We start from the raw sequence: 1,153,433 nt of genomic DNA, 5'->3' as shown, positions 1-1,153,433 counted from the left end.
TTTATACAATGGTGTAAATCATTATGTGAAGTCTTTACTCTGTAATAACTATCATAAAAATTTTTTATTTCTTTTGATCTTTTTATTTGTCAAATTAATAGGCCATGGATTATTTATCCTCAACTGATAGCAAAACAAAAAGGTGCAATTTACCACTGTTTATTTAAAAAGTGTAGATATATCAATCATATACTATATTCTGTTAAATGTTTTCTTCTAATTCTATAATTCATTTTATTTTCACTTAAATTTAAATTGATAAAAAACAATTGTTAAATAATATACAATTAGATAACAAAAATATTTATTAGAAGGTTCTCAAAATATTTCAGATAAAAACCTTACACCAGAATTCATAGCATTTGAATACCCAAGCACAAACACTTTATAAGTATCTTGGTTTAAAAGGTATTTGTGTGTGTGTGTGTGTGTGTGTGTGTGTGTGTGTGTGTAAATGCTGACAGGGAAAAAACCCCAGTAAACTGAACTTTTCCTTGAATGCTATTTAGTTAAATTGAGTACATACATTATTATAAACTAATATTTATTATTCGCTTTCCAAAAGAGATTTTCTTTTTACCAAAAAAGGCTTTTCAAAATTTTGACTTTATTAAATATATACCAAGTATTAAGTGAAAATCATGCATCTAACTTGAAATGATGTACCTAGAACACTAGTTAACTTTCTCTCGCTACAAAAGTATACATTTGGTAGACATCTTTTCAAGTATTTTGTTATTCTTACAATAGTATTTTTATATTATTTAAATTTGATATAATTACATGTTACATTTCATTAGGTCAAAGTAATTTACATGGCTATTGTGAGTCAAACAGTGTCCATAAGTAAAATGGCAGAGACTGAGAAGGCCCATAACAAATCATTTGAGATAAGAATAGTTTCTTGAATGGACAAATTATTAGAAGGTATAACCTTCCAAGACTGAACCAGGAAGAAATAGAAAATATGAACAAACTAATCACAAGTAATGAAATTGAAACAGTGATTAAAAATCTTCCAACAAACAAAAGTCCAGGACCAGAGGGCTTCACAGGTGAATTCTATGAAACATTTAGAGAAGAGCTAACACCCATCCTTCTCAAACTCTTCCAAAAAATTGCAGAGGAAGGAACACTCCCAAACTCATTCTATGAGGCCACCATCACCCTGATACCAAAACCAGGAAAAGATACTACAAAAAAAGAAAATTAGAGACCAATATCACTGATGAATATAGATGCAAAAATCCTCAACAAAATACCAGCAAACAGAATCCAACAACACATTAAAAGCATCATACACCATGATCAAGTGGGATTTATCCCAGATGCAAGAATGCTTTAATACATGCAAATCAATCAGTGTGAAACACCATATTAACAAATTGAAGAATAAAAACCTTATGATCATCTCAATAGATGCAGAAAAAGCTTTTGACAAAATTCAACACACATTTATGATAAAAACTCTCCAGAAAGTGGGCATAGAGGGAACGTACCTCAACATAATAAAGACCATACATGACAAACCCACAGCAAACATCATTCTCAATGGTGAAAAACTGAAACCATTTCCTCTAAGATCAGGAACAAGACAAGGATGTCCACTCTCACCACTATTATTCAACATAGTTTTGGAAGTCCTAGCCACGGCAATCAGAGAAGAAAAAGAAATAAAAGGAATACAAATTGGGAAAGAAGAAGTAAAACTGTCACTGTTTGCAGATGACATGATACTATACGTAGAGAATCCTAAAGATGCTACCAGAAAACTACTAGAGCTAATCAGTGAATTTGGTAAAGTTGCAGGATACAAAATTAATGCACAGAAATCTCTTGCATTCCTATACACTAATGATGAAATATCTGAAAGAGAAATTAAGGAAACACTCCCATTTACCATTGAAACAAAAAGAATAAAATACCTAGGAATAAACCTACCTAGGGAGAGAAAAGACCTATATGCAGAAGACTATAAGACACTGAAGAAAGAAATTAAAGATGATATAGACAGATGGAGAGATATACCGTGTTCTTGGATTGGAAGAATCAATATTGTGAAAATGACTATACTACCCAAAGCAATCTACAGATTCAATGCAATCCCTATCAAATTACCAGTGACATTTTTTACAGAACTAGAACAAAAAATCTTAAAATTTGTATGGAGACACAAAAGACCCCGAATAGCCAAAGCAGTCTTGAGAAAGAAAAACAGAGCTGGAGGAATCATACTCCCTGACTTCAGACTCTACTACAAATCTGCCACTTGATTACTACAGTAATCAAGACAATATTGTACTGGCACAAAAACAGAAATATAGATCAATGGAACAGGATAGAAAGCCCAGAGATAAACCCACGCACCTATGGTCAACTAATCTATGACAAAGGAGGCAAAGATATACAATGGAGAAAAGACAGTCTCTTCAATAAGTGGTGCCAGGAAAACTGGACAGCTACATGTAAAAGAATGAAATTAGAACACTCCCTAACACCATACACAAAAATAAACTCAAAATGGATTAGAGACCTAAATATAAGACTGAACACTATAAAATTCCTAGAGGAAAACATAGGAAGAACACTCTGACATAAATCACAGCAAGATCTTTTTTGATCCACCTCATAGAGTAATGGAAATAAAAACAAAAATAAACAAATGGGACCTAATGAAAGTTAAAAGCTTTTGCACAGCAAAGGAAACTACAAATAAGATGAAAAGACAACCCTCAGAATGGGAGAAAATATCTGCAAATGAATCAACGGACAAAGGATTAATCTCCAAAATATATAAACAGCTTATGCAGCTCAATATTAAGAAAACAAACAACTGAATCCAAAAATGGGCATAAGACCTAAATAGACATTTCTCCAAAGAAGACATACAGATGGCCAAGAAGCACAGGAAAAGATGCTCAACATCACTAATTATTAGAGAAATGCAAATCAAAACTACAATGAGTTATCACCTCACACCAGTTAGAATGGGCATCATCAGAAAATCTACAAACAACAAATGCTGGAGAGGGTGTGGAGAAAAGGGAAACCTCTTGCACTGTTGGTAGGAATGTAAGTTGATACAGCCACTATGGAGAACAGTATGGAGGTTCCTTAAAAAACTAAAAATAGAATTACCATATGACCCAGCAATCCCACTACTGGGCGTATACCCAAAGAAAACCATAACTCAAAAAGACATATGCACCCCAATGTTCATTGCAGCACTATTTACAATACCCAGGTCATGGAAGCAACCTAAATGACCAGCGACAGACGAATGGATAAAGAAGTGGTGGTACATATATACAATGGAATATTACTCAGCCATAAAAAGGAACGAAATTGGGTCATTTGTAGAGACGTGGATGGATCTAGAGACTGTCATACAGAGTGAAGTAAGTCAGAAAGAGAAAAACAAATATTGTATATTAACGCATTTATGTGGAACCTAGAAACATGGTACAGATGAACTGGTTTGCAGGGCAGAAATAGAGACACAGATGTAGAGAACCAATTCATGGACACAAAAGGGGTAAGTGGCGGGGGTGGTGGTGGTGGTGTGATGAATTGGGAGATTGGGATTGACATATATACACTAATATCTATAAAATGGATAACTAATAAGAACCTGCTGTATAAAAAAATAAATAAAATTCAAGAAAAAAGTTTCTTGGAGAGGAGGAGAAAATATCAAAAAAGAATAAATTGATTGAATTAAATAATATATTTCTAACTGGAAATGTTGGTAGACAAAGTTGACCACATTAATTAAAATGTCACATTCTTCTTACATGTGGAATTTAAATATATTGTAATAAGAAATATACTTGCTTAAAGGTACTAACTTCTAGTTATAAAATGAATAAGTCATGGGTATGTAATGTACAGCATGGTGACTATAGTTAATACTGTATTGCATATTTGAATGTTGCTAAGAGAGTAGATTGTAAAAGTTCTCATTACGTACACACACAATATTTGTAACTATGTATGGTGGCAAATGTTAACTAGACTTATTGTGGTGATCATTTCACAGTATACATAAATATTGAATCATTGTGTTGTACACCTGAAACTAATGTTATATATCAATTACATCTCAATAAAAATGTGTATATTTGCTTCTATGTGAAATTAAAAATATTCACAAATATTTTAAAAGTATAATTTTTATTACAAAATGTACTGTGATAAATATTCATTTATAAAGAGATAAATCCACTATAAATGTCCTTCCAACATAACAGATTGACTTCTATACGTTTCTCTTTGATTTTAATGTTTTTCCATTCTGATACTGTTATTCAGATATGACAACATAGGTAGGTCATAATTTTGAAAATGGAATGTAATTCTAGACTTCTTTTTTTAACTTGTGTGTAATTTCAGAGTTTACTTGTTTCTGCTGTTTTTATTTTCCATATCTTGCAACTGAATCCAGAGCAAGTGTGCCTGACAGAGTCAACAGTCAGGTAGTTGTAGAATTAGGACTAGAATTCAAAACTACTGATTTCCAACTAATTAACTCCCAGTGATCTAATTGATATCCTCATTGAGATGTATAATTGACTGTTATCACCAATTTTGGGACTTTATATTATTGTTTAATTAGACTTTTCACTTTCTCAAACAAATGTTGGAGATAATAGTATAAATCCTTTGAAATACCGGGCAATATCATTTAAATCTTTTGTCTCTTGATACTGAATGGCATACATTTTAATACATATTTAAAGAAAATAATCTTTAGTGTAATTTAGTTTCTTATAATAGTTAAATTTGCATACCCAGATATATGTGGTTAAATGTTTGCATTTAGGTAGATGATAGATAGGCAGAGATATGCAGTAGTCTCTCCTTATGTGTGGTTTCACTTTCCATGGTTTTGGTTACAGTCAACCACAGTTTAAAAATATTAAACAGAAAGTTGCATAAGTAACCAATGCATAAGTTTTAACTCGAGCAGTGTGCTGGGTAGCACAATGAAATCTCCTGCTGTCCAGGGATATGAATCATCCCTTTGTCCATCCTATTCAGGCTGTATAGGCTACCAACCTGTTAGTCATTTAGTAGCCATCTTGGTTATTAGATCAACTGTCATGGTATTGCAGTGCTCCTGTTCAAATAACCCTTATTTTACTTAATAATGGCCCCAAAGCACAAGAGTAGTGTTGCTGGCAATTCAGATATGCCAAAGAGCAGCTATTAAGTGCTTTCTTTAAGTGAAGAGGTGAAAGTTCTCCTCTTAATAAGGAAAGAAAAAAATTAAATGCCGAGGTTGCTAAGATTAACAATAAGAACGAATCTTCTATCTGTGAAATTGTGAAGAAGGAAAAAGAAATCTGTCCTAGTTTTGCTGTCACATCTCCAACTACAAAAGTTAGAGCCACAGTGCATGATAAGTGCTTAGTTAAGATGGAAAAGACATTAAATTTGTGGGTGGAAGTCATGAACAGAAAATATACTCCGACCTATAAGAAAGTGTTGTGCCAGAAAGAATGGAGCCTTTAGAAGGTTCAGCAAGACATCCCCTGAAGCAGGTGGCACCAAGCCATTTACTGCAAACCATAACATAGGTATGTATGTATAGGAAAAAACATAGCATGTATAAGACTTGGTACTATCCTTGGTTTCAAGTCATCTACTGGGGGTCTTGGAACGTAAACCCTGTGGATAAGAGGAGGCTACTGTGTGTGTGTGTTTGTGTGTGTGTGTGTGTGTGTGTGTGTATGTCTATGTATCTTCTGTGAAAGATCCACCGATATAAGAAAAAAAAATGGTACAGTAACATTTTGAAATCTCCTAACAATCTATAATGCGTAACATGGGGTAGTTTTCTATCTGTCAATGAAGTGCATTGGTAGAAATAATAGTGCCACACTGTACCAGTTGGTCAGGGTTTCTTAAACTTGACAGTGTTTACATTTTGAGCCAGATAATCTTTGTTGTGGGAAGATGTCTTGCATATTATAGGATGATTAGCAGTATCCCTGGTCTGTGGTCATTAGTTGCCTGTAGCACAATACCCTTTCCCTAAGTGAGACAAACAAAATATCGCCAGATATTGCAAGATGTCTTCTGGGGAACACAATCATCTCCAGTTGACAGTGACAACAACAGGTGGAAGGAGGTAATCTATCTTCCAAGGTACATTTGTATTACATTAAGACAACAGAGATCCAAATTGCTTTTAAAATGAAAAACTGACTGCTTAGTTTTAATAAGGGCCCTGGAGTATGAAATACAAATTTTGTTAGAAATAAGCAAAAGTGTATATTTAATATGAATCTTGTAATAACAGTGGCCTTTGCTTTTTATGAACAAATATTATTAGGTAATAAAGTATATTATTTAAAAAATATTTTTCCTAATATAGTTGTTTTTCATTTTAGCTATTGACTCATTTGTGTTTAGCGTACATATGTTTGTTTATTTATTTATTTTTTGTGGTGAAGGAGGGTGCGGGGTTTATTGCAGGGCATCAAGCAAGGAGTCCAGGCAGTTAGTTCTTAAAAGACCTGAACTCCTGGGTGGCATTCAGAGAAAGGTTTTCAAAGACAGGGTGAGGGAGAGGGGGGTTGTAGGGTATGTGATCAGCTCGTGGACATTCTTCTGATTGGTTGGTGGTGAGGTAGTCAACATCATCACCTTCTGTTTCCAGCTGGTCTGGGGTAGCATACAGTTAACTTCTTCCACTGGTGGGGTTTCACTCTCTGAAAAACAGCTCAAAGGATATGGCTCAGAGTATTGTCTATAGCCCTTGAGGAGGAACTGAAAATAAGCCATATATTGTTTTCTCACCTGGGGAAATGGTCAAGGTAAAAATTGAAACAAAAGTTTGAATAGATCTAAAAGATAACCATTAACAGCATTCTGTAGTTTCTGTCACTGTACTTTTCTTTTTTAACATTTAATGTGTATTTTCTATACAGTGAAATACTCAGGCTCTAAGTAGACAGTTTGTACAGTTTTGATAATTGCATCACCCCTAAAACTCATGCCACTACCAAGATATAGAACATCACCATGTCAATACTCTCCTCTTGCCAGGTAGCACCTGTTGCAATTTCTTCATATTGTATAAGTTTTACCTGTATTAGAATGATATATAAGTACAAACATTTAGTATATACTAATTTTGGTCTGAATTATCTCAGCATGTTTTTTGAGATTCATTCATCTTGCTGCATGTTAACAGTCATCCCTTCCTTTTTTATGGCTGTATATTATTTCCGTTGTATCAACATACCACAGTTTGTTTATACATTCTCAGGTTGATGGACATTATGGTTTTTCCAGTTTGAGACTATTACAAATATTGGTGTAGAACAGTCACGAATAAGTCTTTAGATGGTCAATTTTTTCCAATTTCTCTTGAATTGTTGTGTCATAAGGTATGTTTAAATTTATGAAAATGGTTAAGTTTCCAAAGTGGTTGTACCATTTTATATTCCCATCAGGAGTGTATGAGAGTTCAGGTTGCTACATATCTCTGCCAGAAAATTAATTTGGTCAGTCTTTTTAATTGTAGCCGTTCTAATGACTGTGTAGTGTAATCACATTATATTTTTAATTTGCATTTCCCCAGTGACTAAAAATGTTGACCACTGTTTCATGTTTATTAATCATTAACATATATTCTTTGTGAAGTGCCTGTTAATGCCAAGCCCATTTCTAACTGTTTCTTTTTTCTTTTTTATTATTGATTTGAATGGGTTGTGTACATAACCTAGATATAAATCTTTTGCCAGGTATATGTGCTAAGAAAATTTTCTCCTAGTTTGTGTCTTACTTTTGCACATTTTCAAACTTTCTCCTCATGCAACTTCCTTCTCTCTTGTACCTGCAAATTTCAGCCTTCTTCCCCTGGAAACCTAATTCCTACCTCATCAAATTACCCAGCCCCTCCCCACTGTGCTTTCTTTGAGCACCCTCTCCCTATATCCCAGTCTGGAACGAATGTACCTCCAGGCAGAAAGTTAGTGTATTGTGTGGTTCATCTCATTTGTTTTTCTTTTCTTAATGTTCACAATGTGCGCTGCAGCTGCCTTGCCTTTTGGTGAGAAGTAGTCATTTGACATTTTTTTCTTATTTTATAATTGTCCAGGGCAGACAGGCTATCTGGTATGAGGTTCTCCTTAATAACTAAAAGCAGAAATTCCCTTTTATTTTTATCCTGGTATTTTTGAATAGATTAATTTCAAAAGTGATTGCATGAAGGAATGAATTAAGTCAGTATTTTTAAAGAATTGTATTTACTTTAAAATACGCATGTTGTTCAAGTGCAGATTTAATTAGATAGTGATGATTCAGAATGTTCTCATGTATTAATACTTGGGAATTCATTAGAATTACCATGAAAATTATTTTAGGCATCAACAAATCACAGGAAAAAGATTAACTTTCTATAGACTCTAGAGACCTATACTGTGAATAAAAATAGAAAAATTAAACTCATCTTTTATCTTGTTCAATTTTTATGACAGAAATATACCAATAATTCCATAAGAGAAATTCAGTCTATTTGTGGATTCTCTGGTAGAATGATTTCCAAATTTGGAAATCATTCTACCAGAATGAGAAAAATTTCAGAATTTTAAACCATTCCATAGTTTACTGGAATGAATTGATATAACTGGAATGCTTGATATTTAAAGTGTATGAAGGCTTACTTGATTCAGGTTTGTCATAGAATAGAGCTTGAATTCTAAGTATTGTATAATTAGAGCTGCTATTTGAATTCTCTGTACAGAAAAATAAATTTTATTTCAAAATAAAAATTATTAAAAATATGATTTTTTCATAGGTAGGTTAATACAGGAGTCGATTATAAGTACATGATTCTTATATTATTATTTTATGGGCATACTTTTATTTAAACCATTGAACATAAAGAATTTTTAAGATGACAAAATTGATGCTTTTTAAAAGAGATTGTTTCTTTTGTTTTCCGGACTTTTTTTTTTCTCCAAGTAGCTTGGAAGAATGACTTTAAATTTCTATTTAAAATACTGTTCATATCATCTTCTAATTATAATGAATACATATGTACACTTGCTCCTTTGGGATAATTGCTTATTTGTAGGTTTTCTTTAGCCACTGAAAATTGCTTAGACTATTTATACATCTTATGTTATAAACACAGTATAAAATTTAGTAAAAATATGGCTTTATTTTAATAACAGTTGTTTATGATCCTTTCATTTAATTAAAAATATACAGAAATTAAAGTGCACTTTTGACCAGTATGCCATATTATTGGGGTACCTTTTTGTGGTTTTAATTTACATTTCTTTAAACTTCCATTGTGTTTATTAGCAGTCATGTATCTTTTCTGATGACATGCCTACTCAAATATTTTGATAGTTGATAAACTCAAGATGCTTAATGTACAACTTAATACAAGTATTGTTCTGTTAAAAGTCTTATTACAAATTACCACTGTGTTACAGATCACTGAGTTCAGGGACTAAACTGAGTATAAATTAAAAAGAGTTCGTGCTCTTTTTTTTTTCCCTCAAGTAGCAAGACACCTAAATGTAGACTGCCACTGAGAACCCATACTCCTTCTCCCTTTTGGCTCTCCCACCGTTAGTGTGTACCTTTTTTCTCAGATTCACAAGATACCTTCTGCACTATGAAGTGTTACTTGTGAATTCTAGATATAAAGAAAAGCAAAAGTAGAAAGGCAAAATCTTCCTGCCGGCTGAGCCCATCTCTTTTATTGAAAAACAGCAGTATTCAAAAGGACTTCTGCTTAGAACTCATTGACCGGGTGAGTCTTTTGGCTAAACTAGTTGCAAGTAGTCTAGTTTGTTAGTGCTGTTAACCAGGTGGGCGCCACGTATAAAAGCAAGGTTACATTAATAAGTACAAGTTGTGTAATGGATAATGGTTAGAAAAGAGTATGTCTGCCACAGAGAGCCAAAAAAAGTGAACTTTGCTGTGAATCCTTGCTGTGTCAAGTGGTTACACAGAGAAAGATGAGTTAGATATTTTATTTAGTTTGCTAAGGGAAATAAAAAAGATATTCCTGTCTATGGTTTTATGATGCGTAGCTACTCTATATTTCTCTTTCTTCTTTGGTCAGTATGTTTTGTTTAGTCTATGTCTTTCCATTTTGCTCTGTGATGATAGGGTGACTTACAGTCTTAAGGTTTTGCAAGACTGCCTACTTAACCAGGTTATTATTATTTTTAAAATTTCTTAAAATATCAGTGGTTAATGTTATAAAGAAAGTAGAAAAACTGTATATTCTGTCCCCATTTAGAAAATTGTCGCTATCTTGACTAAGATATTTAATCATTTACTGGAATTATATATGTATTAGCAATTTTATTTAAGGAGATTACTAATATAATTGTCTACCAATACTCCAGGAGACAAAGGATGTCATTTGTTTCCAAAACACAAAACAGTTTGGTTCCCCTTCAGCAGAGATACATTTTTCTCTATATTTATAAATTTGAGAGGGTTTATAACCCCAAGATTATTACTCTACATACAGTTCTATCAAAATTAAAGAACATACTATAATAACTAATATGCAATTTCATAATGATCATGTTCCCTTAAATACCATGAAAGGGATACACAATCACCTGAAATACTTTTTTTTAGATCCCATTTTTTTCTCCTATCCATCATATAAACTCCAACCATTTTATTCAAAATCCCTAAATAAAGTTCTTTGTGAGCCCTAGCCTGCTTGCTTCAGGGATACCCTCTCCCTTTCCTCCTGAGTCTGCATCTGCTTATCTGAATATTCAGTGAGATACCTGGTATTCCTCTGAGCAGTTGATGGCAGATGGTGTTTTCAGGTTGGGGATTAGAGAAGGGACTGAATCTAAATATGCTTTACATGTCCAGAAGAGGAAATAAGCCAGGAATGGTCATATGTTAAAATGTCTTAGTATATTATAATTTGTCCAAGGTCAGTTGTTTTGCAGCTCTCCACAAAGAGATGCCAACTATTTATATGTGCCATTTCAAAATAGGGTTCTTCTGCTTATTATCGAAATACATTTTTTTCTTCATTTACTAAGAACGGGTCTAATTTTTCTCACATGCCTCTACATATACTTTTGGGGAAAGAAATGTTGAGTCTATTATGTGCTCTTCTTGTCAAACTTGGAGTACTGTAATGAATGCCCGAATTAGAAATCACTTAAGCAGCATAGTTAATATGAATTGTGGCAAATAAAAATGTTTGAGACAAGTAACTATTTATATATCCTTCTTTGTCAAAATTAAAGCATGTAAGAATGTCGACAACCTCCCAAAGATTTGGATTTTGTTACATTTATAGTAGGATCCGCAAAAAGACAATGACTGAGTAATCATTGACTATAGCAATTGGTCTTAGGATCTATATTACACAATATTAACCCCAAAACCTATTCTGGTTCTGGCGCTCTTCTCCAAGTAGACTGATTCCAGGAGAGGAGCCATATCTGCAATCATCCTGTTTTTATTTGCTTTTTTTTTTCAAGTTGTTTTCCTCTAGAAAGGTAAGAATCTGATTAGGTCCTCCTGTGGATAAATAGATTCATCTTCACCTTAAATTTAGTCCCAATAAGACTTCCCAATAGTGAGATTGCAGAGTAGCAAAAATTTTACTAGCATTTGCCAATTCTAGATTTTATATCACTCCCATTCAGACAAGGTTTGAATGCTTTTGAGCCTTAAGGACTTGTTATATGATTTCTCTTCACAGAACGTCTATTGTAATAGATTTTTTTTCCCAGTCATAATAGAAAAAGCAGAATTTTCCATATTGGATGTTAATCATTTCCCAAGTTTGCATATATCCATTCTTAGGTTGTGAGTCAGTCCAACACACACAAAAAAATCAGATACCTTGTCTTCGACTACCTACAGTTGGAGACTTGAAAATTGTCTTATGTGTAACGATATTTCTTGGCCTGTGCATGTGCCCATACATCTATCATCCCCATGGAATGCTCTATCTGCAACACAGAGTTTTTTGTTTGTTTGTTTCCCCTACCTCCAAGACAGAGCTCTGGGCAATTTCTCTAGCTCCTAGTGAAAATTTGTGTCACTAGTTCAAATATTGATATTTGTTTTACTTTAAGTCATCAATGAGGCCCAAGTTCGCAGAAACACTGGTTTAAATTTGTGGAATATGAAAAAATTTTGAATTAATTACAACATATCTAAACTAGTATCTCCTCACCTACCCATCAGATAGGACTTTAAATTCTTAACAAATTGGGTTTGATTCAGGATTAAAAAGAAATATCCAGCTGAAAAATTTAGTGTTCTGCTTAGTAGGCTACAGTTAGTGAACTCCAAAATGCCATGTAATTATTGTTCTCTATCTGAAAAATACAGCTGTCACATCTGTAGTCTCAAAAACAAAATTCCAATATCAATGTGATTTCCATATTTTCTCTTTGCCAATGCATTTTTATTTTAAAACATCATGATAAATTACCAATCATGGTGAGAATGAATTACCAATACAAAAGTAAATGTTAATAGAAAATATTGATAGATGGATGAGTTATGGTACTATTTGAGTGTGTCAAGAAAAAAAATCAGTAAGCAGAAACTAACTCATGTTATTCAGTAACCCAAAATAATTCAGGTTTCTCAAAAATATTCATGAAAGTAGAACTTCATCTCTAATGTGTCTTTAAATCATTCTTTTGCTCTTCTATCAAGCATGCATGCATGTATCCTGCACTTTCACTCTCATTTTGCCTTTTTTCCTTCTCAATTACACTTTCTTCACTCCCACTCTCACACCTCTTTTCCTTCTCCCATACACACAAAAGATTTGGCATACCAACAAACTAAAAGAAAGCAAGATGCTTCTCAGACGGTTGATAGATTAAGAGACTTGAGTATGCCAAGCCTAAGTCCTTTTCATTGGGCAAGTTGAGAAAAATCTCTAGAAACATTCACATGTTAATAATATAAAATTATCTTTGTCTATTTACTGATATATTTATGTGTTAGCACTTACATAATTATGAAACTGAGTATAAATCTACAGATACATAAGTATTACTATATACACACAATGTAATCATCTACAAAATTATAAATCTTTACAATTACATTATCAGCATTTTAAATAACTGTTAAGAATTTGTGCACATATATCTAACTTACATGTGCATGCATCCTCATCTATATTGCTATTCATGTATCTACCTATTTATTTAATTTATTATTTATTAATAATTACGATGGGAGAAGATATACTCTGTATTTGATAGTCTAAAATAAGAATATATTTTTATTTATTTGGAAGCCTATCTAAAATGTGAATGTTATCCATTGCTAGCAATGACTCTGGGTCTAGTAGATTCAGTAGTATCTGTTCCCCTCATCTCTATGATAAGATAGAGCGACAGTTAGAAGGATGGGAAGTAGGTGAGATGGGGAACGAATCAGTCAGTAAGGTCTAAGATAAAAATAATGAGACAAAGACAATAATTGCTTTGCTAATGGTTTCTTTTTGCATTCATTGCTCTTGACATAGTTACAGTGAGCGTTTCCAAACAGTGATCTTATCCTCATAACTCTAACAAAAACAATATGCCATTTCTCATGTTTATCATGAAGTTTTAGGTTTATGTGCATAGAGTAAACCCTCTGAATAAAATAAAAGGTCAGAGTGTGGCCTTCTTGAGTAATTGCTTCCCTGTGTGATGCTATTAAAACTGGATTTGTTGTTCACAAAAATGCATGTCCTGAAAAAATACTAGGGAATATAACGAAACCATAGATCTTTTGCTGTGAAGAGCAGGTTTCTCCTCTAAGTTGAATACTGTTTTTTTTTAATGAGTTTAGCTTTGCTCAAAGGCATTTCCTTTTTGCAATTTACATAACCACTTATTTCTTCCTTTTAATGTTGAGTGACTTACAAAAAAATAATCCAGTGTATTAACAGTTAAGGTGCATTTATTTTATTAGTTATTTTATTTTTAGAATCTGTATTAAAATACAGAAGTCATTTCACTGTCTCATACTGGAAGAACTTTTTAAACTTTCCAGGTAAATGACAATGATATCCAGCATTGTAATTTGAAATTATTTTGATGAATATTATAAAACAGTAACAATAAAAAACATTTTTCTGCTTATGCCAAAGCTGGGTTCAGCAAAAGTCACTGTGGAAGAGTGAAATCTTCTAAGTCACTTCTTAGGATTCTTAAAAAAAAAACAAAAATAGGTCACCTCTTAAGGGAGAAAATGTCTACAATACCTGCTTTCTATAACAATTTGACCCTAACTTGTTTCTTTTTGTTTATCTGTTTGATTTCTGGTTTTCTGGGTTTTGTTTTCATTTGACATTGTTCTGCAGGGAGTTCTAATGTCATTCAGCTGTTCATAAAGGTCATATTTTAGCATTAGAAAAATAGTTATAAACATGAGAACACTAAATAAAGCCTCAGCAGTTTAGCCCCTATGTTTTGGCAGTATTTTTTACTTAGTATAAAACCTAGCATTTGACTGGTTTATCAGAATAGGAAATATTAAGAGTACCTTTGTATATTTATTTTAATAAATATTCCAATTAGAGTACATTATAAAGAAATTCAGAATCCAGAATATGAAGCAAAAATATTTATTAAGTAGTACCATGAGGTTGTCTTTCATCCTATAAAGACTTCAACCATAAAAAAGAAGGAAATTGTGCCATTTGCGTCGACGTGGATGGATCTTGAGGGCATTATGCTTAGTGAAATAAGTCAAACAGAGAAAGACAAATACTGTATGATCTCACTTATATGTGGGACTAAAAAAATCAAACTCATAGAAACAGATCAAATTTGTAGTTATCAGAGGTGGAGGGTGGACAAAATGGGTGAAGGTGGTCAAAAGGTGCAAACTTCAATTATAAATGAGTTCTGGGGATGTATGTATGATATGATGACTATTGTTTATTGTATATTTGAAAGCTGCTAAGAGTTGATTTTGTAAGATCCCATAATGAGGAAAAAACTTGTTACTAGGTGAGGTGATGGATGTTAACTAATATTGTGGTAATCATTTTGCAACATATTCATATATCCAATCATTATGTAAGACATCTTAACTCTATACGATGTACTATGTCAATTGTATCTCAGTAAAACTAGAGAAAGACTTCTCAGAAAGATACGCAAAATGCCCATGGCCATCCTTCATAGACTATATCTTCCATCTTCTTCCCTCCATGATCTAATACTTCTATTTCCCTCTATGGTTGTGGCCTTTGAACTTACTCACCCTTTTATTCTGAGACTTCCATGATCCTATTTCTATCAGGCTGGCACAATCCTCCATCAGTGGGTCCTTGAATTATTGAGAATGGAGGAAATAAATCTGTCTAGTTAATATTGACTATTAATGAGTTAATTTGAGTTAACAATTGCTAACTCAAAATGCAGCATGGACTGATAGACAACTTCATATCCAACACAAGATTAATACCTAGAATATGTTAAAACATCTCAAAACTCAAGTTAAGAAATAAATACTCTAATTAAAAAATGAGGAAAATACATGAAGAGGCATTTCATTGAAAAAGATATATAGATGGCAAATAAGAACACGAGAAGATGTTCAACAGCATGAGCCCGTAGGAAAATGCAAACTAAAATTACAATCAAATATCACTACATACCTGTCAGAGTAGTTAAAATTAAAAAAATATATATATATCAAATGCTCTGAGGATACAGAGAAATTGGAAAACTCATTTATTACTGATGAGAATGTTAAATGGCACAGCCACTCTGGGTAATAGTTTGACAGTTTAAAAACAAAAACAAAAACAACTAAACCTATAATGATGCTATGATCCAGAAATTACACTGTTGGATATTTATCCCAGATAAATGAAAACCTACGTTCACATAAAAACCTGAACATGAATGTTTATAGAAGCTCTGTTCATAAAAACAACCAAGATCTCTTTCAACAAGTGACTGGTTACACAAAGTGTGGTATATCCATACTAAGGAATACTACTCTGAGATGAAAAGGAATGAACTATTGATACGCACAATGACCTGGATGAATCTCCAGATTCACTGAGTGAAAAAAAGCCAATATCAAAAATTACACTGTAGAATTCCATTTAAACATTCTTGAAATAATAAAATTAGAGCAATTGAGGAGAGAATAGTATTTGCCAGGAAGGGGTGGGGACAAGGTCAAAGTGGATATGTCTATAAAAGAGCAAGTTGAGGGATCTTTGTAGGGATGGAAATAGCTCCTCATCACTTAGAATAAAATCCAGACTTCTCACGAGGCCTGGAAACTGATGTTATATGCCCTAGATTCCCTCAGTCACCTCATTTATCACAACACCCACCTTCTCCTCTCTTCTTTTAGCCGGTGTTCTTGCTTCTTTCTTTGAACATATAAAGCCTGTTCCTACCTCAAGGTGTACTCACTTGCCATGCTTTCAGTGAATTACATATTCACTGAATTAAATATTTACATATTTTCTTATCTTCAGCACACAAAACCATACTAGACTTGTATAAGCTAATTAGTACACGCTTGTTGATTGAATGTATCCATTTTTCCATTTATATTCCTTAGGATAAGCCATTAATGAGAACTTCCAAGTCCTTGAATCCATTAATTATAAAATTAATTTTAAAAATGTCTTTGGACTTTGAGAGTATTTTTTAATAAGAAGCAAAGTTTTGTTTGTTAGTTTTCACATTTTCTAAAAGACTTTGGAGGACTAAATGCAACAATTATTAAGATTTCAGCCAAAGTTGTGTATTAATTCTTACAAATGCAGTCAAGGCTTCAAGATGGCTCACTTTATTTTTTAAACTATGCTGACTTTTTTCTGAAGATCTGAGGGGTTTTGCAGAACTTCATGAAGGAAAGTGAGTCTCTGACCATCTTCTCCAGTGTTCTTATTAAATGTTTACTTGTTTAATTTAGCTTGTATAAAAACTTTCTGTAAAGAAAGGAGATGTGACTTGTTGAATTGATTACAATTTTGCTTGAATCATTATATTTTTCTTCCAGTGTTTTGCCTTTAGATTAAAATATTTCTTAGTTTCTTTCAAGTGCTGGAGTTTTTCTTGATATTGGGCTTATAGGATTAGCTGAAGCACTTAGTTATAAGTTAAATTCCTTTTAAAATTGTAAGTCTGAATGCCAACTAGGAACTTACTTATCTCACTTATTTCCTCTAGTCCTTTTTGATTTGTTGTATATCCAACTCAATTTAGTTCAGTAACATATTAAACTATCTATTTTGTAAACTAGATAGAACATCTTCTATAATATTCTTTCTCCTTTGGAAAGGAAATACCACCCTCGTTCTTTTTTTTTTTTTTTAATTTTATTGTATTATAGTTGATTTACAATGTTGTGTTAGTTTCAGGTGTACAGCAAAGTGAATTAGTTATACATATATATACATCCACTCTTTTTTTAGATTCTTTTCCCATATAGGCCATTACAGAGTATTGAATAGAGTTCCCTGTGTTATACAGTAGGTCCTTATTAGTTATCTATTTTATATATAGTAGTGTGTATATGTTAATCCCAATCTCCCAATTTATCCCTCTCCCCCCTTATCCCCTGGTAACCGTAAGTTTGTTTTCTACATCTGTGACTCTACGTCCCTTTTGTAAATAAGTTCATTTGTACCCTTTTTTTAGTTTCCACATGTAAGCAATGTCATATGATATTTGTCTTTCTCTGTCTGATTTACTTCACTCAGTATGACAATCTAGGTCCATCCATGTTGCTGCAAATGACATTATTTCATTCTTTTATATGACTGAGTAACATTCCATTGTACATATGTATCTTTATCTTCTTTATCCATTCCTCTGTTGATGGACATTTTGGTTGCTTCCATATCTTGGCTATGGTAAATAGTGCTGCAATGAACATTGGGGTAAATGTGTCTTTTTGAATTGTGGTTTTCTCCGGGTATATACCTAGGAGTGGGATTGCTTGGTCATATGGTAGTTCTATTTTTAGTTTTTCAAGGAATCTCCATATTGTTCTCCATAGTGGCTGTACCAGTTTACATTCCTACCGACAGCATAAGAAGGTTCCCTTTTCTCCACACCCTCTCCAGCCTTTATTGTTTATAGATTTTTTGATGATGGCCATTTTGACCACTGTGAGGTGATACTTCATTGTAGTTTTGATTTGAATTTCTCTAATAATTAGGGATGTTGAGCATCTTTTCATGTGCTTTTTGGCCATCTGTATGTCTTCTTTGTAGAATTGGCTATTTAGATCTCCTACCCATTTTCTGATTGGGTTGTCTGTTTTTTTGATATTGAGCTGCATGAGCTGTTTGTATATTTTGGAGATTAATCCCTTGTCAGTTGCTTCATTTGCACCACCCTCATTCTTTAGAAATTTGCTTTTTCTCAATGTCCATGGCCAAGAGTATTTTCATTGTCAGTACTGCAGGAGGTTTTTGGTTTTTTTTTTTTAAAGTGTTCTCCTTGAAAATAAAAAGCACATCTTCAAATTGTAAGATTGAAAAGAAACTCGGTATTAGTTCGGTCCCTTGTTTAACAGAAAACAAAACATTTGCTAGCATACGTAGTACCTTGCCCAAATCACATAGCTATTTAGTGACAGACAGGTTTTTTGACTTACAGCCTGCTGATCCTTCTACTATAACAGAATGCTGCTAATTTATTATATTTACATAAATACATTTATGTGTTATGTTAGAATTATTATTTTCATATCACTCATTCACTTTGGGTTTGCTTTGTGGTCGTTACTAACTTAAAAGCTCAGATATGAAATTCACTAAGAGCATTTTCTTGTACTTCACTATTGTTCATTTGCCTCCTGTTGTGGTCATGCTGTGAAGAAGGGATAGACTTGGACACCCCTACCCCAATTTTGTTCAGATTTTGCGATGCTATGCATTTACTAAAAAAAAAAGTATGAAGAAGGCTTATTAATAGCACAAAAATAGGTTTTTGGGGAGAACAGGACAGCTTCCCAAGCAGGCAGGTCTGAAAAATGGCTTGAGAGAACAGGGAAAGAAGACTAACTTCGTTTTTACTGTGTTTAGGGAAGGGGCTGGGGTGAGGATTCCTACCTGCATGTGGGCCAGGGCTTTCATAGTTTGAAATTAATACCAGATATAGTAAGGCTTGCCCAGATATAAGGCAGAAAGAAAAGGTAGAGTGGAGGGTCAGTGAAACATCAAACCTGGAGTCACATCCTTTATTAAACCTCTGATTATATTCTTTATAATCATTAATATTACAGTACTAGTTGTTCAGTCCTTAAGATAATATAACCATATTTAAATAATGGATATTTTAGTAATGTATTGAAAAGTAAATTAGTAGGCTACAAAGGATGAAACTCAGTGGTTGTTCCATATGTTAGGTGTCTATTCAAAATAACAATGTCTTTTTTTCCATGTGACACAGGTTATTATATACACTGTATATTTAAGCATAGTTTAATGTACATTTTTAAACCTTTGAACATCTCCATTATAGACTTTAGCTAATACTGTTTTTTTCTTGATTTCTAAATACTTTATTGTCAAACAGTATAATGATGACATTAAATAATATTGAAAAGAAAACACAATACCCATATTAAAATGACCTTTTTCAATTTTGTTCATTTCCTTATTCCCCCACAGATAAGGAACTTTATTACTGACAGCAGAACAAGCAGCAAAAACTTCACGTTCTTGCCAATTCTCCTTGCCCCCCAAGACAACGAATTGTTATTGTTAATGTGTTAAATCTAAAAGAACAAAGAGAAAAATTTCCTGATGGCACTTATTTAGGAGCGACCACATAAATAACTACTGTGTAAAGCTAAGATCTTGTCCCTTAATTAACAACATGTAGAAACTCATACTCCTTATTAAGCTTTCTAAAGAGGCTGGTAAACATGCTAAATCTACCTTACTTAAGATTCTGCAGTTGTATTATAAGTGTCATACCTGAGAGCTTTAGAAATCCTACCTGTGGTCTTGTCAGCACAAGTTACATTCTAAGGGTGATTGTTCTAAAATTAAAAATGAGCACAGACAGAAACAGTCTCTCAATCACTAGGCTGATCATGGAAAGCTCTTTTGAACTAAGGTTAAGTCTAGCTAACAGGTTTTTTTTTAATCAATTTATTTATTTACTTATTTATTTTTGGCTGTATTGGGTCTTTGTTGCTGTGTGTGGGCTTTCTCTAGTTGCGGTGAGTGAGGGCTACTCTTTGTTGCAGTGTGCGGGCTTCTCATTGCAGTGGCTTCTCTTGTTGCGGAGCATGGGCTCTGGGCACGCAGGCTTCAGTAGTTGCAGCACGTGGGCTCAGTAGTTGTGGCTCGCAGGCCCTAGTGCGCTGGCTCAGTAACTGTGGCACAAGGGCTTAGTTGCTCCACAACATGTGGGATCTTCCCGGACCAGGGCTCAACCCGTGTCCCCTGCATTGGCAGGCAGACTCTTTACCACTGCACCACCAGGGAAGTCTTAGCTAACAGTTTTTAAATTCTCACAAAACATAAATATCAAATGATAACCTACCTAATGCTACCTGTAAATTAAATAAAATACCAAATCAGAGAACAACAGATGACCAAGAACCAGAGGATCAAACTATATTTAGAAAAATGACATTAATCTTAGTTAGAGAGGACATGCCAAGATCCCAGGTGCATAATGATTAAAAAATAAGTAGACACAATGTACTGAGTCTGAGACAACAGATATTTCCTTTCTACAACCGTGATAAGTATCGCTAATAATTTTTCCTTTGAAAGCATGACTTGGCAACTCATAATAATAAGTAAATGATCTGCTATGAGGTAAATGCTATGAAAAGAGAAAGAGTAAAGCAGGATATATGAGATCAGGCATGGGTAGAATGTGGGGGTGGAGGTGATTTATTTGTGTCATTAAGAAATTAACATTTAGGCCAAGACTTGAAGGAATGGAGGGAATTAACTGTACAGGTATCTGGAGAAAGAGCTTTCAGGAAGAGTGAACAACCAGTTCAACATCTTTGAGGTTGGAATGTGAACTGGTGTTTTAGAGGACTATTAGAAGGCCTTGCAGCTGGAGTATTGTTAAGTGTCTGGGATAGTAGTAGAGGAAAGACAGAAAGGAATGTGAGAAAGTATCATGTAGGAATTTATAGGCCATTAATGGGATTTATCTTTATTCTTACAGAAATGGGGATGTATTGCAGGATATACAGTAGAGGAGTGACATGATCTTATGTTGATTTTTAAAGCATTATTTTAATTGCTGTGTGGATAATATACTATAAGGAAACAAGGGCAGAAGCAGGGAAACCTGATGAGAGGTTAATGCTTAAATCCATAGGAACCATGATGCTGGTTGGATAGGAGGTCAGTACTGCAGGGGCTAAGAAGTGATAAGATTCCAGATAACTTTGAAGATAGAGCCAATGGGCTCTATCAGGATTTCTTGATGAATTAGATGTGGTATGTAAAAAACAAAACACAAAACAGAGAATGACCAAGCTCTAAGGTTTTGCACTGAGCAACTAAGGGATTAAAGTTGCCAAAAACTAAGATGGTTAAGGCAGTAGGTGGAGCATGTTTGAGGGAAGAATGTCCATAATTCAGTTTTTGATAATGTTAAGTTTTAGCCACCTACTGGATATCTATCTATTAGACATTAAAGTGGACATGACTAAAAGTTAGTGGTATATTTTGATCTAGAGTTTGGGGAAGAGGTCAGGGCTGGAAATTTAGGGTAATTTTAGGGTGAATTTAGGGTTCATCAGTATAGAGCTGTGAATGCAGATAGAGAATAGCAGAGAAACTCTTTGTCAGGGAGATAAAACACCAGAAAAGAAGTCTTGGAAGGAGTGGTCAGTTAAGTAGGGGAACATAAAGAGGGTATGGTATCTTGAAATCCTAATAAAGAAGAGGTTTCACAGAGGCGGGAGTGATCAACTGTATCAAAAGTCACTGATACTTCAAATACGATGAAGACTGAGTATTTACCCTTCCATTTGGCAACATGAAAGTAATTGATAACCTTGACAAGAACAGTGACCTTGACCAGAGCTGCTTTTCTGTACATTACCTCATTTGATCTTTCCAACAACTGTTACTGTTAATTCAACTTAAACTCCAGTGGCTTAAGGGTCTTTTTCAAGGCTACAGAGTGATTACATGATTAAGCATCAATTTAATCCAGATCTGTGTGTTCCCAAAGCCCATGCTTTTCTCATATGCCAAATTCTCTCCTAAGAGTAGCAGAGTATTTTACATCTTATTTTTCCCAAGTATGTTTTTATAATATATTATGTTACTTGTCAACATTTGGCTTAAAGAAAAACAACAATGAAACAATAAAATCAGCCTAAGACATTTAAAAGTATCTTGTAGTCTCCCTCCAGATGGCATTAACTCTCCTGGCCTTACTCTGGAAAGTAAATGCTTACAGTCTTAACCTAATTACATGTGAAATGAAGATGAATAGAATATGTCAGAGCATTATTTATCAGTAGAATTTAGTACATCTATCTATTGATACTTCAGTATAACTAGGAAATAATTTGTATGGATATATTGTCATATACACTGGGGTACTATCAATCTTTATATGAAATACTATAATGGTCCAAATTTCCATTTTCCTTCTGTTTATTTTTATAATATCTATTTTAAGAAAAACTTTTAAAATATGGACCTCATTTTTCAAACTGGCATAGAAATTTATAAGTATGAAATTGTGGATGCTAATGCTGTAGATTTCCAAGCTGTGTAAGAGGGTGGTTTTGCAGGAAACTCCCTGAGTGCTCTGTTACAGTAATCAGTAGGCATTATGTGTGTGTGTGTGTTTTTTTTTTCTTTTAAAATTTAAAATGCTACTGCTCTCTTGCATTAGGCAATGGTGGAAATTACTTTTCTACAGAAAGCAGAACGACATTTCTTCTGGTGGCACTTCACCTCCTCACTTATAGTCACCAAGGGATATAGTGTTCTTTTCTGCCAGTGTTTCCAAACATGTAATGCAAAAGATCAGTTTTATGAGTATGCAGTATAATAGAGCCCCTTTGGTTGTTCTGGAAACAAGTAAGGGTAAAAATTTAGTCAGATATATGATCAAGCAATTGTGTTTCTTGGAATTTACCCTATGAGCTGAAAATATATTTCTACACAAAAACCTGCATGTGAATGTTTATAGCAGCTTTATTCATAATTGCCCAAGCTTGGAAGCAACCAAGCTGTCCTTTGCTGGGTGAATGGACAAATAAACCATGGTACATCCTTAAAGTGGAATATCATTCAGTGCTAAAAACAAATGAGTTATCAAGTCATGAAAAACATGGAGAAACCCTAAATTCATATTACTAAGTGAAAAGCCAAACTGGAAAGGCTACATACTGTATGACTGCAACTATGTAATGTTCTAGAAAAGGCAAAAATATGGTGACAGTAAAAAAGTTCAGTTGTTGATGGGGATTAGGGGGGAGGGAGGGATGAAAAGGCAGAACACTGAGGATTTTTAGGGCAGTGAAACTATTCTGTATGATATACTGTAATAGTGGATATGTTTCCTTTTACATTTGTTCAAACCATAGAATATACAACATCAACAATGAACTCTAATGCAAACTAGGGATTTTGGGTAATTTTAAATAAATTTAGTTAAGAAATAAGGCTGTTGTTGTAAATTAACTTTCTCATAACTGTCTTTGAAAGAGTAAGTATGAGTTTTCTTTGCAGAGTTGAATTCACTTAGGCTGGTCCAATGTAAAATCTATATTTAGAAATCAGTTAAGGTTTCTTTATAATCATTCCTTCTCCTCTCCCATAAAGAATAAATCTATTTTTAAACTTATTTTTGACTAGTGTGAACTATACAAAAGAGCCTGTCAATGACTACAATTATATCTATAAAAAACTTATGTATATTTATATAAGGGCTAATATCTATATATTTATTGAAGTATAGTTGATTTATAATATTGTGTTAGTTTCAGGTGTACAACAAAGTGATTCAGTTATATATTTTTTTTCAGATTATTTTCCATTATAAGTTATTACCAGATATTGCATGTAGTTCCCTGTGCTATACAGTAAATACTTGTTGCTTATCAATTTTATGTAAAGTAGTTTGTATCTGTTAATCCCATACACCTAATTTATCCCTTCCCTTCCTCTCTTTTCCCTTTGGTAACCATAAGTTTGTTTTCTATGCCTGTGAGTCTGTTTCTGTTTTTGTATACAGATACATTTGCTATTTTTTAGATTCCACATACAGGTGATATCATATAGTATTTGTCTGATTTACTTCACTTAGTATGATATTCTCTGGGTCTGTATATGTTCTTCAAATGGCAATATTTCATTCTTTTTATGGCTGAATAATATTCTATTGTATATATAGACCACATCTTTTTACCAGTCGTCTGTTGATGGACACTTGGGTTGTTTCCATGTCTTGGCTCTTGCAAATAGTGCAGCTATGAATATTGGGTGCATGCATCTTTTAGAATTAGAGTTTTCATTTTTTCCAGATATATGCCCAGGAGTGGAATTGCTGGGTCATATGGTAGCTCTATTTTTAGTTTTTTAAGAAACGTCCATACTGTTTTCCATAGTGGCTGCACCAATTTATTCCCACCAAGTGCAGGAGGGTTCCCTTTTCTCCACACCCTCTCCAGCATTTATTATTTGTAGACTTTTTGATGATAGTCACTCTGCCTAGTATGAAGTGATACCTCACTGTGGTTAGTTTTGATTTGCATTTCTCTAATGAGCAATGTTGAGCATCTTTTCATGTGCCTGTTGGCTATCAGTATGTCTTCTTTGAAGAGATGTTTGTTTAGGTCTTCTACTCATTTTTTGATTGGTTTTTTTTTTTTTGATATTGAGTTATATACACTGTGTATTTTGGATATTAACCCCTTGTCGGTCGCATCATTTGCAAATATTTTCTCCCATTCTGTAGGTTGTCTTTTTATTTTGTTGATGGTTTCCTTTGCTGTGTAAAAGCTTATAAGTTTGATTAGGTCCCATTTGTATATTTTTGCTCTTATTTATTTTGCCTTGGGAGACTGATTCTAAGAAAACATTGTTATGATTTATGTCTGTGAGTGTTTTGCCCATGTTCTCTTTTATGAGTTTTATGGTGTCATGTCTTAAATTTAGGCCTTTCAACCATTTGGAGCTTATTTTTATATATGGTGTGAGAGAGTGTTCTAATTTCATTGATTTACATGTAGCTGTCCAACTTTCCCATCACCACTTGCTGAAGAGACTGTCTTTTCTCCATTGTATAGTCTTGCCTCCTTTGTCATAGATTAATTTGACTTTAGGTGTGTGGGTTTATTTCTGGAATTTCTATTCTGTTCCATTGATCTACATAAGACTAATATATTTTTTAAATGTTTTTTCATCCCCCACCTTTAGCAGTGCTTAGGTATGGCTCCTCATGTGTGTATATATGTGTATATGTGATTTTACACATATGTGTAGTTTCAAATACACATATGCAATATTATGCATAATATATATTAAATTATACATTATTTTTTTTAACTTTTATTGATGTTGGCTATCTGGTCAATGACCCATTTGATGATTTTAACTTCTAAAATATCTGTACCCACCTACTAATTATAGAATTAACCAATTAAATGAAATCCATTTGACAATTTTTTTTCAAAATTATTTTTTTACCTTCTTTTAAACACACTACTACTGTTGTCCTAACTTTAAGGTTTTTAAAGCTTGATAGTATAAACACACCAAATATAGGGGAATCTTTATATTATCATATTTCCATTTGACCTGTAAAGGTGCTGATGTGAAATGTTGTCTTTCCCAAGTTCTGGAAGGTCCTTCAGGATCTGGCTCTTGGATATTAATTATCATAACTTTCACTGAGGACATATATACCGCAACCTTGTTTAAAGGGCAAGACATGAATGAATTAATTTAATCCTCTCAATAGCCCAAAGATTTAGGTACCTTTTTTATGTCCACCTTGCATATGAGGATATTACATCACAAAGAGGTTATTTTCCCAACATTATGCTCTATAAACTGACAAAGCTGGGCTTTCACTTCAGGCAGTCTATCTCCAAAAGCCGTGACTACTAGTCAATACTGTTTCAGGTGACTTACGCTTTTATCTTCTTACCTCTGTCATAACTAGCCACAATGGCCTCTTTCCTCTTTCTCATATATTTCTAGCAACCTTTGTGTTGAAGGCTTTGCTTTCACTGTTTGCCTTAGGCCTTGACTGCTCCTTTTCTGATATGAGCACGACTGGCACATTTATATCCTTTCAGAATTCTTGTATTTCATGTTTCCCTTGACCACCTACCTAAAATAACATACACCCCCATCCACAAACATGCCAGCCACTCCTTACCTCCCCCATAGTGCTTGGTTTTTCTTCATAATACTTACTGCAATGGTTCTCAACCCTCACCTACAGCTTGATAAAATGGCAAAATTATGCACAGTCAAACCCAGAGATGCCAAATTATTTAATTTAGGATGGTATCTGAACAGATGGAATTTTTTTGAGTCATATGTAATTCCAATTTTCAGCTAGGAATGCCCCTCACCTTTTTTGTATATCATATAACATTATACACGTATTTGTATATTGTCTGTCTCCCCAGTGGGTATATGAACTCTAGGTATAGAAGATATTGTTTTACGCACTTTTATGTTACCAGTTCCTGGATCCAAGTTGGACACATAAATATCTGTTAAACGAATGAATACATATTTATTATATAAATAAACAAACAGTGTGCAAGAAAATCAACTACAGCACCATTAGCATAAGTCTTCTTTAAAAATGTCAGATGTGACAATACTTCAAAGAAACACCCTAACTTGCAGAAGGAGGTGAAATATTTTACAGGACTTTAGCAGGAGGGGTACCATCAAAATAAGCTCAGTTTGGAAAAAAAATTAGGTAAGGACTATTATCAGAAGAGGGAAGAATTGACTGTGCAGATTTGCCGCCTTTGATTGGTCAATTTGAATTTTATCAGGAGAGATGAGAGGATGTGTTAGAAGGTAAAGTCATGTGCAGGAGGGGTTAGGGGAAGAGTCGAAATGCTAAGGATATGTGGAGATCACCATGGAAAATTCTCAGTCCTTCATTGTCTCTCACAGTCCTTTTCTCGGTCATCAGGGAAAGTGAGTCTCATTATGTGACCTCCATCTCAATTTGTTCAGTTCTCTAGATCTACACCTCTCATGTCTGTGAAGAGACAATTCTTCATCAGTTTCTCCTGCTTCTGTACATCTTACAAGTCAAGTGTTGAATGCATTTGTTCTGGACAATCTTTTAAAGAATGTTTGTACAGAAAATAGCACTGGAAGAGAGGGATAGTGTTTCCTTTTGGAGCAAAGAGCAAGCATGCTTACCATCCATTTATAAAAGATGAGGACTCCCTAATCTGAGGTTTCTTCTCTTGTAATGGAATTATTAATCGTGCAAATTTCCATGTGAGCCCATCTGCCTTGATCCCATGGGACCTGGGGCAAGAGGAACTGACTTGAATATCCTGATATGCAGACTACTGCTATTGATTTAAGTAATAAACTGTCCTTTCTTCCTGACCCAGGAGTTTTGTGTTTTCTGTCATCATTCTTGACACTGACAGGCTAACTTGTAAGCTTGTAAGTAGGGTAGAGTCTCAAACCCTTCAAAATTCTTGAAAGTGTTGGTTGCAGTCTTAGACTCTTTAGTGATGACTTCCACCACAGCATCCCATGAATTTTGCCTTTATAACTGAATGTAAATGATTTGTCAAGTGAGTGGCTGCACCCACGCATTTACAATTCTATAGACAACAGAGTTTAAAGGAGATCAGAGTGAGACAAGGAAAATTCTGAATAAGTGTATGGCAGTCATTGAGGTTTCCGTCTTTTGGGACATGGAAGAAAAATAGCAGTTTAAGATATTGCAATGATAGATATAAATATACATGAGTGAAAAAAAGAAGTATTTCACAGGCCATTTTAGAAGCATACAAATGGTAGATGTTTCTAGTCAAAAGTAAGGTCTAACCCACATGAGGGACGTGGAGGTTAAGCAGGAATTAAGTACACAGAGGCTTCAGTTAACTCTGCTGTTGCTACGGCTGCTGCCCCTGATAGCAAACAAATAACGTAGTCTTTTATTGCAGGATCAAGTGAGAGACTGGGACCCATAAGCATTGGGTCTGTGATGTCCACTGTGCTGTTGAATTAGAATCCCCAAAGCTTGTCCCGATCTTAAATATCTTTTGATATTTTTGAAAAACTTGGGAGATAGGTACACGCACCTCCCACACAGTGGAAAACTCATTACTCTCAGTGAATAACTTTTGACTCACCCAGAACTTAACTGCTAGCAGCCTACTGTTGACCAGAAGCCTTATCAATAACATGAACAATCGATTAATACATATTTTGTATGCTATGTGTATTACATACTGTATTCCTACAATAAAGTAAGCTACAGAAAAAAGATGTTATTACGAAAATTATAAGGAAGCGAACATACATTTACAGTACTGTACTGTATTTATTGATACCCTAAGTTTGTGTTGTCTGTTTACAAGATGAATTGTCTGTCAGTACCTATATCATTATTATCATATATGATACAAAACACTGTGGTTGTTACATGTGTTACTAACACTAGACATCAAAAATGAAAAGATAATGTGAAAAAGAAATTATTATTTATTTACAGATATGATTCATGCATTGATAATAAAGAAGCAGCGTTATGATTGTTTTATGGCAGCCTACCCTATACAGGAATCATTATAAAAATTTTATGGCATGCAGTATTGTAGTTATATTCATAATACAGTATTGGAAACATTGTTGCATTTTTAAAAAAGCACTTACCTGTGATGACAGGCTGATATGCAGTTGCTCCAATTATAAGAGAGAGACATACTTTATGGTAATGTAATTCTTTGACAGCAAAGTTGTAAAACAGTAAGAAAACTAACACATTATTAATTTTAGATTTAATATCAATCACCTTATACCTATGTAAGGATAGACTTTTATCTATATATATTTTATGCATATGACATATCTAACATTTTCTTAATTTTTAAAATATTTTTAGGCTACACAGTTCATCTCCCAGTTTTTTCAGATTGTCACAAATATCCAAAAAAAAATTTCCAATGTATTTATTTAAAAAAAAAAATCTGTGTATAAGTGAACCTGCACAGTTCAAACCCTTGTTGTTCAAGGGTCAAAAGTGTAAATAGAAAGAAAGGTGGATGGTAATTAGAGCATCTAAGTATATGGTGTGGGGTGAGGGTTGAGGGGGGGCAGCTTTAAGTTCAGAAGACAGTGTTAGTGCATCTGTCAAGGGCAAGGTATAAGTAAGAATGTATGTAATTCTGTATGTTAATTTTGTCAGCAAATAGCGGGAATCAAGTCTGCAAGATTTTCAGACTGGAGAATATAATGGAAGATCATTGTAAGCCCTGACAATTGGCTTTTCTTTTCCTAATACAAGTACCTGATTTAAACTTTGATTTCCCAGGCATCCACTTCAAAGGTGGTTATCTCTGATAACCACACTGCCAGCCACAGACTCAATAAAGAGCCAGGCTTCAACCTCCCTCCCCACCAGTCTCCTTTGTTTCTTAGAGATCTTGGTTAATTTCACTAACTGACAATTTGAGCTGCTTGTATTTTTTCTCTTTCCACACTTCAAATTTCCCTGCTTATATTTGAAATTCACCAATCAAGAGTGAGCCCCTGAAACCTTAGGCCCCCACTCTGGACCTCAATAAAAGCAGAACTCCTGGCCTGCGTTTCCCCACTCCCCACCCCCCAAACCCAGGATGCCATGTAATTTCCAAGACCTGTAGTTAATAAACATTTTGTTTTTTTCAGTTTCCTGATGGTTATTGCTGAGGGTGTGTTGCAACCATAATAAGAATCACAAGGGCCAATCCAGCCACAATATTGGTTATCGATAGACTGAGACTGGCACAAAACAATCGTCCACATATCGTATGAGATTGGCGTCGTAAACAACAAATTTAATGTTTCTAAGGCCATGGTTAAATAATTGCAAGAAGTAAGAGGGCATTTTTGTAAAACTTTAAGAGCATAAATATCCAATTGATTTTCTCAACTGAAGATAAATATATATATTACAGTCTGTATGCAAGAGAATATATACCATGTCGATCTGCCACTATTTCTGAGGATGAAGATAGGAAGCTATTAGGGAGACTACACAGAAATGAGGAAGAGTGATCTTTTCAATGGGCCTTAAATTTTGTACAAAGCAGTAGCAGTGACTATCTTTTTGATGGGTAAAAGGGCTGTTCCAGTCAGTCAATAGAGGATAATGAATGCGTTTGAAAATATGTAAGCAGGTGGCAACAGTTTTTTAAGAAACTCATTTTTCTTGGGTTTGGGGATAGTTGTAGTAAGAGCATATCCAGTCACCTGGTTCAGCCTCCACCATGTGTCCCATATCTGCAATATATTCGGCCCAGAGTAAATAAGGAGCCACTTAGAGGTATAAAATGTTGATAAGGGAAGCACCAGGTAGTGGTTAATTAATCTGTGTCATCATCAAATTATTATTTTTTCTAGAAGTGCCAGAAACAGGATGTTCTGACTATATCTAATGCTAGCATCCCATCTACAAGGTATATCTTGCTTCAATTGATTCCCTGGAATGGCATAACCAAGCAGGAAAGCATGTGAATAATGAGAGTGTTGAGTAGTGATAAAGAAGCTAAGACAAAGGCATAGTCAGAGTGGCATTTTAAATGCCCACCACTTAATTTTTTTGATACCTGAAAGGAGGAAGGAATGGTGGAAAGGTGACTGTTGGAAGTGTAGCCCTGGTATCAACTAGATACTAGTTGATCTACTACAATGTATACTAGAAATTATACATCTCTTTGCAGTTGCATGAAAATTTCTCCCTTTTGTGTTAAGGGAAATTGCAGGAAAACCACAGTGGATAGATTTACTCAGAGGGATGCCATGTCATGTAAAGTTTGTCTTTTGTGTTTTAGATGACATATTTTCTAACTGAAGCAGGATAATTATTCTTCTGATTTTCCTTTTTTTCCAATATCAACAGGTATCTTTGTCTAGACATATTGTTCTTCTTTATCTTGAACTTATCTATTTGTCTAATCCAAGGAGGTATTATTTTGGTCTACAATTTTTCTTATTTTTGAGTCAAAGTATCTTCCATTTTCTCAGCAAGTTCTTTGAATTTAGAGATTCCTCAGTCTGCCATTCTATTTTCTGTTTTCTAAATAAATGTGTTATTTCACATTTAAGACTATCGATAAAGGAGGAAGATAAGACTGTGGTAGCTTCACCTATATGGAGACCTGAGTATTTTTGGAAGGTTCTTGTTAAGCAATTTCTGCAATCAGTGATGGAGTCATTTTTTCCAGTTTGCAGGATTGGATTCCTCACCAATCAGTCTTGAAGGAAAGTCTTCAGGAATAGCTGCTAAGAAATTTTGTCCTACCTTTATACTCTTTTGTTATGCAAATGTGATCTTGACCAAGGTTTGTAGGCAATAAGACGATTAGGTTGTTCATCATCACTACCTACTTTACAAAACTTTAGGAGGGAATTTTGTCCAGTGAGAAGGATGTGTTTAGGAGGGGGTGGAGGGAAGAAAGGGAAGAGGGTCCTGTGAAGCTGTAAGAGGAGAAGGAGTGAGTAGGAAAAGAGAGGAAATCAAGGTACAAGGGACCAGAATGGAAGTTGACAGGGAAAGGGAAAGAGAGAGATTAGATTTTTTTCATATCGAGGCAAAGATGACCATGTTTAGAATACAGGGTCTTCATTAGGATACCTTTTCCCTTGCTCAGAAGTCTTGGTCAATGAAAAAGAACACTTCAACCCAATAAAGAGAGAACCTCTAAGCATATTGTGTGAATTGAGATTTGGGTCATGATACTAGGTAAAGAACACCTTCTAGCCAAGGCACTGGTCTAGAGGAACAGGAGATGTGTGGTAGAATATGGAAACTATGCCTACCAACCTAAACCTTGTAACAAGCTGTGGAAGCAGAGATTGTAGCAGTTATGCTTCATTAATTACGGTGACTTCTAATCTTCCATTTCCTCCCTGCTATTCTTAAAGCCAAACAAACAATAACATGACGTTTTAGTTTTCAGGGGTGAGGATGAGATATAACCAAATTAACACCACGATGACATGGTAGCTGTTGGATTTTGTTTGTCTTCTTTGTTGGAGGACACAAACTTTTCATCCGAAAGAAAAGAGCACTGGTCAATACTGGACAGCATCTGTGACTCCTCCAGATACGTTCTACAAGCCTTTTCCATTCTTCTCAGGAAGCTAATCTGTTTGGGTTACACCATCAGGTTCCCTTGCCTTCTGACTGCCACTTGTGTTGGAAAATGGGAAGACTTTGCAGGTGATTAGAGGAATTTCTGAGAAATTCAGAAATTCAGGAATTTCTGAGAAATACTGAGAAATTTTGAATTGAATACTTTCCTGAGGAAGGGGTGTCATCATGGTCTGATATGTGTCCCTCTAGCTAATATCCTAACTCTTCACACATTCTGTCTGCTTTGGGATTTCACTAACTATTACCTTTAATAACTTCTGGTGTAGTAATGGTGCTTGGGGTACTTTATTATTTCTTGTGGATAACTATACTTTGCCTAACACATATTTTTAAATCATCCCATTAAAAAAAATTTTTTTTCAAAGTATACTAATTTGATTTTGCCATCTGTTTCCTGCTGAGAAATTGGCTGATATTGTGATAGCCATAGCTATGTCTAAAGTTAGTTCCCTTAGTCTCTCTTCTAGAATCTGTCGGTTATTTGAGCCAATAATTCCCTTTCTTATGTAAAGGGTTTTAAATAGGCTTTTGTGTCACATGCAACCCTGGAGTCCTAATTCAAATACCTTTTAATGAAGAAATATGAATTATTTTGGAGATCAGTCTCTATTGTGCTAATTACTTCTGACCTGTCACTCAACCTCTGTAAACCTCAATTTCTTCATCTGCAAATTGCCGCAACTAAAATATATCCTGTCCAAAGATAAAGAGAGTTTTAACAATGATTTACCATGTTAGGCATTTTGGAGCAGATAAAATAAACTGAAAATTTCTCTTAATTCTTTAGACTATTATCTCTAATAGTATTTGAGGTCTAGCAACTTAGTTATTATTTCTTACACATTTTTGCCCTAAATATTAGGGAAGCTGCTGACAGAAAAGAAGGTGATGCTCTGATGAAAAGAACCTATGTCTTTTGAAATTTTAGACAAAATAAGGAAAGGATCAGAGTTGAAAGAGAAAATGATCAGTGTCAAAAGTCCTTATTACAGGTCACAATGTTATTTTAAGCGGTATGAGTTTAGCTCTGTTTTATTAAATAAAAACAATTTTAATACATAAAATATGTGCATTTTAACACAATTCAAAATAATAAACTATTTTACTTTGTAGATCTTTACATTGTAGATCATTAAGACTCTATCTTCATATAACCTGTGAATGGTTATCATATCCATCCTAATTTAGTAGGATCCAGAACATCAAGTAATCTGTGACCAGGAGAGACACTGTAATCCTTGTAATCCTGTGCCTTTATTAAAACTGCTCCTGTGAGAAAAGGGCCGAATATAAAGTAGCCATTTCAAATAGAACACATTTTATTAAAATGTCTATTTTAATATTTGTGTGTCATTTGCATATTTGGATTCATCTTTGGAAATGGTGGCTAATAATAGTCCCCAGTTATGATTTGTATCAGTATCATCAGGGATAAATAAAAAGCCAACCATGACCAATTTATGTAAGAGGAATAAAGATCATCTGTTATCCTAGACACTGCTATGGTTATATGTTCTGCAGTCTCCAGTCGGCTCCAGGCTCTATGCCTTTCTTCCTGTCCAGGGCTTCTCTGTTGATGCCAAAAGGAAACTCACTTTTGGGATGCCAAGTCCATACCTAGAGGTCAGAAGTGTTAATAATCTGTTGAATGAAGTTTTGACCAATGAAGATCAGGAGTTGATAACTGTTCCTCCCTTAATTTCCCTGGAAAGAAGATTCTGAAACATATTTCATCTGTCTCTGTGTGTGTTCTAAGGGGTTGATCTAGCAGGCATTCCTATTGATGTCCCACTCAGTAATGCACCTTTGATTGGCTCCCCTCCTTCTCTGCTTAGCTCTCCACCCTACACTCCATCTCTCAGAATCCTATTCCCCAAAATAAAACATTAGCCGTTCAGCATTTACCTCAGGTTCTAGGGCAGGGTGCTCTAAAGTTATCCATGAACAGAGTCTTTTCTTTTCATTATAACGATATAAAATGCAGTCAAATATATATACTTACAATACTCTGTTCAGTTGATGGGGAAACATTTTTTTTATAAGGACAGTTTTGAGCCTTAGTTAAAACTACTTTTTCTCACTGTGTAGTATTTTCTGTACTAAAGTTACCAGATTCTAAAATTCATATTCAGGAGAGAGGAAGGTCCCTAAAAAAAAAAAAAAAAAAGAAACGTTGAGAAAAAGGAATATATATTAATTCCTATTATTATAAATAAAATGCATGCTTATAATTTGAATAATATGAACTATAAGGCAGGAAAAATTTTCTATTTTAACCAAAGATAAAGTATATTTAATTTTATATTTTACTTTAAATATATTTAAAAAAAATGAAACTTATTGTTTGTGCCCATAGATACCCTGCCTTTTCCCACATTTCATGCCATGAGCATTTTCTCCTTTTGTAGAAGAGTATAGAAAAATGTGATTTTTAAAAAAATGGTAAAAAATCATATGATTATATGATTTTATCAAAGTTTATTTCATTAGTTCATTTTTGATGAATATTTAACTTTATGTGCTTTTCTAGATATTTTCTTATAATTTTCTGGAAGTTGAGGTACTCTACCAAGGTCTAAGCATCTTTTATTTTGTATGCATGTGTATTTCTCACCTAATCTTTTTCAAAAATTATAGTTTCTCTTTGCATGCATTTAAGAATTGTTCAGCTACCAACAAGTACCCTGTTGTCATCCACCTAACTTTTGTGATTCTACTTGTTCATGGATAATTTTAACACATGACACTCTCCCTTTATTTTCACCATTTTTTCCTATCATTGACTTTATTGATTTCAATGTTCCTGAAGATCATACATTCATTAAACTGATCTTATCAATTCAAACAGTATTTCTTTTCATTCTCTCCAATACTCAGTCCTACATAATGACCTTCAACTCTCAATCGTATGTTTATTTTAATACTGAAATCCAGCCCAGTCAATTTACCCAATTATACTTTTACACTCAGTAATCCTCATCATGCCTGTACTTCTGTCCTTACTCAGCTTTACGTATTAACTATCTCCTTTTGGGAAAAGCCACTTGAACATCAGAATTTCTTATACAAACTTCTCGCAGGAAACTGGATTTCACAAGGCCTATATTTGCATAACTAAAGGATACTACTCAAGGCACTTTTTTTTTCAGCATTAAGAAACACTGGGGAAATCTGCTGCAAAGTGATTTTTCTGTTCCTTCTTAGACATAGATCCAGCTGAACACTTATCCTACCAGATGAGACAAAAAATCAAAGTTGACCCTGTAGAGCAACCCATTTATGGCACCCTATTGTGGTATTTTAATGCTTCTTCAGCTTTTGATGCCCTATTCGTTTAGTTTTTCCGTGTTTGTTAGGTTCTACTGCCTAACAGCCTTTACAATTTAGCTCCTTTACCTCCTTAGAAGCTCTTTCTGGTGTCAGGTACTGATGTTTGTGCCAGCCTGATTCTTGAGTCTGAATGGTGTGAAAAACATTTTGTTTCCCTCAGGACATTGAGCTTCAAATGAGGACACTGCCAGAATGAAACTGGACAAGCTATTCACACCTCCTAGGAAATGAGAGGACTTTGCTTTTTTGGAGCCCAGAAAATAGTACCTCTATGCCACAGTAATTGGTCTATAACTTCAAGGACCCTTGTTTTCTTTTGTCCTTTAGAGCAAAACATTGGGTATTTTGGTTGACAAATTGAGGCTAATAGCTTTTGCCTGTTTAAAAAAAATACTACAGATACTGTTAAAGATTTGTAGGACTTAGCTGCTTTTTCTATTGACTACCGTAGAAGGCTAGATTCTCTGCTGATTCACCACAATAACAATGATGATTTTTTATTAAATAAAGGAAAACCTGCATTTTCCTTTTCCATAATTCTATTTTGACAGCTAGTCAGAATACCTACAGCAGAAGTACTACAATATGTATTTGGTCTGTACCATGCCTCTTTGTCAACAACCAATTCTTTTTCATTATCACCTTGATAAGGTAAAAACCTTCTGTTTATGCATTCATTTCCACTTTTCCCCTGAACTTTGGTACTGAATCTTTGCAGTGTACCAATAGATTATTAGACACATTAGAATAAATTTAGGGATTAGAAGAGAAAGATTTTGCTTGCATATTAGATTGACCCATGCGAAACTCCTAGTATTTGAATATTTTGGCATTCAAAAATGACATTTAAGTATTGATCAAATAAGCAAACAAAGAAATAAATAACATATTCTATTGTAAAGAATCTTACTAGATTTTAGCTACTGAATTGAGGATAGATAAAGGGTTATTTTTCGTTAACTAAAATAATAATAATATGTAAGGCATTATTTATTTATCCACGTATCTTAGTCACTTGGTTATATTTTGGCTCACAATCCTATAGCTACTTCATTTGTCCATCATATCTTTTTTGATTATCTTTTCATTAAGTCACTGGCCCTGACCAATAGAATCCTTTAGATTGCAACTTCTGCTAATTATATTTAAATAAGGCAGAGGTTAGGGTACTGTATCTGGCTCTGGATACTTTCTACGTTGAATGGATACTGTTACCTGTAAGAATCTTTTCTGAGAATCTGAGTGCATTTGGGAATATGAATTGGATATGGGATCTAGTAAAATTAGGCTACTCTGCATATACTTGAGCTTAAAGGGAGAATGGAGTTGCTGGATTTAGGCCATTTAGTCTATTACATGATCACTTTTTTAATTCCCACAACTCTTTAAGAATGTGATAAAACTCAAAAAATATAATTGGATTGCTTTTGAAAACTAGAAAAAGGGCTGATATTCCTCGTATGGTGACATGGCAGATGGAAGATTAAGTCGTAGAAGCAGAGTAGGCTCAGTATTATATGTCCCTGGAAACAAGTAGATCATGGGGCTTTGCACAGCCAATAGAATTGGGTTTTCCAGCTCTCCAGGGAGTACGAACCCCCTAACTGATACCTGAGTTACACAACCCATTAAGTAGCCTCAGGGATGATGCCAATATCAGACTAACAAAGAATTTTTCGGTGATCCAGCTGCAATACACAGTCAAAATACACAGTCTATCAAATAGTTATGCACAAAAATACCCTCCATTTTTATGCTCATTGTTCCAAGGCTGAATGCTTTCAACGATTGCTGTATATGTGAAAAGTAAATATTTAATGAAGTAACAGGAGATTTTTTATTCCAGACTGCATAGATTCTTTCAGTTTTGAAGGTCTTTTCTTCTAAGAGTATCTCTTGTCTTAAGATCTTTTTTTCTAAGAGTATCTTTTACTTTAAGTAAAATAATGGCTTAGAGGAAGGTACTTTCAAGTTAATTCCAAAAATCAAGGCATTTTTGGAATCCATTTCAAAATAAATCTGTATTTTATACATTTATAGTTAACAATAAGAGAAAAATAACAAATAATTCAAGTATAAACTTCCTCACTTGTAAGAATAGATGTATGAAGTTCTACATAAAATCAGTTTTTCAAAGCTTTTCAATTGAGCACTCCAAAATAAGTGATATTGATACAACTTAACATTAACTATTCCATCTTTGGCAATATTCTAGTACTTTCAAATTTAATCTTTTTTATTAGTGCATTTAAAATTTGAATTTCTAACCATTTAGTTTTGTACTGTATCAGTTATGGTACATGATAAATTATTATTATAACAGAGACTCAAGATTATAAGGGTGTTAATAATATCAAAGTTAACTTCTTTCATTTATTTATTTATTTATTTAATTTATTTAGGCTGCACCACGTGGCACGTGGAATCTTAGTTCCCTGACCAGGGATCAAACCCATGCCCATGCATTGAAATCACATTCTTAACCACTGGGCAACCAGGGAAGTCCCTACTTCTTTCCTTTACAATGGCCCAGCGGTCAGTAGTATAGGGCAGATGGGACAAGCTCTGCTCCATGAGGTTATTGAGAGATCCAGATCACTTGCATCCTGTTACTCTTCCATCTCCTAGATTTGTGGCATTCATACTGAGTGCAGTGAGTCAGCTCATAAGCCCATGGAAAGGAGAAGGAATACACCTAAGCATGAATTTGAAGGAGGTGACCTAGAAGTTACTTCAACATTACTTCCTTTCACATCACATTGGCCTGACTTAGTCGGCTTCGTAGTACTCTGATGCTTGTAATAGACATTGCTTTACCTAGTTTCAAGGGGGCTGGAACATACAGACCCTAGCTGGGTAGCTGTGTGTTCTGCTGAAATTCGCGATGTTTTCTTACTATATGGAGGGAGAGAATGTAAATGAGGGACAGCTAGTGGTCTTTGCCACCCTAATCATTCTTTCTTACTTGTTGGAAGTATTAGTATATTAGCTTGGGGATTTGGGTACAACCTTCTTCCATGTCTTTCAGTTATTTTGCATAAGAAAGGAGAATATAAGCCTTCATTTTTTTTAGCATAGAACTCACATGTAAAATGTGGGGCCTTAAAACTAAACGTGCGGGCTTCCCTGGTGGCGCAGTGGTTGAGAATCTGCCTGCCAATGCAGGGGACACGGGTTCGAGCCCTGGTCTGGGAAGATCCTACATGCTGCGGAGCGGCTGGGCCCGTGAGCCACAATTACTGAGCCTGCGCGTCTGGAGCCTGTGCTCCGCAACAAGAGAGGTCGCGATAGTGAGAGGCCCGCGCACCGCGATGAAGAGTGGCCCCCACTTGCTACAACTAGAGAAAGCCCTCGCACAGAAACGAAGCCCCAACACAGCCATAAATAAATAAATAAATAAAAATTAAAAAAAAAAAAAAAAAACGTGCATCACAAGCAAGAGGAGCCTAAGGAGACGTGATGACTAAATGTAATAAAGTGTCCTGAATATAATCCAGGAAGAGAAGAGTGACAATAAGAAGAATAGGAAAGAATAGGGGAAGAATAGAAAATACAAATAATGTATGGACTAATAATAGTGTACAATATTGGTTCATTAATTGTGACAATGTGCAATACTAAATGACTAAGATGTCAATAATAGGTAAACAGAGTATGTGGTAACACAGTAAATCTCTGTACTATCTTTGCATTATTCTATAAATCTAAAAAAGTTCTAAAGTAAAAAGTTTATTAATAAAAAATAAATGTGTATTATTGTATACTAAATGACTATTTACATACTTTATCAAATGCAGGACATAAGCACAGGTAACAGTGAAACAGCAATTTGAGAAAGAACTAGTTTTAGATAATATTCCTGGACTCCAAATTGAGTTAAGTATAAAATAGCAAAGGATAAAATGAAGTGAAGATTTCATACAATGATGAAGTACCAATTGATTGTTAGCCTGAGTTTCCCCTTCAAATCAGTTTGCTTTATTCACCTGTGCTATATTGAGGACAGGAGTTTATTTTGCTCATTTGTGTTAATAAGAAAGCCTCTCTTTATTTAAAAGTTGTGTGCTTAAAATATACTTCCTCCATTAAACTAGATGTAAATTATCTAATTTGTTATAAGAAGACTTGCAGTTTGCTTTAATAGCTATTAATTCTTCTGTACCACCTTCCTAAGATGACTATAGAGTCACATATATATGAAGAAAAAAATTGCCAAAGTGTTCAATTACTTTCTTATTCTAGTGGATCAAGTGAACTTTCAAATGTCGCATATTAGGAGCAAGAGATTTTTATTTCATGAAATCATTTTAGAAATGAAGAGACTATGTTTTACATTAATTTTATTACCCCATTTAAGATAAAAAATTTGAATCCATTTAAATTTAAATTCGATTTAGATTTAAATCTAATCACCATAAGAAAAGCAAACTAAATTTTGTTAGATCAAAATGATATGGAGTGGGTTACCTTAAATAAATAAGGAAAGAATCCAGGACCTGCAACAGCACTCTCATAATTAGAGAAGGGAATTTCTGACAGTAACTTATATATTCTCTACATGCCGTTCATTTTCTTTTCCAAGTTATTTTCTCATTTCTTGGAGCAGTAATGGCATGTGTTTTCTTCAAATGAATGACATCAAATCCTTACTGAACTCTTTTTAGGTAAGGATTACATTTTGTTTAAGCTGTTTTTGGTTTTAAGAAACAGAAGCTCTTTGAAGTTATCTTATTTAATTGAGGGTATATTGATAGATATAAATATATTCTAGACCTCACACAAGAGCAATTAAATTGACCATTCAAAGTTTAGAACCATAGATAAATCTAATCGTCATGGAATTAGAACTGTTTGCAAGCAAGCCTTGAAGACCTTAGAATCAAGTTATGTGGGACTTGGTTCTAGCAAACATGCAATAAGGCAACTAGCTGTTTATACTAGCTCACTCTCACTAATGGCACTCAGCTATCATTTATTAAATGTTCACAATGTGCCAGATTCTGTTCTAATATACACTAAGTATCTAATTAAAACTTCACAAACCCCTATAATTTAAGTCCCCATATTATTATTGTGATTTCTGTGCCACTGTAAATTGTATTAACTTGCCCGAGGCAACTGAGTATGGAAGAAAGTAGAGTCAGGACAGGAAACCATAAAGTCCTTATTCTCTACACTCTGCTGGTCCCTTAAGGAATTAAGAAATTTTGTCAAATATCTTGTAATGTTATGCAGGCACTGGAAATGTTATTTAAAATATTTAATGATAGAAAATGTATGCTATAATGTTAATGAAGAAGTACAGTTAATATATTGAATAAACTATGTACATCTGTATGCATAGATTAAATGTGTGAAAGAACTGCATTAAATGTTTACAGTACCTATGTCTTGATAATTGACGTGAAAGTGCTTATTTTTTTCCTGATTATCTGATTTTGGTGGAATTTTCCTTCTTTATATTAAGTATGTAATTTTGTAAAATTGGGAAAAATATAATAATTATAAAACACACAATGCTTTTTTATTTAAAAAATTTTATTGAAATATAGTCAGTGTGCAATATTATATAAGTTACAGGTGTATAATACAGTGATTCAAAATTTAAGATTATACTCCATTTATAGTTATTATAAAATATTGGCTATATTCCCTGTGTTGTACAATATTTCCTTGTAGCTTATTTTATACATAATAGTTTGTACCTACTAATCCCCTCCCACTATATTGTGCTTTCCCCCTTCCCTCTCCTCTTGGTAACCACTAGTTTGTTCTCTACTTCTGTGAATCTGTTTCTTTTTTGTTATATTACAAAAAATATAGTTTGTTGTATTTTTTAGATTCCATATATAAGTGATATCATACGGTATTCATCTTTCTCCATCTGACTTATTTCACTTAGCATAATATCCTTCAGGTCCATCCCTGTGTTTTTTATTTTTATGGATATATATTTAGAATATTTTATGGATACACACATACACACACACACACACACACACACACATACGTACGTACGTACGTATAGGCAAATAATTATTTCTCCTGAATGTCTATACTACTGAATGAATTAGAGATGGAAAGAACTTCAAGAATTCTCTACTTTAAAGCAATAGCATTAACCTGGAAAGCTGAAGGAAAAGGAAGACACGTATTTATTAGATAGTGGAAAATGGTTTAGGATTTTCACTAACCTCATGACCTTTCACTGTTTGAGGTAGAGTCAGATTATTTTTGTAGTAGAATTGAGGGGAAATGAGCAACCTTCTATCCATTCCAGTGAGATATTTTTGTTGTTAATATTGATTTTCTTTTTTTTTTTAAAGTTAGCTGATATGTCTGAAAATGTATCTCTAGATTTGTAAGCAATGGAGTTGAAAAAATAATGTGGAATGTTTCCAGTCATAATCACTTATCATGCTTCAATCATGTTTATTTTAGAATTAAATAGGAGTCAGTTCAAAGTAACAAGATATGTTTTATTGTGTGAAATTGGACCCTGTGAAGAAGTTATAAATGCAAGCTATTAATAAGCAAATGTCTAAATATGTAAGAAATTTGCAAAGCAAATTTTCCGGAGATAAAAGTACTTCTGCAAACTACAGATTCTCTGATAAACTCTATGAAGTAGCATGAATCTTAGTCCATAAGCACCAGTATTCAATGCATAACACATTCATTTTTTAAAACAAATTATTTAAATCTGAGTGAAGCTAACTATCATTCTTGGCTCATGGAAAATTCAGTCTTACTCACTCCACACAATTTTGAATGAGGGCTCTGGAGTATTAAGTATGCAACAAAACATCAGATGTCACTGGTCTTTGTTTATTGATTAGCACACCAAAAATCATAGTCTGTTCATGTCAAAGATTCTGCTGCTTCTGTGAGGCACTTGAATATGGAAATCATCATCATAATAGGGACCTCTGTCTGTCTCCTAAAATTCATTCTTTCCTCTTTTCTAATAATGTAATTATAGCTGGGGACATTGCAACATTTCCAGGCATTCTTTGAATAGATGTATGACTATATGACTAAGCTCCCTTCAATGGAATGCGAAAGGAAGTAATATTTTAGTTCTGTACTTATGGATTGATGATGATTTCTCATTACCAACATTTAACTGGTATTTCAGTAGGAATGTCCTTCTAGCCCATGTCCCTATTGAACAAATTGAATAGGAAAAGTGTAATCAGAAAGCAAATTTCTTTTTTCACATCACTGTGAAACATGAAACATTAACTTTTCTCTATACCTCTGGATATTTGTGGTAAAAATCCATAGTTTATCTGGCCTTACACAAATATTGTAAAAATTTCTCATGTATGATCTAATAAAGTATCCTGATAAGCCTATTACCAATGTTTCAGTCTCTTTTCCAACCATGCCTCTCTCTGTCATCTAATCAACCATCAGCAGACTGAAGTTTGGCACTCACACTCTTAGAGACCCAACATTGATAATTAGGCCTGTATTTAATCAACAATCAAGGTAATCTCCAGGCTTTCAAATTCAAACAAGCAGCAAGTATTTTAATGCTAATGGGCTGCAGCCTATAAAAGAGAATCCTTTCTGATGCACCACTGAGGGGTGGCCATGGAATATATCTGATAAGAGATACCTTTCTAGGAAGCAAACCTGAGCAGTGAAATTGACTCAAAATCCATTGCAGAAGGCAGAGGGTAGGTGCTTTCTATGTTTAAAAGCAATCAGTCTGTTTTATGGACTAGAGATTACTCTATGTGCTTTTAACTTCTGTTCTTTACTACATGTATGTACTAACATTTTCCATTTCCCCCTACCATCTCTTATTGACTTTGTTCGGGTAAATTAAATTTATCAGTTAACCACAATGAGCTAAATCCATACTTGACCAAAAGGAATTCACAAAGAAATCCTAGTCTTGCAGTTAGATTTAATAATAGGATAAGACTCTGGAATGTTCTCTTTTTGTGGAGGGAATTAGTATTTTTTTTTGTACTTTGGACAATTGCATTATAGTTGAGAAGGCTTTTAAAAAAATTTGTACGTGGAATATATGTTCATGTTTGTCTCACTTCTCTTTATCATATAGTTTAATTATGTCTGTAGTTTCCCTGTAGTTTAATTTTTTGTCTAACAACAAAAACCTTTACTCTGTTTTTTGTGTGGACATACTAATCAGGGCTGATTTGTGGCATTTACTGATACACAGGTGGTGAAATTGTCCCACCATGGCTGATTCCAAGTTAGTAAGGTTTTAATAACACGTGTGCAAAATTCCTGAAAACTTACCAATCAGCTCTTAAAAATCAGCACTCACCCAGGGTTCCTAGGATTTCTTCTTTTCATATCCTTCAGAGAATGTCTATTCAACAAAAATCATTCTTTCATGGGTTGATTGTATTTCAGTGAAAAAATGACAAACTGCTTCACATTATCCAATATTAAATTTCCTCTTATGTATGCAGATAAGCATACAACAAAAGGAGATCCCTATTCTATTTAGTAGATCCATAATAGATAAAATATTACTAGGCCTTCTGCCCATTTTTGGACTGGGTTGTCTGTTTTTCTGATATTGAGCTGCATGAGCTGCTTGTAAATTTTGGAGATTAATCCTTTGTCAGTTGCTTCATTTGCAAATATTTCCTCCCATTTTGAGGGTTGTCTTTTCGTCTTGTTTATGTTTCCTTTGCTTGCAAAAGCTTTTAAGTTTCATTAGGTGTCATTTGTTTATTTTTGTTTTAATTTCCATTTTTCTAGGAGGGGGGTCAAAAAGGATCTTGCTGTGATTTATGTCATAGAGTGTTCTGCCTATGTTTTCCTCTAAGAGTTTTATAGTGTCTGGCCTTACATTTAGGTTTTTAATCCATTTTGAGTTTATTTTTGTGTATGGTGTTAGGGAGTGTTCTAATTTCATTGTTTTACATGTAGCTGTCCGGTTTTCCCAGCACCGCTTATTGAAGAAGCTGTCTTTTCTCCAATGTATGGTCCTGCTTCCTATATCAAAGATAAGGTGACCATATGTGCATGGGTTTATCTCTGGGCTTTCTATCCTGTTCCATTGATCTATATTTCTGTTTTGTGCCAGTACCATACTGTCTTGATTACTGTAGCTTTCTAGTATAGGCTGAAGTCCGGGAGCCTGATTGCTCCAGCTCCTTTTTTCTTTCTCAAGATTGCTTTGGCTATTTGGGGTCTTTTGTGTTTCCATACAAATTGTGAAATTTTTTGTTCTAGTTCTGTGAAAAATGCCAGTGGTAGTTTGATAGGGATTGCATTGAATCTGTAGATTGCTTTGGGTAGTATAGTCATTTTCACAATGTTGATTCTTCCAATCCAAGAACATGGTATATCTCTCCATCTGTTTGTATCATGTTTAGTTTCATTCATCAGTGTTTTATAGTTTTCTGAGTACAAGTCTTTTGCCTCCTCAGGTAGGTTTATTCCTAGGTATTTTATTCTTTTTGTTGCAGTGGTAAAGGGGAGTGTTTCCTTAATTTCTCTTTCAGATTTTTCGTCATTAGTGTATAGGGATGCAAGAGATTTCTGTGCATTAATTTTGTATCCTGCTACTCTACCAAATTCATTGATTAGCTCTAGTAGTTTTCTGGTAGCATCTTTAGGATTCTTTATGTATCGTATCATGTCATCTGCAAACAGTGACAGCTTTACTTCTTCTTTTCCAATTTGTATTCCTTTTATTTCTTTTTCTTTTCTGATTGCTGTAGCTAAAACTTCCAAAACTATGTTGAATAACAGTGGTGAGCGTGGGCAACCTTGTCTTGTTCCTAATCTTAGTGGAAATGGTTTCAGTTTCTCACCATTGAGAATGATGTTGGATGTGGGTTTGTCATATATGGCCTTTATCATATTGAGGTAGATTCCCTCTATGCCTACTTACTGGAGAGTTTTTATCATAAATGGGTGTTGAATTTTGTCAAAAGCTTTTTCTGCATCTATTGAGATGATCATATGGTTTTTCTCCTTCAATTTGTTAATATGGTGTATCACATTGATTGACTTGCAAATATTGAAGAATCCTTGCATTCCTGGGATATACCCCACTTGATCATGGTGTATGATCCTTTTAATGTGCTGTTGGATTCTGTTTGCTAGTATTTTGTTGAGGATTTTTGCATCTATGTTCATCAGTGACATTGGCCTGTAGTTTTCTTTCTTTGTGATCTCTTTGTCTGGTTTTGGTATCATGGTAATGGTGGCCTCATAGAATGAGTATGGGAGTGTTCCTCCCTCTGCTATGTTTTGGAAGAGTTTGAGAAGGATAGGTGTTAGCCCTTCTCTAAATGTTTGATAGAATTCGCCTGTGAAGCCATCTGGTCCTAGGCTTTTGTTTGTTGGAAGATTTTTAATCACAGTCTCAATTTCAATGCTTGTGGTTAGTCTGTTTATATTTTCTATTTCTTCCTGGTTCAGTCTCGGAACGTTGTGCTTTTCTAAGAATTTGTCCATTTCTTCCAGGTTGTCCATTTTATTGGCATAGAGTTGCTTGTAGTAATGTCTCATGATCCTTCGTATTTCTGCAGTGTCAGTTGTTACTTCTCCTTTTTCATTTCTAATTCTATTGATTTGAGTCTCCTCCCTTTTTTTCTTGATGAGTCTAGCTTGGTTTATCAATTTTGTTTATCTTCTTAAAGAACCAGCTTTTAGTTTTATTGATCTTTGCTATTGTTTCCTTCATTTCTTTTTCATTTATTTCTGCTCTGATCTTTCCATTTCTCTCCTTCTGTTAACTTTGGGGTTTTTTTGTTCTTCTTTCTCTAATTGCTTTAAGAGTAAGGTTAGGTGGTTTATTTGAGATGTTTCTTGTTTCTTAAGGTAGGATTGTATTGCTATAAACTTCCTTCTTAGAACTGCTTTTGCTTCATCCCATAGGTTTTGGGTCATTGTGTTTTCATTGTCATTTGTTTCTAGGTATTTTTTGATTTCCTCTTTGATTTCTTCATTGATCTCTTGGTTATTTAGTAGTGTATTGTTTAGCCTCCATGTGTTTGTATTTCTTACAGGTTTATTCCTTAATTGATATCTAGTCTCATAACATTGTGGTCAGAAAATATACTTTATATGATTTCAATTTTCTTAAATTTGCCAACAAACACATGCAAGGATGCTCAACATCACTAATCATTAGAGAAATGCACATCAAAACTACAATGAGGTATATCACCTCACACCAATCAGAATGGCCATCATCAAAATATCTACAAACAATAAATGCTGGAGAGGGTATGGAAAAGGGAACCCTCTTGCACTGTTGGTGAGAATGTAAATTGATACAGCCACTATGGAGAACAGTATGGAGGTTCCTTAAAAAACTAAAAATAGAACTACCATATGACCCAGCAATCCCACTACTGGGCATATACCCTGAGAAAACTATAATTCAAAAAGAGTCATGTACCATAATGTTCATTGCAGCTCTATTTACAGTAACCAGGACATGGAAGCAACCTAAGTGTCCATCGACAGATGAATGGGTAAAGAGGATTGTAGCTTATATATTCAATGGAATATTACTCAGCCATAAAAGGAAATAAAATTGAGTTATTTATAGTGAGGTGGATGGACCTACAGACTGTCATACAGAGTGGAGTAAGTCAGAAAGAGAAAAACAAATACCATATGTTAACACATATATATGGAATCTAAAAAAATAAAAATAAAAAAATAATGATTCTGAAGAACGTAGGGGCAGGCCAGGAATAAAGATGTAGACACAGAGAATGGACTTGCGGACACAGGGAGGGGGAAGGGTAAGCTGGGATGAAGTGAGAGAGTGGCATGGACATATACACACTACCAAATGTAAAATAGATAGCTAGTGGGAAGCAGCCGCATAGCACAGGGAGATTAGCTTGGTGCTTTGTGACCACCTAGAGGGGTGGGTTAGGGAGGGTGGGAGGGAGACGCAAGAGGGAAGAGATATGGGGGTATATGTATATGTATAGCTGATTCACTTTGTTATAAAGCAGAAACTAACGCACCATTGTAAAGCAAAGCAATTATACCCCAATAAAGATGTTAAAAAAAAAAAATTAGTAAGCAATGGGCATTTTGTTGTGAGCTTCGCAAATTAAAAATGCCTCCTGCCTAAAACTTGAATTAAGTTTTCCCAAACAGCCAGATGGCCTGAAGAGAATCCGTTTTCCTTGTTAATGGAAATTAGCAGATTAATACTGATACTACGTACTAAATACTCATAAGGCATTTAAAAATATTCTGCAACAAAAGCAAATGTGGACTTTATACTCATGATGCAAAACATCTTAATTTTTTGGTCAGGTAGCATTTATTTTTTTAATTTTGTGTTATTTTTATACAATTTTAAAGGTTATTTTCCATTTATAGTTATTACAAAATATTGGCTATATTCTCTGTGTTGTACAATATATCCTTGAGCCTATCTACACCCAGTAGATTGTACCTCCTACTCCTTCACCCCTATTCTGCCCCCTCCCTCCTCCCCACTGGTAACCACTAGTTTGTTCTCTATATCTGTGAGTCTACTTCTTTTATCTTATATTCACTAGTTTGCTGTATTTTTTAGATTCCACATATCAGTGGTATCTTACTGTATTTTTCTTTGTCTGGCTTATTGCACTTAGCATAATGCCCTCCAAGTCCATCCATGTTGCTGCAAATGGCAAAATTTTCATTCATTTTTATGGCTGAGTAGTATTCCATTGTATTTATATACCATATCTTCTTTATCCATTCATCTGTTGATGGACCCTTAGGTTATTTCCATGTCTTGGCAATTGTAAATAATGCTGTTATGAACACTAGGGTGCAGGTATTGATATCTTTTCGAATTAGTGTTTTTGTTTTTTTCCCATGTATACATGGGAGAGGAATTGCTGGGTCATACAATAGTTATATTTTTAGTTTATTGAGAAACCGCCATGCTATTTTCCACAGTGGTTGCATCGGTTTACATTCCCATCAACAGAAGTGTTCCCTTTTTTCCACATCCTTGCCAGTATTTGTTATCTGTGTTCTTTTTGATAATATCCATTCTGATAGGTGAGAGGTGATATCTCATTGTGATTTTGATTTGCATTTCCCTGAAATTAGCGATGGTGAGCATCTTTTCATGTGCCTGTTGGCCATCTGCATTTTCTCTTTAGAAAATGTCTATTCAGTTCTTCTGCCCATCTTTAATTGGGTTGTTTGTTTTGCAAAATTCTTATTTTTATTAGTATTTACTATAGTAGAAAATAAATGCTTGGCTTGTATAAAAAGTCTGGAAATAACTAAAATAAGTGAACAAAACTGAAATGCAAAGTCAACGGCTGAGATATTTATGGTCGAGACAGATAATTTTAAGTGAATATCCAAGGAAGTGTTTTTTTAATTAAAAAATTAAAAATTAAAAACCCTGAATTTCAACATGAAGAAAAAAATATATTGAAAACAACAATTGTTGAATTGATAATGCAAACTATTAAGAAAAATTAGAAAACTATATATGTTTAATTATGCTTTTAAAATGATTTATAAACATGACATCATAAAATGCCATGCTCTACAAAATTATGTTAAAGTATAACATAGAGAAGATAAAACTAACATTATAAGAATGTAAAAGCAATTGAGTAAGAAACTTCATATTCGTAAATTGAATATATAAAAATAAATAGATGTATACCATTTTATGGTACATTTCATACTAAAAATGTAAATATTATTTAATATTAATAAATCTAACTATATAAATAACTACATAAATTGCTCTAAGAAAAAGGTAGATCTACTCCAAAGATGGTGAAAATATGTTTAGTAAGGTAAAATAGTTCTGTATGTCCTAGTAAGTGGAATAAAGTGTGAAAAGTAATAGAAAAACTATAAAAATATATATATACACTTCACTGTTACAGTATATTGTGTTGTTTTAACAAAAGAAACTCTGGGAATCAAGTTTATCTTTTTAAACAAGAGCTAAAGTTTAATATCCAGAATTTTAAAAAAATTTAAGGAAGTGCTAAATATACCAATTCACAATCCCTTTATTTTATATCAATTTTGATGGCAAAGACTGAGAATTTGCTGTAGCCTGTTGGCCTTTTTTGTGTGGCCGTGGAGGAGGTATATTCATTAAATATCACTCATGTGTTTTAGTGGATGAAAGGAGTGACATGTAAGCATGATTTTAATCCCAATATTTGCGTCATAAATTAAAAACTTAAGAAAACAAATTGAACAGAGGTGATGATTAGCAAAACTTTCAAAACTCTCAGACTGAAGAGACTTTCAATTCCTAGGAAAAAGATACATAATACACCAAGGGAAAGGAGGTAGTTTCTTTTTTATGAGTTGCCATGAATTATGCTTTTTTGTCCCACCTCCCTTATCCCAGATCATGATTTGCTTCTGCTTTTACAGAAGGGAAGATCCTTTAAAATTGTAGTTCCAAGAGTATGGTAATAATTGAATAAAAAACACCAAGTAGGAGTCATGTCTTTGAATAAACACTTATCACTCAATGTTTAAACATTCTTAAAATATGTATTTAACATCTAAAGAAGCTTCCATTTAATTATATTAACTTTTTTGAAAAATATAGAAACGTTGTTCAGGGTCTCTAAAACCCATGACTAAGAAGGGACCTAAGTCATTTTGCATGCAACTTTCTCATTTGAAAATATATGTTGAATAAGAGTGTAAAGTAGATCATATTTAGATAATAGCTCTTTATGAAGCAGTGTCTATTTATCATTGTATTTTCTATCTAAATGCTCTTAAATATTCATTAGGCATATAGTAAATTAATTTAGGGGAAATTGTGTTGAATCTGTGTTCTTTGCCTATCATTAAGGACAGCACACTTTGCTCAAGGGGTTGTAAATTGAGGAATGTGAATTTTACCTGGCAAGTCATTTCAGAATATTTGAGGAAAATGATAAATTGTCTTTGCTATTTGGTTTACATTTCACTTAGGATTTGCTTCTAAGGGGTTTGTGTATATCTACTGTTATGAGTAACTGAAGAAAGTTGATAATGAGAAAGATAATAATAATCATCCGTTTCTTTTAGCACTTAAAGCTTATTTGCCTTGTTCTTCTCTTGCTTCCCACTTTATCAGCTGGAAAAGCAACTTTTCTCATGAACACATTTTTCACAGTAAGCAAACAAATATTATGGATATTGCAGACATAGTCTGTTAAGCTGCATGCATGTTACCAGGGGATATAAGTAGGAAGTATTCTAATTTTTATATGTTGTAATGAAGATATATCATTCAAAAGTTGATGCCTGCTGTGATTGAAATATATTGTAATCACATGATGATACAGTAATAATTCACCAAGTGATGAGGCATATTGTACAATTAAAATTCTTCATTGTTTTCCTATGACACTACCTGTTCAGTTCAGAATTTTTTGTAATTGTATGTTAGTAGCAGCTGCTTATGATAGACAAGTCCAATTTCTTTAATCTACACTCTTTCCCCAAATGCCTACAGATATCCATAACAAACATTTTCCACTTGTGTGTGTTTTAGACAATCATGAATTTGGAATATGAGGAATGAGGAATACGTACATAGACTTACTTAACAATTAATGAATGGCCATTTATGGCAGGTTTTCTGCATAGAAGAAGGCAGCATAAAGTAGCTGTTAAGAATTCTTGAAGTTGAATCTTGGTTCTGCCACTTAACGGCATATGGCATTCAACAAATTACATAAACTCTATGTATCTCGATTTCCTTATCTGGAAATGAGGATTATAATATCTTCCTCAGATTTTTGTGAGGATTAAATTAGTTACATAAGCCATTCTTAGTACACAATGAATCTTATATATGTGTTTGTTAAGTAATATATAGATGTGGTATCAGTGTAACCCATAAAAATCATGTAATGATTTTTTCCTTCCAGTTCTTCCTCTCTGTAAAATCCTTTGTCATGAATGACCAGGCAGTGCCTCTATTCTTTTCTTGGCACTTCCTTTTCTGCTTTCATCATCTTGTTCTGCTTTTGAGAGTGATGTCGAATACTCAGGTCGTATCTAGGGTGTTTCAAATACACATATTACCAAGAACTCCATTCCTCTGTAAATAATGGAGGTCAGTTTTTAAAGTACAGAGTGCCTCTCTCCCAACTACAAGTTCAATAACCACTATTTTCTATTCAAGATAATGTCTAGCAGAAAAATTTTGGATGTGACTCTTCCACATCCTGCTATACTTCATTTCTTTTTTTTGAGACTACTCATCTCTTCTGCAAAGTGGAATCTTAAATGTGCTCTGGATTTTGTATTATAGAAAGGAAACCTTCTGGCAGAGTCCTGTAAGAGATGTCTTTTGTTAGTTATCCTGTAATTTATAGAATATTATCTTTTCTCAGTACAAAATCCCTGCTGCAGGGGACTAACAACTCAAAGGCTGTGCCATGGCTTGATCTCAGCATGGGCTTGTATTTACAGTTTAATGGTTCAGTGTTGTGCACTGTGTCTGGAGTCTAAGGATTCACTTTCACTTCCCAGCTCCGCTGCATCCCAGTTGTATAACTTTGGGCAGGTTACTTACTTCTTAATCTCTAGTTTCTCATCAAGCATAGTGATTTTAAAAATATCTGCCTCATAGTGTTATTATTTGAATTACGTTGCATGTAAAACGTAGCATATTGATAGTATATAGCAAAAACAAAATAATTTATACTATTAATTTAGAATTAAATCATATGGTTTACACTTCTTTAGTATATGCACATCTTATTTCTAGACTATGCATGTGGATTACTTTAATGGTTCATTTTATTTAGCACAGTATTGGGCACATAATAAAACTTTACACAACACTAGTTGACTTATTTTTTCTAGAGATATAATGAAAGTGCATAGTTTACTCATCCCTTACAGTAGAACACCTAATGGCTTAGTTTTTAGTGAAATAGTAATGAGATGTGTATTATCTTCTGAGAGAATACTTAGAATATCACCTTTCAACATTGACTTGAGATATATGAGCTGTATGATTGAAATATTCATTGTATTTACATGTATAAATTAAACAGATATTGAAAGTTTGCTAATATTCTACAATGTATATGTTTTTAAAGTACTAGACAGAAAAAGGCAAGAGATTTAAAAGAAATAAGTTTTAAAACTGTATTTGTTGAGTATAACTAGTATATAGCCAAAGAGCTAAACTGAAACAAAAGAGTGGAATTCACAAAGATTGATTTTAATTAAGAAAATACATATGAATTATAAGAGTTGTTGGAAAACAACTGCTTTTCTCCATGGGATGGAGGTTTCCTGTCACTTGAAGTGTTCGGTCAGGATGGAAATTTCTATCAAGTTATCCTAGTTTGATATGAGTCGAACCTAGTTGATGTCTAAAATCAGATCCAAGATTTAACACAAAAATAAAAACAAAGAGTCACATGACATTAGCACTGGCTAAAAGAGTTTCATAGATACCAGAAACATTGAAATGTATTACAGCTTGCCAATATATGTAAGCCATCATTTAAAAATTTTGTTAACTGTAATATAAAACATACTTATTTCCCTCTTTCCAACATTACCTAATTTTATTTTTTAGTGTTTTCTAGCATCCTGACTAAAACTTTTCATTTGACTTTTAGGCGAAGTGTAAACCAAAAGAAAACTATTCATGATTATAATTTGCCATACTTTGTACTGTAGTAGGGTCACCAGATAAAATACAGGATGTCCAGTTGAATTTAAATTTCAGATAAACAACAAATATTTTTAGTATACATATATCTATAGTATTGTTTGAGGTCTTTATTTGTTAAATCTGGCAGTCCTAACTATAGTGTATATCATATATATCCTTTGTATTTGAAGATGGCTGAATATCTCACATTTTTACATTTGTGTAGTATATAAAAAATTTTTTTAGCAAGATTTTCTTTAGTACCACAGTTTATCCTCCTTGGGTTGTCTAACTGTAAGATTATGTTTGCTAATAGCATGTGATATCCAAAGAATGCTTTGTTATTATTTTTAAATTTTTAATTCTCTATATTAAGGCATGCATCAATATATTAGCAGTGAACACATCTGCATGGAGAAGAGAATACTTTTCCGAGTACCTAGCTTATGTATGTGTACCTGTGTGTGTGTGTGTGTGTTGTTGTTGTTGTTTTAATATATGACTTGACTTTATTTATTTTTATTACATGAACATGTTTTCTAAACTTAAGAGTATTGATATGTGTAAATACACAGCCCAATAAGCATGTTTCCTAAAACAAATCTTTGCTTTAGATTTTTTATTGGTGCATTCTAATGTGTATTTTATCATTGATTTCTTTTGTTTTCTTGTCAGTTAATCTCCTGTTGAACCATTTTCTTCTAAGATAAAACAGACAGTTAATTCAAAATGCTTATATAACTTTCTGAACATTTCTATTCTTACTATTACTACACTACTAGTATGACTGTCTAAATATGTCAGTCATATTTTATGCACTATTGATTTAGAATTCAGATTTGCTTTTTAAGATATACCTGATATTAATATATAATTCCTTAAAGGATAGCATGTTTTCTTCCAGTTTTTGTGAAAGTTAAGTGAATTCTCACAACTACTTCTTAAAAAAGTTAGTATATAGGGTTTCTACAGAATCCTGAGAAGACACAGGTTTACCATCCCTGGTTATGAAGCTGTGCTGTTTTTGATTGTTAAAGGCAATGGTGTTACGTGTGAGGGGTGTGTTTATATGGAGGGAAGGGTATTTTTATTTTTTGTCGGCATAATCTCTTTTGGATTTAATATTAATGCAAGGAAAATTAAGATAAAATTAGGCTATACTGGTGATATACATTCCAATTTTAGTAACTGTGCTTTTCCAAAGATTACATGCAGTGGAAAATTTTATTTATCTGTACTCTGATAAGCCATATTAAAACATAATGCTCTAAAATATGGGGGAAAGTATAATGACAAAATTATTTTCATATTTGAGTATCAAATTACAACGTAGTAAAACTAAACTCTTTGTTCTGGCTTGCTGTCTCTCATGCGCTGACAACGACCCCTAGTGGTAAGATATAGACTGTCCATTAGGCATTCATTTCTCTTGCTTCTCAGCTATTTTTTAAAAAATAAGGATTTGAATCATAATTAGAGGAGTAATAAGCAAATTAGGTTATTAAATGAGAAAGCGAAACAAGAATTTTAAGAATTAAATTTTGTTTACGTTGCTTAGTATCCCTAAAGAAATATGTAGTAAAAGTAACTGACAAAATTGCTGAGTGAGCAAATTAGTCTGTACAGCCAGTACAAAAAATAGCATAAATACTTCTATTTTCCTACTTTCATATAAGTAGGCAAATTTTAAAAGACTTAACACTTGAAGCTGTCATTTGAAATGAAGTTGTATTTGTTTTAGTGATTGTACCCTTTGCAGCTTATTTTAACTCTCAAAAGATAGGCACCTTTGAGTGCTTAATCTACTTAAGTCATTACCCATAAGTATTAATTCACTTCATTTATTTATTCACTTTTTCATCCCACCACCCCTCCTCACCTCACCCCTGCTTTGCCCCCTTGGTGTCCATACGTTTGTTCTCTACATCTGTGTCTCTATTTCTACCTTGCAAACCGGTTCATCTGTACCATTTTTCTAGATTCCACATATATGCATTAATATACGATATTTGTTTTTCTCTTTCTGACATACTTCACTCTGTATGACACTCTCTAGGTCCATCCACGTCTCAGCAAATGACCCAATTTCATTCCTCTTTATGGCTGAGTTATATTCCATTGTATATATGTACCACCACTTCTTTATCCATTCATCTGTTGAATGGGCATTTAGGTTGCTTCCATGACCTGGCTATTGTAAATAGTGCCGCAATGAACATTGGGGTGCAAGTGTCTTTTTGAATTATGGTTTTCTCTGGGTATATGCACAGTAGTGGGATTGCTGGGTCGTATGGTAATTCTATTTTTAGTTTTTTAAGGAACCTCCCTACTGTTCTCCATAGTGGCTGTATCAATTTACATTCCCACCAACAGTGTAAGAGGGTTCCCTTTTCTCCACACCCTCTCCAGCATTTGTTGTTTGTAGATTTTCTGATGATGCCCATTCAAACTGGTGTGAGGTGATACCTCATTGTAGTTTTGATTTGCATTTCTCTAATAATTAGTGATGTGAGAAGCTTTTCATGTGCCTCTTGGCCATCTGTATATCTTATTTGAAGAAATGTCTATTTAGGTCTTCTGCTTATTTATCTATTGGGTTGTTTGTTTTTTCAATATTGAGCTGTTTATATATTTCGGACATTAATCCTTTGTCCGTTGATTTGTTTGCAAATATTTTCTCCCATTCTGAGGATTGTCTTTTCGTCTTGTTTATAGTTTCCTTTGCTATGCAAAAGCTTTTAAGTTTCATTAGGTCCCATTTGTTTATTTTTGTTTTTATTTCCATTTCTCTAGGAAGTGGGTCAAAAAGGATCTTGCTGTGATTTATGTCATAGAGTGTTCTGCCTATGTTTTCCTCTAGGAGTTTTATAGTGTCTAGCCTTATATTTAGGTCTTTAGTCCATTTTGAGTTTATTATTGTCTGTGGTGTCAGGGAGTGTTCTAATTTCATTCTTTTACATGTTGCTGTCCAGTTTTTCCAGCACCACTTATTGAAGAGACTGTCTTTTTTTCATTGCATATTCTTGCCTCCTTTGTCATAGATTAGTTGATCATAGGTGCATGGGTTTACCTCTGGGCTTTCTATCCTGTTCCATTGATTTATGTTTCTGTTTTTTTGCCAGTACCATATTGTCTTGATTACTGTAGCTTTGTAGTATAGTCTGAGGTTAGGGAGCCTGATTCCTCCAGCTCCATTTTTTTTTCCATCAAGACTGCTTTGGCTATTTGGGGTCTTTTGTGTCTCCATACAAATTTTAACTAGTTTGTACTAGTTCTGTAAAAAATGCCATTGGTAATTTGATAGGGATTGCATTGAATCTGAAGATTGCTTTGGGTAGTATAGTCATTTTCACAATATTGATTCTTCCAATCCAAGAACATGGTATATCTCTCCATCTGTTTGTATTGTATTTAATTTGTTTCATCAGTGTCTTATAGTTTTCTGCACACAGGTCTTTTGTCTCCTTACGTAGGTTTATTCCTAGGTATTTTATTCTTTTTGTTGCAGTGGTAAATGGGAGTGTTTCCTTAATTTCTCGTTCAGATTTTTTCATCATTAGTGTGTAGGAATGCGAGAGATTTCTGTACATTAATTTTGTATCCTGCAACTTTACCAAATTTATTGATTAGCTCTAGTAGTTTTCTGATAGCATCTTTAGGATTCTCTATATATAATATCATGTCATCTGCAAAGTGGCAGTTTTACTTCTTCTTTTCCAATTTGGATTATTTTATTTCTTTTTATTCTCTGATTGCCGTGGCTAGGACTTCCAAAACTATGTGGAATAATAGTGGTGAGAGTGGACATCCTTGTCTTCTTCCTCATCTTAGAAGAAGTGGTTTCAGTTTTTCACCATTGAGAATGATGTTTGCTGTGGGTTTGTCGTATATGGCCTTTATTATATTGAGGTAGATTCCCTCTGTGCCTACTTTCTGGAGAGTTTTTATCATAAATGGGTGTTGAATTTTGTCAAAAGCTTTTTCTACATCTATTGAGTTGATCATATGCTTTTTATCTTCAATTTGTTAATATGGTGTATCACATTGATTGATTTGCATATATTGTAGAATCCTTGCATCCTTGGGAAAAATCTGACTTGATCACGGTGTATGATGCTTTTAATGTGTTGTTGGATTCTGTTTGCTAGTATTTTGTTGAGGATTTTTGCATCTATATTCATCAGTGATATTGGTCTGTAATTTCTTTTTTTGTAGTATCTTTGTCTGGTTTTTGTATCAGGGTGATGGTGGCCTCATAGAATGAGTTTGGGAGTGTTCCTTCCTCTGCAATTTTTTGGAAGAGTTTGAGAAGGATGGGTGTTAGCTCTTCTCTAAATGTTTGATAGAATTCACCTGTGAAGCCATCTGGTCCTGGACTTTTGTGTGTTGGAAGATTTTTAATCAGTTTCAATTTCATTACTTGTGATTGGTCTGTTCATATTTTCTATTTCTTCCTGGTTCAGTCTTGGAAGGTTATACCTTTCTAAGAATTTGTCCATTTCTTCCAGGTTGTCCATTTTATTGGTATAGAGTTGCTTGTAGTATTCTCTTATGATGTTTTGTATTTCTGTGGTGTCCATTGTAACTTCTCCTTTTACATTTATGATTTTATTGATTTGAGTCCTCTCCCTCTTTTTCTTGATGAGTCTGGCCAAAGGTTTATCAGTTTTGTTTATCTTCTCCAAGAACCAGCTTTTAGTTTTATTGCTCTTTGCTACTGTCTTCTTTGTTTCTATTTCATTTATTTCACCTCTGATCTTTATGATTTCTTTCCTTCTACTAACTTTGGGTTTTGTTTGTTCTCCTTTCTCTAATTCCTTTAGGTGTAAGGTTAGATTGTTTATTTGAGATTTTTCTTGTTTCTTGAAGTAGGCTTGTATTGCTATAAACTTCCCTCTTAGAACTGCTTTTGCTGCATCCCATAGGTTTTGGATCGTCATGTTTTCATTGTCCTTTGTCTCCAGGTATTTTTTGATTTCCTGTTTGATTTCTTCAGTGATCTCTTGGTTATTTAGTAACGTATTGTTTAGCCTCCATCTGTTTTTGCTTTTTACGTTTTTTCCCCTGTAATTGATTTGTAATCTCATAGCATTGTGGTTAGAAAAGATGCTTGATATGATTTCAGTTTTCTTAAATTTACAAAGCCTTGATTTGTGATCAGGATGTGATCTATCCTGGAGAATGTTCCATGTGCACTTGAGAAGAAAGTATAATCTGCTGTTTTTGGATGGAATGTCCTATAAATATCAATTAAATCTATCTGGTCTATTGTGTCATTTAAAGCTTGCATTTCCTTATTAATTTTCTGTCTGGATGATCTGTCCATTGGTGTAAGTGAGGTGTTAAAGTACCCACTATTATTGTGTTACTCTTAATTTCCTCTTTCATAGTTGTTAGCATTTGCCTTATGTATTGAGGTGCTCCAATGTTGGGTGCATACATATTTATAAATGTTATATCTTCTTCTTGGATTGATCGTTTGATCATTAGGTAGTGTCCTTCCTCATCTCTTGTAACATTCTTTATTTTGAAGTTCATTTTATCTGATATAAGTATTGGTACTCTAGTTTTCTTTTGATTTCCATTGGCATGGAATATCTTTTTCTGTCCCCTCACTTTCAGTCTGTATGTGTCCCTAGGTCTGAAGTGGGTCTCTTACAGACAGCATATATATGCGTCTTGTTTTTATATTCATTCAGCAAGCCTGTGTCTTTTGGTTGGAGCATTTAATCCATTCACTTTTAAGGTAATTATCAATATGTATGTTCCTGTTACCATTTTCTTAATTGCTTTTGTAGGTCGTTTTCTTCTCTTGTGTTTCCCACTTAGAGAAGTTCCTTTAGGTTCTGAATTCTCTTAGCTTTTGCTTGTCTGTAAAGCTTTTGATTTCTCCATCAAATCTGAATGAGATCATTGCTGGGTAGAGTAATCTTGGTTGTAGGTTCTTCCCTTTCATCACTTTAAATATATTTTGCCATTCCTTTCTGACTTGTAGAGTTTCTGCTGAGAAATCAGCTGTTAACCTTATGGGAGTCCCTTTGTATGTTATTTGTCATTTTTCCCCTGTTGCTTTTAATAATTTTTCTTTGTCTTTAATTTTTGCCAATTTGATTACTATGTATCTTGATGTGTTTCTCTTGGGTTTATCATGCCTGGGACTCTCTGTGCTTCCTGGACTTGGATGGCTATTTCCTTTCCCATGTTAGGGAAGTTTTTGACTATAATCTCTTCAAATATTTTCTCGGGTCCTTTCTCTCTCTCTTCTCCTTCTGGGACCCTATAATGTGAATGCTGGTGCATTTAATGTTGTCCCAGAGGTCTCTTAGGCTGTCTTCATTTCTTTTCATTCTTTTTTCTTTATTCTGTTCCACGGCAGTGAATTCCACCATTCTGTCTTCCAAGTCACTTATAGTGTATTTTTCATTTCAGTTATCATATTGTTCATCTCTGTTTGTTCTTTAATTCTTCTAGGTCTTTGTTAGACATTTCTTGCATCTTCTCAATCTTCGCCTCCATTTTTTTTTTTTCTGAGGTCCTGGATCATCTTCACTATCATTATTCTGAATTCTTGTCCTGGAAGTTTGCCTATATCCACTTCATTTAGTTGTTTTTCTGGGGTTTTGTCTTGTTCCTTCATCTGGTACATAGTCCTTTGCTGTTTCCTTTTGTCTGTCTTTCTGTGAATATGGTTTTTGTTCCACAGGCTGCAAGATTGTAGTTCTTCTTGCTTCTGCTCTCTGCCCTCTGTGGATGAGCCTATCTAAGAGGCTTGTACAAGCTTCCTGATCAGACGGACTGGTTGTGGGTATAGCTGGATGTTGCTCTGGTGGGCAGATCTCAGTCAAAATTTAATCCACCTGTCTGCTGATGATGGGGCTGAGTTCCCTCCCTGTTGGTTGTTTGGCCCGAGGTGGCCCAGTACTGGAGCCTAGAAGCTCTTGGGTAGGGCTAATGGTGGACTCCGGGAGGACTCATTCTAAGGAGTACTTCCCAGAACTTCCACTGCCAGTGTCCTTGTCCCTGCGGTGAGCCACAGCCACCCCCCTGCCTCTGCAGGAGACCCTCCAGCACTAGCAGGTAGTTTGGTGCAGTCTCCTATGGGGTCATTGCTGCTCCCCCTGGGTCCTGATGCACACACTACTTTGTGTGTGCCCTCCAAGAGTAGAGTCTCTATTTCCCGCAGTCCTGTTGATGTCCTGCCATCAAATCCCACTAGCCTTCAAAGTCTGATTCTCTGGGAATTCCTCCTCCCATTGCTGGACCCCCAGGTTGGGAAGCCTGACGTGGGCCTTAGAACCTTCACTCCAGTGGGTGGGCTTCTGTGGTATAATTTTTCTCCAGTTTGTGAGTCACCCACCCAATGGTTATGGGATTTGATTTTATTGTGATTGCACCCCTCCTACAGTCTTATTGAGACTTTTCCTTTGTCTTTGCAAGTGGGGTTTCTTTTTTGGTGAGTTCCAGTGTCATCTTGTCGATAATTGTTCAGCAGTTAGTTGTGACTCCAGTGCTCTTGCAAGAGGGAGTGAGTGCACATCCTTCTACTCTGCCACCTCTGAACCAATCCAGGATTAATTCACTTTAGACCTCTGTAGCATTAGCATTTTTTAAAAGTGCATTGTAAGACTTTCTGTATGGGAGCACTATAGGAAATTGTAACCAATGTTATCAGCAAACTATATAGAATACAAAACTAAGCTTATTTTTTCCCTTCCTGCTTTCACTTTAGAAACCCTAGATTGAAATCCTAGATTGTCTCTTTCGAATTATACATAACATGAGATTTGTCAATATTCAGTGCAATAAACAACAGTCATGTAAATAAAACATAAGATCATTAGCTTTTTTATCCACTTAAAGTATAATTGAGGGTCATTATGTTTTATTACAATATCCTGGCCTGCTATGACTCTTTCTGAAAGAATATTGTAATACTATTTCATTGTTTAAAAATATCCCCTGCACTTAAGTTATGAGACCATAGTAGAAAGAATTAATACCATACATTGTAAAGAAAATATTATCTATGATGATCTCAGAGATTGTTCCATGGAGAGCAGCTCTGTGGGATGCTATTAGGTGTTCCCACTATGAAGGAGTGTATTAGTAAAAAAAAAAAAAAAAAAAAAAAAAAAAAGAGAGAGAGAAATATTAGATTTAAAATGGTTGAAAAGGATTCTTTATTATAGATGCCTTAATGTCTGACTCTCAGAAAGGGTTATAGAGTACAGTGTTTTCCAAATTAATCTAATGCAGACTTTTTGCATGCAGTGTATAGTTGAAATAATGTGGAAAGTGCTGACCTCTGTGTTTCTTCAGATTCTTCAAATGTTTTATTCTCTGCATTGGTTTTTTGTTGATATATATGTACAGAAGTGTGTAAGGTCAAAGAGCTGGATGTGGGAATGGAATAAGGCAGTTTTTTTTTCCCCCCAAGTACATAAAATGGGAGGATCTCTCCTTGAAGGTGGATAGTTCTCATCTCCTACAGTTTATGGAAGACATTTATATCACTTTAATGTGCCCCTTTAAGCTGCTACCTACAGTCAGAAAAATTTTACCTGGTGTTAAATACAGATATAGCTCCAGGGCAGCATCTGAGGGAGAGTGTGATCCTAGCCCTCTAGGGCATAAGATGTCATTCTTTTTTGTTAAGTGGTAACCAAAATATATGACTTTATTATTACAGAACTTCTCCCTAAACCTCTACTCTCTTCTGAAATGAATGTTGCACTTCTTTTTATATATTTTTTAGTTGGATATCCCAGACTCCAGTAACTGATAAAAAAAATTTAAAAGCTGATGCTTTTCTATGGCAACTAATGAAAGTTTCATCATTCCTATACCATTTATTTTTTATATTGGAAATATTTTTCAAATGAATTAAGCCAAAATTATTATTCAGAATATCAGAGCTCAGCATTACTTACATAATCTGCTTGCAGAAATTATTAGTTATTTTTCTAAAAAAAAATTAATGATTTTTTTCATGCCTTTAACAGCAATATACCCTTACAGTTTTACCCTCTAATAAGATAATGACCTACATTATTAAATATGGGATTTACTTTCCATCTTCCACTGATAGGAGTTTATTAAACGTTTGAATAGTTACTTCCAGAGTTGTGCTGTGAAAAAAGAAATGTTTATTATTTTTAAATAATCAGTAATAACATTAACTTTCTGAATAAATATACTTTCAGGGAAGTGATCCCTTGGAAATGCATGGGCCATTCTTCTTTGGTGAGCTAAAGACTTTGCCATTAAGGCAGGGGTCCCCAACCATTGGACCACGGACCAGTATCAGTCCATGGCCTGCTAGGAACCGAGGTGCACAACAGGAGGTGAGCGGCAGGCGAGCGAGTGAAGCTTCATCTGTATTTACAGCTGCTCCCCATCACTCACATTACCACCTGAGCTCTGCCTCCTGTCAGATCAGTGATGGCATTGGATTCTCATAGGAGAACCCTACTGTGAACTGCACATGTGAGGGATCTAGGTTGTGTGCTCCTTATGAGAATCTAACACCTGATGATCTGCAGTGGAGCTGAGGTGGTGATGCTAGTGCTGGGGAGCGGCTGCAAATACAGATTATCATTAGCAGAGAGGTTTGACTGTGCAGAGACCATAATAAATCAGTTGCTTGCAAACTCATATCAAAACCCTATCAGTGAGTGGCAAGTGACAATTAAGCTGCATCTTACAGAGTAGATTGAACATAAGCAACACACTTTGGGGGTCACTGTCTGTCATCTCCCCCAGATGGGACCATCTAGGTGCAGGAAAACAAGCTCAGGGCTCTGACTGATTCTACATTATGGTGACTTGAATAATTATTATATATAACAATGTAATAATAATAGAAAAAAAGTGCACAATAAATGCAATGTACTTGAATCATCCTGAAACCATCCCCGCCTCTGGTCCATGGAAAAATTGTCTTCCACAAAACCAGTCCCTGGTGCCAAAAAGGTTGGGGACTGCTGCATTAAGGTATAGACTAGAGCTCAGTTTATAGTTCTGTTCTTCAGACTCTGCACTAAAATTATTGTGTTTTCCAAAGGTTTTGTTTAAATATTCTCTTATTTTATTTTCACAGAAACCCAGTGAGGAAAGTAAACTCCCAGTTGCTTTTGATTTGGAATAGTATAAATTCTTCCAATTATATTTAAGGGGTAGGATTTGTTTATTTTATTCAAAATCCTCAATCCTGGGGAAATACAAAAAAAAAAAAAAGAGAGATTCTAGAGCCATAGGGTTATTTTCAGACTTCAGATTGTAGCTGTGTGTTTTTGCTTTTGTTTTTAATTGGAACTTCTGCTAGACACTTGGAAAAAAATCAGTGTGGTAACATTACTTCAGGGGAATATTAAGAAGAAAAAGTATAATTTTCTTCCTGTTTTGTTTTATTTTATTAGTGTAATTAATGTCATTTAACTTACTGTTAATATTTAAAAGTGACAGAAGAGTTGACTTTACGTCTCATAGGACTGTATGTTTCTCTCTCATAAATTATTTTTTAATTAGGTTCATGTTTTGTTTAATTGATTCTAGTTGCAAAATAATGTACTTTAACACTTAGACATTCAAATCTTATGAAATGAAGAGAGTCTTTGCCTTTGTGAAGGACTAAACTAGTGGGCAACATAAAAAGACTAGAAGAGAATTGACAATTTAGTCATATAATCTTATTCAAGGTCCTTAACCTCTTTACTCTTCTTTCCCCAGGGTAAATACTTAATTAGAGTAAAATAATCTTTTTTTTTAACTGAAGAGTTATCAATTTCCCTAAATATATATTTTTCAAAAATACAAACTTAATAAACGATTTAAGGTTTGCATACAAATTCAAAAATATTTGTTTTAGGGTTCTAAATATTTAAAACTCAAACTGATATGAATATTAATAAGCTGACTTCTAAGTGGAAAGTGATCCCCTTTGAGAAATTGGACATACAAACCATTAGAGTTCTTTTGGACAATATATTATACATCTATGCATGTATTCTTTAAGTTGTGTGTTTATATATTAAACACTAAATAGACTCATATAAGTTAAACGTATAATATAATGGATATATAAACATACACACATATGTGTGTATATATATATATATGTTATATATATGTATAAATTACAGTTTTACATTGCTCTTGTTTTGTGGCAGTCTTCTTCTTCAGTATCTCACCATCTATACAAAATCATTTTAAAATGTATGCTTCTGCAGCAGTTTTATCAATTTACACCACATCATTTATTTGTGTAATGATAATGAAATGTGTCATTACAGTGAGCTGAAATGGCTCAGATACATTTGTATATGTAGGTACATGTGCACATAACTCATGTACTTTATTAGATTTTTTAAAAATATATTTTTAAAATTTATTTATTTATGTTTGTCTGCGTTGGGTCTTCGTTGCTGAGCCCAGGCTTTTTCTAGTTGTGGCGAGCAGGGGCTACTGTTTGTTGCAGTGCGTGGGCTTCTCATTGCAGTGGCTTCTCTTGTTGTGGAGCACAGGCTCTAGGCGGGCGGGCTTCTGTAGTTGCAGCACGTGGGCTCAGTAATTGTGGCTCGTGGGCTCTAGAGCGCAGGCTCAGTATTTGTGGTGCACGGGCTTAGTTGTTCCGTGGCATGTGGGATCTTCCTGGACCAGCGATCGAACCCATGTCCCCTGCATTGGCAGGAGGATTCTTAACCACTGTGCCACCAGGGAAGTCCCTAGATTTTTTAAATTAGACATGACAAGTGGAATTACTCCTTGAATTTGTTCATTTTTCCTACAACTGTAAAGTATTTCTGGAGTGATAGACTATGTTCTGATTTCCAGGGTTCAGATATCCTGTTGTGATCTACTTACACTTCAGCTCAGTCATCAATATCTTCTAGTTCTGCCATTGAAGGATTGAAAATTTACTCTTTCTTTTCCCTTTGAGAGCCATTACCACCTGCTTTCATCTCCCCGTTATCTGTTTACCATAACTGACTCTAACTGTTCTCCTCATTAGTCATGTTAACAATAATTAAACAAGCCTACATGCAGCAGAATAAATATGTCATTCCCTTACTAAAACACTTTCCTATTAGTGGTCTCCAAACTCTGCATAAACAATGCCTCTCATCTCTCTCTTCCATTGCATCTCACTAAAAACAGCCCCTGACAAGTTGGTATGGACTCCTTTCATCAGTGTGGCCATGTTGCCCCCAGCCACACCTTTCAGAACTCCCCATACATAACTCTTAAAAGGCTTTTAACTTCGGGGAAATCCAGTGTTGACTTTATTCCTGTATTCCCGTGACCCTTTGGCAGCAGTAGCCACAGAAAGTAGTAACTTTCTCCAGCTCAGGCGCATGATTTCAAAGGGCAAGATTTAACTACCTTCTGGAAACTCCGCTACTCTGTGGATTTATGCAATTCAAGTACCAGATTCAGTATGTGATTTATATTCCCCAGGTCAAATGTTCTCATAGGCAGGCTGTTCTAGGAGACAAACATCTATCACAAAATTAATCTTGTGTACAACTAGAGGAAGAAGCCTGAAATTGTGTAACACTGAGGATTTTGTGAGGTTAAATCCATCCAATATGAGGCTTAAAGAGTGTTCATGTCATGCTTCCCGAAATGAATACTGGTTCCCGTGGGTGACCTTTCTAGAACATACTTATGAAAACAGTACAACATAGGAGATACACTCTTCATTTTAAGGCCTGCCCAATATGATAAGATCATGTGATAAAATTAGTAACCATGTGATAAAATGAGTACGAATTTGTTTGAAATGTATATAACTACACAACAAGAAGATATACAAATATACACCATGTGTGCATATGTACTCTTTGAGTTGCATTTGTGGGTGTGTGTAAGTTGCAATATATTATATAGGATACATTGGAATAAAGAAATAGTGATAAGTGGATGATCAAAGTTTAAAATAGACTAAATAGAATACAATAGGATAAAAGAAAGTTGTTAAAAAACAAAATTACACCCACAGGCATTTGAATAGATATAAGGCTATTCATACAGATATAGATACAGATATCTGTATCTGTATATATAGATATACAGTTATCTGGCATCATTCTGAATGCTTTCTATAAATATTAATATGTTTGAATGATTAAAATATTAAAATGTATAGAACACCAAAGATAAAAAATACATATAATTAAGATAGAGGACATATAAGATCCAAGTTAATAAAACATTTAAAACTCAATAATTAAAATATAAAGTTTAAGGATCTGTAGGTAATGAGATACAAAAATGTATAAATGTTAAAGAATGAAAGATCATTTAAAAATGGAAAAAAAATAAGAATAAAGTAGGATTAAAATAAGATGAGGGAAGATAAATATAACCAGTGAATACAATTTTAGTTCTTTTGGCTTGAGTCTCTACAGTAGGAGCATTGGAAAAGAAAAGGATAATAAATGTAAGTTAGCTTGCAGAGATAGGACAAGGCTTTAACTTCATGACTGGAGGCAAAGGGGGTGGAGAATAAAGGGAATCTAGAGCTTGGGAAGGTCGAAATGGTTAGGAAGAGAAAGAGCTGGCCTTCAGGCCTGAGAACATGTCTACCATCCTCTCCGTATTCTAGCCTTCGTTTTCTCACAGCTGCTTTTAAAGTCAGCCGTCAGGAGCTGTGGAAGAAAATCAGGGCTCATCTTGTCGCTTGGGTAAATCAAATTCCTAACAAACATAAGAAAAACTGCTCAGCCTCATTAATAACTTGAAAAATGGGAATAAAAATAATGACAAAATTCAGATTTAACCCCAACTAGTAGTATTGTAAGTACAAAAATACCTGTTTGATGGTTGTTTTGGGGGGTATTGTTTGTTTATTTTGTTTTTGATTTGGACTTAACAATTTCATGGCATACCAGAATACAGAAATAATGGAAAGGGAGCTGCAATTACTAAAGAAAAGAAACAGTTCAAAGGTTAGAGACTAAATGGTAAATTAGAACAGGAATGATCTGGGACCTTGTTTGGAACCAGAACTTTCCACAATGCAGGACTTTATCTAATGATAACCCAGGGTAGAGAACAATATAAAATCTATTTATCTTTTACTCATTTCTGTCAGACCCATCTGTTTATTTCATTCATTTGACAATATATTAATTGAGCCTTACTGAGCAACTGTGATCAAGTACAGGGAGATAGTGTGGTGAACACAAGGAATCAGATGATAAACAGTTTCTTGTATAGATATGATCATTTCACATAGTGATAAAAAAACAATGTAGGAGATAAAGCAGAATCTTGTTGGGATGGACAGAGAAGGGAAAATTATATGGTGAAGTCAGGAAAAGTTTTATGAGGATCACTTACTTAAACTGCTAAGTGATGATTAAGAGTCAATCATGGGAATTTGGGGGGGGGGATTTTTATAGCATAGAAAAAGTGTACAGGCTTAGAAGCTGGTGTGAGGAATGGAAAGGTCTGTTTGGCTGGATTATAATGATTATAATGGAATATAACAAACTAGGAGGAGAGCAGTATGAGATGAGATCAACCAAATAGAAAGGGATTGATACCAATAGGGTTTTGAAAACCTATGACTTAGAAATGGTTTCATCTACAGTGGCATTATTAAAACAAAAATATATTTACTAGTCTATATTTTATTTCTGAGCCAACCTCCTTTCATGCAAGAATAAGACTATACAGTGTATTCTACCAAAATGTGTACTGACGCTAAGCAGGTAACTGTATAAAAGGTTTCATATAATTCTCTTTCCAAACAGCAGGGGTCGCTCTTGTGTAAGTCCTCTCTACGGTCCAGTAAATAATGTTATCCAGTGACCTGTCCTTCTCCAAGTATACATTAGTCTGGCAACTGACTTCCTCCTGCTGCATACATCTTCATGAACTGAGCGAGTGATCATAAACCACTAGAAGCTTTATTTTTTTCCCTCACTGCTTGTCGTGTTTAATTTTGTCTCCTTTTCTGCAAAGATTAGAAAAACGAACAAACAAAAAATCCAGGTAAATCGAGAAACAAAGAACTTCTGAACAGAACCAATGATTCTTCCTTTTACTTGAAATTGTTAAACATCTTTATCATAATAGTTAATCTGTGCTGAGCACCAACTCTGCTTGCAGAGCCCTTTGCATGTGATTTCTTATTTAGCCCTCATCAACTTGTGATTACCTGTACTGTGAACATAAAGAAACTGAGGCCAAGAGTGATTAAAAACCTGTCAATTGATCAAACACCTAATAAAAAAGCCAAAATTCAAATGCAAGTGAACTGTAATACAAAGCCAGGGGGCTAGAGTCCATGGCATCATCATGCGAGAACTCAGTACTTTAAGTATTTATAATGTAGTTTCTGTTAATACACATGCATATGATTGCAACATTTCTCTTTCTTAACAAAGACATTTCTGTCCTTCACCTCATGTTAATGTTGAAGTCAAATACCTTCCACACATACTTTGAATCTGTCTCCTGTCAGAGGGTTTATTTGAATCCTACTCATGTACTGTCTTGATGTAGCTCTACTTCTGTCAGTGCTGGGTTAGCACGCTTTTATACAAGAGGAATTGAAAATGAAATGCTATGAAATTGATACGTGCACACCTTCTAGACCTTCAGAGCACTGCTTTGTACTAAGATATCTATCAGATGAACTTCTATGGTAGTATCCATTTAGGCTGGCAGTCAAGTGTGAGCTCTTGAATAAAAAATCATGTTGAAAAGATTTTTTTATCATGTTAGGTTATATAGCTCAGAAAGGTTTGGAATTTGTTAGCCATTTATAATAGGATTATAATGCCCTTTGGTGAGTGTTGTTTGAAAGCTAGGTTATCATCGTGTACCATTAGAGATGAGGGTCCTTGTACCTCTGACCAACTTGATAGTTTACATTTAAACAATGTCAAAATTTATAAATAGCCCCCTCCCTAAAATATTCAACTTAAATCTTTGCTGCCTTATGTAAATTTCATCCTTTGTCAGTTGAGACTAGCCTGAGAACACAATGCTCTTTCTATTCAGGCAAATGCTCCCATAGTTACTCATAGCTTTGTCAACATTAAAAGAATTGTGCTCTTTTCTGAGGTTGAAATCACTACAGTTAAACAGGCTAAATGTTATTTGGGATGAACCACTACAGACTTTATCTTGGAAACTGTTTTTTCAATATGTTTTGTAAACCCAACTTATTTTGATAAAGTCACTATTCATTTCTCCAGTGACTTTTTTTTCTTTTTTAACGTGATTTTTTTCTCTTACACTATAGAGTATCCTCACATTTACCTTTCCATTTGATCCTCTCTATCACTGTAAATCTCTGAAGCAAACTGACTGAAGCAATAGGCTATTTCCTTAAGGCTAAAAAGATAATAAGAAACCAGATGAGTACTAGAACCCAGGTATGCTGAGTTCATATGCTTAAATCCTTCTTATTGTTAATGAAATGATCACACCCAAGCATAAAAAATAACTGAATATGTCTACAGGAAAAGCTTGGAGCTTTGTTGGCAGTTGACTTCAGGCACTCCATAGCTGGAACTCAGGGATAGGAGAGATTAATTTTGAATTTAATACTCCGTATCATTCTGTACCTTGTACAGATGGGTGAAATTATTTAAGTTATAATGATTTAAAAACAAAGAGACTGGTAGAAAGAAAGAATGGTATTACTACTTTTTTCCATATTAAAAAATATCATTTCAGTCACGAGAGTTTTCATGAAATTGATTCTCTGATTTGACTAAATACTTCTACATTGAAGATAGCTATTTCATTGCTCTCATGCTTTTATGCAATGAAATAGGTATCCTCTTTAATGTGTGAGTGTTTAAACAATTGAGCTTTAAAGAAGATAATTATTTCTTAAATTATTTTGTTTGTATTATTAAGTATGGCATTATTTAATATGTATAAGTAAGGTTACCATCAATTTATTGTTCAACTCACAATATTATTGGTAGGTAATTAGATTGTATCGGTGATACACATATGATTTCAAGCAGACTAGGATGTATGATCATTATAAATTTATTGAGTATTATATTCAATTAATGATAAAGAGTTACTTGGTGTAAAGTTCTAGTATTGTGCCTTTTCTTGGAGTGAGGATTACTGAACAAAATTACTGAATAAAACACTTCTTAATATCACTGGAAACATTGCTTATGATTAAAGCATTACATGTGGGCAATAATACAAATATTAATGGCTAACAGAGTAAATAGACTAATCCCTCCCCCATCGTGAATTTACAATTTGAAAAGTTCTTGAAAACTTGGATTTATTTGAATCCTTTAAGATTTTCAGATTGCCTATTTAAGGTCTGCTAGTCATTCCTTCTGGCAATATTTAGAAGAAATAATAAGGGATTTGAAAGAAAAATAAGTAAAGCAAAAAGCAGACTAAATGTAGAGGATTTGACAATGCAGCTTTGGGAGAAAAATGGGGAAATAAAACTCCAGTACAGTGTGTTTTGCTTTGTTATGATATACTTTTACATAAATTTATCATAACTAATATTAATAAAAATTACTAACATGCATCAGAAACTTAATGTGCAAGGTACTTTGCTATGCACTTTACCTGGGTTATCATATTAGAACATCTAATTAGATACATTTATAATTCTTATTTTATAGTTAAGGTAACTAAAACACAGAACAATTACGAAAGTCGGCCAAAGTCTCACAGCTTGTAAGTGGCTAAGCTGAGAATCAAACCTAGGACATCTAACCCTGACTTCTTACTAATTACTTTGATGTCATATTGTCCATATATATGTTAACTGTATATCCCCATGCATTGGAGAATGGTTTGTTAAATATTCTTTATTGCTGTAAAGTGTTCTCCTTCAATTATGCCAAACTGAATAGACTAAATAAAGTTTACACAAACATTTTGTTTCCCAAATATTGGGTAAATAGCCGTATCTGAATCATTGTTGGGAAGTAGGTCAACAATTGTAAGGCATATATTCAAAAGTCATTAAAAGTTCCAACTAAAAATCAAAGGGAGAGATAAAGAGTTTTTATCATAAGTGGTTCAAAGCAAAATAATCCTAACTGCGCTGTGTAAAACTGACAGGGATGTGGGCATGTCAACAGATTTTCTGGTTGATGGAAAACAGTTTTACAATTAATATTGTTAATTATTCAAGATACTCAAATGTTATTAACATTCTCTTTATTAAATATTCTTTTAAGTATCTTTTTTTATTTTATTGTAAGGTAAATTTTAAGTTATGACAACACTTTTTCATAGGTTGACTAAACTGTAAGTTTTAGGAGTACAGACATCATGTCTGCTTTGCTCAAGTTGTTATCTCATTACCTAGTATAGTACCTGCCAAATAGCTGGCAATCAATAGTTGTGGTTCAATGAATGGATAAATGAGTGAATGAGAGAATTGTCTATTCATGTCCTTTCTCAACCCTTTATTTTCCTCCATGAGATTTTAAATTATATGAGGAATAGTTATAATCTTAAAATTAATTTTGTCCTGAAAACAACTTATATAATCATGAAATAATTATGCTATTGCTTTTTATTTCCTGAAAAAGAAATACAGCTCAGCAGTGGTTTTTCTCCTCTATCTCTGAGAAGGAAATGCCTAAGCTTTCATATTTTCTAAAGATACAGTCTCAATAAACGAAGTATACTTTTTACACTGTGTTCACGAAAGTGAAATACACAAAGAAACCAGTACCTCAATGCCCCTGTTACATAGGAAAACCAGGATTCTTAGTGCTCTGTTAGAATTTACTTTGCAACTCACAGACAGAACAACAGCTTGGGTTCTTTGAAGATATAAACAGCATCAAAAATGTAAGACTTTGTGACCACAGGACTAAGAGTTTCATTTGAAAATTCATTCTGATCATTTGAAAAGTAACTCTCAAAAGAATGAGGGAGTGATTGGGTGAGTGAAGGGAAGGTTTCCATCTTATGCTGTTTTTCAGCACTAAGGGCAGCATGGCAGCATGTAGCAGGTGTTCAAAGTTATTTGTTAAACTGTTGAAAGAGAAAACAGAATCACAATGTATGCAGATAATGTAGAATGGAAATTTCTATTTATAGCCTCCAAGATCTGGTTATTTGCCTTATGTATTAAAGGAATCTTTCTCTGCTGAGCTGAATAAACACTAAGCTGTACCAAAAATGAATTAATGAAAGTGTTGGAAGGTAAAATAAATACCAGCTCTAAGTTTAAAGACATTTCTATGAAAATAAGTCAGTACAATGATAAAAATTATACTAATGAATAGAGACATGTTATAGCATGAAAAGGGTGATTTCTAGAGTGGGCTTGTTGTGCATACCTTATGGAGTTGACTGTTTTGAGACCCATATGCTTTAGATCAGTGTTTCTCGAACGTTAGCTTGCATAAGAATTACATGCATACTTACTGAAACACAGATTCATATTTCTACCTCCAGAGATTCCAATTCAGTACTTTTGAGGCAGGGGTGAGATGTTGCATTTCTCAGAAGCTCTCAGTTGCTGTTGATCATGCCAGTTTGAAGACAAGACTGTGATTAATGCTACTTTAGATAATTTTAGACTCTTCAAATGTCTACTTTATTGCACATTCACATGTTATAGATGTGGGGGGTGTGTGTATAATTTTTTCCTATAAAACAAATTTTCTTTTTTCTCTTACAGTTTTCTCTGTGAAGAGGGTAGCTTTGTTCCTCTTAGAACTAGGTAATAATAGGCATTTTAAAGTAAACACAATAGAATGATTCCTTCTTAAAATGGAAGCAAAATATTTTTTTTGTTTTTTTCAGAAGGTCTTTTCTCACATCCAGTAGATATCTTAAACTGCCAACTTAGGCAATGTTATGAAGTAGAAAATAGTCACAAAGTGGCAATATGGTATGTTTGTGTATATATAAACAGTTTATTCAGAAGTGACACATTTTATTGGCCAAAGCAAGTCTTATGGCCACTTCTGACATAACTGGTAGAAACATATCACTCGCCCATAGAGAGAGGCATCACAAGCCACTAGCCAAGCCAGAGGTCAACTGAACAAGGATGTAAAATTCTCCCATGGGGAGGGACAGTTGATATTTCTAATGCTTCTCTTATTGGAACAAATACTGAACAATTGGTTACTTATCACCTCTGTTTTTTAACCTCTCAATACAGAATTTGAATCATATATAAATATTTACCAAAGAGGAGTCATATTAAGTATGACTGACATCTTTGCAAATAATCTTTCCCAAAGATCAGATATTTATATTTTAAAAGATATATTACGTTTGCTTGAAAACCATGCTCTTTATTTTCCTAGATTTATTGGGAAGAAGAGAATGCTAGGCTTGGAGTCAAAGACCTGGATTTGATTTTGATTCTAATACTTAGTGTCTCTGTGACTGTTAGGGAGCTAATTAACTCAGTTTCTGCTTTTGTTTAATATGATAACTAATAACTTCCTCAGTGTGGGGCAGCTAACCCAGAAATAAAGGAGATGATATAAATCACATCACAAACATTAATGACAATATAAATTCTGGGTCTGATTAAGATTGTTGCTTTGTAACATCTGATGATTTTCAAAAATCACTAGTTACTGAAACTTCAATTTAGATTTCTTAGGAGTTTTAATGAATCTTGAACACTATGGAAAGTAAAGTATAAAAACACTGATTTAAATTAAAAACACTTAAGGTTTAGTTCATTAAAATGTCTGGGAATACGATTTTTAAATATAATTAATTTGGAAAAGGACAGGTTTGACTTAAAAATGGCCATATCACACTATTTGACAGTTCATAATATGAAATTATGATACTTTACATTCTGGGTTACAATGTTGTGTAACTAGTCTTTATAAAATCAGTGTTATGAGAGGCATGAATTTTGCTATAAAGTGTTTGCTCCATTGAACATTTTATTTTATCATATCATATCTATCTATCTCTATCTGTATTTTTTTGTTTTCTTAGAGTTCTTTCTTCAAGTATTTGTTTGCCCTGGATATTTATTTCTACTGAACAGAACTCAAGTTGAATATTTAGTGCTTTGGACTACGTGTTTACTTATTTATCTTTAAACTGTTACCATTTTCAAAGCTCTCTTGTGGAAGAGTGATTTCTGCTTTTCATAATTCTCACCTTTCTTAAATATGCAAAAAGTATCAGGGCATTCAGAAGGCTAGTGAAAATGACCACCTGTTGTTTAGTGTACTTTTCTTCAATTAATGTGTGAAATATTCTTATTTATCCAATAACCCTGTATAATACTGATAAATCTGTACTTTTAAGATGAAGATTTATCCATTACTTACCACTTTTCAACTTGGTAACACAATAAATATACTGTTTACTAATTAAAATCTTGCCCAAATTCATGTTTCTAATATGGGAGAAAATAAGTTTCCTACTAAATTTCTCTGATAACTGAAATTATGATGAACCTTCAATGTAAAACTGTAAACCTGAAAAGTGAGGTAAAATACAGGTTTAGAATAGATTCCATTAAAAAATGAGAAGGAAAATGTTTCTTTTTTGAAGGATAGGGGTATTATATGCAAACAATTGTGACCTATGATTCATTTTTCCTCAGTCTAATTCTCCATGAATATTTTCTTAACCATATACCTCCCTGGATCTCTCAAAACCTTGTGGAAGTCACTTTTTTCCCCTTGATTCCCAAAGGACATTATATATGCAACTAATATTACATTTTCTAGCTACATTTTAATTAGTTGTTTATTTGTCCTTCTTCCCACTTTACTGTGAGTTCTCCAAAAGTAGGAATGACTCTCATTCATATAAGAAAATATCTGAAATACAATAAATAATATGTAAATTCAAGGTATAATCTGGTGTAGTTAAGATATAATCTGATGAGGTTAATTCAGACTGATCATAGTATTTATATTTAAGCAATAGTTCTGAAACATTCACAAATTTTCATTATTAAGAAACAGTGTAACGGACATTTTTCGCTATACTTGTGATACTTCAACTCATAGATAATTTTAATAGTTCTGAGTAATCAAATTTATTTGTATTTAATGTCTCTTTCCTTTTACTGTATACGAATGAATCTGTGATATGTATTTGTAAGATAACAGCATTTTTCAAGTATTTCAACTAATAAAGCTCTAGCTTCTCAAAGTTTAAAGACAATGGAGCGTCACACTTTTGATGAATATTTATCATATAATATTTTGTTCCTTCATGTAATTTACTAAACCATTTCTAATCAATCTTAAATATTCAACTGAAGCAGGAGACTGTCTAGAAGGTAAAGGAGGGAGAAAACAATGCTGCAAGCTGTCATGGTTTTACTAACAAGAACAACACGGAATATGGATGACATTGTAATTTTAAAAGAGCCATTTTTCTTTGCTTTCAACCTTATTACTTAAATTAATAGCGTTTGGGGATGTAATTTATATTACCCTAGTCATTTAAGACATGAGGAAATCACAGTGATGTGGTGCTTTAGGAAGGTGATGAGGCCATGTGATAAAACTGTAAAAAAGCTGACTTTATGCACTGCTTCTTCACATTATCTTCACTTCTGTAACTTTTAAAATTAAATTTCAACAAAAATGTCAAATCCAAAGTGGTTTCCAATTCCTCATCTGCCTTTTGTAAAATGATTCAGTTTGTGTGCTTTGGGAACTACTTATTACAATATGCTGCTGAGTCTGCAACTCCAATGCAGTCAACAGTCTGGAAATTTTCTCAGATCTAGACCATTTAATGTAATGTTTTTTGCCTTTTCATAGCCCTATTTTTTATTAAGTGATTGCTAAACTTAGGGTTGACTCCCTTCTTTATATTAGACCTAATATGAGTTCTTACAAAATACAAAGTGAATGTCTATTACCCAGAGTTTTAGAAGCCAGTTAAAAGGGGTTTCTATTATAATTTGTTCTCTATTTAAAACAGTAGTACACACCACTTAGATATTGCCCAATGGGGTTTGTGAAATTTCCGAGAAATGTTTTTATTTTTCATATATCTGAGCAGCTTTGAAGCTCCTGTTTTTGGCCTGATAAACACAGCATTTTCCTCACAAACAGGTTTCTCCTCTTAAGGAGGGTAGCCTGCTTATTCTAAACTCTCTTAAGGCAAAAATGAAAATGATTATCTATATGAGCATAATAAAAACTCTGTTACTTCAGAGATGGTTCAAGATGGCAATGTGCCTAAGGAGGCACTCCCAGGGAAAGGAAGCAGGGAGACACCATGCTTGAGCACCCCGTTGGCCTTGCTACAGTTCAACAAGACTCCTCAGAAAGGGGAGCCCACATTTGTGCAACTATCACCCAGGGGACACATCCAGATCTGGTCTGGAGGCCAGTGGGAATTATGACTGTGGCCCCACAGGATGGTATATATCTGCAAACTTTTAAAGCTGCTGCCTGAGGATCTGGCATTCAATCAGCCTAAAACTAGGTGTTAAATGAGATTCCTCCCTTTGGACCACTGACAGGTCTTGGCACACCCTCAACAATAAGGTCATACCAAGAATAAATCATGTAGTATAGACAACCAAAAAGATTCAGGAGGTAACCAAGAGCTAGGGCAGGGTTGATCAAGAAGGATCATCACCTACACAAGGCCACTCCTGAAGACTGAGAAAGATAGCAGTTTTGCCTAATATATAGAAACAAACACAGAGAGCCAAGCAAAATGAGGAAAAAGAGAAATAGTTTCCAAACAAAAGAATAAGACTAAACCTCAGAAAAAGACCTTTTTTTAAAAATTAATTAATTTTTTTATTGGAGTATAGTTGATTTACAATGTTGTGTTAGTTTCTGCTGTATAGCAAAGTGAGTCAGTTATACATACACATATATCCACTCTTTTTTAGATTCTATTCCCACATAGGTCATTACAGAGAATTGAATAGAGTTCCCTGTGCTATTCAGTAGGTTCTTATTAGTTATGTATTCTATATATAGTAGTGTGTATGTGTCAATCCCAATCTCCCAATTTATCCCTCCCCTCTTTTCCCCCTGGTAACCACAAGTTGGTTTCCTACATCTGCGACTCAACTTCTGTTATGTAAATAGGTTCATTTGTACCATTTCTTTAGATTCCACGTATAAGGGATATCATACGATATTTCTCTTCCTCTGACTTACTTCACTCAGTATGACAGTCTCTAGGTCCACCCATGTCACTGCAAATGGCATTTTTTCGTTCTTTTTTATGGCTGAGTAGTATTCCATTGTATATATGTACCGCATCTTCTTTATCCATTCTTCTGTTGATGAACATTTAGGTTGCTTCCATGTCCTGGCTCTTGTAAATAGTGCTGCAATGAACATTGAGGTGCATGTATCTTTTTGAATTATGGTTTTCTTCAGACATATGCCCAGGAGTGGGATTGCTGGATCATATGTTAGCTCTATTTTTAATTTTTTAAGGAATCTACATATTGTTCTCCATAGTGGCTGTACCAGTTTACATTCCCACCAATAGGGTAGGAGGGTTCCCTTTTCTCCACACCCTCTCCAGCATTTATTGTTTGTAGATTTTTTGATGATAGCCACTCTAACTGGTGTGAGTTGATACCTCATTGTAGTTTTGATAGAAAAAGATCTTAATGGTATCGAAATAAATTACCTACCTGGTAAAGAATTCAAAGTAATGGTCAAATCTCCTTACCAAACTTGGGAGTAGAATGGATGAACATGGTGGGAACTTCAACAGAGAGTTAGAAAATATAAGAAAGAACCAATGAAAGCTGAAGAATACAATAACTGAAATGAGAAATACACTAGAGGGAATCAACAGCAGATTAGATGATAGAGGAGATTAGATCAGTGATCTGAAAAAGAGGATAGCAGAAATCACCCAATTAGAGTACAAAAAGAAAACCAATTTAAATGAGGATAGCATAAGGGACCTTGGAGACAGCACTAAGCATACTAGCATTTGCATTATAGGGGTCCCAGAAGGAGAGGAAAGAAAGAAAGGAGTAGAAAACTTACTTGGAAAAATAATGGTTGAAAACTTCCTAAACCAAGGAAGGAAACAAGCATCCAGGTCCAGGAGGCACAGAGAGTCCCAAACATGATGAACCCAAAAAGAACCACATCAAGACACATTATAATTGAAGTGTCAGAACTTGAAGAGAGAATTTTAAAAGCAGCATGAGAAAAACTAGTTACATATAAGGGAACCACCATAAGATTATCAGAGGATTGTTTTTCACACCTTATTGGAGTATAATTGCTTTACAATGTTGTGTTAGTTTCTGCTGTACAACAAAATGAATCAGCTATATGTATACGTATATCCCCATATCCCCTCCCTCTTGAGCCTCCCTCCCACCCTCCCTATCCCACCCCTCTAGATTGTCACAAAGCATCGAGGTGATCGCCCTGTCCTATGCAGCAGCTTACCACTGTATGACAGACTCTAGGTCCATCCACTTCACTACAAAGAGCTCAATTTTGTTCCTTTTTATGGCTGAGTAATATTACATTGTATATATGTGCCACATCTTCTTTATCCATTCATCTGTTGATAGACACTTAGGTTGCTTCCATGTCTTGGCTGTTGTAAATAGTGCTGCAGTGAACATTGTGGTACATGTCTTTTTTTGAATTATGGTTTTCTCAGGGTATACGCCCTGAGAAATCCCAGTAGTGGGATTGCTGGGTCATATGGTAGTTCTATTTTCAGTTTTTTAAGGAACCTCCATACTGTTCTCCATAGTGACTGTATCAATTTACATTCCCACCAACAGTGCAAGAGGGTTCCCTTTTCTCCACACCCTCTCCAGCATTTATTGTTTCTAGATTTTTTGATGATGGCCATTCTGACCAGTGTGAGGTGATATCTCATTGTAGTTTTGATTTGTATTTCTCTAGTAATTAGTGATGTTGAGCATCTTTTCATGTGTTATTGGCCGTCTGTATGTCTTCTTTGGAGAAATGTCTACTTAGGTCTTCCACCCATTTTTGGATTGGATTGTTTGCTTTTTTGATATTGAGCTGCATGAGCTGCTTGTATATTTTGGAGATTAATCCTCTGTCCGTTGCTTTTTTTGCAAATTTTTTCTCCCATTCAGAGGGTTGTCTTTTCATCTTGCTTATGGTTTCCTTTGCTGTGCAAAAGCTTCTAAGTTTCATTAGGTCCCATTTGTTTAGTTTTATTTCCATTACTCTAGGAGGTAGGTCAAAAAGGATCTTGCTGTGATTTATGTCATAGAGTGTTCTTCCTATGATTTCCTCTAAGAGTTTCATAGTATCTGGCCTGATATTTAGGTCTTTAATCCATTTTAAGTTTATTTTTGTGTATGGTTAGGAAGTGGTCTAATTTCACTCTTTACATATAGCTGTCCAGTTTTCCCAGCACCACTTATTGAAGAGGCTGTCTTTTCTCCATCGTATATTCTTGCCTCCTTTGTCAAAGATAAGGTGACCATATGTGCGTGGGTTTATCTTTGGACTTTCTATCCTGTTCCATTGATCTATATTTCTGTTTTTGTGCCAGTACCATACTGTCTTGATTACTATAGCTTCGTAGTATAGTCTGAAGTCCGGGAGCATGATTCCCCCAGCTCCGTTTTTCTTTCTCAAGATTGCTTTGGTTATTCCGGATCTTTTGTGTTCCCATACAAATTGTAAAATTTCTTGTTCTTGTTCTGTGAGAAATACTATTGGTAGTTTGATAGGGATTGCATTGAATCTGTAGATTGCTTTGGGTAGTATAGTCATTTTCACAATGTTGATTCTTGCAATCCAAGAACATGGTATATCTCTCCATCTGTTTGTATCATCTTCGATTTCTTTTTTAAGTGTCTTATAGTTTTCTGCATACAGGTCTTTTTCCTCCTTAGGTTGGATTATTCCTAGGTATTTTATTCTTTTTGTTGCAATGGTAAATGAGACTGTTTCCTTAATTTCTCTTTCTGATATTTGTTGTTATTGTATAGGAATGCAAGAGATTTCTGTGCATTAATTTGTATCTTGCTACTTTACCAAATTCATTGATTAGCTCTATCTAATAGTTTTTGGTGGCATCTTTAGGATTTTCTATGTATAGTATCATGTCATCTGCAAACAGTGACAGTTTTACTTCTTCTTTTCCAAATTTTATTCCTTTTATTTCTTTTTCTTCTCTGATTGCCATGACTAAAACTTCCAAAATTATATTGAAAAATAGTGGTGAGAGTGGGCACCCTTGTCTTGTTCCTGATCTTAGAGGAAATGGTTTCAGTTTTTCACCATTGAGAATTATGTTGGCTGTGGGTTTGTCACATATGGCTTTTATTATGTTGAGGTAGGTTCCCTCTATGCCCACTTTCTGGACAGTTTTTATGATAAATGGGTGTTGAATTTTGTCAGAAGCTTTTTCCTGCCTCTATTGAGATGATCATATGGTTTTTCTCCTTCAATTTGTTAATATGGTGTATCACATTGATTGATTTGCATATATCAAAGAATCCTTGCATTCCTGGGATAAATCCCAGTTGATCATGGTGCATGATCCTTTTAATGTGCTATTGGATTCTGTTTGCTAGTATTTTGTGGAGGATTTTTGCATCTATGATCATCACTGATATTGGCCTGTAGTTTTCTTTTTTTGTCACAACTTTGTCTGGTTTTGGTATCAGGGTGATGGTGGTCTCAAAGAATGAGTTTGGGAGTGTTCCTCCCTCTGCTGTGTTTTAGAAGAGTTTGAGAAGGATAGGTGTTAGCTCTTCTTAGATGTTTGATAGAATTCACCTGTGAAGCCATCAGGCCCTGGGCTTTTGTTTGTTGGAAGATTTTTAATCACAGTCTCACTTTCAGTTCTTATGATTAGTCTGTTCATATTTTCTATTTCTTCCTGTTTCAGTCTTCGAAGGTTGATCTTTTCTAAGAATTTGTCCATTTCTTCCAGGTTGTCCTTTTTATTGGCATATAGTTGCCTCTCATGATCCTTTGTATTTCTGTGGTGTCATTTGTTTCTTCTCCTTTTTCATTTCTAATTCTGTTGATTTGAGTCTTCTCCCTTTTTTCCTTATGTGTCTGGCTAATGGATTATCAATTTTGTTATCTTCACAAAGAACCAGCTTTTAGTTTTATTGATCTTTGCTATTGTTTCCTTTATTTCTTTTTCATTTATTTCTGATCTGATCTTTATGATTCCTTTCCTTCTAACTTTGGGGTTTTTTTGTTCTTCTTTCTCTAATTGCTTTAGGTGTAAGGTTAGGTTGTTTATTTGAGAATTTTCTTGTTTCTTGAGATAGGATTGTATTGCTATAAACTTCCTACTTAGAGCTGATTTTGCTGCATCCCATACGTTTTGGGTCTTCGTGTTTTCATTGTCATTTGTTTCTAGGTATTTTCTGATTTCCTCTTTGATTTCTTCAGTGATCTGTTGGTTGTTTAGTAGCGTATTGTTTAGCCTCCATGTGTTGTATTTTTTGTATTTTTTACAGTTTTTTCCTGTAATTGATATCTAGTCTCATAGCATTGTGGCTGGAAAAGAGGCTTGATACACTTCATTTTTCTTAAATTTACCAAAGCTTGATTTGTGACCCAAGATGTGATCTATCCTGGAGAATGTTCTGTGTGAACTTGAGAATGTGTAATCAGTTGTTTTTGGATGGAATGTCCTGTAAATATTGATTAAGTCCATCTGGCCTAATGTGTCACTTAAAGCTTGTGTTTCCTTATTGATTTGTTGTCTGGATTATCTGTCCATTTGTGTAAGTGGGGTGTTAAAGTTCCCCACTATGGTTGTGTTACTGTCGATTTCCCCTTTTATGGCTGTTAGCATTTGCATTATATATTGAGGTGCTCCTATGTTTGGTGCATAGATATTTACAATTGTTATATCTTCTTCTTGGATTGATCCCTTGATCATTATGTAATGTTCTTCCTTGTCTCTTGTAACATTCTTTATTTTAAAGTCTTTTTTATCTGATATGAGTATTACTACTCCAGCTTTCTTTTGATTTCCATTTGCATGGAGTATCTTTTTCTATCCCCTCACTTTCAGTCTGTATGTGTCCCTAGGTCTGAAGTGGGTCTCTTGTAGACAGCATATAGATGGGTTCTGTTTTTCTATGCATTCAGCCAGTCTGTGTCTTTGGTTTGGAGCATTTAATCCATTTACATTTAAGGCAATTATCAATATGTATGTTCCTATTACCATTTTCTTAATTGTTTTGAGTTTGTTTTTGTAGGTCTTTTCCTTCTCTTTTGTTTCCTGTCTAGAGAAATTCCTTTAGCATTTGTTATAAAGCTGGTTTGGTGGTGCTGAATTCTCTTAACTTTCGCTTGTCTGTACAGCTTTTGATTTCTCCATTGAATATGAGTGAGATCCTGCTGGGTAGAGTAATATTGTTTGTAGGTTTTTCCCTTTCATCACTTTAAATATATCCTGTCACTCCCTTCTCACCTGCAGAGTTTCTGTTGAATGTTCAGCTGATAACCTTTTGGGGATTCTGTTGTATGTTATTTGTTGCTTTTCTCTTGCTGCTTTTAGTATGTTTTCTTTGTGCTTAATTTTTGTTAGTTTGATTAATATGTGTCTCAGCATGTTTCTCCTTGGGTTTATCCTATGTGGGACTTTCTGCGCTTCCTGGACTTGATTGACTATTTCCTTTCCCATGTTGGGGAAGTTTTCAACTATAATCTCTTCAAATATTTTCTCAGACCCTTTCTTCTTTTTTTCTTCTTCTGAGATGCCTATAATTCGAATGTTGGTACATTTAATGTTGTCCCAGAGGTCTCTGAGACTGTCCTTCATTCTTTTCATTCTTTATTCTTCTTTGAGGCAGTTATTCCCACAATTCTGTCTTCCAGCTCACTTATTGTTCTTCTCCCTGTTATTCTGCTGCTGATTCCTTCTAGAGTATTTTTAATTTCAGTTATTGTGTTGTTCATTACTGTTTGTTTGCTCTTTAGTTCTTCTAGGTCCTTGTTAAATGTTTCTTGTATTTATTCTATTTCCAAGAGTTTGGATCATCTTTACTATCATTACTCTGAATTCTTTTTCAGGTAGTTTGCCTATTTCCTCTTCATTTATTTGGTCATGTGGGTTTTTATTTTTCTCCTTTGCCTGCAAGGTATTTCTCTGTCTTCTACTTTTATCTAATTTACAGTATTTGTGATCCCTTTTCCCTAGGCTGCAGGGTCGTAGTTCCTCTTGCTTCTGTTCTCTGCCGCCAGTGGTGGGGTTGATCCAGTGTCTGTGTAGGCTTCCTGATGGGAGGGACTGGTGCCTGCATTCTGGTGGATGGAGCTGAGCCTTTTCCCTCTGATGAGCAGGGCCATGTCAGGTAGTATGTTTTGGGGCGTCTGTGAGCTTAATATGACTTTAGGTAGTCTGTGTGCTGATGTGTGGGTTTGTGTTCCTGTCTTGTTTTTTGTTTGGTGTGAGGCGTCCAGCACCAGGAGCTGCAGGCAGTTGGGTGGAGCCGGGTCTTGGATTCAGGTAGAGGCCTCTGTGAGAGCTCTTGGCAATTTATATTCCGTGGGGGGCAGGAATTCTCTAGTGGTCTAGCATCCTGGATTCGGTGCTCCCACCCCAGAGCCTCAGGCCTGACTTCTGATCAAGGAACCAAGACCCTGCTAGTTGCTCATCCTGGCAATAAAGAGGATTTAAAAAAAAAAAAAAAAGACTAGCAAAACCCCTGAAAATGATAAAAAGTAAAATCAAACAAAAAAGGAAACAAGGAAACACACACACACACACACACACACACACAAGAAATCAACAAAATGATTAAAAGCAAAAAAAGAAAAAGAGAAAGGGGAAAGAAGACAGAACAACAGAAAAGTAACATAAAAATAGAAATATAAAAAAGTAAAATAAAAAATATATTAAAGCAAAAGAAAAAAAGAAGACAAACAAAACTCCAGAGAAATGGTAAAAACAAAATCAAACAAACAAAAACAGAAACAAGGAAACACACACACACACAAAAGAAATAAAAACAGAACAAAATAAAACAAAAAGCAAGAGAATAACCAGACAAACAGAAGAACCCAAAAACAAAATCAAACAATTAGAATCTGAATGAAGAAAAACAGAAAACCTAAATACAAAACCAAAGCAGTGTGCCAAATGAAAAATTGAAGCAAGGAAGCAGTACAAACTGATAAAAAAATATTTTAAAATAAAAGAAAAGAAAAAGAAAAAAACCAGAGAACAGAAAAACAAGGTAGAAATGGAAATATAAAAAAAAATTTTTAAGATAAAGAAGAAGAAAAAAATAAGGGAAAAGAACACAGAACAACAGAAAAGAAAAGTAAAAATAGAAATATATAAAAAAATAAAAAATAAAAAAGTTATAAAACAGGAAGATCACAATAGACTAAAAAAAATTACTAAAACAAGAACAACAACAAACAAACAAAAAGCTAGAACCAACAACAGAATGAATCAAACATAATAAAATTAATAATCATAACTATGCTTTCCTGGGGTCTCAGCTTTAAGTGTGCTTGCACACCCATGAGCCACAACCCACCTCTACCTCCCCAAGAGGCCCTCCTCTGCCTCTGGGCTGGTCTCTGGACCTGCTGAGGGCCCTGTGGGGATCACTCAGACCCTGATCTGGCCCAATTCCTGCGTGTGTTTACCCGCAAAGTCCACAGCTGCCAGAGCTAGACCGTTTTCATTTGTGGAAACACTCATTGTCTACTCAGACACTCCATAGATGCAGGGTCTACCTAGCTGATCATGGGGATTTAATCTGCAGCTTGTACACCTGATGGAAAGATTTGCAGTCCTCTTCCTTAGTCACCCCCTTCCTGAGGTTCAGCTTTGGTTTTATCCCCACCTCTTCATGTGTTCCACCCAGAGGAGTCTGATCCTGAGGTTGTGTTGGAGCTCTTAGATGTGCCCCAGTGAGGACCGGACGCAGAGGTGGTATGACTGCTCGGCTCGCAGGAAAACCCCAGCAGTGCCAAATGTGCAGGGAAGCCAGTGGCCATAGGCACAAGAGATATGGCCCTAGTGAGGGTCTTTTCTGGCACCTGGCATAAGGTGCATGAGGGCCAGCACTGGCCAGGCTTTTTCTGGCACCCGGCAGCCAGCGTGTGGGGACCAGTCCTGAGAGGCCTTTTTTTTTTATTGCCCTGCAGCTGGCAGGTGAGGGCCAGCCCTGAGGGGGCTTTTTTTTATTGTTTGTTGACCAGCGTGTGAGAGCCAGCCCTGAGAGGGTTTCTTTTATTGTTCTTTGGCAGGCACCAGTGTGTGGGGAGAGAGAGGCTACAATAGTGGCCTCTCCCCCAACGTGTGACTCTGCAGTAGTGCTCTGCTTCCATGGCAGTCCAGTCTTCTTCTGTAGGCATTCCCTGCTGTGAAATTCCTCTCTCCCATCCCCTCAGTGTGTCTCCCACAGCCAACAGCAGTTCTCACTCTGGGCTTGTTCTGCAATCCCCACACTCCAGCTCCCATGCCCCTTGCAACTTGTGAACACACGTCCCAGTGCAGGACACGTAGGGCCAAGGTATGGATCATCTGTGTATTTCTTACTCTGTCCTGTCTGCCACAGATTGGCCACTTTGCCCTCTTCCAACAGCCTCAAATGTTTCTCTTCTGTCCCAATCGATTTCCCCATCAGAGAGGGGGTTTCCCAAAATTCCAGAATCTCTCCTCTGCTTCAGCTCTCTGCCCCCCCCCCAAGGGTTTGGGTTCTGTTCTGCTTCCTCTCCTCCACCTTCTCCCTTTTTTTTGTCCTACCCAGTTATGCAGGGATCTTTATAGTCCTTTCTGGTGTCCAAGGTCTTCTGCTAGTGTTCAGCTGGTGTTCTGTGAGGATTGTTGCACCTATAGATGTATTCCTAATGCAACCGTGGAGAGAGATGCACTCCACATCCTCCTGCTCCTCCACCATCTTAACTCTATTCAAGGATTTTTCAGCAGAAACTTTGCAGGATAGAAGGGAGTGGCATGATATATTGAAAGTGCTGAAAGGAAATAAAAACCTACAACTTAGGATACTCTATATGGTAAGGTTATCATTCAGAATTGAAGGAGAGGTAGTTTCCAAGATAAGCAATTCACTACTAAACGAGCTTTACAAAAAATGTTAAAGGGACTTCTTTAAGTAGAAAAGAAAAGTCCATTACTAGAAATAAGACAATATATGAAAGAAAAAGTCTCACTAGTAAAGACAAATATATAATAAAGGTAGTGGATCAACCCCTTATAAAGCTTGTATGAAGGTTAAAAGACAAAAATAGTAAAAATCAACTATAACTACAATAAAGTAAGATGTACATAAAATAAAAAGATGTAAAATATATCAAAAACATAAAATAGGGAGGCTGAATAAATACAATGCTTTTAGAATCAGTATGAATTTAAGTGACTTACCTATTAACTCAAAATAGACTGTTCTATATATAAATTGTTATATATAAACCTCATGGTAACCATAAACCAAAACCTATAATAGATACATAAAAAATAAAAAGAAAGGATTCCAAACATGACACTAAATAAAATCATTAAACCATAAGTGAAGAGAAAAAGAGAAGAAAGGAATAGACAAAAACTGCAGAAACAACCAGAAAACAATTACAGTATGGCAATAAGTATATAACTATCAATAATAACTTTAAATACAAATGGATTCAATTCTCCAATCAAAAGACATAGGAGTGGCTGAGTAGATAAAATGCCAAGATTCATCTAAATGCTGCTTATAGGAGACTCACTTCAGATCTAAAGACACACACTGAAGGTGAGGGAATGGAAAAAGATATTTTATGCAAACAGAAATGAAAAGAAAGCTGTGGTACCAATACTTACATCAGACAAAATAGACTTTAAAACAAAAACAACAAAAGACAAATAAAGACATTACATAATGATAAAGGGATCACTCCAACAAGAGGATGTAACACTTGAAATATTTATGCACCCAACATAGGATCATCTAAATATATAAATCAAATATTAACAGGCCTAAAGGGAGAAGTTGACAGAAATACAATAACAGTAGGCAAACCTAATATTCCAATTACATAAATGGATAAATCACCCAGAAATAAAATCAATGAAGAAACTTTGCCCTTAAATGACATATTTGAGCAGATTAATTTAATAGATATATACAGAACATTCCTAAAACAGCAGAATACAAATTATTTTCAAGTGCACGTGGAACATTCTCCAAGATAGATCACATACTAGGCCACAAAAATATTTCAGTAAATTTAAAAATACTGAAATCATATCAAGTATCTTTTCTGACCACAAAAGTATAAAACTAGAAATAAATTTTAGGAAGTAAACTGGAAAAAAATCACAAACATGTGGATACTAAATAACATGCTCCTAAATCCATCAATGGGTCCATGAAGAAATCAAAGAGGAAATCAAAAAAGTACCTTAAAACAAATGAAAATGGAAACACAACTTTCCAAAATCAATGGGACATAGCAAACAGAGTTCTAAGAGGGAAGTTTATAGTGACATCTCTGAAGAGAATGAAAACACTAACTCAAAAAGATATATGCACCCTATGTTCATTGCAGCATTACTTACAGTAGCCAAGATATGGAGGCAACCTAAGTGTCCATCAACAGATGAATGGATAAAGAAAATATGTTGTGTGAAATATTTCACACAATGAAATATTAGCCATAAAATGATGAAATCTTGCCATTTGCAAAACTAAGGATGGACCTAGATTGCATTATGCTAAGTGAAATAAGTCATAGAAATAAATATACCATATGGTTTCACTTATCTGTGGAATCTAAAAAAGAAAGCAAATGAACAAACTAAACAAAACAAAAACAGGCTCGTAAATACTGAAAGCAAACTGGTGGTTGCCAGAGGGAAGGGGGGTTGGGGAGTTGGGCAAAATAGGTGAAGGTGATTAAGAGGTATAAACTTCCAGTTATAAAATAAATAGGTCATGGGGATGTAATGCACAGCATAGGAATATAGTCAATAATACTATAATAATTTTGTATGGTGTAATAACTTTGTATGGTAATAAGTTTGATAGTAACTTTTCATGGTGACCATTTCAAAATGTATATAAATATCAAATCACTATAATGTATACATGAAACTGATATTGTGTGTCAATTATACTTCAATAACAAGACAAAATGAAAACCATAAAACTCTATTGCTTAATTTCAGGCAGCTATAATGAGAAAATCCCTGTGCTTAGAAATATTAAACAGAAGCTAGTAGAATTTGTGGATAAAGGTTACACACAAGTACTTCACAAATATTAAATATACTGTTTGATGCAGCAATATAAAAGTTACCTGTCTGGGAAAGTTGCATGCATATTTTGACATATCTTATTGGAATGCAGTATTTTACAATAATCTTGTGTATTTTATCTTTTTCTAAGAGAAAGGAAGAAAAAACACATTACTATTAAGGTAACAGGGTACTTCAGGCTTATAGAGAGAAATTATATCCAGTGTTCCCCTGAATAGTTCTCCACTTTCAACTGAAGTTAATGGAGGTTACTTTTTCTGCAGAGTGCTCTAACATCAGCTGTTCTGCATATTAACATGCATTAATTTTGTCATTCATTCATTCACTCATTTGTATATGCCATGTTGGCACAGTTTTGTTCTCCCAAGGAGTTTATTTGAATAAAATAAAAAGGTATATCATAATTGCCTACTCACAAGGAGCTGGTGACTCTGATCGACTTCTGAAAGAATTAAAAGCTTCTCCTCTTCCTTATATTTCTATGGCCTTATTATGGTACCTAGGACATGAAGTTATTTGATTTATTATTATAGATGATAAGAACATAGCAAGGAAGCATAGTTTTTCAACAACACCTGGCACTTATATCTAAGAAAATATTTGTTGAATGGAATGAATAAATGTAGAACAAAATCAGTGGTGCAATATATATTGAGTTACCTAAGTTCTATATGATGTGAGGCTAGGTGCAAAGGAAATGTAAAGATTAATCGAGCATCAACTATGCCTTTGAAATACAGTCAAAATTGGGAAGGGACTAAACTAAATATACAAATAGCCATTTTATCAGAAAATTAAAGACAAAATATTATATGGTTTTACATTTGAGTGGCATTGTATCTAGTAGAGAGAGTACCCAACAGATTTTGTTAAAAATGTGTCACTTGAGATGTGTTTAAAGAATGAATATTATTTGTAAGTCAATACAGGGCAGGTGGGCCTGCTAAGAGAAAAATGTATTGTCTTCCTAGTAAAGTTCTGCTGCCTGACACTGATAAGGGTGGAGCTGCAATAGCTCCCCAGTGTTACTATTGGAGGATGACTCCAATGAGGGCCAGCACTGTGACTGTCTTGCTCCCTATATTTCTAGACCACTGAATAATACTTGGCATGTGCCAGGCCCTCAGGGAATATTTGTTTAATGATGAAATGGATAAAATGTTGGGAAATTTATAACAGCAATTCAAAAAGTGTAGCTAGGAGGATCCAAATATAGAATCATATATGTGAAAAATAGTGAGCAATAGACATAACATAATTATGTTCTCAAGTATATAATGCGATTATATAGAAGGAGATCTTTCAGTGTAGATCTCCTGGGAATTGAGCCTTTTCAAGTGGCTCAGAGTATAGAGAAAGGGGAGGTAGGCATTCCTATGAATTGATATAAAATGGAAAATATAATTATTTAGTAGGTTTTTGGTGTGAATTGCTAGACTGAAATAAATCAGTTCATTTTTGAAATACTGGAATGCAATTGGAGTCACAATTTGGAAGACTTTGAATGTCAATATATAGGTAAGGTTTTCTATCTAATAATAGGAGTGTAGTGTAAATTGTTCAAAGGAGAATAACACATTGAAATATGCATATATTTCAGATTAGAAAAGTTTAAGACAAGTTAGGTAAAAATTAAGGACACCAGAAAGTAAGAATACAGTGTTTTTGGTAGCTATGCAGCCGTGGTGGATCCCCACAGCTGCTCTGGGGAGATTGTCAAATACTTCTGGACATTGCCACCTTGTTTAGGGGACAAGATTTCCTTTCATGTCTCCATCCCTATGTAAGGTACTGAAGTCCGACACTGATCAGGGGTACTTTTAAGTATCATAGCTGATGGATCATAGGTTGTCCACATGGATTACTTACTGGAACATCTATATTCTGAGTCTCTTTCATTCTTATCTCTGGTCTTCAAATCAGTCATTCTTACCCTTCGTTGTTTGATATACCTTATCTCTTTATGCTTTTCTAACTCATTCAATATCATCTTTTACCACCTCTTTTTCTGCCCACCCCACTCCCATGCTATTATTCTTCGGTAGCAGAGCAACTGGCTACATATGCAACCATCCAAATATTCTTTGACCTGAAGGCAAGAGGTTTCTTTGAGGTTTATTTATTTATTTTTCTCCTTTTCATGTAACCAGAAGAAGATACCCTTAAGGGATTGGTGAGAGAGCAGAGAAGTGAAATAGTCAGAAAACAGATTAATGCTTCCAGATATAATCCTACAAGTCATCTATGAAAAAGCATAGGTGACTTCAAGATATAAACCCTGTAGATATATTAAGATAAGATTTTAATGAAGAAAGAGAAGGAATTTGGGTGGAAATTTGGGAGGAAAATATATTGGCTTACATGTGAAATTCTATTCCCCTTTCCCCCCAGAAAAAGAGAAGAGAAAAAAAACTCTTCTTCCCCCAGAAATGTTCTGAAAACTCTGCCAGAGCAACACATAGGATATTTCAGATCACCAGCAAAGAGGTTAGGGAATGAGAATGCAATACAAAACAAACAGAAACATAAAACAACTTACTTTTAGCTTATGCATATAGACCAACCACAAATTTAACTTTCATACAAATTAAATATGGCTTCTAGTAGTCTTCAGGAATCAAACTGCAATTAGTAAATTCATACTGAAACACTAGGAGGTAGGCTGCACCTTGATTTGTACAATTATATCAAACCATAGTTGGCTTCTACTCTGGCACTATCTTGACCTAGAGCTTCATTTTCTCATCTGGCTACTGTTTATGCATGAATTCCCTGAGAGACATGGCTTTGAATGACTTAATTTAATAAAATTAAGTCTTTGACCTTTTTTGGTCAAAACAACTACCATTAGCACTAATGCATTTTGAATTACTATGTGGGAGTGTGCCCTAGTGTTACATGACTAAAAAGCATGCCTCAGTACCTAAATAAATAAATAATCTTGCTTTTACTCTGTGTATACAAAATAAATCTGTTGAAATAAAATGTGTATCACTAACTCTTCCTCTCTGTTATGTAATTTCTCAGTATTGATGGCAGTGGTCTCACTGTGGCCTATATGATAGTCCGTTCTCCAACAACCACTTTATTATTAATTTTTCTTAAGCACCATTTTCAGTTGCCATTCCTACCAAGACTTTTCATTCACTAGCTTCTATTTCGTACTTCCCTAATTTTTCAAGACCCTCCCCAAGCAGCCCACTCTCTATGTTTACAGTATAATTTTCTCCTTCTTTGTGGAGCCAATGTTGTCACCATCTCAGAAACTCAGTATGCTCATTTCTGCCTGGAGAGATTTATAAGCTTATTTTCCTTTGCTCTGAATTCCCAAGAGCCTTACCTTCATGTTTATGAATCTTACCACTTTTTAATACCTAGCTCAATTCTTATCTCAAATACTCAAAGGGAGCTTTGGCTTACCACACTGGCTATAGTAACTTTCTCTTCTGTCTCCAAATAAGCAAACTGTAGAGGAAGGGCCAAATTTAATAATGACTGGTCATACAGTGTGTACTGTTATTTTGGGTGTATTAGTTTAGCTTGTTCATTGGATGTGACAGTCTTGGGTAAGGACCAATATTTATATATTTTGCTTTCTATTTAGGGCCTGGGGAATGAGTGCTCACTATCTGCTCAGTTCCTGTCTGGAACATGCTTATAATTTAAAAGGGAAGAAGGGTAGAATATGGTTTCCTGTAAGAGTTCTCTTCTTCTGAATTCCAACAGAAGCAAAATTATTTTGGAACAACACAAAATTAATCCAATTTGTTTATATTCTCAGACAAGATGACAGATCTTTAGACAAAGAGTTTTGTTTAACCAAAGCACCAGGCTCAAATGAACAATAACAAAATCCATGTTGCTAGTCTGTTTAGAATAGATTTGCGTGCTGTCATTCCCAAACATCCGTGATTAGGAACACTGAAAGAAAAATAAAATGCGGGACGTTTCACAAGATTGTAATGCGGTTAATATCAGAAAGCATCAGAATTCTATTTCTCCTGTTGCTTTTGGAAGTAGGGTGTTGAACACAGCCAAAGCAATTTTAGTTGCATTTAGAGTCAGAACCATTTAGATTACTCTTATATTTTGCTAAATGTTAGCTCTAGTCACAAAACTACATGGAAACTTCCTTGAAAGAAAGAAGTGGATGTATTTTTTATTTTTTTTACTAAAACTTTTGGCACTGTTCCTGATAAGTATTACGATTTTCAGTATAGATTGATGGTGACTGCTTGCTTCACTATCTTTCTGTTCAGTTCAAAACAGTGAGAACACATAAAGTTTTACTTAAGATATTAACAAGTTAAATAGAAATACCTTTAATCATATTGGTTTCTATAGGATGGTAGACTTAGTGTTAGGGTTAAATATTAGTAGAACAAAACATTTAAAAATATATTATATGTTTTTTAACATCCAGCACAAATATTTAAAACTAGGTTTAACACTGTGAAGATAATGTTTATGTAGTAATCATTAGATTGCTAATTAATATGATGAGGTAATCTACTGGCATTTGTTCTCTATGTGTTATTTTGAACTTCTTATTTCAAATTCATAATGTAAAGAACATGGTCATTGTTTCACAACATTGATCCAGTCATTTCTCTATGAAGATACAAATAGAGTAGAAGTAGAATGGGGAGAAGAATTCATATAAATAAGATGATACAGAGAATTATGTTTAATTTTCCTTTACACAACATGAAATTAAAATGAAACTATGTGTTGAGCTTTTGAAATATTTTTCCTTAAGATATTATTGTCTAAAGGAGTTTTTCTTTAGTCTTTAAGAGTAGCATTGTTCTTAAAGATTATGTGTATGTAAGTGCACATATAAATGTTTAAACCGTAATTTTCAAGGGTATATAATATGACTTGACTCTTTCTTTATGGAAAACAAAATAAGAAGAATGGTGTGCTAATTCCTCCTATTCTTTCTTTCCTCCTAAACTTTTTTTTGCATTTATATTATTCAGCTGCTTCTCAAATCTCTGCACTGGAAGGTTTCACTCTTTCTTAGACATTTAAAAATAAAAGAAGGAAGAAAAGTTGGTACTGCATTTCCAATTCAACCTCATTAGAACCACCAAGAGAGTGTACTCACCACTTTCATCCTTGTGGATGCCCTTCTGTTTCCTTTATACATGGACACAGCTTGGATGTGTATAATATTCTTCAGTTATGTATTAGACTTATATTGCTGCCATAACAAATTACAGCCAATATAGTGGCTTTATAGAGTAATATTTATTATGTTACAGTTCTGTAAGTCAAATACTTAGTGTTGGTCTCCCGGGGCTAAAAATCAAGATGTTGACAGGAAAGTTTGTATTTTTCATTTCCTTGTTCTTTCTGGTGTTGGCAGAATTTAGTTCTCTAAGACTAAAGGACTAAGGTTTCTGGTTTCCTTGATGGCTCTCAGCTTGGGGTCCACTTACCTCCTAGAGGCCTGTCTCTACTTTTTGTACATTTCCCCCAACATCTCAGAATTGGCAGTGAGGCATTAAATCCTTCTCCTGCTGGCATCTCTCTGACTCATTCTTCTTGCCTTCTTTCATTTTTAAGGGCTCATGATTAGATCTTGCTCACACGGATAATCCAAAATAATCTCCCCATGTCATAATCCTTAATTTAATCCTGTCTACAAAGTCCTTTTTGCCATGTAAGGTAGCATATTCATGGTTTCTGGGGATTAGGGCATGGACATCATTGAGGGGCCATTATTTTCATTCCCAAAGGTTATATTTTGAATTCTGCAAAACTTGGGGACATTGTTCCAATGTTTCATATTATTGAATATTGCTGTGGCGATCTTGAGAACAGCTTGATTTTCTTACTCTTGAAAGATTTGTTTTTTCAATCAGGATTCTCATAGAATTATTTCTTCATATTTTAGTTTTCCTAAATTTGAAATTATCATATTTTAGCTATTTTCCATAAAATTCTGTCTATTGACCCATCTATTATCTAAGTTTTGGACATTGTATGAAATTTTCCAACATTTCAGGAAAATTTTTTATTATATATTTGGATATCTTTTGTATTTCACTTGTTGAATTTTCTAACTTCAGATCACCATTATTTTTATTTTGTATTATTATTGTCCTCAGATCTTACCTTCTAACTCATCTCTGCATATTACTTTTGTATTTAATATGATTATGAAAATCCTTTGTTTAGTTGAATAATTTGTATTTCTATCCTGACCATTCTATTTGTAATTTATTTATTATTTATTTTATGGTGCTGTTTTGATCAATTTGTACCCTTTCTCTGTAATCATAATTTATACTCACTTCTGTTGCTCTATCTTTTCTTCTTTAAGCTTTAATTTAGTGAATTCATTGTTTTGTTAAGTTTTATAGTACAAAGTAGTGGAAGGAATTTTTCTTTTAATTTTTCATTATGTCCTCAAGTTTTAAATGGATCTATCTATTTTAATATATTTTCATGGTGTTATTTGTTTACATATTTAATATATTTGCATGATGCCATTTATTTATTTTTTCTTGCTATGTTACATTTGGGTAATTCTGTCTACAACTGTTTCTCCTAAAATAGTGTGAGTGAATTCTCCATTACTCCTTTCTTATCATTACATACTTAAAATCTGAAAGTTGGATTTTTTGTGCTGTGCACTTTTATGTAAATTTGACATTTCCTGGTATGAGTATGACCAATACACCAAGCCCTCTGCTTTTTTTTTTCTTTTTCAGTAATTCAGTTAGAAGTCACTTCACTCTAATTAAAGATTTAGTTTAGTTTGCTCAATCATTTAAAAGTGCTGTAACATATCCCTCATTGAACTTGTTCTGGGTGGGTTGTGCAGTTTCTCTTTGTTTTTTCACTAGTCTCTCTGCAGTTGCCACTGTTACTTTCTCCTCCATCTCCCTCAGACCCTCCCAATCAGAGAGGAAAAGGCCATGGTATTCCATTACTACCACGTCTCTTCAAATTTTATCCTATTTTATCCTATTACAGACTGAAAATTTTTGGAAAAGACTTAAAAATCTATTCAACAGTTATTTTTTAAAGCTTCTTCTATGGGTCAGATGCATTTCTACAAGAGGATCAAGACTGCAAGGTCTCTGGTATCAATATACATGCTAATGGAGGAGACTAGTCAATAACCAGATAGTGCTAAGTGCTATCATATGTGAAGTAAAATAGAGTGGTGGATAGGAAGTCACTGTTAGAGTACACAGTACTGTGCATATGATCAAAGGTCTCTGTAAGAAAATTATATTTGAGTCGATACCTTAATTATAAGGGGGGGAGGGGTGAAGACAGACAGCCATGCAAAAGGCTGGTGTGGATGGGTTGTGGATGTAGGGATATAGCATAATTCTGAATTAGAGGAATTAGAGGAAGATAATACATGTACTATTCAAATTTAGCACTGAGCCTTTAAGAAAAGAAAAAAAGAATGTAAAAATAAGAATAATAAAAAGCCTTATAGTGGTTAAGGTAGAAAAAGAGGAAGCTGGCATCAACTGCTCTTTCTTCTCCTTTCTTCTCATTCTTGATTTAAGATCAGAGGATTTTCATGTCTGTGGAATTCCCTTCTTGAGGTAGCTATGGTTTCCTACAGATAAGAGTTCAGTAATCCCCACTCCCAGCCTTGAAATATAATGATAGTGTTGACTCCCTTCCAAATCTCCTACCTTGAAAAACTGCAGATTTCATCACACACAGTGGATGAATGTGCCACTGAGCTGTGGGGTCCTCTTCCCACAGCTGTCCCTCAGAATAGGAATTCCTTGGTAACCCATCCGCTATCAGCTTCTTATATCAGAAGGAGACAATTCTGGCTTCTTGTTTTTCATCCAAGTCTCAGTTAGTGAGACTCACCCACAGCCAGTTGGTTAACATAAACAAGCTAGTCATTCTTGACCCTCCTTGACCAGCACAAAGTATTTTCTGATCCATGTGTATTCAAATCATTACATTCTAAATCAAAACGATAACTATGAGCTTACTTCTCTTATGATGATTATGTACTTCAAATGAATCTGCTGTGAATCATTTACAGAATATCTACAGAAAAAATCAGCTTTGGAAAAACTGGCGACTTTTTATTATGTAATGATTGATCAAACGTAAAACAATACTACATATACACAGAAGCATATGGGTATACATTCATAGTTATTTTTTGCTATTTTAAAAAAAGTAAATATATATATGATATGTATATGTGTATGGGTGTGTAAATAACTAGCTAAGGGGCCATAGATAATCAGATAGTAAGTTCGGAATAAATATTGGGTTATTTGACATCTAGTCTAATGTTCAGAATATTTTATCTGGATTATTTTTGTGTTGTTGTGTAGTCACATTATAATTAATTTAATATCTATTTATGAGTTTTAATTTTTAAAATTTCAGGCAGGCTAAATAATAGGGAAACAAACTTCTGAAATTCACATTTATTAACTGTCTCAGAAAATCAATATGATTTTATAAGATAATCATGATAAGAACAAGGGTCTTAAGTTTAAGATAACAGATAATTAGCTTAATGCTAAATAGCTATCAGATATTGAACTAAAACAGTGAAATCGCAAAACAAATGGTTAGGACAAACACTTATAATTCATGAGAGTCAGGAATAAAGATGAAACCACCACAAGTCCTCCAGACATTTTCCATGAGTGAAAACTTTAGCTTATAGTCTTTAATTTCAGATTCATGGTCTCAAATACCCTTTTGTAAAGGCATTTTTCTATGGTTTTCAAAGACATTTATGATTAATTTTTAAAATTAAGAGATTAGCAATTGACCTGCTTACATAAAAGTGAAGAGATAGGATCTCATTTTCTTCTTTCTAGTTTTTGTCTTTCTACGTGGAAGGGACAATTCTTATCAGCCAGTTTGAATTTCACCTTCCAATTCTATGGGGAATAACATTATCTCCTCTGATTCTATGAAGGTGAGAAAAGTCTAACCAATTATTTCTCTCCAGTGGTGAAAGGTGAATTTTCATTTCCCTATATGTTTCGGTAAATCAGATATCCGATCCATGAGATCAGATTTCTGTTGGGTGCATATTCAATTAAAAAAAAAGAAAGAAAGAAAAACTACTTGCTCTAACTTTAGTTCCTGTGTAGACTAATACAGATAATTAAGCAGCCTTTAATTCTTCAAATGCAAAGTGAATTTTACACAATCCACTTAAAGTAATAGACAATAATATTTCATTAAACTCATTAACAATGCTTTTGCTGTTTGAGTTTATTGTTTGTAGTTTATAGCTACAAAATATAATTTGAAAAGCACATGGGAAGATAGAATTAAACATTGGCTCATAGATTTTCTGAGAACAGAGTCTTTTATGGTTGGGTGTAGAGCAGGTCATGGGAGTTTGTATTCTTTTCAGTCAGGGCTTGAGGAGAGACTGAGGAGATAGAGACTGCCACACATCTTGCATAGGCTGGTCAGGAGTGAGATGAGGACTGGACCACAGGCTCAGAGTTCACATACTCTAGCACCTGAAAGTGGGTTAAGTTTCTGTATCACAGAGTGAGAGACCATACCCTGTCCAAGACAACACTCTTGGCATCCCTGGAGGAAATTCTACATTCTAAATGATCCACTATACCTTTCAGGCATTTTTTTTCATAGTAAGTATAATGATGTAGAAACAAGAAATAATTATTAAGAGGATGAATATGACCATTATATTCATTTCTTACCTTCATTAATACGTCTATTATGTCATGTACTGTGACCAAATAATTATAAAAATACATTGGATATAAAAACACTAGCTACCACCTTTGTCCATTAGTTTCCTCTTCTGTTTTGTTTTTATTGCCATACATGTGCATACAATATAATAAAAACTTTCTCTGTGATGTCCCTGCTCAACCAAAGTTTATGTAATGCCTTTGACTGTTTGCATAATTATTCATGCCTTATTAATTGAATATGCATTTATTGAGCATCTACTCTTTTCCAAGTAGTCTGTGAGATAAAAAGGATGCAAAAGCAAATGCAATCTTGCTCCTGGATTTTGTCTCAAGGAGCTCAGAAAGTAGAAGAGAAAATGGACCATTAACAGCTAACTCTGTCATAAAATGATGCATGGTATAGTAGCATTAATGAACATGTTGGAGGGAGCAGTGATTTTTATTTGGGTTACAAGAGAAGTCTTTACAGACTGCATAATATGAACTGGGCCTTTAATCAATAGGAATTCAAAAGATAGAAAAGAGCCAGAAGGACATTCCAGAAAAATGGATCACTAAGGAAAGACAGGACAGTGTATATCCAGCAAGTTTTTATTGGATGGTGGCGTGTTGGTTGGGGGAATAGCGTGAAGTATAGTCTAATTTTAAAATGGAATGCTAATGGTGTGCAGGAATAATGCTATGAGCACTTAATTCAATTATTTTTCTTCCGTATCAACTAGGCATGCCCATGTTTACCATGCATTTTGAAATTAGGTTTCAATCAAGACCTTCTGACTTAAAGCAGAAATTCTTCTGGATAGTATATCTTGATCATTATATTAAGATTTCCTTTGTTGCAATTAATTTATAATTTCTAATAGATGGTATCTATATTCTGTGTAAAGATATGTAAAGACATTTCTTTTTTCAAGAAACTGGACATTAAGGCTTTGTGACTAAAGGAAAGAAAATGTATCCTCCTAGTTCTTGTCTCCAATGCAACTATTATTTTCAATCAGCCTCTTTGTTCATACTCCTCTCTCCAATAACCTTTTCATTATTGTGGGTTTAATTTAGACTCTAAAAGTTAGATCATTATATATAGTACTAAATTTAATTCACACGTATATACATTAGTAAATATGAACATTTCTTTGAAAAGTATGTTTATCAAAGTGACATAGTACAGGTTTCATAAAATATAATTTTGAGTTTTCTGTAGTCTTCTGTAAAAAACTTTCTTTGGAAACTGTGTTTCATTCTAGAAATAAAATGTAAATGTGCCTTTTTATTTATTCTAGTTATTTTACATTCTTGTCAACTTCTAAACATTGCAGACAGGAATTGACCTACTCAGTCCTTATCTTCAATGCCCACTTGAGTTTACACCTAAATATAAATGTCTTCATAATGGTTGGTGTATAATGGGTAGTCAATGAATATTTGCTTGGTAAATAATAGATTATGACAGAAAGAAAAAATATCCCAAAGTAATCTAAGAAGATTGCTATACATTTCTCAAGTTCTTAAATCAAGTTCTTAAATCTGCTACAGTATCTGCAATTGGTAACTTTAACAGTGTCAATGGCAAGGGATGTACTACCTCTCTACTTCATGAAACAGCATTTCAACTGTTAGGAAAGCTGTAGAAATGCTTTTTCATTCAGCGAAAATAAATCTCTCTCTGTCTCTCTCTCTCTCTCTCTCTGTCTCTCTCTGTCTCTCTCTGTCTCTCTTTCTCTCTCTCTCACACACACACACACACACACACACGCAAAACAAAACAAAAACCCCAGATCATTTTTATACACTACAATCCTTCATTGTTGATCCCTGGGTAAGTCCCTTGCTTCCCCAAAAAGTAGTTTAAGAAAAAGTCTAATTCTTTCTGTGGACACATATTTCCTGAATTTGACACCAAGTCCTAAAGTAGCCCTTTTAATGCCCGTCTGACTCATACCTACAAATCTGAAAGACTGACTTTTGATGAGATCTTTGAAACAACCAATTTTTATACCAACCATTCCTGAAGGCTACCCTGTTTCCAGTTTTATGAGATAATGACTTCTTTATATTTTGCACTAATTTTGTCAATTGATTCTCTTACTTTTCACCTGGATTATTCTAGCTAATATAACATTTATCAAATCCAATTTATTTAGATCTTGAGTTTATACACAGAGTTATAAAATGTATACCAGTGTATTTCTGGACAAATCTTTAAACATTTTTTTCCTGATGTGGAAGATTATGATAAATGTACCCATTCAGAATCCAGTGTCCATATGAAATACTAGCCTAAAAAATAGACAGAGATAGACTTCAAACCCAAGTCTCTCTGCCTTTAACCTCTGTAGATGGCAAGTATAAACAATTCTTATCACTTCATCAGTTTGTTTAAAATGCAGGACCTCCACTAGACAAGGCCTTAATGTGTCTACTTTGAGTCATTTTATGTGGCTGAAAAAAAATCTGCATTTCTTTTAAAGGTATGGTATATGTTAGAGTTTCCTCTAATTTTCACTGGCCTTATCCTAAATTATATTCATTCAGTGTATTTTTGCATTATCTTGGAAGTTTAAATTTATAATTTACCTTTTGTTCTAATGGTCATTTTCTATACACATGTATATAGTGCTGTCTTCTTCAACTTCTGCAAACACTACAATTCTAATCCACCCATTTGATTTGTTTCCATTACTTCTAATGGAGTTATTCTATCCCTGTGAAAAAAAAGAGCAGGACATTTTTTTTTATGCTGCCTATGGCAATTAGTGATTTATTTCAAACACTGTTTATAAAAAAAAGGAAAAACAGAACTCTCTAAGTTTCTAATATGATGGTTTATTTTAAAATATAAAATTGAGAACTATAGTGTTTCTACGTTAGTTGATTGATCTTTTTCCCTTAAAGATTTTCTTCAAATGACTTTTTAATGTCTTTTCTGATTTTTTTCTGAGCTCAAAGTTCAACTTGTTTCTCTTAAGTCATTACTTGATTTGCTAAGCCCTATATTACTCAGATGTCCTTTTTGCCTCATTTTAATCTTTGGAATGTTTTGAATTCTGGAGTTATTCCTGAAGATACCCCTCAACACAGTGGTGAAACTAGAAATCTCTAAGAGAAAGTGAAACAGAAGGGTGATTTGAGGAACCCAAAGTCCTGCTGTCTTTATCAGTCCTGAACCCTCTTGCACCATTTGCAAACCTGCACATGGTGAGAATGACTGCTCTGTGGTTCTCCTTTGCAATAAGTACAGCATTGCAATGTAAAACGAGGCACATGTTGACACCCACCTGCCGGTTTGTACCAGCTGCCTACGTATTCACTTTATATTCTTGGAAGGAAGCTTAATTCCTCTGTGACGAAAACACTGCAAAATCGTAACCAGCTTATCAGCCTAATTTCTGTAAGACAACGTATTTGCAACTCACAGTCCCTCAGTATTTCTAGTAGAATAGTTGAACAAAAAAATAAAATTATACTTGGATGCAGACTTTTATTCACTTGTTTGGAATCTTATGTGTAACTCAGTTACCATCCTCCTGTTCTAGGATTAAAAAAATTCACTTTTGTTTAAGGTGTTAATCATTACCGGCAGTCTTTTCTTACCAGGAGCCAAGTTCTTTTAGACCTTGGGGCAATAGCTGCTTCAGCTGTTGTTGTTCTTTAGCTAGTCTCTCATCTTTCCTCAGCCACATTCCCTTAACCCCCATTGTCAAAGAGGTGGCAAGAATAAAGAGAGGGGAAAGCTTGTGCAGCACTTATCTGAATTACAAGTACACAAAAACAACGGGCAACAAGAATACAAGAAAGACAATTACCATTTATGATTGAATGATGCCCTATGAGAGTGCTTTCTAGTAATTAGCGTTTTTTCCTTAATATTCTTTAACAAAGTTTTCTCCATCTCTCCAGTATTTCCTCTGTTGTTTTTATCTCTGTCTACTCCACTTCATCCCAGCACATAAGTATTGTTTTTGAGTCTAGCATGCATACAGATAACTTATTCAAGTATGCTTGCCTTCAGACCACTGTGCACCATTTATTAAAACCTGATTCCTAGCACCACTCTAGATTTGCTGAAACAAAATTACCAGTGGATAGGACAATTCAACACACACACACACACACACACACAATTTAACATGCCAGACACTATTGTAGTATTTGAAATACATAAAGGAACAGTCCAACATCCTTATCCAGTGGATCTTTGTTCTGGGGACAGGGACAGGAAACTGGTTGGAAATTCTATTTGGAGAACACTACTGGAAGTAAGACTGCTGGCCCAAAACAATTTATGATTAATTGCAGCTCTCAATTTTCAAAACTTGGATGGCTTAGAGGAAGTTACTCATACACTCAAAGTCTCAGTTCCTTATCAATACAATGCAACTTTAATTATACCATCCTAATTGCTTTACAAGTACTTGTGAAGATTAAGAAAAAAAAAAAACTTGAATAGAACTTTAAAACTGTTAAGTACTATACTTTACCATGACCACATGAAAAATAACAAGTTTGTCAAAAGAGAATTTGGATTTATGTTTCATAGTGTAAACAAATATGTTAGATGAAAGTTGTGGTAATGGAGGCAGATATAGCTAGAAGCAGATTAATATGTGGGTTCTTGTTTTGAAGTTTCATGGAGCTCAGGATACCAGACAAAAAGAAGGTAAAGGCAATTTTTCAGAGGATCTTAAACATGGCTATGGTTACATTTGCATGCATTGTCAATCCCTTTTATGTTCAGATGAACAACACTAGAAGATGAACAGCAGGGAGTGAGTGATCTTCAATGATTACAATTTCAAGAAAAGAAATGGGAGTCATGATCTTGGTTAGCCTATATGTTTAATACTTTTTGCTTTCATATCTAAAATTAAATGTAGCACTTTTTATAAAGTCATGATAAGTTGTTGAACTTCCAGATGCTCAACTTTGTCTTTCATATACATATAAATGCTTTGTTTTTCAGGCAGTGTGAGTTTGTGTATCTGAGGGCATTTTGTTTGTTCACTTGCTTTTAGTTTTAGATATGTGGTTGAGCTCAGATATTATCTTTCTTCTGAGGCATTATTCTTTTTCTCTCCTTAGCTTTCTTTACCTTTTATTTTCTTAAGTATTAAATACTGCTTTTGGACTTACAAAGACCTTGGTTCAAGCTGGTTCTACCATTTTTAGCCTTGAGCAATTAACATCTTTATGTTGGTTTCCTCATCTATAAATTGGGTGAAATAATAATACTACCTACTAAGTTTAGCCTGAGAATTAAATGAGGGAATGGATGGGAAAAACTAGCTGAAAATATGTCAAGTAAGTGATCCATAAATGAGTTCAATTCCCTTTGTAAATATTGGTCTTTGCTTGGAGTTTTTAAGTAAAATCTGGCACAGATTGAGTTTTTTGAGGTTGAGTATAAAACTGATATTTATAATCATTGTGAGATGTCAGACATCCTGCTTTTTCATTCCCAATACTTAATAAAGTATTGGATGCAAAGAAATGCATTCAATAATTATTTGCTGAAAGATCAGTAAGTTGAAAATATATATGAAAATATTGACAAAATATTATCCTACGTCAACTTCTTGGATGATAAAGATATTATGGTAAATGGAAAATTAAATCTATTTGAGCAAGAATTATTAATACAACAAGTATACACCCTAGTGTTAGTTAAAAAGTACTTTCCTCAAATAGAGTCCTATCACTATTATAACCATGATCCATACGTGTTGAATACCTAAAATGACTTGGGAGAGAAATTATGAGACTCTACTATATCATATTGCTGAGCTCATCTCTGAAGACTCCTTTCTACATTTCTTATAATGCACTGTCAAATCAGTCTTAAAATATCACTGGCCCCCAACTTCAGTGACTTAATGGATCAAAGAAAACCCCTATTTTTTCATTCTTCTGTGAAGTGAGGCTATGTCATCAACTTCCCTTTGCCTCAGTCTTTCCTGGGGTGCATTGGAACCTGATCACTTAAAATTTTATCCCTTACTATTCAAATGAATTTCTATTCACCTCAGGTTTACTTCAGTATAAGTTGCCAGTTTTCCAGGTTCTCCTCTGTACTGTTCATTTGGAGTACAAACATAAGTGCTACATTGATGTTTCCTTCAACGTTTGTCTTTTGTATACATTATTTTGGCAATTAAAAGTTACATTAGAAGTGCTAATAGATATCAGCTAACTCAATGTTAAGAGTGTCAGCTAAGTACTGAAGTATAATTAAAATTTGATAATTGCTATGACATTTTCTTCCTCCTCTATCAAATCACTGAACTATCAGCCTAAAGACCACTCAGTGCTTATTCACTTCAAATTGGCCTTTGGGGTACACTATTCTGCTATAATTTTCCTCTTAAAATTTTTATAATGTTACACTTTTTTGATTCTCCCCCAATACTGAGCTACATGTTATAATTACTGAATAATTATTTGTTGATTATTTAATGTTCCAGAAACACCTTATTAGCTAATTTCTCTTGGTCATAATAGAGAATGGTCTGTTGTTGAACATGCTTATTCAGTAATACTTATGATTTTCATATATGTATTTAAACACCCAGATATCATGCTGTCAGGCAACAAAATGTGTTTTTTATATCAGAAAAGTTTCCAGTTATCATGATAGTTAGCACTATTTTGTTCTGCAGTCTCTAGAGAATATCAAATTTTAGTCTATTGAAAAAACATTGGAAAAAGATGTTCGATATATATAGATGAGAGGATCTATGTGCCAGTTTTCCAAACTGCATTTTAGACAGATACTACATTCTTCTTAGGGTCATTACCTAAGTTAAACCAATTTGGAGAATTAGAGGGAAAATGGAGCAATGGGAGAGATTAGAATGAGACATAATGGATTTTGGTATGGAATATAGGTTCTCCTTTGTGCTGAAGGTGTTTTATTTGCACCTTTGCTCTGTGGCTAACTGCACAAATGGGTCCTCTTGCCTTTTGGAATTCAGTTTTCTGAGACAGAAGAGAGTGAAGTTGAGGTGTCTATTTCCCTTTTCCTCTTGGAGGCAGACTCAGGCTCATGCCTCCTTTGATTAAATATTAGGGTTTCTATCTAACAGTTTTGGGCACCCAGTTCTCTCTCTCTGTGAGTTCTTGTAGCTGTTCTCTTTTCTTATATTTTAGAGCCCCTGAGTGTATCTTAATTTTGTTTCTCCCACAAAGACCTGAGTTAAGGGCTTGGGTATAGGTAATTTAATCAGGAGTTATCCTCAAATCATCAAGGCAAGACAGGAGGAAAATTCCAAAAGTATATTATTGAGTTTGTTAAAACTTTGAGCAACTGAGTGGGGCTCAAGCCTGGTGGAGACCAACTAAGGAACTACGTAGAATGTTCCTCAGGATTTTCTCTCTGAAGATCGGAGAGCTTGGATACTTATCCATAAATTCCCACTCCAACTTCATTGCTCCTAGAATGTGAACTCCCCTGCACTTCTATGCAGTTTCTACCCACACAGGCCACCTGTGACTTTAGAAGAAAAAATCATGAAGTACCAAAGAAGAATGGCTGGCAGTGTGCACAAAACTGTCCACCATACCTGGGTTGAAATCAAAGGTAGGCTAAGGAGATGTAAAACAAGGAACCAAGCACATATGCTGCAGGATGATGAGAACTGGGCCACTGTTACCAGCTTTGGGGCATAGCACCTACCCCTGTGGTTTCCTTACTCTTTTCCCATATCTTTTAAATAGTATCCTTATTACACTTTTCTCAAATTGCCCAATTTGAGTGTACTCTTTGTTTCCTGCCAGGACCCTGCCAGATACTCCCTTTGTCAGTAGTGGTTGCCATAGAACATAGTGTTGCCAAATAACCAGCAGTCAGTCTGTTTTTCCTCACTTTTGACCAGACTTCCCATGTTGTATCAAACAACATTCAGTACTCAAATCCACCTCCTAAACCCACTACTGAAAAAAGTGGGTTGATTATATTTCATTAAAGTATGTCTGTATTTGCCAGGTTTTATGTCTCTATAAGGGATAAATAATGTAGTTGTGTTTAGTGGAGCACTAAGATAGAGTAAGCCCCTCTAGGAGGAGAAAGACAAAAATAAATATTCTCTACAGAGTGCTCTGGCCAAGAAGAAACGGATAGACAATTTATCTCTGACACTGTACAACTGAGGAAATGAAACAATAATTTTAAGTATTTCTTGTAATAGCAAAATTTTATACAGTATGGTTTTTGGCGGTCTAATTTCAATTATAAAAGCATTTCTAAAGTTGTGTAGTTATTAAGCATAGCAAAGTACTATACATCTCTGTCAAGTTATCTGATCAAAGTGTCTTGAAGAAAGATCTTTTAAATAAAATCAACATGAGGATTCCTTTGTTATTGAATGAATTACAAAGGACAGGACTACAAATTGTGTACGGTAGTTTGTGGCAAAGAAAATATAACATTAAATTGAAAATAAATTCATTCTGTCACTGATATTTTTTATTTTTGTCACTGTAGAAAAATGCTATTCACTAAAAGAGTAATTTATTAGAGAGTAGATACTTGGTTTGGTTTTATAAGCATAATTTCTTTATATATTGTATAAATAAAAGCAGAACATATTTGCAGTATGATTTTTTTCTCATAGAGATGGAGTGAGAGACCCATAGATCATAATGGTAAATATTGTAAGGGTGGGGACACAATTACCAAAGCTGAGGAAATAAGTTACGTTGCACCATACTTTTTTTTCCTGTATTATAAACAAGTATTTATTTTTCTTTTAAACAAGTTCTAGCACAAGTTATTGGTATTAAAAATTTTCTTCATAATAGAATAAAATCTTATCTCAAGTTGTTTTTCCCCTTTTGGGAGGGCTAGTAGTATCCAATCAACTTTTAACATACTGAATTACTCTCTCATTTATGCAAAAATGGAAATGTATTTTAATGGGTTATATCCAATTTTTTATTGAATTACAGTTGATTTACAATATTGTGTTAGTTTCAGATGTACAGCAAATTGACTCAGTTATACACATATATGTGTTTCTTCAAATTTTTTTCCATTGTAAGTTATTACAGCATATTGACTATAGTTCCCTGTGCTATACAGTAAATCCTTGTTGTTTATCTATTTTATGTATAATGGTGTGTATCTGTTAATCCTATTTATCCCTTTCACCCTGCTTTCTCCTTTGGAAACCGTAAGTTTGTTTTTTTATGTCTGTGAGTCTGTTTCTGTTTTTTAAATAAGTTCATTTGCATCATTTTTTTAGATTTCACATATGTGATATCATATGATATTTGTCTTTTTCTGTCTGACTTACTGCACTCAGTATGATAATCTCTACGTCCATCCATCCAATTCTTTTTTACTTTTGTATTTTGCTTTAAGTGATTTTACATTATAAGCTCTTAGGTTTATTTCCATATCATAATATCTAAATGAGTACTAAAATCTGAAAGAAAATTAAGTGGTGAGACTAAATTCATAGAGGATAGAAGATTCAGTGAGATTTAAGTAGCCAAAATTTTAGAAATATAATGAATAGGTTTACATTGTTCTGAGGTTGAAATCTGATGTTCTTTCATCCAATGTCTCATTCCTTCACATACTCATTGATTCAAAAATATTTGAGCACTTATTTTGAGCCAAGCACTCTACTAGTTGCTAAGGATGCAAAAATTGATCAGACCTTGTGAATCTGACCTCACGGACCTTGCAATTTAGTAAGGAAGACTGATTTTAATCAAATAATCATCTAACTATTTAATTACACATTAATAATTTCTTTATAATAGTATAAGAAAACATGCTACAAGGAGGATTGAAATTCTCTATGGGATCAATGAGCTGAGATCAGGTGGGCTAGTACTGTAGTTAACTAAGCAAAGGGAGTGGGAACAAAGTTGCTGAAATATTCTAATTTAAGGAAAAGATTTATGAAAATATTCTGATGTGCGAAGAATCATCATCACAATGTTGGGAGTGTAGAGATTGACAAGAAAAGGTTCAAAGTACCTGGAGAAGTAACCAGGTGCTGATTCTTATAGAAACTTTAGATTCTGATAAGAATTATATTCTTTATCTTAAGAAAAATTAGACATATCCAAATTTGCATTTTCAAAGATTTATTTTAGGCACTATGTGCCAACCCATTTAGAGGGGCCAATAGAGGATGAATATTTGTCCATTATGGTGCAGTTTCTGGACCATGTGGAAGGCCACATCCAGATGGAAAATCAAGACAGAGGCTACAAGGATGGATTTGTGAGATACAGTTAGAAAGTAAAATCAAAGGGACCTAGTGATTAATTATATAAAGAAGAAATCAAATGTGATTCCTGTGTTTTCATTTTGGGGAAAATAAACCCATCCTGCCTCTATATATTAAGTTAAAGAACACTTGGAGATGATTCAGTTCTTGGAAGGGGATAAATTATATGTTTAATTTAGGACACACTGAGTTTGAAGACATTTTAACAAGTGCAAAGAGATGTTTAATAGCAGTTGGTTATATTGGTCCTTAGTTTAAAAGTCTGGGCTAAGTCCATATACTGAAAAGATATCCATGGAAATATTACCATTGTGGATAATTTTTTCTATGGAGAGAGTCTGGAGAGGAAGGACAAGGAGGTTTTTCACTGTTTCTTGAGCTATGTCAACATTTAACTGCTGATAGAGGTGAATGAGTCTTTAAAGAACCAGAAACTTGAGAGGAATTAAAAAAAGACATGATTTAGCAAAATCGAAGGAAAGTGTTTCAGAAAGGAGTAAGTGATTGGCTCTGACAAACATTGAATGAAGCACAAGATGACAATATTTAAAAACACCATTGAATTTAAAAACACAGAGGCCATTGATGACATTGGTAAGAAGCGTTTCCATTGGGTCTAATAGGTTACCAACTACATTGGAGCTGAAGAAATGAAATCACTAATTACCAAGAAATCTTTTAATATTTGGATCTATAGAGAAAAGATATACTTGGATGGCTAAATTATATTTGACAGATACTTGGATGACTAAATTACATTTGACAACAGTACCTTGCAAAACAACTCTTATAAAAAAGACTTCTATAATTTAAAAATTCAGTTATAGCCACATTCCCTAGTTTTGAACATTTTTGGGAAAAAAATATATTGTAATATTGTATTCCCAAAATATGTGTGACTGAGTTATTATATGACTGTATATAATTTTTGACCTCACAGCTTTTTCAACCATAAGCACAACTTATAACTATAAATAATAATGAAAGGAATAAAATAGTTAACAGATATCAAGCTTACTATTTTTTAGATAAAAGAGGAACTGATACAATACAAAGTAACTTTCATAAAAATCAAGACGTCCAAGGAAGATGGGGATTTTTCAAATCTAGTTTCAGAAATATACTTTGTGCCAAGGGAGAAATAGTTTTGAAGAGGCAATTTGTAATTGGCTTTTCCTTTTGTCAGTAATGGGCCAAAATATTTAGTGTTGTTTGGAAGTTCTAGAAGTGTCCAACATTGATTTCTCACCTTAGTTTTGAGTGCCACATCTGTTTTAGTGTGTTTTTTACACAATGGTTAAAACTCAAATCATGCCACTTCTTTGAGTTAATCTCTAATATGATTCTCCATTCCACACTAGTATCATTTTCTTGATCTCTATCATTCTTCATTTTATTTCAGATTATGTTCTTTCCTCCCTTCCCATCCTCCCTCCTTGAAGTCATGATCTGTCTTTACTAATATAGCTCTAATTCTTCCTTATTACTTTCTAAGTATTATGTTTGTTTTGTTTTAATTGAAAGAAAAGGAAGAATAATTAATTCTTAAGCTTTAAGGAGTTTTTCAGTTTTAAACCATGCATTATTTAAACTATTTAGCATTTTAAGATAAACTTGAAGTCTCTCTATATAAATCTCTATAATGATTTAGAGTACCAAAATCATTACAATTAGAAGAGATATTAGTTTTCTATATATCAAGAAAAATAATTCATAGCTCTACTTATTAACTAATCTGCAAGTTTAAGTATATTTACCTTTAGAAATTTCTTCCATATTTGAAATTCATAATTTCTCAAGCAGTTTTGTTCTAAGATTATATACTATCTCAAGTTGAGAAATAGAAGCATTGATTATCTATACAATATCTCTTCAGGTCTGAGATCTTATTTTCACATTTTCTAACAATGTCTTCTCTACTTTTCATACCCCTAATAAATTGAAAATTTTTTCATTAAGCCTGCTCCTGCATCTTTTTCTATATCCTAAATTAGTCATATGTTAGTTCCCTAAAATGTACGTGTACACATGTGTGTGTGGGAAGAAAATCTATTGAGATATTTGATTGTGTTGTCTTCTGTTGTATTCCCTCCTTCCCCTAATTTGCTCTTTCAAAAATTGTAGGTGTTTTGCATGTTGTTGATTCAAGGGAAGAATATCCTTTAGTGTTGAAGGTATTAACCTTCCATTCCTTGCTTTTGTTTCCTTTGAAGGCTGAGTATTTTGTATGGATTTTGCTCTAGAAGAGAGAACTAAGTAAGCTCTTTGAGGAACAACCTAAAAGAAAGGAAGATCCCTGAAGCCTAGAGAGGAGACGCAGGTCTGATACTTTGAGATGGATGGTGATATAAGCTTCACTCTTTTGCTGAGTTCCAAAGAGTTAAAGGCATCTAGGGCCAGTGTCATCAGGTGGCTCCAGAATATCTAGGGAGCTTATAACCTAGGCACTGGTTTTCCAGGCTTGGCAAAAATACCCATGCCTTTATATGGCAAAGAACCCAGTCACTAGATCTCAAGGGGCCGTCTGCAACTTGAACAGTGGGCAACTCAGTGGGAGCCACTGAGAACCCACCTCTAGGAACCTCACTGAATGTATTGGGCACCTCAATATTGACAGAGTGAATTTTTCCTCAGCCAAGTGCAATGGAGGACAGGGAGTCACATTTAATTACAATTAATTTTTGAAAAGTTAAATGTTAGCTACTACACTTATAATATTTTAAAGAAAGTAATAGATGGATTGACAACATAATATTGATCAGATAATTATGAGTCCTCTTCCTCTCAATTGCCATGCATCGGCAAGATTACCCTCCTTCTGTTTTGATTTTCACTAAGATTGTTTCTGCATTAAGCCTGTGTACTTCCTGTCCCCTCAACCTGAATGGCATAGCAGACTCCTTGCTATTCAAGTCTGACTCAGTTAACATACCACCTCCTCAGTGAGACTGTCACTGAAAGTGAAATTTATATTATGCCTCCTATGAAGAGTCACTTTTTGTTAGCTTTGTAGCACTTACCCAAAATGAAATTATCTTGTTAATTTATTGATGTGCTTCTATATTGTTTAAATTGCCCACTAGAAGGTAATTCTCATGAGCACAGGGGCTTTGGCTGTCTTTCCTACTTATCTAAGCCAATCACATAGTTAGGGCTCTGTGAATAATTCTTAAATGAATGAATACTAGCCTCTACTCTATTTGCATCCTGGAAGACTTCATGAGTGTATTCCTTTATTATTTCATTTTTTATGATTTTTAACTTCTGATTACACACTTTTTTAGATTCCATAGTGTATCATGCACTTCCATAATCTCTGAATGGTCTATTCCTAAACTTATCACCATTATAAAGTTTTAAACAGGCAGAAAGTCTTCTCAATTTTTTTTCTCATATTGTATAAAATATATCAGGATACTTACCACCCTATATTTTTATTGTTGTTTATGCAGACTTAGTGAAGGACTGAGTAAGACACACAAGAACAAAAGATTTATTAAGACTTTAAAAGAAACATCAAGTTTCCAAGGCAGGCTGTTATTTAAAAGAGTTAATGAGCTAGAGGTATGTAATTCTGAGAAACAGATACAATTAAGCAAAGTATTGATTTACCCATTAGAAGACAACTAATCATTTTTGCTATAAACAAAATGGGAACTTTTGTTGTTAATGAAGAATCTCGTTTCTCGCTACAATTTTAGATTGCAAGGCTAAACTAGATTTTTGCATGTTTCATAATACTGTAGATATTTCTCCTAGTCTTGGAACAAGTGATAAATAGATAGCAAGGATCTCTGTAAATAACACAAAGAATAGTGCAACCTAAAATAACTATTAATACAAAAATAGAAATTGTACATCACAAGGAATCAACTTTGAAAATAATTATTATTAATTTTGCTTATGGTCCCAGTAAGTGAAAGAGAACATGGCTTCTGTGTATTTTCCTTAACTTCACAACTGTTGAGAGTAAAAGAGGATCTCATAGCCTCAAATTTTATTGGTAGATAGGTTTTAATAAAATCCCCACCCCTTCTTCTTAGGGTAGAAAAGGCAGAAAAAGGGTCTAGTCCTGTTAATTCTCTGCTATCCCTTCAAGTTTTAGAACCTTCAAACTTTTTTGACTGTACCTTGATGTAATCATGAATTTTCCATTGCCATCCAGCACACACACAGGCATGTGTGCAATTAAATCAAAATTTTAAGAAAACAATATTTTCCTTTACAACATCAGGCATTTAAAAAAATTTTTCATTGGAGTTGATAGTTGATATAGTTGATATATAGTTGATAGTTGATATATAATGTTGTGTTAATTTCAGGTGTACAGCAAAGTGAATCAGTTATACATATACATATATCCACTCTTTTTTAGATTATTTTCCCATATAGGCCATTACAAGGTACTGAGTAGAGTTCCCTCTGCTATACATGAGGTGTGTTTTGTTAAATTCTATTCCATATGAGAAAGTGCTAGGTGAATGACTTGAAGTTTGAAAACTGTTGTCTTAGATTGAAGGAGGGCTTTGTTGTTTGCATGGCCCTACGTGGATTTACATAGCACTGGTTTGTGTAGAGTTCTCTTGGCATTGGGAGGCCTTTGTTATTTTTCTTTCAGAGGGAGAGACTTGTGTGGAGGAGCCAAGGTTGGCATTCTTCGCAGATACCCTTTCTGCTATTAGTATGAATCATGAGAGGATTTTAACCAAAAATCAAGAACAAGGCATGAGTAAGCATTGTAACTGGTGATATTTAGTAATTTCAGTGTTTATTAATTCCAAATAACCTTGTACACTTTTTCAGAAATTACTTGACTGATTACAAGCACAATGGCAAGATGATTGGTGGTTCCTTAGTTTCAGTCACTGGGGAGGGTTAATTGGGGGCCTAAATGCCTGTCTCCACTGGCTTACTAGTTATTAGGGATATTATGCTATAAGTCAGATATCAGATGGCATTTTACAGTGACAGGTTTGGGATAGTTACTCTGTCATACTGCATTACTGCAGCTAGCAGGACTGACTCAATAATTAAATCATGTCATCTCACAAAGATCAAGATAGATCTTCCTTGAGGCTATAGTGAGAGAACAGAGAAATACAGAGGATTGCACAAACATCCAGATGACCTATAACTGTATCAGGTCATTAACATACAGTCAAAGGGAAGAGAGAACCCGTATATTCTTGTGACTCTCCACAGGAAACTATCCAGTTGATCTGAAGGTCCTGCCCACAAATTGTACCTCATGGTAGTTCTAATACTAAGCCTATTACTGACTTGTGCCCATAGAGTTAAATATCAAAAGACTGTGAACATTGTTTCTAAGAGATTTATCTATAGCACAATTCAGAATGTATCAGCAGAATATCCATGGTTAAATTATCTGATTCCTCAAGTAGAATATTGACCTAAGTATTCCAGATTTACAAACTTAGTCTTTAAGAAATTTACAGTTATTTAAAATCAGCAGACTTTTAGACTTTCAAATCTATGGCAAATATTCCTTCAGGTAATACAGTGTTTTGCTAATATGAAGAAATTTTGAAAAGTAGTTATAACTTTAAATATCACCATTTTTGAAAATGGGGAATGCTTACTTTAGAATCAGTAAAAGTATTCTAAAATGTCTTTTAAAGTTGTTTTTTTTTTTTTAAATAATGAAGCACAGTCTAATCTCATGTATACAATCCGGGTTCATGTATGACATATAGTTTTATCCCTTTAGTCCCATGCCATTTACTTTTTGAAGAAAGAAGCCCAGTTGTCTTTTAGAACATCCCATATTTTAAATTTGTGTAATTGCTTTCTTGTAGGATTTTTCAACTTGTTCCTTCAGAACAAGGGCCAGTAAACTATGACCTGTGTGTCAAATCCATCCTGTGACTCACTTTTATATGGCATTCTAGCTAAGAATGGGCTTTAATAAAGGTTACTGTTAAAACTGAATGAAGAAACAAACAAATAAGAAAAAGAATATGCAGTAGAGGTAATATGTGGCCCAAAAGCCTAGAATAGTTACTATGTACCCTTTAGGCAAGAATGTTGCTGACCAATCCCTGCTTATATAATTATGTAAAACATTATGACAAGATTAGTTTATTAGTTAGATGGGCACTGCACATTATATTGCCTCAGAAACCAAAGTTGTCCCACTATGAAATATGCTATTTCTGAGAATTTGGTTAATTTATCTTCTTTGAATTAAGAAGACTTTTTTTTTTTTAATGTTTTGTTTGTTTGTTTTCAATTTATTTATTTATTTATTTATTTATTTATTTATTTATTTTTGGCTGTGTTGGGTCTTCGTTTCTGTGCGAGGGCTTTCTCTAGTTGCGGCAAGCGGGGGCCACTCTTCATCGCGGTGCGCGGGCCTCTCACTATTGCGGCCTCTCTTTGCGGAGCACAGGCTCCAGACGCGCAGGCTCAGTAGTTGTGGCTCACGGGCCTCGTTGCTCCGCGGCATGTGGGATCCTCCCAGACCAGGGCTTGAACCCGTGTCCCCTGCATTGGCAGGCAGACTCTCAACCACTGCGCCACCAGGGAAGCCCAAGAAGCCTTTTGATGGTTGATTTGGATGGCTTAAAATAATATGTAGGGAAATTTAAGTTAACTATATTTTCCCCAATAAATTCCCTATGGTAAAAATAGTTTCTTAATCTTTCTCTGCTTTTTCTTTTCAAAAATCCTTTGCAGAATCTTTTACTGGAAAGTGTTAGAATTTGATTTCATTGAGGTGTATGAACAGTTTTAAGACATTAGACATGTCACTTAAAGTCTATAAATTCAGTAGGTAAAGCTGAGTTAAAATAGGTGTTGCTAAATAAGCAATTCTGGATGAGGAGAATTACAAAATACAAAAAGAGCAAAGAAGTTCCACTGTAGTTTCCATTTTTTTCTTTTTTTTTTTTTTTCCTCCTTGATTAGTCAAGCTAGATTTTAAAGTTGTGGTAAAAATCTTACTCTTTGTTTCTGATTGAATTGGAATCTGTTTCCTTGTTGAGTTATCACATATGATACAGCTTTAGAAATGATGTTATGATATTTAGTAGGAAAGATGATTAAATCAGCATTAATGACACAGGGTATTTAATAAGGAATGAAATAAGTAAAGAATTGAAGATGAGGAAAAAAAGAAAGAAAAAAATTTGGGAGTCAGAGTAGAGAATTTAAATGCAGTTGGAGGAGCTGGGCAACTGGGAAAGAATAAATCCATGAACTAATTAGAGATAAGGCCCTCCGGGAATGGTTTGACTCTAGGAATCAATCAATAAGAGATGTATATCCAAGTATATACTAAATGAATCTCAGAATGAATTCCTTAATAAACACAAATTTGACGATCCCAAAGTTACTAGAAGTTTTATCTTCTGCTGAAATAATTCAAATTTATCTTACTCTGAATTAAAATAATTGACTGATTTTGAAAATGTGATAATCTACTATGGGAGAGAATTTCTCTAAAAACTTGATTCCCTTGAATCAGAGAGTGGTAATCATATAGTAATGGACAATTTGGGATAGTGTGGGATAGAAATACAGTTCTAACAAGAAGCTCCACTCATTATTACTGATGAACCTGAAAAGTGGCTTCCACACTATCTTCTTCATTGACCTGTTATCAGTTCTGAAAATTCCAGTATTTCTATGATTCAAAGGTTATATAATGTGGAAATACCAATATGTTCATTGTGAGGGTCAACAAATTTAAACTTCACCACCCATCCTGACATAAAAATACTGCCTCATTTTGCTATAAAAGCCTGGATGATGCTTATACTCTAACTTCAAAATTGATGTCCCTAGTATAGAGGGATAATGAAAATTAAGACTGGTATCATTTAGCTAGCAGAATATTAGAAGGTTATCATGGGCCCCATGGCGCTTCCTAAACTGTGAGATTTGTGCGATATACCAGGTCAAAAATCTCTAAAATCTTCACAAAGATTTTATCCTTTACAAAATTAAGATAATTACTAAACCTCTTTCCCACGGTATTCGATAACAGTAGAGCCTACAGAACTCTAACCATCTACACCGTTATATCTTCAGATGTGGGTCATTGAAAGCCTACCCAACCTTAATTTTTGCTTAGTTCATAGAAAAAATATAGGCGCTTAGGGCTTCCCTGGTGGCGCAGTGGTTGAGAGTCCGCCTGCCAATGCAGGGGACACGGGTTCGAGCCCTGGTCTGGGAGGATCCCGCATGCCGCGGAGCGGCTGGGCCCGTGAGCCACAGTTGCTGAGCCTGCGCGTCTGGAGCCTGTGCTCCGCAACGGGAGAGGCCGCGATGGTGAGAGGCCCGCGCACCGCGATGAAGAGTGGCCCCCGCTTGCCACAACTGGAGAAAGCCCTCGCACAGAAACGAAGACCCAACACAGCCATAAATAAATAAATAAATATTAAAAAAAAAAAAAAAATATAGGCGCTTGAATATAATTTATATTTACTCTTTTATTTCTAAATGATTAATTTATATTGCAACACATTGAAATACCAGTCATCACATATAATCTATAGAAATTAAATCCAAGAAATGAAATGAGAAAGACAGTATAAGAGGGTCAAACACCAAAGCTTATATAATGGTTATAGCTTACATTTTTTTCCTTCTTAAAAAATATGTACCAAATAAATGATTATTATAAATGTGCTTAGAGTGATAATGGCTATCCCCCGAAAGAAAATTTTATGTATGCTTATAGGTTGCTGCAAAATACCAGTTGTAATAATAATTGGGCTCATGTAAATCCTATTTTTCACAATCTTAAAATAAGGAAATGAATAAATTTGTAAGAACTCATAGAGATCTTCACTAATTTTAAAGTATTCATAAACTATGAAGAATATTTATACTTTATATTTTCTATATAATTTTTCTAATGTTTTTATTTTATAGAAAAAAGCCAGTCTTTTTTTTAAGGGTTCTTTGTGTCTACTGCTTTGTAGATGCCAGAATGCTATTTTTGACATCTGAAGTTAAGGCCCCAAATTCACAGTTTAAAGACATGTACTTGCTTTTATAGGTTTGCCTTTGAAAAAATGAAATTCGTTGTGCATATTTCCACGTAATTAAAAATAACAAAAGGTCAGGTGAAGCCACATCAGATAATAAAATATTCTTATGAATAAAGAGAAAACAGTTTTTTTTAAAGCTACATATTTTTATATTTTGAAAAAACCCAACATCAGAGGATTCTTTTTTTTTTAAAAAACATCTTTATTGGAGTATGATTGCTTTACAATGGTGTGTTAGTTTCTGCTTTATAACAAAGTGAATCAGCTATATGTATACATATATCCCCATATCTCCTCCCTCTTGTGTCTCTCTCCCACCCTCCCTATCCCACCCCTCTAGGTGGTCACAAAGTACCGAATTCAAATTTCTTTGAAATTTGGTATATTTTTGACATTTATGTTTATAACTTTGCTCCTTTCAAGTGAATGTGAATTTAATAACAGCAAAACTATATAGAAGAGGCCAGTTAGATTTCAGATGGAAGTGTTTGAAAAAATGTTATTTTCAGAATACCTATAAGTAAAAAACATTTTTCAGTTATTGCTATAAGTTCTGATTAATTTTGTTGAATGAGGGATGGTTGATATTTTCATGACATTAAAGTAAAATTTATCTTATTCATTTACAAAATTCAATATATTTTTTATGTAGATTCTCTCATTTTTGTGTTACTGATCTCTCTCTACTTGACCATTCCCAGCTGCTTTCAAGCATGTTCTTATACCTCACATTTTAAAGGCTCCAGCCTCTCTTCTCTTTTTACCTTCATGGCACAACTCTTCAAATGTGTTTTGTGTATTGCCTATCACCACTTTCTTACCTCTGGTTCATTCTTCAGCAACTCAAATCTGGTGTCAGTGCCATTTTCCCAGTTATGTCTATATTGTCAAATACATGAGACACTCCTCTTACGCCTTACTGGAACTCTCAACAGAGTTTGACAGAATTGGTCACACTTTACTTCTTTAAACACTGTCTTATAGTGGTTTCCATAACACCAGGTATTCCTGGTTTTCTTTCTCTGTTGCTGATAAAAATTAGTCTTCTACACTACCTTAATTATCACAATTCATCAAGGTTTTTTCCTAGACTCTCTTATCTGTTCCTTTGAATTCTTATTATTCTAGTGTTCTTTTGTTCCCTTTGAGACATAGACATTCATACAAACATATCTAGCTATGTCTTTATCAATTGATTGATCAACTATTTAATTTCCAGTTCTCAAACGTAAATTCCTCCCCATTGTTAAACTTACTCTTTTATGTGGTTACCATATCTTCTGTATGTTCAGTGGAGACCATTTTCCATGATAGTCTTCTGGTTCTTAGACTGTGGACAGATGACCTTTGAAAGTAATTTTGATTTGCCTTAGAAAGTCACAGCAGGAATTCATTGATCCAGGACAAGTTTTTATATGGAGCTTGTATTCCCTAGATTTATACTTTATTTCCAGGAGTGAAAGAGGCATGGAATTCCTCTGAAGAGAGGAATCACTCTATTTTTACATGATTCCTTCATACTTTCCTATGCTAGTAGGCAGAATGTATCAAGACTCTACTTCACAGGAGACAAAGACAAGCAGCCATTCATGACATCTGCCTTATTATAGATCATTCAGTTCCAACTCTCATGTAAGGTTGTTAAAAGATAACAGTTTTCTTTTCAGCTCTACTGCTAAACAAGTCATGTAATTTTAGGCAAGCCTCCTCAACTATCTGATCTAACACCTGTTGTTTGTCCCTAATAGATATATTGGGAAGGTCAACATACATATTACAGCTACTTTTTTTTAAATGAAATAATGCCTGAGACATGTAAAACATTAGTATCATTGTGATGAAAAAGCACAGGACAGGAAACCGAAAACCCATCTTCTGATCAATCATCTTTTAATTAGGTCTGTGACCCTGTGTATACGAAATTAGTAATTGTTTGCAAGGCCAAGATAATCTTCAATTTCAATTTTTAAGTCAGTTTACTTTCTATTGACCCATTAAACTAAAAATATTTGCTTATATATAGTAGTCAGTATGCCTGCCTTTTTTCTTTTTGCAATGACTTTCGATTCTAAGACTGTGAAAAGAACTTTCCCTGGTATAATTATATCTATCTACTCAATGAGTGGAATAATGTATTATATGAATCCAGTTATCATTGTTACATTAAGTTAATGCTCTTGAAGACAAATTACACCCATTTGTTGATAATAATTTTTTGTGTGCAATGAATTAGCACTTTTAGAAAGAGAATGGACGATATTACTGATTAAACAACATATTCACAAATAATCATCCATGTTGAGCATGCATTCAGTACAGTGTCTTTCCAAATCATGTTCAGTAGCATTTAAAATGCAAAATAAATGAAAATAAATTGGGACTTCAAAGCAAGAAATAGAAACTTACAAAGAGTATTGTGAAGCTTTCTTATTTCACAAATGATTATTGCTAGGAATTAGAGTTTGTTTTTCTTTTAAAATTTTATTCAGGGAGCTTTGAATTGCCATAATAGTTTAGAGCAGGCAACTGGAACCACCTAATGTTCTTTCTTAAATTACCACACACACACACACAAAAATTAAACAATACTGCTATCCCTAGGGGATTTTTTTCCCTTTCTATTTCATATTCAGATCTAAACATTTGTCATTCACTTGACTGGAGACCAATCCAGTGTAACACTAAAAGGATGAAGAGAGTTTTAAATATTTCCAAGAACCTTGAACAACTTGACTAAAATGGTAACAGATTGGAACATAAACATCATGTTTATCGTCTCAAAATTTCTAATTAGTAATGATGGTTTATGTAAATATGTACTATGTGTTACCTAATTTTTAAGATATCTTTTCACAAACAATACTGATTTTAAAAAATTCAAAAGAAGGAAGAAAGAAAGAAGCTTATAAAACAGACTAAATGGAAAAGTCATAAAAGGAACTAATGAACTAAATTCATGAGTTTATGACTAATTACAATAAATGCTACCTTTATGATGTTTTAAAAAGACTTTCATAAACCTGAGGGCACAAATTGTAAACAATAGAATAGGCAATGATATTTTATGCAAATACTAAAAGCAATCTGCTTTAGCCATGTAATATCAGAAAATATATATTTAAAACAAATATATGTACACATATTGCCTTCTTTAAACATTGTACATAGGTCCTTGCTCTCATAACATGAAAATAAACAAATGAGAGGGGAAAAAAGGCTTGATAAGCTATATATCAATAGTATAATGGTTAAGAGCATGGGAATTTGAGTAAGAAAATTTAATACTTGCCTTTGTCATTCATTAGTTGTATGACATTATGCAAATCACTTAATCTCCCTGTATCACCTCAATCCAATTATTAAATAAGATCCATAATAGTAAGTACTTGATAAGGTGACCAAGTGTTCCATTATGTCCCACTTAGAAGTTTCCTGGAATGCAGGGTGTTCAGGGCTAACACCAGGACAGTCTGGGGAAAAGTGAGAAATTTAGTCACCGTAACTGAGGAATAAATAATTCAAAGCACCTTAAAGTCTTCACATATTTTTTGGCAGAATGAGTAGTTCTTATTACTACAAACAACGATGTAAACATTTGAGTTCTTATATTGTCATTCATTCATCCATCATCTAGTCATTGATCATTTATTAAAAATATATCATATCCTATATCCAAATGTAACAAATTTTAGATTGTCAAACTTGGATTTCTATTCAATTCTGTTTTCTTATTATCTCCTGTCAAAATCTCTTTGAGATCTTCTACTTGTTTTTCTGGTTCACTATAATGTATCTAGGTGGGGAAGTATTTATATTTATTTTGTCAAAAAGATGAATAATGGAGGATTCTTAGTTGAAGAAAACAGATATATTAACAAGTACATACAGTAAATTGTTTATGCTGTTATGCATATTGCAGAGGAGTAAGCTACATGGAAAAAGGGAATTGCCAAGTATGTCTGTGTATATTGTCATGAGGGTAAGGAAGTGTTCAGGGAGAAAACAAAAATCTTCATAAGTAAATTAAAACTTGAAACACTTGAATGATGTGTAGCCTTTAGCCAGTTGAATTGGATGGAGAAGTCCTTAGGAAGAGAAAGCATCTTGAACAAGCCGTGATCTTCCACAAGATTCCAGCTTCTTAGTTATCTCCATTCCAAATCTCTTGAACAGAGAAACAAACAAATGCTATTTTAGAAGCTTAGCTTCCATTACACTTTTATTGCATAGACCTGACCTGAGTATGTGTTTGCAGGGAGGGTTTTGATGTCCAGATGTTTAAATTGAGTTTTCTAGTTACCCAGAATTCATAAGATCAAAGAAGAGGATTTGGTTCCTATTCTCCAAAACCAGCTTTTGTCATCCAAGAGGTGAAAGCAAAGAAGAATGCAGTAGATTCAAGCACAGAATTGACAAAGGGATACAAAATGTAATTAATTTCACTAAAGCTTATGGGCCAGTTCCCATATGGGCCAAGATTGTTGAGTGATTGAATATTAATTATTTGATATTTTTGGTTACCTGAAAACAGTAATAAAAAACCAAAGAGTATTGAGTCTATGCCAAAATACATTTCAAAACACATTTAAATGATATGAGGTTAGAAGTAAGAACATACTACTTTCTCCATGTTCTTTTCACAACTGTGCAAGTAGCTAGCTCCATGTTTAACTTGTTGCTTGCAGGTTCAAGTAACGTAACCTCTCATAGTCTTAATTTCTGATCTAAATTGGGAATACCAAAGATGTTTCATGTTATTGTGAGGCTCAGAATAATAACATATGTGAAGTCATTTTCTTGGACTAGATCAATAGTTTTCCATTGAAAACTTTTAAGATTTGCTAGAAGTACCTAAAAGGAATGGAAGGGATAGAATTCAGATTTCTTCCACTCCCTATTATTTTCCACCAGGACAGTTGATTCTTACTTTATTTTTTAAAGAGTTTTTGGAAAGTATTTTAAAAAAGAAAATTTCAGAATCTATGGTCCATATCTCTGTATTAAATACTAATTAATTAATTAATTGTTGAATTAGCATGGCTATAACTTCTCTTCTCCAAAGAAACATAATAAATCTAAAATGATGCAAATGACTGTTAGACAAATTTACTAAGAAGCACCATATGCTCTGAAAAATATATCCAGTATGCCCTGCTGGAAATCAGTTAGAATTGGATTTCAGGAGAGTTGTACCATATTGTATGGAACCTTTTTCCCAATTCAGAAAATAATATAAACAACTCTGAACTTCACTATGGGTTTTTTTCCTTAAACACACACACACACTCTCTTTAAAGAAATATAGCTGTAAAACAAAATGTCTCAACATTCCTTCTGGCCAATTTTTATAAACATTAAATCTACTGTTCTGTAAACAGTAGATTTACGTTATCAATTATTGAGTAGCTCATTATTGAATTGAAAACATGTTTTTCACAATATCTATTTAGTTCTTAGACTTCTTACAAAAACATTGCAAATGCTTATCCAACCTTTGCTAAGCTCCCTTGCTTGGTCCACCCTAAGTCCAATGGGTCAAAGTGCTGCTTCTGGTTAAATCTGCCTTGCTGTCTTGTAGGCTGTTTCATGTCAGTAGTTAGGTTGCTTGATGTTCACTATCTAACAAGAATAGACATATGTCCTAGTGTATTTGAGTTTTTAAAAATTGTTTCCCCATGAAAATCTAATTTTGAATGAATTATCTCTTCATTGTGGTAGAGGAGAAGTTAAAATGTGAATGGAAGTTTTGTTTTCAGAAGAAGATAGATTACCCCATTTTTAAAAAATTATGTAAATTTGAAACCTCAGGCCCATATCATTCAAATTAAATTTTATAACTGAACTGTATTGAAATGCATTTTTCTTTAATCTGTGTTTTCCAACTGCAATACATTGTAGTTTACTTATGTATTTTTAGATAGTCTACCTTTTAGATATTTTGGGTGTTTTGTTTAATCTTTTCCTTCAACTGCATTAATAGCTTCCTCTCTGCAACATTTTATTAATGAATGCAAAATAAAATCTCATAACAATAAAATTGATATGTATTATATAATCTCAATGATTTGAAAGTTGTCTGTTTTCCATAAATTATGGTAATTTAAATGCTGGTTAGGTCAGCATTAATTTAAAAAGGGAAATTTTATTTACATAAGGGGAAACTATATTTTAATTTCTCATAATCAAAAGGAAAACAAAATAAACCTTTACTCATATAATCTCTTTCTGTATTTACTTGGCTAATTCTTGATTGTTGTCTTTCTTTCCTACCAATCAGTGAATTCCTTCATTACAGCTTTCTCAGCAAATAGTACATTATTTTACAAATAGTAACTACTCAGTGAATATTTTTGAATATTGGGAAGAAGGAGTAAAGGAAGATGGGAAGGTTGGAAGGCCAGTCTTGAAATTTTATAGGTCTATGAAACATGCCAGTGAAGGATCAAAATACTTTTTTTGTAACTACACAGATGATGTAATTAACTGAATTAGAGGCTTTGTGTTTTATTTATCTTCAGTTCCAATTTAGCATTCTAGTACAGAATAGCATTCTAGTACTACATTAGTTTATTTTTTTAATTGACTAATGTTTGATCCAATTTAGACAGTATTTCAAGGCTGAGATTCTTGTATATAAAGAACATTAAATTGGCCCTTTAAAATGCATTGTTAATAACCTTGTTGTGGCAATCATTTTGCATTAAATATGCATACCAAATCATCTTCTTGTACACATTAAGCTTATATAATGTTATATGTTAGCTATACATCGATAAAGTTGAAAAAAATTTAAATGCATTAGTAAAGTTTTTTTTTGCATTGAACATATATAATGAAATTGCTTGATATTAAGAAGAGGCCAGCTCCATTTCTCAATTTTTTAAAAATATTAAGCCTTCAGTACCCTTAGTGTTTCTTTTCACACTTATGGTTGCAAATAGTGTAAGACCCAACAAACAGGTTTAAAAAAAAAAATTACATTGATTCAGACAATTGTAAAGGTCCAGAATTTGGGTAGATTTCAGAGACCGCTCGATTAAGGATCTGACTCAAAATCTCTGAGTTTTTCTTGGTTATACCTTTTCTGGGATCTCACTTTGACTTCAGGCTGCCTTCCTTCATGTAGAAAAATGGCAGTGTTAGTTTCAGAGTCATATCTGTCCACCAAATGTTCAACTGGAGAATCAAGGAAGACTATATATGTTCCTGACTTTTCAGCAAAAGTCCAAAATACACTCTAAGTAGACTGAGATCATGTGACCATTGTGACAGGAGAACAGCATGTACTGATTAGCTGAGCATCATTTATTCATTTATCTAGAACTGGATGTGGTACATACCTCTCCCAATACTCATGATACCAAAGAGAAATCAGGGTCCTGGGGAAAAGTCAAATTGGAATTGATACTGAGGACACAGAAAATGTGGACAACATGCTCATAACTTGTTTCCTCTCATGTTTTGAATATTTCCATATGGTAAATCCTTCCATATTTTCAGTGCTTCCATACATTGAATCTTTTTATAATCTTAAAAGCTTCAAAGCCACACATAAATGTGTGATTAGTACAATGGTGAAAATAATGTTTCAAAAATAATGAAAAATATGAATTATTATATAGGCAAAAGGAAGATAGCTGTGTAAACAAACCCAGGTCATTCATATGTAGATTCAGAAAACTGAGAAGTGATAAGATCTCTTTGCAGAAAACAAAACAAAAATACTATCATGACTAATTTTCAAACAGTTTCTACATTTCTGGGATGGGGTGGTAAAATTTTTGAGAATTTTCAATTCGTTGCTTACCCCTTTTACATGCATACATATGTGTATATTGAATGAACCATACATATGTATATTATATAACATATATACCTAATATATATGTATGTAAACCCACACACATACATATGTGTCTCCTTTGAGATATAAATACTTCTAGGGAAATTACAGCTTGTTGCTTTCTAGCTCTAGGGATGGCAAGTCTTACTACTTGAATTTGACATCTGTATGAGAAAAATACGGTCTATTCTTCAGGCACTTCAATAAGATGTTATGAAGCAGTAGTTATAAGCAAAACTCTGGATTTCAACTGCTCAGGATAAAAACCCAGCTTCATCGCTTCTTATCCATGTTACTTTGCCTAGGTTTTTTGAGCTTCAGTCTCCTTACCCATGAAATTAACATAATCATGATACCTTTCTCACGTGATTTTTGTCTTCACAACAATTAAGACAAGTTATCAGTTAAGATAACTCATGTGCACCTAAACTTTATCTACTGTATATAATTGCTCAACATATCTAGCCCATTCTATATTTATTAATATGATTATGAATTTATCACCCCAACAGTGATATTGAAACAGACTCTCACTCCTAAATTCGGATGTATTTTGAATTTTCAGAGTTTTGTCTAGTAAGAAAATTCAATGGAGAAAGAGAAGTACAAAATCAGGTATAAATAATATACTAACTTTCATGTTTTCCCTCTGGAATTCTACTTTTAAAAACATATTTAATGTTTATTTTCTCAATAACGGATGCCTGATGAATTTGTGGCTGTATTTTGCTCTTGTGCAGTATTATCTATCTCAGGTTTTGCCAGTTTACTTATCTGGCTTGGCAGAAAGCAACACTGTAACCCCTGAGAGTCCCTGAGAGCAAAGGCTCTCCTCCTCACACTTTCCCTTGATGCCTTTCTTCAGCTAGGGCTAGAGGAACGCGTGGTCCAAGGTTGCACTCTTTTAAAAAGAACATACAGAGCATTGCCTGTGAGCATAAGACAAAAAGATGTTCTTCCAAATCTCTTCTTCCCACCTGTCAAACCGCTGAGGAAAAGAAATTCCACAGAGGATTTTAAAAATAGGTAGCCGCAAACCACAGATTGAATTTTGCCTTATGTTATTTTAAATCAGTTGCTCCTAAGACCTAACATCATCTAGAGTCAAACTTTAATGAATATTCAAATAAGGCATTTCCTGTCTTTTAAGCTGTGAGATGGTGAATGAGTACCCACTCTATTATTTGTAAAATGTAAATATACTATTTATATGTGTGTGAAATCCACTACACATTAAATATGTATATGTATACACACACATATATATGTATATGTATGTATCAAGCTTCTATCCCCATTTATCGGAGGCCCTTACTTCCTTTCAATTCCTTAAAAGGTCATTGAGCTTCACAAATTCTATATAGATGCCATAATTTACTAAAGGCATGGGAGTAATGACAACAATCTAATATTAAACATCAATTTATTAGGTTAAGTCATTTAAAATTGCTAGTTTTGGAAGTCAAAATATAGTTGAATATCTGCTATTTTATGTAGTTCAATCTAATGTTTAGGTACTGTGTTGTTGGTAAAAGCCTCTTTATAGCAACTGATTCTAGGCACGTTCCAAAGTCTCCACTTTTAATCTCCTCTCTTATTTCTCTTTTTTTCCCCACTTTCTAGGCACCTTCTTCCCACTTGCTCAGTCCTTGGGCTTCCAGGAACCCATGAGCAAATGGCATTTCTGCTACTTTCTTACGTGGAATACTTTGGAGTACTTTTTATGAATTTTCTTCTCTCCCTTTATACAGGGCATGGGGAGAGGGTAGGGAGTTGTAGAGATGTTTAGGGGGAGATGCACCTTTTCATAATTTATAGCCAAACTCGCTTCCCAGAGGGATTTGATCTAACCAAAATATCATCTTCCTACCTGAAATCAGTCCAGATGATCAACACCAGCAGACATTAGTAGCATTTTTCCCAAATTACATTATAACTAAGAATTACATTAACATGAACTGCAGATGTTATAATTTAGTGAAATTAACAATAAATTCAGAATTTTTTATTGAGATGAATTCAGGGATAGAAACTAAATTTATTGAGTGACCCCATGTTACTGTATTTATTCACACCTGGTTATTCCAAGAACACTGAATTAGTTTTCAGGACAAATGCTTTGCTAAGTTTAATTCCCTCCTGCCTCATTTATTATAAAATCACAAGACAGTCACCATGCACAGTGTTTATTCTTTAATAAGTATTTATTATAAGGATCTTCTCAAAATTTCTTCTTTGTGAAAAGTTTTTCACATCATTACTGTCTTCAAATTATTTCAACCTTGACATAGAACTGAACCATCATATTGTTCAGAAATAACAAGCTCAATCTACGAACTGCCTGATTGTATTTTTATTCTTGTCTAATTATTCTAAGGTGAGAACTACCTAACAACCGTTGCAATAATAGTAGCCCTAAATTTTAACAAGATTTGATATGTAAATCAAGTGTTAATATTTATAATACTTAAATTAGTTTTAGCATATATTTAAATAGGTCTTCTATTGGTTGCATTTTTTTTTTTTTTTTTGATGGACACCTAGTCAGGAGAGCTTAATTCATAGCTTGGTTGTTCAAAATATGATTTGTTAAATCAGACTGACTATTGTAATTTGACTTGACAACATAGAAGTCTTGTGATCTGGGGCCAAATTACAGCTTGGGCTGCTGGAATCTTTGTTTCTCTATCTGTAAAATGGGGATAATAAAATCTAGCTCTAGGGATTTGGAGAAGATTGAGTTAGATAATGTGTTGATATTCAGCACATATTTATTGGTACATATTAGATATTATCATTGGTATGCTTAAATTTTGTGGGGAAAAATAAGCTGGTTGACCAAAGATACAAATTATTCCTCAATTAAATAATTGCCGTAAGCAAAATTCATGCAGACAACCATAGATTATTACTGAATAATTTTAAGAAAATAGATTTTTTCCTGAATTTTGTTAAAGCCCCAATTCTTCTTCCTTCTCACCTCTGTATTTTTAGAAACTTCTCCCCACATTTTTATTATTGTCTTTTTAGGATCTCACCAAAGCACTAGGAATTTTCTCATATATTTTCAAGTGATACCCTGATTTCCAATCATTATCAGAATGTAATTAATACATTGCATTTCTCTCTTCTGAAGCACATTTCCTTTGATTCCCATCTGTTTAAATAATATTCCTTCTTTAAGGTTTATCTCAAATGAAATATGTTTCAATGATGTGCTTAATTTACAAATGATATAGGGTTTGTCTCTTTTTGAAGTTGTATTGCTTTGGAATTATGCTATTTATAAGCTTTAGTTAATTATAATTTTCTATGTATTGTTCCGTCTACCCACCCTGCTTTTTAAGTGCCCTAACACTAGGACTATGTCTACAGTGCCTTTAATGTTTGAACAATTATCTTGTACATATGAGGAGTACAATAATGTTCAAGGTTATCATGATTTTACGGCTTTTTATTGAAACATATCTTCTGCATACCTATGCCATGAGTTTATTTATTTATTTTTTTGAAACAGCACTGAAGTAAGGAGAAGTCCATTTGTGGCAAAAAGGCTGGGCAAATTGAATAAATGTATAAGCAAACAATTACAAACAAACTCCAAAACTTTTCACCAATTGCAGTATTATACCTCATGATTCTGTGGGAAGAATGGAGAATTTATTGACACAAGAAATATTGCTTACAGTTAGAGCAGGTTTCCAAAAATGAGCCTTTTGTTTTATATCTCTTAGTTATCAATTCTTTTGGTATTCTGGCTTGTTCTAGAATAAACCCTATCACTTAGAAACTTTAGCGTGTATTGCTTTGGCAGGTACTGACTTGTGTGTCTCTCTCTAACTAGTAAGAATATTATAGCTATTTTCAGGGCATAAAAATACCTGAATTTCTCGTGGTAACTTGCAAGTACCTCTTATAGAGATTTATAAGATAAAGGATGTTATCCATCCGAATTTGCCAGGCAGTGGGGTAGTGGCAAGGTGAGTGAGAGTAGAGGCATATATACATCATAATTTAGGTGAAATATTGTGGCAAAGAACAAAGGAATTTAACTCGTGAACGACACATCCAGAAAGGGACTCATTGATGACAGTAGGGGAGGAATTTGAGATTTCCCCACCTGCTATGAGTAGGAAAGTTTGGAAAGAGGACATATATGTAAAGAACTTTTGTCTGAAGTTTTTATTTGATACATTGTATAATTTCCTTTCTGTTCCCCACTGAGGACACCTATAATGTAGATACATTTTTTTTCTTCAAGGTATTAAATATATTTTATTTATTTATGTTTTGAAAACCTAGATGGACAGAAACATGTTTTAAGAAGGCCCAACTGGATTTGGGTTATAATTAGAGATACATGTTTCATTTCGTATTTGAAGAGAGTTTACTTTGTTTCTATGAGTCCAGTAGATTTTCACTTATTGGAATATATTATTTCCTTACTCTGAAAAAGCAAACTCAAGGCCCTTATGGTATGTCATAGTAGAATTTTAATATGCATAAATTATATAAATTATATAAATTACCTGTTAAATAGGCAGCTTAAATGTGTTGCAAAACACAAAAGACTGAAAGAGAGAGGAAAATACAGAGAATAAATAAGAATTTTCTTTCTTTAGGGCTAACTCATATTTCACGATGAGATGTGGAATAGAATATGGAATGTTCTGCTTGGTAATTTTTTTTAAACAAAAAAAGAGCATGGATTCTTTATCTTCATTAGCGGAATTGAAAGTACATCAAGTAAAATTAGATGTAGATATATGCAAATATTACACTTAGAGCATGCTAATTGGCTTTTGAGCACATAAATATCCCTTTTGAAATGGATTGCCAGTTGGTATTAATGTTTCAGATCCATAATGGATGACCACATTATCACCCATTTAGAGGCTAAGGAGAGCAATTATGGATGTTCACAAACATTAAATATACTACAAAAATATTGTCACTATTATTGAAGATGTATTTATCTACACTTCATCCCCTGAACTCTGTAATTCTGTAATTTTATGTATCATTAACCAAAACCCATCTTAGGTAGCTATTACATTATAAAGTCTTTGTTTTCATTTGTGTTAAAAATATACCTCTTTCTGTGTCCTAGTATTCCCTTGGTGCCCTAGAAACAAGTCCAGCCTCTTTCCCAAGAGACCTATTCAGAGTTTGAAGTCAGTTATGTACTTCAGTAATTTCTTCTATAAGGTTTTATCTCAATTTCAAGTACCAATCCCTCATTTAACATTGTTATCACCATAGCCTATCACTCCTGAATTCTCCTTTTACCTTTTAAAAATGTAGTGTCCTGCTTAAGAGTAGTAATTTTGGAGTCAAATTGTTCTGTCAGTTATTAGCATGTGATTTTGGGCTGTTATTTAATCTCTTTGTGCCTGTTTCCTCCACTGTAAAATGGGAATAATAATAATAATTACATCATAAAGTTGTGAAGATTAAATAGGTTAATTTTACTATGGTACTTAGGTAAGTGTCAGGCATTATTGTTATTATTATAAAAAGTATTATTATACTAAAATTATCTTCACCTTCATTCTAAATACTCATTTAGCATGCAAGATTTTCATCCATTATAATACATAGTTAACTCGTTGACTATTACTGAAATGCCAACTTGAATTTACATTCTTACTTTACAGGCACAATTGCTAATCCAGGATTCCCTTATGCACTTGTTTTATTGAGCTGAGTGTGGAAATTTACATTGGTCTATATTTTATTTTATTAGTTTCAGCCTATTGTTACCTTAGCAAATTTGGTTGGATCCTGACTTCATCATTTAATGTGTTTAGGTTTTTAAAAAATATTTTATCAAAATACATTCACATATATGATTAATATGCTTTCTAAATTTTAATTCAGGTCATAGGTAACAAAAGTTGAGAAGAACTAAGCTAAGGAGATAAATTTAGTAAATGCCATGAGAGGCTTCTCTACAGATTGAAGTACATTTTTTAGATACTTTTAGATATTGTCCTCCTGAAAATTATTGATCTAAATGTCCTTGCACTAGCCAACATGTACCTATACAGTTATCATGTTTCTGTAAGAATTTTTCAAATACCTTTATGATAAATACACCATTATGAATATCATATACATAAGAACCATTGTACTCACATCATCTTCAGATCTCTTAACCCTATTTAAGGAATAAATGAGTTCATTCTGTAGTAACTTATTCTTAATGAAGCGGTGCAAGTTCTCAGTGAATATTTTTCTGGACAGTCATTTAATATCTCTTAAACAAATATTTCTAGAACCAATAGTGGGAGTGATTTTAAGACTAGCTTTTGTATATGGGTTTCTTTTTTTAAAGTCATAATATTTGCCATTTCCAGTATTCTGGCACTTTTATTCTAATTCCTCAACTATCAATATTAGTTATTTAGTAAAATTCTGACAGAGTTTTCCCATACTCTGAAAAGATAATGACTGGGTTAGCAGACTGCTCAATTCAAAGGAACTTGGTATTTTTGTACACTTCAGGAGTTCTGAGGTGCAGTTTGAGATGGAAGGAATGGGTTTGGAGATACAGAATTATCATGTACAACTGACTTCAACTTAAAGACAATGTCATTCCAGAAAACTTGGATTCTAAGCCCTGTATCTGACAACATAACCAATTTTAGTAATTTGGAGATCCCCAAGGTGCTAAATTGCAAGGTATACAAATCTCAAACTAATTCTTGATAGAGCCATATTGTTTTGTATATATTTTCCATTTATCTGCTCTGCACAGTGTTTTCCAAGCCATACTAAACTTTCAGATTAATTCTCCTACATATGTTATATACCATATTTCAAATAAGTAAGAGACTTTGCCATACTGTTTCTTGTTCCTCTTTTTAAAGGAAATTCTTCTCCCTCTTCCTCTCTTCTCCCTCTCCCTTTCCACTTACCTTACTAACTTCTAGTTATCTTTAATGTTTATCTCTTAAGTCACTTAGTTTAGGAAGCCTTCTCTTTTTTTTAAAGAAAGAAATGGAACACTTTATTTTTTTTAATTGAAGTATAGTTAATTTACACTGTTCTGTTAGTTTCAAGTGTACAGCAAAGTGTTTCAGATTCTTTTCTATTACAGGTTATTACAAGATATTAAGTATAGCTCCCTATGCTATATATCAGGTCTTTATTGTTTACCTATTTTATATAAGTATTGTGTATATGTTAATCCCAAATTCCTAATTTATCTCTCCCCCCACCCCTGCTATCCACTTTTGTAACCGTAAGTTTGCTTTCTATGTCTGTGAGTCTATTTCTATTTTGCAAATAAGTTCATCTATATCATTTTTTTAGATTCCACATATAAGTGATATCATGATATTTGTTTTTGTCTGACTTACTTCACTTAATATGATAATCTCTAGGTCTATCCATGTTGCTGCAGATGGAATTATTTCATTTTTTATAGCTGAGTAATATTCCATTGTGTAAATATACCACATTTTCTTTATCCTTTCATCTGTCAGTGGACATTTAGGTTGCTTCTATGTCTTGGTTAGGAAACCTCTTACACCACAATTTTTCATCCCTCCATCCACCTAACCTCTATTAACTGTCACTGCTATGTGCTACCATAGCCCTCTGTTTGACTTATATAAAACACTTATTACACACTATTTTAATAGCTAGTTCACACATCTGTAACTCCACTGGATCCTAACAACAGTAAGAAAAATAATAGCTATGAGTTATTAAGTGCTTATTATGTACAAATATACATATAAACATATATATAAATGTATATTTATGTATTGATATACAGATATAGATATGTATCTATTTAACATCATCTCTATGAAGGAGTTATATAAAAATAATTGAAACAGATAGTTTAAGTAACTTGTGCAAGCTCGCACTACTATCAACCCAGAATTTTCTGCTGTGGGTACCTAGTATTAATATAAATTAGTATAAATTAATATCTTTAAAAATATCAAATGAAAAGCAGTTCCCAAAAGATTAAGACATGAAATAACAATACCCCCTTTTGCAATTATTTTCTGAACAAGAAGCAAATAGACCCAATGATAATATACTGGAGACATTGCTAATTTTCACACAAAAACTCACTGTTGTATGCCCAGAGGAAAATGCCCACATGTACTGGGTGCTCAAAATATTTGTTGATGAAATTAGTCATTTTTAGGGGATATCCAAAGGAAGAATTTGCACTTGAGGGCTTGCGTGTTTTGCTTGCCTTGTGAGGTTTGAGCTGATGTCTCACTTAGCTGTTCTCTGACACTGCATACCTCTATTTTTGCTATAGTGGTAATTTTATCAAACCTTAAAACCCCTATAAAAACAAGGATTAGGATTTACCTGAAAACCAAATAAATATGCATGAAAAGATCTCTCAAATTCATATTTACTTTCCATATGCATTAAGAGTACAGCATTAACTTTAGTATTTCTAGGACAGTGGATTACATGGTAAAGGTAAAACTACATTAAAGGATATGTTTTTGGTGGCGGCTCAGAATTCTGAACTTATTCAACCTTTTACAACTCTGAAGAATTTTGATGGGAATATATATTTATATTAGTGCATTCAAAAGAATAATTTTATTAGGGATAGAAGGCCAGGGTATTTCAGTGTTACAAAAGAAATAGGGTACATGGGAATATTATTTATGCACTGTTTGAGTATAAAATATTTTCAGGTTTTATATATATTATATATACATATATACACACATATATGTATGTATATGTATATAATATATATATATATATTTCACACTAAAATATCTACAAATTTTGCATACATAAAGCATCAATATCCATGGAGTTTTCCTAGTTGAATATACTATGCTGAATTGTATAATACTTCTTTAGCTGGATTGCATTCACTGAGTTTTACCAAAGATTGCTAAATCAGCATGTGTGATTTTAATTTGAAAGATTCGTTTTAATCTCATAGGCTATGCCATTGTCCTTTTATTATGTGTGTGTGTGAGAGAGAGAGAAAGAAATTTAGGAATTTCTCTAGTATATTATCATTGGGTCTATTTGCTTTATTTTCTGGTTTAGAAGGTAAGGGCAAAAGTGGCATATTTATCTCATAACTTCATCTTTTGGGGACTGATTCTCATTTTGGATTCTTAGAGATATTAGTTTAGTCACTAGGGGTATTTAGTGTGTTTTTACCAATATATATGTGTTGTGTGTGTGTGTGTATCCCTCAAGCCAGGATAGTGTGTATGTGTGTTTACCTGTTTGAACTATTTGTTCCACTATAGAGTGTGCTTCTCTCTTCAAGATCTAGCTTGGTGATCTAAAGCTAGTCACTCCCTTAGATAACTGTCATGATGTCAGTAAAGCTTACACTTCCTTCACATGAGGCATGACACACATTTCACTTAAATTAGTCCTAATCCTGTCACTTCAGTGGTCTGTTCGTGTAAGCAGTGGTGAAGCTTGGCTAGTCACCCTTGTTTTCTACACTTACACTGAGCAGTTCTGAAACTACTGTCAGTAGACATGATTAGAGCATGCTGAAATAGGAACATCAAATAAGGATATTTCAAAGCCCTCAAGAGATAACTATACAAAATAGTAACAAATTACCAGAGTGTTGCTTATGTCACAAACATACATGCAAATTAAATCACCCTTGGGTTACAAATGTGAATAGTTTCATATAACCTAGACAAAACTTTAATATTTAATTTCATACATAAACAAAGCATTTGAGAGAGATTTTAAGGAGTGAAAACTGATTTCTTATATCTGAAAATACGACCCAATTAAACCCAGCTTTAAAATATATATTTGATGTAAAAACAGCCTTTTTTCATAGCAACTCATTATCTAAAATGTATTTGTCTGTAAAGAATTGTTCACCATCTATTCACCTTATCACAGTCTTTTTCATTTTTCTATTTGTTTCGAATTCTTATTCATGTGCAAACATATTTTAGCATAGCATCATAAATTCATTTTCATATTCTGTACATTTTTACTCAGTTTATTAATCACAACCTTTTTCCATGTGGCTGCAAAGAATTCACAATTATAATTTTAATAATGGAATACTATTCTATTATAAATTCTATCATTTTTAATTTATCATTTTTAATTCTATCATTTTTAATTTATACCAATTTTTTTTGGATCTGTCTCCTAAGGCAAAAGGAATAAAAGCAAAAATAAATAGGACCTAATTAAATTTAAAAGCTTTCACAGCAAAGGAAACTATCAACAAAATGAAAAGACACCCTATGGAATGGGAGAAAATATTTGCAAATTATATGACCAATAAGGGGTTAATATCCAACATATATAAACAGTTCATATGACTCAATACCAAAAAAACAAACAGCCCGATTAAAAAGTGGGCAGAAGAACTGAGTAGATATTTTTCCAAAGAAGACATACACATGGCCAACAGGCACATGAAGAGATGTTCAACATCACTAATTATCAAGGACATGCAAATCAAAACCATGTAAGATATTATCTCAGACCTGTCAGAATGGCTATTAATTAAAAAGTCTACAAAGAACAGTGTTGGCAAGGATGTGAAGAAAAGGGAACTCTAGTACACTGTTGGTGGGAATATAAGTTGGTGTAGCCACTGTGGAAAACAGTATGGAGGTTTCTCAAAAAAACTGAAAATAGAATTACCATATGATCCAGCAATTCCACTCCTAGGTATGTGTCCTTAAAAATGAAAACCCTAATTTGACATACACCCCTGTGTTCATAGCAGCATTATTTATAATAGCCAAAATATGGAAGCAACCCAAGTGTCCATCAACAGATGAATGGATTAAGAAGATGTGGTATATATACACAATGGAATATTATTCAGCCATAAAAAAAGAATGAAATTCTGCAATTTGCAACATTGTGGATGGACCTGAAGAGTATTATGCTTAGTGAAATAAATCAGTCAGAGAAAGACAAATACTGTATGATATCACTTATATGTGGAATCTAAAAAATAAAACTATTGAATGTATATAACAAAACAGAAATAGACTCCCAGATGCAGAAAACAAACTAGTGGATACCAGGGGGTAGAGGGAAGGAGAGTGAGGCAAAATAGAGGTATAGGGTTAAGAGATACAAATCACTCTGTATAGAATAGATAAGCAACAACGATGTATTATACAGCACAAGGAATTATAGCCATTATTATGTAATAACTTTAGATGGAGTATTATATATAATATTGAATCACTATTTTGTATACCTGAAACTAATATAATATTGTAAATCAACTATAATTCAATGAAAAAAAGATTTAAGTTGTGTGAAATCATGTTAATTAGTTTATTTTACTGTAGATTCACAGGAAAATTTGTTTTTAATTAGGACTCCCCAGTGAGGAAACTTTTTAAATTGAAATGCGATTGTGTTAGGGGGCAACATTTGTGTGGCTTTACAAAAGACACAGCAAACCAATGTACAGGTGTATATAAATGAAGCAAAATTTCACAAAACCATAGTGTGTGAGATGCATGCTGATATTTTCTATCTTAGTGTATAATATTTTGTTCAAAAATACAGTAAATTGATTCCCTGTTCACTAATGGGTCAATGAATATGCTGAGATTTATTTGTACATATTTCATATGTGTGCTAATAGCTGGTATTCTCTTGACTAGACCTCTAGCCCAACTTGACTTTATCAAATATAGCTGAGATGTTACTTCAAATATTCCTAATCTACAAATAAATAACACCTATCCTATGTGTTTGCAAAAGCTACAAAAATTATAACACATTGTCTCAGAGTTGGCTGCTCTTTCTGACTACTGGGAATAAATTATCATTCATTAGTGCCTTCCTAGTAGTCTCCGAGGCTGTTAAAACTTTTCTCACCTTGTGGTTAAAGGGAATGGGAATTAAAGGCTTTACTTCCTTTCAGAACTTGACCTCAACAGAAAAATAATGTAATTTTAAGCCCTGGAGGAAATGCTCTTACTTTCCAAATTCCCTTGTAAATCCTATCAATGATATTATTATCATGATTTTGTCTTCTACATGTTTCAAAGCATTTTATACACTTTTGTATATTTGCAGTGTGATGGATTAGAAAGGGACCAGGCCCTCTTTGTTTCTAGATCTTCATGTGGACACAGTGAGGCCACATCCTTTCTAAAATCTTTGGAATATGTAGTTTAGTAATGAGTATGTGGTGTCATGGGGACCACTGAAAAACCTGCCATATTTTTCTGGACCAACATCATTCCCATCTGCAAAAGTGTTCTCATAAAAGCAAAGTGGAAAAAAAAAAGTCACTAATACTTTCTAAGTGTTTTGGGGGCCTAAAGGTCAAAGATTCACTGACATTCTAAATTTTTTTTCCTGTTCTTCTGTGCTACTAAACATTTAGAGCTAGCATTGCTGACACTTCATCTTACACGCACATTAATGAAGGATCAGATCCAAAAAAGTGCAGTATGAAAAGATAAACTCATCTGAATAGGAGAATTAGAAGAGTATTAAATTGGAAAGGGAAAGTCTAGCAGCCCAAATAGATTGGGATTCTACAGAGAGTGGCCGGTGATGACCTTAATTGGTAGCTGAAGGATTTTTAAATACAGTGTTGCTTAATATTCACTTTTATATTGTTTCTTGTGTTGCATGGTAATCAAGTCCTTTACCTGAAAGTGTAGAGTCAAATACCTCGCATGAATTGTTTTTGGGAAAAATGATGAATATTGGTTATTTTCCACAAAGAGTTGCCACAGAATAAAAGAAAGAAAATATTGTGGGAGGTAAAATGTTAGGGAGATCTAGAAACTCAGAGCAAAAATGTCCATTTAAAGGTAATATTGGAATAATATGCAGGAATTTTAGTGAGAATATGGGATAAGGGATTCAACTCAGTCTATTTCAGTTACAGTGCTCAGGAAAACACTATTTTATATCTGGATTAGTATATATGTATTTTACTAGTGACTTACACTTCAGTCCCGTATGTGGCTTGCCAAAATAGCAAAGCCCAGATGAGAAAATGAATAGCATCGAAATCCCATAATCACTTTCTACTTCTGCCCTAGCCAGCACAAACATCTTGAGTCAATGGCATTCCTTTCTCCTTTCCTGCTCAGTGCCAGGATGATTATGCTGATATTCTAACCCTTTCTTGCCCCTGGAGCTTTCCAGTAAGATTTGCTTCTCTAACCTAAAACCATTGGAAATAGAGGTTGGAATTAGGGTGGCAGCCAAGGAAGGAAGTGATGTCAAAAATATCAAGGCTGAAAAAAATATTCTGAGAACATCCTTCAAATACTAGATTCCTCAGACATTATCTTGATTCCAAATAAGCCAGGACCTCCACTGAAAATCACTAGTTAGATTTGCTGAGTACTGGGAGCTACAATTTGCCACAAAATTCAGATAATCTATTTCATAAATTACATAGTAATCACTATAGGGTGAAAAAAAGGTGGTGTTTACAACCTCCCTTCCCTAGATTTGTGACATAAAATTAGTTGTCATCTTAGGGTAAAAATGCACATTCAGAAGTATTTGTTCTGGAATTTAATATTTCAAGTCCAGATCTCTCTCAGATGTTCAAGCATGCATTTTTCATGGACAAACATCAGTTTGATTTTTTTTTCCTGTAACTTTGATACATTATTATATTTTTTGTTATTTTTACTCTTCTTTTGTTGATTTGTTTTAAGCGCAAGTATATCATCAGAATCACGGCTGTTTTAAATTCCAGGTGACTAGCCTGAAATGTGTGTACCTTTGTTTTGTAGGATACTCTGTGGTCTGTTATTCTCAAATGCACCAGCCTGTAGATATATAGCCTCATAGATATAGCCATCTTTTCTGTACATACCCAGGAAAATTGGCTCCATATATGTTTTTAATTTTATGATAACTGAAATTACTGTAAAGGAGCAAAGGTTTTAAAAAAGCATTCAGTCTTGTATTTCTACTGCAGATACAAGGTTCAACTGTACAGTTATTTTTCTGAAGCTATTTTGCCATTGCCAATAACATCATTCTAATAGTGGGTTGCCAAAAGACATTTCGTTTTTATTATTTAATTTACTTACGGGGGGAAAAAACAGGCTGGGTGTTACTTATCTTCCTTGATTATGCACATATTTACTCAAACTGGAACCACAAATTACAGTGGAACTCAAGAAAATAGCATGGGTTGCAAGTTCAACAATATTAATTTTGTTTATTGGCCCTCTGTAGAGGTAGTTTGCTTATTGGCACCTTTGTGAAATAGTGTCTACCTCAATGAGGGAAATTTATAAATCCATATGCCTAAAGGACCACTGAGTAAATTATCTTAAGTGCTTTATTCTACAGATGTCATAACCTTTCATATATTCCCTTATTAGTTTATTAGAATAGACTTATGAGATAGATTAGTCTGGTATTTTTATTCCTACACTATAGGTAATAGGACTAACACACACACATTAAATTACTGGGCAAAGTTTGCCTTGCTAGTCACCGACAGAGATGATATTAGAATTTAATGATGTTTAGGTGGATAGTCAAATATGTAAATAAAAAATTGAGAATCACTCATATTCAAGGAATCAATTAAGTATAAGAATGGAACATTTTCCAGAGGAAGTGGAATGAAAGAAGAGCAAAGGTCATGGAAATATGCACTGTGAAATTTGGGTCAAAAGAAGTAAACAACCAATACCAAAGAAAAACAGACTACCATGGTCATCCCAGCTTTTTAGACTCATTGTCTCCAAATATCATTCATTGCTCACCTCTTGGCCTGAAATAATACATATCAGGAACAGAATCAACAAATTTGTATGATGTCTTCTCTTTAGCCTCTTGTTTTAAAGCAATATCTTCACTTAATTTTTCCATGACATTTTCACAAGACTACCAGGCAGTTTTTCCTGTAGGATACTTTTTATTTGTCTGTCATGTTTGTCTATCATGTTCCTTTATTTTCTGTGTTTTCTATTGTTGGAAGATAGGTCTACAAGCTAGATTAGACTCAGATTAAGCTTTTTTGGGAAAAGCTATTTCGTAAATCATATACACACTTCATAATTCATCTCATTAATGGGCACATAATATTACATTGTCGCACTCTTAGTGATGTTAATTTTCATTACTTGCTTAAGAAAGTATTATGAGACGTGTCCATTTTAAAGATAAGTTTTCCCATAGATATTAGCAAGTAGCCTGTGCTGTTTTATTTTGTCACCTTATAATTGTCCTACTCCAAAAGTTAATAGATGTGATATCCGTTAGTGACTCTCACTTGAATCATTTACTTGATCACTGGTTACAAAATGGTGATTTGTCTAATTCTATCATTCCTTCTAATATGTTAGTTGGCATTCTTCTGAGAAGTATTTTCTCTCATTAACTAGGGATAAAACAAAGTTCTTCCAAAAAAGACACAGTAAATGCTTAATTCTTTTCCATTAATTATCCATTCTTCTGTTAAATGGTTAGAAAAATAGTCACCTCCAGCGGTGGCAAATCTGGTTTTTGTTTTCTTCCTCTACCTACTCCTCCTCCTCTTCTTCTTCCCCCATCATGTTTTTATATTATCACTATGAACTCATGGATTTGTATTTATCCAGTGCTTTACACTCACTTACAGTTATTATTTTGTTCAAGTTTTTCCAATCTATTCTTCATTGAATAAAATGTATCCTTTAGTTAACTCCTTTAGAGGACCTCCTGTAGGTACAGTATTTTCCCATGTTACTGTTCATTTATAACTTTTTTCTATAACCAGTAGAGTTATGTCTAGGTATAAACTATTTTGGATCCATTTGACCAGGAACATAGTGCACCATTTTAATATGCCTATCCAGAACATCTTTTTTATCATGAAAATTTTCTGGAATTTAGCTTTTAAGATTTTTTTATATTGGAGTATAGTTGATTGACAATGTTGTGTTAGTTTCAGGTGTACAGCAAAGTGATTTAGTTATACATATACATACATCTAGTCTTTTTCAGATTCTTTCCCCATATAGGTTATTAAAGAATATTGAGTAGAGTTCCCTTACAGTGGATCCTTGTTGATTATCTATTTTATATATAATAGTGTGTGTATGTTAATCCCAAACTTCTAATTTATCCCTCTCCCCCACCTTTCCCCTTTGGTAACTATAAATTTGTTTTCTAAATCTGTGAGTCTGTTTCTCCTTTGTAAATAAGTTCATTTGTGTCATTTTTTAGATTGCACATATAAATAATATCATATGATATTTATCTTTCTCTGCGGAATTTAGTTTTAAGTCTGTTCCTTTTGGGGGTTGGGAAATTTTCTTCGTGCTTTTCACTGACTCCTTTTTTCACATGCTTTGTTTCATTTTCATGGTGTTGGCTCTATTCTTTTTTGTACATCCGGTTGTACTATTCTTGACAACTTTGTAGTTTCGTCATAAATTCTGACTTGATAATATCTTTTCCTTCAGTGTCCTCAACGTTTGTTTAGCTTCCGCTTCTAATCTTCCTATTGTTTGTTTGTTTCTATTTTCAATATTTAAATGTTTGGTTTATAACCACAAATGCTTTCTATAGTTACCTTAATTCATGTGGGAGAGTCCTGTGACAGTTTTCTTCTGTTTTATTATTTTGTTTTGGGGTGATTTTTGTCTGCTTGAAGTTTAATTTTTATATCCTACTTTCTTCTTAAGGTTTCTTTGTATGTATTTGTTTTACCAGGTTATGGTTACGTTTGATTTTTTTTTTTTCCTTGAATTCCAGGAGACACCCTGATACATTTATCATGTATAAATGATAAATACCTTTTATTACCTTTTTTTTACTTATGCAAGCCTAAAGTGGCTTCTGATTGTCGGATCCGTTGGAGATCTAACTCAAATACATTTCCTCATTTTGATCCTTGTGCTTTCTGGCCTTTCCCTTTTTATGGAGAGAACTCCTGTTCCACAACTTTTCTATTTGAACTTTGTGTGCCAGATGCAATATTTCTTTCCTGTTCCTGTGTTTAAATGATGTCGTCCTCAAGACTTCAATATTGTGACTGCTAATGCCACTTTCAGGGGTTTCTGCCGTTATTCCCCCTGAAATGCTACTCAGCCACTTCTTTACTGCTCTAAAGCAGCTCTGTTGAAGTGGAGGGAGAAACCTTTTATACTACTAGACACATTTCTTTGAAATACTCTCTTTCATATTGAACTCAAGGAAGAGTTCAAGCTTTGTGCTCTCCAGATCTTAAATAAATTGACTGTTTTACGAATACCACTCTTTCAATTTCTGCTTGCATTTTCCTCAGTGGGATTCTGCTAACCTCTCAATACCACCCTCTTTTCTTTAGTACTGCTTCTCCTCTTGCCAAAATCCTTCTCCTGCCTCTCAGTTCATCTACTCTGTGTACACGAGGCATGTGCTTTACTTTGAAGTTTCCTCTGCATTCTCATATATCTGTGAAGTAGTGAACATAGGGGTAATTGTCCCCACAGGATAGTTGAGGGGACTGAAAGTTACAGATGTTAAATGACTCATTAATTGAAATAATTATTAGTTTGAGCCATAAAAAATTCCTGAAATTCAACTGTTTTTACCTAACTAATGGCAAATATATGGTGCGTTCTAAATATTCAATGTGTGCTAGGTGTTATTATCAAATGATCTTAGGTCATTGCTGAATAAGAGTATGCTAATGCTAACAACTTTTAAGAAGATTTCCATCCTTAGATAAAGAAACAGGGCAAAGTGTTATAAAATAGCATTAGTTTTTATATATCATTATTAAACATACCTCATTCTTTTCATTTAAGACACTATCTTCTTTGGAAAAGTAGAATTTTCTATCTTTTACTCTTTACAATGGAATATGATCTGTGATAATATGAATATTCCTAGCGCTTTTAATATTTTAAGTGTATTTAAATGCACTTTGAGTTGTTATGAGTTTGTAAATTTGAAAGTCAGTGCTATTTCTTGGATTATTTATTAATGTAAATGAATCTCCCACTCAAGAGAGAAAAAACATTAGTTTTAAAGCACATTGCTTACCATATACTATAGCTTACCCATGATTTTTCTCTGATTTCAGCAAATTTGAAATAGGAAAGCCCTGACCAAGAAACAATTTCTGATGGGCCTTACAATTTTAAATATTATCTACATTGAATGTGGGGCATGTCTACCTCTATCAGAGGCCAGGTCAGCAAAACTTTTCTGTAGAAGAATAAATGGTAAATTGTTTTTGGGAGGGTGGGGGAATGGACTTTATCATGATATTTTTAGAGCCAAAACTGCCATTGATTATATTTAAAAGAATGGTTGTGGCTGTTTACTTACCAACGAGGCAACCAGCTAGATTTGTTACACAGGTCACGATTTGTAGACCCCTGGAGAGAGAGGAAAGGTTCCATCTCTTTGGATGAGAGCTGATAAAGATAATAACCTGTATGGACTGTGAAACTAAGGAGGGTAAAAGTATGGGAGTAGCTAGGAACTTAGTGACACTTTAGGTAGGAAAAACACTAGAGATCAAGTATATGTAAGGGGCATCCATTGTCGGTAGAAACTCTACATAATTTTGGTGATGGAACGGGGTGAAGCACATGCGTGGCATGAGGCTTTCAGAAATCAGAGTAAACTTGCCTATTTAAGGAATGTGCTTGAGTCTTCGTTTAGTTAGAGTATGTTGCTCACATAGTCAAGGTCATAAATGTGCTTCTGGAAGCATCATCTATATACAACTCTTGAAAATCCACAGGTTTAGTTTCAAGATGTAAGAATGATCTTATATTGTAACTGATGTATAAAATTATAGATAAGAAAAATCATTTTATTTCATAACTGACCTATAAAATTACATTTTACTTACAAGGTTACATGCTATATGAAAAGGAGAAAATCAAATTGATTTTATAGATATGAGCACATATTCTATAAATGGTTCAAGATTTTTTTTTCTCTTTCCCATTTAACACAGCTACATTTGGAAAGGAGCACTATGTAAGTGAATATGGGACTAACAGACCTTGTCTGTTGGCATTTTTAATCTATTTTTCTTTACTAGAACAATGTGAAAATCAGTTTAAAAGTTTTAAAATTGTATATAAACAAAGCAATCACTATTTGTAGAAATAATTACAAAAACCAAAATACTTTTTAAAAAATATCTGAGATAATAATGGTTTGAAAATATTGGTAAAATTTTGTTATAAGGGAAAAGGAAAACATAAAAGAAGAAAAAAAATCTCTTTTTTTAAGATTCTATAAATTTTGGAGCAATAGAATTCTTTGATATGTTAATTATACCTCTATGTTTCAGCATTCAAGGTTCCCAGTAATTTTTAAGTATTATTTTAATCAATTCAAACAGCTATAGTGCCAGTGTTTGATTTGGTTCCTGTTGCCAATAAGTTTCTGAAGCTAATTAATGCTGAGAATTCTTTATTAAACAATAAACAAAGGAATGAATAATATTAATAGTTTATAAAATTTAAAAATGATTCCAAACCAGAATCCACATGACTTTTCTGGAGCATCTTTCATGCATATCATTAAATTAAGTAGGTCCATGTGTTTATATATGTATAAAACATATGCAGAAAGCACATATATACTTTTAAGTGTATTATCCTCTAAATTAGTAATTAATTAGTGATTAATTAGTGATTCCTAACGGCGGCTTTAAGGATCTGTCCAATGTAATTGCCCCGTGAAGTAGTAAAATCACCTGTAAAGTGCTTAAATTTACTAAAGAAGTCATTATTTAAAGGTAGCGTATATTGAATCATTCTTCAAATTTAAGAATCACTTTTGTATTTAGGCATTTATCCTATAAACCAGCAGTTTAAATTTTGGGAGATAAGTTGATTTTCCTGATGGCTGGTCACAGCTGTGTTTCTAAAGAGACCCACTGATCACAGTTATGTAGCTATTGGTAATTTTTTGTGTCACAAATGTAAAAATGTGATTCTAGAGTGTTGTTCTTTCCCTGTGTTCTTTATCCCAAGGAGCCACATGAAGGAGTGAGGAGACTCCAACTTTGGGATCATTGTTTAACTAGGGAAAAAATGCAAATGACTAAAGCATTAATGTAAGAGCAAGAGAAGTAAAACTTGAAAGGGAATACCCAATGTCATCCAGAAAAAGAGAACTTAGACGTGGACTATGGCATTGTTCATCATATTCCACTGATATCACAGTTTTTGGAGATGAATTCATTTTTCATCATCCATGAGGTCTTTAGTCATTTAATTTATGTAATGAATTTCCCTTACTGTGATTCTAAACTCACTAAGAACATTTTCGATAATAATATTGGCTTCCTATATAATTGCTACTGAGAGAGAATTGGGTAATCAGAGGAGACTTGGGTAATGTATTTCTCAAGGTAAACTAATGAATTGGCATTTTGCTATTTATTCAGTATGTCTAATTCATGAACTGAGGAAATTGAAGCACACATTATACTTACTTGAAAGGCAGAGGTCAGGCATTAAACCAAAGAGTCACTTTGTTCTGCCATTGCTTTATAATGAGTCTTTAGGTGACAATACTTGCTGACATTCTTAGTCTCATCCATATGAACCTAATGCAGCCACTGGATGAGGTAAAGTTGAATCCTAGAAAATGGATGAATAATGGCTCTTTTGGCATCTTACAGACTCTAATGGCTCCTTGGATGGCCATTTTTAGAAAGTCTAGTGTTGAGAGTAGAAAAAATTCTTAGCAATAAAATAGCAATAAAGTTCTGTTTGATAACATAGTACTCAAATTATAACTGTTGATATTTACCAGCAAGATTATATATTTATATTTTTGTCAAATAGCAGTCAACAGAATTTCTCAGGCAGAGGGAAAACTGAAGCACAACATTAGAAAAATCTCGCAGTAAACTTCACCAGGTGTTTACAAGTGAGGAAGGCATTGCCCAGTTGTCTGACTTAGTCTAGTTCTTTTCTGGGTTTTTTTTTTTTTTTCTCCTTCTTTTCTTTTCTCTTTTCATCTTATCTTTATGTTAAATGTCTAAGAACAAAGATAAGACCACCCCTTTCATTGTTTTAACTCAATGTTTTGTTGCTTGAATAGTTGTTCAGTCTTTTCTTCCTTTTGAAATGCTTTCATTGTTATTATCACACTTCCCTGGTAATGGAGAAATATGGGAAAATATGTCTTTTCTATATACTTTTAAACAAAAATGCAGTAAAACTTCGTGCTGCAATAAAACTGAAAAGAAAGGAATCCAAGGAAGGTTCTACTGATGCACAGTATGTTAGAAGCATTGTGTCTCACGAAGCAAGGAGTCAGACTTTACAGTAATACAGACGTGAAAAAAGTAACCTTTTCTGTTTTCCATGAATGAGCTTATCTATCTCTAATGCCCCAGATCTGATAAACAGTGTAAAAGTAAAAATAAACACAAATATAATAAATAAACTTATCCATTCAAGTTATCTCAGTCTTTTCTAGTTTAACATGGTCTTTTTAAGGTAAACTCAGTTTCATTTAGATAAATGATTAGGCTTTCAAGTTTTCTCTATTCAGTCCCTTCCATCATAACCACCCCTCTCCCTACATGCACACATCCTAGTCGCACCTACACCACATCAATGATTTTTTTCCCTCACCTAATAGTGTATGGACCCAAGGGAAGCTCATATTACAACCTGAGCAGGGAAAACAGGGATTTTTGTTGACGTTTTTCTGGCTTCTGCTGACCTCTGATTGAAATATGGACTTGTGTTTAGTCAACAGCTTATCTGTGTTCATGGATTAGCTACTGAAAAGGCATAGTGAGTATCAACTGTGTAGTCTCTGCTTATACAACTCCTGGCTTTTCATCCCATAAAGCTGGACTGTTCCTCTGCCTGGCCTTCAGCTGATTCGGCTGATCCTATGCTTCTCAACCAAGTCATGCCCATTGCTTTTAACTTATACTTACTATGGTCTTACTATCAGTTTGCCTCTTAACAGGAAGTCTGGTGACAAATAATTCACAGAAACCTTTTGCATCCCACAGTGAACATAGGAGCATATGGATCTTTATCAGTGTCACACGCAGGCTACAGGGGAATAGACTTGACATTCTATCAGGCTGCTTCTCAGCCTAAACAAATAATACCACATTTATACTCTGCCACAATCACCTCATGTGGTCATAGAACATTCTAGAAGATTAGAGATTTAAATTTTTTTTGTTATTGTCAACCACCTCTTTCACTTGTGTGGCTCTCTTTAGACCTTGGCCTAGTTGGGTAGGTCATAGATTCTCTCAGAAACATAGGCAGAATTTTCACCCTGGTTTTATCCCCTCTGAATAGTTCCTTTTGACTAAACTACCGACTGTCCAGAAATGTTTTGCTTGTTGCTGTGGAATAGAAACTCCCTTTACACCATACCCTTTACCCCCTCTATGCCAGAGCTTATAGTAAAGTGCTTTACTCAGACTTCTATTCTTCCCTCTTTTCTAGGCAAGGGAAACTCTTTGGAATTTAGAGAAATTATTTTATTCTCAGAGAAGCCTGGCTCTTAAGATTGTGCTCTTGCTTAAGATTCAAAACATCTGATTTGAATCTCAACCTGAGTAATGATGCTTTTATTCTAAATTGTAGTTATTTCCATAAAATGATGACTGTCAGTGATACAAAGAATGTTGAGTCACAGAAAAACAAGATTTACAGGATAATGAAAATATATTGGCTTTATATTTCAAATGCATGATACCTACTACAATATTCTTTCACCTACTCTATAGACATATGATGACAGTTTTCCCAGTAGCATTTGATATCTAATTATCTGATTTGTCATTGGATGAAAAGCATATATTTTCAAGTTATGCCATACCACAGGCAAATCATTAAACATCTCTGAGCTACGATTTTGTTATGGATTAAATGAATATAAAGGTAGTACATACCTCCTATGATTTTTGTAAGGATTAAATGAAATAATTTATGGAAAAAAATAGCATATTTCATGCCACATATTTCTCAATTAAAAAGTTACCAGTTTTACTGGTTAGAGGTGATAATGATGATCATGGTGATTACATAAGACAAACCCTGAATCATTATGAATTATATTTGTCGAGATGGTGGCATTTAATTAAGAGACAATTTTATTTTATTTTTTTCACAAAAGTCGCATTCAACAAAGTGGTTTAATCGAATCATGGAGAAAAATCTATGAATGCACTAATTTGTGCAAGACTCTGAAAATGGCAAAATGTAGAGTCATAGCCAACTAATTCTAATTTAATGTAGGGATAGAAAAATATTTCAAATAATGATTCATCTGACAATGTTCACTAAAGCAAGCTTAAAATCCAGAAGTTAAAGTACATTAGGAACTCTAGACATTTGAAAAAATATTGACAAACTCTTGTAAAAATTTTATTTATGATATTTATAATATCTACCTGCAGAATTATTATGCTAAGAATAACTTAATTACAGTACTATCAAATCTATAGGTGAAATCTAGAATCCAGGACAAATTTCCCTCATTTTTAACATGATGGAACAACAAGTTCAACATAACACAATTTCTAGAGTATCTGAAGTAGGCAGAATAATGGCCTCCAAAAGATGTCCCATAGCCTAATCCCTGGAATCTGTGACTATGTCACCTTATAAAAGAAACAGGAATGAATCTTGGAGACAGAACTAAGGTTGCAGATCAGCTGACCCTAAAATAAGGAGATTATCCTAGATTAATTAAGTGGGCCCAAGGTAATCACAAGGGACTAAAAGTTGGAAGAGAGTAACAGAAGAAAATGTTAGAGTGATATGATATGAGAAGGATTTCACCTGATGTTGCTGATATTAAAAATGTATTCTGTCAGCCAAGGAATACAGGAAACTTGCAAAAGTGAGGAATGGCAATTAAATAGATTTTTCTCTTGAGCTTCCAGAGAAGAACACAGCCTTCCCTGATGACAACTTGAGCCCAGTAAGACCACTGTTTGACTTCTAACCAACAGAATTATAAGATAAATATGGACCATTTTAAACCACTAAATTTGTGACTTTTTTTATACAGCAGTAATAGGAAAATAACACAGTGTCTGAATCATGGAACATGGTGAGCAATATTCTCCCTCAGGAACTTTGTTTTACTCTCTTAGTGACTCAAAGAATCAATTTAACTCATTCTGACAAATAAGGCACCACATCATGCATTGTCATACAGTATCTTTGACACTCTTTAATATGCTTCACAAAGTAAAGTTTCCAGTTGGGTGTTTGCTGATGACAATAGTGACAGCAATATTTTTGCTTGACTCACATTTTACTCAGTGTTTCCCTGACATTCTATTAAACTGAATTGACAATAAATTGCAATAATGATTAGAAATTCTCTTTGAGGGCTCAGCCACTCTTTAAGAAACCAGGAAATTGTTCCTATGCTAAAATACATTTAACTTTGATCCTGTGCTACACATTAACTGATAAAACATGCATTGAGGTGTTATTGTGTACAAAGCACTATGGTAAGTCATTCCAGGTGTAAAAAATACAATTAAGGCATAGTAGCCACCCTTAAAATGCTTATAGTATCCAAAGATCTGTGTAACAACAAGGAGGTTTAAAATGTGTTATGAAAAATCTTTGAGAAATGACTTCTGGAATAGTGTTGTGAGGAGCTTGATGGACCTGGTCCCCAGCAAAACAACCCTAACTCATGAAAATTATTAAAAACAAAATCAAAATCAGTCATTTAAAGTCTCAGGAAATTTTTCAAAGGGCATTAAACACACAGAAAAATAAATTAAGAAAATCTACTAACTATTGATAAGAACAGCAAAATTCTGTGACATTTGAGCCACAATGTGCACACACCCCTGACCCCAGTGAGACAAAGTTCTGCTTTGGATGGATGCAGAACTCAGAGTTCTTGCTCTCCAGTCTAGGGTATGGTATTCCTTAAGAGAGGCACACTGTCAGCATTTCCATCCCGTTCTGCTCCATGTTGCAGAAGCTGTATTCCAGCCAAGAGTAATGAGAGGACTGGGATTTCCTTCCTTCACCAAACCTGCATTTTTGGGTGTAAGCTCTATCCTAGGTGTGACAAAATGAAGATACTGGGCTCTGACTGTCCTCACCCCTGGTGCTGGAGTGGTAGAAGTCTCATGCTGTGTTGCAGTCTGGAAAGACCAGAGGATAACACCACTACTCAGCACACCATCCATAAAGCAGAAGAGGAACAATGTCCATGTCTGTGGTTTCTGAGCAGTGACGTAGAGGCTGGTTAAAACAAAGAGCTTTGTATATCATCCCAAGGGAATTGAATTTATTTGGCACAAAATGTACGGAAGTTCAAGCCTAAGAGCACTGTCAAAACAATGGAGATTTTGGTGGTAAGCAGTTAAAAGGGGGCTAGTAGCTCCATGAGAGCAACAAGTTAAACCATAGACCAGCTAAAAGTTTATTAGAGAGATAAAGGAAAAGAAAAAGCTAAAAAAAGCCTTCCTAGTGTCAGAAACAAGCATCAGCTTGCCTTGACTGCCCAAGAGTGGCCTGAATCTAATTGGATCAAACTATGATGCAATATCAACTCTTAGAGTATTGTCCAAAAAAACAGAGTAATCAGATAAGAATTAGTTGCAAGATAACTATTGGATGTGATGCCTACAGTAGAAGACAGGTTAATGGAGAAATCAGGGAAAGAGACAATCAAAGAGAGCCTGACTAAAACATTGCAGCCCAGAGTGACTATGTGCATTCCCAGGACTGCATCATTTGAGGATCAATATCAAAGAGTATATACTATGGAGGAAATAATCTTCACTAAAGTAGTAAATCCAAATCAGTCAAGAAATAAATATGCAGACAACAAAAATAAAGCCTAGTAAGCAGCAGGGAATCAGTGTACAGGTTTGTTATAATATATTATTTAAATTCTTCAGTTTTTAACAAAAATCTTACAAGATACACAAATAAACAATACAATATGACCAAACAAAGGTTAAAAGAAAAAAACCAAGCACAGAAACTACTTTGAGAAGCCCCAGATGTTGGAGTTAGCAGATAACATCTTCAAAGTATCTGTTATAATATGTTCAAAGGACTAAAAAAACCCATATTTCACAAACTAAGTATAGTAGATTGACAATATCTCATCAAAGAGAATGCCACTAAAGAGATAAAAATTATTTTTAAAAGAACCGAACAGAAATTCTGGAATTGAAAAATAAAAAAATTGAAATGAAACATTCACTAGAAAGTCTCAACAGTAGATTTGAGCTGCTAACAGAATCAGGGAACCTGAAGATAGATTGGTAGAGATTGTGCTATGTGTGGAACAGAGAAAAAAAAAAAAAAAAGAATTAAAGAAATTAACAGAACTTCACAAAAATGGGGTTAAAGAAAACAACATAAACGTATGGAAGTGCCTATAGGAGAGGAGAGACAGAAAAAGAGCAAGGGGTGAAAAAAAAGAAATAATGACTGAAAACTAATCAGATGTAATGAAAACATTAATCTATATATCCAAAAGGCCTAAAAACTGCAAGTGAATAAACACAAAGAGATCCATACTCAGTTGCATCATAGTAAAAATGTTTGAAGTCAAAGATAGAGAAAATATTGAGAACATCAAGACAAAATGACTTGGTATATGCAAAGGAACCAGATTAAATTAATGGTTGACATCATCAAACACAGTGGAGGTCAGAAAATAATGGGATACCATATTCAAGGTGCTGTAAGAAAAGAAAAAGTCAACCAAGTAGCTTATATCCAATAAAACTACTTTCTAAAATTCAGGAAAAATAAGGATAGTTTGAGACAAACAAAAAAGTGAGATAATTCCTCACTAGCAGATCTGCCTCACAAGAAATATTAAAGGACGTTTATCAAAGGAAATTCATCAGGTTGACAGAAAAAGACCTCAGATCGTAATTCAGATACACACACACACACACACAAAATGCCAGTAATCATATAAGTAATTATAAAAGACTTTGGTTGCTTATTTCATCTTCCTTCCCTTAACTGATTTAAAAAGCAATCATATGTCAAATACGTATATAAAGGTATTTTGGGTCTATAAATTATAGAAATATAATATATTTGTAATAAGAGCACAAAGGAGGTAGGTGGAGTGGAGTAAATCTGTACCAGATGATGATTCAAATCCATAGGAATAAATAGCCAAAATGTTAAATAAGACAGTTAACAAAACATACTCTATAAATATTTTCTTGCTCTAGTTTTTTCACTCAGCTTCTTGAAAAGTAAGACACTTCTATAAAGTAATGATTATAATTAACAATTTTAACTTTAAAAATTATAATGCAATAAATATAACAATGTGTTAAAGGGTACTAACATATGTATATGTAATATATGACAATAATTGCACAAAAAAGGAGTGGAGAAAATAGGGCTATATGGAGTAATGTTGCTATATTTCACTGGAGATAAGTTAATATAAAGCTGAAGCAGTTTCTAATAAAATAAAATGTATATTATCAGTACTAGATTGATCACTAAGAAAAATTTTAAAATATAGTGTACATATCATTAAAACATTGAAATATGGTTCAACCAGTGGATCAAAAGAGAAATCAAAAGGGAAACAAAAAATCTGTTGTGACAAACAAAAATGAAAACACAACATAATAAAATTTATGTGAAGCAGCAAAAACAGTTCTAAGAGGAAAGTTTATATTTGCAAACCATTTATCTGGTGAGGGGTTAATACAACTCAATAGCAAAACAAAAACGAAAGAATGCAAAATCCAACAAACCCAAATACTCAAATTAAGAATGGGCAGAGTACCTGAAGAAACATTTTTCTTTTTTTAAACATCTTTATTGGAGTATAATTGCTTTACAATGGTGTGTTAGTTTCTGCTTTATAACAAAGTGAATCAGTTATACATATACATATGTTCCCATATCTCTTCCCTCTTGCATCTCCCTCCCTCCCACCCTCCCTATCCCACCCCTCTAGGTGGTCACAAAGCACCAAGCTGATCTCCCTGTGCTATGCGGCTGCTTCCCACTAGCTATCTATTTTACATTTGGTAGTGTATATATGTCCATGACACTCTCTCACCCTGTCACATCTCACCCCTCCCCCTCCCAATATCTTCAAGTCCATTCTCTAGTAGGTCTGTGTCTTTATTCCCATCTTGCCGCTAGGTTCTTCATGACCTTTTTTTTTTTTTTCCTTAGATTCCATATATATGTGTTAGCATACTGTATTTGTTTTTCTCTTTCTGACTTACTTCACTCTGTATGACAGACTCTAGGTCCGTCCACCTCACTACAAATAACTCAATTTCATTTCTTCTTATGGCTGAGTAATGTTCCATTGTATATATGTGCCACATCTTCTTTATCCATTCATCTGTCGAGGGACACTTAGGTTGCTTCCATGTCCTGGCTATTGTAAATAGAGCTGCAATGAACATTGTGGTACATGACTCTTTTTGAATTATGGTTTTCTCAGGGTATATGCCCAGTAGTGGGATTGCTGGGTCGTATGGTAGTTCTATTTTTAGTTTTTTAAGGAACCTCCATACTGTTCTCCATAGTGGCTGTATCAATTACATTCCCACCAACAGTGCAAGAGTGTTCCCTTTCCTCCACACCCTCTCCAGCATTTATTGTTTCTAGATTTTTTGATGATGGCCATTCTGACCAGTGTGAGATGATACCTCATTGTAGTTTTGATTTGCATTTCTCTAATGATTAATGATGTTGAGCATTCTTTCATGTGTCTGTTGGCCATCTGTATATCTTCTTTGGAGAAATGTCTATTTAGGTCTTCTGCCCATTTTTGGATTAGGTTGTTTTTTTTTTTGTTATTGAGCTGCATGAGCTGCTTGTAAATCTTGGAGATTAATCCTTTGTCAGTTGCTTCATTTGCAAATATTTTCTCCCATTCTGAGGGTTGTCTTTTGGTCTTGTTTATGGTTTCCTTTGCTGTGCAAAAGCTTTTAAGTTTCATTAGGTCCCATTTGTTTATTTGTGTTTTTATTTCCATTTCTCTAGGGGCTGGGTCAAAAAGGATCTTGCTGTGATTTATGTCATAGAGTGTTCTGCCTATGTTTTCCTCTAAGAGTTTGATAGTGTCTGGCCTTACACTTAGGTCTTTAATCCCTTTTGAGTTTATTTTTGTGTATGGTGTCAGGGAGTGTTCTAATTTCATACTTTTACATGTACCTGTCCAATTTTCCCGGCACCACTTATTGAAGAGGCTGTCTTTTCTCCACTGTATATGCTTGCCTCCTTTATCGAAGATAAGGTGACCATATGTGCGTGGGTTTATCTCTGGGCTTTCTATCCTGTTCCATTGATCTATATTTCTGTTTTTGTGCCACTACCAAACTGTCTTGATTACTGTAGCTTTGTAATATAGTCTGAAGTCAGGGAGCCTGATTCCTCCAGCTCCATTTTTCGTTCTCAAGATTGCTTTGGCTATTCGGGGTCTTTTGTGTCTCCATACAAATTATGAAATTTTTTGAAGAAACATTTTTCTAATGACAACGTACAAGTGGCCAACAGGTTGTGAAAATGTTCTCAGCATCACTAATCATCAGAAGAATGCAAATCAAAAACCATAGTGAGTTATCTCTTCACACCTGTTAGAATGACTATTATCAGAAAGATAAGAGATGTCAAGTGTTGACCAGGATGTGGAGTAAAGGAAACTCTTGTGCACTGTTGGTATGAATGTAAATTTGTACAGCCATTACAGAAAACATTATGCAGGTTCCTCAAAACTTAAAATAGTGCTACCATATGATCCAACAATCCAACAGAAAACATGAACAAAAAATAATAGATATATCATACTTCATCAAAATTAAAACTTTTGTGCTTTAAAGGACATCATCAAGAAAGTGGAAGCACAACAACAGATTGGAGAAAATATTTGCAAATCATATATATGATGAAAGATGTATACTGAGTATATAGTAAAGAACTCAGCTCAATAATACAAAGAAAATAGCTCTATTAAAAATATGCAAAGGAAAAGTAGACATTTCTCCAAAGGAAAATAAATAAAATGTTTAAGAAAAAATAAAAATGACCAAGAAACTCATAATAATATTCTCATAATTAGCCATTAGGAAAGGCAAATAAAAACCACAATAAGATACAACTTCATATACACTAGGAATGCTATAATCAAAAAGACAGATTGAAAGTAGTATTGGTGAGGATGTGAAGAAATTAGAACCCCCATACATTGCTAGTAGGAATGTAAAATGGGGCAGACATTCTAGAAAACATTTTGGCTGTTACTCAAAATTTTAAACTAAGAGTTACCATATGATTTAACAATTCCATTCAGGTACATATCCAAGAGAAAAGAAACCATATGACTATACAAAAACTTGTAAACATTATTATTATTCATAATAACCCCAAATGGAAACAAGCCAAATGTCTATCAACTAATAAATAGACAGATGTAATGTGGTATATCCACACAAGGAATATAATATAGCAATAAAATGGATGAATATACATGCTACAACATGAATACATCTTTAAAACATTATGCTAAGTGAAAAAAGCCAGTCATAAAAGACCACATATTGTATGAGTCCACTTATATGCCATGTCCTGAATAGGCAAGTCTGTAGAAGCAGAAAGTAGATTTGAGGTTGCCTGAAACTGAAGGAGGTGGGGGGGAATAAGGAATGACTGCTAATGGGTATGAAATTTCTTTTGGGAATGAAAAAAATGTTATAAAATTCATTGTGATGATGGGTGCAGACCTCATGAATATACTAAAACACATTGAATTTTTATATCTATAAATCTGTTAAAAATGCTCTGAGAACATAAAAGGAGTAGTTTTATCTTTTTGGGGGTATGGGTTTTAAGAATAATTTAATTTAACTTAATAATTTTAATTCTAGTTACATTAAATAATATGAGCCAAAATGTAGAGGTGATAATGAGCAGGAATTATGTGCTAAGTAGTGTGCAATCCTGATGAGAGAAGGTAGGAGACATGAAGGAAAATAGTGAAATACAAGTTCAAGAAGTTAATATGTGAGTAAAATTTGGATAAAGCTGCCAAGGTGAAAGAGTTAATGTTATAATGTGTGCATAATTTGGAGCAAGCAAAAGTTTCTGAGGAGAGAGAAAAAAGGTGGTAGCAGATGTGAACACTCTAGTGACTTTTAGAATCCAATTCAGTTTTAATAACGCTAATGCATTTGAAGGTTGTATTTTAAGCAACCAAACTCTTATAAAATCCATCACCCAAAGTGGTCTTAATGTCTGGAAACATAGGCAGATATAGCTAATGAATGGCTCACAATAAAAGATTCGGTTGATGTATTGTCCCTTGGCACCAACACATAGTTTAGTGTACTCGCAAAAGTTACATTGAACATAGTGCATTAATGCAGGATTTTCATCTATCTCTGTGTAAACATCTGTCATACATTACCTAAGATGATTTTTGTCTTTGATTTTTACTGAATTCACTGTATATTTAACATATCCCAGAAGGAATGAAGAGAGTTCAAAAAGTTTTTCTACATTTCTAGACTTTGCAGCCACCCGTTCGATAACATATCACTATTAATATAATCTCTTTATATATCCACACAACTATTTTATGATTCTCTCATGCCCTGTATTTTTAAATTTGAGATAAGTTTAAGTTCATATGAAGACAAAATCTGTGTCCTTAATAACAGACATACAAGGAAACCACAAAGAACAGATAATGGAACAGAAAATATCTCACAAACTTTTAAATACTATAAATATCACATTGCAAGTTTATTTACTAGTGGCAAATTGATTACCTAAAAACCACTTACCGTTCTTTGCTGTAAAATCATATTTTGATTGTCTTTGATTGTCTTTTAATTCTTTGCGTTCAGGTTACATTGGAGTAAGAATGCAAGTAAATGGACCTTATAATTTATATTCACAATGAGTAATATTAGCCTAACCTTGATACTTCCTGAACACAAGAACAAGTGCTAAAGTAATTGTCTATGAATAAGGATTTAATTTTACTTTACATAGCTTTCAGAGTTATTAACAGAGTCAATTTAAAAGTAACAGTGCTACAATATAATAATAGTTGTTCACTGATGAATCCATAATTGAAATAGCCAATTAATATTGCTCACTTACGGTACATGAGCTTAAAAGAGGCTAGCTTTGTAAAGGATTTTATCAAGATTTCCTTAGCAGGAAAAGGGTACTAATTAAGGGAAGCAAGTAGGTTTGTTAAATCTGAAGCTGGCAATTGGCTTGATGCTGATGAATTCCTATATCAGAAAATTTTTCAGGGATAGAACAGTGTGATACCTTCTTTTCTCTTTTCTTTTCATGTGTCAGGTTGTGGGAGATGAACTTGAATCTTTCTAATCTACCCCTCAAGAATAATCAAGTTTTTCTATTTCATACCTGCTGTTCTTAGCAATTGGTGGGAAACAGAAAAGGAGAGATGTCAGGACCAGAAAGCAACATAAAACATTTTATATAAACATTGCTACTATCACCAAATTCATTAAAAACTTCAATTCATAACCACTTGGAATTACTCAGCTTTTTGTGAGCTTTTTATATACAGTTAAAGTTGAGTGTGAAGGCAGAGTGATCTTTAAGGTGGTGCTGCATTTCCTGTCCCAAGACTTGGACTGCAAATCCTAATTTGCTCTTTACTGAAAGATACTGGACAATGTCTTAAGCCTCTTTGAACTAGGGAAAACAAATGAGACAAGATACATTAACTGCTTTCTGAAATTACAAAGCACAATGCAAGTTTATGTGTTACTATGATACTTGCAAAAAATGTAAATGCTGTATAATCACACAAAATGGGAATTTCCTAACAGCTGCATCTTTATTTCTCTCTCAATGTCAGTGCTTCTCAAAACCTGGGAATCGGTAACAGTGATTCTCACCCACTTAGAGATTGTGGTATACATAGAAATGATACTGTTTGTAAGGCATGTTGAAGTAAGTGAGCAAGGTTCCTTATACCCAAGTTGACTATCTGCTCTGGGAAATTGAGGGGATTAATAATTCAGCACAGCTAGAATCCATTTGTGACCCACTAGTGTGAGGCAGAAAACTCTCCCTGTGTATAAAAATATCCTGGGTATCCTAATTTTACATATTTATTGTAGGGACCAGAAACCTGAACTTCTAGTGTTACTCCATGGCGTTTGAAACAATATTTCAAGGGACATATGTGCTGACCTAATTGTTCCTACTTAATTAAAGAACAAAGAGTAGAGTTCTTTTTGGAACCGAGGTGAGAAACTAGTTCCAGACTAATCATGGTTGAGAACAGTCATTTGTCAATATCAAGTTAGAGTAGTATGCAAAAAGGAATAGCAACTTTAAGGTCAGAAGACCTGCTTTACTTCCCAGCTGCGAAAATTACTATGACCATAGGAAAATCATTTAACCTGTTTTTGCCTTAGTTTCCTTGACCATCACAATGGGGATAATTTAAATTCTTCGAAGGGTCTTGGTGAAGATCAAGAGAGAGAATATTTGTGCAAACACGTAAGCCACTCAATTCTTTACAGCTGTCAGAAGTTGTATTATTCTTATTATTATTGCATTTACTTTCTAATGTAGAGATTAATTTCTTATTTGAGTTTTGGTGATTATTTTAAAAGTAACTGCAAAGTCACACAATGATTCACTTGAAATAAATGACTTGTTTCTGCTCAACAGAATGTCTTCCGTAAAACATTTGCAAAATGGCAAGCAGAAATCTATTAGGAAGATTGAAGTCATAGGATAATATAGCTCATCACTGTAACTTTTCATAACACTTTTCAAATACTCATAAGTGTGATTTTGAAATAATTTTATGTATATAAAATAAGCATTAAATTGTGATTTGATAAAGCAGACCTGTAGTTTGAAAATAAAATACTGCAGGAAAATGGAATGCCGTTCCAAAGGAAGTTAAGTAAATATATCATCTATCCATCTTGCCAGTAGTGTTGCTAATTCATAATTCTGACAGCAACACATTACAAGTTATTCCTAAGGGGAAAAATTGCCAAAACCTTTTATTGCTCAATTAAAGACTCTATATACAATTGATTACATCTGTCTTATTAAATGTCTTTTTAGAAGATTTGTTCACTCAATCATACAACAAATATTAATTGAAACCCTACTCTTTATCAGGCGTATGGAGGATAAAGAGGAACTCAGGCTAGGACCTCAGAAAGCCTGCTGTATTGATGGAAGATTAATATAAGAATAATAATCTGTAAATATAATATAAAATATGATAATTGCAAGATAAATTTCTATGAGAATGATAAATAATGTACTAGATACAGAGTCATGAAGAGGACATTTAAACCAAGTGAGGGGGATCAGGGTAGGCTTGCCAAAGAGGTCGAACTTGTGTTGAATTCAGAACTTCCAATAAAAGGAAGACCAAGAATGGACGAATGGTGGAGCAAGCCAGAAATTGGAAAGGAATGCATGGGGCAGGCCAGATATTGGAAAGTAGAAGTGTTTGAAACTGTGGGGAACTGAAGAGTGGTTTCCTCACGCAGCTCCAGGTGATTGTTGCCATGTAAGTTTTGAAAACCAGTAACATTATATATTCTTTGTTTTTCCAGAAAAGCCAGATAGATATTCAGAGTTTTGTGTAAAATTTCCATATAAAATATGGCAACTAATCTAATTATTTTATTAATCATTTTTAAAGGGCCACACAAGACATACCTGCTGACCAAATTTGGCCCGTGGGCCACACTTTTCAATCTCCTGTAGTCATAAGTCATGATGAATCAAAGAATGTATATAATAGTTTGGGATATAAAACCAATCAGAAATTCTAAATTGATTATATAACTATTAAAAACTCATGTCTACACTAAAATCTCTCTCCAACTTCAGGAAATCAAAAGTGTATTTAAGAAGAAAAGTACATGAGGTTATATGTTTGGGGTATAAAACTAAGAAAGAAACATAAAAGTTAACTGAAAGGATAACATGAATTTGAAAACCCCAGTACTCAAAACGGCAGATAAAATTGAGAAGGGTTAGGTACAAATATTAAACTTCTCTAAGTTACGGATAGGAGTTCTTTAAAACTTAGAAATATAGAAAGGGTCATCCACTGCAACATGAATCTCACCACAAGGTTTAAATTACACATAAACATATTAAATGAGGGGCATAACAGAAAAGGAAACATCACAGATCCACTCATGAGAATAATGAGACTTCAGTGGCAGGCAGCATGCTTTTAAGGCACTTATATTGGTATTATTGATGATATGATAGTCATCATTAAATAGACTGTGAGCTACTTAATCAAAAAGTAATTTACCATTGAATTGGCAAAGTTCAGATAATGCCCCATATCTGCTTGTCAGTTTTCAACGACCTCGTGTTTGGAGGACAATTCTATATGTTCCATTCTGGTAAAACTGTGCACTTACTAATAGATACACTAGGTTTACTCTGAGACTCTTACTTATCGATCTTGTTTCCAAAGTAGAAATTCACTATTCTCAACTCACATTTGTTAGTGAAAACTTGTCTGATGGACTTTGCAGGCTGTGTACTTGGTTTCCTTGTTGAAATAAATAAAATTTCAGGGGTGTAATTCTTTGAGAAGACCAGTACTGATTCTAATTTGCATAAAGCTCTTTTTAGTAATGCCAAAGTCACACATCCTTATTTTGTTAATATGGATGCTCCCATCATCTAATACATATATACACTGAGGGAATTTTTACTTTATTTTCCATTGTCATGTTAGTCTGAAGGAATGGGTGACTTTAAAAAGTTGTGGTGGGCTTCCCTGGTGGCGCAGTGGTTGAGAATCTGCCTGCTAATGCAGGGGACACGGGTTCGAGCCCTGGTCTGGGAAGATCCCACATGCCACGGAGCACCTGGGCCCGTGAGCCACAACTACTGAGCCTGCGCGTCTGGAGCCTGTGCCCCGCAACGGGAGGGGCCGCGATAGTGAAAGGCCCGCGCACCGCGATGAAGAGCGGTCCCCGCACCGCGATGAAGAGTGGCCCCCACTTGCCGCAACTAGAGAAAGCCCTCGCACGAACCGAAGACCCAACACAGCCAAAAATAAATAAATAAATAAATAAAGTAGCTATAAAAAAAAAAAAAAAAAAGAACAACTTCAAGCTATAAAAAAAAAAAATTGTGGAGAGGGTAGAAAAGATGAGAAAATGACAAATACTTAGATTATTTAAATAAAAAAATGAGAGGAGTATCGATGTTTGCTAATTGTGGATTAGGTGGGGGAATATATACATTTACTCCTTCATATACTTCTAAAGAATTAGGGCTAGTTTTTCCCTTAAGAAAGACAAGGGTGAAAATAGTGCTGGTGATAACAAGAATCAGAATGAACTGTTAAATATTTCAGGAATTTTATTTTCTTCTTGAAGTTTGTAGAGTTTATGAGCATTCCAATCGTATCCCCAATTGTACAAAATTTGTAACCCTGCCTGTTTTTCTGGAGGAAAATATTAGTTCACATTTCACAAAAAGTAATGTTTCAACTTGAAACTATTAGGTTACATATACTTGAGGGGACTCACCAGAGAGAAATGTAAACATGTCTGCAGTCTAAAGTTATATCCAGGCTATTCAGCCAGCATGTATTGGGTGCTTTCTAAGTATCAACAGTATAGACACAGAAAGACACAGAAAACGAAATAGAGAATTGTACTGTAATGTGGTAAAAGTAAAGATGAACATACACATGAGGTACTCTATAAAACTTGGGGAGATTTTTTATTTAAGGGTTCATATTTTGTGGTTCATAGAAAGTGCTTTAAAGACAGTATGGTTTGAAGTTGTTCTTAAAGAAGAACTGAAAGTAAATCAGGCACAGAAGGTGAGTGAAATTATTCCAGGTTACCAGAATTTACTTCAAAATGGAGCAAACATTTTCCATAAAAGAATGTTCAGGGAATATGGATTTATAGAAGAGAACAAAAGGTTCACACTGAAATATATTTGAAAAGGTGACTGTTAAGGAGAAGAATTATACACATTCTATATACTCATAAAATGCAAGTATATTTATTTTGCCTTTTATACAGCGGGGAGAATATTGGAATATAAGAGAACAATGTATCTACGTATCATTAGAAGCAAAGGCTGAATATGGATCATCCCAGAGTTAGTTCAATGACCATATTAAAAACAGAGAGTAACACTCTCCACCAAAAACCCAGGATACTGAAGTTCAGATACATCACTTGTTAAATGAAAGTGTTGATCTTGACTCTAAATTATTTGATAAATTTAACATTCTATAAATCTTTTTTTTTATTGAAGTATAGTTGATTTACTCTATGATTCTTTATAGCAGTCCCCCCCACCCCAACCCCAAGCAGAATAGCTCTCCATTGTAAGATATCCTTAAAGGGAACTTGAAAAACTCTGCAATTTAGACTATGCTAATATTTTCTGTAACTTCTCCTGGCTCCTCTTACCTGACCTCCCCTGAAGGGATATGACAGATCTGATTTTCTGTTTAATTTCAGATAATGTCATTTCACTGCTTTCCACTCATAGATGGGTCAAGGTCTTGAAGACTTGAAGCAGAATCAGTAGAAATATGGTGGCACTTCCTCAACATAAAGGCCTGACAAGCTATAAAAGTTAGAAAATAAATATGAATTTTGAATAGCCATTTTTTGGATCTTATGGCCTTTAGTGTAAATAATGAACAAACCAGAATCTTAAAAATGTAGGACTTCCCTGGCAGTCCAGTGGTTAAGACTCCACTTCCAATGCAGGAGACGAGGGTTCGATCCCTGGTCAGTGAATTAAGATCCCACATGCTGTGTGGCACAGCCAAACTTTTTTTAAAAATGTCTTTAAATAAAAGTGTAGAAGAAGAGAAATTTTTTGAGTAAAACAAGGGAGAAGATCAGCATCATGGGTGAGAAAGTTTTAAGTATAAGTTTGCCCCTGCAAAAGCCATAGATATATAATAACCTCGTGGAAATGTGTACTGAGGAAGTTAGTATTGATATCAGCCTCCATACATAAGAGTGAAAATTTATCACATTATTTTAAAAACCATTTGAATATGCCTCAGCTCACCATTCTGTCAAAGAAACAAAGACTCAGTCACATTCAAAGAGAACACTCCTCATTTTCATGATATTCTATAGGAACCTTGAATTTACATCATTCAAAAATTTGGGAAACCACCTCTCATGTTTAGTTCTTCATCATATCAGGTTCTGATGTTCCTTGTTCTTTACAGGCAAGCTTGGACACACTGAGTATTCAAGTCATCAAGTACAGTATAGTTCTAGCCTTCCCGGAAGCCAGCTTACTTGAGCTACATTCTTTATTTGTACTTGACCCAATAGTGCAAAATACAGAGACAGCAATCATGGCACACTAATCAAGTGAGTTCGATTTCAGGTTATGATGTGATGAATTTGTATGTGGTTTGTTTTACTATTTATTACATTGTTGGTATGAGGAAGGAGTCCCTTAATGAAGTCATCTAGGAATGAAAGATGTCCTTGCCATTCTGTTCTTAGTAGAAATATTTGCCTATTTGTTCAGAATTCAGTTATGTTCTTTGCACAGTTAACTCTTACAGTTTCAGGAAGGTAGATTCTTCTTTGTATCTTGTCCTCATAACAAGGAAATTACTTGCTAAATCATCTAAATTGATATATTGTGTGTCTAATAAATTAAGAAAGTATTTCCTCCCATGCATATATAACTTCTTGATTATACCTTACACATCTCCCGGTCAAATGCATGTTATATACTTATTGTCAGCCAAACACATTAAACTTGTCTAGTAGAATAGGCTTTCTTTCTGATCAGTTCTGTTCACCACTGTTCCATTGGCAGCATGAATCTTCGAAATATCTTATGTCTTGATTGAAAAGAAGCCCACTCTATACTTAATCTCATTCTGCTTTTCTGGTTATCACTTCCTGTCACACACAGTCATCCTATCAAGACTCACCTATGTGATAACAAGCAGGATGCAAGCCATCTACCAGTCTTATCACTTGAGAAAAATCTCAAGAATCACTCCCTATCCAGTTTTAGCAAATAGCATAAATCAAGGGGTTCTGGCACTCTCCATTCAACTCAGATGACCAATTTTCATCTTCTTTTCACTTGGCAAAAACAAGTTTGAATCCTGTCCATGAACTTAAAACAAATTAATTACATATTCGGAGGAGAAATGGCACATATATGACTCATAATGTAATCTGAGATTTTTAAGATATATAATGATGACTTCTCCTCCTCAGAATGGAGGAAGAGAGGTAAAATGTATGACTTATTCTTCCTTTATAGATTACTGCCATGGCTTCCAAAAAATAGACTTTTTTTTTTTTAAATAAATCACCCTATGAAACTTGTTATTCATTTACGGCAAACAATAGATTTGGTAGAGATAGCTGTTTATATAGATATCAGTTGAGGAATGATATTACACTCTATCCTTATTTGAACTAGAACTCCACTTTTGCTATAGTACCTGTATACCAAAAAATGTATGAAAAAAGAGGAAGTTTATAGAGGCAAAATTGTTTAGTAATTCTGTAAGTGCACTTTTGGGGAAAGAATAAATGTTTTTAGCTAAATGCGAATGAATGAAAAATTGATAGTCTCAAGGTATTTAATGCATACAGATTCTAGCACCTTGAAAAATAATTTAGAGTGATTCAGGATGGGATAGAAATACTGATAATGCAGGTAATTTGGGTTGAAAGAAGAAAATTTCCTGCTGGGCTTTGAGGCAACTTGTCCTTGAAATATATTTCCAAAATGTATTCCAATTACACATTTTCTGTATAAAATTTTCTATCAGTGTGTACACTTTATGTAGACACTAGTCTACAATTCTGTTAGATTTTAGTAGATCACAGTTTCCTACCGGTCAGTGTTTCTCAAAATGAGACTCTCAAACCCACCTGCAACAGTACTACCTACCAACATATCAAGGAAGATGTGTTTTTACAGAGCCCACTGCTTCATACATTATGGATTCTCATTTTCTATATAACCTATGATTTAATTAATGAGTGCATGATATCCCCTTCTCTGGCAGAAGACACACTTCAAAGTTTCACATAAGATCTGTATCTGTGAAAGCCTTCTTCTGTCTCATGGACTCCTTTATTCCATTCAGTTTTAAAGGTTTTCTCTTACACATATTTACATCCTTAATATCTGAAACAGAGTCTGGATCCACAAAACTTTGTTGACAAAATAAATAGATTAAAATGAAAACATGAAATGACAGTGGAGAAATTTAATGATTAACTTTTTATAATTATGTGAGAAAAATACAGATTGGGTGACATGTTGAGTTGGATGTGTTATCAAATGAAGCATTATTAAAAGTCCAACAATCAGTTCTTCTGCAAATCTAATACATGATTTTCCAGTATCTGTTTGATTATTTCTGGTTGTACTTTACAACTTCACAAGACAGACAATTCAATGGTAGAGCATGTCTCTTAAAATTTTTCTTCCTTATAGTTAGGTTAAATTTACTGCATGATATCTAATTTTATTCTACAGAGTGACACAAAGTAACTCTTCATTCTTTTGACAATATTGCAGACATTTGGAAACACCTGTCATGAGTTTTCATGTTATTCTATCTATCTAGGCATTCCTAATGCTTTAATTATCAGTTATATTAGCAAATCAAAATGCCTAAAGACTGTCTAGTCTTAGATGTGACTAGTCTCAGAGAAGATAAACAATAATTTGCTGATATTTATATACCTAAATAGTAAGAGTTGAAATTAGAAACCAGGTTATATCCTTCAGGAATAGTTTTAACTGAAAAAAAAAATCTCTCTTATCTCTGTCTCTATGTATGTTAACTAAAGTGCCTTAAATATTCTAGAGTTAGACAGTTGCTGGCATTGGCTTGTGTCTCTAATATGAGGGCTGAAGCTTGCATGATTCTTTCGGTTTTTATTTCATGGATACAAGACGACTGTTACAGCTTCTACCGTTAAATCTACATTTCAGAGAAAGTTGTAGGAAGGACAAAGGATCTTGCCTATGAAAAGAAATAAAAGGCTCACTCAGGAATCCCGAAAAAGCCTTCCACTTACTTACCATTTTCACTGAAAATTGGAGCTGTGGAGTGAGTAGGTTATTGGTCAGTTGACCACCCTTGTATGCCACATGTATCTTCAGATCTTAGACATGAACCCTGTTTATGAAAACATTCTGTTCAATTTATTCCTTATATGTAATGCATTCCTGAGTGATAAGCATTCTGGTCATCTTTTTATGCACATAATTCTATATTAACAATAAAAATGATAACAATTGAATATGGAAAAATTGTATAATTGTTTCATATTATTTGATGATCATGCTTGTGACATCTGGCTTGTCTATATCTCTTGCTTTGGCCAGTGATATGGGGTCAAAAGTGACAAATGCTATATCCAAGAAAGCCATCATAAGGTTCCATCTTTGCTTTTCTTCCTGTGCTACAAGAATGGCATGTCCCAAATAAGAACTGCTCTGCCAGCATGATCCCTGAATGAAGACAACAGATGGAGAAAAACAGCAGTCAGTATCTGTTAACAAGTATCATGAATGACAAATCTTTGTTGTCATAAGTTCCTGAGATTTGAAGGGTTTTAGTTACCCCTCAAAATCTGGGAAAAGCTGGCTATTCTATGAATAGTTTAATAGGTACTTCATATAGTTTTTCTAACGTGATATTCAGCATAGATCTATGAAGTAAGCCTAGTTTTTGTGTGAGGCTCGGAGAGATTTAATCCATTTCCTAATAGTCCTACAGTGGATAGTTAAGTCTCCAGAATAAGACCCACTATTCCAGACGTGTTCTTACTATTAAGAAGCTCCATGGAAAATAAGCAACTTTGATCTTGATTGTATAGATGTATTATGGAAATCTCAGATTGAATCGCTACTTTTTTACCACATAATTTGCTCAGATGGAGGTAAAATAAAACTTTCTTGTCTTTTCAACATAAATATTTTCAAACTATGGCATCATAGTAAAATAATTAAAGCAATAAATATCTTTTAAATTAGATGGCATCAATTTCTTTAATTCTACCACATAGATTTTCTAAAATAGTTTATTACCAAATTTGAGTTTCTGCTCTAAAAGCTACTGTTTCTTTCAATCTATTTTATAGTCAGAAGGTATGCAGATAAAAATTTAATAGAAATTGATACACCTTTGTATCAATTCAATTAAAGGAAATTTTACACACAGTGCACTTTCTCAGAGAAATATAAATTGTCTTTGTAATTGCTCATATTTGGATTTCCCAAATGTGCCAGTGAAAGGGCCTATCACTGTGACACTAATTCATATTTTAACATGTTTTTCTGTAAATCAAATGTTATGCTCAATAGTTTGGAAGGTTTCTTAGACAAGTGGAATGCTCCAAAGTTTCTGAATGTACTCTTAACTGTGATTAGTGGAAGGAAGATGATATAAGTGCTTCAGAGAACAGACATGGATCATGTGCTGTTTAATAAGTTTTATTTTCACTGCCTAATTAAAAGCTGCTGTGAACAGCATGGGGCTCCTACCCCCTCAATTTTCTCCATTAATTTCTGGTCATTGAATATAAAACTATTACAAAAGATGGGGATACGTATCCTCTGTTTCCCATAATTTGCAGTTCTCTCACCCGGATTCTACCCCAGGGCAATGTGATTATAGAATTGTCTAATTGAGACAGTCAATTTAAGGATGATGAAATACAGAGAATAATTATAAGCAGGATTCATTAGACAAAATTAAGGCAGGGTCTACAGTAAATCTCATCCCCTACATAACATTTGACTTTTGAGACTATTTTTATGGATTTTTAACTGCCGTATATTTTCCTCCAGTGCTTTATTAGAGCATAGGACTTTCCAGTGATGGTTACAACAAAGATCATTCAAAAGTAAACTGATAAATCCTCTCTAGATTAGGAATCTTGTCAAAGATAGGAAGCTTATCAATGTTTCTACTCAGCAGGCCTGAATTCTTTATCTAGGTACACACATTCTCTCTCATTCTCTTTCTGGCTCTCTCCCTCTCCCTCTTCCTGTCTCTCTCTCTCTTTCTCTCTCTGTCTTTGTGTCTCTCTGTCTGTCTGTCTCTCTCTCTCTCTCTCACACACACACACACACATAGACATACACACACATACAGACACAAAACCAAAACGAAACTCACCACACATAGCAGTGCTCAACCTCAAATGTTGCCTAATCTCCGTTAGGAATTAAAAACTCGGTGTATTGATATTCAAATAATGGGAAGGAAATAATGTGCAGATAGGTAAGCTAAGATGCTAGATAGAATTAGATTTTTAAGTTTACATATGTAACAATTCATCTGCATTCTTCATGTATTAGAAAACCATCTAATAACTTTAATCTCCTCAAAGTGGACAAATTTTTTAATGATAACAATGGGCAGACGTTTTTCTGCATCTCTAAATTTATTGAATTGTGTTTGTTGGCTTTTGTAAGCAATAATTATCTTTTTATAAATCATGTGGTAAAGCCCCTTGTTTTACAAATAACATTTTAATGCAATATTTTAAAAATCAGTATTAATGAAGAATATCCACAATGAGCAAATTATCAAATTTTAAACAAAGGGAGGACTGTATGACTTATTTGTTCTATTATGTCAGGCACCAGTCTCAGCATGGCACTGTTTTTGTGTTTTGTTTTTGAAAACCTATTGGATTTTTTTGTGGTTGTTATCTTTTTCTGCCAGCTTTTTTGAGATACAACTGACAAATAAGGTTGTGTATGTTTAAGGCATACAATGTAACTCAACTTTTTTTTTTTCTTAATTTTATTTATTTATTTATTTTTGGCTGTGTTGGGTCTTCGTTTCTGTGCGAGGGCTTTCTCTAGTCGTGGCAAGCGGGGGCCACTCTTCATCACGGTGCGCGGGCCTCTCACTATCGCAGCCTCTCTTGTTGCGGAGCACAGGCTCCAGACGCGCAGGCTCAGCAATTGTGGCTCACGGGCCTAGTTGCTCCGCGGCATGTGGGATCCTCCCAGACCAGGGCTCGAACCCACGTCCCCTGCATTGGCAGGCAGACTCTCAACCACTGCGCCACCAGGGAAGCCCAAACTCAACTTTTTGAATCATTTTTAAATACATATTTTTAACTAATATAGCATTTCTGTTATAATGTTTAAACATATTACGATGAAAACCCTTAAAATTTTAGTGCCATGCAATGGTACTCAGTGGATCATGACAGACAAAACAGGAACTCAGAAGGGCCTGGACAAAAATAAAAAGAAATTAATGTTTTAAAAACTTAGTGTCAATACATCTTGTGCTCTCTTCACATCCTGCACTAATTTAATGAATAATAATTTTAAAAAATCATTGTTTGCTACAGGTAAAGATCTATGGATGATTAACAGAGTAAAATCTGGCAGAATTTGGCAAAAAAGTTTAAAATTTGTTTTGATTATATACTTATTTTTAAATATTATAATTAAGGTATTATAAAATTTCACTCTGTCTCCCTCTAGCTACTATGCTCTTTCTTTTATTTACTGTATTTGAATTAAACTCTTTATACTCATTGTGTATATTTATTTTTGTAGTTTATTGCCTTGCAGATATTCTTCACTCAAGATTCTGTCTCTAATCTTTTCTGAAACCTCACTTACTAAATATACTGAAGCCTTCTTTGAGCTTTGGCTTCTGAGGTATCATCTTGCTTTGTCTTATTTGTCTCTGGCTATTGTTCTTAGTTAGAGTATTTCCTTTCCTCTGACTCCAAATTTCATAATCAGTTCCCTCTAGTTCCATCCTTGATCATTTATGTTTATTTTTAGTTCCTCAAGATATTGTGGACTGGATTATTTTTGTGCTGTGACCCTCCTTTTTTTCCCATAAGAAAATATATAGAATCAAGCACAGAATAATTAGAATAATTGGGAATTACAATTGTAAGATGTAGTGAGAGGAGGAAGGGGTTAAATTTTTCTCACCAGAGGAGGTAATGACTGATGTCTGAAGGTAAATGTTCCTACGGTGGGGAATACCATGATCATTCTTGTGTTTTATTTCCTATTATCACATTTTCTCCATGTCCTCATTTCTATTACTCATTTCTCTTATTTTTGTTTCATGTCCTTCCTCTAATCCCTTAGTAAACTTAAGGTGATATAACTGAAAGAATGAGTAGGGATTTGTAGAAAGCTCTACATTTCACTTCTGGCTCATGTAGTAATTATGCAAGTCAGAGCAATGGGGTGGTTTAAAGACTGTACTCTGATTTGAATCTTGGCTCTGCCATTTTCAGGCTGAGTAATGCTGCCTAACTTAACCTATCTGTTCTTAATTTTCTTCCACCTATGAAATGGGAATGTAAATTATAATTATCTTACAGTTTTATAGAGAATATTTTAAAGTTCATGTCTGAAATCCCCAATATTTTTCTCTCTTCTGGCCCTCTTTCAACTGTTAGTATTTTCTCTAAGGGGAGTAGAGTAACCAACACCTGGTATTATCTTTTGAAACTGTATCTCTAGCTATGTCTCGACTTTTATTTATATTCACCAATCAATCTCTTAAGTTAGTATCATTTTAGGATTACTATAACTTATAACAGAAACTAGTCCTAGCTGATACTAGATCAGCTGAAGTCTAGCTTCATTAGACAGTTTTCCTCTTCCTCCCAAAGTAACCAAGGTGAGAAATGTGGTCCTTTTATAAAATCTGTGCTTATCCAGTGGAACTCTACCATAAACCTGAATGATCTGCCTCAGAATGGAGCTGCCAGAAAAAAAAAAAAAAAAAAAAAAAAAAACTGGAAAAGTAACTTGATAATTAAAGGTACTAAAGCAGATGTTTTACTTCATCCTTCCCTGATACACCCTTTTTTTCTTTTTCTTCATTTCATGTCACTTAACCAGTCCTGTCCTATTACCTGAGCATTCTTCCCATCCCTGTCAAGTCTTTGTGTTTCCTTCTCTCTGACTGGCCTGATTCACCCTGTAATAATTAGTGTTTGCTGACTGGCTCCCAATTGCCCCTGGACTATGAAGTTTGGTGAACCCTGCTCATATAACGCAACCACATTTATTACTGAGAACCGACCTCCAAGAATCCTTTCTTTGTTGTTACTATTTTATTACTTGTTTTATTACATTCGCTTATTTCTTCAATAGATAGTTAATAGTTTATTCATTTATTTATTCAGTAAAGATTTAATAAAGACCTGTTCTTTTGCATGCCCTGTGCTAGATACTGAGAACAAAATCAGCAAAAAGAATGACATGGTACCTACTATCAAGAGGGTTCTAGTAAAATGGAGGGACAGTCAACTAATGGGGATAAACGTAAGGTCCACAGGAAGCACATAGAATACCGATCTCAATCCTGAGGGTCAGGATTGGATTGTCAAAGGTGACATCTCTCTTAGTCTGATCAAAGAGTAATTTATTACTTTCAATGATGAAACTAAGAAAAATTTCATGTTTTCCTAAGCAAGCAGGCTATTTAAGCAGAGAACCTATATGTGTAAATACGAGGAAAACAAAAGGTACTTATACTGTCACCTTCTCCTGACTTTCAGAACTACAGTAGATGAAAAGTGAATCAAGGACTTTTCTCAAGAAGCTACAACTCTCCACACTTGGTGCAAGGGGGACTATATTGATGACAGAGGCAGGCATTAGGGATATCTTCGTAGCCTTTGGATCCTGGAGGAATTCTGGATCTGCCTCTTCTAGGCAGGGGGAAGAATAATTCTGTGAGAGAATCCTAGCAGTGCAACAGCAGGCTTCTCCAGAAAGAGGATTCAGGGTCCTTCACTTCTTGAGGCTAGCTCAGGGGTGTCCTGCGTTTCATTGAGAATGCCTAGTTCTCGTAGGGTGTGATATAAATATACAAATTCCTCATCGAGTCTTGAAAATTATGTCATTCTGAATTCAACAATTTTTATAATATAGAAAGCAATTGTACCTAAATCATACTATTGTGTAATCGTAAATACACACAATTGTTTGAGTTATTACAATTTGGGGAGCAAAGCGTGTAAATTTCATATTTTCTTGAGGGGCACCAATTCCACAAAAGCAAGTGTTCCCAGGGTGCCTTAACAATAATAATAACGACAACCAAAACAATGGTGAGTGTTCATGTGCACCAAAGGGCAGAGACCAGTAGACCAGATAGTGAAAACACAGGTAAAGACTTTGAATAAAGATTGAGTTTGGTATCTGAAGTCTTTATCATATGACAATGCATTGTGGAAGTAATTGACAAAAGTGAAAATGCCAAAAAGTGTTTGGAGGGGGGCATTTAGTGTGTGTGGAGGAAGGGTTGCTTCCTCATTCGTTTTCTTCTCAATATATTCCAGAGAATGAAAGTAAAAGGAGAAAGACATGAGAGTTATTCTTTCAGAAACATACTTGGAATATATGCAGAATATATTTAACATGCTATATAATAATTCTAATAAATTAGGGATTTTGTTTGGTAATTATATTCTATTTTACACAGAGAAAAATATTACTTATGTTATAATTGAGTAGCCAATGTTATACCAATGTACACTCATAGGAGAGAGTCATCTTTTCTCTTTTTTCTGTGCCTTTTGCCATGAAGTAGGAATACAGAGTGATGGTGTACCTATAAAAAGCAGAACATGAAAGGCTACATGGTCCCCTGTGGATCCATTACATTTGTGGCCTATATATTGCAATTGTACTCATATTTATTGGATACTTGCTATTTTCTAGGTGTATGACAGGTTCTGAGGAGATAAAGATTGTTAGGGCATGCCCTCTGCACCTTAAGACCTAAGAATTTTATGAGGATACAGATAATCCTATAACTTACTGCCTGCTTTACTGGAAATATAACCTAGAGTACAAGATCCTGCTTCAGAGATGGAAGGATTAATGGTGGGATTTTGAACATATCTCAGCAAAAAGAAAAGTAGGCATTTGAATTTTTCTTATGTATATACACAATATTCTGTCCTCCAAAGGAAAAATTATCTAATAACATTATTCTAAGTAAAGTTATCGATCACTACATTCTTGCTGTCTAGTATTATATGATATCAGCGTGTGCCTTTATAAATCAATGCTCTTTATATTTTGTATTTCCAAAAATGTTTCACACTCTCTCTAACTTTTCAAGTTATTTTCCAAGCAAACTGTTAAGGAGATGATGAAGTAAGATCATCTTTGAGAATTAGTTCAGCGCCTATCACTGTGCTAAATATTTTATGTACATTATCTCTCACAATTCTCACACGAATCCAGTAATCTTAATTCTGAAATCAAGCAAGGAAAAAGCCAAAATAAAATTCGGTCTTTGATCTCTGTTTTATATGTATACATATGCATTTGTACAGGCATGTGTTTATTTAACTTGATCTTGGTAAAAGTACTATGTTTTAAAATGGAAGTATATTTTAATTGTTGCAGTTGAAACTAAGGTGGAAAGGAAACTAAAATGATCTAATCAATTTCTGCCCCCTCTATACAGGGTTGTATTTAAAGAGCATGTCCAGAAGGTATAGACCCCTAAGTCCTCCACTGTTGATAATTCTTGTGCAGACTTCAGTGATGTAGCTAATAGTCTGGCACTATTTAACAACAAATTGGGCATTGGATTCTCTTTGCTAACTGTGAAATTCCTGTACTACCAGCTTTTGATTTCTCTCCCCTGTTGCTTAAGGAGTATCAGGTTTAATTCTTTGGTAGTTTAATGCTGGTAGAAGCTTAGTCTAACCTTAGCGTGAAGTAAAGTATTTTGCGTCTCATATCTTTGTCTTTATTAGAGACTTGCCTCTGTGTAAACCTCTGGATTGTACATTGTTACCACGTGAAACAGAATGGGATTAACCAAATTAGCTTAATCTGAGGTATATTTAGAAAGTAAATCTGAGTATATTTAGAAAGTAAATCTGAGCATATTTAGAAAGTAAATCTGTTTATCTCCTCCATTAAAAGTGGCTTATTATATTCAAAATGAAATGTGAAGAGGGAGCAAATTCTGTATTCATGATACACATGCAACATAGTTTTAACAGAACAGCTTTGCCTCAGCCAGAGATTGCCACCCGTTTCTTCCTATAGTGTTGAATTGAGCTTCATATTCATATAGGAAAAGGCAACCCTATCCAGCTTCTAAGGATTATAGTAATACTCTCTTTCATGACCTAGTTTCCTTGAAAAGCCTTGCCTTCTCAGATTTCCTGTAACTGTCCTAGGACCTGGCATTTATTATGTTTGCAAGTAATCTGATATTGTATGAACCATTGCAAACCTTCAGAAAAGATCCAGAAATCAACTAATTAACTTGTTGCATTAGAAATGAAGGATGATGTGGAAGAATTTATAAAAGCATGATTTTCTTTCTTTGGCAGCATGTTTGGAAACTGCATTAGCTGTGTTCATATCATAATTTCTCAGCTGAATTCATAGGCTATGCTAAGATTTTATGCATTTTTGGTGAAAGGAATACAACATTATTTGTATACATTTATAATGATAAAATAATGGCTAACAGAATTTAAGTGATTAAAGCCTGTGCCCACCTTCTGATGTTAACTGTTTGTTAAATCATTGCTTGAGGAAAAGGAAAAAGAAATACTTCTGATATTGTTCTTCTATTTTAGTGTGTCAACATCTTTATAATGTAACACTGTACAACTGAGAAAAGAACCTGGACTTCAAGGCCAAATCTGGGCTTCACCATTTATTCATTAGCTGTGAGACCTTGAACAATTTCTGTGAGATAGTTTGAAAGGGTGTTAGCAATTTCTACTTCCTAATTGTGGAGCCAAAACCAAAATAGGCACCACACTGTGCTTAATATATAATAGACGTTCAATAAGCAAAAGCTAATTTAAAATATAGATGTATTTTCCCCATATTTTATTTTAATCCTCTTTGTATTTTTTTCCTTCACACCCACCCTCTTGCCTTGTCTCCACTCTTTTACCTCTTGTGCTTCTGAGACACAATACACAAAATGGTACGTAGAAATTTATCAGAGCTAAGAAAGTGGTATGTGGCTGGAGTGGTATGATAAAATGTGAGAATTGCTAGAAAATCAGTTTTTGTTTGTTCATTTGCCTGATTGGTAGTTTACTTTCATTGTTTTTTTAATTTTTAATTCTTTAAAAATGTTAAAGCACCTAAGTGCCATGGCCTACTTTGATGAGGGAGAAGGAAAAAGAACCTATCTATGTTCTGATCCATTATGCTGTTATACAGCTATATCATTGTAAATATAGATTCATAGAAGTTATACATAATTGGAATATTTATGAACCTATTTTGCCAACCCATTATGTAGGTTTTGTTTCAACCTGTGATTTTTAAAAAATTTGCCATATTATTAAACCTAAGCCACATAAGTTTAGGAGGGGAAAATATTTAGAATAGACATAAAAATAAATTTCTGGCTACTACAATCAAAGATACAAGTAATTAGGGTACTATCTTCTTCTCTGATTATATTTCAGTGGAATATAAAATTCTGTTGGATACGTTGTCTAAAGTATAACCTTACATGAAAGGACAGAGTCGATTTTTTCAGTTTCTTTCTACCTTAAGATTTAAAATTAAAATATAATAATTCTAAGAAAATAACATTAAATATACTTCCATTGCAGATCATCTACTAATTTTACAAAACTTAAATTATAAAGAAGAAGAAAAAAAGCTCCAAAGGGCAAGAATTTCTAGTTTTGCTTTGCCTTTATCTTTAATTTCAGAGCATGAAATTATTTTGACATATATCAAATACATAAAAGTGATAAACTGAGGTCATCAATTGCTTGTTAAAAGAAATAGAATAACATCATAATTAAAACCAGACAAAACATATGTTTAAAAAAAGGCAATTATTATTTGTGCCATAATAGTACTACTATTTGATTGGCTAAAGTGTACTGAGAATAAATAACTCTCGTGTTACCAATTATACACGTTGACTTGGTGACCTATTTTATTGACATCATGGGAGGGACCAAGTTCTTCATATTGTCCTGGCAAATGAACCACATTGTTCAAATAACTGATGAAACACTGCCATAAAATGAAGAGGTACAGAATGTTGTGTTTATGCAAACATGACTTTGCACAAAATCTTTTTTGTTTTTTGTTTTTATTTTTATTTTTTAGATTTCATTTTTATTTTTGCAGTAACAGTACCATATTTAGCCTATTCAGAGAAACAGGGAGAAAACAAGCTGATCATTACATTCTTAGCTGCTTTGTTTGGAAGTCTGAATGGTCATGAATTCTATACATTTTCATTAACCAGTGAATAAAGAAGTTAGCTTCAGCTTACATACAGGTAATGAGTAATGCCCTGCAAGCACCTAGTTAAACACTTGGAAGATGATAGAATTTGACATTTTACTTTCAGAAGGGTCATATCTTCAGTTGTTTGATGGTGTAGCCATTTCTCTCTCAAGATACACTGTAGTGTTCATTTTATTGCCTTGATACTCCTTCTTTCACACCCATTCCTCTTCCTTTGTATCACCTACCAGTATCTTTGGGAAGGACAATTTTTTTTTTTTCTGCATCTGAGTAAGGGAAGGGCAATGAAAATACTTATTTAAATATTTGGCCAACAAGAGAACAAAGTATAATTTGAAAGATAAGAGATACAAGTTGTTATTGTTGAGTGAGCCAGGCTCTGTATTACATGTGTTGCAAAGATAATACCCTTAATAGAGAAAAAGGGACCTTCTACTCAACAAGGTGAAATAGTTCACCCAAGTGCACAAAGACAAGTGACTACACAAAAGTGTCCATCTGTGGTTGTCTTTAAAGCCCAAGCTCTCTTTCCCTCCCTCTCCTCCATTTATGGAAATAAATATATAGTTAATGATAAAGTACAGCTGAGCTCAGACATGCAAGAAACTTATAATGTTATATATTAAGAGGAGATTACAACAATTTTGGGTGGGGTGGGGAACTATGCTTGCCCGGGAATGGCATTTGATATTTTACTGTGGAAGTGCTGCATCTCCTGGTTTGTGGTGTCACTGTATCAGCTCCTTCAAATAAGATAAAATAGCATGCGTCCACATTTGTTTTTCTTACACTACATGATGCTGCATGAAAACAAGTTTGAAGTTTATTGATTAAGCCCAGCAACTCAATATTAAGATATAAAACATAATCTATATCTGGGATATAAATGAAAGAGGCATTTTCTGTTTGTTTGTTTCAGTTACATTAAACAGTTGTTGATGACTTTGTGACTGGGATTTTATCAGCTTTTTGGAGAATGTGCAGTATTATGCTATCAAAAAGATTTTGTCTTTATTTATTTTTTTTTTTCAAACATCTTTATTGAAGTATAATTGCCTTACAATAGTGTGTTAGCATCTGCTTTATAACAAAGTGAATCTGTTATACATATACAATATGTTCCCATTTCTCTTCCCTCTTGCATCTCCCTCCCTCCCACCCTCCCCATCCCACCCCTCTAGGTGGTCACAAAGCACCGAGCTGATCTCCCTGTGCTATGCGGCTGCTTCCCACTAGCTATCTATTTTACATTTGGTAGTGTATATATGTCCATGACACTCTCTTACCCTGTCACATCTCACCCCACCCCCTCCCCCTATCCTCAAGTCCATTCTCTAGTAGGTCTGTGTCTTTATTCCCGTCTTGCCACTAGGTTCTTCATGGCCTTTTTTTTTTTTTTCCCTTAGATTCCATATATATGTGTTAGCATACTGTATTTGTTTTTCTCTTTCTGACTTACTTCACTCTGTATGACAGACTCTAACTCCATCCACCTCATTACAAATACCTCCATTTCATTTCTTTTTATGGCTGAGTAATATTCCATTGTATATATGTGCCACATCTTCTTTATCCATTCATCTGTCGATGGACATTTAGGTTGCTTCCATGTCCTGGCTATTGTAAATAGAGCTGCAATGAACATTTTGGTACATGACTCTTTTTGACCTATGGTTTTCTCAGGGTATATGCCCAGTAGTGGGATTGCTGGGTCGTATGGTAGTTCTATTTGTAGTTTTTTAAGGAACCTCCATACTGTTCTCCATAGTGGCTGTATCAATTTACATTCCCACCAACAGTGCAAGAGTGTTCCCTTTCCTCCACACCCTCTCCAGCATTTATTGTTTCTAGATTTTTTGATGATGGCCATTCTGACCGGTGTGAGATGATATCTCATTGTAGTTTTGATTTGCATTTCTCTAATGATTAATGATGTTGAGCATTCTTTCATGTGTCTGTAGGCCATCTGTATATCTTCTTTGGAGAAATGTCTATTTAGATCTTCTGCCCATTTTTGGATTGGGTTGTTCGTTTTTTTGTTATTGAGCTGCATGAGCTGCTTGTAAATCTTGGAGATTAATCCTTTGTCAGTTGCTTCATTTGCAAATATTTTCTCCCATTCTGAGGGTTGTCTTTTGGTCTTGTTTATGGTTTCCTTTGCTGTGCAAAAGCTTTTCAGTTTCATTAGGTCCCATTTGTTTATTTGTGTTCTTATTTCCATTTCTCTGGGAGCTGGGTCAAAAAGAATCTTGCTGTGATGTATGTCATAGAGTGTTCTGCCTATGTTTTCCTCTAAGAGTTTGATAGTGTCTGCCCTTACACTTAGGTCTTTAATCCATTTTGAGTTTATTTTTGTGCATGGTGTCAGGGAGTGTTCTAATTTCATACTTTTACATGTTCCTGTCCAATTTTCCCAGCACCACTTATTGAAGAGGCTGTCTTTTCTCCACTGTATATGCTTGCCTCCTTTATCAAAGATAAGTTGACCATATGTGTGTGGGTTTATCTCTGGGCTTTCTATCCTGTTCCATTGATCTATATTTCTGTTTTTGTGCTAATACCAAACTGTCTTGATTACTGTAGCTTTGTAATATAGTCTGAAGTCAGGGAGCCTGATTCCCCCAGCTCCATTTTTCGTTCTCAAGATTGCTTTGGCTATTCGGGGTCTTTTGTGTTTCCATACAAATTGTGAAATTTTTTGTTCTAGTTCTGTGAAAAATGCCAGTGGTAGTTTGATAGGGATTGCATTGAATCTGTAGATTGCTTTGGGTAGTAGAGACATTTTCACAATGTTGATTCTTCCAATCCAGGAACATGGTATATCTCTCCATCTATTTGTATCATCTTTAATTTCTTTCATCAGTGTCTTATAATTTTCTGCATACAGGTCTTTTGTCTCCTTAGGTAGGTTTATTCCTAGATATTTTATTCTTTTTGTTGCAATGGTAAATGGGAGTGTTTTCTTAATTTCACTTTCAGATTTTTCATCATTAGTGTATAGAAATGCAAGAGATTTCTGTGCATTAATTTTGTATCCTGCTACTTTACCAAATTCATTGATTAGCTCTAGGAGTTTTCTGGTAGCATCTTTAGGATTCTCTATGTATAGTATCATGTCATCTGCAAATAGTGACAGCTTTACTTCTTCTTTTCCGATTTGGATTCCTTTTATTTCTTTGTCTTCCCTGATTGCTGTGGCTAGGACTTCCAGAACTATGTTGAATAATAGTGGTGAGAGTGGGCAACCTTGTCTTGTTCCTGATCTTAGTGGAAATGGTTTCAGTTTTTCACCATTGAGGACAATGTTGGCTGTGGGTTTGTCATATATGGCCTTTATTATGTTGAGGAAAGTTCCCTCTATGCCTACTTTCTGCAGGGCTTTTATCATAAATGGGTGTTGAATTTTGTCAAAAGCTTTCTCTGCATCTATTGAGATGATCATATGGTTTTTCTCCTTCAATTTGTTAATATGGTGTATCACATTGATTGATTTGCGTATATTGAAGAATCCTTGCATTCCTGGGATAAACCCCACTTGATCATGGTGTATGATCCTTTTAATGTGCTGTTGGATTCTGTTTGCTAGTATTTTGTTGAGGATTTTTGCATCTATGTTCATCAGTGATATTGGCCTGTAGTTTTCTTTCTTTGTGACATCTTTGTCTGGTTTTGGTATCAGGGTGATGGTGGCCTCGTAGAATGAGTTTGGGAGTGTTCCTCCCTCTGCAATATTTTGGAAGAGTTTGAGAAGGATAGGTGTTAGCTCTTCTCTAAATGTTTGATAGAATTCACCTGTGAAGCCATCTGGTCCTGGGCTTTTGTTTGTTGGAAGGTTTTTAATCACAGTTTCAATTTCAGTGCTTGTGATTGGTCTGTTCATATTTTCTATTTCTTCCTGGTTCAGTCTCGGCAGTTTGTGCATTTCTAAGAATCTGTCCATTTCTTCCAGGTTGTCCATTTTATTGGCATAGAGTTGCTTGTAGTAATCTCTCATGATCTTTTGTATTTCTGCAGTGTCAGTGGTTACTTCTCCTTTTTCATTTCTAATTCTATTGATCTGAGTCTTCTCCCTTTTTCTCTTGATGAGTCTGGCTAATGGTTTATCAATTTTGTTTATCTTCTCAAAGAACCAGCTTTTAGTTTCATTGATTTTTGCTATTGTTTCCTTCATTTCTTTTTCATTTATTTCTGACCTGATCTTTATAATTTCTTTCCTTCTGCTGGCTTTGGGGTTTTTTTGTTCTTCTTTCTCTAATTGCTTTAGGTGCAAGGTTAGGTTGTTTATTCGAGATGTTGCCTGTTTCTTGAGGTAGGCTTGTATTGCTATAAACTTCCCTCTTAGCACTGCTTTTGCTGTGTCCCATAGGATTTGGGTCGTCGTGTCTCCATTGTCATTTGTTTCTAGGTATTTTTTGATTTCCCCTTTGATTTCTTCAGTAATCACTTCGTTATTAAGTAATGTATTGTGTAGCCTCCATGTGTTTGTATTTTTTACAGATCTTTTCCTGTGATTGATATCTAGTCTCATAGCGTTGTGGTCGGAAAAGATACTTGATACGATTTCAATTTTCTTAAATTTACCAAGGCTTGATTTGTGACCCAAGATATGATCTATCCTGGAGAATGTTCCATGAGCACTTGAGAAAAATGTGTATTCTGTTGTTTTTGGGTGGAATGTCCTATAAATATCAATTAAGTCCATATTGTTTAATGTATCATTTAAAGCTTGTGTTTCCTTATTTATTTTCATTTTGGATGATCTGTCCATTGGTGAAAGTGGGGTGTTAAAGTCCCCTACTATGATTGTGTTGCTGTCAATTTCCCCTTTCATGGCTGTTAGTATTTGCCTTATATATTGAGGTGCTCCTATGTTGGGTGCATAAATATTTACAATTGTTATACCTTCCTCTTGGATCGATCCCTTGATCATTATATAGTGTCCTTCTTTGTCTCTTGTAATAGTCTTTATTTTAAAGTCTATTTTGTCTGATATGAGAATTGCTACTCCAGCTTTCTTTTGATTTCCATTTGCATGGAATATCTTTTTCCATCCCCTCACTTTCAGTCTGTATGTGTCCCTAGGTCTGAAGTGGGTCTCTTGTAGACAGCATATATATGGGTCTTGTTTTTGTATCCATTCAGCCAGCCTGTGTCTTTTGGTGGGAGCATTTAATCCATTTACATTCAAGGTAATTATCGATATGTATGTTCCTATTCCCATTTTCTTAAATGTATTGGGTTTGTTATTGTAGGTGTTTTCCTTCTCTTGTGTTTCTTGCCTAGAGAATTTCCTTTAGCATTTGTTGTAAAGCTGGTTTGGTGGTGCTGAACTCTCTCAGCTTTTGCTTGTCTGTAAAGGTTTTAATTTCTCCATCGAATCTGAATGAGATCCTTGCTGGGTAGAGTAATCTTGGTTGTAGGTTTTTCTCCTTCATGACTTTAAGTATATCCTGCCACTCCCTTCTGGCTTGCAGAGTTTCTGCTGAGAGATCAGATGTTAACCTTATGGGGATTCCCTTGTGTGTTATTTGTTTTTTTTCCCTTGCTGCCTTTAATATGTTTTCCTTATATTTAATTTTTGACAGTTTGATTAATATGTGTCTTGGCGTGTTCCTCCTTGGGTTTATCCTGTATGGGACTCTCTGTGCTTCCAGGACTTGATTAACTATTTCCTTTCCCATATTAGGGAAGTTTTCAACTATAATCTCTTCAAAAATTTTCTCAGTCCCTTTCTTTTTCTCTTCTTCTTCTGGTACCCCTATAATTCGAATGTTGGCACGTTTAATGTTGTCCCAGAGGTCCCTGAGACTGTCCTCAGTTCTTTTCATTCTTTTTTCTTTATCCTGCTCTGTAGTAGTTATTTCCACCATTTTATCTTCCAGGTCACTTATCCTTTCTTCTGCCTCAGTTATTCTACTATTGATCCCATCTAGAGTATTTTTAATTTCATTTATTGTGTTTTTCATCATTGTTTTGTTCCTCTTTAGTTCTTCTACATCCTTGTTAAATGTTTCTTGCATTTTGTCTATTCTATTTCCAAGATTTTGGATCATCCTTACTATCATTATTCTGAATTCTTTTTCAGGTAGACTACCTATTTCCTCTTCATTTGTTAAGTCCAGTGTGTTTTGAGCCTGCTCCTTCATCTGCTGTGTGTTTTTCTGTCGTCTCATTTTGCCTATCTTACTGTGTTTGGGGTCTCCTTTTCACAGGCTGCAGGTTCGTAGTTCCCGTTGTTTTTGGTATCTGTCCCCAGCGGCTAAGGTTGGTTCAGTGGGTTGTGTAGGCTTCCTGGTGGAGGGAACTAGTGCCTGAGTTCTGGTGGATGAGGCTAGATCTTGTCTTTCTGGTGGGCACGTCCACGTCTGGTGGTGTATTTTGTGGTGTCTGTGGCCTTATTATGATTTTAGGCAGCCTCTCTGCCAATGGATGGGGTTGTGTTCCTGTCTAGCTAGTTGTTTGGCATAGGATGTCCAGCACTGTAGCTTGCTGGTCGTCGAGTGAAGCTGGGTCTTGATGTTGAGATGGAGATCTCTGGGAGATTTTTGCCGTTTGGTATTACGTGGAGCTGGGAGGTCTCTTGTGGACCAGTGTTCTGAAGTTGGCTCTCCCACCTCAGAGGCACGGCCCTGATGCCTGGCTGGAGCACCAAGAGCCTTTCGTCCACACGGCTCAGAGTAAAAGGGAGAAAAAATAGAAAGAAAGAAAGAAAGAGGCTATAATATAGTGAAGTAAAATAAAGCTATTGTAAAGCAAAGCTATACAGACAAAATCTCACCCAGAAGCATATACATATACACTCACAAAAAAAAGGAAAAGGGGAAAAATTAATATCTCCTGCTCCCAAAGTCCACCTCCTGAATTTGGGCTGATTCGTTGTCTATTCAGGTATTCAGTAGATGCAGGTACATCACGTTGTTTGTGGAGTTTTAATCCGCTGCTTCTGAGGCTGCTGGGAGAGATTTCCCTTTCTCTTCCCTGTTCGCACAGCTCCTGGGGTTCAGCTTTGGATTTGGACCCGCCTCTGCGTGTAGGTCGCCTGAGGGCGTCTGTTCCCCGCCCAGACAGGACGGGGTTAAAGGAGCAGCTGCTTCGGGGGCTCTGGCTCACCCAGGCCGCGGGGAGGGAGCGGTACGGAGGAGGCGGGGCGAGCCTGCGGCGGCCGAGGCCGGCGTGACGTTGCACCAGCTCGAGGCGCGCAGTGCGTTCTCCCGGGGATGTTGTCCCCGGATCCCGGGACCCTGGCAGTGGCGGGCTGCACAGGCTCCCGGGAGGGGAGGTGTGGAGAGTGACCTGTGCTCACACACAGGCTTTTTGGAGGCGGCAGCAGCAGCCCCAGCGTCTCACGCCCGTCTCTGGGGTCCGCGCTGATCGCCGTGGCTTGCGCCCTTCCCTGGAGTTCGTTTAGGTGGCGCTCTGAATCCCCTCTCCTTGCGCGCAGCGAAACAAAGAGGCAAGAAAAAGTCTCTTGCCTCTTCGGCAGCTGCAGACCTTTTCCCGGTCTCCCTCCCGGCTAGCTGTGGTGCGCCAACCCCTTCAGGCTGTGTTCACGCCGCCAGCCCCAGTCCTCTCCCTGCGATCCGACCGTAGCCCGAGCCTCAGCTCCCAGCCCTGCCCGCCCCGGCGGGGGAGCAGACAAGCCTCTCGGGCTGGTGAGCGCTGCTCGGCGCCGAGCCTCTGTGCGGGAACCTCTCCGCTTTGCCCTCCGCACCCCTGTGGCTGCGCTCTCCTCCGAGGCTCTGAAGCTTCCCCCCTCCGCCCCCCGCAGTCTCCGCCCGCGAAGGGGCTCCTAGTGCGTGGAAACCTTTCCTCCTTCACGGCTCCCTCCCACTGGTGCAGGTGCCGTCCCTATTCTTTTGTCTCTGTTATTTCTTTTTTCTTTTGCCCTACCCAAGTACGGGGGGAGTTTCTTGCCTTTTTGGAGGTCGGACGTTTTCTGCCAGCGTTCAGTGGGTGTTCTGTAGGAGCAGTTCCACGTGTAGGAGTATTTCTACTGTATCTGTGGGAAGGAATGTGATCTCCGCGTCTTACTCTTCCGCCATCTTCTCTATCCTCTGTCTTTATTTATTAATATGGATATCTGGTAAATTTTTTTAACAAATACTTATCTTGAAGATCTTCTGACACATAATTATAAAATAACTTGTTGCTGAGAAGAAATTGTTATTCCTTCTTAAAAAAATTAAATGTTTTCTAAGTATGTTTTATATAATTTATTCCTGGAACTTTTGATTATACATATATTAGATGTAAAGAAATGACTAAAAATATCCACTCTTACTTGCTCAAACCAATTCATTAGAAAAGGTGATAAGGATCTTTATGTATATGACAAATATTATCAAATCATTTTCAGTGGGATTTTCCTGTAGAGCAAAAGTAATGATATCAGTCATATAAAACTTCATAAGAGCTTCAATGTAGGTGTCAGGTAAATTACAATGACTAGATTTTGAAAAAAAATATGACATTTAAGGAGGAAAGAATGTCTAAGATTATGTGCTCACAAAATACATAATATGTGTATGTGTATGTGTTAATTGCTGAAAAGTGAGGGAATGATACTGTAATCTACATTCTTGAATAAATCAGATTATTGGCACGAACGTTATCATTAGATGATGAAATTATCTCTCTTATAAACACCAAAATCTAGATTCAAAAGCAGAACCAGAGATATTTCATAGAGTCTTGATACTGATTGATGAGACTCTGCGATAAAATTTATACAAAATAAACAATTCAAGAAAAATTCAACTTTGATGCATTTATTTTGTTCTCTTTTAATATCTACTTGATGGTTATAATCAAAGGACCTAGAGCACAAATGATATCTTAGTGAATGCCAAAATCTAGTGCTGTGTCTTTTAATAATTAATCCCTAAAGCAAGCAGAATATTACCTGATGATGGATACCATTCTAATTCCCTCATTACAAGATAAGGGAAGTACTTTTCAAGAGCTTTGCTTGGTTTTTCTCAAAGCAAAATGTTTTCTGAATGGAACTTTTCCACACTGGGCCTGAGACATGAACTGAGGCACTTATACTTAAATTCTATTCTGTTTTTATACAGCGGTGAGCCTGATACATAGAGCAATTTGTTGTCATTTTATCCCCTTCCGTATGTGCCTTTTTTTGTTAAAGCAGATGGGGATATATCTTGGTAATGTGTCTATGTTTAAAAAAAAAAAGTGACAGCCTTGTTTTTAATGTCGAAAGCAATCCGTTGGAAGTCTGTAGAATGCAAAGTATCCAGATATTTCTAAGTGCAAAAGTAATGAAACAAACTTAATTTCTTCCTTTTGAAATACAAGCAAATTCAGTTTTTTCACTAATTTTGATATTGCCTTAACTAAAAGCTAGTAGACGTAATCATAGACTCTAGATAAATTAGACAAAGATTATTAAGACTTTGTTCAAATTTTCCTTTGGTTTACCCTATTCAATACCACAAGCTGGTACTATCCTACTCACAACCCCCTTTCCCTCCCCTGACCATTTTTCACCCTTGAAACTTACCACCTTCTAACATTATATATGATTTACTTGTTTTGTGCTTATTGTGTACTGATTATTTTCTGTGTATTGCTATATTGTAATTGCCAGAATAAAAGTTTAGTAATTTATATATTAATATGGTCCAGGTGCCTAGAAAAATGCCAATTTACAAAAGAGAAAGAGTGATCAATAAATATGTATCAAATGAAATAAAATGTTTAAACAGTGAGCAACAACACAAAAATCTTAAGAAACTGAAATTTGTCTATTTTCAATCGGATTACGTATTTGAAATATGTCATTCCTTTGACAAAAAATTATAAGACAAGTACAAATAGATAATATATTGTCTCTAACCATGAACTAAAAGTAAAACAATTCCAGTGATAGATTTATAACCTTATTAATCTATTTTCTCACTCTTAGTTGCAGCTGAAGAACAAAGATAGCACCATTGAATCACAGATAAACATTTATTTTTGTAACCTTGTGATGAATAATAAAATTGGAAAGTATTAAGCTAAAAGTTAAAGATATTAAAAGCATCTTAAGGGGGAACAATTTAAACATCAGATCTTTGCAGCATCTTAGCATATTAGGACATAGCTGAGATTCACTTCATATGCATCTGATTTCCACAAATAAATATTCTCTAAGTCCAGCAAGTGAATTATTTATAGGAACCTCATACAGTTGAATTTCTTTGCATGTAATTTTTTTTAAGTGACAGTGGTTTCTTTTATGATGGGTTCTAATGTCAGTCCTGTGCAAATGTGCTGCATGACCTTAAGTGGTACACTGTCTTACAGGACATCATTTTATACCCCCAAAATGTGGGGTTCAATATACATGACCTCCAAGTTTCCTTCTGCTTCTATGATTGTGGGCCTTTGTGTCTTCCGTTTCTGTGATAGTGTGTCTCTTCTTACTTCCCTATATGTGATTTTGTTTTTATGTTAAAACACTTATTATTTACAAATATATCTGGATCTACTTTTAATGTACCATTTTCACATTAAAAAAAAAAGTGAACATATTATACTGAAGCAATGGTTAGTTTTAGAATTAGAGTATCTTATGCTATGTATTATCTACATATTAAAGATATATTATACTATGCTATACACTAAAGATATTTTTATAAAATATATTTTATGTCTATAAATACATATTTTATATATTAAAGATAGAAAATATTTCTGTTATGTTTTCCTTGGAACTATAATTTTAAAAAGAAAGTGCTCTCGTATTTATCAGGAGTCTGCCTTTTTCTAGGTACTGAATTAGGTATTTTACTTCTACTACCTCACTTACTTAGAGAAGTTACAGTTGCTAAAAAAGAAACCTGACAAGTTTAAAGACAATATAGTGTTAACAGACAGGCAATTTATAAAATTACATCAGTATCAGAATTTATAAGGAAATATTTGATAGTTAGATTTCCCTTAATTACAAAACTGTTGCTCAGATTGAAATTTGAAAATGCATTTGACTCATCACTTCTTTTTATTTACAGGAATTTGCAATGATATTTCTGATTACCATGCACAAGACCTACAAATAAGGTGTAGGGTATTTTATTTTATATTGAACTTTACATTTCAGCCTCATGTCAATAGTAACCAAGAGTTGTGTCTCATAAAGAAAATCATAAGTAAATTCTTGATTTTGAGATCCAACTTACAACCATCATCTTATGTTGGCAATTACCTTGTGATTGTTCTTTTGTTTTGTTAAAAACCCTCTTGTATGGAGAATATGATGCTTTTTTCAAGTATTGGTTGTTTGCAACAAATGTTTGATTGACTTAGTTTCTCTGCCATCCAACAAAGATGTTTCTTTCTAAACATCATGAAGCAACTGTGACACTGCAATTGATCCACTGAAAGGACCTCATATAGAAACATTTGTCCAAATCCAACTACCACAAGGACAAAATCATGGGAAGCTTGAATTTATCAATGTCAGGGAAAACATAAAATCAAAAATCTGAGTGTGGAGAGATGTTAAGAGACTAAAACAGTCCTTTTTTAAAAAAATACGTAGCTCTTTATTCTCTTCATACAATGCTTTATCTGAGTCATTAAAAAGCAGCTAATGTTAAATTGAATTTGCATATACAGTCTGAGACTGTAAAATAATGGTAGAAATATTGTTTATTATTACTTCATATATTCTGGGGGAAAATTTTGTGATTAACAACAAAAGCATCTTGATATGCAAATCCATTTACTTGCAGCTCTTTTTCTCCCTGAAGAGACTCTTCTCAACGTATTTTTGGCTGAGTGCTCCTTAAAAGGAAGGAAGGAGGGTAGGAAGGGCAGAGATGCTAAAATATGAAAAGTAAATGCCAATCCTCAAGGCCCTGGTTTTTAGGAAAGTTGAATGACAGGAAACACATTTTTTAAAAGGTCTTAATGGAGTGACTAGGAAATAAATCAAGGAACAAGCATCACATTTCATTATTTTAGTCATGCTTGCGTTCTTAGTTTCTCACCAGAACTTTGAAAAAAGTCAACAGCTGTGTAGAAGAATTTGGAATCTTTTCAAGCTTCATATTTCTCAGCTGTTTCTCCTCTGGTTTTGGAAGAAGGCAAAACCAGATGTGAATGCGTTATGTGTATAGCTCTAAATGTGTATTTCTAATTGAATATAGTAAAATAAACTTAAAGTTAGATGACAACTGATTTACATTTATACTCCACTGTTTTGTTTCTTAAAAAAATACCCTTTGATACCCTTAGATACTTTTCAATTAATTTATCACTGATGGTAATACAAACTTTAAAATAACAGTGGATTAGCATGTGTGATTAAAAAATATCCCTGAACATATTCAGCTTGTCTTTTCTACTGAAATATACCTCAAAATAATAGTAATTTATCATTCCTTTAATCCCTGACATAACTGATTACAAAATTAGAAAAACATTTTCAATAAAACAATCCCAAATTAACCAAAATAAGGTTTTACAGAAAAAAGTCTTGTCTTCTTTAGGAATCCTATTACTTGGCATAAGACAGTGAAATTTAAAAAAAAAAGAAGTGACTACTGTGAAATACAGCAAGTAATGCAAAGTGGTAAAACCCTCTTCTCTAATATGTTATTCAGAGAACAGTAGTTATAAAAGTATAGTAGTGATAAAAAGAATTTACTCAAATACTGAACTTTTCCCTTGTCTTTGAAGTATTTGTCTGAGTACAATAAAGGCTCACCGGGACAGTCGGCTCAAGAATTGCTATGATTTCAAAAGTCTTCTGTGTGTTTGAATTAATATTCCCACTGCCTGAGTGGCAGTAAGGTATGAGTAATCTGTAGGATTATAATGACCTAGACAGTATATCTAAGATTTCTTATAGATGGGCTCTTTGTTACTGACTTTTAGGAGAAGAATGAGGAATTAAGAATATCCACAACTCAATTGATCAATTTGTACCATTTTTCTATGCTTATCAGTGTAAAAATGAAGATACTCTGTGCTTATTTTTACTGTTCATTATAAGAAGCTATCTTTGTATGTCTATTTTTATGTATGTCCCATATTTAAAAGATAAAGCAATGCACATCTTGTTTTCTTATCTGAATTTTTATTCTTGATTCTGCTGTCAGAGTGATGAATATATATAGATAGACACATAGCAAGAGAACTTCTGAAAGTGATGGAGATAAGAAAATACTGAGAACAGTATTCTCAGTAGGAGATAAATGAAAAGAAAATCTGCTGGTTACATATGGTATTCAATTCTTTTAATCAGTCCTTGTAAGGCAGGCTTACAGAGCTTTTTAAAATATTTCACATTCGCTACTTCTTACATGCAAGCCCATAAGATATTAATAAAACAGAAGATGACTGCTTTGTTTAAATTTATCTATCCCATTTTTATAATGCTTTATTATAAACAGCCTTCCTTCATCCAGGTGTCATATATTTTATTTTTTATAGACCTTGGTTTCTTGTTGGCTGTTAGGATAACTGGATTTTTAACATAGAAATAAAAATCATCATCTCATGTGAGTTACAAGTTACAGTACAATCAAATACCAGATATTGAACTCCATAATGTTTTGACTTTGCAGTTTAACTTTCAAGTTAATCTGAATTACCTCTTGATTCTGTGTCTCATTTTTCCTGTGTTTTATCCTCTACCTGTAGGTCTGGCTAGCCCACATTACCTTTGCTTTGGCTTATGTTGTTTATATTGTGACTTCTAGATTCCTCTATACCTACACTGCCCATTACTTAAGGCTTCGTTCAAGCCTGACCCCTATAAATTCTTCCCTACACATTGTAGCTTTGCTAACCCACAGTAATTTTACCCTTACCGTGTATACTCTATAAATAACCGCACATTATAAATCCCTTGTCTTCTAATAGCACTGAATAATATATTACTTTATTAATGCACAGTACTGTTCGTTGACTTCATACAGTATTAGTGTTGTTTCCCCAGCTAAATTGCAAGTTTCTGGTGGGATTGGCCATGTTTCTATGAGAAGAGAGAGATGCAATAAAAATGCTTTTGAATCCAGATAATCAAGATGACTATGTCATATGCATATGTTTTACAAAAGTAGTTGTTAAGAAATTAATTTATAATTTATGAAAAGGAGTGTCTTCTAATGAGAAGCAGAGGTTTTTATAAATGTTGCTTTTGCAGTGAATATGCAAGACTATAGTGAGAGGAGAAATGTTTGACATGCCACAACAAAATAACTTATTTATACTTTTTAAAAATTAATTAATTAATTTATTTATTTATGGCTGTGTTGGGTCTTCATTTCTGTGCGAGGGCTTTCTCTAGTTGCGGCAAGTGGGGGTCACTCTTCATCGCGGTGCGCGGGCCTCTCATTATCGCGGCCTCTCTTGTTGCGGAGCACAGGCTCCAGATGTGCAGGCTCAGTAATTGTGGCTCACTGGCCTAGTTGCTCCACGGCATGTGGGATCTTCCCAGACCAGGGCTCGAACCCGTGTCCCCTGCATTGGCAGGCAGATTCTCAACCATTGCGCCACCAGGGAAGTCCTATTTATACTTTTTAAATTGGTTCTCTTCTCCACAAAGTTACATTCTAAGCATCTGTCAAGAATAAGGTTTGGGGACTTCCCTGGTGGCTCAGTGGTTAAGAATCTGCCTGCCAAAGCAGGGGACACGGGTTTGAGCCCTAGTCTGGGAAGATCCCACATGCTGCGGGGCCACTAAGCCCATGCGTCACAACTACTGAGCACTTGTGCCGTAGCTACTGAAGCCCATGCGCTGTAGGGCTCATGTGTCGCAACTACTGAGCCCGCGTGCTGCAACTGTTGAGGCCTGTGCACCTAGAGCCTGTGCTCCACAACAAGAGAAGCCCCAGCAACGAGAAGCCTGTACACCACAACGAAGAGTAGCCCCCGCTCGCCACAACTAGAGAAAGCCTGTGCGTAGTAACAAAGACCCAATGCAGCCAAATAAATTAAAAAAAAATAAGGTTTGACTGCTTGTTTGGAACTGTATTCATATTTAGAAATTCCATAACGTTTTTATCTGTAAAAGTATGGATTATTATATTTTATATAAACAAGAAAATTTTTCACTCGTTACTTGATAAGATGAAGAATAGAGAATGTCTACTGCACTCCTTCCTAGTTTTTAGAATTTTGAGATTATAAACTTCATTTTTTTCTTCTAATATTTATAATTTTTTTCATAGAAATACACACATACATACACACACACACACTAACCAAAGAAAGTTATGGTGCTCAAGGAGACATAACATCTGTAAGTCATCAGTGAGAATATTGGGATAGAAATTGGGAGCAGAGGTATTTACCACACACAAATGATCTACAGAGGAAAAGAGCTTGACAAAATGTCTAGCACTTAGTAAATGCTTGATATAAAATATATTCAATTAATAGCAATCACAGAAATATTAATTGTTAAAATTCTCATTTTCAGTGCATTTATAATACCTATTTTCTAATTAGTTTAGAATTCGTGACTATTATTTATCTTTCTTGATCTTCATGTGGATTATTTAGAAAGGAAACCTTGTTTTTGTATTCTCTGTGTTCTTGTATATCTCGAAATGTCTTTCTCTAAGAGTATAAAAATATATTTGTTGGATTAGGATACATAAGAACATATTTGTTGGAATAAAATTTTTAAGCTGAAATGTTTTTCCCTTATGATTTCTGTAGGTGGTGGCCTAATATGTTTCAGTGTTTATTGATGTAGACAGCTTAGAGGCCGATCTAATTCTTATATCTTTGGGTGTTTTTCCCTCTCAAGCTTCTATCTTTGTCATTAACATTTGAAAATTCCAAGAGATTGTGTCTCATGTAACACTTTTTATTAAGTTTGTCTGGAATCTCTCAATTTTTAAAATGTGATCTTTAAATGAGGAAAATTTTCTTTTATAATTATTATTTTCTCCATGCTCTTTCTGTACTTTTTCCTTTGCTTTCTTTAATTCATAGATTGAAACTTTCAGATTCTTCCATCTCATGATTTTTTATTTATTGGTTCATTCTCTACCCTTTTCCATTGAATTTCTGGGAAATTTCAGTGCATTATCTTCTACTTATGTAGATGATTGTATCCCTTCTACCAACTGCTCTTCATTGCTTTTTTAATTTTTAATTTGACAATCTTGTTTTTTTTGGTCCCACTATACTTCATGAGTTTACATTATTCTTATAACTAGATCGCACAATTTTATTGACAAAATTAAACCTTGTATCTACAGAGAAAATCACATTTCTTCTCTTTAGTCTGTAACTAGTCTTACCTACATCTCAAGCCTCCATAATCTTGTTAGCTAGAGGGAAGAAATAGATAAATAAACCAGTTCAAATTGTATTAGCCTAACTATGTAGCATTCAGTCTCTCTCGGATATTAAAAAACAAAACAAAACAAAACAAAACTCAGTGTTTTGGTGACGCCAATTCCTCCTCTTACTTCACCCCAATCCTTCACTAAAGAAGTGTCTCAGTGTGCATATATGTGATGGTGTGTGGGACGACAAGTGTGGAGAATAGCGTAACTGAAAAGATCTCATGATGTTAAAAAAAACTGTGGCTTTAAGGACTCTGCTTTCTGTAGTCTTTGATATGGCATTCCTTGTGTCCCTGGGTCTTTTCATCTGAAGTCTGAATCTCTGTATGGTTTGGGGTCCTGATTAGGGCCCGTAGTGACCTCCACCTTGCTCTGTGATGAAGTCATACTCTGAGTTTCACTGGCTATGATGAATGAGACACACTCTATAGAAATAGACTCACAGATACAGAGAACAAGCTAGTGGTTGCCATGGGAGAGTGGGGGTGAGAGGATGGGTGAAATAGGTGTAAAGGATCAAAAGGGACAAACTACCAGTTATAAAATAAATGTTACAGGGATGTAATGTACAACACAGGGAATATAGTCAAGAATATTATAATAACTTTGTATGGTACGTAATCTATAAAAATATAGAATCACTGTGTTGCACACCTCAAACTAACATAATACGTCAACTATGTGTTAACTTAAAAAAATCTATCTGGGATAATTGCAGTCACCAAAGGCAACATTTCATTCAGTTTAGATGATCACTTGTGCCAGGCCAACCACTTTATATTTTGTATAATGCTGGGGGATTATGAATATTTTTGATGGATAAAGACAAATGATATCTCAAGTAGTCTGTTACCTCCAATCTATCTTATGGTCTTTTGAGGTGTTCTGTTCTTTGTCCTTCACTTCATAAGGATCTGTGATGTTCAGCTGTGTAACCTGAGAGAAATGTTCTCTCAATAAGCAGTATTGTACATAGGTCCTCAAAGCCTGCCTCTAATGCTTTCCCCATCCTCATAATAACCAGCAGAAATTCCATTCATATGTGTTAAGAGGATATTGCCATCCATAAATTAAGCTCTAATGTACAATTTTCATCTTTATTGAATTTTATATTTTATTTATATATATTTTTTGCTTTGTTTGGTTTTTTTTATTTTTATTTTTTTTTCTTTTTAAAAAAATTTATTTATTTATTTTTGGCTGTGTTGGGTCTTCGTTTCTTTTTTTTTTTTTTTTTTTATCACACACACACACTGTATTTTATTTTTACAAGAGATAAATAGACTGACACCAAGCATTGTACGTGGATGACCACAACAAAAGCAACAATGAATGCAATTACCAAACATGAAACACACTCATCCTATGTCATAATATTGACATTCAGTCCAGTAATCCTCCACTGTAACAGCTCCTTTACTTTGCAGTGAAAATTGATTTGTATATTCTTTGCCTCTGAGTCCTTGTGGGATTTTTTTTTTTTTTTTTTTTTGCTTTGTTTGTTTTGTATTACTTGCCAAACTCAGTGTTAAGCTCAGTAAGGTATCTCACAGTTCTTGAACATTTTTGGAATTCTATGACCTTCATCATACTTCTTAAACATTTATGTTTAGAAATATATCAATTTTCCTCTTTTGAGCTCTATTTATATAAAGCTGTTAAATTTTTTCCAGGCTCACTTAATAATGGGCAACATTACTTTTATTTTGAAATTCTCTACTAAGGATTCATAATCACATTTAGTGTATATCATCTAAGTTTATCAAAGTGACCTTCCCAATTCAAAGACCAGAGTCTGCCTTGAGCTGAGTTTGTGCAGTATCTGAGCATATGGCACATTTCTCTGAGTATGTGCATTGTCTCAATGTAAACAACATTGCCAAGGGCAATATTTCTAAAATGAAATGTTTCCACTTTAATAAATTGTTTAATAAATGAAGGGTTAAAAATGATGTGACCTGGGCTCAAAAGTTAATCTTTTTCTAATTTTGTTTGAAGATACTCTGGGTGTTGTGAAGTTTGGCTATGAAGTACTTTGCCTATATATATATATATATATATATATGTGTGTGTGTGTGTGTGTGTGTATATATATATATGTGTGTGTGTATATATATATACATATATATATATACGTATATATATATATATATAGTATTTCAAAACTTTAGCAATTTTCCTCTCATAATAAGTAAAAGTGATTTTTCATACCACATTCTCTTTAAAAAATTGTAGGAACTATTCATTCAATATAGTTAATATATTGAAACCTTATCTATGCTGTCTCTTATATTTGCCTCTCAGGTTTATCAGGATCATTTTCTATGACTACATTATTGCAGATAATATATCACAGAATTTTTAGAGTCCTTGACAATCTCAAGTAGTCATATTTATATGCTAGGGTGGATGGACTTATTAGGCTTTTCTCTCATATGTAGGAAGAGGGTTAGGGTGTCCCTATGCTATCCTGATTTGATATACCCAGATCATGGCTGAGCTCCACAATCAGCTATTCAAGATACTTTGACATTCACATCTGTCTGACTTGTATTTTCTTATATGAATTCTTTCTTTGTGTGTGTATGTTTGGGGCAGGGGTGAAATTTCAATATCATCATCAATATGCTATTGATAATAGTACGTATTGAATACTTACAATACATTATTCAGTTCTTCTAAGAATACATAAAGGAGGCATTATTTCTCCTTCTAGGCATGTGAAAATAGTACACAGAATTGTACATCATTAGCAGAACTGATGTTGCACAAAGGTCTGTCTCACATCAAGGACCATTTCTCCCCAATTTTACTTTGCTGGTGATTAACTGTACTAGCAGTAAAAATATGGGCATTCTTAGATTTTGAGAGTCATCAGTTTTTCAGTGAGCCAGGTCATTGATGCATATTACACATAACTTGGCTTCTCTTTTTGCTGTAGTTATATTAATATGTATGGTTTATTGGAAACATATTGTGTCAAGTGCACACGTGGAACATTTAACAAGATAGACAATACTCTAATTATATTCTCACAATACAATTAAAAGGATTCAGCTCAAGCCAGAGTCTGGAAGAAATTATTTTCACATTACACATCTGATAAAGGACATGTATTCAGAATATATAAAGAAGTATCAAAACTCAATAATAAGAAAACAACCCAATGAAATAAAAACAAAATATTTGAACAAATACTTCATCCCAGAAGATATACAGATGGTAAATAAGAACATGAAAAGATGCTCAACGTCATTAGGGAAATGCAAATTAAAACCACAATGAGGTCACACTACACACATATTAGAAAGTCTAAAATTAATAAAATGGTACAACTGTATTTGGAATCGGAGTGACAGTTTTTTAAAATCATTACATATACAACCATCATATGACCCTGTCATTTTATTCATAAATATTTACCTAAAAGAAATAAAAGCATATGTTCATGCAAAGATTTGTATGTGAATGTTCACAGCAGTTGTATCTGAAATAGCATCAAACTAAACCAGCCCAAATGTCCATCAACAGATGAACATATAAACAAATTGTGGCATATCAATGCAATGAAATATTCAACAATAAAAGAGAATGAAATATTGATATAACCAACAACATGGATACACCTCAAAATAATCAGGCAGAGCGGATGAAGCCAGACAAAAATAAAGTACATGCTCTGTGTCCCAGTGGAGCATATAATTCCAGAAATTACAAACTAATCTGTAGTGACAGAAAGGAGATCAATGTTTGGGAAGGGAGAGGGCAGAGAGGATAAGAAGGAGGGAGGGGTTACACAGAAGTATGAGGAAACTTCTAGGGATAATGGCTATGTTCATCTTCTGGGTATGATGATAATTCTGCAGTATTTACATAGTTAAACTTGTCAAATTATATACTTTACAAAAGTGAAATACGCTGTATGTCTATGTCGATTAAAACTGAACAAAGCTGTTTAAAAAGAGTTCATTGTGGACAGTGTTTAAAGAATCAGTGACAGCAACAAAATCTCTGAAATGGAATCTTGGGTTTTTTTTTTCAAAAATGGAACTTTTGAATACCAAATCTTATTAGTAGGAGAGCAGAATACGATTTCTAGTTGGTAATTTTAAAAATATATAAGATAAAGCAAAAATTATTTATCTCCCATTGTTGAATGGAAACAAGTTGCCATTTGCCTAGAATATGTAGAGTTTTATTTTCTTTCTATAGTTCACTGAAGAAAAACCTAACACTGAAACCAAAAATAAGAAACGACCAGCCCCTTTATTCTTATATATGAAATCCATCACTTTTAAATAGAATAGCATGATAAGAATTGTAAATATTCAAATGAAACTATTAATTTCTCCCAAATGAATGACTTCTTAGTTATGTTTAATATTTAGACAGAATTTTATAATTTATTTCCATTTAATTTAAAATTATATTGCATTATACTTTTGATCTATATTTTCTTTATATTCTGTTAAAATAGTGTTGGCTTGGGGATGATCAGAACTGATTGTAAATGGACTTGCATATGAATCAATTGGGGGTGAAAGAGGGATGTAGTTGGTTAGAATTTCAACTTTTAAACTTAAACCCTTTATCTCAAGTTCTTTAATGTAAAGCTATGCACAATAAGAACTGTAGATATATATATTTTAAAAAAGCTATCTCTTCACCATAAAAATGTTCACATGACTTCATTAATAATTACAAAGACCTGTTGATGTGATCTGTTCCCCAAAGAGACAGTAGAGCAGGTATAGAGCCTTCTGATTCATCAATTTTAGATGTTTTAGCACAATTGGATTCAGTCCTTAGTTCAAATGAAATGGCATCCTAATTGACTTTCTGCCTATTTCTAGTTGTCTGTTACCTCTCAGTCAGATGTGAAGATTGGCTGAGCTCTACCCCATCCTACTGCCTTCATAGGTCTTCTTGGGAATTTTGTTAGCGATTTGACGTTACAAACTAACAAGTGCAGTACAAAGTACATCTGTACTTTTTAATAGAGCAAACTTTTTAAGAAGTCTTGTTCAAGAGATTTATAAATATATATGAATATTTTATAATCTAGAATACATAAAATTATATGTTTTGGTACATACAGAATTCAGCATTTAAGATACACAATTTCCTGTGTTACTTTAGAAATATAGACAGAAATAGCAAAAACCTGTTTATTGTCCCAAAAGATCTGTCTTTCCAAAGTTAGTAGAATATAGAAGAAGGAAAACTGGCAAATATAATAGCCACATCATTCTTGAGGTAAATAGGTTACTGGAAGAAGTAACTGCAAACTATCTAATAATTCTTAGATATCTTTTCTGCTACAGAACACTAAAAAACAGAGTTTGATATTTCTCTTAAGTCAGATATTAGACAGTTAATTAGAAAAGTCAAGTGTTAATTCTATAAGCATAGAAATCAATTTATTTAGAACTGTTTTCATGGATGATGAAAAATTTAAAAAGTAAAATAAAATTAAGGAATATGCCACATTATTAACTACTAGTGAATTGTCATATTACGTAGAACTTTTAATATAATGGCATTCATGTGAGTTTCACTTAGCTTACAGTGTAATGACCTGTCTCTCTGTTTGCAATATATAAAAACAGTGACAGAGAATGTAACTCATTAAACTATTTATTCTGAAAATAACTTCTTAGTAAATTAAACACACTGATTATGAGAGCAAGAACAAGAGATTGAGGTTGATTTGGGTGTATGTATTCTTTTCTTGGGTATGTTCAGGTGAATTTAGTCAAGTCTCTCAAACACTAAACTGTCGAAAATTTATGAGTCTGACATTTCTTTTCGCTATTTATTAGGTAACTATAACTAGAAGTTCCAGCCTTACCAGCCAGGGAGAAAAATTACATTTCCTTTAACACCCAAACTATTATGTCCTTGAGATCTTATTGTTCCTTTACGTAGGAACTTAGTCTCCGCTGGGGTTCTTTCTCTGAGTTTTTCTCACAGGATCCTACTGTTAATATACAGAATGTATGGAATAGTGGGAACAAAACCCACTACAAAAAGAACTCTATCTCTGTCTTATACTTAGCAAAATACAAACACATTTAGTGTTCAGATGAGCATGCAATTATTTTAAAATTTTATTATTTATATATTATTATTTTTACTGTGTTTTTAATACCTTCATAAAGTACCTGGAACGGTCTTTTTCATGACTTCTCCCACTCCTCTCTCCTTTTTTCCCTCCCTACTGGGTTCTGTTTTCATTTTGCCTATTTTCTTGTGACCAAAGCTAGCAAAATTCCATATATTCTAAACCATCACTTTCATCCCAGTGGAACAGTTACAAAACAAATATGTCTTTTCTCTGCTAATATTGATAGCTCCTTACAGCATGATTTTGGTGTGGCAGTATTACATTGTGGTAAAATTCAAGTTTTCCAAATAGCCTTTGTTGTTCCTATCCAGATTTCAGTGATTTCAGTGCTGCATGAGAGTCAAGCACTCAAATTCAAATTAATTCTACCTCCTCTTTCTTGAAGCCCTTGCAAGTATGAAATTTCTCTCCAGCACCTAACCCAGAAATAGGACCATTACTGGACCATTATTCTGCTGTTATTCCAAGTATCAGTGGCTTTTCCTTGGTGATATCCACTCACCTATTTATTTCCAGTTAATTCATTCATTTTTTATGTCAGTTGCTGGCAGTAAGATTCTAAGTGAAACAAATAGAATCCGTGCTCTTAAGGGATTGTCATTCTCAGAGGGAAGGGAGTAAAACAATCAATCAGTTTCATAATATATATTTATATATACATATACATAAAACATTCATATATAAAAACATTCATATGTGTGTGTGTGTGTGTGTGTGTGTGTGTGTGTATATATATATATATATATACACACAAAATATATATAATTATGAGAGCTATTAGGGCAAATAAACAGAGTAGATAAAGACCAAAGGGTGCTATTTTGCATTAAATTGGAGGTGATCAATACTTCATTTTAAACCAAATTGAATCAAGACTCTTAAATATATATGTAAGAACACTGGAATGGAAAAATGGTAAAAATAACTCTATTGATATGCAAATAACATGATTTTGCTTTAGTACTTAAAGTACCAAAATTGTATTTATTTAAAATTCATATTATACTGAGAAAACTCTTACTTTCAAGACATTTCAAATAATTTGGTTAATAACTTCAGTGCATCTCTGTGTAGTCCCACAAACTCTCATTAAATCCTGTTTCTCTCTTCAAACTGTTTGAAACGTGGAATTTTTAAACCTTGGCCCAGCACTGATTTGGATCTATGGAAGTAATTTATTCTCTTGAGATTATGGTCTTCAGGGATTAAGTATGTCTAAGGACTTTCTGATAAAAGTCATAAATATTCACACACACAAATGCCCATTTTAATATTCTATCCATTATGGCTCTTTATATTTGTTTGTTTGTTTTCACTTCTACTGTTTGTATTAAGCAAAGTTATAAAAATCACTGGCACTTTATTGGTTTTGGCTTTCTTCCTCCAAACCTCATTATAAGGTAGAATATGGATTAGTGTGGTTATTTGATTTAATGTGTCTCTTTACATTTAGTGTCAAGCCTTTCTTTCTTTATTTTTTTTCAGATTGTCATTTACCCCTCACACCAGCAATGTACTTATCTGCCACCTAATTGCTTAACATTCTAACATAGGAAATTTCATAGATATAAGAATACTACTCATGAAAAAAAAGTGGTTTTTAGGACATCTTTTCCTGCTGTTTTCTTGTCATTCGTAGACTTAGGACCCCAAAGTTCAAGCTGTGATCATAGTAACAAAACTGCTTTGAGTTTCAGTTATACTTTTTGAGCGACACACGATAATAAATCACATAATGCTATCTCATATTTAATCCAAATAATGTGTAACCAGATTATCCATTTTATTTTTTCTAGTAATTAGTAATTTACTTCAAGGTAATAAATTAAGCTGAAACAAAAGAATTTTCCACCAATCAGGACCACTTCTTACACATTTTCCACTTATATAAAATCATTATGCTTAAAACAGAACCATATTGATAATTTACTTGTTTTGTGCTTACTTTTAGAATCCACAAATATGAAAAATTGGCAGTCAGTTTTATTGATTGCTGGAGAAAGTCATGGTTAGGAAAAATAATTTGAAAGTTGTATGTAACATTCTATTTTAAAAACATTTCCTTTCCAAATTGAGAATTTCTATGGTATAATGAGGTTCCTTCAATAACACATTAAAATGCTAGAATCCATGCTTTATCCATTACTCTTTCCCTTCACCTGAAGGTAATTTTCTCAAAGGCATGTATGTGGTAGGATACATAAATATGCAGGTAATGCTTTTTACATAGCCGTATTTTCTTCAGGATACCTCCTGTCATCCAAGTATAAAGTTCAGATTGAAAACATTATTCCTCTTTTTCATATTGCCTAGAGAAAACCCTCCAAATTTAACTAGATTAGATTCCAGTGTACTTACACTAAAATCTTAGAATATATACATTGAGAAAATTCATCTTATAAAAGGATTCAGTAGAAATTTATTCTAAAATTCCTTTTCTTTAGAATAGTAATAAAATGTGTATGATAGAAATTCTGAAATTGATTTTGCTTCTATTTGAAGTAATATTTTGAAATATTTATTTTATTCCAAAGCTTTTCATTAAATGAAGCTTAAGTGTTTCTGAAGGGCTGTAGTTTAGTTTTAGTATTTAAGCCAGAATAAATTCAAGAAGGTAACTGTTAGCTTCAGTCTTCCCTGATGAATATTTGATTGAAAGATAATTTTGGGTACCGATAGAAAAAACAATTTCTTTGTAGCCTTATAATTCCAACTTAGAAAGTCAAAATATATCACAGAGGGAGTTCCCCTGCCAGCGTCATTTGCAACTGGTTTTCTGTGGGTTCCCTTGCATGTCACTGAACTAGATTATACATGATATCAATTTGGCATGAACTACATTCACTCTGAGGACAGCGGTGCTCTGAAGCTCATACTCTGGTTAAACATGTAAATTGATTACCTATGGCTGTGATGACAGTACGTCCTACTAATTCACTTTCAGTTCCATCGTCCTCTTATGGCGCTAACTGCCAAGACGGCAGCAAGAGATCTTTAGGTTGCTGTATTTGTAATTAGCTAGCTGGTCATCTCACTGTCCTGAACAGGATTGTTTCTTGAGGACTTTGCTTTACATTCTGACTGTAAAGCAATACAATGGGAAACGTAGTATAGTTGCTGAATAACAGATTCTTAAACCCATTTTACATCTATTTTTAATAAAAGAAAATCTTAGAAGTATTTGAAATATAATTATAGACAATATATCACTGGAAAGAATATGATTCCTAATACTAGATTGCTTATATGAAAGTCTAATCTTTTTTTGGAATAGTGATAGGATTTTCTTTTATTCATTGCCTTCTTGAGACTTTAGGAGAAATTTGAAGTTTTGCAGTTTTTTTTTTTTAACCTCTTTATTGAAGTATAATTGCTTTACAATGGTGTGTTAGTTTCTGCTTTAAAACAAAGTGAATCAGTTATACATATACATATGTTCCCATATCTCTTCCCTCTTGCATCTCCCTCCCTCCCACCCTCCCTATCCCACCCCTCTAGGTGGTCACAAAGCACAGAGCTGATCTCCCTGTGCTATGCGGCTGCTTCCTACTAGCTATCTATTTTACATTTGGTAGTGTATATATGTAAGTAGATTTTTTGAATCCTTTTCTCGCTTTTAAAAACATCAGTTAAGAATGTTAACTGTGGGGATGTAGAGTTTATGAGACTATGGGAAAAATTCAACATTTAAAACATGGCTCCTATAATATTACTTTTAAAGGTAAAAATAAACTATAATAGGCTATATGAAGCAATGTTTAATTATATTAGTTGAAAAATATAAAAATAATTATCTAGTATATCTATTTGCAACACTTAGAAAGGTGATACTGTTGAAAGTCCATTTCTTAAATCTATTACTAATGAAGACATAAGACCCTTTCTCTCTTCTTTAATTATTTAAAAATTCATTTTAATGCTAAAATTAAACTTTGTTTTGTAGGTTTGGTATCAAAATAATGCAGATTCAGTCATTCTACAAGTGAACACTGCTAGGGGTCAGGCACTGTTCTGGACTCTGATGATATAGTCATGAACAAAACAGAAAAGAAACTTAGTCTCATGGCACTTACATTTAAGCAATACTGATATTTTCTAATTTACATTACTAATGTATTTATCTAATTAAAAACATTTAACTGGTAATATTTTCTATTACTTCAAAACACCTTTGAGAGAACTTTTACAAGTAAAATGATATATTATTTTTAAAACGTTGGCTTTAAGACAGAGAGGTAAAAAAGCACCACCAATCAGTTGACTTAGATTTTACATTATACTGATAATTCAAGTTAATCTTTAAAAATCGAGGTGAAGCCTAATCCATTTCTATTATTGGTTATTCGGCTTGTATTTACACTGGCTTTTTATGTGGAAAATATCATCTATCACTATAGGCTTTTCATGGTGTTAATTATGGTGCCTCATTTAGTGAACTAACATTGAAGTCTTTCTATCAGGAACCCAAATTTGGGAGGTAAGAGATAAGAAGAATTTATAAAAAGAGAGAAAAGGAAGGGAAAAAAAGTTATTTTGCTAAACAGTATTTGAGACCCTTTATGCTATTTCTATACCCTAATATGTGTGAAGCCCTCAAATTATTTTATTAATAAAGAAAAGAGAAGCATACCCTTTAAGATTAACTCAGTAACTCAATACGCATGCTTCATGAACACAAATTGAAAGCGAATCAAATATTGCTTCTGAAAAACTTTATAGAGACCATATTCCTATGCCTTAAGGCTTAGAGGAGGCAAAACCACCTCCTTAATTTATTCTCCCAGAGGGGATGCGACTCTATTTGTCACTTCTCTTTGATTCCTCCTGACCCTGCTGAGTAATTCCTCAAAGTGCCCCCGCTATGAAGTTTCTCAGCCCACGTGGCAACCAAACTATGTTCTCATTTTACCCTGGAGAAAAAGCAAAAGTATCAAAGACCTTTAAAATCATCACAAATCGCAGAAACCTTCCGTCTTCATTTTTCAAGTGCCCTTAAAAGTCAGAAAAGATGCTGGAAGTCAATGCTGTATTTAAATTCAACCCTGCCTATGTATCTCCATCTGAAATCTCAGTGGCACTTTTATCTCAGATATGAAATACTCTTGGTGAGAACCTAGAGGATTATTCTTTTTTCTTCAGATGTAACAACTTTAAATTACATACAGAAAAATGTAACTTTACAGCATGAACAGGAAGTCAACCAAATGTGACATATTTTTAATTATGTATTTTATCCCATTAAAGACTAAAAATTTTCATGTATGTCATTTTAACATCAATATTACTAAAGTCTAGTATGCACCTTTCCAATTCCTTATATGGAAATGTATAGTTTAACATTTTTCCTCCTGATTTAGGGCCATCATTACAAATTTTGATAATTGTACTCAATTTTAATCTGTGAGATAAGAAAAGATAAGCCAGTCTATTCAACATAGCCATGTAAATAGCAGTTTGAGGATCTTCTCACTGCACCTTCTATTTTAGCTGCTGTTGGTTGCTGGTTATGAGAGGTGCCGTATGCGAGATATTTAATATGGAATCTGGCTCTAAAAATATTGAATAAGGATTTGGTATTTATCCTAAACGTACATGGATCTACTTCATACATTAAACTTCAGGAAAGGGGTAATCACTGGAGAGATGAAGAAGTGAAACTTTAGCTGAGTCCGTAATGTTTTCTTTGCTTCTTTCTTTTGTTTTTAATGATATCTGAATTCAATTTGTAAAATGTTCACATTAAGAAATCATGGTGTTTATGATAGTAATCTGCAAACTTTTCTCAAAGAGCTATTGAAACTCTATAGCTTTAACTTTGAAATCAGTATATTCATATTCATTAATGGTTTTGTACAAGTAAATATTAGCCATGTTGGATATATATAATAAGATATAAATCTTCATTTCCTTATAAATTATATTGTATAAGTTAAAATATTAAGATAATTAATTAAATGTTTTATATTAAAAATGATACCAACATTTAGTTCAATTTTTTTCCAGCATCAACTTCTATAAATCACTCCAATAGCACTTTTCTATTATAGTTTATTTCACTATATATTGTACTACAGTTTTCTGTTTTCATATTTTATTGACTAAAACATATCTTTAAGGACCAGATGGCTGTTAGTTTGAACACAGTCTTTACCACTTTGTAAGTATGTGTCACTGAAAGAGCCAGTTAAGCTTGGTGAGCTTCAGTTCCTTCAGGTGTAAGATAGGGTGTGGTAATATCTACAGGACTTTTTGTTGAAGTGTTTTGGAGATAGTCTAAATAAAACGCCAAGAACATACATGTAATATATCTTGAAAAATGAGGAGTTACTGCTACTCTCTCTAATGAATGTTTCCATTACACCTGAATGCAACCTAACCACACACGTACATGCATATATGTATGTAGCCTGTTCTTTGCTTTGTACCCTAATATAAGTGAAGTTGTTTAAGTAAGTACATTTGAATCCAAAATTCTTAATCAGAGACTCTTTTATTGTGATTATAAAATATTAATATAATGCTATAATCTGTTTGTCCTTCCTCATCATCACCTGTCATTTTGATCTTAGGATGTAGTTTTACAATAAAAATAATATTGATTCAGAGTAAAATAATAGAAACACATTAAGCATTTAATGTGTGTGAGGCTCAGTAATTATGAATGCATAGTTTTACCTACAACTCACATCTCTATGATGTAGGCACTATTTTCATAAACATTTTAGAAAAGAGGAATCTAAGAAATAGGAAATTTGAGTAATTACCCAAAGTCAAAACTGTGGTTTTAAAGACTTGAGGGTTTCTTTAATCCCCCCAAAATGGAAGCAATGGAATGAGATCTTCTAGGATAAATAGAAATGGAGGATAGTCCTAGGCTGATCAATTCATGTAGTTTCTGACTCTCTCCCTATGGAACATTTTTGTACTTGTAAATATCCATGGGGACCAATACAAGGTACAAGTGATCAGTGTGTCTAGATGGTAAACATTTTCTTAATCATTTTGCCCCTAAAATTGCTTGATTAAAAGCTCTCTGAGGTAAAGATTCGGTATTTTATTTCATTATTTTCTCTCTCACAGAATAAATGCTGCTCACTATGTTTTGGTTCTTACACAGCACTTTAAAAGTTGTTGGTATAATTCGCAAGAAACTATTACAATGTTGCCTTTGAGGAAGGAGCTGGTGGCTGAAAGGCTGTGAATGATTTTGTCTGTTGGTCAAAATATAGATGTCTTCTCCAATACTTCTCCCCCACACCCTGTGTTTGAATTTAAAATGCACGTTTCATGTAAACTGGTTTGTACATAAGTATATGCTGCTATCTTTATCGAGTAGTAATACATTGTGTTTTTTTTTGAAATGCTGAGTGTTTAATAGTGCAGGAAATTGTGTTATTGAAAATTTCAATCATATTTTGATCTCAGGGGTATAATTCATCAGGCAGAGGTTCTTTAGCAGCAAGTAAATTGGTTAAAAGAATAGACATTTTATCCATGGGCTAATATCATAGAACTTATATTTTAATTGGTTTCATAGAAGTTTGATAATTGTAACCTTTATCTACAGGTAGATAATTTTCATTAGGTGCTAAATTTGAAAATATGTAGGCTATAAATCAGCTTTATTATCAGTTAGCTATTTGCAAATCTGACTATAATATCAAATTGAGTACCTAACCAGAAATTTTCAAGTCTGTTTCAATAAACAACGTGATTTCTCACAGCTGTGGTTTTATGAGGAGGGTAAAACATAAATCATATAAACAAATTATTTCAAACTGTAAAACGTCAATTGATAAGTGGCTAAGGCTGTGAATAAATTGTTTAAGTAAAATAATACACTGGAAATGTGGATGATCATTATTTCTATTAGATGATGATTTTATTGTCTAAGATATTTGATTTTCATTCTAAATCTTAAAATTTCCAGTAACATTTTCTTCCCGTGGTATTTTTTTTCTCTAGTCATTTTATTTAAAGATAACTGAACACAGTGAGGTTATAATTTATTTATTGGCGTAAAATTTTCAATTTTATTTATTGCCTAAAATGTGCAGATGATCACTTGGCTAATACGTCAAATGCCCACTCAGTTAACAATTGTTCTTTTACTTGTATCAGCAGAGACAGCTTATATTAGAACAAATTAAGAGGGTTTTCTTTACATTTCCATCAGAAAACTATCACCTCAAGATAATTTGCAGGGAACATATGGGAGGATTATACGTTTTGTAGAAACTACTTAACACAATTACATTTAGTCCTTGAAACAATTTACTAAACTATTTCACAAGGTAGTCTTTGTTTAGGTAGACTCCGTTGATTGGTTATCCATTAAAGTTTATAAATACTCATGACCTCCTTAGGTGATAATATAAATATACAATGATTTTAGACATTACTAAAATATTCAAAAATATTATAAAAATCTGCACATTTATATAAAATGTATACCTTAAAAAAGTGTTTAAATTCATTTCAGAGTTTGTAGAGTTTATAATCCCTAAAAGATCAAATTTACCATTTGTTCCAGACAAAGCTGCCAAGAAAATTGTTGTAAGTTATGGATTTCCTCACCTTTAGAAAATTGTTTCATTCTTTTTTTTAATGGTTAGTAGCTTTTAGAATTTGTAGAATGGTCCTGGAACATTTCCAAAGTGACAGGTTTATCCTTTGACACCTTGGTTTGGTTCCTCAATGCTATGAGCTCTGCTTGGCTAGGAATGAATTCTAAAGTGTTTCTCTCCCATAGAGTTCTTAGAGATTAGACATCAAAGATGAAATTTTATAGACTGTACTTTCTTGGGTATATCTGACCTGTTAGAGATTGATGTCTTGCTCCTGTGATTGTTTTCTCATCCCAATAGTTGCAAGACACTTTGTGACTCCAAGACTAGTCCATCAGTAACACAGTCTCATAATCTAACTATACCTACCATGATGCAAAGATATTTGTTGATGAGAGAATCATAGTTTGTACCATCTTTATCATAAGGTTAAAATGGTGAGTGTTAAAACCTCTTCAGGAAGCTCTAAGTAGTGTTCCTCAAAATATCAGATGATTAGTCAAAGTATCAATATCACTTAATCAGATGAAATGCTCTAGAACAAATGAATGGAGAGTTATATTAAAATATAAATTTTCATTATGCCAAAATACTCCATATAGAAATCTACAAATACCCCCAAATTACTTATTCACTGAATATATTTTGACAAATAGATCAAGTAGATATAGACTGGCTTAAGGTACATTGAGTAGATATAGATTATCTTTGAAAATTTTACTTGTAACCTCTGCTTTCAGGATGTTTCTATGTGGTCATCCAGGTGAAGTTTCTCTGAGATAAAGTAGGTCTTTTCCTTGTAATTAGAAGAAATTAATGAAAACATTAGACAATTGCTTTCTTACCATATATGACAAACATTTATTTCTCCCCCTTCTGCTTATTGATTAAAACTAGTAAATAAACATATATTGTTCTGGGTAAAAAGTAAAATTATGTAAGAATAACAACTTCTAAAATAGATAAAAGATTTAAAGACAGTTTATTTTAAACCTTCCTAAACTTTATTGGAACTATTAGATTGGGGCTCTAATAGTTCTTCCTGACACACAGCCATGCCCACGTCTTGCTTACTCCAGTTTGTTGGAGCAAGATCAATTCTCTTCTCATCCATCTTACCTTGAAACTGCTATACTCAGAGTAGTTTATCACTAGCTCTTTTTTCTATTCAGGTGCTCTCATGGAAAGATATGCAAGGATATATGTGTATTTGAGTTGAGGGCCCTGGGGTCATTTTTCAATCGTGATAGACTTAACAGTTTAATCTTTCTGAGGATGAAAATATGTAGTTAAAAGTAGGAACTAAAAATGATTTATAAGTCTGGGTCTCACTTATTATCACAAAGCAATATTGATTCATTTAATAAGAACGATTTATTTTAAGCCAAAATGTATCCAGTATCTAAATCTCAACATATATATGGAATATGACTTTTTTTTTTAAAGAAGTTTCCTATTTTAACTTTTTTTTTTCTGTTAGAGGAGAGGTCTCAGGCAGCCTAGAGCTCTGTTGAAGTTTCTCCTTTTCAACATCTGCTCCCATTCTTCATGGGCTGTTAAGCTATTCTATGAGGGTTATAGCATTTTCATCCTCTTAGACTTCTTCTGTAGTAGGCCACTTTTGCCCAATCCTTTGTTTCTGAAATTTGGAGTTAACACGAGCTGCTAATCTCAGTGTCTACAGTCTCATGCTTATACACCTACTCTGTGAAGACTCCTGATGTTATATAAGTTCCAGAAAACCAGATGGTTCAGAATCACAGGGACTTTCTTCTTACTGTCAGGCAGAGATATTGATCACATAGCCTCTGATAATTCTTCAGTTCAAGCAGTGGTTCTCAACCCTGGCTGCACATTAGAATGAATTTAGAACTCCCTATGCCCTGGGACTGAACCAGAAAGTCTGATTTAATTTGTTTGAGGTGTGGATATTTTAAAGCTCTACACGTAATTCTAATGTGTAGCAATGGCTAAGAGCCAACCTTAAAATGGGGCTTCAGAAGCTAGAGCAGATCCTAAGATTGCCATGTAGCTACAAGTAAAACCCTGAGCTTAGAGGTTTATCTCCAAATTATACTTTTTGCAAAGTAACCATGTGGATAACAGTTTGAGGACCTTTTGGAGGTATATCTAATTTAACTAAATGGGGGATGGGAATGTAAGAGTGGTATGTGCGATATTTTTATGTGGACTTTTGATCTAAGAACTTGAAACCAAAATGGGTGATGTTAGGTATTAATACCTTCATATATTTTTCGAAAATATCCCTAAAGCAAAACTGTTAGGTTCCAAGTAGATGACTATTTTGTACAGACCAGTCTTTCTCAAAATGTGACTCCTAGACTACCTGCAACAATATTACCTGGGGAACATGTTGAAATCTCAGATTTCTGGGTCCCAGCTCTGACTTTATGAATTGCAGACACTTGAGGCTGGGATCTGGGCTTTCCAGGTGATTACTAGATACACTTGGTTTAGGAAACGCTGATATCAATCAGCTCAAGCTCTGATGGCCACCGGAGAACTCTTCCTGCTTCTCTATCGTAACATCTCTGAGTAATGGTAGCTTATAGATCCTAATTTTGTGTAGATTTTTTTTTCCTGTTTGATAAATAATTGAGATTCAATTGTTTGCAAGGCAGTGTGCTCACTGGGCACATGCCCATATAGATCAGAAAAATAAACAAATCTTGTGAATTTAATGGTGGTGTTACTGCAAAGGGAAAAAAAGGTGAAAAAAGTTATTAACTTCCCTCCGAGCCCATTCATATATGATGTATTATGTAACTCCCCATTTTCAAGACAGAGTGTTGCTGGACAGAATTATATGCATCTGGGCAGTGCTGCAATGCTGGCTGTTGGGGCGACTTGATGTGAAGATGTGTCAGTGTACAGAGCAGCATGTTCATATCAGAGGTGCCAGCTCTTCTGTGGGAGGCAGCAAAGAAACTCATTGGTTCCCTTTTATATCTTAAGTGTTATTTCACTGTGTGTGCCTCTGACCTTTAGGGACACTCTTATGGGGTCATTATATTTGACAGGGACAGGTAATAGTTATAGAACTCCTACAGTATGCCAGACAATGTGACATGTGCTTCCTGTGCATTATCATGTTTTCATGCTATAAATGAAGATACAATTTTTATTTCATTTTTCACAGGAGGAAATTAAGATTGATGAGGATAAATAACTTGCCCAAAGCCACAGTACTTGGTGGTACAGCTGAGACATAAGCCCTTTTTGATTCAGAATGTGAACCCCTGTCATTTAGATATTCTATATACTCTTCAGTATAGAATGATTTGTGACACTTGTATTAGTTTCCTAGGGCTGCTGTAACAAACTACTGGCTTTAAGCTACAGAAATTGATTCTCATAGATCTAGAGGCTAGAAGTTTGAAATCAAGGTGTTGGCAAGATGATGTTCTCTCTGAAGCCTATAGGAGAGGATCCTTCTTTACTTCTTCCAGAGTTTGGTAATTCACCGACAATTTTTGGCATTCCTTGGTTTGTAGCTGCATAATTTCAATCTCTGCCTTCACCATCACATGGAATTTTCCATGTGTTTCTATCTGTGTCAGATTTTCCCTTTTATTATAAGAATGCTAATCATTGGATTAGGGCCCACCTTAATATAGTATGACCACATTTTAACTTGGTTACATATGCAAAGAACCTATTTCCAAATAAGGTCACATTCATAGTTTTTTACGGGGGAAAGAGGGCAGGAGGGATACTGTTCAACCCAGTAGATCATTTGTCAATGCCTTGTGGAAACACAAGCCAACTGACAACACATTTTGGAATTATCACGATGAGTGGACTTATATTTCTCCTACTCACCCTTAGCTCCAATTTCACATTTCCATTGAAATCTTGGTCTTTTTTTCATGCCATGCCTCCCATGATTTCTGTCACATTTTTAGGGGGAAAGGAGTGGGGATCACTCACTGTATATTAGAATATGTCTCAATTCTTTTATATCTTATAGATCTACCATGACAAGGAAGTTCTGTATGGCAGACTTTCACTAACAGTTCTAATTAATAGTATAGACAGTAATAACATTGATTGCACAATAGCTGTTTCCTGAATTCCTGTTTAAGTTTTTCTACTAAGCCATGCTGCCTCTGTGATGCACTGATAGTGATAAAAATATGGGGAATAATTTTGCTGAGTAAGAAAAATTTGGAGAAATTTTGGAGAAAAGGGTGGCCTGATTTACTGTATAAAGGAAGAGAAGACAGTCTGATTTACAATTTTGGGTGGAGAATTGAAAGATGGTGAGGTGAAGTGGAGAGGGAACGGAATCAAAATGGTTCAAAGTTGGTTTAGAATGTGGAATGTGATCTGATGAAGAAACTGGGGTTTTAACACCCCGAGATGGAAAGAAGGAGAAAGGCTACAGCTCATCTAGAAGCAAGGGACAGAAGGAGGGGGAGAAAATTCAAGGAAGATGGAATTAAATTATTTCTCCAAAGATGTTGCTTATCTAAGAAAAAAGTAGTCTAGGTGCTTTAGAGGAAAATGAGTCTATGCATAATCCTCAACACCTGAAGACTGCAAATGAACTGCAGTGATGCTAGGTGTTCAGGTACATTGGAAAATGTTGGAATAACGTACATTTATAAGTTGGGAATTATGAACTTTGAGGAGCGTAGATGAAGATGGCCATTTGCAGTGTACACCATACTCTTGAGCTAGAGGACAAGTGTGTTGGTCTAGCCAGTACTATAGCTATTAGTGTGCAAACTAGAGAAAAAAATAGCTTAGTTTTTTTTTTCTTTTGTACTTTGTTCCACAGTCTAGTATGTTTGGTCAGGAATGAGTAGGGAGATATAATTAATTGTAATATATAAAAAATACCTGGTATAGTATTAATAATCATTATATTTATCCCTATTAGAGTTAATGTGCTACGTAAAGTCCACATATCCTTGGGAATAAACTATTTAAAGTTAAATTCAGACTCCCCTTGCTATACTCTGTTTAGATCATTGTCAAAAATGAGTGTGTCTATTAGATAACATCATATAAGATGAGGGTGAACTACAGCACAGCAAAATGTGAGATGCCTAGAATTGGGATGCATCTATTGTAGTAATATGCACATAGTAGACCTCCAATAACTGTTTGTTGAATGGTTGAAAGCAATCTGAAGTTAAACAATCACTGACAGAACAGCAAACATGAGGGCCACTAGTGATAGTGTTTGGAGAGATGGCAGTTCAAATTCTCCAGAGGTTGAATCCCAATGCCCAGAACTCTACCAAGCAAGCCCGAAGTGCTTTGGAAAGCATGCTGTTTATTTTCATTCCCACATTGCCATCAGAATTGGGCCCCCAATATTTCCCCAGCTCAGTATTTTGCCTCCTATATTAATACCAGGGAATTAATAGTGGGTAGCTGCAGTTGTTGCTTGATGCTATATCATATTCCACAATTTATTTTTGATAGGCAGAATGCCTGAACTCTGAAGATATCACAGTTACTGAAATAAGTGTTTATTTTTGTCTTTCCACAAACAGAAAGCAAAATGACACTGTGTTTATTTCTTGTCAAACAAGAAATATTCCTAAGAGACCTTTTCCTTGTTCAGTGCAATCTCTAATAAAATTTGACAGCAAAGAATGTTTTTCTTTGGGTAAATGTTTGGCAGTAAGTAGATACCTGCTACAGATGCCAAGTTGTTAATTTCATACCACCAATCTACTGTCTTTCCATTGTTGAATTTCTTTCTCTGTTTAAAGGTTAAAGGGATGTAACATAATTTTTCTGTCTTGCAAGAAAAGAGAAAAACTCTTAATACATCTAGGGTTCTATTCAATATTTTTCCTTCTAGAATTAGTGATAAAGAGAAGGAAAGATAAATAACTTTAAATAAAAATTCTGGGTTTTGGTAAAATTGAGAATTCATGAGGTATTTTCATCTTAGACCAAAATTATTCTGAAAGTATTATAATAACATTAATAATTAGAAAAGAATTAGCCATCTTTGGTGTTGAGCACATCCTTTGGCTAATAACACAGTACTTACAGCTTTTCTAAGGCATTATATGCAAACATGGCGAAATCCAGCGGAAGAAGACACATCCTGTTTTTCCCACTGACTCTCTCTCAGAAAAGAAAAGGTCTGTTCCAGATGACTGCAGTAGACTTCCCACAAATCATTCTCCAAAAATGGATCATAACCCAGTCCTGAACTGATTGTCAACAAAGGAGTTTGGAGTTATGATAATTGGCTTAAATTAATCCACTGTAATAATGGATGTTAGGAAGTTGAACACAATGTCTTCTTTAATAACACTCCTCTGAATTAATGTTCTAATTAAATGAGGAGCCTAAAATATTCAAAACTATGCCTGGAACCTCAGGGCTCATGCGTCAGGTCTCAATGCATGACATGTAGTCTTAAAAATCTTCTTTGATTCCCAAAATTCATATCTCATTGACTGCCAACTTCTATCTTATTGACTCATATTTTGAGAGAAGTTTCTTATTTATCAGAATCTTCATTAGTATCCTGATCATATCCAGTTTGTCCTACTTTAGTTTTTTATTCACTGTCTTCCTACTTCCAGTTTCAAGCATTGTTTCATTTAACAGAAGTATTATTGTTTTACAAAAATTCTTTTCCCTTGCCTCACAAGTATGCAGTGACATTACCTTTCATTGGTTACTTCAGAATAGCTCTAAATTTTCTTCTTTCCTTATCCCATGTGTCTGACACATGGCATTATTGGACTGAATCTACTTAGCTTTCAGTTTACTTTTCTAATTTAACATTCATTATTCTCTCATGTGCTACCCACATTAATATATTTACTTCCTTCCCTATCTTTGGTTCTCCTCTTAGTTTTAGTGATTAGATTGTCTATAGTATAATTCAGAGATACTTACTAATGTCTATTATGAAAGGCAGCTCTATGATAGCTCCTTATGATCCCTGTCTCATGGTACTTACACCATGTTTAATTCCTTCCTCTTGGATGTAAGCTGGATGTATTGAATTGATTCTAATGAACAGAATACAACTGAAGTGATGGAATGTCCTTTTTGAGATTAGTTTATAAATGGACCATGGCATCCTTCTTGGGCTCACTCACTCTCTTGCTCTTTCTCAAATTGCTCACTCTGGGAGAAGTCAGCTGATATGTTGTGAAGCAGCACAGTAGAGCAGCACAGATGGTAAGAGAACAAGACCAATAATGTGAGTTTAGAAGCATCCTCTCCACCACCACCACCAATCAAGCCTTCAGATGAGACTGCAGCCATAGTCAACAGCTAGACTGCAACCTCCTGAGAAATCTTGATAACAGATTTACCCATCTAAGGATTCCTGGTCAGCAGAAACTGTGAGATAACAAAAGTTTGTCATTGTTAAAGTCACTAAGTTTTGGAGTAATTTGTTACATAGCAGTAGACGATTAGTACAACTATCCTTGCCATAGAGTTTCCATGTATTTTTTTTCTGTAGCATCTCCATATTTAAATCCATTTTTTTCATTTCTATTTATGTTAGTCTAGAGTTGAAAAGCACTTTATACTTTCCTTCAGCAATTCTATATATGACGTTTCATATGAAATCTGTCTTTCTATTAGGGAAAAAAAAATGATTTAGGCTTTATCTCTTTATTGTCCTTGGTCTACTTTCTCCTAAATGCCACTTCATACTCTGCAGTCACCTATATTTTCTCCTATTTGCAAGACCACTAATTTTGTGAGCTATTAGGTTTTCTTTCTGATATGTTTATACCTTATATGCAAAAAACTTCACATGTGTGAAAGTATCATGGGCAAGCCATTTCTTTGTATTTCTAAATAGCCTCATATATTAGTGAATGTCTGAAACTTTCCTTTGTTAGACTTTATGGAAGTTGCCAACTCCTCTAAAAAATCTTTTCTGTGGATTTGCTCTGATTTATATGGCATGATAGATTTTTAAAAAGACTTCATTAAGGAGAGTTTTAAATATGATAGCTTCTTTAACCGATTAAGTCCAATTAGGCAAGTGTTCAAACATAACTGCTACATATTTGACATCATTAAAAATTATTACATTTGAGGCACTATCACTCAAAACTTAGTTATATCCTGCATTCAGCCTCCCTAAGCAACTTCATGGCTTTCCTTCTGACTGGAGTTTTGATTGGAGGTTCCATACCAATTCTAACCCTGACTCTGACATAGCCCATCAAAAATAATGAAGCTTGACAGATACAGCTTCAAATCTCCCTCTTCTCCTCCTACAGTATTTGCAGCTCCAATGCTTCAGTCTCCTCTAGAAATAAACAGCAGCTATTCTCTACTCTGGCTCTTACTTTCTGATTAAGGAAAAGGGATCATTCACTTGTATAACTTATATAAAAACATTCAATGAAATATGATACTTTTATAAATATAAATTTAAAAAACGGGGACTCTTTATCAATGTCAGCCAGCTATTGATAATAGGAAAACAATATTATTGTAAAATTAGTGAAAGAAATATTATTATAACTTTGATCATCTATTAAAAATTAAAACAGGATGAAATTTTTCTGAAATATGTGGCTTAAGCATGTCTTCATGAACATTTATGATAAGAATATGGGAAATTAGAATTTTTAAAAAATAAGTGAAATACTTCAGATATTTCTATTATAATGTATATATAATTACTATAATCGATAGAAGCTTATTTCTGCCCTTTTCAAAAATGGCTGAATATAATTAAAATGGGCATAAAAATTACTCATACTTTCTCATCTGAAATAAAAGTTTTCTCCCCTAAATTTTCCCCTCCTTTCTATTGACAAGTAATTTGACCCTGAAATTTCTATTGTACTTTACTTGTTATTTTTAGCCTTTTACCAACATATGCTATAAACTTTCAAATTATTTTAAATCTTGCAGTTCAATCTACTCATGACAAAAAAGAAAAAAATTAATCAAATATTTTCTAGAAATAGTCATGGATGCTGATCCCAATAATTGCATTTTCACTGTATTTGTCTGTAATTATCTATACTTATTGTTTAAATTTTAATTTCTCACAAAAGCAAATGAATTATATAAAGACATATTACTGGTACAGAATTTTTTACATGTTCTATCTCTGAAGATTCCTTAAAATTTGTTACATATTTAGTTTTTGGGCAAACTGACACCCTAAGCTACTTGACACTCATATAAGTTACTGTTAATGTAGCCTATCAGGGTTATTCCTGAAGTTAACTAAAAGTGTATTTAACTAGTAGCTCCGTGTGATATCCTAGAGATCCACACTAAAATCTGATTTCCTGAGAGGAGAAACTGCAAAGAATGTTTAAATCTGCCTTTGCTTCAATTCTATACATCTGTTCCTCCAGAGTACCAGGAGTTGAAGATTATAGGGGAGGATTAGTTTCAAATACTTTAAGGAAAAATAATATTAAAATTATAGTTATTTCAGTCATTTTCTCTATATTAAGGAGAAGGAAAACATAAAATTTTCAATAAATATTATAAAATAAACAAATCAGATTGACCAAATTTGATTATAATGTTAGAATATAACACTTAAGTGACAAAAAAATCATTAGATAGAAGATTCTATATTTGTGCCTAATAAATCATTTCTTTATGGAAAAGAATAGGGAGAATTGTTTTAATAATCATTTATGTGATAAAAATACCCAGAAAATTCAGTTACTCAAAGGTTAATGTAAAGAAATAATGTTATGAGTCTGCAAATAATCACTATATTAGACAAAATATCAGTATTTTGACAAAATAAAGCACTAGATGAAATTGATAAAATCTGTTTCAAACAAGGAGCAAGGTGAGAAAAAATAATGGCAAATATATAAATAAATGTATATTGTCCAAAACTAGTGAGGAAACACATGTTATTTATGCCCTGCCCTGATCAGATCATAGAGTCATATGTATTGTCTGAGGTGTCATAGTTTATAAATCTTGCGAAGAGTATGACCAGTTTAGAAAAAATCCAGACAATCACATTAGTTGGGACTTAAAAAACTGAGACCTTTACATAAAAAAGAGAGATAAATATGAATAACGTTACAGCTTTATGTTACCGTATTCAGTATTTAGACATTTGTTGGTCAGGAAAACTTGAACAAAATACTTAACCTTTCTGAGGTTTCGAATTACTTAACCTTTCTTCATAAAATGAGTATGTCTGCCTCACAAGCACGTGAGAGACAAAACTGTAGCTCAGTAAATGTTATGTCCTCTATATTAGATTGAAATATGAAACTACCTGATTGAGAACTAGATAAGATGGAGGAGGGAGGTGAACTGCAAAGGAATACTGTGGACCTTGGCAAATTGTTTTTCAGTTACGTTCACCTACAAAATGAGATGAATTTTAACTAAAAGTGTTTTAGGGAAAAAAGACAACTCTCACAAGGGTTGAAAAGAGTTTTCAGAAAGAAAATGGAAGTCTTATAAGAAGAAATTTAAACTCTGTATCTAGGGACAAGAATGCAGAGGGAATGGAAAGGAGAAGACATAAAAAGTGTGGTTGAGAAAGACAAATATGAAAGGATTATGCTCATTGTAATGGAAATGAACTATTACTAGTTAGATGTGGGATTTATGAATATTAATGTGGAGGAAAGTAAGATATATAAACAAGAGTTACTAAGGTGTCTTTATAAACAGAAGTAGTTTCATGTTTCTTCCCTTATAAGAAAAATGAGGAGACGAGGGAGAGCCATAAAGAGAAAATGTGGTGATATGAATTCAGTTGACACATAGCTAGAAAAGGATAATAAAAAGAGGGCTTTACTCTTAGGAATAACGATATACTCCCATCCTGTGGCTGTGCTGATTTAACTACCATATTAATATCACATAATACATAAAGCTGCATGTATATATCTCTTTTAAAACTAAGGGGAAAATCCTAAAAGAGGAATTATCCCATTATGGGCTTTTCATTTTCTTTTCTTATTCAGTGTATGTGAAGTTCTCGCGTAATTATTGTTTTCAGGTAAGCTGTTCCATTCTGAAATTAAAATCCATGGAATAATGTCATGCCACTCACCACAAAAGATGTTTTTATCTACTGCAAATTATATATTTAAACAGACATTTATGTACATATACATAATTATTTTATCAAAAAGGGTTAAAGAACTAAACTAAGTATAATAAATATATATATGTGCATATATATATAGTTTGTAAAAGAATAACAATGTGAGGATTACATATACACCTGTTAGTTCCAGTATCTGTTGCCATCACAGTCCCAAGCTGATGTTCCGAGAAGGGCTTCCATTCAATCAAGGGAACTATAATCCTATAGAACATCAAAAAGTAAGCTGTAAAAATACACTGGAGCTTAGAAAAATTATTGAAATTTGCTGGGCATTCCCATTATCAGAGCCCAAACTCATATCTGAAAACTAGGGCACTAAAGAAAGGGACAGAAAGTGGATAAGTGGATTTAAAATGGTTTCATGATAGTAATATGGATAAGGAAAAGCAAGTATACTCTCAGAGTGAAAGAATTATTTGTAAAATAGAACGTGAAAAGATATTTATATCAAATAAAATAATCAACATTTTATGAGGAATCACTAGAGTTAAGATTTAGAAATTTTTAGATTATAACCCTGATTCAGCTGGGTTATTTGCAGAAGGCGCCTATCTATTAAGATGTTATAATTTTTTTATTTTCTGTGCAATTCAGGGGTTGGATTAGCTTATATCCATGATTTCATTTGGCTTTAATAGTATTATGATTCTAAAAAATGTTTTCATGACTTCTTTTTTATCTAACAAATTTCTAGTGCTTATTTGGCAGATGATAATGTAAGTGATAGCGATGCAGAGGGGAATTCATTGTCCACTAAACTCACAGTGCAGAGGCAGCGAGTGGGTGACAAGCATTGTACAGAAATTGCACACTTCACATCTGGTGATTAGACCTGCCATCCCTCCCCTGGTAAAGTCCTCCGAGGGTTCTGTCAGCATCTTTCTTCAGATTCAAGGATGAGAAGGGAACATTCAGAATTAGGAAAAAAAAAAAACTTTAAGAGAAGATGTTATTCAAACCCATTAGGATAAAGTCCATGTTCTGCCACAGCCATTCTTACCATTATTTCTTGGGATGTTGATCATTCTTATGATAGAGACACCTAGGTGTTGTAATACATCACAAAGGTCCAAAAACACCACTTTCAGACACTTGAAACTTGTGAAAGTATGCATAGGATCACCAGATGGGCATTTGATGAAGCTGCTATTAGTCCTAGAGCTAGGAATCAGAATTCTGGAATCAAAATCATATGGATTTGTTAGGGATGAAAGGGAAGAACAACCTGGGGTGGAAGGTCAAGGGTCAATGCAAAGAGATCAGTAAGGATATTGGCATAAACTGTGAGGCAAATTATGTTGTCAGGTCTCAACTGCTCATGTTATTATTATTTTTTAATGTGTTTCCAGGGAAAATAAGATGTGCTGTGAACAAAGGCTCTGGTTCCTACAGGGTTGAAGAGTAAGGAAGCTAGGAACTAAGGGCAAAATCTTCTATAATTGCCACTTATGACCATATCATTTTTAAAATATATTTTGAAGCTCTGTAAAGCCCATTTGGGTTTGAATCTTTGGGATATTTTCTATCAGTTTTACAGGGATGAAGTTTTAGTTTAGGTTTTAAGCAAATGATCTTGTGTGCTATTCTGTATAGGTGCCTGCACTGCACTGCCTCCTGAGTTAGAGTTAAGATGTTGATGTGACTTTTCACTGAAAAGTATTGATGTCAAAAGACCTCTCTGCCCCCAATCCTCATTTAACAAAGTCCCAAATCATTGCATATGAATATCAATTACTCTGTTCTGAAAAAATTCATGAAGCAGTTTATTTGCCTAGAAAGAATACCACTCTTACAGGGGAGCAATATTTTTTTTCCCAGAAAATAGTCATTACTTAATATTGACATATCTACACTCAGTATGTCCAGGGTTCATGTCTCCTTCCAAGAACCATATATTGATTCAGATATTGAGAAGTATGTATAAGAATGTACCCTATGCCAGGCTATGCAGTAAACAGAGGGAAATAGACCAAGAAGCCTTGGTTAAATTTTCATGTTAATGTTCTGGGCCTGTCTCAGTGGAATATATTTCTCAGAGTGGAAGATTTATCCTTAGAATGAAGTTTTAAATTCTTTATGTCTCTTACTGCAACAATCAAAACTCAGGGCTAATGATTTGCAATAAAAAGATCCTCAGATAGTAATATTTGTGTTATTTCATTTGAATTAGTCTCAGCATAATTTAGGAATTCTGTTGGCTGGAAACTCAGTTGAGCCCATCATGCTTCAGCACATTTGAGAAAATATTTTGGTAGAAGATAAAGATGACAAAGGGTGCTTTGAAGCAGGATGCTGTGGAGTCATACAAGTCTATAATCTCTTATCTTAAACATTTGCTGCCAAAACTCAGACTTAGACAAAAATTGTAAAGGAAACATGATGTATATCCAATAAATTATGTAACGCCCTTGGTGGGTTCTAGACAAATATTCCATCATTAAACACATTAATATTTTTCCAACAAAAATATCTATTTAGTTCAGGTTTTGCTGCCAAATGCATTGAAAACAATCTTAGTGAAAAATGAAAACTTGGTTTTTCAGAGATTTTTAGATTTCAAGAACAGAAATAAGGTATTATTGTTATAGTGGAATCATTATGATTTTTATTTATCTATATACGAAGTTTTCTAAAATTCATAAAGCTAAAAACTTATTTTGAACACATCATCACAATATTTTTTCATATTTTTTTCATAGGAAATATAATTGAAAGCTCAAGCATCATTTTCTCTAGGAAGCCTTCCCTATAACATCAGTGTATAGCCTGGGCTAATTTCACCTCCTCTGTGTTCTCATATCCTCCCTCTGAGGCACTTTTCACCTTCTGTCATAGAAGTCTCTTTATGTTTGTGTCTCTCCAGACTGTGTTCCTGAAGGGTCACAGTTTGGGGAGGGGATGAGTCATCACCATGTCAATCAGTTGATAGATGTTTCCTTGCGAACTAGCAAGGGCAGACCATTAGCAACAATTTGCTTAACACAAATGTTATGCTTTTTCATTCATAATTTGTGATCTCACTAGAAACCAGAAACAATTCAGTGATCATTTCTCTTTGTATTTATAACTGCTGGCCTCCAGTGCTTATTTTTCTACATCTGCTAATATAATAGAGCTCTGGAAAAGAGTAAAATAAATGACCACCAGATTAACAGCAATGCATGTATCCCATTTAAGCTCTTGTTATATGCTGCATTAAAAAGGGGAATTAGCTCAGTATGAGAGCAGGCCAATTCACAAAATGACCAATTTACCAATTTTCCAAAAAAAAGTGGAATATTAAAATATTCATTTTGGTTGCCACAATTTGTGTTAAATGTATATAATACTCAGAAAAATATATTGTGTTATCATTAATAAAATAAACTCAGAATATCATAAGGGAATATGTTAGTTTTCATTGATTATTGTTAAATAATCTCTAAAGACAGTTTCTATAATCCTATTTTATGCTTTTTTATACCAAGGATTCTTTTGCCAATTTCTCAAACAGCATATCAATCTTAATTTGTCTTTTATAATAACTAGTAGTCAAAATTTACTATGATATTCCTCTTGTCATTTTCTAATTTAACTTGCCTTTTTCTTGTATTTTCAGCATTTTTATCCTACTTAATTTTTGATTCTTTCATCATAAGATTATATTTATGCATGATATGTTACAGATTATAATGTAATACTTTCTAGATTTTCTCACTTCTTTTTTTCTGCTTTGATCATCTTACCTTTCATGCTAAAGCTTCTGCAGTTAGCTACCAGGGGCAATATATTCCAATTGCTCCTTGTTACAAATCAACATTTTAGCATTTCATCTGACATAGGGTTGTTTCAGCCACTTCTGCTTTTTTCAGATGTTTTTGAATATCATTTTCTTGGAATCTAAATGTAACCACTTATACTGTACTTTGCCAAATCCTCAAGTAGCGTATCTGCCTTAATTTTATACTTCTAGTGATGAGTAACCAAACATGACATTTCAATTTGATATGGTGATGATGGAGCCTTTTTGGTTTTATATTTTTACTTTCTTATATTTTCTCTCTCTTTGTTGAAATTCTCACTTTGTTCATGCATTGTTCTCCTGACCTTGGGGAACATCCTTAAGAGCATTATTTTGAACTGTTTATCAGGTAAATCACTTATCTTCATTTCATTAAGGTCTGTTTCTGGAGTCTTGTCTTGTTTTTTTGTTTGGAAAATATTCCTCTGTTTCTTCCTTTTTCTTGACACTCTTTGTTGGTTTCTGGCATTAGATAAAACAGTCTCTTCCAATCTTCACAGAGTGGTCTCATGTAGAAGATGAACCTAACCATTCAGCCAGACCCTAGCTCTTGGCTGTGTCTCAACCCTTTGGGATTGTCCAAGATGCCTTCTTTGTTCTTAGTGGCTCGCAGCAGTGGAGGGACAGAGTCCCAAAGGGGAGGTCTCAGTCGGCACCTAGTTGCAGGCTGATTGGAAGCCAGATCCTCAGGCAGCAGCTTTTAAAGTATGCACGTAGACCTCTTTCAGGGTAAGACTGGGAGCTGGGTGTTTCTGTTGCTCCTTTTATGCTGACTCCTAGGGGCATAGCTGGTTAACAACCGTTTCTTTGTTTGCTACACTCCTGTGGAACTCACGAGCTCGAGTCCCACTCGCCAAAAGAGCCAGGCAATCTTAGGGTTCATCCCCTGGTGAAAGCCTCAAAAGTCTGAATGCCAGATGCTCCTATGCAGGAGATATTACAGGGAAAATACAGAGATGGTGTCTGCTGGCTTCCAGGTCCCGAGGAGGACTGGGAGAATCACAGTTTGTCCCTAGATGCACAGTCTGCAACTTTTAAGATATACAAATAAGCCTCTGACAGGAAAAGGCTGGAAGACAGGGATCTCTGTCTGCTCCCTCCATGCTGAGCCCTGGGGTGTTAGACACAGTGAGTCCTCAGAAGCCAGCCAAGAACTTTTTCTTTCTGTAATCTTGTGGGTCTCATAAATATAAGCCCTGTTGGCTTTCAGAGGTAGGCATTTTGGTTGCAGAAGTCTTAAGTGTTGGGGTGTTAGATGTTGGGTCTAAACCCTTCTCTCCTCAGGGAGAAGCTGGCAGTTGTGAGTTTCTTTCCAATTGTATATTGCTATGCCAGGGGTGGGCTTAAGGTGAGAATGTGTCTCAGCCTTTCCTACTCATTTCATTGTGGGTATTTTCTTGTTCACTGGATGTGTAGGAGTCGCTCATGGATGCCTTTCAGAGACAATTTAACCCATGTGTAGTTGCAGATTCAGTGTGTCCATGGCGGGAGGTGAGTTCAGGGGTCTCCTATGTCACCATCTGGACCAGAACCTGTGTCTTCAGTTTTATATTTATAACAAATATATCCAATTTGGGGAAGTGCCAATCTTACACAGAAATTTTGGTTACACACATTATGAAATATACATTCTCAAATATTAAATATATTTATAAGAAAACTAAACCACCTCATGATTTTTATTGTTCCACAAATGGAATATTCATACAAATGCTGCTAAGAAGATTAAATAAAATCTTGTCAACAATAAATTGATAGATACTATTAAAAACCATTAAAACCATTTTATGCCACAGGAATTAGTTTACATTTTCAAGCACTTAAAATATAGTTTTGGAAAACTGACAAATTTTGAACATTTAAAGAGTTTACTATCTACAGATTTTTAGCTAATTGGCCTAGAATTCCTAGGAACATCTTTTATTCTCTTAGTATTTGATACCTCTCCCAATTCTACCATATATTTTAACTTAACACAGACCATGTCGTGGTAAGTCCTATAATATTGTCATAGAATCATTTAGTAATTAAGGATATCAAATGATATTAATTGAAATAAAAACATATCACTTCAACCACATTATAAATATTTGATAAATGTTAGTGATACAAAGATATGCGAATTAAGGCTCCTACTTTTGAAGAACTTATAGTCAACTTCATTTCTATCCCAACTAATATGATTTGAAAGGTGTCTGACTTTAAGTGAAAATGTATACACACATGATCTAAAGCAGTAATTAAAAAGTCATTTTTACTTTTAGTATTATATGGATGGCCAATGAATCAAAAGATACAACTGATATAGCACAGATTTTTTGGAAAATATCCAATTGGAGAAAGGGCAGAACAACCCTGCTAAGTGACGACTTAGTAGGTGCATTGGCTATTACTAATGGCCTAAATTAAAGCTTCACATTTAGTCACAGAAGGAACAGAGAGTAACAGCCAACAGACTTGGCGAGAGATTGGGGAAGATATAAAGGAAGCAGATAAGATAATTAAGCCACCATTTCTTATAGAGACTTGACTCAAACAGTTCAGATCCCAGGGCTCAAATGTAAGCAGAAGACATAGAAAGATCTGTGTGAAGATTTAAGTGCTTGCTAAAGACCAAGAATTTCCAAGGTGGAAATTAAGCAAGTGCAGTTTTTCTCATTAAAAAAAGAAGGTAAAATTTACTAAGCTTTACTATACATTTCACTGAGCATCATATTAAAAACAACAACAAAAAGGCACTCCTTAATGTACCTATTAATATGCAAAGGAAAATATGTAATTTTGCAAAATAAATTATCCGACATAATTTGAATATTTTAAAAAAATTGTAGATAACAGCAAATTAGGATATTTAGGTAGTAAAAAAAAAAGTTTATACTCTGGAGGTATCAATGTCATATGGCTCATTAAATAGCTTTTATTCTCTCACAGAAATATATTTCTCAGTTTTCTTCAGTCTTGCCTTGGCTAAATCCTAATAGTGCTTTGGAACTCAGCTTAAATCTTACCTTTTCAGCAAGATCTCCTCTAACCTCCCTGTCTAAGTTAGTCCTGATGTCTCAGTTTTACAACAGATTTCTGAAGCCTGAATGAGATAAATGTATTTGAGGTTTGTGGGATCATGCAGGCACAGAATGGGTGCTAAAAGCATTTTGTTTGCAGTAGTAGTTTTGTTATCAGGATCAGCATTGTATCATATAAAGTACATGGCTTTGGTATCAGTAGTGTATTCAAATCTTGACTGTGATGGGCTAGCAATCTGCCACTTGAGCAAGTTTCTTGAAGTTTCTGAACATTAGTGTTCGCATCTGTAAAGGAGTCAGGGAAATTATACCTAATTCTACAAGGCTTAAATTAAAGTGGAAGAAATAAATGTAGGTACTTAATAAATATTTATTCACACACACCCTTCTGCTAGCCATCTCTACCATTTGCTTAAATGGTTTCATTTGTGTAATTTGTTGCAGGAGAGTAAAAATTAATATACTTTTGGTATGCAACTTACTAAGAAGTGGAAATAAGAGTATACTTGAGCATGTTTTATGGTGTTCAATGTTTATAACACCTTGAATATTCAATTTCATTCCAGGTAAATTAACATCTGTTCCTCAGATTTCAGGTAGAGGTTATGAACTTATAAAACAGGGTAACTGAGTGTAGTTTTAACTCTTTAGAGTGAAAGTAAACTGCAAAAACAAGATTGGTCTTAATGGAAAAGAGAAGATAAAATGTTAATAAAACTGGACAGCTACATGTAAAAGAATGAAATTAGAACACTCCTTAACACCATACACAAAAATAAACTCAAAATGGATTAAAGACCTAAATGTAAGGCCAGACACTATCAAACTCTTAGAGGAAAACATAGGCAGAACACTCTATGACATAAATCACAGCAAGATCCTTTTTGACCCACCTCCTAGAGAAATGGAAATAAAAACAAAAATAAACAAATGGGAACTAATGAAACTTAAAAGCTTTTGCACAGCAAAGGAAACCATAAACAAGATGAAAAGACAACCCTCAGAATGGGAGAAAATATTTGTAAATGAAGCAACTGACAAAGGATTAATCTCCAAAATTTATGAGCAGCTCATGCAGCTCAATATCAAAGAAACAAACAACCCAATGCAAAAATGGGCAGAAGACCTAAACAGACATTTCTCCGAAGAAGATATACAGATTGCCAACAAACACATGAAAGAATGCTCAACATCACTAATCATCAGAGAAATGCAAATCAAAACTACAATGAGGTATCACCTCACACCAGTCGGAATGGCCATCATCAAACCTCTCCAAACAATAAATGCTGGGGAGGGTGTGGAGAAAAGGGAACCCTCTTGCACTGTTGGTGGGAATGTAAATGGATACAGCCACTATGGAGAACAGTATGGAGGTGCCTTAAAAAACTACAAATAGAACTACCATACGACCCAGCAATCCCACTACTGGGCATATACCCTGAGAAAACCATAATTCAAAAAGAGTCATGTACCACAGTGTTCATTGCAGCTCTATTTACAATAGCCAGGACATGGAAGCAACCTAAGTGTCCATCAACGGATGAATGGATAAAGAAGATGTGGCACATATATACAATGGAATATTACTCAGCCATAAAAAGAAATGAAATTGAGTTATTTGTAGTGAGGTGGATGGACCTAGAGTCTGTCATACAGAGTGAAGTAAGTCAGAAAGAGAAAAACAAATACCGTATGCTAACACATATATATGGAATTAAAAAAAAAAAAAAAGAATGGTCATGAAGAACCTAGGGGCAAGATGGGAATAAAGACGCAGACCTACTAGAGAATGGACTTGAGGACACGAGGAGGGGGAAGGGTAAGCTGGGACAAAGTGAGAGAGTGTCATGGACATATATACACTACCAAATGTAAAATAGATAGCTAGTGGGAAGCAGCCGCATAGCAAAGGGAGATCAGCTCAGTGCTTTGTGACCACCTAGAGGGGTGGGATAGGGAGGGTGGGAGGGAGGGAGATGCAAGAGGGAAGAGATATGGGAACATATGTATATGTATAACTGATTCACTTTGTTATAAAGCAGAAACTAACACACCATTGTAAAGCAATTATACTCCAAAAAGATGTTAAAAATAAATAAATAAATAAAAATAAAATGACTCAAAAATGTTAATAAAAGAACACCATATAATTGTAGAAAATAAATTCAAATAGAAGACATTGAAAATATGTATTAAGGCTATAATGTACATGTGAAATAATACATCAAAGTAATGCACTATTGCAACACTTTTTGTAAGACTACATTTAGAAAATGTAAAGTTTTGGTTCCAGACATTACTTAGATTAAAAGTATAACAGAAGGCAAACAAATTGATTTAGTTTTCATGATTATGAATCATGAAGGTCAGGTAAAGTCTCTGCATTTTTAACAGATTCAAAAAGAATCAGAGGTGGGGAGCAGTTAGTAAAATCCTGAAAGGGTAGATCAATGACAAAGCTATTTAGGAATATTCACTAATCTGAAGCTGAGACTGTAAATTTTAAGCAATAAACTTTACACAAATTGTCTTTCAAACAGTTAACTTTGATGTGGAGTAGGATAAATGATTAAGGTGATAAGTTAAATGAAGTATTGCGTAATATATATGTGGTATGCACCTTAAGTATTATATCAGACCTGAATGCCCTGTAGCATCCACAACTGTTCTGGTAACTTTTAACTTAATTTTATATCTTTTTTTTTTTTTTTTTTTTATCCCGGAGTGGGTAGTCAGGTTGGGCAGGGATCATTTAACAGACCTGTCACCTAAAGCAATTAGTGTATTGGCAGGGAAGGGGTTTTGTCTTAATAATCGGATACAGGTAGAAGAGAAGTAATACCAAGGTCGATTCATTACAGTGACAATATATCCTTGCACAGCTCTTCTTTCCTTGCAACCCCTATTTAAAAAGAAAAAAAAGAAAAGAGAAACCTACACTGTTAGAAACCAAATGATAAGCAAAATCATATTTTTCATATTTTGAAAAGAAAGTTGAGTTTGGAATGATGACCTGGTGTCAGATTGCTGGAGATTACTTTGTTGCTAATCTTTTCTTCCCCTCCTGTCTCAATGACCCTCCTCGTAAAAAAATATGAAAGAATTAGGTCCTAATATAAGTGAAGTGCACTGTTATCTTCAAGTTGGAACAGAAATGTTCTTTCATTCATCATTTATTCATTCATTAAAGCGTTAGCAAACCCTGAGGAATCTGCAGTTGAACAGGCCACCAACACACACGAACACACGTTTACATATTTTAAATAGTTGACCTTGCAAACTTTCTCTATTTGACTGTCATACATTTCTTTCAACATCAGAGTAATGAAAGAGAAAATGTCAATAACACTTATAGTCTGGATTTAAGTATATTGCAGCTTTATATTACAGTATGTCAGGTTGAAGTAGTGCTGGTATTATAGATGCAATTAATAACAGCATCAACAGTCAAGTTAGAGGAAGGAACATTTTCAGCTGTGACTAGATTTTCTTTGGTGTTGACACATACTATGCAGTAAAAGTAAGTTAGTATAATATATTATTCTACAATATACAGAACTGTGTAGAATGTTTCTTAGAAAATATATTATGTGCTTGATTGTTTATGTGACTGCTACACGGTCACTGGCCTCCAAATACATTTTAGGTAAGATTTCTGCAGTCTGGGAAAATTCCTGTTTCGAGTTGCTTACCTGGTACTTAGGCATTGGAAGAGGTTAAAATATAATATCGAGGAAGTTAATTGTTTCAGGTCAATTTCCAGTCATTTTGAACTTTCAAAAAGATATTGTGTTAAAGACAGTAACATATACCCTTTATTCTTAGACTCTGTGCTCTTTGTCTCATTTTTCTCATGGTTTACATTGTACCCCTTTTACTTTTTGTATTGTACTTTGCTCCATCCACCTGAATGTGAACTCCAGCAGAGTGAGAGTCTTTCTCTGCATTCAACATTTCATTCTGGGCAACCACATAGAATTCTTTTGAGACTTCATAAAGAATGCAAACACAATAAATAATAAATCCTCTCATAAGGTCCTGGCTATTCAATAACCCCTCATATGCAGAATTTTGACCACATTATTCAGTACAGCATTTAGCATCAATAGCACTTTTGGTTAAATTTCAGAAAGGCAAACCTTTGGTTAGACCAAAATCCAAAAATGCTCCATTCTCTAACTTGACTCATCCTTGATGCAGGGAGCCAGCACTGGGGAATGGACTTCCATTTAAATTTCAGTATGTGCTTGCCCTCTCAGCCAGTCCTTGTTTGGTGCACACACTGCCCTACACACACCAGAGAATCCTTGTTTTCCTCACAGGTGTTGTATGGCAATTTGGAAATAGTTACTCCATTTTGTGTCTATTATTTTCTTGCCACAAGGAGTCAAACATTATTTAAAACTATAAAATTAACAAAATACACATTCTAGGAGGTAATTAAGCACACTGGTGGAAAAAAAGATTTTTTCCCTTTTCTAAAATATTTGATTCAAAGAATCCCTTAAAAAACCCTATTCAATGTGATTTTAAATTAAGAATATAAATCTTTTCCAAATATTTTTTAATTAAAAATAATACACAGAAGCAGACAAAATAAGAGAAGAGTAGTAATTTGAACCCTACTCTTCATCCTGTTCTTTGAGGCTAAAAACTAAAAGAATCACCCTGACACATTTAAATTCAGCTCAGTTTAAAACAGTAATTATTATTTTAACACAATTTTCTGGAACACATCAAGTGCATTAAATGATAGTCATTAGGCTCATAGTGAAAAATTTTTGAAAAGTTTCCATGGAATTTATAAACTTTGTTGAGTATTTTAATAATTAACACTGATGCAATAAGATTGAAATTTATTTCTTAACTTCCTAATGTTAATAGTGTTCTCACTATTGCTGGAGGTGGGTATGTCTTTCTACAGATGTTACAAATATTCCTCAAAAAAATCATAAGGAAGCCTTTATCTAGCCTCAGATGCTTCCACTAGAGGGAGAATCAGTGAAAGCAAAGGTGGGTAGGCATTATGAAGACACATGTCTGAATTTCTGTTAAAAGAATAAGGAGAGTAATATATAAATGGAGGGCTCCAGTTCATAAGAGATGTTGTTCTTGAGTTCCATTATCTCCTCAGACTGATTTTAACATCTTGACTTCAACCAAAACAGTTTGTTTTCTCTCTCCCCTGCATTGCCTTCCCTCTCTCTCTCTCCACACACACACACGTACACACACACACACACACTTCATAAAAATTAAGATTTCTGACACACACACACACATCAAAAAAATTAAGATTTCTGACAACACTATTGTAGCTTTCTAAGTCATCTAAATTATATAACACCTCTTCTAACCTAAGTTCATTATATGTGGATGCCAGATGGAACTGACACTTTATATAGAATGCTTCATCGTGTATCAGTTCTTCTTAGTGGCAAATGGTTGAATATATAGACTTACTTTTACTTCTTTTAAATTGTGCCTTTCTTATCTCAGTAGAGTAACATTGAAATATATATGAATGGTTACCTCAGCCATACTCTGTATTATGTTATGAAACAAGCATACTAGATTCTGTACTAAAACAATGTTCTTGTTTTCATAGTCACAAGACATACTAAAATTTTTTTTTTTTTTTTTTTTTTTTTTTTTTGCTTATCCTCGCTTTAAGTGTATTTTCAAATTAGGAACTCATAACCCTGATCCTCCTGTTTTGGGTCAGTGATGCATCAGGGAATATTTCTGAAACTTCAGTTGCTTATCAGGTAATTTTACTACATTTACTAAAGCAAATTTGTTTAAGAAGCTTTGTCCTTTCAACAATCCTCACAATATTTTAATGAAATTCACTCTATGTTACAGAAATGCTAAAATATAGGGATTAAGTAAGTGTATATATACAGAAAAGCCTAGTAACTATTAGAATAGTATAAAGTTGATAAGCAAAACCTTGCATTTGACTTATATCTTTCAGAACATAAAAATAATGTTAAGCCAGTGAAAGAGTAAGTGAAGATCAAGTGTCACCCTGTCAGACACCTATAAATCACAATTAAGTTGTTTTTTAATTATAAATGCATTAATTGGCATTCAACTCCATCTCTAGCATGTCAGAAAGAAATGTTAATATTCTGACCCAGAGGTCTGGCAGTGTTAGGCTTGCCTGATTGCTAAGCTTACATATTAATGTAGGATGTACCTTTGTTTGGCTCAGATTCATCTCCCTTGAAGCACGATGCCAATTATTTTCCTTGCCATTTTTTTCAACTGGCAGGACACAACTCTACTTGTTCAGTTCTCCCTGAAGTTCGTGAAGCCAAACAATGCAAAAACAGTGAAAGGAAGGCTTTATTTAGACTACTTTTAAGGGCTTTCTGGATATTGCTTAGGAGATAGGCTCCAGTATTACATTTCAAAAGCTATTTGAAATGTATGTTAGATTTCCCTGGCTCTGTAAGGATTATAAAAATTGGTAATGAACTATCTTTCAGCTATGCTATCTGTGTTCCTCTTTCCAATTATCAATTTTCATTAAATTTACATGTCAAGTCGTGGCACTTGTTTTTTGTTTGTTTATTTTTGTTTGTTTTTTCCCCAATATTGTCTGCCTTCCTATCTCTTTAACAATATCAAACTTCATTTACTCTGGAATTACCAGATGACAACTGCTGGCTATAAAATAGTTAAAATACTCTACATCCTCTGGGCTCTTTCTGTACTATGAAAAGTAAAAGAGTTTAATTTATCCAAAAGAAGCTTTAGTCTGTTTTAAAGATATTTGTTTAGATAACATCATATAAAATAAAATTTAATTTTACTGATTATATACAGAAATAAACAAGAGACTCTTTTGATGTAGTTATAGAAATTGGGTCAGGGATTATAAACAGGCTCACAACTGCAAAGTGCATATGTATATTAAGATCAGTTTGATTTCGTATATAGTTACAGCACTTCACATTATTCCTAATCTTTGCTGACATCAAAAATCTGAAAAGAGATATCTTCGTTGAATTCCATAACATATATTTTAAAACTAGAACCTTAGATGAGTCCTTACAGGACTTAATGACTAAATTTTCTCCTAGGGTTTGAACCTTAATGCATTAGCAAAAATTCATTGCTTTAAGAAGTGCAAATAAAGGACAGGCCACAAATTACTAAGCATGAGTTACTAGAACCAGAGACAATGATGTTCAGAAAGGCACCTGAAGAAAAGATATCTTGTAGAAGGAGAGGATGCTAAGAATAGGCCTGGATGGAGAGAAACTATAAAATTAAATGATTCTCGTTTGTTCATTCTCATTCTTTCTGCCTCTCTTTGTGTCTCTCTGTTTCTGTCTGTCCTTACCTCTCTCTCTCTCTCTCTCTCTCTCTCTCTCTCTCTCTCTCCCTCACACACACACACACACACACACACACACACACACACACATAATTCTCTGTTCCCTTTTCGGCTGCCTTAGAAATTTGAAATTACCAAGAAAGTTCATGAATTTTGTAGTAACATAAAGAGATTAAGTCCAAGTTCCTTGGTATAATTAAAGCTCTTCACCTGTGACATGATTTATTCTCTTAATTCTGACCTTCTCCCTGTGGTAAAAATTATATATGCTCATTAAAATGAGGTCAAGCAATGCAGAGCTAATGTACCATCATATCAAAATAAACATGGTTTACATCAGATAATTTTCAGTCTAGATATCTCTATAGTTATATATGCAGGTAGAAAAAGAGATGGCTACAAGATTAGCTGGTTAACTAGAGTGACAAATATGTTTTTGAAAATGATTATAATATGCATTCTATAATTAAAATATTAAATTTAATTCTGTTTTTATTTAAGAAAGAAAGGAAGTTAAATGAAAATTGAAGCAATGATGAACTTGAGATAATAGTTAAGATTCATTTAATATTGATAAGAAGATTGCAAAAGTATTATTAAGTTAAAGCCACTGTGTTTTGAATTACATTTTAATATTGCATAGTATAGATTGACTCTTTGATATGAAAATTTGAGAAGGTAGTCAATTATCATTTCTCCTAATTTTGTGAAGCACATTAATTTTTAAAAGTGTTGTAACAGTTTGCAATAATTACCCTCAGTTTTTTATCATATTTCCACAGTTTTCACTCTTATTTAATTGCCTTCAATTCTCACTTCTCATTCTTTACACACGGTTCTTCCAATACTGCCTGAGTTCCTTATTTTTCTTAATTTTTAATTGATTCAGTGTTTGTGTGTGTGTGTGTATGAAAGACTCATGGTAGTTGTATTAGCTAGTTTATTTGTTTTTTTTTCCAAATCTAAGAATGTTTTCATGTTTTTGTTTTGTTTATACATAAATAGTATCTTGGCTGGGTATATTTTTAGGGCATACTTTCTTTCCTTTAGAAATTTGTAGACATTTTCTGCTAACTTCTAGTTTTGATTGTCACTTTGGAAAACTCAAAAGCTGGTTAAATTTCCTTTTTTTTAAGGAGTTTGATTTTTCAGCCTGGATAACTGAAAAACATTACCTTTTATCCTTGATGTTTAATAACTTAATGTAGACATGTTGTTGTACTGGTCATTTATATCTACTTTGTCCAGAATATGATTTGTCTTTTCAAACCTTATATTCATTCTTTTCAGAAAATTTTCCCTGAAATATTTTGACCATCTTTTTGATTTACGTTTAAGAGTTTTTAACCTATGTGATAGCAATTATTCTTATATTGGACTATCATTGTCCTATATCTATTATATTCCCTCTAATTATTTGACATTCTATTTTACATTCACTTCGATTATCTCAAACTTTTACTCTATCAGTAATTTAATTTTCAGCTTGCTGTACTGTTTATTAATTATTAGTCCTGCAATAGTATCATTTTAGCCATTTATTAGCTCTTAAATTCCCTCTTTATTGCAATCTCTTGTTATTATTTTTCAGTTGATTTATTTAATTCATGATATTACGAAGTTGGTCAGTAATGTAAAAAATACTGGTGAGATAATTTCTTTTGTCCCAAGAATAATGTTTTATTCTGTACTGGATTCCTCATATGTCTCTTGCGATACATATATCATTTTCAAGGCCTTTATTTCATTACTTATATATCACCAGTGTCTAATTGCTCTCATATAGGGTAGATTACTTTTCCTGTTCAACAAATATGAAATATGTCTTCTCTATTTTGGAGATAAAGGTCACCTGAAACTGCAGTTTGGTGTGTGTGTGTGTGTGTGACAGAGAGAGAGAGAAGGATCATGTTTCTTTTCTTTCTTTTAAGATTTTATTACATGTACTATAAAAAGTTCCTCTCAACCTTGGCATTTATTCTACCCAAGTTGGGAATACCCTCCATTTCTGATCATTCAGTCAATTGAGTTTGAAGCCATGGAATTTTTAAATTTGTCAGACTGAGTCAACCACTCAAACTGTTCTTTAATTTTCACTTTAATCATCCCTCCCCATGAACTCTAATTTCCTTCTCTCCAGATTTGAGGAGATTGGTAATGAATCTCAGAAATTATTTGAATTTACCAGAATTATTTCTGAGAAGTATGAATGGAATTCAAAGCTTCCTGTGCTCCCCAAAACATCCTTAGTTTCTTGCACCAATCGATTCCTCTGTTTCTTTGAAGAATATCACATTAGCTTATAATCTTGCCTTTGTGGGCTGTCCCTGATGGATTTTAAAGAGGTTTTGGTTTATTTAGTTCTTCTTTTTTTTTTTTCCACTCTATTTTTCTTCTCTTTTAAGTGACAGTTTATTTCACCATGTATAGGGGAAGAAGATTCTATGACCTACCTACATTCAAGCATCTTTACTCAAAATTTTCTTCCAGGTGATTTAAAAATATGCGCGTGGTTTTTATATAGAATTCTATGATAACAGTATCTTGATGAGTTTTGTATGAATGCTGAAATGTTGTGATTCCTTTATAATTCCTTCTGCTTTGTAGTGAGTGGGGGCTATGTGAGCATTGGGGTATGTGTGAGTGACAGGTGTTCATGTTGGTAAAGATGTGTGTGTTGTTGGTGTTATGTGTAACTTGGGGATATGTATGGGGGAAGTATCTATGTGTGTGGGAGGATATGTGTATTTGTATGGGAACTATGTGTGCATACACATACACAGCTATGTGTATGTGGAAGATTGTTTATGTGTCTGTATGTGACAGACCGAGAGAAATTCTGTGTGAATGGGAGCTTCTAATACAGGCAAAACCAAAGAAGATCGAGAGGCAAATTTCATGTCATAAAAGTTGGATTTATAGGTTTGGAGATAAATGTTGACGCTTTTAACAATGCTAGTATTAGCTCAAGAGGTAGTTAATTTTGACCATGAAGATATCTTTGTATCCCTTTTGCAATGTAAGTCTACTGATAGTGATCTTTGAATTTCTTATTGTCTCTGTTCAACATAATATTCTAATTCAGTAGCTGACTAAGCTATCATTCTTTTTGCCCTTTAGACTGTAGTAGCTCTGAGCATCACAAAGATAGTTATTCTCTCCTAGTTGTATCTTAGCATTCTTCAGTAAGAAGCCACTGGGCATGAACAATGCAGTTAATTGACCTTCAACTCTCACTTCATGTGCTCCATGAAATAAAGGTCCTCGGCAGATTTTTTAAAAGTTGAAAATACAACGGGTGTTCTATCAGCATGAACCTAATATGATCAGAGGTTAACATAATACATGGTAGGACAGAAAAAATCAAGCACTTGTAGAACCAACTCTGCAGTTTTTAAAAAGTTTATTTTCACAAATAAGCAGGACAAATGCTATAGTATCATATTTTCAATGTTTCAATCATTATTGATCACTAAATACTGTCTAAACAGTATATAAGCTAAGCCATTTTATACATGCATATATCCTATTGTATATAGCCTTTGTTTCAATATAACTCCTTAAAAATGCTAAATATCAATATTCTCTCTCTAAGAACATATAAGGACAGAGAATCCAGTTTAGTGTTTAGATTTTTCCTAAATTAACTTTCTCTTTCTTTCTTTCTTTCTTTCTTTCTTTCTTTCTTTTTCTTTCTCTCTCTCTCTCTCTCTCTCTCTCTCTCTCTCTCTCTCTCCCCTCTCTTTCTCTTTCTCTCTTTCATTCTTTTTCTTTCTTTTCTTTCAAGAGCTACCGTGCATATTGTAAAGAATATGAGTTTGGGGAATTATTAAGAATCTGAGTTCTTGAACTTTAGATGGACAGTAGGTACTGTGTTAAGCACTGGATATCCATTATAGTATTTAATATATGAGTGTTATTAATATCTCCATCTTATAAATAAAGAAATTAAGACTCCAAGAGGTTAAGTAACCTGACCAATAAGTGGCAATTGAAGAGTAAAAGCAGGTTTTTCTCATTCCAGAGCCAGAGATTCTAACAATTTGGTATATTGATTATTAAAAGATTTTAGTACTAATTAACAAATAGTTAATTCTTCAGTACCTCAAGAACACCCAGTCTCTGCACAATCAAACACTAAGTGGGGTAGGTCTGTTATGAAAGGAAGTCTTCAGAAGTCTCATGAACTAAGCCTGGAGTCCATTCTGATTAGTTGGTGCCCACAATACATTGATTGCTACTAATTTTCTATTACCCTGTGTAGTAGTCAGGGTTCTCTAGAGGAGAAGAGACAATAGGAGGAAGGGAGGGAGGGGGAGAGAGAGAGAGAGAGAGACTGAGATTGAGATTGACTTTAAGGGATTGACTTCTGTGATTATGGGGGCTGGAAAGTCCAAAAAATAAAGGGCAGGTCAGTAGGTTGGAAATTCAGATAAGAGTTGATGTTGCAGTCTTTAGTCTGGAAACCAAGCACAGGCCAGCAGGTTAGAAACTCAGGCAGGATTTCTTTGTTGTAGTCTTGAGGCAGAATTCCTTCTTCTTTGGGAAAGCTCAGTCTGTGTTCTTAAGGCTTTCAAGTGCTTGGATAAAGCCACTCACATTATGCAGGGTAATCTGCTTTACTCAAAGTCTGCTGATTATAGTTATTAATGGCATCTAAAAAATACCTTTGCAGCAACATCTAGAGTAACAACTGGGCAGCATAGCCCAGCCAAATTGACACATGAACAGTAATACTTTGTAATATCTGCATTTTAATAATGATACAACCTTGAGACAGTTATTTATCACTTCTGAGGCTCTGTTTCCTATCAATAATGTGGGGCTAATGACACATGTTTCATAGCATATATACTATATATACATATATATATATAGTTTCTTATTCTATTTTTCTTGCATGAATATAGAACTTCCACTCATTAGCTGAGAAATCCTAGTAATTTTCCTTTATTAATCTTCATTTTACTCAACTGTAAAATGTAGCACATTGGGGTAGAAGTTCTTGAGTTCTTTTCCAGCTGTAAAGTTTAATCAGCCTATGATGTCACCACTTCAGTGACATTTGTTTATCTCATCATTAGTAAAACTCCTAAGTGATCTCTATGTTTATCTGTAGACAGAAGGAATGCTGCCATCATATAGCACCAATGATCAAACAAAAGAAGGTCCTTATTTTTCTATTAGTGAGAATAGTTTTGAGCTGGACCATTCACATTTTCTTGTCTGTTTGCCCTGGTGACCAAAGTCATACATTTGTAGTAAATGAGGTCAGTACCCAGGGAACACACTTTTTTATTTCAGTGCAAATGTACTGGCCAGGATTGAGACTGAGTGGTATATTAGCCCTTTAGGATGGGATGTACCTGGGCATGGAAATGTATAAATAACAGGAAAATAAGTTAAATCTTTCATAACAGTATTATATTGCCAATGCAGTGGTTTACCACTTCTAGTGTTTCATTTTGCTGGTGAAAGCATATCCACACAATCTCTCCTAATTTATGTGTCTAAATAAAATTGGCATTGGAAATAAATATGTTACAAAAAATGTCAAGTGGTGCCTAATTTGCATATTCCATTGACTATTTGTGCTTAGAATTAATTCAGGTCTGACTAGTCCACTGTGACTGATTCAGATGGGCAGTAGTGGAATTTCATTGCCAAAGCTTCTCCTGGGGTTCCTCAGCCTTTTCCAAATCAGTCTCTTTATGTTCACAGCCAAAAGGGACATCAGCTGTGTGAACAGGTTCTTCGTGAGCCAGCTTTGGCATCAAGTTAGAGAATGGGAACATAAAAGAAGCTTTAGAAACATAGATACTTCAGTAGCAATAAAATCTGTAAATAAGTTCGAATTTCCTGAATTAAGAGATTTACATCCTGAGGAAAATACACCTAAATGAACATACAAATATCCACGCTTCATTTTGTGCATTAGATAACTGTTTTGGGTTTTTTTTTCCCCCCAGCCAATATAAGTTAATGTATCTGTCATAGCTTTGAAGCTCTCTAGGAAAATCCTTATACTTTGTCTTTTGTCTGTTAATGGGGTTTAGTGAAATACTACACCTGGTTGACTGCTTAATAAAATAATTGTTTTTTGATCATAGAACTCCCCAAATCTTCAAACTAAAGAACATTTAATTTCACTTTTCTTTCAAATGTAGGATGTCCCCAGAAGTGAAAACATATCCATTGACATGTGGAGTTCAAGATCATTTCCCTTTTGTGTGATTTAGCTTTTGATTATATGCTGTGTTCCCAGAATGCCAGTTTGCTTCTTAACCAGCAATTCTGTTTCTAAATCTACAGTATATGGTTCACAAAAGCATTGAAAATTTTAGTTGTGAATAGACCAGATCTTCACTCAGAACAAGTTGTAAAATTATTCTCACAAGCTAGCAGACATCATCCTGTGAAAAACTGGTAAAATGGAAAAAAAGTGGCTGTTTAAAAATCATCCAGGGGGTGGGCCTTCAAGATGGTGGAGGAGTAAGATGTGGAGATCACCTTCCTCCCCACAAATACATCAGAAATATATCTACATGTGGAACAACTCCTACAGAACACCGGCAGAAGACCTCAGACCTCCCAAAAGGCAAGAAACTCCCCACGTACCTGGGTAGGGTGGAAGAAAAAAGAAAAAACAGAGACAAAAGAATAGGGACGGGACCTGCACCTCTGGGAGGGAGCTGTGAAGGAGGAAAAGTTTCCACACATTAGGAAGTCCCTTCGCGGGCGGAGACTGCGGGTGGCGGAGGGGGGAGCTTCGGAGCTGCGGAGGTGAGCGCAGCAACAGGGGTGCGGAGGACAAAGCGGAGAGATTCCCGCACAGAAAATCGGTGCCAAGCAGCACTCACCAGCCCGAGAGGCTTGTCTGCTCACCCGCCGGGGCGGGCGGGGGCTGGGAGCTGAGGCTCGGGCTTCGGAGGTCGGATCCCAGGGAGAGGACTGGGGTTGGCTGCGTGAACACAGCCTGAAGGGGCTAGTGCATCACAGCTAGCCGGGAGGGAGTCCGGGAAAAAGTCTGGAGCTGCCGAAGAGGCAAGAGACTGTTATTTCGGAGTGCACAAGGAGAGGGGATTCAGAGCACCACCTAAACGAGCTCCAGAGACGGGCACAAGCCGTGGCTATCAGCGTGGACCCCAGAGAGGGGCATGAAATGCTAAGGCTGCTGCTGCAGCCACCAAGAAGCCTGTGTGCAAACACAGGTCACTATCCACACCTCCCCTCCCAGAAGCCTGTGCAGCCCGCCACTGCCAGGGTCCCGTGATCCAGGGACAACTACCCCGGGAGAACACACAGCGCGCCTCAGGCAGTTACAACATCACTTCAGTCTCTGCCGCCACAGGCTCGCCCTGCATTCTGTACCCCTCCCTCGCCCTGGCCTTAGTAAGCCAGAGCCCCCGAATCAGCTGGTGCTTTCACCCCATCCTGTCTGGGTGGGAACAGAAGCCTGAGGGCAACCTACATGCAGAGGCGGTGCCAAAACCAAAGCTGAACCCCAGGAGCTGTGCGAACAAAGAAAAGAAAGGGAAATTTCTCTGTGCAGCCTCAGGAGCAGCGGATTAAATCCCCACAGACAACTTGATGTACCCTGCATCTGTGGAATACCTGAATAGACAATGAATCAACCCAAAATTGAGGCAGTGGACTTTGGGAGCAACTGTAGACTTGGGGTTTGCTGTCTGTGACTGATTTGTTTCTGATTTTTATGTTCATCTTAGTATAGTTTTTAGCAATTGTTATCATTGATGGATTTGTTTATTGGTTTGGTTGCTCTCTTTTTTTATTATATTTTTATTTTTTATTTTAACATTTTTTTAAAATTTTAATTATTTTATTTTATTTATTTATTTTCTTTCTTTTTTTCTCCCTTTTCTTCTGAACCATGTGGCTGACAGGGCCATGGTGCTCTGGCCTGGTGTCAGGCCTGAGCCTCTGAGGTGGGATGGTCAAGTCTAGGACACTGGAACACCAGAGACCTCCCAGCCCCATGTAACATCAATCAGCGAGAGCTCTCCCAGAGATCTCTGTCTCGATGCTAAGACCCAGCTCCACCCAACTGCCAGCAGGCTCCAGTGCTGGGCGTCCCATGCCAAACAACTAGCAATACTGGCACACAACCCCACCCATTAGCACAGGGGCTGCCTAAAATCATACTAAGTTCACAGACACCCCAAAACATCACATCAGATGCAGCCCTGCCCAACGGAAAGACAAGATCCAGCCCCACCTACCAGAACACAGACACCAGTTCCCTCCACCAGGAAGCCTACACAACCCACTTAAACACCCGTAGCCACTGGGGGCAGACACCAAAAACAACAGGAACTATGAACCTGTAGCCTGCAAAAAGGAGATCCCAAACACAGTAAGTTAAGCAAAATGGGAAGACAGAGAAATATGCAGCAGATGAAGGAGCAAGGTAAAACCCCACCAGACCAAACAAATGAAGAGGAAATAGGCAGTCTGCCTGAAATAGAATTCAGAGTAATGATAGTAAAGATGATCCAAAATCTTGGAAATAGAATGGAGAAAATAAAAGAAACCTTTAACAAGGACCTAGAAGAACTAAAGAGCAAACAAACAATGATGAACACCACAATAAATGAAATTTAAAAATCTGTAGAAGGAATCAATAGCAGAATAACTGAGACAGAAGAACGGATAAGTGACCTGGAAGATAAAATAGTGGAAATAACTACCACAGAGCAGAATAAAGGAAAAAGAATGAAAAGAATTGAGGACAGTCTTAGAGACCTCTGAGACAACATTAAACACACCAACATTCGAATTATATGGGTCCCAGAAAAAGAAGAGAAAAAGAAAGGGTCTGAGAAAATATTTAAAGAGATTATAGTTGAAAACTTCCCTAACATGGGAAAGAGAATCGTCAATCAAGTCCAGGAAGTGCAGAGAGTCACATATAGAATAAATCCAAGGAGAAACACTCTGACACATATTAATCAAACTATCAAAAATTAAATACAAAGAAAAAATATTAAAAGCAGCAAGGGAAAAGCAACAAATAACACAAGAGAATCCCCATAAGGTTAACAGCGGATCTTTCAGCAGAAACTCTGCAAGCCAGAAGGGAGTGGCAGGACGTATTTAAAGTGATGAAAGGGAAAAACCTACAACCAAGATTACTCTACCCAACAAGGATCTCATTCAAATTCGACGGAGAATTTAAAATCTTTACAGAAAAGCAAAAGCCAAGAGAATTCAGCACCACCAAACCAGCTTTACAACAAATTCTAAAGGAATTTCTCTAGGCAGGAAACACAAGAGAAGGAAAAGACCTACAAAAACAAACCCAAAACAATTAAGAAAATGGTAATAGGAACATACATATCAATAATTACCTTAAATATAAATGGATTAAATGCTCCAACCAAAAGACATAGACTGGCTGAATGGATACAAAAACAAGACCCATATTTATGCTGTCTACAAGAGACCCACTTCAGACATAGGGACAAAAACAGACTGAAAGTGAAGGGATGGAAAAAAGATATTCCATGCAATTGGAAATCAAAAGAAAGCTGGAGTAGCAATTTTCATATCAGACAAAATAGACTTTAAAATAAAAACTATTACAAGAGACAAAGAAGAACACTACCTAATGATCAAGGAATAAATCCAAGAAGAAGATATAAAAATTGTAAATATTTATGCACTCAACATAGGAGCACCTCAATACATAAGGCAAGTACTAACAGCCATGAAAGGGGAAATAGACAGTAACACAATAATAGTAGTGGACTTTAACACACCACTTTCACCAATGAACATATCATCCAAAGTGAAAATAAATAAGGAAACACAAACTTTAAATGACACATTAAACAAGATGGACTTAATTGATATTTATAGGCCATTCCATCCAAAATCAACAGAATACACTTTCTTCTCAAGTGCTCATGGAACATTCTCCAAGATAGATCATATCTTGGGTCACAAATCAAGCCTTGGTAAATTTAAGAAAATTGAATCATATCAAGTATCTTTTCTAACCACAACACTATGAGACTAGATATCAATTACAGTAAATACTGTAAAAAATACAAACACACGGGTACTAAATAATGTGCTACTAAATAACCAAGAGATCAAATCAAAGAGGAAATCAAATCAAAGAGGAAATCAAAAACTAAATGAAAACACAATGACCCAAAACCTATGGGGTACAGCAAAAGCAGTTCTAAGAGGGAAGTTTATAGCAATACATCCTACCTCAAGAAACAAGAAAAATGTCAAATAAACAACCTAGCCTTACACCTAAAGCAATTAGAGAAAGAAGAACTAAAACCTGAAAGTTAACAGAAGGAAAGAAATCATAAAGATCAGATCAGAAATAAATGAAAAAGAAATGAAGGAAACAATAGCAAAGATCAGTAAAACTAAAAGCTGGTTCCTTGAGAAGACAAACAAAATTGATAAACTATTAGCCAGACTCATCAAGAAAAAAAAAAAGGGAGAAGACTCAAATCAACAGAACTAGAAATGAAAAAGGAGAAGTAACAACTAACACTTAAGAAATACAAAGAGGGCTTCCCTGGTGGCGCAGTGGTTGAGAGTCTGCCTGCTAATGCAGGGGACACGGGTTCGAGCCCTGGTCTGGGAGGATCCCACATGCCGCGGAGCAGCTGGGCCCGTGAGCCACAACTGCTGAGCCTGCGCGTCTGGAGCCTGCGCCCCGCAGCGGGAGGGGCCGCGATGGTGAGAGGCCCGCGCACCGCGATGAAGAGCGGTCCCCGCGCCGCGATGAAGAGTGGCCCCCACTTGCCACAGCTGGAGAGGGCCCTCGCACGAACCGAGGACCCAGCACAGCCAAAAATAAAAAAAATAAATAAATAAATAAAAATAAAAGTAGCTATAAAAAAAATTAAAAAAAAAAAAAAAAAGAAATACAAAGAATCATGAGGGATTACTACAAGCAACTATATGCCAATAAAATGGACAACCTGGAAGAAATGGACAAATTCTTAGAAAAGCACAACCTTCTGAGACTGAACCAGGAAGAAATAGAAAATATAAACAGACCAATCACAAGCACTGAAATTGAAATTGGGATTAAAAATCTTCCAACAAACAAAAGCCCAGGACCAGATGGCTTCACAGGCAAATTCTAACAAACATTTAGAGAAGAGCTAACACCTCACCTTCTCAAACTCTTCCAAAATCTAGCAGAGGGAGGAACAATTCCAAACTCACTCTATGAGGCCACCATCACCCTGATACCAAAACCAGACAAAGATGTCACAAGAAAAGAAAACTACAGACCAATATCACTGATGAACATAGGCGCAAAAATCCTCAACAAAATACTAGCAAACAGAATCCAACAGCACATTAAAAAGATCGTACACCATGATCAAGTGGCGTTCATCCCAGGAATTCAAGAATTCTTCAATATACACAAATCAATCAATGTGATAAACCATATTAACAAACTGAAAGATAAAAACCCTATGATCATCTCAATAGATGCAGAAAAAGCTTTTGACAAAATTCAACACCCATTTATGATAGAAACTCTCCAGAAAGAAGGCATAGAGGGAACTTACCTCAACGTAATAAAGGCCATAAAAGACAAACCCACAGCCAACATCATTCTCAGTGGTGAAAAACTGAAACCATTTCCTCTAAAATCAGGAACAAGACTATGCCCACTCTCACCACTATTATTCAGCATAGTTTTGGAAGTTTTAGCCACAGCAATCAGAGAAGAAAAAGAAATAAAAGGAATCCAAATCAGAAAAGAAGAAATAAATCTGTCACTGTTTGCAGATGACATGTTACTATACATAGAGAATCCTAAAGATGCTACCAGAAAACTACTAGAGCTAATCAATGAATTTGGTAAAGTAGCAGGATGCAAAATTAATGCAAGAAATCTCTTGCATTCCTATACCCAAATGCTGAAAAATCTGAAATAGAAATTAAGGAAACACTCCCATTTACCACTGCAACAAAAAGAATAAAATACCTAGGAATAAACCTACCCAAAGAGACAAAAGACCTGTAGGAATAAAACTATAAGACACTGATGAAAGAAATTAAAGATGGTACAAACAGATGAAGAGATATACCACGTTCTTGGATTGGAAGAATCAACATTGTGAAAATGACTATACTACCCAAAGCAATCTACAGATTCAATGCAATCCATATGAAACTACCAATGACATTTTTCACAGAACTAGAACGAAAAATTGCACAATTTGTATGGGAACATAAAAGACCCCAAATAGCTAAAGCAGTCTTGAGAAACATAAATGGAGCTGGAGGAATCAGGCTCCCTGACTTCAGACTATACTACAAAGCTACAGTAATCAAGATACTATGGTACTTGCACAAAAACAGAAATATAGATGAAAGGAACAGGATAGAAAGCCCAGAGATAAACCCACGCACATATGGTCACCTTATCTTTGATAAAGGAGGCAAGCATATACAGTGGAGAAAAGACAGCCTCTTCAATAAGTGGTGCTGGGAAAATTGGACAGATACATGTAAAAGTATGAAATTAGAACACTCCCTGACACCATACACAAAAATAAACTCAAAATAAACCCTAAATGTAAGGCCAGACACTATAAAACTCTTAGAGGAAAACATAGGAGGAAAACTCTTTGACATAAAGCACAGCAAGATCCTTTTTGAGCCACCTCCTAGAGAAATGGAAATAAAAACAAAAATAAACAAATGGGACCTAATGAAACTCAAAAGCTTTTGCACAGCAAAGAAAACCATAAACAAGATGAAACGACAGCCCTCAGAATGGGAGAAAATATTTGCAAACAAAGCAACTGACAAAGGATACAAGCAGCTCATGCAGCTCAATGCAGATACAAGCAGCTCATGCAGCTCAATATCAAAAAAACAAACAACCCAATCCAAAAATGGGCAGAAGATCTAAATAGATATTTCTCCAAAGAAGATATACAGATTGCCAACAAACACATGAAAGGATGCTCAACATCACTAATCATTAGAGAAATGCAAATCAAAACTACAATGAGGTATCACCTCACACCAGTCAGAATGGCCATCATTAAAAAATCTACAAACAATAAATACTGGAGAGGGTGTGGAGAAAAGGAAACCCTCTTGTACTGTTGGTGGGAATGTAAATTAACACAGCCACTATGGAGAACAGTATGGAGGTTCCTTAAAAAACTAAAAATAGAATTACCATACGACCCAGCAATCCCACTACTGGGCATATACCCTGAGAAAACCATAATTCAAAAAGAGTCATGTATCACAATGTTCATTGCAGCACTCTTTACAGTAGCCAGGAGATGGAATCAACCTAAGTGTCCACTGACAGATGAATGGATAAAGAGGATGTGGCACATATATACAATGGAATATTACTCAGCCATAAAAAAATGAAATTGAGTTATTTGTAGTGAGGTGGATGGACCTAGAGTCTGTCATACAGAGTAAAGTATGTCAGAAAGAGGAAAACAAATACCGTATGCTAACACATATACATGGAATCTAAAAAAATGGTTCAGATGAACCTAGGGGCAGGACAGGAATAAAGACACAGACATAGAGAATGGAATTGAGGACATGGGGAGCGGGAGGGGGAATGGTAAGTTGCGATGAAGTGAGAGAGTAGCATTGACATATATACACTACCAAATGTAAAATAGATAGCTAGTGGGAAGCAGCTGCATAGCACAGGGAGATCAGCTCGGTGCTTTGTGACCACCTAGAGGGGTGGGATAGGGAAGGTGGGAGGGAAGTGCAAGAGGGAGGGGATATGGGGATATATGTATATGTATAGCTGATTTACTTTGTTATACTGCAGACAGTAACACAACTTTGTAAAGCAATTATACTCCAATAAAGATGTTAAAAAAAAATCATCCAATGCTATACTTTATTGAACTTATCAAGATGTTGGTGGTTCTTTGAAATGTATTTGATATTTGAACTGCATGAATTATTTCAAGTGTTGAAAATATCTTTCGTATCATTTCATAATCTTTTGTGTTCCCAGAAATCTCACAAAAAATAAAATCTCAAGAGCATGAAAAAAGTCAACATAAATAATTTTTATTATCTCAGGAATTTAAAAAAGATACATTACAATTATCTTTTATCCCAAATCTCTATTGTCAGGAATTCAAATAAAAGTGCTTCTGTGAAGGGTTATATTTATTAGAATTTACTAAAGTAAGCACTGGGTACATATGCATAGTGATAACCTACTTCTTCCAAGAATAAATTAACTTTCCATAAGGACAGTCACCTTCTGGAAAGGTATATAGATTTTTTCATATTTGTGCATGATTATATTGATTTTGTTGGTAGCTGCTCCATTACTCAGCCCTTGCCTATTCATTTTGTGAGGTATTAGAAATTGAAGAAAAGCTGGCAGTATATTTGCTGGATTTATTCCCATTATTAGAGAATATTTTTAGGTGTGTGCTGATATGTACAGCAAAACTTGCTGTTTGCTTTGAACATTTTTTTCTGAGGTAATAAGCATTATTATAATTTAGAAGCAGAATAGATTTCAGTGTTTCAATGTTGAGATAGCAGAATTGGATGACCTGAATTAAACTGATAAAAGTATCTCCCTGAGAGCCTCTATCTATGAGGCACTACAGATGCTGGAGCAAAGTAACAAAGGAATGTCTGCAGATAAATGGAGAGATTTCTCCACTTTCAGAAGGTGCACTGATAGGTGTACTTCATCTTTTGATGGAACAATACACAACTGAAAGAAAAAAGCATCTGGCAGCTTTGGATACAGTGGCTATATAATTTAGGATTAAGTTGGATATTTTTGAGAAGAAAGGGAAGGCTTTGTTAATAATTGGGAATAAACCAGGACTGCACAACTTGTCTATATTGACTTCTTTGCTTTAGACAACTAAGAAACACATGGACATTTGGAAGCCTGGTGATGAGATGCACAGGCAGCATTTTGTATCAGAGACTAAGTGCTCAGTTCATGCCTTTTGAGTTGAGCACAGAAATTTAATTTGGGTTGACTAAATTTAATTTCTGGTTCCACCACTTATTAGATATTCAACTCTGGACAAGTTATTAATGTCTTTGTCCTTCAAACTTCTCATTGAATAATGGGGATAAGAATAGTACCCATCTCCTGGTTTCATGGGGTAGTTTCATAAGATTTAACACATAAAGCACTTAGAACAGGGCAAAGCATCAGTTATTTGAGCAACTATATTTCCTTTTACCAGAAAAAAATTTTGGTGGTGTTATTACTGTTGGTTACAGTTGTGTAATTAGAGATTTAGTCTGAGAATCTAGGTTACAAATTGACTTGACAAGTCCCTCTGATTTCACTTTTACCACTATTACTATTCCACTATTATTCACTAGGACTTTCTTTTCACTGCAAAACAGACAATAATTCTCTTAAAACCTTCCAATGCCTATCCATCATATTGAAGTAAAACCTGTATTTTTACCTACAAGGCCTGTGTACAAAAGTTATCCTTGGAAATCTAGTTTCTAATCCCTCTTTCTGTTGTTTGTCTCTGCACATAATACCTTGTCTTCTTGCTTTTTTTTTTTTTTTTTTTTTTAAAACATGCTATATTCAAAGACCTTCAGGGCTTTTGCACTTGAAGTTTTCTCAGACAGGGATTCTCTTCATCAAATCTCCAAACTGGTCAGTACATTCAGGTCTCTGCTTAAATCCCCATCTGAGAAAGAACTTCCCTGACTCCCTTCTGATCACCCTCTGTTTCTTTACCTTGCTTTATTTTTCTTTGTAGCACATGCCACTATCCAATTTTATGTCTATTTTCTGTTTCTACCATTTAGAATATAAGTTTCAATATGTCACATATGCTTTAATGTTGTATCCGAAGACACAGAACTGAGTCTGGTACATAGGCGTTACTGAAAGGAATTGTTTGTTTAATGAAGGCCTGAATGAATAATGAATTAAATACCTGAATGAATGAATGCATTCATAGAACTCATGTTTAACTTTGCTTAAACAGATGAAAAGGATAGAAAATAACATTATCACCAGCAGTTCCATTAATGACTAGATGGTTTTCAGGAGGAAATATATATTTATATTTATTTATATACATATACATGCATATTTTATGCAACATCAGTAAGAATAGTCGATGGAGTAGTTAGATTCTAACTTGAAAAGAAAATTTTTTCAACTAAAATCTATAATTATAAGTAAGTAGAAGTTAAGTATATGCTGAAAGTCAGAATGTAGGTCAAGTGCAATAAACCTATAGAACTCACAAACTGAATTATAATGGGTTTATAAGCTTGGCAGTACAGATTATCAGGATCCTAAATTCTAGTCCTAGTTCTGCCATTACTTGTTTTGAGTCCCCCTGGGACGGCTATCTCCTCTTTCTCTAGGTCTTTTCAATTGTAGAATATTATTTTTGGACTTTATGATCTGCCTCACATACTCTATGAATAGATAGAGTCCAAGCCAAGATATGTTAATGCTTCTAATATACTAAATATTTTACTGAGAACTGTATCTAAAACCTGCATCTTTCTGAAAACTAATTGATATTTAATCCAAGGCATCATTACCAAAAGTAGTTGACCACACAAGCCACAGCATTTACGAAATATCCAGAACACAATAAAGTTAGTTTAGTATTCCAGATAAGCTATTCAGTTTTACAAATACACCCCTCGCACCCACACACACATATGCATATCTATATTCTTTAAAAACGTAGCTTATTTGAGGGAAGTATAATTAATTCATATGAAAGCTTTCATCACCTGCAGCAAAGTTGTTTGAATCCACATTCCAAATCACTCATATTGAAAATCTGCATTCTTATACATTGTTGAGCATTAATGTTTAGAGAACTTGGAACATGGTAGATACAGTAAATATCTGTTGTCTTTGCCAACTAAATGAAAATTGCAATTAGATCTATAATCATTTTAAAGGTTTAAATAAGCCCAACAGGCAATTTAATAAGACGCAGTTGTTTTCTGCCAGGTCTTCTGTGCTGAAAATCAGGACTCTGATCCCAGTGGAGAGAAAAGGAGTGAAATGTAGTTGATTTAAATGTCCGTGTACTGAAAATTTCTTTTCCTCTCACTCTTGCAGACAAAATAATTAAATAATTAAAGCTAAAAAGTGCATTATTGCAGATATAGCAGAATGAAGACACTATTAAGACCACAACTCAGGAAACTAATAATGAGATTTTCAATGGGTCATCTTCTAGTCACTGGTTCAAACACTGCCCAGTTTAGGATCATTGGATGTTACCATCTGTTGTTTGTTTAACAGTTCATAAAAAAATAAGAAGTGTTCACTTTACTGTTTCTTGAGTAAACATTTGAAAACCAATATAAATATTTGTATTCTGGCTAGTGGACTCGAGAGAGACTGCAACACTTTCATACTGAGTAGCTGTTTTTTCAGAGAGTATTTGAGCTCTATCAATGGCATTGCTAGTTATAGATATCACTCTCCTACTAGAGAAGTCACTGTCATCCAGAGGTGAATTGGCTATCTGGCCATCTGCTACCATAAGACATTTTCTGGTGTCCATTCCTCACAACACATATGTATTCCCATATGTGCACTTGGAACCCAGTTCTGAGTGTGCCCAGAAGTCCAACCAGAGTCTTCTTAGTTTGTTTTCAGTAGGAAAAGCAAATAGTTTTCATCTCAAGAGACAAGTTCTAGTGATTGCTTGTGTTTGTGTAGAGTGCTGTGTCCTGTGTCCAAAATCCTGAGTCTGCATCTAAGCTCAGTAGAAAAGAATGCTAGAGTTAATTAGTCACGTCTTTTAGGGAGGGAAGAGTGTTCATCTACTTGCTCTATATCTACCTTCTCTGGTATAGGTTATTCTATCTTTTTAGGATTAGCAAATGAGGCAAATGAGGACCTTTTAATGCCTCCATTTTACTGATTAATTTTTTGATTCAGTAGTCAAAAATTTTCCTCTTTGCAGTTTTTTTTTAATTTTTATTGGAGTATAGTTGATTTACAATGTCATGTTAGTTTCAGGTGTATAGCAAAGTGAATCTGTTGTACGTATACATATACCCACTGCCTGCCATCGTGTTTTCATTGTCATTTGTCTCTAGGTATTTTTTGATTTCCTCTCTGATTTCTTCAGTGATCTCTTGGTTATTTAGTAACGTATTGTTTAGCCTCCATGTGTTTGTGTTTTTTACATTTTTTTCCCTGTAATTCATTTCTAATCTCATAGTGTTGTGGTCAGAGAAGATGCTTGATATGATTTCAATTTTCTTAAATTTACTGAGGCTTGATTTGTGACCCAAGATGTGGTCTCTCCTGGAGAATGTTCTGTGCACACTTGAGAAGAAAGTGTAATCTGCTGGTTTTGGATGGAATGTCCTATAAATATCAATTAAATCTATCTGGTCTATTGTGTCATTTAAAGCTTGTGTTTCCTTAATTTTCTGTTTGGATGATCTGTCCATTAGTGTAAGTGAGGTGTTAAGGTCCCCCACTGTTATTATGTTACTGTCGATTTCCTCTTTTATAGATGTTAGCAGTTGCCTTATGTATTGAGGGGCTCCTATGTTGGGTGCATAAATATTTACAATTGCTATATCTTCTTCTTGGATTGATCCCTTGATCATTATTTAGTGTCCTTCCTTGTCTCTTGTAACATTCTTTATTTTAAAGTCTATTTTATCTGATATGAGTATTGCTACACCAGCTCTCTTTTGATTTCCATTGGCATGGAATACTTTTTTCCATCCCCTCACTTTCAGTCTGAATGTGTCCCTAGGTCTGAAGTGGGTCTCTGGTAGACAGCATGTATATGGGTCTTGTTTTTGTGTCCATTCAGCAAGCCTGTTTCTTTTGGTTGGAGCATTTCATCCATTCATGTTTAAGGTAATTATCGATATGTATGTTCCTATGACCATTTTCTTAATTGTTTTGGGTTTGGTTTTGTAAATCCGTTTTTTCTCTTTTTTTTCCCACTTAGAGAAGTTCCTTTAGCGTTTGTTGTAGAGCTGGTTTGGTGGTGGTGAATTCTCTTAGCTTTTCCTTGTCTGTAAAGCTTTTGATTTCTCCATCCAATCTGAATGAGATCCTTGCTGAGTAATCTTGGTTGTATTTTCTTCCCTTTCATCACTTTAGGTATATCATGCCACTCCCTTCTGTCTCGTAGAGTTTCTGCTGAGAAATCAGCTGTTAACCTTCTGGGAGTTCCCTTGTATGTTATTTGTCGTTTTTCCCTTGCTGCTTTCAATAATTTTTCTTTGTCTTTAATTTTTGCCAGTTTGATTACTATGTGTCTCGGCATGTTTCTCTTTGGGTTTATCCTGTATGGGACTCTCTGCGCTTCCTGGACTTGGGTGGCTATTTCCTTTCCCATGTTAGGGAAGTTTTCGACTATAATCTCTTCAAATATTTTCTCGGGTCCTTTCTCTGTCTCTTCTCCTTCTGAGACCCCTATAATGTGAATGTTGTTGCATTTAATGTTTTCCCAGAGGTCTCTTAAGCTGTCTTCATTTCTTTTCATTTTTTTTCTTTATTCTGTTCCACAGCAGTGAATTCCACCATTCTGTCTTCCAGGTCACTTATCCATTCTTCTGCCTCAGTTATTCTGCTATTGATTCCTTCTAATGTATTTTTCATTTCAGTTATTGTAATGTTCATAACTGTTTGTTGTTTCTTTAATTCTTCTAGATCTTTGTTAAACATTTCTTGCATCTTCTCAATCTTTGCCTCCATTATTTTTCTGAGGTCCTAGATCATCTTCACTATCATTATTCTGAATTATTTTTCTGGAAGGTTGCCTAACTCCACTTCATTTAGCTGTTATTCTGGGGTTTTATCTTGTTCCTTCATCTGGTACATAGCCCTCTGCCTTTTCATCTTGTCTTTCTTTCTGCTAATATGGTTTTTGTTCCACAGGCTGCAGGCTTGTAATTCCTCTTGCTTCTGTTGTCTGTCCTCTGAAATATATACTTTTAATATGTATATGAATATAAGATGGATTATAATATTAGTAAAAGACGTAAATAAGTTTGGTAAAATGAAAACACCTTCCAGTTGTTAGTGTCATTGTGTCAGTGTTTTAACACTTGGTGACTTTAGTGTTTCATGTATGAAAATGGAATGATAAACATGTTTATAAAAATACATTGTGTAAATGGTATATATGTGCCTCATAGTAACCCCAAAGGCATAATGTATAATTCATTTTAAGATGGATTCAGTGCAAATGAATTGATTGAAATTGCCATAAGTCTCTCATGTTAGCACTATTTCACTCCTAATTTTACTGATAGAATTATCTTGGTAAAGATCCAAGACAGCAATGTTGAAGTGATATGCTGGACCAAGGGATTTATCTTTCCCTTTTTGACAAATGAACACTCATTTTGTATTTCTTTAACATTGAGGCAATTAATAGAGATGATTAAGAATGTGGGTTATAGAGACAGGCATATTGATTATCTTGTTCTGCCTTTTAGAAGCCATGTGATTCCAGGAAGTTATCTTAGCATCATTAAGGCTCAATTTCCTCATTCTTAGAATGGAAGTGATAATATTTACTTAAAAGGATTCATGGTAATTGTTCTATGCAAGGTAACTCTGCCATTATTATTATAGCTTCTAAGACTATTCTTTAAAGGTAGTATACTATGAATATTTTCACACAACAAAGTTTCATTACATTTTATTCTTAGATTATTTTTTCTGGAAGTTCGTTTTAACATATTCCAAATATTTACTGTTAGGACTTTAATATAATTTCATAGTATATTAAATAGTAATTTAATGAGGTAGATCACAACAAAGCCTGGTTCAAAGCTAAGGTTGAATGATAGCCAAGGGTTAGGTTGTTTTTGCTTTAGTTAAGTACAGAGGAAGCAACAAGTTAATTGGAAGAATACACAGAAGGAATGGCCTACGTATATTAAGATAAAAGTAAATGTATGATCTTCCCTTGAATAGCACTGCATCCCAGGAAGTAGGAGGAGGGACCTGTAAGGTCAGGGTAGCTCAGAACTATCAAATTACTACATTTTCTGTCATTTGATTACAGTAAAGCCATGTAGAGGCAGGGACGTCATTATTTAAGAATCCCTTCTGTAACAGTATCAGGAATATTTCTGGACCTTTGCTGTATATTTCTGATTCTATTTTTTATTGCAGCATTGGTCCTACAGCAGATCTGCTTAAGTCTACCCTATGCAGAGGTATTCAGATTTACTTATAATTAATTTCATGTTTTATTTTTTATTTCGTTAATTTTGGACTAATAGAAGTGAATTACTTTGGCTTTTTAAATTTTCTCAGGAATGACCAAATAGATTGTTGAGTTAAAAACACATTTTTGCTGCCCACATAAAGGGCAGAAAAATACCTTAGTTTCTCATTTCCCTTTGGAAAGCGTTATGTCCACAAGCATGGCTGGTGTTTTGACACCAGCATCAGTGAGCATCAGTTCAGAAAGGTGCACAGGAGGAGCATGAAAATGTCATAATTTTTACTGTCACTGAGATGGAGAATAAAGGATAGTTTTGAGATATGCTTATGAGTTACAGTTAACAACATATGTGTGTTTGGAAGTGAGGTGAGAGAGTATTAGGTATCAAGAATGGCTCTCAGATTTTCAGTTCAAGCAGATGTGTAAGTGGGAGTATCTTTTGTGGAAAGGAAGAACACTGGACCACATGAACATTGTAAGAGATAGTGGAGGAGGAATTTCAAACTTCTTTTGAATTTTTGGCACATCCAAATGGAGACATCTAATAAACAGATGGTATATAGGAAGGGAGTTCTGCACTAGAGATGAAAACTTGGGGGTCATTTGCTTCACTGGTAAAATCATTTACTGGAATGGAACAGAGGCCTGTGGGGGCATGGGGGGGGTGCGGAGATGAGCTTCAGTACATTGACGAGTGTCTAGGATAGAATCTAAGTGTTTTCAAACTTTAAAGAAACTAGAGAAAGAAGAGCTACTAAAAGAGACTAAAAAGTAACAGTCACAGGTAGAGGAGAAAACCAGGAGAGTGTGTTTTCTGGCAATCCAAGAGAATAGACTCTAGTACGAGAGATTGTCAAAGGTTCTGAAAAATGTTGAAAGGGCAAGCAAAGGGAAGATTGAAGACTAAGGCACCTCTAAGATACAGTGAGATATTTGGTTGGTCATGGAATCCACATTCAAGTGTTTGAGCAGTAAGTGGGAGGTAAGGACAATCTTCTTGAAAGAAGTTTGATATTTAAGGAGAGGAAGGAGAGAGTGATAGCTGGAAGAAACCAATTTGTTTTTGGTCGTATATTTTTGTTTGTTTTGGGTATTTTGGTATTGGGAGAGAATTTGTAGATTGAGAGAGAAAACATGTTCTTCTTGGCTGAGTACTGTTGTTGATATTTGGGACTGTGTTATGGAAACATTTTATAACTGATGTTCTCATAACGTTTTCATCATTTCTGTTAGTTACCTACCTTACAGCCTGAATGAATTAAGAATTGTGAAGATGTACTTCATCTTTGGAGAAGGACTTATAGTTAAGCTTCCTTAGCAATTTGGAGTCTGTTGAAGTATGTTTATAAATGCCAGACAGGATTAGAGGTGAAGTTTTTTAAAACTGAAAACAAAATTCTATTCTGAAGAGATCATGGTTTCTGAAACTACCATTTTGAAAGCAACTCATTGCTTTCATCTCTTTCAACTCATACAACTATCAAGATTCGTTATTTTTTACTGAGATAACTCTGAGTACCAATAAATTTTTAAAATTCAATCAGGTGGTTATCACTGAGTTCTTACTGAATGCAGTTTCAAAGAAAATTGGCAACCTAGCAAATGCTAAAACAGAACTGCACAGTTAAAGGATCTCAGAATCAAATTTTAGTTGATGAAATCAACTACACTAAACACCCCATCAATGTTTGGGCCCCTGGACAATATATATGTCTTTTTTCTCCCCATGAGTGTTTCTCAGGTAAAAATATAATTTCATTTAATTAAGTTAGAATGTTATTAGAAACAAATCTCTGGAGAAAATGTTCAGATTTGTTTATGTTGCACTTTTTCTATATATATTTTTATGTTTGACAGTTCCAGTGTATTTCAGAAATTACACTTATTAAAAAAAAGGCATGGAGCAACTGCGAGGGAAATTTTTATAGAAAAAATAGCTTTCAAACTTGTAACTATAGATGCACAGTTGAGTAGCCCTGCTTATGTATTACTACAGATTCTTTTTTTTTTTTATTTTCTATCCCTTATTGCCTTACACTACAAAGTTATAATCTTATTAAGAATGGTCAGGCTATTTTTATATTGTCTTTAGGATTAAAAAGAATTATTAAGGTAGAAAATCACCCACAATTTACATTAACCAGATCTATTTTCTCAGTAATTGACCTGCATTTTGAAAAAATAACATATGTGATTCAGGATTTAGTTTGGTTGAAAATTCAAATTCTAGTTATATTATTACAATTCTAATTTCTGTTAACAGTGCAAAAAGAAAATCAACTCTCATGCATATTCTCATATTAATGTCTTTATTAATACAGGTTTCCAAAACGTATTCATTGTCATTCTGGGGCTGACCCTTGATTATTTTCCTTGATGCTGTTTGACTTGGTTAAAGGTAAAATTAGAGAAGAAAATGTTAGGCTCAATTCAAGAAATTTGGGTGCCAACAAAGTTAATAAAATTATATGATTTATTATGGCATATTTTAATATATAAATCATGTGATATATTATGTATTTGTTCCTTCAGAATGGGGGATTGATTGAATATGTATTAATGAGCCTCTTCTAATAATGACAAATGCTGATCAAATATATTTTTAACACGTGTAGGAATCTGATTCTAGATCATATACCAGAATTGTGATAATAGGTGGACTAATTCTCAGGTATGTGAAGTGAGAAATAAAAAAAATAATAACAATAATGCTTCTAAGATGAAGGATGATGATCTGAGACTTATTATGCCTCAGTAGTGCACACAGATCTTTTTCTCACAGGAGGTCCCGGGAGTGATAATGAAGGGAATCCATATCTGTGTTCATCATTCATTTTTGAAAATTGATTAGAGGTTCCTAAGTGCCCATTTTTGGGTGGAGCATTTTGGGATTATTTAAAAGCACACAGATTGGGAAAACTTTCAACAAATTATTGCTCTTCAGTAGAAAAAGTATATATTATATATTTGATCAGATTGAGACTGAGAGAGATATCTGCTCTGAATATGAGTTGTTTCCCTCAAACTGTATTTTCAAGTCTTACAACTACTAATGGTTGGAGTTAACATTTTCTCTCTAACAGCAGAAGTGACTGATTGTAAAATTGTCCCAACTTTTCTAACTATTCAAAGGGAGAATTCTGGCTTGAGCAAACTGACAATATCATCAACTTCCTTGTCTACCATATTCTCTTCTTTTCTTTTCCTCTTTCTGTGACCCAGACACATTTTGATAATATCTGCTCTTTTATATGCTTTGTGCATGCCAGTCTTAGTTACTACAGTGTTGCCAGTTCCTGTAGCTTTGCCTGGCACACTGTTGGCACTCAATATTGAGTAAATAAATGTACAGCACTGCTTCTTCATATAAAGTATCTCTGGATTAAGAGAAGAGAGTTTTGAAAATGAAATGACAGTACTATGTAAATATAGTGTCCAGTAAACATACCTTTATACAGAAGACTGGATTCTCACTATAATTTTATTGAAGTGTGTTTGCTGAGCTTACAATTTCTTATTGACTACGTTGGCATTTATCATAGCACAGAGTGGGAGACCCACTTGTTCTGTAGGATAATGGGAGAAAAGAGAGGACAGTGGGGACCTGAGATAATTATGCAGGAGGAGTGTTGGGTAATTGAAGACAAGTCGAGTTGCAGTTTAAGTATTGGAGGGGGCAGTGTGGGGATCTACCAATTTGGTCATTAGTAAGCAGTGATTAATTGATTCACTTTTGCATACCAATTCAACACTAAGTATTGCAGCATTCACATATTTTCATTGCTTGAAAGTCCCTTATGAACTTCCCCAGAACTGCCATTCGTTAATTCATTCAGAATTGTGTGAAAATTACAGAGGGAATCAATGAAGTTAGATTAGATTTTATATTTCTTTTATTTTCACCTATCAGTTTAAGTAGAGACAAATCTAGGAAGATGTTACTAACAGAGAATGTTGATTAAAAACTCGATTAAGATTGCAGCATTCTCTGACTGTTCTAGAATCTAAGAGCTTGCCGAACATGCTACAGCAAGAGACTCTGTGGTCAAATAACTTACAAATAATATTCTACCTTAACAATGTGCAGAGTATTTCCCAGTATAATTTATGCTTTTTTTTTTTTTTTACTATGGCCATACTTGTATCAGTTTTTATCATCTAGATCAGGAAGAAAAATATTGTTTCTCAGGCTGTCAGTGTTAGTATTTTTTAATACAATTTGTTTGTTTTTCAATCCCTTAAATTCTCTTTAGGGCTGAATCAACATAAAAGTGAACATGAGTATAGTTAAAGGCATATGCGTCTTGGAAAGTATCCCTGCTTCTGTATTTCTACATGTTTCCACTAACTGCAGAATTATCCAATCATATCACTTTTTGTCTGGAGTGGAACTTGGCTTTGTTCCAAAATATGTGACATGATAATCTGTTGCTCTAGAAATTATGAAGCTCTTCTAAATGAAGCTACAAAGCAGTTATAAATTCCTTCAGTCCAGCAGGATATGGAGTTGAAGGAAGACTATACATTTTGGAGAGATTTGAGTAATTGCCAAGAAATAAATCAACTGTCCATAATCCTTTAAGATCCAGGTGCTGGTGGTGGCTCTAAGAGGTGGCAGTTGCAGCTACAAGATGACACTGCCTGGGCTATTGACTTGTTGATACAGTGCAAGTGAACAAAATGCCTGCCTCTCTCCCACACTTATTAACTCATTTCAATCTGCTCTGCCATGTGAAGAAGAAGCCTGCTCGGCTCCTAAGTAACTCAGACTCTGTGTTCCCTCTGTGTGTTGGGTTTTGTTTGGAAAAGCCTGGCAGAGGTACTTCCTGCTTTGAATGAATGACAGCTTTCCTTCAACGTACTGGTCTATGACTGCTTTTGGAGGAAAAGGCAAGAGGCAGAGAAGGACAGAATAAATTGATTTACAAATTTGGGGGGCAAGTTTGTCTCCCCATGTTCTGCTCTTTGAAATGAGCTACAATAGTGATTATTGAGTCAAGAGAAACCAGTATAAATCAAAAAGTCAAGTAATATAAGTCTCAGTTATGGTAGACATTGGTGATTTGTCTTATTTCATCTGAAAATACATTTAGAGTCTGGTATAGAAAGTGCCAACTAATACTTGCTGAAACTGGGGTTCTAGGAGGACTGTAAATTTGTATAAAATTCAGAATTATGATTTTAGAATTAGAGATAACTGAGGGCATTTTAAATCCAGCAAAATATTATGTTGAGGATTTCTTCATAAGTCCTCAATGTAGCAGAGTGATGAAGGTGATTCATAAAACTCTTTTTTCTTCGTCACCTAATTCTAATAATGAAAGCTTTAAATGACCAGAGTAATTCCACCATTTACCTATTAAATAGCTCTGTGTGTGTTTATATGTGCATTTATATAAATAAACATATTTTTAAATATATATTAAAATAAATATATATGTCTATATTTGTTTATATTTATATAGATACATATATACATATCTTTCTTATATATATATATGCATATATATATATATGAAACCTATGTTTAGTAATAGGCTTTAGGCTCAAGAAATCTAAGATATTTTCTTGGTAATCTTTCCTGGGTTTTTTTATTAAAGTCAGGAGACAACACAAAACTGGATCAAATTTTATTTTACACACTAATAAAAAAAAAGTCCCCAATCTTTAGAAATTTATATAAAAGTACAATTCATAGTAGGCACTATCCTACAATATGTGATCCCTAAGTACCTCTGGTGGATATAGCTTAAGGTTATATTGAGATTTTAAAAACTTTTTCCTGTATATTTTTTGAAATATTTTCCTCAACTGCTCTGGTTTTAAGTATGTCAACTAATTCGTCAGAGTGCTTGTAGCTTTAGTGAGAGTTTCATCATTATTTTTTTTTCTGTAATGAAATAATGTGTAATTTTACATATAAAAATTTCTATAAGGTTTTCAAACATATTGAAAACAAGTTTTGATTGTTCAGAATCTTCAACCTTATTAAATTCCTGTTTATGCATAGATAGATATAATTTGGTGTCTAACTGAATATATTAAATACATCAGGAGTTAATCCAGGGTGGAAGGCAGATTTCTAAAATAGCCCCATGACCCTGCCAGCTGGTGTTATGTCCTGCATCATCCTCTCCCCTTGAATGTGGAAGCAACCTGTAACTTTCTATAACCAACGGAATATGGCAAAGGTTGTGGGATACCAAGGTTGTGATTACGTCACAAGAGAGATGTAAGATTTTGTTTTCCTGGTACACATGGACAGCTTCTCCTGCTGGCCTTGAAGAAGTAAACAGCCATGTTGTAAACTAAGAGGAGGGTCATGAGACAGAGAGAACGATGAGCAGCCTCTAGCATCTGAAGACAACCACAAGCCAGTGGTCAGTAAGAGGCAAACTAGGTCCTGGGCCCTCAGTCATAGAGTCACAACCAAATGCAATCACCTGAATGAGCTTGGAAATGGATTCTTTCCTAATCAAACCTCCGGAATAGAACTCAGCCCAGCCATCACAACCTTGGTTACAGGTTTGTGGAGTCCTGACTCGAATCTGTGACCCACAAAGCTATGAGATAGTAAACGTGTGTTATTTTAAGCTGCTAATTTGTGGTGATTTGTTGCACAATAATGCAACTAATACATCCAGCAGATAAGAATTAGAATTGAGAAGAGGTAGCATAAGTGATACTTTTTTAAGTTTTAAACTAATTAAACTATTTTGTAAGGTCTAAATTTCTCTCTTCAGGGAAAAAAAAGTATCCCTAAGGCAACTATGAAATAGCTAAAGATTAAGCATGGGATTTAGAAAATATTTTATAACAATTATTATCTCTATTTCTTCTTAGTTTTATTTTCCTAGGTCAAAAGATTTTAGATTATATGAAAGAGACAAATAATTTGACTTTTTAATGTTTAATCTCATCCAAACTTAAAAATAGTTCCTGTATTTCAAAATCTGTCAGATAAATTTCTCATTGTAAATTCAATACTCTTTAAGAATTAAATTTTTAAAAATGGTGTGAATAGTTCAACATCTTCACATATTTTACTTAGTCACATTGTATATGTACGTACACAACTATATGTTTATAAAATTATTTATTCCTCTCACATTGCCCTCAAACTACTGTATGATATCCCCAAACTGCTCTTCTAAATAATAGTCTGCCTGTTTTGATATCTCAGCACAGCTAAGTATTAAATGAAGATTATGCTATCCCTTATTTCCCAAGCTGTCACTATAAAACAGGCAAGTGCTGGGTTAAAATACATACATATATATATAGATAGATATATAGATATAGATCTATATATATATCTATATATATAGATATATATAGATATATATATATCTCTGGCAAAAAAAAACCTGTGTTAACTATAGCTGCCTTGAATCCTGACAATAAAGAGGTGTCAGAATCAAAAATAAAGTCGTTCTACATGAAATCACGACAAAGACTTATTAATGTGAATGCAGATGACTCTCCAGCCCCAGGTCCCTGATTGAGGTATTATTGCATAGTTATACCCAACAGCTTTGAATCTCAACTCTAAATGACCACTGACAATAACAAGCCTAGAAAGGCTTGATCCCAGGCCACTTGGTGAGACACTGCCTGTAATGAGCAAGGCTATTTTGATATGTTGAGAAAGCTTTTGCTCACTAAAGCTTTAATCTGGGTTAAAAAAATGCCTTCTCTGCTTCTTTACTTCATGATTCCTATTGACTCAAGGACTCCGTCCTCATTCTGGAAGGATAGACAAAAATCCTCTTATGTCTTGCTTTCTCAATGAGATATATTTGAGAGTAATATATGGGTTAGTATTGGTTTGCTTAACTTAAATCAGATCCTCTGAAATTCTTCCTACCAGCAGACTGGAGTCTAAAGCGCATAAGAAACATTCTATTTAGTTAGTATAAATTTGCCAGAGATCGTGATTGGAGTAAGCAGCATTTTAAGTCTCTTGCTAACAAGAGAAGTAGCTTTGTATTATAAGCCTACTGTCTGTAGGTATAATATAAACCTATTGTTAAAATAAGTCAAGATTTCAAAAATTAACTACAGGAAGTAAAATTTGTATTTTTGACCAGCTGTTTGCTTTTTATTGTTCATTAAACACCAGTGCACAGATGAACTGGCATGAATACAAAAGTTTATGGTAAGCTTCACAGCTGTATGTAGGATGTAGCTGATTTTTGGCATACAGCTAAAACATTATGTTTCTATTCCATTGCTCTGTAAAATGTGTAAAATTCATTTTTATGAAAAATGTCACAAAATGCTAAAGAATTAGTTTTATGGAGGTTTAGAATAACACACAATATACACATTTTTGCACAAGCACAAACAAAAATACATGTTAAACATATTCAAATGGTTATCTATGAAAGGGGGGGAATGAGAATAAGAGGTGTTGAAAAAAGAATTTAAGAAATAAAAATACATTGAAAGAGACCTGGGAGTGGGGAGAAATCCACCACTGTCTCTGCAGTGATAGTCACCAAATTTATATTCTCCATGATATTGCCAGTATACGTTTGAATACAGTCTTTAAGACAGTATGAACACTATTTTTCTTCAGCCTTAAATACTTGCCATTTTGCCATGTTTTGTTTTTAAATAATTTCATGATTAGTACTGTAAAGGCTGCATAACTGTCCTTAAAGTTACTTAATGTAATTTACATATCCACTTCCCTATTATTGATAGACTTTATACTTAATGATTCATTTCTTAACTGTATATATAACGCTTTTCCCTTTTATAAAATAAATGAAATCCTAAGCTTTCATGTTTAAATGTTTTTAAATGTTAAAAATGTTTTCAATGTTTAAAATCTTTCTAAAGCATCTAATGTAACCAATTTCTTCTTTAAAGTAAACCAGTTTCACATATGTGTCATTGACTGCTATGCTTTAAAGAATACATCTTCTTTGTTAGACTTTATGCTATGCACTTATATATTATATCATATTGGATCATATAACTCCATCACAAGCAGGATATCTAGCCCACTAATACCTCCATGAGATTTTAAAAAAGGCACCTTTGTGTAGATATGGACTGTGGATAGCACAGTGTTGCCTTTGTGGGAAGAAAAATGTGCCTCTTCTTCTAGATAGACACAGCCCCAAACCAGAACACAAGGGCTCACAAACTGAGCACATTGAATTTTGCCTCAAATGACTCGTCTTCAGGCACCTTTACCCATGACCTTGGTTAAAGATAGTAAAATGGAAGCTCAGGAAGTTGTGTCCAACCAGGAATCAAAACCAAATCTCTTTAACCTTTAAGACTCTTTTCTTTTCCCTATGCCAAGGAAAGATTTTCATCACTATATGATTAACATTTAATGGGCACTTCCTCTATGCTTTATATGCACACAATATATGCAAGACATCCCATAAAGTAATGCCTTATACGCACATTCTATTTAATCTTCAATTACTAATCCTGTTTCTATTTTACATATGAGAAAATTAAAGCTTAGAAATCAAGCAGCTGGGGAAGATCAACTGACTGGTAAATGTCAGAATGGAGTTTCCAGTTCCTATGGTCAGTTTCAAAGCACAACTGCTTGACCACAGCATTGTGTGGCATCACTGTGAACCTTGTGAGCTGGGGTTGTGAACCAGGGGTCTTGCTGTACTACCGTGATATAGACTTAGCTTCAGTTGGCCGTTCCCAGGCCCACTCCAGATCTTTTGATTCAGAGTCTCCCCAGGAATCTTTATTTTAACAATCGCCCTATAACCCTTAGGCAAATAAAAACTTAGAACACGTGACATAACTGATTACAGGACCTCCTGGGCTGAAATTCTATATTAACATGATACAAATCAAACTTTAAAGCTTTGCATTACAAGGGTTTGCTTTATCTGGAACTCATCTATGTATGTTGGCTCTTTCTTGTTTGCACCTATAAGCTAATCATATCAAACTTTATGTTAAAAATGATAGTACTAATACCTAAAAATTACCAAATATATACAATATTCCTTTACTGTGTTAAGTATTTGTAAAAATATGTCACATTTAAATATTGCAATAAGTGTGGCTAGTTGTTATTACTATATTAATATCCAGATTAAAAATTAGACTCTCATAGAGGTTAAAGAATTAGTTCAAGGTCATATAACCATTAGATCTCAGGCACTTGCATGCTAGCTCCAGCACTTAACATGCATGCTGATATGTCTCCCAAATTACAGACATGATCACAGAAGCATGAGAAAGCATAGTGTGTTCACAAGAATAGCAAACTCTTTAGTAACATAATTCTCTGTGATTTTTTGTTCACTATAAATAAGGATTCTGATTGAGACTTAAATAAGTCAGCTTATTTGCCTAGCTAGAACAAGCAGAGCCAGAAATCAAACCCATAGCCCCCAGCCTCTCCGTTTTAGGTTCTTGACACAGCCTAGTACCGCTCAGTGCACTTTGCTGGAAATCCCCTCTTTTGAATGAGTTACATGTTTCCATGGTTGTGTTCTAATCCTGAGGTTTATCCTAAATCACAGTTAAACTGTGAGAATACATTTATCTGAAGTATAAATATTTTCTTTATCCTTTTTGGATTCTCCTGATAGTAACTGGTCTCTAATCCATAATGATTCTTGTTTCCACGTAGATCTCTCCCTCAGTCTTAATTTTCATAGACTCTCTTGTTCTCTAATTTGAGAGCTCTGTCTGGTCTTCTCTTGCTTGTCCTGGATTATTGTTTCTGGCCCTTTAAAATATGCCTCCTTCAATCTCTGTCCACCATGAGCTCCACCATTCTTTTAAATATTTGTAATGAAAGGAGAAGTTTCATATTCTGTATTATGGAAGGAGTATTTTATAGTGTTTAAAATCATTTTATTTCAAGGGCATATTAGGCAAACGAGGTATTGGAGCTGTATGTGTGTACTTTGTCAATAGAACAATTCATTAAACATGTACTTTATATGTGAGACTCTTAGCTACAGGTAGTAAGGCATACAAAGATAAATTAAACACGGCCCTGCCGTTATGGAACTTATATTATTAGGGATACTAAGACACACACCAAAAATCATCAAATGCCATCTGTGAGTTTACCTGATAATAATGAGAGATCAACTCCCTTAGACCAATTATTTCTATTCCTAGAAAGTTATGCTGATAACTAGAATAGAATAAAATATATTTCTACAAATATATTAAAATTAGAAACTACCTAAATTTCAAAATATAACTATTTTGATAAATAAATTGTATATATGTACATATGATGAAACATAATAACAATCATTTAAATCTAGATTTATTGACAAAAAGAATGTCCGTGATATTTTGTTAAAAGAAAAAGGGAGTTGAAGTGTAGTGTGTAGAGCAAAAATCAATTTGGCTTTAAAATGTAAGTGGGGGAGAGAGATCTAAAGAAGTCTAGAGTATTATACACCATATTTTTAACAGAAGTTATCTCAAGATTTTTTAGTGACTTTTTCTCTTTTGTTTATTGTGTTTCTAAATTGGTCCCCTACAATTCACCTATACTTATCCTATAGTATATAGGGTTTTTTGCATCTTATTAAATATGTATTTTCCCAAAATCTAAATATGGAGACTTCTTTTAAAACAGAAAGAAAAGCAGCTATTGTCATCTACAAGAGTTCAATTGATAATGATCTAATTTCTCATAGGACATGAGGAAGGGATGAAATTTTCTGCATTCTAGCTATCATTCTGATGTGTCGTCAAAATTATAATTGGACATCACCAGAAATGAGGCTGAGTTTGTCTTTAATAAAAATTACGTTTAATAATTCCTATTGTTACTGGAACAGCCTTCATAATGCCAGATACTTTATTTAACCAACAATATCAATGTATGGATTATTCCATATGTGTGCTATTTCCTGAAGTGAAAAAAAGTCTTCTCAAACTAAATATACACAACTTTGTTTAAATGTTTATTGGTAAAGGCATCTTTATTAAAATATCAATGTTTAAACTTTTAAAACATCAGTTCTTACAACTATAAAATGCATCTGTCTCCTATAAATTCTCACCACTGTCCCCCAGTCTTTGTTTTGAAAGATGCAAATGCTTTCATTTGTTTGAGTTGTATATAAAATAAGGGCAACGAGGTTCTGACTGAAGGTTCTAAGGGTTCACCTATTATTTATCTATGATTTACCTGCACACATTTTACTGCTTGACACTTATGACACATTTGACTGACCCTGGATTATTTACACATTCTTCAAAATTTTTCCCTCTCTGGCAAACTGAATTTGCGAGATAAGTGACTTTTGTACTAAATGAGATGTTACTCTCTGAGAATGAATGTGTATAAATATGGCAACACTCTAGAGGCATTGAGTGTTATTTTCTTTTCTTAAATAGGATGAGTGTATTATGATAAATAATCCACCTTAGCTATGAGGAAGACATTGCTGGATTTTGTCTGTGTACTCTTCATCTTGTCACTTTTAACCAACTTCAGGCTGTTTGCTCTGTCACAACCGCCCTTCTGAAATTGCTTTCATTTTTCGATTCTTCCTTCTCAGAGCCTCAGATGAACATGTGGGCAAAATTTGATATGAACTTGCATAAATCCTAGGCAAGAAATGGTACACTTGATTTAGATAACAAATAACTGTTTTTTCACCGGTTTGTGTGTTCATTTGCAAAATGTTGTTGTGAGGTTCTCATATATCACAATATTTAAGAAATAGGCTGTATCTTTTCTTATAGTATGTTTCTGTATAACACCATCAATGAATCATATGTGCCTATAAGAACCTAGAAAAAAAATTTTTAGCTTCTATAAAATGTGTGAAGTTTCCTTATGCCCAAAAGATATGAAGATGTGGTGGGCTTGATATAAGAGGGTGGAATTAAAGGGGAGAGAGAGAGAGAGAAAGAAATATGAAAGGAGATTAAGAGATTATTTTGACTTGTCAATAATACTGTCACTGAATGTAAGCTGCTAAACTTCTTAGTACTGATGAGGTAAGATAGTAAAAACAACCACACAAAAGAGAACAGAGAATCACCAGACAGGCTGACAGGACACAGTACAATAAAGTAGCCAACACCGATGATCAGTGGGGCATCAATTTGTCTAGCGGGATGTAGCACCTGCTACTAATTGGTGCAAAGAGCTCCCCAGTCGCTGTGTGGGTTAGCGCATTCAGCTCTTCCCTGCAAGTGCTGGAGCAGGACAGCTAATTGCTGTTGCTTCAGTGCCAGCGAATCAACATGCTGAGCTAATAGCGACAGATAGAGGGCAGGCAGATTCCTGCTAGCAGCTTAGAGTTAGTTGCTTGTGATAACTAAGGCAGTTGGCATATATCTCAGAACGGGGAGAAGGATAGTATGCCTTCTGGGTTAATATGCTGAGGTGTTTTTTGTTTTTTTTTTAAATCTCTAGTAACATTTTCTTGATGATATGAAACTGGATATTAATGCCTCCCAGAAACAAGAAGTATGGCGTGAGAACAAATCATCTTGGACCTAGATTATGAGCATTGGTTGTTTTGAAAGGAATGTGCAGGAGGCAGCCTTGGCAAGAAAACTTGCTGCATGATCTTACATGGGCTAAAGATGAAACTTTAAACCGGCAAGTAAGTTCTTTTATTTCCCCATGCCCCCCCTTGATCTTTCAAATTTAAGGCAGCAGTGAAGTACAGAGAAAGTTAAGACTTTGTTTCAGTACAGAGGGTCTCTGTCATGGTATCACTTTCTGTCATGCATGTTCAAAGACTAGAGCAGTAATGATGTACACATAATTATCTGCTAGAAGAATAAGCACAACCCCTTGTCCCCTCAGCCTTCCGGATTACTGTGTGGTATTGTAATTTTGTTGAGAAGTCAATGCAATGTTTAGAAAGACACGTGCTTTTGAATTATGACTCTGTGTGGTTTGTCATTTTTAAAAATTATAATCCTCAGCCGCTTCTTTTGCTTCTCTCTCCCTGACAAAATATAGGAAAAGGGTGTCAGTACTGACATGGTATGTTCGGTTTTTGCATGTTCAAGTATGCCTGCGTGAGGTTTTGTTTTCTGTGTGATAGTTGCAGGAGGTTAGAGTTACTGGGTAAGTTACGTGGCTAACTGTTTCACAATTATATTTTGTGTTTTGTAGTGATATAGAGTATCCTGATGTTTACACATAGATGTTTTAGTGTATTAGAATATCGGCTCCTTTACAAAAGTATCAGGAGCATTAACCATTTAGAATTTGAGTTCAGATGGACTTTATCCTTGTAATACAGAATTAGTACTAGATAGTACTAACAGCTTTCCTGCTTCATGGTGTGGCCTTTACAGTAAAAACATAGTTTGGTAACTATACAGAAGGTGGGCCTGAGTAGCAAGTCTCAGACCCAGTCTGCTGGTCCTCTCATGTGTGTCTCTAGCATGCACAGATGGTCATCGATGTGATGGAGTTGTAGCATGGATGCAGAGACCTATTGTTAACTAGAGTATCATGTGACAGCCTCATGTAAGGTTAACTCCAACTCCATACTCATTTGATTTCACAAATAGAGCTAATTGTCAAATCCGGTAACCAAATACTTAAGGCATAGAGTTATTGTGTTGCTTAACATCAGAGAAGCAAATACTTTGTGAAAGAAGCACATTTTAAATATAGAATGCTTCCTGTAGTTTTCACACCTAGTTTGAAACTTTTTATGCATGCTCATGGGAACTTATTTTTCACCGCAAATGGTTCCTTTATTAGTTTCTTTAGTTTTCTTTAGTTGTGGATAAGTGTGAGTCCGTGCATTGATCGTACGTGTGAGTCTTCAAATTTCAGCAACTTGATCCCTCTTGACTGTGGACTCATTCTCCTATGAAATAGAAGTGCAATTTAATGTGTGCCCCGTTACACCGAGTGGGGACATCCTCATCTCTCAGATGTTGCAATGATGTGCATGTGAAACACGGAATGTGAATCTCCATCACTTTGCCACAGAAATGACCCCTAAACATTAACCATGCAGGGACTTGACCAGATCAGAGTGTGTGCTATCTTACTGTTAGCTGCTTGTGTGGAATACTATGGGGTAAAGTTTTGAGTATTCTTTATAAAGAAGTTTCAAACCTTTCACTTTCTAAGAGATTTTTAAAATTATAATATATCCATTTATGAGATTATTTGATGAGCTCAGTGAGTGCCTGAACTATAAAAGTAGTTTAAAAATAAACACTAATAATTATAATTCTAAGAAGAAAAAGCTCAAGTTGAATGTCCATTACAGACTTTCTCAGTCTTGCCACATTTAAATTTTGCATAATATGCACTGTGCCTTTTCATCATCCAACTTTAAAGGCAGACAGGCAGACATAAATTGAAGCCCTTTGCAAAAATTCCCCAATGTTTTGGTACACAGCTCAAGTTTGAAGTTAAAAGGTAATTATTATTTTCCTTGTCAAAGGAAATCACGATTTTTCTTTGATCGCAAAATGTGTGTCAAGCAAATGTACATTGAGTAATTAATGGTTCTTTTCTGTACTCACTTGATCATGTGGGCTTTTACTTACTGAATAAATAATGAGCCTTTACAATAATAGTACAAAGTAAAATTTTAAAAAAATAAGGTAATCCCCTAAGTGTGAATATTTTTAAGGATAGATCAGTATATTTCCTCTGTTGTAAATGTACAGATATAATTTCAGACAATAGGAACTTTTGTTCTTACTAACATGTGTAAAATAATACAAAACTTCTCTCATAAACCAGCTGTTACCTCAACTTTTTTTCTAGCGCTGTATACATTTACATTTTATTGTAGCCTTAACACTGGGGAGAAGTATATGGTTTTAAGTTTTACTCAGGGTCCCAACCTAAGACTAAATTCAAGCTGGCAGAAATAATAATCTCAACAAAGAGACCACATACTTTCTAAACGGAGTGGATGTGTCTATTGTCTAAAAGTTTAATTTTGCTTGGGATTCTAAGAGTTGGTTATAGTCATTTTATTTTTTTCTTTTTCCACTTTTTTAAGGGTTGTTCTTACTGTTGGTATCACTGGTGTCTTTGAACCATTTTGTCAGTCTTTGTAGCTTCCACATGCGTCCATGGGGAAGGCTATACAATTGTATAATATGGAAAAAATAGTGTTACTCAACCAGGGTGATTTTCCAAAACTATTTTTATTACTTTTAACTAAAACTTTGTTTGGATATAGATATGTTTTCTTTTGTAATGGGATTTTTATTTGTTATTAGTTTATAATATGGCAGACTGTTGATTCCAAACTAATGATGACATATGGGGCTTCATATATTAGTTTCATACTCAAATATCACTGGTTGCATGAGGAGATATTGGAAGGAATTGTGGGAATTCATTAGTGCTCACAGTCAGTTTTGAGTAAGAAAAAGAGCTACTGTGAGTAATTTATGGCAAAATTATATTCTCTTGGTAGAGTCTACGTACAGATTCCAAAGGTTCAAAGCACTCAGACACTGAATTAATGTGTAACTTTTATTTGAATTGAATACTAGAGCCACTTAGATTGAAATGGTGATGAAACCAGAGAATATACACAGAAATTCAAAATGTAACCATTACTTCCTTGCACATATGAGTGTGTGAGGGGAGGAAGCATGATGAGGTAGTTTTGAATGTGAGTATGAACAGTATGGCCTTGAAGTAGAATCACCACCTGTGATGTATAAACAGTGCCAGATTTTCAGGACTGTTAAATGAATGTGATTTGGTCTCAGCCTGCAAATAAGTCAGGCACTAATGAGCAAGATAGTCTCTCTCTCCCTCTCTTTATTAATTGATATAAGGAGCACAGAAACCTCAGATTCTAGTACAAAGACAGCAATAATTTTCCTTGGAAGCCTTGGCACATTCCCTAAACATATGTAAAACTTAGCCTATCAGAGTTTTTGTAAGGATCAGCCAAGGTAATGAATAAGAAACCTCTATGTTGCTAAATAATCTAAATTAATCAATTAACTGTTAATGATTCTGATTTTCTACCAATTCCTCAAGATGATCATATCTGTGTGTGTGTATATATCTATCAACAAGCAATAACAGCAGTGAGATAATTTCTACTCTAAAGAGTAAAATTTTCTACCTGAGCAATGTAATGGACAGATTTCCTTTTAGCTCACAAGCTGTTTATAGGTTGTACTCATCCTTAAATATCAGATCATGGCTATTGAAGCTATAAATGTAAAAGGCAAAAGCAGTCATTATTTCAAGAAACTAAAGAAACTAAAGCATTTCTTTCTTTCGGACTGGCAAATGGAAAAATTCAAAGCTTGTTTATTGTGCTTCTTGATGGCTAAGAAGTTGACAGGAGGTGTACATTTCTTTATGGCTTTTAGAGTGTAAGCAGTCGCAGGCCATTGCAGATGTGTAGTTCCTATTTGAAAAGTCATTCATTCTAATACCTAGTGGAAGGGCAGGTTTCAGACAGAATTAAGTAGTTTCCTGAAAGGGGGAGGACAGCGGTGTGTGCGATGAAGTGCATCATTCAGAGGGGAGCCCAGCTAATGAATGCTCTCCCTGTTATTTTCATGGAGATGTCAGAAAGAGCCTTTTCCGATTCTGCATCACTGAATCCTTATGGAAATGCAAATTGTTTATCCAAGGACAGTGACTTTCCTTTTTGCTTTATCATTTAAGGGACTGATTTCCTCAACTTTGCAGCGCATCACTGGAATCCAGAGAATGTTCATTAAAACTGAATGAGAGGTTGTTATTTCTTTAGAACCTTAAGTCACTGTCTGAGAGACAGAGACACAGGGAAGTCACCAAGAGATACTCATAGAGGTACGCACACAAAGAGAGACACAGAGATCACTACATGAAAAACAAGAGAAACAGAGAGACTCACTAAAAGAGAGATAAAGTAAGTTAGAGGCACAGAGTGAAAGATGGGCAAAAAAAGAACGGGAGCTGAGAGAGAAGCTGAAATATACAGTGAGGAAGGAACAGAAAGAGAGGTGGAGAGAGAGAGAGAGAGGTAGAGGTAGAAACAATGAAGGAGCAAGACGGAGAGAAATGGACAGAAAAAGACAAACTATCTGAAAGACAAATGGTAAAAAATAAAAGAAAGATGTATAGTTAAAGGGGAATAGAAACAACAGTCTAAAAACAGAGACAGAAAGGGAGATTGAGACAGGCAGACAGAGAAAAAGAGACAGACAGGTAGATCAGACAGTGAGAGAGAAAAACTGAAAGAAAAACAGAACCTTTGATCCAGAGATGGAGAAATGAGACAGACAGAAAGAATGGTGAGGAGAACAGATGGAACTGAGCTTTAATTCTGCTCCAGTCCCTTACTAGTGATGAGCTTGCTGTCTCACTACTCAGCCTTGTCTGTAAAAGGCTGACAAAAAGGATGTAATTCACATATGTAAAGCATCCCAGCCCAGGACCTGCAACCAAGGAATGTCTCAGTAAATGGAGATTGATATTTATCTCCATCATCACCATTTAGGTAGAATTTGGACAGTAAAGGCTTTGGAGTCAGAGCTCAAGTCAAATCCTTGCTTATTCTTATTCTGCAGGTAAATAGTTTAACGTTGATAAGCTACAGTTGCTTCACCTGTAAAACTCCGATATTATTTTCTACCTCATAGTCTTGCTCTGTGAATTAAATGAAAAGAGCATATTTCATTTGGGGCTTTGCTTTGCACAACGTATTTTAGTAGTTCCACTAACTAGCTCAGTGTCCAGAATTTAGTAAGTACTCAGTAAATATTTAATCAACGAATGCATATTTGCTCTGAATATTACTTTCCAGAGTAAGGAAAAGTTGAAATGATGTTTTGGAGTTTCAGTATGAAACACTGCAATAAAGTATTTTCCTCCTATCTGCTTTGCAGAGACTGGTGGTATTGATTTGCACAATCGCTATAGTAGAGGTCTCCCTGTGTCCATTCTACTTTCTTAAGAACAATTAAAATAATAGTCGTGACCGTGAACATTTGTCTCGTCCTGGTGATGGCTTTTGGTATGTATGTATGTCTGTATGTATGTATTTATTTATTTATTTATTTATTTCAAGGACTATTTGTAGAAAAGTGGTAGGAACTTAGAAAAAAAGTGAGTGAATGTTTGTATTAAGAAGAGTAAAGATGGTCTAGGGACAAGAGAAGGGGACACAATTTAGAAAAAAGCATAAAACTGAGAAGTGAGAAGGAGAATTTTGTAAAAATGAGATAAACATGTGCTTACTTTTCTGAATTCCAAGAAGAGATGGGAGAAAGGAGCATGAAAAAGAATGTCTATGATTTAAAAAGGAAAATGTATACTCTAAAAGCGCTAAAGTTATTCCTAGCTATAGGGTAGATTATCAGAAAATTAAGTACTTGGCCAGAAATAAATTGAAGTGCTCAAAATTTTAATTTCCATTTTATGTTTTCTCTTAACTTTTCTTTAATTCTTGAATTTTTAAATATTGAGCTCTCTTCTCTAAATAAAATTCTTATGCATGACTATTTTTGGAGGAAAGCAGTCTGAGAATGTATGCAGGAGTTTGATTTCACTGCTTTTTCTCTGTTTTCTTTGATGTGATGTTAAATTTGTTCGATAAATAAATGAAGAAAACAATAAATATTGAGTGCCTACTGTGTGCCAGGAACTATTCCTGGTGGTTTTGTCATCCATTTAACCTCTGCAAGGTAGATAATGTAGAACAGATTTTCCCTCCCTGTTTAATTTTATTTCTGAATATCTCTGCATGAGTCCCTTCATGTAAGCCTCATTGACAGTCTGTTAAACAGCCTTACTTTCTGATACTGTGAGCATGAACCAGAGTGCTCTGTTTTGAAACATTAGCTATTGTTACATTGGTGTACTAATATTTTACAGAAAATGATAGCAAGAATTTTAGACATCTTTATAAAGTTTATTGAGAAATTTTCACTCAGGATATACTGAGTTCTGAATAGTATACATTATATAAATTCTTATTTTGTAATCATAAATCAGGGTTAAGAATAGAATAAAATTCAACAGAGCGTCAGGTAATAAGGCTTCGCTTTATTGTAGTTGAAAATAATTTTTTCGAATGATCATAACTTCAGTGGAAAATATTGTGTGAATGAGAAAGCACTAAAGCAAAGAGCATTTCTAGTATTTATGGAGAATTATACATACTTTGTAAACAGCTACCATCTGGATGTAGATTACTTTTCCTTCTCAGTTTTTATACACAAACACACACACACATACACACATGTGTGTATGTATGTTTATGTACACATACATAAATCAAAGCAATTTCTTAGAGCTCATGTTTATTTTAATCAAAGCTGTAGGTGTGCATGGTTAAAAAATCAAACTGTGTATATAATTAAATATTAGTTCCTGCTTCTGTAGTTAAGTCTCCTTACACAACTTTGTTCAACCCTCTATTTTGGGGGTGTTTCTTCTTTGTTTATATCTACATTTCTAAATAATACCCTTATGATTCTATCTCTTCATTGATTATCTCCTATTATAGTACTTAAACATTTGGCTGCTTTAAACCATCACCATCTTTTTTCACCATCTTTTTTATCCTCTCCTAAGTTCCAAGGAGAGTAATAGATCAATATTATAAATTCTAGTTACTTTAATATGCTAATGATATACCAACAATAGGCTGTGATTTTATTGTCCAATTTTTGTCTTTCCATCGTGAATACATTGCATTTTTGTGCTTACTTTTCTGAATCTTTCTTTATTTTTTTGCAAAACATTCCACAGATCATGCCAGTCAATAAATCTTCCCAAGTCTTCAGAAACATTGGTCTCTTGGTTCCATTTTTTTTCCCAAGATGGCAGCCCTCCTTTCCATTATATTCAGACACAGACTTATACTGCCTCATTGCCTCTGAGTGGGGTATAAGATCACACTGGGATCCCACAGCCACCCAGATAGGAGGCCGGGGGAAGTAGAGGTCAATCTCACACCAAGTTGTTGTTGTAGGCTCAGGATGGAGGCTCAGCTCCGTGGAGCCCTGCTGACTGTGGGTTGGGCAGGGAGGTGGGAGAGTGAAGTCTACAGGTTACAAGCTCAGCCTAGCACTGCCTCCCTAATTAAGTCTGCCTGGTTCTGGTTCACAGTGGAGGCTCACCTGGCTTACCTGGTGGAGGATCCCTCTGGCAGCATGCTGGGGGTGAGACTGGGGGAATCAGAGCACCTCCAGCTTCTGTCTGATGGTGAATAGAAGATGAGCTTCTCACTCCACCAGGACTCACCTGGCTAACACTACTGTATTAGTCAGGGTTCTCTAGAGAAGCAGAACCAATGGAAGATATATGTATCTTCTACTGAGAGAGAAAGGGAGAAAGATTACATATATATATATAATAGATATTATAAATATATAAAGATAATATAAAGATATTTTATTTATATATACATGGAATTAGCTCATGCAATTATGGAGCCCGAGAAATCCCAAGATTGCAGTCAGCAAGCTGTAGACCCAGGAGACCCAATGATGTAAGTTCCAGTTCTAGTCTGAGTCCAAAGGCAGACAAGACCAATACCCAACTGGAAGACAGTGAGGCAGAGAGAGCGAATTCTCCCTTATTATTTTTGTTCTTCTGACCTTCAGTGGGTTGGATGAGGCTTACCCACATTAGGGAGGACAATCTACTTTACCCAGACTGCAAGTTCAAGTGTTAATCTCATCAAGAAACACCCTCACAGATACCGAATAATGTTTGACCAAATATCTGAATACCACAGGGCCCAGCCAAGTTGACACACAAAATTAACCATCATGACTAGGGAACTTGGATGGTAGCTACCTTCTTCTCTGGTGAGGAACAGGGTTGTTAGTGGTGGGAAATCAACTTCCTACTTGACCCCACTGAAACTCCTGGGGAGAAAGAAGGGATGCAGTTTTCCCCCTGGTGTTTGGTTGGAGTAGGGCAGGTATTGCCAAAATGTTTATCTGTTGTACAGCCATCCTTTTCCCAGTCCTTTAGCTAGGAGGAAGAGACTCTACTTGGAGCTGTTTGGGTCTTCGTCTGTTGGCAATTCCATGTTGGAGGCTTTTCCCAGATATGTGGGACACAATAAGGAAATCTAGAGGGTTCACTATCGGTTTATCTGCCTTGAGGATGCTGTGTGGAAATAGCCTACATGTAGGCAAGAGCAGAAGCAAGGAATTAAGGGGCCAAAGCAATAATCCAGGCAAGAGGAAATGGTGGCCTAGACTAAGGTATTAGCAGTACGAGTGGTCAAAAGTGGTTTATTTTGGATATATTGTAAAGATAGAACCAACATAAATGTATTGGTGGCTTGAATGTGGTGTATGAAAGAAAGAGAGGGAACTTCTTGGATGACTCCAAGATTTTTGGAGTTGTCACTGATATGAGTAAGCCTGAAATGTGTTTAGAAAGGCAAATCAATATTTGATTTTTCAGCATGTCATACTTGAGATGAATGTAGTATATTCAAATTAGATGACTCTGCAAGTTTAGAGCTCAGAGACAATGTTGGGCCTGGATATAAACTTGTAAGAAAAGATGTCTGAGGATTGTGCTCTGGGGCCTTGGGAAACCTAGAAGAAGGATCCATGTATTAAAGGCCGTTGCTGATTCCAGGAAGATAAGAACTGAGAAATAAACATTGATTTCAAAAATTGGAGGTCATTAATGACCATGACAAGCAGTCCAGATACTATATTGATTAAAAGATAATTGGCCTGGAAGTATTTTGGTCATTGTTACTATTATCTTTTCCTGTTTGTTTTAATATTTCACACTTTTAAGAACTCCTTCTTGTTCACTGTTACTTCAGTTGCTTTTTTATGAACATATTTTCTTATCTCTGTGAGGATATTAATTATAGCTTTGCTTATTTATTTAAGTTTTGCTTGGCTCCCTCTGTAATATTTTCTTTCCCCATCCCCACCTTTTATTATGTGTGCTGCTTTGTTCTCCCTTTTTCAGGTTCCAGGTTTTCCTCCAAGAGACTGGTTGATTGATTATTCATGCCTCTCCAATCACATCTAAAAATTTATTAGTTAGGTTATGTAGGCCATGGAAGTAAATATACTCTCACATGTAATTGCTCCATGTTTATTTTTTTGCTTATGTAACTGTCTGCAGGTGGTTTTATGTCAGTAGTATGTAAGGAGTCTGGGGAGTGATATTCAACCTATGGCTTCCAAATTCTTTCTGAGGGTTTGTTATCCAGATAACCTTCTGTGGAAAACAAATAGCATGCGAGGTGGGGATTATGTACTGTACTGGATGAGGCACATGTGACTTCTTCTCACACCCCTTTGCCTAGAACTCAGTCACATGGCCACTTTTAACTACAAGGGAGATTGGGACAGGTAATCATGATGTGTATCCAGACAGAAGAGGGGAGTGAATTTTTGGAGCAGATAAGTGTCTGTGTCACTAATGGCACGGCACAGAAATGCTCTTTCATCACCCTCTGTGTATGACAGGCATAGGGCTTGTCAACAAGTGGGCTTTACTGTGATGTATTCAAGCAAAGAAGTAGACTTGTGTTTGATGACTCAGAGTGTGGGAGCTCTGTGACAGTGTCTCAGAAAACACTCTAATCTGTAAGCTGTGTGACAAGAGAAGATTTGAGGAAGACTGCTCAGAACCTAGTTATTTAACCGGGACCCTTGTGTAAGGTCTCTGAGCTAACACCAATACCCTCCCCTGTTTTTCATGTTATCTCCATTTACTGAGCTTTTCCTATGTTCTGCGGAGTCAGTTGGCTGTTTTTTATTATCATGATCTCTCCACTTTTGCCATTTGCAATGTAATTTTCTACACTCAGCTAAATAAGTTACTTGTCTTCCATTTTCAAACTTCAACAAATTTGTTGAGAGCGTGCATTTTCTTTTGCCACTTCTGTGTCCTTGTTGGCTAATATTTCTTTTAATTCCTATGGCGGAGGATAACAGATAAGTACTTTTGATCAAATTGCATCTTATTATTCAAATTTAAGTTAAGAAAAGGTGTTTTGTGGAATGATTGGTCAGTAAAGAATGTGTTTAAACATGGAATCTAAAAAATGTTCATTGAATATTTTTTCTTAATCGTAAGATATCAGAAACATATCAATTGCTTTCTGTAAGATGGTGATTATTATAATTGCTTCTTTGGAAAAATTTGGTTCTGAATCTATTAAGTATATGTTAATTCCTTGTCAGTAAATTGTATTTGCAGCTATTAAGTCACCTCAAGCCTCTATCTTTTGCTTAAAGCATGTGTGTGTGTGCACATGCCCACTCATGCACACACACACACACATACACACACACACACTCTGGGCCAGGCTTACTATCACACTTAATTTCTGCTTCAGTGCAATTTAATGTTGAACATGGATGTTGAAGACATAGCAGGAGGAAGGAATAAGCTGTTACCACAGCTCATCTGGAAATTCTCCTGCAGCTTTTCAGCAAGTCACACAGTGGGAATTTAACAAGGAACAAAATAGAAACAAGATTTTTGGATAAAGTACAGCTTTCATACAAAAAAATCTGTCATAGGGTGGGTTTTTTTTGGGGGGGGTGGTCATAGCAAAGAGATTCTTGTAACTGTTATAAAATATCTTGGTTGTCAAATAAATTTTAAGTTACGAATGTTTCTGAAGCCACGTACTATGTTAGAAGTCTTTATTTTGTCATTTAGGAAAACTCAGCCATAATTCCAGAGTCAGTCAATATTGCCTTCTATCCTGTGTAGTTAGGATTCTTCTTATGGGGAAAGTGATGTTTTTTAAGGAGAGTCTCATACAGGAAATGACCAAGTTTCCAGGGGTCTTTGATTCTATAAAGAATTATATTTGGAAGTTTGAATTCAACTTTAAATTCATTGACCCTTGAAGTGAATTATTAAAGCAGTTTCACTGTTCCCATTGCAATTAGGCTCCCAGTCCCACTACTTACCTGAAATACCTAATGCCAACATCAGCAGTGACCTCCTATTTGCTAAATTCCATGGAAGATTTCAAGCCCTGTCTTACATTCATTTATCTGCATTATTCAGTTTTGCTGACTAATCCTTGATCTTTGAACTTCTCACTCTTTTCCCCTGGCACTTTTGTTTTATTGTTGTTGTTGTTTATTTTTAAAATATTATTTCTCAAGACACATTTCAGATTCATTTCCAGGCAATTCTTTTCCTATGCAGGTCTTAGATGTTAGTGTGCTCAGATGTACTTCCTTATATTTTTTTTCCCTTCTCTTCTTTCATATTACTCTGATTTAGTTCATCCACTATTAAATTCTTAACTAATTTCTGTTTGCAGATGGCAGCTAAAATAATAACTCTAACATCTCCAAATTTCACTCCAAAGCTCACATTTGTAAAACCAGCTGCCTCCTGGGACTTCCATTTGGATATTCCATGGGTAATTAAAATTCATTAAGTGTGAAACTAAGTTCATAATCTGTTGCCCACCTCTGCTTCCTAACCTCTCCTTTTTCTTCACCAAATTCTTATTTCAGTGACTGATGACAACCAACATCAAATTGCACCAGTTCAGAAACCTGTATATCAGCCTTTGAATTTTCCCTCTTCCTTTCTGCTCGTATTTCACGAACTGCCACAATTTTCCTGTCAATTCTACCTCCTTAATAGCTTTAGAATCAAACTCTCCTCCCATCCTTTTCTTAAGGTCCTCATCATTTCTCACCTGATGCTCAACTTATCTGTTTTCCCTTTCTCTACTTTCTGTGCCACTCTTCTTCCTTCTCCTGCCTTCTTTTTTTCTCTACAAACTGCCAGTCTCATCATATCACTGCCTTGCAAAGATATTTCAATGTGTTCTCATTCTATTTATGCAAGCTCTCCCTTGGAGCCCCTCTCTCTCTGTCTCTCTCTCTCTCTCTCTCTGCCTAATCAGTTTTCTTCAAAATAAAGTAAAGGAAATGTACTGTTCTATGTAATTAAATGCCCAGATACGTAGATATGACTTGCCACAAGGATTTAAGGCTCAAATATGACTTTGAGATACATCTCTTCATTTGCTTTCTTTGCTAGTTGAACCTGTTCTCAAAATCCATATATTGGCTATTGGCAGCTTTGAGCTCGTACCATTACAGCACCTAGTACAAGAGAAAATAAAGTTCATGCTCTGGTAATTGAACCCCATATCTCTATATTAGGTCTGCTTGGCTCTGATTTACCTGAATTGATTCATCTACCTTATGAGGGGAGGGTGAAAAATATAGACTGGCTCATTCTAAGTCATGCACTACACTCTTGCTTCCTGGAGAAGGGTCAGTTCTAGATAGCATAGACATAATATGACTTGGTTTGCAAAAGAGAATACTTGAAAATAACTGAAGTGGTAAACATTTTAATCACCCCTTACATTGAACCAAATTATTTAGTTTTTTGACACTGTGTTGGCTAACGAATAATTATGTGTGAGTCCTTAGATATGTTCTCTAAAACTTCAAATGCAAAAATTAAAAAATATATACTTTTTAAGCAAAGGACTGCACCATGCATCATGTATACTTACCTATATAACAATCACAAATGGCATACATTAATAAATATGTTATAGACTCATGTTTAATCATTCAGATTCTTGTGAAATAGATTGTTTTTGGTTTTTATCTTTATGTAGAATATTTTTGAAATCTTTTATACTTTGGCATATGATTTATAAGCTGCTTTTAGCATGTGTTTGTCATCAGTTCTTTACTTTTTCTCATTTTTAAAAATACAGTTTAATTAACCAATTAATATGGTGTGATTCACTTGTAAATGGGAGATTGAGTATTACTTTTTACATCAAAATTGACATTCTGTCTGAAAGTGAGGTCTTCAAAGGCAGTTTAAGGGCACCAGTTTTTGATGTTATTCTTCTAGGCTAGACAAGCAAAATCTAGAACAAACAATCCCAGTGATGTTACATAAAAACATCAATATCTTTTCATAGTTAATCTTTTTTTTTTAATTAATTAATTTATTTATTTATTTATGGCTGTGTTGGGTCTTCGTGTCTGTGCGAGGGCTTTCTCTAGTTGCGGCAAGTGGGGACCACTCTTCATCGCGGTGCGCGGGCCTCTCATTATCGCGGCCTCTCTTGTTGCAGAGCACAGGCTCCAGACGCGCAGGCTCAGTAATTGTGGCTCACGGGCCTAGTTGCTCCGGGGCATGTGGGATCTTCCCAGACCAGGGCTCGAACCCGCGTCCCCTGCATTGACAGGCAGAGTCTCAACCACTGCACCACCAGGGAAGCCCCATAGTTAATCTTGAAAAAAGTTAGCAAAGATAATTTCAATGGGTACAAACTATAAAAGCACAATTTTAGTGATAAGATAGTATCAGGGCACGCCATCATTGTTTTAAAATAATAATTGTTATCTTGGTAACAGATATATGCTAAGGGGAAGAAAATACCAAAGTCACACAGTAAAGAATAAATGATAAGAAATTATGGTTTGTCACTTCATTGTTTTGGCATAGATTCATTAATTTATAACTCATCATATTCTTAGAGTATCCTCCCGATTGGAAATTTTGCTACTCTATTTATATTTTTCCTATTTATCTTCCCAACACCAGTGACTTGCATGATGCCAGCAAATGTTTGTTAAATGAATAAACCAGATCTGTTTTTCAAGACAACCTTTTCTTGTGACTAACCTATAATTTGTATCTTTGATTTCTATAAATGAGAGCATTATTATAGACATTTGAAACCCGACTTTCTTGAATTCTTGGAAAATATTGTTGTGAATATTTTGTCTATGTTTTCATCTGGTCTTTTGAAAGAGTCTTGTATAACGGAAGATATTTATCTAGAAGCTCTTAGCTTAATTGGTGGCACATAGTGAAGCAATATCATAATCAAGTGCCTATTCTTGGTGATTATACATGTCATATGTGATTCATTCCAAAGCTACATTAGAAGGTTTAACCGTGGACTCCCAAATGGTGTGATCCTCTTAAAATATCTCCTAATGCTGATATACTGATGAGAGCATGAGAGTCATGTTCTCATCTAGTTGCCAGTTTTGCTTCATACATTTTAAAATCACAGAATGATGACTGATGGTGATGATGAGATTTTCACTTCCTGTAATCCCAGAAATCAGTCATTTTTTTTTTTATGTTAACGTACTTAGAGGCATAAAGGAGCATATTATGTCATAAGTGTGACCACTCAGGACATCTGCTGAATGAATATATGAATAAATGTAGAACCTACAATAAGCCCTTCAGTCTACATGTCTAGGAACTCAAGAACAGAAAATAAATAGATAAGGAAGGAAATCTTTAACAATGTATTATCTACTTTTTACATATATTTCAATACTATTTTTTTTTTTTTTTAAGTAGAGGGAAGGATTTTTTATTTATTTATTTTTGGCTGTGTTTGTGTTGGGTCTTCGTTTCGTGTGAGGGCTTTCCCTAGTAGCGGCAAGCGGGGGCCACTCTTCATCGCGGTGCACGGGCCTTTCACTGTTGCGGCCTCTCCCGTTGCGGGGCACAGGCTCCAGACGCGCAGGCTCAGTAGCTGCGGCTCACGGGCCCAGTTGCTCCGCGGCATGTGGGATCTTCCCAGACCAGGGCTCGAACCCGTGTCCCCTGCATTGGCAGGCAGATTCTCCACCACTGTGCCACCAGGGAAGCCCTCAATGCTATTTTTTTTTACTTCAATTAAAGTTTGAAGTTTTATTATTTATGGTCAATATTTATTAATATTAAAATATATCATTTTTTGTTTTACTGAATCAAAAATATAGGTATATATTTAAGAAGTTCTGTATAAATCACTGGAAAAGTTTGGGAAATTTACTTACTATTTTTATGTCTTTAGAAATACTGAATAGATGTAAGCATCTAAGGTAAGATGTCTTTATTATGCAGTAGTACTTAAAAAAGGATCTTCATTAACAAGTTTAAAAATATATACTTTTTTTTCCTGAGTCTCCTAGGTATGATAACTGAATGAATCTAATCTTTTCTAACCCACAAAAACATGGACAATCCATTTAAATGAGAATAATATAATTTATTTCTCCCTATTTTACTGCTTTGCCTGCAGAAAATTTACCAAAGCCCAGATCAGACTTGTCTGGTGAAAATTCTCAAAAGAAAAACTGGGTTTTCTGTGTATATTCTGTTAATAATTTTCTTTGTAGATATGAGAAAAATAAGTATGAATAATATGCATCTCTATGTGAATGGAGATACTTATATTTACTGCAGCTAATTATATTATTTTATAATATCTATTAGCATTTTGGTTATTAGCATTATCATATGACTATGTCAAAATGAAAAAGTAAACAAATCTTGCCATAAATATGCTCCTAACTTGATTTGTTTACCCTGAATAATGTATAGAGTTAATACCCACAAACTTAATAAGTAACGGTTTCAGCTATAATTACTTGTCTTTATTCATTTTATCATTATACTGTTGTTTTCCTGTTTATGTATATTAATGTATTTAGATGGATAATTGCACACAATAGCTGGTTCTTTATATTTTCAACACATTTTTGGAAATTTTGACTTAACATTGTAATCAGTTGTCATTTTAAGGACTGTGGACACTGAAGTGAGATGGGTGATCAGATATTAAAAATCCATGTATGACTCATTTATAAATCATCTGTTGCTAAAATAATGCCATGTAACAAATGACCTGAAAACCTCAGTGTCATGAAAAAATAAGCAATTATTGCTCGGGCATGTGAGATAGTCAGCGTGGCAGGTCTGTTGACAAGACTGGACTCACCCTTATCTTAGTGTTGGCCATCTGTTGGCTGATGTAGACTGCATTTAGCTGAATATACTGGGGATGCTTGGCTATGCTTCATAACCCTCTTATCCTCTAGGCCATCTGGCATGTTATCAGGTTGGTTTTTAAGAAGGCACAAAACACAGGGCAAGTTCAAACCCTTGAGGGTTCTTCAGCATTTTCATCTGTTGAAGCAAGTCACATGGCTGAACCTGGAGTCGGAGTGGTAGGAGACTGCAAAGTTACACAGCAAAAGGAGAGGACACAGGGAATGGTGAAGAATAAGGGCCATTTGGGCAGATTATTTTTACAAAAACATATGGCTCTGGTTACCTCAAAATATCCCTATTAGAAGACTATTATAAAATTGTTTCAGGGGCTTATATGGTATTTTCATTCCTGGATCAAAGAGAGGAAATTCAAATGGTGGTTCATACTTGAAAGTCAGGTGCATAAAATGTCTAAGAAATCTCTCTGTGAGTGAAAGGACCCCAATAACTGTAGTTATTGGAATGAATGAAGTTCAGGATGTCATTCTGAAGGAGATACACTGTATGGCCACTAGATGGAATTAGGGGCAAAGTGGCATTCTGGTACTCCAGAGTAGCCACCAGGAACTGGAGAACATGCAGAGGTAGATGTGGATTGCCAGAGACCACTCACACTGCTAGTGCCATGAGATCCAATTTCAGCAAGGAAAATTGAGGACAAATTAAGCATCTTGTCAGTTGTGACTCTGCCACCAGATTCTGGGGTGGAATGAGAAATTGATATCTAAACCCATGAGGGAGCCAAGGCTGTTGCTTTCTGTTGGGGTGATTTTAGTCTAGAATAATGGTGAATCACATAGGACCCTTTTCCTGACTCACAAAAGGAATTGGGAGAGGGTGTGGTAGATGTTAAATTTACAGATAGGACAGGTAAGATTCCTTCGAGTTTTGTCCCCATGTTGTTACCATTTCAGCTGTCTCTAGGTCCCTAATCACAGGAGGAAAATGTCTAATGTCTCCCCTTGAGATGGAAATGGAGAAATAAAAATGAAGATTTCTCCAGAGAACAATGTTGTTTTTTGGGTTTTTTTTTTCTTGCATCAGCCTGAACTTACAAAGGAGTGGAATAGAGAGATTTGAAAGATGAACAGCCATTTACATTTAGGTTGACACTCAAGCTGATTACACAGAGGAATTGTGAGATTCTGTCTTGAGGGATAAAGAACAGTGGGGAACCAGCACATCTTAGGAACATTTGTTCAGACCAACAGGGGACCCAGTTACACTTATCACAAGTGTGCAGGGCATAATCCTGTCAGTTTCTTAAATAGCCTCTCAGGTAGGGTATAGGGTGCTTATTAGGCATTGCCATATCTGGGAACTTATTGAGGGGCTAGAAAATGAAGGTAGGAAAGGGGAAGGGAGTCAGGGGAGAAAGAAAAAACACTTTTTATTCAGGTATTAATCCTGAGGTATGGGGTTAGATAGAACAATAAAGAGGAAGAGATTGAGGCAGGCTCCTGTGGATCAGAAAAGATTAAACAGTTATTTTTCTAGCACGAAGGTTCTAGAATAAGCAGTTATTTCCCAAGGGGAATAAATAAGAGAAAAAGACATTTTTATAGAGTAGAACTAGCTTCATGCTGTCTTTGCTTCTTTTTTGTTTTTTTTCCTTCTCTGGGTCTTTCTCTGACCTGATTTTTGGGTCACGTTTAGGTAGCTGAAGGTTCTGTCCTGAAATGCAGTCATATTTCTTTTTTTGGTCAGAGTTGTCTCAGGGCTTAGAGAAGGATTGATGACCAATGGGACAGGTGGAAAGTCATTAATGAATTCAGCATGGGGTTGGGAGGGAGCTGGATGAAGTCAGAGGCAGCAAATTAAAATAATATGTCATGTAAAAAATTAATTCGTTCACCTATTATCGGCTTCTAATTATCCAAGGCCAAAACCAGTCTGGTATAAGGATATAAGGAAAGTAATAAGCAATGCCATGTTCTAGTGTATACTTATACATGTTTATACACATACATTTCTACTACTTTTTGCCCTGTATCCATTTTCTCCTCCTGGTAATAGCCTCCCAATTTTCCTTGGGAGATACCCCTCTCCCACCATTAATTATAATTCATATAGTTTGATTGGTGATATCCCACCCAGCTGTTCCATGTATGAACACAGGAACAGGCATGATGAATCAGGAACACAGTGATTGGTCAGCACAGGTCATGTGTCCTAATTCAGGCTAAATAGAGCCAATGTGTATCACACCTGGGAATTTTGCTGTAACTGTCAGGAGGATGTCAATCTATTTCTACTGTAATAAATGCACATATATACCTGCATATACCATGTTTTTAAAAAAATGTGTGCATTCTCTGTGCATAGTTATTTATTTTAAAATGTGTGAGAGCAGGGTTAAATTTGGTTAGATAGTGCAACCAAGGTCAATGTCGTAAACTCAGTATGTGTCCCCTATATGTGTCCATGAAATTTATGTTTTTCTTTGCCTAATCGTAAAGAGAACATAAGTCTGAGTTCATAAAGTTAGAACTAGATTTATTCCAGGTCTCCTGAGGCTGCCTTGGTCCTTAGGGATAGCTGAGTGTAGGTCTGAAAGAGAAGCACTAAGAATTGTAATTGTGAAGTCCAACATGGGACACTCTTGGAAGAAATTGGAATTGAGAAAATGGGCTTTTTGTCCTTCAGAGAAAACTGGAGATCCTTCCAGAGAACCAGACATCTGAAGCATCTTCCTAGAGTAGGCCAGCATCATCTTATCAGACCACGGTGCTCATCTCTGCTTGGGTGTAGGAGTTAGACAAATTCTCTTTTGGATTGCCTGAACCTCCAGGAGACTGGGAAAAATCCAGCAGGAAGGGGGAGACCAAATGAGGGATACCAGAACTTGCTGCTACTAGTGTTGATAAATTCTTCTGTAACTACTTGGAAATAGAAGAGGTTTGATGGTTTAGTACTCTTTCATCTTACTTTGTTTGACTTATATTAATTGAACAATGATCTTTGCAAGATGATGGGAAAAAATGGCGATCATTTGGAGATTACAGTTCTGGGCATTTCATAAAATGCTTAAATAGGCATTATTAGCCTAATACTAAATATGTAGTACCTGAGGCTCACACAATTTAAGAAAGTGAAATACAGAGAAGGTAAATTGTGGAGTCAGAACTATAACTCAGATATGTCTGGCTGCAAAGTCCACACTTTTTCACAGTATCATACTACTAGAGCATGCCATCATATGACATCCTCAAAACTGACCCTTCCACTGACTGTATAATCACTAGTACTGAGAGATTATCAATAGTTCTTTTCACAGCAGGTGACTAAATCATCTGTCCTATACATAATACTTCCAAAGGCTGGTCCATTCTGTTTCATAGATTTGTTCCATAACTTCACTGGCTAAACACTCAATTTTGGTTTTCAAAACCCCTCATCTTTGAGACTTACAAGCTTGTTTGAATTATTTGTAGGTATGTTTTTCCTGCACTGCGACAAATCTAAATAACTTGAAGTTGCACAGTATATCCTTGTAAGGTTTCTTCGATATAAATGTAAACACACAACGCCAGCTGTTGAGAATTGAAAGAATGAATCTTGTGTTTGAAACATTTCTTCATATGGGTAATATTCTTTCAAAGCATTATGTTCCTTCTAGAAGAAAGTACATGTCCAGAGGAAGCAGATGGTAAAGATGTTTAGTGAGCTATCATATTTAAATCCAGCGGGAAATATAAAGATTTAGAGAGCTGATATCCAATAGTTCAAATATAGAAAAATAAATAAAGTTTATTTGAAACAACTGATAATTTTTGTTCATAAATATGGTCCCTTGTGGGGATCAGAAATTCATACTCCATTTATTGGAAAATATGTTAGTGTGATTGCTCCATAAATATTACTTCATTTCAGTGAATAACTTTTCATTAGTTGTAAAATACAGTATCATTACAGGGAAGAATAAACTTACATTCAATGTAAATGTACTATGATAAGTACATCATTATTACAAATACATTTAAATAAGAAAGGGTCGCATTTTATTTTCAAAGAATTATGGTCAGATTTTTCCTATAGTTAATAACTATCTATATAGAATGTGTTAATTTTTGTGAGTGAAGTGCATGTCATGTAAATATGTTTGGCACTTCCCATATGGCCTAGATCCCAAATGTATTATATTGTAAACTACTGAGAGCAAAGAGTCTCAGTTAGAAGTGAAGGAGAAAGTAGGATCTAAGGTGACTTTTCCACATTGCAGCTGTCACTATCCTTTACCATAGAGAGGCATGTGGAGTTCTCTCCTTCTGTATTTCTATATTTGGAACATTATGGCAGTGCTGCTTTTCTAAGGAGTGTTCCATTTTGCTGCAGCATTTGGGGTTTCTGCTTTGACTTTGATCTTTGTTGCCAATCAAGCATCTGTATCTTTCCATGCTACTGTGATTAATCAGCTACCAAATGTCTCCAAATAGTTGGTTTTTATTTGTTAAAAGATATCTTACATTCCAGAATGTTCTTTTGCAATTGCCTTATCAACTCATGAATACAAATAAGGCCACATTTTTCCCAGCTTCGTTGAGATATAATTGACATACAACATTGTATGTAAATTTAAGGTGTACAATGTATTGATTTATATACTATATATTGGAAAATGATTATCACCATAGCATTAACTAGCACTTTCATTCCATCACATAATTGCCATTTCTTTTTTGTGGTTAGAACATTTAAGATCTACTCTCTTAGCAACTTTCAAGTATATAATATAGTATTATTAGCTATACTCACCATGCTGTACATTAGATTCCTAGAACTTGTTAATCTTATAACTGTAAGCTTGTACCATTTGACCCATATCTCCCCATTTCCCTCCATCCCCACAATGTCCCTGGTTACACTACTATGCTCTATTTGTCTGAGTTTGGCTTTTTTAGATTCTATGTACAGTATTTGTCTTTCTTGGTCTGACTCTGTATTTATATTTCACTTAGCATAGTGTCTTCAAGATTCATCCAAGTTGTCACAAACAGCAGGATTTCCTTCTTGCTCATGGCTGAATAATATTCCATTGTGTGTAGAAATAATGTATGTGTATAAAATATACACACATATATACACATATTTATGCATATATATATTATATATATATTATCTTCTTTATCCATTCATTCACTGATGGACATAAAGAGATGTCTGCAGTTCCATGTTCATGGCAGCATTATTCACCATAGCTAAGACATGGAAAAGAGGCCACATTTTTGTTTACATCTCAGTTCTTGGTACCTCAAGCCCCTCTCCTTGACTAAAAGCTTCATAGTATTTATCATAGGTTTCCTTCCTCAAAATATTTTCAAGAATACCTGGTATCATAAGAAGAGCTCACCTGTGTCAGATTATGTTGATTATGATATGAAATTTCACACAGTTTATTAGCAAAGAGTATAAAGAATAATGCACACACACACACACACACACAATTCTCAACAGAGATATTTTGGATTTCACGTCCCCCTGGTTCTCAACACTTATATAATTGACGTGCAATCAGCTAATGGTGAGATTTCACCACGTCTCAAAGATTTCTATATTTACAGTGGAGATCAGATTGATAACTCTCCATTACATTCAAGCTATAACAACTGACTTACATTACCTCTATCTAGAGTGTGTTCACTTTTTTAAAAAATTTTTATTGTAGTATAGATGCTTTACAATGTTGTGTTAGTTTCTACTGTACAGCAAAGTGAATCAGCTATGTATATACATATATCCCCTCTTTTTTGGATTTCCATCCCATTTAGGTCACCACAGAGCACTGAGTAGGTTCTCATTAGTCATCTATTGACATATATACACTATTGATAGTAAGTGTGTTCACTCTTTGGTAAGGGCTTTCTTGCTGATCTTGCTCCAAAATGATCAAGTATTTTTCTAGAACTAGTTTGTGGCACCTTAACCTAAGGTCTTTCTTACCTATTACATAGGTGACAGCATATTTGAGAACTACTTTGGTGAGCAGGTCATAAATTTATTACAGAAATGAAGCAAAATGCAGTAAAGGGCTAAACAATTTATTTTTTCTGACTGCTGTGTATGAGAATAGTTGCAAATGTTTCTCATACTCTTGGTATACTCTGTTAATTATGATTTTTTGGTGGCACTAACAAAACAGCACTAGCCAGTTTAATCATAAAAGGAACTTATTTGGAAGATATTAGTCCACAATTGATAGGAAGGCTTGAGAATAAAACTATTATATGAAAATACAATATATCCACAAGAACACTTGCCTCCAAACTCCCTCTATTATAACAATGGGACTGTCTTCTGCTCCTCACCACGTCTGGTGGTAGCCTTACCTACCCATACCTGCAAGAGACATATGAAAGAAACAACAGAACATAGGAAATCAAGCCTAACGTCTAACAATGTCAAGCCTTCTTTTAGGGGAAAATTCTGCTTGTAGGAATGTTTTGGCTTCTCCCCTTTTTTTGCATTCAGTTTAGCCTGAACTGAAAACTGAAACTTTCCATGAGGTATCCTCTCATGAATTTTCTCCACCAGAGGCTCTTCTTCTTCCCCACATGTACTCTCTCATCAGTGTTTATCATCATGCAGATGCTTTTTAAATTATTGGTAGAAAACCATTGTCCTAATATTTAACTAGAGTCTATGCTGAAGTCTATGGCTTGAGGCTATGAGCTGCGATTGAATCTTTTTTCTTTTTTGATAGCATGATTGTAATCTTGTCCAACAGTAGGTAAATGAACTGTGCTCCTACATCCCAGATAACTTAAGCTGGGACTAGTCAATTTTATCAACCAGTTTGATGAGTCATCTCCTTGAGTTAAAATGTCAGTCGATGAAATAATTTCATTGTGTTGAGATTCTATAGACTGAGATTGCAATAAAACCTCAGGATATAAAGTCCTTAATCTTGTTAGGATAAAAATATAATAATCATAGTAAATTAAATTATTTCTAGGATTACCCTTCTGCCCAAGACTTTGTCAGCTATTTATTATCAGGTTTTAGAGGCATTACTCTCCCTTGGATTCTCATAGGTTAAATGATGTATTTTTTTTACTAGACAGTAACAACATCTGTATATTTCCCACATAATTAAATTATACTTTTGTCCTGTTGAATTGCATTCAGGTTTTAATAATACATTAAAGACACAGTCCAATTGCCTTTACTTATTACATAAAGGGCATATTACAAAGGTGATGCTTGTGTTTAAGTAAGCCTCAAAGAAAAAAAAAGCACTTTTTTCTTTATTAAATAGATTATCTTCAAAGCAGGAGGATATTTAATAAGAAATAAAACTAATATGAAAAAAGTAGTAAATGCCAGATACTGAAAGCAGTAAGCCTCTAATAATGACTTACCTAAGATTTCAAAAGCTGTGGTTTCTAATATTTATCCACTCATTAAACACCGTGGTAAGTTTTGACATTTAGATTTTGCCTACTAGTGGAATTTAAATAAAAATAATGGTCTCTGAGGCTTAGTAAGTAATACTGTGTGGAATATCTAACTATTGGTGAATTTAAGTATGTAAGGTCTGCTAAACAAAGGTTTCATTTAACATTAATTTATACGTGTGTATACATAAATATGCCTGTGTGTGTGTAGGGGGATGTGTTATTCTTGGAGAAATGTGTATTTAAAATTTTGATTCTTGTTTCTCCTTCGTTTTTAGTTTCATGGTAAGATAGATACAGATAAGCTTATTATTCTAGATTTCAATCTGTCAGTTTATAGTAAACCCTGATTGTTTTTACTACCCTTAATGACAGTAATGTATCTGTAAGACTATGAAGAATGCCAGTTCATCTGGAGTTGACTTTTATGAAGTGTTAAGTAGCAGGTGTTAAGGAACAGATGCCAGAGATAAGAAGTGGCTCTTCCACAGTTACAAGCCTGACTCCATAAGAAATCAGCTTATTCGTATTATATGATGTTCTTAGATTTTTTTCCCCATAGACATTTTTGCCAGAATTACATGATATTTTCTTGGTATTTTTGAAAGTGAAAACAGCTAGAAACAATCAGCAAAGAACTTTGCAAAACAGCATTTCAAATCAGAAGTGAGAAGGACAAGTTTTGACCTATTAGTAATTATCTAGCATATTTATAGAAGAATCGAGAACATGTTTTTATGTGACACTGTGACAGTTATCCCTGCCATCTCCAAAACACTCATAGTTAAAAGACTGAACTAGATCTCTCTTGTCCTGATATGACACTGAAAATGATTGAGGGTTGAGACTGCATCTGCAGATGTGGGTGATTAAAGACAAAATCTACTGAGGTGCTAGCAGCCAGGTGTTAGGGACATGGATGTTTAGCTGTACCTGCTTTGTGAAGATGAAAAATTAAAATCTTTCATTTATATTTTTTTGTGGCCTACGTGTGCTGATTAGCACAGTTCTAATCTATAAGGGGAAAAAATGCAGATTAGGAGAACTGAGCCTTTATGTACATTTGTATTTCATTTGTAATCCATGGCTCCTTTAAATCTAGTTTTTCCAAGACAAAATTTCTAAGCTATAATCATATTATACATTCTGAATGTAGTTATAAATACAAGGGATGCTTTAAATTGTTTATTTCAGGAAGTAAATCTTTAATTATTGGAAAATATGCTTGAACAGGGATATTATGAAAAGTAAAGTATTCTTGAGAATGTGCATTTAATGTCTCATCCTAAATAAACTTGCTTAAGTTGTGGAATGTAGCTGAAAGACAGGTAAATTAAAAGTTACTACTTAAATTTAAATAATATGTAGCTATTAAAACATGTTGGATGTTTCATCGTTTCAAGTTCTTAAACTTCTATTTTTTTGTAATATTTCTCAAATGTAAAACAGAGGAAAATACACTATTTGAATAGACTAACGGTGGCTTTTTCTGTTAGATGCTTTACATTTAACAGCTGACATTCATAGCATGTTTTGTACTGTGACTCTTAATTCCACCAAATACTTCATATGCAGAATCCAAACCCCCTCTCTTTTGTAGTGTGGTGTGATAGGGAAGATTTTTAGATGTGACTTTGCCTGAATTTACATAAACCGATATTTTTCACTTATTAACTTATATTCATATGGTGACATAGACCAGTCTATATGTGTAAGTAAGGAGAAGGTGCATTTTGTAAACGTTTTAGGATGGATGTGTGAATTTAAATCAAACCTCAACCCTTCTTCTGTATCCTGAGTCTAAATGTCAGTATTGCGAATATTTATAATTATGCCTAATTTGTATCTATCAAAATAAATGTCAACTTGCTTGGCGTTATTTCACACTGACAATTTTGTTAAGATTCAAGCCCTTTTGAGTTTGTGGAATTATTGTTAGCATACCAAATTTTTCATAATGTGTGAACCAATTCAAGCCTATTGGTAAAATTTACTTACACACTAGCCCTATAATTTCATCACTCCATCCTGATTAGTTTAAACCATTAGGTTTTAGAGTGATTTATAAGTTTTATGATAATAATCTTAAAGATAAGGTAGTTCAGGAAAACATATTATCAAATGTCTAACTTAAAGGTATTGGATCACATGCTGATACAGAAAATGAGTTAATTATATGTTTTCTCCAAATTGATCACTTTGACAACATGGTTTCTTTAAAATCTCCAACAAATTTGACAAGGTGAATCTGTCTAAAACAGTAGTTTCTCTTCCTCCCTTCTCTTTGCCAGCATCTCTCATAGCATGAACAGATAAACTTTTAACTTCAAATAGAGTTAACAAACATGAGGAGATTAAAGCAATATTCTGGCAGAAGCAGGCAGAACTATGGTGGATAAATCATTCCTAAGCAGCTGAATTCAAAGTACCTGTCTGAGCCATGGTGGGTGTTAACAACAGTGTCTGAAGCTACCATGGCAAAGGGCAAGGAAGCATGAATGGCATTTCAAAATCAAGTAGACATCCCAAATAGATTTCAACATGGGTACATCAATATTTAGGGCTCCCTCCAACCCTAAGTACTTTCTCATAAACCAATGGCTATCTTTGAAGAAAAATTTAAAAAAAAATAGAAACTTACAGGAAGACACACATTGAAAAAGAAGGTTAAATAATCAAATTATAGGAAGAACAAAGTGAGAACAAGTCTGGGGGTCTAGAAAAGAGGAACAAATGAGGATTTGTTTCTGGTAACTGTGGTTGTAGTGAATTAATTCCATTTAATTTTGCTCTTTGTGGTAAATTCCTGCAGCATAATTCAGTTGGTTAGCTTGTTTCCAAATTCAAGCACTAGACCAGGGGAGGGTAAGTAAGGCAGCTTGATTGACAGAAGAACAAAGGTTACAGAAACAAGGGGGATTTTAAAAAATGGGAGGCCCTTAGCAAAAAGGAGAACTGTATGCTAGGCAGGTACAAACAGTAAATGACCACCTCACACTGCATTTTAGGCATCATGAAACCAAAATGAACACTCAAATATAAGCCTAACATATCTTCTTAAAATGATGAGTATCTTGGTGTCAGCCTTTAAATTTTACCAATGGAGTTTAAAATCATTCATGAGGAGGTAGCTGGGAGGAAGCCCTCAATGTTTGGTAATGAGTGCTAATGAGATTTGATTTTTGTTACTCTAAAATGAAGTGAGCCCTGTATCTAATTTGATCACTTGTAATCTCACTAGCAAAATCAAATAGAATAATGGAGTGAAGGATGAATATAATATCACATGGTATCAAGGTCATAACTTGAAATTGTTAACAGAATCAATCAACCCATTAAGAAAGGCTTCTCTAATCTAAATGTAGTCACTTATGTCCTAGTCAAGTTGTCTATGTCTCAGAGCAGTGCTGACAATAGAACTTTCTTCAGTGATGGAAATATTCTTTCTATCTGTGTTGTCAGATATGATAACTACTAGCTATGTGTGGTTATTCAGCTCTTAAAATGTGTCTAATGTGACTGAAGAAATTCATTTTTAATTTTATTTAATTTTAATGAGTTTAACTTATGTAGCTACATTTGTATATTTCCTACAATATTGGAAGGCAGAGACTTTGAGTCTTTACTTCCATCTGAATAGCAAACCAAAAGTAGAGACCAAAATAGAAGAAACTGTATTTGCTAAGGAATTCAAAAAATGTATCACTGGAATAAGAGAAGGACTATATCTATCAGTGTTCTAAGTTGCGAACAATAGATTTCACTCTTATTAGATTATACAGGAAAAAAATATTATTGAGGGATACAGACACCACAGCTTGACTGCTGACTCTTGGGCACTGGACTCTAGAAACTTTGTCACAACTGCTTCCCAAAGGGGCATGCTTCTGCTGTCACCTTCACCAGAATGGATTCTGTACAGAACGTGTTTTCTCATGCCATTTGGTATTGCTATCTCCTGTGAATATGCCACATTTATGGATCCCAGGTTGCATGCTAACATCCTTCCTATAAAGAAATCTAGGTAATTGTGTTTATATCCTCTGTCTCTGGATACACAGACTCATAAGGCGTATTTACAAAGGGTGCTGGGTTTCTCAAACTTACTAATGTTCATGAGCATAAGAATGAGTAAAACTTCATTATAACATCAATCACCATATTCTGAGAAACATCCCTACACTTGTTGCAAGCAACTTTTAACTTACAAAAAAAAGTTCAATTATATATGCTTGGAAAAAAAGAAAAAGTAGTAGGGGATTTATATATGTATATATATATTACATATTCTGTTCACAAATGTGCCTGTCATTCTGTTCAAAAGTGTACATGCCCTGGAGTGACTGGCAATATAAATCCACTGTTATCTTTATCTATGACTGTTTCCTGTAGCTCTCAATGTAAATAAAGTATCTTACAAATTTGATTATGACTAGTGTTTAAAAATAGATATTTTAAAAATTCCACTTGGCTCCTATACAGGAGCTAACTACTCACAGAAATTTCATTTATCTTTAAATCATTTGGTTGATTGAGAGAAATGATGAATTTGTCATTTCTCCAGGCTCAGATGATACAGGTAATCTGGTGAATTAAAATTAACAAATGTTTCCATACCAAGTCTCAAAGTTTCATCTTTTCCCAGCCAGAGTCCCATTCTTGGCATAGCAGATCATCTAGGATTCAAATTTTACCTTCTCTGGAGTTCTGGAGTTTTAAGATTAAATCCTAGTCCTGGTCTTTAACTTCCTCTGCTTTCTGGCTACAGGAGATGAACTCTTCTTTATATGCTTTCTGGAGGTTATCACACATGGTCTTTAGTCTTAAATGGATAATCATCTTCAGCCTGTCATTATAGTTCTCAATGCCCTAGTTACTCCAGCAAGAACCATCTAGTTTCATTGTTCTTGTAGTTACTATTCTCACATGATTCCAAAACACTTGATTCACACCACCTTTGAAGGCATGTCCTTCCGCTAGTACCTTTATCAGAGTTCACTACCACCAGTGAAAATTTTGCAATCATAAGCTACCTTGTTCCATGGGTTCTCTGTAATCTACACCCCAGTGATTGAGTCCTCATTGCCTGACAGACAACAGGTAACCCAACTCCGGAATCTCATCTCGATGTCATTTTTCCCAGGCCATTTGTGGCCCCAGTAATGCTAACTTGGGTTCCCCTTAAAGGAGACTCTGTAATGGAGGTTGCCTTAGAGGATGTGTATTATTAGGAAGTGCTTCCAGGATCAATATTTATATTTGTTGGTCTATATCTGACTATCTTTGTTTGTTTTTGTTAGGTTGTCTTTTCTCCTCATGTGCCTGAGATGTGTGTGTGTGGATGACATAATAATTGTGACACTGTTGTAGAGAGAATTTGAGGCTTAGAAAGATGATATTTGCCTCCAGAGAGAATTTACCTTTGCTTCTGCTAGTAAAATGAGACACTAGCAATCCAGGATCACATCAATCCAGTTTCTGGAATTGACAGAATTAACAGCTGAATTGCAGACTGTATGCAGTGCTCTATACCTCCATTTCACTCTACTTTGTGGGTGGGAACATTCAGATTACCAGCTGAAAGTAAAGAGTTCATCAGTTCCTGTTTATCAAGCTATGGGCTGCAATTTTTTCTCCCTAGATCCACAAGAATGATAAATCTCTCGTTTCATCCTTTCAGCCTCTTAGTGCTCTCTGTGGAATCAGGAAATGTCCTCAGGAGTTGAGGACTGTCTCTCAGCTCACCTTTTTGGATTTCTATCCTACTTCCTGGTCCCCAAATCCTAGCCTGGCAATTCTTAATTCTCAATTAACTCTATGATGTCTTCAAGAAGATTTTTAAAATGTTTTTTTCCAACTTTTTAAATAATTCTCAGAAAACAGGTTTGTGCAAATTATTTAATACACCATTAACAACAGTCCAATTTGGTATCTTTCAAAGTACCTTGTAACTGACCTTATGGGCACTAATCTTAAGAATTTTTAGCTGAAAATCTGTTGTATTTGTTACACAAACATTATAATGAGACAGTACAGATGTGAAGACATGCAAATTCCAAAGATTACAATCTGTACTGTACATAGTACAACTTTTCTTGGAACATTGTATGAACATATGTTTAATAATATCTAGTCAGAAAAGAAAAATATGTGAAACATTTATCTTACATGTATGTGAGATAACTATGATATAGCTATAGTTTGTTTTAGAAAACTAAACTGTGTTTGAATAGTTGAAAGAGATTTTGAGGAAGTCCAAAGCAAATAATAAAAAGAGCTAGTAGGGAATTATCGCTCTAATGTAATGTTTTTCTCCGTAAGAATGTACTGTGTTTCCCTCCCTGGATTAAGCTAAGGAGTGTTGTCTCTGTGAAATCAGTACAGGAAACATTATCAGTGGCATTTCTATCTTTCTTTGGTGCATAAAGAAAAAATATTTTGCTGACTTAAGGACAAGTTTTTGCTTTCAACTAATCTTTCTTACCTAATTCCTTAATTGAAACAGAATTTGAGATACAAACCAAAGAAAGTTATATTTGGCTTGTAGGTCATAGGAAGGAAAAGGTCAATGAAAGTATAACCTTTGAGGAAGAACAAGACAAAGAATTAAACAGAAAATGTGTTCATTTAACTTCTGTGGTATGTGCTAGTTCCTGTTTGGTATAGTTCCAGAGAGGCTAAATAATGTAGATACTTGAAAGACACAAAGATTTAGAAAATGATAATATGAATGTATCACAGCATGATAGAGAGAGGGGGAAATCTCCATGTTTATCTATCTATCTAATATCCTATTCATCATGACTTCCTCCTTTGTGCCTCCCGTTTCTTTTTTTTAAATTAGATTTTGTAGGATAAACTCCCTCAGTTCAACTCTAACAAATATTTATTGTGCACATATATGTGTTCAACAGACAAGTACAATAAAATAAACTTAGGGTAAGACAACCTGATTTTAATTCATAACTCAAGTGCAGTGCATGACAGAAAAGCAGGCACCCAAGAAGAGAAGTCATTCTCAATCTTCCTCACCATCACTATTATCATCATCATTATCATTTGCTAGGTGTTGATTTAGATGTAAAGATTAATATCGCAGGGTCCCTTTCATCAAAGGGGGAGAAGGAAGTTAGCCAGTTTGCAATGATGGATGCATTGCCTGACCACTGTGAGAGGCTAAATGAAGGTATTCATTGCTCTTGATGGGAGGAAATACTAAAGGAAGGAAAGGAATTTTCAAAATGACAAAGTATCTAACAGTATAGTTTATGCAGGAAAATTAAAGCGGCTCACAACTGCACTAGTGTAAATCAGTTCTTTGGCGGCATGACATGGGTTTGTGTGGTTGACAAGGGCAGGGTCGGGAAAGGTTGGGTATATCCTTCAAGGAACTTAGATTTGGTACTATAGGTGATAATAAAGTGTTGAGGGGTTTGAAGGAATGGTTTATCTCTGTCAAAACCTGAAACTCTGAAGTAATATGAGAAATTAATGTAAGAGTCAGATTCCAATTATTTTGGATATAGGGTGTCCTTCATCCATATCCATCAGTTTTTCAAAGTGGTCCTTCATTGTCACCACTTCTTAATTCTTTCATAAAGCTGATTTTTCTTGTCCGCAGAATATAAACACACAGAATATGACCTTAGCCTTTAGCTCTATTCCTAAATTTGATTTGTTTGGTTTCATTGTTGACAAGTATCTTTCTTTTATGGAGGTTATAATCTCTCCGAGGGTTACGTTGTTTTATGGATACATTAATAGAATAGAGCTAGGTGGGGCTTTAGAACTCTTATAATTCTGTTCATTCATTTCAGAGCACAGGGGACTAGAGGGATTAAATGACTTATCTAAAAGTACACAAGCATTTTGTGGCAGAGCAAAAAGAGAATGACTGCTTGTCACGTTCTCTAGACTGTGCACTTTGTACTCTTTCCATGTCCCCCTGTTGTTATGCACCCCCATGTTGTTATGAGCTAACCACACTCATATTTAGAGTCACATCATATGAAGGCTACATACTGTCAACATGATTTATGACTGTTGATATTGACCTTGATCACCTGACTGAAGTAGTGTTTGTCAGAGTTCTCCACTGTAAAGTCACTCTTTTTTTTACCCCTTTCCATACTGTACTCTGGAAGGAAGTACTGTACTGTACTGTACACTCACCGTAGAGTGTACACTTAAGAATTGGGAGTTATACTCTTCTTCCTTTAGCATGGACCATCTGCATAAATATTTGGAATTCTTCTTAGTGGGAAATTTGTCTCTTCTCCGAATTTATTAATTTATTCAATCACTTATTTATATCAATATAGGCTGATATAAATAAGTATATCAGTATGAACTAATATAAATATATGGATATTCATTTTATACTTTGGATTATCATACAATATTAATAGGTTCTTTTTTGTTTTACTATTAGAATTAAAAGAATTTCCCCTAGTCCATTTTAATATCTAAAATAATTATTTTCAATTTTCTAAATTTTTATTCAATATTTTAAAATATTTTAGCATTTTTAGTGAATTTTGAGCCAATTAATTACATATTTTTCAAAAGCATGAAAAGATGTCTACAGATCAGAGAACATGAAGGCATTATCATGTGTCTTGTTTAAGTAACAATGCTATTAAATCTAAAATGTTAAAAAATAGCATTTATCTTCACATAAGTTAGTAAATATGATTGCATGTTGGACAGGAAGTTTATATTAAGAACAAATATATTGTGTAATGGATAGATTTTTAAGTATGTTTTAGAAACTTAAAATTAAATGATTTGTAGCAATTTAAAACGTATTACTGATGCAGCAAATATTCATTAAATGCTCAGTATGGTAATTGCTCTTGAAAAGTATAAGTATAGAGAGACCTTTTTTATAGTGTGATAAATGCTGTGATAGAAAGATATTCGAAATCCCTGCTAAAAATGTTTAAACTTCTTTAAGCTGGGTACAGAGAATACATTAAGAAAATGAAATGTTATAAATGTCTGAAAATGATTTTAATCAAAGCAAAAGAGATTTGTTGTTACTTTTTTTCTTCTAACTAGAACACAGATTATTTTAAATATTTGATAATTCTTCGACCAATGAATAAGTGGATCGATGGGTCTTCATGCAATTGCATGCTGGATTTCAACTACAGTTAAAAATCGCAGGTCAGATATAAAAGGCAATTGGCTGAAGAGCACACTAAATGCTTACATAGTAGTTTTCTGAAGTTTTTTTTTTTTTTTTTTTTTTTTCCACACACACACACTGTATTTTATTTTTACAAGAGATAGATAGACTGACACCAAGCATTGTACATGGATGACCACAACAAAAGCAACAATGATTGCAATTACCAAACATGAAACACACTTATACTATGTCATAACATTGACATTCATTCCAGTAATCCTCCACTGTAACAGCTCCTTTACTTTGCAGTGAAAATTGATTTGTATATTCTTTTCCTCTGAGTCCTTGTGGGATTTTTTTTTTTTTAATTCAGACAGAAAGTCACAAAAATTATACTCATCCTCATCAGTTCACTCAGTCCCATGTAATTAATTTCTTTTTTTTTCATCTTGATCTTTTGTTAGCACTTTTATGAGTTCATCAGTTTTTCATTAGAGTTCTGAAAATGCTTATTCATTCAGTTCAGCAGTACAGTCAGTTACCAGAAACCTGTACTTGTCCGAGTCTTTTCCATGAATTTCTTGAAGATGAAACTCTTTTATAGGAACATATTTGCAAAATCATCAGAGTACACCCAGAACTGTCTGTAAATGACAAAAGACTTAAAAATGACCATGGTTAAAGATTTGATGAAAGTTCATAATAATGCAGTTGACAAGAAAATTAGTTATTTCTGAGATATACATTTTAAAGTAATAACTAGGATTATTACTTATAACATTATACCAGAACATATAAGATTTTTAGACGTTTCCTGTAATGTCTGAAACATTTATATTAACATATTTCCATACATATTTCCATACAAATACAAATATAAGATTTTTAGAAATTTCATGTAATGTCTGAAACATTTATATTAACATATTTCCATACATATTTCCATACAAATACAAATATAAGATTTTTAGAAATTTCATGTAATGTCTGAAACATTTATATTAACATATTTCCATACATATTTCCATACAAATACAAATATAAGATTTTTAGAAATTTCATGTAATGTCTGAAACATTTATATTAACATATTTCCATACATATTTCCATACAAATACAAATATAAGATTTTTAGAAATTTCATGTACTGTCTGAAACATTTATATTAACATATTTCCATACATATTTCCATACAAATACAAATATAAGATTTTTAGAAATTTCATGTAATGTCTGAAACATTTATATTAACATATTTCCATACAAATAACCCAATGAAAGTTTAGTATTAGTTGTTTTGTTTGTTTTTTTATACTGCAGGTTCTTATTAGGCATCAGTTTTATACACATCCGTGTATACATGTCAATCCCAATCGCCCAATTCAGCACATCACCATCCCCACCTCATCGCAGTTTTCCCCCCTTGGTGTCCATATGTCCATTCTCTACATCTGTGTCTCAACTTCTGCCCTGCAAACTGGCTCATCTGTACCATTTTTCTACGTTCCACATACATGCATTAACATACGATATTTGTTTTTCTCTTTCTGACTTACTTCACTCTGTATGACAGTCTCTAGATCCATCCACTTCTCAACAAATGACTCAATTTCGTTCCTTTTTATGGCTGAATAATATTCCATCGTATATATGTACCACAACTTCTTTATCCATTCGTCTGTTGATGGGCATTTAGGTGGCTTCCATGACCTGGCTATTGTAAATAGTGCTGCAATGAACATTCGGGTGCACGTGTCTTTTTGAATTACGGTTTTCTCTGGGTATATGCCCAGTAGTGGGATTGCTGGGTCATATGGTAATTCTATTTTTAGTTTTTTAAGGAACCTCCATATTGTTCTCCATAGTGGCTGTATCAATTTACATTCCCACCAACAGTGCAAGAGGGTTCCCTTTTCTCCACACCCTCTCCAGCATTTGTTGTTTGTAGATTTTCTGATGATGCCCATTCTAACAGGAGTGAGGTGATACCTCATTGTAGTTTTGATTTGCATTTCTCTAATAATTAGTGATGTTGAGCATCTTTTCATGTGCTTCGTGGCCGTCTGTATGTCTTCTTTGGAGAAATGTCTATTTAGGTCTTCTGCCCATTTTTGGATTGGGGTGTTTGTTTCTTTGATATTGAGCTGAATGAGCTGTATATATATTTTGGAGATTAATCCTTTGTCCGTTGATTCATTTGCAAATATTTTCTCCCATTCTGAGGGTTGTCTGTTCGTCTTGTTTATGGTTTCCTTTGCTGTGCAAAAGCTTTGAAGTTTCATTAGGTCCCACTTGTTTATTTTTGTTTTTATTTCCATTACTCTAGGAGGTGGATCGAAAAAGATCTTGCTGTGATTTATGTCAAAGAGTGTTCTTCCTATGTTTTCCTCTAAGAGTTTTATAGTGTCCAGTCTTATATTTAGGTCTCTAATCCATTTTGAGTTTATTTTTGTGTATGGTGTTAGGGAGTATTCTAATTTCATTCTTTTACATGTGGCTGTCCAGTTTTCCCAGCACCACTTATTGAAGAGACTGTCTTTTCTCCATTGTATATCTTTGCCTCCTTTGTCATAGATTAGTTGACCATAGGTGCGTGGGTTAATCTCTGGGCTTTCTATCTTGTTCCATTGATCTATGTTTCTGTTTTTGTGCCAGTACCATATTGTCTTGATTACTGTAGCTTTGTAGTATAGTCTGAAGTCAGGGAGTCTGATTCCTCCAGCTCCATTTTTTTGCCTCAAGACTGCTTTGGCTATTTGGGGTCTTTTGTGTCTCCATATAAATTTTAAGATGATTTGTTCTAGCTCTGTAAAAAATGCCCTTGGTAATTTGATAGGGATTGCATTGAATCTGTAGATTGCTTTGGGTAGTATACTCATTTTCACAATGTTGATTCTTCCAATCCAAGAACATGGTATATCTCTCCATCTGTTGGTATCATCTTTAATTTCTTTCATCAGTGTCTTATAGTTTTCTGCATACAGGTCTTTTGTCTCCCTAGGTAGGTTTATTCCTAGGTATTTTATTCTTTTTGTTGCAATGGTAAATGGGAGTGTTTCCATAATTTCTCTTTCAGATTTTTCATCATTAGTGTATAGGAATGCAAGAGATTTCTGTGCATTAATTTTGTAACCTGCAACTTTACCATATTCATTAATTAGCTCTAGCAGTTTTCTGGTGGCAGTTTTAGGATTCTCTATGTATAGTATCATGTCATCCGCAAACAGTGACAGTTTTACTTCTTCTTTTCCAATTTGTATTCCTTTTATTTCTTTTTCTTCTCTGATTGCCGTGGCTAGGACTTCCAGAACTATGTTGAATAATAGTGGTGAGAGTGGACATCCTTGTCTCGTTCCTGATCTTAGAGGAAATGCTTTCAGTTTTTCACCATTGAGAATGATGTTTGCTGTGGGTTTGTCATATATGGCCTTTATTATGTTGAGGTAGGTTCCCTCTATGCCCACTTTCTGGAGAGTTTTTATCATAAATGGGTGTTGAATTTTGTCAAAAGCTTTTTCTGCATCTATTGAGATGATCATATGGTTTTTATTCTTCAATTTGTTAATATGGTGTATCACATTGATTGATTTGCGTATATTGAAGAATCCTTGCATCCCTGGGATAAATCCCACTTGATCGTGGTGTATGATCCTTTTAATGTGTTGTTGGATTCTGTTTGCTAGTATTTTGTTGAGGATTTTTGCATCTATATTCATCAGTGATATTGGTCTGTAATTTTCTTTTTTTGTAGTGTCTTTGTCTGGTTTTGGTATCAGGGTGATGGTGGCCTCATAGAATGAGTTTGGGAGAGTTCCTTCCTCTGCAATTTTTTGGAAGAGTTTGAGAAGGATGGGTGTTAGCTCTTCTCTAAATGTTTGATAGAATTCACCTGTGAAGCCATCTGGTCCTGGACTTTTGTTTGTTGGAAGATTTTTAATCACAGTTTCAATTTCATTACTTGTGATTGGTCTGTTGATATTTTCTGTTTCTTCCTGGTTCAGTCTTGGAAGGTTATACCTTTCTAAGAATTTGTCCATTTCTTCCAGGTTGTCCATTTTATTGGCATAAAGTTGCTTGTAGTAGTCTCTTAGGATGTTTTGTATTTCTGCGGTGTCCGTTGTAACTTCTCCTTTTTCATTTCTGATTTTATTGATTTGAGTCCTCTCCCTCTTTTTCTTGATGAGTCTGGCTAATGGCTTATCAATTTTGTTTATCTTCTCAAAGAACCAACTTTTAGTTTTATTGATCTTTGCTATTGTTTTCTTTGTTTCTATTTCATTTATTTCTGCTCTGATCTTTATGATTTCTTTCCTTCTGCTAACTTTGGGTTTTGTTTGTTCTTCTTTCTCTAGTTTCTTTAGGTGTAAAGTTAGATTGTTTACTTGAGATTTTTCTTGTTTCTTTAGGTAGGCTTGTATAGCTATAAACTTCCCTCTTAGAACCGCTTTTGCTGCATCCCATAGGTTTTGGGTCGTCGTGTTTTCATTGTCATTTGTCTCTAGGTATTTTTTTATTTCCTGTTTGATTTCTTCAGTGATCTCTTGGTTATTTAGTAACGTATTGTTTAGCCTCCATGTGTTTGTCTTTTTTACGTTTTTTTCCCTGTAATTCATTTCTAATCTCATAGCGTTGTGGTCAGAAAAGATGCTTGATATGATTTCAATTTTCTTAAATTTACTGAGGCTTGATTTGTGACCCAAGATGTGATCTATCCTGGAGAATGTTCCGTGTGCACTTGAGAAGAACGTGTAATCTGCCGTTTTTGGATGGAATGTCCTATATATATCAATTAAATCTATCTGGTCTATTGTGTCATTTAAAGCTTCTGTTTCCTTATTTATTTTCATTTTGGATGATCTGTCCATTGGTGTAAGTGAGGTGTTAAAGTCCCCCACTATTATTGTGTTACTGTCGATTTCCTCTTTTATAGCTGTTAGCAGTTGCCTTATGTATTGAGGTGCTCCTATGTTGGGTGCATATATATTTATAATTGTTATATCTTCTTCTTGGATTGATCCCTGGATCATTATGTAGTGTCCTTCCTTGTCTCTTGTAACATTCTTTATTTTAAAGTCTATTTTATCTGATATGAGTATAGCTACTCCAGCTTTCTTTTGATTTCCATTTGCATGGAATATCTTTTTCCATCCCCTCACTTTCAGTCTGTATGTGTCCCTAGATCTGAAGTGGGTCTCTTGTAGACAGCATATATATGGGTCTTGTTTTTGTATCCATTCAGCCAGTCTATGTCTTTTGGTTGGGGCATTTAATCCATTCACGTTTAAGGTAATTATCGATATGTATGTTCCTATGACCATTTTCTTAATTGTTTTGGGTTTGTTTTTGTAGGTCCTTTTCTTCTCTTGTGTTTCCCACTTAGAGAAGTTCCTTTAGCATTTGTTGTAGAGCTGGTTTGGTGGTGCTGAATTCTCTTAGCTTTTGCTTGTCTGTAAAGCTTTTGATTTCTCCATCAAATCTAAATGAGATCCTTGCTGGGTAGAGTAATCTTGGTTGTAGGTTCTTCCCTTTCATCACTTTAAGTATTTCATGCCACTCCCTTCTGGCTTGCAGAGTTTCTGCTGAGAAATCAGCTGTTAACCTTATGGGGGTTCCCTTGTATGTTATTTGTCGTTTTTCCCTTGCTGCTTTCAATAATTTTTCTTTGTCTTTAATTTTTGCCACTTTGATTACTATGTGTCTCGGCGTGTTTCTCCTTGGGTTTATTCTGTATGGGACTCTCTGCGCTTCCTGGACTTGGGTGGCTATTTCCTTTCCCATGTTAGGGAAGTTTTCGATTATAATCTCTTCAAATATTTTCTCTGGTCCTTTCTCTCTCTCTTCTCCTTCTGGGACCCCTATAATGCGAATGTTGTTGCGTTTAATGTTGTCCCAGAGGTCTCTTAGGCTGTCTTCATTTCTTTTTATTCTTTTTTCTTTAGTCTGTTCCGCAGCAGTGAATTCCACCATTCTGTCTTCCAGGTCACTTATCCGTTCTTCTGCCTCAGTTATTCTGCTATTGATTCCTTCTAGTGTAGTTTTCATTTCAGTTATTGTATTGGTCATCTCTGTTTGTTTGTTCTTTAATTCTTCTAGGTCTTTGTTAATCATTTCTTGCATCTTCTCAATCTTTGCCTCCATTCTTATTCCGAGGTCCTGGATCATCTTCACTATCATTATTCTGAATTCTTTTTCTGGAAGGTTGCCTATCTCCACTTCATTTAGTTGTTTTTCTGGGGTTTTTTCTTGTTCCTTCATCTGGTACATAGCCCTCTGCCTTTTCATCTTCTCTGTCTTTCTGTAACTGTGGTTTTTGGTCCACAGGCTGCAGGATTGTAGTTTTTCTTGCTTCTGTTGTCTGCCCTCTGGTGGTTGAGGCTATCTAAGAGGCTTGATGGGAGGCTCTGGTGGTGGGTAGAGCTGACTGTTGCTGTGGCGGTCAGAGCTCAGTAAAACCTTAATCCACTTGACTGTTGATGGGTGGGGCTGGGTTCCCTCCCTGTTGCTGTGGCGATCAGAGCCCAGTAAAACCTTAATCCACTTGACTGTTGATGGGTGGGGCTGGGTTCCCTCCCTGTTGGTTGTTTTGCCTGAGGCAACCCAACACTGGAGCCTACCCGTGCTCTTTGGTGGGGTTAATGGCAGACTCTGGGAGGGCTCACGCCAAGGAGAACTTCCCAGGACCTCTGCTGCCAGTGTCCTTATCCCCACGGTGAAACAGAGCCACCACTCGCCTCTGCAGGAGACCCCCCAACACCAGCAGGTACGTCTGGTTCAGTCTCCCCCAGGGTCACTGCTCCTTCCCCTGGGTCCCGATGCACACATTACTTTGTGTGTGCCCTCCAAGAGTGGGGTCTCTGTTTCCCCCAGTCCTGTCACAGTCCTGCAATCAATTCCCACTAGACTTCAAAGTCTGATTCTCTAGGAATTCCTCCTCCCTTTGCCGGACCCCCAGGTTGGGAAGCCTGAGGTGGGGCTCAGAACCTTCACTCCAGTGGGTGGACTTCTGTGGTATAAGTGTTCGCCAGTCTGTGAGTCACCCACCCAGCAGTTATGGGATTTGATTTTACTCTGATTGCGCCCCTCCTACCGTCTCACTGTGGCTTCTCCTCTGTCCTTGGACGTGGGGTGTCCTCCTTGGTGAAGTCCAGGGTCTTCCTGTCAATGATTGTCCAGCAGCCAGTTGTGATTCTGGTGCTCTCGCAAGAGGGAGTGAGAGCATGTCCTTCTACTCCGCCATCTTGGTTAATCTCCTGAAGTTTTTTTTTTTTTTTTAACCTAACTTACTTAGCTCAGTTCTTTTGCTATTTTAAAATATTTTCCCCAAGACTACTTAATTAAAGCACTCTTCATTAATCCTTCAAACTCTCATACACACACACAGGAGGATTTAATCTTTGTAGTTCTCATTAAAATAAAAAAATTACAAGGAGATCTCATACTGTGTAATAATTTTTAACTTTAATTACAACTATGTATATAAATGATAACACACAAGATAATTGAGAGCAGAAGGGGATGTAAAGGAATTTATAATTTTATCTTGTTTCACAGATCAGATAACAGCTGAGTAGGGCTCTTATTTCACAGAGTTGACTGTTTCAGATAATAAAGCATGTTAATTTATCACATGATATGGTTTTAAACCCTGAGAAACCTTTTTTATATTTTAAACAAAATAACACAAAGAACAAAGATTATATAAAGATCCGTTTGCATACATATTTAACAAAAGTGCATGTATATTATTTTAAACAATGTATAAAGTAACACATTTCACCATGCTGATTCAAGCAGAATTCCATCTTTCTAGATGCAAAATGAACATCTCTTGTTATTCGTACTTCCTGATCTACCACTGCAGATCACACAAAGGCTTATGTACTTTGTGAAATCTCCTTTAAAAATAGCAAGGTGATGTCATCCTAATTACTTTGAGACATGACATTATGGATTATTTCCTTGTGTGATTATGGAATTAACTTCAGTTTGAAGTTTAAGTAAGATGTTTAAAATCCCAATAATGTGTGTACCTGATTTCTGTTGGCTTTCTTTTAAAAAGTATGGTATAGTGTTGAAATTATTGTCATGAAGGCCAAAAGAATTTCCAATTTTCTTATTAAACGAGAAAAGTTTCTTTGCTCAATACAAATATGAATCCAAGCTCCCTCTCTCACCTGGCTAGCACAGAACTACAGTAGGCACCAGAATAGGTGTGTAGAACTAAGCATGTCTAGACACTAATAGGTGTCTAGAACTAAGGTGTCTAGAACTAAGGCACCAGAATAGGTGTCTAGAACTAAGGTGTCTAGAACTAAGGCACCAGAATAGGTGTCTACAACTAAGGTGTCTAGAACTAGACAAAAATCAAATGGAATGGCCAGTCATGCCAGATTCACAGTCTAAGTTTCAATAATGGAGATATGATAATATTGCTATTGTTTTATTAGTAGTAGCCATTGCCATAACTTAATGATAGGCGTTAATATGTACTTAATGATAGGAGTTAATATGTACTTAATGATAGGAGCTAGGTAGCCATTGCCATAACTTAATGATAGGAGAAAGTATTATGCATCAGGTACTTAGTTTTATTAAGAATTTTTAAGGCAATGTGATAAGGGACCTCATGCTCATTATCTCAGCTCCAAACAACCCTGGTAAATAGGGTGTGTTACCCCTAAACAATGGTGGATTTGAATATTTGATTTTTGTTTGGCCCTTCATAGCAGGCTGGGAATTCTCTCAGCTTTCTGAACTCTAAAATGGGGGAGATTTATGGATTAATGTAAATCAATGCTTGTTAGCTCAATTAATAATAACAGCTATTGTTTTTGTTGAGAAAACTGAGGCTCAGAGAAGACAAGCGACATGCCTAAGATCACATAGCTATTAAGTGTCAGGGCTGAGATTTGAACATACCTATCTTTTAGGTCCAAAGTTAAATCCAAAGGACTCAAATACAAAGACGAAGTTTAAAATGAGAATGTCATAAACAGGAGTTGGAATCGAGGGTAAGAATTGTTTCGGGAACTTAATTGCTTGGGCCATGGTTAATCTGAGAAAGTAGAGTCAAAATCTGAACCAAGGCATTTCCAGTAGGATTCTTTTCTAACTTATACTTGATACTCAGCAAGATACAGAAACTTTGAGAAGTTTAACATAAAGGAAAAAAAATAATAAAATATTCTGTAATATAATATTTAAATTAAGATTTTAAAAGAAAATATTTTAAACTATTTTTTACAGACAGTGTGATATTTCACAGTAGTAGCTAAATGAATTATTTTTAAGCTGTTTTAGAAAGTACATGCTCTCCAAAAGGCTTGTTAAGCTATCAGTCCATTGGGAATGTTTTTCTAATCATTGCTTGCTTACATATATTACAACAAATTACAATGTGTGTTTAGTAAAAAATGAAAAGTAAAACTACCATAGTAGATTAATATATAGATAGATTATATGATCTTTTATCTTTGCAAGTATCATACTGCTAATTTATATTTTATGTTTGTAAAATAATAATTTATAGTAACAGAGATTATTTTAAATTTGTTATATAATTTCCTCATATACTTAATACATTTCACTTCTTTTTTTACTCATATTTTCATGATTTGCTTTACATGATTCCTTGGGAGTAATGCAGAATTATATTTAATTATTGAGAAAAGAATAGATTCCACTGGCAAAAATTCTCAAGTTGTTTAATTCAATGCGATTTATATTCTATGCAGTCAACAATACAAAAATGCATATGTTGAAAATCAATCTGTAGTGCTTGGATTTACTCTTAAAAGGATTATCAACACAGATTGTATGTCTCTAAAGTCATTAGCCATAAATCATTTGGGGAGAATTATTTGTAATACATTTTGGATTGATAAGCACACAAAGAACAAAAGGGAGAAGATGAGTAGATGAATGATAGAATTAGTCACTGTTCATTTTAATTTTGTTTTAATATTTTTGAAATTGTTATGAATCCTATCATTATTAGGAATATTTTGAAATTCCCAAGATTGGATATAGCAATGTGATATGGGGAATCAAGACTCCTCTAAGATATCCACACCTTAAATCCCAGAAGCTGTGAATATATTACCTTACATGGCAAAAGGAATTTTGCAGATGTAATTCAAGTTACAGACCTCAAATTAGGGAGATTATTCTGAGTTATCTGGGTTAAATCAATCCGATCACATGAGCCCTTAAAAGCAGATGAATTTCTCTGGCTGGGAGCAAAGGAGCTGTGGCAGAAAAAGAAATCAGAGAGATTCCAGTGTCAAGAGGATTCACCATTCTTGTTCTGAGATATAGGAGAACATGTGTAGGGACTGAAAAGGAGTCTCTAGGAGCTAAGGGCAGTCCCTGGGGACAGCCAGCAAGAAAACAGAGACCTCAGATCTATAATAAGAAGCTGAATTCTGCCAACAACCTGAATGAGCTTGAAAGCAGATTCTTCCCAGTGTCTCCTGGTAGGAGCCCTGCTGGCCAACACCTTAATGTCAGCTTTGTGAAACCCAGAGAAAAAAAATAGGTGAATCCAACCCAAACACCTGACCTTCAGTACTGTTATATAATAAATAATGTGTTGTAAGCCACTAAGTGTTTAGTAATTTGTTACAGCAGCAGGAGAAATGGAGGTAGCAAACTGCTTTAATGGAGGTGGCCTCTACCTACCACCATTAAATCAGTAAGGTATAGTTACTCTTTTCAAAAGTTCCCTTCAAACAACCCCAAATAAATATATACTGTGGGGCTTCCCTGGTGGCGCAGTGGTTGAGAATCTGCCTGCCAATGCAGGGGACACGGGTTCGAGCCCTGGTCTGGGAAGATCCCACATGCCACGGAGCAACTGGGCCCGTGAGCCACAATTGCTGAGCCTGCGCGTCTGGAGCCTGTGCTCCGCACCAAGAGAGGCCGCAACGGTGAGAGGCCCGTGCACCGCGATGAAGAGTGGTCCCCACTTGCCACAACTAGAGAAAGCCCTCGCACAGAAACGAAGACTCAACACAGTCATAAAATAAAAATAAATAAATAAAAAACAACACCTTATTAAAAAAAAAAAATATATATATATATATATATATATACTGTGGGCTATTTCATTTTTGTAATATGAGATAGAGAACACTTAAGTTATTGTGCAAATAAAATACATTTTTCAAAATTCTGAAATAAAACTTACACACTCAATTGTCCATACTATCCAAATTACATACTCAATTATGTACTCAATTGCATATTCAATTGTACTTACTACGCAAAGCAATCTACAGATTCAGTGCAATCACTATCAAAATTACAAGGTGTTCTTCACAGAAATAGAACAAATAATCCTAAAATTTGTATGGAACCACAAATGACCCTATATATCTAAAGAAATCTTGAGAAAGAAGAACAAAGCTGGGGCATTATGGTCCCTAATTTCTAGCTATATTACAGAGCTATAGTTGTCAAAATAGTATGGTATTAGCATAAAAACAGACATATAGATCAATGGAACAGAATAGACATCCCAGAAATAAACCCATCATTGTATGGTCAATTAATTTATGACAAACGAGTCAAGAATATTCAATGGGGAAAGGATAATCTCTTCAATAAACGGTGTTGGGAAAACTGGACAGCCACAGGATAAAACAGACAACTTTCTTATGCCATACACAGATGGATTGAAGACTTGAATGTAAGATCTGAAACCATAAAACTCCTAGAAGAAAATATGGATGGTAAGCTCCTTGATGTTGGTCCTGGTGATAATTTTTTGGATTTGACACCAAAAGCAAATGCAACAAAAGCAAAAATTAACAAGTGGGACTACATCAAACTAAACAGCCAGTTTGGGCAGGTACCTTGGTGATTTTTCTATCTACTAAATAAGAGAAAAATGAAATCCAGAATTTTACTTCAACACTATACAGCAATCTGTGCTAAATAGTTTTGATTTAGAATTGTTATTTCATTTAAAAAATCACATAATACCAACTATTTCCAGTTTTGTATGCATCTGTGAAGAAGTATTCATTTTTTTATATAAAAAATCTTTTTTTTCTGTGTGACAGGTATTATTTTAAGTTTGAGCACATGACAGCGAAAAAATAAGCAAAAAATATCCCATGTGGAGTTTATATTCAACTCTGGGTCTGGTATGAAGTGGTAGACAAACAAATTAACAAGTAAAATATATAGTAGATCATATGGTAGCAGGTGGTACAAAGAGAAGCAGAGCAGATAAAGTGTGGTGAATAGGATGCTATTTAAAATGTTGAAGTCAAATAAGACTTTAATAGTGAGGTGACATTTGAGCAGATACCTGAAGAAGGTAAGGGATTGAGCCATGTTGATGTCTAGAGTATGTTGTAAGAGCATTCTAAGAAAAGGGAAGAAAGAAAAACAAAACAAAAACGGTCCTGCGGTCTGAATATACATGGAATGTTTGAGAGGACATCAAAAAGACCATATGGTTGTATCAGAGTATGATCTGACTTGTTTTGACAGAACTACTATGGATACTGTGTTGTGAAGAAAACTCTATGGATGGCAAAGGTAGAAGGATACCTATTTAAAAAATTAATCCAAAGGGGAGGTCAGAAGATGCCATATGACTTGAGCCAGGGTGATGGTGGTGGCGGTGGGAGTGATGAAATGTGGTCAATTCATTGTAATTAAAGAGAGATTCATTTAAATTAAAGAGAAAGCCAACAGTGTATCATTATGGATAGGATACAACATAAGAGAATGAGAGAAATCAAGGATGACTCCATGAATTTTAGCCTTAGCAACTTAAAAATTGTGTTGCCTTTGAGTAATATGAAGAAGATGACAGAAGGAACTGGTTTGAAGGAGATGATGAGGAGTTCGGTATCAGATATTATGCTTGAGATCTCTTTGGACATCCAAATGGAAATGAGAAGTAGAGTGTGAGTGTGAGTATTGACTTCACAGGAGAAGTTCAGATTGGAAATATAACCTTGGTAATCTTTAGATTATAAATGAGATTTAAATTCATAGGACAGGATGATATTATAAAGAGAGGGAGTGATACAGATAGAGAAAAGAATAAATCTAAGCACTGAACCCTTTGTACCCAATGTTTAGAGAGCAGAGACAGGACGGAATACCAGCAAAACAGACTCAAAAGTTAGGTAGAAGGAAATTCTGGAGAGTGTTGAAACTTGGAAGTACAATGAAGATATTTTTTGTGTGTGCAGTTTCAGGAGTGTGATAGAGATAAGAGACTGATCAGAATGGTTTCAAGTGTGAATGAGTTGAGAAATATAGTATAGAGAGCTCTTGAAAAAACTATTATAGATAAGTTGTAGAGGTTGCTATAAATAGATTCTACAAGGTTTTCATGGGAATAAAGTTATAAGAGACTGTATGTCAACAAATATGGTAAAATAGAGAAGGGGCATGTTATGCTGAGAGAGAGGAACAATTGCTGGAGTAGTGTCTTTGAATAGGTAAAAGTGGTGTTAATAATAAGATCATTTGGAATAACTTCATATAAAATAATAAAAGACCAGAAAGTCCCCTATCCCTTCTTGCCAATTTTTTGTTCAGTGTAAATTTAACAGAGAAAATGTTTTGATTCATCTTAGTCTTCTCAATTTGAGTAAATCCAGCTTCTTAAAATTTCTTAGAAAAAGATTAATTTGGATTTTTTTCAAAAAATATAAAGCAAAGTACTTTCTTTAACTTTGACTGAGTCCATTTATAATGTGTGAAAAGCTTTTATGGTTGCGTGTTTCATTTGTATATAAAGAGACATCATTTTTCTGGATTAGCAGTATCAGTTTGCATTAATCACATTGAACTGGGTAATAGTAATTTATACTTAGCTTTTATGCTTGACAAGATGCTAACACTGTCAACAATTTACAAACTAACTAGTAATATGTTTTAAAAGGTAGTTAAGCCTTGAAATAATTGAAAGCAAAATCAAATCAAAGGATAATTCAATTCAGTATACTCTTTAATTCTTTAGTGTAAAAGTAAGAAAATATTTCACAGAATGCAGTGCTCTCAAAGTGAAACCCTTCCTTTACCTTATTTCATTACATTGAGATGTCTCTCGATAGTTAGATACATGATTGATTGATAGATAGGTAGATCATTACGTTCCCACACACATCTTTTTTCCTTACTCCATCTCTCTTTCACTTGCTGTCTTTTGCACCTTTTTTCTGGCAATGGAAACTTTAACATATTGCTCATTTTTATTCTCCTATTTTTTATTGTTGATATAATTTTTCGTATTATTCCAGGTATATCACATGATTATTTTCCTTCAACTGGGAGATATACAAGGTGTACAGAGTATATTTCACGCAAAGACACTGCACATACCATTGCAGAGAAAAAGTAATGATTCTTGTATTACTATTTAGACAACAGACCATAGAGTACTGAGCATAAAGTTATGAATCCTAAAAGTGAAGTTCAGAATTTTCTTGCCATGTGAAGCATGGAAGGTAACGTGAACATGGCCTTCTCCTGTCTTCCATGAAATTGTGCATTTCCATTTGCACTGTTTTCTCGATACCATCACCCTCTGAGTAATGCAAAGATTCTGTACTTTGTACAGGATAGGGTCTGTACTTTGAAGTCAGCATGGCTTTGGACAACTTACTTAATGTATCAGAAACTCCAATTTCTCTTTTATAAAATGAGGTTAAAACCACCTTTCTCAGAGGTTTTCATAGTAAGTACACAGGCTAATCTGTATAAAATACTTTGCACAGAGAAAGCAGGTAGTACAACATCATTAGGTAATGTATTCACTCTAATACAAGTTATTTTCAATCTTTTAAAAAATTGTTCAATCATTTGATAAATCTATTGAGTACTTAACTGTGTGCAAACATAATTCTGAGTAGTAGGGACACAGTGGTTAAAAAAGGCAAAATTTCTGCTTTCATGGAGCTTACATTCCAGTTTTTTTCTTCACATCATTTTGAATTTGCCCTTCTTTCAATTCTATTTGTGATTATTATCTCTGATCCTTTTAATTTTTAATCTTTTAAGTCATTTTTTGCTAAACAGGTTTGACAGTAGTTCATAGAAGTCATTATTACTCAGGGGTGTGTAATGAATTCTGAAGGAAAATAGATGAAAAAAAGCTTGCCAGTGGATTTACTATACCAACAGCCCTGCATCTCCTCTTCCACTTATGTGTTCTTCTCATTCTTCTCTTTTGCATTAGCAAATCTCAAAAGTTCTGTATCTGTCATGGCAAGCTCACCCAGTGAATAATTTTTTGATTTGTCTGTACTTGGAACAAAGCTAGGTACTATGGATAACAAAGTCCATGAAATTCTTTGAAAATTTATTTATTTATTTTCCTTTGCCTTATTTTCCATTCCAGTTTGCTTTAATCATTCTGTGTTAAGGCAGGGCAAGGAAATCCTGGTAGAGGTTCTCTTTCTTCTTCAGGTTGATTTAAAACACTCAATACTCACTTTTAAAAGTCAATAGGCCACCATGCAGCTTCCCAAGGAAATGTACAGTTTCTCTTGAAACTTAGAAAAAGGCTAAATATTCTGTATTAACATTTAAATTTAAATGCCACCCATTCACATAATTACTCCCAAGAGCTCTTCCCTGCAGTTAGCAAAGTAAGCACAGGCACTTTGAGAAAGGGAGGATTTCATGGTAGTATTAGATTTTCTTTATTAAAATTTGAAACTTCTTAACATCTGTGTTTTGAGTGTCTCATGGAATCTGAGCTACAAAATGTGAATCATATTCTGGCTTTGTACACATATATGATGTAGGGATCTCAGTGGTTGCCACCTGTCGTAGTGCACAGCGATATTGCAAAGGTTTGCTGGCAAAGCCTGGGGTTTTTTTCCTCCAGTGTCATTCTTTGTGTTTATCTGTACCAACCACCTGGCACTCTCCAGCTTTCACAAAAAGCCAGGGTGGGCCCTTCTTCAAAATGAGTCTCCCTATTCCCTGAGAGACAGATGAAATAACGTCCTCTCACAGATGATCTATGGTATATATCTCAGTTGAATATCTAATCATGACAAGTAGTCAGAGAATAAAGGCAAGTTGCTAACATCAACTTAAATTGTGACACCAACCTATACTCTAAAAGCATAGAGCAGACGAGATTATTTCAAGATGACAATAACGTTGGCAACTATACTCTATTTAAAATGTGTGTTTAGCAATTGCATTTCATTTCACTGCAGAACGTCTAAACAGCTCAAATTGTGTGAAGTACAATTGAAAAATATGCCTGTTCCGTTATAAAACATTAGTTTGCATGATTGTACTTTTTTTTTTTTTGATTGTACTTTTTTTAAATGCTAGTTACAATGCTTAAGGCTTTCATAAATGCTTACTTTAAGGGAACATTTTAACTATTAGGATGGTTTTGTATATATATTTTATATATATATATATATACACATATATATTTATATAGATATATAAAAAATATATTTTTCTAAGGATTTCTTTTAAACCAGACAAACATAAACTCATAGCTAATATCTCAGAAGTATAGTGTTTGATTTGAGAGATTCAAGAAAGTTTTTATTTTTGTTTTACTGAATGATCCATCATCTATGCCATGATACATAGAAATATCAACAGTTGGATTTGTGCTGTAGGGAAGGAATAAGTTTTCCTTAACCTTCTTAAGGTCCCTGGCTGGGTCTGAAAATAAACTGACAAAGAGAGAAAAGCATACAATCATGTCCAATATGAGTTTTACGTGACATGGGAGTCTTCATGAGAAAATGAAGACTTGAAGAAATGGACCTGAGTATTTTAATGCTAGGTTTGATGAAAAGTGGATAGTCATGAAGAAATATGATATAGATCAAGGAGTATGGAGGTAAATGTAGTAAACTGGGAGAAAGTTAGCAAGGCCTGTTTGTTAGGATTCTTCTCAGAATCTTTTTGTCTTCAGAGATAAGGACTCTCTGGGTATAGAAAGTGTACCTCTCATATTAGGGTTTTATGACCTGTTTCAGGAGAGAAGAGTGGGGGAAGAATAATCTTTCTTCTTTTGCTGTTCACACAGACTCCTTCAGTTTGAAATATTCAGTGTGCCAAGGAGCTATACTTTGGATTATTTTGTTCTGACCCCCATCACTGAGAACATTTTAATGTCTTCATTGTCATCAGATAGCACTCAAGAGGTTATAATCTGACTTTTCTTTCAAGACTACCCTACTCATAACCATGTTCAACTCAGCCTAGACCAAATTCTTGCATTGTTTCGTGTTTTTTTTTTGGTGTTGTTTTTTTTTTGTTTTTTGAGGCAAGGGAGAGGGCAGGGGAGTGTAACATGTTCTGCTAATATCTCCAGCAATAATTTTTCTTGAATTTAATTTACATGTAAGTACTTTTTCAACATGAATTTTACTCTAATTAGCATTTCAGCAGCCTAAAAACAATGAGCTATGAAAGATTGGTCTCCTAACCACGGTCAAGCCCTGCCGTCAGTGGTGTGAACACTGTTTGGACCAGAATTTGAATATATCAATACATATTTTGTCATCATTGCCTGGCCTTCCATTTCCTTAACTGTTACTACTGTCTAGTTCCTGGAATGCTCCAATGGCTTATGAAGGATGTTCTCTGATAACTGTGACTAGTTTATGTCATAAACATGACCCAGGCTAGGAAAAATTAGAGTCAGTCTTAAGAGTTTTACTGGAAATGCCTGGAAAGTAGATCCTGTTTTGGAAGGCCATGGGGGGAAGGACAGGAGGTGAAGGATGTCAGTTTTGATGATCATCTTTGCCACCATTATTGGGAAAGCCAACCTGGAAATTAAGCCATTACAGAGGAGGCCAGAGAAATAGGCATGCTTTTTAGTATATCTTAGCACTCATAAATTTGAACTTAGGTAGTTTCCCACCTTCCCCCACCACTTCTATTTTGTCTGGGAAAGAGAACTTAATGGGTACATGAGAATTACGCTTAGCAATTTTATGTAACTTTGCATTTTTCTGCCATCTAAACTCAACATTTAATACTAAACATCTTAAATTGTTTATGATGTTCACAGTCCTGATAAATAAACACAAAGGATAAATCATTGAATTCAGTGACTCCAAAGGCAGAAAATGATCAAGAGTGTCAGCACCATCAAACACTGCTACTAAAAACGCAGGCTCAGGCAGCAGTTTGTGAATTGCTTGGATACTTCCACATTTACACTCCAATCTGAGTTAATTTGAATACTATATCTAGTAGTCACTTATGCTCTTCTCATTATCCAACAAAGTGTTAAGACATAGATGAGGCAGGAGGTAGTATGTGTGAGAGGAGATGTTCCTCACATCAACAAGGTTATTGATTGAATATACATGTATATATCAACATATATACACATATATATGTATATTTATAAAAATTATATTGTTATTCATGTGTTCATCCCACCTGTTTTAAAACAGTTTTTCAAAGAGGCAATGAAAAATAGAACTTAAAAGAACTAGCAAGGTAAACTCACAGAGCAATGTGGTCAGTTATCTACTTCGGTAACTTATAAAGGATATTCTGGGAAAACAGATCAAGGTATTGTTCCCTTGATATTGATAAATTGTATATTAGCATTTAACAGTTCACAAATTATGATCAAGGTTTTTAAAACTCTCTAAGTGTGTACTCATGAAACCTCCTGAAAGTAAATACAGGCACTGGTCTTTTGGAGAGTTTTTTAGTAAATATATATTAGGCCCTGAAAGCCAAGTATCTATTTGTCTTGCTAACTCCTGAGCTCAGTTTGAACTGACTACCCTTCCTTGCCCTACATGTGTGAGGAGGTCATGAAATGAGGAGGATCTCCTTTCAAAGCGGGAGTAGAGGAGAAGGCATTTTTTTATTCCTATAACTTAGGGATGTCTTTGCTTGGAGCATAGTAGTGAAAGGATCATTCTGGGATGTAGCTACACAGAGGCATCCATATCCGCAACATATTCAAGCCCAAAATGAGATAAGCGAAAGACATATGAGGAAAAACTAAGCACAAATCTATTCCCTGGAAAAAATGTTAGGCTTTTTCAAAAAGTTGGGGGAAGTTCTATGTCTTAGTGGTTTGTATTATTGCTTGAAGGTGAGTGCACATCTTAGATAGAATGTTGTCTATTTCTTCCTTTGTAGAGACTACAAAAATACATTGCCAAGAGACATATGATGTCCTAATTATGTTTCTAGGCATGGCCTTAGTGTTTTCTAAGTTAAGACAGAGAGAATGGGTGATATATGGTTAAGGAATTTAAATGCATACATGCAAATTGTCTCTATACTTAGAGAGAAAGCAGAAATATCAAAAGGAAGTATGGAAATGCAAATTTCTTTAAGCATTTATATATTTTATGAAAGGCCTGGATCTTTATTTAATATATCAATTTTATTAAACCAATTCATATTAATTCCTATTAAATTATTCATTCTTATTTTGAAAATTGTATTCTGTTTTATTGCTAAATTGACATCAAATTGGGAAAACTGCCATTCTGCAACCTGAACAAAGGAAAATTCAGGTATTTACTTGATAGTATTTGAGTGGAATTGAACATTTCTAGAAATAATTTACTTTGAATATCCCATATCGTATTCTTCACTGTAAAGAAAATAATGGTAATAGCTTTTAAATGCCTACTTAAAATCTAATTTATTATATCAAGTGATTTTATTCTGTTTGTCTAAGTGTGCTGATAAGAAGCAAGATAGATGAAGGGAGAGGGAAAGATGGGTCAGGAATACAAGTAAAAGGAAAATGATAAGCAGTGAAAGAGATGCATGCCATGGAGATAAAAAAACAGGAGAGTCAGTGGGAGATCAGAAAATGAGAGGGCAGAGGAAGCCAGACCTAGAGGAGGCAAGGATGAAAGAAAATTCAGGCACAAGTCAGGAAACTTGGAAGGATAAAATCATGCAGAGAAATAGTATAACTAGGAAAGCCTCAGCTGAAGAGAAGACAAAGAATATAATCTAATATTTACCAGATTAAAATATATACATATATATGTATATATACATACATATGTGTATATATTTTATATATATATATATATATACATATATATATATATATATGCATTATGTTATTGAAAAAAGAAGTTCAAAACTCAAGCCAAAATTTCAATGGTTAGGTTTTTATTTGGATTTCCTTTGTAATATCATTCAAGCTTCGCTACAATTTGAATCTATTGATTCTGCTTCCTTTATAAAGGAGAAAATCATCCATAATTTAAGTATAAAAGAAAGGTTTACATTATTATATGCAGACATTCAAAATTGAATGATTAAGGAATTTTTATTTGCGGAACTTTTAATGGACTTTATATTATATAAATTATAGATTAAATATTGCAATTAAGTACATTTGTATCAAAAACATACCCATGTTTTTATTTTACATATATATCCTCATCAATATTCTACTCAACTAGTATTCATTAGAGCTCCTTTGGTTGTAAGAGAAAGAAAACCAGCTCAAATAAGCTTAAGCAATAAGGAATGTTACAAGGAGTTCTTCAGCCATAACTACATCCAGGGACTCAAACAGATTTCTCTTTTGATGTCTTTTTTTCATGTGTCTCATGGTGTTGGGCTTTTATTCTTAGTCAAGTTTGGTCTACCCAGATGTGTGTTAAGGCTGCTGATAGCCCAATACTTAGACTTATGACTGCAGTTACTAAGGAAAGGAGGCCTTCTCTCTCCTGGCATGCATAAATAAAACTTCAGGGGATAATCTAATTTATCCTGTTCAGGTCCTTTAGTTGTTATTGGTGATAGGTATGGTACTGCGACTACCACAAAGAGGGCAAAGGAAGTGGTTGCCCCCCAAAATCAATTTTAAAAAGAAGGGATGTTAGGCAAGGAAAAAACAACAGATGATACATACATCTCAATTCTCGACAGCCTGGTTACATAAACACACACACACACACACACACACACATACATATATATGTTTCTAATAGAGACAATTTCAAATTGCTCCCTCCATACCTAATATAACACAACTATCCCAACTGTAACTCAAATTATCCTTGCCCAGAAGGAGAACATTTAAAGTTGTGGTTTATACTTCTCATTTCTCTCTCATGTTATCTAAAAGACATTTGCCATCATGTTTATTGAGACTTAAAGTAATTCTATTGAATGAAATTTGCTTAATATAGCCAATACTTGCCAAAGTAGTCTCTGTCTTCACACAAAGTAAAAGGAAGTCCAAATACTCAACCCATTGAAACATCCCTCACTCCTGTTTATAAATTTTATTTTTTGTTAACCTAAATTTCACAATGCAAATATGAAAGAATAACTCAGAGACAATTAGTTAAAATGCTGAATATGTACTTATGTATACATGGGAAAACTGACTGTGAAGTTTTTTGCCCTATCAAAGGCAAAGCTGGGTCTTACAAAGACAAAATCCAAAAAGTGTCACACACAAAAAAGTGACTGCTTTGTTTAGGCAAATCATTGGTTTGTCAGATGAGTTGCACTGGAGCTCTGTATAAGCTCTTTACTGTTCCACCAATTCCATTAAACTGTGATTTCTTTCTAAGATCTGTGTGAGCCCATCTGGCCCATTAGGCTGTAGGTTTTTAGTTTAGTTGTTGTTTTGTTTGTTTGTTTTGTTTTTAACATCCATGGCTTGTTCTCAACTTATGGCACAAAAAGTAAAATTGGAGCACTGAGTCAAACAAACACAGACTCCAGTGCTGCAATCACAACCTTCCTCTGTATCTACATATTCAAAAAATGACTGTTGATGCTCTCCTATTATGTACCTGACACTATGTAAGGATGTAAGGGATGGGTACTAATAAGTAATAAGGTAGCTTTTCTTCTTGCACTCATGGAGTTTACAAAACAGGAGGGAGCAAGTAAGATTAATTTAGCATCCACTATATTCTATGCACAGTACTAAGTAAATACTTTACATGCATTTGTTATTATGAATAGTATACTAGTATGAATGATAACTCAATAAGGAAAACATTGCGTTATCCTGATGAGCCAACAGACATCTTTACTTCATTCTTATTTATCTTATGCAGTAGATTATATAACTAACTTAACTGGTTTAAAATGAAAAATACACAGCTGGATCTTTATGTATGGGGCTATGTTTATACTGACTCATAAATCATGCGAATGTTTGATATGGTATCAGTAAGACCTATAATATCTTACCATATTTGTATCTTAATACCATATATCTTCCTCTTCCCTGTTTTTTTCATTCATATTTCATTTTCTAAAATCTGTCTGGGATTTTAAGTAATTTTGTTCTCCAATTATTGTACTCTGCTCTAACGTATGACTAATTAATGGATATGACTGGAGCTGGATAGAGCCTTAAGCATTTTAAGAGTGACGCATAGTAACTCAAGTAAATTTATGCAGTATTTTCATTTGAATAAATTTGATTTATTTCACTCTCTAGACAAATCCATATACTATTTAGTTGTGTTTTTAACAAAAATTTCTATTAATCATTTCCTGTACTTGGTACCTCATGAGAAAATTAAATCAACATTGACATTACTTTCTACTTAAAGAGAAACTATAAGCATGAACATGACAAATAATTTTACTTAATATATGAAAATATTGAAGATTGTAGCTTGAATCCGGGAAGAAGATACATAAATGAATTGTGTAATTTTTCCTGCATGTTTATAATAATCCAATTATTGTGTGAACAATACACTGTAATTGGTTATTTTAATCAATGTTTTTGTTTCTTTAAAGAATTTTGGAAAGATCTGAAATATCCATATGGAATACTATCTTTGAATTGAAATCTAAATTAATCAAATCTGATAAATATAACTTCTTGACATTTGATAAACTGATAATAATTAAATGATACACTATATATCAATGTCAAGATTTCTTTAGATTTTTTTTCTAGTGAAAATGTATTTCTGTATTACCAAGCAAAAAAATAAGATACAGTTATTCTTTTGAAACAATTTGATGTGTATCATATTAATGGGGTATATTATTTTTAGTCTACCAAGATTTAATAAGAATTTGATTTTGATTAAATCATTAATTAGGATTTAAAACTGATTTAATTTTGAGCATCCTTGGCTCAAATTATATTTAGTTTGATATGATATTGCATATTTTTAATATAAATTGGAAGCCATGGGAAGAAAGAGTACATCCATTATTTGCCAAACAGTATTTACCAAGAATAACAATAATGCATCCTTGGCTCAATGTTTGTTGATTGCACTATCTCAATCCACTAGAATATTACTCTTAAACTAGAGTTTAAAATGTTTATAAGGAATTAGCAATTTCCTGGTAATTTTAATCTAAAGAATTTAACCCAAAGATTCTATCTTAATGAAGTTTGATGACCAGTCTTGTCCAAAACCACTAGTAAGTTACTCAATCTGCCACTTTGCTTGACAGTAAAGATCCACATAATAAAGTTCAAGTACAACAATTTAGGGAAGTGAGCCAGCACTCCACAGTGCCGAGCTCACCTTTCTGTGCTCAGGGAACAAGAGAGACCATTTTAGCCTCTTCTTAGTCTGAAGTGTATTAGTTTATTGTTTCTTGCTTTTAGGAGAGCTTTCACAAACATTACAGCATTTAATCCTTAAAATAGCTCAGTAGGAAAGACAAATACTGTTCTTAAGTCATGGTTAAGAAAAAGAAAATGAAGGCACAGAGATTAAGTGACTTGGTAAGATCAAATAAGTAGTTGGGGTAATAATGAAATTCAAGAAATATTTGAATTCATGCCTCTGTTTTATTAATTTATACCAACAAACATTCTCTGGTGCTAGCTGTATCTGTGTAATATGTATTCTGTGTATTTAACAGACATGGGTGAAATATTTATGTGGATAACCCCTTATATATCTGTATCTCTACTGTTAATATTAGTCAGCATATGGCTGCTGAATTAAAAGCAGGGAATTATCAGTGTTATTTATGTGATAGATTTTTAAAGATTCTTCTTTCTCTATTCAGTTATCTCTGTTGCTAATTTATTTGAACCCAAATGGTGGGCTTATTTTTATACAAATCACTGAGTTTCACATTGTTTCACATGTTCAGACTATGCACCATCCTTCATGTATTTCAACTGTGTACGCCATTGATTACAAGGGATGATAGCTGGGAGAATCTAAAAGAATGCGAATCCCTCATGACTGCTGATAAGCCAGCAGGACCATGCTTTCCTGTCTGTTAGCTATATAACATTTTCAGTGTTTACAAATCCTAAATGTATATTGGCATCATTTTTTAGGAGCATAGAAGACACCAAAGAATGTAATAGAATCGACCAGTTCAATGCATTCATTCAGGGACTTATATACCCCATAAAGATTGTAAAGCCAAAGGGATTTGTATGACACATAGAAAAGATTGGTTTATTCTTCAAAGTGTTTAAAATGGCATTAGCTGTATACAGCTTCTGCAACAATTGTTAGTTGTTACATATTCCTGGTAATACAGATATAGCTTGCAAAGCAATTTAGAAGTACTAGAAATGTTCTTTAATTTCCATTCCTCTGGATAAAATATTTTGAATAATAGCTTCAAAATAAAACAAGCTTTTTCTAGGCATTTTATTAATTATCGATTTTGAAAGAGGCTCATGAGACTTATTGGTGCTAGATATTTTTTCTTAATAGAACTAACTATAAATGTATCATGATATCCTTCTTAAAATATTGGGAAAGACATTTAGACAAAAAGTTTTATAAATAAATGTTACCACTTTTTAAAAGTTTTTGCTAAGACCATGGGAGGTGATAAGGGTATTGAATAGTCTGAATATTTTCTTCTTTTTTTAATCGAGAATTAGCCTCTTTCAACTTTTAGATTGGGAAAAGAAACATTGTAAATATTATAACTATATATCAACATTCAGCTCTCTTTGCCCAAGTTTTCTATAACACAGAGTGCTGGACTAGACTGGTTTTTAAGGTTCTTACTAGGTACAATATATTATGTTGCAAATTTCCAGGCTCTTTGTGCTGGATACTCTTGAGTATTTGAAAATATCAGGATATTATTGTCAGTTATATGTTTAGCAGGTGCCATCTGTTTGTGCATATTTTATAAGCAATTTTAAAAGCACACCTGTTTGAACAACAGCAAGATATACTGGAACAATCATGGACTGAGAATAACACAAACCTAATTACGGATCCTGGCCCTCCTACCAACTAGTTAAATGTATCAGGCAAATTTTTAACCACACTTAACCTCAGTTTTAATTCTTCAGCATAGTAGGGATAATATTTTTTATCTGGCAGAGTTGTAAAGAAAAAATGAGCTAGTGTGTATAGTACTTATACTTGAAATACTTCCTACTAATTCTGAATGATGCTTTGAAAACCATCTATCTAATATGAATCTAAATAAATGTATGATATCTTAATATTATTAATATTCATGGTTTTCAAAAGTACATAGTGTAATATATAATAGAGACTGCATGCCCACTAAATGTTATTATCTTTCTTGGTATTTCTCTTCAATATACTTTTAACTCACATTTGTTTATTATAAAGGCATAAATTTTTTTACCACTATTGCCATTGCATGTAGTGCTGGTATTACTAAACAAATATAACCTAGATATAACCACCGTCAATAAAATTAAGAAATTACTAAATTTTTATTGCTGTTTGAGTTAGGAAGAACATTTTGAATTTTAGGTATCATTGAATTTGCTGCTGGCAATTCTTAAACAATTTTTTGTTCTGTAAACTGCCAAAAATTTAGATACAAATTTTTACCTGTGAAACAAATATAAGTCTGTAATATTTTTACCAAATTGCCTTATCTATTTGCACTTTATTCTGAGTACAAAAATATGAAATCTGCATTAAGTGCAGAAGAATAAGTGTATTATTGATTTAAAATAACATTAGAAAGATGGTAATTTATACAAAAGAATGTTTGAATTGTCTTCAAAAATTGTTTTCAAAGAAATTGAAATTAAAATATTAAAAAAATTAAAAATTTGAGGATGGATTAGATGACACAATGAAATAAATTCTTTATGACTTGATTCATCACTGTAGAAATAGATTAACACTCTCATTACCAAATCTTTGCCCTAACTGGCCTGTATTAATTGAGGAGACTTTCCTTTTGTTGGTTTACTAGAGTATTTAAAGAGGAAAAACTATTGCTATGGTGATTAGTTATTTACTCTATCTTTAACTTTTTTTGATCCTGTGGATAAGTTAAGAATTTCACATTAACAATATAAGTTATCTCTCTCAAATTTACCAATTGGCCAGTCTCTCAGAATTTACCAATCTCTCTCAAATTTACTCAAAACTCTTTTAGAATAAAATAGTTTTTAAAAGAGTGAAAATGAATAATTGTAAAAAGAGATGTAATAAAATTAGACTTGGGAGAACAATGAAATTAATTTCTCCAACTCTATTTTAAGTTAACCTCAAATAAAGGAAGACAGAAGAAAGGAAGGAAGAAGGGAGAAAGGAAAGAAGAACGGGAGGGAGGGAGGATATTACATCATTCTTAGTAGTAGGATCCTTGACAATGAGGTAATAATATTACTGATGAGAGCACTAACACCCTGTACTTCCCAACACACACAAACACACATACACACACACACACACACACACACACACACAACTCTCTTTAATGTATGAGGAAACAGAACAGAGAAATTTTAAAAAGATGTTCAAAGTCATTAGTCTCATGTAGTGATAACATCAGCATTCAAACCAAGATCTGTTACTCCAGAGCCCATGTTCTTAACTGTATAGTGCAAGCTGGGTAAGTAGTCATTTACTTCAAGGAAAACAAAACCCCAAGCAAACACCTACATTTTTAACTTCAAACTCTGCTACCACACATTTGTCTTTTCAATTGCATTGACCTTTGTGACCTTTGCTTAAAGGTACAATAAAATTGAATAATAAGCAAAAGTACTTGGAAGGAAGGAACTGGCTGATTTCTGTTTATATCTAAGAAGAATGTATGAAGCTAATTTGAAGAGCTTCCAAAAAATATACTATTAAGTGAGTAAATGGAGCTCTGGATTTTATAAAAGGAACTAGAGATGCTATAATATTAAAATATTTCAAATATAAATTATCTACTTGTAGTCAGGCCAAAGAATAGCTAGAATTTTGGATTCTTGTAATATGCTCCTTAGTGTTACTGAGGTGAACTTTTATCATCATTCAGGATCCATGAAACAGTTTATTTAAAACCAACTCCTTTATAATGTATTTCTTCTTAGTTCTGAAAGTAACAGGTTCTGCAAATTGTCATCATTATTAAATATACGTTTATACTGCCGTGAAAGTATTACATTTAGTTTAAATGTCTTGAATAAAACATTGTTATCTGAGTAGTCACTGAAGCACCTTTGCATATGGCAGCAAAACTTTGGTCTGGGAATTAGAAGGTTGGTTTTTATTGGCACAGCTAACTAGTCCTTACTTCCCGGAGCATTATCAAGTATGTTATGTTAACTCTGTGATCTCAGTCAAGGTACCCTTCCAGATATAAGCACTTGCTGAGCCCTTTTCACCTTTTGGAAAATAATGGGTACGGAATATTTCCCTTAAGTTACAAATTTTCACAAAGAAACAAAAAATAGCTAGCTCAACAGAGAGAGAGAGTTAGAAGGAATAATGTACAAACAAACTCATGGCCAGGGGCATGGGGCAGATGCACCTTATCTGTCTAACCAGGAATAATGGCACATTAAAAGGAACAAGGGCAGCATTTAAAAGCAAAATACTACATCTAATGAATGTTTTTCAACCCTGTTCTCAAAAATTGCACACACAAAAAATGATAATATTTGTAAGGCACACGGTGGAAAATGTTTGTGCCTGTTTATGTCAGAGGGGTCTGGTACAGTGCTTCGGCAATCTAAGGCCTTACCAAGCCCCCAAGCCCTATTTAGAATCTTCTGAATGGTATCAAGGTCCACCCATTTTCCGTACACCTTAGAATCAAAGAAACAAATCCTATAAGGCATTCGGTTTTGTCTTTATGATGCCTTGTTTTTATTTTGTTGTTGTTTATTTAATTCTGTTTGCCTTGACACTAAGTACCCAAAACACCCTGGGAACACATGGACTCTGGATCATGATCCTTATACATTTTTATTTTTAAATTTTCTTTTGGTAGATATTTGTTAAATACTATTTGCAACGTTCTGTGCAAGGTGCTGGGAAGACACTGAGAGAAAAAAAAAGAGCAAGAACTTTCTTCTTACTAAAGATTATATTCGCAGTGGGGGGGTGATGATCAAACAATAATCCAGTAATAAAACCTAAACTAACCCTTTGGACAAGAGTTATAAGGTGGTGGGAGGTGTTTTGCCATTCATTATCATGAAAAGAGCAGTGTATTCTATTTTATTTTAATTAGATGAAGCTAATTTTCTCAAACCATCCTGTTAATCTAGAACAGTTTGTCTGAACTGAAAAACAGTAGACAACTCAATTATTTCCAAAAAAAATGTAACCATTGAGGAACTTTATCTTTAAAACTGGCACAGGTTTCTTAGCAGAAAATGGTGGTTTACGTAGCCTTAGAGTCAATGTAAATTCTTCATTCTCTTAGTGGTTGCACTTGGAAATTATATGACTAGAATATTACCATATGCCATTTCCTTTTCACTGAAAATGGATTCCTCTGTGGCATATTGAATTGTTTGAAGAGTTTCTGGAAATGCATCTCAAGTCTGGCACAATTACATTAACTAAAATCTTTTATTTAATTCTAAAATTTGTGATTATCCTACATTGCCAGAAACATTTCCATCTATTTAGGGCTAAGAATCTCTAGGAACAATAATCTAAATAGGGAATTTAATGGATTCTTATGGAAAATATGATAGATTGATTACTTACTTCACTCGCTTTTTCGTTCTATAAGTCTTTGGGTGCCTAAAATGTAGTTGACCCTTCACAAAACTTTGTGTAGGGAAGTGTGCAGAAAGGGTTAATCTTGCAGGCCTGAGACCACTATCCTTCGAAAGACCTGTTTTCAAGGTTGACCCCTGGCTGGCATTTGGGAACTTGGATTTCTTGAGGATTTCCATCATTATCAACTGCGTGTAGCTCGTGCTACATAAATTATTTGTAAAAAAAACCCCATGAATTTGGCTAAGTACCTGCTTCCCTTCTCAGAGTCTGGGATTTTCATACATGCTAGATAATCAACATTGTCTCTAATGAGCTTCTCTGATGCACAACATTTTACACCTATTGTTACAATTCACTGCTGGAGGAATTTCTTGCATCTGTGTGACTCCAATGGGAAAGGGCTTCTGGAAGCTGGCACCTGGTTTCCTCTGGACTTTGTCTCATGTGTCTTTTCCCTTTGCTGATTTTGCTTTGCTTTGTATCCTTCTGCTGTAATAAATCATAGCTCTTAATATGTCTATATGCTGAGTTCTGTGAGTCCTTCTAATGAATCATTAAACCTGAGAGTGATCTTGGGGAACCCTGTGACTCAGGAAGGATAATATATATATATATATATATATATATATATATATATATATATATATATATATATATATATATACATACACATATATATATATATATATATATATACACATACACACACACACACACACACACACACACTAATTGTGATCTCTAAGATCAAAATCTTATTTGTACATGAGATAAATTTGTACATGAAAAACTTTTAGATCAGTGGTTTTCAACCAATGGTGATTTTGCCCAAAGGGGGATGTTTGGCAAGGTCTGGAGACATTTTTGGTTGTCACAACTAGGGGAAGGGGAGTTATCCAGTGGGTAGAGAGAGGTCAGGGATGCTGTTGAACATTGTACAATGTATAGGACATCCCCCACTGCAGTGAATTACCTGGCCCAAAAGGTCAATAGTTCTATGCTTAAGAAACCCTATACAAGAGTACAAGATTATATTGAATCAAATATCAAAACAAAGAATGTAGAAAATATGTATTAAAGCAGAATGCCACAAAAGAGAAATAATTTAATCTGAATTGAAGTTGCTACCAAGCCTAAACTTAGAATGCTTATGAAACTCATGGAGAATAAAAGACTCATATTCCTTTCCAGTAATTTGTGTATCCACACCATCCCCAGTGTTTAATGAATAGATTGAAAAATAGAATATTGTTTTCAATAAGAACAGCATCAGAATTCCTTTCTTGCCAGATGTGTACAACTCCACTACTTTAAATGTATAATATGTAAATATTACGCATATATCCTATTGTTGCTACCAGGAAATGGATTTGGAACACAGTTTCAGATATCTATTATCTCTGCTGGAATTCTGTCTGTGCTTCTATAAATTATACTCCTAGTATTAACAAGAAATGGGCAATAAAAAGCTTACTTTATATTGGTCCTTCACTTCTTAAAATAAATTCTTACATTCTGTAGAAATAACAATGTAAATGATAATGGCAGCACTATGGGTTAAATAAATAAATGAGTCATTTAAACTTCAACCATGCCCACAAACTGAGGCTATTCTCAGTATATCAGTATGGTGAGTTTAGAGAGATAAGAAAGTGAGGTAAGGCTTCAGGGGGGGCTTCCAGTTCAATAAGAACTTGGGCTTTATTGTTAAGCTAGCTAGCTAGATGACAGGCAAATCTTAAGAAAATAGAAGGGAATAGGAATGCCTAGCACCAGCCATGGTTTTTCTCAAATAACTCTTGATATATAATATATACGAGCATTTGGGGGTATATATGTATCTCCATCCTATGGGTAATGAAATTGTGTCAAATTAACCTTGGGATCCATCCAGGGCATGGGAGAGCAGCATTATGTAAACTTGGTGTTAGTGCAGGGTGAATTAGGCATTCTGGAATCAGATCTGGAGTCAAATTCCAGTGATCCTATTTATTGATTGTGTGACTTGAAGTAAATTATTTAACTTTATTGAATCTTGTAAAATTTTGGTGCGATTATGATATAAGCTTGGTGTGGAGCTCAAAGTCAATGCTTAATTTTATGTTTAGCTATTGTTCTTGTGGTGACTTTTTCCTCCCAGAAGATGCACTGGAATGAAGGGAACACTTCCTGGCAAACTGAGTTGGATCATTTATCTTTGTGGACACATGGGAGGGTGAGGACATAGCGTACAATGACATGAGGGTGACAGAAGCTGACAAAGACAGAAAGATAACGTGTGGCCACCCCCAATCACTCTTGTAGGTAGATTCCTCACCTAGAATGAGTGATGTGTTGAAATAGTCAAAGGTAGGATGGAAGCACTTGGTTTCAGAATCACTGTTTTCAGTAATTAAAAGCAGCACAGTCCTCTCCATTGCTGGAAATTAAGGACTCCATGAAATATTCCTAAATTAAGTTTTCTTTCATGTGGTATAGAGCTAACTAGTTTAAGTTTGGGGTTAAAGTGCTGAAAGGCCAATTTGAAGCTTAACATGTAAAAGAATATGAAATATGGTAGTTGGGGCACATTTTGAAAATGTTAAAAAGTAATAGTGACTTAATAGTGAAGAGTTTAAAGAAGAGGATTTAGTGTATGTGGAGCTATTTACCTCATTGTTCAGACAAGAGGCTATTCTGACAACTATTTCAATCAGTTACATTCCTATTACCTAAAATAATACCTTGCTAGACTACCACAACTCCAAGAAAATAGTCCATAAAAATAACTTCTATAATGTCTGGCTCACTCAACAGTATTGTAACTAGTGATTAAGCTTCCCAGACATGTGGAAACTGTTAAAGAAATGTGCTGGCCCATATTTGAAACCACTTGGGCCATCACAGCTGATTGATTTTACATTCTGTTGGTATATATTAGCCAGTTTTTAAATCAGCGAGTTCTGCTCACCACCCCCATTTTTTTTTTAACCTAAACGGTCCTGTATTAACTGACAAAAAATAAGTTTCCGAACGTGCCAAGAGCATGGAAATCCCATGAGGTAATAGCACTATGTGGAATCCAGCCAGAAACCTCCTGCCAATCTTACTGATTTCAAGTTGGATGCCAGATTTGGTGTGTTGTGAAAGCAACACATTCATCCAGCATGTGTCAATAGACACTTGCCCACTTAGAGAACTCGTTTACCCTTATGAGATATATTATATACTTGTTGATTCTTTTTGTTTATTTTGTGCAGTGCTTCTGATTAGATCACTTTCTTTTTTATGTTTTTTCACTATGTATAAAAATGGACTTGGTTTTTGTTTCACCATTCTTTGAATAGTATTTCCTATGGTTAAAGGCAATCAGCCATCTAAGTTTCATCTAAGCTCCAATCACATGCAATTTATAAAATCTTAGAAGAACACAGTCAGGTACTAAGTAGTGATCAACTTACTTTTGGAAGAACAATTTGATTTTTTCATTATCTACCACAGTCATAAGCCCAGTGAGTTGATTTAAATCATTGAGGTACGATTGCTTTTGAAAGACTTGATTTTACCTCTTCTCCTGAAGTACTTATTAACAACAACAAAAAAGTCTATTCAAAAATTTACATAATTCCATGTCACGAAGGAAATTTTACTTACAAAATTTAGTTAGTGATCAAATAAAAAAGGCTTTGTGAGGAATAGAGAACTTTGCAATTTGTTGGAAACATTCACAGAAGAAACATTTGTAAGCAAAGACAAATGTATTTACTGAAGTACTGAGGGATTATCATTTCCTGTCCCTCATTAAGGAACAGGTGTCTGTTCACCTGGACTGTGTCTGTTGCTTAGACCTGCCACAAATTTGTTGCTCAGACATTTATTTATTATAATATATTATTAGAGAAATAATTACTGACATAGAAGGAGATATATATATTTGGAACCATTTACATTTTCTTTAGAAATATAAATTCTGACTTTGAATCTTTAAATATATATTTTTTATAACCACCTTCCATAGCCTCCCTGTTGTCTCTGTTTTTCTTAACTTCATAGTCTACAGGTTTCTGGAACATTCTAGTTTTCTATTTGAGTGTTTAACCAATTATAAGGAAAAGATACTTTATGATTTTTCACATGCTGTAATCAAATAATATGTTGAACTTTGATAGTTTATGGTCACTACATCTAGTTCCTGCATCTATTTTTTTTCCCTCAAAAACTGTGTTCTCTCTTGTGTGTATATTTTTGTGCATTAGTTATATATTTCTGTTTAACACATTATCCCAAATCTTAGTTAATAAAGCAACAAACATTTATTATCTCACGGTGCTTAAACTAAGTCCTCTGGGTGTGAATACCTCACGAAGCTACAATCAAGGTCTCATTGAGGCTGTAGTCATCCCAAGGCTCCATCAGGGAATGAGTGGGTCCTCTTCCACAGTCACTCAAGTGGTTGTTGTCAGGATTCAGTTTATCCCAGTCTATTGGAACGAGGGCCTCAGTTCCTTACTGGCTATTGACCAGAGGCTTTCTTCACTATCCTGTCTCGTGGATCTTCTTCATTCAGCAACTCATAACATAGAAATTGGCTTCAACAGAGGAAGCAAGTAAGAGGGCAAGAAACAAAGAGCAAGAAAAAAGTCACAGTCTTTTGTTATCTAATCTTGGAAGCTATTAATCTCCAGCATGATTAATCTCAAACCCACTATCAAGGGGAGGGACAGGACATGAATATCAGGAGGAAGAGATCACTGAGGGTCATTTCAGAAACTGCCTACCACGATGTGTGTGCGTTTGTGTATGTGTGTGTGTGTCTTTTATGCAATAAAGATTTCTTCTTTTAAAGCAACTTGATTTTACTTTCTTTGATTTTCTTACACACCAAATATTCTAGAACCCAACACAAGAGGATAAAGACAAATTTTAGCATATACTTAGTCACTTGAAATATTTAGGAACAATATTTATGAGCACAGCATAAAGTATGTTATGTTAAGGATGCTACTTTTGCCCTATATTATTTTGGAAAAGATATATTCATCTCTCCTTCTCCTTTTTCTCTCAAGTGCTAGTGATTTATAATGACTAGATTAAAGTATACTTAGAAACCAGATTAAGGGCTGTACTTTGGGGTATTTGTATAAGCTTATTAAAGTGTGAATAAGTGGTCCTGTGTGAATTTTCATAATCTTTAAACGTTTTTTCCCTGTTGTGTCATCTGTATTTGCATGAACCAAATGTGGCTTTTGAAATAGGATCTTTTGGATAAAATATGAATCAATAGTAGCATGCCACTATAAAGGAGTCATATAGCAACATGTAGGAAAGGGGGTTCGATTGCAAGACAAGCCCTAAATAAACTTTTAAGTCCTTCCAAAGTTGTATACCTTCTCCTTATATATCCAGCACATATGTCTCAGATTTCACTAGTCTGAAATCATATTTTCCTCCAATGCCTGAATAAATAGCCTGACCCCAATATTACTTGATTTTATGTAAGAATTTAATCATTTACCGGGTATCCAGAGATTTCCAGGAACATGTATCTGTTCCAAAATCTTTTCTGGTTTTAACTTGCCACCTCTATTTGCCATCTTGTTCCAGATCAGAACCTCTAACCACTTTTCTGCAGGTTACCCATTTCTGATCTTTGTCATACTCAAGTAGCTCTTTTCTAAACACTTCAACTGAGTTGTGAACACCTATCCATCCTTTCTGAAAATGTAGTGAGAGGAAAGGCAAGTTTGTAATTTTTAACAAAATTATGCTGAAGATTTATGATAATGATGAAAATGTTGACACAAAGACATTTAAAATTTAGTAGGCAATATGACTGTTGTCAAAGAACATAAATCCATAATCTCTATAGTTGTTCACCACTGGGTAATGTATAATCTGTGAAAGAGGTAGACTTCTTACCTAACTCCAGGTTGCCATCCTAATACAGGAGCTAGTGTACCACCCTACTATGAAAATGTCCTTGGGCATTTATCTCCTATCTAGAAAGCAGGCCTTAAATACAAGTCTCTGAGGAAAGAATATGTTTAGATCTCACCCCAGCATAAGGCCAGCCTCCCCAGCCTCATGTAGAAATCTACAGCAGACATTTACAATCTCTTCAGGAGAAAACCAGTGTTCCAGGACCATGGGTGGATAACTTTCTCTGTGCCCCTCAACATGGCAAGGTCTTCAACATTCAATGCTTAGTATATTAGAACATTTTCCAAGTCTATCTTCTTCAGTCTTGAGTAGCATCATCGTTCCTTTTAAGTAGGGACTTTTACCAGTTTATCATCTAATGAGTGGTAACAACTAGGCTTGCACACAGCCTGTCTTTATGTTCTCTGTTCCCAATTTCCCTAGTCATCTTCTGAAAAATATATCACACACATACACAATCTAAGGATGAGCAATATTAAACAGGTGTTGGATATTCTAGGTTCATAATTTGGAAAGTTTCTTGCATAGACAGCTTCTTTTATGATCACACAGAGAAATGCGGTGATAAGGGTAGAGTGTTAGAATGTTAGTTGTTTTCTATAAAGATCCAATGACCTTATAAAAAAAATAATTTTGAGTGGAATACTCTTAAAATAAGTGGTCACATATACACTGCTACATACATCCAGATTGATTCTAACAAGTTATGATGAAAGGGCAAGATTTATTTAGCGTCCATCACCTTAAACCTATCCCACCATTTGTGGTAGGCAGAGTATTGGGCCCCCAAAGATGTTAATGTCCTATCTTCCAAGTCTCTGAATATGTTAAGGTACATGGCAACTGGAAATTAAGGTTGTTAATCAGATGACATTGAAATGGGGAAATTATCCTGGATTATCAAGGCGGGCCCAATGTAATTGCAAGGATCCTTTAAAGCGGAAGAGAGAGGCAGAAAAAGTCAATGCCAGAGAAGCTCATATTGAAAAAGACTCAACTGGCCATTGCTGGTTTTCAGAATAGAAGGGGGCCACAAGCCAAGGAAGAGGACCAGCCTCTAGAAGGTAAAAAGGCAAGGGAATAGATTCTCCCCTCATGTCTACAGAAGGAGCACAGCTCTGCCAACATTTTGCTTTTAGTTCAGCGAGATATATTTTTCACTTCTTACCTCCAGACTAAAAGATAATAAATGTGTGCTGTTTTAAGCCCCCAGTTTTGTAGTAACTTATTACAGCAACAATAGGAAACTAATATATCATTCTTCATATTTCTGCACTACCAATGATTATACCTCCTCCAATATGTAAGTCTTCTCTTTCAATTTCTATGTAACTTGACCATGTGACCTCCTCTGTTAATGGGGCCATTAATGATCTCATGACATTGTGAAGAATATATAATATTTGGACAGAATATTTTAGTAAATAATACAAAAATATATATAGTCCTAGTTCATCTCTCTTTCTTTTCTTTTCGTCATATTACTTACAGCCAAATGTCATTTGTCTGTGATAGTGGCATTTTAATTCTGGATCTCTGCAGAAAGTGATGTGGGCATCTAATCTAGTTTAGGATAGGTAGATCTTTTTAGCCACTCTGATGGCCACAACATAAAAAACCTAAATTAAAATATGTGGAGTCATTACCGTCATTTCAGCCAGGTTATTAAGTGTACAGACATTATTTTCAGATGTATCTTTTAGAAACTATTGTTTCCATATTCCTGTTTACCTCCTTGCCCCATGATAATCTATTCTAGCATAGCAACCAAAGAGATCCTTTTAAAAGCCCATGTCAAACCACATCATTTCTCTCCTCAAAAATCCTCAATCCTCAAAAATCCTCAGACTCCCCATTTCATTCTGAATAAAAGCCAAATTTCTTAAATGTCCTGCAGGTGCTACATGGTCTGACCTCTTCTTAACTCTCTGGCATCATCCCCATAATAGTCTCCACTTCCATCACATGGCTCAGGTCACAGAGTCTATTACTTTCCTGGAACATGTGATATCTATTCCCTCTCAGGACACTTGCACTGTTCTCTCTATCTCTAAGGGATGCTCCTCCCTTATTATCCATTTGGTTGGATCTCTCACCTCAGCTTTTCAGAGGGACCTACCCTGGACACCCTATTTAATACTGTAACCCACCTCTCTGGCCTCCTTATACACCTTCCCTTCTTTTTTCTCTGTAACTGATCACCTTCTAACGTACTATTCACTTATTTATTTTGCTTTGTGATTCCCTGCACTAGGATTTAAACATCAATGTGGCAGTTTATAAGTCTCTTTTGTTCATTACTGTGCCTTGTTAGCAAAAAGAAAGGTGCCTAGCACATTTCTGCTCATTAATATTTATTAAATTAACCTTTAATTACTAATTTGCCATAGATTCAAGATCTTAAACATAACAGTTTCAGAGTTTGGGAAAAAATCTAAGATGTCATCAAATTCATTCCTTTGACTTTACAGATGGAATAAATGAGGCCCAGAGAGATTTCACAGCTATTTTCACCAAAAGTAGAAATAGAAAGCTGCCCTGATTTTCTTAACTATTTAACAAAACTGAGTACAAGTCATTTACATAACTTTGTACTTATAGTAGTAGCAGCCTAAAACTCCTTCCAATCTTAAACATTTAGAAATGACTAACCTATTGTGTTCATTGTAGTTTATTTTACTCTTAATGGAATTGTTGACTTCTAATATGACATTCATTCTTATCTTTCCAACACACTTTCTTAACACTGTTATTTATTCAGTAAGTATTTTAATAGCCATGATGTATAAAATACTCCTGTACTACAGTGAGTGTTTTAAAGATGGATTGCAGTGAGTGTTTCAAAGGTTTATGATTGCAGCTTCATGATATGTACATACTAAATCAGACATCTCTTATGTGCCAGCTAAGATCCTTTCAGTCTCACCTGTCTCTAGGACAGATGGCCATTGGATAACAACTCTGGGTAGTCTTTGACCAGTTTCACAGGTGCAACACCGACAGGGGCTCACCTTATGTCCTTGCTGTGCTTCTCTCACCTCCCCCTGAAGGGCTTCAGTGTTAACCACTGAGGCATGTGATGCTTTGGGACCCTCTTAGCACCCATATGTATGCAGCTTAGTTGCATAGGGAGTTGATGCTCCATTGGATAAACATTTGATCAGTGGGAAACAGGAGCTTGCCTATGATTTTGTCCTCCTGGAAAGAGCTTTTTTGACCTCTCTGAAGACAGTCCTTCAAAACTGAGTGTTCCATCACCCGTGACACCAGCAGTGACCAGCTCAGTAACAGGTTGTAATATTGGCTCTGCTCTTCCTTGCCTCACTCCCCTTTTCCCTCACTCCTGACTCTGGGGCTGTACTCCTAACAAAAGTGTGGGACACTAACTTTTGCCTCAGGCTTATCTTTTTGGGAAAGGCTGACACACTGCCTTTAAGGACCTTGATACCTAGTAAGAGAAGGTCAATTCAGACCTACATAACTACTATAAAAGACCTTGTGATATATCTTACTGAACACACACTAAGGACTACACAAGTTCAGAGGAATGAGAGCTCTTTATTTGACGGAGATATGGAAGGATGTTTGCTAAGAAAGTAAACTTAATTAGGTATTAAATTATAAGCTACCTTTTGCTAGAAAGAGAATGATGAGGACAACAAAATATATAGTGCTGGTAATGGTCATAGCATGTCCAGGATGTAAGTGCATGTGTTAAAAGTAGTTAAGTCTGATTACATTTCTAGATGCAGAAAGGTGTGTGTGTGTGTGAAATATGTTGAAATCATCTTCCAAAAGCTACTTTGTAGAGAATAATTCTAGTGGATATTGATCATTTGAAATTTTAGATTGATAAAGTTACAACCCTGACTCTGAAAAGTGAATTTTATCCTCTACTAAATTAGGGATTACAGCTTTTATCAAGACAAGTGGCCACACTTTAGAGAAATAATGCAGTGATACCATTGCATAGGTTTCCATGCTACAGAGCTAGGTGCAATCCCCAGTGTGCCAATATCCAGGATTGTTGTGAATTCTATAGACTCAAGGGAGATAATCTTAAAATGAGGTTTGACTTGGAAACTCAAGATCCTGACATTCAGAAAGCATGGTTCTGAATTTATGTTTATTTCTGCTACAGTATTCAATTGTATATTCAGTACTTCAAACAGAATTTTAAAAAAGGAAAACAAAAATAAGCAAACTTAACAGCCAGTAAGTCAGATAAGCCCTTTAATGCACTCCAATCAAATTGGACTGATTGCCATTCTCATGTCTTTTAGTGGCTGGCAAACCCATATCAGGAATTGATTTTAAAGACTCTGAGGTCTGATGAACAAATCACTCTACTTAGAGGTATGAGTAGATTTTCATACCTATAGTTTTCAAAAAACTATAGGTATTTTCTTAAGAGATAGCTACATTGCTATTTTGATTCTCATTTCTGACTTACATGGTTTTTGTAGATCAATGCAACTTCAGATTACTTTTGAATTTTATGTTTTGTCTCATTAATTTCTTATTTTTACATTACTTAACATTAAAGTGACTATGTCACATTCTGATTAAAATGAGTCTTACCTTACAGACTTTCTAAAATTTCATCTTGAATTTTAAAATTTGAATCTAAGTTGGAAGAATGAATAATTTATGGGTAAAAATCTCAGGAGAACTTTCAACCCATGTTATTTAAACTGAACCATTTGACTATTTTAATGAAAAGAGGCAAGAATCAGAATGGTTGCCCAAAGTAAGGTTTTAAAATGCTGCAAGTAGGTACATACATCTGTTAACTATGTTTAACATTATCTTGAAATTCATACATTCTCTCAAAATCAGATCTGGGATTTTTGAATTACATTCTTACAATGTGCCCCTCTTAACCTCCTCCTTGCCGAAGTGTCTCTCCATTAATTGAGTGTGGAGATGAAGAAAACTAGTGGTGGATGAGAAAGTGATAATTTTATAGGCTGCTTGTTATGTTGTCATAGGCAAGCTACATTTCACGTTATAGCTTTGGAAACAAGATAAGAATGATAGTATTTTTTTAGCTTATTTTATTTATCCAAAATCTTTACCATCTCTCCATTGTTCCCACCCCACCAAACATATACACTGCATACTCCTAGGATTTAAATCAATCAAAATATTTAAATATTTTTCACAGCCTCTCAGTGATTCCATAAGACTATGGATGGAAGGATGTTGATGACATGTTTTATAACAGATACTTCTACTTTTGTAAAGTGAAACCAGATAAATAATTTCATAACATGGAAATCAGAAGAGGTAGTGGGAAGAAAATTTTTTTGTTTTTCCAAAAATCAGGTTATAGTAACATGTCCACCTAATAAAAGTACAGACAATCTATGGGTGGCTTTCATGGGTTTGGTTCAATGTTAGTTGCTTTATTCATATTATCTCATATAATCTCTGATATGTGACATTATTACCATTTTACAGACTTGCTCAAAGCTAACTCAAGGCTAACTAGTTAATAAGTGGCAGAACTAGTTTAAAAACTAAGTCCATCTGAAAACCGTATCCATTCCATTCAAAATGCAATGAAAATCAGAGTATGGGAAGAAAATATAAATTTCTTCTTGTGTTTGTCTTAAAAGTAATTTGTCAATATATGTGTGGCTGTAAATAGTACTATTTTTAACTTAATTTAATTTTTTTTTACCTTTTAATTTTTTTAATGTGATTTATTGATAGTTCTCTTGAGCATTCTCTGGGAAGTTCCCTCCAAAAAAATATAGGGGACTTGAAGCCTACAAAGAATCATTAAGTGTTTATCCGTATGACAAAATCTATTTTTTCTTATAGATTTTTCTATACCCAAAACTTACATAGATTTTAACACAAAAATCCCTAAAAGAGGTAGTATAATAAAGTAGCTAACAATATATCAGACATTTTTTAAAAGTCAGTTGTATTGAGGTATAATTTATATGTAATAAAAATTATTATTCTTAGATGTACAGTTCTTTTAAATTGTGTTTTTAATTTTCATACAGTAAAATTTACACTTTTGTGTGAGGAATATTATGAGGTTTGACAAACACATAGAGTTTCGTACCTACCACCACAAAAAAGATACTGAAGTAGTTCCAGTACTCCAGAGAAACTATTCCATGCAGCTGCTTTGTAGCAAAACTCTCTCTTTCCTTATAGTTTTGGCTTTCCTTGAGTGTTACATAAATGGAATCATAAAGTATGAGCAACCTTTTGAGTCTGACTTCTTTCATTTAGGATAATGCATTTGATATTCATCCATGTGGGTAGTGTGTATAAATGGTTTATTCCTTTTTATTGCCAAATAATACTCCATTGTATGGATTACCATAGTTCATCTATCTGCTCACTAGTTGAGCATTTTGATTATTTCCATTTTGTCACCATTATGAATAAGGGCGTTATAGACATTTGCATACAGAGTTCTGAGTGAACATAAGTTTTTATTTATTCTGGGTAAATACCTACAAGTAGGGATGCGAGGTCATTTTGTAATTAAATAATTCCCTTATAAGAAACTGCCAAACTCCTTTCCAAAGATGCTGTATCATTTTGTATTTCCACAAGCAATGCGTGTCAGTTGCTCTACATCCTCACCAGGAATTAGTGGTATCAGGTTTTTTTTGTTTTTAAATTTTACCCTTTTTAATAGATATGTAACGCTATCACATTGTGGTTTAATTTGCATTTCCTTAATGATTTTTGTTGTTGAGCACCTTCTTATCTGCTTAATTGTCATTTATATGTATTCTATCATGAAATGTCTGTTTAAGACTTTGCCTGAATTTTTTTCTTATTACTGAGTTTTGATAGCTCTTTACCTATCCTGGATGCAAGTATTTTGTCATATCAGTGACTGGCAAATATTTTCTGCCATTCTGTGGCTTGTTTTTTACTTTTTAAATAATTTCTTATACAGAGCATTTAAAAATTTTTTCATAAAGTATATTTTATCATTTTTTTTCTTTTAGTGTTTATGAAATCTGTGCTCTTTCCTAAATGACTGGTTTTCTTTGATGTTTTCTTCTAAATGTCTTATAGTTTTACATTTTACATTTAGGCATAGGATTCATTTAAAGTTAAGTTTTGTATAAATGAGAAGTATAGGTCAAGGGTTTTTTTTGGGTTTTTTTGGAATTAGGATATTCAATTTTTCTGGCACCATTTATTGAAAATTAATTATTTTCCTATTAATTGCCTTTAAATCATCTTCTTAAAAAATAAACATATTTTTGTGAGTCTATTTCTGTGCTATCTATTCTGTTGTGTGCTTATCCTTTAGCAACAAAACACTGTTCTGATTAGTGTAACTTTCTAATGTCTTAAAATCAAATTTCATGAGGCCTTGAAATATAACCATTTTCAAAATGTTTTGGTTATTCTAACTTTTTTCCTTTCTACAGGTTCAATTAAGAATGTGTAGAATATATAGATTAATTTAAGAAGAACTGATGTCTTAATAATTATAAGTCTTCCTGTCCAAGAACACAGCATATATACCCATTATTTAGGCCTCCTTTTGTTTCTTGTCTTTGTGTTTTTATTTTTTCAGCATATGTCTCATGTACATATTTTGTTAGATTTAAATCTAAATAATTCATTTTTGTTGATATTGTACATGAAATCATTTAAAATTTTTGATTTATAGACATTCATTGCTAGTGTACAGAGATACAATTGAATTTTGTATATTGTCCTTGTATCCTGTGATTTACTACACTCCTTTATTATTCTAGGAGCTTTTTAAAATGTATTTATTTTTGTAGATTCCATGTGATTTTCTTTATAGACAGTCATGTCCTCTTTGAATAGAAAGAGTTTTATTTCTTTCTTTCTAAGCTGGAGTATTTTATTGATTTCTCTTGCCTTATTTTACTTGTTAGGACTTCCAATACAATGTTAGGTAGTATTAGTAAGAAAAAACATTCTTACTTTTTTCAGTCTTTCACCTATGGTATTAGCTGTAAGTTTTTATAGGTGACCTTTATCACATTAAGGAAGTATCTTATTTTGCTGAAAGTTTTCATCGTAAATGAATGTTGAATTTTATCCAATGTGTTTCTGTAGATCTATTGATTGTTCTTCTTATTATGATAATATCAATAATTATGTAGTCTGAATTTCTGATGTTAAAACAAGCTCACGTTACTGAAATGAACTCCACCTGGCTGTGATGTATCCAATTTTGTATATGTTGCTGGGCTAATTTGGCTAATATTTTGCCAAGAAATTTTGCATCTATATTCATGAGGAGTTTTGATTTGGTGTTTTCTTTTTTCATAGAGTCTTTGTCTGACTTTGGTATAAGGACAACACTGGCCTTATAAAATCAAGTGGGAGGTATTTCTTCCTCTTTGATTTTCTGGAAGAGGTTGCATAGAATTGTTATTTCTTCTTTAAATATTTGGTAGAATTCCCCAGTGAATCCATCCAGACTAAAATTTGATTTGTTGGAAGGTGTTTTAACTCTAAATTTAATTTCTTGACTAAATGTAGGACATATCTTAAGTTATCTATTTTCTTCTTGAGTGAGTTTGGCAGTTTTGTGTTTTTCAAGGAATTGGTTTATTTTATATTTTTGTTGAATTTATGAATGTAGAGGTTTTTCTTAGTATTTCCTTATCATGCTCTTAATATTTGTTGGTTCTATTGTCATATCCTCTCTTTCATCATGATATTCACCTCTTTCTTTCCCTCTCATCAGTCTGCCTGAAGGTTAATCATTTTTATTCATTTAATATGCCCCAGATCATTTAGCTAGATTTCAGCTGATAGGAATTTCAGCTTAGGTTTGTCTGCTTTCTTAATCCATGCTGTCTGTAATATACTGTGCTGCTTCTTTAAATGTCTACTGTTTTACTTTAAATATAAATTCTGAAACCCAAACACTTTCGTAGCATTTTCTCTTATCTACTTTTATATTGATTTCTTTCTATAGCTATTCATTGAATTCAAACACACACCTACATGTTATTACCTACATGGTAATAATAGTATAACAATAATGAGATTGATTTTGAGGAATGATCTGTAGAATCAAGCTCATTATATTATAAGCATATCATATGCTTATCTCTTTTTTTAATAAGTGCTTACCTCTAAGAGTACTTATTTTCTTGGGAGATTAAACGAAATTGTTCTGTAGCATTTGCTTTCTTATTAGGTATTTCTGAGTTTTGTAGTCTGTTGTTTTTTTTTTTTTTTTTTCCTCTTTTAAAAAGGGATGTAAAAGGCTTTCAATATTGCCATTCACCTCTGCCCCTACAAAAGAATGATATAAAAAAGTGTTCAAAGATTGATAAAATAGAAAGCTCTCATTCTGTAGCCTGATCTTGGGCAAGTGCTTTTTAAAAAGGGAGAATGATGCCCCGAGGTTTGGATGATTGTATTTTTTACTGTTGCCTACATGAGTTCAGACAGATTTCTGTTCAAGTCTCCTTTAGTTCACATGCTGACCTGTGACAACCAAGTCAGTGCATATTAGTAGTATTTGCTATCAAAAGTGAATTCTGACTTGCAACTCCTCGATTGAAAACAGTTGCCTCAGTATTCTAAGCCCAACCTTTTGTGTTTGTCTTTACTGCCAACTATTATTAAGCTCAGCCACTCACATGGATGCTAGCTATTATTTCCTCTTTCTCGGTTTTAGCTTAAGGCTCTTTTGTGCAAAAAAAAAAAAAGCTATTAAAAAATACAATTTTCAAGTTCCTAAATAACTTCTTAAATGACATACAGTGAAGTATAAGCTTTAGACTATTTCTTTATGAACAAGGCAGCTGCGTTGCCTTCTTAATTACATTTCTCCTTACATCAGAGAAATGAGCTGCTAAATTATAACTTTGAATCAAACTTCAATCCATTGCTTTGTCATAGTCCATTTAACTCATCACTTCATAATTTAAACCTTTATTCATTTTCTCAGAACATACGCATCCTCTTCAATGTTCTTCATCTTAGAAGTATCTCCTTGCACTTTTATAATTTAAATACATGTTTGTAAATAAGTAATCCTCATTTATAGGGATTTTTATTAACAATGGTTAAAGTAGTAGTATCCATTATTTCTGTGATCTGTTTTTCAAAATGAATCCCAACAGTTGGAATGTTCGGCAACTCAATGTGATGTGTCTTATTTTGACAGTCAAAGCACGTAAAAATCATTTTTGTGTTTGTAGCTAGTGGGAGGGGGGGAGAGAGAGAGAGGAAGAGAGAGAGAGTAGTTTTCTTGTGAGTCCCCAGTCTTATTTTTTCTCTCTATAGTTTATTAAACCATATAAGTTTTACCTATAATCTTTCAGTGAAGGTATACTACTGTCTACAACCAATAGTAATTTATTAATGGATAAGAAAGTCAAATCTATTCAAATAATTTATATAGTCACCCTATGGAAAGATAATTATTTTAATGAAAATTTAAATCAAGCATTGTATTAGGGAGAAAGTGGTGAACTAAAACAGTTATATGTCCTGATCCTGTGAGATTCACTATAGTTTCCCTATATATTTTTAGTTTGGGGACAGACCTAGAAAAAAATTGTGGGATTGCAACATTTTTCTTAAAAAATGTGCTTAATAATTTCTATTAGCTGAACCATGAAAACATTGGGGTATTAACTTTTTAAGAAAATATCTTCTCCCTAAAAATTGAATATAGAAGAATGCACTACAGAAATGATTTTAACATTTTTTTCAGACTTGAATGCATTTGTTTACATCACAAATGTAGCAGTTATAAAAATGTAACATTAACTGAACAGAAAATATGAACACACATAAAAAGTTATGTGTGTGACCTAGAAAGGTCATGGTTTGGGAATGATAAGAGGACATTCCTGTTATTGAAGCGGTGTCAAATGATTGCCTTGAAGGTTAACCCGCTTTGACATGGGCTTGAAGAATTAAACTTCCCAAATCCTATGTCTGGTTAATGAAGCCAAGGTATGAAATGTAATGCTGTCTTTAATGAATTTCTTGTTATTTGAGAAACCTCCAAGATCTTTTTATTACATACTTGGAAAAATCTACTTAGTCAAAATGCACTTTCTCAAAAGTTCTGATTTCTATACTGGAATTAGATCATAATGCTATTAAATTCAGTGATTAAGCCTCTTGAGAAATGATTTGTTGAGTCTTATTGAGGATAAAGATTAAGTATTTTACAAGATATATGTGTACACATCTGAACCTATACATAGCACATTGAATGCAAACACAGTCTGAGTGTATTCTATAAGTTCTGTTATTTCATGTACCTGTCTCTCTGCTTGCCTCTCCACCACTGAAAAAGGCTGCCATTTGGTTGTGACTGGAGAAGCTATCTACAGACACTGGTGATGTTTGCGATAGACAGTTCACCCTCACAGGATACCTGACACCTGTCTCCAAAAGAGATCTCCTTCTCTGATTACAGTGCTGTGTCCCACTTTACTGTCTGACATTATTCTTTCTAAATAGTGTGTAGCTGCAAAGTTGCAAAAGAAAATATAAGTGAAGAATGAAAGGAGTGCTAAGTGGTCAGTTTCTGATGCGAAAATTGAAGCTCAGAGGAATTAAGTAACTACAGTCAGAGACATTAGCAACTTCACGGCCTCTATTCTATTCATCACACTATATTACTTCATTGACAGGCATCAGACACAGAATTAAGATGACTGCTCGGTTCTTCTGGGGAACCAAAGCATAAAATATTGTTCCAAAGTTCATCCAATCAAAAGTCAAATTAGAGTTGGTAGGAAAAGAGCTTAATATTTTTGATAAATTTATTATGTTTTGCTTCTTTGAGTCTAGGGAAATAAATTTGGCAAATTTTTTTAGTTAATTTTTTAATCTATATAAATAAAATTCTTATAGAACAGAATACAACCTGATAGATATATGGCCAAATTAAATTAAATGTTCTTAGAGCTTTATCAGGAAGTATTTGTTTCATAATAAAGCTTTTAGGCATGCTGATACTTTGCACAGAGACTGTATTCATGAGCTAAAATATGTACTGGGTTTTTAAATCTCCCATGGTCAGTAGAATTCTGAATAGTTAATCAGTCCAGATTGTATTTAAACTGTCACTTCATCAATTTTAGGAATGCCACAACAAAGCAGATAGAAAGAATTAGCATACACTAGCAATCTGAGCAATACTTACTGTGCTGGTATACAAAACAGAAACAGTTTTTCACCCAATACCAGTCTTATTTACCTAAATACCCTGGTCTTCTGCTTCCATCCAGAGTGTTAACCTGCAGAATGACATGTGTGACTAGTTTTGGAATTTAACTGTGTTGAAATTTTTTCTTTGATGTGGACTATTAAATGCAAACAACTTTAAATTATTCCCTTTGTTTTTTTGAAATTTTATTCAGTTACAAATGGCTATGTCTAAGCACACATGCCAGATTGAATGAATTCATAAAACAAAATCTAAACAAACAACTGTTCTAAATGTACTCCAGTGCATTGAGGGAATGTTCAAATATACTTGTTATATTGCCAGTGGTTTATGTTACCCACTAACTAGGGGCATAAAGAGAGAATCTCTTTAAATTTTAAGGTGGGGATTGAAAGCTATCTTTATACCTCTTATCCATGTTAACTTCTATCATACACATATTACATATTTTAAGCACAGAGTGCTAAAATCTGTTTTACTACATAGTGAAGTTCAAAGTTCATCTAAAATTCCCATCTGTTTTATAATTATCATGATAAGTAAATTTAAGGATGTGAATTGTGATACAATAAACACAGAAAAATGATTAATTCTGTGTAGTGTTTCAGTTTAGACCTATATTAATCCCCAACCCACTTGGTTAACTATCTCTATTCTCACCATTTTACTGGTAAGAAATAAGTTACTAAATTTATTTACTAAATTACTGCTCCTTCAGATTTGTAACCCCAAAGCCCCAGTGAAACCTCTCCCAGCCATACAACAGGTGCCACCCATCAACCTTGTTCTCCCTTATTTGCACTGACATACAGAGGTCTTTCTTTCCTCTACTATAAATATGAGATATTTTCTGGGATATTGTCTATAGTACTTGAACTTTTTCAAACATCCCTGCTTATTGTAAGCCTTCTTAAAACACATCTTTTCCCCATCAGTTTCTCTTCCATCAATATAATATTTCTTTATATGTTTCTTCCACTGTCTGTTGTGTCTAAGCTGTTATAATTTTATCAGTTTATTTAGCAATCCTGAATTGACATTTAAAACAATAAGTTTTAAAATCTTTTTTTGAACTTGAAGGACAGATTTTTTTTTTCTCTAAGCTTAAGTGTTCAACAAAGATTTTAGCTCTTTTTTTCATTTTCCTACTGGTAGGTTCTGGGTTATGCAGACACAATGTATTTTCTTTATGTCCTCTAAGACCTATGTAACAAATTGAAGAATGAGTGGAAAATATAACGGATGATTTCATAATATCATGTAAAGAAAAAAAACCTAATTTCTATTCTCTCAATGTTCAAATTAATGAGTGCCTCAGAAGACCTAATTATTCTGACAGTATAGAGCGGAAATATCTGTAGGTATTTCAGAATTCAGCAATGTTTAACACATGCTTTCATAACCAAGGGCAGAAAAGCCAGAACCAGTTAAACATCATACAAATCTAAATACCATTAATGATGAAAGATCTGGAAATTAAACTATGAGAAATAATTATAGAAATGGGATATTGTATATGAAAAAAGACACTTTATTGAAAATTTAGTTGTTTCCAATTCTGGAAGGTTAATTTTTTTTTAATTGAGTAACTTTTACTGCATAGCCACAGACATTGGAACGCAGGTTGAGAAAATAACATATATTTGGGTTTCAATAAAGTTAAACTACATAATTCATAAATGTGTATATTTTTAATTGGGATTTCTCTTTAGGAAGTGATCGGATATTTCTGGACATTTATAAGCAGAGAAATCTTACTAGAAATCATGGATATTGTAGAGGTAATATTTTTAGTGTAATGTTGGCTATATAATAGATGTTTAGGTTTATACCTACTCAAAATTATTTGATCCTTTAGTTTTCATACATGTAATAGCTGAGAGGTTTTGATTCTTTGTGTTTTCCTTATGTTATTGCCCTGGGAATGGATATCTATGGCTTGTAGAAGGCCATATGAGTTCAAGAAATTCATAGTGACAATTTATTCCATTTCAATAATGAAGGTGACTTGTTTCCAAGTGTTAAAAGTGCATGTTTGTCAAATTAAATGTCTGAAAGGGAATGTCGCTAGACCTAGTCACACTGTCAGTATTCAAAAAAATGGTATTAGGGCGCCCTTAATGCTGCTTCGATAATATGTTGCAATGACTTGAAGTATCAAAGGAAAGGTGTTTTCTTTCTTTGGAGTGATAAGTAGGTTAATCAATGGGCCTGAACTCCTCTTGACTAGTTGTTCAGTTCCAGCAGGAGTTGTGACAACAGGCAGCCTCTTATCTGTTTAGCAGGTACAATAAGTAGATGAGTCAAGGAAGTGAGCTTTAAAAGAATCCTAAGGCTCTTCTGAATACAGTATGTGCACAGTCAAACACTGGAATGTAGTTCCTCAGGTACAGGTGATCCAATGTCCTGGTTTTCCCATATCAGGCATAGTTACACCTGCTCTACAATTATTCACAGCATCCCATTTCGCTCTCAAAAGTATTCTAATTTGGAAAAAAAATTAAACAGCCATCCTACTGCTAATCATAAAATTTGAACTGAAAATAATTAGGTGGTAGATTAAGAAAACTGAAAAACCGGGTCATTGAGTAAAGGAGTAAGAGAAATAAGATTAAAACTTTTTGCTTTGTGTTTTTTATTGTTTATTTTTTTTTCAGCTCACATAAATGAAAGTTTCATTTTGTTCTAGACTAAGTGTATCCTGCAACACGAGTCAGAAAAATACTTCTGCCTCTTCTACTTTGTGGCAGCAAGTTATGGCAGCGTGGCAGCAGAAGCTAGAGGGGAGGTATAATTCAAAATCCTTTCGACACAAACAGGCCAAACTTAGTCTGTGGCCATTACAGAGGCTGCTATTTTCTACAGCCGCCAATAGATAATGAACAGGCTAATAATAACAGAATATATTGCTATTCCAAAGCTCTGAGTGGTGGGTAATATAGTCTTGAGAGAGGAATGTTTCACTCAGAAATTTAACCAACAGTGAGAATCAAATCATCATTGTTATTAAATAACATTAAACATGATTAATTTTGAAACTAGCAGTATCCATCACAATACATTTCCAGTGCTATTTATTGATTTATCAGTGTTTGTAACCCTTAGAGGCAAGCTCTTGTCACTAGATAACTGATGTTTCACTTACTGGTTTTATAAAGAATCATCTCATGATCCTCCTCTGGAGTGGGTACTGACAGCATCGATTGGAATTAGTGCAATCAGAGGAAGACGAATTACTCAGACTTTTGCTTGGTGGGGTCATGTTAATGTCTTTGTGAATTGCTGTCTTATGCAAGATGTAATACTCAATTAGGGATTGTTAGTAATTGCTAAGACTTCTTGAATGTTTCCTTGTGACAGGCATATCACTAAGTGTTCTTTCTCATTTAATCCTCTAACAATAGAAGGTAGATACTATTATTTTTATTGTAATTATTATTATTCTTGTATCCATTTTACAGAAACTAAAATTGAGACCTAAAAAGATTAAGCAACGTTTCTTTTGAAGGAAATATGTATTTATTTCCTAATTTATAATAATGTATGGAGTAGGCTTGTTTCCCACTCTCCTCTATCCACCCAAGAGTAAGTGCAGAATATTGGAATCAAGCATAACATTCTTGATTTACTATAAACAAACAAACCAAAAACAAGCTGTTTCTATAGCATGTGATTAAATTTCAGGCACCATGAGGAATATTTGCAAAGATCTTGTTTTACTGGTTAAGCAACTGGTTTCTAATTGGAGAGAAGGGTAACTTCCACATAGTGAATCGTTTGCCTTCTTCTCTGGAGTAAAAGAAGATACTCAGTGACTGTGAGAATTTAAGGCAAAAATCTATAGCCATGTCTCCATAGTCAACGTAGGGTTATTCCTCCCCAAAACCATGGCACTTCACACCAGGATGTCTAGCTCAAGAGGTGAAAATTTTAAACTCAGGAAATTGTAAGAACAAGTGTTTATTTCAGAGATTTTGTTCCTATTTTTTCAGTGATCTTTAGAATTATTACAGTTCATTATCTGAGAGAACAGTTATGAGATTCCATTCAAGAATGGAAGGTAACTTCACACACACACACACACACACACACACACACACACACACACACAGGCTTTATTCTGGCCTCTATGGGGGTTATTCTGACTGTCTTTAAAAGGTGTGTGATCAGGGGTTAAATCTTTGAAGGAGTCCAGTTTCGAGCCCAGGAGGAAGCCAATACTATGAGAATTAGCAAAATAAGAGCTGAGAGACAATCTGGATACTGAAGCAAAATACTGATGATGGAAAAAGAAAAAGAAGAGAGAAATTTAAACCAATAGCAGCAAAATTCACAGGGCTGGCAGAATATCAGAAAGCAGAGGCAATAAGAATGAGCAACAAGTATATTAATAGTGGGAAGGAAAATTAGTTTTACATCTGAAACCTCCTTCAAAATATTTTAGATCTGAATTTTTTAAATGTGGATGCCCCCTAACTCTAGTTAAATATAAAAAATGAAATACATATATTGTCACCATTATTTGATTATACTACTAAAATTAATTAAGTAGACAGTCGTTTCTCAGAAATATTACCAAACTACTTTATTCCGAAACTACTGACATTTCCACATCCATATCTTAATTATTACCTTGGTTTTACATGTTTTAATTTACTTGCAAAGTTAACTTTTACAGTTTTGATTAATTCTCTGTGAAGTTTTAAGGTGTTGGTACATAATAAACATTTCTTTGGATGCAAACAAAACTCTTTCCTTGTCCAAAGAAATTCCACTCCAAGAATGAAGATGACACATCACAGATACACACACATACTTGCACACTTTATTCTAGTAAGTTACTTAAGTGGAAAAGAAAACAACTAGAAATTTGGTTGAAACACAATCTTGATTTCAGCAATCCTTTTTTTCTGTATAAACTCCTTGTAAGCTCTCTTTCAACATCAACCTCTTTTTCTGCATTTTGTATGTATTTATACAGATGATATTTATGCTATTTAATAAGTCATATATCATAGCATCTCAGTGAAAACTACTCAACTCTGTAAGATTCAGCATATTTGTCACATTTTAACCCAGGCTTACTCCCTTATTGGATGTAAATTGAATAGCATAAATAAGCTATGTCCCTTGGCTTTATACCTTGCGTCCCTGAAAGCCACTCTGCACTGTTGCCAAGGTGATTTATCTACAATATAAAATTGAACCTACCCTTTCTGTTTAGCTTGTCTATGGCTCTATTGTGATCATCTATATGGCATACAACATGTCCTTTATATCACAGTCCCGGTCTGTTTCCCTGGCCTTATTCTCTAGCATGCCCCAACTTAATGTTCATGTTACAATAATATAGAACTGTTATTGGTTCCTCAAATACATCTATGTCTTTTACAATTGCCCGCATTTGCTTATACTTTTCCCTTGCCTAAAACATGATAGCCCCTAACACTTACTTATCTAGCTCATTACCTACATTGAAGGTTTATGTTAGATAGTGCGTCCTCCAAAAAGACATTCTTGACCCACTGGGCTAGGATGAGTGCCCTTGCTCTTAGTTTATATCATGTTACTACTTACCTTTCTCAGAATTATCTGTTTGTGTGTTTCTTTATTCCGTTAGATCGCAGATTCCTTGATGGTAGAGCACATGTGTTTTTTATCTTTGCATGGTCATTACTGAACATTGTAACATGGTATCTGGCAGACTTGGCGGTAAGCATATTTACTGAAATGAAGTAGCCAACATTTTCCATGAAATCAGAATCAGAATTTTGTCTCAAACCTGTATAGAGTATCTTGCTTTCAGCGGCTCCCTCACACTTTACACAATAATTAAGTCCAGGTGGTTTGTAGACTTAATAAGAATTCTGGAAGATACCGTAATAGAGTATCCTCATAAACTTGGGTAAAGAGTGATATCTTATATGGGAGACTAAAGCACTAACCATGATGAAAAGATAGGTAAATTGTTCTACATTAAAATTTCAAATGCTCATCGCCATACACAACTAAGATAGTGAGAAGGCAATTCATAGAGTAGAAGGTTATATTTGTAACACATATAACTAAAAAAGAGCTAGTAGACATTATGCTTTTCTTGTTGATTTAGTGGAGTTTCCTACATATACCCCTGGAGAATAACAGGCAAGAGGCTTCAACTAGAACCTCACAAGGAGGCTAACCCAAGGGGCAGTAAACTTATGAAAAGGAGTCCAATTTTATGAGGAAAATGCAAATTAAAATTGCAACTAGGTACTTCTGCACACCCATGAGAAGGACTAAAATTGAAATGAAAGGAACCCAAAGTAGTTGCAAGAGTATGAATCATCCAGGGTTTTCAAAGACTGCTTCTGGTATAAATATGTGAAATAACTTTAAAAAATAGTTTGACATTATCTTCTAAATTAAATTAATACATATACTATGATCTCAAAATTTCCCTCCTACAAATATTGCATCAGAATTGAGCTATTTAAATACTGCTGCTAAGAGCATGCCCCAAACTGGACACAACTCGAATGAACATCAACAATAGAATAAATTGAATAAATTATGGTAAATGAATAATATATAGCCACAGATTACAATATATAGCCACAGGTTACAATATATAGCCACAGATTACAATAATATATAGCCACAGATTACACAGATTACAGTAATATATAGCCACAATACAATACAACTGCATTAATGTTTTACATCCTCCTGCAAGAATATGAATTGATCTAACAAATGTTGAGCAACATTAGCTGCCCCCTGCCTGCCACACACACAAATACTGTTTTATACCATTTTCATGACATTAAATAACAGACAAAATGAATTTTTGCTATTAGAAGCCAAAGGGGAGGAGGTGTGGCAGAGGTTTCTAATGATATTATTTTTCTTTACCAGCATGATGTTTCCATGGGTATGTTCATGCTGTGTTAATTTACTGACCAGTACTATTAAATTTGTACATTTTTGTAAAGTATGGTGTATTCATCAGAGTTCTCCAGAGAAACAGAACCAATAGGAAACATACACACACACACACACACACACACACACACTCACACTCACACACACATATGGGGAGAGAGGGAGAGAGAGAGAGATGCATAGGAGATTTATTATAGGAATTGACTCACAAGGATATGGAGGCCAAGAAATCCTACAGTCTGTTGTCTGCAAGCTGGAGAACCAGGAAAGTCAGTGGTATAATTCAGTCAGAGTCCAAAGACCTAAGAATTGAGGCGGCAATAGTGTAAGTTCCAGTCTGAGTCTAAAGGCCCAAGAATCAGGAGTGTCAGTGTCCGAGGGCAGGAGAAGATGGATGTACCAGCTCAAGCAGAGAGTAAATTGGCCCTTACTCCATCTTTTTCTTCTATTCCGGCCCTCAGAGGTTTGGATGATGGCCACTGCACTGACCATCATAGACTTTACTTAGTGTACTGACTTAAATGCTAATCTCTTCCAGAGACAACCTCACTGACACACCCAGAAAAGAATGTTTTACCAATTATATGGGCATCTCTTACCCCAGTCAAGTTGATATACAATTAACCATCACATGTACTATACTTAAAAGATGTAATATTTAAAATATTTTAGGGTCCAGTGGAACCAATATTATTACACGTAGTTATTATGGTTTTTTTAATTTAATTTTTTTACATTTTATTTTATATTGGAGTAGAGCCAATTAACAATGTTGTGATAGTTTCAGGTGCCCAGCAAAGCGACTCAGCCATACATTTACATGTATCCGTTCTCCCCCAAACTCCCCTTTTGTCCCGGCTGCCACATAACATTGAGAAAAGTGCTATACAGTAGGTCCTTGTTGGTTATCCATTTTAAATACAGCAGTGTGTACATGTCGATACCAAACTCCCTAACTCTCCCTCCCCCCACCCTTCGCCCCTGGTAACCATAAGTTCGTTCTCTAAGTCTGTGAGTCTGTTTCTGTTTTGTAAATAAAAGTTCATTTGTATCATTTCTTTTTAGATTCCACATATAAGGGATATCATATGATGAATTTAAGTTGGTAAGAATATTTATGAAGGGAAACTATGCCATGTGTATAGTGAGTATAGAAATAGTATAAATAAATTCTACTAAGAATTTATCTAAAGGAAATGATCATTGCTATACTATTTATGACTAAGAATGTACATCACAGTGTTACTTTCTAGAGGTAAACATTCCCCATCTTTAAAAATGACACCATTGCCCACCTGGATTTCAAACTCTATACCTATCAATTTTTCAGTATCCCTCTCCTTCCATTAATCTCACATGTGATTCAATCCCAGAGTTAGTCATTTTTTTTAACTGTACTTCTCGTTCACTACTCCAGTCTCTCATTCAAACTTCTCTGCTTCCACTCAACTTCTTAATATCCATTCTTCAGAAGAAAGGTCTTTAAAAAGATGCATTAGATCATATCACTTTCCTTCATATATTCCTTTGAGTGAAAAGAGGGGGCTACAATAGAAAATAACCTTCTAGACACTCTCAATCACAGTGTCCTTATTTCTCTTATAGGAATTATTACTATCTGGATTTTTATTTTTTATCTGATTTCTATTTCTGTAATAGAACATAGGCTCCATGAGAAGAGGATCATTCCAGTGCAATAAAATAGAGAGAAAAGATGAAAGTGACTTTAGAACAAATCTGAATGTCCAAACAGTGTATTTAAAGTATTATGTAGCCATTAAAAAATATTGAAGTTGAACATTTCTTCGCACAGAAAATGATTCAATGTCTTATTTTCCTCTCTGAACCAAGATGGAAATTTAATTATTTAAGGCACTTACTGAGCATCAGTTGAAAAGAATGTATTTAAAAGTAACCTTGAAAGTAAAAACATATACCAAATAATCATTAAGGCATAGCTGATTTTTACACATTCATGTTGTCCATTTGTTTTCAACTATATAATGACTAACTTGCCAGTAAAATACCTTTATGAAATATTAAAAGGACAAAGAAATTGATGCATTACCTCCATTAAGATGTTAAACTGTGTAACATTCCAAGTATATTATTAGAATACATTAAAATATACATATATGTGTATTTTCCCCTAGCTTTCAACACAGGGAATGCTAGATAAAATGATAGTATGATGAAAATTAAATCTCACTGTTTTTATTTCTAAGGCTAACATTCTCCCATCATTTTCCTGTCACCCCTCCACCTGCTTTGCTCTTGGTTACACATTAGAAGATGCAGAGAACTACTGAATTGTAGTTTCAAAGGTGAGATGGGACTGCAAAGTTATCATTATCATCATAATACAGTAAAAATTATTTGCTAACCACATGGAAATCATGTAGAAATCCTTTTCTTCAGAGCTCTTGTTACTACTATCTATATTCACTTAAGATAGGGCCTTAATAGAGAAATTTACATGGCATTCAGTTTATATCATATTGATGACTTTTATTTCAAAACATGGCAAACTTTTTCTTCTGTGACATGATTTGATGGAGATATATTGTACTAAATTTTCTTTTACATGTAACCTATATTTCAGAATTTTCAAATCTATTACAAAACCCTCACCTTTTAAAGGTGACATCATGGATAAAGATTTTGAAATATCATATAAATGTAATATATTGTCTGAAGCTTATTTTTTAAATCATTTGTCAACATGCAGTTACCACTTCAGACATCAGATCTTTGTCCTCTAAAGAGATAGAAATCTTGAGCAAGCTTAGGCTCTTTTTTTTCCTTTCTGAGGAGGAAGACCTTCCTTCCATAAACATACTCATTTGATTAATATTGAATTTCCCTTTTAAATATGAAAGAGAGAGAGGAATTTTTCTGTTTATTTCTTTAGCCAAGGAGTCCTTTCTTGAGAACATGGAAAAATCACCACAATTATCAAAGGTGGCTTCAGTAAGGAACCTGTACATAAATAGCAGTAGCAACAGTTAAAGAATGACCGCTCTCTGTATGCAAAAGATAAGATGGCTCAATTGTTGTGCAAGGAATAATAATAAAAGGTACTCCGTAAATGTTGGCAATTGTGTGCCAGGCACCATGTTGGCATATTTATTTGTTTGTGATTTCTGAATTCACCATATCTAGTCAGAGGAGCTATTATTATCTTCATTTTTCAAATGATAAAATTGAGAGTAAGAATTAGAGAGGTTAGGTAATTGATCAAAGTTATGCAGCTTTGACTTAGAGGAGATTTAAAGCAGGTTCTGGCAGGCATCACAGCTGAGGATCTTTGGATGACAAAAATGACTTGGATGACAAATATCCCATGTCCCTCCCTTTCCTCTGGCAGATACAGCAAATAATTCATAACTTTTGTTTCTGCTCAGCAACACACACCCTTTAACTCCTTCTAAACACAGAAACTATGTAGCACTTACCTATTGAGATTTGACACCATGATAAAACCAAAGGAAACATTCTGTCCAAATGTGCCAAGTAGTCTGTTCTAATTTTCCTTGGGTGGCCCCATGTTATTGTATCTGAGTGATCTTGTAACTGTTTCAAGAGACTCATTTACATATAGCTTTATCCCAACCCTTCAAATATTCTATTCCTTACTAGTTTCCAGATTTGTTAAATTTTCTTCTAGCCCATGAAATCAAGCTGTCTGGGAGTGATTTCTAGCCAAATGAATGCCAACTCTGTTTTCTCACAATTTTCTATTTGGATGACTTACCCTTTCTTTAGATGGCTGGGCTGTGACTAGGTTGAAATAAAGGATGATTGTTCCAGATAAACATGGACCCGTTTTTCCTCTTGATTGCCTCATCACTTATAAGCATCACCCACCTCATATATTAAGGCATTCTCTCCAGATAAGTATTGATTTAGGAGTCTCCCTGCCAATTGTAAAGAGAGGTGCAGAATGCCACTCAAGAGAGAATTTAGCAAGTGACTAAATTATATCTCAGTGTCTTACAGAATAAAAAAAAATGACCAATAGATTGAAGAGGATTTTTATATAAAAAACCCACCTCCCTCCCTCCCTCCCTCCCTTCTTTCCTTCCTTCCTTCCATGATATATCTTGAGAGCTTATAAATGGAATGAGCAAAATTAAGCATAAACATTTCTAGAGGGGTTGAAAATTGCAAGTGAGGGATAGTTATAGAAGGAAAAATCAAAGCAAAATAAAAATATAAGGAGTGACCATGCTGAAGTAGAATTTAAAGTAGAAATTTAGTGTAGAAATTAAAATACCTTAATAGTTATTTACCAGAAATAATCTGTTAGATCAGAAATGAGTAATGGGAAGGTTTAGCTTTCAGCTGCTGATGTTATTTTTCTTCTTACTTTTGTCTAACACCCATACCAGATTTAAAATAAGTTTTAATACAAATGTGTAATGTTTTGTAGCTAACTAACAAAGAGTATATTTTCTTGTAACTTACTTTATCTTAAAAAATAATATATAGCATTTATTGTTAATATAACCTATTTGACAATTATACAGGTTGTTCTTAATGATAATTGTTTTCTTATTTTGAACTATTCTATTCATTTATTTTTAGTTAGTTAGATTTGGGCACATTTCTCCTCAGTCCATTTTCCTCACTTTGGGACAGAAACCACGTCCTCTTATAATGCTTAGCTCATATAACATAGTAGGTTTATTAATTGATTTTGAGGAGTCATTTAAAGTGTTGGCTTGTTGATTCCACAGATTTTGTAAACAAAAGAAATTTTCTTAGAACTTGAGTAAAATGTTGAGTATTATCTTGTCCCATTCACTCTTGACACTGTCATATTAAATTTTACAGTTTGAAGTTATTATTTGACATCCTTATAGTACATCTTGACATTTCACTGTTTCTATACCTTGTTCAAAACAAATTCCTTCCAAAATTGACCACACTGTGTTTATTTCTATTCAGGTAAATTTTAGTTGTAGTCTTAAAGCCTATCACAATAATGATATTAACACAAAAGTTAACTCTTATTGAGATCCTATGTGCTAAAAGACTTATGTGTATCATTTCATTTTAATTCTTTAATGGTTACAATTATCCATGATTTTATAGGTGAGACAGCTGAGAATAGGAGAGCTTATATTATTCACAATGGAAAATCCTGGACTGAAGCTCAGGCCTAGCTGTATCTAAATTCATGCTCTTAAACACGTTTCTTGGGGAAAAAGAATTCTTCTATTTTTTTCTTGCCTCTCTCATCAATCTCTGATAACCATAGACATTTCACTCCATAAATGGTGTAAGCTGACTGACAATCACTGCAGTGTGAAACTTACCCCCCTGGTAATTATTTTAGCATTAACTCCTATTCTTTTGAACATGGTCCCTCTTTCATCCAAGACTCTCTAATCTGGTCAATTCTAGATTTAAAATTTACACAGTATTTCCCTATCCATTTGAAAATACTTCTTTAGGGAAAGGTGAGTGATATAAAATCGCATATTTCACTGAGAGTTAAGTTACTGGAAAAGCAATGCACTTTTGAAGCTTATTTTTCCTTCAGAAATCGAATTAGAGAGTCAGTAGCCCAACCCAGCTCTGAAGTTTCCACTACTCTTAATACAATAGTGCCAGAAAAAGTATTTATTTGTTTCTACTCAAAAGATTAAGAAATCCAGATCTCAGAAAATGCCACCAGTTTAAGATGTGATCATCGCTTCTTAACATGTATGTTAGTTAATTCTATTTTATTACGTAGCGATAATCTTTTAGAACTTCAATGGCACACTTCATATCAAGAGCTCATTTACTTATATAAAGGAAGGTGTAACTAACTATAAGAAAAGAAACATAAAAAGAATCTCAATTGTCAAGATTATTATCATTCTTTCCAGTGCAAAAAGAGAGATAAGGAGAAATGTCATGATGAGAATGACTATCATTTATCCGAATACTTATTTTGTGCCTGCACTTATGTTCAGCATGTGGCATCATTATCTCATTTAATCTTTACCATAACTGTTTTCATTTTGTTGGTGCTGTATCTGAGACTGGAGTTCTCATCTGAATGACAAGCTTATTATTCTGAGTTCTTTATCAGAGATGTTTGGAATTATTCTGTTTTAGGTTTAAGAGTAACTTAGGCATATGAATTAGTTTAGAAAACCAAAAACCATGGAACTTATATTTCTAGATCTTATGTAACTGAAATCACAAGCTTTAAACATTTTTTAATTTGTGGGCTATTTTCTATGCATGAGCTGGTTCAGGAAAGGGTAAATCAGAGAACAAAATGTTTAACCCAGTTAGATTTCATCTACAAAGCATCTGACTCAAGAAGAAATCAAAACTTAAATGCATGAGAAATTATATTGATTTTGAGAGTTTAAGCAGTAAGAGATAATTTAAATCTCTGAATTAAAATCCTGCTGGAAATGTATACAAGTTTACGAGTTAAAAAGCAGTCACAGGTTCTATAGATCGATTGAATATATGATTGCTTTTTACCATATATAATACATATATAATATGACTATATTGGGCACAAAGAAGATATCACAGAGTAGATATGATCTTGCTTTTGAGGTGTTCTTCATATATATATATATATATATATGTATATGAATACTGAATATACAGTGAATATATTTAGCTTTATAAGAGGATGGACAGGTAAGAACTGGAAATATATCTCTTTATAAGTGACATATCCTGTGAGCTTGATCTAAATGAAGAAAGTAGCCTGTAAGTTGAGTTCAACATATGCAAATGAAAATAATAAACAAAGCTAAAAGATACTATGAAAAATGTTTTATAATTAGTATTGTTATTTTTCTCACAGAAGCACTTAATTTGGGAACAAGTAAAAATTATTGGAGACATTTTAAATTATCAGTTCTGAAATATAGTTATAATTAAATATTACCTTGAATTTCATAAGAATTTTAAAATATATCCTTTCTTTTTTTCCTGTAAAATGGCTGAAGAATTACTGTTGTGCCCTAATTATGTGAAAGAACCTGTGATTTCTATCTCTCAAATTTGGTGGTGTCTCTGTTCCCTTCCCCCTTACCCCAAAAAAGAGATTATAAAGTCAGTAAAGCTAACTTTCTGAATGACTTAAACTCCATAAGTAGAAAGCCTACAGAAGGCATAGGATGTTCTCTCCAAAGCTGTCAGACTGTTTCTGTAAGTCACATGTAAGAATCACAGGCAAGATATAAAGACAGTTCTTATTCAGAAATCCAATTTCCTTGAAGAATGATGATATCTACAGTGTTTGTACAATACAAAAATTCAGATGAAAGTGTGGTTGAAAAGCTTAGTGTTGTCATTAGTTGTTGTTTCAGTGCTCTCACTTCCACGCCTGAAAGCGTACTTTCCCAGCTTCTGCAGCAGAGAGCTATCACAATTAATAGGTTGTTTCAAAAGATCATTCTTAACTCTAAATTAGTAAGTCGTGGGGTTCGTAATAGTTTAAACTGAGGCCGTGGTATTGAAGCAGAATTGTAGGAACACAATGGGTTCCCAGCTAAGGGGTTTTTTTTTGGGTTTTTTTGTTTTTTGTTTTTTAGTTTTTATTTCATTATTATTATTATTTTTTAGTTGAAGTATAGCTAATTTACAACGTCATGTTAGTTTCAAGTGTACAGCAAAATGATTCAGTTATATATACATACATATATATGTATATATATATATATTTAACATCTTTATTGGAGTATAATTGCTTTACAATGGTGTGTTAGTTTCTGCTTTATAACAAAGTGAATCAGTTATACATATACATATGTTCCCATATCTCTTCCCTCTTGCATCTGCCTCCCTCCCACCCTCCCTATCCCACCCCTCTAGGTGGTCACAAAGCACCGAGCTGATCTCCCTGTGCTATGCAGTTGCTTCCTACTAGCTATCTATTTTACGTTTGGTAGTGTATATATGTCCATGCCACTCTCTCACTTTGTCACAGCTTACCCTTCCCCCTCCACATATCCTCAAGTCCATTCTCTAGTAAGTCTGTGTCTTTAGTCCCGTCTTGCCGGAAAGTTACATCAGGAGAATTTCATGGTGAAAGCTTCTAATGGCTAGGGACTATACCAACCCCACCTAAAACGTCACACAGCAATGAAATATATAGTAGATCACCACTCGTTAACTATTTTTAGTGAACATAATTTTTTTTTAATGCTATTCTTGTCTGCTTACATTCTTTTTATGTATGTATGTATGTATGTATGTATGTATGTATGTATGTATGGCTGTGTTGGGTCTTCGTTTCTGTGGGAGGGCTTTCTCTAGTTGTGGCAAGCGGGGGTCACTCTTCATCGCGGTGCGCGGGCCTCTCACTAACGCGGCCTCTGGTTGCCGAGCACAGGCTCCAGACGCGCAGGCTCAGCAATTGTGGCTCACGGGCTGAGTTGCTCCGCGGCATGTGGGATCTTCCCAGACCAGGGCTCGAACCCGCGTCCCCTGCATTGGCAGGCAGACTCTCAACCACTGCGCCACCAGGGAAGCCCCGTGAACATAATTTTTTTAGGCTTCTCCTAATTACAAATAAAGTAAAACATAAAAACAGGGAATTTAGTGTTTTCAGAGACATATCTACAAATCTAGACATTGAAGTGACTGCTTTTTCAACAAAGATGCAATTTCTTTGTGGGTTCTTATATCTGAAATTTCTATTAAGAATATGTTGTTAATAAAAATTGATTAGAAGAGTTTGAAAAGGATAGGGAAATGCAAGAGGGAAGAGATATGGGGATATATGTATATGTATAGCTGATTTACTTTGTTATAAAGCAGAAACTAACACACCATTGTAAAGCAATTATACTCCAATAAAGATGTTAAAAAAATTATTAGAAAAACAGATTTCCCTTTATCATGCACCTTTATGAATCTTCTGTACACAGTCATGAATTATTTTGTTCTTTCACTTTCACCATTGCATATAGCAGCTCTCTTGGGACCGTATGCAAACCATAAGCATAGATCCCCCACCACCTGCTTAGAGGAACTCTCTCTCAGGGCATAATTTTGAGGGAAAATCCTGGCATTTTCTCACTGACCTTTGTCCCTTAAACCTATTATAATATTCTATAAAAGGTAATATCTTATATACCTATTGTAGTACTTGCTTTTCTAGGGAAACTGGGGTAATGAGCAGAGCTTCAAACATAATAGGTGATTTTAAAAGTTAGTGAATGATGTTAACAGACCTGAAGAACTTTAGCTGATCTATCATTATTATCATTATTATTATTATTATTATTATTCATGGTTTAGAGACTTCTCATAGCTTAAAATGCGAAATTCTGATACTCTGGCTTAGAACCTAACACTTTGATATTAGACCCCAGCACCATCTCCCCAAACTATTCCCCCACAGCTCCAGCCATGAACGCACACACACACACACACACACACGTACAAATTTTGGTACCATGAGTGAACAAAGCTGTTTCATGACTGCTTTTAACCACGTGTTTCATTTAAACCCCTGTATTAATGATCTATTGCAAATTACCCCAAACATAGCAGCCTAAAAAGCAAACACGTATCCCCTCAAATACGCCATGATAGGAATTCTAGGAGGGGCCTAATTGGCAGGCTCTGGCTCAAGGTTTCTGACAAGGCTGCAGTCAACCTTTCAGTTGTGTCACTGGAGTAAGGTCTGCTTCCAGGCTCACTCAGGTGACTGCTGGCAGGCCTCAGAAATCTGCTTCCAGGCTCCTTTACTAGCTTACGGCACGCCTTAGTCCATTGCTGTGTGGGCCTTTCCACAAGCCTGCCACATGGCATGGCAGCTGGCTTGGAACATAGTTTAAAAAATGAATTTTGTGTTTTGAGAAATTTCCCAGTAACTGTCTTCTCATTTCCATATATTATGATCTGGCCTCAACCTGCTCTTCCAACCTGCTCACAGCCAAATATCCTAAAGTTCATTGAAACATACTATTTTTTGATCATCCTGTGTTCTTTACATTTCCATGTTTTTGCATGGCCTACAACCTGTGCCAGGAATGTTGTTCTTTATCTGATGACCTTTCAGTCATCCTTCAAAAATATGCTCCAATACCACCTATTCTGCGAAATCTCTACCTACTGCCCTACCCCCATCCAGAAGAGTTGTTTACGTTTTTTCCCGGACCCAAGGGACATCGTACCTCTTTGTATTATCTATTATCACACATACTCCATCACAGTTGATCCTAAGCAAAGAACGTGGGGTTTAGGGTGCTTACCTGAATGTAGTCAAAAATCTGCATACTGCTATCTCTGCTTCAAAAAAAAAACTAACAAAAAAACAGAATTGATAAACAACTCACCCAATGGCAGGAAGCTGAAACAGTTTGGATAGAATCAAGACTCAAACCCTAGTTCTTTTCATTCCACGTATTGTGGTCTCTAACCACACACAAATTTTCTCCCCATTTTTTAAAGATATGTAAAATGAAAATATAGTTACTATATGTATTGAAAAAAAAATCCACCTATAAGTGAATCCATGCAATTCAAACCCATGTCGTTCAAGGGTCAACTATACATTATTATTTACCTGTTTGCTTGTCTCTGTAGAAGTAAAGAACAACTCAAAAGAAAGAATATATCTTTACTGCTATCTGCTCTGTACCTAACATAGTCATGCAACTAGTATATGATATTTGCTTTTGGGATAGACGTCATTATTTAATGTCATTATTTAATAAATGGATGAATGATGATGAAAATGTCAGAGGTATCACAAATATGGTATATTTATCTCCTCACTGCTTTCTTCATTACCTAATCGCTAACTTATGTATTTTCCATGTCTGATAAGTTAATAAGGAAAGGGGTTAGAAGCAAAATGCAGGTTTGAACTAGAACTTTTCTCCTATTGTATATGAACATTCATGAATTGATGATAAATTATTGGTTTAGAGACCAACAATTTCTATGAACACTTTACATAATACATAAGCTCTTTGCTTCTGAGAATTTTAGAATTACCATTTCCAAAAGAGAGTGCTTTGTATTTGAATGTTTTAAATGAATAATACAGCATTTCCCATATGTATTTGCAGAATTGCTTATATTATCTTCACTTTGCTCATACTTAAAAATGACCTATTTTATACCAATTTGAATCTATCAATCATATATGTAGATAAAGAAATATAAATACTAATCTTAGCAGGAATTCTATTAAATTTTGGTAACTTTGACTACACAATTGTAATTAAAAAGAATAAATGTGGTTAGAAGAGAAGAAATATATTTTGAAAATGTTATTTGAGAAAACAGGAACACAATAGAGTAGATATAAAAATATTAAATTGCTCTTTGAGCACTGAAATTTTTAAGCAACCTGAGATACCTTTATCAAATCATCTAATTTTTTAAAAAATATTCATTAAATTTACTGTGACTTTATAAATGTTCTTTGTATAAATATTGACTGAACTGGTCCATATTTTCTCATTCACAATGACCAAGAATAAACCCAAGCCTTGGTTCTTTTTTCTCTGGAAAGACAACTTGCTACTGCTATGTCAAATTTTTCTCATGAATTTTTCTTGTTGAAAAAGTAACTGCCTTTCATAGTTGATTTAAAGATGCTGCTTTTGGAGTTTAACTTCTGTGCAGTTCTTGAGAATTTTAATTTTAATAACGGTTAGTTTATCTCTGCATTATCACTAAATAGCAACTCTAATTTCACATGCCTAGCTTTTCAAAACTAAGATGGAAGGAGAAAACAATGTAAGCACACTTATCTAAGCACATTCTGACACAATGAGATCTCTATGTGTTTTTCACAAGTGTGTACACTTCATACAATGTAGTATTTATCTTTAACATCTGGGTCTGTTAAACTTTGGATTCTGAGATGTAAAGTTTATGCTGTAATTCTACCTGTGTGAAACTGATGAAAAATTTTTTAAATTATTTATTTATTTATTTATTTTTGACTGTTGGGTCTTCGTTTTTGTGCAAGGGCTTTCTCTAGCTGCGGCAAGCGGGGGCCACTCTTCATCGCGGTGCGCGGGCCTCTCACTATCGCGGCCTCTCTTGTTGTGGAGCACAGGCTCCAGACGCGCAGGCTCAGTTATTGTGGCTCACGGGCCTAGTTGCTCCGCGGCATGTGGGATCTTCCCAGACCAGGGCCCGAACCCGTGTCCCCTGCATTGGCAGGCAGATTCTCAACCACTGCGCCACCAAGGAAGCCCTGAAATTTTATTAAATATTTATTCAGTGTTTAGCCAGAGTCGAATTGAACAGCTACTTGTTAGTGACTGTTTTAATATTGTCACAATCCTCTTGCTTTAGCATAATTAGCCCGACTCTAAAGGAATAAAATTGAGGCTTAGAGGGCTAGGTAATTTACCCAAACCTACCTAACAAATAAATGCAGTTGTGAGGCTTAAACATAAGTTTTATAATTTCAAAATCTATCCTTCCCATTATCTTACTCTTTCCACATTTATCCTCATTTTTAAAACCATGTCTTCATTGGGCTGACAATTTTCTTTTTTAAGTTTAATTGAAACCTCAGAAATAAATTCAAAATTAGTAATTTTTAATACTACGAAGACTTCTTTTTGCTAAAAAAAATGGTTTAAAGTAACGTAGTGAACCATTCCCTATTATTTTTTCCTTAACAAATAACAATCTAGAGCAAAACTCATTACATTAAAATTTTCAGTAATACCCCCAAAAAACTGCTAAACTATGATTTTTGAAGTGTAATTGACATACAATATCATATTAGTTTCATGTGCACATCATAGTGATTTGATATTTATATACATTTCAACATAGTCACCACAGGAGCCTATTATAACCTATTAATGGTAGATATTTTTGATTTTCTAAACTATATCAACCCTGGGCCATTATTAAAATTGGACGCCACCTCTCGGATTTGGATTTCCATACAAGAATTTAAAAAGGAGGGACAGTAGAGCTTATGTTTATGAAATATATGTATGTACACATACACACACACGCAAATATGTATATACATATTTGCGTGTGTGTGTATGTGTGTATATATATATATACACACATATGCATACATTCATGGTGGCTTCTTTGGAAATGGAGTAAAGTAGATGAGGCCAAGATGTACTTCCAAGGTGGAAACCACAGAATTTCATAAATAGATTGAATAGAGGGAAAAGATGGAAAGATGGATGCAGGGACATAGGGAGAAAAGAGGACCAAATAGTGAGACATGAATTTATATCCCAGCACTGTGACCAATGCAATCACATTGTAAATAACAGAAATTTTAATTAGCTTTTCCTATCAACTCTGTTGTTTCATGTTGAACAATTTAACATTAACATTTTTCAGTTAAAAAGTGCTTTATAATTTTAAGCATAAGAACATGATAAGGGAATTGCTGAATTATTTATGCTGCTACTTTTTATAGAGATAAGATGTATTTTTTCTATTTCTCTGTTTAAGTGTATATTGACATACTATTCTCATACATACTTTTATTCTCTGAGGGAGTGCACTGTGAAAAATATTTGATTTGGGGATAAGGTGTAAATTATTGTTGCTGTTAGATTTTCTATAAAGAAAATGCAAATTTTGAAGATTTAATTTAAATATTCAGGTGGTATTGACCTAAATGATTTCCCTACCTCCTGAATATTTCTGAAGTATAGAAAATGAAACTCGGAGCACCTTTATTACAACTTCATTCCAATAAGTTTGACATGTTCAAAAGCTGCTTTTTCTTATTATATATTCTATGATGTACAGATTAAAGGAAGAAATAAAATTAACTTCTTCTATTATCATGTTGAGATATTAAATGGCATCTGTTCAGAGAATATACATAACACCTGCTGGTGGAGTGTGAAAGAATTTTTGTTTTAACTGATCAGTGCCTGACTTTGTAATAATTTCAACTTATGTCATTAAGAAAAAAATACAAATAATTTTTTGTGATTTCAAGTAGAATATCTCATATATGAGTCTATATAGAATAATCATGAAAAGACATATTTATGTATATTTTATCAAGTGGGTCATATAACTGTTATTAGATTATCTACCAAGAAGAGGTAAAACTTGGTCAATTCAATATAAACATCCAGGTTTTATTAAGCTAAGTGATTACTTTACTTCCCTAACCATATGTCTTTGAAAGTTTTTCTATTTCAGAGTATAAATATGGTTCTTTTAAAAAATAAATAGATACATATAATATATTCCATCCATGTTATAGAATTTCATCTATCTATTTATCTATCTATCTAATCCTTATCTGTGTACATTCTAATTGTTTCCAGTCTCTTGGTATTATAAATGATACCTCAGTGAATATCCTCATACCACAAACAAGGTTATGTGGAAACTTATGTGAGTATATCTGTAGGATAGCTTTTAATATAGAATTACTGTCTAACATGTGTATTTTAATATTTGATAGATATTTCCAAATTATTTTCAATAGAAGTTGTAGCATTTACTTTCACATTAGAAATATTTGAGAGAGTGCCTGTTTCTCTACACTTTCTCCAACATAAATTACCCAATTTTATCTGTGGCGATCTGATTCATGAAAAGTCATATCTTCCAGGTTTATTATGTATCTCTCTCATTAATGGTATATTAGTGTATCTAGATAGATAGATACAGTGTATGCATATATATATATATATATATATATATATACACACTATGTGTATACATTGTATATATACTATATATCATGTATATATGTGTGTGCATGTGCACACACACACATGCCTGAACTGAGGAGATTATTAACAAATAATCCCCAAATAAATCACAATGACTTAAAACAATAAAACTTTATTTCTAACACTTGCAAAGCATTCTCTGTATCCTGTATCTATGATAGCCATACTTCATCTAGTGATTCAAGAGACCAGGCCTAATTTGATCCTAATGCTTAATATAAAGTTTCTTCCATGATTACCATCTATGGGAAGAGAAAGACTAGAAAGTTCAAATGGGACTTTTTACTTCCTCTGTCCAGAAATGACATATATCACTTCCTCTCATGGTCCCAAACGTCTTACATGGACCTGACAAGGGTGGGAAGCAGAGTATCCCGCTTTCCCAAGAAGGAGGAGAAATGTATATTGGTAAATTTTGATATTTTCTACCAAGTTGAATTTTTTGTAACTCAGAAAATACAATCAAACTTATTTTCATAACAGACCTTTAAAACAACATAGTCAAAGTCAGACTGTTTTGTTGTTGTGGTGATGGTGGTATATGTATTGTTGGCATTAAAGTTAGGTCATCTAAATTCCAGGGAAAGTCTCCATCACCAAATTGTAGCTATTGTAACAAAACTGGATATAAATCTTAGAATGTCCTTAGATTTAGCATTATTATCAAAAACAGAAATTCAGTCAATGTACATTTTTCTCCATACAAATTTACATTTGAAAATGGGGTATCATATTTTGTGTTTTGATTATATTTATTCTAACATGAAAAAATAATAATATAGCTGGTAGATTTTTTTTTTTTTTTTTGGTAATACGTCTGAAGAAGATTAACTTTGCCAGTCTTGGATACCAGAATTCACTATCCAGAGGCTTACAACCCTGATTACTACCATGGACATTGTTGGCAAATGACTCTATTATCATTATCTTGAACTTATAAAGTATATAATTACTCATTGATCTAGCCTTTTATGCATATTATACATTAACATGTTAAAAACTCAAACTATAGAAAAAGTATAAAATAAAATGGCTTCCATCTGCAAGGTTGGGTGCCACTAAATATATTAAGTATTATCATTTATTTCATTTTGAAATACAAAAAAAATAGTTTATTCAAAATTCTGGAAAAGCATTTTCATTTTGTCATCAATAGTCATTTTTTTGTAGACCAGAGATTTATAAACTTTATGAATAATGAACACTTCAAAAAATTTATTTTAAAGTAAATTAAATATAAAAATAAGCAAAAGAAATTAGTAGCATTTTCCCTACTCTAATCCTGTATCCCAATACCTGAAGGTGGCTAGGCAAAAAAAAGAAAAACAAACTTCAAATGGTCTGTCATTTCTGTGCAGTAATTATATTCTATTTTGTCAATTAATTCATGCTATTATTTTCCAAAAGAATACTTTATGCATTCTTTTTTTTCCTCAAACTTCCAACATACTTTTCTCATCCCCCAAATTTCACATATAATGAGACTTTTCTCTAGAAATAATGAAGTATGCATGTCTACTGGAACTCATTCCCTTTTACAAACAAAAGGTCTTAACTCTAGAAATTATACCCACTCTCACTTCCCTGTTCTGTCTGCACTACCCTCTCTCATGGATTATTCTCACAAGTAATAGCCCTGTCTTTAAATATACAAATGTGCACCCCTGCATCCAATTCCTTGACTAACCATCACCACTCTTTTCCTGGCTCCACATTTTGCTACTCACATGTACAGCAAAAACACCAAAGAATTATCTAAATTCTATTTCTTGAAACTCTCTAGGAAGCCTTCTGTTCCCACTGCTCTACTGAAACCACTCTGTTCAGGACACCAGTGACCTCTGATTTGCCAAGTACCCAATGGTCAATTCTCAGTCCTTATCTTCCTTGTCCTATTTGTAGCACTGGACACATTCACATCCTGTTTTTGGACACCCTTTTTCACTTGGCTTCAAGGACTCCTCACTCCTTCTCAGTGGTTTTAGCTAGCTCCCCTTTATTCTTCTGACCACAAAATATTTGCAAGTCCTACTTCTTCTCCCTTTATACTCACTCCATAGATAGTCTGTATCAGTTCTGTGATTATTCCATGACTGCCAACTTTATATCTCCCCTGACTTCCAAACTAATTGATATCAGTCTGTGGGACATGTTTATTAGGTGATATAATTGATATTTCAGACTTTCATTTTCCAAGCCAAACTCTTGATTTCGACTTCAAGTCTGCTTCTCCTACAGCATAACACATTCCAGTAAGTGACAGCTCCCCTCTCCTAGTCTCCTGAGGTGGCTTATCTCATCTACTACTAATTCCCACTATTGTGCTATGGTTAACCTGGACTATTTGCTGTTTCTTAACTATGCCTGGCATGCTCCCAGCTCAGAGCCTTTGAAACTGGTATTCCTGCTTCCCAGTTGTGGGATTTTCTAGAACATCCCTTGCTTTATTCAGGTCTCAGTTCAAATGTCATTTTATCAAAGAGCTTTCCCTGAGTAATCTAAATAACTAGGAACTCTCTCCCTACTCCAGCCTTCTTTCTTTCCCCTTCCATCTGTCTTCAAGACCTAACCCTGCCTACAGTAGATTTGTATATTTTGTCTTTTCTCACAAAAACACAAGCTCCGTAAAGGCCTTTTTAAATAATACTGTTCAAACAAGGTGAAAAGAGGTTAAGAAAAAAAGATAAGTATCTGACCATTGTATTTCTAATACTTGATGTAAGAAGAAACACATCTTGGCGTGAGATGGCAAGTGTACACTTAGGTTTGTTTTCATAAGTTGTAGAATTTCACTGAAAAAAGGAAGAAAAATAACCTGAAACACTGAGCCTGAGGAGTAGCCTGAAGAGTATCTCTACAGACACACTGCTGAATTATTGATCTTTTATTTCTATTTTATTAAGGGTATCTCTTTATTTTCATTCATATCCTACCACTACATTTGCCATAGTATACAGGAGAATTAGATAACTCATCACTATTATTCTGCAAGAGGAAACCTAACTTGCTTTTTTCATAAATGAGCAAAATCTCTAGAGAAGGGAATATATTGAATCAAAGTTCAATAACATATGTTTTGATTAGATATACTTTACTTAGTAGTTTGACATACATATATTAATATATCATGTACACAAATGCATATATAACACAGATATCTTAGAAAATGTTCTTAATTGATCAATATGTGGTAACCCCAAGAATTAAAATTATATGCAAAATTCAGAAGTTTACAAGTTACTGGAAAATGATTGTCAGTTTAATTTGTTTTTAAGGAACTGAAGTAACAATAATATTTTTTAAAATAACCAACAGGGATTTATTTCAATTTGCAGTAGTATTTTACTTCTGTGTAGAAGTTTAAATAAAACTTTCCTTATCAGACTATTTTCATTCTTTTATTAGTTTTCTGTTTGTTCTATAAATAAATCATTATTGCCAGACTCTCACCCCCTCTGTAATTACTGTTGCTTAAGAAAGTGCCATTCAGAATGAGATTACAAGAAAATTATAGACATCAGCCCAACTTAAAGTTGTTTAATATGTCAGAATAGCTTTCGGTCTGTATGTGTTTAATTGGCTGGTACATGATACAGATAATACATGCTACAATTTCAGTTCTAACTCAAAGTAGTAAAATTAGTCTACTTCTCATGTGTTTTCAAGAAAAGTGAATTTTAGAGGCTAATCTCTGTACACAGTATTTCCCACTTTAATTAATGCCATTTCATGAAACAAAGTATGTTTTGCTAGTGCTTTTTGTAAGTATCATGAGACACAAGTTTGTTTTTTTTTTTCTTTTCAATACAGTAATCTCCAGGGAAAATTTCTTACTAACAAATTTCACTATGTAATATAATTTGTTATCTACTCTATGTTTTGAATTTCACATTTCTGACAAAAATGGTATGCAAATACTTCTGGAATTCCATCTATATCATTAGTGCTTTATTGTTCTTTTAAATTTTATATCTGTATTATTTTCTCCATATTTAGATATTATTATTTTCAAAAAGTTGTACTTTCCCCAAGTATAATACTATATATGTCTTCTCCTTCCATCTCCATGGTCACATACAAGATAACCTTCAAGGTTTTTTTGTTTTTAATTTTTTACTGAAGTATAGTTGATGTACAATATTATTTGTTACAGGTGAACAATACAGTGATTCACAATTTTTCAGTATTATACATTTATGGTTTTTATAAAATATTGACTATATTCTCCTTTTGTACAATATATCCTTGTAGCTTACTTTCAAGGTGGTTTTGATACCAGTCTGAAACTCATTTAGGAAGGCTTCCTTTTAATCTAATTTATAGAAAAATAGAAAAAAACCTGCAGGGAACAAGCCTTATGATCACAATCATTTACTTCATTTTTTCTTTTTTTCTGAGTGGAGGAACAATATGTATAAACATAGAATCAAATATGGTCTCTCATTGGAAGTTGAAATGCCAGTATTAGTTACGCTCACAAAAAGACAAGCAGCAGATACCAAGAGCAGGTTTAAATGATTGTCTAGAACCATTCTTCAACCTTCAAAAGAATATAAAAAGCATAGATAAATATCATCAATAGGCGTTTCATCTGGAATTTTGTATGATTTTTAAAATTGCTCACATGATTACCAAATTTAGAGCATAAATCAACAACTGAGGAAAGAATAAAATTTGCAATGATAATGACTGTACTTTAAAGCCATACTTACTTTGGTAAGTTAGATGTGAATTTTAAAAAAAACTTGTGAATATATGTGTGTATTACTTTTTAAAGTACCTTCCTCGCATTTCTGAAAATTCCTTTCGAGAAAATTCTGACAAAAGCAGTACTAAAGTTTCTGCCTAGGAGAATCTGGGTATCCTGACACATCATCTTTATAGTTATTGCATGTCTTACTGAGGCAGGTTTTTTCCAGGCAGAAAGATACTCTGAACTGTTATAATTCTCAAAGAATGTGACTATGAAAAGGCATTTTGTGGAACATGATGATAGTACTGTAGTCCTATATTCACAGAGGGAGCTGTGATTATATATAACTGGCTGTCCATGACAGTCTCTAAAGCCTGAGGGTTCAAATTGTTGCACCATGGCTGGACAGCACAAACACTTATATTTTCTTTGACTGATACCATATGTTAAAGATAGTTTAATTAAAACAATTTAATACTGCATAATTCACACTAAAATCTAGACATTCTGCTTTATCGAAAAAGTTGTAAGATAACACCAAAAACTGGGTCTGTACTTCCGCAAAGTAGCTAGTATCAGTTTAAATTCAGCAAAGTCTCCAGCTCCCCATTTTCTCTCTGCCAGTTTCACTTATTCACAGTATCTTCCTTAACCTTATAGTCTTACTCATTTGTGATCCTTTCTCTAAGCAATTGTGGCTACTTACACTTAATAATGCATGTAGCCTAAAACACACATACAGACACACACCTTCTCTCTCCAGTTTCTCTTTTCTACAACTTAACACACTTCTTCATCCCACCACAACTATATCTGATTATCTTTTAATTGTCATGTACCCACTGTTTACAAGCTATTAGCAAAATATACTTTTGACATGCTGACGGATTAGTGGGTATGGACAGAGGGATGAAATTTGGTTCTTCTTCCACTCTTCATTTCACTCTACCCTTATCATTATTAAAATTGCAGCTTCAAAATCATCCGTAATATCTGATTTCATCTTTGCCCATGGGCATCACATTAATAAGTTTCTAATCTTAAGACTTCTACTTCCTTTCATCCACAAAAGATTCCTGATTCTGATTTATTCAGCCATCTCTGAAACTGGAAAGTGGGAACACAAAAAGTTTCTAGCCATTAACTTACATAAAAGTTAGTACTCTTTAATGATATTTTCTCTAAAAGGAATATCTTGCTGATTCATGTTAAATAGGAGAGTTTTCATAGTTTTGAAAGTTACACTGCATGCTTTATGAGTAGCAATTAAAAACTTGAAACTTTGAACTTCAGCAATAATTCTAAGGGTAAAAATATTACTTTATAAAGTGATTATTGTTTAATTGGACAAGAATGCTAATTAAGTAGAAAAACTATATTTATACATGCTTTGTTCTTTGTTTTTATTTTCTGAAAATTCTTCTTGAAACATTTTTCATTTTCCATTACTTTTGCCATTTCAAAAAAATATTAAAATAGTATTATATGGCTTATATTCACTTCCTTTTAGGGATTTTTATATGAAAACTCATTAAAAATAGACATTACGATAGGTTATTGAACGCTCTGCTAATATCAGTGTATTCAGACATGGTAAAATTGGCTTATTTTATTACTCATAAAGTATAACCTGTATGAATAAAAGAAAATTATTTAAATTGTGTTTGCCCCTCAAACATAAAGAATGTAATAATTGTATTGAGTTGCCATTGATAGATAGGAAAGAATTTTACAATTATAATACTCACTATCTTTTATAAGGAATGCTCTAAGACCAGCTAATGTTGTTCCTGTTTTATCTGTCCTGCAAATATTAAGCAACTCTGCTAGATGTATTTAAACAGAGAATAAAAATGAAATAATTATAACATTCAATAGCACTTAGTCTGTCATTCACCTTTTCCACTCAAATCCATTCTACGTACTTTTACCGAGTAAATCTACTTATCCTCTTCACATGTCTTCTTTTTAAACATGTCAGTATATCACTATTACTATTAAAAAATAAAAACAAAAAACACAAAAAATTTGTCAGCCTAGATTTTCCAGTCTCATGTGATTTGATTAGTGATACATACTTTCAACTTGTCACCTGATACTCCGCTATGTAGACTCTATCTCTAGGTAATGTATATGTTTAATCCTTTTTCCTCTAATTTTGAACCTTATTTCTCCTACTTGAGTGATTTTGTCCCCTTCCTTTTTCCCGTCTAGATCTTATTCAGACTTCAGTGCCCTGTGGAAATTCCATTATATTCATGAAATAATATTTGACACTTCAGTCATCAGTGACATTCCCACCCATGTTCCGGTTGAAGAACCATCTTTACTCCTTTTCTATACTACATACTATCGTTTATGTTTTGATTTGTATATACTTTATTCTCCAACCTAGTCATTCTTAAATGGCCGTCATTAAAAATAATCTGCCACAGTGCCTTAATGATCGTTAAAGAATTTACAATGTATGCATTGATTGAAAATACAATATTATTTCCTCTTGACAAAGTCTTTTCATAGCCGTAATTTAATTTGTATTCATTTTGTTTTCAACACAATAGTTTAATATGCAAAACTTAATATTCTCAATTCAATGCTGTGATTTGTAAACATCCAAATATACAAAATATTTTAAATCTTATATCTCTTTTCAACTCTTTGAGCCACATATAAATTCACTATATTTTGATATAAAGTTGTAACATGATTATTTTTCTACTCTCTAGAGAAATTGCTGCTTACCAGAGCTTCTGTACGATTAAATAAAACACAGCATTACATCAAAGTATTGTCTCTTTAGGAAAGATCATAATAACCTTGATAAATTTATAGCATAAATGAAGGACTTACATGACTCTTACATAATCAGTTATTTTTCTAAGTCAAATTATTCATCTTCACACTTATGCCAGTTGAGAAGATTGAGCACTTCTTTAATCATATAGATTTATAACATAAATAGTAAAAGCTTAAAATAATTGCATCAAAACAAAGCTTAGAGATATTTTAAAACACTTTCTTAGCTGTATGTCTTCCCCTATTAAACTATTATTTGAGTGATTATTTTCGAGATGATATTTCTGCAAAAACCCCAAACTATAAATTTTGCTTATAATTTCTTAGCACAAATAAGAAAAGCACAAAGTAAAATTAAACAGAACAATCTACCATTTGTTTATCTAAATTAGTACAATATTTCTAATGGTTTTAATAACAGTAATATCTACAATACCCCAAATATTGATCTTTAACAACATTTTTATTAGCAATAAACTTATAGATTTAGTCCTTAACAGAATATTCCATTTTTTAAAATTATGACACATGAAATATTTTCAGTTCAGTTTGCTGAGGACCTTACTTAAACATTCCTGCAAAGACAATACAAAGTAATTTATATTTAGTTTCTGTACCTGCATTAATATAGTATGCAAGTTTATGATCCCTGGTTAGCATGCTTATAATGTGAACTATAAAAAGAAGCCTAGAATTGGTGCAACCTTTAAGTCCATTATGGTAAGAAGAGAGACAATGGAAGATGAACTTAGTTTCATTTGTTCTACGTATATTTAACTTAGCAAATTATTTAAAAGATGCCTTATCTAACCCATCCACATTAAACAAAAGGTATAAATAAATTTTATAAAGTATATATTGCAGCTACATAGTAAATAAAACATTTTATTAATTAGAAGTCCAGTTGTCCAATCAGTGTATATTCTGTTATCTCTTATATACATCTTAATATTCAAGTAAATATTACAAATGATGTTTCCTATTTTCATCAACTATATGTAATAAAAATGGCATGCTTTATTAATTAATTTTCCATGCAGATTTAGAAGAACAAATGAAAAATTTAAAGACTACCATTTGACATGTCATTACACACTTGCAATTATCTCTTAAAATTAGAACTGTTAGGAATCTTTCATCCTAAATCTGTCACTTATTTAAAAGACTATTATTTAATACCATATTTCCTACCAAGCCCTAGCAATAGCAAAAGCAAGTAAAATACTATGACTGGATTCTAGGACAAACCTTTTTCAATTAAAACAGAGGAAAATAGAGAGATTTATCAGGAATAAATGAATTTTATGTGTAATTGATTATATCTAAAATAATTAAAATATCATTTCAGTATTTAAATTTTTAAACTACATTACAACATAGGACACGATTTTTAAAATATTAAGAATTACTTTAATTTTGTAATTTCCAACTTTATTTTCATTCATAGTTATATTTAGTAACCATATCCGATTTTACCTATCTAAATAAAACATTAGTTTTTTTTTTTTAATGGATAACCATTTTTATGTCTTATTTATTCTTTTCTTTTTTTTTCACACACACACACGGTATTTTATTTTTACAAGAGATAAATCAACTGACACCAAGCATTGTAAATGGATGACCACAACAAAAGCAACAATGATTGCAATTACCAAACATGAAACACACTCATACTATGTCATAATATTGACATTCAGTCCAGTAATCCTCCACTGTAACAGCTCCTTTACTTTGCAGTGAAAATTGGTTTGTATATTTTTTGCCTCTGAGTCCTTGTGGGATTTTTTTTTTTTTAATTCAAACAGAAAGTCACAAAAATTATAATCATCCTCATCAGTTCACTCAGTCCCATGTAATTAATTTTTTTTTTCATCTTGATCTTTTGTTAGCACTTTTATGAATTCATCAGTTTTTCATTAGAGTTCTGAAAATGCTTATTCATTCAGTTCAGCAGTATAGTCAGTTACCAGAAAAGTTCTTTGTTTTTGAAAAGCAAACTGGATGCTCATTCAATAATCCAAAACACAATAGTAATTTCCATGCATTTTGTTGTCTAACCTTTTAGTTATGGCATATAGCTGTTCTTTGTAACTTTAGCACTAGGGAACATATTTTTGCTTCCTATTTTTTATACCTATAAATTTGTTTATGCTATCATTATAATTGTTATTATGCTAGTAATGTAAGTACAATTAAAATACATTTTACTGAGGGCTGAGGGCTGTTGTATGGAGGCCGCCTTCAGGAACAAGAGGTTACTCATAGATCCCTGGCATATGTTCCTCTCCATAGGCAGTTTACAACGTAAATAGTTGCTTCTTTTTTTAATTTTTTTTTTTTTTTTAATGGTTGCTTCTTAAAGCTCAAATGGAAAACGTCTCTCTCCACTGTGCTAAGAGTGAGTCTTATATAACTTAACTGAATCAAGGGGATGGTATCACATTATCTTTGCAATATTCTATTGTTAAAAGCAAGTCACTGATTTCACCTGCACTCTCTGAGGGGGAAGGATTATATAAGTGCATGGTTTATTGTGGGGCACCTTAGGGTGTGACTCACACATCCTGTTAGACTAACAATTCCACATACACCTTCGTCCCTCCTGCCCTCTCTCCCTCCCTCCCTCCTTCCCTTCCTTCCTTCATTATTCATCCCTTCATTTTTTTCTCACACTACTGTAGTCTCTGTATCTTATAAAATGCACTTCCCAGAATCAGCACTCAGTAAACAGTTAGGCAGTGAATTTTAAAAATGAATATTCTTTAGTACTCCTATTATTTTTTTATTGTTCAAGTTTTCATCTGTCGACTATAGCAGAATGAGATGGATTTTATTATCCTAATTTTAAGTGGAGTCTCACAAGTTTTTACTAGTTTACCATTCGTATGACTAAGAAGTGACAGAGCTAGGAATGCATCATAAGTCTCTCTCATCCCAAGTCAGGACTTTTATAATAATACATCAAAGTTCACTGGCATTTTTACACTTTCAACTGCAATCTCTCTTGACTGGCTTAATATTTTTATTTTTGTTAATGGATTTACTCTAAGAAAAAAAGAATCTGTTCATTAATTTATTTGTGTTTCTTGGGATATTTAACATTCATCAAACAAGAATATTAGTCATAATCTGTTTTCTATGCAAGAGAATGCTATTACATAGAACTCTCCTGCAAGTTTCCTTTTAAAATCAGGCATACACTTGCCTGAGCTATAAAACTCAGTTTTAAACTTACTTGGTTATATTGTTAAGTTAAACATTCTACAGATAAAATAATGCTTGGGCTTTTTCCATTTCTTGGTGCTCATACCTCTCAAACTAAACTTTTTCCTGTTATTTTTCTAAGAAAGCTTCTAAACTAAGCTTTTTCCTGTTATTTTTCTTAGAAATTATATTTCTAAGAGATATATTTCAGGGAAATATATTTATGTCTAAGACTAGTATTTAGATGATACTGCAGAAAACACAGATTGAATGCAAATCCCTTACAACTAGAAATTAAAATTTAATATTCCCCTAATTTGGAATCATTTTACTAAAGTACTTTGAAATGATATATTAAATTAGAAATATGAAATATGGTGCTTGCTCAATAGCAAAGTCATTGTGAGAAAACTAAATTGATTTATTTCTTCAGTAGAAGCAGAGTGTCTGACATGCAATAAATATACAATAAATCCTTATTGAGTAAATGCGTGTATAAACACTAAAAAGAATGTCTAGTATGATAGCAGTAATGAACATAGGTATCGAAATCTACTCCCTTTTTAAAATTTGACTTATTCACATTTTATTAAACCAGCTAGTATGGCTAGATTACTATGACATATGTTTTATACCTGTTATGGATTAAATTGAATATTGGCTTTTTCTAATAGGATACAATCTTTAAATTTAAATTGAATAGGCTAGCTGTATTTCTCAGTAATTTGTTTCCTTGATGAGGCGTATTACCCAAAAAGGAAACCTGTGTCCCTCCTTCCTTCATTTAGAGTTTTATGATTAAAACTACTGTTTAAAAAGGATAAACCCCTACAGACATGTTAAGGTCCTGACTGAATTTTCCAAATGTCCATCAAAGTTTGTAGAAGAAGAATGTCTAAACTTAGACTTTCCTTATGTGTATCATGTGGTTTCAGGAAATGTATTTTGAGTTAAACCAGGATCATTGAATATTTACAATTGTTGAGTATATATTTAAAATGTTTAAAACTGAAATGCAACACATCTTCTATAAACAATTACAGTGTTGGCAAGATAAGTTTGTATGCATTTCTTCCTTCCTCACTTTTGAATTTATTTTTATCAACTTTGTTTGATTCCACCATATTGAAAATGTATTATACATACTGTGATGTACAGAGAAAGAGGGAAGGAGGGAGAGAGGGAGGAGTTTTATATATATATGTATGTGTGTGTGTGTGTGTGTGTATTATAAAACCTATACACACACACACAAAGAGAGAGTATACACAAACAAATATACATTTTAAAGTAACAGCAGTGAAGGTACACTCAGACATTGTGGCATGTCAACAAACTGTAAGCTCCAGAAAAGATTAGGTAAGCCCGGTGTGTCTGAGCCATGCTGGAGAGGTGCCTTAGATCTCACAGTGCCCGATGAAAACATAGGTTACTTTGCTGCCCTTAGAATTATCTGCAATCTGGCCATTTCTATCCTTGAAACAGAACTCAGCTCATGAATAAAAAAAGATATAACTAGGACATAACATTAATATTCATCTATATGTACAGTATAAATTTAAATAAAATATAAATATATTTACATAGATTTTATGAATAAAAATGTAATATGAAGTAATATAAATACAAATATCTCATATTTTATATTCTACATAAAATAAATTTTATATTTTATATAAATATATATTTTATTATACTTTCATATTATAAGGATAGTGTATTTTATAAATATGACATATTAATATGTAATATAAAATTATCTGTAAACATAAGTATATTTTTATTTATATTTAATGAAATTATATATAAATTATAATAAGAGAAAAATATAAAATGATCTAGAAAGAGGGTATAGATCATAAAGCATCTCTGAAATTTTTTCTTGAAGTGCATATTACAAAGAAAAAAGAAATAAAAGATGATTCATCAGGTCGTGCTTATGAGTGATAACTATCCTCTGTGGTGATGAAAACCTTCTCAATGATTCCCTCTATGGTGAAGTAGAAGAGAGGTTTCCAAGCAGTCAATTAAGGAAATTCATATTTGGTGTAGTGAGATGTGGTGACTTTGGAAAACCGCATGTTTTCAATTTCATACTTGAAGCTGCTTTGCAAGAGAGTTTGCTTTTATTTTAGCAAGTTAATAGTATATATTTCTTGTAAGGAGTACAAGCGGTGTCAAGCCTTATTTTTATAGCTCTACCTAGATGTTGTCAGAGATAGGAAAGTACCAGACTGAACAGACTGTTGAAGGGCAGATGCTTATGTACAGCTCCCAGTTTACTGAGAGATTCCAGTTTGCTTCCTGACCCAGTGTTGATATGGGATTTCTCATCAAGGTATTGGCAGTAGACTCCACACTTTGATACATCAAAGAAATTAATAGTCTTTCACGTAGCAGTCAGGGACAGAGCCTAAAAAAAAAAAAAAAAAAAAAAAAAAAGGAAAAAAGGAGTTGACATTGTCAAAAATGTACCAGAGGGAAAACTGCTGTGATGTCAACCTTGGCTGCTTTTGCCATGTGTCACCACAACCAACCCAGACACAGGAAGCAGGGATCAACAGTTAAAGAGTAGAGCTTTGTGTATTGACAGCCTTTGGATTTATACTTGATTGTGAAAGGCCTTTTATGTATTCTCCCTCTAAGAGATGAACAGCAATCTGTTCTCAAGGCAGTAGATACCATTGAGGGTGCTTTCAGCTAGGGTTATTGGAATAGCTGTGCTTTCCTTGTCAAGTTCTTCTCTAGCTATGTTGCCAGAATGCATTTGGTTGCTTCATATAACCCTACTACATTTTCTGAACATAAGGCTCATGAAAGCAGAGATGTGAGTGAGTTTTTTTCATTGATATGTTCCAACTGCCTAGAAGAGTGAGTGGTACCTCATAGACCCTCCATAAATGCTTGTTGAATAAATGAATTTCTGAGAACATTCAATGCCAGATAAATGAATATGAGCTTTATCTGGTAGCTTTATCATACAAATGATGTGAAATTCAAAATCAGTATATTGTGTCTTGAGTAATAGTAGTAAAATATTCTAAAGCTGGAAAATATAGAGTAAATATCATGAAACTCAAACCACTTATGTGTGAGATTATAACATAATTGGGAAAACTGCTTTTTTTCCCAATATTATTGACAGTAGAATACTACAATTGACCCTTGAACAACATGGGTTTGAACTACACAGATTCCCTTTTATGTGGATCTTTTTTTCAATAAATATAGTACCTGTAATTTCATTTTACAAATCTTTAACTAAGCATGGGAAAAACTTTGTGTTTGATTAGGGATCACAATATATGGAATCAAAACAACTACAGTCTTGATTCTATCCAAACTGTTTCAGCTTCCTGCTTTTGGGTTAGTCATTGCCAATTCTTTTGTTTTTGATGCAGAGATAACAGTACTCAGATTTTTGGTTGGAGGAAGGTGGGTGATTGGTGCCCCTAAGCCCCGAGTTGTTCAAAGGTCAACTGTATTTCCAAATCACTATTGCAAAACCTTATCTTTATTAACTATACCAGAGTGTTGAATATGTCAATAAATTATCTCTGTAAAAACAAGTACAATGACCTTATTTATAGGTCAACTACATGTCTTTTTAGACATGCTCTAGGTTGCTAGAGCATAGCATTATTGGCCAAGGAGGTCTGGAGGGAAATTTTGTACTCAGAGAACAAGGCAGAGTTTAATATGGAATTTATAATAAAGGTACAAAACCATGTTAGAGGTGTTGTTTGAAGACATCTATAAGAACTTTGCCTGCAATTCTAGAGATTGTAAAACTAGTAATGAAAATGGATATTGCTGTTTAAAAAGTTTTTTCTAATATCCTTTAAGTGTTTTCTCTTTGTTTTTAAATTGTAAAGACTACTTTCCGTTTAATGTTGTAACATTTCTTTAAAAAAAGAAAGAAAGAGGAATTGAAGCTATTATTTCCATAAATCTTAATAGGGCTATACTCCAGGTATGGGAAGAGGGATGCAATATTTCTCCTTAGGATACAGGACGGAAATGCAGCAAGCTATTATGGGCCTCCATATACCCTGAAACGTGAACCAAGTACTCTCTTGGAAATTTTCTTGTCCTTTTTTGTAATGGAATGAGCAGAAGTTTCAGACTTACAAACCACACCACTACTTCAGCCACTCATAAGTTTCTAACCCTGAGCCAGTGAGCATGACCTTTCCTCCAGAGTAGAGATGATAATACCTACCTTAGAGGTTATACTAAAGATGGATTGAGGAAATGTATGTTTAAGCCCTTTGAAGACTTCATAGATGCCAAGTCAGAAATACTCATATTAAGCTTTAAGGAGCCCTCCCTCTGAGGTACTCTTCTAAGCATGCATTTATAGCCATTTACCTAATCCTCAAAATAAATTTATGAGGTAGGTACTGTTGTATCTCCATGTTAATGATGAGAAAAGTGAGACAGAGATGTTATTTAATTTGGTCAAAGTCCTAACTGGGAAGTTGAAAAACTTCAATTTAAAAAGAAGCCACACTCTAATCAACTGCTCTTAAAACTACTAACATTAGTCAATTTTATTTTTTCCTTCCCTGCAATAAACATGTACTGTTATATTCTCTTGATATCTAATGATGGGCTCTTCTTTGAGCTATCTGTGCCTGGAAGTTATAAAAGCAGAGGCTGAGTTGTTTACCAGTTAGAAGGGGAAAATGTGTGAGGGCTAGATAAAAAGAAGGCTCCTTTTTATTTTAAGATAAAGAAACACAAGAAGAATAGATTCCATTTTTAAATATCTGTGATCTGGTGCAGTGACTTGAAATTTAAGGACTGTGCATCCCATGATAAAAAATTTTGAGCTTGCACCTTTAATATACTTTTAAATAAATTATATATTTATATATGCTACTGTGCAAATAAACTTTATAAAACACACAAAAATAAAACGGAAAGATAGATGAAACAAAATATATGTAAAACCAGAATTCAAATTATTTCCTTTGTACATTCTGAAGAAGCTTACCCATGACTAGTTTAGCAGAGGCAATCCCAGGCGGGAGTTGTAAACTGGAGGGTCTCAGAGGACAATATGACCTGCCAGAAGCATTTAGTCTATAAGAGGGTTGGACAATTATCTAAACACTAGGCAGTCTCACGTGGAAATTTGGATTTCTACCATATTCTGGAAAATCAGAAAACTCAGTAATACTGGTTTGCATTCCCACATGACAACCTTGACGGAAGTCAAATACTGGGCTGGTTTCTCCAGACAAACCCTGCACTTCACAATTGGTCACAGCCTTCACTGTCCCTATTGCACCTTTAGGCAAATTCATTTTTTTCTTTTGGAACCTCTGATGTAGAGAAATGAAGTTCCAATCCCTGTTCTACATGATCTATATTCAGCGTAATTTGGAACAATTCCATGTGAATAATTTCTTCAATTTACAAAGAAACTGAGAACATCATTTTTTCAGTAAGAAAAAAATACTCTGGTGTGCTCACAGGCCACTAATACCTCATCCAGTTTCTTTACTTACTGGGAGATTGCAAAGAAGAACAAAGGAATTAAAATGAAATTCATCCAAATGCTTCCAAAGACAGACGTTCTAAAAAAATCATGGGTTAAAAAAAAAAAAAAAAAAAAGATGGGTTATCCTTAGTCTTACATGACATAGTTAAGTCAATCTCTTGTCCCTCTACTAAAAAGGAATTTGTGTTTTGATGATGGATTTTTCTACTTAATTCTGTTAGACAAATGTCCATTGAAATTTTCATGTAGGATACTAACAGCTGGTTTAACATCTTAAATTGTTGCAAAAGCTTACTCTTTATAATTGAACTATTCTATACATAAGATAAATTTAGTGAGTTAAACTGATTGGCATTTGATTCACTCACAGGGTCTCAATTTTAAAGCTGTGGTTCTGGTGTCATTAGTATGTTAAGTTCTCAACTTACTTGCTTACAAAGTAAATAACAGAAAAAATGTCTTTCCTTAGAGACTTGTCTGCAAATTCATGTAGATAAGTTCCAGCACATTAAACAAGTATGTTACTTCGTTAAAGGATAGTGTGGCACAGGTAATTAACTATGAAGTCTTTAAGGCTTTTCTATGCTGTGACAGTTGTGTTTACCTATAACAGATTAATGACCTTGTCAAATGTTCCTTTTACCTCTTGTTATTTCAGATCAGCCTTGAGTGGAATTTGACTGAAGATGTTCCAACAGTTTTATCTCTGGAAATGGTTAGCTTCAGGGATTATCTTTTGCTGTCTCTTCACAGTCTGCTTGGGCCAATATGATGATGGTAAGGATGTTTTTACTTTGACCTTTAGAGTTAGCCAGAATTTCAGTGGAACGTGAAACACACCATAGAAATGAGTAATGCTAATTTGTAGTTCATTTTTAAAGGTTGGCGACTCTGTGCAATAATTTTCCTTAATTAAAATAATCTTACAAAAGTAGCATTCAATGCACTTTGTTTTTTAATAAGGATTGCAGTATGGTAGAAAATCCAGTGCTAGGCCTCTAAATGAACATTTACTTATACTCACTAAACAAATGCTTAATTGTTATAAAAAAAAATTCAATTTTATTTGCTAATCGTTGAACAAACAGTAGCCTTAGGTAAAGCTTAGGAATGTAAAAGATACCAAAATTTCCTATGAGAAAAAAATCTCTGAAGGGGTCAAAGGTAGATGTCATAAGTGATTTTAGTGTTAGCACTTTAATTGGGGATTGCATTATTTCATCCCCCACTATTTTATTTAGAAAGAGTGAAAAAAATGTAAAAAACTTGGCATTAGATTTTCTAAGTCATTTCTTAATAGTAAATCAGTCAGTTGAGAAAGATATATTAGTCATCAAGCTCTGTAGGGACCATTTAACATGATATATCTGCAGTGGCCCAAATGTGCCTGTCTTAGATATTTCAGTATTGGAGGAATCTGTCTTTGAGTACGACATAATACAAGTGTGGAGTATATGTATATATTATATATATACTACATAATGAAAGTATATATGTAATACTTTCAGTTTAAGAGAAGAAAAATGAATAAATTTTCCCACCCTAGAAGTTGGCTATTCAAGAAAAATGAGTTTGTTCTTTTATTATTATTAATTTATTAATTTATTACTTTTTATTACTTTTACTCGACATTTGTTCAGCATTCAGGGTACACAGGCAAGCAACCATCTCCTTACCCTTGTTGCCATGTTACCTTCTTGCTCTTAGAGGCAACAAAGATTGTGAATTTTGTGTGTGTGTGCTTTGCTTGGCTAAACTGAATGATCTGCAGATAGATGGATTAATTTGACTTTTTCCCAAACAGTGTTCAAATTTTGTACATATTAAGACATTCTCAGTCCTCCATAGTTAGGATATCATGCCTCTTTGGGGATTTGCAGAATAATTTACAATAGCAGCTATTTTCATAAAGTCACCAGCCTAAATCCTTGAAAAGTTCTGCTAATTAGCACAGTGTTTACTTCAAGTGCATCTGGATTTAATGTTCATGTCATCGCCATTTATGGAGATTGTGAATCTCCAGTCTAACAACAAATTTAAAAGTGCAGTAAGAAATAAATAATGTAACTGGTACTTTGAAGCAAAAATAAGAATCAGTGGAACTTAAAAGAGCATGACTTTAAATTAAAAGAATGCATTTTAAATCGTGCCCCAAGAATAGATGACAAATCAGTGCGTTGGTATTTCTTTATGCCATAAGGCATTCTATTTTTATTCATATTTAGTGTTCACACTGAGAGGGAAGGATTCACTGTCATTGCTCACATTAGACTTTCACAAACCCTGTACTTTTTAGCAATGCAGTTTAGGTTATCAGAGGAAATCACTCCTGATTTAACCTGTAAAGCTATAAATTAGTTTCTTTAATAAGCTCATTACAGCTCTTGGTCTCTCTAAATGTGCTTGTATAGATAGCCTCCAAAATAAGATTATCAGGTCACTGTTGGCCATCAAGTAGTTACTTTCTGAAGCACAGTGCAACTTTACAACTGCCAAGTTACATTTTATAGTAAGGCTGCCCCCTCAGTGCGCTCATGGAAGACCTCCTTCCAGCTACCGTTAGAAAGCCTTTTCAGTTCTCTCCTCCTGGAGATAGGTTGCTCAGTACTTAGGAAGACTGAAGGGACTGGAACTGTGGCAAAGAAACAAAAATTTTGTGTAGTTTTTATAGAGATTTCTTAACTTTATATGCTTTTCAGCATTCCTTCCATACTTGCATCCTCCAATGAGCATGCCCCCAGAGGTAATAACACATTCCCTTAGGTGGCCCTCAGGCCTTTACTTCTCTCTGGTCTCCTTCAATTAGGGACTCTGGCATCACTTTTATTCTATTGTTCATGAAAATGATTTTCATAGGTACTATTTTTTTTAAATCCATATAAAAGTTGCGCCTACATTATGAAGGAATTAAATCAGGAGTAAGCAAAGCCTAGCTAAAACACAAAATAACACTTAACTGGAATACGTGATATGAATTTCTTGAACCAATTTTTTTATCCAAATGCTTGGGGATGCAGGTATGGGTTAGATTGAAGGAAGACAATGGTGATAATCATAATCATGATAGAAATATGTGAAAAAAAGGAAAAATAAAAACAGTTTTGCCATAGGTAATCCACTGGTTGGATTAGCCCATTTGATAGTTGACGACTGATTTCCATACATAGTTAGAAGCTTCAGATAGAGGAAAATGAAGGAGAAAAAATTGAAACTACACTAAGGCTATTAGTGTAACAGTTTAGGTCACTGTTATGTTAAAACATAGAATTCTTCTGGACTTGCAATTAAAAACAATTTCCTCTGTTTTTCTATGCATTTCCTTGCTTAGGCATAAGGCAGTTGGAAGGGAAAAATACTGTTTATTCAATAAAAATTTTAACCTGAAATGAAATATTCTAGTATTACCCAAATGTGTGAATCTGCTTCTAAGAAAAGTATATTGCATAACTGTTATTTTCAATATTTTACAACTAATTTTTTTACTTGGGAACTTGGGCTAAATTTTGAGTCTTTTGATATTTCTCATTCAAATTGCTGGGGTAAGGTTTTAGGTTCAGTAATAAAATTCACAGATGGTCTATTCCTTAATGAGCATTTCATTTGTTTGATGACTACATATTTAAGCACGCATTAGTAACATTAGATTGATAGTATGATATTACATTTTAAAAGTCAGAATTTAGCTAACCAATAGAATATTGGAAAACATAATTGATTTGTAGTTTATAGTAGCTACCCTCTTCCCAATAAGAGAGCATTAGGACTGATATTTTTAGCTTATAGTTTAATGCATTATCAATCCTGACAACTTTATTGGAATGGGAACATGTACCCTGATGCCACCTTGAATGTGGGCAGCCTGAAAAGGAGGTGCCACGGGAAGCAGAGGAAGCAAGGCTATCTGCTAAATTGTACGTTGTGCGGGATAAAAGATGTAAAAAACATATTCCTTGTTCTACCATATTATTCACAGTGAGGTGAAGAAGCCAAGTTGTCCACAGGGTTTGTGTTTTTGTTTATTTTGTTTTGATTTTGAGTTCATGAATGATTGATAAATGGGAGGCAAAGGGAGGAAGAAAGGAAAATGTTATATAGTTAAGGGGTATGTTTTATTTTCATTTTTTATTATTGCCTCTGCATTTTCAAATTGCCATATTGAGTAGATATTACTTCCATAAGCAGATAGGCGAAGCATTTATTTAAAAACAAAACCAAAAAACAATGTATCGTAACATTATAACTAACTTGAAACCAGAGCGTTAGAGTATTAGAGGAGTTTTAAAAGGGTATGTGTGCCAATGAGTGTGTGTGTATGTGTGTGTTACAGAGAGAGAGAGATTCCCTTGTGTGTGCAGATCATGAAAGCCAGTATCAGTTTTTTAAAAGAAAGGGTTCTCCCTGGCTGCTCAAGCATTCAGCCTGGAAGGCAAGAATCTTTCCTCTCGCCCTTGAGCTATTACGTAAACTAGCATATGTCTATGATGTGAATGGAACCCTTATATAGCGCACAACCAGAACAACTTTCTGAAGGGATCCTGTTTATAAGCTCAGAAAGTCACAAAACTTCCTTAGGCTCAGTTTCCTTATTAATGATAACACTCTGAAACTCAGTTTTATGCAGTTTCGCACAGTACCTGACATATGATCAAGGTTCACTAAAACTGCTTTTTATCGTTATTGCTATTATTACTTCTTATTATTTATAAATAATTATGCTTCTTTTTATAAATTTATGTACAAAGTACAATGCGTACTTTGTGCTCTTGTGCACTACATGTACGTTCTTTCTTTATATCTCTCCCAATTTACTAAACACCTTGAAGATTTAACTTTGTTACATTGTATTTTATTCTTAAAAGTATTAATGACTGTATTCTTTCCTTGGAGAGTTTACTGATTCAAATGAAACTATAAGTGAAGTTTGAGGAACATTTCCAGGTGTATTTTCATGCTTGTTAGGTAATCTATTAATCCATGGAAGGTCAGTGATGAGATAGACATGTCAATCAGTTAAGGGTATAGCCATGTTATAAAGTCTGAGACTAAAATCTTCTGAGATCTGACACTAAAGCCTGGAAACTTCATTTTTAGCAAGTGCATCCAGAGGTCATAAAGTAGAATGCCACTGGGTTAATACTAATTAAACTTAAAAGAGAGCGACATGCAAATTACAATGCTAATAATAGCATTATAAGGAAAATATAACTGCCCAATGAGCTGAAACACTTGTGTTTCCAAGAAAGATGTTTCCCCCCTTTAGATACCTTAAGAAGAAATGGTTACGTAAACTTAACAGCTCTGTGAGAAGAGTTAAATGATCTTAATGGTTCAGGTGTCCAGACTATGACGGACTGTCACATAGGGCACTGTTATAGCAATATCCTTGCCTCATGGACTGCAATACTTTATTTGTGGGACACTCACGCCCTCCCCAGGATCATGCTGGAAATATTTGTAAAATTTCTTACTTTCTGAGTTTGTTATTTCAAAGTTTAGTGCAGGTCATCTTCCTCTTGTTAACATTATATTTCTCTGAACATAGTACAATGCAGTAGTTTCTTTTGAGTCTGTTTCAGTTATAATTAAATTAAAGGTGATTATTGGAGACTATACCTAAGTAATTTTCAATGAACTTAATTGTCTCTGAAACTTCTCATTCCTTCATTTAAATATGATTTCTTAAGGCAGCACACATCGAGAGATATAGAGCAATATACATGCACACACTCATACATAATAGATAGATAACACACATTTTAGACAAAAATAAAACCACATATAGCATATATTTTATGCAAATTTTAATCTTAATATAATATGGACATCTTTCCTTGTCTACCTCTTTCACTTATTCCATCTTACAGAGTGTATTTTTATTCTGAGAGGTTAAATTCAAGTTTTAAGAGTAACTTTGTTGTTTTCCCTACAGGCTGATTTAAAATCCCAAGTATTTTTTTTTTTCTTGAAGCTTTATAAGCTATTAGATTTATATAAACTGTCTAAATTATATTATTATGGAACATTTAGAATGGTATGACAAGAAAGAGCACCTTCAGTGCTTACTCCAGTAAAACTTTCCTAAACATTCTAAATTTCATCTCCAGATGAAAGCTTGGCTGTGTCCTCATTTTTAGATTGTATCCACACTTGAATTTCCTGTTTTCTCTTTTCCAAAGGTGAGTAATCTTGTGGATCCTGTAGCCCCAAAATGGATTTGTTTCAGAGCAAAGGTTTGAAAAAGCATATGTCTTTTCTTGTTTCGGCAACAAGAAGTTTTTTTGACTTTTCTAGGCTCTGACCTTGGGCCTAGAAGGATTAACTTCAGTAGCTTTTGTGTACTCTACTAATAGGCTCCCGTAAGGCCTATCTGTACACCCTGGAAGGTGAGAGAGCTAAAGAGTCCAAAAAGTAAATAAATAAACTCTGAGAAACAGAAGACCAATTATTGTACTTAGAAGATTCTCTCTCTGCGAACACACCCACACCCATACCCCCCCAAAAAGTTTATTTCCAAGGTAACTTAGAATACCTGAGTACTGATATTTCAGATACTCTCATTTGTCCCGTTGAGACAGGGAAAGAAGTAAAAGTTCTAATTCACTATCCAAGTGATGCAATACAATTAATGATAACTAGTAAGGTGGATGCTTCCCTCTCTGGTTCTAACAACCTAACATTTTTGAACCACTTGAAAAGAAAAATGCTCACATCCTAATTGTGTGAAAAGGCAGAATTCATTTTAAATGTTTTTAATAGAAACTGGAATTGAGCAAAAATGTTATTATAATCTTGCCTGGCTCTGAGTCATCAATGACTTATACAACTCATAATAGAATTGCTTTTCTTAGTTGGATCTTTTCCTGTTAAATCTCTGTGCTTGTTACCACCACTTCTTCACCAATTCCCTTAAGCTCTGCAATTTGGGTTTTCTCACATCTGTACTGATACTGCACTCTCTAAGGTCTCCAATGACTACTTTCTTGGACAAATCCTATAATTTTCTAGCGTTTCAGCAAACAACATTATTGATCTACTTTTCTTTCAACTTTTTTTTCCTCAGTGTTTCTTTGAACTGACTTTTCTGATTGTCTATATATCAGACATCATCTTGCTGGTGAATATTCTACCTTTTTCTATTCTGTGATTTTGAAATTGCCCACTCTTGTTTATATTTCCATAAGGAGTCATAATGAGCCAATTTGGATATTTTCTGACAATTAAACAAGGTCCTCTCCTTGGTCATGTTCTATTTTCTCTAACTTCCCTTTCACAGTGCTTTCATCTAACTGCATATCCACTGCACATACTATCACTTTTTCTCTAGTCCACATTTTCACTTTTCTATAGAACATTTATTTGGTTTGCATTTTATTGAATATCAACTCCAGGAAAGATATTAGGGAAACAAAAATGAGGCAGTTGCTTCATTCAAGTATAAAAATGAGGTATATAGTCAGTACAATGTAATTTATATAATAATAGAATTATGTATAGCATATGTGTTTTGGGAGGATACAAATGGAAAACCTGCTAAAGAATTTGGGGTGGAAAAAGTTGGAAAATGTTTGTAGGATGAATTTTGATTTTTCAAGGTAGGGAACTGGAAATTTCAGAAAAACTGAAGAATACTCAGTTGGTGTTCTGATTTAAGACGTACACAGATATCTCTTTGTAGAACTGAGGATTGTGTATGCTGTTTTATTACATTGTTCAGGGAAGGTTAGATATTAAAGTACCCAAAGGTAACAAAACAACATGTACTTGGTTGTGTTCACCATCTATCCAAGGCTTATTTATAATTTCATCTCCTTCATAGAACTCCAGTTAACAGCATCCCTCTCTCTCTCTTTCTCCGATTCTTAAAAGCTATTTCTTGATTGCTTGTAGTTCTCGGTTTTTGCAATGAACTGTGTCTAATGCTTTCTTATATACTATTAAGAAGTGTTCCTACAATTTCACAGGCATCATTTCTACAGGTTTCTTGAAATCGTAAATCATATTGATATGTATTTTATGTGTAAACAGCCTCTCTTTACAATAAGCACTAACATTCATTTAGCATTTATTAACAAAGCCCTTCGTATAGATTATTTAATCTTCACAAGAACTCCATGAGGTCCTTGTGATTGTCATAATGACCACATACCATTGCACTACTATTATGCCTCAGATATAGATCAGGAAACTACAGAGACACAGAAGGGTTAAGTTGCTCTCCCAGTGTGATATTACTCCTACTATTGAGTGGCAAAGCTGAAACCAACCCATTATCTCAGCTCTACATGCAATAATTACATGCTGTGCTATTATATTATGACGTCAAAATCTTAACCTTTCCTGAAGATTTTACTCAAATTCTACTTATTCCTTGACACTAAATTATTCATTATTCTTTGATGTTGTTACTAATGATATTCATTCAAAATTAAGTGTGGAGAGGTTGGTAAAAGGGTACAAACATCTAGTTTTAAGATGAATAAGTTCCGGGGATCTAATGTACAACATGGTGACTATACTTAGTAATACTGTATTGTGTATTGTATACTTGTATACTTGAAATTTGCTAAGAGAGTAGATCTTAAGTGTTCTCACCACACTAAAAAAAAAAAAAAAAAAAAGGAACTATGTGAGGTGATGGATATGTTCATTAACCTGGTTGTGGCAATCATTTTACAATGTGTAAAGTATCAAGCCATATACTTTGCACCTTAAATATGTACAGTTTTTGTTTGTCAGCTGGAAAAAATTAATATCCACCTTCCCCTTTATATTATGTCATATAATGTTTGTTTTTATGTTTAGATTATAAATTCCTGAAGACAGAGACTGTCTAATTTACTTTTGTTTCCCTCAGCACCTGGCTGGTAAGCCTTGTATAAAGAAAAATAGAATTGAGAGATGAAGTGTTTTTTTTAACAATGTAGTAGCAAGTAGGTAAGCTTTGAGGATAGTAGTTGGAGTTCAAACAGCAATTCAAAAACATATTTAGTGAGAGTTTGATTTATACGATACGGCTCAACATTAACATAGGGACCAAAGCAATCAATAAATTACCTGTGCTATGGACGTATTACACACAGCATCCTTTGTAGCATTCTGCTGGAAAACAGAGTTTAGGTAAATTATATATAAATTTTTTTTTAGAAACTCAATATTTATCCCATTATAGGGCAGCATTTAGAAAAGTCTTTGTAGAAAACTCAAATTGAATCTGTCCTCTCTTCAGGTGTGTTTTCTGTCTTTTTCTGATTATTAGCTGCTGTTCTGGGCATTTTGTTCAAAATTTTGGTGGATCACACTGCAGCAATTGTTCCTGACATCAGCCGCTCTGTTCGAGATACTAATCTTTCCTACTCTTGTAGGATCCTATACTGCCCCTCAGGGCTGCTCAATTAGACTGCTCAGTGATGACTGTTCAGCTACTCTGAGTTTATTAAGTGTCTTTATTAAATGGTTGGAATACTGATGAGAGCTGTTCAGGCTTAGACTTAGATAATGTGTGAAAAGGACAATACTAACTCAGTCATCAATATTTTATGTGGTTATATCCAGGATTTGGCCATTGTTGGTCTGCTGGATACCTAGAATGCAATTCTGATGGTATCCCCATAGGGGGAAAACTACAGCATTTTAAGGTAACATGAATAATACATTATGCTGATTATTTTTATTCATTCATTCTTCAGGTACAGTAAGCATATGTAATGTCTATTATGTACACATAAATTTTCTAACAGTTATAGCTAATATTTATTGAGTTATTTCTATGTGCCAAATAGCTTACATATAGTACACACTCTCCTCTACTCACATTGTATATTTATACATAATATACATGATATATGTATCATTGCATTTCAGTTACACAAGCTTACATAGTTTTATACAAATATTTTTAAGTGGCCACTAGGTGTCAAGCCTTGTTCTATGTATATAGCAAACAATAAAATAGACAAAAATATCCTTATTTCTATGAGGTTTGCTTTACATTGGAGGGAGACAGAAAATAATCCAAATCACTAAGAAAATTATATAGTATGTTAGTATGTGAAAGGGGTTATATCAAAAAATAAAGCAGGGAAAAGGGATACTTAGGGGAATACAATTTTAAATAGGAAAGTATGGGAAGAACTTACTGAGAAGTACCCTTGGAGCAAAGTTTTGAAGAGGATTATGGGAAATCTATGTAGATTCCTAGAAGAGCATTGAAAACAGAGGGAACACTGAGTGAAAGGGACTTGAGATGGGGATATGCCTAATGTGTTTGAAGAACACAATTGCCAGCAAGCTATGGTGGGTGAAATGTTGAGCAGAGTGAGGGAGAGCGGACAGAGATAAGATCAGAAAGGTAGGGCTTCCCTGGTGGCGCAGTGGTTAAGAATCCGCCTGCCAATGCAGGGGACACGGATTCGAGCCCTGATCCGGGAAGATCCCACATGCTGAGGAGCAACTAAGCCCACGAGCCACAACTACTGAGCCCATGTGCTGCAACTACTGAAGCCCACACGCCTAGAGCCCATGCTCCACAACAAGAGAAGCCACCGCAGTGAGAAGCCCGTGCACCGCAACGAAGAGTAGCCCCTGCTCGCCGCAACTAGAGAAAGCCCGTGTGCAGCAGTGAAGACCCAACACAGCCAAAAATAAAGTAAATAAATAAATTTAAAAAAAAAAAAGAGATAAGAGAGGTTAGATGGGTGGAGGCAGATTGCACAGGCCTTGTGGGCAATTGTAAGGACATTGTCTTTTTCCTCTGAGTGAGAAGGAAAGCTACTGGAGTGTTTCAAGCAGAGGAGTGAAATGATTTCACACAAGTTTTAACAAAACTGCTTTGACCCTTATGTTGAGAATCATCAGTTAAGTTCAGTGTGACCAGTGAGAAATGTATTAACAATATTCCAGGCAGAAATTAAAGATAGCTTAGACCAGGTTTTCATGACAGAAGTGGTAAAAATGGTTGACTATGAATGCATTTTTAAGGTATAACCAACAGAGTTTGCTGGTGTGTTGGATATAGAGAAGACGAAAAAGATAACATTTAAAGTTTGATATCAATATATTTGGTCTAACCATCAGGCGAGACTGAATGACTGACCTCATCAAAGGAATAAATGTGGCTAGAAATGAGCCATAAAAACAATGATCATACAGTCCAGGAAGATGAGGTAGAACCATCATCTTAGATGAGGAAAAATATTAATATAGAGAGACAGTTAATGAGAAGAAAACCAGAAGAGAGTGGTTTACTAAAAGCCAAAGGAAGAAGGCATCTAAAGGAGAAAGTGATCAGCTGTGTCAAGTCTGATCAAGTAAGGTGAAGTATGAGAACTGTTTATCAAATTAGCAATGTGATGTTCATTCGTGGCATTGACAGGAATAGTTTGGTGCAATATTGAAGGCGAAAGTTTGGAGTGGTTTTCAGAGAGAGTGGAGGAAGAAGAAATGCAGAGAGTTTGAAGATATATAGTTTCTTTTTTCCTTTCTTTTTTTTTTCTTTCTTCTTCTCTTTTTAATAGGGTGGCAGTAGTAATAGGGAAATAGGAGTAAATTTCAAGAACACATGCCCCACCTCAGGTCCTAGTGATATAAGGATATGATAAAACAGCCACCACCCCTGTGAGGGCCTGAGAGACCTACAGAAAAATAGCATCTTCTGGGAAGACCCAGATTTCTAGCAGAGCAAGAAGAAAAGAATGTTCAGCAAAGTATGTATTATCTTATTTAATCTATTTAATCTTCAGTAAAACCCCGTGAGATAAATTCTATTATTATTCCTGTTTTCCAGATGAAGAAACTGAAGCTTTAAAGATATCAAGCTATCTTGCTTAATGTCACACAGCTCCTGCGTCTAAGAGACATGATCCTAGCTCAGGCAGCCTGGCTCAAGCTGCCATACTCTTAACCACTGTATTTTATAGCCTTAGTACAAAGTGCTACAGGACTCATGAAAGTACAGTAATATGGACCCTAATCCATGGAACCTTAGGAGAATGATGGAAGCTTTGATCAATTTCTATTATATGTTCAATTATTCAATATATATTTATTAGCATTTACCATATGCCAGTTTTGTGCTAAATTTGGGGGTTGAAAATATGACTAAGATACATTTCTTGACCTCATGAATGTTACTGCCTTGTTCATATGAAACAACAGCAAAAGGGATTACAAGTATAAATCAGTGTACTGTATGTAGATTGTGAGAGGCTGAAGTTACAAGAATGGCATTTATGCTGCCTGCCTAGAAGTGTGCTAAAGTCTGTATCAATTGTAGTTAGTGGAAGAAAGATTTATAGGATGAGATACTTTGAGCTACTTGGAAAATGAATGAGGAGCTTTGATAGATTTAAATCTGATACATATATCAGATGGGCAACCTAAATGCCCATCGACTGACGAATGGATAAAGAAGCTGTGGTACATATATACAATGGAATATTACTGAGCCATAAAAAGGAACGAAATTGAGTCATTCTTTGAGACGTGGATGGATCTAGAGACTGTCATACAGAGTGAAGTAAGTCAGAAAGAGAAAAACAAATATCATATATTAACGCATGTATGTGGAACCTAGAAAAATGGTACAGATGAACCGGGTTGCAGGGCAGAAGTTGAGAGACAGATGTAGAGAACAAATGTATGGACACCAAGGGGGGAAAACTGTGGTGGGGTGGGGATGGTGGTGTGCTGAATTGGGCGATTGGGATTGACATGTATACAGTGATGTGTATAAAATTGATGACTGATTAATATTAAAAAAATCTGATACATATAAATTCATATGATGCACAGTCAAAGCAAAAGGGAACATGAGAGGATTAATAGATGATAAAGCATTGATAGTATGTGGATATGAAAGATTATCTATGGAACAATAGTTAAAGCATGAGCTTTGGAATCAGACCTTGTTCAAATCCTGGCAAAATCAGTATATGATTTTTGGTAAGTTATATAATCTCTCTGTGACTTAGATCTCCATCTGTTAAAGAAGGATAATAGCAACTCTGATTTGATTGCTATTAGGATTAACTGATGGTATGTATGTCAATTGTTTAGCATGCTTTCTAGCATATAGGAAATGATAAAAACATATTTTTGGTATATTATAATAATTATTACTATTTTCAAATTAAAGTAAGACAATGTTACAACATCGTTAATCAATATTTCTTTAGGTTTCCTTTATCTGAAAACATTTACACAAACACACACACACAATCACACACTGTATACTAAACTGACAACTTCTTAGAACAATCACTATACCTTCTACATACTTATTTCTGCATACTATAATTCTTTGTATGATTTTCTGCCCACTTAGCCTGTGAAATTTTCAGCTGCATTTATTAATGGTGTCTGGCATAGAAAAGAAGCTCAGTAACCGTTTGGAATCTATACCTTTTCCATTTTCTCCTATCTCTTATTTTCTCTACCTGCTTCAAGTTTTTCTCAATTTATATTAGTTTCATTTTTTTACAAAGGAACTTCCTTTAATTCCTTCTTATTTCTCTTTCTTCACTTATATGTGGATGCTTCTCTAATCATTTTGTTCCTCTCATTTTTTAATGTTTCACCCAACTCTGTCTTTCATTCTAATTTTTATCTCTCTCTCCTGTTTCTTTGTCTTGTCTTCTCTCTGTCTCTCTGCCTCTCAACACTTGCTCAACTTTTGTTATCTTTCTACCTCGCTTTAGCTAATTTAAATTCTAGAAAGCACAATAAACATCTTCTTGGCTCTAGTTACTTCATATTTCTAACTGATGGGTCTACTTTGAAAAAGTAATCTTAACTGGACTTTTAGCCTCCCTGGTTTCAGAAAAGAATTGGGATAGTATTGTAGAAAAAAGGAAAAAAATTTCCAGAGTGCATTTTCATTCTCATAATATAAAAATTACCAGAATGCACACACATATTTTAAAACCTCTAAAGCTTCCTTCTATTATCAGATGAGGAACATTTTAAAGGAGATGCCATCCGATTTCCTTCCCAATCATAGTGAACTTGGAAAAAAATTTCAGTTTATTCTCTAAATTTCTAAGATTGAAAGTCAAACTAAGATCTTTGTTAGAGATCATTTATTAAATATCAATTCCATGGGAGTTCTTTTGAATATACAAAGTGAGATATAGTCCCAGAAAAAGAAAACTAGGAGGAATATCATCCAATGATATCCAAGACTCAACTTAGAACTATTCTTTAAAAAAACAATTTAATGTGGCTAATTCCAGAATGATTTAGTTAGCTAGTCTGTGTTCTCATAATATTCTGTGAATGCCACTTTGACAGCCTTATGAGTTTTCATGTCTATGTCCATAACTATGCTGTAAAATATTTAAAGGATGTGTTAGTTTTCTATTGCTGTTGTAACAAATCACCACAAAATATGTGGCATAAAACAACACAACTTTATTCTTATAGTTCTGTATGACACAAATCTCATTGACCTAAAATCAAGGAGTGGACAAGGCTGTGTTTTTTTCCTGAGGTCTAAGGGAGAATACATTTTACCTTTTCTATCTTCTAGAAACTGCCCACTTTCCTTGGCTCATGGTCTTTCCTCCACCTTTAAAATAAGTAACAGTCAGATGAGTTCTTCCTACAGCACATCACTCTCACTTCTTCCATAATCACATTTCCCTCTGACTCTAAATTATTCTGCTTTAGGTTTCCATTTTTTAAGGACCCTAAATAATCTGGATAATCCAGGATAATCTCTTTATCTTAAAGTCAGATGATGAGCTAACAATTTTATTTGAAATATTAATTGTCCCTTGTCAGGTAGTGTAATATATTCATAGGTTCTGAGAATTGAGATGTGGGAATCTTTTGGGAGCTATTATTCTGTTTATCTCAAGGGGTATAGTAAATTATCTGGTGTGTGTCATGAGCTCAATAAATATGATATTGAAACAATCAAGTTTCAGGACATATTTAGCCTGGTTTTTTTTTCAGCACCATGGACAGCACAGGGAATATTAAATTTTTGAATGTCTGAAGCAGATGAGGACCTGGTATGTGGACAACGTCTAGGTTTACTTGACTAATAAGTTTAGTACAAGAATCTCTTATTAAAGAATTCCTTTAAAGTTTTTTCTTTTTATGTAGGAGATGAGGAAACTCTGTCCCAGATAGTGGGAGTAAATTTCTCTTCAGCTTGTTGGTAGAATAGCTGAAGTTTATGTCCTCTCAAATTTTAGCCCTGCCATTCCTGGGATATCCTTTTCACAAAATAATCTTATATAACTGGTCTCACTTATTGATCCTCTGCTCTCAAAGTCGCATCACAATCCTACAGTTGTCAGGAAGTACTGTGTGTCATTGATACCCATGTCTTGAATAGGAGTAGGATAGGCAGAGGCATATATGACAGAAGGAAGAAAAATAGCACAAAGGAAATAGCAGATGCTATGCCATTAAGTTTTGAAAGACTTTTATATACTTGGGAGGGTCACAGTTTAATGAAGTCCTCATGTTTTACCATCAGTATGTCTCAATATAGCCATGGTGTTTTTTTTTTTTAATTTGTTTATTTTTGGCTGCATTAGGTCTTCGTTGTTGCGCGCGGGCTTTCTCTAGTTTCCGCGAGCAGGGGCTACTCTTCGTTGGGGTGCCCGCGGACTTCTCATTGCGGTGGCTTCTCTTGCTGTGGAACACGGGCTCTAGGTGCGTGGGTTCAATAGTTGTGGCACGCAGGCTTAGTTGCTCTGCAGCATGTGGGATCTTCCTGGACCAGGGCTTGAACCTGTGTCCCCTGCATTGGCAGGCGGATTCTTAACCACTGCGCCACCAAGGAAGCCCCCATGGTTTATTTTTTACATGATTTTGGATGAAACAAACAGAAACATACATAGCCCTGTTTCCTAATATTAGAAAACAATAGGACTATATCATATTAATAAGTTTCTTATTACCAAGTTATACAACTGAGGGCTTTAAAAATATTACATTGTATAGATTTGGGCCTCTTTGTGTCTTTCTATCATTCCAGTTATTAATTCTAAAAGGTTGAATAGTGATGCTAGGCTGTAACCTGGCAACCTTACCCAGGTTCATCTATCAGATTTGCTCTTTTCCCTCTTCTTCCTTTTTTGTACATTTCAAAACATTTCACTGTGTAAAAATCTTTAAGCACACTGTACACACTGTATTTTTTACCACATGTGACTTCTTGATAATATGTGGTTAAGATATCTTCATGATTTGCCAACATTATTCATAACATAAATTTCAGATCCCGAGGGAAAATGTGATATATCCAAATTAAACGCAATTTAGTTATACTGTGTGCAGAAAAGAGACCTGAGACTGCTGTCCTTGAAAAGGTCTGCTTATAAGGATGACCTTGTCTGGCATCTGAGAGAGTGATTACCTCTGGGGGTTGAGAGGCAGGGGGATGAGAAACTAGAGAGGTGTGTGCAGATGCAGCTTAATTGGTAATACTGTAGTTCTTGGATTAGGCAAATTGGTAATGTTTATTACATTACATAAATAAAAACCTTTTAAGAAAAGCACCATTAACTTGCTAATGATGATAAAGTATAATAAACTATTTATGATTAGTTTAATAAAGTACCTTTAAGATCCAATTAAAAATGTTAACAATGGGGGAAAGGGGCTTTGGAAACAGATTAGTATTTGATTCTTAGAATTACTGGTTTAATGACTTTATGTCAATTAACTTTTATCTCTCTGAGCTTCGGTTTCCCTGTTTCACAAATGGTAGTAATGACTCTCTCAGAATCTTTCTTCCAGAGAGGTTAATCATTAGATCTATTACCAAATATTTCTTGTTCTTAGAGGTACAATATAGGATTGCACTTCTGTGAGGTTTTTGTTTTTTAAGTGATGCACAGCTATGTTATTTGTGATTTAAAGTGAAGTTATGCAGGCCACCTCTGAATGAAAACTTTAAGAGCCAGTGTATAATTCACCACATTTTCTTCTCTCTGCTGAGTGTGTCATCATTCACCACTGCCAACCTGCTTTCCTGGGCAGGTATGCTAAAAGAATCATTTGAACATGGAGAATGACCAAGAATACATACATTTTGTTGTCTTAAGCCTCTTATATTTTGTATTTGTTACCACAGCATACCTTTTCCTATTCTAACTAATAAAATTTTTATTAAATGAGATATAATACATGATTTCAAATAATAGTACTTATATTTAAATGAATTCTACTTGTGTAACAGAGCTGTGACAGAATACCACATAGAATGGGTAAATTTTGGTGAGAGAAAGATTAGAAAATTTCCCAGTATGTGGAGATATATATGTTTCAGAATGATAAATCCAGAGACATTAAACATAAACTCTTCACCTTTTTTTGCCTGGAACTGTTTCTTATTACTTGAATTGTTAAAGGAAAGCTCAGCTAAATAAGTATAGTTTTACATGAATTTCTTAAATAATTGTTTTCATTCCAGCTTTGCCTTCCCTATGAATCAGAGAAGCAAGTCTTGGAATGATTTATTTCTTTGTAAGATCATTTTTATATATTTTAAAAACAGGCAAAACTAAATAGTTTATTGTTTAGGCACACATATGATTGACTGATAGATTTTAGCATGGAAAAGATAATTGTAAAATTCTGGTGAATGATTACATGTACCATGAGTTCAGTGGTGAGTTCATGGCTGGAAATCTCTATCTGCTTAAAGAGACACATACACTTAGGAATCCACCTAAAAAAACAAATTCTCTGTTTTGGGCGTCTTATCGAAAGTAGTGATGCAAGGTATTACACGGTATTTTAGGAGTGTAGAGAAGAATGAACTGCAGTTTTATAATTGTAAAGAAGCCTAATCATGTGTCTTTTCTATTTCACTGAAGTTCAATTGTTTGTTTTAGTATATCCACAGCTGAAGCAGTTGGGAATTGTCATATATGCAAAAGCATCTTTCAAATTAACTGTCTTAATTACCAAAGTTAAAACCAAACATATAAATTTTCTTTTTAGTCTCTTTTCCTGTTTTTCATTTTGATTTCCATTCTCCTCATCCTCTTTTAAGAAACTTTATAGAGCCCTAGCTCATACACTGAGAACAAAGGTATCTCTTATATTAATGGATAAATAATTCTCCATTTTCCAAATGAAATTGTATATTTTTAGATAAAATGAAATAATTCCAGGGACTTATATAACCTTCAAGAAGTAAAATTAGTAAAATATTCTTTATTTTCCGTAGCTATAACAAAGTGGAACTGCTGTTGACATCTGTGAAGGAACATTTTGAGATTTTAATTGTTTACATTTTTTTAATTTTGCTATTCGACAGAGCATATAAATAGAATTCCTAAGTATAGAAACAGTGTCCAGGTCATAGTTTCATTTGCAAAAAAGTCCATTCTCTTGAAATGCAGTCTTGTTTTTGTCCTTGATAACAAATGTTGCTCCTGACACAAATGTCTGAGAGTGAGGAGCCCTCATGAATTAATCTTAGTCATTTGGCTGTGGACATCAGGACAGTAAAAGTGTGGAAGGGATCTGTGATTCTGAGGAATGGCTCTCAGAGCAGGAGACAGATGCATGGCTGGTGTGTGAGTGTCTTGGAATATCAGAGGATGTATGGACTCATGGATTGTCTGGCTGTTTGCTTTTAAATTTTCATAAACTCACTCTACGTGCCTAAACTCTGTTTTGTGATTTAGATTCAGTTTTTCTTTATTGTCGAGAGATCTCCTCACAGTGAATATATTCATTAGCCTTGGGTGAGAGACATAATTGATTTATATATAATTCTTATTTTCTAAAACCTTGGAGATCACAGAGACTCCAAGGAGTCTAAACTCAGGCTTCAGTCCGGTAAGCAGAGCTTCTCATGGGGTTGTGATTTTCTCTCTACAAGTGAGAATATACTTTTCATTCCCTGCTTGCTTTTCAATATTCCCATTAGTGAGAGTACAGGCCATCTAGTGCCTATCCTAGTTGACCTATAAGTATACGCACCTCCCCCAAAAAACTGTATTAATATTTTTTCTTGGAACGTAACAGACCAAATCCTTTTGAGGCGGGATCCAGGTCTGATTTTAGAATCTGTGGCATATTTTTGGATTTGGAAATTTCAGCTAAGTGACTAATAAACCTGTGACTACTCTCCTTTTGATTTGGTTTTGGGGCAGCCCCTTAAATGCCTGTCTGAGAAAGCTCAACACCGCTGAAAGAATTTATTGTTTGTTCCAGCCAAAACCTGACTAAAGGTGCCTGACCTATCTCTTCTTAGAGCATTTACTTTAGAAAACATGCAATTGTAAATACTTTTCTGCCCCTTTGAGATATATCTTCTACAACCGAGGAATATCATTCTCAAGGACCCTTTGAAATTTGATCATCAGGAAAGATAGGGGCCCTGTCTCCTAGGCTCTGCTGGAGGGTAGGACCCTTACTTTGATAAGTGCCAGTTAACAAGCACAGGTGGCCTAGACACATTGGCCACCCCTTTAAAGTCCTTTGGTATTTTTCCTTTAGCACACCTCAGCATTGAAAAAGCCTCCTGCCTTTTGTTTCAGCAGACTTGAGCCCAGTTTCTGAAGTCTTTCTCCCATACTGCAGTAGTCTGAATAAAATCTGTCTGGTCCTTTTAAACATGTCCAGCTTTGTTTCCTTTAACACTTTTAATGTCTGTAATTTGTCATCAGATAACAAACTCAAGATCACCAGCAGTTTTTTGTTTTGTAATATTTTTAATACTTACACTTTTAAAATATCAAGTAAACTCTAGACAAATCTTTCTAAATCTTTTCACCATATTTCTCTTCTCTCTTTTGTTCCTTCACTGTAAACCCCGGGTTTGAAAGTTGGCTTATGCCAAATTACATTTAGAGAATTATAATTAATTTATTTACCCTGTTTTAAGCAGCATAACATCTACACAAATATCTCTATAGAGAAACAGTATTATAAAATTAATTAACATACTTCCAGCAAAAATAAAAAATCTTTATTACCTTATGGCTCTTCATATTCTAAACATTTTAATTTTAATTAGGCTTTCAAAATTTTTTTTAAATGCCTTAAACATGCATCCAACTTTTTGTCTTTGCAATCACTGTAATAGCTCCAGGCAAATTATTTTTCAAATAACTTAATTTCACAAGATATTACTTTGTACAGTCAATGTATAAACCACTGATTGTTTCTAAATTTTCCTGTGTTTATGACAGCGAATATTAGAACAGGTAGCTAGTGGAACCCAGTGTATAACTATGAATCAACTGTACCAGCAATAAATGCTTTCACAGAAAATTGTTCATGAAGATTTTAATGGTTTAGAAACTAAAATATCTCAGCTTCATCCTGATTAAGAAGATGGATTTTTAATGTAGTTCACATTTTAACTAATGAGGGTCAACTCATGCATTTTAGTGTTCTAGAGAATAGAGGCTTAGTTTTAAGAGCCCAAAATATGGCATTGTTTATTTCGAACTAAAGAAATAAATGAGTCAACATTTTTCCACACTAATGTTAAATAAAATTTAATTATAATAAAATTATATACTATTATCTAAGACTGTATTACACACCCAATTAGATATAGTATAAATGAAGACAAAATAAAATTATGATTTTACTTTTAACCTGCTTCTTTGAGGTGGATGAGAAATTAATAATTGAAGAAATGAATAATGGAAGAATTTGTGTCAGATGAATTTATAGGTGTGCAAGAAGAAAATACATGTGACTCCTCAAAAGGAACTTCCACATAATATCACTTTATCACTTAAATATGCAGACTTAAAACCCTGCTTTGAAAGGTTAGTGTGCCTAATGCTCAGTTATTGAGTTCAGAATATTCATTTCCCATTGCTCATAACTCGTACATAATGCTGTGATAGACGGGGGCAAGCCAGTCATAATGGTATGACAGCCACTAGCAAAAATGTATGTAATTTTATGCCTCTTTTAGCTTGAATTCCCACAATAATATCATGAGTGAACTTTTTCTAATTATTTGAGTATGTTAAAATTTAGTTGTACTGAATGTTGTTTGAGTACCTATTGACCATATAATTTTTCTTTGACTGAATGCACATGTAAATGACTGATAAAGTAATATGGAACATTATATTTTTAGTTGTTTTCTTAGAACAGGTAATATGGCAGTACTTATCCACTCTAGTGATAGTTTCAATTCCTTTAAATCAAAATAAATTATGAAATATGACAGAAAATTGAAGAAATACAGTGAAAATTGAAGGAATACAATCAATACAAATGATAGACAATCCATTAAAAAGCTTTGTGAATTGAATGTATTAGACTTTTTTAATGTAAAATTATTTCTGCTTATTCTTGACCATTTGAAATTGTTTGTCCTATAGGTATTCAATCTAATCTATAAAATTAAATAATCATTATTCCCCCCACACTCCCTTATCTATCCACCTTCTACCTAATTGCTCAAGCCAAATTTTGAGAAGCAAACTGGATTTCCTTTCTCTACCATCTCTCATATATTTATACCTATTCTGTATATTAGTTCTATTGATTCTACTCATTAGTTCCTTTCCCTATACACCTTGCTATTTTATTAGTTAACATTTTCATGTTCTATTAAAATGACAACTATAGTGGTCTTTCCGTATCCATGGGGGAATTGGTTCCAGGAGCCCCCACATATACCAAAATTCACAGATGCTCAGTCCCATAGTTGACCCTGCATATCTGCAGTTCCACACCCAAGGATTCAACCAACCTCGGATTATGTAGTACTGTAACTATTTATTGAAGAAAATCAGCGTATAAGTGAACCCACACAATTTAAACCCATGTTTTCCAAGGGTCAACTGTACAGTGGTCTCCTAAATGATCTCACTGCCTCATTAAACTTGCACTTTTTCTTAGAGTACTCTTTTGGAAAATAAGCAAACACTACAAAAGTAATTTATTTTTTATTTTTTAATTTTTATTGGAATACAGTTAATTTACAATGTTGTTAGTTTCTACTGTACGGTAAAGTGAATCAGTTATACATATACATATACATATATCCACTCTTTTTTAGATGCTATTTCCATATAAGTCATTACAGAGTATTGAGCAGAGTTCCCTGTGCTATACAGTAGGTTCTTATTAGTTATCTATTTTATATATAGTAGTGTGTATATGTCAGTCCCGATCCCCCAGTTTATCCCTCCCCCCTTTTTCCCCCTTGGTAACGTTAAGTTTGTTTTTTACATCTGTGACTCTATTTCTGTTTTGTAAATAAGTCCATTTGTACAATTTTTTTTTTATCAATAGATTCCACATATAAGTGATATCCTGTGATATTTGTCTTTCTCTGTCTGACTTACTTCACTCAGTGACAATCTCTAGGTCCATCCATGTCGCTGCAAATGACATTATTTCATTCTTTTTTATGGCTGAGTAATATTCCATTGTATATATGTACCACATCTTTTTTATCTATTCCTCTGTTGATGGACATTTAGGTTGCTTCCATGTCCTGGCTATTGTAAATAGCGCTGCAATGAACATTGGGGTATATGTATCTTTTTGAATCATGGTTTTCTCCAGATATATGCCCAGGAGTGGGATTGCTGGACATATGGTAGTTCTAGTTTAAGCTCCTTAAAGAATCTCCATACTGTTCTCCATAGTGGCTGTACCAATTTACATTCCCACCAACAGTGTAGGAGGATTCTCTTTTCTCCATACCCTCCCCAGCTTTTATCATCTGTAGATTTTTTGATGATGGCCATTCTGACTGGTGTGAGGGGATACCTCACTGTAGTTTTGATTTGCATTTCTCTAATGATTAGTGATGTTGAGCATCTTTTCATGTGCCTCTAGGCCATCTGTATGTCTTCTTTGAAGAAATGTCTGTTTAGATCTTCCGCCCATTTTTTGATTGTTTTTTTTTTTTTATATTAAGCTGCATGAGCTGTTTATATATTTTGGAGATTAATCCCTTGTCAGTCACTTCATTTGCAAATATATTCTCCCATTCTGTGTATTGTCTATTCATTTTGTTTATGGTTTCCTTTTCTGTGCAAAAGGTTTCAAGTTTAATTAGGTCCTATTTGTTTATTTTTGTTTTTATTTTCATTACTCTAGGGGATGGATCAAAAAAGATCTTGCTGTGATTTATGTCAGAGAGTGTTTGGCCTATGTTTTCCTCTAAGAGTTTCATAGTATCTGGTCTTACATTTAGGTCTTTAATCCATTTTGAGTTTATTTTTGTGTATGGTGTTAGAGAATGTTCTAATTTTAAAATGATTAAATCTTCTAGCCCAGCTTACAAAGTGCTCCATAATTCATCCTGCCTTCCTTATTCAAGCTCACCTACTCAACTTTTACCTGATTAACAACATGCCAAACAACTTAGATTTACTGAAACAAAACATAGATTTTATGCCTCAGTATCTTTCTCAAGTTTGTCCAATATCTTACCTGGACATCTTCTCCTCATCCTTGAAAAACCAGCTGAAGCATCATTCTCTAGAAGCTTCTTTCCACCTTCATACCTTGTAGAGTCATTCACTCTCTGCTGTATGTGCTCTTGGTTCACAAACTGACCTCCATACAAGGAGGGAAGAGAGAGACCCAAGAAAGAGACAGACCACTCCAGATTGGTAGGTGGCAGGATTAATAAGCAAGGGGGAACTTATATATGAGGCTTATCTTGGGTGGTTGCAAGACAAGTAGATCTTCACACCTGTCCACGAGAATCTTAACATCTATGTAGAGCCTTAACTTGGCTCAATCATGTGTACTGTCCAGCTGGTCTCAAAAACACCTTACTCTCTTGAGGTTATGTCCTTGGAACAGCTCCCACTGGGAGAATGGTGGGCATAACATGCATTCCAAAGACAGGGGAGGGGATGAAGAGCCTCTTGGAAAAGCCAGGGGCATCAGATACCTAACTTCCCCGCCACACACACCTCACCATACACTCATACACACACACGTACACACGTAAACTTCCTCCAGTAGAAACACACAGCATTAGCCCTGACCCCTATATACCCCCTTACAAACATAAAGAGTAATCTATCTCTTTTCAACAGAAAGATTACTCTATAATATTGTCCTTTTTCATCTACATATGTTGCCTATTCCTCTGCACAGAATCTTATCCTTATTTAGTCCAAATCATTTACCTTATAAGAAGGACTAGTGACTCAGTAAACAAATGATCACATAGAAAACTTAAATCCTCATTCCTCACTAATGACTAACTTTCAGAGTTCAAAATGACTCCGCTTATGCAAGTGAAGAAACTACCTCCTTTCTCTTTCCCTTAACAGCATTTGACACCATCAACCAATCCCCTTCTCTAATTTCACTCTCCTTGGTTGTACCTGTTCCTTTCTTAAGGAATATTCCTTCCCTTCTCCTTCCCTCCCCCTACATTTTAGCATTCATTAAGTTTTCTGCATGAATCTTCATTTATTGAGTCATCAGTCTTTCTTATAGGGTAGGTGATTCCAGGTAAGAAAGGATGAGATTGCTCAGAGAAGATTGGGATTTGAGGAGAAAAGATAAGAAGTTTGAAAACAAAAACAATGCTTAAGGACTATACTCTTAAAAAGAAAAGATTCTTATTTTTAGGTTAAAAGTAAGACAAATGGTTAGGGAATGAGTTTTCACAGGCAGAGAAAATAGAAGATATTGACAACTTTTTTTATTTCTGGATAAGGTAGGTGGGATTACCTACTTAAAATGTCTGACTTTAGGCAGATAAGAGAACTCAGAATAATAGGCCTCTATGAACTTCATATTTTGTGAAGTCCTAATAAACTTACTGTTTGCATATATCATATTGATATTCTCTTATAAAGTAAACTTTTCTTACAAAATAATCTTGGAGAGATACACAGAGATCAACACATTTAATAAATTGAAACACTTATGCACTGGGGAGGATTTTTTATTAATAATAGTAATTATTGCTGGTAGCACACGTTTGGAAGGTCTCTAATCAATAGATGTTCATTTATTTGAAATAAAAGAATCCTAGCATTAATCCATTTTAAGATGAATGTTGTTTTTGTTATATAAATAATTACAGCCAAATTTAACCTTTATGGGTGAATCAAATTTATGTCCACAAGGTTTATTTAAAATAAACTAAAACTGTATTACTTAAATAATAATTTTCCCTACCTACACAGTAAACCTTAGGGAACAGGTTATACGTAAATCTGTTATTGTGGTGTTCTCTAAAGAGGAATGTATTTTCTCTTCATTAAAATTTTAAAGATTGGATATTTTTATTCTTACTTATTCAGAAAACAGTATTAGATCTTTTATATTATATTTTTTAGGAAAGCACGGTAGGGTGTTTTATGAATAGTCTTCCAGTAGCAGGGAATAATAGAAGCATCATATGGATAATATTTCCCTTGGAATGACAATGTCATTAGTGTAGACTGCTTCTTTGTCTTTTGCAAACAGAATTCTATTCAAAATACAGGCAATCCTACAGGACATGTAGGAGAAATATATATATATGTATTATAATTTTACAACAAAAGCTATTCTGTTATGATTGTTCTAATTATATAATAATAAGAACAATTTCTGCCTTAATTTCTCAGTGGCATCTATCATAAAATGTAGTTTTCAGCTTTCCTGAGAAAGCAGACAATGATGGCATTCAAAGATTTAAATGTGCTGATATAGGCCTCTTTCTGAAGGTTCCCTGACATACTCATTGTCCTTGACTTTCACAGAAGAGTAAAAGGAATCAATTTTAGAACCCAACCCATATAATTTGTTTTACATCACCATTTTCCCTAAAAGCTTTATTTTGGCTCAGTTTACAAGACTAGAAATATCAGAATTCTTTCATCACTCTAATTCCTGCCTAATAGAATACTCCCTCCTAATAGAATAAATCCATTGTTTCAGATTTTTCTATATGGTATGTCATTATAATGTAGCAAGATGCATATTTTATCAAACTTTGCCTCAATAACTTTCCCATTATTCTATAATTATATCATAGGTTCACAATATGATTTTTCCCACAATATATACAAATCTATGCATATCCAAAATAATGTCCTAGATCAAGAGTCAGCAAACATTTTCTGTAAAGACCAGAGAGTAAATAATTTGCTTTGTGGTCCAGATTGTCTCAGTTGCAACTATTCTACTCCGTCATTGTAGCATGAAAAACATCACCAATATGTAAAGAAATGGACAAGACTGTGAACATTGAAATTTGACATTTATATAATTTTCACATGTCAATAAATAGTATTCTTCCTTTGAATTTTTCTCATTCTAAAAATGTAAAAATCCTTCTTATCCTATTGATTGTGCAAAAATCAGGTGGTAGGCTAGATTTGTCCAGTGGGCATTAGTTTGCTCACCCTGTCCTAGATGGCACAATCAGCAAACCTACTCTTAGAAGTCCAGTCACAGCTTTAGAAGGATACAAATTTAGAAATGTAGAAGAATACAAAGATGAAGTAGGAGAATACTGTAAACTTGTTCCACACAGCAATGGCTCCAAAATTTCCATGAAGGGAAGAGCCTTAATTGTGTCAACCTAGAAAATTAAATATGGAAATCTACTTAGAAAAGGAGTATAATGGTATTAACGGCAGCTAGATCCTTGTTTTGGAGCCACTTTTACAAAGTAAGCATACTTATTTACTTAGATCCTATGTTTGTTTAAGCTGTCTTTGGTGGAGGCCAATCCCTCTTCCTCATCATCCTTGGCCCCCCTCATTCCCCACTCCAAGTACTTACTTAAACATGATCAATCTGTTACAAGAGTACACAAGAAAGGAAAACTAAGGGAAAAACTGTGTATTTCTCATTTCATTATGTGTAATAATTGTGTTAAATTCCTCAACCTTCAAGACTTGTCTCAATGCCACTATGAAACCATCCCTGTTTCTCTTTCATTTTTTCTCTTAACCCAATCCATGAATCATCAACCCTCCTTCCTTTAAATATTTAAAAGTTTTTGGTCCTTATTAACAGATGCTAATTAGCAGTCTGCCATGCAAGAGAGTTGACGACTTTTTATTTTAAGTCTCTTTAAATCCAGAGATTCTGAGGAGATAGGACCCATCTTAGTATTCTCACGAGTTTCTCCAGGAGAGGGCTTCATTTTTCATTGTCGTTAAACACTGTATTTTTTAATTGAATTCTACCTGTAAGATAAAATGTGAAATTTTTTCAGGCTCTTAACAATTAATTTTGAAGACCAGTGCTTGGATTTCTTTTCTCTATGCAAAAGGGAACATATCATTAAAAATAGTAGTAATAATTAAAAGTGATCAAAGTCAAGTTTAAACTTTTCATATTAAATATATCCTTTTATTAAAAATAACCATTTGATATTTTGATATCTTCCTGTAATACCCTTTTATCTACAGATTTTTTTTTATGTAGAATAACATGCTACTGATATTTCCATACAAAGCAACCTCTGTGTATCTTCATATACAATTCCTTTAGAATGAGGTTATTTTAACACAAAAGACCTGAGGTTTTTTGTTTTTTTTTTTTAATTTTGTTAAGGCACATGCTTTTATAATGATAATTCAGCATAACCATGTATTCTAATTGTAGAAATAGATAACATGAGGCAACTCATGATTTTGCCCAGTCCGCATCTGCGTGTATGCACACACATGCTCAAGTGGATAAAATTTATGTTATTAGAATATATATTTTTATTTACATACAGGGATAGCCAATGAAATAATATTAATGATAATCACCATAATCATAGTAATACATTTGTTAAATTCTTTCTCTGTGCCAGATATTTTATTATGTACTCTACTTGCAATTTTCTTCTTTGGTACTCCCAATAATCTTGTTGATGAAACATAACTTCATAATCATTGCTTCATTGCCATCAGGAATGACTTTACCTGAAATATTTCCCTGGTTCTTCCTCACAATATACGTTCTAGTACGAGGCTAGCCGGCCATGAATATCTGTATACAGGAAATGTACAAAATGAGGAAAAATCTGAACTCAATAGGATATTATTATAGCCTAAATATCACTTTATGAAGAATGGGTATGATCATTGCTCCAGCCAAACCGATACTTATGCTGTTATTTTGATAAATACATTTCAACCTCAAAAACTCATGTATTTTGTTAATATACATAATCTGCCTATAACGAAACTAGAGATATCAAGATATACGTTACCTCTTCTCATATTATGCTAAGATGTCAGGAGTTTCCCATATTTATACTGGGAAATAGCTTATACAAATGAACTCTTGATCTTTTAATGCTTTCTGAAAACTAAAAGTTAAGAGTTGGGCTGAAAACTCATTTCAGATGATTATTTAGATGATCTATAGCCCTTCTTCTAGCTCCCCATCCTTTTTTTTCTCCTTCCCTTCTTCTACTTGTTTTTCTCTTAATTCTGCTTTATTACAAATAATAATGGCAAGTTACATTGTATAGTGCATTGCTTATCAGTGACATAGGTTTATAATCTTAGACCATTCATAATTTCCATCAAATATTCATGTTTTTAAACTTGCAGTGAAATTGAATTTGCATTACTGATGTATCCTTATGAACTAAGTTTTCCTTTTTATGCTGAATTTTCTTTTTTTTTTTTTCTTTAGGGATTAACAAAAACTAAAATGTAATTATTTTTAAAAACTTATAAATTTGACATACCACTGCCAAATCTGTTTAAGAATGTCAAAAGTGAGGGAAGACACAAACCAAAGGGGAAATAACTCTAGATACAAAATATTATAAATGCCAATAAACTTGAAAACTCAGATGAAGTGTAAAATTTCTGGTAAACCATCAAATACCAAAATTAGCCTGAGAAAAAAATAGAAAAATTGAATAATCTAATAAGCATTCAAAAAATCGAAATGGCAATTTCCCATATATACAAAAAAAAGAGAGCCTAGATGATTTTAGAGGTAACATTTTACCAAATCTTTAAAGATTAATATTATCTCCATACTGTTCTCCATAGTGGCTGTATCAATTTACATTCCCACCAACAGTGCAAGAGGGTTCCCTTTTCTCCGCACCCTCTCCAGCATTTGTTGTTTGTAGATTTTCTGATGGTGCCCATCCTAACTGGTGTAAGGTGATACCTCATTGTAGTTTTGATTTGCATTTCTCTAATAATTAGTGATGTTGAGCAGCTTTTCATATGCTTCTCGGCCATCTGTATGTCCTCTTTGGAGAAGTGTCTATTTAGGTCTTCTGCCCATTTTTGGAATGGGTTGTTTGTTTTTTTAATATTGAGTTGCATAAGCTGTTTATATATTTTGGAGATTATTCCTTTGTCCATTTATTCATTTGCAAATATTTTCTCCCATTCTGAGGGTTGTCCTTTCGTCTTGTTTATGGTTTCCTTTGCTGTGCAAAAGCTTTTAGGTTTCATTAGGTCCCATTTGTTTATATTTGTTTTTATTTCCATTCCTCTAGGAGGTGGATCAAAAAAGATCTTACTGTGATTTATGACAAAGAGTGTTCTTCCTATGTTTTCCTCTAAGAGTTTTATAGTGTCCAGTCTTACATTTAGGTCTCTAATCCATTTTGAGTTTATTTTTTGTGTGTAGTGTTAGGGAGTGTTCTAATTTCATTCTTTTACATGTAGCTGTCCAGTTTTCCCAGCACCACTTATTGAAGAGACTGTATTTTCTCCATTGTATATCCTTGCTTCCTTTGTCATAGATTAGTTGGCCATAGGTGCGTGGGTTTACCTCTGGGCTTTCTGTCTTGTTCCATTGATCTATGTTTCTGTTTTTATGCCAGTACCATATTGTCTTGATTACTGTAGCTTTGTAGTATAGTCTGAAGTCAGGGAGCCTGATTCCTCCAGCTCTGCTTTTTCCCCTCAAGACTGCTTTGGCTATTTGGGGTCATTTGTGTCTCCATACAAATTTTAAGATTTTTTGTTCTAGTTCCATAAAAAATGCCATTGGTAATTTGATGGGATTGCATTGAATCTGTAGATCACTTTGGGTAGTATAGTCATTTTCACAATATTGATTCTTCCAATCCAAGAACATGGTATATCTCTCCATCTGTTGGTATCATCTTTAATTTCTTTCATCTTATAGTGTCTTATAGTTTTCTGCATACAGGTCTTTTGTCTCCCTAGGTAGGTTTATTCCTAGGTATTTTATTCTTTTTGTTTCAGTGGTAAATGGGAGTGTTTCCTTAATTTCTCTTTCAGATTTTTCATCATAAGTATATAGGAATGCAAGAGATTTCTGTGCATTAATTTTGTGTCATGCAACTTAACCAAATTCATTGATTAGCTCTAGTAGTTTTCTGGTGGCATCTTTAGGATTCTCTATGTATAGTATCATGTCATCTGCAAACAGTGACAGTTTTACTTCTTCTTTTCCAATTTGTATTCCTTTTATTTCTTTTTCTTCTCTGATTGCCATGGCTAGGACTTCCAAATCTATGTTGAATAATAGTGGCAAGAGTGAACATCCTTGTCTTGTTCCTGATCTTAGAGGAAATGCTTTCAGTTTTTCACCTTTGAGAATGATGTTTTCTGTGGTTTTGTCGTATATGGCCTTTATTATGTTGAGGTAGGTTCCCTCTATGCCCACTTTCTGGGGAGTTTTTATCATAAATGGGTGTTGAATTTTGTCAAAAGCTTTTTCTGCATCTATTGAGATGATCATATGGTTTTCATTCTTCAATATGATAATATGGTGTATCACATTGATTGATTTGCGTATATTGAAGAATCCTTGCATCCCTGGGATAAATCCTACTTGATCATGGTGTATGATCCTTTTAATGTGTTGTTGAATTCTGTTTTCTAGTATTTTGTTGAGGATTTTTACGTCTATGTTCATCAGTGATATTGGTCTGTAATTTTCTTTTTTTGTAGTATCTTTGTCTGGTTTTGGTATCAGGGTGATGGTGGCCTCATAGAAGGAGTTTGGGAGTGTTCCTTCCTCTGCAATTTTTTGGAAGAGTTGAGAAGGATGGGCGTTAGCTCTTCTCTAAATGTTTGATAGATCTCACCTGTGAAGACATCTGGTCCTGGACATTTGTTTGTTGGAAGATTTTTAATCACAGTTTCAATTTCATTACTTGTGATTGGTCTGTTCATATTTTCTGTTTCTTCCTGGTTCAGTCTTGGAAGGTTTTACCTTTCTAAGAATTTGTCCATTTCTTGCAGGTTGTCCATTTTATTGGTATAGAGTTGCTTGTAGTAGTCTCTTAGGATGCTTTGTATTACTGCAGTGTCTGTTGTAACTTCTCCTTTTTCATTTCTAATTTTATTGATTTGAGTCCTCTCCCTCTTTTTCTTGATGAGTCTGGCTAATGGTTTATCAATTTTGTTTATCTTCTCAAAGAACCAGCTTTTAGTTTTATTAATCCTTGCTATTGTTTTCTTTGTTTCTATTTTATTTATTTCTGCTCTGATCTTTATGATTTCTTTCCTTCTGCTAACTTTGGGTTTTGTTTGTTCTTCTTTCTCTAGTTCCTTTACGTGTAAGGTTAGATTTTTTATTTGAGATTTTTCTTATTTCTTGAGGTAGGCTTGTATAGCTATAAACTTCCATCGTAAAACTGCTTTTGCTGCAACCCATAGGTTTTGGATCATCGTGTTTTCATTGTCATTTGTCTCCAGGTATTTTTTGATTTCCTCTTTGATTTCTTCAGTGATCTCTTGGTTGTTTAGTAATGTATTGTTTAGCCTCCATGTGTTTGTCTTTTTTACGTTTTTTTCCCTGTAACTGATTTCTAATCTCATAATGTTGTGGTCAGAAAAGATGCTCGATATGATTTCAATTTTCTTAAACTTACTTAGGCTTGACTTGTGACCCAATATGTGATCTATCCTGGAGAATATTCCGTGCACACTTGAGAAGAAAGTGTAGTCTGCTGTTTTTGGATGGAATGTCTTATAATATCAATTAAGTCTATCTGGTCTATTGTGTCATTTAAAGCTTCTGTTTCCTTATTTATTTCCATTTTGGATGATCTGTCCATTGGTGTAAATGAGGTGTTAAAGTCCCCACTATTATTGTGTTACTGTCGATTTCCTCTTTTATAGCTGTTAGCAGTTGCCTTATGTATTGAGGTGCTCCTATGTTGGGTGCATATATATTTATAATTGTTATATCTTCTTCTTGGATTGATCCCTTGATCATTATGTAGTGTCCTTCCTTGTCTCTTGTAAGATTTTTTATTTTAAAGTCTATTTTATCTGATATGAGTATTGCTACTCCAGGTTTCTTTTGATTTCCATTTGCATGGGATATCTTTTTCCATTCCTTCACTTTCAGTCTGATTGTGTCCCTAGGTCTGAGGTGGGTCTCTTGTAGACAGCATATATATGGGTTTTGTTTTTGTATCCATTCAGCAAGCCTGTGTCTTTTGGTTGGAGCATTTAATCCATTCACGTTTAAGGTAATTATCGATATGTATGTTCCTATGACCATCTTCTTAATTGTTTTGGGTTTGTTTTTGTAGGTCCTTTTCTTCTCTTGTGTTTCCCACTTAGAGAAGTTCCTTTAGCATTTGTTGTAGAGCTGGTTTGGTGGTGCTGAATTCTCTTAGCTTTTGCTTGTCTGTAAAGCTTTTGATTTCTCCATCGAATCTGAATGAGGTCCTTGCCAGGTAGAGTAATCTTGGTTGTAGGTTCTTCCCTTTCATCACTTTAAGTATATCATGCCACTCTTTTCTGGCTTGAAGAGTTTCTGCTGAGAAATCAGCTGTTAACCTTCTGGGAGTTCCCTTGTATGTTATTTGTCGTTTTTCCCTTGCTGCTTTCAGTAATTTTTCTTTGTCTTTAATTTTTGCCACTTTGATTACTATGTGTCTCAGCGTGTTTCTCCTTGGGTTTATCCTGTATGGGACTCTCTGCGCTTCCTGGACTTGGGTGGCTATTTCCTTTCCCATGTTATGGAAGTTTTCGACTATAATCTCTTCAAATATTTTCTCGGGTCCTTTCTCTCTCTCTTCTCCTTCTGAGACCCGTATAATGCGAATGTTGTTGCGTTTAATGTTGTCCCAGAGGTCTCTTAGGCTGTCTTCATTTCTTTTCATTCTTTTTTCTTTAGTCTATTCCGCAGCAGTGAATTCCACCATTCTGTCTTCCAGGTCACTTATCCGTTCTTCTGCCTCAGTTATTCTGCTATTGATTCCTTCTAGTGTAGTTTTCATTTCAGTTATTGTATTGGTCATCTCTGTTTGTTTGTTTTTAATTCTTCTAGGTCTTTGTTAATCATTTCTTGCATCTTCTCAATCTTTGCCTCCATTCTTATTCCGAGGTCCTGGATCATCTTCACTATCATTATTCTGAATTCTTTTTCTGGAAGGTTGCCTATCTCCACTTCATTTAGTTGTTTTTCTGGGTTTTTTTCTTGTTCCTTCATCTGGTACATAGCCCTCTGCCTTTTCATATTGTCTATCTTTCTGTGAATGTGGTTTTTGTTCCACAGGCTGCAGGATTGTATTTCTTGCTTCTGCTGTCTGCCCTCTGGTGGATGAGGCTATCTAAGGGGCTTGTGCTGGTTTCCTGATGGAAGGACTGGTGGTGGGTAGAGCTGACTGTTGCTCTGGTGGGCAGAGCTCAGTAAAACCTTAATCTGCTTGACTGCTGATGGGTGGGGCTGGGTTCCCTCCCTGTTGGTTGTTTGGCCTGAGGCAACCCAACCCTGGAGGCTACCTGGGCTCTTTGGTGGGGCTAATGGCGACTCTGGGAGGGCTCATGCCAAGGAGTACTTCCCAGAACTTCTGCTGCCAGTGTTCTTGTCCCCATGGTGAGCCACGCCCCCACCCTGCCTCTGCAGGAGACCCTCCAACACTAGCAGGTAAGTGTGGTTCAGTCTCCCCTGGGGTCACTGCTCCTTCCCCTGGGTCCGGATGCGCACACTACTTTGTGTGTGCCCTCCAAGAGTGGAGTCTCTGTTTCCCCCAGTCCTGTCAAAGTCCTGCAGTCTAATCCCACTGGCCTTCAAAGTCTGATTCTCTAGGAATTCCTCCTCCCATTGCCGGACCCCCAGGTTGGGAAGCCTGACGTGGGGCTCAGAACCTTCACTCCAGTGGGTGGACTTCTGTGGTATAAGTGTTCTCCAGTTTGTGAGTCACCCTTCCAGCAGTTATGGGATTTGATTTTACCGTGATTGTGCCCCTCCCACTGTCTCATTGTGGCTTCTCCTTTGTCTTTGGATGTGGGGTATCTTTTTGGTGAGTTCCAGTGTCTTCCTGTCGATGATTGTCCAGCAGCTAGTTTTGATTCTGGTGCTCTCGCAAGAGAGAGTGAGAGCACGTCCTTCTACTTGCCATCTTGGGGAGATCATCTTTATGCTGAATTTAAACAAACTATAGGTCTAGAATGCCATTTTACAAATATATACTTGCAAATTACCAGTTTTATGAGTAAAAATGAGATCCAAGAAACATTGAAAGTAAGAATGAAAACTATAATGCAGTAAAAGATAGGCTTCGTGCATCTGAGCACACATTAAGGTCATCTAGTTAAGCTTGTTATAGATATAGATCTCTTATGTCCCTGTCCCTGGATTCCAGTGAGTCTACATGGGGTTCAGAATCTCTAATTAAACAAGTGTCTTTGGTGGCTGATCTGTGGATCAGTGTTGAGGAGGCTGTGAGTCCAGTTATATAATTCCAAACATTTACTTTGTATTAAAATTAAGTAGATATACTTATTTAAAAATCCATATTTCTGTGCCCAAGCAAAAATATTCAATTCTGTAAATCTGGAGTGGTGTTCAGAAACATACATTTTAACAAATGCACCAGGAGATTCCACTATTGGGAATCCATAGACATACTCTGACAAATAGGCTTATTCATTAGGACACACTCGGACAGACTTTTACTCAGTCTCAAACAAATTAAAATTAAAGGTTTTCCCACGAAGAAGTTCTATGATTTCACACATTTGAAAGATTATTGTTTATCTAGGAATATTTCTTTTATTATTGACTTAATTTTGCATAGGAAATTTAAGGAGAGTTTCTCTTTCTCAGTGTTCTTTCTATTCTTTCAAATTTTTATGGTTTCCACAAAGCTCTCCTGCACACTTCCCTTTTGTATTATAATTCCTTTAACTCAGGATCAAATACTGGAATCCTTGAAGTTAATTCTACCTATAGACATAGGTTTTTAAATTTTTTTAACATCTTTATTGGAGTATAATTGCTTTACAATGGTGTGTTAGTTTCAGCTTTATAACAAAGTGAATCAGTTATACGTATACATATATCCCCATATCTCTTCCCTCTTGCGTCTCCCTCCCTCTCCCCCTCCCTTCCCCACAAAGCATTGAGCTGATCTCCCTGTGCTATGTGGCTGCTTCCCAATAGCTATCTGTTTTACATTTGGTAGTGTATATATGTCCATGCCACTCTCTCACTTTGTCCCAGCTTACCCTTCCCCCTCCCCATATCCTCAAGTCCATTCTCTAGTAGGTCTGCGTCTTTATTCCCATCTTGCCCCTAGGTTCTTCATGCTTTAGGATTTTTAAATTTTTATTTTTATAGTTTTGCCTATTCAGTGTTTGTGTTTAAATTGAACCAACCATTAAAACTGTTGCACACACACAAAAATTCTAGCTTTATTTCCCCTCTTAAAAAATATGAGATAATTTGGCAATGCTGAGCCTGCAGTTGTATATGGCAATAATTTATGAGTAGAAGTCATCCACTTTAAATAGAGTGTGATATATCTAGTTTACCATGATCTCTACCACTCCTTGTAATTTCTCTGACACTGAGACCAAATATCCAAGGCCATTTTTCATTGGGAATATTTTTTTATTATTGAGAGACTTCTCTCTATACTCATGTTCCTATAAAAAATCATAGGCCATAAAACTGGGCAGAAAAGGCTGCATATTTCAAGATAGATGAGGGAGATCATTTTTTATAAAAGTAACAGTATTTTACGTGTTTATTTTATAAACCTGAAATGCTTCACACATTTTGTTACCAAAGGCATCTGAGTTTGTAATTCCTGGTTTATATATGTTCTCTCTCACTAGAATGAAAGTCTGTGATGTTTTTATGCAGATTCAGATTATCTCTTATTCATCTTGGTGACCTAAGCATCAAGCTAACTATGAAGTACCTGGCTTAGAATAGATGTACATATTGTGTTTCACTGATTAATATCATTGTTTTTTAAACTTTTAATTAACATTATAGCTTGCCTAAGTCCAATTATTTTATTATTTCATGGCCATATTTTCCAATATATTGCACACCTCTTAGATTGTATTTAGAATGTTCTACTCTTTCTAGTCCTTATCCCATTCCATAATTTCCACATATTTTTTAATTAAAGGCACACAGATTAAAAAAAAAAAACTAAGTCCAGTATACTTCCACATGAAACAGTGTATCAAGCACATAAAAATTACCCCATGTTCCACATACTCTAGCCTTATGGCTACCAATAGAAATCACCTACCTCCCATTTTCTACTTTAGGTACTCAATTTGTAGTACTTTACCACTTACCTAATGCAAGTTTATTCTCACTTCATTCATGTTATCTAATTACTCACTGAACGTTAAAATCCAAGCCCAAGTGAGCAATAGCAAAAACTATCACCATTTTCTGAGTACTTATATGTTAGGCATGAGAAATTTCTGCACAATATCTCATTTGATCCTCACTACAACTCCTTGACATGATTATTTCTCTTTAACTGAGGAGGAAAAAAAACACAGATTCAAGGAAGAGGTAATGACTGTCCGAGCCAGGAATGGAATGGCAGTCTCTTAGATCCTAAACACTTGACCCATAGTACTCTGCAGTGTGACTTGGCCTCCTGGTGGCAATGCCTGTGGGAAAGCATGGAGGAGGTCAGAAGACACCAGGAGAAAGTGGAGGGATGAGAAGAGACCCCTGACAGGATATTCATTTGTAGAGACAGAGCACTTCATCAGTGCTCATTCTGTTTAAAGCTTTAATATTTAGGTCAGATAGTGCCAAGTAAAATGGGAATGTAAAATCATTGTTTTGTGGTTATTTTGTTCATGAAAAGTATTGAAGTTTAAATTGCTTAAAACTTCCAAAAGGATAAAATTTTGACTTTGAAAAGCCTTAAAATTTAAGCTATTAAAATTTCTTTAAAGAGCAATAGTTCCTTAATAAAAATTTCTTAAAAATGAATAAAACTTTCTACATTTCCAACAGCTTTTACATATATTTTTTAAATTCTGGGAAGAAGCAGATAGCATAGATTTGCTGCTGGCAGGAAGCTGTAAAATGCTTGAATGACCCAACAGATGGTAAAACTCAAAATCTCTTATGACCTCATAGCCCCACAGGATAGTGATGCCTCAGTATTTTTTTGGTGACATTTGAGATATTTCAAGAATTGTTTTCTGTTATAATAATATATAGTTATAGTAATGTACATATAGTTGTATATTACTGTGTGTGTTGCTATATACTGCTCACTAATTCTTGTGCCAACATCTTGTTATCCACTTTGTCTTTATGTATCGTTAGCACAGTTCTCTTTATTAAAAAAAAAATCCATCCTTCTTAAGAAAAAATAAATAAGCTGATAACTGTTTAAAAACCATATAATCTTAAAGTTGGGAGTGGTCTTGGATTTTCTTATCTTTCCCATTGTAGGACTAATTTTTGCAATATTCATAGAAAGTCATTTAAGGTTGAGGCACTCACAAACTCACTTGTAAATCTGGATCGACATTTTTCTGCAGGACAGTTGCCAATAATCAATCAAGCCATTTTCCTCTCCTGTATCTTTTTTTGGAGGGGGGGTGGTGCACGATCAGAATGAAACTCCTGCTTATCTTCTTTCCTTTTAATCCTAGTTGAACTATGTTAATCTGCTGAAACGTATATTAAAATTATCACAAATTTGCTCAGTTAGGTATCTTCTCAGATTATTTTAGAAAGCATCATACACAGAGACTCTCAGCTATAGTACTACACATTTCTCCCAGACTCAATTACCTTGTGTGTGTGTGTGTGTGTGTGTGTGTGTGTGTGTGTGTGTGTGTGTGTGTGTGAGGGAGAGAGAGAGAGAGAGAGAGAGAGAGAGCAAGAGAGAGACAGACAGACAGGCAGACAGGGACAGGGAGACTGACTGAGCTTTATATTTCTTCTTGAAATTGTGGTAGCACATTTCCCTGTTACTTATGCCACAAAGTAAATCACATTTGCTGTGAAATCATTGTTATACCACAAAAATAGACTCCTCAGAAAATAGTCTTTCTTCTTCCTTGTTCACATACTCCACAGATTTTAAACTTTGCCTTTAGGAGGTGGTAAACTTTCTTCTTCTTGAACTGACTGTGCTTTAGGGACATAGCAATTCCATGTTTACCTAAAACAAGCAATACAAAATAAAAATATTGTTTCTAGCCTTAAATCAGTATTTTTGTCTGATCATCTGCATTTCCTTAGTTTTCCCAAATATTTTGACTTCCTTACATAAAAATGTAAAATTATACCACACCTTTTACAAGTTTAAAGTGTAATTAAAGGAAAACATACACTTTTTGTCTAATAGTGGTATTTTTATGTAACTGAGGAACGTATAAGAAGCTAAAAAAGATTTAAATAGATTCATTTGATTTTTAAGTATCTGCTGCCATTTTTAAGGAAGCAACTAAGAGTAAATTAATAAATATTATCTCCAGGGGACTTTGTTAATAGCTAAGTAGGATTAAATCCTTAACATAGAAATCTGATCATTTTGCATAGAACAGGTATTCTAGTTAAAGAGTAAATAAATATATATTCCTCATTGACTTATTTAATTAATTTGTATGAGCAACATTATTCTAGATATTAGGGATAGAGCAATGAATCTGACAAAATCTCCGGCCCTTTTTGGGCCAAAGAGCTGGAGTTTCATTTATTATTCTATAATGTGTTTGTCTATTCATGCAATTGCCTTTGAGGGTCAGAAAATTATTGCTAAATAGAAATATTAAAAACATGAATATCAAGATGGACATTGCAAAGTAAATCTAATTAATAGCAATAAGAAACTTGCTTGGAACTCATAATATGCTTTTATTCTGTATAAATGAATACTTTAAAGCCCATTTCAGTACAACTTTTGCCAAACTGTTAGGTCATACCATACATAATATTAAAGTGTATTTCTGCAACCAGTTTTATTTACTTCACAGAAGTTAAGTTAAAGGCAAAAAATTCATCTTATAGTTTAGAACATAAAAAGAACCACAATCTATATATTTTGCTGTTTGTTTTCCAAGTTTTTAAATTATGATTTTCTCTAAAGATTGCTCTCAGACAGTATCATTTATCCCCCCAGCCCAACTTGTTCTAAAATTATTCTAGCTAAATAGTCATTTTATTTGAAGGAAGAACAATAATTAGAAGTTTAACAATGCAAAGAGAAGAGTAGTTTTTCTGTTTTGTTAGTGAATAGCTGAATTTAAGTACTTTTTCCCACACTACTCTCTTTAATACCAATTTATTTTAATAAATTAATAGAGCTTTAGAAATATATCCCTTCTTTCCTTTTTTAAAAATTGTTATTGGAGTATAGTTGATTTACATCCCTTATTTCATTATATGCAAAAGGCCTTCACAAGGTAGTTATTTTTTGCTAAACAGGATTTTTTATTTTATTTCATTTGTTCATTTTATTTCATTTTTTGCCTATTCTGCTTTAGGAATTATGTAATTCTTCATCTCTGTTTAAAAAGTGATTGTTTTTAAACAAGATGATGTTCCACTCTTCCAAAACCACTAGAGCCACTGCATAGAAACAGCCAAAGTGTTTTAAGACCTGTACACCTTAAGAAAGAAATTTAATAAAGGAATGGAATATTACTCAGCCATAAAAAGGAATGAAACTGGGTCATTTGTAGAGATGTGGATGGATCTAGAGACTATCATACAGAGTAAAGTAAGTCAGAAAGAGAAAAATCAATATCGTATATTAACACATATATGTGGAATCTAGAAAAATGGTACAGATGAACCTATTTGCAGGGCAGAAATAGAGACACAGATGTAGAGAGCAAATGTATGGCCACCAAGAGGGGAAAGTGGTGGAGGGGGTGGTGGTGGGATAAATTGGGAGATTGGGATTGACATATATACACTAATATGTATAAAATAGATAACTAATAAGAACCTGCTGTATAAAAATTTAATTAAATTTTAAAAAATTTAATAATGGAAGATGGAATTTATTTTTATTGATTTTAGTTTTTGTGTTTGTTTTTGTGGTTGTTTATACTTTTAGGAGAGTAGAATACTATAGAAGAGTGACATGAAGAAGAGGGATTATTAATCATATAATACCTTCTTTGGTCATTTTCTTCTTACTCTCCTCTTTATCGTTGGAGAAAGTTTTAAGCACAAAAGGAGTAGGAATGTGGCTAATCTAGGGAGGCTGATGGCAAATACACAAGCTAAGATGCTGATTTACTAGGCTAGCTAGGCTATTCATAAATCTTCTTTGAGTATAGTCTGGATTGCTGCTAAAGTGCTTGGATTAAATGCAGAGTAATTAAAGCTTTATTTGTTGGCTCTCCTACATTTATTTCATTGTCTCTTCAGATACCCAACTGCCTCCTGTGATCTATCACTGTGCAAAAGGTCTAGACCCCTCAAACTCTCTTCTCATTAACATATTTGTTCCTCATTGGCTAGTGTGCCATCATCTCAGTTTACAGAGTCAGCTGTTGCTCTAATTATTTGGGCAAAATAATTTTCCCAAGTTATGAATAAGCTACATGTCTAATGGTAATTTTTATTTTAAAGATGACTTTTGAAGTATATGCTAACAGAATTCTAAAGTAATCAGAGAAGATAGTTTTGAGGATAAGTACTTTTGTATCCTCTGTTTCTATTTCAGTCACTCTCATTCCTTTGACTTAAATTACCTAGAATTTTTTTTTAAAAACATAAAAACATCAATATTCCTGATACGTATCATCACTTCCTTGCTAATGTTTGCAGAGGGACCCCATAGTGTCTAAAGACACATGACTTGGAGAGAAAATGGGAGTTAGCACAGAGAATTACAAACATTCAAAGTGAGAATCACAAATATTCAAAATCAATTTTTCATCTCTTAATTTTAAGAAAAAATGTGATATTTGTTTTGTTTTGAATTTTATGCACTGTCCTTTACTGTGGTCACCTGTGTCTTATAGCTGCAGTTGTTTAGCCCATTTAGATATTTTATTAAAATGATATTTACAAAGATCTACTTAGAAGTCATGCATCCATGTTGTTCTATTCTGGAGCAATGTTTCTATTATCAAAGCAAACAGCTATGACAAAAAGCAGAAACAATGAAACAAAACAAAAAATAATAATAATATGTATTTTACATGTATTTTTCCATTATTAACAGCAGGATACATGGTCTTAAAATATGCCTTTTTCATTTCTTTGTCATTTACTGACTGCTATCTTAACCCATTCTCTTCAATCCAACTCATCTTCAGAAAATCTTCTCCCAGATCCCATATCTGACTGCCTCTCATTCTTCTTATACTCCCCTTTTACTACTATGTATATTATTACAAAAGCCCAAAAGAACCAGTATAGCAAAACATAACTCTACTCAGAGGGCAAAAGAATGGAAAGGTTAAATAGGCTAAACCAGAATATTTTACAGAGAGAGGAAGAAGAAAATCTGGGAGTGTTCTTGGCTAAAGAGACTAAAAAATGAGGCTAGGACAAGTATACAGTTAACAATATAAATTTTGGAATCAACACATACCTGAGTTTGAATACCTTACAATACACTAGCTATGTGACCTTGGAAAAGTTAGTTAACCTCTTAAATCTATTTTTTTTAAAGAAACATAACATGGTTAAAATGTACCTATCTCGTGGGATTGGTATACAGATGGAAGGTGATAATGTGAGTAAAAGGCTTAGACAGTGCATTGCATTATACACTCAGCATAAGAAAATATTTTTGAGATACCAATTTTTTTAAAGGCAAGTTCAAATGTTAAAACATTGGTTAAATGCAAAGTTTTTAAGGCATAAGAGCTAATACCTAGCATTTCTGAAGAGATTCTTTGGAAGAACCAGGATCTGTCCTAATGGACAGAGCCCTGTTAGCTTCTAGGCTATTATCTGACCAGGTTATATTTACATTCCCTGGAAGGAGGAGCAATGACATTGATGGCTATGTTGATAACAAAACTGATGGAATAAGATAAATATGGCAATTTTATCCATGACACACCCTCAGTATCACTGATGGAACTATCAATAAATTCAAATTAAAATAAAGGTTTTAAAACATTTAGAGAAATTGTTTTAATGACATAAGTATATGAAAGTAATCAAGCTACATAGGAAGTGTTAAACCAATATTTAGCTATCTAATAAATATAAATAGCTCTTCCTTTATGCACGTTCTTTGTAGGGAACAAATAGAGTTATTTACGTTCTATAGATATTCAGTGTTCTTCAAAGTGTCTTTCTTATAAAAATGTTAAATTAATTATGGGGCGGGTGAGGGAGAGGTTGTTAAGAAAACACACTGCTTTATACCAGCACATGTAACTATGTGATTTATATAATAAACACAACCACAGCGGCAGTATATTTTCTGGATGTTAATAGCCTGAAATTCCTTTCAGTGGCAGCATTAATCAGTCAAGGATGGGTTATTTTATGGTCTTTAATGGCCTTTGTTGATAGATGGAGATTTTATTTACGGATTATTCTTCACTGAACCACCATACATTGCAAGCTATGATTCTTAAGAGATGTTCTCAAAATACAAATTGAATTGCTGAGAAATCTGTTCACAGCTAAATTAAATTTGATAGCTGCATTCTTTATGAAGCATAGGTAATGGAGCAGTATGCTAAAAATGCCTTTTCCTGAGACATTAGTGAGGAATGTCTTAAACATACAATTTTTCCTTAAGAAATATTTCTCTGCTTGAGTGCAAGTTTATGAGCCAACTTGTTGTTGCTCCAGAGTAATTTATGTAGAATACATAACACTTGAAGTTTACTTTATGCTGCTTGACTATTATAATGAATATCTGCCTTCAGGTCAGACATTACCAACAATTTTCATTTTTAAAAAATGAACAAAAACAGAAGTGCCCATTTATATTTTCCAAATGTTTTAATAATGCCGGATATATTGAGTGCAGTGGTGAGAGTTTTAATAATTGTTGCAATGTTTTGTTTCACAGAGAATAATTGTTTATTGTACCTTTGAGGGTAGCATCATTCACATGCTTGTAATACATGATTATTGTTCATCTTGGTTCTAATAATATTTTGCTCACATAAGTCATATGGATTGAGTACAGAGTCTAAAAGTTTGGGTATGATTATATTACTTCAGAATACATTTTTATTTCCCAAGCATTATTGACTTTTAAAATCTCTACCTAGGGATTTAGTGTGTTTTTTGTTCATTTTGTTGTTGTTGTTGGGTTTTTTTCTTTATTGAAAGCAATACCTGTAGAAACAAATGGGTGTGTCTGACTGAACTACACTAAATAATTTAATTCAATGTAGCAGTTGGGTTTTTAAGAGAATTTAAATGCCTGGCTTCCTAAAGCATGCCATTTGACTAGATGACATCATTTTATTTGATGACTTCCTCCTTTTATTTTCAGTGACATTTTACATAGAGAGTCCCTCACAGACCAGAGCTGTACTTGTCCCTCTTTTCACCTATATCATTTTTTACACTATTGGTCAAAGAAAAATATTTCAACTTAATTTTATTTTGAAAATGACAATGTTTTTGCAAGTCTTCTCACAGAAAACAAATATAAGCAAAGCCTTTCCAAAGAGACATATGGAGTGCAAAAATAACATGGTTACCAGTGTCTTGCCTCACTTAGTCAGTAGGCCCTATGGCAATGCATTTTTTTCTCCATCATCATTCCTAAATATCTGTAAGGATTCTTCACCCTCGACAGTAAAAACTTTTTAAAGTTACTATTGATTTATTGAGATGATCAATATTAATTCTAATATATATTAAGATAATATAAATTTGAAAATCTCTATTACCCTCTAGTCCACTATATTTCCTTACTAAATTAAATGTTTTTATGCTAAGGCAATTCTAATGCTAGGGATCAGAAGTTTTGTTTTGTTTTGTTTTTTTATTCTGAGCCTGAAATTGGAATGAATTTGGCATGCAGACAGATTGGCAAGTTGTGTAAAAAGTAAGCATATGCTAGGAATTGAGAGGTCCTTGAAGATAGGGCTCTGCATTTCATGTATGTTTTCCAACTTTCTTCTCCCCATACCACTTATGCCATGCTCCTACACTTTTCTCATATTTAATAATTTCACACACTATTATATATTATGTGCGGGGCAGGGGTACAAGGAGGATCAGAAAACTTGTCCCACGATCCTCAATTTAAAAAATTAATAAATTTAGATAAATTTGTATAGTTATATCCCATCATCACTAGTATAACACGTCATACACGTTAATTCTGTAATTAAATTCTGTAATTATATTGTGACTACCTCAGTTACATTGTATCATGTTCTATGATTTGCTGTATATAAAAATGTAAATTTATTAAGTATAAACTTTTATAACTCATTTTCACAAATATTTTTCAGCATAATTTTCATTTTTAAAAATTGCACTAAATCTTAAAAATATAAATATCCCCAACAGCTGAAAGACCCTATTACTGATTTTTTTCTTTTTTTAATTGACATATAGTTGATGTATAATATTATATGTTACAGGTGTACAATATAGTAAGTCACAGTTTTTAAAGGTTATACTCTATTTATAGTTATAAAATACTGGCTATGTTCCGTGTGTTATACAATATATCCTTGTAGCTTTATTTTATTTTTTTAAATTTACTTATTTATTTTTGTCTGTGTTGGGTCTTCGTTGCTGCGTGCAGGCTTTCTCTAGTTGTGGCGAGTGAGGGCTACCCTTCATTGCGGTGCATGGGCCTCTCACTGCAGTGGGTTTTCTTGTTGCGGAGCACGGGCTCTAGGCACATGGGTTTCAGTAGTTGTGGTGCATGGGCTTAGTTGCTCGGCGGTATGTGGGATCCTCCTGGACCAGGGATTGAACCCGTGTCCCCTGAATTGGCAGGAGAATTCTTAACCACTGTGCCACCAGGGAAACCCAGTTGTAGCTTATTTTATACCTAATAGTTTGTACCTCTCACTTCCCTATCCCTATATTGCCCCCTCCCCCCTTCCCTCTCCCCAGTGGTAACCATTAGTTTGTTCTCTATATCTGTGAGTCTATTTCTTTTTTGTTATATCCACTAGTTTGTTGTATTTTTTAGATTCCACATACAAGTGATATCATACAGTATTTGTCTTTCTCTGACTTATTTCACTTAGTATAATACCAAGTCCATCCGTGTTGCTGCAAATGGCAAAATTCTGTTTTTTATGGCTGAGTACTATTCCATTGTATGTATGTATGTGTGGACACATGCACACACACACACACCATATCTTCTTTATCCATTCATCTGTTGATGGACACTGGACACTTAGGTCGCTTCCATATCTTGGCAATTGTAAATAATGCTGCTGTGAACATTGGGGTGCATGTATCCTTCCAAATTAGTGTTTTTGCTTCTTTTGGATATATACCCAGGAGTGGGATTGCTGGATCATATGGTAACTCTATTTTTAGTTTTTTTTAAGGAATCTCCATACTGTTCTCCATAGCGCTACACCAATTTACATTCCCGCCAACAGTGTAGGATTGTTCCTTTTTCTCCACATCCTCACCAATGTTTGTTATTTGTGTTCTTTTTGACAGTAGCCATTCTGACAGGTTTGAGGTGACCTAAATAAATCTTTCTAACTCACATTGGTATAATCTCTCTCTCTTGTTTTAATTCACTGTCTTTTTATAGGTATTTGCAACCACCCACCATTTAGCCATAGTGTGATGACACCTGAGAATTGTGAATTAAAAGCTTTAGACTAGTAGACTGCAGCAGAAGACTGTAGAGGAGGTTTTTCTCGCATATCTCTGTTCCTCTCTCCCCTTCACTTAGGAATTCTGCCTTACTCTTGGTTTTTAATTGGCTGAGATGTTACTTTTCCTTGAGTTTTGACCATCCTTTCACAATCTATCTGTATTTTCCGCTCCATACTTTCTGAGGAGGAAGAAGTCTAACCTGACTTCTCTGCTTGCCTGATTTCTGACCTCTTCTCCTCAGCTTAGGCTCTTAGTTGCTGATTCTATTTGAGGGCATTCCTGATTTTCCTCTCTCAGACCTAAATCTGGTCTCCCCCCATAATCTTGATCCTGACCCATTGCTTGTATGTTTAAGGTAGCATAGAGGAACAAAAACGTTTCTTGTTTCCTTCTGTCTTCCTGATAGCAACACCTACTAGGGAAGCATCTCTAGGCAGTACGTGAGTGTTGTCCAAGAGAGTTGTAATTACATATATCCTCTGTAATTACATGTATTCTCAGGTATCTCAAAATTGAAGATGATTCTTATACTCTGTAAAGGGTTTCTGTTAGTGGCTTTTAGAGTTTTCAGTTTGTCTTTATCTCCCCATCCATGGCAGGCATTCTCTGGCAGCAGTCTCTACCTGTCAGGAATTAAAACTATCACACCTTTGATCAGCTCCTGTGCAAACAAGCTAGGGCACATCAAGAATAAATCCCGCAAAAAAAACACGAACTGCAAAATGAAATGAATACTCTTCTTTCTGTGCTTTTGTGTTTTTAACTACCATCCTGAATATCATCCTTGATGTTTATTCATCATCCCTTCCTATCAACAATAGAAGAAAATAATTTACAATGTGCACAGTATTGTAAATTATATATTCCCCACTGTGTTCACAAATATTAAGATGCTGCCATGAGGATTTGATTCTCTTTAGAGTAGGCTCAAGTTCAGGTCATAGCTCTCTGTTTGAATATTCATTGTCATTGTACAGTCTGTGAAGCGTATGCTGTTAGATTTAAATTGGGTTCTGCGTTTTGTTGAGTACAGCTGGGACTGAGACATACTGATATCACTTTTTCTAAGGATATAATGGTAGGTTAAAAATGTTACTTTCAGGTGAATGATGACTTGATAAGCTATTTGTTTCTTCATGTTTTTGAGGGTAGGATATTAATCTTCACTGCGTTTTAAAATAATTCAAATTTCTTAATAGAAAAAACCCTCTAAATATCATTTTATTTTTGTCAATTTTTTTGTTTTTATACATCAGATTTAGCATGTTTTATATTTTTTTGATTTATTTAAAAACTATTCCCTAGCTTAGATTAATTATCTATTGTTGCTGTAGTAAACTACCACAAATTTAGTGGCTTAAAAGAACACAAGTGTCTGGCAGGTCTGTCCGTCACATGTTTGACACAGGTTTCAGGGGGCTAACATCAAGTTGTTAGCAAGGATGTGTTCCTTTCTGGAGGCTCTAGAAAGAATCTGTGTTCTTGGCTTTTCCAGCTTCAAGAGGCTATCCACAATTCTTGGCTCCAGCCCTCCTTCCTCCAATTTCCAAACCAGTAATATTAGATTGTCCTATTATTCTTTCACAGTTTACCTCTTCCTCTCTTACCACAGCCAGGAAAGGCTTACTACATTTTGAGACTCATGTGATTAGATTGGGCCCACCCAGATAATCTGGGAAAATCTCCCCATCTCAAGGTTCTTAACCTGAATCATACCTGCAGAGTCCTTTTTGCCATGTAAGGTAACATATTCATAGGTTCCAGGGATTAAGGCATAGACATTGGGAGACCATTATTGTGCCTACCACACTAGACATGTGGGTTCCAGAGCATTTAGGCAACTACCTAGTGGCTGGCTCCTAGGGCTGAAATAGAGATGAATACAGTATGTAGGCATATATGTATGTATGTATGTATGTGTATGTATGTATGTATAAGTAAATAAATAAATAAATAAATTCCCCTCTATCAGCGAGATATAAAACTATCCACTGGTTATGCCATTGAATATTTACCGACTATGTGTATCTATAAATACTATTCTTTCTAAGTTTTCAGGTATCTTCCCAAATGTAATAAGAGAAAGATGTTTTATGTTGTTTTTGTTTTTAGTTTTGTTTTTGTTTTTTATTACTGTGTAGTCACGTGGAAATATATGGCTGTACTGGGTGCAAAGTGCTTTCATGTAAATTAACTCATCAGATTCTTACAACAATACCTTGAGGTAGGCAAAGTAAGATTTAAAGTTTTATTGTGCTCTCCTCTCTGTCTTTAACAGATCAGGATCTCAACATATCTTTAACAGATCAGGAAATATAACTTAGAGTGACATAGCATCTAATGTTGTGGGACTTTTCACTGCTATCATTATAGCATAGCTAATTAATTTTCTTGGGAGAGACGACTTTCCAAAGATATTTGGCTGCCAGAAATATTTAAGCCATTTTTATAATGGTGACCCTGAATACCTGTAAGTCTCTATACTCTAAATAATAATCCTTTGTATATCAGAGCTAATAAATGATGGAACCCAAAAAATTACCAAAGTCACCCAAAATACCTAATTTAAGCAGAAGGTAATTTTTGGATCAATATAGCAAATCTAACAGATATTGAGACATGATGGAATCAGACCAAATTTTGGAGTCAGACAATGTATTTCAATTTACGGTTCTATCACTTCTTATGTGAATTTGTGCAAGTCAATTATATTGTTTTTGACTGAATTTTTTATTAATAAGTTGGGTATGATAATATTTGGTATATGAACAAAATATAGTAAGTAAAGGCATTTGATTTTTTAAAATGTACCCTAAATGGCAAAAATTATTAAAATAATGCTTAATAACACTTAATGACATTTTTATCTGAAAATGAATAAATAATAACCAAACCAAATGGGAAAAGTGAATAGCAGCCATTGCTGTTTTAGGACCCTTATCATCATTTAGGAATGTATAACTACTGGCAACTGAGATAATAAAAAATGCGCTTTGCCATGGCGTGTGTGTTATTCTAATACGCAGAATTTCACCTCAAAGGCATGCTCCTTTGTTCCTTCATTCATACTATTGAATATTTGCTATATGCTGGAAACTTTTCTGTAATCTTGGAATGTTAGTGAAAGATACAGAAAAAGAAATCTTGCATCTTAGAGTCTACATTCTATTGAGAAACCTAGATAGTAAACACTAAAGATAATAAATGAGATAATTTAATAAACAAAGAGCTTATATAAGATGCTAAGAGGTGATAGATGCTATGGATAAAACAAAAAGGAATGACCCAATGGGAATTGGGAGAGGGAATAGGGCAAACTGGAACATTACGTAAGGATTATCAGCAATCCCTCTGTGAGAGTGAGATGTTTAAATGCTGACTTGGAGGAATTGAAGAAATTAACTAATTTGATTTCTTGCAGAAATTTGTTTCCAGGGAGAGGGAACAGCAATATAAGGGTTTTAAAGTGTTTGTTGTGTTTGATGAAGAGCAAAGAAATAAGAATGACTAAAATAGAGGGAGTGAAGGGTAGACTGCTAGGAGATGAGATCAGAGAGAAATTAAAGGTGGAATCTTTGAGATAGTGGGGTATATCATATCTCAGTTTCCTTCAAATCATTCATTCAAAAAAATATGTATTGAGTACATAGGTTTGGGATATACCAATGAGCAAAACAAAGATTCTACTACTTTCTCAGACTCTTGAAATGCATCTGAAAATACTCCCAGGTTTCTAATATCATGATTTTCTCCCACTGGCAAGCAGCCATTCTCAGTTTTAAGAAATTGCTGATTCTTAAAGACATAGCCATATATTGCCTTCAAAATTCCCAATTTTAAACTTCTATGTTATAGAAAATGCCTACATTACTTGTGCAAATTAATATGAAATATGTATCTTAACGTATGATTACAAGGACACTGGTAAGATGACTTTAATCATGTAAGACTTTACAACAAGAACACATGGTAAGGTGAACAATGTAGCCCTACATAACATATTTTAGTAATGTTTAAATCAACTAATAAATACACTGAGTCATTACTTTTACTGACAATGATTATATTCATCTCTGCTGGGATGACTTTTCCATGAACCTGTCTAGCAAGATGATAGAAAAACATATATAATAAAAATCTTATCTTAGAATTAATTTTGTATTGAAGTCTTAAGTAATATTCTCCTACTGATACTAAACAGTGTGTCTTTCACTGTAAATAAACATAGAAATTTATTCTGGCAGTCCTCACTTTGTGTAGTAGTGTGAGACACAAAAATGACAATATAAGCTAAAACTGTGCAAAGTGATCTTAATAATTATGGGGGAAATTATGATTGTTCCATGGCCTTTATTTTTTTTAATTAATTAACTAATTTATTTTTGGCTGTGTTGGGTCTTCGTTGCTGTGTGCGGGCTTTCTCTAGTTGTGGTGAGTGTGGGCTACACTTCATTGCAGTGCGCGGGCTTCTCATTGCAGTGGCTTCTCTCTGCTGTGGAGCACAGGCTCTAGGGGCGCGGGCTTCAGTAGTTGTGGCATACGGGCTCAGTAGTTGTGGTTCGCGGGCTCTAGAGTGCAGGCTCAGTACTTGTGGCACCCAGGCTTAGTTGCTTCGTGGCATGTGGGATCTTCCTGGACCAGGGCTCAAACCCATGTCCCCTGCATTGGCATGCAGATTCTTAACCACTGCACCACCAGGGAAGTATGACCCTTAATTTTTTGTCTAAAAATTAAAATATATTTAATCACAAGTTGCAGAATTATAGTAAAATTTTTAAGTAGTATATTTAATATTTATTTAGCACGCTGTAATTTACATTGAGAATTAAAGAGTTAAAGTCTGCTATTGTTTCTATAACTTTATGTTCAACTCAAATTTTACTTCCAGCATTATTATTAGCATTATTATTCTTCATGTCTCTGCTACACTTTCATGTTTGCTGGCTAATTCTCTGTTTTGATTACGTTGAAATGGAAAAATTAAAGTTTATTTGTAAAAAACATATTAATAGCAGTTTGGATAGGGCTTGCGTTCTTCTCTTATAGCTTATTATATGGAGTGAGCATCTTTTCTACGCTTTGACAAATTGTCATAATTGTTAAGTTTGGATCAGCTTTCTAAACTTACCTTTTGTTCTTTCAATGTTATGAAGTATCTCTGTGATTTCTTTTAATGTAAAGTTATTGATTTTTGTTTGGTTTTTTTGGTGTGTGCTGGCATCCTTTATCTGGTACGTCTTCATCCTTTTATCACAAGCCCTTTCTTCATTTTACGCTGATAAGTTTGTCTTCACTAAGTTTCTCTTGCTTCAAATCTAGGGTCTCTAGAATGGCAGCAGTGTCAACATTCCCATGTCAACTGTTTTTCCTATAATTCTGTGTTCATTCTACTGAACTTCTATCTCCTTCATTATCATTTTTTGTCTTCATTATCATATTTTGCTGTACTTTCATCTTCTCTAATTATCTTAATTATTCATTTTTGAACAATATCACTTGGGTTTAGCAGTGGAAGACAATGAGACAGCATAACTGCACACTTTTCTGTCTGTGCATGAACTGAATAACAGATGTGCAATAATCAATCACAGTCTGATTTTGAAAGAAATGGCAGGATTAGTCACTGATCATGTGGCACTTCTCTTGTTTTCATGGTGATTTGGGGCTAAAGACCAAAGAGCAAACGTTGCACTTTATGTAATTACTCGCAGTTAATATACTGTAATAACTGAAATTTGAACTTTGTTACTAGGGAACTGGTATAATCGAACTAAATCATGGAGCTTTAGTCAGCTTGAGCTGCCTTAACAAAATATCATAGAGATGGTGGTTTAAACAAATAAATTTATTTTTTCAAAGTACTGGAAAGTGTAAGTGAAACATCAAGGTGCCAGCAGGGTCAGTGTCTGATAAGAGCGCGCTTCTTGGGTTGCAGATGACTCTCCTCTTGCTGCATCCTCACATGGCCTGTCCTCTGTGCTCTCACAGGGAGTGAGGGAGGGAAAGGAACCAATCTCTGTAGTGTTTCTCATAAGAGATGCTAATTCCATCAATAGGGCCCTATTCTCTTCATTAGGGCCCCACAGGCCTCATCTAAACCTATTACCTCCCAAAGGTCCCATCTCCAAATACCATCATATTGGGAGTGACAGCTTCAACATATGAATTGGAGGTAACAAAATTCAGTTCCTGGCTCATAGTAACTGAAATTTGCATTTATAGGAACTGTGAAAAGTAAGGACTACCTGTAGTTAGGAGCTCATGCTAAAGAGTCAGATCCCGTTCAAACCTTTAGCATTAACTACTTATGAGACATCAGGAAGAAACATAATCTTTCTAAGCCTTAGTTTACACACCTGTAACACGGAAAAAATATGGCCTTTATTATAAGATTGTTAAAAATGTTACGTAAGGTGATGCATATAGAGCAAGCACTTAATAGGCACAGAATAAATATCTAATATATGTTAGTTCTTTTGACTACTGTATCCTCATTACGTAGCACAAGGGCTAAAATATAGTACTTACTCAGTCGAGCTATTTTAAATGAATGAAACTTAGTTTCTTCAGTCTTGGAACAATACCATTAATAAATGAAACTACGTGACACTTTCTTTTCTTATCCTGTCAATTTCTTTTCAGGAAAATTTCAAAATGTATTGTACTCTCTTCCCTCCCCCAAATCCAATATGTAATGGAACAGCAATAACTGTTCTTTTTTAAATGAAAATTATATGACACGTGTGAGCATAATAGATACTACAAAAACTGTGTCAATTTTCCTGAAAATTAGCTTTAAGGGAAAAACTGGGAGTAATTTTGTTTACGACAGGATTTAGCAATCAGTTTTATTAATCCTATTCTCCCTTCTTGGTAGGGCTATCTTTGCACAGATATATTGGGCATTTCCAGATACCATCAGATTAACTCACATGTGCCTTTGAGGCAGAGATGAAGTGACTATTTTTCAAATCTCAAGTGTTCTACCCACAGGAAAGCAATATTATTTTTCATTTAATGAGCTTTAGAACATGAACAATTAAGAAGACATAATTGAATGAAGCTAGTCAGCAAAAGGCAAGAGCTTGCCTCTGGGAAGCTGCTGAAGTTGACTGCAGCTCTTATCTGTGGTGTTATCTGTTAAGCTGACAGTACCAATTGGTAGAAAAGTACTGACAGTAATTGTACAGTTTTGGTGCCCCCAGGTTTTAAAATTGCTTTTTAAAAATACACATATTGCTAGGAGGACTCATTGTGCTGATAATAAGAGAATGAAGCTCTTGGTTGACCTACAACTGTCAGATTGCTATTAAAGAAGGAAATTAAAAAAAAAAAAGCTTTATCTGGTTATTATCAACTGCTCTGAGGGTTAGCTTTAATTACTGTAAGAAAACTTTCCTTATTCTAAGGTAGGGGGTAAGCCATTTAATAAAGTATAGATTGATTAGAAGTTTTATTAAAAACTTTAATAAGGGCTGAGTTTTAAGACATTCAGCTCTCTTTGTAGGCACATGGTAATTCATAAGGAATTGCTATATTGGGAGTGCCAAAATCAAGAACTGGAAAACCTCACAGGATTGATGTCCCAATTAAAGTAGTTGAGCTCACAACTGAGGTGTACACTGGGAGGCTTATTTAAACTAAACCTTTAGGGCAGCCAGTTTCTTTGGGTCATTTATAGTTTTTAAGAGACTTAGAGAACCAATATATTTAGAGTTCCTGAAAAGTGGCTTTCTTCAACCAGGCCTTAGATTAGAGTGTATTTGCATGTTGTTCTTGAGATATTTTGCACAGTTTGCTATATTTTATATTTAGATGCTATAAAACTGCTCATTAGATTTTCATATAATGGAAGCAAACCTACCATTTGGTCAATACATTATTCTATTTGTAACATTTCCCTTTTTGTATTCTTTTTTTTTGTTTTACTTTGTTGTTTGCAAATAAAATATTTAATTGGTAAAAGAAAAAAAGATACAAAAATACCTTATTGTGGATAATATATATCCCATGACAGTAGATTTAGGGGATAATTTTATCAATATTGTAGAATTTTTAATAATTGTTCCATGTATCCTACTTTGAGAAAATACTATTAAGAGTGTTTGAAACCTTTTTAACAAGAGCAATTCTGCTTTTAAAAGCATTTCTAGTGTAATAATAGTGAGGTGATTGATAGACCATTAAACGTAGAAGCCTTTTTTTCTATTCTAAAAGTGCGTATCTTTATGTTTATGTGTTTATTTGAATATCTTTATATCCTAAAAAGAAGCACATATGATATACTGATATCTTAAGATCAAATAGCTTCCTATTGACAATTTAGTTGTCAATTTAAAATGATAAAATAGGTACTTACATTTAGGTGATAGTTTTTGTCTACCGTTTTAATTTCAAGTAAATAGTTGTAGCTAAATAGATCTACTTTTGAATGATTATTGTGCAGGTGTTGAATATACTTTAAGGAGTGTCTATTTTCACAATCCACTATGATAGCAGAAAAAATAAATTTCTCTCTCTTCCAGACTTGTAGATGGGGTTTGTAATCAAAGTAACTGATATGCTTAATTAGCATATGGAATTTTTTTTTTCAGATAGTATTTGAGAGCTGATAATCTTACCTGCCGTATATGTTAAAATTTCTGTTTGTTTGGATACTATTACACATATAGTTTTGCATGTCCCTTTCTCATCTGTAGGTCAGATGATTAAATCATTTGCCAATTGTAATATCCCTTGTTAGTATATAACTCTCCCTGTGTTCATTTTAGTATTACCTACATTCCCACACCCACACTGTAACTGTGAAATATCTTTAATTTTGACCTGACTGTGAAAAGGTAACATAAAAGAGTATTCCAATTAATGAAGTAAAATGGAGGAAAAGAGCAATGATCCACATAGCACAGTAAAAAATAAACAAAAGAAATTCTAGATAACATTTGCATTCTTCAACTGTTTGATATAATATCCTCTATACTACCCATTGGGTCAAATTGTTAATTGTATAGATCGAATATTTCATATCAGAGTGTTTGGTCTGATCTACCAAAAGCATGATTTCTCTTATATAAAGTCAAAAAAGCAAAACTAGCACATATATTGTTTGGGGATGCATACATTGTAGTATATGTATCAACTGATGCAAGTGATAAATAAAATGAAATTCAGGATAGTGTAGGAAAGGGTATGAGAGATTCTAAACTACCAGTACTGTTCTATTTCTTAAGTTGGGTGGCATAAGATATACATTTTATAATTTGATTTTTATTATTTAAATAGTAAATAGAAATATATAGCTTTATGTGTTTCTTTTTCACAAGAAAAAGTGTGATTAAAAGAGTGTATATAATTATGACAAGAAAAGTAATGTCTTGGTTGTCACTTGACATCATATAGATCCCTAATCGGGATTCAGGTTTACTACTTAATCATTTCACATCTGATCAAAGGGAATTTAACAGTCTTTATGGGCATGAAATAGTGTTGTTTTATATGATTGTAAGGATATGCCTATATAATAATAAGCATTCTCTTTGTTTTATGAAGATAGAAAACAGAAAATGTATATTTTTAAAAGCAAACCCCTTTTTAAAAAATAACTTTAAGATATACTATATACCACAAAATATGTAAGGAAAAATAAAATAATTGGAAAATACCCTGAGTAATGAGGTTTGTTAATATTATTATCTATCTTAGTAGTTTGTAGTTCATCAAATACTCTGCATGTGTGTATATATACATATTATTAATGCCAAGATCAATACAGTATATCTTTTATAGATAAATCTTTTAATCCTTATTGCACAGATGACAAAACTGAGGTGAAGTGAACACCCTGCTATATATTGCAGGTAAATGGCATAATTTGAATGTAAAAAGTATTTCTGATTTCAAGTATGTTAGTCTTCAGAACACAATGATAAAAAAATATAATTAGCAAGTAATCTCTGAGTAACAGAATGTTTACTAGACTTATTTATCTCCTTATATCTAAAATGAAGATCCTATACTTTAAAAGAATATAGAAATAAAATTTGAAATTACATAATGTTTTCATCTAACCAACCAAATCCCATCTATTTAACTCCACCTATCCCAAAACACAGACACTAGATTTCACAATGCTGTCTTAGATTCCAGTTTTTATAAGGAGATGTATTTTTCCTTAAAAACCCCTTGAGCCCCTTCATAGATGTAGATAGACCTTGCTATGTCTTTTGGAGAGATTACTGTTATAGTTTCAGTTGTGGTTGTTTTAATCTGACAACTCTAGACAGAAAACTTTTTAATACTGAACTATAACTCTTTTGATACCACCTTTTCAGAGATTAATTTATTTCCTTCTATGATGATTTATGTGCACAAACTAAGGATACTGTGGTCTTTTGGCGTTTGCTTTAGTTACTCATTTATTTTATTAACTCTCATTTTCTAAACAATGGAGAGAATGGGAAAAATATAAAAAGACCAAATTGTGGCAATAGAGATGACTCCCAAACTGTTTGAGTCTCGAGATAAAGCAAGAATATAAACTCTGTAAAGGCAAGGATTTTTTTCCCAGAACTTTATCTATAAGGGCTAGAATAGTAGGCATGCAATAAATATGTATTGAGTGAATTAATGTATAAACTAGATTAAATTATTCCTGAAAAGGCAGTTAACTTTAGGTTTTCAAGAATTCATGAAAATTAATGAATTCATAAAGGCATTTTATTTTAAAGGCATTCCCTAGGTGATTTTTTTGTACTCACTCTCCTGAGTCAGACATGAAAAAAGTGAATTAAAGTTGTACAGGGAGATGAGGCCATTTGAGAACAAGAACTTGGGAATTGAAAGAGACCCGTACACTTCTCACATTTCACAATATATCTTCAATTATTAAAACTAATTTTTGTTTTCTGAAATCCAAACAAAAATGAGAAACATTTTTTTCAGTTTCAGTTTCAGTAATCAGTTTCTTTTAAAGAGAAAGTTCAGAAATTACTTTTTAACAGCTCTTTGTGAGGAGATAGTAACTAAAAATAAAATAATTTTACATGTTTTTCAAATATGTTGTTTTCTGTATCATGACCAGTGTGCTATAAACTTCACTTTCCTCTAGTCTTTTCTATTTTAGTTCTTCGTGATTCACTTAGAGGAAAAGAATAGTAAGATATAGCTGTGCATTGTTCACAAATGAGATCTTGGGTCATTACACTTTGGCATTATTTTAAAAATAAATAAATATGTATAGAGCAGCTAATAAAGCTCTAAGTGCGTTTTCCTCCATAACTATTGCTTAGCATTTTTATACTACCAAAACAAGTTTGTGGAAAAGTATGACTATGATAGAGGCTAGAAGTCCCTGGGTACTTATGCTAAGATGGGTTGAGTAGCACCTAGGGACATTTTTGTTTCCGTACTATATTTTTCAAGTAGATCAGCAATTTTGTAGTTATGTTTTTATGATTATACTATCAGAGAAGTCAACATTTATTAAAACTGCAGAATAGCAGTCAGTCGACTTTGTAAAATCCAATGTATCAACAGCAGGGCTATTCGTAGGGGGAGACAGAGGCAATATGATGCAATGTGAGGGTACATGTTCAGCCTCCCAGCTTCTGATTTCTCTCTTTGGCAGGTTATCTATTGCTCAATATTAACATTTTATTTCTTAATGTCTCATTGTTTCCTCAGAGTTCCCTGAAAATATTCAAATTTCCCTAAACCTTGTTAGTGAATTTTTTAATTGAGATTACTTTGTCATTCATCCATTCCTTAATTCACTCATCCATCTATTCGTATTTGAAAGGTGTTGGTCTGCTAGTAAGTGGTGAATTTGATTCATATATCAAGTCTTAGCTGAGTCATCTCTGTTGTGAAACCTTCTAAAGCTACCACTTTTCAATCTCAATGCCCCTTGAATAATCAATTAGTACCAGTACTATTTATAATGAGTTGAATTTATATTTAAGTTTTCCTACTATTCACACTGTATTAAATTATTTGCTTACTTGTCTTTCTCCTTCAATAGAATTCAGTCTCTTCAAGGATTATGCCAGTGTCCATCTAGGTCATCTACAATATAATCTAACCAATGTAGTGACTAGCACCTTGTGTTAATTGTTAAATGCTTGCTGATTGGCAAAATAAATGTATGAATAATTAATAAAAGATGAGTGATAGGGTATCTGCCTTAAAGGCACTGCTTTCAAGACAAAGACTTATTTCATCTTTGATTAGAACTTTGGTCAACAGAAAGTGAATCACATTGTTCAATAATATTTTCCAAAATAGGAATAGAATTTACTAGACAAATGGATTTATTATGGTCATTCAACTTTTGACAGCACTTAAAGTTCTCATTTTTGTATTTCTGAGTCATTAATGCCATTCTAATTTTGTAGAGTGGAGGGGAGGATAGATAGGATTTTTTTTTATGGTTTAGGTGAAGTTAAAAGAGTTTAACTGCTTCTCCTTAGCCTTCAACAGCTGAAGGAGCTACATAATTCTATTTATACACTTTTATCCTTCTGACCTGAAAACCAACACCAACTGACTGGTTTGGAAGAACAAAATAAATTTGTTTCTTGGTTTGAACACTCAGTGTTTACTATTAATATTTTTAAACCATGCAGGTTATTTCTTAAAACTCAGGTGACTATCCAATCTTCCAAATATCAGAATGTCATAAAGAACAGATTTTTTTTTTTGTTCTTTTGGTTTTTTTTTCTTACTAATCAAGGGTTTGATATTCACATTTAGAGAAATGATTGATGGCATCACATTAATCAGAGTAAAGGCTGATTTGTATGCCCACGACCAGTGTCTCTCAGTCTTTGGTGGGGGTTAAAAAACTGCTTTTAGAGATTTTTCATGAAACGATGCTCAAGTTTACTTCAGAGATTCAGAAAGCACTTCAGAAAGTACAAGAAATATAGGAATCAATACTTTAAAAATTTCCACAGAGGTTTCTAATATGCACTAAGGTTGAGAATCATTGTGACCAAGTATAAAACTTTCCAAAGTGTCTATAAATCAGCCGAGGTAATGGATGAATCAATGTTATACAATTTTAGTTTCTATTAACTTAATTTGGCTAAACTTAATTTAATTATATCCTGCTTTTCATAAGAACTCATCAGGGTTATGGGTAAACTGCTAGAAGACTCTTGAAAGAGGAATCGTTCTTGAGGCCAAAAGCCAAAGAATCCTTTCACCCATTGGAGCTCTTCTGAGTGTGTACCAGTACCCGGAGGAGAGGGCCTTATGCAAAAACTGTGTCAGGATGCATATGAGCTGTGTAATCTAATCTGTTTATTGGTTCCTATAAGGCTATAACCAATAACTTGATTACGATGAGAAATCATTATAGGAATGGCTGGCTGGCCTTGAACTTCATCTCTGTTGAGAGTTCTATTATGGAATAATGATTGAGTTCTTGGCTTTCATGGAATAATGATATGTGATGGATTAATCTTGACATTATTTTTGTGTTCCCTCCAGCATAAGCATATTATGATCAGAGGATACCTCAAAACACTTTTTGAGCACTGAGTTTCTAACAAGAGAACTCTTAACATTGCATATTAACTTACCTCCACATTAATCTTGAAAGCACTGAAATGCTTTAAACCAAGGAACAAGAGTGAAGAAAATGAAAATTTTTCTTCAGATCTTCTAGGTTTTCTTTCTTTGTCCCCTTCTATCTTAGCTGCATCTCAGTCTCCCAGGTTTTCAAGCATCAATCCAGGTAAAAGATTTGTATGTATTGATAACCTGGAAATTAGCCATTCACTGGGATAATTAATTGACTCTTGCTCCTGCAGAAATGCTGGATGACCAGGGACAAAACTGTGTAGTTACTCTCTAACAAGTCCCATTAAAATCAGTGCTATGTAAATGTGTCACAGAAACTTGTGTCATTGCTCCAGGGCCAACCTCATGTTAAAATAAGCAAGTCTCACGTGGAAGTTTCTGAGAACTACTTAAGAATTCTTAATGTAAACAAGCAGCTGATGTCTTTTGTTCAGTTTTTCTTTCTTTTTTTTTCTCTTTTTTCTTTTTTTTCTACTTAGGGATTATCAATAGACATAAAGCCATTTGAGAGTAAACAAAACATAGCAAGGCGTTTAAGGTGAATCTTTAAAAAATTAATTGAAATAGAAGCACCTAGATATTGTTCAGAAATAGATGAAAAAGATTTCACTTTCCAAGATATATTACTAAAGCTCATCACCACAAGCATGAATATAATACAGTTTCTTTATATATCATGTTTTAAAATTATGCCCAAATATTGAAGCCAAGAATTTTTGGCTATAACATTTATTTTCAATAAAATAAAATAACTAACTTGGTTAATATTTAGGAATTAGTTATAACGAGATTTGATCTAGGCTATTATGTCAGACAAAGATTTGACAAGAGAGATGAAATAATAAAACACAACAATTTAGGATATTTAAAGGGGGATTATTTACCTATTTATTTATAAGTAAGGATTTATTTATAGGTAAGGATAGAGTTTAGGGACCACTACAAAGGATGCTTCCATCAGTACCTGAGGCTACTGTTAGCAGGACACTGTTGCCCTCCTTTAATCCCAGACTGTAATACAGACAGGGAGTGGTTACCAGAATCTGGAGTCAGACAAAGCTATAAGGACAGAGCTACCTAATAGGTGCTATGACCTAGATATTGACCTACATGTTAACGAAGGCTGTGTTTACAGTGTTTTTACATGCCTTTTTAATTTAGGGAAATTCACTATATGGCAGAGAATTAGGAACTATTTTTGAGCAAAAGTCTCAAAAATCAGAATTCAGCTTCAGGGAGTATGAACCAATGGACATTTTCCAAATTATGTGCTTTGTTAGATACAGAAAACATTAATACTGAATATTGCATCTTTGTGGGCACCAAATTGGTATTATTTAACCTTATTTTTTTCCTTCTAAATGTGTGTGTGTGTTTGATGGTAGAGGAGAGATAGAAGAAACATAGCTTATTATATACCCAGCCTCAGCACTCATATTAAATGTTTTTTATTAAAAATCATGAAAAATAAATGAGATATATATATATATGGCATTGGTTTTTACTAAACTAATGCTATGATTTCTTAAATTTGGAGTCTGGGGAAGTATTTTGGGAGGAGATTTAGCAAGAATATGGGTCAGGTTCCTCATTTATCCACTCTTCCTAAAACTGGGGGAAAATTATATATATATATAAAATTATAACCTACACACATATATGTGTGTGTATATATATACATACATACATATACACTTAAAATATATATGTGTGTACGTGTGTATATATACATATATATATATATATATATATATATACACACACACAATTATATATACATAATTTCAGCAGATGCAAGGCATGGTATAATTTAAAGAAAATGTAAGTAAATAAAATATTGATACATAAATATAGCCAAGTAGATTGTGAGGTTGTAATTGTAGTCTTTGATTTGCAGATGAAGAATTTAAATGAAGAATTAAAACTTGAAAAGTTGTGTGATTTCCTCAACGGTACAAAATTAGCACAAGGATTTAGCCTTTACCTGCCTCTTCTAGTTCTGCTGGGTCTAATCCCATGTACAGGAAAGAGAGAAATTACAATAGAGAAGTGAGTACTTCTTTCTCTCTCTTACTTCTCTGGTTATTTGCTTGAACTCATTTTTTCTTCATTGTGAACTTTCAGAATGTTTCCCACCAGCCAGGGAGTAAAACTCATTAATTTATTAAGTAGTAAAGGAACTAGAACTCATTGTAATAATACTTGAATCAGCAGCATAATGGATTCCATTTGGAAGTGCCTACTAGGATCACTGTCATTATCATCAAAACACATTTAGTTTGCTTCCTTAGGCAGTGCTGACCTCCAGGAGTCTACCTCTACTCATATTTAAAGAGAACTTGACAAGATTAAGTATTTGTACAGGGAATGACTTCCCTTTTTTTGCTTCCCTCTTTTTGCTTCCCTTTCAAATGTTATTTCATTTTGGAAATATCTAAAAGTAAGACATTGAATCCTTTCATCTACTCTATAGAGATTAGGATTAATGCTGCTCTACTGTTTCTAGAAAGTGAGCTATGAGATAGAGTCAGCTCTCTGTGACTTTCCTAGTCTTTGATGTTATTAACACCATTGGTAATTATAGCTAACACCTTCTAGAATGTAAGTGCCAAAAGAGCAATGGTTTTGGCTTGGTTTTTTATGTAATACATTATACTTAATACATAACATAAATCATTGTCAATAAATAAATAAATTGATCACACCTTCCTATTTGACAGACATGACATTTTGTCATTTAATTTTCATAATAAACCTGAATAGCATTACTTTGCCACAGTTATTGATGAACAAAGGTTTCAGGAGTTGAAGTAACTTGTCCAAATTCCCCAAATAATGTTTCAGAAACTATTTGAGACTGGTGTGTCTTATTCCAAAGTCTTTGTTCTCAACCACTCTTCTTCAGCCCACAGCCTCTGTTTTCCTATCTGCTGAGAAGTCATACCATCATTCACTCAGGAAGTTTTCAGACCTTTGATTCTTAAAATTGGTATATGGGTCCAGATCCTAAGAATTTTTGTCTGATCTAATACAATAGCAACTGTTGAGGCCAGAACCTGTAAAACGTGAACAAGGTGACGTATTTAGAAAACTGTACCTTTTTATTTGGTAACAAGCTTACCCTCCATCTCCTTGCACCTGGCTATTAATGAATCCCATTTTATTTCTAACCCTCTGAAAAGATTTTTTTCTGAGCGTCCACTATTTCTCATTTCAGCACTTTTTTTTTTTTTTTGCTCAGTCTAGGTCACTAAACCATACTGATGAGTTGAGTGCTAATGGGTTAGTATGTTGCCTTTCCAGATGTTATAATTGTATTTTAATGAGGGTATCGTGAAGGTTATATATTAATCTTCTGTATTAATTTTAATAATGAGATTCATCAGACACTAAAATATTTAGCAGAAAACCCATTGTATTTACTATAATCATGCTTTCCCCAGGAAACAACTTCTCTGCAGCTCTTTCAAATTTTGCTTATTCTTTCACACCTCCTGCATCTCAGAGCCAGAAGGTCAAACAGGTATCCTTCTCCTCTACCTATTTGCTAAAATTCTCAATTTTTTAAGCCCTGTGTTCCTCCATCCCTTGTTGTTGTGAGCATCTTCTAACTTCCCAGTAGTCCTTCTCACAGTTCTTCTCAAACTTCACCCTCTCTTCCTCAGATTCTCCCATAATGCTGATACCTTTACTATCTACATGGATAACCTGTAGCATTGGGCTCTCAGTTTCCTGATTTTATTCTGATGGCCTTCACTGATGGTACCCACAATTCAAAGTCAAACCTTAGAATTCATCACCAAGGTTGAAATTAGGGTGAGACAAATGAGGGGCCAATTTTAGATGCAAAATTAAGGGATGCAAATAAAACTCAATAATCAAGATAAATTATATTTTAATGAAGTATTTTTAAAAGTTTAAAAGCACTGTACCAATTCCATAAGAAAAAACTTATCAAAATATTAAAGTCAAGATCAATAAACTGAAGTTAATTAAAAGTTATTTAAGATCTTGGTTAAGAGAAATTGTCAAACATAGCAACTCTCAATTGAAAATGAGATTAGTAAGAGTAGATTTTGAAAATATTATTTAGGAGTTTGCTTTCATGAGAGTCAGAAAGGTGAGATTAAAATATATCCTGACTTTGGTATAAGTAAAATATTTAAACTTAAAAATGATATTGTATGTTTCAATTTTTCATTATTTTTTCAACTATTTTAATGTTTTAGAAAAAGCAACCATTAAAAAACACACAAAAACTTGTATATGGCAGCACATTTTTTTCTTTTACCTCTGGCTCTGATATAGTTGTACATGGCACTACCAAATACCATTTTTAATTACTCCATCATGTCTATGGATTTCTACCTTTTGGGAATCCATTGCCCACTCATGAGGTAGTGGGATACACACATAAACACAAAGAAACCCTTGCTGGATAGCAAAGAGATTCTATTGTTTATGAAAGATTAGCCAGACTGGGCCCTCATCTCCATGTAGTAGTCTGAATTACTACTCTTGAATTCTAGATCTGATCTAAAAACCCTTATGTTAGAACCAGCGTAATCTCTGACTCCTAGTATGTATTGAGGTCACCAACTACAGGAAATCTTATAGGAAAAATTTTATGTGTCTTAACTACTAGGGCAAAAAAGCTCTGAAAGAATCTTGTGTGTTGCAAAGTATTTCATGGCATAACTCTCTCATTTCCTCTGGTAGATTTCTTATTTCAGTGTTACCAGCATATTGGTGTTCCCAGGAAGTAGAAATTATTCCAATCAGAACTACTGCCCAAGTCTTTGGCTTCTAACATGGTCTGGAAACCCCCAAAGCCTAACTCTGGACTAGAACAGTTACTGTATTTCCTTTTTTAAAACTGCATTAAGAGTTTATTTTGGCACACTTATCTACCCCAATTCCAACTTTCCCAACATCTGCTTACTGGAATGGAACACATTAAAATAAATTAACTAAAATAATAATCATCCTTGTGTGCTATTGATATTAACGTGCTGGAACAATAAATCTTTTTTTTTTTTTTACAAACATGCAAGAATATTGACTTTAGGGAGTTTTGAGCCACAAAATTTTCCTATCAATTTGATAGATGAAAAGTTGTATGACAATCAAGATCAAATAAAAATGAAATTAAAAACCACAGCTAATTGAATGGACTATGTGCATGAATATTGCTGGCAGGGGGAGGGAGGGTTTTCAGGGTCCCTACTGCTTCCCTTGTCTGCACTCTGTGGCCTATGACAGCATGAGGTCTTAGCGGAGGGCAGATCAAGGCAGCCAGAGGCAGAGGGGCCCTGGAACAGACTGAGCACAGCAGACCCCTCCAGCATGCCATCTTCCCACAGTGGCAGCCTCCAGGGGAAGCCAGATCCAGTTAGGAGGTAACTGGAAGGTGGTTGTGACTTTGAGGAGAGTCAACCATCTTTCCTCAGCATGTATGTATAGATTTTCTTCACAATGTAATTTTTAGTATATTTTCTGGTATTTTATATATATGTAAATTTTTCAGCACTGTAGCAAATTATTCAACTCTACCTCAGCACATGTAGTGTTTTTTTTTTATTTTAGGATTAAAGCATGCTAAAATTCTGTTATTTTCTACAAACATCATGATCATTCCAATATAAAAAGCAACTTAGAATTATAATAGAGCAATATGTTTTTACAGATTATTCTTTGAAACCCAAATTTCAAATCTGAGTCCCACGTGAAGGAAAAAAATATGTATTGCAAAATATAAAATTTCAATAGACACTTTTTTTAAATGGTTTATGAAGTTTACTAAGATTTTAACTTGCATTGATGGTTGAGTTCTACAGTTTAGTGTAATAATGATGACTTTAAAGTATTCTATTTGCTTTTCTAGATCTCTAATTAAAATAGAAAATAGTATCAATTGAGGATATACATGTAGCAGAAACAGAACACACTGAACTGTAAAATTCCATTGATATGAAGTTCTCCAACAGGCAAAAAGACTCTACAGTGAAACAAATCATATTAGTGGTATGCCTCTTTAAGTAGGGGGAGATATTGACTGGGGAGGAGCATGAGTGAAACTGCTGGGATAATGGATGTGCTCTGGGTCTTCCTAGTGCAGTGAGTTCCTCAGGTGTACTCATTTGTCAGAATTGTTGGACTGTAATAGTTAAGATCAGTGTGCTTTATTGATTATTATAATATACAATAAAAGTAAGTAAATAAAACATACTTTTAATTTAAGACTGTTTTACTGATATTTTTAGGTCTAAAAGTCCAAATTTGAATAAACAAACTAATATGTAATATTCAGGCAGTTATATGTAGTAGTAAATAAAACAGGAGGAGGATAAAACCTGAAAGAATGGGTAGTGGGCTATTTTAGACAGGGTGGCAAAATAGGCTTCTTTGAGAAAGTGACATTTGAGTAGAGACAGGAAGTAAATGAGACCCTGAGGCTGGTAAGCACCTGGAAGAAAAGCATTTCAGGCAAAGAGAAACACAAAGGCCAGACTAAGATCATGCTTAAATGATAGCAAAATAGCTGAAGCCAAGAGAGCAAGAGGCGGAAAAAATGAGCTAAGTTTTGAAAATGTGTTTTTAAATGTAACACAGTATCATATGAACCAAGGTGTACACATTAGCTATTAGATTTTAGCTTTCTAAATGGACACAAGGGTCTATTTCTTATGTGTGCTTATGTATTCAGATAAATGTATGTAACAGAGTTGGTTTTAACAACACAGAATCACTCAAAGTAGTTTCCGCAGATGCTAGAAACTGTGCGGGATGACTTCTCTTCTGCTGAATAGCACAGCAGGACTGCCTTTCATGATATAACTCTACAACTTCATCTTCTACTGGTTGCCTCTTTATATCTTACTAAAATTACTTATATATCTTGATCTATTTTATCTTCCTTATTATTACCTCTAGAAAGGTATATAAGTAAAGTATGAAAAATCTTTTTGGAATAATTAGAAAATTCTGCAGTAAAATAGCAGTTTTGACATTAAAATGCTTAATTATAGTGTATAAAGTCTTTGAACAATTAAAATAGATACAAAAGGTTATGCTACTTCACTGTAGGATTTTTTTAGATTTGCCATTGTGTTATAAAATCATTTGATTTTATAACACAATAGATATAAGACCGCTTCAAAATTGTTTGGAAAAATTAAAAGCATTGATAGAAAATGTGACATGAGAAATTATACAGTACATTTAATTATATATTTCTCTTTCAAAAGTATTATGTTTATTAAAAACAATTATGCTACAAATTACATAGTTTTTCTCCAAATCTTCAACAAACCATTTTATTTAATGCATAAGAAATACTTTAGATTTCTCTGCTGAATGAAGCTATTGAGGCATAGTTTAAAAAAATAAAATGCAAGAGATTTTTTCAATTTTATGTGTTTTGACAACTGCATATACCTGTGTAAATACTACGCCAAAGAAGGAATGAAACATTTTCATTCCAGAAAGTAGCATCATGCCCCTTCCCAAACAATTTTCTCTTCTATTATTATCATTACTATCATCATCATCCTAATCATTCAGAATCTGTTACACAGCCATACTGATACTCAGTTTCTGTTTCAGAAACTTTTTTCAACCTATAGACTTAGAGCTGCAATTAGAAAGACTGGCTACAGATGCTCTCTAGGAAAGCTAGGTGACTGTTCAGGCCAGGCCTCAATGAATGGAAGCCCCTAGGTAGGGAAATCAAGGACCAGAGGCTGAACCACATATCTAGAAATACAATATTGGTCTGCATACGTAGTCATAATTGGACTCAGGGGAAGAGATCACATTAGCCAAACCCATTCCAGACTGATCCATGCGATAAAATGCCAATTTGTTGATCACAATAAGAGACATAACTGACAAAGGGGCTGGGATGTTTGAATCTATTAGATAGTACACTTTCTTCCTGTAGAAGCAGAGAGATGGGAAGCACAATTTTAACCCCCCTAACTGCAATTAGAATCAGAGTAGGTGAAATGAGTTTAATGTTGATGATGGCTTGGGTTCATGAAAGTTTGCTAGCCCAGTGAATGCATCCACTTGTGTTACAGGAATAGACATCTCAAGTTTTTTTCTTTAAAGCATCCTTTCTCTTGACAGTGCTGAAGACAGAGTGACATGTTCTTTCTCTTACATCTTTGTAGCTTTTTACAAATATGCGGCATTTCTGTTAATATACAATATCCACATTAAAAAAATTTAATGTATAGTAATAAGTGACATTTGTAATAATATAGAAATAATGATGTGTAGCATGTTTTCTTTGTACTTGGTTCTATGCTAAGGACTTTCCATACATTAACTTAATCTTTCTGACAACCCAAAGAGATAGAAATATATTCCCATTTAGGTAACTAATGCAATATTTGCCAATCTTGCCCTAAGATATACTGAATATTCATTTTTCTACATTTTACTGGCATCTAACTTTCTTGCTAAAAAGTAAAAATGAAACTAAATATTGGCTACCTAATTCCATATTGGGAGTCACAACCTCAATATGCAAGTGAGACTGGTAAATATAGGCAGTACACTGGACTATAGCTTCTCCAAAAATTAAAGTTTACTATCATTTTAGTCAGAACACTGTTTTGAAATAGGCTCTATTATACTGGAGGTAAATATCTATTATACTGAAGGTAAATCTGGAAGTAGCTTTCAAAAGATTGTCTTCTGCTATTTTTAACATGGCATAAATTTAATATAATTGTGTTAATGTAAAGATTATGCCTACTTTACATCCATTGCTATTTAGCCATACTCTTGAGTCCTCTCGAGGTGATGCAAACAAAACTCCACATTTGCCTTAAATTGACTATTACAGTTCTTTCAGATATAAATGTATAACTCAATTTAATATCTGTTAGGAATCTTTTCTGATACATATTTGAAATGAATAGATTAAAAAATAGCAAGCTTTAAGATTTGGGTGATAATTTTGGTGGATTCAATAGCATGTAGATACATATTAACTATACAAATTACGGTCAGTGTTTTCTTGTGGGTGACTCAGCATTAATTTGGTATTAGGCAATAGTACTCTTGTCCTCTCTATCATTTACTCTCTGTGTTCTTGAAAACAAGCCAATTAGCCTCTCTTGGGGTTTTTCAATTGTTTGGTTTTGCTTTTATTTATTTATTTTTCTTGTAAAGTAACTAACTGAATATTTGTTTCCCTCAACACTGACCAGAGGAAAAAGATCTGTTACACATTTAATTTCTTAGGGTGAAGGTAGCATTTTAAAGTATTTTGCTTTTGTAGGGCCGTGTTGCTTTTAATGTTGCAATACACACAACCAGAACAGGAGGTGGATCTTATAGCTGCCACATTATCAACTCTCAAGCTGGAGCCCCAGTTTGACAGATAACTCCCTTGCTGGAGCACCTGATACTCTGTCTTTTCAAAGGTATTGCTAATTGAGCTGCATCTCACTGATGTAGTGACACCATCCTACAATTATGTCAAGAGAACTTTTGTCTGAGACTTTATCTACACTATTCAATTAATCTGTTACTCTTGCCAACTGAGCAAAAACTTGAACTGTAGCAGGCAGCCTGGTGTCTCATTGGCCTAAGTATTTTCTTTGGCTGAAAAAGTAGCACTGTACTTTGAGCAGATTTTCATTTAGATATGTTGTCACTGATACCTGGCAACTTCAGATCCTAATGCAATTACAAAAGGAAATCCATGGTTTTGTTCGATTGAAAGTAGAACCCCACCAGAATAAAGTGCTACGAAAGTAGAATTACCCCACGCCAGAGAATTGCAGGTCTGTGGCTTTATGTCCACAGTAGACCCAGCCTTAAGCTGGTGACATTAACAGTACCTGGGCTTACTTCAAAACCTGGGCAATGACAGGAGTTAAAAAATAATAATTTTTTAGAGAAATGTACAGATGATAAAAGAGGTATCACAATGGTAACCAATACGTAAATTGCTTTAAAATACATTTTGGTAGAACTTTCTTTGTTCATATAATTTGTCAATTTTGATAAATATCTTTAAGCTCAAAAGTGAGTTTCTAAACCCTCTGAGACCTAATTCATTAATCTTGTCTCTCTGACACAGGAGTAAATAATTCCTATTAAGAGATATGCTGGTCAGTATCTCATGACCTTGCACACCATGAGAAACTTTTTGTAAAAGTAATTATTGTCTCCATCATACATGGTGTTGCATTTTTTTCTCATTTTTTGACATACAATAATGAATTCCTGGATTCCATTCTAATGCATCTCACTGAATCTTTACAATTTTTACAAGATTCATTGAAATGATATAATCTTTATATGATGCAATAAAAAAATTACCATTACCATCAAATAGATTTTTTTAAATCAATGATATTTATTTGGAAAATGGATCACTGACCAAAGATTGACAAATACTTGATAATAAATACCAAACAATTTACTTATTATTTAATTTACTGCATAAAATGTGAATAAATTTTCAATTTAAATTGAGTGCCTTTATAGAGATGATAAAACCTAGCAAGTGAAATAATATTCATTTTGAAGAAACTTTTCTTCCACCCATTCTTTTTACCAAAGTTATCACCATAATCACTGCTCATTGGCATGTATATGGGGGTATAAATCAAAAACAAAACAATACTGTTAGATTCCCATGAATCTGATTCAATCTGACAAGCTGCTTTCCTTCTTTAAGCCAGATGTCCCTGCTTAACTAAAATAGTCTTTGCCACCAGATCTTTTTATTTTATTGATAAAGATTACATATCCTGCTTGTTTCAGGCCTTACATGCTTTTGATTCTTGGTCATTATTAGATTGCATTTCTACAATTATCGTTTTATAATATATAAATATTTTCAAGTTGCAAAATCCCACTTGGAAAATCATGGCCTTTTTTTCAAATGATGGCATGAAAATTATATTGGGAATTATGACAGTAAACTTCGTGGTGACTTGATATTATGAGTGACCTCACTGATTATTCTCTGGATTGTTTCTGTATTGACACATGGTGAGCAGCTAAAACAGGCCAGTTGGAATTTTAGTTAAGGTTTTTGAGCATCTTTAAATTTTTTTTCATAAAACTTAGCTTGTCGATTTATTTTCATAGGTTATTTACTTTTATCTTCTTACTTTTTACTAGCTCTTTAGGTTCATTTACTAGCTCACATTGTCAGGGTTTCTAAACCAGTGAGGGAGAAAATGATTCCAACAGTAGCTTATTCAAAAGCACTGTGTAGAAGATAATGGCTTTAGAGATTTTCCAGTATATTTACTAGTTGGCAGGGACACATAGGTAAGCCATCCAATGTCTTTAAATGGAAGCTCATGTGAATCAGTTTTTTTGTTTTTTGTTTTTTTTTTTTTTTTTAATGAGGATCTTGAATCAGATGCGTATGTTTGATTGATTGATTGATTGATTGATTTTGGCTGTGTTGGGTCTTCGTTTCTGTGCGAGGGCTTTCTCCAGTTGTGGCAAGCGGGGGCCACTCTTCATCGCGATGCGCGGGCCTCTCTCCTTGCGGAGCACAGGCTCCAGACGCGCAGGCTCAGCAGTTGTGGCTCACGGGCCCAGCCGCTCTGCGGCATGTGGGATCTTCCCAGGCCAGGGCTCGAACCCGTGTCCCCTGCATTAGCAGGCAGATTCTCAACCACTGCGCCACCAGGGAAGCCCGTGAATCAGTTTTAAAAATACAAAATCCTTTGCTTATTTGGGGAATAAAAGAGATGGAAGTGATTTTAATTAGTATCCTAACATGTAAATTTTAAATTAAATATACAAGGCATATTCTTTCTAGCAATAAGTTAGAGCAAGTTTTTTTTTATAGCATGAAAGAGTGAAAACTCTAAAGCAAGTGTTTGTCTTCATTTAAATGGTTATGAAAATATAGGTGACACTTTCACACATTTATGAAAAATTAAATATGTCTATCCTTTTGGGAGGGAAATTTAGAAGATTTTAACAAAATTTATACCTATATGTTATTTGACATAAATAGCCCAATTCTAAGAGTCTTTATTACAGAAATGCTTTCATATGATCATAAAGTATACGTAACATATACTCCTTGCAACATTGTTTTAGTGAATAATCTGAAAAAACCTAAATACCCATCAATAGGAAAACAGTTCAATATTATGCAATGATTTTAAAGAATGAGCTTTATATCTATGTACTTTGCAAAGTATCATCCAAAACACTTAAGAACACTCACTTTTAGAAATCCCTGTCTAAGCCAAGAAATGGAAACAACATTAATCATACTTAAGACTTTGGAGAGGACATTGTGATAGCAAGTGTTTTCTTATGGAGATTACTCCTCAGGTCATCCTGTGCAAAAATACTTTATGGCAGAAGTCAGGACTATTTGAAGAGAAACTAGAGAAGAGGCCCAAAGAAGGTCACAGTAGGTTACATGATGAGTCAGCCCAAATTCTAAAAGCTCAAGGCCACCAATTTCTAGCTCAAATGCAGTAATGCACTCACTTAAAGGTGACAAATTGAGTTACATAAGTGGATTTCTTCAATGGACATTATGACATAAATAATAACATACATGCAGTATTGCATAGAGTGACAAAACATTGCTTATGGAATTAATTGAACTTGCCTTAACACCATGGAATGAGAGAGTAAACAATTTTTCACTCTAAGACAACTAAGAATGTTGAGTAAACTTACTGCAGCAGGAACATAATTTTCATTTAAGACAATCATCTCTAATTCTGTCATCTAATTCTGTTATTCATGCTTGTTTTGTTTTCAAGAAGAGGTCATCATTAAAATATGCAATGTAAAGTGGTATTTCTCACTGATGGTCTTGAAGGACATTCATTGTTAGACCAAATCCACATTAGTTTAGTCACTGAGGGCTTTTGGTGGAAAAAAAATTTTCTAATCTTATATTTCATTCTCTGAAAGGGATTCAGAAAATATGATCTCTATAATTAATCTTCAGAGTAATAATCAGACCACATACACAAACACATACTCAATGCCTTTCACTTGGCATGTTAAGAGCTATGACCTGTTCTTACTGAAGATGCATCATTCAATTTTTGTCAAATATTTTCAAAACATGACCTCTGCAGGTGGTTTCATTTATACAGAGATTATTTATCCATCTGGGCTCACAGGTGTATTAATATCAATAAAAGATTAATAGCTGTGTTTAAAAGAGTACCTACTAGGAGCTGTAAACATTATCCTTTGGCCTCAGAGGAGCATTATGAAGTAATAAGGACTATTCTTGAGCACTTAGGATGTTTCAGGTCCTGTGCTAAGCTCTATCCTTGTTACATATTTTAAATTTCACATGTAATCTGTGTAGTAGATGGTAAAAATTCAAAGAAAAATGGAAAATTTCAAAGAACAAATGGACTAAATAAGCAAGTGAAAAAAATTTTTATCTAAAATAGCATATGAAAATGTAACCAAAAGAAAATAAAAGTATGGGGTCTTTGGAAATGTATGTAAATGGGAGAAACACTGCAGTTTTAGTGAATAAAATATATAGAGTTTATTTTTTCTCACATTTTCCCAAAATAGTAAATGATGGAGAAATACCATAGTGCTGGTAATAAAAATAGAAATAATAACAACTATTTGTGTTTACTTTGAGGCAGAAACCATGCTAAGAAAAAATAAATTTATTGGAACTTACTGTAATGGGCGTAAACACTACCCTGACAAAAGTTTACCAGTATCTCAGAAAGGGGAAGTCAGACGTGAGATACTTGTGAGCTTTGAGGATTGGGCTAAAGTGATTTAATCCAGGTCAGTTGACTGAGGGAACTAACTAAGTTCATGATGTAATGCTTTAAGATTGGTGGGCACAGTGAGATCAGGGCCTTGGTAAGTAAATTTTTGTTGGATAAATAAGCTAATTATTTAGACTAGCAGAATGCTGTCTACAGAAAAAGAATCTCTGAGAATTTCCTAAAGCAAATAGTAAAGCAAAAAGTAAAGTAATAGGGCTTCCCTGGTGGCGCAGTGGTTGAGAATCTGCCTGCTAATGCAGGGGACACGGGTTCGAGCCCTGGTCTGGGAAGATCCCACATGCCGCGGAGCGGCTGGGCCCGTGAGCCACAGCTGCTGAGCCTGCGTGTCTGGAGCCTGTGCCCCGCAACGGGAGGGGCCGCGATAGTGAAAGGCCCGCGCACCGCGATGAAGAGCGGTCCCCGCACCGCGATGAAGAGTGGCCCCCACTTGCCGTAACCAGAGAAAGCCCTCGCACGAACCGAAGACCCAACACAGCCAAAAATAAATAAATAAATAAATAAAGTAGCTATAAAATTTTTAAAAAAAAGAGTTACATATTAAAAAAAAAAAAAAAAGTAAAGTAATAGTAAAGTGGATTATGATCTTATCTTTCCATGGAAATGTATTTTTCTGAATCAAAACAAACAAAGTTATGTTAACACAGATGATCTCTTGTTTCTCAGACTTTTATCTGGTCCAGTCTAAGCTAGAGGACAAACTATTTATCATCCAAACAATCAATCAAGATCCACACCGCTGTTTGAAGGATCATGATTGCATATCAGGTTTCAGGCAGGGAACATTTCAACCATGATGTATATCTGATATTTCTGTTCTTTTGCTTTGTGATCATTTATTGGATCATATATGGCACAGTGGTTACACAGAAACATTAAGACCATGGAGATCACAAATGTGAACACTGAATTACAGATACCAACAGAAGGGTTATGAACAAAGTATTTTATACTTCTAAGCCAAGAGTGTCCAAATTAAAACAAGAGATATGAGGATACTAGCCAAATTATCTAATTTTATTATTTCACTTTTTTTTATTGAAGTATAGCTGATTTATAATGTGTATATATATACACACACAAATTCATTTTTATATTCTTTTCCATTATGGTTTATCACAGGATATTGAATATAGTTCCCTGTGCTATACAGTAGGACCTTGTTGTTTATTTCAGTTTTTATTCCTCATGTGTTAGTAGTATAAAAGATGCCAGAAAGATCTCTGGGATGTGAGTACAATATTCTTGCCCTAAAATGCCTCACATTTCATCCTGACAGGCTGATGTTTCTGGGATTGCTCTGTTTTGAAGCATCACCTGCCCAATATTATGAAATTCTTAGATGATGAGTTCTATGTCCTTACTAATATTGTCCCGTGCCCCTGACAAAATCTGAGCCATAGCATGGTTTAAAGACAGAAGAAAATTGTTCAGAATTATATATGAACTTTTTAATGAGATTCTACCTTTATGATACCCAAATTCTTAAGACATTTATTAAGCTGTTGATTACTTTTAGTTGGGTTTTCTGTTGAGGTCAAAAGCCCTGCTGTTTCCGTAGCATTCCAAAATCGTGGACTATTCCAAAGATATAACTGTATACTCTCTTAGCACTTGCTGACAAGTTCAGGTTAGTAAAAGAATAAGTTCTGCACCTGAGGTGATTTTTATTTCTGATTGTTCAAGGCAAAGTCAGCTTTTGGACACACATGGACAATCAGGGAATTCCCCTTCTTAAAGGTGAATAGAGTAAGTAGCAGGATGTTCAATATTAGTGATGACTAGGCAGGGAAAAATTCATTAAAATTTCATAGAAGGTAAGCCTGCATGGCGAAAAATGTACATTTTCAGAAAAAAAAAAAAGTATTGCAGAGCAAGAGAAATCAAGTCAGTAGAAGTCTCTGGTAGGATGGTTGCCTATATTATTGCCCTTAGATAAGGTGAGTAGACTTTTGCCCCTAAGTCTAGGGAAAGGTTGTAGCAAATAATTGGTCTTTAAAAATCTTGATAAGGTTAAGTCAGGACACCAATGGCTTGTCCAGATTGCCCATGTACAAATTGGTAAAAAGATTCAAGGTAATTAGGAAGGCCAAAGAGCTAATTTTAAATTGAATGTGTATGTGTGTGCACACACACACACACACACACACACACACAGATTATGTTAGATCCAGGGAAGAAATTCAGTTACCAAAGACTAAGTTAAATCTTGTAGGTATGGCAATTCCCAAAATGTTGGGAACCTATTACATGTACTATGAGATCCTAAAAAACCTCTTTAAATAGAGTATTTTCTTAACAGTTGTAGGAAAGTTTTAAATGGTTTGTAGTATCTTAAGAGTAATGGATTTATTACTCTGGGATAAATTATTTCTTAGACATTCCATTTTCTTCCAACAAAAATGTACTTTTTCTTCAGAAACTTTATATGCTTTCTGAGCTATACATAATAGTTGGAATCAGCCTCAAAGCTCTGTCATCCTTAGACCACAGCAAAAGTTTGCCTGCTTATTGGATAAGGGTAGAATTACAGAGAGATTCAAGGACCTTTAAATTCTGGCTAAGGACTTGTGAAAAATAGAAGGGTGCCCCAGTACATCCCTGGACTAAAACTGTCTAGGTGTATTATTGATTTTCCCAGGAAAAGACAAAATACATAAACTCAGGTGGCATGGAAATCAAAATAGTAATAGGGATTTGCTGTCCACAGAGAAATAAAAATGACTATTTTATTCACAATCCCAAGGTCCTAAATGAATGGGTACCCCAGTCCTTTAGATTTCTTGGCTGGGAGAAGAGGACTGCTACAAGGTATGCTTAATTCTTTCTCTATTAGACTTCTATGTAGAGATTTATATGGCTCATTCAGAATGTGATGGGTTCTTCCTCAATTATTCTGCCAATGTCAATAGATTTTTCTTTGCCCACAAATAGTTGAAACCTCCTGGAGAAATTCAATTTGGGCTTGATTTAGACACAAAGCTGCTGGTAAGCCAATGTCCAAATTAGGTATGCTCTGGCTGTGAATAGGTGATCATCTGGGCTCTCAAGACCAAGGTCCTCTGGAAAGCATTTAAGTTGATAATTCCATTTAAATAGTACATTCCTATGCATGAAAGACTAGGTGGTTATGTCACAAAGGATGAAATGATGTTAAAGGTATGAAGGTAAAAGATATAGATTGACAGGGGAAGTGTTTGTGGATTTTTGGAGATGCCCATCTATGTACCTCATTGACTCTGAAGGAGAGATTGTGAAACTGTAACAGGGTTTGTGGATTGTATTTCTGAGCCTGAATCAATCAACAACTTCAAAACTGTCTTTTAATAGGTAAAGAAGTTTGTCCTTTTAAGTATAAGATGGGAAATCAGGCACATAATTATCCCTCATATCAGCATCAGTTTCCTTAATCACGTCCTTTTTGTTTGTTTTACTTTATTTTCACAGTTAGTACAGAATAACTTTTTTTTTTTTTTTCAATGTCCTTTCTGCTTACAGTATCTACCAATGCCTTTATTCAGGAGGCTTCCTCCTCTGGTGCTTGATAAATTGGGTGGAAATATCTAGTTGTTTCATCTGTAAGACTATGAATTTATTCTGAGTAGAATTCTGCTTTTGTTCCAAGCCTTTTTCAAAAGGTTGAGGAACTGGAGTTCTATCTTCCAGTGGGGCCACTTCCCATTCCAGTTGTTCTTGTATATTACATATCCTAATTTTGGCTTAGGTCTCTTTACAAAAGTTAAGGAGAGAATTGAGGTCTCATCTCTTTCAAGATCTACTATTTTCTAATGGTATTAAAGAAAGAGTCTATTCCTAAACTTTCCAATGAACTCATCCTTTCTTTTTTTTAGAACTAAATGAGAATCCAATTTATTTTCACAGGAAATTCTTGGAGGGAAACTCCAAAATATTTTCTTTTCTATGTACAAAAGTCCTATATAGTTCTTCTATAAAATTTAGGATCTTTCAGTCTCCTTAGGATTATCCTGACTCCGTTTTTTCATACAATATTTTTTAACATCTAATTTTCTTACTGACATATTAAGCATTCATATAGATCTGGGAGCTGTAGAGTATATGTTGTTAGAACTATTCTAAATTCCTCTGTAAATTTTTATGAATCTTGTCTAGCCTTTCACAATGATTCTTAGTTCAGACTGAGATGAAAGCTAAAAATAAACTGTCAGGGGCTTGCCCATTTCTGAAGAAGATTTAACTTTAAGAGGCAATTAATATTTATGAATTTCAGCCTGGCCAGAAGGTAAGGGAGCAGGTCAGAAAAGGGGGTAAACGCAGCAGATGAGGAGGAACAAAGAATAGGAAAGATGAAAAGTAGGGGAAAGGCCATTGAGTTCAAGTTTACAAAGGAAACCAAAGTTCTGATCATTTCTAACATACTTCTCCATTTAACAATTTTGTTTATATCAAAGTTTGCAGAGTGACCTCTGTAATTTTAAATTGTCCTTGGTGAAATTATGCCTTTTAAAAAATAGTCTTGGGAACTAGATTTATAATGTAATACATGTAAAAAGGGTCCAGCATGCAGAAGGCAAAATTTTTAGATTTAGAAATAGACAAAGCCATGAGAATTTGGCAACAGTTTGTTTAAAGTCTTTATTTTGCACCTTGTTCCTAAGGCACCCAAGTTAATGGCTGACTTTTTAAAAATCCCAGACCCAATGATCTGAGATTATTGGTGAACAGAAACTTTTTACAAGAGATTTCACACAGAACAAGACTCTCATAGACTAAATAAGATTCAGGAGCATTCACATAGGTTTTGAAAAGTGACCCCAGGCAAAGTTTGTCCAAAACATATCAGTCTGAGAAGGATTCTTCTGAAATTGTCTGCTGTAGGGCTGGCTCTAGGAACCAATTTATCAGGGTAAATGTCTGGCCAAAACTTCCTCTTATAGACATAAAAGTGATAAGGACAAGAGACAATGAGTAATGTTGGTAATAAGACAGATTTCCATCAAACATGAACATTTTTAAACTTGATCAGATTACCCAAGATGTCCTAAAATGGATCTTATTTCCTAATAGACAAAATTATCATTTAGAAACCTGATGAAAGCAAATCAGACTCAATATCAATATTTATACTCCACTGTTACAGTAAAAGAGACTTCCCCAAGGATTCCCCAGTGGAGCATGGTATTTCCAAGTTAAGGGTCAAGGGCCACAATAGAGAGGGGATCTCAACTGGATCACAACCATGCTTCCAGGTTATTGATCTCAAATATCAGCAGATAATCTGTTTGTTAGTAAAGCCAAATCTAAATTTATTAGAATTTATAGTAATCAGAGAGAACATCACCTTGAAAGAATCTTAGCAATGTCTCAGAAGGGTAAGTCAAAGTAGGATATTAATGGAGCTTTGGGGTAAGGGCTGAAGTGATTTAACACAAGTCTTTCAAGGTTAGGAACTAATTGCTATTAGGAAAAGTCGATATAATAGTTTAGGATTGGTCGACCTGAGGCAATAAACTATGAACTGTTTGCTCAGATGAACAGACTATTATCTACAATAAACTGATCTGTAGGAATGTCAGGAAAAAATAAACAGTGAAGTTATTTATTGGTTTAAAATAAGTTTGTGGAAAATGTTTTCCTAACAACAACTAAATCACTGTCACACATACTTACCTGAGTAATGTTGACATAACTGATCAGCTGACCTCAACCCTCATAGTCTTATAAAATAGATATGGATAGTTAATACTTACATGGCACTTAGTTTGTGCCAGGTATTGTTCTCCCTGCTTCACAATTACATCACTTAACACTTGAAGCAATTCTATGAGGTAGGTACATTTTTTTTTAAATTGAAGTATAGTTGATTTATAATGTTAATTTCTGCTGTACAGCAAAGTGATTCAGTTGTACACACACACACACACACACACACATATATATATATACACACATTCTTTTTTATGTTCTTTTCCATTATGGTTTATCACAGGAGTTAAAAATAGTTCACTGTGCTATATAGTAGGACTTTGTTGTTTATTCTATATATAATAGCTTGCATCTACTAACCCCACTCCATCCTTCCCCCCGCACCCTTGGCAACCACAAGTCTTTTCTTTATGTCTGTGATTCTCTTTCTGTATTGTAGATAGGTTCATTTCTGTTATATTTTAGATTCCACATATAAGTGATATCATATGGTATTTGTCTTTCTCTTTCTGACTTATTATGATAATCTGCAGGTCCATCCATGCTGCTGCAAATAGCATTATTTCATTCTTTTTCATGGCTGGGTAATATTCCACTGTATATATACATATACACACACATATACACACACACACACACACACACACATTGTCTTTATCCATTTATCTGTTGGAGGAATTTAGGTTGTTTCCATGTCTTTGCTAATGTAAATAGCGCTGCTATGAACATAGGGGTGAATGTATTTTTTGAATTATAGTTTTTTCTGGGTATATGCCCAGGAGTGGGATTGCTGAATTATATGTCAACCCTATTTTTAGTTCTTTGAGGAACCTCCATACTGTTTTCCATAGTGGCTACACCAACTTACATTCCCACCAACAGTGTAGAAGGGTTCCTTTTTCTCCACACCCCCTCCAGCATTTGGTAATTGTGGGCTTTTTAATGAAGGCCATTCTGACTGTATGAGGTGGTGCCTCATTGTAGTTTTGATTTGCATTTCTCTAATAATTAGCAAGGTTGAGCATCTTATCATGTGCCTATTGGCCATCTGGATGTCTTCTTTGGAAAAATGTCTATTTAGGTCTTCTGCCCATTTTTAGATTGGATCGTTTGTTTTTTTGTTGTTGAGTTGTATGAGCTGTTTGTATATTTTGTAAATTAAGCTCTTATTGGCTGCATCATTTGCAAATATTTCCTCCCAGTCTGCTGGTTGTCTTTTCATTTTGTTTATGGTGTCTTTTGCTGTGCAAAAGCTTGTAACTTTGATTAGGTCCCATTTGTTTATTTTTGTTTTTATTTCTATTGCCTTGGGAGACTGACCTAAGAAAACACCGGTACGATTTACATCAGTGAACATTTTGCCTATGATCTCTTCTAGGAGTTTTATGGTTTCATATCTTATGTTTAAGTCTTTAAGCCACTTTGAGTTTATTTTTCTGTGTGGTGTGAGGGTGTGTTCTAACTTCATTGACTTATATGCAGCTGTCCAACTTTCCCAACAACACTTGCTGAAGACACTTTTCCCCATTGTATATTCTTGCCTCCTTTGTCAAACATTAATTGACCATAGATGTGTGGGTTTATTTCTGGGATCTCTGTTCCATTGATTTCTCTGTTTTTGTGTCAATACCACACTGTTTTGATTACTGTAGCTTTGTAGTACTGTCTGGAATCTGAGAGGGTTATGCCTCCTGTTTGTTCTTTTCCTTCAGGATTGCTTTGGCAATTCTGGGTCTTTTATGGTTCCATAAAAATTTTAGGATTATTCTAGGTCTGTGAAAAATGTCTTGGGTAATTTGATAGGGATCATGTTAAATCTGTAGATTGCTTTGGGTAATATGACCATTTTAACAATATAAATTCTTTCAATCCAAGAGCATGTGATATCTTTCCATTTTTTTAATCATTTTAAATTTCCTTTATTTAATGTTTTATAGTCCTCAGCATATAAATCTTTCACACCTCCTTGGTGAGGTTTATTCCCAAGTATTTTATTTTTTTGGTGCTACTTTAAAAGGGATTGTTTACATTCCCTTTCTGATATTTCATTGTGTAAAGAAATGCAACTGATTTTTGTATGCTAATCTTGTATCCTGCTACCTTGCTGAATTTGTTTATGAGTTCTAGTAGTTTTTGTGTGGAGTCTTTAGGATTTTCTATATATATATTATCATCTCATCTGCATATAATGACAATTTTACCTCTTACTTTCCAAGTTGGATACCTGTTTCTGTGTGTGTGTCTGATTACTGTGAATAGGACTTCCATACTACATTGAAGAGAAGTGGTGAGAGTGGGCATCCTTGTCTTGTTCCAGATTTTAGTGGGAAGGCTTTTAGCTTTTCACTGTTGAATATTATATTTTGGCTGTGGGTTTGACATAAATCACTTTTATTAAGTTGAGATATGTTTCCTCTGTACCCACTTTGGTAAAAGTTTTTATCATTAATGGATGTCAATTCTGTCAGATGCTTTTTCTGAATCTATTGAGATGATCATGTGGGTTTTGTCCTTTTTTTGTTGATGTGGTGTATCACACTGATTGATTTGCATATGCTGAACCATCCTTGTGAACTTGGGATGAATCCCACTTGGTCGTGGTGTATGATCTTTATAATGTGTTGTTGGGTTCAGTTTGCTAATAGTTTGTTGAGAATTTTTACATTTATATTCAAAGGTATTGGCCTGTAATTTTCTTTTTTGGTGGTATCTCTGTTTGGTTTTGGTATCAGGGTGATGTTGGCTTCATAGAATGTGTTTGGGAGTGTTCCCTTCTCTTCAATCTTTTGGAAGGATTAGTATAAGTTCTTTGTATGTTTGGTACAATTAGCCTTGAAGCCATCTGGTCTTAAACTTTAGTTTATAGGGATTTTTTTGTATCACAGATTCTGTTTCACTTCTAGTGATTTGTCTGTTCCTTATTATCTATTATCTTTTGGGTTCTCTCTTTTCTTCTTGGTGAGCCTGGCCAGAGGTTTATCTATTTTATTTACCCTTTCAAAGAACCAGCTCTTGGTTTTATTAATTTTTTTCTATTGTTTTTAAACCTCTATTTTATTTATTTCCTCTCTGATATTTATTATTTCCTTCCTTCTGCTGACTTGAGGTTTTGTCTGTTCTTCTATTTTCTAATTCTGTTAAGTGGTAAATTAGGTTGTTTGAGATTTTTCCTGTTTATTGTGGAAGGCCTGTATCACTATTTGAAGCTGAACTTCTTTTGCTGCATCCGATAGATTTTGTATGGTTGCATTTTCATTGTCATTTGTCTCAAGGTATTTTTAAATTTCCTCTTTGATTTCATCACTGCCCCATTGGTATTTTTAGTAGCATGTTGTTTAGTCTCCATGTAATCATTTTTTTTCTCATTACTTTTCCTGTAGTTGATTTTAGTTTCATGCTTTTGTGGTCAGAAAAGATGCTTGAGATTAATTTCTATACTCAAATTTGCTGAGGCTTGTTTTGTGCCCTAGTATATGGTCAATCCTAGAGGATATTCCATGTGCACTTGAAAAGAATATGTATTTTTTGAATGTAATATTCTGAAAATATCAATTAAGTCTAAGTGTTCTATTTTATCATTTAGGATCTCTGTTGCCTTATTTTCTGTCTAGGATATCTGTTCATTGATGTGAATGGGGTGTTAAAAGTCTCCTACTATTATTGTATTCCTGTCAGTTTCTCCCTTTACGTCTGTATTTGTTGTATGTATTTGGGTGCTCCTATATTAGGAGCATGTAGGTTGACAAGTATAAAATCATCTTCTTGTATTTGTATTTATCCTTTAATCATTACATAGTGTTCTTCTTTATCTTTCTTTATGGACTTTGTTTTAAAGTCTGTTTTGTCTGATATGAGTACTGCCTTATTTCCATTTACATGAAATATAATTTTCCATCCCCTCACTTTCAATCTATGTGTGTCCTTTGCCCTAAAGTGGGTCTCTTGTAGGCAGCATGTTGTAAGCTCTTGTGTGTGTGTGTTTTTTTTTATCCAATCATCTGCCACTCTGTGTCTTTTGATTGGAGAATTTAGTTCATTGAAATTTAGGGTGATTATTGATAGGTAGGTATTTATTGCCATTTTAAACCGTTTTCCCATTGATTCTGTGTTTCTTCCTTTTTCCTTTTGTGGTCTGATGATTTCCTTTTATTTTATGCTTGTGTCTTTTTTTTCAGTTTTTGTGAATCTATTGTATGTTTTTGATTTGCGGTTACCCTGTTTTTCAAGTATGTTAACCCCTTCTTATATCTACTTGCTTTAGACTGATAGTCATATGGGCTCAAACACATTCTAAAAATGAATCTACATTTTCTCACTCTCCTCCCTCACATTTTATGATTCTGATGTCCTCTTTTACATCTTCAGGTTCATCCTTTTGCTGTTTATCGTGCTTATCATTGTTTTCACCTGCATACTCGGCTTATTTAAGTGATTTACTTTCCAATAGTGATTTATTCTTTCTTATAAATTCTTCTTTTATATTTAGAGAAGACCTTTCAATATTTCATTTAGGATAGGTTTAGTATTGATGTATTATTTTAGTTTTTACTTGTCTGAGATATTCTCTCTCTCCTATTATAAGTGATAATCTTGTTAGGTAGAGCATTCTAGGTTGCAGATTTTTCCATTTCAAGATTTTGATTTTGAATAGATCTTGCCACTCTCTTACTTCTGTAGAGAAATCAACTGATGATAGCCTTATGGGGGTTCCCTGGTAATTACCTCTTTGTTTTTCTCTTGTTGCCTTTAGAAGCCTCTCTTTAACTTTTTCCATTTTAATTATAATATGTCTTAGTGTGACTCTGTTTGGGTTCACCTTTTTTGGGACCTTCTGTGCTTCCTGTAGCTGGATATCTGTTTCCTTCTTTAGTTTTGTGACATTTTCAGCCACAATTTCTTCATATACATTTTCAATCCCCTTCTTCTCCTTATGGAATCCCTATTATGCATAGATTGGCACACTATATTATCCCATAGGTCTCTTATATTCTCATTTTTTTTCATTTGGGTTTTTGTCTACTCTTCTGATTGATTGGGTGATTTCCATTATTCTATCTCCAGATCACTTATTCAGTCTTCTGCATCATTCATTCTGCTTTTCATTGCCTTTAGCTCAGCTTTTGTGCTGCAAATGAGGTTTTTAAATTTTTTTGGCTCCTCTTTATAGTTCCTTTTTTTTTGCACTTGGTGTCTATTAGACTGGAGAGGTGTGTGTGTTTCATTGTTCATTCTTTCAGGGGAATTCTTGGTTTTTTAACTGGGAGTGGTTCCTCTGCTTCCTCATTTTACTTATATTTCTCTTACTCTGTAAGTTTAGGAGAGATGACTACTGTGGTCTTGGAGGGCTATTTATATGTGGGAGTATCCCTGTGTACCTTGTCTGGGTTTAATACTTTTGATGTTAGGGCTGTTTTTAGTATGGGTGCCTGCCGCCACTTTCCTCAGTGTGTGCTGTTGTTCATTATCCCCTTGACAGGGGTTGGGCAGATGTGGCGGCTGGTGCCAAGAACCTGGGGTTCTTGGCGGTGGCAGCTTGTGACTGCTCCCAGAGCTCATGTAGGTGGTATCGTGTCACCTGAAAGTGCACATGGCAAGAGAGGTTGCTATGGCGGGTGCCAACCCTCCCCTTGCATGCCCCCCAACAATGGCACCTCACCTTTAAGGGGGGCCTGGCATTCTTCCACATAAAACCTCAGTTGCAGTCACCCCAGACTCCAGCCCCTTCAGGCTGTCTCTGTGTAGCCAACCCCAGGCCTCTCCCCTGGTCTGATCTCCGAACTCCAAGGTTTAGCACCCAGCCCTGGCGTGCACTGACCAGTTGTGCAGGCCTCTCTCCATTCTGTCTGCTGCAAACCAGTTGCTGTGCTCTCTTCTGAGGCTCCGAAGCTCCCCCTCTGTCCCTGCTGATCTCCTTACTGGTGAGAGGACTTCCCAGGGTGTGGTATACTCTCTTCTTTCAGAGCTCCCTCCCAGGGGTGCAGGACCACCGTCCTGATTCCTTTCTTTCTTTTTACCAGGTTACATGGAGATTTTCTTGCCCTTTCAGAAGTCTGAGGTGTTCTGCCAGCACTCAGTAGATATTCTGTGAAACTCATTCCACATGAAGATGTATTTTTGATCTATTTGTGGGAGGAGGTGAGCCCCATGTCCTACTACTCCACCATCTTGATTGGTCCCCCTGAGGTAGACACTCTTATTTTCCCCTTTTTACAATAAGGAAGCTGAGACCCAGAATACACAAGTAACTTGCCCAAGACAAAACGAGGAGTAAGTAAGTAATCAGCTGAACTTCAAATCCAAGCAAACTAGTACAGAGACTGTGTTCTTTATTAATATGGTTTAATGCCTGTAATATATTAATAATTACAGAAAAGTTTTCGAAATAGAGAACTGGTGATAATGTCAGTAAAGGGTTTCATGAGAGAGCATAGACACATATGTCAGATAAAGGCTTGACTTCTTACTCTGCCACTTACAATCATTGTAACAATGGAAAATTTGCTTCATGTGTATGAGCTGCCTTCTCTTGAACTATAAATTAAAAATAATAGTTTACTTTTCTCCAATTGTGAAAGGTTTTAAAATGAAGCTAGTACATAAAGAATAGACAGGTGTAGTCTTATAGAGAGTAGAGGTGAGAACGTTCTACAAGGAAAGAGTTTAATCAAATACCCAGAATTGTATACAAGCCAGAATCTTCAAAAGATTCTGAAGTATTTCTAACTAATATTTGTACTGGGGAATATGGGAGAATAGTAGTTGGTGTCAAAGTAGTCAAGATACATGAGTCCTGAAATGATTTATTGGAAGCTCTAATTTATGTGGCTGAAAGGGAAAGTACAAATGATATTTTGTAACATTTCTTTCAAATTGTAAGCATACTTTAATAATATGCTGTGCAGGATATGACAGAAATTTACAAATATTGAGATAAGTGAGTTCCTAATTTCTATTTGTGGGCAGTAAGTCAGCTCAAATTATTTTTGAGGTTCAAAATACATTTGTACTATATTCTTCTAGGAAACATACTATTTCTGAAGTGCCTGTAAATGAGGGAAATTGAAAGATATTCCTGACAATGGGGATGAAATATTTTTAAAAATCTAATTGAAGTACACACAGTAGTGAAAATCATAGCCTGCTGTGCTTTAAAGTCAAAGTCAATCAGTTTATGAACATTTTATAAGCAAGAGAAAGTGATTTGTGTTACTCAGGATGTTGAAGCATTGTAGTATACCAAAGTAAAAATTGAATTTTGGTGGCAAGATTTTCTAAAATCTAGGTATTTATTATATTTTGTCCCCAAGTTATTCTTTTAAGCCATCTTCTAATTGTTTTGTTTGAATTCATTTCAATGTTTCTCTATGGTTATGATTTCTAAACATTAACTTTATGCAATCATGCACAAAGCATAAATATATTAAAAGTAGCTGATATTTGATTTCTAGATTAACATCCTATTTATTTGGTTTAGTACACCTTTTTTGCAAACACAGTGCAAATTCTTTTATTCAACATGGATTCAAATTTGTCCCCACACTTCCTGTTTATATTTGTGTCCATATGTTGTTTTTTCTTTAGCATTTAGAGACTTTTGATGTTTACTACCTCTGTAATGTTAAAAACATTTTTGAGGACTAATGTTAACTTGTTCTAAACAGATAAGTTTTGAATTTTCTCTTAAAACATGAATTTAATTGTACCACCCAACACAAATTAGAGGCCTCATGTAAATTTGCATTGTGTATTTAAAGATGAATAACATTATCCTTATTAAAACTTCACATACTTGAAAAAAATGCTGATTTTTTTCTTAAATTCTAGGATAATTCAGCTATCCTATATTTTTAGGTACTGTCATAGAAAATTGATGTACTGAGCAATCTGTCTTTGCATCACATCATTAAGTAACTTTTACATAAGGCCATTTTCAAGTTTAGTTGCAGTTCAACAGAAAACAAAAACGCTGGGTACTGGCACACCCCCCCCACACACACACAAGGTGGATTGAGGTGGGGCTGAGAGCAGTACGAACAACAGTGTACTTCTGAGCCCACACAACAGGTGAAAGCTGACACAACAGAGCACACCCACAGGTGAACTGCTCCAGTGGAGGCATACTCAGTGGTTCCTCTCCCAGTAGGAGTGCTCAAATCCTGGTGGCCTCGTACCACAGATCATAAACACAGCTCAGAAAGGGAGCTGGGGGATCTACTCCAACAACTAGGGAGCAAACCCTGCCCTGGACAGGACAGTGATGATAACCATAGAGCAAAGAGGAGGCCCCACTCAATATCTAGTGCAGGCTCAGGTCACCACAACATCAGTCACACCTCTTATCAAGGGGATAATGGCCAGCATACACAGAGAAAAGAGTTGGTAGAGAAAATATAATTTTTTTTTTCTAGAATATGTTTGAGCCTATATGACTACCAGTCCAAAACAAGTAGATACAGGAAGGGGTTAACATACTTGAAAAATAGGGCAACCACAAATCAAAAGCATACAATTGATTCACAGAAACCAAAAAGAAGAAAACATAAGCATAATACAATTGAAAATCATCAAACCACAAAAGGAAAACAGGAAAAGGAGAAATATAAAATCAATGGGAAAACAAGGTGTAAAATGGCAATGAATATATGTCTATCAATAATTATCTTAAATGTCAATGGACTAAATGCTCCAATCAAAAGACAGAGTGGCAGATTGGATTAAAAAAAACAAACAAACAAGAGCCTACACTATGCTGCCTACAAGAGACCCCCTATAGGCCAAAGGACACACATAGATTAAAAGTGAGGAGATGGAGAAAGATACTTCATGCAAATGGAAATGACAAGAAAACAGGGGTTGCAATACTCATATCAGAAAGTAGACCTTAAAACAAAGGCTATAAAGAAAGATAAAGAAGGACACTATATAATGATAAAAAGATCAATACAAGGAGAGGATATTACACTTGTCAACATATATGCACCCAAATACATAAGACAAATACTAACAGACACAAAGGGAGAAACTGACAGGAATACAATAATAGTAGGAAACTTTATCACCCCACTCATCAGTGCATAGATCTTCTAGACAGAAAATCAATAAGGCAACAGAGATCCTAAATGATAAAATAGAACAGTTAGACTTAACTGATATTTTCAGAATATTACATTCAAAAAATACATATTCTTTTCAAGTGCACATGGAATATCCTCTAGGATTGACCATATACTAGGGCACAAAACAAGCCTCAGCAAATTTAAGAGTATAGAAATTAATCTCAAGCATCTTTTCTGACTACAAAAGCATGAAACTAAAATCAACTACAGGAAAAGTAATGAGGAAAAAAATGATTACATGGAGACTAAACAACATGCTACTAAAAACACAATGGGTCAGTGATGAAATCAAAGAAGAAATTTTAAAATACCTTGAGGCAAATGACAATGAAAACACAACCATACAAAATCTATGGGATGCAGCAAAAGCAATTTTTAGAGGGAAGGTCATAGTGATACAGGCCTTCCTTAAGAAACAAGAAAAATCTCAAGTAAAATACTAACCCACCACCTAAAAGAATTAGAAAAAGAAGAACAAACAAAACCTCAAGTCAGGAGAAGGAAGGATATAATAAAGATCAGAGAGGAGATAAATAAAATAGAGATTTGAAAAAAATCAATAAAACCAAGAGCTTGTTCTTTAAAAGAGTAAATAAAGTTGAACAAACCTCTAGCCAGGCTCACCAAGAAGAAAAGAGAGAAGAACCAAATAAACAAAATAAGAAATGAAAGAGGAGAAATCAGAACAGATACCACAGAAATACAAAAAAAAAAGACAGTATTATGAACAATTATATGGCAACAAATTTGACAATCTTCAAGAAATGGACTTTTTAGAAATATACAGCACACCAAAACTTAATGAAGAAGAAATAGATAACTTGAACAGACCAATCACTAGAAATGACATAGAATCTGGAATTAGGGGGGGAAAAAAAAACAATAGCCACCTCCTTACAAACAAAATTCTAGGACCAGATGTCTCTTCACTGGAGGATTCTACCAAACATACAAAGAAGAAGTTACACCAATCCTTATACACAGATGAGATGTCATTATACGCAGATGAGATGTCATTATATGCAGATGAGATAATATATATAGAGAAAACTCTAAAGACTCCACACAAAAACTACCAGAACTCATAAACAAATTCAACAAGGTAGCAGGATACAAGATTAACATACAAAAATTGGTTGCATTTCTTTACACTAACAATGAAATATCAGAAAGGGAATGTAAACAATCCCTTTTAAAGTAGCACCAGAAAAATAAAATACTTGAGAATATACCTCACCAAGGAGGTGAAAGATTTATATGCTGAGGACTATAAAACATTAAATAAAGGAAATTAAAGATGATTCAAAAAATGGAAAGATATCACATGCTCTTGGATTGAAAGAATTTATATTGTTAAAATGGTCATATTACCCAAAGCAATCTACAGATTTAACATGATCCCTATCAAATTACCCATGACATTTTTCACAGACCTAGAATAATCCTAAACTTTTTATGGAACCATAAAAGATCCAGAATTGCCAAAGCAATCCTGAAGGAAAAGAACAAACAGGAGGCATAACCCTCTCAGATTTCAGACAGTACTACAAAGCTATAGTAATCAAAACAGTGTGGTATTGGCACAAAAACAGACAAATCAGTGGAACAGAATAGAGATCCCAGAAATAAACTCACACACCTATGGTCAGTTAATGTTTGACAAAGGAGGCAAGAATATACAATGGGGAAAAGTGTCTTCAGCAAGTGTTGTTGGGAAAGTTGGACAGCTGCATGTAAGTCAATGAAGTTAGAACACCATACAGAAAAATAAACTCAAAGTGGCTTAAAGACTTAAACATAAGATATGAAACCATAAAACTCCTAGAAGAGATCATAGGCAAAACGTTCACTGACGTAAATCGTACCAGTGTTTTCTTAGGTCAGCCTCTCAAGGCAATAGAAATAAAAACAAAAATAAACAAATGGGACCTAATCAAAGTTACAAGCTTTTGCACAGCAAAAGACACCATAAACAAAATGAAAAGACAACCAGCAGACTGGGAGGAAATATTTGCAAATGATGCAGCCAATAAGAGCTTAATTTACAAAATATACAAACAGCTCATACAACTCAACAACAAAAAAACAAACGATCTAATCTAAAAATGGTCAGAAGACCTAAATAGATATTTCTCCAAAGAAGACATCCAGATGGCCAATAGGCACATGATAAGATGCTCAACGTTACTAATTATTAGAGAAATTCAAATCAAAACTACAATGAGGCAACACCTCATACAGTCAGAATGGCCTTCATTAAAAAGCCCACAAATACCAAATGCTGGAGAGGGTGTGGAGAGAAAGGAACCCTTCTACACTGTTGGTGGGAATGTAAGTTGGTGTAGCCACTATGGAAAACAGTATGGAGGTTCCTCAAAGAACTAAAAATAGGGTTGACATATAATTCAGCAATCCCACTCCTGGGCATATACCCAGACAAAATTATAATTCAAAAAATACATTCACCCCTATGTTCATAGCAGCACTATTTACATTAGCAAAGACATGGAAACAACCTAAATGTCCTGCAACAGATGAATGGATAAAGAAGATGTGGTATATATATACAGTGGAATATTACCCAGCCATAAAAAAGAAATAATGCTATTTGCCGCAACAAGGATGGACCTAGAGATTATCATACTAAGTGAAGTAAGTCAGAAAGAGAAAGACAAATACCATATGATATCACTTATATGTGGAATCTAAAATATGACATAAATCAACATATCTACATAACCAAAACAGACTCACAGATATAGATAAATGACTTGTGGTTGCCGGGGGTGGGGGTGGGGGTGGGGGTGCTGGGTAGAGGCAGGAAGCACTGGGAGTTTGGCATTAGCAGAGGCAAAGTATTATATATAAGATGAATAAATAACAAGATCCTATTGTATAGCACAGGGAACTATATTCAATATCCTGTGACAAATCATCATGGAAAAGAAAATGAAAAAGAATGTGTGTGTGCGTGTGTGTGTGTGTTCATATGTCAGTTTGTTGTACAGAAGAAATTAACACAATGTTGTAAATCAACTATAATTCAATAATTTTTTTTTAATTCATATATTTGAAAAATGGTGAGTTTTTTTCTTAAAAATTCTTGGATAATTCAGCTATCCTACATTTTTAGGTATTGTCATAGAAAATCGATGTAGCAAGCAATCTGTCTTGGCTTTGCATCATTAAGTAACTTTTACATAAGGCCATTTTCAAGTTTAGTTGCAGTTCAACAGAAAACAAACAAAAACACTGAGTGCTGGCACCCTCCACCCACCACCACACACACACATACGTACTCAAGGCAAGAAAAAGAGAAAGAGATCACTGGTTCTAAAGGAAAATGGCAAAAGAGAGTTTTCCAAATCTAAGTTATATATAATCTAATTGAATGCAACTAGCTTAACAGAAATAAGGTTTATATTCTAATGCCTACAAATACTCTTTTTCTAGCTACAGAGAGTTCATATTGGAAACTGTAATAAATAACAGGGAGCTTTCTATTTCCAGGATTGTGGTTGACTGGAATTTCAGAACACTACTCAGTAAAAATGCTGATAACAAAAATGAAACAAAACTTTTTAAAAATGTGATAACATGAAGGAATAGATAAAATCACCCTAAGGCCAGATAAAATAAGAAAACACTGAGTCTACTAGTGTAATCAACTTTGAAGTCCACATTTATTTTGGAGTAACTGCCAATGGTCTGGATTATGTGTTTTAAGATTTTAAGACTTTTGAGCATGGAGTTCAAGATGGCAGAGTAGGAGGCCACTGAGCTCACGTCCCCCTCCAAATACCAAAAATTACATCTACATGTAAGACAATTCTCATAGAAAACAAGCCAGAAACTGGCAGAAGATCTCTTATACAAACAAAGCTGCAAGAAAGATCCCCACATAACTGGGTAGGATTTTAAAAAAAAAAAAAAAAAAAAGGCATCAGGATGGGACTGGCACCCCTGGGAGGGGTCTGTAAGAAGGGAGTATCCACATCAGCAGACCCTTCCTCTGTGAAACCCCCTTGTCTACCAGAGGGTTGATGAAACAGAGAGTGTATAAGGAGAGGCCTGGACTCTGCTTGTGAGGAGTGTGTGAGTACTGGCTTCCTAGCAATCAGGGTAGAGAGAGACGAGCACTGACAGCTTCCACCTTGCTGCACTTCCCAGACCAAAACACACGCCAGGCGGGGCTGCTAGTATGCACAGCAGCTAGGCACTGAAACGCGGGCAGAGGAGCCCTGGGAGAGAACTCAATCTAGCTTCACAGTGGCAGCCCAGAGGGCCTGCAGTATGGTCCTGGTTGCCATTGTTAGTGCACTCAGGGCAGGGTGCAGGTCCACCATAGAAGACCCATTGTCAGTGTGCTCACTGCAAGGGTTTGGCTCTGGGGTGGGAGTCATGTCTGAATCCATAATCATCCCACCCACAGTGGGGGCAAGTCCTGCAGTGGCAGACATTGTTGGCTCCCACACCAGGTGGTGGGCAGCATCACAGAATTGTACATCCTGGCAGCAGCACCTGGGGAGGAGTAAGCAGTTGTTCCTTTCCCAGTGGTAGCATTCCTGTTCCATGCACCTTACACCACAGCTTGAAGCCCAATCTGAGGTGGAAAGGCAACACAGCCACATTGATTCCTGCAGCCACAACACCTTGGCCCTCAGCACCAGCCGTGCACTAGATCTGGGATGAATACAACAGAGAAAGGAACACAACCATGAGGTGCTTCTGGGCAAAACCATGGTTGCCTGCGTGGGCAGCACATAGGTTCCCTGTGATGACACAGGCCTCACTTGGTTCAGAGCTCACCTCCTTGGAGACAGAGCATACACTTAAGAGCAATGGAGCCTCATCAAACTTGACCCTCAAGGCTTCTACTCCAACAACTGGAGAGCATACCCTGCCCTTGATAAGGCTGCAACAGCCACAGAACAAAGAGGAGGCCTCACCTAACAGCCAGGGCAGTCTCTGGACACACAACACCCTCTATATCAAGGGGATAATGGCCAGCACACTAAGAGGAAAAATATGGCAGGCATTCATACCAAAAACAGACTTCGCATCAAAAATATTGGGCTTGTCCTATATCTTGATTGTGGTGGTGGTTACACAACTGTACACAACTGAAATTTGTCAAATTTCATAGAATTGTACACACAAAGGTAAATTTAACTGTATATTAAAGAATGTATCTTAATAAACTTTAGTAAAATGAAAAAATATATATATTGGTCTCATACAGTCTACCCAGGGACCCTTCCATATAAAAACACCCGTTTAAGACCACAGTAGATAACTGTTTCTCCTAAATTCATAGACACAGAGAAATTTAAGTAAAATGAAAAAGCAGAGGAACTACACCCAATTAAAAGAACAAGAGGAATACCCTGAAAGAACAAACAATGAAACAGGCCTCTCCAATCTCCTAGACCCCAAGTTCAAAAAGGAGGTAATAAAAATGCTAAAAAAAATTAAGAAAGACTGTTGAAAGAAATGCAAATCACTCTAACAAGGAACTAGAAAATATAAAGAGGAATCAATCAAAATCAGACAACTCAATTGCTGAGATACGAACCAATCTAAAAGCAATGAATACAATGCAGAAGAATGAATAAGTGATCTGGAAGATAAAACAATGGGAATCACATAATCAGCAACAGAGAGAAAGACAAATTAAAAAAAAAAATGAACACAACATATGAGACCTATTGGATAATATAAAACATACCATCCTATGAACAGGGGTTCCAGAAGGAGAAGAAAAAGGGAAGGGGTTCAAAAACATATTTGGGAACCTCCCTGGTGGCACAGTGGTTAAGAATCCACCTGCCAATGCAGGGGACACGTGTTCGAGCCCTGGTCTGGGAAGATCCCACATGCCGCGGAGCAGCTAAGCCCGTGCACCACAACTACTGAGCCTGCACTCTAGAGCCCATGAGCCACAACTACTGAAGCCCACATGCCTAGAGCCCATGGTCCGCAACAAGAGAAGCCATCACAATGAGAAGTCCATGCACCGCAACGAAGAGTAGCCCACACTCACCACAACAAGAAAAAGCCCGCACACAGCAACAAAGACCCAATGCAGTCAAATAAATTTAATTAATTAATTAATTAAAATAAAATGTATTTGAAGAAATTGTGGCTGAAAACTTCCCCAACCTAAAGGAGGAAACATATCCAGCTATAGGTAGCACAGAGGGTCCCAAAAAAGAAGAATCTAAATAGACCCACACCAAGACATATCATAATTAAAACAGCAAAAGTGAAAGAGAATATTCTAAAGGCAGTAAAAGAAAAAGAGTCAGTTACTAGGGAACCCACACAAGACTATCAGCTGTTTTCTCTACAGAAATATTGCAGGGCAGAAGGGAGTGGCAAGATATATTCAAAGTCCTAAAAGGGAGAAACCTGCAACCCAGGATATTCTACCCAGCAAGATTATCATTTACAATTGAAGGAGAGATAAAGAATGTCTTAGACAAGCAAAACTAAAATAATACATCAATACTAAACCTATCCTAAAAGAAATATTGAAAGGTCTTCTCTAAATATTGAAAGGTCTTCTCTTAATATTGAAAGGTCTTCTCTTCTACAGGAAAGAGAATATCACAATAGGAAAGGCACATATATAAAAGGATTGAAAGTGACTTAAATAAGCCAGTACATAGATTTTAAAAAATCAAACAATTTTTTTTTGTAAAAGCATTTATGACTGCAATTAACAGCAAAAGGATAAACAAGAACATGTAAAATAGAACATCAAAATCACAAAATGTGGGGGAGGGGAATAAAAAAATATAGATCTTTTAGAATGTGTTTGAATTTATATGACTATCAGTCTAAAGCTAGTAGATGTAGTTACGGGTTAACATACTTGAAAACCAGGGTAACCACAAATCAAAATAGATACACAAAAGACAAAAAGAAAAGAATGCAAGCATAATACAAAAGAAAACCATCAAACTACAAAAGGAAAACAAAAGGAAGAAATAAACAAGGGAGAACTACAGAATCAACTGGAAAACAAGGTTTAAAATGGCAATAAATACATACTTACTAATAATTACTTTAAATGTCAATGGACTAAATGCTCTGATCAAAGACAGAGTGGCACATTAGATTACAAGAAATAAACCAGAATGTACAATATGCCCCCTACAACAGACTCACTTTAGGGCAAAAGACACATATAGGTGGAAAGTGAGAGGATGGAAAAAGATATTTTGTGCAAATGGAAATGACAAGAAAGCAGGGATAGTGATACTCATATCAGATAAGATAGACTTTAAAACAAAGCCTATAAAGACAAGGAAGTACACTAATATAATAAAGGGATCAATACAAGAACAGGATATTACACTCATTAACATATATACATCCAATATAGGAGCACCTAAATATATAAAACCAATAAAGGGAGAAATTGACAGGAATACAATACTAGTAGGAGACTTTAATACACCTCTGACATCACTGGACAGATCTTCCAAACAGAAAATCAACAATGCAAGAGAGATCCTAAATGGCACAATAGTACAGTTGGGTTTAATTAATATGTATGTGACACTACATCCAAAAAAAAACCCCAAAAAACAAAACCAGAATACACATTCTTATCGAATGCACATGGAACATTATCTAGGATAGACCGCATACCAGGACACAAAACAAGCGTCAACAAATTTAAGAGGATAGAAATTATTTCAAGCATCTTTTCCAATCACATTGGTATGAAACTAGAAATAAACCACAGAAAGAACACGGGAGAAAAATGATCTCATAGAGACTAAACAATATGCTACTAAAAAACCAATGGGTCAACAATGAAATCAAAGAGGAAATCTGAAAATACCTCAAGACAAATGACAATGAAAACACGACCTTACAAAATTTATGGGATGCAGCAAAAGCAGTTCTAAGAGGGAAGTTCATAGAGATACAGACCTTCCTCAAAAAACAAGAAGAATCTCAAACAACCTAATCGACTACCTAAAAGAACTAAAAAAATGAACGAACAAAACACAAAATCAGCAGAAGGAAGGAAATAATAAGGATCAGAAAGGAAAAAAATAGGGATTAAAAAAAAAGGTCAATATAAAAAGAAGAGCTGCTTTTTGATAAGATAAATAAAATGGACAAACCTCTAGCCAGGCTCACCAAGAAGAAGAGAGAGAGGACCCAAATAAAATAAGACATGAAAGAAGAGAGATCACAACTGATACAACAAAAATAGAAAAAAAATTATAAGAAAATACTATGAACAGTTGTATGTTAAGCAATTAAACAACTTAGAAGAAATGGACAATTTTCTATAAACATACAGCCTGCCAAAATTTAGCCAAGAAGAAACAGATAATTTGATCAGATTGATCACTAGAAGTGAAATAGAATCAGTAATTAAAAAAAAAAAAAAAAAAAAAAAAAAACCTCCCTGCAAACAAAAGTCCAGGACCAGACAGGTTCACTGGGGATATAGAAAGAATGTATTTCAACATAATAAAGCTATTTATGACAAACCCACAGCCAACATAATACTCAATGGTGAAAAGCTGAGTTTTCCCACTAAATTCAGGAAAAGGACAAGGATGTTCACTCTCAAAACTTCTATTCAACATAGTATTAGAAGTCCTAACCAAACAACAACACAAGAAAAAGGGGAAAATTTATCTAAATTGGAAAGAATGAGGTAAAAATGTCACTACTTGCAGATGACTTGATATTCTATATAGAGAGCCCTAAAGTATCCACACAAAAACTAGTGAAATACATGAATTCATCAAGGTAGCAGGATACAAGATTACTATACAGAAGTCTGATGCATTGCTTTACACTAACAATGAAATATCAGGAAGGGAATGTTAAATATATATATACATTTTAAAATCAAATCCTTAAAATAAAATATTTAGGAATAAACTTAACCAAGGTGGTGAAAGACCTATACACTGAGAACTATAAAACATTAATAAAGGAAACCACAGATTATTCAAAGAAGTGGAAAGGTATCCCATGCTTTGGTATGGCAAGAATTAATATTGTTAAAATGGCTATACTATCAAAAGCAATCTACAGATTTAACATGATCCTTATCAAAATATCTATGATATTTTTCACAGAACTAGAACAAATAATCCTAAAATTTATATGGAACCACAAAGGCCCAGAATTCCTGAGGAAAAAGAACATAGCAGGAGGCATAACCCTTCCAGACTTCAGACAATACTACATAGATACAGTATTCCAAACAGCATGGCATTGGCACAAAAACAGACAAATCAATGGAACACAATAGAGATCCCAGAAATAAACCCACACATCTATGGTCAGTTGATGTTTGACAAAGGAGGCAAGAAGGTACAATGGAGAAAAGTCTCTTCAGCAAATGGTGTTGGGAAAGCTGGACAGCTACATGTAAATCAGTGAAATTAGAACACTTCCTCATACCATATACAAAAATGAACTCGAAATGCTTTTAAAGACCTAAATATAACACATGACACCATAAAACTCCCAGAAGAGAATGTAGGCAAAACATTCTCCGACATAAATTGTAGCAATATTTTCTCAGATCAGTCTCCCAAGGCAAAAGAAATAAAAGCAAAAATAAACAAATGGGACCTAATCAAACTTAAAAGCCTTTGCACAGCAAAGGAAACCATTGACAAAATGAAAAGACAACCTATGGAATGGGAGAAAGCATTTGCCAACTATGCAATCATCAGGGGGTTAATAGCCAAAATATACAAACAGCTTATACAACTCAATATCAAAAAAAAAAAATCAAAAAATGAGAAGACCTAAAAAGAAGACATATGGATGACCAACAGGCACATGAAAAGATGCTCAACATTGCTAATTATCAGAGAAATTTAAATCAAAACCGCAATGATGTATCACTTCACACCAGGCAGGATGGTTATCATCAAACAGTCTACAAATAGTGAATGCAGGAGAGTGTATGGAGAAAAGAGAACCCTCCTACACTGTTGGTGGGAATGTAAATTATCACAGCCACTATGGAAAACAGTATGGAGGTTCCTTAAAAAACTAAAAATAAAGCTACCATATGATCTGGCAATCCCACTCCTGGGCATATATCTGGAGAAAACTAGAATTCAAAAAGATACATGCAACCCCGATGTTCATGACAGCACTGTTCACAATACCCAAGACATGGAAACAACCCTGTGCCCATCAACAGATGAATAGTTTGAGAAGATGTGGTATATATATTATAATATACACACACACACACACACACACATACATATATATATATTCACACACACAATGTAATAGTACTCTGCCATTAAAAAGAATGAAATATTGCCATTTGCAGCAACATAGATGGACCTAGAGAATATTATACTTAGTGAAGTGAGTCAGAGAAAGACAAATACTATATGATATCAATTTTATGTGGAATCTAAAAATTAATACTAATGAATCTATATACAAAATGGAAAGACTCACAGACACAGAAAACAAACTTGTCATAACCAAAGGGGAGAGGAGGAGGGGAGGGACAAATTAGGGGTATAGGATTAACAGATACAAACTACTATACATAAAAATAGATGAGCAATAAGGATTTACTGTATAGCAAAGGACATTATATTCAATATCTTGTAATAACCTATAATGGAATATAATCTGAAAACAAATAACTGAATCACTATGTTGTACATCTGAAACTAACACATTTTAAATCAACTATACGTCAAGGTTTTTCTTTTTAAATGGAAAAAATAAATAAACCAGCACATTTGTAATCTGCACTACACAATTTAGCACATACCCTTTTGTATATTTCATTACTGATTTTCCTCCCGACTAGATTGTGACTACTTGGGAAGTATGAATCATGAATTATACTTCATATCCACCACAGAATTTAACACTGTGTTGGATATGGTAGGTAATAAAATACTTACTGGTATATTGACCTATACTAAAATTAAGGTTTTCAAGTTTCCATAGGTATTTAGTTGTTCTAGTATTTCAAGATTTGATGACATACTGTTTACCTAAGTGCCCATCAACAGATGAATGGATAAAGAATGGAATACTACTCAGCCATAAAAATGAATTAAACATTACCATATGCAGTAACATGGATGGACCTAGAGAATATCATACTAAACAAAGGAAGCCAGACTGAGAAAGACGAATATTGTATGATATCTATTATATGTAATGATATCTCTTATTTGCAGAGTCTAAAAAATAATACAAATGAATCTATATACAAAACAGAAATAGAATCACAGACATAGAAAACAAATTTATGGTTACTAAAGGAGAAAGGGAAGGGGTTGGGCTAAATTAGGAGTATGGGATTAACATATACAAACCATTATACATAAAATTGATAAGCAACAATGGTTTACTGTGTAACATGGGGACCTATATTCAATATTTAATAACTATCATGGAAAATACCTGAAGAAAAAATATATACATATGTATGTATATACATATATACACACACACATACATCTATATCTGAATCATTTTGCTGTACAAATGAAATTAACACAATAATGTAAATCAACTATACTTCAATTAAAAAAATAAAGATTTAAAGAGTTTTAAGTGCTTATAGGAGTCAGAAGATAAAATCTGGTGTTGACTAAGTTATGAAGCATTAGGCAAAAATATATTAGCCATAAAGATGGCCACTATAGAGTGATTTGAAATATACAACTTGATTGTCATAATCATTTCACACTGATAGTATACTAAGTCATGTTACACACTCTAAATATATACAATTTTAACTTGTCAACTATACCTCAATAAAGCTGGGGGGAAAAAAGTTCAATATACTATGAAGGTGTAGCAATTCTAAACATGCATGAACTTAACTGCATGGCTCAAAAATATATAAAAAGGGACTTCCCTGGTGGCACAATGTTTAAGAATCCGCCTGCCAGTGCAGGGGACATGGGTTCGAGCCCTGGTCCGGTAAGATCCCACATGCCGCGAAGCAACTAAGCCCGTGCACCACAACTACTGACCCTGTGCTCTAGAGCCCACAAGTCACAACTACTGAGCCCACGCACCACAACTACTGAAGCCCACACACCTAGAGCACATGCTCCACAACAAGAGAAGGCACCACAATGAGAAGCCTACACACCGCAATGAAGAGTAGCCCCTGCTCGCCATAACTAGAGAAAGCCTGTGCACAGCAACAAAGACCCAACGCAGCCAAAAAAAAAGAAAAAAAATTTAAAAAATATATATATAAAGAAAATTCAGAGAAACACAAAAAGAAATGAACAAACTGACCATCGTAGTAAGAAATTTAAACACATACCTATTAATAATTGATAGATCAATACACACTCTATCAATAGGATATAGAATATTTTAACAACATAAATGTCTAATGAACATTTAGAAAAGGCTGCACCCAGAGTTGTAGAACATATGCTATTTTTAATAATCCATGAAATTAAAATTAAAAATTGTCCATGTGCTAGGCATTAAAGCACATCTCAATAAACTAAAATAAAATCTATTAGTATATCCACACTCTCTGACATCAACAAAAAATTTCATAATTCAGTAACAAAAGTAATGTAAATTAAATACACTTGTAAATTTTTAACCTATCTTCTAAATAATCCATGGGTAAAGAAGAGATCATAATTAGAGGATAGTTACAACTAAATGATAACAAAACTTAATTTTCAAAACTTTTGGAATATAGTTTTAAAAGTATGTAGAGGGCAATTTATATACTTAAATGCTTATCTTTGAAATTAAGAACATCAGAAAATCTGATGGTCTGAAAATGAATTAAGCATTCATCTGAAATAATGTGGGTGTATGTGTGTGTGTAATTGAGAATATTGCCAAAGAAAATAGAAATTTAAGACCAGAAAATACCAAAATAATAAGCCAAAAGTTAGTTATTTGATCAATTTATGACCAAAATGAGCAAGAAAAAATATAAAGAGAAACAAAAGAGAAGACAAATAATTAATAGCAAGAATTGTATGGGAGAAACTGTACTTTCAAGAGATATTAAAAGATTTTTAACTGAAGATATTATGAAAAATTTATGTTATTAATTTGAGAACATTGGGGGAATGGGTACATTTCTAGAAAAATATTAATTATAGATAGCAACATATGACAAAGTAGAAAACTTGAATTCTAGAACCAGCAGTTAAAACTGCCCTATGCAGAAAATCTCAGGCTCAAATAGTTTTATAGATGAGATGGAAGAAATATGTAGGGAAAAGAATATTACTGTGTGACACCAGTTCCGAAAGACACAGGAAAATATTATCACCAAATTCTTAAAAAGGCAGTATGAGAGAGAAAAAAATTAAAGACCAATCTCACAAAGAAAGAAATGAAAATTTTCTAACAAGATAATAATAAATGGAATCCAGCAATGGTAAAAAAAAAAAAAAAAGGAAAGAAATCTGGACAAAGTTTGGTTTATTTAAGGGAGATATGTCATTTCATTATAAGACAATCTATCAACATAATATCTCACATTCATCAGTTAAAGAAAAAACATTGCTTATCCCAAAAGCTATAGTGAATGTCCTTGAAATAATTTAACCACTATTCAAAACCACACCAGGAATGAACAAACCGAAAAACTCTTAAGATAGAAAGGAACTTCCTCAACTTGATAACAAAGAGCCTAAATCAATGTAAGAATTATCCTCAAAATCAGGATGAAAAATAGGATGGCAACTCACTACTTTCATTCAACATTTTATTGGCAGCTAAGCTAGTGCATAAAAGCAAGAAAAATCTAATAATTTGGTTTAAAAAGGAAGAGTAGCTACTGACTTTTGCAGGTATTTTAAAAAACAGTAATTTACAAATTATAAGAATTAACAAACATGTGAAGCAAGGTTTCTGGGGAGAAAATCAATATGATAAATTCAATTATTTGTGTTTTTTTTACAGCAGCAACAAACATAACATGTAATAATAAGGATTACATTTAAAATACCAACCAAAGTATGAGTTACCAAAAAATAATCTAAGAAAATATAAGCAAGATCATTATTTGGAAATTAATAATGTTTATTGAAAGACATTATAGACGACTTAAATGGAGTATGAAGAGACGTACATAATATTTATACTGTCTAGGAAAAACTGACAGCTACCAGTGTAGAAAGGAATCTATAAATAAATTACAATTACAATCCAAATTCCAATAGCTATTTTTTCTGTAACTTGACAACCTGATTCTTAAATGTATTAGACAGAGGGGGAAAACAATCAAGATCCATCAAGAAATTTCTAAGGAAGAAGAATAAGATGGGTAGATTTTACCTACCAGTCATTTTTAAAGCTATAGTAAATAAAACAATGTGATATTAGTGCAGGGAAAGACCAAAAAGAAACCAAATGAAAGGTGCAAAAACTAAACCACACATTTACCATGAATAAATAAAGGTATAAACAGAGGTGGCATTTGTGTATCAATAGGATGTGATTAACTCTTCCATAAATTATTACAAATAATTGATTTCTCATATAGAAAATGAAAATTGTTCAACTTCTGTTAAACAATTACAAGAGTCAGTTCCAAATATATCCATTATTTATATGTGAAAGGCGAATATCTAAAACTGTTTGAAGAAATTTTAGAAAAATAACCTTGTGTTCTTTTGATCAGGAAGGTTTTCTTAAGCCACATAGAGGAAAAGTGTATAAGTAAAATAGATTAAAAATAAGAATGAAAGCATATGATCATCCCAATAGATGCAAAAACACTTTGAACAGAATTCAACACCCATTTATGATTAAAAAAAAAATCTCTCTAGAAAGTGGGCACAGAGGAAACATACCTCAACGTAATAAAGGCTGTATATGACAAACCCACAGCTAACATCATACTCAGCAGTGAAAAGCTATCAGCATTTCCTCTAAGATCAGGAACAAGACAAGGATGTCTACTCTCCCCACTTGTATTCAACATCGTTTTGTAAGTCCTAGACACAAAAATCAGAGATGAAAAAAATAAATAAAAGGAATCAAAATTGGAAAGGAAGAAGTAAAACTGTCACTATTTGCAGACGACATGAAACTATACATAGAAAACCCTAAAGATGCTACCAGAAAACTGCTAGAGCTCATCAATGAATTCAATAAGTTGCAGGATACAAAATTAATACACAGAAATCTGTTGCATTTCTATACATTAACAACAAAAGATCAGAAAGAAATTAAGGAAACAATCCCACTTACCACTGCATCAAAAAGAATAAAATACCTAGGAATAAACCTACCCAAAGAGGCAAAAGACCTGTACTCTGAAAACTACAAGATGCTGATGAAAGAAATCAAAGATGACAAAAACATATGGAAAGATATACCATGTTCTTGGATTGGAAGAATCAATACTGTAAAACTGACTATACCACCCAAGGCAATCTACAGATTCAAAGCAATCCTTATCAAATTACCAATGGGATTTTTCACAGAACTAGAAAAAATATTAAATTTGTATGGAAACACAAAAGACACCAAATAGCCAAAGCAATCTTGAGAAAGAAAAACGGAGCTGGAGGAATCAGGTTCTCTGACTTCACACTCTACCTCAAAGCTACAGTCGCCAAAGCAGTATGGTACTGGCTCAAAAACAGAAATATAGATCAATGGAACAGGATAGAAAGCCCACAAATAAACCCATGCACCCATGGTCAGTTAATCCATGAAAAAGGAGGCAAGAATACACAATGGAAAAAATAGTCTCTTCAATAAGTGGTGCTGGGAAAACTGGAGAACTACATGTAAAAGAATGAAATTAGAACAGTCTCTAAAACCATACACAAATATTAACTCAAAATGAACTAAAGACCTAAGTGTAAAACCGGATACTATAAAATTCTTAGAGGAAAACACAGGCAGAACACTCCTTGACATAAATCACAGCAATATCTTTTTGGATCCACTTCCTAGAGTCATGAAAATAAAAACCAAAATAAACAAATGGGACCTAATTAAACTCAAAAGCTTTTGCTCAACAAAGGAAACCATAAACAAAACGAAAAGACAACCCACAGGATAGGAGAAAATATCTGCAAATGAAGTGATCAACAAGGGATTAATCTCCAAAATATAAAAACAGCGCATGCAGATCAGTAACAAGAAAACAAACAACCCAATCAAAAAATGGGCAGAAGATATAAATAGACATTTCTCCAAAGAAGACATACAGATGGCCAAAAGGCACATGAAAATATGCTCAATGTTGCTAATTATTAGAGAAATGCAAATCAAAACTACAATGAGATATTACCTCACATCAGTCAGAATGGCCATCATCAAAAAGTAGACAAACAATAAATACTGGAGAGGGTGTGGAAAAAAGGGAACCCTCCTTCACTGTTGGTGGGAATGTAAATTGGTACAGCCACTATGGAGAACACTATGGAGGTTCCTTAAAAAATTAAAAATAGAGCTATCATATGATCCAGCAATCTCACTCCTGGGCATATCTTCAGAGAAAATCATAATTCAAAAAGATACATGCACCCCAATGTTCACTGCAGCACTATTTACAATAGCCAAGACATGGAAGCCACCTAAATGTCCACTGACAGACGAATGGATAAAGAAGATGTGGTATACATATACAATGGAATATCACTTAGCCATAAAAAAATCAAAACAAAATGATGTCATTCGCAGCAACATGGATGGACCCGGAGATTATCATACTAAGTGAATTAGACAGAGAAAGACATATATCATATGATATTATTTATATGTGGAATCTAAAAAATGATACAAATGAACTTATTTACAAAACAGAAACAGACTCAGAGACTTAGAAAACAAACTTATGGTTACCAAAAGGGAAAGATGGGCTGGGGAGGGATAAATTAGGAGTTTGGGATTAAACATATACACGCCACTATATATAAAATAGATAATCAACACGGACCTACTATATAGCACAGGAAACTCTACTCAATATTTTGTAATCACCTAAATGGGAAAATAATCTGAAAAAGAATAGATATATGTATAACTGAATCACTTTGCTGTACACCTAAAACTAACACAACATTGTAAACCAACAATACTCCAATTTAAATAAAAATTTTTAAAATAAAATTTAAAAAAATCTTCTTTATCAAAAGACCCAAAAGAGGATGGTAGTATATTACATAATGGATAAGAGATATTTTCAACACATGTAACAATAATCAATTAGTTACCAGAATACATCAATTAAGAAAACAATATACTCCAATAAAGATGTTAAAAACAAAAGAAAACAAGATAAGCAATGCAACATGAAATTGAATATGCATTTCATAGAAGAGGAGACACTCATGTTCAGTAAAAATGAACATTTGCCAAGTAGTCAAAAAAAATGTAAATGTCAGCACATGAAACACTGTCACAGCAGTCAAAATGACAAAAATTGAATATCAAGTGTTGTGGAGACAGGAGAAAGAGGAACTCTGAAATTTCTGGTAACTGAGGAAATGGTACAGCAATTTAGGAAAATAATTTGAGATAACTTAGTAAATTTAAATACACACCATATTTATGACCCAGCACTTCTGTACCTAAGAATATGCCCCCAAATCCTGTTCCAATTGCGAACCAAGAGAAATATGCCATAATATGCATTGGGACTTTGTTCCGAACATGCAAACAAAAAATTGTATCACAATAATAATCCTACAAATAGGATAACAGGTAAATGGAGTGTAATCTAGTTGTACAATGGAGTAGTCTTTAGCATCAAGTCCATAAAAGGTACTTGCATCAGTATGGATTCATCTCAAAAAATAGTATCAATATTTCAAGGGAAGAGGCAAGTTTCAGGATACATGGAATGTAATTCTATTATGCAAAGCACAAAAACTTGCAAAATTCTACCATAAGGCACAAAGAAGATTTATGAGGTGCTAGTAATATTTTCTTACTGTGGGTGGTGGGGACATAAATATTCATTTTATTGTAATATTATTGATTTTTAAATTCTACAAATATATTAAGTACCATTTATTGTGTGTCTGGTTTATTAAACATTTCTATAAAAGGAAAACCAAAATAGTAAACAAAGAGAACAGTGACAGAAGATGGATGGCAAGATGGCTTGCTGTGTAAATAAAACATTTTGCTTGAGAAACATTAAGTAGTGATAAATGTCATGTTAAACTGCATGGTCAACAATTTTATTTTCTCTTTCAAAAATATTATTAGCTTACTCTGTTCACAGTGTGCATATCTCACTACACAATAAGTAGAAGAAAAACAGAATAGGAGTAGTTGGAGAGTTGAATTGTTTGGAACAGAGTGAGTGCCAACATGTACTGAATGGATGATGGCTCTTCCCTGCTGTGTACTTGCCTTTGATCTGAATGTGAATTTCCTGCCTGTAGCTTTCTTACTGCATCGTGACAGCCTTCATGGAGCAGGGGACTAGCTTGGTTCCCGAAGTGAACACGAATTCACTGACACTTTGAGACCCTATCTGTCATGCTGCCATCAGTGCCATGTGCCAAATTTCAAAATCTGAGTTGACAGGGATAATGCTGAGCTAAAGGAGGCATTAGGGAATGACTATCTCTCTTGTAGCAGGTAAAATGGCAGCTTCCAGTGGTCTTCAGTGTGGCAAGATGACAAGAAGGCATCTCTCATGGCCTTAATGAATTTTAAATGTAAATGTGTTCTAATACAACAGATTTTGCCACATTATAGTATTCTACATTTTATATTACTTGTAGGATTATTTATTCTATTTAGAATTTTTGTGTTATTTCCCATAAGTATTTTTCTAGGTAAGTGCAGTTCCTTATTTTACTTTCCAAATTGTATTTATCATGTTTTCTTATTGTAAAAACAACAGATGAACAAATTTAGAAATTTTAAGCAGTAAGAAAGCACTAATAGCAACAATAATAAAAATGGTCATTTATTAGCTTTTAATGTTGAACATTTTTATATATACCAACTTAATAAGATCAGAATTTACATACAGCTCTAAAACCTGCTTTTTAACTTCTTATGATCATTGCTCATGACATCAGAATTTCTTCAACAACACGAATATATTTTTTGATGGCTAATTTCAAATTGTCAGATTTTATAGTACAAATGATAGAATCCAGATGGCTACTTTCATCTGAAATTGATTAACATGTATCAAGTGACTTAGAAGTAAAAGAATGTTAAGCTACATTGCTACAGAGGCAAGATATAGAAAGCCAGAGAAACACTCAACTGTAACTCTGAACTTTCTAGTGAAACCTCAGTGGTGCACCACCCAGCATGGCACCTAGGATACCCTGGGCCTGACACTAATTTATCTACCACAACTGACCTCAAAGGACCACACACTTCTTGTATTATGCTTACTGGAGTTCCCTTTGGCTCACTCAGTCCTTTTTTCCTTTAAGTGTCATGAGAGTGTGTTCTATTTAGCAGGTTATGAGGAAAGCCCATCTGCAAATGAGTCTGGGAAGACAGTTTTAAGCTTCATAGCCTCTATGGTATAAAAAATCATGCTAAAAAAGGAATTGGAGTGGGTGGACCAGTCTACAATATCTGCCACATCTGTAGAGTATGCTCAAAGAATAATAGTTTAACAAAATTACATAATGTATTACTAGTATATGTACTTTTAGTATTAATGTGTCCATGTCTGATTATTTCTATATTACTGTATTCCCCAAAGTAAAATGTCCCTGTCAAATGGCACTTTCTCAAAATTGAAAGGCCTAATTGCCTTTCAATTTTTTCTTTCTTAAATACACACACACACAATTTATAGCCCCACCAAAATCACCTAATAATTTTTGTTTTCTTACTCTCTAACTGAATCTGGCTATTATCTTTTTAATAAAATTTTTGACAATTTAACAGAACAAAAATATCTCATTTTAGTTAGTGTTTGTTTTTATTATAAGCCCCATGGATTTAAATCTTTCTAAATTATATATTGTATGTTTGCCATTATTTAAAGAGTTTATATAAATTAAATAATATGGTGCTGAGTTAAGATCATTAATATAATTCTTAATTAGCACAAAGTGTCATAAAGCCATGCTGGAGCTATTTTAGTACAGAAGGACATCATTTGCTCTAGACAACTATGCTTGGTAAGTTCTTGTATCTACTTTTTAAATAATTTTTACTTTCTCTTCTCTTGCTCTCCAACTGAAATTGTGCATTCCTTTAGACATGTCTCTTTTCCCTCACACCTTCTCTACTTTTATTAATGTTTTATAATCCATTTTGGATTATGAAAGAAGAAAACAAATTTTATTATAATAGTATGGAAAAGAAAAGTAGGTTCGATTCTGAGTGAAGATCTAGGGCTTTCTCTAACTGTCAAGTTTATGAGCATTAGTGTATAGACATTTGGGATATAGGGGAATGTGCTTATCTCATTATCTGGTTCTTGACTGATTATGATAATTGGAATTTTAAAAAGTTACCTCCTGATAATAGGAATATTACCAAACTTTGTGGGGTAAAAATCTAAAAACAGAATAAGAAGTCCACTATCATATTCAAGTAAACTAATTTGAGGAGAGGTATAATAAGATGCTCTTAATGTAACAGAAATTCTGAAAAGATTGATTTCCTCTATTTGTAGCATTGTCCTGTTTTTTGAATATCATATAGAAAACTGCTATGTGTGTACCATTAGACATACAATACTGAGAATGGAAGGATGATTGTAAAATAAGAAACCATGTATCTTGGAAAGCAGTTATAGCAATAAAGTGTTTTTTGGGGCTCACTGCTGGCAAAATGTGTTATAGGAGCAAACACAAAGATATAAAATATGGAATCCTACCCTTGAGAAGTTCTTTTAAATGGCAGCAGATCTTCAAAACCACAGGCATCTATATAGCGGATTGTCTAAAAATGAATCAACAAGTGGTAAACTCTGCAGGACGTAAAACTTTCTTCCTCATATGTTGTACATGTGGATAGCAAACTGTCAGAAACATCATCTCTAAATGTCAAGGGTGGTAAAATACTTGGCTTCAGTTCTTTATTATTTTCAGTTTTTGAGAACTCTAAAGAAAACTTCTGCACCAAAAAAAAAAATCAATTTTTTCAATAATGTATTTTTATTTTTATGACCATGGTCAAAACTGTAACCCTAGCTTCTGCAAATCCAGGCACTGGGTGGGCACCCACAAACCAAAGCTCCTAGTCAGGCCCAACACCAGGACAACTATCACAGACACATATTTTTGACCCAGCACAGTGCCGGATCAGCCTCCATGGATGTAGAATCCAGATCAGATTCAGTAAACCCAGGCTCCCAAACCACCCTAACACTGGGCTCCATTGCCTCAGCTTCCAGGCTAACACCCATAAAACTAGGTTCCTACCCCATTCCAGTGCTAGACTGGACCCTGTTGATCCAAAAGATATGCCCACACCAGTGATAACTAGCACATGGTTAGCCCCTGTGGACCCAGAATCCAAGTCCACCCACACAGACCCAAATCCCAGGCTATCATTGAAGACTCAGGGGTCAGGCCTACCCCAGTAAACCTACACTCCAGCTTGCTCCCAAAGCAAGAGGCACAAGGCTGGTCCCCATGTACCCAAATGCCAGACCTTCCCACCTGCTGACCCAGGTACCACTAGTGCCTATCTAATGACTCTAACAGCAAGCTTTCTTACAGACACTGCTAGACAGACCTGTCAGAATCTATGGATGGGCTGACGTGTAAAGGGCTTTGCCTTACAAAGCCAGTATGCATCTAATAGAAGAAGTGCTTACTTCCCAAATGTACAGACACTAACCTAAGGTCACAGGAATCATGAATATGAAGAAAATATGAAACTACCAAAGGAAACTAATAAAACACGAATGACTGACCCTAAAGAAATGGAGGTCTATGAATTCTCTGACAAAGAATTCAGAATAACCCTCTTAAAGAAATTCAGCAAACTACAAGGAAACACACGGAGACAAGTAAATTAAATTAGAAAAATAATACACGAACAAAACGAGAAATTCAAGAAACAGAAATCATTAAAAAAAAAATAGAAGAGAGGGCAGATAGCAGAAGCAAGAAGAACTACAATCCCGCAGCCTGTGGAACAAAAACCACACACACAGAAAGACAGAAAAGATGAAAAGGCAGAGGGCTATGTACCAGATGAAGGAACAAGATAAAACCCCAGAAAAATAACTAAATGAACTGGAGATAGGAAACCTTCCAGAGAAAGAATTCAGAATAATGATAGTAAAGATGATCCAGGACCTTCGAAAAAGAATGGAGGCAAAGATCGAGAAGATGAAAGAAATGTTTAACAAAGACCTAGAAGAATTAAAGAACAAACAGAGATGAGCAATACAATAACTGAAATGGAAAATACACCAGAAGGGATCAATAGCAGAATAACTGAGGCAGAAGAACAGATAAGTGACCTGGAAGACAGAATGGTGGAATTCACTGCTATGGAAGAGAATAAAGAAAAAAGAATGAAAAGAAATGAAGACAACCTAAGAGACCACTTGGACAAAATTAAACACAACAAAATTCGCATTATAGGGATCCCAGAAGGAGAAAAGAGAGAGAAAGAAACCAAGAAAATATTTGAAGAGATTACAGTTGAAAACTTCCCTAAAGGGAAAGGAAATAGCCACCTAAGTGCAGGAAGCACAGTGAATCCCATACAGGATAAACCCAAGGAGAAACACACCGAGACACATAGTAATCAAATTGGCAAAAATTAAAGACAAAGAAAAATTATTGAAAGCAGCAAGGGAAAAATGACAAATAACATACAAGGGAACTCCCATAAGGTTAACAGCTGATTTCTCAGCAGAAACTCTACAAGCCAGAAGGGAGTGGCCTGATATACTTAAAGTGATGAAAGGGAAGAACCTACAACGAAGATTACTCTACCCAGCAAGGATCTCATTCAGATTTGATGAAGAAATCAAAAGTTTTAGAGACAAGCAAAAGCTAAGCGAATTCAGCACCACCAAACCAGCTCTACAACAAATGCTAAAGGAACTTCTCTAAGTGGGAAACACAAGAGAAGAAAAGGACCTATAAAAACAAACCCAAAACAATTAAGAAGATGGTCATAGGAACATACATATCGATAATTACCTTAAACGTGAATGGGTTAAATGCTCCAACCAAAAGACACAGGCTTGCTGAATGGATACAAAAACAAGACCCATATATATGCTGTCTACAAGAGACCCACTTCAGACCTAGAGACACATACAGACTGAAAGTGAGGGGATGGAAAAAGATATTCCATGCAAATGGAAATCAAAAGAAAGCTGGAGTAGCAATTCTCATATCAGACAAAATAGACTTTAAAATAAAGACTATTACAAGAGACAAAGAAGGACACTATATAATGATCAAGGGATCGATCCAAGAGGAAGGTATAACAATTGTAAATATTTATGCACCCAACATAGGAGCACCTCAATACATAAGGCAAATACTAACAGCCATAAAAGGGGAAATTGACAGCAACACAATCATAGTAGGGGACTTTAACACCCCACTTTCACCAATGGACAGATCATCCAAAATGAAAATAAATAAGGAAACACAAGCTTTAAATGATACATTAAACAAGATGGACTTAATTGATATTTATAGGACATTCCACCCAAAAACAACAGAATACACATTTTTCTCAAGTGCTCATGGAACATTCTCCAGGATAGATCATATCTTGGGTCACAAATCAAGCCTTGGTAAATTTAAGAAAATTGAAATCGTATCAAGTATCTTCTCCGACCACAACGCTATGAGACTAGATATCAATTACAGGAAAAGATCTGTAAAAAATACAAACACATGGAGGCTACACAATTCATTACTTAATAACGAAGTGATTACTGAAGAAATCAAAGGGGAAATCAAAAAATACCTAGAAACAAATGGCAATGGAGATACAATGACCCAAAACCTATGGGACGCAGCAAAAGCAGTGCTAAGAGGGAAGTTTATAGCAATACAAACCTACCTCAAGAAACAGGAAACATCTCGAATAAACAACCTAACCTTGCACCTAAAGCAATTAGAGAAAGAAGAACAAAAAAACCCCAAAGCCAGCAAAGGAAAGAAATTATAAAGATCAGGTCAGAAATAAATGAAAAAGAAATGAAGGAAACAATAGCAAAAATCAATGAAACTAAAAGCTGGTTCTTTGAGAAGATAAACAAAATTGATAAACCATTAGCCAGACTCATCAAGAGAAAAAGGGAGAAGACTCAGATCAATAGAATTAGAAATGAAAAAGGAGAAGTAACCACTGACACTGCAGAAATACAAAAGATCATGAGAGATTACTACAAGCAACTCTATGCCAATAAAATGGACAACCTGGAAGAAATGGACAGATTCTTAGAAATGCACAAACTGCTGAGACTGAACCAGGAAGAAATAGAAAATATGAACAGACCAATCACAAGCACTGAAATTGAAACTGTGATTAAAAACCTTCCAACAAACAAAAGCCCAGGACCAGATGGCTTCACAGGCGAATTCTATCAAACATTTAGAGAAGAGCTAACACCTATCCTTCTCAAACTCTTCCAAAATATTGCAGAGGGAGGAACACCCCCAAACTCATTCTACGAGGCCACCATCACCCTGATACCAAAACCAGACAAAGATGTCACAAAGAAAGAAAACTACAGGCCAATATCACTGATGAACATAGATGCAAAAATCCTCAACAAAATACTAGCAAACAGAATCCAACAGCACATTAAAAGGATCATACACCATGATCAAGTGGGGTTTATCCCAGGAATGCAAGGATTCTTCAATATATGCAAATCAATCAATGTGATACACCATATTAACAAATTGAAGGAGAAAAACCATATGATCATCTCAATAGATGCAGAGAAAGCTTTCGACAAAATTCAACACCCATTTATGATAAAAGCCCTGCAGAAAGTAGGCATAAAGGGAACTTTCCTCAACATAATAAAGGCCATATATGACAAACCCACAGCCAACATTGTCCTCAATGGTGAAAAACTGAAACCATTTCCTCTAAGATCAGGAACAACACAAGGTGGCCCACTCTCAACACTATTATTCAGCATAGTTTTGGAAGTGTTAGCCACAGCAATCAGAGAAGACAAAGAAATAAAAGGAATCCAAATCGGAAAAGAAGAAGTAAAGCTGTCACTATTTGCAGATGACATGATACTATACATAGAGAATCCTAAAGAGGCTACCAGAAAACTCCTAGAGCTAATCAATGAATTTGGTAAAGTAGCAGGATACAAAATTAATGCACAGAAATCTCTTGCATTTCTATACACTAATGACGAAAAATCTGAAAGTGAAATTAAGAAAACACTCCCATTTACCATTGCAACAAAAAGAATAAAATATCTAGGAATAAACCTACCTAAGGAGACAAAAGACCTGTATGCAGAAAATTATAAGACACTGATGAAAGAAATTAAAGATGATACAAATAGATGGAGAGATATACCATGTTCCTGGATTGGAAGAATCAACATTGTGAAAATGTCTCTACTACCCAAAGCAATCTACAGATTCAATGCAATCCCTATCAAACTACCACGGGCATTTTTCACAGAACTAGAACAAAAAATTTCACAATTTGTATGGAAACACAAAAGACCCCGAATAGCCAAAGCAATCTTGAGAACGAAAAATGGAGCTGGGGGAATCAGGCTCCCTGACTTCAGACTATATTACAAAGCTTCAGTAATCAAGACAGTTTGGTACTGGCACAAAAACAGAAATATAGATCAATGGAACAGGATAGAAAGCCCAGAGATAAACCCACACACATATGGTCAACTTATCTTTGATAAAGGAGGCAAGCATATACAGTGGAGAAAAGACAGCCTCTTCAATAAGTGGTACTGGGAAAATTGGACAGGAACATGTAAAAGTATGAAATTAGAACACTCCCTGACACCATGCACAAAAATAAACTCAAAATGGATTAAAGACCTAAGTGTAAAGCCAGACACTATCAAACTCTTAGAGGAAAACATAGGCAGAACACTCTATGACATACATCACAGCAAGATTCTTTTTGACCCAGCTCCTAGAGAAATGGAAATAAAAGCACAAATAAACAAATGGGACCTAATGAAACTTAAAAGCTTTTGCACAGCAAAGGAAACCATAAACAAGACCAAAAGACAACCCTCAGAATGGGAGAAAATATTTGCAAATGAAGCAACTGACAAAGGATTAATCTCCAAGATTTACAAGCAGCTCATGCAGTTCAATAACAAAAAAACAAACAACCCAATCCAAAAATGGGCAGAAGATCTGAATAGACATTTCTCCAAAGAAGATATACAGATGGCCAACAGACACATGAAAGAATGCTCAACATCATTAATCATTAGAGAAATGCAAATCAAAACTACAATGAGGTATCATCTCACACCGGTCAGAATGGCCATCATCAAAAAATCTACAAACAATAAATGCTGGAGAGGGTGTGGAGAAAAGGGACCCCTCTTGCACTGTTGGTGGGAATGTAAATTGATACAGCCACTATGGAGAACAGTATGGAGGTTCCTTAAAAAACTACAAATAGAACTACCATACGACCCAGCAATCCCACTACTGGGCATATACCCTGAGAAAACCATAGTTCAAAAAGAGTCATGTACCAAAATGTTCATTGCAGCTCTATTTACAATAGCCAGGACATGGAAGCAACCTAAGTGTCCATCATCGGATGAATGGATAAAGAAGATGTGGCACATATATACAATGGAATATTACTCAGCCATAAAAAGAAATGAAATGGAGGTATTTGTAATGAGGTGGATGGAGTTAGAGTCTGTCATACAGAGTGAAGTAAGTCAGAAAGAGAAAAACAAATACAGTATGCTAACACATATATACGGAATCTAAGGGAAAAAAAAAAAAAGGCCATGAAGAACCTAGTGGCAAGACGGGAAGAAAGACACAGACCTACTAGAGAATGGACTTGAGGATATGGGGAGGGGGTGGGGTGTGATGTGACAGGGTAAGAGAGTGTCATGGACATATATACACTACCAAATGTAAAATAGATAACTAGTGGGAAGCAGCCACATAGCACAGGGAGATCAGCTTGGTGCTTTGTGACCACCTAGAGGGGTGGGATGGGGAGGGTGGGAGGGAGGGAGATGCAAGAGGGAAGAGAAATGGGAACATATTGTATATGTATAACTGATTCACTTTGTTATAAAGCAGAAGCTAACACACCATTGTAAGGCAATTATACTTCAATAAAGATGTTTAAAAAAAAAAAGAAAGAAAGAAAATGTAGTATATGTACAAAATGGAATATTATTCAGCCATAAAAATGAAGGAAATCTTGCTTGTTGCAAAAACATGACAGACTTTGAGGGCATTATGCTAAGTGAAATAAGTCAGAGTAAGTCAAATACATATCTTCTCACTTATATGTGGAATCTAAAAAAGCTGAACTCATAGAAACTTATGGTTGCCAGTGGCTGGTGGATGGGGAAAATGGAGAGATGTTGGCCAAAGGGTACAATATTCCAGCTCTAAAATGAATAAATTCTGAGGATTTAATGTACAGCACAGTGACTATAATTAACAATATTATATAAATATTATATACTTGAAAGTTGTTAAGAGAGTAGATCTCAAATGTTATCACCTCACACAAAAATGGGTAATTATATGAGAGTATGGAGGTGTTAAATAAACTTATTGTGGTAATCACTTTACAATATATACATTTATCAAGTCATCATGCTGTATACCTTAAACTTACATATATGTCAATAATATCTTAATAAAACTGGAAGATGTAGGAAAACAGATGTGATGTTTACATGGATATGGTCTTTAATATTATGAGTAATAAAATGCTTAAAATGTTTTCCTTATAATTTTGTCCATAGAGTTTGCTTTTTTACTGACAGTTTAGATACTCATAAGTGGATTGTAGCAAAGAACTTGATTTAAAGAGGCAAAGCAGACTGTATACAAAGAATTATTAAAAATCTTTGTTTGAAGAATACAGTTTTAAACAGTGATGTTGATGCTGCAGCTTTTAGCTTTTGACCTCGTTGAGCATCTTAGTAAGAATCGTGATTGAGAATTTCCTCTGAGCTACCTCATTAAGAGTAATTAGAAAATATTTGCAAATGAAGCAACTGACAAAGGATTAATCTCCAAAATTTACAAGCAGCTCATGCAGCTCAATATCAAAAAAACGAACAACCCAATCCAAAAATGGGCAGAAGACCTAAATTGACATTTCTCCAAAGAAGATATACAGATTGCCAACAAACACATGAAAGAATACTCAACATCATTAATCATTAGAGAAATGCAAATCAAAACTACAATGAGGTATCACCTCACACTGGTCAGAATGGCCATCATCAAAAAATCTACAAACAATAAATGCTGGAGAGGGTGTGGAGAAAAGGGACCCCTCTTGCACTGTTGGTGGGAATGTAAATTGATACAGCCACTATGGAGAACAGTATGGAGGTTCCTTAAAAATCTAAAAATAGAACTACCATACGACCCAGCAATCCCACTACTGGGCATATACCCTGAGAAAACCATAATTCAAAAAGAGTCATGTACCACAATGTTCACTGCAGCTCTATTTACAATAGCCAGGACATGGAAGCAACCTAAGTGTCCATCGACAGATGAATGGATAAAGAAGATGTGGCACATATATACAATGGAATATTACTCAGCCATAAAAAGAAATGAAATTGAGTTATTTGTAGTGAGGTGGATGGACCTAAAGTCTGTCATACAGAGTGAAGTAAGTCAGAAAGAGAAAAATAAATACTGTATGCTAACACATATATATGGAATCTAAAAAGAAAAAAAAATGGTTATGAAGAACCTAGGGGCAGGATGGGAATAAAGATGTAGACCTACTAGAGAATGGACTTGAGGGCATGGGGAGGGGGAAGGGTAAGCTGGGACAAAGTGAGAGAGTGGAATGGACATATATACACTACCAAATGTAAAATAGATAGCTAGTGGGAAGCAGGAGCATAGCACAGGGAGATCAGCTCAGTGCTTTGTGACCACCTAGAGGGGTGGGATAGGGAGGTTGGGAGGGAGGGAGACGCAAGAGGGAAGAGATATGGGGATATATGTATAGCTGATTCACTTTGTTATAAAGCAGAAACAAACACACCATTGTAAAGCAATTATACTCCAATAAAGATGTTTAAAAAAAAAAGAGTAATTAGAAAATAAAATAAATTAGCTTTCAGAAATATGAATGTAAATTCTTTAACTGCTTTTCATAAAGTGTTTTTTTTGTATAATTTTGTTTTCCTCATTGACACAAATCTTTATCCCTTTCTTTTTCCTTTATATGTTAATTGTAAAACATAAAGACAAATTAGATAATATGGTAAAACAAGCCAATGGAAAAAGCCTTTTAGGAAGGTTTTTGGAGTAACAGAAAGCAAGATCTTGCAAAGAGCTTTTAGGAGTACAAAATCCACTTTACATTAGATTACCAAAGCAGATTTTTAATTTTTATTTTAGTTATAAGCATTCCTGTGATAATTTTAGAAAGGAGATCTTTTGCATGGTTCAGCTATAACTATGTATACTTAGCAATCTGTGGCCATATAATTAAATGTACTGTTGCTATTCCAGTACATTAAATGCACACAAAAAATGCTAACATATATGAAGCCTATTTTGTTCTGCTAACAAAATATGGCTTTCCTTTAACTGTTGAAAAATTTAAGAAACTACTTAATTAAAAATATGTAAAAGTCACTGCTTTTAAAATGTAGATATACAAATTTTGTATGTGATTAGTTCATTTGTTTAAAATAGAATTTACCTAACAATAACTTATAAAGCACTTCCATATGCCAATCACTATTCCATACAATAATTTCAGTTTTACAACTAATGCAACTGAGCTACAGAGAGTTTAAGGCACTTTCAAAGATCTTAAAAGCTAACAAGTGCTAAAATGTGGCTAGTATTGAACCTAGACAGTCTGTTTCCCAAGGCTATGTCCATAACCACAATACCATGCTGCTTCTTCTGATGTCAGTGGTGACATAATACCTTGGACCAAGAACTATTTCATCCATGTCATATTCCTCAAACGTAGTTATGATTCTGTTTCGGAAGTTTATATGAGTAAGGAAAAACTGTCGCTATCAATGGAAAGAAAACTCAAAGAGCTTCTAACTCATGCAGTGTGAATTAAGTAAGAACATTACACTTGGGTACAAATACTAACATATTTGACAATGTATTTACATGAAATTATAAAATAATGAATTATAGTAATATTCCCAGTGAACAAAAATAATTTTAAAAGTACTACTTGATCTTCTGATCAGACTTCTGACAATTCAGTTCCTGTTCTGCCTTCTTCCTGCAGCCCTTTACTTATCTTTTTATTACTTAGATCCATTAACTTCTTAAGAATGAGAATGGGTTTCTCTCACCAAATGCCAACCATGTAAAAATCTTAAATGTTACTGTTGTTGATAGACCAATTCGAATATGAAATAAATAGTAACTTTTGAAAAAAATGTAGAGATTGAGGGAGCCATGGCCACTACGATAAATCGTCCTAATGAAAGCAGTGATGTAGAACAATAATCATTAAAGACTTCAGTGGGCATTACTAGACCATATTGTTGGAACATCGTAATCAAATTATATAATCCAATTAATGATGACACTAAGGCATCATAAAATACACCTTCCTTCCTCCATGGTAATATTTGAAATCTATTAATTCTAATATCTTACTCTTGAATTGAAAATGACTTACTTGTAATGTCCTTTAGCTTACTCAGTTCATTTTGCTTTTTCAGTTATGGTCTATTTGTTGACTGCAGTTTTACAACTTATAGTTCTATTGATCTTATAAATTTCAAGGTCAAACTCCTTTTCTTTTGGATGAGAGAGTCAAAATGTAAAACAAGGAGTTTTTGTATTACAATTTCACTCCTATGTGTATTTTCCAGGAAATGAATATTCCAAAGATCAACAGAAAAATATAAGAATAGTCTCTCTGCTACTGCTTGTGACAAGCAAATTGAAAATAAAATGTTTGTGCAGCCAGAAATTTTGAGAGCGCAGTACTCCTTTGAATGAGAGGCCAAATTGCTTTGAACTAAGTGACTGATCCAGAGGGAGACGGAGAGGGGAGAGAAAATGTGTGTGTGTGTGTGTGTGTGTGTGTGTGTGTGTGTGTGTGTGTATGAAAATGAAAGCTTCTAGATAAGAAACACCAGATGACTTTGAATATCCAAAGTGATAATAGAGGAATGTTGAAAAGAGTAGAGTTTTCAGAAAATCTGTGACTCTTTCATGATATTTCTACTTGATCATTTGGACACCAATGCATTTCCAGACTATTGTGGGACCAGTGGGTCATTGTGAGCACATTATTTTCTAAAACCTGGAGTTCAAGGATTCTATTTGCCTCTAGTAAATTCAGTCCAGGATAGTGGTTCTAGGTTGATATCTGGAACAAGAATTCCAATTTTTCTGTCCATACAGACCATCAGTGACATGTCATGTGGCTGCTTTTATTCTTAATGAGAATGCACTTCACAACCACATATGTAATAAGATCAGCCCTCACTGAAAATTTAGGGAAATCCAAGGGATTCTCTGCCACCTTTTGGTCAAAGGGAAAAAAATAGGAATGATTTTCCAAATACATTCCTTAAAATAATGATACTGTACAAATTAAGGTGCACCTATTCTGCCTGTACGTTTTGCCAGGCAAAATGAAGTTATCATAGATTATCTCATTTATACTTGTAATAAATCTATGAAGTAGTTATACTTACTATTACACCTATTTACCTAAACTGAGGTATAAGAAGTTAATAATCTACTTAATTTACACAGCTATTAAAAGCCAAGTTTAGGATGTAAAAATTGGTTTTCTGACTCCAAAGCACATGTTATCAAGCTCTATACTGTACTAGGAATCAATTCCTTTAACACTTTAAACACTCCCCAAAAGATCTGAAATGATGAATAATAATGATTTAATTGGTTATTTGTTTTATTCCTTTACCATGGAGGAAGATGTTCCCTAGTTCAACAAATACATTGAATGAGTATAGTATGTCAAATACTCTGCTAAGTGCTAGAATTCACTGATAATCATAGGGAGCTGGTAAGGAAATGGCCGAGTAAAATTTCTAAAAGACTGACACGAAAGTATTTGTGATCTTTGATATCATGAGAGCTTTGATATCTGAGGTCTTTGAGTTTTATTTCTTTAAGATGCAATTTGATAAAATCATGAAGTAACTTGGAATGCATCCTTGCCATTAATAGGATACTGGAGTAAGTTTGCTCCGTAATAGTTCTTCAGTTCAGTCAATTGGATGATCAGAGTGTAGAATTCTAATAGAAACTATAAATAATTGGAAACAAGTGAAAAATTTCTCCTTCTCTTTTCATTATTCCTCTTTATAATTCTGAGCTCTCTATGATCTTTCATAACTAATCCCTCAAAATCCTGAATTCCTACAAAACTGTCTCTTTCTTTACTTGAATAGTAGCTTTTTCCTCATAGGGAAGGAAAATTTTTTCTTCTACATTTCTAGGTTTTTGACTGAGACCTCCCTGTAATAGAACAATTAACAGGGGAAAAACAAATTTAATCATGTACAAAAATATGAGACTCAAACACAACCAGGCAATTGAGGCTTAAATACCATCCTGAGCTAAGGAAAGGGATAAGTGGTCTGAGACTTCAAAGGGAAAGAGGGAGTTCACAGGAAGATGAGAAAAGGAAACGTTCAGTAAACAAATGTTTGCCCTGCATGCAGATACTTCTCTCAGATGAAAAAATTATCTCTAGTAATAGCTCTCTTCCTGGTACAGGCCCCCTTTCTAAATTCTTTTAGGCTGTTAAAAAGGAGGATGAAAAAAATAAAAGGCTTTTGCTGAGTCTGCTGGGTCTGTACTGCCTTCAGCTCCACATGCCAAAGTGACATATTTGCAGGTGGCATGTGGTGCTACCCTTCGCATTTCTGCTGAGGTAGTATCAGTGGTCCTGTCTTTTAATAACTAATTTGTTACACATTCTTTCCCCATTATTTTTATATGAAAATGACATTTCAAACATTAAAAAGAAAAAAGATTAAGTTATAGAGGGCTTTTTAAAAATTGTTGCAAATTTGGTCAAGGCTCTTCATTTTTGCATTCAAGAAACAGTTACTGACAACTATGTGGCAGGAACTTTGCCCTGGGAACACAGCTCTGAGGAACAGAAACAAGATCTAGATTATCACTGCGTTTTCTGTCAGTGAGGAGTCAGATACTCATAACTTGATATTAGAAGGCAGAATTAACTGAGTATATATCAGGGAACCTGAGGATTGGAAATGATTTCTCTGGAAAAGCGAAGCACAAGTTAAAATCTAAAGAATATATAAGTGAATAATGGGTTGAGTGTGAAGATTAGAAATAAGAAATAATGCAATCTGGAAAGATCTTTAGGTAGCTCAGGACAAAAGATAGCATGATTAACGAAAAGAAAAACCTGTCTGGAATGCAGAGAGCAAGTGAGAACATGGAAATAGATGAGACTGGAGAGGAAGAAGAAGGCGGTATCATGCAGGACCTTGTAGGCCATATATTTTGGTTTTCATTCTAAAATCATACTATACAGAGGATTGTAGACCATGAAAATTTTGTTTTAACATAAAAGCAATGGTACATCATTAACTGGTAAGCATGTTTTAATTTGTAAAAGATCACTGTGGTTAAAGATAGAAAATTAAAAGAGTGGGGCAAGATTGACTGTAGGGTGAACAGTTAGGAAAACCTTTTAGACTAGGTAAGAGATTGGATTAGCATAGTGACATCAGATTGAAAGTTGTAGGTGGATATGAGAAGTTTTTCTGTAGTAATGAAAGTCAAGATTTATTGAGGGATTCAACATAGAAAAGCAAGGGTGATGGGCAGGCTCAAAGGCGACCCCCTGGTTTCTGGTTTATGCAACTTGGTGCAAAATTGTGCTATTCACTGAAATAGTACATACTGGAAGAGGCCAGGTATGGTCTGGGGGTAGCAACTAGAATCCATGTTGGAGTGTTACATTTAAGGCACCTTTGAAATTGCAAGTACAGATGTTGTCTGAGCAGCAGGACCCAAACTCAGAGGAGAGGTCTAGGCAGGAAATATGCTAGTCATTGGACATATTGATGGCAATTGCCATGTTAATATAAGAAAAAAGTCAATATATTTGAAATTTTATTGAAAAGACACTGTTTGAACTTAAATGGAAGTTTTGAGAATAGGCTAAGGTGGAAATAGGGTCTACCTAGCTGTTCTCTCTTCCTAGTAAGGAATGAACATATTTGGACAATTCTGGATATTCCCTTTGTAGAGTAACATGATCTTAAGCTTCAGGTCATAATAAGAACAGCATATTACAGGTTCATTTCATTTGAAACCAGTCATTCCATATCTTGCTAATACAGTTTTAGGTTTTAAATCTGACTTGTTGCATGAAATTTTAAAATATACAGAAAAAATATATGGCTTATTTTTAGCTTGATGACAAATTTGCAGAAATAAATCACCCTGGGCATTCAGCTATTTGTATTCATATCCTGCACTTTACAACAAATTGGATATGGGAATCAGGTAGGGGCCTGAGAGGTTAGAAATTTGAGGCACGAAAAACAATGAATTTGTGGTTTAACCTGGACAGTCAAGGGTGAAATTAAATAGATTACAGAAGTTTGTTCCAAGGCACAGGCATCATCAGCTAACCTGTCTTTCCTTGGCAGACAGATTATCCAAAGACCGTAGAGAACAGGATCACCCAGCCCTCAAATTGCTTTCTAGTTTTCACTTTGATCTCCATGTGGATATTTTGCATACATAATACATCCTGTTTACTCCATCCAAAATTACTTTCTTTCAAGACAGTTCTGAATATACTTGTCATTAAAAATATTTTTGTGCATTTCAAAACTAACTATACTTTCATGAACACATCATTCCAAAGCAAACACTTAGGCTGTTGTGAACCACGTTATTAATAGATTACTTTTGTGTATCTGACTAACCTCTCCTTCATTAGTGTTGTGAGTCAAAATTTTTTAATCATTTTTGTTTTGATTCAGAATAAAGAAAGTTTATTGGTTGGGCATGAAAAATATCTTATTGTGGGGTTTTGGAAGCTGCTAGAAGAATAAAGCTGAGTGAAAGTCATCTAAAGGGGTCTGACTGGGAGGAACTGTAGCTGCACCTATATTCCTGGGCTGTTTCTGTTGGCGAGGACATAATGAGAACAGTGACTTCTGAGCAGCATTCATGGAGGGATGTTCAATGAGAGACTGCAGCTGGGCTGACTGCAGTTCAGAAAAATTCAACAAACATTCTTTCAGGATCAACTCTAGTCTGATTCTGAGGTTACTTAGATATATGAATGTGACACAGACTTGGTCTGAAGGAGCTTTTATGAGAAGAAAATACTAATATATTTTTTATGAAGTAATTTTTCCAGTGGAATACAGTATATATTGAAGGAATGCAGAGAAGAGGCATTTAATCTAGACAACAGCAAGGAAGATTTTCTAGAAGATGTGATGCCTTGCCAGGTTCTTGAAAGAGAAATAGAAGTTAACCAGGGGTAGAAGAGGAGGAAGGGCATTTTGGCAGATGGCACAACAAACATAAATTTGGTTTGTTATGACTAAAGAATGAACTGAGAATGGGAAGGGAAAGGGAGGGAGGTAGGGCTGGAATATGGGGAGTCGTACTTGACTTAGATGTGTAGAAAAAGTCTACCCATAAGTGTAATAGTAACCAAATGGTGAGAGGTTTTTGTATATGTATGCCTAGCTTTCTCCTTCTTTCCTTTCCCTTTATGCTGCCTGCCTATAAAGTTATTGATTAAATATCTATTCCTCTGTCAATATTCACATGCAGATTCACCACACTTTTTCTCTACTTTGCAGCTATGAGGATCTTAACTAAGGCAGTGACCTCATATATAAATATTATATATATATTATATGGAGGGAGGGAGGGAGAGAGAAAGAGAAGGAGAGTGAAGAGAGAGAAAATAGTTTTGAAAGGTAACTACTCTTTGAAATACAAACAGAAGGCATGTTGGTAATCTAAGAATTGCATCCTGTAAGAACTGGTCATGTTTCCTTTATTCTTTCCACAGATTGCCTCTGCCTTCTTGTGTATCCCATTTCCACTCCCAGCAGGCATTCTCTGTATTTTAATCGTTTGTGTTGTTAATGAATTTATTAAGGAATTGACTCACATAGACCACACTGCGCCATACCTATGTGGTTGTTTATGAGTCTTTCTTTTATCTGATCACTCAGATCCATGAAGAAAGAAGTTGTTGGTTTTTAATTTCCATGTTCAGCACGTAGTAAGTTATCTACAAATTTGACTGAATAATTTTTGAATGCATAGATGAATAAAAAACTAGATGAACAAAGTATTATGAGAACATGGAGGTAAAAGATAAATTCTGACTGGGGAAATAGACAAGTTTTTGTGGAATAGGTGAAATCTAGTTCTACCAAGAGAAGCAGAGACTTGCCAGGCAGGAGTAGAGGCAGAAATGAATTTAGGTAACAAAACTTCCTTAATAATGCAAGATACGTTCTAGCAAGAGTAAGGGCTCTGATGTGACTGAAGGGCACAGTGCTTAATTCTAAGTAAACAATATTAAGACCATGACATCCTTTGAATGATATCCTAAGACAATTTTCTTCACTCCAAAGGAAACTTAAGTTCTTTGGGCAGAGAAATGCCATCATTTTACCTTTGATTTGGGTGCATAAAATAATTCTCATGAAATGAATAAATGAATGCAGGATGAGAACAAAGCTTCTAGGAGATCAGTGAGGAAACCACTGCAAGAGTAGAGGTGACAAACAGTGAGGATCTGTGCTATGTCAGGGGGTATAGGAAGGAGAGGATGAAGTGTAATGAGGTATTCTAGATCTAAAAATGCTGTGACCTGAAACTCCTTGAATACTGACCAGGATGAAGAGAGAAAAACTGGAGATTTCTGATATTTTAAGCTTCATATGGGAGAGCACATATCTTACAATATAGAACACTGCTTGCCAAAGCCTTTTTTATTCATGCCCATGAACATAATAGCAGAATTTTAATAGATAAATAGTAAACCTTGAAATCATCTTCCAAATAGCACACATACTTGGACGGCTTTAAGCCAATTTATGTTGCAGTCACAGGACTATGCCATGTACATTTAACTGTGTGACACAGCCCTATCAGGCTGACCGCGTACCTCCTGGGAGAGTGCTTTATGTCTCAGAAGTGTACTTGTGACATCTTCCAGGCAAAACCTTCACATTTTGATTATCATGGATGTTATAGCTCATGATACTATTTATATGTTCATTATCATGAGATACTTCGGTATTAGCATTGTTTGAAATAACAAATTAATCACTACTGATTGACAGGCACTATTCTTAAGGTTTATTCAACACAGGGATAATAGACAATTCATAAGTAATTTTATTTACCTTTTCATAGGACACATAGGTGTACTGTATGTTATGTTCGAGTTGATCTATAATTTTTAAGATGTTAGTGACATACATTATCAAGTTAACTTGTTACTACTGTGTTAGAATTACAAAAATCTAAGGATTTTATGTATTTCATTTCCAGAAATCATTAGGTGATTTATCTGTTATTGTATAATGCTATTTATGTCTTTAAATCCTCGCTAAATATATACATGTATTCTTTCTTCCTTTCTTTCATTTTTCTGATCTGCTTCCATTGATGACTCTATACTTTTGACTCCAGACTGGCAATATGAGGGTAAGATGACAAAAATAAAATCTCAAACAACCTCGTGAACATTGCTTGTCTGTCTTTGTTTTATTCTCTTTAGAACATTATTAAAGATCTATTCACTCTTTTTAATTAGACCCTTTATCACAATTAAAGGCCAATTATGTTTGTTTCTGTTGTGATGCTTTAATTACAATTTATCCTTGTTAATCATCCCTTTATGTTATTTTTATGGGTTAAATTACCATCCCATTATCTCTGTCCTGAAGGACCTCTGCTCTCCAGTGGTCTCTGCTGGTGTTTTCCAGTAAGATTTGAACAGTTTCACGGTATACAAATTGTCTTTGTTACGATGTGGTAAGGAATCTATATAGCTCTTACGAGAATTTTTTTTGAATAAAAAATTGTTAAAAGTAATGATGCATATTAATTTGATTGTAGGATTTTTCTTTTTAAATATCAATATACATCTCAATGAATTTAATCTCAGGGTGAGTGCTCCTGCAGTAGCTACTTCTTACTTTGTCTTGTTTTCTCTTTAGATTGCAAACTAGCTAGGGGGGGACCACCAGCCACCATAGTTGCCATTGATGAAGAGAGTCGGAATGGTGAGTAAGCTATGTGTTTTAAAAGTGACTTAATCTAAGAGGGATTTCTCATTTCAAACCTAGATTTGATATGTGTGGAAGTACTAAATGAAAGCTTCAAAGCAAATCCACTGAAAGTTCCTCTTTAATTTCTTCCCTGTATGAGTTTAAATTAGGACATTAACTGGAAATACTTTATTTGGATTACATTATGAGAGACTTAATGAATAGAAATGTTTAGTTTTGATTACAGAGAAGTCATCTGATTCACGAGCAGTCTAAGAATGCATCTAGATACTGGCTAGAACTTTTCTTTGTCAATAGGTAGAGTTGACTATCACACATACTGTTACCAAGTGTATTTCTCCAAAAGAAATGGACCACAAGGTAAGCTCTGTACTGCTAATTTAAATTTGCTACAATCTGGTAAGGATTAAGATCCATAATCTATTAGACATGGTGATTTAAGAATAGTTACTAGGGGGACTTCCCTGGTGGTCCAGTGGTTAAGACTGCCTTCCAATGCAGGGGGTGCGGGTTTGATCTCTGGTCATGGAGCTAAGATCCCATGGACCATGGTTTTTTCGTGGCCAAAAAAAACCCAAAAAACATAAAACAGAAGCAATATTGTAAGAAATTCAATAAGGACTTTTAAAATGGTCCAAATCAAAAAAAAAAATCTTAAAAAAAAAGAATAGTTACTAGGAAAACAAAGTGCTTGGGAACAGAAAACTGACAAAAGGTCTAGAGCAGAGGAGGAAATCTGAATTTTCACTCAGTCTATCTGCCATAATTAACAACTAATTCCTTATTTATATTACAGTCTTCAAAAATTTAATTTTCCTTAACAAAAAATTAGCACTTTTGTCCCCCAACACTCTCCTAGTCTCACTAAACTTTACAGATATTTAGAGATTCTCCTCCTCTATTAGGTAACAGTAAAGTGGAAATCCCTTGAGTCTTGGTTTCAATTTCAAACTATTCTAAATATGAGAATGTTCTGTGGCTCATTTTGTCTACTAATTCTGTAACAGACTTTCCGCTGGGTTTGATTTGTACTTTCTGTCTAAGCTCAACACTGTTTTGCCAGATTGATGTCTTTTTAAAAAAGAATGTCAAGTGGTTTATTGGAAAGTGACTTTTCCCTGAAATTCAACCTATGTGTATTTTGAAAATTTCTATAGTACACATAATACCTGTGTTGGTTCACTTTATCATGTATCAGTATTTATTATGCTGTACTAGAAACATTTCTTTTACTTCTTAGAAGAATTGGCATAAATTTTTATTCTTGAACATCTTTCACTTCCTTTGGAATCAGCCAAAAATGTCCACAACACTGCTGGCCTTTGTTTAAACAAATTTAAGTGTCTATACTAAATTATAGAAATATTATAAAAATTACACAGGTTTATTTTTAAAAAGTTCCTATGAGCTTGAAAGTATATGAAGATAATGAGTTATTAGGATGCATTTAAATAAATTAGAAATAAGTCCTATATGTATCTGCAGAAAAAATATATATATAAATACTATACCAGAAAAATTTCATCTCACATGTAAGATTATGTTTATCGTTAACTACTTTCCTGTCAACAAATCTGTTTTCTAAATGTCCTACAATAAAAAGTTTGCTTTTCAACCAGAGACAAAAAAATAAACGTGATAGAAAACCAATCTATATTTTCTCATTGTTCACCAATTCCCTTGAACATATAAGCTGAGATGAACTAAAGCATTTAATTTTACTAAATAGTTGTTTTAACATGTAATTCTATACAGAGCTTATTTTGCCAACCAGATAATTATAGCCACAGTAATGATAGTTTACCTTTCCTTGTGTTGATTAGATCCCACTTTTTAAGGGAGCTCAGGAAGTCTACAAAGATGTTGTCATAGCAGTTCTGCATGATGGCATGTGGTGAAAGTTCAATATTTATATTTTAGAAGAATGTGACATGATGTAGTTGCTGTGCTCTTTAATTGGCATATTTTGTAGAAACTGCCAACTACTCAGAATGCTGCCAAAGTTATTTGAGTGTCATCATAAGGAGTATAAATACCAATCTAGAGATTAAATGTTTTACATTTCTCTTTCACATTAAATTTCTAAAAATATGGTGATCAAATGAACCTCTGCCAGATATTACAATGTAGTGTGCAATCATTCTTGCCTTAAAAGTCTAAAGGAAACAATCCATGAAAGTGTTTTCATATTTTTCTTTAGGCAATCTAGGAAACTTCCCAATAGGACAGTTAATTCTAGGCTGGCTCTTAAACTCTTGGTTTCTTTTTTCTTGCATCTTTTTAATTGGTAGTAACAAAACATGTAGGTATCCTATTTTACCAGAAAAATAAGCACCTATTTTTAAATGTTCTGGGGCTTCTTAAAAGTAAGGCATAGCAAATCCTTTATTAAGCCAGACCAGTAAGTTTGGGTGTCAACTTGCTTTTGGCTTACTTTATTGATGTCTACAGCTGAACAATCTCCATTGCCAAATACATCCTCTACTATACTACTATAGTATAGCTTTTAAATAACTCGGGTATTTCTTTTTTAACTCAGGTATTTTAAAATATATACTTAATTTTCTTATATAAGTCACTAAGGTACATTCATAGAATGTCCATTATTTGTCACATGCATCTGCATATTTCAAGATTTTTATACTCTGTGGGATGGAAATATTTCCTTTTTATGAATATATATGCTAAATTAATTTGCACATCTGTATATGTTTGAAAGAATTAAAAATTTAACAGGTAGAGATCCATAAACTTCCTTCTCACCCTGGGACCTGTTAGATTGTTCCTCTCCTTGGTCCTTGTCCTCAGTAGTATATGGATAACAGATTCATTATATCACCCTCGATCTGAACCTCGATCTGAAGGAGTTTATTTTCATCACAACTACCAGAAAATCAAGCTTACATGGTAAGAACACAAAGTCAACCCATTAAGAGAATCACATTGGTTCCTGACCACCGCCAGAAAGCTCTAGCACTAGTATGTAAAAAATGTTTAATGAGTATTTGCATTTAGAGAGGAGAACGTGTACCAAGAAACAGACAGATTATTTTAAAATATCTAAATTTTTTTTCCAGAAAAGCTTATGTATACACAAAAACCTGCACATGGACATTTATAGCAGCTTAATTCATAATTGCCCAAACTTGGAAGCAAGCAAGATGTCTTTAGTAAGTGAATAGATAAGTAAACTATGTACATCCAGACAAATACAGACTAAAAAGAAATGAGCTATCGAGCCATGAAAAGACATGGAGGAGACTTAGGTGCATTTTACTAAGTGAAAGAAGCCAATCCGAAGGAAACATGTACTGTATGATTTCAACTATGACATTCTGGAAAAGATAAAAATATGGGAAAAATTAAAATATCAGTAGTTTCCAGGGGTGAGTGCGGGAAAGATAGGCAGAGCAAAGAGGATTTTTAGGGCAGTGAAAACACTCTGCATGATATTCTAAGGATGGATATATGTCATAATACATTTGTCCAAACCAATAAAAGGTACAACACCAAAAGGAAACCTAAGGTAAACTGTGGACTTTGGCTGATTATGATGTGTCAATGTAGGTTCATCCTTGGTTAAAAAAAAAAAAGTACCATTCTAGTGAATGATGTTGATAATGGGGAAGGCTATGCACGTTGAAGGTAAGGGGGCCAAGAGTTATATGGGAAAATTCTATCTCCCTCTCTTTTTCACTGTGAACTTAAAACATTGCTCTAAAAAAACTAAGTTTTAAAAAAATATTTCTGGAAATACCTTTTTTAGATTCACTGGACTCAGAGTTGCCTAATGGCATTGAGTCCTTACTGGAAGGAGTGAGGTCAGGAACAGTTATACTGGAACTATTTAAACCTTGCCTCTGGGTGCCAGCCAAGTCAGGGCCCTGGCTGCTTTACAACAACTATGGAATGGCATTCAAAAAGACTTTGGAACAACTGGTTCAGACTAATTCTTAGAAACTGGGTAAATACATAGGCACTGCTGAGTCAAGGGGACAAGAAAATGATTTGAAGTCATGGCTTGAACATAACACCACAATTGTACAAAAATAGACAGGTTCAGAGGCAAAAGGATATCACTATGTAGGTGAGAGATTAGGAGGCTCATCCTAAATGTTCTTTATGGCTTTCCAGTTAAGATATTGTGGGCTCACAGCAAATTTGAGAAGTGAAAGATGATGGATGGAGTGTCTTCACATTATGAAAGGAGCTGCCAACAGAGGATGCCACAGCTGATTCAATGAGAATGTGTCCTGGTCAGGGCACATGGCAGAACCAGGTGTGAACTGGGTTGAGTATTACAGACCCTCCTGTACTTCTAGGGAGGTTATAGAAAGGAACAATGAATTCAGTTGGTCACTCCTTCTGTGGGGTTTCTCTGGCCCAAGCATGGAGCTAGGGGAGTGAAGGGAAGTTGATTCTTCATTAGAAACAATTATGTTGTTGAGGGGCATTTGCAAGTTGCTCGTCATCATCCTTTTCCTTTCATTGTCAAAAATCACTAAGCTTGGAAGAGTAGAAGGTTAAAGTTTTATGTTGATGTTCTTCTTTCCTTCTAGTTGCCAATTACATATCTTAGATTTATAGCAAGGGAGTTCGCCAAACTCTGCCTTACACACCTCCAAAGGGTTGCAAGTAGAGTTTCACATACTCCTAGTAAAACAGGTCTTGCACTCATGGAAAGAAAAGTCTTAAATAACCAATGTTTCTTTATGAATATTCCCAATGTTTAAACAAAGTGTAAAAAAAAATAAAAAGTGTAATGTGGTTTTTTTGTTTTTTTTACATCCAAGGGTTCAGAACCCTCCCTTTTTGCCTATTTATCTTCATTCTTCTCTTTCATTCTCTAAAGAGAGCAATATCTAAACTGGCGGAAAATTTTTGCAAGAACAACTATAGTGGAATAAGAATAAACTCTGTAGAATACCTCTTAGTAGATGATGACTAGAACCCCAGATGAGACTGCACAAGATGCTGAGAAGAGAGCAAACTGAGAAACCAAGATGGCAAGTTATCAGGCAGACTGGATGACAATGTTCTAAACTGAAAGTGGTTGAAGATGCCACCAAGAGGTTAAAGGTGCTAGAAATTATATAGTAGGTGGAAAAATGTTTCAATATAGTTGCCATAGACAGAGTCCTCAGCTCATGTAAATGTTTGGGAGAAATGTTATTAAAGATAGAAATCCTTATCTGGGCCTATTCTTAGGCCATGTTTCTTTCAATGTGTCAGGACAAAGATACAGCTTAAGATCTGGATTTAATTCTCTCTCTGTTCTATGATAACGATCCTGGTTATTTCAAATATGACATATAACAAAGTGTTGCCAACATAATTTACATATTAAATGAAACCTGAAGTATAGAACATGTTCTTAGATATTAAGCTTTTGAAAATTTGTATAGAGCTTTACTCATGAAAATAAAAGCGAGAGAGGGATCTAGTATATATGTCCTATGGGAGGGATAGTTCTAAGGATTTGGTTTTAAACAGTTACTTTCTAAGGCACTTTTATCCTACCTCTATTCTGCATTGTTGCCTTATCACTAAGGTAAATAGTGTTTCTCTCTCTGGTGGTTTTCGTCAACAAATCCTAGAATTCTATTTGAAACAATAATTTTAAAAAAATAAGTGTATAGTCTGCTGCATAAAGCCTTATGAAACACAGCAACTCTAACAATAGAAGTTCTATATAGATGAAGGTAGATTAATAGATGACTGTACAAGCTTTTGAAGTATTAAGACTAAAACTTTGTTCGGGTTATACAAGATCACCCGCATTGACATCAAGCAAATGACCTTTAGTGCCATATGAGAGTTTTGTTTTTCTGGATAAATAGGGAAAAATATATTCCCATTGTTCTATAATTTTATAACATCCAAACTTGATTCTTAACTGCCAAAATATTAAATATTTTTATAAGATATTAGTGGTCTTCTGGCTAGATTGCTGTGGATGTTGCATAGCCCCAAAATCATGATGACAAATTTCTTTGCTATTCTATTCTTTACTTTTCCCAGTCATCATTAAGTCATTCTGAGTTCTTTCTAGTGCAAGGCATACACATTGATGAGGAAATTTAACTTTTTGTAAGTTTTGAAGAAGTTAAATGAAACTATCCAAAATACACTTGTCAATATTAGACCTAAGCTGATGTAAAAAAAATCATGTCCAATTCCTCATGTATTTTAATCCTCTTATTACAGTGACTAAGACAATTGTCCTAGAAGAAAACAATTTGGCTCTGCTCATTACTGCTGGAGGAGCTACATATGCAACGCTGCATCCGCTTCTTTTCATTTGTGCCAAAGTATTATTTTATGAAAGGTCAGCAGCTGCAAACTTCTGAATATATAACTGTGAAATAAGTAAATTGAAAACTTTCTAAGAATTAGGGAAATAGGTTATTTATCTCAAGTTATCTAAAATTATATTGACATTTAATCATATTTCATTTTTGATATTCCTTTTCTCATTTGTTTACTCTATAGCACCTAACATACAATGGTATTGCTGGATCTAATGAAATGATCATAAAATAAGGGACAGGAGAAGTACACAAAGCAGACAGAAGTCAAAAATTATACAAAGCAGACAGAAGTCAAAAAGGGCAGCAAGCTAGGGTGTTTTATACAAGGAAAACAACTCTGTTCAAGATAGTGGCTCTCGTTTACTGTTTAAGTTTCAGAATGCTAATGTTAATGATGATGAAAAGATTAAGTTGTGCAAAGTAACCCTTGGCTTCTAAGGAAATGAAAAACACACTTAAGACCATTCTATTCTATTTTTCCTTTTTCTTTAAATCCTTTATTTTAATCTCATGTCTAATAGAAATAAATCTGAATAATATAGAATTAAATTATGCCACACATACACACACTTAATCCCAAATGATGCTGTTATAATGAACAATTTTTCTGTAGAGAGAGTATCTAAATCCTGTCACTAGGGCAGACAATTGAAGCTAGTATTGGATCTGTATAGACTATTGGAAGATGGACCATGGGCCTTGGTGGGCAATAAGAATGGGTCTGTGTGCTGCAAGAAAGGAAGACGTATTAGGTTCTCTCTACTCGTAACCACATAGAAAGAAACCTTCAATTTTTTTTCAGAATAGGAAATTCTGTGTATTAAAGATAAGTCATTCTAATTTAAATTGTGATTCCTTTTATTAGCCAAACAAAAATATATCTGTGTGGCTCCTGTGGCTTGCAAGCCACCAATATTTTGACTCCTAATTTGGGCAACAAAGATGAGAGAAGTGCATGGTGGAAAGGACATCCATAAGATGACATTGTTTTGGGAAGGGCGTGAAGGGACTTGGCTTTGAGTTTTCTTTGCATATCCAGCACACTGTTTACACTTACGTTGTATAATCTGAGTTTAGTTGAGGAGTGAGTCTCTGATGGAAGTTTAGGAACTCGGGGATGGGAGAAGCACCAAAGTTCAATTGCTTGTTTTAACATCAAGCTCCTGGAGATTCTGTCTACAACTGCTCTTTCTTATGCGTGATCTTAGATTCCACTATTACCCTGTCCCCAATGACTCTTTCCCCAATTCCTGTTTATCATGAGTGGTTTTTCACTTCTGTTCCTCATGATCAAATATTGGCTTCTAGATTATTGATCTTTGTTGTCAGGCAACAAAGGTATGACTTTTCTGTTAGGACACTGGAAATCTGAAATGGAAATCTGAAATGGACCACTACTGTCACTTTTGACTATAGTAATCAACGGTATAAATGTTCTCAGCAATCCCTGGATGAGAACCATAACTCTCAGATGATTTGAAACTGTTCTTGGACTTAAAATACCTCCTACAGCAGCTTTCAAAACAAAGGTTCAAATGCCACATATTTCCACCTGGGATTGCTAATGTAATTCAACTAAATATGCTTAAGTATGCCATATGGATTAACGAATATGAAAGTACTTGGTATCCCTTCATCTATCACTACTTCATGAAACTGAAGGATGAACTAAAGCTAGATTTTGTATTCATATCAGATGGTACAATTTCAGTAAATAGTATATATTTATTCCTTAGAATAAAAATGAATCTCTTAACTGTACTCAATAATAAAAGTTTGTGGAATTGTCATAGCTACATACCATTGAAGTACATTCAGCTTGGTTAAAATACAAATGGGTTTACTTAAGTAGAATATGGAGATATAATATATTGTACTGTTCTTTTTAACCTACCCAAACCACTTGCCACTGGTGACCACAGACAAGGTTTTTTTGTTTGTGTGGTTTTTTTGTTTGTTTGTTTAGTATCAGTCCTCATTTTTGTTTTCTAGATTCTGAGTTTTGTCTAACAGTAATTCTTAATTCAAGTCTCAAGTGCTGGCTGCTTAGCACAGAACACTTTATTAACTCAGGACCCCTCAGAAACAAGGTTCTTTTCATTATAAGAGCATTAAACAATCTCCTTTTACCTGTTCTTGCTTTTGATGGTATATTTTCCTTGTTTGTCTGCCTCCAAAAATTTACAAGTCTACAAAACGTTGATTTGAATTGTCAGACCTGTGTGTAGTTGAGAGGGTTGCTTCTTAAAATGGTTTTGAGTAGGAAAGGAATAGCTACCAGTTAAGGTATACTAGAAAAACTAGAAAAAAAGAAAAACCAATGCCCTCCTGGTGGCAGAAGCAGGACCTCTAGGGAAAAAAATAAAGCAGACCAAGACAACAGGGAGTGACAGACAAGTGGGGAGGCAGTGGTGCTATTTCAGGTGTCTGTCTAAGGAGACCACATTTGAGCAGAGCCCTGACCAAAACTGACTGAAGATGTGAGCCATGCATTTAGCCGGGAAATTTACATTTCAGACAGGAAAATTAAAATTCAAAGGCTACAAGGAAAAATATAGTTGGTCAGTTTAAGGTACGGCAAAAAAATTGGCTGCAGAAAATGAGTGATAACAAATGTGGCTGAAGCAGAGAAGACGGATGTTGATTGAATATATGTAAACTACTCAAAATGTTTTTGGTTTGCCAACAAATCAGTTGATAGTGAACTATAGGTTGCTAGATGAAATCACTAAGGATAACTCTCCTTCCTGTCCCTCATAGTCCCTCGATATCTTAGTTTAGATACTTAAAAATTTGAATAGGCAACTGGGTGTGTAGGTATTTATAATCTCAGGCAATTTTACTCTTTAAACAATCTGTCTGCTAAAAAAAATCAGAAAATACATTAATTTGCTCAGTTTGGCTTGGTGGTATCACTCCCTCATTTAACACATAATAGAGGATTACTGCAACCATTCCAAAGGTAAACGTGAATATGATAGTTACATAAATACTGAGTGTCTGAAAGTTTGATAGTGTGGTACCATAAAAATTATAACCAGAGATCTTTGTTACATTACATTGTCTTCAAAACACCATTAATATAAAAGGGAAGATTGAGTGCTAGTGGAGTCACATTTCAGAAAAATATTTGTAAAACCGTTCACTTTGCTTAATAACATGATCATCTTTATAGGAGTATGTTTTGTTGAAAATGCTGAATAATGTGCTTTGTTTTATCTTAATCTTTAGGACAGGCAGGATGTGGGCATTATTAGTAAGGAACTAGCAACCCATCAATCTCTACAGGGTTCATATACTATCCTTAAAAGTGGTTTTTTAGGGATTTGAGGACTTTTATAGACAAGAGTCAGACTAAAGGTTATACGTGAATTAACAGAGTGAATAATTTAAATGCTACCTTTGAAAAATTGTCCCAAGTCTTAGAAAGAATTTAAGATTCCTTTGTAGTGAATAAGCTTTATGGAACATTGTTCAAAGCAAAGCTTTTCATTCTAATTTTGTATTACTAATGACCAGTTAATACCTCTACATTTCCATCCTGTAATGAATAGCAAGTATGAAAGTGAACGTTTTATTTATATTATTTGCACATTCATTCAACATCTTGAATTTTGATGTCTCTCAAATGTTGTACAATGAATAGATTCTTGTCAGTTAATACCATTTGTTTTTTGAAATCTATTATATATCCCCAAAGAAAATTATTTCAGTTTGATTTTAGTTTGTTTCAAAATGTCAGCTAAGTCTCACAAAATATTTTCTCTGTACTTTTTCATTCTCCAGCATAGGCTACTTCTTTCTTTTATTTTTTCATTTAGTTGAAACAAAACAAGTAAACGGACACTTGACTTTGACTAGACTAAAAGCAATTTGAAATTGAATAAACTATCTTCACATATAATCCTAAATAAGATTCTAACCTTGTGTATTTTTGACTGGAAGTTCCTATTTTGTATATAAAAACTTTTATCATTGTAGGCATTGATAGGATACCACATAGACATTCGTATTACTATATTTTTTAGAAGGCTTCAGAGATCATCTTTTGGGCTTTGGTTATATAAAAGCATGCTATTTAAATTAATATCTTTGAAGTGTTGTGTTGTATTTTAAGTATCACTGTGAATTCAACATTCTCCTCCATGGTATGTTTACCTGTAACTTCAAATTTTTAAATTGTTGACTATTAGTTAAAATTAAGGCTCTAGGAAGATGTACCTTTTTTCTGTGACACAGTCATTTAGAGATGGCACAAATATTCCTGGTATGTGACAAATATCTTCTGTAGGTCATATTACATGAGTAAGACATAATTGTATTTATATAAATAATAGTTGAAAAAAGAAGAATCTACTGTAAATAACAGAGTTCAGTTGGCCTATAAATATAGAGTCATGCTTTGAGAGAAAGGCAAGCTGGAAGGCAAACATATAAGTCTGTGGCTAGTATTTTTTCTGCCAAGAACTGATGGTACCTTTTATCTCAAAATGGGAAGTACATATTAGGATCATTATGTTAGATTGCAAAATTCATGAGAGCAAAGACTATCTTCTTTGAGTCATTGCTGTAATCCCAGAAGGTAATGAAATGCCTGGTACGTAGCAGGCATTCAAAAAACTTGTTTGATTCAAGTAAATCATCAACATGAATCCCACAAACAAACTACCATCTGAGTTAAATGGCACATATATGTCTATTTAGAATAGTTTGAAGTGTTATTATTAAAATTTCACAATATAATCAATGTTTAATCAAAATTCACTGTGCACATAAAATAATTTATAAATTTCAAGTGTTTTCTGCCTGCATGAAAATGTCTGCAATAATCAGATAATTTTTGTTCAATAGAGCATTTTGAAAGAGGAAGTATTTATGATAATACTAAAAATAGGGAGTGCTGTTGTATTTACATAAATATAACCATATTATTACTTTAAATCTAAGAAAAAATAAATATAATTTTAAAATGTTTAAAAAGGCTATATTATGGCATCTTAAAATATGAAATACATATTTCATGTATTCATACTTTTTACTTTTTGCATATTTAAAAGCATTTCATAAAATAATCTAACTAAATTTACAAAAATATATTTTATTTTAAGTTTTGGTGTTATAATTTTGACTATCTGAAAATATCAACCTAATGATTTGATATGATATCAAGGTATCTATGTAAAACTACTGTCTGACTTTAGAAAAATGTTATGTCTCAGTTTTTAGGTCTATTAGCCTTTTGTAGTTTCTCTAAGACACTAGAAATAAGAAACTCCAAACTATTTAAAATTCGTCAAATTGTCATGTGAGTTTGCATTCATTAAATGGGAAAAATAATCTCCATTTGCAATTTTACATTTCCAGTTATTTAAAATAGAAGTTTTAATTCCAGAAATAACTGATTTTTGATAACCCATTTCTTCAGTAAAATAAGATTAAATTTAAATGCCATCTTTGTAGGATAGCAACATATGATATATACAGAAAAGGAATATATATACATAACCTACCAATGCCACTTGTGCACATACTCACACACAATACCAGAAATGTGTCATATTTTGAAGAAATGTTTTAAGATATTTAGGCTATGATAGGCTTCCTGAATCCTTGCATATCTACCAGTGAAGGAAAAGTACTCTATATTCTAATAGATCTCTTAAAGTTTTAGTAAACAGCCTTAAAAGCATATCATGGAAACTCTGTCTTACTGGTGAAGAGAAATTTAGAGAACAAAAAGCCTCGAAAAGAATTTCTCATTTAAAATAGCTTACTTTAAAGATTAAAAACAATAGCAGAGGTCCACCTGGAATTAGAAAAATGACATAGACCTCTGAGTTTTCACCCATTGAGACTGATTAGCAAGTATTAGCTCTTCTATATATTCAAGATAATATTTATCATGATATAGCTTCTTAAAGATGTGATTAGAATCTATTGTTAGCTTTAAAGTTCATCTGACCCTGCAGCCAGACTCCAGGATGGCTTTGCCTGCCAGTAGTCAGGCACTAACCCCAGGACCCAGTTTCACTCACCAGTGGGCTGGCAACCCTGACTCTCCTCACCAGTAAGCCAGACCTGGAGCCCCCTGGGGTTCTGTAGTCAGCTGCCTTGTGACCAAGCCCCACAAACAGCAGCCTCCACAAGAGTCCTGACTGTTGGGTCTCACCAACCAGACTAGGAGCCAGTCAGGCCTACCAGACCACCAACATAGTCAGCCTGCCACAAGAAAGGATCCATGCAGCCCTCAGGAGGGAAACCCCAGAACAGATAGCTCAGTTGACAAGAGGGGAGTGTGCTGCTGTGATGCATAGGATGTCTGCTAGAGAAGGCCACTAGTTCAAGGTCAGGAAACCTACCAGATATCCAGAAATACTAACACCAACTTAGGCAAAACAAGGCAGCAGAGGAACATGTTTCAAATGAAGTAACAAGATAAAGCCCCAGAAGAACAACTAAGTGAAGCGGAGTTAGGCAATCTATCTGAGAAAGAGTTCACGGTAACTATCATAAAGATGATCAAAAATCAAAGAGCTTGGAAGAATGGATGCACAGAGTGAGAAGTTAGATGTTTTCAACAGGAAGAAAATATACAGAACCACCAAACAGATGTAGAATAGCTGAAGTGAAAAATATACTAGAAGGAATGAATAGTAGACTAAATGATACAAAGGAATGGATCAGTGAGCTGGAAGACAGCAGTGGAGATAACTAACACTGAACAGAAAAAGGAAAAAAGAAAATACATGAGGACAGTTTAAGAAACTTCTGGGACAACATCAAGTGCACTAACAATCTCATAATAGGGGTACCAGAGGTAGAAGAGAGAGAAAGGCACTGAGAACATATTTGAAGACAAAAGAGCTGAAAAATTCCCTAACCTGGGAAACGAAACAGTTACCCAAGTCCAGGCAGCACAGACAGTCCCATACAGGATTAACCCAAAGAAGAAAATACAAAAAGACATATTGTAATTTTTGTCATTTAATTACAGAGAAAATGTTAAAAGCAGCAAGACAAAAGCAAATAACATACAAGTGAATTCCCATAAGGCTATCAGCTGATTTTTCAGCAGAAACTTTGCAGGCCAGAACAGAGTGACATCATATATTTAAACGGATGAAAGAGAAAAAGCCTACAACTAAGAATACTCTACCCAGCAAGGCTCTCATTCAGATTGGATGGAGAGATCAAAAGCTTTACAGACAAACAAAAATCCAAGAGAATTCAGCACCACCAAACTAGCTTTACAACAAATGTTAAAGGAACTTCTCTAGGCAAAAAAGAAAAGGCCAAAACTAGAAATAATAATGCAATGAAAAAGCTCACCAGTAGAGTCAAACACACAGTAAAGACAGGAAATTATCCTAGCACAAAGCTAGTAGGAAGGTTAAAAGACAAAAGTAAAATCTATATCCTCAATCATCAGTTAAGGGATTCACAAAACAATTAGATGTAAAATATGATATCAAAAACAGTAATCATGGAGGGGAGGAGAGTGCAGATGCAGGTTTTTGTTTTTTTTTAATACATTTGAAATTAAGAGATCAGCAACTTAAGTTTTGTGTGTGTGTGTGTGTGTGTACAGTCTATATATACATAGACTGCTATATAAAAACCTGATAGTAACCACAAACCCAAAATATTGATATACATATACACAAAAAAAAATAAAAAGGAATCCAAACACAACACTAAAGATAGACATCAAATCACAAGACAAAAAAAGAGAAAAAAAGGCCTACTAAAACAATTAACAAAATGGCAATAAGAACATACATATGTGTAGCTGATTCACATTGTTATAAAGCAGAAGATAACACACCACTGTGAAGCAATTATACTTCAATAAAGATGATTTTAAAAAAATTTTAAAAATTAAAAAAAAAAAACATACATATCAATAATTACCTTAAATGTAAATGGACTGAATGCTCCAATCAGAAGACAGACTGGCTGAAGGGATACAAAAATAAGACCTATATACATATGCTGCCTATTAGAGACTCACTTCAGATCTAAAGACACACAGAGACTGAAAGTGAGGTGTTGAGAATAATTACTCCATGCAAATGGAAATCAAAATAAAGCTGGAACAGCAATACTTATCAGACAAAATAGACTTTAAAGCAAACTGTTACAAGAGACAAAGAAGGATACTGCATAATGCCCAAGTGATCAATCCAAAAATGTATAACAATTATAAATACATATGCACCCAACATAGGAGCACCTCAATACATAAGGCAAATATTAACAGACATAAAAGGAGAAATCAACAATAACACAATAATAGGAGACTTTAACACCCCACTTACATCAATGAACAGATTACCCAGATAGAAAATCAATAAGGAAACACTGGCCTTAAATTACACTTTAGACCAGATGGACTTAATTGATATACATGGAGAGCATTCTACCTGAAAACAGCAGAATACACATTCTTTAAGTGCACATGGGACATTCTGCAGGGTAGATCACATGCTAGGCCACAAAACAAACCTCAGTAAATTTAAGAAAATTGAAATCATATCAAGCATGTTTTCCTACCACAATACTATGAAACTAGAAATCAACTATAATAAAAAGATTGTAAAAAACACAAACATATGGAAGCTAAACAGTATGCTACTAACCAACCAATGGATCACTGAAGAAATCAAAGAGGAAATCAAAAATTACCTAGAGACAAATGAAAACAAAAAACACAATGATCCAAAACCTGTGAGATGCAGCAAAAGCAGTTCTAAGAGGGAAGTTTATGGCAATACAAGCGTACCTCAGGAAACAAGAAAAACCTCAAACAATCTACCCTTATACCTAAAGGGACCAGAGAAATAAACAAAACCCAAAGTTAGAAGGAAAGAAATGAAAGATGAGAACAGAAATATGTGAAACAGAGACTAAGTAGAAAAAAATCAATGAAACCAAAAGCGAGTTCTTTGAAAAGATAAACAAAATTGATAAACTTTAGCCAGACTCACCAAGAAAAGAAGGGAAAGGGCCCAAATCAATAAGATCAGAAATGAAAAAGAAGTTACAACCAACACTACAGAAATACAAAGGATCATAAGACACTACTGCAAACAACTGTATGCCAATAAAATGGAGAACCTAAAAGAAATGGACAAATTCTTAGAAATGTATAATCTCCCAAGCTGAACCAGGAACAGAAAATATCAACAGACTGATTTACAACAATGAAATTGAATCAGTAATTTAAAAACTCCAACACACAGAAGTCCAGGATCAGATGACTTCACAGGCAAATTCTCCCAAACATTTAGAGAAGAGTTTATACCTATCCTTCTCAAACTATTCTAAAGAATTACAGAGGAAGGAACACTCCTGAACTCATTCTATGGGGCCAGCATTTCCCTGATAGCACACAAAAAAAGGAAAATTACAGGCCAGTATCACTGATGAACACAGATACAAAAATCCTCAACAAAATATAAAACTGAATCCAACAATACATTAGAAGGATCATATACCTTGATCAAGTGGGATTTATTCCAGGGATAAAGGAGGGTTCAGCATCTGCAAGTTAGTCAGTGTGATATTGAAGAATAACCATAGGATCATCTCAATAGATGCAGAAAAAGCTTTTGACAAAATTTAACATCCATTTATGAGCCTCCTTTTGGGAGAAGGAAGAAGAGATCCATAGCCCTGCCATGCTCCGAGGCCCCGAATTGAGCCACGGTGGGTGGGAGCTATCCTTTTGTGATTAGGAAGTTTTGAGAAGCAGGCATCAATCATTAGAGTGGAGAAAGTGGGGGCAGGGTGAGTAGGGGGCAGCTGGCACTGCCATGTATCTCAGGCCGGGGTCCACAGCATTGCCCCCTCTTCCCTCTTGGTCAGGGGAAGGAAAAGGGACTCCAATCATGTCCTATCCAAATGCACATGAGGCTTTGGAGGGAAACCCTTCCTGCATGCTTCATCTGAGTCCCCCCAACCCCCCCGCCCCATCCCCAGAATCTCCAGCTTTGGAAGTGGCCTGGATAGGGAAGTTGTTTTACTCTTAAAGAAGGATATGGAATAATATGTCCCATGGCAGAGTAAATAGATTAAGCATGAGATCAGATTGATGGATCCAACCTATAAGCTACTGTATTTTGTGGGATGGAATATCTCAGGAGTAAGGAAGGGTTTTCCACATCTTGTGCCCTCATAACCCCCTCTTGGGATAAGGTGCTGAAAACTGTCCCAAGCAGTGGGTTGTGATGCTGGGCAAAAGGGGTGATTGAGAGAACAGCTGCAGACCTGCTGCTTCTAAGCTCACTCCCACCCCATTTTGGGCCAATACAATTTTATTTATTTGCTCCCTTGGATGACTCTACCTTGGTTCCCACTTTCTTCAGGATGCCAATTGCACTAGCTGTGGGCAAATGACATATCTTGTGCATTTCAACTTTTTTTTCCCCATAATATTCTGGTTTTGTATTTTTGTATATTTTAATCTAAGGCCCTCATTCCTGAACTGTGTTCTCAGGTACGTGAACAATCTCAGGGATAAGTTGGAAGCAGCTCCAGGTCTGCATAGCAGGAATTCCTTTCATTGCTCTATCACCAGAGAGAACAACTATTTGCAGTGTGTAGTCTATTGAGCTACCTCAATTTTGTCAATTAGAGGTGGCTTTTCTGCCATAGTGTCCTCTTGAAACCCCTCCCTCTTCAGTGTTTCATGGGAGACTACATTTGAACTGGGTCGCCCCATGACTTGGTCTCCTACTGAAAGATTGGAAATTGGTCTGAACAGGAAAAGGTGGTGCAGAGAGGTTAGGAGAGTTTTGTTTGGAATCAGAGCATAAGCAAAAACAGTAAAATTAAATTTCAGTGTATCAATTTTATAAAGCAGTTTAGGTTATGGTGATTTAGCAGAACACAGGAAAGCAAGAAAATGTGTCACACTTATACCAAATTAAGGATGCTGAGTTATGCTACTTATGTATGCAACTTTAATTTTGTTTAACACTCTCTGCCAAAATAAACTTTATTCCCTATAACTTAAAATGTGTGTATATTATATATATATATATGTGTGTGTGTGTATATATAATAGTTTATTATGTACAGTTAATTCTACTGTTTTGGCTGCAATAAAATCAATTTTTTAAAAGTGAAAAAAAAAAAAAAAAAGGTGCAGAGAGGGGAAGCCAAAGTTAGGTGAAGGTCATCTGTATGTGTGATAAAGGATTTCTGTTCCAGACCTCCAATTCCAGGGCACAGGACTCACTTTGTATACCAGATCCTTCACTGGATTGGGCTAGGCCTACCATGCACAACAGGGTGTATGTGGGTGTTTTTTGTAAAAAATGTGAGTTGGTAAGAATAGGTTTTAAAAATGATGCCTCTGTACCCATCTTGAGCTGCCCAGGGATGGATATATGAAGCAAGGACAAAATCCTTAACTTTTAACAATTCTGGGCTTTTCCTCCTTGGCTTCCAGAGAGATCATCAGCAATGGCTTCTTTGTGGTTCCCAAAGTCAGTGTCCTGCCCTGCTGCAGAAGTGATAAGTGCCATGGTAGCTAAAGGAGAAAAGGTTTTTGTTTTGTTTTGTTTTGTTTTGTTTTTACAGGCTGTGAGATCACTGCAAACCTACCTCAATGTGTTGTAATGGGGCAAATGCAATAGAACACACTGGGTGATGTGTGTCTGATGCTGGCTTCTTGTCACCCCCAATTGCTGCCCCGCTCTAATTATTGTATTTGTCTGGGCTTTGTAGGACTTCACAAGTAATTGATTTGGTGATTGCTAGGTGGCCTAGTTTGTGTAAATATGATGTGTTGCTCTTCTCCATGTTCTTTTGGGGTTTTATTGTTTATAAACTTTTTTATGTTGAGAAAAATAGGCAAAGAATCTTTGACAAAGTGTTCTGCACCAGGCAAAAAAACTCTGAAAGATAAGCATGGGGGCCCCTCTTCTTGAACTGAGGGTCTTGACCCATATTTCTTTTGTGTCCCTCTTCCCCTATTTTCTATTTTGAACAAGATCTTCTGTCCTAAAAACTAGATTTCTACCCCCTCCTCTATTTCCCCCTTCTCCCCCCTTTAAAAAAAAGACCATACATCTATACATTTAATTAGCGGGGTGTCTGCAATTCTTAAATGATTTGTGCAAAAATCCTGAAGAAGCTAAGAACCCTCCTCTCTTGTTCCCAATGTCCTGAATCAAGACCATTCCTTGATGCTATTCATGTCAGACAAACTGCTGTCTTTGGATGGATTAAAACCTACTTTAGTCCTTAATCCTAGGGTAGAGAGAAGCAACGAGGGGGCCCTTCCATGTAGAAAGTGGGCTTGGGAGACCAAGAAAGGAAAGATGAATGTATATCCAAGTCACTCAAGAACTTTTATGCATGTGCAAGAAACTCGTGTCAAAGTGTCTACAAGATTATTTCAGTAGGAGATGGAAGAATGTAACTCCACGTTTACTGCTAGAAACCAAAGCTTTGTGTGAAATCTTGAATTTATGGGGAGGGAGGGAGGGTAGGAAAGCAGGTGCCTGTTTGTTCTTTCCCTCATCCTGAACTGCAGGAGGCTGAGACCCCTTGGGCTTTGGCGACCCCATCTGGGGAGTGTTTATTTGATGGTTGATTTTGCTGTGCCAGGTACTTCCTTTCCTGTTTGGTATCATTTTGTAACACACATGCTGACCCTTTTCCCTTTCCCTTCTTTTCTCTGGGAAAATACAGTGAATAAAGACTTATTGGCACTAGAAAAAAAAAAAAAAAACTGACCATACCACCCAAGGTAATCTACAGATTCAATGCAATCAATATCAAATTACCAATGACATTTTTCACAGAAATAGAATAATTTTAAGATTTGTATGGAAACGCAAAAGACCCTCAATACCCAAAACAATCTTGAGAAAGAAGAACAGAGCTGGAGGAATTACACTCCCTGACTTCAGACTATACTACAAAGCTACAGTAATCAAAGCAGTATGGTATTGGCACAAAAAGAGACACATAGATCACTACAACAGAGTAGAGATCCCAGAAATAAACCCACACACTTATGGTCAAATGATCTATGACAAAGGAGCCAAAAAAAATACAATGGAGGCAAGACAGTCTCTTCAATCAGTGGTGCTGGGAAAACTGGACAGCTACACATAAAATAATGAAATTAGAACATTCTCTAACACCATATACAGAAATAAACTCAAAATGGATTAAAGGCCTAAATTTAAGGTCAGATACTATAAAACTCCTAGAGGAAAACATAGGCAGCACAATCTTTGATATAAATCACAGCAGTATTTTTTTTGGAAACATTTCCTAGAGCAAAGGAAACAAAAGCAAAAAAAAAAACCAAATGGGACCTAATTAAACTTACAAGCTTTTGAACAGCAAAGGAAAGCATAGACAAAAAGACAACCTACTGAATATTTTCTTATTCAGTAGGTTGATATCATTTGCATATCATTGCAAATGATATCACTGATGGCGGTTATTACCCAACATATATAAACAGCTCATACAACTCATCAAAAAAAAATTTTTTTAATGGGCAGAAGACCTGAATAGACATTTCTCTAAGCCAGACAGATTGCCAACAGTCACATAGTTAAGATGCTCAGCATCATCAATCATCAGGGAAATGATGAGGTATCACCTCATAACTCTCAGAATGGCTATCACCAAAAAGAACACAAATAACAAGGGTTGGTGAGGATCTGAAGAAAAGGGAACCCTTATGTACTGTTGGTGGGAATGTCAATCGGTGCAGCCACTGTGGAAAACAGTATGGAGGTTTTTCAAAAAACTAAAAATAGAACTACCATATGACCCAGCAATTCCATTCCTGGGGAATTATCCGAAACAAAAATACTAGTTCGAAAAGATACATGCATCACGATGTTCATAGCAGCATTATTTACAATTGCCAAGATATGGAAGCAACCTAAGTGTCCATCAACAGATGAATGGGTAAAGAAGATGTGGTGTGTGTGTATATATATGTGTGTGCGTGTGTGTGTGTATGGTATACTAAGCCACAAAAAAATGGAATTTTTCCATTTGCAACAATATGGATGGACTTGTAGGGTATTATGATAAATAAAATAAGCCAGAGAAAGACAAATACTGTATGATATCACTTACATGTATAATCTGAAAAAATACAACCAAATAGTGAATATAATGAAGAAGCAGACACACATATAGAGAACTAGTGGTTACCAGTAGGGAGAAAGAAGGGGGGTGGGGGTGGGCATTATAGGCTTAGGAGACTAAGAAGTGCAAACTATTAGGTATAAAATAAGCTACAAGGATATGTCGTACAACACAAGGAATATAGCCAATATTTTATAACTATAAAAAGAGTATAACCTTTAAAAAATTATCACTGTATTGTACACCTGTAACATGTAATATTGTACATCAACTATACTTCAAGAAATTCATTTGAGAACACTCTCCAAAAGGAAAAACTTAAGCCCTCTCATACTTCATAATTTCATAGCACTTGGGGATCATAGTATATAAATCTATACACTCGTGTTAAATATTGCTATTAAAAAGAGATTATTTGCACCTGAGATAATAGATGTATTTCAATCATATGTTAAAAAGTGAGGCTAAATATGTACTTGGATATTTGACTCTCAGTCACAAAAAGGAGTTTAAAGCCCTTTTCAAATTTCATGTGATCATCCGATATGGATTATATATAAAGTGACCTTTTATATACAAACTGAGTGTATCAATTGGAGTTTGATATGGGAAGCCAAACTACAATAGTCAGTATGGAATAAGATTTCTCATAGGTAATAGACTTTATCAAACTGTAGGTTCTGGTGAGGAAATCTGTGAAAGAATGTCACCTCTGCATCTGGTGTTAGGCATGAAAAATCTACAAGTAATCTAGGTTCTCCATTGGGAAGAAAACCTGGAAATGAAGCAGAGGAGAGCTTGGAGAAACTGGTACCCATAAGGACAAATGAGATTCCATGAGGACAAAAGTGGGAACGCACTCTGTCACCACATTTAACAATTCAAATGACCTACAGAAGCAACAGATGCTCTTTGCCACAGTGTTCCACATACATTCACCCAGGACTCAAGCTGAAGGAGGAGACACAGTGGGACCTGGAGAGGTTGCATGTCTGACAACTCACTCATGCTAACAAGGCGAGTCAATGTGTTGTCAACAGCATGCATGAGGGGCAGCAGGAACGTACCCTACACCAACCTTCAGGTTGGCTAGCTGCTGTTTCATTTTTAGCTTCCAAGTTTTTCTTACTGCCAACCTTAACAGGAAAAAGCATTATTTTGACATTCAGATCCAATATAGTCTACCCCTCAAACTGACATCAGTACATTTCTTTTTAAATCATGTTTATATTCCAAATAAAAGCCTAATATGATACATCTATCCCTCTAGTAAAGTACACTAAACCTTTCTCCAGAGTAGATAAACTCACCTAGGTCACTTTATTCACCTTTGAGAGGTGTTCATTCCTCTTCTGAGACACCTTTTCCCCCTTTAACTTAAATACAGAGATATAAAGATTAACTATTATTAACACATGTTAGTAGAGAAATGGGAAAAGGGAAAATTTAAAGTAACCTTTTTCAAATATATTCCTACCAAAGTAGGGAAGAAATACGCATAGCTATTACAATCCTCGTTTCTACAACCAGTCACATGGTCATAGCTGATTTATAACTCCCTCCTTGTCCTACCCTTTCTGTTGTCTCCCTTATTTGCAATAAGCACTGCTGGTGGTCATGGCTCCTTTCCTGGTAGAATAACCAAAAACTTCATCCCTAAAGAATCTGGGCCATTAGAAATTCTGCCTGTGTTAGATAATTGTAGTTTTCCATTAACTTTGATCACAGGACAAGAGAGTACTAAGAGGACCCCCAGGGGGTGTCCTACTATTCAGCCAAAGAGTAGCTGGGGAAATGGGCTGATGCATGTCCCCAAAATTGGTCATCTTGCCTATCTGATGATGCCACTCTTCAATTAACATCCACATGCAACAATTACCTTCAGACTCCATACCTAATTTAAGAGGTTGACACACATTCAGACTTCCTTATCACAAATGTACCAATCGTGTTCATTTCAAGTCCAGACTATATAATCAAACAATTAGCTGTTCCCAATGAATCAGTGTAAATGTGTTCTTTGGCTCTCTCTCCTTTCAAGAAAGATGAAAAACTAGACATGATGCTTGAAGTTCTCACTTTCAGGGTTTGCCTTCCCCACTATCTCAGAGCCACTTCTGATTTTATAGTGTTGTACTTGTCTACTTTCAGATGGTACCAGTATGTCTTACAGAATTATCTCTAAAACAGGCAGTTTTAAAATATTCTTCAGTCAACTTGTTACAAGAGACTCTATGTGAGGCCACAGATGCTGATTAACACAGAATAGGAAATGCAGGAATAGGAACTATAGTTATGAGCAACTTACTCATGCAATTTATATCTGCCTTAAAAACCTGCTTGAGCCCAATATTACATATCACCACTTGTTTGGTGGTAGAGAGCTTCTGTGCACACCCAACTTTATTGGGTAGGTCACACAACACTTTGTGGATGATGGGCCACTCATGTCCCATAGGAATTTGATAACCTGTGGTCAAATGTATACCTTTTCTAGGGTCCAGTGCAAGCCAGAAGCTCTCTCAAAATGAGAATAGTTTTCTGTATAGCATGGAAGAACTTGGTTATAAACTTCTAAGGTTCTGTCCTATGAATTATCTATAGGGACCTGCCAAAGGGATATCTGTCAAATAAAACACTGTTGAATCTGCTGGTACAAATACACCACATGGGAATACTTTTGAGTACAAGGGACCATTAATATAAAATTATGCCAGGAATATAGAAAAACTGAATGGCAAACTAGAATGTTTGGCATCCCTAATATTACATTTGAGATCTAATTTTCAGTCATTTATAACTACATTTTGTAAAATTTGTTGAAAGTCACAATAAAGTACACACTATTCATTTCTATAGTTTTAATGGTTATGAGAGACCTGCAGAAAGGCAGTAAAAGTGAGAAACAAAAAATAATCTAAAAACTAGTAATTCACATGCACTATATATAGGGTACCTCAGTTTCCACCTGCTGTTTTACTTACAAATTTACAAATCAATACTTTAAGTACTAATCAGTTATCAAGCTGGATGGCTGACATAATCCTTCACATTTTAGAGGCTATTTAGAAAATTATCCTCTTATTATACTGTACCTTGGGTCCCAAGAAGAACAATATTCCTCAAAAACATATTTGAACACTTTTGGTTGAGTTCTGGTAGTCTATGGATATTTTTGATCACAGATAGTTATTCTTTCCCAAAGTACAATATAGGTTAGGCAATGTATTTCTGTGAAGGGATAGCAGAAGTTACAGAATTTTCCTAATGTCTCTTAGAATTCTTTATTAATTTGTTCAATAAACACTTATTTTGTCTCTGTTTTGACTTGAGCACTGCATTAGGAACAGTGAACAAAATCATTTAAGAAATGGTCCTTTCCCTCAGATGGATAGAAGAATCAGAGAGCAAATTACAGTGTGGTATTAAAAGATATGGACAAAATGTTATGAAAACAAAAAGAATGAAGAAACTCTGCCTGGAAAGACTTAGAGAGAAATCGCCATCCATACCAGACTTCCAGGAGAGATCCACAGAGACGGCTATTGGTGTATGAAAGATGAAGGCAGGAGTGATGTCAGCAACAGGGCGGCATAAGATGGTCTTCCTTTCCATCTTCCTTTTTAATCAATGAATTAGATATCCATATACAAACAAAGGCACTTTTGTGGGTGTTTTTAGACCTAGCACTTTACTAAGGAAGAATCTTGCTCACCTGTGCAGCCAGTAAGATACAAACAACTATCTGTATGGGCTGCAGAACCAGTGGAGCCAATGAAACTGCCTAGACTCCTCTTGCCACTTTTGGGCAAAAACTTGGGCTGGTGTTGTCCCAGGCAGGCACTCACCCATGAGTGAGAACCTGCAGAGGCCCAGCCTTCCCAAAGGGAGACTCCAAATACACAATTTAAGAAAAGAAAAATGTGAATTTGGTCCAAACAGAGGCAGTAGAACAGTCCCAGCACTGCCCTTTCCTTGAGGGAGCACTGAATGGGGCCGATTTATCCAGCAGAGGCAACCTCTTCCACAGGGGGAAAAGGAAAGTAGTGAGTGACAACCCAGCTACCCCAGTTGGATAGGAGAAACCCAATTTTGGGGGAAATGTATAAGCAGAAATATGTAACTATAAGCAATATGAAAACTCAATGTAGTATGGCATCACAAAAAGAAATTATTCCAATTTTCCCCAGCAGCACCCAAAATACTAAGGTGGGAGCTCCATAGCTGGAGGGAGGGAGATATTGGAAAAGAGGCAGATGAGAATTTCAAATGGTGTTGGAGGGACTGTGCTCAGCAGAAAGTCCACCCATGTTCCTCTGGGGGAACCACCACCAGAGATCTCCCTTCTGGTCCATGGAACTCCCCAATGCACTGAATACTAAACCCATACTTCCCTACCCCCACTCTCTTGTTGGCTCCTAGTGCATGCTTATGTGCCCAAGAGAATGAGCCCAAGAATATAGGGAAAATCCTAAGAAAACAGGCCACAGTTGGTGGGCAAGGGATAAACTAAAACTTGAACTACAGCTTCACCTTCTGGAGAACAAAAGGAAAGTTTCCAATAGCCAGCCAGGTGCGAAGTATAAATATAAAAGCTTATATATTCACCTACAAGAGGTAACAAGAAGCGTGGAGCAGATACACTTTTACAATGACAAAAATTAAACAAACAAACAAAACCCTCAGATAACAACAGTATGGAATATGACATTTTATCTGCCAAAGACAATGGACAAAGAGTTAAGGAAGTGTCAACTATTTCAAATGTATAAGCAGAGACATGTAACTATAAGCAATATGAAAACCCAACGTAGTATGGCATCACAAAAAGAAATTATTCTAAATAGCTGTTATAAAGAAACTCCATGAGTTACAAGAAAACTCAGAAAGATGATTCTATGAAATCAAAAATGAGAAACTGGGGAACTCGCTAGCAGTTCAGTAGTTAAGACTCAGCATTTTCACTACAGTGGCCTGGGTTCAGTCCCTGGCCCTGGAACTAAGATCCTGCAAGCCACGCAGCACAGCCAAAAAAAAAAAAAAAAAAGAAGAAGAAGAAGAAGAAAGACTCCAACTGAGATGAGGGAGGAGGAAGACACAAAACTCAACTCCCCCCAAAACCCATCAAAAATACATCTACCTGTGAAACAATTCTCACTAAAAACTAACTGGAAATGGATAGAAAGACTTCTACAACCAAGCTTGTAACAAAGATCCACATGGAATCAGGTAGGAAGGGAATAGTAGAAGTGATCAGGTTGGGACCTGTACCCCCGGGAGAAGACTCAGAGGAAAAGGGAGATTACATGGGTGGAGATCTTCCCTGGGGAGTGAGCAGTTTGAGACACATATTGGGTGCCCCAGACCTCAGATCTGACAAAGGAAAGATGACCCTGCCCCACCCCTGCCTTTGGCTGGTTGGAGGGCCAGTAGGCCTAATAAGAAGGCTGTGGGAAACCTGGACTCTGCTCATGAGGCACACAAAAATGCTTGCTTGCTTTTGAGGCAGGGCAAAAAGGAGTGGTTTGAGAATGTGCCGGTGGCTGGCTGGTTTCCTGTGACCATCCTAGTGTTCACCACTACAGTATGAGACTAGGAATCATTAACAGGAAGGAAACAGCAACAAAACACAAAGATGTAGAGACTAACATGCTGCTAAAAAAAAGAAAAAAAAAATGGATTAAAGACCTAAATGTAAGGCTGGATACTATAAAACTCTTAGAGGAAAACATAGAATACTCTCTGACATAAATCACAGCAAGATCTTTTTTGACCCACCTCCTAGTGTAATGAAAATAAAAACAAAAACAAACAAATGGGACCTAATTAAACTTAAAAGCTTTTGCACAGCAAAGGAAACCATAAAACAAAAGGAAAAGGCAACCCACAGAATGGGAGAAAATATTTGCAAATGAAACAACTGACAAGGGATTAATTTCCAAAATATACAAACAGCTCATGCAGATCAATGACAAACAAACAAACAACCCAATCAAAAATGGGTGGAAGATCTAAATAGACATTTCTCCAAAGAAGATATACAGATGGCTAAAAAGCACATGAAAAGATGCTCAACATCACTAATTATTAGAGAAATGCAAATCAAAACTACAATGAGGTATCACCTCACACCGGTCAGAATGGCCATCATCAAAAAATCTACAAACAATAAATACTGGAGAGGGTGTGGAAAAAAGGGAACCCTCCTTCACTGTTGGTGGGAATGTAAATTGGTACAGCCACTATGGAGAACACTATGGAGGTTCCTTAAAAATTTAAAAATAGAGCTATCATATGATCCAGCAATCCCACTCCTGGGCATATCTTCAGAGAAAATCATAATTCAAAAAGACACATGCACCCCAATGTTCATTGCAGCACTATTTACAATAGCCAGGTCTTGGAAGCAACCTAAATGCCCATCAACAGATGAATGGATAAAGAAGATGTGGTACATATATACAATGCAATATTACTCAGCCATAAAAAGGAACGAAATTGGGTCATTTGTAGGGACGTGGATGGAATTAGAAAACCACAAAACCCAAAGTTAACAAAACAAAGGCAATAAAGATTAGAGATAAAGGAGACCAAAAATATAAATAAACAAATAAAGTTGAAAACGAGCTCTTTTTTTTTTTTTTGAAAAGATAAACAGAATTGATAAACCTTTAGTCAGGTTCATCAAGAGGAGAGAGGACCCAAATAAACAAGGAAATTAAAGAGTAGAAACCATGGATACCTCAGAGATACGTGAAAAAAAAAAAAATCTTCACAAGAATTCTATGAACAGTTATATGCCAACAAATTGGAAAACCTAGAAGAAAATGGACAAATTTCTAAAAACATACAAACTTACAAAACTGAATCAAGAAGAAATAGACTATCTGAACAGACTGATCACTAGTAGTAAAATTGATTTTGTAATTAAAAAATCCAGCAAACAAAAGTCCAAAACCAGACGGCTTCACAGGAAAATCCCACCAAACATGTGAAGAGCTGACACCTATCCTTCTTAAACCAATCTAAAAAATTGAAGAGGATGGAATACTCTCAAATTCATCCTATGAGGCCCACTATTACTCTGGTATCAAAACCAGACAAAAACACTACAAAGATTTAGTACAGCCACTGTAGAAAATAGTATGGAGTTTCCTCAAAAAAACTAAAAATAAAGCTGCCATATGATTCATCAATTCCACTCCTGGATATATATCTGAAAAACACTACTGTGAAAAGATATATGCACCCCAATATACATGCTCCCCAATGTTCATAGTTTATTTATTATAGCCAAGGTAGGGAAACAACCTAAGTGACCATTAACAGAGGAATGGATAAACATGTGGTATATAAACAATGGAATTTTACTCAGCCATAAAGAATGAAAGTCTGCCATTTGCAACAATGTGGATGGACAGAGTATTGTGTTTAGTGAAAGAAGCCTGACAGAAAGACAGATACTCTATGTTGTCACTTACATGTGGAGTCTAAAAAACAAATGGATGTATATAACAGAAACAGACTCACAGACATAGAGAAAAAACTAGTGGTTACCAATGGGGAGAGGGAAGTGGGGAGGGGCAAGGTAGGGATATGGGATTACGAGTCACAAACTACTATGTATAAAATAAGCAACAAAGCTATATTGAACAAACTGACTTCTTTACCACAGAGACTAAAAAGTTAAAAAAAGAACCAAACAAATTCTGGCGCTGACAAATTCAATGAATATGGTGAAGAATGCAATAAGATATCAGTATCAGGGCAGACCAGATGAAAGAAAGGATAAATGACCTGGAGGATAGGAATTCTGAACACAGAAAATAAAAGGGAATTAAGACTTTAAAAGAGTCAACAAAGCCCATGAGAGCTATTGAAATCCAGCAGAACAAACAAGTATCAGAACTGATACTTTAAAAGCATAAAGGATGGGGCAGTTTATTTAAAGAAATAGCTGAGAACTTCCCAAACCTACAGAAAGACTTGGACATAGAAGTCCATGAAACTAATAGAACACCCTATTATCTCAATGCTAAAAGACCTCCAAGACACATTATAATGAAATGGTCAAAACAAACAAACAAAAAAAACCAATGGGGTGGGGGGAAAGATATAACCTACAAATAACCCCTTTAGTCTATCAGTGGATTTCTCAGCACAAACCCTACAGGCTAGGAGAGAGTGGAACGACATACTCTAAGTGTCAAAAGAAAAATTGCCAGTCAAGAATATTTTACTAAGCAGAGCTATCCTTCAGATATGAAGGACAAATAAAGTCTTTACAGACAAACAAAAGTTGGAGGTCAACATTAGACCTTCCTTGCAAGAAATGCCAGAGTTTAAGTTGAAAAGATGCTAATCAGCAACATGAAAACAAAACATTGATAAAGGTATGCTGTCAGACTTAGAAAAATTTAAAGCTAAATTAGGATAGTGCATTAACCACTGAAGGAGCATAAAGGTTAAAGGTAAAAGGTTAAAAGAAAAAAAAGAGTAGGAAAAACTATAGCTACTATAAATTGTTAGTAAACAAAGAGGTAAATTGTGACATCAGTAATATAAAAAGGAAGGAGTAAAAGGCTGAAGCCTTTATAGGGGAAGAAATTATAAGTTGCTATCTCCTAAAATAGACTGTTTTATCTCTAAAATGTCTTATAGAAACCCCATGGTAACCACACACACGAAAAGAAAAACCTAGAGTAAATCCACAAAAGACAAAGGGAAACAGCATACCACCACAGGAAATAACTAATCTCCAAAGGTAGGCAGAAGCAGGAATAAAAGGATGGAAATACAGAACCAGAAAGCAATTGAATTCAGTCAAAAGGCACAGAGTACCTGGATGGATAAAAAACAAGACCCAACCATATGCTGCCTATAAGAGACCCATTTTAGATTTAAGTATGCACAAAGACTTTAAGTGGAGGGGATGGAAAAAGAGATTCCATACAAGTGAAAACCAAAGTAAGCAAGGGTAGCTGTACTTATCAGACAAAATAGACTATGCCAAAAGCAGCAACAAGGGATAAGGAAGGTCGTTATAATGATAAGGGATCAATTCTTCAAGATTTAACAATCTTAAATACATATGCACCCAACATTGGAACACCTAAATATATGAAGCAAATACTAACAGATATGAGAGAAATAGGCAAGAATTCAATAGGGGACTATCCTTTCAATAATGGATAGATTATCCAGACAGAAAAAACAAAGAAACGATGGACTTGAACCATACATTAGACCAGATGGACCCAATAAACATCTTTAGAATACTCCTTCCAACAGCAGCAGAATACACATTTGAGTGAACATGGAATATTCAAGCATAGATCACGTAGCAGGACACAAAATAGGTCTCAAATTTAAAAGGACTGATATCCTACCCATTATCTATTTCAACCACAATGGCATGAAACCAGAAAACATAAAGAAAGCTAGAAAATCTGCATGTAGACACAAAACACACTTCTGAACAACCAGTGGGTCAAAGAAGAAATCAAAAGAAATAAAAGTATCTAGAAGAAAATGAAGTGGAAACATGAATACCAAAATCTGTGAGCCACTGCAAAAGCAGTTCAGAGAGGGAAGTTAACAGTGATAAATATATTAAGTTAGAAAGATAACCAACCTAATCTTATTGCCAAGGAACTAGAAAAAGAACAAATTAAACTCAAAGTTAGCAGAAGGAAGGAAAGAAGCTCAGAGTAGAAATAACTGATATAAAGACCAGAAAAAAAAAGTTTTTTTAAAAAAATAAAATTGGGGCTTCCCTGGTGGTGCAGTGGTTGAGAATCTGCCTGCTAATGCAGGGGACACGGGTTCGAGCCCTGGTCTGGGAAGATCCCACATGCCACGGAGCAGCTGGGCCCGTGAGCCACAATTGCTGAGCCTGCGCGTCTGGAGCCTGTGCCCCACAACGGGAGGGGCCGCGATAGAGAAAGGCCCGCGCACCGCGATGAAGAGCGGTCCCCGCACCGCGATGAAGAGTGGCCCCCGCTTGCCGCAACTGGAGAAAGCCCTCACACGAACCAAAGACCCAACACAGCCAAAAATAAATAAATAAATAAATAGATAAAAAAGAAAATCCTTAAAAAAAAAAAAAAAAAATTGACACTAAGAAAAAGATTTGAATAATCAGAAATGAAAAAGGCATTACAACTGACAACACAGAATAAAAAGGTTCATAAGAGACTCCTATGAACAATTACATGCCAACAAATCGGGTAACGAGAGGAAATCAATAGTTCACTAGAACCATGTAATCTACCAGGACTGAATCAGGAAGAAATAGAAAGTCTGAACTAACCAATAATGAAAACCTTTTAAAACAGAAAACCCCAGGACCAGATGGCTTCACTGGAGAATTCTAACCAAATTTTTAAGATTTAACACCAATCCTTCTCAAACTCCTCCAGAATATTGAGGAATGAATACTTCCAAACTCAATGACACCAGCATTGCCCTAATACCAAAGCCAGATAAGAACAGAAGAAAATTATGGACCAATATCGCTGACGAACATACATGCAAAAATTCTCAAAATATTGAAAAACAAATACCATATGCTAACACATATATATGCAATCTAAAAAAAAAAAAAGAGGTTCTGAAGAACATAGGGGCAGGACAGGAATAAGGACGCAGACATAGAGAATGAACTTGAGGACATGGGGAGGGGGAAGGGTAAGCTGGGATGAAGTGAGAGAGTGGCATTGACATATATACACTACCAAATGTAAAATAGATAGCTAGTGGGAAGCAGCCACATAGCACAGGGAGATCAGCTCTGTGCTTTGTGACCACCTAGAGGGGTGGGATAGGGAGGGTGGGAGGGAGATGCAAGAAGGAAGGGATATGGGGATATATGTATACGTATAGCTGATTCACTTTGTTATACAGCAGAAACTAACACAACATTGTAAAGCAATTATGCTCCAATAGAGATGTTTAAAAAAAAATTCTCAAAATACTGGCAAATCAAATTCAAGAACTAATTGAGAGGATTATACACCATGACCAATTGGGATTTATCTCTGGGATAAAAGGATGTTCCAACATATGCAGAATAAATGATATATGTGGTATAATGATATACCACATTAAAAGAGTGAGTGATCAATAGATACAGAAAAAGTGTTTGACAAAATACAACATTGTTTCACGATTAAAAGAACCTCTATAGCTTGGATATAGGAGGAACATACCTCAACATCATAAAATCCATATATGACAAACCCACAGCTAACATGCTCAGAGAAAAATTGGAAACTTTCTCTAAAATCAGGAATAAATCTGCCCACTCTCACCACTTTTATTCAACATAGTACTGGAAGTTCTAGCTAGAGCCATCAGTCAAGACAAAAGTCATCTAAGAAAGTAGTAAAACTGTTCTTTGCAGATTACATGATCTTATTAAAAATCCCAAAGACTCAACTAAAAAACTTTTAGATCTCAATGAATTCAGTAAAGTTGCAGGATATAAAATACAGTAATCAGTTGCATTTTATGTACAATGAAATATCTGAAAAAGAAAGAAAACTGGGCTTCCCTGTGGTGCAGTGGATAAGAATCTGCCTGCCAACGCAGGGGACACAGGTTCAATCCCTGGTCTGGGAAGATCCCACATGCCACGGAGCAACTAAGCTCCTGCACCACAATTACTGAGCCTGTGCTCTAGAGCCCGCGGGCCACAACTACTGAAGCCCGCGTGCCTAGAGCCCATGCTCTGCAACAAGAGAAGCCACCATGAGAAACCTGCACACCGTGATGAAGAGTAGACCATGCTTGCCACAACTAGAGAAAGCCCACATGCAGCAACGAAGACCCAACACAGCCAAAAATAAATTTTAAAATTTTTTTTTAAAAATTAAAATTAAAGAAAGAAAACTATGTCACAATAGCATCAAAACCAATGAAACACCTAGGAATAAGTTTAACGAAAGAAGTGAAAAATCTGTGCAATGAAAACTTACAAGACTTCTTTGAAAGAAATTTTTTAAAAGACAAATGCAAGGACTTCCCACATTTATGGCTGAGAAAAGTTAATATTGTTAAAATGTCAATGCTATTTAAGCTATCCATATCAAATGTGTAGATTCAATGCAATCTGTATCAAAATTTCTTAGCATTTTTCACAGATATAGGGAAAAAAAATCATGAAATGTGTGAAACCACAATAGACCCCAAATAGCTAAAGGAATCCTAAGAACAACCAGAGGCATCATATCTCTGTTATTTCAAACTACACTGCAAAGCTATAGTAGTTAAAACAGTATGGTGGGCTTCCCTGGTGGCGTAGTGGTTGAGAATCTGCCTGCCAATGCAGGGGACACGGGTTCGAGCCCTGGTCTGGGAAGATCCCACATGCTGTGGAGCAACGAAGCCCGTGTGCCACAACTACTGAAGCCCATGAGCCTAGAGCCCGTGCTCTGCAACAAGAGAAGCTACCGTAATGAGAAGCCTGCACACCGCAACAAAGAGCCCCCGTTTGCTGCAACTAGAGAAAGCCCGTGTGCAGCAAAGAAGACTCAACACAGCCAAAAATAAATAAATAAATAAATAAATGTATTAAAAAAAACAGTATGGTACTGACATAAAAAGACACATAGATCAATGGAACTTAATAGAGAGCCCAGAATTACACCCTTGCATATACAGTCAACTAACATTTGGTAAGGTAGCCAAGAACATCCAATGGGAAAGGATAGTCTCTTCAACTAATGGTGTTAGAAGAACTAGATAACCACAGGCAGAAAGATGAAATTTGACCCCTATCTTCTGCTATTTGCAAAAATTAACCTGAAATGATCAAAGACTTAAACATAAGTCCTGAAACTATAAAACTCCTAGAAGAAAACATAGGGGAGAAGCTCAATATTGGCCTTAGCAATGATTCTTTTGGAAATGACACCAACAGCACAAACAAGAGAAAAATACAAGCAGGAATACTAACTTAAAAGCTTCTGCAGAGCACAAGAAATAATCAATGAAATGAAAAGGCAATCCACAGAAAAGACAACCAACAGAATGGGAAAAGATAGTTGCAAATAATGTGTCAGATAAGGTGTTAATGTACAAAATTTATGAAGAACCCATACAACTTCATAAAAAAAAAAACTGACTAGAAAAATAATGGGCAAAGGAACTGAAGAGACAATTTTCCAAAGAAGACATCTAAATGGCCAGCAGGTATGTGAAAAGGTGCTCAACATCACTAACCAGGGAAATGCAAATAAAAGCCACAGTAAGGTATCATCTTAGTCCTTTAATAATTGTTATCAAGAAGACAAGCGATAACAAGTGTTGACAAGGATGTGAGTAAAGGAAATCTTTGTACACTCTTGGTGGGAACTTGCAGTGGTTTAGCCACTATGGAGAACAGTATGGAGGTTCCTCAAAAAATTAAAACAGGATTACTGTATTTCCCAGCAATCTTATTTCTGAATATATGTACCCAAAGGAAATTAAAACCAATTTTGATACATGCACTCCCATGTTGATTGCAGCATTATTCACGATAGTTAGGTGTGGAAAAAACCTAAGTGTCTATCAATGGGTGAGTGGATAAAAACATGCTATATTCTTTTTAATGGCTATACACTATTCCATTATAAGAATGTACCGCCCATAATTTAATCCCTATTAGAGGACATGTATATTATTCATAGATTTTTGTCATTACAAATAATGCAGCATATCACACCCTTTATAATCATCTTTATACACTTTTAAAAGTATATCTGTAAATTAAAATTTTAGAAATAAAAAAAAAAACATGCTATATACACAACCAAACACTATTCAGCCATGAGAAAAAAGGACATCCTGCCATTTGCAACAACATGGGTGGACCTTGAGGACATTATGCTGAGTGACATAAGTCAGAGAGAGAAAGACAAATATTGCATGATACCTCATATGTGGAAGCTAAAACAAAAACCTCAGCTTATAAACCAGTGGAATGGTGGTTACCAGGAGCTGAGGGCGGGGAGGTGGGGTGGAGAATGGGGAAGATGCTGTTACAGGATACATGCTTATAGCTTGCAGATAAATAAGTCCCACAGATCTAATACACAGTTCAGCGATTATAAACAAAATGGTTTTATCAACATTAAACTTGCTAAGGAGCTAGGTCTTAATTGTTTGAACTAGAAGAAAAAAGAAAATTGAGTCAGATACAATAGGATATTAATCCCAGGTATTCTATTTCCTAGTTGAATGACCTTGGGAAAGTTACTTCATCTTTCTGATACTTAATTTTACCAGTTAAGTAATCAGATATGATATTTGCCTTGGAGGATTATTATGAGGATTAGAGGAACTACAGACATACCTCAGAGATATTCGGTTCTAGACCATTGCAATAAACTGATTTTGCAATAAAGTGAGTCACACAATTCTTGGTTTCACAAGGTATATAAAAGTTATGTTTATATTATACTGTAGTCTATTAAAGTGTGCAGCAGCATTTTGTCTAAGAAACAACATATGTACCTTAATTAAAACATGCTTTATTGCTAAAAATGCTACGAATCTGACCGTGCAGGGTAGACACAAGTCTTCCATTTGTAAAACATTCACTATCCGTGAAGCACAATAAAGCAAAGTGCAATAAAACAAGTTCCGCCTGCAGTGTCCAGGGTTTCTGGTACACAGTGGGAGATCAGTAAATGGAAACTTACTAGCACCACTATTCCTACTACTAAGACCACTACTGTTGGGCTGCACCCCCACAGGCCTGCAAGCGTTGTAGCTGCCCAGCTTCAAGACTGAAGAAAGAGCCCACGGACAATGGCAGACATCAGTGGTTTAGTAGATGGGGGAGCTTACCTCTGAAGCAAGGTCCCGGAGCTACACCCCACTGTATGGGGCAGACAGATAACAGGACGCAGCTGTCTTCGCTCCCAGGGGAGAAGGAGGCTAATGTTTAGAGGGGAATTGATATCAGCTTGGCTCATCAGCTACCAGGGAAACAAGCCCCTGGGGCACGTTGCTCGCAGCCCCTCAGGTTAACGAGTATCACAAGGGCAGATATTCCCTTTAATAAACTAGCAGGTGGAGCCATTCTGGCCTAAGGGGCAGGGGGCAAGCACATCTGTAGACTGCATAGCTGTGTTCCCTTATGGCTGCTCTGCCCCCTTCCATAGCTGAGACCAGCAGCCCCAGGGTACTCTTCCATCATTTTGCTTTGCCATAGTCCCTGACCAAACCCTTCTGGGTAACTGGCCACGTCCAATTCGCAAGCCTGCCCCTGAGTTAATATCCCTAAAGCCCGTGTCTGTAATCGTTTAGGGGTGATGGGTCTGTAGGTATGTTTGTATTTTGTAGATAATCCAGGTCCTTGCATTTTGTATTCACCAGTCACCCCCATGCAATCAGATGAGCCACGATTACGGGGCTGCTACTTTTAAACTGGAAAGAGACTCTGAGGTGAACAGGATATCATTAATGTAATAGCAAGAGAAAGTCATCTCTCGCGGTAGACAGCTGCCATGGGGTCCCACATGTCAGTGTACGGCCACCTCGCAGTTACACCCAGAGCTTTCTGTTCCCGTCCTCACCTCCCAACATCTCAGCACTCACAGGAGTTTCCTCGGCCTCCTGGCTGGCTCAACAGTTGTTGAGCTACACCCCACAGGCCTACAAGCCTTGTAGCTGCCCATCCTCAAGACTGAAGAAAGAGCCCACGGACAATGGCAGACATCAGTGGTTTAGTAGAAGGGGGATCTTACCCATGTGAAGCGAGGTCCTGGAGAGACGCCACTGTGTGCGGCAGACAGGGAGCAGGACGCAGCAGCAGTCTTCTCTACCCGGAGAGAAGGAGGTTATGGTTTAGAGGGGAACTGATATCAGCTTGGCTCATCAGCTACTGGGGAAACAAGCCCCTGGGGCACGTTGCTCGCAGCTCCTCAGGTTAATGACCATCAGGAGGGCATATGTTTCCCTTTAATAAACTAGCAGGTGGAGCCATTCTGGCCTAAGCGGCAGAGGGCAATTATGTTCATGCGAGCAGGGTGTAGACGAACCAGGGACTCATCGAGCAGGGGATGTACCGAGAGCAAGAGAACAGCCATCTTGAGTGGCCTGACCAAACACTCCACCCCAACAGACCCTGCACGACCCTTACCTCTTGGGCTGCCCCTCTTCCTCCAAATCCCTGGGCTCAGGTATGTAGGGGTGGACTGCAGCCAAATACCACAAATGCAATACACACAACAGCAGCTAAAGAGTATCAAAAATCCAAGAGGTGGGCAAACTTTGGGGTCAAATTTTCATGGAAGTCCAGAAGAGGACAGCAAAGGCATCTGGCTGCAGACCCAGCAGTCAAACTCATTTCACAGTGAGGCTACTGTTGTCCCCCAGCCCATGAACAGATCCCTCCTGCTCAGACTAGAGAGGAAATGTGAGTTGTTTAAAGGCACAGGACAGGGAAGGTCATGACCAGTAAGCAAAATGCAGCAGTGATAGCATTCTGAGGTAACACCACCCCTGCCTGAGGTTTTCGGCCCTGGCCTTTAGGACCAAACTGCCTGTCCACCCTCAGTCCCCACAGCAGGTGACAAATACTGGAGCGGCAGCGTAACAACAGACAGTTAATATAACGGTGCCTTTCTTCTGTAAGCCACTGTTGTAAAGCACTGTAGACTGCATAGCTGTGTTCCCTTATGGCTGCTCTGCCCCCTTCCATAGCTGAGACCAGCAGCCCCAGGGTACTCTTCCATCATTTTGCTTTGCCACAGTCCCCGACCAAACCCTTCTGGGTAACTGGCCACGTCCAATTTGCAAGCCTGCCCCTGAGTTAATATCCCTAAAGCCTGTGTCTGTAATCGTTTAGGGGTGATGGGTCTGGGGGTATGTTTGTATTTTGTAATAATCCAGGTCCTTGCATTTTGTATTCACCAGTCACCCCCATGCAATCAGATGAGCCACGATTACGGGGCTGCTACTTTTAAACTGGAAAGAGGCTCTGAGGTGAACAGGATATCATTAGTGTAACAGCAAGAGAAAGTCATCTCTCGTGGTAGACAGCTGCCATGGGGTCCCACATGTCAGTGTACGGCCACCTCGCAGTTACACCCAGAGCTTTCCATTCCCGTCCTCACTTCCCCACATCTCAGCACTCACAGGAGTTTCCTCGGCCTCCTGGCTGGCTCAACAGTTGTTGCGCTACACCCCACAGGCCTGCAAGCCTTGTAGTTGCCCATCCTCAAGACTGAAGAAAGAGCCCAAGGACAGTGAGAGACCTCACTGACTAGAAGGGGGATCTTACCCATGTGAAGCGAGGTCCTGGAGAGACGCCACTGTGTGCGCCCGGCAGGGAGCAGGACGCAGCAGCAGTCTTCTCTACCCGGGGAGAAGGAGGTTATGGTTTAGAGGGGAACTGATATCAGCTTGGCTTATCAGCTACCAGGGAAACAAGCCCCTGGGGCACGTTGCTCGCAGCCCCTCAGGTTAATGACCATCAGGAGGGCATATGTTTCCCTTTAATAAACTAGCAGGTGGAGCCATTCTGGCCTAAGTGGCAGAGGGCAATTATGTTCATGTGAGCAGGGTGTAGACGAAGCAGGGACTCATCGAGCAGGGGATGTACAGAGAGCAAGAGAACAGCCATCTTGAGTGGCCTGAGCATACAACTACTATACATCTTGACAGAATGTTTGTGTTGCGCACTTAAAGTTGCAACACTCCTACCTAAATTTTCTTAGGAGGAGCCTGAGGCTCAGTGACCTTCACAGGTGAGAAGGATAATTAGTCGCCACACTAACACTGTGGGGAGTTAACCCAGTGTTTAAAGAACCAGACTCCAGAGATGCATTTCCATGATTCAAATCTTGGCTCTTTCACTTGATTACCTTCTTGGGAAACTTCCTCTCTTTGTGCCTCAATATCCTTACCTGTAAAATGGGGAAAAAAAATATATACGCACCTTAAAGACTTGATATGAGGGATCATATGAGAATAAGGCATGTAAATGTATTATATACTTTATGAAGTGTAATAAATATTAGCTATCAGTGTTGTCAGCTTCTCATTTTTCCATTCTATGTATCTCTGACAAAGCAGTGATCATATAATAAAATTCTAATAAGAATAAATATAAAATTATTAAATTATATATACACACACTTACATACATCTTATCATGTGCATTCATAAGTGTATATGTGGAGAAACAATGACTTTTTTTTAATTCTTACTTAAATGGCACTGTGTAAAATGAAAAAGCAAGAGACTTACCTCAAAAGTACATCGGGGTTCCCAACAATGTGAGATTATTAAAGTACTTTGTAAGTGTAAATTGCAAAAAAAAAAAAGAAAGAAAGAAAAAAACAACAAAAAAGGCATTCAATAATACCCTGAAATGTGCTCCTAGGAACAACTTGGTATCTTCTTTATATACGCATGAGGATAAACAATAGTTTATTAGCCATGTAATTATTAAAGAGATCCTAAAGGCATGCATATAATTAGGTCCTGGTTAAGAAAAACGTGCAGTTGTTCAGAAATAGCCATTGCCTTTTTTCTTTTTTTAAGATCAGTTAATAAAAACATGTTTTGGACTTTAAAATCTGTCTACTGAATTTATGTCTATATATTTATTAGTTTCCAAATGTTGTGATGTCCTAGTACCTATGCACAATCATTAGAATAAAAAACAGGAACTTTTATGTACTTGATTCATTTTTTAAATTTTTCTCCTACCATTGGAAAGTATTGCTGCAGAATACTGATGATTTAATAATGGGACGTAATTTTTACATCCACTTTACTCACTTGCAAAAATTGTTTTTATAGTCCAGCTTTTGCAGGCAATTTAGTATCAACTCACAGTTTGGTAGATTGGAAATATCTTAAGAGTGTTTCTACTTTGTTATTCTACTAAACTCAAAGGTATTAACCTTCAGCCTTTCAACTTTAAGCTTTAGGGCAGACAAATGGCCATTTATTACAGGATTACAGCTCTATTTTAAAAATTACTTATTAGGTATAAGGACAAGCATTCTTTACATTTTGGGATGTATGGTTCTAAGTTTTGTTGTTTTTTTTTTAAACCCAAACATCAATACTCTCTCACATACATTCTAATGTAACATGGAAGTTATTTGATTTCTTTTTAGTATCTCAAAGAAGAGTTCATCTAAAATTTTAAACTTGAGATGCCCAATGTAATCATATTTTCTTCCTAATGTAGTCCTTAATATTCCTATTATATAAGGTGCATTCCCTTTGACCCACACACCAGAACACTAACTTTATAGAAATGATTTTTTTAAGTCAGGCTGCATATTTTCAATATGGTTTATTTAGATTGAAAGAAAATAATAATAATCAGTGTGTTATAGTCTCACTATTCTCTCAAATCTCCAAGTGGCTTAAATGTGGTTCTCCCACACACAGGTCTTACGTTTAATAAATACTGATTAATTGACTATTTAAAAGAGCTGATTTGAGCCATGCACTATGCATTGGACACAGCAAATAATGTGATGAACAGTATAAGATGAAAAGTATCTAATGATATATTCTACACATTGGTATTTAGTGTCAGTAAACTTTTTCCAAATGGTAGTTCAAATATGCTTTATACTTAACTGCTATTATCACTAAACAATGATTCTGTTAAATAATACAGGAGAAGGAAGACCTCCCATGTCATTGAGAATTCTATTTTAGTTGCAGTTCAGTTAGGTCAACTTTCACCATTTTATTTTGTACCTCCTTAAAAAAAATTTTTAATCCAGAAAATATCAGTTCTCTTTTTAGTATGCATAAAAACATTTTCAATTATTTGAATTATATTTGTATGGCTAAACTACATAGGACTTAGAAGGGAAATGTATTGGCATATGATGAAAATTTATCTGGGTAGTATATAAAGATTTGCATGTAATACATGTGTAAATGGGTTTTATACTTATGACCAAGGGAAATATTGCCTTACTTCCTTTCACTTCATTTTATATATGTATAGGTATATATATATATATATATATATATATATATATATATATATATATACTTCATATGTATACATATAAGTATGTATATACTTCATTGTATATATAAAATGAAGTGAAAGGAAGGAAGATTATATATATAGAGAGAGAGAGAGAAAGAGAGCTGAAGGGAACTTTGGAATATATGTGTAGTTCCTTTGATAAAGGGTGTATGACCTTGGATAAGGGAGAGAGATAAGGATTTTCTTAAAGCAACCCATTTTAGAGTGTGGCTACAGGTACTCAATTTGAAGGTACTGGGTTATCATATATGACTCTATGGTTTTGTTGATGTCAACCTTAAATAGAGCAAAGAACGACTTTATTTAAGCAAAAATGAGTTTATTTAGGAATAGCACAGGAATTGCAATTTGGGACAAGCAAACTATGGTGAACCATAAGCAAGTCCAGAGAGCAAAGGAGGAGGGTGTATTTTCACAGAGGAAAGGAGGAAGTTGGAGGAGTTGCTTTGAACAGAAGTTCATTGGAGGAAATTGAGTGTTCAATGTGGTGGTGGCTTCTCATTGGCTGCAGAGGAGGGCAACTTCCTGTTGCCAGGTGAAAAGAGGAACTGTTTCTTCTTCCTGCTGAACTATGCAAGCTGTAAGGAGTGGCACTCCCTTCATGGCTTCCCGACTTCAATTTTGAATTAGGTTTCCTTAATACATTTTCACAGGGATGATGGCTAGGCAGTGGTAGAGATTTAGGAAAAATAGCAAGGCATAAAAATAGATTTTTTTAAAAATTTTAAAGGCATCTTCATTTCTGTGATCCTGCAATTCACCAAGCAGCCTTCCCTCTCCCTCTTTTTTTTTTTTTTTTTTTTTTTTTTTTAAATTCCCACATGAGACTTTCTTTTTAAATTATTTCTTTATTTATTTTTGGCTGTGTTGGGTCTCCGTTTCTGTGCGAGGGCTTTCTCTAGTTGTGGCAAGCGGGGGCCACTCTTCATCGCGGTGCGCGGGCCTCTCTTGTTGCAGAGCACAGGCTCCAGACGCACAGGCTCAGCAGTTGTGGCTCACAGGCCCAGTTGCTCCGCGGCATGTGGGATCTTCCCAGACCAGGGCTCAAACCCGTGTCCCCTGCATTGGCAGGCAGATTCTCAACCACTGCGCCACCAGGGAAGCCCTCTCTCCCTCTTTTTTAATTTCCAAGTTAACTCCCCTATTTGAAATGAAGTATCCAGAGTATAAGATAATAATTTATTTTACATTATAAATCAGTTTATCATGTGATTTTTTTCCAGCCCAATTTATTTATTGATGGTGAAAATCTAGACTTACATTTTCTAGATTAAAAAATCATGGAGTGCAGAGAGACAATGGTACCTCTACCTTTCTAACCATCCAAGCCCTCTCTCCTTTCTACAACTTAGGACTTGGGTTAAGAGAACCCTACCCAGAAAGTGATATATGTGATAGGGATGAAAAATTTTTTTAAACCAAGACTTGCACTTTACTCTTGGGATCAGCCTAAGAGATGCTGAGGTTCAGTAATCATTTATTATTTACTTAACATGTGCCAAGCACTGTGCCAACCACTGAGAATACAAAAAGTGATTAAGACATCATATCAACACTTCAAGAGTTTATACTCTAGTTGTGAAGATAACAATAAGGAGACAGTATGAAAGTATTAAGATACGTAACTGCAAGACACAATTAATACAGAGGAGAGACTGATCAACCATCTGGTAGAGGAGTTGACTAAAATAAAAATGCACAACATGAGAGTGGTGAGTTAAGCTATATTTGAGGCAAAATCAGGACTATAGCCTGGGAGACAGCATCTCAGATAGCTCTGAGGAATCAGTATTATATGTGATTTTGGTGAAGGGGGATCTGTGAAATCAAGCACACATTTTGGCAGAAGGTTACTGCTAGTCTCATGAAAGTTGCTGCTAGTCATGAGGAGCAGATGTCTCCATTAATGATTTTAGTGCTTTTCTAGATATGGGGAGATGCAAGAATTTGGGCTCATAAAATCTTCTCCTGAAAATATCTAACTATCTGGAGGCCTGTTCTGCCAGTTTTTTCCAGAGCACAGAGTGCCTCATTCCTGATCTCCACCCTGAACTCCTTTCAGGATGTGTTGAAGGTCAGCGACTACAGTGGTTAGTGACTCAATCCTTGTAGGGGCAGATAGCAAGTGCCAATTCTTAGTTGGCAGAGGGAAGGAAGAGTATAGGAAAACTTGGTGAGGAGGGTAATACCTTAGCAACTCCTGAGCAGGATTGTGAAGAATTTATAGCATTTTCCCAAGACAAGATGATTGAGTGGGAAGGGAAGATATTCTAGGCAAATAGTCATGAAATAGCATGGTGTTTAAGGAACCTGGCAGTTCTGCATGCTAAATGGTACTTGATCTCACTTCCTGAGGCATGTATTACAAATTAAATCGTGAGGTCCCTTCCCAGAACTATAGAAATTAAATCTTTGAGACCCAAAGATGCACATTTTACAAGCTTCCTGAGTGACACTGTGTATTTGAAAGTTGGAGGACAAATATGAATATGTGAGTGGCCAATGATAAATGTGATGAGAGCTAACTGACTGCTCTCACCAGGAACCTGCAGTGTGACTAAGCAGTGGAGTGCCATGGTCAGCTTGCACTTAAGAGGATCATTCTGGAGACTGTGGATTGGCCTCTGGAGTCAGGGGGATGCTGTTTTGATCCAGGAGATAAATGATGAGGATTTGGACTACGTCCATTGCAGTAGGAATGGAGAAAAAGGGACAGACATCCCAGATTTTTAAGTATTAAAACACATGATTGAAAAATGTTTTACCTCTTGTTGTCTCACATTTTACATGGTCCTCCTTCATTTCTCTCTAGCCTTAATATAAGAAGGGGCTAATTTTCAGTGTCATGTATTCCACAAACCATAGTTTTGTCAGCCTGATTATCTAAGAGTGCATGCTATATATAGCTAGGAACATTCTTGTGTGTCTTGAGAGAAAAAAAAATGTAAAGATCTCTTGGTTTAGTTACACCTCAGTACAGCAATCTGAGTCAAGCTTATTACAAGGACTAGCTTTTTAGATTTTTCAAAAATTCTCTCTACTCTGTTTCTATCCATGTCTATTTCTGGCTAGAATATCCCACTTACATCCCCTTGGTCATGATAGGCCCAGCACACCACCTGCCCTAGTTTCCCTTACTTGGCAAACCACAGCTGTCTCCTGCCTCTGAATTGCTGTAGCATTAATATGTTCTCTTCCCATTGTCTTCTGACTTTCATTTCCTTGCCTGATCTGCTATGCAGATTGAGATTCAGAAATCACTGATGTCCCCTAGAGTGCCATCGACATTCTTTGCATACCTGTTGAGAAATTAATTTTAACTACGAGCACCTACACAAACAATATTTTACAGTAAGCTTAGAAAAAGTCATTTTTATTTATATCATACAGGAGGCATAAGCATAAACCCATGAAGGAGAATCATTACTAACAACAAATGCTTATTGTGTACTTACTGTGAGCTAAGCGTTATTATATAAACTACAGACAGTAAAATGCATGATTTGAAGACTTACAATCCTATTGAAAAGTCTGAATGTGTGCATAATAAAAATAAATAAATAACATTTGAGAAACAGTGGAAAGAACACTTGACACAGAGGAAGGAAAATTGGATTCAAGCCCAATTCAACAGCTTACTATAACATTCAAGAAAGAATTTAACCTCACTTTCACTATTTTCAAAATTGAGGAAATAATATCTGTATAGGTCACTCTGAGGCTAAATATAAAATGAAATCATTCATTCATTTAACAAGTACATGTTAAACAAGAGACTCTGTCTCATACATGATATTAGAGAATAGAGATGCAGTGTAGAAAAAGAAAATCCAGATTTCCACTTTCTTAGAGTTTATATCTCAGTGGGCAAGATGAGGGGGGAGGAAAAGGTGCATAAATAAATAGGTGATAAAATTCCAAAGAGTGAGACCACCAGTGCTAAGGCTCCAAGAAAAAGCTTGGCCTGTTTAAGGTACAAAGAGAAACCCCATGTGGCTGAAATATTGTGATCCAGATGAAAAATGTAACAAGAAAATCTGGAAAGGTGAGCAGGGGACAGTTAATATCAGCTTATGTTGCTTAAATTTTCTTTTTACCAGATAGTGTATTAAGCACCTTTTGTATATTAATACTCTTAATACAATAACCTTAAAATGTTGAAACTACTATTCTCATTTTACAAGTAAGGAAATGGTGTCTTGCTCTAGGCTACCTATATATCTGGTGGACCCAAGATTCTAATTTAAGCATTTTGATTCCAAACTTGATGTTAACTCGAGGAAGGAGGAGTTCAATTACAGAAAATTAAGGTGGAGAAGCCAAGGAGGAGGAGACAGAGGAGGAAGGGGAGGAAAAGGCGAAGGAGGAGAGGGAGGAGGAAGACGGAATGAAAACAGTTAAAAGATTACATTAAGAAAACCCTTTCTAGGGGCTTCCCTGGTGGCGCAGTGGTTAAGAATCTGCCTGCCAATGCAGGGGACACAGGTTCGAGCCCTGGTCTGGGAAGATCCCACATGCCGCGGAGCAACTAAGCCCGTGAAGCACAACTACTGAGCCTGCGCTCTAGAGCCCATGAGCCACAACTACTGAGCCCACGTGCCACAACTACTGAAGCCCATGCTCCTAGAGCCCATGCTCCGCAACGAAGAGTAGCCCCCGCTCACCACAACTAGAGAAAAGCCCACGCTCAGCAATGAAGACCCAATGCAGCCAAAAATAAATAAATAAAATAAATAAATTAAAAAACAGAAACAAAAAAAAAAAAAGAAAAAGAAAAAAAAGAAAAAAAAAAAAGAAAACCCTTTCTAGCATGTATCATACACTCCAATTCATGCAAAATTATATATAGACATGTATGCATGCAGAAACTGGAAAATATAAACATTTGCTTACCTTGATATGACTGTTACATATTTTTAAAAAGCAAGTCATAGACAAATATGTATAGAATGATTTTTAGTTAAAAAATATCATATATAGATTTGTACTTATTATGTATACATGAATAGATATAATCATGGAGATATGTACACATCAAATTTAATAACTGGATACGTTTAAAGAAGGAGTTGAAATACACCATACTAATAAAGAAATTAAAACTAGAAAAATGGAAGAGTGGAAGGGAGAATGTAAAACACAAGTGACCATTCTTTTCATCTGTCATTGGGTCTGTGTATAAAATATATGGTGGATCAAAAAATAAAAGCATAAGGATTTTGGCATGAGACTGTTTTCAAGGTTGTAGGTTAAACACTGTGCAAAGTAATTATCACTTTAGATGGAATAATGTGACATTTACTTTATTAGTTGTATTAATTGTTAACAAAGCACTATTAATTTGCAGATTGCTACAGGCAAATTAGGGAGTTATTTTTAATCCATTCTGAACATCATTTCTTTGGTAACTTCCCACTACTCTTAAGTCTTCTTCATCCCTAAGCCTTTGGATAACCAAAGTGCAGTTCTTCCATTATAACTCTCTTTGCTTTGATTTTTGCCTGTACCATATGGCGGTTTCTCTGGGTGCAGGAGGGTGAGAGGAGTCATCATTTTATCTAAGATTCTGTCCTCTCCCAGGTGACAGTAAATGACTTTTGGGTTAATTGCTAAGTGTTCCTTGCTAATCTGTTTATTGCTAATACATACATTTTTCTAAGTAAAATGATACTGTATTCAATTTTGCACTTTTAAGATAAACCATTTCTGATCTGCTTAGAAAAGAAAACCGGTGGTGAGAGTGGGAGCAGAATGGGTGAAGTTATGGATAAAATGATAATGAGTTGATCATCCTGAAGCTGGGTAATGGATCAATGGGAGCATATTACAGTATCTGCTGCTTTTGTATATGTTTGAGTTTTTTTTTTCTTATAAAAAATTAGGAAGAGAAAGAGGCAGATGTATTGAGACTGAGATAAAATCTTACAAATTTAAAGTTTTCATCATCATGGTGTTCAGGGCAGAGCTTACTAGAAATGTTGGAGAAAAGCTGAGCAGAATTATCAGAGTGTCTCTTGGTGTTTTGATAAAATACATGAACAGAAAACCTCCAGAAATAATGACTTAATGAAATAAAGGATTATCTTTTAGCAGGTGAAAAAAGTCTGGAGGTGGGCAGCTGAGGGCTGTTGCAGTGGCCCTATGATACCACAATGTCCTAGTCTCCTTCCCTCTTTGTACTCTGCTATCCTTAATGTGTGTCCGTTGTCATCATGGTCATAAGATAGTTCCTATATCTCAAAGCACCACAATCACATTTCAGGCATTAAGAGGAAGAAGGAGATAACAAAAAGAAAATAGTAATGCCTGCATAAGGAAAACAAAACTCTCCCAGCAGATTTCCTCTCCGGGTTCATTGTCCAGAATTGTGTCATGTGGAAACTCTTAGTTGCAAGGGAATCTAAGAAATTTAATTTTAAGCTGGAAACACTGCCACTTCCCATCCCAAACCAAAGTAACACCAGTGAGGAAGATAAAGAGAATGTACATTGGATAGGCAGGTAACAATGCCTGCCAGAGTCTACCTCTTTGGCTATACAACATCCTTAGGCAAACTTCTTCCCAAACTGAGAGCATAATCCCTCCTTCTCACCTCTCTTGTGAGTGACAAGTGCCTGAAATCTAATCTAGTTTTTATATCTCATGCAAAGTCCAGAATTTTACCTTTATCTGAAACAGAATCCAACTGTTAAGATTCCTGCAATAATTAAGATAATAGGGAATGTTCACAGGTTACTGTTAAGAGTGAGCACATTCAGAGGAGTGTGTAGAAGAAAAATCTGATTTGTTAAAGGACCAAGTAGCAGGCTACTGAAAAATCCAGATGAGAGACAGATAATGTGAGTGTGAACTGAAAGAGCAGAATGTTAAAGAAAATTTTTGGATAGAGACCTCACTAGATCTAATAAATATTGAATGGATGGCAGGAGGTCAGGTGGTTAAAGAGAGAGAAATCAGAGGTGATGCCAAGGCTTAAATATGTGTGGAATAGTTAAAAGAAAGCTCCCCATCTCTATAACTTCTCTTATCTCTGTAGAAGGAACAGAGATTATAATGTGCATTCTTCTCAAGGTAATAATAATATACTCTCTTACTTCTGAATGCTACTCTTCAATTTACAAAGATATTAATGATAATAAATATTATTTATTCAGTGCTTATTATGGGCCAAGTTTCATGCAAACCACTGCAGCAATTATCTCATTTAATCATCCCAACAATCTAATAAGAAAAGACATACATATTCTCTTCTTACAGATGCAGAAGTTATCTTAGTAAAGATCACACAGCTGGGATTTAAACTCAAATTTGCATTGCTACAAAGGACATGTCCTTCTTTCTCTATTATACTGCTTCACATACATTATCATTCATATCCACATATATTTGCATTTTTTGTAGATGAGCTTTTAAACATAGAAGCATCTCTAAGTTTTAATATGGATGTGGAAAGTGTATTGGAAGAGAAATTCCTTTCTAGGGAGATTTGACTACTATTACCACTTCCCCCCATCCCCCAGCCCCCACTCATACTCTCTGTATTGAAAGGAATCCACTCTCTGGATTGAAAGGAATTTCAATACATGACATTAAAATTCTGGAAAGTTTCAGACCTCAAATACAAAATATCGTCAGTACTGCCAGAGAAAGCAGAGAGCTGGGAAGAGGGTGACTGGTGGAGGTAAAAGCTACTGGACTATGAATCCATTGCTTAGGTCAAAGGTTGTGGATTAGCTTCAGGAACTAGGGCTTCAGGAACTGAAGCTTGGATTTAGTACAGCCAAGACATGCCCTCCTTTTATTTCTTAACCTTACGTGCCTCTGCTTTTCCTTGACAGTGACCTTCATTCTCTCTGGCAAACAAAGAGGAAATCAGGACTTCATAAGGAGAGACTTTATTCAAAATGATTTTGCAAGGAGAGGAAAGGAACTATTGCAACAGGGAGAATGCTTTGACCATAAGATCTTCGAGCCTCACAAGATAAAAAGAATTTTTACCTAAATCATGTTGGAAGTGGAATGAAAGGGTGGCAAGGTTGGATAGTAGATCAGAGAAAGTTTTATCCTGAGTCCTGCCTATTCACAGGAGGTGTTGTGTGCTGGAACAGACTGAAGGTTGGTCAAAGTTCAGGGGTCTGGGGGAAGGAGAGAAATTTAATCAAAGTTTGGTTAACAAGCATTTTGCTTCAACTGATCAGTGGGGATAAAACAGTTCAACTAATTATGTGTGAGAAAGAGAATATGAATTTGGAGGCCTTAGCATAGGGAAGCAATGGAGGTGCCCAGGATTCTTATCTAAGTCGTGCAGAAGCGTGGTTCTTTGCAGTGAATCATTCCCTGGAACACAAAGTGATGAATGTGTTTCTTAACCTTCACTATTTTCCAGGGTCACAGTATTTGGGTAAAGTTCGATGTTGTCTCCTATTCCAGACAAGTTTTCTCTTTGTAGCTGTTCTTCCCAGGCACACACCTTTAAAGTTAGCTTTAAAGAGCAAAAGAGATATATCATTCTTTTCTAATTTAGAAAATTCTAGTCTGGGATTCCAAGATGCCAAATGCCAATATCTGTGCTCAGTGATGATAAGGAGCTATGATGTAAAATGCTGCTCCACGTGGGTGGGTAGAAGTGGGAGGTGTCATAATTCATCCTTCATCCTTTCTAGGACTACACTTCCAGTGTAGTCCACCATGCTTTTTTTCTTTATGATCATTTTGTAAATTTTACTTTGAATCATGTACAACTGGGAAATGATTTACTGAGACCTGAAGACTCAGTATCTGCCTCAACAGCAAAGTATCTTTGACACTTGAATGCCTCCACACATCTCTCCATTGGGAGTGGTAGAAGTCTTTGTAACTCTCACTTCAGTGTGCATAGAGATGAATGTCTGTTCATGTTGACTTAGCTTGCCTCTTCCGTTATTCAAGGGGGCTCTGTGTGATACTGACATTTTAAGCTAGTCCATGAAATAATAGAGTTCAATCTGAAGTCTTATATTTCCTTTAAGACATACAACTTTGATGTTATTGTAGCTACCCTGTGCCTAATGGGAACAGAAACAGTTATTACTGAAGAACTGTAACACTAGATATGAGAGTAATAAATGATACATCATCAATCAGGGCATGTGTAATATAAGCATGGCTTATGTTAGTACTTTTATAACTAACCTTTTTCAAACATGTAAAATTAGATTCTCAGTTGATTATAAGAGATTTCTCAATGAGATTTTTTTCATTCTCATTTTGCAGAGATATTAGTAGTGAGTGCATAGGGACACTTTAAAAATAGATCTCTAAAAGTGAAAGCAAAACCCAGAATTTTGGCTTTTCAGAAAACATCGTAAACATTATGACTGGGTCACTTTGATTTTTACAGATGAACTTAATCAAATTCACTGAACTGGATATCGAGGTTTAATTATTTTCAAATGAGCATCTGGAGACTTGGGATCTTTAAGAAAGGGCCTTTTAATTTTATTTTTAAAATTTTATTTTTTAGCAAAGTGGGTTCTAAAGTAGTAAAAGCCAGTCACTAACAAAAAATGTACTTGTTGAATCTCTGCATTGCTCTTGAGACTGAAAAATGAAAATAAAAATGTTATACCTAGTTCTAATTACAGGAAATTATCACCAACGTTTCCCATATTTTTCCCCAGCAGTATTAAAGGAATGTTATAACTTTCTTTACTTAACCTTTTAAGAACTTATTACTTCATAAGCATCTACTCTATAAACATAATGCAGGGGGAGGATTACTTGGTAGTAGTTTAGATTTTTTTTAAACTATGTAGGTTGTTGAAGAAAGAGCTCAAAACTTGAAAAAAAAGTTTAAATCCTGAATTTACCAGTTGCTGTGTGAACTTGCACAAATTTCTTAGGGATTTTTTTTTTTTTTTGATCCAGAATGTGGGGATAATACTTATCCAATGGAGTTTGTTAAAAAAATTTTAAATATACAAAGAGCCTGGCATGGTAGCCTAATAGTTACTTGGTAACTATTAAAATTCCATCTTCAGTTTTGAATTTTTCCTACAAACTGCCCCCCCCCCACCTTTTTTAATGACTTTTAAGTGATCTCTTAACTGCTACCCCTCTGGAATTTTATTTTATTTTAATTAATTAATTTTTAATTGAAGTAGACTTGATTTACAATGCTGTGCCAGTCTCTGCTGTACAGCAAAGTGATTCAGTTATACACATATAGACATTTTTTTTTGAAATATTCTTTTTCATTATGGTTTATCCCAGGATATTAGATATAGTTCCCTGTGCTATACAGCAGGACCTTGTTGTTTATCCATTCTAAATGTAATAGTTTGCATCTACCAACCCCAAACTCCCAGTCCATCCCTCTCCCTCCCCTCTTCCCCCTTGGCAAACACAAGTCTTATCTCTATGTCTGTGTTCCACTTTGGAATTTTACTGTGGCTAACTGAATCTGCTATATGTACCTCCATAGAAGAGACTGATTGCTGAGAGCTGCCTTCTTTTACATGTACATGTATTTCCTAAAGCTCACACCTTGATGAAGACCAGACTGTTGTCACTAAGGAAATACATCCTGGCCAGGATGGGCTAAAAATAAACCCACCACCCAGTGCTGCTGAAGGTGAACCATCTGGAATATCATGCAGTTCTTGAGTTGTGGGGCTTCACTTCTTGTCTCTGAGAAAAGTGCCATCTTTGGAGCAGCTGGATAAAATATTTTCTCCTGATTTTATGTGTTCACAAACTCACTTGTTTAGTAAAGCCAGAAAATGAGTAAATTGACAAAGAATTCTTTCTATGAAATCTTCAGTAAATGTGATCAGTCTTTCAACTTTTACTACTCTTTGAATTCTTTGGTGGAGATCTGTAAAAATATTCTACTTCAGACATTCTGATTCAGCAGATCTCGGATGGGTTGGCTGATATCTACTTTTAAAATGCCACAGCTGATTTTGGTATTCATCAGAATTTAAAGGCTCTTATTATTACATCTTCAACATAAAATTGAAGAGGTATGCTGACTTTTTAAAGGAATTAGAAAGTAAAGATGCACAACTACAAAGATGCCCAAGTATTAAAATTTTAATATTAACAGTCAGATTAGTTCCTTGGGCTCTTGACCACTCAATGTTTCTCCATAATTAAGTGTAAATGGTATTAAATGTATCAGATTAGCTGAGATATAATCCTAATACTCTCCCATTTTCAATTTCCTTTTTAGGGTAAGATTTATAATTTATTTAATTCTTATCACATGTCAGTTATCAAACTAAACATTTTACACAGATTACCTGGGATGCTAATTTTCCTCCTCTGATACCTAAGGAAAGTGAAGCTGGTAGGGTTAGTTGAGGATTGTTGACAGAATGTCCAAATTCATATTCATTAAGGTGCAGAAGAGGGATATCAGCCTGATTCCAGCCAATTCCAAATCTTGATCTCCCTCCTCTAAACTTCTCATCCTCTTCAGGGGTCAAGTGAAAACTAAATCTGACTTTTAGCTCTCTGTTCTCTCTGTCTAATTTCCAGCATTCTTCTTTTCTGTTCTTTCCACTGAGGTCCTAAAACTATCCTTCTTTGTTGAAGGTCCAATTTCTAGCCTATTGCGTTTAACAGAGCTTTTAGGCAAGCATGAAAAGAAAGCAAAACTTACCTGTTGGAGACAGCATGAAACAGCTGTGGTACATTTGTTAGAGGACAAAACGTATCAGAATGGAGAATAATAAAATCTTCTATTAGGGTATAATTTATAACAATTCATAAGAATTTGTTTTTTGTTTTTTGTTTTTTGTTTTTTTTTTTTTTAATTTTTTATTTATTTATTTATTTATTTATGGCTGTGTTGGGTCTTCGTTTCTGTGCGAGGGCTTCCTCTAGTTGTGGCAAGCGGGGGCCACTCTTCATCGCGGTGCGCGGGCCTCTCATTATCGCGGCCTCTCTTGTTGCGGAGCACGGGCTCCAGACGCGCAGGCTCAGTAGTTGTGGCTCACGGGCCTAGTTGCTCCGCGGCATGTGGGATCTTCCCAGACCAGGGCTTGAACCCGTGTCCCCTGCATTGGCAGGCAGATTCTCAACCACTGCGCCACCAGGGAAGCCCAAGAATTTGTAATAATGCTTCCCTGGGGTTAGGAGTACACAGCAGTAGTACTTACAAATCTCCAGAGTACACAGTCTCTGGAATATGTATATTTCTTTATATTTATATATCTCTCAAACATGTGTGTGTATGTATGTGTAATGTATGTATTTCAGAAATTATATACTCTGGAAATTTATAAATATACATTTTATTTGAACAAAATTATCTTAGGAAAGGCTTTTATTTGACAAGTTGTCTCTCACAATAGTGCTGAACTGTGTAAGAAATGTGGAGCATTTCAAACAAGGATAATTATTTTTAGCACTACTTTTTTTATAAAGTAAAAGAACAAATATTTGTGATTTTTCTGTGGCCATTTGAGACACCACAAAAATAGTATTAGGTATAAAAGACACCCTGAAAAGTGTATTTTCTAAATGTTAGGACCTAATCTTGGGAAGACATCAAAAGAGTTATTTGGATGAGATTTATTCACTTGATTAATATATGAGCATCAATATCTGAGAACAATGAAAGGTTGTAGCTTGACGACCTGTTGATCAAGAGACAATGTGATATGTTAAATAAACATAGAAAATAGGAATACAATTTAAAGTATTTTAGCTCTTTCAGAAGTGAAGGAATAATCCAGGGGATGACAAATTCGGCACAACACATAGGAAGTTATTCTGGTAAACTACAGAATCTCTGCCATTTGAGTAGATTACATGGAAAATAAAGAATAAGCTCTTCTTATTTCTTGTTAAGATCAGCCCAAGCATAGCTTAATAGAAAAAAATATCTAGTTTTGCATTGTTAATATTTGGCAGTAAAAGATTTACAGGCTTCTTTAATATTTTCAATCTTAACAGACCAACCAGCAAAACTGACCCAATCTTAGCAACATTTTAACAAATTCCTCTTTTTTTTTTCTGGATTCATTATTTGCAGAGATTATAATCTTAGATAATTAAATTTTCTTTTCACAAACTTACAACTTTCTATTTTATCATTCATGATTCAATTTTACATTTTGAAAACATCAGATGCTTTAGGATAAAATGACTCTTTTACTATTTAAAAAAGTACATTCTCTTTCTTTGCATACACAATTTTTGTTTTCTGCTAACTGATCCTAATATACTTTAAATCACCCATATTAACATGACTTTTGGTAACTAACTTCTACTTTACAGAGTGAAATGAGATTTAGGTCTGTCTGACACACCAGCAAAGCTAACGAGTACTAATAATATTATGCCCAGCACCTATACACATTCTTTTTACGACTTCCTAAAAAGGCAAAAATGAAGGTATTTGCAAACATGGCCCAAAGATATAGCTAGCTAGTCTATAACATATAAAAATAAGAATCAAAGGAATATGTATTAAAGCTGTGTTTGATAACCATATTTCAGTTTTCTACCTTTGTTAAAAATAGTCCAAGTAACCAGGTAATTAACTTGATTTAATATTAGTTCAAAATTATATTCTATTAATATAAAAATGGTTGTCAGAAATACAATTTTTTCTAATTGAACATATACTTTTACACTTTTTATAATTCTATGTGGGAATAATGTTAGCCTAATTTATTAGTAAAAGTATAAAAAGTGTAGGAATTTCATATTAACTAATCCTTTAGAGATAAAAATACAGATTTTTTTAAAAAAATAAAATAAAATGTACAATAATATGCTGTACTCTTAAAATCAGGGAAGATAGCTGTGTTAAAACCTAAATTATCAAAATAGTCTGATTTGTCCAAGGATTTGCTTTATGTGACCTTTGCTTATTTTAAAATATGCTTATCATCTGGAATTTTCAGTAAGAAAAGTTTTTGTGTGTATATACATTTTTGTTGTTTTCCCAAAAAGACTAGCAGGTTAAAGTTTCAGAAGTTCAGTTTCTTTATTTTCTGGATTCAGTCTGCAAAACCATATTATATATTTATACACCCAGCACCTTCTAGCAACATTTGACCATGATTTTAAGAGGGGATGGAGACTTTGATTAATATGTGGCTTCTCTTACAAACTTGACTAGTCAATTACCTTTAAAAATAATACGTATAATTTATTTTGTAATTAATTTTACTGAAAGGTGCCACTTCATGTGTATTTAAATAAGCCTTATAAGGCTAATAAAGTAAAAGTTGTTGTGATTTTTTAAGACCTTTGAAATGTTCTGACTTGTAATATAAACTAATTTAACGTATGGCTTAGCTTCATGGAACAGAAAATCCCAAAATAATAACTTAAGTAAGAATGGCAGTTTGCTTCCTATAAAGGAGGCCTGGATTTAGTAAGCAAGCAGCTAATCCTGCAGCTCTCTGAGGTTCTCACTAACTCAGGCTCCTCTAACGTCTGACCCTTATTCTCCTGGTCTTCAATGGCTGCTTGAACTAGAGTCACCACACTGAATTCCAGGAAAGAGAACGGAGAGAAGAAGAAAAACAGCAAACCCTCTGTGTCTCCAAAGACACTTTCTGCAAGTTTTACACAGCACAACGCTTACATCTAAGTAGTTAAAACTTGACCCCAAGGTCACAAATAATTGGAACAGGGAATGGAGGGTTATATGGTCTTTTAGACTTATAAAATCAGTTTTTACTGCTAAGAAAAAGGGAGAAATGGACATTTGGTAGCAACTAGTGGCCTCTATCACGTGTAATTACCTATGTTAAATCTAAGTTTAACATGAATGTCAGCCAATTACTTAATTATACATTTTAAATTTGAATTACAACGTAGAAATGTTACTCTAAAAGGCCAAATTTTCTTAACTATTTTAAGAACATAAAATAGAAAATATTTATAGATTCCTTACGTTACTACCCTAATACGTTTCTCTTCAATATCTACATGCATTGTTCTAAATCTTTCCAGGGTAAAGAACACATACTCATTAAGGGAACCTTTTGTATCATGTGTTTTCAATCACCTCCCAAGGCCATGTTTGCTGTTGCTTTCTTGCTTGATGGAGCTCTAATGAGGGGCAAGGACCTGACCAGACTGCTGACCAGATTCTTGTCTGTGACATGGATGGGACTCACTGAGCCCCGTTTTATTGTTCCAATGTTACTGTGGCCTCACATGCTGTATTGCTTAGATTCAGATTACTAACTACCTGATTGCTCTGACCACTCATGGAAGTTGAAAGTCAGTTAACTCCACCCATGGTGCTAATCAATGACTAAACTTTACAATTCGTATGACTGGTAAGATATTTAATGCCTTCTCATATAAGCAATAACGATCTATTTCTCTCATGGCTTTGTCTTTGTCCCAACCTTTAACGTCATTGAACTACAAGAGAGTTTTAAGAGTTATTTCATGCTCCTGGTTGCCAGGGCATACCTCAAGAATGTTTTGGCCAAATTTATGGAGAAACAGTCTTGTTTCAGAACTGAATGTGAATTGCACACACGCATATGGATGTTCCCTGCTGAGAAGTGGACTTTTGAAAAATAAATGGCTGAAAAACTCATGGTCTATAAAAAGGTAAAAAAGCAACTGCATCTGTTCTATTTACTTCAGTCTGTGATTCTCCAGGTTGTTTCTTCTCATGAATATATCACAGGTGAAGCCTAGCAAGTGGTTGACATATAACATCATGAGAAATAGAACCAAGTGGCTTGTCATTTTTATTTTTCAGGGGACAGAGACAAAGTTTCCCTCTCCTAGAAAGAGACAAGTATAAAATGTAGCAAGCAGTATGAAATTTTACTTTATTTTCTCCCTAAACATTAGATATAATTGACTCCATCACTTCTTTCTCAATATTCCACTTTGGCCTTACTTCAATATGCTGCTTATAAAATGAAAAGAGGTCCAGTTGCTTGGCTGAGGAACTAGACTCCCACATAAAATATTTTGTAAACCCTTTCTAGGAACGCATTTTCAGTTAATGGGGTCCTTTGATTTCCTAGGATAACAAGGAAAATGAAAGATTCTGGCATACAGAAATGTAGAAGAATTCTATTAGTCAAAAATTCTGACTGTCATGAGCATTACTGGCAGGACTTACTTCTATTCCATTCTAAAAATGGATATTCTGAGCAAAATTTATGAGATTAAAAGGTCTCCTATTGTGGAATCTCACAATCCCATCCCTGATTCAGCTTCACCTGATAATTATTACAATTAAGGGTCTCTTCATAGGAGGAGTCTTGCTTTCCCTGTGGTCTTGACGTTTATATCCAAGATGTTTGGCCTGAGAATCACTATTTACACACATTCATCTTTGCTATCATCAAATACTCTTTGAGTGGCCACATAAAACTACAGTGTTTTATGGGATATTGGTAAAAGCTTTACTGATGTGTTCATCATGGATGAAGTTAGCACCATCAATAATCACTTCTTGGAACTTAGAGATTGTTGAAGTATAGAGGTATATATATTTTTTTCTCTTGGTTTTTATTTTTGTTTTTCTAATTTCCTACATTGTTATGTAATTTCTGGTTATGAATCTATTCTACTTTTATTGATTTTAAATTTAACCCAAGATTAAAAGAAACCCTCTCTTCCTCCTGAGGAGCTGGAATTGATTTTATCTCACACATCTCAATTTATTAATGTGACTTTTATCTAATTTATGGCTACTGTTCCCTCTTCTGCTCAGTGCCTTCCTGACTGCTACTACTTGTGAATTCCCCATTCGAGATCTTCCAGATTTCCTTTGAAAATTCTTCCAATTCATGTGAACAATATTAAAAAAAAAAGTATTTGTAGAGGCTGCAGCTGGAGTCTCTACCCAGGCAAGTGAAAGCACTCTAACTGGGGAATTCCATTAGGAATGCATTAAAGGTTGAAAAGCACTATTAGGTGTTTGAGTGAGTCTCAAGAGAGTGAGAAGGAAAAGCAATCTCCTTGCTTCCTTCTTAAAAAAGGACACTTCAGTGCCTCTCTACACAGATACTGTCAAACAGCCAATTTGCAGAACTGTCACATATTATGCTCTGTTCACATGCTAGAGGTATTCTTTCTTTCTTTTTTTTCCTCTCTCTCAAAAAAAAAAGAAAAGAAAAAAAATCATTACTGCCTTTCTGTTCAATTCAAAGAGCTAGCATCACTTGTTGGATTACATTACAACAGCAAAATTGCAATTTTTGATCGTCTAAGCTATTTTTCCTCTTTAAAGGAGAGAGGAAACATTTCTGAAGATTGTGGATAACATAAAAAGAAAAAAACAGGTTTTGGACATTAAGGAGACTCATCTAAAATCTAAAATGGTATGTCAGAAAGAGCACAGTTTTACAAATGAGTCAGATTCAAGTTTGTATACCAGCTATGCTACTTACTAGCTACATAATTGAACAATTGAATGCCAATTTCCTTCTCTGTCAAAACAGATTCATAATATTTATTTGATAGTGTGGATGTTAGGATTAAACTGAAAATGTTTTTTGAATACCTGGCATAAAACAAAAACTAAAATAATAAATAATTTATTCCCTTCCCCACATTTTTGGAATTAGAAAGGTACTTTTCAAGAGAAAAAGTGGGGGGAAAAATAGAAAAACTGGAGAGAATGAAAATATAGCATCCAGTTGGGTTTTTTTTTCTTTTTGTTCTATTTGTTTGCATCATCTTTCCTGCAGTCCTGTCATCTTCTCCTGGTAGACATCACAGTTTGCTTGTGGAGCTGTTCCTCCTTCCCACCAGTGTGACCCTAGTGGGACTCCCAGTTGCAATGCCATCTTGGAATTTAGTTAAGAAATAAAGTCATAAAGAATGGAAGGAATTATGAGCTGACAAAACCCAGTGGAAGCACCTAAAAAGTAAAATCCATAAATTCCTGCAAATGGGAAGATTTAACTGAAATTTAATATTCAGTCCTCTCCCTTCAGAAAAAGTGTTGCTCAAAATCCCACATCAATGTAATTTGTTCTTTGTCCATCAAACATGATCTCTAGGCATTTGACTCTGTCTACATTTCAGTTCAAGATTCACTTGACCCCAAACAGATCCTATGAATAACATTTTCTAAGACTGCTCTTTCTCATAACTCTGCGTTCCTATTGACTATTTTTTAGAGTCAAGAATCATGTAATATAATTCTTCTATTACTTTCTTTTCATTAAGAGTTTGTTTCATAGGTGGGAATCTAAAATATGTTGCTGGAAGAAATAGGATCATTTCTTATTTTTAGATTCTCTTTATGGTATTTGATTGCTGATGCTTTTATTAATTCACCTGCATTTCCATCTTGAATGTCTGTCATGCATGTTTCTGAGAGCTAGTAAATATAGCAGCTTATAATTGTTTTGATACTGGCACCTGCCTAGCAATTCATATTTTACTCTTTTGTGCAGTACCCCTATCAGCCAACCTCCAAGCTTTATTCTCTCGTCCATTTCCTACATTTCTAATTCTGGGTCACAAATGTTTGGAGAATCAGGTGAGTCCATGTGAAGTTCTATCACAAACATATGCTGTTCCAATAAACCCAGACCTTCTGCTTCCAGATAATCATTGTGTTCATTTATTCTAAATGCTTTGATGAACTCCATTTTGTTTCTGCTTTATCCAGAAACGTGGGGCCATGTCCTAAAGCCTGTGCTTGAAAGACATAGCAGAAAATAATATAATTTTGAAGCAGCGGCATAGTTTGGGTCTCTTACATACTAGCTAGGTAATCTAGAGCAAGTTATTTAACCTTCCTGAGCTTTTGTTTTCTCATCTGTGAATCATGAGTAACCATACAACTTTCTTGTTATAACCTCATAATGATGCCAAAAACTCGGCCTCTATGCACTAGTGCCTCCTAATTGAATCTCAGAGACACAGTTTTGCTTCAGTTGTTGATTGAGATTATTTTTATTATCTACTTGTACTTTATTATGAGAAAATAATTGTTATAAATTTACTCAGTTTTTTTTTTTTATAAACAAAGAAACATTTGAGATAAAAGGTAGAGTACACTGTGTACATTTCTACCAAACTGAAATTTGCTTTGTGCTCCAGAATATATATAGAATCTTAACACTGGTTATTAAAATTTTGTGATGTTGAATTTTTTTCCAGGTGAGTGGTTTGTGTTCTTATTATAATTTTTGAGTCATAGTGAATATTAAATGGCATGCATTGCTACAAGGACACCAGTGGGGTGCATCTAAATAAATACACTCTCTGCTTCTCTACTTATAATAAGCTTAGGGAAATATCTTTTTTTTATTGGAAATTATGCTAATTTTCAGGGCAATCTTGTAATTTAACTGGGGTATCAATCTTTATCTCTTGAACCTGCATTTACATGTCTGGAATATAACATCTGTTCTTATGATGTATTCAACATTGTACTTGCCTCCCTTTTTCAACATTATTTTGTTACTGAAGAGAGAATTTCAACTTTGAGTGAGACTCTTCTGGTAATGATTTCCAAATAACTCAAAAAAGCATAATGTTAGATTTCCAACCAAAAATTCCAAAATTTTTAATAGCATTTTTTCTTTAACAAGTATTAGAAGTTCAATTTGATTGCCACATTTTTTTTTTAATTCAAATGTGCATGCATTGTGTTGCCAAAAATAGGTTTATTCCCAATGAGGTATACTCTGGAAAATAGCTATTTTGCTGTTTGTTTCTGCAGTGCAGTGGTGATCTTTCTGATACCATATGAGATTTGGAGTCTGGTCCTAAATAGGATGTTTCATTTTTTTTTCCATATTAACATTTGCCTCTGCATTAAATTCCAATTGATGGAACTTTTTATATGTGTAATACAGACTATCTCGTTTTAGGCATTCAAATCTTAACAACTCTTTGGAAGTACTATTACTAAGTTACCAAAGCTTGTATAAAAATTAACAACTATTGAATGATAAAAACACAAGAGAAATAAGATAATTTACTTTTTATAATGTGTTAAATTCATATTTTAAAATGCATTCATTGTAGAAAAATAAAATCCCATGCAGATGCATCATCCAGAAATTTCCGGTGTTAATATATGGACAATCTTTCAGTATGTTGGCAGCTATTAGAGTGAGCTCTAGATTAGTGAGCACTCATTAAAATGTATTATTTTAGCTATTATTGCTAGCTGCAATTTTTGGTACAAAAATGTACAATATCATAATAGTATTGTAAATGTTTATAATTAGTTGTATTTATTTCATTTTCTTAATGTATTTTTAATAATTTTGTTAATCAAAATTTTATGGTATACGTATGTATGAGCAGCATTTCTTTATATAAAAACCATTGTTCGCTTAGGCAGATCACTATTATTGATTGTTAATTTTCATTCAATTTGAAATGAAACAATTCCTTGTAAAGCCAGACAAATATAGAGTACAATGAATATATATTTAGATAAAAATATACAATATAAGAAATTTTGTGCAACAAAAGGTTTCTTCAAAAAATATTTAGGCCAATGTTAACTTGGTTCAAGCATGAGCTACATGATTACTTTATTCTGTTTATATAGAAGGAAATCAAGTATTGAATGAGTGGATCTTCAGGAAACTGTAAAATTCCTTTAAATTTAGAGATTCTGTGATACTAAAATCTAAGTTTAATATCAAATTATAGATTCATACATTATTAGAGTTGAAAAGAACATAAACATTTATGTAAGGAATGTTGGTCTCCAGATAATAGATAATATAAGGCTCTTATACCTCTATCTAATTTTTGCACTGTCAGGAGGAAAAGTTTAAAATCACTGTCTAGTATTTTCTAAATATTTACTAGAAACACATCTCCTCATGCTTAACAAATACTTTTGATGTTTCTCTGAATAAAGAATGTTCATCTTCAGAATAGTCATGGTTTTAATTTTACTTTTTACTCTATTAAGTTGTTGAACAATTACTTGTCCCAGAAAACTTTAGGAAAGACCCCTGTACCTAATAATAATTTGAAGTTCCAGTCCTTATCTTTGAATTCCTCTATTTAGGTTTGATAATGGGCATGGGACACAACCAAAAATAACCACTCTCATTGCATTCATGTAAGTTTTGACTCTGTAAAGGTTTGGCAAGTGTAACATATTTTGTCTTGGGATAAGATCTCTTCTCTTTGTATATTTCAAAGAGAATCTGTTTGGATTTTGAGTAGTAAATAACCTTTTCATTTAGGCTCAGGATCTTTGATTTAAGTAAGATGATGTTACAGCTCAGCTGAGCTCCCAACATAATGTAGTTAAATGAATGACCTAGTCAACACGATATTGAAGAGAAGAACCACCCACCAAAGCTCAGCCTACACACATAATCTTAAGACAAACTAAATTGTTGTTTTAAGCCAGAAAAAAAAAAAAGGCATCCAGTTACCTGATTGCTATTTTATCAAGTAGCTAGCAAAACAACTGTGCTTTATAACAGTATGTGGACTTATTCATTTTGCTCTTAGAGCTGATTTTAATAGTGACTTTTGTTCTGACTACTAATGAAAGTTTCACAGTTATACTTTGAGCCCAAGAATTTCACACCCACTGTCTTAGTTTGGGCTGCTATAACATAAATGCCATAGATTGGGTGGCTTAAATAACAACCATTTATTTCTCATAGTTTGGAGGATGGGAAGTCCAAGACCAAGGCACTAGCAAAGCTGGTGTCCTGTGAGGATCTACTTCCTGGCTTGTAGACAGCCGCCTTCTCTTACGTGGCCAAGAGAAAGACCATCTCTTTTGTGTCTGTTCTTATAAGGGCATAATTTCATTCCCTTATAATAGGCATATAATGAGGGTGCCACCTCATGATTTAATGACCTCTCAAAGACCCCGTTTCCAAATACCATTATACTGGGGATTAAGGGGTTTCAACATATAAATTTTGGAGGAATGCAAACAGTCAGTCCATAGCACCTACATAAACCAATTCACTAAAACAGAGACTCAAAATTTTTTTGGAGACTGGTACTGATTCGGCAAGTTGCAGTGGCTGATATAGTAAATTGTGGTTAGGAGGTATACTGTGAAATCATTTATGCCCACAGTTGTAAGAAAATGCTTATTACTATGTATTTAAATAATTTAAGAGATTTTTATGTTGTTGTTGCTGTTTTTCAAATTCTTCTTTCTGATCAGGAGAGTTGAGGTCTTTTTCTTGCTGTTGTTCGTGAAGGGAAGTTGGAAACTTTAGTGAGGGAATTGCAAAGTTGCGTGCCAAAGGGTGTGAGTAGCAGGAGAGTAAGTGAATAGAGCCAGTAATTTTACCAAAAATACATGGTTTAGACATATTTTATTTTTTACTTCTTGTTTTCTTTTGTAGGGAGAGGGGAATCTTTTAGTTTTTCATGTGAAAAATGATTTATTATTATAGAGAGAAATCCTTCTGGATTACGAACCAAAACAAACTCAGGCATTTAGTGAGTTACATAATTCTATATTAATCACACACCAATTTGGTGATTAATAAAGTATATCATTAGTGACATTACATTGAATTATTTATTCAGTAAATTATATAAGGAATAAAATAAGGAAGTTAATCTATGAATAGCTTTAGGTTAGAATTTAACTAGGTCCATTCAAACTAGTAAATTCACTAAATTTTAATGGATTGTTAAAAATCTCACAATCAAAAAAACATTTTACAGGCCCATATTGATATAAAAGAAATTTTTCTTTGATTAAAATTTTAATAAGAAATCCAATTAGTATACAATGTCTTTCCAAATTTATTACCAAATCAAGATTAAAATGTTGCTGTTTCTCCATTTATGTTGCTAGCACAATTTTCCTTTTTTATCCATCTCTCTCTTTTTACCCCTAGTCTTTCTTCAGGTAGAGCATATTGTGCTAATTTTGTGAGAGTGGATTTCAGTGTGACATACATGATAACTCTGAATTTATATTGCATCTGTTATTTCTATTTTGCCTCTAGACTTGACTGTGATACCAAGCAACACAATATGTTACCATTTAATTTTATAATATGCCATTTGCACAGCCTTTTCTCTCTCTCTTTTTTATTTTTTTGCAATAGTTATATTAATGGAACTGCTAGAATAAGTCTGAAGACAGGCACAAAAGGAAAATGACACACCGATGAGGATTTAATTCTTCAATTATTTAAAAATTGCTTGTTAGGTTTGCTCTTAAATGGAAAAGATGAAATGATGTAAAGAGAATGTGGAGTGAAACATCACTTATACTAATTACTTAATGTACTCTCCTGAAATTTGGCTAATGCTCATTTTTATGTTAAATATGGGCTTTATGTTACTTTCTTTTGAAGATGAAATTCTTTTTCTTGTGAAGATTTGGCTTAAAGGAATGAGCTAGATCTCTACATTTCAAACTTGGCAATACATACTTTCAATATTTTTCCTTTCTGGAAAAAATAAATGTAAATAACAAACTAGGTTTTGGTGTTACTAGCTTTCATTACAACTTTTGGGCATTTAAATTTCAGAGCTTACTAGCTTGCTAGTTTCCATGTTTTTCTTCATAGGACATGATTTACTTTCTCTCTGCAGATCTATTACTTTAAAATGTTTTATGTTATTCTTTCAAATTTTTTCAAATCTACATGCCTGCCAATCAGAATTTCTTATCAAAATGAGACAATCAGTAGCATTGTTATAAGCAAAGAAGCTGGATGTTTTTGTTGATCTGTGTAACTTTGGGTGAGCGGTGGGGAGTGGTTGGTAAATAAATGGTCAATATCTTTAGGATTTTGTAAAATGCTGGAAATATTTTTAAGGTGACTAGATATTTGGACCTTTTGAACCTGCCCACCTCTAATGTCCCTTACAGAGATAAAAATACAGAAATCTATGAACCTGCCCACCTCTAATGTCCTGCCCACCTCTAATGTCCCTTACAGAAATAAAAATACAGAAATCTATGATAATGAACTTCAGTATCCAAAATTAGCCTCAGGCTTTAAGGAAGATATGACTGTATAAAAGTAGTGATCTTTGCCAAGTGAACATTTCATTTTTTTCCTGTATTTTACTTGTTCATTCATTCAATACAAGTACTTTATAAGCATCTAGTATGCAACTGGCTCTAGGCTACACTCTATGAGCAAAACATTCAGTCACTGTTCTTAAAGATCTGTGTTTAATGATAAACACATGTGTTAAGATGCAATTAAGCACATTCAATGAGTGCTATTACAGGAATAGTAATACTAAAAATAAAAGGAACACCTAATAGAAGCAATGGACCCAGACTTGGAAGGCTTCCTGAGAGAAGTGATTTCTCACCTGAGAATTGCAGGTCATGTAGGAGTTTGCCAAAGAGGAGGTGTGTGAGGAAGGGGAAAAGGGAGAAAGTTTTCAGAAAAATGGAACAGAAAGTGCTTTGAGAAAAATGCAGACTGTAATGTAGTATTTAAGTGCATAAACTGTGAAGATAAGAATAGAGTAATAAGTTAGAATTGAACTATGAAGGGCCCCACCTTATCGTGAAAGTAACCAGGCAAAGGGTTTAGCAGGGGTTAGCATGACCCTATTTGTGGATTTGAAGGCTCAGAGAGCACTAAGGAGAACAGATTAAATGAGTTAGGCTAGAGGCAAGGGAAAATGTCAGAGTCTATTACAGAAACTAGGGCAAGAGAAATAGTGTCTGAAATAAATTAATGACAGTGCGAGGGTAGAAAGAAGTATGCAAAGTTAACATATATTAATATGTCGGATTTGATGATAGACTGAAGATGGGAGAGAAGAGTGATTGACGGAACCAAGATCACAGGTTCAGCACCACCGTGCGCCTGTAGGCTTGTTCATTCATAGATGGCCACAGACCAGTTGATAAATAGAGATGACCTTGAAAAGAACCTGAATTGTTGAAAAACATTGGAGTCTACCACAAGAAGGAAGAAAAATTTCCCTCTTGATCCCTTAGACCATCCATTGGTTTCAGAATACAAAGACAAAAGAACTAGGGACACAGTCCCATACGGTGTATTGTGTATGTACCGTGGAGTCAGACTGCCTACTTATGAAATCATTCTGCTACTCATCTTGGATCAATTCCTTAAGCACTTCATTGTCTAAGTAGGGACAATAGCTTCCTCATAGTATTATCTAAAGAACATATAACACATTATGATTGAAAGTGTTAAAGCATTTAGCACAGACCTTGGAAGTGCCCTAAAAATTTTATCACTTTGTGTATATCACTGCATTAAGACGTGGCCTTGAGGGAACTTGTTGACAGTGTACACACAGATGGATCAATGAAAGCTCATTACCACTTTTGAAATAATTCCCATGATAGTCACTGAGAATAATAATCATCTCTAGTTGCATCTATGCACACAGATTTCACAGACACCAGTTGTTTATTAGTAGTCTCTTCTTCTCTGAAGCAATGCAGAAACGGTAATTAATTACCGTGGTTTTTGTTTTTGCTAATTGATTTACATTTGCTTATCTACGTATGTAAAAATAAAATACATTTCAGGAAAATATACTGTGTAATTGCTATGATGTTTTAATATCTCTATAGGTCCAGCAAAATGGAATGCAAGTGAATTAAGATTTATTGAGTATCTACTATGTGCCAAACAGCTCACTAGGTGCTTTACATGTATTCTCTGTAATGTATGTAAGGATCTTGCAGGTAGGAATTCTTCTCAGAATTGTAAAGATAAAGATATTAGGGTTTAATGATATTAAATTGTCTAAATATATACAATAAAATAATGATGGATTTAGAAAGTAAATTTAGATAGCTGGTCACATCTTTAGATGAAGTTTAGGTTCCAATTAAAAGAAATGGTGCATATTGCAATAATTTACTTTTTGCAACTTCCATACAGTACAATAATCATTGGCATTAATGGTTATTGAAATATTAAATAAATAGAATCAATGGTTCCATGCTAAATTGCTGAAATACAGCTTAAATCTACATGATGAAACTAAATAACATTTACACCAAATATTTGAAAAACAAAATATGGTAAAACATTGTGTTCCTTGCTGTAAGTATTCCAATCCAAAATGTAAATACTATATATTTAAAACATTCTAAAAGTTATTTAAAGTTGTGAAAACATACTAGTCTAAGATTAATTTTATACTGTCCTCCATGTAAAGAGGTTGGGCTTACCTGAAAAAAGAAATTAAATTCATTTTTACATTTTTAAATAATTTATTTCACTGATGAAGAACTGGGGACACTATAAAAATCAGTATTAACTGTTCTGTAATCTATTTTATAAAGTTTGTCAGAATTTCAGTTATCTGTCATTTGTAGCTTGAGAGGTGTTTATGTTTTGTTTTGTGTTTTTGTTAATAAATGATTTATTTCCAGAAGAAATACCTGTGGATAATATTTGGTTCGTTATATAATTCAGTCTTGGAATGTTCTTCCTTCTTGCCTGCCTTTAAATCTTTGTTCATCAGCAGCCTATCCTGAGAACGTGTTATGTGCTCAACCCTGCCCTTGAAAGGAGAATATCTTAAAGGGTTGGTTTGATTTAATAAGCTTGGTGATCATGTGAAGAATTATATAGAGTCATCTTTCATATAGATGACTCAGTGACCCAGGAGAAGCTTGCTCTAGTGGCTTTAGTACAGGATTTGATACCAGAAACACCAGTCCTTGTTCTGATCCTGAAATTACTACCTGGGCACCCTTGGGCAAATCACTTAATCTTTTTGATCCAGTTTTTCCTCATCTGTGAAACAGATTGATTTGAGACTATTTTTTTCCTTGACTTCTAAGAATCTAAGTTTTGGTACATCATTAATGCCACCACCATCTAGTTCCTCGAGCCAGAAAGATGAAAGTCATTTCTGACACCTCTCATTCTCTCATCTCCCACATTAAATACATTAGGACATTTTGTCTATTATACCTACTATGTCTTGCTCAATGCTTTCTTTCTCTTCTGCCACAACCAGGATTCAAGCATCATGTTTTGACGAACAGCACAGCTGGGCATATCCAAGTGTTTAGTAAAAAATTATTAAACAAATGAATTCATGAATCTAATCACAAAACCACAATTCCCAAACAGTTCAGTGTGGAATCATTAGTGTCTTATTAGGCTGCCTCATACCTCATTTTATTCCTCTATTTTAGTTCAATCGGTGTCTCCCTCAATATTGAGATTAGACTGTATTATTCTACCTTTGTTATTTCCCAAGCCATCTGTGGAAAAGGAACAACTGTTCAATGTTTTTATTTTGAAAGATTTCAATGCAGGCTTATAATATACACATAAAATAAAGAGGTAAATGGAGATAGCTAAACCAAGTGGCCAAGGAAATGTCATAAAATACCCCAAAATATTAATAGTAAGATTTGCCATGAATAAAAAATATTTCAGATTTTAGTCAAGGATAATACTAATACTTTAGTCAAGTCTGGGTGAAGAGACCACTGAAATAGGGACTTAATCCTAAATTAGCTTCTAAACTTTTTGTGTGTCATTATAGCGCTTAAGTTTCTTCATCAACAGATTAGAAACAGTTTTGCATGAAATCTCTCTAATACTGGAATTCTATAATCACTTACAAAAGGATTATTCTCTCATAGAAATAATGTTTATTATATTTCTTTCCCTTATTTCAATCCTGTCCCTCACTCCTTGTTTCCAGGAATAATCCTCATGAAACGTTGACTACATGTCAGTCTCAGTTCTAAGATCTTTACATATATTAAGTCATTTATTCCTCACAATAACCTAAAGAAGTATGTGTTACTGTAAGTATGTCATTGAGTAAACTAAGGCACTGAAAGGTTAATTAATTTTTCCAGGGTCAGCACAGCTAGTACTGGCCCTGGGACTCAAAGGCAGAAATCTTGGCTTGAGAATGTGTTATCATAACCACTAGGCAACACTCCCTGTTGAGTTCAGGAACTGAGGTATGCCTTCAAGGGAGTCAGAGGGAGGCGTGTATGGTGGATGCCTGACATCAAGGGTAAGTCCTGCATGGAAATAAATAAAAATTAAAAACATGAGATAATCTACGATAAAATATGTTTATATAAAGCACTAGATAGTGAGAGAAGATTCACTCTGCAAGCATCAGAGAGAATGTTGTCAAAGAGATGACATTTGAACCAACTATCAAATGCTAAGTACAAGATAGAGAAACCCTGACAGATGCAGTAAAAGTCATGAGAAGTCAAGGAGCCATGAAGGGATATGAAATGTTAGGTTTATATTTGTATGTTTGTTTAAATTTATTTTATTGAAATATAGTTGATTTACAATGTTGTGTTAGTTTCTGGTGTACAGCAAGGTGATTCAGTTATACATACCTACAATAGTTTCCACTGAAATGTTAGGTTTTGAGGTTGAGTGAATAGTATGGGAAGAAGAAAGTTTGTATTAAGGTAGTGTGAAAGGCTTCATATATCAGGCCAGATGTTTAATCTTAATGCCAGAGATATTTAATAGTCTGAAATTATTGAAGTTTTCTAACCACTACACTCATACATTTGGGATTTTTCAAGACAATAACTTTTATGGCAGTGTGGAAGAAAGTAATTGTTCATGGACTAAGGGTTGTGGTTGGACCTACCTTAATTCCAACACTGGCTGGTAAGAAACAGATGGAGAAAGTCTACAGAGTAAACAATAAAATGTGGTTGTCCAAAAGTAAAGGAGAACAGAATTTACAATTCTAATAAGAGACAAGCATATGGGAAGATACATCCTTTAAATAACAGAAGTACATAAAACACACATAAGAAGCACACATACTATTGTCAAACTAAAGTCTTATTTGGCAGTACCTGTTACAAGCATGCCTTCATAAAAACAGAACGTGAGTTTCAGTTTTATTCTCTGCCCATTGATATGTGGTAACAATATCCCATATACACCCAGACTACTCATATGCGTTATGCTCGTGCATAAAACTGTGCTGAATGCATAGTAGGTTTTTATATATAGGTTTTATAGACTTTGTAGAGTGTTTGAGAACTTTTATATCACGTTTTTCCCTGTAGCACACACTTTTGTGTTCATAATTATCATTTTGATACTATTTCATTTTGTATGCTTACAACTATAATTTATCATTAAACTTTAAATATTTTTTAAATGTTTATCAATTTTAGTTGTGGTTGTATAATTTTTATGCTTAGAAGTTTTCCGTCGAAACACATTGCAAATTAGCTTTTAGTTACCAGAAGAAAAAAATAAAATTTTAGATAAACCAGTTTTCTCTGAACATGAGCCGAGAGCAACAGTAGGTAGTCCACACACTGTGGAATAATCTGATAGTATTCCAAATGTAAGATAGGAAATACTGAAATGGTGCAATATAGCAATGGGGTATGAAGGCTGAGGAGAGCTTAATGGTTCAACACATGTTCATCTCCTTTTGAAAAGAAAAGAAGACAGAAAAGTTAGCTGAAGAGTAAAGTATCTAGAGGTAAACGAAAGGAGAGGACGTCATAAGTCCTTGACTGCCACTCATTACATCACATTAAGGTTTTCAATCTTCCTAATATTACTCATTGTTTAGTTGTTACTGTTTGTCAGTAACATAGTGCATACATTTGTGAGGAAGGCTGACTTTGATAGGTCATTTTCTTGTCACTTTGACAGTTGGAGTTGAAATCAGTCATCTGCAATAGATTGCTTTGTACCATGCACAATATTGTGGTCTGAATTAGCTGCTGAATTCATGATTTATTTAAGTCTTTGCAAGGGTGATTTACACTTCGTTATTTTTATCTTGACTTGAATTGCATTCCTAAGAAATAAAAGCTGAGAAAGATAGGGATAAAAATTGTCAAAGTATACTAAAATATTTTAAAACTACTGAAATGCAGCCAAGATATTCTTGCAAGGTATTGCTTGAAAGAGTCAGATGACCAAAGAAAGTAAATGTGTTATAATAGTTCTCTTTGCACCTAGAATTGTCTTTGCTTGGTTTTCTTTTCAGAAAGCAAGAGGATTTCATTTCAACATAAATATATACTCTTTTTACCTGGCAATGGTAGGCTAATAGTAAAGCATCATATTGAAACACATATGTACATGTATGTCTACACATGTACACTTTTAAAAATACCTCAAAGGAATAACCTATACAAATATTCCTTAAATCTTGGTTGAATTAAATTCTGAATATATTAAATGTGATGCGTCACCTTTATTAAATATTTTTAAATGTTACAATGTGCTATTTTCTCTTTTGCAATTCATGCTTTAGAATTTGAGAATTCTAAATTCTAAATAGTATTTTACATTTTTCATATGCAGACAGAAATACCTTTTAAAAATAAAAACCTAGAGTTCAATAATGTTGAATATGGAGGTAAACAGTAATACATTAAAGTGTGACAATAAAATCTTACATTTTATATTGTAGGGATGAATAAGTTCAAACAAGAAATGTCCCATAATAATGTTTGAATAGTAGTACGCTATTTTGAAAAGGTTTTTATGTAATTGTCCACAGAAACTATAACCTATAAATGAACAGCAGTATCCTTATTGTACAAAAGATAAATAAATAATATTATCCTATTTGGTCATTGTGCTTGGCTTTATTAACTGGGATTCCTTTTGAAAAAAAAAATTAGTAACTCAAAAATTAAATTTATACATTTATATTTACAGAAATGTTAAATATATTTATATGTATGTTCACATTTTTATGAATATACATATGAGCTCCTTAAGTACAATATTTTGGAATGAACAATACTGTCTGTATGAATTTTCCAGGGCTGTCATAACTAATTATCATAAAACTGGCAGCTTAAAACAACAGAAATTTGTTGTCTCAGTTCCATAGGCTAGAAGTCTAAAATCAAAGTGTTGGCAGGTCCATATTCCCTCTGAGGGCTCTAAGAGAGGAAACTTTCTTGCCTTTTCTGAGCTCCTGGTAGCTCCTAGAAATTCTTGGTTTTTCTTTGACTCGTAGCTGCATTGCTTCAATCTGTCTCTGTCTTCACACGACCTTCTTCTCTGCATATTTCTGTGTTTCCATGTCTGAATTTCCCTCTCCTTTCTCTTACGAAAACACCTGTCATTGGATTTAGGGCCCACCCTAGTTAAGTATAATTCCTTCTTAACCAATTGCATCTGCAAAGTCCTGTTTCCAAATAAGGTCACATTCTGAGGTTCTGGATGGACATGAATTTTAGGGGGATAATATGCAACCTGGTACACCATCTAAATGAGTGTATGTGGTACATGTTATTATGTAATCATGACTCAAATAATCTAGTCCCAGCCTGCATTCTAGTCTCTTTCCTTATTTCTACCTTGGTACCTAGAAAAGAATTGAACCCTTGAAAAATCCTGGCCCTTTCATATCTTCAGTGCTTCTATACACAAGAGCTTTTGGGAGGACTCCAGGGAAATCTGTTCAACTGTTTGAAGCATTCCTGTGCATCAACCTTAGAGTAGAAGATAAAAAGTGAAAGGAAAAATAGGGAGTAAAGGAATTTTGGGCAACAGACTTTGTTCCTAGGAGTTTATTGATCATGTGGTCTTAGGAGTATATATAAATTCTTTAAAAATATAGCTGGTTAATTCATTTATTGTGACAAAATATGAGCTAAATTCTATTAATCATAACAAAAGAAACAAAGAAAGCCAATGTCTAGGTGGAAAAAATTGCTGAATCTAACAAGAGGTAAAAGGTAAATGTGAAATTCTTCCTGTAAACTCAAAATTTGGATATTTCAAGTACAGTGTGGAGGAGAATCATTTTACAGGAGCACCTCTGAAAATTACCCAGGTATTTTCTTTGGCTGCAAGATAAACAAGAGTCAACAGTGTATGCCCATGTGTCCTCTCCCCACATAAAAAATGTGTTTTGGTTATTTTAATGCAAGAAGAGTGTTAAACTTGACTGTGTGCCTGCCAAGTTAGAATATGCTTCAAAACTGAGTGCCAAAAATTGAACCGTGAGGTTTATATTAAAATAGACATTAGTAAAATGAGTTCTACATAATTTAGAGCTCTTGACATTAAGCATCTAACAATTACTTAAAGGAAATAAAGGTATCTAGTCTGGACAGGAAAACTCTTAAAGGCACACTTGATAGTTATTCTTAAATATCATAATGACTATCATAAATTACATTGATTGGACTTGCTCTAGACCTATGAATATGTTGAAGAATCAGTTTCCAATTAGATATAAAGTGATGGGGAACATTCCTATTGAAATCCCTTCCAAAGTCTACAGTAGATTTTTAGACAAAATACATGCAAAGATAACACCTAAGTGATATATTTGTATTTGTATCATGGAACTCTGGAGTAGGAATAACTTTATATTTTCCATTAATTCTTCTTAACTATTAAACATTGGTGAGGATGGGTTAAAAATCTACAGGTGGAAGAGATACTCAAATTTATTTTGAACATCTCTGGTATCCCCATCCGTTCTATTTAAGGTCCACTTAATAGAGTTACCTGGTTCCCAACCTACTGGGGAAAGTGGCAAAATGATTTCTGGTTTAACTTTCCAAAACACAGATGTTAATTGTATAAGTAAAACTCTTTTCAAATCATTTGACCAGAATTCATAAAACAGAAACATCTGTTGTTCAGATTCATCCAAGTTATACCTTATTCTGTATTCTGTATTTATAAACCACAAAAGATAATGCACACTAGATGTTGAAATCTACAGACTTTCATGCATTATTTATAAAGTCAGTAAAAATTGCAGCTATTTACATAATAATTGATGTTAGCAGTAAGAGTATGAGGCTATAAATAGTTCCTAAGTGCCAATAAATACCAATGGTGGAGATAAATAGAAAAAGGTGATTTTATCACAGCTGATTTAATGCTGTTTTTCTTTTATATTTTTACAAAGCCAGCGGAATCTTGGCAATGAAAAAGATAAGTAGGAACAAAGTTTACATTGTTAGAAGTAACATTTAAATTATATTTGTGTATGTGAGCATTGTGCAGATAATGAGTATAAAAATTCTAGGTTTTTGAGGTATTAGGTAAATTTAGGTACCTTTTGAATAATTTAAGCTTATTGACAAAATTTTGTGTATTCGCTCAAGGAAAGCATCACATTGGATTGCTCATTTTTCTTAACTCTTTAGTAAATTCAACCGAGAACTTTGGAATGCACATTTTGGCAGACACGTACTGCTATTGTTGAATTGTATTGAAGAGGTCCCAAAGGCATTTTGTTTACAGAGAATTAGTAAAATAAAATATGTGATTGAATATGTGGGTAATTGAGTTTATTTTGTTTTCCTTTGAATGTGGAGAAGACAGAAGTAAATATCATAGACTCCATAGGATTTGTTCTTTTATTGAAACTAGTAAGATCCCTTTGTTAGGGATAACTATAGATCTGAGCAAAGTTATTCTTTAACTTTATTCATAACTTTGTAAGTTGGTTATGATTACCTACAAGTATCTAGTTGTCTAAATGCCTAACTTTCTTTAGAAGATAGTTTATATAGGTTAAAACAAAAGAAAACAAACAACAATCAAAAAACCAAAAATAAATTTTAAAGTAACACTGATTTCATAGTACCTTTTCACTCCTTGGTCCAGTCTTCAATGCCTCTCTGCAATGACACATTACCTGACAGGAAGCCGAGGAAACTTTTTCAGTAGAGAAAGGAGCAGTCATCTGTCACTTCAAACTTGCTTTTAAAATGAGAATACTTGTCCCTAGAGGTTTTCTTCTCTTTTCTCCATTTGAGATTTTTGCATCTTGTTATCTCCAGCACCTATTCAAATATTGGGAGGATCTAGGCATTTTAAGACTCTCAACACCCAGGGAATAGAACTTCATCTTCCTTAAATCAGCAAAAATAGGTAAAATAAGTGATACAGTTTTGTGGATTCTACATATTTACTGCCCTCCCCCCCCCCCCAGAAAAAGCAAGAACTCTTTGTATGACCAAAAGGAAATATTTCCCTAGGTTTCTGTGTATGCGTGCCTGTTTATTTTATTTGCTGGATGCTGGGCACCCTCACCCTCCTTACTATGCCTAGGAATTTGTTGGTGTCAAAATGAATGACTCAAAGGAAATAATGGATCTGAAATAAATTTTTTACTCATATTGTATTACATAGTAAACAGCAAAAGGATTTTTTCAATGAAAAAAAGGGCTCAGGTTCAATGAGAAGTGAAACATAACAGGGTGTATGGTTCTGGTATTTAATGTAGTTAAGGGATGGGCTCGAGTTACTCCCTCTGCCTACCCCGCTCCCCCACTATGGGCTGGGTTTGCATGACTTGAGCCTTCCTATCATAGTCAAGAGAGGGAAATACTGGGTTTTCGCATCGCTCACCTAGATGTGAGGCCAAGGGGAAAGGGGGAGGGGAGGGCTTGAAAGTTGTTATCAGTCAACATCAACAATACAGTAAGACTCTTTATCACAGTGTGAGAAAAACTCTGAGAGGAAAAATAAGAAATATGGTCTCTAGACACTTAAGAATTTCACATTGTTCCAGAGAAACTAAGCATCCATTCACTGATCAGTTAAAGAGGAACAGAAATTGGGTTTGGTTAACTGATAGTATGAGTGCTACATATAAGACATCTGCTAGCCTTTCAGAGAAAAAAGAGTGCATAAAAAGATTACTATCCCTGTTTGCCTTTGAAGATTAAAGAGGATTACAGTCAGCATGCAGAGATAATATTGTTGTAACACAGTTTTAACAAAAAAATTCTGTGGTTAAAACTTCCTCTCTTTTTTTAAGTTTTTTTTGTTAATTTTTATATTTTTTTAATGTAAGAGAGTTCCTAAGATTTTGATTATTGTTTAACATAAGAACCTTAAAACTTATGTTTTCCATTAGGTTCTTCCTAATTATGGACACTAGGAGGGGCTAGAGGTGATTTTATTAATCTGCTCTAAAACTTATCTGCCCCTACCCCCCGATTTAAAAATTGAATGTTTGATTACTGGCATGTATATAACTCTATGATATTGGCAACCCTACAACTTGCTTGAGAAGGTAATAAAGTGATTAAACATCTAAGTCTTTTAATGGACACTCCAGAACCTGGCTTCTTCTCTTCCCTCCTCTGATTACCTTCCTCTGGGCATGTCACATCTCATAACTGACTTAGAGGATAGAAGAGATAATTAACCCACAATAATGTTTCAAAACACTTTATTACCTGTTTCAGTCCATAGTTTGAGGTTAGGTTGAGGAGGCAGATGCCACTCTTAAAAGGAGAAATAATAAATATGTTTTAATTATGCATGTTTTCCATGTGGCCTAATTATCATGAGCAGTAGAAGACAGTATTCTTTGAAGGTCAGAGAAATTTTGTATATTAGAGAGGAGATACTCTAACATTACAAAACTGAATAAAATCTAATTTTCTCAAGGAGAAAGATTTTATACTCAAATATTATTAGTTACTATATATGGGATATCTGTAGAGAGAAATTGAATAATGTACTTTCTCAAAGTTTTAATTTAAGGATATATCTTTCCATATCAGGTCGTTCATGAATAATAGTGGTTTTGTCCTTATAGTGTTTATTTTTCAAATCAAAAATCATTCAGAAATTCATGTGGAATATTGACTATTCTCCTATGATTTGATGAAATCTAAGTAACCAAGAGTTCAAGACTAGAAGACTTTGAGTGATATTATCTGTATGTCTAATGCTAAGAAACAATATTTATATTAAATCCATTTTGTAGACTATTACTACCATTTGACCCTTTATAAGCTGTCATGTTTCTGATTTATGGGAAGAATTGCAAAGCTGAGATAACAGGAAATGGTGAATAAAGAAGAGAAAAAAGTCAAATATGGTTTAAAACAATTAAATATAAATAACTGAATAAACAGTGGTATCTTTTGTAGAATCTTGAAAGTTGACAAAGGAAAAAGGTTTAGAGGAAAATAAATAATCTGGTTTTGTAAATATTGACCTAGAAATACAACAGGAAATAGTTCAGTGTATATTTGGATATAAAAGGATGTAGCTCAATATCAGTTTACAAACTGGATTTTGAAGTACTGACATGTAGTTAATAGTCATGTTACCAAGTGCAAGTCTGTGTACCTGAAGCACAGTGAGGCCCAACGATACCAAAATGCTGGAGTTTGGAGCAGAGAAAGGTTTATCACAGGGCCATGCAAGGAGACAGGTGGCTCATGCCTTAAAAGCCCCAAACTCCCCGAAAGCTTTCAGCAAAGCCCTTTTATAGGAAAGGTGAAGGAGGGGCATGGTTAGTTGTTGCAGACTTCTTGGTGTCAGATCCTCCTCTATTCTTGAGGTCAGGTCATGATGTTCCTGTAAACCTCCACCAAAATGAATGTTATTCTCTGTTCTGACAAGAAAGGGCAAGGTCCCAAGGCTCAACTTTCACCCTCCAAGGTCCAGGCCCTGGCTACGAGGAGGGGGTCCCTGCGCGAGCTGGTTACACTGCCTGGGAGCATTGGTCCATCACCCAGTCTCGGTCCTCCCGCCAGTACCCAAGTCCGGGTGAAGAGGCAGATCTCAGCTGGCGGGGCCCTCAGGGCCAGGTCTCCAGACCCTGCCCAGCGTCATCACTGAGGGAGCCAGGCGCTCAGGACCCAGCCAGACCTCAGGCTCCTCGTGCCGCCCAAACAGAGGCCAGGTCCCACGGACTGCGGCCCGTGGAGGCTGCCACCGCCATTAGGTCCCGGAGGTGGGGATGGGGGAGAGGTTTGGCCCTGCTTCAAGGCCTGGGCCCCGCCAGTGGGCGGCCCTGGCGAGGGCTCTGGAGCTCTGCAGGACACAGCCCTCAGCCTGTCCCTAGACCCCCAGCTCCTCTGGCAGCCTGAGTCCGTAGGGCCTGGAGCGTCCTGGGAGAAGGCGGAGATCCGTCGCTCGCGGTACTCTCTGCCGGGAGGACCACCGCGAGACCGACTGCTGGTGGAGCGAGACCTCTAATGATCTCGCGATAACAATTTCGCGCTACGGGAAGCGTGCTAGAGGTCCCGTGCTCGCGGCTGTGTGCCCGCCCTACCCTTATTACAGTCAAGCTCTTAATAGCAGGCAGTTTCTCTAGAAGAAAAATATAGCTAGAAAAGAGCTGAAAATTGACATTTGTATCATTATACCTAAAACTTTATGTCCTAGCTTATTTATGGAAATATAGGGCCTAAGAAGAATCAGAGAAAAACAAATGAAGCCTCCTCATTTAATCCAGGTAAGAAGACGCTTTCTTTTTTTTTTTAATTTTATTTATTTATTTATTTATTTATGGCTGTGTTGGGTCCTCGTTTCTGCGCGAGGGCCTTCTCCAGTTAAGGAAAGTGGGGGCCACTCTTAATCGCGGTGCGCGGGCCAGGCCTCTCACTATCGCGGCTTCTCTTGTTGCGGAGCACAGGCTCCAGACGCGCAGGCTCAGCAATTGTGGCTCACGGGCCTAGTTGCTCCGGGGCATGTGGGATCCTCCCAGACCAGGGCTTGAACCCGTGTCCCCTGCATTGGCAGGCAGACTCTCAACCACTGCGCCACCAGGGAAGCCCGAAGACGCTTTCTTTATCATGGGTCGCAAGGAAACAGATTTCCAAAAAAGGAAGGATATGTGACCATCAGATTATATATGGTATGAAAGCTTAAGTAGTAAAAGATATTTTTGTAAAAAACACTGAAGAAACTGGAAGTCAACTTCTCGATAATGAAGGTAGATAGAAGAGATATGAAATAAGTTGCATGGAGGGAAGAAACACAATAAAAGGATTTTAAGGAAAAAGCTAAGAAAGAAAATAAGGTTAGGTAAAATCATCCTTGAAGTTAAATAATGGACACCAAGTACATGGGTTTTAAGACTTAGGTGAGGGAAAAATGTAGGGAAGTAATTAAGAATAAGATTCTATAAAAGTAAACATGCAGACATACAGCAATATTTCATGGTTTAATTTCATAGGAAAAGTATTAAGTATTTGTTAGAGAATATGTTTATAAGGAAAACGAGAGAATAGAGAGAAGCTTTAGCTTTATTCAACTTTAATAATTATGGTACATTGGATTGTGAAAGAGCTTTTTTAAAAATTTATTTATTTTATTTATTTATTTTTGGCTGTGTTGGGTCTTCGTTGCTGCACACGGGCTTTCTCTAGTTGCAGCGAGCAGGGGCTACTCTTCGTTGCGGTGCGCAGGCCTCTCATTGCGGTGGCTTCTCTTGTTGCAGAGCATGGGCTCTAGGCGCACGGCCTTCAGTAGTTGTGGCTCACGGGCTCCAAAGCGCAGGCTCAGTAGTTGTGGTGCATGGACTTAGTTGCTCTGCGGCATGTGGGATCGTCCCAGACCAGGGCTCGAACCTGTGTCCCCTGCATTGGCAGGTGGATTCTTAACCACTGTGACACCAGGGAAGCCTGAAAGAGATTTTTTTTTGAACCAGAGCACTTTATTTATTTATTTATTTATTTCAAGAGATGTTTTAATGACAGAAGTAATAATGATATTTTTCAGAAAGTAATCTAGCTTAAAGCATATCATCCACCACTATCTCTTATATTACCTTTAAAATCTCTAGTTGTATACCATTGCAAATTCATAAATAGACACATATGGTTTTCCCCCCAGACTTTGGGCATTCAGGAGCAAATTGTGCTATCAGCCTCATGATTAGATTTCCTGTTTTCACTCTAAACAAAATTTTAGTCCTACTGCCTACAAAGAGAAATCTGCTTATGTTCAGTTCCTGCATGGTTTGGCGTATGAATGAAGAGCAAATATAAGATAAAAGATGGGTAAATTTTTACTTGCACTCTTGTAGATGTATAAGGTTAAAATAATAAAGAAAAGCAAACAAAGAAAACAGAATACCACATACACACACAAATCAATCGACAAGTAAAAGACCAAGGTCCCTGACTCAGAGAAGATGAATACTGAAGTGAGAATCCTCATGAGACATGGAAAGATGGAACCCAGGGCACAGACTAGACAATTGCCAGTTGAGAAAAGGAGAAATATCTCCATGGAGATGGCAGAGAAGGATTCTTTCCTTGACCTAAGGAAAAGAAAGCTACGTACATTCTGGCACATTAAATATGGATTCCTGTGGGTATGTGGAGACATATAACGCAATATGAGAAAGAATACTTCTTGCAAGTAGCTAAACATGGAAAACTTAGCTAATCAAAAGCATGCCAAGAGCTAAACTTGCTTCCTAAATTTAGGAAAGGAAATCAAATGACCCTATTAAATGCCAGCTGCTACACTAAACCAAGGCCCTCAAGTTGTCACTGGCACAAAGTAAGCTCATACTCATCTCAAATAAATAAAAGATGAATAATGTTTTAGGAGAGAGTGAATATATGACTTAGATAAATGGCTAACATTTTAGTGCTATGACAAGCTTCTGTGCCTAGTTTTAGAGTCTCTTTTAGCTTAGGGAGACAAAGTTAGGTCAGTCTGTCAGGTGCTTCCCAAAGTTGAAATTGTATGAAATTAACATAATCAAATTTCAGAGAAATATGTATAGTGTGATACTACAGAATAAAATCCTTCTATCTGAAGGAATATAAAATGGAAATGTCTAGACAATAGGCTGTAAAGAAAGATTAAATTAATACTATACTTTTTATTTGGTTGATAATAAGGGAGCAGGGACCATCTGTATGTGTATCTACAAAGAGGGGAAGGCAGATACAGTGCTGGGATGCACAGCTTTTGCTTGTGCTATTCATATCGTAGTCTGTGTGAATGGTGCTCCTTGGAATTATGCAATGCACAACCTGTCTTTTTGGAGGTGCAATGGGTAATGGTTAAGATTTGAAGGCAGCCTTTTTCATCGCATCTTCTATATTATATATACATATATTTACAACAAGCTTTCATTCATGTAAACTTTTGTGACTGAAAATGATTTTGAGAGAAAGAATTATCAGTTAAATATTTTCCTACTTTCTGCTTGTTGCAGAGTGTTAATGAGTTACCTAGACAGGCTGAAATGGTTGTGAGAACATGTAAAGATTTTATTCTCAGGATGCTATTATTTCAAGGAGGAAGACACATGAGGACTTTGTGTATAGGTTCAAAGAAAAGGTTTTTAACATGGGCATGTATATTTGACAGACATGAGCCACTTGTATCTGGAGAGATGAGTAGCACATAGTAAAGATGAGTTGAGTAGCACATAGCAAAGGTGTAATAGAGCTTAGAGCCCTATACAAGAAAATCCTGAGCTGGGGGCAAGAGGCAGTGGTGAACTGAAGGAAAGCAGTACAGCCAGTATAATTAGGACTATCAACAAACACTTGAACAAAAATAAACAAGAAGGTAATCCTGGGGATTACTGAAATAGAAGTCAAGAAGTCACTGACTATAACAAAATGGACAGATTTTGATATGAAATTAGAAGTAGGAGAGAAAGGAGCCTCTTATGGAAAAGAGAAAGAGCTTTGTAGTCAAACAGATGGAAGTTTAATTTTTTTTTTTTTTTTGCCTGTGTCGGGTCTTAGTTGCAGCACACAGGATCTTTGTTGTGGCGCTCAGGCTTCTCTCTAGTTGCGGTGTGCGGGTTTTCTCTCTCTAGTTGTGGTGCGCGGGCTCCAGAGTGTGTGTGTTCTGTAGTTGAGGCGCTCGGGCTCGGTAGTTGTGGCGTGCAGGCTTAGTTGCCCCGTGGCATGTGGGATCTTAGTTCCCCGACCAGGGATTTAACCCGCGTCCCTTGCATTGGAAGGCGGATTCTTTACCACTGGACCACCGGGGAAGTCTCTGGAATTCTTGAGTTCTCTATTGGTAAGCCTAGTTTATCTTCCTTTCTGAATCTCAGTCTTCTCTTCCACAAAAGGGGTTTAATAATTATTTCATGTAGGATTTTTGCTGTGTTGTTGATGCATCTGTGTGGTTACATGAATAGTGTATGTAAGTATCCTGGCTCATAGATGTTCATAAATTATAGTTCTCTATTTTTTCCACCATCAAATCCGGAAAAAATCCCATTTCCCAAGGTACTTCAAATGATGAGTATGAAGTCATTTAGAGCTAGGAGTATGTATCAGGCAGGCAAAATTATATCAGAAAAATATCCCACAGCATATATTTCAAGTAAAAAAAGGTGTTTAATATAGGGATTTGGAATCTTAACTAATGATTGGAAGGTCTGTGTGGGTGAAGAAAGGAAAAAAATTCTGTTATTTTCATGAAACCAGAAATGCAAGAATTGTAGGGAAGTTGCTACCAATGATTTCAGGTACCTGTCAAACCCAACAGGAGATTACTAGAAAAATGCCTTAACCCTCTTATCTATGCCTCAGGCATCTCAGTTAGCGCTCCTCATTAGCATAATCTCTCCTGGAACTGTTGCCTTGAGATCCTAGGAAATGTAGTTGCCACGTTTCTCCCTTACAGTTCAAGAATACTTTAGAAGTTGGAAGAGGTGAGCTGATAACAGGCAACCTGGTACAGGATAAAACTTGGGAATAGTATTTCGCTACTACAAATTTGGTGGAAAAAATAAAAAGAAGACCAAAGACAAAAACTAATAAACTGGGCTTTCTCTTTTTGGTAGTTACCACAGGAACAGTTAAATACTTAATTGTGCAATTCTTTGCTTAATGTCCAAGTCTCTTACTAGACATTTAAACTCTATGAGAACAGAGACTAGGTGTGTTTTTCGTTATTGTTTAGGCCTCCAACACTTTAGTTAGCCAAAGAACAAAAAACATTTTGTTTTTCTAAAATAAAACAATCTGCATAGAGGCAACTCCATTCTGAAAGCAGGCAACTATATCCATAATTATGACGAAATTCCCTGTCCCAGAATTGGGTTATTACTATTCCTTTCCATAAACAAATGATCTTTAAAGTACTTTTTAAAAAGAATATCATACCTTCAAAAGTGAGTTGTAGCTTCTACCTATTGTGTAACCAAGACTTTCTGTAGTGTGAATGCATTGTTTTCCCCCAAGATTTCAAAGATCCCAAGTCCAATGTAGTCAAATCTTAAGATCAAATAACCTGGTTTTCTTCCTTACCCGACCCCTTAATTTCCACAGTCCACCAGATACCACACCCCAGGAATTTCTGCTAGGAGAATAATTTACCTAAGTACATGGCCATGAAATCTGATATAGCAGTGAGACAGACAAACATGCAGGAAAATTTAATACCGCTTTTTAGGGCAACCCCTCTTTACTTGTTTTTATTATAGATATTTTTGCTATGACCTGAGAAGTCATCATTTTAATAAATTTTCCATGATAGATTAATATATTCATCATTGAATATGCTATTAATTCCCTTGATGGTGAAAGTAAATGGAGGGAAATATATGTTTCTCTCTCTTGAACCCCCTCTGTGCTCTCATTTAAGCTTTAATCACCTTCCACCTCAAGCTTATTTCTTTAATCAATAAATCTACTCTTGCTTCTGTGTCTCTAGGTTTCACTGTCTGTCAGTCACTGTTGCTTATTATTTCTTATCTTTCCATTATAAAACATATCCTGCAAACTCAATAAATATGTGTTGAGTAGAAAAGGATTCTCAAATTTGTAAAGCATGGAATGCTAAAATGACAAATTTCAATTTAGCAAGTGTTTATTGATACAGGTCTTTTTTTACTTAGTTTACCTCACTGAATTTTGTGGGCAGATTTCTGTGGGTTAATAACTTGCTGAATTATGAATTGCAATGCCAGGAATTTTTAAACCATGCTCCAATGGCTCCTCCACAGCTGTTTCTTACATATCAAGATAGAACTCAATTAGAAGGTTGAGAATCTGTGACTGTAGAAGGCTGGCCAGAGGGTCAGAGGAGCTGACTCATGACCATTCTCATTGTAGATAAAGGACACATTGAGTTTGATAGTAGTCTTACATCTTTAGTTTCTTAAAAATAGCAGTGCTGGTATTGTCATGATTTAGTTGAATTTATTGTTAATTGGGGTATAGTGGAAGAAGCAATGCAATGAAAATAGCTTTAATGTCCTTTGCCCTGTTGAAGTGATTCGTGAATGAGAAAATTTGAATTACTACACATTGATATTCTTTGCCAGCCTCCATGAGTCTTGGGGAAAACAGGGAAGTGAAAAGAGATTGAGAATACAACACTGTCTCAGAATATGATTAGACAGTTGTGTATTGTTAAATGATTAATTATTTCAAAATGTTTCAGATAAAATTAAAACACATTTCATGAGTTACATGTTTAATTTTATAGTCAGAGTTGTTAGAGCTAGAATACCTCTTAGTAGCAAATTCTTTTTACAAGTAATGAGAGAGAGGTTAAAAAACAGGGGTGAGATATGTCTAAGGCCACAAGGAGAGTAGATGTCACAGCTGGGTATTTGGCAATGGTCTTGTGATGCTGGTCATCCCTGTATGTGTGTGTGTGGTTTTTTTTCAACATAAACTTCCCTTAACTATTCTTTCCTGGTGTAGAACAATGTTATGACTAGGTCTTTATTTTTCAAAATGTGATATTTTTGTTTATTGAATAGATTAATAAACAAAAGCATGGGCCAAAATGATAATCAGTGTTTATAAATATTTATAAACATGGGATTTTTAAAAAATGGATAACCTATATAAAAGGAATATAGGGGGGGAAAAGTATGGCTCAAGAAGGGTATTTCAAATTAAAAGCTTAACGCCATTTTAAGAATTTGATTCTCTAAATTAAAGAAGGTAGATGCAATTTGACACCACATTAGAGAAATAGATGCTAAAGAAATATATCTAGAATCACCTAGAGTTTCCTAATTATTGATCAAATCAAAAGGGGAAGAATTTTCATAGCAACTGAAGTATTAAAGGTTAAGTGACTTGGTATTCAGTTTACTTGGGAAATAGCATAATAAACTTTAAGCAGGTTTTCCTGGCTGTTAATTGTTAAGCACAGAAAAACTTGACCCAGTTTTTTAATGATATTTTACCTCCTGTCTAAAAGCCACCTGCAAATAGCTTATTTGCATGTGGAAAAAATGCAAAGGCATTCATCTTCCTTTTACTTATTACTGGTATAACAAACCTCCGTTCATGAACTACAGCATCGTTTTTGTTGTAAATGAAGAAGAATCAGCCAACTTTCTGCCACGTCTGGCTGCTGATCTATAACATTTGAATAAACAGTAGACATTCAATTGCCAGCATCCATTCTTTAAAAAAATCGAGTTTTTTTCTCCCCAGTCAAATTGCCCTTTACTATAATTACATCTCATCTTTGAGAACAACCAAGACTTTAAAAACAGGTCAGGTTTTATGGTGCAGGGTGGAAAACATTTTTTAGATAATCTAAGAACAAGTCTATTTGTGGTTCATATACTAAATCTTTTCCCGATGTCCAATTACCCATAAAAAGTAAAATGATTGCTATAGGCAGAATATTTTTACAGTATCAAAACTAGCAGTTGCATCTAAAAGTAAATTCTACTTCTTTTTGAGACACACTGTAAAGTTATTAATTTTATGTACAATCTAGAATCAACCTCAGTGAAATCTTAATAGCTATCCACTGGACAAAGAGGATGAAGGCAGTTTAAACAAAACAGCTAAAAAGCATGGTATTTTAAAAGTATATTTAATTGAAAAATAAAGAACAACTATTACATCCGTAAAATTCAAAGCCCAGCATTAACATTTTTCCCCCTCTGCTTCCAAATTGACCTCATTCTCCTTACCTTAAACCTTCAAAACAGTTGCCTATAAATATAGTTATTAGTCACAGATGTATGGACATATTTTTCAGTGTAGGTACAAGAAAATTCACTAGAGCAGAGACCAGCAAACTCTTTTTGTAATGTAATAGATAGCAGTACCTCATAAAAATACTTCACCAGATTGGAGGCAACTATAAAATATAACAAGATGGTTTGTTCTCACTATTTATTTGTTTATATTAATAGAACATCATAATATGAGAGTTTGTTTTTTTAGCAGCTATTTCAAGCTGTTGACCCCAATTGTACTTGTAACTTAATAACACATATATACCTTTGTCCCTAGTCTTCTTTGAGTCGTTCCCATTCCACTGTTAAACTTCCTCAAGTTTGTTTAGGCCCTTGTTTTAAACTGAGATTATGTTGAATTTTTATACCTATTTATAATATTGTCTATCACTCCCAGTTTAGTGTCATCTGAAGATTGATATTGACTCCTTTTATAATTGATCAGTTTTTTCTGTCTATAATTTATAATTTTCATAGGAGATATGCAGAATGTTTTCTCATGTCTCAGAATTTTTAATTCCATATAAATGATGGATACGCCTAGATTTTTAAAAGTGGACAAGTCTTTGTAGGATTTAATAGAAAAATCCCCAGATGAATACTGTGATTCCTAAATGTTCACCGACCTCAACTATGCTCTCACGTAAAAAGAGGACCAGATATTCAAAGAGGAATCATATAGAAAGTAAGTTGTTTGCCCTAATGAGAGTGCTTTTAATCATTTCATCCTTTGGAGGGAGAACTAAACTTCCATCCTATGGCCAGGTAAGAAGAGAGTTCAAAGAAATTAGAGTGACTTCAAGGAGAGAGTGAGGTATCACTCTCCTGTTGAATTGTAGAACTTAGCAGTGGAACCATACACGATGAGGTGGTTTTAGGAAAGTTTGATATGTGTCCTCAAGAGTTTGACAATGCAACCAAAGATAGCCAGATCAGTCTTGGTACCTGATTCTTGCTTTCAAAATTCTGAAGGCTGTTGAGATAGTTTGTGATGGCAGGGCCAGGAAAGATAAAAGCTGTCAGATTGCACTAGCGCATTTTGGATGAGCAAATATCGTGTAGGTCAAGTAGATGCTATAGATGTAAGAAGCTTGTATCCTCAGCTTGAATCCAGTGGCAGGCAGTTGCAAGAAGTCAGCTGGAGAACAAATTGTCCAGGTTAGAGAATAGGTAGGCACTGAGTTCCAAAGAACTTAACAAATGTGCTCTGACAAAACCAGAATTTGGGAGTCTGCCTCTCAAGAAAGCAAAGGTCATGTTACTTAAAAAGCTTTCTGCTCTTTTCATTCTTTCTGCTATGATCTTCCTGTTATTCTTGCTACGATCCTAAGGAAACAATAAACAACAAAAGAAAAAGCGCTGGATAAGCAAGGAACAGTGGCAGAATAGACCACATCTCTTCCTGTTGCATATCAGTTCTGAGCTACAGGGGCCATAGTGAGGAGGGAGAATGTTTTGATTTGGTTATGAGAGTGCAGTTTTGATGTACATTCAACCAGACGTTTTAAAACCTGAAAATACATTTACCCAAGTTAAATTTGTTTAACTTAAAATTATGTTTAAAAATCTTTTGAAAATTATTATCTAGCTGGAGATAAGCTGAAGTTACTGTCAAGGAATGGGGAAAAGGTAGCCCAATGATCATGTTTGAAGGCAGTGATGGGGAAGGGGGTTATTTCTTCCTTTGCACCAATAAGTTCAGACTGACTGATAAACCTCTTAAAGAAGAGTTGGGAAAATCTTCAACTAGTACTCATTTGCTTCTTTAGTCATGTTTCTTTCTCAAACATCTTCCTGTTGACAACATTATTTGAAATTTGGTTATATCTTCTTTCTCGCATAGTAGGGGTGATCTGCCTTATGTGTGTGTATTTGTGTGTATATATACATACGTATATGTATATACATATATATATATGTACATTTTGTCCCATATGTATGGTAAGAGTATAGGCTGAGTTTCCTTCTTATAGATGGCAAATGATAAAGATCATAAGATAAGATACCGACTTTCAGAAGAAAGTCTTAAGATAGTTAAAGGGAAGTGGGAAAACAAACAGAATGGAGTATCCTCAAACTTGGATTTGGATATGACTTCAATTCATCTCTCCAGGCTAAAACAAATCTCCATTTTCCTCAAATATACTGTTTATTTTCAGGATTGGGATGTTATATTTGTTTGATATCTGTGTGCTTATATGGATGTATGTAAATGCATTTGTGTTTTGTTGTTATAATTTATGGTTTGTAGAATTAAACTGTACTTTGGGAGATAAGTCCTCCAAAAAGATAGGTGCAAGATTTATTTCTCCTATTGAGTTAAGGAAATAATTTGTTGATTGTTGTTTCCAAATTGATTATACAGAGGACACGATCATTTCAAAAAATAAAAGAAATTAAAATTTGCTTCCACTGTGGATGTGAATATATGATGCTTACAGAGAGATCCAGATTATACTAATGAAAAAGATGCCTCTAATTCTCTGTAGCTTTATTCATTTCTCTTCCCTCTGTTGCCTCTTCATCAAATAACTATCCCAGGAATTGCCCTGGAAGTATTATGAAATAGATAAACAGAAGTGCAAGGAAACTTTGGGTCCTGAGAGCAAAATACTAATTGGCTGAAAAATGAAAATTGGCACTAGAAAATGAGAGTTGGGTTGTTTGGAAAAGCAAGAGAGAAAACAAATCAAAGTAGGCTTTTTTTTTTTTTTTCAGTAAGATAAAATGAAAATAACCCTCCCACTAAAAATAAAGATAATAAAGCCATACCTTTTTTAATGCTCATTAGTTTTTCCTTGAATTTTCTAAAGTAAAAAACTAATCTATAAAATCTTGTTTCTTATTCCATCTCTTTACACTGAGTGACCCTAAGGTATTTCACTTTTTCTTTCCCTTGTGTTTGTTTGTTAAATGGGAAGGTATTATTTCTTACCAGGCTGTCAAAGTTCTTAAAACATTTAATTAGCATATGTATATAGGATTTTGCTAATTAAAACTTGTTGTACAAATGTAAAGCATTTTTCCCTTTACTTTTTTTTTTGGCTTTATTTATTTTTGGCTGAGTTGGGTCTTTGTTGCTGTGTGTGGGCTTTCTCTAGTTGCAGCAAGCAGGGGTTACTCTTCTCTGCGGTACACGGGCTTCTCATTGCGGTGGCTTCTCTTGTTGCGTAGCATGGGCTCCAGGCGTGCGAGCTTCAGTAGTTGTGGCTTGCAGGCTCTAGAGTGCAGGCTCAGCAGCTGTGGCACATGGGCCCGGCTGCTCTGCAGCATGTGGGATCTTCCTGGACCAGGGATCGAACCCGTGTCCCCTGCATTGGCAGGCAGATTCTTAACCACTGCGCCACCAGGGAAGCCCATCCCTTTACTTTTTACTCATACCACAACTTTACTCTCTCACGTCCCTTGTTTCATGATCATTCTTTCGGTATGTCCCTTTCATGACCCTTTTCGGTATGTCTGTTGAGGGCAAAGCCATGTAGCTGGCATGCATAGAAACTTGATCAAGAAGCAAATTATAATTAAAAGGCATGCTGGAGCAGAACACTTGAGAAATTAAACTCAGAAGAAAAAAAAGAGAGAAATACCTTTGCATATGAATGTCCACAGTAACAACAACAACCATAACCAAAAAAATAGCAGTCTTATTTACTTTTAATTTTGGAACTTGTAGCATATTTTCCAGTTCTAGACAGAGTCAAGTGTTCTTTATTTTTCTTTGAATGGACTGTTTTATAAAACAAGCGGCTAGTTTTCATTTTCTCATTTTCTGTTAGCTCGTTCTGTGTAACTGGCCCACAAAGCTAAGAGTGACCCCTCACCACTAAAGGAAAGCTGAATGTCAGCTTTGGTATCAAATCATATTTCTCGATAATAAATAAGTAATTATTTTTGAAAGGGAAATATTTTTTCCTTTACTAACTAATGTGTTACTTTTGGGGCTGTTTTTATAATGAAATGGTAAATTTACTCTTTGAGATTATACAATATTGGAATAATTATTAAGAAGTACATTATAGGAAGTTCCCTGGTGGTCTAGTGGTTAGGATTCAGCACTTTCACTGCTGTGGCCCGGGTTCAGTCCCTGGTCAGGGAACTGAGATCCCTCAAGCTGTAAGGTGTGGCCAAAATTAAAAAAAAAAAAAAAAAAAAAAGTACATTGTAATAAAAGGTGTCTTTTACTAGATTTCTAATAGATCATTTTTAACTTTTTTCTTAACAGTCTTATATTAAAAATATAGACTTACTGGATATTCTTAATCAGGTAAAAAGACATAAGAGTCATGAAAATTATACAGCAATTGCATGGAAACTACTTAAGTATATTTCCCAATCTGCTCTTCAATTTTTCTAAGAACTTGAGGGCGTTTCAGCACCAGAGGCAGATTAAATCATATTGCTTTGTTCAAGGAGAGTATGTAGAAAGATATGACATATAAAACAGAAGAAAATCCAAGGCTAAGAAACAGATTTATATTAATTGTATATAAGAAAGCATCATCTTTTGATGATTTTGACAATTGGTTTGCACTATCTTCTGATAGCCACTGTTTTAGGCACTTTGTTTCTGTATTTATGTTGCCTCCTTGACACTCCAAGACTCCAAATGTTCTCATTGGTCAAGTTCAGGAAGAACCCCAAAGGTTAAGTTTTTCAGATATGAAGACATTGATTATAAAGCCCATTGAGGAAAAAGTAATGCATCATTAGAACAGCCTTGATAAATAGATTTTACTCCATGAGACTACGCTTTTTGACAGAGACTTATTTAAATCTCTATGTTGAAAAGGATTCTGATGCTCTGTCCAGACTCAGGCTGTCACAGGCAAGAGATGGCACCTATGTGCCATCTAGTAAATATAGACCTATGTGTCTGTATTTACTCATTTGAAAATGGGGTGAATAATAGACACCTGTTTCAGTATTGACTAAGTTAATATATGCAAAGTTGCTCAGAAGAATGTCAGTATCTAGTAAGTACCCAATAAGTGTCATCTGGTAGTAGTAACAGGAGTAGCAATAGTAACAGCAGCAGTAGTAGTAGTAGTAATAGCAGTATCCTCCTGTCACTTTTGGACAATAAAGCCTACATCTATATAAGGATAATATTATAAACGGCACTCAATCTTTACATTATTTTGACAATTCATACCCTCTCAGCTTATGTTGTCTTCTCCCCAAAAGTGCCTCTAATGCTAAGCTAGGCATGATTTTAATCAGGCATACAATTAAATTTAATAAGATCCAACTATTTTATAGTTTCAGATAGGAGTCCATGAACAGTTGTCAAATGAGATTTTCAGAAGAAGGGAAAAAATGTTGCATATTTGGAAAACAATGGATTTTAGTTAGCATCTGAAACATCATTTAGAGCAGTTTTTCTCTATCCACAAGCAGAAGCCATTTGTTAGCCATTTGTGACATTGAAGTAACTAATAATGTACAGAGTTGCTAAAGATATTGTCAAATTTTAGAGTTTATTGTTTTGGTGAGTTTTTTTTTTTTTTAATGTCATGCATTTTGAAAATTGTTTTTTGTTCAAGGCAAAAGAGAGAAAGCTTATTTTATGGACCAGTGAGGAATTTGCTGAAAGCAAACAACTAGATGTATTAGGGTGATTTGATTAGGATATTACACATTAAAGCAGTGGTTCAGGTCTGTAGCATTCTCCCCTTATCTGGTCTGAGAGAAAATATGTGCTTTCACAACATAACCTGCAAATGATTTTGTTCAGCATCTTGGCTGAATGTTCTTGGTTTGATGTTTAATGATTTGTGTCATCCTCTCAGTTAGCAATTCCTGTGTCCTTTGCTTTGGCTGACTATCAACTCTGCAGGATATGTGTAGAAATTTCACTTACTCTCCCAGTGAAAGAAAAGGGATCTTGTTCCAAGTGAAGATTATTCATTTTTGTGATTGCTGAAAAAGGCCTTGAATTGTTACAGGACCAACAAAATTCTGTTTCAGGCTTCCCTCCTCAATTTGGAGCCCATGTTATCTAGCTAGGAAGGAGAAGAGACATATTGTTCAAATTTCTAATGTCTTAAATCAAGACTTATGGGTTTTGAAATCATTGTTCTCTGATTCACTTTTAATAATCATTCTCTGTTGATCAAGTGGCAACCCAAGTCTCCTAGTGCAAACCAGGGCTGGGATTTGGGAGTTGCAGCAGAGACAGAGGTATGCATTGTTTAATATCTTAAATTATTAGACTACCATACTTTGTTCCACAAATGATAAGAGATTTTGAATTATGGGTTTGTATTAGGTTATCTATTTATTCATAAAGACAGGTGTAGTAAGTACCAAAAATGTTTTCTGGACCTAAATATATACTTAATAAATTTATCTCTTTTATGTTTGGGAAACAAAATATATTTGAGTTTTTCCTTTTTCATTATAGCATATTTGGTGTGTAGGTTAAGGAAAGTCAGAACTAGCATAAACAGTAAAAACATGCATAAAAATCAATTAATTGAACTACTTTGTATGCTCGAAATTTTAATGAATCCTTAAAGAGTTCCTGGAGCCATAATGGCCCTTGGACTAAAATTTCTCAAATCATTTCTTATTGGTGTATATGCCTTAACTTTATTGATATTTCAGAGAACCATGCTGTTAAGCTTTACTAGGTTTTCCTATATGTTCTTTATTTTTTTAGATTTTTATTTTGTTCATTAACAAAATATTTTATCTGACTACTACCAAAACATATTGTATACAAAGGTCACTGCCTTGTTTCTTGTTATAATATCTAACTTTATTATAAACCAGTATGACTTACTTTCTCCAATTAAACTTACTTACTTACTTTCTCCAATTAAACTTACAAAAAAAAAATTCAACAACTACCAAAAAACCTCATTAAATCAGGATGTGTGTTCTTTTTGAGTTTGCATTCTAATTCATTTTTTGACTGACTTTCTTTTTCACTGCTGTACCTAATTCTAATATTCCCTTTCTACTTTATATCTATTTGTAGCTTCTAGTTTGCCTCAGGTTAGAAAATCTGAAAAATGAACTTGGAAAAATAGTGTGTTTCTCAGAGTTAATGAAACCCAGAGTAGAGGTCTAAAATAAAGACTCCTTTAGGCTTTCAGTAGATATTTGTACTTTGGAACCTGTCCTTTGTAGCTTAGAATATAATGCAGACAACATAATGGCTGATCACAATGCTGAGAAGTCCTAGAGATGCTATGAGACCTAACCTAATCAAGTTCATGTGATGAAGCTTTTTAAGAGAAGGAACATATTAGTTGAGATAAAAAAAATAAATAAAAATTAGATAGAAGAAGAACAATAGGGACAGCAAATTCCCAGATGGAATCATGGTTAAAGACTTTGTGATGCATAAAAAGACCTCTAAGAAGGCTGGTATGGCTAGACATAGAGGGCCAAGAGATATATGGCATGAGATGGAGCTAGAGAGGTAGGAAAGGAGAGAAATTACATAAGTTACTCACAAATATGTAGTCCATGGAAAAGATTTATATTTAAACCTAAAATCATTGAGAAATTTTAAAGAGTTTTTAAAAGAGGAAGAATAGCCTATAAATTTTAAAAAGCAGAGGGAATGCAAATAAATACATGTATTGTTTCTTACTAAACCCCTTTCCTAGATCCAATACTCCTATTGAAGATATTTTTAATTGTTTGCATGGGTTTTGTTCTACTAAAAACAGATATGTTCTCAAGTGTCTTACATGTGGCATCACAAGCAATACCAATTGATTGCAGTAGGTAACAAGAAGAAATATATTTTCTGTATTTGACCTAAAAGAGTAAAACATGCAAGGGAATTGTGATATAATGTTTATGTAAATAAATCCTTTTTCACACTGATAACTTCAGAACTTTGTTCTAGACAGTGAATTTGTCAGAAGGCTGATCTTGGATAAGTAAGGTGGTGTGATACACATGTGTTAGGGGTAGATGTGTATATGTATATATACATATATATATATATATATATGTACAACCAAATTCAGCATTGTTTTTATTAGTCTAATTCTTACTTCATTTTTAAGAAAGAGGAAATAATATTTTATGAGTAAGTCTTAGAGCATCAGTATTTGAAGAGCAGATGTTAGTTCAAAATAAATGTATAAAAAGACTTTATTTGAGCAGTATTGGGAAATATTCCTGTCTTACACTGAGTTCCTTTGAGATAGGCTCTGGGATAGAAAAGTGCAAAATGTTTACTGGAATGCTCTTGGGCTACTCACCTATAAGGAAGTGAGGAAGGCAGAACTGGCAGAGGGCTATGCTTACCTACAATGTGGATGCAACTTAGATACAGTGCTACATTTAACCTAACAAACAAACAAAAACAAAAACTAGGATTCTCAGTTGAATTTGAATTTCAGATATACAGTGAACAGTATTAAGTAGAAGTAATTCCCAAGTATTTCCCTGGGAAATATGTTAAAAGCATATTTGTTGTTTACCTGTAATTCAGATTCAACTGGGCATGCTGTATTTTATCTGTCAACACTAAAATGAGTCCTTTGCCAGTCCTACTGAGAACCATTTTGCCAAAATGAGGCAAAGATAGTGCCTTTGTATCCTTATATTAGCCAATCATAGGCCAACGATTGCCCTCTTGATGGAGACAAAACCTTGGGAGAGTTAGTTCCTCTTAGGTTGCCTAAGGGCAATGCTTAGTGAAGGGTACAGATGTGAACAGTCAACTACTGATATTCCTTATGATTATAAGATGGGTGCGCTCCTATGAAGGGGCAGTCTGGATGTGAATCTCACTACCTAGTACAGTAATTTCTCTTATGTCAGTTGCCAGAGTGATGTTTAGATAATATTTCTATATCATTGTTCTGTTTTGTAGTTGTGACTTTGTTCTCTTAATAATTAATTTTCTGCCTTTGTGTCCCTTATAGAAAACTAAGGAATTACAGCTACAGATGATGATTACAATTTAGAGGAAAGAAAATTTGTGCTTTTTTACTTGTAGGATTCCTCTCTTTAGCTTTTATCAAGACAGAAAAAAAAGAGCAGTAAAAATGTATACATATGTGCAATTTCAGTCTATTGAATTTCTTGGTAAAGTAAAAGGTATTATAATTGTTGCCTGTTTTATTGTGAAAGAGGATAGAGAAAAATAAAATTCACTATTTCTTTTAACAAAAAAGTTTTTGAAATGACTCTAGCCTCTTTTACATAAATGGCTTAATTTGACTTCTCCTTAGAAATAAGAGAGAAAAAGTCTAAAGAAATAAGGAGAAGGAGAAGGAGAGTAGCTTACTTGAGAAAGAAAATAAACAAAAAACAAAGAAAAAACCTTAATAGCTGTGAAATGTAATAGACACTTCATAAAAGGAATACCCAGATTTAATGAGATTCTATAGAGCAACAAAGGTCTGATTTCAAAAAATTCTAATTTCTTATAAAATCAAACCTTATCCTTATAGTGTTATTAATTTTAAAGGATGGAACTTTTTTTTTTTAAACATCTTTATTGAAGTATAATTGCTTCACAGTGGTGTGTTAGTTTCTGCTTTATAACAAAGTGAATCAGCTACACATATACACACGTTCCCATATCTCCTCCCTCCCGCATCTCCCTCCCTCCCACCCTCCCCATCCCACCCCCCCAGGCAGTCACAAAGCACTGAGCTGATCTCCCTGTGCTATGCGGCTGCTTCCCACTAGCTATCTATTTTACATTTGGTAGTGTATATATGTCCATGACACTCTCTCACCCTGTCACATCTCACCCCTCCCCCTCCCCATATCCTCAAGTCCATTCTTTAGTAGGTCTGTGTCTTTATTCCCATCTTGCCACTAGGTTCTTCATGACATTTTTTTTCCCTTAGATTCCATATATATGTGTTAGCATACTGTACTTGTTTTTCTCTTTCTGACTTACTTCACTCTGTATGACAGACTCTAACTCCATCCACCTCATTACAAATACCTCCATTTCATTTCTTTTTATGGCTGAGTAATATTCCATTGTATATATGTGCCACATCTTCTTTATCCATTCATCTGATGATGGACATTTAGGTTGCTTCCATGTCCTGGCCACTGCAAATAGAGCTGCAATGAACATTTTGGTACATGACTCTTTTTGAATTATGGTTTTCTCAGGGTATATGCCCAGTAGTGGGATTGCTGGGTCATATGGTAGTTCTATTTTTAGTTTTTTAAGGAACCTCCATACTGTTCTCCATAGTGGCTGTATCAATTTACATTCCCACCAACAGTGCAAGAGGGGTCCCTTTTCTCCACACCCTCTCCAGCATTTATTGTTTCTAGATTTTTTGATGATGGCCATTCTGACTGGTGTGAGATGATACCTCATTGTAGTTTTGATTTGCATTTCTCTAATGATTAATGATGTTGAGCATTCTTTCATGTGTCTGTTGGCAATCTGTATATCTTCTTTGGAGAAATGTCTATTTAGGTCTTCTGCCCATTTTTGGATTGGGTTGTTTGTTTTTTTGTTATTGAGCTGCATGAGCTGCTTGTAAATCTTGGAGATTAATCCTTTGTCAGTTGCTTCATTTGCAAATATTTTCTCCCATTCTGAGGGTTGTCTTTTGGTCTTGTTTATGGTTTCCTTTGCTGTGCAAAAGCTTTTAAGTTTCATTAGGTCCCATTTGTTTATTTTTGTTTTTATTTCCATTTCTCTAGGAGCTGGGTCAAAAAGGATCTTGCTGTGATTTATGTCATAGAGTGTTCTGCCTATGTTTTCCTCTAAGAGTTTGATAGTGTCTGGCTTTACACTTAGGTCTTTAATCCATTTTGAGTTTATTTTTGTGTATGGTGTCAGGGAGTGTTCTAATTTCATACTTTTACATGTACCTGTCCAATTTTCTCAGCACCACTTATTGAAGAGGCTGTCTTTTCTCCACTGTATATGCTTGACTCCTTTATCAAAGATAAGGTGACCATATGTGCATGGGTTTATCTCTGGGCTTTCTATCCTGTTCCATTGATCTATATTTCTGTTTTTGTGCCAGTACAAGGATGGAACTTTTTTTTTTTTTTTTTTTTTTTTTTAATTATTATTTATTTATTTATTTTTGGCTGTGTTGGGTCTTCGTTTCTGTGCGAGGGCTTCCTCTAGCTGCGGCAAGTGGGGGCCACTCTTCATCGCGGTGCACGGGCCTCACTATCGTGGCCTTTCGTTGTGGAGCACAGGCTCCAGACGCGCAGGCTCAGTAGTTGTGGCTCACGGGCCTAGTTGCTCCGCGGCATGTGGGATCTTCCCAGACCAGGGCTCGAACCCGTGTCCCCTGCATTAGCAGGCAGACTCTCAACCACTGCGCCACCAGGGAAGCCCAAGGATGGAACTTTTTAAAGATCTTTTATTTAGTCAAAGATTTTCTTAAGCAAAGCACATTGCACAGTGCTGGCATTTTTAAACTCTCAACAAAGGCTGCTTTTATTGTTCCTTGTGTTGTTATTATGGTCATGTGGAAAAACTGCTATTTTAAATATTCTGTAATTGGTTGCTATGTTTTATCAAGTTAAAGTATCTAAAAATAAATATATTTTGATATTGAAGATAAAATAATTGCCCTAAAACAGGAGATGTGAATTCAAAGTCAGCATCCTCCAGGGCCAGACAGATAAACACAGAAGACAATAGCAACTATGATGAAGTGGAGGCTACATACTCAACATAAAGTTGTTGAAATTCAATTATACAATTAAAACTCTTCTTCCCCTTAGCCAGGCTTTAATTGAGACAAGCAATGAATCAGTTGATCACTCTTGAAAGAAAAACCATCAGAGACGTAGTATCATTACCAGCTTGGAAATGTTATAGTGTAAAACATAGTTAAAGCAGTCATGAGAAATGAAGGTGTCTTACGTATCATTTTCTTATGAGAGAAAATTCTTTAAATAATAAATATTATTAAAATAGTAAATATTATTGGAATAGTAAAAACAGGGGTTCAACTGAGAGGATAAAATAATTTCTTGGACTCCTAGGAAATGGAAAAATCATTAGGTAGATGCTCATTTTTCTCTATTTATGGGTCTACATGGTTTCTAGTCTCTATTCATCTGTTCTACTATCCTCTCTGAGACAGGACTCCTATACAAGGCTCTTAGTATTTACTCCCCTAATGTTAACTCATGACTGGGTTGCCATGGCGCCACTCCTGGACCCCTGCTCCTAGTAGACTCCTAGTTTAAATGCCTATAATTAACACATTAGACTATCTGGTCTCCTCAATCAAATTCTTGAGAAAAAGTTGGTCTATTATTTGCTTCTCCTTGAGCCAGGCTTCCATTCCTTTTTTTACTGAGCTGTAATCAGAAAGCAAGGTCATGGGGCACAAATAGGACCCACTTTAAGCTGTCTGCTTTACCACAATGACAGATTAAGACATTTAAAGACTCTGTGTACTGAAAAGGTTATGATGTCCGTTCATTATGTAATTCAAAACCAAAATAATTTGAAACTATAACATACACACTTGGACTTCCCTGGTGGCGCAGTGGTTAAGAATCCACCTGCCAACGCAGGGGACACGGGTTCAAGCCCTGGTCCGGGAAGATCCCACATGCCGCGGAGCAACTAAGCCTGCGCACCACAACTACTGAGCCTGCGCTCTAGAGCCCACGAGCCACAACTACTGAGCCCGTGTGCCACAACTACTTGAAGCCCACACACCTAGAGCCCATGCTTCACAACAGGAGAAGGCACTGCAATGAGAAGCCTGCGCACCATGACAAAGAGTAGCCCCCGCTTGCCACAACTAGAGAAAGCCCGTGCGCGGCAACAGAGACCCAACACAGCCAAAAATAAAATTAATTAATTAATTAATTAAACAAATAAATAACTTAAAAAAATAAAAATAAAATACACACTTGCTGAAGCTAAATAGCTAATTCTAGTTTACAAAGTTCTGGATAAGACCATGAAAGTTGAATCTTTCTATTTTCTGGTATGTATGTGTACATTTGGTACACTAAATATTGAAGCACATGTCAGCAATCCAGCATAGGTTGATTACTTGCTCAGGTCTACTCTCACTCTGTCTCTCAACCCAGATCATCCCTCTGCTAACAAAGATTTGTAGGTATTTCCTTCCCCAGAGGTAGGGTGAGTTAGCTTCCTTGGGGAGAGATCAGAGTACAAACAGATTCAGTACTTGCATTGTGTTCTGTTTGCTTCAGACTGAGGTTCTAACAAGCTCAGGCTCCTTGTGACCACCTCACTAGGGACAGTCATTAAGAATGATCCATCTTCTTCCCCATGTTCCTTCCTGTAGGCCTTCTTTCTATCTTCCCCCCAAATTTCTTTACCTCTTTCCATTCTGTCTCCTCTTACCTCCTTACTTTAGCAAATTATATTAATGTCAGATTCCTAATTCATTCAAAGGGGATAACAGTAAAGAATAAGGACACTATTAGGTAAATACTGAACTGTGCTGTCCTTCTTTTCCCCTTTTCTTAGCTGAGAATCCTTGGCTAATTTAGTAACCGAGGAAAATGTGTGTAATGTCTCCTAGTGATCTGGTGGGTGGCAGGGTAGCATCTGGCCTGAGTGAGTTAGGCCCTACATTTACAAATACCACCTGGTGAATAAGATACTACCAGTAATTTCAACCTGCTGTTGGTTTCTGAAGCTTTATAGAAACTTAGAAGAGTCATAAGCCACCACCTTAGAACCTTACACAGAAGAAACATTAGGCTTAGAGAAAAAAAGTGCTCTCACCAGAAGTGAAGCCAAACAGACATATAACAAAACAGGACTGAAAAAGAGGAAATTAGGTGAACAGGATCTATGTTCCTAAGTTTCTTATGGTTAATTGCTCCAAGCCGCTGTTTAATGAATATTTCCAATTTTTTAAGAAATTGAATGCAAAATATCAATGTTTTGATAATGCTGTAGATTATTCACACATGTGCAGGTTTTTACCAAACTGGAAGTCTCTTCTTCCCTTACTAGAAGTGGAAAAATCAAGTCTAAAAGCTTAAGCTTACGCTTGTTCAGTAACGCTAGGCAAATTCACTCAAATGTTTGATGTGACCTCTGAATGGTTACTTTAAATCCAGTGGTTCTCAACTAGGGACTTGCCAGGGGATATTTGGCAATGTCTAGAGGCATTTGTGATTGTCACACGTTTCAGGGGGACAATACTTGCATCTAGTAGGTAGAGGCCAGAAGTGCTGCTAAACATCCTATGATGCATAAGACAACTCCCTGCAGTAAGGAATTATCTGGGCCCAAAATGTTACTAGTGCCAGTGTTGAGAAGTGATACTCTAAATAGTTCTTTCTTCATTATTCAATCAATAATATGTGTGAAGTGACTGTCACATAACTAATAGTAAACAATATTTTACTGAGCATTTATTATGTCATTCTAAGTACTTTACATGCATTAACTCAATTTATCCTCTCTTCATTATAAAATAAGTCATGCTATAATCCCCATTTTACGGATACGGAAACAGACACAGAAGAGGTAACTCGCTAATGATCACATAGCTAGTAAATGATAGACCTGGGATTCAAACCAGGCAGTGGCAGTTTGGCTCCAGAACCCCACTCTTAGCCACTACAGTAAAGGGAATCAAATTCTTCTTCTTATCTCCCTTCACTTCTCCCCATGCTCTTACAACTTGAAGAAGAAGACCTCTGCAAATCTCAAGCTACAGAAGAATGCCTAATTCTGGGTCTCAGAAAAAAGAGCTTTATGCAGTATGCAGTGTTCCACCATAGTTGTACTAAACTTTATCTGCAAAGTTAATTTTTTTTAATTGAAGGATAACTGATTCATATTCTCAAGTCCAGATTAATTCAGATTTTGAATAATATGATTAAAAAAGAAAATATAACCTCTAGCTCAAATCATTAAAGTTTAAATTCCACAGGTCAAAAATTTAGGTATGTGTATTATAAACATTTTACACTAATAATCTAACATTTACTTCTTTTGAATTTTATTGCAGTATTTGTTACTATATTTATTTTATAATATCATATATAAAAATTAAATAGTAATGTAATAGAATTTATTTTATATAGTTTAGTATTTTAATTTACCTTAATGCCTAAATGATAATATTAAGCTATTTATTTTGTTTTATAATTTTTAGATGCAAATTCCAGCCAGCATCCAAATCTTGATTTCATATGTTACGGCACTTAAAAACTATAGTCAGAGACTATTTCTAAATATTTTGCTTATAGTTTCATCCAATTTAAATCTTTTTAACATTTTAGTATTTTTTTTCTTTGGTAATAATGATCTCATTTTTTTAAAGGAAAAAAAAGAAAAACCGAGAATTTTATTTCCCTTTACACAGCATATTTTTGTTCAAAGCTTCAATAATAATTAGTACAGATATAATATTTCCCAACTGACAACACTCTTACTTAGTGAGGCAAAACATAAAATTGAGTAACTGGAAATGGCAGAAAAGTACAGGCTACAGTAATAATGCAGCATGAGATCATTATTACCAAATTTTGCCCAAAATGCTTTATTTCAGAAAATACCAATCTTAAAAAAAAAAAAAAAAAAAAGAGAAGTTTCTTGGAGTTTCTACTCTACTTCTGAGAGATACCAAGAAGACTTCATTTAAGCTGAAACTTCAAGGGGAGTTAGCCAGAAGATTTGGAAAAACAATGTTTCTGGCAGAGGACAGAGCTAGTGTCAATGTGCTAAGGCAAGACTGAGCCCAAGATGTTTGAGGAACAATAAAAAAAGACCACTTTGCTGGAGAAAAGTGAATCAGGAGTAGAGGCTGAGTGATGGGATCTGCCAGAAACAGAAGTAGAATACAAACTCTAAGAAACTTTTTTTTTTTTTTTAAGATTGGTATTTTCTGAAATAAAGCATTTTGGGCAAAATATTATGTGATTAAGATATGAAAGGAAAACTACATGTTTTAATTTTACATCTTTCCTGCAATTATTTTCTGTGTGCCTATCACCTATCATTTGCTAGAAGCTTCTCAAAATTTCCATGTAAACAACATGCATATTGAGTTTATTCCTCCTGGTCAGATTCTGTTCATACCTTTAATTTTATAACTCAGAGTAATTGACTTACACGTTTTATTCCCTTAGGGTCCTAGAGAAATAGCTGCAAAGAATCGCACTCTTCGGACCCCCCCTGAACACACACCTCTGCTCCCTCCCTCCTTACAGCCACAGGAGGGCCTTTCCACATTTGTTCTACCTCAGATTCCTGTTTCTCTTCTGAGGCTTTAGGGTAAAAATCTGCACGCCTGCTCTGCCATCTGCTTTTACTATTCTTTTCTTTATTCATCCCCCTATCGCCACTTTTACTGATTATCCCCAGCAGGATAAAGCTGTTTTCAGTACAGTTCTGCTTAAGGGGAATTGATGGTTGGGGAGAAATTACTGCCGTGTTGATAGTATTTATCAGAATGCAAATCTATTGTATTAAAGGAGAGAAACTCATTACTAAATAGAATATCTTGAGTCAGGGATTTAGCAAGATTTTGGGAAACACTTTCATGATATAGAATGGGAATTCACATTTAAATTCTTGAACCCATAAGATTGATTTGAGCAAAGTAAACAGAGTTTGAACAAGTAAAGCAATGAGTCTGGTCAAGATATTTCAGGCATCACATACTATTTGCTCCATATAAGAGCTCAAAAGCAAAAGCAAGTGCAAATGAAGGATTTAAAGGTAGAGCTACATGTACAATTGCTGACTCAATATTGGAGAAAAGTCAAGAAGATTTGACAGAAATTTGTATATTGCACAAAGCATGACTTCTGAAAGGATTGGGGTTGGAGTTGAGTTGTTGATGCGTGTGTATGTATGTATATATTATATGCATATATATGCATATGTATATGTATGTGTATGTGTGTTCTAGAGGTCAGGGGTGGGGTCTGGAGTCCCAGAAATCTGAAATTTTAAGTAGCAACCCAGGTGACCTTTGATCAAACAGTTCTTGGGCTTCACTTTGAGAAACATTGGCTTCAAACTTGCAGAACAATAGTTACGAAGAGCCTCAATAGCTAACCATTATGTATTATTTCTCATTTGAATGGGAAGACTCCTAGTTATTTTTCTATTAACAATGCTGTTTGCTGTCGGCATAGAGAAATATGCTATATTGTATTAAGACCATTCATTCATTCAGCAAATAATTAGAATGCATAATGTGTTCCAGGCAGTGTGTTAAGCTCCAAGTTTCCTGGTGATTATATACCCAATGTTCCTGCTCTCATGGAACTCACAGTCAGTTAGCAAGTATGTAGGCCATGACCAGCTCTGAGTTTCTTATTTCCTCCTTGGCCTGGAACATATAGTGCATGTCAACAGGTTGTGCATCCTTATGTACATTCAGTATGCTGGCACGTAAGTGTGGCCTAGTCCTTATAATGTAGCTGTGGACAATATAACAAGACAGTGTTGGCAGCTGGAACGTGGACGAAGTAGGTGAAGTGGCTTGATAAAGGCAGTTTTCTCAATAATAGGCACTAATAGTAGTTTTACAGTTCTGTGTTTGAGGGTATCAGAGAATAGGTAATCTGAGAACTAAAAGGAACTCATCCTGGACAGTCAAAATGCCAACCATCGCAACTAACTTCAGCACATGTCTCTTGAGGAGTTTGGGAGAACTGAGATGTCTTGCTAATCCAAATCCCCCAGCTTGAAATTCTCTGGAATACTTTGCTGAGTATTATTCTTTGGACATTTTAGAGAAATCTTTAATAGCACAGATCAGTTTTTCTGTGGGACAACTCTGGTGAAGATCATTTTAAAGATGTGATTTTAAAGCAGACCCACAAAGGTGGAAGTTCATTTAGTAACTCCTATTTCACTTAAGAGATGTATACATACTGTGTATGTTTATTATTATATATACTACATATAAGATATACATATATACTTAAATTAGAGATTTATTTTGAATTTTATCAAATACCTTCACTTACTTTCATTCTTCAGTTCAGTTACTAACCTTTAACTATCTGAGTTTCTCAGTCTCTTTTGCCAATCACTTGCGTTCAATCCCCAGTAAACACTCTTCTGCTTACCACCTTAGAGCTTTCTTTCTTTAATCATTTCAGTCATGCCTGTTGGCCACCATTAGAAATAAATAAATGAAAGGTTTGGCCCCAAAGAACTGAGAGTATTTTTTCTGCATTGAGAGGTCAATGCAGAATACTAACTCTACTATCATTAACCTAAGTAGAATTAGAAAATAAACAATAGATTTAGCCCCAAGTGGCTGAAAGGCCAATGCAGCACACTCCTTTGTTACCATTCGCTAAAGTAGAAGCAGAAGACAGTAAAAGAGAATAAAATAAATGGTGTAATCAAAGTAAACTGAGGCTATGGCCATGGTGGACTCAATAATATTGTTCTCTTTAATGAGTCATATCAATTCAGCTAAGCTTTTTGTGTGACTGCTGTATGACAGACATTTTCTTGGATACTGGGGATCCAGAGGTGAATAAGTCACAGCAGTTCTTGTAATTGAGGAACTTAATGTCTAGTCTTGTATGAAAACTTTTGGTAGTTATCCAGAAATATACTGATCATTATGATATGAACAGCCTACATTTACTGTGTTGTTCCAGACATAGTGCCAAGAGATGGACCTATATGTATGATATTATGATTTTCAGTTTATAAATCTGGACACCATGGGTAGAGAGATTAAGTAACCTACTGAGGATCATATTGCTAGTGATTAACAGAGTTGTGATTCAAGCCCAGCACTCTGAATCTAGATCTTAAAGACTTACTATTTTCTAAACTATGCCCTACAGTTTTATTGTTCTTTTTTTTTAATTAATGAGTCTATAGTAGTCATTTATATTTCTTTCAATTTTGATTTTATGACTAAATATGATTCTGCATATATCAGAAACTGGTGTTTAAAATTTGTCAAAAGAGAGAGTCTGGTACAGCAATTCAGAAGTGTGGTGGGCCCTATCTGTAATTGGAATACAAACATGTTTATGGTTAAATATTCTGTTATTAACGACCCACAGCCTGCACAAACAGCATGGATCAACTTGGATCATCCACTTCATGATAAGGCCAGGAACTTTTCCTTTGAATGACTTTCAAAGTTTTTCATAGTGCATGCATGCCCCTGCGTGCACACACACATATACATACACTTAGACTCTATATATCATTTCTTTGCAAGTTCTACTAGTTGTATTGTAGGGCAGCACTAATCCAGCCATTCCTATAATTGAAGCCTGCAGAGTCAACTGTTGAGCAGCGAATCAGAGCCCTGTTTCAACAATGCCAGCTCAGCCAGACTTATTATCTTCTCTCTTTTACTCCCAGTGGGTCTGTCGTTTTTGAAAGTGACTGTTGCCTTTGCATTTCTAAGAGAATCCTCACTAAAATTTACATTTTAGCCTAACTTGCAGGAGCCTACCTTCAGGGTTTGAAAGTAAAGGTAATCATAGTATATCTTCAGGAGGCTTCCTGTTTCCATTTTCCTTAGAAAATTTGTATATTGTGAGTTTCATCAAAAACTGAGCGAGACTACTTGGAAATAGATAAAACCGGAACTCTGAATAATTTATTCCAAAAGAAACATGTTTCTGTCCAATTATTTACGTAAACACTAGCATTTTAAAAACTTTTATAATATCTACAAGAATTATTAAACCCATCGGTTTCTGTTAGAATATTCCCAACTAAGTAATTTCTTTGAACACATGATTGCCTTTGAACTCTAGCTCCCCAGAGCTTCACAGTCAAGGAAAGGCTAAAAGAAATAAATGAAACGTTATGGCCAAATTCAAAGCCATGATCATTCTGCATCCTGACTTATTTTGGTAAGAAAGGTAAGTCAGAGAGCTGGGATGTGATTTTAAGCAATCGAAAAGGAAAGGCAAGCCCAATTTTCCCCCTCAGGTTTGTGTGTGTATTAGCATGAACTAAATATGCAGGCAGAAAACTTTTCTTCAGACTCATTCCTTCCTAGATTCTCAGAGGCAGCAAAGTTTATGACGTCATTATTAAAGCAACCCTGTTCTCCTGATTGCTTTAATACCTGGAATTTTGTCTAAATTCTATTGAAATTCCTTATGAAGGATGATTATAGTTGTGGGATTCCCACAAGGTGTAGACAAAAATGGGTATGAGATGGGAGATGGTGTCACTGTGACTAAGAAAATAGTTGAACATATTACAAGGGGTTGTAGCAGTAGATACTATTATAGTATTTTGAGTATAAGATTGGTATGTATGTAGCAGGGGCCAACTACCTCTGGGAATCAAGTACTTTGCCAAGATTGCTGGTTTTGTTTCATATCATATGTTACTGTGGAAAGAATCTTCTACCTCTACTCATCTTCAATGAAATGATTTTGTGTGAAGTCTGTAATATTGGTCAGGGACCTTGGTTACAAAAAAACACAAAACAAACAAAAAACAAAACAAAACAAAACAAAAACAGAATCCACTCTAGTTTCTTTAAACAGAAGGAAATTATTCAATGGTTGAAATAGCTCACATATGATAATTGAAAGGGCGGAAGAGGTAGAATCTGTTTTGGCCTTTTAGGAACAAGTTGCAAAACTAGGACTACTATGGAAAATTCTGCCTTTACCATGGTCCAGAAAAGTGGAGTCAGAAAGTTGCCGCCACAGTTGCTAACTCTAGAACCACACACTTCTGCTTTAGTCCATACCTGCAAAAACGAATGTCTAACACCTGCTTTCCCCATATAATTCATTCCAAATGAAGTCTCATGCAAAAAGCATCTTGTCAGAGTAACCTAATCATACATAGAATTCTAGCTGCAATTGAATCTTTGAAGTGTAGTTTTTAGCTTCCCAGATTATACATTTCAGGAATATGTGCAAAGAAGGTGGTTAAAATAACTATTGTGTGATATGGCTGTGTGCATCAGCCGCATCTGGCACAGGCTGGCATGTTGTCATCTGTCTCATATATGGTGATATAAGTGGAGTCCAAATAACATGCCACAGTGTGTTAAAACTCATGGAAATTACAGATTTCCATTTCAAAATCACTTTGGACTGTGAAATATATTAGGTAAATTATTAACATTAAATTTATAACCTTTGTTTTTAAACCAAATCATGCCAGTGCATATTTTACAGAAATGGGGTAATCATTTTTATGAGTTCTAATGAGATTATATATTCATCACTATATATTTAGATATTATGTGATACTCATCTCTATAACAGTATTTTTAAAAGAGGAAATTGTACTATTGTGGGAAAACATTGTCATCTTGTAAACATCATTAAAACCTCTACATTTTGTATCTCCATATATAAAGAAAACAAGCATGTATGAGTTATTTTTAAACATAGCTAGTTATGTTCCAAAACACAGTGAAGGTCACTACTCAGGGTTATTCTCTAGGAAGTAAGTTTTCTGTTTTCTTTGCTCTTTGACCCCTTGTCTTCCTTAGCAAAATAAATTGGAAGCTAATTTAACGTTCAGGAAAGTAAAAAATAATCCTGGATCATCTGTTTCCCTTAGTGACACAAGTGGATAATTGCAGTCCCATTTTTCTAGAAGAAAGATAAATCACCTTTATGTCTTTTTAATAGAGTGAGAATTCAAGGCTCCAGTTTTCTGGCAAAAGTGTGTAACAAATACTTCTCAAATGAGGAGTCTTAAAACTTCAAATATAAATATAAATATAATATAAATTGAATGTCAAATTGAACCCTCATCTACCCAGTGTTTGGCTTCAACAATGATCAATGTTCTACTATTTTTTTTCAACTATACCTCCACGTATTCCCCATCCCTCATGTGATTATTATTTTTGTGGCAATTTGAGGTTAAATTTATTCCATTGAAATGTCCAAACACTACATTTTGATAAATATATAATCTGTAACTACTACCCCAATCAAGACACAGAATATTTAAATTATGGTAAAGAACTCCCATGTACTCCTTTGCAGTCATTCCTTCCCACACCCTTCCCCAAGTAACCACTGATTGGCTTTGTATTACTATACATTAACTTTGCTTCTTTAAGAATTTCATATCAGACATAAATCACAGCAAGATCCTTTTTGACCCACCTCTTAGAGAAATGGAAATAAAAGCAAAAATACACAAATGGGACCTAATGAAACTTAAAAGCTTTTGCACAGCAAAGGAAACCATAAACAAGATGAAAAGACAACCCTCAGAATGGGAGAAAATATTTGCAAATGAAGCAACTGACAAAGGATTAATCTCCAAAATTTACAAGCAGCTCATGCAGCTCAATATCAAAAAAGCAACCCAATCCAAAAATGGTCAGAAGACCTAAATAGACATTTTTCCAAAGAAGATATACAGATTGCCAACAAACACATGAAAGGATGCTCAACATCACTAATCATTAGAGAAATGCAAATCAAAACTACAATGAGGTATCACCTCACACCAGTCAGAATGGCCATCATCAAAAAATCTAGAAACAATAAATGCTGGAGAGGGTGTGGAGAAAAGGGACCCCTCTTGCACTGTTGGTGGGAATGTAAATTGATACAGCCACTATGGAGAACAGTATGGAGGTTCCTTAAAAAACTAAAAATAGAACTACCATACGACCCAGCAATCCCACTACTGGGCATATACCCTGAGAAAACCATAGTTCAAAAAGAGTCATGTACCACAGTGTTCATTGCAGCTCTATTTACAATAGCCAGGACATGGAAGCAACCTAAGTGTCCATCATCAGATGAATGGATAAAGAAGATGTGGCACATATATACAATGGAATATTAGCCATACAAAGAAACGAAATTGAGTTATTTGTAGTGAGGTGGATGGACCTATAGTCTGTCATACAGAGTGAAGTCAGAAAGAGAAAAACAAATACCGTGTGCTAACACGTATATACGGAATCTAAAAAAAAAATGGTTCTGAAGAACCTAAGGGCAGGACAGGAATAAAGCCTCAGACGTAGAGAATGGACTTGGGGATGTGGGGAAAGGCAAGGGTAAGCTGGGACGAAGTGAGAGAGTGGCATGGACTTATATATACTACCAAGTGTAAAATGGATAGCTAGTGGGAAGCAGCCGCATTGCACAGGGAGATCAGCTCATTGCTTTGTGACCACCTAGAAGGGTGGGATAGGGAGGGTGGGAGGGAGACGCAAGAGGGAGGAGATATGGGGATATATGTAAACGTATAGCTGATTCACTATGTTATAAAGCAGAAACTAACACACCATTGTAAAGCAATTATACTCAAAGATATTAAAAATTGAAAATAAAAAATTTCATATCAATGGATATTGAGCAATTCATATGGTTATTAGCCATTCATACATCTCCCTTCATGAAGTTTCTATCAAATCTTTATTCCATTTTAAAAGTTTTTGTATTATTGAGTTTCATATTATCAAATATATATATGTATTCCAGATACAAGTTCTTTGTTAGATATGTTTTGCAATTATTTCCTCCCAGTATATGGTTTATAGAGAGATGTCTTTTGAAGAACATAAGTTTTAAATTTTGATGGAAGTGTAATTTATCAAAGTTTCCTTTTATGGTTGTTGCTACTGTATCCTTCCTAAAAATTGTTGTCTCAGGATGCAAAGATACTCTCCTCTGTTTTCCTCTAAATGCTTTGTAGTTTCGGGTTTTATGCTTAGGCCTTGACCCTTCTTATATTAATTCTTGTGTTTGGAAGAGGTACGGGTTGAGGTTAAATTTTGTTTTTCATATGGATACCCAGTTGTTCCAGAACTATTTGCTTAAAAGATTTTCCTTGCTCCACTGAATTCTTCTGATGTATTTGTCAAATAGCAACTGTGGGTCTATTTCTTGGCTCTATTCCAGGAATTGCCAGACTATGACTCATGGCTTATTTATGTATGACCCACAAGCTGATAATGGTTGATTCATATTTAAAATATTGTCAAATGAAAGGAAGAAACAGCAACAGATATCCCATAAGTGGGCCACAAAGCCTAAAATATTTACTATCTACCTATTTACAGACTAAGTTGGTCAATCTTTGATCTAGTGTATCCCACTGATTTATAGGTCTACTCCTTTGCCAGTCTCTATTTCTGTTGCTTTATGGTACATATTAAAATCAGATAGTGTAAGGCCTTCAGCTTTAATCTTCCTTTTCACGATTGTTCTATTTTAGGTCATTTGCATATCCATATAAATTTTTGAGTCAGTTTACTAATTTCTATAAAATATTGCTGAGATTACAATTAAGATTTCATTGAATCTATAAATACATGGATTACATTGCCATCTTAATAATATTAAATATTCTAAACCATGAACCTGGCATATCTCCCTATTTATGTAGATCTTTATTTCAGCAATATTTTGTAATTTTCAATATTAAGGTTCTAGCAATCCTTTGCTGAACATGTTCCTAAGTATTATGTGGTTTTGTTGCCACTGTAAATGAAATTTTTTATACTTTAATTGTCATTTCTTTCTATTTGTAACCTTTTCTCATCTTATACTTTTGAGTATTTAACTTGTGTCTTGATACCATGATAAAATTACTTATAAATTCTAGTACAGGCATACCTCAGAGATCATGCGGGTTTGGTTCCAGACCACCACAATAAGGTGAATATCCCAATAAAGCAAGTCACTCACATCTTTTGGTTTCCTGATACATATAAAAGTTATGTTTACACTAAACTGTAGTCTCTTAAGTGTGCAATAGCATTATATCTAAATAAAAGATGTACATACCTTAATTAAAAATATTTTATTGCTAAAAATTGCTAACAATCATCTGAGCCTTCTACAAGTTATAATCTTTTTGATGGTAGAGGGTTTGAAACATTGTGAAAATTATCAAAATGTGACACAAAGACACGAAATAAGCAAATGCTGTTGGAAAAATGGCACCTATAAACTTGTTGCATGCAGGGTTGCCACAAACCTTCAGTTTGTAAAAAATGCAGCATCTGTGAAGCTCAATAAAGTAAAGCACAGTAGAACAAGGTATGTCTGCAATTATTAATTTATTTTAATTTTAATGTTTTTCTTCCAGTGTTACTGAGATATAATTGACATATAGCACTGTATATGTTTAAAGTGTACAGCATAATAATTTGACTTCCATACACCATGAAATATCATCACAGTAAGTTTAATGAACATCCATCATTTCATACAAAGTTAAAGAAATATAAAAAAAAATTTCCTTGTTTTGAGACCTCTTAGTATTTACTCTCTTAACAGCTTTCATATGTAAGATACAGCAGTATTAATTATACTTATCATGTTGTGCATTATATCCCTAGTACTTACTTATCTTGTAACTGGAAGTTTGTGCCTTTTGACTGCCTTCCTCCATTTCCCCTTCTCCCAATCCCCTGCCTCTGGTAACCACAAATCTGATCCCTTTTTCTGTGAGTTTGTTTGATTGTGTGTGTTTGAAGTATGATTGTCCTGCAATGCTATGTTAGTTTCTGTTACACAACATAGTGATTTGATATTTCTATACATTTCAAATTGATCACCATGATAAGTCTAGTTACAATCTGTCACCATAAAAGAATGTTACATAATTATAGAATATATTCCACATACTATACATTGCATATCCGTGACTCATTTATTTTGCAACTGCAAATTTGTACTTTTAAATCTCCCTCACCTATTTCTTTTTCTCCCCACCCTGTCTGTAGTTATTTTGATGATTCTTTAAGATTATGTATAAAAATAACCATGTGTCTATAAATAGCAGTAGTTTGCTTCTTACTTTTTAACCTAGTGTCTTTTGTTCCTTCTCTTATTGCACTAGCTAGGATTTCTAGCCACTGTGCTGAATAGAAGTGATAAGACTGGATACCCTTGCCATCTTGTAGGTATTAGTTGTAGTTATTGTCACTGTTGTTTTAGATGTTGCTTATCAGATTTAGGAAGTTACCTTTTATTTTTAGTTTGCTGAATTTGTTTTATATTGAATGGGTGTCTGATTTTAATAAACAAATTTTCTATGTTGTTTGAGTTATTTTTTCTTCTCCTTCATTCTGTTAATAGGATTTAATTTATTGTAAATTTTAAACTAACCTTGCATTTCTGGTATAAAAACAACTTCGTCATGAGGTATTATCCATTTTATACATAGCTGGGTGTGATTTGCTAATGTTTTGCTAATAATTTCATTATTAAGTATATTTGCCCCTGACGTAATGAGGATGTTATTCTATACTTATCTTTTCTTGATGTATCTTTGTCAGGTTTGGTATCATAAAACAAGAAGGGATATGTTTCATTCCCCTCCATTTTTAAAAAGTTTAAGATTGTTTCTTCTTAACCAGTCAAGAATTCTATTTTTATGTTTGATAAAATTAACCAGTAAAGTCCTCTAGACTGGGAGTTTTCTTTGTGGAGTAATTTTAGGTAAAAAATCTAATTTCCTTAAAAAATATAGAGCTATTCAGATATCCTGTTTTAACTTGTCTTTTCTGGTAAATTTTGTTGTTTGAGTTAGATATACTGGTGGAAAGTTGTTCATAACAGTCTCTTGTTATTCTTTTAATGTTTATAGGAGCTCTAGTAATGTCACCTCTTTCATTCCTGACAGAAGTAATTTGTGTTTTCTTTATTTTTTTATCTGCCTTACTAGTGGTTTATCAATATTATTTTGTTTTTAACTAATCAAATTTTGTTTTTTTTTGTCATAACTGTTCATTTTATATTACATTAATTTCTGTTCTTAGGTAAAGGTACTTTTGAGCACTCATGATAGCAACGTTTAGACCTTTCTAGCCTAGTACTCAAAAGGCATGCTTGTGCACTGAGTAATGACTTTGAACATGAATTAAAAGAACTGATTGCTAAGATTTTGAGCTGAGACCAATTAAGATATTAGAGCCCTGTTATTAAGGTTGATCTTGAGTGTTCATAGTTCTCTAAGAAACACTCCAAAATAGCTTTTCGTGGAAGTCAGATTACATCAGAGGCTTTGCCTTAACGACTGAACTCAAGAATGGAAATAGGGACTGCTTGGCTGCTCTTTGTTTCCCAATGACTTTCATTTTCTACCTGAAATTTGAGTTTTCCCATGGTCTTGAGAGAAGCCTTCCTTCCCCCTTCCCCGCCCTGACCCCCACAGTGGACTTAGGTGTGATCTTGCCTCTTGCCCTGTAAGTGTGATCTTGTAGTTGAATAGCCCAGGCTGGTACCTGTGAATACTACAGGAAGCATGGACTTCATTAAGGTTACATGCTTCAGATACGTAACTCAGGAGTGTCAATTTTCACTTAAAAGACAGCCTACTTTACCACTGTCCAGACTGTTCATATCATACCTATATGCCAAATAGGCAAGGATTAGAGATGTAGGTGGAATATTTACGTATTCTCTATCTCCAGCGTTATTGGTAAGAGGGGAATCAGGTTGAATTGAAGCATGTTACTTGTAAGATTCAGTCAGCAAATATTTATGGAACACCTATCCTGTGCAAGCTTTTCTGAGAGGATGTAATTAGGGAATAAATTAATGGATAGTTACATGATTGTTGGCAATAGTCTATCACCTAAAATTTGAGTGATATATTATAAAATAAATTTGTTTTATCCTATGTATTTTACCTCTTTTCCCCTTGTTTCATTTTCAACATATATACAGATCCATTCTTAGCTTTGTAACCGCTATAATCATGTAACTTGTTTTTCCAGCCTATAATTGTGGTCTAAAAATATGTGACTTATTGTTCAGGTCATTATTATTTCAAATATCACCATATTACTATTTATTGAACTAAATCACATATAATTTATTGTAACGGCGATAGCAGATCCAAGACATTACATTTTTGTTCTTTTTTAAACTTGTCTTAACTTTTAAAAAATTACTGAATTTTAGCCGATATATGAACAAATGCAAAAAGCTCAATGAGTTTTTATAAAATGTACATAACTTTGTAACCTCATCCATATCAGGAAGTAGATAAAAGTCCTGCTCATGCTGTTCCCAAAATGTTCACTCTTTCTGCCTCAGAGTTAACCACTGTCCTGATTCCTAGTCGGTTATATTACACAAATGGAATCATATGTTCTCTGTGTCTACCTTCTTTTGCTCAAAATTATGTTTGTGAGATTTATATATATTAATGTGTATAACTCTGCATTCATTTCCTTGTTGTATAAAATCCCACTGAATGATTATAAAAATGAATGTATCCATTCTACTAATGATGTTTAAGTTGTTCCCCACTTGGGACAAATATAAGTAATGATGCTATGAACATCCTCGTACATGACTTTTGGTATACATGCCACTTATTTCATTTGGGTATATACCTGACACTAAAATGCATGTGTCATTAGATTTGCCTATGTACAAACTTAGTAGTTAAAGCCATGCTGTGTCTCAGAATACTTTTACAAATATACACTCTCATTAGTAGTATATAAGCATACCATTCTTATCAATATGTGCTATAATGTTTTTTTTTTCTCAAACATCTTTATTGAAGTATAATTGCCTTACAATAGTGTGTTAGCATCTGCTTTATAACAAAGTGAATCAGTTATACATATACAATATGTTCCCATTTCTCTTCCCTCTTGCATCTCCCTCCCTCCCACCCTCCCCATCCCACCCCTCTAGGTGGTCACAAAGCACCGAGCTGATCTCCCTGTGCTATGCGGCTGCTTCCCACTAGCTATCTATTTTACATTTGGTAGTGTATATATGTCCATGACACTCTCTTACCCTGTCACATCTCACCCCACCCCCTCCCCATATCCTCAAGTCCATTCTCTAGTAGGTCTGTGTCTTTATTCCTGTCTTGCCACTAGGTTCTTCATGGCCTTTTTTTTTTTTTTCCCTTAGATTCCATATATATGTGTTAGCATACTGTATTTGTTTTTCTCTTTCTGACTTACTTCACTCTGTATGACAGACTCTAACTCCATCCACCTCATTACAAATACCTCCATTTCATTTCTTTTTATGGCTGAGTAATATTCCATTGTATATATGTGCCACATCTTCTTTATCCATTCATCTGTCGATGGACACTTAGGTTGCTTCCATGTCCTGGCTATTGTAAATAGAGCTGCAATGAACATTTTGGTACATGACTCTTTTTGACCTATGGTTTTCTCAGGGTATATGCCCAGTAGTGGGATTGCTGGGTCGTATGGTAGTTCTATTTGTAGTTTTTTAAGGAACCTCCATACTGTTCTCCATAGTGGCTGTATCAATTTACATTCCCACCAACAGTGCAAGAGTGTTCCCTTTCCTCCACACCCTCTCCAGCATTTACTGTTTCTAGATTTTTTGATGATGGCCATTCTGACCGGTGTGAGATGATATCTCATTGTAGTTTTGATTTGCATTTCTCTAATGATTAATGATGTTGAGCATTCTTTCATGTGTCTGTAGGCCATCTGTATATCTTCTTTGGAGAAATGTCTATTTAGATCTTCTGCCCATTTTTGGATTGGGTTGTTCGTTTTTTTGTTATTGAGCTGCATGAGCTGCTTGTAAATCTTGGAGATTAATCCTTTGTCAGTTGCTTCATTTGCAAATATTTTCTCCCATTCTGAGGGTTGTCTTTTCGTCTTGTTTATGGTTTCCTTTGCTGTGCAAAAGCTTTTCAGTTTCATTAGGTCCCATTTGTTTATTTGTGTTCTTATTTCCATTTCTCTGGGAGCTGGGTCAAAAAGAATCTTGCTGTGATGTATGTCATAGAGTGTTCTGCCTATGTTTTCCTCTAAGAGTTTGATAGTGTCTGCCCTTACACTTAGGTCTTTAATCCATTTTGAGTTTATTTTTGTGCATGGTGTCAGGGAGTGTTCTAATTTCATACTTTTACATGTTCCTGTCCAATTTTCCCAGCACCACTTATTGAAGAGGCTGTCTTTTCTCCACTGTATATGCTTGCCTCCTTTATCAAAGATAAGGTGACCATATGTGTGTGGGTTTATCTCTGGGCTTTCTATCCTGTTCCATTGATCTATATTTCTGTTTTTGTGCCAATACTAAACTGTCTTGATTACTGAAGCTTTGTAATATAGTCTGAAGTCAGGGAGCCTGATTCCCCCAGCTCCATTTTTCGTTCTCAAGATTGCTTTGGCTATTCGGGGTCTTTTGTGTTTCCATACAAATTGTGAAATTTTTTGTTCTAGTTCTGTGAAAAATGCCCGTGGTAGTTTGATAGGGATTGCATTGAATCTGTAGATTGCTTTGGGTAGTAGAGACATTTTCACAATGTTGATTCTTCCAATCCAGGAACATGGTATATCTCTCCATCTATTTGTATCATCTTTAATTTCTTTCATCAGTGTCTTATAATTTTCTGCATACAGGTCTTTTGTCTCCTTAGGTAGGTTTATTCCTAGATATTTTATTCTTTTTGTTGCAATGGTAAATGGGAGTGTTTTCTTAATTTCACTTTCAGATTTTTCGTCATTAGTGTATAGAAATGCAAGAGATTTCTGTGCATTAATTTTGTATCCTGCTACTTTACCAAATTCATTGATTAGCTCTAGGAGTTTTCTGGTAGCCTCTTTAGGATTCTCTATGTATAGTATCATGTCGTCTGCAAATAGTGACAGCTTTACTTCTTCTTTTCCGATTTGGATTCCTTTTATTTCTTTGTCTTCTCTGATTGCTGTGGCTAACACTTCCAAAACTATGTTGAATAATAGTGGTGAGAGTGGGCAACCTTGTCTTGTTCCTGATCTTAGTGGAAATGGTTTCAGTTTTTCACCATTGAGGACAATGTTGGCTGTGGGTTTGTCATATATGGCCTTTATTATGTTGAGGAAAGTTCCCTCTATGCCTACTTTCTGCAGGGCTTTTATCATAAATGGGTGTTGAATTTTGTCAAAAGCTTTCTCTGCATCTATTGAGATGATCATATGGTTTTTCTCCTTCAATTTGTTAATATGGTGTATCACATTGATTGATTTGCGTATATTGAAGAATCCTTGCATTCCTGGGATAAACCCCACTTGATCATGGTGTATGATCCTTTTAATGTGCTGTTGGATTCTGTTTGCTAGTATTTTGTTGAGGATTTTTGCATCTATGTTCATCAGTGATATTGGCCTGTAGTTTTCTTTCTTTGTGACATCTTTGTCTGGTTTTGGTATCAGGGTGATGGTGGCCTCGTAGAATGAGTTTGGGAGTGTTCCTCCCTCTGCAATATTTTGGAAGAGTTTGAGAAGGATAGGTGTTAGCTCTTCTCTAAATGTTTGATAGAATTCGCCTGTGAAGCCATCTGGTCCTGGGCTTTTGTTTGTTGGAAGGTTTTTAATCACAGTTTCAATTTCAGTGCTTGTGATTGGTCTGTTCATATTTTCTATTTCTTCCTGGTTCAGTCTCGGCAGTTTGTGCATTTCTAAGAATCTGTCCATTTCTTCCAGGTTGTCCATTTTATTGGCATAGAGTTGCTTGTAGTAATCTCTCATGATCTTTTGTATTTCTGCAGTGTCAGTGGTTACTTCTCCTTTTTCATTTCTAATTCTATTGATCTGAGTCTTCTCCCTTTTTCTCTTGATGAGTCTGGCTAATGGTTTATCAATTTTGTTTATCTTCTCAAAGAACCAGCTTTTAGTTTCATTGATTTTTGCTATTGTTTCCTTCATTTCTTTTTCATTTATTTCTGACCTGATCTTTATAATTTCTTTCCTTCTGCTGGCTTTGGGGTTTTTTTGTTCTTCTTTCTCTAATTGCTTTAGGTGCAAGGTTAGGTTGTTTATTCGAGATGTTTCCTGTTTCTTGAGGTAGGCTTGTATTGCTATAAACTTCCCTCTTAGCACTGCTTTTGCTGTGTCCCATAGGTTTTGGGTCGTCGTGTCTCCATTGTCATTTGTTTCTAGGTATTTTTTGATTTCCCCTTTGATTTCTTCAGTAATCACTTCGTTATTAAGTAATGTATTGTGTAGCCTCCATGTGTTTGTATTTTTTACAGATCTTTTCCTGTAATTGATATCTAGTCTCATAGCGTTGTGGTCGGAAAAGATACTTGATACGATTTCAATTTTCTTAAATTGACCTAGGCTTGATTTGTGACCCAAGATATGATCTATCCTGGAGAATGTTCCATGAGCACTTGAGAAAAATGTGTATTCTGTTGTTTTTGGGTGGAATGTCCTATAAATATCAATTAAGCCCATATTGTTTAATGTATCATTTAAAGCTTGTGTTTCCTTATTTATCTTCATTTTGGATGATCTGTCCATTGGTGAAAGTGGGGTGTTAAAGTCCCCTACTATGATTGTGTTGCTGTCAATTTCCCCTTTTATGGCTGTTAGTATTTGCCTTATGTATTGAGGTGCTCCTATGTTGGGTGCATAAATATTTACAATTGTTATACCTTCCTCTTGGATCGATCCCTTGATCATTATATAGTGTCCTTCTTTGTCTCTTGTAATAGTCTTTATTTTAAAGTCTATTTTGTCTGATATGAGAATTGCTACTCCAGCTTTCTTTTGATTTCCATTTGCATGGAATATCTTTTTCCATCCCCTCACTTTCAGTCTGTATGTGTCCCTAGGTCTGAAGTGGGTCTCTTGTAGACAGCATATGTATGGGTCTTGTTTTTGTATCCATTCAGCCAGCCTGTGTCTTTTGGTGGGAGCATTTAATCCATTTACATTCAAGGTAATTATCGATATGTATGTTCCTATTCCCATTTTCTTAAATGTATTGGGTTTGTTATTGTAGGTGTTTTCCTTCTCTTGTGTTTCTTGCCTAGAGAATTTCCTTTAGCATTTGTTGTAAAGCTGGTTTGGTGGTGCTGAACTCTCTCAGCTTTTGCTTGTCTGTAAAGGTTTTAATTTCTCCATCGAATCTGAATGAGATCCTTGCTGGGTAGAGTAATCTTGGTTGTAGGTTTTTCTCCTTCATGACTTTAAGTATATCCTGCCACTCCCTTCTGGCTTGCAGAGTTTCTGCTGAGAGATCAGATGTTAACCTTATGGGGATTCCCTTGTGTGTTATTTGTTTTTTTTCCCTTGCTGCCTTTAATATGTTTTCCTTATATTTAATTTTTGACAGTTTGATTAATATGTGTCTTGGCGTGTTCCTCCTTGGGTTTATCCTGTATGGGACTCTCTGTGCTTCCAGGACTTGATTAACTATTTCCTTTCCCATATTAGGGAAGTTTTCAACTATAATCTCTTCAAAAATTTTCTCAGTCCCTTTCTTTTTCTCTTCTTCTTCTGGTACCCCTATAATTCGAATGTTGGCACGTTTAATGTTGTCCCAGAGGTCCCTGAGACTGTCCTCAGTTCTTTTCATTCTTTTTTCTTTATCCTGCTCTGTAGTAGTTATTTCCACCATTTTATCTTCCAGGTCACTTATCCTTTCTTCTGCCTCAGTTATTCTACTATTGATCCCATCTAGAGTATTTTTAATTTCATTTATTGTGTTTTTCATCATTGCTTGGTTCCTCTTTAGTTCTTCTACATCCTTGTTAAATGTTTCTTGCATTTTGTCTATTCTATTTCCAAGATTTTGGATCATCCTTACTATCATTATTCTGAATTCTTTTTCAGGTAGACTACCTATTTCCTCTTCATTTGTTAAGTCCAGTGTGTTTTGAGCCTGCTCCTTCATCTGCTGTGTGTTTTTCTGTCGTCTCATTTTGCCTATCTTACTGTGTTTGGGGTCTCCTTTTCACAGGCTGCAGGTTCGTAGTTCCCGTTGTTTTTGGTATCTGTCCCCAGTGGCTAAGGTTGGTTCAGTGGGTTGTGTAGGCTTCCTGGTGGAGGGGACTAGTGCCTGAGTTCTGGTGGATGAGGCTAGATCTTGTCTTTCTGGTGGGCACGTCCACGTCTGGTGGTGTATTTTGGGGTGTCTGTGGCCTTATTTTGATTTTAGGCAGCCTCTCTGCTAATGGATGGGGTTGTGTTCCTGTCTAGCTAGTTGTTTGGCATAGGGTGTCCAGCACTGTAGCTTGCTGGTCGTTGAGTGAAGCTGGGTCTTGATGTTGAGATGGAGATCTCTGGGAGATTTTTGCCGTTTGGTATTACGTGGAGCTGGGAGGTCTCTTGTGGACCAGTGTCCTGAAGTTGGCTCTCCCACCTCAGAGGCACGGCCCTGATGCCTGGCTGGAGCACCAAGAGCCTTTCGTCCACACGGCTCAGAGTAAGAGGGAGAAAAAATAGAAAGAAAGAAAGAAAGAGGCTATAATATAGTGAAGTAAAATAAAGCTATTGTAAAGCAAAGCTATACAGACAAAATCTCACCCAGAAGCATATACATATACACTCACAAAAAAAAGGAAAAGGGGAAAAATTAATATCTCCTGCTCCCAAAGTCCACCTCCTGAACTTGGGATGATTCGTTGTCTATTCAGGTATTCAACAGATGCAGGCACATCAAGTTGTTTGTGGAGTTTTAATCCGCTGCTTCTGAGGCTGCTGGGAGAGATTTCCCCTTCTCTTCCCTGTTCGCACAGCTCCTGGGGTTCAGCTTTGGATTTGGACCCGCCTCTGCGTGTAGGTCGCCTGAGGGCGTCTGTTCCCCGTCCAGACAGGACGGGGTTAAAGGAGCAGCTGCTTCGGGGGCTCTGGCTCACCCAGGCCGCGGGGAGGGAGCGGTACGGAGGAGGCGGGGCGAGCCTGCGGCGGCCGAGGCCGGCGTGACGTTGCACCAGCTCGAGGCGCGCAGTGCGTTCTCCCGGGGATGTTGTCCCCGGATCCCGGGACCCCGGCAGTGGCGGGCTGCACAGGCTCCCGGGAGGGGAGGTGTGGAGAGTGACCTGTGCTCACACACAGGCTTTTTGGAGGCGGCAGCAGCAGCCCCAGCGTCTCATGCCTGTCTCTGGGGTCCGCGCTGATCGCCGTGGCTCGCGCCCTTCTCTGGAGCTCGTTTAGGCGGCGCTCTGAATCCCCTCTCCTTGCGCGCAGCGAAACAAAGAGGCAAGAAAAAGTCTCTTGCCTCTTCGGCAGCTGCAGACCTTTTCCCGGTCTCCCTCCCGGCTAGCTGTGGTGCGCCAACCCCTTCAGGCTGTGTTCACGCTGCCAGCCCCAGTCCTCTCCCTGCGATCCGACCGCAGCCCGAGCCTCAACTCCCAGCCCCGCCCGCCCCGGCGGGGGAGCAGACAAGCCTCTCGGGCTGGTGAGCGCCGCTCGGCGCCGAGCCTCTGTGCGGGAGTCTCTCCGATTTTCCCTCTGCGCCCCTGTTGCTGTGGGATCCGCGCTGATAGCCGCGGCTCGCGCCCTTCTCTGGAGTTCGTTTAGACGGCGCTCTGAATCCCCTCTCCTTGCCCGCCGCGAAACAAAGAGGCAAGAAAAAGTCTCTTGCCTCTTTGGCAGCTGCAGACTTTTTCCCGGACTCCCTCCGGGCTAGCTGTGGTGCGCTAACCCCTTCAGGCTGTGTTCACGCCGCCAGCCCCAGTCCTCTCCCTGCGATCCGACTGAAGCCCGAGCCTCAGCTCCCAGCCCCGCCCGCCCCGGCGGCTAAGCAGACAAGCCTCTCGGGCTGGTGAGTGCTGCTCGGCGCCGAGCCTGTGTGCGGGAACCTCTCCGCTTTGCCCTCCGCACCTCTGTGGCTGCGCTCTCCTCCGTGGCTCTGAAGCTTCCCCCCTCTGCCCCCCCGCAGTCTCCGCCCGCGAAGGGGCTCCTAGTGCGTGGAAACCTTTCCTCCTTCACGGCTCCCTCCCACTGGTGCAGGTGCCGTCCCTATTCTTTTGTCTCTGTTATTTCTTTTTTCTTTTGCCCTACCCAAGTACGGGGGGAGTTTCTTGCCTTTTTGGAGGTCGGACGTTTTCTGCCAGCGTTCAGTGGGTGTTCTGTAGGAGCAGTTCTACGTGTAGATGTATTTCTACTGTATCTGTGGGAAGGAATGTGATCTCCGCGTCTTACTCTTCCGCCATCTTCTCCAATCCCCCCTATAATGTATTTTTAATGCTAGCCATTTTGATAGGTGTTTGCAGTATATTATTATGAATTTAATTTGCATTTCTATGATTGAAAAACAGGCAGAATATCTTTGTATATGTTTATTGACAATGTAGATACTCTCTTTTGTAACATGTTTGTTAAGGTCTTTTTCCATTTTTAAAAATTGCCTGTGGTTTATTTTACTTTATTTTTCTTACTGAATTTAATTCTTTATGTTCTCTGGACATAGGATTTTGTCCAATATATGTATCATCCCATACTCTGTAGTTTGATTTTTTAAAATTTTCATAGTGTAATCTTTTCATAGCATTATCATTTATTGATAAGTTCTTTATTTTTTTTTTTTTAATTTTTTTGGCTGTGTTGGGCTTTTTTTTTTTTATTATTTTTTTTATTTTTGGTTGTGTTGGGTCTTCGTTTCTGTGCGAGGACTTTCTCTAGTTGTGGCAAGCAGGGGCCACTCTTCATCGCGGTGCGCGGGCCTCTCACTATCGTGGCCTCTCTTGTTGCAGAGCACAGGCTCCACATGCGCAGGCTCAGTAATTGTGGCTCACGGGCCTGGTTGCTCCGCGGCATGTGGGATCTTCCCAGACCAGGCCTCGAACCCGTGTGCCCTGCATTGGCAGGCAGATTCTCAACCACTGCGCCACCAGGGAAGCCCAAGTTCTTTATTTTAATACAGTGCAATTTATCTATCTTTTCCTTAAATTTAGTGCCTTTTCTTTTCTGCTTAGGGAACTCTTACCTCTCCCAAGATCTTGAAAATATTCTCTTAAATTATCACCTATAAGTGTTATTATTTTCTTTTCTGCAATTTAACACTGTTTTGTGCTTTTGTGAGGTAGCAAATTTCATTTATTTTAAATATGCATATTCAGTTGGCTCAGCATCATGAATCTTTTATGAGTGAATCTCTTTCTAGACTATATTTTGTTCCACTTGACTATTTGTCAAGATTGCATCAATACCATGTTGCCTTGATTACTGCAGTTTTAGAATACATATTGATATCTAATAGTTCAGCCCTCCAATGTAGTTTGTTTTCTTCAAGCTGATCTTAGATGTACTTGGCACTTTGAAATTTTATACAGACTTTAGGGTGAAATCTTCAGTTTCTTCAAAATTTCTGGGATATTTATTGGTTTGCATCAAATGTATTAATTTAATTTGATGAGATTTTAACAACTTTAAAATATTCAGTTTTCTAATCTGTTAATATAGCATATCCCTCCAATTTTTTTAAGATTTCTTTAATTTCTCTCATATACATTTTATTTAATTATTGTTATTTGTACTTTGTTTAGAGGTATTAAATATATATATTTTAAAATATATCCTAGGTATTTGATTTTTTTGATGCTATTATGATTATCAGTGTTAGCATTCAATTTTTCTCTTTGTTATTAGAATAAGGAGTTATTTTTATGAGGCTACTTAATGCCTGTATTTATGGTTTTGTAACTCTTGTTGACACACTGAAGATATAATTAACCTAAAATGTCTTTTTTCCTGAATATATGACTTCCTTATTTTCCTTGCCACAAATCTCTCATTTTCCCCCAAAGTTCATATACAAATTTTTCTTGTAAGGTGATGTTCAAGTCATTATTCTGTAATTCTATAACACTAACACAGAAAAACCTTCAAGGGAAATGACCATCTGGAGTTCAAGTTATTTTTATACAAAGTAAGGCTTTAGCATAGAATAGAGGTGAAAGGAATCTACAGAAGTCAGGAAATATCTCTGAGAATTAAAAACACTTTAATATTTTCCTTCTATTTTTCACAATTATGACTAAATGAATTTAACCACTTAATTATCAATTGTTTCAGATATACATGTCTTGCACTGAAAATCACTGAATACTTTTAAACACCAAATTCTCATTAATGGATGTTCCCTGTGTATAGCCATTACATTCACTGCAAACTTGAAAAATAAATACATAATCTCTATAAAAATAGGTGGAGGATTTAACTCACTTTTATTTGTGTGGGACGTGTTTTCTCTCTCTCATTTTTTGTTTTTCATGATTTTTTTGCTGGCAGATACCTGGAAGAAATGTGGAATCAAATGCAATTTTGTTTGTTTTCATGCAGTCTTTGTCATGGGATTAATACTTTGATGATGAATAAATAATTATTTTTATTAATTTTTACTCTGCAAGAATAGCAAATTATATTAGATTCCTACTGCAGCCTTATTGAAGGAGCTGGAATAATACATATTATTCAGAATATTAATGTCTGATGCATATCCATAGCCTAATTGTATATTGATCAAAATTTTGATTTTAACCAAGGATTACTTATATAGTCATCTTTTATGATATATATGACATGATGAAAATATATTCATCTCTTTAAGGGAAAGCATTTTCTTTTTTATTTTTTTTTGCCTTTTAAATCTGTTTTAATCTATAGTTACTGTGGCTTTATAATAACATTTTTTTAATTCACTTTGCACTGTTTGCTTTTGCCAAGCTATATTTTTAGGCGTCAATTTACTTGGACAGGGGATATAGGCTTGCCATTTCAAAATAAGATTTTTAATATTCACACAGTGGAAAGTTTTCATATTGAAATATACCAAATATTTTTCTCATAAACCCTTTACACCACCCATGCAGATACACAAAGAATCTTCAAGCTGGCAAGAAATTTCACTGACCCATATTTACCATTATCACAAATGTATTGTGAGTGACCATTGGGCAGAAAAAAATAAAATTTTGTTATATATATTTATAATACTCCCATGGTCTTTCTTAAATTTTTATTTAAATATTGTGTCATTTGTTTTAGACTCTGGGTCCATGGAAAACATTTTCTTCAAAATAAAATTATGTTTATATAGTTACATATAACTCAGCTCTTTTGAAACAGAAGACAAGAGGGCTTTTTTTGGTTTTTTTTGGTTTTTCTTTTTTACACTATGGGATTTAAGGAGTGTGAAAATACTGAAGAAAGTTGGGGGGAGGCATTGCATGTGATTAGGTCACTCTGTTTGCTAACTGTTGTCTTTAAGAGTTAGGTTCCTATCTCCCCCCAAGACTAGGAGAGAGGGGCACTGTCTTTCTTGATGATTACATTTCAAAAGGATGGCTACTAGGTCCTCAAGAAAGATTTTCCTGCGTTGTAAAACTGGTAAGATACTCTGAGATAAAATTTACATGTCAAAGAGGCAGAGAAAGAATTCACAATGGAAAGTTTTGCTAAAGTTAAACACTCTAAGAAAAGGGAGATCAGGGATCTGCAGTTAGGAAGAAATGTGTCTATGGTTTACTCAACCTGGGGGAAATAGGTATATTAAACCTATCTTGGTCAGTTTGAGTTTTCTTTGTGATTCAGAAGCAATTATTGAGGAATGCAGAGATACACACAATATTGCAGAATAAAATTATTTAAAAATATGTAAGAAAAATAATGAGGCAAAAGAAAATAGTGCATAAATTCTTTTCCTTCAACTTTTATTTGTATGAGCATCTTCCACTATGGGAATATATGAAAAGAACATATTGTAAAAGAGGCCTGTCATAACCATACTTGGATTCAAATTCTCTTTTAATTAAAATCATATTTTGAGCCCTGAACATTAGTCTAAGTATTCCTTAATGCTTACATTTTATTAGGATATATCTGTGTTTGACATGAAAAATATTTCAAGATATATCCTTGCTTTTTCTTACTTTGTACATTAATTTCAAGAATTTAAAAAGTGGCTTTTCCCCACATATTTCATGTCAACTTCTAATAGGGACACTGACTTTAAGAATGAAAATCAAATGTACCAAAAGAACAGTGCTAAAAAGAGAATGAAATGTGAAGTCTGTGTTAATACAATTGCTCTCTCAGCAGGAAAATACTAAATATATATATTGGCTCAGTAAGAGCCTTTTTAAAAATGACTCCTCTCTCCACACACACACACACACACACTTTCATATAATCCATCTATAGCCATTTATATGCATTTATATGCTAAAAGGTATTAGGTTGAACATTTATATGCTAAAAGGTTGTAGGTATCCTTAACGGACTTAATGTATCACATCATAAGCATAATTACATGCATTGAAAGTGGGGTATTCATATATCATTAAAAGATAGAAAACATATTATAAGGCAGTGTATTTTGTATAACCATATCCTCAAATATAGCTGTGTCTGTGATAGTCACCAAAAAGTTAAAAGCATTGTTTTCCTTTTATTTGTGTGTCTTCTAAGAACTATGCATTTCATATAATGCATAATATATATTGTAATATCATTTATTGAAATAAGAATGTAAAGATGAATGTAATTTATGGCAGTAATCTGTGTCTTAACACCAGACTTAGTTTCTACACAGGCTAAAATTATGGCAAAATTATTATATATTTTTTAAAACTTTTCTTTATAATCTATTCATTTGTTATCATTGTTTGCTGCACCTATGTTCTGATGCTGAGCTGTATTATATCAAGGTTCTAGACTTGCTTATCCATATTTTTATGTCCTTTTTAAAAAAAATCCTTCTTTCCTCTGCCTACTTCTTCCTTCCTCCCTCCCTCCCTCCCTTCCTTCCTTTCTTCTTTCCTTCCTTCCTTGCTTCCTCTTTATTTGTTTTCCCATTCTAGAACATGCATTAAACCATACTGTAGAAGTGTAATACTAGGTGATATGAAGAATACAAAGACTAATTTCAGAACAGCTCTGCCCATCAAAATTGTACAACCTAGAAATTGAAATCACGTGCATATTAATAGGTATAGGTTTGTATATAATAAGAGCATTAAGAATCGTTTTGATGGGTTATTTGTGTCTTCAAAGAAGTGAGAGAGCTCTTTATACTGAAAGTATGAGGCAAAGCTTGATGAAGAAAGGGGCACTTGTGTGGATCACAAATGGTGGATATTGTTCCAAGGTCTTGAGATAAGAAACACAGCTGTTCAAATGATAGGCATTTCAACTTTTTAGTACAACAGTTAAGGAGGTTGTTATATTGCCCCATTCAGTAACTTTATAAGTTGACTGCTTAGAAAATTGTTCTGACTTTGTAGTTCTAGTGTAATTAGAGCAGAGAGTTGGCTCCCAATTTGCATGCAGTGAGGCTGATTTTATATGCATTTTTAAATATACAGATTAAACCAGGCTTTCAGAGTGCCTGAATCTAAATTCAAATGGAAATGAGCCAAACATCTTAAATTATTAATTAAAATGCTCTCAGAACTTAAAACTTATGTTAAGAATTTCAATCACATATTGATGATAAAAAGTTATGATACACTTGTCTTAGCTGTACTCTGGCTGGATCAGAAGCTTTCTCATTTTGCAACAACACAATTTTTTGATAGACATCTCATTACATTTTATGAGACAGGAACAAGAGAAATGACTTAGTATGCTGTCATTATTTTTTATATTTAAAAAAACTCAATTTGGGAAACGTGAGATTACAGAACTAGGGAAGATTAATATTTTTATAAAGTTGTTGTTTTATAAAGTTACTTTTATAAATTTTTAAAAGTTTTATTTATATAAAAAATAACGTTTTATAAAGTTTTTTTCATACAGAAATAAAAGATATCTTCATTTTTACCGACTGATGTTTCCTCCTTCACAAAGTAAGATACCATTTCTGCCTAGTCAAAACTTTTTTTTTTTTTAAGTTTTATTTATTTATGGCTGTGTTGGGTCTTCGTTTTCTGTGCGAGGGCTTTCTCTAGTTGCGGCAAGCAGGGGTGACTCTTCATCGCGGTGCGCGGGCCTCTCACTATCGCGGCCTCTCTTGCTGCGGAGCACAGGCTCCAGACGCGCAGGCTCAGTAGTTGTGGCTCACAGGCCTAGCCGCTCCGCGGCATGTGGGATCTTCCCAGACCAGGGCTTGAACCCGTGTCCCCTGCATTGGCAGGCAGATTCTCAACCACTGCGCCACCAGGGAAACCCCAAAACTTTTAAGGTAACAGTGAGATTAGCAACATACTATGAATCGTCACTATTATGTTGAAGAAGTAAGAACTCCATTCATGTCTTTTCATGCTTTTTCTCAGTCACATTGCCATTCCATGCTGGCATTCACAGCTCATAATACTTACTTGTAATGAAAAGAAATTTAGGTTTCTTCATTTGTCAGCACTCTCTTTCTTTGTTTCTCTCTTTCCATGTGCATTTGTCTGAGTGTTTGTGTGTTTGTATATATATCAGCTGTGACACATGTAGCTTCATTATGTGATATAATTAAAACATTTCATGTTCAGGTATAGGTTTAAGGCTTAGAAGGAATTTAGTATTGTTAATATTAGAGTTTTTCATTACTGGATGAGTTATTTAGCTTGAAGGTAAAGGAGAAGTTGTTTAAAAATGAAATGGAATGGAATAGAAGCCACAGTGATGTTCATTCATACCTCAAATGTTAAGCAGAGACAAGAAATGAGGAAAATATGTCAAATTTAAGAGTAGTAGAGGAGTGATTATCATTGAATATCCCCAAAGCAAATGAGAGAGAAACACTTACCATGTACAATTAGTTCCCAACATCTGTTCCATGAGCTTCTATTTCTTTGCTATACTGGAATCATTGTTCGAGCAAACTATGCTTAGCCTGAGGGTAAGGAACATAAATTATGTATAATGTGAATAGTCTTAAGTAACATCTTTTACTTACTATTCCTGAATCCTGTGTGCTCCTCCTGTTGATAAAGCTAATAAAGAAATGCCAGTGTGGCTCAGTATGTACTTCTCTCATTCATCTTACTGATGTTTTTCCTCATATAATTACTAGTGGACATATAGCATTATATAAATGAATTTTCAAATAAAGTTAGCTAAATATACTTACAAATATACAACCTCTAGCTTAATGTACATTACAAAAGTAGTATTTTAAAATTATTTCATAAATATTAAAATATTTCCTTGGGGGTATATAAGCACACATATGCCTAAGTTACGAGAGTCTGGTGGAAAGAACTATCCTGTGAAATAACCTAGCCCTGAAAATGAATAACACAAACTACAGTCTCACACACTCTTGGGACCTCCTTTCTCATCTACACTGCTTAGTACTGTTGTATGTTTACTATCACACCCTCCTGTGCATATCAGCTTTTGTTTCCTTTCCTTTAAAATAAGTTTCTTCAAAAGAAGGAAACTTGAGCTTTATATTTAAACTGCAGCCACATGAAAAAGAACAGACCTTTCTTTCTGGAACTAAAGTTCACAATTCTAGGACAGAGCTCTCTGATTGCTAACACTATGGTAGATGCCCCGATGAGTCCATGAATATCGGACCAAACTGTTTAAAATGGCTGCTCCCGGACAACTATAAAGACATGGGAGAGAAATATTACTCAATGTTAAATTTATTCTATTGCTAAATTCTATGTTCCAAACAGAAAAAGCTATCTGTGAACATAAATATGTGAGTATGTGCACGTTCATTTTCCTCAAACCTCAGAGATGAGTTGTTTTCCCTCCATGTTTGGCTCTCTCTTTGTTCTATACACACACATACACACATGTCCTCTGATATACATGAGCAGGAAATTCTCTTCAGTCTGAACCTAGGAATAAAATTGTTAGGTCACAGAAAGAGATGATAAGTTTTAGTAACTGTTTCTTGGTACACATGGAGCCCATAGTGCAAGGACATTTCTAACAGAGACCTCTGAACAGATACAAGATATATCTTGCTGTACTAAATACTAATTCTTAGAGCAGGTGAAAAAATAAGATGACTTTGGCACATAACAGTATTTGAGAAGATCTTTTAATTGCTTTGTACTTATTATAATTTTGCTTTCTGAAAAGGCTAATAACATATCTGGGGCCATAGCCCCAAGAAAAACAACAAAAGAAAAGGAAACAATGCATTTGTCTAATTGTTTTCATATATTTATATCACAGTTGTTCTTCTGGATACTTTTTAAATGTATAAAATATTATATAATGTTATGAATGAAAATGGAGATAAAAGAAGAAAATAAAGATGGGGATAAAATACCTGAGGCTAAAAAATGCATGTTACAATAATATATTCACCCATCAGTGATGAGGTATGCTTTTAAATCTAAGCTTTCTGATAGCTAGTGAAAAAAAAAAGAACTATTTCCAGCCACAAATTTCAAAATATCTATAAGCTTAAAATAAATCCATTACTTAAGAGAACTGCAGTTCCTAATGGATCATGCAGGAGTTAATCTGGAGTGGGGAGATGCTTGCTGGAGGGAATAGGAAAGTATAAATGATATGTTGTATATGGTATGTCAGGTCATTAAATAGAGTGATTAGAGAAGGCTTCATTGAAGAAGCGATATTAGAGTACAAAGCAGAAGGTAGTAAAAGAGCAGATTTTGTGTCTTTCTGGGGAGGGAGATCCTAGGTAGAGGACATAAGGCAAATGTACTAAGTTTGGAGTGTGTTTGGTCTGTTGGAGAAATAGTTTGTAGGCTAGTGGCTAAAAGAACAGAATCAAAACAGGCATTTTAGAATAATATAAGAAATTGGCTTTTATTTTCAGGGAGATCGGGAGCCACTAGAAAGTTGTAAGCTGACATATTTTAGAAGGGTAACTCTGGCTATTGTGTTGAAAATGAACTGAGACAGAGCAAGGTCTGAAACAGAAAGATCATTTGGGACATTATTGCTGTACTCTGGTCAAGAGATAATGTTGACATAGACCAAGTTGTTAACAATAAAGGTAGTAAAGCAAAAAGGTCAAATCTGGTTATATTCTGTATATAATAGTATTTTCTCAGAAACTGGATATGGGACATGAGAGACAGTGAGTCAACAATGACTAATAAAATTTCTTCCTGGAAAAATTGCAAAGAAAGAGTTTCCTTTTTCTGATGTGAGAGAGACACCATGAGGAATAGGCATAGATGTGTGTGGGAAGATCGAAAGCTCATTATGATGAGATCTCAATTTGATTTGCTTATTCCACATATGAGTGGAGATGTGGAGGAGGCAGTTAGGATGTGTGTTTTTGGTCCAGAGAAGAGGAAAAAGAGATCTGGACTGGAGATTTATATTTGGGAGTCATGAGTCAAGAGTATATATAAACCTGGATGAGACAATCAAAAAAGAAAAAAAATGCAGAATATATACAAAGAATAAAGTCATGGAGACAAGTATGAATAAGCAGGGGAGACCATGAGGGAACAAACAATGATGTGAACTAAGTCAGAAAAATATGGTGTTCTGAAAGGTAAGTGAAAAGAGGTATATGAAGGAGAGGGTGATTAACCATGTGAAATGTTGGTGATAAAGTTGAAGATTGAGAACCAACTACCGAATTTAAGAATGTGGAGGCTCTTAATAAGAACTAGACAAAAACTTTTCTGGTGGGACATCGGGTTGAAAGCCTAACTGGAATAGTTTCAAAAACATGTAAGTTGAGGTGTGGCAGAGGGAGTATGAGCTACTCTTTTGAGGAGTTGTGCTGTGAAGCAAAAATTCTTCATTTACTAACACAACAATGTCATATAACAGACATTCGGTCTTGAATGTGCTTTCATTAGATGAACGTCATTTTTCATCAGCTTTGAGAGCAGGGGATCTTTATGGGATCACTCAATAAGGTTGTATAGGGATTTGTTTAAACCAAGAGAAAAGATTTCTTAAGGTGGAGAGAACAGCAACTGCCTGCTGGGAGGAAATAGGGGATCTGGCTCAATTTTTTAACTGCCATTCTATAATCATTATATTTTTAAAAAAATGTATGGTATGGTCTGTTTCTTTATTTCAATTGCATCCGTTTGATGGTCTGAAAATAAAATCTTGCAGTATTCTGGGAGGCTGAACCTTCATCATTTTCATATGCCTGTGAATTGGATATAGTATAATTCACTTAGCGTTTATATTTTATCATTTAGCCCAGCTGATAGAGTAAGTAAATGCTGATAAGCATTTTAACCTCAGTAATATGATCTCCCTTACTTGCTAGCTTGTTCACTTTTATTTACGCCAGGAAGAAATGGCCTTTGCTTCATGACAAATTCTCAGTGATAACTGTGAATAAACTGTTGCCCCTCCCACTTTTATTTTCTGTTATGCATATGCACAATCTTCTCTTTTCTTCTGTTGGGTTTCATGTATGCTTCTTCTATCTCAGTTAAAAAAGTGATATTATATTTTAAAATGTCTGGCTAGTGTTCCAAATTTAATGAAGTAGTATGAATAACACCGTTATATGCTTCAGTCCATACAAACTCCCATCCCAGTGACAGTGAGATGAAAAGTATTATTTATTAACTATGTGCCTTTACTTACATCCATTACTTTATTTTTCATAACAATGCATATTGCTGATAACAAGAGTCTGGGGAACTTGCCTAAGATCACAGATTTAGTAAGTAGTGGAGCCAAGATTTTGAACATAGATCTTTTGGCTTTAGGGCTGTCTTAGCTGTCTAATGCTGCATAACAATATTGAAATAAACAGTATTTTACAACAACACACATTTATCATTTCACAATTACTTTGGGCCTGGAGTCCAGGCATAGCGTAACCAGGTTCTCTACTTATGGTGTCAACAAGACTATAATCAAGGTGTTGTCAAGGCTACAGTCTCAGCTGAGACTTGACTAGGGAAGCATCTGCTTCCAAGGTAACACAGGCTTGGCAAAATCACCTTCCTTGTGGTTGTAGGACTGAAGTCTTCTGTATCTGACTGCCTGTCATCTGACTACCCTCAGCTCTTAAAGGCTGCCATGGTTCCTTGCCCTGTGGGCCTCCCAACATGGCTAATTGTTTTGTTAAATCCAGCAAGGGAAAGAGAGAGAAAGAGCTTCAACAAGATAGTCACTAGAATCTCATGTAACATAACCACATAATGTGCATGTAAATATAACTTCCCATTACCTTTGTCATATTATTTTGATTATAAGCAAGTCATAGGTCCCACCCACACTCAGGGGACGGGAATCACATAAAACCAGGAGCCAGGCATATGGGGGTACCTTAAGAGTCTGTCTACCATGGAGCCATTTTAGCTTCTGTAAGCTCAGGATCCAGCTTCTTTCTTCAGAATTCTTCCCTCTGCCACAGTGGAAAGAAGGTACAATATTTGTCCCAGGGGATTCTAGGCTAGTATATTCATTACTTAAACTGATACTCCAAGTCTGACCTGAAGTTTTATTGGGTTATCCTTAATGTCAGCTATCTATTCTCTTTTATGAGTTGTTAGCTATAAGGTCAGAGACTATATCTATATCTATTCTTATGGCTATAATTTAGGAAAATTAGTTCTAAGGTCAGGTAGTTGATAATTACATTGTACTATTCTCCCTGTATCTTACTTTAGAATTGTTTCCATTTTAACCCTTTAAATGTTGTCAGAAAATTGTAGGGCACAAAAATCCAAATAATGAATTTATACATCAACTGGATTTTTGTGTGAGTTTCCCATGAACTCAAAACAAAACTAACGGGCTTCCCTGGTGGTGCAGTGGTTGAGAGTCTGCCTGCCAATGCAGGGGACACGGGTTCGAGCCCCGGTCTGGGAAGATCCCACATGCCACGGAGCAACTGGGCCCGTGAGCCACAACTACTGAGCCTGCGCGTCTGGAGCCTGTGCTCCGCAACAAGAGAGGCCGCAACAGTGAGAGGCCCGTGCACTGCGATGAAGAGTGGCCCCCGCTCGCCGCAACTAGAGAAAGCCCTCGCACAGAAACGAAGATCCAACACAGCCAAAAATAAATAAATAAATTAAAAAAAAAACAACAAACAAAAATAACAAGGTTTTCATAATTTCACATTTTTTAAAATATTTATTATTTTATTTTTGGCTGCATTGGGTCTTAGTTGTGGCACGCGGGATCTTTGTTGAAGTGTGCAGGATCTTTCATTACGGTGTGTAGGCTCTTTGTTGCAGCGCGTGGGCTTCTCTCTAGTTGTGGCACACAGGCTCCAGGGTTCGTGGGCTCTCTAGTTGTAGCATGTGGGTTCCAGAGCGTGTGGACTCTATAGTTTGTGGCACTCAGTCTCTCTAGTTGAGGCACGTGAGCTCAGTAGTTGTGTGTGGGCTTAGTTACCCCGTGTCATGTGGGATCTTAGTTCCCTGACCAGGGATCGAACCCGCGTCCCCTGCATTGTAAGGCAGATTCTTTACCACTGGACCACCAGGGAAGTCCCTGTAATTTCATATTTAAATTAAAAAGTTTGTGTATTTCCAAGGTGATCGCAAGATATAGGGAAAGGATATCTAAACTATGAATTAGTAAACCTGGGATTTGGTCTTGGATATGGTTTTATTAGCTACGCCACCTTGGTCAGGTTATTTCAGTGCTCGGGGTAGGGAAATTTAGAGATACCAGAGGTTTGGCTTCATTTTCCATATATATATGACATATATATGAGATGGTAGGTTCTTTTCTAATTCTAAAATTCTATGGTCTTATTTTTAGTTGAGCAAATGAACATGCCTTCTACATCAAAATGCATAACATACATACATTTATTTAATACTTTATTTACAACAGAATAGAGATACTAGCAATTGTCTAAATGTCAAGATATTTGTATCAATTTCTAAGGAAAAGGTTAAGAATAGAAGGGAAAAAAAAATCCCTTTATTCTTAAAGTTTTATACTTGTATGCCTATGCCATACTTGATATATCACCTGTCATGCATCATGAAGTAAAATATAAGTAAATAAAAGGTATTGTTACTTAAGTAATATGAGTGAAGTACACTCGAACAAAGCTGCCCATTTTGTAATGGTTTGTTCTTTTGAAGTAAATAAAATATAAATTTTAAAGACTAACATAGTTTTGCAAAGAAGTATGCTTTTAGTTTTTGTAAGTTTTAGTTTCATCACTATTGACTTGATTGGTATCATTTTCCATCTTTAGCAAATATTGTATGTGACTAATATATCCCCAGCATTCAAACACAGCCCAATTAATATTGCTATTTTCATTATGAAGTTGCTGGATACACATATATTTCCTTCCCTTTTACCAAGTAGTTATCTAGATATGATATGAACATAGGCTTAGCTAAAACGTGTAGTTTATATAATTGTAAACCAAGAAGTGTGAAAAAGCAAGAAAAGTCCAGGGAAGTTTCAACAAAGATGAGGATTTGAGCATAAGAAGAGTTTTACTTAGCCTGATAATCTTGGAATCTAGATTTTACTCAATAAACAACTACATAATGGCCATGCTTACTGTTTAACCTCACTGGAAAACTATATATTAGCTATAATTTCACTTTTTAAAAAACTTTGTTTTAATCAAATAATGTACATTTGGAAGCTTTGTTTATGGTTTCTTTTGCAAGGAGTAATACAAGAAAAAGCAGCGGATGCTTCTGCCTATATGATGTAGCTGAACATTCTTCTAGTTGACTTAAACTGGGGAAAGATTGTTGGGAGAGATTTTATGCAATTCATATTGGTTATACACCTTTGCATAATTAATTGTTTTCTAGCAAGTAGTGTGTTCTGTGCAAAGAGTGATTTTCTTATTTTAATGTTTGGAATGAACCCAGTCAATTACTCTTTCCCTGTAGAACTTACTCTTTCAGAGTCATTGAATTAGGTTAATTAGAAAGACAATGGACCCCTCTCCTCACTGCCACCTCCATAGCATTTTTAGAGAGTAACCCACTTGTGTTATAACTGCCTATTTAAAGAAGCAAATACAATTTTCAGGAAAATATTAAATATCCAGTTATGATTTAGTTCCTATAATAAACGTGTGTGTGTGTATGTGGGTGTGTGTGGGTGTGTGTGTGTTTAGTTCCTAATAGAACCAAATGTGTGCTGGGGATGAGTAAAAAGTGTTCAAGTTAAAGATCACTACTACTATGAATTTGTTGAATAAGATCCTTTTCTTGCCATCAAATCTAATTTTAGTTTCTATGAGCGAAATCAAAATTGAAGTTAGAAAGTGGAAAGAGTGGGTCACTCCCTAGTGATAGCAGGGATTGCCTATCAATCCTTGGGTGGATTGCCATCCACCAGAGACAAAGAGTTATCTTTAGAAGTTTACCTAGAGTGAGCATTCTCTCCCTACCTTCTAACTTCCCAGAGTGATTACTTTGCATTCAAGTCTTTTGGGCCCCTATAAATTCTTCAGATGGCTTGCCACACATGACTTAGCTTTGTGACATGAAGAGTAGACTTGGTTTGTAAAAACTTCTGGGACATAAAATAAGTCATTTTGCTTTAGTTTCAAATGCTTTTGCTTCCAAAATGGAGTTAATATAATATAATTAATATATAATATAAATATGTATAATATAATTAATAACATTAACAACAATAAACATAATTCACATTTGTCAAATGCTTATTCTGTACCAGGGACTGCAATCAGTACTTCACATGCATTATCTCATTTAGTCATCAGATCAACCCAACAGCTCTTCTTTGATGCAAATTATCTTATACACATTGGTAAATAGGGGAATGGAGTTGGTATAAGGAAGCGATTTTATTGATTCATATGTTATTTTACAGTATATTTATGTTTTAACATATTCTGGGCACATTTTTATCATAGTTAAAAATAAATAGCTATGTAAGCAGATCTTAAGAAAAAAGCTGAAAATCTGCAGCACCTTTATTTAATGCAAGTAGAGTTTACATTAGTGGTTATGATTGATAATAGGTTAATATGGAGAAGCTGTGGGTACAGATGAAGGAGGTGTGAAATTATTTTTCTGAGTTTAAAACAGTAGATTAATGAAGAAAGCTAAATGCTGGATCAAATTTTCAATTTCATTGAAAAAAATCTGCATTTAGAAGCAAATGACCCTCAATACCTGCTTCTTGAAGGAAGAAGCATAAACCCCAATATTTAAGGCTGTAAATATTGACTATGATGTTTGAAGAAAATATCATTAAATATTTAACTGTGCTAGTAGTTTGATTGTGACTGTTTCAGCTTTCATTGGTGCTTTCGATACAAGAATACAAGTTTTTTTTTCAAGTACATACACATGGTGCTATAATAAAAAATACCTCTTCTATTGTATTGATTTTTGATTTTGTAGAAGAGAGAAATTGAAGGTGAGTAGTTACGTAATCTGTCCACTTTCACATGGCTCTTAAATGGTGGATCCAGGATTAGATTCTAACACTGTCAGTTCCAGGGCCAGCTCTCTTCACTTCTATGACATGAGTGTCAAACTAAGTGAATTCCTTTTTCCTGATTTCAACCATTGTTTATTATGCCTTCCCTTCGTGTACCTGCATAGAGTGTATGTACACTAGAGAAAGACCTGCTATTACTGCTGTTATGCATTATAAGTCAAGGCATAAATGTTAATGTTAGTTGACCTACTTATACTTTTTTTCTTAATCAGAAAATATAATCCCCTTTAATTTCTTAATTACATATTGAGAACACAGGCCAAATAATTTTTCAAAGGTTAGTTGTGTGAAGTATTTGTAAAAGAGTGTATACTCAGGCCTAGAACATATTTGTAGACCAGAAAATGCCATCATTGTCTGATCTGTACTTTTGGATGTAATATCTGTAGATTATATATTTGCTAGTTGAGTAAAAAAATAGCAGGATCAGTTTCACTCATATATTTACATATATGTGTACTAGTATGTGAAAAAGTAGAAGTAAATAATCTGCCATTTAGAAAAGTATGTGTGTGAGTGTGTATTTAAACATTATTTAGATATATTGTTATAAAAGAATGGTTCATTTCGACATTCCCTAGTGAGATAAAGCTCATTAGTAATAACATGATAAATATAGATTATTATTATTACTATTATTATTATTAACTTGCTGAGAAAAATCTTCCAGAGACCCCCCCCTTTTATTTGTAATTATGCAATGATATAACATTGAAGCCAATTTTGTGCCTTATGAAAATACAGCGATACATATTGCATTATTATTCTTCAAGCTAGATTCATATTTATAGATTTTCTATATATTCTTGTATGCTATCCTAAGGCAATGAATTTTCTAGATATGTGCCATTTATTCTGTTGTCCTTAGGAGGGTACATTTTATTTGTATGACCACATCTCTTTTTTATGCCGTAAGTTTAATAAAATGGATCAGCTGAAAATGATTGCTGTAAGCTATAGTGCATTATTGTTTGTCAAAGGGATCATTGCAGCATGGGAAAAAAGAGGGGATTTGAATTGCATCAGTGCTGTTTGCATTCAATTTTTAAAATAGATGGAATCTTTAACAGAGTTGGAGAGATTAGAGATCTCTTGCTTCAGCTCTTACTCAACAAATGTCTACAATTCAGCCCACTGAAAGAATAATAAGAAAGCAAACATTGAAATGTTACATTAAAATAGTATGTTGTTCTAGTTGAGTACCCCAGACATGTCTTAGAGAAGAATGGCTTCTATTGTGTATCTGAACACTAGTTTTGTCTTTCACATTAAGATTTATGGTTTATGGATTTGCTCTAAGATAAAAGATAAAGAAACAGTTCTCACCATGGGAGTCTCTGCTACTTCTTTATCTCTTCCTTTTTCTTCCTTTCTCTTATTTTCAGGATCTCTCTTTTCATATCAGAAGTCTTACTGGGTGAATTGAAGTATCAGCCTCTGTTATTATAGGCTTTCCTTTTGTTCAGGATAAAATTCAGTGATAACTCCTGTGAGAAGTGATGGACAGGGTGGGGAACAGATTCATGCTGTTAAAAGGATACAAGAAATAGATGATGAGACTCACCAAGTGTTTGAATCTGTCTCCCACCTCATCTCCCAAAAATATCATTTATAAAAAGCATTAAAGGTATTTTTGCCTTTTTGAAGCAGGACATTTTCTATATCATGGCAGATATAAAGTTGAATATCTTCTGTTTTGAAACAGATTTGCAAGTCAGCTGGGGTTTAAGCGTATGATCTTTGTTAAAGAATGCATACAGGTAGAATATATTTTCAAGTAACTCTCTTTGGTTTGCAGGTACTATTCTGGTGGATAACATGCTGATCAAGGGGACTGCTGGAGGACCAGACCCAACCATAGAACTCTCTTTAAAGGACAACATGGATTACTGGGTATTGTTGGATCCTGTTAAACAAATGCTTTTCCTGAACAGCACGGGCAGAGTTCTGGATAGAGATGTTAGTACATTGTTTTTCTTTGTCCCTCTGTTACAACTTTATCATCATGTAAATATCTGCATGTATTTGTTGATATATCAAATTTTTGTTATATAATTTGAGTTTATTTTCTGTGTTCATCAACAAAAACATTTTTTTTTAACTCCTTGAAAGAAGAATAAGAAAGTAAGAGGGACCATCTGTGTCTGAGAGAACCATTGTGTTTCTCTTCTGACATCCTGGAAGCTTGTCGACTTCTGAATAAGGAGAGAACAGAGTGCTCAGAATAAAGGGGTGGTAACCTTGGAAAAGCAGGATAAGCACAGCCCAATTCATGGCAGAATTTGAGAGTACAACTACATATTGGCTTGAGGACAGAAACTTTAGTTGAACTACTAAGAGGAGGATGCTCTTCAAGCAGTAACAATTCGTTGAGAGATGAATGGCAATGTGCTTATAGAGCTGAAAAAACTTAAAAGAAGGTGAGCAGAAGTTTCCTGGCGATGTCCCAGTCCAGACGCTCTCAGGCAGTGTGACCTAAGTATTTAGGTATTAATAATACCTAAATAACCAAAGTTAAATGTCTTCTTTCTGAAAAAGTTAAAAAACTTGAGTAGATTTAAGTAGCTCTCTAATGTAACTTTAGTCTCACTTATTTGCATTCTAGTCTTGAGTGCAGAGAAAAGTGTGTGTATGTATGTGTGCGGGTGTTATAACCAGTAATTGTACAGGACCTTGGGAAAACTTGAGAAGTACATCTAAACATGCCTACTCCCAAATTTCCACTTTATAAAATCGAAATGTCAGATATTCAACCTAGTGAACCTGAATCATATCACTACAGTGTTCAGGGTTTATGATCCACTTTAAATATGTGTGAGGTAGATGATCCCTAATCTATTTCACGTCTAAAATTCAGAGTCTTTAAGAGCTTTGTGTTGAGGTGGGCAGTAATAGGACTCTCCCACCAGGATGGGCTGCCCTTGTACACTTGGGGAGGCCCATAATTCAGCTGACTGAGCAGTGGGGACAGATGTGAGAGGAGGATATCAGTGGAGAATAGGAATGCGTCTGTTGGCTCAACCTAGGGGGGAAAAAGTCATCCTTGATGCTGTTCCCATCTCCACCATTGCCCTCACTCATTATGTCCTTTCATCATGGCAACATTTTTCACACCCCACAATTTACAGTTTTGTCTGGGTGGTTAAGAAGGTGTAAAATGGAATAAGGACAGTTGTTATCTTAGAGTTTATCTTGCCTTATCTTATCTTATAATAAGTCTGGCTTTTATGAAAGTAATTTGGATAATGGCACAAACTTGCAAGCTGCAAGAGTCTCCCCAAGCTGTGTTACTCACAGGCATCCTTCTTTTTTTAAATTACATTATACTATATTATATTACACCTGGTTTCACGTGTACAGCATTATAGTTCAAAATCTGTTTACACTGCAGAGTGATCACCACCACAAGTCTAGTTATCATCCATCATCGTATGGTTGACCCCCTTTACTTATTTTGCCCACTCCCCACAAGGCATCCTTTACTGGCTTTAAGTAGGAACACTCATATCCAAGTCATATGAATTTTATAATGTAACATGTTTGGAGAATTATAGAATATTTATCTATTTTAGGCCACTGTCATTTTATATTTTGTTTCCTTTTTTGAAATCACCTATGATTATGATAATTTACTTGTTTACTGGTAAATTACTTTCTTTTTGGAATCAGTTTTTTTTCCTCAATTTGATATTAAAAAGCACAAGTTCTAGGTCTGATTTATGAGTCAAAGGAAAAGATAACCTTCAATATTCATAAAATGCATACCATCTCTCCAACCTACAACATTGTTTTACTTTTAATTACTTACCAAAAATTATCTTCACTTTTTAAGATGCTTATCTGTTTCCTTGGTATTATTGTTTTTTTTTTAAATTTATGATAAGGGCAGCATTTATTGGACATTGGGTAAACTGAAATAGTATCATGGCAATACACTTAAAAATTGATTTGACCTGAAAGAAATAATTACAAAAATGTGCACACGTATCATTTAAAGAGCCATCCAGGCTTGTTCTTTAACACAATAATCAAAAATAATTTCCTTTCCATTTAAAATATTCTTTTGGATTAGAAATGCTATGGTTAAGTTAAACTTGAAAAGATGTTTTATAAATTAAAGTGTTGTCATTGGACACCTATCTGAAATTAGCTAAAGATGCTGGAGAATAGGACACCTAAAGAATATTAAATGTTAAATGAATATGGCAGAGGGAAATCTGTAAAGAAAAACAAAACAAAAGAAAACAAAAATGTGCTTACATATTTGCAATGTATTTACCATTCGGCAAATCAACTTATTGAAATAATGACAAAATAGTAAATAAAAGATGTTCTAAACATTTATCTAATTATTTAGATAATTTATTTATAATTATATCTAATTATCTAGATAAATAATTATATAATTATTTATCTAAGTGAATTCAAGCCTGTATAGTTAAAGAATGTCATGACAAAGATCTAACATTGCCATTTTGTACAAGTACTCTCATAGGGTGGTGGGACTTACAAAACCTGAATTAACATAGACACAGGACTTGGGCCTTCTATGAGTAGGGGCACTTTGCAGCTTTTTTTTTTTTTCCAGGTAGAATTTGTGACCATAGAAGGAGTGACAGATAAATAATAAGACATTATGCCTTTATTTTCTTTCCTGGCAGCATTAGTTGAGAAAGATTGATGAGGAAAATTCTTTCAGTTCAGGGTAAAAAATAATAATGTTAATTAAGAATGTCCTCAATCCAGAAAATCAAAGTGTGAGATTAAATGGTTTCTGTTACAAAATTAAGATGGTGGAACCCTCACTGACAGAGAAATCAGGAAGAAGAGAGGAAAAGCCAGATAGTAATACCAAACGTAAGATCAAGGCAAGATTAACTAGACAGAGCACATATTTTTAATATAGTATCATTTAAAGTAAGCTGAGTATAGATGCTTTACAGAATTATTGAATGTTAGAGCTGAAAGGAAACAAAGTTTTGCTAATTCAATATTTTCTTTCATAAACTACTGTGCAGTAGATTTAGAGATAAATATATAGGTAAAGGGCCAGTCTTTAACATTTAGCATTTGTCTATGGTAAAATGAGAAAAATGAAGCAAAATAAAACAGAGGAGTGATTTTATTTTTTCCCAAAGTTAAGTGTATTCATTTTATTCTGATATCATCCCCTTTTTACATTTTTAGATTATTTGTTTTAGTTCTGTGAAAAATGCCATGATTATTTTGATAGGTATTGTATTGAATCTGTAGATTGCTTTAGATAGTATGGGCATTTTAACAATATTAATTATTCCAATCCACAAAAAAGGTATATCTTTCCATTTATTTGTGTCATCTTCCATTTCTTTCATCAACGTCTTAAGAGTTCTCAGGGTACAGATCTTTTATCTCCTTGGTTAAATTTATTCCTAGGTATTTATTCTGTTTAATGCAGTTGTGAATAGGATTGTTTACTTGATTTCTCTTTCTGATAGTTCATTATTAATGTATAGAAATGCAACAGAGTTCTGTATATTAAATTTGTTATATCCTGAAACTGTACTGAATTTATTTATTAGTTATAGTAATTTTTTGGTGAAGTCTTTAGTGTTTTCTACATATAGTATTATGTCATCTGCAAATAGTGACAGTTTTACTTCTTCCCTTCCAATTTGGATATCTTTTATTTATTTTATCTTGTCTAGTTGCTGGCGCTAGGACTTCCAATACTATGTTGAACAAAAGTGGTGAGAGTAGCATCCTTGTCTTATTCTTGATCTTAGAGGAAAAGCTTTCAGCTTTTCACCATTAGGTATGATGTTAGCTGTGAGTTTGTCATAAATGGCCATTATTGAACAGGCTGGCTCAGGCTGTGGCCGTGGCAAGTTGCATCGTTTTCCAGTCTGTCCGTGAACATCGCCACCTGAGACAGAGCCAGGATGTTCGGGCTGCTGAGCAGCAGCTTTGAGGATGATCCCTTCTTCTCTGATTCATTTATGGCACACTGAGAAAGTATGCGACAGATGATGAGAAATTTTTCTGAACCTTTTGGAAGAGACATGTTCAGCATCTCTGATTGTAGAGGAAGAGCTTGTAACCATACGAGACATGAGGAGGGAGAAAACTCCTTGACTTGTACAGATGTCAACCCTCTTCAGGCAATGGACCAAATAATGTTAAATATACAAAACAGTATGCAGGAATTACAAAGAAACTTTGGTCACTTTTCAATGGATCCAAATGGACATTTGTTTAGTTCTTCCTCAGTTATGACTTATTCCAAAGTAGGAGATGAACAACCAAAGGTTTTCCAGACCTCAACTCAAACTCACAGGGCTCCAGGAGGAATAAAGGAAAGTAGGAGAGCACTGAGAGATTCTGAGAGTGGACTAGAAAAAATGGCTGTTGGTCATCATCTTCATGACCGAGCTCATGTCATTAAAAAGTCAAAGAACAGCAAGACTGGAGATGAAGAGGTCAATCAAGAGTTCATCAATATGAATGAAAGTGATGCTCATGCTTTTGATGATGAGTGGCAAAATGAGATTCTGAAGTACAAACCAAGTGGACAATGGCGCAATCTAGAAAACTCTGGGATGTGAAGCATTGGTCATGAGAATTCAGGATCCCAAGAACTTAAAAGAAGGGAGAAATTTCATCAAAGTCCAGCCATTGAACGTGGGAGAAGATCAAATGTTTCTGTGGTCAAACTCAACATCAAAGGATCACCTGTGAAAATCAACAAAAAATGAATAGCATTGCATTTGATTTGTTTAGTTTTGGTTGTTTGAACAGAGAAAGTAATGGTGCATAGTAATACACATAAGACCAATCGCTTGTTGTTAATACTGTTCTTAGCAAAAAAAAAAAAAAAAAATTGGCCATTATGTTGAGCTATATTCCCTCTCTACCAACTTTGTTGAGAGTCTTTTTTTTATCATGAATAGATGTTGAATTTTGTCAAATCCTTTTTTTGTATCTATTGAGATGATCATATGATTTTTATCCTTCATTTGGTAATGTGGTGTATAATTTGGATTGATCTGCAAATATTGAACCATCCTTGCATCCCTGGAATAATCCCACTTGATCATGATGTATGAACCTTTTAATGTTTGTTGAATTCAGTCTGCTAATATTTTGATAAGAATTTTTGCATCTATGTTCATCAGGAATATTGGCCTCTAATTTTCTCTTTTTATAATGTCTTTGTCTGGTTTTGATATCAAGGTAATGCTGGCCTCATTGAATGAGTTTGGAAGCATTCCTTTCATTTGTATTTTGTCTTGGAATAGTTTGAGAAGGATAGGTATGAACTCTTTAAATGTTTGGTAGAATTCCGTTGTGAAGCTTTCTGGTTCTGTACTTTTGTTTGTTGGGAGTTTATTGATTATTGGTTTAATTTCATCATGAATAATTTGTTCATATTTTCTATTTCTTCCTTATTCAGTCTTGGAGGATTGTATGTTTCTAATTTGTTTATATCTTCTAGGTTGTCCAGTTTTTGACATATACTTGTCTGTAGTAGTCTCTTATCATTGTTTGTATTTCTATGATATTAGTTGTAAATTCTCCTCTTTCATTTCTAATTTACTTTATTTGGGCCCTCTCTCTTTTTCTCTTGGTGAGTCTGGCTAAAGATCAATTTTGTTTATCTTTTCAAAAAACAGCTCTTAGTTTCATTATTCTTTCTATTGCTCTTTAGTCTCTATTTCATTTATTTCCACTCTGATCTTTATCATTTCCTTTCGTCTAATAATTTCAGGCTTTGTTTGTTCTTTTTCTAATTCCTTTAAGTGTAAAACTAGGTTGTTTATTTGATATTTTTCTGTATCAATATAAATTTCCCTCTTAGAACTGTTTTTACTGTGTCCCATAGATCTTGGAATGTTGTGTTTATATTTTCATTTTTCTCAAGGTATTTTTTTAAATTTCCTCTTTGATTTCTTTGTTGACCCATTGCTTATTTTTTTAGTACCATGTTGTTGTCTCCACATGCTTGTATTTTCTGCAGTTTTCTTCCTGTAATTGATTTCTAGTTTCATACAATTGTGGGGAAATAACTCAATATGATTTCAGTAATATTAAATTTATTGAGACTTGTTTTTTGGCTAGCATGTGATCTATTATGGGGAATGTTCCATGTGGACTTGAAAAGAATAGGTAATTCTGCTCCTTTGGATGGGATGTTCTGTTGATACCTATCTAGTCCATATGATACAATGTGTCATTTAAGGTCAATGTTTCCTTTTTGAATTTCTGTCTGGATGATCTATCCATTTGATACAAATGGGGAATTAAAGTCCCCTACTATTATTGTATTAGTGTTAATTTATCTATTTATGCCTTTTAATATTTGCTTTATATATTTAGGCACTCTTATGTTAGGTATATATATGTTTAAAAATGTTATATCTTATTTAAGATATAACCTAACATAAAAAGAGAACCTCTTTATCATCATGTAATGCCCTTATTTGTCTTTTGTTATACTCTTTGTTTTAAAGTCTATTAATTTAAAGTCTATAATTATTGTCTCATGAGCAATATTCTCTAATCACTATTGGACATAGGATAATAGTGGTCACAATAAAATCAATAATTCAAATTGCAATAAAAAAATATAATTCTGGCACAGTCCTGTTATACTTATCTCAAAACTGGGCAAACTTTTAAAAGATTTGAACAGTGAAAAATTGTGTTCATAACAATCCCAGCATTTTAAAAAATTTATTGAAGTATAGTATAGTTGATTTACAATGTTGTGTTAATTTCTGTTGTACAGCAAAGTGACTCAGTTATACATATATATATTCTTTTCCGTATTCTTTTCCATTCTGGTTTATCACAGGATATTGAATATAGTTCCCTGTGCTATACAGTCAAACCTCGTTGTTTATCCATCCTTTATATACTAGTTTGCATCTGCTAATCCCAAACTCCCAATCCTTCCCTCCACCACCTCTCTCTCTCCCCCTTGGCAACCACAAGTCTGTTCTCTATGTCTGTGTATCTGTTTCTGTTTCATAGATATGTTCATTTTTGTTGTACTTTAGATTCCACATATAAGTGATATCATATGGTATTTGTCTTTCTCTTTCTGACTTACTTTACTTAGTATGATAATTTCTAGGTCCATACATGTTGCTGCAAATGACATTGTTTCATTCTTTTTAATGGCTGAATAATATTCCATTGTGTGTGTGTGTGTGTGTGTGTGTATACACACACACACACAACATCTTTATCCATTTATCTGTCGATGGACATTTAGGTTGTTTCCATGTCTTGGCTATTGTATATAGTGCTGCTATGAACATAGGGGTGCATGTATATTTTAGAATTATAGTTTTGTCTGGATATATGCCTAGGAGTGGGATTGCTAAATCATATGGCAACTCTATTTTTAGTTTTTTGAGGAACCCTCTATACTCTTTTCCATAATGGCTGTACCAATTTACATTCCCATCAACAGTGTAAGAGGGTTCCTTTTTTTCCACACCCTCTCCAACATTTATTATTTGTAGACTTTTTAACAATACCTATTCTGACCAGTGTGAGGTGGTACCTCATTGTAGTTTTGATTTGCATTTCTCTAATAATTAGTGATGCTGAGCATCTTTTTATGTGTCTATTGGCCATCTGGATGTCTTCTTTGGAGAAATGTCTATTTAGTCTTCTGCCCATTTTTCAATTGAGTTGTTTTTTTTTGTTGTTGTTGAGTTGTATGATCTGTTTGTATATTTTGGAAATTAAGTCCTTGTCTGTCACATTATTTGCAAATATTTTCTCCCGGTCTGTAGGTTGTCTTTTCATTTTGTTTATGGTTTCCCTTGCTGTACAGAAGCTTGCAGGTTTGATTAGGTCCCATCTGTTTATTTTTGCTTTTATTTCTATTGCCTTGGGAGACTGACCTAAGAAAACATTGGTACAATTTATGTCAGAGAATGTTTTGCCTATGTTCTCTTCTAGGAGTTTTATAGTGTCATGTCTTATATTTAAGTCTTTAAGGCATTTTCAGTTTATTTTTCTGTATGGTGTGAGGGTGTGTTCTAACTTCATTGATTTACATGCAGCTGTCCAACTTCCCCAACGCCACTTGCTAAAGAGACTCTTTTCCCCATTGTATATTCTTGCCTTCTTTGTTGAAGATTAATTGTCCATAGGTGTGTGGGTTTATTTCTGGTCTCTCTATTCTGTTCCATTGATCCATATGTCTTTGTGTCAATACCATGCTGTTTTGATTATTGTAGCTTGGTAGTATTATCTGAAGTCTGGGTGGGTTATGCCTCCTGCTTTGTTCTTTTTCCTAAGAATTGCTTTGGCAATTCTGGGTCATTTATGGTTCCATATTAATTTTAGGATTATTTGTTCTAGTTCTGTGAAAAATGTCATGGGTAATTTCATAGGGATCACAATAAACCTGTAGATTGCTTTGGGTAGTATGGCCATTTTAACTATATTAATTCTTACAATCCAAGAGCATGGAACATGCTGAATATCTTAACATCTCTTCTTTTGGATTTTAAGTTGGTAAATGAACAAAGAGCTTTGACCTCTATTCCCAGGCCAATATCCATTTAACTACTAAGTTTTGTACTTTGATCTCCACAGTATGTCTCGCATTTGCATCCATCAGCATAACTCCAGGACAAGCCCTCTTAGTTCTCACTTGACTTTGGAACAATCTCCTAATAGTTCTCCTTACTATATTTCAAGATTCAACCTTCTCCAGTTTTTCAGTGTCTCAAAGCACAGTTCTGACCTTGTTGGTAGATGAATTCTCATTGCAAACTGTCCCTTGAGGTTTTCTAGATTCAAGCTGCAGCCTATCTCTTTTCCTTTTATTTAGAAACATATATTCTCTAATCTAGGAAAACTGAACTAATTGCTGTTCCCTCAATATAATCTTTTTCTTATCATGCCTACCCTGATACTCTTTTGAACCTATACTTTGAAATTACCTTTATCCATTACCATCAGTTGAATGTTATCTACTACCAAAACATGTCTTAAATTTCTACTCTGTTCATAAAATATTTCCTAATAGTAACGCTGGTACATCATTTCTTACTCCAAACTCCTAAGCCTTCAAAACTTTTTTTTTTTTTGGGTGTGCCATGCAGCTTGTTGGATCTTAGTTCTCCAACCAGGGATTGAATTCAAGCCACGGCAGTGAAGGCACCAAGTCCTAACCACTGGACTGCCAGGGAATTCCCTCAGAACTCTTTTTTGACGCACATTATAGTTACGTATATTCATCTCATATCAGTTTTACAGGATTTGCTTAATGTAAAAGGACTATGTCATATTAATCCCAACCCATGTTGAACTTTGCATAAAATAAGTACAATTAAATAAACTTAATGTCCTTAATAACTGATTGTGAAAAACCTGCACATTTCTAAATATTACATATACCTAACAATATTTTCAAATCAGTACTTTCTTCTTTAGGGAACTTCTTTAAATATACCACTTATTTTGAAAGTTTAATTTATGAAGTACACTTATAACTCTGACCAGCCATTTATGTTAACTTTTGTTTCATTATTTAAAGAGCATTTCTACAAAACACTGGGTCTTATTTCTTTTCCCTGTCCTCCAGTTTATTTTTAAAGTAATGAAGACTTTTTATTTTGTAAAAATAGTATTTATATAGGAAGAAAAATCATGATAAAAAAACTTTCATTCCTGTGAGGAGTGAATAACATTTGCCTTTGCTTTATGAAAAATAAAATCAGTTCTTATTCAGGTTTGCTAAACATTTATTTATTAAGCAATCCAAATAATGTAGTTTCTAGAAAAAACTCAGTTCTCCTTAGACTGAATATGTATGCTATAATCTACACTGTTTGCATCAATAAATTATTTATAAAAGCTTCACTTTGCATGTTGCAACTTAAGTGATTGAAAAATGTAATAAATTTTTTTCAAATTAAAAAATTCATACATATTTATTGGAAAAAATTCTTCACTTACTTTTTACTCTTGGCCTTACTTTTCAAAGATAACCTTCATCAACGGTCGGTACATATCATTCCTGAACTTTATCTATGTATGTCAAAATGTATTCACACATGTGTACTAACATACAGATAGCAAATATACATTCAGAGTACTGTGCTGAACAATTGTTTTTAAATTTGGAAAATAGTTTGCATGTCTAGGTATATATGAGTGGTAATCACCCTAAATATACCCCCAAACAGTTTATACACAGCATTTTTTTTCTGATTTGTTTCATGAATGAAGCAATTTAAGAGAATCAGAGAAGATAGAATTGCCATGACTTATTTTTGCCACCCAGTTATTAAAAATAAACCAAAACTTCCCTAACACATTCCTAAGCATTTTGGATTCCCTAAACTCTCACTAATAGACTTGGTGGAACTGTATTTGGTATATTTATGACCTTCTTACAGAGCAGAATAGAATCTATTCCAATGTGAGATTACAGTGAATGCTGTATATTAGCCACAGGGAATTCTTGCCTTCATCATGATCCATTATGGTTGGAATTTATTGCAAGCTAAGTACTATCCATGCTACTAACAGTTGCATAGGGGACTAAAGTTGAGAGTGACAAGAGTTCCAGGTGACCTGGTTATATCTAATCTATGGGCACTTAGTGCGACTAAGTGGCACTAAGTTGCAGCACACTACATCTGATCCTCTACTTACAAAGATTGTGACCTTTCTGTCACAGTGCTAATACTTACTATAGAATTAGAAGTTGATATGGAATGGTTTTATAGGTCTCTCTCACAATATTTATAAGATAAATAACTTTAGAAGAACATAAATTTTCACCTGATTGTCTTCTGAGAGGTGTGCCAAGGGCTAATAGTACAAGTATTTATTCTGTTTTTACTTTACAATTGAAATATGGAGTGCTTTTCTTAAAAAGCCTATTAAAGCAAAGACTTTAAAACTGGTAGTAAAAATGGAGGTCATATAATTTAAATTCTTTCCAGAATATTTCTAAGACCTGGTCTTTTTAAGTTATCTTTTAGTCTCAAGCTTGCAGATTTTCAGTGATGGGGCTTGATTTTTTGGATAGTCCATTCTATTCTGTCCCACTTTGGATTAATAGAAAATCTACTTATATTGAAAACATATGCTTTGTAATACTTTTTATTTATTATTCTTATTTCTACGCTCTGAGACTACAATGAATAAACTAATTTATCTTTTCATAACAACCGTTCAGATGTCTGATGAATCTTGTGAGTTTTAGTTTAAACATCTCAAATTTTATCACACATTCTCAGGATGATTAGACTTCACATCCTATTTGCCCATAAAATGGTGCTTATTGTAATCCACCTATCTCTTCATCTATTATTAATGCATATGAAGTAGTTTGTATTATTATTCTAGTAGTCCATTTACAGTGTTGGCATGTAAACTCATCTTTACATGCCAACTCAAAATTTTGTAAAACTCAAAATTTTATAATTATATTTTCATATTAATGTTTGTAGCCACTTATTATTATATTTGGGCAATTAACTTTTTTTCTCATACAAATAAGATTATTTTAATTTATTATTATAAAAGTGTAGATTTTTGATACTTATTATTCTGATGAAATGATTTTGAACCTTGTCTTTTATCATTAAATGTAGTATATATCCTTCTGAACTTTGTAGCATTCACAGATTTTACACACATGGCTTTAATACATTTATATATGTCAGTGATTAAAAGTGAATTGGGGCAGACATTAGAACTCAGATCTGTATGGTACTTCACTAGAGACCTTCCTCCATATGATAATGATGCTTCAAGTTATTCTTTCTAGATACAGTTATTCAGCCAGGTACAATACAATTCAATTGCATTTCTCTTTATTGGCCATAAAAATATCTTGATATTAAACAATGTTTTCTTCAGGTTAGGTATAGTTTCTACAACATTCTTCTCATTAGAAATGTGACATTTTTAATGAACCTAAGTTCCAGTAATCATTGCTATATCTTTAAATTGGTTTTAATCCAAATATTTAATAATTTGTTTTATAATTCAAGATTGTCAGTTTGTATTTTTTTAGATTCATGTTTTTTTACTTTTTTGGAGATTTAGCTTTTTGTAAGTAAAAAATAGTTTACATCTGTTGTGTTAATATGTGCCTAGCACAGGGTAAGCTCATATAGTACTTATGATGATTATGTCATATCAGTGTTTAGTATTATCCCCATTTTTAGAGATGAATAAACTAAGCACAGAGAGAGTTTGCATCTAGATCATACAATTAGTAGGTTATGGAACTAAGGCTAGAAGCACAGCAGTACAACTCGGGTAGTACTCAGTCATCTGTTCTAGACACTGTGCTAGTTACTAGGTAGACAGATTTAGTCATGACCAAAATAACACCCCAGTCTTTATGAAACTTCCAGTATAGTAAAGGGAGACAAACTCAAACAAATATATAAAATGTGTAATATGCCATGTAATGCATGAGAAATGCAGTAAAAACAGTGAATAAATAGGGGGAAAGTTGAAAGGACAGAGCAAACTGGAGGCATGGCATTCTAAACAGGGTGGTCAGAATAGGTCATACTGATAAAATTATATCAAAGAAATAAAATTTTATAAACTCAAAAAGATTTTAAAAATCACAAAGAAATATTCTTTGGCATTAAACACTTTAACTCTAGAGTCAGAGATGTGTGTATCCCACTTCTGCAAGCCCGTCATCATAGCACCTGAGTAATAAATGCCCCCTTGATGACAATTCTCCCCTTATAAGAATTTATCATAAAAAATAATTAAAGTTAGCACATATTTATGTACAGTATGTTTACCGAGGTATAAACATTTTGCTTGTAATGACAAAAATTGACAATAATAAACATCTCATTATAAGTTTTTACTTAGACCAACTATGCTATAGACTTATGATGGAATACATAATATAGCTTCATAGTAGTATACATCAAAGTGCTATAGAAAATCTATATTTGCAAACATGGGATGATATTCGTGTGTGTGTGTGTGTGTGTATGTGTGTATAAAACAGATGTATTTTTGGAAAGAGGGAAAGATTAGCAAAAAAACCTTTAACTATATAGAATTAGGAAGTTTGGGTTGTGAATGGATTCTCTTCTTTTGGTTATCTATATTTTAGTTTTTATCAGATATGAACATTTAATATTTTAGCAAAAATATAGATTTAAACAAATGATATACCATGTTATACAATCTATCTATCCTATGTATATTATTATTAATACATTGTTTTTATAAATTAGAAGTTTATGTCATTGCTTCTTTGACTTTTGGAAGGACAAAATTTGTGGCATCCCATCAAATATCAGACATTAATTTTGTGATTGTATTCATCACCAGTCCTCTAACTATGAACATAATGCTACCTCAGACCCTATATTTTGAAAATTAAACAATGAAATAATCATGATTGTCTTCACTTTTCCTTAAAATAATGCAAAATGGATCAATTTTTATAGATTACTATCATTTAATAGTGAATAAACATAGAAGATTTTATTAAACAAATACTTTGACAGTAATGAGACGCTTCAGTTTCAATTGTTTTTTTAAAAAGATGCAATTTCTGTGTTGCAGCCACCAATGAACATACACTCCATCGTGGTACAAGTTCAGTGCATCAACAAAAAAGTGGGTACTGTTATCTACCATGAAGTTCGAATCGTGGTGAGAGACAGAAATGACAACTCACCCACATTCAAGCATGAAAACTACTATGCCACAGTGAATGAGGTCAGTTTCTATCCACCACTCTCTGCTTCCTTTTTATTGATATATGTAATTGACTGTATATTTTAAATATTTTGAAATTATTCCTCTATAATAACAATCTTAACTGTTTAAAAATATCAAGAAAACGTTTTAAAAAATAGTGCTTTAGAAGAAATAAGGTCTGAGTGACTTCTGATACGATTTCAGGAATTCACTTTGCTACAGGAAAAAAATTGATTTATTTATAATAATGGCCAAAATATTAGCATTTTAAAATCATCTTCAACAATTTAATGCCTGAATCTAAATACATACATGCTTACTGAGGCTCAACAGGTGCTATTTATTCTCATTGTAAAATGAGACAGATTTTTTTTTTTTGGTATCTCTGAGGAGGTAGCAGTAATTCAATACTAGAAGAAAATATGTATTTGAGATTTTATTAATTTGAAGTTATTTCCTCAATTTTAAAATCAAGTTCTGGCATATTAAAAATATTTAAATATAAGTCAAAGCTAAATTCTTATAAGAAAATCCTTATCAAACTATTTAAAAATATTTTTAAAGTAGTATTATTGCTTTTATTAGAACATGCTTTTTTGTTGTTTCTTGTTTTACTTTGTTTTGTTTTCCCTTTGAACCAAAATCCATGGGCCAAGAACCCTTTTTATGTTATTTTTTAAAAATAGTGCTTACTCTATTAATTTTTTGTAGAAAAAATACAAAATATTATTTAAAAATTATAAAATATTTCTAAAGTATCTCTAATATCACCTATTATGTGTACTTTAGACACACAAAAAATGAACTATATTTTTAATAGCCTATATACTTTAGCAAATCATCTTTGCCTCCATGATGTCTTTTTTTTTTTAATCTTAGAAAAATATGTACCTACTTTATAGGAGGAAATCAGTATAACTTGGATATTAAACACAGCATTGGGCCTATAACTTCTACATGCTTTTTGAAATTATTTAAAATGTATCTTATTTACCTCAACATTCTTCTATTCACTAAAAATTGAAGAAATGATGTTTCCCGTAATCTGAGACTTTCTAGATTGTATTACTAAAAACAAAATAATAAATAAAAGAAATAAAAGTTTTTTAAAGTTTAACAGGCGAAATTACTGGTTAGTTAATGCTTGACCTTTTTGAGCTACCTTTTACTTAATAGGCTTCTGCTAAAACAGAAAAATGCTAATTAATGTAATTAATCATGTTACATGATTAATTATTTTAGCATCTGAAGTATACTTTTTGAATGAGATTTTGCTTTTTTTGTTTGAGTGCTAGCTTTGGGTATAAACTGATAGATGAGTTATCTTAGGCAACATATCTAATTTTAAAATCCATTCCTGTACCATGTTAACTGTTGTTGGATACATGTCTTTAGTTCATTTTTCATAAAGAAATTTATAGTGTTCAATTTGAATTCAAAGTATCCTATGTAATTTGACTACTTCCACTCCCCCCTCCAATTTTTTTCAGCACCTTGCTGAAAACTAACCTTTTCAAATACTGTTTTACTTGTGTCACTCTCCTATTCAAAAATTGTGTAATTTCTCATTATTATCAGGAAAAATGTCATCTATCTCCACTGGCTGATTTTCAAGGCCTTCCATAATCTGACCTTTTGTCAATGTATTCTTAACTTCAGTTTCTCTCTGATATTGCCTCATTCTGTTCAGATTAACTTCCTCATGTTTTACAAATATATTCATTTCTTTGGCTTTGCTCACACTGTTCAGTGTACTTAGAATTGAATCTTCCCTACCTTGCAAGTCTCCAAGTTTTATTCATCTTTTAAAATTTAACTCATGATCCATTTCCATTTCCTATTTCTATACTCATCCCCAGCTATACACATTGATCAATCTTTAGTTTCTCCAAACTCTAAGCTCCTATGTCATCTGGATAAATGTTAATTAGAGTGATACAATTTATAGAAACATTAAACATTTTATCTTAAACATTATTTGGAGAGGCAAGATTTCTTTACAAAGCTACCTAATTATGGTTTTCTCTCAATGCATTTCCTAAAGCCAACTGAGGCAATCCTATCCCACTGTTACTATGGTCATATATTCTATGGTTTCATTATGTAGAATGTGTGTAATTGATGATATTTTCCTCCATTGATTTTGCTCATACTCTCTCATATCTATTTTCTTGTAAAGAATCCAGAGTTTATTTAAACATCAAAACATAATTATAAGGAAAAATGAAATTTAGCTATTTTTCTCATCCTTCATTTATCTGAGTAGTTCTTAGTTTAATTGGCTTGAATGGGTTTATCTTTATATCTATATCCATATCTCTCCACTGGGAAAATACATTGCAATTTTATATATACCCATATGTATATATGTGTATGTATATATGTATGTGTGTGTGTATATATATACATGTGTGTGTGTGTGTGTGTGTATGTGTGTGTGTATATATATATATATATATATATATATATATATATATACAGTGCAACTACAGTGCTGCCTGTAAAATAAAATTAAATAAAATACATTTTGCTCTGTGCAAGATTGCAAGATATTTTCCATGCTATTTCTTCTTTTAGTATAAGACATGCAGTTGATGCAGTTAAGACTAGAATGATCTAAATGCTCTTCCAAAAAAAAAAAAAATCATTCAGGGTTTAAGAGATTGTCGGTGTCAAAATATTTTACACTTCATCAGAATCCAAAAGATAGGTATAAAGTCATCATCACAGATTTATAAAAGAAGCTTCTAAAATTAAAGTCCTGATTAGTCACTCTCCTTATTAACTGTGAGAAAATCAAGACCTGGAGCAGCACATGAATTGGCTACCAACGTTTAAAATTCTTTGCTTGTGAAACACAAAGCATTGCAAGTATTCTTTTTTCTCTCTGGGTAATTGGGAACTCTCAATTAATTTTGGATAATTGTATCATTAAGTACTTAGTCTGGTTGGTTCGAAGAACAAATTGCAAAGTCTAATTGCTGCTGATCATTATTAAGTAATTTTTGGAAGATAAATATTTTCTGGCAGTGATGTCTTTGATAACACATGCATCCCATTTCAAAAAATTCCTTTTGACATAATAAAAAGTAAACAAGGGCAAGTCAAGACAGACGTAGTGTTTTCTTGTGCCTGTGAAAAATTAATCTCAGGATAATATAGAGGTTATATTTGTCCTGGTCTTTAATGATCTCGTTACAGACGGGCAATTTTTTAGTCAATATTAATTTGTTCTTTTTGTCACCTTGAGTATCACCCTAAATGTACTTTGCTGCTGTGACATGACGTGATTTATTGGAGATGATTTGTTAGCACTTTTTGAAAGAATGTTTCCTTGCATTTCTCTTGACAGGTAGATGGTTTACAGTCAGAAAGAAAGAAAGAGAGAAAGAAAGGAAGGAAGGGAGGAAGGAACCATATATTGTGTAGTAATATAGTATTTACTGTTGAAAAAATCTGCATATAAGTGGACCTGTACCATTCAAACACATGTTGTTCAAGGGTCAAGGGTATATATAAAAATTCTGAACCCTATTTCTTTGTTCCTAGAAACTTGGAGAAATAGAGTTCAAATGTAATTATAAGGTTGGACTCAAGGAAATTGCCAATGTTCAACTATTTTTGATGTATAAAAATGGCAATTGAATAATATTCTATAAATAAAAAAGTGTGTTAAATAAAATTTAATGCCACTGTATTATGGTAATGTTTCTATTTTGGCCTTATACTAATCAAAAATACATACTTCATGTCTATTATCAGCACTGTTGTCTCCTGATGGTGTTTTGAATTTATTTGGTGAACTGTTTCTACTATCACTTAAGTTTTGTTTAACTTAGTAGACCTTATTTTCATGGATTGCTACTGACTTAAATATAAAGAGTTCTGTATAACAAGCTTAAATTAAGAAAGGATAGAATGGAAGGAGATGAAACTGAAGAACAAGTTGGGGTCAGATCCTGAAAGGCACCATCAGTTATAAAGAGGAGCTTTAGGCAATAAGGGACCAGTAAATGGCTTAGCAATATAAGTGCATTCAGATTTGCCATTTTATGATATCATTCCCACAGCTGGATGGAGAATTTTTTGAAGAGGTGAGCTGAAAAGAGATGCAAGGTAAAAATCTTGAACTGAATAAAAATGGAAAAAGAGGGTGTATAGGAAAAATATTAGGTGGATAACTTCATGAGAAAAGATGACCTGTAATTGCAGAGGGTAAAGGAAAAAAGTGTAGACACTATATATTGTTTAGATTACCTTTGAGATTCTGGCTTAAAATATAGCAGGATCCTACTGAGAGAATATATTAGAGATGAACACTTTTGGGAAGATTTACAATCTGAGGAGAATATCAGTTGTTGCAACCCAGCATGGAATGTCTTTAGATCTTGAATAGTCGATGTCAAATAGACATAAAGATTTGTGAACCACAGTGAGTAAACCTAAATTAAGATTGCCTAAGTGAGGTGTTTTGCTTTGTTTGTTTTTGATTTTGTAGAATATGACAGATAGTAGGTATCAAGAAAAATCCAAGTAGTAAGAGAATGAGGGGGTATTGATGCAAAAGATATATATATATCTTGTTGTAAGTATATATCTTTACATGATATGTATGTATATCTTTATATATCATGTAAAGATATATACTTAAAACATAAGAACAGATATATACTTAAAACATAAGAGCACTAATTATAAACCAGGAGATAACCAACAAATATAGTCTAATGTTTTTGTTGCCTAGAACATGAATGAAATAATGAATAATATACATATTAATCAAACAAAATAAAGAAAGAGAACAAACAAAAAAGAACATAGAATAGGTAGGAAAAATATTAACACTTACTAAGAGTATTCAGAATAAAAGTATTCATCTTGTACAAAAATTACATAAAAAGTAAAGGGGAAAATACTCAAATTGAAAAACAAAGTTTTCAGACTAGATTAAAAACTAATGTCAAGGATTGGTTCAAGATGGTGGAGTAGAAAGACGTGCTCTCACTCTCTCTTTCAAGACCAATGGAATCACAACTAATTGCTGAACAATCATTGACAGGAAGACACTGGAACTCACCAAAAAAGATACCCCACATCCAAAGACAAAGGAGAAGCCAAAATGAGACGGTAGGAGGGGCGCAATCACAATAAAATAAAATCCCATAACTGCTGGGTGAGTGACTCACAAACTGGAGAACACTTATGCCACAGAAGTCCACCCACTGGAGTGAAGGTTCTGAGCCCCACATCAGGCTTCCAAACCTGGGGGTCTGGTAACGGGAGGAGGAATTCCTAGAGAATCAGACTTCGAAGGCTAGCGGGATTTGATTGCAGGACATTGACAGGACTGGGAGAAACAGAGACTCCACTCTTAGAGGGCACACACAAAGTAGTGTATGCATCGGGACCCAGGGGAAGGAGCAGTGACCCCATAGGAGACTGAACCAGACCCTACCTGCTAGTGCTGGAGGGTCTCCTGCAGAGGCGGAGAGTAGCTGTGCCTCACCATGAGGAAAAGGACACTGGCAGCAGAAGTTCTGGGAAGTGCTCCTTGACGTGAGCCTTCCCGGAATCTGCCATTAGCCCCACCAAAGCGACCAGGTAGGCTCCAATGTTGGGTCACCTCAGGCCAAACAACCAACAGGGAGGGAACCCAGCCCCCACCATCAGCAGACAAGCAGATTAAAGTTTTACTGAGCTCTGCCCACCAGAGAAACAGCCAGCTCTGCCCACCACCAGTCCCTCCCATCAGGAAACTTGCACAAGCCTCTTAGATAGCCTCATCCACCAGAGGGCAGACAGCAGAAGCAAGAACTACAGTCCTGCAGCCTGTGGAACAAAAACCACATTCACAGTAAGAGGGACAAGATGAAAAGGCAGAGGGCTATGTACCAGATGAAGGAACAAGATAAAACCCCAGGAAAACAACTAAATGAAGTGGAGATAGGCAAGCTTCCAGAAAAAGAATTCAGAATAATGATAGTGAAGATGATCCAGGACCCTGGAAAAAGAATGGAGGCAAAGATTGAGAAGACGCAAGAAATGTTTAACAAAGATCTAGAAGAATTAAAGAACAAACAACAGAGATGAACAATAAAATAATTGAAATGAAAACTACACTAGAAGGAATCAATAGCAGAATAACTGAGGCAGAAGAACGGATAAGTGACCTGGAAGACAGAATGGTGGAATTCACTGCTGCGGAACAAAATAAAGAAAAAAAAAATGAAAAGAAACAAAGACAGCCTAAGAGATATCTGGGATAACATTAAACGCCACAACATTCGCATTATAGGGGTCCCAGAAGGAGAAGAGAGAGAGAGAGGACCCAAGAAAATATTTGAAGAAATTATAGTTGAAAACTTCCCTAACATGGGACAGGAAATTGCCACCCAAGTCCAGAAAGCACAGAGACTCCCATACAGGATAAACCCAAAGAGAAACATGCCAAGACACACAGTAATCAAATTGCCAAAAATTAAAGACAAAGAAAAATTATTGAAAGCAGCAAGGGAAAAATGACAAATAACATACAAGGGAACTCCCATAAGGTTAACAGCTGATTTCTCAGCAGAAATTCTATAAGCCAGAAGGGAGTGGCATGATATATTTAAAGTGATGAAAGGGAAGAACCTACAACCAAGATTACTCTACCTGGCAAGGATCTCATTCAGATTCGATGGAGAAATCAAAAGCTTTACAGACAAGCAAAAGCTAAGAGAATTCAGCACCACCAAACCAGCTTTACAACAAATGCTAAAAGAACTCTCTAAGTGTGAAACACAGGAGAAGAAAACGAGCTACAAAAACAAACACAAAACAATTAAGAAAATGGTAATAGGAACATACATATTGATAATTACCTTAAAGGAGAATGGATTAAATGCGCCAACCAAAAGACACAGGCTTGCTGAATGGATACAAAAACATGACCCATATATATGCTGTCTACAAGAGACCCACTTCAGACCTAGGGACACATACAGACTGAAAGTGAGGGGATGGAAAAAGATAGTCCATGCAAATGGAAATCAAAAGAAAGCTGGAATAGCAATGCTCATATCAGATAAAATAGAATTTAAAATAAAGAATGTTACAAGAGACAAGGAAGGACAATACATAATGATCAGAGATCAATCCAAGAAGAAGATATAACAATTTTAAATATATATGAACCCACCATAGGAGCTCCTCAATACATAAGGCAACTGCTAACAGCTATAAAAGAGAAAATTGACAGTAACACAATAATAGTGGGGGATTTTAACACCTCTCTTACACCAAGGGACAGATCATCCAAACAGAAAATTAATAAGGAAACAGAAGCTTTAAATGACACAGTAGACCAGAGAGATTTAATTGATATTTATGGGACATTTCATCCAAAAACAGCAGATTACACTTTCTTCTCAAGTGCACACCGAACATTCTCCAGGATAGATCACATCTTGGGTCACAAATCAAACCTCAGTAAATTTAAGAAAATTGAAATCATATCGAGCATCTTTTCTGACCACAACATTATGAGATTAGAAATCATTTACAGGCAAAAAAACGTAAAAAACACAAACACATGGAGGCTAAACAGTACGTTACTAAATAACAAAGAGATCATTGAGGACATCAAAGAGGAAATCAAAGACTACCTAGAGACAAATGACAATGAATATACGACAATCCAAAATCTATGGGATGCAGCAAAAGCAGTTTTAAGAGGGAATTTTATAGCTATACAAGCCTATCTCAAGAAACAAAAAAAATCTCAAATAAACAATCTAACTTTACACCTAAAGGAACTAGAGAAAAAAGAACAAACAAAACCCAAAGTTAGCAGAAGGAAAGAAATCATAAAGATCAGAGCAGAAATAAATGAAATCGAAAGAAAGAAAACAATAGCAAAGATCAATAACACTATAAGCTGGTTCTTTGAGAAGATAAACAAAATTGATAAACCATTAGCCAGACTCGTCAAGAAAAAGAGAGAGAGGACTCAAATCAATGAAATTAGAAATGGAATTGGAGACACCAATTCCAAGGTGTTGCAAGAGACACCGCAGAAGTGCAAAGCATGCTAAGAGACGAGTACAAGCAACTCTATGCCAATAAAATGGACAACCTGGAAGAAATGGACAAATTCTTAAAAAGGTATAACCTTCCAAGACTGAACCAGGAAGAAATAGAAAATATGAACAGACCAATCACAAGTAATGAAATGGAAACTGTGATTAAAAATCTTCCAACAAACAAAAGTCCAGGACCAGATGGCTTCACAGGTGAATTCTATCAAACATTTAGAGAAGAGCTAACACCAACCCTTCTCAAACTCTTCCAAAAAATTGCAGAGGAAGGAAAACTCCCAAACTCATTCTATGAGGCCACCATCACCCTGATACCAAAACCAGACAAAGATACTACAAAAAAAGAAAATTACCGAGCAACGTCACTGACGAATATAGATGCAAAAATCCTCAACAAAATACTAGCAAACAGAATCCAACAATACATTAAAACAATCATACACCATGATCAAGTGGGATTTATCCCAGATGTGAAAGGATTCTTCAATATATGCAAATCAATCAATGTGATGCACCATATTAAAAAACGGAAGAATAAAAACCATATGATCATCTCAATACATGCAGATAAAAGCTTTTGACAAAATTCAACACCCGTTTATTATAAACTCCAGGAAGTGGGCATAGAGGGAACCTGCTTCAACATTATAAAGGCCATATACAACAAACCCAGAGCAAACATCATTCTCAATGCTGAAAATCTGAAAGCATTTCCTCTAAGATCAGGAACAAGACAAGTATGTCCACTCTCACCACTATTATTCAGCATAGTTTTGGAAGTCCTAGCCTCAGCAGTCAGAGAAGAAAAAGAAATAAAAGGAATACAAATTGGAAAAGAAGAAGTAAAACTGTCACTGTTTGCAGATGACATGATAGTATACATAGAGAATCCTAAAGATGCCACTAGAAAACTACTAGAGCTAATCAATGAATTTGGTAAAGTTGCAGGATACAAAATTAATGCACAGAAATCTCTTGCATTCCCATACACTAATGATGAAATATCTGAAAGAGAAATTAAGGAAACACTTCCATTTACTATTGCAACAAAAGGAATAAAATACCTAGGAATAAACCTACCTAAGGAGACAAAAGACCTGTATGCAGAAAATTATAAGACACTGATGAAAGAAATTAAAAGTTATACCAACAGATGGAGAGATATACCATGCTCTTGGATTGGAAGACTGAATATTGTGAAAATGACTATACTACCCAAAGCAATCTACAGATTCAATGCAATCCCTATCAAATTGCCAATGGCATTTTTTACGGAACTAGAACAAATTATCTTAAAATTTGTATGGAGACACAAAAGACCCCGAATAGCCAAAACAGTCTTGAGGGGAAAAAACGGAGCTGGAAGAATCAGACTCCCTGACTTCAGACTATACTACAAAGCTACAGTAATCAAGACAATATTGTCCTGGGACAAAAGCAGAAATATAGATCAATGGAACAGGATAGAAAGCCCAGAGGTAAACCCATGCACATATGGTCAACTAATCTATAACAAAGGAGGCAAGGATATACAATGGAGAAAAGACAGTCTCTTCAATAAGTGGTGCTGGGAAAACTAGACAGCTACATGTAAAAGAATGAAATTAGAACACTCCCTAACACCATACACAAAAATAAACTCAAAATGGATTAGAGACCTAAATGTAAGACCGGACACTAGAAGTCTTAAAGGAAAACATAGGAAGAACACTCTTTGACATAAATCACAGCAACATCTCTTTTGACCCACCTCCTAGAGTAATGGAAATAAAAACCAAAGTAAACAAATGGGACCTAATGAAACTTCAAAGCTTTTGCACAGCAAAGGAAACCATAAACAAGACGAAAAGACAACCCTGAGAATGGAGAAGATATTTGCAAACGAATCATTGGACAAAGGATTAATCTCCCAACATATATAAACAGCTCATGCAGCTCAATATTAAGAAAACAAACAACCCAATCAAAAATAGGCAGAAGACTTACGTAGACATTTCTCCAAAGAAGACATACAGATGGCCAAGAAGCACATGAAAAACTGCTCAGCATCACTAATTATTAGATAAATGCAAATCAAAACTACAATGAGGTTTCACCTCACACCAGGTAGAATGGGCATCATCAGAAAATCTACAAATAACAAATGCTGGAGAGGGTGTGGAGAAAAGGGAACCCTCTTGCACTGTTGGTGGGAATGTAAATTGATACAGCCACTGTGGAGAACAGTATGGAGGTTCCTTAAAAAACTAAAAAGAGAATTACCATATGACCCAGCAATCCCACTACTGGGCATATAACCAGAGAAAACCATAATTCAAAAAGACACATGCACCCCAATGTTCATTGATGCACTATTTACAATAACCAGGTCATAGAAGAAACCTAAATGCCCATCAACAGACGAATGGATAAAGAAGATGTGGTACATATATACAACGGTATATTACTCAGCCATATATAGGAATGAAATTGGGTCATTTGTAGAGAGGTGGATGCCTCTAGAGACTGTCATACAGAGTGAAGTAAGTCATAAAGAGAAAAACAAATATCGTATATTAACGCATATATATGGAACCTAGCAAATGGTACAGAAGAACTGGTTTGCAGGGCACTAATTGAGACACAGAAGTAGAGAAAAAATGTATGGACACCAAGGGGGAAAGTGGTCAGGTGTGGGGTTGGTGGTGTGAATAATTGGGAGATTGGGATTGACATGTATACACTGATGTGTATAAAATTGAATACTAATAAGAACCTGCTGTATAAAAAAATAAATAAAATAAAAAAACATGTCAAATGTGGGCTGTTAACATTAAACACGATTAAATTTAAGGATTCAGAAGTCTTATATATAGAGAGAGGAACTGCAAGATGGCTGAGGAATAAGATGTGGGATCACCTTCCTCCTCACAAATACATCCAAAATACATCTACATGTGGAACAACTCCTACAGAACACCTAGTGAATTCTCACAGAAGACCTCAGACTTCCCAAAAGGCAAGAAAATCCCCACGAACCTGGGTAGGGCAGAAAAAAATAAACAAAAAAGACAAAAGAATAAGGACAGGATCTGCACCTCTGGGAGGGAGCTATGAAAGATGAAAAGTGTCCACACACTAGGAAGACCCTTCACTGGCAGAGACAGGGGTTGGGTGGGGGGGAACCTTCGGAGCCATGGAGGAGAGCTCAGCAACAGGGTTTTCAGGGGGAAAAGCAGAGAGATTCCCGCACAGAGGATGGGTGCCGACCAGAACTCACTGGCCTGAGAGTCTTGTCTGCTCACCCGCTGGGGCGTGTGGGGGCTGGGACCTGAGGCTCGGCCTTCAGGGGTCAGATCCCAGGGAGAGAACTGGGGTTGGCTGCATGAACACAGCCTGAAGGGGGCTAGTGCACCACAGCTAGCCAGAAGGGAGTCTGGGAAAAAGTCTGGAACTGCCTAAGAGGCAAGAGACCATTATTTCGGGGTGCGTAAGGAGAGGGGATTCCTTCCCTGTCTGCACATAGAAGGCAGAGCACCACCTAAACAAGTTCCAGGAATGGCAACGAGCCTCTGCTATCAGCTCGGACTCCAGAGATGGGCATGAAATGGTAACGCTGTTGCTGTAGCCACCAAGAATCCTGTGTGCAAGCACAGGTCACTATCCACACACCTCCAGGAGCCTGGGCAGCCCACCACTGCCAAGGTTCCATCATCCAGGGACAAGATCCCTTGGAGAACACACAGTGCACCTCAGGCTGTTGCAATGTCACACCGGCCTCTGCCGCTGCAGGCTCACCCCTCATTCCAATTTTATCTACTGTACCCATCCTTCCCCCTGGTATGAGTGAGCCAGAGCCCCCTAATCAGCTGATGCTTTAACCCTGTTCTGTCTGAGTGGGAACAGATGCCTGAGGGAGACCTACATGCAGAGGTGGGGCCAAAACGAAAGCTGAACCCCAGGAGCTGTGCCAGCAAAGAAGAGAAAGGAAAATCTCTCCCAGCAGCCTCAGGAACAGCGGATTAAATCCCCACAAACAACTTGATGTACCCCGCATCTGTGCAATACCCGAATAGACAACGAATCATCCCAAAATTGAGATGGTGGACACTGGGAGCAACTGTAGGCTTGGGGTTTGCTGTCTGTGACTAATTTGTTTCTGATTTTTATGTTTATCTTAGTAAAGTTTTTAGTGCTTGTTATAATTGGTGGATTTGTTTATTGGTTTGGTTGCTCTCTTCTTTTTTTATTCTTATTCTTATTTTTTTATTTTAATAATTTTTTAAAATATTTTTAAAATTTATTATTATTTTTTATTCTTTTTCTTTCTTTTTTTCTCCCTTTTTTTCTGAGCCATGTGGCTGACAGTGTCTTGTTGCTCCAGCCTGGTGTCAGGCCTGAGCCTCTGAGGTGGAGGAGCTGAGTTCATAACATTGGGCCACCAGAGACCTCCCAGCCCCATGTAATATCAATCGGCAAGAGCTCTCCCATAGATCTCCATTTCAACCCTAAGACCTGTCTCCACCCAGCAGCCAGCAAGCTCCAGTGCTGGATGCCCCATGCCAAACAACTAGCAAGACAGGAACACAACCCCACCTATTAGCAGAGAGGCTGCCTAAAATCATACTAAGTTCACAGACACCCCAAGACACAACACCAGATGCAGCCCTGCCCACCAGAAAGACAAGATCCAGTGCCACCCACTGGAACACAGGCACAAGTCCCCTCCACCAGGAAGCCTACACAAGCCACTCAACCAACCTTACCCACTGGGGACATCCACCAAAATCAATGGGAACTACGAACCTGCAGCCTATGAAAAGGAGACTCTAAACACAGTAAGGTAAACAAAATGAGAAGACAGAGAAGCACACAACAGATGAAGGAACAAGGTAAAAACCCACCAGACCAAACAAATGAAGAGGAAATAGGCAGTCTACCTGAAAAAGAATTCAGAGTAATGATACTAAAGATGATCCAAAATCTTGGAAACAGAATGGAGAAAATACAAGAAACGTTTAACTAGGACCTAGAAGAACTAAAGAGAAAACAAACAATGATGAACAACACAATAAATGAAATTAAAAATTCTCTAGAAGGAATCAATAGCAGAATAACTGAGGCAGAAGAATGGATAAGTGACCTGGAAGATAAAATAGTGGAAATAACTACTGCAGAGCAGAATAATGAAAAAAGAATGAAAAGAATTGAGGACAGTCTCAGAGACCTCTGGGACAATATTAAACATACCAACATTTGAATTATAGGGGTCCCAGAAGAAGAAGAGAAAAAGAAAGGGACTGAGAAAATATTTGAAGCGTTTATAGTTGAAAACTTCCCTAATACGGGAGAGGAAATAGTCAATCAAGTGCAGGAAATGCAGAGAGTCCCATATGGGATAAATCCAAGGAGAAATACGCCAAGATGTATATTAATCAAACTATCAAAAATTAAATACAATGAAAAAAATATTAAAAGCAGAAAAGAAAAAGCAACAAATAACATACAAGGGAATCCCCATAAGGTTGATAGCTGATTTTTCAGAAGAAACTGTGCAAGCCAGAAGGGAGTGGCAGGACATATTTAAAGAGATGAAAGGGAAAAACCTAAAACCAAGATTACTCTACCCAGCAAAGATCTCATTCAGATTCGACAGAGAAATTAAAATCTTTACAGGCAAGCAAAAGCTAAGAGAATTCAGCACCACCAAACCAGCTTTACAGCAAATGCTAAAGTAACTTCTCTAGGCAGGAAACACAAGAGCAGGAAAAGACCTACAGTAACAAACCCAAAACAATTAAGAAAATGGTAATAGGAACATACATATCAATAATTACCTTAAATGTAAATGGATTAAAAGCCCCAACCAAAAAGCATAGACCGACTGAATGGATACAAAAACAAGACCCATATATATGCTGTCTGCAAGAGACCCACTTCAGACCTAGGGACACATACAGACTGAAAGGGAGGGGATGGAAAAGGATATTCCATGCAAATGGAAATCAAAAGAAAGCTGGAGTAGCAATTCTCGTATCAGACAAAATAGACTTTAAAATAAAGACTATTACAAGAGACAAAGAAGGACACTACATAATGATCAAGGGATCAGTCCAAGAATAAGGTATAACAATTGTAAATATTTATGCACCCACCATAGGAGCACCTCAATACATAAGGCAAATGCTAACAGCCATAAAAGGGGAAATCAACAGTAACACAATAATAGTAGGGGACTTAATACCCCACTTTCACCAATGGACAGATCATCCAAAATGAAAATAAATAAGAAAACACAAGCTTTAAATGACACATTAAACAAGATGGACTTAATTGATATTTATAGGACATTCCATCCAACAACAACAGAATACACTTTCTTCTCAAGTGCTCATGGAACATTCTCCAGGATATATCATATCTTGGGTTACAAATCAAGCCTTGGTAATTTAAGAATATTGAAATCGTATCAAGTATCTTTTCTGACCACAACGCTATGAGACTAGATATCAATTACAGAAAAAAAAAACTGTAAAAAATGCAAACATATGGAGGCTAAACAATACACTAAATAACCAAGAGATCACTGAAGAAATCAAAGAGGAAATCAAAAATTACCTAGAAACAAATGGCAATGAAAACACGACAACCCAAAACCTATGGGATGCAGCAAAAGCAGTTCTAAGAGGGAAGTTGATAGTAATACAGTCCTACCTCAAGAAACAAGAAAAATCTCAAATAAACAACCTAACCTTACACCTAAAGCAGTTAGAGAAAGAAGAACCAAAAACCCCAAAGTTAGCAGAAGGAAGAAAAAGAAATAAATGGAATCCTAATCGGAAAAGAAGTAAAACTGTCACTCTTTGCAGATGACATGATATTATACATAGAGAATACTAAAGATGCTGCCAGAAAACTACTAGAACTAATCAATGAATTTGGTAATGTAGCAGGATACAAAATAAATGCACAGAAATCTCTTGCATTCCTATACACTAATGATGAAAAATCTGAGAGAGAAATTGAGGAAACACTCCCATTTGCCATTGCAACAAAAAGAATAACTTACCTAGGTATTAACCTACCTAAGGGGACAAAAGACCTGTATGCAGAAAACTATAAGACACTGACGAGAGAAATCAAAGATGACACAAACAGATGGAGAGATATACCATGTTCTTGGATTGGAAGAATCAACGTTGTGAAAACGACTATACTACCCAAAGCAATCTACAGATTCACTGCAATCCCTATCAAACTACCAATGGCATTTTTCACAGAACTAGAACAAAAAAATTCACAATTTGTATGGAAACACAAAAGATGCTGAATAGCCAAAGCAATCTTGAGAAAGAAAAACAGAGCTGGAGGAATCAGGCTCCCTGACTTCAGACTATACTACAGAAGGGAACCCTCTTGCACTCTTAGTGGGAATGTAAATCGATACAGCCACTATGGAGAAGAGTATGGAGGTTCCTTAAAATCTAAGAATAGAACTACCATATGACCCAGCAATCCCACTACTGGGCATATACCCTGAGAAAACCATAATTCAAAGAGTCATGTAGCACAATGTTTATTGCAGCTCTGTTTACAATAGCCAGGACATGAAAGCAACCGAAGTGTCCGTTGACAGATGAATGGATAAAGAAGATGTGGCACATATATACAATGGAATATTACTCCGCCATAAAAAGAAATGAAATTGAACTATTTGTAGTGAGGTGGGTGGACCTAGAGTCTGTCATACAGAGTGAAGTAAGTCAGAAAGAGAAAAACAAATACTATATGCTAACACATATATATGCAATCTACAAAAAAAAAATGGTTCTGATGAACCTAGGGGCAGGACAGGAATAAGGATGCAGACATAGAGAATGGACCTGAGGACTCGGGGAAGGGGAAGAGTAAGCTGGGATGAAGTGAGAGAGTAGCATTGACATATATACACTACCAAATGTAAAATAGATAGCTAGTGGGAAGCATCCACATAGCACAGGGAGATCAGCTCGGTGCTTTGTGACCACCTGGAGCAGTGGGATAGGGTGGGTGGGAGGGACATGCAAGAGGGCGTGGATATGGGGATTTTATGTGTACGTATAGCTGATTCACTTTGTTATACAGCAGAAACTAACACAACATTGTAAAGCAGTTATACTCCAATAAAGATGTTAAAAAAAAAAAAAGGTAAACATGTAGATACCCTGTGACTCAGCAGTTCTGCTCTTGTGGTACATATGTCCACCAGATAGCATGTATAAGGAGATTTGTTGATGATATTTCCATAATAATCAAAAACTGGAGACAACTCAAGTGTCCAACTATGATAGAGCCGGTTTACCATTTTTTAAATTGCATTTATCTTTAACAAAATTAAAATTTCTCTGTGTTTCAGTTTCCTCATGTAAAAACTGGGAATGAAAATATTAGAAACCTACCTTATAGGGTTTAATGAATACATGCAATAAGTCAAAATAGGAAAGAAAAAAAAGTCCACAGATTTTAGTGTATAGCACCTCACCTATATATTTTATAATTAATTTAAAAAGACAATCTGAAATTAGTTGATCACTTATTTAAACCTGATATTATATATGGATATATATACATATATATGTGTGTGTGTATATATTTGTGTGTGTGTGTGTATATATATATATATATATATATATATATATATTTGTTTATTTTATATCTACCCTGTTAGAATTGAATCACTATTAGAGTTAGCACTTTGTTTTGTTATTTGAGTAGAACAGTACCTGACACATTGTAGGAGTTCTATAAATAGACTTCTCAATGAAGCAGAAATGGAACAATCATGAAACAGGAAAGTATTATTTAACATATATGTTCACTTTGATTTTTCCTGAGATAAGAATGGTTTAGAAAGTAAGAGTTTGTTTTGAGTTAAATTTGAGAAGCTTGTGTGATAAATTATATAGGGTGACACAACAGTGATGACAAAAAAAGAAACCCAGTCTTTTGTCTTTTCTTTTAACCTGGTAAATATGAGCTATTTGAATTATAGTACTGTTTACATAGCTCTAGGGGGACGTTACGTATTTATGTGAATTATAGCCCTTTTTTCATAACTCTAGGGGCAAATTATGTATTTATTTGGATATGACTGTTACGCTGCTTGAGAATCTTTACCATACTTTTCATGTCCCAGAAAAACTAGTCATATTTATTAAGTAAAATTAATATGACTCCCCTTAGTCCAAATGTCTTTTTTTCTCAACAAGATTTTTCTACATGCACAGTTTTATGAAGGTCAAATACAAGGGGTACCAAAAGAATCACAGTCAATTTAATAAACTGTTTGATCAAGTTCTCTAAGTTCTTAATAATAGGAAACTTTAAAGGATGCTTCATAAGTCTAAATTTAAAATGCCATTTACAATTTAGGAAGGTAAAGGTTAGCAGTTGAAACAACCTTGGGTTTCAGGAACAGTCAAGTTGTTTCGTAACTGTTGATGTTACAAGTATATCACAAATTATGTCCTGGTTAACATCTTAGAAGTCTGTAAACTTTAGATTTTGAATAATTTTAGTATTTATTTTTCTTCTTTGATTTTTTCACATGCTCATTAGGAACTAACTTGACACCAGATTAATTTTAAATTTGTTCTTATCTAAAATTAGTTCACAGATTTCTGCATAGATCTTTTGCCAATTTAGTAGCATCATATCTCCTGATGTTGAATGGAATCAGGACAGATTACAACAGTATTGACAGATTAATTCTAACAATTATCATTTATGAATGCTAAGTGTTTTCCATGGAACATCTTATTTAAAACTTACTTGTACCTACACACAGACTCAAATTATTTGTGTGTATTGTTTTCATTTTACACAATAAAATGAAAAAGTACTAAGACAGAAATGCATTTATTAATTTGCCCAAGATCTCATGGCTACTAAGTGGCAGATCTAAGTGAGAAACTGAGGCAGTCTTGCTCCAAAACTGAGTGCTTGATCACCACATTGTACAAATGCATCAGGCAAGAGAATGACAGAGCTCAGATACATAAAGGAAGAGTAAGGAGTAAATAATACCATTAATCTGAAGAGTATTATTACTAATTTGAAAAAAGTTACACTTGCTTCTTTGGTCTAAATTATCATCTCGATTCACAATTTAGTAAATAATCATGTGCTAGGTAGAGTTTTAAGAGAAAGGAACACAGCCTTTGGAATATATATATTACTTTTTATAGAATGATTTTAAGTTCATGAAGAATTATAAAAAGTAACCCAATGACGAGTATATCAAGATGAACATCTTGCCCAACTACATGTAGATTAGTGGGCATACTCTAGAGGTTATTTCTTGGTAGCTGGTATCATATGCTGGTTTAATTAGAATTTTTATTTTACTTCAGATGTTGTTATATCTCTTTCTCCTGATGTGACATGATCATGTCTTTCAATAATACCTGTTAATAAGGTTAATATGCTAGTTAATTTTTTTAAAAAAGGGGCTCTGAAATGTTTTGATTTTTTTCCTAAGGTTTAAGTGAATGATTAAAAACATTTTAATGATCAAACCCATCAGCAGGAACCCAAAGCTGAACTTCAGCCAAATTAAACCATAGGAAAAGATGAGAACCTCTCTCTTGCTCTATTTTGTTCTCTCTTTTGTTCTTTCTCTCCTTCTCTCCCTCCCTCTCTCTCTCTTTCTGTCTCCCTTATTTTTTGGCTAACAGTTGCCTCAAGTGTATGTTATATATTTATAAGAACTAAATGTAATATAAGTAAAGTTTTATTATCCTTAAAAATATTTTTATAGTAAATGATACGTTTAAGCCTTAGACTTTATTATAATGAAAATGATTATGGAAATGGTCTGTTTATGTTCATATTTTCTACCATTTTTGTAAACAACATTAGAACTAATTAGACCTAAATAACATTTTAATAGAAGTAATGGAGTTCCATATAACCCATATCCAAATTCCCCAATTCTTAATATCTTTCATTAGTATGCTACATATTTTAACAACTACTGAACCAACAGTGAAACATTGCTGTTAACTCAAATCCATATTTTATTTAGATTTCCTTAGTTTTACTAGTCTTTTTTCTTGTCCCAGGACCCCATCTATGACACCATACTACTATCAGTCATCGTGTCTCTTTAGTCTTCTCTAGACTATATCAGTTTTTACTTTCTTTGTTTTTGATGACAGTTTTGAAGAGTACTGGTCAGATAATCTTTCTTTCTAATAGGTAAATGAACAGATAAATAGAGATTTGTGTGTATACACGTACATGCATATACACATATATATAAATGTCATACAGTATATTGCTTATTTGTATATGACAATATAGTCAAATATATAATATATCATATATAGATATATAACTATTTTTTAAAGTAAATTTATTTATTTATTTTTGGCTGCGTTGGGTCTTCATTGCTACACGCAGGCTTTGTCTAGTTGTGGCGAGTGGGGGCTACTCTTCACTGTGGTGGGCGTACTTCTCATTGTGGTGGCTTCTTTTGTTGTGGAACATGGGCTCTAGGCACACGGGCTTCAGTAGTTGTGGCATGCAGGCTCAGTAGTTGTGGCTCGCAGGCTCTAGAGCACAGGCTCAGTAGTTGTGGCGCATGGGCTTAGTTGCTCCGCAGCATGTGGGATCAAACCAGTGTCCCCTGCATTGGCAGGCGAATTCTTAACCACTGTGCCACCAGGGAAGTCCCAGCTATTTTTCTATACCAATGAAGAGTAAGTTGCACATATGAAACCCCTTAAATTCTTAACATTTCATTGTGTATTTCCTAAAAACACAGATACTCATCTATATAACTACAATATAACCATCAAAATCAGGAAATTACATTAATGCAATATTAGTATGTAATCTGCAGATACCAAATTTTGCTGATTTTTTTTCCAGTAAAGTCCTTTATAGGTCAGAGATTCAACCTAAGGTCACACATTGCATTTAGTTGCCATGTCTTTCTAGTCTCAATCTTAGTTCCTTAATATTTCCTTGACTTTAATGACCTTAATAATTTCCAGGAGTGGGACAGTTTATAGAATATTTCTCAATTTAGAATTACCTGGTATTTCCTCATGATTATAAATTTTGTTCAGAAATACCACAAAAGTGATAGCATGTTCTTCATAGTATGTAACAAAGAGACTCACAATATCAGTGTGTCCCATTTCTGGTAATGATAGCTTTTATCATGTTGGAAAGACAGTGTTTGCCAGGTTTTTCTACTATATTTATTCATTTTTTTGTACTTAATAATTAATAAGTAATTAAAACTATTTTGTGGAAAATGACTTTAAGACTTTGTAAATATCCTGTTCCTCATCAAACCTTCACCTAACATTTTTATTAGTGATTTATGAAACATTGATTTGTTGAAAACCATTGATGAAAATGCAAATTACTGTGGTTGGATATATTTTCTTCCTTCTTCTCTTTGCCCCTTGAGCATTTACTGAGTGCTTTTTCAGACATTATGCAATACACTAGCAATAAAGTTTTGATTACTAATGAAAAGGTTAGCATGCTGAAATGGTGAATTTGGGGATTCATGAAATAATTTACTTGCTGAGAACCAACCTGTTTTCAATGGCAGTAATTATTTAATACAAGTTTTCTGAAACACAGGCACAAGCTAAATTGGATTTCTTTGTCTTTCTGTAAAATATCTCAAAAGTATTTTTCCTTAGGGCCAAACATAAATTATCTTTGATGTAATACATCATCCAAATTGTATCATTTCGGATTACTGTATATCTTGGTTCTGTTATGTGCCAAATTATATTTATTTCCTCTTTTATTTCCTTTTCTTCTCAAAAGTTTCTTAATAGCAAATTGCAAAATTTTTGAAATAATATATTTCACAATGCTTGAGAATTAACACTTTGAAGCCAGACAATCTGTGTTGCAGCCCTTATCTACCAAATATTAGAAGTATGACATCAGGCAGAATCTCTCTTAGCCTAGGATTCCTTAACTGTAAAATAAATATAACAAAAAATAATGTTAAAAAGTTGTGTTGAGGATTATAAGAGATAATCCTTTTAAAATACTTAGTATAGGTTCTGGCCATCTTGCAAGTCAACTCTGCCTTGGAAATATGCTTTTTAGAAATAGTTATATTTCTATAACTATTTTTTAAAACCAAGGGGGTCTTCAAAATGAAATGCAAAAATAAATTTGTAAACAGGCAGTAATTAGTGGAACATTATTGAGAACTTCAGCTTTTTCTCACAATGGTGAAATGTCTCTGAATCTATTCAATTTGAGCTTTCACTTTCCTGCTCAAATTTTTAGTTCTGTGCTATTCTTTCACGTTTCATTGTGACTATATCATCTCTTTCCATTTAATATATGTATTTTTGAACATCTGTTCTTCTCAGAGCCATTCTGGTAGATCTAAATGCACAGGTGGTCTCCATGATGAAGCATAACAGAGAGATTCGATATATAGTTAAGAATATTTTCTACACATTTTATATCTGTTTTCTTTACAATTTCTAGATATAATAAGGTGATTTTTTTAACCAGGAAAGGTTTATTTTATTTTAATATATAAATAGTTTCAAACTTATGGGAACATTATAAGAATAATACAAGCTTTTTCTCCAAACCATTTGAGAGTGTTACTGAAAAGAGTCCTTCTTACCCCCAAATACTTTAGTGTGTATTTCTGACACATAAGGATATTCTCCCACATAAGAGTACAGCCATCAGAAATCAGGAAATGAACACTGATACATTACTACTTCTGATCCATAGTTACCATTCCAGCTCCATCGGTTATCCATATAATGTCTTTCTTTTTTTCCACAATGCATTAGTTATAAACATTTATTGAATTCATATTCTATGAAGATACCGTCCTTGGCCTCAAGGAGTCGACTATATTAGTAGTTTATAATCTTTTATTTTTGGTTTATAACATTATATATTTCATGTGTACAATGTTATATTTCGACTTCTGTATACACTACAGTGTGCTTACCACCTAAAGTTTAGTTTCTATCCATCACCATAGTATTGACCCCCTTTACCAATTTTGCCCTCTCTCTATCCCCTTTTTCCTTTGGTAACCATGACTCTGTTCTCTATATCTATGTGTTTGTTCTTGTTTGGTTTGTTCATTTAAAAATTTTCTTTAATATTTCATAATAAGGTGATTTTTTATATAAGTAAAACAAATCATGTTTTTTAGAAATATGGTCCATGGTATTGGAAACTTGACAAATATCTTTAACTACTCAAGGAATAAAAATCATGGACCTTTAGAGCCATTCCCATTCACAGAGTTTCTTTTAGAGAGTACTAGCATTTAATCTACAGCACACAAAAGCTTCTGAAGAATGAAAGGCTAAGCCCTTGTTCCTTTTACTTGTCTCTATTTTCCTCCTCCAAGGAATTAGGCACATTCTGGGAGGCAGGAGACGGGTAACAGAGAAAAAAAGGAGGATATTCAGAGAAGAGAAAAAGCACATAAAAATACATTTTCTACTTTAAGCATGTAAATGGGAATCAATCTTTCACCTGTTTTAAAATATTCAAGTATTCAACTATTCGACAACTTTCAATTTAATAAGTTCTTTCATATATATATTCTCTCTCTGTATGTATATATCAATACATATGCACACATATATATTCAATTTAAGCTTAATTCAATTTAAGTGTAATTGCTCTTCAGATTTTAGTAAAGATGACTAGAGCTACTTATCACTCTCTTTAATAATAATCCTTACTCTTATCTTAAAGATACTTATCTACATGAATATTTTTAAAATTAAAAAAACAAATTTTTTAATATAGTTGTTTTACAATGTTGTGTTAGTTTCTTCTGTACAGCGAAGTGGAGTTCCCTGTGCTATACAGCAGGTTCTTACAAGTTATCTATTTTTTACATATTAGTGTATATATGTCAATCCCAATCTCCCAGTTCATCCCACCCCCCCACCCGCTGCTCCCCCCCCTTGGTGTCCATACATTTGTTCTCTACATGTGTGTCTCTATTTCTGCCTTGTAAACCAGTTCATCTGTACCATTTTTCTAGATTCTACATATATGCATTAATATACGATATTTGTTTTTCTCTTTCTGACTTACTTCACCTCTGTATGACAGTCTCTAGGTCCATCCACGTTTCTACGAATGACTCAATTTCGTTCCTTTTTATGGCTGAGTAATATTCCATTGTATATATGTGCCGCATCTTCTTTGTCCATTTGTCTGTCAATGGGCATTTAGGTTGCTTCCATGACCTAGCTATTGTAAATGGTGCTGCAGTGAACATTGGGGTGCATGTGTCTTTTTGAATTATGGTTTTCTCTGTGTATATTCCCAGTAGTGGGATTGCTGGGTTATATGGTATTTCTACTTTTAGTTTTCTAAGGAACCTCTGTACTGTTCTGCATAGTGGCTGTATCAATTTACATTCCCACCAACAGTGCAAGAGGGTTCCTTTTTCTCCACACCCTCTCCAGCATTTATTGTTTGTAGATTTTCTGATGATGCCCATTCTAACTGATGTGAAGTGATACCTCACTGTAGTTTTGATTTGCATTTCTCTAATAATTAGTAATGTTGAGCAGCTTTTCATGTGCCTCTTGGCCATCTGTACGTCTTCCTTGGAGAAATGTTTATTTAGGTCTTCTGCCCAGTTTTTTTTTTTTTTCTTTTTAACATCTTTATTAGAGTATAATTGCTTTACAATGCTGTGTCAGTTTCTGCTTTATAACAAAGTGAATCAGATATACATATTCATATGTCCCCATATCTCTTCCCTCTTGCATCTCCCTCCCTCCCACCCTCCGTATCCCACCCCTCTAGGTGGTCACAAAGCACCGAGCTGATCTCCCTGTGCTATGCGTTCTGCCCAGTTTTTGATTGGGTTGTTTGTTGTTTTGATATTGAGCTGCATGAGCTGTTTATATATTTTGGAGATTAATCCTTTGTCTGTTGATTCATTTGCAAATATTTTCTCCCATTCTCAGGGTTGTCTTTTTGTCTTGTTTATGGTTTCCTTTGCTGTGCAAAAGCTTTTAAGTTTCGCTAGGTCCCATTTGTTTATTTTTGTTTTTATTTCCATTACTCTAGGAGGTGGGTCAAAAAAGATCTTGCTGTGATTTATGTCATATATTCTTCCTATGTTTTCCTCTAAGAGTTTTATAGTGTCTGGTCTTACATTTGTCTTTAACCCATTTTGAGTTTATTTTTGTGTATGGTGTTAGGGAGTGTTCTAATTTCATTCTTTTACATGTAGCTGTCCAGTTTTCCCAGCACCACTTATTGAAGAGGCTGTCTTTTCTCCATTGTATATCCTTGCCTCCTTTGTCATAGATTAGTTGACCATAGGTGCATGGGTTTATCTCTGGGTTTTCTATCCTGTTCCATTGTTCTATATTTCTGTTTTTGTGCCAGTACCATATTGTCTTGATTATCTACATGAGTTTATTTTTAAAAATTTATTCAGAGGAAATGATTTTCAATATTAATTATCTAGCTTTCATGATAAAAACAGAGTCAAGATTTTATACACAGGTGCAAAAGCTATATTACGTTAAAGGGAAAATGAAGAACATATGTAATTCCTTTATTATATTTTCTTTTTGATTTCAATAAATCACTGCAAGATAATACCCACTGAACGTGAATTCAAGAATGTGTACTATTTTGTACTGATTCTATAAGTTTTAAGATAAACTTCAAATAGACATTTGATTTGGTTGAATTTTTGAATAAAACAAATGTTATATTAATGAGTTAATATAAAACCAACATAGATGTCATAGAAACAGTGATTTGGCCCATAATAAACTCTCAATAAATAATCACAGATTCAGAGATAATGTAATGTTGCAATTGTGAGAAAAAGCTGAAGTTCTCAGTAATATGCACCTGTTTACAAATTCATCACTGCATTTCATTTGTTGGACCCCATTGGTTTTTAAATATATTACTATTTCTAAAGCATATTTGTAAGGCAGGGATGACATGCAAGAGAGATTCATAAAATTACTTTTTCAGAGAAGGAGGTTAAAGGCTGAATTATAGCCAAAGCATGAATGACTTCTAATTTGGAAAGATTATTTTTATGGAAGATGATCCTTACTTAGATCATGCAGTATAATTGAGAAGAGCCTGAAAATAAGTGCAGGGGCAGAAGAAGACAGTAACTAATCATTTTAAAATAGGTGTATCTTCCAGGACAACATAAGTTAGAGTTCAGGTATTTACAGTATCTTGTATAGATGACTATGGAAGCACTGAAATAATCTTCAAAGGATCATGGAGTATGATCAAAGTGCCAAAAGATATTATGGCCCCTGTTGCAGTTAAATCAGCAATTGTTCTATAAAGTGCTACACAGTAGCCATATAGACCTTGATGAATTAGAAAATGGGAGATGAATCTTTACCTGTGCAAAATCAAATACTCAATTTTATTTGTTCACTGTTGAGAAACTGGATCAGGAGTGTATTAGTCAACAGAACTGAGAGATACATAGATGATAGATAGATTAGATAGATAGATAGGCTGATTGATTTAGGGATAGCAAGGGAGATTGATTATAAGGAATTGGCTCACAAGATTATGGAGGCTGAGTGGTTCTAAGATTAGCAGTTGTGAAGCTGAAGACCCAGCTGGTATAGTTCTAGTCCAAGACCAAAGTCTGAGAAACAGGAGAATTGATTGTCTAAATTCCAATCTGAGTCCAAGTCTGAAGGCAAGAGAAGGCAGATGTCCTAACTTGAAGACAGTCAGGAACAGAGAGTGAATTCTTCCTTACTCAGCCTTTTGTCCTATTCAGGTCTTCAATGGATTAGATGAGGCCCACCCATGTTTGGGAGGGCAATCTGTTTTACTCAGTCGACCAATTCAAATGTTAATCTCATCCAGAAACACCCTCACAGACACACCTAGAATAATATTTAACCAAATATCTGGGCACCTCATGGCCCAGTCAAGTTGACACATAAAATTAACAATTACAAGGAGGATGGATTCATGCTACAAAAATATAGGAGAAAATCATTTGTGTTTGTTCTTAAGAGAATAATTGGTGCGAAATGGCTGTCTAGTACACAGTAAATCAGATTACAATGTTTGTAACTGAAAATAAACATGTATTAGTCCAATATAGACTTATACATAATCTTGCTCCACTAAAGACAATGTTTCTGTTTTGATAATGTCTATGAGTAGAAATAGAGCACCCACTACCATTGTTGGTGTTCTGTCATTAAATGATTATTATATGTAAATCATCATATAGTGAATTCTATTTCAGCTTATTTAATGTCCATGACCCTTCAGAAGTTCTGTCCTTTTTAGAGGGGAGGGGAAAACTAAACACTTGGATTCTTGATGAAGTATGTAAGAAAGTAATATCACATCAATTGCATTTTAAATTATTCCTTTGGGGTGCCTTTTTCTTGAGAAGGTTTTCAAAACTGGATAATATCATTTGTATCAATTATTTCCCAGTTCAAGTGGTGTTATTTTAGTTGTGCTTATTATAAAAAATACTTTTTTCTTCTGGACTCTTGTACATTTTCTCTTTAATCATTAAAGCCATTGAAGTCTATCGGAAGGCATTGGTTTAAAATACGTATAAAAAAACTATTTTAGATATTCAGAACTTATATATTTTAGCATTTTATTTCTACCAAAATGTCAATTTTCATGTAAATATATTACATGAGACTCCAAGAAATATTCAATAGATATAAATGTCAGGAGATTATTGTTACCTATCAATACAAGGACATTGATGCCAGTGGCATTATCCTATCACTAAATATGTACATTTAACACAATATTATGATTTATGGAGTGCTTTCCAAGATTCATCCTTCTCAATATTTTCTTCAAAATGAACAACATACCATTTCTTTGCTGAATATAAAGTTGACCTAGAGTGACATCAACATTATGGTAGTGTAAGATGTCCCTTCTTTAAGTCCCCACTTTGAACAAATAAAAATTAGCATCTATGTATGAACAAAAGTACCTCTGATGTAGTTGTGGGATCCAACACCATATGCAAAGAGACCTGGAAGTAGTTCTGCCCACCTGTGCATTGGGTAATAGGCAGAGAGACCTTGGTTTGGAATTTGAACTAGCAGAAGCCATTGAACTGGCTGAGCAGTGAACTGGCCCCAACTCCTCTGGGTCATGGTCTGGGGAAACCTGGGTAATACTGACTTGGGCAGACACCCATGGATGGAAGAGACTTTGTAAAAGTCCATTCCTCTCGAGGAGAGATTCCAGCCCTCTGTTGGAGCAACATGTGCGGAGCAGGTGTATTCATACAAGGTTGAAGAAAACCCCAGATGTAAGCGGGACCAAGAAAAATATCTGCAACTCAATGACAATTACAAAAGATTTGAGGAGGTATCTGCTACATCAAATGTGAAAGCAGCCAATGCAAATCTCCAGGAAACATAAAGAATCAAAGAAATATGTCATCGCCAAAAGATAACAATTATCCTACAGTAATCGAACTCCAAAACATGGAACTTGGTGATTTACCTGATAAAGAATTCAAAATAACTGTTTTGAGAAAACTAAATGAGCTACAAGAAAGCACAGAAAGACAATTCAGTGAAATTAGGAAAAGAAGACATGAACAAAATGAGAAATTTAACAAACAGATTGAAATCATAAAAAAAAGAACCAAACAAATTCTGGAGCTGAATAATTCAATCAATAAAATGAAAAGTGCAATATAGAGCATCTACAGTAGAATAGACCAAACATATTAAATAAAGTGTTTTTAAACAGAAACAACCATAAAACAAGGTTATGTATTGATTTGTTGATGAAAATGTTGTAACCAGAGGCTTGCGGGAACTTAATCCTGTATTCCCCTCAACAATGTAATAACCTTGAATTCCCCCTAGGAGCATTGGTTCAGTATTTGTTAATTCAGTGTTCATGGTGTCTTTATAGTACAGAACTACCATGGATGATGAGAATCAACTATATTTATATGAAACTGTGAATACAATGCTTCTGTGGAGAAATATTGCAAGTAAGATTAGTAAGGAAAATTTTCTCTTTTTTTAGGTTGGCTCAAGCAGCTGTGGCTCACAGTATAATCAGTTAACTGAGAACTGCTCACCTTTTACATTCAAATTTCTCTTATGCATCTTCTTGAAATATTGAATTTTCTGGCTTTATTTTCTTTAACTTATGTGTGCATTTATGCATTTTTCTGTATTTTCCCCGTAGTTGTATAAAATCATTTGTGGAAAAAGACATGAACTAAATAAGTAAGTGACACCCTCAGGCAGGTGCCCAAGCTGATAATCATCCCATGAATAGAATGCCCTTCAGAAAACCAAATTTATATTTCCGAGACTTGTTGAAATGTTAAAGGACACAGAGCATGACCATCTGTATGGCAGATGTGCCCTGAAAACTGTGAATAATAATGTATAGGGCAACACAGGTAGAACAAACAACCTGACTGTCCTCTGAAGATTTTCAACCTCCACATAATATTTAGAAATTCGGAAAGCACTAGAGTGCCATGTCTCTGTAATAAGAAGAATAAGTAACAGTGATATGTGTGTATTTATATATGTAATATGTGTATGTGTACATAGATATGTACATGTTTTTGTTGGGTGTATATATAGATAGATAGATATATATAGATATATATATATATAAAGAAAATGAATGAAATAAGTTGCTGAAATCTATTTGTTAAAACCATTTTGCATGCTCTCTCTTTTGCTTGTTTGCATCTGGTATAGGCCATTTCGTTGTACCCATTTTACTCTTGCCAGACCTTCCATATTAAAACAAAATGCCTTAATCCTCTTTTTTCTTAGCTATTTCTCTTATATTAGCTTCTAAGATTCCAAACACTAGCCTATATCTGAACAGGTCCACCATCCGCGTGGTAGATAATGAATAAATGTGTGTAGCTCAATTACGGATCCATTTTAACGTTGCATTTGACATGTGTATGTCTGTGTGTAGATGTTTACTTATTCCAGTAGTGAAAATGAACAATCTGTGCTAAGATGTTTGGCCTAAATGTACAATATTTGTACACGTGGAAGGGAGCAAAACTCACTATAAAATGCTGAACTAATAACTTGATATAGTACTTGAGTCCTTTGCTGTCAACAGCTAAATACCACATTTTTAAAGTTGGGGCAGAAGTCTATTTTCAAAAATTTCAGACACCTATTTTTCAAGTTTTTTGGTTTGTTTCCTTCCTCTTTTGCTTGGTTTTAATTTTTTTTTTTTTTTTTTAATTAATTAATTTATTTATTTTTGGCTGTGTTGGGTCTTCGTTTCTGTGCGAGGGCTTTCTCTAGTTGCGGCGAGCGGGGGCCACTCTTCATCACGGTGCACGGGCCTCTCACTGTCGCGGCCTCTCTTGTTGCGGAGCACAGGCTCCAGATGCGCAGGCTCAGTAGTTGTGGCTCACGGGCCCAGTTGCTCCGCGGCATGTGGGATCTTCCCAGACCAGGGCTTGAACCCGTGTCCCCTGCATTGGCAGCCAGACTCTCAACCACTGCGCCACCAGGGAAGCCCCCTCATGCTCATTTTTTTTTTTTTTTTTTCCAAACATCTTTATTGAAGTATAATTGCCTTACAATAGTGTGTTAGCATCTGCTTTATAACAAAGTGAATCTGTTATACATATACAATATGTTCCCATTTCTCTTCCCTCTTGCATCTCCCTCCCTCCCACCCTCCCCATCCCACCCCTCTAGGTGGTCACAAAGCACCGAGCTGATCTCCCTGTGCTATGCGGCTGCTTCCCACTAGCTATCTATTTTACATTTGGTAGTGTATATATGTCCATGACACTCTCTTACCCTGTCACATCTCACCCCACCCCCTCCCCATATCCTCAAGTCCATTCTCTAGTAGGTCTGTGTCTTTATTCCCGTCTTGCCACTAGGTTCTTCATGGCCTTTTTTTTTTTTTTCCCTTAGATTCCATATATATGTGTTAGCATACTGTATTTGTTTTTCTCTTTCTGACTTACTTCACTCTGTATGACAGACTCTAACTCCATCCACCTCATTACAAATACCTCCATTTCATTTCTTTTTATGGCTGAGTAATATTCCATTGTATATATGTGCCACATCTTCTTTATCCATTCATCTGTCGATGGACATTTAGGTTGCTTCCATGTCCTGGCTATTGTAAATAGAGCTGCAATGAACATTTTGGTACATGACTCTTTTTGACCTATGGTTTTCTCAGGGTATATGCCCAGTAGTGGGATTGCTGGGTCATATGGTAGTTCTATTTGTAGTTTTTTAAGGAACCTCCATACTGTTCTCCATAGTGGCTGTATCAATTTACATTCCCACCAACAGTGCAAGAGTGTTCCCTTTCCTCCACACCCTCTCCAGCATTTATTGTTTCTAGATTTTTTGATGATGGCCATTCTGACCGGTGTGAGATGATATCTCATTGTAGTTTTGATTTGCATTTCTCTAATGATTAATGATGTTGAGCATTCTTTCATGTGTCTGTAGGCCATCTGTATATCTTCTTTGGAGAAATGTCTATTTAGATCTTCTGCCCATTTTTGGATTGGGTTGTTCGTTTTTTTGTCATTGAGCTTCATGAGCTGCTTGTAAATCTTGGAGATTAATCCTTTGTCAGTTGCTTCATTTGCAAATATTTTCTCCCATTCTGAGGGTTGTCTTTTCGTCTTGTTTATGGTTTCCTTTGCTGTGCAAAAGCTTTTAAGTTTCATTAGGTCCCATTTGTTTATTTGTGTTCTTATTTCCATTTCTCTGGGAGCTGGGTCAAAAAGAATCTTGCTGTGATGTATGTCATAGAGTGTTCTGCCTATGTTTTCCTCTAAGAGTTTGATAGTGTCTGCCCTTACACTTAGGTCTTTAATCCATTTTGAGTTTATTTTTGAGCATGGTGTCAGGGAGTGTTCTAATTTCATACTTTTACATGTTCCTGTCCAATTTTCCCAGCACCACTTATTGAAGAGGCTGTCTTTTCTCCACTGTATATGCTTGCCTCCTTTATCGAAGATAAGTTGACCATATGTGTGTGGGTTTATCTCTGGGCTTTCTATCCTGTTCCATTGATCTATATTTCTGTTTTTGTGCCAGTACCAAACTGTCTTGATTACTGAAGCTTTGTAATATAGTCTGAAGTCAGGGAGCCTGATTCCCCCAGCTCCATTTTTCGTTCTCAAGATGGCTTTGGCTATTCGGGGTCTTTTGTGTTTCCATACAAATTGTGAAATTTTTTGTTCTAGTTCTGTGAAAAATGCCAGTGGTAGTTTGATAGGGATTGCATTGAATCTGTAGATTGCTTTGGGTAGTAGAGTCATTTTCACAATGTTGATTCTTCCAATCCAGGAACATGGTATATCTCTCCATCTATTTGTATCATCTTTAATTTCTTTCATCAGTGTCTTATAATTTTCTGCATACAGGTCTTTTGTCTCCTTAGGTAGGTTTATTCCTAGATATTTTATTCTTTTTGTTGCAATGGTAAATGGGAGTGTTTTCTTAATTTCACTTTCAGATTTTTCGTCATTAGTGTATAGAAATGCAAGAGATTTCTGTGCATTAATTTTGTATCCTGCTACTTTACCAAATTCATTGATTAGCTCTAGGAGTTTTCTGGTAGCATCTTTAGGATTCTCTATGTATAGTATCATGTCATCTGCAAATAGTGACAGCTTTACTTCTTCTTTTCCGATTTGGATTCCTTTTATTTCTTTGTCTTCTCTGATTGCTGTGGCTAGGACTTCCAGAACTATGTTGAATAATAGTGGTGAGAGTGGGCAACCTTGTCTTGTTCCTGATCTTAGTGGAAATGGTTTCAGTTTTTCACCATTGAGGACAATGTTGGCTGTGGGTTTGTCATATATGGCCTTTATTATGTTGAGGAAAGTTCCCTATGCCTACTTTCTGCAGGGCTTTTATCATAAATGGGTGTTGAATTTTGTCAAAAGCTTTCTCTGCATCTATTGAGATGATCATATGGTTTTTCTCCTTCAATTTGTTAATATGGTGTATCACATTGATTGATTTGCGTATATTGAAGAATCCTTGCATTCCTGGGATAAACCCCACTTGATCATGGTGTATGATCCTTTTAATGTGCTGTTGGATTCTGTTTGCTAGTATTTTGTTGAGGATTTTTGCATCTATGTTCATCAGTGATATTGGCCTGTAGTTTTCTTTCTTTGTGACATCTTTGTCTGGTTTTGGTATCAGGGTGATGGTGGCCTCGTAGAATGAGTTTGGGAGTGTTCCTCCCTCTGCAATATTTTGGAAGAGTTTGAGAAGGATAGGTGTTAGCTCTTCTCTAAATGTTTGATAGAATTCGCCTGTGAAGCCATCTGGTCCTGGGCTTTTGTTTGTTGGAAGGTTTTTAATCACAGTTTCAATTTCAGTGCTTGTGATTGGTCTGTTCATATTTTCTATTTCTTCCTGGTTCAGTCTCGGCAGTTTGTGCATTTCTAAGAATCTGTCCATTTCTTCCAGGTTGTCCATTTTATTGGCATATAGTTGCTTGTAGTAATCTCTCATGATCTTTTGTATTTCTGCAGTGTCAGTGGTTACTTCTCCTTTTTCATTTCTAATTCTATTGATCTGAGTCTTCTCCCTTTTTCTCTTGATGAGTCTGGCTAATGGTTTATCAATTTTGTTTATCTTCTCAAAGAACCAGCTTTTAGTTTCATTGATTTTTGCTATTGTTTCCTTCATTTCTTTTTCATTTATTTCTGACCTGATCTTTATAATTTCTTTCCTTCTGCTGGCTTTGGGGTTTTCTTGTTCTTCTTTCTCTAATTGCTTTAGGTGCAAGGTTAGTTTGTTTATTCGAGATGTTTCCTGTTTCTTGAGGTAGGCTTGTATTGCTATAAACTTCCCTCTTAGCACTGCTTTTGCTGTGTCCCATAGGTTTTGGGTCGTCGTGTCTCCATTGTCATTTGTTTCTAGGTATTTTTTGATTTCCCCTTTGATTTCTTCAGTAATCACTTCGTTATTAAGTAATGTATTGTGTAGCCTCCATGTGTTTGTATTTTTTACAGATCTTTTCCTGTAATTGATATCTAGTCTCATAGCGTTGTGGTCGGAAAAGATACTTGATACGATTTCAATTTTCTTAAATTTACCAAGGCTTGATTTGTGACCCAAGATATGATCTATCCTGGAGAATGTTCCATGAGCACTTGAGAAAAATGTGTATTCTGTTGTTTTTGGGTGGAATGTCCTATAAATATCAATTAAGTCCATATTGTTTAATGTATCATTTAAAGCTTGTGTTTCCTTATTTATTTTCATTTTGGATGATCTGTCCATTGGTGAAAGTGGGGTGTTAAAGTCCCCTACTATGATTGTGTTGCTGTCAATTTCCCCTTTCATGGCTGTTAGTATTTGCCTTATGTATTGAGGTGCTCCTATGTTGGGTGCATAAATATTTACAATTGTTATACCTTCCTCTTGGATCGATCCCTTGATCATTATATAGTGTCCTTCTTTGTCTCTTGTAATAGTCTTTATTTTAAAGTCTATTTTGTCTGATATGAGAATTGCTACTCCAGCTTTCTTTTGATTTCCATTTGCATGGAATATCTTTTTCCATCCCCTCACTTTCAGTCTGTATGTGTCCCTAGGTCTGAAGTGGGTCTCTTGTAGACAGCATATGTATGGGTCTTGTTTTTGTATCCATTCAGCCAGCCTGTGTCTTTTGGTGGGAGCATTTAATCCATTTACATTCAAGGTAATTATCGATATGTATGTTCCTATTCCCATTTTCTTAAATGTATTGGGTTTGTTATTGTAGGTGTTTTCCTTCTCTTGTGTTTCTTGCCTAGAGAATTTCCTTTAGCATTTGTTGTAAAGCTGGTTTGGTGGTGCTGAACTCTCTCAGCTTTTGCTTGTCTGTAAAGGTTTTAATTTCTCCATCGAATCTGAATGAGATCCTTGCTGGGTAGAGTAATCTTGGTTGTAGGTTTTTCTCCTTCATGACTTTAAGTATATCCTGCCACTCCCTTCTGGCTTGCAGAGTTTCTGCTGAGAAATCAGATGTTAACCTTATGGGGATTCCCTTGTGTGTTATTTGTTTTTTTTCCCTTGCTGCCTTTAATATGTTTTCCTTATATTTAATTTTTGACAGTTTGATTAATATGTGTCTTGGCGTGTTCCTCCTTGGGTTTATCCTGTATGGGACTCTCTGTGCTTCCAGGACTTGATTAACTATTTCCTTTCCCATATTAGGGAAGTTTTCAACTATAATCTCTTCAAAAATTTTCTCAGTCCCTTTCTTTTTCTCTTCTTCTTCTGGTACCCCTATAATTCGAATGTTGGAGCGTTTAATGTTGTCCCAGAGGTCCCTGAGACTGTCCTCAGTTCTTTTCATTCTTTTTTCTTTATCCTGCTCTGTAGTAGTTATTTCCACCATTTTATCTTCCAGGTCACTTATCCTTTCTTCTGCCTCAGTTATTCTACTATTGATCCCATCTAGAGTATTTTTAATTTCATTTATTGTGTTCTTCATCATTGCTTGGTTCCTCTTTAGTTCTTCTACATCCTTGTTAAATGTTTCTTGCATCTTGTCTATTCTATTTCCAAGATTTTGGATCATCCTTACTATCATTATTCTGAATTCTTTTTCAGGTAGACTACCTATTTCCTCTTCATTTGTTAAGTCCAGTGTGTTTTGAGCCTGCTCCTTCATCTGCTGTGTGTTTTTCTGTCGTCTCATTTTGCCTATCTTACTGTGTTTGGGGTCTCCTTTTCACAGGCTGCAGGTTCGTAGTTCCCGTTGTTTTTGGTATCTGTCCCCAGTGGCTAAGGTTGGTTCAGTGGGTTGTGTAGGCTTCCTGGTGGAGGGAATTAGTGCCTGAGTTCTGGTGGATGAGGCTAGATCTTGTCTTTCTCGTGGGCACGTCCACGTCTGGTGGTGTATTTTGGTGTGTCTGTGGCCTTATTATGATTTTAGGCAGCCTCTCTGCTAATGGATGGGGTTGTGTTCCTATCTAGCTAGTTGTTTGGCATAGGGTGTCCAGCACTGTAGCTTGCTGGTCGTTGGGTGAAGCTGGGTCTTGATGTTGAGATGGAGATCTCTGGGAGATTTTTGCCGTTTGGTATTACGTGGAGCTGGGAGGTCTCTTGTGGACCAGTGTTCTGAAGTTGGCTCTCCCACCTCAGAGGCACGGCCCTGATGCCTGGCTGGAGCACCAAGAGCCTTTCGTCCACACAGCTCAGAGTAAAAGGGAGAAAAAATAGAAAGAAAGAAAGAAAGAGGCTATAATATAGTGAAGTAAAATAAAGCTATTGTAAAGCAAAGCTATACAGACAAAATCTCACCCAGAAGCATATACATACACACTCACAAAAAAAAGGAAAAGGGGAAAAATTAATATCTCCTGCTCCCAGAGTCCCCCTCCTGAACTTGGGATGATTCGTTGTCTATTCAGGTATTCAGCAGATGCAGGCACGTCAAGTTGTTTGTGGAGCTTTAATCTGCTGCTTCTGAGGCTGCTGGGAGAGATTTCCCCTTCTCTTCCCTGTTCGCACAGCTTCTGGGGTTCGGCTTTGGATTTGGACCCGCCTCTGCGTGTAGGTCGCCTGAGGGCGTCTGTTCCCCGCCCAGACAGGACGGGGTTAAAGGAGCAGCTGCTTCGGGGGCTCTGGCTCACCCAGGCCGCGGGGAGGGAGCGGTACGGAGGAGGCGGGGCGAGCCTGCGGCGGCCGAGGCCGGCGTGACGTTGCACCAGCCTGAGGCGCGCAGTGCGTTCTCCCCGGGATGTTGTCCCCGGATCCCGGGACCCTGGCAGTGGCGGGCTGCACAGGCTACCGGGAGGGGAGGTGTGGAGAGTGACCTGTGCTCACACACAGGCTTTTTGGAGGCGGCAGCAGCAGCCCCAGCGTCTCACGCCCGTCTCTGGGGTCCGCGCTGATCGCCGCGGCTCGCGCCCTTCTCTGGAGTTCGTTTAGGCGGCGCTCTGAATCCCCTCTCCTTGCGCGCAGCGAAACTAAGAGGCAAGAAAAAGTCTCTTGCCTCTTCGGCAGCTGCAGACCTTTTCCCGGTCTCCCTCCCGGCTAGCTGTGGTGCGCCAGCCCCTTCAGGCTGTGTTCACGCTGCCAGCCCCAGTCCTCTCCCTGCGATCCGACCGAAGCCCAAGCCTCAGCTCCCAGCCCCGCCCGCCCCGGCGGGGGAGCAGACAAGCCTCTCGGGCTGGTGAGCGCTGCTCGGCGCCGAGCCTCTGTGCGGGAGTCTCTCCGTTTTTCCCTCTGCGCCCCTGTTGCTGTGGGATCCGCGCTGATAGCCGCGGCTCGCGCCCTTCTCTGGAGTTCGTTTAGACGGCGCTCTGAATCCCCTCTCCTTGCCCGCCGCGAAACAAAGAGGCAAGAAAAAGTCTCTTGCCTCTTCGGCAGCTGCAGACTTTTTCCCGGACTCACTTCCGGCTACCTGTGGTGCACTAAACCCTTCAGGCTGTGTTCACGCCGCCAGCCCCAGTCCTCTCCCTGCGATCCGACTGAAGCCGAGCCTCAGCTCCCAGCCCCGCCCGCCCCGGCGGGGGAGCAGACAAGCCTCTCGGGCTGCTGAGTGCTACTCGGCGCGGAGCCTGTGTGCGGGAATCTCTCCGTTTTTTCCTCTGTGCCCCTGTTGCTGTGGGATCTGCGCTGATAGCTACGGCTCGCACCAGTCTCTGAAGTTCGTTTAGGCGCTGCTCTGAATCCCCTCTCCTCGCGCACCAGGAAACAGAGGGAAGAAAAAGTCTCTTGCCTCTTCGGCAGCTGCAGACTTTTTCCCCGGACTCCCTCCCAGCTAGCTGTGGTGCGCTAACCCCTTCAGGCTGTGTTCACGCTGCCAGCCCCAGTCCTCTCCCTGCGATCCGACCGAAGCCCGAGCCTCAGCTCCCAGCCCCGCCCGCCCCGGCGGGGAAGCAGACAAGCCTCTCGGGCTGGTGAGTGCTGCTCGGCGCCGAGCCTCCGTGCGGGAATGTCTCCGCTTTGCCCTCCGCACCCCTGTGGCTGCGCTCTCCTCCGTGGCTCCAAAGCTTCCCCCCTCCGCCACCCGCAGTCTCCGCCCGCGAAGGGGCTTCCTAGTGCGTGGAAACCTTTCCTCCTTCACAGCTCCCTCCCACTGGTGCAGGTGCCGTCCCTATTCTTTTGTCTCTGTTATTTCTTTTTTCTTTTGCTCTACCCAAGTACGGGGGGAGTTTCTTGCCTTTTTGGAGGTCGGACGTTTTCTGCCAGCGTTCAGTGGGTGTTCTGTAGGAGCAGTTCCACGTGTAGATGTATTTCTACTGTATCTGTGGGAAGGAAGGTGATCTCCGCGTCTTACTCTTCCGCCATCTTCTCCCTCCCTCTCTGGTTTTAATTTTTTAATTCAACTCTGTGGCACAGTTATTTACTTTGGCAACAAAGATCTTTAAATACTCTAAGTTTGTTTTATTAGATATCTGGAAACAACTTGTTGCCATTCAATTTTAAATTTTCATAATTTAAAAACCAAGGCACAACTACATAGGAGTGGGTGAATTTTTATAAGAGAGAATGATGTCTTTGGGGACAGGGATTACATTAAAAAAATATTAAAATGTTGGCTTGGAAGCCTTTTTGTTAACTAACATTTCCAAAGGTGTGCCCGTGTTCGTATATGTGCTGTTAAAACCATATCCTCTCACTTTATCCTCAGTTCTCTTTGAGCTGCAGAAAGTCAGTTTGCCTTTAAAAGCTGCCTGCCAGGAGAGCTGACTTTATAAATACGCTACTTTGTACTCACGGTTCCCCAAAGCATGGGCTCCCCAAAGCACAGTTTTAAAATCACTTCTTTAATCATAATTGTGTTATTTTTCTAAATCAGAGGTTGCAAACTCCTGTGGTTGCTGTGTCAAAGGATGTATGGGGGGGCATTAAATTCATAGTTTAATTCTCTAAAACCTGTTGCTGACTTTAGAAACAAGAGATTTCTTATAAAATTAGAACATTAGAAGATGTAGCAACATTGGCTCCATATTTCATTATGGCAAGAATTTGCCGAGGCTGAGTAGCAGCTACCATTTTAGATGGGGAAGTGTTCCCCAGTTGCCACCATTCCCGTGAGATTTGCTTCACTCTTTTACATTGCCTGATATCCCTGCAGATATCTGGGTCTGTAGCCCCTGAAAATAGAAGTAAATGAGGTAACTCCTTCTTTTTCTCTCTGAAACTATTTCTCCATGAAGGAATCCCATTTAAAACCTAACAAAACATATCTCAGAATAAAATTTAAAAGTCTATGTTCTGTAGAGGCACAAAGCTTATGTTTATTGACTAAATTCATTTATTCATTGTGACAGTGTGATGATTAAGGAAGTAAAGTATGAAATATAAGAGTAACGAAAAGGGTGCCATGTTCTGACGTGGGGTAGGGAAATTCTGTCAGGAATGGGTTAGAAGAAGGCAGTACTTAATTAAGTTGAAATGTCACTAATGAGAAGGATCCCAGCTAAAGCTTGAAGACTGGGGACTCTGGATGTAGGAATACAAAGACCTACAAGTAAGAGAAAACAACAGTGATTCTCTGTTGGAGATCAATAAGAAATAAAGCTAGATGCTCAGGCCAAATGTGAAATCATGGTCTTATATGCCATTTTATGTTTTGTTGTTGTTTTAATCCAAAATGAAAAGATATTACCATCTCTCCAGTTCTGTCACTCGATGGCTTCCTACTTAACCGATACTACAAGCACTAAAGAAAATCCCAGCTTTCTCTCTCCTCTGATAGACAGGGAATCCATTGTCTCCAACTCTCTTCCTTAAATTTGCCACTTGCATGTAATTGCCAACTGGATTTCATTGATCTCTCTGAAATGGTTTTTGATTTTAAAATAAAGTAACTAATTCCTTCTTACAGTTTAAATCCTAGTTTGTAGATAACTTAATGCATCAAGGTTTTTTTAAGGAGGAACAGCAGATGCATTTCTCCATAGGAGCTAAGATGCTAATGATCATAAATTGGTCCAAATGCACTTCACACTGAATCAGGGCCTTTTATATCTTCATCCAAAGCAAAGGACCATGACGTTGGAAATTTCAGACTTTATAGGAACTCATGTGTTTGCAAGTGTTCTTTTGAAATGCTTCAGATCTCTGGTTGTGGGCAGCTGCCTGCTTTTTTTCTTTGTGTAATAAATGTCTGGTTTTTGTGCCAGAACACTTCTGGTGTGCTGTTGATCAAATGAGAATTGACAGTTTTTCTTTTGTTTCCTTTTCAGCTCACTCCAGTTGGCACCACAGTATTTACAGGATTTTCAGGAGACAATGGAGCTACAGACATAGATGATGGCCCAAATGGACAGATAGAATATGTTATTCAATATAATCCAGATGATCCGGTATGTAAATATCTACTTGCAATGTGAGTTCACTATAAGGAATAAAATTAATATTTACTTCAGCTGATATTTATTATATTTCTCTATTGCTCAGCTCCTGGAACCACATTAGTAATTATACTATTATTAATAACTATCTCAAAATTATATTTTAAAAAATATTTGTGCTATACTTATAAAAGCTAGTTTTTGGTGAGTTTTGTAGGTAAAAGTTTAAAATGTATTCATAGGTATAATATGTCATTTTTATTAAATTTCCATTATGTTAGTGGACTCCTAAGCATTCTAAGTAAATCATTGGACATGATATTACCAATGTGATGCGTATGCTTTATGGAACTTGCAAATTAATACCACCACTGCCCCTTCTCCACCAATGAAACCTGAGGTAGAGAAGAGGGCAAAGCCTCTAGCAATAGGTTTTTCAGTTTTTGGTTTTATTGCATTAGACAGTGGGGCTTCTACATTGTGCCTTAGGCTGTGAAATTATTTTTCCCAATGATATAGTATATGTAACACAAATAAAATAAGAATTGTCTTTTTTTTTTTTTAATTAATTAATTAATTTATTTATATTTGGCTGTGTTGGGTCTTCGTTTCTGTGCGAGGGCTTTCTCTAGTTGCGGAGAGCGGGGGCCACTCTTCATCGCGGTGCGCGGGCCTCTCCCTATCGCGGCCTCTCTTGTTGCGGAGCACAGGCTCCAGACACGCAGGCTCAGTAGTTGTGGCTCACGGGCTCTGTTGCTCCGCGGCATGTGGGATCTTCCCAGACCAGGGCTCGAACCCGTGTCCCCTGCATTGGCAGGCAGATTCTCAACCACTGCGCCACCAGGGAAGCCCCAAGAATTGTCTTCTTGAAGCTAGAGCTGGAAGTCCTGCCTGCCATCTTTCCCTTCCTCTTTTCCCGGAGGCAGCTTCTCAGAACACCAAGGGCTCCCCAAAGCATAGTTTTAAAATCACTTAAGTGACTTTTTAAATCAATGCTTCTCCTTTAGGTTTAATATTAGGAATATAAAAGTGGTGAGGTTAACATTGTATCTTTGTTTTTAAATTATATATTTCTTATATAAGCTTTAAACAATCAAAAAAAAAACCTGTTGAACTTGCAGAGACTAAGAGCTCTCGATATGATCTACCTCACAAATTGACTGTGAGAACTAAGTGAATTGTGAATGCATTTCCTCATCTTATTCTCACAAATCGATTAGTTAGTAGTAGTATCTCTATCACATAGGAGCGAACACAGGTTCATAGGTGACGTGACTTGCCTGGTAACACACACCCTCCTCTAAGCTGGAGAGTCAGGACTCGATTTCAGAGTAATATGTGCTCCACTCTTCCTCTGTTGTGCTCTAAGAAAATAGTTGCAGCACTTGAGTTAAAATTTTCAAAAAAATTTTAAAAACAAAGCAAAAGGCCCATGGGTATAGCAGGGTCAAGGGAAGATTTGGGGGGGTTTTGTGTTTGTTTTTGTTTTTCCCCTAAAATGTATGCCTCCACATGTTTATAGACAGAGGTAATGAAACCAAGAGATGGGGCGATGATGAGAATGTGACAGAAAAGGACAATAAGTATGAGGGGTTACACAGAAGTCGAATGGAAAAGATCAAAGAAACAGCAGAAGGGAAAAGGGCAAGAGAAACATTTTTTTTAAAATAGAAATAGGCAGCTGACTATACAGAATATTTCTAAACCATTTATTTTCTTTACTATTTAGATTTTTTAAATAATTAATTGTATGTGTGTGTCATGTATCTAGCTTACATTTTATGAAGGTCATTTCCTAATCTTTACTCCTCAAGCTGTAAAAATGAAACTCCAAGAAAGTATAGAATGACCAGGCCATGTATTTTAGGGAAATATTTATTACATTGCATTAAAAAAAAAAAAAAAACCTACCCAAGGATTAGATATAGCGGGAGACAGAAACGTATTACTTGGAATGTATCTTTTAGAAGTTTTGTGAGGCTGAAATTCCTTGTTAGCTATGCAGTAATTCCTTCCGAATGCTTCCCCCTTTCAGGGATTTCTGGGCTTGGCATGAAATATAATATGTACCTTTTACTACCTACAGGTTGAATAAACCAATCATTCACATGCAGTTTCCAAATTGCAAAAAAGAAAAAAAAATGTACTTTAGCAAGCTAGCGCTACTATGGAATAACGAAAGAAATTCTCTGGGCATGGTTCTAATTCAGTGAGGCAAAAGAATAAGACATCATGACGGCACTTAAGTTAGGGTATATTGGAAGAGAAAGCATTAACCAAGTCACATCCTTACAGAGAGAATCCATCTTTGATCATCATAGAGAGTTAATGCAAACCTCAATGCCAGTTTCTTCTCTTATAAAATCTCTGAGAAAGAACTATCTGATGATTTTTATATTCTTAAATTGTTAAATCTCTAGAAATTCTGCTTATAATTAATAGCATCATAATATTATCATTTTTTATTATATTATTTCTTTTTAATATTATAATATATATTAATATATATTATATTATTATTATATTATATTATTATATATTATTATTCTATTATTATATATTATATTATTTTATATAGTAATATATATATAATAATAATATAATATTATATTATTTCTTTTTTTAAAAAAATTTTTACTTATTTATGGTTGTGTTGGGTCCCCGCCTCTGTGCGAGGGCTCTCTCCAGTTGTGGCAAGCGGGGGCCACCCCTCGTTGCAGTGCGTGGGCCTCTCACCATCGCGGCCCCTCCCGTTGCGGAGCACAGGCTCCAGACGCGCAGGCTCAGTAATTGTGGCTCACGGGCCCAGCCGCTCCACGGCATGTGGGATCCTCCCAGACCAGGGCTCGAACCCGCGTCCCCCGCATTGGCAGGCAGATTCCCAGCCACTGCGCCACGATGGAAGCCCCTAACCTGCTTATTTCTTAGAGTCAAAACAAACTTGTATGTATTACAAATATATGTAACCTGAAAATGTGGCCCCCTCTGGCTTTTGCAACCACAATTTAAAATTTCTTTAAAATTAGTCTCACACTGTATGGTAAATAGTAAAAGGTGTAGATTGGTCTGTTCTACTTAAAAATCTCAGGGTATTTTTTTTTTCCAGGGTATTTTTTGTTTTGTTTGTTTTCCATCTGATGCTACGTTATTCATTAGCAGAAATCACAAATTAGTGACCTGGAGTTTCATTCAACTCACAAGATTTTGTTTGGCCACAAATTATTTTAAATAATTTCTGAGCCAAAAATCTAAAAATCATGAAATTTCACATTCAAATTTAGTTTTCTCTTGTCTCTTAAGAAATAGATGTATGACAACCCTGGTCCTGATTTCCAATAAGACAGCATCAGCTAGAGTTGAATTAATGTTTTCCCATTAAGCAAACTTCTATCACTCAGACAATATATGTATATCCATTTTTACCCTCATCACTTCAGTCATTTACATTATCCAAGTCATCCTTGTAGAAATTTACAAATGTAACTTCTGCCTTACTGTAATACAAAGTATGTTTTAATTAATTCTTCGCATCACTTTAAACACTAGCCCATGGTGTTTCTGATAAGAGAAGACAATGGAAATTTGAATGATGTTTCCAGTATGTAATGTGCCATTTTTCTTTGACTGTTTTCAAGATTTTTATTTTAATTTTGAGTGCTTGGCAACTTGACCATGGGAGCATGCTAATGTATAGTTTTCTTTGTAATTGTCTTTTTTTAAGGGTTTTGCTGAACTTTAATCTCTGAATTTGTCTTTCACCAGTTAAGGAAATTATCAGACACTATTGTTTAATATTTTCATGCCATTTCCCTGACTCTTCTCCCTCTGAGACTCCAATTACAGGCATATTAGGCATTTAAATACTGTTCCACAGGTACAGGCTCTGTTCATGTATTTTCAACATATTTTAATCACTTGGTTGCAAGCTGGGTGTTTACTATTGATCTATATTCAAAGTTACAGTGTTCTCTGCCATCTCCATTCTATTCTTAAAACTATCCAATGTATCCAATTGTCTTTTTTTATTTATTATTTTTTAAATTTCAGATAGTATAATCTTCAGGTCTAAATTTTCCATATTTTTATAGTTTTTATAGTTTGTAATTTTTGGTGAGTTTCCCATCTTTTCATTTATAGAGAGCATATTGTTTTTACGCCTCTAAACATAGACATTGTTATAATAACTGCTTTAAAAATCCTTGTCTGCCTGTCTAACTTTGGTCTTCCATTGATTTTCTCTCTTCTTGAAAAGAGATCACATTTTCTTGTTCGTTATATGTCAAATTGTCTGGACTCTATCCCGGATACTGTGAATGTTGTATTGTGGAGAGACTCTTGATTCTATTATACTACTCTGAGGAGATTTGTTTGTTTTTAATTTTCACAGAGAACTTGGTTGCATTCAAACTGAAAACTCTTTCTCTTGGGTGCAGTTCAATTTTCAATTCAGTATATGTATTTTTTCTTAGTTGATCTGCTTGTAGTTGACCCCATACAGGTGTGGTTTCAAGATCAACTAGAGATCTGGACATAACTTATGCATGAAATTTTGTTCCTTCCCTTTCTGGCTCTCTCCTTTATAATATCCATCCCCCCTCACTTTCTGTCAGCTTTGGTTGTCCCAGAATCTATCCCTTTAGGTCAGAAAGACTTCAGGCTTTCTATCAGAGTTTTAACTGCCCCCTTGAGGTGCTAAATCAGCCTTCCCTCAGGCCAACTACCATAAAACAGGAAACTCACCCATGTTGTCTTTTCTTTCAAGTGTCTAATCTCCTCCAGAATATGCCTGCTTTTCTTATCTCTCCAGGGATGCAGGGATGTCAGGTATTTTTGTTTGTTTGTTTTGTATTTTGTCCAGAGTTCACAGGTGTTAGTTGTGGGAAGATTTAGTCCAGTGGGTCTTAGTCAGCCATATAGAAACAGAACACTTTATACCCAGTGAGTTTCTTTCTTCAATATACCTTTAGAAGACTAGTACTCTTACACATTTTTGCTTCTGAACCACATTTAGGGCTTTCCTAAATATTACGCAATAGCAGCAATGATAGAAGTATTTCAAAGTTTTAACAGCAAAAAAAGAACATACATTTATTTATTCCATGATTGTGCATCTACAGTGATAAATTGTCAGCTAGTTTTCCACCAGCACTATTTTGTAACCAGAAACACTGACATTTCAAATCAACTTCAGGATGGTTTCATTTATCTCTCTCCATTAAAAAAGAGGATAACTCTTTCCAACAAAAGAACATAAGTGAGGATACCCTCATATTAATGTGTTCCTAAATATCAGAGAAGTAAAAATATAATATCACTTAAAATTATTGACTCATCAAATGTAGTAGTTACCAATTACCAGTACTATATGTCACCACCAATCCTTTAGACAAGGCTTGGTGATTAGCATAATGTATTAGTTATCTACTGTTGGATGACAAGCTTAGTGGTTTAAAACAACACACTTTCATTTTGTTCAGTTTCTGTGGCTTAAGAGTCTGGACACAGCTAAGCTGAACAGCTTAGGTTCTCATGTGCTTACAATCTACATGTTGCCCAGATTAGTTCTCATTGGAGGTTTGAGTAGGGAAGAATCCCCTACCAAGTAAACTCAGACTGCTGTTAGAATTCCTTTATTGTTGTAGGACAGAGGACCTTGGCCTCTTGCTATATGTTGGCTGGAGGCTGCTCTCAACTCTTAGAAACCACCCTTAGTTCCTTGACTGCTTACTTCCTTAAACCTTCAAGGAGAGTATCTAGAGCTAGTCTGCAAGATGGAGTCTTATATGACATAAGGCAGTCACAAGAGTGACAGTTTATCACCTGTGCCATATCCTATTGGTTAGAAGCAAGTCAGAGGTCCTTCCCACGCTCAAGGGGAGGGGATTACACAAAGGTATGAGTTGCTTATCAGCAAGTGGGGATAGAGAGGGCTCCCTTAAGAATCTGTCATACCTACTATAATGTTCAGCATTATTATCATCATTTTGAATGTCATATAAACTGATCTACTTTGGAAAAGCACTTTTGAGTCTTTCTGTTTAAGTTTGTGGAAAAAAAATAGAGGAAATGAAGGTTCTATTTTGGTTTTAGTAGAGGATAAATTGAAAATAATCATTTGTATTATTAGGATCTTTTTTACCATACCTATATTTCCTTTATGATGTAGATGAACAATTATACTAGGAGATGTGGAATAAATAAGAATCAGACACTTTTACTATCCAAAATAAAATTAAAAAAGTTAAATTGCCAAATGTTGTAAACTCTTCACTGAAACAAAGCACTTTTATTTAACCTATTAACAAAATCAGAAGAGTTTAAATTGCACTTTTTTTTTTTGCCATTGTTTTTATTGAATTTTATCTAGAATAAAGAAAGAAGAAGTTTGGGGATGAAGAACTGCTTAACTGATTAACCAAATTTAAAGCGAAAGCATTTGTGTTATTTTCCAAAACTTTCTGGCTCTTCCTCTTTTTGGAGACATGCCAGAAGTGACCTTTTTTGGGTTGGAGAAAATTACTTGCTCTGGCTAATGAGATATGGACCCAAAGAATCAAATACAAGTCACCATTTCCCCTCCCACTGCTGCAGTGATTGGAGAAAAACATGTTGAGGTGAAACATGCATTAGCCCAAGTCCCTGAATGAAAACATAAACAGAGCCCACTTGCTGACATGTGTTAGTGTAGATATGTAGAATGGGTAAGAAATAAAAAATTCTTATGTTAAAAATTCTATTAATTGGGGGGTTTTATTCTTGCATCATAACCTATGCTTTCTCGTCTGATATTTTCAGATGAAAATAATTTAGTAAATGCCTCATTATTGGCGTCCGCCAGAGAGTGAACTAAGAGGATTTGTACTATGCTCATCACAGTTACTGTAAAATACTATTTTTTTTGTGCCTTCATGGTAATAAAAAGTAAGGCCATCTATAATACACTGAACTAATTATATTTTAAAACATGAAAAGAAAAGAAAGGAAAAAGAAAGATTCAAGAAAAAGAAAGAGGAGAATAATTTGTCATCACGTATTGTGTGGAATTTTTCATTTTGGGGAGTTTATCTTATTTGGAAAAAGGAAATTATTAATATAATAGGTATCATTTGGATATTTTATTTTTTAAATTTATTTAACACCTTTATTGGAGTATAACTGCTTTACAATATTGTGTTAGTTTCTGCTTTATAACAAAGTGAATCAGTTATACATATACATATATCCCCATATCTCTTCCCTCTTGTGTCTCCCTCCCTCCCTTCCCATCTCACCCCTCTAGGTGGTCACAAAGCATGAGCTTTGTGAACACTTGTGTTTACTTAGGTCATTGCCTAAAGTCCTTCTTTGTGTAAAACTTTGAGCCCAGGTTGTTTAACTGTGAGTCTGTGACATTTTAAATTTACAACATATGTACTTTTGAAGCCAAATAGAAACTTCTAAATACAATTTCCTATGAAATTGGTTAGAAGAAGGTGACATGAACTGCACTGTAATCTTTCCTTTACCCCTAAATGTGCATATACATATTTGTGTGTGTTTATGTGGCAGGGAGGAATGAGTGTGTATGAAGTAGAGAAACAATTATCAGAGTGTCGGTATTCTACTAGGAGCAAACTAATGTTGCTGCTCAAATCATAGTCCCTTTTGAGTAGACAAGGGCTACATGATCTTACTTAATCCTCCACTTTTCACTTCAGGTAATTCAGGTTAGGGGAGTCACACCAAACTATGGATGGTTCAGCAGCTAATGGCGTGGTGGCCTGATTAATCTGTGACAAGCATAAGACCAAATAGAGACTGATTAGGACACAGAGTTGGTGCTGTTTATCTAAACTAAGAGATAAAGTCACAGTCCTGTTCAACATGAACAAATGGGGAAAGTCTGAAGAGAGAGAGAGATGAGAGGTGATGAAGGAAGAGAGAGAGAGGAGAGAGACATTCCAAAAAAATGTAGAAAAACAATAATAAGAGAACTTAACAGCCTCTGAGAGATTGAGAAATGTTTTCCTTGTTACCTAAGTTTCCACCACTTCCCAGTTGCAGGCCCAGTAAAGCATATTTGTACCATGGTTCTGTCATTAGATAACCAGGAAATAGATATACACGTATATGTGTATGTGTGTGTCTGTGTGTGTGCAGGTCTCTCTTCTTTTGAACTGAATTTCTAGTCCTTACAGTTGAACAGATAATATCAAAAACAGTATTTGTAAATATAGCATAGGTATGAGAAGCCAAACAGAATCTTTTCTGCTTATTAGAAAATGATGAATTACCAGGGTTCTCAGCTGAGAACAAATAACGCTAAGTACCTCATATTCCATTTCCAGATCATCTCCAACTGTGGGCCCCAACACCTCCTTACAGGACTAGCAGAGAGGTGTCATTTTATCTACATTGGTACTGATTCAGCTTCCCACAGGTTAATAAAGAGGGCTGTGGGGGGACGGAATCAACTCTGGAGAAACACGGAATTGTTAGTGTCAACATTCCATCTCCCTTCTTTGCTTAAGTCAGTGTGAGTGTGTGTGTGAAGGGTGGGCATTACACATGCCTCCTATACTTTTTCTCTTCCTTCCAACAGTGATAAAATCATTTAAACTGCCGTATGCTCTCATTTACTAAATGGAGAATTGCCCCTTGTCTGACAGTTACTGAGACACCAAACTGCCAGGGAGTTGTGAGTGGACCTTTCCTGATGGAGAGCAGATGTTTGGGGCCTGTGGGTATTAAGAGGCTTAGTCATTATTGGAATGGCCTGATTAACACTGGGCAGGTAGAGGTCAGCATTTAAATTCTCATCACCCAAAGAAACAAGTGCTAGTTTGTGCTTTACAGAGCAGTGTCCAAAATTAACAGAAAGAGGGTCAGGGCCTTATTTCCAAAAAATGTAGGTTGCTTAAGAAAAAGGATATGACTGTATTCCTACACCCCTCTCCTTTGTTGATGAATCAAATCTCTAAGGATGAGAGGAGAGGAGAATAAATGGTAGAGGAAGGGAGGGTGCAGACTCTACCTTCCTTTCCACCTCAAACAGTTCTTTGACAAGAGTATAAGACTGAGATACTCTTGATACACTGATACACACGCACACTCACACACACATATATCTATATCAGAGTTATGGGATCCTTCTGACATATTATTTATTATTAAAGGAATCAGATTGAATTAGAAAAGCACAATTTTAGTAATTACTAAAATCGCAAAATATTAAATGCTCCACATGTTATTACCTTTGAGAGTCTTCACTCAAATTATATTTAAAAGTTCATCCCAATCTAACATCAAGTCAATTTGTTAACCTAACACAACTAGCTCCAAAATAAAGAAAACTGAAATAATTATCCATTTTAAAAATGTATTATAGGAGCTTATTATTGAGTTGAGATCACAAGCAAATGCCAAAACTCTTATATGCTTAACTTGGTCCTTTCTATCTTCTAGTCTAGTGTTTCTCAAAGTAAAACCTAAACTTTCTACATGAGAATCACCCAAGAGTTTTGTTAGAAATATAGACTTCTGAGAATTTCTGGAATTTGGAGGAATAGACTTGGAATCTGCAATCTAAGTGATACATTTCTATGATCCTTATATACTCTAAACTTTGAAAATCATTGTCACATTGCCTTATCATATAATAATTTAAAAAAATAACTACATTTTCTTACTAAATTTTGCTCTTTTTTTCCTCCTTAGGTAGAGCTTTAGAAATAGCATTACAGGAGGGCATTTACTTTGAGTTGATCTAATCCAGTATTCTTTTTGCTAGAGGAAAAATAAAGATCACCTTAAACATTTATCCACATTTTGTTTCTAATTTTTCTCATGATTATTATTATTCTGTTTTTTCAAGACAGAATGGATACTTTATAAATACTTGTTTCATTAATAAATTAGTTAATTTTAACACAAAGGCTTTTCATATGCAATAATTTATAAACAACATTGATCATAAAGCAGATATTCTTATGTTTCTTGGAACATAAGTATTTATGAAACTCCTAGCAAAATGAAAATCTCAGATATCTATAAAAGATGGACTTAGCTAATAAGAATTAGATTTAATAAAAAAATGTTCTTAAGAACAATATAATCCTTAATTACTAACTAAATGCTTGTAATAATTCTACAAATATCCAATGAAAATTATCAACTAAAATAGGATCACAAATATCCATTACGTTACTTGGTTAGAAACATAAATGTAAGTATTTCCACATCATAGACTGAGATCCTTGAGAAATCTGTGAGGGAAAGCAGAAAATACACAAATAACAAATGCTGTTTGGAAAAAATAATGTAACATAAGAGCAAAGATTTAATCCCAAATTGGATGACAAAGAAGATTTTACTGAATAAGATTTGCAGGATATGTAATCCAGAGAAATGAGGGATAGAATGTTTAGGCAGGAGAAAATTAAAAGCAGATGTCACCTGCAAAGAGTCATGGCATAAATGGAAAATAGAGGGGACTACATGATGAGGACACATAGGCAGGAGATAATCATGTATCAAAGTGCTTTCAGCTGCAAATAATAGAAAACTGAATTTAAAGTGACTTTGCCAACAAAGTCATGTATTATCTCTTGTAACAGGTGGTTCAGAGAAGGGGAGGTATCAGGATTCGTTAAGCAACTCAAAGAGCCAGCTTCTTTCCATTTTCTGCTCTTCCATTTTCAGCATTTTGTTTACTTCTAGATTAACTGTTTCAATAGTTCCAAAATGGCTGCTGACGGTTCCAGGTTTTACATCCTTATAGAAGCATCTGTAAGCAGAAAAGGGAACACTTTTTTTCTTGTCTCTCTCTCTCTCTTTACAATTAAGAAAAATTCTTCAGATTATTTAGAATTAGATCGCACATACATTTCCAAAACAATCACTGGCAAGGAGTGTGGATTTTCAATGGTAGGATTAGATTTGTCAAAACTCACCCCACTTAGGGGCATAGCCTCCCCTAAAGCACAAAGCCACCAATTATCTGAACTCATTTGGAGTTCTGACTCCAAGGATGAGGTGGCGTTTTGGTAAGCAACCCACCGTATATTTCATAAATATGCTAGAATTGATATATGTCTCTACAGTTATTGAGTCTTTGAAAGTTAACAACCCTATAACAACACACTGAGTTGTGTTTTACAGTGTATATGGCAATTATTAACTAAAGTATTCCCCATAACTAACTTAGATATTTAGATTAAACAATTTTTACTCTCCCTGGCATAGTTTAGAGTCCCGCAGTGTTTAAATAGGCAAAAATTTAGGGAAAATGTCAAACGCCTGTTTTTAATTGTAAATATCTTTTATGGTACATTTTCTATATTTTTGTTTTAAAATGTTACTTTTTAAATGACTGAATCCAAGAAAGACCTGCAAAGTCAATTGCATGAACACAGAATAAATCATTAAAAAATATCTATCAATTGTATACTCTGTGTGTGTGTACAAGAAAGAGGGGGTCACGGAAGGAGGGAGAAAAAGATGGAGAGGGAGAGATCACAACTCTAGACATTGAAGGTTAATTTGCCCACATTTCCCCAAATGAACTTGAGATAGAAGATTTGAGTCAGCTGTTCTCTCATTAACTGTTTCTAAGTAACTCCCCTTGTGTCAGCTGAGTGTATAAACACAGACACACACAGACAGGCATGCACACACTCTTTCTTCCTTCCCTTCCCCTCTTCTTCTGCTTTCTTCCTCCTGCTTTGCCTCTCCCCCACCTCCTCCTCCTTTTTCTGAAGTAAGAATCTAAGTATTTCATCTGCTGCCCACGATCACATGCACGCGTACCACTACACAAAACAATCAACCAAAAAAGTTTCAATATTAAAAGTAAAACTGATTTGTTGTCATAATTTAAAGACTATTTTATCAGTCTTCAAAATGGCACTAAAACACAAAAGTGATGTAAGGTCTTTTTAAGGCTGAGAGACAGATCTTATAAATTATATTCCCTTGAGGAATGACTATACTGTCTTACAGTGAGGGCTGCTCATGCCAAAGCAGTATTGCTGGAAGGCACTTTGGAAGTTGCTCTTATAACCTGCATGTTGCCAAGAAGAAGCTCAACCCCTGTCAGGATAGGAGACTTAACTAATGAACAGCAGTTTTGAGGCTTGGAAAAACAAACAAAACAAAACAAACAAAAAACAACCTACAGCACATTCTTTTTCACAAAAACACAAAGTTTCAAGTTAATAGTTGTATTTAATACAGTACTTGAAAACACTGAGAATACAGAATGGGCACCGATGTCAAAAAGGGATATTATGTAGAAATCACAAATTGCAATCTTTGAACTCTTTGGTGATTAAAAAAAAATTGTGAAAAGATAATATGGTAATAGGAAAGATTTTTCAGATATCTGGGCTAAGAAATATCCCAGGGCTGTTGATGGGTAACCCTAATAATATATGACAAACTTACAAGAAGTAAGTTTCCTGGTTATCATTATCAAAAGTGAGACCTATTGATCAGAGTGACAAGTTTTTGGAAATAAGAATATTAAATCTGAAGCTTACACTCACATCCTGTTTTCAGATGATGAACATGTTGTCTATAACTTTCAAGGGGACTAAACTGAAATATAAAATTGTCTAATTCATCTTATGTTCAGATGATCTCAAATGTATATCTTTACCTATTTGCAGACGTCCAATGACACCTTTGAAATTCCCCTTATGTTGACCGGAAATGTAGTGTTAAGGAAGAGGCTCAACTACGAAGACAAGACTCGCTACTTTGTCATCATCCAAGCTAATGTGAGTGTTTAATTTCTCTTACTTTGCTCTTCTGAATTTATGAAGTACAGAACTTGCCCAGAATGTATGTGCTCACTGTAATTTGCAGCCTCAACAGGGTAGCCCTGTGCTCAGTGTAATTTGTATATTGTAGTCTTCTGAATAGGAAATGGGATGGAATGGGGTAGGAAGATTATTCCCGCTCACTGTATTCTTGACTCTTTGGATCACTCATACACTTCAATAATTTGTTTTTAGCTCATACTGAAGTATTTCTCAAAGCATGATCCACCGAATGACTGCAGCAGAATCACCTTGGGAGTGTGTAAAAAATGCAGATTCCTGGACACAACCTCAGACCCTCTGAATAAAAATTTCAGAAGGTAGAAGTGGAATACCTGCATTTTTTATTAGCTCCCCAGGGGACTTCAAAGTACACTAAAGGTAGAGAACTGTTGGATCATTTATTGAATCATTTATCTTTTATTGAGTAGTTGCTCACTACATATAAGCTACTATGATCATAACCCACATATATGGACAGCAGTAACAGAAAACCTGAAAAACAATTGCTTGCATAACATTATTATTATTATTGTCATTATCATTATTATTTTAATAAAATTCTTAGATTTATGTGGTTCAAGAGTTGATTTGCTAGTTCAAGTATATCACCAAAGACTCAGGTTCCTTCTGTCCTTAAAATCCGTCCTTCCCTGAAATTTGGTTGTTTTTCCAATGCCTTATCTCCCATTTGCAGTTGTGATGCTTATGGCTCTGGTGCTAGTGAATACCAGCACCATAAGCATCACGACTGCAATTCAAGTCTGAGTATAAGGGTGGTAAAACTAGGACTTCTTATGTTCATTGATTCTGTCTGCTTTTATCTGAGAGGAAGCTCTTTCCCACCCAGCTTCCCCACACAGAACAGGAATATGAGTCAGCATAGCAGACGGTAAAGTTAAGGAAGTCTGTAGGTGGTAAAGGGGACAGAGACAATCATCTCTGGATGACAAGCAAGTATGGTTCGGCTCCTGGGGCTGGGCATATTGAAATAAAAATAATAATTTGTTAGGAAGGAGGAGAATTGGGCTAGCATTTTAGTAAAAAAAAAATCTAACAAGGCTGGCGACAGATAGCATCTAACATTGAAAAAATCCCTATAATAAGTGGCAGGGCCATGTTCTGAAAAGGTAGTTAGACTCTGAAGCTAGCCTGTACCTTTAATAACCCCTAAGCATTGTAATCATATTTTTGTAGCTGAACAGAAAGACAGAAGGGAGTGGCAAAAGGAAATATCCTCCATCAGCTGTTCTGAACAAGTTTATATGCAAGAAAGTATCGCTAAGGGGCCATGTTTTGTCTTTTTTTAGAGATATTTCAACAGAAAGGGCACGCATGTTTACATATATAGTATATGTGTGTGGGTAGATATAGATAGAAATCTAGTTTTTTGAAGACAGATTTCTAGACTTTCATTCAAAATACTTGTTTTGTTTCTTTTTTTCCATTTCAATGTGGGTTGTCTTAGGGCTTAGTAGCAGAGACTAGAGTAGAAACTGTGGATGTAGGAAAAAGTAAAATCTCTTAAAGAGGGCCCCTCATAATTCCTCAAAAACACTGAACCCCTTTTTTTCCTATGTAAATGAAAATGTGGAGAAAAGGTACAATTTTCCTTTCTGACTCAGAATCTCTAATAAAATTTGCAGAAAAGTCAGATTGCTATGGAATGTATTTGAAAGCTAATTTTTATTGTGCTATTTAAAATGAGGTGTTTTTTTTTAAAAATAAATGTAAAATAAAATAAATCTTCTGACTTGCCATCTACTTTAAACTATTTATAAAGACATCTGGGACAATTTGAATCCAATTTGCTAGACTACTCATAACTGGGGAAAGACTGATAAGATTTTAGCATTTCAAGGATAAAATTATGAAATAACAGGATATATATGGATCCTCAAAAGGAAGGAATGGAATTGGTGAGAAATTGAATGAAGACTTGAATTTATCTGTAATAGTAATTTTTATATAAATGTAAATTATGCAATACAAAATGTTAATGCTAAATATAGGAAGTTATAAGATTTTTAGTGTTTTTAAAAGTTTTCAGATTATATCCTTTTAAAAGTTATATAATATACCAAAATTAGGATATATCACAATTTATTCAACTATACTTAAGGTTTTTTTGGTTTTTGGCACAGAACTGATAGCTAATCTCATGATTCTCCTGAGAGGCAGGGAGTATAGTATAGTGGTAAAAGCATGAATTCTAGAACCACATTGCCCAAATTCAAATCCTAGTTCTGCCATTTCCTAGCGTGTGACTTTTGGTATACTCTCTATGTCAGTTTTCTAAGTAGTAAAATGGGGATATTAATGAAATATACCACATAGGGTTCTTGTGAGGATTAGCAAGTTAGCAAACAAAAATGTGCTTAAACTAATGCTTGGAATATATTCTGATATCATTGCAGTATTACATAAACATCTTAAGTATCAGTACTTACTTGTTCATGAATAGATAATTAAAAGATAAAGTTACTAAGAGAAAAATTGTATATATTCATGTATATATGTATATACATACATATATATACATATACTTTTCATCTTAGTAGGTAATGCCATATTATCTTCCAAATTGTTGCAGCACATCACATTCCCACAAGTTATAAAGAAAAATGCCTATTTCCTCTACATTTTAGATATATAACTTACTTAAGACAGGGGCTTGTTGGAGCTGAAAAGATGGCTCATGCTTGCTTTGAGGGCCAATTTTGGACATCTCTTTCCAACTCCAAGTACAGTGACCTCATTTGTGGCCATGGTGGGAGATATTTACAGTATGGAAAGTGACAAATGCTCCAAGTCATGTTCTTGGGGGTCCTCTGGTGTGGCCATGGCTGCAGCAGCTTGACACAGGATCTCAGTTCCCCAACCAGGAATTCAACCCTGGCTGCAGCACTGCCCTGGCTTTTGTCCCCGTTGGAAAGGAATTTCAGTAAAGAGACGGAAAATAGTGAAGCAGCTAAAGTGTTTATTAAGAGAGGAATATTGTGGATAGATACATGGGCAGGCTTAGTAAGAGTCACATCTTTGGGAAGTTTAAATCATTTATAAGGGGGCAGGCTTCCAGGTCATTGTTTTCCTCTGACCAGTCGTCTTGCTTTTACCCCTATCTGATTTGTCTCAGGGCCCTCCCCATGTGCCTTCGCCTGCTTTAGCCAAGATGGATTTCAGTGTGAGGGGCTCTGGGAAGTTAGCAAAACTTACTGTGGTCTGGCACCCCCTCTCCTGAGGAAACTTTCTGTGCAAGTGTAATTCGGGAGGTCTCCCTGACCCCAAGAATAAGGAATTTGTGACCTCCTTATCTTTTACCCCAGGAAGGCTTAGCCCCTCCCTCCCCTGCCATTACTGTTATCTTACAGTGTCCACAGGAGACAAAGTCCAGCTATTCATCCTGTTCCTGTTGTTATTTCTATCTCAAGGTATAAACAGGAGGCTAGTTGTAAATGTCTCACCTGGAACCCATCTATCTCATGCCTCAGTCGGGACTTCTTGTCTCAGTTGGCTGTTAAACATTTACTGCCTCATATATATCAATATCTATACAATTTATATTCTTATATTTATATAGAATAATGATACCCATATATTAAAATATCTTTAAATTATTTTATATTGTTCTTTGTAGTTATTATTATTTTATTGATGGTATGTAAACCAATGTACAATGTAAACTATGTCAATTAAAAACCTACTTATTATCTTCGAGTCATAAGAAGAGCTGAAATATGAGCAATCAATTTGGACTTTAAAGTAGATGGTTTCTAAGAAGCTAGAGGTCTGATGATAAATTACTGAACATTACTCAGATTTGGCCTGGCTTTGCTTAGAGTACAAAGATTTGATTGATTTGCAAAAGGAATCATTCAAATTTCATGTAGTTGTGAGCATGTTATGATTTTTTATCCATGTGAACATGTTATGACTCTTAAATAAATTGGAAGAGTTTTGGGTGACCCACATTAGAAAACTTGTCACTTATTTTCTTTAGAATTTTTGCAACAGTATTACCCACACCGTTTTTTAAAAAATATGAATAGCCAATGAATGAGGCAATGAAATTCCAGAAAAAAGGAGAAAAAAATCTAGGAAAGGAAGTTCAGAGAAGTGCAAAAGTCAGGGGTTTCCTTTTGTTGAAACTTCTGATACATTCTGTCACCACAAACTCCAATTTTGATGTTACCCTAAATCATAAAAAGATCAAACCCATCTCTATACATCGATATCTTCAAGCCAACTCTTTCTGTATCACGGTTATCCTGAGGGAAATCCGAAGGGCTCTTAACTACTCAAGAGACCTTAAATAATTGTCAGAAAGAAAAGATTTACATTTCATTAAGACTCATAGCAAGAATACTTTTTGAATTATTCTATCAATTAGCAGTGCTATTCCATATTTTCACAAACATCAAAAAATCTAGAGAAGGGACATAACTATCTTTCATAACAAGATACTGTATTTTAAAAATATATGATACTATATCTTTCTCAGCTCTCTCTTTTCTCTTAATGGTCTCGAGTATGCAAAAAAAGTGTATAAACTGTAGGGATGAAAAACTTTTTCCTTCTTCCCTTCCAGGTTCTGTTGACCTAAAATAAATAGACTGCCAGTTATTTCTCCAGCAAAAATGGGTTTATTTGGGATAAGAAGGGAATTGCAATTTGGGGTCTACAACCACGGTGAGCCATGTGCAAGTCCCTACAAAACAAGGGAAGGAGAGAGAGGGGGAGATAAGAAGTTGGGAGAGCTATAGTAAACAGAGACCATGGCTTTTCATTAGCTGAGCTGTTGTAAGGATGGAAGAGGAGGCATTCTTCCTGTTGAGCTATGCTGTCCTTGCAAGGTGTGAGAGCTCCCCCTTCTGGTCTCCTGACTCTATTTAACTGAAGTTTCTTGAATTTTTTACAGTTCTTTGGCTGGCCTAAAAATTAAATTAACATAACACAGATTAACAAGAGAAAAACAAATTTAATAATGTATGTGTAGGAGCTCCATAAAAAAATATGAGACTGAAAAAAGTGACCAAAGCAGGCTGTCTTTTTGACAAGGAAACTACAAATTTGTAAAGAATTTGCAAGGCAAAGAGGTTTGGGCTCAGGGTATCAAATTAGAAAGTACAGTGGTACTTTCACACAGCCTCTTGGCCCTAAGTTCCCTATTTCTGGTGATAATGATGCCCTTTATTCTCCTGGCACAGGGAGGGTTCTTTTCACATGGAAGATCTATGTCCTGCTTTCAGGGGGACAAAGGATGATCAAAATGTCCTCCTTGCACTGGCTGTTTCTTAAGAAACTTTAATGTAAAATACTCAATATGCCAATGTAGCATATTTTGGGGTGGCATATTCTGCTCTTCTTCAAAACATTGCAATTATATAGGTTTGGATATAAAAATTACTTTCTATATTTCAAACTATATAAACCACTTTTCAGAATAACCCCTATCCTGACCTTTCCTCATATCTACCTCCTACTGATATGTGGAATAAGTGCTAATATTACAACCGTTGTTTTTAGTTTTGCCAGTTTCTTGGGCATATTCTGGAGAGTAAGATTGAAATAGGAGGATAGTTGTTGATGGTTTAAGAACTATGTATAAAATTTTCAAGTAATGAAGATACTGCTTGAAAATTTTATAAGTAAGCAAAATGATACTATTCTGTTTACTAGTATGCATAAAAACTAAGGAAAATCAGTTAAACAAAAAAGACACTTTCAAGAAAAAAAAAAAAAAGAAAAGAAAAAGAAGAACACACTTCTAAAGTGATTTAGATCCAGGCAAACTTGTTGCTGTTATTTTCTTTTTTGAATAAAGAAATCTAACAGCATCAAGTTACTAGGGTAAGTTTTAAAATTTCAGTTTGTGATAGTCCATCTTTCATTGGTGAACAGAAGCAAGACAGATACCTCCAAGGTCTTAGGTAACTGAGTTAGAGTCAAAAGACTCAAGCCAACTCTAATTATGTTGCCTTTTTTTTTTTTTTTTCTTTCTCTACTGCAAATACCAGATAAGGTAATGAAGGAGTATTTAATATATGTATCTATGAGTGAGTCTGGTAGGTGCCTTTAGCCATTTTGTTAACTACAAACAACTTGAATACTAAGTATGTAAGTGTTAGAAGTCTCTTTATTCCAAGGCTCCTATGACATTGCCTCAAAAATAAATCTGAACATCAGCATTTTTGTCTCATACTCATTTTAAAACCAGGTTTCATATAATTTCACAGTATTTGTTAGAGTCCAGATTTTTCCTGGCTCCGCTCCACATAACCAATATTTGACTTAATACAGTTCTAAATATAGAGCAGATACTGAATGAATTAACAATTAGCATTTATCTCTAGTTTGATCAGAGAATAGTACGCAATTAAACTATTTTATAGCAAGAAAGCCTTTCTATTGAGATGAAGGAATTGAAGTCTTACTTATCATTTGATGGTTAGAGGTGTTTTATTTCTCTAACATTTTCATAGTTGAAATATTTGCAGTTTTATAAAAACGTGCTTTGTAAAAAGAGTGGATTATGACAATGAGTTAGTTGTCTCTGCGCTACTTATAAAACTAACTTTCTTTGAAATTCTACTAGGTACAGATCTCTTTTTCTGAAACAAATAAACAAAAAAAATAGTTCTTCCTTACAATATATTGATGAAATTTTCTACTTATTTATTAAATAATTAATTTTAAAAAATGCGTGTTTTTGATACGTCAGATATCATGTTATAATATTGTATTGTGATGTTATGAGAGCAGCTGATTGGAGGCTTTGAATAAAGATGCTAAGTATTCAGTGATTCAGTGACAAGGTCAATACCACTTCCTTATGAGGTGTTGAGAGAATGTTCCAGCTAGGTCAAATCTCACACTCTGATGAATATTCCTTGTGGCTCTTTTGAGTCTATGTTGTAGTTATCTCTATGCTTTTAAATTCCCGCATGTCAGTTTTTATACTGGATTATTCTTTGTATCACCTGCAATTACTTGCATAACTATACTCACAATGGGTATGGAAGCTAAATAAAGGTTTCATACAATTAAATGTTTAATGTTAGCAAATATATAAATGATATGTGAAATAATAATGCACATTGAGAAAATACAAATGAAACAGTCAAACTTGATTAACTTTGAAAGAGATACATTCTTGCTTGCCAGTTACAATCACAGTTTCCTAAATTAATGATATCTTATTTTTAAATGTCTAAAATTTTAAAGTGTTACCTTATTTTTAAAATGATAGAAAAGAAATGAGGAAGGAAAATAGAAGAGGAGAAGGAAGGATTTGGGGGATTAGTTTTTAATATGTACTGGATTTTCACATAGCAATGAATGCAAATGTAAATTTAATGAAATCATATAAAATATTTATGTAAATAATTACGTTTTATTTATACCACTCCCAATTTAAAATGTTATTTCCTTTATTCAGAAGAGTTGTGAGCAGCAGCATTATACTAGAAAGAGCAAAATATTCCTTTCTTTTCGGTTTTTATTAATTGTCAGGGGCTTTGTTTTAGACAATATTTTTAAGATCAAATTTGGTGCTGAACTGGAAAAAGAGCATCATGGATTAACAACACCTTCCAGAGGCTTGCAAGTTAGGAATGTGCATGAGGCCTACTTTCATCTTTCATTGTAACATGTTATATTTATTGGTGGCAAATTCTGGGGACTCTCCATGTACACATAAACCATGTTGGTAGTTTTTGTTACTATATCTCTGCTCCTAGTAGTGAAGGGGAGCAGAATGTGTCACTCTAAAATATGCCTCTTTAGCATGCTGCCAAAAAAATTCATCCGTCGATCTAAGAAAGTTATGGAAAGTTTTATTTGAGCCAAACTGAGGATTATAACTCAGGAACAACCTCTCAGAGACCTTGCAGAACTGTTCTGCCCATTAGAGGTCAAAGCACAGTTATATAGGTTTTTGAGACAGAGGGCTGTACATTAAATGACATATTTTACACAGTTTACACAACCTAGATCTACAGGTACAAAGAGTAGTGGGTCATGGGTCATCATGACTCCTTACAAGATTAAGAAGGAAGGTTATCTCCTAAGGAGTTGTGACCTTTGATGGGATTAGAAGGAATATTTTTTCCTAAGGAGGTCTGAATAATGCAGATGTGCAATACACGCTAAAGGGGAGGGAATTTTCTCATCTTGCCATAAATTATGAATTTTATTTCAGCAAGCATAAGAATTATTTTAGGCTAAGTAATAAAAAACCAAAAACCAAAACAAACAAACAAACAAACAAAAAAACCCAGCAGACAGAAAAGAAGCTCTGAAAACCAGCAGAAGCAATTTACATTTACAAGGGAAATCTCCAATTATAAGGGTGTCTTTCTGTCTGTACCAGGAAGACAAGGATGACTAAATCTCTAGAAACTCTTATCAATGGAGAAGGCTTAGATTTAAATCTGCATAACAAACATACCTTTTGTTTACTGTGCTTCGACTGAAAATTTGGCTTTCCCCTCCCAACATGTTTTGTCTTTAGCTGAAGATGGTATTCAAGGTGGTGACTTGGGCCATTTTGGGGAGTTACTCAGTTTTCCTGGTTATCTCCCCTGTATACAGGAAGTATACATGTTATTAAACTGTTTGTTTTACTCCTGTTAATCTGTCTTTTACTACTGAGGGGTTTTATCTAAGAACCTAAAAGGGTAGAGGAAAATTATTTTTTCCCCTCCACAGTAGGTTATCTGATCTTTTTCTTTTTTTTTTTTTTTTGTTTCCACTTAAAAATTCACATTTTATAGATCAACACTTTGTAAGCAGTTTCTTTTCCCAGTATAAGACAAAAGCCTATATTGTGTATTTTGGTAAATATGCACCCTCTCTAATGCAATTGTATCCATTTTATGGAGTGGCAACAATAACCCAAAGAAGCAGAGAATAGTGATAGATTTGTTGCTGACAAACTGAAAGACTTAGGATAGAAAACATTCTACTTTGTCTATTACACTGACTTGGTTGTGACAAATGAGAGGTAAGGTTGAGTGACATGCAAGTATAGAAACACTGCTTCTGGGATATTACAAACTTTTTTGCCACATCTCTTAGGTAGGTAGTCAGACTTGAGTGGGCCCCATCCCATCCTGGATGGGGTCATCTTTCCCTCCCCATGTGGACGCTGGTAATCAGAGCATGCCCAGAGATCTTCCCTCTTCTAGTCAAGGACCACCGCTAAGTTTCCAGCCATATCAGGACCAAGCAAGATAAACCTGCCAGCACAGGTTGGCACAGGTGCACCAAGACCTAAAAGGTGACTCAAGGTAATCCAGGGTTCACTGTGCCATATTTGTAATAAATTAGTATTGCGGTTTTTGCCTCCCCCCACCCCCGTGGGTTTTGCTTGGGCGCTTATGGGTAAGCACCTGCACACTAGGAGAAAAGTTATATAACTTAAAGCTGTCAATCAACTTGTCAGTCAAATGATGCAGGACACAAGGAGGGACCACCACTCTAAAAATCCCAACCCTGCCCCATTGCGAGACTGCTTCTGGTTTCCAGACAGCCCACTCTCATCCTTTCTCGGGAGTGTACTTTCGCTCTGCTTAATAAAACTCTTGCTACTTAAAACTGCTCTATGCCTCTAGACTGAATTGTTTCTCTTGAGAAGGGCAAGAACTGAGGAAATCGTCATTCTGCCAGTGACACATCCAATATCACATAAAATGGTATTCATTCAATATTTTTCTTAAACTTCAGATTGATGCAGTCTTTTTAAAAAAGTACATCCTAAGCAATTGTAGGGGTGGGAAATTTTTCTCTTCTACCCTTCTAGATTCTTTGGCTGATCTAATAATCACATTGATATAAAACAGATTAACAGAAGAAACACAAACAAAAGTTTCATCACATATATACCTTCTGTATACATGGGAGAGACTCAGGAAAATAGGGTGACTTTCCTCCAAAATGGCAGAAGCCCTCACCTTAATTATTATCTTCAGCTAAACACAAAAGAAGATGTTGAGGGTAGAAGGTCAGTTATGGGAGGTTATCTGGAAGAGCTCCTTAAACAAGGGTAAAGTTGATATGAAGATTTAAATTGTTGCCATCTGCATGATAAGTTTCTAGAGATAAGTTCATCTCCCTCTTCCTGGTATAGCCAGAGAGAAACCTTTACAAATGGAGATTTCCCTAGTACATGTAAATGACTCATACAAAAGGGTAGCTTTTACGCAGTTTTCAAAGCTTCTTCTGTGTCTGCAGTTTCTTAAAAATAATCAGCCTGAAATAATCCTGTGCCAAAGAGACATATTTGGGGGTGGTAAATTCTGCTCCTCTACACAATCATAATCTTAAAATAGTAGGCTTGATGAACCAGTTGTGTTTTCTAAAAAATTTATGTTAAATTAAGTGTCTTCTATATATACTCAATTCATACATTTAAAGTATAATTTTAAAAATTTATTTGAGGACCACCAAAATTGTCTCATGTGTCATTTGCTACTCCTACTATACTTTCAACTGTACTAGATATAATAAACAGACATGGAAAATTTAGAACAATTAAAGAAGGACTTTAAAAAAAAATCTTTATACCCCATAAATTTAACCAATCAGGGGAATTCCCTGGCAGTCCAGGGGTTAGGACTCTGTGCTCTCACTGCCCAGAGCCCAGGATCAATCCCTGGTCAGGGAACTAAGATCCCACAAGCTGTGCATTGAGGCCAAAAATAAATAAATAAACAATGAAGTAAAATAGAATAGAATAAAATAAAATAAAATATAACCAATCATAATTATCAGTGTAATCTTGATTATGTTTATTCCCTTCTTGAGAAGGAAAAATGTTTTTCTCTGCCCTCTTAGATTTACTAATTGGTGACTTTCAAATTAAACTGACCAAAAACTAAACAAAACAAAACAAAACAAAAACCCCAAAAACAGTTTAACAGGAGAAAGAATAAAATATTTCATTAAGTATTTTAGAAAGAATAAAGTATGTGCGTATGAAAGCAAACAAAAGAAGTTGCTCCCTGAGCAGCTAAAGATGAGGGTTTATATACCTCACTTCATGCACGAGGAGGGAGAAAATACTTTTTTGGGAACAAGGAGCGGGTTTCTAGGGAGAGTAAACAGGAGACAAAGAAAGTTTGTGGTAATGTGTGTTTATGTAGATGCTAGTGTTTTTCTTCTTCTTTTTTTTTTTTCTCCTTTTCTCATGGCTATAAAACTCTCCCAGGGAAGAGATTCATGGCAGCTTCACTTGCGAAAGTTTCTGCTTTTAATAAGATAAGGGAAACTCTGAAAAGGCTTATTTCTGTGTATGTTCAATCTCTAATGTCTTTAATTTAAAATAATTTGTATATGAACTCTGAGGGTCTAGTGAATCCCCACACTTTGGAAATTTAAACTTTTTTTCCCATGTTTTGACCACAGTCTGTCTTATAATGGATCTAAACATCAAAGAATACTAGAGTTGTTCCCAAACTCAGGTTCTGCTGCTCGCCACTTGAAAGCTAATACTCAAGAGGCAATTGTTGGTTGAAAAGGAAAGGTTGCTTTATTCAGGAGGCTGGCAACCTGGAGAAGGTGGACTCGTGTCCAAGAACCAAATCTAAAGGTTCTGCTTGACCATGAAAGTTTTTAAAGGGGGAAAGGGGAAGTTAATCACTTAATTAATCATTTGGGGAGGGGGCAGTCAGAGTCTTTGTTATCTTTCACTGTGTGCAGACTTCCTTCTGATTGGTTGGTGGTGAGGTAACGGGGCAGTGTTTCAGGAATCTTATACTCACGCTGAAGTTACCATCCTCCACCTGGGTGGGGGCCTTAGTTCCTGCAGAAGAACTCAAAGATATGTTTACATATATTCCTTGAGGAGGAACCAGGGTCCTGCTTTATCACCGCAGGATTGTCTTTTTTTCTATTTTTTTATTTATTCATCAAGCCAATTTTTACTGACTTATTTTTTCTTTTTTTAATTTTTTAATTTAATTTTATTTATTTTCTTATACAGGAGGTCCTTATTAGTCATCAGTTTTATACACATCAGTGTATACATGTCAATCCCAATTGCCCCATTCATCACACCACCATCCCCACCCCCCTGTGGCTTTCACCCTTTGGTGTCCATACGTTTGTTCTCTACATCTGTGTCTCAACTTCTGCCCTGCAAACCAGTTCATCTGTACCATTTTTCTAGATTCCACATACATGTGTTAATATACGATATTTGTTTTTCTCTTTCTGACTTACTTCACTCTGTATGACAGTCTCTAGATCTATCCACGTCTCAACAAATGACCCAATTTCACTCCTTTTTATGGCTGAGTAATATTCCATTGTATATATGTACCACATCTTCTTTATCCATTCGTCTGTTGATGGGCATTTAGGTTGCTTCCATGACCTGGCTGTTGCAAGTAGTGCTGCAGTGAATGTTGGGGTGCATGTGTCCTTTTGAATTGTGGTTTTCTCTGGGTATACGCCCAGTAGTGGGATTGCTGGATCATATGGTAATTCTATTTTTAGTTTTTTAAGGAACCTCCATACTGTTCTCCATAGTGGCTGTATCAATTTACATTCCCACCAACAGTGCAAGAGGGTTCCCTTTTCTCCACACCCTCACCAGCATTTGCTGTTTGTAGATTATATGATGAAGCCCATTCTAACTGGTGTGAGGTGATACCTCATTGTAGTTTTGATTTGCATTTCTCTAATAATTAGTGATGTTGAGCAGTTTTTCATGTGATTCTTGCCCACCTGTATATCTTCTTTGGAGAAATGTCTATTTAGGTCTTCTGTCCATTTTTGGATTGGGTTGTTTGTTTTTTTCATATTGAGCTGCATGAGCTGTTTATGTATTTTGGAGATTAACCCTTTGTCCATTGATTTGTTTGCGAATATTTTCTCCCATTCTGAGGGTGGTCTTTTCGTCTTGCTTATGGTTTCCTTTGCTGTGCAAAAGCTTTTAAGTTTCATTAGGTCCCATTTGTTTATTTTTGTTTTATTTCCATTACTCTAGGAGGTGAATCAAAAAAGATCTTGCTGTGATTTATGTCAAAGAGTGTTCTTCCTATGTTTCCTCTGAGAGTTTTATAGTGCCTGGCCTTACATTTAGGTCTTGAATCCATTTTGAGTTTATTTTTGTGTATGGTGTTAAGGAGTGTTCTAATTTCATTCTTTTCCATGTAGCTGTGCAGTTTTCCCAGCACCACTTATTGAAGACACTGTCTATTCTCCATTGTATGTCCTTGCATCCTTTGTCATAGATTAGTTGACCATAGGTGCGTGGGTTTACCTCTGGGCTTTCTATCTTGTTCCATTGATCTATGTTTCTGTTTTTGTGCCAGTCCCATGTTGTCTTGATTACTATAGCTTTGTAGTATAGTCTGAAGTCAGGGAGTCTGATTCCTCCAGCTCCATTTTTTTCCCTTAAGACTGCTTTGGCTATTCAGGGTCTTTTGTGTCTCCATACAAATTTTAAGATTTTTTGTTCTAGTTCCGTAAAAAATGCCATTGGTAATTTGATAGGGATTGCATTGAATCTGTAGATTGCTTTTGGTAGTACAGTCATTTTCACAATATTGATTCTTCCAATCCAAGAACATGGTATATCTCTCCATCTGTTGGTATCATCTTTAATTTCTTTCATCAGTGTCTTATAGTTTTCTGCATACAGGTCTTTTGTCTCCCTAGGTAGGTTTATTCCTAGGTATTTTATTCTTTTTCTTGCAATGGTAAATGGGAGTGTTTCCTAAATTTCTCTTTCAGATTTTTCATCATTAGTGTATAGGAATGCAAGAGATTTCTGTGCATCAATTTTGTATCTTGTGACTTTACCAAATTCATTGATTAGCTCTACTAGTTTTCTGGTGGCATCTTTAGGATTCTCTATGTATAGTATCATGTCATCTGCAAACAGTGACAGTTTTACTTCTTGTTTTCCAATTTGTATTCCTTTTATTTCTTTTTGTTCTCTGATTGCCGAGGCTAGGGCTTCCAAACCTGTGTTGAATAATAGTGGTGAGAGTGGACATCCTTGTCTTGTTCCTGATCTTAGAGGAAATGCTTTCAGTTTTTCACCATTGAGAATGATGTTTGCTGTGGGTTTGTCGTATATGGCCTTTATTATATTAAGGTAGGTTCCCTCTATGCCCACTTTCCAGAGAGTTTTTATCATAAATGGGTGTTGAATTTTGTCAAAAGCTTTTTCTGCATCTATTGAGATGATCATATGGTTTTTCTTCTTCAATTTGTTAATATGGTATATCACATTGATTGATTTGCATATATTGAAGAATCCTTGCATCCCTGGGATAAATCCCACTTGATCATGGTGTATGATCCTTTTAATATGTTGTTGGATTCTGTTTGCTAGTATTTTGTTGAGGATTTTTGAATCTATATTCATCAGTGATATTGGTCTGTAATTATCTTTTTTTGTAGTATCTTTGTCTGGATTTGGTATCAGTGTGATGGTGGCCTCATAGAATGAGTTTGGGAGTGTTCCTTCCTCTGCAGTTTTTTGGAAGAGTTTGAGAAGGATGGGTGTTAGCTCTTCTCGAAATGTTTGATAGAATTCACCTGTGAAGCCATCTGGTCCTGGACTTTTGTTTGTTGGAAGATTTTTAATCACAGTTTCAATTTCATTACTTGTGATTGGTCTGTTCATATTTTCTGTTTCTTCCTGGTTCAGTCTTGGAAGGTTATACCTTTCTAAGAGTTTGTCCATTTCTTCCAGGTTGTCCATTTTATTGGCATAGAGTTGCTTGTACTCATCTCTTAGCATGCTTTGTATTTCTGCGGTGTCTGTTGTAAGTTCTCCTTTTTCATTTCTAATTTCATTGATTTGAGTCCTCTCCCTCTTTTTCTTGACGAGTCTGGCTAATGGTTTATAAATTTTGTTTATCTTCTCAAAGAACCAGCTTTTAGTTTTATTGATCTTTGCTATTGGTTTCTTTGTTTCTATTTCATTTATTTCTGCTCTGATCTTTATGTTTTCTTTCCTTCTGCTAACTTTGGGTTTTGTTTGTTCTTCTTTCTCTAGTTCCTTTAGGTGTAAGGTTAGATTGATTATTTGAGATTTTTCTTGTTTCTTGAGATAGGCTTGTATAGCTATACACTTCCCTCTTAGAACTGCTTTTGCTGCATCCAATAGGTTTTGGATCATCGTGTTTTCATTGTCATTTTTCTCTAGGTTTTTTTTTATTTCCTCTTTGATTTTGTCAGTGATCTCTTGGTTATTTAGTAACGTATTGTTTAGCCTCCATGTGTTTGCATTTTTTACGTTTTTTTCCCTGTAATTCATTTCTAATCTCATAGCATCGTGGTCAGAAAAGATGCTTGATATGATTTCAGTTTTCTTAAATTTACTGAGGCTTGATTTGTGACCAAGAGGTGATCTATCCTGGAGAATGTTCCATGCGCACTTGAGAAGAAAGTGTAATCTGCTGTTATTAGATGGAATGTCCTATAAATATCAATTAAATCTATCTGGTCTATTTTGTCATTTAAAGCTTCTATTTCCTTATTTATTTTCATTTTGGATGATCTGTCCATTGGTATAAGTGAGGTGTTAAATTCCCCCACTATTATTGTGTTACTGTCTATTTCCTCTTTTACAGCTGTTAGCAGTTGCCTTATGTATTGAGGTGCTCCTTTGTTGGGTGCATATATATTTATAATTGTTATATCTTCTTCTTGGATTGATCCCTTGATCATTACCTAGTATCCTTCCTTGTCTCTTGTAACATTCTTTATCTTAAAATCTCTTTTATGTGATATGAGTATTGCTACTCCAGCTTTCTTTTGATTTCCATTTGCATGGAATATCTTTTTCCATCCCCTCACTTTCAGTCTGTATGTGTCCCTAGGTCTGAAGTGGGTCTCTTGTAGACAGCATATATATGGGTCTTGTGTTTGTATGCATTCAGCAAGCCTGTGTCTTTTGGTTGGAGCATTTAACCCATTCACGTTTAAGGTAATTATATATATGTATGTTCCTATCACAATTTTCTTAATTGTTATGGGTTTGTTTTTGTAGGTCCTTTTCTTGTCTTGTGTTTCCCACTTAGAGAAGTTGTTTAGCATTTGTTGTAGAGCTGGTTTGGTGGTGCTGAATTCTCTTAGCTTTTGCTTGTCTCTAAAGCTTTTGATTTCTCCATCGCATCTGAATGAGATCCTTGCCGGGTAGAGTAATCTTCATTGTAGGTTCTTCCCTTTCATCACTTTAAGTGTATCATGCCACTCCCTACTGGCTTGTAGAGTTTCTGCTGAGAAATCAGCTGTTAACCTTATGGGAGTTCCCTTGTATGTTATTTGTCGTTTTTCCCTTGCTGCTTTCAGTAATTTTTCCTTGTCTTTAATTTTTGCCAATTTGATTACTATGTGTCTTGGCGTGTTTCTCCTTCGGTTTATCCTGTATGGGACTCTCTGCGTTTCCTGGACTTGGGTGGCTATTTCCTTTCCCATGTTAGGGGAGTTTTCAACTATAATCTCTTCAAATATATTTTTGGGTCCTTTCTCTCTCTCTTCTCCTTCTGGGACCCCTATAATGTGAATGTTGTTGCGTTTAATGTGGTCCCAGAGGTCTCTTAGGCTGTCTTCATTTCTTTTCATTCTTTTTTCTTTATTCTGTTCCACAGCAGTGAATTCCACCATTCAGTCTTCCAGGTCACTTATCTGTTATTCTCCCTCAGTTATTCTGCTATTGATTCCTTCTGGCATGGTTTTCATTTCAGTTATTGTATTTTTCATCTCTGTTTGTTCTTTAATTCTTGTAGGTCTTTGTTAAACATTTCTTGCATTGTCTCCATTTTTCCCTCCATTCTTTTTCCGAGGTCCTGGATCATCTTCACTATCATTATTCTGAATTCTTTTTCTGGGAGGTTTCCTATCTCCACTTCATTTAGTTGTTTTTCTGGGGTTTTATCTTGTTTCTTCATCTGGTACATACCCCTCTGCCTTTGCATCTTGTCTATCTTTCTGTGAATGTGGTTTTTGTTCCACAGGCTGCAGGATTGTAGTTCTTCTTGCTTCTGCTCACAGGATTGTTTCTTGATTGCTCCTCCTTTGTTTCTGCATTCCCTCACTTTCCTGGTTAACCACTGTTTGAATCTGCCCTTTGGAACTAAGTGAAGGTCAAGGAGGCTGGATGAAACCTACAAACAATAAATGGGGAACACAGAAAGGATTTGTACCTGGGAGGGCCCTACAGGGTCCTACTTTGTTTCAGAGTCACATAGTTATTGCATTACAGAAAGGTTGCACTTGCAAAATTCCATCAATAGAGATTTCTGGTTTTTGAGATCTTGCCTTAGAACACTTCTTTACAACCAGTAAAAATAGAAAAACAAAACAAAACAAAAAAAGAGGAAAAAATAAAAAGCTGTGCTCTCTTGGCAATATTGTAGCTAGTGGATAAGAGAAAAAGTGGAAACATAATTCCCTTTACTGTTACAAGGACACTCTTCTCAGAAATTGTAGCTTTTTAGAGTCCCAAAGTATGAAGAAATAAAACAATTCTCATTTAGAAACTTGGAAACAGGTTATTTTAGTGATGTCAGCAGGCTACATGGAGACAAGGAAGGCTCTCAAAATACTTTGTAATAGGCAATCTTATGTGAGACAAACAAAAGCATTTCTCCAATAAGAGTATAGCAGATCTGGTGGGTTTTCTTTCTTTTATTTACCCCTTCATTTTTTTTTTCTTTCTTTCTTTTTTTTCCTCCAAATAACCAATATTTATCTCATAAACTTAAATTTGTTGAAGCATTATCAAAAACAAAAAAAAATGCTGGGGTAGGGGAAGGAGTGAAGGAATCAAGAGTCATCTTTGTTTGTTAACTGGCCTTCTCAAAGAAAAGTAAACATTCCTGTATCTTCATGATGGGAGATAGTTTCACAACTTGGAGAAAGCCTTCTATGGAAGTTAGGCTCCTACCCTCCCACAGGCACTGGGAGATAGAAGCTCTATCTTCCTTGATTAATTATTACATTTCAATGAGATGATTCCTAGGTCCTGGAGAAAGAGTCCTGGGTTATAAAACTGGCAAAAGTTTGAGCTGGGAGAAGGTTGACATCTCAAAGCTGTGGAGAAAGTATTTACAATTGGAAGTTTTCTAAAGTAAATGCTCTGAGAAAAGTGAGGTCAGATGCCTACACTCTGGAAGAAACCTGTCTACAGTTTAGTCAAGCTAGAGGGATCATTGTATCCACCTCGTGTTCTTTTTCTTTTTTCTTCTCTCACAGGACCGTGCACAAAACCTGAATGAACGGCGAACCACTACCACCACCCTCACAGTGGATGTTCTAGATGGAGATGACCTGGGTCCAATGTTTCTTCCTTGTGTCCTTGTGCCAAACACTCATGACTGTCGCCCACTCACCTATCAAGCTGCCATACCTGAGTTGAGAACTCCGGTAAGCATACTCCCATCTTTTCTTCTTCACTTCCACCTCTCTAACCCCAGTGGGATCCTGTTCAAGTGTTTTGAACATGTATTCAGTGAAAATAGCAAACTTCACTAGATTGGTACTGAAAAATATTTATGTCCAAAACCATTTTGAGACAGTATGGGTAAATTTTTGGTCATAATGCATAATTACATCATTTACAAAGTTGAAGTTGAAAGTATGTCATGAAGCAACAGCCCATTTGACTCTGATTATTTTTTTTTTTTTTTTGGTGTGTAAAGCATAACAAATTTCAGTTGCCAACATATACTGGGAAACCCCAAGAAATGACTCCAGCATTTCCTTAAATTCACATGTAAACATGCAACCCTAAGTCAGAGGACACACAAGTCAACAGTATACTGTCTTGTCTCTTAGAGTCCTGAAATATTATTGGAGATTATGCTTGGCTGTTTGGAGGTGGGAGCTAATGAATCCTGAATTCAAATATTCAATATTTATTAGTTAAAGATGTATTTTAAAGAAACAAAAAGTTAAGGCATGAGTACATATTTTCTACACTCAATTCTGCATTTGTTTTTTACAATTCTGATAAATCTTAACTTGCTGTCAGCCTGGAATTCATACCTTAGGCCTGCCTGGATGATAAATATACATACCTAAGAATAAAACTTAGAAGGCTAACAGATATCCTGCTTAGGCTAAAATATCAATTTCTCCCTTAAAAGTAAAAAAAAAAAAAAAGAAAAAAATGAATTCTCTTTTAGAGCAGTCAGATTCCTAGGAGTGAACTATTTGATTAATGTCTTTGCTGTTCCTCTGGAAAGGATTCAGCCTTCTGGGTTAGTAACATGGCTGATGATGTCAGAATTTGTTGCAAGGAATTTGAATTTTTTTCTCAAACATTTGAGATCTGTGGTTTGGGGGTCCTCTCTGCATATGAAATATTTTAAAAGGATAGAACAGAAATCCCTTCTCCTAAGTGTAAATTACACTGCATTCCAGTCACTTCAAAGAATTCTTATCCTATATTTTACCAATTACTTTATCCAACATTTTACCTGCTAGCTTTACTAACAGTAGCTCTTAAATGGTTGAAAATCACTTTTGTGTCTGTTGGCATAAATGCTTACTGGTCTAGTTGGCTTGCATGAAAAAAATAAGCTGGAAAAAAAAAGAATAAATGTTATGATGTGCATTGAGTGAAGAAAATAATATAATTTTTCAGCTAAATGGAGTAATTTTGCAGGCAAAAAAGCTAATGTAGAGATTGTCTAGACAAACATTCATAGGTTACCTAAAGTTATATGTCATGATATTATTTTTGTTGAATATCAGTGAGAAACCTTAATGATGTGAACATTGAACTTTTCTTTGAAAGGCTTAATTGAAATCATGACAAAACATATTTTTAGTATTAATTTATTTTTGAGTTAATTTGTGTAGCTGGTGTACCAGTGAGATCCCAGGAGAATGGGAATACTGATATAATAAGACTAAAATCAATGAACCAGTATGATGAATGTTTAACAGTACTTGATGTACTGAGAGAAGTAAATAAAGACAGAGGTTACTGCTTGAGAAGCAAAGTGTATTGACTTTATAAAGGATCTTTGAGTATCCCTTCCTCTCTGCTCCAGATTACAGACTAAGCATCTCTCTCATTCCTATACAGTTTCATGTTAGAGACAAAGTCATGCTCCAGATTTGGGGTAAGTGACAATAATGACTAATGGTTATATAGATTGTTCAGTTTGTCATGAACTGTGCTAAATTCTACAAAAATACTAACTTAAATCCTTGTGGATAATTACCACTATTATGGTTTTTTTATAGATGAGATCTCTGGGGTACAGAGTTTAAGTAACTTAACCTTATAGCTAATAAGTAAAAAGTGTTTTCTTTTAAAATCATGTATCTTAAATTAAATGGTATGCTATAAATTCCAGAATGATCAAACTGGAATGCTTCGTCATCATTTTTAAACATATCAACCCATTCTTTAACATTCTGTGAAACAAAGAGAATTTTAGTTTTACAGATTTAAATATTTATGGCAAGTATTTATTTGTTAAGCATTATATTTTTATTGCCATGTAGAAAAAAATTAAATATGTTTACTTGCAAAATTAGGCAATTGTTCTGATTATCAATCACTGCATAACACATCACCAAAACTTAGTGGCTTCAAATTACAATCTTTAAATTTGTTCATAAAGCTGCACTTTTGGCAGACTTGAGGGAACACCTCATCCCTATTCTACACAGCATCAGCTAGGGCACGTTGACTAAGGGCTGGGCGGCACTTTGACTAAGGGCTGGGTACCACTTTCCAAATGGTAAACTTAGCAAGTTGATTCTGGCTGTTGGTTCCAGCTTAGTGAGGGCTGTGAGCTGGAGACTTCATTTCTACTCCATGTAGGTCTTTCCTGGGCTATTTGGGCTTCCTCACATCAAAGCGTTGGGTTCTAAAAGAAAGATTTCCCAAAGAATTGGACAGAACTTTTATGAACTAGCCTTGTAATTTTCAGTGTCACTTCAGCTATAGTCATACCTCTGCCAGATTCAAGGAGTAGAAGTATATACCATCTCCTGAAGGGAGGAGTGTAGGAGTTACATTGTACGAAGAACATAAGGGGAAGGAAATTTTATTGTGGCCATCATAGGAAAACGAAATCAGCTGTAGTAGTGGCATCAGGTTTCCATGTGCTCTTTTACATGCCGTTTCAGATCCCCTCTAGATCACTAGGGTTAAGAAGTGTAGCTAGTTTTTAAGATTCACATTCAAATTGCTGTGTTTATGGCTCTTTTTTAAAATTTTCTTTTTTTTTCTATTTTCCTTTGCTATTTCCATACTTTGCTAAAATTTCTGGAAATTTCAATAAATAAGATCTTGTATTCAGAGCAAGAGAACTAGCCATTTATGTCAGCTAAACAGGGTATGATGACTCTAATTACATACTTGCTGATCCTTTCCTGAATAATTCTTCAAATTTTGAGAGCTTTGACACCTGCTCACCTTCTGGGTTGATGTGAAATTTTCCACCAATTACCTCAGTGATATTCTTGACTTGAGATACCATCCTTAGTTCTACCACAATGCATGCAGAATTTATCAGCTCAGAAAATCTTTAAAAGGTAGTCTAGTACAGTGTTTAACCCATGAACCAAGATATAATAAAAATAATATAATATAAATCTGATATAAATCTGGTGTCTCAGGGGCACTAAAGCAATTTGTAGCCCTGTGCTAATTATTGTGTATTTATTAATTTGGTAAATAGCCACTGGACCCTAGTATATGTTGAACTGTATGTTAATAGAGGAGACTTGTCAACCTGGATGAGATAAAATTCTTCTGATATATTGTGTAAATTTATTCTCACTTTCTGACTCTCTTAAAGTTGTTATGCCTATCTAGTTGAAGATTTCTAGTATTATAGAAAACTTCTGTAGAATTTGGAGAGTATAGGGCCCATGGTTCTGTTTTCTCGATTTCCTATTAAAGGCAAAGACAGTAAATACTTATGTATTTTTTTCAGTGTTGAACAGTTGCATACTGTTTGGCTAGTTGGATTTACTGCTGAGTAAATTGTCCCTGGTTAGAAACGCCATAGTATTAATATGATAATATTGACATATTAGCTATGCGTTTACTATATATATATTTTCCTATATTTATTGTGCCATGCAGTTTTCAGTATTTTGGCATTAGTTGCTTACCAGACATGGCCATCTAGTAGCTAGAATCCATGCTCTAATGAATTCTTCCCCAGCCCTGTTTAAAGCCTTGGGTTAGTTCCCAAGACTATCTTGCCACAAATGCCCCCCACTATAATCTTTGTCATAAAGAACTCTAGTTTTCAGGTGGCTATCAAAGAGAGTTCTTCTGCTTTATTTATGCTGCTCTCTCCTTCCAGGGAAACTTTCTCAATTATTACAAGGGTGGTGATGATTTCCAGTGATGTATGACATTTATAATTTCCTCTTGGCTCATACTCATTAAATGTGTTACAATCTGGGAACTCCTTCCTGTCTTGTCTTTTATGAAACTACTGGTTCTTCTCCTCCCCTTGATGGCCTGGTGTTTCTCCTCTTAAATCTTTGATGGACTTTTATTATTTCTTTTTTTTTTTTTTTGGTAAAGGGTATCCCCGTTCTTGGATTGATTGATTGATTGATTGATTGATTCTTATTCTTATTCTTAAATCTTAGGGATTTCCCAGACTTCTATCTTTTGAAGCTTTTTTTTTTCCTTTTCACTATATTTTTCACCAAGATTCATCAAACCTACATAATGTGTTCCTTTTTCACCAAATAAGGATGATCTGTATGTTGTAGAAGTGTTTTCTGACCTGAAATCTCTCCTGACTTCCAAGCTTACAATTCTCAATTTTTCTAGGTAGTTTTCTTATACTCCCCACAGACACCTCATTATCCTTTCTAATATATTCTGATGCATCCATGTCCACTCTCATGTTACCTTTGTTAGCTTTGGGGTCTTGGTTGATTTGGACCAAGATTTCAATGACCCCCCCCCCCAATCTCAAACTCAATCTCCAAAGACATTCTCTGCATTATCTATGAAGTGTTACTCAGATATGTTTGATGCCTATTTTACTGCCCAAATACCTGCTTAGAGATATACCCTCAACTCTGGACCCCTAGAATTGGAATACAATTCTGATCTGATCTTTCACTGTCAAAGTTTCAGTATTTCCCATCATATACCAAATAAGTTTCAAAACTTTGAGCATATCACTTAAAGTATTTTATATCTGACCATTTTTCAGTCTCATCTCTTTTAACTTGCATAAAGCAACTTCTCTAGAAACAGAGCTTTGCATAGGTACCTGGCCTTCTCTGAGAATTACCCTCCCTTTTCTCCACTTTGTTTCATATATTAAGCTTATGGTTTTTATTCAAGCTTCATCTTGGTAATATGAAATGATAGGCCCTTAAAATTAAGTTTTTCTCTGTTATCTGCATGAATTTCTACTATAAGCACTGAACTCCCTGTTGTATTGCAGTCATTCACCCATTTCTCTTTCGCTAGACTATTAGTTCTTTAATTTCCTACTTGTCATTATGTCTTAATGTATAACCCATTCGCTTCATGTAGTAAATGTTCAGAAACTATTGAATTGAATTAAATTGAATTGAATTAAAATTTCAAGAAATAATATATTGTACACTGAGATACTACATATAAATATGAATAAGCATGGCTCATGCCTTCTCCCTCACAATGAGAGTTTATTTATCATAAACATGCATATGTAAAGAATATATATGTATAATTATTTATTATAAGTATGTATTATCCAAATATTAGCCATGATATATATATATATATGTATATGTATATGTGTATATATATATATATATATATATATATATATATATATATATAAAACATTTTAACACACTTTTAGTGTTTTCCAATTAGAATTGCAAGGACTACCATACTTGGCATCTAGTCAAGAATAACCTTCAAATAGGAGTCTAATAGGTAGTCTGGATAAAGTATGCATATTTCCCAATTACCATAGAGAGTCCCAGTTTATAATTGTTGTCCCAGCACATTGTTTGCAATGCCTCCTTCTTCTTTCAATAATGTTTCAAATATTAAATTATATCCTTCTTTAGTCGTTAGGCCAATTATTTTCAAAATGTGTCCTGCGGAACTCTTCTTGGGCCAGCAAAGTGATAAATAAAGAAGGAAACAACTGGCAACTCTCAAACTGCCTATAACCTTTTAGTGAGAAGACTGTCAAAGTAGGTTGAAGGGAAAAATGATAAGTAATATATCTAGAGTCAATATATTACATTTTCTACCAATTTTTTTCCTGCCACAAACAGTCACACCTACAGGCCACCAGCAGCAAATGATCACAGAAACTTCAGAATTAAGTTGGGGAAACAAAAGCTAAACACCAAACAAACAAACAAAAACTGGAATTCAGCAAATATTGCCTACAATGTGAAATTGTATTACAGTAATTCTGAAACGGGTATGTGAAATTATCAGAGAAAAGGAATGATTCATTTTTTTTCCCCTTGGTCAAACTTTATGTTGAATAGACTCAACTATATTATATCTCCATTTATAGACAATGTGAAAATAATTTTAATTGTGGAACAATTAAAGGATAAGAAATAATTGGAGGAATTGAGTTTATTAACATTAAAGGGACAAAGTCACAATTCTTCTCAGTAATAAGACAGAAGTCTAACTTTTCTTGTTGAAGAGTTTGTTTAAAATATTATTTTAAATTAGCATTGGAGGTATGTTTTCCTATGAAACACAGATAAAGAGAAAAGACACAAGGTCATTTGACTTGGACTCGATGTTGATAACTTCATAAACATTTACTCTTGAACTCTCTGATGGCTTACTAAATTATGTAGGAACATTTTGCAAAGGTGTTTCTTATCACAATATAAGGGAGTTTGTAAGAACTCAGAGTCCAGGCTAAAACCTGTGTGATGTTGGGAATGTTGCTTAATGTCTCTAAACCTCAGTTTAGGTTTGTCATCTGTGAAATGGGGATAATACAATCTAATATATGGGAATTTTGTGAGTACTACAAAAGAAGATTCGTGAAACACATTTAACTTGTTCCTAGCAAATACTAAGGATTTAATAATATTAGCTATTTCTATTATTATTATCATTTCCTGTGGAATTTCTTCATCTGGCTGGATATTTACTCAGAGACTCATGGGAGGAAGTAGCTAATTCAAATTGGTTGTTAAATATCTAGCTATTTTTAATCAAAATTTCAGCTTTAAAAACTGAGTTGTATATGTTGATAAGCCTAATTTATTCTGATTTTGCTATTCCTAATTAATTCAGTATGACTTTGGTTCTTTAAAAAAATGCAATACCTGGAATTCGCTGGAAGTCCAGTGGTTAGGACTCAGCATTTTCACTGCAAGAGGCACAGGTTCAACCCCTGGTCGGGGAACTAAGATCCCACAAGCCATTTGGTGCGGCCAAGAAAACAAAAACAAAACAAAACAAAAAAATGCAATACCTTTATTAAGAAGAACTGTAGGGGGCTTCCCTGGTGGCGCAGTGGTTGAGAGTCCCCCTGCCAATGCAGGGGACACGGGTTCGAGCCCTGGTCTGGGAAGATCCCACATGCCACGGAGTGGCTGGGCCCGTGAGCCACAACTACTGAGCCTGTGCGTCTGGAGCCTGTGCTCCGCAACAAGAGAGGCCGTGATAGTGAGAGGCCCGCGCACTGCGATGAGCAGTGGCCCCCGCTTGCCGCAACTAGAGAAGGCCCTAGCACAGAAACGAAGACCCAACACAGCCAAAAATAAATAAATAAATAAAGAATGCAAATGACCCAAGGATCAGGTGTTTCAATTTAAAAAAAAAAAAGAAAGAAGAGTAAAAATCATTTAAAAAAAAAAAAAGAAAAAGAAGAACCGTAGGGTCATTTTTTAAAAAATAAACAGATTTAGTATACTCACGGCTTGTGCCGAATTAATTATGCAATATATTATTGCTTTGGGAAGAGGGAGCAGCTGATGCAAAATGTGAGCCAAAAAACTATCAATGAATCAAATTTTAAACGTCCACTGGGGAAGTAAGTGTCCTGCTCCCTTTCTCTCTTTTTTTTTGTAAATACAAAAACAATGATTTCAATAAAGTTTTTCAAATTGTCCCACAAAACCTCCAGTTCTACAGAGGCACCTCTGGGGCTTCTACTTCAGTTAAAGTTAGAACTTCTGCTTTGTATAATATTTAAAATTCTGCTTTTTTCCCACTTGCTGATTTAGAAAATTTTTTGTTATTTACTTTAATTTAAAAAAAGATTAGCTTCTAATTGTAAATTATACAGAAAAAAATTTTTAATTATGCACATTAAAAATTGGAAACCTTCAATCCTCAGAGCCCAATCTCCAGGAGAACCATCAGATCTTAATTTGATGCATATCTTTCCAAATATCTGGATCCTGGGGAGCCTGAACCAAGATGGCAGAGTAGAAGGATGTACTCTCACTCCCTCTTGTGAGAACACCAGAATCACAACTAGCTGCTGGACAATCATCGACAGGAGGACACTGGAACTCACCAAAAAAGATACCCCACATCCAAAGACAAAGGAGAAGCCACAATGAGACAGTAGGAGGGGTGCAATCACAGCAAAATCAAATCCCATAACTGCTGGGTGGGTGACTCACAGACTGGAGAACATTTATACCACAGAAGTCCACCCACTGGAGTGAAGGTTCTGAGCGCCACGTCAGGCTTCCCAACCTGGGCGTCCGGCAACAGGAGGAGGAATTCCTAGAGAATCAGACTTTGAAGGCTATTGGGATTTGATTGCAGGATTTCAACAGGACTGGGGGAAACAGAGACTCCACTCCTGGAGGGCACACACAAAGTAGTGTGCTCATCGGGACCCAGTGGAAGGAGAAGTGAACCCAGGGGAGACTGAACCAGACCTACCTGCTAGTGTTGGAGGGTCTCCTGCAGAGGCAGCGGGTGGCTGTGGCTCACAATGGGGACAAGGACACCGGCAGCAGAAGTTCTGGGAAGTACTCCTTGGCATGAGCCTTCCCGGAATCTGCCATTAGCCCCACCAAAGAGCCCGGTAGGCTCCAGTGTTGGGTTGCCTCAGGCCAAACAACCAACAGGGAGGGAACCCAGCCCCACCCATCAGCAGTCAAACGGATTAAAGTTTTACTGAGCTCTGCCCGCCAGAGCAACAGTCAGCTCTACCCACCACCAGTCTCTCCCATCAGGAAACTTACACAAGCCTCTTAGATAGCCTCATCCACCAGAGGGCAGACAGCAGAAGCAAGAACTACAATCCTGCAGCCTGTGGAACAAAAACCACATTCACAGAAAGATAGACAAGATGAAAAGGCAGAGGGCTATGTGCCAGATGAAGGAACAAGATAAAACCCCAGAAAAACAACTAAATGAAGTGGAGATAGGCAACCTTCCAGAAAAAGAATTCAGAATAATGATAGTGAAGATGATCCAGGACCTCCGAAAAACAACGGAGGCAGAGATCAAGAAGATGCAAGAAATGTTTAACAAAGACCTAGAAGAATTAAAGAACAAAGAAAACCCTATGGGATTTTGATTCATATGTCCAGGATGAGGCCTAATAATTTGTATTTTTTTTCTTTAACACAGGAATTTTCAAAAATATACAAAAATAGTGAGAAGAGTGTCATGAACTCCCATGAACTCATTACTCAGTTATAAATTTGTGAGCATTCTCTTGGTTCAACTATATCTCCTCTCATCATTCTCTCCCACATTATTTGAAGCACATCTCAGATATCACATTGTTTTATCTAAATATGTTAATAGGTATATCTTGAAATGATAGGTCATACCACAATACCATAAAAGAAATTAAAGTTAGGAATTTGTATTTTTTTATTTTTAAATTTTTTTATGCCATTTAAGGTTTATTTTCCATTTACAGTTATTACAAAACATTGACTATATTCCCCGTGTTACAATACAACCTTGAGCCTATCTTGCACCCAGTAGTTTATACCGCCCTCTCCTCTATCCCTGTATTGTCCCCCCCAACCACTAGTTTGTTTTCTGTATCTGTGAGTCTGCTTCTTTCTTGTTCTATTCACTATTTTGTTGTATTTTTTTTAGATTCCACATATAAGTGATACCATACAATATTTGTCTTTTTCTGTCTGACTTATTTCACTTAGCATAATACCCTCTAAGTCCACCCATATTGCTACAAATGGCAATATTCTGTTCTTTTTTATGGCTGAGTAGTATTCCATTGTATCCACATACACATCTTCTTTATCCATTCATCTGTTGATGGACACTTAGGTTGCTTCCATATCTTAGCAATTGTAAATAATGCTACTATGAACATAAGGGTGCATGTATTTTTCAAATTAGCGTTTTTGTTTTTTTCAGATATAAACCCAGGAGTGGAATTTCTGGGTCGTATGGTAGTTCTATTTTTAGTTTTATGAGAAACTTCCATATTGTTAATGGCTGCAACTATTTACATTCCCACCAACAGTGTATGAGGGTTCCCTTTTCTCCACATCCTTGCCAACATTTGTTATTTGTGTTCTTTTTGATGATAGCTGTTCTGACAGGTGTGAGGTGATATCTCACTGGTTTTGATTTGCATTCCCCTGATGATTAGCAAGCATCCTTTCATGTGCTTTTTGCCCATCTGCATGCCCTCTTTGGAAAAATGTCTATTCAGTTCTTCTGCCCATTTTTTGGCTTGTTTTTGTTTTTGATACTGAATTGTATGAGCAGTTTATATATGTTGGATATTAATTCCTTATCGGTCATTTCATTTGCAAATATTCTTTCCCATTCTATAGGTTGTCTCTTTGTTTTGTCAACAGTTTCCTTCACAGTGCAAAAGCTTTTAAGTTTAATTAGGTACCATTTGTTTATTTTGCTTTAATATTCTTTACTTTAGGGGATGGATCCCAAAAAATATTGTTGTGATTTACGTCAAAGAGTGTCCTGCCTATGTTTTCTTCTAGCAGTTTTAAAGTATCCAGTCTTACATTTCGGTCTTTAATCCATTTTGAGTTTATTTTTGTATATGGTGTTAAAGAATGTTCTAAATTCATACTTTTACATGTAACTGTCTAGTTTTCCCAGCACCATTTATTGAAGAGACTGTCTTTTCTCATTGTATATTCATGCCTCCTTTGTCTTAGATTAATTGACCATAAGTTTATTTATTTCTGAGTTATTTAAGACTATGTGGTTTAACACCTTTGCAAAACTGAATTATACTCTATTTTGGCTGACATGGGAATATGTTATTGCTTTTATTACCTTGACAACAAAATATTTTTGATGAGTTACTAGATAATTTATTTTTTTAACACCCACAATATTTCTTTAAATTAAGGAACTGATAGTTATCTGCAATTACATAATGTTATGTGTTGGCATGGGCAAGAGTTATAGTTTAATTATAGAACGCCATCTTTCCAGATTTATTAGTTTCTTTTATAGATAGTGGTACTAAAATTATCCTTCCTGGTGTACAGTTATCTAGGCACTTGTTATAGCTAACTATGATTTTAAAATACTACACTGAAGAATATTATAAAATAAATTGTAAAACAAAAGGTCAGCTTCTCCTAGCGGCAGATTCTGCTTGCTTTGTGCACCCCGAATACATTTAGTTATGAATTAATGTTGTTACTGATGACATGGAGTTCATTCTTAGAAAATGCTTCAAAGATAATTTTACTTTAAAAGAGTGTTTTAAATGTTCAAGAAAGGATATTCATAGAATCAATGTTTATGTTTTCATTTAGTTAAGTTTTGCAAAAAATAGCATAAATTAAGTTTTGGAAACAAAGAGAATCATTGCCTTATTCATAAACTGTTTCTATCTTACTTTCATATATTTTTAGTCAAAATTCTAGAATTTTTATTTTTTTAAAAACAAATTTTAACAAATTTATTTATTTATTTTAAGAAAGACCTTGTTTTTTTTAAATTTAATTTAATTTTTTTTTTTACAGCAGGTTCTTATTAGTTATCTATTTTATATATATTAGTGTATATATGTCAATCCCAATCTCCCAATTCATCCCACCACCACCCCCCACCCCTCTTTCCTCCCTTGGTGTCCATATGTTTCTTCTCTACATCCGTTTCTCTATTTCTGCTTTGCAAACCAGTTCATCTGTACCACTTTTCTAAATTCCACATATATGCGTTAATATATGATATTTGTTTTTCTCTTTCTGACTTACTTCACTCTGTATGACAGTCTCTAGGTCCATCCACGTTTCTACAAATGACCCAATTTCGTTGCTTTTTATGGCTGAGTAATAGTCCATTGTATATATGTACCACAACTTCTTTATCCATTCGTCTGTTGATGGGCATTTAGGTTGCTTTCATGACCTAGCTATTGTAAATAGTGCTGCAATGAGCATTGGGGTGCATGTGTCTTTTTGAATTATGGTTTTCTCTGGGTATATGCTCAGTAGTGGGATTTCTGGGTCATATGTTAATTCTCTTTTTAGTTTTTTAAGGAACCTCCATACTGTTCTCCATAGTGGCTGTATCAATTTACATTCCCACTAACAGTGCAAGAGGGTTCCTCTTTTTACACACCCTCTCCAGCGTTTGTTGTTTGTAGATTTTATGATGATGCCCATTCTAATTGGTATGAGGTGATACCTCATTGTAGTTTTGATTTGCATTTCTCTAATAATTAGTGATGTTGAGCAGCTTTTTATGTGCCTCTTGGCCATCTGTATGTCTTCCTTGTAGAAATGTCTATTTAGGTCTTCTGCACATTTTTTGATTGGGTTGTTTTTTTTTTTTAACACTGAGCTGCATGAGCTGCTTATATATGTTGGAGATTAATCCTTTGTCCGTTGATTCATTTGCAAATATTTTCTCCCATTCTGAGGATTGTCTTTTCGTCTTGTTTATAGTTTCCTTTGCTTTGCAAAAGTTTTTAAGTTTCATTAGGTCCCATTTGTTTATTTTTATTTCCATTACTCTAAGAGGTGGGTCAAAAAAGATATTGCTGTGACTTATATCAAAGAGTGTTCTTCCTATGTTTTCCACTAAGAGTTTTATAGTGTCCAGTCTTAGATTTAGGTCTGTAATCCATTTGGAGTTTATTTTTGTGTATGGTGTTAGGGAGTGTTCTAATTACATTCTTTTACATGTAGCTGTCCAGTTGGCCCAGCACCACTGATTGAAGAGGCTGTCTGTAGGTGCGTGGGTTTATCTCTGGGTTTCTCTCCTGTTCGACTGATCTATATTTCTGTTTTTGTGCCAGTACCATATTGTCTTGATTACTGTAGCTTTATAGTATAGTCTGAAGTCAGGGAATCTGATTCCTCCAGCTCCATTTTTTCCCCTCAATATTGTTTTGGCTATTTGTCTTTTGTGTTCCATACAAATTTTAAGATTTTTTGTTTTAGTTTTGTAAAAAATGCCATTGGTAATTTGATAGGGATTGCATTGAGTCTGCAGATTGCTTTGGGTAGTATAGTCATTTTCACAATATTGATTCTTCCAATCCAAGAACATGATATATCTCTCCGTCTGTTTGTGTCATCTTTGGTTTCTTTCATCAGTGTCTTATAGTTTTCTGATTACAGGTCCTTTACCTCCTTAGGTAGGTTTATTCCTAGGTATTTTATTGTTTTTGTTACAGTGGTGAATGGGATTGTTTCCTTAATTTCTATTTCTGATCTTTCATGGTTAGTGTATAGGAATGCAAGAGTTTTCTGTGCATTAATTTTGCATCCTGCAACTTTACCAAATTCATTGATTAGCTCTAGTAGTTTCCTGGCAGCCTCTTTAGGATTATCTATGTATAGCATCATGTCATCCGCAAACAGTGACAGTTTTACTTCTTTTCCAAATTGTATTTCTTTTCTTTTTCCTCTCTGATTTCTGTGGCTAGGAGTTCCAAAACTATGTTGAATAATAGTGGTGAGAGTGGACATCCTTGTCTTGTTCCTGATCTTAGAGGAAATGCTTTCAGTTTTTCACCTTTGAGAATGATGTTTACTGTGGGTTTGTTTTATATGGCCTTTATTATGTTGAGGTAGGTCCCCTCTGTGTTTACTTTCTGGAGAGTTTTTATCATAAGTGGGTGTTGAATCTTGTCAAAAGCTTCTTCCACATCTATAAAGATGATCATATGGTTTTTATTCTTCACTTTGTTAATATGGTATATCACATTGATTTCCATATATTGAAGAATCCTTGCATCCCTTGGATAAATCCTACTTGATCATAGTGTATGATCCTTTTAATATGTTGTTGGATTCTGTTTGCTAGTATTTTGCTGAGGATTTTTGCATTTATATTCATCAGTGATATTGGTCTGTAATTTTCTTTTTTTGTAGTATCTTTGTCTGGTTTTGTTATTAGGGTGATGGTGGCCACGGAGAATGAGTTTGGGAGTGTTCCTTCCTCTACAATTTTTTGGAAGAGTTTGAGAAGGTTGGGTGTTAGCTCTTCTCTAAATGTTTGATAGAATTCACCTGTGAAGCCATCTGGTCCTGGACTTTTGTTTGTTGGAAGATTTTTAATCACAGTTTCAATTTCATTACTTGTGATTGGTCCGTTCGTATTTTCTATTTCTTCCTGGTTCAGTCTTGGAAGGTTATACCTTTCTAAGAATTTGTCCATTTCTTCCCGGTTGTCCATTTTATTGGCATAGAGGTGATTGTAGTAGTCTGTTAGGATGCTTTGTATTTCTGTGGTGTCCATTGTAACTTCTCCTTTTTTATTTCTAATTTTATTGATTTGAGTCCTCTCCCTCTTTTTCTTGATGAGTCTGGCTAAAGTTTTATCGATTTTGTTTATCTTCTCAAAGAACCAGCTTTTAGTTTTATTGGTCTTTGCTATTGTTTTCTTTGTTTCTTTTCTTTTCTTTTTTTTTTTTTACTTTGTAGTGAAAATTGATTTGTATATTTTTTGCCTCTGAGTCCTTGTGGGATTTTTTTTTTTATTCAAACAGAAAGTCACAAAAATTATAATCATCCTCATCAGTTCACTCAGTCCCATGTAATTGAGTTTTTTTTTTTATCTTGATCTTTTGTTAGCACTTTTATGAATTCATCAGTTTTCCATTAGAATTCTGAAAATGCTTATTCATTCAGTTCAGCAGTATAGTCAGTTACCAGAAAGCTGTACTTGTCAGAGTCTTTTCCATGAATTCCTTGAAGATGAAACCCTTTTATCAGAACATTTTTGCAAAAGCATCAGAGTACACCCAGAACTGTCTGTAAATGACAAAAGACTTAAAAATGACCACGGTTAAAGATTTGATGAAAGTTCATAATAATGCAATTGACAAGGAAATTTAGTTATTTCTGAGATATACATTTTAAAGTAATAACTAGAATTATGACTTATAACATAATACCAGAACAGTTTTCTTTGTTTCTATTTAATTTATTTCTGCTCTGATCTTTGTGGTTTCTTTCCTTCTACTAACTTTGGGTTTTGTTTGTTCTTCTTTTCTCTAATTGCTTTAGTTGTAAGGTTAGGTTGTTTATTTGAGATTTTTCTTGTTTCTTGAGGTAGGATTGTATTGCTATAAACTTCCCTCTTAGAACTGCTTTTGCTGCATCCTATAGGTTTTGGATCATTGTGTTTTCATTGTCATTTGTCTCTAGGTATTTTTTGATTTCCTCTTTGTTTTCTTCAGTGATCTCTTGGTTATTTAGTGACCTATTGTTTAGCTTCCATGTGTTTTTTTTTAAAATTTTTTTCCCCCCATAATTGATTTCTAATCTCATAGTGTTGTGGTCTGAAAAGATGCTTGATATGATTTCAGTTTTCTTAAATTTACTGAGGCTTGATTTGTGATGCAAGATGTGATCTATCTTGGAGAATGTTCCATGTGCACTTGAGAAGAAAGTGTAATCTGCTCTTTTTGGTTGGAATGTCCTATAAATATCAATTAAATCTGTCTGGTATATTGTGCCATTTAAAGCTTGTGTTTCCTTATTAATTCTCTGTCTGGATGATCTTTCCATTGGTGTAAATGAGGTGTTAAAGTCCCCCACTATTATTGTGTTACTGTTGATTTCCTCTTTTAAAGCTGTTAGGATTTGCCTTAGGTATTGAGGGGCTCCTATGTTGGGTGCATATTTATTTATAATTGTTATATCTTCTTCTTGGATTGATCCCTTGATCATTATGTAGTGTCCCTCCTTGTCTCTTATAACATTCTTTATTTTAAAGTCTGTTTTATCTGATGTGAGTATTGCTACTCCAGCTTTCTTTTGATTTCTATTTGCATGTAATATCTTTTTCCATCTCCTCACTTTCAGTCTGAATGTGTCCGTAGGTCTGAAGTGGGTCTCTTGTAGACAGCATATAGATGGGTCTTGCTTTTGTATCCATTCAGCAAGCCTGTGTCTTTTGGTTGGAGCATTTAACCAATTTAAATTTAAAGTAATTATTGATATGTATGTTCCTATTACCATTTTCTTAACTGTTTGGGTTTTGTTTGTGTAGGTCCTTTTCTTCTCTTGTTTTTCCTGCCTAGAGAAGTTCCTTTAGCATTTGTTGCAGAGCTGGTTTGATGGTGCTGAATTCTCTTAGTTTTTGCTTGTCTGTAAATCTTTTGATTTCTCTGTCGAATCTGAATGAGACCCTTGCCGGGTAGAGTAATCTTGGTTGTAGTTTCTAGCTTTCATCACTTTAAATATATCGTGCCACTCCCTTCTAGCTTGTAGAGTTTCTGCTAAGAAATCAGCTGTTAACTTTATGGGAGTTCCCTTGTATGTTGTTTGTCGTTTTTCCCTTGTTGCTTTTAATTATTTTTCTTTGTCTTTAATTTTTGTCAGTTTGATTACTATGTATCTCACCATGTTTCTCCTTGGGTTTATCCTGCCTGGGACTCTATGGGCCTCCTGGACTTGCGTGCCTATTTCCTTTCCCATGTTAAGGAAGTTTTCGACTATAATCTCTTCAAATATATTCTCGGGTCCTTTCTCTCTCTTCTCCTTCTCGGACCCCTATAAATGTGAATGTTGGTGCATTTAATGTTCTCCCAGAGGTCTCTTAGGCTGTCTTCATTTCTTTTCATTCTTTTTTCTTTATCCTGTTCCGGAGCAGTGAATTCCACCATTCTTCCTTCCAGGTCACTTGTCCGTTCTTCTGCCTCAGTTATTCTGCTATTGATTCCTTATAGTGTATTTTTCATTTCAGTTATGGTATTGTTCATCTCTGTTTTTTTTTTTTTCTTTAATTTTTCTAGGTGTTTGTTCTTTAAATCTTCTCGGTCTTTGTTAAACATTTCTTGCGTCTTCTCGATCTTTGCCTCCATTCTTTTTCCGAGGTCTTGGATCATCTTCACTATCATTATTCTGAATTATTTTTCTGGAGGGTTACCTATCTCCACTTCATTTAATTGTTTTTCTGTGGCTTTATCTTGTTCCCTCATCTGGTACATAGTCCTCTGCCTTTTCATATTGTCTTTCTGTGAATGTGTTTTTCGTTCCACAGGCTGCAGGATTGTAGTTCTTCTTGCTTCTGCACTAGCTGGCACCAGCGAGCCTCTCCCCTTCCCCATTGTGGAGTCTGGAGCAGTGGTGGATTTCAGTTCACCTTTTTTTCCTTTGTGTTTCATCTAATTTCACTTGCTCGTAGGATACTGCATGCAGAGGCCTCACACCTGGCATTTCAGACCAGAGTTCTCAGGGCCCAGGTGGTGTTTTTTAATTGTGGCTGTTTCTGGAATTTTTGTTGTCTTATTTTTCACACTGTGGAAAATAAGAAAGTAGATGTTACAGCCAATTTCTTTAAGAAGATTACATACCTCTTGTTAATATAAAAAATTCAGACCTTACTCCACAACCTGGGAGCAATTCATTTAAGTAGGCTGAGAATTCCTCTACCCAGTTGAAGAGAAGTCTGTGCTCCTTCATCTAATGAACTATAAGTCAAGTTTTGGGAAACTTGACATAACAGCAAGGTAAAAATCTGCATGAGGCATCCAGTAATTTATAAACACGTATTTTTAAAGTTAGAAAACCAACCACTCTTGTTTTAGGCAAAGGCATTTTTAAAACTTTTTAATATTTCACTTAACTTTTGGGGTCATATTAAGATTCAGTTAGGCAAACATTGTGTTTTTATAGACAAAGCATTTATTATACTTGCTATGATTACTTTTATATTTGTTATATCTATAGGCCAGCAAAAATTGAGAAACAGGAAAATTACTTAATCTAAGAAGCCAAATACAGGACCCCCTTCCAGCAGGAGCATCTACAAAAACAGACAATGACAATTCCTTGAGGGAGATAAGGGAATGAACAATAGAGTTGAGTACTATATAAAATACAAATATATAGGAAGTTGAAAAGAAATATAAGGAAAGAAGAAAGAAACCATATGTATGAAGGTAAGATATAACTTCAAAGCAAAGACAGGTTTGGAGGTACAGACAAGAGTTGGAAAGGATGAAGGTATTATCATAGACCACTCATCCCACCATTTAGCAGTAAAAGAAAGAAGTTTGAAAATCAAGGTGAAGATTGACATCATGGGTCAGAAATAAGGGTTTGGTGATGACAGTAGAGATAAAGGAGAGAAGGATATGTGGAACAGAGACTTGATAACTATCTTAAGATGCCTGGTCATGGTTAAAGGCATAGCTTAGAAAAGGTCTTTTATTTCAGTGAGCTGCTGTAGGAGTAAAAAAAAGCTAGAAACATTGCTAATTAATTTCTAACAAAATTTTTTATCCACATGAATAGACAATTCATTCCTGAAATGCAAACATATTTAGAAGAAAGTCAAATAGAGAGTTATACTAAATCCTGTGACCACGTGGTGACCTTGATTTTATTATTTTGAATTTTGAATGGCTATAATCTGCAAAGTTCCTTATCACAATTAAAAGGTACGAGAATGGGAACTTTGAACACATTTTTAATGTAAATGTGTAACAGGTGATGTGATAGCTTAATGACAACAGTGATCATGCATTAATATCATTGTAATGACATATTTCTTTCAGCCATGTGAAAACAAGTTTTGATGAGCTAATAATTTCTAGAAAAATCTCAAAATACCATTGAAAGCTTAATACCCTATATTCCCCCCTTTTAATAAATTACATGTCTACTATGTACAGTTACCTGATAAATGTTTTAAATAAATGTCACTGTAAACAAGTGAAGCATAAAAAGGTTAAAATTATAAAGATGTTAGTTCTAGGTAATTAATTTTTATATATCTGAGACTGCTCTAAGAAGGGCAGTGATAATTAAAAGAAACTACTGCTAATTATAATGGGAAATTAAGTGAAATTTGAGAAGGCAATCAGTATCACATCCTGTTTAAGAAATGTGTGTTTTATCTGGAAATACTTATTAGGAATGAGAACTATCTTCATGCTGTACCATATTGGGACAGGAAATAAATAGAATGTTAATTTAAAATAGTAAAATAATTTTCTTTTTATTTAAAACTGATAGTATTCAATACCCTTCTCCACTATAGAGCCCTCCCACAACTAGAACCATTTTTTTTGAAGTTGTGAGTTTCCAAAGTTATTTAATTATGAATGTCACACAAAACTATATATTCTGTGCTTTATTGGGAGAGATGAAATAATTTAAAATAAATATTTTAAAACATATTTAGAGGGCTTCCCTGGTGGTGCAGTGGCTAAGAATCCGCCTGCCAATGCAGGGGACATGGGTTTGAGCCCTGGTCCGGGAAGATCCCACATGCCGTGGAGCAACTAAGCCCGTGCACCACAACTACTGAGCCTGCACTCTAGAGCCTGCGAGCCACAACTACTGAGCCCATGTGCCACAACTACTGAAGCCCACATGCCTAGAGCCCGTGCTCCACAGCAAGAGAAGCCACCACAATGAGGGGCCCACTCAAGGAAGAGTAACCCCCGCTTGCCGCAGCTAGAAAAAAGCCTGCACACAGCAACGAAGACCCAACACAGCAAAAAAGAAATAAATAAATTTATTTAAAAAAAACAAAAAACAAAAAAAAAACATATTTAGAAGTTGGAATCATCTTCATATCAATATACTTAATTTTTTCATACAAACAAGGAATGATTCTACCAACAGAACATGCTGCTATATTATGGAATTTAAAGTTGAAATCATAAGTGTTTGTTTACAAAAAGCTGCCCAACTTAGCATGCTTGGCTATTTTTAACATTCATTTATTTGTATTATTTATACTTATTATAATTATTGAATTGATGTCTAATCAGTATTTTATATTAATGTTAATTTGTTATTTTTGTTTATTTTGCCATCCATTAATACTCATTAGCAGAGAGAGGATAGGGATATATTTAAACAGTAGGACTTAGAAGCAAGTTCAGAACTGAGTCTTACTGTATTATATTCCTGGAGATATAACAGGTGAATGCAGAAAACTATGAATGAGGTATGCTGAAATGGGTCTCAAACTAAAAAGAATTTAGTGAAAATTTTTGAAGTAGGAAAGAGATCTTGTAGCATTCTAAGCAAATAGAATAATATGAGAAAAGGTACATAGATGGAAATTAATTCATTCTAAGATGCATGCAGTCAGCAAGTTACCACCCTCCTCAGAACATACATATATATGACATATATATTCTGACATTCTTGCCCAAAATATAGTGCTATAGTTGATAAAAATGATCTCAACTCTCTTTCATCCCAGTATCTCTTCAGAGGTCCACAGGCTGATGATGTCTCAGTTGTGCTTCTTAGTCAAGTTATGTTACTCCATCTTACTTTTTTTCCTGCACTTTCAGGACCATGATCTCTAGGGCTGCTAATTTACCATCAAATTGGTAGTGAGATATGAGGAGAGATGAGCTAATTTACCCCTTTCTATACCCTAAAGTTCGTGGAGGTTCTTTAAATACTCACCATTAGTACAAGTCCATCAAGAGTAAAATTTTTATAAGATGTTATTAAGGGTCCATGGATAGTGAAAGAGAATGACAGCAAATGAAAGAAATTTACAGTATTAGGGACTATGGCAGGGTTCACTGAGTAGACAATTGCTAAAAATTATCTTAGAGATCAGACCAATTAACACAGATCAAGGATAAGTTGAGTCCCACTTTCTAAAATGATATTTTAAATAATGTAATAATAATAGAACCAATATTGTAGGGTTGTTATAGGGATCAAATGACTTAAATAAAACATTTAAATCAAAGACTCACACATAACAAATTATATATAGGTATTAGCTTGTACTATTATTTTATCCTTATCATCTTAGTATCCTATCATCTGTATGCTAACAATGTCCACATACATGTTTTCAATTTGAACCTCTCCTGAACCCCAGACCTATATATCCAGGTCTCTATTTGATATCCCCAGTTAGATGAGCATCTCAAATTAAATGTCTACAGTTTTATTCATCTCATATTATAGATATTCCATCTTTCCCATTCTTCAAGCCATAAACTGATGCTATCTTGGGTTCCTGTATATTCCTCACACTCCGCAATCCTTTGTGAAATCTGGTTAACTCTTCCTCCAACATTTACCCATCTAAACCGCTGTTACCTAGATCTAAGCCACTATCCTCATCTGTAATATTTCCATAGCCTTGTATATTCAATAGCCTCTTTATTTTCAAATAGCCACCAATGTGATCCTTTAAAAGCATAATTCAACACAGTTCAAACTTTTTCAATGATTTTCCATCTCATTAGAGAAAATCCTGTTTGAAAAATGACTAGTGTTTTGCCCCCTTCCTCTCTGACTTCATGGTCCCTCATAGAATCTTGTCAAATAACTTTGACAATAACAAAGAGAGATTACTATGTTTCTATTTTACAACATCTTTCCCTTGATAGAGTTGCCAGGTAAAATATGAGACTCTCATTGGAATTTGAATTTCAGATAAACAACATTTTTTTCCTTTAGTATAAGTATGTACAAATTATTTAATATAATATTGCATGGAGCACACATGAAAACATTATTTATTGTTTATCTTAAATTAAAATTTAACTGGGTGCCCTGATTTTTATTTGCCAATTCTGGCAATCCTACCCCTGGAATTACAAGTTTATTAGGGACGTTATTTGCCTTCCATATTCTTGTAGGTGAAAGTCCTATCAAATATTTTGATACCACAGAACATGAATCATACTTCCAGCCTCAATAACTGTTGCTTTGACACTCATCAAACAACCATGAAGGCCATGCCACATATTTTAGGACTTGTGGTAGAATTTTAGTATTGGTCAGGATATGCTAGGTTATATACTATGGTGATGAAACCTCTTAAATCTCAGTGGCTTAAAACAATTCAACCTTGTTTTTAGTCATGCTGTTTTCCACTGCCAGGTCAGGTAGAGAATATTTCTCTATGTTTTACCCCCTGTGTTATCAGGGGCCCAGGAGGAGAAAGACATCTCTCTATACATCCATGCTTGCTGAAGCAAGGAAAAAAAAAATGTGCTGAATTTCAACTAGCTCTTAAATTTTTGAATCAGATCATTTTAATTTTTAAGAGAATAATTACAGAAATGTTTGTATTTCCCATCACACTCTCTGCCCAATCCCGTTTTCTACTTTCAGATGTGAGAGACAACTGTCTTGAAATTGGTGTGTATTTTTCCTTTGCATGTTTATACTTTAATGGTTCATTCACATATCCATAAAAATATTATAATATTTATTTTGTTAATTTGTATAAATGGTATACTGAACATGTCTACTGCAACTTGCTTTCTTTTTTTTTTTTTTTTTTTAAAGATTTTTTTTTATAGCTACTTTATTTATTTATTTATTTATTTATTTATTTATTTATTTTTGGCTGTGTTGGGTCTTCGGTTCGTGCGAGGGCCTTCTCCAGTTACGGCAAGCGGGGGCCACTCTTCATCGCGGTGCGGGGACTGCTCTTCATCGCGGTGCGCGGGCCTTTCACTATCGCGGCCCCTCCCGTTGCGGGGCACAGGCTCCAGACGCGCAGGCTCAGTAGTTGTGGCTCACGGGCCCAGTTGCTCCGCGGCACGTGGGATCCTCCCAGACCAGGGCTCGAACCCGTGTCCCCTGCATTAGCAGGCAGACTCCCAACCACTGCGCCACCAGGGAAGCCCTGCAACTTGCTTTCTTTACTCAACATTATTATTTTTTAAAAAATTTATTTATTTATTTATTTATTTTTATTTTTGGCTGCCTTGGGTCTTTGTTGCTGCGCGTGGGCTATTCTTTGTTGCGGTTCCCGGGCTTCTCATTGTGGTGGCTTCTCTTGTTGCAGAGCACGGGCTCTAGGCACGCAGGCTTCAGTAGTTGTGGCACTCGGGCTCAGTAGTTGTGGCTCGCGGGCTCTAGAGCGCAGGCTCAGTAGTTGTGGCGCATGGCCTTAGTTGCTCCGCGGCATGTGGGATCTTCCTGGACCAGGGCTTGAACCCGTGTCCCCTGCACTGGCAGGCGGATTCTTAACCACTGTGCCACCAGCAAAGTCCCAACATTATATTTTTGTGATTTAACAAGTTTATTGATTTCTACTGTATGCATGTATTTAAAATCTGTCCATTTCTTTGTTTTGAAACATTTAAAGTTTATCTAATCCTCCATTTAATTAAAAAATGCTGCAATATATATTCTTATAAAGATTCTATCATGCACATGTACAAGAGTTTTTCTAGGATAAACACTTAGTTGTGGAATTTCTTGGTCCTCAACCATGTACATCTTCAAATCTATTGCATGCTGTCAGTTGCTGTCCAAATGAATATGTGGTCATTTTCTGACATTCTCACTACCATCTGGTATTCAGAATTTTTAACTGTTTCCAATATGATGGGAATAAAATGTTTTCTATTGGCTTTTTTTTTTTTTTTTTTTTTTTTTGGCCCTGCCACGTGGCTTGCCAGATCTTAGTTCCCTGACCAGGGATTGAACCCACACCCTTGGCAATGAAAACTCGGAGTCCTAACCACTGGACTGCCAGGGAATTCCCATCTATTGGCATTTTAATTTTTATTGCTTTTAAAATTTGATATTTGAACACCTTTATGCATTTTCTTTATGAATTCTGAACACAAAATCTTAGCTAGTTACATATGATAGCATTTTATACCACTTCTCTGAAGCTTCCTTTTCATTTTGCTTTTGATGTTATTTCATATAAAGAAGTTTTTAATTTGAGCATCATCAAAAGTATCTGTTTTTACTTTCATGGCTTTCACTTTTTTTTTTGCGTCTTAAGAAGTATGGTTTTTTTAGATACCATAAAGATAGTTCCCTATATTTTCTTATAAGTATTTTGAAGTTTTACTTTTTTGTATTATGGTTTTAAGTCCACCTGGAATTGAATTTTGTGTACTGTCTGAGGTAATGATCCAACTTTATTTTTTTTCCACATAAACAATCCATTGTCCCTACTGTTTTATATTTCTTCACTTCCTCTGCAAATTTTTTATGCCACTTCTTTCATAAAACAAATTTCCTTATGTGGGTTTGTTTGTGTCTGAGCATTTTTTGACGCGTACTGGCCTGTTTCACAGTTCTAGATCCAATCCAGCATTTTAGTAAGACTATTTTTGTTGCAGTAAATCTTTGTGTTAAGAAGGGAGATACACTGTTCTTTATTTTTCTTCAAACTACTGTTGGATTTTCTTGCACATTACTTTTAGAATCAGCTTGCAATGTTCTTGAGACTTTTGGTTGTAATAATATCACATTTTAACATTAATTTGGGGAACATTACTCTTTATGACCTGACATTTCCCATCCATGCACTAATTTAAATATTTTTTTATTTTAAGTTCTTGCACAACGTTTATTCATGGTATCTAGAGACATAGCATATTGTTATGTATATGAGCACATATTCTGGATCTAGACTGTTGTCTTTGAATCCCAACTATGCCACTTGCTACCTTTTACCTTATACAAGTCAATTACTCTGTGTGCTTCAGTCTCCTGATTTATTAAAAGGAAATAATATGGAATCTACCTCATAGGGTCACAAGGAAGATTAAATGAGTTAACGTTTGTATAACACTTCAGCCAGAGTCTGGCACATAATAAGCACTATTTATGTATACTTTATTTTTTCTTTTTAATTTTTTTTATTGAGGTATAATTGACAAATAAAGTCATATATATTTAAAGTGTACAACATGATGGTTTTATATACATATACATTGTGAAATGATTACCACAATCAAATTAATTAACCTGTCCATCACCTCACATAGTTACCTTTTCTGGGGAAGGGACAGAACACTTACGACCAACTGTCAGAAAAATTTTACTACAGAATGGAGTATTATTAGCTAAAATCACCATACTGTATATTAGATCCTCAGGACTTATTTATCTTATGACAGAAACTTTGTTCTCTATGACCCCTACCTCCTAGGCTCTGGCAACCATCATTTTTGTTTTTAGATTTCACATATAAGTTATACCATACAGTATTTATCTTTCTCTGTCTGGCTTACTTCACTTAGCATAATGACCTCAAATTTCATCTATGTAGTCATGAGTGGGAGCATTTCCTTCTTTAATAAGCTTAAACAAAGATTCTATTATGTATAATAGAATATACTAATGATATATATATATATATATATGTATATATATATATTTTCAACCATTGACAGACATGACAGACACTTAGGTTGCTTACATATCATGACTATTGTAAATGATGCTGCAATGAACATGAGAGCATGGGAGTGCACATATCCCTTCTAGATACTGATTTCACTTACTTTGGATGTATTCCTGGAAGTGGGATTAGTGGATCATAAAGTAGTTCTATTTTTAATTTTTTGAGGAACCTCCATACTGTTTTCCATAGCAGCTGTACCAATGTACATTCCTAACAACAGTGCCCAAGAGTTCCCTTTTCCCTGTATCCTCACAAGCATTTATCTCTTGTCTCTTTGGTAATATACATCAAACAAGTGTGAAATGATATCTCATTGTAGTTTTGATATGCATTCCCTGATGAATAGTGATATTGAGCAACTTTTCATGTAGCTGATGGCCATTTGTATATCTTCTTTGAAAAAAAAAGTCTGTTCAGATCATTCACCCATTTTTTAATTGGTTTATTGGGTTTTTGCTGTTGATTTTTAGGAGTTAATTATAGATTTTAGACATTAACCTTTTATCAGATACATGGTTTGCAAATATTTTCTCCCATTCTATAAGTTGTATTTCCATTTTGTTTATCGTTTCCTTTACTGTGTAGAATGATTTTAGTTTGATGTCTCACTTACATATTTTTGCTTTTGTTGCCTATGCTTTGGTGTCATATTCAAAAATCACTGTGAAGTTCAATGCGTAGTAGTGTCTATGTTTTCTTCTAGGAGTTTAATAGTTTCAGGTCTTACATTTAAGTTTTTATATGGATTTTGAGTTAATTTTTGTGAGTGGTGTGAGATATGGGTCCTGTTTCATTCTTTTGCATGTGGCTGTCCAGTTTTCCCAACACCATTTATTGAAGAGACTATCAACTCCCCAAGGGAGTTCTTAACTCCCTTGTTGAAGATTAACTGACCATATATGTGTGGGTTTGCATCCAGGCTCTCTGTTCTGTTCCACTGGTCTGTGTGTCTGTTTTTATGCCAATGCCATACTGTTTTTATTACTATAGCTTAATAATATAGTTTGAAATTAGGAAGTGTACTGCCTCCAACTTTTTTTTTTTCCTTCTCAAGATTATTTTGGCTATTTGAAGTCTTTTGTGGTTCCATAAGAATTTTAGAATTTTTCTTCTATTTCTTTAAAAATTGGCAGTGAAATTTGGATAGGGATTGCAATAAATCCTAGATGGCTGTGGGTATGGACAGTTTAACAATATTAGTTTTTCCAATCCAAGAACATGGGTTATATTCCCATTTATTTGTGTCTTCTTCAATTTCTTTAATCAATGCCTTATACTTTTCAGTGTATAGGTCTGTCACCTGCTTGGTTCAACTTATCCTAAGTATTCTGTTCTTTTTGATGCAAGTGTAAATGGGATTATTTTCTTAAATTTTCTTTTAGATAGTTTGTTGTTAGGGTACAGAAACACAATTGATTTTTGTATGTTAATTTTGTATGCTGAAACTTTGCTGAATTCATTTATTGGTTTGAATGGTTTTTTGGTGAAGTCTTTAGGATTTTCTATTTATAAGATTATATCATCTGTAAACAGAGAGTTTTTACTTCTTTCTTTCTGATTTAGATAACTTTTATTTCTTTATCTATCCTAATTGTTCTAGCTAGTACTTTCAATATGTTGAAAAGAAGGGGCAGGGGCGGACATTCTTGTCCTAATCTTAGAGGAAAAGGTTTTGTTTTTTCACTTTTGATTATGATGTTAGCTATGGGCTTGTCAAATATGGCTTTTGTTAAAATGAGGTACATTTCTTCTACACCAAATTTGTTTTCAGTTTCTAATCATGAAAGGATGCTAACTTTGTTCAAATGATGTTTCTGTGTCTATTGAGATGATTATATGATTTTTATCATTATTGTCTTAATGTGGTGTATCACATTTACTGATTTGCATATGTTAAACCATCCTGGCATCCCAGGAGTAAATCATACTTGACTGTGGTGTATGATTCTTTTGATGTGTTGTTGAATTTGGTTTGCTAGTGTTTTGCTGATGATTTTTATATCTATATTCATTAGGGATATTGACTTGTAATTTTCTTTTCTTAATAGTGTCCTTATGTAGCTTTGGTATTGGCGTAATGCTGGACTTATGAAATTAGTTTGGAAGTGTTCCTTCCTCTTCAGACTTTTGGAAAGTTTAAGAGGATTGGTATTAATTCTTTAAATGTTTTGTAGAATTCACCAAAGAAACCATCTTATCTTGGGCTTTTATTTGTTGGTCCTGGGCTTTTCTTTATTTGGAGATTTTTTTATTACTGATTCAGTCTTCTTACTAATTCTTGACTGTTCAGATTTTATCTTTTTTTTTTCCTATTTCTTTATGATTCAGTCTTGTTAGGTTGTATATTCCTAGGAATCTATCCATTTCTCCTAGTTTATCCAAATTGTTGGAGTATAATTTTTCATGTAGTTTCTTATGATTCTTAGTATTTCTTTGGTATGTTGTAATGCCTCTGCTTTCATTTCTGAATTTATTTGAGTATTCTCTCTCTTTTTTTTTTTTATTTCCTTAGTTAGTCTAGCTAAAGGTTTGACAATTTTGTTTATGTTTTCAAAAAATTAGCTCCTAGTTTTGTTGAATTTTCTATTGTTTGGTCTCTATTTCATTTATTTCTACTCTGATATTATTTCCTTTCTTCTGCAAACATTGGGCTTAATTTGTTCTTCAAGTGTAAAGTCTGGTTGTTTTTATAAGATCTTGCTTTCTTCCTTAAATTAGGCACTTATCACTATAAACTTTCCTCTTAGAATGACTTTTGCTGAATCCCATTGGTCTTGGTGTGTTGTGTGTCCATTATTATTTTTCTCAAGATATTTTTAAACATTTTCTTTTTGATTTCTTCTTTGATTCATTGATTATTCAGGAAAGTATTGTTTAATTTCTATATATTTGTGAATTTTTCATTTTTCCAGCTTACAGGCACCCTGACAGTAGTGGTGGTGATACTGGAAAAGCTTTATCAAAAGTTCAGGCTCTTGGGCTTCCCTGGTGGCGCAGCGGTTAGGAGTCCGCCTGCCAATGCAGGGGACACGGGTTCGAGCCCTGGTCCGGGAAGATCCCACATGCCGCGGAGCAACTGGGCCCGTGAGCCACAATTACTGAGCCTGCGCGTCTGGAGCCTGTGCTCCGCAACAAGAGAGACCGCGAGTGAGAGGCCCGCGCACCGCGATGAAGAGTGGCCCCCGCTTGCCACAACTGGAGAAAGCCCTCGCACAGAAACTAAGACCCAGCACAGCCATAAATAAATAAATTAATTAAAAAAAAAAAAAAAAAAAAAGTTCAGGCTCTTGTTCAACTTGTCTAAAAAGAATTTGGGAGAAGAACACAAAGGAAAAAAACAAAAACAAAGCCAAAGACAACAACAACAAAACACTGAGGCTGAGGATCAAAGAGAATAAAGAAGCAGTCTATTGAGGCAAAAGTGAAAGGACACACTCAGAGACGAGTGTGGGCATCCTTGCTAGTGAGGGGTATCCTGCAGGGTTTTTTGATCCCCCTTTTTATCTTAATTTTAGCCCTTTGAATGGTTGGGGGTCTTTTTGATTAGGGGTGGAGTATTCACTTAGGAGAAGATTGAGATGTGGCTGGATTGAACCAGGTTGTATCCTCCCGGTTGTGTGCATTTGTCTCCTGCAGCCACCTTACATGTGCTCTAAGAGCTGTTTTCCCTTAAAATTTCCATTAATAGTCAAGTGCCACATGTGGAAGGTTATACAGCGGTCATCAGCAACCTGTGCATTTTGTTTGCACATGCTCCACTGTTTTCATAATCAGAGTTACTTGTTCAGGTGCTACAAAGTTTCTGTTTTAGATGCCATTCCTCCATGCATCATGCCCTCATTAAGTGCAAAGCAAGGAGGTGGTTTTGCCTTCTGCCTAATGCCTGTACATGAGGAGGCTGTCCTTGGGCCTGGCCCTATCTTTCTTGCCTCAGTGGCACTGGTTCTGATGCATGGTGCCTGTGATGCAGCCACAGAACTAGGGACTAGAGAACGGGCATTTGCAGAGCCATAACAGCCCTGAGGTCACAACAGCTGGCCCTCAGTGGTGATAGGTCCAGTGCCTGAGGTATGAGTGCATGCAGAGCAGCCATGGTGCTGGGGACTGGTGCATCAGTGCTTGTGGAGTGACAATAGTTACAGGGTTCAGGGCCCTGACTCGCCCACAGTAACAATGAGAGACATGGATACACATGGGTGCACATAGAGTGACAGACAGCTGCTCTGGTGTCAGGGGCACTGGATAGCCTGCAGCAGCTTTGGCTCCTGTACCTGCAACTTGGGTATATGCAAAGCAGCCACAGAGCTGGAGTCTGAAGCACAAGGACACCTAGAGTGGCTGCAGAGCCAGGGTCTGGAGCATGGGCACGCACAGAGAGGCCTTGAGGTCAGGATCTGAAGTGTAGGATGTAAGGAATAGCCATAGCTCTGTGGTCTTGGGCATGTGTGGGGCAGTGGGGGCTGGCAGCCCTGATCCCATGGCAGTACAATAGCAGCTCCTTCTGAGGGAGGTGCAGCAGGGTCTCCTTCCCAGGGGTCTTCAGTAGTGGTGGGCTTTGGTTACTTCTGTGGCAAAAGCTTTTGCTGTCTTTTGGAGAGCAGACCCTGAGGTCTATGCTGATGAATACTATGGGATTCTTCTCTGTGAAAACTGCCTTTAAATATTAAATTGTAAGTATCCATAGCTATTATGGAGGCTGTTGAGGTCCTCAGCAGCAAAGGCTGCCAGGAACCTCCACAGAGTAGGCTACTGGGGACTGAGATGGCACCACCTCGTGGCTGACATTCATAGCCCCCATCCTTCTGTGTTCTTCCTTCTTTGCTGTTACTGATGTCTCAGCCATGCCAGTTTCCCCAGCCATACATCTCATCGGTCATTCTTCATGTTTTGCCCCATTGTGTTGCTGTAGGCTCTTCACTGGACTCCTGAGCCCTGCAAGAGCTATATTTATTTGTGGATAGCTATTATGTTTTGTGGGGGAGATGAAGGCTGGTATCTCCTGCTCTGCCATCTTGCTGATGTCACTTTGTACATTTTAAATTTAAAAAAAATTGTTTCTTCTCAATGTTAATTTTTAATAGTTACTGCAGAGTCATAGAAACACTGACAATTTTTTTTAATAGTAATCTTTTATTTATTTATTTATTTTTATATTTATTTTTGGCCGTGTTGGGTCTTCGTTTCTGTGCGAGGGCTTTCTCTAGTTGCGGCAAGCGGGGGCCACTCTTCATCGCGGTGCGCGGGCCTCTTCACTATCGCGGCCTCTCTTGTTGCGGAGCACAGGCTCCAGACGCGCAGGCTCAGTAGTTGTGGCTCACGGGCCCAGCTGCTCCGCGGCATGTGGGATCTTCCCAGACCAGGGCTCGAACCCGTGTCCCCTGCATTGGCAGGCAGATTCTTAACCGATGTGCCACCAGGGAAGCCCAACACTGACAATTTTTACACGTCTATTTTGTTTTCACCAAACTTGCTGAGGTCTCTTCTTTTTTTTTTTTTTTTAAAGTTTTTTACTTGATTTTATTTATTTATTTATTTTTATTTTTGGCTGTGTTGGGTCTTCGGTTCGTGCGAGGGCTTTCTCCAGTTGCGGCAAGCGGGGGCCACTCTTCATCGCGGTGCGGGGACCGCTCTTCATCGCGGTGCGCGGGCCTTTCTCTATCGCGGCCCCTCCCGTCGCGGGGCACAGGCTCCAGACGCGCAGGCTCAGCAATTGTGGCTCACGGGCCCAGCTGCTCCGTGGCATGTGGGATCTTCCCAGACCAGGGCTCGAACCCGTGTCCCCTGCATTAGCAGGCAGATTCTCAACCACTGCGCCACCAGGGAAGCCCTGAGGTCTCTTCTTGACTGTAATACTTTGTAATTTATTTTGTAATCTCTCTGTTGAGAACTTTATTGCCTATAAATAATGACATTTTATATTTTCTTTCTGATCCATATGTCTTTTATTTCTTTGTATGGTTAATGTCCTTAATACTATACTACCTGAAAAAGACTCACATCGCCAGTCATCTTTGCCTTGTTCTTTATTTTAAACGGAGTGTTTCTAATATTTAATTTTTAAGTATGACATTTACTATAGGTTTTATAAATACTTTAAAAGCAATTATTAAAATGTCATTTATTTCTAATTTGCTAAGAAGCTTATCATAAGTAAATATAAATGCTTAAAAGCTTTTTCTGTGTTTACTGAGAAGGTTTAGGGGTTAGATCCCATATCTGTGAATATGGAGAAGTACATTAATACATTGTATAATATTAACACACCACTCATTCCTGGAATACAAGTGTGTGCTTATGGTGACTTTCTACACACATACATACACATACACATACAAATAAGCACATATTACTGAATTGAGTTTGCTAATATTTTATTAAATATTTTATACTTATAAACTCAAATAAAAAATTGGCCTATAATTTAATTTCTTTACCACCTGCTTCAAGTTTGGAATCTAAGGTATGCATGCTCATCAAAAAATAATCAGCATGTAATACTGACTGCTTATTATGTCCTGAATCCTATTCTAAGCTCTGGAAATCAAGAAGGCTTGGGGGAACCGGGGAAAATGACAGAACACTAGATGAGTGGTCACGGTAAACTTCATTGAGAATGTGACAAACAAACAAAGTTTAGAGATGGAAGAAGAAGGATGTTCCAGAGGGAACAGCCAGTGTAAAGTTCTGAGTCAGTAGTATAGCTGGTGTATTCTAAAATGGCAAGCACTTATAATTGAGAGTTCTTACTTAACATGTGGTTTGTGTTCACCTGTCAAACTTTCCAGGCTTATACTTTTGGAAGGATAGACATTGACTATCTATTCATTCATTCATTCATTCATTATATTGATGATCTGTGTATGGTAATTGTTTATTTTTTTTTATACTTCTTGAGTCACTTTTGTTCAATTGTTTTTGTGTACAAGTGTCATTTATCTATATATTCAAAAGTTGGTTGGGGCTTCCCTGGTGGTGCAGTGGTTGAGAATCCGCCTGCCAATGCAGGGGACACGGGTTTGAGCCCTGGTCTGGGAAGATCCCACATGCCGCGGAGCAACTGGGCCCGTGAGCCACAACTACTGAGCCTGCGCGTCTGGAGCCTGTGCTCCGCAACAAGAGAGGCCGCGATAATGAGAGGCCCGCGCACCGCGATGAAGAGTGGCCCCCGCTTGCTGCAACTAGATAAAGCCCTCGCACAGAAACTAAGACCCAACACAGCCAAAAATAAATAAATAAATAAATAAATAAATTTATTAAGGAAAAAAAAAAAAAGTTGGTTGATGATAAAATATTTTCGTATCTTTTTTTTAATCTGCTATACCTATAGTTATGGCTCTCATTTCATTAATCATTTTATATCCTGCTGTGTGTCTTTCTCTCCTTTTTCTTTTGTCTTAATAGTCGGTTTGACTAGAAGCTTGTCTATTTAATTCATGTCTTTAGAGAATCACTTTTTTTTTAAATGTACTATTTTATTTTTCTCTTTCATTTATTTCTGCTCCTACATTATTTTCACCTATTTTGTGTATTTATATTTCCTATATAATTTCAGTTTTTTCTGTATTCAACAGGTTTTTCCTTTTTTATGTGGCATTTTCAGTAATATTCTGTTCTAATTATAACATTATTACCATTGTAATTTTTCTTTGAACTATAATAACATACAAGTCTCTTAAGTTAACATATATAGCTTTACTTAGCTCCCTCTTCTTATTGGCTTTTAACTGTTTTACACTTGGATTAGAGAATATGTTTATGTAAAATAGTTTCATTAACCTGTAAACTTTTTTGCTAAATTCACTAACTTAATACATTCTAATGATCAATTCACTAGCCAAGATATTTTCCCTTATGTACTACAATTTGTCCCTTCTCTGGTCAATATTCTCAAAAATAGTTTTCAATAATACTTTTTATTAACATTTTATAGAAATTTAAAAGTACTAAATTAATTTGTATCTAATTGTACTACATTATTAAGTATGGTTTTGTGGTGGCAGATAGATAAATTGAGATTAATAATTGCTTCCTGAGAATGTAGAAATTTTCTATTTTCTGTAAGGCCGCCAAGGGAAGAGCTTGGTGTGCTTTTGCGTGCATGATAGTAAGGAAAACCATGATTATCTCTATGTCCCACTTTGGAAAACCTGTCTCATTTTTAAAAACTTAAATCATTTACTGCATTATCAAATTATTTTAATTTTAGATTCTATCTCCCATAGGGGTCTGCATTATGTTTACTTGATAACATTCGTTGAATAATCAAGTTAACAAAAAAAAGTCTCCTCAAACTATTCCCCCTCTCATACACTTGTCCATTGTCAATGACAATAACTTGAAATCATACCAGGTGCATAGTGCATACCCAAAAATATTTTCAGAATAATTTCCAAGAAAGATATGGTGTGTCTTTAGTTGATTTTGTAAGAGTCAGTAATCCAATTGTATGGAAATGGAGATTTGTCTTAAAATATTCAATGAAATCCTACTTGCTACTTTCATCCATAAATGATATTTTAAGATTTAAAGGATTATATTTAAAAACATTTTTACAGTAACAACTTATCTATTGATTTTACTTTAGGAATGTATCTTTGTCATCATATTATCATATCTGATAGAAATAATTTTAATATTAATTGCTAGAATATTCATTTAGACCACAAATATTTGCATATATACAGTGATGAAAGAAGGATTTCCCACTGTTGTGAAACAGTGAGAGCCTTGAATGATTTGATAGCTGTATAATTAATCGAATAATAGGCTACCTAATTGAATCTGAGTGAGCTATAAATAGAAAATATATATGTAGATAGCTGTAAACAAAATTAAAATTATAACCTAAGTGTCCCTGGAGCCTTAAACGCTATGATGACCAGCAGACATGATTTCAAACGATGATTCCATTTCTTTGCTACTGGGTAGGAGGTGTGGTAGCAGGTTTCCTTTCCTACATGGGAGTAAGAGTGGTACAATCTGGCTTTAAGGATGATAATCAGATTGTGTGGTGGGCATCTGTCAGAGCTAAGGTTTTTATTTCTATTGGCATGTGTCCCCAAAATATACTACAGCAAAGATGTATTTTATATATTTAAACTCTTGAATGATTTGAGAGCAAATAGTGAGTGTGAGGATCATTGCATTTTATTAATTTGTATCTTATAAACTTCCTCTATTGGTTAAGTAGGTAAAGACAAGGAACTGCTAAATAATACTTGCTAAGTCCAATACTTGACTAAAAATAAAGGCCTGTACCCATGCAAAAAAATATAACGCTTGTGGTGGGGAGAAGGGAATATGATCAATATCTTATATTTATATGTAAGAACATCACATGTTAATGTGAATGAAATATAAACAATTAAAATTTTTATATTAAATAAATAGCTGCAGTTTTTAAAAAGGGTCAAATTAAAATCCATTGTCTGACTAGTCTTTTCTCAAAGTCTCACTTTTTGGAAAAACTTAGCTGTTTGCATGGACTTTACTGATAAATATTTTTGACTCTCATTTCCTTCCTTAATATAGAGGGCATTTTAATCATATATAGTGATTTAGAACCAAATATACAGAAGTCAGCCAATTCATATATTCATTGTCCATGTGAGTAATTAGAACCAAAAATATATAATAGCATTATCAAGAAAATATCAGTATAACGAAATGAAATTATATCAAATTGTAGTTTTACTTTTTTTAAAAAACTACATCTAAATGGTGTTCCTTTTAGTATCGTCTGTTAACTTTTAGGGATCACCGGAAATGAATTTATATTCAACTTGAATATTCAGGTGAATTGAAAAGATTGCAGATTATGAAATAAAATTCTGGGAAAGAAAATTTAATTATCCAGTGGAAATGTTAGAAAAAAGAAGAAATGTACACAGATGTTGTAAATAATCATAAAGGGCATGCACTCAGCTTAAGTGTTAATTGAAGGAGTAAATATGCTATGGACCAAATTATGTCCCCTACAAAACTCATACCTTGAAATCCTAATCCCCAATGTAATAGCATTTGGAGATGGGGCCTTTGGGAGGTACTTAGGTTTAAATGAGGTCATGAGGGTGGGGCTCTATGATGCACTAAGTGTCTTTATAAAAAGAAAAAGAAAGACCAAAGGTCTTTCTCTCTTTTACCATGTGAGGACACAGTGAGAAGGTGGCCATCTATAAGCCAGGAAAAGGGCCCTCACCAGGAATCAAATCTGCCAGCCCCTTGATCTTGTGCTTTTCAGACTCTAGAACTGTGAAAATAAACATCTGTTTTTTATTTTTTATTTATTTTTATTTTTGCTTTTTTTAACATCTGTTTTTTAAACCACTCAATCTATGGTGTTTTGATATGGCAGCCTGAGCTGACAAAATGCATGTCCTTGAGTGGGGGTTTTGCACTAAGGACTCCACCCAGGTACATCACAAGAGAGAACTCTTAGTCAGTGCAGGGCGCATGTGATTCTCTGCAAGATCTATTAAGCCAGATATTTTAAACATTGTTAATTAAATCTTATGAGGAATCCCTGGTATAAAGCAGAATAAAATGGAGCTACTCTGGATGAAGCAGAAGTGGCCTAGGTTATTGGGAGTATCCCTCTTTCCAATCATCATGACTACTGGCAAAAATCTTATTACTTCTCAGAGAATAGTTAGAAAAACACTGTTGTAGGCCATTAATCTTAGGTGGTTGAGAGCTAATTAGAAATTCAGTGTATAGTTTCTGATCAAACCTTTATACTAACACTCTCAGTCCTCATATATTCAGGAGTGAAATAGTATGTATAAAATCCTGTCATGGTACCTGACATACAGGATGTTGCCAGTAAATGATGTGTTCATAATCTCTCCTTCCTCTCTTCCTCTCTCTCTCTCTGGCATTTTTTTTTTTTTAAACGTGGATTTTTTTTTCCAGTTTTATTGAGGTGCAATTGACATTTAACACTGTGTAAGTTTAGGGTGTACAGCATAATGACTTGACATATGTATATATTGCAAAATGACTACCATAGTAAGTTTAGTTCAGACAAACCTAATTTCTGTCCTTGTTCTACTTTTTAGCTGTAAACTTAGGCAAATTTTCTTAACCATTATAATTCTCTGCTTTATCATCCATAGTGTGAAAATTATACTACCACTGATCTGTCACATAGGTTTTATATGAGAATTAAATGTCATGATATATGTAAACATCAGTACATAGTGATTGCACTGTAGATGTGTTTTTTGTCAAAACATTAGCTAGGAATGCTTGGTGATATATATGCAAGTTTTAAGTATTAGCCCATCTGCATGGAAACAAGAGTCATTGGAGAGTCCACCAGTTGGAGACTCTAACCATACACCATTTCTAGAGAGACTGCAATTTTGCTTTACTAGGAATTCTCAGCTTCTTCTGCACAAGAAGGCTTACCATCTGCTCCTAAACTCAGATACTCCAGGAGTTTGACTGTGGCTACCTATGACCTCATCTCCTGTGACTCGCCTGTCATTGTTCTTTCTACTCAAGCCACATACCTTGCTGTTGCTCAAGCATAGCATGTGTGCTTCCTCTCAGGCCCTTTGTCTGATGTTCCTTCTGTTTGGTACTCCCTTTCTCAGGGTATTCCCCATGGCTGGCTCTTTCACTTTCTTCAGAACTTTCTCAAATGTTAACTTTACAAAAAGCCTTTTTATGACCAACCTATATAAAGCAACAATCTTTCACTTTCCAGGATGCCCTTCACCTCTGACACTCACTTTTTTTTTTTTTCTACATCACTCATTAACATCTAACATATGTTTATTTTTTTTGTTTGCTATTTTCTGACTTCATTTATAAAATTCATTAAAATGAACTTTTTATTAGTGCAGGGCCTACTGTATTCACTATTATAGCCCAAGTGCCTGAAACATTTCCTGACACTAAGTAGTCACCAGGTAATTCTTTATTGAGTTATGATTATCAGAAGGAAAGGAGAAAGCAAAGTCAAATCCTTTACAATGTCTGTTTTTCTTACAAAATGATACAATGAAATTTATTATTACTATTGTGCACCACATAAGTTAGAATCATTGTGGAAAATCAAGTTGATACAATTCTTATTATACTATAGTTAAAGTTCCTTTAAAAATAAACAACAGTGAAGATATTCTGATTAAAGTTTTGGGAGGGAAAATAGTGCCTTTATAGCTTCAGCTCCCACTGATACTTACTCTCTTCCAAAAAATTCCTAGGGCTACTAAGAAAATAGCTGACATAATTCAGAAAGTGATTTTTTAAAAACAGACATCAAGAATGATGACTGTCAAAATTTTGAATTTATTCATTTATTTGATAGACAATAACCAAACACCTACTATGTTCTGGGCAATGTGCTGGTTGCTGTAGTGGATACAATGATAGAGAGAAAGCCCTCCCTTTCTCAACGGAATAACAATCTTATGAGGAATATAAGACCAAAGGTAAATGACTTTCCAATAAGCCACTTTATTTGATTACTTCACAATACAATGTGTTAAAAGAATTCAAAGATAGAATGAACATTTCTAAGACAAAATGTACAATAATTCACTTTAGGTGACATATTTTAAAATTACAGTTATAATAATAATGATCATTCCCAAATTTATTATATGTTTCATTTAAAAATCTCTATAGAACATATTGAATTTTTAATATATTTTTGGGCCTTGATAAAATGAAGTGGTTCTCCAGAAATAGTTGATTATAGGTTTCTTATCCCTAAAAAAAGGAAACCCAACATTGATATGTAACCCCATAGTTAAGAGGAAAGAAAACTATAGAAATTGCAGTAGTCTGCTTTTGTGAAGGAAAAATGAAATGTCAAAGAGAAAATTTTTATGGTTCTTTAATCACAATCATCAAATTGTAAAAAATGGAACTTTCAATTGAATTCCTCACTTTTGCCTGAATTGCATATGAGATTGTACCTGAATACCAAGTGAACAATCATATTTCATAATGCATTTCATACGGCTTTCACCAAAGTTATTCTGTTGGAGACAATTCTGTAAAGCTTGACATATATATAGAGAAAGCAATTTTAATAAACACCATGATCAGATACCTATGCAATTCTTTTCATCTTTTTTTAAAACTTTCAGTGCCTAGAGTATTATTGCCAGAATAAAATATGTTATACCCTCTTCTCTCTGATTCATTAACCGGTATTCATTGTTCTTTCCAAAGCTGTTTTGATACACCTCACTATCAATTTGAGGAAAAGGTCGGTTGCTTTTGTTCAGTAGAAAACACATGCTTTTTAATAATATTGTTTCTCAAAAAACACATATTGAATTGTTTTCTTTCAGTTTCTCATTCATCTTCATTAGTTCACCTTCACTGAAAGCTGAACATATGCTGTTTAACAACTTGAACTAATTGAATGTTTCTTACATATACTCCAAATTAAATTTCCAGTTGCTTACTCTTTCATCATTATGATATTGAGAGAATGCAGCTATACTTGCTAGAATAAGAAAAATTACAGAGAGCTACTCAGATTTAGTGCAGGTTATATTCTAAGGATCTTGGGAATAGAGAAAGTGTCAAGTATGCTATTGTAGCCAAAGCAGGTGAGGAAATACCCTTAAAAAATAAGTCACAGACATTCTTCCCCTACTAGTTTTTGGAAAATACTATTAATCAAGGAATAACTTAATCAATGAAGATGCCCTTGACCACAAGACAGAATCAGTGGTCTTCATAACTCTTTCACTCTATAAAACATAAGTGCTGAGAAGCTGGGTCATATGTTAAAGATTTTTCTTGTATCCTAACTTCCAGGCCAGTAATAAGTATGCTAGATTCCAATAAATGTTTATTCAGTGAGTGAATCAGGAACTCAGTTTTAGGAACTAAATTCCCTCTCTTGTGTAAAATCTATAAAATATTCCACTCTCCCCCTAGCATGGTCTGGGAAACTACGAATAGAAAATGAGAGAGCCTCCATCAGCCTGAGTCATTGAATGAGACCTTACACTTTCTCTGAGTGAAAAATTAGCATCTATTATACTGGGCCACAGAAATTTGGATATTCATCTTTTATAGCAGTGAACATTAACTTAACCAACACAGGGTACTTATTAGATTTATAGATAAGAAAGAAGAAAAAAATATCAATGACACTAATTTCCCATGCCACCTCCACCTCCTTTGATTTTCACTAGATTGGCAGCATTGAAAAACATAAATCAGTGGTCTCCGTGGCTTGTGGCTCAGTTGAGTGAGGTTTATTTTCAACACCCAGCATCCTGACAGGATAAATGTAGGAACGGTTCCCAAGCCAGTATCAACATTCTGACCAGTTGAATACCATGCTAAATACAACAATAAACAATGTGAAAAAATCTCAGTCTGTTTCTAAGACCCAGACCATGCAAACTATTTATCTGCCTCTCGTCTATAAGAGAAGAATCACCTTTTCACCATTTTTTTCCCTACCCAAAGACGTTAGATAAAGGCCAGGGTAATGAGAAAGGGGAAGGCATGCTTTACTGTCACTGGCATATGGGTTCTTAAGATCCATGAAGAAGATAGTGGGTAAATAACTTTGATTTATTTGAGTAAATAAATACTGTGTTATTTGTTTTTTTATTAAAATTATACTTATTATAATGTATTCAGTTATAAGGAAGGAAATAAAAATTTCTTCACATCCTACCATATAGTGATAGCTATTTTTAAATTCATTTATTTCTGCATATAAAGTTAGATAATTTCCCACATATTCATACCTGCTGTTTTATTCATGGAAATCTTTTTTTGTGCTTATTTTCCCTCTTTGCTTTCTGTACTCCTTCTTTCTTCTATTCCGCCAACACTGACTGATATGTACTCTAACATTCAATTCTTAATACTTATATAATAAAATGTTTAATATGTGTATGTATGTGTTTCTTAAGAATAGAAATATTATATACACCTTTTTAGGTATTTTGCTTTTCTTTTCAGAAAATACCAGTTGGAAATATCTAAAGATCCTGAGGTATTGGTTGAATACATTTTTTTAAATAGTTTCATTCATTACATTCAAAAATCGAATGAATCTGAACATTTTTTCAAATGTTTATAGGCCATATGATTAACCCATCTGTGATTTGTCTATTCATAATTTTGTCAATTTTCCCAATTGGTCATTTTCTTTTTCTTATCTATTTGAAGCAGTATTATTATTATTAAGATTATATTAGTATTATTTTAAGTATTAGGCTTTATTCTGATAGATGGCAATATATTTCCATAATCTATGTTATTCACTAATTGTATTAATATCTTTTTTATACAGATGTTTAAAGCGTTAATGTAATTGAAAATCTCTCTACCTTTTTGATAGCTAATGGTTATCCTAATATAGGTAAGATCTCATAGATTTTCTATTCTGTATGTAGTGATCTACATTTCCTTCTAAAGTTGCATTTCTTTATGGTTTTTCTCTAAATGGTTTACAAATATTTTGTAGATGTTGTGTCCCTAAAAGTTTAAGACCAATTAATAGTCAACATTTAGATAGAAAGCATGCTCATAAGTAAAATAACTGCTTAAATATTATGAAGGTTATCTGTCAAAACCAACAGTAGAAACCATTGTAAACAGTAAAACCTAAACCACTTAAAAACATAAGAACGTAAGAATCAACACAGAGATGCCCATTAAAACGATTGTTATGAATATTTTGGATGTTCGTATGAATTTACTAAGATTAAAAAAATTAAAATAATTCTTCTAAACATTGAGAAAAGAGAGATAAATCTCGGCAACGGTATTATGGTATACCTGAATATCCAAAATATTATATTAAATAAAAAACTACCAAAATTAATGAGTGCAGTGACCTTATTTTGGTAACCCTTGGCAGTATACAAATTGAATATTAAAAAAAAATTAATAGGCTTTCTACCATCTTTCCTAGGAAGGGGCATGTATGTAAATCATAATAGTGACAAAACTATAATTAATTTTTACAGTTAATCTAATGTATGATAATCTGGTATTCATTGTATTTTAAAATATTATTTTATTCTTCAGTATTTGTTTAAAAGTATATTGTGATTTTATATTACTTATAAACATCATTACTCTCACTACGTAAGTAATGATTCTTCAATATAAAGTTCATGGTTTCTTTCCTATGATCTCCCTTACTTCTAGTGGCATAAAATGAGCAGCCATGCTCCTGACACTATCATAAAAAACTCCATCTTAATCTTTACAATTCTTAGGAAAGTTTTTGTTTTTTATTTTAGTCTAGATTAAAGTCATATTTATATTTTATACAGAAGGAATCATCATTTCCATTTCCTTGATCTCTCTTCTGGAAGGACTGAGGCTTTTTTGTTGTTAAGTTCATTGCCCCTTGGCCCGGGGATTTCTGAAAGTGGTAAAGAGTTTACAAGAAAGCAACACAGAGAATGAGTTTCTAGGACTAAATTGAGTCTATATCCTACAGATTTCTCTAGGTTTCAGGAAGCACCCAAAGAAGAATCAATCTATAGCAATGTCCTTGTCCATATCACTTTGGCTTATTTAAATGGCCCACCACAGTAGTGGAAAGTCATAAGGATTACAAATAAACATTGCTGAAATTTACTCAGGGACTGCTCCATGCTGCTGCCTCTCTGCTTGCTTTCTACTGCTTCTCATCTCCTCTCTGTCTCTATCTCATTTGACTTTGTGTGACCACTACTCTCCCGATATAGCCTAGTTGAAATTGGTTACATTCACTACACCCTTACTTTGATTTGACTCTCCTATACCATCCATGATAATTTCTTCTCATCTCCTTATGCTGCCACCACAAACAAGGTGCATTCTGATTCTGATCCCATTCAGGGCTCTCAGGACACAGCTCCAGCTAAATCTTAGGCAACCTCTGATAGGGGCAAGCAGAAGAATTCAATACATTGGCAAGAGGGTCAATGTTGAAAGTAATTTTCTTTCCAAGGCTGTGGCCAATTTAGTCAAGGCCTATTAAACGCAGTGCCATTTGTTATTTTCTAAAAGTGAAACTTTTAGCCCTCCTGCAGCATTCCATTATGGTGAAGATTACTTTTAAGTAATTCTAGGTCACTGTCTCCTCAAATGCTGAAGTTGTATAATTTTTCAAGAAGGTTTTCTATAATACATTTTATAAGAGTGAAAGTGAATAAGAAAGCTTTAAAGAATGCATGGCAAAAGAAAGTGTCATTTTAATTTGCTCATGTTAGAGCGCACACATTTCTTATTTCAAGTCGAAATAAAAAACACAAATGCTAAATAGAAAATAAAAAAGGTTTTAGTTTTATATCAAGATTTTGTATTGTGAGCTATAGCATTAAAATTAGTGTTTCGTAATAGTATTTGCTAGACAAGATTTTTGGAGAAGTATGGCTATCAGAGTTATTGAAAAATATTGTTCCTATTGAGACTTTATTCATACTGGTTATTATTTTTTTGTCTTTATTTCTTATTATCAAGTTATTTTGTTAGAAAAATTTAAGTGCATAAACAGGTGTTTCAAAAATAGATTTAAGGAGATACCTTTTTACACAAAGGTTGTTTTTATGTAGTGAGCTCAGGACTTAGCTCCACTGTATTTCTAGCTTTGCCCCTAAGCCGTGTTATGATGTCATTCTGCTTGACCTTTAGCAGTTATTTATATTTATGGTTAGTGTGTGATTTTTCCTCAGTTGAAACTATCACTCGACCCATTTTGGCAGAAGAAATAGTAAATGTTTTGGTTCACAGCCTCTCAATTCTAAGTGGATTATTACTATAATAATATCGACTGTTTCTTTTCCTGATATCTATTATTTTTGGTGAATTTCATTCTATAGCAAAAATAGTGTATCTTCCCTTCCTTGACTGTCCATATTTTCCTACTTAATCAGCAAAACAAATTCTGCTTTCAAACAAGAGCAAGACATCAATCTAATTCACTCTTTGACCTTCAGATTCCCCTTGGCTATACAGGATTTGTTGTATCTAAGCAACCACATCTGTAGTTCTTCATCACTGACAGAAACGGCTCTGGAATATTGGGTAAAAATCAGACCACAGGAGGATGTCCCCCAAAAAAGAAAAGAATCATTGAGAGATTGTGAATTTAGCAATTTACCAATTATCCTTTACATGTGAAACATCTGAGATTGTTTTCATCTCTAGGTTCTGAACAGGTGCCATCTAATAGGTCAGTTCTGGGCCAGGCCTCATGCACGGAACTATGCATATAGAAGCCGTTTTCAACACCTTTTAATTGATTATCTGTACATATAAAATGGGCAAATATAAATTTCTTCCATGTGATGTTAGTTTCACAAGTATGTTTCTTGAAAGCAGATGTTTCCATTGTATGACTTTATTTGAAACCAGTGGCTAAACATATTTATATGACATCTTACTCTAGCTCCATTGATTTACTGGAATATACTGAAACCATATCTGTATAAACTCCTCTACATGTAAAAACAAATTTCTTATTTTAGGAAATGAATCTATGATGTTTTTAACAAACTGAATATCAAAAAATATCATACATGTCCTAATAGTAGCAGGTTTTTTATTTTTAGCTCCTCATTTGATGTACTTTTCCCAATTGAGTATTTCTATATTTCTGAAAAATAAACAGAAGGAGGTAATACCTTCCACAAGTTCTGTCTTCTTTAGGGAGTCTTATTTTACCGCTGGATTTGTGCATTTAATATCCTTTAACCTCTCTGTAAAAACATTGGCTAATTTGCTGTATATCACACTGCTTCTGTGAAACTCAAATAACATAAAATATATGATAGGCTGTAACACTCTGCAAAAATAGGAAGTAATATTCACATTCCTTAGGTTCATAGTCATCACCAACCTCTGCCTTCCGAATAATTTAGTAGAAAGTTCCACACAGTATGCACTGCTTTTAATTGTTAGGTGTACTGTATAGTAACTGATCTTGTCTTACAGTTATATTTTAAGCTCCTTAACAAGAAAAACCTTATCTTATTTTTTTCACTCAAAAAAGATTCAGTTCATTACTTATAGATAGGTACATTCTATCTATCTATCTATCTATCTATCTATCATCTATCTATTGATCTATCATCAGAAAGAGAGTGAGGGAGAGAATGAGGGGGGGAGAGACAGAGAGAGAGAGAGAGAGAGGGAGGGAGGGAGGGAGGGAGGGAGGGAGAGGGAATGAGAGAGACTTTTATTTCAAGACAGTGTTTTCAGTACTAGGGATATAGGGATTGTGATCATATACCTTCAGGGAGAGTACCTTTTAGTGTAGAGAGACAGAAAATTAAAATTTCAATAATTTCAGGCACTGATACATAATATGGTAAATGCAATGTATAGTGAGTAATATGAATGCAAATGAATGAAGGGGTTTTGTTAGCTAGAGTGGTCAAGGGAAGGCTTCCCTGAGGAAGGGGCATTCGAGTTGAGACCTGAGTCATGAGATGGAAGGCTAAAGAAATAGCAAATGTAAAAACACTGGAAACAGAAAAGTTTGGCACATTTTTATAAGAGAAATAAAAAATGTGGAAAACTATCTAACTACTTCAGGAACTTTTTAGTTTCAGTGCTCTCCTTCCTTGTACTTTTATGGATGATTGAGTGACATTAATTCTTGTGGTTTATATGCACTTATATTAATTATATCTGTCAGAGAAACAGCTCATGTTGTGTGAATAAATCGAAGGAATTTAATACAGGGAGCTAGTTACAAATGGATTGGAAGTGAAACAGGGGAGGGGGAAGCAACTCAGAATAGAGCATCAGCAGGAAGCTTAACATGAGTCATTCTCCCTCTGTGTTCAACCTTGAATTCTACAATTTTCTCTTGAACATCTGTTCATGCTATATACTGAGAGAAATACCAAAATGAACAACCATAGTACTTGTGCTCTAGAATCTGAGTCTAGTATGAGAAATAAAACATGTACAAGTGATCTGAAACTGGCAACACCTGTCCTGTGAGTTTTCAAAGGAATAAAGGGTCAATTCCAGCTGGAGTTTCAGGAATAAACTTAAAAAAGGAGGTGTCATTTGAGCAGAACCTGGAACTACTTTGATATTGAGAGCTCATGTTGTGAACAGCATGAATAAAGGGGTGGATCTGGGGAAATGTAGGTGGTTTACAGTGAATGATAAGTATTTTAGTTTGCCTAGAGTAGTATGTAATGGAAGTAGTGGGAAATAGGATGGAAAGGTAGTAAATTGTAGCCAAATCTTGGAAAACCTTTGAATCCTATCCTTCAGAATATAGACTTCAGGAATTGAGCCATGGGTTGCAAACCATGACCCACAGACCAAATCTGGACGGATGTTTGTTTTCGTTAGGCTCATGAGAAAAGAATGGTTTTTACAGATAAACATTTGCAATCTATTTGATGATGGAGAACACTAACTTTAAACTCCAATTAAGCAAAACCTTATCTTCCCCCTAAAAAGAATTCCATTCTTCTCCTTAGTAGACCTATATTACCAAAAGTACTCTTATTATTATATATTGAATTTTGTCAATAAAAAAATTTTGTAGAAGAATCAGAAGAATAAAGCCAGATGTGCTCGAGTTTAGGGAATGAGAAATACAGTAGTGGGAGGTGTGGTCGGACAGGTACAGGAGGACCAGAAACAGTGGCCTTACCCACATAATGCTGGAAAATCAAAGAGCTACAAAAAGCAAGGCTTTAGAGTCAGATTTTGATTCAAACTATACCACTTGTCAAGGCTTTCGACAGATTTTATAACAGTGGTGTTCTGACAACTAAATATATAGAATCAGGCACAAGTAGAATATCAATAAATTTTATTCTACTTCCCATCTTTTTTACTTTCTTTCAGTATGTAACTGCAGGTTAATTGATTAGTATAAGCTATATCAAATATTTTCTAAGTAGACAAAGCTGACCATCTGATTCCCCTTTTTCTTAAAAAAAAGTACTTAATTATTAATTTCCTTGTTCTTTATTACATCATTGTTGGATAGTGCAAATCCATTTCCATTTGAAACTCCACTTTTCCCCCATACTTAATTACCAGCCTACTTGTAGTTGTGCTTGTTCATTAGTTAACTGAGTTCAGTTGAACCATAACATATATATTCAGTTAAGTTGTGTGTCTGTGAATGTCTTACACTACCTTTCTACTAGTTTGAATACTTTACTTTTGACTGGTATTTCTGGGTGTAAACTTAGCGATAGGATTCTGAAAGTAGGCTGCCCAGTTGTTCAAATTTTGTTATTTAGAAACATTTTATCACAAGAGTACAATCACAGTTTTCAACAATAGGAATCAAAAGAACAACTAAGGATGTCCTAAGTCATGAGAGTTGGCCAGTACAATGTAGGCTCAAATGTGATATAAGGAGTTGTCTCAATAAAGTTACAAAGGAAGTAACATGCAATTGCTACATCCATTAAGACATTGCCCATCTCTCGTTTTTAGAATATGGAGGAAGAAATACAGGTCTGGAAGTGGGGAAAATTGTCAGAAAGGGCTAGAAGAGTATAAAATTTTTTGCATATATCCTTATTGTACATAAAAATTTCCTGAGGAGCTTTTTCAAAATGCAGATTACCTAAAGCTATCCTCACACATCATGATTATATTTGTTTTCTGAGGTCGGACCCAACAGCTGTGATTTTTTTTTTTAATCAAACACTTCTTATGCAAGTGTGATGGTATCACACTTTGAAAAATTTCAATAGTAGGAAATAAGTACATCTTACGTGGAAGACATACTTGCTACCAAAGCAGGAATGGGAGAGAAAAAACTATTACGTTGAACTTCTGAAGCAAAATTGAAAAGTTTAGTGAATGCTTCCAGAGACCCTGTGGGCAGATATCAAGAATGGCATTTGGAAAAGATTTATGAATCATCTATCAGTGCCCTGCAGGCATCAGCATCCAGAGTTATCAACAGCTCCCCTGCTGTGGTTTAAAGTAGTAGTCTTTATTCCAAGGACAAAATAGAAGTCTGAAAACAGGCCCAGGTCATACTTTTTCAAACATTAAAACTAAATGTTTCAGTTTGTGCTTCCACAAAAAGAGCCAAATTCTTCCGGAGTCCTTCAGTATGCTGAGGATTTAAAGGTCAGCAATGGTTTAGTTTAGGGGGAAGTTCCCATTCTCTTTGTGATTCAGATATTATCTGTGGGAGTTGGGTAAGAGCGCATGGGAAACCATGCTCTAGGCTGTTCTTATACATGCTCTGCCAAGTGTCATATACTATTTAGTGAGGCAAACATAAGCCCACCAGGCCTGTCTATCAAAAAATGAACATTTATAATGAACATTTTTATGAACATTTATGAACATTTAAATGAACATTTTTTTAGAACCTTATTGTACTAGTGTATTCTGGTGTGCATTTCCATTTTAGTGTTCTTTTATACATTTTCTATTTGTCAAGAGGAGACTTGCATAATCTTTACAAGTTCTTCTCCTTGCCAGTTAAATCATGCAGAATAAACTTGGGGTGAGTTCTTTTTTTTCACCCAACTTTCAATAACAAGAAACAGATCAAATGTTTAAGGTATTTTGTTTTCCAAATCAACATCAAGTAGGATAAGTTCAGTCTTTTCAATGCCTGGGATATTTTTATAGGTAGGTAGATAGATAGATAGATAGATAGTGGATATCCAAAATTACTAATTTATATTCCCCATTTTATTAATTTCAGGAATGTTGTACAAAGCAAAATGAAATGTGGGTATAATTACTGCTAGTATACATTTCGTAAGCTTATACACAAATGGATTCTATGTTTAAAAATTTCAATATATCAGATTAAATATAACTGGAAAATACCATTAACATCTTTTTCTCTAGCTAGTATTAAATGTCTATATGGTCTATTAAATTAAAAATACAGTATTCCATATCTAAAATCCAGGTTAAAAAGCACTAAAACAATATTTTTCAAACCAGTTATGAAAAGGAAAATTTATTTATATTATTTAATTTGAAACATAATTTAATTATGAATATTTTAATATAAAGATGGTAAAGTGACAAAATTATTTCAATAAATATATATAAAATCAAGTCACTAACCACTAATACTTCTTCATTGGTCCAGATTTACAAGACAACAAAAGAATTCATTAATATTTCTGTTTTTAATTAATAAAATAGTTTATTGATGTTCTTGAGAACATTTGACAATAGCTTGTAGAAAGGAATATTTAGGACTCGAATGTCTAACTGATGCTCTAAATTATTATACTTAATAATAAATGTTCTACAGAAAATATATCCATCTTCTTAGAAGCATGATTATGAAATTCTTTTTGATTGAAATCTGAGTTTCCATTACAACTTCAAATTCACAATAGCATCTTTAACAGTAGAATTTGAAAACAAGGGGAACAAACACAGAAGTTAAATGCTGCTATATATCATTGTTCATATTTGTGGCAAAGTTCAGAAATAATTCCATCAGTGACACTGTAAAAATGCTATTACTTCATATATCAGAAGAGTGTATGCTGTGGAACAATTATTATATGGTCTGTACTATGCGTTATATATTATAGAATTATCAATCAATAAAGGGGTTGATTCTCTGCTGCCACAAAATTCTAACAATTCTCAGTGTTCACAAATCATCTGTAATGTGCCAGTCAATATGCTTAGTGAAATTTATTATTATTATTATTACTATTAGTAGTAGTATATTAATATGCTGACTGTAAAGGCTACATTGTGTTAGTTTAGTATTATAAGACATTCAAAATGATGCAGGAAAATGCAATAATTATTTTCATATTCTTATATAGAATAAAGGTCTAATTGATATCTAAAAATTAATATAAAAACAATTAATTTCACTTAATTTTTTAAAAATTTCTTATTTTTTTTTCTAGCTCTGAATTATGAATTTAAAATTCATTTTTCTCCAGTAAACCCAACTCCCAATAAAATTTATCAGCAGTCATTTTTTTCCTAAGGTTTGTCTCTTTCTTTGGATTTTCCTATTAGATTTATTTTCCTGTAATTATTTTACTCCCAGAATTCATTCAATAGCCAAACACTTAGTTTTCTCATTGAGTAAATGGTACTTGAGTATCTGCAATGTGGAAGACACAAATTAAGGCACTAACAATGAAAGAAATAGTAATGGTCCTTCTCTTAGAGGTATTATATTCTACATCAGGAAGAAATCCATGCATAAATAATGAGACATTTAAAAGCTAATATTTATTTAATGTTAGCCTGGGACAGTCACCACAAAGGACAGCAAAAGTTACTTTCTTTTTTAAGCCGAGAGAAGGTCTAAGATTAAATTGATATGACATTAATTGACATAATTTGATGTAATTTAATGTTACTATTATACACTTAGAAGGCTGAATTTCAGAAAGAGTAAGTATTCATGTCACATTTTGCACCACAGTTTCAGACCTTGGTCTTTCTAGCTCTGATGGCAGCATGCTTTCCTCTGGACTGCACTGCTCTGTAATGCACGATGAACTAGGAAGATGAGAGTTCTGAGCAATAGTCTACGGCAGGTTAAAACTGTAGACATGATGACAGTGAGGAAAGAACAATTACGTTTCTATTTGGGAAGTTAGAGAAGAAGGCTTTCTCTCAAAGTGTCAAACTTATTCACAGGTGAAAACATAGTTTTTTCTAACACCTCTTTTATCTTGTCATTTTCCTCCCCATAAACCTATAGTAGAAAGGTCTGGATTGAAATGGCAGGTAGCTTTGGGTACCTGATTTATCTTTACCCATGGCCATACTGAAATACTTATAGAGACATAAAAAGAAATGAAAAGTGGCATCGACACTGGAAGCAAGGAATCTAAGTCAGATTTGTGCCGGGATGACTATAAGACTGCTACTGTCTTGAAAGAGAGAGTGAAAGAAACTACAGACAGGGATAAAAATAGAGATTCAGGTTCCCACCACAGAAATATGGGAACTTTACAGTCACAAAGGCATCAATCAATCAATACACTGGTTCAAACACATGTGAATCCCATGAAAGATTCTGCAGCATTAGAGGAGAAGATATTTTATATTCAAGATAAAAAGAAAAAAAAGTTATTAAGAAGAGGTATTAGAAGTTATTTAAGTTATTACAAGTTATTTATTTAAAAGTTTTGAATTTCAAATAAAACTTAATAAAGAATGAAATATATAAAACATGAGATTAAAGGTGAAATAAAGATACGGATAGAGAAGAGAGCAGAACTGAAATAATAAAACTAAAGAAATTAAAGACAGAAAATATACAGCTGAAGATGCAGAAAACAAAATATGCAATATTGTTAGTAACATAATACCTAATACTTATTTAAAACTTGCTGGGAGGACTGTGATAGGTATTTTACAAGCATTTCTTCAGTTAATTATCAAACCTCATAGTAAAAGATGTAATATTCACTGTTGGTGGGAATGTAAATTGATACAGCCACTATGGAGAACAGTATGGAGGTTCCTTAAAAAACTACAAATAGAACTACCATACGACCCAGCAATCCCACTACTGGGCATATACCCTGAGAAAACCATAGTTCAAAAAGAGTCATGTACCAAAATGTTCATTGCAGCTCTATTTACAATAGCCAGGACATGGAAGCGACCTAAGTGTCCATCATCGGATGAATGGATAAAGAAGATGTGGCACATATATACAATGGAATATTACTCAGCCATAAAAAGAAATGAAATGGAGGTATTTGTAATGAGGTGGATGGAGTTAGAGTCTGTCATACAGAGTGAAGTAAGTCAGAAAGAGAAAAACAAATACAGTATGCTAACACATATATATGGAATCTAAGGAAAAAAAAAAGGTCATGAAGAACCTAGTGGCAAGACAGGAATAAAGACACAGACCTACTAGAGAATGGACTTGAGGATATGGGGAGGGGGAGGCGTGAGATGTGACAGGGTGAGAGAGTGTCATGGACATATATACACTACCAAATGTAAAACAGATAGCTAGTGGGAAGCAGCCGCGTAGCACAGGGAGATCAGCTCGGTGCTTTGTGACCACCTAGAGGGGTGGGATGGGGAGGGTGGGAGGGAGGGAGATGCAAGAGGAAAGAGATATGGGAACATATGTATATGTATAACTGATTCACTTTGTTATAAAGCAGAAACTAACACCATTGTAAAGCAATTATACTTCAATAAAGATGTTTAAAAAAAAAAAAGATGTAATATTACTCTATTTTATAAGCCAATACAGGGTGAAGCTCACAGAAGCTAGCTAAATTGAGAGGCAAGACTCAGTCTGTATTTTCCTAGTTAATAAAAGAATACTCTTACCATCTTACAGTACTCTTCATTATGTTTGAGAAACCTTCCAGACTACAGAGGAATTAACAAGGAGAATAAGAAAATAAAGATCAGATGGCCAAATAAAAATATAATCAATTTGTGTTGATAAAAAAACCAGGTAAAGTAAGCAAGTACAATAACAAAGATACAGTAGAAATAAAGAAAAAAAAAAAAAACCTCCAGGATTTTATTAAGTATCCGTATTTGCAGATTGAAAGTTTTCAAAGCATGAAACACAGTTAAGATACTACGGAGACATTGTGGGTTTGGTTCCATAACAAAACATATATCACAATAAAGAGAGTTGCACGAGTTTTTTGGTTTCCCGGTTCATTTACAAGTTATGTTTACACTGTTAAATGTGCAATAGTATTGTGTCTACAAAAACAGTGTACATACCTTAATTAAAAAATACTTTATTGCTAACCAGTGCTAACCATTATCTGACGCTTCAGGGAGTTGTAATCTTTTTGCTGGTAGAAAGCCTCGCCTTGATGTTGATGGCTGCTAACTGATCGGGTGGTAGTTCCTGAAGGTTAGGGTGACTGTCGCAATTTTTAATAATAAGACAAGAGTGACGTTTGCTGCATAGATTGACTCTTCCTTTCAGGAACTATTTCTCTGTAGCAAGCAATGCCATTTGATAGCATTTTAACCACAGTAGAACTTCTTTCAAAATTGGAGCCAATCCTCTCAAACAATGCTGCTGTTTTTCAACTAATTTATGTAATATTCTAAATACTTTGTTGTCATTTCAACAGTCTTTACACCGTCTTCAACAGGAGTAGATTCCATCTTAAGAAACCACTTCCTTTGCTTATCCATAAGAAGCAACTCCTCATTTGTTGTAGCTGGTTTAATCTTCTCTCCAGACCACTAAAACTTTCTCCATATCAGCAATAAGGCTGTTTTGCTTTCTTATCATTTGTGTGTTCACTGGATTAGCACTTTTAATTTCCTTCAAGAACTTTTCCTTTGCATTCATAACATGGCTAACTGTTTGGCTGAAGAAGGCTTGCTTTCAGCCTTTCTTGGCTTTCCACCCTCACTAAGTATAATCATTTCTAGCTTTTGTTTTAAAGTGAGAGACTACTACTCTTCCTTTCACTTGAACACTTAGAAACCATTGTAGGGTTATTAGCTGGCCTAATTTCAACAATGTTGTGTCTCAGAGAATTGGGAGGCCCAAGGTGAGGGAGAAAGATGGGAGAACAGCCAGTTGTGGAGTGGTCAGAACACACATGACATTTATTAAGTTCGCCATCTGTTATATGGGCACAGTTCCTGGTGCTTCAAAACAATTGTAATAGTAACCTCAAAGATTACTGATTGCAGATCACTGTAACAAACATAATGATGACAAAAATGTCTGAAATACTGTGAGAATTACCAAAATGTGACACAGAGACACAAAGTGAACAAATGCTTTTGGAAAAATGGTGCATGCTGATAGACTTGCTTGACACAGGGTTGCTACAAACTTTCAATTTGTAAAAATTCAGTATCTGTGAAATACAGTAAAGCAAAGTGCAATAAAATTTGATAGCCTTTACTCAGAAAATTTCTGGTATATTATTTTATTTCCAGATAAAAGCAAATTTCTACAAGACCAATAAAGAAAAAAATATAAAGGAACCACATATTAGGTAGAGCTCAGATTTCTGCTCAGTAGAAACAAAACTGGAAGACAATGGAGGAAAGTTTGTAAATAGAGGAAAAGTTTGTGAAATAGAGAACCTAATATTTGGTCAAATTTTCATTCAGGTATAAAGCCATTTACATTCTCATATATACAAGTACTTATTTTTTTTACTGAAAAAAACATTCAAGGACATATTTCAGTTGACTGTTGAATAAAGATAAAGAATTTAGGGCTTCCCTGGTGGCGCAGTGGTTGAGAATCTGCCTGCCAGTGCAGGGGACACGGGTTCGAGCCCTGGTCTGGGAGGATCCCACATGCCGCGGAGCGACTGGACCCGTGAGCCACAATTGCTGAGCCTGCGCGTCTGGAGCCTGTGCTCCGCAACAAGAGAGGCCGCGATAGTGAGGGGCCCGCGCACCGCGATGAAGAGTGGTCCCCACTTGCCACAACTAGAGAAAGCCCTCGCACAGAAATGAAGACCCAACACAGCCATAAATAAATAAATAAAATTAAAAGCAGAAATAATAATAATAATAACATATTAGTATCATTAATTTAAAAATTTTAAAAAAATAAATAAAAAATAAAGAATTTAAAAATAAGTAAATCATGATATAAATATTTAGACATCGGTATTAAAACCAATAAAACAAAATAAAATCTAAATATACACCAAGAAAACTTTAATTTAATATTTATAAATATATATACACATATATACGTATATATATTGTAACTGAATGCAGGAATATAAAATAATTCTTAAAGGAAATGTAACATGAAAAAAATTATAGTGTAGTTCTCAATTCTCAAATTTCATTAACAGGAGCAGCAATTGTGTGTGTGTGTGTGTGTGTTTGGGACTGGGAAGAAAATTTGTGACAAATTAGAGACATTAACCAATGCAATTAGATGGCATTTTCTTGTTTGGCATTTTATCATCTTCGTCTCCCATCAATTTTGTTGTTACTTTTCTATAAATCTAGATTATTTGGAGCGTAATTCCTTTTTTTAAATCACTGTGTGTCTTTCCAATATCTAGTTTTCACACGCACACACGCACACACACATACAATTTTAAACCTCATCAACCTTATATAATAGAGGAACTCTCTCAATTTCTATTTTAAATCATTACAGACATGGATAAATTAATATATTAAAGCAGTATAATAGAATATGACAGAAACATAGGATCAATATGTTTTCAAAGGCGATTAAATTTTATACAGATGTCTATTTAAGACAGAGAAAAGGGGGAAAGCAAAGAGTTTTTAAAACTAGTTTCACTTCTGTTAAAAAAAAATAGGTTAAAATTCCAGCCACAGTTTGGTGAATATTGTCTTTACTATTCAGATGTCTTGATAGACTGAAGAATTAAATTTAAAATGTTGAAACCATAATAACTGAAAGTAAATATAATTCAGCATTTATATGACTTTCAGAGGGTGAAAGACTATCTAAGCAGAAATCAAAAAGGGAAAAAGGGATATATTTCAATACATAAAAACGCCAAGCTTCTAGATCTCAAAAACAAATAATATTAAAAGGCAAACAACATACTGAAAATATTTTTAAGACTGATGACAAAGTGTTGATTTTTGTGCTATTCACCTATGCCGTGGAAATAAAATTTTAAAATACCAAATTTAAAAAAGAAAATAGACAAAGTAAATGAACAGAAGAAACACAGATAAATATATCAAATAAATTATGCTGTCAATCAAAGAAATGTAAAATTTAACTTTATATTTATTAACAATATTTCAGATATATATCACCCTCAGTATCGACAAGTATGTGCTGTTATAAACACACACTACTGAGGAGGAAATAAATCATTGCAATCTTTCTGGAAAGCCATCTGGCAGTTTGTCTGAAAGAGTTCAACATGCTCTCATTTCTTGATCCAGAAATTCCACATCCAGGAGTTTAACCTAGGAATATAATTAAAGACAGCGCAGTAATGGATACATTATATGTGTTGTTAAACAATATAAGCATCTTAAATGTACAACTATACAGCCTAACTATAACATTAGTGGAGGTTGCACGTTATTGCAAATTGTGTTTTTGAAAAGCAGATGCATTGACTTAGAACAGTGGTTATAATATGTGAGATAAAAATAATCAGCAAAATTTATATATGCAAAGTGGTGAAATATCACTGTGTAAACAGACAGGTAGATAGATGATACATAGAAGGTAAATGCCGATAGAAAATACCTCAAAATATTAACAGTGGCTATTACTGGGTTGTACAGTTTTAAATATTTTTTCTTTATGTTATTCTGTACCTACAAGACACTCTAGGATGATTTTTTTCATCAGAATGATAAAAATACATTTGCTATTCACCTGTAGAAGTTTTCCATTACCAACTATATGAAAATTAAACTGCACTGTTTATAAGGCACTTAAATGACTCTCCTCAAAATAGCCCTAGATTATCTATCTATCTATCTATCTATCTATCTATCTCATCAATTGTGTGTGTGTTTTTAAAAATTATTTATTTATTTCTTGGCTGCATTGGGTCTTCGTTGCTGCACGGAGGCTTTCTCTAGTTGCAGCAAGCGGGGGCTACTCTTTGTTGTGTTGCGCGGGTTTCTCATTGTGGTGGCTTCTCTTGTTGCAGAGCACGGGCTCTAGGCACGCGGGCTCAGTAGTCGTGGCTCGCGGGCTCTAGAGTGCAGGCTTAGTAGTTGTGGCATACGGGCTTGGTTGCTTCACGGCACGTGGGATCTTCCTGGACCAGGGCTCAAACCTGTGTCCCCTGGATTGGCAGGCGGACTCTTAATCACTGCACCACCAGAGAAGCCCCCTGTGTGTGTGTGTGTGTGTGTGTGTGTGTGTGTGTGTGTGTGTGTGTGTTTAAACTCCCTTATCCAGCCTCTATCAAATGCAGGCATATTTTTTATCTTTATTAATCTCACCTTTGATATACGAATCAAAATTTGCTTTATTTAAGCTGCACGTGTTTGAATATCTCTGATTCTTGTTATTTTGACTAATTCACTCATAATACTTGATCATATGAGTTTTCTGTCAGAGCTGTCTTTTAATATTTATTGATAAATGTCTTTATAATTTTTTTTTCTAAATTGTGTTCATGTACTTTGAGTCCCCATCCTCATGACTGTGAGCTCCTTCATAGTCCCAGAACTCTTACCTATTTTTTAACACTACTTGAACAATTAGTGGAGTTCTTTGCACACAGCAAGTGCTTGATACATTTATATAACTCATCAGAATATTTATAAATCAAAGAGTTATCACAAATTTCTTTAATCAAAGGGTGGGGAATGAGTTTTTAAATTGGATGTGAAACTGTAATGTGTCTGAGTCTATAGAAAAAGAATATCACTGAAGCTTCCTTTTAATAAAGTAAAATGAAATGTTCATTTTAAGTGAACATTCAACTCCCTGATACACTATCTTAAAATTGTGTTTGAGTATAATCATTAAATAATTTGCTTTGCAGGTTTTACATCCAAATCTCTGTTTAAAGTTAAATAGTAATGATAGATAGTCCCCCTTCATTCCCTGAAACATTTGATCAATTTTGTAATCCTAAATAAAACCTTCAAGATTCATGTCAGTGTCATGTTTTCAGGAAAATATGTAAGATCTGGTTTCAAATAAGCTTCCAGCTTGAAATTAAAAATTTCCATCTCTTTCTCTTCTTATAGTTTGGAGGCAAGTTTAATGTCAATATTAAAAAATTAAAAATAATATTAATTTTAATAATACTAATAATTTCCATATGTTAAGTGTGCCACTTACTGTTTTACATACATTCTTTGATGAATCCTCACATTAATTATGAAATATAGATATTATTAACCTCACTTTGAAAATTAGGATTCAAGCTCTGAGGAATTAAATAGCTTATTGAAAACTTACTAGCAAGTTTGGTATGTTTTGTTGTGGGATACAGACGTTCACCACTCAATCTACTGGAATGTTTATGAGACTACTTACTGTAACACCCAAAAGGCCATCTCAATAAAAAACTCTGAGCCTGTATCTGTGCATTTTGATCCACTCCCATGGTCACATTATTTTTCCCTCCAGTAGGGTGCAATAACTTTGTGAGCACAAAGATCTGGGAGTTATAAAAAGATACTTATCAAATGTCAGTGTGTGTATTTGGATGTCCCACAGGAACCCAGAGAGAAAGGCAAGGATCCATGGGGTCAAGAATACTCTAAATAATCTGGAGCTGAGAAGCCGTTTATTCAACAGTTCTTGAGTGTCTGTGTGCCCCATACGTTTCTGGTGCTACAGATATAAAAGTAAATCAGCCTTACCCCTGCTCTCAAGAAAGTTATAGGCAAGGAAACTCAGATGTACAGTCAGCAAGAATGTTCAATAAATTTTGATATGGATGAGCACAATAGTCTCTGTATAGATGCAGATAAGGGAAAATTATCAGCTGTTCCTCAGGTGGTCAGATTATGTGTGCAGGTAGAGGAAATCGCCAAGTATAAATGAAAAGAGAAAGGAATGTATAGGACTATGTAAAAATTAGGAGCTTTTCTTCAGTGAGACAATATTAATAGGGTCTAAATGTAAGGCAGAGTGATATATGTTTAAAACATTAAGGTGACCAAAAAATAAAAGCCTTATATATCAAGGTCAAATATGCAATTGAAAGGATATTCAAATGCACATTTTAGATTCAACAGTCAGTCACAATTTGTAAGGTAAAAAATATACCTGAAAATTTTTCAGATACATATTGGAATACATGGAAATAATAAAACAAGAGTATTTTTTGTTAGTTCCTTGAGGTGTTTTCGTTTGTTTGTTTTAATATGTGCATAAAGTTCCAGTGATCAGGCAGAAACTGATGTGATTTTCATGAGCCATGGCTCTATGAGTATTTCACATGTGTGCTCTTTGCCCCCCCATTTTAAGGAAGAAAATTATCAAAGCAAAGACGGACTGTATAGCACAGAGAAATATACTCATATTTTATAATAACCTATAAGAGGAAAGAATCTGAAAAAAAATAGATCTGTATGTGTGTATAACTGAATCACTTTGCTGTACACCTGAAACTAATACAACATTGTAAATCAACTATACTTCAATAAAAAATAAATAAATTTTAAAAATTAAAAAAAAAGAAAATTATCAATACTGTTTGGAAGGTTTTGAAAAAAACCAGACATCATATATTTTGTAGTATATAAGCTTCAAAGATATATGTGACTGTTCCACTTGTGTTTCTTCTATGATCACATAAAAAGTTGAAAGTAATCAGCTTGACCCATGCCACCCACCCTAATATTACATTTTTAAAATGTTCACAAAGGAAAAATATTTCAAAATGTATGACACTTTTTCAAGCAATTTGATATTTCTGCCACTTGAAAAAAGCAAAACTAATCAAAGAAAAATAGAAATGGTAGTTTGGCCTCATCAGAATGTATGTTAAGTACATATGTGTCTAAATAAGAGTATTGTGAACATGTTAGATTTGTTTTTCCTTTCTCTGTTAGTTAACATATAGAAACAGACAGGAATCTGGCTAAATATTTTCAGAAGCTTCTGGGAAATAGTATACTTACAATATAACATGAGATGAGAATAACAGTGTCCACAAATTGACATTGACAAATTGTTATTGACAATTGTGCAGCAAATTTTCTTTCATGTAGTCTAAATATTATTTTTTTTTTGTTAAAGGGAGATTATAATAGATTTTAAATACCAAGTGTATATATATATATAATTTTTAACATCTTTATTGGAGTATAATTGTTTTACAATGGTGTGTTAGTTTCTGCTTTATAACAAAGTGAATCAGTTATACATATACATATGTTCCCATATCTCTTCCCTCTTGCGTCTCCCTTCCTCCCACCCTTCCTATCCCACCCCTCGAGGTGGTCACAAAGCACCGAGCTGATCTCCCTGTGCTATGCGGCTGCTTCCCACTAGCTATCTATTTTACGTTTGGTAGTGTATATATGTCCATGCCACTCTCTCACTTTGTCACAGCTTACCCTTCCCCCTCCCCATATGCTCAAGTCCATTCTCTAGTAGGTCTGTGTCTTTATTCCCGTCTTGCCCCTAGGTTCTTCATGACCTTTTTTTTTCTTTTTCTTAGATTCCATATATATGTGTTAGCATACGGTATTTCTTTATCTCTTTCTGAACTTACTTCACTCTGTATGACAGACTCTAGGTCCATCCACCTCACTACAAATAACTCAATTTCATTTCTTTTTATGGCTGAGTAATATTCCATTGTATATATGTGCCACATCTTTATCCATTCATCTGTTGATGGACACTTAGGTTGCTTCCATGTCCTGGCCACTGCAAATAGAGCTGCAATGAACATTTTGGCACATGACTCTTTTTGAATTCTGGTTTTCTCAGGGTATATGCCCAGTAGTGGGATTGCTGGGTCGTATGGTAGTTCTATTTTTAGTTTTTTAAGGAACCTCCATACTGTTCTCCATAGTGGCTGTAACAATTTATATTCCCACCAACAGTGCAAGAGTGTTCCCTTTTCTCACCACCCTCTCCAGCATTTATTGTTTCTAGATTTTTTAATGATGGCCATTCTGACCGGTGTGAGATGATATCTCATTGTAGTTTTGATTTGCATTTCTCTAATGATTAATGATGTTGAGCATTCTTTCATGTGTTTGTTGGCAATCTGTGTATCTTCTTTGGAGACATGTCTATTTAGGTCTTCTGCCCATTTTCGGATTGGGTTCTTTGTTTTTTTGATATTGAGCTGCATGAGCTGCTTGTAAATTTTGGAGATTAATCCTTTGTCAGTTGCTTCATTTGCAAATATTTTCTCCCATTCTGAGGGTTGTCTTTTGGTCTTGTTTATGGTTTCCTTTGCTGTGCAAAAGCTTTTAAGTTTCATTAGGTCCCATTTGTTTATCTTTGTTTTTATGTCCATTTTTCTAGGAGGTGGGTCAAAAAGGATCTTGCTGTGATTTATGTCATAGGGTGTTCTGCCTATGTTTTCCTCGAAGAGTTTGATAGTGTCTGGCCTTACATTTAGGTCTTTAATCCACTTTCAGTTTATTTTTGTGTACGGTGTTAGGGAGTGTTCTAATTTCATACTTTTACATGTACCTGTCCAGTTTTCCCAGCACCACTTATTGAAGAGGCTGTCTTTTCTCCCCTGTATATTCCTGCCACCTTATCAAAGATAAGGTGACCATATGTATGTGGGTTTATCTCTGGGCTTTCTATCCTGTTCCATTGATCTATATTTCTGTTTTTGTGCCAGTACCATACTGCCTTGATTACTGTAGCTTTGTAGTATAGTCTGAAGTCAGGGAGCCTGATTCCTCCAGCTCCATTTTTCTTTCTCAAGATTGCTTTGGCTATTCGGGGTCTTTTGTGTTTCCATACAAATTGTGAAATTTTTTGTTCTAGTTCTGTGAAAAATGCCAGTGGTAGTTTGATAGGGATTGCATTAAATCTGTAGATTGCTTTGGGTAGTAGATTCATTTTCACAATGTTGATTCTTCCAATCCAAGAACATGGTATATCTCTCCATCTATTTGATCATCTTTAATTTCTTTCATCAGTGTCTTATAATTTTCTGCATACAGGTCTTTTGTCTCCTTAGGTAGGTTTATTCCTAGATATTTTATTCTTTTTGTTGCAATGGTAAACGGGAATGTTTTCTTAATTTCACTTTCAGATTTTTCATCATTAGTGTATAGGAATGCCAGAGATTTCTGTGTATTGATTTTGTATCCTGCTACTTTACCAAATTCATTGATTAGCTCTAGTAGTTTTCTGGTAGCATCTTTAGGATTCTCTATGTATAGTATTATGTTATCTGCAAACAGTGACAGCTTTACTTCTTCTTTTCCAATTTGAATTCCTTTTATTTGTTTTTCTTCTTTGATTGCTGTGGCTAAAACTTCCAAAACTATCTTGAATAATAGTGGTGAGATTGGGCAACCTTGTCTTGTTCCTGATCTTAGTGGAAATGATTTCAGTTTTTCACCATTGAGGATGATGTTGGCTGTGGGTTTGTCATATATGGCCTTTATTATGTTGAGGAAAGTTCCCTCTATGCCCACTTTCTGCAGGGTTTTTATCATAAATGGGTGTTGAATTTTGTCAAAAGCTTTCTCTGCATCGATTGAGATGATTGTATGGTTTTTATCCTTCAGTTTGTTAATATGGTGTATCACATTGATTGATTTGCATATATTGAAGAATCCTTGCATTCCTGGAATAAACCCCACTTGATCATGGTGTATGATCCTTTTAATGTGCTGTTGGATTCTGTTTGCTAGTATTTTGTTGAGGATTTTTGTATCTATGTTCATCAGTGATATTGGCCTGTAGTTTTCTTTCTTTGTGACATCTTTGCCTGGTTTTGGTATCAGGGTGATGGTGGCATCGTAGAATGAGTTTGGGAGTGTTCCTCCCTCTGCTATATTGTGGAAGAGTTTGAGAAGGATAGGTGTTAGCTCTTCTCTAAATGTGTGATAGAATTCGCCTGTGAAGCCATGTGGTCCTGGGCTTTTGTTTGTTGGAAGATTTTTAATCACAGTTTCAATTTCAGTGCTTGTGATTGGTCTGATGTTGTAAGATGTTGTAAAGCTGGTTTGGTGGTGCTGAACTCTCTCAGCTTTTGCTTGTCTGTAAAGGTTTTAATTTCTCCATCAAATCTGAATGAGATCCTTGCTGGGTAGAGTAATCTTGGTTGTAGGTTTTTCCTTTTCATTACTTTAAATATGTCCTGCCACTCCCTTCTGGCTTGCAGAGTTCCTGTTGAAAGATCAGCTGTTAACCTTATGGGGATTCCCTTGTGTGTTACTTGTTGTTTTTCCCTTGCTGCTTTTAATATGTTTTCTTTGTATTTAATTTTTGATTGTTTGATTAATATGTGTCTTGGAGTGATTCTCCTTGGATTTATCCTGTATGGGACTCTCTGTGCTTCCTGGACTTGATTAACTATTTCATTTCCCATATTAGGGAAGTTTTCAACTATAATCTCTTCAAATATTTTCTCAGTGTCTTTCTTTTTCTCTTCTTCTTCTGGGACCCCTATATTTCGAATGTTGGTGCGTTTAATGTTGTCCCAGAGGTCTCTGAGACGGTCCTCAGTTCTTTTCATTCTTTTTTCTTTATTCTGCTCTGCAGTAGTTATTTCCACTATTTTATCTTCCAGGTCACTTATCCGTTCTTCTGCCTCAGTTATTCTGCTATTGATCCCTTCTAGATAATTTTTAATTTCATTTATTGTGTTGTTCATCATTGCTTGTTTGCTCTTTAGTTCTTCTAGATCCTTGTTAAACGTTTCTTGTATTTTCTCTATTCTATTTCCAAGATTTTGGATCATCTTTACTGTCATTATTCTGAATTCTTTTTCAGGTAGACTGCCTATTTCCTCTTCATTTGTTTGGTCTGCTGGGTTTTTACCTTGCTCCTTCATCAGCTGTGTGTTTATCTGTCTTCTCATTTTGCTTATCTTACTGTGTTTGGGGTCTCCTTTTCGCAGGCTGCAGATTCATAGTTCCTGTTGTTTTTGGTGTCTGTCCCCAGTGGCTAAGGTTGGTTCAGTGGGTTGTGTAGGCTTCCTGGTGGAGGGCACTAGTGCCTGTGTTCTGGTGGATGAGGCTGGATTTTGTCTTTCTCGTGGACAGGTCCACGTCTGGTGGTGTGTTTTGGGGTGTCTGTGGCCTTATTATGATTTTAGGCAGCCTCTCTGCTAATGGATGGGGCTGTGTTCCTGTCTTGCTAGTTGTTTGGCATAGGGTGTCCAGCACTGTAGCTTGCTGGTCGTTGAGTGAAGCTGGGTCTTGGCGTTGAGATGGAGATCTCTGGGAGATTTCGCCATTTGATATTACGTGGAGCTGGGAGGTCTCTTGTGGACCAGTGTCCTGAAGTTGGCTCTCCCACCTCAGAGGCACAGCACTGACTCCTGGCTGGAGCACCAAGAGCCTTTCATCCACACGGCTCAGAATAAAAGGGAGAAAAAATAGAAAGAAAGAAAGAAAGAGGATAAAATAAAATAAAATAAAATAATTAAAATAAAAAATAATTAAGAAAAAAATTTTTTTAAGTAAAAAAAAAAACGGACAGACAGAACCCTAGGACTAATGCTGAAAGCAAAGCTATACAGACAAAATCACACACAGAAGCATACACATACACACTCACAAAAAGAGAAAAAGGGGAAAAAATAATATATCTTTTGCTCCCAAAGTCCACCTCCTCAATTTGGGATGATTCGTTGTCTATTCAGGTATTCCACAGATGCAGGTACATCAAATTGACTGTGGAGGTTTCATCCACTGCTCCTGAGGCTGCTGGGAGAGATTTCCCTTTCTCTTCTTTGTTTGCACAGCTCCCGGGGTTCAGCTTTGGATCTGGCCCCGCCTCTGCGTGTAGGTTGCCTGAGGGCATCTGTGCTTCGCCCAGACAGGACGGGGTTAAAGGAGCAGCTGATTTGGGGGCTCTGGCCAGGGGGAGGGAGGGGTACGTATTCGGGGCGAGCCTGCGGCAGCAGAGCCCAGCATGACATTGCACCAGCCTGAGGCATGCTGTGCGTTCTCCCGGGGAAGTTGTCCCTGGATCACGGGACCCTGGCAATGGCAGGCGGCTGCACAGGCTCCCGGGAGGGGAGGTGTGGATAGTGACCTGTGCTCGCACACAGGCTTCTTGGTGGTGGCAGCAGCAGCCTTAGCGTCTCATGCCCGTCTCTGGGGTCCGTGCTGATAGCCGCGGCTTGCACCCATCTCTGGAGCTCCTTTAAGCAGCGCTCTTAATCCCCTCTCCTCGCGCACCAGGAAACAATGAGGCAAGAAAAAGTCTCTTGCCTCTTTGGCAGCTGCAGACTTTTTCGCGGACTCCCTCCCGGCTAGCTGTGGTGTGCTAATCCCTTCAGGCTGTGTTCTCGCCGCCAACCCCAGTCCTCTCCCTTCGATCCGACCGAAGCCCGAGCCTCAGCTCCCAGCCCCCGCCCGCCCCGGCGGGTGAGCAGACAAGCCTCTCCAGCTGGTGAGTGCTGGTTGGCACTGGTTCTCTGTGCGGGAACCTCTCTGCTTTGCCCTCCGCACCTCTGTGGCTGCGCTCTCCTCCGTGGCTCCGAAACTTACCCCCTCCGCCACCCGCAGTCTCCGCTTGCGAAGGGGCTTCCTAGTGTGTGGAAACCTTTCCTCCTTCACAGCTCCTTCCCACTGGATAGAGGTTTTTTCTTTTGCCCTACCCAGGTACGTGGGGAGTTTCTTGCCTTTTGGGAGGTCTGACGTCTTCTTCCAGCGTTCAGTACGTGTTCTATAGGAGCAGTTCCACCTGTAGATGTATTTCTGATGTATCTGTGGGGAGGAAGGTGATCTCCGCATCTTACTCTTCCGCCATCTTGAAGCTGCTCCCCAAATGTGTATTAAGTGGGTTTTTTAAAAGATATTGAAAAAGAGAAGTTTCTAAGTGTAAACAACACATAAAATGTAATGAAAGTAATTTAATAATTGATAAGTTCAATTATTTAGGTATTAAATTATAGTTTGCTAAAATTTCAAATCAGTTAATTATCAGTGCTAGAATATATTTACAGTTGATGATGAAGTTTTTACTATTTTAACATAACTGTTTTCTTTCCAAATGCTATAAAAGTATTCTATTAAAATACAGACCACAAATCCAAGCAATGATGAGTCCAGTATTATATACTGAGAAGGGTAGATATTAGAATCAGTTAAAATTAAGAATTATAATAATTGAAGATAATATGCCAGATATACCAGTCATTCTGAGCTCAGTTTACCTTTCTAGGGTTGTCTCTGAATATATTTGTTTGTATTTTTTCCACGATAACAGGCAAGGCCACTCTTGGAGATTATTATAATATCTGTCCTTCTTCAGATTCAAAATTAACTAGTCTATGGTGTTCAACCACAAATCTTGAAATCTGAGTCTAACTGCTGGCTCATGTGTTATCTAGCTGTCCAGACTACAATATCTGCGTGTCAATTCTTTCTGAGGTAATGAAGCTGAACTAAACTCTCTGATTTTTTTTTTCCAGGAAGAATTGAACCCCATCATTGTTACCCCAGCGATCCAAGCCATTGATCAGGACCGGAATATTCAGCCACCATCAGATAGGCCAGGCATCCTCTATTCCATCCTTGTTGGTTTGTATCTGCTAACATTTTGCACTCTCAGTTATAGCTCTAGAATCATGTAGGGAAAAAATATGTTTCAAATTTTAAAAAAAACTTTAATAACAAAGACTTTCTTTTTAGAAATTATTTTTTAAAAATTTTATTGAAATTATTTTTTATGTATAAATAAATTTAAAAATAACCATTTAAAAATAACCATTTTTCTTCTTTAGTATTAGTCTCAGTGAAATTTGTAGAACAACAAGTAGAAACACTTTTATTGAGGAAGCAAAACAACTTCAAAAATAGGATTTAATCTACCTATTGGTAGTTTCCTCTGTATCACCTCATAAAGAATTCTCTAAGAAAAAATTGAAAATCAATTGAAAAACTTACAGTTTGCTCTACTAGTACTTTATCATTGGTTGGATACCATTACATAATTCTAAAAGTATGTGGCAATTAAATAAGAGCTATCAGAGCCAAAAAGAAAGAGAAAGATCATGTTACCCCAAGGAAACATTATACCCTTGGTTAATTTTTCCTTGAACAAGTTCACAGAAGCCATTTTAATCCATTCTTGTGCATATCTGCCAGTTCTACCAAAAGCAAAAATGAGAATCTGATCATGTCACTCTTCTTAAATTGCTTTTGCTAAAATATGGATGTTGCTGCTTTGCATGATTTATAGTCTCTAGAGAGACAGATATATGTAAAATAGACCATACATCTCTTAATGAAGAAGGTCACTTCTGAAGTATGCTTGAAAATAACTATTCAATGGAATTTAACTTTACCCTTAACCCCTTCCCACCCCATGTACACGTATATAACAACACAACCACCTAGAGACGTTAGACAGATTTCAAAATATGATGCTATATCCTACTTAGAAATGCTGTCTGTAAAGAGAATTCAAGTAATTCTGTTTCAAGCCTTTGGTGTCTAGAACTACATACGTATTATAAGTCAGTTGTATAGATTAGACTATTAAACTTTTAAAAAGTGCTTATGAACATAAACAGAAGTCTCTTTTAAGTCTGTAGGGGGTTTGGTATACATAAAAGGAAATAGTCATTGTTTATTTTATTAACTGAGGGCTTGACAATATGTCAATTACTATGCTAGATGCTATAGATACAAAGATGAGGGATAAATGTTCTAGGTTAGGGAGGGGTAGAGTCTATGGATAGAAACATGCCAAAAAATAAATTAAAATACATGGTTTTAAGTACTACAAATAAAGTATGAGCCACATATCATGTGGTCTCATGGGAGGAAAATATTAAGGATTTCTAAGAAAATTGCTTAGACAGAGTTATTTTAGCAAAAAGAGAGGGGTTTTCAAGTATAAAATGGGATAAAAATTATTTAGATAGATGATGCAGCCTGTGCAAAGTCCAAAGCATTACATTTAAAGATAGTCTTGGGGAACCATGTTACTCAGAATGGGATAGTATCCACTGATATTCATGTTTCTTTCACTTTAAAAAATTTAATCTCTTTCAATAAATGAGTGCTTACTCTGTTGAGCAAGACAGATTCCTCACTTTGTAGCACTGGTTTTCGGGCCGCAGAAACAGGCAACAAACAATTAATGTGGTAAATAAACGTATTTATTATACAAAATAAATGGTAGTCAGTGCTATGAGAAAAATCGAGCTGATGAATGGGATTGGAGGTACAGAAGGGGTGTTGCAGTATTAAATAAGATTGATCAGGATATGTCTCATTAAAAAGGTGAGATTTGAGTAAAATCCTATAGAACTTGAAGGAGTTAACCATGTTGATATCTGGGAAAAGAGTTTCTAGGCAGAGATAAAAGCAGGAGTTTGCCTGATGAGTTTCAGAAACATCAATGAGGCCAGTAGCACTGGAGAGGAGTCAGTGAGGGGGAAGTAGAAGAAAGAGGGTATGAGAAATAAGGGGGGACCAGAAAACATAGTCTTGTATACTATTGAGCTTTGTCGGCTTTTACTCTGAGTGAAATGTGGAACCAATGCAGGGATTAGAGTAGAAAAATGACGTAATGACGTTAAGTTTCATCAACCTCCAACATTAGGATAATGGGTAGTACTACATAATATATATAACCTCTATCATTAACTTTGCTTTCACAGCTAAGTTAAATAAATTGATATATTTTCATAGTATGTACATTTCTAAAAGACAGAGAGGACATTGTTAAGTGTTGAGAGCATAGCCTCTGGAATTGTACTATCCATGTTTAAATCCTGACTTCAACCCTTACTATTCATATAATGTTAGGCGAGTTACTTAATCTCTCTGTCTCAGATTGTTCCTCTTTAAAATAGACCTTTGATAAAAGGATTGCTCAAAATAGACTTTTCTATAAAAGTGTTTTGAGAATTTGATCTAATGCATGTAAATATTAGTGCCTGGAGAAAAGCACTCGATAAATGTTAGTTGATGTTGTTATTACCGTTAGAAAGAAAAAGAAAGTATGTTTCCTAAGTCGTGCAAAACTGTTAAGAATAGAAGCACAAACCCTTTCCCTCTACCACTAGACAGGGTTCCCATGGCTCTGATTTTACCTACTTTTCCAGAACTCTTAGTTTCCCTTATGTCCATCCAGATAATTCTGAATGTATGTGTTCTTCAGAGCTTGCTTTCCCAGTTGCTAGGTGGCAAGCTCTTCTACTTTCACACATTATTGATAGTCGGTTTACTAGACTTGAGGATGTGGATGCTGATGTGTGTAAGAAGGTTATCCAGGGACTATTGCCAACCCCTTCACTGGTCCTACCATCATTATCATCAATGGGGGAATTACTGCCACTTCTATTGATTACCCACAGTAGCCTGAGCCAATTCTATGTCATCTTAATAGAGAATATCAACAAAAAGATGGAAATTATAAAAAGGAAACAAGTTTTGGAGTTGAAAAGTATAACAACTGAAATTAAAAATTCACTAGCAGGGCTCAATGAAGATTCAAGCAGGAAGAAGAAAGAATCAGCAAACTTGAAGAGAGGTCAATTGAATTACCAAATCTGAGAAGATGAAAGAGAAAAAGAATGAAGAAAGGCAAAGAGAGCTTCAGAGACCTAAAAAATACCATTCTGTAGACCAATTTATGCATAACAGGAGTCCCAGAAGGAGAGAACAGAAAGGGGCAGAAAGAATATAGGAATAAGTAATGATCAAAAACTAAATTTGAGGAAAACAATCTATACCTCCAAGAAGCTAATTGAACTCCCCAAAAGGATAGACCTACAATAAATCCACGCTTAGACACATCCCAATCAAACTGTCAAATGACACAGACAAAAAATAATTCAAAAGTAACAAAAAAGAGGTGACTTTATAATAGAAATTGATTCTCAATAAAATTATAACCCGACTTCTCATCAGGAAACATGGATACTGGAATACGTTAGTATGACATGTTCAGAGAACTGAAAGAAAAGAAAATGTTCATTAATAGTTCTAAATACAGCAAATATATCCTTCAAAAATAAATGAGAAATTAAGATATTCCCAGATAATCTGAGAATTTATCAGTAGCACACCTTTGCTACAAGAAATACTGAAGGGTAGAGACCTAAGGCTGAAATGAAAGCACAATAGAAAGTATCTCAGTTCTACATGAAGAAATAAAGAACACTGGTAAAAATAACTACATAGTTAAGTATAAAAGACATTTTATATATACATATATATAGATATATATATATATATATATACATACACACACACAAATGCTAGTAATTCTTCTTTCTCTTATTTGATTTAAAGAAAATATAAATCAATAATTATACATCTATATTGATGGACAAAGTAGAAACATGTAACTTGTGATAATAACAGCAAAGAGCAAAGGTAAAATAGAGTTATATAGGAGTAAAATTTTTATACACTATTGAAGTTAAGTTGCTATTAGTCCAAATTAGATTGCCATAAATTAAGACATCAATCTTAATTACCAGGATAACCACTAGAATAGTTTAACAATTTAATTGTTTACGTAATTTGAAGATTTATAGTAAAACACAAAACAAAGGAATTTAAACAGTACACATGAAAAATAAGGCCGTAATGGAACAATAGAGGAACAAAAAGGACATAAGATATATAGAAGACAGATAGCAAAATGGCAGAGGTAAATACCATCTTTTTTAGTAATCACAATCAATGTAAATGGATTCAATGTTCCAGTTAAAAGACTCAGATTGACACAATGCATAAAAAAGAGAAAAAGAAAAACATGATCTTACTACATGCTATCTCTAAGAAACACATTTTAGATTAAAGACATAACTAGTTGGAGCATAAAAGGATGTAAAAAGGTAGTTTATGCGAATAATAACTAAAAGTGAGCTGAAGTAGCACTACTAATGTTAGATATAATAGACTGTAAAATAAAATATTTCACTTGAGACAAATATGGACATCTTATACTGATAAAAGGGTCAATCCATCAAGAAGGTATAACAATTATAAGCATATATGCATCTAACAATAGAGCCCAGAAGTGAAGCAAAACCTGACACACTTGAAGGGGGAAATAGACAATTCAAGCACAGTAGTTAAATACTTCAATACTATACTTTCAATAATGGATTAAAAACTAGGCAGAAGATCAGCAAGGCAAAAGAAGAATTGAACAACATTATAAACCAACAAGATCCTATAGACATCAATATAACGCTCAACCCAAAAACAATAGCATATACATTCTTCTCAAGAATATTCTCTAGTATAGACCATATGCTAGGTTGTAAAACAGGTCTCATTAAACTGAAAATGATTGAAATCATACAAACTATATCCTCTGACCACAAAGGAATGAAATTAGAGGTGAATAACAAAGGAAATTTTGCAGACTCACAAATTAAACAACTACTAAATAACAAATGGCTCAAATAAGAAATTACAAAGGAAATTAGAAAACTACTTTGAGATAAATAAAAATGAAAATACATTATACCAAAACTTATAGGATGCAGCTTAAGTGACAGTCAGAAGGAGGTGTATAGCTGTACATGCCAACATTGAAAAAGAAGAAAAATTCTTAATCAGCAATGTAATTGTTCACACTAAAACCCTGGAAAAGGAAACTAAAATAAAGAAAGCATAGGGATAGAAATAATAAAGACCAGAGTGGAAATTAATCAAATGGAGAATAGAAAAATAATAGATAAAGTCAATGAAACTAAAAATTGATTATTTGAAAGAAGCAGTAAAACTGACAAACTTTAGCTATATTGACTAGGAATAAAATAGAGAAGAAGCAATTTACTAACTCTAGAATGAGAGGAACTAAAAAGCTTCTGCACAGTGAAGGAAATCATGATCAAAATGAAAAGGCAAGGTATTTGCAAATCATATATTCTATAAGGGGTTAATATCCAAAATATATAAAGAACTCATACAACTCAACAGCAAAATAAAAAACAAACAACATGATTTAAAAATGAGCAGGGGATCTGAATAGACATTTTTCCAAAGAAGACATACAGATGGCCAACAGTCACATGAAAAAGTTTTCAGCATTACTAATCAACAGGTAAATGCAAATGTAAATCACAATGAAATATCACCTCATACCTGTTAGAATAAGTATTATCAAATTGACAAGGAATAACAAATGTTGGAGATAATGTGGAGAGAAGAGAATCCTTGCACACTGCTGGTGGGACTGTAAATTGGTGCAGCCACTTTGGAACAATATGGAGAGTCCTCAAAAAATTAAGTATAGAACTATCATATGACCCAACTATTCCTCTTCTGAGTATTAATGCAAATAACACAAAAACACTACCTTGAAAGATATATGTTCACTGCAGCATTATTTATCTAATAGCCTAGATATGGAAACAACTTAAGTGTCCAGTGATGGATGAATGGATAAAGAAGTGGTATATATATAAATATATATATAAAAAATATATATATACCACTGTATATATGTGTGTGTGTGTGTGTCTATATATATATACACACACACACACACATATATACATATATGTATGTACACACACAATGGAATAGTATTTGGCCATAAAAAAGAATGAAATCCTGCCATTTGTAGCCATATGGATGGACCTTACGGGTATTATGCTAAGTGAAGTAAATCAAATGGAGAAAGACAGATATTGTATGATTTCATTCATATGTGGAATATAAAAAAAAACCAAACAATGAACAAATAAAAGAAAACTTATAGATACGGAGAACAGATAAGTGTTTACTGGAGGGGAATGAGGCTGAGGGGTGGCCGAAATGGGTGAAGAGGGTATAGTGCTGGATGGTGACTAGACTTGTGGTGGTGATCACTCTGTAGTGTATACAAATATTTAACTATAATGCTGTACACCAGACACTTATATAATAATAAAAATGGAAACACAACACACCAAACGAAAATGGAAACACAACACACCAAAACTTATGTGATGCAGCAAAAGCAGTTCTAAGAGGAAAGTTTACAGTGAGAAATGCCTACATTAAGGAAAATAAAATCAGAAATAAACAACCTAACTCTACACCTGAAAGAACTGGAAAAATGAAAACAAATTAAGCCCAAAGTTAGCAATGGAAAGAAATAATGAATATTAGAGCAGAAATAAATAAAACAGAAACAAGAAAGGGAAATAGAATAGATCAATAGAAAAGATCAATAAAACTAAAAGCTTTTTTTTTTTTTTGAAAATGTGAACAAAATTGACAAACATTTGGCTAGACTAACAAGAAAGATGACTCAAATTTATAAAATTATAAATGAAAGAGGAGATATTACAACTGATATCATAGAAATTCAAGAGGTTTGATATTTTTTCCTCAATCCTACTTTGGGGATCACCACAGTAAACAATAAGTAAAAATTGTATCTAGCTAACTGGGAGGGTAAAGTGGCATTTATTTCAAGTAAAGTTTATTTCAGTGATTATAAGTAAATGGGATGTTAGAAGATTTAGGAGGCTATCACAGTGGTAGAAGAATGAAATGACAAGACTCTGAATGAGAGACTAACACTATATAAGTGAAACCCACTGGAGAGAATGACAGACAAGGAAGAATCATTTGGAAAATATATGCAGAGTTGTATTAGAGGAATAAGGAGATTTGAACCAGTATAGTGAGAAAAATGGTGGTATCGTTAGCAAAAATTCAGTTCGTGGATTTTGGCATCCACCTTGGACCATTGCTAACTGAGCAAGAGAGAAATAGAATCTCAGTGTAGTTTTAATTTGAGTTTTCCTTCTTATGTATAAAGGTGAATATCTTTGTGTGTGGTCAAGAGTCATCTGCCTTTCTCTTTCTGTGAACTATCTGTTCATTCTCTATCCCAAAACTTTTTTTAAAATATATTGCTGATCTTTTACTTTTCTAGTTTGCAAATCTACATATGTTAGGGATATAAGCCTTTGTCTCTGACGTAAATACAAATATTTCCCTGGTTTGTCACCTGCAGTTTTATTTTGTTTATTGTGTTTTGCCATACTATTTGTAATGCCATTAAATTTATCACTCTTTTTCCTTATTGATTCTTTATTTTGAGCCATAGGTAGGAAAGTTATGCCCACTCTCACATTAGAATAGAATTCATCCGTGTTTTCATCTATTACTAGCTCTTATGTTGTTTTATTGCCTATTGTGCATGAATATCTTCTCCATTTGGGGTTTACTCTAGTATATTGTATGAAGAATAGAAGACAGTTTTATCATTTTCTGTCTCTCCTATTAGGTTAATGCTCCTATTTTCCCCTATTATTTTGAGATGACTCCTTTATCATAAGCTCAATTTTCATATGCACTTTTGACTATTTCTGGATTTTTAAGTCTATTTTACTGGCATACATTTTCTCCCCTCACATAATGCCCAGGAAAATTTTCTTTCTTGTCTCATAGTTGAAGCAAAAGAGTATAGCAATTAACGCAGTTTTGGATATGTTTGGCGTCTGTCAACCTGGATTTGAATGCAAGTTCTGTCTGACATTGTCTCTTTGACTTTGGACAAATTACTTAATATTGCAAATCTCCTAAGTTCTCCTGTGTAAAATGGGAATGATTTACAGAGTTATCAATGATTACTTATATAAAGCATTTAGTACAGTGTAGGATTCAATAATTGGCAGCTGTGTTATTTTATTCTTATCACTATTGTTATGCTAAATGCATATATCCCACAGTTATATGATTTGACTTCCACTTTATCTTCACTTTGGAAAAAAGAATGTTGTAGTATACAAAGGAAGATGATACAATTCAAGGAAATTTCAACTCACTAAAATGGCTGCATTTAAGAAATATCCTCTCTAGACACGGAGTAATTCAAAATATTTTATTTAATATTTGAATATTTTTATTTCATATGATTGATATATTTAGCTGAATACTTATCTTAAGAAAAATATTTGCCCAGCTAGACAGAATATTCTTATTTTAATTTCCAAGCAACTTGATATTTGGTACAAATTACTAGTCATTGTTATAAGATATGGTGAAAGACCATGTAGATTATAATTAATATTTATGTACCACTAAAATACAATTTTATAATTCAAAATTTGTTCTCGATACACTTTATATCTCTTTTATGTGATGAAGTTTCAAATTAATTAAAGTGCTCACTTAATAAAAGATATTTGGAAAATCATCCAAACAAGTATTTTCACCCTCTTACTCATAAACTAATGAAAGATATACCACATTTGCATCTGCTTTCCCTAGACTGTATAATTTTGAAACTTAATTTACTAATAAAATTATGGTTTTGTTCCTCAGTTAATGAAGGGAAATAGATATAGCAAATACACATATTACATATGGTTCTCAATTAAGTGCTGAAATGTCAATGTCTTTCAGGGACTCCTGAGGATTACCCACGATTTTTTCATATGCATCCCAGGACTGCAGAACTTAGTCTCCTGGAGCCAGTAAATAGAGACTTTCACCAGAAGTTTGATTTGGTTATTAAGGTAAATTTAACTAATTGCTTAACGTTCTTGGGTTTATAAGTATAGCTAATGTTCTAATGTTCTTGTGTTTATCAATGAATCCTCTAGAGGCTACTGTAGGGACTTTTAAGCGATAAAAATTAAAATTAATTTGAACTGCAATTAGCCAATTTTTCTTTAAAAAGGTGAAGTGCAACAGTTCTAATACATCGTGTTGCTTTTCTTTAACATAACTTTGTATATTACAATGCTATTCAAATACTGAATATTTTTATATGTAATAAATGCCTTGGTCAAATGTATGTAATTCTACATACTATAATTTATTACATCTTCTAACATTTAGTTTAGGTTTTGTTTTCTGTTTGTTTGTTTGTTTTTTACCAAGTGGATTTAATTTTTGACCACAAAAGCTTAACCAATGAATGTATTTAAAAAGTGCCTGGATTTATATATATTTTTATTTTAATAATATATTACGTTTTTTAATGTTATTGCTTTTTCAAAACTAAAAAGAAAAGATCTTGCTTGTCCAGAAATTATTTTAGTATATGTTTCATTATTTCTTTATTTTGAAAGATGTTCTTCAACCACAAAAATTTTCAAAGCTAAGGGAATCCATTTGGCATTACAATTTTGATTTAATAATATATAATATATTGTAATAAAATCATTGCAAAGGTATTGTGGAAACCCAGATGATCTATCCGTTAATTCTTAGAGACTTTACTGAGAAGGTAAGATTTGAGCTGAGCAGTGAAGGAAGAGTATGAATTTACCAAGTAGAGATCGGGGCTAGGAGAAAAGCATTTTAAGTAAAAGAACAGAAATAAGCAAGGACACACAGTATGTCTAGTGTGTATTGTCTGACTTTTTCATATCTAAACATATAAAAAATAGATATAGATATGCAGCCCTATGGCATTTTTTTAAAAATTTAAAAGTGTTAAAGGAAAAGGAAGTAAGGTAAGGAAGCTTACTGAGCATGTACATTGTACAAGGTGTTTTATGTATATTTTATAGCCACAACCTTAGTACTTAGTACTATGCTTATGGGTACAAATGTCAAAACTAAAGTTCAGATAGGGCAAGTGATTGAATCAGAGTTACATCACTAATAAGCAGCAGAATTGAAATTCAAATTTAAGTTTATCTAAGCTAAAGCCATACTTATTTCACTTCACTAAGATGCAATTCCTTAGAAATGGTTTTCTGCTGTAATTATCTGTCAGTGCAACTGCAAGCAATAATACATCTATACATTTAATTTTAGCTCAAATTAAGACATATTTTGTTAGCACCGATTATGTTATACACACTAGATTCTGTATTTAGTGTTTCTTTGTCCTTGAAGAATGTATAGTCTAGAAGGAGAAAGAATCACATAAGCTGATAAATCAAATACAACATATCAACTGCTAACAGGAAGGCAATGTAAAAGCTGTAACGAAGCACAGGTTAAGGACATTTAAATTAATCTGGGACTCAGGGAAGATTTTCTGGGGATTATCCCAAGCTCAATGTTGTTGTATTGGATGGCTTAGGCTAATGAATGAAAGCAGGAAATATGTTTGACCATAAGGAAGAACAGAAGCAAAAGCTTGGAGGCATGATGTACCAGGCTACAAGCAGTTAACAGGGAAATGAGATATAGAGCCAGACCTTGGAGAGAGCCTTATGTTCGACTGCAATTTCCTTGGATTTCATTCAGTAGGGGTTTGGGAGTCATTCAACAAAGAAAGGCTCTTTTTACCATTTATGTAAAATAGTCACGCATGAGATTCATCTTGCACGGTTTTATTTTAATTATCATTGGACTATATAAAACTCCAAAATGTGTTTCCATTGTCTCCTGTGGATCTACCTGGAGCCCTGTGGTGCTACACTCTGTGGGAGTTAAGAAACTTGACAAAGCACTGTTTCCAAACTGCCCCACTTGAAATATGAAATCAATTATTTTTCTTTATTATCAAAGTCATTTGTCCTGGTGCACCCAGGTATAGTGAAACTCAGTCTATCAATTATAGAAACAAAAATCAATTGGGACAGGCCACAGATAATTTTTTTTTGTTTTAATAACACTTTATATTATTAATGGAAGTTTTTACCGACATTATTAGATTCAAATTATTGTGTTTTGTGTGCAGTCAAGGGGATAATAAGCAAAGGTATCAATCTGTAAGAATAATAATGTGCCACTTGCTTGAATATTAGCTGAGTATTGTGTCTTTGTGTAAGGATCCATTGAAGTGCTACAATCTGGTAGTTCTCTGCAGTAAGTCTTTCAAATTCTTCCCTTTTTCTTATTTTAATAATGCTTCATTTTTCATTGACCATAATTTTTTTTTTATTGGACTTGATCCCAATTTCTGTTTTGGAAGCTAAGGAAATATAAAATAAAATGAAGTATCCTCTTCTAGACTTTGAAGAAGAATTCTGCTTTAAAAAGCTGTATGCACATTTAACAGCTGGTGTCACAAATTAGAAATTTATCATCTTCATTTTATCTATTTCTGCCAGTTATTTACTAAGTATACTGACAAATAAAAATGTAAAGGTGAAATTAGGAAGGCAAAATGGAGTAGTTCACCAACTTTAGAATATTAAAGGATTAAAACACATCTAATTAAAAGAGAAAAGGGTGTTCCATTTCAAAACACTATTCCAAATTTTACATAATTGCAATCATTTAAGCACACTTTAAAATGAAACACACATTTTCAATAAGAATCATAGCCAGTCCTGGGTTTTCCCAGGACAGTTCATATTTATGCCTATTGTCCTTGTGTAATTATTCATAAAACATCTTTCACCCTCAAAAATGTCCCAGTTTGGATGAAAGTTTATGCGATCACCATAGTTATACAGCAAAAAACAATTATGCAATAGAAATATGAAAGCACAGTTTAGATTCTAGATGATGATGAATTAGTTCATGCATGGAGTGTCTCTACCAAAGTCCAGAACATTCACCTTCATTATTAGAAGTGCAGTATTTTTAAAAAAATATTAATAATTTATATATTTATACTCTGGGCATCTAATACAAGCGTTAAATGGATAAATTATCAATAATTCACTGTCTTTCAGTTGCTCAAACATAATTTTTTTGTCTAAATCTCTTTTTTTCAAATTTATTTCTTTATTTTTGGCTGCGTAGGGTCTTCATTGCTGCGCATGGGCTACTCTTTGTTGCAGTGCGCGTGCTTCTCATTGCGGTGGCTTCTCTTGTTGTGGAACATGGGCTCTAGGTGCACGGGCTTCAGTAGTTGTGGCATGAGGGCTCAGGAGTTGTGGCTTGCAGGCTCTAGAGCACAGGCTCAGTAGTTGCGGCGCACGGGCTTAGTTGCTCCACGGCATGTGGGATCTTCCTGGACCAGGGCTCGAACCCGTGCCCCCTGTATTGGCAGGCGGATTCTTAACGACTGTGCCACCAGGGAAGTACCTGTCTAAATCTCTTTAGTTAACAACTAATAGCAAGGGTCACAATGATACCACAAATATCACTGTATCATGGTCCCTCTGATTTTCATGTTGTTATTCATTGACCTACTTATACTGCATAGCAGGCTGACCTTTAACATCTTTTCTTTCCACATAATGGGCATAATTAACCCTAAGCTCTCATCAGTCACCCTGCATACTTTCTGTGCCAGCCATACTAAACGACTTGCACTGCCTTAAACTCACCATGCTCTTTCTAGCCTGCAGGCATTTGCTGTTCTTCCTGAATCATTCCTCCTTTTTTTTTTTTAATCAACAGTCTAATTCACACTGATATTTCATTGATGCTTCGTATGCTAAGACAGACAGTTCCTCTGGAAAGGCATGACCACTGATCGGAAGCCCCTCCTTGCATCCCACTAGTCCCTGTGATGGCTTTGATCATTCTGTATAGAATTTGCCTGTTTATTTTCCCCTGACCTCTATAGGAGGGAGAGCAGATTGTAATATATTTCTTCAACATTTTGGACCAAGCCCATACCCCTATCCACGTACAATGTATAAAAGTGCTCAATATGTATTTCTTGTAATGGCTTTCTCCCTGGCACAGTAAATCTTTTTAAGGCTGCTGGATTTGGGTACTGCGTCTTCATTGCATTTAAATACATATATTTGAAAGTACATGTATTTGATAGAATTTTATCCTGTCTCTGCCCAGAATAAAGGTGCAAGGAACGTCTCGAATAAATTCAATCCCTGGAAAAAAGCCATACCTATATTAAGACAGTTTAAAGCTATTTATGACTGTATTTAAACAAACAAACAAAAAATCCTCCTTCTAAAGAAAAGATACATATTTTACACAGAAAATGAGCCAGAGAATTGAAACTGGTGAGCCTGAATAGTAGAGTTAATTTGCCAGTTCTCCTGGCGAGTTACTTTGCTTTAGTAATTTGAGATTCACAGGACAACAGTGTACAAGAAATGATTGAGGCCTACAAGAACAGCGACTACAGCCCTTGATCCTACACATGAATCTCTAATGCCACAACCCTAGAAAATATTTGGCCTCTATTTGAATAATGATATCAATTTTACTTTACTGCTTAGGAATTCAGTGGGTAACTAGGATTCACTGTCTTTAAGCCATATGACATTTGCTAGTTTTCAATTTGCCAAATCCTTTCTGAGTGCCTATTAAGTGCCTGATATTTTGCTTGGTGTTGAGGAGACAGAAATGTATGAAAGCTCTGCCTCAAGGAAGAGGTATGGAAAGTATGGAAATTGTGCTTTTAGACATATTTCCCTTCTGATTTCTACATCTGTATTTCCAAGTACTGGCTGAATAACTACTCCTAGTATTTTGCAATTGCATCAAATTAACGTAGTAAACTATATACATCCGTTTGAAACCTCGGCTTCTTTCTTTCAATTAATAATATTACAATCAGCTTGTCACCCAAGCTAGGAGTTCCCAGTTCTTCTGAGACACCAGCTCCTGTATGGCCCTATCCAGTCACTTTTCAAGTCCTATCCAGATACATCTGGAATTTCTCTTGAATGTCTCCCGCAACTCTCCATGCCCACTGCAGTTCTCTAGGTTTCATCCTCACGGCCCATCATCTCACACAAGTGATCTCTAAGATTTTAGCCTCTTTTTTATGCATCCTGTCCATCTCCCCACATTGCCAATAGATATTGCTAACACAAAAAAATAGATCATGCTGCTCCATATTGCCTTCAAGCCAGTTGACAAATTGCCCACTACATGAAATTCCAACAGAAAACTTTGTTGATTTGAAAGATCAGGTATTAGGGGCAGACGGACAGAGTAAGAAGTCACAGATCATCTGTCATCACTTCTCAAAATAAAAAGGATGGCATCCCCCATGAACATGAGAGAGCTATCAAAATTCATTAAATCTGTTAAGGAGAATGTAAAGTATAAGTTACTATCATTCTGCTGTGGTGTATGGATTGTCAGTTTATCAAAAAAAAAAAAAAGAGAGAGACACACACAAATAGAGAAATTAAAAGGAGAGAAGAAGGGCTTAGATGCTGCCTTTGAGAAAGATTGAATAGAATCTTTCAGTGAGCCAGGGTTATGATAAGGAAAAAAAAAAAAAATCAGAGCTGATGTTGTCCAGCCATAGGAAGAAAGACAAATTCTATAAATGACATACTTTCATAATTCTGGAAATATTCTAGCCATATATGCCTCTCCCTATTCTTATGGATTCCCATTGAAAGAATAAAATACACATATCTCACATCTTAGTTCAGCAGTTAAGTGAAAAGTAAGCTCACTTCCTCTGCCCAATAGCAAGATCTATAAGGTAAAGAAGTTTAAGTCCATTAAGAGTGAAAGTCTTTTATATGTTTTAGGGAAAATTATCCCACAGAAATTTCAGGTATTAGTTCTTATCAGTAATGAAACAACAATCCCTCCATTGATGTCTTAATGAATAATACACTTTTAGAAATCTACTGACATATTTGATACATTTGCTAGATGTTCATCTTTTAATTTTACGTTCTATTTTTTTCAATTTAGTAGATTATCACATAAAACATTATGTTTGTTTCTTCAAAAAGAACACTGTATCCTTTTATTTACTCCTGCTTGTTCACATTTCTACAAATTCTAAGTACTAGGCTAAATTAATTGACTATTATGACAATTATGGAAATTAATACAAGGAAAGAACACATGGTGTCCTCTTTTCTCATGTTGTTATTCATCCTGCTAGGTTAGTTAGAACAGAAATAGAATACAGCAGTTGAATATAGTGGCTGTCCAAATGTGCAAGCTGACAAAAGACACACAGAAGTGATATTTTACTTGGCCTCTTTCCTTCTTCACAAGGTGACCTGCAACTGCTTGGAAGAAGAGAAGCAATTTATCCATTCTCATCACAGTCCCTTGATTTTGGCAAGGCCTTCTTGTCTGCAAAGGTCATTGTAAGAGTACAACAGCAAGTCTAAATATTGTAGAATGTTCACATGGAAGACACTCTGAGCAGACCTTTCCGTATCTCCCCACTTCACACGCAGAAACTACCTTAACCCTCCTACATGAATGTTCTCAAGTAATCTTTCTTCATAGGCTTCTTGGTTGTTGCATAGAAAATGAAATTAAAAGGGTATATCTAAAGACTTGAAAGCTAAACAGGTCTTCTCACTAGTTTTTTCTCAAGAACAGACTAGTACATAGGAGAAACTCCCATTCTCATTACCTTCCAGGCTCTGAAAAATAACCCACTTAGAGACAGACTTTTTTTGTATACTGATGATTTTTTGAAATTCAAATATTCCAGGATGGACTATTCCAGTCAACCAGTTCACAAAGGCACCTTGGGAGAGAGCTTTCTCCTAGTGGAGAGAATACTCTGTGGGAGTGGAATCAGAATCCAGCATAGACATTTGCTGGATAAGGAAGTGAAGGGCAGGGCAAAATAAGGGGACGACAACATGAATTAGAAGCACTCCAGAAAAAAGTTACTACACCATCACGATCATAATTTTGTCTCTGGCTCACTGTGCTATTTATAGCCAAGATGATTCTCATGTTCAAACCACCAGCCAAATAGTGTGATATATCTGTGCTTGGCAGGAGTTTTCTGAATCTGTGGTCTCTCTGGGAGCAACTGGGTTTTTCTTCTTTAAATCATTCAAAATTGCCTTAGTCATTCTAGTGTCAGTTTATATCTCAAGCTGTAAGCAAAGAGAAAAATTTTTATTATTGAAAAATATACAGAAGCTCCAAGGATTCATGTTTTCACTGCAATAAGTTATAAACACAGTGGGCATATTCTTACATCAAATGAAGATAGAATGTACTTTAAAAATATTTTCTAGATGGGAAGTGTGTCAATATTATTTTGCTGTCATATTATAAACCCCTTTGGGAGTGCATTGTTTATAGTCTGCCTAGTAAAGATATCTTTTCTTTTTTCTCAAACAGAAAATGTTTTTATTTCCAAACAGAAATGCACTCTTTCGCTATGCTTACGGCATTACAAACAGATCAGTTGTATAAGATACAAAACAATTCTTTGTGTTTCATCTGATAAATTATTTTATGGTTTTGCAAGTTCTTAAATATTTTTAACAATTGTCATAAATAGCCTGTTGTCAGACTATGTATTCTTTAATTTTTAGAGTAGTAAAGTTTAAATAAATGAAGTTTCTGTAGGTTGTAAAGCAATATAATAGTATAAGAAGGGTCAAGAAGCAATAGAATGCACTTATTTTAATTATTAATTAGTCGGCAATATTAATACGATCTTTGATCCAGGGAACACAGGCTTACCACAGCCATCTCTCCCTAAGACGTTCCAAAAGAAAAATGTATGTACAAAGAAGGGAAATGTAACCTTTTACAGTCACTGGGGCTTCAACCCCCATCCCTTGTAGAGTTTAGTGAGCTGAACAGGATCCTGTGGAGAACTCCCTTATATAAGTGAGGTTCCTCCACTTTTACTTCCCACCCTCAGGTCCAAACTGAAATTTGAGACTTTACTTAAAGGCTGAAAACAGTAGCAAGCTTGCATAAGAGGCTAGAGCAGAATTGACCTAAGGTGTTCCACCTTGGCTTTTTTTGAGTGTAACAGCTGCCTACAAACGTGTGAGAGGAGTCAAAATGCTAGACAGCAATTGATTCTCAAAGGGCTATTGATTGGACATGTTAGGATCATGTGATGTGCTTGTTTTTGAAAGGCAGATTTTAGGGCTCTATCCACTGAATCAAGATGCCCATGTGATTTTCAGGGAACTTAAATTTGAGATATAGCCATATTTTAAAATCACTTGGGAACTTGGTAAGGCAGTATAAAATTAAAATAGTAATTAAAGAAACAGACAAATAAGTAAATAAATACATGTCAGAGGTCCTGATTGAGTCTGCAGTTGTAGAAGTTTCCATAAAGATTAAATGAAGATTTTCCCTGTAGCACTTTTCCATCAGACACCAGAACTTTCGGTCTTATTTTCATTGGGGTATGGTGAAATGTGAGATAAAATTTGTAGGTCCACATAAACAAATGAATATTCCCTTGATCTTATAGATCTTAAAACCCTAACTTAGTCAACTAACCTAGTCAAAAGACCTTACCAGTGTTTCCAGGTGGAGAACTGGATGGAAGGTTTTGTCAATATTCCCACTTCTTAGGTTTTCTTAGAAAACATGGAAGAATCTTTCATTTGAGAGCAACATAATCAGAAATATGTACATACATATGTGTGTGTGTGCATAGAATAATCCATAATTAAATTTGTACATACATATGTGTGTGTGCATAGAATAATCCATAATTAAATTTCAGTTAATTAAGAACAATGAAATGTCAAGAAGATTTGATCTTGACATATGAACAGTAACAGACTGAATTTATTATGTGCAGAATATTCGCATTTATATACATGCAATCCTTTGTTATGCTACAATCATAAAACATTTTTAGTGGCACTCAACCTGCCCATTTGATAGTAGTATTATATGTAGCATCAATTACCAGAAGCTAGCTAAGTCTGCTACATGACCCCAGTGTGTTTTTGGATATACAGTATTGTCATGGAGCCTTACTGGTCATCTTTGCTAACCAATAAGAATACAAAGAAAGATTTTCCAGAAATTCGAGTGTGGGCATAGCTCAAGCATGAAGTAGCCAGACCCAGAAGGGTGTCTCTCAAAGTACTTACATTATAACCACCCAAGGAGTTTGATAAAAAGGGAGATTTCTTATCCCTGTCCAAGATACATGAATCAGAATCTTTGTGGGGAGGATGTGGGAATATGCTTTATTACAGGCTTTCCTGCTGAGTCTTATGTAAACTAAAGTTTGAGAACCACTGCCCTATCTGTTTGCCATAATTTTTGAAAGTCACCTGTCATTTACTTCTGGTATATAGGGAAATGGCTTTGCCATTTGTTTTCCTTCCCTCCTCCTTTCATCCATACTTTGTTCCTTGTTTCTCTTCTCCCCTCCCCTCGCCTCCCCACCATCCCCCTTCCTTCCTAAGGTATCTGATGTTTGTAAAAATTGGTCAAACAGGTCCTAAGAACTAGAGATTAAAGACGATAGTTTAATTAGGAGAGACAGGCAAGAAAACTGGCAAATAAAAAAGTGTGTTAATGCACTATAAGAGTGTACTCAGTCAGAACCTTGCTTAAGTAATCAATTTGCCTCAGTCTGACAAGAAAATGTGTCTAAGTCATGCGCTAAGTGAAAAACAGAGCAAATCAGAGCAAACATCTCTTTGTTTAAACCACTGCCCATTTTAAAAACCTCCCCATATCTTAAAATATATATCAGCTTATTTATATATGTATTATAGGTAAATGTTGATAAATTCTGGAAGACTGTAGATCACCTATCCACAGCCCTCATTCCTATTAATAGCGAACCACAATTGGTGAGTGAGGAGGATAGTTTGTGGCCCTTTATATATCTTTATATGACTGGCAGGAATGCATATCAGTACCAATTATCTGTAGGTAAGCTTTGTTAGATATGAAAAACCTTTAAAATGCACAAATAAAGATGGCATTCACATAACTTAAGCTGTTCATGTTATACATTCACAAAAATTTATTTCTGCTTCATTTTAATGTCTAAAACAACCCCTCTGTAAATATCTATAAAATGGGGATTAAAATCATGGCACGTTCATTTTATTTGTAGAAAATATTTATGTAAAGCAAAGATATACATAGCCTATTGAAATTGAAAATACAGAAAATTCACAACAAACCTATTTTTGAATTCTTCCATATACCAGGAACTGACCAGATATTTAGCAATGTATGAAACAGACAAATTTACAGTGTTTACCCTCTCATAGAATTTAAAGGTCTAGTGACGAATGATGCTCAGACATTTGTTGCATTAAAGGGTTAGGTTTACAGACGCATAGAGAAAGGACATTTTTTTTTTACATATAATATAATTCCATTTTTATTTTTAAATATTATAAATATAGGAAAAATGCAAAAGTATCAGAATTATCAAGACTAAAGTGTGGTTTTACCTTTTTAGTTGCAACATTTAATTTACATTTTAAAATAAAACTACAATTAATTACATTAACATAAGACTTGTTTTTTCTTCTTAAGTTTGATGACATGAAATATTTCTTGGAGTATAAAATCCATTGATTATATATTATCAAATGAGAAGATGGAAACACAAATTATTAATTTTTAAAAAACTTTAAAATTTTTTCTCCATCTATCACTCCAAGCAGGAGATTTTCTTTAAACTATTTTTAATAACAATAATACAACTAACAGTTATTGAGCAAGACATTTTCTTGCAAGGCATTTTTGAATTAAGTATTTAAGTATTAAGTATTTTGAATATATTGTATCACACAATTGAATGCATTTGAATTGAATTTGAATGTATTGTTATCACACAATCAAGATGTCTTGTAAATTGTCATTTACTGTGATTAAGGGAGGGTAAGGGACTTAACAGGTGTTGTGAAGTTGGTTAGCTATCGACTGGGAGACAAATATCACTCTGCTAAGCCACCTTTTCATTACAGCATAATTTGCTTTTCCAGTAGTGTGTGACTTTCTTACCAAAAGAACATTTATTCATTCAGTACTTATTGACAGACTATTCAATGTTAGCTACTACAATAAGCCTGGGAAGTCAACATTAACCGAATAGTCACACATCCATGATATCTTGAAAGTTATATTCTAGTGGAATAATTCTGACAATAAATTACAAGTATAATAAATAAACAGATTTTGAAATATTTTATCTGTGAAGTGCTATAAAAAAAGCAAATTACATTGTGAATTCCAGTGCTGGGGATATAATTTAAATGAGGTGGTCAATGTAGGTCATGTGGAAAAAGATATGTGATTCATGTGTACATTTGTGGGAATAGCATTTGAGGTAGAGGGAACAGCCAATGCAAAGTTCCTGAGGTAAGAATATGCCTGAATTTTAGTGGAGCAGCATACAGTATGGTCAGAGCATATTTAGTGAGAAGGAGAATATGATAAAAGCAATAAGAGGTCAGATCCCGTAGGCTTGAGTCAAATTGGAAATCATTGAGAGGTTTTAATGAGAGAAGTGACTTGATCAGACTAATATTTAACAAAATCACTGAGCTGCACATAAAAGAATGGGCTACTGGCAAGGGTAGAAGCTGATGGAGAAGTTTACATCATCCAGGTGGCAGATGATGGTAGGTTGGCCCCTACCAGGGTGGTAACAGTGGAGGAGGTGAGAAGTAGTTAGATCCTGCATATATTTTGAAGTTATAGTCAATAAAGTTTCCTCATAGATTAGATGTGGAATGTGAAAAGAACCAAGGAGTAAAGGTGACTCCAAGATTCTTGGCCTGAGCAACTGGAAGAATGGAGCTGCTATTAAAGTGGAAAAGACTGTTTGTGGAGTAGGTTTGTGAGGTGGGAGATGAGAATTTCATTTTTTCAGCGGTTACATTTGAAATGTTTATTAGATATCAGGTCTCTAATAAACATTATTTAATAGTTATTTTAAAATAATTATTACTGTAGTTACATAATAACTATAATAATTAGATAATAACTATCTTTATAGTTATTATTTAAGCAGAGTTATTACATATACAGTTGTGTATAGGTTCTGGACTTTCAGAGCTCCAAGCTGGAGATAGAAATTGGGAGTCATTATTTTACTGACATTTTTAAAAAGTTTTTATTGGAGTATAGTTGCTTTACAATGTTGTGTTAGTTTCTGCTGTACAGCAAAGTGAATCAGTTATACATACACATATATCCCCTCTTTTTTAGATTTCCTTCCCATTTAGGTCACCACAGAGCATTGAGTAGAGTTCCCTGTGCTATACAGTAGGTTCTCATTAGTTACCTATTTTATAAATAGTAGTGTATATATGTCAATTCTAATCTCCCAATTCATCCCACCCCCTCCCTTCCCCCCTTGGTATCCGTAAGTTTGTCCTCTACATCTGTGTCTCCATTTCTGCTTTAAATATAAGTTCATCTGTACCATTTTTCCAGATTCCACATATGAGCGATGTTACACGATATTTGTTTTTCTATTCCTGACTTACTTCACTCTGTATGACAATCTCTAGGTCTATCCACATCTCTGCAAATGGCACTATTTCATTCCTTTCTATGGCTGAGTAATATTCCATTGTATATATGTACCACATCTTCATTGTCCATTCCTCTGTTGATGGACATTTAGGTTGCTTCCATGTCCTGGCTATTATAAATAGTGCTGCAATGAACACTGGGGTGCATATATCTTTTTGAATTATGGTTTTCTCCAGGTATATGCCCAGGAGTGGGATTGCTGGGTCATATGGTAGTTCTATTTTTAGTTTTTTGAGGAACCTCCATACTGTTCTCCATAGTGGCTGTACCAATTTACATTCCCACCAACAGTGTAGGAGGGTTCCCTTTTCTCCACATCCTCCCCAGCATTTATTGTTTGTAGATTTTTTAATGATGGCCATTCTGACCAGTGTGAGATGATACCTCACTGTAGTTTTGATTTGCGTTTCTCTAATAATTAGTGATGTTGAGCATATTTTCAAGCATTTGTTGGCCATCTGTATGTCTTCTTTGGAGAAATGTCTATTTAGGGTTAGTTACTAAGATTTTTCAAACCATGAGATTAGACTAGATTAGCAAGGAAGTGAGTAAGAAGAAGAGAAGATGACTAAGACCTGACTCCAGGGCCACCCCAATTTTAAGTTGGAGAAGAAAGGAGAAACCAGAAAATGAGAATGAGAAGAAACGGATAGTAGTATTAGAAGAAAACCAAGAGAGAGTGTTGTCTTGAAAGACTAGTGAATAATGTTTTAAATGCTGAAGGTAGGTTAAGTAAGATATGGATTAAAAATAAATATTGCTTTTAGCAATGTAGGAATTACTGGTAATTTTGACAAGAACAGCTGTATTTGAGTGGTGGGGGCAAAAGCCTAACTGAAGTGGGCTTAGGAAAAATTGGGAAGAATGAGTGTAGACAAAAGCAAACACAAAAATGTAAAAAGTGGACACTATAGATGCATAATAAATAATTCCTGACTTTCCAGGAAAAAAGTTATTTATTTCTTCTTTCCTAGACTGTATTTAAGTGTCTTGATAATCTTTCCTATTTTCTTTTTTTCCCCTAAATTGTTGTATCTCCTTTAAAGGGTTCATACTAGAGATCATGGAATTTGTTACATTGCTTGCCACAAGCCAGTAGGACAAAAGTTAGTCTGTATTCTCTGTCCTCTGGTTCAAGGAGCTAAGAGGTTATAAATATTTGCTTGTCTTAATATTGAAAATGGAGTAGCTTGTTTCTTTTAATGTTTTGCTCTCCAAAGTAACTAAATAGTATATTTTGTATACTTCTCCTGTTTTGGCTTTAGTTTTACTTTGGTCTCATTACTGAAAATGGGACTCATGCCCAGAAATTCTCCAAGCAAAACCTGGCTTTTAAATATAATGTTTAATTTGTAAGTACAGACTTTGTAGATATAAATAAGGTTGTCTTATGGGATTAGATGATTTTTTAAATACTACCTTGTTTCACTTGACCTGCTTTTTTATGCTTCTCATCTCATTTACTAGCGACTACAGGGGAACAGAATAAGTAAGACTTTTGAGAATTCCTATTTATATTATACAGAAGAGAGGATTGGATGATAGGTTTCGTGCATGAATCTTCTAAAGAGAAAAGCATGATAATTTGTTTTAAGTGACATATTTTATCTCTAATTCAACCTGGAATATCTACTTTACTAATTTTCTTTCCTGCCACTAATTTTTCCCATCAATCTTATATTTGGATGTTCATTTGCATTCTCTAAATTAGAGAATCATGTGGTGAATTTCCCTGTGTAGGCTCTCATAAATCAGGAGACCTGAGTCTGGGCCCTACTCTGTCTGTGACTTACATGTGGTGTGGCCTTAAACATAAAACTGACGTTTCTATTTTTGCATCAACACAAAAGTATATGTTTTCATATTTAGAGGGGCAAAATAGCATAGAGATTAAGAATGTGGACTTTGGGGACAGATACGTGGTTAGCACATACAAAACACCCCAAAGAGGACAAAATATGTAGTAGCAATCCAAAAATATTACTCATATTAACAACAAACTAATGTTAGGAAAATAATAGACAGAGTCTTTACATGTTATTTTTAAAGATATGGGCAAATCAACTGTTTCCATAGATCTAATTTGAGTTTTCTTTCTCTTTTTGTTGGATCACTTTGTTTCCATCATGCAAATAATACGTGTTTTCCTGGCTTTCCAGCTTGCAGTAAAAATTAACATATGAGCTGAATGTAAAATAAAAGCTTCTTTCATTGTTACACAATTTGCTTTTTGTTTTCCTCTCACCATCCATAAATTGCGTGTGTTTATTGGAGGAAGGGGACAAATGATAAAATCTGTGACTTTTCATAGCATTATTAGTATGTCCAGGACATAACATAATGACTTTCAGAACAATTAGATACAAAATAAAGGGAGAGAGAAAAAGTTCTGTTCAAAATGACTAGCATGTGTGAACTGTTCCTGATTCAATTAGATCCAGGTCATTGGGCTGGAACCCATTATGGACCAATTAGTTTCCTACAGTGAAAGATGATGTTTTCTAGTCGTGGACTGTACCTTTTCCCCTGGTCAACTGTGTCCAGAAAGCCTGCTGTATGTCACAGAGGGGACTCCTAGAAGCACATCCATGTCTCAGCACAAATTAATCACAACCACTGGATACAGAAACAGCTTATCCATGCTGATGGTCAGGAGCACATATGGTTATGAGTGAAGGATACAAAGTTACAGAAAAGGCTACACATTATTCCAGGACTGTTGTTTTTAATGCAGAGCAGGGGCTCATAAACATTTTGTACCATTAACCACTCTAGCAGTCTGTTCTCAGATGAAAATTTAAATGCATAAAATAAACAATATAACATTATAAAGGAAATCTAATATATTGAAATAGAGTTATCAAAATATTTAGAAAACAAAGATAAGTAGTTTTTTTCTAAACAATGCTTTATATAATATTATTTAACAATGGGTTTATTAATTACCATAATTGCAATGCAGTAATTAGCATAAATTATATTTCAAAATTTTTTTAATATTACTAATAACATGAAGTGATTTTTCTTGGTGCAAACTCACTGGTTCTGCCAAACATTACTGTGATTTGTCACATACCCTCTCAATTGATAGAAACACTAAAAATTACAACTAGAAAAAAGTGAAAAATTATCTTCCAGAAGCCCAATAATGAACAATCAGAGATATCTATCTGAACTGCTTGTAAACCTTCATGGCCAAATGTCACTGCTTCATGTAGGAAAGCACTCCAGGATTTAAAATAAAATATTTAACTTTTAGTTGATTTCAAAATACAACTATTGCAGCAATGGGGGAACATATCAATAAAAAAATGACAGATTTTGAATCTATATATATATATATATATATATATATATATATATATATATATATATATATATATATATATATATATATACTGTTGAATTATGTTAATGATTTCTTCTAAAGTTTGGAAGAGATTTTCTAGAAATCAGTTGTGATAAAATCTTCCCTTAAGGGCTTCCCTGGTGGCGCAGTGGTTGAGAATCTGCCTGCCAATGCAGGGGACACGGGTTCGAGCCCTGGTCTGGGAAGATCCCACATGCCGCGGAGCAGCTGGGCCCGTGAGCCACAGTTACTGAGCCTGCGCGACTGGAGCCTGTGCTCCGCAACAAGAGAGGCCGCGATAGTGAGAGGCCCGCACACTGCGATGAAGAGTGGTCCCCACTTGCCACAACTAGAGAAAGCCCTCGCACAGAAACGAAGAACCAACACAGCCATAAATAAATAAATAAATATTAAAAAATAAAAATAAAAAAATAAGTGTGCCAGAAATGGCCACTTTAATTTAAAAAAATCTTCCCTTAAATAAAATTTTTGGATTGCTATACAGTAAGATGCATTTTTTCAAAAACAGAAAGTCAAGAGTTGGTGTTAAGGGTTGGTGTTCACCCATTCATAGCATGACCATGTGGAGATTTCCTAAGAAAATTTATTGGAAATATAAATTGTCATCAAATTTTTAAACTGAATAGGAGGAAAAAAACAAGAAAACAAACATACTCCTAATACAGGAATATTAATTTTACTTGAATAACATATTTATGGTTAAATAATGTTTACATTTCCATTTCTACTAAAAATAATTTATTGAAATTTCCTCTGTCCCATATAAGAATCTTTAGAGGACTTTTCGTGGGCAACAAATGTAGCTTTAATATATTAATTGTATGTAGAATTATGAATTATTTGGGGATTTAATTACTACTGTGGAACAAGAAGACGTGGAAGAGGCAAAAATAAACACAATGCGTTATTTGAGTTATGAATATTTGTCTCTGTCTTTTATTTAAATATTTTATCAGCAATTCACTCAAATATCTTTGCTTCTCAATTTTCTATCTAGATGTATTTAAGTGCTATTATTTCTTCTAATAATATGCCATGACAGATACAAAAGTTTATTGCAATGATTTTTTATTTTTATTTTTTGAAATATACACTGGGTTTGAGTACAGGAAAGAAAAATTGATGAAGCCTCTCTGGACTTTTATTTCCTCATGTTTTCTAAGGGTCCTTTACTTTAAAGTAGTTCTTCTTTCTGTAATGATACCAGATTAAAAGAGAATTCCTACATAGAGTATGAAAAATAGCACCCCAAAAGGATTCCATAACATACAATGTTTTAATCTTTTATATTCTTTTTTAGGCTGAACAGGACAATGGTCATCCTCTTCCTGCTTTTGCCAGTCTGCATATTGAAATACTGGATGAAAACAATCAGAGCCCATATTTCACAATGCCCAGTTATCAAGGCTATATTCTGGAATCTGCCCCAGTGGGAGCAACTATTTCTGACAGTGTGAATTTGACCACCCCTCTAAGAATTGTAGCTCTGGACAAGGATATAGAAGATGTAAGTTAAATACAATATTTGTTCTTATTTTGCTAACACATCTCTTGTTATATTTATGCCAGTGGGAGATATTACAAAGACATGGTTGCATGAGCTATAGAATAGAGAAAAAAATCAGTATAAATGAGAGTCTTAGGGTTGTAATTTAATTCCATATCAAGGTTATTATAAGAAAAAGTAAATTTGAATTCAGCAACTGTTCTTTTTCAGTTTACAGATATTCAGTATAAGGAAGAAAATGAATGTTTCACTTGCAGTTTGCTAAAGTACGAGGGCAGTCTTTTTAAATAACATTGGCTTTAAACTATGTAATATTAATAGGAAAAAATAATGGCATTACACAATAAGTATAAAAAATCATGAAGGTAGCTCTGGAGTGTGATTTGGGGGACTTTTCTGACATTATGTTATTAAAGAACACACATTTTGGGGCAGCTGACCTGCTCACACTTTTGCCAGTGGCTGTGTTGATGCTAACACTCTTCCATTCCACACATCATTGTCCTCTGATTTTCTGGTACTGACACTCACTAAAGGAGTGGGAAATTGTCCAGATTGGGCAGATCAGAGTATTTTACCTCCTTAGCTAGAGTGATTGCTGCAAAGAGTAGACAGAAAAATTTTACCAGTCCAGTCAAAGTCCTCCCAGGAATTGAACGGAAAACAAAATTGGAAGTGGAAGACTTTGGCATCATGTATTAAAGAAGTGGAAATGAATCTGAAGCCATTGTAACCAAGTTTGCTGACATCATAGAGAAAGCCCATTGTCATTGGGAGAGAATGAAGCCTGACAGAGACATACAGAGAGGAGTCCTACTGAGTCCCAATTTTTTAGGCTGTAATATCCCCAGATCTATATTAATCCCTAAAGATTTTCCTTTTAGTCTCTGACCTACCACGGTATTTCCCCAAATATCTTTTTTTGTTTTAACATACATTAAGTCTGATTTCTGTCACTTGCAACTTACGAAGTCCTGACCCAGAAGTGTCTCCCATTTTGATAGCATCTGATAAAACTTTGTGATCGTGGAAATATTCTGTAGCTATTCTGTCCAACACGGTAGCCACTAACCCTGTGTGGCTATGGAGCACTTGAAATGTAACTAGACTGAAAACATAATTTTAACATTTTGTTTAATTTGAATTATTTTAAATGTGAATAGTCACATGTCGCTAATTAGCACAGCTCTAGAACATCCCCCAAAATCTCATTACGTGGAATTTTGTCATCAGTTTAGTAAATTACATGGGCACTTCCAGACTTTTTTTTTTTTTCTTTCTAGAAAAATTTTGTAACCCTTAGCAGAGGCTGTGATAACTCTTGTGTGCACTCCACTTCTTCTCACCAGGTGTTTTATTTTACTCTTTATATCTTTCTCTGCTTTCTTTTTTTTTCCTCATCCTACCTTTTTTGCCCTTCTTAGTCTCTCCCATTTTCTTTCATCATGTGTTTTAACAATAGCTAACTCACACTGAGTTCTTAATACCTGCCAGATAATATAGTAAATGCTTTATCTTGCATTAATTCCCTTAAATTTCACAGCAAACATAATAGATGCAATTTTGCATATTGCACAAAGGGAAATTTAAATGCAATTTAAGTGCCTTAAATTTGAAGCAATTTTAAATGCCTTACTCTCATCACAGAATTAGTAAATGGTGGAGTTAGACCTTGAGCCAAGGTCTAATGGAAATAAAGTCACTGATTTTAATCACTAGTCTAGATAGCCCTTTTCTATTTTATACAGTCTGACTGTAATCTGACTATGATAACAGCTGTTAACGCTATAGACTTTCTTCCTAGAAAAGTGCATATACATACACAATTTCACATCCCACATCGCAGAGTGTTTAGGGATTTCCTGAAGTTTAATGTGTTTCATGAGTCACAGGTCATTTAGTGAATACTCACTAGAAAATTCACAGAACCACCTTAAGAAATTTTATCCTGGCTAAGCTAATATATTTTGTAGGCCCAGTTATGTCCCACAAATTTTGGTGTGGATTTTATTTAATGTTTTTAATTTAAATGCATAATCATATTTTAAGCAGTGACTAGTCAGTTTGGAAATTTCTAATAGTTTAAGTCACACCTTCATGAACACAGTGGTTGGCACAAGCTAAATCCTAAAAAAAAAAAATGTAGTTTTAGTTTTTCCCTAATGGCAAAATTTATGTATTTGTACTTTCTCGGTGCATTTATATTGTTTAGTGGTTGCATACTAAGCCCTATGTTTGCTTGCATACATTCTTACTTTTCTGGATTGTCATTCACTTTAAAATTACAAATGTTAAAATTGCATTCTAAGGGACTTTGTAAAGGATAGTGGGACTTCAAGGTATTACTGAGTTAGGGTGGAGAGAGCTCCTGGGTCTGAAACCTTTGGAAAACACTACTTAGAATTCTGCTCTTGAAGATTTACAATTCAGTTAGCCTATTAAATACTCTAAATGTTTCCAAGGGATGGGACAGCACATTGTGGTTCTTAAGAGTTTGTGCTTTGGAGTTAGCTTACCTGGGCTTGACTGTTGGTTCTACCCTGTGATAGCTGCATAGCACTGTGAGCCTTATATTTACCAGTTGCAGCCTTTTGTTCAAATGCCAGTGACCCAAAAAGATATATGGTAGCAATCACTTCCACCTTGGCCTGCTCCTTCACTTGGGGCTGGTGGGGATGGGGAGGGAGAGAAAATTTCCCTTAGATAAAGCCATGTGCGTGGAGAGTGGCATAATTACTATGTTTTATAGAAATGTCAAGTGATTAAACAATGTCTATCTGGCCATTTGTTTATTATTTAGGTCCATCCTCTTTCTAAAATCATCTGCAGTGAGTGATTGTCATTAGGTGCCTAGAAACTGAACAAGTATATCTAATCCCTAGTGGCAAATTTTTCTAAAATATCATATACAACTTCGATGTATCTATACTTTAAATAAGTCCATAGAATGTTAAACATCATTTAATCCAACTTCCTATACTATGTGAAATGTTATATTAAAATCCATTCTTCAGGAATTGATGTTACACTTCATTGTGCCACTCAAGCTTGAAACCTAGGAGGCATCCTTGATTTTTTTGTTTACTCAAGACAATTAAGAAATCTTTAAATTCTTCCTGTTTTGTCCTCTGAATATTTCTTGACTCTCTTTTTCTCTCTCCACTCTTACAACCTATTTGTCTTTTATTAAAATTGCCTCCTAATCTTCTAGCTCCCATTTTTTTTCTTACTCAAAACCATCTTTCACTCAGCCACTAGAGTGATTTATTCGAAGCTCAAATCTTACTATATCACACTTCTACCTAATATACTTTCATGACTTGCTGCAGAAGAAATTTCAAGCCTATGTGCATGGTTTTCTGCTACTTGATACCTGAACATTTATGCAGCCCCGTTTTCTGAAAATTTCTGCTTCACCTATTACATTTAACAACTACTTGTAGTTTCATGCGTTACACCAAACTACTGCTTATCTAATTACCTTTGTTTGTTACATTTTCTTTTTTGAAATCTTTCCTCTTCCATTACATGAACTGGCTTGAATAACATGCTCAGTGTTTGGAATTCAGCTCAGGCATACCCTCATTTAAGAATCTTTTCTAGATTACTCATTCTCTCAGTTGAGTTGCATGTCTCTTTTTGGTGAATTTCTCTAAAGTTATATTTACATCATTGTGTGTGTCTTTCTCCCTCAGTGAATTTAAATCCCTTGAGGATAGGTCCTAGATCTTAATAACTTTTGTATCATGAAGATCTAATACAGTTCCCAGAACTTAGTATGTTCTAGTAATTGTTTAATAAACTAATAAGTTCAGGCACAAGTAAAGGAATGAGAATATCTGGCGTATGTATCAACAGTTCTAATGGTATTGAATTAACTGTTTCACAATATGGCCCATTCCGTGGTTGGAGAGCTAATTACTAGAAAGCTCTTCTTCACATTAAGTTGAAACCAGCATTCTTGTAACTCAACCATTATTCTTTATATCTTCCATTTGCCAGTATACAGAATAAATCTTTAGATTAGTCATTGATGTGTTTGAAGATGAATTTATGTCCTTCTGAATCATATTTTTTTTCCAGGCCAAGTGCTCTTTACTTCTCAAAAGTAAAATATGTTCATTGCTAGGTTATTTTAAGATCTGTATTAACAAAAGAAAACTTCAAGGCCCTTTTAGTTTGCAGGCAAGAATTATACTACATGGTAAATTCTAGTAGTTTTTGAATGTCAGAATTAGTGAAATTAATCAGCATAAGGATAAAGGATTTAAGAATAAGGACAAAGACACATCACTTCATACAGGTATTACCAACAGAAACGGAGATAAAGCATCAGGCATGAAAAGAGAAGTAGTCATTCCAGGAGTTGGTTTTCTTGCGCACAGCTAAGCCACAGGGCAGATGCCAAGAAGGGGACAGACTTGGATCTGTTTATCCAAAAATGAAGTTGTTTTCTTCCTTCAATTCAGTAGAAAGTAAGACAAAGTTTTAGGAACTAGTAGCAGAGATTGGTGATTTGCGGTGTTATTAGCAGTTTAGAATTTGAGTCAGAAGGAATATTAAAGGTCGCAGTAAAACTGAAGAAGAAAGTAGACAAAAATATTTGTACTAATGTTCCTTCCTATAGATATATAGATATTAATATATATTTATACATGCATATGTAATATATATATATGAATCATATTTCTAATTTTTTTCAACCATTCTTACTTCACAGTTTCATAATAGTCCAGAATATACATAGAGCAGGTAATACAAAAGAGGCTTGTCTGAAACCACCAGGTTTTCAGTGGCAGAACCACTAAAAGTTGCTTATTGAATTCTAGTTATAAAAAAATAACAGGGAATAATAATCAACAGAGGTTATTCATTTGGCTTGCAGAAAGGCAATGATCCACTTATAATTCCAAGTCAGTTTGCATCCCTATATAGTGCTATGTTTCAAAATAAAGGTATCCTTGAAATTTAATACAATACACTTGTAAAGGTATAATGTACTTATATGCTTTATAAATATTGTTATACTATCATATATATGCTATGATGTGTCAAAATACTAAGAAAAAAATACACCTTCGAAAAAGTTGTTAGTTTAAATGAACTGGAAAAGGTTTTTGTTTGTTTGTTTTGTGGTTCATTGGTGTTTTACTAGTGTATACTTGTATGCCATGTATATATTTGTGGTCATTTATATTTACATTTTTTAATTTAACGTTTAATTTGCATATAGGTTCCACCTGGTGGAGTTCCTGTAGGTACTAGGTGTTAATTTTGTGTTTGCTCTTTTGTTAATTGCTGTGGTTCATTTCCTTGTTCTTTTTCCTTTCTACTAAAAAAAAAAAAATAGGCAATTACTTCATTATCACTTATAAAGACCTAAAACTATTAAAATATATATGTAATTTAAATTTATTACATCATATTATTGGTTATAGTAGTATGAAATTGTGGAGAATCCAAACTGCATGTGAACTTAAACATTATTTAATTATTAATTTTTTTAGCCCATGAAGCATTAATAATTCATCATTGCATTCTTTTAGAAAAATTCTAATCTTAGGGTCGAAGCCTTTTGAACAAGGTACTTCAGAGAACTACTGTCAGCTAATTCAAATTGGCAGATGAGATTAATTTTTTTGTCATTTTCTTGTTATGCTTTGTAATTTATATTTATGCGTATAAGTATGCATATGTATGTATGTGCACATATACTTTTCTGTGTTGTATGTGCATATATATGAGGATGCATATAATCTTGTGTGTGTATGTATGTGTGATGTCATCTTTTGAGTCTCATTGGAAACCCAAAATTGGTTTTAAATCCAATAGACTGTCATATTTGAATATATTTCTTCTATATGATGAGATTTTTAAATTTTACATTCATGTGTTAGTTTACCTTTGTGTTTGTATATGTGTTTACTTTTGCATCCACTTTATTTGTGCTGTGAATAAATATCAGAGTTTGTTTTACACTCCCAGAAAATAATACACAAATTAACAAAGTAATATATTTTGCTTTTGGTATATACTGAATGTATATAAGTAAATGAGTAAAATAATATTTCCTTATGTTGGGGAAAAAGATTGTTATATTAATCAGCCCTCTGTGTATATTTTGATTTAGAAAACTAATATTTATTTAAAATAAATTTATAGACACAGGGACTACATAAAATATAGTCCCTATCAGAATAATTAGCCAGAGCATTATCTTCCATTTACACTCATAGTACACCACACCTGAAACTAGTATTATCCTTACAAATGAATCTAAGGTATTAAACTTTGAGTGATAACCGGCTGAACATTTCCAAATCTGCCTTCTTAAATTCTTATACTTAAATACCTAGACATTTACGAATAGTATCTATGCATGCTATATACATATATAAATTTTAGAAGGTTATTGTTTTAAATATTAGTAAACTTCAAAAGTTATATTTTAATCAGAAATTAACTGTGCAAGGCAGATTGGAATAAGCTGTAAGATGCCATGTACAATACTAACATTATGCATTATGTTATTTTTTTTACATAAAACAGCCTGCAGTTCTGGGCTGTTATTTTAGTCCCTAACTAGTTTTTATAAAAGGACTTGAAATGGAGACAATTAAATTATCAAAAGGACTTTAGTGTTTCTGGTTATCAAATATGAGAGAGCCTGTTTATGAAGTCCTGGTGTGTATATCATCTTTGAATGGGAATCGCTTGGCAATGAAAATCTTGTCGCTTTCATAAATTTGTGAAATAGTGTGGTTTGTGACACAATCATACTACAGTCACATACACATACATTGATTTACAACCCAACACTCATTACAGTATTGCACTATCTCAGTACCTGACATTAAAAAAATGCTTAAAACGTGGTGAGTATATGAATGAATATATCTAACAAATTTACTAACAGAAGCTACAGTTGAAAGGAAGAAGAGAAATTGAGAGAGGATTAGTCATAAAGGAAGTAGAGAATGACTGAAGGATTTGAACAAAAGGAAAGAAGTAACTATTTGGCAAGCAAATCACATAGCAAAACTTGCTCAGCTTGGATTACTCGTAGTGTAACTATATGAGTAAAAGAAGCTGTGTTTGTTGGCACCATTGTTGGTACATTCAGAGAACAGAAAAAAATATATGAATTTAAAAGCCTAGTGATTTTACCTTGATAGGTAAAATCAAGGGTAAACACTAAAAAGGCAGACGCTCATATTTATTTAGGTTTTTTTTAATTAATTGAAACTGTATGCTAACATTTGTGATCATTTAAAAATAATAATTGAATTAGATTACAATTGGCTCTAAAGTATAACAAAATAAGAATCCCAAAAATGTGGTTTAAAAATGTTTTAATGTGTATTTTATAATTTACTTTTTAAAAGAATTTAACTTTTTATTAACTAACATATTTGATTAACCAAAATACCCCACTTCCTAGCCATGCTGAGAAACTGGGATCATGACACTGAAATGTAAACAGCTGAATGCCCATTGGAAAATATCAATGTGAAGCCTCTTGATTTTTTTACAACTCTTAACAACTTTGATTATTTTATAATAAGTGGACCAATGGAAATTATTATCTATAGTATTAATTTGTTTAGTGTTCTGAGATAAATGTAGCACATTGACCTTACATCAAAATCATGGACAAGGAAGCTGCCATGATATAGCTAAATAATATCTCCTAATAAGATATTGCAAATACAGAACTTGTGTCAGGTTCAAATGAAAGCATTCATTCCAAGGTTATTTGAAGTATACACATATTGAAACTTTAGATAGATGTAAAGTATCTTGTGGATCAAATCATGCCAACCTTTTAATATAGTAGCGTGCATTTCAACTTTCTCACTTCTACATAGAAATTTTTTAAATATGAGTTCTAATTTTTTTTTCGTTTTAATCGACAACGTGTTTAACAATTCCTGGCTCTCTACTCCGCCCTCAGCCTTTGATATCAGACTTAGAAATCTGTGATATTAAATCACATTTCACACCATAATATTTTAAAAGTTGCCATAATCTGTAAAACACCTTACCTCGCTGTATCATCCCTGTTCCTATTTTTTCTCAGCCTTCCTGGTAGTGCACTCTCTCTCAACATTCCCATTTTATTTGCTGCACCTTCCTTGCTATTCCACTATGCAAACGCCAATCCAAGCCTTCCCATTTTATGTCTTTGTTCTTTCTCTGAATTGCAGAGATTAATACCTTATCTTTCAGAGATGGCAATAAGATTGTGAAGGATTTCCAAGGCCTAGTTAATTACCTGTGTTTTGAACATTTGCAATCACTTCCTTTTTATGTATATATCATTTTTTTCTAAACCCTTTTTTCAGACACGTGTCAATTCATATATTTTGAATCTAATCATCTGAAATGTTTTAATTAAAATAATATTATGTTTCCCCTTGGAGAATCTTTACAACATTAAAATAAGAAAGAGCAAGCACAATATTTATAGGTAATGAATTATACATAACCAATTTTATTTCTATTTTACATTAAACATGAGAACAGGATAATAATATGCATGTGTGCAGTTTATTACTACAAATGAAGTAATTGTAAAATTCTACAGCTAAAATTCTTGGCTCCAATTTCCTTTTCTTGCATTTATTTCTTATTTCTCAAGTCCAATGAAGTTCTGGAAAATATTGATATTAAATAATCAATAAGAATATATTCAAATGGACTGTTTTCTATCTTATTCTTTTTCCTACTATTTTTCCTTTTATTCACATTAATTATACTAGCACTTATTTAAGTATTTTATTTTCCACAAAGTGAGTAATTGTCTTTGGATAGTTTTGTGCAATTATGAGTAAATTTCTAGTTAACTCTTTCTTTTCTTTAGAAATTCTTAATACAGTTATGTATTTTTGTAATAAATTTTAAAAATTAATTTCCAGGTAATGAACTAATAAATGCATTGTTTATTAACATTATAAATAATGGCATTTTTTTTTTTTTTAAAGACAAAAGACCCAGAGCTTCACCTTTTTCTGAATGATTATACTTCAGTCTTCACTGTCACGCAGACCGGAATCACTCGCTACCTCACCTTACTTCAACCAGTGGACAGGGAAGAACAGCAAACTTACACCTTTTCGGTAAAGAGATTTCATATATATGTATATAAATATATATACATATATATGTATGCAAGAGAAAGAGGTGTCTGTTTAAAACTGAAAAGGTCAATGATTTGAAAGGAAAAATGCAATATTTTCAAGTAATAACATAGAGAATATAAATAATATAAAATTCTTCACATGTATTTCTCTTTTTTCTGTTTATAAGTTTATGTAGTTTATTACCATTCTTTCCAACAGAAGAAAGACAAATTTTGAAATGAAAACAAGAAAATGGGAATCTCACTCTTCACCATACACTCATGATTGACTTAAATTGAGATATTATAAAGTAGAATCAACAAAATAAAAAAATTATTTTCTAACATTTATTTATTGTTATTGCATTTTTAACTTTGTCATAGGGTTAGGCCAGTGGTTCTCTCTGGGGATGATTCCTGCACCCACCACCCTCCCCATCCTGCCCTTCCCCAGGACCCATTTGCAATTTCTGGAAACAATTTTGAGTGTTACTCTTATGAAGAGGTGCTATTGGCATCTGGTGGGTAGACACTGAAGATGCTGATAAACCTTTTATAATACACGGGACAGCCTCCCACAACAAGAATTTGTAGGTTAGGTTAGTGAAGAGAGAGAGAGAGAGAAAAGTTGACAGCTGAATAGAGGTAAAAAGGAAGTTCTATTCATTATCCAAATTTCTGAGCTAGATTTTATTCAAATATAGGGGGGAAATGAGCTGATAGAAAAGTGTAGGTAATGGAATTTATATAAGGAGTTTTTTTTTTTTCTGGAAAAGCTTACACAGCAAACTCAGAGCTTTCAGAAAACCTAAAGTCCCCAGTTAAAACTTAGATACAGAGTGGATTTCAGAAGTCATTCAGAACAAGGATGGTAGTGTTATAGCAGTGATTTTTTGGTGAGACCTTCTTTAAAAGTTAATAATGTAATTAAGATATTACTCTAAACAAATGCCAATGGGTCCTTTAAAAATTGTGATTTTGGGAATTATTAGAAAATATTACATGTTTAGGGCATCTATTTTCTTGACTGATATAAGCATGTTGGCTGTAAAAGCAACTGTTGCATTGTAAACAAAACATGTAGAAGTGGACAGTATTTTACTATTAATTTTTTAGAGGTTAAATAGTAGTTAACTCCTAAGAATTAGCAATGTTATTGACCATTTCAAGCCTCTAAGACATTTTACATATCAGCTTCTTTAAAACGTGCTTGCATTCAATACATTAAAAACAAAGCAGAATCCTCCATAATTGCTTCTTAGCACATTAAAACATTTTGATTATATGTACTATTATAGTTTTATTACTTCCTTTTATCAGCAAACATTTTAGCATCCTTTTAAAACTGTAAATTACATATGAGAAACTTCTTAAATTGTAGGAGTTAATTCTGTACTGCTTATGTTTGCATGAATTCTCTATTAAATGTATTTTTCTACCCCCAAAGATAACGGCATTTGATGGTGTTCAAGAAAGTGAAACAATTATTGTCAATATTCGGGTGATGGATGCAAACGATAACACTCCAACCTTCCCTGAAATATCCTATGATGTCTATGTTTATACAGATATGAACCCTGGGGACAGTGTCATACAGGTGAGGATATTTAAAGCAATTATTTCCTTGGGCATCATACAATGCATTGGTGAAGACATTGCTGAAGAAATGAAAGTGAATTTCAGACTTATTGTATGGCATAATTTAGTTTAAAAAGCTTTAAATTTATGTTTACTTTTTGAATGAAAGTATATCTACATGGACTTCAAACTAGAATTAACTAGATGTACACATAGCTGTTTGACCTTTTATACTTGATTTTTAAAATGTAATATATTGAACATATTTAATTAATATAATGAATATATTTAATATACTGAAGTTTCAAGCATTAAACATGTAGCTTAAAACTTCAAATTATTTTGAACTCTTGTAGAAATGGGTTAAATTTCCTTTGCGGATAAATACAAAAGACTGTATTAATAAATTGCTGGGTAATACTATTAGACATTGATTACCTGGACATAAAATAGAATCATTACAATGGGAAAAATTAAGATTAGATAGTAAATCATATCTTTGAAAACACAGAAATCTGGCAAAATCTTTATCCTTGATTTATTTTATTTTTATCATTAGCTGTACTTATTACATTTAAATAAATTGCAAGTTATCTCAAAATCTTTTTTGTGCTCTGTATATAAATCATAAAGAAGTAATAATATTCTTCCTTGAGGATTTTTAGAAATCTGGTTGACTCTAGTACTTTCCAAACTGGCTGTACATCATAATTATCTAGGGAGCTGTTGAGAAATACAGATGAGCAAGATTCACTTCAGCTTTCCTGTATCTGAAGCTCTATAAGTAATACTTAAGTAATCAATATAACAAACAAACCCAAAAGGTTTAAGTTGCCCAGTCATGTAAAGACCACTGATTTATATTTTCCTCTACATCTGAGAGTCAGATTTAATAATTTGAAATTACTCTTAAGCCAGGAAGGTCATGATTCTTTATACTTTTTAGAGTATTAGAAAGGCTCCTAATTATTACTAAAGTTTATATATAATATATATTATATAACATAAAATATATAATAATATAGAATATAATCTAATATATAATAGTATAGTGTATAATGAATACTAATAAATAAATTTGTATACCTATATATTTTAGTATTAGATAAATAGTTCAGAGTAGTAAAAAAGCATTCCAAATGCCTCAACAGTGTGCTTAAGTCTTTATATTATGGTTGCTTTTCTCTCCAGCTTTATCTTTGGCCCTCTATTTCTATATGTTTGTTTCAGTCCTACTGAACTATCATTTCCAGTTACCTGAATGTGCCTTGCTCTTTCCCATTTTCTCTAATTATCTCCTTTACCTTGACCTCTTTCCCTTCTATTTATAGCTTGATTACTTTCTCCTATTCTTTAGACTTTTTACTTTCTGAGGAAGCATTCCTTGGTAGTTTTCGGTAGATAATTCCTAGTAATTCTTCTTCCTTAATAGTTCCTGTTCTTGGAACCCACCAATAACAATAGTTTCTAGCCAAGATATTATGATACAGTGGTGTGTCCTCATCAGTGTGAAATGTATGGGAAGAAATAGTTAACAATATGTCTCATGGCTTTTGTATACTATTTTCTGTTAACCAAGAACACTTCTTATCTGATCTTTTACAAGGTTAACTCACTCTCATCATTCAGTACCCAGCTCAAAATATCACCTCCTCAGAGAAAACTTTCCTAACAGCTTAGTGTCAATAGCCTCCCAGCATACACACATACATATACACACCCTGTCACACATTCTTATTCTATAACTTTCTCCCATCACTTTCATAGCCAATATGACCTACTAAAATTATCTTTTCTTCTTGTCCCCACCCCAAACTAAAAACTCCATCAGTGACCATCTGTCTTGTTTGCTACTCTAATACCAACACATGCCAGACATACTAGTCATGCAGTAAATATTTGTTGAAAGGATGAATTATTACCTATTTTGCATGATATAATTGTTAATATAAATTAGAAATAATTCAATGCTACCCCTATTTTATTTATTGGATTATGATGTGCTTTCTTCAGTGATATAGGAAGGGGTAACATTATAGACTGAGCACTGAAAATTCACCTAAAAGTGCATCCATGTGAATGTCCTCTTCCGTGTATGTGGGTAGTGGGGAAAAGGTTTCAAACAGCCACAGTACATTTTATTCATATCTTGGTTATGGCACTTGTCATATTGATGAAATCCACCTTTTTTACCCATTTGTCTTGAGGGCACAACTATAATTTGTTTCTGTATCCATAGTCTGTGTATCCATAGTGCCTGGCATATAGTAGATGCCTAAACTAGTAGATGCTTAATAAATGTTTATTTGAGGATGAAAGAAAGAAAGATCTGTAAACAAGTAGATCTGAATGAATGGGGAGGAATAAGTGTATTGGTCTTTGTTTCTAGTGAATTGATGGACCTAGAGATCTACATTTATCTTTACTGAGGCACTCTTTCATAGGGAGTAAAATTATGGTTTATACAGATAAAGGAATGAAAATTATTGTCATGTTCTTATTTAATTAGATCTGATTCTCATCCCTATAATAACATAATTGGAAATAAAAGTAAGTTTATACAGAAAAACCACCAGCAGGGAACTGGAAAGTGTAACTAAGAAAACGATAGCAGTTATGTGGTGGAACCGTATCTCAAAAGTGTTTGCCTTGGGGGATCAAAAGCTTATTTCTGGCATTTGCAGTCTACAAGAGTTAATTTCCCTTATGTATCTCTTTATAAAACACTTTTTGCCTTGCCTTTAAAGAGTCATATTTTATATATTTCCCTTTGAAAATCTATTTGAACATAGATTGTTGTTTTTGTCTATGTGCCTCTAATTTCTTAACTTATTTAAATGCCAAGAAATGAAGCTTTTTAATTAGTATTTTTAATGTTATTCTGGTTTGTGGTAAAAGAGTGGTGTGGCTATAAAACATCCTCCAAGGGCCTAGAAATAAAAGGAAATAGATTTCCCAGTGAGAGAAAAAATTTAAAACAGAGCAAAGTAATTCAGAACTGTGATCTGCAACTGCATTTTAAGGGTCATAAAATGGGTTCTTATGCTCCATTCACCACTAACCGTTCAATAACCTGCCTTTCCTCACTAACTCCACAGAAGATCAGCTGGTTTCCTCTTTGGTTAGTAATCTGTTGTCAAAAAGAGTGAAAGTGTTAGAAACAAAGGAGACAATGAACATTCTCCAGCAAAGAGAGCCTTGGAAAACAGATTTTAAGTATTATAATCAGATCATTTTCAATGTAGACATGAGACTATCTTGGCCTGACCTAAGTACATAATTATTTGAGTCCACTGTCTTCTTATTATGAGGTAGCTGTCCTTGTCCACAAGCGTGGATCGGTCATAAAAATGTGAATACTACCCAGGTTCTTGTTAAAAGTTCTCAGTTATAAACTAGCCTTCTGACTTTATATCTATTCTGCTTGCTTATTGTAAAAAGGAACAGGGTGAGTCTGACATGTATGGTTCATGAAATACACTTATGGGAGCACTGCCATAAAACAGCAACTGCATCTTTCACAACTGGAAAATTAAGTGTAATCAGATTATGAGCACATCTTGTGCTAAGAGAGAAATTACTGGCATGAGTGAGTATGATTCTTTTCTTCAGTTCATGCAGTGTATTTTTTGCTGCACAAAAGACAATTTTGTAGGCCATCAATGAAATCTTCCAGGTTGACTCTAAATGATATCTCACTCTGTTGTCTTAAGGTCTCATTCACACATTGCTAGTTTTCTTGAAAAACCAGCTGCTCTGTATTAGAGATATAGATTTTTATATATAATATTAATATTTTAAAGATGTAGATTTTAATATTTGTAGTTAGCTATCCTGTCTGAACTCCAAAGAAGGTATTCCTAGACTTTTACAATTCTCTTAAATCAATGGTTCTTAGTCCTGAGTATTAGAGTTCTACCTGAGAAACTTTTAAAAATATTGATGCCTGGACTACACCCTGAAATATTTTTATTTAAATGATATGTTAACACATAGTAGAGTCACTTGGAGAGATTTTGTTTAATAAAACAAAGCAGCTCTAATATGTAGCTAATTTTGAGAAAAACTGCCTTAAACCTTAACAGTATTTTTGTACCCTCTGAAAAATGGAATCTTAATTTATTAAGATGGAGTCCCTCATGGAGCTGAGTCCTTTGATTGTCACCCCCACCTCTTCCCATTTTTCTTGTTTTTCAGTTCTTACTTTCTTTTTTCATGTTTCTTACTCCTCTTCACTGCTTTAAAGTCCACCCCTTCCCCTCACCTTCACCTGTGCTCACTAGTTATTCCATTCTTTCAATTTTATTTTACTACAATAATCTCTTCCTCTCTATTGATTCTTTCCCTTTGGCCTATAAGCATTTTTAAATCCTCCCATGCTGTGGTCTAAACACTCTTCCCAGATAAGATTTCATGCTACTATCTAACTCTGATATTCCAATGTATTCTGATGTATTTAAGCATTTGGATTGATAAATCTAGATAATTTATTATTTTATTATGTATTTATGCATAATTAATACATAGTTATAAATGTGGCCTTCGCTCACATCATACTACTAAAATCATATAAAATCATAATTCTAATGAGTCAAATACAGAAGTAAATATTTCTCAGTACTTAATCTATGTAAAACTCTCAAATTTACCCTTTTATGGAAAACCTCCCTGGTTCTCATCCTAGCTGTCTGGTGACTGAGGGACTTTCTTGCCGGCTTCTTGTTCAATTCTCAATCTTTCAATATTAACATTTTCCAAAAATCAATATATAAATTTCCTCTCTTTCATCTATTCCCAAGTTTTCAGTCATCACTTTTATGTGTACTCATGTCACCCAAAGTTAAATGTCCTGTGATGACCTGAGCATCAAGCTGTTGGACATGGAAAGGTGGATATTTGACAGGCAGCTAAAACTGGACATATTCTAAGATAAATTGACTAATACATTATCTTTCTTCCGATACAGAAACACAGACACACACACACACACACACACACACTCAAACATACATAACCTGTCTTCTTTGGAGGCAATTATATTTTGAAGAGCCCAATTAATCTTGGATTACCCAGGCTTCAGGCCAGCAACTATAGTCATGTTTCTTTTCTCCCTCCTTCACCTGCATACATCCCGATGATTGTCTGATTGTCCAGTTTCTGAAATTGCTGTTTCAAAATGTATCTGTCTGTCATCATTTCCTTTTCCATGCCCATGCACTGCCATAAATTAGGCTGCTACAGTAGACTCTGACTGACAACCCTATTTCTGCAAGTTCCCCACCTCATTGCTACAAATGATTATTCTGAAACACAGACACAAGTCAAAATAGGTCCTTATCCTACTGAAGGAAGAGTCTAATCTCCACACCATGTAGTCAAGTACAGCTATGTAATACTTCAAGTATTTTTGTTTCATCTCATGCTACATCTCTCCATGTAACCAACTTTGAGATTATATAGAGGGTCTGTTGCGTTTAATTTCAGCATAGAATATCCTTCCTGTTCTATGCCTATTGATATCTCTCTCAGGTTTTAAAATTTAATCCAAATTACACCTTTTTTCATTCTTTTACACACAGTTCAAATGTTATTTTTTAAATAAAGTCTTTATTTTCATAGCAAGTCAGAATTCATTGTTCTTCCCATCATACTCCCACATATCTAGGTGGCAGTTTTATCTCCCATACATTTTACTGTGCCTTGCACTAAAGTCAGCTTTTACATCTCTGTCTAACCTACTGAACCATAAATTCCTTTTAGTGATCTCTAACCACCAGTGGTCAACACAATGACTTCCACACAGTAGGGATTCACCAAATATCCACTGAATTTATTCCCTCAAGTAATTTGCTCTCAATTAGTTTAGAAAGAGTCTCATTCTAGAAATGCGTTCTATTTGGCTTAAGAATTCTCTCTGCCACACACAGTGTTATCTCCCATAGCCCTTTCTCAAAACAGTCTCTAACTTCTTAGCCTCAGCAGGCTATCCCTTTACTGCTCTTAATATGGAAAAATACATTACATTGAAAACATTGCTGATTACTAATGCTGTGTCACAAGTCATTGAATATTAGAGCTAGAAATTACTATGAAGATATTCCTTGTTCACAGACTGATTTTATAAAGAATTTGAGCTAGTACACTGATAAAAATTGGTCCAAATCCACAAAGTTTGTAAGTGGCAAAGTTGATGTTAAATCCAATTTAAAGATAATAGTATCTGTTACCAACATTTTAAATCAAGTATACTCCAATAAAAATTTTAAAAAAATACAAAAACAATTTTTTAAATAAGGATAATAGTATCTGGAACCAGACTAACCAGTTGTGTCCCTTTCTGTCACTTTGTACCCTATGTGACCTTGCACAAATAGCTTATCCTTCTGTACTTCAGTGTTCTAATCTTTAAAATGTTGCTACTAATAGTACCAGCTGTATTAAATTGGTCATATGAACTACTTCCATATGTGCATTGTAAATGATAAATCTTGTATAAAGTCATCCAGTTATTATTATTATCAATTCATTCTCGTGAATTATATAAAGCATTTATGATAATTAATATTCTTTACTGCCTTATCTGTGTATATCTCTGTGTGCCCTGTATATTATTTAGTACCCTGAGGAGGACGTATAAACATTACATATAGAATTATATGTTGAAATTATTTTTATAATTTCCAATATTATAAACAACATTAGGATAAGTCTATGTAGTATTTTAATGACTTTGACAATTTATTGTATGTCAAATAATGATATTGGTAAGTATATGTGTGTACATATATGTGTGTTTGTGATATCATGATTAAAGTTTGAGGGGTATATTTATTTAAGGTCTTAGTGGGGTTTAGTATTTTAAGCAAATACGAGATAAAGATTTGATGAGCAAACCTTTCAAAATTGTAAATATACTCTTACATTTGTACATAATTTTATGTCTTATATTGAAACAATTTAACTTTACTAAAGATCATACAATTTCTTACCTAAACCCGTTTGCATTAGAAGCAAAACTTATAACCAAACTAATGATTCTTAAAATATATAGTTTACTCACTCGTGTTGCAGACTTTAATTATATTTGAAGTTTTATTATATTAAACATATTTTGTTGAAATGGCTGATATTCATTAAATTCTGAATACAAGCCCCTTATAAGCTATATGATTTGCAAATATTTTCTATTTTTGTGTGTCATGCTGTTAGTGTCATATCTAAGAAACTTTTGCCAACAAGAGTTCACGAAGATTTTCTCCTATATCACCTGCTATGAGTTTTATAGTTTTAGCTTTTACATTTTACATTTAGATGATCCATTTTTAATTAATATTGCATATGCTGTGAGATAAAGGTCTCTGTTCATTTAAAAAAATCTTTTGCATATAAATATCTCAGCAGGTTTTATTCAAAAAACTATCTTTTCCCCATAAATTACCTTGGTATCTTTGTTGTAAGTCAGTTAGCTATAAATGTAAGAGGTTACTTCTGGACTTCTGTTAATCTGTATATCTAACTAATGTCAAAACTACATCTTGATTGCTGTGGGTAGATAGTGTGTTTTCAAATTGATAGTGTAATTCCTTCTTCATTGTTTTTCTTTTCTAAAATGGTGGCTATTCTAGGTCCCTTGTATTTCTGTATAATTTTGGGATTAACTTGACAATTTCCACCAAAAAGCCTGATAGAATTTTGATAGGGGTTACACTGAATCTATAAATCAAATAAATTTAAAGAATTTCCATCTTAAAATATTGAGTCTTTATATCCATGAACATGGACTGTCTTTCCACATACTTTTAAATTTCTCTCAATAATGTTGTAGATTTTTTTTTTTGAATGTCCTAGTTTTAATTCATGTTGATTCCTGTAAGCATTTGACTGTCTCCAGTATTTCCCCCAGAATGTTTTCAAGAAACGGATGTCATTTGGCTGATGTCTGCTTAGTTACTCCAGGCTGCTTAATTTATTGGACAGAGGTAGTAATTTAGTTTAAAGATAATGTGATTAGTGGGGAAATTCATACAGCTAAATATTATATATTTTACTTTTCATACATGTTTGAAGTACAAATCTGTGGATATTCCATTTGTGGGACCAAGTCAGCATGCCCATCCTAACACTGTATGCCTACAAGAACTCTTCTGATGATGGAAGTTTGATTAAAATGCAATGGAAGATAAAAAACAAACAAACAAACAAATTAAATTAAAGCATTTTTATTTACGGGGCAGATTTTCCCACTAAATTAGGAACAGGCTTCATATACCTATAATCTCATAGACCACTGATCACAAGATCATTGAGTTGTTTTTGAATTAAATCCCCACCATAGTTTAGTTTCAGGGTTTTTCACAAGATGTTGCCGTGTTCAGGGTATTCTGAGTCAGTGTCTCAGCTCTCTTTTCTAATCTTGGACCACCAATAATTCCTTTAAAATATTTTTGTTTGCATGTATAGGGACTCAATTAAGTGGATCCTTGACCCACTCTTTTATTACTTAGTGTTGAAAGTCTGAAAATTTGTATAAAGCTATTTGAGTAACAAACATAGAATTCATTTTTTGGCTTATTTGTTAAACTTCCTACTTGCTAATGATTTCTGTGACACTAGTTGTGTTTCCTGAATATATTATCTTATCTGTGGTTGGCTGCCTCTGCAGTTTTGGGGTTGTTTCTATCACCTGTGCTTTGCAGTACTGTTTGGTATTTACAGCACCTCCCAGACGGGTGCCTTTTTCAATTTAATTATCATCCAGCTTTCTCTTTTCCAGTATCATTTATGGAAATGTTAAATAAGACCAACCATAATACCTATATCCCTTAAGCATGTTTCTCAACACTTCTTCTTAACTTGATGCATTGCTATTTATCACTAAATTCCTTTAGCCAATTTAAGTCCCAGGAAGAATGTTAATATTGAATCCAATTTGAGCTAAATTTTAATTAAGATTGCCTGAGACATTTTGTTAAGTGATTTACTATAATCAAAATTGATATCTCCTCTGCTACCCCTGTCCTCTAATTTTCTAATTTTATCCACACACAAAAGAGAATGAGTTTGTCTGGCTTGAATAGTTCTCCATAAATATATATCATTCATTCTGACTGTTTCTGCAAATTGTTTCCTTCTCCTTTGCCTTTAGGACTATGTCTGTCATCCTCACGTAAGTCCCAAAATCATTTCATGAAGTGCCTTTCCTTCTGGCATCCACATCTGTTCACCCCCAAATACCCAATCTCAGACTTAGCTGAATGTATGCCTCTCTTTCAAATTTCCTTTTTTTCTCTCAATTATTTTTGTCGCTGCTATTTCTATGCACATTATCATTCTAAATGCAGTGTATAATAAAAATCGAAATAGGCTATGCACAGTATATCCCCTTAAGCATGATGAGGTGTGTAAAGTACTTTGTTTACATTTCATTAGGATAGTTAACATGATCCTTTGAATGGGCCATTAATTAACACAGCATTTCTGAAATTGAATTTAAGTTTCAAGGTAAATGTGTACACTTGCATTTTATCTAAGAAAGTGCACCAAAATGTCCAATAGCCGCCCAAAGAAGTCTGTGGATGACAAAGAACTGCTACTTTATAGAAGTGAAACTCATGGATAAGAAATACATAATGTCAATAAATAAGAAAATTGTTTTCTGCAACTTTATTTATTACAACCCTGTGTGTTTTCTTTATTAACAGGAAACTTTTGCTTTCCCCTTATGTGTAAACTGAGGCCAGCTTTCTTTTCTTTATCTGTCAAAGGATGAAAACAGAAAATTCTGTGACTCTTTGTAAAATGCATATTGTAAGATTTCCCAGTAGAATCTTTTTTTTTTTTTGCCCTCTTAAGTAAATTTATATTTATCAGGAAGTCAAGGAGGCTTATTTAACATATTAAATCATAATGACCTTAATTTGGCTTTATGAAATTAATAATGGTTATTCTCTTTTCATATATAACGACTCAAAATAGTCTTTAACTATTGCGTATCATTTGCTCCAAAATGATTATGAATATGTGCAAATTAGCCTTACGGATGCTCATGTGGTATTATGTCAGGGACTCTGAATTGAATCCCTTTTCTCAAAAAAAATATTTCTTGGGCTTGATATTCTAATTTTCTAATTAGATATTCTACAATTGGAGATGCATTTGTTTGCTTTTGAAAAGGTAATACTCTAAGCCTTATCAATCCTTTATAAGTCATTGTGAACAAGACTATAAGAATTTTTGCTAAAGCCATGTGTAAGTAAAAAGAATTACAGGACAAGAGAATCTCTGGGAGATGGGAAGGAAAACATTGACTGGAAAAAATTAGAGCAAAAGGAAGGATGGGAATAATAAAAGCAATTCATTTTTTCCAGGCCTCCGTCCTTATTAATATGTGTTTATGTGTCAAGAACAGGTGATAAGACAGAGAAAAAAAAAATTCCTATAGGGACGGGCTTTCCTCTTTTTTTGCTTTAGGAAATTAAAATAGTCTTCAAGATTCAAAATCTTTTATCACTCTCACAAGAACAAAAAAATCTTTCCTGATGTGATTGCTTCAGCATTAGAACACAGTAGCCTCAATTCAAGAAAACAAGAGTGTACATGTCGAGAGAACTTTTTTTACTTACTTTATGTGTGTGTGTTTGAAAGCAAGCTTCTTTTGTTGGGGGAAAAAAATGACACAATGGTGAAAAGTTGAGTCCCAAGAGGATTTATGTTGTTATTTTCAATTCCAGCTCACTGCAGTCGACGCAGATGAAGGGTCAAACGGGGAGATCACATATGAAATACTGGTCGGGGCTCAGGGAGACTTCATCATCAATAAAACAACAGGGCTTATCACCATCGCTCCGGGGGTGGAATTGATAGTTGGGCAGACTTATGCGCTCACCGTCCAAGCAGCGGATAATGCTCCTCCAGCAGAGAGAAGGTAATTTATATCAGAAGCAATGCAGTCTTTTCATCGCTCCAGTTTAAACCCCATAATTAAGTTTAAGATGCACCACAAGCATTCTTTTGTCTTATAAACATCTAAATTAGATCAGAAAATCAGAGAGACTGGATTCTCAGGAACTGCATATTCTTCTTTGTTCAAATTGTGGGAAAAGTACAATAAAGTCAAGATTAAACCACAAAATAATTAACTGTGGTTTCACAGATGTGAAGGATGCAAGTCTCTGTTGGGAGGGGGAGTGGGAACTGGGAAATACCAGAGGCATGTGTCCGCTTTATTAGTGAAAAGCAAAGCTGCTCATAGTGAGAGGTCACAGATAACATGTAACACGTGATGCCTCAGGGTTTTGAGGCCATCTCTCAGTGTCAGAGTAATTATTTTTAAAATTTTTATAAACATATACAATTTATCTAGAAAATCTATCTATATATTTATGTATATGTAATATAATCTCATAGATATACATGAGAGAGAGACAGTAAGAGAGAAAAAAGTAAAAAAGACTTCCAACTATTACAACTACATCTATCTGCCCCACCCCCAAGAGATATCCCTGAGATATCCCTTTTATTGATTTCTTGTTTGTTTCCAGATTTTCAGTATGCATTTTAAGAAAATATGAAGTTAATATTAATACATTGCTGAACCTTGCTGGTTTATTTTTCACCCTCACAGTGTATCTTAGGGTTCTTTCCAGATGAATACTGGATAATTCCCTTAAAATTTTTTATCACAGCTACATAATATTCCTTCATATATATGTAATACTGTTTAAGAAACCCACTGTTGATAGACTTTACGTGTCAGTCTCTCTTTAACAGACAATGAAGAAATAAGTAACATCGAGCACACATCATTTTGAATGTGTGCCAGTATATCAATAAAGTAAATTCCCAGAAGTTAGACCAAAGGGTACATACAATTGTAAGTTTTAGAGAGAACTGCCAAATTGTATTCTATGGGTCTTACAACAATTTGCAATTCTAACTGCCAGGTCTGAGTATGGCTAATTCTAAACAGTCTCCCTAGTGTGTGTCATATCAAACTTCTGGATTTTTGCCAGCCTGATAGGTTAAAAAAATAGTATTTATTTTTTTATCCGTTTGCTTATGAGTGAGTTTGAGTACATTTCCTATGTTTTCCACTTTTGTTACCTTTTCTGTGAATTCTGTGTTCACAATCTTTGCCCATCTTTCTACTGATTTGTTAAACCCAGGTTACAATTATTCTGTGTTTTCTACTAGTGACTTTGTGGATTCATATTGTATGTTTAAATCTTTGTTGCATTTGGGATTTATCCTACTGTACAATAGGAGGTATTGATCCAGCAGTATTTTTTTTGTTCAGGCAACTATGCCATTTTTCACATAATATATCAGATGGTTCATCTTTTTACTCATTAATTTGAGATGTTACATTTATTATATCTTTGCTTATGTACTTGAATGTGATTCTAGACTTTCTCCACTATTCCATTAGTTCAGCTATTTTTTTATGAGCTATTATCACACAATCTTAATTGTTAAGATTTTAAACTATGCTTTATAACACAGTGGTGTGAACTTAGCTCATTGATTTTCTTCCTTAAAAATTTGCTGGTTACTCTTTCTGTAAATTTTTTTCTTTGACTTTATAAAAGCTACTTAAGTATTTTTTTTACCATATTTTTATTAGCAACACATTAAATTTATAGATTAATTACTTAGGGTTAAATTATACATTGTTGGTGTTGAATCTTTCTATCTAAGAACTTTCTGTCTCTTCATTTGTCCATGTTTTCTTTTGTGTCCTTTAGTAGATTTTATTTTAAAAATATTTTCTTTATATATGTCCTATACATTTTTTTGTTGGGTTGTTTCTCATCTTTTGTTGTTACTGTAAATAGACTCCTTCTTCCTCATTCTTCTAATTGGTTGACACATATGTAAAAGCTGTTAATCTACATTAATTTTAACCCACTTTCTTATTTAATTCTCTTATGTTTTTGTAGTTTTCCAGTTCATGTTCCTACGTTATCCGAGAATATATTTTATAAGTAGTGATAGTTTGATGTCTTTCTATTTTTTTTCTTCCCTTTAATTTCATTTGCTAGTACTTCCAATAAAAATGCTTGTCTTGACTTTGATTTGAGTGGGAGTACCTCCTACATTTCTCTATTATATTGGTTTATGGTTAAAAAACATATTTTATTATGTTAAGAAAGCATTCTTCTATTCTTATTTTATTGACTTTTTAAAAATAAGAATGGTCATTTATTCAAGTCAAATAAATATCCGTCAGCTATGAAGACAATAGTGAATTTTCTTTTTGAGCCAATGCTAGGATGATTGATCTTAATACAGTTCCTATAATAAATCTATTTTTCATTCCTGATATAAATCCAAGTAGGCCTTAGTATTTTAATCTTGAAATAAACTGCTGGATTATATTTGTTGGTATTTTATTTAGTGAAATTAGTCCATGCTTTTCTTTTTGAGAAACTTTTGTGAAGGCTTTATATAGTTGTTATGATACTTCATAAGTGAAATAAACAAAAACCACAAAGAAACACGAAAATGAATTAATAAGTTTGACGACTATGAATTAGTTGTAAACATCTCTAAAGCCAATAAATAAATCCAAATTTGGTTCTTTGAAATATAAATAAATAAAAACATAAATAAATTTATAAACTTTCAGCTAAACTAATCAATAAAAGTGGGAGAAAGTGCAACTTTACCTAATAAATTCTGAGAGGGAAATAACAGAAACAGAAGAAATTGAAAGAATCATTAAAAGACCACTTTGCTTTAATAGCTGTAAAAGCTTGAAAAGATGGATGAAATGGATAGTTTTTCAAGAAAATATGATTTACCATAATCAATCCCAAAGATTAAGAATTCTTAAGAGATCAATAGTATTTTCCTCTATAGAGGAAAATACTACTCCAAACTATAGCAGGGCCAGGCAGTTTGACAGAAGATCTGTAACAAACCCATTAACCATTAAAACCTTCTCCAGAGCAGAGAAAAGGACATTGTTTCCCCTGCAGCACACCCACATGAGAGATTTTTCTCTTCACACCCCTCTTATCATTAATCATAGAGATTTGGCAGGACCCTGTAGTTCCTCATTGATATTTCTAGACTATTCTTTCTCCTTCTCCTTGATATTTTCTCTTTAATTTCATTACATAAGAATGTAAGTAAGAATGTACTATCCAGTACTCCCTGCTACTATCATCTGCAGGTGACAGGTCCCTCCCCCATTTTCTCCTCTTATCTCTAACCTCATCTCCCACTGTCATCTACAGACCTGCAGGTCACTGCGGAAGAGTTTAGTTCTAGTCTGCTTGGCATTCATTTCAACAGTATGTTTGTCAAAATGCTTGGTGACTTCAATGTCCAATATGTGGTATAAAGCATCTCCAAACTTACAGTCACTTTGGCCAGAGATCCCTGGAGCCATCCTCAATGCTTATCTTTCATTCAAACTCCAAATGTAGTCTTGAGCAACAACTCTAAGCTCTACCCTAAAAACATACTCAGAAACCAACAAATCCCCCTACTTTCATTATTAACATAGCAGTCCAAGCCACTGTTCTCTCTAGTGTTGAAAACCTCTTCTAATTAGAAGTCTAGTTAGACTTCTGCCTGTGCCCCCTTCAGTCTCCTCTCAACACCATGTACCTAAGTACATCTTGTCCCTGTAACTTCCCCTGAGAAATTTCTGTGACGTCTAATTTAGCTTTAAATATGAAATTTTTGCTCCTATGGATTTCTGTATGTACTTCCAAAATAGTAAAGTAGAACCTGTGAACACTGAAATGTAAATACAGCTTTTTTAATGTGATGTTGGTGGGAGACAAAGGAAGAAAAGAAGGTTTTTGTCTTAAGTCTACTAGTGAAAGCAATATAAATACCTAGAACCTTCATCTTAGAGACAATGTAGAAATATAGTTACAAATAGACACTCTGTAGCATATGTTGACACATTTAAAAGAAAATTACTGTACAGATTGTGCAATCCTCTAAATGTCAAGGACATCACCTCAGTACCACTGAGTACTATTGTCATATCCAAAAAATTTGACTTTTTATCTTTTTAAAAATTATACCATTTCTGAAGTTAAAGCTTCTTAGGTCTATCTTCATAACCTCTTTTTATTCATATTTTATTTTGTTCTTAAAAACACAGTGTTATGGATGAAGTTTTATTCATGATACAAATAATTAAAATTGATTGTAATATTATAGCCTGATCCAAAGACTTGAAATTTGTGATTTCCTGTGAGATAACATCCTTCATTGCAAACCAAGGATGTTTTATACTCCCCACAGAAACACACACACACACATCAGATAACTAAAATGTCTTCAATTTACCTCCCACTTTTGTTCTTGTAGGATGTGGGGAGAAAGGACAGGCAGATTTTGAACTCAGAAGCCTTGCCTTTTAGTTTATCTGCTGTTGCTAATTAACTTCATAACCTTGAATCTGTCACTTAATCTTTCTGATTTTCTAATCCTCTTTTGTAAAATGGGAGTTAAACTAGATGGTTTCTAGGGTCTTTTAAAATCATACGATTATCTGAGAAGTTACATCACCTCTCTTGTTCTACTTTGACCTCGTTACCAAATGCGAAATAAAAACTTTATGATTTTTATGTTTAGAAATAGAGTTATCTACATTATACTGGCTATATTACAAAAATAAAATTGGTTTTATATAGATTCTCAGTTTTATGCATTTAAGACTAGCTATAAAATATAATACAAAGTGTTCACATAGAATTTATTATAATTTATTATTTACCTCATGACTGTCCTGTTTTATTATGTGCTTGATCAATGCTGTTGAATTACTACTATTTATTACAGCATTAATGATATCATTTTATTGTTAATACTCTGGCATTTTGTTTTAGGAAAGCTAACTCTGACACTATGCTGACATCAGGGATAAAAAGGAGATAGCATTTTAGAAGGCAATAGCTATCAAGAAGGTTAGTGCTTATTTAAACACATTGTAGGGAAGTGTCAGGATGTTAAAGATGAGAAATGCAAGACCTTGAATTATGATCTTCCCCAAATAACTCTAAGATCCAAGAGTGTGTGTTTGTGGGGGTGGGGGACACGATTAGCAATTCTAGCATTTGAATTACTGTGGAGAGGAGCAAAGGAAGCAAAGGAGTAAGGGCAGATGAAGGAGACGGTCATGTTGGACCATAGTTGTTCACTGTCTTCTGCCTTGGGGAATAGTCTTTTTTGTTTTGCATTTAAAATTTTTCTTCTCTGTGGCAAAGACACAAGTTTCATCTGAGTTAGAGGTCCTTATTGTAGTGCTGTGGATATAAACAGTTTAGCCCTCTAAAATGGGAAAATATTCAAAGGGGGAAAAATAAGGAAATATACAAAGTACAGTAAGTTTAGTACAAATGATAGTTTTAAGAGCAGAAAGAGACCCATATTCTGGTAAAGATTTTATAAAGTACTCCACACCAGTAAGCTGAAGCTCTAAATATCAAAAGCAGGAAGGCTGTAACTTTTTGAAAAGAAGCTTTGAATTTGGGGTACAGGTGTGTTCTAGGTCAAAAAGAAAATGTTAATCAGTGAGGGAATCTCTTGCCTCCAGGCTTATTAAGGAGAGTTTTAGGTCAGTTTGTAGAGGAATCCCCTGGGCTCCTAACTTAAAAAGCAGGTGAGTCTACATGCTATACTCCCCATGAACTTCTGGGACAGTGGTCTTCTGAATCAAGCGTGTGTGAGAAAAACCTTGTATATCCATGGAAAATGTAGATTTGTGGTCCCACATTAAAAGATTCTGATCCAATATGTCCGAACCCTAACACTACCACACTCCACTCTGGGGAGGCAAGAGGGGATACTGTGCCTGTAGGTTTTTAGCCAAGAAAAGTAAAAAGATGCGATTAAAATGTCTAAAATATTTTAAGGGATGAGAATAAGGTAAATGTAAACTTATTTAGTTCACTCCACAGAATAGAATTAGAAGCCTTATTTTGAACAGTTAACAATAATAACTGTTAAATTGGTTTTTCTATGTGTGTATATACTTAGATATATACACACACGTGCATACACATACACACCATACATATAATCTTATTTAATCCTTATGCTAATCTTAATGTTATTATTATTTTTAATTATCAGATGGAAATAGTGAAACTGAAAGAAGTCAGTTGCCTATGATCACATGTGGTAGCGTAAAAATTCTAACCCAGGAATGTGTGGTTACGAATCCAGTGCTCATCGTCACTCAGCTAGGGTTATTACCAATGTGGTATAGGGTAAATGTTATAAGACTTATGCATAGAGAATGTGCTGGCAGCAAAAAGGAAGAGATTTATGAAATGTTTAAATCAATTGATAAATAACAGACACTTAAAAAAGTCAGGATTATGAAGGGTAATATCAGCAATAGTGTATATCTTGGGATGGCTGTTGGAACAACCAGATCACCACCTGGGAGCATAATAGGCCCACCTCATATTAACAATTAATGTATTCCTACAATATAAGAGTGGGACTCTTTGCACACTAAATTTATAACTTGCTGATATTTTTCTTTTTCATCTAGCCATTATAGTACCTATAAGTTAAACTTAATACCTCTAAGTTTATAAGCAGCATTTCATCATCCATTTTAATCTACTTTATTTTATCCTTAAAGCACAAGTTGTAAAACAAAATTGAAAAGAAAAGCAATTATATTTTGGTTAATTTTATTGGCAAATTTTAATAATGAGATAAAATCAGAGCAAGAAAGAATGCAGATACTTTAACTGATTATGAAGTCTAAGAGATTTTAATTTAAAATGAGATTACTTTGGAACAATATTGTGATAAATTTAAGTATGAAATTTTTTTGAAGTCACTGCAGCTTTTTAGAGGTGCTTAGTATTCTATAGGTATCTATTCTACTGAGAACATGTTCAGAAACAATTTGGACTTAGGCATAATATAAGGTGATAAGCTAGAAAATCATTTTCAGTGCCTATGATCTGTATTTCTCTTAAGGGCTTTTCAAAGTAAACTATTATAGAATAATAATCTCAGAAAAATGTTTTTGGTGACCATGTCTTTTAATTGATGCACTTAATGCAAAGAGTTTTGGGCTACTTTAAGAAAATTCTAGCCCCCAAATAGAAATTGTAAGAAATGTATTTTGAATAAAAAGGCATGATTTTGTTAAAATAAATTTAAAGCATACAACTCAGGCAGTGGTGGTATGTTCTTCAAGATAGAAGAATAACTTTGTAAATTCGCATGTCTCATTGATATATTTTTGCCAGTGTTTCTTCTGTACCAACCTTGAACATCTTCTTCACCTTTTGCTGTGTAAAGAAATGTCAGTTTAGACATATGAAAAACGGTGATTATGTCAATGCTAATGTTTTTGTCCTTATAATAATAGAATATGTTTTTATCCCTCAAAAACAATGCCCATAAATCTAAGGCTTCAATTAAATCTAGTTTCTAAATTTTTATATTATACTCTTTAAAGAAGACTTAAAAACAGATTTGGTTTTGTTTGCAACTGTTTTACACAATGATTACTTTATGATACTGATTCTTGATATGCATTTCATTAAGCCATTGATGTCAGCAGCAAAACTAAGAAAACACAGCCCATATTTTGTTTTGTGTGTTATTTTAATCAATACTCTCTCTGCTGGTTTAATAGGAAGAGAGCCCCAAGACCAGCTCTTATTACCAGATATCTATAGAATATTGTTTTGCTATTAGAGAAGCATTACAAAATAAAGTCAGAAGTCAAGTTAATTTATTAGCTTTATTTGTACAGCTATTCCTTTTTAATTCACACTATTAATCTAAGTAGGAAAAATATGTACCTGAGGCATTTGTTTTCCTTTTACTAAGATAATTTCATAAAACATCATCTTTTGGTGGTAGCTTTATTTTTCCATCCTTTCATTCTGAATTAGTTTATTATTTCCTATAAAAATTCAGAATTTCCTCTCCTGTAAACCCAATAACAGAATATCAAATTCAGTCTGTCATTAAATGTGATGTAGATTTTTACCCCTCTTGTTTGCTTCTCGTTCTCTGCAGGCACTCTATCTGCACTGTATACATTGAAGTGCTTCCTCCAAATAATCAAAGCCCTCCTCGCTTCCCACAGTTGATGTATAGCCTTGAAATCAGTGAGGCCATGAGGATCGGCGCTGTTTTATTAAATCTACAGGTATGCTCCTTAGTGTACGTATAAAATTCTAGCGACAGCCTTGAAGGCTAATGGGTTTATACCTGTTCATGGCGGGGGAGAAAAGCTCACATGTCTGCTTACACTCTAGTGAATGAAAATTCCATCTGGAAAGGAAAGCAGGGATAATATGGATAGAGGGTTTCCACAGCTAATCTATTCTATTGATTGCCACTGTTGAAGAACTAATGTTAGCTGGCAGGGATTAGCTGCAATCATTACAAGAGATAATGAAGGGATTGGAAACATGCACTTGAATATTTTGTACTTTGCATCCAAAGAGTCTGCAGCTGACTATTATTTTCTGTCTTGGATTCCTTTGCCCCAGCAGGATTTATTTTTGCTACAGTGTTCTGTATAGAAAATGACTTTAGATTCACCGGCTGATGGTAGGCATTCTAATGCTGAGGCAGACAATTTTATTCTGTGCCCATGGGCAAATCTTGTAATTGCTGTGCCTCGGTTTATTTGTTTCGATGAAGGGGGTAGCTTTAGGTGATATTTCCATTTGCAGCTCTAGATTCATGGGCATATGAGTTACTTGCAGAATCATAGCTTGATTTTCACAATTTATACGTTCCTAACTAAAGCACATTTGGCCAGAAAATGCTGTATTTTCAACTGAATCTACAGCTTCAAGTTGGGCTACATGTGGTGTTGATAATAACTGTCACTTACCATAAAAATCATAAGGACCATAACATGACATATTATTTTACCTTTGGGTGTTCAGAGGACGGAGGATTTATCACCTCCTGGTGTTATATGGAAATGGCAGGAGGTGCTGACATGAGAATTCAGGAAGCTGGCCTTGAAGGTTAGGAGAGATTTTAAATGTGATGATTTAGGAAAATCCCAGCATCGATCTTTACCATCAAATGAGGTGACACGAGGCATCTTGCTCAATGCCATTTGAATACAGACACCCTCTCACTCAAACCCTGATGATATACAAGTGAAGATTCCATAGAATGTTTGTACTAGAAAGAATGTAAAAAATAATGAAACATATCAACCTCATTATCTAGATGTGGAAAGTGAACCTTACAGAAATTAAATGAGGCCTAACTCAGCTGATTGAATTATCATTATTTCCAAAACAAGGTTCATTCCATTATATCCCACTCATTATCTGAGGCTGCCAAAAATTTGGTTGACATTACCAGATACTTCTCTTCGCCTCTGCTCTCGTATTTATTTTGTTGCTTTTTTCCAGGCAACTAGAGAGAATTTGCTTTTGTTGTTCATTTACTATTAAAAGATGGGAAACAAAATTATACGAAAGTAGACATATTAGTAATAAGGAAATTTGGGGGATTTTAATGGACAAAATAAAAGAAAAAAAACCTATAGTTTCTTTAGGAGGAAGAAAACATTTAGTTAAGTCATGAAAATGATAAAATATGGAAAACCAAATATGAAGACAAGTACCTTTATGGAATAATGAAAATCCTTCTTTACATATATGGGGATTTATTTTGTTTAAACAAGAAGAAAAGAAAACTAAATCTTAGATTTGTAAGTTCAGGCCAAGAAATTTTACATGTTTTATGTTTAAATATTTCTTAAAAATATGCCTTTGTATAATTTAACTTTCTATGAGTAAGATATAATTTTACCTGTAAGATGGCTCAGGTTTTGTTTCAATAAATCCCAGAAATATCTAGCTACCATATTATAGGAGAATAATTCTACCTGTGAGTTAAAGGTGAAAAGGAGTTGGCCTTTTTCATATCTCAAATCTCTCTAGTACAAAATCTGAGAAAATACTTGAAATGACATTTCTATTCACCCTTTGTGCTTCTGGTAGAAGCAAAATAAAGGGTGCCAATTACAGTGGCAGTCTCTATTAGAAAGAACTAGGGTGACACCATCAAGGAATTTTTCATAGGCCACCAACCATACACTTTTGCTAGTGATCAACTGAGACTGAATTTAAACTAGTGACCTAAAAGTTGAAAAGCTTCCATCAAATTACTCTTCCAAAGACTTGTAATAACAGAATGCATGAGAGGTACTTCTGGCTACATCCTCTCTTTTTCACACACGGTACTACCCACTGCTGACTCATAGCTCAATTTAGAAAGACAAGATTTGTGGGGAAATATGTTTTCGAAGATAACAGTGGACTGACTTGAAAATAATCTGTTTTGACTGAGATCAAAGTGGTTTCTTTTCAGAGAATAACCCTTGTTCATCCCCCACTTCCTTTCCCCTTGTAGGTATTTTCCTTTCATTCTCTCTAAAAGTTGTTTGGGAGGCTGTGATTTTCCTCAGCCTGTGAAGGCTGTTTTGCCTGGCTGCTGTATTGATGGCATTTAGTGGAGGAAAATGTTACCCAGAACTCTTAATTTTCGAACTTATGCTGATCAGGGTTAGTATTAGGTGGGTGTTTTCTCCCAGAGTTGGTCAGATCTTGCTCTTAAGCATGCTCCTCCTTTGTAATTCTGACCTGCCAGTGAAGCCTGTAAGACTGGTGTGCTGGAGCCAGAGCGGGCACTGAGATCGTGACAGCAAATTGTGTGCATTTCTCCCCAGCTTCGTGTTGAGTTGTGTCACATTGCTAGCTTGCAATTGGCCATGGTGGGTGTATTTATGCCACAGAAATTAGCAAATGCAACAAATCAGTACCCTCCAGTCCAGAGCCAGTTGTTAAACTTTTACCATAATACCCCTCTATATGGAGCCAATTTCCTCCAAGATTTAAATCGCTAAAATGTGTTGACTCCAACAGCTTCCTGCATCTTTGTCCCTTGAAATTTTGATCTACTTTTCATCACTCTAAAGATGAGCCAATGCTACCAAATAGGACTGTGTATTATACCCAAATACAATAAGTCTCAGCTTTTTATTTATCCTTACAAGAGCATTGTTTCCATCCAGATTACCCTTATAATTTATGGCTCACAATCTCTTTTGAGTGTTTGACTCAGCCCTATTACCATTAGAATAATCCTCCTTTCTTACATACAGAATCTTCTTATACCATCACTATCATTCTCATACTCATATGATAATAATAGTTATATAATAACACTTAAGTGTAACTTAATGGGGCAGGCCCTATTTAAGTTCTTTCCTTATTGTCTCGGTAAGGACAGCTAGGTTTATATTATGCACACACACTCACACTCAAAATTTCAACAATTTATAACTGAAAAGTTTATTTCCTATTCACACTGTTATGTCCGTCATGAATCAGTTCCAGCTCTGTTCATCATTTTCACTCAACTTCAGCCTTTATCTGTGGCAATGTTGTTCTTTTGACAGAGTGAAAAAAGAGGCACAATAAACCATACGCCCTCTCATAATGTTTCTCCCAGAAGTGACACAGGACCCTTCTGCCCACATTTCATCCACCAAACCAAGTCACAAGGCTGCTAGTGGGTTAATCATGTGTAATCCTTCCACTAGACGCAGACACTAATTACATGGTTAAGTCTGATGTCAAGAGCCATGACTTCCTTTCGTACAGCTTTTGCTTTCCAAATTACTGCAAACAGCAGTTTTGCTAAATGATTCATTACTGCCTAACATGATTTCCCATCCTTACAGCATCCAATAACAGTTTCGTCGCCACCTTCCTCTCTCTTGATGTCACTGCTATTTATTTTTTGGGTGTTTGTTACGGCACACTCCACTTTTAAGTACTAAATTGTGAATCAGTTAAAATAGCTAGGTTTTTGTTGCCAAATTTCACATTTTATGCCCATCACTAGTTGGCAGTGACTGTACATGCCACAACTCAGACTGATGAAACAGCCTCTGTCTAGAATTTTACTGATCTCTTGACTGAGGGCAACGTTTGCTGTGGAAAACAGAACACAACACAGCAGAATAAAAAACAAAACCTAGTTATTTGCTGCTACCCAGGAGTGATGCATGTAATATCTACCCATATATTTTCTCCCCATAGCCAAAGAAATTCACATGGATACTTGAGTTAATAGGTCAAGAATGTATAATCTTCACATAGGCAAATAATTCCACAAGTTCATGGTAAAATTCAGTGAGGCAGGGATGTCTTATTTTCCCTAAGAAGGGACTGCCAATATTTTCAAAATATTTATTTTGAACACTAAAATATATAAATAAACAAATAAATATGTATACTTTAACACGCATGTTTTCCTATTTAATTCTTATAAAAACCCAAAGCAATTGGATCTATTGTTATTACCATCATAACTTTACAAATGCAGAAACTGAGCCACAAAAAGTAAACGGCTCTTTTTCCAAGCTCATTGTGCTAAGAAGTTGTAAAGAAAGGACAAAATCCTAAGCATTATGGTTAAACATTTATGTGCTTACCCACTGTGCCTGTGTACCTGAAGTATCCCTGCAAGTTCTCCATTTTCTGTTCTTTATCCTACTCAAGCTGTTAGGGGACAGGTACTCTCTCCACACTGAGGACACTTTATGGTTTGGCTGATAACCATTGTTCAACATTCAGAAGTCTCCATCTATTAATCACCCTCACCCCTACCCCGACTGCAGAGTATTGCCTAGTTCACTTTCCGGACAAAGAGAAAATATATATGCTCCTTAAAATCAGCTTACTGATAAACGATCTTTTTAGAAATAGTTGATTTGTGCATATTTCATATAGTCCATTCTTAAAGATGGAAGGTTAAAAGTTAATTGTCCAAATACCAAATCCTGTGCATATCTATTGTTTTAAATAACAAACTAAAACATACATTCAAAAAATTTTGGTTGATTCAGTAGAATTTGACAAATCAGAATGTTTTATAAGTTCTCTTAATTCAACTTATTAATTGTCCTTGTTTTCTACCATAGTATTTCTCAATAATTTATTTGCTTTTATTTTTAAGTTTTTGCTTATAAGTTGTGATTACATTATTGAAAGTCAGTTACCTTAACCTGCTAAAAAAGTTATATCTCTTCAACATATGTATAATGCATCATGTCATTTGGTCATGTTGGAGAGGAAGAAATTTTCTTTTACCATTCCAGTTCCTTCTGGCTGGTCTGAGAATTAATTTGACATGAGACAGATTAATGGGAGGGAATCAAAAAAATTTTTAATAACACTTATACATGGAAGAGACCCAGGAAAACTGAGTAACTCACCAAAATAGCTGAAACCCTCATCTTAAATACCGTCTTCAACTAATGACAAAAGAAAATGTTGGAGGTAGTGGTTTGGGACTTCAGAGAGGAGGAAGGCAATACACATGGATATGGAAGAGCAAATGTTTGGTAAATAAATGTTTGCTGGATGAGGCAGAGACAATGGGACACAGAGAGGAGTTTTAACAGACTTTGCTATGTTCGTCCCTGTCTACACACCTAGTTCATACTATAGTTATTGATGGGGGTAGGTTCCATCCTGGAACAGGTCCTCTATCTACATTCTTTTAGGCAGTTAGAGGGAAGGTCAAAGGCTTTTCCTGAGTTTTTTGGGCCTTAAAAGTAATCAACTTAAATTAATACTCATGCCAAAGAGACACACTCTGGAGTGACAAATTTTGCTCCCCTGTAGCCATCACCCTGACCCTAATAAATAGGCCAATATTATTAGATATTATTATCTTCATTATCTGGCAAATGAGGAAACTGCAACTCAGAAACAGCAAGATTTGTGAGCCAGAGTAGTTTTTTTTTTGTTTTAGCTCTATCTACTATATCACAATATTGTGGGTTAGGCTATAGAAAAACTATTAAATTTTATTTTTTTCCCGTTTTTTAGGGGGTGGATATGTTTTATATTACATTAGTTCTGTGTTTTCTGAAGGTTAATTTTATGGTGTTATATGAGGGTAAAAGATACTAAAGGTTGAGAGAAGATATGATTTAGTATAATGGTCTCAGGAAGAACTAGTTAAAGGAAAAAGTAATTGACTGTTATTATCCTTTCTAACATAGAGGATATAGAATAGAATTTAGATTATAACCTGGATAAAGCACATTTGAGTAAAAAAAAAAAAAAATTAAATTCCCAGATTCTACTTCAAAGAATTCTTGGTTCTTGGTAGAATACTCTCCAAGGGTAGGTAGGAGATACCCCAACAGTCTTGGAAAACTTCACCATAGAGGTAGATGAGGATAAATTTTTTGGTGCTCCAGTGTTTGATAACTCAGTGTTTCTCCTAGTCTTAGACTAAGAGAAGAAAATCCAGAAGAAAGAAAGGGAGATTGACAATTGAATGGCTGATTAGACTTGAGTCAGTGCATTTACAAGGGAAAGGGCATTGGAAAGAGTTGTCACGATGGAGTGGGCAGTCAGCAAGAGGGCATGAACTGCTCCTTTGAAGACTTTTTCCAGCGTTGTAGGTAAGATGGATCCTGCCTAGGTCCACAGATTTCAGAGTTGAGGCTTTTAAGTGTAAATAAAAACTAAGAGGACTGCAGCATGTGGAGAAAAAAGCCATGTACACCAAGATATACAGCAAGAAGCCACCAACTGTGTGTTCTGTAGAAGATATGGAAGAATTTCTCAAGGTATGACCAATTCCTAAGATGGCTGCTTGGGGCCATGTCCCTTAACAGTGGAGTCTGTTGACACCAGTCCACAATAATTTGGTGCAATCCAATACAGGCGATTCTTTTATTTCCCTCTCTAACCTTTCTATTTCCTCATCAGAGTGATATTGAAAGGAAGAAAAAAATGAATGAGTGAGAAGATCACATTCTCCTCACTCCAAGTCCCGAGAAACATAATTTGTTTTAAAATAAAGAGGAATGCATCATACAAATAAAAATGAGACAGTTTTGCTAAGTAAGAGTTATAGATTTAATTGAGACATTATTGATGAAGTCGGCTACACACCAAAAATGGAGGTGATCAATGCAATAGCTTTATAGCATCCTGGAAGAAATAAAACCAGTTAATTTGTTACCCAAAAGTTGAGATTCCTTTTTTGATCTGAGTATAAGGATCATGCAAGTCTTAACTTTTGCACCTACAATGAAAGAACAGGGGAAAAATATATTTAGGAGATATCATGGAGGTGCAAACCTGTAGCATTTGGCATTTAAAACAATCAACTCTGGACCTGCCTCATTCCATTCCTAGATTCCTAGTTGTGATACTCTCCTGCATTACTAGCTGAGCAAAATGATAAAGTGTATTATTTTCAAGGCCTTGACATTGCTTCTAACATGGCTTATTCAAGATGGAAAACCTAGTTTCTTTCATACTTCTACAAATAATCAAAATATCCATTTATCCACAGTAAGCTTATGCCTGACTATAGAGAACAAATCTTAGTTATGAACAAGTTTGAATCAAATGATCCATTCACCTGTTGCTGGTAAGGTCATACCAAAGGAAAGTTCAACTACACTTTGCAAAATGGATAACAAACATATATATGGGAAATGGAGTAAAGATAAGACCCTCTTTGCACACATTGTGTTCCTGTAAGGGTGAAGGATTGGGATTAGAGGAAAATAAGTGCTGGCAATTGTTCCTTGATTTAAAACGTCCTTCTCCTTACCCTCTTTTTTTTTTCTACCAATTCTCTATTTTATTGACACATGGACATATTTCTGAAAATGAGCAGTGGTAGAAAAATAAATGAAGTGATGACAGTGTTTGATTTTTTTCAAAAATAAAGAACAGATATAGTAGAGCACAGATTGACAAACTACAGCCTCTGGGCAAAGTGGCATGTTTGTATGCCTGGTAAACTGAGAATGGTTTTTATATTTTTAAAAGTTTGTTAATAAAATATAAACAAATAAAAATGAAACGGGAAAACAAAAAAATAAAGAATAATATGAAGAGACCACAGGTGGCCTACAAGCATTTTAATGACTTAAGGGAAAAAAAGGTTTCTGACCCTGGTAATACACAATTGAGTATCATTCAAAAACAAAACAAGCAAGCAAATTAACAAAAAGTCCATTATGTTTAAATACAGTATAAAAAAGAAAAAAAAATGTAAAAAATATTTTGCACCCCTAAGACTTAGTGTTAGTTTAGTATATTAAATTGAAATAAAGGATCATTTATTTAAACTGTGTCAACATTCTCTGTTATCTGCTCCGGGTCTCACATTAGCTAGTTGAAAACAGAAGCAACATTAGTTATTAAGGTATAGTTCATATATATAAGTACATATATTAGGTCAATGCATATTTATTAAATAAAATAACAAGGACTAACTTATCCTTTGGTATAATCAAAAAACAGAATTTTAAGAGCTTGGGAAACGGGGGAGGTTGTTGTCTTTTGGGTAGGGAAGCAAAGATTAAGTGAGATAGCATGTAAGCATGTGAATTGCATAACTCAGTACCTAAAATGAAAAAAAAAAAAAGTTCTTAACTAATAGTATTTTTATTCCTATTCTCCAAGAGGAATGAACATTGCCATTTTTGTTTTTCAGTTAACTCATACTAAGATTTAAGATTTAAGATTGTAAAAGTGAGCAAGAAGGTACTGAGCACTTGGAATAATGGATAGAAAAGTGAAATATCAAATGTGGAGGAATGGATATGTTACCAAACTTGTCACCTGCACAGGTGCTGGGGGTCCTAGCCCAGCTGAGAACCCTTGTCTCGCCAGAGAGGTTCTTTTTCTGATCAGATTGGCATAGCCAGTAAAGAAAACAAAGCTGAGACTGGAACAGCACAAGCTTTATTCAATGGCCAAAGAATGGAGAAGGGGGAACTTAGTTTGCAAATCAATTTCTCAAGCCAATTTGAGCAGAGACACCATATATATTGGAGGGTCGAGGTAAAAGGTAGGGAAATGGAAAGAGTGGGAGGAATATTCATGACTTATCCAAGAACAGGGTGGTGGTTTGGACCTGGAACTGACGCAATACTCCTTTTAAGTCCTTGCATGGGCTCTTCCAGTCATTGTCATGGCAATTGTCTACTGTCATGGCGCTGATGAGTGTGTCATTTACCATGCTAATATATTACAATGAGACTCAAAGTCTACTGAAAGTCAAGTCTTCTGCCATTTGGGGCCTAGCTGATTCTAAGCAGTTCTTGTTTTTCTCTTTGCAGCTTCCTCCTGAAACTTAGATAAGAGCAATTGGTTTCCATTCAAGAGAGGGGCAGGGGTATGATTCTGGGGCAACAGCTTTGGTAACAGATACAATCAAAAGAATATATTCACCTACTTTATGATTTTACTAGTTCCTCCATTGAGAAGGAATGATCACTTGTGTTTGAGAACGAAGTGAAACTTAGAAAGCCCAAGAGATGGCTAAGACATCAATATTAATAATAATAGCATCAACATCTACTTTTAACTGAGTGCTACTATCAGGCAGGAACTACACCAAGCACTTGAAAGCTTCCTCATCTTTTATACTCCCAACAAAGCAGTAACTTTTCTAATGTCAAGCAGAACCCTGTTGCTGAGTGGGGATTCCATCTCTTCTGATCTAGAGGCTATATACTGTTATTCATTATTCTATTCCGCCTTTCCTAGAGATTGAAGTTCATTTATTTCTTTCAGTTGTATGCAGACTTACAAACAATCCCTTTAATAGCAGAGTAGATCTACCCACAATGCTAATCATTCTTTTCTTTCTAAGGTGTGCTTGATCAGCCTTGATTTTATTTTCTTCTCTTTGCTTCTTGATTCTTTACAAAAGTGAAGGAAAATATTATACATGTAATGTCCATTGACACTGGGAAAACTTAATTTAACCACTGCTTTAAACTTCTGGTTCCACTTATCAGTGAGCTGACTGGCTCTGGCAGCTTGAACCACTTTTCCTGGCTTCTCCTTCCTGAAGACTGCAAAGCAGGTAAAACAGCTCAGACACAAATAGTAGGAAAACAGTAGAAAGTGGTGTGAAGCAGACCAAAAAGTAAGATGTTGCCACCTCTGACCATCTGAGAAAAAAAACATACATTTTACTAATGAAACTACTTGGATATAAGTGTAAGATGGTGCTTTGGTCAGCTTGCAACATGCATTTTCTTTTCATCTTTATCCATTTTTCTCATTTTTAAAATAGTTTCAAAAAGCTGTAAAATTTAAACTATATGCTTCAAAGAATTAGTATTTTTCATCCTGAAGGAAAATTCATGCTGCCTTGATCTCGCTACAGAATTGACCCATTTCCAGAACAGTATGAATGAAATGCAAGCCATCCCTCTGCATTAACAGGTCCTGTTAACAGGTGCTAATTTGTTTTTCTGATATCTTTGAAACGTTCTAGAAGTTTTGAGAGTTTTTTCTTCTTTTTTTCCTTTTATTGATGAATATTTCTTGTAAAATAGGATATATTTTTCCCTTGAAAATGATGCAGGAGTTTATGATTCATGAATGTGTTGCAGCCAAATGTGCATGAATCATAAGCCCTGTGCTGTAGATTTTGCAGTGTCATTTATATTATGAGGATCACTTTGGATACATTATCTGGAGATTTGCTCTTCTGTCATCAAAGAAGGTTTTCTTTGAACACTGATGTGTTACTATATTGATTAACACTGGAGATTGTACTGAAAGATGACTATTTCCCCTTCAATTTCATAATATATGACTTATTCTATTTAATAGGTTGCCCTGATTTTGCTAAGTGTGAGGAATAAAAAGCTCATTCATTTTCCCCTATATTTTCATTTCATATAGTAGAAAATACATTTTTTTTTATCTTTCCTTGTACTAGATTTCAGATGGCTCTTTCATCATTAACATTATCTCAAAAGAATAATGTCATAGAAGTTGAAATACTTTGAACACTGATATTGGTTTCCTGATTCCAAAGTATAATTTATAGTTTATATGGAGGATAGCATACATAAATAGATAGGAGATAGTTAATATATATTTTAGAGCGAGAGGTGTCTCAATGCCAAGCAACCATGTTTTGCAAAAATTAAATCTGATTTCTAGTGTAAATTTTTCTCCTTTAAAGCAGATGTTCTGATATGTCTAAGTTTCAAAAAAAAAGTTTAATGTCCTTGACACTATGGTATGTCTATTATCTAGGGATGATTTTTCATCTGTAGGCATTCAAAGCTGCCAAAAGTGAGGAAAATGCATTTTTTAGGTATTCTCTATTCACGTATGTATCTTTCTCTTCCCAAAGCATAACTTAGCCTCATGTAAATCTTCCATAGACAACAATATGCTCATAGGCATGAAGCCAGAGAAGTGTCAGGAGGTTAGGTGAAGGAGAATCCTAGGTCTGATATATTTAAATAGCTATTTTCTAAATCATTTTTTCTTTGATCCTTCCTTGCTTAAGAAAGAAATAAGCATGATAAAAAAAAAATGTGAGATTTTGCCCCAGAAGAGATTAGGTTATGACTTAAATTTATATTTTCAGTGGAGTTAGACTTGACTTCTTTCTCTGACTTACACTCTAACAGGAAGTAGGGTACCTAGGAAACAGGTAAAAATTATCTTATTTTCTGCTCAAAGAGGACTGGTGTCTTATAAAACTTGTTATGGTGCAAGAAATAAAGTCATATTCTCAAGTTCTTTTGAAAGTAATTAAGGACCTAAAATAAATTAATAAGATGAAATAGTCTTGTCTGATATCACTGAGCTTAATTAAGCAGAAGTGCTGTGGATGGTGGGACAGGTGGATGCAGGTGATGATCTGTGGTTTGTATTCAGCCTGGAGGCAAAGATTCACGGGCAAGGAGAACAGCTTTATTTTGGCACCTCTCCTGCTCCATATTTGCATCAAACACTTAGATGAAGACTTTTACAGCCTTTTATCACCCCATCTACCAACCTCTTTGCACCTGTATTCCTATGTTTTGTTTTTAATCCTGTAATTAAAAATGAACACTCCTTCTTCCTATCTAAACCGTTTCCTTCACTTGCATCCTATATCAATGCTTCTAAAGCCTCTGTAATGAGAGATGCATTTAAATAAATTATTTTAAAAATGAAAAAAATACAAGTAGCAAAGAATACAGCCTTTTTTTTTTTTTTTTAATTAGATTCAACAGATAGCAAATCACCTGGGCAAATCACTTAAAACTTTTCTAAACTACTCTAAATTTTACTCTGGAGAAATTTATTCTACCTTTTTTGTATCATCATGATCCCCAGTAAGCACTTTGCAGAATGACACTGCTCCATGGACCATGCTTTGAGTAGGACCGGCTACAGTTTGCAAGGCCCAGTGCAAAATAAAAACACAGCACCTTTTTTTTTTTTTTTTTAAAGAAATTCACAGTCTTTTATTTATTTATTTATTTATTTATTTATTTATTTATTTATTTATGACTGTGTTGAGTCTTCGTTTCTGTGCGAGGGCTTTCTCTAGTTGCGGCAAGTGGGGACCACTCTTCATCGCGGTGCGCGGGCCTCTCACCATCGCGGCCTCTCTTGTTGCGGAGCACAGGCTCCAGACGCGCAGGCTCAGTAATTGTGGCTCACGGGCCTAGTTGCTCCGCGGCATGTGGGATCTTCCCAGACCAGGGCTCGAACCCGTGTCCCCTGCATTGGCAGGCAGATTCTCAACCACTGCGCCACCAGGGAAGCCCCAACACAGCACCTTTTAAGTGTGTGTCCTTTGTGCTGACCTGAAAGCACTCCACTAGATCATGTCCACGCTTGCCTGCTCAAGGATATTGCTCAAGAATCATCTTTTTACCTTGCTGCATCGTAAGAGTCTCTTACTCTATCTGATCATTTTCACTAACATGAAAATCTGATACAGTAGCTCCCAATTAAAGACAAAGCAACAACAAAAAATGTCCTTGATAAACCACTCTAGCCACTTACCCATTTCTGTGTTTCCCTTCCCTGCAGAAACTTCTCACATATGGTATCCATACTTGCCTGGAGAAAGTCGTCATCATTTTCTATCTATTCTCTCTTGACCCCATTATAACCAGAATTTTAATAACACCAGTCCATTGATATGGCTCTTTTTGTGGTCTCAATGCTCATTCCATTGTCAAATCAATTCCTCATCTTACTCTATCCATCAATGAGATGTGATAGAGTTAATAATTCCTTTCTTATTTAAAAACTTATTTATTTGACTTCCAGTACACCAGTCTCCTGGGATTTTTCCCCACCTTCCCTGGCTGCTGTATCCCAGTCTATTCTGAAGGTTCCTCTTCATTACCCTGACTCTTAAAAGTTGACATGCCTCAGGGCTCAAACTTCTAACCGCCTCTTTTCCTATTTATAGTCACACCTAAGGTTATCTCATCTGTTCTAACGGGTTTAAATTGTTATATGCTCATAAATTCTAATTCATGTCTCCAGCTTAGCTCACTGCTCTAAAACTCTAGACCCATGTCCAACTATAAGATCAATATATATATATATTAGATATTAAATAAGAATCTCTCTTAGGTTGAGTTTCCAGAGAAGCAGACTTTGAGATAAAGATTCAGTTGTAGGATGTTTATTGGTTTGGAATTAACTCCTGTGGAAAGGAGAGGAAGAAAGCAGAATTAGGTTTAGGGAGAAGTTGAGCTTCAGTGCAGTCCCAGTAAAGACTTCCACTGACCCCACTGGAAAGCTCTAGAGCTGATATTGTCCTTAATATAAAGGTAGGCCTTTTATATACTTACATTAGTCAGATATAGGTTGCCTCAGAAAGCAATCTGACCTTGGGCAAGGAAGCTCTCTTCAGAAAAGGCATTGTTGGAAAAGAATATAAAAAAAGAATGTGTGTGTATATATGTGTGTGTGTGTGTGTGTGTGTGTGTGTGTATCTATATATTGGAATCACTTTGCTGTACAGCAGAAATTAACACAACATTGCAAATCAACTATACTTCAATTAAATAAAAGAAGAAAAAGAAAAGGTATTCTCTGAATAGGACCGACAACTGAAGCTTCTCAGCAGGCAACATTTCCAACATGTAGGGGAATAATTTCTTTTTTCTTTGAAGGGAGATTTGAGAGGCATATCATACTGTTATCACAGCATCTCAAAATTAATGTAGTCTCTACTCAACACCTGGTGCTCTTTCATTTTTCCTTCTCAGTAAATTGCAACCTCAGTTGTCCAAAATCTCAGGCCAAAACCCTTCAAGTCATCTCTGACTTTTCTCTTTCTCCATAGCCCTCTCTTATTTCCAGTCAATTCCAAAATATCTCCAGTTTCACTATTTGTTTTCACTCTTACCGCTTTCTTCCTGATACTAGCCACCATCAACTTCTGCCGAGATTATTGCAATAGATTTCTACTGGACTTTAATCTCACCCCTCTCTGGTCTATTACTCACACAACAGACAGAGTAATTGTTTGAAAAATTACCTAAAATAGCTTCACTGCTTTGTGAACATCATCCAATGGATTCCCAAATGACCCAGGATAAAAGACGATGTCCCTGTGACACCTACCTGACCTGATTTCCTACTTTTCATCCTCTCAGCAATTCTATTCCGGTCTCATTGACCTCCTTGCACACTGCCTGACTCCTGCCTCAGGGCCCATTCACTTACTGTTTCCACTGTCTGAAGTTCTCTTTTCCCAGACATTCACATTCTTCCCTTCCTGTATGTTTCCGCTTGATTCTCCCTTAGCAAAATGGTCTTACTTGACCACCTTACAGAAAATAACAATAACCGTCTCACTGTGCTTCATATCCACTTTACCCCATTTGCTTTCACTCTACTTGCACTCTTACTTATTTATTATGTCAACTGTGCCAAATATTATATTAGGTCCACAATGACAGACTCTTTTATTCACGGTTGTATCCTCAGTAACTAGAACAGTGCTTGGGATATATACTATGTAATCAGTGAAAGTCTGTGGAATGTCAGGTGGATCTGATTTCAATAAAGGCTAGAACCAAGGTTTCAGACAAGTGTCAACAGTCTCTGGTAGTTTTGCCCCTCTTTGTATTGCTTAACTCTGTGTAGACTGTATTTTCAGGCAGTCTGTAATTAGGGCATAGAGATGATAAAAAAAATCTTATTCTTGATTAATTCTGAAATGAGGATTTGGGGCAATGCAGCCTCAAGATGAGGTAAAGGGGAATAAATGGATAAAGAGTTTTCTGAAAGAAAAGATACTGAAGTAATGAAATGCAATATACATCCCTTAGAAATTCCAAAAACATTAAAACATAATTTTTTTTAAAAACCTGCTTGAATATATTTAGAAATGGAGGGTCAAATTTCAAGAAGATTCATTTTAGCATTTCCTCCAGAGATTTTTTTGCTGGTTCCAATAATTTTATGCCTTTATGATTGGTTTACTGCTATGCTTTTCTAAACCAAGATGTGAGTGGCAGAGTAATGCAGAATTAACCAGCCCAAGATTTTAGGGTTGCCAAAACTGAGAAACTCTGGCTTAGAGCAATATGGTCACCAAAGCAATAAAGTAGAATATGAGAGCTTTATCTTTAATGGAATTTTATGGACAACCATAAAACCACTGAGTGCAGTAATAAAGCCACATTTTGGAGAGCTGGGCAAGAGACATTTCAAATTGATCTTTTTTCCCTATTTACAGCTATATTTCTAATCTTTACTCTTATTTCTATCATGTCTTTTCTTAAAGCCATGGAGGACTTTCTAGTTTTCTAGGTAACAGTCAACTGATACTCCTTGGTCTCTTTTAATCGTATTTTATAGAAATGGTGAAGACCTACATTCATCAACAGCTTCTTATAGACAATTTTTAAACGATAGTTTATATCTGTAGTAGAAAGTGATTTTCGTTTACTTCATACCAGAAGACTCTTGTATGATCCAAAGAAAAGTTTGCAATTTCTAAACCTGCTTGATAAAAAGGGGTTTTTTGTTTCTTTTTTTTTTTTTTTAAAGAAATTCACGTTCTTTTATTTATTTATTTATTTATTTATTTATGACTGTGTTGAGTCTTCGTTTCTGTGCGAGGAGGGCTTTCTCCAGTTGAGGCAAGTGGGGACCACTCTTCATCGCGGTGCGCGGGCCTCTCACCATCGCGGCCTCTCTTGTTGCGGAGCACAGGCTCCAGACGCGCAGGCTCAGTAATTGTGGCTCACGGGCCCAGTTGCTCCGTGGCATGTGGGATCTTCCCAGACCAGGGCTCGAACCCGTGTTCCCTGCATTGGCAGGCAGATTCTCAACCACTGCGCCACCAGGGAAGCCCTGTTTCTTATTTTTTGTTTTTCTTTTTAATTAACCAGAAGTAAACCATTCTGCTCTTCCTAAGAGTTAAATTAAAAAAGGACTAATTTGAAATCTGGGCTTGAACGTGGAATACTTGCTTGGGCAACTATTTGAAAGCTACTGGTATTTTAATAGCAGTAATCAGTATTACCTTTAGTAACTTGGCAATAAATGATTCTCTGTGCTGTTTCTTTAATAAACCTCAGTTTATTGCATGCCTTGAAGCTGTTTATTGCTTCACATACTAACAGCTATTGTTGATTAAGGCTTAAGTATGTAAATGCTGTTATTTTCCTGAGATTTTGATAAATAGAAAGGAACAAAAACAGTGTTCCTGAGATATACTCAGTAAACAGCTAATAGGTGTCAGTTTTCTAGGAGAAACAACAGGAGATCCAATTGATGTTGAGAAGTGCCTATGGTGATTCTATGCTTAACTACCAGGAATTGGTTGATTTGGAGCTAAGAAAACAATTTATTTTAGGTTAAAAAAAAAAAAGAGTATTTGTATTAGAATAGTTACTTAAGAAAACTGAAGAATTCAATATCTCCTGTTTTAGTTTTGAATATTTTCTATTTCACATGGATTCACAAAATCCCATAACAGTTTTAAAAAGGAAAGAAAAAGTCTTCATTTCTGCAGTCTTCTCCACTTACACACCTGCCTCACTCACACAAAAGAAAAAAAGTTAAAATAAAAATTCCAGATTAAGAAACATCTTTCAGAGATAGAAGCAGAATTATTTAGTAATAAAAGTACGGTTTGCAAAAGACTTATTCCCTACAACCTATCCCCAAATAAAAGTAGTTCAATTTTGATTTTGATAAACTAATGGTTAGACAGAGCAGCAAAATTTGATTGCCACTACAATTCTCCTAACTTAACCAGCATGTGCTGGGTGATTTTGAATAGAAGTCGCCTTTGTGAATCAAGAAGAAAAATTCAAAGGTGTGCTAAAAACAGCAAGTGGAAATGCCCCAGATGTTTATGCTTCCTTTTCCCTTGTTTAGTTTTATTTGTACAATTAATATGTATATATTCATAAATGCAATCATATCCACACATTATATTATTTCTTTTTATGGCAGCTTTCTTTTATATTTTCTATTTTTGCTTTACTTTCCATTCTCTGTTTCCTTTCCCCCAGTTAGCTCTCCAGCACTTCCTCATCATATAAATCATTTTAACTGGTATGTGTCAATATTTTTCCATCATATCATGGTCATATATAATTATATAAAGCACAAATGTGTGTATGCACATGTTTACATATTCACACATAAACTACATACATAATACACATATATGTGTTTTGCCATTGTCATAAATATGTGTATATTTTATGTTAAGTTTTCTTTTAAAATAATAAACACTTACAGAAAAAAATGTAAGAATGGTACAAAAACATTTGAGACTAAGTTACCAGCATGATGTCCTATGACCACCAAACACAATTTCTAATTTCTATAAAAAAGCATAGTCTCTTATATATAACCACAACAGAACCATTAAAATTAGGGAGTAACTTTGATACCTTACTACAATCTAACCCTCTGACTCCATTCAACTTTTGCCAGTTGCCCTAATAATGTCCTTTATAGCAAAATGATCCAATCCAGGATCACAGGTGACCTTTAGTTGCCATGCCTCTTTACTCTCCTTAATCTGAAACAGTCCTTCCTTGATGCTTTTGAAGATTACAGTACACTTATTTTGTACAATTTCCCTCAATTTGGGTTCATTGATGCTTCTCCATGAATAGGTTTAAGTTATGAATTTTTTTGGTAAGAATATCACCGCGAAGAGTTGCTGCATCCATCTCACTGAATCCTATAAAATAATAGTTTTGTGGCCCATGTGGCCCATTACTGGTAATGTTACTCCTGAAAACTTGATCAAAGTTGCATCCGCCTTAAAGTATGTTGATGACTTACCTTAAGACTATATAAATGTTCTTTCCTCATTCATTTTCACCCATTATTTTAAAAAACCATTGATGTTCTTTAGCTGAATTATTTTTCCAATTGTTGGCAAATTATGATTTTATAATACCATGATGTCTTCTACATTTATGAGTTGGCATTCTACTATATACAAAAGCTTTCTTTTCCCCCCATGTATTTATTAATTTATTTATTGATATAAATATGAACTCATAGATTTCTGTTTGATTCGAGGAGTATAATCATTACTGTAATTATTTATTTTGGTGCTCAAATTATTCCAGAATTAGTCTTGGTGAGCCCCTTTAAGCAGGCTTTTGTGTTCTTTTAACATATCCACATCATTCTTTGAGCATTTAGCTATTTTCTAGCACAGCAAGATGTTCCAGACTCATTTTATACTTTTCTTATACCAGTACTGGATTTAACCATTTCTCTAAAAAGCTCTGGTTCCTTTAAGTGGGAAATAGCATTTAGAAACTAAGTACTGGATGCACAGAATATTCTATGAGTTGTTATTGGGTATCTCTGCTTCCAGGCCCCTCTCAATGGACAGAGCAAGGCAATATATGTATGTATATAAGACTGCATGTATGTATATGCTCAAAAAATATATATACATGAATGTATATATATATATATATATATATATATATATAATATATGTATGCACACACAAGTATGTGTGATATATGCACCATACTCATTTGCATCTACGTTAATTTTATATTTACTGTATGTGTATATACATATATACATGTTATATGTAATATGTATTATAAATTTTATAGATTATAAAATATATATATCCATTAGTTCACACTAATAACTCTCTGAAAATGGGAAGCCTGGCTCTTATTACCTTCAGTACATTACTTACTGAATGTAACCAGTCTTCTGTTTCTGACCCTCATTCTGATGCTCTCCTCACCCTTTCACGTTCTGACATCACCTGCCTGCCATTCCTCTCCTTCCAACAATTCTCATCCTGCTTGGATTCTGAAATCCTGTACAGGGCCATGCAAACACCCTCCTTCCTGAGTTCAAGCTTCAACACTTCACAGCATCACTTCACAAGACCTGCAGCTACCACCATCCACTGAACTGTTGCCTTCTTCATTCCACTTATGTTGACATCCCACTGTAGACTGATGTCCCACTGTGTCCTTCTTGTGCTTACAGCACCATAACCCTACAACACAGTCTCCCACAACAGGCCATGCAAATGCTCTAATAACCCTCTTTGGGTTTTGCAACCACACCGGGCCACCACTCCCACACTGACCCTCTCACAGAAGCACTGCTAATTGACCTTGGGCTCTGACATCCCATTCCAGCTGTTTGAATGCCTTCCTTTGCCCCACTTGTGTTTGCCCCAAGCCTATACCAGGCTGCTGTGACAACCCTTTAACAAGAAATGTTCCCTTTGCTCTATTTAACTTCCAACGCCGCACTCAATCTCTGACTCCCCACGTCGGTCACTGCCAACGATGTTTTGTTGTTCTCAGGTGACAGCTTTTCTACTTCTCTTGTTAAATTTATTCCTAAGTATTTTATTTTATTTTTAATTTTATTAAGTAGAATTTTCCCCTTAATTTCATTGTTGATTGTTCATCATTGGTGTATAGAAATACTGTGGATTTTTTTTTATTGATCTTGTATCCTACATCCTTACTGAACTCATTTATTAGTCTAATAGTTGTTTTAGTGGATTCTATAGGATTATCTATTTAAAAGATCCTGTCATCTGCAAATGGAGATAGTTGTACTTCTTCCTTTATGGATGACTTTTATTTCTTTTTCTCGCCTAATTACTCTAGCTAGTACTTTCAGTACATTGTTATATAAAAGTTTTGAGTAGAAATCTTTGTCTTATTACTGATTGTAGGGGGAAAGCTTTTAGTCTTTCAACATTGATGCTAGTTGGTAGTTTTCCATAGTTGTCCTTTATCAGGTTGAGGAAGTTCCCATATATCCCTAGTTTATTAAGTGTTTTTATCACAAAAAGGTATTGGATTTTGTCATTCTTTCTCTGATCCTTCTGATATGATAATTTTTTCTTTATTTTATCTGTGTATTACATTAATTGGTTTTCTTGTGTTGAAACAACTTTGTATACCTGTGATAAATCCTATTTGGCCATTGTGTATAATCATTTTTATGTATTGCTGAATTTGAATTGCTAGTATTTTGTTAACAGTTTTTACTTCTGTTTTCATCAGCTACACTGATCTGTGGCTTTCTTTTCTTCAGGTACCTCTGTTTGGTTTTGGTATCAGGGTAATATAAACTTTATATAATTAGTTAGAAAGTGTTTCCTCTGCTATATTTTGGAAGAGATTGTGAAGATTGTGTGACTTCTTTAGATCATTGGTAGAATTTACTAATATAGTCAGTTGGGCCTGGTCTTTTCTTTATGGGAAGTGTCTTTTTTTTTTTCTTTTTTAAATTACTAATCCAGTCTTTTTACTTGTTTTTAGGTCTATTCAGATTTCCTTTATCATCTTGAATCAGTTTTGGTAATTGTGTATTCCTAGGAGTTTGTTCATTTCATCTAAGTTATTTAATATGCTGGTAAAATTTTTCATAGCATTCCCTTAAAATCTGTTTTATTGCTGTGAAGTCAGAAATGATGCCCCCTCTTCCATTTCTGTTATTAGTAATTTGAGTCTTCTCTCTTTTTTCTTAATCAATCTGACTAGAGGCTTGTCAATTTTGATCTTTTCAAAATACCAACTTTTGATTTCATTGATTTTTTTTCTGTCATTTTCCTATTTTTATTAATTGCCACTCTAGTTTTTATTACTTCTTGTCCTCTGTTTGCTTTAGTTTTATTTTGCTCTCTTTTTTCACTGTCTTAAGATGAAAAGTTATTGATTTGAGAACTTTTCCCTTTTTAGATACAGATGTTTATAGCTCTAAAATTTTCTCTAAGAACTGCCTTATAGTATTGCTTAAGTTTTAGTGTGGTTGTCTTTTTTTTTTTTTTTTTCCCCATTCATTTACAAGTGTTTTCTAATTTTCTTTGTATTTTCTATTTTACCCACTGGATATTTAGGAGTCCCTTGTTTAATTTTCACATATTTGTGAATTTTGAAATTTTCTTTGTGTGATTGATTTCTAATTTCATTCCACTGTGGACAGAAAGAAATGTCAGGCCTCTCAGATGCTGGCCTTCTGCAACATGGAGCTGGAGTTGGCCGGTAGCTCTAGGGCAGACACCATAATCTTAGGCTGGATCTCTGGTGGAGAAGGAGTCCTAGGATCCTGGCTGCACCTCCAAGAAGTAGAGCTCCCATGATGCAGTGCTGGCTGGGGGTTGCAAGGAAACAGCTTATTGCTCAAATGCCACAGACTTGTCCTTCTTACTGAGATTTAATGGATTTTCTTAAAGCAGTGTTTCTCCAGATACTGTATACTTTTAGAACAATTTCCAAAAACTTTAATTTTTACAACTATTTTTTTTAGTAGTTAGAGTTTTCTTAGTGGAATAGGGTTCACAGAGCTCCTCATTCTGTCATTCCAGAAATGTCACCATTGTGTACTCCATTCTCGCTCATTTTTTAATGAAAATATCAACAGCAGAAATATATTAAGAGGATAATCTTGACAATATATTTATGGGCTTAGAATAATGCATATTGGATATTGTTTTTTATGAATCATGGATTCCACTGAATTTGTCCTTTTTCACTCCAAGTGTTGATGACTGATTTTTTCATCATTTCTTATGCCCCAGCCCCAAGCCTGTCCTTGATCCTCCATGATCAATTGATTAATTAACAAAGATCGAACATTCTGATACATTTTTCAGACATTTACTGGAGATTTATTTTGCTATTTAGTAAGACGTAAAATGGATGAGAGAGAGAACAATCAGTGCTAAAGTCGCCATGCAATATTGTAGATGACAAATTTTGTAGGTAAGACCACGAAAAAAATGAATCTTCAGGTAGTTAGGGAGAAATCTTGTTTTGCTGATATGGTAACATATCATGTGTCCTACATTGTCAAGTCATCCATAGGAATGAATCCTACTGATACCTGAAGGTTATGCTCTTTGAAAAACAACACTTCACAGATTTTTTTCTAAATTGTATTATGTATTTTTCATCTTTCTAAATAATAACATCAATAGTAAGTATTTATTAAGTACATGCTACGCACTAAGCTGCATTCTAGATGTGGGCTATTTCATTTAATCAACACGGCAACCCTGAGTTAGATGCCATTTTATTTCAATATTGTACATGGAGTCACTGAGACATAAACAGGTTTAGTGACTTGCCCAAAATTATGTAGCTAATAAGTGACAGATTTCATTCCTAATTTTTTCTACTCCAAATCCCAAGATCTGAGCTAAAACTTAAATTAATTCCTTAAGCAATACTTTTTATCTGAATAGAATTCTAGAATTTTCTAAATGTCTATTGCTTCATTTGATTCTACATCAACTATATAGAATATATATTTCAAGTGTTATTTATTCCTATTATATTTTATGGTTGAGAATATAGGTCCAATGACACACCCCAGTTCAGTTAGTTAAAAGTGAGATAATTAGAACTAGACCCTTAATCTTATGATTACTGACTCTGGTTTATTTTTACAAGTGTATGCTTAACCAAAGTATACTAAACATTATTTAACTCTCAGTATTTATGTCACAAATGATAAGAATTTTCTCAAAGGTGGGGACTGTATTGAATAACTTATATTATCCCTGATTCCTAGCATTAAATATTTTGTTTATAATAGTTGCCCAAAACTTTTTTGGGGGGCTTATTGAACTCAAGATACTGTGACTAGTTCCTAAATTAGATTCCATATTTATATCAACAGATGGTACTGTGATATTTGAGGCTTAATTGTTAATTAACAATTGACCTCTGACCCCATGCTAATTTATCATATCTTTTTTAAGGTAGATTTTTCTGCTTGTTCCCCTCAATACTGTCACACCATTAGCTATATGCTTACTTCATTCAGTTTGCCTGGGTCTATTAACACTATTATTTTGAAAATAAATCTGGTTTTAACGTACTGAAGTCTGGGAAAACTAGCTAGTTAGAATTGTACGTAGGTTCTGAGGTTGGACTTGAGAAACCCTGGCACTAAAGTGCAAAAGTTTAAGTGTAGGATTTGTAGGTCTCTGGACCTTTATAAGCCTGAAAAAGACAACAACAACAACAAAAGCACTTCAATTTATTTAAAACTGAACAATAGCCACCTTATAGAAAGATATATTTTAGCTTTTAAAATGTTGTTTCTGAATTGTATCTATTCAGTGTATTACCAAGTGTTGAATGTTGTAAACTGACCAGAGCCAAATGTCTTTATGCAATAATTAGATTATTCTTGACTATTATTAAATAGCTACCAATAGGTGGTGGTAAAATATGATTAGTGTTCTGTGTCACAACTTTGCTACTGCTTAGAAAAGTATGTCTCAGGCCAAATACTACTACACATGTACATTTTTTTAGCAAGTTAGATTTTCCTTTCATGTATCTGAAAACATCTTACAATTAAGTTCACTTTAGGCAAATGGAACAGTATTTTAGCAACAGAACTCAGTTAATGTTTAGTTAGTATCAGGCAATAAGAAACTCTGAATCATTAGGTGGAACTCATGGAATCAACTTTTGGGTTCTGTTCCAAAAGACAAAGGATTCCTTTGGTCCTTACACTTTGTTCATACAATCCACATTATCCTTAGCCTCTCATTTCAGCACTTATTATTCATGTGGAACATTTATTAATGTAATAAGGAAATCTTCTGGTGGTTAGAGGTAAAGATGTGTGAAATACTAGTTCGCTCTAATGAAATGTTCACTAATACCCCTTTGGAATATGTTTTGACATAAGGCATTTATTCTTAAGATGTAGAATAAAAGTAACATGCACACACACATACACACACACACACACACACACACACACATACACCTCTCTTTTCTGTCTTTTGGACAGTTTGGAAGAAATTGAGAGAGACAGATTGTGTAAGATGGATATCAAAGCAAGATATATTTTCTAACTGTAAATATAGTTGAGTGAAGTATAAGACAAAACTGGGCACTACACTTCCTACTTCCTTCATTGCACTAAATTTATCCTCCCAGGCACAGGAAGTGCAAAGGTGGGCCCACACTGTAAGTACTAAGGCATATCAGTAACAAAGCAGAAAGCATATCTGCCTTCATGGAGCTTACATTCTAGTAGGAGAAGAAAATTCACAAAATACATAAATGAGTTATATAGAATTTAACTCAGGAAAAATACAGGAGGGAAAGTGGTGAGGGAGTACATGGGGGATTGCAGTTTGATCAGTGATGATTTCACTGACGTGACATTAGCAAAGAGCTGAAGAAGGTGAGAGAGGTTGAGCCACCTGGTTATCTGGGGAGAGTATTTCAGGTGCAAGTGCAAAGACCCTGAAGTTCAGGCCTGCCTGCTGTGCTTGAGGAAGAGCAAAGATACTAGTGGGACTGGAATAAAGTAAGTGAGAAGGAAAATAGTAGAAATGAAACCATCAGGTAATTGGGAAGGTGTGGAGATAACTACTCTGAGTGAAATCAAGTACTAATGGCAGAATTTGAGTAGAGCAATGGCAAGAATACACTTAAAATTTTAAAGGAACATTCTAGATTCTCTATCAAGAATAGTCCGTGGTGCAGGCATGTAAGAAATTATGGAAATTAGTTTAAATTTTATTTCAGTAGTCCAGACTAGGCTTGGAGTGATATTTCTGGAAATGGTGAGAAGAGGTTTCAACCTCGCTGTATTTTGCAGGTAGAAACTACAGGATTCATTGATTATTGGATGTGGAAGGAAGACATAAGTTAACAAGGCTACTAATATATGGCTTGAGCAACTAGAAGGATTGATTTTCCATTAACCAGAATAAAAAAAATGTCAAAGGAGTAATTCAGTTTTGGACATGCTAAATTTGAAATGTCTTTTGATATGTAATTGAAGCTATTGAGTAGAGAGCTGGGTATGATTTTAGGGAAGAGATATGGACTAAAAATATACATTTGAAGTCTTGAGCTTTTTAAATACTGTGTAAAACTTTGAGATGGGATGAGATTCTTAAGGGAGTGAATGTAAAAGACATCCAAAGACTAATTTTGCTGAGGAGAAGAGGATCAGGAATGGAGACCCAGAGGAACGTGTGTCCTGGAAGCTAAGGGTAGAAATTGTATCAGGGAGAAGGGAGAGATCAGTTGTGTCTGATCTAATGTCTATGCTACTGATAGGTCCAATGAAAAATAAGCCAACAAAGCTAAGAAACAAGCAAAAACAAGGATTGTGAATTGATCAGTGGTTTTACTAATAAGGAATTTATTGGTGATGTTGAAAAGAGCAGTTTCAGTGCAGTAGTTGTGGGAGGTTTAGAACTATGATTGAAATGTTTTTAGAGAGGATGAGAAGAGAACAATTAGAAAAAGGAGAATGCAAAACTCTTTCCCCATATCTTGCCCTAGATGGGAGATCAGACAGTACATTATCAGTAATAGGAGGAAAGATGTAGTGTATAGTTACAGGATTGTATATATATATACATATATATATAATTTGGAGTGCTTGCAGAAAATTGCTTCAGTTTTCTCAGTGAAACTAATCAGGATCACCAGCTGAGAATAAAGATGGGGTAGGATAAGGTGGAGACCTGAGAAGACAGTGTTAATAATCATAATCATATAGGAAGAGAGACAGTGAATGAAGTAGCAAAATATAGTATAATAAATGGACAGGATGAAAGGTCTTAAGGAATGCTCATGTAATACAGTGTCATTCTAGATTAGCTGCATTTTTAAGTTTCAGATGTGCTATATTTGCATATTTACTTTTTTTAAAAAAAATTGAATAAACTGACTTTTTTACGTAAATGAACTTATCTCAAAAAGGAAATTTTATATCAGAATCATAAATGACAAAACACTACTTGACATAAAAATGTAAAGATTAAGTCATATTGAAATATATTCATAAACATTATTACTTTGTTAAAAGACAAATAATTTAATCCCAGGAGTGCACACACATTTTTGGAAAAACTGCTGTCCTGAATTGAAAGCTTCAGTTCCTGCTCTCAAGCAGTTTAATAACATAAATCAGAACTTGTTTGCCTAAGTGAGAAAAGAAAAGACCATCTAAATATGTTGATTTTATCTATTTTAGAATCCCTATGGGCAAATACTTTGTCTTAACGTCCTGTGAAATGTGTAGAATCATTCTGTGTGCATAAAGTGCACTCTACCAGATGGTATTTGATGGTTGTGTTCATCTTTAACATGAACAGAATATTAGTTTAGAAAAGATTTGTTTTCTTTTTCAAAATTCCTATTTTCCAGCCTCTAAGCACACTGCTTATTTAGATAAATCCTTTTGGGTTCCTGTTGGTGCTTCTGAAAAATGGGTGACTTGAATTTAGATGCAGTGGGTAATCTGCTTGAGCAGACTAGAAGGAAGAAAGAGTTGCTTCAGTCTTTAAAGATACTCTTTGTCAAGCAAAAATAAAGGAAAAACTTGCTTTATTTTAGTTCACATGCTGTTAAACATGTATCAGCAAACCGATGAGTCAGTTGCGTTACTTGCTAGCTATCCAAAGTGAGCATCATTCAATCATTTAACCTGAGGTTAAATAACTCAGGTTGTTTACCTGAGGCCAAGCAAAACCTGAGCAAGTCTTCCAGGTGCTTGCTCTTCCTCAAACTCATTAGGCATGTATCCACCTCAAGGCCTTTAAACTTGCTCTGCCCTCCACCTGGAGGGCCCTTCCCCACACGACTTGCTCTCTCACCTTTTACAAACGTTTGCCAATTTTCTTTTTAACATCTTTATTGGAGTATAATTGCTTTACAATGTTGTGTTAGTTGCTGCTGTACAGCAAAGTGAATCAGCTGTGCGTATACATATATCCCCGTATCCCCTCCCTCTTGTGTCTCCCTCCCACCCTCCCTATTCCACCCCTCTAGGTGGTCACAAAGCACCTAGCTGATCTCCCTGTGCTATGCAGCTGCTTCCCACTAGCTATCTATTTTACATTTGGTAGTGTATATATGTCCATGCTACTCTCTTACCTCGTCCCAGCTTACCCTTCCCCCTCTCCGTGTCCTCAAGTCCATTCTCTATGTCTATGTCTTTATTCCTGTCCTGCCAAATTTTTACATTTTTCTGATAGCTTTCCTGATAACCTCTTTGTAAGTGGAAACTCTCACCCTGCCCTCCCATATGTCCTTCCTGAATTATTTTATATTTTTGTAGCACTTATATGGATCTGAAAACCGTATTATATAAATATATGTTAATTATATATATATTATGTTATATATAAATTATATATAACATAATATATATTCTATATAAATAATTATATATAATATGTTCTATATAAATACCTATAAATTAATTATTTTATTTTTTCTCTGTCTCCCACACTACAATGTAAGCTGCACAAAGGAAACATTTTTGTATGTGTTGTTCTCTGCTGAAGTCCCAGTGCTTAACACAGTGTAGATATTCAATAAATATTTGTTGAATTAATAAGTGAATATTGTTGTTAATATTGAAGTTAGGTATCTTGCCTGAGAGATAGTAGTATAACCAGGTCTGGAACCCAGGTGCTTGGCTCCAGAGCCTACCCAGTAAACTCTATGATAAGCCCAAGGAAGATGACTACTGTTATATTTCTCTCAGATCTTGAATAACGGGCTCGTATCGGAATTGACTGATCAAAAATAAAGGCATAAGAAATGTCTTTGTACTAAGGCTGAGTAATTCCTATCTGTTATATTATGGAAAATATTAACTAATAGTAGACTCTCCTTTTTAAAGATGAAACAGTCACTATTATCTCTAGATAAAAAAAAAAAAAGGTGTATCTTCCAATTAATTATACAGAACTCTAATTGGAATGGTGACAGAGAGAGTAATAGAATTGAAGTCTTCTGCATTTCCCTTTCGACTATAAGGTTATTGCAAGGCTTAAAAGAGATAAGGCATGCAAATATAATGCCTGACATCTAGTAAGCAGTCAGAAAATTTTAACTTAAGGATTCACTATTCTATATCATATATAAATCTCTGCCCATCATGTAGAGAAGGCTGGCTAGACTCATATATAGAAGAAAAACTATTTTAAAAATGTTTTTAGAAATATATTTTAGGTCACACATATGCGCATTATCAAATCTTAATACTCCAAGAATTCTTGTTTCTGCTGATTTTTCCAATAATTTCTCCCTTTTGATGTTGGTACATAGAGATACATGGTATTTAAGCAAGTGCTAACACATGCAATGGATAGATTTCAGAACTCTGATCTAGACAGCACAATTCCCCCTTGTTTAGTTGACCGAGAAATTATGAATCCTCCCTAATTACTACACTGTTTGCCACAGATCCTGAAACAACAACAAAGGATTGGCTAAGAGGATAAAAAGAAGAAAACAATCAAATAGGATTATCTTCTAAATCCTGGGTCTTCAAAGTTTCCAGTAAGGGCACAACGTCACATATGAATGAAATAGGCAAAATAGGCAGTTTTGTTTGACCATTTAAATACCTCAAACTTTTAAGGATTGTTAGAGCTCTAACAATCCTTAAAAGTTTGAGGTATTTAAATGGTCAAACAAAACTGAAGAAATATTCCACAGTACCTCAGGGATTGAAAGTAATTAATTGGGCTGAAAAAAACATTGAGAGTCCTCTAGGAAATCCTCTCTATTGTTATTTTAGTAACTTAACAAAATAATGACTTGTATAAACAAAGTAACACAGCATTCACAGTGCTCTCATCCCATGAAAATAATATTAAATATTAGAGTAGATCTGATACATTAGAAGAAAGGTTTAACATTAATCTGGATTTAAAGTTGTTTACCCAAAGTTATCTTGCTTCAGAATCTATTTCTTCTGGCTTTTATGAAAACACAAGACAATAAATTTTCTCTCAAAAACAACAACAATAACCACATACCAAAAACAAAAAGAAATTGATAATATCTATAGCAATATGACATTAAAATGACTGATTGAAAGAGGAAAACAACAGAAAACATTTAGTGTGAACTTTTTAGTGATAAAATGTAGTGTCCAGATACAGCATAATTCTGTGTTTCTCCAGGAAGTTAATCGAGTATCATTATTTGTAGTTCCATTTTATCTTTTTTACTAATACTTGTCTGGAAAAGGACAAAAAACAGGGGGAAAATATCAACCATGTACTATTAATCCCATTGATTGTGTGTAGATGTTTAATTATTTTGTTTCTTACTCTCTGCCCTTGCACTTACATTATAATTAATTTAATGAAATTTAAAATTTTAGACTTAGATTTAATTGGAATGTTTCAAAGGTATTATCATAAGTAGTTTATTATTTCATTGTATTTTACTATTTTATTTTATTCCATTTTGTGTGTCTGTGTGTGTATGTAATAATGCATAATAATGCCATAGCCTTACTAAAAAATAAAATAAAATCTTGGCCTGGGAAAAATGGTCACTTTGCTTAATTAAAAATGGGCTGCGGTGAAGGTGCAAAGGAGAAAGCAGGAGCACTAGTCAGATGGTTATTACATAATCCATGAGGGAGATGGTATTTGGAGTTCAGAGACAGCCAGATAACTGCAGATATTCTAAATATAGACCCAATGGAATTTGCTGATGGATTACACTGGGGAGTAAGAATGTTCAGTTAAGGTCAAGCAAGTAGAAGGATGTAGTTTCTGCTATTTACTGAGATAATGAATACTGAAAGCAGCAGGTTGTTGTCTTCTTGAGCAGTGGGAGAGTAGCAGAGAGAGATCAGGATTGGGGAGTTTTAACATTTTAAATTGGGGGTGTTTATAATTCATCTAATTGGGGATCAAACAGGCAATTGGATATAGGTCTGAAATTCAGAGGACAGGGCTGGTTTAGAGATATGAGAGTCTTCAACATAGAAAGAGTTTTAAGGCTCTGCAGTTGGATGAGGTGACAAAGTAAGTGAAGTCCAAGAACAAACCTTTGGAGCATCCTATGTAAATATGTCTTATAGATGAGGAAAAATCAGCCAAGGAGAAGAGGTAGTAGCTGATAAGGTAGAATTAAAAGCAGGAGAATATGATGTTATGGAAGCCATGTGAAGGAAGTGTTTTATGGAGGAGACACTTTTAACTAATCCTACAAAGCTTCTCCCACAAAACCTGGCATTTAGTAAATATTACGTTATTCAGTTGTCCATGGACTCTGGAGTTTATGTGGTCCAAGAGAGGTTTCTGGCCACCCATCCATTGTGGTAGCTGATAGGGCTGTCCCATGACCAGGGCTCTGAAGTCCATGTCAAAGCCATCTAATCTACCTGCAGAAACAGTGCTCCCTGTTGGTCTGGACATGGGATTTCATAATCAGCCTCTTATGGCTGGGACGGTTATTGTCCGGTGTTTGAAAAGACCCAACATAACCACCACTTTTGTAGGTCCTGCCAACTTCAGGGCAGTGCCTGCCAGTCAGAGAGGTTGGTATCTCTGCCAGCCGAGTAACTTATAAATAAACAATATTTCCCCTCCCCCTGGGGTCATGCTTAGGCAGATCCCTCGCCCATCCCTTTTTTTTTTTTAAAGCAACTTTTTCCCATGAGATTTTCTTTTTTTTTTTTTTAATTATTAGCACCTTTAATTATCATTCATTTATTTATTTATTTTGGCTGTGTTGTGTCCTCGTCTCTGTGCGAGGGCTTCCTCCAGTTGCGGCAAGCGGGGGCCACTCCTCATCGTGGCGCGCGGGCCCCTCACTATCGCGGCCTCTCCTGTTGCAGAGCACAGGCTCCAGACGCGCAGGCTCAGTAGTTGTGGCTCACGGGCCTAGTTGCTCCGCGGCATGTGGGATGCTCCCAGACCAGGGCTCGAACCCGTGTCCCCTGCGTTGGCAGGCAGACTCTCAACCACTGCGCCACCAGGGAAGCCCGCCCATCCCTTTTATATCATCCAGATTTCTTTCTTCACCCAAGTCTTCCATAAGGGGACTTAATGGATAATTGAAAAGGAAATTATTGGATATTTTAGATGGTAAAATCCCAGACTCCAGTGTCACAATATAGAGTGTGTATCTTTATTTTGGGTAAGAGAAACTCAGAACTCAAAGTCAGAAGCTGTAGATTTTTTCTACTATGACTTGAGTGAAGGGAAAAAAAGGTTAATAGTTACTGAAACTTACAATATGCCAGATTTAGTCTGTGTGTTTTAATATAGATTATTTCACTTAAACCTCTCAACATCTATTAACTTTTGTACTGTTATAGTTCTCATTTTACAAATGAAGAAATTAAGAAACAATCACACAATTAGTAAATGGAGCCCAATTTTTTATTCAGGCTCTCTGGCTCCAGATTCAGAATTCTTAACCATAAAGCTTTGCAGACAATATATTCTGAGCAGAAAAAGAAAAAAATAGTGCATTAAATAATTTCTTGACACTGTAAACATTTATGTAGATTCCAACACATTTGTTTGAATTATTCATATAAAATTAAATAAGTAAACCATAGGAAAATCATTATTGTATTTCCCTACCAGATAAGATTATGTATACATTCAGGAGATATTATTCTTATTCATTGTTACAACTTTCAGATGACATAAAATGACGGAAATGCTGGGATCAGATATGAAATTCTTTATTTAACATCTAGCCATTCACCCATGTTTTAATCTTTATACTTTAAGGTATCATGGATCTTCTGTGCTATTAGTTTCAAGTTTCTATATTACACTGTACTGAATGGAAGACATATCAATTACTTGATAATTAAAGTATGTTTTCTCTCTGAAGGCAACTGATCGAGAGGGAGATCCAATAACGTATGCCATTGAGAATGGAGATCCACAGCGAGTTTTTAATCTTTCAGAAACGTAAGTTAAAAATAATTTCTAAATTTATTTTTCTTTTTAAAATGTTAAACAATGTACTGGTAGCAAGAGGACAGACTTCTAATCAGAGACTTTCAGCTGTTTGTAGTTTTATTTTACTTTTTTTTTCTACGAGTGTTAATGAGAGCTGCGGGGGATAATTCTGAATCCAGAAATCATACCCAGGAGTCTGTTTATTTATTTTAAAAATTTTTACTAGGTAAAATCTACTGAGGTGGAAACAGTTCATTTGCAGGTATAACCTGGGATTAATTAGATCCCTTTAAAATTGTCAGCTACTCATAATAACAAAGATATTTCTACAAAGAGTAACTTGGCACTAAATTGTTCAAAGGGAATTGTGTAAGAAAAAGTGTAATTCAGATGCATTTAAGGTGCCACCAAAGTCCATCCTTCAATTTTTGAGTAATATAGGTTTACTCTAAAAAAGCTAAGATAAAAATATTTCATGCCCATTCTAAGCCCCTTTGAGGTCTATGTCCATGTCATTCTACTCACCTCTCTGAACATATCAGAGATAATGTCAGTCATAACTATTGAGGAAACTGACAGCAGGCATTAAAGAAGCCGTTGACGTTAGCTTTGTTTCTCTTCTTCAACAGCAAAGTAGCTGCTCTGTTGTTGCGTGTGGCTGGTTGTCAAAGAGATGTTCTTGCTATCTCTCTGATGTTTTCTGTGTGGTCCTGAGTGGTTTTACTCCCTAAAAGGATGGAAATCTAAATGTAGCCCATGAGTATAAAGTGAAAAATTTGACAAATTAGCCAGGCTCTGCTTCAGTCTCAGGAACATGTGGTACACAATGCCAAATCAAGAGAACCCCGTGTGGTCACTTGATCTTGTAAGAAAAAAACACCTGCAACTTTGCATTGACGAGGATGGTACAGCCGTGAGTTTGTATCCCTGGATACAATATTTCCCAGATTTTTAGATTTCACAGATGAATAAACTTCCATTTAAAAAATGGAGAGATTTACTATTTTGAATTTTCCCCCATAGGTACATACTAATCATAAGTAATTATAATTTACAATCATTCTTAAAGAAAGAAAACTTTGTAAAAGGGACACTTTAACAGTAATCAGGGCTGTGTGGTACTGGTATAAGAATAGATGTCTGGATTACTAGGATAAACTTAAGAATCCAAAAATAACCCCTAATATTTATGGTCCATTGAGTTCCAAAAAAAAAAAAAAAAAAAAGGGCCAAGACAACCTAATTAGGAAAGAATAATCTTTTCAATAAATGAAGCTGGGACAGCATGCAAAGGAATGAAGTTGGGTCTTTACCTCACTCCATCTGTAAAAATTAACTCAAAGTGAATCACAGACCTAAATATAAGAGGTTAAACTATATAATGTAGAAGAAAATACAGATGTAAATCATGATTTGGGTTAGGCAGTGATTTCTTAGATATGATATAAAAAGCAAAAGTGATTAAGAAAAAGACTAATAAGTTGTACCTCATCAAAATTTGAAAAAATGGGATTCAAATGGCACCATCAAGAAAGTGAAAGACAACCCCACAGACTGAAAGAAAATATTTTAAATATATGAAGAGTATGTAAAGAACTAGTATATCTCAAAAATAAGCAGATAAATAATCTAAGTAAAAATGAACAAGAATTTAAATAGACATTTCTTCAAAGATATATGAATGGCCAATAAGCATGTGGAAATATGCTCATAATCACTAGTCATTAGGGAAATCAAATTACAATCATGAAATACCACTTCACATCCTCGTATAATAGCTATAATGAAAAACAAAGGAAATAGCATACATGGGTGAAGATGTGGAAGTATCAGAATTCTCATATATTTCTGATGGGAATGTAAAATGTACACTCTGGAAAACTATTTCTCATTTCCTCTAAATGTTAAACATAGAGTTACCATATAACTCAGCAATTCCACTCGTGTCTATTCAAGAGAAATGGAAACGTTATGTCCACGTAAAAAGTTGCACAGAAATGTTTATAACAGAATTATTTACAATGGCAAAATGTGGAAAACAACCCAAATGTCTGTCTACAGATGAAATGAATTAACAAAATGTGTATCCATACAGTGGAATATTATTCAGCAATAAAGGAGAATTAAGTACTGAAACATGCATGAACCTTGAAAACATACTAAATGAAAGAAGTCATTCACAAAAGACCACATTTGGTATGATCCCATTTGTATTAAATGTCCAGAATAGGCCAATCTATAGAGACAGAAAGTAGACTACTGGTTGCCTGAGGCTGGGGGCTGACAGAGAATAGGGAATGACTGCTAATGGGTACAGTGGTGAAAATATTCTAAAATTGATTGTGGTGATGGTTGAACTACTCTGCAAATATGCTAAAATTTATTGAATTGTACACTTTAAATGGGTGAATTCAATGATATGTGAATTATATGTTAATAAAACTGATAAAAATAAGAAAACAATGAAGTTTTCACCTGCCCTGGTCTTACTTTCTCTGTTGAAGATTTCCATTCCTGTGTTTATCTGTTTTTCTGTTGATGCTGAAGGATTTTAAAACTGCTGGTTGTGAAATCTAATGAGCTACCAGTTTTATCAGACATTCTCACTCGTGCTGCTACCCTAGCAAGTGTTTGTCTACTACTCTCTAATTTATGCTTTTGAAACCAAACAGACACACCTAGTTGGTTACAGAGGTCTTTAAAGTGTGAAAGATGTCAATGCAGCATCCTCTTTGTCTGCATTGACCTAAACAGACAGAAATATCCTTAAATGCAAACTTCTTCCGGACAACTAGAGTAGGACAGGACTCTGTGATGATTGTATGGTCTCTGTTGATGATCATTCAGGGTCCAGTACACTGCGCTCATTGCCTTTTATCTTACAGTAATTTTATTTCAGCCACTTCATTGCTGTTCTTCCCATTGATAATTATAGGCTAGCCTAGACCCTTAGCAATATATTTCAACACATTTGAAATGGGGGAAAAATTGATATTTTAATCCCTTCCCTCTTTGAAACTTCTGAGATACTTGTGCAAATTTGCATCACCACTTCTATGTAGGTTTTAAGGATTTGAATAATTCAGATGCTCTCTCAAAAAATAATAGAAAAGAAATCATGTTCTGTCTTATCAGATGCTTCAGTTCATCTAAATAGTGATTTTGGTTACATTTTCCTTCTTAAAACAACAAAAAAAGTACTTGCTCACTGTTTACATTCAATATTATTTTATGCTATAATGCGAATTTTAACAATAATCATTACAATACCATTACCTTACCCTTTTTTTCCATTGAAATACAAATATACCAAAACATTTTTATAATTCTTTAAAAAATATTAGTTGTAATGAATATTCATTTCAATGCTAGTGTGGATTTACCAAGTGCTGAATTGTTATATGCATTTTTTTCAGTGTCATAGCTTTATTTTTTTTTAACATCTTTATTGGAGTATAATTTCTTTACAATGTTGTGTTAGTTTCTGCTGTATAACAGAGTGAATCAGCTATATGTGTATATATATCCCCATTATCAACTCCCTCGTGCGTCTCTTTCCCACCCTCCCTATTCCACCCCTCTAGGTGGTCACAAAGCACCTAGCTGATCTCCCTGTGCTATGCAGCTGCTTCCCACTAGCTATCTATTTTACGTTTGGTAGTGTATATATGTCAGTGCTACTCTCTCACTTCGTCCCAGCTTACCCTTCCCCCTCCCCACATCCTCAAGTCCATTCTTTATGTCTGCGTCTTTATTCCTGTCCTGCCCCTAGGTTCATCAGACCCTTTTTTTTTTTTTGGATTCCATATATATGTGTTAGCATACGGTATTTGTTTTTCTCTTTCTATTCACACTGTATGACATTTTAATGAACTGGATTAGTCATATGGCCAGGAAAGAAACTTATTCTTTAAAGAAAAATGCTTGTTCCTTAAAGATCACAATCATTCATTATGTAAATCAGTTAATATTATGTATTAAATGGCCAGATCTTTATGGTTCTGTAGTGTAATGCATTATTTTAATAACTTTTTATGTCTGTGCTAATAGTTGCATATGATTCAGCAAATATTTATTCAGCAAACATTAATTTATAAGTAAATATTTAAGCAAGATGTAAAGAAACTTCCTCTGCAAGTATTATGGCAAAATATTTGTTATTTATTGCAGGAAATTGAGGAATTCTTATTGATGTCATCATTGTAGCATAAGGCATGTGATGTAACACTTAAAGGCTAAGTGCTAAATAAAAGAACCTCAGAGTTATTTCTGCCCCTTGTTAGAGCTTTACTTGAAAGTTTTATATCTTCACTGGCATTTTTATTTCTCTCTATGTGACTAAATTAATTTTGACGCTAAATTTAAAGCTTATGTTTTTCATATCAGTTTGAACTACACTGAATATTAACGTGTAAGAAAGATGATACACATTTTTTTCTGTAAGCTCTACTCTCAAAATATATGCTCAGATCACCCTTCTCACACAGCTGGTTCATGCCTCCATCATCTTTTACCTGAATGGCTACCAATATCTAACTCTTTCTATTGGTCTGTGTTTGTTAATCACTAATTACTGTTCAACATGGAATGCCATATCAAACTAGAAGCAATCACACATTTTGAGGTACACTCTACCCTCTCTAAATATCATTTTAAGGCCTGAAAAATGATGCCCAAATCAGCAAGATAAATCTGCCAAAGACTCAGACACTTGTAAGTATAAATGATGTTAATCACAGCCAGTCGAAGGTATTGAAAAAGATTAATGGAAGAATACAAAGCATGAAACCTGTGAGATAATCTCTTTCAGTGCATAATTATGCTGCTGCAATATTTCCTAATAAATGATGCAGTTTGGGAAAATGAACACTTAAATAGAAGGTTGGTTTGTTTGGAAGTAGATACCCTCTACTACTTTTTATCTACATTGTTTAAACAACTTTTGAACACCATTTTTATGGCTTGGCAAACCAACTCATTGTATAAAAGAGCTTGATTTTGTCAATCACAATACATTTCAGGAATATAGCCTCAGTGTTTGGTGAGGGAATTCTGTGCAATATAATTAATATAATTGAGGTTAAATTCACATAGCATAAAATTAACCATTTTAAAGTCAACAATTCAGTGGCATTTAGTAGACTCACAATGTTGTACGGCTATCAATTCTATCTAGTTCCAGAACATCATCATCATTCCAAAAGGAAACACAAACCCATTAAGCAGTTACTCCCTACTTGCCCTTCCCCTCCGCCACTGACAACCACCAAGTTGTGTTCTGCCTCTGTGGATTTATTTATTTTGGATATTTTCTATAAATAGAATGGCACAGTATGTGACCTTTTGTGTCTGGCTTTTTTCACTTAGCCTAATGTTTCAGAGTTCTTCCATGTTGAAGCATATCTCAGTACTTCTTTCCTTTTTATAACTGCATAATATTCTGTTACATGTGTACACAGCAGTTTGTTTATCCATTCATACATTGATGGAAATTTGGGCTGTTTTTCTGTTTTGGTCATTGTGGATACTGCTAATATCCACACACACGTACACACACACACATAGATACATGTATTTAAGCACCTGTTTTCAATTCTTTTGAATATATACCCAGAATTGGAATTGCTGGGTCATATTGTAATCATTTACTTTTTGAGGAACTGCCAAACTGTTTTCCATAGTGATTGAACCATTTTACATTCCCACCAGCAATGTACAAGTGTTTCAATACCTCCGTGTTTTCATCAACATGTTATTTTCCCATCTGTTTTGTTAATTACTCTAGTGAGTATGAAGTACTATTTCATTGTAGCTTTGATTTGTATTCCCCTGATGACTAATGATGTTGAGCATGTTTTCATGTGCTAATTTGGCATTTGTATATCTTCTTTGGAGAAGTATCTATTCAAGTTCTTTGCCTATTTTTTAATTGGGTTGTTTGTCCTTTTTGCTGTTGAGTTGTATGGAGTCCTTTATATATTTGGAGAACCAGACCCTTATCAGATATCTGATTTGCAAATATTTTCTCCCATCTTGTAGGGTTTTTTTCACTTTCTTGATACTGTACTTTGATGCACAAAAAATTTTTTATTTGAGGAAGATTAATATATCTATTTTTCTTTTTTTTAAAAAATACATATACTATTGCTATTCTGTTTATTTATTTATTTATTTTTAATTTATTTTATTTATTTACTTTTGGCTGTGTTGGGTCTTTGTTGCTGTGCATGGGCTTTCTCTAGTTGCGGCAAGCGGGGGGCTACTCTTTGTTGCAGTGCGCAGGCTTCTCATTGCAGTGGCTTCTCTTGTTGTGGAGCATGGGCTCTAGACGCACAGGCTTCAGTAGCTGTGGCTCGCAGGCTCTAGAGCACAGGCTCAGTAATTGTAGCACACGGGCTTAGTTGCTCCGTGGCATGTGGGATCTTCCCGGACCAGGGCTCGAACACGTGTGCCCTGTACTGTTAGGCAGATTCGTAACCGCTGCGCCACCAGGGAAGCCCTCTCTATTTTTCTTTGTGCTGTTCATGCTGTTATTATCATATTTAAGAATACATTATCAAACCTCAAATCATAAAGATTTAGCCCTATGCTTTTGACTATGAGTTTTATGGTTTCAGTACTTACATATAGATTTTTGATCCATTTTGAGTTATATTTTGTATATAGTATGAGATAGTCCAATTACATTCCTTTGCATGTAGATCTCCAATTGCCCAGCACCGTTCGTTGAAGAGACTGTTCTTTCCCTATTGAATGATCTTGGCATTCTTACTGAAAATCAACTGGCCACAGGCGTATGGATTCATTTCTGGACTCTCAATTCTATTCACCAGTATACATGGGCACTTTTGAATGCCCTAATTTTCCAAGAAACTCTCTACGCAGTTTTTCCTGCCAGGCTTTTGGTGTTCCACTGTATGCCTCAAACATAAACTATTGCCTCAGATGGCTGCAGGTTGCTCCCTGACTTACATTGTTTTCCAGGAATACCCACTGCTTTTCCACCTTGAGTGAATTCTGAGTTAGGCAAAACAAGACAACAACCATGTATTATTCCTTCAGGCAGCCTCCAGACCAGTTGGAATAGATAAACACAATTCTTTGTGAATAAGGATAGTTTCGCTGCCTCCAGAAACAAGGACCAGAGTATCACACTGGGAATGTCGACCACCATCTTTAAGACCACTCTAAGCCAGGAAGGGCTGGGGCAAGGACAAGTAAAAATGGAACAAATCTTTACTACAATTTTTAAGTTGCCTTTTTCTTAATTCTACCTTCATTTGGGTGCTGTCAACCTTTGACTGTTTTCCAGAGCCCTATCAAAGTTGTTTCTGTTTTTTCCTGCTTCATTTTTCGATGCTTCTGTGGAGAGACCATCTCTTCAAGCTGTCTACGTCACCATTTTCACTGACATCACTCCTGTGCAATATATTTTCAATTATGTAAAATTTAAGTAGCACTATTATTGATGTTTTATCAGGAGTCATTCTTATGTATTTTTAGTATATGGGCTGATAAGATTTACTGCATTTCTAAATGCAGCCTAATGTATACTGCTCTATAGCTTCCATTCAGCTGGTAGCAAGAGTCCTCCTTTCCAATTATTTCTGGAATTTTGTGGAAGGATGCTTGTGTGTACTCATAAGCTAGTCTTTCAGCTATGAATACCAAAAGACAGTAACTATTTTTTCTCTCTTTTTCCATTTCCCAAATATCCTGTCTAACTGTCTACCACATTGGGACACAAGGCACACATCATCTTAAGCAAAGAACTATTTCCATAATAATCACCAGACTATGAAAAATAAGCTATTTAGGTATAATATGGCTCTAAATTCTAATACAATATAAATTTCTAGTGATTTTCTAATTTAATGTACAAGGCATAATATAGAGTCGAAGCTTAAACTGAGGAGAAAAATGGAAAACAATAACTGATTTTTCTTCTTTCATTTTACTATGGATAGATTTTCAGATTTCTTATTTCTTAAGTTACTTGTGAATAAATCTCAGAAACAATAAATGATTTACTTTTCTCTTTGAATGTCATTTTAGAATGGGGTTATCTGAACCATCTGCAGTATGGGAAGTTGATCCAAATCTGATTGTTACAAACTACTCTGGGAATTGGTTTTCAGTTATTTGGACAAAACATTTTAAAATGTACAAGGAGCAAAGTCAGTTTTTCATAGTCATACCATATGTTTAGAACTTTTTTTTAGTCTGTATCAATAACAACAATAAAATAAAACAAACAGAGTAACTGTGACTCTGATTTTGATTCCTTGGCATTGACTCTCTGTACTCAGCTACCATATGTGGTGCGGATTGCTTAAATTCCACTGTAACAACAAAAGCACTTGCATTAAAATGAAAGCCTTTTATCTATCAGAAACAAATTATGCTTTTATACTTGATAAATATTTTAATGTTTTGTTAAATTAATGTAACCTCTCCTTCACAGTAGATACTTGTTAGACCTTAATTAAAATGCCATGTACAACGTCAGATTGTAATATCTAAGACATGAATGTAGAACTTGTTTTAGAGAACATAATAAGCGACCAAAGTGTTATAAAACAAGTTACATGGGAGAATAAAAGCTTAAATATTTGAAAGTATGTATTCTAAACAGTGAAAAGGTTAAGAATTAGTATTAAAAATATTCTAAGTATGAGAATTTTCCCGAAGGCTGTTCATCTCACATTATACATAATACTTAAGAAATATCTAAATTTCAAGAGAATAACAAAATGGTAAAATTGTTAGTGTATCAACAAGAGTTTGTTTTTATAAATTGTAAAATGAGAGAATGAATGTTCATAAAATTATATTATCTTGAAAAGAATGTAAAGTATGCAGCCTGAGTGCTCTTTTGAAAGCAATTATAATGTATTTAAATATGGTTATAATAGAGAATAAAAAGAAATATTAAAAAAACCCATAATATCTATGAAAGTTTTAATATTCCACTGTATATTTTCTAATTTTCTACAATAAGACTCAGTTATTTTGAAATTTGGAAAGAAGAAAAAATATATTTTAATCTCTGTGGTTTAATCAAAGATGAAATTTAGATGTTTGCCTTTCCATAGTGGTCACATATGTGACAATGAATGGGAGCGGTGATATAGATTAAAGAAATCACTTTTTTACTCAAAACATTATGAAACTGCTAAAGATTAATGGACTCTTTTACCTTTGAAATAATCACAAACGAGATAGATATCTTTCTTCCTGGAATGAATTAAACATGTTTTTTTTTTTTTTTCCCTTGGAGGCTACAGAATCAACTCACTTACCTCATTCAGTTTGGCAATTTTTCATTATTGCTAAGAGTCTCAACAGCCTTAAAAGCCTTTTTCAATTTTCAGCATGAATCCTAGAATCATACATCTTAAATACTCAAGCTGTGTTTGTTGAAAGGAAAAAAAAAAAACTATCAAAAGTAGTTCACAATAGTAGAAAGACTCCCTGTGACATAATATCTTTTTCTGTCTCATTTGTTTGTTTGTTTTCTCTGTCACTAGTACTGGGATTCTAACCTTAGGGAAAGCACTGGACAGGGAAAGCACTGATCGCTACATTCTGATCGTCACTGCTTCTGATGGCAGGCCAGATGGGGTGAGTACTCTCTTTGAGAAAGGGTTTTAAAAATAGTCCTAAAGAAAGTGAGAGAACCTTGTAGTTTACACTCTAAAACGATTTATTACAATCATGAATTCATGAATTAATCTCTTTTTCATTTGGAGCAACTACTTAAAATTACTCAAAGTGCTTTTTTCTCCAATGGGCTCTTTGAATCAATGAACCTATATTCTGAATTTGTTATGGAGCTGCAACTTTGACTTGACAGAATAGATATGTGGAATTTGCTGTCTTACCTAATTTATGGGGAAAATGAAATCTAACTTAGTCTAAGAAGTATTTCATTGTGTCCATCACCAGCACAGCACTGGCAGTTCTGGCAGTTTTACCATGTTGGAATCTATTTCCTTTAAAGTCACTTTTTTGAGGGTGGGGGACAGTGGACAGAAGGGAATTTGTGCATAAATACCTTGAAGCACTTAGGAAACCAAGTTGACTGATTCTACAGGTTATTTGTAAGCAGCGCTCGGAATCTTGACTAATCCTTGATGATTGAAATGGTTTAAAAGGGCCCATAATTCTAGAGAAGATAAATTTTATTTCCTCTGCACCTAAAAATTAGTATTAAAAATAAATAAATCGTTTAGTTATGTAGGTGTGTTTTAAAATCGTTTGATTGTATTCTTCAATCTACCCATCCACAACTACCACTATTCTGATTTATAAGCACTGTAACAATGCATTCATTGGCAATGCTTTATTAGACTGTTTTTTTCACCATTTCTATGCCACAAAGTAGCTTTTGTCTTTAGTCTAGTGCGTATGGGCCAACTCAGCACTGTTCTCTAGAAATAATTTCAAATTCAGTATAAGTGTCTAGAAGACTCACCCAATTCAAATAGCAATGTATCTCAAGTTTACTTGAAATGACTTCTTTGATCAAAAAATAGACTGGATGGGGGTATATAATGCTCTCCTCACGCTTTTTGAGGAGGATTGCTGTAGAAAATTTACCATACAAAATTGATACTAGACAGTTTTATCATCTTAATTAAAAATTAGAAAAATAGATAAGGATAATTACTTAAATTTGGTAAACAATCTGCCCATAATAAGCTGTTTGCCACTTTTCAAACATTAGATAAACAGCTATATGTAGAAAATAAAATATACAAAACAGTTTTAGTAAATAGTGAGGCCAAGAGAAGGCACTTAGAGATTAGACAAGTCAATAAAAATAAAATCTAAGATTACTTTTTACATATGCAATCCCCTTAATATAGTGTGCCTGTATAAGATATATGTAAAGAAGTCAGTGAGAATCTCAAGAAGAAAATAATTGAGAACTTGACTTATGATGAAAGTTTAATGTGTAACTTGGCTAGGAAATAACTGAGGGGGAATATTCTAAGGAAAAGAGGGAATTATTAAGCATGGAGTAAGGGGTATAATTAGAGTGAAGTAAAATTAATAAGGAGGTTTTAGGTCAACCATTTGAGATAGGTCACATGATGAATCAAAAATTAATGGAAGTAATATTAGCTAGGACCTTTTACCTCTGGCCTTAAAAGTAAGATTTCTTAGACAACAGTAAAGATGGAAAAGAAATAGCATATTAAGCTATCTGGCATAGTCTCAGTCTACTAATTATAGCTTTGGCCACATAAAAAACTGAAAATAAGTTCTGGGCTAACATTAGTGGTTTAGTTCTTTCTAGAGCTTTTTTTTTTTTTTTTTTTTTTTCCAGTTATTTACTTGTTAATTTCAATTCTCCTTGGCCAGGTCACTTAGCATTTCAAGTTCCCTCAATTTTTCTTTCTTTAAGAATGAATCAGGTCTCATTCAGCTTTAAAATTATGATCCTTTTAAGCAAATTTGTTTCATTTTCAAAAGTTTGTACTGAGAATATCACTAGGGAAAGAAACATTTAGATTTCAAACAAAAGCTTCTTCAGTTAGTTTCATCATTTATATAATTTTAGGGATCGACTTATACATGTGCACATACAGTGGGGTGTTGAAGAAGAGAGTAATTACAAAATAATAATAGTCTCATATTTTGATAGCACTTTTCTTATCTAAATATTTAAACTTATGTCCTTTGTAGAATTATAGTAAAATTAACCCTTTAGCCTTAATAATCATAGGTTTTAAGAAAGATATTTAATAAGAACACAGGTGGATGGACTTTTCTTAAATAAAAGGATTACCAGCAATTTATGTGAAACAAATTGCAAAGATATAATTTGAATATTGCAGAATAGAGTCAATAGTTCTAATGTGTAGCCCAGAAATCTGCAGTTGTAATGATAATCCAAGTGATTCTGATGCAAGTGATCTTCAGACCACTTTCCAAGAAATATATAAGCTGGAAGTTATTCTATGTGTGTTTATTACTTTACATTTCTGCCAGAGAAATGGATATTCTTTATTTCATATACTATCTCTAAGATATGGATAAATACATCTATATGGTCTATAAATTTCAGCCCCTATTAGCACAGGAATGGTGGACTTGTTATTTACTTCTTAGTTCGCCTAGTGATCCAGTTCTCATCTATACCACCCAGTTACAGACCACAGCCTTTGAGGACCCAGTATAGTCTGAAGTCATCCCACTCCATAGTGTCAAGAATGGGAATTTTAAAGAATAGGATGAACACCAGTAAGGGAAATACAGGTAGGCTGGCACTTTATGCAAGCAGTTAGAAGGAAGGTCAGCAAACTCTAGCATGGCTACTCTTAGATTTTGGCTCCCAGCTGTCCATTTTAATGTCTCCTTCACCCTCAGTCAAATTGGGAACTACTGCTACTATAAAGGCACATCTTTTTACTAGCTTTAAATCTTTTTACTAGCTTTAACTCTAACACAACTTTTAAAGAAATAACATTTGTTAAACTGATTTTTGTTATTAAAGCAATGTAGCTCTCCTAGAGAAAATTTGGAAAATATATAAAAGTTAAAAGGAGAAAATAACATGACCTGTATTTCATCTAATCAGATGACATTTAAATTTATACATATCCATATACATCTACACACAAGCGTATGTTGATGTGCATGCATTCTTTAAATGATTTCATGGAGAGATGCACACAGAAGAGTGCACAAACCATAACTGTGCAGCTTAATGAATTTTCACATACTGAAAATACTTGTATAATCACTATTCAGAACAAGAAACAGAAATTAATTAGCACTCCAGAAGCCCAGCCTCACAATCGTGCCAGTTTCTACTCTACCTTCTTCACAAAAGTGATCCCTATCCTGACTTCTATCACAATGGAGTATTTCTGCTAATCTTTGAAATTTACATACTTGGAATCATGTTGTGTGTACTGTGTTGTGTCTGACTTCGTACACTCAGCCTTAACATTCATGAAATTCATTGAGGTGAATGTAGTCTGTACATTCTTAGTATCACATGTTATTCCGTTGTGTGCAAAAAACACAATCTATTATATAAACATCTACTATTGGTGGGCATTTAGGTTGTTTCCCGGCTTTGACTAAACAACACTGTTCTGCTTTGACATTTCTTTAAATAAAATTTTTATTGGAGTTTTAAATACAGAAATATATACAAATCATACTGAATAGCTGTATAAATTTTCACAAAATAAGCCTATCAATGTAGCTAGTACACAAATAAAGAAATAAGCCATTATCAATACCCAAGAATTCCCTGCTATGCCTGGTAATATTTTCAATGACCACTGGACATTATATATGAAAAATTATAAAGGCTTGGAATAAAATTATATTGCTCAAAAGAAGATTTAATATATGTCTGTTAAAATAAGGACAGATCACCTTAATCCAACCAAAATTTGACTATTGAGTTTTAATCTGAGTAAGGCCTGGTCTAGACCTTATGCAGCATTACTCATAGAGTATAGAACTTCAGTGATCCCAACAAAGCATGTGCTATATTCAGTCTTTGATTAGACAGAGCAGTTTCCAGCTTGTGTCACGTATGAAGATGTTCCTTGATTTTGCAACAGAAAGGATAGTGTATTTACCAGGACTTCTCCTCCTTAGTAGCTAGGAAGTCCAGTTTTTGACCCCTCGGGCCCATGACCGCTGCAAAATTTCTTCAGATTCACTTCCTCTAAGTCACTTCTTTATGCTCAGCTTTTTAGCCTCTCACCCCACATCACTTACAGATTAGGACATATCCTGTTTGTCTTTTTTAAAAAGAAAGTTAAGTAATTCTCTCATGACAGTACCATCCTGCTTTTTCCTCCTACTTTTTATTTGCATGTTATTAAATATTTAATATCATAGCATAATGGATTTTTCATTTTCCAGCCTAGAATACTTTCGTTCTCTAATTTTGGTCTCAGCCTTCTGTGATCTGCCCCTCACTGTGACAGAGCTGGGTGGAGGGCATGTGCTGTACTCAGGCTTTGATTAGACAGAGCAGTTTCCAGCTTGAGTCATGTATGATGTTCCTTGATTGTGCAAAAGTCATTGACCTACATTATGTTCTCGAGTTGCAGCAGGCTGGGATTTTACCTTTTAACCAGGTAGCACGTACTACTGGTAGGATTACCCACTTACCATTTCCTTAGACTGTATAACCATAAGGTTGTTTGTGTGTGTGTTTTTGTTTTTTATGATTAGTGGTGTATGGTCCTCAAACTCTTAGTTTAGATGTGAACCTAGAAAATTACTAATATAGTATTTTCTGGTAGTATTTGCTTACCTGAAAATACCCATTTGACATACCATGCTATTTTATAGTGTACTAGTTATATTTGTAAACAGTACAACATATGAGTGGTAAAAACTGCAGAAATGTAACACATTTCAGAGAAAAAGGGGTACAAGTGTCTATAAACAAAAACTTACCACCCACAAAATGTGAACAAGATAAAGGTAAAACACTTTCTAAAAGTAAGCCTCCAGGAAATACTTGACATTTTCAAGAAGATGTTTGCCCTTTAATATCATTTGTTTTTTCCATCTGTTTTTTGAGGTGTTTGAAAATTGTGAGCTTCCTCTTTTTTTTTTTTCCTTGTCTTTTTTGGAAAACTAAGGAATAGGAATAGTCATGAGATACCTTTCAGATAGACAAATGCCAGTATGACTAATTAACTGACATAAAAATAAAAATAACTCCTCTCACATTTAATCCCCCCCCCATTTTTTTTTTCTTTAAGACCTCAACTGCCACGGTAAATGTGGTGGTGACAGATGTCAATGACAATGCTCCAGTGTTTGATCCCTATCTGCTCAGAAATCTATCAGTGGTGGAAGAAGAAGCCAATGCGTTCGTGGGTCAAGTAAGGGTAAGTGGAGTATTTATGTGTATCTTAAATGTATTTTTTAAAAGTGAGTAATTTTCTTACATTTTAATTTGAAAAGAGATTCAGCTAATGCCATGTGTTAAATGATAGAGCATCGGAATTATCTGAAAGCAATAAGCAAGATCACTTGGGTATAAGACAAGATGGTAATAAAGTGCATTCATTCTTGATCACTGTGCTGGATAACCTTCAAGATTTTTTTTTTTATAAATCATATTGTGTCCGTTTGGATTTAAGTTGTTAAGCTCGCTGATTTATATTTTATGACCATTGTATAATTTAAACATTGATTCATTTGAGAGTATTATTTTCTTATTTAATATATATTTTTACTCTCTGGAATTACAATAAAGTATTTTTAGAGAAGTATGTAATTATACCATTAAGCATAAATTTGGTAACGCATACCTCAAAACACAAATGCTTAGATGTAATGTCATTTGCTTGTGTAAGCATATCTTTAGCATCTCCTGTGTACCTTATATTTCAGTTGCATCCCTGTCCAACATACTCAACATTCATTTTTCGGTATGCTCTCTTAATTCCTAACTGGAAATATTAGCCAATGTCTGTTACTCTTTTGATGAATAATCCCATTTTTCTTAAATCAGAGACAGTACTTTTTTCAATTAGGCCATGCCTGGTCTTGAACATAGTGGTCTAGAAACCATAAGATGAGGGAAATTTTTGAGGAATGTACATATATCTTGAAGTGTTAACCTCAGATGATGCATCTATGTGGTCTCCAGGAAAGGGAAGAATCCTCCAGCAAGAGTGAGTCAACCTGGTACCTCAAGTCCAGGTTTCAGGGTCCTACATCTTTCCTGTTAAGGCCTGGAGTTTTAAATAAGAGGTTTGCCGGTGCTTTGCAGTAAATCTTCTCTACAATTCAACTACTATTACAATCAAACAAAGGGTCTGTTTTTCAGTCCAATCTTCTCTCTGGCTTTAAAAGAGGAGGGTTTCTTTAAGTGCTGTCAGCGAGACCCCTCTGACTTGAGCTTGAGCTCATCAGTTTTTTTCCTGAGAACACTGACAATACTTGCAAAAACTGTTAACTCCATAGTCATTGTCATTATCATTGTCACTATCTTTCTCAAATCCTGGAGAAATTGATAAGATATACATCCCCTTATGCCTTTTTACCATCCCAATTCACCACAAGAGAGAGTCTTGTAATTATTCTGTTACAACATGCCAAGTGGTCTTGATGCCATGTGGCCAGCAAGACATTCAACTTCAGAACCCCACACAGTACCTCTGGTATCAAAAGTTTTACTGTAGATTCTACAAGAAAAAACCTGGATACAAAAGAGTCAGGTATAAATAGTTTTTCTGAGAAGTTAAAGTAATACTCATAGGGAAGTGAGGAAGTGATGCAGAGAAGAGAAGGCAGACAATAAAGGGATTGCAGTTAACCAGCTGTCCTTAAGAGAAATGGAGCTTAATCGGAAGGGCAAATTCTGGGAAGTGACACAAAATACATTCCCCAGAATTAATGATCCTGAAAAGTGATGGAACTGGTAAATTCACACACTAACACCTGAGAGTTCTTGGTCAGCGATGCTGTGGATGAGGGCACGTTTCAGCACTTCCTGCCTCCAAGCAAGCATCCAGCTCTCTGCAATTCTGATATAAGGGCTTTCAGGGAGACTGCAGTTACTAGCAGACGGAAGTTGGCCAGAAACTATACATGCTCTGAGAGACATGCATGGGGCACTGACAGTTTCTGTTACACCAAGCAAAGAAGGTGATTAAATCTATAAGAGGGGCATGTTCTGAAAACAGAGAAAGGGGGCAATGTTGAAGCTGATTCATGACGGATGAACACTGGTGAGAAGGAAGTTGAAAGGGGTTAGAAACTGTGTAAGGAAAGGTGATTGCATGGATAAAAGCATAGACAAATGACAGCATGTGACATATCATAACTGCATTAAATAAAATGTGCCATATCATAAATGTTTCTCTTTGCCATGTTGTAGAAGGTGCTGGGGGACCTCGAGAGGGTCTGAGGTGCTGGTATCGTTAGATTTTTATTTTATAAAGATTGCTGCTAAGTAGATTGTAATGGGAGATTATAAATCCAGAAAGCTGAATTAGAAGGCAATTATAATAGCCCAGACATTGAAACTTGAACTAATGTAATAGTTTAATCATAATAGTTAAATTATATTATAGTTGTCACTCTAGGATGACACTTTGATGGAAACTGAAAATTATTTTAATCATATCTATCAAGTAGTCAGATAAAATAAAGAGAGATTGGAAATTTAGGAAAATTATCTTTCCCATTTCTTTTGATTTACTTAACATTGGAGACATACAGCCCATAGGGAACATACAGCTCATAACACATACATAGACATTAGCATGCTGATTGATTTTGTTTTATTTTTCCTTTCTCTTATCTTTGCCACTTTTCCTAGTGATGCTTTATCTTTGAAAGAATTACAGCATTAACTTTTATTGTCTCCTAGTTCTTAAATTTGATGAGAAACATTCTCTATAATTTCTCAGCATTAAAAATTGAAATATAGACTTTAGCACTCATAATTTGATAAAGGAATAACTGTCCTGGTCTTTAGGCAATAACATGTTTTCATAAAAACCAAAATGAGTTTGAAAGTACAAAGGAGAAGGAAAACATCCAAAGCAGGTGCATCCCACTGCTTCAGCACAGTTCCAGTTCATAGAATGGAACCTTGATGCATCACAATGGTCTCCTATTGCTACCTAATGATAACTATGTAATACATTAATTTCACTAAATGACTCATGCTCCACTTATAAAATTTAATTTTAACTGTCACCAAAAACTAAGACACACTTAAAACCAAAATGTGTATGGTTAGTTATTGTATTCAATTTGAGTTACCAACTTCGCGTTTTTGTTCTAATGACCTTTTAGTACGAATAAGCCAATATTTGAATTCAAATGCTGAAGGAACCTTGTATTTCCTTTTTATTTATTAAGGTAGTGTTGTATTATCAAACTTTACTTACTAGGTAATACTTCTGAAGCAGTATTTCTGGATTATACAGAGCAAATGTTTTATTAGCATATTAAAAATAAACTTTAAAAAAATTTGAAGTATAGTTGATTTACAATGTTGTGTTAGTCTCAGGTATACAGTAAAGTGATATGGTTATGCATATATATTTTTTCAGATTATTTTTGTAATAGGGGCAGAGTGGGCACGCAGCCATTAGTATTATATACGACCATTAACACATGACCCTTAGCGTGGTTAGAGGTCCCGCTCAGTCAGCCTTATTGTGGTCCTCGGGGCAGAGTGCGGGGAGAGGCAGATGAAGGCCTTCTCCCCAGGGCCCTCCAGGCCCTGCAGCCTCAGGCCGCTGGGTGAGCTGGGGGCCCAGGGGCAGGCTGAGAGCTGTGTTCTGCAGAGCTCCAGAGCCCTCGCCAGGGCCGCCCACCGGCCAGGCCCAGGCCTTGAAGCAGCCCAGAACCTCTTCCCCATCCCGGCTTTCGTGACCTAATGGTGGCGGCGGTCTCCATGGGCCATAGTCTGTGGAGGCCTCAGCAACTGGACCACATGGACACTGCCATTAAGGTAGCAGCTTCAACCAGCTTCAGTCTCTCCATTCAAATTCAAGAATTGGTACAGTTTAGTTCAGTTATCTACCCCTAGGAGGTGGCCAGAGGTCAGGGTTCGATAACATTTTCCCTTATAGGTTATTATAAAATATTGCGTATAGTTCCCTGTGCTATACAGTAGGTCCTTGTTGGTTATCTGTTTTAGAGATAATAGTGTGTTTATGTTAATCCCAAACTCCTAATTTATCTGCCCCCCTTTCCCCTTTGGTAACTATAGTTTGTTTTCTATGTCTATGGGTCTGTTTCTGTTTTGTAAAAAGTTCACTTGTATCTTTTTTTTTTTTTTTTAGATTCCACATATAAGCAATATCATATATTTGTCTTTCTCTGTCTGCCTTACTTCACTTAGTGTGATGATCTCTAGGTCCATCCATATTGCTGCAAATGGCATTATTTCATTCTTTTTTATGGTTGAGTAATAGTCTGGCTACTCTTGTTTTTTAATGTAGAAGTTACTATACACAGATATAGTATACCACACTTAAATTTGAGAATCTTTTCCATATTCTCAAAACACAAGCAGTAGCAGTATAGTTGGGGGAAAGATGTGCATAGAATAAAACCTAGCAAACACAGTAAGAATAGATTGTGTCTCTATGTCAAATGTCAAATGTGTCATACTGATTATTTACTAAAAGGAATGAAAAACATCACAGAGGACTAAGGTGGCTCTGTCAGGATTCATGGGAAAAATGTATCATCTGCAGTAGCTTAACAAATTAGTAAGATTCTAGGTTAAAAAAAAAAAAAAAAGCAATAGATATACCAGGTGGATGTGATACAAGACAGAATTGAGCCAAAAAGGCAATGTGAGAAAAAGTCAATTGTCTGTCAATAATGGAAGATTTGCTTAGAGAAGTTCTAGAAAATTGGTTAATACATGTTGAGTTCAGATGGGGAAGGCCAGGAAGGCCTAATGAAATAGCCACTGATAAAAAGACTTTACTTGTCAGTGTAATGTTTTGTTTAGTACCCTTCACAGTATTTCACAGGAGATAAAAAATCATGATGCTTAGTTCAATGTGGTGTGTGTCATTTTCATTTGTTTTCTCAACTAATGTCTCATAGATTCAATCTTGAGTCTGGGTTGGAGAGTGAGGGGAAGATAAAGGAAGATCTTTTAATAAACACAGTCTTAGATATAGGGTCACAAGAGAACTTCTTTGTACTTTTCTAACAGAGTCTAGCTTATCAAGGAGAATGAGAGGGTGTTTTTACTTAGACACACTTGCTGCTGTAGGTGCTTTAGCGCATCACTCTGTGTGCATGTTTCAGGTCAGTGGATACTGAAGAGAGAGCAGCAGAGAGAAACCTTGGAGCTCATGTCAAAGATGTCTAGCCTTCATGATAGCATCTCTTTGAGGAGTTTCTTAGGGGCCAGAATTCTTTTTCAGTTCTTCATCTCAGTTTTCAGAGTAGCCCTGGGCATGCATGCATGCACGCACAGATTCATCAGGGAAGGCACACTTGGAAACAACACTGCCTGTTAAGGTTAAAAAAGGTTCTCAGCATTATATACAATACAGAGTGAACCTCTTCCCAGCAAAGTTCCAGCTAATACCTTGTAGAATTTCTTATGCTGAACTGACTTCTTTTAGCTCTAAGTAACAAAAATAGAGCTCTGAGTCAACAAAATGTTCTTCCAGTTCTAAAATAAAAGAGGCTGAATTTATTTAACCTGAAACAGATGTATTCCCATTGTGAGATCTGCATGCTAAATCTCAGCTGGCAGGAAGTGGTAGTGATTCAGGTTTAAACCCTTAAAGCAGTTTTAAAATCATTAGTAAACTGCAGTGTTTAGAAGGGTAGTGATGGTGCCATTTTAAAAAGAAATTGATATCTCCTTCAACTATACAATTTAATATTAAACGAAATAAATCTGAACCTCAGTGGTCTGTCTGTGATTAATGTAGTTGTCGTCTCCCTCTGTGGGGTTCTAAAAATGAAATGAAGGTGGGGAGCTTTATGGTGTTTTATTTAGCTTTTGTAGCTCAGCATGACGTTCAACAGCGCCTAAAACTATAATACTTCTTTTTTAAGTGGGCCACAAGTGTGGATATTTATGGGTTCTCTTGTCAAATCAAACAATATAATGCAAAAACTGTACTCAGTCAAGTAAAGAAAAGAAGCCCACACAATTTGAAAACTTAATGATGTCCATTTTAATGCTGCTACCTAAAAATATTTATAATGGAGATTTATCTATTGCTTGTGAGTATTTTTGAAGCTTGGTGATCTTTCAGATATTCAATTAGTGGTTCATAAATAGATAAGAAAATTTTATGCATGTATTTTTATAATATTTACTTGGGATATATCCTTTCGCCAGTTTTTAGTCTTACTGTCAGCTATTATAATAGATACATGTACATGTGCATACGTGTGTGTGTATAAATATTCACAGTTGTATAACCCCAGATGCATAATGAATGATATCCATCCTCAACCCCATAGTAACCAATGACCTCTTTATTGCTAAATGTCATCTTTATCTGAATAACTTCACTGCTGCATTTGAGATGGATCTCACACTCTCCTTTATGAGACTCTACTACCTGTTTGCTCCTGGTTTTCATGTTTAAGCATGTCTGATTCTTTTTGTCTTCCCTTTATCTGTTTCTTCATAAACCTTCTTTAAATAATATTGTATTAGTCCTTTTTCTCCTAGCTCTATTGAGGTAAAACTGGTATACAAAAAGGGACAGATAATTAATGTATGCGATTTGGTGACTTTGAGTTGGGAAATGTACACTTTTGTTACCATCACCACAATCAAGGTAATAACCATATTCATCACCTCCAAAACAAACTTTGGATATTGGAACTGTCTTCTCATTTGTTTTAATTCTACACATTTTGGGGGGAAATTCCACTGACATTAAAAACCACTGTTTTAATTACACTTGGATGCTGATGTCTTCCACAGCTATATCTATAACCGCTTCTGCTCCTTCAGCCTACAGCCTCAAATAGACATTTATCTGTAAAACAGACCCGCTTGAATGTCCTAGAGGCACCTCAAATTCAACATGTTTAAGATTGAACCCTTATTTTCATCTTCCTCAGAAAGGGCTTCTTCTCCTGAATTCCACATCTCAGTTTATTATTCCCAAGCCAAACTGGAGAGCCATCTCAGTCTTCTCTTTCTCCCTCACTGTCCATATCCAGTCAGTCACCAATCTTGATAATTTTACATGCTTCAAATAGTTTTCAAATTTTCTCCTCTCTCCAAAACAATAACAGTCAGGCTCTCATTATATGTCTCCTGACCTATTGTTACAACCTCCTAATACGTTACCCTATCATTAATCTTAACAAACTTCATACTTATCCTTAATATAACTGCTGGGGATGTCTCTAACAAACATAGTTCAATAGTAGAAAGTAACCCTCAATGCAGCAAACAAGGCACACTTCCCATTACTGCTTTTACAGCTTCACCTCCAGAACACTAACCTGCTTGAGATTACTAATGCATGTTCTCAGAACTCTCCCATGTCTGTTTGCCTCTGCTCATGCCCTCTGCCCTCATTTCTTCATTCTCCATTTTTTATTTAGATAGCTCATCCTTGAAAATTTTAGTCAAACATAATCTTTGCCAGAAAAGCTTTTTCTGAACTTTTCTATGTCCTAAATGGCCCATCTCATACTGTGCACAACTTTTTGGTAGTGCTTACCAAAGTCTATTGAAAGCTTCCATTTACTCAAATTTCTTGAAAGCAGAGACTGTGTCATATTGATCTTAGAAACCTCACTACCCAGCCCAATATTTGGGTCTTATAAGATGCTAAATTAAACTAGACCTAATGGATTAAAATGATCTGAAAGTACATTTTTCCACTGAAGATTCATGAACATTGTAGAAAGAGAAATATATGTCAACAACTAAAATACCTATTTGGCTTACCTCACACACATACATGCAAGTAAATAAGTAGTCTTGATAAATGGAGAAAAACTGTTGATACTGGAAATCTGTCTACTTTTAGAATTTCAACATGTAGAATAGTATATATAGGGTTGATTTAAAAAGCAGTATTGGAGACCTTCAAGATGGCGGAAGAGTAAGACATGGAGATCACCTTCCTCCCCACAAATACATCAGAAATACATCTACATGTGGAACAACTCCTACAGAACACCTACTGAACGCTGGCAGAAGACCTCAGACTTCCCAAAAGGCAAGAAACTCCCCACGTACCTGGGTAGGGCAAAAGAAAAAAGAAAAAACAGAGACAAAAGAACAGGGATGGGACCTGCACCAGTGGGAGGGAGCTGTGAAGGAGGAAAAGTTTCTACACACTAGGAAGCCCCTTCGCCGGCGGAGACTGCAGGTGGCGGAGGGGGGAGCTCTGGCACCGCGGAGGAGAGCGCAGCAACAACGGTGCAGAGGGCAAAGCGCAGAGATTTCCGCACAGAGGATCGGTGCCGAGCACCACTCACCAGCCCGAGAGGCTTGTCAGCTCACCCGCCGGGGCAGGCGGGGGCTGGGAGCTGAGGCTCAGGCTTCGGTCGGATCACAGGGAGAGGACTGGGGTTGGTGGCGTGAACACAGCCTGAAGGGGTTAGTGTGCCACAGCTAGCCGGGAGGGAGTCCGGAAAAAAGTCTGGAGCTGCCAAAGAGTCAAGAGACTTTTTCTTGCCTCTTCGTTTTGTGGTGCGTGAGGAGAGGGGATTAAGAGCGCCACTTAAAGGAGCTCCAAAGCTGGGTGCAAGCCGTGGCTATCAGCCTGGACCCCAGAGACGGGCATGAGACGCTAAGGCTGCTACTGCAGCCACCAAGAAGCCTGTGTGCGAGCACAGGTCACTCTCTACACCTCCCATCCTGGGACCCTGTGCAGCCCACCACTGCCAGGGTCCCATGATCCAGGGACAGCTTCCCCGGGAGAACACATGGCGCACCTCGGGCCGGTGCAACGTCATGCCGGCCTCTGCCACTGCAGGCTCGCCCCACATCCATACCCCTCCCTCCCTCCCCCCGGCCTGAATGAGCCAGAGCCCCCGAATCAGCTGCTCCTTTAACCCCGTCCTGTGTGAGCGAAGAACAGACACCCTCAGGCGACCTACACACAGAGGCGGGGCCAGATCCAAAGCTGAACCCCAGAAGTTGTGCGAACAAAGAAGAGAAAGAGAAATCTCTCCCAGCAGCCTCAGGAGCAGCAGATTAAATCTCCACAATCAACTTGATGTTCCCTGCATCTGTGGAATACCTGAATAGACAATAAAAAATCCTAAATTGAGGTGGTGGACTTTGGGAGCAATGATATATATATATATTTTTCCTTTTTCCCTTTTGTGAGTGTGTATGTGTATGCTTCTGTGTGTGATTTTGTCTGTATAACTTTGCTTTTACCATTTGTCCTGGCTTCTGTTGGATTTTTTTTTTAAGTATACTTTTTAGTGCTTGTTATCATTGCTGGATTTGTTTCTTGCTTTGGTTGCTCTCTTCTTTCTTTCTGCCTTTCTTTTTTTAATTACTTTTTAATTCATTTTTAATAATTACTTTTTAATTTAAAAACTTTATTTTATTTATTTTATTTATTTTTCTTTCTTTCTTTCTTTTTTCTCCCTTTTATTCTGAGCTCTGTGGATGACAGGGTCTTGGTGCTCCAGCTGGGTGTCAGGCCTGTTCCTCTGAGGTGGGAGAGCCGAGTTCAGGACATTGGTCCACCAGAGACCTCCCAGCTCCATGTAATATCAAATGGCGAAAATCTCCCAGAGATCTCCATCTCAACGCCAAGACCCAGCTCCACTCAACAACCAGCAAGCTACAGTGCTGGACACCCTATGCCAAACGACTATCAAGACAGGAAGACAACACCACCCATTAGCAGAGAGGTTGCCTAAAATCATAATAGGGTCACAGACACCCAAAACACATCACAAGATGAGAACATGCACACCAGAAAGACAAGATCCAGCCTAGAACACAGGCACTAGTCCCCTCCAACAGGAAGCCTACACAATGCACTGAACCAAACTTAGCCACTGGGGGCAGACAACAAAAACAACAGGAACTATGAACCTGCAGCCTGCGAAAGGGAGACCCCAAACACAGTAAGTTAAGAAAAATGAGAAGACAGAGAAACATACAGCAGATAAAGGAGCAAGGTAAAAAGCCACCAGACCAACAAATGCAGAGGAAATAGGCAGTCTACCTGTAAAAGAATTCAGAGTAATGATAGTTAAGGTGATCCAAAATCTTGGAAATAGAATGGAGAAAATACAAGAAACGTTTAACAAGGACCTAGAAGAACTAAAGAGCAAACAGACAATGATGAACAACACAATAAATGAAATTATAAATTCTCTAGAAGGAATCAATAGCAGAATAACTGAGGCAGAAGAACGGATAAGTGACCTGGAAGATAAAATAGTGGAAATAACTACTGCAGAGCAGAATAAAGAAAAAAGAATGAAAAGAATTGAGAACAGTCTCAGAGACCTCTGGGACAACATTAAACACACCAACGTTGGAATTATAGGGGTCCCGGAAGAAGAGGAAAAAAAGAAAGGGACTGAGAAAATATTTGAAGTGATTATAGTAGAAAACTTCCCTAATATGGTAAAGGAAATAGGTAATCAAGTCCAGGAAGTGCAGAGAGTCCCATACAGGATAAATCCAAGGAGAAACATGCTGAGACACATAGTAATCAAACTGGCAAAAATTAAATACAGAGAAAAAATATTAAAAGCAACAAGTGAAAAACAACAAATAACATACAAGGGAATCCCCATAAGGTTAACAGCTGATCTTTCAGCAGAAGATCTACAAGCCAGAAGGGAGTGGCAGGACATATTTAAAGTGATGAAAGGGGAAAACCTACAACCAAGATTACTCTACCCCTCAAGGATTTCATTCAGATTCGACAGAGAAATTAAAATCTTTACAGACGAGCAAGAGCGAAGAGAATTCAGCATCACCAAGCCAGCTTTACAACAATTGCTAAAGGAACTTCACTAGGCAGGAAACACAAGAGAAGGAAAAGACCTACAACAACAAAACCAAAACAATTAAGAAAATGGTAATAGGAACATACATATCGATAATTAACTTAAACGTAAAAGGATTAAATGCTCCAACCAAAAGACGTAGACTGGCTAAATGGATACAAAAACAAGACCCATATATATGCTGTCTACAAGAGACTGACTTCTGACCTAGGGACACGTACAGAATGAAAGTGAGGGGATAGAAAAAGATATTCCATGCAAATGGAAATCAAAAGAAAGCTGGGGTAGCAATTCTCATATCAGACAAAATAGACTTTAAAGACTATTACATGAAACAAGGAAGGACACTACATAATGATCAAGGGATCAATCCAAGAAGAAGATATAACAATTGTAAATATTTATGTACCCGGCATAGGAGCACCTCAATATATAAGGCAAAATGCTAACAGCCATAAAAGGGGAAATCGACAGCAACACTATCATAGTAGGGAAGTTTAACACCTCACTTTCACCAACGGACAGATCATCAAAATGAAAATAAATAAGGAAACACAATCTTTACATGATACATTAAACAAGATGGACTTAATTGATATTTATAGGACATTCCATCCAAAAGCAACAGGATACACTTTCTTCTCAAGTGCTTATAGAACATTTTCCATGGTAGATCATATCTTGGGTCACAATCAAGCCTTGGTAAATTTAAGAAAATTGAAATTGTATCAAGTATCTTTTCTGACCACAGTGCTATGAGACTAGATACCAATTACAGGAAAAAATCTGTAAAAAGTACAAACACATGGAGGCTAAACAATACACTACTTAATAACCAAGAGATCACTGAAGAAATCAAAGGGGAAATCAAAAAATACCTAGAAACAAATGACAATGAAAACATGATGACCCAAAACCTATGGGATGCAGCAAAAGCAGTTCTAAGAGGGAAATTTAGAGCAATACAATCCTACCTTAAGAAACAAGAAACATCTCAAATAAACAACCTAACCTTACATCTAAGGCAATTAGATAAAGAAGAACAAAAAAAACCCAAAGTTAGCAGAAGGAAAGAAATCATAAAAATCCGATCAGAAATAAATGAAAAAGAAATGAAGAAAACAATAGCAAAGATCAATAAAAGTGAAAGCTGGTTCTTTGAGAAGATAAACAAAATTGATAAACCATTAGCCAGATTCATCAAGAAAAAAAGGGAGAAGACTCAAATCAGAAGGATTAGAAATGAAAAAGGCAAAGTAACAACTGACACTGCAGAAATACAAAGGATCATGAGAGATTACTACAAGCAACTCTATGCCAATAAAATGGACAACCTGGAAGAAATGGACAAATTCTTAGAAAAGCACCTTCTGAGACTGAACCAGGAAGAAATAGAAAATATAAACAGACCAATCACAAGCACTGAAATCGAAACTGTGATTAAAAACCTTCCAACAAACAAAAGCCCAGGACCAGATGGCTTCACAGGCGAATTCTATCACACATTTAGAGAAGACCTAACACCTATCCTTCTCAAACTCTTCCAAAATATTGCAGAGGGAGGAACACTCCCAAACTCATTCTACGAGGCCACCATCAACCTGATACAAAAACCAGACAAAGATGTCACCAAAAAGAAAACTTCAGGCCAATATCACTGATGAACATAGATGCAAAAATCCTCAACAAAATACTAGCAAACAGAATCCAACAGCACATTAAAAGGATCATACACCATGATCAAGTGAGGTTCATCCCAGGAATGCAAGGGTTCTTCAATATAAGCAAATCAATCATTGTGATACAGCATATTAACAAATTGAAGAATAAAAACCATATGATCATCTCAATAGATGCAGAAAAAGCTTTCGACAAAATTCAACACCCATTTATGATAAAAACCCTGCAAAAAGTAGGCATAGAGGGAACTTATCTCAACATAATAAAGACCATATATGACAAACCCACAGCCAACAACGTTCTCAATGGTGAAAACCTGAGACCATTTCCAGTAAGATCAGGAACAAGACAAGGTTGTCCCCTGTCACCACTGTTATTCAACATTGTTTTGGAAGTTTTAGCCACAGCAGTCAGAGAAAAAAAAGAAATAAAAGAATCCAAACAGGAAAAGAAGAAGTAAAGCTGTCACTGTTTGCAGATGCCATGATACTGTACATAGAGAATCCTAAAGACTCTACCAGAAAACTAGTAGAACTAATCAATGAATTTGGTAAAGTAGCGGGATACAAAATTAATGCACAGAAATCTCTTGCATTCCTATACCCTAATTATGAAAAGTCTGAAAGAGAAATTAAGGAAACATTCCCATTTACCACTGCAACAAAAAGAATAAAATACCTAGGAATAAACCTACCTAAGGAGACAAAAGACCTATATGCAGAAAACTATAAGACACTGATGAAACAAATTAAAGATGATACAAACAGATGGAGAGATATACCATGTTCTTGGATTGGAAGAATCAACATTGTGAAAATGACTATACTACCTAAAGCAATCTACAGATTCAATGCAATCCCTATCAAACTACCACTGGCATTTTTCACAGAACTAGAACAAAAAATTTCACAATTTGTATGGAAACACAAAAGACCCCGAATAGCCAAAGCAATCTTGAGAACGAAAAATGGAGCTGGAGGAATCAGGCTCCCTGACTTCAGACTATACTACAAAGCTACAGTAATCAAGACAGTCTGGTACTGGCACAAAAACAGAAATATAGATCAATGGAACAGGATAGAAAGCCCAGAGATAAACCCACGCACATATGGTCACCTTATTTTTGATAAAGGAGGCAATAATATACAATGGCGAAAAGACAGCCTCTTGAATAAGTGGTGCTGGGAAAGCTGGACAGCTACATGTAAAAGAATGAAATTAGAACACTCCCTAACACCATACACAAAAGTAAACTCAAAATGTATTAAAGACCTAAATGTAAGACCAGACACTATAAAACTCTTAGAGGAAAAGATAGGCAGAACACTCTGTGACATAAATCACAGCAAGATCCTTTTTGACCTGCCTCCTAGAGAAATGGAAATAAAAAAAAAATAAACAAATGGGACCTGATGAAACTTAAAAGCTTTTGCACAGCAAAAGAAACCATAAACAAGATGAAAAGACAACCCTCAGAATGGGAGAAAATATTTGCGAACATAGCAACTGACAAAGGATTAATCTCCAAAATTTACAAGCAGCTCAACAACCCAATCCAAAAATGGGCAGAAGACCTACATAGGTATTTCTCCAAAGAAGATACACAGATTGCCAACAAACACATGAAAGAATGCTCAACATCATTAATCATTAGAGAAATGCAAATCAAAACTACAATGAGGTATCACCTCACACCAGTCACAGTGGGCATCATCAAAAAATCTACAAATGATAAATGCTGGAGAGGTTGGGGAGAAGAAGGAACCCTCTTGCACTGTTGGTGGGAATGTAAATTGATACAGCCACTATGGAGAACAGTATGGAGGTTCCTTAAAAACTAAAAATAGAACTACCGTACGACCCAGCAATCCCACTACTGGGCACATACCCTGAGAAAACCTTAATTCAAAAAGAGACATGTATCACAGTGTTCATTGCAGCACTATTTACAGTCACCAGGACATGGAAGCAACCTAAGTGTCCATCGACAGATGAATGAATAAAGAAGATGTGGCACACATATGCAATAGAATATTACTCAGCCATAAAAAGAAATGAAATTGAGTTATTTGTAGTGAGATGGATGGACCTAGAGTCTGTCATACAGAGTGAAGTAAGTCGGAAAGAGAAAAATAAATACGTATGCTAATATATATGGAATCTTAAAAAAAAAAAAAAAGGTTATGAAGAACCTAGGGGCAGGATGGGAATAAAGATGCAGACCTACTAGAGAATGGACTTGAGGACCCGGGAAGGGGTTAGGGTAAGCTGGGACGAAGTGAGGGAGTGGCATGGACTTATATATACTACCAAATGTAAAATAGATAGCTAGTGGGAAGCAGCCACTTAGCACAGGGGGATCAGCTGGGTGCTTTGTGACCACCTAGAGGGGTGGGAAAGGGAGGGTGGGAGAGAGATGCAAGAGGGAAGAGATATGGGGATATATGTATATGTATAACTGATTCACTTTGTTATAAAGCAGAAACTAACACACCATTGTAAAGGAATTATACTCCAATAAAGATGTTAAAAAAAAAAGCACTGTTAATGCAAAGAACAATTGAAATTTATATTTAGTACAGGACAACGTATTTACCACCTGAGAGAACAGGAAATGATAATGAGGGATATATCCAGGTGTAAGAAGATTACAAAGAGAAAAACTGTAACCAGCCTGTTCAGTCACACATTTGGAAATGTGTTTTTCACTCACCCATTTAAAATATATACCCATTTAAAAAATATATACATATATATATATATATATACCCATTTAAATTATTTAATATTTGCCTAAGAAGAAACACCCACCATTTTTTGCCTCACAAACCCCTGCTCTATTCATCTTGCTGTGCTTTTTAATGCTATATTGCTTATTTATGAGATCCAACTTTATACAAATTGTACTTCTGTTTTATAGACTGATGAGGAGTCATGGCCTATTCACTTTAGTTGGATTCAGCTATCCTTCTCCACAAATGTTATAGCTCACCACAATTACTTATGCTGACTTTACTGCCTCACTGAGGATGAAGTTTGGCAATAAATTTTTGGTTTTATAGGAAGGATTGCAACTGTTTCTGAGGCCTTTTATTAAGAACAAATCTTGTCCTTTTAATTTTAAGAAAAAATGTGTAATATATAGACAGTGATTAAGCATGAATGCACAGTTTAATAAATTATTATAAAGTGAACATAAATGCAAGTATATCCCAAGTATATAATGCATCACCAGGAAAGCCCCCTGCGTGCTTCTTCCTAGTCCTAATCACTTTCCTCCACTTACAATTAACCACTCTGACAGTTTATTTCTTTCTATTGTAGAGTTACCAACTAAATAAGCATCCATAAATAATATAGTTTACTTTTGTCTATTTTTAATGTGTATATACAGAATTATAGTGTATGTATGTTTTAGCATGTGCCTTCTTTCATTCATCTTTTTCAAGATTCAACCACATTTCTGCTGTTTATTCATGTATTTTATTTTCTATGTGTATCTATGCCACAATTCATTTTCACATTCCACTATTGATGAATATTTGAGTGGTTTCTAGTTTGGGGCTATTACAGTCAATCCTGCTGTGAATGTTTTTATATGATTTCTCCTGGTGCACAGAGAATGTGCCTGAGTTTCTCTATGAGTATAAGCATAGTTAACTTTATTGAAAATGTGAAATTGCTTTTCATAGTGACTGTGTCAAGAATTCTCTGAGTTAGTGATGGTCCCCATCTGCATCCTTGATGTGTCAATCTTTCTAATTTAGATCAATGTGGTATAATTTTAGTGGTATCACATTGTGGTCTTGATCGGCATTTCCGTAATGAGATTGAATATTTCATATATTTATTTCAATTTTTTTTTCCAAAGTGCCTATGTAAATCTCTTATCCCTTTATCCAAAGGATTGCCAATGATTTTTCTTCTTGAGTGTTCTTTTTCATTGGTGGGAGATCTTTATTTATTCAAGATATTGCTCCCTCCTTGTTACATGTATTTCAAACATGTTCTTCAATGTTGGGACTTTCATTTCACTTCCTTAATGGTGTCTTTTGATACACAGAGATGTTAATTTTAAGATAGCTAATTTTATTCATCATTTTTCAATTGTTACTTGCCATCCTCAGATCATGAAGATATTCTCCTATATTATTTTAAGATACCTTTTTGTTTTGTTATTTATATTGTCTATCATCTGAATTTTATTTTTGTGTATGATGTGACATACAAGTCCGCTTTCATTTTCTTTTATACAAATATTTATTTATTCTCTTTATATTTTATTTTAGGAGTGTTGTAATTTCATGTCTTATAAGTCCTTAATCCATTCTGAGTTGATCTTTGTGTATGGTGTAAGATGTGTCCCCTTTCATTCTTTTGCATGTGGATATCCAGTTTTCCCAATACCATTTGTTGAAGATTTTATTTTTTCCCCATTGTGTAGTCTTGGCTCCCTTGTCAAAGATCAGTTAACTGTATAGGTGTGGGCTTATTTTGGGGCTCCTTATTCTGTTAGCTTGGTCTATATTTCTCTTTTTATGCCAGTATCATACTGTTTTAATTACTGTAGCTTGTTAATATATTTTGATATCAGGACATGCAATGCCTCAATTTTGTTCTTTTTTCTCAAGATTACTTTGGCTCTTTAAGGTCTTTTGTGGTTCCATAAAAATTTTAGCATTGCTTTTCTATTTCCATAAAAAATACCATTGTGATTTTGATAGGGATTTCATTGAATCTTTAATTGCTCTGGGAAGTATGGATATTTTAATAATATTAATTCTTTACATTCATGAACATGAGAGTTTTTCCATTTATTTATGTCTTCTTTAATTTCTTTCATCAATGTTTGTCTTTTTCATCAGTGTTTCATCTATCACAGGAGACAGAGAAGATCATTATACAGTGATTAAAAGGGTCAATTCATTAGAAAGATATAATAATTATGAATTTTTATGTATGCAGTATCATATCACCTAAATATATAAGCAGACATTGACAGACCTGACGTGAGAATTAGGGAACTCCAGGGTAATAGTAGGAGACTTCAGTACCCCACTTTCAATAATGAATAGAACATCTAGACAGAAAATCAATAAGGAAACAGCAGGCTTGAACAACACTATAGATCTACTGTTCCTAACAGATATATACAGAATATTCTACCCAAGAGCAGCAGAAAACACATACTTCTTGAGTGTATATGGAACATTCTCCAGGATAGATCACATACTAGGTCACAAAACAAGTCCCAACAAATTTTAGAAGATTGTACCTCTTCCTGGGACACTTCTCTCTAACTCTTCACATGATTTACTCCTTCATTCAAGTTTTAGAGATCTTTACTGGAGGATTTATTTATTATTTTAAGGTCCTGTATTACATATTGGACTACCTATATTTTTTCCCAAGGAAGAGATTTATAGTACCTTTTATTTCTCTCTTCTACTACTAACCATTTACTGTTTGCATTAAAAAAAAATTCATTGACTTCTTGCTAGATTAATTTCTGGTTCACTCTATGTCAATCTATCTTTCACAAAAAAACTCCACTGCTTACCATAGAAGAGCATTATCAGTCAGGAAGTCTGTTTTATAGCAAGTAGATTTCAGATAAGCTTCAAAGCCATGTGGATAAATAGGAATTTCTGAACACAAATGACATGTTTTCCACAAATAACATGTATATATAAATATATTTTAATATATTATTTGGGGTCACTAGGCTTCTCAATATATAACCAAGATTGAATGAAACCTCAGATTTCTGGGTGGAGTCGGCCTGTTAGAGGAAGGTATACGTATACTCATGGGCCAATTCTATGTCTAAGTTCCTGCTCCAGTGAATAGTCTCCCCATTTCATACCTTGAAATTGTATATGTAAAATTTAATCCCTGCAGTGATCAGTTTTGCTGTAATAATGCTGTGTAACAAGCAACAGAAATTCTTCATGACACAAAAGTGAATATTCATTTTTCTCACTCTTGAGTCTGTGCATAGGTAGGGGTTGTACTGGGGTTTGGCTGATCTCCATTGGCTTCAGATGGGTGTGGCCCCAGGGTAGAGCTCAGGTTTAGGCCTACTTCATAAGTGTCTTATTCTCTTTGCACCGGTACCGTGTTTTTGTTATGAAGGTCAAGAGTGTAAGAGGCCATGCCTAATCTCACATGTGTAAAGTCTTTTCTAATGGTAGTTACTGCAGTGTCACTTGGCAAAGGCAATGTGGTAAACAATTCAATAGCAGGGAGAAAGTGGAAAATTGCACACAATAATTCAATTTACCATAATCCTTTTTTGATTTTTACTAAAATCTATTTATACAAATTATTCATCAGAATGTTGATTATACTAGGAAGATTATAGATGGTAGAAACATTCATAAACTACAGATAGCTTCTTACTGTTCAATTATGTTCTTTAAATTCTGTTGACTATTCCAATACTAATGATTTTTTCATTCCACTCTCAACCTATATTGCACACAGCCCTCCCTAAGCCCAGTTTTCTGACTTTTCTCCATCTCTTTTATTACTTCTTCTCTCTAAGGAGTAAAAGAAATAGCTTTTCTTTTAACTATTCAACAGTTTAATGATTATTTTTTGTTTAGACTCTTGTAAACATTTATTTATGCCTTCTGTTCCTCATTTTTAACCCAAGGAGTAGCAAGTCAGTATATTTTCGTCTAGGTAAAAATTTATTTCCTTCCTGAGAGTCATTCTTGTGGAAGTTGTAAAAGATATTTTATAAAACTGTCTATATATACCATTATAAAATTGTGGAATGTAATTTTAAGCCCCTTCCTTAATTATGCAAGGGAAAAAATGTTTTAAAGTATACTGTTGGAAGATATTCACAAAAATGCTATTACTTTAAAATACGTTTTGCTTGTTATTTTTACTTCTCTTACCATCTGTTTGCATTGTATACCACAGTTGACCAAAGATTTAAAACATGAATGTGGATGAATAAATTAACATTCATTAGTACATTTTTTCTCAGAGTACAGTGAAGGAAGTCACCCCAATAATATTGCCCCATTTTACAGATAAGGTAACAGGGCATCAGAAAAGTTATGTGACTTTCCTATTTTCATACATTTATTTATTGATTCAATTACTACTTGAAGTTGGGTGTAGCTACTCCCAAAGCCAATTATACTGTTCTATCACACTGCATGCCTTTATTGAAAACGTTTACATCTAATCATATCCAATGGGAAAAGTTTTTTTTTAAATTAATTAATTTATTTATTTTTGGCTGCCTTGGGTTTTTGTTGCTGCACGTGGGCTTTCTCTAGTTGCAGCGAGCAGGGGCTACTCTTTGTTGCGGTGCGTGGGCTTCTCATTACGATAGCTTCTCTTGTTGCGGAGTGTGGGCTCTAGGTGTGTGGGCTTCAGTAGTTGTGGCACACGAGCTCAGTAGTTGTGGCTCGTGGGCTCTGGAGCATAGGCTCAGTAGTTGTGGCGCACAGGCTTAGTTGTTCCGCGGCTTTGAGAAATAAAGAAAAATTCTTCTGGTTAAGGATGTGAAAAGGATTCTTAAAAATATAATTAAAAAAAAAACATTTCCTTAAGCCAAGTAAATATGTACAAGGTTGTTTTAAATTTGATTTACTTTTATACTTATTTTCAGTTGTATGTATGTATTGATCATGTTTCACTCTGATCCTTTTAGAAGAAAAATGTCCAATCATGAAAACTTATGATATGAAATAACAACTAAAGAGGAAATTAAGGCAGCTTTTAATAAGTCCATTCATAATATCATATTTTACTTAAATAAACATATATTTCATATTTATGCCATTTTTTAAAATAAAGAGCTGTTGCTCATGTAGCAAAAAATCATGTCTAAACTTTATCTATCTAGACTTTCTATTGTTCCTCTAACAAATCTTCTATCAGGACTGTATCATCATTTGTTTGGTTTAATAAAAATATAGCATCTAAAATAAATTATAAAAGCATACAATTTTAAAGGTGGAAAGCACCATTCAAATAACTTCTCTAAGAAAATCTTTTAATTTTAAGAATTAGGAGAATAAATACCAAAGACCATACAGTTAGCATGAGGGCTCAAACTAAGCTCTTTCACTTCTACATATAATGTCCTTTCAACTACATCACATAGAATAATCTATCCACTTTTCCAGTGCCCAGTAGGAATCTTCTGATAGATCTTCACAGAATACTGTGTATTAGATATCTAAACTATGTCTGATCCTGTAAATCCAATTATACTAGATTGCACTGTAATAATAACATTTTTTGATACTTAAAATTCATAATATGTTATTGTAATGGTAAAACTCATATATACAAAAGAAAGTCTGATTTACTTCTATACTTTATCTTTACCAATATTTACTAATTTAAATCTTAAAAGAAAAAATATAATTGCATTTTTTGTGAGGATCTCTAATCTGACATTGACATTGTAACAAAGAAATTTTCTTAAGCAAAACTTCAAAATACAAATTACCATAAACTGTCTAAAAACGTTTATTTTTAAAATGCTGAACATATGTACGATGAACAAATTGGCCAAATCATTTAAGATGATAATTTAGATGTTACTATAAAGCAGGCAGAAGTTTTCTATGTGTAACTGTTTTCTTTTTTCAGTTTTACTGAGCTATAGGTGACAAATAAAATTATAAGGTATTTAGTATATAATGATATCATTTGGTATATGTATACATTGTGAAAGGATTACCCCCATCAATGTGTAGCTCACTTTTGAAACTTACCAAAAAAAATTCCACAAAGGAGAAAAAATGATTATGCTGATAAAATAGCTTAAAATGGCATGAGATGTCAATGTTACTGAGCTTATTAGGTTCATTTCACAACAATTTAAATTTTATAGGAAATTAAAAATAGCCAACCAGTCAACCCAGGATATTTTTTTTTTTTTAAACATCTTTATTGGAGTATAATTGCTTTACAATGGTGTGTTAGTTTCTGCTTTATAACAAAGTGAATCAGTTATACATATACATATGTTCCCATATCTCTTCCCTCTTGCATCTCCCTCCCTCCCACCCTCCCCATCCCACCCCTCTAGGTGGTCACAAAGCACCGAGCTGATCTCCCTGTGCTACGTGGCTGCTTCCCACTAGCTATCTGTTTTACATTTGGTAGTGCATATATGTCCATGACACTCTCTTACCCTGTCACATCTCACCCCTCGCCCTCCCCATATCCTCAAGTCCATTCTCTAGTAGGTCTGTGTCTTTATTCCCATCTTGCCACTAGGTTCTTCATGGCCTTTTTTTTTTTTTTTTTCTTAGATTCCGTATATATGTGCTAGCATACTGTATTTGTTTTTCTCTTTCTGACTTACTTCACTCTGTATGACAGACTCTAACTCCATCCACCTCATTACAAATACCTCCATTTCATTTCTTTTTATGGCTGAGTAATATTCCATTGTATATATGTGCCACATCTTCTTTATCCATTCATCCGATGATGGACACTTAGGTTGCTTCCATGTCCTGGCTATTGTAAATAGAGCTGCAATGAACATTTTGGTACATGACTCTTTTTGAATTATGATTTTCTCAGGGTATATGCCCAGTAGTGGGATTGCTGGGTCGTACGGTAGTTCTATTTGTAGTTTTTTAAGGAACCTCCATACTGTTCTCCATAGTGGCTGTATCAATTTACATTCCCACCAACAGTGCAAGAGAGTTCCCTTTTCTCCACACCCTCTCCAGCATTTATTGGTTCTAGATTTTTTGATGATGGCCATTCTGATCGGTGTGAGATGATACCTCATTGTAGTTTTGATTTGCATTTCTCTAATGATTAATGATGTTGAGCATGCTTTCATGTGTCTGTAGGCCATCTGTATATCTTCTTTGGAGAAATGTCTATTTAGGTCTTCTGCCCATTTTTGGATTGGGTTGTTTGTTTTTTTGTTATTGAGCTGCATGAGCTGCTTGTAAATCTTGGAGATTAATCCTTTGTCAGTTGCTTCATTTGCAAATATTTTCTCCCATTCTGAGGGTTGTCTTTTGGTCTTGTTTATGGTTTCCTTTGCTGTGCAAAAGCTTTTAAGTTTCATTAGGTCCCATTTGTTTATTTGTGTTTTTATTTCCATTTCTCTAGGAGCTGGGTCAAAAAGGATCTTGCTGTGATTTATGTCATAGAGTGTTCTGCCTATGTTTTCCTCTAAGAGTTTGATAGTGTCTGGCCTTACACTTAGGTCTTTAATCCATTTTGAGTTTATTTTTGTGCATGGTGTCAGGGAGTGTTCTAATTTCATACTTTTACATGTATCTGTCCAATTTTCCCAGCACCACTTATTGAAGAGGCTGTCTTTTCTCCACTGTATATGCTTGCCTCCTTTATCAAAGATAAGGTGACCATATGTGCGTGGGTTTATCTCTGGGCTTTCTATCCTGTTCCATTGATCTATATTTCTGTTTTTGTGCCAGTACCAAACTATCTTGATTACTGTAGCTTTGTAATACAGTCTGAAGTCAGGGAGCCTGATTCCTCCAGCTCCATTTTTCGTTCTCAAGATGGCTTTGGCTATTCGGGGTCTTTTGTGTCTCCATACAAATTGTGAAATTTTTTGTTCTAGTTCTGTGAAAAATGCCAGTGGTAGTTTGATAGGAATTGCATTGAATCTGTAGATTGCTTTGGATAGTAGAGTCATTTTCACAATGTTGATTATTCCATTCCAAGAACATGGTATATTTCTCCATCTATTTGTATCATCTTTAATTTCTTTCATCAGTGTCTTATAATTTTCTGCATACAGGTATTTTGTCTCCTTAGGTAGGTTTATTCTTAGATATTTTATTCTTTTTGTTGCAATGGTAAACGGGAGTGTTTTCTTAATTTCACTTTCAGATTTTTCATAATTAGGGTATAGGAATGCAAGAGATTTCTGTGCATTAATTTTGTATCCTGCTACTTTACCAAATTCATTAATTAGCTCTAGTAGTTTTCTGGTAGCATCTTTAGGATTCTCTATGTATAGTATCATGTCATCTGCAAACAGTGACAGCTTTACTTCTTCTTTTCCGATTTGGATTCCTTTTATTTCTTTGTCTTCTCTGATTGCTGTGGCTAACACTTCCAAAACTATGTTGAATAATAGTGGTGAGAGTGGGCAACCTTGTCTTGTTCCTGATCTTAGTGGAAATGGTTTCAGTTTTTCACCATTGAGGACAATGTTGCCTGTGGGTTTGTCATATATGGACTTTATTATGTTGAGGAAAGTTCCCTCTATGCCTACTTTCTGCAGGGCTTTTATCATAAATGGGTGTTGAATTTTGTCGAAAGCTGTCTCTGCATCTATTGAGATGATCATGTGGTTTTTCTCCTTCAATTTGTTAATATGATGTATCACGTTGATTGATTTGTGTATACTGAAGAATCCTTGCATTCCTGGAATAAACCCCACTTGATCATGGTGTATAATCCTTTTAATATGCTGTTAGATTCTGTTTGCTAGTATTTTGTTGAGGATTTTTGCATCTATGTTCATCAGTGATATTGGCCTGTAGTTTTCTTTCTTTGTGACATCTTTGTCTGGTTTTGGTATCAGGGTGATGGTGGCCTCGTAGAATGAGTTTGGGAGTGTTCCTCCCTCTGCAGTATTTTGGAAGAGTATGAGAAGGATAGGTGTTAGCTCTTCTCTAAATGTTTGATAGAATTCACCTGTGAAGCCATCTGGTCCTGGGCTTTTGTTTGTTGGAAGATTTTTAATCACAGTTTCAATTTCAGTGCTTGTGATTGGTCTGTTCATATTTTCTATTTCTTCCTGGTTCAGTCTCGGCAGGTTGTGCATTTCTAAGAATCTGTCCATTTCTTCCAGGTTGTCCATTTTATTGGCATAGAGTTGCTTGTAGTAATCTCTCATAATCCTTTGTATTTCTGCAGTGTCAGTGTTTACTTCTCCTTTTTCATTTCTAATTCTATTGATTTGAGTCTTCTCCCTTTTTCTTTTGATGAGTCTGGCTAATGGTTTATCAATTTTGTTTATCTTCTCGAAGAACCAGCTTTTAGTTTCATTGATTTTTGCTATTGTTTCCTTCATTTCTTTTTCATTTATTTCTGATGTGATCTTTATGATTTCTTTCCTTCTGCTAGCTTTGGGGTTTTTTTGCTCTTCTTTCTCTAATTGCTTTAGGTGCAAGGTTAGGTTGTTTATTCGAGATGTTTCCTGTTTCTTGAGGTAGGCTTGTATTGCTATAAGCTTCCCTCTTAGTACTGCTATTGCTGCATCCCAGAGGTTTTGGGTCGTCGTGTCTCCATTGTCATTTGTTTCTAGGTATTTTTTGATTTCCCCTTTGATTTCTTCAGTGATCACTTCGTTATTAAGTAGTGTATTGTGTAGCCTCCATGTGTTTGTATTTTTTACAGATCTTTTCCTGTAATTGATACCTAGTCTCATAGCGTTGTGGTCGGAAAAGATACTTGATATGATTTCAATTTTCTTAAATTTACCAAGGCTTGATTTGTGACCCAAGATATGATCTATCCTGGAGAATGTTCCATGAGCACTTGAGAAAAATGTGTATTCTGTTGTTTTTGGGTGGAATGTCCTATAAATATCAATTAAGTCCATCTTGTTTAATGTATCATTTAAAGCTTGTGTTTCCTTATTTATTTTCATTTTGGATGATCTGTCCATTGGTGAAAGTGGGGTGTTAAAGTCCCCTACTATGATTGTGTTGCTGTCGATTTCCCCTTTTATGGCTGTTAGTATTTGCCTTATGTATTGAGGCGCTCCTATGTTGGGTGCATAAATATTTACAATTGTTATACCTTCCTCTTGGATCGATCCCTTGATCATTATATAGTGTCCTTCTTTGTCTCTTGTAATAGTCTTTATTTTAAAGTCTATTTTGTCTGATATGAGAATTGCTACTCCAGCTTTCTTTTGGTTTCCATTTGCATGGAATATCTTTTTCCATCCCCTCACTTTCAGTCTGTATGTGTCCCTAGGTCTGAAGTGGGTCTCTTGTAGACAGCATATATATGGGTCTTGTTTTTGTATCCATTCAGCCAGTCTATGTCTTTTGGTGGGAGCATTTAATCCATTTACATTTAAGGTAATTATCAATATGTATGTTCCTATTCCCATTTTCTTAAATATTTTGGGTTTGTTATTGTAGGTGTTTTCCTTCTCTTGTGTTTCTTGCCTAGAGAAGTTCCTTTAGCATTTGGTGTAAAGCTGGTTTGGTGGTGCTGAACTCTCTCAGCTTTTGCTTGTCTGTAAAGGTTTTAATTTCTCCATCAAATCTGATTGAGATCCTTGCTAGGTAGAGTAACCTTGGTTGTAGGTTTTTCTCCTTCATCTCTTGAAGTATATCCTGCCACTCCCTTCTGGCTTGCAGAGTTTCTGCTGAGAGATCAGCTGTTAACCTTATGGGGATTCCCTTGTGTGTTATCTGTTGTTTATCCCTTGCTGCTTTTAATATGTTTTCTTTATATTTAATTTTTGATAGTTTGATTAATATGTGTCTTGGCGTGTTTCTCCTTGGATTCATCCTGTATGGGACTCTCTGTGCTTCCAGGACTTGATTAACTATTTCCTTTCCCATATTAGGGAAGTTTTCAACTATAATCTCTTCAAATATTTTCTCAGTCCCTTTCTTTTTCTCTTCTTCTTCTGGGACCCCTATAATTCGAATGTTGGTGTGTTTAATGTTGTCCCAGAGGTCTCTGAGACGGTCCTCAGTTCTTTTCATTCTTTTTTCTTTATTCTGCTCTGCAGTAGTTATTTCCACTATTTTATCTTCCAGGTCACTTATCCTTTCTTCTGCCTCAGTTATTCTGCTATTGATCCCGTCGAGAGTATTTTTAATTTCATTTATTGTGTTTTTCATCGTTGCTTGTTTCCTCTTTAATTCTTCTACGTCCTTGTTAAATGTTTCTTGCATTTTGTCTATTCTATTTCCAAGATTCTGGATCATCTTTACTATCATTATTCTGAATTCTTTTTCAGGTAGACTGCCTATTTCCTCTTCATTTGTTAGGTCTGGTGTGTTTTGACCCTGCTCCTTCACCTGCTGTGTGTTTTTTTGTCTTCTCATTTTGCTTATCTTACTGTGTTTGGGGTCTCCTTTTCACAGGCTGCAGGTTCGTAGTTCCCGTTGTTTTTGGTATCTGTCCCCAGTGGCTAAGGTTGGTTCAGTGGGTTGTGTAGGCTTCCTGGTGGAGGGGACTAGTGCCTGTGTTCTGGTGTATGAGGTTGGATCTTGTCTTTCTGGTGGGCCCATCCACGTCTGGTGGTGTGTTGTGGGGTGTCTGTGGCCTTATTATGATTTTAGGCATCCTCTCTGCTAATGGATGGGGCTGTGTTCCTGTCTTGTTAGTTGTTTGGCATAGGGTGTCCAGCACTGTAGCTTGCTGGTCGTTGAATGAAGCTGGATCTTGATGTTGAGATGGAGATCTCTGAGAGATTTTCGCCGTTTGGTATTACGTGGAGCTGGGAGGTCTCTTGTGGACCAGTGTCCTGAATTTGGCTCTCCCACCTCAGAGGCACAGCCCTGATGCCTGGTTGGAGCACCAAGAGCCTTTCATCCACACAGCTCGGAATAAAAGGGAGAAAAAAATGAAAGAAAGAAAGAAAGAGGATAAAATAAAATAAAATAAAGCTATTATATTTTAAAAAAAAGAAAAAAATTACTAATCAATTTATTAAGAAAAAAAATTTTTTTTAATTTTCCAAAATAGATTTATTAATTTTTTATAGTAAAAAATAAGAAAAAAATTATTAAGAAAAAATTTATTAAGAAAAAAAATTTTAATTTTTTAAAAGAAAACAATAGCAAAGATCAATAAAACTAAAAGTTGGTTCTTTGAGAAGATAAACAAAATTGATAAGCCATTAGCCAGACTCTTCAAGAAAAAGAGGGAGAGGACTCAAATCAATAAAATCAGAAATGAAAAAGGAGAAGTTACAACAGACACCGCAGAAATACAAAACATCCTAAGAGACTACTACAAGCAACTTTATGCCAATAAAATGGACAACCTGGAAGAAATGGACAAATTCTTAGAAAGGTATAACCTTCCAAGACTGAATCAGGAAGAAACAGAAAATATGAACAGACCAATCACAAGTAATGAAATTGAAACTGTGATTAAAAATCTTCCAACAAACTAAAGTCCAGGACCAGATGGCTTCACAGGTGAATTCTATCAAACATTTAGAGAAGAGCTAACAGCCATCCTTCTCAAACTCTTCCAAAAAATTGCAGAGGAAGGAACACTCCCAAACTCATTCTATGAGGCCACCATCACCCTGATACCAAAACCAGACAAAGACACTACAAAAAAAGAAAATTACAGACCAATATCACTGATGAATATAGATGCAAAAATCCTCAACAAAATACTAGCAAACAGAATCCAACAACACATTAAAAGGATCATACACCACGATCAAGTGGGATTTATCCCAGGGATGCAAGGATTCTTCAATATACGCAAATCAATCAATGTGATACACCATATTAACAAATTGAAGAATAAAAACCATATGATCATCTCAATAGATGCAGAAAAAGCTTTTGACAAAATTCAACACCCATTTATGATAAAAACTCTGCAGAAAGTGGGCATAGAGGGAACCTTCCTCAACATAATAAAGGCCATATATGACAAACCCACAGCAAACATCATTCTCAATGGTGAAAAACTGAAAGCATTTCCTCTAAGATCAGGAAGGAGACAAGGATGTCCACTCTCACCACTATTATTCAACATAGTTCTGGAAGTCCTAGCCACGGCAATCAGAGAAGAAAAAGAAATAAAAGGAATACAAATTGGAAAAGAAGAAGTAAAACTGTCACTATTTGCGGATGACATGATACTATACATAGAGAATCCTAAAACTGCCACCAGAAAACTGCTAGAGCTAATTAATGAATATGGTAAAGTTGCAGGTTACAAAATTAATGCACAGAAATCTCTTGCATTCCTATACACTAATGATGAAAAATCTGAAAGAGAAATTATGGAAACACTCCCATTTACCATTGCAACAAAAAGAATAAAATACCTAGGAATAAACCTACCTAGGGAGACAAAAGACCTGTATGCAGAAAACTATAAGACACTGATGAAAGAAATTAAAGATGATACCAACAGATGGAGAGATATACCATGTTCTTGGATTGGAATAATCAACATTGTGAAAATGAGTATACTACCCAAAGCAATCTACAGATTCAATGCAATCCCTATCAAATTACCAATGGCATTTTTTACGGAGCTAGAACAAATCATCTTAAAATTTGTATGGAGACACAAAAGACCCCGAATAGCCAAAGCAGTCTTGAGGCAAAAAAATGGAGCTGGAGGAATCAGACTCCCTGACTTCAGACTATACTACAAAGCTACAGTAATCAAGACAATATGGTACTGGCACAAAAACAGAAACATAGATCAATGGAACAAGATAGAAAGCCCAGAGATAAACCCATGCACTTATGGTCACCTTACCTTTGCTAAAGGAGGCAAGAATATACAATGGAGAAAAGACAGTCTCTTCAATAAGTGGTGCTGGGAAAACTGGACAGCTACATGTAAAAGAATGAAATTAGAATACTCCCTAACACCATACACAAAAATAAACTCAAAATGGATTAGAGACCTAAATGTAAGACCAGACACTATAAAACTCTTAGAGGAAAACATAGGAAGAACACTTTGTGACATAAATCACAGCAAGATCTTTTTTGATCCACCTCCTCGAGTAATGGAAATAAAAACAAAAATAAACAAGTGGGACCTAATGAAACTTCAAAGCTTTGGCACAGCAAAGGAAACCATAAACAAGACGAAAAGACAACCCTCAGAATGGAGAAAATATTTGCAAATGAATCAACGGACAAAGGATTAATCTCCAAAATATATAAACAGCTCATTCAGCTCAATATCAAAGAAACAAACACCCCAATCCAAAAATGGGCAGAAGACCTAAATAGACATTTCTCCAAAGAAGACATACAGACAGCCACGAAGCACATGAAAAGCTGCTCAACATCACTAATTATTAGAGAAATGCAAATCAAAACTACAATGAGGTATCACCTCACTCCTGTTAGAATGGACATCATCAGAAAATCTACAAACAACAAATGCTGGAGAGGGTGTGGAGAAAAGGGAACCCTCTTGCACTGTTGGTGGTAATGTAAATTGATACAGCCACTATGGAGAACAATATGGAGGTTCTTTAAAAAACTAAAAATAGAATTACCATATGACCCAGCAATCCCATTACTGGGCATATACCCAGAGAAAACCGTAATTCAAAAAGACACATGCACCCGAATGTTCATTGCAGCACTATTTACAATAGCCAGGTCACGGAAGCAACCTAAATGCCCATCAACAGACGAGTGGATAAAGAAGTTGTGGTACATATATACAATGGAATATTACTCAGCCATAAAAAGGAACGAAATTGAGTCATTTGTTGAGACGTGGATGGATCTAGAGACTGTCATACAGAGTGAAGTAAGTCAGAAAGAGAAAAACAAATATCGTATATTAATGCATGTATGTGGAACCTAGAAAAATGGTACAGATGAGCCAGTTTGCAGGGCAGAAGTTGAGACACAGATGTAGAGAATGGACATATGGACACCAAGGGGGGAAAACTACGGTGAGGTGGGGATGGTGGTGTGCTGAATTGGGCGATTGGGATTGACATGTATACACTGATGTGTATAAAACTGATGCCTAATAAGAACCTGCAGTATAAAAAAACAAACAAAACTACTAATACTAAACTTTCATTGGGTTATTTGTATGGAAATATGTTAATATAAATGTTTCAGACATTACATGAAATTTCTAAAAATCTTATATTTGTATTTGTATGGAAATATGTTAATATAAATGTTTCAGACATTACATTAAATTTCTAAAAATCTTATATTTGTATTTGTATGGAAATATGTATGGAAATATGTTAATATAAATGTTTCAGACAAAAAAAAGAAAAAAATTATTAAGAAAAAATTTATTGAGAAAAAAACATTTTAATTTTTTAAAATAAAAAATATGAAAAAACTTATTAAACACATTTTTTAATTTGTAAAAATAGAAAATAAGGAAAAAATTATTAAGAAAACATTTATTAGGAAAAAAGAAATTTTTTAAGTTAAAAACAACAACAACAAAATCAACAACAACAAAAAACAAACAAACAAACAAAAAAAACGGATGCACCTAACCCTAGGACTAATGCTGAAAGCAAAGCTATACAGACAAAATCTCACCCAGAAGCATACACATATACACTCACAAAAAAAGGAAAAGGGGAAAAATTAATATATCCTGCTCCCAAAGTCCACCTCCTGAATTTGGGCTGATTCGTTGTCTATTCAGGTATTCAACAGATGCAGGCACATCAAGTTGTTTGTGGAGCTTTAATCCGCTGCTTCTGAGGCTGCTGGGAAAGATTTCCCTATCTCTTCTTTGTTCGTACAGCTCCTAGGGTTCAGCTTTGGATTTGGACCCGCCTCTGCATATAGGTCGCCTGAGGGCGTCTGTGCTTTGCCCAGACAGAACGGGGTTAAAGGAGCAGCTGCTTCGGGGGCTCTGGCTCACTCAGGACGGTGGGAAGGAGGGGTACGGATGCGGGACAAGCCCGTGGCGGCAGAGGCCGGCGTGACATTACAGCAGCCTGAGGCGCTCCATGGGTTCTCCCGGGGAAGTTGTCCCTGGATCACAGTAGCCTGGCAGTGGCGGGCTGCACTGGCTCCCGGGAGGGGCAGTGTGGAGAGTGACCTCTGCGCACACACAGGCTTCTTGGTGGTGGCAGCAGCAGCCTTAGCATCTCCTGCCCGTCTCTGGGGTCCGCGCTGATAGCCGCGGCTCGCGCCCGTCTCGAGTTCGTTTAGGCGGCGCTCTGAATCCCCTCTCCTTGCACGCCACGAAACAAAGAGGCAAGAAAAAGTGTCTTGCCTCTTCGGCAGCTGCAGACTTTTTCCCGGACTCCCTCCTGGCTAGCACCGAAGCCCAAGCCTCAGCTCCCAGCCCCCGCCCGCCCCGGCATGTGAGCAGACAAGCCTCTCGTGCTGTGGAGTGCTACTTGGCACCGATCCTCCATGCGAGAACCTCTCCGCTTTGCCCTCCGCACCCCTGTGGCTGCGCTCTCCTCCGTGGCTCTGAAGCTTCCCCCCTCCGCCACCCGCAATCTCTGCCCGCGAAGGGGCTTCCTAGTGTGTGGAAACCTTTCCTCCTTCACAGCTCCCTCCCACTGGTGCAGGTCCCGTCCCTGTTCTTTTGTCTCTGTTATTTCTTTTTTCTTTTGCCCTACCCAAGTACGTGGGGATTTTCTTGCCTTTTGGGAGGTCTGACGTCTTCTGCCAGCGTTCAGTAGGTGTTCTGTAGGAGCAGTTCCACGTGTAGATGTATTTCTACTGTATCTGTGGGAAGGAAGGTGATCTCCACGTCTTACTCTTCCGCCATCTTGCCTCTTCCCCCCAACCCAGGATATTTTTTTAATTCCATATTATGTAGCCCAACAAGCTTCAAACTATGTCCCTTTGGAGCTGAATTTAGTCTTTCTCTCTGGAAGCCCAAAATTTGCTGTGATTGTTTACCGCCTGGCCATTATTTTTATAGCTAAAACTATGCATCGGAGATCATCTATTTCTCTTTCTTTGACTTTCCTTATTATTTAGTTATACAGTCAATATTCCATGGGATGTAAAAGAAACATAATAAACCGGAAAAAATAGTGAAGTTAAGGGGAACCAGCAGAATCATGGGATGACTAAAAACACATTTGGAGAAATTTATCAAAACTAGATACTTCTTACCGTTTCATTGTATATAAAAATTAATCATAGAACAGTAAAATAAAATTACCACAAAATTGGTTATTTATGAATTGCTTCACTTTCATTTAATTGAGCTCTTCATCAAGCTGTGTGGTACCAAACAATTTCTTGTTCACAGGACTTTTTTTTTTTTTTTTTAGCAGTGGAAAGTTTAATGTTGATAGAAGAAATGGAGGAGGTACAAAGGTAAAGACTTGGGAGGGTAGTGGTAAAGAAATCAAGGTAATATAAAAATAAATAGAAAGGTAAGAAGATGCCAGTAAGCAGGTTCTACTTTGTCCTTTCAAATAAGGAATTTTTTTTTTTTTAATTCCAACAAAGATGAGAATAGCTACCTTCCCACCTGAAATCTGGATTGTGGACCATACCTTCCTCTAACTAACGAGGCATGTATTTCAGGTGAAAATATTCTTACCTAGAAAATTTTATATTCAATTTATGGTCTCACTAAAAATTGCAGGTAGCCTTGGTCCTGAAGAGACTAAAAGTCAATATTAGTGCATCAAAATAACATCATTCACAGGAAGAACTTAATGAATTAACACAGCTCAACAGTTTCATCAGTTACGTAAATGTAGTTGTCTTTTCTAAGCAAGTTTGCCTTTATGATTTTTCAGTTTGATTATCACTCAATTAGAAATCACAAATCCCATGAGCTAAAGAGTAATTCACAAGTGCATAAAATCTTCCACAGACTTAATGTGGATCACTTGGTATTTCAATTTTTATTTTAAAGAGATGCACGTATCATTCCCAATTGACATGTACACACTGCTATATTTAAAATAGATAACCAACAAAGACCTACTGTGAAGAATAAATAAATAAAATTTAAAAAATAAAGAGATGCTACTGATAAAAATATTTAGAGAAAATGTTTTAGAGCAATAGCACCATATATCTTTTACTATTTTATTTTTTTCCTATATTTGGCTTACTGTTAGCTTTTGAAATAGGAGTAGGTGAGAAGAATATCTGGGGCCTTGTGAAAATTTATTGAAAATTAAACAAATGACAATGAATGAGTGCTAAATAAATTAAGAAATTATAATTTTTGAGAGATTATCTCAATTCCACACAGATCTGTAGCCATTTAGCCATGGTTATAAACCTAGGAAGACATTTATTATAAAAATTTAAAAATAATATTGGCATTATTAACTAACATATATTGATTGTTTGCTACATATCAGATACAGTTCCAAGTGCTTTCTGTGTATTAGTTCATTCAATAACCATAAAATCTAATTTGGTAGGTACTAATATTTTCTCTACACCTGCAGACTCTAAGAGGTTAATTTCTTTGCAAAGACTGTATAACTGGCAAATGGCAGAATCAGGGACATCAAGCTGTGAAATCCTAAAGAACTTGTAATTACCTTGGTTGGAAGAAGCCTAAAATTCTGGATAAGAGCACTAGTCTTGGCATTAGACAGTCTCAGTTTTGAATTCTAGCTTTATTACCTAGCATCTCTATGACTTTGGCAAATTACCTACTTGAAACTCAGTTTCCTTGTCTACAAAATGGAGAGAGTAGGTCTAGTTTATAGACTCCCCTAAGGCTTGAAGGAGAGGAGTCACAATTGCCTAAGCATAATAAGAACTCTAACAGCTAATGTGATAGTAGTGGCAGCAGTAACATTTTATACTCTTGAATTTTGAGACCTACATTGTGATATATCTTAGTTTTGATTCAACCACCTATGGTATGAACCATTTTGCTAAGATTCCTACTATGAATACATTTCAAAATCATATCCTTTATGCTTTCATAAAAATGGCTGACAATGTGGAACCGATTATTAATTACTAAGAAGCTGGCAGGTTGCCATCAGAGTCTTGTCAAGTTTGAAGTCCAACTTGGGGATGATTCTTCACTGAGCTCCCAATCTAAATCATTTTGTCATCATCTAGGAAACATTTTTTCCCTATTTTAACAACTAAAATGGAATTTTAAAAATTTCAAGAATTTTACTGAAATCAAGACGTACTGTATCTATGGCCATTTTTCCTAAGGGGAAAAAACAGTGATTTTTTTTCATGACTTGTACTTAGTATAAGTAATGTGAAAGTCATCCTGAGGATTCCTGCCCTTCCTTAAACCTACAGTTTAGGGGTGATGGATGTGAGCTGAATGCCATTTGCTTTCTTGGCCCCACAAAACTGGATTAAGTGCCTCTATTTATGTGCTCTCACACCTCGCTATACTTTTTTTCATAATACTCATTAATATTTGAAATTGTTTATTTGTGTATCTTTTTTTTTAACTTTATCTTCCCTATTAGAATGTAATTTCCAGGAAGGCAGGTTAGAAGCTCTATTAGATGCTGTAATTGTGCAGTGTATCTTTGTTACTGGAGGTTATTACTCTAATAATTTTTCAAGACAATTATTGTTTAATATCTACCTTTTTCACTATGGTTCAAGTGACATTAGATCAAAGAGCACTTTGCTCTTACCCTTCTTTACAGTCCCAGCACCTAAAATGCTGTTCAGCACAAATTTGACAGTAAATACATGTAAATAAATGAATGCATGAAAGCATATATGACTGATTTCAAACCAAATTTAAAAATTAGTATTTTGTATTTTATGCATTGATATATTTTTTCTAATATAGGAGTGGGAAAAATAACACGATTCAAAAAAATTCAGCTAATATTTACTGAGATGGAAACTCAGTTCTACACTAGAGCATTAATGTGAACAAAGCACATTCTCTCTTTTAGAATTTACATTAGATAGCAGAGGTATAAATGCAAATAATTATATACAATGCAATATGAAAAGTGCTGAGACAGGCATGTACAAAGTGCTATGGGATCAGAGAAAAGTGGAAACTAATTTAATTTAACTCTAGCATTTAAATGATTATATAAATATACATTTTTATTTATCTTTGTTCTTTTGGTTTGATTTGATAAAAAATAACATTAGTTCTGTGTCTACACAAACATGTTTTTGAAGAATCCTCCACTGAAAAAATATTCTTTGTTTGTTACATGCTTTCCTGAAAGGAAAAAAGGATTTCCTGTGTCTTTATCCCTTTAGTGTTTATTTCTCCTCTCTATATATTCAAGCATAGTTTAGTATTAAGTGTATCCCTTTAGTGCAAGCCTTCTTTAAATAGATTTCTTTTGCCTGTTTCGATTTGTATGAAATCCCGGAAGGCCTAGTTAAAAGTTAACCTGCAACAACAGAACCTCACTTAAGTTTTAGAGCTAGTAATTACATCCAAATCTTCATATGTTGACCCACTCAGCGTTTATGAAGTCTGCCATTATAACCGGACAAACTACATGCTGTATATATATCATTAAAAATTTTATATAGAATTCAAAATCCATATTTGAAATGTGACTGTTTGCCTAGTGGTATGTTTTTCCATCATCTCTCTGAACCCTGCAGTACACCCTGACAGGCCACACTTTGTATGCTGTTTACATAAAATCAATTATGGCAAAAAATATGAGATTATCTTGGTTTATTTTAGATGCAATAGTATTCTTTTGGGGACAGATGAAGATTAATTTTACTTTATATTTGATACTAATGTTCATTATCTTATTAGTTGAGCAAAGTTTATAATTATTTTCATGTTTATATCACTTTTTAATGAAGTTAATTTTAGGTAATGTGAGCAGATTGGCATGAAGGGTGAGATTTGAGGCATGTATGGTATGGTATTGTACATTTCTTAGTGTATTAATTATCATGTAGATTTGCATATGTTACTACAATGAATAGAGAGAACAAGAGAGAAAGTGAGGGGGAAGAAAGTTGATGTAGTAGGGAAAGCAAAAGTTTTATAGTGGAGTATGTGGGTTGGAATTTTAGTTCTGCTATTTATTAGCTATACAAAATGGTCAATCTGTTTAAGTTAATATAACATCATTAAAATGAAGTGATCATAATAACTTCTTTACAGTTTTGATATGATAATTAAGAGATAATGTACATAAAAGCAGCTTTCAAAATAGAAAGTACTAGACAGATATCAATTACTATGTATATATACACATACATGCATAATTATGTCTAATTGGCATGTAGCACTTTATTAGCATCTACACTCAACATCCAGCTTTATTCACAGAGCACGTTTACTAACTGAATATAGCAAAAACTTGACATAATTCTTTGTTTTTTAGTTTTATTTTTTAAATAAGTAATTCTGGCATCTTTAAGAGCAATTAAGTATCTGGTATTAGGGAATATATCTGATGCTTCTGTATATCTAGAACCAAGCATAGCACCTGGCGAATATTACATGTTTTAATACATGCTGGTTAAGTGAATGATTAAAGTAACAGTTCTGCTTTTTTTTTTTTTTTATAAATTTATTTATTTATTTATTTTTGGCTGTGTTGGGTCTTCGTTTCTGTGCGAGGGCTTTCTCTAGTTGCGGCGAGCAGGGGCCACTCTTCATCGCGGTGCGCGGGCCTCTCACTATCGCGGCCTCTCTTGTTGCGGAGCACAGGCTCCAGACGCGCAGGCTCAGCAGTTGTGGCTCACGGGCCCAGTTGCTCCGTGGCATGTGGGATCTTCCCAGACCAGGGCTTGAACCCATGTCCCCTGCATTGGCAGGCGGATTCTCAACCACTGCGCCACCAGGGAAGCCCTAGAAAACATCTGCTTTTAAGAACAAAGAGCAGGGTAACAGCTTTCAGTCCCCATCAATTAGGTTAAGAATTGCTTTTTCTAAATTTGCAGTTTAATTGCCAACAATGATTTGTAGAAGCTAAGTGTTTATAGAGCACTTTAAAGCCTGAATTACTTTCCCACTTCACTGGCATGGCATCTCAGGTAGAAGTAAATGAGTGGGAACTGTAACACAGCTTATGAATAAAATAGCAGAATACAAAAGGGAATTTTTTAGACCGAAAGTTTAGTATTATTTTAAATGCAGTATACTAAGATAAAAATTTAGAGGCTGCAAGAATATCATGATCAGAATACTGTTCCTCAACCAACACCAAAGACAACATTCACAGGTGCTTCTGATGGTAGATAATAACTTCCTCTGCCTCTTCTTGAAGAGATTCTCTCTCACATTTAAAAAGGAGGAAATAGTAGTATTTTGTCAATATGTTTTTCTACTCAATATACTACCTTGCACTGATATATTTTCAGATTTAGTTGGATGGTTATGATCTGTTTTATCTTCCATTTATCCATTCCTTGAATGAACATTTATAAGATGTCTATTATGTGTAGAGCACTGGACTCACAGTGCTGGAACAAACAGAAGGGTCTCTGCTGTCATGGATCTCACAGACCAGTGAAGTGTCAGCCATTAAATACATAAACACACCATTAGATACAAATGTAAAAATTGTCATGAGCACTGTGAGGGAAGATAGTGAGTACTCTGAGTGTATCCTCCTGTGTGCTGAGAGGCTCTGGAAAGTCTTCTGTGAGGGAAAGCTATGTAAGCTGAGAACTGAAGGAAAGGTAGACTACTGTGAAGACTACTCCAAGTAGAAGAAAATGAAAAGGCTAAAATGGAAAAAGAATAGTTTGGCTTGACTGAATAACGAAATAACTCATTAAGGAATGAGTGCAACAATGGAGATAATGTAAGTTGACCTTTTTTTCCCCCTAGAAGATTGGGATGTGAAGGAATTGTAGCAAGATAACAGACATAGTAGGATGTGATTATTTTTTACTTCTTCATTCTTTTTTTTTTTTGTAATGATAAAATGAAGGCTAATGGAAATAGGTTCAGTAAAGAGGGATGTGGAAGATGCTGGAAAGAGAGGCAACATAGTCCCAAGAGCATAGCCCCCCAGAACATAGGAGGGGATTGAATCCACTGATGGAGATTCTCCTCAATTTCAGTAGCAGGAGAATGGAGAAGACAGGAATAGATGTTGGATGGTTTATAGATTTATTTTGAAATGACTACCTTCATGTTTCAAAATGATCAGTAAAATTCATAGCTCTGAGTACATTGTATATTGTATTTCCCAGGATTTGATGCAATGACTTCCGTCGACTTCACTGAATTATTTTTTTTCCCTCTGATATCAGTCCAGACTAGCTTGAGGCAGAGCAAGGAATAATATGAGGGGAACCACTGACAATTTTCTGTAACCTAGGTTTTTATTTTTCTCATTGAATGCATGTAAATTCTGAGCTACTCTGTAATAATAATCTTCAAGGTGTGGATTTCTGTGATATGGCTCTTCATTTCCATAATTAGAATAAGTAAACTATTTCAGAGTGAATTCTAAAATGTTTCCAAGTCATCTTACTACTTATCTCTGGGCTCCAATCTATCATGCAGGTAGAATAATTTATGATGCTGCACCAATTACAACAGCCTCCCTCCCTGAACAAGGATCACAAGCAGATGATATATTAATGTCCTAAATTCAAATCCAGGTTCTCTTATTTGCTAGGTATAAGAACCTGAACAAGTTTCTTAGCTTTTCTGCAATATTCTCATCTATAAAATGTGGACAATAAAACTGTCTTGCTGGGTGTTTTTAAGAACCAAAAGATAGAAAAGATGTAAAGCTCACCATCTAGGATTTCTGCTCTTAAAGGAGAATTAAACTTAAAAAGAAAATATGAACCATATCTCTGAGTACAAGAGTAGAAATAGGTCATTGTTAGCTTGGGTCAGCACAATCAAACCAGAGGATTTTGTAACTTTGAAGTCATTCTGTAGCTCTGGAGCTGATTATTTCATTTGAAAACAGTGAATGACTGACATTGGAGTGATTCTAAGTATATGTGTGTGTGCGTGTGTGTGTGTGAGATTTATTATGTTTTGTTAAATGAGGAGTTTGTAATCTAATGAAAAGACAGTACAGATATTGGCTTGTGATGGAGATTGAGATGCACCTCCCAGATTCCCCTTCAAAGAAGGACATTCTGTCTTCTGGGAGTGATGTAGGAAGATATCCTTTAGCTGCCAACCAGGGTTACTTCCAGGGTTACCTCAGTTGCAGAGAGAGAAGGGTCACACCTTTCTCAATGTAGTCCACTGACTGATGGCCAAGTGCAAAGGCCTGGTCATTTTAGCACAACTGGGAGTAACTCTAACATGCAACTCTAATTCCACAGCTTCTTCCAGAGTTGGCCAAGACTGTTGTTGGCCCTGGCTAGTTAGATTTTTCTCTTAATACAGTCCTGCTTCTTTTGTCTTCTTTCCACATGCATGGATCCAAAAGGTACACTTGCAACTAATTGCTGTCTCATCGTCTGCTTCATAGGGAATCCAGCGTGCAAACAAAGACCCTTATATATCACAGTATTTTCCCTCAAGTCATACAAGAATCAAAGATAGGAGGCTCATATTTTTTTAAATCTAGATTCAGTCTACAAAATAAATAAATAAAAGCAGGCAATATTTCTTTGGCTTGTTTACTCACTCCTTAGTTTATGGTATCTCAGAAAGATTAGTTCATTGGGATTCTGAAACCCAGGACTGGAAATATTCCCTATGGGTATCATAATTCACGATGTGGATATGTAGCAAATACAGTCTCTTTTTCACTGTCTTGTTCTTTCAATCTCAACATTTTTATGAGGAGCTCCTCTGAGCCTACAGTCTTCTCTAATGGTTTTATGATTCCTCGGTATCATACTCATCCAAGTCTGCACAGACAGATTTCTGTCAAAAGCGATCAGTCTTTATGAAAGTAGCAAGGGTAATGCTTCCTCTGGGCAAACGAAATCAAAGTCGTTCACACCTGTCATGCTGGATGGTAGCTTCAGTCTCCACTTAAAGTCTTTAGACTTTAAGTTTGAGACAAGTCAATAACTTTCTTCTTTATAATCTGCAAAGATTCTTGATAGATTATAGAGTTTTGATTTCTCAGAATAATACGTTTCATTTTAACTTATGATTTTTATCTATTTTTTATGCCAGTCTCCACTTCTTTTATTGACTTAATTATATTGACTAGACCACTTCTAACCATCAACATAATTCAATAGAATAAAAACCATTATTCTGAGGGAAAATTTCTGCTAGACCAATTGATATGAAAATCTTATTATTGAGAATGTGCTAACAATAAAAGAATATATGTTCAAAAGCAGTGTTTTTCCCCCACTGTTTTTTTTTTTTTTTATCTCCAATTGGGCTTATTTTCTCTCATTTAATCAGAAAAGCTTAAGAATGTTGATATTTGGGTCTTTTATAAATCTATAACTTAAAAAACTATGCATATTTCTAATATTAAGGTGAGCAGCAGTAGCATTTTACACCAGAATTTAAGGAAACAAACAAAAAGCACCTTGCAGAATGCCTGCTGCATAGTAATCATTCTAAAATAGTTACCAACTGTTCACACAGTCAGTGGCACATAGAGATGTGCTCTGAAAGTATATTGGAAAGAAAGCAACTGGAAAAGGAATAGCAAGCAGAATTTAAAATTTCTGATTCAAAAGGCAGTTCTACATTTTGTACATCTTAGCTCTTTTCCCTTACCCATGAATGCAGACCTAGGGAGTAAATATGAAAAGATAAGTTATTCCTTCCAATTAATTCCATTCCACTCATTTAAATGAATATGTTAGACAAAACCATAGAAAATGTAATCTTCTGTTACTTCAGTGCATTGTTGGCAGAGGAATGAATATAAAACATACATTTCCAAGTCAACCAATTTGGTGACATCCCAGATTGGGGAAATGGAACATAACTAAAAATTGCTAAATTTTAAGCTTACCTCCAGGGATGATGGATGATAAAATAAAACCGAGAGTTCAGAATCTGTATCCTGCTCTACCCCAGTGAATATATCAGGGAAGGTGACTATGATAAGATTGTGACGATATGTATAAAATGGAGAAAGTCCTTTTAATTTTATGGTTGTCATTTGGGAAACAATATGTGTTTATATCAAGCAAAAAGCATTATTCATAGGAGATATTTTTCTCTCCTTAAATGGATATCATATTGGCCAAAGGCCTTTTCATTTCTTTTGTCTTAGATATGTATCTGATAATCTAATATTTGGATATTCTGCAGAAAATGCAATTATGGAGAATTTCATAGAGAATCCAACCTGGCTGTCACATCTTTTCCACTTTCCAGTTATGATTTTCTTCTGCCACTGATACAAGCAAATCATTTGTGAGAGCTATAATAGCAAAAGTTCTGTGATAGATAGAAGGACAATACTTAGGGCATAGGTCATTCTTGGCTCTTTAGAGAAATATATGGGAATATTTATATTTAATACAAAAAATACTGGATAAAAATAAAATTAAAACTTGAGATTAGCAGAGAGGATCATAAAGACATCAGATAAACAAATATTACATCTTTAATAAGCATAGAGGAAACTGTTTAAAATACAAAAAAACAGAAAACAATACTTAGTGTCAGAACTTGACAGACAAGATAAGCACAAATATAAAAGAAACGCCTGAGCCAAGCAGATTATTACATAAAATGTCATCTATGATGATGGTAGTTTTCTCTTACTTCATACTTAAAAACTGATGACTGTTGACTGCAGCTCCAGAGGTGCCCTGAAATAGTTACCTTACATAATAGTTTGGGCATGTATTTTGAAAGTGATGCTATTGTAATGAGTGTCGAAGGAACAATGCTTACATTAAAATGTTTATTTATAGTATATTATAAAGGCTTTCTTTTGACTAGAGCATTCATTCTTAACAGGGACATATTCTTTCTTTTTTTTTTTTTTTTTTTTTTAATTTTTATTTATTTATTTATTTATTTTTGGCTGTGTTGGGTCTCCGTTTCTGTGCGAGGGCCTTCTCTAGTTGTGGCAAGCAGGGGCCACTCTTCATCGCCGTGCATGGGCCTCTCCCTATCGCGGCCTCTCTTGTTGCGGAGCACAGGCTCCAGACGCGCAGGCTCAGTAATTGTGGCTCACGGGCCTAGTTGCTCCGCGGCATGTGGGATCTTCCCAGACCAGGGCTCGAACCCATGTCCCCTGCATTGGCAGGCAGACTCTCAACCACTGCGCCACCAGGGAAGCCCCATATTCTTTCTTTTGACTAGAGCTTTCTTTTGACTAGAGCATTCATTCTTAACAGGGACATATCACCCCCAAAATGGAAAAAGTCAGTTTTTGAAAGGCAAAAAAAATATACTCTTTATATATATAAAACACAAATAAACATATACATAAACAGATATGCAACAAATCTGTGGTAGTAAAATTTCATAGAGGTGCAATTAGGAAGAAAAAGTATCTAGAAAGCCTATTGAAGGGGGGGATAATGAAAAACGTTGGAGCAACCCTGGAATAGAGTATTGAAAAATAAAACTACTGTATTTAATAACACAAAAAATTGAAGATATACTTACAACACTTATTTTCAAACTGAACTACAAATAGATTTTCTTATAGGATTTTAGCTGACTTAAAATGAAATAAAAGAAAGCAGTAAAACAATAGCATAAGGACAAAATTCAGGAATAAACAATTATTGATATGATCGCTCACTTAATTCTCCTCTAAAATGGAAAACATGTGTTACATCTCATCTAATAAAAGGAAAAAATATTAGCTTTTTAAAAAGAATTATACATACTAAATGATATTTTATTTTCTTCATGTGATTGGGTATTTGGGGTAGGAAGGATATGTAACTGCATCATGGAAATAGCTTCAGATGAAATGTTTGCAGAAAACTTTTATCTGCTGCCTGTCAATGCGAAGAACAGGCATGGTTCAGATACGAACAAGCCAGACTGCTCTTAAGAAACTCTTAATTTTGTGGGGGCTATAAAAAAAGTAATAAGGCCTTTGGTAAAGGAGTATACAATGAGCTTAAGGAACATAGAGATAAGACTTTTAACTTAGATGTTTCTGAGAGAAGTGACATATGGGCTGAAGAATAATCAGTTTGTGAAGTAGGGGGAGGACTTCAAGCTAGAATAAAGCAGGCATGAGACAGCATGGTTAGTTTGGCAAAATGCACTTAGATTTAAGGCCTAGAACATGTTTGTCCATAGAAAAGAGATGGGACTGAAGATGTTGGAGAAGTAAAGTAGGAAGAAAGGAGTAAAAATAAAATATAATTTTATTTTATGACCTTGCACCATCAACAAAATGATACTATATACGCCAAACCCACAGTGCAAATATATCAAACGTAAAGCAATAGGAGAAAAAATGAAAATCATGGAATGAGTTGTCCCATATTTTCTCATGCCCTTCTGGTATTGAATACTATAGGGAGTATTAGAGAAAGGGAAAAGACAACCTCACTATAAAACTATATAAAGACATTAATGAACATGAAACATTTTGTTTGTTTGTTGTGCAAATATGAACCTGACAACTCTTTTCCTAAAACATCAAGGTCCTAATTTCTGAGTGTTTACCATTATATGATGAATGAGTATGTAAAAAATTTTAGTACAGGGCTGCATGGCTTCTTCCTAATGCTTACTTCTTCAATCACTTGGAGTTAATTTATATTCTGTCATTAAGAGAACTGTAGGCTACGTTGTAACCGCCTAAACTGGCTTGCTTAATTTGACACTTATTTTATTTCTTTAAATATAACCCAGATCAAGGAGGGTACTTTATTTCCATTTGCTTGCTGTCTATAGCTTTTACTTGCCTTCCTTATTTCCATCCTTGTACCATCTTTGCACTTCTCATACGTTGTACCTTCTGTTGCCAAACATTTCACAGATTTTTTCCCTGATGGTTTCTCCCATTATGTAATGTATGGATGAGCTCTGACTTTTAGGCCTAATATTTAATTGCACAACATAAAAATACAGAAAGTGGTTTGTGCCAAGAGCAAGAAGGATCAGAAGGCTGGATGGAAAGAAGAGGTTTCCCAGAAAGAAGATGAGTGAAACTGGAGGCAAGTTTTGAAGAATTAGATAGGATTTAAAAACAGAAGGCTAGCAGGGAAGAGGTAAGAGAGATCTTGGTGCATCTGAAGGACAGTGAGGGTGGTAGACTGTATTATTGTTTCCAATTTTTTGCTGTCCCACACTGTGAGAGGATGCTACTTCCCAACCTTACGACATCAGCCATGGTGATGTAAGATTTGTAGGTGATATGTTCCACTTCCAAGCAGAAGCTTTAAGAACTCTGGCTTGGTAATCTCGTCTCTTTTTTTCCCTTGGTCACATGAATGCCATGTTCCAATAGAGCCTGCCCCTTCAGACTCCTTCCTGGACTAAAGACAATGCAGGGTAGAGCTGCAGGGAATCCACAAAGGGTTACTGCACAGGAGAGAAATAAACATCAGTGACAGCAAACCACTGTGATTTTGGAGTTGTTTGAAAGCTGACTGATATAATAAATAAACTCTTCTGACTAAAACATAGAGTTTATGTCAAAGAGTTAGTTATGAGATGTAAGTGCATAAGGGTAGGTTTGAAAAAGATCATGTAGAGACTTGAATGTTAGAATAAAATGTAGTTTATTGTATAACTAGAAGTAATTGCTTTGACTATTCGTCAATTCAAGCAAACTTTCGTTTAAGGCACCTACTGCTTCATAAACGGCAGTCCTTAATGCAACATTGATTTAGCAAATGTTCACTGAACATTAATGAAGAAAAGGTATTAGAAATTCAGCTATGAGCAATGCATTTTTTTTTTTGTCCTCAGTTTGCAGGAAGGATAGTATAGGAGCCAAGCAGGTAAGCAGGCAACTACATTATGTTATAAAGCTAAATAAAAACAAAATGACAGGGAGTCTCAGTGGAAGGACAGCTGTCTTGACTTGGGGAAAGCATCCTAGAGAAACATCCAAGCCCTTAAAGACAGTTTAATAGAGGTTTGCTCCATGGTAGAATAGAAAGAATTTAAGAACACTAAAAAAAAAGACATAGCTTTGGAGAAAAATATGCGCAGCTGTCGAACCTTTTCTGTGGGGTACTACTATTTACTGAGTTCTCTGGGTAGAAGTTATCTTTTCAAATTTGGAAGGATGGCCTGCAGTAGTTATGACAAGTAAAGAAATGTTTAGTGTAAAATAGTTCTTATACCCCTTTTAGCTCTAACTATAATGATTTTAAGAGCCTCACAATTTATGATCAGGTCAAGACTACTCATCTGTTGTCACACATTTGTTTCCCAACCCATGATAAAATTACTTTAAAATGTAACTGGAAGTTACCTTTTCTTCTACTTTCAAATTGAATACATTTTGATTTTTAAAAATTCAATATTTTTCTCAGGCCAGACATAACAAACATTTCTCAAAATGTGACAATGTCCATAAAATCATCAGACATACTTTTTCATATAAATTTCTCTATAATGTGTCTAATACTACCTGAATTCATGCCTCAAAGACCTTAAATCTTCATTATTGTTTCTTGTAATAACTAAAGTGCTCTTTCCTTTTTGTTACATATCATCTGGTCATACAAGTTTTCCTTATATTTTTATTTGTTACACTAAAACCACATATGAACAGGTTTTATGATCTTTCACATATGAATTCTTTAAGACACCCAAATTCTCAGAACATCTTGATAAAAATAAAGTTAATGGAACCTAATGGACTCACTATACCAGGTTAAATGTGATCCTAAGGAAAATGAAGTGTATAAATAAACCAAATAAAAATAGACTGATTTATTCTTCAAAAAATTATTTTTAAGAACTTTAGGACAGAATTGAGCTTTCTTTAATAGTTTCTAAGTAGATGTTGAAAACCTCAATAACAATAAACTTACCTAATTTTTAATTGATTACTTAATATGCTCTAAGCATGCTGCTAAGTGTGTTCAATCCTCATAGTAGGTAGTGAGATAAATACTTACTATCATCATCATTTTACAAATGAAGGATGGACGCTTAGAGTGACTAACTCACCCAAGGCCATAGAGTTAGTATGGGAAAGAGCTGGTCTTTTAACCTAGAGCTTAAGCCCTTAAGGAATCTCTAATTTATATATGGGTTTTCTAGATTCCTAGGGATTAAATATTTGAGAGTTCCAATATTTGATTTAAAAAACTATTTACTCTCATTATGTTTTTAGTGATTTGAACTCAAATACACTTGTTACCTTCTAGCCAGTAAGTCTGTTTGCCATTGTTCAGTAATGAATAGGTGTGGAGAGAGGAAACATTTACCAGCATCAAGGGTCACTAAATTGCTTCTCCCCTTTTACACTGATAATCACAGCCCTTGAAATAGCTCAGCTTCTTTAAAGAAATAAAGATGACAACTATTTTATGCCTTTTTGAAGTTGGCAGGTAATTTTTTAAATGTACTTCTACTAGTAATGTCATTAAGGATGCACTTCCCAACCTCTCCCTCTGACCTCCCTGCTCAACACCTTTTATGGTTCCCGCTTCAAGGTGAGAAAGGAGTGCACAGCCTCAAAAATTGCTGTGAAGGACAAGCAAAAACTAAGGGAGCTAAGCTCCCTCTCAGCTTCACACTGGGCTAATTAGGTGCTACATGGTAGTTCACACCTTTCTAATAGCTATACTTTCTGTTTGTCCTCAAAGTTCTTTGCATAGATCTGATTTTTGTGAGAATAAACAGAAGTTATTTTATATCTAGATAATCTGAATGGATATGAGTATAAAACATATTTTAAATTAGAATTAATCATTGAAAAAATAATAAGTAATCTACCCAGAGACTTCTCAACGGAAGGGGTGCCGACGTCAGACTCTCCTTTGAGGTCTTATCCCAGTATATTCCACCCATAAAGACATACTTTTAAATCTCTATAGAATTTGTAACCCCCAGTGTAGGTACCCCAGTAATGGGCTTCCACGTTTATTGATGGGAAAGCATGTATAGTAGACCACTCTAAAGATTAATGAGGGAACAAAAGGGGTAAATATAATGTGTAAGAAATATTTTTCCCTGCTTCCTTTTCAAGTGATATGCTATAAAATGGTGCTCAAGGAATAGTCAATAAATGCCCTTATACATGATCTGTTGTCTTTATTAAGTAGTAATTATTTGGTTGTCTGTAATGTATTCTAACTTTGATTTTAGTGATTAAGATTTTCCAGAAGTTTTTCTAGCAAATATTCAAAGTTTTGTCCAGTGAGGTCTTTGTTTGACTACAGACTATTAGCCAATTTCCCAACAATACTCATTCACAAATAAGTAGCCACAAGTCAGGCCCCATGGTAAGGTGTATATTACAAATGCGTTAACCATGGACAGATTATATAAAGTTGCAGCTATTACTGTTTTTCGCTTTGATGTAGTACAAGGGGATAAGAGATGTGTGATTTTTCTTATTAACAATTTTAATTAACTTTTAATTGATTTCTAGGAAGATAAATGTTTTCATTACAGCATCACACACTGAGCTCCTTGGTTAGATATTAAACATCAGTGCAAACTTCTTGACAGTATTGCTGATAATAAGGGATTTTATGTTTGGTTATCTTTTCTAACATGTACATACTCATCTATAATACTAAGTAAATGAAACTACCTTGCTTAGCCAGCCCATATCACTTAACTTACATGACCTTATTTATGTCCCTCAATTAATTAGGAGACAGAAAAGGAAGCAAATAATCCTGCATTTTACAAACATTCTAGTTCCTTTGTCTCTATTAGATGTGTGTCTGAGTTACCTTAAATTTTTTAGAGCACTTTCTTATAGAATGTTAGTCTTTTATTCCATGAGCATCAAATATACCTCCTTTCATGGAAGCTAGACATTCAGTGAATTAAGTTGTAGTTAATCGGGTCAAAACGTGTGTGTGTGTGTGTGTGTGTGTGTGTGTGTGTGTGTACTTGACTTTGAATATATTATTTACAGTTTATACTTAAGCTGACTTAAAATTATGAAACCCTATTAATAAAAATGCCCCATCTAATATTTATTTTTAGTCCCCTTGTTGAATATGTGTTTGGATATTTTCTCTCAACAAATAATCCCACTGTACGATAAAGATTGCTGTACATTTGAAAAATTCAATAAATGAAGAGTTATGAGATATGCTTCTATTCTCAAAGGACTTATGGCTGTGGGGAAAAGGTGTAAATAAAAAGTAATGCGGGCTTCCCTGGTGGTCCAGTGGTTAAGACTCCACGCTTCCAGTGTAGGGGGCACAGGATCCCTGGGCGGGGAAGATCCCGCACGCCGCGTGGTGCGGCCAAAAAAAAAAAAGTAATGTTACAAAGCATTTGTCAAGCCTGAAATTCTAATTTATAAAATGATCTATCTCTAAATGCTAGACATTTTCCTAGGAGAGATTGAATTGGGGTTAGGATTTGAAGACTGGATGAAGGATTGGAATTTCAGAGGTGAATAAGGAATCACCAATGCAAGGCTTGAAGAAAATGTCAAAAAGTGTATGCTGAGTCCTAAGGAAATGTAGAAAATTGCTTAGACTTGAGCAGAGTGTTTATACAGAACAGTGAATAGTAAGAGAATGCTGGAAATGTAGGTTGGAATTAATTCATGCATAGGAGTTTGGACTTCTGTCTATAGTTCAGTTGAAAGGATTTCTATTACTCAGGGTTTTTAAATTTGGTGCATACATTACTCCCCTTGAGAACTTTGCCTTGTTCATTAAAATATTAATGACACTTGAAAAGTTCTGAAGTAATGAAGAATTTTAAATTTTCTTTAATCCCAATTTCCCAAATTTATTTATTTGAACAGAGACCTCCCCTTCTCTCTCCGTCTCCCCTCACTTTTTCCTGGCATCATAAGAGACGTTAACTAACATTCCATGAAATGTAGCACCTAAAGTTAGTTTATCAAAACCATGACTAACATTCAATGTTTACTTCTCCCTCCATGGCCTTTTCTATCAATTTAAGCCATTGTTAAAAAAAAAAAATTTCTCATTGGACCTCTTGAAAGCATATATTTTTCTGATTATCTTTTCTCTGCCATTTATTATTTTACTGTAGACTCTGTTAAGGACCCTGACATGCTTGAGAGTAGGCACCATTGATTCTATTAACTTAAGGTAGTTAGTTTCAAGTGATGGGTCATGGGGAACAAAAAGTATCAAGTGGAAATATTGTGTGAAAATATCATGGACAGATTATTAAAAGAAGGCCTTATTCCCAGTGTTGCTCATTGAATTATAACAGTATTTAAAAAACTGTATGTCCCTCAAGATATTAGTAAATATTTTGCTAAACAAACAACAATGAAAAAGAGTCTATGACTAAATTTGTTTGGGAACTGAGGTATAAACACCCCTGGGGTTTGGGACTATCAGTAACTAATATCCTATACCTTGCCCAGGTTCAAACCAATTCAGTGAGAGACATGAAATTCTGGCAAATAGGTGAAACTGATATTGAAAGGAAGGAGGTTTAGTAATGAGAGACAAATGGGTTGGTAAATGCTGCCCCATGATTAAACTTACCTACACAGCCTCAGGCAGAACTGAAATTGTAGGTCTTATTCATAGGGAAAGAGCTCATATAGCAAAACCAGCAAATCATATGACATCCTTATAAACATCAGATGTTAAAGGAGGCAGTGTGTTTACCCATTTCTTTCCATCAAATTCACCACTCATGAGTGAGGGAGGGAGCAGAGAGAGCAGTTTTCTTGCTAAAATGTCCTTCCTCTTGGCAAGTTGAAGCCTGGAGAGGGGAAGTTCCCATTCAACAATCCTCAGTGAAAGAGTATCTTTTAATGCAACACTTCTCTGAGCTACTGTGTATTGGGAAGCTCACAAGGGAAAACATGATTAATGCAGCAGTTTGGGAAATACCAACATGATGCAAGTACTGTAGGTGACTCATTCTGAAATTAAATTTGTTTTTATATCTTAATGTCCTGTTAGAGCAAGTTTCCTTTAACAATCCTCTAGCCCAGTAGTTTGCAAACATGGGTTGTTCTGATCAAATGTGAGGTCTTTTCCAAGTCATTTGTTACCAACGTAGGTACTACATTTGCATTGTTCTAATACTAGTTATTGGCGTATATCATCTATAACAATGCTGATTCACTTAAATTTTTATATGTTTTATTCAGTGGAACAGAATAATGGCTTTGCAACTAGATTGCAGAGAATTATGCAACAGCTATCTTCTTATTCATGTTGTAATTGATGATCTGTGCCATGTTTGTGAATTTCATCTCTGACATGTATAATGGTAGGAAAAGAGATTCAAAACTGCTATTCCACTTCGCATCTTTTATTTTATAGTTGAGATATCTGAGACCTAGAGGGAACAAGTGACATACCAATGTTAATGATATCGAAAAATATATATAGTGGAAACACTGAAACTAAACAGCACTTCTATAAGGTAGCAATTTCTTTTTATATATCAAGGTCATTCACCATCTTAATCTACATAGTCCCTCTTTGTCACTCTACAAAATATTAAAAATACAGAGATATTTACTTATTATCATATTCTTATCTAGGTCATAACAAAATACTACTTTGTACTTTATAAAAATGATATTTTTCAGTATAGACCTGGATTCAGTAGTTCCGCCAAGATGATCACAGTCTTCCCACTTGTAAGAAGGGAGACAAGTGTTACACAAATAATCACATTAATAAATCTATAATTTAAATCTAGTAAAAGTGATATAAATTACAGGTATATGGAGTTCTTGCCATGTATAACAGGAGGGTCTCATTTACATTTCAGGAGTCAGAGAAGACTGCTTTGAGGAAGTGATGTTTAAATGGACATTTGAAAGATGAGTGGGTATTAGCCTAGAGAATAATAGCGGAAGCCCTCTAGGCAGAGGCTTTGGAGAAATTTGGAGGTTGGAGAGATTTGCTTTATTCCAGAACACAGTGAAAGTAACATTTAGTAGGAGAACTCTTGGTTATGGTAAACCTTTGAATGGTGCTGAAGGCAGTGGAAATCACTGAAGGATATTAAGAGGAATGATGTCATTTATCTATTATAAAAGGTCTCTCTGAAAGGAAATAACTGAAAAGAAAATAAAGACATAATCTAGCAATCTAAGCCACAGTTGATGGTGGCTTGGGCCAAGGTGGTTAGGATTGAGATATTGCATACATTGGAAACAATGTATTATAAATGGAATAGGGATTTTTCTGTAAATGCCATATCTTGGACCTTGTTACCTAATATACCAATGTATCTCACAGCTTGGAGCTGAGCCTCATACATAGTATTAAATAAGCTTTTCTGAAATTATTGAATAAATAAATAATTGAGAATAAGCTTTTCTGAAATTATTGAATAAATAAATAAGCTTTTCTGAAATTACTGAATTTCAGAAAAGCTTTAAAATAAGCTTTTCTGAAATTATTGAAGAAATAAATAATTGAGAAGGTAGAAGAAGTAGATCTCAGGAACATCTTCTTTATTTCTTATGTAATCTGTTGGTCAATGGAAGAACCATTTAGCGGAATAGGGGAATTAGAGATGACAAAGATTTGGAATAGAAATAATCAAAACTTCAATTAGAAACATGTTAAGCTTCTGACTCTATGGTAGACAGAACTATGATCCCCCAAATACATCCCATGTGTGAATATGTTACCTTACATAACAAAATTAACTTTGTAGATGTCATAAGGTTAAGAACCTTGAGATGGGAGGATTACCCTGGATTGTCCAGGTGGGCCCATTGTAGCCATCTAAGCCCTTAATAGTGGAAGAGGATGATAGAAGAGTGGATCAGAGAGATGAGATAGATGAAGGAGAGATTCAAAAAGTGTGAGAGGGAATTGACCCACCATTGCTAGCTTTGAAGATGGAAGAAGTGTGCTATGAGCCAAGAGAAAAGGTATGTGGGTGGCCTTTAGAAGCTGGGAATTGTGCTTACATGACAAGTAAAAAGGGAGTGGGGATCTCAGTCCTACAACCTCAAGGAACTGTATTCTGTCAATAACTGGAATGGGCAAAGAAATGGATCTTTTCCTACAGCCTCCAGAAAGGAATACAGACCTATGCATACCTTGGTTTTAACCAGGTGAGACCCATGTTGAACTTCTGATTTATAGAACTATAAATAAACTCGCAATGTGTAAACAACTAAACTTGTGGTAATTTGTTATGGCAACAATAGAAAACTCATATGATATGCATAAGGTGTCCTAGTAGAGATATTAGTTAAGTAGCTGTACATACATAGTATGATACATACCTAACATTCCCCTCCCCCCCCACACATATACATACACAGCCATATTAATCAAATTAAATCATTCTATCATAATAAATCTTCTAATATGGGGATAAATAAGAATATATCTTGAGCAAGAATCATTTAAATTATGGATTACATAAAAATACCCACAGACAGAAAAAGTCCCTGAAATTTTTAAGAGTGTTGGTTTAATGAAATAAGACCTACTTACATTATTGGATTGTATTTTTCTATTTACTTAAGCAGTGATTTAAGACAAAAAATTACATTTTTTTTTTGATTGGTTGGTTTTTTTTTGGAAGGGATGTGGCAGTATTGTTGTTTGTTTTTTCCACTAAGATGACCAGCTTGACTAATATGTCAATAATCTGTAAGACAAATTCTAGGAAAAATGTAAAAGTAGAAGAAAATATGTCTATGGAAACTCTTCAACTCTTTTACAGTATTTTTGTCCTCTTCATACATTCCTGCAGTTACTCTTCTATCTTTTCTCAGGCTTAAAACTCCAGAGGTAATGCCCTCCCAGGGGCATTTGTGTTTTGATGAATAAAAGGGACAAATCCTGCTGGAATGTCTGGCATTATGACAGTCAGAAGGAGCGCAGTTATGGACATCTTGGGCTTTATCGTTTCAAACAAGGCACAAGTGTTCAGCAAACCCACCCCACATGCTTCCCCAGTGTTTGTAAAGGTGGATATACATCTGCTCGTGTGCTGTTCAAAATACATCATATTGCATCCCAGGCTTTGTAGATATTAAGTGATTATTGTGTCCCTGGCTCATAATGCAGCCAAATGTCTTGTTTTCCTTCCTTTCCTTAGTGAAGTTTGGGGCATAATTATGTAACATTTTATAGATGCTAAGATTCATTCCAATTTCTTTGAGAAACAATAACATAGAATTGTCTAGCACAAAATACACCGTATTTGATAATGAAATGTCATAATTTATATTCCAATTAATTGAGTTTTAGATTATTTTAATTCTCATAACACTCCATCAGAAGAATAGTCACTCAAAATTTACCCATTTTATTTGATGCAAAGTGATTTAATATTACATAAAATTTTCAGTTACAATAGGTTTATCATAGCATCAACAATTCTGTTATCATTTGGAGATTGTATTCTAATATTAAAGAAGAGCCCTTTTCAGTTGCTTTACAGTTACTATACTTTCACTTCTATTTGGGTTTTGGAACATGTTTAGTTTTAAATCCCAGTTCTTTGCATTAATTTATTCTAACATTCATTAATTCCACAAATATTTATTAAGTAGTTTTATATGCAAGACATTATACTAAGAACTGGGGCACTGAGATATTTATTTCTTGTGAAATCCTAAGCAAGATAATTAAAGTGCATAAGCCACAGCTTTGTTATTTGTAGAATGGGACCAATGATATTTATTCATAAGAACATCAGGCAGATTAAATGCAGTTATATATATATATGGTGCTTATACATATATATATATATATACATATATATACACATATAGTGCTTGAATTTAAAAAGCTGTAAAATCTTAAGTTGTCAGTTATGTTTAATTAAAAACTAAGTGTGTTTTTTTAAATTTTAGAATTCAAAATCTATTAAAGAAATGATAATACAGGAAAAATTCCATATTTTTGAAATGTGAATTTTCTGTCATAATATAATATTGTTATTTCTACTGATATCAAATTATGTTATGTTCATTTTGAATGAAGAATATCGATTAAACTATAGTATATTTCTTTTCATGTTCTAGACTTTTGTACTACATTGTCATTATCTCTTTAATTTTCTCCCTAGAGAAAAAAATATTTGGTTAGAAAGATGCCATAATTCTTTAACTATCCCCTTCTGGCAGGGCAACATTACAAAATGTAATATGAAAAAATCATAACAGAGAGTACTATGTGAATTCCTTTGTTTTTAATTTTATTTAGGCAACAGACCCTGATGCTGGAATAAATGGCCAAGTACACTACAGTTTGGGTAACTTCAATAATCTTTTTCGTATCACATCCAATGGGAGTATTTACACAGCAGTGAAGCTTAACAGAGAAGTCAGGGACTACTATGAACTTGTTGTTGTGGCAACTGATGGAGCGGTACATCCTCGTCATTCAACTCTAACACTGGCCATCAAGGTTTTGGATATTGATGATAATAGTCCTGTGTTCACCAATTCAACATACACTGTCATCGTTGAAGAGAATCTGCCAGCCGGGACCACTTTCCTTCAAATAGAGGTGTGTGGAAGAAGCAATTATTTCATGAATTCTGTATAAGATTTGACATTCTGTAGGGCTGCAGTAGGGCTGCCAGACTTAGTAAATTAAAAAAAAAAAAAAGCACATGCAGTCAAATTTCAATTTCAGATAAATGAGTAAATTTGAATATAAGCATCTCTCAAATATTACATATTGTGCTTTATCAAACAACCCTATTTTAGAGATATACCAAAATTTAAAGGGAGAAAAGTTGCCTTTGTGAGAAATTGAATAACACTTAACAGATTTCTTTTTAATTTACAAAAGTAATGCTAAATATTTATTGCAACAATTGACAATACAAGACTATTTAAAAAAAAAACTTAATAGTCTCTCACCTTGTACCTCCAAAGTTACTCAGTATTAAACTTTATGTGTATTCTGTTACATTTATGTTTGTGCTCACACAAGTATCAAATAACTATTTACATATATATATAAATATACATGTATGCAGGTGTGTACATATATATATACATTCATATGCAAATATATATGTATAGAATTGCCTCATATTTTACAGAAATAGGATATTGCTGTACCTATTATTTTGTAATATCTTCTTCACTTTCCGTACACAACTGGCATCCTTCCAGAAGTCTAACTCTCCTTTTTATTAGTGTCTTCATAGCTAAGCCTCTTTTTTTCAGTCCTCAAATAAATTACCAGAAACTCTGGACATTCTGATTCAGTAGGTTAGATTGGCCTGGAGATCTGCATTTTAAGCACAACCTCTTTAATTCTGACATAGGTGGTCTATAAAGTGTATTTTGTAAGAAAAAAATGTAGTCCTTTCTCAACCTGCAATCTACAACTTGAATTTTGTTAGCATGCATTTCAAGAACTTGTGTTTCTTCCATAATTTAACTCAATATGTGTTTACTTAGTAAACATTAATACATCTAAAAAAGGCAGATGCTGACCAAGGAGAGGGCCATTATTTCTCCATTTATTCTTCTATTCATCTATTCATTCACTCATTCCTTTATTCAACAAGCATATTTTCAGTGCTTACTGCATGCCAAGTCCTCTGCTAGACTCTGGGGATTCAAACATGAACAAGACAGATTTCCTGCCTTCATCGAATTTTCAGTCTGGTGTAGCAAACAGACAAGTAACTGGTAATTAATATAGAGGTCCTCAATGCAAGGAACCTGGGAGATCACAGGTGGAGCTCTTTAACCTAATCTTGAGAACAAAGAATGTTTCCTGGAGAAAGTTTATTTCTAAATTGTGAACTGAGGGGCAAATAAGAGTTATTCAAGGGGAAGAAAGAATATTCAAGGCATCCGAAGAACCTGCTCAAAATCCTGGAGGAGAGGAGAGAGTGAGGAGCTAAAGGGCTGGAAAATATATGTGTCCTTCTCACCATGTTAAGGAGATTGGAGTTGATCCAAAATGAAATGGAAAACAAGAAGAATTTTTAGGCAGGAAGGTGACATCATAAAATCTGTGCTTTAACAGTATCTTTCCCATTGTGATGTTGATAACTGTTTGGAGGGGGCCAAGACTGACATTCACAAAGATGTTTGCTTTACTGCATGCATTTTTTAACAAACCCTGACCTTCCCCACTCTATCCTTGCTGCATCCCATTTCCTCTACCAGAGTTGCCTTTGCCAGTCTCTACTACTGAATGAAAGAGTCATCTATAAGACTTCCCGTTGAAACCTGTTTTTTCAGCTGTTTTTTGTTTGTTTTTTGTTTTGCTTTAATGATTGGGAAACTTTATTTTTGGAAATGAGAATTTTAAAAAAAATTTTATTGGAGTATAGTTGATTTACAATGTTCTGTTAGATTCTGCTGTACAGCAAAGAGAATCAGTCATACATATACATATATCCACTCTTTTTAAGATTCTTTTCCCATGTAGGTCATTACAGAGTATTGAATAGAGACCTGTGCTGTACAGTAGGTCCTTATTAGTTATCTATTTTATATATAGTAGTGTGTATATGTCAATCCCAATCTCCCAATCTATCCCTCCCCAACCTTTCCCCCTGGTAACCATAAGTTTGTTTTCTACATCTGTGACTCTATTTCTGTTTTGTAAATAAGTTCATTTGTACCATTTTTTTAGATTCCACATATAAGTGATATCATATGATACTTGTCTTTCTCGCTCTGATTTACTTTATTCAGTATGACAGTCTCTAGGTCTATCCATGTATCCCTTTTATTTTGGTATTTCTGTCTTATTTCTTCTTTGAGACAGTAATCTGGAGGGTAGGTATCTTGTTTTTATTCATCTTGTGCATCTCTATAGCACCTTGTGCACACTCAATAAGTATTAGTTAAAAGAAGGGAGGTATAATAGAGTGTTCTCTAGAAATGTATTATAGGATCTTTGTGAGAAGACATATTTCCTTAGTTTTCATATAGCCCTTTAATAACCTGTTATGTTTGTGGAAAGTACACACTAATATTTATTTTTATTTAAGGTATTATTTTTCATGGTTATACAAGCATCAGGAAATAATAAGCAATCATTTATGACAATATTTATTTCTTTACTGTGGTATGATCCTTTTAATTAGTGATTTCTTCAAATAAAATAGATACAGTAACGAGATCAACAATGACAAAACCTCATGGGTCTCTGTCTCTGACTTGGTCTCTTTCTTTCTCTCCCTCTCCCTCTATCTGGTAAATTACTTTAAAAAATGTTTCTCTCTGAAACATGCCTTTTGATCATCATTCATTTCATGCTATTCTAGGTACTGACACATGACTTCCATCAGTCTTGCATTTCTTTATTTTGGCAATGGCAGTGATATAACCATTCTTCTTCTTAATTTGTTACAGGCCAAAGATGTTGACCTCGGAGCAAATGTATCTTATCGGATAAGAAGTCCGGAAGTGAAGCACTTTTTTGCACTACATCCATTTACAGGAGAACTCTCCCTTTTAAGGAGTTTGGACTATGAGGCATTTCCAGACCAGGAAGCAAGTATCACTTTTCTAGTGGAGGCCTTTGATATTTATGGAACAATGCCACCTGGTATTGCTACTGTCACAGTGATAGTAAAGGTAAGGAATATAGATGACTTCTGGTTGCCTACTTTGTACTCTCTACATGTAGTTTCTGTTTTGTTTTGTTTTTTTAAATCCACACTATAGTATAATATTTGGGGGGCAGGATTCGTAATTATATGTGGTACCAGAGCCAGAACATAAAATTTTGAATGTACAGTATTTACAAAGACTTGAGAAATAACTATTTTATTCAACTTAAAAAAAATAAGTTTGGGGCTTCCCTGGTGGCGCAGTGGTTGAGAATCTGCCTGCTAATGCAGGAGACACGGGTTCGAGCCCTGGTCTGGGAAGATCCCACATGCCACGGAGCAGCTGGGCCCGTGAGCCACAGCTGCTGAGCCTGCGCGTCTGGAGCCTGTGCCCCGCAACGGGAGGGGCCGCGATAGTGAAAGGCCCGCGCACCGCGATGAAGAGCGGTCCCCGCACCGCGATGAAGAGTGGCCCCCACTTGCCGCAACTAGAGAAAGCCCTCGCACGAACCGAAGACCCAGCACAGCCAAAAATAAATAAATAAATAAATAAATAAATAAAAAATAAGTTTGAAAGAACCACTAAATAAGAGTTCAAACACTGTGTACTCCCTGGGTCCACCATTAGCTCTGTGACTTCAGTCAAGTCATAATTTCTCTAGACTACACTTTAGTCCAAATTCCACAGCACCAGGGATAATAACTTCATCCAAATCCTTCAACTTAAAAAAATAAAAATTAAAAAAAAACATAAGAGTATTCTGAAAGTTTAAGAGTTCTAAGCCCCCAAGAACTAGTTAGTTTAGTTTAGTTTGGAACCCAAGATTCTGGAATGAAACAAGCTTTGGAATCAGATGGAATTGGGGTTAATTTCTTGCTCAACCATTTTCAAGTTCTATGACCTTGGGGACTCTCTCAACCTCTCTAGATTTGCCTTCTAGGTTAATAAAACACCCTGCACCAATTGATTGCCTAGAAAAGCATGTCATCTTCCACCTTTAGGGTTTCTTGTGATTGTTAAGGTGTGTATTTAAAAGAAGACATGAGGAAAGATTCATCAGTTCTCACATGTTAGTGTATATAAAGGTCATCTGAGCTGCATACCAAACTTTCAGATCCCTCTGCTCCTTCCCAAAGGGGCACCTTTGCCACAAGAGCATCTGAGACATCAGTATATTAGAAAAGTAAACGGATGATTCTTACACAGGTTATGTGAGTATCAGATGTTGAAAAATATACTTCAGTTACAAATACACACATACAAATGATCCTCGAGCTGCTTTATTAAAGGTGTTTAGTACTAAAAAATGACTTCAGATGACCTTTATTTCTTTGGTGACATAAAATAAAAGTGCTTTCATAAACATGTTTTGTATGATTTTTGGTCAGGGGAAGAAAGTACAAATTTGAAACTACCCTCTTCACATGTTTTCTCTGATACCCGACTGGAGTTTGAATGGTTAAAAAGACAGAGCTAGTCAGAAAGAAACAGATTCATACAGAGTGAGAGCAAAAGAGTGAGAGAGGAGAGAAGGAAAAGGAAAAAGGGAGAGTGACAAGGATACAGAAGATCTATATGATAAATGAAGACTTTACAAGGAAGCTTATAGAAAGTTTCAATAAGTCCATGAATGAAATACGTGAATAATTGGGTAAGCAATTTAAGTTCACTTTAATATAGATATTTTAATTCATATTATATTCACAAATGTATATGTTCTACAAAAAATATATGATTTATGATTATGACTCAGATTTTGCCCGGTAACCATTGAGACCAAGCTTCCATGTTAAAAAAATAAAATCTATGAAATTAGACAGAAGAAAACATGGAAGTATGTGTAAATTTTGAATTAATGTTTAGTTATAGATGGTAGAACTGCAATACAAATTTGGCAACCACACATTGGTCTGCTATACAGCAGGACTATTTGTACTTCTTGCAGTCCCCTTATATCACTAGAAATGTATCCTAACTGAATGGGATCAAGTTATTTGACTCACCAGTTCTGTTAGGTTGTCTGATCCTGGAGATCATTCAGAAAACCATAGGAACCTATGTTCATTTAAAGTTTGCTGCTTGAGATGCCTAGAATTACAATCTGTAATGTGTTTGAGGTAAATTGTTTAGCAGAATTCACCTATGATAAATTACTCAGGATTTTATACCATCTGGTTCTAGTTGACAACCTAAAGCATGTGGAAAGTTCTGGGAATGACTTCAATTCTTGAAAGCAGCTTTTCATAGAGGGCTGTATGTACACAGGTTATAAGGCACAGAAGGTCATCGGCAGCTTTTGTGCAATGTTCATTCTTAAAGGGCACTGCCAGGTATAAATGATGGTACAAGAAATCATCACTTTTGTTGCATTTTTGTTTGATTGTTTAACTGATAAATAAGTAAGGTATGCAATTGGTTTTCTTAGACAATACAATATTGATATGAAAACATAGAAGATTGTTAAAGATTTCACCAATATATGATTAACATAACTATATTTATCATATAGGTAAATGCTCTAATGCTCTTGACTGTAAGATCTTTGAGTGTGGATTTTCTTGTGTGTTTTGCTGTTTTTAAGATAATCCTGCAGTCAGGGTGGGATGTGGGGATTATTCCATTGCCTTTACTTTACACTTGAATTAGATTTATCTGCTGGTACACACATGATGTCACTTCTTCCCTGGAGTCCTGCTGTCTTCTCTAAACTATTGGGTTGGCCAAAAAGTTCCTTCAGTTTTTAAGGAAAAATAAAAGACACATTTTTCATTTTCACCAAGAACTTTATTGAACAATGTGTTCACCATTTTGCTCCACTACCTTCTGCCATTTTTCAGACAATTCCGTAATTCCATCTTCGCAAAACATTTTATCTTTTTGAGCAAAGAACTGTTCCAGGTGCCTTTTACAGTCTTCCAGGGAATTGAAATTTTTTCCATTAAGAGAATTTTGTAAATAGCAAAATAAATGGAAATCTGAAGGTGCAACGTCTGGTGAGTAGGACGGATGAATCAGAACTTCCCAGCCAAGCTGTAACAGTTTTTGCCTTGTCATCAAAGAAACATGTGGTCTTGCATTACCTGATGGTAACAAGTGTTGCTTTCAGTTGGTCTCACTGGGAGCAGCACTTGTTGGAATTAATTGTTTGTTTTTCCAGAAGGAGCTCATAATAGAGGACTCCCTTCCAATCCCACCATATACACAACCTCACCTTCTTTGGATGAAAATGAGCCTTTGGTGTGGTTGGTGGTGGTTCATGTCGCTTGCCCCATGATCTCTTCTGTTCCACATTATTGTACAGTAACCACTTTTCATCGCCCGTCACAATTTGTTTTAAAAACAGAACATTTTTCTTACGTTTAAGAAGAGAATCCCATGAGGAAATATGGTCAAGAAGGTTTTTTCTCTTAACTTACGTGGAACCCAAACATTAAAGTGATCAACATAACCAAGCTGGTGTAAATGATTTTCCAACACTTGATTTGAATATTTTGAGTATGTCGGCTGCCCTCCTGCGTAGTATAACGTTGATTGTTCTCAATTAATATCTCAATTTGATTGCTATCCACTTCAACTGGTCTACGCGACCGTGGAGCATCATCCAGCGAGAAATCTCCAGCACGAAACTTCGCAAACCACTTTTGACACGTTCGATCAGTCACAGAACCTTCTCCATACACTGCACAAACCTTTTTTTTTTTTTTGCGTTTCAGGTGCATTTTTACCTTTCTTGAAATAATAAGGCATAACATGCCGAAAATGTTGCTTTTTTCTTCCATCTTCAATATTACAATGGCTACACAAAAATTCACCAGTTTTGATTTTTTTTTTTTTAAATGCACGCTGATATGGCAGCTGTCACAATACATTCTAACAAAATTTTTTCGAATGAAGTTAGCTACTAGAGCCACTGTATGGAAAAAGCTGAACGAACTTTTTGGCCAACCCCAATACGTTGGAAAGGGGAACACGAGTCCTTTCCATTCTCAGATGCCCTAAAGCTATCTGGAGTGTTTTATTAGGGTCTGGATTCCTTCTTTCTCTGGGGTCCAAAATGATTCTGTATCTACTCCTTCCATTTTGTGTTTCTCTATCCTAAGAATTTTATCTGTTTCAGGGAGTTATAAATGTATCATTTCAGGGACTTAAAATTTTATTCAGCATTAAATTCTCTTTGGGAATAGCAATGTGAACTATCAAAATCTTTTCTTGGGTAAGCTGCTTTTCTATTTGTGTCTCTCTTTCCCGAGACAATGATTTTCAGTGCTCTAGTAGTCTAGGGAAGGATCAAGGGACAATACAAAATCATCGAGGGCCTGAGGGGCTTCAATGCATATTTAGAAATACTATTTTGCCACACTGTTATGATATGACATTTAGAAATTTAGAAATCTGCTTACAAAAATTTTAGGAACATGATGATATTGGTGGTTATGAAGATGCCATGATAGGTAAAGACATGAAAAAGACTAAAAGATGAGACTGATCTAAATGAACTAAATGAGCAAAATGGCTTCTGGACCATCTACCTGGTTTGGCCTACCCATATGCTTTGATGGTGTTGAACACTAAAAACATTTTAAATAGAAAAAATGGTCCATCTATTGGCTGTTCTGGACAATAAGGGAAGAAAAGATTTGCTACTAAGGACCTTCACCCTGTAATTCCCAGATTCAAAGATGGATGCTCAAGTGGTATGTAGCCTTCTCTCTCAGGATAGATGTGGTTGATAATGGAGAGTTACAATCCCTCATAGACTCTAGCTTGGCTGCTCTAATTTCAGTTTAGACTTATTTGCTTGGATTTTTTTTTTTTTTTTTTTTTTTTTTTATGGAAGAAGTCATTGGTGTCAAACTGAGTCCCAAACTATCATCTGAACAAGCAAGATGTGCACTAAATAAGCCTCATTCTCTATCTGGGACTTAAGTCTCTTAAAATGCCTTCCACATTCCCTAACCACCCCTTTATTTTAATACAGAGGATTCACTCAAGAATTCTACATCAGCTTGTGTGAAATGTTGCTCATTGATGGGCTACTTCTTTATTTAGAAATAAAAGAGTGTTGATCTAATTTTTATTGTCTCAGTTGCTCTATCTTATTTAGAGAAGTCAAACCATTTCATCGGTCAGGGGTTCCTGACCTATACAAAGTTATTTCTGGATTATTGTACATTTAAAACAAAACTTAATATTTAATTCTAGACATTTTTCAGTGCCACTTTGTTTTCTTTTTCAAGGTTATTTAAGCCTAATAAAATTTGCTGAACATTTCTCCAAATGCAGGCTGACACTTGCTTTCCTTTCTCCTGATCACTCAGGATAAGATTATCACAAAGAGAATTTTAAAACTGTATTGTATACTATTGGGGCCCATAAAAATATCATATTTGTTTGTTTTGAAGAGAAGAGTGGAATACAATTCTCATTTCTCTACAAATGTAAATCTTTCCCAAGCTTGCAAATTTTCTGCTGTTGGTCTGTTTACTTGCAGTACTGACAAGCTGTTTTACTGACAACATAATTGCATGGGATTTGCCAAGAGATATTTATACCCAAAACAGTCAGTCACCAAGGGAAAAGCATCTTGAAGATCTCTCTTTGAAAATGAGCAGAAACATAATTTCTTTTGTAAAGAAGGAAAAAAAGAAAGAAAGATCAAGTGCTTCATATCTAGTCCATCAAACTTATTAAAAATTGAAGTGATAATGGGGAAATTGAAGTATTTGAAATAATTGAAATAATATTTATTTCAAAGGAAAAATATTTTCACAGTAGAAGGAAAATGGAATTTTATCACAGACACCTGCAAAGAGCTTTCTTAGTGTCAAATTTCAAGGATCCAAAACAAAACTAATCATGATCTTACAAATAATATGTATTTTTGTTGCAAAGGTTTTGCAGAACATTGATAAGACAAGGCCTTTTTCATTGTGTGTTTATTGAATATCTGTAAGAATTGAATCTGTGATGATAGTAAATTACATGATATGGGTAAATCTCTGGAAAATATAGATAAAATTCTAAATAGTTTTACACATAAAATCCAGAGAAAAATCTGCCCTTACAAACTGAGTTATAATAATATAATATAGAAAATACACGGAAAGAGAAGATCTGTTTTCTATAGTAAGCCAAAAGCTGAATACAAGCCAGAAAGGTTGAAATATTTAAATGTGTATATAATTCTGGGTAGCATTAAAAGGAATGTAAAGAACTTGTCCAAGATAAACAGATGACTTAAGTCATTTGCTGATTGTAATTTTAGATAGAATGGCTGCATGAGAGTAGGAGAGAGAGTGAGGGAGATGCTTCTCTGAAGGAAGGAGACTGAATTCACCCCTGGTTGTGTTTACCTGTAAAAGAGGGTGCAGGTATGGGAGTAGGCTGAGATAGATGGAGGGACCAGAAATGAAAGACCATCTAGAAGGGCTGAGGTTATTAGGAAATACAGTGAGTCTTGGAAGATAGAGCTAGCATTTTCATCTTTCAGAGTGGTTTCTTCTTCTGGGAAGGAAAGGAATGTTCCTACCCCCAAAGTGTATAGGAAAGAAGATAGACAGAAACTCAATGCCCAGTACCAAGCTGACATTTGCCAAACTATGGACACCTGACAGGCAGTGATTTGCCGCTGATGTTCTGTGGTGACAGTATTAGTAGAGTCCTTATTTTGATTTGGTCAAAGGAGCTGTGCTTTGAGAGACAAGGAGGTAATCCAGGATTCGAACAAATCAGAAACTCTGGACATTTCAATATTTATAGCATCTTTCCTTCCCTTGCTCTGGAGGGAGGAGACTGAGTAAAAGATATCTTCAATGGACCAACTAGTGGGAGTATGGTCTAATAGATTGATCATTATTTTTTTTTTATTAAAGTATAGTTGATTTACAATATTGTTAGTTTTAGGTGTACAGCAAAGTGAGTCAATTATACATACATATATTTTTTTCTGACTCTTTTCCATTTTAGATTATTATAAGATACTGAATATAGTTCCCTATGCCACACAGTAAATCCTTGCTGTTTATCTATTTTATATATAGTGGTGTGTATCTGTTAATCCCATACTTCTAATTTAACCCTCCTCCTTCCTCCCGATTGATCATTATTTTTTATGACTTGCTGCTTTTCACCTTGAGGTTGGTTCACCTGGAGAAAATACCCATTTAGGGCTATGGCCTTCAAATATTACCCTCTGTTCTATTCTGTGCTATCAGATTCTTAAGAGTATATTCTCTCTAATATATCCACCTCCGTGTTAAAAGAATATGAATACATCAAGGAGGGCGTGTCATAGGGCTGATTCAGATGGTTTCTTAAAGTATCTGCCTATTCTGCTATTTCTACAGCTTTACAACGAAGATGTAACATACTTTCACTAAAGAACCAAACCAGAGGAAACAAATAAAAATGTACAAGCCCAGAGATAACATAATATCTCAAACAGGAATAATTTATATTGCTATGGCTCCCCATATATCACCCACTGATTTCTGGGAGTCCCAGGAAAATGCTTTACTTATAGAGTATACACAATTAAGTAATTTTACCCTTCAGTGATTATCACATTCTTCCCTGCCTGCCAAGGCAAATGAGACCAGGCTTGCCTTACCACAGCTCTCCCAGTGGGGACAATAGATGCTGATAAGCCTTGTTGATACTAGTTACTGCTAAGCATTGGTACCATTTTCCAATCCCATCATGACTATAGCTGCGATCTCTACCCCAGTGAATTGGCTGCCTCATACTGGGGGGCACTCTTGATATGATGGTGTCCTCAGTATGTACTCTGAGAACTTGACTTCACCAAAGTCATACAGTATTCCAAACAGTAATAATTTGTGCCTTCAATATATTATTATCATCAGGGTCTCTCATGATATACTTCATAGAGCACTAGCTCCTCAAGATGGTACTGGGTGTCTCATACACAAAGAATTACATAGACAAGTGGATTTGGGAAACACTGGTATATATAAATATAAACAGATTTCTATGCTGTAGGCCTTTATATAGGAGCCTTAAATATGCTAGTGTGTGTTGTGAATCTCAAAAAAATAAAATGTGATTTCCCACAATTGATCATGGAATTTCTTTTTATTTGTAAAGCTTTTGATAGGACTAATTTTCCAAAGAATGCAATTTGGAAAAAACTTTATTAGGTTTTAGTGAAAATAACTATTTGTAGGATTAAATATTGAATAAGTTGTTTAAAATGTACAAATACGACTGCTGGAAGTCTCTTTTTACCAAAAAAAAAGCTTCATAAATAATTATAAAAATTATCTTTAGGGAAATAGATTAGAATTATGCAGTGTTTAGAAGCTTGCAATGTTGCCAAGATAAAATTGTAGTAACTAGTTAGAAGAATTCTTAAAAATGTAAAATATTTTTGGAAAGAGGTATTTAAATTTTTATGTGTGGAATTTTAATGAAAATCCTACTCAAGTCATTTTATATACAATCTTCTGATGACTTTGCCAGTTCCCTTTCTCCTCACCTCCAAGTAGCAGAATGATGCCTTTAGGATCGACATACCAGAATTAAATCTTAGCTCTACCCTTTATTAGCTGGATAATCATGAGCAACTTAATTTCTCTAAGCTTCAGTTTCCTTATTCTAAAAATAGGAACAATAATAATAATAGCTAACATCTATTTTTAGGCAAATTAATTGAGATGATAAATTTAACACAACTAGCATAATGTCTGATATAAAGTAAAAATAAACCATGTACATACACACATACATACATATAATTATGATGCACTTTTGAGAAAGTCTGAAATAGGGTGATGTTATTTGAATTGATGCTCAAATATTCAAGCTTAGAATGTGCACATATTCTCCCAATTGACCACAGTGTCATGGCTTAGGAAAAAAATCCAAAAACCTATCAACTGCCTTCCCCCTATATTACCATTCCAGTTCAGAGAAACTAGATGGGAATGGAATTTTGTATTAAATTAGTGGGTTTGTCAACATTACACAGTGCTAACCTCTTCTAATTTAACCATCAATCTTGAAGGACTGTTTTACCTGCCAGAGTGCATGAGTGATGAGGCAGTTGCTCAGGTAACAGAGATGCATCCCATGTGAAATTTAGTTAAACTCCTTACCGTATATTCCCATCACATCCTTATACTTCCTCTTTCATAACGTCCATCACACTTGCTAATATTTATTTATTTTTTGCTTTCCACACTAAACTGTAAGCTCAGTACCAGCAGGCACTGTATCTTTCTTGGTGGTAACCATATCCCCAGCACCTAAAGTACTACCTAATGCACAGTGGGAGCTCCATCAATATTTGTGACACTGAGAGCTATAGTGTACATTTTGCTACTTGTGGCAAAGTGTAACATTGATTACCTTACATTAGGGATAATACTATCCCCCAAGAATCCAGAAAAGCTTCAAACTCAGAAAGAAAACCAAACCAAAACAAAAAACAAATTTAGGCAACTAAGAATCTTCCCAGTACAGGTTTTGATCCAAAAAAAAAAAAAAAAAAGAACGTTGAGGTAAGTTTGTGACTTGTGTTTAAGAGAGCCCCACGCAAAACAGAAAAGGAAAGATTTGTTTGGTTGGTTGGAGATAGGGCCTTTATGACCCTATGTGGCAGAATCACAAGAGAAGGTAGAAAAGTCAGAAAAGACAGAAAGGCAAGTAAAGAAACCAAGAGGGAAGAAACAGCAGAAGGTAGATAATATAAAAAAGAACAACTGAAACAGCAAATAGAGGATGTCTGGTAGTGCAAAACAGAACTGGTAACAGGCAGAGGAAAAAATCAACTGCCAAGGAAGAGGAGGCATCAGCTCCATAAGCCTTAAGGGATTTCAGAGGGCAGGGCAGCCAGCGGTTCTATGTGGCTAGTGATAACGCTGGACGGTACTGTAGGAGCCATTCCACCCACTGGCGCACACCATCTGGTCTCCTCACAGAGCTAGCACGAGAGCTTAAGATGAGGGCTGACATTCTCTATATTTTCATCATTTAAAGAAAGATGATTGGAATATAACGAGTTAGTACTCTTCTGTCAGGAAAAACGCCTCTTATCCAGAACAGCTTTTAACCTATGATTCCAGAAATTAAAAATTCTGTCATCTATTTCTCATCACTTTCAATAGAGAACATGCCGTTAATTTGTAAATTCACCAGCAAGTTCCTATCTTCCTGGTATGCTCATTAAAAAGGGTTCCTTAAATCTACTCTGTGGTGTCAAAGCAGAAATGGTTTCTGTGATTGTTTTAGACTTGAGTTTAGAAAATAAATAAATGAAACTCATATTTTCTTCCTCTTAGATAACTATCTTCAGGTGCAGTTTTCGTTGCTTGATACATGGAAACTAATTATGCTTACTTGTACAACAATCTTTTTTTCTAAGAAGATCAAGGCTTAGTTCCAGTTGAGAACCATGGTAATATTCAGAATACTCTTTAGAAACATGAAAAGTAATTTTTGTTCAGACCAACAGAAAGTATAGCCACAGAAAGGAAACTTAATGATAAAATTGTTAACAAGAGAATAAAAAATGAAATTTTCTTTCTGTCAATACTGCCCTCTAGTGGAAAAATTGGCAACAGAATAGGGCTTGCGTTTGGAGAGTGGAGTTTATCCTTAATTTGCTGCATAGTAGAGCATTTGTACAGAAGCAGATTTATGTACATTTTTCTTCAGACATCCCTGGAGCATAAATATAATGAAGTATTGATTATGCTCTTTGGCATTGCATTTCAGTAAATTCTCTAATCTGAAATAATGCGTCATGCAAGAACTGTGTGCAACTGGCTACACAGCTTAGCCACAGTGAAAGATTGTAACCTCAAAATATGTACAATGTACCAGAAAAAGAAATACAGCTACAATAACTGTACTGATTTATTCTTTATGTTGTCAGTGGCAAGCAGACCAAAGGGGGATACCAGTCTTTTAATGGTGTTCAATTATTCACCACTTTAGGTTTCTGTATAATCAGTTTGTGAGGCCAGATTATAAAAATGTCCACTGTGCGTTCAATTAGAAGGTGATCGGTGACTACTTTCCTGGCCAAAAAATAAAAAGGCTACTGTACTCAACACTGTCAGCGGCTGTATTGACATAACAGGGAAATCACATATTATTTTTTTCCCTGAAGAATTAAGATTACTTTAAGATTTTTAATGTCCCCTGGGGGGGGCGGGAGAACAAAATTCATAGGAATATATTGAGTTTATGTGATTTGGGAAACTCATGTAGAGAAAGTCACGAGGTTGGGCTCCTTTTCTAACCTTCAGAAGTTACAATTTAGGAGTGCAAGAGGAGTTGTACCTCCTCTTGTAGACCTTTGGTTACAAGACTCACTTGTTAAAATAATTGGCACTCTTGAAAGCAGGAAGAAGTGTGCATGCAAATATTTTATATATTTACCCCCTGCCTGGAACCTCAAGATCAATACCCTCCACTCTCCTCATTATAGAGAACCAGTGCTTCCTAGGTTTATTTACTTGTTCAGATTCTAAAGCTCATCATTTATAAAGGAAGTCTTTTTCATGTAGAGGCTGTGAATACTACATGTCAAAACAGAGAAAATGATGTTTTTTATTTTTCAGTTTTGCTTACAGCTCAAGATCTCCAATTTTTACTAGAATCTACAGGGTTTTTCAGATTCACGGCTCAGAAGTCAGCTCTATTGTGAACATAAAAGCAAGCTTGATTTGATTGTAATAGTTAATTATCCTGACCTCTTTGCAAAAAGAGGTGTTTATAATCAGTTAATTTGTGTGTTTCCAATTTACATTGTACAAAAAAATTGTTGTTATCAGAGCAAATATCAAAGACTGTGTAGAATAATTTTCTTCTTTTGTTTTTAACATCAAGTGAGAAAAAGATGACCGGGAGAATAAGATAACTAACAAATTTAGTTTGGGGCTCAAATATGTTTCACCAAAAGTACCCAAAAAAATGCAGGGTGCAATGATTATTTTTTTAAAAAGTAAATTTAAGAAAGATAAATCAGCCAGGTTAATAAACATTATTTTCAAGGAAAAAAAATGATTTGAAATTCTCCATCAAAGATAAAATGTTTGAGAAAAAAATGGTCTTGCTCTCAGGAGACCAGACTAATTAGTGGTTTTGCCAAATAAGTAGATTAATTTAGGCGATGTTGCTAAGCTATCTGGAGAATCAGTAACTTTACCTGTCAAATGGCAGTTAAGTGACAAATTCAGGAACATCTTTTCTTGAGCCACCACAGTGTCCCCAGAGCCTAGCATTGGGTCATAAAAATGGGAGGAACCTGATAAATATCATTTAATGAATAAACATAATAGCAATGCATTTATATCATTGAATTGTAAAAATTTAAAGGATGCATATAAATCACTTTGAAAAATCTTTAAATAAATTAAAATTGTTTTCTGACTGAGAACATCTAATCCTATGTGTCATTATTGTAGTGTGGTACAGGGAAAACGTCCTTTAATCATTTTATGTTTGTAAAAATGTAAAATAGCATCAAAGGATATTTCACAATTTGCATTTGAAATGTTCTAATCATACTATTATGCTAAGTATATATATAAAGAATTTGCAATTGCAACAAACACTAAAGAGCTTTCTTTAAAAGCAACAACAACAAAACAAACAAACAAAAATACTGTCTTCTACACCTGTCTCATAGAAGGGCACCTTTTATGAATGTTTTCCTACTTTTCAAAGTTTAAAACTACATCATACCATTAGAAGTACCTTTAGAGGAAATTTCATGCATCACTCCGAATATCTGAAAGATGTATTTGGAGGAGCACAGGGTGTGTGATAGACTCTTTACTTGAGTAGAATGGCCTTTGGTAGAATGGGGTAGGTATCACACACATTAATATTGTATAGGAACTCTGGCAATTTCCTCTGGGGTGCTATTCTGAAGTGAGTGTAATGGAATTGAGAGGATGGAAGGCTGACAGTGGCAAACGGGTTGTGTGATATGAAGAGATGGAGCCGGTCTAGTCACTGTGTACCTCACCTGGTTTCAACAGAAGCACTAAACTCTTAATTGTGTTTTACAGGATATGAATGATTATCCTCCAGTATTTAGTAAACAGATCTACAAAGGGATGGTGGCTCCAGATGCCGTCAAGGGTACACCTATCACGACCGTTTATGCTGAAGATGCAGACCCTCCTGTAAGTAGAAGACGTTAACACCCGGAACTAAAGTGAGAAACATCTGTAACACTTATAAATGACCCAGTTCCCAAGACAGTGCAGTGAGTCTGTGTGAGTTCCACTCTATTCACTCACATACATTTGATGTGCTCTTGCCTGTTGCATCCACAGGTACAGACCATATTTCAAGCGATTATTATTGAACTTAGACAATTAGGGATATGGTTTTTGTTTTACTGGGATTCAACATTTACTATTTATCAATTTATCTAGTACTAATGATGAATATGTATAGAAAGGATTGTCTACATTTGTAATCAGTATCATTCAGGTTCTTTATTTAGAATATTGTAAGCTTAATTTAGCCTGGATGAGTTTTATCCTTAGGTATTTTACATTTTATTCATATTTTGTTAGCAAACACTAAATCAATATATGACATAATATTATATTGAATGTGTTAATTTTGGTAAACTAAAGTTGTATTGCTTTTAGAACATATTTAATAGATTCTTTTATTATCCAGAATTTCAGGGCATCTTTTGAGATGCCCTAAATTGTCTTTCAAGATAGAGGGTTCCTAATTAAAATATTATTTTAGCAGAAGTGAGGTAAATTTTCCTTAATATTGTTTCTTAATGTATTAAAAATAGCATATAAAACTAATAGTACCAGTATAAAAATGCTTTCTGTAAATAAGTTGAGGGTGTTATATTAACTATTCTCATAATAGCTGAATGATGAAGATTTGAATTTTTTACCTTGGGTGAGCTTGAAGTACAAGTCAGTGGCTGATATATTCTAGAAAAATGTTAAAAGTGTTAAATAAACCATTTTAGAAAAGTAAGAAAATAGAAAAAGACCTCAATTTTATAAGTGATTTAAAAGTTCAGTTTTGTGTTGCTAATATAAACAATATTTATGTAATGCTATTTATTTAATAAAATATGAATGGCAATCATAACATTTTTCAGCTTCAGTTGTGACAAGCCATATAAAGTCTTTTGTGACTATGACGTCTTGAAAAATAATGTTAACATGAAAGCAATGACCTTTCACTCAGAAGTTCCTTTTCTCAAGTGTGTTAAAATGTCTTTGAAACTGATTTATTGCATCTTGGGAAATACGACAGGCAAAATTTCATAGCCTTGAACGTACCAATAGAGATGGTGGATGTGAAATTGGTGTTTTGTCTGCTTTCTAAGTAAACTGTCAGAGGTACAAAATACTTTGAAATTAGGACTACAATTCAGTTCTATTCAAGATGTGTTTTGAGCACCAACTCCATAGTAATCACTGTGCCAACCAGGTTTTGCTCTCCAGAAACTGACACTCTCATAGGAAAAGCAGAACTGCACATAGAAGCTAAATAGCACTGTGTTGAATGAGCGTACATGTAGGGGAGGAAGGCTTTTCCTTTCTTCCCCTCTAGGTTCTCTGGCTGGTCTAATAATTAAATTGACATAAGACAGATTAACAGGAGAAAAACAAATTTAAATTTGTACGAGAGCTCATAAAAATATGATGCTCAAAGAAGTGACTAAAGCAGGCAGCCTTTATACCTTTTAGACCAAGAAACAATACATTTGTGAAGAACCGACAAGATGAAGGGGTTTGGGCTTGGGGTAGTATTTTAGTAAAGAAGTAACAAGGTTTGCTTACACGGCCTTCTTGTCTTTGAATTCCCTATCTCTGGTAGTAAGGATTTCTCTCTTTCTCCTGGGGCAGGCAGGATACCTTTCACATGGGAGATTTATTTCCTGCTTTTAGGGGGCAAAGAGGAGTCAGAGTGTCCATCTTATACTGACTGTTTCTTAAGTAACTTTAATTCAAAATAATCAATATGCCCAAGTGGCATATTTTGGGCAGACTGCCATGAACCCTGTCATAAGCAAATACAGCATCTTAAAATACTAATATTTCTAAGAAATTTTCATTAGCACAGAATTTAAGATAGTGTTAAGCTTAATGACATCAATGATGAGAGACTAAAAGTAGGCCTGCTGTTTACCTATGTGGGATAGGCCTCAAAGTCTTAGGATGGATGGCAATATCCTCACTTCACATGTGACACCGTGACCTTAGTACCTGGTTTGACATTCAGTCACTGCACTGATGTGAAAGAAGCTGTCTTGGTCTGTTGTCTGTTTTCTAAATAAGTTATATTACTTCTCTACAGTATTTACCTAGAGAGAAGACCTCCTTTTTACTCCCTAAGCCCGTTTACAGAAACTTAACAGGCTCAAATGCCATATTTCTTTGGAAGAAGCTCTTAGGTTTGCATTCCTAATAGTATTTTTTTTTAACATTTAATGTCTAATGCTGGCTTTTCAGTATATGAAAGGTGGATGCCAGTCATTCAACTGGAATTGAATGAACTGGAATTCAATTCAACTGGAATATTTCAGCTAACAAGTACAAATTTTATCAGACTCAGTTTCAATACTTGAAACACTAGCAATCCTTTGGCATAACTCATATTCAGCATTGAGTTTTCCATCATTGCTGCAAATTGTGTCCCTTAAATTAGCATAGTTACAATTTGGGTACACCTAAATCAATCTGAAATAAAAGCTCAATTCCATGAAATTTTTAAGAAAATAAAAATTATACAACTTTCAAAATGTTATGACTGAGTTCACTTTTATTATTTTATGTAAGTACCATAAATCAAAATAAGTATTTTTTGGATGAGCTTGCCAAGTGTTTTCTATTCTGTTACTATTATAAATATGTATTAATTAGAAGAAGATAGTTTCAATTTCATATCCTTCAGGGCTCTTATGTCAGTTCCACTACTTAGGGCTGTGAGTATCTATGGGTAACACTATGTTTATTTAATGGTCTCTCTTCCAAACTGGAAGGTAATGTCCTTGAGGGCAAGAATCCAGACTTATTCCAGTTTATTTTCCCACATCTAATTATGTTTGGTACTTAGTAGCAAATGCTTGTTGAATAACTGAATAAATAAGCAGTTATTTCTATGCTCTTTAGAATTGTCAGAATGTGCCAGATCTTCAGAAATTTAGTTATTTGTGACCCTGGGCAAGTTTCTTACTGTCTCCAAGCCTAAGTATGGCCATATGAGGGCTGTAAGAATTAACTGGAGTGATATATATATATAATGCTTAGCGCTGCTTCTGTTCCCTCATATAAGTAGGTATTGTTACAATCCTGCAATAATAATGTGCATCTCTAGAGGTTGGTCACATCTTTTTCAAGGCATCATGTTTCTTGTGAATGAAATGAGAACCACCCATTTTAAACTAGAAAATTGCAACCACAAAATATCAGATGGAGAAATGGGTAAGGTCTTAAAGCCAGAGAGAACATTCTTGCCAAACATAAATTAAGAATTATAAAATGCATGTTTTGTAAACCTAAAGTGATCTAGAGGGAGAAAAACATCTTCCAGGGATTTTTTTCCCCCTGAATTAAAGCTATTAGGACTTTCCTTTTCTGCCTTGCCTTTGTGACAGCATTGACATTATGTAGTTCACCGGAGACGTGTATAGTGAATGACTGATCATTTTGGATATTAAAAATTGCTAACCTTTTCTTTCTGCTCACTAGAGACTTCTCACTCCAAACTTTCACAAAACAAAACTGCAAGTATAATTTTCCATTTGCATATTTTTATTCTTTCTGAAGCTGTGGCCAAACCCCATGATACAAGAGGTCTCTTTGTGGGCAGGGTAAATGCCTCACAGAATAGTGTCCTTCGTGAGCATGTAGATGTGGAAAAATTTGGATAAATAAATGAAGCTTACATTTTTCTAATTTCCAAGAAGTTATGAGGAACCCACGGAGGAATACCTTCTCATTGTTGTGTCATTCTTTCCATTTAATGCATTTGAGGAATTTATAAGATTCTTGTTTAAAGTAAATCAGTAGTTGGAGCATGTTTAATATTAGCAATTTTAACAAACTTTCTTATTTGCATATATTCATGTGAGAAATACTTATATATTGAAGACTTCTTTTTTAGGTTTCAGTATCAATTTATGAAGTGAATATGCTCCATGGAAAAGATCTTGTAAGTTCTCAATAGTAACTGGCTTTAAACATCAATGAGTATTCTCACTACACTTTTTTTTTCAGAAAGTATTTTCATAAAGGCATAATAATTGCAGCTGTGAGGTAATTTTTTTCCCCTCTGCTGAGATTTTGAGAGCTATACTATCCTTTCAGAGTTCAGACAAGCTACCTGAGGAATTATTTTTAAAATGATTTCACAGGTGGCTTTAACATCCCTTTTCTGTCGTTTGAGGACACTTTTGTTGATCTCTAGAGAGTAAAAAAGATGGTCAGTTTTTCTTTTCTATGATACATGACTTAAAATGTCATGATGTCACCAAATAATGCAAGGTAATTATGGCGATCTTCTCAAAATGCTTAACCCTCTGCCTAGTCATTCTGTCGCAATCTATTAGCAGAGGGCATAACAGTAGAATTAAAACAGCAATTGTCTTTATCCATGATTTGCTGTTTGCTTTGTGTGCAATAGTTAAAACTGTTCAGGGCTAGGAGTGTTGTAAGATTGTATTTTTATCTCCAGATAATATGGCTGTTCTGTATCATTTTCCATTGATATATCTGCAGATCTTGTTTTCATCACTCATCACATACTGGTTTGTGTTGTTTTGCTCTATTGATTTAGGTTATTGCTAGCAATGTAGCGTAAACTCTTGTTTTAAAAGATCAGTGCCTAATAACCACATTTGCTGACCCTGGAGCATGTGGGGGGAATGTACGCAGCTCAGTGGGTTTTTTCCTTCACATCAAAGCTGTTAGGGAAATAATCAAGAACTATTTTCATGAATCATGTCTGCTTGTGAATATTGAAATGAGGTAGCCCAGCCTGAGTCCCTTTGGTCTTGCATGCTTAATTAGAAAAAATTCACACAGTGCAACAGTTGGGACTTGATCTTTAGAATGACAATGGGTTATAATTAGATTTGAAAGTGTAAATGAATACAAAAGACAAGGTTTTATGAGACAGTGTATACATGATTAATGTCTAGAAAAGGCTTATCTAAGTGTCTTAAAGAATCTGTGTCATTTTCTTTTGTTTTGTGGCTTATAGATTCTTTTCAAGAACAAATATACTGTTAACATTACTTGAGATCAATATTAGATTTAACTGTTTCAGATGCAAATATTTTTCTTCTAATTCAGAAACTGCAATGCCTACCAGGGCTAACAGGGTGTTTTTCTTTTAAGCAGTAATGTCTATAAAATTTAGGGGTTTTTTTAACCTTTACAAAAGTGTCATCCAGTGATATATCTTTTTTTTTTTTTTTTTTGGTGAGAATAAACCTCATGGGATTAGGATCGCAATACATTGCAACAAGAGAGGTTTCCAAGGGAATTGAGTGAAATATAACAAGCTCCTTCTGGGGCTCACTCATAGGTCTCCCTTATGGCTTAAATAATGTGCTTTGTTTTGAATTTCTTGCCAGAGGAAATGGGAAGAAACCCTCTGAAAGAGTATCTTGGCTTCTTATAATCTGGATTCTTGGCTTTAACACCCTCAAAGCCATCCTACTGTTATCTTCAGGTCTTATCATTACCCACTTCACAGTTCTTCCGTATCCTTGAATGCGTGGGCAGTAGACCAGCAGTCAAACATGTGCTTGGTGCAACATAGACACTTCGTAATACTGTTGAATCAATCAGCCAATAAGAAAACATTTATGGTGGACTTAACAATAAGAATATGACACGATAGAGCCATGATATTGTGTAAGAAAGGTGCCAGGAATAGGCAAGTGAATGTGTCCTGGTGTAGTCTGAGCCTGCTTTGGACAGGAACTCAACTTTTTCAGAGTGTAGGAGATTCATTTATGTGAGGGTAGAAGAAACTAGCAGAGGAAATATATTCAAAAGTTACAGAGTCGAAAATATTCATCATGTGTTCATAAATTTGAGTACCATGATTTGAACTATGTCTGATTCAATTAATATTAGCTACTTTTTGTAGCTACAATCATTTGTAGATGGGAAATGCAACAGATATGGTTTTACAAACCCATTTTATTATATAGAAAATGGAAGCTTACTAAAGACTTACAAACAGGGCAATGACAAAATCAAAGCTACATATTAGAACATTTATTTCCTGTGATATGTAGTCTTCATTGGATGAGATAATAAATGAAAACCAGAAGATAAGTTAGCAGCTATAGCTTTCATTTAAGTATGAAAAAAACAAGGTGGACAATGGAAATGGAGAAAACAGAAATACTTAAAAGCCATTGAAATGGAAAAATTAATAGTGACTGAGCAGGATGGTTGAAGATCACAGACAATAAAAGCACAATCAAAAGTGAATCAAGAGTTTCTAGCTGGAGTGATAAAGATATTCATGATCTTAGTTGATAGAAATAACATAGATAGAAAAGAAAGCTATTTAAGGAGAAAATAATGAGATCAAACTAGGACAAATTAAATTTTAAATGATTTCAAAATATCTAAGTGCAATCATCTACAGAATGATAGAAGTTGTCTGATTTCCTTCCCTGAGCAAGGAGGCTCAGAGGACTAAGTCAGGACATGACTAGTGAAGGAGTAATACTCACCAGATGTACCCAGGAATCATAGTGCCAGAGCTGGCAGGAAGCTTATCTCTTTCCCAGAGTTATAGGTTCCTCAAACTATACAAAGAACACACAGCATCTAGTGCTGACAGGAGGCTGGAGGCAGATGGCAGGAGGGTGCCAAGATTCCTTTGCACAGATGAACAATAGGAAGAAGTCCATGAAGAAGTCCTGAGGCAGATACTGGGTTGCCATAGCTGCTTTGATCTGATGCCAGGATGGATCATGTAGAAAACATGGGAGTAGGAGCACAGGAAAAAATGTGGAAGAGGAGACACCTAAATGCAAGCTGAAGCTATGAGAGTAAATAACATGCTCCAAGAGAGAAAGCATAATCAGATAAAATAAAAACTTGGAAATAAATCCTCAGGTTAATGCCCTTTTGAGGATGGGCCAGGGGCTGAAGTGTGGAAAGAGTGAGAGAAAAGAAAGACTAAGAGCATAGAAGAGCAGTCTGCCAGTGACGTGGTTAAGAAGAAAAGAAGAAATTTTCAATGCAGAGAAAGAAAATAAATGGTAAAGGGTTTTTTTTGTTTTGTTTTGTTTTCTTTTTTTTTCCAGACAAGGCAAGGAGAGTGAAATCAAGCTAAGTGAAGGACCATTGTTCTGTTGATTAGAAACTCATGAGTAACCTTCATGGTAAATTGGCCTCTGCTCTCCTGCAGTTTGCTTACCCTTTTATTTTTCATGCGTCTGAGTTATTTTGGAGTGTAACATTTTTATATACGTCATTTTTGTTTTTTGTTTTTGGGACTATCAGTTTATTATTTACATTTTCTTTGAAGAATTACTTATGTGCATTCTCCATAAAAATTATTTATGGAATTTAAATTATATTTCTTGGACATGTTTACAGCTATTTATATGTATTTCTGTATTTAAGTCTATATATGGTTTATGCCATTCCTTTCATATTCTGTCTTACCCATTTTTAAGTTCTTCATTTTGCTGCATCCCTTGGTTTACTCATATGTGTCTTCAATTTTTTAGAAATATATATACCATGTGAGTTTTTATACACATGAAATTAATTTGCTTATACACAGAACATAAAACTTGACAAACAGAGTCTTGGGTTCAAACTTTTGCCCTTTAAAACCATACATAGGCTTTTCCACTATTTTCTGGGTTTTAACACTGTAGAAGTATTAGGCTATATATATTTTTTAATTTTTAGGTTTTGTTTGTTTGTTTCTGCTTATAAGACTCCCTATTCCAGAACTTAAATGTTTTCACTAGTAAATATTTAGATATTCCTTGCTCTGTATTAATGTGTCTGGTATATGAAGGCCCCTTTCAATCTGCAAACTTGTGTACGTAGTTCATCAGCCCAGGAAAGATTTACATGGCTTCAACAGTAAGGGTTTTGGAGTGAGACTGGCTGGTTTCTGCTCCTAAAGTTCCTACTGACTGTTCTTGTGGCCCTGGACAATTTGCTTAGTCATTCTGCTCCTTAGTTCTCACATTTGTAAAATGAGAACAAAAATAACATAAATGAAACTTTACACCCTTTGAACAGCAACTCTCCATCCCCCCCTTCCCCCAAGTAACCACAATTCTATTCTTAGCTTTTTTCAGTTTATTTTAAATACCTCATCTAAATGGAATCATGCAGTTATGTGCCATTCTGTGACTGGCTTATTTCACTTAGCATAATATCCACAAGGTTCATCCATGTTGTCACAAATTGCAGAACTTTATTATTTTTTAAGGCTGCATAATATTCCATTGTATGTATATGACACATTTTCTTTATCTACTCATCTACTGTTGGACAGTTAGGTTATTTCCTTATCTTGGCTATTGTGAATAATGCTTCAATAAACATTGTAGTGCAAATACCTCTTCAAGATTCTGATTTCAATTATTTTTAGATATATGCCTAGAAGTGGGAAGTATCCTGTGAACTTCTAGCACAGCAGGATTTTATGAACACATAGCAATGAGAATGGAATGTAAGAACCTAATACTTAGTGAAAACAGTGAGAAAAAGAAAATAATACATTATGTAAAGTTAAAAAAAACCCAGGAAACAAAAATGCACACAATAACATCAACTAGGTTTTCGTACTAAAATTCTGCATAGTTAACAATACCAAAGTACCACTCATTCACTCTAAAAAAGATTTATATTTTTATTCACGGATTTTTGAGGCAGCTAAGGATTGGCTGGCCTTGGTTTCAGGCTGAAGGTTGGGTTGGACTCATGTCAATTCCACATGCCTCCTCCTTCAGGAATACATGACTAAGTAGGTCTGCTCTTCACACAGTGAAGGACAGGAACACAAGAGAACTTTCCTAACCACATGATCACACGTAAAGCTTCTGGTTGTGTATCACAATTCTTCATATCCCACTGACCAAAGCAACTCTCATGACCAAGAGCAAAGTCAATGGGGCATGAAGTAGAGGAAAAAGAAGTGGATATTGCTGAACAATGATACCACAACAGTCTAGTTAAAAGACACTCTTTAAATGCATTACAGTGGTTTCCTTTGAAGGGAAAAGGAGGTTGAATTGAGGTGTGAGCATGAAAGGAGATAGGGAAATGAGAGGTAAATATACCTAGCAGATCCATTGATAAAAATGCTCCATAAACTGTGGATTATATTTAACTTAAATCTCTGTCCCTGTGATCCAAACAAAGTACATATTCCTCAATATTTATTAGATGTGTGTGCATCCAGTGTTACTTAAGCATACTGCATCAAGTATTGAGGATTAAAATTGTCATGAAGCCTTAGAACTGTAAACTTAAAGACATAGAAATTAATCGAAATCAATCAAGTAAATAGAAATGACAAACTGAAAAGCTCTAAGAAGTATATCTTTAGGGTGCTGTAAAACCAGACAAGAGAGAGCCTGATTTTGTCTGGATTGTCAAGGAAGGAACGTTCTGGAGGAAATGACTCAGAGCTGAGGTCTGAAAGATAAGGAGGTGTTTCCAAGGCAAAGTGGCATGGCAGAAAGATTATTCCCTAAAGCGGAAGAAAGAAAAATAGGTTTCAAAAACCAAAAGAAAGCAATTTTTTCAGGAGGCTAGAGAGGTAAACCTGAGTCAGGTCCTATGGACTCTGAAGGCATGAAAACAGTGCCAAGATTTCTTGTTTCATCATAAGAAAAATGGGAGGGTTTCAAGGCAGAGAAAACAAATAACTAATTACTAACACCAGTTCAGGTTCGTCCCTATATTTATGTTCCTTTGGTTTTGTGAGTTGTTTTTTGTGAGGAAAGTTGAATGTGTGCCCACTGTTATCTTTATAAATTTTTTTTAAAAAACTTACCTATATAAAGAACTTTTATAAGGATTATATTATTTGTTATTTGATGTCATTAGATTTTAGTTTATGTTTACCTTTGAAAAACGTGTTTCCCAAGAGAGATTGTGGTAAATAATCTTGCAGCAAATATTTCTTAGGATCTTTAATGGCTATGCTAATACCATATCTGCAGAAACTGAATTATACATAGACATTGCATTAAATCAGTGACATCTGTCATAAGGAATTTGCCTATAAGAGTGTTGACTCACTATGTTGTCAAAACATAGTAATCACTTCAGGTGTTAAAAATCAGGGAAAGGGAGAGAAAAAAGAAAAGCACAGGAGGATCTTTTCAGTGATTACATGGAGAGTTTGACCTGTAGTTTTTCTTTTTTTCTTTTTTTAACATCTTTATTGGAGTATAATTGCTTTACAATGTTATGTTAGTTTCTGCTGTATAACAAAGTGAAACAGTTATATGTATACATATATCCCCATATCCCCTCCCTCTTGCACCTCCCTCCCACCCTCCCTGTCCCACCCCTGTAGGTGGTCGCAAAGCACCAAGCTGATCTCCCTGTGCCATGCAGCTGCTTCCCACTAGCTATCTATTTTACATTTGGTAGTGCATAGATGTCAATGCTACTCTTTCACTTCATGCCAGCTTACCCTTCCCTCTCCCTGTGTCCTCAAGTCCATTCTCTACATCTGCATCTTTATTCCTGTCCTGCCCCTAGGTTCATCAGAACCATTTTTTTAGATTCCATTTTTTTTATATATATGCGTTAACATACGATATTTGTTTTTCTCTTTCTGACTTACTTCACTCTGTATGACAGACTCTAGGTCCATCCACCTCACTACAAATAACTCAATTTTGTTTCTTTTTATGGCTGAGTAATATTCCATTGTATATATGTGCCACATCTTCTTTATCCATTCATCTATCGATGAACACTTAGGTTGCTTCCATGTCCTGGCTATTGTAAATACTGCTGCAATGAACATTGTGGTACATGTCTCTCTTCGAATTATGGTTTTCTCAGGATATATGCCCAGTAGTGGGATTGCTGGGTCATATGTTAGTTCTATTTTTAGTTTTTTAAGGAACCTCCATACTGTTCTCCATAGTGGCTGTATCAATTTACATTCCTACCAACAGTGCAAGAAGGTTCCCTTTTCTCCACACTCTCTCCAGCATTTATGGTTTGTAGATTTTTTGATGATGGCCATTCTAACCGATGTGAGGTGATACCTCACTGTAGATTTGATTTACATTTCTCCAATGATGAATGATGTTGATCATCCTTTCATGTGCTTGCTGGCAATCTGAATATCTTCTTTGGAGAAATGTCTATTTAGGTCTTCCGCCCATTTTTGGATTGGGTTGTTTTTTTGATATTCAGCTGCATGAGCTGCTTGTATATTTTGGAGATTAACCCTTTGTCAGTTGCTTCATTTGAAAATATTTTCTCCCATTCTGAGGGTTGATTTTTCTTCTTCTTTATGTTTTCCTTGGCTGTGCAAAAGCTTTTAACTTTCATTAGGTCCCATTTGTTTATTTTTGTTTTTATTTCCATTTCTCTAGGAGGTGGGTCACAAAGGATCATGCTGTGATGTATGTCAAGGAGTGTTCTGCCTATGTTTTCCTCTAAGTTTTATAGTGTCTGGTCTTACATTTAGGTCTTTAATCCATTTTGAGTTTATTTTTGTGTATGGTGTTAGGGAGTGTTCTAATTTCATTCTTTTACATGTAGCTGTCCAGTTTTCCCAGCACCACTTATTAAAGAGGCTGTCTCTTCTCTATTGTATATTTTTGCCTCCTTTGTCATAGATTAGTTGACCATAGGTGCATGGGTTTATCTCTGGGCTTTCTATCCTGTACCATTGATCTATATTTCTGTTTTTGTGCCAGTGCCATACTGTCTTGATTACTGTAGCTTTGTAGTATAGCCTGAAGTCCGGGGGCCTGATTCCTCTAGCTCCGTTTTTCTTTCTTAAGATTGCTTTGGCTAGTCGGGGTCTTTTGTGTTTCCGAATTGTAAAATTTTTGTTCTAGTTCTGTGAAAAATGCCATTGGTAGTTTGATAGGGATTGCATTGAATCTGTAGATTGCTTTTGACCTGTAGTTTTTCTTAGTCTCTTTTAAGGATACCTTAGCAGCTGGTTAAGATTCACTAAGAAGAAAAAAAAAAGAAAAAAAGAAAAAAAAAAACCCCTAAGTTATTATGGCTGCAATAAACAATATAAACCACTTTACAGTAATCCCTTCTGCTAAGTCATATTTAGGCGATTTCGTGAATTACACTCTTACCAAATAAATCAGATTAGTTGCTTTCAAAGACATTGGCTAAAAGAATTTTGGAAACCACATCAGGGAGAAAAATCTTTGTGTACTTGAAAACAAATTACTTAATGTTTGTGTGTAATGATAATAATAGGTTTAGTATTCCCTGGTATAATGTGATTGCCATTATTATGAAGAAAATTATGTGGGTCTGAGTAAGTAATTTCTTGATAATTACGTATTTAAGAAAAATGACTAATTCAACATATCCCCTGATATTAAGGACTTAATTATTTTGGTCCATTATAGTCTCATTGAAATTCCCTGCGTTTGCAACTTTAGAACATCTTTCATACAGATCTGCAATTACCTTCTGTAGTAATTAATTACATTCTCACCATCATAAAGTCAAAACATATTGTGTTGAACACTCACTGTAAGAATAAAAATAAAAGGTATAAAAATTGAGTAATGAATAAATAATTGAGATTTTAAGGTTTTATTTTTTATATAAATTTACTTTTATTCTGATACATAAATTTTATCAGTCTGTATAAATATGTTACTTTTGATTTTAAAAATATAATGTAAGCACCAACATGACAGGGTTTTTGTCTGTCCTGTTCCCATCATCTAAAAAAATTACCTCATTCAGAATATCACTATATCACCATATTACTATATATGTATTAAATACATGACTATTCCAGTAGCATTGTCTCATACTAATATTTATTGAGTTTTACACATGTCAAATTTAGTAGATAAAATGGCATCACAAAGTTAAAATCATGCCTTTCACATTTTGAAAACCATACAATATTTAAATAAGTCACATACTACCTCAAATCATATTTGGGAAGAAGCCTAATACATGAACAAACAAATTAATTAATTCATTTATTAATATGTGTCATAAATCATTTCCTTCCTGAGGGCAATTAAGGTTGGCAGACATCTCCAGAGTCCCTTAGAGCTATTGAATAATGTCACTAGTGCCGGCATCTGTGTGTAACTAGGAAAAATGATATTGTACAGCAGTTACTTAACTTTTTTAAACCTCATTTCCATATGAGAATAATAAGACCATTTCACTGGATTAGTACCCAGGTTTAATGGAGAATGAAAGCACTTAGCCAATGCTAGGCACATAGATGTTAATTAATATCTCCTCCTCCTCATCCTTGCTTTCAGGGTGATGGCAAACATGCCTAACTTTGCATCTGGTTTGGTACAAGACTTATATACTCATCATGTGTAAACTTTAGGATGTCAATGTCTGCACTCATGAAGTAATTCTGGTGTCACCTATGACACTATAAAATTTGAGAATAAAGTTTTCATAAAAACACCATACTACTAAGGTCTTTACAATCCCCCCAAATAAATGTGTACATATTTTAATAAAGTTCTTTTCCCAAATTAGTAAGGTATTTTATTTAAATAGACATCTTTAATTTATTTCACTTCATAATGATACATATCTACTTTTATCTTTTTTTTTCTCTGACTTCAAAGCTCTTCCTTTATTTATTTGTTGAAAGTGACCTGAATGAAGGAAGCCCTACTTTGCTTTCTTATTAGGGATGTTTTGGGGAAAATAACCAAAGAATGATTGCAACATGTTTTGCAAAGTAAAATATGCTAGTGAAGAACTGAGAGTATCGACCTGCTCCACAGGAATTGTGCACATGATGAACTTTTAGATTCACTAAACCAGTTTCTCTGTTGTGTAATTCCTCCTCCTGTCGCTGGCCTAAATATGCAGTGTCATCTATTATGTATTGTAACCTTTGTAGCTAGTTCTAATTCTACTGCTACTCAGATAAATTATGTTTAAAATTGAAGTCAATAATTTTTTTTTTGGCTGCTTTGGGGCTTCATTGCTGCACGTGGGCTTTCTCTAGTTGCAGTGAGTGGGGACTATTCTTCGTTGCGGTGGCTTCTCTTGTGGAGCACGAGCTCTAGGTACTCGGGGATCAGTAGTTGCAGCACGCGGGCTTAGTAGTTGTGGTGCGCAGGCTCTAGATTGCAGGCTCAGTAGTTGTGTGGCACGGGCTTAGATCCATGGCATGTGGGATATCCGGGACCAGGGATCAAACCCATGTCCCCTGCATTGGCAGGTGGAATCTTTTTTGTTTTTTAAACATCTTCATCGGAGTATACCTGCTTTACAGTGTTGTATTAGTTTCTGCTGTATAAAAAAGTGAATCAGATATATGCATACATATATCCCCATATCCCCTCCCTCTTGCGTCTGCCTCACACCCTCCTTACCCCACCCCTCTGGGTGGTCGCAAAGCACTGAGCTGCTCTCCCTGTGCCATGCAGCTGCTTCCCACTAGCTATCTGTTTTACAGTTGGTAGTGTATAGATGTAAATGCTACTCTTTCACTTTGTCTCAGCTTAACCTTCCCCCTCCCCGTGTCCTCAAGTCCATTCTCTACGTCTGGGTCTTTATTGCTGTCCTGCCCAAAGGTTCATCAGAACCATTTTTTTTTTTTTTAGATTGCATATATATGTGTTGGCATATGGTATTTCTTTGGGTCTTTTTGACTTACTTCACTCTGTATGACAGACGCTAGGTCCATCCACCTCACTACAAATAACTCAATTCTGTTTCTTTTTATGGCTGAGTAATATTCCATTGTATATATGTGCCACGTCTTTATCCATTCATCTGTCGATGGACACTTAGGTTGTTTCCATGTCCAGGCTATTGTAAATAGTGCTGCAATGAACATTGTGGTACATGACTCTTTTTGAAATATGGTTTTCTCAGGGTATATGCCCAGTAGTGGGATTGCTGGGTCATATGTTAGTTATATTTTTAGTTTTTTAAGGAACCTCCATACTGTTCTCCATAGTGGCTGTACCAATTTACATTTCCACCGACCCAACAGTGCAAGAGGATACTCTTTTCTCCACACTCTCTCCAGCATTTATGGTTTGTAGATTTTTTGATGATGGCCATTCTGACCAGTGGGAGGTGATACCTCATTGTAGTTTTGATTTGCATTTCTCTAATGATTAGTGATGTTAAGCATCTTTTCATGTGTTTGTTGGCAATCTGTATATCTTCTTTGGAGAAATGTCTATTTAGGTCTTCTGCCCATTTTTGGATTGGGTTGTTTGTTTTTTACATATTGAGCTGCATGAGCTGCTTCTATATTTTGGAGATTAATCCTTTGTCCATTGCTTCATTTGCAAATATTTTCTCCCACTCTGAGGGGTGTCTTTTCGTCCTGTTTATGGTTTCCTTTGCTGTGCAAAAGCTTTTAACTTTCATTAGGTCCCATTTGTTTATTTTTGTTTTTATTTCCATTTCTCTAGGAGGTGGGTCAAAAAGGATCTTGCTGTGATGTATGTCATAGAGTGTTCTGCCTATGTTTTCCTCTAGGAGTTCTATAGTGTCTAGCCTTACATTTAGGTCTTCAATCCATTTTGAGTTTATTTTTGTGTATGGTGTTAGGGAGTGTTCTAATTTCATGCTTTTACATGTAGCTGTCCAGTTTTCCCAGCACCACTTATTGAAGAGGCTGTCTTTTCTCCATTGGATACTCTTGCCTCCTTTATCAAAGATAAGATGACCATTGCAGAGGCTGTCTTTTCTCCATTGGATACTCTTGCCTCCTTTATCAAAGATAAGATGATTGTAGGTGCGTGGGTTTATCTCTAGGCTTTCTATCCTGTCCATTGATCTATATTTCTGTTTTTGTGCCAGTGCCATACTGTCTTGATTACTGTAGCTTTGTAGTATAGTCTGAAGTCCAGGCACCTGATCCCTCCAGCTCCATTTTTCTTTCTCAAGATGGCTTTGGCTATTCGGGGTCTTTTGTGTTTCCATACAAATTGTGAAATTTTTTGTTCTAGTTCTGTGAAAAATGCCATTGGTAGTTTGATAGGGATTGCATTGAATATGTAGATTGCTTTGGATAGTATAGTCATTTGCACAATGTTGATTCTTCCAATCTAAGAACATGGTATTTCTCTCCATCTGTTTGTATCATCCTTAATTTCTTTCATCAGTGTCTTATAGTTTTCTGCACACAGGTCTTTTGTCGCCTTAGGTAGGTTTATTCCTAGGTATTTTATTCTTTTTCTTGCAATGGTAAATGGGATTGTTTCCTTAATTTCTCATTCAGATTTTTCATCATTAGTGTATAGGCATGCAAGAGATTTCTGTGCATTAATGTTGTATCCTGCTACTCTACCAAATTCACTGATTAGATCTAGTAGTTTTCTGGTAGCATCTTTAGGATTCTCTGTGTATAGTATCATGTCATCTGCAAACATTGACAGTTTTACTTCTTCTTTTCCGATTAGGATTCCTTTTATTCCTTTTTGTTTTCTGATTGCTGTGGCTAAAACTTCCAAAACTATATTGAATAATAGTGGTGGGAGGGGACAACTTTGTCTCTTTCCTGATCTTAGTGGAAATCGTTTCAGGTTTTCACCATTGAGAACAATGTTGGCTGTGGGTTTGTCATATATGGCCTTATTATATTGAGGTAGGTTCCCTCTATGCCTACTTTCTGGAGAGTTTTTATCATAAATGGGTGTTGAATTCTGTCAAAAGCTTTTTCTGCATCTATTGAGATGACCATATGGTTTTTATCCTTCAATTTGTTAATATGGTGTATCACGTTGATTGATTTGCGTATATTGAAGAATCCTTGCATTCCTGGGATAAACCCCACTTGATCATGGTGTATGATCCTTTTAATGTGCTGTTGGATTCTGTTTGCTAGTATTTTGTTGAGGCTTTTTACCTCTATGTTCATCAGTGATATTGGCCTGTAGTTTTCTTTATTGGTAACATCTTAGTCTGGTTTTGGTATCAGGGTAATGGTGGCCTCGTAGAATGAGTTTCGGAGTGTTCCTCCCTCTGCTATATTTTGGAAGAGTTTGAGAAGGATAAGTGTTAGCTCTTCTCTAAATGTTTGATAGAATTCGCCTATGAAGCCATCTGGTCCTGGGCTTTAGTTTGTTGGAAGATTTTTAATCACAGTTTCAATTTCAGTGCTTGTGATTGTTCTGTTTATATTTTCTGTTTCTTCCTGGTTCAGTCTCAGAACGTTGTGCTTTCCTAAGAATTTGTCCATTTCTTCCAGGTTTCCCATTTTATTGGCATATAGTTGCTTATAGTAATCTTTCATGATCCTTTGTATTTCAGCAGTGTTAGTTATTACTTCTTTTTCATTTCTAATTCTGTTGATTTGGGTCTTTTCCCTTTTTTGCTTGATGAGTCTGGCTAATGGTTTATCAATTTTGTTTATCTTCTCAAAGAACCAGCTTTTAGTTTTATTCATCTTTGCTATCATTTCCTTCATTTCTTTTTCATTTATTTCTGATCTGATCTTTATGATTTCTTTCCTTCTGCTAACTTTGGGGTTTTTTTGTTCTTCTTTCTCTAATTGCTTTATGTGTAAGGTTAGGTTGTTTATTTGGGATGTTTCTTGATTCTTGAGGTAGGATTGTATAGCTATAAACTTCCCTTTTAGAACTGCTTTTGCTGAATCTCACAGGTTTTGGGTCGTTGTGTTTTCCTTGTCCTTTGTTTCTATGTATTTTTTGATTTCCTCATTGATTTCCTCACTGAGCTCTTGGTTATTTAGTAGCGTATTGTTTAGCCTCCATGTGTTTGTAATTTTTACAGTTATTTTTCCTCTGATTGTTCTCTAGTCTCATATGTTGTGGTCGGAAAAGATACTTGATACGATTTCAGTTTTCTTAAATTTATGAAGGGTTGCTTTGTGACCCAAGATATGGTCTATCCTGGAGAATGTTCCATGAGCGCTTGAGAGGAAAGTGTATTCTGTTGTTTTTTGATGGAATGTCCTATAAATATCAATTAAGTCCATCTTATTTAATGTGTCATTTAAAGCTTTTGTTTCCTTATTTATTTTCATTTTGGATGATATGTCCACCAGTGAAAGTGGGGTGTTAAAGTCCCCTACTATGATTGTGTTGCTGTCAATTTCCCCTTTTATGGCTGTTAGTATTTGCCTTATGTATTGAGGTGCTCCTATGTTGGGTGCCTAAATATTTACAATTGTTATATCTTCTTCTTGGATGGATCCCTTGAGCATTACGTAGTGTCCTTCTTTGTCTCTTGTAATAGTCTTTATTTTAAAGTCTATTTTGTCTGATATGAGAATTACTACTCCAGCTTTCTTTTGATTTCCATTTGCATGGAATATCTTTTTCCATCCCCTCACTTTCAGTCTGTATGTGTCCCTAGGTCTGAAGTGGGTCTCTTGTAGACAGCACATACACGGGTCTTGTTTTTGTATCCATTCAGCCAGTCTGTGTCTTTTGCTTGGAGCATTTAATCCATTTACATTTAAGGTAATTATCAATATGTATGTTCCTACTACCATTTTCTTAATTGTTTTGGGTTTGTTATTGTAGTTCTTTTCCTTCTTTTGTGTTTCCTGCCTAGAGAAGTTACTTTAGCATTTGTTGTAAAGCTGGTTTGGTGGTGCTGAATTCTCTTAACTTTTGCTTATTTGTAAAGTTTTTAATTTCTCTGTCGAATCTGAATGAGATCCTTGCTGGGTAGAGTAATCTTGGTTGTATGTTTTTCCATTTCATCACTTTAACTATGTCCTGCCACTCCCTTCTAGCTTTCAGAGTTTCTGCTGAAAGATCAGCTGTTCACCTTATGGGGATTCCCTTATATGTTATTTGTTGCTTTTCCCTTTCTGCTTTCAATATTTTTCTTTGTATTTAATTTTTGATAGTTTGATTAATATGTGTCTCAGTGTGTTTCTCTTTGGGTTTATCCTGTATGGTACTCTCTGTGCTTTCTGGACTTGATGGACTATTTCCTTTCCCATGTTAGGGAAGTTTTTGACTATAATCTCTTCAAGTATTTTCTCAGACACTTTCTTTTTCTCTTCTTCTTCTGGGACCCATATAGTTCGAATGTTGGTGCGTTTAATGTTTTCCCCGATGTCTCTGAGAGTGTCCTCAATTCTTTTCATTCTTTTTTTCTTTATTCTGCTCCCTAGCAGTTATTTCCACCTTTTCATATTCCAGCTCACTTATCAGTTCTTCTGTCTCAGTTAATCTGTTACTGATTCCTTCTAGAGTATTTTTTAATTTCAGTAATTGTGTTGTTCATCACTGTTTGTTTGCTCTTTAGTTCTTCTAGAGCCTTGTTAAATGTTTTTTGTATTTTCTCCATTCTGTTTCCGAGATTTTGGATCATCTTTACTATCCTTACTCTGAATTCTTTTTCAGGTAGGTTGCCTATTTCATCTTCATTTATTTGGTCTTGTAAGTTTTTACCTTGCTCCTTCATCTGTAACAAATTTATTTGTCATTTCATTTTTTGTTGTTATTGGTTGGTGCTGTATTCCTGTCTTACTGGTTGTTTGGCCTGAGACATCCAGCACTGTAATTTTCAGGCATTTGGATAGAGCTGGGTCTTGATGCTGAGATGAGGACCTCCAGTAGGCCTCACTCCAATTGATATTCCCTGGGGTCTGAAGTTCTCTGTTAGTCCAGCGGTTTGGACTCTGAGCTCCCACCACAGGAGCTCGGGCCCGACCTCTGGCCTGGGAACCATGATCCCGCAAGCCGTTTGCTGGGGATTCTTCCCATCCCCTTGAGTGTCCGTGGTCCCCCACTGGTTGGCAGGCAGATTCTTATCCACTGCGCCACCAAGGAAGTCCCTTGAAAAGACATCGTAGAGGCTTGAGGTGTAGGTCTGCCTCCTCAGTTCTTCGTGGCCAGCCAGTTAGCTGTGCCTTCCCTGTTCTCAGTTTTTTAAGTCAGAGAGTCCAGGTAAGATGGTAAATGCACAAAATAATCCACCTTGCTACTCTAAATGGCTGCTAAACCTGCAGGAAGCGCTGGGCGGCTACTTTTCTCTTTTTGAGTTTAAGATAAATTGTCCAAAATCTTCACACATAAATTAAATATTAGTTTTCCATTTTAATACTCAAATTACATGCCAGATTGGACTCCACATATAACACAATTGCAACAATCTTATAAATCGAATACATTTTAAAGCACATCAGATTATCATGTGTAAGCACCTACACAGTGAGGTATAAAGTCCACTTGACTATAAATCTGAAGGTCTTTGCTCTAGTTCTCAAACCTTTATTTGGTAATGCTCATGTTTCTCCTTTATAGCTCTTATCAGAAATGTTAGTAGTTTATTATGTTTATCTGTGTACCTTCTGTCTCTCCCATCTGACTGATTATGAGGCCCTAAGTATAAAAGCACTATCTCTAATTATTGGCCTGTGATCATGAGAGATGAATATGAGTAGCTATGGATAAGTATCTATGAACATATATTGGTAGGTATTAAACTGAAAACTTGCCAACAATTTAGCCACATTCTGAGGTAAGTAAATTCTTAGAGGTCCTCTAAACCATATAGAAAATTACCTATGTAGCTATGATTCTTGCAATTACCAAACGTATACTCAGAAATCTCAATCTTGTTCAACATTAGTTTAACCCACTATGTAACTCTGATTTTACACCTTGTATAGTGTAGTTGGTGTAAGAAAACATCTATATCCTATTAATATAGATCACATGAGGATTAATTTATTAAAAAAATCCAGAGGATTAAGTCATTATTTTAAAGGATTGACGTAACAACAGAATGTATTAGATATAATTAGGGAAGTAGCATAGAATAGAAGGACAGAGGCTGAGAAGTAGGAGAGAGATAGTACATAATATTCAGCCAGTCCAGAAAAAAAGGGAAGGACTTTCCTAATGATACATGGTTTTATTTCTCCAAAACTTTTCTCAGGAATCTTTTTGAAAGACTATTTATTCTCCTTCAATCTTCTACTTGTTTGGAACTCTGTTTTCATAAGTTCTATTATCATCTCTTTTGTGAAAGCTCTTCCCCAACAAAAGTCACTGATGTAATTTTTCTTTCTTCTTTGTTCCTAAAAACTACACATGGAGCCACTGCAAACAGGAACACAGGATATATACATTTTTAGCAGGGGGTTTTAGCAGGGAAGGCTGGGGGTTCCACAGGCAGCCATTCCCATCATATCTGTATATGTGATCCCCCCTAGAGTTGTTCATCCTGGCAGCCCAGCCCAGGATCCACATATACATGAGCACTGCTTGTATTATACGTATTTACTTAACAAGTTATTGTTGACCTCTTAAATAATGCCAAGCCAAAATAAGTGTCTTCTCTAATGGAGCTCACAGTCAAGGAACAGAGATAGGCTACAAACCCACAGACAAGTAAATATGGAACATAAATTCACATAAGGATACATACTATAAAGGAAATAAAATAAGATTTGACTCAGATTGGTTTATGGGTGGGTATAGGCAAAAGAGGTATCATTTGAGACCTGGATGCCAGAAGGAACTAGCCACACACAAGAGTATTGCAGGAAGAACAAACAGCAGATGGAAAAGTGCTGAGGTAGGAGTGAGCTTGGTGTTTTATAAGGCCAATCTGGCTGAATTATTGTTAATGTATACCAGGAAGGAGGTTATATAAGATGAACTCCTCACCTAGGCTGTGAGTTTGTTCATCTGTGTACTCTCAGGACTCAGCAGTGTCCATTTAATGTGTTGAATGAATAAACAAATAGATGAATGAATGAATGAATCCCACATATAGTGAATTAACCTTTGTACTATAAAACATGAGTAAAATGATAAATGTTACAGAATAAATAATCTATAAAATTTTCAATTGCCAGTATTTTATACAATTTATACATCTCTCTCTTAAAAATATGCCATATATGAAATAAATGTGTAATGATTTAGTTTTATAATTCTATTTTTTTAACTGAGTTAAATATTTTTTATCTAATGGCAAACAAAAAGTCCTTTGGAATTTGTTCTAAATTGTGGTTAATTTCAATTAACCAAATTAAGGTTAATTAACTTATTAACCTTAACTTGATGCCAAGTTAAGGTTTTCAGCACCCCTTGAATGATTAAGCTGCCAGTCATATCATGTTTCTATTTTGAACATTTCGTTTAGGGAAATATAGCCCTCTAAAAGTGAGTGTGTCACTTATTTGAAAACTCAGGGGAAGTATCGAAGAATATTTTGGTGAATGGAAGTTGACATTAAGAAGGATTCCTGTGCCAGCACCTCATTAATCTTTTAAAATTATGGTTATCTGAAGTAACGCTTGCTCCAATAATGAGGTCAGCTGGATTTATAGAAATAGCTGTCAAAATGAGGAGGCTTCAGAAAAGCTGTTGTGCTATGCTTCTCACATGTCCTCAGTTTCCATAAAAATTTAAAGAAGAAACTCATTGTACTTACCCATCAAAAGACTCCAGGAGGCATAATGATAGGAAACTCTATTTTTGCCACCACTGCCTGATGAGAAGAGAATCTTTGCAGACAATTTCATCACTTTACTATTAAATTAATATTTATGTCTTGGTTAATTCTATCTTCATTTCTTGCCTTTGTTAATGCCTCTTCATAGTGGCTAGGTAAATAGAGCAAAATTCCAAAATAGCTTAAATAGTCTTCCTTTTTATGTGATATTACATGTATTATGGGATTACCTACTAATGTGTCATAAATTGTGTTGGATCAAAGTCCATTTTATAGTCTCCTTGTGAAATTTTACATGTCCTGAAGTGGCAAAATACATTTTACCACGTGAGATTAAAATATCTGTACTGAGAAAGAGATGTGATTTAGCCATTGAACTAAAGAATAAAATAAAATGGATTCCACTAGGTGGATATCAAAGTATTTTTTTCCTTGATGGTGACCTAAAACAATCAGATAATTTGTTTTATTCTCTTGAATCCACAGTTTGAGTACATTTCCTAAACAACTATGGTAGGTTAAAAGGGCATAGAGAAAAGATATAAAAGCAAGAAAAAAATACCTAAGATGATACAAAAACAATTAGAAATATCTATCCTAATAAAGCGAGGCTCAGGAGTAAAACATTGGTCTTCAAAACTATGAAGAATTTTATTCCCCTGGAAAAAAGAAAACACTATGTTTCATCACTGCTGAGGAAAAAATGAGGTTTGGTTTTAGCAAGTGCTTCAAAGAGGAAGAGCCTGTAGTGTCTGAAGATAGGAAGCTAACTAATGACCTCCCAAGATTTCTTTGGTCCTAAATAAAGACAAATAAATTTTGCTGATCAGAGTATAGCACCAAGGAGTCATTTGCTCATCATTTATAAATTAAACCACAGCCTAGTTTTAGTTTAGTATGAACTTTAAGACAGCAATTTTTGTAAACTACTTTTAGTGTTACTATTAGATTGATTTTGTGAAAATTTGGAAATGCTATAGAAAAGGAGTCTATTGCCATAGTAATAAAAATTTTAAAGACTGACTTTTTTTTTGTAAAAAGATAGCTCTTTTTTCAATATTGAAGGTTCAAAATGTCCCTCTTAATACACTTATAAATACATATATGTAAAGATAAAATATAATCTGTATACTATATTATCATAAATTGAAGTAGAAAGTAATGATTAAATATTTCATCTCAATTTTAAGTATGTTTTTATAGATTAGTTTACTTTAAAAAATAAATATGATTAACTAATATATTCAACTGGAAGAAATATCAACTTATTGGAAATATGTAAGAGTAAAGAAAGATCACTCTATTTCTAGTACAATTTAAAATAAAAGACCAAATATTTGGTAAATTTTTATTATCTAAATGGTAATTTGAATATTTATATGTCATCTCATAATTATCAAAATGTATAATTTATAAGCTCAGTAGACTATTTTTAAAAATATAGTGAATGAATTTTGTACATTATAATACTGTGATCATATCTATTAAATATTTAATATGCTCAGGTATTAAATAATGTTTAATAAATAGTAATGATAAATAATTTTAAGAGATAAAGCTTATGATGATCTTTTTTTTTAGTTGTGTCATACATCTAGATTGCACATTTTCCAGATTAAAGCCATAATAATTTTAATTTTTATGAATTTATAAAAACCATGCATTTGACCTGATTCATGTTGTAAATGTCCCAGGGACAATGTGAGGCAAGTTAATTGAAGCTGTTTCCCAAAGCCAGTTACCTTCACGTATTACATAGCTTAATTATTTAACTATAAAAGCAAGACTATTTTTTTAAAGACTTTGGAAAGAAAATTAGGAAGGGAGGGAAGGAAACAGGGAGGAAAAGGGAGAGGAAGGGGAAAATAGAGGGAGGAAGAGAAGGAGGGTGGGAGGAAGAGAAAGAGGGTGGGAGAAGAGAGGGAGGGTAGGAGAAGAGAAGGAGGGTGGGAGGGAAAGAAAGAGGAAAAAAATTTTGAATATATTCAAAAGAACATCTAAATCAAGGTATTTAGTTGTATCGTGTTATATGAAATAAAATGTGGTGCCTTGATAACAAGGGTGATGGAAGAAACAATTAAAATGTCTTTTGTGGGCTAACAATGTCATCTCAGGGCCACTTTTTTTTATGTGCTAGCAATCTGTAGAATAACAAATCAGAATAAAAAGCTTACTGATATAGCTAAATATAATGTAAATGTTCTTATACATACAATCTTATCTGTAACAATCCTCCAAGAAGATTATAGGGTGTTCTGGATAGCAAAGTGTTTTAGGCATCTACAAGATAACACTCTGCAACACCAAAACATTTTTCTCTTTTATCAGTTAAAGGTATAATTCCAAATATATCATTAATACCTTGGTGTTATCAAAGACAACATGCTAAGTGTAACTGACATATTCTAAGTTTCTTTAAGTTTCTTGATAACTGATTCATGATAGTCATAAAAATTTTAATTCTGTACTACAGACTGAATGGGTATTGATGCCAGCAGAACCTGAAAATTTGTTCTTGAAATGGTTTTTGCTGTAGTTTTGCTCTAGTGACAAAAGAGCCAAAAATTTAAATTTAGGATTTATGAACAAATAAGAGACACCTAAAGGCATGGAACTTGAGCAGAGGTAGAGAAGACAAAAGTGCCTGTGACAGAGCCTTGGGAAACTCCAAGAAGATTGGGAACAAGCAGAGTCTGACCCGGAGCCTCCAGATAGGAAGAAGGAAAGGCAAAAGAGTGAAAAGAGTTACATAAAGTATTCAAGGAAGTAGTGGTAAACTGAGGTGTCATGAATGAAAGGACTGGACTTACAGATAATAATTAGGGAATTATACAAGTCCTGAAGGCTAACATATTTGTCCTATAGCCCAAATGTGACTCAGGAACAAACAAGGAGCAACACATTCTGTTCAAGGACAGTCATGAAGAAACTCAACAATACAGAGAGCAATGTTCTCAGAACCATCCTTCCCCAAAGCACCATTAACCAATTCAGGCTATGGGCATAACATGGGGGTAATATCCTGCTTCTCCCACATCAAAATAGTGTCAAATAGAGGTGTTCTTCTCTAAAGAGTTTTGTGGTATAATATAGTGTCTGTTAGGGTTTGAGATCAAACTCAACCACATACTAGCTCTGAGTCTGAGGTGTTTATTTTGTTGTACTTCTAGGACTGACTTAAGAGACTTACAGGCCTTAAGCACTTAAAAAGATTAGAGTGCCCACCCCAGTGTCACCCTATATAATTAAAAATAAAACCAATCTTACCCCTAATATAAGTGAGGATGTTCAATAAATTTTGACTGTTCTCATTATAGTCTCCTTTTCAAAATTATCAAATGCTAATTTTTCTTTAAAAATGAATTTTTTGTTTGCTATTCCAACTTATCTTGGTGTATGTCTGGGACATTTCAACATTTTTAAACTCCCTATAAGCTTCAAGTTCATTAACTAAAAAATGTGTAGTAGACTATGTATGTATCATTTTTAGTATGGTTCTCACACATAATAAGCTTTCAACAAATGTTAACTATCATTATTTTACTGTTATTACTATCAACATTAGTAGTAATGTTATCCTAAAGGATTGTGGTGAGAATTTATTTATTTATGAAAAAACCTAGCCTGGTAAACAGCACAGAACAGATGGTAAATAATGTTTCCTTTACTTCCATACCCACTCCTCCACTTTACCTCAATCCTCCACACTTTATCTTCTCTGAGTATCACAGAGTTCAAATAAGTATAATAAAGAAAATAACTTATAATGGTCTCAGAATATAAAATATTAAACACAGTGTTCAAGGAAGAAGGTGAGATTCATATAATTAATGAAATGTGGAAGGGAAGACACCCGAGGAAAGCACTGATTTATTCTTTCACATAAATGATTTTAAATAACATGTAGTAAAGACACTTCACTGATTCAGATTGTTATTCTAAAGGAATAAAGATTCTGCTACATTTTAAACCTGAAAGTATAAAAAGTTAAAATATGATTTTTCATTTTTAAAAGACTATTTATTTTACAAATCAATTTTATATTATCATTACCCTTTGTTTTCATTTTGTGAAATAATATATAATTTTATTTTAGGGATTACCTGCAAGTCGTGTGAGATATAGAGTAGATGATGTCCAGTTTCCTTATCCGGCCAGTATTTTTGATGTAGAAGAAGATTCTGGAAGAGTAATAACTCGAGTTAATCTTAATGAAGAACCTACAACAATTTTTAAGGTCAGCGCAGTGTTTTCTCTATGGTGTCTATTTGATGTTTAACTTTTGATTGAGAGTTTGGTTTAACAAATAACCATACATCTTTCCATTTTTCTCCTTTTTGGTATTTTAAAATTACAAAACAATACATTTTTACTGCATAGACACTTAGAAAATACAGTTAAGTAAAAGGTAAAAGAAACAGTTGATATTTCACATTTTGGAGATTAAAATTTACCATTTTAATCTCTATTCTTATGATAACATTCCCTGCAAATAAAAGTATACAAGTATATATTTTAAAATAACATGATTGTATGATTGTATTATTCATACTGCTCTTTAAAATTTAGGTGTATTTAAATACTATTAATGCTATTATTTAAATGGTTGTGTGATGTTCTATTGTATAAATATACTATTGTTTGTTTTTTTTGTCCAATACCCTGTTGTTGGATAATTAGTCGTTTCCAATTTTTGTTATAACCACCTTTGCTGCCGTGAAACTCCTTGTGCAGATATTATTTGCCACTTGCTATTTTTTTTTCCTCAAGATAAGTACCTAGAGGCAATTGTTGGTTCAAGTTTATGTACTCTTGATATGTTATACTTTTAGAAAATTTGAAAGAATACTACCCTTCACTATTATCATAAGTAATCCATTTTATTAAATGTTTGACTGTTTCCATTTTCTATAATTACTTAGAAAAATTTTTGTCCCTGGGAATAAAGCCTTTGACCATACATTGGGGAAATACCATCACCAGTTAACCCTGTGAATATCAATGAACACTCTGTTAATTGTATCTCCGTTTGAAATAATTATTCTGTTTGTAAAGTATTAACCCAAAGGTAGATTGTGGCTCTCAGGATGACCCTTGGTTGTGGTTACGTGATCTAGGTTGAATTAGTTTAAATTAGTCACCTGCAGCTTCCAAAATTATATACAATCTAGAGAAACACATAGTTTTGAAACTTAACATTTCTTAAAATAAACTTTAGAATTCTTCTTGACATAATATAGGTTATCAAAGAAAATGATCAATTATAAAAGGTATTTTAGTAATAAATAATATATAGAGATTACATCTTAAGACTAAAGCTTTTCTTTAGTTTGCATCATTTGAACATTTTCTATTCTCCAGTATGAACTTGATTTTATATAATTTAATTGTTTTTAAGAGAGTGTATATCAAAGTGTGTTAATCTATAAAGATTTCCAATTTTATCCTCCAGAGTGAAGTATTTCTGCCCTATGATCTTGCAGACAGTTAATTCACTGGAAAAATTAATTTCTTTTTATTAGCAAGCTAATTAGCTTTTTGCTATCCATGAATTTAACGCTTTTGAAATAAGTGTTGGCACTTATAAAGTTTCATGTTTTTACTGTAGACACCAGTGGGATTGTGAAAGAGAAAAGAGTTTATAATTGGAGAGATGTAGTATTAGATACCTGTTTTACCGGTAGTTTTTTTTTTTTATTTTTATCATAGAGTTATTAACTGAACTTCTTTGAGTTTCCTCACCTGGCAAATGGAAATAATAATATCTACCTGGTGGGATTGTTATGAATATCCTAGCACAGTCTCTGCTACCCGGTAGGCAATGAGGAAATGATCACTACTCCCCCTTTTGGAAACAGGCAGTCCAATAATTAAAAACATTCATAGAAACATGATGCTTTTATTTTCTTCTTTTAAATCATCTTTAACTTGAATATTTTTTTACTTTTTAAGTTGGTGGTTGTTGCTTTTGACGATGGTGAGCCTGTGATGTCCAGCAGTGCCACTGTGAAAATTCTTGTCTTACATCCTGGAGAAATCCCACGCTTCACACAAGAGGAATACAGGTATTGATTCCTATCAGGTTTTGTAACATATGAAGGTTTTTATTTTGTTGTTTTTTTTTTTCTTTTGGTCTCTCAAAATTGATATGATATGAATTTTCCAGTGAAGCAGGCTTCTAATTCTAGTTTAAGCTTTTTTAAATTAACATAACATTATATTTATTTTAAAAGTTAATATGGTTAAAATGACAATTTAGTGTAAAATATCAGTTTTAGTAATGCTTTGATGAATAATGGATCCTTTAAAAATACTTTAAGCTAGGTTTGAAAAATACAACATTATGTTTGGGGGTTTAAATTGCAACTGATTAATGATCTCAGTGGTACGAAGTAGACATTTAGTTTCTTGTTACTTCCAGATACATTATGTCATTTAATTTTGAGGCGTACCTGAAATGATATTTCCTATATAATCAGTGACAGAGAGAGAAAGAGAGAGAGTTTATGTTTATGTGTATAATATATATTAGAGCTGTAAAGTTAGTCTATATACCATCTTAGGTTAGGCTGTCATAACAAAATTCAAGGACTAGGTGGCTTAAACAACTGACATTCATTTTCTCACAGCTCTGGAGGCTGGAAGTCCAAGATCAGGCTTTCAGCATGGTCAGGTTCTGGTGAGAGGTCTCTTCCTGACTTGCAGACTGCTGCCTTCTCGCTATAACCTGACACAAAGGAAAGTGAAAGAAAGCAAGCTCTCTGGTGTCTTTTCTTATAAAAGCACTAATCCCAAGATAAGGGCTCCACTTTTATGACCTCATGTAAACCTAATTACCTCCCAACGGTCCTATCTCCAAATACCATCCCAGTGAGGATGGGCCTCAAAATATGAATTTTAGGGAACACAGTTCAGTCCATAGTGTGTGTGTGTGTGTATTAGAAAGTGAAGAATTTATTGAAAAAATAATGAAACTAAAATCACTATATGTTCATGATTGTTCAGTATGCTTCATTATTGGATATAAGTGAAAGAATGTTTTATAATGCTCTTCTGCAAATATAGTAGAATTTTCTTTCATGATTTTTTAATCTCAATTAAGTTAAAACATTATGTAGTTTTATTAGTATGTTAGGACCCATTGGAGATAGTTTTCTCACAAACATTTGAAAGAGGCTCACTATATACTGTATTTTACTATTTACTTGTTCTGGACTTAGCATTAAAAGGCAGCCGGTCATTACACTCCAGAGGCTCACAGCCATGGGTTGGAAACAAAGAACTATGTGAAAAATATAATACGCTATAAAAACACAATAATAGAAGCTCAGAGTACTGAGGAAGCATGTTGGAGACACACTAAACTGTATCTGAACATGATCAGCAAAGTTCTGAGCTGTTTCTTGAAGGAAAAATAGAGTTGAGCCACTCCACAAAAATGTGGAAGAATGCTCCATGTCAAAGAATCAGAATATACAGAAGTATAAATAAGGGATATGGGAGAATGTATTGAGTAACAGAATATTTTACTTCCATCTATCTAAAGAAAATTGGAAGTTAAACAATTATATTAATTGAGGCTCAAGAAAAATGAAGATTTCATATAATAGAACATCTTATCATATTCTACAGTTTGGATTTTATTCTTCTCATAATTTCAAAGAACAACCTAAGAATTTTAAGCTGAAGCAGTGACTAAGATACTGAGGGAAGAACTAGGGAATGCATCTGGCAACATCTACCACATTAAACCAAGAAGTTTTCACCTTTCATAAAAAGCTATCTTGACAATATTCAAGGACTAAATTAAATTATGCAATATCATTATAAGAAAATGCTATACAACGCATATGTAAACCATTGAGATGTAAAATATATTTAAAACAATAAGAATTCTTGGTCAATCTGTGTTAAAGGTCATTTTCTTCCTTATGTCCATTACCTATTTTCTTTCCTTTTGTGTTGATTTGATAATCTGTGGACTCCAATTCTTTGCTATGGGACATACAGTTTTCTGTTTTTTTGATAACTTCCCTGAACGTGTTTATTTCGATCTTCTCAAGAACCAAGATGGATGTAAACTCACTTGTGTTTCTCACCAACTTGTCTAGATCAAATTCTTACAAAAATTGTACCCATTATTTGAGGTGGATTCAAAAATCCCTCAGCTTCAACCCAACAAAATTCCCACCTTTGTTCCCTTAAACTTCTCACCCCAAGTCTCGTCATTCCTTGGAAGTCCCAAAAGAAGAAAAAAGTGGTGTCCTGCATAACACTTTCCATTTAAATAAACTCAAGAAATGATGTCCCTTTTTTCTGTGCTTTCATTTGAAGCCCTTTCCTTAGCAATAGACATTTGCCTCCAGACCTCTCTATCACGGTGCTTGTTAACTCTTTTAGCTAAAATATTGTGGCGTTAAGGCCAAAGTCATGGATCTCATTGGGGCATTGCTCATTTAGATTTCTTTTTTTAAGTGTCTTTATTTAATGTAACTTTTTAAAAATAAAGATGTTTTGTTCAATGAATAATTTACCATTTCTTATATTCTCTGCATAGAACTACTAACTGCAGATAGATTCTATTAATAAAGTTGTTAACTTAGAGAAGAAAAAAGCTAGCCAATTATTTGGTGCTAAAATTAAAAGCAGTCACATGAGCACAGGTGGAAGAATTTTTTGACCTTGTGGAAGCACATTTCTAACAATTGCAAACAGCACCCTTGACTATCCAAGTTCATTTGTTATTCTGGCACATAAAGGCATTTGGGTAATCTTGTTGCATCCTACAGTTTATGAAGAAAATCCTACGTAAGAATCAGTATAACTGCCATAATGGATTTAGTAGTACTTAGATACTGACCAGCATTTTTCTGTTTTCTATCAGACAACCAGAAAACTTAGATAATACAAAAGTCACGTAAAATATTGATAGAAGACACTGCTTTATGAATAAATGTAAATTATTGAACTTAAATAAATTTGATGTAAAACATGGAAAGAACTATTACAAAAAAAAAAAGAAACCTAAGACTGATGATTATCTTCTTCATCAATCATCTCTCCATTCTTTTGAAGACTTTTGGAAAAGTGCAGAGCAGAGAGTGCCTGGATGCCTCCTAAATCCTTTCCTCTTCCTCCTGGGCATACAGCTAGAGTACTTTTCCTAGCCTCACTTGCTCAGGGGAACCCTGTGACTGAGTTCTGGCCAATAAAATGTGGAACAGTATGGTCTGCACCATTTCTCGGCCTGACTTAACCTTTTCCCCTTGAATGGGTGAAATGGAAAAAATACCCAGGGAACCTTGGAACCTGTATGTTGACAATTGTGGAAATAAAAGATAAAAAGGGGCCTAGGCCTCTGAATCACATCTTGGAGGAGAGCTACCTACCTAGGAAGGCCCTCAATGAACTGTCACGTGAGCAAGAAATTTAGGGGCTTGTCTATCATATTAGCTAGTAGTTACAACTAATAAAGTTGGTCAACATTTTGTTAGTATAAAACAACTAATCCCCTACTTTACCCTAAAAAAAACACAACTAATCTCATAATATATTAATCATGTTAGAAACTTTTTTCATTATATATTGCAATATTTTCCAGTTTGTCATTTTAAAAACAGTATTTGTGAAGAATTTTTTTTTTAATTATTTATTTATTTATTTGTTTTTAGCTGTGTTGGGTCTTCGTTTCTGTGCAAGGGCTTTCTCTAGTTGCGGCAATCGGGGGCCACTCTTCATCGCAGTGTGCGGGCCTCTCACTATTGCGGCCTCTCTTGTTGCGGAGCACAGGGTCCAGACGTGCAGGCTCAGTAGTTGTGGCTCACGGGCCCAGTTGCTCCGCGGCATGTGGGATCTTCCCAGGCCAGGGCTCGAACCCGCGTCCCCTGCATTGGCAGGCAGACTCTCAGCCACTGCGCCACCAGGGAAGCCCTTGTGAAGAATATTTTTGTTCATGTTTGGTATTTTCTTTTTATATGTTCAACCAGTATCTTTGTCAAAATGCCTGCAGTGTTTCAAATTGCTGTGAAGGGCAACACAGTTTCCCTCCATAAAAGAAGGAAAGAAAGAGAGAGAGAGAGAAACAAGAAGTAAGAGGAGGAGGAGGAAGAGAAGGAGAAGGAAGAAAGGGAGGAAGGGAGAAAGGTTGTTGTTAACCTCATACGTCCCCTTCCCTCTTATTTTTCTTTCAAATTCATTTACTGCCTCAGCTGAATGCATAAAACTTCCAGAGACGCTAAACAATCTTATTAATCCTTGATTTTCAGGATGATGCCTTGTGTTGGAATAAAGAATGGCAGAATATGCCACCCGAAAATATGTCACTTTGGCATAGGTTTATTTTGAGCTGAGAGCACTTAAAAAAACAGTAGATGCAAGAAGGGCATTCTAATCTCACCTTTTATTCCTGAAAACAGGAGATTAAAAACCCCCAGTGTGAAAGATGCCCTCCCTGTACTAGGAAAAAAGAAACATTCTTTAATGGGGAGTGAAACTCAAGATAATTCTATACAAACAGACCTTGATAAAATAATTTATATCTTCCTTTAGCCTCATCACATAGTTTAGTTACTTTTCCACTATTGCCTCTCTTTGTTCATCCTAATATAAACGTATGTAGGTTTCACCATTTCTTTGAGTCTTCATTTCTTTATGAGGACTCCCATGCCACATGAAACTTATAGGAATGTGTATGCTTTCTCTTGTTACTCTGTTTTATGTTAGCTTAATACTTGGGCTCAGCCTGAAAAACCTAAGAAGCTAGACATAAAATTTTACCTCCACTACAGAATTGCTCCTGGTGGAAAAACTTCAACTTCACGTGATCAAATTTCAGGGAATCACAAAATGATAATGCAAGATTTCCGATCTTTGTAGGGTGTGGGGAGGAGGATGCTTATAGGTTACAAATAGAAAGCAGTAATCCAAGATAACTAGCATTGCAAGTTGAGGTATATTTGGTTTTTACATCTTAGGAATGTCTTCATTCCAATATTGACTTTTGAATTCCTTAGGAAAAAATTAGTTTTCAACAAATAACTAAGTATTAAAGAGAGGTCCTAAAGATAAAATACTCATTTGTTTTAGAATTTTGAACCTGACCTCCCTCCCCTGGCCCAGTTATTTTTAGAATGGTCAGTCATGAAATCTTTAAATCTCAGGATAATAAGATTAGTTAGGGTAGGTTGGGCTGCTGTAAAAAGAATCCCCTAAAGTTCAATGATAAAAATACATGTGTTTTTGGCTCATGTGAGAGTGTGAAGTGAGTGTTTTAGGTTGGCAGTAGCTCTTACAGTTCCTCCATGCGGTCATTCAGGCACCCAGGCCAAGTTATGGTCTTCCATCTGTAACATTCTGTTTCAAAATAATACCAACGATTGCCATCTCAGTCCATAGAAAGGGAGCAGGGGCAGAAATCCACATCTAGGGATTTCCTAAATCAAGGGAGGAAGGAGTTACAAACTCCACATCAGCTCACATCCCATCTTGAAAATCCAGGCAAATGTTTATACTTAGCCACAAAACAGTGGAGAAATACTTCTTGCTAGGCAGCTATGTCCTAGTTCCACTTCTATTATTGAGGAAAAAGGGAGAATGGTGTCTGTGGAGAACTAGCACATTTAACATGTAATTTTAGACAAATTATAGATTTTAATTGCAGTAAGTCATTTTAAAATCGCTTAGTTTCTATTAAGAATATATAATGTTGGGTACATGAACCAATGATGTAATAGTATAGAAACATTTTTATTTTTAAGTATGTATTGGTGAAATAGATTACATTCTTCTTAAAATCGTAAAAGAATACTTTTTTTAAATTCAAAGCAAATCTCATATGAACATTTTTGGGTGTTTTAAATTATTCTAAATTATTTAAGCTTATCAAGTATTAATATTATATATTCCAAACCAAACCTTACTGGACTTAAAGCTAAAGTTAAATTATAATTTACTATTGTTGCTTTACTCTTTGGTTACAATTAACTACTTTCTCCATTTTCCTAAGAAGTCTAATTGTCTTCATCACAAAAGTAAAGCAAAAAGAAAATGAAAAAGAAACCATTATGGCAGAGTGTAAATGAGAGTCATGAGCTGTAGACTAGCTTTGTGGAGATCATCAAAAAAACTTGAGAGATGGCATTTACTATTTGATGAAACTTTTTCCAATGTACTGGTTTTACCTAGACAGGGAAACAAAATTCATTATTCTTTTTACAGAATTAAAAACATTTACATGTTGAACTACTGGTAATAACTTGGTTGCTGGAGTATAACAATTATTTTTTCTAAAATTATAAAAGTAAAAATAGCAATAAGAAATTCATAAACATTATAATAAACAGTTTAATATTTACTAAAGGAAAAACCTACTAGATTGGCAGCTAAAATTTTTTGTTTGTTTTTTAAGCTATGTAATTTTTATTTTTTTAAAATATTTTATTGAAGTATAGTTGATTTTAAATGTTGTGTTTCAGGTGTACAGCAAAGTGATTCAGTTATATAATATATACGTATATATGTGTATATATGTAAATATATATGTATATATTCTTTTTCAGATTCTTTTCCTTTATGGGTTATTACAAAATATTGAGTATAGTTCCCTGTGCTATTCTGTAGATCCTTGTTGGCTATCTATTTTATATATAGTAGCGTGTATATGTTAATCCCAAACTCCTAATTTATCCCTCCCCACCCTTTTCCTCTTTGGTAACCATAAGTTTATTTTCTATGTCTGTGGGTCTATTTCTGCTCTGTATATAAGTTCATTTGTATCATTTTTTTTTAGATTTCACATATAAGTGATATCATAGGATATTTGTCTTTCCCTGTCTGGCTTACTTCACTTAATATGATAATCTCTAGGTCCCTCCATTTTGCTGCAAATGGCATTATTTCATTCTTTTTTATGGCTGAGTAATATTCCATTGTATATACGTATACCACACCTTCTTTATCCATTCATCTGTTGATGGACATTTAGGTTGCTTCCATGTCTTGGCTATTGTAAATAGCGCTGCTATGAACATTGGGGTGCCTGTATCTTTTTGAATTATGGTTTTCTCTGTATATATGCCTAGGAGTGGGATTGTAGTATCATATGGTAGCTCTGTTTTTGATGACAGATACTTAGTAGGTTAGCTGATTAATGTAAAAGTGGCAATATAACAAAAAGTCAAACCCTTCTTTTGCATACTTATGTTATGCCTCTGTTTCCTATTCATAATTTAAAAGTTCCTTACTTTCTAATGGTTCTTTGAAAAAGGAATAAGGAAAATTGTTCAAAATTATTCAAGGATTTTATAGACCACACTATATTATTGAAATAATTTAGCTTATCAAAATTAGAAGAGAAATTTCTCACATTATTTTCTTCTTTATAATTTATAACATGGAGATAATTTTTATGTGTTGGAAAAAATTTTGATTTTGTCTTTCCTCAAATCCTGTGAACTGAAGTTGTTTCCGGATGGTCTGGCTTCAAATATTTTTTAAGGATGGGAGGAATCTAAAAATAAGAATGCAATTTGCCCCATACTGATATATGTTTACTTTTATAATGGCCAGATTTACAGTTATTCTTAAGTATGCACTAGATTCTCTTTGGTCCCTCAAGCAGTTGTAATACTTAAAACAGACTCATTTTGTTAATTTCATGACCTCTTCAAACCAGTCTTTCTTTGAGTCATTGAATAAGGTTAAATTGAGGATCAAGACATCATCTACTTCATCTATTTGTCATTAGATGAACATCTACTTTTTCCAGAAAACACTGAGTTCTTCTTAAAACTTTTGAAAAGTATGTAACTCTTCAGACTGTATATTTATTTTTATAATTGTAAATAAGCAATCATGTTGTTTGGAAGCATGCATACAATCAAAATTTTCAAAAGTGTAACAAATTTCCATTTTCCTGCATCATTCTTGTTTTATTTGATTCTTTCAGTTTCTCTTTTTGACAAAGAAAGACATATCAATAATTTAAGTGTCTTAGAGTCTGCGTGCCCCAAATCATCCTTCTTTATTCTCCCTGTCCTCCCTTTCCTTGAAATAATTTCTTAAAGAATTAATGGCATTTCTTTATCTTTGGTTGTCAAAGCAACACTCCCTTCTTAAAAGTCATCTCCAGCTGGCTTCACTTCTTTTTTTTTTTTTCTTTTTTTCACGATGAATAAGTCCAAGTATTAGACCCTACCTTATACAAATAATCATAAATTTTGAGTTATTACCATTCAGGCAATTAAGAAGTTTCTCTCTATCCAAATTCAATCTTATATCTTAATTTAAACCATTTTTCACAATTTGGTTTCCATTGGAAGTAGAGAAAAATAGGTAATCATACTCATAAAAAAATCTGTTCTCAAAGTTATACCATGCAATGGATGAAATAGACCATAAAGACCATTTATTCAGCCTAATAACTTAATACTTGATTTCTCCAATGTCCTTGCCACAAAGTTGACTACACTCTTTTAAAAACCTTACAGTTGTGAGAAACTCATCCCTTCAATCTTTGGATAGCTGTGAATATTGGGAAGTCATTCCTCATGCTTAGGTTGTTATTGGTACATTTACTCTTCTAAATTATTTTTTATGCATTTTTCTCTGAGCCTTCATCAATTTTAGCATTTACTCATTTCAAGTAGTGTAAATGTAGGGGAGGAAAAATAACTTTTCTTGTACCCTTCAGATTTATTAACTGAGATCCCTGTCATAAAAGACAGATTAACAAGAGAAAAACAAACAAGTTTATTAACATGTATCTCTCATGTATACATGAGAGATACACAGGGTGATGAGTAACACAAATAGGTGGCTTCAGAATACAGGATTAAATACCATCTTAATAGGAAATGGGGAGGAAGGATGTAGGTCTCTTGGAAGAGAGTAAATAATAATTTTAAGAAAGATGAAGGTCCCTGGAATAGATGGAAAGTATGATAGTTTGGGAGAAAGTTTGCCTGGCTGTGCTATCCACTTCTAGTCTCCTCTCCTGTGAAAAGAGTCAATCTTTCCTGATCGATGAAACTCCTGGAAGGAGAATCCATGATGACTGAGTTCCTTTTGGAGGATTTGTCTTTAGGTAGATAAGGGAACTCGGAGAAAGCCTTTCCCTGCATTTGCTGTTTTCTAAGTACCTACTGCTCAAAATAATCAATATACCAAAGCAGCTTATTTTGGGGTGACATATTTTGCTACCCTTTAATTGAAACTGAGCTAAACTTCTTACTTAAGACAGGTGTGACAAATAATACTCTCCTATTAATAGTGAGCAGGTATTTTGATAAGGGTTGTGCTTATTGGGAAAGAGAAATCTGCATACCTGGTAATATCTGCCATTAATATGGAACAGATAAAGTGATAGTAGCCATGAAGTTGCCAAATTGAAAGAATATTAATTCCAGTTTCTCGTACTGGTTTAATACATCCATATGGCAAACTCTTCTACATTGTTATTTAATAATGGTTAACTATCACAATCAAGGCTTTCTTTTTTGTCTCCACATAAATTAATATATATTAAGTCTATTCAGTTTATTCATCTTCATTTTAATATATCAATATATATTAATACTTATTTTAATATATATTAAAGTTCTATATTAATATCTTTTAAAGTTTTTCATCTTTATTTTCCTAGAAATATTTTTCTAAATGTTCATGAATATTTTGTATTTAATTTATATCTTTCAAAATACTAATACTCCTTTTGAATTTAATCCCCTAAGGTACTGTATTAGTTCATGTTCATCCTCTGATAATTAGACATCAAGATGAGATTTAACAAGCAAGTATTTTATTAGGGGAAATACCTATGGGAGAGAAATGAGGAGAAAGCAGGGTAAGGCTAGGAGAACTTTAAAGCACATGCATTCTGACCCCAAGTGAAGAACAGGGAGAAAAGCTCATATATAAACATCCTAGCCTACTGTGTCATTTGAGTGACAAATGTGTCATTTCAGTAAGTTTCTGCATGATGATTGGGGAGTCAAACCATAGTCCGATGTCAGAGATATATCCTATGTTTCCCAGGAAGGGACCTACCTTAACATCTCTGCTTTTCTTAATCACTATCTGAAAGCAGTCCTTAGGAACATGACCTTCATATAAACACAGAAATATACTTCAGAGCACAGCAACTGGAACCTTGGTCAAGCATGCTTCATATAGTTGGAGATCTGAGAAGCACACTCTCATTGCTGCCTCATGTCTTCATATCCAATAAGAGGTTTTCAGTCAATTATCTACTTCGATCTTCTGGAAAATAGTTACACTCTCATAGTCAGAAAATACATTTTATGTATCTTTCATTTAATCCAGACAGAAATATCAAAATCCCAATAGTAGTTCAAACACATAATATTACTTGAGAATAGATTGACTCCTGTAGGTCAAGTGAGTTATCATTCAGAAGAATGACATTTGGCCTTCATCTCAAGATGATGGACTAATACTTAAACACACTGGGATTCACTAGTCATGAGTTTTAGAGGTAAATATCATGGAAAGGTCAACGTGTCTGGAACAGATCATAGAGTCTAAATGTGAATATTGATTCTGAGTGGGGAATGCAGTATCTTATACAATTTATCAAAAATTTTACCAAAGATAATTATTTACAAATTTTCTAAACAAATATGTTACCAATATAGACATACCTTGGTATTTATTTTAAATGGAAGTGTATCAACATTGATTATAAAACTTTGCATGATTTAATGCCACATTTATATTAATTTTTAAAGATTCATGTACTTTAAAATGTAATTTTCATAAACATAGAAACTCAAAATTTATATTTGTATATATAGAAAAGAGAAGGGGCAAATATTCATAAGGTATTTTTATTAACCTCTGGAACAAGTTGTTATTTTGCTAACTCTTAGAAAAATATCGTAAGTCATTTTCAATTTCTAGCATTATTCAAATTTAATATATCTAATCCAAAATAAGAATAACATACATATACATATCTTGACTTTTTAAAAAATTCAAATACACTTGAATGAAGAAAATAATCTTGTCAGTTTTCCTATTAAAGTGAAAAATTGATACTTTGCTGATTAATGTGCATTAATCTTGTAGCAAAAGACAATGCAAAAATTTTGTACAATTTATATTCAAAATAAGTTTCTCAAATGGTTTTATACTGAATAATAAAAATAGAGTAGATTTTATAAAGAACTCCAAAAAATAAACAGTCTACCTCCTGATATACAAAAACAGAGAAAAAGCATAATTTAAAATCCAGAAATCCATTTTTATATACTATGAAAAATGAAAACAATGTTATCACAATGGCCAAGGAAATGATGAGTGAGCAGTTCTAGTTAACATTTCATTATTCAAGAGAATTAAAATTACCTTATATTGAGGAACATTGTCATTATTCTTATATAAACCATACAAGTTTGGATTTGTGAATTTTGAGAAAAGATTTTTAATCAATAAGTACAGCAGTTTAGGAGGAATTATTGGTCTTGATTTCGAAGAATGAAAAAGAAAAAGAAACCTATGTGAAAACTAGAGTATAAAATAAACCCACATGCAGAGAGCATCACTTGATTGCTAAAGTTGTTTTCTATTTTAATTTAGATTTATTGTTCAATGTAAGAGCTGACTTTACTTGAAGATAACCTTTCCTGTCTTTTTTTGGCACTACTAAAATATTGCCTCAAAGATAATAGATTTTGCCTCTTTCACTATTGAAAGAGTGACCCTGACAATCCTTCATTTCAGCTTTCATAGGCTTTCTCTGTATCCACATGGAATTTAATTTCTCCTTCACATGTTCAAGGTTATGTATAGTTTTTGACATTTGCTCACAGCAGAGTGAAGCAAGTCTTCCAACAACAAAGGACTCAAGTTCTAACAGTTCATTTTAAATCCACTGTTTAGAATTTAAAACAAATTTTTCCATACAAAGAGTTATTATAGATTCTGTTCTTTCATTGCATTCTCTCTATGAGAAATTTTAGTTCAAGTACAATATATAGTACATTACTTTTATTTTGTTAATAGTTAATGTTAACTTTTTTTTTGAGGCAAAATAACATAATAGTGTCCTAAGGTTTAAATCCTGGCTGCACCTTTTATCAGCTATTGGTTGAATTTGGTCAAGTTACCTAAGCTCCCTGAGGCCAACTTCCCTAGGGATCCGATACTTACTTTATATACAAGAGAAAGGACTTTGTAAAGTGCTAGGTGCAGAAAACATGCTTAAGAAAGTAGTTGTGATATTCTTATTTAATAGGCTTATGCCAGGTGTTGGCCATGCAAAGATTTTTTTTTAAATGTAGTTTTTGTTTTCAAGGAGTTTATACAGAGGAAGGAAAGAAGCAATCCTAAGCAATCCTAATTGCCTGACTTCTGGCTGCCCCCATGTGATGAGATGAAAAGCCTCTGTTTCTGTGTTTGGAAGAATAGCACACATTTACCATATTTTCAAAACAAGAGAAGTGGGAATAAATAATTGCCTAAAAGTAAATAAAGATATGAGGAAGAAAAAGTAGATACTAAGCAAAACAAAATGTCACAAGTTAATTTCTCTACCCTCATTGGTTAAGAGATCTTCAGCAGTTTTTGATTTTAAAAAATTCTAGGGAAATATCACTCTAGTTGCAAGGTGGGGAATGAATTTCTATGAAATTTGAATGTTAGTTTAAATAATAATGCCTTGAATATATATGTGATGGTTAAAGATATATGGTTCTCAGTACCAAATGTGGTTTGTTATTCTTGATGTCATCTTCTAATCATCTTCATAAACAAAATAGCTCCTTCAACGATTGTCATGTAGAGGGATATTCCCACACTTTAGAGTCAAGTTCCTGATGTCCAGGATGAACAGGGCCCCTTACAGAATTGTTTGTGAAGCGTATTTCTGTCTCACTGATGCTATATTTTACTTGTCTTTTTACCAAAGTTCTCAGAATGTTCTGTGAGCTGTGAATTTCAGTTCAGGGTAGGATGAAAAAGATGAAGCAGGAAAATTAAAGTTATTTTTCCTTAAATTTTGCTAATTCATCCAGCATCTTTGTCCACTAATTTATTTAACAATTTAAAAAAATATAGGCACAGGGCTTCCCTGGTGGCGCAGTGGTTAAGAATCTGCCTGCCAATGCAGGGGACACGGGTTTGAACCCTGGTCCAGGACGATCCCACATGCCGCGGAGCAACTAAGCCCGTGAGCCACAACTACTGAGCCTTCGTGTTGCAACTACTGAGCCTGCGTGCCTAGAGCCCGTGCTCTGCAACAAGAGAAGCCACTGCAAAGAGAAGCCTGCACACTGCAACGAAGAGTAGCCCCCGCTCGCCTCAACGAAGACCCAACACAAACAAAAATAAATAAATTAAATAAATAAATTTTAAAATATATATATAGGCACAATGCTATGTACAGAGTATAAAATAGAACAGTTAATAGGGAACACATGGTCTCTCTAAAGTGTATAATTCATAAGAGAAGACAAACATTGAAAATGTTTACAAATGAGGTAAAATGGCTGCTATATTCAGGTGGCATTAGTTCCTTTCCTCATCCTGTCAATGAATATTTATTGAACACATAACTGCACTAGAAATAATAACACTGAACAAAATATACATGGTTCCTACCCTCAGAGATCTTATAATATATGTAGTAGACAGAAATTAATCAAATGATCATAAGAAACAAATTATAATTACAGACTTATAAGTGATATAGAAGAAAGGAAAAGAAAAGAACAGAAAAGAAAGTGCTTTATGAGCACTTATAACAAAGCACACAACAGCAGCAGTGGGGGATATTAAAGCAAATTTCTTTGGAAAAAAACAGGAGTTGAGATGTCAATAAGTAGTAATTAGACTTGTAGGTGAAGGAATATAGTGGACTCAGGAATTGGAAGGAAATTGATTGCATAAAAATCCTAAATTGGAAAGGAGAAGACACATTCCAAGATGTAAAGAAGGTCAGTATGGTTGTGGAAGAGAGAATGAACGTAAACTACTGTAAGATGAGGCAGAAATTTGGGGCATATTAGAGATTTGAGTTTTATTCTTTGAGCACTGGGAAGCCACTGAAATATGGTAAGCATGTAGTGGGCTAAGAAAGCTCAGATCGATAGTGATGTAAATACATGTGAACTTTAAAAAGATGACTGACCACTCTGTGGAAGTCAGACAGAAAAGGAGTCAAAATGGATAAATATGGACTGGTCAAAAAAAACTATAGTATTTTAAGCAAAGAACAATGACAGTTGGCCTAGAGTAGGATGGTGGCAAAGGAAAATTGATGAGACCTAAAAGAAAATCTCCTAGACAAAGCAATGTTAAAGCGGAAACCTAAAGAAGTGCCCTAAAGAACTCATCAGGGGAAGATTGTGCTAGGAAGAGAGAGCAGCATACATAACGGCCCAGAGAGAGAAGAATTGTAAAATGGTCTAAGAATTCAAAGCCTAGTATAGACCACAGAAATCTCTGGGAGAGAGTAGTTGGTGATGAGAAAGGAGACATAAGTAGAGTCAGATTTTGAGGGTATTTATGAGCCATACTAAAGGCATTGTTCATTTTCAAGGAGAAATTCGAGGACACTGAAGGAATTATCTCTAATTTTAATCCATCACACCATGCCAATATTCTCCTATCTTCCTCAGCAAAAAGTGGAAGAACAGTTAGAAGAGTAAAATATCTTATGCAAATATTTAATGAGGTAAATGCCACATTTTGAATGATATAAAAACAGTAGCATTTTTAAAAATGTATTCAAAATGTCACACATTATTTCTAATTTTATAACATTTACATCTCAAACTAAAAAATTATTCCAGGATTAAGGAGTTTTACATGATTATTTTATTTCTTTATTTTCATTTCTCAGTGTATCAAGTAGGTATTATAGAAAAAAAGAGGGAAAAATCAAATTGCCAATCAGACATAGTAAGCATAATGAATCTGTTTTTGGTAAATGGACATTTAAAATCTTTATCTAATGGATTCTAAATAATAAATTACCATATTTAAGGGGAAATGTTGATAAACATTTGTTTGTTAAACAACCTCTTGTTTGTTAAAACAACCTCTCAGGCTTTTCAAAGTTTAATAACTAGGGATGCCGTATGGATAAAGGAACTGGGTAGGGGATATCTAGCTATAAATTTTTTCCAGTTTTATTGACATGCAATATTGTATTCATTTAAAGTGCACAACATAATAACTTGATATATGCATGTATTACAAAATAACTACTACAATAAGTTTAGTTAACATTCATCACCTCATAGTTTTCGTTCTTATGATGAAGACTTTTAAGATCTACTCTTTTAGCAACTTTCAAACATACAATATAGTATTTTTCACTGTAGTTGCCATGCTGTACCTTCATTCCCAGAACTTACTTGTCTTATAACTGGAAGCTTGTACCTTTTGACCACCTTCACCCAGTTCCCTCACCCCCCACTTCCCACCTCCCACTTCTGGCAGCCACCAATCTGTTCCCTGTTTCTGTGAGTTTGTTTTTTTTTTTTTTAGTTTCCACATATAAGTGAGATCATACAGTATTTGTCTTTTTCTGATTTATTCCACTTAGCATAATGCTCTCAGTGTCCATCCATGTTGTCACAAATGGCAGGATCCCCTTCTTTTTTATGACTGAGTAATACTTCACATATTTACATATATATATAAAATATATATCATAATAAAAACTAAATCTAGAGTTAATGTATTAATTGCAACTTCTTTAGCAAAAACTTAAATGAAAATGAAATACCCCCACTTCCTAAAATAATGTTGAATTTATCTATCTTAAGGTATTGAATACTTAATCCATCTTAAGATATATATCCTCCTACCTAGATGGCATGATTGTAAATGTTTACTGTCTTTCTAGGGTATGAATAACACAATGAAAAATGATTTATCTCTTTCTTTCTTAGAAATTCTAGCAGAATTTGAACGTCTATTTTTATTATGCTATTTTTGAGGTAGTACATTCATTCAACTGTTAAAAGTAGAATTGAATTGAAATATTAAATGCTCTACCAGAGTATCTATTTTTCTTTTTTGATGTTATGTGTATGACTACACTAATATATTTCAAGATTCTATGGTGATTTCTCATCTTTACTTGACTATTTCTTACCTAACAGCATAGAGTCTAGTGGAATCAATAGAAAACAACGAATAAAAGCATTAGAGAGCCTGTTTCAAAAGTTTACTGTCATGCCCTTCAAAAAGTCCAAATGTACAGATTCATCTATAAAGGAGAAAAAAAAACACTTTTTTTTTTAACATCTTTATTGAGGTATAATTGCTTTACATTGTTGTGTTAGTTGCTGCTGATAACAAAGTGAATCAGTTATATGTATACATATATCCCCATATCTCCCTCCCTCTTGCGTCTCCCTCCCACCCTCCCTATCTCACCCCTCTAGGTGATCACAAAGCACTGAGCTGATAAATAAGCCAAAATACAAAACTGTTTTCTCAGAGGTCGTTACTAAGTATATAAAGACCTACATCATAGCCTATTTTGAGTAAGTAAATCAATTAGCCAGAAATGAATATGCCTGGTCCAGTCATTTCATCAAACCATGCAGCCCGCTGATTCCACTTACAGATACTTTGTTGGTATTTGGGGAATATAAAATATAAATGGTGCATGCCATGTTTACTACTGAACTTTTAACCAGATATCTGGTATTAATGTATTTACTACATTTTACTGTAACTGTTTACACAACTATCTGGTTTGCTTGTGAAGCTATGAACTCCATGACTGCACAATTCACTTCCTCTATCCTGTCTTTGTGTCTTTATTGCCTAGTGGATGTCAGGCACATGGTATATGTTCAGTAAATATTTATTGAATGAATGAGTAAACCTCTATGCATAAAATCATTACATTTTAAGTGATTTTGTTGTTGTTTTTAAGTTTCAGAGCCAGCCTATACCAATCCCACCCCATAGTAGTTGTTTTTGAATGAAACCCCAAAAAGTCTATGAATTTAAATCTGTAAAGATAGTAAAAAGAAAAATATTATCCCCATTTCAGATATAAAATTGATGTGATTGAGAACTGAAAAGGGAAAATCAGAGTGCATAAAACATAGTCTACAATATTAGCCAAGATAGATATTAATAAGTATTCCAGTTTTATTTTTATTGTGTCTACTGTCTATGAGACAAAGCTACACATCATTGTAATATTTAAGCTAAACTTCCAGAAGCGTAGCTTATAAAGTGATATACTAACAATGGCTATAATTGATGGAGTACCTACCATATGCTAGGTGTAAGGAAAACTTTTTGTATGCATTATATCCTTTAATGAACTCAACAATCTTCTGATCTAGTTAATGTCCCCATTTTACAAATAAAGAAATAAGATCAGGGAAGCTAAGAATTTTCCCCAGGTCACATAGCTAGTAAATATGAGAGCCATAATTCAAACTTAGCTATTAGAACCTGAGGAGAGTGTCCGTAGCTTAATTCTAGTCTGTGAAAGGACACTCACTGCTGTAGAAGTGAGCACTAAAGCTTGGGGAGTAGAGTGAGGGAAGCAAAAGACAGAGGAAGGCAGCAGGGAGAAAGTCCATTATTCCCCAAAGATGTGATTTCAAACCACTCCTATCTGAATCACCTGGGGACCTTTTATAAATGATATTCCTGGATCTTACTCTGTGGACCTACTAAATGGGAATCTTTAAGCATGATGCAAAAGTCTGAAACTTTAATAAGTTATTCAGCTAATTTTTAGAGCCAATGACTAAGAAAGATTAAACTCTATTAATTCAAACAATCAATCAGTCAATCAAACAAACAAACAGATTGCAGATTTAGCTTTCAAGTAGTTTTCTGAACTTGAGAAAGTGCTTACTACTCAGGACCTCAGTTTTCTTGTCTTCCAGATGGGGTCGCTTCATGGATCTGAATAGAAGCAAAACTCTTAACAATAGTAAGTTCACTTCAGAAAAGATGTAATAAACAGTGTCTAACCATTGGTCTTTCATTCATTTTCTTATCTACAATCCATCCTAAGAACTATAGGAAAGCTGGCGTCTCTCTCCTGATCTTTTTTAAACTGTTTTTCTCAGTTAAATATGTAAAATTAGATCACCCTGATGCAATTACTCCAAGGTTACAAATAACAGGAGTTCCAGTGGGTGTTTTTTTTTCCTTCCCATTTTCATTAAATTCCCTCATAGTAGATATAAAAACAGTTCCTTAATTGGCACTGATTTGCAAATATATTGAATTCAAACATGTCAATAAATTAATTTGTCTCTCAGTAGAAAGAAAGCAATAGAGCCAGATTGAATCCCAGTGAAATTTTATAGCACTGATTTACAAACACTTTTATATCCTAAACTGCACAGCATTTAAAATAATTAGGAGCTTTATGCAGCACATATAACATTTACTTTTACTGTTACTTCTTAAAACCAACGATAAAAGTAAATTTTAAATTGTAGAATAATTCTTTCATTTTATATTTATACTGTAAAACTGGGGCTAACATTTGGAAACCACACATTCCGTTATTTTAGTATTGTCATTATTCAGATGACTCAGATATATTAAAATATTTAATTGAGAGATTTATTGTAATCTATATTTTCCAAAAAATCAATTTTAAATGTTAAACAAATATCTATAAATTAGTTTATACATTCATAAGAAAATTATGGTGTATGTGTTTTGCATATAAATTCTGTAGCAGTTAACTTTTCTAGGTCACACTTACTTTATTTGCAAAAATGTATTTCTAAACAACAGATTTGGAGTTATTTTGATTAACTTTCTTCTTACTAAAGTGCACCTATTTGTAGTACATTTATGATTCAGCAATAAAACATATCAAACCACAAAAAGACATGGGGGGAAGCTTAAGTACATATTGCTAAGGAAAGAGGTCAGGCCCCAAAGACTACATACTATATGATCCCAACTATGTGACCTTCTGGAAAAGGCAAAAGTATACAGACAATAAAAAGATCAGTGGTTGCCAGGTATTTGGGTGGGGGTAGGGGGACAAATAAATGAGGAACAGGAGATTTTCCATCACTGAAACGATATTCTGTATGATACTGTAATGGTGGATATATGACATTATACCTCTGTCCAAACCCATAGAACATAAAGAATGAAACCTCATGTAAACTATGACCAAAGTGTTGCCTTTGAGGGATAAATAGGAGCCAGTGCTGCCATCTGGAATATGTCAGGACATGTAGGCATTAAACCCAATTCAGATCAAGCTTTGTCAAAGAACCTTTAGTGAAGGTCCTTCCTTAAGGCATTTTAAAAATGTAAAACCATCAGTCACTCCAGGGCTCAAAAGTCCATGTCTGTTTAAAATATACCATTTTCTTTAGCATCCTCTTAGCAACCCTTTTCTGGGGTAAGGGAATCCAGTTGGTCTTTTGACTCTTAAGCTTCATCAGTAAGGCTATATATTTTCACTATTGAGCCCTAGCTCTTTCAAGTGTCTTTTATTGTAAGAGGGCTTTTTCTCAATTATATTGGCAGTAAATCTGGCTTTAAAAAGTAGAATTCTTGAATTTCACATTCCAAACAACTATTAGTTTCGAATTAGTTGTTAAAAAGTTCAATTGGAAGGGGGTTAATGATACATTGTTTATTATAAAATGGATGAAGTGCAACTACAAGTATGTGAATTGATAGTAGCAAGAGAAAAAAATTGTTTAAAAAAAGTGGCTTATGAGGAATCATTTATTTGGCTATAAAATTTTTTGCTTCTGAAATTAATCAATAGATTTTGATTGTATTCTACAGGAAGAAGAAGGGGAATGATAAATCTCAGACTCAGAATGGTAGAACTGGAAAATACCTTACAAATAGTTTACTGTAAATATCATAAATTGTCAGCCCATAGATCAAACCAAGTCAGGTGATGCTTTAAAAAATAAATTTCGTTGCATGCCAAAATGTAAAAGTTCATAGAATTTACATAAAAATTTGAATTTCCTTTTTCCATTTTAAAATCACTCTGGACTTGCATTATTGCATGCTGATTATCCTTATTAAATAGAGTATGTAGTGTCCAACTCCTTTCCACCCCTTTCCCCATTAATTTATTCCCAACCCATTTTATTTAACTTTCTTATCTTTTTATCCTCTATAACATCTGATTTTATGGATCCTGATTTACACCAACTCCTTCATCTTATATTCAAGTTATATGTGACTCCAAAGGGAATATGTAATTTGCCCCATCATGTAACTTGTACTTTCCAGGGCATAAAACAAAAATAAAATGGGCCCTCCCTGGCAATAAAATAGAAAAGAGTTGAAATTTTGTAATCTAATGCTCATTATCATAAAGGTTCATTTAATTCTAGCCAGGAGAAAATTGCATTTTTATGGTATGTTTTGATTTTGGTAGAAAGAAGTGTGTTGGAACAATTAAGACAAAGGTTAATGAGGAGATATTTTGTCTATAAGTAAATCTGTTTTAAACATTTACTAACAAATAGAAGTTTAAATGTTTTTAGTGGTGGGCTTAGGATTTGAATTCCTTCTTAAACTAGGTCAGTTACTTTTTCCAGTATTAATCATTTTCATCCTGGTAGTACAAAAATATGCATAAAATATTTTATTTTTAAAGTTTGAAATGAAAGATGGCATTTTTATAATGTTAAAGCTGAAGGCATATTAGCTGCAGACTTTATATTTCTATACTTTATAAGGATCAAGAATTCATTATGAAATAATTATGGAAAGTATAAAATTTAGCTCTTACATAGTAACAAGATAGATGAGTAAACAATTTTAACAGCTTCTATTTCCACAAAAAGAAATTCAGTATATGAAAATCATCACAGAATATGACTAACATATGTTTTCTTATATCAAACTTAAGTTGTATGAAATTTGATCTGTCGTAAGTTAACAATTCATTGCTCTAATATCCAAGCCATGTGTATTAGTTGTCTATTGCACCATAATAATACTACTGCAAATGTAATGAGTTAAAACAACACACTTATCATCTTGAAGTTTTTGTAGGTCAGGAACTTGTTGGCTGTGTCCTCTGTTTCATAGTCTCACACAGGTTTTAGTCAAGATGTTAGCCAGGGCTAGAATCTCACTTGAGGCTTGACCAGAGAAGGGTCTACCTCCAAGCTCATGTGGTTGTTGCTAGGATTCAGTTCCATGTGGGATGTTGGACTGAGGGCCTCAGTTGCTTGCTGATTGTTGGTCAGAACTCACCATTCCACATCTCCACTCACTTCATTAAATCCAGCAAGGGAGGTAGTCAGAGTCCGCTAGCAAGAAGTTACAAGTCATAATCTAATATAACATAATCACTGAAGTGACATCCCATCTTGTTTGCTGTATTCTGTCCATTGGAAACAAGTCACAGTCTGCCCCTCTTACAAGAGGAGATACACAAGGGTAGGAATACCAAGGTGAGGATCCTACTGTGTTTCCATAACTCTTTAATTTTAACCCTTTCCAGGTATAATGATTTCACAATCACCAAGGTCAACCACTAGCCAATATTGCAAACAACAATTAGTCTTAATGTCTGTTTATAATCTAAAATATCATAGAAAAAGATATCTATTCATAATCCATCAAAACTAACCTTAGTGTCACTTTCCTAAGTGCCTTCCTTTTTGTGGTAGTCTACTGTCATTTTAGGTTCAAGATTATCAAAGGCATCCTTATTTCACTAAACTGACACTGTGACGATGCCTAGGTAAATTGCTTATAAAATATAATTGTGTTACCTCAGATATCTTTCTTTAGAAGTGGCTACTTAGGTAAATGTATCCTTTTCTTAGCTAAACATTTTTTAAATTCGTTGGGGCTCATTTGATTGCAAGTGATTGAAATACTAGATAAAGGAGAATTTGTTTTAGTAACTGAAATGAGTTTACCTAGCTTCAAGTATAACAGCATTTAGATTACTAGTCAAAGTGTACAGGATATATTTTCAACCTTTAGTTATTTCATTTGTGTTGGTATTATTATCAACAAGAACCCCCTCATAGGGAGAAACATTAATATTCTTGTCAACAACAAAAAAAAAAAACTTTTTTTTTTGGTTACAGTAACATTTTTGGACAAGACTTTCATTGGGTTTGCATGAAACATTTACCACACATGAACATAGAGCAAACCAAAATAAAGTGCCCTCATTGGCCAGAGCTGGGTAATGTGTCTATCTATATACCTGGGGGATTGGGTCAGTTCTACCCAAACCTGTTAGACTAACAATTAAGGAGGTATGGTTATCCAAAGCAATATCTGGATGCTATTAACAAAAGAAGGCAGAAAATATGCAGAGAAGTAAAATTAAACAAACAAATAGATAAATAGATAGGTAAATACTTTATAATTTTCATTAAAAAATTATACAGGTTAGGTCTTACTCTTTATCAAGAAATAGTTATTGACCATGCACGGGAGATATGGACCACCATTAGGTGCTATAGCATCTATCTGTAAGATAGATCATTTTACATTTAGGTAATTTTAGTCTATCAAGTATATGGAGTACAGTGGCAAAGAACATAGCATTTTGGACAAGATGTTTAAGAAGGATTGTCTGTAATTAATTTTTCAGACTGTATTTGTAGCTCAGAATTTGTTATAAAAGGCTTCATGTAAACACAATATAATTGTGTAATGTAATCTAGATTAGAAGAACTGAGAAGATGGAGATAAAAATGAAGGGTAATATTAAAAGAGTAAGTATTGAAAGATTAAAGGCCATGTGAAAGAGTGTCAGTAGGATTTATCAGTTTGAGGAAAGAGGTTAAAGCTTATAGAAATCAGATGGGTTAGATAGATTGGACTATAAAAATATTTGGAGATGTTAAAACTTTATATTTAAGAATTTTCTAAATCTGTTGGAGTTGGATGATGTAAGTATCTGTGAATTGTAAGAGTGAGATTGTTTGCATTAGTTTATGAAGATAAAGTTATAATAGCCTAGTCACAGTGACCAATATTGTAAAATAAAATGGAGATTTTGAGAATGAGATACTGTGTTGAAAATATATTTTTAAAATTAAACAAGTATCATGCAAACTATTATATATAAGATGGATAAACAACAAGGTCCTACTGTATAGCACAGGGAACTATATTCAATATCTGTGATAAACCATAATGGAAAAGAATATGAAAAAGACTATATATGTGTAACTGAGTTACTTTGCTGTACAGCAGAAATTAACATAACATTGTAAATCAACTATAATTTTTAATAAAAATTTTAAAATAAATCGTTAAATAAAATTAAGGATCATAGTATTGGGGGCATAATATGGTTACAGTTAAGTAAAATAAGTGAATTCAAAAGAAATATTAATTTTGTGATGCCATCCATTCAAATACATTTAGTACAGTTAAAGTTTAAAGTAGAGCAGGGTAAGGACTAGACTAGAAAGAGACATCTGGAGGCCATTTGCTGAAATATGCTAATATTACCAACATAAAAGCATTTTTCTTTAGCAACTTGAGATAGCAAATTGTATCTACCTATTGCATTCTGTCCAGAAGTTGAGACAAGTAAAATGAATTTTATACAATTTTTGGCAGATAATAAAGTAGTAATATACAGGTGACAAGACATTCTTAACAAAGAACATTTGCATAATTTTGAACATAGTCTGTTAGGGCTGGAGTCTGAATGTGTTAGTTTGTTGTAAAGCTCAAAAAATAGTATTATTCAAATAAACACACACGCACAAAACTGACATATTCTATTGTTAAATTCAAAACTCCATCATGACAAAATGGACAAGAAAAATAAATTATCTTCTCTAAACCTGCAGACCGCCTCCAGTAAGTGAACTTGCAACCAGAGGGACTATGGTTGGTGTAATTTCTGCTGCAGCCATCAATCAGAGTATTGTGTACTCCGTTGTTGCAGGAAATGAAGAGGGTGAGTATATGTTTAGTCTGTGTTTTCATCATAAAACAATAAACTTAGATTTGGAATAAATTTCAGATTTAATTACTCTTCACCCTATTTTTCTAGTAAGATGTGTCTGACTTAAATGTAACTATGTGCTGAATCTGATTAAAAATCCAGTTATATTGACAAATGCTACTTATTTCCCCTAGGGAATACTCAATAGCCAATTCTGAAAGCATTCCCCTCCCCCGAATTAGGGATATTTTAATAATGTGTTCAAAATTAATGCATACTTTCAGCTTTTGGTCATAATCATAGCCTACAGTAGTCTCTTGCCACTGTTCTGTGCCATCCACAGCCCTTACCCCATGTCATACATTACCTAATCCTGAAGAAATTTTAGGAACAGAAATAACTGTGAATGCCCAAAGAGCCACATCCATGGTAAAAGCCATGTACCTTTTGTATGAGTCCTCAAACTGTCAAATCAAACATATAATCAACAGTTGTAAGTAAATAAATAATTTGAGTTTTGTCTACCATCACTCTTCACTGAGAATGGAATGGTTTGCTAACCTGTGGGAATAAGTTCATAACTCAGTTTTTCAATTAGCATATTGATTCTTTGTTTCACCTATCACCCACAGGTTAGTTGTCCTTTGGTTTTCCCTTTTTATGAGTTAAATGGTCTGGCATGTTGTAAGTGGTAAACAAGCAAACAAACAAACAAACTAAAAACCCAGTTAATATACATTTAAAAATCACATGCATATTCAATATTAAACAAATGAACGAATGTTAATGTTGTAAAGCAGTTTGCAAGGAAATTATAAAAGCTGTTTTCAAGTATTTCAGTGACCAACCATTACTGGAAATTACTGCCCCTGCAGCAAGTGCACAATGTAGTACTTTTCTTATTGTCTTTCTTTGTTTCTCCTGTGCTGTTATGCCTCCTCTCCAGATATTACTGACTTTCCTTTTTCCTTGAACTTACAACATCTGACTGAAGCTATGATTTCTGAATCTGTTCTTATAATTTTTTCTGTGATTCTATCTGTTCTTTTCCTTGAAGTTAGCAAAGTGGCTCTACTTATTACCCACACTCCACCACAATGATTCTTTTTACATTCAATTCATTTGCTTATCAATTTATTCAACTAATATTTATTGAGCATCTATCACGTACTCAGTACCTTCTAGCTACTTAGGATAGAGCAGTGAACATAATAGACAGATCCTTGCCCTCATAGAATTTATCAATCCAAGAAGAGGAGATAGTAACAATTATTAAACAATTATTAAGCTAATAAACATATAGTGTTTAGGTAGTGATAAATGCTGTGGAGAAAACCAAAGTGAGGAAAAGACAGAGAGAGTGAAAGAGGTGGGATATTACAAAGTTTGCCAATGTGCCCTGCCCTTCACTCAAATATATATGACCAAATTTATTTTAATAAATAGACTTCAGGGCAAAATATTTTAAGATATTTAGAATAATAAATAATATTTTCTAAATAATCAACATATTAAATTATCTGTTTGTTCCCTCTCACATTCTTAGCAAAACACTAAATCTGCAGGATAATAAGATGCATTAAATCATAAAAAGTGTAATAATCCAATAAGGTCATAAAATAATTGCTTAAACAAAATTAAATGGATTTCTTTAAAACAAAATTTCTAGAAGCATTTAGTATGGTAGAAGATTATGTGTATCTACGGTGAGGGAAATAGTATGCATTGTTTCCCAGATTTAATTGACCATAGAAACATCAAGTTCCAGGAGGATCTCAAAAAAACTTGAATTTCAAAGCATGCATTTAGGGAAACACTGATGTTGATAATTTGGGGAACTGGAACAGAGTTTCCAAAGCCAGCATTTTGTAACTCTTATTATATGTGTTTTAAAATTCACAGTGCTTTTTAAAGAGAATTATTTTCCCTTATAGTGTGAAGAGAGTAACCAAGGAATTGTGTTTTAATTCTAGATAAGTTTGGAATTAATAACATCACAGGTGTAATCTATGTGAATGCCCCTCTGGATTATGAGACAAGGACAAGCTATGTACTTCGAGTCCAAGCTGATTCCCTGGAAGTGGTCCTCGCCAACCTACGTGTTCCTTCAAAAAGTAAGTTGGGGCTTCCCAGGTGGCGCAGTGGTTGAGAGTCTGCCTGCCAATGCAGGGGACACGGGTTCGAGCCCTGGTCTGGGAAGATCCCACATGCCGCGGAGCAACTGGGCCCGTGAGCCACAATTACTGAGCCTGCGCGTCTGGAGCCTGTGCTCTGCAACAAGAGAGGCCGCGATAGTGAGAGGCCCGCGCACCGCGATGAAGAGTGGCCGCTGCTTGCCACAACTAGAGAAAGCAGTCTCACAGAAGCGAAGACCCAACACAGCCACAAATAAATAAATTAATTAATAAAAAAGTAAGTTGTATTACTTAAGGATTTTACAAGAATTTTATGGTGTTTTTACTTATTTTCTGATGAAATACATATGTCTAAATAAAATCCTCAGTGGAGAACGTAGAAAGATCATTAATACTCAAAGATGATTGCCCATTCATTTTAAGATCTGATATATGACAATGCAGAGAATGACTTCATACTTCTTAAATGTCAAGGTAATAACACAATGTTTTCAAATTTTGTGCACAATCTTACTGGAATGCCATCATTATCGGTGTATGTTACACAGAAAACCTTATTCTTAATCACACTGGGTAGTTATGGCTAACCCCTTGGAATGTATATTGTTAAGGAGCACATGATTACCATACATGTCCTGAATTGTGTGGCTTCTGGTACTTTGTATTTTCTTAGAGCAGAGGAAAATGCATCTTAAAAAGAGTGACTAACATTTATCATAATGTTAGCATTATATTTAATTCACACCCATTTCTAGGAAATGAGATTTATTATCCCCATTTTACAAAGACAAGAAAAGATTAAGTGATTTTTTTAAAAAATGTCACTGTCAGTAAATGAAAAGTGGGAGATTTAAGCTATCTTTTGACTCCAAAATGTTTCTTCAACATTTCGGTGTAGTGTAGTTTACCCATACAGTGAACCAAGTAAAAGCCAATTTGTGAAGGGGGCCAGCGTAGATTTTGAGAGATGTTACTGATAATGGGATAAACACTGTTCCTTTCCATCCATTGAGATAGTACTCCTTTGCACGTTAAGCAATCCATCTTTTTGTAACTTAACATTGTCATATATCAGCTGTTATAATGAATGGGAAATTTTTTAAAATCAGGAAAACCTGATTTAATTTAACTACTAGCAGAATAGAGGCCCAGAGAAAGTGTAAATTACAAAACAGAGTATGAAACATTTATATTTTACTCTGGGCCCATTTCTGGACATACTCTCACAGCACTCCATCAATCAGCATCTTTAAAACAAGAAAGAGGAAAAAAGAAGAGACGCTGAGAGCCAGAGCAAGAGTACCCATATGAATGCCAGAGAGAGAGAGAGCACCCCAGCAGGATAAGGGAAGAGTGAGCAAGGTGGGAGTGAGAGGCAAAAGATGTGCTACAGAGTTTTCTGTGTCAGTTCAGCAACTGATGATCATAAAAATAAATCACTCCTGTTCATGTATTTCAAATCTCACTTACGGATCTAATGTAGAGGCCTGCACAGTTGTTTGTTAAAGCACAACCAAATCATTGGAAAAATCAGATTATATACAGTGTGTCTTTGGAATTAAAGGAATTAAATTGTCTTCAGTGATTATGCATCACTTACATAATTGTTTAAAAATAGCAGACCAGTTATTTGAGGTTTTAAAATCTTTAAACTGCAAGCAATTACATTTTTATAAAATATAGAGGACGCTTACAATTTACAATTCAATTGTAAATTGAATTGACTAAACCAGGAGTTGAAAGGTTAGAGTAGTTCTAAATTACATAATGTAAACTACCTTATTGCAAATAAAAATAAATGTAAAAGTTAATTGAAAACCATTTGTCATCTTTCTTTGAAACAAACGGAAAGTTAGAATTAGAAAAAAAAATTTGACAAATATTTAAGTTGTAGACCCTAGCATTTTTCAAGAAATAGCTCTGATTTCTAGGCATAAAGACATACTGATGTTTCATATGTGAGTATAGTAAACTAGTTCTCACTGTAATTTAAATGTAAATCTGAGGCTAATAAAAGTTTAGCTAATACACCCATATATACTTACATGTGCCTTAGTATGCATGCACAGCGAGACCAGTTAGCAAATTCATGAATTATCCTCTCAGAAATGTGTGAAGCTGAAAAGCTAAATGTTAGTTTGTTTAATGCCTAATGCTTTGAATATTTGCTGTTATCGGGTTGGCCAAAAAGTTCGTTCGGGTTTTTCCATAAGCTCTTATGGAAAACCCCGAACGAACTTTTTGGCCAACCCAATAACATTTCATGACTGACTTTTTTTTTTTTTTTTAACATCTTTATTGGAGTATAATTGATTTACAATGGTGTGTTAGTTTCTGCTTTATAACAAAGTGAATCAGCTCTACATATACATATATCCCCATATCTCCTCCCTCTTGCATCTCCCTCCCACCCTCCCTATCTCACCCCTCTAGGTGGACACAAAGCACTGAGCTGATCCCCCTGTGCTAAGCAGCTGCTTCCCACTAGCTATCTATTTTACATTCGGTAGTGTACATATGTCTATGCCACTCTCTCACTTGGTCCCACCTTACCCTTCCCACTCCCCATGTCCTCAAGTCCATTCTCTATGTCTGTGTCATGACTAACCTTTGCTTCTTGAGTCTGAAATACAAACCCATGTAGTATTTCTAACACAGTTTCACTTATTAATGACTGTTAATGGCCTATGATCAAATCCTACCCATTAGCTATGCAAATAATAAGACCGTTATGTAAATTGAGGTTAATTAATTGTTTAAACTTTCATTCCTTCTTCAGAATTAGCTACCCTATGATCTTTAGCTCTATCACATATCATATGAATAAAGGTAATAAACAGAATAAATTTAATTCATTAAAGGATTTTATTATAATTTCTTTACCAAGAATTTATTAATGAAATCATTTTCAAAGTAAGTTTTACAACTATGCTGTAACTGAATTTAATATTTAAAGCAAATTAATAATTAAAATAGAAAAAAATTACAGCACATTTCCAAAATTTGATATTAGCTGTGTTTAAGACATTTTAATCTTTTAACAGGGAACATTTCAAACGTAAATAAAATTACAGACTATTATAATGATCCTCTATGTATCAACTACCCAACTTCGTTGAGTCCTGGGAAATCTTTCATTTACAGTCACACTCCATTATTTATTTATTTATTTATTTTAAACATCTTTATTGAAGTATAATTGCCTTAAAATGGTGTGTTAGCTTCTGCTTTATAACAAAGTGAATCAGTTATACACATACAATATGTTCCCATATCTCTTCCCTCTTGCATCTCCCTCCCTCCCACCCTCCCCATCCCACCCCTCTAGGTGGTCACAAAGCACCGAGCTGATCTCCCTGTGCTATGTGGCTGCTTCCCACTAGCTATCTATTTTACATTTGGTAGTGTATATATGTCCATGACACTCTCTTACCCTGTCACATCTCACCCCACCCCCTCCCCATATCCTCAAGTCCATTCTCTAGTAGGTCTGTGTCTTTATTCCTATCTTGCCACTAGGTTCTTCATGGCCTTTTTTTTTTTTTTCCTTATATTCCGTATATATGTGTTAGCATACTGTATTTGTTTTTCTCTTTCTGACTTACTTCACTCTGTATGACAGACTCTAACTCCATCCACCTCATTACAAATACCTCCATTTCATTTCTTTTTATGGCTGAGTAATATTCCATTGTATATATGTGCCACATCTTCTTTATCCATTCATCTGTCGATGGACATTTAGGTTGCTTCCATGTCCTGGCTATTGTAAATAGAGCTGCAATGAACATTTTGGTACATGACTCTTTTTGAACTATGGTTTTCTCAGGGTATATGCCCAGTAGTGGGATTGCTGGGTCGTATGGTAGTTCTATTTGTAGTTTTTTAAGGAACCTCCATACTGTTCTCCATAGTGGCTGTATCAATTTACATTCCCACCAACAGTGCAAGAGTGTTCCCTTTCCTCCACACCCTCTCCAGCATTTATTGTTTCTAGATTTTTTGATGATGGCCATTCTGATCGGTGTGAGATGATATCTCATTGTAGTTTTGATTTGCATTTCTCTAAGGATTAATGATGTTGAGCATTCTTTCATGTGTCTGTTGGCCATCTGTATATCTTCTTTGGAGAAATGTCTATTTAGGTCTTCTGCCCATTTTTGGATTGGGTTGTTCGTTTTTTTGTTATTGAACTGCATGAGCTGCTTGTAAATCTTGGAGATTAATCCTTTGTCAGTTGCTTCATTTGCAAATATTTTCTCCCATTCTGAGGGTTGTCTTTTGGTCTTGTTTATGGTTTCCTTTGCTGTGCAAAAGCTTTTAAGTTTCATTAGGTCCCATTTGTTTATTTGTGTTCTTATTTCCATTTCTCTGGGAGCTGGGTCAAAAAGAATCTTGCTGTGATGTATGTCATAGAGTGTTCTGCCTATGTTTTCCTCTAAGAGTTTGATAGTGTCTGGCCTTACACTTAGGTCTTTAATCCATTTTGAGTTTATTTTTGTGCATGGTGTCAGGGAGTGTTCTAATTTCATACTTTTACGTGTATCTGTCCAATTTTCCCAGCACCACTTATTGAAGAGGCTGTCTTTTCTCCACTGTATATGCTTGCCTCCTTTATCAAAGATAAGGTGACCATATGTGTGTGGGTTTATCTCTGGGCTTTCTATCCTGTTCCATTGATGTATATTTCTGTTTTTGTGCCAGTACCAAACTGTCTTGATTACTGTAGCTTTGTAATATAGTCTGAAATCAGGGAGCCTGATTCCCCCAGCTCCATTTTTCGTTCTCAAGATTGCTTTGGGTATTCGGGGTCTTTTGTGTTTCCATACAAATTGTGAAATTTTTTGTTCTAGTTCTGTGAAAAATGCCAGTGGTAGTTTGATAGGGATTGCATTGAATCTGTAGATTGCTTTGGATAGTAGAGTCATTTTCACAATGTTGATTCTTCCAATCCAGGAACATGGTATATCTCTCCATCTATTTCTATCAACTTTAATTTCTTTCATCAGTGTCTTATAATCTTCTGCATACAGGTCTTTTGTCTCCTTAGGTAGGTTTATTCCTAGATATTTTATTCTTTTTGTTGCAGTGGTAAACGGGAGTGTTTTCTTAATTTCACTTTCAGATTTTTCGTCATTAGTGTATAGAAATGCAAGAGATTTCTGTGCATTAATTTTGTATCCTGCTACTTTACCAAATTCATTGATTAGCTCTAGGAGTTTTGTGGTAGCATCTTTAGGATTCTCTATGTATAGTATCATGTCATCTGCAAATAGTGACAACTTTACTTCTTCTTTTCCGATTTGGATTCCTTTTATTTCTTTGTCTTCTCTGATTGCTGTGGCTAACACTTCCAAAACTATGTTGAATAATAGTGGTGAGAGTGGGCAACTTTGTCTTGTTCCTGATCTTAGTGGAAATGGTTTCAGTTTTTCACCATTGAGGACAAAGTTGCCTGTGGGTTTGTCATATATGGCCTTTATTATGTTGAGGAAAGTTCCCTCTATGCCTACTTTCTGCAGGGCTTTTATCATAAATGGGTGTTGAATTTTGTCGAAAGCTTTCTCTGCATCTGTTGAGATGATCATATGGTTTTTCTCCTTCAATTTGTTAATATGGTGCATCACATTGCTTGATTTGCGTATATTGAAGAATCCTTGCATTCCTGGAATAAACCCCACTTGATCATGGTGTATGATCCTTTTAATGTGCTGTTCGATTCTGTTTGCTAGTATTTTGTTGAGGATTTTTGCATCTATGTTCATCAGTGATATTGGCCTGTAGTTTTCTTTCTTTGTGACATCTTTGTCTGGTTTTGGTATCAGGGTGATGGTGGCCTCGTAGAATGAGTTTGGGAGTGTTCCTCCCTCTGCAATATTTTGGAAGAGTTTGAGAAGGATAGGTGTTAGCTCTTCTCTAAATGTTTGATAGAATTTGCCTGTGAAGCCATCTGGTCCTGGGCTTTTGTTTGTTGGAAGTTTTTTAATCACAGTTTCAATTTCAGTGCTTGTGATTGGTCTGTTCATATTTTCTATCTCTTCCTGGTTCAGTCTCGGCAGTTTGTGCATTTCTAAGAATCTGTCCATTTCTTCCAGGTTGTCCATTTTGTTGGCATAGAGTTGCTTGTAGTAATCTCTCATGATCTTTTGTATTTCTGCAGTGTCAGTGGTTACTTCTCCTTTTTCATTTCTAATTCTATTGATTTGAGTCTTCTCCCTTTTTCTCTTGATGAGTCTGGCTAATGGTTTATCAATTTTGTTTATCTTCTCAAAGAACCAGCTTTTAGTTTCATTGATTTTTGCTATTGTTTCCTTCATTTCTTTTTCATTTATTTCTGACCTGATCTTTATAATTTCTTTCCTTTGCTGGCTTTGGGGTTTTTTTGTTCTTCTTTCTCTAATTGCTTTAGGTGCAAGGTTAGGTTGTTTATTCGAGATGTTTCCTGTTTCTTGAAGTAGGCTTGTATTGCTATAAACTTCCCTCTTAGCACTGCTTTTGCTGCGTCCCATAGGTTTTGGGTTGTCGTATCTCCATTGTCATTTGTTTCTAGGTATTTTTTGATTTCCCCTTTGATTTCTTCAGTGATCACTTCGTTATTAAGTAGTGTATTGTGTAGCCTCCATGTGTTTGTATTTTTTACAGATCTTTTCCTGTAATTGATATCTAGTCTCATAGCGTTGTGGTCGGAAAAGATACTTGATACAATTTCAATTTTCTTATATTTACCAAGGCTTGATTTGTGACCCAAGATATGATCTATCCTGGAGAATGTTCCATGAGCACTTGAGAAAAATGTGTATTCTGTTGTTTTTGGGTGGAATGTCCTATAAATATCAATTAAGTCCATCTTGTTTAATGTATCATTTAAAGCTTGTGTTTCCTTATTTATTTTCATTTTGGATGATCTGTCCATTGGTGAAAGTGGGGTGTTAAAGTCCCCTACTATGATTGTGTTGCTGTCGATTTCCCCTTTTATGGCTGTTAGTATTTGCCTTATGTATTGAGGCGCTCCTATGTTGGGTGCATAAATATTTACAATTGTTATACCTTCCTCTTGGATCGATCCCTTGATCATTATATAGTGTCCTTCTTTGTCTCTTGTAATAGTCTTTATTTTAAAGTCTATTTTGTCTGATATGAGAATTGCTACTCCAGCTTTCTTTTGATTTCCATTTGCATGGAATATCTTTTTCCATCCCCTCACTTTCAGTCTGTATGTGTCTCTAGGTCTGAAGTGTGTCTCTTGTAGACAGCATATATATGGGTCTTGTTTTTGTATCCATTCAGCCAGCCTGTGTCTTTTGGTGGGAGCATTTAATCCATTTACATTCAAGGTAATTATCGATATGTATGTTCCTATTCCCATTTTCTTAAATGTATTGGGTTTGTTATTGTAGGTGTTTTCCTTCTCTTGTGTTTCTTGCCTAGAGAAGTTCCTTTAGCATTTGTTGTAAAGCTGGTTTGGTGGTGCTGAACTCTCTCAGCTTTTGCTTGTCTGTAAAGGTTTTAATTTCTCCATCACATCTGAATGAGATCCTTGCTGGGTAGAGTAATCTTGGTTGTAGGTTTTTCTCCTTCATCACTTTAAGTATATCCTGCCACTCCCTTCTGGCTTGCAGAGTTTCTGCTGAAAGATCAGATGTTAACCTTATGGGGATTCCCTTGTGTGTTATTTGTTGTTTTTCCCTTGCTGCTTTTAATATGTTTTCCATATATTTAATTTTTGACAGTTTGATTAATATGTGTCTTGGCATGTTTCTCCTTGGGTTTATCCTGTATGGGACTCTCTGTGCTTCCAGGACTTGATTAACTATTTCCTTTCCCATATTAGGGAAGTTTTCAACTACAATCTCTTCAAATATTTTCTCAGTCCCTTTCTTTTTCTCTTCTTCTTCTGGGACCCCTATAATTCGAATGTTGGTGCGTTTAATGTTGTCCCAGAGGTCTCTGAGACTGTCCTCAGTTCTTTTCATTCTTTTTTCTTTATCCTGCTCTGCAGTAGTTATTTCCACCATTTTATCTTCCAGGTCACTTATCCTTTCTTCTGCCTCAGTTATTCTGCTATTGATCCCATCTAGAGTATTTTTAATTTCATTTATTGTGTTTTTCATCGTTGCTTGGTTCCTCTTTAGTTCTTCTACGTCCTTGTTAAATGTTTCTTGCATTTTGTCTATTCTATTTCCAAGATTTTGGATCATCCTTACTATCATTATTCTGAATTCTTTTTCAGGTAGACTACCTATTTCCTCTTCATTTGTTAAGTCTGCTGTGTTTTGACCCTGCTCCTTCATCTGCTGTGTGTTTTTCTGTTGTCTCATTTTGCTTATCTTACTGTGTTTGGGGTCTCCTTTTCACAGGCTGCAGGTTCGTAGTTCCCGTTGTTTTTGGTATTTGTCCCCAGTGGCTAAGGTTGGTCCAGTGGGTTGTGTAGGCTTCCTGGTGGAGGGGACTAGTGCCTGTGTTCTGGTGTATGAGGTTGGATCTTGTCTTTCTGATGGGCCCATCCACGTCTGGTGGTGTGTTTTGGGGTGTCTGTGGCCTTATTATGATTTTAGGCAGCCTCTCTGCTAATGGATGGCGCTATGTTCCTGTCTTGCTAGTTGTTTGGCATAGGGTGTCCAGCACTGTAGCTTGCTGGTCGTTGAGTGAAGCTGGGTCTTGATGTTGAGATGGAGATCTCTGAGAGATTTTTGCCGTTCGGTATTACGTGGAGCTGGGAGGTCTCTTGTGGACCAGTGTCCTGAAGTTGGCTCTCCCACCTCAGAGGCACGGCCCTGATGCCTGGCTGGAGCAGCAAGAGCCTTTCGTCCACACGGCTCAGAGTAAAAGGGAGAAAAAATAGAAAGAAAGAAAGAAAGAGGCTATAATATAGTGAAGTAAAATAAAGCTATTGTAAAGCAAAGCTATACAGACAAAATCTCACCCAGAAGCATATACATATACACTCACAAAAAAAAGGAAAAGGGAAAAATTAATATCTCCTGCTCCCAGAGTCCCCCTCCTGAATTTGGGCTGATTCGTTGTCTATTCAGGCATTCAGCAGATGCAGGCACATCAGGTTGTTTGTGGAGCTTTAATCCGCTGCTTCTGAGGCTGCTGGGAGAGATTTCCCCTTCTCTTCCCTGTTCGCACAGCTCCTGGGGATCAGCTTTGGATTTGGACCCGCCTCTGCGTGTAGGTCGCCTGAGGGCGTCTGTTCCCCACCCAGACAGGACGGGGTTAAAGGAGCAGCTGCTTCGGGGGCTCTGGCTCACCCAGGCCGCGGGGAGGGAGGGGTACGGAGGAGGCGGGGCGAGCCTGCCGCGGCAGTGGCCAGCGTGACGTTGCACCAGCCTGAGGCGCGCAGTGCGTTCTCCCGGGGAAGTTGTCCCCGGATCCTGGGACCCTGGCAGTGGCGGGCTGCACTGGCTCCTGGGAGGGGCGGTGTGGAGAGTGACCTGTGCTCGCACACAGGATTTTTGGAGGCGGCAGCAGCAGCCCCAGCGTCTCACGCCCGTCTCTGGGGTCTGCGCTGATCGCCGCGGCTCGCGCCCGTCTCTGGAGTTCGTTTAGGCGGCGCTCTGAATCCCCTCTCCTTGCACGCCATGAAACAAAGAGGCAAGAAAAAGTCTCTTGCCTCTTCTGCAGCTGCAGACTTTTTCCCGGTCTCCCTCCCAGCCAGCTGTGGTGCGCTAACCCCTTCAGGCTGTGTTCACACCGCCAACCCCAGTCCTCTCCCTGTGGTCCGACCGAAGCTGAGCCTCAGCTCCCAGCCCTCCATTATTTTGAAACAGGACAGAGACATAATATTTCATCTGTAAGTATTTCAATATGTATCTCTTAAAGATAAAGACTCTTAAAACTTAATCAGAATACCATTATTACTCTCCCTAAATTAACAAAAATTCCTCAGTATCAACAGATATCCATTTGATACTTGTACTAAAAATTTATTCACATTGGAATCCAAATAAGTTCATATACTGCAATTGGCTGACAGCTCTTTAAGTCTGTTTTAATCTATAGGCTTCACCATTGTCACTCCTTTTTATCCATCTTCTTATTTATTTGTTTGAGAAATCAGATCTCTGAAACCTGGATTTCGACAACTGTATCTTCAGTGGGTCACTTCATATTTTTCTCTGTCTTCTCTATTTCCTATAAATTGTCATTAGAGCCAGAGTCTTGATTAGATCCAGTTTTTTTGTTTGTTTGTTTGTTTTTAAGAAATCATAGGTGATACTCACTACTTCTTTAAGGAGATACACCAAGTCTCTTTGGCTCTCTCCTCCTGTGATAATAGCAGCCACTGTTAATCATTTCCTAACTATTAATTCCTTCCTTTTATTTCTTCTATATGTATTAGCCAAAATATTTCTATAAAAACTCTCTCAATATCAAATATTTGATTACTCTGAGGTCCAACTCCTATAGGAAAGGCAGAAAAAAAGGTTTCTATTATTTTGCTCACTGTTCTCTTTTTACTTCGTGGCTTTCACCATGATCTTTTTCTATCTTTCATGTTTCTCTTTCTACCTTCTGTCTTTTTAATCTTTCAGGGTAATTTCAGGAATGCTTTTCTAATTCACAGCTGTAGAGTACCTGTTTCAGTTATTTTCATAATGTGTTAAAAATTATTCTTCAGCTTTTAGAAATCTGCTTGCTTTCCTCTGCACTCCCATTTTACTTGGAGACATTTTCTTTGCTTTTCCCCTATTGTACCTGTCCTGCTCAATTTATATTCTGCTTTCACTGTTTTTTCCTTTCTCCTTAGTGTGGAGTTTTGTCCTGCTACTGCGTTCATATTAACTTAGTAGCTTCTTCATTTAGTGTGTGCTGGAAACTTTGAGGTTCACCAGCTCCCAGGGCCAACAGAAACCCTTAGCCCTCTCTGAACTCCCTTAAAAGCAGTTGTTATCACACTTGCAGTTAATACAGAGATCTGGTTTATGTCATTTGTTTTCCTTAGAAGTTCATACTCTGTGATCTGGAGGCTGGCTTGTTGCCTTATTTAGTTGTAGATATTATCTGTAGGTTTTTGGTTTGATACTAGGCTGTTATCCTACTTAAAACTTGATAGTGGGGAGGAGACATAAAAGCAGGAGAATACCCACAAGAATAACTACATGGATTAATAATTTGACCAATAAAGTTCTATGGATGTTGATACAAGATAAAAAAATAAACTTCTGGGTCAGATGCAAGGACCGCATTACTCACTACAAAAGTATTAGCAGGAGTATCAGCTTAGCAATCAGCATAGCAATGCAGCTCCCTAAACTCCAAACCTCATAGGTAGTGTAGGGCCGTTAAGACCTGCACATGAGTCGATTGCACCACAGGAGGGAACTTAGAGGGTCTGCCGCTTTTATAGCAAGTGATAGCAAGTCTTTGTCAATAGGGAGGCATTCCTGCAAGACATTGTCTCGCTTTTTAGAATTGCCAATTGCATGGTATATTTTCTCCCAATATTTTGCTATCCAAATCTCTGTCTTTTAGTAATGAGGAGGATTCAGTAAGATTCAAATATTACCTTGTCACCTTAGTCATTTTCCTCAAATCCCTAAACACATTATCTTAATCCAAGGATATTTGAAATATTTGTTGAATCGGGAATTTTTTTCACAGTTGATGAATTTAAGATAATAGGAACTATATAGCCCTCTCAGGTCTTTGCGCTGTGCTGTTACCGAGTTTAGGATTAAATTTTCCCTCAGGTGCTTTAGATTTTTCACCCAGGACTTCTAGATATATTTTTTCCCTCTCTTAACTACTAACTTTTACCTTTTAAGCTTCATTAATCTTCTTTGGAAGTAGTGGGTAATATAATAAATATATGATCAAGTGAATGAATAAATGATGAATAAAATAATCCAAATTAACAGAAAACATTTGTTAAACAGCAAATTCAACCAACCTTGGACAGTATAGTACTGTAGTATTTACTACTACAAAATATCTATTATGAAAACTAAGTGGACCCATGCAGTTCCAACCCGTGTTGTTCAAAGGTCAACTGTAATTGAAAAGCACTTCCAAAATAAAGTTGCAGCAGGAGAGATCACCAATGCTGAAAGTGCCCCATTGACAAAGTCTGTTTTAAACACAGGTCTGGCCCAAAAGTGTTCAACCATTTCACAATAATGATTAAGTTGAAACTTTCCTGCCTACCTTACCAATCTTTCCTCCTCAATCTGTAATACCAGAGGATGGCAACCTGAGTGTTAAACAAACAGCTGCTAGTAAATAGGTGAAGAGGTAATTAACAAAGAAAAAAGAAATCTCTTACAATCTCTTCTCCAAAGACAGGATACTTTCCAGGAACACATCTTAACTGGGAAGGAAGAAAAAGTTTTACCTTTAAATGAAATTTGAAGTATTGATTAATATATTGAACTAGAGAATCTTTTTTAAAAATCAGTATGATCATAGTACTTTCTATTAACTACATCTGATTATTTTTTTAAATTATGGAATATCTTGAGGTTTTATTCAACAGCAGGAAAAAGATTACCTCAAATCAGCAGGATGAAAGGGAGAGCAGAAAAGAAAAAACAGTCTTTTACAATTAAATTCCATATGCCCATATTAAGCTCACCATTTCAGTGTGGCTGGAGAGCAGAATGTAGTTGAAACATTTTTTTTTCTTTCAGTTTTATTGAGATAAAATTGACATATAGCACTGTAATAAATTCTCTATCTCCCCTGAACAACTCAATCTCTCCTGGGTCTTCAGGATGAAAGTTATTGGTCCCAAAGAGATTTCAAGGAGCCTTATGTCCACGAGAAATTCCACAGAAACTTATATCAATATTTCTGCCACAAAGTCATCACCATTTTTTATCTTATATAAAACAAAAGCAATAATAGATAATGTGCAATTTTATTAGAGCTCAGTTTGATATATGGAATTTCACAATTGAAGTGCAATTTTTCTTTTACAGTAAAATTATAATTATCTTTAAGTGTGGAAGAAAAAACATAGCTTTGTATAAATATATGATTGTGTTTTGATGCAATAACTAGCCTTTCAATCAGGAATAAATGACAGGACAATTAAGATAAACCTTAAACTGGTAATAAAGCAACTCAAATGATATTGATTTCATTTTATGGTTTTGCTTTAGGGTACAAGCTTGTAATACATCTCATTTCCCTGGCTTTTCTGGCTCCAAACAGAAGGTCTGTGACAAATAATGTTAATGACTCTTTACTCATGATTGACTGACTTACAAAAGCATTCCTGATATAACTTAGGTAACAACACTGCAGCATGTTACATGTTATTTTTTCAGTCCTAAAACCCGAGGTATGTTCAAGGCCTTATATTTGTACTATAAATATATGACCACAGTTTTAGAAACTATATTCATACTTTATTACTTTAAAACTTGAGGACTACTGTATGAAAACTAATGCCATAAATCCTTTATGGTATTTTTGTCTCAAACACTCTAAGCATTTTATATAAATACACAGTTGAGACAACTACATTTTTAAAGAAAAAGAAATCTATCTGTCCAAGAAAACAATTTAATTGTGCAAAAAGCTTTGCTTGGAAATGTGATTTTAAAATGGTTATAGACTTTTATTAATACATCTCTGAAGCTAAGTGCATTGAGGCAGTGTTCTTCAATTGATACCAAAAGTGGTTTGTTGAACCGATGACAAAGATGTACAGTTAACCTTTCTAAATTACAGTGTAGATTATAATATGTATTTCTTCACATGTGTTATGCAGAAAAAATCATGTTTCATGAGGAAAACATTTTATATTGCTTCTACTGGCAATTAAAATTAAAATATTTAATAGTCCAAGAGTGCATAAAATGGTTCTCCTTAACTTACATCTAAGATTAAGTGCCAGGACTTAAAGACAGGAGGTATAATTTTCTTTATTCATGAGAACGTCTGTTTAATTATTACAGTTAATTAATTATTTATTTATTTTGCCTTTTTAGTCTGAATTTCAATTGGGATTGGTCTGAATTTAAAATGGGAGACCATTCACTCATTCACAAATATGTTTACCTTATATTCTATTTCTGGGAGCAGCAGTCACTTAATTAATAATGAAGTCCCAAAACTATGCAATAGAAACTCCATGCCTTTTGTTTCAAAAATATCCACAATTTCAATAGTGGCAAACTAAGCCATATTAAATGCACATGAAACTGTGCACAGAAGTGATATCTGTTAAGTCATATGTATTATAGAAATACCAATGTTTCCAGAAATGGAAAGCTTGAGCCACTATCTATACAACATAAAGTTCATTTTAGTCATTAAAAATATGGGAAATAACAGAACATTATGAATCAACTATGTTTCAATAAAAATTTAAAATATGGGAAAAATTATCAGGATTTGCTGCTAAATACATTGTCTTCATTTTGCTTATGAGTACAGTTATTGGCCCTCTACACTCTGTTGTTATATAATTGAGGTCAGATCTTCTCTACAGGGTAAGACAGCACAAGTCTTTTTAATATTTTGCTAAAGATTTAGATAGCTGTTGGATTGATTTTATTTATTTTTATCTCTTATAAAAAATGAAAACCTTCTTTTCTTTTGGTGACATGTTCTATTTTGCCAAGTTTAACAAGAAGCCAAACTTATTGGTTGATTATTTTGAGAAAAAAAAAGCTTCCCATCCATTAACTAGACAAAAGTAAATTTCAGCATTATGTTTAAATAATAGAAAGAAATATGGGGGAGAGTGTCACATAGGAAGATTGTAAATAGGTTGAACCTTCAGAAGTTTTCACTGTCTCAACCTCAGTAGGGTTCTCAATCCTGCTTGGCCTTTCCTAGGTCAAGCTAAACCAGATACAGTGACCTCGTTATTTGTTAATCTGGCAAAAGAGGAGAATTAATGACCCTCCAGGGCCATCTGGCCTTGTCTCTCTGAGAGACTGGCAGAAGGAAAGAGCAAAAGACTGAGTTTGAGGGAGGCCATTTATTTAGTGAATGAGAGAAAGGAATAGCCATAAGAGGCCATGGAAAAAAGGAGTAAAATTTGTGTAGTGATGATTGGTTAGTCAAACGAAAGAAGGCATTTCAAGAAAGGTAGAAAATGGCAAAAACTGCAAATGTTACAGATATTCAAGGAAATGTATGACTAATAAAAATATGTTGGATGACACTTACTTGGGATACACAGTGATATAGCTAATACCAAATAAATAGAGAAGACCTGCATGTGGATGAAAAGGAAACTATAATAGATCAAGAATTTCTTGGTTAAATCTACACAATGGACACGATTTAAAAATTTAGTGTATTCTTATTAATACTTATATTTTATGAGACATGCATTTCAGTTTAATTTACATACTATATAAATGTAAAAGCAGAAACAGAATTTTATGTTTCAAACATAAGAAACATAAATTTAGCCTGTCATTCTTTTTAACCATTATTCAAAACAAATCTAGTAGTCATTCTCCTGAAGCTAATTCATTTTTTTTTATTCCCAGGAACTTTTATAAGTTCAATTAATCAGTCTCATTCCTGTTTTTCTCCCTCTTGGTATCTTGTACCTAATTAGTTCCCTATGTAATATCTTAAAAATAATTACAGACAAACAATTTAAGGGAAATCATTATTTTAAATGCTGTCACTTTCTATTTTGAAAGTTTGTTGCCAGTTATTAATTTACGGCATATTCTTGCCATCAAGATTTCCTGATAGAGATTGCTATGTTTATATTTTATTAAAATGCGCAAGACACTCTATCCAGTCCAGCAGCTCAGTTTCATTTATGGAAGATTTCTACTCGATGATATTCCATAAATGTTAAGATATACATGAGATTAAAAGAGGTAAATGGAAATTCTGTAAAAAATATTTATTAAGAAAAATATTGTAATTCAGAAGATTTACCAATGAAACATCTCAAGATAAAAAATAACCTTAATAGAACAGCAGAGAAAAAGGCAGATATCTAAAAATCTAATATAATAAATTGTTTAAGATTCCTGAATTTGGTATCAGGCAGGCCTGGGTTCCAGATGCATCTTTGATTTTTACTAACCTTTCTAAGCTTTAGAATCTTCAAGATTATATCAAAATAAATACGTCTGTACCTCTTAGGGTGTTTGAGAATTTTAAGCAAAATGATGGCTGCAAAGCACTTACCTTATTAGAACACTGTAGACATCCAATAAAAAAGCTATAATAATAATTATTATTATTGTTTTATTATTATTACTAGCTGTGATATGTTTGAGTGACACTTAAAAATATAGCAATCACATACTAAAAATGCTTCATTTATTCCTGTAGATTATTGTATACAAAGGAGTCCACATGTTTCTAAGCTCTTTGTGTAAACAATGGTTGTAGGCTGTGACATGTTAGGAACACAGTCATGACATCTTTTGGAGTCTTTAGATTTGAGTACCATTATCTTGATTGACAGCCAGATAATGTAAGTACAAAAATAGACAACATTTTTCCCAAAAAGAATGGTCAGAATAATGTAATCATCCATGACAACATAGGGGAAAATATGCTAAAATATAATACTTAAGTTTTGCAACACTAAACAGAAAATTTGCAGTTTATAATGTCTTTTGGTACCTTGGGATGGAAAATCCAAACTTTTTCTGTAGGTAGGGAGATATGTTCCCCATTCTCTGATGTGGACTAAATTGGTCTTTCCACCTGTACTTGGAACAGTTATTTGGTTGGAAGCAACAGGAACCACCTCTGACTGATTTATACTAAAAAGAACTTCTCAGTAGAATACTCTGTGACTTGTACAATCAAAGCAAAAGCTGAATAAGATCTAAGAAAGGACAAGAAAAGAGATAAGCTTCAGCAATCTTAGTCAGAAACTCAAAACACTGCTTTTGGGCGCAGTATCAAGACAGCTGGGATCATGGACTTTGAAGCTCAAAGGTCAAGTGTCTGAGGGGGAGAATCTAATTAGCCTGGGTTGAGACATGTACCCCTGGCCAAGTGTGGAGTGCAGAGCACTGTGATTGACAGTTCCACTAAGAGCACATGGAGTATGGAGGTACAGTAACCCAAGGGGAAAAAGATGGAGTTCAGTGTTCAAAATAAGGGAGGAAGGGATGTTGGGCAGACAAATCAAGGAAATTCTACTTTACCTTTTCAAAAATCAATTTAGGGCCCAAATGTGGTTGAATGAAATGCTAAGGTGGGCACTGTGGGGACCGGTGTAGAGGAGTGGCATATTACTTGAAATTTATAGTGCTAGATTTCATGTTCTGTCATAATGAAAATTTATTTTCAATTTTTACTATGAGTGATGCTTAAAAATTTAAGTATCTGATTACTTGAATTTTTGAAGATTCACAAATTTATGTTGCAGCAAAAAATTATTTTTTTCTTATCAGATGTTTTGGAGAAGATTAAATATAACACTTGAATTTAGTGACATATTGCAAGAACTATGAACCTCTACTTGACACATTTTCATTAACTACTTTCTAAGGACTAAATTTAGCCTGTTCATTGCACTAAATTGCTGTAGTTAAATTGCTTCATCTTGTATCGCCTCTACAATTTCTGCAAAAATCTAATTATTAAATATGTTGTGTACCAGATGACTAATGAACTAAGCAAAGATATACAGATAAAGAATAATTAGATTGTGTATTGCAAGGTCACTTTTCTCTTTAATCATTCCTTTTTTGTTAAGTCTTCACAACTAAATTACATAATGCCTGGGGAAATACCTTACAGATAAGCAAGCAAACAAATAAGCAAATTCATTTGAATTTAGGGGGGAAAATATAGGCTTAACTAGCATCATCCAGGGCTTGTTTATGCAGAAAAAGTAGAGTCACATGGTGTCTCTCCAGACTTTTTAGATACAAGAGATGGCATTATAGAAAATGCATAGAAAGGAACCAATGAAGTTTATTTCAATTTTTTTTTTCATTTTTGTGTATATGATGCTTTAGGTTCCAAGCTTCTAATCATGGCTTGGTCTTTCTGGTGACCAGCGTCCATCCAGGAGCCCGCCAAGAGTCACCTCATTAGAACCAACAGACATTCCTATCACTCATCACTCAGGAAATTACAAGGGTCTTAGGAGCTGTGTGTCAGGAACTAAGGTCAAAGACTAAATGTTAGAACAAAAGATTCTCCTAGTACCTCTACTTACAAGGGGTATTAGGAGCTCTGTGTCAAGAATCAGACACAGATATATATATATATAAATAATATATAAAATAAGAATATATACATAATACTATTATATATATTATATAATAATATTATATATAATAATATTATAAATATATATAATAGTATTATATATATATATATATAGTGTACTATTATATATACTTTTACATAGTTTGCTCACTTTGCAAATGTCTTGAAAATAGCATGTATGCCAAGACACTTTTTAATTTTTATGGACAACAACTCTAATGCCTTACATTTTTATGGTGATGATAGGCACATATCTGTTCATTATACCATTTAATCACCAAAATAATCCTATCATTTTTCAACAGATTATAGATAAAGAAACAGGCCTTTGTCCTTGTCCAAAATCAGTCCCAAAGTACTCAAGTATGTGGAAAAAAATTTTCTCATTTTGAATCCATGGTGTTTCTACTTTGCCTCAAGCTCTCATGAAGTAGGGATGTAGGATATTTTCAGCGAGGGATATATAGAAACACTTCATTGAGCAGTTTTAATCTAAACAGGATTATCTACATAGTCTTTCAACCATTTTCCTGGTATAGCTGAGAAGTTGGCTTGATTGCCCTGGCCCCATTCTATCACTCTATATTCTCAGCCTCCAGGGCACTTATTAAAATTTAGAAAGCTTTAGAAATCCCCTAGTAAAATGTTAGTTTCTCGTGGTTTTAGTCATAGAAGTATATCTAAAAACCTAATACCTAAATATAAATTAAAATTTTATGCTAGTTGACACAAACTGTCCTGCCCCACTCCCCACAAATCACAAACTTTAGAGAGGCTTAAGGATTATGTTGGATTTTTAAAATTACCCAAACTGAAGGAAGGCCTTAAAGTGAAATGGTTAAGAATATGTATTGTCAGAGTTTGGGTGAGAATCTTCTGCCTTTTCCTAGTTGTGTAATCTTAGACACGTCATTTAATGTCTCCAATCTCTGTTATCTTCATCGATAAAATGTGGATAACCAATAACACTATGTTTTTATGGGGATAAATTGAAATAATGCACAGAAAGCATTTAGCTCACTCAATTATTAAGTAATTGGTATTATCATTGTATTAGTCTGCTGGATGCCATAAGGAAATACCGTAGACTACGTGGTTTAAGCAAAAGAAAATTTTTTCTCACAGTTCTAGAGGCTAGAAGTTCAAGATCAAGGTGTATCAGGGTTGGTTTCTGGTGATACCTCTCTTCCTGGACGGTAGATGACCGCCTTCTCACAGTATCCTCACAGAGGCAGTTGGGTAGAAATAGAGAAACAGAGACAGGGGCAGAGACAGAGAGAGACAGAGAGAGACAGGGAGAGAAAGTACTAGCTTTCTGGTGTCTCTTCTTAGAAGGACACTAGTCCTTTTGGATCAGGGCCCCACACTTATGACCTCATTTAACCTGAATTACTTCCATAATGGTCCTGTCTCAAATTAGGGGCTAGAGCCTCAACATATGAATGTGGGGGAGACACAATTCAGGCCATAACAACCATTAGTGACCAGAGTCAGTAGTGTTGTTTGTACATGAAAGAAAACTACAAAAACTCCAATGTTTGCAATATCACAGAATTTTGCTTTTCCTAAATTTGTCATCCGTGAGCACCCTAAAACTTTTCTGTCTTCTCTGCATTTTATGTTTTTTGTTTGTTTGTTTGTTTTTTTTAAGAAATTCATGTTCTTTTATTTATTTATTTATTTATTTATGACTGTGTTGAGTCTTCGTTTCCGTGCGAGGGCTTTCTCTAGTTGCGGCAAGTGGGGACCACTCTTCATCGCGGTGCACGGGCCTCCCACCATCGTGGCCTCTCTTGTTGCGGAGCACAGGCTCCAGACGCGCAGGCTCAGCAATTGTGGCTCACAGGCCCAGCCGCTCCGCGGCATGTGGGATCTTCCCAGACCAGGGCTCGAACCCGTGTCCCCTGCATTGGCAGGCAGATTCTCAACCACTGCGCCACCAGGGAAGCCCCATTTTATGTTTTTTAACAAGAGCAGTGATATGCCTGTTGTAGACAGAAAAAATAATCTTCCCTTCTCCAAGAGATGCCCATGTCCTAACCCTTGGAGTTTATTGAATATGTCACCTTTCATGGCCAAAGGACTTCCCAGGTGTGACTAACTTAAGGATTTGAGATGCTGTAGTTATCTTGGGTTATCTAAGTGGCCCCAATGTAATTATGAAAGTCCTTATAAGTGAAATAAGATAGGGCAGTCTGTGTCAGAGTGATGCAGAAGGAGAAGGACTCAATCAGCCATTGCTAGCTTTGAAGATGGAAGGGGACTATGAACCAAGGAATGCAGGCAGGCAAATTCTAGAAGCTAGAAAAGGCAACAAAACATATACCCCTAGAGCCTCCAGAAAAGAATGTAGACCTGCTCACATCTTCATTTTAGCCCAGTGATACCCCTCTGCCCTACAGAACTCTAAGATAACACATTTATATTGTTTAAGCCACTAATTTACAGAAGCAATAGGACACTAATATGATGCTCATATTTTCTTTGCATTAAAGAGAAGAATCTTCTACCTGTACTGCTATTAAATACTTTAACATATTATTCAAAATACAATTTTTTTCTCTTCCATCAGCAATGCTGTAGGCATTTATAAATCCTTCAAGTCATTACTCATTACTCAGACTGATAACCAAATATAGAAGGGGTGACTGCAATAGTCTGCCCTTAGAATTATCTCTTTATTCAGAAACATTTTATTTGGTTTCTACTGTTTGCTTGCCTGTATTCTAGAAACTGGTGGGAACTGATCTCTGGTCTCTAATGGACAGTTATCTTGTTTTTATTACAAATCTTATTTTTATTATGAAGAGAGACTTGAGGATGAATTTTAGCCATGTCTGGATATAAAGTCTGGCTCTTCCTTGTAATAGTGACTTAATTTCTTTGTCTTAATATCTTTATCTGAAAAACAGAAATGACAGTCTACTTCATGGATCATTTAAAAGGTTTTAAAGAGATACTGTAAACAGAAAAGCTAATACAAGGACTGTTACAGAGAAACTATTCAAAAAAGAGCAATGCATCTTCCTTTCCTTCTGTCAAAATATGGTAAACCAGAGTTGGCTTATTAATTTCTTCTTGATGGATTCTTTTCTACCTTTTTGGGCAAAGCTCCTTTATAGTCTCAAGAAAGAAGAACGTAATGTTTCTTTCTGTTGTGTGTTTGTGTGTGGGAGGGGGTGTCTGTGTGTTTAGGGACAGGTATGACAATTCAAGACTACCTATGTGACATTAGTCTCTACAGTCAGTGTACGTTTTCAAGTGCTTAGTAAATTGCATTTTCAAGACACAGTCTTTTTGTTTGTTGGCTTGGCTTTTTGTTTGTTTATTTATATAATTTACCAAATTTATCAATCATTGTTTCTGTTTAAATAAAACAACTTTGGGCTTAAATATATACTTTTGTTTATGACTATGTGTCAAAAATACAAAGTTCATTTAATGTTCTATTCAAACATAATTATTTTCTCTCAGCTATGATTCTGAATTTTAAGATAAAATGATTCTTCATAGGCTTGTAATGTCCACAGAATATTTTTACATCAAATACTGTATAGTGTGTATCTTTCTCAAAGTCTGTTGACTTTTTAAAATAAGTTCTTCATAAATTTGTAGTCCTGTCATGTAAACAAAAGTATGGATAATTAATATGGTACTTTTACTGTCTTCCAACAGTATTTCATACTATTTAAATTCTTCTATTTGCAGTAAAAATATATGTATTTTTCCACTACATTATTCGATATTCCATATATAATACCCCACATGAAAAAAATTTCTTTTATAATTCAATGCTAGAAATTATTATTTTTTTAAATTTCATGGTATTAATATTCTTCCTCATTCAGATAAAAATAATAATAATAATAATAATACTCTCTCTCCTGCCTCGAGAGTCAGGAAGCTCTGAGACATATTTGAAATAGTGACACCATCATGTACTGTATTTAGTGCTTTACATTTATTCATTCATTTTACCATGTTGTTGTTGAGAAACTTTAACTCAGAAAGGGTAAGTAACCTGTGTAAGGTCACACCATGTACATGGAGTATTACTGGCATTTGACCCAGGCTCTGGCTCCATAGCTTGTGCTTAAATTTGTTTATTTCCCAGTTTACAACTACAGCAGTTTTATTGGTCCTTATGGCTCCTGTATTAAACTGCTTTTGTGGAAAGAGATGGAGTTTAATAGATACAAATGAATTAAAATAGTATTTGTTTATTCTGAATGGAAACATACTGAGCTAAAAGTCATCATCGTTCCCGTTGCAAATGCCTCTAAATGCATCGATGTGGTCTCACAGCATTAGCACAAAATGCTAGCAATGCTAGTGAAAAGAAATAATATTGCATTCTTAGCTTCTGTTTTGTTGGTTACTGTTTACAGGGAAACTTAGTTTATTAAATTTTCCTAATGGGAAAAATACGTTAATATAGACACAAAGCCAAACTTTAATTAATATTTAGAATATTACTCCCCTGATTATGTCATCACTATAGTTGTAAAATTGTCAGTGTCGTCATTTTCTTCACTAAAAGACTTAGCTAAAAATCAAGTGTATATTATAGTAATCTGAGTGTAAGTTTTTGAAGCCAGTAGTTACATGCAATTATTTCTTTAATTCAGTTATTAACCTTTCATCCAACACATATACAAAAATGTATGTTTTAGATACAAGCAATTAAAATCATGCAAAAGCTAATTAAATCAACATCAAAGCTAAATTAGGAAACTACTAAAATGAACCTCAAAATATTCTCTCTTGCTGCTTAACTACTTAAAATAAGCATTGTATATAAATATGACTAAGTACAATTCTTGCAGAGCAGAAAGCTGAGAGATAAGAAACAGTGACTTTTCTCATTCTAACATACTTAATAACTTATTTTTCAAAAGATCATGTAAATATATTATATTCCTAATTCCATCTAATGAACACACTATAACACATTTCTTCTATACTTTTTTTTCAAACTCTATTTTCTTAGTGAATAACTGTCTATAAACCATTTAGTAAGATCAGATTACATGCTTATCTCAGATGATCCTTTTGTTCTTAAACATTACTTTATCTATAGAAATAGTCATTTATCTGGCAAATAAACTAAGGCAGAGGAACAGAGAGGAAGTTAACAATAGTGTAAGTACCAAGAATCTTCAGGGTAATTCCAGACAGCCCACGGAATTATGAATGGTTTTAGATTTAGTATTTTCCTAATATTAAACTTTAAAAAAAGTCTGTTATCTTTAAGAGAGATATCCTTACTCTTAACAACAACATGCGGTTGCTTGGCACTATGGTTTTTTAAGGGCTTAAATATGTATCATCTCATTTCATTTATGGGGATAAAATACAGTGATTCATTCTATTTAAGCGAATATCAGGTAGGGGAGTGGTAGCAATTTTAGTCTAATTCAACATTTATTAAACACCTACTGTGTAGAAGTCATGGTGCTTCTAAAATTTAGTTTGCCAGTAAAGCACATACAAAAATAGTATTAAAGGAAAAATAGCATAAAAGATATTTGTGTGTGTGTGTGTATGTGCACTTTAAAGAGGATCTAACTTTGATCTCTTGGCACCAGCAAAGTAACAAATATGTAACTCTGGTATTCCAAGCATTTTTTTGAAAGTTCTGTGCAATAGAACCACATTATGATACAATTCAAAAAAAAAAAATCTATGTAATGTGTTAGACCACAAAGAATATTTAACAATAAGAAAAACACCGTCCTCGGCTTCAAGGTTTTACAGTCTAATCTAGTGTATGTTTTCTCTCAGACTAAGCTCCTGTATTCCCAAATATTACAGTCAATATTTCTTTGATGTTTATATGCTAGTAATAATTAGAGATATGGTTGGAGTTCACAGCATACGGATTGAGGGAATGTCAGGAACAGATGCCAACAGGCAGTGACAGGGGTGGAGGTGAATGGGATTGAACCCCTGACTTTAAAGAACGCAGTGAAGATGGCGATGACCAATGTTTGTTCAAATAATTGCAGCCCATTTTGATTGAGTCCCATATCGAAGGCATGTGCACGTAAATGGGCTCAGGAGAGAGCATTGTTATATATTTACACACACTTTCCATTTTATCTTTATTCCTCTAGCCAATCTCTCTCTCTCTCTCTCATTTTAACTAGGGTTTTTCAACCTCATCACTATTGACATTTTGGACTGGATAATTTTTTGTCGTAGGGGCTTGTCCTGTTCATCACTGGATGTTTCTCAGCATCTCTGGCCTCTACCAACTAAATTCCAGTAGCACTCCCCCCACTGCCCCACCCTCTATAGTTATTACTACCAGAAATGTCTCTGGATGGGCAAAATCAATCATGGTCTAGAACCATTGCTTTAACTCCTTGGAATATTATTCAGAAAGTATTTTATGAGAACCTGATGCAATGCAGGCAGTAGGTTGGTCATGTGGATAGAAGAAACAGATTCATCTTGAGAATAATAAGGGTTCCCTAAGAAGAGAAAACTAACCATACAGAATTAATTATTAAAAGTAAAGGAAAGGGAAAAATATCCAAACCAAATTTCGTCTTGAAAAACATAGAGTCAAGTTAAAGTTAATGGTGTTTTGACTATCAGTTACTCTTCTGAACATTTTTCACCTTGTTTAGGATGTCTAACATAGAACAGAAGATCTATTCACGGAGTTTTATATCCTGACTTGTGTTTCCTTTTCTGAGCTTTACTTCTTAATAGTTCTATTTTCTCTTTCTTTAAACTAGTAAGTCCCAGGAACGTAGCTCACATTTCCTTGCCTCAAGTGTCACTTCTGGAACTTCCTGACTCAACCCAAAGGTACTGCCCAAAGAGAAGTTTCTCTCATACAAAACTGGAGAAAAAGAATGTCAGTGAAGGAAGGGAAATGAGGCACTGGGCCCCAAAGTGCATAGAAGGATACAATGTCTTTTAACCAAAACACTTGCCAAGCAATCTTTCATCCAGTTTATAATTTCCTTCATCCCCTGTGGTTCTCCTTGGAAGGCTGTCATTGTCTCACCCAACCATAAGGGAGACTGCAAGAGGGTATTAGGTCATCAAGCACTTGTGTTGTCCTTCTCACAGTATTCTCTTATCCATTTTATCAACACCACTTTCCTTTCTCCCCCACCCACCCTGCATCTTTCTTTCTTGTTCTATGCTTCATAACTACCTTAAAAAATGATATAATATGGAGGGGAAAAAAAAAGATTCTGCAAATACTCAAGGAGGTAAATAGTAGATTCCTTTAAATGAATTTAAATGAGAGTTGCTTCCAAGTTTCTGCCTTAGAAATAATCAAAACCCAAATTAGGTGAAAGATCATGATACAGTCCTTAGTCCTTACACACACCTAGTGAAAGTGTATGAGCCTCAGAAATCTATGGTGTCATGGACATTGTATGTTAATGAATCAGAAAATCTAAGTGAATGCTATTCTAGTGATTAAACTATAGGGGTACTTTATTTTTGGACTGGCCAACATTTATTTTATGTTCCTTAATTAGATACATCACAATTTCCACCCTCTTGCTTTATTCAAGTATAATTGACAAACTGTATATATTTAAGTTGTACAATGTGGTGTTTTGATATATATTGTGAAATGATTACCACAAGTTAGTTTTCACATCCATCAACTCACATTTGTGTCCTGTTGTGTGTGTGTATATGTGTGTGTTTGGTGAGAACATTTTAAATCTATTCTCTTAGTAGATTTAAGTACATAGTACAGTATTATTAACTATCATCACCATGCTGTGCTTTAGATCCTCAGTTTTAGTTTGACTTACTTTTTTAAAAAGATTATCAAATTAGCTCCTTTGATTCCGGAAGTTAAAAATTGCTACTAAGATGAAAATGGGTTTCAATTTGGATGAACTCTGCTGGTGGCTGACCAGGGTGCAATTTGAAGCCCTGGTACTGTAGGATAGAGAAGCATAGTCCATCATTAACCTTACTTCCCTGCTGCTATGCTTCTTTGTTGACCTAGTAAGCTTTTCTTTTTGATTCTAGCTTCTCCAGTTCAGGAATGGTGGGAAAGAGACCAATAGGGGAGAAACTAAATGAGTAGCAGTAGGACAGGTGTAAAACCTTGTGGTTAACTCTCTTGTCTCACTGACCTTTCCCAAGTTAAACAAAAAGGAGCCTTTTTCTAAATTCTTACTAGGACAATGAAGATTATTCATTCATTTAATCGACACATATATTATACACCCATGATCCACCCACTGTGCTAGTAGGTTGGTGTTAATTAGTTATAGCTGAGGATACGATAAAGCAATAACATCTGGGTGTGCCTGATAGTTTGTAGATCAACTGCTGTATATTTGATCCTATTTGAAATGCATGAGAAAAGTTTACGTAGATAATACATCAAAATACTTATGTAATTTGAATCTACTTTTTGCAAAACGTTTACCACTTATTCCTCATTTTATCTGGTTTGTAAGTTATTTTCATTTATCAGATTCTTTGTAAAGGGTCATTCGTGGACTAGTAAAAAGTACTACATTTTTCCTTAAAAGTGTGATGATTGAGGGAGTGAGATTTTAACATGTGGTGATGAAATGTATTCTTTGTGGTATATTTAATGTGGTTTAAATTACAAAACCCAGTATTTATAAGTCATACAATAATCATCTCTCCAGTTACATCTCATCTTTTCCAATGAATGCTAGATAGCCTCTAACGCATGATAAAATTTGTTTTCCCTTTGTGGAAATAAGCACCTCACCCAAACATTGTTTACTTCTAATCGTAATATATATATATATATATATATATATATATATATATATATATAATACTACATGTTAAGCTAAAAGAATATCATTGCTAGTTTTATACTTAAGAATAAAAATATTTTTAAATTTATGGCAGACTATTATCACATAAGGTGTTTTATATATTCGTGTCACTTTGGTGTAATTTGTAATGTGTGTGAAGTATTTGTAAATATGAAAGGTTGAATTGTTCTATTAAAATTAGCAGAACACAATACTTTAGTGTCTATTAAATCAAGTAAGATGAATTAACAAGACATTATAATTAAAAGAAATAGCAGCAACTTAACATTATGTTGCCAGAAACATCATTATCAATGTCCTCTTTGGGTATGGGGTATTAGGCATGCCAATTAGGAATGACTTTCTGATTTAAGTTTCTTCCACTGTTCAAAAGAAAGTACAATAATTATTTACTCCAGTCCATCTTTTTCTAATGAATGACCATCAATAAAAAATATATTATTTCTTTTCCTCCAGGCAATACAGCTAAAGTGTATATTGAGATTCAGGATGAAAATGATCATCCCCCAGTGTTTCAGAAAAAATTCTACATTGGAGGTGTATCTGAAGATGCAAGAATGTTTGCTTCTGTGCTCAGAGTTAAGGTAGGAGAACATTTATTAAGATACAGAACTAAAAAGTAAAAACAAAGAGATCATATTTTGTAGATAAACTATAACCATGTAATTTATATTAACTGAGTACATATTCATAGTTTAAACAAAAGTCTGAAGCAGATATATGAGTTTAATTAGTCAAACTAAATACAGATTAATTATGAGGTGAATACTAAGAAACTTTTTATGCTTTATTTTTACTATAAAAATAGGAACAAATTATTTATGATGTTTTACATTGAATAAGATATTAAAATGTCTGTTTTCCTAGTAGACTTGTATGCCTTTAATATTCAGGTTTAATTTACAATAACTCCAAAGATTCTCAAAATGGAGTTTCTTGTAGCAAATATAAAATTACTATTTTCTGATTGAAGAAATGATGTAATAAATTTTGTAATTCTTTTTTCTGCAATAATTTTTTAAAATTCAAGATGCTAGTTAAATCAATGTAAAAAATAACACTACTAACACTACTAACGTTAGTACTTTAGTAAAGATTTTTTAAAACCTTCATATGTCAGAAATATTAGAATTTAAAAACACAATATCATAGACTAAAGTTGATAATTTTCAATTTTTCTTTAGTTAATTATCAAATATGTTTTCAGATTTTTTCAATAGTTAGTACATAAAGTTGAAATAGTTTTATAACTAAAAAAATAAATTTTTAAATATTGCACTACACTGAGGAAATTTTATAGGCTATGGGATTTTAGATTATTAATTACAGAGTTATATTTCTGAAGCTATTTTAATAATCAATTTTTAAAATAGCTATTAGCATATAAACATAAAACCTAAATATTTCTAAGCAAATCCAGCTATTTATTGCCTCTAGTTTTGCACATGAGTAGTTGCCTTTCTTTCCCTATTACCAGGAGCACCATGATTGAGCTCTTCTTACATATGATTTTATCACCTTAACATCCTTAAGTAAGAAAGAGAAAAATCAACCAAGCAAATAAAGCATGTGTGTTGTACTTGCAAAATAGCTCTTCCACAGTGCCAAATTCTGACTCCTGATTTGAATCACCAGTTGCAACTAAAATTGGTGTACAAATTTATGTCAATTGCATTATATCTAACTTGCATTATGATTTACAGGTAACAGTCCTTTGTAGTTGATTTTTATCTTATTTTACATTTTAGTCCTATTAACGATTGATTCAGTTTATTTATTTAGTCGGTAAATAAGTTTTGAGTATTTATAGTATGAGTTGTTCTAGAAGTTGGACATAGAGCAACTGAAAAATAATCAAACAAAAAACCCCCAAACTTCCCACCCTAGTAATGCAAACAAACTAATAGAAGAAACAAATTGTAGATCAAGAAAACAAGAGCTATTAACATAAAGTCATGTGGTCAAGTGAGAGACTTCTCTATTTCTAGGTAAGGAGCATTCTGGGCATTCCAATATAAAGTCTCTAAACTTGGAGGGAATTTGGGGAGGTCAGTGTGACTGAAAAAGACTGGCTGGGGATGAGACTGGAAATGCAGCCCAGGACTAGAATATGGGATTTATTCTAGATGTGCTTAGAAGGAAAGTCTTTGAATGGTTTTGTCTAGAAGTGTGACATAATCCAATATAAAAGGATTATTCTGGATGTTGTGCAGGGTGGGATGTGGGAGTAGGTACACAGTGTTTTTAGACAAGAGTAGAGACAGAGCTCAATGCATCACTAGTCCAGGCAAGATTTGGTAGTGGCTTGAACCATGGTGTAGAATGGGGAGATGATGAGAAGGAAGTAAAAAGGAAGCCAAAAGGATTTGCTGATGGATTATATGTGGGGCATTAGAGAAAATCAAGGATGACTCTGAGGGTTTTGCTCTGAACGGGTCCCCATCGCTCCCTCGGGAATTATGGTGCAAAAATCAAGAGTTCACTTTTGGATATTTCATGTTTGTGAGGCATTTTCAATATGCAAACATAATTTTTGGCAAGATGGTTACAGATGCTGATTTAGATTCAGGAAAGAAATTTCAGACCAGGATGAAATCATGATATTAAGAAAATGGGTGTAGGTAGAAAAGTCCAGGGACTTCCCTGGCGGTCCAGTGGTTAAGACTTCGCCTTTCAATGCAGGGTGTGCGGGTTCGATCCCTGGTTGGGGAGCTAACATCCCACATGACTCGCGGCCAAAAAACCAAAACATAAAACAGAAGCAATATTGTAACAAATTCAATAAAGACTTGAAAAATGGTCCACATCAAAAAAAAAAAATCTTAAAAAAAAGTCCAAAGACTAAGCCTTAGGAACTCAATACTTAGAGATCAGGAAGAGGATTCATCAAATGATGCTGAGAAATTGCTGCCATGAGGTAGCAAGAATACTAGGAAAATGTATAATAGGGTCCCTGAGACTCGTAAGAACTAGATTGATGAAAGAGGGAGTGATCAACTGTCAAGCGCTGCTGTGAATAGAATGCCCCTGTGGATTTTTACATGACCACTCATGCTAACAGAAGTAATATTGTAGTGGAGAAAAAAAATAAGCTACATGCTAAAATATTCCATTAATAAAGGGGATTATTCAAGAAACCTGTAGATGACGGCAGTAAGAGAATTTAATGGGTGATATTATCTGATGATGGCATTTACTTCAGAAGAATTGGGAGAAGGTGGCAAAGGAGATGGAATAACGTTCTAGAAGCAGTGATTCAGAGACGGGACACGTGCCACCTGTCTACCTCTAGGCATTGTGCTATGTCAAATATGGGAGCCACTTTTTGAGTCAGCCTTAGAAAGCAATATCGTACCTAGGGGAGAGGGCCAAGGTGGGAAGAGTAAAAAAGTAATGGTAATATTCAAAGGGAAGGTTGAATATTTAGGGGATATTGCTGATGATGGACTATGAATTCCAAGGTATCCTGGTGAAAGGTTGGTGGTGGAAGTAAAGGTGAAGTGGGAAACTGAATCACATTAGGGTGTGCGAAGAGCTACATGGGAAGAAATATCTGGGAGGTGAGAGATGCGTCGGAGAGAAGCCATGGACTACTTTTGATGATGTAGAGAGGGATGGGATTGATTGTTTCTCCAGGACTACCAAGAATTCTATAGGACAGTCCTTTCTTCAATCGATCAGTGGGTTATTCAGGCTAGGGAGAGGGGTCCTTTTCAGGAAACCAATTTCATGCCATATAATGTTCTATGTAGCAGGGGAGACAGAGAGAGAGAGAAGGGATGTGAGAAAAAGCATAGCAATGTATTGATGCAAGTATATGCTGTTATGATTAATTCAGTTAGGAAAGCACAAATTGTTATGTGGATTCAAGGGAAGGAGACATTTTCATTGGTAAAGAACATAAATATTTTCCTGGGGGATGAAAAATTTGAGTGACACTGAAGAGCCATTAGACTTTCTCAAAGTGAAATAAATGAGGAGAATAGTCTAAGCAGAGGAAACACAAAGCCAAACCCAGAAAAAAACTAAGTGCAGAGTGTGTTTGTGGAACAGTGATAGGAGGCAAGGACCTTAGGAAGTGATGGGGGTAATAAATCTTCAGTGGTGAACATTTTCAAATGCTGCCTTTAGCCTTGAAGCCTGGAAGCTTCTCCTTTCCAAATTTAATCGGAGTGAAAGTGAGTTAAGCAGGTCTTTTCAATTCATACTTAGGGCAGCAAAAAATGTTATTAGAAATAGCCCTGGATCAGGGCCAGCCAAGCCCTGATCCTGGCAGATGATTTAAAAAACAGGGAAGCAGCCTACGATTGTGAAAGAGGCTTTTTACCACTTACTGTATAATATTGGGGTAATGTTAGATTTTATCCACCATACACACAAGTTAAATTTTTTTAGTCCATCATGAAATCATAAAGATAATTTTTAAAAGTTGTGTTATGTGTAGGAAGGGGAAGAGGAAACATATTACAGAATTTACTAAGAAATATGAGACTAAAATATCAATGAATAAAACAATACTTACTATTTTCAAATATGGACAGTGGATTAAAGGCATTACTAAAAGTATGTTAGGAGAAAGGCAACACAATGAGAGCATTATTGAAATTAATTATCCAATATAAGTGATAGTAAAAGAAGGAAAATTTTATATATATATATATGTTTGTGTGTGGGTGCGCTCTGAAATGGTATACCTAATATGCTTAGAGACCTATTTAAAGTTCTTTTTTTTTTTAGAAAATATACATTGTATACCTAGTGTGTGTTGAAAATACAGAGACAAACAAAACAGACTGTCCTTCTGCCTTTATGTAGTTAGCATTCTAATAAACTAGACCAAAAAAGCAAGTAATTATTAAGGCTTTTATTTAAGCATACATGTAAAGATTTGGATTCTGGCTCAATGATATGAATGTTCATATCATGTTAAAGTAATTCCTGGATTGTGTCAAAGGACACAGAACAAGAGAATTAATTAGGGACTATGCTACATTTGCTATGGTTTAATGCTGATAACTCTGTCACAACTGATTCTTCAAAACTGATTTCCATTGATCACACCAATCAGTCATTTTAATTGCAGGGAGAGAGAGAGAAGAAAATCAACTTGTAATTTTTCTCTTCAGTCTTTAATGCAAGAATTAATGTCCCTTAAAAGTATCACCCTTAGCATATACCCAAAAGAATTGAAAGCAGGGACTCAAACAGGTATTTGTATATCAGTGTTCATAGCAGCATTATTCACAATAGCTAAAAGGTGGAAACAACCCATATGTCCAGTAATGGATGAATGGATAAGCAAAGTGATTGCTTTACAATGTTGTGTCAGTTTCTGCTGTAAAACGAAGTGAATCAGCTATATGTATACATATATCCCCTTCCTCTTGGACCTCCCTCCCCACCCCTATCCCACCCATCTGTGTCATCACAGGGCACCAAGCTGAGCTCCCTGTGCTTTATAGCAGGTTCTCAGTAGCTATCTATATTACACATGGTAGTGTATTTATGTCAAACCAAATCTTCCAATTCATCCCACCCTCCCCTTCCCCCACTGTGTCCACATGTCCATTCTCTACATCTGTGTCTCTATTCCTGCCCTGCAGACAGGTTCATCTGTACCATTTTTCAAGATTCCACATATATGCATTAATGTATGATATTTGTTTTTCTCTTTCTGACTTACTTCACTCTGTATGACAGACTCTAAGTCCATCCACATCTCTACAAATGACCCAATTTCATTCCTTTTTATGGCTGAGTAATATTCCATTATATATGTACCACATCTTTATCTGTTCGTCTGTCAATGGACAGTTAGGTTGTTTCCATGTCCTGGCTATTGTAAATAATGCTGCAATGGACATTGTGGTACATGTGACTTTTTGAATTATGGTTTTCTCAGGGTATATGCCCAGTAGTGGGATTGCTGGGTCATATGGTAGTTCTATTTTTAGCTTTTTAAGGAACCTCCATACTATTCTCCACAGTGGCTGTATCAATTTACATTCCCATCAACAGTGCAAGAGGCTTCCCTTTTCTCCACACCCTCTCCAGCATTTATTGTTTGTAGATTTTTTGATGATGGCCATTCTGACAAGTGTGTGATGATACCTCATTATAGTTTTGATTTGCATTTCTCTAATAATTAGTGATATTGAGCATCTTTTCATGTGCCTCTTGGATGTCTTCTTTAGAGAAATGTCTATTTAGGTCTTCCACCCATTTTTGGATTGGGTTGTTTGGTTTTTTGATGTTGAGCTGTATAAGCTGTTTATATATTTTGGAGATTAATCCTTTGTCCATTGCTTCGTTTGCAAATATTTTCTCCCATTCTGAGGGTTGTATTTTTGTCTTGTTTATGGTTTTCTTTGCTGTGCAAAAGCTTTTAAGTTTAATTAGGCCCCATTTGCTTGTTTTTGTTTTTATTTTCATTACTATAGGAGGTGGGTCAAAAAAGATCTTGCTGTGATTATGTCAAAGAGTGTTCTTCCTATGTTTTCCTCTAAGAGTTTTATAGTGTCTGGTCTTACATTTAGGTCTTTAATCCCTTTTGTGTTTATTTTTGTGTATGGTATTAGGGAGTGTTCTAATTTCATTCTTTTACATATAGCTTTCCAGTTTTCCCAGCACCACTGATTGAAGGGACTATCTTTTCCCCATTGTATATTCTTGCCTCCTTTGTCATGGATTAGGTGACCATAGGGGCGTGGGTTTATCTCTGGGCTTTCTATCCTGTACCATTGATCTATATTTCCGTTTTTGTGCCAGTACCATACTGTCTTGATGACTGTAGCTTTGTAGTATAGTCTGAAGTCTGGGATCCTGATTCCTCCAGCTCCGTTTTTCTTTCTCAAGACTGCTTTGGCTATTTGAGGTCTATTGTGTTTCCCTACAAATTGTAAAATATTTTGTTTTAATTCTGTGAAAAATGCCATTGGTAATTTGATAAGGATTGCATTGAATCTGTAGATTGCTTTGGGTAGTATAGTCATTTTCACAATATTGATTCTTCCAATCCAAGAATATGATATATCTCTCCACCTCTTTGTGTCATCTTTAATTTCCTTCATCAGTGTTTTATAGTTTTCTGAGTACAAGTCTTTTGCCTCCTCAGGTAGGTTTATTCCTAGGTATTTTATTCTTTTTGTTGCAATGGTAAATGGTATTGTTTCCTTAATTTCTCTTTCTGATATTTTGTTGTTAGTGTATTAGAATGCAAGAGATTTCTGTGTATTAATTTTGTATCCTGCAACTTTACTGAATTCATTGATGAGCTCTAGTTTTCTGGTGGCATCTTTAGGATTATCTGTGTATAGTATCATGTCATCTGCAAACAGTGACAGTTTTACTTCTTCTTTGCCAATTTGTATTCCTTTTATTTCTTTTTATTCTCTGATTGCTGTGGCTCAAATTTCCAAAACTATGTTGAATAATAGTGGTGATTGTGGGCATCCTTCTCTTGTTCCTGATCTTAGAGGAAATGCTTTCAGTTTTTCACCATTGAGAATGATGTTTGCTGTGGGCTTGTCGTATATGGCCTTTATTATGTGGAGGTAGGTTTCCTCTATGCCTAGTTGCTGGAGAGTTTTTATCATAAATGGGTGTTGAATTTTGTCAAAAGCTTTTTCTGCATTTATTGAGATGATCATATAGTTTTTAGTCTTTAATTTGTTAATATGTTGTATCACATTGATTGATTTGCATATATTGAAGAAGCCTTGCATCCCTGGGATAAATTCCACTTGATCATGGTGTATGATCCTTTTAATGTGTTGTTAGATTCTGTTTGCTCGTATTTTGTTGAGGATTTTTGCCTCTATGTTCATCAGTGATATTGGTCTGTAATTTTCTTTTTTTGTTGAACATTGATAACTAAAATATGCTAATGAAAAATGACTGATAAATTTCATTACATCAGAATAACGGACTACAATGACAAAGACCATACAAAAGATTAAAATACAAGCAATTAGCTGAAAGAAAATATCTACAACATATATTTAAAAAAAAAAACTCAAAGAAACAGTTTCCAGAATATAGAAAGAACTTTAAAACAGCAACTATTTATCCAATAAAAACAAGGTTGAAAAGTCATGAATATTTGTCAAATTATTCAAAAATTTCTGTGTGAGGTAAGAAAGATTAAGCTAGACCTTTGAATATTAACTTTTTTGTTCCTCTTGGGCTGTTGGAAAATACTAGTCAGTGAATATTATTTGTTAATAACAATAGCTGCCATTTATTTGTCTTTATTACTTTTCTGAGAACTGTGAAAACCTTTATTTTAGCCTACCAAAAGTGTTTAAATAAAGAATCAAACGAATAAAACAAACAAATAAACACACTTACCTATAAAGTAGATGCAGTTATTCCTTGTTTTATTGTTGGAAAAGTTGAAGATTAGTAACGTTATATAGCTTTCCAAGTATTACTCAGCCAATAACCAATGAAGTCAGAATTAAAAGCTTAAGTTTACCTTAGTTCAAGGCCTTTTCTTGTAATCTGTATATCACATTGCTTTCTATGGGAAGTGAGGGGTAGTATCTTGGCAGGGGTAGAATGTTGGCAGAAAATAACATATTAAGTTCCTATGAAAAACTTGGAGATAATTAACATGGCAACTGACTGCTTCTCAAATTGAGATGACCTCTGTGAATTATGACCCCCTCTATTAAGCTTACAAGTCAGATCTGTTTTTAGAAACACTTTTCAATTTATTAGGTAATTTGTCTAGTTTATTGCATGTCTTTTTAACTGCAACCGATAGCCTAATTTAATACAAATATAGGGACAAGTTAAATGTGATCAAGAATAATTTAAATCTTTCTGAAGTATGAAGATATTTTGCAGAAGTTAATGCAATAAGGATTAATCCCTCCTTATAAGTTGCAGATATGAAAAATTCAGTGTCAGAAAAATTGAATTAAAATGTAGACTTGATTTCCACTGAAAGTCAAAAAGACCATGAACATTACATCTTTGAGTTAATAAATAAGCCAGATTCAAGAAATTTATGGACTGAAAGGAAGTAATATTTCAAAAAAGCATCAGGAAAGGGAGCATTCTGACCAATCTCTAATTCTTTATTACATTGCCTAAATAAGCTTGGAATGACAGTGAGAGATTTTAGCAGAATGACGCTGGTGAGAGAAAAAAAGCCACAGCCATGGTTGGCACAATGCTCTGCCACCTCCCAGGTAGAACAGCGCCGGGCTGGAGTCAAATCACTTGGATTCAGTCCCAGATCTGCTCTTAACTCTCTATGGAACATTACACCTCATCACTCTGGGCCATAGTTGTCTTCTCTTATGCAAATACTGCTTTAGAACTAGGTGCCCTTAAACGTCTATAACCGTTTCTGATGGTTTGCATGTTATTTACCTTAGGAAGATTACAGTGTGGGGAAAAAAAAGCCAAGTACCCTAAGAGAATTGTTATATTTGAGAACTACATTTTAAAGGTCAAATTCTGAAATCCAAAGCACCACTTATTTTTCACAGTTTTTATGGTTTATGTCACTTGAAGCTGGTGGATTATTTTATGACAATTTCTCCCTAGTTGCTCTATATAACAAAGATGTAAACAAGTACCAGTCTGAAATTCCCATGAACTAGTAATTTTGATTCCCCTTTGCCAACTCTGGGAAACCCAGCTTTATACAAACACTACTTATTGTTTCAAGAGTGATGTTTCTTAGGAGATCTTACCATTGGTTTCCTTCATGATTAGCATGCCATCTAACCTTCTATGGTTTGTACCTTGAACAAAGTGAATGCACATAGGTGCTTGAGGGCTCATTGCTATATTCTTGGCTATAACCCTATAACTGAATTACTATCTATCTATCTATCTATCTATCTATATAATTTAGATATTATATTGTTATCATGTATCTATATGCTTGTTTTCTCTACTAGAATTCAAATTTCATCTAAGCAAGTATCATGCTTTCTCACAAACTTAATGACGTTATAGATACATTGGGCTTAACATCTTAAAGTGGTGTTAGAAATTTTATTTATTTTTACATGTAGTTATGCCTTTTAATATGTTTAATCAAGACTTTCCATGTAATACTTGAATTAATTATTGACGTTCAGATAAGTAAAATACACTTTAAATTAAACTCTCTTGGGCCTGGTTACAGCACTGAGAGTGACAGGACCTATCATTTCTCTGGTAATTTCCCTTCTTGTCAAAATTAGGAGCTTAGATTTGATGATATCTTTATGAATCTATCACGGTTTTCCATTGATTTAACCGCTCTGGAGAAACCAAATGTCAAGAAAATTATTTTTTCCTAACAACTGGTGTATTTTTGTTATATATTATTGTATCTTATGTATTTTTGGAAAAGACCTCTTGTCTAGTTTTGAATTCCATGGAGTATATGGAAACAGATGGTTACTAACCACGCTGTGTCTAAGAGTCTATACATTCTAAGCCTGTATTTTCCCCTGTACAAGTTGAGAGATATGAACATAGCACCATCGCCAGTTTCTGATGGATAACATTTGCCTCTTTTGGTCAGAACAAGCAGAAAATTATAGTTTTGTTGCTAGTATTATACATGGACAAGACCACATCTATCTTTGTAGCCACAAATGGAGTTTCCAGATAAAATAATTCCACATATATGTTTTACTCTCTGCAAAATCTTCTCTGCAAAAATCTATCTTTTTATTGTCCAGAAGAGAGATCTAAAATCATTTCATTTACATAGTAGTAACTCAATTTACAATTGTTGGTTTGAATGTAACTTAAGAATTGCCTTAATTTTTATTGCTTAAAATAAGAATGGGACTATTTTTTTACAGGCTATAAATGTCTGAAGAATGACAAATTTGGGGTCCTTAAAAGTAGAGGAAAATAGCTGTCATAACTGGAAATTACCGAGAGTTTGAGAACTTTTTATGGGTTTCAAGCCATCAGGCATGTACATGAAGAAAAAGTAGTTTATTTGGTGAATGTCCGAATCATTTAACCTTCCCTAAATTAATTGGTGGCCCATATATTTCAAAGTCTGATGACACTTTAGTGAGATTAGAAATGTACCTAATGCTTGCATGTCTTTCAGATGATTAAATGTCTAACAATCCAAGGTATGGATGTGGAATATTATCTTTTGAATCAAGCTTGCATTTTCTTGTAGAAGATTTTATATGTTGTTGAGCGGTGATGGTTATATATACATTCCTATATTATGTTTCAAGGACCGTATCTTCCACCACCTGGTAGGAATATTGACAATCAGAATTCTTCTGAAATTTTCTGAAAATTCTTCTGAAATTTTTTAAACCTCCATTTAACTTTGTGCTGTACTGAACTGACACAGGAGACCTATAACACCAATCTTAGCAAAAATGATAAAAGTGAGCTTTTTAAAAGGTTTTTATTCATACTTCTCTAACTACACTTTATTTTTGAATTGCCTATTAGTACTGCCAATGAGAAGAGTAAAGTACTAGATTTCCCTAAAATGTATTTTGAAGAAAATTCATTTCTAAAAAAGTCATAAAGAATGGATGACTATTCCTAGTAATTCTAATGAATTTACATTAATGAAAACCAGCAGGCCTGGAGCAAGACTATGTACATAAAGAGAATATAATTTACATCAGTTAGTTAATAAGTCACTGTATATCTGAGAATTACAAAGAGACTTTTCAAATTTTTTTCAAAGACACAGAAATGTCTGCAATCACAAAAAGGCCTTCTAATGAATAGGAATAGTAAAACTCTAGAAATTCTCATCAAGTAGATCCTGAAACTTTATGTGGTTGCTACACTAATTTTTGTAAATTTATATCTCTTTTTATAGTGCCTCATTTTATTTGTTCCCAGGATTTTTTTTTTTTTCCTAGCCGTCCTGGCCTCTTACAATCCCAGTGATCCATAAAAAGACAAAGTCAATGAGTTTCATAGTAATTTGAAAGGCTTTATTACCACCTGAAGCCAATAGACCGGAAGATATGCTACAAGACAATATCAAAGATCTCCAATTCAGAGTATATAAGAACTCTAACAAACTGATGAGTGAAAACAAAACAAAACAAAGAGCTCAAGATAAAAAGATAGGAATCAGACTGGAATAGACCGTGCATAAAGATATAAAAATTGGCAAAAAAATGTATAAAGAGGAATTCAACTTTATTAACTACTAGGGAATTACAAAATAAACCATAAGAAATCACCACATGTTCATCAGGATAGCTAAAATAAAAAAGACAAAACTAAATTTCAAAACAACTAAAGTTCTCAGATATTGCCGAAGGGTTATAAATTGGAACAATATTTTGGAAAACAGTTTGACATCATCTACTAAGTCTGAACATATGCATATCCCCTAATTCATAATTTCTACCCCTAAGTTTTTACCCAACAAAAATGAATACATATGCTCATAAGAGATATGTACAAAAAATCCACTATTTGTAAATACGTTAACTGTTTGTAAAATCAAAAAGCTGCAAACAACCTCAATGTCCAGCAACAGTACATACATTAATATATGTGAGCAAATGAATTCAGACAAAAAATACAAATTTCTTTAAGTCCCTTTATATAAAGTCCCAAAACAGGAAAAACTAATCTAATCAGAATAGTTGTTATTCTTAGGGGGAGACTGATAATGTGCTATTTCTTGATCTAGATGCTGGATATGTCTAGAGATATAATTTGAAAAATAAAAATAAAAATTTTAAATGTTTAAACAGTGCTAAATTCATAAAAACAAAAGGTGGAAGGTTATTCAACTTTCTGGTAATTCAAGCTATTTTTCTTGGAAGGTGTAAAATAATTCTGACCAAAGTAGAGGAGTTCGTATTTTTCTTATTAGCCCTCTGTGTAGTTAATATTAAGGAATTATCTATTTTTAATTCTTAGTGAAACAATGCCACATAGTTTTCTTTTGATTTTTAGCAAGAAAGCATGTTTTGGGAAGATGGGACACTATGTTATTGGTGGCTGTCACTGAGAAATACCAGTAATCAAGCATGGTAGGTTGAATCTGGAAGATGGTATTGGTAGAGAGAATGCAAGTTGGTATGAACAAGCACATGGGATTATCTGGTTCTTGGTTTCAGAATCCAAAATTGTAAGCCAGAGAGATAAGATTTGGACCTAAAAATTGTGTAATCGTATCCACAGGTTAGAAACAGATTGCTAAGTCCTTGCAAGACACATGAGCACAGGCAAAAGCCTTGCTGCTATGTTATGATATAGAGCACTGACCAAGAATCTGAGCTGAGTAGGAAGAATAAGTGAGAGGGAACAGATTGAAGTTTTAGAAGAACCAGGTGAAAGAAGGATTTAGGTACTCAGCAGAGAACAAGCATCACAGGAAACGTATAGTGTGCCTTCCAGACCTAGAAAGCCCCGGAGGTGAGCTCAGAACACACTCACTGCAGGGTTCAATAACAAGGGCAAGGCCAGGTGATACTGAGACAACCACTTTTGAGGGAGGGGCTTTTTGTGGGTTTACAATTCTGGGTTAGCGCTAAAGTTAGAGAGTGGGATGAGACTGAGACCAAAAGTACAAAAAAAGTACTTCTGTAGGCAGGAAATGAATAGAACAGGAATGCCTCTGCTCCTTCTATGACAGCAGGAATGACTTAGGGAACTAGGGAACTTTTCATTTAAGTCGACATTGATTAAAGTTTAATCAAATATTACGAATATGCTAAATCCCAAGACTATGAAATATCAGGTAAATGAATAAAAAACATAAAGGCCATAAAAATGAAGTTTTGATATTTAAATCTATATCTTTTCCAAAAGCATAACGAAGAACACAAATCTGGATTTTTATCCTTTGGGCTACTACTGGGCTGTGTAACCTTGGACAAATTTCTTAATTTCTCTAAGCATCATGTCTACAAGCGATGGCAGTACTATCTAACAAATTTCTTATGTTATAAATTTTAAAAATGCATAAAAAGCATGAACACAGTGCCTGGCTCCCAGAAATCTCTCAATAAATATTCACAGTCATTATTAGTTATTTTATCTGAGTAGTTCTTTTTACCTATCAGATAATCATAATCTTAGACTCCAAATGTTCTTAATTCAGCATGCACAGTGCATATAAGTTATTAAAAACACAATTCTATTGAATGCTCAGGTATTTTATCATTGCCCTTGAAACCAAATAGTGGGCCTATCTTTCTAGAACTCACCTGTAGCATCAGTATGGACTACTAATTTTTCTTCTTACCTTAATGGTAGAATAAAGAATAATTATAAAAGCTGAAAGTTAACATTAAGATATTATCCCAATGAGAAGTAATCAGTATAACTTTTTCAACTTACATATTTTAAATGAGGTGGTCAGTTCTCTTACATAAGCAATGATCATATTGATATTTTTGAAACATATTTATAAGTTTTAAATGAGTAGTAGTATCTTAACACTGCATTATGAAGTATTTTTGTATATATTTTATTTATCAGTAATTTTCGATGGCTTGATATTTCCCTTTTAGGAAGCCATAGCAAATTTAAGGAAAAAAAAAAATCTCTATATATACAGGTGTGAGGTTTGAGAAACAAAGCCTAACAGCACAGCTAGGAGAAATTTCAGCCTTCAGATAGTACCAGTATCAACTTATCCAGAGAACAGTTTTAAAAAGAATATTTTTTAAAAAGGGCATATTGGGTTTTGTTTTTTTTTTTTGGTCCTTATCATACCATACCATAGCAAACCACAAAATTGGGTGAGGTTATCTTCAGTAACTAACATATGTCTGAGAAGTAGAAAAAAATCTTGGAAGTTCTTTTAACTAAAATAGAAATGTAATTAAGATATCTGTAAAATTTCTTAAATAGGCTTTTTCAGAAAGAAGGTACTAAAGCCATATAAAAAAAGTAATCCCAGACTGGAAAAGTCCAGCAATTTAAGATGTTAAAGACATCCCTTAAATTCCCCCCTTGTAGATAGACGTGGTGAAAAATACCATTTCTCCAAGAAAAAGTATGAATAGAAAATTCTGAACAGCAAAAAATTTATCTTTCAAGTTTATAAAATGAACTATCTGTTAAAAAGTTGAAAAATGAAGCAGTCCTTTCTCTGGCTTTAATGAATCACAGCATGACACTTCATCTTTCCTGGCACCTCCTGAGCATATTAACGTTATGTTAATAATCATCATGAAAATTAGGGATAACTAATGAGAAAAGGAAAAGAACACAGTGAAAATGTGTAATCTAACATACATTTATAAGGGTCTGATTAGCACTAAATGCAATTAAAATATTGAATTCTCTTTCAACATGTCATTTAATGGAGCAGCACGACCAGGATAAGGGTATAAACAACTCTATTTCCTGCCAGTGTTTGTGTTCTGCTTTGTCCTGGAAGAGAGATGTGGAGATGAAGCTACTTGTCTTAATTTAATTCCTACTGAACTCTGATAGTATCTGCACAGAAGGAAAACAATGAGAAATATTAAAGTGCAATTTTTAATGAAATCTGTCGGCTTAGTACAGGGGCTATCTCTCTCTGAAGCAGGAAGCCTGGGAATAATCTTCACCCCACCAAAGACTTCTCTAGGCACAATAAGTCTGTTGGCAAATACTGCATGGGCCTTAAAGTCAAAGATTAAAAGCTCTGCTCACCAACTGTGTGATTTGGGGTCATTTACCGAGTTCTCCACAGTTTGGAATACCATTTACAGAATGGCTTTAGTTCCTTCTACCCACCGCAGAGTTAAGAAAATTAAATGATACTCTATTCATAAAGTGCTTAGCCCAGTGCAGGACACTGGTTATACCTTCAGGTTATCTCTGATGTTTTCCCAGATCTTTCCTGATTATAATCTTCTATATATTACTCTTTTTCAGTGCTGACATCAACCTACATTTAATTATTTCAGTCATTGTCAGTGCCAGTTATTCATTGGCTGAAGAACTATTTAGATTAGAGCAAGTTAGCCAAAGGCAATTAGGTTAAAGACAGGTTGGCCAATGCTATGCTTTGGCCAAAACAAAACAAACATACAAACACACAAATAAAAACTAGCAATTTTATTACATATAAATGCTATCTAGTAACTGTCTTTCAAGCTTTAACTCTGATGTTCTGTGGGGTGGTTTTACAAAATTTACAGCTTTTTTTTCTGTTTGTAAATAATTTTACTTGATTATCGTAATTTTTTATCCTACTCTTAGTGCTATGTACTATCTGAAATGGAAATATACTCTCTTTTGTTTGAAATAAACAAAATTCTCAATGGCTGATTAATGACAGAATACTAGTTATAAAGTCATAAAGCTGACATTATCTTGATTGATTGTGCGAGGCACTCCATTTCACGCCTCAGTGAATATTCACAGGCACCCTATTCAGCATGTCCTATTTTCCTCATTTTACAATGAGGAACTAAGGCCTAGAGAGTTATTTGCCCAAGCTCATATAGCTAATAAGTGGTAGACTCAAGCTCACATCCATCACTTCTAAATATTGATCTCTGGTATTCTTCTACTGACATTTCAGCCAAACATTATTTGACCACTTGCTGGACATGATACTAGAATAAAAGATATGAATAGAAACACACTTTATGTGTAATAAAGACACTTAAATATTGTAATATGCAAAGGTAAATGCTATACTAAAAATAATGTAAAATATACTACTGGAAACATGTAGGTGGAAGCAGCACTCCCTAGGGGAGTCAGGCCAGCCTTCAGAAAAGCAGTAATTTAAGCTGAGGTTTTAGTGCCTTATTCAACATTACATATACTCAATGTGTGTGTGCACACATGCATGCCATAGTATAGTCCAGGAGTGAGTATCATGTGGCCTAGCAGACAAGAGACATTTTAAGAGAGAAGAAGCCATGTGTGCAAAGGCCTGGAATCATGAAAGAACATAGATTGTTCAGGAAAAAAAAAGTAGGTAATGTGATTGGTTTTGGAGAAATATAAATAGAGTAAATGTAGGGCAAGAAATTGTAGGATCAGATTGCGAATATTTCACGGACTTGTCTTAAAGTTCATCTTCTGGGAGGTGTGAGTTATCAGTCATTTTTAAGCTATTGCTGAATTTAAAAATGTGATAGGAGAGCCTGATTTTGGGCAACATCAGCTTGATGAATAGTCACTGAAGTGAGAAGTATTTCAGAGTAGAACTCAGAGGGCTTGCTGATGGACTGAGAGTAGAAAGGCAAGGGGTGAGATAAGGCAGTTGAAGTGTCTACTGAGACTTTTAGCTCAGTTCAATACATAGGTACTGATGCCTTTACCAGGCAAAGAGAAGACAGAAGGAGGATCAACTATGGTAGCCCAGAAGAAGGACTAGGAGGGTGGGAGATGAGAAGAAACTAAAATTGGTTTGGATTGATCAAATGTAATGTAACTAAGGAAGAATCAGAAAGTTAGAGATAATGAATACGTCATTTAATTTCTTTTGAATACGAAAAGATTTAGGATTTGTAACTACAGAATTTCTGCAAAAGTACAAATTTCTTAAACATTTTAATATAAGTAAGTTTTCGGTAAAAATCCATAATATTTTATGATCCAAAATCAACTTTAAAAACTAGTTTCCTCTCTCAAAGAGAGGACTGAAATTGTGCCTGTATTTTCTTTTCATACTATGTCTATTGAATAGAGTGCAATTTCTTTCTTTTCCACATGAATGGGAAGTTAGAACAAATGATTTCAGAGTTCATTTCAAAGCATCATTGAAGAATATATGATCACATTATATTAGCAATGATGAAAAGAATAAATTATTTTTTGAGATAATATTTATTTTTGAATACATTTTACAAGGAAATGGAAATAAAACTAAAAAAAATGTTTCAGTTATTACATAAATGCAGGACTTGCTTATTTTGAACTCTCATGCCTTCTGTAATACAGAATGTTTCAATGTATAACTTTAAAAAAATTATAAAAGGAATATTTTGCTAATCTTCAGGTCAGTTTCTCTCTTTAATTTTTCAAATAGATACTATTGTGTGATATTTGCCACCACTCTTTAACTTAAGAGTAAACTTTGGCAAATTCTAACTAGGATAAAATAATAATAAAACCCCTGAAAATTCTGTAATTCTGTGTTGCATGATCTTACAAACCATTATTAAATTGTTGTTTCTACATCAAGTTGTGTTTTACTCATTAGAATATCTCTGAATTACATTAGACTTTTACTTAACTATAGTTAAGTAAATGATTAATGGGCATATTGAAATTAGGGATTATTTTTATTGGACTGTGGTCCTTTTTTTTTTGATGTTCTTATAAAAATTAAATACTAAGATTTCTAATTTAAAATGTTTCTTTCCTCTTTTTTTGTTTTTGTTTTTATAGAAGTCTTAAATAGCCTTCTAACTAGATCAATCTACATGACACTTTCCTTATTTATATTTTATTATATGTTGGACATATTGCCTTTAAGGGCTTTAAAATGAAGGTTTCTTTGTAGTTCCTAAAAACGCCAAGAGCCATTTTGCCCCTTACAAACACAGCTTGACATACTGACATTAGTCGTGGTAATGTGAGATTTGAGAACTTTTACCCCGACATTCTAAAATATTTACACTCTATTTCAGGGAGAGTGAGCCTTCAGTGCTGTTAACTGTTAAAATGGGGTCTAATTGAGAAGCAAAAGTTAAAGTTAGCATTATTGGACTTTAATGGGCTTTGGAAGTTCTTTGGATATCACTAATTATTCCACTAATATTTCTGCATCCATAGTATTCATTTAGGCAACAGAGGGGAACAGTTATTTAGGCTGTGAGAAAATTAATGGGCTCACCTACTCCCCTGTATGATAGAAGCAATTATTTGGTGATTTTCTCTTAATGTTGGGCACCTGTGTGCATTAAAATTTCCAGATGAGGTCTTAGAAATGCGTAAGTGGTTTCCTGTGTCTTAGCCTTCATTTAAAAATATAATTACAGCAAGTATAATTATAATATTCATTTCTGACTTTCATTTTTTAAAAACAACTCTAGACATAACTTTCCTGATTTTGCTCACTAAGAGAAACTCACAAAAGTCAGTGAGTCAGATCTTCCAGTCACCTCTTCTACATAATAATGGCTGTGTCAGGAACCCAGTATAAAGTTTTGATTATAAAGAAGCTGATGTTATAAATAAAGTGACATTGATTCTTTAGTAAATTTGATTCATTTAGAGTTTTCATGATAGATCAGTTTTAATTTTTAGACATTCGTTTAGCCAAACTTGTTAGATGTCCCCTTGTTACTATCTAAAAAATGATGGAATAGATTTATAATTTTTATTTTTTTCCCTTTCATAGAATATCTCTATGAATGTTTTCCAATTTTTAAGGAAACAATGCAGGTTATATACACATAGTTTATTTATTTAAGAAAATACACCTCTTGGCTCTTTTGCTCTATTCATGCTTGAGTTCACTAATGACATTTTAGGCAAAGCTTTTTCTTCCAAACTGGTACTTAGCCCCCCAGAATGCATCAGGCCTAACTTTTGCTCTGTCATTTAGTTCACTAATACTCTTGTGCCCTATGCCTGACCTTCTAACAACTTCATTTATGAGCTTTTTATTTCAATTATTATTTTTTTTCATTTCTAGAAAATACATTTTACTTAAGTTCAACTATTCTCATTTTATTTATATTTTAAAGATCACTATTATTTAGTGAAATATATTGTTCATTTACTTTATGCTCTCTGTCCGCTAATTCAAATATCTAAAGCCTTTGTGGGTACAACTTTGATTTTTTATCACAACAGACTCTTTTCTCATGGTATTTTGTTTCTTGTTCATTTTGAGAATTATTTGACTCTAAGTTTTCATCTTTCTTGCAACTTATTTGTTAGAATTATTTGAGGCATATGTTGGAGGTAGCTTTTTTGAAAAAGTGCTTGCTTCTGTGAGGAGGCTAGGCCATTGTCAGTCAAAGACCAGTTTCTCAAATTCTCAGTTGTGGGTTTTCTGTTCATTCAGGTAGAGCTCAGGACCACTGAATTTACAAATTGAGAATATTATGGTTTATCCTTGAGTTGAGGAAATTGGTAGTGTGTGAAGGCTGCAAACTCCCATGAAGGCTTGTGTTGGTTATGGATTGAGTCTCAAGGAAGTTTTGGGGTTTTTTTGGTTTTTTTTGTTGTTGTTTGGTTGTTTCTTTGTTTGTTTTTTCTGCACTGCATTCAACATCAAGGTTTAAACCAGGCAGTTTTCTTTTTAGTTTTGGGTGGTAGTGGCAGTGGTGGCTGGAAAGGAGAGATGACTTTCTCATTCACCCTTAAAGTGAGAATTTAGCATTCTTGAGAGTGGAGTCTTATTAGACTCACTTCTATGAGTGGGCCTTCGGTCTTGCCTCCTATTCTCTGAGTCACTCAAGACCTCATAAATTAAATTTTAAGTTCACCTAGATCAGAAGAAACCCTCTAGGTGAAACTACCATCAGTGCTAAGCTGTTTGTATTCTTGCTTTCTCTTAGTTGTTGACCTGCATATTTATTATTGTCTTTCTATCTCCTTGATATGTCTAGGAAAAATTCTGAAGATCATTTATCTAGCATTTAATGTTGTTTTCACTGGGATTTTAGTCCTGGTACTTATTCTGACATATTGAATGTAGTGGTTATAGTATAGGTTTTAGAATGAGACTTACCCAACTTTGCTATCAACTATCTTTGTGATTATGAGCAAGTTACTAATCTCTCTGTGCCTCCATCTCTTCACCTATAAAATAATAACAATAAAACTTACTCAAAAGAAAGGATGGCATGAGATTATGTATAAAAAGTATTTACGTAGCACCTGGAAAATCATAATAGGTCAATAAAAGTTAGCTCGCCACAGCAGCTATAACATAACATTACACAAATAATGTAAATGGACTTTGTGGTTTAAAGATGTGGTTTAAAGAGCGCTTGACAGGTTGCTGACCTGAGACTGACCCAGCCTCAGTCACTGACTTTAAGTGGACCCTCCGCAGTTCAAACCCAGTTGTGCAAGGGTCAACTGCCTATAGGTTTTTGTTTTAAATCATGTGTTTATTGAAATCGAATAGACAAAGTTAAACTTAATAATCCTTTAAATTGATCATAAGTAGAGTACCAACTGGAATTTTTATCATTCGTGTTTTAACTTGCTAGTTTCAACTATACTTGGGAGAGAGGGGGTAGATTTGAAAGAATGCTAATGGTCCTGGCAACTATCCTCATGAGTGTTTTCTGAAATAAGATCTTTTCAGATTCCAAAGAGGATCAAACCTACTCAAAGATTAAAAATTTAAAGTGGAGTCATTACTAACAACATACATATGACAGTAAAGTTTTATATATTTGAAAAAAAAAAACACACAAAAGAAGCAGACTCACAGATATAGAGGACAATCCAGTGGTTACCAGTGGAAAGAGGGAAGGGGAGAGGGGCAATATAGGGCTAGGAGGAAAAAAAAAAAAGCAGTTATAATGGGATTATAAAAAATCATCTGTGTGAAACTTTTGAAAATTGTAAAGCACTATAGAATTTAAGAAATCTTTCGTTCAATTAAAAAAAAAGGTCCAGTAAACATGATTTTTTTAAACCCTGTATCTCATTTTTGACAATTTGCTCCTAATGTACTAGGGAAAATCATTTAAAAAAGATATTTCTGAGTTACCCAAACTTTTGTATTAAATGATTATTTGTTTCAGGAAAAGTATGTTTAAAAACACCTTGATCTGTTAAGGTAAAATATGGTACTTTGTGGTTATAATAATTTAATAAATTAGGAATAGAGCGAAGTGAAATTACTTGTTTATTGAAATTGGAAGTTAATCAGTAAGAACTGTGCAAAGAAGCTTAATATACCAAGCAATCATGATGATTTTACTGTAACTGCCTTTTCTTTTCTAAATGTGATTATGTTGTGTTACAGGGTTTATTTTAAAATATTCAGGTTTAGAATCTTACAACACAAAATTGAGTAGAAGAAGTCAGACAGGAAACAGACCATGTATTATGATTCCATCAATAAAAAGTTTAAAAATAAGCATAACTAATCAATGGTGTTAGAAATCAGGATAGTGGTTTCTCTGGCGAACTGGGTATGGCTGGAAGGACAGGATGGATATTCTGGGATGGTGGTAATGTTTGATTTCTTGATGCAGGTGCTGGTCCATTGGATGTGTATATTTTGCAAATTTTTATTGAGCTGTGTATTTATGATTTGTACATTTTTTGTGCCAGTTTCTTATACCTCAATAAAGTTTGCATTAATGGTAAAATGTTTATTTCAGGGGAAATACCTATGTTAATCATAAGTGAAAGGATAATATTCAACCAAATCTTTGACTGATTCAGCATGTCTTAAATTTGCTCACAGTATATGAAAGAAATGTCTTTCATTACTTAATTCAAACTCTGATTTTAATTTTAGTTGGGAATGCGCTTTTTATTTCTTACTTTATACTTTGTTAAATGAATAAAAACCTGGGTTTAAAGCTTAAAAATAAACACTTTGATAGCTATTTTTCTTTCTTTTTTTTCTCTTTAGTGATAATGTGACCTATGTTGGAATCTAATTGCTATTCCTCTAATGCAAAAACTAAGCTCCGCCGTTATGTAAAACATGGAGCATTTAAAGAGATGAGCTGGTAGCTCGAGCTTGTCCTATTCTAAAGCTGAGAATTTTAACTTATGAATTTTAAGAAATATTTTATCCTGAAGCAAAATATCTGGATTTTTTTATTTTAAGTTACCTTGTCTAACAGATAAATTTATCCTGAAATGTTTTAAATGGTTAAGCACATATATAGAATTTAAAGCTAGGGATTCAAACTTATGCTGAATCTCAACACACACTTGTTATTATTTACTATTATTGTCATTATTTGTAGCCCAACTTTACCACTTACTTTGTAGTCTTTGGCTATTTACATTTAATAAAAAATTCACATTTCACTTCCTTGGTCACATTAGCCTCATTTCAAGTGTTCAGTGGTCATATGTGGCTAGTGACTACTGCATTGGACAGAGGACATGTAGAGCATTTCCATCATTGCAGAAAGTTCTATTGGACAGCACTAATTTATGTACTAGAATAATATATTCCTCAGAGAGTTTTAATTTTGTTAAACAAAATTATTTTTGTAGAATTATTAGCATTGTAATGGTAAATCATAAATGCTTGATATCTGATATTTAACAATAATATTTAATAAAATAAGAATAACCAGATAATAAAAATAATTATAATAATTTAAGTATAAATGTTACCTATCTAGTATCATGAATAAAGTTACATAGCCTTGTATAAATTCACTAAAACTATCTTATCCACCATTCCACTTTCAAATATTTCACTGTGACATAATTCTCAAATTGGCATTCTGAAAAATTTCCCTGAAGTAGAAACCATAGAGCCAGGCTAATATTATTATGCTCACAGCTTTATTTTTAAAAAAGTATTCTAAGCAACTATTTCTTTCAAAATTCTAAATGTGAAGAAACCTCAACATGTAGAACATAAGTACCTACAACCAGGAAAAAAATTGGTTAATCAGGGTACAAGCTGATGAAAAAGGAAGCTGGACTGGTATTCTAACCCTCTCTAATTTTGATATGGCACTAACTAATTAGGATCTCTTTATGTATATCTAGATTTATTGTTTAAAAGATCTGAACACTGTCCTGTTGTCATTTGAGATATTTGAATACATTATTTTTTCCCCTTTAGGAAGTAGGTTAGATCAAAAGCACAATCACATGCTATGCCTATTACACAAGACAATGTTTAGGTGAACAAACAGTTTCATCCTTAAACCATTTTGGATCTCAGCCCAGAGTTGAACCCATCAAACATGCCAATCAAAACACTTGGTTCATCAACTGGACTGAGTTAGTGTCTCTGTCCCTTGTATTCACAGTTTAATAGTCATTATCCTTCTCATAATAGCCATTCAACCCTGTGTACACAAAGTCTATAAATCTATAGAACAGTATCTAGAAAAATAGAACCTTAGGAGGGCTTTATTGTGTTATTATTACACAAGAAATACAAACAGTCTTACAAACATAAATAAGCCCTTTAATAAAGGTTATTTTTTTCCTGCTTATTTATAACCTGTGTTTTTTCCCTCCTAGGCTACTGATAAAGATACCGGCAATTATAGTGCCATGGCATACAGACTCATAATACCACCAATTAAAGAGGGAAAAGAAGGATTCGTGGTGGAAACATACACAGGGCTTATCAAAACGGCTATGCTCTTCCATAATATGAGGAGGTCTTACTTCAAGTTTCAAGTCATTGCAACTGACGACTATGGGAAGGGCCTAAGTGGCAAAGCAGATGTTCTTGTGAGTAGATAAAACTTCAGATAAGTGGGCACATGCAAGTACTAACCAGTGGTCAGTGTTTTAACTCCTAGAACTTTTACATGTTTGAAATAGGTTTTCCAAAACAAGAATGTGATTAATTTTCATCCAGGTTGTTAATATGTATAGTTTAGAATATTAAAAAATACAACTTCATGGGGGTTTATTTTTTCTGACATTTTGGAAGTGTACCATATCGTTTTTAAACATGACTATGACAGCAATGTCTTAAGCACTGGTCTTCTGTTTGGTCTACAGATCTCATTTTTAATATAAAGTTGGCTGGAGCTACTTAAAATTTTAAAATGCTTCACAGAGTTGTGCTGTAGAAATTAAAATGTATGAAATTTTTATTACTGTTTAAATTACGTTTAGGCCTTTTGTAATTACGAAAACAAAAGGAAATGTATTAGAGCAAATTCATGTTCCAGCAGAGGTGACTTCCTTGTTTTACCAAAATCCCCACTGATGACATTGGTGATGCTTGACAGAGTTATATTTGGCTTCAGTCAATAATATCACTTTTCTACTCTGACTTTTTCTTAGGCTGTACACAAGGTCAGTGGTGGGTCATTACCAAGGGCAGTCTGATATTGGCATTTATTCAAAATATTCAACACCAAAGCATTTATCCTATGGAATTGCTACCAACTTTGGAAGTGTGGATTATTTAGACTTTTTTCTGATGAAACTAGTAAAAGTTATAAGTATCATTACTATTGGAAATACTTGTCACATAAAGACAAAATCAAGTATAATTTTTCTTTTGCTGTTTATACCTTACTAAATCTTCAGTTTTCACTGTTCTCCTTATCTAGTTATCAGGACAATATTAGCTATCAAATAGATGCAGACTCAATCAAATATTTTTCTTAGATAATGGTGAAGACCAATCACTATAATTGTGGTGGATATGAAGACCAGAACATTCTCATTTATAACAGTAAAGCTGCAATAGAATAAACAAAGGCCAATGTAAGCCAAAAAGCTTTTGACATAGAAGATATTAAGGTTGGCATAGATTTTTTGATAAAAATAAGATCTGTAAACCTTATATAAAATAATGTTGTCATTTCTCTTCCTGTTATTTAAGATACGCACATTGTGGTCTTTAAGGCTACATAATAAGGATATTACACTATATAATTAAAATATTATATAATTTAAATATTACAATAACATAAACAAAACATAACTATAGGTTATATATGTAATATGTACATAAGCAATGTGAAGTTTATAGATTTCTCATTTGGACTCTAAACTATTGTGAGGGAATTTAAAAGTATATCTTTAAAATTATCCAAGATATATTTAGAAAGATAAAATTTGAAGTAAACATAATGTGATATATTTATTAACCACAATATGTATATGAGGAACCCTTCCTAGCAAAATGATATTTATTATAAAATCAGAAATCCTTTCAATCAAGAGAAGGGAGACATAGAGAAGTAAGATTTAAGCAGAGGGAACAACATGTGCCAGAACCAAGAAGGAAGGGAAATCATGACAGTTCTGAATGACTGATAGATATTTACTCAGCTTAGGAGAGTGAGGGAGAGAAAGTGAATGAGAGACAGGGCTGGAGATGGAAGTAGGTGGTCCATATATCAATAAAAGATGTAGCCCATATTAAAAATATTAGAACTTTTTCTTAAAATAATGGGAAATCATTGAAAAATTTTTAGTAAAGGTGAGTGAAGATATGATTTTTAATTTAGATAAAACTTTCTTACTTAATGCAAATCTGGTTCTCCCCTGAGGCTACTACTTCTACTGCTGCCTTCTCAAGCAGTAGCTTTTGTTTGTATTCTTTTCTGTTTTTGTTTGTCACAGACTTCGTACTATCCACTGGCAGAATAAGATCCTCAATGTACAACATCACTGCTTCTAGACCCTCCTTCCTAGGAATCAGCCTTGATTTTCATCATCTGACTGTCACTCACTGCCTCACTTTATTGGTGGGATCTCCCAAGCCTTGGGTCAATCCCCAACATATCTCAATGAGTTCCCCTCCTGAGTTACTCTTACTTTCTCCAACAAGCCTCCTGTCCTAAGTTTGAACAATTTCATTATATGCAGAGATGATTCTTCAAATATCCTGAACTCACAATCACTTGAATGCCCTTCCTCCAATGGCTTTACTCTCCATCCTACTGCAACCACTTAAAACCTGAGTTATTTTTGCCATTACCACTTACGGCACCCCCTCTGTAACCTCCATTCCAAACCTCCCATTCTTTGACCATCATACTAGATGTGTTCAGCTAACTCCAGCACTCTTCTATCTCCACCAAGACCTTCAATCTATTTTCTGTTTAGCCTACTATGTTTTCATTTTCCCTCTACCCCTCATGTTTTCTCTTTCCTGCTTGCCAGATTTATAGTGCATTGTTAATTATTATAAGCACTCAATCACATAAAAGTGCAACTTCCTTGCCCTCTTTCCCTACATCACACTCACTTGGAAAAAACATAACTCTAGTTAATTCCAACTTTCTCCTTTCTCCAGACCTATATCCATGCTGGATGCCTGCAAAAACTTGTACAATTATATAGTTAGTCTTACTTTAAATTGATGATGAAAACCCCAAGTGAACTCTTACGTTGTCCAGTAACCACATTGTATTTCCTGGTCCATTCATGTTCCTTCTCTCCTAGAAGAGCTTCTCTCTCACAATCCTCCAACGCTTCCTCATCCTCACCATTGCCTAATTAACTGGCATCCTATTTCACTGAAAGATAAAGTTAAAGCATTTAGAAAGATACTTCTACAACTCCTGCAACTAAATCCGCCTACTTACCAGTATTTTCACCAACATTCTATGCCTTACTTCCTGTTTGTTTAGATGAATTCTCTATGCCTTTTTTTTTTTTTTTTTTTTTTTTTGGCTGCATTGGGTCTTCGTTGCTGTGCACAGGCATTCTCTAGTTGTGGTGAGCGGGGGCTACTCTTCATTGCGGTGCGCAGGGTTCTCATTTTGGTGGCTTCTTTTGTTGCAGAGCATGGGCTCTAGGCGCGGGAGTTTCAGTAGTTGTGGCACACAGGCTCAGTAGTTGTGTCTCGCAGGCTCTAAGACACAGGCTCAGTACTTGTGGCGCACAGGCTTAGTTGCTCCGTGGCATGTGGGATCTTCCCGGACCAGGGCTCGAACCCTTGTCCCCTGCATTGACAGGTGGATTCTTAACCACTGCGCCACCAGGGAAGCCCAATTCTCTATGCTATTATCTGGAGCCATTACCTCCACGTGTGCAACAGATCCAATTCTGCTCACCAGTGCTAGGACACTGTTTCAGCAACTCTCCTACTTCTTTTATACATTATCAGTAACAATAGCCCCTCTTTATTTGATTATTCCCATAACTGTACTATTTTTCAAAAATTATTTAAAAAACCCTCTTGACCTACATCTCGTACCAGCTACCACTCCATTTCTATGTTCCTCTTTCCAGAAAACTTCATTGTTAGAGCCAACTCTAATTTCTCACCATCCAACCTCTCTTAAACCCTCTTGAATCAAAATTCCTCTCCCCTCACCCAAAATTGCTTATGTCAACATCATCAATGGCTTTCACTTATTACATGCACTGGTAATTTCAGTCTTCATCTTATTTGAACCATCAGAAACACTTGATTGATTATTACCTTTCCTAGGCTTTCATGCCACCATTCTCTTATTTTTCTCTTCCCTCACTGTTCATTCCTTCTCAACCTTTTGCTGGTTCATTTTCTTCTCCTGACCTTTTAGTCAATGTTCCTTAGAGCTTGGACATTAATTCTCTTTTCTATCTGCACTCACTGACTCAGTAAACTCATTCAGTCCAACAACTTTAAAATATCGTCTATATATTAGAAACTGTCAAATTTATATCTTCCTCATCACATCTCTCCCACCTATAATCTTCCCAGTTTCGCTTGATGACCAAATGAACTTTGAATTCCTTAGGCTAAAAATTTCTTAATTCCTTTCTCTACTCAACCACACATTTAATCCCTCAGTAAATAATGTTGTGTATATATATGTACTATAGCATACATATGCTACATATGTGTGTTATCTGCACGTTTTCCAAAACTTCTGTTACAATTTGGTTGAACAGTCATCGTAACTCACCTGTATCATTGTGCAAACTCACTAACTTGCTCTCATGCTTCCACTCTTGCCCTGATAAAGTCTGGTTTTAATATAGCAAGTAAAGTGATATCTTAAAATGTAATTCAGGTCCTGTTATTTCTCTGCTCAAAACTTTCTAATATCACCCCAATTCTTTCAGAGAAGTTCTTAGATCATTATAGAAGACTATGAGACCCTTGGTAATCTGGCCTCCAATGATCCGTTTTCTACTCTTCTCCCTCTAACTCCTTCAAACCCAATAATGTTGGCCAATTTGCTGTCCTCAAATAGCCAGAAATGCTCTCACTTTAGAGATTTTGCAATGGCTCTACCTAGAAGGCTTTTTTGCCAGATGTGTTCAGGACTAGCTCTCTTATCTCTTCTAAATATTTGCAAGAATGTATTTCACAGTGAAGCCTACTCTCACCATCCTAGTTAATATTGCAACATACTGTGTCATTTTACATCTCTTTATTGCTTTCTTTTTTCAAAAGACTTATCATATTCATGTTTTTTCCTCAGAAAAACTCCATGAGGACATGTTGTTTATTTATTTATTTATTTATTTATTTATTTAAATCCCTGATGTATCTCAAGCACCTATAATAATTCCTGTCACTGAGTGAGTACTAAATGCCTTTGAGTTCAGTGAATGAATGGCCCCTCTCTTACAATACAGGTTAGCAGTTCTCAAAGTGTGGTCCATGAAAACCTGAGGGTCCCCCAAATCATTTCAGGGCCCATGAGATCAAAACTCTTTTAATAAGGATACTAGGACATGATTTGCCTTTTTACCACGTTGCATTTGCCCTGCTGCTGCCATTGTATGCTTCATAGCCATACATAAACAGAAAAAAGGAAGCCTGTTTCAACTAAGAATGCCCTTACTTAAGCAGTAAAACATTAATTTTAACCAATGTCTACTCTTGACTAAACACTTTTTCAATATTTTCTGTAATGAAATAGGAAGTAGGTATAAAGCACTTCTGGTGTGTATGGAAGTATCATGGTTGTCTGAGAGAAAAGCTCTATGCAAGTTGAATTAGCTGCTTTTTTCAAGGAATAGCTTTTTATTTGAAAAAATAACTTAGAGATAAAATACGGTTATGCAGACTTGAATATTTGATAGGCATTTTCACAAAAATGAATAAGATGAGACTGTCAATTCAAGGAAAACAACTGACAGTATTTGTTGTTAATGATGACATTCAAGCCTTCAAGCACAAATTAGAATATTGGGAAGCATGTATTCACTACTGTGAACTTGACAGCTTCCCATTACTCAGACTTTTCTGATGAGATCAGTGGTCATATTAAAGAATTTGATTTTTTTTCTTGATATTGCCTAATGAAATGTGTCAACATTTGAAAAACCTGCAATATTCAGTGAACCAATATTTTCCAAATGACCAGTGCAAGATGTTAAAAAAAATTCAAAGATAAAAAATCCATTCAAAGTGCAAGATAGATAAATGTATTTTAGGGTAACTGAACATGGTTTTAGATTTCACATTGAAACTCACCTTGAAGAAACTCCCACTTGAGTTTTGGTGGAGTATTGAAGAAAATATACACAATTATCTTAAAAAAATTCTTAAGATACCTCTTTTCAAGAAGCGAGATGGCACCAGAGACAGTTAGGAGAAATAGTGACCAGTCCAAGCAATAAATTGTGTGGGTCTCTATTCATTGTATAATATGTTAGCTGTGTGGCTTCCGAGCACTTGAAATGTGGCTAGGTTGCATTTAGATGTACTGTGTAAAATACACACTGGACTTCAGAGACTTAATATGAAAAAAAAAATGTAAAAAGTCTCCTTAATAAGTTGTTTTAGATTGATTACAAGTTGGAATGATAATATATTGAATATATTGAGTTAAATGTATTATTGAATTAATTTCACTAGTTTTTATCTTTCTATTGTGGTTACCAGAAAATTGAAAATTATGTATCTGGCATGTTTTTGTGTCTTACATTATATTTCTATTGGACTGCCTATCTAAACTATATGAGAATGAATAGAAAAAAAGGGAGTTATAAGAGGTTTATGAGAAAGAATTAAAAGGAGTTAGAAGTAATAAAGTATGTAAATTGATAACCTCTGTTTTTGGAATTATGTGCTACACAAATGTTACTTTTCTTTTTTCCTTTTGACCATACCTAGTAATTTTAATCCATTACAAAGATCAAACCCAAAAATGATAAAAATAATTTTTTGGAAAAACTTTCATTAGTAATTAAGGCATAAAGAATTAAGTGAAGCAACTTTAAAGTAGAATTTTTTAAGTGTTTAGTGTAATAAACTGATGTGTATTTCTGAAAGTATTTGCATAAAGGCTATACTAGAAAAGTAACATTAATAAAGTCTAGTAATCTTAAACATATAAATATCTTTGCTATAGATGATATAAGAAACCAATGACTCAGGGACATATAATATTTTTGAAAGATCAAAATTTAAGCTATAATAGCTTATTGTCTTCATCTTCATAGTTAAACTATGTATCCTCTACATGAATAATATGTCAGTACGTTAAGGAGATTTTAAGTTAACTATTTATAGGTAAATCTAAGAAAACTACTTTTGTAGTTAAATGCAGTCTGACTTTTGTATCTTATCAGAATTAGAAATACATGACTGTTTTAAGAGTGCAAAAGCATGTTTTCAAAATAGTTAACTTCAGAAAATATTTTTGATAAATTGTAAGCTTAATATGTATATATTCCAGATTACCTTAAATCTTAATTCATTTTGTTTAACAAATTAAAAATTCCTTTTGAAGTAATTTATCCTTCTGAATAAAGAGAAAGTACTGACAGTCCTTTAAAGGCAAATGATAGAATTACTTATATCTGCAAGGCCAAATTTTGCTTCCAAATAGAGTCCCTAGCAGTTGAATTGATTGCATTCCAACAGTTTACTTGTAAATCAACTTCCAAAACTCAGAACTTATGTATACAAAGGGAAATTTTACCATTTCCCTGCACCAAATATAACTAACATTCTAGTTTTTCATTGTTCTACAATTAGTGAAAATCTAACAGCTGTGTGTAATAAATCCCTGGGTGTTTGTCTTGGTAGGCTGATTGTGTAACAGAAAACTCTAAAATTTCAGTGGTTTAAACTAACAAGTTTTATTTTTCTTTCACATGACACAACAATGAGAGCATTATATGGTTGGGTGGTGTTCTTGACAGCTCTCTTGCAAATAGACATTCAGGGACTCAGTTTTCCTTCCATCATGTTTCTGTGCCCTTCTCTATGGCCTCTTTATTCAGATAGAGATTGGGAAAGAAAGGGGAGGTTCACACATGAGACAGATTTAAGAATATTTATTTCTCCCTTTCTACTAACTTTTCATTGGTCAAAACTCCATCATATGGTTCCACCAAACTCCAGAGGAAGCTGAGAAATCTACTACTGTTGAGAAAACAGTCCATGATTACTATTTGTTCCAGGCTGTTTGCTTTTGACCAGAATTTTTTTTTTTAACCTTTCCTGGTCCAATGTTGAAAGGAAGGGAAAAAAAGATAAGGAAGGAAGGAAGAAAAGAAAGAAGAAAGAGAGGAAAGGAAGGAAGAAAGGAAACACATTTTCACAAATCTCATATATATTTTTCTAGAGATTTTTACCATGTATTTTTACTACTAAAAACTAAAACAAAAACCAGAAAACAGAACAAAAAAATAACAAAAAACCTTATATGTAATTTCTGTCTGTTTTTTTATTCAGGACTGATACAAAAGGTAAAAAGACACAAAGTTACAGAAAAACTGTGATAATCCCTTATTCTAATGAACTTAGATTTTTTTTTATGTGTGTGGAGACACAATCAAGATTCATGTACATGTTTAAGGGAAATTTAAACATTTGATCCCAGATGCCTGTGAGTTAGGGATACAGGATTGGAACTGTCAATGTTAGCGATTTGCTCACAGGTGATAATAAGATAGACACCTGGCTTAACATAGTCGGCAGACATGAATTATTAGGCCCACAAAATGATTTGAAAGATTTCAAATTAGTTGTAAATATTTCACACAGTATTTCTTTTCCTGAAAAATGGAAAACTCCAGGAAATCTGCACCTGTTTTCCCACATGGCAACATTCATTAGAGATGAGTAGTAGCTGACCTCTTCAGAGGAGTCGTATGCTCTCTGATTTAAGAGACTTCCAATTCTCCCTATTATTTCATACTTCTGGCTACTTCACTTATTTAGGTTACCTGCCTGGTCCCTGAAAACATTTGAGTTTGTGACTCCTGATAGGGCATCTATGGGCAACTATATTTGCAGCCTATATCAAAAATATATATAAACATGAAGTTATTCCCTAGTATAAATTATATTCAGATATATGGTGCTGAATCTATCTAATCCAGAGTATTCAATTCATGGTCCTGGTGTATATGCATTTACACAATTTTAATCCTGCATTGTACATGCAGCACAGTGTATGATTTGACTTTACATTTTTTACATCTGTATTGGGTAATAGTAAAGAGCACATATTCTGGAGATTATGCTTATTTGGGCCCAGGTTATTAATGGCTCTTTGTTTTATTAGTTTTCATATTTAAAAATTGGAATGATAGTCATAAGTACCTGATATGGTGATTTATAGAATTACATGAGTGTTAATTCCTGTAGAGCATTGAGAAAAACAGTAAATGATACATTGTAAGCAGAGAATAAATGCTATTGTTTTTATTCCATTTTTCTAAATAAGAACATAGAATGGACTCTGTAAATGTTACATGAAAGAGTGGATTCATAAACAGCTGTTAAATTAGTTCATCTTAGCCCTCTCTGTAAGTTTGTATGTATATATCTCTTTATCTACACAAACATAAAGTTGGCTAAAGCAGACATGAATTCTATATGTGGTGATCTCATGGAATGAATTATTCTAACAACTATCCATATCTCAGATTCTTAGTCACAATGAATAAATGATCTCTTAGGATTTATAAAATCGAAAAGCTGGGTTTTCCATTTTGCTGAGTGTTCTTAAATAACCCAATTAAAAAAACATACAAAACCACCTTCGTTTATGCTTTTGTAAAAGCCAAGAAAACAAACGCAAAACCAACAACAGTCGAAGTCACTTAGGGTTCTATAACTTCTAAGTAAACAACTAGTCTGTCATTCTCAACCTGCTCCAACATACCTAGTAGAGATTGTGTAGCTAGAAATATCATTTATTCCTAAATTTATAAATGGGAAACCACTATGCATAGTAGGGAAGGAAAAAATGTTAATTTTTGATTATAGAAAGGCTAATGAGTAAAAGCCAAATGAATTCTGTTTTTTCTTCTTTCAGGTCTCTGTGGTCAATCAACTGGATATGCAAGTCATTGTTTCTAATGTACCCCCTACTCTAGTGGAAAAAAAGATAGAAGATCTTACAGAGTAATGATTTTTCTTTACTTATATGTTTATTTTCATATGGCTATAGTTTTTATTGAATTCGGTCATTTTAATAATTACAATGTTCAGACTAAACATATATTTTATAATACCTTCTTAAAAACAATTTAGCTCACTCTTTTATTGAAATAGGTAGCTTCATTTGGAATATGTGAAGATTCTAAGAGTACGTTCAAATAGGAATGAAATTTAGATGTGAGAAGATCTTATTATTCAGAATGCTTTGACTGATGGGTCAACATAAACTCAAAATGCTGCATATAAGAAATCATAACTTAATTATTTGAGTATATGTCTTGATTTTGTGGCCCCAGGTTCTTGAAAAAGCTCATTATCTCAGTAATCCAGTTAGTCTGGGGAATGCTATTTCTCAAAGTGATGTATCTAGATGGCTAAAGCTTATTCTTTTAAAAACTAAGATTGCTAATTTTAAACAACATATATTTAAATTATTCTAAAACGTATGTCATTTCCTTCTGCCTTTTTTTTTTAATATATAAATTTATTTATTTATTTATTTATTTTTGGTTGTGTTGGGTCTTCGTTTCTGTGTGAGAGCTTTCTCTAGTTGCGGCGAGCGGGGGCCACTCTTCATCGCGGTGAGCGGGCCTCTCACTATCGCGGCCTCTCTTGTTGTGGAGCACAGGCTCCAGATGCGCAGGCTCAGTAGTTGTGGCTCACGGGCCCAGTTGCTCTGCGGCATGTGGGATCTTTCCAGACCAGGGCTCGAACCCGTGTCCCCTGCATTGGCAGGCAGATTCTCAACCACTGCACCACCAGGGAAGCCTTCCCTCTGCCTTTTGAACAGTGTACACTGTACATGGCTGAATATGTTATTGTTGACTCAGACAAATTGTGATTATTAATTCACAGTTCTCTAATATTCTAAATGTTATCAAGGATTATTAAAATGTCTTTACTATTTCACTCTTAACTACCCTAACTTAGCCTGCCGTCATTTAATAATTTTATAGTTGTATTTATTAGTTATTTCTTGTCTTCTATTGAGTTCAGGTTGACAGATGTCAATTACTGTCAATTTGTCTCTTTTGAGCAAAATATCTGACACTTCCAAGTTGCCAGAAGAAGCTTCAGATAGTCATACAGCTAACCTTTTAGTAATTATGTGTGAAATAAAATACAATAGGCACTGATGAAGGCATGAGAGACTCTCCTGTAATAAAAGCATATGTGCTTTGCAACCATTACTTGTTAACGTTTCAGAAAATTCAACCTATGAGTGTCACATAAAATGTCCTATGAAAGAGGTGATTATTAACATTTAAGTGTAGAATAGCAATCATGCAGTGCCTTGTTTACTTCTGCAAAAGTGGTTTTATACATGCTTAACCTTTATTAAAATAATAGCTGATTACACCTGAAAAAAGTTAGAATTATGCCTGTCTCTTAGCTGCTTTAATGTCATCCATTGAGGCAGGCTTTTCCGATTACCCTATCCAAAATAGATGACACTCTTCTCAACCTCTAACCCTTTGTTCTGCTTTTGTTCAAAGCATTATCTAATGTTTATATTTATATCAATTTAATATAAGCTTCATAAGGATAGGAAATCTACTTTTCACTACCATAGTTCCAGTTATATAGTAAGCATTTGATGCATTTTACTGAATGAAAATGTTATACAAGCAAAATCATGATGCCCTTTTCTTCATATTGAGACGAAATTTATAAAAACTGGAAAAAATGGCAATGTAAAAGTATAATTTCATAGCAATTATATGATTTATTCCTCTTACATGGATATGAAGATATGAAAGAAAAATCAGGCATCTTTCAAGTCTTGAGAGAAATATATCACTGTGAAAGGAACTTTGACTTCATATAATATTGGTTTTGAAACACGAGCTTGGGCAAATAATTTAATCTTCCCCAGACTCAGTTTCACCACTTGTTGACCAGATAAAACTCCTGTCATAGAATTGTTGTGAGAACTAAATAATATAAGCCATCTAGGACAATGGAAATTGTGAACATTCAATGAATAATAGATATCCTATACAAATGAGGTTAGTGATCCAAAGTCAGTAGGGTAAGGCAGAGAGATGCCAGAGTTTTTGCATGTTCTATTAAAAGAGCATAGTTTAGTAAGGGAGCTCAGATTATGGATTCAAATAAACAAGTTTGAATCCTACTGTAGCTGTGTGACCTCTGAGAAAGATATTTAACGCTTAGGACCATATTTTCTCATCTTGAAAACTGGAATAAGGATGTCAATCTTGTGTTGCTTTTGATAGGATTAAACATAAATTTGCTAGTGCAGTAAGCACAGCAGGCACATGCCAGATTCCCTTTTATAGTTTTTTTGTTTTTACAATCTGTGTTAATTTAGAGATTCTTAAGCACAACAATTTTGGATCCCTTTTTTAAAAAAGAGGCTTTATTTTTCAGAGCACTTTTATGTTCATAGGAAAATAGAGTAGAAGATACAGAGAATACCCATATACTTCTTTCCCCTACACATATAGCTTCCCTCACTATCCACCTCTTACACCAGAGTAGTGTGTTTGTTATAATCAACAAACCTAGTTCGACACATCATAATCATCCCAAATCCATAATTTGCATAGGGTTCGCTCTTGGTGTTGTACATTCTGTGGTTTGGACTAATGTGTAAAGACATGTATCTATCACTGTAGTATCATACAGAATAGATTCACTGCTCTAAAAAATCCTCCATGCTCCACCTATTCAAACCTCCCTTCCCCACTAACCCCCAGAAATCAGTGATCTTTTTACTATCTCCATAGTTTTAGCTTTTCCAGAACATAATACCCTTGGAATCATATAGTATGTAATCATTATGATTCCTTTTTGAAAGCTACTTTAGTAGATGGAAGATGGAAGTAGAGATAAAGACTACTAGATCTAATCCAGCACCATGAAGCCCAAAACGCTCACTCTCAGTGTCTTGGGGTGGCGGGGAGGGGATGGAGGGCATAATGAAAACATACATATAGCCAAGGTAGACAGCAGAGTACTAATTTATTAATTAAAAATAGGAATGGGATAGGGAGGAAGGGAGGGAGACTCAAGACAGAGGAGATATGGGGATATATGTATATGTATAGCTGATTCACTTTGTTTTAAAGCAGAAAGTAACACACCATTGTAACGCAATTAAACTCCAATAAAGATGTTTAAAAAATACATGGGAATTTATTGTTCCAGTGACCAGACTAACCAACACATTCATTTCCTGTAGACATTCTTAGATGACAAATCACATCATCATCAAAGCCATTTTCTGTATTTCCTATGAGACTTTCCCTATCTTAAGAAGGGAAAACTTGAACTCCATATGATCATCACTTTTATTTTTTCCTTTAGGTAGACCCATATATGAGGCCATGTATGAGGCCAGATCATAATCCAAAGTTTTTCTGATAAGAAGAAAATCAGTACAAATTGGGAGAGTTGATGAAAGAAAAATTTAATGACCTATTATATCCATTTCACAATGGGGAAGGTTTTTCAGAAGGGGTCAGTATCCTTTGATAGCTAAGAACACAGTGCCTGGAAAACAGAATGCTCAAAGAGTAAATGTTAGCTGCTATAGGAATGCTAATAATTACTTTCCACTCCCTTGGAACTGGCTGAAATGGCTCTACTGAACAAAATTTTTATTACTTTGTTTTTTAATGCTTATAGAATTAACCAGTGACCCTTTGTAATGAAACACATATCTTTTTAATTATATTAATGTATTCTGCAAATTCCCCCATAATGCAAAGCTATGCCCCTTACAAGTGGCCTCACATGTGTATGTTTTGAAGTATTTTAGGTTGACCTTAGCATGTATCTCTTTGTGAGCCTTGTTTTTCTCTTACAAATTCTTGAGATTAAGGAGTAGAAATAGCTGTGAGGATAAGGTTAAGGAGACCTTATTATAACTACAAATGATTGGCAATAAGGTCTAAAGAAGCTAAGAAATGTTTGCATTTTGTGTCGTCTTCCTTTCTCTTTCCACTTCACCATGAAGCCCAGATAAATAAAAGAAGTTTGGGATTCTAAAATTTAAATCCTTAAGAATCTATGGAAATGACATTTTCAAAAGTATAAATAAAAGAGTTTAGAAATACTGTGTTACAGTATGAATCAGAATTGATAACTTAGATCTTGGAGTTGATCAAATGCTTCTCTTACTTTCTAAATATAATATGAAAATTCAGTGAAATCAGGACTTTATTGACGTAGTTATTGCTTTGGTTTGGAAGAGTCTATTTCCTAGAATATTTACATAGCATATGAAATGTGTCTGTGTAATTAATTTATAGCTTCTGGAATTAAGGTTCCAAACATACTTTAGAAATCTAGCCAAAATGTGTATTTCTGGGATAAGAATTATAAAGTCTCTTGGGAAGAAAACCTATGAAACAGTAAAAAATAAGTGCCAGCACTTACACTGTCTTAAATCTGCATAATAAAGACTTGGTGTTGAGGGGAAAGGTGAAGTTGAAAGGTAAATCAATAAATACATTATCTTTGATCATTTTTACCTACCCTTTGCTTTAGAGTTGAGGAGCTCAGGGAACTTTCTATAAAGGGATATGTTAATAGTTTAGTAATTATAAATTTAAAAATAATATTTTTACTTTTAATGTTATTTAAATTTTGTTATTTCATTAAATTAATTCTTTTATTATAATATTTAAATATTAACAATAATTAGTAATTTTTATAGCAAAATCCTTTTACAAATAAAACTTTATTTCCAAAATGAGGTAGTAGGCTGGATTTAGCCTGAGGGCTCTAAGTTAGCAACTCCTAATTTAGAGCATTATACTTTGTAGAGAGAAAAGATTTTAATGCATATCTATTCTATTCAAACTCCTATAAGAAAACACTTTGGGGAAAATCTTGTGTGAAATTCCCAAGTGATATATATTAATAATTTTTCCTAGGAAGGCTGTTCCTTTTGAATTCAGAGGACCTAGTCTCAAGCCCTGGCCCACCAGGTCTTGGGCCAGGAAATTAAACTTTTTGATTCCTAATATCCATATCTTGAAGCTGGCAATTTAGTCATTAAAAAAAGGGTAGTTCCTGGTTGTAAGCACTGTAGATTTAACAGTGAACTAAAGCAAAGTCCCTGTTCCCATGATGCTTACATTCTGTTGGGGGAAAACAGCAAATAGAATAAGAATAATAAATTAATTTATAATGTGATGCTAAGTAGTGATAACTATGATAAAGACAAATAAAAGTAACAATATAAAAATATGGAAGAGAAGTACTATTTCATATAGGATGATTGAGGAAAACCTTTCTAATAAGGTGAAAGCCGAGCAGAAACCTGAGAGAAGTGAGGGAGAAAGTCATGGGTCTGTGGTGATGTGGGGAGGGTTAGGGGTGGTGGGAGTTATCCCAGAAGGAGGACACCACAGATATGAAAATCAAGATTAAGGGGCATACTGGTCATATCAAGATATAGATGTCAAGGTAGGGAATGAGTTATATAGGATCTCATAGGCCACTTGAAGGATTTAACATTTTACTCTGCGTAAGATAGAAAATCCTTATAACTGTCCAATATAGTAGCCACTAGTTCCATGTGGTTATTGAGTGCTTGAAAAGTGACAGGTCCAAATGAGAGGTGCTGTAAGTATAAAATACACACCAGATTTCAAAGACTTAGTACAAAAAAGAAAGTAAAGTATCTCCTTAATATTTTTATATGGATTACATACTGAAATGTTCATTTTTGGATAGATTTGGTTAAATAAATATATTGATCTCACCATTTTTATTTTTAATTTTCTAATGTGGCTACAAAAAATTTGAATTTACATGTGCAACTTGCATTGTATTTCTTTTGGGCAGCATTGCTTTAAATGTTTTGCACAGAGAAATAACATTCTAGCTTCAGTTTTAAAAGGTTGTTGAGTGGGAGATCAGGAGACAAGTTATGAGTCTAGAGCAGTAGTCCAGGAGAGAGATCAATGTGGCTTGGACTGGTGGTAGGTGTGGATGTAGGAAGGGGTTAAGTTAAGGGTATATTTTTGAAGGTACAACCTACAGAATTTGTTATGGATTGGATGTATGAGAAAAGGTAAGAAACAATAATGACTCCTAGGTGTTGGGTCTGAGCAAATAAACAAAATAAAAATAATATTTGCCATACTTGGACACTGAAGAATTTGATAAAATTATACATGGCGAAAGTAATGGTGTGTTCTTAGAGAGGATTGACTTTATTTAGCAATAGTTGATTCACATCCATAAAGGCCCCAGATGTCAGCTTGCACTCTCACCATCGCCCTGATGGTTTCCCAACTTGGTGATGGATTAAAACTCCACTATCTATTACCCACAGTCACTTTTTTAGCCGTACATTAAGATTATTTTCTTTTGTCTCATTTATTCCATGTGAACTGAGTATATTATATGTATCAGGTATGGTGCTATCCTATCAAACCAATGAAAATCTATTAAAAAATATAAGTCCAGCTGGGACATATGAAATATATTATTGAATTGAAAGTTTTGTTGTGTAGCTTTTCTTATCTGCTGTATGCTAAACTGAATTGCTATAAATATTTCCAATCACATGCCAATTTTGTTCAAGTATCCCTAACACAAAGATGTAGTTGAAGTTGAAGAGGTTATCAACAGAGAATGACCATAAATGACCTAATTTTATCAGATAGTAAAGTACAGACATTTCAATAGCATAGCTTTGGAAAGTAACATTTTCTGTAATAGGCATATAATAGCTGTAAAATAAATTGAAACCAGTGATAAAATAAAACATAAACTTGAAATAAAATGAAATCCTACTTGTTAATATTCAAGGCATAAGTTATGATTCTTTTTAAAAAAGATAAGTGTAATTTGGTTTTATTCAAAGTCTAGGTGATTCATTGTTGTGACACAAAAGGGACGCATCTATTGTTTTTCTGAAATACTTAGTTTGGGGCTTCATTTTGATAGAGAAAGAAGTAACTTCCTGCATTTCCAAGAAGAAATACTTACTTTCAACTAATTATGTTTTAAGAAGTCATAGTTTTTTTACAAAATTAAGATAGCCCAGAATACAATTCGATTTGTACAAAACAGTGTCTGATATTGTTACTCATGCACTTTGCAGAGATAACCAAAAGCAAATTGTCAACTAGATTTTACTTTTTCTTAAGATTCCACTGTATATTGATTTAGTGAAGAGTCATATATGCTGATGTGTTTGCTTTCAATAGGTTTATTTCATATTTTAATGGCCATATTCACCATTGATTAACAAATTTCTGAATGTTTATCAGAACTGTACCAGTTTCCATTGTGAGAAAAAAGTATTGAAGGATGATAAATAAGCTTTCTCAGTTAATATTTGCCATCTGATATATATGATGTAGAAAAATTTAAATACATAATTGTATCCCTCTTCCATTTTTCTCAGCAACATATATTTTTTTAAAAAGTTTAGCTGTTATATTTAGATGGTGTATTTTGTCAGATTCAGTATTTTTTCTCCTATCTTTTTTTTTTTTTGCTTTTTTTCAGAAACAATGAAAACAAAGCAAATAAAAAACAAACATAATGCTTTTTATAGTTCCATTGAGGATATTTTAATTTTACTTTTATTTAAAAATAAAGTTTGATGTATTTGAGCAATTGCTGTTGTTTGCAAGAGAGATAAGTAGAATCTTTCTTAACTGAAAATAAATATAGTTTAATGGAAGACCAATTTAAAAAACCCTATTTTGTTTTAGTTTTAGAGCAGATAGAGACATTTTTACATTGTCTCTGTTTGCCCTGTAAGAAAAATACAAACATTAAAAAATAAAGCGGAGTTGGAGCAAGTATTCACTTAAGAAAACAGCAAGCTTAAAGAACAGACTGAGTTAGATTATGGAAAATAAAAATACATTTAATTCATAAGAGAATTATAATGAAGGTATCAGTATATTGGCTGTAATATTTTTATTTTAACTTATGATTTTTGCTATATATTTTAGAAAAGTTTTAATAAATATTTTAAAACATACAATAGAGGAAAACATTAATCTATACAGTTATATTCTATGCTGTGACTTGAGGGAAAGTGGTTATTCATATTCCAAAGGTAAAATCCATTAACAAAACAGTGAAAAATGGCATTTTCCAGCCCCTTATTATCTTTTTATCAAAAAAAATTTGGACACACAGAGAAATTGAAGAGGGAAGCAGAAAAGGTAAAGTGTTATAATCTCTGTTTTACTTTTCCCAAATATCGTATCATTCAGTTCAATTTATTTTTCAGAGCTTTTGCTTGCATCAAAGAGAAAATAACTAGAAAGCAGCTGCAAGATAAAAATAGGATCATGATATATGGTTCCATTAAAACATTTGAATCACAGCTGCTTTATAAAGATTTCCAAAATACGTAGTGGGAGTTTATTCCTTTCAAAATGCTTCTTTCTCTCACATTCTTTTATGTTTTATGGTCCAGAAGTTTTGTCAAATAGAATGGCTTATTATCTTTTATAATTAGTCCCAATCCATGGTACAAGGTAAAAATATCATTTTCTTGTGCAGCCACTCAATTCATATACCTGATCAGCAATGGCCAGTGCCTCTATTCTCTTAATCATATTTATACTTCTCCTCTTAACTTTCTCCAACTTCTACACAATTTACCTTTCTGTGCTGCTGTTTTTTTAACTTGAGAAATAAATTCAACCACATGTTTACATAAGAAAATTCCATTTGTATCAGCAGTAACACAAATGGTATTTTAGATACTTTCACTTATGTCTAAGTTGTAATGGAGGCTACATTTAATTTTTTTTTTAATGTTTGACATGATTCAAGGAGAACTTAAGGCAGCTTGTAATGATTTGTACAATGAAACAAGGTAAAATACATTTAACATGAGTCAGAAAAATATGGCAAACAATAGAAAGACATTACAGAAGGAGTCAAAGTGAGACTAGTAATAAAGATGCTACAGTGTCCTGCAGAGTCACTAGAAAGTAGGAAACAAAAACTTGGTTTTCATCATTTTAAGGCCAAAGTAAAAAAAAGCAAGCAAACAAACAAACAGAAGAAGAAGAAGAAAAAAGAATCAGTTAAAAAATTCAAAAAACGAAACCACTTCTAGTGGAAAGGCATAACTATTTCTGAGTGAAATGCCGGATTGGAGGGAAATGTTTTTATCCTGTGGGACATCATGGAGAGGATATCTCCTAATGTCATGAACAAAATGTTCCATGGAAGCTGGAACATTGCTGAGGATATGGTCTGGGTAGAGTCTCTACCAGTCTGTATTAACAGAGGAAATAAGTTCACAATATTAGGAAAGCCTGTACTGTGCTGCATATCTCTCCAGCCATCTGCAGTGCCTGTTGATTCTTTTAGCCAGGCTTTTGAAAAAATATTGGCAAGTACCTGGAGTGCAGCTTCCTATGCTGCTAGGTAAATATAAAGCATTTGTTTCAACAAAAGGCTAAGTAGGGTTTACAATCATGAAATCTGAGGAGTTTCTACAACCACCACAACAAATAGCTAATATTTGTGGCACTCGTTTTATTTGTTGGGTTTTGTGCACTTAATGGGTGCCATCTAATTAACTTCTCACAGAGACCTTTGAGGTAGATATGATTACTTTCCCCATTGTACAGAAGAGTTCCCTAAAACTCTGAGAGGCTGAGAAATTTCCACAGAGACACAGATAGCCAGTGGTGGAAATTTAATTAGAATCTACATCTATGGGCCAGCGGCAGGCTGGGTTCCTAACCACTCCCTCTTTACAATGCTTCTTAGAAGGCAAACCTCACTAAAAACCCAACCCATTTTTTTCTTGGGAATGAGCTGCTCTAGCACACAAGGCCAGAAACTCTCATCAAATGGTAATTTTATCTTGGCTCATTCACACAAATAGGTAATTGAGAAGATGGCTGATGTAATAATTTTAGTGTGAAAATATAAAAGTTAAATCGGCCGTAAGCAAATACTTGTTTTAGTTATAAAACTATTTCAGTAAAGCCTCTACACTTATTTTTTTATAAAGCAATTTCTGGTTAAAACTAATTGAAAATGTACATATAGGTAACTGCAGAAGTGATGTTGTAAGTTAAAATTTAGGGGAATCAACCAAAAATAACTTGGTTTGGTAATAAATTAGTTAATGAGCCAGTTGTTTATTTGTACCATTAGTTTGTGATTTAAAAAAAAAAAAGCATTTGGGGGCTTCCCTAGTGGTGCAGTGGTTAAGCATCCGCCTGCCAATGCAGGGGACATGGGTTCGAGCCCTGGTCTGGGAAGATCCCACATGTCGTGGAGCAACTAAGCCTGTGTGCCACAACTACTGAAGCCCGCGTCCCTAGAGAAAGCCCACACACAGCAACAAAGACCCAACACAGCCAAAGATCAATAAATAAATACATTTATTTAAAAAAAAACTTAGAATCCTTAAACAAAATGCTATCATTTTAAAAAAAAAGCGTATTGTGTTTGCATAAAAAAAAGTTTTAGTTAAATATGCCTTTCAACATTTATTGCAAGAAAGCTATTTACATTACTAATTTTAGTTTAAATTAGAAACTAGTTTAAATTTTATTTAATTAGTTATCACGTGGTAGCACAGTAAAACATTCTACATACATATATTTATATATAAACATATATGTATATATGTATACGTATAATGAAATATGTTAATTATATTAACATATTTCCTCAGTTTAGAGTTTTTGAAACTGTCTAAAGATCACATAATAATATATTACTAAATACTATCAGTATGTTACAGATCTTTTAAACTGAAGTAGAACAATAAACCCTAAATGAAAATTTAATTTTTATTTAATGATTGTAATTATACCAATTCATTTGCACTGTATTTGCTTTTTTAGAAGATCAGACAGTTCTTTGTTTTGAGAAATTTTGCCAAAATTAAATACTATACTGCCATATATTTGGTTATACTACTTATATTTTCAATGGACATATTGCTTCTAAGAATTTAGATTCAGGGCACTATTAACAGTATATAAACGTCATCACAGACATCTCCTTTGATACAGTGTATGTGTGTGACACAGATATTACAGATTGATAAATATTATAGATCCCTCTCTCTCGCGCGTGCGCTCTATGTATGTGTGTATGTATACAAATATATATATTATAAATTATAGAACTTCTTTTATTAATTAAAGTGTTTAAACAAAATATTGTGACCTAGTAGCATGCAAATACTTTAGGCTGGTAGACTGGAGAGACATGTTTGCTCTTGATGTAATTATCAATACATGTTGTAAATCCACATGACATTTGATTCCAAAATGTATGTGTGAATTGGCTTTGTATATTAATAAATTAATTAATAAATTAATAATAATTAATAAATAAAATAATTAATAAATTAAAGTGAAATAAACATAAGGGCAATTTAAATATTGGCATTAGTTTATATGAACCAATTCAAAGTAAGTAGCTAGAGAGTTATATTTTTAAAAAATATGAGGTAAAAAAAATTTTTGGAAGCAACCATGTACCTATGTACATATGAAGATCAAGGGCTAAAAATCCATTCTTAATGAATATCATATATATATGTAATGTATATATATATGTATACATGTAATGTATATACATATATATTGTAATGGAGACAGAGATAGACATTGTAGAAATGCTTAGGTATCTGGACATAGATGAGAAGTGGAAAGATTGATTTTTACAAAATGTGTTCATATTTTAAAACAATTAAATTTAGTTTTACATGCATCTATCAGAAAAAGGTAAAAAAAGGAATTCAAATATGAACACATTCTGCTTTATCATAACAGATATCTCATCCCAAAATATCTCTAAATGTTTAAGGAAAAAAAAATGTTGATGAGAGAAAAGGAAAAGAATGAGTAGTACTTAAGTAAGAGAAACTTCAACTATGCTCCTCTATACCAGTTTAAAAGTAAACAAGAAAACACTTCATTTACGTTGGCGTGTCCCCTGGTGTGCACACCATAGACTTGTGCTCAGGGGTACAGCCATTTCCTCCAAAGTTTCATATCCTGTTTGTTCTTTAAACAAAGGCAAGCCAAGCACATACCAGACTCTGAAGGCAATATTTTTTTTTTTAATAGAGCAGAAAGCAGGTCAGTTTTGGCATCTAAAGTAAAAGTTATTTCCTGTTGTATCAAAGGTCTTTAGAATATATTACTCTTCCCTCCCCCCAAATGCCACACAGCTTGAACTCCAAAAGGAACATTGAATCTATAGATAAATTTTGAAATATTTGCCATGCATAGTTATTAAAATTAATTCATTTACATATAAATGTCTATAAATATTTAATAGTATGCAGTCTAATGTTAATCTTCAAGGATTAATAATATAAAGTTTTTAATAAGGAAAAGAACATTAAGGAAACTGCCATTTGTGGCAGTACAGATAACAAATACTTATTTGGCAATAATTTGTACTTTTAATTAAAATCAAGTTATCTAATTAGAAACAAATTGTACCTTACAGAAAATTATCTATGGTTTATCATTATTTCTTTCTTTTCTATTGAACATTACTGATTCTATACTAAATGATGTATCTTTTAGTTGTTTGTATTCTCCTAAATAGCTTCTGAGATTTGCATGCAATATTTTTATCTTAACCTGGTAAACCTCACAAAGCAAAATATCTCTACATTCTCACTGCTATAATGCTCTAAGGGTCTTTACACTCTTAGGAAAAAAGGTATCCTACTGTTGCACCTTGACATATCACAAAATCTGGTGGAAGGTGTAATTTATAACACCAGCCATATGAACTCAAGAGTTCTAAGACCCCATGGCTCCCATAAAGCATAGACAGTTTTATTTGTACAACATAGTTGGCATTTCTCATGAGCCATGTGAAAGCTCAAATAGTATCATAAATTTTAAAAGTCTAGACTTAAATAGGACATGGTTGATGACCTCTTTCTACCTTATTCAGCTTCTAGCATCATTGGGAGTTAAACACTCTAAATACATAGAGAACTTTTTTCAAGAGTTCATATTCAGTAAACATTAACAAAAACCAGGCTGTCATCATTTTTCATTTACTAAATGTCATTTCAGGTTGAAGGTGATTTTTTTCCTCAGCGAGCCTGTCAGAATGTCATGTTTGTGCTTTGTTTGATTTACAGGATTTTGGATCGCTATGTTCAGGAGCAAATTCCTGGTGCCAAGGTTGTGGTAGAGTCCATTGGAGCTCGCCGGCATGGCGATGCCTTTTCTCTAGAAGATTACACAAAGTGTGACTTGACTGTCTATGCAATCGACCCCCAAACCAACAGAGCCATCGACAGAAATGAGCTTTTTAAGTGAGTATTTTTATTGTCTGTAACAGCTTTATGTTTACAGTATCACCCATAGATAATCCTGATTTAAGGCTATGAGTAAATAGTTTAAAACCCATCAAATTTTTCTTGAAAGTGAAGTGTAATCAAAACAAAACAAAACAAAATCTAAGAAACAATACCTAGGGTGCTCACGCCTAGAATTTTTAAGTCTAAGTATGAGATAAAGTGACTTCGGGAGATCTGTTCTCCTTGAGATGTCTGAGGATCCATTATGCTTAAGAGCAAGAAGCAGTTCACCGAGATCACCTTGCATCGGCTTCCACTCTTGCTCCAAGACCCTGCTCTTTGAGAGGAAAGCACAGATCCCTTCTTAAAGTGGCAAGTTGCCTGCAATGATGTCAGTAGGCTTGAATTTTAAGCACAAGCCTAGCTTTCTTCAAGGTCTTACTGAATAGGCAAAAATTAACATCTGATTTTTCCCTTGACTTGGGGGTGGAGAGCAGAGGGGATAATCACTTCCACCTAAGTCCGTGTGACATTTCATCCAGGTATGAATTTGAATATTTGAGTTTTAAATCCTAAAAATAAGGAATATACACAATCTTAAACAAAACCCTGCTACATATTCTCCTTTGGAAATTATTCTAGAACAGCTTTAGTTGTTGTTGTTAGTTTCTCCTTTACTCTAGTGACATCTAGTGTCCAAAAGATTATTGGCATGTAATTCTTACCTAAAAACATGTTTTGTAGTAAAAATACATATTGATATATAATCATATGTATATATTGTAAATATTCAGAGATGTGTGTATATATACACACATAATCTCCAAAATCCATTATTTCAGAATTTAGTCTTTCTTTGTCTCTATATATAATAAACATCATGCAAATAAATATATGCATATACAAATTTACATGCATATATCCATATATGGGAGTATGTTTTTATTTAGTAAACATCTATTTACCCATTTATTTATTAAAACTCATAAATTCTGAATTTAGTTTTACTTTATATCTGTTCATCAACAAAATTTCACTACTCCTATCTTAGCAGCAATGAAATAATGATTTAGTATCAACTTAATTTCTTAAAAATCCAGTTCTTAAGTATTAATAATTAAGTATGTATAATCAATTTATATATAATAGATATTTGGGCCATATGCAAGAGAGTATACTAATCACTATGAAGAAATACAGATGACTGAAGCAATGGCTTCTTCTCAGGTTTTAGACTCACCATCCAAATGAAGGAGCATTTAGGTCTACTAAGACAATAATTGCTTACTTTATTAATTTAAAAAATTATTTAGAAATATACTTTAAAAGTAATATTTATATTCTTTCTATTAATTGTCATTATTAACATTTATTTAAATCTACCTGCATTGTTTTTTTAAATTTATTTATTTAATTTATTTATTTTTGGCTGTGTTGGTTCTTCGTTGCTGCGCGCGGGCTTTCTCTAATTGTGTTAACAGGCTTCTCATTGCGGGGGCTTCTCTTGTTGCGGAGCACAGGCTCTAGGCGCATAGGCTTCAGTAGTTGTGGCACGCAGGCTCAGTAGTTGTGGCTCAAGGCTCTAGAGTGCAGGCTCAGTAGTTGTGGCACACGGGCTCAGTAGTTGTGGCTCACAGGCTCTAGAGTGCAGGCTCAGTAGTTGTGGCACACGGCTTAGTTGCTCTGCGGTATGTGGGATCTTCCTGGACCAGGACTCGAACCCGTGTCCCGTGCATTGGCAGGCGGATTCTTAACCACTGCGCCACCAGAGAAGCCCTGGATTCTTTTTCATATACACTGGTTTTATTTTAAAATATGATGATAGATTGTTCAAATTTAAGGTGCTTTCCTAAATTTAAAAATATCTGTTTTCTTTAGGCTGACAGCCTGGCTCTAAAAAGTAAAATAATGATGATTATAATTTGAATTGTACTTGTAAATATTTTAGAGATAAAAGATTTGGAAACTGAAGCCAATTTGGTTTCAGCTGACACTGTGAAGTACAAGATAAACGTTCTTCATTCTATCAAGTTTTCCAAAACCTAGATTATATTGTGAAAGGTAGAGTTCTAAATTCAACTGAATAACTATTATAGCCAAGAAGAAAGGAAGAAAATATAGAATAACTATAAATTTTAAAAAATTACATTGAGGAGAGGATGGAATAGCCATGAAGTATTAAAATTTTTGCCTTAGCGGTCTTCACCTTGAACTGTTAGCTGAGAACCACTGGTCTAATTTAAACCCTAGAATTGTTCTTTGAAATATTTTGTAAAGAAATTATATAGATATATTTCAAAATGCAAGGTTGATATGCATAGATATTATTATCAGATATTATTACCTATTCTGAAGTTATACAAGTTTTTGTATATTTAGTTTTAGCACTGAACAAATATACTAGAACATTGATGCCCAGACCAGTGGAAATAGGATTATCCTCTCAATTTCTCCTTATGCTAAAATCTAAGCTTCTGAGGCTGTTAGAATTTTTAGGGCAAAGATTTAGAAACAAAAAACATACTTCCTCCAAGGAGTTCACTTAGATATTTAAAAATTGATTTAACTATATCAAAAAAATTTAAAAACCTTATAACTGCATAGAGAAGACTGGAATGGCTTTACAACTCATTAATTACATATTTTGTTTCACAAGGTTATGAGTATGTTGATTTTTCTTATTTTGGGATATGTGAATTGCTTAGATTTTCTACAATAAATGTATATTACTTTTATCTTTCATTCTTCTTGAGGTTCTTTGAGCACCTTTAATCTGCATTTGGGGGGGTTTTTTGTTGTTGTTTTCATTTCTGGAATATTCTTAGACAATATATATTCAAATATTTCTTATACCCTATTTTTTTCTTTATCCTTTTCTGGGAATCAAATTAAAATTTGTTTTTTCTCATAGCTTTTGGATGCTTTGTTCTTATTCCTCTCCCTTCCCCCAACATTCTTATCTCTTTGTGGGTTTTTTTCCAGCTAAAAGTACTATTTTGTTTTTTTGTTTTTATTGTTTTAATTAATTTATTTATTTTTTAACATCTTTATTGGACTATAATTGCTTTACAATGTTCTGTTAGTTTCTGCTGTATCACAAAGTGAATCAGCTTATATGTATACATATCCCCTCCCTCTTGCACCTCCCTTCCACACACCCTATCCCACCCCTCTAGGTGGACACAAAGCACTGAGCTGATCCCCCTGTGCTATGCAGCTGCTTCCCACTAGCTATCTATTTTACATTTGGTAGTGTATATATCTCCATGCCACTCTCTCACTTTGTCCCAGCTTACACTTCTCAATCCCCGTGTCCTCAAGTCCATTCTCGATGTCTGCGTCTTTATTCTGGTCCTGTCCCTAGGTTCTTCAAAACCATTTTTTTTTTTTTTTTAGATTCCATATATATGTATTATCATACGGTATTTGTTTTTCTCTTTCTAACTTACTTCACTCTGTATGACAGTCTCTAGGTCCATCCACCTCACTACAGATAACTCAATTTCATATCTTTTTATGGCTGAGTAATATTCCATTGTATATATGGGATACATATATACACATGTATATATGTGCCACATCTTCTTTATCCATTCATCTGTCGATTGACACTTAGGTTGCTTCCATGTCCTGGCTATTGTAAATAGAGCTGCAATGAACATTGTGGTACATGACTCTTTAAATTATGGTTTTCTCAGGCTACATGCCCAGTAGTGGGACTGCTGGCTCGTATGGTAGTTCTATTTTGTTTTTTAAGGAACCTCCATACTGTTCTCCATAGTGGCTGTATCAATTTACATTCCCACCAACAGTGCAAGAGGCTTCTCTTTTCTCCACACACTCTCCAGCATTTATGTTTGTAGATTTTTTGATGATGGACATTCTGACTGGTGTGAAGTGATACCTCATTGTAGTTTTGATTTGCATTTCTTTAATGATTAGTGATGTTAACCATCCTTTCATGTGTTTGTTGGCAATCTGTATATCTCCTTTGGACAAAAGTCTATTTAGGTCTTCTGCCCATTTTTGTATTGGGTTGTTTGCTTTTTTGATATTGAGCTGCATGAGCTGCTTGTATATTTTGGAGATTAATCCTTTGTCTGTTGCTTTGTTTGCAAATATTTTCTCTCGTTCTGAGGGTTGTCTTTTCGTCTTGTTTATGGTTTCCTTTGCTGTGCAAAAGCTTTTAAGTTTCATTAGGTCCCATTTGTTTATTTTTGTTTTTATTTCCATTTCTCTAGGAGGTGGGTCACAAAGGATCTTGCTGTGATTTATGTCATAGAGTGTTCTGCCTATGCTTTCCTCTAAGAGTTTGATGGTGTCTGGCCTTACATTTAGGTCTTTAATCAATTTTGAGTTTATTTTTGTGTATGGTGTATGGGAATGTTGCAATTTCATTCTTTTCCCAGCACCACTTATTGAAGAGGCTGTCTTTTCTCCATTGTATATCCTTGCCTCCTTTATCAAAGATAAGGTGACCATATGTGCGTGGGTTTATCTCTGAGCTTTCTATCCTGTTCCATTGATCTGTATTTCTGTTTTTGTGCCAGTACCATACCACCTTGATTACTGTAGCTTTGTAGTATAGTCTGAAGTCAGGGAGCCTGATTCCTCCAGCTCCGTTTTTCTTTCTCAAGATTGCTTTGGCTATTCGGAGTCTTTTGTGTTTTCATACAAATTGTGAAATTTTTTGTTCTAGTTCTGTGAAAAATGTCATTGGTAGTTTGATAGGGATTGCACTGAATCTGTAAATTGCTTTGGGGAGTATAGTCATTTTCACAATGATGATACTTCCAATCCAAGAACATGGTATATCTCTCCATCTGTTGGTATCATCTTTCATTTCTTTCAGCAGTGTCTTACAGTTTTCTGCATACAGGTCTTTTGTCTCCTTAAGTAGATTTATTCCTAGGTATTTTATTCTTTGTGTTGCAATGGTAAATGGGAGTGTTTCCTTAATTTCTCTTTCAGATTTTTAATCATTAGTGTATAGAAATGCAAAAGATTTCTGTGCATTAATCTTGCATGCTGCTACTTTACCAAATTCATTGTTTAGCTCTAGTAGTTTTCTGTTAGAGTCTTTAGGATTCTTTATGTATAGTATCATGTCATCTGCAAACAGTGACAGTTTTACTTCTTCTTTTCCAATCTGGACTCCTTTTATTTCTTTTTCTTCTCTGATTACTGTTTGTAAAACTTCCAAAATTATGTTGATAAATAGTGGTGAGAGTGGGCAACCTTGCCTTGTTCCTGATCTTAGTGGAAATGATTTCAGTTTTTCACCATTGAGAATGATGTTGGCTGTGGGTTTGTCGTATATGGCCTTTATTATGTTGAGGTAGGTTCCCTCTATGCCTATTTTCTGGAAGGTTTTTATCATAAATGGGTGTTGAATTTTGTTGAAAGCTTTTTCTGCATCTATTGAGATGATCATATGATTTTTATCCTTCAGTTTGTTAATATGGTGTATCACATTGATTGATTTGTGTATATTGAAGAATCCTTGCATTCCTGGGATAAAACCCACTTGATCATGGTGTATGATCCTTTTAATGTGCTGTTGGATGCTGTTTGCTAGCATTTTGTTGAGGATTTTTGCATCTATGCTCATCAGTGACATTGGCCTGTAGTTTTCTTTTTCTGTGACATCTTTGTCTGGTTTTGGTATCAGGGTGATGGTGGCCTCGTAGAATGAGTTTGGGGGTGTTCCTCCCTCTGCTCTATTTTGGAAGAGTTTGAGAAGAATAGGTGTTAGCTCTTCTCTAAATGTTTGATTGAATTCACCTGTGAAGCCATCTAGTCCTGGGCTTGTGTCTGTTGGAAGATTTTTAATCACAGTTTCAATCTCATTGCTTGTGATTGGTCTGTTTATATTTTCTATTTCTTTCTGGTTCAGTCTCAAAAGGTTGTGCCTTTCTAAGAATTTGTCCATTTCTTCCAGGTTGTCCATTTTATTAGCATATAGTTGCTTGTAATAATCTCTCATGATCCTTTGTATTTCTGCAGTGTTAGTTGTTACTTCTCCCTTTTCATTGTTAATTCTATTGATTTGAGTCTTTTCCCTTTTTTTCTTAATGAGTCTGGCTAATAGTTTATCAATTTTGTTTATCTTCTCAAAGAACCAGCTTTTAGTTTTCTTGATCTTTTCTATCGTTTCCTTCATTTCTTTTCATTTATTTCTGATCTGATCTTTATGATTTCTTTCCTTCTGCTAACTTTGGGGGGTTTTTGTTCTTGTTTCTCTAATTGCTTTAGGTGTAAGTTTAGGTTGTTTATTTGAGATTTTTCTTGCTTCTTGAGGTAGGATTGTATTGCTATAAACTTCCCTCTTAGAACTGATTTTGCTGCATCCCATAGATTTTGGGTCATCATGTTTTCATTTTCATTTGTTTCTAGGTATTTTTTGATTTCCTCTTTGATTTCTTCAGTGATCTCTTGGTCATTTAGTAGTGTATTATTTAGCCTCCATGTGTTTGTAGTTTTTACGGATTTTTACCTGTAATTGATATCTAGTCTCATAGTGTTGTGGTCAGAAAAGATACTTGATATGATTTCAATTTTCTTAAATTAACTGAGGCTTGATTTATGACCCAAGATATGATCTATCCTGTAGAATGTTCCATGAGCAGTTGAAATATTCTGTTGTTTTTGGATGGAATGTCCTATAAATATCAATTAAGTCTATCTTGTTTAATGTATCATTTAAAGCTTGTGTTTCCTTATTTATTTTCATTTTGGATGATCTGTCCATTGGTGAAAGTGGGGTGTTAAAGTCCCCTGCTATTATTGTGTTACTGTTGATTTCCTCTTTTATGGCTGTTAGCATTTGCCTTATGTATTAAGGTGCTCCTATGTTGGGTTCAAAAATATTTACAATTGTTATATGTTCTTCTTGGACTGATTCCTTGGTCATTATGTAGTGTCCTTCTTTGTCTCTTGTAATAGTCTTTATTTTAAAGTCTATTTTGTCTGATATGAGAGTTGCTACTCCAGCTTTCTTTTGATTTCCACTTGCATGGAATATCTTTTTCCATCCCCTCACTTCCAGTCTGTATGTGTCCTTAGGTATGAAGTGGGTCTCTTGTAGACAGCATATATATGGGTCTTGTTTTTGTATCCATTCAGCCAGTCTATGTCTTTTGGTTGGAGCATTTAATCCATTTACATTTAAGGTAGTTATCAATATGTATGTTCCTAGTACCATTTTCTTAATTGTTTTGGGTTTGTTATTGTAGGTCTTTTCCTTCTCTGGTGTTTCCTGCCTAGAGAAGTTCCTTTAGCATTTGTTCGAAAGCTGGTTTGGTGGTGTTGAATTCTCTTACCCTTGCTTGTCTGTAAGGGTTTTAATTTCTCCATCAAATCTGAATGAGATCCTTGCTGAGTATAGTAATCTTGGTTGTAGGTTTTTCCTTTTCATTACTTTAAATATGTCCTGCCACTCCCTTCTGGCTTGCAGAGTTTCTGCTGAAAGATCAGCTGTTAACCTTATGGGGATTCCCTTTTATGTTATTTGTTGTTTTTCCCTTGCTGCTTTTAATATTTTTTCTTTGTATTTAATTTTTGATAGTTTGATTAATATGTGTGTTGGCATGTTTCTCCTTGGATTTATCCTGTATTGGACTCTGTGCATTTCCCGTGCTTGACTGACTATTTCCTTTCCATATTAGGGAAGTTTTCAACTATAATCTCTTCAAATATTGTCTCAGTCCCTTTTGTTTTTTTCTCTTCTTCTTCTGGAACCCCTATTAATCGAATGTTGGTGTGTTTAATGTTGTCCCAGAGGTCTCTGGGACTGTCCTCAATTCTTTTCATTCTTTTTTCTTTATTCTGCTCTGCAGTAGTTATTTCCACTATTTTATCTTCCGGGTCACTTATCTGTTCTTCTGCCTCAGTTATTCTGGTATTGATTGCTTCTAGAGAATTTTAAATTTCATTTATTGCATTGTTCATCATTGTTTGCTCTTTAGTTCTTCTAGGTCCTTGTTAAACGTTTCTTGTATTTTCTCCATTCTATTTCCAACATTTTGGATCATCTTTACTCTCATTACTCTGAATTCTTTTTCAGGTAGACTGCCTATTTCCTCTTCATTTGTTTGTTATGGTGGGCTTTTACCTTGCTCCTTCATCTGCTGCATGTTTCTCTGTCTTCTCCTTTTGCTTAACCTACTATGTTTGGAGTCTCCTTTTTGCAGCCTGCAGGTTCGTAGTTCCCATTGTTTTTGGTGTCTGCCCCCAGTGGGTAAGGCTGGCTCAGTGCATTGTGTAGGCTTCCTGGTGGAGGGGACTGGTGCCTGTGTTCTGGTGGATGAGGCTGGATCTTGTCTCTCTGATGGGCAGGACTGCATCTGGTGGTGTGTTTTGGGGTGTCTATGAACTTATTATGATGTTATGGAGCCTCCCTGCTAATGGGTGGGGTTGTGTTCCTGTGTTGGTAGCTGTTTGGCATAGGGTGTCCAGCACTGTAGCTTGCTGGTCATTGAGTGGAGCTGTGTCTTAGCGTTGAGATGGAGATCTCTGGGAGAGCTTTCGCTGTTTGCTATTACATGGTGCCAGGAGGTCTCTGGTGGATAAATGTCGTGAATCTGGCTCTCCTACCTCAGCGGCTCAGGACTGACCCCCGGCCAGAGCACCAAGACCCTGTCAGACACATGACTCAGATGAAAAGGGAGAAAAAAAAAGAAAGAAGGAAATAAAATAAAATAAAAGTTATTAAAATAAAAAATATTAAGAAATAAAAAAATAAGTAATAAAAAAAAAGAAAGAAGAGAGCAACCAAACCAAAAAACAAATTCACCAATGATAACAAGCGCTAAAAACTGTACTAAAAAAAAAAAAAAGGATAGACAGAACCCTAGGACAAATGGTAAAAGCAAAGCTACACAGACCAAAAGAGAAAAAGGAAAATAAAATATATTTATGTAAAAAAAAAGAAGAGAGCAACCAAATCAATAAACAAATCTACCAATGATAATAAGCTCTAAATACTAAACTAAGATAAACATAAAAACAGAAACACATTAGATGCAGAAAGGAAACCCCAAGTCTACAGTTGCTCCCAAAGTCCACTGCCTCAATTTTGGGATGATTCATTGTCTGTTCAGGTAATCCACAGATGCAGGGTACATCAAGTTGATTGTGGAGATTTAATCCACTGCTCCTGAGGCTGCTGGGAGAAATTTCCTTTTCTCTTCTTTGTTTGCACAGCTCCTGGGGTTTAGCTTTGGATTTGGCTCCACCTCTGCATGTAGGTCACCTGCGGGCATCTGTTCCCTGCCCAGACAGGACGGGGTTAAAGCAGCAGCTGATTCGGGGGCTCTGGCTCACTGTGGCTGGGGGGAGGGAGGGGTATGGAATGGGGGGTGAGCCTGCGGCGGCAGATTCCAACGTAACATTACAACAGCCTGAGAGCTCCGTGTGTTCTCCCAGGGAAGATGTCCCTGGATCACGGGACCCTGGCAGTGGTGCACTGCACAGGCTCCCAGGACGGGAGGTGTGGATAGTGACCTGTGCTTGCACACAGGCTTCTTGGTGGCTGCAGCAGCAGCCTTAGCATCTCATGCCTGTCTCTGGGGTCCACACTGATAGCTGCAGCTTGCCCCCATTTCTGGAGCTCATTTAGGCGGTGCTCTGAATCCCCCTCCTCACGCACCCTGAAACAATGGTTCCTTGCCTTTTAGGGAGTTCAACACTTTTTCCCGGACTCCCTCCCGGCTAGCTGTGGCACACTAGCCCCCTTTAGGCTGTGCTCACACAGCCAACCCCAGTCCTCTCCCTGGGGTCTGACCTCCGAAGCCGAGCCTCAGCTTCCAGCCCACACCCGTCCCGGGTGGGTGAGCAGACAAGCCTCTCAGGCTGGTGAGTGCTGGTCGGCACCCATCCTCTGTGCAGGAATCTCTCCGCTTTGCCCTCTGCACCGTTGTTGCTGCGCTCTCCTCCGTGGCTCTGAAGCTTCGCTCCCCGCCATCCCCCATCTCCGCCAGTGAAGGGCCTTCCTAGTTTGTGGAAACTTTTCCTCCTTCACAGCTCCCTCCCAGAGGTGCAGGTCCCATACCTATTCTTTTGTTTTTCTTTTGCCCTACCCAGGTACCTGGGGATTTTCTTGCCTTTTGGGAAGTCTGAGGTCTTCTGCCAACGTTCAGTAGGTGTTCTGTAGGAGTTGTTCCACATGTAGGTGTATTTTTGATGTATTTGTGGGGAGGAAGGTGATCTCCACGTCTTACTCCTCCACCATGTTGAAGGTCCCTCCCTCTTTGTGTTTTAGTTTGAATAATTTCTGCTGCCCTGTTTTCAGGTTCACTGACTCATCTATGTTAGCCTACTGATAAGCTCATTGAAGGAATTCTTCATCTTCATATCTTTTTTTTTTTTTTTTCATCTTCATATCTTTTTAAAAAATTCTTGCATTTCCATTTGGTTCTTACAGTTTCTACCACTTTACTGAGTTTCTCCATCATTTCAGACATGTTTTCTGCCTTACTACTAGATTCTGTAAAATATTAATCAGCGTTGTATCAAAGTCCCTATGTGACGGTTCCAACATCTGGGTTACCTCTGTGTCTGTCTGGTCTATTGCTTTCTTTATCTTTCAGCAGTCCCTGAATGCCTGTGACACAGAAAGGGTTTCTCTCCATTCTCTTAACTCTCCCAATGTAGTAAACAGCTCTTGCTTGTTGCTTGGTTCTACTCTAAAGGTGGGAATGGGACAATGAGAGGTTGGGGTATTCTGTTTTCCTTGTCTAGCTGGTGTGCCTAGGATTTGGGGTGGGGCTTTCTCAGCTTTTCTTCCACGCCTTCCCATGGCATCCATACTCTACTTCATATTTGTGGAGGTTCTTGGGTGTAAGAGAGTTCCCTGCCCCTCCCCAACCAGTAGTAGACCTCTACTTTGCAGGGTCTTAGGCCCAAGAGAGCTCCTTCTCCTCCCCAAGATGGGGTGGATTTTGCTCATAGCTCTTCTCCAGAAGCAGTGGACCTTTACTTGAGCCTTAGGGATGGGAGTACTTCCTCCCTCTCTCTATATATGGTTCTTGCTTTATGTGAGATACAGGTCCAGAAAATTGCAGAGCACCCCAGCCTTAGCTGATTACTTCCTATAACCCTGCACTATGAAGAGGATTTCTCTGGTCTCCTGCCCTGTACCCAATCTATCTTATGGTGGGCCATGGAAAAGAGTTTGCGAGTGAGTGCAAACCCCCACTTGTGTTTGTGGGTCACTTATTCTATCTAACCTTACATGCTGATACACACTTAGCATTTAAGCATTTATTAAAAATTTAGCTGGTTTGTTTTATTTGAATTTATGGTACCTACTTTTAGCTTGTTCTGAGAAAGGTGAAACAATACATGGTCTCATCCCACTGTTGGAGGAAACTGTCACTCTTTGGAATTTGGTTTTATGCTTGCAAAAAAATTTATGATTTTAATGTTATATGACTTTCCCATCATTAGGGTGGGTGCCACATTCTCTTGCGGCTTTCTGCCTTCTGAGCAGAAACAGACCATACTATTTTAAAGCAAAACTTAATTAAATTTAAAAATAAGCAAATACAATTTTAGCTTGTACACTTAATAGTCCAGTCTGCTTAAAATTAGTCTGTCCAGATAGTAAATGAGAGATAAAGAAGAAGGTAGAGAAAGCTGGTATATTTTAGAAACTGCATTTAAAAGTACAATGTTAAAAAAAAATACTTTAAAATGAATCTAACTACCAACCTCTGATAAAACTTCTTTCAACTTCCTAAGTACAGAAAAAAAATTCAAAATACTGAAAATTCAAGTAATTGGAAAACTAAATGTTAGAATCTAGTTAAAATAATTGTGGAACTGTATAGAGGAAATAGTGGTCCACCTTTGATTTCTTTTATTAAGGGAACAACCTTATCCAGGTGGAATGGATGTGGGCAGATATGTTAACCATTGCCCATTCTGTAAACCTATTTATTTCAGAGACCCACATTATTTACTGACAAAGGAAATAGGCAGTTGCCCCTCCACTGTTTAGGTGTGTGCTTTTCTTTATTATTTTTATTTATTTATTTATTTATTTATTTATGGTTGTGTTGGATCTTCATTTCTGTGCAAGGGCTTTCTCTAGTTGTGGCAAGCGGGGGCCACTGTTCATCGCGGTGCACGGGCCTCTCACTATCGCGGCCTCTCTTGCTGCGGAGCACAGGCTCCAGACGCGCAGGCTCAGTAATTGTGGCTCACGCGCCCAACTGCTCCGTGGCACGTGGGATCTTCCCAGACCAGGGCTCGAACCCGTGTCCCCTGCATTGGCAGGCAGATTCTCAACCACTGCGCCACCAGGGAAGCCCCTAGGTGTGTGCTTTTGTGAAGTACAGAATACATTCTCCTGCTCACCCTCCCCTTTATTTCTACATCCATATGTACATTGCAACACTGAAATCCTCAAGGTAAAATGCCGAGTGGTCTGTAGTTATACATTGTAATTTGAAAGTTGTGTTCAAGTGAGTGGAGCCAGGGATACCTGTTTGCTTGTGCTCCATCTGTTGGGTGAATCAGAAGACATGGAATTGGCTTAGGAATTTACCTCATCTCAGGAAAACAGAGCAGTAATTAATTAATGTTGGCTAAACACTAGGAAGGGGTCTGTTCACCTCACCCTTAGATTTGAAAAGCATTTTAACCAGCAGCTAAGTAGACTATGGATGAGAATAAAGAGAAAATCACATTTCTTTATTGGTATTGAATCTGACAGCTTTATCTCCTTTCTAAATGAGTAAGAAAGGTGAAAAATGGGATCAGTAATAAATACTGAAAAACAAAATAAAATAACACCCTGATGACTCAGAGGTAGACTATATCTCTGGAAATAATTCTCTTACAGAAACCACTGGAAAACAGTTTAATATTTTCTGTAGAAAACAAGACCATATAAGACAAATGGTGTATGTGTTTTGCATGCCCTGAATCCTTACCTGCTTCTGGTAAAAAATGCTCCACAAACGAATAGTGAGGATTGCCCTTCTCCAACATGGTGGTGGGCTTTTTTTTGTTTTGTTTTGATTTTAGCCATGTGGCCTGTAGGATCTTCGTTCCCCGACCAGGGATCGAACCCGTGCCCCCTGCAGTGGAAGTGCAGCGTCTTAACCACTGGACCGCCAGGGAAGTCCCTGGTGGTGGGCTTTGATGAAGTGCTTTCCCCTCAGGCCATTTGGAGTATGCCTTTCCTCTGCTCAAATTGAGTAGGTGTGGGTTAGTACACATTCACAAGAAGATCAATTAGATTTCATCTTCAAGGATTTACATGGATGTTAGAAGACAGTAGAGCTCTTAGTCCTGAAATCAGAAAAAGTATAAAACAAAAGCCTGAAGTTTCTTGGGGCTAATTTTTCGATCTTAGGGAGAAATTCTCTTAAAATCCATTGACCATCTGGATTCAACCTTGCCTAGAATGAAAAAGCATCTGAAAAATGAATTGGCAAAATGAAGTATAAACATAAGAAGCTCACAGCATATTACAGAAAAGAAAATAAAATCATAAAAGAAGTCAGAATATATTTAGAGGACAATGAAGATACAACCTGATAATTGCATGTATCTCTGAGGTAAAAATGTAATTAAAATATTTCATTATATTACAGGTGAAATCAATGAAAATGTTGTCATATGTCCTCGAAAAGTACCTGAGTATGTTTTAAAACTATTGAAACAAAAATAAAAATGACTTAATCGTAAAGGAGCAAAAATTAGATAAGCCTTATACATCCCATCTGCATGATGAAATGCCAAAAATCAATGGGATCAAATCCACAGTATTTTAAGGAAAATGTTATGACTCAAGAATCTTGGCCTAGGCAAGTTGTTTCGCATATATACAGCAAAAAAGAAAGATATTCTAGATCAGTTATGGATTCAAAAGCTATCAACTCTTCTAGTAAACAATTACTTATGATTACCGAAATTGAGAAATAAACCAAAATGAAGATCTAAATAATGGAGTTATTGTAGTGTAAAAAGACTAATAAATCTTCCTTTAGGTGGTTTGGATATCAAATAGAATCCAGCAGGAATCCAATAGAATTGTGATCCGTGGATCCACGTGATAGGAATAATTTTTCCCTGCGATTAATGATCTTCCTCTGCTTCTGATCCTTCCCAGTTTCTAATGATACAGTTCTTGCGACATAACTCTTAACTGTACTTCATTTGGAATTTCTTACTTTATCTGATAAACAATTCAAACAAAGTGTTTTACAATTCTTTTCCAATCTAGTACTTAGAACAATGGATAAAACTTTATTGTACTTCTTAATGTATCTGAAAATGGCCTAGAAAAATTGATACAAAAAGTGTATTTTCATCTACAAAAGCATATTTGTAAAAAAAAAAAAACCAAGAAAAGCATCCTTACTGCCCATGAAAACTTGAATGAAAAACTGTGTAGCTTTAAAACTAAAATAGAGTTTTTTGAGCCATTAGGTTTCCTAAATTGGAAGATTAATAAACTATCCAGTGGAATTCATATCTGATATCAAACATATCTTTATTTTTTCTCTATGGAAACTATGAACAGTGTGTTTAACTAGATTTAAAGTCAGCATGATCACTTGGAAAATTAGAATAAAAAGTATTCAAAGGGATGAAATAGCCTGTAAAATGCGCAAGCATAGCATTCTTCGGTTACCATTTGATGGTGAAATTTTGGGCCATTTAAATCTTTTCTTTCACATTTCTTTGTATTTTCCACATCTTCAGCAAAAGTATGGTATTTTATATTAAGACATGTATTTCTAAAATATTTTCACTTTGTGTATGCTGTGTAATTACAAGTATATAAAACTGTTTATTAATAGCAAAAAGAAAAAAAAAGATTAGACTTGAGTACACCAAAATATTAGCAGTAGTAATCTTTGCATTGTGGGCATTTGAGTAATTTTGCCTTTTGAACTATTTTGTGTTTTTCAATTTTCTATAGCAAGACATTTCACCTTTATAGATAAAAGTCTTAAAAAATTTTTAAAAATACCTAAGACATATTGTGGTTTTGTGGTTTTAAGAACATAATTGTTGCTTCAATATTATAGGATTTGTAAAGGATCATTTAAGTGTTCCTGGGGAATTTTGAAAAAAAAATTGCCTGCTAATTACAGCATAAAATCTGTAAAAAAATTGTTCAGTCTAATAGAATTAACAGTTATTCTTTAATTCTCCTCCCCAACACAATGCTCATAGTTGGAATTGCATTATTCAGAGAAAGGGTTTGCAAGAACTACTAGATTAAATTGACCACCAATTCCTGTCATCCTGACTACACTGATTTACTACCTGCATCATTTATTTAGTTTTCTCTTTCCCGGAAGAAAAAAACTTTTTAATTTGTTCACTCTTAGCCCATAAAAATATTTGTTTGAGATTTGAGAGTGTCAGCATTTAAGGTGGTGTGTTGAAGCACAAATATACACTATGAAGGCTTGGGTTGGTATCTCAGATTTGTTTCCCTAACTGTGTAGCTTTGTGGTCTGCAGGAAGTCAGTATTAAGGTTCTGTTTTACAGGATTACTTTGAGAACCGAAGGATATATAATGCAGGAATTTATTTTTAAACTATACTATATAATTTAGAATATTATATTTTATCCCACCTGAATAACTTAAACTAAATAATCTCAACATAGTGATATAAATTTCAGTGACATTGGTAATTATTTTCCCCCAGTCTGTAAGTGTATTAAGTAAGGGTCATTGTTATTAGTATCTTTGATATGTGAATATAGAGGCGTTACTCTTCTTTATTGCTCTTGCTTTTTATATATGCTTTTCTTATTCATAATAAGACTTCTGACTTAGCTTATGTTATAATTAAAGAAAATATTAAAAGATATCACAAAAAAATATTTTGTTTAAAAAAAAAAGCCTTTCTCTGTTAACATCTTTGCTTTTACTGTTTAACAATAAAGATTTTTAGATGGCAAACTCCTCGATATCAATAAAGACTTTCAGCCGTATTATGGGGAAGGAGGACGCATTCTGGAGATCCGGACTCCAGAGGCAGTAACCAGCATTAAGAAGCGAGGAGAAAGTCTAGGCTACACAGAAGGGGCCTTGCTGGCTCTGGCCTTCATCATCATCCTCTGCTGTATTCCTGCCATCTTGGTGGTTTTGGTCAGCTACAGACAGTAAGTATTCATACATGCTGAACATGGATAGTGCCTCAAGAAGGCATTATCAAAAAACTATCTCTGGTAAAATGGCTTTGTAGCTGTAAGATATTAATGCTGCAGCCATTTTGGGAGTGCTGTATTTTTCTTGTACCAAATGACCTTCCTTTAAGGAAAAACAATACAAACTGTCAAAACATTTGTCACAGATTGCTCAGTGTTCCTGTGCTCCTAAAATATTCTTATCTGCTAGGAATATTAGGTTACCTCCTGTAGCTTTGTTCATGCTCTTCATCAGGTTAAGAGCCTTGGGAGAAAAGGTACGAGGTATCCTGAGGCAAAGGCAGTGGAATGTCATATAGAAATAACCCAGTTCCAAAGGAAGGTCTGTAACCTAAATACATTGTCATGCTAGGTTTTTATCCATATTGTTAAATTTACCTCTATGCAGATGATTACAATGTTTGAAAAAAATCATTTAAAAATCATAGCACACAATATGTAATTTTCCATATGGTTTCTTCTTTCCTGGCTAGCCTTGCTAGAGCCTATATTATAACATCTAACAGTATATTTTGGCTGTAGAGGCCTTACATTTCTCTGGTTCCTACAGGCAAATACATCCATTTAAAATATCTATATTTTTCTTGTTTAGGCTCTTCAAAGTAGTCAAGTAAATTTTTCCTAATTTAATCTATATTTAAAATAGTCTAGCGAGCTATTCTTTATTTGACACTAGAAATGGGGACCCTTTGTGATACAGGGCTATACTTTAAGTATATCCCTATTGATGATGATTGGTGAAAAAATTGTGGAATAGGTTAAGAAGAGATGTAGCCCTGAAGGTGCCACAAAATGAAAGTAAGTAACAGACAGGAACCATAAGCCATATAAACTACTTGACATAACAAACAGTAAGAAGTAATGGTAGAACAGCTTACTCACCATTTAAAATACTTACAGGGAAAGGACTGAAAAAGTCCTTGTATATTCTTAAACTGTTATCTTTGTTGTCTAACACTGAGAATTTTCTATTGAATTAAATAAGGTAAGGTAATTCCAACCTGAAAGTTAAAAAGTACCCTCTGCATGAAGATACTATAGGAATATCTTCCTTCACAAAAGCAATGTGTAGTTGCAAATATAACATTTAGGTTGATATACTGGAGTTCAACGTGTGTTAGTAAATCAGTTGATATGCCAAATCTAAAGCCTATGCACAAACTTAATAAAGGACAAATTTTTAGATTAAGCTATCAATCCAATATTAATTTTCATGTTAAATTTAGTCTATATTACAGTTTTTCTTTTTCATTCAAATGTTTCTCAAAGGAGCTTTATTATATCCTGCTAACATTAAAATCAGTGAGAAAACTTCTTATAATTGGCACACAATGCAGTGATCAAAACTGAAGCACCCTGGATGTTATGCTAAATGGTCTGAATTTTAACAAAAAATTAAGATGCTTAATATTTAAACATTGTAAAGATGCATTATTTAATCTTTTTAGTTCCATAATCAGCCTGACACTCTACGAATGAATTTTGGTAACTCTTTTTTATAGATTAACAGAAGTAAACATGTTTCAAAGTAAAATTCTAATATTTTAAAACCTAACTTTTGTACCTTCGTATTCTGCTTATAAATAGATTAGAATGGTTATTCTTTAATACTAAGATGTGTCTTTGAAATTTGCTATGCATGGAAAACTAGGAGGCAAATGTGAAAAAAAGTGTCTTAAATTCATTACCCAGGAGTGGCACCTTCCAATTCTAGCTTCGGCTTCGAAGTGAGGCCAAGAGTATAATCAGGGCTTGCTGCCTGACTCCATTCTTTTAATATTGTTCAAGTGTAGTAAACCAAAACGCTAACTATAAACATCAGATCATCTTTAATATTACATTTCTCTATCAGAGTTGAAATTCACATATGCATGTTTTAATCCAGTTTTTTTTATTCCATTTAGTTAATTTCTTTGTTTTCCTGCAATGAATGTTTTAACAGCTTGTAGGACTGTGACAGTGGTCACCATTTTCACTTTCTGAATTGAAATACTAGTTCCCCTACTATGTCATTAAGTCTGTGTCATTATGAGTTTAATCCATAAATTATTCATAATTTAGATTAAATCAAATGTTAAAATATTATGAATGCAGTATTTCTCATGTAGCTTTCTCTTTTTTTTTTATTCATTGCTTTCCCAAACAGGTTTAAAGTGTAAGTATAATTACCAATATTTTGCATATGATTTTATGTGATATAAAAAGAATAAAAAAGAGATAACGCTGATAAAGTAGGCAGCCTGCCCTGAACCATGCAATATTTGTCTATTTTGTATTTGTATTTGAACTACTTTTTAGTTCAAATTCCTTTGTGGTTTTGTATATATAGAATTGAGCTAGTTTTAGACAATTGGATACAAGTGGAAGAAATGTGAAAAAGACAGTTTGCCCTTATAGCCTCCACCCTTTGGGATCTTGATTTTGAGGCAAGAATTAACAATCAGGATCCAAGAAAGTCAAAAAAGAGCAGCTTACCTCCAATGCAAGAATCACAGGCATTCCTAGGAATTCAAAGGAAATAAAAGCTAACCAAATCTCCCTCCTAAATGTGTACATCTACACAGCCCCTGTAAACTAATGTCAAAATGTTTTAAATCATTTTTAAATAACTTTTCTTTAAATAGATGGAAGACTAATAATAAAGGAAAATTATGTATCTTCTATATGCCTCACATTATGAAAGAGATCCATTAAACAACTACCAATTATCAATCACATTTTTTATAAATATTTTGCCTTCTCCCTTTAATATTATCATTTAACTTAATTTGCAAATTTTTCTACTGAATTCTACCCGTTTTTCAAGGAGTAAATATTTTAAAGAACTAAGGAGAAGGGGTTATACATAAAAGATACTCTGTGGGGATGCTTTTGTAATTTTATCAGTTAATAAGTTCAAATATTTCTGTAAAAATGTGTGAGTTCCCCTGATAACTGGACTTTATTATTGAAAGGTAGCCTATTGATAAGTAAGTATATGACTTCTAAAATGAGTTTTACAAAACCTCCTTACTTTACCAAAGACGCCAAGCTGAGTGCACCAAGACAGCCCGAATCCAATCCGCCCTACCTGCAGCGAAACCCGCAGCGCCTGCCCCTGCACCAGTGGCCATGCCCCCGCCACCTCCGCCGCCTCCGGGGGCGCATCTCTATGAAGAACTGGGGGACAGCACGATGTAAGTAGACCTTTCAGGGGCTTTTAGAAGTGGGTTTTGATGGATGCTGTGTGGTGAGTATTTAATTTCAGCTTGATGTGCAAATACCTTTTACGGCCTGCTTTATTACATTATTTTAAACAGAAAATTGTTAAGATGAGAACCTAAGAAAAGTTAAATTGAAAAGTAATAACCAAAAAACAAACAAAAGATCATTAAAAAAAACTGAGTAACAGTAAAGAAGTATTCAATTTGAGGAGACGTTTGCAGATGAACACATTGAGTATCATATTTAATTTCTAAACCTTCAGAATCAGGCATTTTCCCCCAAATTAAAAATTAATTCTGAAGATATATTTTCTCATAAAAAATGAGGAAAATAAAGCATAATCATAAAATAGTAATTCCTGATTTGGTATCAAAAGCCAACTCCTATTTGGTAAGAAAAAACAATTCTGTGGTCTAAAATAATAGACTTTCCTAAGATACTACTTTAAGATGTTATAAAATAGAATAATTAAAATCTGAATGAAAATAAAGAATATTAAATATCTAACCACTTAGGAATATTCTTTTCATTATATTCCTCTCTAATGAGACTGCTGTTTTGTTATATATAACTTAATATTTATAACTCTTGTATATACTCTCGTATATAACTTAATATTCCTCTTGCACTATTTGGAATCTCTAAGCAATATTAAATCATCATTTTTGAAAAAGTCTTTTAAATTATTGCTAAAAGACTTCATAGCTTTATAGTTTCTATAATGATGCTACCCTCAAACCCTTATTTCTTTTGGAGATGTTTAACTTGTCTATATTTTTAAAAATTTCAAAAGTAACTATCAACATGAAATGCAGAACAACCAAGGATACTATACAATTTTGAATATGATTAAATTAAATCCAGGAAAATTTTATTAACTGGAATTTGGTGGAATTGAGGGACTAAGACACATTCTACTGTGTTACATTTGTAGTATTTACTAGTAGGAATAAAGCAAGCCTCAAAAATTATGAAATGTACCTTTTAATGGGAAAACTGTTTTTAAACATATATATCATATTATAGCTGTATTAATACTATTATACAAGGTTATATTGAAAATAGTTTTTAAAATGTTAAAACTGATTTTAATATATATTTTAATGCTAAAATTGAATTTAAAAGAACTTAATGCCTGGCATGCTACTTCTAGAGTAATAATACAGGATTCATGCTTTAAATATTTTTTTTCATTTTTTTATAAGTTGAAAATTATGGTCTCTTTTTGAATTACTGGTGAATGTAGGAATTGAGCCAATAAGATTTGATTCTCTTTGATTGTGTTAACCACATTTAGCAAAACATGTTTGAACTAAAAAAAGATTTATGTGGAAAGTAGAATGTGTTTTATTTGAAATTAGTGAGGGATATATATTATTATATGTATACTATGACATCATCTGGAATCATATATTTGATGGTGATAATTTTCAAATAGCAACACTTAGGGATTATTTTTATTTGGAAAATTGTGGTAGATAGTAGAGGATTTTGCAATTCTAATATGTATTTATTGAAGTGTCAAGCTCTACACATTTAATTATCTGACAAATGTTTAAATTATCTATTCAAAAACTTTTTCAAGGATTCTAAGCATAAATTACTAGAAAATAAGCTATCTCGAAATGAATTATTATCAAATATTTTCTTTAAAAAATCAAGTCATTTTGAAAAAACAAAAAAACCTTCACAAAATAATTAACAACTTCATGTAGATTCAACAATTACTCTGTAAGAGTCATCATAGTACTTCTATATTCCTTCCAAACAATACTTATGTCTTCTTTATTAATCAATATGGAGTAACTTTTCACTTAGGACATAGAAGCAATTCTTAGAATCTCATTTAAAATTTCTGTTTTAGAATTGAAGTCATCCACGTTTAATAGAGGTGAATTTTACCTATGTATAGGAGATAGATAGCTAGGTGTAATTTTATGTGATAAGACAAAATAAATTCCGTATGATTTTATCTAAAGCATTATTAAAATTATTCATATGAATAAATACAAAGAAAATATAAGATACATGCATTTTCTTTTTTTGATATGAATATTAAGTGTTTAAAGCAAGTTCCTGTTAATATTTTCATAATCATCTCAATTTAACTATAGTTAAAACTTCTTTTTTTCTATCACATGTTTTCTCTTTCTCACCTGTGGATACATAGGCATAAGTAAGTAAATAATATCATTCTAATACAAGGGTATTAGAAAAAAAAGATGCAGTAGAATAGATTAACTGCTGTTTTAGACTATATACAGTAATCTTCATCTTTTACTGTACATTTACTTTTAAAAAGAAAGTTATCTTCTATACCTCATTCCCTCTTGATATCTTGAAATTGCATGAGTTTAAACAAGTGTTCCACTGATAGTACCTGTGCCTAGCAAAAGGAGTTTCAAAATTCTCCTTATTTTTTAATTTGTTAAAAATATTTATGGATATCTTTCCATCAAAAATGATGTGGTATCATTGTATAGACAGTTCTTTCCAAGAAAAAGTAAACCAAGAACAGATCTACACAGAAACAACTGCTATATAATGTCAACCCTGATTTTTAAAAACTACTTTTTAAGGTTTTAAAAGTGATTGCCGTTTATTTAATCCAAGTTGTCTCCACTTTTGAATTATTCAGGAGGTCCTGACCACCTGTAAGAATTCTCTCTTCCAGTTTGTATTTTTGCCAAATGCCACAATAATAACTTTGTCTTTATATATCATTTTATTGTCTCACCTCTCATCCTAATTTTTATTAGGATGTGGCTTTGTGTCAATGTGGCTTTTAATTTTTTTTCAAAAAATTTCCCTTTTATTTCATTTCTACTATGTTGGTAAATATTAAATAACGAAAATAAATCTGTTACTCTGAGCTTGAGAGCAAAGTCTAATGACAGACTGTTTAAAATCACAAGTCCCCAGTCTTTCTGGGGAGAGGGTCCCAATGCTTTCATTAGAGACACTTATTTGTGCCCTTTGACTTATCCAATTTTATCTCTGACACACAGCCACTATGACTCAGTGACCATGTCTGAGCAAATCTTTCAGTGATATCAAAACTATGTTATATTAGTATATCTTTTCATTAAAGTGAGTCTTGACTAAAATTTGATCCATATCATGTTCAAAAGAAACACCAGAAGCCCCTCTTCTTATTTGTAATATTTATAGTGTTTTTAAACTATTAAGCATAAAATTGAGGGGCTCTTTCTGTATCCTCTTGCAAGCTTTATCTCAAATAGGAGAGTACTTTTAGCTCTAGGACAGAATTACTAAAATGAGAGATAATGGACAGGTACTGAATCAGATACAGCTAAGGATCCTTTCCTCAAAACAGTCAGCTCTGAGCATCCTTAAACAAGGCAAAGGGTATGAAACCACTAGCCAACATGCTGGTCTGCAGTTTGGAGAACAGTGATTTATACACGAGAGAACTGTTATGTGTGGTCATGGAAGCTTCACATGGAAACTAAAAAAAGAAAAAAAAAATCAGTGTGCAGATTGACACATTTTTTAAAAAATGAAAATTTCTCATGCTGCTCACAGCTCTCTAGCTTTTCCTGCCCTGCCTTTTTGAGAACAGAAACATCAAAGTAATGGCTTGCTTCAGTAGATTAGTGTTATTTGGCCTTTTATATTTTGAAGTAGTAATGAGAACCATAAAAACATCTTTCTCATAAAAGCTATGTCACAACCTGTTTCCTTACATTTCATTATCTTCTTTTCTTTCAAGTCTTTTCCTTCTCTACCATTTCCAACAAAGCAGGGAAAATAAATCAGTCTCAGAAGACAGGAGACATCAGCACTTTTCTTCCAATACTGTTGAGGCTCACAAGCAGACTCATGTAGATGGATCTGTTAAGAACAGCTGGCCCAAGTCTGCAAGAGAATTCACACTGATGTCTGATGACGACGACTTAAATACCCACAGTACCATTTACAAGGAATATACAGATCAAAGACCAACAAATTCAGACTTTTTACTAAGAACAGATTTTGTAGAGCCATTTTTGCCCAAAATGCAAGCCAAGAATGAGTTTCTGAGGGGCCCAAGAGAAAAGATTCAGAGGATGTGGAATCGGCCAATCTGCTTACCTAGGAGACCAATGTGGGAACTTCCCAATAGGTCAGAAACCATAGCTCTAAAGCAAAGGCAAAGCAACAGGCAGGAAGCTGAAAATGAAAGTACTGGAACCAATCCAAACAAAAGAGGTAACAATAGACCCTTGCTTACAGCTGAAGGCACAAATGTAACAGAAAAAGAGGAAATAAGGCAAAGTGAATCACTGATTATACAAGGAACAGAACAGTTGCAATCTCTGTCTTCAGACTCTTCACTTTCCTCTCCTTGGTCTCACTCCTCATTCTCCACTTTGCCAACCGTTTCAAGACCTGTGGAACTCAAATCAGAACCTAATGTTGTTGTTTCTCCTGCTGACTGTTCCTTGGAACTTTCTCCGTCAATGCCTTGCATTTTAAGTTCTGCACTCCTTAGCAGAGAGGCATCCACTTGTATGATGACTTTTGAAACCAAAAGGGACATTTTCGAAAACTTTCCCCATCCACTAAAAATCTCTCCTCCTCCTCCTCCTCCTGTGCCTCTTATCCTTACTCCTTTTGCTCTTTCCAGTCTTCCTCCTTCCCCTCCTTCTATTCTTCCTCCTCCTCCACTTCTTCCACTATCTGGTCCCCCTCCTCCTTCCTCTACTTCTCCTCCACCTTCGCTTTCCTCTCTTCCTCCACCATCTCCTCCTCTTCCTTCTTCACTGCCTCCTTCGACTTCAGTTCCATCCACGAAGTGTGTGTTTACACCAGCTATTAAACACACTGTCAATGTGACACCAGCCAAGGAAATGAAGTCCACTGTGATACAGCTGTCAACATCAACAACAGTGTGTAATGCAAATCCTCAAAGGGAACCAAAAGGCATCCTCAAGCATATAAAAAACTTAGCAGAACTTGAAAAGTCAGTAGCTAACATGTACAGTCAAATAGAAAAAAATAATCCACAAGCACACCTCTTAAAACTTCAAATGAGTTGCCCTTCAGAGACAACAAATATGGAAATGACATCTGAACAAAACCAGGAGAATTTGCACAATATTGTTGAGGGAATTGAAAAACAAACTCACAGTCAGTCTACTTCACTGTAATGTTGCTTTTCTGGTTTTAAATGGACAACTCTTTCACTGACCATAAGCTTCAAGTGGAGGCAAATTTGAACATTAAAGAAGATTCCATTCTTTTACTTGAAACTCAATGCAATGCTGGTTTTTCCTCATTTTTAATTTAAAAGATTATTAATCTCACCATTACTAACTCATATTATAGATTTACCTTAATTTTCTTAACTACGAAGTAGTATTATTTGTCTACATTTATTTAAAAAGTAAGTAATTTCAATCTTTTTCAATGGGCATATATGGGCATGAAAGTTAGATATCCAACTTAAACTAATGTTTGTTTATCATGTTAAGTTTTACATTTACTTTTTGATCATAGTTTTATATGAGTGTTCCAGGAAAACAGCAGACTGTTACAAGTAAGCTAAAAAATGATATCATATGTTCTGTTATTTCCTTGAAGCCTATGTATTTGGTAAGAAGAAATACTACCAAAGTAAAATGTTATGTATCTAGAAATGTAGGAGATGACAGACATTATGGTATTCCAAAATAAATCTCAGGTGCTATAAGATGTAGACATCTGTTTTCTTATAAGAACACCCTTTACTCTGGCTTGCTTTTATCTTCCTAGTATGTTTATACATTTGATAAATCTTTTACTTTTTTCAATTGCTGTCTTATTCTATTTATTTCTCATTGTGCTTTCTCTTCCCTTCTTTATAATGGAAATAAATCTTGAGTTGCTGACTTCTGTAAGACATTTCATTGTTCCCACAGATGTTTAAAGTGCTCTTTAGTTTTGCTTGTTCACATTATTATATCATCTCCTTAATTATAATTTTATCATAAGATTCTCCTTCAAAAATAATATTTATCTCCAGTTTAATAAATAAATTCTCATCTGTTTCAGCAAAAGAAGGTTAAGTAAATGCCTACAAAGTTTTATCTAGTGTGAATTTAGTTATTATTTCATTGTTGAAAATTATATCCATTAAGTTTATCAATAGTATAAAACGTGCTTATGTATTAAAATTTAGAAAAATGCATTATCAGTTTTATTCCTAGTTACTTTTAATTGCTATGGATAAATCATCCAAATTTAGCCTATAGCATGTAAATGAAATATAAAAATTTCAAATAGAAATCAAGTGGAATATATCTGGTGAACTGTCACCAGTTTTATATATGTCTTTCCTCTTTGGTTTAGGCAAAGAAAATAAAAAATTATACTCTAGGTAGAAATTTCGGTAGTTGTAGTTGCTCTTACATCTTAGAGCTAAACTTGTTAAATTCTTAAAGGCATCAGCTAAGCTAAGTACCATCTTTCTGTCCTAATGAAAGCTACACTGGACCATCAAGTAATTACTTTGTTTTTTCCATCTCACACATGGAATAAATTTTGTTTACTGGAAATCCCCACTTTGAATACAAGTGTAATTGTTTATTATACTCTTCAGCTTTAATATTTTAGAAGATATAAGTCTGCACAGAGAAAAACACAATTCCAAAATATAGGGAAAGTCTTGCTTGATAATTGCCATTGTAAGTATATTAATATAGATTCAGAGCCCTACAATGAATGCATCATTTCATTGGTTTTGTTTGACTCATATTATGTGACATTTCTTCAAGAATTTGATCTGGCATCCCCAATTAACAATATCAAATAAAAAATGTAAAGTTAATTATTTTCATTAGTTCCTCTACTTCAGATTCTTTTCATCCAAATCAAGAGTAATTTTTTTTCCTGGGGTTCTTGAACATGAATTTTTTCTCTCTTTCACTGAAAAACTTCAGTTGGAGTTTTTGTTGGCAGCTGGTCATATGCATGAGAACTTGTGCTATTTGGCGGACTCTGACAAGGTATTATTGACAACTGTGTAAGCCTTTAATGTGCAAGTGTGCGTGTGTGTGTGTGTGTTTATGCTATTTTGTATCAACCTCTTGGAAATGTGAAAGAAATGTCTTGATAATTCCTTAGAATTCTTTGATAATGAAATCTCTAAATAATTACCAAAGAAATATAAGAAATCCAAATAACAATTTTATGTAGGTATGTATAGCCTTATTAAATTGTTACTTTGTCCTTTTTTATAGCATTTTTATAATTTAAAAATTTTATTAGTATCTGTTTTTGACTGGGAACTCTTTTTTCTTTCTTTTTTTTTTTTAAACATCTTTATTGGAGTATAATTGCTTTACAATGGTGTGTTAGTTTCTGCTTTATAACAAAGTGAATCAACTATACGTATACATATATCCCCATACCCCCTCCCTCTTGCATCTTACACTTTTCAAATGAAACGTCCATTGCCATGTTTTATATTTAATCTAGTGTTTTACTGACACATTATATTTAGAGATTCCCTTCATCATAAAAGTCAATTGGAACATCTTCTACATGAGACCTAAAAATATTCTTTGAGTATACAAGCCAAAATATTATTTCTCTCCACAGCTCTTAAGCCCCCATAACCTGACAACCAACCTCTAAAAACAGAATGCCCTTTTTTCATTCTGCATTTATTATGATCCAGTTAGTGCACAAGAAATTATTAGGTACCTTATTAAAAGACATAAACAGGTTACCATACATTATCCTTATTGTTAAAAGTAAACAGTAATACATACAAATGGTGTAAAATGAAAAATTAATACACATTGGATATAAACTACATAACAAGACGCATCAATATCATGAATGGTTTTATAAGGATCAGTAGGAAGTCATGTTAATTGAAAGCAGACAGATAACTACACATATTGATTCTGTTGTTTACCTTTTCTGAGTTACTTTTTGCCTTTGAGCTAAGACAAACAATACAAATAACTAAATAAAAGGCAACAAAAAGTTTCAAAAAGTATAGTTCAACAAAAAGTATAGTTCATCTATTGATATTTTTTAGTTCCTACGTTATAGAAAATATTGCTAATGAAAAGAAGCAATTTAAATATCCTAGAAAATAAAATATAGGTTTTATTGGATATTTTATATTACATATGTGACTCAGTAGTCATTATTAAAACCTAAATATGAGCTCTCAACTCTACATATCTCTAAAAGATACAAATTGAGTAAAAGCTGAAAATGTCTAAACTTCTAAATGCTTTAGGATTATCATTCCCCTATTGGCAGAACCATATAATATAAGCACCCTGCAACACCCCCAGTGGATGCCTGAAACCTCAGATAGTACCAAACCCTGTATATACTTTTCTGTCCTATACTAATGGGTGGGTAGTGTATACAGCATGGATATACTGGAAAAAGGGCCTACTCATATCCTGGGAGGGACAGAGAAGGACGGTGTGAGGTTTCATAATGCTACTCAGATTGGAGTGCAATTTAAAACTTACAAACTTTTTATTTCCAGAACTTTCCATTTAATGTTTTTGGACCATGGTTGACTGCAGGTAGCAGATAGAGATACCACAGATAAGGGAGGACTATTGTAATAAATTGCTGATAGCAATATATGCGTATAAGCACTATATTACCATTATTACCAACGATTTCAATCAACAATGCCTTAACCACTTAAGATGCATTCAAATAAGCAGACTTATTTTTTAAAGTCCTTGAAATATTTTAAATAAATTTTCTACAGATTGTTTTGCTGAACTTTAGAAAGTCTTCATAATAAATCTTCATTGCAATTGTTTATTAATTTCATATAGCATAGTCAACAGCACCAGTTTTATATTTTAGGTCAAGTGTTTAATGAATAATAAATGAAAAATCTTCATAATTAATGACATTCAACATTGAAAAGATTCCATGCTTTTTTCCCTCTCAAGTACAGTCAACTGTTTCACTTACTTGTTCATTTAACTTTATAATCTTTAGGTAATATTGAATGTTTGGCTATTATATCTCTAAAAACTCTTTTACTTCATGTTTAATAATGTAATTGACCTTTAAAGGCTAGTCAATATTTTGCATTTATTATTTTTAGAATAATTTGACACAAAAAAGTCTTACAAACATTTGGAAGAATATGTTCTAGTCATGGAGATATTTTTTTTTGTCCTGTACCAATACGTTTTTCATGTATGAAGCATATCTTTTCCCCAAATGAGTATCTTACACGTATCAAGACTTGTTTAGGACAGACATGATGTAGAATATTTTTAATACAACTGATCATAACAGAGTCAAAGTATGTTATTATACACCATTGAGATAAAATAGATTGTGAATGGTTTGGTGTTCATATGGAATGAGGGTCTGGAGTGATAATTATTTTTAATAATGCAGGCATGAAACCTTGATTCTCCTGTCTTGATACTGCCACAAAATATATTTCTCACTGAGACAACGTTTTAGAAAAATTTACCTTCTCAGTTTTTCTCTGATTTTCTTAAATTACCCTTATCTATAATTCTATTTAATCTGAAAATCCAAGATGTTTAATACTGATTTCTTCGTTTCTGCCTTGCAGGAGAGGTTATACATCAGAGGTAAGGGCTTTATGGTGTTATATTACATTATAAGCTTATTAGGACAATATTTATGTTATAGGCAGGACTGATTTACATTCTTTCAAAATGAGGGTATTTTCATTTATTTTAACAAAACTTATAAGTATGCTTTGCTATTCATTTTCTTGTATATTTGTTGCTTCTTTGTTTTGGGGTTTTATGTCTATTATTCAATGGGTGAACAAAGATCAACTGCCGAACTTTTCAAAGATAAATTTATTTTTTCCTGAATTATTATCTCTCAATATTGTGACATTCCCCCAAATTTATTTTTCTAAGGCTATAAATCTAATCTAGAAACTGTTTCTAATTTAGATACTTTTTTTTTTAATCAGTCCAAGGCTCATTCCTACCATGTTTGAGCTTGAGCTTTTGAAGAGTTAAAAACAAGTCAGACTATTAGAAAGCTGTGGCTTTTCTTTGTGTTAATTTGACTCTCAGTCTACAGAGAAGATACTGGGCATTCTGGCCAATGGTATTTGGTGAATAATACTGTAAGTGGTGCTATCAATGAATCACTGAGAAGTTAGTATGGTTTGGCATACAGCTCTTCAGTTAAGAGAATGAAATAAGCATATGACCTAATTGGCTAACAGTTTAGAATTCATACGACCTAGGTTTTCTGTAAATCAAAATGAATGCATTTAAGAAAAACTGATTTTCAGGAATAATTATAACGGCTAACAGATTGAATCAGAATATCTCTAACTTCAACTTCCTACCCCTTTAAGTGAATACCTTAACTGCACTAACTCATTAACATCTGTATCATGGAAAATCTATCCCTTCAGTCAAATAGTTGTTCTATTGGCCATTTCAAACAGTTGGTTCATTGGTAGGATTATCTCCCTGAACTTCTCTGCCCGCTTTCCCAATGCTTACTTTAAGATTTATGTTGTATAACTATTCCCCTCAAAAGTTGAGAAGCCAAAATTTGAATTGTGTATCTTGTTTTCATCTGGTTAAAGTATAAATTATCATGAAACAGATCAATAGAGACTGTGTTTTTTGAAAAATATGGGTGAAATGGGGGGCAGTGGGAAATGATCTCTGCAAAAACTGAGGAAGGACAATTTCTTTAATCACAAAAGAATTTCTGAAAACGTGCTTAATGCTTGAGTTCAAGCAATCCACATTTTGGTAAAAAGAAAAATGGGGAGCATGTCTTAAATATAATGATGAATATATTACAACCATATCATTATTTTGTGTGCCCTACCCTTCTTCCTCATGAACCTGATTATATATAATATGACTGGGGAGAAAAAAAGAGGGGCAATTTAAAACAAGGTTAAATTTGCTAAAAAGAATTGTGTGATACTTAAAGTGCTTCAGAACCATAAATGACTCTTTGTACTATGAAGCTTAAACCAAAAAATTATTTATAGATTTTTATTTATTAAGGTTATTAGCTTTGATGTTAATTAAAACAATGATGAAATTAAAGCACATTAATTATGGTCTAACATTAATAGTCAAAATATTATTTAATGCTGTTAGTAGCTATCACATGAATAATAAATCATAACCCAAGGTAACCAGTTTTAAGCTGTGGCCTTTTATTCTCTCTTTTCAATGATAATCTACTTTTTCCACCTGAATTATTTTCTAAACCTTTTTCTGTTTTACTTTCCTTTGGCAGCAACAACAACTGCTGAGGCCTTCTCTCCTTAAACCAGAGGTATCAATTTTTTTTCTTTTCAACCTTCACTGAGTCTTGACCTTGACAATACTTTATGTGACTTCGAGGCCCATCTAACATGTGGACAGAGTGGGTGGCTGCCAGTACGGCATAATTTTACAAGGAAGAGAAGAGGTGTTTTTAAATTAAAACAACTAAGCAAATAAATAAGCAAGCAAATCACCTCTCTGCTGTTTTCTGGTGACTGAAATTCCAAATTTTTAGCTTCATTCTCTGGGAATTAGATAAATAAGACCTTTGTTCCTATTAAAAACAAGCAATCATTAAATGAAGCGAGTCCTGAACCTGATCTGTCAGTTATCTTAGTGAATCTAGATTCATCAGAACTGTTCTTGAGATCAGATTTAGGTTAGGCAAAGTCTGAAGAAAGAACGCTGACATCTGTGCTGAAATCACAAAGGTAGAAATTGGGTTGTGATAAACAGACTTTAATCATTGAAATGTGATTCAAAATACTGCCTTTGGGCACGTGTCTGTTTTAAGATGCCTATGACATTTTCTTCTGCAAAAAGAAAAAAGATATTTGGAGTTATATAATAAATGCATATCATTTTTATTTATTTATTTATTATTCGTATATACTTCCTAAATAAAAAGCATATATATTAAAGTTAATTTTAAATATCTCCTTACTTTGGAAAATTTAGTATTTTATAAGCTCCACTTAAAAAAATTATTCCTTTATTCCTATTTCTCAACAACAGAATCTTAACTTTGCTAAAGACAGGCATTTTGTGGTTAGAATTTACTCCCCAAAATTGAGAGGTTGAGTGACAGGAATATTCAACTTTTATACATTTTATCAAAAATTTCCATGGAGACTTCTCCATAAACTGTTGAATCTGATAACTCAGAGTTAAAATCCAAATGCCAGTTACTGGATGCAAGGCCTTAGTCAAGCTATGTATCCTCCTAAGCATCAATTTCATCTTTTATAGAATGTTGGCAGTAATATTTAATATATAAGCTCCTAGCTCAGCAGCTGGGACATAGTGGGAAGAAATTCAGTAAATGGTAGTTATTTTTCTTGTTTTGTTTGCATCAGTATAAACTTTTATACTTTGGTCAATAAGATACTAGGTTAATTCTATGTGTGTGTGGTCAGCAAAAATGAATTTTTAAAATAACATTAAGCATTTGATCTGCCCATAAAAGCACCTTTTAGTAAGCTACTTAGCATGATTTTCTAAACTCTAGGATTTACCTGCTAAGTGGATGGCAACAGGGACTGTGTGGAACAGCAAAAAAGGCCACTATTCCACTATGTTTTCGGGCTGACTTAAGGAGCTTCATGGTCACCAAGTCCTTCCTCCATTGTCTTTTTTTCTGGGTGGTAGAAGTATCCAAGACCGACCCTTCAGAGTATTCCCTTCTACTAGCTCCTATCTCTCCCTACAGACTATAGAGTGACAGATTAAATCTATGATTGAGTTTCCTGGGTTCTTCCCCAGTTGCTCTATCCTTCTATTGTATTTTTTAAAGTCATTTGATGCCAGATATATATTGTAGCTAGCAAGAGCTGAGTTTCATTTACTGTTCAGAGAAAAAGAAAAAGTACGTGTCTGTAAAGAAAATTGATTCTTTTAAAATCTGAAATCCACTCAGTCGCATTATGTTTCCATAACTACTTTATTAGAATTCAACTTCAAAACCTTTGGGTTTTTTTTTTTAATTGTTGTAAGAACACATAACTTGAGATCTTTCTTCTTAAATTTTTAAGTTCGCAATACAGTATTGTTAGCTATAAGCAGAATGCTGCACAGCAATCTCTAAACTTTTTCATCTTGCTTAATTGAAACTTTAGACCTGTTACAAAGCAACTCCACATTTCCCCCTCTCCCCATCCCCTGGCAACCATCATTTTACTTTCGGCTTCTCTGGAGATTGACTATTTTAGATAACACATGTAAGTGAAGTCACGCAGCATTTGCCCTTCTGTGACTGGCTTATTTCACTTAGCACAGTGTTCTCAAGGTTCATCCATGTGGTAGCATATGGCAAGAGTTTTTTCTTTTTTTTTTTTTTTAAGGCTGAATAATACTCCGTTATGTACCACATTTTCTTTATACATTCTTCCACTGATGGACATTTAGGTTTCAACTTCAAAATCATTTGGCAGTCTTTGCTCAGTCTCCCTATGTATTAGATAAAACATGCATTGGTCAAGTAGTTAGGTCTTACTTCTGAGACCTATTTACTTCATTTAAAACAGTATAATTATGTTGGGTTTTGGATGCCTCAAAAGTCTAAGCCTACCAATATGAAATGTGTATTTTTTTAAGTATTTAATTTGAATAAGTCAAATTTAGACTTTAACTTTGTCCCAATTTCTTATTGGTCTGAATTGGCTTCCTACAATAAACGTTTTCCTACAATAAACATTTTTATTGGAAATAAAACTGCAGACATAAAATCATATAGTGCAGCAAAATGAATTTTTACAGCGTGCTCATGCCCTACTAGCTCTCCAGAAGCCCCTCCATGTTAACACTCAGATATTATTTCTCCTTTCCCTAACCACTCACCTAGCTTCTTTTTTCCCAAGATAAGTATTTAATACATATATTTAATTTCAGCTTTATCGAGGTATAAGTGACAAATTAAATTGTAAGATATTTCAAGTGTCCATTGTGGTGATTTGACATATGTATACACTGTGAAAAGACTAACACATCCATCCTCACATATTTATCTTTTTTTTAATTTTTATTTTTTTGGTGAGAATATTTAAGTTGTACCCTTTTAGCAAATTTCAGTCATACAGTACAGTGTTACCAACTGTAGTCACCATGTTTTATATTAGACGCTCAGACCTTGTTCATCTTATAGCTGAAAATTTGGACACTTTCACTAACCTCTCCCTATTTCCTGCACTCAGCAACCACTTTTCTACTCTGTTTCTATGAGTTTGGCTTTTAATTTGTTTTTTTATTTTCAGATTCCACATATAAGTAATACCATACAGTATTTGTATCTCTCTGTCTGGCTTGTTTCACTTAGCATAATGCCCTCAAGGTTCATTTCATGTTGTCATCACAAATGGCATGAGTTGCTTCTAAATAGAGCCGTTTATTGCTCAGTAGCAGCAATATTGTAGCCAATGAGGTTTTTCCAAAGTGTGATTACTGCTAATTGAAAACTTTTTACCTGGTTTCTAACACCTAGATTGGTTTGTCTGTTTTTGAAGTTTATATAAATAGAATAATATAGAATCATGTTTCATTTTGTACCTGACTTCCTTTGCTCATCATTCTGTTGGGGAGATTCATCTCTGCTGTGTGATGTAGTAGTGTGCTTATCTCATGGACTGTTGCATCTGTTTCAGTTTTAGGCTGTTATAGATGATGTATTTTGGTGAACAATTTTACATATATATGTTGGGCACACAGACTGAACTAAATTGAATTTCTGTGAAAAGAGATGCATATATTTGACTTTGGTATTATTCCCAAACATTTCCCAAATGGTTTTGCTAATTTATAATCCCTCCAGAAGTATATGAGAGCTCCATGTCCCTGACACAACATGGTATTGCTGATCTATTTATCTATCTATCTATCTATCTATCTATCTATCTATATTTACTTTTAGTTAATCTTGTGGGTAAACTGAATCCTTTTTAACATCAAAACTGGATTCCTTTGCAATTAATTCACAAAGTATTTGTAACCGCAAATTCATCAGAGAGTACATTTAGTAGAGGAATTGCAAACTTATAAAAATCTAGGGAAGTGATGTAAATGAACAGTTTATTCAATGTAAAAAAAAAAAAAAAAAGAGCAGATGGGGCATCCTATTGTGACTGGGGGTGTAGATGTAAAAAATAATGTGGTTGAGAATACAGCAGTAACCAGGAGAAAACAAGATCGCTTTAAGGAGTAGTACCACCAACTAAATTCATGAAGTATAAAAATATGAGCCCAGTGTTGCCATCTGTTTTTTTTTTTTGAGAGAAATCAAAACTCAGATCTTTAACAGCATTTTCTGATTAGCATTTGGGCAACTAATCACTTTTTTAAAATGATATTTGCCAAACAAAGCACAAGTGAAGGCTATTGTCCATTTCCATCATGCAGGCTGTAAATTTCCACACTTTTTAAATGATATATTAGTGTCCACAGAGGACTTTTTTTCCTGACTCATACTATCTGGATCAACAAAATTAGTTCTTATGAATAGTAGATGATCTTAGAAATAAGTATCCACTCGTTTTCCTGTGTATACCTATACATTTTCCTTCTTCCCTTTTCTTACTTCATTGCAAATTAATTTGGTTAAACCTTGGCAGTTCAACTTATTTAAATGTTAAAATAGAGTTAAAGAGGGAAATACAGTGAAATTGAATTTAATAGTTATTTAAAGCTAGTTCTATATGTATGTCTCAGGAAAAATATCTTTCCATAAGTGTAGAGTGACAAAAATCAATATTGTCTGGAATTTAGAACTGGAAACCTCGAAAGGGCCTACTGTCTGACAAATTTCTTTAAAAAAAAAAATTAAATTCAGAATTAGCAGTATGTTTTAAAGTGTAAATATCCTTGGGATATATCACACATTAGCACATTTTTTATTAATGTATGAATGATTATTTTCAGATCCTTTCATAAGAATAGCATTTGATGAATGGAAGAGCTCTAGATACTAGAAAATTGTTATCAGGATGATGAAACAGTGCTGAAGATAATGTTATAATTTTCTTCAAGGCTAAAGTGTATTAGTAATGTGTTAAATAGATTGAATATTAACTGTCTATTGATAGTTTTTAAAATTATCTAAGAACAAATGATATGCTTACCCGTTATCTTTAACAGGTTTACCATTAGACAAAATTTACTTTCCCCCTCCTCAGTTCTAATAGCATAACTTAATTTTGTGTAAAAGAGTTACAGCCAAATATATATATATATGTGAGTATGTTTAACTAACATTTGTAATTAAAGTTATTTTGACAGCAGTGTTCTGAGTCATCGAATACTAGGTCTGGAAATCTGACATTGAGCTGAAATGTGATAAGAATTTATTTTCAAATGTGATTTCTCTTTTTGAATAATAGGAGTTATCCATGGAGTCTGGAATTGATCCTGGCCAGGAATATGGACAAGATTATTACAGTTATGAGCATGGGTACATCTTCAGATTTTTTTATCCAGTATCTTAATATTTTTATGAATAATAAGGTGTTATTAAATGATTATTATTACTAGCATTTTTATGAGTGTCATTTCATCAGTTTCATTTTTGAAAATGAGTTATGTATCTAGTTTTAGCTTCAATCAAGTTTAACCATGTTTCTATATTGAATTCTGTTTTGATGTTTATATTGATATTGGCTACAACTTGAAAAATGCAATAAAATTATTCAAATTATTTAAATCAGAAATAGAAGTCAAATATATTTGCTCAATTCCTGAATTCACCATTTCTTTCATATGAGATATTTAACATTTTATCTAACCAATCAGCCTCAAGATTTGCCCAAGAGAAATGAAGAAGAAAATACACTTTAGAATCCGGTAATAAGCATTTCGAAAGTCAGTTCTACACACATAAGTTAACTGCTTTCTAAACATACAGTAGAGGAAAATAAAGACCATATTTGAAGCAGATTTTTACTATAAACTTAGAGAATTTATGTTTTGAATAAGCTATCATACTTTCAGAAAGAATCAATTTGGCGCCCTAAATTCTTCAGTTAGTCAAGGAAAAGTATTCCTTTCTCTTCACTCTAGTCTCTCCTAAAACTTAAATCTGAAATAACTGTTTTTCTTGTTATTCCAGGGTACCATTATGGCAAAAGTCATTGGTCATCAGGTTATAGTTCTTTCTCTATAATTTTATAACTAGTTTACAAGGAGCCCAACAGGTGCTGTATAAATATCTGTTGATTGAATGATGAAGAAAAAGAAGAAAACAGAGATCAGTCATGGTTATACAGATCAAATGAAAAACTGCTTAAAGTTGTAAGTTTCTGTTACAGGTATGAAATGCCTCAATATGGAAGTCGCCGTCGTTTGTTACCACCAACTGGACAAGAGGAATACGGTGAGGTGGTTGGCGAAGCTGAGGAGGAATATGAGGAGGAAGAGGTAATTACTGTAATTTTTTTATGTAATGTTAATATTTCAAGAATAATATTTTTTAGCCCTATTTGAATAGCAGGCTACAAAACATTTCAAAAATCAGAAATCCTATTCACTTAGTAGTTGATTTCCATAGAACAATTTAATAACGCTAACCATTCCATTGCCTTGTCTATAGAAAGAAATTATTTTTATATAAGTTTTATTTATTTCTATAAAACATTAAACACTTGGAATAAAGCCACAATAAAATTTATATTTTATAAAATCCTAAATGTTATTCCATAAAGATAATATTATAATCAAATATGTTAAGTATTTTGCAAAACAAAATGCTCCCACATTGTCTAGCAAACCTAAAAATCATGAAAAAGTGCAATATCAATCTTTTAATTATAAGAGAAAAATAAAACCACCAGTATTCTTAATGGAATTACATCATTTAAGTTTAAGTTACCATAATTCATCTATATCAAATTCTTATACTTTGCCTGAAATATTTATTTGGAATACTTATCCAAAAATTTTAAAGAAAAAAGTTTTAATGTCACTGTAGTTTTACCCTGTTCAAAATTTTTAAAATAGTCAGATTTTACATCATTAGCTATTCAGATAAGCTATCATAATTTCCTGATTGCTTAAAATTTTGTTAAAGCAAATACATAAAACTATTAATCAAAGGCTAGGGATGGGAGAGGGAAGAGGTAATGATTAATTTATTTCTTTCTCTTTTGATCTAAGGTGCAAAATAAATTTTGAATAAGAAAAAATGAGAAAGCATTAAATTTTGGTATTATAAGGTATAAGCTAAAATAAAATAATTTACATTTCCTTGAACACCTTCTGTCTATATGCAGTGGGGATAAACAGTAGGGAATTGTGTGATTGTTCTATGAAGCCAGTTTTATAACTTGCATGAAGCTGTCAGCCTGCAGATTCACTCTTGCTTAACTTGTGTGAGACACGGTCACATAATAACCATTCCCCAGCTGACACTTCAATTGCATTTTCATGATTTTCAGGAAAAGGCAAAGGAAGTTAAAAAACCAAAAGTTGAAATTAGAGAGCCTAGTGAGGAGGAAGAAGTAGTTGTCACTATTGAAAAGCCACCAGCAGCTGAGCCAACATATACGACGTGGAAGAGAGCCAGGATATTCCCCATGATTTTTAAGAAAGTTAGAGGACTAGCTGATAGAAGAGGCATCATTGACCTTGAGGATGAAGAGTGGCAGAGACGCCTTGAGGCAGAAGATAAAGATTATTTGAAACTAACACTGGACCAAGAGGAAGCTACAGAAAGCACAGTAGAGTCGGAGGAGGAATCCTCAAGCGACTATACTGAATACAGTGAAGAGGAATCCGAGTTCAGTGAGTCTGAGACGACAGAAGAGGAGTCTGAGACAGAGACACCCTCTGAGGAGGAAGAAAGTTCTACCCCTGAATCAGAAGAATCGGAATCCACGGAGTCAGAAGGAGAAAAGGCAAGGAAGAACATTTTTCTTGCAAGAAGAAGGCCCATTGCTGAAGAGGTCAAGAAAGTCAAAGATAGAAAAGAGGAGCTACCTGAAGAGCCAGAAGAACGGAACGTGGAAGAAGAGGAGGAACGCCCAGCAGAAGAACAGGAAAGTGAGCTGGCCCCTGTGGAAGAGCCCACAGACCTCGAATCTCAAGACATCACTGAGGAGGGCAGTGCAGAATCAGCTTCAGTGGAAGGAGGTGTGGAAAGTGAGGAGGAGTCAGAATCGGGTAGGAGTAGCAGTAGTAGTGAAAGTCAGTCTGGAGGTCCTTGGGGCTTCCAGGTGCCAGAGTATGACCCAAGCAAGCGAGCAAACCAAAAGAAGTCTCCAGGAGCAGGCTCAGAAGGTTACAACACAGCACTTTAAAAGAGATCACAGTAGGTGAAAGTTTTGCAGTGATGAGTGCTCTTGTGTGCAGTGCCTTCTGTGTGTTCTCTGAAATGACACTTGAAGGGGAGGAAATTGATCATGATTCTTATCTCACTTAAGATTTAGAAGCATGCCAGAGAAGTGAATATATATGCTATCCAAACAAACAGATTTGTATATCAGAATATATTAGGGTAAATCTGACTGATCTTTCCTATATTAGTAATTCAGAAGACATGCAATCAGTTACTCAGTATTTAATATTTCATACTGTGATTTCTGTTAATGCAATGTGGCATTATGTATTGCCAGTGATGCTCTGACTACTGGAATGGACTATATGAATATATATATATTATATATATATACAGCGGTTTTGTATCATCTTAAATCCTTAGGACAAGCTGTAACAAATGAGATCTCTACAAGTCTACTTTTGCATATATGTACATTTCAAATGGCAAACATATTATCAAAAATATCATGAACATGTTCAGTTAGGTTTATAGCTGGCAGTTTCAAATATTAGAAGTTAAATGATATAAATTTTAAAAAATAAAAGTTATTACCATTTCCTTTCTGTTGTGGATAGGAATTAAAGTGGATTTAGAAAAAAAATTGAATTGTAACAGTTATAATTGTCTGGGTAACATAATAATTTTGAAATATATATCTGGAAATCCAAAATCATGGCTTACTTAGTGCAACACGTTGGTACTTCACATATCCCAAAAATGGCAATACTATTATTTTAAGAATAACCAAGTAGTTTTTCACCTCTGCACCTTGTCATTTCTAATGTGGATTGGTAAAAGAAAAATAAATTTGTGAAAATTTCCATTGTGTTCCAGTTGCTTACTAAAGGAAAAGTAACAATCATTAGTTTTCTGTTTTGTGTATTACAAAATAAATTGTGCAGGATGGGAAGATATTTTCTTTTAAGTTAACATATATTTAAATGGGATGATCCAGAAAACCAGGACGCTTCAAGTGAATAAATGCATCAAATTATACAAAAAGTTTGGCTAATAATGGAGGATTAATTAAGAATTACAATATTGTAGGTTTAAAAATATCTTTAAAATATTGGGAATGGAAGTATTAGCATGAACAGAATATACTAATAATGCTGGGCTTTCCTTTCAATTTAACTTTCCCAAAAAGTATAGCAACTGTCAAAGAATGGATCAGATTCTTAAATATAACCAATATACTTTTTTTTTCCACAGTATAGCAGTAATTTGATCTAAAATAATACAAGTACTTCCTGAAAATGTCTACTTTCCAACCTAGCAACTTTTTTCAGAAGTTATTAAGCTCTCAAACCAATGAAGAATTTGTGGAAAACAAACTGATGTTAATAAAAAGGTTCTTCCCTCTACCTTTTGAGTTGTTACCTTTGATAGCTTTCTGTCAAAGGTTTTGAATTTTGCAGGCATTGTAATCTTTACCCTTTTAATTCCTTTAATAATGATTCATGCTTTTTTATTTTGACAGTGGGCAAGAAAAAGAATGATAAAGTTAGTTGTTGATCGAGAGTATGAAAGTAGCTCAGCTGGAGAAGACAGTGCTCCTGAATGTCAGAGAAACCGTCTTCACAATCCTAAAATCCACAGTAATATCAATGGCAATATATACATTGCACAGAATGGCTCTGTGGTGAGAACCCGCCGTGCCTGCCTCGCCGATAACTTAAAAGTTACTTCCCCTGTTCGATTGGGGAGGCACTTTAAGAAACTAGACAAGTTGGCAGTGACACATGAAGAGAATGTCCCCTTGAACACATTATCGAAGGGGCCATTTTCTACTGAGAAAATGAACACAAGACCAACTCTGGTTACATTTGCCCCTTGCCACGTGGGGACTGACAGTACAACAGTGAAGCCTTTGGGGAACAGGCTGAAAAGCACAGTTGAACAGGAGTCCATGGTTGACAGTAAGAACATCAAGGAGGTTCTGGACTTCAGTAGTGACCACACGCAGTCAGATGATGAGGAGCTTTGGATGGGTCCCTGGAACAACCTCCATATACCAATGACAAAACTGTGACTGATTTTTTTTAAAGTTATTTTAATATTTACTTCAGTTTTTAATAAACTGCCCTTTTTATTGTCACCGAGAAAACAACGTATGGGATTTATATCATGCACACAAGCTAAAACATTGAACAACAGGCTTTAAAGTTTAAAAAGAGACAGATTTACACTCACATTTGTATCAACTAATTGTTCTTCCCAAATATCTTTTTGGACAGACTCTCAGTTCACTATATAACATCATTTAAACATTTAGCTGTTTTGTTGGGCCTTGAAATTTTTTTCATTTTAATAAAGAAGAAATAATTTACTAAATAATCATTTATATTTTGTTGATTAACATAGATTACTTTTCATCTCTAGCTTCACGGAACTTGTTTTGGTGCATGTAATTTTACTTTTCATAAAAAATGGGAAAAATTTATATTAGAGGATTTTACAGGTAACGGGTTTATACAGTTGCTGTCTATACCATCCTGATTTTTTAAATGAAAGATTGAATTACAAAGAGTGATAGTTAATGTGGGGATCTTCTGTAAATTATGTAGAATCATGGGCCTATTTTCCTTATTGTCCAATAGAAAGTTTTTCAGAGTTTTCATATGTATATGTTGACCTATTAAACAACACTTGAAGTCATATCTCTTTTATAAATATCATTTACAATTTTCCCTGGTGTGCGCCCCACACTCTGTAAACACTCTAACCATACCAATCATAATAGGCAATTTAGTGTAGCCATTTGAAGTTAAATAATTATTTGGAGCATCAGAGCAAAAGCTTCCTGAGGCAAGAAAGGGTCAAATAGGCAGTAATGCATCTAGAACCACAATTTCAGTATGGAAAGTATAGTAAGATCAGAGAAGTCTCACATTAATGCCACCGAACATGAATATTTTATTAACTAACTCAGTATAAAGGAATTTGGCAGGGTCAAGAATTTATATAATATGTGAAATGCCAATAAAGGCTGTAAATTCATAGCTTCAAACATATTATAGTATTTCACTTTTCCCAGCTCCAGTTTATTCATAAAATATTTTAATGCACATAATGTTTATGTGCATAAAATGCAGACCAGAAAATGATCGCCTGGGTCCATTTTTTTAATCAAAGAACACAGTCTTGATTTTTCACCATTGAACAAAGCACAGTGTTTCACCATTAACAGAAATGAAAGAAAAATATCCTTTCAGAAAAAAATCCCTCAAACTTGCCTTGTGTGTTGCATTCTCTCCAGATATAAAAAGGATGAAGCAATATAATTTAAGAGAATTCAGAATTTTATTATGGCTTAGTATTTTATAGATGTAGCTCACTTCAAATTTTGCACAGTATTGACCAAGTTCAGATTTCAATAAAATTCTCTCATGCACGCTTATTATATGGTTGAAAGATTGAATAATGTGTTACTATCTATTTCCCTCCTACATGGTTCATATTTTAAAACTTGTTTATTATAATGCTATTTCCTTATTTCCAAAGTGAACAAATTGTATGTAGCTTAACTTACATGAGTAGTATGTTTTAATTTCAAATTTCAAAAAGTATTTGAGATCTAATACAGTAACATCTCATTTATCTGACATTACTGGAAATTAATGCATGCTACACTCTTGCCAGAAAAACTATCAGCATTAACTGGGAGCTTATTAGAAATATAGAGTCTTGCCCACACCCCCAGGTCTGCTAAACAAGAATCCATGTTCTCACAAGATCGCAAGGTGGTTTGTATGCATATTAACTTTTGAGAAGTAATTACCATTAATACCATTGAGCTCCAGGGCTTACTCCTTGAAACACCAAAGCAATTGTTTTTAGTATAAAATATTTTGGATAGAAGTTATATTAAGCATATTGTGTTTTCCTACATGCTCAATCAGAAATCACTAAATATAAGTTAATAATTTCCTGATGTCCCAGGGTCATCTCAATTAGCATCCTGGTATTCTTTCTGCATATAGATTATGTTGGTTTTTTTTTTTCTTTCTCCAATTTCAGGCTGTGATATTTAACTAATTTTGTCACTGTGCCTCTCTCTAAAATTCATCTTCCAGTTTACTTTGAATCTTCTGGTGAGAAAGTTTGTGTCTTTCTTTGTTTTGCTTGTTATTGAAAAATCATTAAAACCCAAGATAGGGATAAGGTATGTGGATTCAAGCAAAAGTCTTGTGATTCTAAGAAGCTTTTCAGGGTCACTATTGGGATCTGAGCACTGTTCTTGAAATCTGAAAGTTGGCAGAAGACTAATACCCTGATATATGAGATGTTGCTGTATTTTAATGTTCAGTTTTTACAAGGAAATATGCAAAATATTTCCAGCTACTTAGCAGACATATTTCAGCTATTTCAAGTTGACCAGTTCAGTAAAAACAATCATGAAGTTAATATGTCCCTAAGTTAGTGGACATACCTAAAGATAAGCAGTATTTACACAGAGTAGCCAAATCAAATATTTGCTCAGTATATTTTGAGGTAAAGTATACATTGCAGCAAAAGCATTACCAACTAACAGCATAAATCTGGACTGACTGAATAGTAACTTTGATAGGACTTTATTCTATAAAACTCTGACTCAGGATTAAAATTGTGGAATCCAGGGGAGATATTCAAGTGTGTTTAAGAATACTTCATGTAAATGATGTTTCTATGTAAATGTTTATAAAGAAAGTGGTGGTTATTTTTCCTAGATGGGATAGCAGATTTTTGTGGTGGTTCTTAATCAGCACCAGCTTTCAATCAGTCAGAAGAAACAGCAGATCTTGGCTGGTTAAGATGAGAACAGACTGATATGACTATAATATCGCTAAACCTGTTGATTTCAAGAGAAGGCCTTGTTGGCATGAAGGGCAAGGCAAGGAAAATGAAAGAATAGATTCAAGGTGACATAGGGCATTTGTGACTCAAAGATCATGAAATCACAGAGGCTAATCTCTCTCTCTCAACTTCTCTTTTTCATTAGGTACAAACTGTGAGAGTTGTCATAGAATGATAACTGTAGGCTGGCCAGAAGCATCTTTTTAAATCCAGGAAAAAAAAGTTTGCCTTGAATTTTGTATGTGATATGGCATTCATGTTATTAAACCACGTTGTTAACAGGAATGTTAAAACATGTTATTTATGCTAAGTGGTTCTTCCAAATGGGATATGGTAGCTACTATTAAAATATTGTTAATTACATTTATGTATCATAGAGCCAGAAAAAATTGAATATTGATCCTTGAGGGAAGACATTTTCTTTCTTTTACTTCATGAGCCTTACTTTTTCTCTTGCTCTGCTTCACTTTCTGCACTTTCTGCCATGAGTGGGGCTTATATACCACTTAAATTAATTAGTAAAATAGGCAGAAAGTTCTAATAATCCATTCTCAGGGCAGATGCCCACTGGTGCCTGCAAATAACATAGCGATAAGGCTGAGAGATAGGTTCAAAATTATATTGAGGACCTCTACTTTTTAGTGATAATTTCCTCTACTCAAATGATAACATGGATTCTTTTGCTCTATTTTTTTCCTCTCTTGTTTTTGCATTTGTTGACTTCGATCTTTGTAATAACAATCTTTACTTTTTAGATTGGTGTTTTTTCATTGCAATCTACTTTATATTTATGATAAGTTAAGCACATATATGGAAGGCTTGAACATTGTCTATAGTTTGGAAAATTATCAACACATTCACTGCTCTCCCAATTTCTTTTATCCAAACACTTTTTTTAAACAAATATTATGTTACTGTATGTAAAATATGAATTAAAAATTTAAGTTAAAAATGTATTGTTACTCACTACACAATGTTTCAAAAATAAATTTCCATTTGAAAATAATGGCCTCTCTTTCTGTCAGGTGGGGATAAACATCAGTAACGATTTTCCTATTTACATGTTTAGTATTTCAGTTTGATAACACAAAGAAAATCCTGCTCTGCAAACTCTTATCTTTGAACAATCTGGAGAAAGGATGTGTATTTTAAAACTATCATCCTTTCTGATACATTTCATTCATGTATACGTGTTACCAAGTTCTAAGAAGAGTGGGACACTGTGTTTTCTAACATTCCACCTATCCACTTAACTTTTAAAACAATTTTTATAATCCCCAAAACACTAAGATGTTAATATATAATCCGTCAGCATGTCCATAGAAATGCTAAATGACAGCGCAAATATATCAAGAAGTATAGTCAATATGAAGTTACATTATGCCTTTTTACATGATTGAGTTGGATGTTTCAGGTTCGTAATTTGTGTATTTATATCTTTTTCTATTATTCATCCACCTATCTAGCTATGCTCATGTTTCCCTGGATACATGCAGCTTACCTTAACTTTATAATGCAGTTGATGATATAATAACTTCAATCATCTTTTATCTCAAACAATCAGTATAGGGAAGAATAAGTTTTCTAAAACAACTGTCTTGAATACAGAGTAAATTCTTGGCCTTTTGCCCCTTTGCTCTTCATATCATAGAATAGAATTTTATTTATCTTTGTATTTCTGGTGCTCACACCAGAAAAATATTGCATTTAATAGAATGAGTTAATTCTAGCCCTGTCACTGCATGACGTTGGGTGGGTCATTTGACAATTCACCCCATTGGGAAATGACAATAATAACGTCCACCTCAAATAAGAGATAAAATCAGAGATTTGATCTGAACATATTTTTCCATCTCTATAATGGTATATAGAGATGGAAAGAGAATAAAAATTAGAAAGTGTTCTTCATATTCTTCACAAATATGGCCAGATTATAATATTTTACTTGCTAAATACCAGTGTAACTTTTACTGACCTATTCCAAGTAGTTGATATTCTAAGTTATAAGAAAATACATCTTTCCCCCAGGTAAGGAAAATGGTTTGTATTTTTAAAGAGAAATAAAAGAAACCTATAGGATGTTTCCCCTATGACTTGGGCTTCTGTATGGTAAAAAAAGTAATAAAGTAAAATAAATAAATAAATAAATAAGCACTGTTAATATCATGCAATGCCTGAGCTCCAGGAGGACTGTTGAGAGGTTTCATGGGTATGCATGTGAGGGACTCCTGAGCAGTCTCATCTAAAATATGTCCCATTTTAATGTAAATACTTACCCTAAGTACACCTTTTGTGTAGGGTAATCACTGAATTAGCAATGGCTCTTCTGAATTTGTTGTGAAAGAGACAAGATGTTTATCAAAATCTAGCTAAGTTTAGGGGCTTCCCTGGTGGCGCAGTGGTTGAGAATCTGCCTGCCAATGCAGGGGACACGGGTTCGAGCCCTGGTCTGGGAAGATCCCACATGCCATGGAGCAACTGGGCCCGTGAGCCACAACTACTGAGCCTGTGTGTCTGGAGCCTGTGCTCTGCAACGGGAGAGGCCGTGACAGTGAGAGGCCCACGCACTGCGATGAAGAGTGGCCCCCACTTGCCACAACTAGAGAAAGCCCTTGCACAGAAACGAAGACCCAACACAGTCAAAAATAAAAATAAATAAATAAATAATTTTTAAAAAAAGGAATTCCTTTAAAAAAAAAATCTAGCTAAGTTTAGCTTAGAAAATTTAAGCTTTTTTCTTAATCTCAACAGCATGATTTACATAAATGAGTGTACTGACAAAAGATGGTTTGGAAATGTAGTATCTGTGACTCAGTGTCCTTACCCCCTTTACTATCTATTCCCCAGCAGATTTCTTTACTTTTGTCATTTCCTACAAAGGACACTGAATTTTCTAACTCTATAAAAATATTGATCATAGTACAATGAGGAGAGAAAACAAAATTTTAGTCAGCTTGAATACATATATATATAAATAGTATAAGCCAACATTCACATATTTAAATTGATACTTTAGTTACATAGACATATTTAATTCATATAATAAAGTCATATCAAAATATTGCTTTTATAGATTCTGATTTGCCATATAATTTTATTTATACTATTGAATTCATCATTAATATCAATCACTAAGGTTTTTCCAGAGGTACAGGTACTATTCATGTAATAAGACATTTTGGGGCGGGGGGGAGGTAGGAGGAGACTAGAGATGTATATTCCTGATGCAACAAACGTATGCCTTTTAAAAGGAAGGCAAGTATACTGTATGCCTTTTAAAACTAAGCTTTAAAGGTTTACTTACATTAACATGTATAATTGAGATAGCATTACCATAACTTGCTTGATAAGCAATAAGTATAGGCTTGAAATAAGTGTCTAAATAGCATTATTAGGTTTATATCAGGCTTTTTCTACTGAGAGACAAATTCACCCAAAGACCTTAGGGCTGAAATAATTTGGGCCCTAAGCTACCAACATGTCATTATGTAGTCATGTCCCAATGTTTGTGTCTAGGGCGGGGCTTGACAAATTTTGGTTGTAGTCATTCCTTTGTTACTATATTACACTGGTCACATCCCAAACTCTCTAGTTCAGTTTCCATAACTACAAAATGAGTTTGGATATAGGATTCTTAGGGCCATTTTGAGTAGAAGCTGAAATAATGGGCACAATATTACCTCGAAACAAGCAAGCTGTATAAATACAACTATGCTTTACAGAACCAGCTGCTGTGCCCATCTCCTGCCTGTGTTATTTATTTATATCCCATTTCAGAACAAAAGGTCTCATGGTGATTTACAAAAATGCATAGACTACAAGAGGTGAAATAAGGTTGAAAGAATGAGACAAAGGGAAATAAAGATAAGGGAAGAATAAATATAGTGCTTAGATTAGCACTCATTATGTGTGCCACGGTTCTATACATTAGTTATGTAAGCCACAAATTTAGTCCTAATCTCCACCAGCTGTCAGATCAAAAAGGAAAGTACAATTAGTTACAAGATTCATAGTGTGCATAAAGTTAGAAAACAATTATTGAAGAGAAGTCAGCTTTGCTTGTTATCAAGACAGGAGAGAAATTTTTCCTAAGGGACCTTATAAAAAGTACACTATATGATATATTGCCTTAGATGTATCATGCAAATTTTATTTCTTTGCTTCTCAATTTTCTCTTGCAAAGCTTGCAAACACCAGCCTTCGTTCTAGATCTTAAAGTGTTTAAGTCACTGACTCTGTCACCCTGCTACCAATGTTTCCTACGATGACAGCTGGAAGGGTAGATTGCCAGAATATTTTCTACTTTCACTAGCATTCTTTCTTGACAACAGATTTATATTAATCCCACTTTAATTAAGTCATTAACCAAAAGCCTGGTTGTAAAGCTCTATAGCTGTGCTGTTCGCTGATGATGGCATATATAAACGCTGACCTATTTCTTTATTTCTTCAGAATATAGATTTTCCCCCTTGAAGTTTGAGCCTGAATTTAGGGAACATTGTTTTAGACCAATGAAACCAGCTCTTATAAGGTAGGTAAAAATATGAAGACTATGCTATCACCTTAATTGCTTGAGTAATTTAGCCTAATTATGTCCAGTATATTAGCATTTCATACTCATATATTTGGACAAGGATGGGTGTAGTTAGTGGTATTTTCAGTGATGTCCTGGTAAACCAGCTCTCTAGAAAAAGCAAACAAAAATAAAGCAAATCAAAATGATTTGTTGTGTTTTCAGATTTCTGTGATACAAGTATTCCTACAACAGCCATATCCAGCTAAATTACCAGCTTGGCAAATTCTTGAAATTTTAACAAGCAAGTATGGACTTGTTTTACATGTTTTGTACTACAGCAATTATTAAGAGCACCTACTTTCACTTTTAAAAAGGCAGCAGAAACTTTCCCTGGAAGTCAAGAAAGGCTTTACAGAAGAACCTGCCAGAAAGATAATAGAAAATGATCAAAACAAGTCTTTGTATACAATGGGGGAAGAGAAGAGAAACAGAAGGACCAGCACCTTCTCTCTAAGCAGGAGAGAAGATCTTTCTACCTCCCTCACCTTATCCTGGTCCACATACCTCAGTAAGTCAGTATGGTCACTGAACGTGGCTGTCTTCCCAAAAAGAATCATCTTGGCTGCTTTCTGAGTGATGAACAGAACAAAAGAAGTTGGGCGGGGGGGAGGTGGGGGGAGGCTACAGAAATCTATTTTAAATTTGGGGATTTTCTCTTGATCTGGAAGAGGGAAAAAACTGTCCTTTAATGAAATACTTAGCATGACTAATTGTACACAGTTACTGCTAGCTGCCTGTCCAGTGTCCATCCCTCCTTTCTTCTTTACTAACAGAGGCCTGCTTTGGGAGGGGGTATACATGTGCCCTTCTAAAATTCTCACCTTCTCAGTTACAGGTGGTCCTGTGACCCAGGTGTGGCCAATGAAATGTAAGTGAAAGTGAGATAGGCTGGGACCTGGGACCGTTTACTCCAGCAACAAAATACAAAGAAACTGTAAGGGACTAAAAATAACTGCATGTGTGTGCATTCGGGCAGTTATGAAAAATAAGTTACAAAAAGGCCACCAACTACCATTTCTGAGGTGCTGAGAGCAAAAGCAGGGTCCAGTGCATGATCCCTGCACACGGCACCACCAAGGGGGTATGCAGACCACCTAAGCCGCCCCCCTGGCCCAACCCACCGATGCACCTCCACATTCACCCCATTTAGGGAACCAATTCTCACCCCCTCATCAAGCAAGCAAGGGAACCTGTTACTTGCTTTCACTCCCTTGTGCTGCAGCACAAGTCCCAAGAAAGGCTTGCCTGAATTCCTCGTCAGGCCTCTTATCAATTTCTATTGATTAAAGAGTCCAAGGACCCAAATCAGTAACAAAACGTTCTGGGGCAAAGAACCCTTTCTAAATAAAAAGTGAAAGCTTTGCTGGAAGAAAGACTGCCTTTTCCCTTTGCCTCTCCCTCCTTCCTCCTCTTCTTGCCTGGAAAGGAGATGTGATAGTGGAGATGCAGCAACTGTCTTGTGAATATGTGGTGTAAAGAGATGTTGTTAACTAGTGTGAGGGAGCCAGAGAGATATGGAAGGCTAGGAGAGAGAGGAGAGATGTGAAATTGTGGTGGGTGGGAGAGCAAGCTAGTCAAGAAAGTCAGCCATGACCCCACTCTCAAGGAATCAAGGCAGGAAGTGCTAGGAGAGGAGCACACAGCACTATGGGAACATAGAAGAAAGGAAGACGAGGAAGGGAAGGGAGAGGGCAGTCCAGTGAAGTAAATGGCCTTGCCAAGCGTTTTCTAATACCATCCATCACCTGGAGCAGGAACAGTGCCAGCAGTGATACTCACAGTGCAATGAGCTATACACTTGTGTTTCTCCCAATCTATTTAAGCGGTGTCAAAAAATAAAAATGAAACCTAAATCAGCATTAAATTTTTAAATTAAATGGTATTAATAAATAGTTCACTCTTGCTTTAGCCAGTTGGCTGACTTTCCTATAGAACAGGGAGGTCAAGAAGATAAGTAAACTCCTAGGCGGGGCTTTTTGGCATTCAGAGGTGAATCTGGAAGGAGAATCTAATGACTGAATGGGGCATGTGCTTACAGACTGGCTAGTCCCCAAGGGCCATCTGATGGAACAATGGGACCGAGAGCAGGACATCAGGTAGCAAAACCACAGATTACTCGAATGGGTAGGAAAGTGTTGGGAATGCATGATTTTTTCCCCATACTCTCACAGCTTCTTAGAGGCCATCCACTGAGTGCCAGCCTTGTGCAGTAGAGTCTCTCACTGCATGCATTTCCCTCTTCCAAGAGACTCGTGTGGCAGGATGCATAGACTCATCTCTCTTTTGTAGATGCTGCCCCTGCACCCAGGACAGTTAGGGGACCTTCGGAGGACATACAAAAAGGAAGAGGACCAGGACCAGGAGCCCACATTTCCTAGGTGTCCACCATGGCCGGAGGTCTACAGTGCTGCACACATTCATGGGTTCAAGGATGGGATCTCATTTAATCCTCACAGACCCCTGCAAAGTAGGGATTATACCCCCATTTTACAGATAAAGTAACTGAGGCTAAGAGAAATAGAGTAAATAGCCAAAGTTGCTTGGCTGGAAAGCTACGGTGCTGGGACGTAATCCCAGGTCAATGCTTGGGGTCACAGCTCTGCCCCCAGATCCAGTTGCTGGCACCTGTGAGTTTCTTTAGGACAGTAGGTATGTAAGCATTTGTCATTTATAATACAGAAGAGCTGAAGAGTGCGGTGAGCTAGACAGCTTCAGTTTGATTCCCAATTCCACTACTCACTGGCTGTGTGACCCAGGGCAAGTTTCCTAACCTCTCAGTGCTTCAGTTTCCGCATTGGTAAAATGCGGATAATGAGAGTAGCATCTAACACTTAATTAGACCATATAAAGCCCCTAGAACAGTGGCTGGCACATGAGAAGCCCTGAGTAAGTATCGGCTATTGCTATTTTATTGTTTTTATTGTTGTTGTTGATAAAGATGATGCCAAAGTGAGTGGAGGAGCCCGTGAAGCTGCGTGGCGGAGGCAGTCATGGGGGAAAGCATCCTGAACTCTGCCAACCCTGGAAGCCCCAAAAGTCCACCTCAGCAGTGGCAGGTGTGAAGAGTGGAGAACTGTGCTTCTACCCACCACCCCAGGCCCAGGCACGGCTTCCCCAGCAAAAAGTGGTTTTGGTTTTGTCTGATGTTTGTTCTGAGTATTCAGACCCAGGTTCTCTTGAGCTCCTGTCCCCACAGAGTCTCCCACCCAGCTCCCCGGGGGAAGTGAACATGCCCATGGTCATGTCCTGGGCAAGTCCCTGCTGAGGCCTTGGCTTCCCTCAGGGGGAGACCAGAAGAGTGGGACTGGACTCCCGCCAGGCACCTGTAAAAAGGTCAGCCGTCTCTGCTGGGGGACACTTGTGAGTCTGTGGCCCAGCCAGTGTGAGGACACTTGCCTCTCATCCATGAGCCGTGGGTCCGTGTCTGCCCCTGGGAAGGCCCAGCCACCAGGGGAAAAGGCTGGGGGGTGGGCGCACCTCTGTACTGCTTATCTGCTCTCTGTGACCCTCACATTGTTTCCCTGGGGAGCGCCATACCTCAGGGCCAGGCCACCCTAGCACACTCTCAGGGTACCTTTGGGCCTGGCCAAAATCACCCAGGCCCACATATCCTGAGAGGGAACGCAAAAGCACTGGGTAAGCAAGGATGCTGGATCTGCGTTGGCAATCCCCTCAGAGCTTCACTCCCCTCTTAAAGTGCAAGTTCTGAGAGGGAGGGGATGGATTCTATACAGTTAGAGCCCGTCACCCTTTGCCATGTCCCCAGATGGGAGCCCTGCACAGCAGGCGGTTAAACTGGTCAGAAGCAGTCCCCAGTAACCTAATGAGTCCAAATAACCATAAAGCCTTCCTGTCTGTTGCAGCCTGTCTCCACAAAAATAAAGCTGCTGATTAGAACCTTCCAGAAACACCAAGGCCAGAGCCATCCAAAAGCTCATTCTGGTGAGCTTTTCCTGCCCCACTCTATCTTTTAAAAATTGCAAGAAATTTATCTTGGGATTTGAAAATTAGCACAGCATCTTTAATAAGAAATTTGCCGCTATCTTTAAAAAGCCATAAAAATATCCATTCCCATTTACCCAGAAATCTCATTTCTGAGATTGTAGCTTAAGGAAATCACCGAAAGTCAGGGGAAAAAAACAGTAATAGTTAAAGCTACCGACTGCAGATTGGACTAAAACATCTAAGTTGACTCTGGAAATGGCCTCCTGTCTGCCCAACACCAGGAGGATGGCTATATTTGTGCGTGGCTGTCAACGCCATGGCATCCTGTATGGATGTTAAAAATTATGTCTGTTTCCCAAGGAAAAACCAATAAGTGACAAAGGAACACAAAATGG

General features: G+C 34.7%; 1 protein-coding gene and 1 pseudogene across 17 annotated transcripts; both read left to right on the top strand.

Annotated features, from left to right (window-relative positions):
• The first annotated feature begins 385,741 nt into the window (after positions 1-385,741).
• On the top strand, positions 385,742-1,141,713 carry PCDH15 (protocadherin related 15). Of its 17 annotated transcripts, XM_057531449.1 has the most exons (37): positions 385,742-385,832; positions 511,448-511,513; positions 649,244-649,404; positions 663,019-663,174; positions 702,457-702,576; positions 715,212-715,322; positions 733,584-733,754; positions 798,810-798,918; positions 807,721-807,833; positions 825,051-825,257; positions 834,242-834,376; positions 835,826-835,975; positions 846,687-846,880; positions 854,980-855,112; positions 886,913-886,992; positions 896,514-896,607; positions 901,737-901,865; positions 955,914-956,219; positions 959,045-959,269; positions 972,289-972,405; positions 998,948-999,088; positions 1,000,804-1,000,916; positions 1,024,647-1,024,756; positions 1,026,718-1,026,858; positions 1,054,317-1,054,444; positions 1,077,933-1,078,148; positions 1,087,610-1,087,698; positions 1,100,840-1,101,016; positions 1,116,921-1,117,139; positions 1,119,331-1,119,339; positions 1,120,208-1,120,360; positions 1,127,312-1,127,377; positions 1,129,957-1,129,975; positions 1,131,639-1,131,677; positions 1,136,752-1,136,822; positions 1,137,676-1,137,784; positions 1,141,162-1,141,713. In XM_057531449.1, exons 1-37 carry the CDS (start codon positions 385,742-385,744, stop codon positions 1,141,711-1,141,713), a joined length of 5,220 nt encoding a protein of 1,739 aa, XP_057387432.1. The 17 variants fall into 17 exon arrangements, with proteins under 17 accessions (XP_057387432.1, XP_028022494.1, XP_007182892.1 ...); XM_028166693.2 differs by lacking the exon at positions 1,127,312-1,127,377; XM_007182830.1 differs by lacking the exons at positions 1,127,312-1,127,377; positions 1,129,957-1,129,975; positions 1,131,639-1,131,677; positions 1,136,752-1,136,822; positions 1,141,162-1,141,713 and adding exons at positions 510,918-510,932; positions 830,491-830,511; positions 1,122,559-1,122,564; positions 1,138,801-1,139,661.
• On the top strand, positions 653,371-654,243 carry LOC103009429 (myeloid leukemia factor 1-like; annotated as a pseudogene).
• Positions 1,141,714-1,153,433: the final 11,720 nt, after the last annotated feature.

The sequence above is a fragment of the Balaenoptera acutorostrata genome, chromosome 16 (genome assembly GCF_949987535.1).
Source record: "Balaenoptera acutorostrata chromosome 16, mBalAcu1.1, whole genome shotgun sequence".
Lineage (NCBI taxonomy): Eukaryota > Metazoa > Chordata > Mammalia > Artiodactyla > Balaenopteridae > Balaenoptera > Balaenoptera acutorostrata.
Note: the sequence above shows the minus strand (reverse complement) of the source record. Positions and strands in the feature narration are given on the sequence as shown.

Excerpts from the sequence above, each read along its gene's own strand:
- PCDH15 (XM_007182824.2), top strand. The coding sequence starts at position 385,742 with ATGTTCCAACAGTTTTATCTCTGGAAATGGTTAGCTTCAGGGATTATC. Across the intron at positions 663,175-702,456 it reads ACTATGCCACAGTGAATGAG|CTCACTCCAGTTGGCACCAC; the intron begins GTCAGTTTCTAT and ends TTTCCTTTTCAG. Across the intron at positions 956,220-959,044 it reads CCACTTTCCTTCAAATAGAG|GCCAAAGATGTTGACCTCGG; the intron begins GTGTGTGGAAGA and ends AATTTGTTACAG.